General features: G+C 42.0%; 4 protein-coding genes across 14 annotated transcripts; 2 read left to right on the top strand and 2 right to left on the bottom strand.

Moving 5' to 3' along the window:
- Positions 1-39,257: 39,257 nt before the first annotated feature.
- On the bottom strand, positions 39,258-125,954 carry BEND4 (BEN domain containing 4). 2 transcript variants are annotated; one of them, XM_033946453.1, is made up of 5 exons: positions 125,270-125,952; positions 95,466-96,041; positions 72,671-72,762; positions 61,251-61,491; positions 39,258-40,646 (listed from the first exon to the last, which is right to left on the bottom strand). In XM_033946453.1, exons 1-5 carry the CDS (start codon positions 125,613-125,615, stop codon positions 40,429-40,431), a joined length of 1,473 nt encoding a protein of 490 aa, XP_033802344.1. In that variant the 5' UTR covers positions 125,616-125,952; the 3' UTR covers positions 39,258-40,428. The 2 variants fall into 2 exon arrangements, with proteins under 2 accessions (XP_033802344.1, XP_033802354.1); XM_033946463.1 differs by having other exon boundaries at positions 40,504-40,646; positions 61,322-61,491; positions 125,270-125,954.
- Positions 125,955-251,532: 125,578 nt separating this feature from the next.
- Positions 251,533-278,018, top strand: SHISA3 (shisa family member 3). Of its 2 annotated transcripts, none has more exons than XR_004539620.1 (2): positions 251,533-251,913; positions 276,913-277,043. XR_004539620.1 is itself a non-coding variant. In XM_033946438.1 (2 exons), exons 1-2 carry the CDS (start codon positions 252,160-252,162, stop codon positions 277,374-277,376), a joined length of 732 nt encoding a protein of 243 aa, XP_033802329.1. In that variant the 5' UTR covers positions 251,602-252,159; the 3' UTR covers positions 277,377-278,018. The 2 variants fall into 2 exon arrangements, 1 of the variants encoding a protein (XP_033802329.1); XM_033946438.1 differs by having other exon boundaries at positions 251,602-252,427; positions 276,913-278,018.
- An 8,535-nt stretch (positions 278,019-286,553) lies between these two features.
- Positions 286,554-735,586, bottom strand: ATP8A1 (ATPase phospholipid transporting 8A1). 6 transcript variants are annotated; one of them, XM_033946346.1, is made up of 37 exons: positions 735,432-735,586; positions 703,436-703,550; positions 677,676-677,775; positions 671,875-671,973; positions 663,051-663,096; positions 654,146-654,186; positions 638,608-638,681; positions 612,669-612,738; positions 609,317-609,444; positions 569,166-569,277; positions 563,374-563,539; positions 557,638-557,765; positions 552,996-553,073; positions 551,163-551,251; positions 540,023-540,067; positions 528,560-528,632; positions 516,612-516,717; positions 494,146-494,228; positions 490,676-490,725; positions 485,797-485,866; positions 475,692-475,776; positions 467,687-467,826; positions 465,006-465,144; positions 454,686-454,750; positions 428,161-428,333; positions 407,830-408,013; positions 387,414-387,524; positions 380,884-380,958; positions 380,668-380,790; positions 369,308-369,386; positions 361,617-361,678; positions 345,841-345,897; positions 342,595-342,702; positions 310,871-310,959; positions 310,414-310,506; positions 290,596-290,687; positions 286,554-287,491 (listed from the first exon to the last, which is right to left on the bottom strand). In XM_033946346.1, the coding sequence occupies exons 1-37, from the start codon at positions 735,478-735,480 to the stop codon at positions 287,394-287,396; spliced, it is 3,495 nt and encodes a 1,164-aa protein (XP_033802237.1). In that variant the 5' UTR covers positions 735,481-735,586; the 3' UTR covers positions 286,554-287,393. The 6 variants fall into 6 exon arrangements, with proteins under 6 accessions (XP_033802237.1, XP_033802227.1, XP_033802247.1 ...); XM_033946336.1 differs by lacking the exon at positions 638,608-638,681 and adding an exon at positions 635,509-635,582; XM_033946356.1 differs by lacking the exon at positions 638,608-638,681 and adding an exon at positions 635,143-635,192.
- A 243-nt stretch (positions 735,587-735,829) lies between these two features.
- On the top strand, positions 735,830-974,958 carry GRXCR1 (glutaredoxin and cysteine rich domain containing 1). 4 transcript variants are annotated; one of them, XM_033946415.1, is made up of 7 exons: positions 735,830-735,897; positions 789,285-789,338; positions 879,915-880,496; positions 903,516-903,614; positions 944,857-945,096; positions 968,758-968,823; positions 974,678-974,958. In XM_033946415.1, exons 3-7 carry the CDS (start codon positions 880,101-880,103, stop codon positions 974,855-974,857), a joined length of 981 nt encoding a protein of 326 aa, XP_033802306.1. In that variant the 5' UTR covers positions 735,830-735,897; positions 789,285-789,338; positions 879,915-880,100; the 3' UTR covers positions 974,858-974,958. The 4 variants fall into 4 exon arrangements, with proteins under 4 accessions (XP_033802306.1, XP_033802286.1, XP_033802315.1 ...); XM_033946405.1 differs by lacking the exon at positions 735,830-735,897 and adding an exon at positions 736,184-736,243; XM_033946395.1 differs by lacking the exons at positions 735,830-735,897; positions 789,285-789,338 and adding an exon at positions 736,120-736,243.
- The last annotated feature ends 158,191 nt before the right edge of the window (positions 974,959-1,133,149 follow it).

The following is a 1,133,149-nucleotide window of genomic DNA, read 5'->3' as shown; positions in this document are numbered from 1 at the left end:
TGGCTAAAATCCACACTACAGTTTTGTAAAAAGGGGGAGGGGTTAGTTTGTGATGACATATTCCATACTAGGCGAAGGTGTGTTCTGTGTTGTCAAAAGACATGGTTTTCTGTTAGGATTGACAGTGTAGGATTAATCTGTACTAGTCTGGCTTGTTTAGTTTTACAATGGGTGTATTGATGTACTGCTCACTGCAGTATGTAAGATGCTGCCTTTTCCTAGGTACTCATGTGTGACATGTGGCTTCTTACTAAAAATCATGTTTTTCGTATATTTGGGGGGTGTCAAAAAATGATGGGCCTCGGGTGTCACATATGCTAGGTACGATAAGAAAAACACTTTCAAAAAGGAGTGTGGTAAAGTCCAGTAAAGTAAATCAAACAGACACAGCATAGACCAGAATGCTACAAAATGAAGGAAAAAGCCTCAGAAAAAGCCCTCCCACCTCACCAAACGGCTTAAAGAGGTGGTCGAGCGGTCACCTCACTGGCAAAAAAACCTTCAATTTAAATGCACGTCTTATGCTGTGCTGTATAATGCCAATAAACATTAAAGATAGAGGAATAAAATCCACTTATCCTGCTGATCTGATCGACCACCTCTTTAAGCCGTTTTGGTGAGGTGGGAGGGCTTTTTCTGAAGCTTTTTCCTTCATTTTATAGCATTCTGGTCTATGCTGTGTCTGTTTGATTTACTTTACTGGACTTTACCACACTCCTTGTGAAAGTGTTTTTCTTATCATACATTGAGTTTTCAAGATATCTGGGTTTTTCAGCTATAACATATGCTAGGTACACCACTGCTCCAGTTGCAATAGCCACACCCTTCTTTTAATGAACTGCTAACCACTTATCAATTTCTTCTTTAATACCTTGTTTAGGGTCCCTTTTACAAAGCTACATCAACGAGTTCCAGTGTGGCAAATACATTGCAGCCCAAAGTAATTGAACAGGCTGCTTTGCATTTGCCATGCAGTAGTTGCTACCTCAGCTTTGTAAAAGGGGCCCTTTGTTTCTGTGAGAAAGGACTGCTTTTTGTCAGAAATTAAAGTTTGTTTTGTTCTATATTACATAGTTTTTCTCTACATTTCCTCTACTTCTGTCACATATAAGTTTCACAGGAAGTAATTTTACATTTATTTCACAGAAAACACCTCTTGGTAGTCAGAGTGGCACCCCTCTCCACACATACTGTATATTGATTATGCAAAGCCTATTTTTAAACCCTTTCATCCTCTAGCACTGTTTAAGCCCTTTTCAGCTACAGTCTTAAATCAGCACTTTCTGTCTTAAAGTAAATAGAAAGTTTCTAGTCACACTACTGTCTCTCAAAAGTATTTCAACTTCTCATATTACAGAAGTAATTTTCAGCTTTCTGGTTTATGGACACACTCAATCTGGCAGTCAAGATTCTAATTTTTATCATAAAATCATTCAATCTGGTTTTCACTACAAATCTGTTTACTGATGTCCAGTTCCTTAAAAATGCTGTCTTTTCAACAAAAAAAGGTAGCAGGTCACTGAACATAACTCCCTTCTGGCTTGTATTCACTCTCTTAGAGTGGGGAGACAGTGCTGCCTCTTAATGAGCTATTTTCTATCATATAGTCCCTACTACTAAAGCTAAGAAATCTTTATTCAGTCAGAACAACTTTTCCAGTCCAAACCTCAGCACAATTATGTTAGTTCACTTAAATTTTTGTATCAACAGATTAATCAAAATAACATTATTGGTTGCACAAAACTGATAAAAGGAGTAGACCCTTTTCCTTATGAAGAAAGGCAGAATCCCAAAAAGTAGCAAACTCTCTCTGGGTCTATGGTTGTCTTTACCTGGAAGAATTGATCCAGTCTTTTTTAAAACCCAGCTACGCTGCTTTAACCACATCCCCTGGCAATGACTTTCAAAGCTTAACTATGTATTGAATGAATTTTTTCCCTATTTGTTTTAAAAGTATTACAATGCAACATCCTGACATATCCCGAATATTTAATTTTCTTGAAAGAGTAAACCAGCAATTTGCATTTACCTACTCTAGTCCACCCAGGATTTTGGAGTCCTCTATCATATCCCCCTTCAACTGTCTCTTCTGGAAGCCAATGGCATTTCTAGACAGAAATATTTGGGATGACAAGAGGGAGGCAAACTAGGAATGGGGGAGCAACCTAAAGCAACGCTTCTACACATATTTCTCCTTCTCCCCATTTTTAAATTAGTAATATAAAACCCCATGGCCTTCTATGCATAAAGAAACCCCCCTCCAACTAGTTTTAACTACTCAGTAAAACCAATATTATAATTGAAGCACCATTAACAAATTCTTGTAAGTGAAAGGCTGGATGTTTTACAGGATCGATCAGAATCTCAATATAAACCCTGAAGCTCCAGATCTGCTTCACAATCTTTATATTCCCCATCGATGGATCTATTCCTCTTCCAAGTTTCTGTACAAAAATTATTCAAATTCTGCTTATCACTTCAAGAATAGCTCATGCTCATCCCATTGCCAGACATTTTGCTTAAAGCAGGAGAGTTTCTGTTTGTGTGGTGACTCTACAAGATGTGGAGACCACTAGTCTTGAGGATTTTTATTTTGGGTGATGAGGGCTGCCATTGGTGGCCCTTGACCTAGAACCTGTTTTCAAACAGGGCCAGATACTTTGCAGAATAACCCAAGACCTGCAAAAATAACCAAACCCACTAAAAACCTACATAACAACCTTATCACACCATAACAACCTTAATCCATCATTGAAAAGAGAATACTATAAATATTACACTGGGCCTTAAAGCATAAATAGATCTACTACTGGGAACCTAGAACAAGCTGGACTTTTACACAGACACTGTACACTAGTAGAATTCTTCTCTTCAGACACATGCAGAACATGAACAGACCCTCACCTGATAATGAATAGGGAACCACAAAACACATGCAGACAAAACTGAAATGGAGATCCCCTCCCTCTCCCCCAAGAAAGCCAGACTCTATAAGCAGTGCAATATGCTTTTTCTCTTGCACTCTGCTAAATAATTAGAAAAGTAGTACTTTTCCTAAAGAGGACAATCCTTAAAAAGTATTAAATAAAAATATTTGTTTTCTTTTCTACTTTTATCTGGGCACTTTTCTAACTGGGTTGGTCATAATTTGTTCCATTTGGGGGGGGGGTCAGTCTTCTCCTTAATTCTTTTCCAGATTGGCCTTTCCATTTATTCTCTTTCCTTCCCATCTTTCTGCACATCCGTATACTCAGGGGCGGCCCTATAATGAGGCCAACTAAGGGGGCAGCCTCCGGCAGCACTCTTAAGGGAGCGGCATCTTGCTGCTGACTCTCTCTACTGTTCTCCTTCCCGGTATCTAAGGCTTTCACCCTTCTCCCCAAATTCAGCATTTTTCCCAATCTACCCTCCTATTCTACCGCTGCATCTACCTTTAGTTTTCTGTAAAAGTCACCGGGCAATGGTAGCGATTCCCTACCGCTGGTTCCTCTATATAAGATTGTGTCTTCTGTCCACTGTGGCCCACCCTTTCTGACAGGTTCCTGTTTCTACTGGGGCGAGCCGCAGTGGAAAAAAGATGCAGGAACCAGCCGCAGGGAATTGCTATCGCCGCCCGTTGACACTTACAGAAAACTAAAGGTAGATGCGGGGGTGGGGAAGGTAGAAAGGGAAAAATGCCGATTGTGGGAAGAAAGGTGAAAGGTTTAGATATCGGGAAGGGAAGCGCAGATAGGGCCGGTAGCAAGAAGCCACTCCCTCAGCAGTGCCGCCTGAAGATAGATATGGGACGTGGGGGAGGGAGTGGGAGAAGGGAGAGATGGACTCAAGTGAGGAAAGGAGGGAAAGATAGACTCAGGGATGAGGTAAGGGAGGGAAAGATGTCAGATTTGGGAGATGGATGGGGAGGACAGAAGGGCTAGAAGGGGACCTGGAGAGATGGCAGAGGAGGGTAGAAGGGAGAGATAGACTTCAGGAAGGACAGAGGAGATGGTGAAAATGGTGAAAGGGGGTCAGGGAGAGATGGTAGAGGTTGAGAAAGGGAGAGATGGACTTGGTGGGGGGAATGGAAAGGGAGAGAGAAAAATGGACTTGGTGGAGGGGAAAAATGGGGGGGGGGAGAGAGAGAGAGAGAGAGATGGACTTGGTGTGTTTGGTCTAAATACCTATATGGACAGGATACATACATGCCCCTCAGTTCTTAATTCTATCTCATAGCATATCAAGCAAAAAAAACTAACACAAAAGTTTGGTTAGTAGTCAAGGCCTTGAGCATTTTGACTGCTTACTGAAATTGGTAAGCTGACAACCAAAAGTCTCCTCGAAATATCAGTGACTGGCCATTTTATTGGGATAATGACATTATCAATAAATTCATTATTAAATATATGTAGTTGGTACATCTTCCAATTACAATCCATTTACAAATTGCATACTTCAACAATATTCTATTGGTTCAATTCAAGTCACATGGTTTCCTGTTAATTATACTTCATTAGTACTTTTCCTTAGCAAAAATGACTTAACTCATCACATGCTATTAGTTTCACCTCTGTCAGCAATAGAAGGAAGCGAACAACATGCTCACCGAGGTCATGCTGACCTTGCAGACTTGCTCTATTCTATTGCAAACATCTAGTTTACAAAAACTTTAACATTTTGCTAGACCAGTGTTCTTCAACCTTTTTACACCTATGGACCGGCAGGAAAAAAAAAATTATTTTGTGGACCGGCAAACTACTAGGACTGAAATTTTAAAAACCCATTTCCGCCCCGTCTCCGCGAGCTCTGTCCTCGCAAACCATCTGATCCCATCCGCACAAGCCTCAGTTATAATTTTATACAGAATGTATTTTATTAAAGTATAAAAAGAAACAATATTCTGTACAATTGTCATTTTATAAATACAAATAATACAGAGCAAGGATCAACAAAACCCGTCTCCCCTCCCCTTCACATATATCCCCTCTACTATCAAGAAAACTGAATAAGCCAAATTATTACAGAATGCTACACAGAAATATCATGCTAACAGAATACCGCAGTCACACATAGCAGGAATAGGGTTAGGGGAGTGCAACTAGGGCAACTGCCCCCCTAGTCAGAGAGAGCCCTAAGCCACTGCCTGGACTTTGCAGTCCCCAGTTATGTCTAACACCAGCTCTAACAGGATATATATTTCAAATCTGATATATTCTAATCACAAAATAGAAATAAAATTATTTGTTTCTATGTTTTGTTGTCTCTAGTTTCTGCTTTCATCTTCTTTTCACTCTCTTCCTTCTAGCGTCTTCCCTCTCTGTCTCTTCAATCCAGCATCTGCCCCTTCCATCTACTGTCTGACCTCTCTCCCTTCCATATGGTATTTGTCTTCTTTCTATGCCCCTCTCCCCTTTCCATCCAGCCTATGCCCCTCTCTCCTTTTTACATGATTCATTTCAGCTTCACTGCTCTCTTCATTTTTATATCTCCTACACCAGATCTAGAATCTTTGTCCCTCTCAATTTCTCTGCTGACCCCCTTACCATCTCATTCCTGTCTCTCCCCTTCCCCTCCCCACCTGTCAGGTGTTTCCTTCCTTTTTTCTTCTCCCTTCCCTCCTCCCCCCTGTCCAACAGTAACTCCCTTCCCTTTCCCTCCTCCCATCCCAGCAGCATCTCTCCTCCCTCCCTCCAGGTCCAGTAGCAGCTATCCCTTTTTTCCCTTGCCCAGCAGCTTCCCAGACTCCTTTCCATCCTCCCTTCCCAGCAGCATCTCTCCTTCTCCATCCTTCCAGGTCCAGTAGCAGCTGTCCCATTTTTCCCCTTGCCCAGCAGCTTCCCAGACTCCTTTCCATCCTCCCCTCCCAGCAGCATCTCTCCTCCCTCTCTCCAGGTCCAGTAGCAGCTGTCCCTTTTTTCCCCTTGCCCAGCAGCTTCCCAGACTCCTTTCCCTCCTCCCCTCCCAGCAGCATCTCTCCTTCTCCCTCCCTCCAGGTCCAGTAGCAACTGTCCCTTTTTTCCCCTTGCCCAGCAGTTTCCCAGACTCCTTTCCTCCCCTCCCAGCAGCATCTCTCCTCCCTCCCTCCAGGTCCAGTAGCAGCTGTCCCTTTTCCCCCTTGCCCAGCAGCTTCCCAGACTCCTTTTCCTCCTCCCCTCCCAGCAGCATCTCTCCTCCCTCCCTCCAGGTCCAGTAGCAGCTGTCCCTTTTTTCCCCTTGCCCAGCAGCTTCCCAGACTCTTTCCCTCCTCCCCTCCCAGCAGCATCTCTCCTTATCCCTCTCCAGGTCCAGTAGCAGCTGTCCCTTTTCCCCCTTGCCCAGCAGCTTCCCAGACTCCTTTCCCTCCTCCCCTCCCAGCAGCATCTCTCCTCCCTCCCTCCAGGTCCAGTAGCAGCTGTCCCTTTTTCCCCTTGGCCAGCAGCTTCCCAGACTCTTTTACCTCCTCCCCTCCCAGCAGCATCTCTCCTTATCCCTCTCCAGGTCCAGTAGCAGCTGTCCCTTTTTTTTTTTTTTACCATGTCCAGCAGCTTCCCAGCCTCTATCAGTAGCTTTCTCCCCTCCCAGCAACTCTCCTTACTTGCCAGCGCAGCGATTCAGGAAGGCAGCCTCGGGTCCTTTGTTTGGTCGCACCACCTCTGAGGAAAGTGGAAGTTGCATCATCAGAGGCAGCCGCAACTCAGCAAAAGCCCCAAGGCTGCCTTCCTAAATCACTGCGGCTGGTAAGTAAGGAGAGCCGCTGGGAGGGGAAAAAGCACACTGTCTGAGGCTCCCCATTATCTTTCCGGCCCTGCGCGAATTACAGCTCGTCGATCTTGCCGGTCCGTCACTGACCAGCAGGAAATTGAAGATGTTGATCTCGCCGGTCCTGTGTGGACCGGCAGGAATTTTCTGCAGACTGGTGGTTGAAGAACTATGTGCTAGACCACAGTTCTTCAACCGCCGGTCCGCGTACTGGTGCCGGTCCGCAAAAAAATGTTGCCGGTCCGCGAAGGATTCGGGTCCCCAGCCACAGCAAAAAGTGCTGGCGTCAGCTGACGTGCAACTTCCTGTTGCCGTCGCTATGCCGACACTCCTGCCTTCCACCTCCTACTCCTGCTGCGTATGTCTCCGCACCCCCAAACAAGCAGGGGCAGCTTTGTGTGCTTTTAACTTCGGCACACAGTTGCCCCTAAGCAGTATTTTAGCCGCGGTTTCATGAGGCAGCCTCGGGGCCTTTGATAGGCCGGCCCACATCGCATCATCAAAGCGGGCCGGCCTACCAAAGGCCCAGAGGCTGCCTCATGAAACCGCAGCTAAAATACTGCTTAGGGGCAGCTGTGTGCCGAAGTTAAAAGCACACAGAGCTGCCGCTAGCCTACATAGAGGAAACATTTGCTGGAGAGGGAAGGAGGGAAGGGAGTAGGGGTGCTCCTGGACAAGGGAGGGGAAGAGGTTACTGCTGACAGGGGAGAAGGGGAAGGGATGAGAATTACTGTTGGATAAGAGGAGGAGGAAAGGGAGAAAGGGTACTCCTGGACAAGGGAGGGGAAGGGGCTACTGCTGACAGGGGAGAAGGGGAAGGGATGAGAATTACTGTTGAATAAGGGGAGGAAGAAAGTGAGAAGGTACTGCTGGACAGGGGAGGAGGAACATTGGAAGGAAACAGCTGGCAGGGAGATTAGAGGAGGGGAAGGAGTCAAGTTGGAATGGAGAGATCAGATGAGGGAAAGGGAAGAGACAGAGGAATGACAAAGTAGAAAGAGATTTATGCTGGGAAGGGGGATCAGATGAAAAATAAGGAAAGAGGGACAAAGATGCTAGATCTGTGTAGGAGAGAGGGGCATAGAAAGAACGCAGATACCATATGGAAGGGGGAGGGGTAGAGGGCAGACAGTGGATGGAAGAGGCAGACGCTGGATGGAAGAGAGTGAAAAGAAGATGAAAGCAGAAACCAGAGACGACAAAAGGTAGAAAAAAATAATTTTATTTCTATCTTGTGATTAGAATATATCAGATTTAAAATATGTATCCTGCTAGAGCTGATGTTAGACATAACTGGGGAGTGCAAAGCCCAAGCAGTGCGTCTTTAGCTTCCAGCTGGCTTAGGGCTCTCTCTGACCAGGAGGCAGTTGCCCTAGTTCCACTCCCCTAACACCATTCCTGCCATGTGTGACTGTGGTATTCTGTTAGCATGATATTTGTGTAGCATTCTGTAATAATTTGGCTTATTCAGTTTTCTTGATAGTAGAGGGGATATATGTGAAGGGGAGGGGAGACGGGGGTTTTGTTGATCCTTGCCCTGTATTATTTATATTTATAAAATGACAATTGTACAGAATATTGTTTCTTTTTATACTTTAATAAAATATGTTCAATATAAAATCATAACTATTTGAGGCTTGTGTGGATGGGATCAGATGGTTAATAGGACCTAGCTCGTGGGGATGGGGCGGCAATGGGGTTTTAAAAAATTTCAGTCTTATTAGTTTGCCGGTCCACAAAATAATTATTTTATTTCCGCCGGTCCATAGGTGTAAAAAGGTCTCCTTATCCCTCTCCAGGTCCAGTAGCAGCTGTCCCTTTTCCCCCTTGCCCAGCAGCTTCCCAGACTCCTTTCCCTCCTCCCCTCCCAGCAGCATCTCTCCTTCTCCCTCCCTCCAGGTCCAGTAGCAGCTGTCCCTTTTTTCCCCTTGCCCAGCAGCTTCCCAGACTCCTTTCCCTCCTCCCCTCCCAGCAGCATCTCTCCTTATCCCTCTCCAGGTCCAGTAGCAGCTGTCCCTTTTTTTTTTTTTTTACCATGTCCAGCAGCTTCCCAGCCTCTATCAGTAGCTTTCTCCCCTCCCAGCAACTCTCCTTACTTGCCAGCGCAGCGATTCAGGAAGGCAGCCTCGGGTCCTTTGTTGGGTCGCACCACCTCTGAGGAAAGTGGAAGTTGCATCATCAGAGGCAGCCGCAACTCAGCAAAAGCCCCAAGGCTGCCTTCCTAAATCACTGCGGCTGGTAAGTAAGGAGAGCCGCTGGGAGGGGAAAAAGCACACTGTCTGAGGCTCCCCATTATCTTTCCGGCCCTGCGCGGACTACAGCTTGTCGATCTTGCCGGTCTGTCGCTGACTAGCAGGAAATTGAAGATGTTGATCTCGCCGGTCCTGTGCGGACCGGCAGGAATTTTCTGCAGACTGGCGGTTGAAGAACTATGTGCTAAACAATACACTTCTGTAGGCTACAATCACATAGTTATAGTCACATGATTTCCCCTAACTCTACAAGCGACAAATATGTTAGTATGACTTTTAGCTTATTTTCAGGGAACAACTATGTTATGGCTTCAGCATCTTGTTCCAGACATTAAACCAAAATATTGTTCTGTTAAGAAAAATATGTACTCTGCGTGCTGTGCTATATATACTGTGCCGTGTCATTATTCAGCTACATCTTTTTATATAATATTAGTGTCTTATAAGGTCTTAACTAAAATTGTATCTAATACATATTGATTAAGGGGCTCCCCCTTATATCCTGCATAATGCAATTATCACAATCAGGTGAAGGGGGAAAATTGGGGGGGAGAAAGATGGAAATAGGAGGATGGGGAAGAGGCAAGATGGAAAATGAGAGAGCTAGAAGGTGAGGGAAGGAAATAAAGTTGATAGGTGAAAAATGGAAAGGAGTAGGGTGAAATGTGAGTGGACAGTGGCAAAAACAAAAAAGGGAAGGAAAGCTAAAAAGGAAAAATCAGTATGTCAGAGACAGATACTGTACATTGAGAGAACAAGGCAGGAGCAAAGAGGAGAATTAAAAGAGAGACAACAGCTATTGGAAATAGAAGAAAGAAAGGAAAGCAGACAAATAAGTGGAACCAGCATAATAGAATATAAAACCATCCAGAAAACAAAAATAGAATAAAGTGTTTTATTTGTAATGTATTAATTGAAATATGTTCGCTTTGGGAAATATTAATTGCAGATGTCTTTGTACTGTGTTCAGTTCAAAATATGGAGCCCTTTTTCAGTTTTTGTATTTCACAATATGCCTGGCAGTGGAGAGCTTTGTGTTGCTATTGCTCAGATAATATGAAAATCATAATTTTTTTTTTGTATGGTGACTTCCATGGAGAAATGTTCTAGTTCTGATCTGCACATTGTGGGGAGGTAGAATATTAACTCCCATATAACTAATTTTATTATAGTGTGTTAAACCGAGCTTTTCTTTTTCTTTCTTTCTCATTTTGCATCTTGTTGTTTGAGCTTTATATATCTCCTTTGTGTTTTTGCTGAAAAGCAGGTTAAAGTATGTGTGGCAAGTATGTGTTCTTTGAGTTTGTCTGGCAGGATCTATTGTTTTGCTTTAAACATGGGTGACCCTCTACCCACACTCAAACCCTTCAAACAGTGGTGTAGTAAGGGGGGATGGGGCAGACTGTTCCAGGTGTCTTCTTAGTGGAGGCGCTGGCGCCTGTCACCTTCTCCACCCCCATACGTACCTCTTGAAATGTTTGCAGGCGCGAGCAGCATCTTCCACCTCCTGCTCGCGCCAGCCTCTGCTCTCTTCTGACATCACTTCCTGGTCATGGGACCAGGATGTGATGTCAGAAGAGAGCCGAAGCCAGCACGAACAGGAGGTGGAAGATGCTGCTCGCGCAGGGGAACATTTCAAGAAGTATGCGGGACAGTGTTCAAGTGGTGGGGAAGAGTTAGTGGGGGGGGGGGGCTTCACACAGTGCAGTGATGCCGGGCACCTCCCTCCTTCACTACATTGCTACCTTCAAAGATCTATATCCTTCCTCTCTCATACTCTTCCACAGCACCCTATCCTTTTTCAATGCATCTCATATACTTTCCAGTCCTTCAAATTATTCACAGCATATCTCAACCTCTATCTACACTTCATCCCTTTTCTCTTAGCCCCATTTCACACCCTACTCATACTCCCAGTTCATCTAACTACCCCTTCCCCTCATTCATACCTATCCCCTCCAAACTGCCATTCAGTCTTTCCTACTCATAATTCCATCTTCTGTTCTCCAACATACTCCCACTTAATCACCAAATCTCAATTATTGTATTAATTTTCTGCTCTGGTCCTTTTCCTGACTGACTCCCATTAAGCATCCACCTTCTTTTCCCTGACATCTGCCTGTAACTTTCCCTCCATCCATAGCATCCCATCTCTCTGCTCTTTCCTCCCCTCCCACCCTTAGTCCAGTAGAGGCTTGTATTTATTTTAAATTATGTGTTATGGGAAGGCAGTGCAATATATGATGAACTGGATCTGTTTTTCAAAGAGTAGTAAATCCAAACATTTATGTGACACTTTGCTACTACATTTCTCAGATTCTAAAGGAATTTGCTTTAAAGAATATTTTCAGTGGGGTTTTCTTATATAGAATCAAATTAGGAAGCTTCAGAATTATTTGTTATTTCACAAGATGCTAAAGGCCTTTTATTAAAAAAAAGATATTTTGGAGGTTTGATTGTATTCCAGTTATATGATCTTAATGTTCTTCCCAGGGGATGCCTGGTCTTTTAAATCTGGTAATCCACATAGAACTTCCTTTCTCTCTCTCTACTATAATAATTGATTTGGAAGCCTTCTTTCCCTCTTTGAAAAGCCTCATTAAAACTGAATTGGTTTCCCTCCCCTTCCTGGGCTCTGAACTTAAGTGATCACATAACAAGGTGATTAAAAGAACTGCAGTGCCCAAGATCATTCCTTTCCTTTCTGGTGGGAACGCACAAGCAGATTTATTTTTACCCATATCTAAACCCTACTGCCTCCATATGACACTGACATAACCATGCCTTTCATGTGTGACCTCTCCTGGTAAGTTATCTTCCTATGCATCTCTCCCCTTTATGCTCTAAGACTAACTGCTAGCACGTTTCCTCTTAGTGTTTCTCTATCTCCTTTCACTGCTATTACATTACATTAGTGATTTTTATTCCGTTTGTACCTTGCGGTTCAAAGCGGATTACATAAGAAGAGAACTGGACATTTCCAGGAGGGTACATGACATTGGAGAATACAGATTGAGGGTATAGACTTAATAACAGAATGAGGGTAAAGACTTAATAACATTGGAAGATAAATCAGGTTACATTACATTACATAGCAAGTAGTCTGTTTCCATACGTTGGTAGATAGTCGGTTTCGGTAGGATAATTTAGGTTTCAGGTAGCTTTCTTTGCCTTTCGTTTTTTTTTTTGTTTGTTTGATTTTTATTGCTATGGCTCCTATACCTCCTCCTACTGATACTGCTTTCCCCAGTCTCTCTTCACCGCAAACCACTGAAATTCTCAAAACCAGCTACTCACTTTTTGAATTCATTTCCTCGTCCTCCCTTTTGTCCACTACCCTTTTCTCAGCCCTAAAACTTAAAAACATTCTCCCCCCTCATTCAGCTAACCCCATTGTCCCTGCATGCATCTTGCCTATGGTGCAGTAGCCCCCCTCCCCCTCACTATCATCCTTATCTTCTTGCTCCTTCTCTTGCTCTATGCTGGGGACATCAACCCCAACCCTGGTCCTCCCAACTAACTTCCACCTTACTCATGCAGGTCACACCAGAATATCACCAAAATATTTCCCCACTCTTCCCTGCCTTTCTCAGGTGCCCTGTGGAATGCCACTCTGTCTCCCACAAGCTTGTCTACATCCACGACCTCTTCATCTCATATCTCTCCATCTGCTCGCAGTAACTGAGACCTGGATCTGCCCCAATGACTCTACTTCAATTGCCACTCTGTGTCATGGAGGCTACCTTTTCTCCCATATGCCTTGTCTGGTTGGTTATGGAGATGGTATTGGGCTTCTACTCTCACCCTGCTGTAGATTTCAATCCCTTCTCCCATTTCAATCTTGCCACTTTTCTTCCTTCGAAGTCGACTCCATCCATTTGCTCCCATACCCCTCCGCATAGCTGTCATTTACCGACCAGCTGATAAGTCCCTCTCTTCCTTTCTCATTGACTTTGATTCCTAGCTTTCTTCCTTTCTTGAACATTCATCTCCCTCCCTCATTCTCAGTGATTTTAACATTCACATTAACAATCCCTCCAACTCTTATGCTTCTAGGTTTCTAGCCCTAAGATCCTCATTCAATCTTCAGCTATGTATGAAGAAGTACCTAGAATATTACTGTTTTGCTACTGGAAAGTTTGGTCAGTGTATTGCCAGTTCTGATATATATATTTTTTTAAACCCACATTAATATGCTCAAATTTGTATCCAAGTAAGATTTGGATGAAAATGTTTTTACAGTACATAATACATATTAGAAGATTAGTTTGATGTAATAAATATTTTGTAATTCACTCTAAAAATATTTCTGGAAAGGACAGAATATTAAATCTGATTAGCATTTTTCATCTAATTTACCCCCTCTTTTACGAATCCATAGTGCGGGTTTTAGTGTCGGCAGCAGCGGTAACTGCTCCGATGCTCATTGAATTCCTATGAGCATTGGAGCAGTTACCGCCGCTGCTGGTGCTAAAACCCGCGCTATGTGTTAGTAAAAGAGGGGGTTAAGTCTGAAGCCTCTCTGATGTTGTGATGTCAGAGAGGCTTCCGATGCAGGAGTGGATAGTGCAAGGAGCCGCCAACCCAAGGCTTTGAACGGAACGAGCCGGCCAGACACGCTGCTGCTCCAAAAGGAAGAGAATGATCCAGTCCAGACCGCGGGCCGCAAATAAAACCTGGAGAGCCACATGCGGCCCGCGGGCCGCGTGTTTGAGACCGCTGCTATAATGCCTCTGTATCACTCCATGATTAAGATGATGAAATGCCTCTTATATGAGGAAAGGTTTAAGAGGTAAGGGATCTTCAGCTTGGAAAAGAAACATCTGAGGGGAAATATAATAGAGGTCTATAACATTCTGAGTGGTATAGAATGAGTAAATGTGAAATGGTTGTTTATTCTTTAAAAAAGTACTTAAACTAGGGGACACTCAATGAAGTTACATGGTAGTACCTTTAAAACAAATAGGAGGAAATATTTTTTCAATCAATGAATGGTTAACCTCTAGAATTTTTGCCAAAGAACGTGGTTACAGTGCTTAGCATATCTGGGTTTTAAAAAAAAGGTTTGAACAAGTTTCTGAAGGAAAAGTACATAGTCTGCTATTGAGACAGACATAGGGGAGACCACAGCACTCCTGAGATCAGCAGCATTGAATCTGGATACTATTTGGTATTCTGCCAAATACTTGCAATCCAGATTGGCCATTATTGGAGGCAGGATTCTGGGCTAGATGGACCATCAGTCTTCCCCAGTATGGCTGTTCTTATGTTAATACAGTACCAGAAATTTTTTTCTATTTTTATAAATGATGGTTTGTTTGTGAAATATATAACCTCATCAGAATGTTTGGTTTAATAGGGTCAACTTTAAAAATAATAAATGTGCACTTTTTTTCTGTAAAATAGTGAGCTGCTTATTTATATTTGCAATTCTTTTCACTGCCCTAGATTTCTGTGCGAGACATTAGCATATCTCATTAGATTGCATTGAATCTAGCATAATCTGTGATGCTGGGCTTTGACCTCATGAGGCCTCAATACTGTCCTTATGTCAAAATCCCTTCCTGACTCAAATAAATATTAGCTTTGTTTTACTGATAGGTTGGTTGAGTATTAAATTATCTACAGCGGCCGAAACAGCTTTTATTATGCTTTTAGGGATGGTGAAAATGAAAGCATGCAGAAATATCGAATTCCAGGCCTGTGATTTATTCAAAGAAGGAAATAGACAAAGCAATATTTATGCAGCATCAATAACATTATCATTATGTTACATTATACCACAGTCAGATGGACTTTGTAGCCTTCAGCAGCTGCAAAATTATTGATTGCATTTGATAGTGTAATTAATTTGCTATCTCATTTTCAGTTGCAATCTTAGAAAGTACATTTAGGTTTTCTTGACACATTGTAGATCACAGATAGTTCTTACAGTCCATTCTCGTTATTCACGCATTCCTGATATGCGATTTTGCATATCTGTGGTTGTGTCAATTGCTACCAATATTTCCCATTTGCATATTTGCGAACCGGCTCTTAAAAAACAGCTTTCTTTGCTTTCACTTTTACCTTGTGGTCAAGTGTTTGCTTCCAGATATGACCCCCAAGCATCCGGAGAGTGAATTACAGGTACTCCAAGTGCTGTCTCAAGCATGAAACTAACCCTATTTCCCCCAATAGGATACACTGTTTATTTTCCAAGGTTTTGAGGCACAACGTGTACTGCTGGAACCTAACCTCTATTTTCCCATAGACTCAGCTTTTTGTTATTCACAATTTTGTGTTTCACAAACATTTTCGGGAACCATACTAACTGTGAATAATGAGAACAGATTGTATAGACTTCAGCTACAAGAAAGTTCTTTCTGTTGATTCACTTGTAGCTAGGACAGTGAACAGCAAATGTAACACAATCTTCAAAAAAAGTTCACCAAATTCTTGGAAATGCAATCCACAATCTGAAAGGTGAGCAGGTGCTATCTAGAAGTTCTCTTATTGCAGACAACATTACAGTCTTTTAAGTCAGTCAATTTTACCCATTTTATGAACTACTGTATATCTAGGCAACTTAATACCCAGACTGTTCTGATCAAGAGCCATTTTATATAAGAACATAAGAATAGCCTTACTGGGTCAGACCAATGGTCCATCAAACCCAGTAGCCCATTCTCACGGTGGCCAATCCGGGTCCCTAGTACCTGGAAAAAAAACCCAAGGAGTAGCAACATTCCATGCTATCGATCCAAGGCAAGCAGTGTCTTCCCCCATGTCTTTATCAATAACAGACTATGGACTTTTCCTCCAGGAAATTGTCCAATCCTTTCTTAAAACCATGGCATAAAGAAAAGGACAGAAAAATTGGAGATTGCTGTGTGAATCATTCAGTTAAGCTACTCAAATTAATCAACAAATCACAAGACAAAGTTTCCAGAACTCAATTCAGTCTGGCTAAACAGCTGCAGAGCTGATTGTATCTTTATTGTTATCCTGCAGTTATGCTTCCTCTCCCTCCCTTACTTGAATTCTCATGGACCCTTCGGCTTCCTTAAAAAAAAAAAAATTAGAGTGTGTTGTCAGCCAGATGCCAGGGTACTCTTTCTAGTAATAGTGACTTTGGTCAGAAGAATAACATAACTTCAATCCTTGGTCATCTATGAACTGCATAAGCTATTTCATCACAAAGTAACTCATCCTATGTTCTTAGCAAAGATGGTCACTTCTTTCCATGCCAAAACTGCAGAAGACTCTATTCAGACGTTCCTTTGGCAAACTGGCTAGCATCCTGGATTTGGTATTCCTCTACCCAGTAAAGTCATAATTTACCAGATCAGAGCCACAGCAACTACCATGGCTTTCTGGAAATCTGGCACACTGGAGAGCAAATGTAAAACAGCTAATTAGTCATTGCTTTATACATTAACTTCATACTATTGCTTGGAGAAGTCCACAATCAGATAAGCATGACTTTGCAACATTCACAACTCTTGCATTCTTTTTTATGACTACAGTGCTCCTGGATGAATGATAGCTAAATTCAGCAGTCCTAAATATAAGAACATAAGAATTGCTATACTGGGATGGACCGAAGGTCCATCAAGCCCAGTATCCTGTTTCCAACAATGGCCAACCCATTTCCCGAGTACCTAGCTAGATCCCAAGTAATAAAACATTTTATGCTAAGACTAAGCAGTGGATTTCCCCAGGCCATCTCAATAATGGCCTATGGACTTCTCTCTTAGGAATTTATCTAAACTTTTTTTAAACCCCTGCTAAGCTAACTGATTTCACCATATTCTCTGGCAATGAATTCCAGAGTTTAATTGCACGTTGTGTGAAGAAATATTTTCTCTGGTTTGTTTTAAATCTACTACTTAGTAGCTTCATCGCATACCCCCTAGTCCTAGTATTTTGGGAAAGAGTAAACAAGCAATTCAAATCAACCCTTTCCACTCCACTCAGTATTTTATAGACCTCTATCATATCACCCCTGAGCCGTCTCTTCTCCAAGCTGAAGAGATCTAGCCGCTTTAGCCTTTCCTCATAGGGAAGTTGTCCCATCCCTTTTATCATTTTCGTCACCCTTCTCTAATTCCACTATATGTTTTTTTGACATATAGTGACCAGAATTGCACATAGTATTCAAATGCATGCTGTACCATAGAGCGATACAAGGGCATTATAACATTTTCATATGTGTTTTCAATTCCTTTCCTGATAATTCCTATCATTCTATTTGCTTTCGTAGCCACTGCCGCACATTGAGCTTTCAACATACCCTCAACAATGACACCTAGATCCTTTTCCTGGCCAATGACTCCTAACATAGAACCCAGCAATCATGTACCTATAGCTTGGGTTCCTAATTTCCCACCTCCATTCTCAGTAGGATTGATAAGGCATGCAAACCTTTTCACCTCCCTGAGGGTTCTGGTTTTTTGTTTTTTTTTTCCCTTGAACTATGGAACTAATTGGGAGACCAAGCAGTAGCTGTGTATTAAATGGAGCAGGTATTGTTCATCTTCAACCTTGTTTTGAGCACTGAGCAGGCTTTTATGTCCCCAATACCATCAGATGATGTCACTTACTCACTTGTGTGTCTGATCAGTCCTGATGTCTATGAAAAACATCTGTTTCAGGTGAGAAAAAATGCTTTATAAAGGGGTTGGGACTTCATATACTACTTTTTCTGTATAGTTTACATAATCAAAGTAGTTTACATGGGGCAATGAAGTGTTAAGCGACTTGCCCAGACTCACAAGGAGTTGCAGTGAGAATTGAACTCACAACTAGAAAGCTGCACAGGAACGGGGATGACAGCAATCCCACGGGACCTGCAGGGATCCCTTGGGTTCCCCCTTTGGGTCACGGGGATCCCGTGGGGACCCCCTTGTGGTCTCGGGGATCCTGCGGGGTTGGAAGGAGCTCGGTTGGTGCGTATGCCCTCCATCTGGTCTTCTATGCAGCATACAGTGCTCCCAGCGTGCCACCCATAGCTGACCCGGAAGTCTTCCTCCGACATCAGAGTTGATGTTAGAGAAAAGGCTTCACATCAGCCATGTGCAGCATGCAGGGCCCGCTGCCCTGTGAAGAAGTGCAGCTGAAAGTTACGATCTTGTGGGGTGGGGGGGGGGGGGGGAGGCAGAAAAGGAGGAAGAGAGCGAGCAGGCATGCACACATTGCAATAAAGAGGAAGCATGTTGGGACATGGGAGGGTCCAAATGCAGGACACAGAAGGGAGAGAGAGAGTGCGTTTTTGGACACAGAAGGCATGAACGTGGGAGAAAGGATGGAGGAAGGGAGGGAAAGAGATGCTGAAGTGGGGGAGGGAATAGAAAGGGAGAATTGGGCATGAGTGTGTCAGTGAGTTGGAAAGAGATGATGTACACAGGGAATGGAAGAAAGAGGAGAATTTTTGGTCATAGGAAGGGAGTGAGGGAAAGATGAGAAGGAGAAATGTGGTGGAAAGGAACAGTGGGACAGATTGAAAGGGATGCAAGAAGGGAGAAATGTTGGACATAGTGGTGAAGGGAATGGAGGGAGAGTTGTGGCATGGTGCTGGAGAAATGGGCATGGGGCTGGTGGGCAGGGGCGAAAGATACTGCACATGGTCTAGGGGATGAGAGAGGGATAAATGCTGGACCATGGTAGGAGGAACCAATGGACAGCAGCAGAAGAATTTGCAGAAGACGGGAAAGCAGAAAAAATAAACTTGGACCAACTAGATGGAAAAATAAGTCTCCAAACAACAAAGGTAAAAAACGGAAATTATTGATTAAAATAGGTTAGCTTTGGGAAATGTATATAGCAGATGTCTTTGTATTGTGTTCAAAAGAAAAGGAAATGCATTTCTGGTTTTATTTCTACAGTGTTGAAGTACTTGCTGACCCTTGCTGTGGCTGGTGGGGATCTCCAAGCACCGCCAGCAGAAGACCTCCTTTAGAGATGGCCAGAACTCCCCTCCACCAAGCGCAGCAGTTGCTGGCAGCATCCATGAGCCAATGAAGTGCAAGCATCTGTGACTCAAGGACACTATTACTGCCTGCCAAGCTTGGCAACAGGGACCCCCGGCCACCTGCAGAGGAAGTCCTCAGCTGACAGCTTGGGGTCCTCATCAGCTGAGTATTTATATTTTATATTTACATTAGAGGCTCTGGTAGAAACCCGTTTACAAAACATATATTCTTCCCAATTAATATTTCCAAATTAATAAAGTGTCTTTGCTTTTTTATAAATGGGTCTCTACCAGAGCCTTTAATTCAGTAGCATAATTAAATAAAATAACTACTTCTGAAGTTTATAGGGACTGGCAGGGATGGATTTGATTCCAGCGGGGTCGGGCGGGGCAGGTTTGACTCCTAGCGGGGACAGATTTGATTTTGTCCGCGTGCAACTCTATACTCTCACAACCTCACTAGGCCACTCCTTATACAATGCTATTTATTTATGTTGGCATGAATAATGCTATTAGGTATCCCCCCACTCCATCACCTTCTAGTGTGGAAAATGGTTGTGGCAGAGAAACTTGCATTCTGGAGATGAATTCATGGCTGCATATAGTTTATTTAGATTTTCTATATCACTCATAGTGGCTTAATGAGAGGGGACAGACTGCCCGAGAGCTATGTTGGTGGGGGGTGCCGGCACCTCTTCTCCTCTCTGCCCACCTACCTCTTTAAGTCTTCATCTGCAATGAACAGAATCTCCCTGCAGCTTGTGCCAGTCTCAGCTCTTCATCTGACTTGACTTCTGGTCATTTTCTGATTCTAAATCTTCTGTGTTCATCCCACGCTTCTGTGACTGAGTTCAAAGAAGCGTGGGATGAACACAGAAGATTTAGAATCAGAAAATAATATTAAAGATTGAACTAGGCCAGTTACTGGGCAGACTTGTACGGTCTGTGTCTGTGTATGGCCGTTTGGAGGAGGATGGGCAGGGGAGGGCTTCAATGGCTGGGAGGGTGTAGATGGGCTGGAGTAAGTCTTAACAGAGATTTCGGCAGTTGGAACCCAAGCACAGTACCGGGTAAAGCTTTGGATTCTCGCCCAGAAATAGCTAAGAAGAAAAAAAAAAAAATTTTTTAAATTGAATCAGGTTGGGCAGACTGGATGGACCATTCGGGTCTTTATCTGCCGTCATCTACTATGTTACTATGTTACTAAGTGACATCATAGAAACATAGAAATATGGCAGATCAAGGCCAAATGGCTCATCTAGTCTGCCCATTCACAGTAACCATTATCTCTTGCTCTCTCTGAGATATCCCGGCCCTCTTGAATTAAAACACAGTCTCTGTTTCCACCACCTCTTCTGGGAGACTGTTCCACACATCTAACACCCTTTCCGTAAAAAAGTATTTCCTCTGATTACTCTGGAGCCTATCACCTCTTAATTTCATCCTATGCCCTCTCATTGCAGAGTTTCTTTTCAAATGAAAGAGACTCGACTCATGCACATTTATATTACGTAGGTATTTAAATGACTATCATATCTCTAGCTAAGGCTGATGAAAGCAGCAGGGGAGGAGATGTTGCTCCCTGCCAGCAAAGATTTACAGAAGTATGTTGGGATGGAGTAGGCACATAGTGGGGAGGAGTTCAAGGGTGCTTGGTGTGGCAATGCCGGTTGCCACCACCCCAGGCACCTCCTTCCCTTACTACACTGTTGACTGCTCATACTGACACACTCACACAGCTGAGTGGTTTAAAAAAACAAAATTTTAAGTATAGAAAGGAACTACAAATGTTTGACAGGGAAGGTAACTCGTAATAACATTCACACAAGTGAAAAATACCCCAAATTACAAAACAATAAATGCATAAATGATGATGATGAAAGTGTTTCAGTTTCTTGGCCCAGTGATGTACCTACGGTATGTGACACCCAAGGCCGATCATTTTTTACACCCCCCCCCATATAAAACGGTATCGGAGAACCCCCTAGGAGCTGCAACTGGTGTGGACCACCCACCCTGCTCCACTCCTCCCCTTTCCCTCCCTTGGTACACCATTGCCTGAGGAAGAGGATTTTGGTTTCCAAAAATTAGTAAAGAAATGTATTAAAATTAGTCCAATAAAAAGATTACCTTATTTCCATTTTCTATTTAGAAATGTTTATCAATACAGCTACAATACTACTTTATTCTAAAGCAACAAAAAAAATATGTTTTCTATCTTTTGTCATCTCTGGTTTCTACTTTCCTCATCTTCTCTTCATGCTCTATTCCACCCTTCTTCTCTATCTCTTCCATTTTTTCTGTCTCCACTCCCTCCCCCTTGCTCTGACATCTCTTCCTTCTCTTTTCCTTCCCTCCTTCGCATCCCAACTCACCCCATGGTCTGGCATCTGCTTCCCTTCCCCCATGCTCTGGGATCTCCCTTTTCCTTCCATCTCTCCCTCTTCTCCATGCTCTGACATCTTTCCTTCCTTTCCATCCCTCCCTTCCTTCCCAATGGTTTGGCATCTGTCTCTTTCCTTTCCCTTCCCCCATGCCCTTGCATCGCTCTCCTCTCTATTCCTTCCATCTCCCCCTCCTCCTTCATGCTCTAGTATCTCCTCTTTCCTGTCCCTCCCTTCCCCTTCCTTTCTCCCTGGTCTGGCATCTCTGTCACCTTCCCTCCCCCCCGACCCTGCCATCTCTTCCTCCTGTACCATAGCCTGGCGTCTCCTTTCCTCCTTTTCTTCCCCATGGTCTGGCATCTCTCTTTTGTCTCTTCTTCCTTCCCTGGTCTTCCTTCTCCCTCCCTCTCCCCAATTGGGTGCAGCATTTCTGACCCCCTCCCTCCCTTTGTCATCCTGTAGTCAGCAGCATAACGTTCACAATTCACTGCTCTTCCCAGCGTTGGGCCTTCCTCTCTGCCAGATCCTGCCTTCTCAGAAACAGGAAGTAGGTGGGACCCAGCAGAGAGGAAGGCCCAGCACTAATGAGCAGAAAATTGTGAATGCTGCTGCTGGGAAGTTCTTGATGCTGGTGCCAGCCCTCAGAGGAGTCATCAGCACACCCCTTTTATGGGCTGCATTGGGGGCGGACCCCCCCTTTGCCATCCTCCTTGGTACGTCACTGTCCTCCTGGCCCATGGGAAGAATTTCCAAGGGCTACTGAACAGAAATGGTGTCTATTTACTGAAAAGAGATGAAGTGTCTTCCACAAAAGCCTACCAAGGATGACTTTAAATATGGATCATCAGGAATTGAAAGACAAAGCCCTTAAATTTTTTTAAGTGTTTCCTTGATGTTTCAATTCAGCAATGATTATTCTGTGGATCATGCAAATTGTTAACATTAGAGAACTATTTAAAAAATACACTTTCAGACACAGGAGGTACATAAATAAGAGCAATTACTTGTCTTCAGTAATACAATTTATATCAAGCTGTTTCTAAATGCTGTCAAATACTTGGTTGGTGAGTCTATTTTTTTCTCGCCATTGTGTTTAGTATACAGCTTGTGCTTTTTGAAAGACATTCCATGTGACCTTTTATAACATTTTATTCATAGAGTTTTTGCTTGACCATTTTAAAGAGGGGCCTTGGGCTTGTTTGTCCCTTGATTGGCATGTTGCTATGAGTCTCTGCAGTACTTGGCAGCTTTAGTTTTGGCACACAGTTCACATAATAATTTTTCACAACTTGTCCAGTTGCATATACAGTGCTTGTGTATATCTTTTTAGATATAAAGTATGCTAAGCATATATGTGCATAATTTGAAAGGTGGTTCCATGATATTATTTTTGTCATATGATTTGATATATTTAAATATGTTTGTGTGTTATTAATTTTGAATTTTGTAAATGTTTATTTTTTTTTAAGAGTATTTCATAATTTTGTATAATGCATATCTTATTCTTTTAGGGGTCACTAATTTTAAACTGTGTTTTATAATATGTTTCAGTGTTTATCAGCCTCTGAAGTGAGAGAAATGTGTCCACTTTGGGCAATATTAATATAACCATTTTTAAGTTCACCACCTGTGATCCTCTTTCTTCCATGGGATGAATTTACACGGGCCACTGAACAGAAATTGTATCTCCCTATTGAAAAAGAGGTGAAGTATCTTCCTAAAAAGACTGGCTAACCTATCGAGGAGAACTTTAAAAGAGAATTACTGTATATACAGTACTTGACTATAAACCAAGGTAACTTTCCTCCTTCAAAAAGATGGAAAAGGTTGACTCGAATATAAACCGAGGTTAGAAACTTGGGTTATCACTATAAGCCAATCTGTAAAGACTTTTGCCATAAGTTTTAATACATTATTTAACTTTACAATGTCTCCTTTTACCCTCTTTGCTTCCCTGACATAAACCTTAAAAACAGAGAAAAGTTTTTGTATATAACACCACTCAAAAGACTGAAACATAAAAATGGGTAAAAGTCATAGATTATAAAGATAAAATCAAGTATTATGGCACTTAATGTATAGCATAGCTGAAAAATAAATTAATAATAATTATATTACAGTATATAATAAATACAATAAATGTAAGAATAACCACAGTACTAGCAGATAAATACTAAAATGACATGTATTAACAAAGACAATTATTCTGCATAGTCCAGTACTTTAACCTCAATCCCAACCCTCTAAATCCTTTTCCCCCTCTATAATGTTTGCTAATAATATAAATCAAAATACCCTCTGTTTGACAATTATATCCCCCCTTAACTAGCACTTCTGTTCCTAACTCTGTCTGACTGGCACTTCAGTCCTACCCGCTAACCTGCACTTATTGACATGCCTGCCCGACGGGCATTTCAGTGCTTACCACCTCCCTACCCGATGACCCACACATCTGTCCCTTCCCCTGGCCCACCAGCACTGTTCATACCAGCACAGTTCTTTTCCTGTCTGAAGCTGAGGCCAATGCTGTGTGTAGGGCTGGAGCGGGACCTTGCGCATTTACACATAATAATAATAATAATTTATTTTTTTTGTATACTGCCCAACCAATAGTTCTGGGCAGTTCACATGAAGAGAACTGAAACATTTCAGTAAGAATACAATTTCAGTAAAGATACAATAATAAAAATTATCTTACAAATTTTTCAAACAAATGAGTTTTTATCAACTTTAAAAAAACATAAAAAGATTGTGAGTGAGCAATCAAGGAACACATCCATGATCAAGGACTGCCGGTTCCCACCCTCTCCGAGAATCTCAGAAAGGAAAGGAGGCCTTGAGCATGTGGAGATGTGCAAGGCCCCTCTGCAATTCAACACACCGCATTGGCCTTAGCTTCAGACAGGAAAAGAACTGTGCTGTAAGAACAGTGCCAGTCAGCTGGAGGGAGGGACAGATGTGCCAGTCATGTGCCGGTCGTTGGGTGGGGAAGTGTTTTGAAAATTAGCCCCTTTGTTTACTAATCTGGGAAATAAAGTCTCTGATCTAGCGGCAGTCATGGTAGGGGCCGACTTGGCTGAGGATTTATCACATCTAGTCAAGGATGTACAGCATTTTGCCCAAATCTAAGTGGTTTAACCATTCACTATATTAAAAAAATATATATTTTAAAACATTTCTTGTTGGACATTGAATATTGTTGAATATAAATATTTAAAAGTGCAGTCACAAAGGATTTTTTTTTTTTTTAATGATAGCTCAAAGCTTGGGAGTAGGGCAAGAACATTCTAAAGCCCTGCACCCTTGAGCCCTTGAAGTCTTTTTCTCTCTTGTTTATATAACAGTGTAAACCACATTAGTGAGTAATTTAGTTACTAACAGAGTTCATTTCAGTGGTTAGCCAGAACTATTTTTTTTTTGTGTGTTGTGGGTCATTTTTTTGACATTGTATTACTTGTGTCCACAACATCCTAAGACACCAGAATTTATTTTGTTCCATATGTTTACAGAAATAAGGAATGACCAAGGAACATCCAATTGTATCAATGCACAATTCTGTATTGGAACTGTTGAGTAAATGTATTGATTACTTCTTGAAATCAGACTTAAAGGGCTACAATCATATTTGCAAGATAAAATCCATTTTTAAAAGATGATTTAGGAGTTCAATTAACAGACAATATTATATTTGTATCCATGGATATGATTTCATTATAAACATGAATTTCACAGCAGAATGTTCTTTCAGCAATTGAGCATGCTTTGGATATGATACTTTCAAATGCGAGGGTCTCTACTTCATTCGTAATGGATTTGGCAAATTTGGTGATTAAAAAAATTTTTTTTCACTTTCAAGAAGCTTATTACAAACAGGAGCATCATTGGTCCTGTCTTTGGTAACTTTAGTAGTGTCAAAGTTTGAGAAGAATTTATGTTCTTCAGACTGGTTTAAAAACATTAGACTTGAAGAAGTTTCTGGATGATATCTTTTTTTACTCTGGGAAAGGGATATAGATTTGCTACATCAATTTATACAGTCGATCAATTCTTTAACAATAAATCTACAATTTATTTTAACATCAAGTAAAGATATTTTGAATTTTTGAGATGTGTGAGTATATAGAATAGGATTGGAGTTGCATACCACAATTTACAGAAAAGAAACAGCAAAGAACATTTTCCTCCGTCCTCAGAGCTTCCATCCTTATCAATTTGCACATTTGACAAACAGGCACATGATTTGATGAAAAGATTTTTGGAAAGGAGTTACCTAAGTGCAATAGTGAAATGGACATTTTTAACCCTTTCAGGACCATAAGGATCGTAGGCCAATTTTTGTGGTTTTGACGACATTTTTATGGTAAAAAGGGCTTGCAGATGCCAAAAAATTGATTTTTTTTGTGAAATATCATTATTTTATTTTTTTTAAATCACACTTCTGGCTTATGGACAGTGTGGCAAGTGAATCTTCTCGTCAATCTGGCAACGACGCTAATGAATGAATGTCGGAACCAGTTTGTTTACATAAAGGCAGTATCATATGGAATCCGTACATATCAAATTTAGAACTGTAGACTATCCCAATCAAAATTTATAGGATTTTAAAGTTATGGGACAAATATGTCCCTTGGTCCTGAAAGGGTTAAGAGCTTAGTATGCCTAACAGGAAGCATTGTTACAATAGAAAGGAAGCCCCCAATGAGAAAATGGTAACTGTTATCCCTTTTTTTAATGGTATTTCAACAGTCATTTCTTTTACATTAAAGCATTGGGAAATGTTAACTGTTCACCAGTGTTTTCAAAAGTGACCTTAAATAGTGTATCAAAGGAGCAGAATATAGCAGAAATATTATTGTATACGTGAATTGATTATCATTCATCTACAGGAATTGAATATTTAAAATGTTGCAATTGCCAATGGTGTGAATTTACAATTGAAAATTTGACTTGGCCTTTGCTTAAATGTCAAAGAAAATTAATAGCAAGATCTGGCTGCAATTGTGAAACATTAAACATAATTGATGCAATTCAGTGTCCTTGTGAATTACTATGTACTGTATAAGGAGAACATCCAGACTTCTGAAACAAAGACATATAATGAGCATATACATCGAGTATTCTATCAGGTCAAAACAGCTCCTTTAGTAACCCATTGGCTACAGCAAAAACACACTGTGAATGATTTGAAATGAAAACTTATTGATAAGATAGAGATGTGATGGGAGGGAAATAATAGTGAGTGATTATTGAAGTACAAAGAACAATGTTGAATTCATGAATTAAACATCACATTCCTGGGGGGATAATTTCCTAAAAGAGAAGTTTATGGGTCATTGTTGAGATGGCCTGGGGAAATCCACAACTTCTTCCTAGGATAAACAGCATAGAATCTGTTTTGCTGCTTGGGATGTGGCTGGATACTTGGGATTTGGGTTGGTCAGTGTTGGAGGCAGGATACTGAGCTTGATGGACCTTTGGTCTGTCCCAGTATGGCAATTCTTAAGTACTTCTAATATTTCTGATTCTGGTGTTCACTATTGGAGGTCTGGCAGTTGATTGATCATTTAAAGGGTAGGGTCCTAAACTTTAGGAAAACTAACCATAAGATGGGGGAATATCCCAAGAACTTATTCATTGAGTGGGAAACTGTAGGAAGATACTGTGAGGGTAGCATTTGTGTTGGGACCTTTTTATCTTATCTGAATTTACTAGCGCTGCCCAATTCAGGGAAAAAAATTTTTGATTCGATTCAGCCTATTGAATTGATTTTTCGATTCAATTCGATTTTCCTGCCCAATTGGGTGTTTTTTTTTTTTCAAACATCCTGGTGGGTTTATTTTATAGCCTCTTTACCCACCCTATCCCTTTGCCCTCTCCTACCCACACTTGTGCTATGGTGTAAACAAAATAAACAAAAAAGACTTTTCCTCTCTCTCTTAAATCCTAGCTCACGTTCATGGTCTAACACCAGCTCTGGGAGGATACACATTTCAAATCTGACATATTGTAATCACAAAACAGAAAATAAAATTATTTTTTCTACCTTTTGTTGTCTGGTTATTATTCAAATTATGTTGGTCACAGGCTCTGGTTGTCTTCTGATAACTCGCTTACCAGGGTCTCCTGCCCATTTGTCGTTTTTTTTTTTTCTCCATTCTAGCCATCTATCTTCCATCTCTGTCCTCCCCATCCATTTCCCCTCCCTCCTCCAGAGGTCTGGCATCTTTCCTTTTTGTTTTTGTCTCCATCCCTGCAGCTATGGCAATAGACCACATCATCCCCAGATCCACCATCTCTCCTTTTCCCAACCACCCTTTCATTCAGCATTTCTCCTTCCCCCACCACCCCAGGATCCACAATTTCTCCCTTTCTTGTCCCAACTACCCTCCTATCCAGTATCTCTATCCCCCTTCCCCCACACACACTATCCCTTGAGTTGAATTTCTCTCCCCAAATCTCATTATCCACCATCTCTCACCCTTACTGCTTATAGACCCATTATTTCTTCCCCCCCCAGTCCAGCATATGCACATCTCTTTGCCCCCCCTCCCTTCCTCTATCAGTCTATGTACTTCTACACCAGGGTCCCCCCTTATTTGTAGCATCCTCCTGCTACCCCCTGACCTCCTGGTCTTACCTTCAGCCAATTAGGGCAGCCTGAAGAGGATTGCCGGTGCTGTAGAGATCCTAACAGACTAGTAAACCAAGCAAAAGTGTGAAATAATGCTTATCTGAATAGCGTCCTCCTTTGTCATTCATGGTCAGCTTTCTTTAATCAGCACGACTTAACAGAACTGTGTGTTCGCAAAGAGCACAGTTCTGTTTAAGTAGTGCTGATTAAAGAAAGCTAACCCTGAACGACAAAGCGAGATGGTATTCAGATAAGAACTATTTCACATTTTTGCTTGATTTACTAGTCTGAGTACATTACACATACCAATATTTATAAAATGATAACATCGGAGGTTTTTCAAGGCCAATGATAGAAGCTAGTAGAGGAACTGATACATTATACAGCTCTCTCTCCTATAGCCAAGGGACAGCGTTTGCTTTCTATGACTTCTGAGGCCTTTTCCTCCATTATTGATTGCAGTTGGAATACAAATAGAATTATTTTTTTCTGGAGTTTGGATTTATTATTTGTTTAGGTAACCAGCATTATAATAATATAATAGTTTATATACCGCAGGACCGTGAAGTTCTATGCGGTTTACAATGATTAAAAGATGGTACAGAATGAGTGAACTTAACAGAGTTAAAAGATAGTGATTAACAGCTCTAGGGATCAGTTATTGTGGAGAAAGAGTTGTATGGGTCAACTGCCTAGATATTTCAGGAACAGATATGTTTTTAGGCGTTTCTTAAATTCCCCATAAGTAGGCGTAAGCAATTGTTCTAGATCTTTACCCCATAGTGTTGCCTGATGTGAGAAAAGGTGTTGATGATGTCTTTTGAGTTTACATCCTCTAGAGGGGAAACAAAGTTCAAATGTGAGCTTCTCTTATGTTTGTTGGCTGAGAAAGAGAAAAGGTCATTTATATATTTAGGGAATAGACCGAATAATACCTTAAAGCAAAAACAACCAAACTTAAACTTCACACATGCTCCATCGGCAGCCAATGCAGCTGTCGGTAGTAAGGTGTCACATGATCGAACTTCTTCAGCCCGAAAATCAGTTTGACTGCTATTTTTGCACTAGTTGTAATTGTTGCATATTGTTTTGGGAGACTGCCAAATAGGTGATATTACAGTAATCAAATTGACTCAGTATGAGGAATTGTACCTGAATTCTAAATGCTGACATATCAAAATATGCTCTAATGGTTTCTCTGAGATTCTCGGAGAGAATGAGAGCCAGAAGGCCTTGAGCATGTGCAGATGCTCAAGGCCCAGTTGGGGGAGAGGCACGATCTTTGGGCACCGGCACCTCCTGTGGGTTGGTGCTGCGTGCCGGTGCCACACTGGGGGTAAGCATTCAGTTTGGGCGGGTGGGTGATGTCAGTTCATGCGAGGGGGGGCGATGCCAGTTCACGGGGGGGGGGGGGGGGTAGAAGCGCCCCAGTGGTCTTAGGGGTGGGGGGAGGGTCTTTTGGGGATGTGGTAGGGTGGACCAGCGCCGGTGGCCGGGGGTGGGGGGGGGAAGGGCAGGTGGAACGAATCAAGTGAGTTTCCCTTACTTCCTATGGGGAAATTCGCTTTGATATATGAGTAAATTGGTTTATGAGCATGCTTCTGGAACAAATTATGCTCTTAAACCAAGGTTCCACTGTATATTTTTAGTTCAAATTTTTCTGTGGTGAAAGGGGGTCAGTGAGCATGGGAAAGTGATGGGGTGTCTTACCTTGATTCATGCAGTGGTCATCTGGTCAATTTGGGTACCTTTGTTGGCCCTTAGATGCTTCTAAAACAAGTATAACTCCAAATATCTAAGTTCTGTCCAGGACATCTTTCGAAACATTAAATTATCGCTACAAGACATCCAAGTCTAGCCTACCCTTATGCACGCTCAAAACCTGTTCATAACACACCTCCACCATGCCCATCTCGAGCTCAGTCTGGATGCACAGAGGCTGGGACATCTCGCTAGATGTCCAGAAAGGAGGTTTCCATTATTGGTACTAGGACGTCCAACTGCCAATTTAGGATGTTTCTTGGACGTCTATATTTTTTTTTTTATTATGAGCCCCATAGACTCTAGTGGAGGAGCAGAAGATTCTTGGATTGAATTTGTTAAAATGGTTAATTTATTTTATTTTTAGTATTTGTATACCACTTATGGTCTAAGTGGTTTATATTCAGGTACTCAAGCATAGTTCCCTATCTGTCCCAGTGGGCTCACATTCTATCTAATGTACCTGAGGCAATGGGGGATTAAGTGATTTTAGCCAAGCACACAAACTATACAGGCATTTCAAGAGAAAAACATCTGTTACAGTAGCTCAAATACAGTAAAACCTTGGATGGTTTGCAAGACAAGCAAAAACATTTGATTATATTTTAACTTGATATACAAGCAATGTCTTGCAATACAAGTACATACAGTATACACACATCACAACTGAGTCAATGGTTCTTTCTCTAACGCTGCAAGAGTGTAGTGACTGTTCTAAATGAGCAAGGTCTTGCAATACGAGTACATACAGTATATATGTGTCACATCATCACAACTGATCCGATGGTTCTTCTCTTTCTGATGCTGCAGGAGTGTAATGACTGTTCTAAATGAGCAAGGTCTTGCAATACAAGTACGTATAGTATTTTGTATTTAAGTTTTTGGGTTGTGGAACGAATCTTCTGAGTTTCCATTATTTCCTATGGAGAAATTCCCTTTGATATACGAGTGCTTTGGATTACAAGCATGCTTCTGGAACGAATTATGCTCGCAAACCAGGGTTTTACTGTACTCTCTCTATTCACTGTTCTCTTATACTTTTTATATTAAATATGTAGTTTTAATGCAAGTGAAAAATCATTATTCCTTTCTTAAAACCGGGCTAGCAATCTTCAGCTGCCCAGGACAATAGGAGGAAAAACCCTTAGATCCCCATCTGCCACCATTTGTTAGACTTTGCCAGCAAACTTGAAAGGGAAGATCCTCATTGGTTAAAAAAACTCCAACCTCCTATATTCTTTCTAGTTTTTCTTATTTACTGTTACTTTTCTTATCAAATATATCATTTAAGTACTTTAAATGATTTGTCACAAGTACTTAGCTTGTTGTACTATGAAAAACGCTGATTGTCCAATGTAGTTAACTGTCCACTGCCGACGAAGGCACGCCCGCGTTGCGCTTTTGCTGCGTCAGGGTATCGGACAAATATTGAACACATTTGATTGGCAGCCACCTCTTCCTGCTCACAAACGGCTCAAAGTGACTTTCCCAGGGTCACAAGGGGCAGCATGGTATTTGAACCCACAACCTCAGGGTGCTGAGGCTGTAGCTCTAATTACTGCACCACATGCTGAACTCTATAGAGTTGCCCTTATTAAATAAGGCAAAGGATGAATATATTCCAAGGTGACAGTATATTGTGGATCATTAAAAATCTGTGATGTCCTCTGGCAAATATAATAGAAGTGAATAATTCTCTGGTGGAAAAGCTGGACTTTGAGATCTAGCTGTCTTTATGTCTAGGCAGCAAAGCCTTGTGGTTCTGCCTTTTGCTAACAAAATTTGTTAGCCTTTCAGGAGGGATAGATGCTGTACAAACGTAAGGAAGTTCTTCACCCAAGAGTGGTAGAAAACTGGAACGGTCTTCCGGAGTCTGTTATAGAGGAAAACACCCTCCAGGGAGTCAAGACAAAGTTGGACAAGTTCCTGCTAAACTGGAATGTACGTGGGTGAGGCTGGACTCATTTAGAGCACTGGTCTTTGACCTGGTGACCATCACTTGAGTGGACTGCTGGGCATGATGAACCACTGGTCTGACCCAGCGGTGGCAATTCTTATGTTCTTATGAATCAATCCACAGTCTCTGACCTTGATTCCCTGACTCCTCAAAGTCCTTAATGACACAAACATGTATATATCTTTCTCTCAGTTTGTTTTTAAATCTTGTCATTCTATCTCCACTGAACACTAGGAGAGGACAAGGTATAGAGACAGCATCACCTACTGCAACACTTCATACGCTGTTGCAAAGCTCCTTGGCCTCCTTTAAAATGGTAAAACCAGAATCTTTTTCTGTACCAGCTTCCAGAAGTTCTACTTCATCATCTCCATTTCTCTCTTGGATGGTTACCTTGGAAGATTTGTTTCTATATCTTCGTTGAGGTCAAATTTACATAAATTGAGAGTTCCTTGGTGTATGATAAAAGTATTGTAGGGGTTCCGCCAGGTTTCTGACTCACTGCACTATGTGCTTTCTCCACTTATTTCTTTTGAGTTTTATTCCCCCTCATACTGTGCAGATTGCTGAACAACTGTGCAAAGTGACTGTCTAGCTAAAGGAGCAACACAGGTGTGGATGGTGCTAAAATATTCACATCCTCCAATCCAATGCATCGCATTCAAATCTTGCACATCCCTTTAATATTCAATTCAAAGTTTCTATTCACAACGGCAGATCCAGAGCATCCCCCGGAATTTCCTGAGCTTTGTTCTCTTCTTCACACACTTGGTACCTTTCCTCACAGCAGCTTTCCTCAAAGCTCCTTATCACTTACCCTGCTTCTAGAAATCCCAGCCTTCACAACAGCTTTGTGGCCCCATGATCTACATGAGTGCAAACTCTGTCTGCTGGCCTCTCTCCAGCTGCCCTTGTTGGCCACCTCAGTATGGGCTTGAACACAACTAGCTAAACATCACCTGCTTCAACATCAAACAGGTCATTTGTTGGCCTTATACCCCAGCATAACAAATCACAGCTCTCACATTTGTGCTGCTTCTTTAGCCCCTTCTGCTACAATGGTGCTGATTGACAATAAAGGTCAATAGAATTTTGTTCACGTTTACACCTTGTGCACAGCCTGTAATGAGCAGCCACCTAGTAGTGTTCAGGACTGCCTGTTATGGATGGGTTATCTTTTGCAATTAGAATGTCCAATGGAGGCAGAGTGCTGTATTCTTCGGGAGCTGCCCATGAGCATTCACTGCCCACCGAGAGCAGTGCGGCCCGGCACTGGATTGTTCTATCTCTGTGCATCTTCTGCCTGGAAGCGATGAATCAGGGCTGCAGCAGTTGGAAAGCCCGAGCTGATAGCTGTCCCGTCTGGACTTTTGCCATTGGGATTATTTAAAATATGCTGAGGCAACAGAGCTGCTTCAAAAAATTGGACTTCTACCACTTATTTGATTTTGGTTTTCAATTTTTTCTTCCAGTTTATGAATTATTTTAAATTTTATTCCATTGTTTTTACCCCTATTCTTTTTATTTTATTAACTGAATTCTGTTGTTTAATGGTTCCTTTTTATATATTACTTTAATTCATTTACATATCATTTACATAGATAGTGCTCCTATCTGTAAAGTTAGGAATTTCTATGAAATAAGAACATAAGAACATAAGAAGTTGCTCCGCTGGGGCAGACCAGAGGTCCATTCTACCCAGCGGTCCGCTCCCACGGCGGCCCATCAGGACCACTGCCTAAACAGTGGTCTCTGACTAATTTTATAGTTTACCTCTAATCCTGTCCCTATAACTTTACCTCTACTCCTATCTGTACCCTTCAATCCCTTTGTCCTCTAGGTACCCGTCCAGACCTTCTTTGAAGCCCTGTAGCGTACTTCTGCCTATCACATCCTCCGGCAGTGCGTTCCATGTATCCACCACCCTCTGGTTGAAAAAGAACTTCCTGGCGTTTGTTCTGAACCTTTCCCCTTTCAATTTCTCCGAGTGCCCCCTTGTACTTGTGGTTCCCCTTAGTTTGAAAAATCTGTCCCTGTCCACTTTTTCTATGCCCTTCATGATCTTGAAGGTTTCTATCATGTCTTCCCTGAGTCGTCGCTTTTCCAGGGAGAAAAGCCCCAGCTTTTTCAGTCTGTCAGTATATGAGAGGTCCCCCATACCCTTTATTAGCTTAGTTGCTCTTCTCTGGACTCTCTCAAGTACCGCCATGTCTTTCTTGAAGTACGGCGACCAGTACTGGAAACAGTACTCCAGGTGTGGCGCACTATTGCACGATTCTACATACTTCTCTCTTCTCCACTCCTTCGTGCCCTCCATCGTCCTCTCTACCCTCTTCTAACCCCTTCCTCTGTAATATCTTTACTTTTTAATAATTGTTTTCTCAGGTACTTTAGCTAGATTATGAGCCTTCGAGACAGTTAGGGAAGTTCCAAGTACCTAATTTTATTTTATTGTAACCCGTTCTGTGCTCCTGGGGAGGACAGGCTATAAAAATGAACAAATAATAAAAAAATAGATGAAAATGTCAACACATCCCAGATCATTAATGAATGAAAATGAAATTACCCCCCCCCTCCAAATATACAAACACATTTTGTGATTTTCCATTTGCTGATAATATTACAGACTCTTTCATAAGAGTGCACACTATTTGTAAAGAAGGTGTACTTTTTTGAAAAGTGTCTGACCTCTTTTCACAATAGTACAACCAATCAAATCACCGTGTGCATGTACAAACCATGGTACTCTTCCAAAAGAGTGTGCACCCAATAACTTGGCCAAAGCAAACAACCATTTCCCAGAAGTGATACAAAAAGTATATCACTAGTACCTGCTGCCTTGACACTCTAATAGGCAACACAGGTGCCTATGTCCTTAGTCACAAATGCCAAAGCACACATTTACAGTTGCTCTGAGACAGGTATAAATATGTATGTGTTTTGTACTCTATACATCTTTGCATGTCTTATAAAATATGCATATACCTTGCTACTCTACTCCTGTTATAAACTATGCTCATGGGAACAACTTCACACAGCCTGCATATAAATATAAGCATGTACATTGACACAGAGTATATATGTGCATATACCACTGCACAATTTATAAAGGGGGGATTCTCTTACCAGCACCTTCATTGGTTAGCACCTCTGGAAACGACAAGGTTCATTTCAATGATGTGATGGCGCCAGGAAGAGAATCATGGCTGGCATCAAAATAGGCGATGGAAATGTAGGCCAGGGTTTTACTGGCCTACATTTCAGGCACCTGTCATGAATTGCAGCTAAAGAGGCGTGTTCTAATGCCTAAGACTACTTCTGGCGCTGGCTACACCTACCGTGGCTTTAGGTGCCCCTGTAGCCAAAATTCCAATGCTGCTGAAGGAGGCAAAGATAAGATGCTGCATTTCCTCTCTATATTTCCTTTTAAGTGGGCTTTTAGGGCCACGGATCTTAAGTTAGGTGACAATAGGACACCTACCACCACCTAAATTTTGGCATCCAGTCAAGAATTTGGCCCAAAAGGCCTTTCCTGCCAAATCTTTAGAAAACTACTTGTGCCTGGTTAGGATATATCCAAGTTCATTTTATTATTCTTTCCAAATCAAAGGCATGTTTACAATCTGTTCCATTCAAACTGCCCAGGTCAGAGGTAACACAAATGCATACATACACATGAAGAAGGTTGGAAAGAATTCCATGATTTTTCAAGTGTAAGCATAATTCTATAACCATGCAGCTATAAATAAGCATCCAGAAGGGCGCCTTAGATTTCATTCTACAAAATGGAAGTAAGCCTCTACTTGCTTTTGTAGTGTAAGTGGGGAGATATGTGCATACATACTTAAGATATAAACATTTACATCAATCAAAGAGCTAGCATGATCCTATGTTCCAGAAATACATGTGTAACTTATGCATATAACTTTGCACCCTGTAACACTTCACCTGTGTGTGTCCATACTTGCAAACTACACACAGTCAGAAATATGTGCATATTTGACATTTATGTATACACATTAGGATAAGAGGTTTATTTTTGTTGACCCTAATTATTTATTTTCTGAGATGTAAATCCTAGGAATGCTGCAACTTATATTTTAAGGAATGGATTAATTAATCGACTTACTGTGCATTTTGGAGGGTGACAGGTCATCCAACTAAAATCGATATCAAATTTTCCTTTGCCTTGTTGTGGGTTTGAATTTATGTATGATTATCTTTCCTTTCTCTTCCCCTCTTTTTTCCTGCTCTATCCTGCCTGTAATTTTTCTGCTCTTTGTTACATCTTAAAAAAGATTTGGTTTCATGAAATGTGAAAATGAAGTTGATGAATGCCCCCAGTGCATTTTGAGCTCCCATAATTGAACCTTTCAGAACAAAAGCAAGCCATGTCCATGTTTTGCATTTTAGGAGGGGGTGACTTCTGTACGCTCGCTAGTTTCTTCATAGTCTTTGGAACAAGAATGGGCCGTATCCACGTGTTTTAAGTCTTGTGGATTAACACAGTGGACTTGGCCTGCTTTTTGTTCTGGAATTGTGTAGGCATCAAATACATCCTACGGGCAAGAAAGATAACCAATAACCTATTTATGATTTGCATAAAAGAACTCAACCTCAGCCAGAGTCTCATCAGATCTCAAAACAATATAATAAAAGATATTAGAAGATGATTAATCTAGGAAAGAGAGGAAAGGAAGTGAGGAGTGGCCTAGTAGAGCTGCTCCCTCAGCACCATAAGGTTATGGGATATCCCAGCACTGCTCCTTGTGACCCCAGGCAAGTCACTTAATCCTCCGTTGCTTCAGGTACAAAATAAGTACCTGTATATATGTAAACTGTAAAAAGTGATATATAAGTCCAATTCCCTCCCCTCCCCCCCAAAAAAATCATCCAACCTGCATATAAAAAATTATGATGTTTGGGTGAAAAAAATAACCATTGTTTTAGGCACACTCTTCACAAATCATATAAAACAAACTAGAGATGGACTTTTATTTTACATCTTTATGCAACAGACCAGATAAATGGATGATAACATTCAACTTAGTATGAGGGAGGGGCATATTACCCAAAATAAAAGATTTCAACAAACATTTTTTTAAATGAAAAATATCACAATGATTTTTAAGAATCTAAATGTTTGTGTTCTAGACATAGACAACCATTCACATTTCTATAAGGTCAAAAATAATCCTTTTCCTATTCTACTATATGCACTTTTCCAAAAGCTGATAGAGCATCTGGTATTAATCTATCCCTAATTTGTCTTTACTTCACATATCACAATCAATAAAAAGTATTCAGACAGAATAAACTGCACCTCAACAATAAAAATATGATATAAACGAGTTTCTATTTGTATCACAGTTTCTCCACGATTAGTTATCCATCATAGAAAACAGAGCAAAGGCATGTTGGTACTAATGTATACAGTACTGCTACAAGAAGTTTTAGACAATATACGGTAGATACTCAAGACAGCAAGATAAGACAACAAATAGGAATAAACGTTGAGAATCATAGGTTCCAGGTCTATCAATAGTGGCACAATGGATAACAATGTTCCTAACTTTCAGGGTTCTAGGTCAGAATAAACTACATTGTATGTTTGTGCATGTTCTAAATTAAGAATGCCCTTACTAAGGGGGTCTAAAACCAGAAGGTAATGGAATGTTTATAAACATTAATTACATACATGGCTGCATTAAACTGACAATTCTTTTAACTGGGACACGCTCCACAATCGTTCCCTGCAGCCCATGTCAACTGTCTTGCAAAAATAGGGTTTGTACAGGCCGCAGGGATCCTGCTATGGGATTGGGTAAGAAGGTTACTGCCATGGGATTGTACTGCCCTTCTGATTTTTCAACCATCAAATCAAAGATCTTTTGCCTATTTGAATTTAAATGATAGGATGAGGGTAATCTCCTCTTCCTTCTGCTTCTTTAATCCTGGTGTGGTGATATCTTGGCCCCTAATTTTGCCCCAACCCCACCCCTTTCCATGTGTGCTGCCTCAAAGGCATTTTTCTCACTACAGTACTTTGCTAAACCAATTATGACCAAGATCAATTTAACTCTTTGTTACTATGGCTTCTGTACTTTTAGAAAAGACAACTTAGTTGTAAATGTGCTGTTCAAAATTTGAAACTACTATAAAAAAAAGTTAATGATGTAGAGTACTAATACTGCATTTGCATATCTACATTATGTAATGTTTATTAGGATTTATAGACTGCACTTCGCTTTAACATCAATGTGGTTTACAAAAGGTTAACAGGAAAGGAGCGCTATTATCATAAGTACAGGAAAAATTGTACGTCTAGAAATTGCTGTGGTATCAATGCCAACCCTGTTAAGAAACTAAGGAAATGCCAATCCAAATCGATACGTCTTCAGTAAAGTCATAAATCTAGCATAAGAGAGCTCACAGCGTATCTCATTTGATTGAGAATTCCACAAGATCTGAACAGAAACAAAAAAGGCTGAATTGCAGGTTGATGCTAACTTAACTAGATAAATTGAGGGTAAGGTCAACCGATGAGCAATTGATGAACACAGACTTCGAGTTGGCCTATATATGGTACTAAGAGTTTCGCCAAGTAGTCAGGTTGACCTGATTGTAAAGCTTTATGCATTAAAGAAAATTTCACAGGAAGCCAATGAAACTCTTTAAAAAGAGGAGAGACATGGTCATATTTACGAGCTTTAGTAAGAGTTCTGATAGCAGTATTTTGTACAGTTTATTTTTAAATAAATACCAATGGAAGCCCATTATAAGCAATGTTGCAATAATCTATCTTTGAGATGACCAAAGCATAAATGAGAGACTCGCAACAAGGTGTATCAATATAAGAGCAAATAGAACAGATCCTACATAAAGAGAGAAAACAGGACAGAACTATAGAAACCACTGGAATGTAAGTGAAGAATCTAATTGGACTCCAAGATACTTCTTAGTATTCAAAAGTTGAATAGGCTAGGATCACAGAAAAGGAGCTATGGGTGGCACAACAGAAGAGCAGTATGTGCATGACAGAAGAGCAGGACTTGGATGTGATGATCTTAAGGTGGCCAAACAGGTTGAAAAGGTAATGGCGAAAGCTAGAAATATGCTAGGGTGAATAGGGAGAGGTATAGCCAGTAGGAAAAAGGAGGTATTGTTGCCCCTGTATAAGACTGGTGAGACTTCATTTAGCATATTGTATACAATTCTGGAGGCTGCACCTTCATAAAGTTATAAAAAGGATAGAGTCAGTCCAGAGGAAGGCTACTAAAATGGTGTGTGGTCTTGGTCATAAGGCGTATGGGGACAGACTTAAAGATCTCAATCTTTGGAGGAAAGGCGGGAGAGGAGAGATATGATAGAGATATTTAAATACCTACGTGATATAAATGTGCATGAGTTGAGTCTCTTTCATTTGAAAGAAAGCTCTGGAATGAGAAGGCTTAGGATGAAGTTAAGAGGTGATAGGCTTAGGCGTAATCTAAGGAAATATTTTTTTTACAGAAACGGTGGTAGATGTGTAGAACAGTTTCTCGGTAGAGGTGGTGGAGACAGATACTGTGTGTGATTTCAAGAAAGCCTGGGATAGGCACGTGGGATCTCTTAGAGAGGAAGAGATAATGATTACTGCAGATGGGCAAGCTGGATGGGCCATTTGGCCTTTATCTGCCATCATGTTTCTATCAGTTTAGGGGGTGAAGAACTTATGAATTAGAAGAATCAGTGATCCATATCCCAGTGGTTTTTTGTGAGTTCAAAACACTGGTTGTTTTAATAAGTTATACCAGTATTATTAGACCCAGATACATAGACAATCTCAACTCCAGTTTTCATAATTAGTAACATCTTCAAAGTAACATGTTAAATTTTGGTTAATATCTTTCCCTTCTCCAATTCATAATAATAAGACCTGATATAGTTTCACTGGACATTCTGGAGCGTTTTAAAAAGGAAGATAGTACATTGTTTACAAAAATAAATTAGAGGTACACAGATTACAGTACATTTTTGCTCTACACATTCAGTTCTTTAAAACTTTTTTTTGCCAGTCTGCTCTGGCAACTATCACCACAATAGACATATATCAGCAAGACTTGCACCACGTATCTCATCTATTAGATTTCTAGAAAAATTAGATTCAACAGTCAAACCACAACAGAATATATTTGTATTGTAAATGATAAATATTTATCATTTTTATTGAAATATCAAATCACTTTTTAAAAAAATTAAATAAAAATACTTTGAAAATATTTTTGGTTAAATGAAAAAAGATAAGCACAACTGACATACATAATATAAAAATAAAAACATTCAATTAAGAGGTATTCAATACTTTTAAGGGCCTAAAGCATACATAGTATTGAGCCAATCCTGCTATGACATTTTATAATAATGATGAAGCCGGCAACAATCCTTTAAAAACAAGGAAAAGCACTTACTGAAATAATAAAAAATAAGGAATACATTTGTAAAATAGATACTGTATGTTTACAGTGAAAGCTAATTATGTAATAAGCTGACTTGATTCTTCCATCATTATTTTTAGGAACAGTTTTAATGGTCACAGCAGGAAATCAATCCTTAGCTCCCCGATCATAGCCTCATGACAAGCCAACAAAAATGTTTTCATGTTGGAATATGAGTCTGAAACATGAACATGCTTTGGGCTCTTAAATGATTGTGAAGGAAAAAGTTCATTTTAACAGTTAGCTTTTTCCACGTCCCTTCTCTCCCTTATTTCAGAGATCACGTTTCCATTCTTATCAATCTCCAGATCCATCTTGGGAACTTCTGTTGAAGATCTCATCTTGACAGACTTGATGCTCATTCCTATCGTAATAAGAGTTCCCATTATGAAGGAAAGTTCCCACCGCACGGCCTTGCCGAGCATGTCCAACTGCATCACTGAATACTTTATTTATCTGCTCCTCAGAAGGCATCCACCAGTCAGGATTTGAGGTACAATGCATCCTAATGAACTCTGTAGTGAAACAAAAAAAGACCCCAAGAATATTAGGAAGGTAATTCATTCAATAAAAATACAGAAACATGCTTGTACTCAACATGTAGGCAAGCAGATTCAGAGTTAATAACTATGCTATGGAAAGGATTACTATAAAAATTCTATAGATTACTATAACCAAAATTTGATACATTTGATGACTACTGTACTTAATGCTTTCATTACACAAACTTCAATAAGGTAGTAAAAAACCAAACAAAGGCATAACTTAGGGACTGTTTTATTAAAGTGAATTAGTCTTCTGACATGTGAATTAGTGTTTAAGTGCAGTATTTATTTATTTAATCGATTTTCTATACCGTTCTCCCAGGGGAGCTCAGAATGGATTACATGAATTTCTTCGGGTACTCAAGCATTTTTCCTTGTCCCAGCGGGCTCACAATCTATCTAATATACCTAGGGCAATGGGGGAATTACTAAATGACTTGCCCAGGGTCACAAGGAGAGCGTGGCTTTGAACCCACAATCTCAGGGTGCTGAGGCTGTAGCTTTAGCCTCTGCGCTAATTTGCCCATTACTGCATGTTGTGTTAGGGGACAGGAAATAGATATGTTATTGGAGGAGAATGTGTGTAGAAGACAAATTGTCCTTAGCATTACTGTGTTCTGTCACTTTTGCAATTAGCAGGGGGAAATTCTGTAAATGCTGTCTAAAAAGATAGGTGCCTACCTCTTGTCAATCACGCTTGGGCACCTATTACAGAATCGCACCCAAATTAAAACTTTGGCACCTGTAATGTAGACCAGGGTTTTAAAGACCTACATTATAGGCGCCTAAGTCCTTTAGAGCAGTGGTTCCCAACCCTGTCCTGGAGGACCACCAGGCCAATCAGGTTTTCAGGCTAGCCCTAATGAATAGGCATGAGAGAGATTTGCATATAATGGAAGTGACAGGCATGCAAATCTGCTCCATGCATATTCATTAGGGCTAGTCCGAAAACCCGATTGGCCTGGTGGTCCTCCAGGACAGGGTTGGGAACCACTGCTTTAGAGAATCACACCTAGTGGCACCTAAGTCCTTCTCCTCCCCTAAACACGCCTACTTTGGAGTTAGGCGCCACTAGATGCTATGCGATAGGTGCCTATCTTTTGTAGAATTACGCTTAAGAAGATAGGCGCCTATCACCCAATTAATTTTTGCTTATAATTGAAGCCAATTTACTAATCAACTCCCCCTTTTATGAAGCTGTGTTAAGGTATTTTAATCACCGGTCCCAGCGGTAAAAGCACTGATGCTCATAGAATTCCTATGAGCGTCAGCTTTTACCGCCACAGCCGGTGATAAAAAAACATAATGCGGGGGGTGGGGGGGGAGTTAGGCACCTAACTTTAGGCGCTTTTTATAGGATTTCCCCCTTACTGCCTCCTTAAGGATAATTCTGTATCTACACCAAGAAAGTGCTTATTTGGCATCTACCTAGTAAAGTATGTGCGCTTTTCTTTATGGAATACTGGTGGCTCGTTCTTTCCCTGCCTATTTATCCCACTTTCTCACACATGCGCAGTTCCTAGTTTTTTGGCACGCATTTGCCTCCAAAGACGTTGCTTCGGTAAGTCCCTTAGTTGTGTTTTTTTGCTTTCTTTCACTTTTTACGGTTTTTATTGATTTCCCATTTAAATTTTCTAGCGATCAGTACAATTACCCATTTTCACTGCCAGTTTGTGTTCAGCTCATCCACGGCAGGTATTTATCATTATGATGCTAGTGTGTCTTGTTTTCCCTTGTTTGGTGTACAGCTCACTTTTCGGGTCATTTCTTGAATATTTTTATGCAGACTTTTGCTAGCTGCTTTATTCCTTTCTGCTCCCTCTTGGTTTACCTTTACACGGTTTAAAGGTTCTATTGCTGACTACCTGCTTTACCCTTTTTCCCCATTTACTTAGTTGTATTCATTTTGTCTACTCCCTCCGTATTCATGGTGGATGCGTTCTGGATGTAGGCACAAATACGAAAAAACCGTGAATAACTTTTCAATATGTTATTCACAGTTTTAGGGATCTGCCACCATTTTTACTAAAGAAACCGTGAATAACCAGCGATTTCAGGGCAGGCAAGCAATTTGTCAAAAGAACTCTCGCTACACCCTCTCCCCCAACTCTTGAAAGCCAAGTAGGTCGGACATTTGCATCCTCGGAACCCCATCCCGGTGCTACTGAACTGGTACCAGTATAACACTGGTGGGGGGGGGGGGTGAAACCCTGCAGCTGCTCGCCAGAAAACGGGGGTGGGGGAGGGGAAAGCGGGACTGAGACGCGACCAATATTGGGCTAAACTGACTTATGTAAATCCTGCAGGAGCATCAGCACCGCAGCTGCCAGCACATGGGCACTGAACGGGGGTGAGTGGGGGGGAGGGAAGTTGGTGCTCTTTAGCTGTTCTTGTTGGGCTCTTTGGCAAATAAAAGTGGTAAGAGAGGGCGCTACAGAGGGGCGGAGGGGAGGGAGGGGGTAAAAAAACAACAACAACCAACCAATACAAAATAAACCCCAAACCAAATAATTAGTAAGTGAGAAAGAGGCGGCTAAAGTACAAGCCCGTTGCCACTGGCTCCCGCCCTATTCAGCCAGACTTCACAACTGACAGACATTATCACCAATAGATATTGAGAGAGGCATGAATGGCGTTCCCCTAGAGCGAATAGAAATTTAGAGGGGGCAGGCAAGCAACCAATGATTTCAGGGCAGCCAAGCAACCAGGGATTTCAGGGTACTGTACAGAACACTAAATGGAAAAAAATTCGAGTGATGACGTTTTTTGGGGGGGCGGAGACAGCAGCTGAAAAATCACAAATAATCAAAACTGCAGATACGGAAACCGTGAATACGGAGTGAGAAGTATACTTCTATCTGCTTTGCTAGTGTCCATATTGACGTTTCTAATACTATAGCTTATTGGCTCAGTTTGCTGCATCTTCTTTCTGTTTTGCTGCATTTTATTTGTGATACTTTTATTCACTTGTTTTTTGCCCATACTGATATTTTAAATATTATTGCTTGCACTATTTGTCCACAGTTGTTCATTCTTGTACAATCCCTTTGGAGCCTGAACTATCGGGTAATGCATCCATTCCAGCCTTGGCTGCAGAACTTAAAAATACAGTGTTCCCACGGTTGTTCGCGGTCAGCAGTTCGCTGTCCCAGTCATTTGCGGTATTTTCCGAACGTGAACCGCCGACAAGGAGAGGGCAGCGGGAAAGGCTGGAGACAGCAGCCGGAGCGCCAGCAAGTGCAGGAAATCACTCGCTGTATGCTCCAACCGCCTCTTCCTGCACTAAGTCGGGCCTTATCCAATCAGGAGCTACTTTGACACGCAGCTCCTGATTGGTAAGGCCCAACTTAGTGCAAGAAGAGGCAGTCAGAGCGTACAGCGAGTGATTTCATGCACTCGCTGGTGCTCCGGTTGCTCTCTCCTGCCTCTCCTGCTGCCTTCTCCAGTCTCCCCCATGAAAAACCGTTTTTGCGGTTTTTCAAGATTTGCGGGGGTTCCTGAAACGGAACCCCTGTGAATATCGGGGAAGTACTGTAAACCGTTCTGAGATCCCTTGGGAGAACGGTATAGAAAACTGAATAAATCAATCAATAACTTGTCAGTTTTTATTGTTATTGATTTATTTATTTTGAAAATGTATATCCCATTTATACTATTTAAAATGGAGTGGAGAAGTAGCCTAAAATGGTTAGTGCCGTGGACTAACCTAGTCTTCCACTGGCCCAAGTACAAATACTTAGATTTAGATTGTGAGCCCACTAGCTGTATATATCTAGTAACACTATACTTGTAGAAACTATTAGAAGTAGTTTTATAATATTTAAAACTGTTAACGATTTTATTAATTAATTAAGATTTACATACTGCCATTTAAAAAAAAAAAATTACCCAAGATGGTGTACAGCAACAATAAAGTTGAACACAAGCAACAGCCGATAACAGTTGTAAAAATATTCAAATATGCTTGAATACCTAATTGTAAACCGCTTGGTTAACCTTGACAGGTGGTATATAAATATCTTAACCCCCACTTTTATAAAATTGCAAAAGCATTTTTTAGCGCAGGCCGGCACACTGAATGCTCTGCACTACTCCTGACACTCATAGAACTCTATATTATAAAACTCTGAGTGTCGGGAGCAGAGCATTCGTGCACCAATCTGTGCTAAAAAACACTTTTGTGGGTTGGTAAAAGTGGAAGAGGTAAAGAAATAAATACATGGAGGGTCATTTTCGAAAAGGATGACAGACTGGACATTTCCAGCAAAATACCCAAAGTCGGAAACACAAAAACAACTATTTTCAAAAACGGGACCACTAAATGTCCAAAAGTTTTTTGGTTGTTTTGGGTTTTTTTGCCTACTTGGACATCCCGGCTGCCAAAACATCCAAAGTTATACCCAATTTTTGAACAAAAAATGTCTTAACAATAATTTATAACAACTTATCCATTCATATATAATAAAAGGAGGAAAAAAGACCTCAGTGAGTGGGACAGACTGTACTGATGAAAATCATTCTACAGTACTGCACATACCCATCTCAACACAATCATAGTCAAAAACCTCCAGTTATTGAATAATATTAAATGGTTCAATAATGTCTCACTATTTTCAAAAGAAATACAGCACCTATCTTGAAAATCCCTATGGAGCACACCTGTGTCTTCTTCAGGGAAAGTGAAAAGCTGTATGTTAGCAATTTACTGGTGCAGGCATAATTTGCTGCTCTGCCCAATTGTAATCCAAAACTTCCCGAGCTGATTATGATCCAGACAGGAGGCAAGACATCTCAGCAGTACCCAGAGCAAGAAAGTGGTGATACGGGTGACAACAAGGTGTTTTTTTTAAACTTTATATTTATGTGCACACATATATAAACTTTTTGTATTTTATTGAACTTTGGGACTGAGAAACACTGCTTTTAAGAGTCACCTAGTCAAATACTTACATGTGGTTCTGAATATCCTGGAACAAAGTTGGTATTAAGTTGAAAGGCATGACATGTTTGTTTGAATATTATCACTAACTACTGTTTAATGGTATTATCAATGTAAACTTGATCACATATGAATGGTAAATAAGTCTTGCTATTCATTTATATTTAAATTCAATTTACTGTATTTTTCACTCCATAAGATGCACTTTTTCCACCCCCCAAAAAGGGGGTGGAAAAGTGGGTGCATCTTATGGAACAAATATACCAGACAACGGATCTGCCTCTTTCTCTCTCCCATCCCTCCATCCCCCCTCACTTCCCCACCCACACTTCTCAGTGAGTGAGCACCACCCGAGAGCCGCTGCAAGCTTCCCCGGGTCAGCTCAGTCATGCGGTGCCGTGAGCTGCTGTGTCTTTCTCCCTTCCCTCCAAACCCTCCTCCCTTTCCCGCCCACGCTTCCCAGTGAGCGCGCCCAGTCCAAGAGCCTCCCTGGGTCAGCTCAATTGTGCAGTGCCTTAAGCTGCCGTAGCCGTGCATCCTCATTGCAGCCCCGTGGGGAAGCTGCAAGGGGGGCATGCTGAGGAGAAGCGCTGCATGCCCCCCTTCTTCCTGCTGCCTAGATAGGAGTAGAAAGGGATGCGAGTGAGAGGCGGCAGCTGCCTGTCAGAGGATCCACCGAGTCTCTCGCAGAGCTGTCCCTTCGGCTTGGGATTTTAGCTCGGGGCTTTTGCTCCAGGTAAATATTTCTTTATTATGGTAAACAGCTTTGGAGATTGTCCTCACAATCTACTGCATAGAGTACAGGCATCAGATTCTTGGAAAAGATAAATGCATACATATTCAATGTACAGGAAACTGGGCATAACATAGAAGTTGTATAATAGGGAAAAATTGTTTTGTTTCAGTTGTGCTGGATCTATTTTTTCTCATTTGTTTTGTTCTACAAGAGTCTCTCTCGGCATGGGATTTTGGCCTGGTATATATTAGATTTGGTTCAGAATGGTTTTTTTCTTGTTTTCCTACTCTAAATCTAGGATGCATCTTATGGTCAGGTGCGTCTTATGGAGTGAAAAATACGGTACCTTGTTTAAACAATTTCTGCTAACAATGATTGTTGGACATACCTATTTAATTTCCTTTCACCCTCAATTATTGTTTATCTAAGTTGCACCAAATAAACATTTAAAATATTTAAAACTTTTAAAATATTTAAATAATGAACTTCTTTGTTTATGTGAATTGAAGGAGAAACCTATTGAAACATCTGACCGTGATTATAACATCTCATACATTTAATTGTAATAACTAAATTGTAATGCAATTCCATCAAATCAATAGTAGGATGTTCTATACATGCATATTTATTTTGGCAATCCAGCAAATTTAACTAGCTAGATATTAGAGCTATATCCCATGGCATATTTAACTATTTGGTGAATTCAAATAATGAAAATTATTATATGGCAGGATACTGAATATGAATAATGGGTATTGAGCTTTAACATAATGAATAATAAAAGAAGCAAAGTGAATCAACAATCAAGGGCCTCTTTTACAAAGCCACGGTAGCTGAAGCCCATGGGAACTGAATGAGCTTCGGTACATTTGCCATGAGAGAAAAGCTGCTGCAGTTTTGTAACAGGGCCTGAATTTAGCACAGTAGAGCCTGAATTTAAATCACTATTCAGCTGAATACAAATAATGTCGTACCAGGTAAAAAAATAAACAACAAAAAAACCCTGACAAAATAGCCCTGACAAAAAAAGGACAAAAGGTCCCACCAACAAATGAGCCCCCCACACCCATCACTGTATCCATTCTCCTGCTGCTGTTGTGAGCCAAGGTAAGAACATAAGAATAGCCATACTGGGTCAGACCAATGGTCCATCTAGCCCAGTATCCCATTTCCAGAGTAGCCAATCCAGGTCAAGTACCTAGCAAAAACCCAAAGAGTAGCAACATTCCATGCTACTGATCCCCACTGTCTGTCTCAATAGCGGACTATGGACTTTTCCTCCATGATCTTGTCCAAATCCTTTTTAAAATCAGATCCTCTAGAAAAGCGTTCCAGAGCTTAACTAATCTTTGAGTGAAAAAATATTTCCTATTGGTTTTAAAAGTACAGAATTTCCGGGGGGCATGGCTTGACGAACATGGTGACCAAATGCACTTTTTGAGCTCTCTCCTCCGACGGTCTCTGTACAGCTAATCGCATTGCCATTTATTTCTGATTTTGCACTCTATATATTCTTCAAATAGCCACCGGTTGAACAGGTGCCATTATCCAAACCGGGCAAACCTGAACTGCACTCTGCCACACTACCAAGCTGTAAGAGAATCAAACATGATCCAGAGTCACCCAACAAAATGGCGCCAAAATCACTTGACTCTCAGCTCGAACGATTGATATTAGAAATCAGAGAGTTTAAAAGCATAATGAACAAGCAAGTTGAAGAAACACAGCTCATCCGAACTGAAATTGAAATGATCAATTCCCAGTTCACTGATGTTAGACATCGTATAGATGCACTTGAAGATTTAACTAAAACCCATATAGCAACATTACACATGCTCTTAGCCAGAAGCAGACTATTCACCAACTACAAACGGATCTGGAAGATATTGCCAACAGAAGCCAACGTAGCAACGTCCAAATCCTTGGTGTTCCAGAAAATTCAGAAGGATCAGATGTTATTGCCTTTTTGACTGAGCTTATCCCATCTCTACTCGAGCTCACATTTACCACGCCGCTGGAGATCGAAAGAGCACATCGTGTTCCATCCAGACTGCTCAGAAATCACCGAGGCCCATAGTTGCAAAAATCTTGCGATACCAACACGCGCTGGCGATTTTTATGACAATGACATCTAAACAACAAATCTTATACCAAGGTCGAAAAATCCCATTTGTGCCAGATCTAGCGAAATCGACAGCAGCACGTAGAAAACTTTTCCTGCAACAGCGTCAAGATTTGAAAGAAATCGGAGCAAGATTTGGCCTAATGTACCCAGCACGAATGAAAGTTACCTACAATAATAAGACCCTTACTTATTCCAATCCATCTGAATTACAGAAATTTATAGACTCTATCAAAATGCAGTGAAACCGTAATTCTCTTGATGTCTACTAATCTATCTGAATATACCTTGCAGCAGTAATAGCAATTTATACCTCTTTCGACCTAATATGCCATCCTGGATTTAGCTTACTAGTGCTCTGGTTGACCATTGTGGGATCATTCCCTCCCATCTCTGTTTCCCAGTTTATTAATGTCACATTGCTAACCTTATTAGGTTTAATAAGATGTGTCATTGTTATGTTGTTCTTTCGATCAGGATGTTTTTTAGATCGTTATTTGCTATAGGTCAGTTTGCTATTTCAATTAACCTTATTGTTTTTTCCACAGCTGAAATATACACCGAATATGACAAACTGTTCACATTCTGTGACATATGCTAGACTTACATTTATTATCTTTTAATGTCAATGGGTTGAATAATTGTATAAAATGAAAAAAAGTTTCTAATTATATAAGATCTCTCAACCCTGACATAGTAATGTTGCAAGAAACCCACCTTTCAGCCTCGGACAATGCCAAAACCATTCTTAATGGGTATTCATCTCCATACTTTTCTCCAGCCATTAAAAAGAAAAATGGTGTATCCATATACATCAAATCATCTATGCCAAATCATCTATATCTCTTTCCCATTCAGCAGATAACGAGGGTAGATGGTGTTTACTATATGCATTATTCCAAGATAAACCCTTAATCTTAATCAATATTTATGCACCAGTATCAGATTCTCCTGAATTCTTTCGCTCTTTACAATCTGCTTTATTACCACATTCTACATATCCCATTTTTATAGGTGGTGATTTTAATCAGCCATTGGACCCACTACTTGACCGCACCTCATTGTGCCGCTCTTTCAAATCCAAAACATTAACCGAACTAAATTCAATGATAACCAACTATAACCTACTTGATCCCTGGTGTTTACTATTTCCAACTCAAAAGGATTACACACATTACTCTGCACCACATGACGCATATGCTAGACTTGACTACTTTCTAATATCCTCCACTCTTTCTAATAGTATTAAAGAATCCTCTATTCATGCCATTACGCTATCTGATCATGCACCAGTCTCCCTTCATTTAAATATGATCAGCACACTTAAATCACAACGTACCTGGAGACTAAAACAATGGCATATTGACTGATAAAGACATTGTGGAAAAACTTGAGGCATTTACAATTGAGTTCTTAAGCAATAATGTCCCTGATTCTGATATTTCCCCCCTACTATTTGGGAAGCATACAAAGCTACCCTGAGAGGTATGCTTTGTATGTAAATTATTAGTCTAGTAAACTGGAAAAAGAAACAAACCTCAAAACATATTCATATGTTGGAAGATAATATTAAAGAATTGGAATCTAGGTATAGCAATGATCCAACCAGAAACAAAAACACATTCTCACAACTCCTTAAACTGAAATATGAACATAATTCCCTATACTCAAATATAGCATGTCAAGATATTTTTATCCAAAAAACTGGCCATTACATGGGAAATAATAAAATAGGAAGATCATTGGCGAAATACCTTAAAGGAAAAAATGAAAAATGCCTTATTTCATCCATTAAAGATTCCAATGGTAGACTACTAATGGAAACCTCAGAAATTAAAGCAGAATTTGAATCTTTTTATATACACCTCTTCACCTCTGAGACTTCCCCCATGCACCAAGACATCACAAAAATGCTAAATTCAACCCAACATCCCACCTTGCCTTACCAACTCAAACAAGAACTGGAATTTCCTATTACAGCTCAAGAATTACACACAGCCATTTCTTCTCTTACCACAAATAAATCTCCAGGTCCAGATGGTTTAACTAGCAAATTTTACCAAAAATTTGCCTTCAATCTCATCCCTCATCTACTAACTTACTTTAACCACATTCATGACTATCCTGAATACCAACGTAACTTCACAGAAGCCACAATAATTGTTTTCCCTAAACCAGATCGTGATCCCACTTTAGTTAAAAATTATAGGCCTATCTCACTTCTAAACGTTGATTATAAAATTTTGGCAAAACTACTAGCTAATCGAATTAATACAGTAATTGAACATTTAATTTTACCAGATCAAGTCGGTTTCATTAGACATAGAGTGATTGGGGATAATCTCAGACTATTTAATAATATAAATGGTTGCGTGAAAAAAATCTCAGAGCCTGCAGTAGGTTTGGCTCTTGACACAGACAAAGCCTCTGATAGAGTTGAATGGCCTTTCCTACTGCAGGTTCTGAGCTGGTTTAACTTTGGAGAATCCTTTATATCCTGGATAAGCTCATTTTATTGGAACAACTACATCAAAAGTACTTATAAATAACTCCTTAACAAATGCCATCCAACTCCATAGCGGCGCTTGACAGGGATGCCCCCTATCACCACTCTTATTTAATCTCTCTCTAGAACCGTTATTGTCAAGTATCCGCCAATCATCCCAAATTTTAGGCATTCCTTTCTCCACTAGAGAACTCAAAATAGCAGCCTATTCTGATGATATTCTCTTTTTCACACGCAATCCACATACATCCATTCCAGCCTTTCAACAACTTGTTCGTACTTATTCTCAACTTTCTAGCTATAAAGTTAACTGGGAAAAATCTGTCCTTTTTCCTTTAAATGATCCAATTGCAGAATGTGATACTGCTCATTTTGGTTTCACCTGGACTACTAAAGAAATAAAATATTTAGGTATTTACATACATAATGACTATCATCGCAGCATGGAGTTTAACATCGCTAAAATTAAATCTCTGATTACCTCACAAGTCACCAAATGGTCTCCTTTGTAATCTCACTTGGTGGGGGAAGAATCTCCTCTCTTAAAATGACCCTGGCACCTCAAATAAACTACCAATTAGCTATGTTACCGTCACTCTGTAAACCCTCGATCTATAATTGGATAGACAAGAAAATTCAATCTTTCATCTGACAAAACAAATGTCCCCAAATTTCTTAAAAAAACAGAAAGCAGCCAAAATCAATGGTGGGATTAATCTACCTGATTTCTATAAATATCATCTGGCCTCTCTTGCTAAATATGGGACCCAATGGCTTAACTGCACTATTAACAATTCTACATATCTTTCAACTTGGTTAGAACTTGAACAATAGATATGCACACCTATATCTATTTCTACTCTTCCCACTACGTCCCTTCCGACTAGTTTCAAATACTTCCCTATTTTGAAGGCTACTCAAACAGCTCTTCACATTTTTGATAAAATATCACAACACACTTTATTCACACACTATGGTATGTCGATATGGAACAATCCAGCTATTAAACATACTAAAAAAATCTATTTCATGGAAATTATGGAAAAAAGCTGGGATCTGGTTTGTTAGTCAACTATACAATAACGATAAACTCCTAACCTTTTCCCAATTTATGGAAGGTTACCCACTATTAATAGATAAGTACCAACAGTGGCTTTCTCTGACTACCATTCTTTCACAAGTACAATTATCACTTAATGCCTGTTTGATTAGTTGGTGTACAAAAGTTAAAGAGAAAGGTAAAGCTATATCCTTTTACTATCAGCTGCTTCGAGACTTTGACTTCCTTGAAGCTTCAGAGTCATGGACCAAAAACCTAAACGTCACCCTAAATCAAGCTGACTGGGCTATCTTTTGGTTTAGAACAATTAGACCCCTTTTATCAGCTAGCTTGTCGCAATCTCTTTATTTTCTAATGTGGTCAGTCACTTGGACTCCGTATCGGATGAAAAAGGCAAACTTCAGAAACACCGATAAATGCTGGCATTGTCTCATATCTGTGGGAGATCTTGCGCATATGCTCTTTGAATGTGCCAAAGTTCGTCCTTTTTGGGAAGCTATTTGGCCTACTATTCAGGAAATCACAGACTGTAAGGTTACTTTATCCTATATTATAATTTTACGCTCTCTTCATATATGTTTTGCTAACTCCATATGCAAACCGAAATTGATCGTTACACTATTGTCTATAGACCTACAACAGATCTTATAATATTGGAAATCAGCCTCAAGACTTAATTACTTTTTCTGGTGGAACTCTGTTTGCATGTACAAAAGACTTGAACAATGTGCTATTGAGAAACACTTCCCACTACTTCAACATTCTCAAAGCTTGACTTGGATTCCCATTGATAAATTTGTACAAAATCAAAATGTATAATTCATTACACATATGTATTACATAAGACCAAACCTGACATTGTTACTGTCTGATTTAACTTCCTGATCGATATTTTGCTTGTTTTGTTTACATATGCATAATTTTCAATAAAAAGATTGAACTTAAAAAAACCAACAAAACAAAAGTACAGCATTTCCCTGTAATTTCATCAAGTGTCTCCTAGTCTTTGTAACTTTTGATGGAAAAAAAAATTGATTGATTTGTACCTGTTCTACACCATTCAGGCTTTTGTAGACTTCTAATCATATCTCCCCTCAACCGTCTCCTTTCCAAGAGCCCTAACCTCTTTAGTCTTTCCTCATACGAGAGGAGTTACATTACATTAGTGATTTCTATTCCGCCATTACCTTGTGGTTCAAGGCGGATTACATAAGAAGTTATCTGGACATTTCCAGAGGTATTACAGAGTTACATAGCAACATAGTAGATGACAGCAGATAAAGACCCGAATGGTCCATCCAGTCTGCCCAACCTGATTCAATTTAAATTTTTTTCTTCTTAGCTATTTCTAGGCAATAATCCAAAGTTCTACCCGGTACTGTGCTTGGGTTCCAACTGTCAAAATCTCCGTTAAAACCTATTCCAGCCCATCTACACCCTCCCAGCCATTGAAGCCCACTCCAGCCCATCCTCCCCCAAATGGCCAGATACAGACACAGACCGTGCAAGTCTGCCCAGTACTGGCCTTAGTTCAATATTTAACATTATTTTCTGATTCTAGATCCTCTGTGTTCATCCCATGCTTCTTTGAACTGGGTTGCTACAGAAGATTGAGATGATTCTTGCGTTGTTAGTTTGTCTTTAAGGATTTCTTGAATAGCATGATTTTTATTTCTTTTCTGAAAGTTTTGTAGTCTGGGGTCGTGATCAGTAAATTGGAGAGTTGGTAGGTCTAGTTTTGCTGCTTGTGTGGCTAGAAGGCCATCGTACAGTTTTTTTCGTTTGACGTCTCTGATTGGAGGGTGCATGAATGGTGTGTGGGTTCTCCTATGTCTGGTAGTGGTAGTTTGGATTAGGCGGTTGTTCAAGTAGGCTGGGCTGTCTCCATTAATGGCTTTAAATAGTAGACAGTAGAATTTGAATAGTATTCTTACTTGTATTGGTAACCAGTGTGATTCGAGGTATGCCACTGTGATGTTAAATATGTTAAATTGAGTGTAATTTTGTCCTTTCTTAAGTATGTTTATTTATTGTATTGTCACCTAACAAATGTAAATTTTAAAATGTACATCGCTTAGAAGTTTGATTAAGCGATTAATCAAGAAACCTAATAAACTTGAAACTTGATGTGACCGTGTTTCCTCAATGAATGGATAAGTCTCATAGCTGTGTTTTGGACTGTTTATAGTTGTTTTATCATGGTTGTGGGGCAGCCATCCCCTTTATCATCTTGGTTGCTCTTTGAAGCTTTTCTGGTTCCGCTATATCTTTTTTGAGATACAGCAACCATTTTACCTATTGTCCTGCTGAATTCCTCTGGCTGCTGTAAGCTGAGGTATGTCTCTTCCTCTCCTGGATCTTCTACACACACCTTTTCCTCAGCACCAGCAGATATCAAGGGGTCATGCTGAAGGAAGTTCCCAATGCCTGCTACAGCAGTGTGCCTAAATTGCTGCCAGCATCGAAGATGAGGGAAGGTTTAGATGATCATTGTGCAATTACATAGGATTTGGGCATTTTAGAACTGAAGACAATGCAATGCAAAAGACTCAAACCCCCCCCCCAAAAAAAAAAAAAAAAAATTTAAAAATCAGGAGGTAGTATTTTCCCCATTTAAAGTGCCAGGCATGCTTATACATTTCATTTATGCAGAATCTATGCAGCTACTTTAACCCATCTCTTATACCTGGACTTCAGTAAAGCATTCGATAGTGTACCACACCGCAGATTGCTGAGCAAGATGAGTTCTATAGGATTGGGCGACACATTGACAAAATGGGTTGGGAACTGGCTTGGAGGTAGGCTTCAGAGGGTAGTGGTGAACGGCACCCCCTCCAAAATGACGGAGGTAATCAGTGGAGTGCCGCAGGGCTCGGTCCTGGCCCCGATCCTATTCAACATCTTTATAAGAGACTTGGCAGAAGGGCTGCGAGGTAAAATAACATTATTCACCGATGACGCCAAACTAAGCAATGTAGTGGGCAAAAGCACAACAGACATAAATTCAATATCAGACAACATGATGCACGACCTACTCCTACTGGAGCGCTGGTCTAGGTCCTGGCAACTCAGCTTCAATGCCAAAAAATGCAAAGTCATGCACCTGGGCAGCCAAAATCCATGCAAGACTTACACCCTTAATGGCGAGATCCTAACAAGAACTGAAGCAGAATGAGACTTAGGGGTGATCGTCAGTGAGAACATGAAGACTGCCAATCAAGTGGAGCAAGCTTCATCCAAGGCAAGACAAATCATAGGTTGCATACGCAGGAGTTTCGTCAGCCGTAAGCCTGAAGTCATTATGCCATTGTATAGATCCATGGTGAGGCCCCACTTGGAATACTGTGTGCAATTTTGGAGGCCGCATTACCGTAAGGATGTGCTGAGACTGGAGTCGGTCCAGAGAATGGCCACCCGGATGGTCTCGGGACTCAAGGATCTCCTGTATGAGGAACGGCTGGATAAGTTGCAGCTGTACTCACTCGAGGAACGCAGAGAGAGGGGTGACATGATTGAGACATTCAAGTATCTCACGGGCCGCATCGAGGTGGAAGAAGATATCTTCTTTTTCAAGGGTCCCGCGGCAACAAGGGGGCATCTGTGGAAAATCAGGGGCGGAAAACTGCAAGGGAATACCAGGAAATTCTTTTTCACTGAAAGGGTGGTTGATCGCTGGAATAGTCTTCCACTTCAGGTTATTGAGGCCAGCAGCGTGCCTGATTTTAAGGTCAAATGGGATAGACACGTGGGATCTATTCACAGAGAAAGGTAGGGGAGGGTCATTGGGGTGGGCAGACTAGATGGGCTGTGGCCCTTATCTTCCGTCTATTTCTATGTTTCTATGTTTATTTTCCAGCATTGTCTAAGTCCAAATACTCATACATTCAACTTGAGAAACATTTACAGGCACTTGTTCCAATGGATAATGCTGATGATATTAACTTCCTTAAAAGTGTGGCTCATAATCTATTTAGTTTAGCATGACTTAAACCACTTTATATATAAAGTATACAATCAATAAATTCTGATGAGAGATGCTTACATTATTCAATAAAGTTTTTATGATGATACATGGAGGGGCATTTTTGATAGTGTGTCTAAGTCTGACTTTGGATGTATTCTGCAAAACATCCAAATATTAGGGTGGGGAAATATCCATATTTGAAACCGGTAGACATCCAAATTTTTTTTTTTTTTTTGAAAATGACCTATTTGAATGTCTTGGCCTTTAGGACGTCTAACTTTTTTGGCCATTTTCGAATACAAAAGCATCCATGTTCAAAATATCTTAATCCAGACCATTTGGGTGTAGGAGGGGCCAGCAAAGTAATGGATTGGCCACATAAATATCCCAACAGAATAGAAACAATTAATAATTCAACCTTATAGAGAAATAGTCCATGAACATTTATGTAACTCTTCATTTTCAGTTTGAGGTTCTACTTTTTGGAATTCTCTGTCAAGAAAAATACAGTTAGAAACTAATTTGGGGCAATTTAAAATTGAGTAAAAAAACTTTTCTTTTTGATAACACTTGCCAATGAATTTCAATGATGCTTTGCAGTGAATTGTGGAAAACAGGAAGACAAGCACATGGCCTTTTTTTAAATAAATGTATTTTTATTGTTTACCCTCACTGTCTAGTTTTATTATAATGACACTCATTTTTAAAATTTTTTATTTTAGACTTGTAAGCTGCCGAGAAAGTTTTACCATAATGAGTGGGATAGAAAGTTTTAATAAACTTGGAAATCTTAGAGGGCACTGCTATGAAGTTCGTATAAATGGTGTCAGATGTATATCTGAAAGGAAAGGAAGATTAAACTGTGAAAGTTTTTTTGAGTTTGGACATGCTTTTTCACTGGGGAATTGCAAGTTAAGTTCAGCGATAACATTGTTCAGCCACCGTGGTTCAACACTTGAAGATTTGTATCATCCACTATTTGAAGAACTTTACCATCTAAATTAAGATAAGTGGTTTTTGATACATTTTTTATATTTCTTGTCCTTATTAATAGGATGATTATATTCCAATTAGAGAATGACACGGGGAAAAAATCTGTCCCCGTCACCGGCCCACCATCCTCTGCACCGCCCCGTCACCGCCGTTCCCTTCACCGCCCCGTCACCGTCATCCCTTTCACCGCACCGTCACCGCCACTGCCATCCCATTCACCGCCCCGTCACCGTCCCCGCTGCATCCATATAAGCCTTAGTACTGTAATATTTAGCTTATTCCTTTCTTATAAATCAAAGTTCCTGCTGCTGAACTAGAGAAAGAGATGTTCAGCTGGCAGGGCTTTGTTTATAAATTTTTATCAACACAACTAGTACTATTTTATCCTAAAGCAAAAAATAAATAAATAAATATAATTTTTTTTTCTACCTTTGTTGTCTGGTTTCTGCTTTCCACATCTTCTCATTGAATTCCTTCCATCCACTGTGTGTCTTCTCTCTGCGTCTTCCATTTGCTGTTAATGTGCCTCTCCCTTAACCCCCCCCCCCAATTGGTCTAGCACCCATCTTCTTCCCTCCGCTCCCGCATAGTCTGGCATCTGTCTTCTTCCCACTCTGTCTTCCACATTTCCCTTGGGGGTCTGTTCCTCTCCACCCTCCTTCAATGTCTGTTCTATTCCTTTCCACCACCACCCTTCCCTCCCTCCTTTACCATCTGTTCCTTTCTACTACCCTTCAGCTCCTCTCGCGTGGCCTATCTACCTTCCTTCCTCTTATTTTCATGGCACGTTACAATGTAATTTGTGCAAGCCACTGGAGCCTGCAAGCTCGGTCCCTGTCCCATCCCCACAAACCATCTCGCTTCTGTGCTCCTATTTTCTCCATTTCTAATATCTCCCCTATGTATCTGTCATTGCCCCCCTGTGTCCATATACCATCCCCATGGCATGTCCCCTTTATGTCTCTGTCCCTATGCCCCATGCACATAATTTCCCCTCTTTCTGTTACCTTCCTGTGCCCAGATTTCCCCTATCTTCCTCTTCCATACCAGTGTGTCTCTTCTTTTCAACCCCATCTAGCTTTTTTCCCTCTTTCTTCCCCCCCCCTGCTTCTAGCATCTGGCTCACCTGCCAGTCCTTCCCTTTCTTTCCTGCTGTGGGTTTTTCTTTCCGACTTCATCCCCTTGGCCCAGAATCCTTTTCCCTTTCACTCCCTCCTTCCAATTTGAGCCGGGAACACTAGCGATCGCACGGTCCCCGCAGCCACTACCTGCCTGCCCAATCGATCCTAGTGTTTAGCCAGCTCTCTCCCTTCTCCTCACCTTAGTTTATAGGTTTTCTTTTTCGGCGACCTGCACGCTTTCCCAAAGAGCCGCGCATGCGCGGCTGCTCAGTGTTCAATCTTCTGCTCTGCTGCAACTTCCTGTTTCCGGTTGCGTCAGAGCAGAAGATCGAAACTGAGCAGCAGCGGGTGCGCGGCTCTCTGATAGCGTGCGGGTCGCCGAAAAAGAAAATCTACAAACTAAGGTGAGGAGAAGGGAGAGAGCTGGCTAAACACTAGAATCGATTGGGCAGGCGGGTGTGAGCTGCGGGGACCGCGCGATCCTTCATGCCTCACTGCGGGGACAAGACCATTCACCGCCCCGCGGGTGGTGAATGGCCTTGTCCCCGTCGCCGCAGCGACTGCTAGTTTTCTTCCCCGTTTTCGGCGGGTGACCCGCGGCTAAAATGCGGTGGCCGCGGGTAAACCGCCACCGTGTCATTCTCTAATTCCAATCTTAGGGTTGGTTAGGTTGGCTGGTGCAATGATGTGACGATTATACTGCTGCTTACTGGGTGATTATAATTTACTGAGCACTCACACTTTTATATTTAATAATTTTTTTTAGTATTTGGTGAGATTTTTCTTTTTTGTTTTGAGATGTATATCTTACCATAACACCCTTATAATTTATGATGAGCTCCCCAAATCCTACTATACCTACATATCTACCACCCTAATAGCCCCTATGGCTGCAAGTAGCACCTATATGCAGTATAGTAGGGATGGGCTTATACTTGATACAATAGATGTTGTGGTTAGAGTGCTCTTTGGGCCTGGTTCCTCCTATGGTTCACTAGCCTAACCATCAAGTAACTACATACCTGAAGCTCTACTAGGTTTCTCCATACCAGATGCTGCTGTTCTAGAGCCAAGTATGTACCTTTTTTTTTCTCAAGATGGCGCCAGGTCATAAGTGGTGGTGCATCCCTCTCTTATTTCTTTTATTTTGAATTTATTTTCATTTTTCTCTAAAATCTTTCACTAACTTTAATCGTTAACTTTTCCTTTTGTTTCTAGCACAATTCTTACTTTTATTGCCTTAACAGCGATTTAATTTTTTTAGTGTATTCCATCGTGTGTGACCATTAGTTCTATGGCCTAACGGAATTCTACCTACATTTTTGCTGGATGATTTTTCTCATCAGTCCTCTGATATTTGGTGGTGTGTTGTGGCGATGGAGGGCAGTGACGGGGAGATCGATGTTCCCTCTGTGTGGCTTGCCAGGGTGAGAGCGGTGCATTGTGGAGGATGTGCGCCGACAGAGGAGGCAGCCCTTGGTGACACTCAGCTTGCCGGGGAGGGCACATTCATTCTGCCTCAGATCCAGCCCTCTGGGTTGGAGGACCCTGTAGTGATAGGAGAAACCTTTCAGCCTTCTTCTCCAGCTGTAAGGTGACCTGTTCCGATTCTCTCGATCTCTGCCTGGTGGTGTGGTTTGGCAGGGTTCGGGATGATGGCATTGGGTCTTCTCTACTGGTTTCACCCCCTGCCCGATGCTGAAGAACTGCCAGATGGAGCTGAAAATAGAGTAGCGGAGGCCCTTGACCAAAATCTTTATCATAGTAAACAGCTTACTTTGATAAAGATTTTAATCCACTGATACTCAAGTCCAGCTGATTATCACGTTCTTTTCTAACATTATTTGTGTCTTCATAGCATAGCTTTTTGTTAACCGCATTGAACTTATGGTTATGCGGTCTATATTATGTTATATTGCACACAGCCGGAGATTCTGACTAATCGGCCCTGTTGGGAGCGGCTGACCATTGGGCTCTGCAGCTGCTCTTCAACCAGTGACGGCAATTTTGATTCGTCTCCATCCATGTCATCTGGAGTCCAGGGTCTGATGTAGGCCATTCTCCTATCCATTGGGAGCAGAGACGGTTGGCTGGAGTCTATGGGGCTTGGCATCAGGAGATCATCTGTGAGCGGATCACTGGACTTGATAGACCTAAGGTCTGATCCGGAGATGGGAGTTCTTATGACAGACAGGGAGATTCTGTGTGCTGTACTTCCATATGGTTTATCCAGTTTCAATGTTAATAATTTCTCCTTGTTGTATTCTTTTGTACACCGCCTTGAATCGAAAGGTATATGCATGTTTTCTAAATAAAAAATGTTATGTTTTTGTTCTCATTTTTGTGTGGTGGAAGGGGGGGGTCAGTGAGCACTGGGGGAGTGTGGGGGGATCTTACCTTGATGCATGCAGGGACTATCTGGCCAGTTTGGGCATCTTTGTGACACTTTGACACTTAACAGGTCTAGTTCTGAAAGACTAAATTCCATCCAGGATGTCTTGCAAAGTGTTCGATTATCACTGCAAGATATCCAAGTCTACCGTGCCCTTATGCATGTCCAAAGCCCACCCATAATACACCACCACCATGCCCATCTCAAGCTTTGGATGCACAGAGGCTGGGACACCGTGCTAGACATCTAGAAAGGCAGTTTCGATTATTGGTATTTGGACGTCTTGGCAATTAGCACATTCAAGTGCCAATTTAGGATGCTTTTTGGATGTTTATATTTTTTGATTATGATCCCCTTATTGTTGTGAAAGGCAATTTTGTCCAGGTGCTGAATAATATATTCAGGGCCGAATCAAATATGAATATTTGGTACAGTCCTAATAGGTATGTCTCTAGGGAAGAGAAAGTTGAGAATAAGACCTGGTGGACAACCACTTGCATTGGGATGGTATGTAAAATTCCATTTTGCACCCCCACCCCCACCATGGAGGAAGCCAATATAACCCAACCTGAAAAAAATCCTTTATATTTAAAAATGCAAAATACAAAGAAACATAAGTTTGGACAGACAGCATGGGTCTTCCAATCTCAAACATCAAACTGTAAAACAGAATATTTATTACAGTATAAGGAAATGCAATGTAAGGACACATTGTGCACACTGAGCGAAAAGATGCAGTACCTCTGAGACATGTTACTTTTACTGGATCCAGAGGACGTCTTTCAGGCCCTGTGTCTCCTGACTGCACTGACCTTTTCCTTTTCCCAAGGCCGCACGAGTACTTAAGCTCATCGGTTGTGAAAACAAATCTGATGAGATATCGCAGCAGTCGCCTTCCATCTTTCTTTGAGGAATTGACAGCCTCGTCCCACTGCTTACTTGTAATATACACAGGGTAGTTGTTCAGCAGCAGTTTGCTTCCCTGCCAAAAAAAAAAAAAAAAAAAGATTGAACATGCATTTTATGTGGTATCACTTTTATACTCTAAGCCTACAAAGGCTTTTCTCGTCACTGAGCAGAGCATATTTCCAATGAGCCACTGGCTTGATTTAGCACTGGCCAGGGAAAGAAATAGTCACAACTGGTTTAACTTGAAAATTCACAAACTCACTAACAAAATGATAATACCCAAATCACTAATCAGGTTTAAAAATCTAATATCGAAGCTTGCTCCGTTAAATGCTGACAATGAAACACGTAGTGAAGTAATTGCTTATTCTGAGAGCTGGCACTAATAAATTACATTTGCATTTCTATAACAAGAACCGATGAGGTATGATGAACACCTTTGAAAGGGAAGCTATTTATAACTTGCACTTTAGCAGGTAGGTTAATGTGTCAAGATCCAGCGACTGTAAACACTGTTTAAATATAACCTGTTGCCTGCCTTTTTATCCTTTAAAAGTCTAATAAATGTTTGAAGAGTGCATGATCAGAGGGCCCTTCATGTGAGCTGACAGCTAAGAAATTCAGAATGCACTTTTATGATCTATTTTAACACCTTTATTGCTTTCGTTATTGAACATCTCTAAAACTTGAGAGAAGCTACACATTACCGTGGGAGATATACAGAAATCAAATAAAAAGTGAAATCTTTAAACATTAAAAAGGTCATTAACAGTGATGCAGCAACACATACATTAGTCCAAATTATAATGTTACATAAATATCACTGTGTAAACTTAAATCTTCTTTCATTTATAAACCAAATTTATGAGATATATAAAATTGCAGGGCTATATTTATTGCAGTGGGATTAATTGCATGAATTCTGGTAGCAAACATACCACTTACACTACACAGAGTCTTTTGTAACTGTGTAATATCTTATCGGGTCTGGTTACCTATAAAAACACTACAGTCCAACAAAAATTAACCAGTCTACAATTTCCTTTCTAATATATGCAAAGGTAAAATGTCAAGCAAGGAGTAAATGATAGGTATCCAAGTGGACTAATATAGCAACCACATTATTGCTTAATATCTAAAATAGTGTTTTTCAACCCAGTCCTGAGGGACCATCTAGCCACTAGGTTTTTCAAGTTATCCACAATGAATATGCCTGAGAGATATTTCCATGCAATAGAGAAGTGCATGCTAATACATCTCATGCATATTCATTGTGGATATCCTGAAAAACTGGCTGACAGGGGACTAGAGAATGACAGGGGACAAATTTGTCCCTCTCCCCGCCGGGATCTATTTCTATTCCCATCCCGTCCCTACGAGTTCTGTCCCTGCCCCACCCCTGCAAGCTCTGTCGTCATCTCCACAAGCCTCAAACACTTTAAAGTCATAAGTGTTCGAGGCTTGTGCAGATGAGGACAGAGCTTGTAGGGATGGGACAGGCTCCATCGGGGGTAACCTTTTAAGGGATGGGACAGGAACAGAACTTGCGGGGACAGAACATGGATGGAGATGGATCCCGCAGGGACAGAGACAAATTTGTCCCCATGTCATTCTCTATTGAAAACCACAAATTTGCACAGAAAGTGAAGTTTGTTCCCTTGTAACTGGTAAACATAAGCTAATCACATATGTAGGCGATGTTAGTAAAAGCATAGAGTTATGGAAGGTGCTCTGGCTACTGCTAAAAATTGGAGGTGACTCTTCTGCATTCACCATGGAGCAATATAGAGGCATTACAATAATCTCTCTTATTTTCCATTCCTTTCCTAATAATTCTTAGCATCCTGTTCTCTTAGGTTTCCGCAGCTGGTGTCATGATTGCAGTTGTTCTGGTCTTGCTGCGTCTGAATAAGCTCAGCATGATGGCTGAAAACGTTGGTTCTACTTATCCAGATGTGGCAACCATGTCATATCCTGTTTGCTTTTTGGCCACCATCACCGCACTTTAGGCAGAAGATTTCAGTGTAGTCTATGATGCCCACCTAGATCTTTTTCTTGGGTGCTAAGGTAGATTCTAGCATCAAATAAGTGTGAATTGGATTACTGCCTAACTGTGAATTGGATTATTCTTCCCAACGTGTATCAGTTTGCATTTGTCCACATTAATTTCATCTGCCATGTAGATGCCCAGTCTTCTAATTTCCTAAGGTCTTCCTGCAATTTTTCACAGTCTGCATGCAGCATGACCCTTTTATAAAACATCATGAATATGCTGATCTAGATGTCCCAAATTCAACCTTGAGATCCTATAAAACAGCAGCAGCAAATTTTTTTTTTTTTTAAATCCAGCTTTTTATATCCATCATTTCACAATCATCATACTAATCGCATGTCTAACAAAAGAAAACATTTTCCTATAATTGATTTGGAAAATTCTAGCATTTACCTTAGGGAAATTTTACTAAGGGCTCCTTTTACGAAGGTGCACTAGCTTTTTTAGCGCACGCACAAAATTAGCACGCGCTAGCTGAAAAACTACCACCTGCTTAAAAGGAGGCGCTAAAACCGCTAGCGCACCTTTGTAAAAGGAGCTCTAATAGTTTTTGCCAAGTGAGAGAGAATACTTCCAACATCAGTTAGGAATTCTGGCACCAATTTCAAGAAATACTTTGGACATACTCTTGTGATTTATGAGCTGGCCATGTGAATAATTTCTTGATAGTGTGGTGCAAATGCCTTCAGAGGTATTTGAGAAATGGGAGCAGCATTTCAATGAACTCTTGTTTTCCCCAAGCAGTGCTGATGGGAATTCATTTAGTGCAAATCAGTAACGAGTACTTTGCTCTTTTTTACAAAACTTTTCAGACAAGCTATGGGACGCACACTTTTCAAAAGCTGCACAAGATTTAACTGTGAAGGAAGGAACATTTCCATACCAGACGGTGCATCAAAACCAAGTTTCATTTTATGGACTTTATTCTAGTTACAAACAATTTTGCCAATAAGAAATCTTCATTCAAAACCAAAGTGAGAGCCTATTATTAAATTTTAATCTTCTGACTGAGGTGTCCAATATCAGACTAGTATTTGTTGGCAGGGTGAGGATGAGCTATTTAATTCATCACAATTGCAGCTATTTTGGAATGTTAAGTTTATTTATTAGCATAATCTTGGAAAATATATGACTTCATATATTCTGTCTCCCTTAGTATAAAAGGTTAATAAAAAGATTTAAATTTAATTTTGTTCATGAACTTAAGAGGAACTTCATTTCATTTCTTGGTCTTAAGTGTTGATACACAACCACAAACGCACAATGAGGCTGATTCTGTAACCAGAGTGATGTGGCAGGCAACCAGTGGCACCTAGAAATGCCGAAGGCCGGTGCCACCCCTCAACATGCCTACTTCCAGGCTTCGGCCACTAGGCACCATGGACTCAGGCCACTGATGGGAATGGATGCTTGGTGAGCGAGCTCCGGTGAAAATGATAGAAAAATCGAGGAAATCATCATTAAATCATACCTAATTCTCTGTGGGGAAGGGCAGGAGAGTCAGGGCAGAGAGCAGGAGATCGGGGCAGAGAAGCAGGGCGGCAGAAAGCAGGGCAGTAACAAAGGACCTGAGCGACTGGTCCTCAGCAGTCGCTTATTTTTTGATTGGTCAGCCTGCCTACATTTGAATGCCGTTCCCCCTCATTTGCATGTGCGGAGTGGAGGATGATCAGGACAGAGGTTAGTGAACCGGATCGGAGGAAAATCGGGTTGCAAAGAGGTCACTAAGTGCTCGGGACTTGATCAGTGGGCTTAGTGAATCTAGTCCTTGGCACGGCAATTCTTGTGTGTGCTTCTATTGGCTTTCCTTACAAAGGTTATAAATGCCATAAAATTACTGCTAAAAAGCTCACACACAAAAAATCCACAGAATGCAAGCCATTGGTCTATCCTATAAATATTACCAGTCCTGTTCAGCAGATTGCATGTTTGATGCTGCCCAAAAGCAGCACACTCTGAAGAAAAAAAAAACCAAAAACTGGGAAGAAAAAAAAAAGGCATAAAGGCAACTGCGAAGATGCATCGCAGATGTGGGTAGAGTCTGTAACCATCTTGTAATTTCATTTATTAAAGTCAGCTACTACCGGATATATGAGTGCCCAAGCAACCAACAGGAAAGTGATCCATCATGTCATAGGTGCACATGCAAACAGCGCATCTCATTGGGTGAAGACATCTGATTTAATTAGTAGATGAACTGTTCTAGTATTATCATTCTTAGTCATAACGTAAATTCAATATCTTGGTGCAGGCTGGCTCAACTGCACAGCACTTGATTTTATATATGTACCTAATAACATTCTGCCAGTATTTTACCCATCAATGAATTCATGATACAGTATTTGTTTATTTTCACTAATATTTAAAAGCCACATGAAGATACCACAGAGATATGTACTGAAATATACTGTAAAAGTGCTCTCAAAGAAACTGAAGAGGGGAGCGAGTGCACTAATACCCATTATAAGAGGTCCTATGAAAAGACAGAATTTACCATACCATGGAAAGGCAAAAAGACAACAAAAAGCATGGCTATTTGAGTCAGTCTTCAAATCTGGCCATCCCTACCTATCACTTGCTCCTGAATCTGCCCTTATGTTCTTTCACCCTTCTTCTCTTTTTAGGTCTCTTCTATTGCTTTCCCCTCATTGTTTCTTCTCAGATTATGACATAACTTTTTTTCTCTCATTTTACAATTTTGATTTTCACAAACCACTCAGTAGTGCATATCAAGCCATTATAAATAAATAAATACATTTTATTCTCCTCCTATGATCTCTTCTTTCTTTCAAGGTGTCACTGAATTCACATCTGCATTGAACAAATTATTTGGCACCCCCCCCCCCCCAAAAAAAAAAAAAAACAAGGCTTTGTGGGGAAAATAGTATAAGAAGCAGGAAAGGAGCCATCTATAGCCATACTATCTCTCCTCCATCTTAGCAAGATACTCTGAGGTTGAGGTTGATGTAATATGAAGCAAAGTCCTGTGCATTTTATACCACATGGCTGTGTCAGTTATTGGAAGGATTTTTGCATATGCAAAAAAACACACAAACTATGTGCACACATGTGAGCACACTGCTATGAACATTCTGTTTTAAACTTTAGTAAGCTTAAATAACAAGCATGCATTTGTCGAAAACAGTACACAGGTAAATCAAGGGAAATATAATATATAAAAGAAATAAAAAGTGTGTTAAATATTGGGGAGACCAAAATGAAAGCCCCCAAAAAGGATGCAGATACCAATAATCAACTTTGAAAAGATAAAAATATCCTAGCAAATCACAATTCAAGTCCAGCCCTTAACTCTTACGCCATCAGGGATCTAGAATCCAGGAAAAACTAACCCCCTGTTTTACTAAGGTGTGCTGTACTAAAACGCTTAGCACACCTTTGTAAAAGGAGCCCTATAATTCCAATGATTAAAAAAAAAAAAAAAAAAAAAAGACAGATTATACATTATTATATCTAAGCAAACTTCCACAAGGATATCTAATCACAAAGAATCCCTCACCCCCACCCCAAAGCAGCTGTATACAATTTCTCTCTCTGGATCAGGTAAGCCAACTCAGTTAAGGAAACAACCAAACTTCAGCACCCATATATAGAGCCTGGCATTTCTTGAACAAGCAAAATAATGTGATCACAAGCCTGTACAAAGTACAGCCACATAAAAGGTTCTCCCTAAGATGCTCATCAATTACAGACCTCTCGAAAAAAGGCAAGGCGTATGAACTATCTGCAGACTGCTTCAGTTTTGGGAACCTACCAACTCCTCTTTTCTCTTGAGACAGGGAAAGCAGGTAGTAAAACTGGAATATGGTAGTGGAGGGAGGAGGAAATATCACCTTCAGGGATATTTATACTGGTATATTTGAAAAGTAGCGACAGAGGGAACGTGCTACCGAGGTAAAGAGCGGCCTGCGAGGTTCACTACAGCCGGCCAGTGAACTTCAGCAGGCTGCTTTGAAGAGGAGCAGCAGCGGTGGCAGCGGTTCGTGCCGGTGGGCCAGAAGACACCAGGAAGCCAGGATGGAGGGAGGGTAAGAACAGGCATGCACAACAGGGGCAGGGGGAGAGGAAAAGGGGGCTGCTTTGAGGGGTGTGATGGGGGGGCAGACAGCAATCATGCTTTGCTCTGGGGGAACAGAAGGGGGCCACGGAGCAGGCAGGCATGGCACAACAGGGGGCAGGGGGAGAGAGAAAGGGGGTACTTTGGGGTGAGGGGTGTGCTGAGGGGCAGACAGCAATCATGTAGCCCATGCTGGTAAGAAGTGGAGGGGGAGAGGGAAAGGGGGCTGCTTTAGAGGGAGGGGTGCGCTGGGGGGCAGACAGCAATCATGCTTTGCTCTGGGAGGGGGGGACAGAAGGGGGCCACGGAGAGACAGGCAGGCATGGCACAACAGAGAAATCAGGCAGGCAGGGGGCCAGGGAGACGGACAGGCAGAAAGACAGACAGTCAGGGGGCCAGGGAGAGACACAGACAGAAAGAATGACAGACAGACAGCGTCCAAGGAAAGAGAGACAAAGAAAAAAAAATAGACAGACAGACATCTACTCTAGCATGTAACGGGCTTAAACACTAGTCTGTAATATACAATTAACAGGCTACAATTTGAACTAGATTTACCATAATTACAGTGCAAGTTTACGATATAAATTTTCATCCTAACTTGACACATATCAGGGTGTCTAATACTAATATACATAATATACAGTTTACAAGTTACAATTCGCCATAGTTATCTTTACAGTGCAAGTTTTCCAATGCAAGTTTTATCCTAACTTGACATACTTAAGACAGTGTACAGGTTAAATTTGCCATAGTTACAGTGCAGGATTTTTCAATACAAGTTTTTCTAACATGACACATACTGAGATCTGGTACCAATATACATTTCTTTGTAATCCATTGGTCATGGGCAGGGGAGTTAAGGGAAGAGGTATGTTTTTATTGCTTTCCTAAAGTTGAGGAGTCCTTCAAGGGATCTGATCTGTGAGGGCAGCCAATTCCAGTGGCTCGGTATGAAATGGGAGTAGGAACGTCGTTTGGCAGTTTACAGTTGAAGGATATGCATGCAACACTCGACCCTAATGTGCCCAGCAATTTTAGGCTGTCTCCAATCTACCCTTTGTCTCCAAGCAATTACTCTCCTTCATCGAAGAACAAGGAGCCACCTTCCAATCAGGATTCAGGAAATTCCACAGTAATGAAACCATCCTTCTAGACATCATCTTGCCCTGTATCGGTAACATGGAATATTGCTACTCCTTGGGTTTTGGCCAGGTACTAGTTACCTGGATTGGCCACCGTGAGAATGGGCTACTGGGCTTAATGGACCATTGGTCTGATCCAGTAAGGCTTTTCTTTCTTTTTTTTAAATTCTTTATTAATTTTCAAAACTACAACAGTGCAATACAACCAATGCAACCCATAGTAAAATAATAAAAGCACATTCATCTTTCTCATGTTCATAATCATCCATTTTCCTCCCCCCACCCACCCACCCCTTCACCCAAACAATTATCATTCCGTATAACACAAACATATATCATCGTAAATATCCTATCTATTTTGAACAATGATATGTTCACACCCATCCCAATTATAAATATTCAAAAATCAATCAATTTATGACATAAGAATCCCTCTCCTCCCCCCTGCTATTCCCCACTAAGGCTATTCTTATGCTCTTATCGATGACTGCTGGAAACTCATGGACAAGGGTAATGTGTCCTTTTGGTGCTTCTAGATCTCAGCGCGGCATTTGACACTATTGACCATTCTCGCTTCATTTAACAACTCTCTGAAATTGGTATCCGAGACACTGTGCTACAGTGGTTCTCCTTGTTCCTGGAAAACAGATCCCAAATGTTCTGCTCAACGACAAGCTATCAAAACCGAAACCAATCAAATATGGTGTTCCACAGGGGGCTCTACTAATCCCCCTATTATTCAATCTCTATATTAGTCCTGTCCTAAACATAGCCCGCAAATATCAAATACAGATTCACTCCTTTGCGGTTGACATCCAACTGTACCTACCGCTAGAAGAAGCCCGTGACATCCAGATTGAGAAACTCCTAAACTGCCTTTCAGAAATCAAAAACTGGATGTCCGTAAATAAACATCAACTAAATGCCTCCAAGACAGAACTCCTTTGGATCCACAAAGAACGCTGTGCCCGTCCCTTGCTGTGCTGGGACACGACTACTCTAACTGCAAAAGACCAAGTGCGCAGCCTAGGAATACTCCTTGACAGCAACCTGTCACTCTCCGACCATATCTCTCAGGTTGTATCTTCCTCATTTTACTACCTGCAAGAACTCAAAAAAAAAATAAGGAACTACTTTTCAGAGTCTGACTTTGCACTAGTACTCTCCCACATGGATTACTGCAATGCACTATTCAATGGTCTCACAGCAAAGAATATACGACTGCTCCAGTGTGTTCAAACCGCAGCAATCAAGCTTCTAAGAAACCTCCGTGCCCTTGACCCTGTCTCCCAGGCGCTAGCGTTGGCTCACTGGCTGCCTGTAGCTAACCGTGTCTTCAAAGGCCTGCTGCTAGCGTTCAAATCCTTGCATGACATGGCGCCGGGTTATGTAATGGCTAAACTTCCTCCATATGTGCCAAACCGGTCCCTCCACTCCCAGGATGAAATACGCCTTAAAACGCCCCCTGGTCGTACTCTTCAACTACATGCTACGGGTATGGGAAAAATTTATAGACTTAAGAGTTGTACTACTTGCAAATCTATGGGAGTGGTTTATGTCATCATATGTCCCTGCTGATTGATGTATGTGGGATGTACTACGTGTCAGATACGGACCAGATTGGCTGAACATAAAAGTAGACTTTTACATGAAGTTACATCTGCCCCAATGGTTACTCACTGTTTGGAGAAAGCACATGAATTTTGTGATCTAAGGTGGTTAGTCCTGGAACAAATACCAACAACTTGGGTAGGTGACAAAAGTGCCTACCTTCAATTATGGGAGCAATTTTGGATTATTGAATTGGACACTGTTTACCCTATAGGACTGAATGACACTATTGAATGGAGTGCTCTGTTGTAAGTCCCGTATGTTTGATTGTTTGTCAATTCGTTGTTCATAAAGTTTTCTATTTGGAGACGCAGCGCACAGCTGTTTTTAAATTGCCCTGCGTCTTTCTTCCATTCCATCTCACCAGTAGCGGTTTACAACCTTGCGGCATGCCATATATTTTTTCTAAAACTATGTCCTTTACAACTCCTGAAGAAGGGTTCCACCTGAAACTGGACCAGTCGAGCTAAGCTATATTTGGCATCCTTGTTATGCCTTGTTTGTTGAGAACATTGGACAAGATCATACTGGTCAGCCACCGCAGATAAGTCCTTCTCTGCACTGGTTTTAATCTTTAAACTTGAAATGTTGATAGCACTGCAATCTTTTGCTTTTCTAAATTAAACTATTTTTGCACTAGCACTTTAAAACATCATTATAATTATTATTTATGTGCACAAGTGAGGTATATGACAGGGGGAATCCATCACTGGGCACTAAGGCCCAGATTCTCCAAAAGTGCGTCCCGATTTTAGGCAGCTGTAGGCGTCCTACAGCTGTCTAATCAGCCAATCGGGATGCACGTTTTTTTAAAAAAAATGCTCCCCAGGCAGGCCTGAAGGCGCCTCCGGGAGCCTAGGGAGACCCGCAAGACGCCTAAGCTTGCCTAAGGGCCTTAGGCGAACCTAGGCGGCCCTACGCGTCTCCCTAGTAGAGGAAGAAACGCTTAAAATGTAGGCCAGCAAAATGCTGGTCTACATTGTAAGTAGACGCAGCCGCTATACTTATTGCGGCAAGGGATCTCTCTGCCGCTATAAGTATAGCGGGCCGCCGCCTGTCCGATCGCTGGCAGGAGGGAGCCCAAACCCTCCTGCCAGAAGATGCCCCCCCTCCAACACTACCGACCGCCCCCCCCAACACTACCAACCGCCCCCCCCCCGACAAAATCGATCGCTGGCAGGAGGGTGCCCAATCCCTCCTGCCCGAAGACGCACCCTCCCCCCCCCGGCGCTAACAACCCCCAAACCTCCACCCCACCAAACTAACCTGTTCTTCAGGCCAGACGGTTCTTGCCCGTCCAGCTGGTAGGCCCGCATCATCGAAATGAGGCGGGTCCGCCCCTTCCCGGCCCATCCCACCGAAGCCTAAGGCCTGATTGGCCCAGGCTCTAGAAGCCTGGGCCAATCAGGCCTTAGGCATAGCGGGTCCGCCCATCACCACTAAGTCTAAGGTCTGATTGGCCAATCGGACAGGCCGCGGCCCGCTATACTTATAGCGGCAGAGAGATCCCTTGCCGCGATAAGTGTAGCGGGCCATGTCTAATCTAACCCAATTCTCTAACCAGCGTCTGTAACATGGACGCCGGTTACAGAATCGTGGTTTTAGTGTAGTTCGATTCTGAATAGGACGCCTCTCCCGGGCGTCCTATACAGAATCAGGGCCTAGGTGTCTTGCGGGCCTCGCCTTCAATATAGGTGGCCTGCCTGGGGAGCATTTTTTAAAAAAAACGTGCATCCCGATTGGCTGATTAGACAGCTGTAGGACGCCTACAGCTGCCTACAATCGGGACGCACTTTTGGAGAATCAGGGTCTAACTGATTTAGCGTGCACTAAATGTTAAGATGCCCATTATATTCCTATGGGTGTCTTAGATTTAGCACACGCTAAATCGATTAGCCCCCTTGATGAATTCTCCCCTTAGTTCCAGTTTCAAATGCCCTAAAAGTATATGAGCATAATCTAACCTAACCGTACCAAATTCAATTACCCCAAAAGATCCTAGATATTCACTATAATAATTTATTTGTTCTGACCTATCAGCCTTTTATTATTTATGCAGATGTCCTGATCTTGGTCTATATTTGAATATATAGGGTAATATAATTTTTCTGCCCGCATTCATAAACATACATCTTATTATACTGGTCCTACTCAGATGACTTTGAAAGTGGTCATTTTCATAACGCTCCCAGTCTTAGGCAGACTTAAAACAATTCTGTAACCAGAGCTTAGATCTCTACAGAAAAACCGCTGGAGAGAGCAAGCGTCTCGTAAGTGCAGGTACTGCAGTTTTATAATTTTGCTATACCCTGTTTCTTATTGTGATATTTCAAACTTTAAAAAAATACATGTTCCCTGCATGTTCTACCTCTGTTGGCTGGTCTGCTGGCTGTGGTATCACAAGTTGATTGTGATGCTGAAGTACCGTCTTCAAGTAATCTAAAACAGTCTGGCAAGGAACTACAGGAAAAGAGAAAAAATAGTTATTGCATATGTTTTGTCTCGCATAAAAACAGCAAATTTAGGGCTTTTACTAAGCTGTGATAGCGTTTTTAGTGTGCGGCTAGAACTAACGCCAGCTCAATGCTGGCGTAAGCGTCTAGTGTGCGTGGAAATTCTGCGTGCGCTAATACCGCTATTGCAGCTTAGTAAAAGGAGCCCTTAGTGTTTCAGACTTCCTGCTGAATTCTCTGATTGAGGATGCCTCATTCAGAGATGTTAATCAAAAAGAAGGTTATCAAATTTAAAACAAAATTTAAAACCAAACGAATGGGTCAGCAAGGACATAAACCAACTCATTTCCCCGCAGCTACTGCTAAAAGGTGTGATGATCATTAGCAGTAAATTTGAGAGACTTAAATCATCCTCCACATGCTCCGGTTTAAGAGTAAGGTTCATTTCTCTTCTGGTATGTGTAAAATACCTGATGTTTTGGAAAACTTATTTTGGATTGGCACTAAGGGAATGGATAGTGGGATCCACAATTAATGAGAAAAGTACTGTTCAAGTTGATCATTTAATTTACCATTGTCCCTGTATAAGATTATTTTGGAATTCAATTTGGACTCAAATAAATTGTCTATTAGAAAACCATGTTGCATTATAAACCTTGTTTATATTGTATACTATATATTTGTTAAGTAAATTTCTCAATTTTATTATTTTATAATAGTTCATATGTTATTTCCTATTTAGTATCATATTGTTTTTATTTACTGTATAAATTGTTAATTTTATATTATTTGATGTTATTTACTATTTTAATATCATGTTTACTCATACATTGTAATTCGCTTAGAAATAATTTTAATTAAGCGATTAATCAAATATTAATAAAACTTAAACTTTATTATCCTATGATACTATTCTGTCTGGCATGTCTATGAGGAAAAAAAGTCAAATATCAGCACATAATAACAAACTATTATTAATCTTGACTGGGGTTGCTATTCAGCATATCACCAATAGCTGGAAAAATTATACTAATCTTAATTATACATTTTGGTGGAATTCGGTATGCCATATTTTTAAGATGGAAAGAGCAATTGCAATACAGAAAGGGAACTATAATAATTTTATAAAGATCTGGGGGCCTTTGGAATAATATTGTAATGAGTAAACATCATTTTCCTTGGATAGGGGGGATAGGGGGAGTTTTTCTGGAAATTTCACTAAATTATATGTTTATATTATATTTATGATATAATTAATTATAATATTTGAAAGAAGGTGGGTGGGACGGGATATAATTTTTATGCTTTTAGAATTACATGAGAATTACAAGTGTTATTGTTGTTACTAATGATATATTCCTGTACGCTTGCTGTAAGTTTTCAAAATGAATAAAGAATTTAAAAAAAAAAAAAAAAAAAGAGAAAAGTACTGTTCTTTTGCACTGTGACAATTTGTTCCATTTTGAGACACACTTATAGCTGAAAGTAGAGGTTTTTTATGCCTATGATAAGATATGATATGAAGTACACAGTGGAGGAAACAAACACACTGAGCAGACTTTTGGCGTTCAATTGTCCGTTTTTAATAAATCTCACCAACTGAACCCAAAAGACTGCTTGGTGTTTTTGTCTCCTCCGCTGTGTCCGTTTGCTTGCTTCTGCCCTGCAGTGGGATTGTCTTCTGTTCTGCTCCTATGATATGAAGTACAACAGCATAAATACTCTTTTATGGTGAGAGCTGTCTCTGGAGTTTGAGGCTTTTTAATCCATTTGCTTTAATTGATTGTCCGCCTCAATGATTACCATTGTGATGCCGTTTAACAAATAAGTTTGCTTTGCTAGAACTGTTTTGTTACCTTTTTTAAATTCCATGTGCACAATTAACCCATTTGGAGAAACTGCCCCCTAAGAGAGGTATAGGAAGCGTTTTCTGGATGTATATACTAGATATATTCATGCATTGATCGTTTGTGAGGGTGCATGAGTAGATGACATGCCAAAACGTGTCTTATATATAACCGCAAACTAAAAAGAGAAAAAATAAGAGCCCAATAATCACCTGAAAATCAAAAAACCAAACTGGAACCAAATGTATAAAGGAAGAACAAATATCAAAGGAAGGTATGCCTGGAAAAAAAATCAAATCAATTATACAGTAGAGAAAAGAAACACTCTTGTCAAAATTTATGTCTCTGAATCTTTTCTACAAGATAAACAATTACACAGTCAAATAGTTTTTTCTTAACAGTGGGGATGTTAAATGTTTCTCCTTTGATGCTAAAAGATACAAACTCTGGTTAAAATTTAAAATATTGAACTTTAGAAGTCAAAATTTTCAAATTGTTAAATTGTAAGTTTATTTGAAAGGCAGTGAGCATTGTTTTCAAAGCCCTTGTACTAGTTTTCAGAGTAATCCATCAAAAAATCCCCTGGTATTTGGCACAGGCGATGAAATTATATCAGCCATTCAGGTCTCTGAGATCTGAGGGAACAATGCGACTAAGTACAAATGAATTTCTTCGTGTTCATTATGAAAGTACGATAACATCAGTAGTCTCGATAGCAGAAGGTATCTCTATGGAATAATCTGAAGGGATCCTTGAGATTACTTATGGATATGCAAAAATTCATGAAGGTACTTAAAACAACCTTGTTTATGGAAGCCTTCGCTAACTGAGTAATCGTGTAGTATGAGAACCTTGGAAATTGTACTGTCTGATTATGTACTTGCCATGTAATGTTTATTTATGACTATATTTTGTAAACCGCTTAGGTCTAAGTGGGTGAGAAATTTTTAAATAAATTTTAAATAAAGAGTTTTTGTCAAGCTGCCCCATTCCCTTTATGTGGGCTGTTGACTATGCAGTTTCAGCAGGCAGTACCACAATCCTGGGTCTTACAAGCCATATCTCCTGTCTTACGATCTATGGCTAAAATTAGGGAAATCTCTCTTCTTCAGAATCACTGAGCTTTGGAATAACCTTACTGCCCCACTACGGAATCTGGGCTCCTTCCAACTATTCTGAAAGCATCTGAAAACTAGGCTATTAGCAAAAATGTAATGCTTTCTTCCCTCTATATTCAATCTCTAACCCCCACTATGGTGTCCCTTCTTTTTATTAAGCTCCTGTAAACCGTGCCGAGCTCTATAATTATAGAGAGAATGCGGTATATAAACTTAAGGTTTAGTTTAGTTTGGCTAACGACTTAGGACTTTTGTGGCCTGCCTCTGAGTACATTTCCATTTGGTTCAATCCATAAATCAAAATTCAAGGACTGACTATTAATTGGGTTGAATGGCAACGGAGGGGAATTTGGTCTGTCAATAATATCAGGGTAATAACTTTAAAATGTTTGAGGATCTGTGTGCTGTCTTATTTACCTGCTACACTATTTTTTGAATGGTTGCAGTTAAAACATTGTATGGCAAAGTCATGTTGCAAAGATCTGATAAATAACAGGGATGTGGGCTTACAGAATTTTTGTGTAGGTCTCATTAGGCAATCAAAACGAGCCTCTTCAATTTATCAAAAAGTTAAATTTAAGAGATTAAAAGCATGTATTACTCTGCAGCAGTTGTGGGAAAATGATTTCTGAATGGAAATCAATGATGTTATATAGACAGTTTTCTGGAGAAAGGTGTGTCAACCTACTCTGTCAGTATCATTAACACAATCTTTATTATATGTTGCTCACTGAGTATATTGGGCACCTTATAGAGTCTGCAGATTGTCAGCGCATGGATCTAATTTATGCTGGACTTGTAAAACTGATGTAGGCACATTTTATCATATGTTGTTTGGATGCCATGCTGTTAAAATGTTTTGGGATGAAGTTTGGCAACGACTGCAATAAATCTTTGTATTCTGTAGAGCTGACGTATGAAATTGTCATTTTGTGTTCTGCTATCTTATTGCATTTACCGTATTTTCGCGGATATAACGCGCGCGTTATACGTGATTTTACGTACCGCGCATACCCCTCGCGCGTTATATGCCTGAGCGCGGTATACAAAAGTTTTTAAACATAGTTCCCACCCCGCCCGACGCCCGATTCACCCCCCCAGCAGGACCGCTCGCACCCCCACCCCGAACGACCGCTCGCACGCGCTCCCACCCGCACCCGCATCCACGATCGGAGCAAGAGGGAGCCCAAGCCCTCTTGCCCGGCCGACTCCCCGACGTCCGATACATCCCCTCCCCCCCCCGGCAGGACCACTCGCACCCTCACCCCGAAGGACCGCCGACTCCCCAACAATATCGGGCCAGGAGGGAGCCCAAACCCTCCTGGCCACGGCGACCCCCTAACCCCACCCCGCACTACATTCCGGGCAGGAGGGATCCCAGGCCCTCCTGCCCTCGACGCAAACCCCCTCCCCCCAACGACCGCCCCCCCCCAAGAACCTCCGCCCGTCCCCCAGCCGACCCGCGACCCCCCTGGCCGACCCCCACGACACCCCCACCCGCCTTCCCCGTACTTTGTGTAGTTGGGCCAGAAGGGAGCCCAAACCCTCCTGGCCACGGCGACCCCCTAACCCCACCCCGCACTACATTACGGGCAGGAGGGATCCCAGGCCCTCCTGCCCTCGACGCAAACCCCCCTCCCTCCAACGACCGCCCCCCCCAAGAACCTCCGACCGACCCGCGACCCCCATGGCCGACCCCCCCACCCCCCTTCCCCGTACCTTTGGAAGTTGGCCGGACAGACGGGAACCAAACCCGCCTGTCCGGCAGACAGCCAACGAAGGAATGAGGCCGGATTGGCCCATCCGTCCTAAAGCTCCGCCTACTGGTGGGGCCTAAGGCGCGTGGGCCAATCAGAATAGGCCCTGGAGCCTTAGGTCCCACCTGGGGGCGCGGCCTGAGGCACATGGGCCAAACCCGACCATGTGTCTCAGGCCGCGCCCCCAGGTGGGACCTAAGGCTCCAGGGCCTATTCTGATTGGCCCACGCGCCTTAGGCCCCACCAGTAGGCGGAGCTTTAGGACGGATGGGCCAATCCGGCCTCATTCCTTCGTTGGCTGCCTGCCGGACAGGCGGGTTTGGCTCCCGTCTGTCCGGCCAACTTCCAAAGGTACGGGGAAGGGGGGTGGGGGGGTCGGCCAGGGGGGTCGCGGGTCGGTCGGAGGTTCTTGGGGGGGGGGCGGTCGTTGGAGGGAGGGGGGTTTGCGTCGAGGGCAGGAGGGCCTGGGATCCCTCCTGCCCGTAATGTAGTGCGGGGTGGGGTTAGGGGGTCGCCGTGGCCAGGAGGATTTGGGCTCCCTCCTGGCCCAATATTGTCGGGGAGTCGGCGGTCCTTCGGGGTGGGGGTGCGAGTGGTCCTGCCGAGGGGGGGAGAAGAATCGGACGTCGAGGGGGGGGCATCAGGCTTTCAGGATGGGGACAGGACTTCAAGGGGGGACAGGCAGATCTTCAAGGGGGACAGGCAGACCTTCAAGGGGGACAGGCACGGAGAGGCGGGGCATTGCACCGAAAGTCAGGGCGGGTGAACGGTGAGTCGGGGCAACCAGAGGAGAGTCGGGGCAGTGCACCGAAAGTCAGGGTGAGTCGGGGCAACCAGAGGAGAGTCGGGGCAGTGCACCGAAAGTCAGGGTGAGTCGGGGCAACCAGATGAGAGTCGGGGAGGGCGAAAGGAGAGTCGGGGTGGCCAGAGGAGAGTCGGGGAGAGCGAAAGGAGAGTCGGGGTGGCCAGAGGAGAGTCGGGCAGCATGCGCGTTATATGCCTGAGCGCGGTATAGAAAAGTTTTTGTACATATCATCGTGATTTCTGCGCGCTATACCCCTGTGCGCGTTTTACAACGGTGCGCGTTATATCCGCGAAAATACGGTAGTTAAAAAATGTCAGGCCAAATTATTTGATGTTCTTTTGGGTCTAGCAATTAAACATATTCTATCAGAATGGAAAAATAGTACAATTCTTTCTTTTCCTGCATGGTGGGCAGGAGTCTGTATCACACGTAAATATGAAGAAGTAGCTGCTGATAGGCGGTGTTCAGTTCGATATTTTAAGAGGGTTTGGGCTCTTTTAGATGACTATTGTAAAATACATGCTAATCGACTTGTCTTTCTGGTTTGTACTCCCAATCCGTCTACTTTTACAATTTTGTTGAGGGGAGGGGGGTGGGGGGGAAGGGCTTAAATGTCATTAGATCAATTGTTGTGTTGAATTATAGTATTTTATGAAATTCAATAAAGACATTTAAACTAGAAAGAGTTTTTGTCAATGCACTATGAGTTTTATGGCCAGTGATGGAAAATAGGCTCTAGCTTGTATTTTTCTCTAGTTTACACCAAGGTCTTTTTCTCCACTATATAATCGATCGGTTGTTTGGGGGGGGGCTTGGGGGGGATGGGTTCCCCAGGTAATTGTGACTTGGATTAGCCTCTGTGAAGACGGGATACTGACCCAGCAGCGGCAATTCTTATGTTCTTATGGACTGGGCTAGATGGACCACTGGTATAATCCAGTAAGGCTATTCTTATGTTCTTAGGGCCCTATTACTAAAGCCACAACAAAAGTCTTTAGTGCATGCTTAAGTCACTTTTGCTGTGGCTGGGTAATGGCCGATTTTCCCATTTTTCCAACATTAATACTGTCATGAGTGAAAGGCCATTCAAAAAAAATCAAAGCAAAAACTACCATTTGAACCTCTACTGCCACTTATTTTGAAGGTGGTATGGGGTTCACGCTAATCAATTAATGTGTGGCAATACCTCACACCCACTCTTCACTCCCTTACATGACCCCTTCTATGAACATTTATTTTTTAGCATACGTGCATGGGCAAATTAGCAAGTTTACCATGTGACACCAGCACAATCCCACAGTATGCCTTTTGAAATATGTCATAAATGCGCTCTAGTGCTTACCTGCGGTTTAGTAAAAAGACCCCTTTGATATTTGTTCTTCCTCACATATCTGGAGCCCCATCTATACCCCCTACTTTAGCTAAACACACACACACACTCGCACCCAATTTGCAAACTCAGGCCCCCTTTAGCAAAGTCGCAGAGCCAAGTGCCGCACAGCAAATGGTCCAATGCCCAGTCAAATCCTAAGGGCATCGGAGCATGTACCGCACCTGCTCGCTCAGCCAGCTTTGGTAAAAGAGGAGGTGAATGTGCATATTTACCTTTTATTGCTAACATCTTGCGCTGGATCTCAACTATTCACAGTCTATGTGAATAAAAAACCATTACTAAAATATATATTCCTCTGTCGATCAGAACATGAGCATAGCATGAAAGGGAAAGGGATTGGGACTTGTATATCTTTTTGTAGTTATACAACCATACTCATAGCGGTTTATATCCAGGTACTTTAAGCATTTTTCCCTATCTGTCCTGGTGGGCTCACAATCTATCTAATGTACCTGGGGCAGTGGAGGATTAAGTGACTTGCCCAGGGTCACACGAAGCAGCATGGGGTTTAAACTGTAGCTCTAACCACTATGCCACACTCTTCTCCAGTATTGGTTCCTGGTTTTTTTGTTAGTCTACTAAGACTAGTATAGGGAGAGGATAAAAGTATCTAGAAAATAAATTATATTCACAAAAGATTCGGAAAAAAACAAGAAGAAGAAAAACAAAAAAAGGTAGCCTGTGGCGAAACTAGTACATTATGGAAAAGCTCTTGAGAAAAGCCATGTTTTTAAAGCAACCTTAAATTTTTGTATAGGAGATTCCAATCTAAGATCCACTGCAGCATTCAGTATCGAGATAAAGTAATGGATGAGGAAGCCCCTAAATATTATACAGTAGATTAAAAGGGACAGTTGTTAAGGGACATATATAGTTAATTTGCAGTTTATAGCTGGCTGGTTTACGGGGTGTAGAGAACGTCTTGACAAAGAACTTCAACTAAACTTCAGCCTATGAACTTCAAGCACCATGGCAAGCTCCGGTATCATTTGATTAAGCGGACTTCTATTTCAGCTAAGAACTGGGAGGATTTTGTGATTGAATTTTTTCAGTTAATTTTGTGCTTCGGGTCTGCGGGCTTGGCATTCGGGGCATCACATGCTATTTGATTGTCAGTGTGTTCCTGGCACTCCACTTACTGATTTGTTGTTGACACTAATTAATTTGGCACTAATTAGCACACGGGAGCACCCAGATGATGGTGTGCGGCTGGCCCGTGTAGCATTTGACGGCTCTGCTTTTGAGTAAGCATCAGAGCGGCTCATTTGAGCTCTTCAGAGCTTTCAAATCCCACGCTAAGGGTGCTCCCTCACTATAAATATATACATTTACTCTATTATGTGAATTATGGGGTGCTTAGATAGCGTGTGACGTCCCAGGGCATGCCCTACCTTTTACAGTTATGTCTTTCAAGTACCTTTAATTCCTCTTGGGGCATTTTTGTTGATCTTGTTTATAGGGGGCATCCTACTATTGTGGTACCACGTTTTAAACCTCTTGAGGAGATTTGATGCCCAACTTGTGGATCAGGTGTCAAGCAGTGATGAAAAAGGGATTCTGCACAAACGGCATGAGGTTTGTAGTTTTTTTGATGAATTTTCTTTTCATACTTGGATCCATGTCTTATTGATGTTGAAGGTTGATTATGGAAATGCTGCTCTTGCAAGTTTACCAAAAGATGAGTTTGAAGATATTGCAAGCAGTGCAGAACATTGACATTTACCTCTTGGGGAGGGCTCATAGAGAAGGGTCGCATGGTTGAATCTATTTCTATTATTATCACTGGCTTCTGATTCAGTTCTAATCCTATATAATAAAAGGCTAACTCGCGCATGCGCAGTCCTATTTTCGTGTTCCGTGCGCTGTAGGTCTGTGGCCGAAGGAGTGCGCATGCGCGCGAATACGTCACAACCAGATCGCCTCCACAAGCCGGACCGCAGCCAGACGACGTTCTCCGTTTCTCCTGTCGCCGCCGCCGATCTCCGTTTCTCCTTTGCCGCCCACCCCCTTCTCTTCCCGCGGGTCCGAATGGCGATTCAAGCAGCGCTTTTATCAGTCTCCACACGCTGCTTCGGGCCCTTCTACTGCCCTGATTTGCTCTGCCGCGTCTCTGATGATGTCATCAGGGACGTGCCAGAGTAAATCAGGGCAGAAGGGCCCGAAGCAGCGTGTGGAGACTGATAAAAGCGCTGCTGGAATCACCACCTTTGTAGTCCGGCCCGCGGGAAGGGGAAGGGGAAGGGACAGGGGCGGGTAGAGGAAACGCTAATGCTGCTGCACAGGGAACTGGTGGGGGGGGGGGAGGGAAATGGAGGGGAAGGGAATGCTGCTTTGGATGAACAGACAGACAGAGAGAGGAAGGGAAACACAAAGAAAATAAGAAATACACAGGGGCAGGTGCTCAGGGAACTGGTGTGGGGGGAGGGAAATGGAGGGGGATGGAATGCTGCTTTGGACAGACAGAGAGAGGAAGGGAAACACAAAGAAAATAAGAAAGACACAGGGGCAGGTGCACAGGGAACTGGTGTGGGGGGAGGGGGATGGAATGCTGCTTTGGACAGACAGACAGAGGGAGGAAGGGAGACAGAAAGGAAAGAAGAAAGACACAGGGTCAGGGAGATACACAGAAAGACAGACAGGCAAAGGGGGCCAGGGACAGAGACAGACAGAAAGGACAGTGGGAGCCGCGTCAGGAGGGGTGCGGGATGCGGCAGTGGGAACTTTTCCAATGGGTGCAACTGGGCAGCTGTCGGGAACCTCTGATCAGGGGCAGAGCAAGGTAAGAGTATCATAGGGATAAGAAGGAGGAGGGAGGATAAAAAAGGAAGGGATGCCTACTGCTGGACAGGGGGAGAAGGAAAGAGATGCTGATGGACAGGGGAGGTGAAGAAAAAAGAACGGAGGACTAATGTTGGACAGGGGGAGAAGGAAAGAGGTGCTGCTGGACAGGGGGGAGGTAAAACAAAGGGAGAAGGGCTGCTGCTGCATAAGGAGAGCAGTGAAGGGGTGGTGGTGGACACAATGGAGGTAAAAGGAAGGGAAAATGGACAGGGGGAGCAGGCAAGGGGTGGTGATGGACAGCCAAGGAAAAAGAAAGGCAGAAAGAAAGAAAGCGGCTAAGGAGAGAGAGAGAAAAAAAGACAGACACACACACATATGTTCTAGCACCCGTTAATCTAACGGGCTTAAAGACTAGTATTTTATATAAACTATTAGTGCTTACTCATAGGACACTATGATGGCTCCCTTCATCCTTGCCTTATACACTCGAGTTCAAACGGGTGTTTCCCACATTGCTGAAAGCCAAAAAAAGTGTCCATGAGATTGTGTGTGTGTGGGGGGGGAGGGGGGAGTGCACAGCAAGAATAAGTCAAACATAAGCAATAGACAAATACAGAAGTAAAAAAAAAAAAATTACCCCTTTGAAAAGTATTTCAGGAAACATAACGTAACATTATACTTATAGACCGCATTACCAAAAAGTTCTACGCGGTTTACAAAAGATTATAAACATTAAACATAATCATATATATGAAAATTATTTTTCATGAGAAGCTGCCTGAGATGCTAAAGATTGATTTAGGAATTTCTTGCTTTTACAATCTTTTACAGAAGGGAAATTGAACAGAGCATGAGTTTTTCTACTGCATTTGTGTGTAGCTATGGAAAAACTATTAGCCAGATAAGTAGGGGCTGCACCATATAAAACCTTGTAACAAAAACAGCCGAACTTGAACAATACCCGAGCTTCCATAGGCAACTAATGCAATTCACAATAAAATAACGTAACATGATCATATTTCTTCAATCCGTAAATCAATCTAACTGCTGTGTTCATATTACAGGAAGTAATCCAAGAGACAAAGTTACATTACATTACATTACATTACATTAGTGATTTCTATTCCGCTTGTGCCTTGCGGTTCTAAGCAGATTACAAGTTAGAAGACTGGACATTTCCAGTAGCATTGCAGTACATGTAATCAAGAATGCGTCAAGTTACAATTGTTATTCTGGACTTTTCCAGGAGAAATTGATAGCAGATAGTAGATAGTGATAGGTTGTTTAGACGAATAGAGATAATATTGTGAGGAAGAAATGCCTCCAACCAGGATGTTCTTCAGTAACAGGATTTTATTCAATCAATGTATACCCAGACTCAACACGGCCCGTGTTTCAGGAACACATGCCTTTCTCAAGAATCTAAATGTTATATCATCGATTTGTATTAGTGACCGATGTACACTGTCTCTTTTGAATTATATTGGTTGAGTAAAGTAAAATCAGCTCACTGAAACACCATCATATTGCTGTGTGGAAACTCACAAAGCAGTACATCAGTTTTTCAGTGAGCTGATTTTACTTTACTCAACCAATAATTCAAATGAGACAGTGTACATCGGTCACTAATACAAATCAATGATATAACATTTAGATTCTTGAGAAAGGCATGTGTTGCTGAAACACGGGTTGTGTTGAGTCCGGGTATACATTGGTTTGAGACTTTTCTTCCTCACGACTATCTCTTGGATTTGATATTCCTTTGAGAGGTGTTCATCTGGTTTTATTTCTTGTGAATCCTACAGCTGATTTTACAGGAAGTAAAACATCAAAATGGAGTATGCATTTAAACAAAAAAAAAAAGGATTCTTAAAGAAGTCTCTTTTCAGTGTACTACAAAGACAAACTATCATAGGTTGCTTCAGTTTTCTTTACAAAATGAAGGCTCAGATATCTGATACAGAGCAAGTGACTAAATGTGCAGGAAAAAATTGCTTCATATGCACAGTACAAACCACAAAAACAATACATCCCTTATCAGGCTTAAATCATACACTGATATGAGATAAGCATTTTAGAACAGCCTGGAAATGTGGTTTTAACCATGTTTTTTGCTTAATGCTTGTAAAGCATGTTACAAATAAAAAAAAATTTAATCTGAATGAAAAGCAAGAATATGTGCAGTAATAGCTTATTTCTTTAGCAAACATCCGCTCTCCATTCCTTTCAGCAAACCATAGCTCAGTTTTCTCCCATGTTTTCGTGCGGCGATAGGTTAATTAGGTCCGATTCAATTATGTGCCTTGAAAACAGATCCTGCCAAACTCCTGATTAATTGCTGCAATTCTTGAGATGTTTGGGGGAGGGGGCATCTCTCCTGTGTCTAAGTTATTAACCAGCATTAACATGAGAAATAAGCCTGGCTTTTGTAAAAAGAACATGCAATAGGAATGGCAAAGAAGCCAGCCATTGACATCTTCTCAATTATAATTTTAAGCTACATCAAAAGAGTGACCTAACATACAGTGCCTGTGAAAAATGTACAAGGGTGTTAGGACTTTTACAGTTCTACTCTCTAGAAAATAAATTCTAACCCTCTCCTTTTATCAAGCTGCGCTGCCAAGCAATGTGAGCTAAATGCCAAGCTGCCCAAAGGATTAGAATGGGCAGCTCAGCAGTACAACTTGATAAAAGGAGGAGGAGGGGGGGTAAATGCATTAAAGGAGGAGATAGGGTTCTTAAACCTGTCCTGGGGGACCTCCAGCCTTTCGAGTTTTCAAAATATCCCTAATGAATATGCATGAGGCACATTTGCATGCCTGTCACCACTGTTGTATGCAAATCTGCCTCATGCATATTCATTAGGGATATCTTGAAAACCCGACTGGCTGGGGGTCCCCCAGGACAGGTTTAAAAACCACGGGTTTCACTGATTTACACAACCGACTCCACACTTTCAATGTAAAAGAATTGCTACAGGGATATTCAGAAAAGCAAATAGAACGTTGGGAATTATTAGGAAAGGAATGGAGGATAAAGCAGAGAATATCATGTCTCTGTATTACTCCATAGTCCAGTGCTGTGTGCAAGTCTGGTTGCTTTATCACAAAAGGTAATAATGGAATTAGAAAAAGTACAAAGAAAGGTGGCCAAAATGATAAAGGGCATGGAATAGCTCCCTTACAAAGAAAGGTTAAAAAGGTCAGCTTCATCAGCTTGCAGAAGAGACTGCTGAGAGGTGATATAGTATATAAAATCTGTTTAGTCTTACAGAAAAATGTACAAAGACGGCCATACCTTGAAGTGATTAAATAGTACAATGGAAAAAATAAAACAAAAAGTAGAGGGAATATTTTTCACTTAATTTATAATTTCTGGAATTTGTTCCCAGAGGATGTAGGAAAAGGAGTTAACATAGCTGGGTTAATTCTTACTGCAGCTCCTAGTGACCTTGGGCAAGTGATTTAACCCTCCACTGCCCCAGATACTAAAACTTAGGTTGTGATCCCACTAGGGACAGATAAAGTACCTGTATATAACTTATTTCTATTTATTTATTTTAGTATTTATACACCATTTATAGTGGTTTACATTGAGGTACTCAGGCTCGTATTTCTTCCTAGCTGACTAATAATGTATGTGGGGCCATGAAATGTTATGTGACTTGCCCAGGTTCACAAGCAGTAGTGCTGGGCTTGAACCTGCAATCTCGGGGTGCTGAGACTGCAGCCCTAACCATTAGGCTCCTCCTCCACCCAGCACTGCATACATTAGTTGTGCTATGGAAATGATTAGAAGTAGTAATTAAGGTTTGAATAAGTTCCTGGAAGAAAAGTTCAGAAACCAATAAGGTAGATATGGGGGTAAGCAGCATGCAAATCTACTTTTTGAGATTCTGCCAGGTACTTGTGACCTCAACTGGCTACTGTTGGAAGCATTTCATTTGACCCATTATAGCAGTTCTTTATTTGGTTATATTCTTGTTTATTGAAGTCTTTGTATCTCTCTTGATTCAATACTTGGTGGAAATATCTTGTTGCAGCAATGACAGTCATGAGTCTTTTATAAGAATCCATCAGCTTTACAAAACAGGATGAAGCACCTTTTTCCCATACTTTATGCTCTAGCAACAAGTGCTCAAGAGCCATGGCGTAAGCCCAAAGTGTTCCAGATCTTCCAGGGCAATCAGACCCTGAGAGAGCTGTGTTGGATGAACGGGGAGCTTGAGGCTCCTTCTCTTTCATTAGATGCCCTAGATCCGCATACCAAGGCCATCTTGGCCAGTCCAGGGCAACAAGAATCACAAAACCAGAGTGGGCCACTATTCTTTGAATAACCCTGCCTGGGTGCCCCCACTGTCATACAATGCTTTCCAATGCTCTCTGGGGCAGGGACCACTCCCTGGGGTTCATGGTCTGCCGGCTCAGGTAGCTGGCCTGAACAATTGTTACTCCTGTTTCGTGAACAGCTGAGAGCGCCTGTATGTGAACTTCTACCCATTGAAACAGCAAATGGGCTTCTAGTCTCAGGGAATTGCTCTTGGTGCCTCACTTTCTGTTGAAATAAACCATCATGGCATTGTCCAAAAAATACTCTGACCACTTGGCCCTCCAGAATGTCTTGCCGGCTCCACAGTGCTAGCCAAATGGCTTGCAACTCCAGTTGATTGACCATTTCTTCTGAGAGGACAAATATGTTCCCTGAATAGGATGGCCGTTGCAGTGACCTCCTCAGTCCTACAGGCTGGCATCCATTGTCAGGATCACCCAAGAGTTTATGTGGAGCGGCATTCCTTTGCTCAAGGACTCCGGATGGAGCCACCACCGTAGGCTGTGGCGTACCTCTGGTGTCCAGGCCAGCAGCCTATGAGAAGAATCTGTTTGAGGCAATCAACATGACAACAGCGTGTCCTTAAGGAGGAGCAGGTGGGTGCTATCTTTACGATTGCTGCCATTGATCCTAGCATCTGTAGATAATGCCAAACCATGGGGCCTGCATTGATAACATTTATGTAGTGTGGTGTCTCAGTTTCTGTCTGCAGAGTTCGGGAAGAAAATACAATCCACTGCTGTGTCGAAGAGAACAATCCCAGGTATTCCAGGGATTGAGTTGGCTCTAGATGGCTCTTCTACAAATTGATTATCCAGCCCAGACACTGTAGTGTCTGCACTACCTGCTCCACTGCTATCTCTCCCTCCTCTATGGATGGGGCTCTAATAAGCCAATTGTACAGATTCGGGTGTATCTGTACCCCTGATTTGTAAGTGTGCCGCTGTGACCACTATTACCTAGGTGAAAGTGTGCAGCACTGTTCCGAACCCGAAGGGGAGAGCTGAGAACTGAAAATGCTGTTCAAACATTTGAAACCACGGGAACCTTTTGTGAGCTGAATAGATGAGAATGTGGAGATAAGGTTCCATTAAGCCCAGAGAGGCTAAGAATTCTCCTGGTGCAACCAAGGCAATGACTGATCTCACGATCTCCTTTCGGAAATGAGATATCTTCAGTGCCGCGCTGACTGCCTTTAGAACCAGTATCAGCCATCAGTCCTCCGAATCTTGTTTAGGCACAATAAAGTATATAGAATAACTGCCTAAGCCCAATTCTCTGTCTGGGACGGGCTCTATGGCTCAAAAATCTATGAGCCATTGCATATTTGCTTGGACCTTTATTGCTTTCTCTGGCCGTCCATCTGGAGAGTCCAAAAATAGCTCTCAAAAAGGCTAAGACCCACTAGTCTGAGCAGATCTCCATCCAGGCCTCCCAAAAAGCTGATATCTGTAGGGGGATAGCTACCATCCTGGAGTCATTGTTGCTTCTTTGAGGCCACTTCGGTGTGGGAGCCAGAGAATTGAGGTTGTCTGGCGCCTTTGTAGCTCTGCCTAGAGTTCCGATAGGATCTCTGCCTGGAGAACTGGCGAAGTCGCTGAGAGCCATGAAAATGATCATGCCTTGACCCCCGTAGTGGGCCTTAGGCAAGTGTCTGGCAGGGACTTTGGATAACATTCTGTTACATTCATAATAAGATCATCCAGACCCTTGCCATTTAGCCCCTAAAAGGCTTCCTACTCAAAGTTGCCTTAGAGGAAGAATCGCTCGTCCATTGCTTGATTCAGAGCATTTTGTGGAAAGAAATATAGTAAGCAGAAACCTTGCTTAAGACCCTGAACATATCATATAGAGTAGGGGTGACAAATTCAGGCCGGCGGGCCAAATTTGGCTGCTTTGAAGGTGAGACCGGGAAGTCGGAGAACGCTAGAAAAAAGAGGGGGGCCTTTGGGGGGGGGAGGAAGGGAGACCCTGGTGTAGAAGTACATGGAAGGAGGGAAGGAAGGGGGGGGTCCAAAGAGACGGTGCATACGCTGGAGGGAGGGGAAGAAATAATAAGTCTAAAATGGCCAAGTTTCTGGACCGGAGGCAACATGGTTTCACTAGACAAATCTAAGAAGAGCATAAGAAGAGCCATCTCCGGATCAGACCTTCGGGTCCATCTAGTCCGGCGATCCGCACACACAGAGGCCCTGCCAGGTATACACCTGGTGTAATTTTTAGTCACCCATATCCTTCTATGCCTCTCGTAAGGAGATGTGCATCTAGTTTGCTTTTGAATCCTAGGACGGTCGATTCCGCAATAACCTCCTCTGGGAGAGCATTCTAGGTGTCAACCACTCTCTGAGTGAAGCAGAACTTCCTGATATTAGTCCTGAACTTGTCCCCACTTAGCTTCATTCCGTGTCCTCTTGTCTGTGTCAATTGGACAATGTAAATAGATTTTTCTGCTCTATTTTGTCGATTCCTTTCAGTATTTTGAAGGTCTCGATCAAATCCCCTCGCAGTCTCCTTTTCTCAAGGGAGAACAATCCCAGTCTCTTAAGTTGATCCTCGTATTCCAGTTTCTTCATACCTTTTACTAGTTTTGTTGCTCGTCTCTGCACCCTCTCCAGCAGTTTTATATCCTGAAGAGGGTGCAGAGACGAGCAACAAAACTAGTAAAAAGTATGGAGAAACAGGAATACGAGGATCGACTTAAGAGACTGGGATTGTTCTCCCTTGAGAAAAGGAGATTGCAAAGGGATATGATCGAGACCTTCAAAATACATGAAGGAATCGACAAAATAGAGCAGAAAAAACATATAGTGGAATTAGAAAAGGTACAAAGAAGGGCAACAAAAATGATAAAGGAGATGGGATGACTTCCTTATGAGGAAAAGCAAAAGAGGCTAGAGATTTCAGCTTGGAGAAGAGAAAGCTGAGGGGACTTATGATAGAGGCAAATAAAATACTGCATTGATTAGAACAGGTAGAATGTGAATTGCTTGCTTACTCTTTCCAAAAATATTAGGCTAAGGGGGCATGTAATGAAGTTACTAAGTAGTAAATTTAAAACAAACCACAGAAAGTTTTTCTTCACTTACTCACAAACTCTGCATATGGCGCTTTAAGTTGTGCATGCAAAATAGTGCGCACAGCCAATTTGCATGCACAACTTGATTAACTGGCCCAATCAGTGTCGATAATTGGCAATTAACACCTCATAACTGATGCTAATTGGCACTAATTAAAAGTTAAGTGCATAAGATGGAGAGCACAGTTCTATTAAAATTATGCATCAGTTCTAGTGTGCAAATTTGAAAAGGGGATATGGGCAGATTATAGGCACTCCTAATTGTTATGCACACTGTTAGAGAATACATCTGATCCACGCACAACTTAGGCACAGGCATTTAAGCCTGGTTTTAGCTAGCCTAAATGGGTTCATGTAAAAATGATGCAACGCATAGGTGCTTAGAGTGATTCTAGAAAAAGTATGCGCGCCTTGTAGAATCGCACTAAGCGCTGTTCTAGTCGGTGCTAATTTTTTGGCATTATATACAGGATCAAGCCCTCCATGTCTAATTGAACTCTTGAATTTGTTACCAGAGAATGTGGTTAAAGTAGTTATTTATTTTAACAATTTCTACACCACTTATATCCTAAGCGGTTTACAATCTTCACATACACAAAACCAGGATTAAAAACAACAAAACACATTTTAAATCAGAGTAAAATGACACACATCAAGTAAGGGATACATGTTATGATTTAAAAGAATGTTTTACCAAATAAATATGTTTTCAAAGATTTTTTGAAGGACTTCAAATCTTTACATTGCCTCAAGGAGCCACTCAAAGCATTAGAAACATAGAAAGGTGACGGCAGAAAAGGGCTACAGCCCATCAAGTCTGCCCACTCTACTGACCCACCCCATTAAGTCTGAGTGCTAATGACCTAGTTTCTTAACTCGACCCTCGTAGGGATCCCACTGGATGTCCCATTTATTCTTAAAGTCGAGCACGCTAGTGGCCTTGATCACCTGCACCAGAAGTTTGTTCCAGTGATCTACCACCCTTTCTGTGAAGAAATACTTCCTGGTGTCACCACTAAATTTCCCTCCTCTGAGTTTGAGCGGGTGCCTCCTTGTGACCGAGGGTCCCTTGGGAAAGAATATGTCGTTTTCCATCTCGACACGACCTGTGACGTACTTAAATGTCTCAATCATGTCACCCCTTTCCCTGCGCTCCTCTAGAGTATAGAGCTGCAGTTTGCCCAGTCTTTCTTCGTATGAGAGACCCTTGAATCCGGAGACCATCCTAGTGGTCATCCGCTGGACCGACTCAGCTTGAAGCACATCTTTCCAGTAATGTGGCCTCCAGAATTGCACACAGTATTCCAGATGAGGTCTCACCATGGTTCTGTAGAGTGGCATTATGACTTCAGGTTTGCGGCTGACGAAACTTCTATTGATACATCCCATCATTTGCCTTGCCTTGGATGAAGCCTTCTCTACTTGTTTGGCAGCCTTCATGTCTGCACTGATGATTACTCCCATTCCGTAAACAAGGCCCAGCCAGTTAGCTTAGCAGGGTTTACAAAAAGGTTTGGATAAATTTCCTAAAAGAAAAGTCCATAAGTCATTATTAAGGCCAAATCGCTTCTTTGGCAAAGAAGTTTTTCTTCAGACTGAGACAACCAAGATCAATCAGACCAGCCCTGTCCCAAAGCAGCTTTAGGAAGGTGGCGCAGTCTTACTACCCCTACCTAGACTACCGCAAATCCCTCTACTATGGTGCCACAGTGAAAGAACTAAAGCACCTGCAAGTGCTCCAAAATTCAGCGGCAAGGCTGATCTTCCAATTCCACCGCTTTGAGAGGGCTAGCCCATTACTACTCAAACTACACTATAAAGAATTCACTATAAGTTAGCCTGTATGATACATAAGTCCATCCACGGAGAAAAAACTCCAGCAGACTAGTGACCAGAATTCCAGTCTCACGCTCCTTCCTTAATTCAAGGACCATGTAGTGATTTAAGATACCATTTCCATCCTCTCAAGGAGTACATTGGAAGAAGATGTTTAACTCCACCTTCGAGTTCCTAGGACCACATATCTGGAACAATCTACCTGCCTATCTGCAACAATTACCCATGCATTGCCTGTTCAGGAAAAGATTAAGACATATTTCTTCCCCCAGTAGACTCAACTCTTCCCAGCCCTCTTCATCCTAAACTAACCTGGCCATATTAAACTCGCCTATCAATAATGCTATGACAAACGTATCTCATCTTGCTGTAAGCTGCAATGATTCCCTGTCGAAAATTGCAGGATATAAGAAGTTGTATTGTAATTGTAATTAAGCTGCTCTTGTGAAAATCTACTTTTTTATTTCTAGGATAAGCAGTATAAAATCTGTTTTACTCTTTTGGGATCTTGCCAGGGACTTGTGACCTGGATTGGCCACTGCTGGAAACAGGATACCGAGATTGATGGATCTTCGGGGAGTGTATGGCACAGTGGTTAGAGCTACAGCTTCAGCACTCTGAGGTCGAGGGTTCAAATCCCATGCTGCTCCTTGTGACCACAGGCAAGTGACTTAATCCTGTGGTGAGACGATGTTCGTGCAACGGACTTTATTATTAAAAAATATATATAAAAGGCAACATAGCAATCCACATAAAAACCTTAAGGACCTAGTTCGCTGGGAGTATTGGACCCAACACGGTCTGTGTTTCGACAAGAGAGTCTTCCTTAGGGGTTCCTACTAGTCCTAGGGTGGAAAGTACATGGAAAAGCTAAACAATCCAACCGCGGTTCATGTGGAGCTTCTACACATTGGTACTTTTGGATTGTTTAGCTTTTCCATGTATTTTCCACCCTAGGACTAGCAGGGACTTCTGTGGAAGACTCTTGTTGAAACACGGACAGTGTTGGGTTTAACACTTCCAGCAAACTAGGTCCTTAAGGTTTTTATGGATTGCTATGTTGACTTTTATATATATTTTTTTAATAATAAAGTCCATTTCAGGAACATCATCTCTCCATAGTGTTTTATTGGTTTTTCTTGGACTCTTATTCTCTGTGGATCATCCAGGGTCAATTTCTTTGTTTTCATCAAGTCACTTAATCCCTCATTGACTCAGGTACATTAGATAAAGTGTAAGCCCTTTGGGATAGATAAGAAAAAATGCTTGAGTACCTGAATGTAACCTACTTAGACCATAAGTGGTATATCAATAATAAATAAAATAAGTATAGTAACACTTATGCTAACTACCTTCATTCCATCTAGAAAATTTCAGTAAATTACCTCAGATTTCAAAACCTTTCATCACAGCCTGTTTGATCTCTTCCTGCAACCTTTGGTGCACCATTGGTTAACAGCCCCCTACTCTAACAAATGGGAGGGCCAAAAGATCTGTAGTCATTGTTAGCTTTTATGTTTCCATGTCTTCTATATGTAGTGTTGAAATTAACAAACAAGACACATCTTCTGATGCTCATACATTTAAAATTCATTTTCTACTTGTTTCTCTCCAACAGAGCAAGACCGAGTATGCAGTCAAGGTTTATGAGAGTGCTAGAACTGATTGCTCAGTAGTGACACAATTCTGTTAACTGAGCACCTCCAATTAGGCACCTGGAGGGTGCATGGTAGGAACTTATTCTATAAATGGAAAAATAGGCACCAGGGCGAGAGGATGGCACAGTGGTTAAAATTACACAGTCTCTGCACCTTGAGGTTGTGGGTTCAAACCCACGCTGCACCTTGTGATCCTGGGCAAGTCACTTAATCACCCCATCTTTGGTCCCGAAATCTCCATGCTGAAAGTTTGCACACCACTTCTTCACTGTGGAGTATGATGGGCATTTGTCATTCTATGTTTGCATCATACATTCATGGATTTCCTTTGGAGTTTTCTTCATGACGGCACATTTGAAAATTCCACACTTTTCTTTGACATGGTTCAATCAATGATCTGAAACAATGTCAAAACGTAGCATTACAATTCTGCAAATTGGCACTTCGCAAAATAAAATAACACTCTTTTCAGCTAAAGTGGCAAAATAATGATCAGAATTTAGGAAGGTGGTTGGGAACTTTTTAGCACCCCCTCGTATGCTGAAATCTCTTGCCCAGTGTGTGGCAGGGGCCAAAAAAGCAAACAAACTGCTAGGAATTAAGAATGGGATAGTAAATAAGACCAAGAATTTTATACGAAATGCCTCTTTATTGTTCCACAATGTGACCAAAATGATAAAGGAGGCAGAACTCCTCTCATATGAGAAAAGGCTAAAGAGGTTAGGGCTCTTTAGCTTAGAAAAGATACAGTTGAGGGGCGAAATCACTGACATCCACAAAATCCTGAGTGGTGTAGAACAGGTAAAAGTGAATCGATTTTTTACTCTTTCAAAAATGACAAAGACTAGGAGTCACTCAATGAAGTTACATGGAAATATCTTTAAAACAAAGAGTAGGAAATATTTTTTCACTCAATGAATAGTTAAGCTCTGGAATTTGTTGCCAGAGAATGTAGTAATAGCAGTTGGTATAACTGGCAGATTCCAAAATAGTAGCAACATTCCGTGCTATTGATCCCAGGGCAAGCAGTGACCTGGATTGGCCACTGTGGAAACAGGATTCTGAGCTAGATGGACCATTGGTCTGACCCAGTGTGGCTACTCTTGTGTTCTTACCCTAGGTATGGCCCAATTTTTCATAGCTAATTTTATCTGCTTTATGAAACTTGGTAGGTTGGGGGGGTGGGGGAGGGGAGAGAAGCAAAGGCAGACAAATAGATGAGCTGGAAGAATATTGTATATTGCCACTCTATTTGAAGAGCTACAGATAACAAACATGTTGTTATCTAGCTAGATCAAGATTAATTCTCCTTACTGTCAGGCTAGTCGGTTTTATCAGCATTTAAGAACATAAGAATTGCCGCTGCTGGGTCAGACAAGTGGTCCATCATGCCCAGCAGTCCGCTCACGCGGCGGCCCTCTGGTCAAAGCCCAGCGCCCTAACTGAGTCTATTCCCCTTCAGTACCATGAATGTTTCAATCATGTCCCCTCTCGATCTCCTCTCAAAACACTGGCATGGTTTCTTTAGAAGCAAAATTTTAAACAGGAGTTTAAAAAAAAATTAGGTTGAAAAAACCCCCACACAAAACTCTTGGTTGCTTTCATTTTAAACCTGAAAGCTTCAGCGATGTCGCAATACAGAAAGAGTGTAATAACATTTCCAAAACGAGTGATTTGCAGTGCTATATGCACTGAAAGAAAGTCAGGGAATAATTCAAATATATAGTATGTATGGGTGGGGTGGTTAAAGGGACAGGAAGTATTTACCATCTCATTCAGAATCTACAATGAACTTAAGACTTGAGCATGTACTGGTATACACTATTAAAAAAAACCATGAATGACAGCAATTTTTGTGGCTGACCTACAGCTATGGAACTCTCTAGCAAAATGTGAAGTCTTTCAAGAAACTCTTGAAAACTCATCTGTTTGTCAGAGCATACTTATAGACTTGGTATACTTTTTTTTTTTTGTATTTTAGGATTGAAAGTTTGTTATGTTATGTTGGTATAATAATTTATGTATGTAACTGTTGTAATCTGCTTAGGTTCTAAGGGGAATAGAAATTTTTTAAATAACTAAAAATAGAAGAATGTTGAGGTTACAGTACCTGGAATGCTCTCCAGCTTTCTTCTGAGATCTTCATTTTCTTGCTGGAGTGAAATTACTTCCTGTTCTAGCTCTTGGCACCGTGGGCAGTATCTTTCATCTTCTTCATCATCATCTTCCTCCTCCTCTTCTTCTGGAAGAGTAGAAGATGATGGGTGTCCATGGGACTCTGAGGTAGCTGGGGATGTCCAGCCACCTAAAGTGTGCACCGGCGATGTTGAAAGTTGATCCATATCCGCCAAATGGCTAAACTCACCAAGCGATGAGGTGCTGTGAGGGGGGAAGCTCCCGGCCAGCAGGTAGTTTTGTAGTGAATCTGTGAAGACTCTCAGAAAGGCTGACGTTTGCTGCTTTTTTTGTACATATTGCATCTCTAGGTCCAAACTATCAGAAGTCTGACTACGGAAAACTTTACCAGCGTGGAACTGCTCTTGTCCTTCACTGTAGCCACTGCCTTCTTGTTTTATGCAGGAAATCGACTGAGAATGGTTGGAGTCCAGAAATTTTCCGCCACAGTTTAAAAGGCCAAGGACTCTGCTGCACTGCTGGGCAAAAGCATCCAGGATCATACGGCTCTCTGAAAAAGAAGGGGGGGAAATAAAAAAAGAACATGACAGCAAAACAAAAACAAAAGCAAAAGGATAGTTGGTTTATTCAGTACCAGCTAGGATAAGCCTCATAACCCATTTTGATGAATTTCCTTTAATAATGTGGCTTCCTTAGCACATCAGGACCACTTGTTCCCTCCATCCATTAAGTAATCATAGTTCCCAGGCTAACTGCTGCTGTTTCTGGAGTATTCAAATAAGTTTAACTGATGGTGTCAGGTCAAAAGCGCGCTGGGACAAAGGCGCGAGCAGACAATTGAGCGCAGTGCGGAGGCACGCGCCGAAGAAAATTACTGTTTTTAGGGCTCCAATGGGGGGGAACCCCCCCACTTTACTTAATACAGATCGCGCCGCGTTGTGGGGGCGTTGTGGGAGGTTTGGGGGGTTGTAACCCCCCACATTTTACTGAAAACTTCACTTTTTCCCTGTTTTCAGTAAAATGTGGGGGGTTACAACCCCCCAAACCCCCTACAACGCCGGCGCGATTTGTATTAAGTAAACTGGGGGTGCTCCCCAACAAAAACCCCCGTCGGAGCCCCTAAAAACAATAATTTTCTTCAGCGCGCGCCTCCGTCTTGTGCTCAGTTGTCGGTGCGCGCCTTTGTCTTCCGCGTTGTTGTCTATGAACCTTAACTGACAGACAATCTCAAAAGATTGCAGGTGTAGCAAGGGACCTGGGGCAGACCATAGATGGAGCATGGGAGGGGCACAAGGCGAGTTATTCTGCTACAGTGTTGGAAACCCTAGATATACAACTTTTCTATGGTACAACCAAAGTGGTATATATAATATGCAGGCACTTTCTCTGTCCCTAGTGGGCTCACAATCTAAGTTTTGTATCTGGGGCAATGGGGTGTTAAAAAACTTGCCTGGCCAGGGTTACAAGGAGCTGCATTGGGAATTGTACTAACCATTAAGCCACCACTTTAAGGTTACCAGACATCCGGGAAAACCCAGATATGTCCTCGATTTAGAGGACTGTCCAGGTGTCCGGATGTTTTTGTTGTTGTTTTTTTAATGGGGGAGTCTGTCCAGGTTTAACTGCTTCTCCCGATGTCTTCACCTAGCTCCTCCCTGGGTCTGGCCACTGTAATCTAATCTTTGGGCAGCCGGTATTAGCAATGAGGTGAGGCTGCTGCTGCTGGCCTGCCCCGGAATCCACTTCTTTGCAGGTCCCACCTACACGAGAGCAGATGCTGCAGAGAGACGACTTCTGGGACAGGCCAGCGGCAGCAGGCTCACCTCGTTGCTGCTGCTGGCTGCCTGAAGATTAAATTTAAGTGGCCGTGCCTGGGTGGGAGGTAGATGGGGGAGTCAGGAGCTAGAGAGGTCGTGAGGGAAAGCAGCATCGGAGCAGGGAAGGGAGGTTATGCATGAATGTTATTTTGGATTATGATTTTAGATTGTAAGCCGTCCAGACGGGATAGAAGCTTTTAATAAACTTAGAGAAACAGCATGAAGGGAGGGAGGGAGGCTGGAGAAGCAACATGGAAAGATAAGAGTGGGATAGAAAGATTTTAATAAATTTGGAGAAACAGCATGAAGGGAAGGAGGGAGGGAGGCTGGAGAAGCAACATGGAAAGATAAGAGTGGGATAGAAAGATTTTAATAAACTTGGAGAAACAGCATGAAGGGAGGGAGGCTGGAGAAGCAACATGGAAAGATAAGAGTGGGATAGAAAGATTTTAATAAACTTGGAGAAACAGCATGAAGGGAGGGAAGCAAGCTGGAGAAGCAACATGGAAAGGAGAGAGTGCTGGAGAAAACAGCATGGAGTAGGGTAGTGCTGGATGGGAGGGGAAAGACAAACAGCAGGAGAGAGGATATGGGTTGGTATGGGAGAAAGAGAAAGAAAGAAAGAAAGAAAGAAGCAGAGAGTGGTTGGAAGGAGAGAGAAGCAACTATGGGGGAGGAGGTTGGAGGAAGAGAGAGAGAGAGAAGCACTAAAAGGGTGCAAAGGATGGGATGGGATCCAAGGAAATGGGTGGAGTGTGGGTGGGGGTCATGTGCCATTTATTTTGTCTTCATTAATATAGTGAAGAGAAACTTTAAACAACCAATTGTTCAATAAATTCTGAGTGGTTAGGCTTCCAGATATAAAAGTCAGAATATCATCAGCAGGTATATGCAAAATTCAACCCCCAGTTTCACAGAGTAGGAAAAGGTACAAACAAAAAAGAATGGAAGACTGAGTTGACTCCTGCAGCACACCCACAAAAAGGAGCAACCATTATGAAGTATCACTGCCAAAATAAATCGGCCGACATGATCCAGATAAAAATGTTTCAGACCATAACAAAAACTTGCCTTCTTATACCATATAACTGTAGCTGACATAGGGGCTAATTTTCAAAGCACTTAGACACACAAAGTACCACAGGTTACTATGGTACTGTGTGTGTCTAAGTGCTTTAAAAATGAGCCCCTAAATCACATGACCAATCCTGTCACATACAGCCAAGATCTGAAAAATGCAAATGCCACTTTGGATATGGCTTTTTATGAGATTCAGTGGTCAAAGTAAATACTAACAGACTCTATCCCACACAACACTCTAAACCAGGGGTGTCCAACCTGCGGCCCCATGAAGTATTTTGTGTGGCCCCGGTCGAGGGCGATGCAGTGTTTTCCTCTGTTGCCCTCGGGTGTTTACCGCCTTGCCGACTCCCTCCTCTGTCTTGCTGCAGCATTTGTGCGGCCCCAGAAACGTTTTTTTCGGCCAATGCGGCCCAGGGAAGCCATAAGGTTGGACACCCCTGCTTCTAAACACTGATTGATGAACATTCAAAAATCTCATTTGCTTCCTTCGCCTTACTCAAAAAGGGTAACACAGGTTATTACACTAATAAGTGTCCAGACTTCTTTGAAAACAAGCCATACTGCCACATTCTTCAAAGCTGGAGACAAATAATGATTTAAAAAGACATATTAACCAGGTCATATAATGGATTAACCATCACTTCTTCTAAAGACTTTGGGGGCAAGGATCCACCCAATTACTTGTCTGAAATGCTGCAACAGAGGAAGTCAAAAGCAATAATTACACAAGCCAACAACAACAAAAAATCTTGGTGCCTTGGGTTTTTCACCTATTCCTGGGGTTATTTGGGGCACTAATTCAGAAAACTGCATTGGATAGACCACATCAGCTCTAGTTTCTTATATATGGTTGAATTTATTCATTTTTTTTTACCGCTGTTTAAAAGATCTCTTCTGCAGAATCGAGAAGTCATAACAAGCTTTCTTTTTTGAATGGGACATTTGTGTATTTAAATCACCCACTTTTTTGGGGGGTGTATAATGACTTTTGTTTCACAACTATTCATCTACTTCCTTTCTTTTAATGCACACTAGCATAAAAAAGTAAAGCTCAAATTACAAAGTCGTCTTTGTTCAGTTATATTACATAATTCTGTGCAAAATATTTAAATGGTAAACATGGTTTCCTTAGACTCTGCCAATTTTTTTTACCTCCCTCCCGCTTTACTCCCTGGAGGGGCACTAAAAACATTGACATCAATTGACCCATTCTCTTTATAACTAACTGTTTTGCTACTAGGAAGAAAAATCCCTAAAAGTGTCAGTCCTAGATTGAATTCAACAGTGAACTGATAAAGGTACTGGGCATGATTTAAAAAAATTGATAGATTTAGAGGTAAATAATAAAAAACAACATCTAAATCCCTTTTTGGCCTAAGGCCCTAGGCGCACAAAATAGGCAGAAGGGAAATGTCCATTCTCGAAAAAAACGTCCAAAATGTGGCTTTTGTTTTTTGTTTTTTTTTTCAAAAATGGCCAGTTTAATTGCCCATGTATGCTTAGAACACATTCCCAACCCAAAAAAATTTGCCAAAATCCCAAACTCCCAAAACAAGGCCTTTTAGGCGAAGGAGGGGCCAGTCCTGGTTCGACTCCGAATTACTAAAAATGAAACAATCAATACGACGACTAGAAAGGATCTGGAACAAATCAGGTGATAAATCTGACAGGAACAATTGGAGATCAAACATAAAGGAATATAAACAACTGATAAAAGAAAAAAGGAAAACATTCTACTCATCCATAATACACATATCCAACACAAGTCCAAAAGGAATTAACACTCACGAATTGTTCAACCTAGTTAAAAATCTATTCGACACCACACGCCACAGTCGATCCACGCACGACAAAAAACTCCCAACAGCAGACGATCTAGCACAACACTTTGACTCAAAAATTGTGAACCTAAGGAACAACTGCCCAACAAACAACACAGATGAACAGCAAATAGCCAACCTACATGAAAATGAAACACCAGTTGACATGTTTTGGAACTCCTTTCAAGACCCAGAATGGAATAACTTCATAAAACTCTATCACAAATACACTAAATCAAACTGCATCCTAGACCCCTGTCCGCCCAACATAATGAAAGCAGCCCCATCAGACTTCAAAATAACACTATGGACTCATATGTCTAACAATTTCAAAAACGGAAAATTCCCATCAAAAAATGGTCACATCATAATCACCCCAATTCCAAAAAATCATAAACTACCTCTAACATCAGCAACTAACTATAGACCAGTAGCATCCATCCCATTTTTCGTAAAAATAATGGAAGGCTTGGTACAAACCCAACTGATGAACTACCTAGATCAGTTCTCGCTGTTACATGAGACCCAATCAGGCTTCAGACCGCTGTTTAGTACGGAGACGGTGATTGCAGCGATCCTAGATTACATACGCAACCTATTCAGCAAAGGCCACAAAGCCTTAGTCATGCAATTCGACATGAGCTCGGCCTTCGACTTGGTGGATCACGAAAAATTACTACAATGCTTAGACGCAATCGGCATCGGAGGCGAGGTGCTGGACTGGTTTTGAGGATTCCTTACGACCCGCACCTACCAAGTGCGCTTCAATCGTAACCTCTCCAAAATATGGAGAAACCCATCAGGCGTTCCACAGGGGTCCCCACTATCCCCTCTACTCTTCAACGTCTACATAGCTTCACTGGGTACGCAGTTGACACAACGAGGCGTAAAAGTATTTAGTTATGCAGACGACTTCACAATCATTATCCCGTTTAATACATCGCCCTCCGAAATCACCCCCAAAGCAACTGAAGCACTAAACATGATAGAACAATGGACCACAGATTTCAAACTAAAGCTCAATTCAGAGAAAACTAAATTCTTTATAGCCTCGCCACACGCACATAACACGACAAAATCACTACACATTAACAATCTTAACTACCCTATTCAACCAACGATGAAGGTACTGGGAGTAATACTGGACCAGGGTCTAACCATGAAAGACCATATAGACTCCCTAATCAAAAGAGGGTTTTTCACCCTCTGGAAACTTAGGTCTATTAAGGCGTACTTCCACACCTCAGCCTTCAGAATTCTAGTACAATCCCTAATACTAAGCCACCTGGATTACTGCAACATCACCCATCTGACAATCCCCCAGAAGCAAATGCAAAGACTACAACTGATACAAAACGCAGCAGTCAGGATGATTTTCGGGTTGAAGAAGTCCGACCACATAACCCCTTCCTACAGACTCCTACACTGGCTGCCGATGAAGGCACGCACGAAGTTCAAGCTAGGATGTCTCTGCTTCAAGGTATTAAATGGTCTAGCCCCTAAATACATCACAGACCTCTTCTCATTCCCAACCAACAGACATGAAAGAAAAACACACCTGAAATTTGTCTCCCCACCGGCTAGAGGGTGTAAATATAAGAGATACCATCAACAACTGCTATTGTACCAAGCAGCCACATGGGGCAAAGACTTAGAAAAACTAATTGCACATACAAACAACTATGGCGAATTTAGGAAACACCTAAAAACCTACCTGTTCTTGAAATACCTAGATAACGAACCAGAACATCAGCCCCCCTCATAATACCACCTCATACCCAACTCTGTAAATTGTAAACCACAACCCAATCACTAACCATGAACACTCCATTCAATTTAAGGAACATTTCTAATCTTGTGTAAGCAGCATGGCACACAAACTGCAATTAATATTATTAATGTTGGAATTACCAGATGTACAATGCTTTACCCTTTAATTCGCTGTATGTACAGTTTCTCTTTATTGTATCTACAGTTTCTCTATATTGTAAACCACTTCTCTTTATTGTAAACCGCCTAGAAGTCGCAAGATTGTTGGCGGTATATAAGAATAAAGTTATTATTTATTATAGTCCTTCACCTAAAAGCATGATTCTCTAACCGGCGTCTGTCATAAACACCGGTTCAGGGGAAGGGGGGGGGGGTTCCGGCAGGAGACTGGGCATTTCTCCTGACACATCAGCAGGGGGGGTCGCAGCAGCAGATATTTGGCATCTCTCCTGCCGCGATCATTACAGGTGTGGGGGGACAGGTTGCCTGGGCTGCTGAGCTGATCACGGTTTGACTTCATCTAAGTCAAAACATATAAGTTCCATCTGGCAACCTATCAAACTTTTTGGGTTATGACAGCTGGATGACTAAGTCTAGGTCAGCCCAAATCCCACCCACTTCCCGCCCTATCCACTCCTCCAAAAAAGCCCCTTTTCACTCTGGGTGTACAGCAGCACTGAAAAGGCCTAAGCTGGTTTTAGATACGTCTAAAACCAGTTTTGATTATCGGTACTTGGACGACCTTTCTTTCTGATCGTCCAAGTACCAATTTAGGCTGGATTTTGGACCTTTTTAAAATTTTTATTATGAGCCCCATACTGTGTACATGTACCCTGCTTGGTAGGGTCATACTGAACTACAGTTGCGTCCTGTGCAACTTGCCTACTAGTGCCCTGCCTGTTTCAACACTACCACCATCAAAAGGAAACTGTGAAGAAATTGTTGTGCCCTCCCTATCTGCGTTTTGTGAGGCTGCCAAACTCACAGAACCCTTGGTACAGCACTGCTGCTTGAGCTACAAATCAAGACTGTGTCCCTGTTGGTGTGTTGGACTAGTAATGACTTGATAACACTCCAAAGCATTCATAGCTTACAAACAGGATAGATAAAAAATGAATGATTTTTTAAAAATTAAAAAAAATCTAATTTAAAAAAATTTATACTCGATTTTTATTAGAAAATGCTTTTTTGAGGAACAATCTACAGATACTTTTCTATTTAAGATACATTATACAGTATTCCTCCGATATTTGTGGGGGTTCTGTTCCAGGAACCCCCACAAATCTTGAAAAACCGCAAATACAGTTTTTCATGGGGGAGACTGGAGAGGGTAGCGGGAGAGGTAGGAGAGAGCAGCTGGAGCGCCGGCGAGTAAAGTAAATCACTCGCTGTACGCTCCGACTGCCTCTTCCTGCACTAAAGTCGGGCCTTACCAATCAGGAGCTGCATCTCAAAGCAGCTCCTGATTGGTAAGGCCCGACTTTAGTGCAGGAAGAGGCAGTCGGAGCGTACAGCGAGTGATTTCTTTCACTCACCGGCGCTCCGGCTGCTCTCTCCAGCTGTCCTCTCCTGGTTGGCGGTTCGCGGTCGGAAAATACTGCGAATGAATGAGACCGTGAACTGCTGACCGCGAATGATCGGGGGAACACTCTAGTCCAAAGGTTATTCATCATGAGATAAGGATTAGTTTTTAATTACATAACATGAGGGTGTATATTCATGCAATGTCTACATTTTTTGGTAAATTAATTCCATTAATCCATTCATAATGTCACAGGCAATTTTTTTATCTAGAAAATATTATCATAGATGCTCGATTTCACATTTCTCAAAACTGTGAATTTGTGTCTCCAGAGACAGCTCTTCACAGCAAAAATGTTATAAAATATATAGTTGAGAAAAAGACCTTAGTCCCATTTTCCTTTGCAAATCGATGTGCCTAGAATCAACCCCCTACCTCTTAAATGCTAAGGGGCTCATAATAAAAATTAAAAAAAATAAAAAAGTCTAAAAAGTGGCCTAAATGGCTACTTGGACGATTAAAAAGTCTGATCGTTCAAGTACGCATAATCAAAACTGGTTTTAGACGTATCTAAAACCAACTTAGGCCTTTCCCCTGCCTCTAAACGCACAGAGAGAAAAGAGGCATTTTTAGAGGAGGGGAAAGGGCGGGCAGTGGGCGGGAGGTGGGCCGACCAAGACCTAGGCGTGCAGCAGGTATAACCAAAACTTTAGGCAGGTTGCCTAGTTGGCACTTATACGTTTTGACTTAGACCAAGTCAAAACAGGTATAAGTGCCAAAAAGGGGCCGCTGAGCTGATCGTGGCTGCTACGATCAATTCAGCGGCCCCAGCAACCTGCCTACCCCCTACAGCAATGATCGCAGCAGGAAAGATGGCCTGCCGTGATCCACCCTTTCCCCCCCCCCCAACAACGATCAGGGCAGGAGGGAGCCCAAGCCCTCTTGCCCCACGATCCCCAACCCCCCCCCCCCCCGAGTCCGATGGGGCCAGGAGGGAGCCCAAGCCCTCCTGGCCCAGCGATTTCCATCCCTCCTCCCCACCAACGATCCGGCCAGGAGGGAGCCCAAGCCCTCCTGGCACAGCGATTTCCAACCCCCCTCCCCCTTCCACGATCCAGTCAGGAGGGAGCATAAGCCCTCCTGGCCCGGTGACACCCCCTAACCCCCACCCCCCACTAAAATATAGGCAGGAGGGATCCCAGGCCCTCCTGCCCTCGACGCAACCCCCCCACGACTGCCCCCCTGATCGCCCCCTGCTGCCCCATGATCCCCCCTGCTGACCCCACGACCCCCCCAATCCCACCCCCATACCTTGAAATAGTTGGCCGGGTGCCAAGCCCGCCCGTCTGGCAGGCCAGCCAGCTCAGGAATGGGGTCGGATTGGCACAGGCGGCTCAAACCCCGCCCACAGGTGGGGCCTGAGGCGCCTGGGCCAACCAGAATAGGCCCAGGAGCCTTAGGCTCCTCCTGTAGGCAGGACCTTAGGCACATGGGCCCCCTATTCTGCCTATTCTGGTTGGCCCAGGCATCTCAGGCCCCACCTGTGGGCGGGGTTTGAGCTGCCTGGGCCAATCTGGCCCCGTTCCTGAGCTGGCTGGCCTGCCGGCGGGCTTGGCACCTGTCCATCCGGCCAATTATTTCAAGGTATGGGGGGAGGGATTGGGGAGGGGTCGTGGGGGTCGGCGGGAGAGTCGCGGGTCAGCGATCGGGGGTTCGGGGGGGCTGGTCGTGGGGGGTTGCATCAAGGGCAGGAAGGCCTGGGATCCCTCCTGCCCGTATTTTAGTGGGGGGTGGGGGTTAGGGAGTGTCGCCGGGCCAGGAGGGCTTGGGCTCCCTCCTGGCCCAATTGGACTCGGGGGGGGGGGGGTTTGGGGATTGCAGAGCAAGAGGGCCTGAGCTCCCTCTTGCCCTGATCTTCATTGGGGGTTTGGGGGTGCCGTGGGGCAGGAAGGCTTGGGCTCCCTCATGCCCCGATGTCGGGGGGGGGGGGGGGGGGTTGATTCTGTAACCGGTGTTGTTTTTGACAGACACCGGTTACAGAATCCAGCTTTTAGGCGAAGGACTGGCTCCTCCTTCACCTAAAAGCCCTTGTGTTGGATGTTTGGGGCTTAGGCGTTTTTTAGGTTCATTATGGGGTATAAGTGTAGACGTCGTGGGGTTATAAGTGTAGACGTAGTGGTGGTCTGGGTGTTTAAACAGCTGAACGTAGAGGCAGGCCATTATTTTTAAAAAAAACCTCCTTTTGGACGTTTTTTTTGATTATGGACATTTTCCCTGCTTCTGCTTTCAACGTTTAAGGCCTTAGGCCAAAAGGGGACTTAGACGTTTTTTTTAATTATGCCCCTCAATGTGTCTGGATGACTTGCTTTTTGTTTAATTTTTCCTTAATATAATTTCCTTTTCTTGGATCCTTAATTTCCTGTTAATTTTGGGCAAATATTGTTGGTTGATTGATTGTATCGTATAGATTCATTTTTTGACTTTATTAATTTTTCCTATTTCCTGTTATCACATTTTTGGTGGTATGTAAAATTATAAAGCTATAAAAATAATTTTCAAAGACAAGGGAACCACTCAGGATCTATTCTCTATTAAGCGATTTGTTAGGGCAATACTAACAACACTCACAAATATCCTGATTAGCAGTAGAAGTTCAGAATTAAGAATCCCCATGCAACAACCTTTCAGTAGGTTCCCAGAGTTTGACATCCACTTCAAAACTACTAACCAACACCTCCTTCTTTCTTGGGCTCTCATGTCCAGCTGAGCCTGCTTGGGTAAAATTTACACCACTGATCTTGTCTTATGAATCCATCAATATGGCAAGACAGTAACAAACTTAACTAGAGTAAATCAATATACAGTACAAATCGTCCAAAAGTTAAACCTGAGAATATCTGTATGCTGTAGTCCCTCTGGTGTCCACAAAGGGGCGCAACCCTTCATTACTGTGATGCCATCATTAAGCTTTGCACGTACAGCTAGCCTCACCCTGATCAATCACTGTGGGTTAAATCAGTGTTCTTCAACCACCGGTCCGTGGACCGGTGCCGGTCCACAGAAATTTCCTGCCGGTCCACAGGGCCAGCACATGCATCAGGCCCAAAACAACCGCCGGTCCACGGTGCGATCGATGCGGCATTATCTTTGAGCCAGCTCCCTCTTCCTCACTGATTCAGTGCACAAAGCCACGGGCAGTGACTCCTACACAGATCCTGCACCTGAACCTGAAGCCTTCTCGCTGACATCGCAACGTCAGAGGGAAGGCTTCCAGATGAGACGAGGGATGCGCAAGGAGCTGCAGCCCACAGCTTTGTGTACTGCATCAGTGAGGAAGAGGGAGCCGGCCTGAAGATAACACCGGGGGCGGCATAAAACAGCCAGGCGGGAGCAGGCCAGAAGGTAAGGCATAGCATGGAGGGAGGGAGACAACAAAGGTAGGGGGGGGAATAATTTTATTTTTGAATTTAGTGATTGAATTATGTCAAAGTTTGAGAATTTACATCTGCTGTCAGTGTGCTTTGTGTAGTTTAATTTTGTGGTTAACCATTATGTGTTGTTAATAAGATTATATTGTGTATCTGTGAAAAATGAATGGAAAAAATAGTTACAATTAGTACTATTATGGGGGCGGGGTCTGGGGTGGAGATTGGGTAGAGATGGGCGAGGTCTGGCCCACGACTTAGCCCAGTGTTCTTCAGCCGCCGGTCCACGGACCGATGCCGGTCCACAGAATAATTATTTTATTTCTGCTGGTCCATAGATGTAAAAAGGTTGAAAATGAAACTGCGTTAAATGTCCAAAGCAAAGACTGCAATAGTCCAACATCCAATATGCGACTGTTTCTGGGAAAAAGTGACTAAAGTAGTAGATCCAAAATGTTGACAATGGCTGATTTTTCACATCATGGGTTAATGGGCAGTCTGAAAAAAAAGTTACATGTTGGAACTTCTGTAACTAATTTTTTTTCACATAATAGAATGAGGTTTGGGCTGTTGTATTAGAAATTGCTTGCTCTAATAGAATTCATTAAAACCTCCTTTGTTTTTGTTTCCGGCGACTTTAGTCACCTTTTCCCCAGAGATAGTCAAACATAATTATGGACAGGTTCGTCGAAACACGGACCGTGTTGGGTTCATAGTTCCCATCTTTTGGGTCCTAGATATTTTATTATGTGGATTTTATGACTGTATCTTCAATAAAGCCTGCATCTTGGACATCTTCTCCACAGCGTTTTTGTTTTTGGAGTACACAAGGCTACAACTTGCCATACCAGTTTCTATGAGTTTAACTAGCCATAATGGACTATGAAGTCCTTTCAAGAGAAAAAAAAATGATATAAATATACATATGTATACTTTCTGATGTACAATTAAATAGATAGTAAAAGTAGCACTGTCTCAATATAATAGCAATGGAAGTATAAAAATATTGCAATGTGTAATGCCAAACACATCTTGACTGGAAACTGATGAATGCAATAAACATTTTGGTCTAATCTTTCCGTTTGCTTCACCACTGCGCAATGCAACACAATGATGGATAATCTAATCCTGTCAATCAAGCCAGCATGGTTTCCCTGGTGCAAACACACAATTTGCTCTTTAAATTGAGAAGCATTTAGATTTTCTAAAATGTCTATATTTATCTATTTACTTGGATTTGCATCTGCCAAAATCTAGAAATGCAATTGAAAAGCCAATTAGTACTGAATACATAGGGCTGTATCATATCTCAATCAGGATTTCCTTATTTTGTTTCAATGCTGACAAACCCTATTTAAGATAAAGTTACTTACGGAAAAGAGCAGTGGATACAACTAGCAGACCAACAATAGTAGCAGACTTTAAGAAAGCCACACAGTGACCAATGCAGAAAGCTAGCAAAGACAGAAGCACACAGTTAGTGTGATGTCTGAACCCCATTTCCTGGAGGTGTTTTGTTATGTTGATCAGGATTTTCCTATTCCGCCTTTGCCTATTCAGTTCAAGGTTGAATTACATTACACTTCTCCCTCCGTATCCGCGGTGGATGCGGGCGGAACATAGCCGCGAATATGGAAAAACCACGAATAACTTTTTATATGTTATTCACGGTTTTTGGAAACAGAGTTTTTACTATTGAAACCGTGAATAACTTTTCAATAGTTATTTGCGGTTTTTGGAAACAGCCACTATGTATTACTATTGAAATTCGCAATTTTAGCAAGCAAGCAGCGATTCACAAAGCTGTTAGGGCTTTTAGCAGGCGATTCTCAAAGATCCCAGCGATTTTCAGGGTAATAGCGATTTTCTCCATGCATGCTGGGAAGCAGCGTTTCTCTCTATGGATGCTGGGAAGCAGCGTTTTTCTCTGTGCACACTGGAAAGCTGGGAAGCAGCGATTTTCAGGATGAAAGATTTGAATCATCAATTTTATGGGAGAAAGACATGGAAGCAGCGATTTTGAGAGTGAATCTGCACTCCACCCCCCACCTAGACCTTCTAGCCTGCCAACTTTCTGACAACACTCTCACAGGAACTCTGAATTGCCTTCTCTGCTATGTCACACCAGGAAAATGGAACACCTCTAAACAAGAACTCGAAGAATTTATCCTCCAGCATTCCCTCTCCTCCACACATAACCTGATCCTAGGAGACATCAATCTCCACTTAGAAGACCACACCTCCAAACAAGTAGCGGACATTCTTTCATACCTCAACACCCTATCTTACCAGATACTCAATCCCGAACCCACGCTTGAAAAGGGCCATCAACTTGATATAGCCGCTTACACTACCCCCAACCTTAACACACAAAACATCCACATCACCAACGGCTCATGGCATCCCACCTTATGGTCTGACCATTACAAGTACACCTTCACAATTAACTGGGTGCAGAACAACAACAAACCCACGCTACACACAACAAGCTTCAAGTCCAGAAAGAAAATCGAACCTACCACATTCGAACCTACCACAATCGAACCTACCTACACAGTAGACCCAGAAATAGACCTAAACAATCCCAAAGGATTCATAAACACCTGGCGCTCCACAAGTGAATCCGCTTTAAACAAACTAGCACCATTAAAAACAAAAAATAAAATATGCAGACCATCAGACAAATGGTTTGACGCCGAACTCCTACACCTAAAAAGACAATGCAGACAATTAGAAAGGACATGGAAAAAACAGAAACAAGACCACACCAAAACAGAATGGAGACACCAAATCAAACAATACAAAATCAAACTGAAGGAAAAAAGAACAGACTACTACTCCAAACTCATTGGCACTGATAAACTGGACACAAAAAAACTTTTCAACCTTGTCAGAAATCTCACGGTACCAAACCCCACCTCGCCACCCTAGGAAACCAAACTCCAACAGCCTCCTAACTAGCAGACCATTTCAAACACAAAATCATCACAATCAGATCCACATTCAACAACTCTCGAAACATCTTAGAAGAGATACTAACAAAACCCACAAAAGACGAAGCCACCTCAGCAGATAGGATCTGGACCGACTTCCCAACGACACAATGGTCAGACCTAGACCGGCTGTACAAAAAATACAGCAAATCTTCATGTGATTTGAACAATTGTCCTCCTTATCTACTAGCTACAGTGTCCACTAAATTCACAGCTGGTCTCACGCTATGGCTGCAAACCACCCTAAGGGAAGGTCAGTTCCCTCCGGAACTTGGTGAAATCATAATTACTCCCATACTAAAAGACCCCAAAGGCCCAATAGACAGCCCAACAAATTATAGACCAATCGCTTCTATACCTCTATACGTCAAACTCATATAGGGTCTAGTAGCACAATATCTTGCCAATTACCTAGAAGACCACCACATCCTACACCCTACTCAATCCAGATTCAGAACCAATCACAGTACTGAAACACTTCTGGTTTCCCTACTAGACATAGCCCGTCAGCACCTCAGCAAAGGAAATAAGTTACTAATCATCCAACTCGATCTTTCAGCAGCATTCGACTTAGTTGACCATTCCATACTACTCCAAATACTAGATGCCATAGGAATATCAGGTAATGTTCTCAACTGGTTCCAAGGATTCCTCAAAACAAGATCATACAGAGTCAAGTCAAATGATCTTCTATCCGACTCATGGTCAAACCCCTGTGGAGTTCCACAAGGATCGTATCGCCCATACTTTTCAACCTCTTCATAGCATCCCTAGGCACGGCCCTAGACGCCCTAAACATTACATCCTTCAGCTACGCGGATGATATAACCATCCTCCTCCCCTTCGACATCCAAGACCCCACCTCCAACGGACGCCTGAAAACAACATTGGAAACTGTAGAAAAATGGATGACGAACCACAAGTTAAAACTGAATGCGGAGAAAACCAAATTCCTACTACTAGAGAAGGAACAAAAACCATCCCTAACAGAACCAGATGTAAACACAATCAAATATCCAATACAGAATACTCTCAAAATTCTGGGAACACACCTAGACAGAGGCTGCACAATGCAAACACAAATACACAAAACCATAAAAAAGCATTCTTCACCATGCGAAATCTAAGAAAAATAAGAAAATTATTTTCCAAAGAACACTTCAAGATCATTGTACAATCCCTCATACTCAGCTCCTTAGATTACTGCAACAGCCTCTACCTACCTTGCCCAAATACTATAATAAAACAACTACAGACCGTTCAGAACACAGCTATCAGACTCATCTACTCGCTCAGCAAATTCGACCACGTCACCCCCGCCTATGTCTCACTGGCTTCCGATAAAAGCAAGAACTCAATTCAAATTCTACTGCTTACTTTTCAAAGTAACCCATGGTATGGCCCCCAATTACCTGAACAACCGTCTTTGCCGCTACCGACTACCCAGATCAAGAAGAACTCAGAATCTTTTCACCTTCCCCCCTCATAATGGTACCCGACATAAGAAACTTTACGACAGCCTTCTAGCAACCCAGGCAGCGAAAATTGACCCCACCATCACCAAACTGATGATCAAAACAACAGACATCAAAGTGTTTCGGAAAGAAATCAAAACATTTCTTTTCAAAAAACACGTCCTTACTTAATATTCCCCTCCCCAATCGCACATGCACTCTCCCCAGCAAATAACACACTAGTCATCCCCTTGAACCTCATTTACCAAAAATATCCAAACTCCTAAATAAGCATCTCCCTTAGGTATCCATTTAACCTTCTCCTAAATAAGCATCTCCCTTAGGTATCCACTTAACTGATTCCTTCAAAGTTAGGTATCTTTCTTCAGTTGCCTATATTGTTTTCCCCACTGAACCTTGTAACTACTTGAACCCTGTCAAGTTATTCTATCGATAAATCCAGATATCTTATACTTGTATTTCTATACCACAACATGTAATTTACTTAAATCGTTGTAATGTAATTCTCTCGGTAATGTCCTGATCTCTTTTAACTGTAATCCGCTAAGAACCGCAAGGCACAGGCGGAATAGAAATCACAAATGTAATGTAAATGTAATGTAATGAATGTTGGTAAGTGCAAAACTTTTTTTTTTTTTTATCGGTACAGTAAAAGAAAAGGAACTTTAATCATGATGTAATTTGGGGGGGAGGGGGGTGGAGGGGGGTTGGCGGAGCCAGCATGCAAAAAAATCGCAAATAAGTGAAACCGCGAGTGCTGAAACCGCAAATATGGAGGGAGAAGTGTACAAGAGGATGGCTCAGATACTCAGGAAGTTACAATAGACAGATTGACATAGACATTCATTAGGGTTGCTATTAATAGTTAGGTCACAGTTTCAAATACATAGGGGTCCTTTTACTAAGGCACGCTAACCAATTTAGCACATGCTAAAGCGCCCATAGAATATAATGGGCGCCTTAGCAGTTAGCACGCCTTAGTAAAATGACCCCATAATTACACGTACAAGTATTTTATTTATATCCTGCATATCCAGAAATCTATGCAGGTTATAAACAAGATTATACAAACCCTAACGTTCCAATACTAACACAGCACACACTAACTTTCTGAATACAGTCGGTCAGTCTTAAAAAGAAAAGCAAAAGAAGATTCTTTTATAAGTAAATAATATAACAAATGAAGGCAGCCTTCTGAAAAAAATAAGCCTTCAAACACTTACGAAAAAGTAAAAAAAAAAAAAAAAAGAGGAAATCTGCCGAAGAGTATCAGGGAGGGCATTCCATAATTGAGGTCATTGTTGTTTCTTCGCTTTGTCCCAGGAGTTGCATTAGAGTTTAGAAATGAGCTTTTATAATGATACAGAAAAGAGTTTGGTGCAGAACTCCATGTTAGACATTAAAAATCAATGGTAATAAGGTTAACTATTCCACCCTGATACAGAAAACTGCGCAGAAGACTTAGGGCTCCTTTTACGAAGCCACGTTAGCAGCTTTAGAGCGCGCAACTTTTAATTACGCGCTAGCCGAAAAACTACCGCCTGCTCAAGAGGAGGTGGTAGCGGCTAGCGCGTCCGGCAGTTTAGAGCGCGCTATTACGCACGTTAAACCGCTAACACGGCTTCGTAAAAGGAGCCCTAAGACAAACAGAAAGGAGGAAGTTGAATGTCAGATCTGAGGAGGTATAGAAAGGTTAGTTTGTTCTTCTGTTAAATAGCATCTGAGGCTTTAATGCTATTTTTTCTTTTTGCTGTGACCATAACAGTATCTGCAACTTATTTTTATGGCTTTCATGAAGAGCATGGGTTAAACAAAAAGACCGTATCAGAAGAGGCGATTGTTCAGTGTAAAGGTCTGAACAGAAAAACTCATCTGCACCGTGTGCTGAGCATTGGAAAAATTAATTTTTGTTATACCGATACTTATGCACCGAATCACACTTCAGCACTAGTGCAGATGTGTGGCAATACATGTTTAAAAAATTTTGTTCAAACATCCGGCCAGAGTGCAAAACTTTGGGATCCTTTTACAAAGCTGCGATAGCGTTTTTAGCGCAACGCAAAATTTTAGCGCACGCTAAACCTGCACTATGCGGCTAGAACTAATGCCAGCTCAATGCGCGTGGGACAATTTAGCGTGCGCTAAAACCGCTAGCTCAGCTTTGTAAAAGAAGCCATTTGTGTGGATATAGCCAGTGTGCCCTTTCTCATAGCAGACAACTTATGCAGGCAACAAATTGGCATATGATTAGCTTACTGCTATCAGCAAGCAAAAGTTGGGCATTTCATTTGTTTTAGAAGTTGTACGCTCAGCCATCAGCACACAGTTCTAACACAAGCTCTCTGCATTGACCCCAAAGAAGACATTGTAACGTCTGATGGTGGCTGGCTCTGCAGTGCTGTTACCAGCAGTGGATAGACTAGATGAGTCATTTTATCTGTTGCCCCCACCTAAGCCTGCTGCGTGTATACCAGTGGTCTCAAACTCAAACTCTTTGTAGGGCCACATTTTGGATTTGTAGGTACTTGGAGGGCCTCAGAAAAAATAGTTAATGTCTTATTTTTTTAAAATGACAATTTTGCATGAGGTAAAACTCTTTGTAGCGAACCAAGATGGTGGATTGAAGGCTTGGCTGAGCGCTTCGGTTCAGAAAGCTTACCAATATTTTTTACTACTACATTAAAATTACCTTTATCGATGCCGAAGCAGAGAGGACGTAGTGCTGCTGGAGCCTCGCAGCGCCCAGCCCCAGCCGTTTTCGGCAGTATCAATCGGCTTCTGCGTCGAATGCAGGACATTGCTGGAGCGTCGGATCGCCTGCTGGGGACGCACCGGGGCGAGGCGGAAGCGATCTCCTTGGGCCCAGAAACCACCTTGAGCCCTGATGCTGGAGTGCCTCCCCGTCCTCCCCAGGACGCAAGTTCCCCGCGGGTTGAGGAACCATTGGGAGTCGATGTGGGACTCTTCCTCGAGGCTGATGGCAATGTACTGGGGACCTTGGAGGGAGACTCTCTGCATTTGCAGAGTTTCCCTTTGGAACCTGGGGACTTACCAGCGCCACATTCGATCTGTGAGCAGGGGACCAGCAGCCACGAAGGACCTCAGTTGGTGAGGAAATTGTTTCTTCTATAAAATTCTTCTATACATTGGAAAAACCCCAAGAGGTAACTCTTGAGGCTATTTGTGATCTAGTAGCGAATTTGGCTAAATCTATTAATCCTCAGCTCTCTCAATTAGAGCATAAAGTTAATACTCAAGAAAAGGAAATTAAGAATGTTAAAATTGACTTACAAAATTTAAAAAATTCAACTTTGAATTCTTCCCAAGAAGTGAAAGCTTCTAAACAAATTACAGAAACACTTGCGAGAGATAATATTAATTTAAGGAGAAAATTGGAGTCTTTAGAAAATTTCTCTCGTAATAACAATCTTAGATTAATTAATTTTCCTAGAGTAGCGGCAGTAACTCCTAGAGATATGTTGAAACGCTATATGAGAGATATTGGAAATTTCTGAGGAATTGCTACCGCCAATTACCCAAGTGTATTATTTACCAATGAAAAGGGAAGAAAAGTTAAAGGAAGAAGATGATCAACGAGTACTTAATATTTCTACAATTTTGGAACTTTCAGATAGTGAACTTGCAAAGCCGGCAACACTTCTTCTTACAGTTGCTTTAACTCCAGACAAGAATTGGCTATTAAGACTTTTCTTCAAGAATAAACAGAAAGACTTTCTAGGGTATAAAATACAAATGTATCCAGATTTGTCACGATACACAAAAATGTCGACGTGAATTTTTGTTGTTAAAGCCAGGAGTTATTGCTCTTGGGGCGACCTATTTTCTTCGTCACCCATATAAATGTGTGATAGTGTATCAATCACAAAAATATGTTTTCTTTGATCCTAGTCAACTGACAACCTGCTCTCCTGAAAAAAGGAGTGGATATCTGAAGCACTCATAGATTTTGATTTCCTGTCTCAGCCAATAACTGTTATTTTATCTTTACTTTTATTTCTTTGTTATCATCTCGCTGATTTCTACATCTGGGTTCTAAATATTGAGAACTTGAGTTAAAGTTAAGCTATATTAAGTTATCTTGGATTAGTGGGCTAGTAGGATATAATTTATATTGTACAGTACTTTATTTGTTGCTTAACTTTATCTTTCTGTACAAGTGTTAACTTGATTGTAATTGAAAATTGATAAATTTTTAAAAAAAACTCTTTATAGCAGGGGTAGGGAGCTCCGGTCCTCGAGAGCCGTATTCCAGTCGGGTTTTCAGGATTTCCCCAATGAATATGCATTGAAAGCAGTGCATGCAAATAGATCACATGCATATTCATTGGGGAAATCCTGAAAACCCGACTGGAATACGGCTCTCGAGGACCGGAGTTCCCTACCCTTGCTTTATAGTTTATAAATCTTTCCTTTTGGCTAAGGGCTCCTTTTACAAAGCCGTGCTAGCGGTTTTAGCGCACGCACCGGATTAGCGCGCGCTATAGTGCATGCTAGCTGAAAATCTACCGCCTGCTCAAAATAAGGCAGTAGCGGCTAGCGCACACGGCAATTTAGCGCACGCTATTCCGCGCATTAAGGCCCTAGTGCGGCTTTGTAAAAGGAGCCCTAAGTCTTAATAATAATAATTTATAGCTAAGGAGACATATGATCAAGAAACTGTTTTATTTTACTTTTTTTGATTATGATAAAACATACCGAGGGCCTCAAAAAAGTACCTGGCAGGCCGCGAGTTTGAGACCACTGGTGTATACCTATAATTAATCTAATTAAGTTTATTCAAATTTGCTATACTGCCTGGCACATCAGGATCACAGTGAAAATTATAGAAGAAAAGAACACCAATTAAAAACAGGAACGCCTAGGACAGACATACAAAATATATAGATGGAATCATTAGAAACATCTCGCATAATCTCCATCTTCATAGAAAACTGTTCCATTTCAGAGACCCCCATATCAGGTTTCTGCAAGGATGTAAGCCAAAACAAAAATAGCGAGTCTTGGTGAGACGAGTAACCTAATGGTTAGTGTGGTGACCTGAGAACTAGGTTCAATTCCTACTGCAGCCCCTTGTGACTCTGAGCAAGTTATCTAAACCTGCATTTCCCAAGGTACAAAATAAGTACCTGTATATATGTCAACCACTTTGATTGTAACCACAGAAAGGTGGTACATCAAATTCAATACCTCTTTCCTTTCAATAGAATTTTAACATTTTTTTTTCCCCAAGGACTCCTCCACCAGACATGAACAGGGAACTGATTCCAAGCAAGGGTATCAACCAGAAAAAAAAAAAGCTTCTTTCTGGGTGGCAAACCTATTGAATAGCAGGGGAAGGAGGAATAACCATCCTATGCTGGGAACAGAAAATGACTTGGAGACAAAGTTTACCCTCATCCCCACCCCATCACAATGAGCTCTTTATCCCATCCCTGCAAGCTCTACATAAGTCAAGATAAGAATTGACATATTGGGACAATCCAAAGGTCCATCAAGCCCAGTATCCTGGTTTCCAACAGTGGCCACTACAGGTCACAAGTACCTGGCAAGATCCAAAGGAGAAAAACGGATTTTATGCTTTTTTTATCCTAGGAATAAGCAGTGGATTTCCCCAAGCCATCTTAATAATAGTTTATGGTCTTCTCTTTTAAGAAATTATCCAAACCTTTTTTAAACCCTGCCAAGCTAAATGCTTTCTCCACATTCTCTGGTAACTAAATTCCAGACTTTAATTATATGTTGATTGAATAAATATTTTCTCCAGTTTTAAATCTACACTACTACTACTTATCATTTCTATAGTGCTACTAGATATACCCAGCGCTGTATGTCAAAACATAGAAGAGATAGTCCCTGCTCAAAAGAGCTTACAATCTAGTTAAGACAAACAAGCTGCCGAGGGAATGATAAGACAGATATTGATGCTTAGCAGGTAGGTTAGGGTTTGGAATGGAAAGTAGCTTCAAAGAAGTGGGCTTTTGAGTATGGATTTGAATACTGCTAGAGGTGGAGCTTGACGTACCGAGTCAGGCAGTTTGTTCCAGGCATACGGTGCAGCAAAAGTAGAAGGGACGGAATCTGGAGTTGGCTGTAGAGGAGAAGGATATAGATAAGAGAGTGATGAGTGGAATGCCCAGGGGAGGGGGGAGGGGAGGGCGAGTATGAGTATGGAGAGGGATAAGAGATAGCGAGGAGTTGTGGAGTGAATACACTTGTAGGCCATTAAGAGGAGTTTGAACTGTATGCGGAAATGGATAGGGATAATGTGGGCATAGTGACACTGGCGGAATATGAGACATGCAGCAGAGTTCTGAACAGATTGAAAGGGAGAGGGAAGGTTTAGCCGAAGGCCAGTCAGAATTTACTATTTAGTAGCTTCATCTCATGCACCCTAGTTCTAGTATTTTTGGAAAGAGTAAACTAGTGATTCACATCTACCCATTCCACTTCACTCAGTATTTTCAGACTTCTATCATATCTCCCCTGAGCCATCTCTTCTCTAGGCTGAAGTGCCCTAGTCGCTTTAGCCTACCATCATAGGGAAGTGTCCCATCCCTTTTATCATTTTTGTTGCCCTTCTCGGAACCCTTTTTGAGATGTGGCTATCAGAATTGCACACAGCATTCGAGGTGCATCTGCACCACAGAGTGATATAAAGGCATTATAACTTTTTCAACTTTGGGTTTTCATTCCTTTCCTGATAACTCTTAACATTCTATTTGCTTTCTTAGCCACTGTCGCACACTATCCTCAATGATGACACCTAGATCCTTTGCCTGGGAAGTGACACCCAACGTGAAACCCTGCATCACGTAAGTATAGTTCGAGTTCCTCTTTCCCACATGCATCACTTTGCATTTGCTGACATTAAATATTATCTAATCAAATCTAATCTTTCGTCATGTATACCGCCTCTTCCTGTACCAAAGTTAGGTCTCAATGCGGTTCACAAAAGACTTACAAATGTACAATAAACACCAGAAAAACATATTCAGTTTTTCTAAAAAAAAGTTTGAAATAATAAAATCTTTAACAGTTTTTCAGAATCTATAAGATGCCCAGTCTCCCAAGGTCCCATGCAGCATCTCCCTTTGTGTCCCTGTCCCTATTCTCCTCTCCATGCCCATTATACCTCTCTGTATCTCTCCCTCTCTCCTCCCTCCATCTGCTGTGTGTTCAGTATATCACTCTCTGTTCCTTCATCCCTTTAATTCAGCATCTCTCTTTCCTTGTCCAACCCACCAGGTCCAGCACCTCTAATCTAATCTAATCCTTTGTTTTATATACTGCCTCATCCCTGCAAAGGAGGGTTCAATGTGGTTTACATTAAGACTTTGCACAGTATATTAACTTATTTAAAATAAAAAAAATCCCTAATCCAAAATAGCAGAAAACAAGAAAGTCTTTAATCTTTTTTTGAAAGATTTGATAGGTAGTGTTTGACTGCAGACTGATGGATAATTCATTCCATATAGTAAATTTTTAAAAAAGAGCAGGAACGGAAGACTTGACTCCTTGACACCTTTAAACGATGGAAAAGACAGAATATAAACAGTAGAAGATCTACTGCCACTTTGTCATTTTAATTTTATTTATTTAAAACATTTATAAACCACTTACAATTGAAGCAGTGTACAAAGTAACATACATAATATAATGACAAACCACGTCAAACAAAATAACATCTACTTAGCAGGACAGTGAAACTAAAACTCTTACTTATCTCTCAACATTCCTTCATTAACCCATTGAGGCAATATGATGCTAACTTATAACAACATACAGTCAATCCATGTTACATATTGTGATGGGGTATATGTCCCATCACGTGAGAGAGTGCCGCCCCGAGGGAAGGCTACATCAGAGTCAACCTCTCCCCAGAGTACCCCAGGGTTAAACAGGGAGAGGTCGACTCTGATGTAGCCTTCCCTCAGGGCGGCACTCTCTCACATGATGGGACATACACCCCATCACACATATGCATCAATGAATAACTGAGTTTTCAGTTGTTTCCTGAAACATACCCAATCTTTACACAGTTTCATGACTCCAGAAAGGGAGTTCCAGAGCTGAACACCTACTTCTGAAGACATCATATTTCCAATTCTCTTATGGAGAATCCCAAGTTCTTTGTCATTGTCAAGCCTCATACATTCCTCAGATTGTAAACTATGATCAGGATGGTAGACATTCCAAAGATTTTGAAACCATGCTGGAACAGTAGAGTATATCACCTGTTGCATCTATGAAAGCATCTTATGGTACTGTATATTCTCTGAGGGAATGGAAGCCAGTGAAGTATCTTTTATCAGTTGAGCTGCAGAATTTTAGGAAGCCTAAGATAGTCAAGTCGGGTTAATATCAATGCTCGATTTACAGAGCGAAAATCAAATCGTGAAAGCACTGGTTCCAATCTATTCAAGATGTATAATTGAGCATACCCTGATTGTATCACCTTGACAATCTGCTTCCCCATTGAGAGGGCGGAGTCTAGGCAGATATCCCAAACCGTCAGCTCTTTCTTGACCTCTAAGTGAGAGTTTAGCACCCTAAATGAAGCAGGTAGCATGTTGTCACATTCACTGCTCACATGATATTGCATGACAGACCTAAAGGCATTGGTGCAACTAAGTCACCTAATTGTCCATAAAATATTTTTAAAACTACACAGGTGCATTGGAACTTGACTGAACAGGAAGTCAATGTAATGATCTCAAGAATGGCGTGACAGCCAGCCCTCCCCCTGCGTGGGTCTAGCACCTCTCTCCCTTCCCTCCCCCTCCCATGGGTCCAGAACCTCTGTCTTCTCTTCAGCTCCAGCTTCCTACCCTCCCTCAGCTTCCTCTTCATGGTTCACAGATCCAGGGTTCAAGGCCTCCTTCTCTCCCACGCGGCCAGCACCTCTTCCCTCTCCCCCTTGCCACACCCTTCCCTCCTGCCGCATACCTTCTGGAGCTAGTCGATTCCTTCTCAGGCCTGGTCGAGACCTTCCCTCTGCCAGGCTCCTGCTTGCGGTGACCCCTAAAGAACGGTAGAGAGAGCAAATCACAAAAGCACCAGCATTCAAATTATAGAAACTACGATTTATTACAAAGCATGGAGCTAAAACATCAAAAGAGCCCAAAGTGGCCATGTTTCACCTATATAAGGCTCAAAAATATTATTGAGAGGTTTGGAGAAGGATTGCTGTGTAAATTTGCCAGTACTTTTGTTAGCTCTAAAGAGAAGTGTGCTTGAGCAAGCCCCTCCAGTTACTCCCTGATACAGCTTCATATAGGCGAAATGTGGCCACATCAGTCATTTTTTATGTTTTAGCTCTATGCTTTGTAGTAAATTGCAGTTTCTATAATTTGGATGCTTGTGCTTTTATGATCGGCTCGCTCTGTTTTCCTATGGAATGCTGCAGATCCTTGCATCTTCGTTTTCTACTATTTATGCCGTTAAATGTACACATTTACACTTGCTATTGAATGGTGTAAGCGGGTATGTCCAATTGTAGGCACAAAGATGCCGATTTATACTCAAGATGACCTGAGCAGGCAAAAAAGGTATGGTGGAAAGGAAGTGGTGTGCACATGTGGTAGTAGGAGAGGGCGGGGAAGGTGAGGGGGCAGACAGGAGGACGGGTGCTAGTGCCCGCATCAAGAGGGCACCTGGGGTGAACTGCCCTCCCCCCCACTTACTACGCCACTGGTTAGATGCCATTAACTCGTGATCGAATCCTAGCGACTTGACAATATCAAGTTTTCATGGCAGAATACAGATGTAGATTTCTGGGCCTTTCTTCTGCACAGTATAAATTCATTGTTGTCACCATTATCGCATCAAACGCAATCCTCCGCCTCTAACATTGCCCATCTGCTGTTGCCCAGATTGGTGGTACATCGTTAGGCTGACATTTCCGCTGAAACCTGTCCGCCTTGGGAGGCCCTGCTGGGAGTGAAACTGCCGACGGCTTCACAGATGCACACAAGTCCCAGTGGCACAACAAGCCCATGTACTATGACTGGAGAATGCTCTGTTATAGACACTATTTTTCTTCAGACTGAAATGCAAAACTTGGAAAATGTGGCTTCTCATCAAAATTTACATTTTATTAATTTTCCTTCTTACTGTCTCACATCCTCTCAGGAGATTATAAATTACCAGTTGAAGCTTTGCCATTATAGTTAAGACTTATTAGATTCCTAGGTCTCTGATTAGACTTTGGATTAGACTGGGGTGGGGGAAGGGTCTGAAATTATTTAAAAAAAAAAAAAAAAAAAAGAGTTTCACCAAAAAAATGTCCCACCGCGTTGCTATGGGACAGGCAACTGAACTAGCTACAAAATCTGAGGGCACAACTAGACAACTGGATTTTCAAGTTTATCACAGTGATTATGCAGGAGCTAAATCTGCATACAATGCCAACTCAAATGTTTGCAAATTTATCTCTGGCATACTCATGGGCCGATGCAGAAAACTGTACATTAGAACTGCTAATTTGCTGCAGGATGTAGTAATCAAGGGGCATGCAAAGTAATGAACCTCATTGCGAGATATCTTTCCTGTCCATGCAAGAGTGGTGAATGGCTCATGCACTAACAGGAAGGATAACATAAAGCTAAGAAAAAAGTCACGGGTCAGCACCAGGTATTACATTACATTACATTAGTGATTTCTATTCCGCCATTACCTTGCGGTTCAGGGCGGATTACATTATTACAGTATTACATATTACATATGAGGTATTAGGTCAATTGGAGATATATAAGAAGTAGTCTGGAAATTTACTAAGATGGTAAGGATCAGGGAGTGTTGCAGGTGGTGCACATTTGGTTGTGTTAGTTTAGTTTAATGTATTTTTTGAAGATACTGACTGGAGCCCCTCCCCACAGAATAGATGATCCAAGACAATTCCTGGTAGTCTGTTGGCCCTTGCCCCAATCCCATATTTAAAAAAAAAAAAAATAAAAAAATCCTTGGGAATCTATTGTACTACCTACCCACAGAAGACCTGCCTCACTCACCTCAAATCCAGTCAGGCAAAGAGCGATACCCACTTGCTCCTGCCTCCAGTGCCACCAGGATCCAAGATTACAGCATCTGACCCCTAGTGGTGAACTGTGACGCACCTCTAGTGGGTCAGTCTACCAGCTTTAGAACTTGTTGCCAACAGATTTGGTACAAGCAGTAAGCAAGGCCTCAACATATGGACCAGGTGAGGCCCTGACCCAGGGCGACAAAATCCCAGTCCGGTCTACCTTCAGACTTCTAGAGGAATAGATACTGGACTGAGATTTTGGCACCCTTTATCAACAGTGCCTCACCTAATCCAGCAGGAGGGGAAGACTTGAGAGGGGGGAGAGATACCGGATCACAGATGGGGCAAGGGAGAAGGAAGGAAAGAAAGAGATACCAGCTTACAGGAGTGGGGGCATCAATGCTTAAGTTGGCTCAGGGTGCCACAGTCTCTTCAGCCAGCCCCAACAGTTATCTTAACCAGGTTTAAAAAAAGGTTTGGACAAATTCCTGGAAAAAGGCCACAAACCATTAACAAGTAGACCTGAGGAAAGCCACTGCTTGTCCCTAGAGATGGAATCTTGCTACTTTTGGGGATCTTGCCAAGTACTTGTGACCTGGATTGGCCACTGTTGGAAACAGGACACCAAGCTAGATGGACCTTTGGTCCGACTCAGTAAGGCAATTCTTATGCATATACAACTTCATCACTGGAATCTGCTGTAAGCTATCCTTTGAATTACTCTGGTTCCAAAGGCAGCTGAAATAATTAGTAAATGCATCTCATGGGCAATATATTATACCATGATGATAAATCCTTTCCTGAAATGAGAGTTCTTCAGTCATCATTTTCCCCAGCTCTTTTAGAAGTTAAACACACACAATGTCCTTTCACTATGCACTGGGAACTACATCTGATACCAGTGATTTTATTACAGGCATTTACTGGAGCTTAAGCAAAGAGGGTTCCATTCTCTGAAGGTTTTCTTTCATTTTACAGTCACTGTAGAAACCCATAAGTCAACAGAGGTCAGCACCAAACAGTATCAGGATACTCCCAGGAGTATTCCAGCCTCTCTATACCAGCACCAATGCCAGGTCTAATGACAGATTTTCCACGGCATGCTTTAAGGCAACAAGACACTGCCTTATAAATTTAGAATGTAAGATTTATCATGATAATTAACTATGGATTTCAGCATTACATAGCAGAGAATGATTGTGCTTTATCTGCATAAGCTGACCATTGTTGGATTGAGCTGCAGAATTAGACAAATTATTATGCTCTCATGAAATAAAGAATACCCAACCATCTATCTATATCTATCTACCTATATAAATCTAAAGGATGGACTCCAAAGAAGCATCCACAAATATATAAGTGAAGTTGAGAGATAGATATAGCAAACCTTTCCGCTCTGTGTTTCACATAAACAGCCATTACCTTTGATCAGAGTAAATGATCATTTTTATCTCATGCATATGCCCAAGGGAATATATATATCTAAAAATTTGTAAATAAATAAGTGGATGACCTGTCAAAAATTAAAGAATGAGTTGATACTGTTGATGCTATTGGAACCAGATGGTGCATCCTTACATTCATCCTGTTCAGTCAAACCCCGAATATTTTCTGGCTCATCAGTATAAAAAATAACACCCTGAGATTTGTGATGGCAAACAAAAGCAATCATGCCTTCCAAGCACATACTATATAGCGAGCAGCATTTGAGCTCTGCAAGACAGAAAGTAATTAGAATGCTTTTAATGTCCAGAAGAATGATGCCGATAGGCTGCCACAGATGTGTAGATTTATGAATATTTATATGGTGGTTTATAGCTGACACTTTTATCAGCTGACGAAGATAAAATATCTGCCTGACTCAAAGGCTTGACAGTCAGGTTAATAAAATCTCATTAAAGAGAATGACCTATGCAATTATACAGGATTTATTGTAATTCATTTTTGATTGTACTCTGCTTAAGGATGCAATTTCCCATTTCCTGATGCCAAATTTAGGTTGCACAGTGAGATCTACAGTATGTGTGTTAAACACTAAGACCTCCATGGAGGAAGAGCTGCAGTTAGTATTTTACAAGTTTAATTTAAAATAATTCTGATGTTTTGACTCTTTTTTTTCCAGCCTTTGTTAAATCGGAGCAAGAACGCTACAAAAATAATATGCCACATCGAGGTCTGTTTGCTGATGCAACTAGCCTCAAAGGACAATTGAAGATATTTTACTTCTCCTCCTTGAGTCATTAATGCTTTTTAAAAAACAAAGAAAAATGAATAGAAACATTATTCCGAGAGGAACAGATATCAGCTTTTCCTGAGATCATTTAAGCTGTATTCATTCACCACGGAATTCACAAACACTAGTCATTAAGATAGCAATAAGTTAAGAGAAGTACAAACTTTCATTTAGCCAACTAAACAGAAAATATCATTTTTGAGGTGTCTTTTTATGCAGGCGATCAGGACCCCACAAAGCATTCCCCAGGAACTTGAATTTCTCAGCTCTAGAGCAAAAGGCACTCCCGGAAGACAGAACAGGAGGCGGACTAGTAAATTAACAACTCATTAGAACAGTTTAGCCTTGCTCTGGGATTGCCAGTGTCTGTCACAGCTCTTTGAAGAGGGACCATCTCCATGACAATCCCCTCTTCTGGGAAAACTTTGATCAGAGCCGAACAGAAAGAGGACATCTCCTCCAGAAGCCGAGCAGCGGGGTAGCTCCCCTCCCTCCCTCCCTCCCCGCCCCTCCTAAGCGGCACAGGGACTGAACTTTCTGCCGGCACAGCCCCTTCCCTTCCCCTCCCCCGTCATGCACACACCCGCCGCGGCTACCTGCGCTCAGCTCCACGGTGCCCTGGCTGTACCTGCCGGAGGCCCCGGTGCCGCTGCCACTCCGCCGCCGCTGGGAGGAGGCGGCCGATCTGCTGGGCCCGTTCGGGTACGGCGGCTCGCTGCTGCTGGAGGCTGGCTGCTGCTGCTGGAAGTGCTGAGGCATGGCCACCATGGTGGGTCTCTCGTACCTCTTGGCCAGGGGCCTCCTGCCGGGGAAGGTCTTGAGGAGGCTGTAGGGGCTCCTGTGCCGGTAGATGTGGGGGGCGCACGGTCCCTCCTCCGCTTGTTGCATCTCCTCCTCCATCGCGCCGCTCCTCTTCTCTTGTGGCGGCGGCTGCGGCGGCATCAGGGCTGAGAGGCGCCGGCGGAGGAGGGGGGGGGGGAGGGGGGCTGATTGACAGCTGGCCTCTCCAATGCCTGCAGGGAAAAGCCGGGGCGGGGGGTGAGCAGGTAGGGTAATCGCGGTTAATGCGGCCCGGGGGGGCGGACTCTGGCGCTGGCTGGGGTGGTCGCGGCGGCCGCTCGGGCTTCGGGGCTCAGGAGTGGTTCCTTTTGGGACCTTTTCACCTGGAGGCTTTCAGTGTGAAATGCCACGCCAGGGTTGTAATGAACCTGTGGCCCGCGTGGTAAAAGTGCATCCAGGCTTTTGTACCGATTTAGCACCCCGTTTTCCGGCTGCAGGATGTTTTGTGCACGAGCCAACCCCCGCGCGAAGCCTTGAGTTAAACAACAAGGCGCCGCATATTTAAAATAATGGAAGTCTGATTTATTCACAGTGAGTTCAGTGCAGCTACAGAGAAGTGCACTGAGCACCACAGCAGGGGTAAAGAGACCCAGCACTTTCTTTTGGTTTCAGAGAAAAGGGTGCAGAGACAATACACTGAAATCTGCCTAGTGTCTAGGGGCGACAAAGTCCAATATATATATAAATTGGTACTCTAAACAGAGTGATTGAAACGCACTTAGTGAAAACAAAAACCACTCAATACTTGTAATATTCAGGTTGTCAGTGATAAAATACAAACACTTTGACCTCAAAAATATGCTCAGAGACACGAAGGCAAACGGCTAGGGGCCTTTAATTAAGTTAAAGTGTTCTGCTTCAAATAATTGAATCCACAAGTTATGAACTTTTAAAGCTAGACTACAGCTATAAATGGTGTTATTCACTGAACTTCACAATATGGTGAGACAATTTCTCTTGGGGCTTTGGCCCCTAGCCGTTTGCCTTCCTGTCTCTGAGCATATTTTTGAGGTCAAAGTGCTTGTATTTTATCACTGACAACCTGAATATTGAGTGATTTCAGTGTGTGGTGGCAGCAAAAAAATAAAGCAAACAGGATGCTATGAATTAGGAAAGGGATGCTAATGTCTTTGTATTGCTCCTTGGTGCAACCTCACCTTGAATGTTACCTTCACTTCCGTTTACCTTATCTCAGAAAAGATATAGTAGAATTACAAAGAAGAGCAACTAAAATGATAAAGGAGATGGAACTCCTCTCATGCGAAAAGGCTAAAGAGGTTAGGGCTTTTCAACTTGGGAAAGAGACAGCTGAGGGGAGACATGGCTGAGGTGTAGAATGGGTAAAACTGAATCAAATTTTTACTGTTATTAAAATTACAAAGACTAGGGGACACTCACCGGAGTTGCATGGAAATACTTTTAAAATAAATAGGAAATATTTTTTCACTCAATTAATAAACTCTGGAAATTGTTTACAGAGGATGCAGTAAGAGCAGTTAGTGTAGCTGGGTTTAAAAAATAGTTTGGACAAGTTCCTGGAGGAAAGGTCCGTAGGGATAAACGTTGAAGAAGCCACTGCTTGCACTGGGATTGGTAGCATGGAATGTTGCTACTATTTGGGTTTCTGCCAGGTACTTGTAACCTGGATTGGCCTTAGTTGGAAACAGATTACTGGCTGGGCTAAATGAACCACTGATCTGACCCAGTATATTCATGTACGCAGAAATATTCAGATTGCATATGTGACCCCTATACACATGCGCAAGCTTTCAATTTTGTGATTCTTTTTTTTTTTTTTTGTGAATATCTTTATTAGCAATTCCAAAGGGAACATACAACCAGAAAGGGGAAGCAGATAAAAGCACAACAGCCAGGGAAATCAACAAGAGAAAGAACCCCTCGATTGAATGCCCAACACAATTGACATTTTAAGTAGTAGAAAACCCCCAAGCAAACATAATCAAACCTCTTAACACTCGACTGCAAGTCACAACAATCATGCACCAGACACCCCTGCATGCATACCCCCCATACAACCAAACACACATGTGCATCTACCCAGGGGAAAGGAAAGGAAAGAGCGGCAGCTGCCCCAAGATGAGTCAGAGTATGGGATCTTCAGTCTCCGTCGCTGCACCGGGCGCAGGGGGCTTGCAATTTTGTGATTCTAACGCTCAACCAGGGTGTCACACAAAAACCTTTTGCTTTAATGAACACTGCTTAGTGTCCTTTTGAGTCTGTATCTGGAACCAGCCCTTTAGGCTAAGTCACTCTCATATTGGAATTGACCTATGTTTTCTATATCTTAATCTTTGTGGCTTTCGATACATCCAAGTGTCCCTTGAGGAAGGCATCCTACATGCCAAAATTTGGTACCTTGTAGAGACGAACATTTATAGAATAAAGGTATTGTTTGATTGATTGGACATCTTCTCTTGCCTTTGTTTGCTCAATAGAGAACATAAGAATTGCCATACTGGGACAGACTGAAGGTTTGTCAAGCCCAGTATCCTGTTTCCAACCCAGGTCCCAAGTATCTAGCCAGATCTCATGTTCTTAAGGTCCATGGCCACTCAGAGCCCAGAGGTGACCTTCCAACATCCCAAACAAAAACTCCCAGGTATCCAAGATGACCCATGTCCTCCCATGATCCCCAAACTAAAAAGGCGCAGCTGGTCAAATGGACACCACAACTCCACGTACTTTGGACGTCCTGCCTCTGCACCACCATCATGCGAGATGGCAGTGCCTGACCCTGCACAGGTTAGCCTGGTACAAATCACGTAGGGTCAGTCTACCAAATAAAGGAATTTTTCAGATTGACTCTACAAGCTCTGTCCCAGGATTCTCAATGCAGGGTTGTAGTATGATATGATTAATTTTGCTATATGTAGCATGATATGATTAATTTTCCTGGATCCAACAATTATAAAAATATGGCCTGAACTAATTTGTATTTCTGGAGCTGACCACCTTGGCCTGTAGCCATCTGTCTTCATACTTTTGCAAGCCTAAAACAAAGAAGTTATGTACTCCTTTAAATGGATACAAAAGATAACTGGGTTTGGTACCAGAGTCAAACAGAACTTTATTTTGCAGCTTTACTCTGCATGAGGTTATCAACTGAAACGTTAGGTAAGACCCGCTATAAAAAAAAATGCCAACAAGAGTAATTTTTGTTGTAGGTTCATATTTATGGAACGCATTGCCAGAGCCTATGAGCCTATGCAGAGAGAGCGTTGTTTAAAAGGCAGTTGAAAACTTATTTATTCGTTAAAGTTTATTCGTTTTGATGAGGAATGTATTTTACAGTTTGTACTGTACAAACATTTTTTTTTTTTTTTTTTAATCTTTGTTCATTTTAATAGCCAACATCAAGAATTAACCAGTCCGGAAGATGTTCCATGAGCTCAGGAAGGATCCAATACATACCCTGACGCAGTATATAGCCTGATGGTACCTATAAAAATTTGGGAAGTTTACCCCACCCGCCGCAATTGGTTTTTGTAAAGAAACTAAAGCAATTCTCGCAGTTTTACACAGCCAAATAAATTTAGTAAGGATACTATTTAATTTATTATAAAAGGACCCCTGAAAATAAACTGGCAACATACCCATTTGGTAACAAACTACAGGCAAAATCATCATTTTAACCGTTTGGACTCTCCCCCACCAAGAAAGATGTAAGGGGTTCCATTGCTCACACATTTCTGAGACCTTCAGCAATAGATTTTTCATTTACTCTCATTGTATCTAACAGCATTTTTTGAATCCAAATACCCAGATATTTTATACCCTCTTCCTTCCAAAGGAAAGGGAAAGAATCAATCCTTTTATACAATATACATTTAGCGGAAGAACCTCTGATTTACTCCAATTTGTTTTATATCCAGAAAATTTTCCAAATCGGTCAATCAAATCTAGTACATGCGGAATGGTAGATTCAGGATTCTTCAAATGGCGCAAAATATCATCTGCATAAGCAGAGACCTTATATTCCTGACCTGCATAAGGAATACCCTGTATCTCCTTTGTCTGTTGAATAGCCAATAACAAGGGTTCCAGAACAATATCAAAAAGCAAAGGGGATAGCGGACACCATTGTCTAACTCCCCTCTCCAGACGAAAATTCTCTGAAAAAATATTATTAATATATAATCTGGCAGAAGGGGAACTATACAAGGTTTGAATCATTTGAATAAATCCAGATCCTATACCAAACCAATCCATTGCTTGATACATGAAGGTCCATTCTACACGATCAAAGGCCTGCTCCGCATCCAAAGAAACAGAGAAGGCCGGATCTTCCATGGCTTTCGTTAAATTTAACATATAAAAAGCCAGTCTAGTGTTATTTGACAAATGTGTTTGAGCAACGAAACCCGTTTGGTGCATACCAATAATATAAGGGAGAGCCTTGGCCAAACGTAAAGCCAATAACTTAGCTAGAAGTTCTCCATCTACATTAATCAAATAAATAGGCCTGTAATTTGAAACCAAGACAATAGTAAAAGATTCTGCCATAGTACCTGAAATGCAACCTTTAGTTAGTTGTGTCTGATACAAATTTAAAAGATGAGGTAATAATGTAATTTGGAATGATTTGTAAAACTCCACAGTAAATCCATCACCACCTGCAGCGGATCCAGTTCTAAGGGACTTCAACGCTGTCTGAAGTTCTTTCAGTGATATAGGCGCCTCAAGATCTCCCTTTATATGCTTTTATGTACTGTACAAACTTTTATCAGCGCTATGCCAGTTTCTTTGAATGTGTTGGGATTTTGAAAGAGTAGGATAAGAAGATGTATAGTCTTATAATATGTTTGTATGTATTTTGAATATGTATGTTTTTACTGTAACCCTACTTAGGCATTAAGCAGGGAAGACATTTTTAAAATAAATAAAATATGCACAATAACAGAAGATTCAACAGTGTCAAACAGAACTCTATTTTCCAAGGTATGAACAGCAACCAGAGGCTGGAGTGGAATGAAAGGACATAGGGTTTGGAATAAAAGTGTTAACTACCTAAGCAATCAGAAGCTGGGATGTAGCATATGAAATGCCAACTGCATGAAACAACTAGACAATGACTCTTGTCAGTATCTGGTCAGCAGGAAACAAAGGACCAGTTTGAATTGAATTCCTGACTTGTGATTGGACCTAACTTCCAGCTCCTATGGTCCATAAAAAAGGGGAGATTCACCTAAGCTCCTCCTCTTGGGACTGGCACTGGATCTGCAAAACACTTTGCTGGAATCTCCTTTGCATCTAAGTCTCCATGTTCCACACCCAGCTTTTCTGCAGCTGAAGAACTTTTCTTCCAGCAAGGACATCATCTCCTCCAGTCACCCTCTTCACTCTTCTAACCAGAAGCAACAATAAGAAAGAAGAATACTTTTGGGCCTTTATCAGAGTGAGTTACTTTTAATCCATGTTAAGTAATCATTCTGCTTCACTAACAATATTTTATCTTGTGGCACATTTTCCTTGTTTAAAGATCCCTCAATTGTAGCTAAAATTACTGCATTGCCTGCATAATCTGGTAAATAAACTTGCTCTGTGAAAATAAGAATCTAGGTCTTCCTTAATGTTCATATATTGTCTTAAAATATTACACAGAGCTAAGTTATAAGTAGGTAGTGCCTACCCCAAATTAACATCTATATATATTTTTCTTGTTATAGGGTCAGATGCCACCATTTTACAAGATGGTGGTGCAGAAGCAGGAGCCAGTGAGCATCGCTTCTGCCTCCCACCTTCAAGGCATGCATATCTTGGGGGGGGGGATCAGAATCCACTAGAACCATCAAGGATGTTTAAGTTTGAGTGGTAGATGGGAAGGATGTCATTAGAACACCAGGGATTTTTGTTTTGGATTTCAAGGAGGTTGGGGGTCATCAGGAAAGGAGGAGGTCTACTGGAACACTATGGGGCTCATAATCGAAAGAGAAAAACGTCCAAAAACCGGCCTAAGCCGGCACTAGGATGAACATTTCTCAAAAACGTCCAAGTGCCGAAAATAAAAACAGGTTTTGGACGTATTTCTAAATGACCTAGGCCTTCATAGTGCTGCTCAACGTCCAACGCTAAATGGGGCGTTTCGGGAAGCGTGTCGAGGGCGGGACTTAGTCATACAGCATGTATAACCGAAAGTTATACAGCCCAGGATCGACAGAACTTGGACGTTGTGACTTAGACCATGTAAAACATGGTCTAAGTCACAAAATCCACCTAAACTCACGAGAAAAGCACTTCAAACACATAACACAGACCACCACACACTACCCCAGTGATCACCAACCCCCCCACCCCATAAAAATTTTATTCACAACTTTAAATTTCAGCCTCCAGACCATCATCACCTGGCCGCCTGGCATAGGAAAGCCTAGTCATCCAGCCCAGAGGCAGCTTAAGTTATCTTGGGGGTGGGTTAGGGACCCATAGAGAAGAGGACCCATGCCCATAAGCCCCTGTAATCACTGCATTGATACTTAAACGTGCACTCCCCTATACACCCCCAAAACCCTTTTTTACTGGCATATAAGTGGCTCCTGAAACCATAAGGGCTATTGGGGTGGTAGATAAGTGGGTCTAGGGGATTCTGGAGGTGGTTTGGGGGACTCATCATGACCTATAAGGGAGCTGTAGGGAGGAGAAGCCATAGCACCCTTTTTGTGAAGTTCAGAGCAGTGCCCTGTAAGGTACCCCACGTCCAACAGGGCTTGTTCTAGGCGTTTTGGACTTGGACGGAAAGTTGGACGGAAATGTGGTATAAAGATGGACGATTTAGCAGCTTGGACGATCAGATCGGCAGGACGTATAATTAGACGATTTTTGAAAGTAAAAATAAGTTGGACGTCTCTTTCAAAAATGTGTCTTAGGCTCTTTTTAACTTTGGACGACTTGCGAGATGGACATAAACAGACTTAGATGTCCCTTTCGATTATGCCCCTCCATGGCTTTTTTTTAGGTGAAAGATGTTGGGAGAGTGAGGAAACTCGTAGTTCAACAAGTCTTATATTCTGGTCACTCTCTTTCTTCCTTGGTTCCCCTTAGTATTGCCTACACCCAAAAGGACCTGTTATGAGTCGACAAGAAATTCAGCATTTTTCTTTCTGGCCCCAAATCTGTAGAACTCCCTTCCACCCTATGTATGGTCAGAGCTATCCTTTTCAAACTTTAAGATTCAGCTGTCCTTTGGCCCTTCTGTATCATAATACTACCTGGCACCAGTCATCTAGGGTGACAGAACAGTCTCTACCCCTATCTTTGCTTCCCTATGTGCTGGTACCCCTTCCTCTATTTGCCTACTGGCTCTATATAACTTTAGGTTCTATCTTATTGATCAATGCTGTCCTATCTAGTTTTGGGAGTTCCTTTCACTATCTTGTAATGTATTGATTGTAAACTGCAGTGACCCTCTTACAGTTACTGTGGTATATGAGGTATACACAATAAGTGATAAACAATGAAGTCTCCACTAACACGACCACAGGAAACTTTACATTAAAGCCTCAGTATTGTTCAGACTTCATTTGTCTGCACACTTCTCTGCATAAGTACAGAATAGTCAATAGTCTCATTACCATAATTTAAATATGCTGTGTCCTGGTCTCTTCACAAGTATTTCTGCTGTGTTAGCTCCTGTCTAAAGCCCTTTTTTATTTTTTTGTGCCCACAAACATATGTGCTACAACAGTGGTCGTCAACGCAGGGCCCCCCAAAGTCCTCCATTGTGACCCTCAAACAGTTGGCTGAGTCCTGAAAACACATTAATTTCAATCTTGTGTACTTGCCTTAGTAACTGCAAACATACAATCTCTTAAGTGTCTCATTTATGGATTTTGCTACTGTTGACAATCCAAAGTTAAGTGAGTTTTTAAAATATATCCTTGAAATGTTGTAGAATCAATATTATGGTTAATTTTTAATGTTTACGTAATATCCAGTCTGAACAAGCAGGTCAAGGTGGTTTACAAAATTAATAGTACCATATATAGTATACTCAAATATAAACCGGGTTTTTTGGGCCAAAAAATTGGCCCGAAAATGGGGTTCCCTGTTTATATTCAGGTCCCCCTTCCAGACTTATTGCAGACCGCCGCCAGGCTCTGTACCCTGCCCCCCTCCCTGCCCTGTCCATCGTACCTCCTCTGCCGATCCCTGGTGGTCCAGAGGCGCAGCAGGCAGGAGCGAGCTTTCCACGCTCCTGCTCCGCTGCTAACCTGGTCAGTCGGTGGCTGCCATGAGTTCTGGTTTCTTCAGTGGCTGAGCGGCACCATGTAGGAGCGCGCTTTGTCGCTTCTGCTCCGCGCTGAGCAGCTTCCTGACTGGCTTCCACAAATTCTCATGCCAAAGTGTGCTCCTGCTCGGTGCTGCTCAGCCCCCTCCTTTTTGGGGGGAAAATGGGGGTCTCAACTTATATTCAGATCATCTTATATTCGAGTATATACGGTATGTTGGTCAGCCCAAAATATTTTGGTGGCCCTCAGAGTTTTTTCATATTCACACTGTGGCCCTGTACGTGAAAAAGGTTGGAGACCACTGTGCTAAACAGCCACTCTAACCCTGCACAAAGCCTAGCACATTTTATTGCATTGTCATCATAAACGCAAAAAAATGACCATATAGTGTGTCCAGTTTCATTGCTTTAGGTCCTAGTTGATCTCTACCTTTATTCATGTCCTGCCAAATAAAGATCCCCTGTGTTTATCCCAGACTCATATTTGAATTCTGTTAGATCTCTACCACCTCCACTAGAAGAACATTATATGCATTCCCAACCACAGGGTCAGCCCATACTGACTAGGCAGTTGCCTAGGGCATCAGCTTCAGGTGGCAGAAAAAATAACTGGCATGCATCGAGGCAATCAATACTGATGATGCTTGCGATGCTTGTGGAGTACAGGATGGCTTTTTAGCAGGTTTACCTGATGTAGGAACAATGTCTGATGTTGAAGGAGGCATTGATGCTGGTTCTGTTGATACCGATGGCATCGATTTATCGCCAGAGGCCGTGGCCAATCCAAACAACTTCTGCTGAACTCGTCACGCCTTAAGAGAGCATTTTTGCAGCATAGAGCAGCAAATTCAAGTGTCCACTCGATGCTCCGGGCACAGACAGTGAATGAACAAGTTGTGATGGAGATTGGCCGTTGGCAATGAGTGCAATTTTTAAAACCACGAGAAGGCCTCGACATGTGAGGGAAAATCTTGGTGGCTAAGTCAAAAAACTCAATGGTTGCAGCCCTAGTATAAACCAGTAAGGAAACACCGAAGAAAGAAGGCCCGATGGCCCAGTGGAGCCGAGCCAAATGGCAAAAAATACGTTGGAAAGGCAACGTTATTCGGACAGAGTCCAAAACACAACTTCTTCACTCTGCAGAGAACGAAAAACTGAGGAACCGTGAGCCAATGCTTGCCAGGAAGGCACTCATGCATGCACGGTGCAGACAGTCTCAAAGCTTCTTAAGAAGTTTAAAGTGACAGTACACCTTTAGCACTGTCTATACTAGGCTCAGTGGATGACGTCACCCACATGTGAGAATATGCTGCCTGCTTGGATAACTTTTTTAGCATTTCCACTGTCACAGGGCTGCCCTTGTTCCTAGTGAGGAAGCCTTGCCAAAAGAGAAAGGTAAAGTTAAAAACATTAAAAGTATTCCTAAAACTGCTAATTTAACTCCTAAAGCAACCCCTGGGAATATTCAGAAGCCAAGCCTTCCCGTAGTTAAACCTCCTCAAGCCATGCCTAAAGCATCCAGCACTGGTTTAGCTTTCCCCAAGCCAGCTGTAAAGAAACAGCCAGGAAGACTACATGTCTCAGCAGCCACACCACGTAGCGTTTTATTTTTTCATAGGATTGTTTCACTATAAATATTACAGTTTACTCCTTTAGCTGAATTGCATTATGGTTAAAAATTGTTACACTTATCTTGTGTACTGTATTCACAAATTCACTTAGCTTTTCCTAGTATGAATTGGTTTCACATTTCTCACATGGTGCATAGTAGGTAATCCTCTTCATTTGTCTATCTCAGTTTAAATTTGGGTGCTCATCATTTTATTCAAAAGCCACATTTCCCTGGTATATCTGAGGAACAATTAGGTTACAGAACTTTTTATGTTCTTCATGTATTTATCTCAATATCAATTATTCCCTTTAATGCATTTCCTTACACATTTGGCACTTCATAATTTAACTTTGAATTTGTATCTTATGGGGCTCATAATCAAAACATAAACACATCTAAAAACCTGCCCAAGTCAGCACTTAGAGAATCTAAAAGACAGGTTGTCCAAGTGCTGATAAACCTATTTTTTGGGATGTATCCAAGGACTTTTTAGGCCTCTAAATGCTGCTGTGTGCCCAGAACTAAAAGAGGCATATCTGGAGGAGGGGTTAGGGCGGGATGGAGGCCAACCTAGACTTTGTCGTCCTGCAGGGATAATCAAAGGTTTTACTAGACATCCTGGACGGAACTTAAATGTTGTGAGTTAGACAATATAAAAATAGGTATAAGTGCCCAAAAGGTATGCAAAAAGACCAGATAATCACTGCAGAGACAAAGTGAAGGACCCCCCCCCCCCCCAGTGTTTACTGACCTCCTCATACCCCCACAAAGATCAGAATAAAAATGTACATGCCTGTCTCCAGAACATCAGCACTAGTATATTAAAGCCTAGTAGAGTTGCACACAGGTCTCTTAAATAGCCTGGGGGGTGGGCTAGTGAACCAAAGAGAGGAGGATCCAGGCCCATAAGACACTCTAACCACTACGTTCATGGTGCAAAATGTGATCCCGAACAAACAAACCAAAAAACTGCAGATTTTGTACACGATGCAGGCAGACTTTATTATGACAAGAATATCTTTGATTAAAAACCTTTTACCAGGTAAGGGACCCAACACGGTCCGTGTTTCAGACTAACCTTCGTCAGGAGTCCACTTTTGATAAAGGAGAAAATTATCAAAAGAAAAAACCTTGGATAAATAACCTTAAGCCGTCCTAAGTTCTCTTCCTGCCAGAAAGCTGTGAACAGACCACCCCCTGGTCTCTTTGGTTCACCCCTGTGGGGTGGTCTGTTCACAGCTTTCTGGCAGGAGGAGAACTTAGGACGGCTTAAGGTTATTTATCCAAGGTTTTTTCTTTTGATAATTTTCTCCTTTATCAAAAGTGGACCCCTGACGAAGGTTAGTCCGAAACACGGACCGTGTTGGGTCCCTTACCTGGTAAAAGGTTTTTAATCAAAGATATTCTTGTCATAATAAAGTCTGCCTGCTTCGTGTACAAAATCTGCAGTTTTTTGGTTTGTTTGTTCTGGATTGTTTTTCACTGCAGACAGTTGAACCCTGGTCTTTTCCTTGGCTTTGGTTTGTTGCTTTGCAAAATGTGATCCCACCAAAAAAAAAACCAAACCCTACTGTACTGCCATATAGGTGGCACCTGCAGCCATAAGGACTATTGGGGTTGTACACAGGTGGGTATAGTGGGTTTTAGGGGTGTTTTGGAGGCTTCACCATATCCTATAAGGGGATTCTGGTGAGATATTTAGCTAGCACCCTTTTTGTGAAGTTTGCAGCAGTGCCCTGTAAGGTGCCCCACTGCTCTGTTGCCATGCCTGGGTGGCCAGTCCATCACAATGCTGGTCCCTCCCACATCCAAGTGGACTTGCTCTGGGCATTTGGGACTTAGACAAATTTTGGGTTGAAAATGTAGACTGGTTGTCTGGACAATTAATGGCCTAGATGTCCAGATAGATGTTTTTTGAAAAAAAAAAAAAATTTAGATGTATTTTTCGAGAATGGACATTTTCCCACTGCTGACTTTGGGCATCTACTGCCATACGACCAAATTATGCCCCTCTATATCTTGAATTCTGTGGATGCAATTTAATCTGTGCAGCTTCTCAATTATTTTTGCAATCTGTCTATTGGTCACAAATTTATAAACACCAGTTGGTATTAAATCCCTCATTTGTTTTGGGGTTTTGGTTTTTTTTTTTTTTTAGATCTTTGAGATAGCATTTCTTTGAATGATCACTGTCTCACATTTACTGTATATGTTTTCCAGCTAAATTGAAGCACAAACCAAAACATCAGAAAACCACACTGCTGACAAGTATTGGGGGGACTGCCAAAATCATTCAAACAAAAATCAAATCATAAAAAATAATAGATTGTGGAGAAAACCAAACCTCAATACAGTGGTTCCTGGGCCGCAAGGTACCCAAAGGAGCCTGCATCATCACTGGAATGAAAAAGCACTCCACAACATGAATATGATTCAATCATTCAAACAGAAGAATTTTCAATACTGTGAACTTGTTGAATTCAGGGCTGCACACCAATAAACTCATATATGGAGGCTACAATAGTGAAAACATAATAGTAGTCCAAGAAAATATATAGCAGCTGGCATGAAATCCATATAAATTTACTAAGAGCACTGTCCAGAACTAAATATATCCAAAAACACTTATCTCGATTAACCGGAACAGATTTTCTACGACACAACCATTGAATTCAGCTTTGTCGTCTTTTCCTGACAGGGGTCCCACCTGTTTCACTGCTTGTATGCGCTACATCAGAAGTTTTAAAATCGTAGTGGCTTCAGGAACATGCCCGCAAACTATCAGCAAAGTTCTCCAAAATGGCGGCCATTTCTCCCTCTCTCATTTTCCGGATCATGTGCAGCATCTTTCACCACTGCCCACCAGCCCCATGTCCAACACTTGCTAAAGATTAAGTTTACTTTGGGAGAGCAATGTTCAAAATTCCCACACAGTGCAATACTGTATCAGAGACTTTAGCTATAAAAGATTTCCCTTTAGTTCTTCCTTTAAAATAAGTATTCCTATTTTAGCATGCTTGCAGTATAGTGATTCTCTTCTAGTGGCTATTCTGGTTCACTGATGCCACTGATGGTTCACAGTATTTTCAAGGTCCCAAAATGCAAGTTTAATATTGCAGCCTTATTTTTTTCCTGGAATAGTTCTAACAATGTGATAAAATTATGTGATCTTTTCCAGATCACAGAATACCTATAATAGGATCAAAATGCCCATTACAAGACCCAGAAGGCCACTTCAGACCTGATTTCATTGCAGTTTTAAGCACCTCCTTCAGCTCATGTCAGGTTACCGAATACTAGTCTAGGCCAGATAACAGATACCAGTAGTTTGTGCTTTCAAATCAAAGAGAAAAAATTAGGGATATGCATGCTGAAGATTTCACACTTTTTATATTGTTTCCCGATAATGTACACTTTAAGCAAGGAACGCTAAAAACTGGCCACCAGCCCCACCTTCCTCACACCTGCACATGCTGCAAAACTAAAAATATAAATGGCACTCACCTTTACCCCCATCCCTTTCATTAACCTGTGCTCCTCCTCCCAGCATCATACCCCATCTTAGAATTTAAAGGAGGCAGGAGTAAACCCTACTGTTGTATCTTCTGAACCCACCAGTGTTGTATCTGAAAAAGACACTGACTAATCTGGCACTGGCAGGGCAGGAGCAACCACTAACCTTTTCATGAATTTATTGTATTGCAGTCAGGGTAATACTCTAGGGCAGAGTTTCTCAACTTCTTCAAGCCAAGTATCCCCTAATCCTAATAAATATCAACCTAGTGATTCGCCCCTGACCCCATAATAATAGGACTAATTGTAATGCAATTTCTTCCATCCATTTTTTCATATACACACAATATAATCTTAATACATAATGGTAACCACAAAATAAAATAAAAAAAATACAAAGCATACTGTACGCAGAGAAAATGTTAATTATCATTTATATTTGGCTTTTTTTCAAATAGGTCAAGGCAGATAACTTTAAAATATGCAAAGTCACCTCAGTAGCAACTATGGAAAAATAGACAAATATAATGCAAAATATAGACTGCAGATATACTGTAAATGGTCAAAACTGACACATTTCGATCACTAAATTGAAAATAAAATCATTTTTCCTACCTTTGCTGTCTGGTGATTTCATGAGTCTCTGGTTGTACTTCTTCCTCTCCTCCTGTCCTCATTCCTTCCCCCAACCAACTCTCCCTCTATAAGTCCAACTTTATACTCTCTGCCCCAGGGCAAGATTAATTCATCAAGGGCCCCTAGGCACACAAGTATACTGGGCCCCCTAGCCCTGCCCTGCCCATGCCCCACCCTGCTCCGCTCCTGCCCTGCCCCATTTATTTACCTGTTTTCTTCGCTTCTTTATTTTCACTTGTATTTCTTTTTTTCTTTTATTATAAAATTCAAAACAACAAAGATTACCATACCAGTGCACAGTTTTAGTTCTATGCAAGCCCCAAACATAAGAACATAAGAAATGCCTTCACCAGATCAGACCTTAGGTCCATCTAGACCGGCGACCCGCACACACGGAGGCTAAGCTAGGTCTAGATGGACCTAAGGTCTGATCCGGTGAAGGCATTTCTTATGTTCTTATGTTTGGGACTTGCATAGAACTAAAACTGTGCACTAGTATGGTAATCTTTGAACAAAACCCCCCTTCCTTCCTTTCCCACCTCCTTGCCCAGGACTTTAATTCTGAACCCTTTCCAAATGCAAAAGTCTATATTAAAAACCAAGTTTGCAACTGCTCTCAACTGCCTCACTCTATGTCATCCAACTTTAACCCATTTGTATGTATAAACAACCAAATCTGTATCTCCTCTGGTGTGTTCCACATGTATGTTAATTTGTAACAAAACAACAAGGCAAGCAGTCCACCAAAGAATCCAATGTGGAACAAAAGAAGATCGGCAGACAATAAGGAGATTCAAATCAGGTTTATTCAAGGTGCTCCCAGGAACCATGCCTGATGCATTTCGCCAAACTAGGCTGGTCAATGCTAACAGAAAACCATGTCTTTCATATACACAGAACCACCCTCACACAGTATGGAATAAGTAATCACAAACTACCTCCCCCCCTTTTTTTTACAGAAGCACGGAAAAGGTTTTTAGCACTGGCTGGTGGGCTGAATGTTCTGTGCTGTTCTGACGATCATTGGAGCAATGCAGAGCATTCAGCATGCTGGCTTGTGTTACAAACCGAAGGAACGGTACAGTTTAGGGGGTGAAGAAACAGTGGTGCTTATCCCCCAATACTGAACAAAATATAAAGATAGCAGATGTAAATTTGAAAAAAAGAGAAATAACAAATCACTTTACAAATTAACAACTATAAATGAAACAAAAAAATGGAAAATAAGATAATACCATTTTATTGGACTAATACATTTTTTAATTAGCTTTCAGAGGTCAAACCCTCTTTCCTTAGGTCAGTAAAGAATACTTCTGTTACAGTATCCTGTCCTGACCTGAGGAAGGAGAATTTGGTCTCTTGAAAGTTAGTCAAAAATGTATTAAAATTAGTCCAATATAATGATCACCGTATTTCCATTTTCTATTTCTAAACATTAATCAACACAGCTACAATACTACTTTATCCTAAAGCAAAAAAATATAATTTTTTTTCTACCTTGTGGTTTCTGCTTTCCTCATCTTCTTGTCATTCTCTTTCTTCCATCCACCGTCTGCCCCTTCCAGAAACTGTCTGTGTCTCCCTGCCATCTCTCCTCTTGACCCCCCCCTTTGGTCTGTCATCCATCATCTTCCCTCTGTTACCTCAAGGTCTGGCATCTCTCTCCTTTCATCTCTCTTTCCCTCCCCCCCTGTGGTTTTTAGCATCTCTCTCTTCTCATTTCCTCTGCTCCGCTCAGATCTGATATCTCTGTCTCCTTCCCCGTTCTTTGGCATCTCTCTCTGCTCTCTCTTCCCTTTCCTTTTCTTCTCTGGTCTTCCTTCTTTATTTTCTGCCTCTGTCTAAATTAAATTCTTTCTTATTATGCAGCCCTCAGTTTTCCTCTTTCCACTGTGTCTATTCACAGCATGCCTTCACCCCTTTCCTTCACCTCTCCACTATCTCACTAACTCTATCTTCTTCTCCCATCCAGCATATGTGCTTTTTCTTTATCCCAGAGTCAGGAATAGAGCTCCTAGCAAATAGATAGACAGTCACTCCCCCCCCCCCCCAGTAAATCCAAACCCTATCGAATACATCTACACTGGCAACCCCAGACAGAAGCAGAGACCCCACAAGCATATCTCAAGCACCCAAAAACGACAAAGCACTCAAACAACGCAGGTCATCGAGTGCTCAAGGGCCCACACAAGGGGGGGAGGGAAGGATCCCAACCACGAGTACACCAAGAACACCCACAGCTGCAAAACATTCCGTGCGGGATCCATCCCTCACCCCTCTCCCCTTCAGTCAGACACTCACACCAAAAATCCCATCTCCAGCCCCCCCCAGTCAGCAAACACTCAACCACACAACCAGCAAAAGCCCGGAACAAACAAAAAAACAGCCAAATACTCAACAAAGTCTCGTGTCGGTAATATATATTTTATTAACAATCAATAACAGGTTACAAGAGCAAATCCTTACAGCATATGGAGCTGACAGATAGTATGCCTCAAGCACTTGAGTATACCTGGATGTCTGTCCTCCCTACATAATCACAAAGGCTGTCTCTTATACAATTCTTGATAGCCTGAGGCCACGTTGGTGCATATCATATTGTTAGTTTTTATTGGTCACTTACAATCGTCATTACATTTATCAGTTTATTAATTGGTTAATATTATTTGTGCCATACTGTACGCAAACCCTGTTTACTAAAATCACTATTTATTCCTGACAAATGTAATTTTAATATCAACGCAGCAATTTTGAGCCAAGGGTCCAGTTAGGTCCGCCCATTCCAGGATATATCTTACAAATGAGGTATTTTTATATTCTTGGTCAGGACATGTCCTCATCCTTATGTTCACTTCCCTGTTCTTATGGCACTACAGCAGATGTGGTACCAGTTGCCATGTGAAAGAATAAGTTTCATTTCACTTGCTCATTTTAGCATAAGTTTTGCTTGGCTTGCTGATTTCAGCAAGCATAGATTGTGCAAAGGCTGACAGCTTTAGTCAGAGAATTCTCAGCCATCTTAGGCCTTTAGTAGTGTTTATTGGCCTATTATTCTGGGGGATTTTCAGGGGGTTTTGTCTTCACCTCTAGTTTCATAGAGGGCTTAAAATCTTTACCTGTACACCTGTACAGGACTCTCGCTATCTCCCCTCCCCCTCCCTTATCAGTACACCGATGTTATCAAAATGACTCAAGAATGTAGACATCTAAGATACAATTGTGCACCCTTTATTTTTTGTTCTACATTTAATATAGAGGGCTCCTTTTACGAAGGCGTGTTAGGGCCTTAATGCGCGGAATAGCATGTGCTAAATTGCCACATGCACTAGTCTCTACCGCCTCCTTTTGAGCAGGCGGTAGATTTTTAGCTAGTGCGTGCTAATCTGGTACATGTGCTAAAACGCTTAGCGCACCTTCATAAAAGGAGCCCACAGTTTGTTAATGAAGACAAACTATATTTAGTAATCTATAGTATTTTCTATATAGTTTCATAGTTTATTAAAAATTGATTGAACACTAAACATAGAATTCAAAGCGTTATACATTAAAATAAATGGGTGAATTAATATTAAAACAAACATGACTTAGTATAAAACCATTTACCTACTGGGATGGGACATAAAAAGAGCTGGATCTTTGGAAGTGCATCCAATAAGAATTATTGCCATTAAAAAAGACTTTCAAGAATGTAGGAAAGCATTTTTGGCCATAAGACAGGAAACAAAAGATCTCAGCACAACATTCTTATTAAGTTATCCTTGTAAATATTTGGCGTGATATGGCTGGGACTAAATGGGCCAGATTCTTAAAAAAGTCACTGAAAGTTAGGCACCGGCAGATGCCTAGATCATGCCTACCAGTGCCTAACTTAAGTGTTTTAATTGGTTTTAAGTGGCATGATTGAAACAATCTTGCAAGCAAGACATTGACCGCATGATATCCCCACAGAATTTTTGATGGGGCTTGCATGCATTGCAATGAAAGAAAATTTCTTTATGTACATCTGAGTTGGAGTTCTTACCGATGTGGCCGGCACTAAAAATGCTAGGGTGATTTTTTTAAAGGAGGGGTAAATGAATAAAAACTAAATAATAAAAAACAAAAACCATTAAGAAACAATAACCATTAAAAAGCAAAAACTAATTTTAGAAAAATTAGGCATTGCTAGGCACCCTCCTGGACAGGCACCTGGGTTCATGGCGCCTAGCAGCACCTAGTGATGCCAAAGCCCAGAATTTGGTGTGTTTAGGGGTGGCATTGGACTTCGGTATCACTAGGTGCCGCTGGCCGCAATTCTGCAAGGACCCTAGGTACTGAAAGTGAAGGCCTGTAAAAGCCTGGCCTATATTTTCCGGCACCTTTGATCCTTGCTAGCCACGATTCTGTAGGTGGTGCCTGTCCATAATTGCCACACAGTAGATGTCAATTTTCTAGGCGCCTGCCATGATAGACACCGCTTACAGAATCGGCCCCAAAATGTCATTTTCACTTCAGAGCAACTTGGAGTTTTTCTGTACTTGAAGAAGTTCTAGACGATAATAGGTTTGATATACAAATGATGGATGATATACTTGTGAAGCCTTTCTGTTTGGAGTATTTTCTTTTTAAGTATCTCCTTATCTTAGGTTTGCCACTCTCCCCTCTTAAATTTGTGGTCTAAGAAAGAAGGGACATAAATGCTTCTGTTTAGTTTAGTATCTTTTATATATTATAATGTTTCTTTCTCTGTGTTGCTTTAACTAGTGGATACTTGTGATATAATTACTAAATATGATAAAAATAAAATTAAAAAAAGGAAAGTGATCCAAGGATGTGGTGAAGGCAGAAAAATTGATATGAGCTGAATCTGCTGAGGAGAGGTATTTAATTTTAAATGTTAATAGGGCTGACATTTATTATAAAATATTGACTCTGCTACTTGGTATCCTGGATGGAAATAGATGAGCCTCCTTAGAAGCTACTTGGTATCCTGGATGGGATAGATGAGCTTAGCCTGTTGGCTAGGGAGGGATGAGAACTGAATAGAGCAAGGGAAATCAGCAATACAAATGAAGAACCAGTAGAACCAATGGGAGCAAAGTACTATTTGAATGAGGAAGCAATGATTATTGATAAGTGGACTCGATACAGGCTGTGTTTTAGCAGATTACCTATGTGGGGGAGGGAGGAGGTTGCGGAAGCTAAGAGATATGTATCTTAGGCATATGCAGTAGTTACATTTGTTGAAAGTGGTACTCTCCATTATATACTCCTTGGGCCGGATTCTAAACAACCCTAGTGGGCGCCGCTCTGCGAGATTGTCAGTCAACCACTAGGTGTCCTTTGAAGAATCACACCTAGCAACACCTAAGTCAACTACGCCTAATCTCTGCCCATAATCACGCCTACTTTTCAGGTAGGTATCATTAGGCGTTAGAGGACACCTCGACTTAGGTATCACTTGGCACTGCATATATATCCACACGTAACCTAATTGATCATTAAAATAATGTTTTTTAATCAGTTTTTAATGGTGTGGTCAATTACCACTCCTTTTCAGCCAATTAAAAACAATTAAGTTGCATGCGGAACTAAGTTAGGTGTTGCTAGGCGTCCATGATTAGGGCGCTATTTATAGAATCAGGCCCCTCCTGCCTCATCTGTGGATTTTTCTAGGGAGGAGTAAGTTTCAACCTAGTGAAAAGAGGAAATATGGGAAGCACAGCAGAATATGCATTTCAGAAGTAGAGAAGTTTAGAATGGGAGAGTGGAGCAAATAGGGGGAATGAAACACCCTACCCCCAAACATAAGTCAAACTGTTCATAGGAAGTAAAAGAAAAGAAAAATAGGACAAGAATATGAGAGGAGGAAGAAGAGATTAAGAGAAGGAAGGGGAATAATCTGTGAGAAGAGCATGTAAAGGTGTGGATAAGCTAGGTAGGGAAGGGAGACTTGAGAACTTGCTGGGAGGGGAAGACTGTAGCTGGTATGACTGGATCAGGCAGAATTGGAAGGAAGAAAAAAAGCACATGTGGGGTGTTTGGAGGGGGTGATTGTTGAACCTGTGGGGGAGAACTGGGGTTGGGGAGGGAAGAGATACTGGTGAGACTTTCAGTGTACGAGTTCTTGTGGCCTCATAAGTCCTTTCTGTGTGGGTACCTTCTGCTGTGTGCAGCCTTTAAACACAACTTGGCTAGTTGAGCCCATGGCCTACCCTGCTTTGGTTCTCCTTTTTTTTAACAGCCATGGTAAAGAATGTTGTGATAAGCACCACCAATCATTTTGAAAGTTATGTTTCTGTGGTATCTTCCATCTGCCATTCATGTCATTTAGAATCAAATACCTCAGACTCTTCCACATAGAAAACAAAGCAATGCGTTATGCATTTATTGATTACATTTCACAGTACTGTGCCATCCAGATGCACTCTTGTGAAAGAGCGCTTGATTTACATTTTATTATGAAATGAACAGCTTATCATTATAATCATGGTTATTTATTTTAGGTAATCAGATTCATAATATCTTTCTGCCCTGAGTAAATAAAGGAAAATAGGATTAAAGAAACAAAATTAGATTTTAGATTTACCTTTTACTTTCTTGGCCTGTAACTGTAGAAGCTTAGTGCTTCCATTCAGAAGACTTTTAGATATGAAAGAGCTAGTATGGCAGGTATTTCATTTTAAATGTTAATAGAGCTGACATTTATCATAAAATATTGACTCTGCTACTTGGTATCCTGGATGGAAATCTAGTTTTTATTCTTTCTAACCCAATGGAAGTTGGAAAGAATCATACAAAAGGGGTCTAGAATATATGTCTGTTTATCTGAAGACAAAATACTTCTCCCAAAATTTTAATAACTACAAGGGGTGTTCAATTTCAAAAAAAATTGTTTTATTTTTCAGTATAGTCCTCTGATAGCTCCATATATTTCATCCACTTTACCTGCAATGACTTTAACCCCTTTGAAAAGAATTCTTCTGTTTGACCTTCAAACTAAGATGTCACAGCTTCCTTGACGTCTACATCACTTGAAAACCACTGTCCACAATGAGATTTCTTCAAAACTTGGAACAAGAAATAATCTGAAAGAGCCAGGTCAGGATGGTTCAGCTGTTGAAACCCATGTTCTCAGATGGCTGTCTGTGATTGTTGTGGCATGTGCACCAGCATGTTGTCTTGAAAAAGCAGCACACCTGCTGTGAGTTTTTCTCATCTTTTCTCCTAGATTGAATCCTGCAAAAGTGATCATTGTGTTGGCGTTATGGTTGTCTTGTGTGGCATGAACTCCAGAAGCAAAAGTCCCTTCATCATCCCAGAAGACAGTTGCCATAGTTTTGCCTGCAGATTTTTCTGTCTTGAACTACTTTGGGGAATGACTTGTGCTTCCATTGCATTGACTCCATTTTGGACTCAGGATCTTTGTGATAGACCCATATCTCATCTCCAGTCACCAAACAATGAAAAAAAAAATTCACTTGATCATCATGGAGCATCTCCAAGGTTTCCTGACAGCACTGGAGCCTCATGGCCTTCTGACATGGCATCAGCAATCTAGGAACCCATCTTTCACTAACCTTGGACATGCCCAAATTTTCATGAATTATTTTCCAAATTGTACCTGTTGAGATGCCCAATTTTTCAGCTATTCAGGAAACCTTAAATCCATGACTTTCTTGCACATTCTGTGGAAGTTGCTTCCACAAGCCGTCCAGTGTGAGGGTCATCTTCAATGGACTCTCTACTCCACTTAAATTGGTTGCTCCAAAATTTTACTTTGTAGGATGATGGGGCATACTCACCATAAACCAGTCATGAGTTCATGGATCTTCTTTGGCTTTTTTCCTTCTTTTGTGAGAAATTTTATCCCTGTATTGTGCTCCATATCTAGCAGTTTCTTACTTGATTCGCACAAGGACTCTCCTGACTGCCTGTCTCTTGGAATGTTAAACTCATACTTAGCCGCAATTGTGCATGAGTAACCTTGAGACATGTCACAAAGGGGTCGTTTTACGAAGGCGTACTAGCTGTTTTAGCGTGCGCTAAATGCTAACACGTTTACAGACTATAATGGATATGTTAGCGGCTAGCACGCCTTAGTAAAAGGACCCCAAAATGCGCAGGCTTGTTTCAACACACTTGTTATGTTCTTTCATACTCAGGTAGATAAATTATTGAACACTCCTCATAGGATGAAATTTGACATGAGGGAAAAACTAGAAAAATGACACATCAAGTTCAAAAATTGGCTAAATCGGACTGGAGGTTCCAGAGATAGGCCTTCCCCCAAAAATGGCCCATTGCATTTCTGTGGGAGAAGGAATTCCAGCTTGGTATGTGGGGAAAAAAACAGTAAAAAGGCAGAGTTAAAATGTGGGCCAAATTACACCAGAGATTCCAGAGAAATGAGGGCCCCCCCCAAATATGGTCAAAGAATTTCTGTAAGAAAGGGAATTCCAACTTCTCTAGCATAGAAACAGAGAAATGTAGCAGTTAGACAACAGGACAGGGCAGTTAAAAGATAGGATTCCTCGCTCTGCTAAACCTCCAAGCTGCCTCCACAATCTAAAAAATACTTCACCCATACATGATCATGTGAACTGCGCAATCCTAAATAACTACCCCTTGTAATTGCTACATCACCCTGCATACTGCCCCCGCACCCAAAAAAATCCCCTGCAACTGACATACAACCAACAAACTACTATACCCCCCTATAACTGCCCTCTGCCAAACTGCCCTGCTCAAACAAACAACTCCTTCAACTGCCCTACACTCATAAATTATATTTCTGCAACTACCCCATTGTACAAACTGCTCTACCCCCCAAAAAATAATCCCCCATCTTGGATTACCATATGGCTCATAAGAACATAAGAACATAAGCATTGCCTCTGCTGGATCAGACCCGAGGTCCATCGCTCCCAGCAGTCCACTTACGCGGCGGCCCAACAGGTCCAGGACCTGCACAGTACTCTTCTATCTATACCCTTCTATACTCTTTTCTAGTAGGAAAATGTCCAATCCTTTCTTGAACCCCAATACCGTACTCTGCCCTATTACATCCTCTGGAAGCACATTCCAAGTATCTACCACATGTTGAGTAAAGAAGAACTTCCTAGCATTTGTTTTGAATCTGTCCCCTTTCAACTTCTCCGAATGCTCTCTTGTTCTTTTATTTTTCGAAAGTTTGAAGAATCTGTCCCTCTCTACTCTCTCTATGCCCTTCAAGATCTTGTAAGTCTCTATCATATCCCCTCTAAGTCTCCTCTTCTCCAGGGAAAAGAGTCCCAGTTTCTCCAATCTCTCAGCGTATGAAAGATTTTCCATCCCTTTTATCAGACGTGTCGCTCTCCTCTGAACCCTCTCTAGTAACGCCATGTCTTTCTTAAGGTACAGCGACCAATATTGGACGCAGTACTCTAGATGCGGGCGCACCATCGCCCGATACAATGGTCAAAAGCGCACCGGGTCAAAAGCGCACCAGGACAAAGGTGCGCCCAGACAATTGAGCGCAGCGTGGAGGCGCGCGCCACTCAAAATTAATGTTTTTAGGGCTCCGACGGGGGGGGGCATGGGGGTAACCCCCCCACTTTACTTAATAGACATCGTGCCGCGTTGTGGGGGCGTTGTGGGGGGTGGGGGGGGGTTGTAACCCCCCACATTTTACTGAAAACTTAACTTTTTCTGTTTTTAGGGAAAAAGTTAAGTTTACAGTAAAATGTGGAGGGTTACAACCCCCAAACCCCCCATAATGCCGGCGCGATGTCTATTAAGTAAAGTGGGTGGAGTTTCCCCAACAAAACCCCCCGTCGGAGCCCCTAAAAACAGTAATTTTGAGCGGCGCGCGCCTCCGCGCTGCGCTCAATTGTCTGGGCGCGCCTTTGTCTTTCGCGCCGTTGTCTATGAACCAATACAACGGCAGGATAACTTCTTTCGTTCTGGTAGTAATACCCTTCTTGATTATACCTAGCATTCTATTCGCTCTCTTAGCGGCCGCTGCGCACTGTGCCGTTGGCTTCATTGTCATATCCACCATTACCCCCAAGTCCCTTTCTTGGGTACGTCTCCAGAAAAAGGAGGACGGATTAAGACATCCAGGTTTTACTTCCATTGTGAAACCCAGAAGTCTCAATCTGTCTTCCTTTTTCTGGAGGGCATGTCTTGAATTAATCAATTAGCAGAAAAGCTAAGAATGAAGATTAGAAGTCACAGAAAAGAAATATTAATAATAACTTTATTCTATACTGCCACAATCGTGCAACTTCTAGGCGGTTTACAACTGAAGAGAGCTGGACAATCAGCAAGTTACAATATGCAGATAATTAATGAAATTACAGTATACAGAATCATGGAAAAGCAGCAATTACAATATACAGTTTGTTTAGAAATTCAGAGGGGTCCTTTTAGATAAAGTGGCGAAATACATAGTACAGTTTGTTTAGAATTTTTTTCAGGGGGGACATATTAGGAAAAAGAAAAGGAAATAGTGATAGGTGTAGTTGAAGTTTAGGTGATATATTTGTCGAATAAGGCAGTTTTTATGGTTTTTCTAGAGGCAACGTAGGTCAGTCTAGCTCCATTTATGTAGTTGTCCAGCCAATGTTGTTGTTTGTTTGCTTGGTACATGAAAGTTCTATCCAGGAAGGTTTTGTATTTACAGCCGGTAATGCTTGGATATGCGTTTAGATTGGAATTTCTGGTTTGCCTCGTGGGACTGTATAGTACGAAGTGTGATAATAAATATGTGGGGGCTAGTCCCCATATTAGTTTGAAGCATATGCAAGAAGAGCATTAACAGAAAAAGTCAAAAATTCAAATGCTATTTTAAGGTACAGGAGCAGTTTTATAAGAAAGAGACATAATTTCAAATGCAATTAGGCACAAAGGGCCAGATTCTGTAACAGGCGCCTATGTCGGTGACCACCTAAAAAGTGGCCACTGATCGTGTGTCAATTACTCGACAGCACCAGTTATAGAACTATGCCTAAATTCAGCCAAGATAGGCAGCTGAAATGTAGGCCCAGAAAACCCTGGCCTATCTATGCCGCCGCAGGATCCTAAAGTCAGGCCTCAACAGCCATAAGCTGATCATGGCAGGGGAAGTTATCCCCAATCAGCTGTGCCAGCAGTGCTCCCCTGAAGCCACGGCTTTGGGGAGTCCTGCTGGCTCAGTTGATTGGCAGGAGGGATGCCCACTCCCTCCTGCTGAAACCTCCAAACCCATCTTCGAAATTTCATGGTAGGACGGATGCCTACTCCCTCCTGCCAGAGTCCCCAATGCACCCCTCCAACTGCAGGAGGGATGCCCACTCCCTCCTGCCTGCAGGCCCTCCTCCGTCAAACCCATGACCTGCCCCAACCACTGATAATTTAATAAAAATAAGTTTAAAATAGTTTAATAAAATGAATTTAAATTAGGTTTCCATACTTACACCAACATCCATCGAAAAAGAATAATGAATTGAAAAGCAAAGAATAAAATAAAGGCCAAAATGGTTAATACAGAAGTAAAAGACACCTCTGGAAATTTGTAAGTGGGTGAATCAATTATTTACAATGAATTTCAGGGCATACGGGAAAAGTTATAGATAAGTTTGATGCCAAGTGTGGATAAAATATTTAAAAAATGAAATGGGACAGACATTGAAAAGCATAACTTATAGAAAATTCAAACTTTAAAGCCAAGGTGGCTCATTGTCTTGCTCAGGTAAAAGTGACCCACATGACTGAACAAATGTGTTAGACCCAAGTGTTCTAGGCTAATTTACTTTGAAGAACAAACTCATATGTAGCTGTGAGCACCAAGTTTTTTGTATTTATCTAAAGAAGCAGCAATGCAACATATCAGCATATTTTCTAATGGTGATGGTGAGGATAGAGCATAGCTAGCCCTAAGTAATGGAACAAGCTACCTCAAGAATTGATATTGATGGATAACTATATTAGGTTTAGTAAACACCTGAAAGCATATTTATTTCATTAAGTGTTTGCTTTATAAAGAACAACGTATCTCTGCTTGGTATGCTGAAGTCAGGGAATGATGAATATATTTGATCCATTAAGATACTGTATATTCATGATGCTAAGGTAATGAAATTGGTCACAAGATTCATAGCATAGTTGTTTACTTACATTGTATAAGAATGCAAATGTTGAGTTTGATCAACGGTCTAATGTAGTTGCAATAGTAATATTACATTGCTGGTAATGATATATTGTAAATGTCTTTTTATATTATAGAGAACACATTTTGGTCCTGCACAATAGATAGTGTCTGACAGTAAATAATACCTAGTTAAGCGTGATAGAGCAGTTATGTGGTGGGTCGATATTAGGCCACTGGAGTTCATGAGATGAAGATGCTACTGTGTTGGAATGTTTATGTTGGCAAGTGCTGGCAACTTCTTAGTTGATGCCTCTTATGTATTACTTGTGAATGTGTGTTGTAAACCACTTGTAGATAGAGCAGTCTTTAAATGTTATATGCTAAATTCATTTTTTTAGTTCAAAAATGTTTTATTAAGTTTCCAAAAACATAATACAAAAGACAACATAAATACATTAGAAAGTATATGGTCCATGTACATGAAAACAACATTGAAGTCAAGTATCGAGTAGGCATACTATCAAAGTAAAGCAGGAGGTGACAAGAAATATCTCATCTAAGGAAGTGCAGTTGAGAGGTATCAGATTCTAGCGGCAGAAGAGCTATATGAATTCAATAAGAATATACAATATCAATTCACTCATTCAAACAGTAATGGTATATGGGAGACCAGACATTCTTATACTTTACTAGGGCATTATTTTTTTCTGCTATAACTCGTTCATATTTACTATGAAGACACAGTGTATTCCACCAAGTATAGTATTCAACATTTTCCAAATGTTTCCAACTAAAAAGAACATTTTGGATTGCTAACGACAGCATGATTGTCAGGAGAGAGCCTTTATGCTTGTCTAGTGGAGCGGTCAAACTATGAGACATTAAAATAAGGGTTCTGAGAGAGAGAGGTTCTGAAATGTCTAAGATAGAGCAGATTGTGCCCCACACTTTGTTCCAGTAGATCCCAAGGTGTTTACAGTTGAATAACATATGTTCTAAAGACCCATCATCATTGTCACAAGACCAGCATTTAGAGGGAGTAGATGGATCTATTCGGTGTGATAATTGAGGGGTCCAGACAGCACGGTGTAACAAGAAGAATAATGACTGTAGAACAGAAGCTGATCTTATGGATTTGTGGAATGTTTGCCAAATCTTAGGCCAGTCGATGGCATCCGAAGGTAAGTTTAATACATGTTGCCATTTAATTTCAAAAGACAAGGGGTCTTTGTCAGAGGCTGTTTGAATCAACTTATACCATACAGAGGCTTTGTAGTTGAACACAGAGGATTTATCCAAAAGCGTACTTAGGCTCGGTATATCAACTAGGACCTGAAGATCTGGAAGGGCGGCCCGTAGGCAGTGAGTGAGTTGGAGCCATGCATAGTATTGATTGTTGGGGATGTCTCTGGCAGCTACGAGTTCGTGAAAGGACATCCATCCTTTCGCATCAGTTAAGTCCTTGATCGTCTCAATACCCCTCTGCTGCCATATAGGCCAACAAAAAGGTTTAGCTTGGATCAAAAATCTTTGGTTGTTCCAAATCGGTATTAGAGAAGAAGTTTCCCAGCTATGAGGCAGTATGCTATCTAGGGTATGTATAGCGGATTTGTAGGACATAAGTATGTAATCCGCTTTATCTAGGCGAGATAGGTTGTGTCCAGGAAGGTATTTCATGCGTGACACCCCGTACAGGCACGTTTCCAAATCAATCCAGCCAGGTCTATCTGGAGATCTGTTAGCAGCATGACCTTGAGACCAATGTCTAATGAGAAATGCACTGTGGTATTTATAAAAATCTGGAAAATTCACCCCCCCCTCCATCTTCGCTAATTTGAGTTTACCTAGAGCAATTCGAGGCTGTCTCTTATTCCAGAGGTATAGCGTGAGAATAGAGTCTAGATTCTTGTAGAAGGAGCGAGGTAAATAGAATGGTAACATGTTCAGAACATAGTTGATTTTGGGAACAATCATCATGCGTATCGATTCCAGCCTGCCCCACCAAGAGAGGTTGAGAGGAGACCATTTAGATGTTGTATGTCGGGCTATGCGTAATAAGTAATCAGAATTGAGTTGTATAGTTTCTTCCAAGGTGGGTCCAAAGTAGACTCCCAAGTATTTCATTGTAGTAGCGGACCATTGGACTCCATATGATTCCACATCTGTCTTGACCTCTGGACAGTTGAGAGGCATAACCAGCGTTTTATTCATGTTTAATTTGTATCCAGACAACGCGGAGTATTGCGTGATTGTTGTGAGTAGGTGCGGAAAGGATGGAGGAGAAATATATAGAAGTATATCATCGGCATATGCCGAGATTTTGATTTCGGCTTCATTGGTTTTGAACCCTTCAATGAGACTATTGGTACGGATGGAGGTGAGCAGAGGTTCCAGCGCCAGATCGAACAGTAGTGGGGACAAGGGGCAGCCTTGTCGGGTACCACGTGTCGGGTGAAATGTGGAAGACAACGTTCCATTTATAAAAGTTCTGGTAGATGGAGATGAGTAAAGGATCTTAATCTTTTTGATGAAATTCGCTGAGAATCCATACCAGGCTAGGACTCTGAATAGGAAAGCCCACTCCACACGATCAAAGGCCTTCTCTGCGTCCAGCCCCACCGCAATAAGATCTTGATGATGATTACGAGATTGTGCAATGATGTGTGAAAAGGTTCTAGAATTGTCAGAGGAAAACCTCCCAGTGATAAAACCACTCTGCTCCGACTTGACCAAGGAGGTTATTACATTCTGTAACCTGTTAGAAAGGAGTTTGGCATATATCTTCGCATCAACATTTATGAGAGATAAGGGTCTGTAATTCGTTATTGAGCGAGGATTTTTATCAGGTTTCGGGAGGACAATGATGTGAGCTTCAGTGAATGACCCATGCACTTGCCCAGACTCAATGACTGAGTTAAGAAATTGTAGATAATGGGGGTGAAGTACATCCTTAAATTCCTTGTAGAACTCGACTGTTAGACCATCAGGTCCGGGTGCCTTGTGGGAAGCCATGTCTTCAATCACGTGATCAAGTTCTGATACAGTCAAGGGTTCATCCAGTGGTATGTTGTCCTCTTGGGATAGGGTAGGGTGAGGTAAAGTATCCAAAAATTTTGAAGCGTTCTCATTATTATCCAATTCTGAAGTGTATAACTTCTCGTAAAATGACTTGAAGGCTTGAGAGATGTCCTGGTTGGTGGTTAAAGTGACCCCATTTTCCAGCTCAATAGCAACTATATTCTTTTTATCTGCTCTCTTCTTTAAATAAGAAGCTAACAAGTGTCCACACTTGTTATTGTCGGCGAAGTATGAGGCTGATTGTTGATACACCGACTTAGCAGCTGATTTACTGAGCATTGAGTTGTATACATAACGAGCCTTAGCTAGTCGGGTGAGAGTGGGGACATCCAACGGATCCTGTTGATGAACTTTTTCCAGATCCGTAATGTCACGTTCCATCTGAAGGGTAGCTTCCGTCTGTGATTTACGTAAACGCGCTGTGTAAGAAATGATGACCCCTCTGATGTATGCTTTGAAAGCATCCCAACAGGTAATCCAGGAGGTATGTTCCGGGGTATTGAAGGAGAAGTATTCCTCAATAGCCTTGCGCACATCAATTTTAAATTGAGGGTCTTGGAGCAAGGAGGCATTAAAGCGCCATTGTCGGTGTGGTAATTGGGGCGTACTACACTGGAGTTGGAGTAAAATGGCTGCATGATCTGATACAGATATGGGTAAAATGTCAACTGCTTTAACAGAGTCGCACAAGGCTCTATCAAGTAGGAAATAATCTATACGAGAGTATGACATATGGGGATTGGAATAGAATGTATAGCCTCTATCAGCGCCATGATTAGTTCTCCAAATGTCCACTAAGTGTAGATCCGTAATCATGTGATGAAGAGCAAACCACGCTTTAGATTTTTTGTATTTGAATTGGGAGTTTCTGTCAATTTCAGGGTTCAAAACCAGGTTAAAGTCGCCTCCCAATAACAGGTGGGAATCAGAGTCCTGTAAAATCGATGAAGAGATTCCATTAAAGAACTCGGGTGAATCTATGTTTGGTCCATATACATTAAACAGAGTTATTTTCCGACCTCCGTGTTCAATCAGAACTCTGACCCATCTGCCCTGGAGATCATGCGAGGAGGCGATAATTTTGATATTTTGATTGTTACGGATTAGAATCAACACCCCACCCTTTTTCTCTATGGCAGGGGAGTAAAATGCAGGCAAAGACCACCCGAATCTGACTTTATCAGAGGCCACACTGTCCAGATGGGTCTCTTGTAGCATAATAATATCAGGTGTTTGTTGTTCAAGGTATAGCAGTATTTTCTTTAGTTTAATCGAGTTATTAAGCCCCTTAGTATTTAAGGATATACATTTAAGGGTCATGTAAGTGTGTATATGGATTTACAGAAAATTGGAGACATACAAGCTTCATGGAGGCAGTAATATAAAATAATTGTAAATATCTGTTGCACAACCTATGGAAAAAAGACAAGTTAATATACTGCAGTGCCTGAGACAGTAAAGGACCAAAATATCTAAGAAATGACCTAAAGTCAAACATTGCGAAACACATGTGCACTGTGAGAGTGAAACAGCAGCTATGAAAGCGAAGCACCCATATGAATGAGACAGTACAATATATGCAGTGGAATAAACAAGAACAACATGATGTAATAAACAATGAGCAATGAGAGATAAATCAGAACAAGAGACAGAACAATTAATGAACTATTGCAATCAGCAAGATACCATAATACAGACAAGATGGCTCAGAAAACAGCCCCAGTGTAGTGGTTAAACCTGGTGAATGGGGGTAGGAGACTGCAATTCAATAAAAGCTGCTAAATCCTCTGGGTTAGTGTAATCTTTGGTTTGATTGAAGAGAGTGACTCTCATCCTAGCAGGGTATAACATGCCAAATTTAGCGTTGAGCTGCTTTAATTGAGGCCGATATGAGAGCAGTTTCTTTCTCCTTGCAGCCGTGGTTTTGCTCAGGTCAGGCAGGAAAAGAATGTTGGCTCCGTCGTGTTTAATAGGTGCTCTGATTTTAGCACGCTGCATAATGTCTAAGACATGCTGGTAACGGAGGAGTTTAATAACCACCGGTCGAGGGAAGCGGTCATTAGGATTTTTAGCAGAAGGTACTCTGTGTGCCCTTTCAATTTCAAACTCACGTGTGAAGGTAAGGTCCAGCAGTTTTGGAATTAAATCCTCCAGAAATGTAACCAAATTGTTGTCATGTGATCCTTCCTTAAGCCCAAGTAGACGAATATTGCAGCGACGTGACCTGTTATTATTATCTTCCAGTTCTGACTCTAGGAAGGCAATTTTCCTTGTATGAGCTTTCAGCTCAGCCATGTGCTGTGATGTGGACTCCATTTTGTCTTCCAGAGTCTGAACTCGGGTCTGGAGCAGTGAAAAGTCAGTAGTCAGGGTAGTTAGCTTTTCATTTATTTCCTCCGTTGCAGCTTTAGTGTCAGAGACTAAATTTTTTAACTCCCGAAGTTCAGCTAGTATCTCTGAAGCACTTCCGGAATCGGGACCCGGCAACGGTACTTTAGAGGGCGACGGGGGGTCCGGTTTGTGACGCTTATTTACCTTTTTGTCTGCCATTTCGCCGAGCAAAAAGTAACGATTCTGAATGGGGACACCTGGAACTTGCCTGTTCTTAATTTTTAAAGCGGTTCTGAGCGCCGACGCAGCGCTGCAAATTGTGATTTTCCATTCGGGTGCAGGAGCTCCACATTCAAGCTGCCATCACACGTGGGCTCAACAGCGCCCCCGCTAAATTCATTTTTTATTATTTAGTTTTTATTCATTTACCCCTCCTTTAAAAAAATCATGCTAGTATTTTTAGTGCCGGCCGCAGCAGTAAGAACTCCAACTCAGATGTACATAAAGAAATTTTCTTTCATTGCAATGCGTGCAAACCCCATCAAAAATTCTGTGGGAAGATCATGCGGTCAATGGGCAGGATTAAACAAAAGGCCAAGTATGCACGTGCCTAGGGCCCAAAATGATCAGGGGGGCCCGATGAAGGAGGGCATCAACATTGTTTTTTCCAAACGGTTTTTTCCAGCATCGATCGCCAATGCGAGGCCACCCCAATCGGCAACACGGCCCACCCCCCATTGACGAAAAGTAAGACAAGCAAGCAACGCGAGTAAGAAAGGCAACGGGAACTGTAATTGTGCAAGCGTCCCTCTGACACAGCTTCCTGTTTCCGCCTGGGCGCATGGTGGGGTGGGGCGGGGCAGGGGGCCCAGTGTACTTGGGTGCCTAGGGGTCCTTGATGAATTAATCCTGCCCTGCTTGCTTGCAAGACTGTTTTAATCACTGCCAGAGCGCCATTAGCAAATTAGGTTTTTAACCATGCGGGTTTTAATTTTTGGTTTTGTTTACAGCATTTAAAGACCCTTGGAGAAGCTGGTCTTCGGCTAAACGGGTCCCTGTTGGGATAACAAAGCTGTTATACAAAGCTGGTATTGTGAAAGTACAACTAGCCTTGAAAAAGATAAGTATGGGTGTTTTGTACACTTGTATGTATTGCATATTTTTGAGTTTTGAATGTGTTTAGTTTTACACAAAAAAGCACTAAGAAAATGTAAAAAAATATTAAGATAAAATTTCTGATAGAGAGGTTGGAGGTTGATGAAAGAAAAATTTGACCTGCTACAAACTGATAGTCTTCATTGACATATATCATCGCAGGCACTCTGAGATCTTCTCTTATTATAAGTGCAGCTATTGAAGTTGCATTTTCAAAACCTTGTTTGATGGTTTTTATTTTGAAATTTGTGAGGTTTTTTTCCATTGTGTATGATCTTAAGGTGGCCAAACAGGTTGAAAAGGTGACATCGAAAGCTAGAAGGATGCTAGGGTGCATAGGAAGAGGTATGGCCAGTAGAAAAAAGGAGGTATTGATGCCCCTGCATAAGACTCTGGTGAGCCCTTATTTAGAATATTGTGTACAATTCTGGAGGCCGCACCTTCAAAAAGATATAAACAGGATGGAATTGGTCCAGAGGAAGGTTACTAAAATGGTGCGTGGTGTTCATCATAAGGCATATGGGGACAGACTTAAAGATCTCAATATGTATACTTTAAGTTCTTCAACCGCAGGTCCGCAGGAAATTTCTGCCGGTCCGTGCAGGGCCGGCAAGATTAAGGTGACCATAGGTCCCGTTTTCAGACCTTCTGTCCTGTTGTCCCCACACACAGCTTCGGGACAGCATCCTGAAGCTGTGCTCAGGACAACAGGACAGGCGACCATTTTCTGTCCCTCCCTGCTGCTCAAAAAAAAAAAAAAAAAAAGCCTCCCTCCTTTCTTTCCCTGGGTCGGCTGCTATCTTACCGCCCTGCTGATGCTGCTAAAGCCGATAGGAAGTCTTCTTTCCGATGTCAATTGTGAGGTCGGAGAGGACGTTCTGGGCCAGCTAATCACTGCCTGGCTGGCCCAGAACATTCTCTCCGACCTCAAAATTGACGTCGGAAAGAAGATTTCGTGTCAGCTTTAGCAGTAGCAGCAGCAGGGCGGTAAGATAGCAGCGGACCGGGGAAAGAAAGGAGGGAGGCTTTTTTTTTTTTGCGCAACAGGGAGGGAAGGAGGAAGGCAGGCAAGCAGGCTGGCTTTGGCCATGGAGGGAGGGAGAGAGGTAGATAGGCAGGCAGACTGGCTTCGGGGGTGGGGGTGGGACAAAGTGTGGAAGGCAGTGAGAGGAACATAGGATGGAGGCACTGGGGGCACTAAAGACAGGAAGGGGCACTAAGGACATGGGAAGGAGGCACTGGGGGCACTAAAGACAGGAAGGGGCACTAATGACATGGGAAGGAGGCACTGGGGGGCACTAAAGACATGGGAAGGAGGCACCGGGGGCACTAAGGACATAGGAAGGAAAGAGGGAGGGAATAGAAAGGGACAATTCTTGGGCCTGAGTGCAGAAAGAAAGAAATGAAAGAAAGGATACACAGACAGAAGGAAATGCAACCAGAGACTCATGAAATCACCAGACAGCAAAGGTAGGAAAAATGATTTTATTTTCAATTTAGTGATCAAAATGTGTCAGTTTTGAGAATTTATATCTGCTGTCTATATTTTGCACTATATTTGTCTATTTTTCTATAGTTACTGAGGTGACCGAGCTCGTGGAGATGGGGCAGAAACGGGGGTTTTAAATTTTAGTCCTAGTAATTTGCCGGTCCACAAAATAATTCTTTTATTTCTGCCGGTCCACGGGTGTAAAATGGTTGAAAAACACTGCTTTAGAGGAAAGGCGGGAGAGAAGAGATATAGAGAAATGTTTAAATCAAAAATTCAAAAAATGTCACTCACCAGCAGTGGGTTACCACACTAAGATCTAACATTAAGATATAAAACAGGTGGAGAAAAAGCCTCAAAAACATATCACACAGCAATCTTTGATGATTTTCAGCTGGCGTTCTTATTGTCATCGGCAAAAAACTCAAACCCGTACAACAATGTTGAAAGATCTAAAGAGGGAACAACAACCCACTACTGTGCACAGTAATTACAAATTTTTTTTAAGTTTTCAAAACATTTTAATACTTTTTTTTTACTTTTTTAGCAGAGTTCTCTGGCGCCAGAGCTAAGTAGTTTTGCTTCTGCTTTATGCTTTTTTCTGTTTGTTATACTTTGAAGTTGATAATTTACTAACTTTTTACAAAATTATTTATTAAAACTATTTATTAAAATGATAAAAATGTAAAAAAAAAAAGTATAAAAATGTTTTGAAAACTTAAAAAAATTTTTTGATTACTGTGCACAGTAGTGGGTTGTTCCCTTTTTAGATCTTTCAACATTGTTGTACGGGTGTGAGTTTTTTGCCGATGACAATAAGAACGCCAGCTGAAAATCATCAAAGATTGCTGCGTGATATGTTTTTGAGGCTTTTTCTCCACCTGTTTTATATCTTAATGTTAGATCTTAGTGTGGTAACCCACTGCTGGTGAGTGACATTTTTTGAATTTTTGATTAATTTGTCACTACGATAGTTTTTTGAGAGATGTTTAAATACCTATATGCATAAATTTGCTTGAGTTGAGTCTCTTTCACTTGAAAGGAAGCTCTGGAATGAGAGGGAATAGAATGAAGTTAAGAGGTGATAGGCTCAGGAGTAATCTAAGGAAGTAATCTAAGGAAATACTTTTTTTTTACAGAAAGGGTGATAGATGAGTGGAACAGTTTCCCGGAAGAAGTGGTGGAGACAGATGAAGAAGGCCTGGGATAGGCACCTGGGATCTCTTAAAGAGAGGAAGAGATAATGGTTACGGCCTCACGGGACCGATAACAGAAGTGGAAGTCGTGGTTCCACTGGGAACGAGTGATCACAATGTAATCAACTTTAAACTTGACATCGGGAAAGGGAAACATGCCAAAACCTTAACCACCACCTTAAACTTTAAAAAGGGTAAATACGATCGCATGAGAGCCATGGTAGAAAAACGACTCGAGAAGATGGTGGACAAACTTGAAACGGTAGATCAGGCATGGTCCTTACTGAAAAATACTATCACAGAAGCACAAGATCTCTACATTCCGAGGATTTCCAAAGATCGGAGAACAAAGAGCAAAAGAGAACCGGCATGGCTTACCATACAGGTGAAGGAAGCCATAAAAGAAAAGAAGGACTCTTTCAAAAAATGGAAATGCATAAAGACAACCGAAGCCTGGAACAAACATAAAGATGATCAGAAGAAATGTCACAAGGCGGTGAGGGATGCCAAACAGGAATATGAGGAAAAAATAGCCCAGGAGGCCAAAAACTTCATGCCCTTCTTTAGATACGTGAAAGGGAAAAAACCTGCAAAAGAGGCTGTGGGACCCCTGGACGACCAGGGAAGAAAAGGGTACATCAAGGAAGATAAACAAATCGCAGACAAACTAAATTCCTTCTTTGCGTCCGTCTTTACGAAGGAGGACACCTCAACAATACCTGAAGCGGAGAAAGTGTTTGCAGGAGAAATAGAAGACAGCCTCACCACAGTTGAAGTGGACGTAGACCAGATATACTATCAGATCGACAAACTTAAAAGTGACAAATCCCCTGGACCGGATGGAATTTACCCGAGAGTCTTAAAGGAATTGAAGGTTGAAATCGGAGAGTTATTGCAAAAACTTGCAAACCTGACAATCAGAACTGGACAGATACCGGACGACTGGAGGATAGCGAACGTCACGCCAATTTTCAAAAAAGGATCGAGAGGGGAACCGGGCAACTATAGGCCTGTGAGTCTTACGTCTGTCCCCGGCAAGATGGTTGAAGCACTGATCAAGGATAGCATAGTCCGGCACTTGGATGCACACGAATTGATGAAACCCAGTCAACATGGATTCAGGAAAGGGAAATCATGTTTGACAAATTTACTCCAATTTTTTGAAACCGTGAACGAGCAGATTGATAGTGGGAAGCCGGTGGACATAATATACTTGGACTTCCAAAAAGCATTCGACAAAGTCCCACACGAAAGACTTCTCAGGAAACTACAAAGCCATGGCATAGAGGGAGATATACAAAGATGGATAGGCAAATGGCTGGAAAACCGAAAGCAGAGAGTGGGCATAAATGGGAAGTTCTCCGACTGGGAGAAAGTGACTAGTGGTGTACCCCAGGGCTCGGTACTTGGGCCGATCCTTTTTAATATTTATATCAATGACCTGGAGGAAGGAACATCCAGTGAGATCATCAAGTTTGCAGACGATACAAAACTATGCCGGGCAATCAGATCGCAGGAGGATAGAGAGGAACTCCAGAGCGACTTGTGTCGGTTAGAAACATGGGCGGAGAAATGGCAGATGAAGTTCAATGTGGAGAAATGCAAGGTAATGCATTTAGGCAATAAAAATAAGGAATACGAGTATACAATGTCAGGTGCAACTCTGGGGAAGAGTGAACAAGAAAAGGACCTGGGTGTACTGATAGATAGGACCCTGAAGCCGTCGGCACAATGCGCGGCAGCGGCAAAGAAGGCAAATAGAATGTTGGGCATGATAAAGAAAGGAATCTCGAGTAGATCGGAGAAAGTTATAATGCCGCTTTATAGGGCAATGGTCAGACCACACTTGGAATACTGCGTCCAACATTGGTCTCCCTACCTAAAGAAGGATATAAAACTGCTGGAGAGGGTGCAGAGACGAGCAACAAAACTGGTAAAGGGTATGGAGAAACTGGAATACGAGGATAGACTTATAACACTAGGATTGTTCTCCCTTGAGAAAAGGAGACTGCGTGGGGATATGATCGAGACCTTCAAAATACTGAAAGGAATCGACAAAATAGAGCAGAGAAGATTATTTACATTGTCCAATTTGACACAGACTAGAGGACATGTAATGAAGCTAAGGGGAGACAGGTTCAGGACTAATGTCAGGAAGTTCTGCTTCACTCAGAGAGTGGTTGACACCTGGAATGCCCTCCCAGAGGAGATTATTGCGGAATCGACCGTCCTAGGCTTCAAGAGCAAACTAGATGCATATCTCCTTAAGAGAGGCATATAAAGATATGGTGGACTATAAATTACGCCAGGTGTACAAATGGCAGGGCCTCCGCGTGTGCGGATCACCGGACTTGATGGACCGAAGGTCTGATCCGGAGATGGCAGTTCTTATGTTCTTATGTTCTTATGCAGATGGGCCGACTAGATGGGCCATTTGGCCTTTATCTGCCATCGTGTTTCTCTGTTTCTATATTCCTTCCAACAGCTGCTAATGCCAGTATAACAATTTCTCTTTTCTGCTTTTAAATAATAAAAGTAGAGATTTTCCACTTCAGAAAATTTCTTCTCTTTATTCTTAATGTGAGTTTTCAGTTTTGGCCCATCTATGTAACATTCCTTAGAACCAATCAGAAAATGACAATGGTTTTGTATTTTTCCTTTTTCTAGGAACTGATTGTGTTCTGAATAAAAGCTGTATTTGAACTCTCTACATTAGTTAAATTCTATGTACAGAAGAAGGCCAACATCAAACTTCTTAGAAATTAGAACCCCTAAATGTGCATTACTGTGCTTTGAGCAATTGCTCAATAGAGAAATTTACAACCCTATACTGGTTTGCCTTTCCTGTTCAATCCTATTCAACATCTATCATTTGCTCCAATGCTCAACAATTTTTCAAGAGCACAGCAAACCAATATGTTATACTGTAATTTTATTACAGCACTAGATGGAGGATCTTTTATTTATTTCTTCCAGATCACATCTTCATCACTGAGTTGGAGAAACAGTTAGTGGTTGCATTTAGAGCCTGATTAGGTAACATGTTTATCTTTTCTATTCTATATCAGTAGGATAAGAGTATTCTGATTCAGGCCCTTAAGGGCCTATTTATTAAATAGCAATAGCCATTTAATATGGAAATTGTCATATTAACAGTGCTGTGCATTAACTGTTAGCATGCATGACTTCCTGTTCTTAAACAGCTAACATGGGAAACCATTTTAGTACAGTATACCCTTGCGAATTCGTGGTTCGCGAATCGTGGACTCAGTAATTCGTGGTATTTTCCGACTGCCACTTCCTTTTACTAAAGTCATGGTTACACTAATCAGGAGCTGCTTTGACATGCTATCTGGCGTGTCAAAGCAGCTCCTGATTGGTGTAGCCTGACTTTAGTAACAGGAAGAGGCGGTTGAAGCATACTGCGAGTGATTTTCTGCACCCGCCAGCACCCCAGCTACCCTCTCCTGCGTCTCCTGCCTTTCGACAGGCAACAAACCGTATTCACGGTTTTTCAAAAACGAAGTTTGGAAAATCAATAAAGAATTAAAAATAAATAAATAAATAAAATTTGCGGGGGTTCCTGGAACAGAACCCCCGTGAATTTCGGGGGAGTACTATATATGGAATAGAGAGGGTGTGCACCTTAAAGGTAATATGGAGGTTGCTACAGTACATTATTTTTTTACATAGTAGATAACAAAGAGCATCTTAAAGGGTATATAGAGCTGTATCACACATTATCTGCCTTGCAGTGGCATAACTACAGATCCCCCCCCCCTCATTTTGGGCTCAGGCTCATCCAAAATTGGTGCTTGTGGTGTGGCTGGATAGAATTCCCAATCTTCACCAGCTGAAGACCTCCTCCCAGACGGCTTTGAACACTTGCAGCATGGGTAGCCAGCAGTAATATTCCTGAGCCACCAGCACTGGAGTCAGCCCCCCCTACCCTCTAACATGTTCAGTTTTACACACACACACAAGGAAAATAGTGGGAACGGACATTGAGCAATCCACGGGAGCCAGCAGGATAAAACAAAGCTTGATCATTGACTTCTGGTGGTTGAGGAGGGTGAAGTGGAGGCAAAATTTTGAGCCCACCCACAATCAGCCCATGGGAGTGGCCTAAGAGATCTGGCCAATTGGAATCTTAGGCCACTCCTAGTGCATTCCAGAATGCACTGCAAGAGGGGCCTAATATTCCGTTTGGCCCAGGTGCCTAAGGCTCCTCCTATGGGAGGGGCCTTAATCGCCTGGGCCAATCAGGGCCTAAGGCCCCTCCCCGGTGCATCTCACAATGCACTGGGAAGGGGCAGGCCCGTCATTCGTGTGATGGTGGGCCAGCTGGCTGGAGGCAGGAAGGATGCCTCTGGCTGGCCAACATTATAAGGTGGGGGGGTTCCGGGGGGGTGAACTGATGTGGACAGGGGGATGGAGGAGAGGTGGGCTGGAGGGTCTGGTGGAGGAGAGCAGTAACCTTATAGGGTGGGGGGTGGGTGGAGTGGTTCCGGAAGGAGGAATTGGGCATCCCTCCTGCTAGGGATGTTAGTGAGTGGGGAGGGGCGCAGCAGGATGGAGTGGGCATCTCTCCTGCCGGCTGATTTGAGGTTGGGTATGGGGGTTTCCTGCCATAAATGCTCTCAGCCAATCGCAGCAGGGGAATTTCCCCCTCCAAAATCAACTGAGTGGCAGGGACTCCCTAAAGCCACGATTCTGTTACTGGCAGCCAAGAATCACGGCTTTGTGGAATCCCTGTCGCTCTGCTGATGGGGGAGGGGGGAATTTTCCTGCTGCGATTGGCTGCTGCAGTCTAGGAAAAGATAGGCAGCTTAAATGTAGGCCAGGGTTACCCGGCCTACATTTCAGCTGCATATCTTGGTGTGATTCATGGCTAGCTTGGTGCTATAGATCGCCTAACGCCAATTCAGGTGTTGGCCATGCCTACTTTGGCGTTAGGCAATCTAAAGTGCCAAGCTAGCTGCAATTCCAGCTGCCATTTTAGCCGCCTTTAATTTAGGTGGTGGTAGGTGCTTAAACCCTGCCGTTTCTGACTATTGGCAGGGCGCCTACCGACGCCTAAATTTAGATGCTGGTTTGTGATGGGGTGTATGTCCCATCACGTGAGAGAGTGCCGCTCCGAGGGAAGGCTACATCAGAGTCGACCTCTCCCCAGAGTACCCCAGGGTTAAAAAGGGAATAGCTGGGTTCAACTAGTTCCTAATGGGGTGGTTCTAGTCATAGTGGAAGACTAGGTGGGTGGTGTTAGGAACCAGCTACCCCTATTGCTCCAGAGTATTCTGTTGCTCAATAGTAAAGACTTGAACACCTAATTTGCATCCTAATTTGTATAAGAATCAAGTGGCAGAGAAAAGTGGTGATTTGTAAAGAAAAGAGACTCCTAGAACCTTAAACTGAACTCCTGATAGGGAGAGGAGCTCTGGCTTGGATCCCTCAGTCCTTGAGGGACATTTTGAGAGGTCAAGAGGGACCTCACCCTGAACTAACAAGGGGGGTTCATTAATGGACACCGAGTTCCTGGGTGATCATCAGTAAGTCCAAAACCCTCTCTGAGCATAAGAGCTCCAGTGAATGGACACTCGGTTTATGTCTTGGTAGGTGGTGGTTGGACACTCAGCCTAGGCCATCAGGTAAGCGGTGCCAGGATCGTGACATGGTTATATAATCCAGATCAAAAAATCAGATGTGAGTCAGCCCATACTCCAAGATATTTAAATTTTGTAATTGGTGGAAAAGCTCTCTCCAAAAGGATTGGAGTAACCCCTGGTAGTAGTAGTGATCCAGCCAACCAACCAGTCATAGTTTTGTCAACATTCAGAACTAGTTTATGTTCATTCAACCAGTTATCTGTCACCATCATATCATTCTGAATCATTATTAGGTCAAGTATTACTGGACCAATCCTAGCTGTAATTAGTATATTGTCTGCATAACAATATACTTTTACTCCAAATTATTGAATGAGTGTAAACAACAGCACTAGGAAAATATTGAATAATACCAGAGATAGAGATGAACCCTGTGGGACTCTATAACTCATCTGATGTCTTCAAGATATACCATTTTCCATTACTACTTGACAAGTTCTATTGTTTAGAAATGATATAAAGCATTCTAGAATGGTGGATGCTATTTTATTTGATCTGAACCTATGTATTAATAATTCATGATCTACTGAATTGAAAGCCGAAGCTAAATCCAATGCCAATCCTACGACCAAACCACCACCATCCAACATCTCACAAAAAAAGGTGACATTTGTTTCTATAAAGGCTCATGCAATAATCCTGCATTAACGAGTTAGCACATACTAATGTGGATATGCTGTTTAGCACAGGAACACAAATAAGCAATTAGGAGTCACATGATCATATTCCTTTTTCCCCAAACTGAATTGCCTCCTGTGTTTTGTAATAATTACAGCCTATGTAAATAACCCTAGGGAAGACCACAAAAGATATATTGTTATTGGTAATCAGTACCCGAAGTTCGTCTCCCCACTGGTTAGAGGATGTCAATTTAAAAGACACCATCAACATCTCTCTTATCAAGCAGCATGATCGGGCAAAGACCTGGAAAAATGACTAAGGCATACAAATAACTATGGTGAATTTAGGAAACACCTAAAAACGTATTTGTTCTTGAATTACCTAGGTAGCTGATCCGCACAATCTCTCCCACAACTGCTCTCATATACTGTTAGTCACTAATCTCCAACTATGTAAGTTCTACTCAATTGTAGCATTCATTTTTAATCATTGTAAACCGCATAGAACTTCATGGTCCTGTGGTATATAAACTGCTATTATTATTATTAAAAATATGGACATAATCAAATCATCCTGACCCAAAAATCTCCATATTCTCTGTAACAGGTATAAAGACAAGAAAACATAAGAATTGCCATACTGGCGCAGACTGAAGGTCCAAGAAGCCCAGCATCCTGTTTCCAACCGTGGCCAACCCAAGTCCCAAGTACCTAGCTAGATCCCAAGTAGTAAAACAGATTTTGTGCTGCTTATCCTGGGAATAAGCAGTGGATTTCCCCAAGCCATCTCAATAATGGCCTATGGACTTCACTTTTAAGAAATTATCCAAACCTTTTTAAAACTCTGCTAAGCTTGATGTTGCCCAACTTGGCAACCTATTCAAAATGAACCATCATTGAAACCTAGTTCACCATTCAACAGATCTCCCAAGTTCTTAAAAACTGGCTTATCACTCAATTAAAAACTGACACTCAATGGTCTAGGACTTCTGCTGTACTGTAAGACCTCCATTTTATTTGGATTTAATTTAAGACAATTCTTGTTGAACTAGGGTTACCATATTTACAGAGACAAAAAAAGCCTACGCAGTTTGGGCTCGGGCCTACCCAAAATTGTGGCAATTTTGACTTGAGGGGTCCCCAAGTCCAGCCAGCCAAAGAGGGCCTCTTCTGACAGCTGGAACAATCCTGTACTCTGCAGCTCACAGCTGAAACGCTCTCACACATTACAAGTGTATTTTGAATTCCTTATTTGCTTTTCAGGCAGTTGCTGTACGGAATACGTTACCTATTTCTACTTACTTATTATTTTGCAAACAGTTAAAAATATTTTTATTTGACTATCATGCTATTAGAAAATTATTGTTGAAATATTGTTCTTATATTGTTGTTCTCCAATATTTTTGTTATGGATATTCTTTTGTAAGTCACTCTGAAACTTTTAAGGGATTTAGGGCTCCTTTTACAAAGCCGTGACAGTAATCCACCCACAAGAAATGCACCAAAGCCCATAGGAATTGAATGGGCTTCTGTGCATTTGCTGTGGGGGGAATTTTCCTGTTATCATGTTTACAAAAGTAGCAACAATTATTGTGGTTCCAATAACCTCATTCATTGTGTTTTAAGAGGCAAGATAAATTGTTAGCACATAGGATAAAATGCTTATTTCATGATAAACATGATATGGCAGTTTAGTACATCAGCACAGAGGCAGCAATGACAATTAAAACAAGTTGATAGTGTAATAATTACTAATACCACTAGGTGGCAGCAAATAATAACATATGATGATAGGCAAATATAGTACAGGATACCTTGGGCCAAATTTACTTTTTAGGGATGTAAAATGCAAAAAACTGTCCAAGGCGCCAATGCTTAAACTTACTGTGCTAGCAACATTTAGAGCTCCTTTTACTAAGGTGCACTAGCATTTTTAGCATACGCTGCATTGCCGTGCGCGCTAACCCCGTGCTACATGCCAAGAACTAACACCAGCTCAATGTTGGCGTTAGTGTCTAGCATGCTCGCTAAACCCACTAGCGCAGCTTAGGAAAAGGAGCCCTTAATTTATACTGGTTGTAGCCAGTCTAGTACACAAATTATCAGCGTCTAAAGCACAAAGAAGTTCTGTGTAACTTTTACCATTCACTGTAGCAGCTACTGATAATCCTATACACTAGAAAAGGTTGAAATATCTAGTAGCACTAGAAAAGGTTCAAAGAAGAACAACCAAGATGATAAAGGGGATGGAACTCCTCTCGTATGAGGAAAGACTAAAAAGGTTAGAGCTCTTCAGCTTGGAAAAGAGACGGCTGAGGGGAGATATGATTGAAGTCTACAAAATCCTGAGTGCAGTAGAACGGGTACAAGTGGATCAATTTTTCACTCTGTCAAAATTACAGAAACTAGGGGACACTCAATGAAATTACAGGGAAATACTTTAAAACCCAATAGGAAGAAATATTTTTTTCACTCAGGGAATAGGTTGTGGTAAGAGCAGATAGCGTAGCTGTTTTTAAGAAAGGTTTGGACAATTTCCTGAGGAAAAGTCCATAGTCTGTTATTAAGAAAGACATGGGGGACAACACTTGCCCTGGATCAGTAGCAAGGAATGTTGCTACTCCTTGGATTTTGTCCAGGTATTAGGGACCTGGATTGGCCACCGTGAGGACAGGCTACTGGGCTTGATGGACCATTGGTTTGACCCGGTAAGGCTATTCTTATGTTCCCTCTCCAAAGATGGTGGGTGAATCCTCCCCAATTCCCTCGTCTCTTGGGTGGTATAGCAAACAGCAAAAGGCAAATACCAAAATTAATTCTTCAAACAAAAATAGTTCAACAGCCAGCTTTCAACTTCTTCTGGCACAGTCCTTTTCTTTCTTTATCTTTCCCCCCTCTTTGGCAGCCACACTGTGCACTGCCCCAGCACACAGGGAGACCTGGAAAATATACTTTTTGGCAGAAAAACAAAAAGAAACAAACTTCCTCCAACCAAACTGGAGTACCGGTAGTGTTTAGCCCCATCCTGCTCCTCTGACTCTGATACTGTTTACAGTCTTTATCACCTCCCCCTCAACCCCCCCAACCCCTCCCCCCAAAAAAAACAAAACAAAACTTCAGCTTTTCAAACAACTCACAGAAAAGTCTTTACACTCAGCAGCACACAAACAGTTCTTTTTAAATCAGGGAATTATTAACTCACTTCCATAGTTTCTTCACCCTGTGGCTCAGGTGAAACTAAAACCTCTATAGGTTCCACAGCATTCCCCTGGTCTACCTACAACAACTCCTCAGGTTCTTTTTTTTTTATATATAAATTCTTTACTCATTTTCAAAATTACATTAAATTAATATATATATTCAAACACATTAACAATAAATATATCATTTTACCTTCTTTCATTTGTACAGTACATAAATTTTTAACCCTCCCCCTTCCCACCCCTCCCTACCATATATTCCATAGTCTTATAAAAAAAACATATTAATAAAATATCCCTCACCCTACCCAAATTAATTGATACATTAAAGGGAAACATTTTCAACTAATCCTTATAAAATTCTGCTAATGGTTTCCAAACATCCTGAAATTTCTTGAAATACCCTCTTTGTACTGCAATAAATCTTTCCATTTTATAAATATGGCACAAAGAGTTCCACCAAAAACTGTAATTTAGTCTCTTCCAATCCTTCCAATTATATGTAATTTGCTGAATGGCAACCCCAGTCATTATAAGTAACAATTTATTGTTGTTCGCAGAAATCTGACTCCTCAGGTTCCTGCATAACCACATCTTCAGGCTGAGGTGAACCAGGAACTCCAACAAGTGTGTTTGCTTCCTTCGGCCGCCTGCCCAACTGAGACTCCCAGGCTTTAAATTGCCTGTGTGTTTGCCTGCCCTGCCCCGCCCAGCTCTGCGTGGCGGAGGGCTGCTGCTCTGGTCTGCAGTGCTTTCTACCTGCTTAGCCAACATCTTTAGTAGTGAAGTGCTTAAAGAAACCAAACCCTGTGCTTAGCAATATTACCCCTGGTAGTCTCTCATTGCAGTACTATTCTCAGGTTCAGAATAGGAGTTTTAGGCCTCTGAATACCGCTGTGCACCCAGAGCTGAAAGGGGCTTATCTGGAGGAGTAGTTAGGGTGGTATTTGGGAAGGATGTGGGCTGATCTAGACTTAGTCGTCCTGCTGGAATAATTGAATGTTTCACGAGACTTCCTGGATGAAACTTATACTTTGTGACTTAGGCGATGTAAAAGCAGGTATGAGTTCCAAAAAGGCATCCAACTTGTCCAGATAACCACTGCAGAGACAACGTAAACTCCCTCTGTGATCACTGACCCCCTCACACTGCCACAAATATCAGAATATAAAAGTACATACCTGTCTCTGGGACATCAGCACCTGCTATAAGACAGCCTAGTAGAGCTGCATATAGGTGTCTTAAGTAGCCTGGGGGGTGGGCTAGTAAATCATAGAGAAGAGGACCCAGGCCCATAAACCACTCTAACCACTACATTCATGGTGGAAAATGTGAGCCCCCCAACCCTACTCTACTGCCATATAGGTGCCACCTGCAGCCATAAGGGCTATTGGGGTTGTAGATAGGTGGCTATAGTGGGTTTGGGGGGCTCACCATAACCTAAAAGGGAGTTCTGGTGAGATGTTAAAATCAGGCACTCTTTTTGTGAAGTCCACAGCAGTACCCTGTAAGGTGCCCCACTGCTCTGTTGCCATGTCTGGGTAGCCAGTCCATTATAAGATTGGCCCCTCCCACTTCTAAATGGTCTTGTTCTGGGCGTTTGAGACTTGGATGAAATTGTGGCCAAAAATGTGGTATAAAGACGGTAGACCAGACGTGTCAAACTCTGACCTGGGGGTAATGAAATTTGGCCCGCCAAACAATTCCTGCCGTCGCAGAGATTTGGCCCGCTGTTCCTTCCCTCCCTCCATCAGGTGCAGCACAGCTCCGCCAAAGTGAAAAGGAGCCGCGTCAAAATCGGAGCCCTGCTGCAGCACGTTCCCTCCAATGTTGATGCGGCTCCAGTACTGTCTACTTGTCTATCATTGTTCTCAGCCTTCTTCAAAGTGCTCCCACCCTACTTGTCATTGCTTTCTCTGCTTCTTGGGCCCTCTACCTACTTGTCGCGCTGCCATCTCTGTGCTCCTACCTGCCTCTCGCTATTTTTATTCCTAATTTTTGGTGCCCTCTAGCTGTCTGTCACTTCACTGTACTTCTCCTTTTAGTGCTCTCTCTATCTGCCTAACACTGTCTTTTTCCTGTGTTCTCTGATTGCATGTCACCACCTGCTTCTCAGGTCTGTTATAAGTATATAACTTTATTTTTATTGAATTTAACATACTTTACAAGTATAACTACTTGATTTAGAAATACAGAATCATGTTCCAAAAGAAAAACATCATTAAACATTACGATCTTTAAAATAAATATATATGAAACTTAACTCTTCCTTAGACCTCAATTAGAAGGAGGAAAAGAAAACAAAGATATTATAGGGAGTAATATTACAATGATACAACAAAAAAATAAAAGTAAAGACTTAAACGCTAGAACCCAGCATTTCCTTTAAGCTACATTCCCTCCACTAGATAAACCTTTGAGATCTAAAAAGGAACGTAGATGATCTGGTGTAAAATACACATATTTCAGGCCCTTAAACTTAATGACACATTTGCATGGATAGGCTAGCAAAAAAGTAGCACCTAGCTTCCTTGTCTCTTCTCTCATGCCCAAAAACATTTTCCGTCTTTCCTGGGTTATTCTAGTTACCTAGCAAAAATTGGTCCACAGTCAACGTATTATTCAAAACAGGAAAAAAGGTTTGGAAGGGACAGATTACTAATAAATGAGTATAACTATAATCCCCAACCCTTGAGCAAGATAATGCTAACAAATTTGTAGAGGATTTGTATATATTTTGGTTGTTTAACTATAGGTTTTTATATGTGTATATATATTAACCATTTTAAATTATTTATTTTTTATTGTTTATTTGTTTAATGGACATCAGTATGAGCCATGTGAAAGGTGCCCGGTATAAGGCTCAGGCAGTAACTTTGCGATGACTAGCATCATCCAGATGATATCTGGATAAAGATTGCTGCCTCATACATCATATTTGTCCATAACCAAAAAACAACAAATCCACAAAAATAAAAAAGTAAGTCACCAAACTGTCCCTTACAAGCTTAAATCCCCGAGATGTGGCATATAATCTCCTAAGGGTAAATTAAATAAGGTGTCTGTGGCAAAAATTGCTAATGCTGAGATGAAAAGTTGTAGGTGTAAATAACTGAAAAAAGTGCAGATAAAAATATTAGGAATATACAAAACTAGAATAATGAAAAAAAACACGCCCAAAGCGGAAACAAAAAGAAAAAATGAAAAAAGTGACAAAAGGTCCAAGTATTCAAAATCACATGCTTAAAAAAAGGGATTAACGATACATGCAGTAAGATAAAAGATGACTGGCGGTCAATCCATAAATCTGAGTGAAAAACGCTGAACAATTCCAAATCAATGTATATCAAGGTCCAACTGTTCATATGAAAAGTTCAGAGTGAACATAAATTCTATAGATCATCACTTGAATGCACATATGTCCCAGATTTGAAAAAATGATAAATACTTAGCTTCCATTCACTCAATATAGGAAAGCGAGTGTTTCTAGAATCAATCTCCACTCGCAGGAAATCTCCACTCAACAGAGCTCCGTTTCGTACACCTTCGTCAGGAGCGAAGATCCTTGATAATCTAAGTCAAGCGGCAAGCCTGCGATAAGGCTGTCGAATAGGCGATGGACAGACAATCAAAACCATCGACCTCTTATTCTGGAGCGGTCTCAAATAAAGCCACCACCTCACAGAGGTTTTTCACTCTGTGAGGTGGTGGCTTTATTTGAGACCGCTCCAGAATAAGAGGTCGATGGTTTTGATTGTCTGTCCATCGCCTATTCGACAGCCTTATCGCAGGCTTGCCGCTTGACTTAGATTATCAAGGATCTTCGCTCCTGACGAAGGTGTACGAAACGGAGCTCTGTTGAGTGGAGATTTCCTGCGAGTGGAGATTGATTCTAGAAACACTCGCTTTCCTATATTGAGTGAATGGAAGCTAAGTATTTATCATTTTTTCAAATCTGGGACATATGTGCATTCAAGTGATGATCTATAGAATTTATGTTCACTCTGAACTTTTCATATGAACAGTTGGACCTTGATATACATTGATTTGGAATTGTTCAGCGTTTTTCACTCAGATTTATGGATTGACCGCCAGTCATCTTTTATCTTACTGCATGTATCGTTAATCCCTTTTTTTAAGCATGTGATTTTGAATACTTGGACCTTTTGTCACTTTTTTCATTTTTTCTTTTTGTTTCCGCTTTGGGCGTGTTTTTTTCATTATTCTAGTTTTGTATATTCCTAATATTTTTATCTGCACTTTTTTCAGTTATTTACACCTACAACTTTTCATCTCAGCATTAGCAATTTTTGCCACAGACACCTTATTTAATTTACCCTTAGGAGATTATATGCCACATCTCGGGGATTTAAGCTTGTAAGGGACAGTTTGGTGACTTACTTTTTTATTTTTGTGGATTTGTTGTTTTTTGGTTATGGACAAATATGATGTATGAGGCAGCAATCTTTATCCAGATATCATCTGGATGATGCTAGTCATCGCAAAGTTACTGCCTGAGCCTTATACCGGGCACCTTTCACATGGCTCATACTGATGTCCATTAAACAAATAAACAATAAAAAATAAATAATTTAAAATGGTTAATATATATACACATATAAAAACCTATAGTTAAACAACCAAAATATATACAAATCCTCTACAAATTTGTTAGCATTATCTTGCTCAAGGGTTGGGGATTATAGTTATACTCATTTATTAGTAATCTGTCCCTTCCAAACCTTTTTTCCTGTTTTGAATAATACGTTGACTGTGGACCAATTTTTGCTAGATATCAAGTACGGACAGTATTGGTCACAGAGTCCTTAAGGGTTTCCAGAAGCCTAGCATTATTCTAGTTACATCATGATATAACCATAAACGTTGACCACAAAAAAGTGATCCAGACTTTTTAAAGAATAGCCTCATAACTGCATTAAGATCTTGTTCAAAGATGAAGTTAACAATTAAAGTTCCTCTTTCTATAACTTCCATAGATGATTCCTCTAATATTGCCGTAAGATTTTGCAGGTCTTTATCAGTAACCAAATTCTCACCCTTAGGTACATCTAAATTTCTTTTTGAAGTAGGTAAAAAGTATATTTTATTTAAAGGCAGAATCTGATCTTGCGGATAATTCAAACATTCTACCAAAAATTTTTTAAAAATCTCAATGGGTGATATTGCCGAAATCCTTGGGCAATTTAGGATTCTCAAGTTCAATCTTCTGTTAAAGTTCTCAATCATTTCTATTTTACGGGCTGTAGAATTTTGTTCTTTAACAATGGTGGTAATTGAATTTTTCAATGAAGCTGACTCAGTTTGTATTTTATCCATGCATTCTTGCTTGACTTTTAGCAAACTTTCAGAAAAGTTATCCATTTTCTTAACCATTACCTCAATATCTGAGGCAGTCTTCTCCACCTTCACATCCAGTCTCTTGATAGCCTCCAAAAGTATCTCCAGTGTCACTGCTGGGGTGCTTGTTGGTGCTCCTTCTCCTTCAGCAGCCCTTCCACCCAGCGTTCCAGCTAGGGCAGTAGCTCCTCCCATTGCCTGCTCCGGGGTCTCCAGCTCCTCTCCCTCGGGGCCAAGCTCAACACTCTGCGCCTCTGCTGGACATGGGGGCGCAGAGAGATGCGGTGGAGACAGTGATGTCAAAAAGTCCAGAGACCCGAGTGCTCCCTCACTCAGGTCCGACGCGGAACTCTCCCGCCGCGGGGACATCTGGGCGTCAGCTGGGCTCAGCGGCTGCAAAAACCGCTGAATTGACTGCTGGGCTGGAGACGATGTGAGCAACGGCAATTGCCCCGCTCTCACACTCCCCTTCCTCTTCGCATGAGTCATTCTGACAAAGTAAGTATCTGGTTCAAGTATTGATATGAAGAAAAAACGCTAAGCCTGCCGAGCACAGCTACATAGCGTCTGCCATCTTGTATTCCTCCTCCAGGTTTGTTGTAAGTAAGGTAAACCGCTTTAGTTGTACCGCAGAAAGGTGGTGTATCAAATGCATGGCCCTTGACCTAACAAAGCTGGTGTTAGACAGCAGGCGTGAACTAGGTTCTAAAAGAGAGAGGAAAAGTAATTTTTTATTTATTTTGTTTACATCACAGAGCCAGCATGGGGTTTGAAGCGGTTGTAACTCTATACTTCTACTAAGACTAAGGGGTCCTTTTATTAAGATGTGCATTTAGCGCGCACTAAATCGGTTAGCGTACCTTAATAAAAGGACTCCTAAGTCTCAATAAAAAATTTGGCCCGCGACTTAGCCTATGTTATAGATTTCGGCCCCTTATGTGATTGAATTTGACATCCCTGTTCTAGACGAACAACAGCCTGGACGTCCAGATAGACGATTAAAAAAAAAAAAAAAAATTCTAGACGTATTTTTTGAGAATGGGTATTTTCCCACTGCCGACTTTAGGCGTCTAGCGCCATACAACCAAATTTGACTTAGACGTTTCTTTTGATTATGCCCCTCGAATTGTTTATTAGACAATCCAGTGGCATTGTCATATGATACTGTGTTGTTTGGTATGGCAATAAGAGCAAAAAGTCAAATTTCTTCAAATAATAACAAATTATTACTTATAATAACCGGGGTTACCATTCAACAAATTACGTACAATTGGAAAAACTGGAGTAGACTAAACTATAATTTTTGGTGGAATTCCCTATGTCATATATATAAAATGGAAAGATATATTGCAATACAGCGAGGGTGTTTTAGAAAATTTCAAGATGTGTGGGAGCCATTAACAAAATATTGCAATGATTGAATGATTCTTTTCCCTTGATTTACAGGTTCAATTACGAGGGGGAAAGGGGGATCATTTTATTATTTTATTAATGTATATTGTACATTGTATTTGTTGTATTTGATTATATAATAGGAAGGGTTGGGGAGGGTGGGGGTTAATAGCATTTTATGTGTACTCTTGATGACTATTGATATATTTATGATCTATTTGTTATATTATATTGATGCACTTATTGTATGTTTAAAAATGAATAAAGAATTAAAAAAGAAAAGAAAAAGATTATGCCCCTCCACGTGTGTGTGTGTGTGTGTGTGTGGGGGGGGGGGGGGATTGACGATCAGATGATATGGGGAGTGATATTTTAACCATGGAATCATATGGAGAAATGAGTCGTCTGGGATAGAGTGGATCTATGTGTAGGGAGAGAGGCCATGGGGCTAATGTCCTTGTGATCTTTTATTTCTCTTGAATGAATTGAAAGAGTTCAAGAAAGCATGAGAGAAGTATGAACCAAGAGTTTGATTTCTTTCCTCTGAAGGTGTTGATGCCAGTTCTGCCTCTCATTATAAACCTGGGGTAGTGTACGTTCTTTCCAGTTCTCCCTGAGTATCTAAGTGTATTCATTTACACTCCTACTACTACTATTCGTTGATAAAAGCCATCAACTGCATCTCCCTAGATTACCACAGCTTGCCTTTTGCAGTCAGCAGCTGCATTTCTGACATCATGACGTACATCACTTGCATAAGTTTTTGGTTTTTTTCTTCTTCTTGCGCTTAATAAACTTATGGCTAATCCCTCCAGTGTCAAGATTTGTGTGAACAGTGGAGCAAAGTAAAATAGACTGGGAGGGTCAAAGGAAGATGCATTATTCATAAGCTATTGATCAGTTGTGAGTGACGGAAGGAAACAGGCAAGTAATGGATTGTAATCATTAATCTTCTGAAATAATAAAATGCTAGCCGCGCATGCGCACTCAACTGCGTGATTCCATTTTCCCTGATCCGACATGTAGGTCCGTGGCCTTGCAGTAGTGCGCATGCGCGACTCCCCAGCCTTACTTGGCCAACAAGAGTGCGGATGCGGCGGCAACACAAATCGGAAGACGCTGGACAGACAACCCCTGCCCTCTCCAAGCCGGGACCGCAGCCAGCCAATGATCGCCTCCACAGCCCGATGCCTCCCCCCTCCCGCACCAACCGCTGCCGCTCCTGTTTGAAGCGGCCTGATGAGGTTCGCGGCCGGCTGTATTGAACCTCGCAGGCCGCTCTCCACATGAAGCACGTTCCCTCTGACGTGATCGCATCAGAAGGAACATGCAACCATATGGAGAGCGGCCTGAGAGGTTCAATACAGCCGGCCGCGAACCTCATCAGGCCACTTTGAACAGGAACAGGAGCGGCAGCGGCAGCAGGAACCATGGATGGATGGACGGAGGTAAGAACGGGAGGGGAAGCCAAAAAAGGGCTATGGAGCAGGCAGAAAAGGGAGCTATTTTGGTGGGAGGGTTGTGCTGAGTGCACGAAGCAGGCAGGCAGGCATTGCACAACAGGGGGAGAGGCAAAGGAGGCTGCTTTGGGGGGATGGTTGTGCTGGGGGCCAACAGCAATCATGGGGGGAACAGAAAAGGGCCACGGAGCAGGCAGGCATGGCACAACAGGGGGCCAGAGGGAGGGCGAAAGGGGGCTGCTTTGGGGGGAGGGGTGTGCTGGGGCAGACAGCAATTATGGGGGAGAACAGAAGGGGGCCACGGAGCAGGCAGACATTGCACAACAGGGGGAGAGGGGAAGGGGGCTGCTTTGGGGGATGGTTATTCTGGGGGCAGAAAGCAATCATGGGGGGGAAATAAGGGGGCCACAGAGCAGGCAGGCATGGCACAACTGGGGGCCAGGGGGGGAGGGAAAGGGGGCTGCTTTGGGGGGATGGTTGTTCTGGGGGCAGAGAACAATCATGGGGGGGAACAGAAGGGGGCCAAGAAGCAGGCAGGCATTGCACAACAGGGGGAGAGGGAAAGGAGGCTGCTTTGGCAAGCAGGGGGGCCAGGGAGACAGACAGAAAGAAAGACGCACAGACAGGGGACCAGGGAGAGACACAGACACAAAGAATGACAGACAGACAGCGTCCAGGGAGAGAGAGAGAGACAAATAAAAAACAAAAAAAGACATACAGACATCTACTCTAGCACCCGTTATTGTAACGGGCTTAAACACTAGTACCATATAAAAGTCAATGCTTACAGAGCTAGCATAACAGATACTGCGCTTCAGTTATAATAATAGCTTAAAGTTTGAAAAACGGACATTTTCTGTGCTTTAGTGTAGATTTTTTAAAATCTGTTTTGGAATGTCTCCTCTATGGAGATCCCCCCTCAGCTAGTTGGGGCTTTGTTCACTGACCCTTTTTGTTTTCCTCTCCTCCTCCATTTTATTTATTTATTGTAGAAAAGCTACTTATAAATATACCGGACATTTCCTGTAAATTTATGAGACAAATGTGTGCTGACACATGCGCGCTGACAAATGCGCGCAGTATATTCAGTATTGTTTCCATTTATTTATTTATATTGTGGTCCTTTGCCCCCAGTGTTTCCTTCCTATGCCTATAGTGCCCCTTCCTCCCGCTACAGGTATGCCTGGCTGACCCTAAACTAACCTGCTACTGATTCCTCATCCCTCCCCCTCTCCTGGTCCTTCTGTCTCCTTCCCTGCAGGGTTATCACCTGTTCTTTCTGCAGTAGGATTGGATCATGAATTTGTGAATATTATGAGTGTACTCTTGTAACCCGTCTGCATGAGATGCAGATACTTTGACGCCAATACAACCAACCAGGCCACCTACTAGAGGTATGTAGCATTCATTAAGTTCTGTTATTTACTTTCTTTTTAGGTTTGCCACCCTTACTCATTTATTTGTTTTTTCTTTTCCCTGCAGGATACCACCCTTCTATGATGTAGACTCATCCCATGACTTTACATACCTTTGTCTTGAATAATGAGATCTTTGTTTGGGAATTTTATTGAATAAAGGTTGAAATGTGTTGAATCTCATTGCTCAATACATTTGCATGATAATAGCTACATGACATAATAGATATGTCAAGCTGTTCATGTTGTTCATTTTGTGATTTTATTTCTGAGGTTAAAGTAAATTACCATGGCAATTGAAAGTAAGGAGTCAGTAGTTGTATAAAAATTTATTTGTGGTTAACTGAGTCGTCAAACAAAGTATTATGGTATACAGGTAATACACTAGCAGTGAACACATAGAATGGACAAACCAGGTCCCCAGGACAAAGATAAACCCCATATAACAAAGTCACGTCCCTTTATGTTGTGCGTAGATTTCTGAGGCGCATATAACATTTACTAGAGGATGCCTGAGCGCATTCCACAGCATGCCATTTTAAGCTGTTGGGTTCACATTAACACCTAGCATATAACATTTATCTTGCATATCATTGTGTCGCGCTATGTATGTATGACGTGCGTACATCATGCGTGCGATTGTCTCACGCAGGAATGTCACTCGCCGTATTGTCTTGCGCTCATTTGTCCTGTGCGATTGTGTTGTGCGCAATGGTGTCACACTCAGTTATCGTGCATGTGATTGTTGTGACACGCATTTGTGTTGCGTGTAATTGTGCTGGCGTATTGTGTTGTGCGGTATTGTCTATGTGCATTTGACTGCGCACATTTGTCTTGCCACCAGCTATATTAGGTGTTAATGTGAACCCAACAGCTTAAAATGGCATGCTGTGGAATGCGCTCAGGCATCCTCTAGTAAATGTGAAATGTGCACATGCAAAAAAAAATTATATATACTACTAGTCGTTAAGCCCGTTACATTAACGGGTGCTAGAATTTATGTCTGTCTGTATTTTTCTTTCTGTCTCTTTCCTCCCTCCATTTCCCTGTGTAGCGCTGTCTCTGCTTTCTTCCTCAGTCTGCACTCTCAAGCTGTAACATTACTGCTTAGCTTTTTCTCCCTGCAAGCATCTCTGCTCTCTTTCTCATCCCCAGTCTCTTTGCTATTTTTCTCTTCTTGCAGGGGTCTCTGCTCTCCTTTCTCTATATGTTCCTGATTCCTGCAAACTTCTGTTTTCTCTGTATGCTCTTGATCCTGTGTTTCCCTGTAGGTGTCTTTTCCCTTTTTTTTTTTTTTTTTTTATTCCTTCTTCATGTATGGTTGATTTATTAAAAGTTTTTTATTTTTCCTATTTGTTGCATGCCTGTCTCCTTGGCCGCTGTATGTTTCTAATTTTTTGCTTTGTGTGTTTGTTTGTGTTTTTTTGCTGATTGTCTACTTGGTCGCTGTCAGTCTGTCTGTCTCATTGGCTGCTGTATGTCTGTATGCCTTTTTTTCAGTCTAACTCTTTGGCCACTGTATGTCTGGAAGGTTTTTTTTCCTGAATTTATCCTTGGGCATTGTAATTTTTATTTTTTTCTGTTTGTCTCCTTGGCTGTTTGTATTTTTTTTGCTGTCTCTCTGTCTGTCTACTTGGACGCTGTATGTAAGTATGTCTGTCTCCTTGGCTGCTGTATGTCTGTTTGTCATTTTTTTTCCTGTGTCTCTCTCTCCTTGTCCTCTGTGTTTTGTTATTTTTTTCAATCTGTCTCTTTAGCCCCCTGTCCTTCTGTGAGTGTCTGTGTCACTCTCTCTCCTTGTCCTCTGTGTTTTGTTATTTTTTCAATCTGTGTCTTTAGCCACCTGTCCTTCTGTGTCTCTCTCTACTTGTGCACTGTTGTTTGTTTGTTTTTTTCAATCTCTCTTTAGCTCCTGATCCCCTCTCACTGACCCTTGCGCGACTGCATGTTTTTCCGGTTAGGTTTCCATGGCAACCCTGCTCGCGGGTCTGTGAGTGTAGGGCTGTTTTGTCGGGTCTGGCGGCGCCGGGTTGGGAAGAGTCCTGGCTCCTTTTTTGGTTTGGGCCCGTGCAGAGGGGCTCAACAGCGCACAACCACCTTTCCTTCCCTCCCTCCATCAGGTGCTGTGCAGCTCCACCAATGTTAAAAGCAGCCGCGTCGAAATCGGAGCCCTGCCACTGCCGTAGCACTTTCCCCTCTGCCTTGGTCCCGCCCCTTCTCTGACATATGGGACCGCAGCAGAGGGAACGTGTTACGGTGGCGGCAGGGCTCCAATTTCAAAGCAGCTGCTTTTAACATAGGCGGAGCTGAACTGTACCTGATGGAGGAAGGGAAGGAACGGTGGGGCAAATTTGGTCAACGGCAGGAATTGTTTGGCGGACCAAGCACCGTGAAACCGTGAGGAAGGCCGCCGCAGCCTCGCAGCTAGGTAGGGGGACAACAATGGCGCTTATGCTCAAGCCCCCGCCGCAGCTCCTCTCTCGATCCTGGTGCGGTTCGAGAGAGGATTCGTGGCGGCGGCTTGAGCATAAGCGCGATTGTTGTCCAAGTTGCCGAGTTTGGTGACGTAAACCTGCGCATGCGCACTAAAAAAAAACCCGACGGATCAGGGAACACGTTTTTTTTTTAGTGCGCATGCGCGTCCTACCATTTTATTATATTATATATATATATATATCCTATATAATAAAAGCCTATCTCGCGCATGCGCGAGTACCCAGCCTTACTTCTCAGCACCTACCACTCGCCGCAGGACTGGACGCCAGCGCTTGGCTTCCAGTTCTCCGTGTCGGCTCCTCTCACCAGTCACACCAGCGTCGGAGAAGGCTTCCAACGCTGGCGGGATCGAGAGGAGTCGTGGCAACACCTTGCGGGGGCGGGGCGTGAAGCCCAAAACACTCCAGCCGCAAAGGGATGCCACGGTCCCGACTCCAAACCAGCTGATTCCAGCAGCGTGTGCAGCACTCTACACACGCTGCTTCGGGGCCTTTTACTGCCCTGATTTGCTCTGCCATGTCTCTGATGATGTCAGGTTTGTCGGACTGCGGGAAGGAAAGGGTGGGGGCGGCAAGGGACTAATCAGCCCCCTTTGCCTCTCCTCCTGTTGTGCAATGCCTGCCTGCTTCGTGGCCCCCCTTCTGTTCCTCCCCCCTCCCTGATTGCTGTCTGCCCCAGCACACCCCTCCCCCCAAAGCAGCCCCCTTTCGCTCTCCCTCTGGCCCCCTGTGCTGTGATTTTGGCTCTTAAAATTTGGCAATTGAGCGGATCATACGCAACTGGTAAAAACATGTTCTGACAGTATTAGTAATGTGTTCATGGAAAGATAACCTATCATCTATAGTAATACCTAATATTTTTAGGGATCTTACTGAGTTTAAATGATAGAATACACATAACCGCCAACTTTAAGCACGACCATTTACACTAACCTTTGACAATGCAAAACTGCTGACGCCTAAAGTTAGACATGCGCATGCTGCCATATGCTTTATTTTATAATGGCAATTATGCAGCCATTTACCCTCAGAGAACTGGTGCTTAGTGACAATATTTCTCATGCCTGATTTTAGGCACATTTTATGTCTTCCTCTTAGGGGATAATTCTATAAATGGGTGCCTCCTTTTAGGTACCCTGATGGCACGCAATGAAAGCCTATTCTATAATGGCATCTGGACACTTGGATTCTATTCTGGAATACTAACGCACCTAAAATCTAGGCACCTGCGGTAACACTAGCTATAGTTAGACATAACTGCAGACACCCAAATGTAGAAGACTGCACATAATTTAGAGCATTCTGTAAGAAGCACACGTAAATGGCAGTACCTCAAATGCTTTTGCGCCCCCCCCAACCCCCCGGGCTCAGTCCATGTGAATGACCTCTAGCACTTATGCACTTGGGGGCCCTTTTACTAAAGCCGCAGCAAAAGTGGTCTTTGTATGCCCTTACTGTGGGTGTTTTCTCTGTGCCAAGGCCACTTTTGCTATGGTTGGAAATAGGCAGATTTTCCTGTTTCTGGAATTAATGGCCATATGCTAATTCCACAGTTAGCACTCGGCCGTTAAAAATATTACCGCGTGGTGCCTTACAACCACCCATTTTGTAGGCAGTAAGAGGGAAATTCTATGAAATGTGCCTAAAGAGAGGTGCCAAATATGTGCCTACATTAGGCACTTAACTTAATTAATATACTGGCTTCAATTATGAGCTGTAATAAGCTCATAATTGAAATGAAATAAAAATTAATTGGGCAAGAGATGCCTATAGTCATAGGCACGATTCTACATAAGATGGGCACCTGTCTTATAGTGCCTAACTCCATAGGTGTGTTTAGGGGTGGAGAAGGACTTAGGCACCATTAGGCGTGATTCTCTAAAGTACTTAGGCGCCTATAATGTAGGCTTTTAAAACCCTGGTCTACGTTTTATTTATTTAAACAAATTATAATCCACATATTCAACAATTCTATGCGGGTAATATATACAACTTAAAATCTAAAAACAATTAAACCACCACAGTGCAGTCTTAAGATGGGTGTCCTAATTGGGCACCCAGATAGTCGGGCTGGGCGAGTATTGATGAGTACTGGTGGGGAGGGGTGGAGAGTACCATTGGGGGAGGGGGAGGGGGGATTGGGGAGGGATTTGGAAGGTTCTGGATCTAGATATGGTCAGGGTAAGGGGATTAGGTGGGGGGAGGGGTGGTGTGGCATTTCGGGGCTTATAAGAGTCCAGGGCCTCGGAGTGCCTTTCTGCTCTCCTTACTCTCGTTCGCCCTCAGTAGAGTGGGCTGAGGGGGGGGAGAAACTGGTTGATGTTCCTTTCCTCTTGTCTATGCTTGTTATGCTATCATATATGATGCCTATTTGTTTGTACTGAGCACCTTGGGTGCCTTGGCATTGTGTTTGTTGTTATTTGCATCGATAAAAATTGTTTGAACCTAAAAACAATTAAACCAATTTAAAAAAATTAACACAGAAAGGCTAACACGCCTTAAAAACTATAAACTAAAATAGCTAAAACAAATAGACAGAAGAACTTGGCAGAAATAACAGCTGATAAAATTAATTATGAGAGAAACACTCGTTCAAATAACAGTTTTCACCATTTTCCTAAAATGCAGTTGACTCGACCCTTGCCTTACCTCACAGGGCAACGCATTCCAGCACATCGGCCCTCATTCCGTCAGCATAGTATTACGGTGCCTGGAAAGCTTCACAGCCAAACATATCTTATCCATTGACCTTAAAGCTTGTGTGGGCTAATAAAACTGCAATAAAGAACGTAGCACCAGCGGCATGATTCTGTAATGGGTGCCTAAGTGTGACTGGCATGAAATAGGCGCCTATCTGTTTTAGGCACCCAATCCCCTATCCCCCATCCTATTCAACATATACCTAGCCTCACTAGGTAAACTCTTACACAACCTAAATCTCAAATTCTTCATTTATGCAGACGATATCACAATAACCATCCCATTAACCAACTTTTCACAAGAACTACTCGACCACATCTCAAACACTCTCAACCAGATAGAACTCTGGATGCTTTCATTCAGACTGAAATTAAACCCAGACAAAACAAAATTTTTCCTAGCCTCCCCCAAAGATAAAATTAAGGAAACCACAATTCAACTAAAAGGAAAGACCTTCCCCCTTGATCCGACCATAAAAATTCTGGGAGTCACGCTGGACAAAAACTTATCTCTAGATAACCATACCGACCTCATAATTAGGAAAAGCTTCTCGGTACTTTGGAAACTTCGCACCATAAAAAAACACTTCTATGACAATGCATTCCGCCTACTTGTACAATCCTCCATCCTCAGCATCCTCGACTACTGCAATATCATCTACCTTAACGCCACTAAGAAAACTACCAGGAGACTAAAAATAGTCCAAAATACCGCGGTGCGCCTCATCTTTGGCCTAAAGAAATGGGAACATGTCACCCCTTTCTATCACCAACTACACTGGCTACCATTTGAATCCAGAATTCTTTTTAAATTTGCATGCTTCTGCTACAAATCGGTTAATGGCTCCTCCCCAAGTTACATAAACACACACTTTAACCTTTACTGCAGCAACAGGACATCACGGAGAACTCAATTGTTCGCCTTCCCTTCGCCTAAACACTGTCCTCTCAAAAGATTCCTTGATAGAACTTTTGCCTTCCAAGCAGCCAAGTCGAACCCATGGCTAGCACAGATGATACTCGAGGCCCCCACTTACCTATCATTCAGAAAACTACTAAAAACGTACCTTTTCAGCAAACACGACCCTTAATAATCCATTCACCTCACATGACACTTACCCCACCCCTGCCCCCTTCCTCCTTCACCAGTCCCTCCCTCCCCCACTCTCTACCTCCCCTACCTAGCTCGATCAAACCTGCAATTTCTGTAATATTGTTGTAAACCTGCCCTCTTTGCAGACAGTTAAGAATCGCTGTAATTTCACGGCTGACTGCGGCAAATCACTGTAATTTATCGTAATTCAGCCTGCAATTTGCTGTTAAAAAATACTTCTAATTATGCTGTAAATCTGCTTCTAATTTTGTAAACCTACTTCTAATTTTGTTGTAAATCTGCTACTCAATGCAGATCATTTGCTAATTGATGTAAACCGCCTAGAACTCACTGGGTATGGCGGTATATAAGAATAAAGAATAATAATAATAATAATAATAATTACAGAATCTGTCCCTTAGGGCTCCCAAGCTAATCAGTTAGCATGCAGCAATGTCCCATGTGCTAACCGATTAGCGATGTCACGCCCATTTTCTTTCTCCACCCTTTAACACACCTCCTTCCCAGATAATTTAAAAAACACTTTTTTAGCACGTGGTGTGTACAGTATGTGAAATTGGCCATTTTATTGCAGGACGCCAGTGCAAGCCCTGCGGAGAGCCTTTTTAATGCGTGGTAAGAGTGCACTAGTGCTTACCACACTTTAGTAAAAGGACCCCTCTGTCACTTACTTGCACCCTTAGAGAACAGCGCTTAGCTGCCACGTACATGAGAAAATGTACACGAACCCACAAAAAAATAGTGTTCTGTATATTTACGTTCACAAGTGCGTATAAATTTGAGCACCCAGGTATAGAATTGCTCTTCCTCACGTCAATATTTACTGCATGTGGTGAAGTGAGGTTATCCAGAGAAACCTTTTAAATTTATCATCGTTAACTCTACGGGCACCTTAGGCTCATAATAACACAGAGGCAGGCAACTGTACAGAAAAGCCCATTTCTGAATGTGGTCAGCTGTTGGGCAGATGATCGACACTCAGTGTCGGCATTCCAGTCAGTAGCTGGAGACAGAACACAGGAATCTGTATTTCTGGCGATAAGATTCCACAGACCTTATGAGCACAACCATTGCCATCTTAAAAGGAATGTGCATGTTTGTGGTTTCAGGAGGCAAGCAGTGATGTGCTGTGGCTTCTTTCAGCTTTCTTGTTTCACCTTCTGGTCTATTTCACAGCTACACTCAACCTCGCTGATAAGAGACAAGAAAGAAACTGGAAAGCATGACATGTAGGGGTATACATTAATGTAAATTACTTGCAGAACACTAATTTGAGAGATTTTTAATTTTATATTAAAGGAAAGCTGTTCCAGGGATTGATTTCAAAAGGAACAATGTCTGTCTACTTTTTGCACTGCTTTCAAATACAGTTATATACAATGGTGTCACAGCTTAACCCCTCTCCCCCCCCTTTTTTTTTTTTATTAAGCTGCGGTAGAGGTTTCTACCGCAGCCCAAAGTGCTAAATGTTCCGACACTTATAGAATTCCTATGAGCATCAGAGCAGCGTTGGAGCATTTAGCGCCCCTGGCCATGATAGAAACCCCTATCGCGGCTTAGTAAAAGAGGGCCTAAATTTGGTACAGCACCTTTATTGATTAGAAAGAGTTAAATGATTAAACACAACAAAACTATTAACCAAACATTAATTCACATATACACCAGGATGACACCATGCATAACATCATTTTTATAAACACCATACAATGAAGCTACTAAGTAGTAAGTTTAAAATAAACTGGAGAATTTTTTTTTTTTTTTTAACCTAACATGTGAACTCTGAAATTCATTGCCAGGGAATGTGGTAAATGCAGTTAGCATAGCAGGGTTTTAAAAAAAATGTTTGGGCAAGTTCCTACAAATCCATAAGGTATTAATAAGATGGCCTTAGAAAAAAATCCATTGCTTATTTCTGGGATAAGCAGCATATAATCTGTTTTACTCTTTTGGGATTTTGTCAGGTCCTTGTGACTTGGTTTGGCCACCGTCGAAAACACGATACTGGGATGATGGACCATTGGTCTGACCCAGTAAAGCAATGCTAATATTCTTATGTTAAGAGTTTGAAAATCCTGTAGTAATGAAAAAAGTATCCCCCCTTTTTTTTTTTTTTTTACAAAACTGCACAAGAGGTTTTTAGTGCCGGATGGTGCACTGAATATGCCGCGCTGCTCTGATGCTCATAGGAACTCTATGACCATTGGAGCAGCGCGGGGGATTGATTTCATCAGGAAGATACAATATTCCTTTGGGGGCAATTTCAAAGGATTTTTCCACCATAAATAAGTGTTTAAATGAAGAGAAGTTTCAGTATTGCTACCCATAACCCCTCACCTATCAACAGGGCATTAATGCTTCCCTGCAAGGGGAAAAGAGTGGTGCTGGAGCCATTCTGGCAAAATGTGTATAGGGAATTTATATTTAACTCCCTCTAAGCAGGGAGATTTTACTTCCAAACTGTGCTAGTACTTACTGTATGTACCTGCAGTCCACACTGACAAGAAATTGTCTGAAGAACAGAGAGTTTCCCTTTGTAAATAAGTTTGCAGGCCCAGAGTTGCAGAGTGCCTGGGGGGGGGGGGGGGTTGTCTGTGAGCTATGCAGGGGACTGAAAATGGCCCCAATGTATTATATTATTTGTTAATATTATTCCCTCCCTTGGGATTGATATTTCTCGCTATTTTTTGGTCTTTCTTCTCTCTGCTTTCTTATTTGTAAATGGTAGTTTATTTCTTTTTCATTGTTCTGTACACCTCTTTGATAGCCATGCAAATGGCGGTGTTTCAGCCTCAAATAAACTCGTAAACATAAACTGCTGACCTCATTTTGTACTTGGTAAATATTCAACCACCACATTAATTTAGACGCTAGCGTGGGTGCTTAAATTAATGTGTATATTCAGCTATCTGTATATGTAATAGCAAAGGATATGTGTAGTGCAGTTACCACACAGGCACAATCTGTTTAATCTAGACCTGCTATTCACTGCTTTTTAGTGGTCTATATTACCATTATGTGGATAACTTTTAGGCAAAAATCAAAAAGGGAACAAATTAGACTAGTAATTAGCCCTGCTGAACGTCACTGTTTTCAAAATTTCAAGACTTCATATCAAAAACTATGTATGAAAAAAATATATTTCAAATTCTAAAAATATCAAAATACTTAATATATCACCAGAGTGCTTAACCACATATACAGTATACAATGTGTGAAAGAAGTGCTCAGTGCCAATTGTTACTTCCATTGAGAGGAAAGGATATCGAGGAACTTCAAGGGTTCCCACTGGTGGACACAACAATGAAGTCAACGGCACAATGCGCAGCAGCCTCGAAGAAGGCAAACAGAATGTTGGGTATTATTAAGAAGGGTATTACAAACAGAATGACAGAAGCCCTCTGCCGTTGTATCGGGCAATGGTGCGCCCGCACCTGGAGTACTGTGTCCAGTATTGGTCACCGTACCTTAAGAAGGATGTGGCAATACTTGAGAGGGTCCAGAGGAGAGCGACACGAATGATTAAGGGCATGGAAAACCTTTCATACACTGAAAGATTGGAGAGGCTGGGGCTCTTCTCCCTGGAAAAGCGGAGACTCAGAGGAGACATGATAGAGACCTACAAGATCATGAAGGGCATAGAGAGAGTAGAGAAGGACAGATTCTTCAAACTTTCAGAACATAAAAGAACAAGAGGGCATTCGGAAAAGTTGAAAGGAGACAGATTCAAAATGAATACAAGGAAGTTTTTCTTTACCCAGTGTGTGGTGGACACCTGGAATGCGCTTCCAGAGGGCGTAATAGGGCAGAGCATGGTACTGGGGTTCAAGAAAGGATTGGACAATTTCCTGCTGGAAAAAGGGATAGAGGGGTATAGATAGAGGATTACTGCACAGGTCCTGGACCTTTGGGGCCACCGCATGGGCGGACTGCTGGGCATGATGGACCTCAAGCCTGACCCAGAGGAGGCATTGCTTATGTTCTTATGTTATCTGAGCAAACAGGTGGTGATGCAATGAAAGTCCGTGTACCAAGTTCTCAATGGTCATGAATCCTTTGCTTCCTCAGGCAATATTTGAAAACTCTAAGGCGCCGTGGTTAAAGCTACAGCCTCCTTGTGACCCTGGGCAAGTCACTTAATCCCCCCTATGCCCCAGGTATATTAGATAGATTGTGAGCCTGCCAGGACAGACAGGGAAAAACGCTTGAGTACCTGAATAAATTAATGTGAACCATTCTGAGCTCCCCTGGGAGAATGGTATAGAAAATTGAATGAATGAATGAAAACTTCCTGCCTGCTGTTATATTGTTGTCTCTCCCCCAACTCAGATCTAGGTTTCACCAGTTGGCTTCATCAGGAGGAAAAGCCTTCCACCTTACATAAAAAACCACATTAAAAACACTCATCACAACAGTCACTGATACTTCATTCACTTATGTATGTACATGTCAAAAACCAAAACAAAATATACCTTAAAGTACTTATCATAATACCTTACTCTTATATGCAGACATCTTACAGATTGATCAAAGACTCCTTCCCGCTTACAGCTAATTGGATGAATTCAAAGTGTCAGCATTTTTAAGCCATTAAACCCCGTGGGTGGCCCCCTGAATGCTGCAGGGAACACCATTGTGCATGGTTGTTCCCTTCAAAGCATCTCATCCAATCATTTTTAAGCTGGCTACTATATTCATTCCAGCCAACCCAGCAGTTCAAAACCTCCTCCACAATAACCTCAAACTCTTTAGGGCCACCTCTACCATACCCCTAACTGGGCCCATAATTATGTGGATAGTATCTGGCTATTTAGTGACCTGATATTATCCATATATATTTTTTTAAACTACATATAGGGAATTTATGCATTGGGCACTCAATATTCAGTGCAAAACTCTCTCTGAATATCAGGTGGCATATAGTTTCACATAAGTCATGAGGCATGTCTCAGGTGAATTGTTCATAAATACTGGCACTTATGAACCAAATCAGGTCTTTTTTTTAAATATCTTTATTCATTTTTAACACTTTCATTAAGTGAATACAAGAAAAATTCATTTTACACTTTATACATCACTTAAAATCCTTAAAATATATAAATAGATCAACACATTTTCCCATCAAAAATTGTTATATAGTTATTAATGAAATATATTCATTTATGGTTTTGAACCAAATCAGGTCTTGATGTGCATTGAACTCTCCCAGCAAAAACCTAGAGTTCACAAAGAACTCATAGGAGAACCAGTGGGTATCAAAGAGCCCCAAAGACATGATAGAATGGAACTTTGTATACCTGAAGTTATTGGATTCAAAAGATTAGAATCGCATACTAAAGAGGCTGTGTATTACATAACATAACATAACATAATACTTTATTAGTAGACTGGACAATGCCTTTCGGTTCTAGGTGGTTAGAGAAGGAATACAGTAAAGATGAATGAATAACAAGGAATGAATACAGAATAGAAAGAATTGTTAAGATTAAAATAATCCATAGATATTCCTAACTTTCATAGACAGGCACACAATCTAGGCAAATGACCTCTAAAATGAGTTATAGGTAACACGTACATACGTACATTTGATGAAAGAGTACAGTGGTTAAACACAATAAAGGGAGAAGGAATAAGAGAGAGGAACCGTTAAACAATAGAATTACAAGAATTCAAATGATAAAATTAAAAGAACAGGGGTGAAAATAAAGGAATAAAATTAAAATAATTCATAACTGAAATAATTAAAAAACAAAAGTCTAATAAGTCTGACTGAAGTCCGGCTTGAATTTTATATATTACTCGGCCGCCAGTTCCCTGAAGCAGAAAACGGTTCTGTTGCTTCAGCAAATCTCGAGCAATCCCAATGGCCAAGGACAGCTGGTAAGAGACTGAAGGTAGGTCGCAAAGATCCCTGGATGACAGACAATGCTGATGATCTCAAGCCACACTGGTCTCTGGACTCCCAGTGGCAGGAACCGAAATAGTGCACCACAGCTGCCCAGTAGGAGAAGTAGCCATGACGGTAATGGAGCCTTGCAGTCACCGAAGCTGCAGGACTCCACAGCCAGGCACCTCCAACAGGGCTGATCCCTCAAACCACAGCTGCTGTGACAAAAGCAATTGCTGCATCAGTCCAGGACCACATGAAACCCCATGGCCAAGTTCAAAGACCTCAAGGGAAGGTAGACCCTCACACAGTCATGAAACTTGAACTGCGATGGCTGAGCTCCACAGGCCAATGGCTGAGGGCAAGGTCCGGAATCTCCATCCTGAACCAAAGCTAATGAAACAAAACTCGAGAGGAAGAATAGATGAAAGAAAGAACTAAGAAAGGTTGAAAATAAAAACCTAAGAAAATTAAAAAGTGAGGAGAAGCTAAAAATGATGTCCTAGTCAGACGCCATCTTGAAAAAAAAACAACTTTAAAACTTGTGGAAGTTGGATGACAGAAGCAGCCACAGGGGGGACCCTTGTTTCAGCACTTGTTGTGAAACATGTTGGGTCAGCCTCTCCCCGGTCATATTAGCTGAAATAAGATAAGTGGCTTTAAAATGATATGTGAATGAAAGTTAAAAGTTGCATAAATTATACTAAATTAGAATTAAGATCTTGGGGTCGGTGATGATGGTGCACGTAATCCTTCCCGCTATATAAAACATACAGCGGTGGAGTAGTGGGACTGAGGCCCAAAGATATTCATAGAAAAGTTGATACAAAGTGAATTATACTTGGAATTTATGTGAATTTGGAATATTGATTGGAATTCCAGGTACATTTAAAGATAAAAATTACATCATTATTTTGGAGGTCTAAATTTATAAGCGTGACATTTAATTTAAATCAAGATCCTATTTGGCTGAAACTAGGGCACAAATTTAGGAGAGTAATTTAGGAGCACACCTTTAGGAGTGCAGTACTTTCTGAATATTGGGCTCTATAAAAATGTGTCAAAAGCTAATATTTGGTGTTATTGCAGTGATACATCCAGATAAGAGTTTACACTATGCCTTGGTACTCCATTGTAATCATATTTCAACAACTTGAAATGTACTGAATTAAAGTTCAATCTACCACACTTTCATTTTAGAGGAGCTGTCCAAATCGTGGTGCTGAAACATAGAACAGAGTATGGCAGCAGATAAGGACCTTATGCTCTGTATATATATCCAGTCTTGTTTGTTGCTGTTCCTCCCCCCCTCACTTCACAGCCAGGAGTTCTCTGTACTTATGAGTCTCCTGCTTTCTTGAATTCTGTCATTGTTCAATGCATATACCACAATTTCCTGATGCTGCTCCAGAGTTTACCTTTCTCATTCTAGAGCACTAGTCTCCAAGTCTGTCTTAGAACCCATAAGAATAGCCTTACTGGGTCAGACCAAAGGTCCATCAAGCCCAGTAGCCCGTTCTCATGGTGGCCAATCCAGGTCACTAGTGCCTGGCAAAAACCCAAGGAGTAGCAACATTTCATGCTACTGATCCAGGGCAAGCAGTGGCTTCCCCCATGTCTTTCTCAATAACAGACTATGGACTTTTCCTTGAATGATATTTGAGTGGCCATTTCTTTTAGGTTCATTTGGGTAAGTTGTATTCAGATTGAGGTATTTTGTCTTCAGGTGTTCTGTAAGGTTCATCGTTAATTCAGATGTATTTAATTTGTATATTTCTCCTTTATTGAAAGTGTTTCTTAGATTGAATATTCATTATGGGTTGTATTCATCTGTTTTTCCAAGTACAGGACTCATTAGAGGATACCCTATGGCAGATGCATTCCTATTTAGCAGAAATTATGGTGTGGTTCATGAGGAATTGAATATTTGAGTTATTAAACCTCCCTTGGAGCATTCCAGGAGTCTGGGAATCGCTCTGGATTCCTCAATGTCCAAGCTAGCTCATATTAGAATTGTTACATGATCAGCATTTTTAAAATTGTGATTGCTGTGAAAATTAAGCACTTAACTGACTAAGATGAACCGCATAAAGATAGGACTGTTCAGTCATCTTAGCCAGTTAAGAGCTGAATATTGATACTTGACTAAGTGCTGACTCTGTCCCTGAAACACCCACAAGGTAGCTGGTTTTGACTTAGGCACTATGGGGGCCGATATTCAGAGCGATATAAGTAGGCCAGAGAGACTCTGGCCCTCTTAAATCACTTATTGGAGGTCAGTCGCCGATATTCGGCAGCATTAAACTTAGCAATGCTGCTGAATATCAGCTCTGACCAGCTAAAAAAAAAAACTAGGCACCCCCATTTCCTTTTTTTTAAATTTTTTTAATCTCGATGTATTTTTGCCACCTCTTGTACCTTCCGCCCCTTTGTTGTCAGTTTTATGTCTTGTCACTTCCCTCCCTCACTGAATTATGTGATGGATTTTCTTTTTAATTCCCTTTTTAATATCTGTTTTTAAATGTATTTTATTTACTGTAAACCATCTAGATATGTTTTGATGGATGGTATATCAAGAAATTAATAAACTTGGTGCTGAGAAGGAGCCAGAGCTAATGTGGGTGCCGGCAATATTCAATCAGGGCACACATATGATAAGTGGACAAATTTAGGACAGCTCAAAAGCTGAATATTGGCCGGGCATTCATAAGCCACGCCGCCCAGAATTATACCCTAATATTCAGTGTCAGTGCTTGAACATGGCCTGACTTTGAATATCAAGGCATAATTTAGCTGGCAATGATCAGTGTTTTAAAAAATGTTGACTGCTGCGTATCAGGAGATATCTAGTTATGACAGGTTAGCTCTGGACAAGCCGCTTTGACCTATTGCATTGACGTGATATTAACCTACTAATAATCATAAAAGACCAGGAGCTGTTGTAGGCTATTTAAATTGAATATCAACCCCTAGGTTTCTATCGGAGGCAATGGAGGATTAGATGACTTGTCCAAGGCCACAGGGAATGTCGGTAGGATTTGAACACTAGTCTTTCTGGTTTATTGCCTGCTGCTTTGACCACTAGGCTACTCTGCCACTCCTCAGCTGATTTAGGGGCTCATTTTCCAAACAGAAAACACCCAAAAAGTAGCATGGAGGGGCAGATGGACATTTTTTTTTCTCTCCAAACCCTTCCAATGTGATATGTTCAAAACCTATTTTCTAGACAGATTTCTATGTGTTCATCTGCAGTTTGTCTAAATCTCTAGGGGGGGGGGGGGGGTTATGCTAAAGTGTGGTGTGGGTGGGATGAGGGCGGGATTATGACTTGGATGTTTTTCTGCCATAATCAAACATTTAAGAATATGTCTAGGGAACCATTTAGATGTTTGGGGCTAGACCTGCTTTAACAATGACACAAGATACCCAAACTGACCAGACAACCACTGGAGGGATGTAAGCATGACCCCCTTCCCCCAATGGTCACTGTCCTCTTCTCACATACTTGTCTGTATAACCGCTTCAGATGTTATGGCCGGCTGGTCCTATTAAAGCAGCAAGCAAGTTCCTGGAGTAGCCTGGCTGGCAGTATAGTGAACCATAGAGATGGGGACTCGGGCCCCAAACCCCATCTTAATCCTACTGTACCCACATTTAGGTGTCACCTATAGGCATAAGGGCTATTGTGTGGTGTACAGATGGGTACATTGAGTTTTGGCTGGGTTTTGGAAGGCTCACCATACAATATAAGGGGGCTATGGTGAGATGTGTACCTGGGACCTTTTATGTGAGGTTCACTGCAGTGTCCGTTAGGGTGCCCCATAGCTTTGCTGGGATGTCTGTGTGGCCAGTCTACTAAGAATGCTGACCCTTCCTATATCCCAATAGCTTTTTCTGTGCATTTTTCCTATGGAAATGATTTTTTTTAATGGTTCAAAAAGATAGATGCACTGAGCACCAACACATGCGTTTTCAATAAAACAAGATAGATATTTTGCAGTTTTAGGCATCATATTGAAAATGCCCCCTCTGTCCTTTATCTCCCAAGGTCCTATCACCATTCTATATTTCGTCCATTCCCTAGATCTCCTTTCCATCCCCTGCACTCATCCTCTCAGTCCTTATCTGCCCTCCGCTGCCTCTCATCCCCTCACTAGCACAATTTCCATTCCTATCTTTCCTTTCGTCTTTTGTCTCCTGGTCATTCTGTCTCTTACCCTCTAATTCATCTCCTATTGCTTTTCCTTCATCATCTTTATACCCCATTTCCACTCTCCCTCAACCCCTTCAAAGATCCATTTCTTTCCTCTCTTATACTCTTTCAGAGACCCTGATTCTCATCCACTCTCCACACCATGAAATTATTAACACCCCATTCTCTTACCCCCATTTCACACAGTAACTCATACTCTGAGTCCCAACCCATCCAACCTCCCCATTCATACCTATCCCCTCCAAATTCACACCAGTCTCAACATTTTCTAACTCTCCCCCTAATTTTCCCCTCCAAACTTCCACGCAGTCTCTCCCTCTCATAGTTCCCAGTTCTGCCCCCAATACTGTCAACAAGTCTTAGATCATCCAAGTCCCATCCATCTTCTGCTTTGCTACCCTTCTTGTCTCTCCTGAATCCTATCCAGGTCCTGCTCCCTTTTGTTTCCCCCCTGACTCCCATCCATCTCCTGCTTTCCCATACCCCCTTCCAGCCTCTGTTCTCCCCCCCCTCAATTCCCATACAGATTCTGTTCCATCTCTCCCAGACATCTGTCTGTCAGTTCCCCTTCTCCCAAGGTCCAGCATCTGTTCCCTCTCTTTCCCTTCTGTCTCCAGGTCTGGGTCCAATAGCTCTCTTTTTCTTCCTCCCTCCCTCCCTTTCAGGGTCAATATCTTTCTCTCCTTCCACAACCCTCAATCTGACATTTCCTTCTCTCTCAACTTCCAGCCCACAATAAGAACATAAGAATAGCCTTCCTGGGTCACACCAATGGTCCATCAAGCCCAGTAGCCTGTTCTCACGGTGGCCAATCCAGGTCACTAGTACCTTGCCAAAACCCAGGGAGTAGCAATATTCTATGCTACTGATACAGGGCAAGCAGTGGTTTCCCCCATGTCTTTCTCAATAACAGACTATGGACTTTTCCTCCAGGAACTGTCCAAACCTTTCTTAAAGCCAGCTATACTATCCACTTTTACCACATCCTCTGGCAACGTGTTCCAGAGCTTAACTATTCTCTGTGTGAAAAAAATTTCCTCCTATTAATTTTAAAAGTATTTCACTGTAATTTCATCGAGTGACCCTAGTCTTTGTAATTTTTGACAGAGTGAAAAATCGATCTACTCCAGTGGAGTTCTACTCCACTCAGGATTTTGTAGACTTCAACCATATCATCCTTCAGCTGTCTCTTTTCCAAGCTGAAGAGCCCTAACCATTTTAGTCTTTTCTCATAAGAGAAGAGTTCCATCCCCTTTATTATCTTGTTCGCGCTTCTTTGAATCTTATCTAGCACCATTATATCTTTCTTGAGCTAAGGAGACCAGAATTAAACGCAATACTCCAAATGAGGTTGCACCATGAAGCGATACAGGAGCATTATGACATTGTTAGTCTTGTTAACCATCCCTTTTTAAATAATTCCTAGCATCCTGTTTGCTTTTTTGACTGCCACCGCACATTGGGCAGAAGGTTTCATCGTATTGTCTACGATGATACCCACATCCTTTTCTTGTGGACCCTAGCATCCAGTAACTTGGATTCAGGTTATTCTTCCCAATGTGCATCACTTTGCATTTGTCCACATTAAATTTCATCTGCCATTTGGATGCCTGCCTGCAATTTTTCACAATCCACATGCATTTTAATAACTTTGAACAGTTTAGTGTTTTCTTCAAATTTAATCACCTCATTCATTGTTCCAGTTTCCAGATCATTTATAAATAAGTTAAATAGCACCAATCCCAATACAGACTCCACTGTTTACTGCATTGAGAAAAATGACCATTCAACCCTACCCTCTGTTTTCTATCCGATAACCAATTCCTAATCCACAACTGAACTTTGCCACCTATCCCATCTCTTCCTTTCTCTTAACTTTCCTTACATGACTAGCTGTTGACGCCCACCAGACAACAAAGATCTGGGTTTCTTATCACATTATAAATCATATCATGATACAGCTTTACCACCCTTTCATCTCTTCCTGTTTTTCACCCCTACCCCTACCTTTCTTTGTGTAATAGTCACTAGAATGCTTTTAGTTTTCACTTATAGATTCTGATGTTTGTCTTCATTAAGTCATTTGCGATCTCAATAAGGCTTTTGAAAGCTAATCAAAAATGTATTTAGTCCAATAAAAAGGTATCAACTAATTTTCTGGGTTTTTTTTCCTTCAGTATCTTCTCAATAGTGTACAGGAAAATCTCAGGATTGTCCACCAGATGGCATAAAACACTAGTGTTTTGAATTTCCTATTAAATCTATGGTACGTTTGCTACAAGACAAAATTAGATGTACTTCAGACTACATCTGCAGTATACATTATTCATTTTTTGAAATATAAATAGATAGGTAAATAGACATAACTATTGTGGATAGAGTTGTACAAAAACACCATTTGCTTGAACTTTCAGATAAGGAAACCACCCCCTAAACTATCCGACTGTAGTTAACTTTTTATATATGACAAAATATTCGCCCAGAGGAGAAAGGTAGAGGAAGGATGAACAAGATAAAACTGTGGAGAAGAATGAAAGCCAAGTTAAGCGTGTGAGCTAAATGAAGAACTGGGAATGGAATCCTGTAATTTCCCATTCACAGAGCCCAGGGAGAGATCCAAGAACTACAGAAATAATAAAATATAAGGAATCACAGACGTAGAGATTTACGGTAAGTTTCTACTTGTCAGTAGATTGTACCTTTGAGACTGCATACCTAGCATTCAAAGGTGACTGCATCATTTGAAAGGATAAAGTTATACTGGAATCACTCCAGACTCATGTCTAATAGAAGATTAGCATATAAAATAATACACCTGGATTTTGGAAATTAAGTCTCTTCGCCCCTGCCTACACACAATGTAAATTAAGCAGGTGTTTGTAGTATATGAGTATTTATAGAAATAAGTGCATACAGACACATATGTGTGTAAATGTTAGTATTTAAACATTTACAAACATAACAGAGGAACTTCAATAAAAAGCACTAAAGCGTAGGCACTGAAAAAGATTCTATAAACAGCGCCTACCAATGCAGGACATCTACCAAAATAGGCTTAATTGGTAACTTAATTTTTTTTAATTGGTTAATTGGCACTGATAATTGAAAGTGCTATTAAAAACCAATTTAACCCTTTATTTGGCACTGTTGCTCAGAAGCAACATGTTTCTTCTATAGCTCTTATAGGAGATCTGCATCTCCAAATGCCTGTTACTTGGCACTGTTGCTCTCGTTCAACATCAAGCCATATAAAGCAGCCGTTTCACCATCTGCCAATTAAATGATTAAAACAATTTTAAAAAATAATTAGCCGATAGGCACTTAACTTGGTAGGCATCCAACCACTTCATGGTAGGCATCAAAACCAAGGCGCCTACACAAAAAGTAGGCATGGTTAGAGACGGAATTTGGGCATGGATTGAGTTAAGTGCTGGAAGGTGATGACAAACATTAGGCCAGGAAAAGCCTAGCTTAATATACTGGCACCTAACTTTCTGACACCTACTGGCACTTAAGTTGATTTAGGTGCTACTAGGTACGATTCTATAAATAGCACCTTTTATTGACAAGCAGTAGGTGCCACTTTGTTAGGCTACCTAGTTAAGCAGTATTTATAGAATCTTGCCGCAAGCGTTAGTCTATAAAGGGCACATGTCATATAGAATAGCATTTAGGGCAAATCCTACACCTAAATTTTAGACACTGCACTTACACCTGATAAAACCTGGTGTAAATGCCAGCACCCAAGCTAGAACGGGTACAAGTGGATTGATTTTTCACTCCGTCAAAAATTACACTCGATGAAGTTACAGGGAAATACTTTAAAACCAATAGGAGGAAATTTTTTTTCACTCAGAGAATAGTTAAGCTCTGGAACGCATTGCCAGAGGCAGGGCAAGATTAACTAATAGGCCAAGTAGGTACGTGCCTAGGGCCCGGAATGGTCAGGGGGGCCCGATGAAGGAAGGCATCAACATTATTTTTTCCAAACGGCGATGGGCCCCTCCAGCATCGATTGGCAATGCGGGCCCCACCCCGATCGGCAACGCAGCCTCCCCATCGACGGAAAGTAAGACAAGCAAGCAAGTGGGTAAGAAAGGCAATAGGAACTGTAATTATGCAAGTGGTGCTGCTTGCCCAAAGCTTCCCTCTGACGCAGCTTCCTGTTTCCGCCTGGGCGCATGGTGGGGCAGGGGGCCCAGTGTACTTGTGTGCCTAGGGGCCCTTGACGAATTAATCCTGCCCTGGCCAGAGGTTGTGGTAAAAGCAGATAGTGTAGCTGGTTTTAAGAAAGGTTTGGACAATTTCCTGGAGGAAAAGTCCATAGTCTGTTATTAAGACATGGGGAAGCCTCTGCTTGCCCTAGATCAGCAGCATGGAATGCTACTACTCTTTGGATTTTGGCTAGGTACTAGTGACCTGGATTGGCCACCGTGAGAATGGGCTACTGGGCTTGATGGACCATTGGTCTGACCCAGTAAGGCTATTCTTATGTTCTTATGCATGCAAGGTTTTGGAATGCCCTCAACAAGCCCATGATCACAACCATTGTGAGATATATGCCTTGGGAGGTAGGTGCATCCAGTTTGTGATGGTTCAGAGTTCCTTATCCAAGTTATTTGTGTGCACATCTCGAAAGTGCACCCAAAATTGAGCATGCAATTTTGGGTGCCACGGAGAGAACCCAAGGGAACATGCATATATCTGAGCACCTAGAGCAATATTCCCTCTATAAACCAAGTTGGTGTGAGCAAAAATGTTTCTTTGTGAGCAAAGGACTGAGCCGATGTGAACAAAAATTTTCTATTACCTTACCTCGTGAGCATTTCTTCACACATCACATACATACACACACACACACACCAACAACATATTGTGATTCAACATACACTGCAACTATTAATTAATTTTTTCTTTGCTGAAGGTTACAGTGAGTTCTTCCACAAAATTCTCTACAGTGCTCTGTATCTTTCAGGTTGAAGGAATGCAACATATATAAGAGCTGATGGAGCCTCAGGGTAGTGTTAGGTGACAAGGGAATTTGGGGGAATTTTCTTAAAATGCATTCTTAAGTTTCCACACATTTCTAAACTTGTAATATAAGCTGTAGCTAGGGAAGATTTTGTAGCCAGGAAAGTTCAAAGGTTTTATTAAGGGTGGTGGGAAAAGGAAGGTTTTGAATGGTGATATCATCTGTATGAATTATTTTGATTGTTTTCATTAACATGTAGGTGGTATATCAAAACTTGTATAAATAAAAAAAAATGGCTTATTTGACTGAGTCAGTAAGTAATTTTCTGCCAAAAATAGCTTTATGCTTGGATTTTGGAAGCATCAAAACCTTGGTGGTTTTGTCTTGATGTGTATCATGGGACATTATGCACCAATCAAAGCAATATACCAGAAGCTTTCTCTAGTCAGCCTAACATTCACCTATCCTGATTCCCCAGAGGACACTCTGGAGGCAATGCTATAAAACAGATACTTACATATATGCATGCATTATGCATGTAAATGTACAGAATGCTTTGTAATATAACAACTAAAGAGGATGGGAAAAAAATTAATGGACAGTCCACCAACAAAACTCTCCTAATATCACCACAAGGCAAGCTGGGCAGGGTCTATCAATTTACCCACACTCATTATTCTCAATACCACAATGCAAAGACAGAGCTAAAGTGAAATCAAATACTAAAATGGAGGGAAATCCCTCATAACCCTACCTCCAGCAGTAAACTTTAGCAAGGCTTTAAGGGCAATTAATTCATAAGCATAAAAAATAACAATCAAAGTTTCACCCTCAGCTTGGGGTGCCAAATGGCTGGTATTTATCCAACCTGGCTGGTTTTTGAAAGCACTAATATTCAACAAGGGATAAAATCAGTGTTCATTCCCGGGTTAATTTGTAATCCAATATTAAACGTTCCGAAACACTCCTGATTCAATATGCTATTCAGTATATCTCAAATAAAAATAATGAAAAACAAAAAACAATATCCACTAGTCGAAACCTAATCTTATAGTAGTGATCGTGATAGTGCACAGAACCAATAAAGAATGGGTTGCAGGTTGGCATCTTTTGACAGTTATTGAGGAGAGGAAGGAATTCCTGCTAGTAAACCATGGAATGAATATGAGAAGGTTGTTATTTATAAAATGAAAGTTTTTGAATTACTGAAGAAGGAGAGTGAGTTAGAATTGTTTGAGTGGATAAATCAGTGTGATTGTACTACACAGTTTACATCAAATTGGAGTTTAAAGAAAATACAGTAGATTCATTACAGTTATTAATATTACTGTCTTTGATTTTATGATATGCATGTTTTATTTATGTCATTCATATGTATGCTTATGTTTTTTTAAATCTATAATTGTTTTTATACCTGATTATTTGTTTAGACTCTTGGGCCGAAACACAATTGTGTTGAGTTTTGTGATATAATAAAGGGCATTGAACTCCAAGTGTCTCCTTCGCTGTTTGTTTTCTGCTTTCCAAGTCTTTGGAAGTTGGTTTCTCCTGTTTTCTTGGGGCTCTAGGGAATCCAACTTCTATGATGATCTCTTGCCACCCTGTTCAGTGAGCTCTCAAGGATCCCCAAGCAGGGCTGCAAATAGGAAGAGATCTCAGTTCAGGTCTGAATCCCTACTCAGTTGTGAAGCTTCTTGGTCCTGTAGTCTATGCTCTTGGATCCTAACCATAGGGATTCTGAACACAAGGAGTGAAAGACCCCAATGTTAGGGGGGGGGGGGGCACTCCTCCACAGGAACCTGCTTTATACAATCCATAATCCTTTTTTTTTTTTATTTAACAAATTATCAAGAATGAACTTCTTGTACAGAATATGATTAAGACATCATTAATATCAACCAAAGAAAATAATAATATAATACAAAACCATTCACTTAATCATTTTAAAGTCCCAAATGTAGAGATCCAAGATGCAATCATGAGTGAGAAAACAAATAAAGAAAAAGGAGAATATCCAATTACCAATTAGGTGGATAGCTGAGAATGATACCAGAGTAATCTATTAAATTAAGTTGTTACTGTCTCCCCTTCAAGGCGTTTCCTGGAGAGAAATCCCGTCAACTGAGAAGGTTCAAAGAAAATATAGTTACAGGACTTATATTTTACAATACATTTGCAAGGGTATCATAATAAGAATAATGCCCCCATTGCAATGACCCCTGACTTAAGAAGCAAAAATTATTTTCTTCGTTTCTGAGATTCTTTTGTCACATCAGGAAATATCTGAACTTTGAGTCCAAGAAATTCTTTATGTTGTGGCGATGCCGGCGCCTGTGGATATGTTAGGCTCCGGCCATTGCACACTATAGCTCACCTCTGACGTGCTTCCATAAAGTTGGAAGTCCTGCTGGTCTCAATGTTCAGTCATAAAGCATGAAACAAAATCCAAAAGAGTCAGTTTAAAGTTCATGCCAACAATCACTTTATTGTGGGCTTATATTGGGAGCCAACTTCCAGTCAGTCCAGACTCCAAGTAACCAACATAAGTTCCCAAAACAAAAACAGAGCTGATGAAAAATAATTAAGTCTCAGCTCTCACCTTTATCCAGGTAAGTAACATAAAACCACTTTGCAAAATAAATTGCCATCAGATGCCGAGAGATAACTCTCCAAAACAATGTTGCTATCTTTAAAGTCAGACAGTTAGCTAAGACTGCTACTAGCACTGCCTGAAGTGCTGTGTCCAAGCCTGAGAGGTAAGTAGGCTTGGCCCCAGCCAGCTCCAAAGGAGTTGGTGGGGGAGGGGAGTAAGCGAATCCACAAAAATAGCTCTGTTATAACAGAATGCCCAAATGGCCCCACAAACCCATCCAGTTGTACAGTGGATTCTCCCCAAACTTACTTCCTCATTCTTCAGCATTCAAAACACAACATATAAACTTAACAGTGCAGTTTTTCCAGTATAAACAAAAAACGTTTTTGTTTTTGTTTTCTTTCAGGCTCCCTTAAAGGGAAAAGTTCAGCACTGCTCTCCTTCTTCCCTCAACTGCAAACAGCTGTGGAGAAGCGGTCTAAACAATTGCTCACCTGAGCAGGAAGACAAACAGTCCCACAAATATGTATCCTAATGTTCTTCCATAGGCATACCTTCAGGAATATCAGCAGTTTCCTGGCAATCCATCAGTTCTAGCTCTGCTGGCTGGTTAGCCACAGGGTCAGGGTCAAAATCAAACATCTCAACATCAGTAGAGCAGTGAGGATCAGGAGCATTGTCCTGGACACCTCCTTCCTGAGCTGGCTCAGGGCAGACTGACTTCCTTCCCCTCAGAGCAGCTTCTATTACGTTTAGCTGGGCACGCCCAGTTCTCTGAGGGGGAGGGCCAGCCTGCAGCTTTTGCCTAACTCTCTTAGGAGCAGCAATCAGTTTCTGCAGCTGAGAGTTAGTAGGAAAGGTGGGAGTGATCTCAGGCTGTTCCAGGCTGTTACGCTCAGCATCCTCCACTCCCTGGAGCTCAGCTAACTGAGATTTAAAGGGAAATGAACCACCTTCCCTATTCTTTACCTCTGGCTTGTTACATTGATCAGCCCTTCTCAGGGCTGGGATAGGTTTAGACAAACCCCTACCTGTCACAAACCGAGCTTTAAGGCTAGGGGTGTGACAATGTCTATTCTTGAAGTACAACTTTAATATCCAGTTCTTATCCAGTGATAAAACCACCGTAGCTAATAAAGTAGCTGGAATAGCTACCTCTTTCATTGAAGATTCCAACATCGTTGTTAAGTCCATCTGTTCCTTCTGTTCTTGTTGCTGTTAATGAAGGTATTTTTGGGAAGTTCAGAAATCTAAGATTATTTAGACGCGTTATTTTCCATCATTTCCACCTTTCTCCTTAGATTAAGATTATCTCTAATCAAAGTAGTTTGCACTTGATTTACTTCAAATATCTTTTTTTCAATTTTTTCCACATTAGTTTTTACCAAGATATTTTCCTGTTTAAGTCCATTTAATTCATCTCTTTGTTCTAAGAATTTCTTTTCTAAGTCCTTAATTTGTGGTGACAATGTATGTCCCAGAGTAACTATTAAATCCCATATGGAGTCTAGGGTGACATTAATAGGTTTAGGAACAGAGAATATACTTGCAGGTATTGTTCCAGCTTCCACAGATTTAGCGATCCACTCCCCCTGTAAGCCTTGCTCCTTTTCATGTCCCTTCGCTGTTTCCACCGCAAATTTGTTCTCCTCAAGTGCTTTGCCCACTTCAGCCTCCCGAGAAATGGAGTCTGCCTCTTTGGGCTGGCTACTTTCCCGTGAAGAGCTAGCACTCTGTGGTTGAAGGGGCAGGGTCCTGGTGTCGGGGCTCAGCATCGACTCTAGCCCAAGGAAACTCGCTGCAGCCTCACCCATTGCTAGTGGTTCCAGCGGGCGATTCCCCGACTGAGTTGACTCTTGCCGTAGGCGCATCAAAAAGTCTTCCATAGTCGTCTGCAGAGGAGGTTCCAGGCACCTCGAGGCTCCAGAAGCGCTTTTCCCTCTCCCCTTCGGCATCGGAAAAGGTTAGCAGGTAATTATTTGCCGAGGTTTTGCTGGCGTCTCACACACCCTCAGCAACTCGCAGACAATCCATAATCCTATGCAGCTATTTGAACTTTAAAACCCCCTGGAATGTCAGCTGAAACAGATGGTTGGAGGCCCTGTTCCCCCATCACCACCACAATACCCCACTCTCTCCACTTACTCTTCAAGATTGTGGCATGGAGGCAATATGGCTCCTGTTCCAGCCAAAACTGGCGACTCCATGGGAAATGTGCTTGAGTCAGAAGGGGAATCGGGATTACTGTAATCTCTCCCAGGGCCTTTGGGGTTGAGATGGGATCATCCCCATTGAAGACTGAGCAAAAGGAGTAAGCATCAGTGCTGAACCACCAGCTCCCACAGACTTCATAATATCTCCTTCTAAAGGGTTATCATATGGCTCCAGAAAAAGGAGAACAAATTGAGTCATCTGGGTTTTACTTCCAATGGAAGTAAGGAGGACAGATGGAGACATCTGGGTTTTGTTTCTATTGAAAGCAATGAAAGTAAAACCCGGATGTTTCAATCCATCCTCCTTTTTCTGGAGCCATATGGTAACCCTATCCTTCTAGGCATGATAACCCACACAGGCTAAGTGACCAACCTCCCCCTCAACTGGGCCCTGACTTTTATCTTGCTGGGACTTCCAGTCTGCCTGCTACCTTTCTAAGCAGCTACCATGTACAGGCCTCAAAACAACATCCTACCCATGACAAAAGCTGAATAGAATAAGTGGGCAACAAGATGGTTGAAAATTTATTTCTTAGCATCTTTATTATTTAATTATACAAAAATTCCCAATGAACAATATGCTAAACATCCGAGGTGAGCATATCATAATATGATAAAGGATCAGTTCATAGGACCTCTTATGATTTAGATATCATTTCAAGTCCACATCCTGTATCTTTGTTACATAATCATTTATGCTCACCCCTCCTCCCTCTCCCTGAGAAATAGATTTTCAACCATCTTGTTGCCCACTTATTCTATTCAACCTTTCTAAGCAGCTGCAGAAATCCTGCTACCCACTGTGCAGGTTCTGGCATGTGGGTTCTCGTATTTTCCTCCTGCATGCATACCTGCCAAGTTATGGTGCTAGTGATGCTCATACATGCAGCTATTCTATAAATTTGATGAGCAAATTGGTACCTTATGTTAGGGTTTCATTTTTGAGTTGAAAAGAGGAAGACTGAAAGTTATTCCTAATCTTTTGTGTGATCCATTATTTGCAGAGCTAGAAAACAATCCGGAGATAAAGATGTGGAAATTCTTTGAAATACATGTTCATATTTTATTAATCTTTCCCAACATTTCAGGTCACTGCTGTGCTTTTTTTTTTGCCTATTTGTAATTGAATTTTTAGATCCCTTTTTGACAAACTGTGCTTTATAAATAAAAGCACAGTGAATTTCATCAATTACTTATTGCATTTGCTAGTTTTGTTTTAGTGCAAAAACATCACTTCCCTTAAAAGAAGCACACAATCAAAATTCCCCAAAGGAATCGCTTTTTATTTTCCTATGATATTTTGAGCCGTTTCCCACACTCCATACTCTGCTTTAAGTTTTGAGGATCTTAGTAAATTCCATACACACTTAGCATTTCAGAAGTATAGGTCTCTGATGTGCAAAGGGCAGCACTGAGTGGCTAACAAAGCTGTGAAAACTATGGAAATCAGAAGGCAGTCTAGCAGAAAAATGATTCTGGCATAGCACTCATCTTCACAATGGCCGGGTGTAGTGGAGCAAAACAGCAGAAAGATCACTGCGAATTGGGGACAACTGTTTAAAAATATTGTCGTTGCTCCCCTTTCTCCGCCCATTAGATGCCTTTCTTCTTATTAGTATTTTGCCAACATATGCCATCCGTTCACTGATTTCTTTGGGAATACTTCAGTGCATTTTTTCTAGCAGAAAAGGTTCCAGTGCTCAGGTATTAGGCCCTTCATCAAGAGTGGGATGATTATTGAGAGACCCACCCCACAGTAGCAGCCCCCATCCCCTGTAATCAGCCTCAGAATCCATGAAAAGGAATGTGCAAAACCTGGGCTCTTTTATTAATACATGTGGACCATGGGTCAATTTTACTGAGCAATGGAAAAGGTGCCAGTACTCAGTACTCCTGAGCACTCCCAAATAAAAAGGCCTGGAATACTATATAGGAATAAATAGGTATAAAATTTGCAAATCTTTCTTCAGGTCATAGAAAACGGTTTAGTGACTTTTTGCAGAAATATGTTAAATCATAGTGAATAGCTGCTTGCAAAAGAAAGCTAATGCTTCCAGTTGCTACTAATTGTACACAGCCCTCTTCTCACCTTTCTTGGGATTTGCAGATGCTGGGAGTACAGCTACTGAGCAGAGGCAGCCAGAGGGAATGTGAGCTGTGGGGGAAGCCAGACAGTGCCAATAAGCAGGTCAGGCAACAGTTTTAGTAGTGGCCATGTTTACCAGCGCCCCATCTTTCAAAGATGAGTGGTAGTAGTAATCACAGCAGGCAGTGCTTCATGGGGACAACAAAAGCAACACATTGCCAGTAAGAGCGGATAGAGGAGTGTGTGGCGCAGTGGTTGGATCTACAGCCTCAGCACCCTGGGGTTGTGGGTTCAAACCCCGCGCTGCTGCTTGTGACTCTGGGCAAGTCACTCAGTCCTCTATAGCCCCAGGTACGTTAGATAGATTGTGAGCCCACTGGGACAGATAGGGAAAATGCTTGAGTACCTGATTGTAAAAACCGCTTAGATAACCTTGATAAGCGGTATATCAAATCCTAATAAAAACTTGAAACTTGATAGCATAGCTAGTTTTAAGAAAGGTTTGCACAATTTCCTGGAGGAAAAGCCCATAGTTTGTTATAGAGAAAGACATGAGGGAACCACTGCTTGCCCTGGATCGGTAGCATTGAATATTACTACTCCTTGGGTTTTGGCCAGGTACTACTGTGTTTCCCCGAAAATAAGCCCTAACATTATTATCAGGGTAGGTCTTAATATAAGCCAAGCCCTAGTCCCGGGATTCGACAGCAACTCTTCAACCAGGCCCCCCCCCCTCTCTACTGTGCAGCTAAACCCCTGCTGACCCCTCATCCTTCCCTCACTGCTGATCACAAGCAAGCCTTACCTTCAACCAAAGCAGCGTCAGGCCGGCAGCACTCTAAATAGGCTGCTTGGCCTTGTCCATCGGGGATTTCACTCTGCCGCGTTACTGATGATTTTTTTTTTTTTTCAACATAAGCTCCACATTAAAGATCACCAAGACAAGTTAACAATGTCTTATCGGTTTATTTGAACAAATACGTTAGTTTACCTTTAAATTCTGCGAGGTATACGTAGCGTCATTATCGATGACGTTATTCCACAATTTGATTGGCTTAGAAAGCCTCGGCGTCCTGTTTAAATACGGGCGCCATTTTGTTTATAAATTGTTGTTAGCAAAGAAACACGCAGCTACACCGCAGGCAAGTTATGCATTTTAAACTTTTAAACAATGTACGATCATTTGAATATGGTAAAACAGGTTAAACTGGCTTTTGGGCCCCGTTTAAGTACGGGTGATACTCATTTTTTAAAATGTTTTCGATAACAAACAATACGCAGTTACACTGATAACATGATACATGTTTTACCAAAAGCATTTGTATTTCAATGTTTATTTTTGATGCCTACGGCTTTATTGAGTCATAAATAGACCTTTTTTCAATATTTAGCATCAGCAGTCACTATATTAGTATGTCATTGAAATAAATATGTCCTTATTTGTCGCTAATATATTGTTATAATGTTCTTTATTTTTCTCATTTTTCAAGAACTTTTGAGCAAAGACAGTACCGGCACAAGGTTATCTCTTATCGTTACCCCTGAAGAAGCCCGTTGAGTGAAACGGTTGGGCCTCCGTTGGGCAATTAAGATAAGTGCCTGGTTTATTTCATACTATACAAAGCCTGAAAACAAATCTGCCGGCTTTAACTTGCTCTTTGAGTTATTTAGAGAATTTATAATATTCAAATATTAATACATATTATAAAATTTTTTTATTGCATTTAAAAAAATAAAAAAAGAAAGATAATAAATATTTAAAATAATCACACAGAGTTTTTGGACCAGTGATGAAAACCTAACCCAGATTGTTCATAACTTTATTGATTGTGATCTAGGGGTTTTTTGAGGTCCTTTTCTCTGTTTAAAACACATTATACACTATACATAGTGTTCCACGTTCATTGGTTGAGTTTCTCAAATTTTGGACACTTTAGGAGTTTCCACTTATATTTTCAGTCTACTGTGTATTCAATATGGAAACCACAGACAAATCTTGGACCTCCGGTCTTAGCTTTACTTTAGATAAAGCTAAGACCATTTTGACAGAATTTGAATCATTAAGTGTGACTGCTGGTTCTATTGAATCTTCTGATATCAATGACATTGTTAATAAATATAAATGTATAACAAGACTAGAGCTTAACGGTTCTGCTTTAGTTGAATATTGCAAGAAGGAACAAATTCCGCGAGGATTAAGGGTTCATCTTGAACCACAGATGTTCAAAGATGACACAGATTTTATAGAATGTTGGAATAAAATTCTCAACAAGTGTTCTTTGGACATTATGCTGCTGGTAATAGATCGCAGCAAAAGAGTAATTAATACCCAGAAAACTTCATTAGATTCCCATCTTGTGGGTCTAAAATCCAAACTTGGTGATCAAGAATTTGACATTAAATATAAAGAAATTATTAATCAGGTAGATAAACACAAAGATTCAGTTAGAAAACAAAAAATGCGGAAACTAGCTAGGGATCAAAAAGATTATGACACAGGTCGTGTCTATCCCTGGATGTATAGAAATACAAATCCAAATACTGTAGCAATTCGCTCAGGTATTTCATCATCTCAAAGTTCTTCTACCAATAGTGATTCATCTGGGGATTTTTTAGCCACAAGACGACAGAATTATCGCAGACAAAGAGGCGCTCGAAACAACAGACGAGGACGCCAGTTCAAGAATCAATATCAACCGTAGTAAATCTATCAACATACCCTTTGTCCTCGATTGAAGAACACGTTCTTTCTTTAGGATTTTCTTTTGTTCCCACTAATCATTTCAATTCTTTTCAGTTTCGGATTGATTTTGAAAGATTTATCAGATCTTTATCTTTAAAAATATTTTTTGATGGAAAACAATCTTTTGATCGGTCAGTGGTTTATAATAAATCAGATTGGACACCACCAGGTCCTTTAGACCCTACTCTGTCAGTTTTCAAACAAATTGTTCTAAATGATGTTAGTAAATTGAATTTCACTTTTAAAAACAATAACTTAACTAAGGTGGAATTGGATGCTGTACAAAAATTAAGAGATAACTCCCAGATTATCATCAAAAACGTGGATAAAGGTGGAGCAGTAGTCATACTTAATACATCGGACTACATTGAGGAGGCTTTTTTACAACTTAATAATTCCTCGGTTTATAAGGAAGTTCACCTTGATCCAACACGTAGACTACAATTCACTATTTCTAAGATCACACACACGAGATTAATCAAAGGTTTTTTGACAAAACGAGAGTATAAATTTTTGAATGTCATTTATCCATCCATCCCTGTTCTATACCTGCTACCGAAAATCCACAAAAATATGATTAAACCACCTGGCCGACCAATAATTTCAGCTACTGGATCATTACTAGAGGCGTTGTCATCTTATGTGGATACATTCCTTAGGGAACATGTGGAAAACCATAAAACATACATTAAAGATACAACACATTTTTTGAATATCTTAGAAGAACATGAAGATGATCACGAATTATATCTCATGGTTACCCTGGACATTAATTCACTTTATACTTCCATCCCCCAGGATGAAGCAATTGAGGTAATTCGCCGAGTATTTGAATCCAGGCCACGTCCACATTTGGTTCCGTCTGATTTTTTGGTGCATCTCACCAGAATAGCCATGACAGAAAATTATTTTTCATTTTTAGACAAAATGTATGTTCAATTGTCTGGTGTTGCAATGGGGGCCACTTTTGCGCCTTCCATTGCATGCATCTTTATGAACCAGTTTGAAGACGACTGGATTTGGTCATCTCCGTTTGTTTCAAGGATCAAATCTTGGCATCGATACATTGATGACATTTTTCTTTTGTGGTCTGGCAGTGTTGAAGAATTTCTAAACTTTTTTCGATGGTTGAACACATGCAATGACTGTATTCAATTCACCCATACTTATTCATACTACAACATCAATTTTTTAGATGTGAACATCACTCAAACAGAACAAGGTTTCAACACTAAAGTACATCAAAAAACTACTGACCGAAACTCTCTTTTACATTCCACAAGCTGTCATCCATCTGGATGTATATCAAGTTTACCGTATTCACAATTTTTACGGTATAAACGCATTTGCAGTACCAATCAAGACTTTAAGATCCAATCAAAAATGTTAAAGGACAAATTTATTAGACGGGGATACAATAAAAAGAATTTAAAATCAGCATACAGGAGAGCTAAATATAATAACTGTGCTTTATTACTTAGTCCCTCATCAAAACATCAAGAGCCTCAAGATATTTGTACTTTTGTTTCTAAATATAATAACGCTAGTCCAAGAATTACTCGTACTATCAAAAAGCTTTGGAAAATTATGCAAACATTAGATATATTCAAAAATACTTCTTTACACAGTTCATATTTTCGGGGAAGGAACCTTAAAGAGATGTTAAGTCCATCAGAATTAAAGACCACCAAGTCAAAGACATCGATCTTGAAAGGCCATTACAAATGTGGCCATTGTCTTAATTGTGAGATTATGTTACAATCTGATCATTTTATTAATCCATTCGATAGTAAATTTTATACTACACATTTTTTCAGTAATTGTAACAGTACTTATATTGTCTATCTTCTAATATGTCCTTGCAACAAATTATATGTCGGGAAAACCATCAGAAGTCTCAAGACAAGATTAACTGAACATCGTTCCAACCTCAAAAGGACAAGAGTTGAAGCACCTTTAGTTGCTCATTGTTCTGAATTCCACCATAAATTTTATCAATTTAAGTGTTGGGTCATTGATCATATTCCCAAGTCCATAAGGGGAGGCGATCGAAATAAACAACTTTTACGCCGTGAACAACTGTGGATATCAAGATTACATTCATTAGAACCTCATGGACTGAATAGCCACATTGAATGGCATGCTTTTTTCTGACTTTTTTCTGTTTTTTTGTCATCAAGAGTAATTCAATTTTGATTTTGGAAGTCATAATGCAGTTTCACTAATTTTTTTCAACATAAGCTCCACATTAAAGATCACCAAGACAAGTTAACAATGTCTTATCGGTTTATTTGAACAAATACGTTAGTTTACCTTTAAATTCTGCGAGGTATACGTAGCGTCATTATCGATGACGTTATTCCACAATTTGATTGGCTTAGAAAGCCTCGGCGTCCTGTTTAAATACGGGCGCCATTTTGTTTATAAATTGTTGTTAGCAAAGAAACACGCAGCTACACCGCAGGCAAGTTATGCATTTTAAACTTTTAAACAATGTACGATCATTTGAATATGGTAAAACAGGTTAAACTGGCTTTTGGGCCCCGTTTAAGTACGGGTGATACTCATTTTTTAAAATGTTTTCGATAACAAACAATACGCAGTTACACTGATAACATGATACATGTTTTACCAAAAGCATTTGTATTTCAATGTTTATTTTTGATGCCTACGGCTTTATTGAGTCATAAATAGACCTTTTTTCAATATTTAGCATCAGCAGTCACTATATTAGTATGTCATTGAAATAAATATGTCCTTATTTGTCGCTAATATATTGTTATAATGTTCTTTATTTTTCTCATTTTTCTCATTTTTCAAGAACTTTTGAGCAAAGACAGTACCGGCACAAGGTTATCTCTTATCGTTACCCCTGAAGAAGCCCGTTGAGCGAAACGGTTGGGCCTCCATTGGGCAATTAAGATAAGTTTATTTCATACTATACAAAGCCTTAAAACAAATCTGCCGGCTTTAACTTGCTCTTTGAGTTATTTAGAGAATTTATAATATTCAAATATTAATACATATTATAAAATTTTTTTATTGCATTTAAAAAAATAAAAAAAAAACTAGTTAGTTGCTAGAGTCGAGCAGGGACAGTCCAGTTCTGATGAGTGAGAAAGCTAATCCAGTGTGGGTGAGACCAAACCCATTAAGAGGCTATGATGGAAGAGAGAGGTCAAAGAAGAAGAAGTGCCCTATGCCGAGAAAGACCAGCTTTGGAGAGAGGCTATGCTTGAAGAGATAGTCAGTGAAGAAATCCCAGAGTCAGTGAAGAAGTCTCCAAAGCCAGTTAGAGCAAATAGCTGCAGTGACTGAGAGATGCTGCAAGAAGAGAGTTCAAAGCCAATGACAAGAAAGGGCTCTGGTTGCATGAGAGAGAGGGAGATTGTTCAGCTGCTCAAGAGAGCCAGAAAGCCAGAGCCAAGTGTCTGAGAAAAGTTGTGTAAAGACTGAAGCCAGCATCAGTACAAGACCATAAGCTGCTTCTGTTTGCATGGGAGGAGTGCCTATGAGTGCTTTATTACCACTGGGTGCCCTCAATGTAATGTAATGTAATTTAATGTAATGTAATGTAATTTATTTCTTATATACCGCTAAACTCCGTTAGGATTCTAAGCGGTTTACAGAAAAAATAGACAATAGGGTACATTAAAATTATAAGAAAAATAGGTACTTAGATATTCCCTTACTGTCCCGAAGGCTCACAATCTAACTAAAGTACCTAGAAAAATGACAATTAGTAGAGTAATGAAAAAATAAAATAGAGGGGGTCTTTTTACTAAGCTGCACTAAAATGAGGCCTTAGTGCATCCTTATACAGGTCCTGCTCATGCACTAAGGCCATTTGTAGCACAGCCAGAAAACTGCCAATTTTCCATTTTCTGAATTAATGGCCATGTGTTAATGTTTCTATAACAAACACAAAATTTTAATGGTTATTCTATTAGATAAATATACATATATTGAGAACCATTAAAAAATCAAACAGGACTGTGGACTATAGATTAAGGACCTATAATAATTAAATTCAAATTCACAATATAGATTTAATATGCGGGGACAAGCCTCAGATGTATAGTTTTCTGATGGTTCTGAGTATCAAATTGGCAGGTGGACGTTTGCAGAGAATATATGAATCTCATATCATAAAATTAAGAAGCTTTTTGTATTAGATTTTTAAATAGCAAATGAAATAGTGAATAGAATAAAATTTGATATTAATTAAATAGTGAGCTTAATGAATTAGAAGAAGGAGTATAGTAATAAAAATTAATTAATTATACAGTAGGGAGGTGGGGTTCAAGCCGGTGATGTTAAAAGGAATACAAGAAAAGATGGTCTCTTTTTCTTGAAGAAATCCCAACATGGGAAGATTTATTCTATTATCTGAGGCTTGTCCCTGCATATAAAATCTATATTGTGAATTATTATATGACCTTAATCTATAGTCCACAGTCCTGTTTGATTTTTTAATGGTTCTTAATGTCTCTTTACTCATAAATTAGTAGTAACCCACTATTCCATATGATTAAGTTAAACAACAACATAATTATTCAAACATAATATAATGTGGGAGGAAAAGATTTCAGAAAGTGCCCAACACAGGTTGTATATATCAACTCACCGCAGGTTATCTAACACCATCATCATCAATCACAAAAACCTCCTCACTAATAATATTGTACAATACAAAAAAAATTATTTACTAATAAACAAAAGGTGGTACTTCCACCAACTTATCTTAATTGTAAATCACTTATAATTTTATGTAAAGCGATTAATCAAATTTTAATAAACTTGAAATGGTGTTTGAGCTGTAATTATAGCAAAAACAAGGGCAGAGGCTTCCAATGCGCAACGGAGTGCCCATTTCACTAGAAGCTTAATCAGGAGCCCGAAGCTGCCCAAAAGATTGTTCGCACCAAAAGAAGTAAAATATTGTTGAACGGCATTAGAGAAATCGGGCTTAATCAAAAAATAAACCATTCTCAAAGTAAATAATCCAAATTGAATCTTACCGCATCAGAGGAACATTTTTCAAAACAACTCTTTGCACAGACCAAAATTTTCAAAATGGTGACGGATTATAAGAGAAATGCTAAAGTAGCAAGATCAATCAGGTTCAGTGCATCAAATAATGGCCAATAAAATCACAATACATCATAAATTGGCCAAAAAATATTTACACAAGTGCATAAAGTTTTCATGATTTTTGAATTGAAAAGAGGAAGACTGAAGATCAATTATTCCTAATCTGGTCTCTTTGTGTGTTTATACTAGCTCCTGTGTGAAATGATATAAAAAATACTAAGAGAGAGAATTCCAGCAAAAGAAATCATCTCAGAAAAAAGCTGACCATTCTGAGGAGGAATTCAAGCTAAGGGTTGCATGCTATGTAGCTTATGGATCCAACTTTGTTTAGATCTAAGTTAAAAAAAATTATCTATCCCCCACCCTTTAAGGTTTCCATTATATGAGCAATTACCCAGCAATGGATAACATCAAACGAATGAGAAAACTCCAGACAGTGTGCCTTAATTGGTGCTTTTTTCTTCTCATGTAAAACACAAAATCTGTGCTCATTCAGTTGTATCCTCAATGGACAAATAGTTTTTCCTACATACAGTATATCATGGAACACAGGCAAATAAGAATATATACCACATATGAAAAGTTACAATCTGTAACTAGGACCACTAATAAAAAATAGAGTTGCTGTTCATTACATTTTCATAGTACAAAAATATTGTCGATATAGTGATGCCAACTAAATATATAATTATCCTAGGTAGAGTATGACAGATGTTGTCTCTCAAATTCAATCATTTAAAGGTGAGCAACTGAAGAGGCAAAAGTGGCTTCCATAGCAACTCTGGTCCTCTATAGATATAAAATAGATTTAAATAAAAAAATTGGTTTCTAATTGCTAAATCTGCTAATGAAAACAAAAACATGGTGCCGTACATGAAGAAGGACATAGTACTACTCGAGAGGGTCCAGAGAAGAGCAACCAAGATGGTTAAGGGGTTGGAGGAGCTCCCGTACAACGAAAGATTGGAGAAACTGGGCCTCTTCTCCCTCGAACAGAGGAGATTGAGAGGGGACATGATCGAAACATTCAAGGTACTGAAAGGGATAGACTTAGTATATAAGGACAGGTTGTTCACCCTCTCCAAGGTAGGGAGAACGAGAGGGTACTCTCTAAAGTTGAAAGGGGATAGATTCCGGACGAACGTAAGGAAGTTCTTCTTCACCCAGAGAGTGGTGGAAAACTGGAATGCTCTTCCAGAATCTGTCGTAGGGGAGAGCACCCTCCAGGGATTCAAGACAGGGTTGGACAGGATCCTGTTGAACAAGAAGTGCGCTGGTAGGGCTAGTCTCAGTTAGGGTACTGGTCTTTGACCTGGGGGCTGCCGTGTGAGCGGACTGCTGGGCATGATAGACCACTGGTCTGACCCAGCAGCAGCAATTCTTATGTTCTTATGTTCTAGAGCAGAAGTCACAACTTGCAAATATTGATCATAAGGTAAAGAGGTATTAAGGGACACAACATCAAAAGATACCATCAATAAAGGAAAGGCAGAAACAGGAACAAACTGTAAAAGGTCCAGAAAATGTGTAGTATCCTTAATATATGTTCTGCTGGACTGCACCACTGGTTTCCGAAAAAGATCCACATATTGGAATATAGATGTAAGGATGTGCCCCCCCCCCAATTATAATCTTTTGGTGTTTAAAAGTGTGTAAGTTTTTGTCTAGTCTATTGTGGGTGTGCACCAGAGGTCCTGGGTTCAGAACCCTGAGAGAGGTTCAGCGGGAAGTGAAATTAATGACAATGATAGCCAACGGTGTTTGCATAAAGAATATATTGTGTAGAAATAGACTTAATATTACAGATATGCAATGCTTAGAAGAAAGATACATCAAACATATGCTTGATTACTAATGTACAGAAAGATATTCTATTATGGAGCTGCTTCTTGTGCTTTTGTGAATGAGAGAGAAAAGACAGGTTTTCCTTTGTGTCTCTGAATAGATGAGGGGTGTGTGTGGGGAAGAGAGGGAAATAAAAGAGAGAGGTAAGATTTGTGTGTGAGCTGAAGATAGAAAGAAGAAACTGGAAAAAGCAAACAAGCAGATTTATCTGAATGCTGCTTGTGTGTCTGCATGGTTGAGGTTATATGAGGTATGAAAAGGCTAGAGGAGAAGAGAAAGAGAGAGAAACCAGGGGCGAGGTCTGTCTCTCATAGATTTGAGGATTTGAGTTTCTGTTATTTTCTAGCATCTTTCTGTGACAGTGGGTCTTGATTGACCATAACTATCTGTCTTTTAAGAATAGGCAGCTGGGGCTATTCATTACCTTAGCACAGGACCTTAGCATATCTGTTGAAACTGTGGATCCTCCCAGCCTTCTGTCAGGGCTCTTTGTCAGTCTTAAGCACATAATTTAGAAGTAATATAGTGACAGGACTGTCTACACTGTCATGCACTGGATCAGATCTGTTTAATATACATTTCTCAAAGGTCTTTGCTGACATTGATTAGGTCAGGGGTGGGCAAACTTTTTGACCCGAGGGCCACAATGGGTTCTTAAATTTGACAGAGAGGCCGGGTGACCGGGGGAAAGGGGAGGGTGCGATGGGGGCAAGGGGGGAGGGGTGATGGGAGCATGGGGAGGTCTGATGCTGCAGGAGGAAACAGCATTCCCACGGCTGCCAGCTGCTGAATCCTCACAAATTTTTTTTGTGCATTGTGCCTCCCTCCTATGTCCTTGATGCCCCAGTGCCTCCCTCCTATGTCCTTAGTGCCCCAGTGCCTCCTTCCTATGTCCATGGTGCCCCAGTGCCTCCTTCCTATGCCCCCAGTGTCTCCTTCCTATGTCCTTAGTGCCCCTTCCTATGTCCTTAGTGTCCCAGTGCCTCCTTTCTATGCTCCAGTGCCTCCTTCCTATGTCATATGTGCCCCCAGTGCCTCCTTCCTATGCCACCAGTGCCTCCTTCCTATGTCCATGGTGCCCCAGTGCCTCCTTCCTATGCCCCCAGTGCCTCCTTCCTATGTCCTTAGTGCCCCAGTGTATCCTTTCTATGTCCTCAGTGCCTCCTTCCTATGTCCTTAGTGCCCCAGTGCCTCCTTCCTATGTCCTTAGTGCCCCCTTCCTCCCTTCCTCTCCCCAAGCCGACCTGCAGAAGCTGCATTTAATTACTTCCTGCCATCCCCCGAAGCTGCACCAAAGCCTGCCTGCCTCCAAGCCAACCCGCCACCGATTCCTCCCCCCCTCCTGGTCCTGCATCCGCCCATCTGTCCGTCCACTTGCTCCCCGCCCATCCGCCAATCACCGCAACTGCTTGCCCACTATATTTACTTACAGCCCCTCTGGTGCCACAACAAAGGGAAGGGAAGGGCCAGGCGCTTACCCACAAGCCTTCTCCCAACGTCAATTCTGACGTAGGAGAGAAGGTCCGGGCCACCCAATCCCAGACCTTCTCTCCAACTTCAGAATTGACGTTGGGAGAAGGCTTGTGGATATGGCCTGGCCCTTCCCTTCGTTGCGACACCAGTGGGGCTGTAAGTAAATATAGTGGGCGAGTAGCAGTGGTGAACGGACAGACGGGTGGCCCGTGTACCACATGTTTAGAAACCCTGCCTTACGCTGCAGACAAGGGCAAACTACAGCTGCCTCTGACACTGCGGGCCGGGTTAAAAAGCTAAACAGGCCGGATTTGCCCCATGGGCCGCAGTTTGCCCATGTCTGGGTTAGGCCAACAGAAAATACTGACAGCTAGCAATATATGGCTGACAATGGGTTCCCAGAGTCAGAGACTGCTAGAAAGCCTGTGTTGTGATGCAGTGGGAAAGATGCCCATTCTCTCCTGCTCCATCACAACACCCCTCCCCCTGAAGTGGAGGTGAACACCCCCTAAGGAACAGTGACACCCCCACCTACAGTGGGAGAGATGCCGATTCTCTCCCGTTGCGAAGAAACCCATGCCACCAGTGAACACCCTCCCGGGAAACGGTGTGATACCCCTACCTGCAGCAGGAGAGATGCCAATTTTCTCCTGCTGCGAAGAAACCCATGCTGCCTGTGAATGCCCCTCCCTTCCCGGAATGACAATGACACCCCTACCTGCAGTGGGAGAGATGCTGATTCTCTGCCACAGCGAAGAAACCCATGCCACCGGCGAACACCCCCCTCCTGGAATGACAGCAACCCCCTATGCCTTAGAACACCTCCCCCGCCTCCCCCTCCAACCTCTGACGCCCCCTCCACCTTACTTCCAAATAGATGCACGGAGAGACATAGAATCCCTCCTCCTAGCTAGCCTGGATCTTTGAAAATGGGCCTTCCCCTCCTTGGTGCATCTTGGGATGCACCAGGGAGGGGTCTAAATCTCTGATTGGACCAAGTTGTTTAGGGCCCCTCCCATGAAGGGGCCTAAGGCTCTGATTGGCCCGGATGCCTAAGGCCCCTCCTATAGGGCATCTGGGCCAATCAGAACCTTAGGCCCCTTCACGGTGCATCTGGGGAGGAGCCTGAGGCTCTGGTTGTCCAAGGGAGGGGCCTTAAACAACTTGGGCCAATTAGAGCCTCAGGCCCCTCCCTGGTGCATCCCAAGATGCACCGGGGAGGGGAAGGCCCATTTTTGAAGATACAGGCCAGCTAGGAGGAGGGAGTCTGCGACCCTCCATGCATCTATTTGGAAGTAAGGGGGAGGGGGCGTTGGAGGCTGGGGGAGGCAGTTTATGGCAGGGGGGGTTGCTGCTGTTCTAGGAGGGTTTTTTTAGCTGACAACATGGGTTTCTTTGCAGCAGGAGAGAATTAGTATCTCTCCTGCTGCAGGTGGGGGTGTCTCCGCCATTCTAGGGGGGGTTCGCTGACAGCATGTTTTTTTTTTTTTTTTGCAGTGGGGGGGTTTGTTGGTTGATAGCAGGAAGAGATTGAACATCTCTCCCGATGTGTTTTTGGGCTTTTTTTTCTTTATGTGTATTTTCTGCGCATGTGCCCATCGCTATCACCAGCGATGGGCACATGCAAATGTAGTGAATCTTCGCTGCTGTCCTCTGACCTCATTTGCATGCATGACTTTTTGAGAATACAGTATCTCGCTTTTTTTCAATTCGCTATCAAAATGGCTGTTTTAGCAGATCATCGCTTTTTAATGCAGGTTTTTGAGAATCCTGTCCTCAATGTTCAAGTTTTCTTCTATCAGTTCCATTTAGGCTGCCAGAGTTGCACAATCGGTGTGTGTGTGTATAGGAAGCAAATATTAATGTTCTATGTCACTGAATGTAATTATCTGACTGTTCATATCCTTGCAAAAAAGTTCTTTTGCATGAATATGTACAATGAAGTTCATGAATACATTATAGCAAAGAGTTTGCTGTTGAATTCAGCCTGTTGTCTGGTATAATTTGGAGGGCTTGGGATTTGTCAATAGGGCTGAAGATGCTTCTATGTGTTGTGTATGAGCTGAACACCTAGCCAGATTTAGGGGTTAATTTTAGGGGTTAATTTTCAAAGCATTTAGGTATGAAAATTATCATGGTACTTTGTCTAAAGTGCTTTGAAAATGAGCCCCTAAATCTCACAAATTTAAACTCATAATCAGGGAGGGCATAATCAGCCACATGGCTAAAAAGTGGGCCCTGGGGCTATTTATATTTCATACAAGTATTCAGTAAAGTTTAGCTGAAGCACAATGAGTCTATGTGATGATGTGTGAAATACTACCCCTTAGCTTTAAAGGAAATTCACTTTTCCCTGCAGAGAACTTTCTACTTGAGGCCAGAGTGCATGTGCTGAGAGAAAGAGGAGCGAGGCCAGGGTAAAGGAAATTAAAAAAAAAAAAAAAAATTATGTACCAGAGGGTAGCACCATAAACAGTGGTCTGCTTGACAAAGTAGTTACATTACATTACATTGGTGTCTTCTATGTCACCAATACCTTTCAGTTCTAGGCGGTTTACAACAATAATTGGCCTGAGCATTTCCAGGGAGAATACATGGGGCTAGATTCACAAAGCAAACCGATCAGTTTGCGAACAGATTTCCCTTCAGCCCCATTCACTAACCTCTCCTGCGATCCAATTCGAATCCGTGCATACAAATGAGGAGAAACGCATGCAAAGTAGGCAGGAACATGATTCACAACACAAAATTTACGATCCGACTGGGCTGGCTGATCACCCCAAGAAGCGACTGCTGGGAACATTCGAAAACGTCTTTCCGACTCTCTGAAGCCCTGCTTTTTGCACACCCTGCTCTCTGCTGCCCCAAATCTCTTCTGCCTGCCGCCTTGATGCTCTTCTCCTGACTGCTCTGCCCCGATGAAAACGTAGCAAGAAGTTAAAAACATTAAAAAAAAAATTGCGGCCCTGAAAGCCTCCTGCAGCCCCGACTCTCCCACTGCCCCGGATCGCCTGCCTACCCCGAACGCCTGCCTGCCCTGAACAACTGCCTGCCCCACCCCTGACTCTCCCCCCTTCCCTGCAGAGCAAACCCGTGGTTTTAACCCATGAACTTTAAGCGGGTTAAAACCACGGGCTCCTTTCGCTAATCATATAGCCATTTCCCCTTGACTGATAGTTTTCTTTCTAATTGGCCCTGATCTAGGGTTCTAATAACCAGAAAATCCCCTCTGCGGGCCCAAAGGCTCCGGCGAATCATTTCTCTTCCCCGGGACCATTCTGTGGGATGTGGCAAACCCCCCTTACCCCTCCATTTGTGTGAATGGCGGCTCTGCCTCAACTAAATGCTCAGTAATGGAGCATTTAGTTGGTAAAAAAAAAGAAAAAAAAAATCTATGTCGGGCCCGGAGGTCTAGCGCATGCGCAGACCATCTACAGATGATCTGCGCATGCGCTGGGATCGCTATCAAGCGATCCAGGCAGACAGATGGGGGGCGTTCCTCCGATCGCTTCATCTGCATATTTTTGTTTGCAGAATTCGTCGGACCTGCCCGGATTGGGCCTGTTCAGGCGGGTTGGTGAATCTAGCCCATGGTTAATAGATGTTGTATGCGTTGGGTTCTGTGGAGGGTCGATCAGGTTTAGTTAGATCATTTGACAAATTTCTTGAATAGAAAAGTTTTAAGTTCTTTCCTGATTTGTATACAATGGAAACAGTGCATGTAGATACATCTCATGCATATTTAGTGTGGTTATCCTAAACACAAGACTGGCAGGCAGTTCTTGAAGGATGGGTTGAGAACCACTGATGTAATTAATATGGCACCATAATAAGAAAACAGGGATGTAGTGTGAATTCTTTGCTTCTCATTCTGACCCTTTCCTTCGTCCCATGAGACTGGTTATATGAGTTTTGACATTTCTAAGGCCTGCTGAAAGCATCCTAGAGATTGAGTACAATTGGACAAAAGATGTAGAATTAACCTAATCCTGAGTTCTCACATATTTTTTCATGCACACTTTTTGGCAGAAAAATATTAACCTCAGTTGCTGCCAAAAGCTGATAGCTTGCATAAAGCTGTCAAATGCAAATTTAGGGCTCCTTTTACAAAAAGTGCACTAGCATTTTTAGTGCACACTAACTCTTGCGCTACATGGAAAATACTAACGCCAACTAAGCGCGCTAAAACCACTAGCACAACTTAGTAAAAGGAGCCCTTAGTCAGCTATCACTAAAACCTAAGCTTTATTTTTTTCTTTAAGGATATTGAAATAAATCTTACAAATAAATAAAATGAGAAATTTACATAGAATTTCTTAAAATTCTGCTTGCATTCATTCTAACTTATGTATTTCATTCATTTTGTTCCTGGAAATAAAATGATGATTAAGAGCTTTACTCAAATTCAAAGCAACAAGATCACCAATTAGGGAAAAACAAACGGTGGAAACAATGTTCTTGATGTAAAATTTAATAATAAATGTTCGTCACATAAAAAGGCAGTGAATTAAAAAATAGTCTAATCCATATAATGCACAGAAAAAAGTAGTGGTGTGGACCCGACACAGTCTGTGTTTCAGTTATGAATAACCTTCTTCTGGGGTCCAGTCGTGATATACCACATGATTTAATTATGTATTAATGCATCTAAAACTGTGTGAATAGAGATGCCGAATGCTGACAATTGGATATGAACTGCACCAAATAGAAGTTGCCAGATATGTTCAGAACAATAATCCATACTTGCAATATTTAACTGCAACAAAGCTATATTTAAAAAGTCAAATTATTATAAATGGTTTTCAGGTGATCCAGCCTTCCTCCAAACTCCAGTGGCAATATAGACATACTCCACAGAAGTAGCACTTTTCGTCTGCCTTTCCCTGTTTTCAGATCCCACAGGGCAGAAGTGGCTTTGCTAGGCCCCAGCAAATGAAGAAGAAATTTTCATGGATAAACCCAGAAGAGATGACTTTAGCTTTTGATATTGTCTGTTGAATGTAAAATCTCCCATTTTTTAAAGGGCAATAATTGCAGGGAATGTTAGTGGAAGAAGTAGGATTTGGGCCCTAGTTTCCCTGGCTCTCAGCTCATTTCTTTTGGAACTTTCTTCTCCTCTGTTGTCCCTTTTCTTCACTCTACTCCTTTAGTTCCCCTCTTCAGCTGTAATCTGAATAATTTGGGCTCCAACTTCCTTGGATTTGGCTGCTGCTCCCTGAGTGGAAGTCCTCCAACTGCATTGCTGACAGTGGGGGTGAAAGTCCTACAGACCTTGCCTGTCCCTTGCTACTGAAAATGTGACAGTGAAATAGCACTCCTCACTGACAGGACTGTAAGCAGTAGCATAGTGAGGGTGAGTGGTGCCCAGGGAGGTAGTGCCCGGGGTGGTGGAACACCTTCCCTGCCCTCTTCTCTTCCCCCCACCACCCCCACTCCTTCCCAACTCCCCCTGCCATGCATTTGCCACCTTCCCTTCCCCGTACCGCTTTAATTTTCCCAGCGTAAGCAGCATTATAAACTTGCTGCTCACATCGTGTCATCTCTAACCTCTGATGTCACTTCCTAGGTTCGGGACCCGGAAGTGACATCAGAGAGAGGCAACACCAGTGTTCCTTGGTAGACACCAAGGATGGAGGGGAAAACATGAAAAAGGATCTGCAAAAGTTAGAGGAATGGTCTAATATCTGACAACTAAAATTCAATGCAAAGAAGTGCAGAGTAATGCATTTGGGGATTAGAAATCAGAAGAAGCCATATGTGCTGGGAGGTGAGAGGATGATATGCAATGATAAGGGTGAGGGACCTTGGGGTGATAGTGTCTGAAGATCTAAAGGCAAAGAAATGGTGTGACAAGGAGGTGGCTGTTGCCAGAAGGATGCTAGGCTGTATAGAGTTGTGTGACCAGTAGAAGAAAGAAGGTGTTGATGCCCCTGTACAGGTTATTGGTGAGGCCCCACTTGGAGTATTGTGTTCAATTTTGGAGACTGTATCTGGCAAAGGATATAAGACTTGAAGCGTTCCAGAGAAAGGTGTCAAAACTGGTAGGTTTGCACCAAAAGACATATGAGGAGAGACTGGAAGCCCTAAAAATGTATACTCTAGAGCAGTGGTCTCAAACTCGTGGCCTGCGGTATGTTTATCATAATCACAAAAATAAAATAAAACAGTTTATTGATCATATGTCTCTTTATATATAAATTACAATATTATTATTAAGGCCCTCTTTTACTAAAGTGTGTTAACCGATTAGCGCGCATTAATCGATTTAGCACACGCGAAACACTAATGTGTGCATGTTAGTCTATGGATGCATTAACATTTAGCGCATGCTAATTCGATTAACGCACGCTAATCGGTTAGTGCACCTTAGTAAAAGAGGGGGCAAGACTTAGCTAAAAGGAAAGATTTATAAAGTCTACAGAGTTTTACTTCATGCAAAATTGTCATTTCTTTAATAAGACATTAACTATTTTTTCTGAGGCTCTCCAAGTACCTACAAATCCAAAATATAGCCCTGCAAAGGGTTTGAGTTGGAGACCACTGCCCTAGAGGAAAGGAGGGACAGGGGAGATATAATTCAGACGTTCAAATACTTGAAAGGTATTAACGTAGAACAAAATCTTTTCCAGAGAAAGGAAAATGGTAAAACCAGAGGGCATAATTTGAGGTTGAAGGGTGGTAGACTCAAGAGTAATGTTAGAAAATTCTTCTTTACGGAGAGGGTGGTTGATGCCTGGAATGCGCTCCTGAGGGAGGTGGTGGAGAGGAAAACGGTGATAGAGTTCAAAAAAGCATGGGATGAACACAGAGGATCTCTAATCAGAAAATAACGGATATATATTGAAGAACTAAGGCCAGTACTAGGCAGACTTGCACGGTCTGTGTCCCTTATATGGCCATTCATTTGAGGATGGGCTGGGGAGGGCTTCGATGTCTGGGATGGTCTAGATGGGCTGGAGTGAGCTTTGGTGGATACTCCATTAGATGGAACCTAAGCACACTACCGGGCAGAGCTCTGGGTTTCTGACCTAGAAATATCTAAGAAAAAGGACCATTTAAATTAAATTATTAATTGAGCATGTATGATTGGGCAGACTGGATGGGTCATTTGGGTCTTTATCTGCCATCATTTACTTTGTTACTAAGTTTGTGATACTGCTCACACCAGGAAAATTAAAGAGGTATGAGAGAAGGGAAAAGATGCGGTTTTTTTTGGGGGGGGGAGGGGGTTCAGGAAAGAACGGGGTGGGGGGTATAGAGGAGGATGGGTGCTGGTGCCCCCACTGAGATGGACCGCTGGTGCTGATGCCCCCAGGGTGGACCGCTCCATTGCCTCCCTCCTCCTTACTACACCACTCACTGTAGGTGGAGGACTTTCACTCAGCTTAGAGGGAACAGTGTTTTTGACCCTCTGCACCAGAAGTGGCCTTCTGAAAGAAGCAGTGGGTTCAGAGTCAACTGGGGCAAGTCAATTCATTATCCAGTGCTTCAGATACAACTTGGATTGTAAGCTCCCTCCCCTCAGACCAGAAAATAACTTATTTACATAAATTGTAATTTTCCTTGAGCTCAGATTTGGAAAATGCAAGTAATTACCTGTAAACTCCAAATCCCAGATTATCCTGAAGGTCCTCTCCATACACCCAATTTCTTAGTCTTCAAGAGGTTTTTTAATTTTTATATTCCGCATATCCTACAACTTTATGTGGATTACAAATTATTCAGGTACTCAAGCATTTTTCCCCATCTGTCCTGGTGGGCTCATAGTCTATCTAATACACCTGGGGCAACGGAGGGATTAAGGTCTCCTTTTACTAAGTTGCTATAGTGTTTTTAGCACATGCAGGATTTTAACGCGTGCTAAACCTGCGCTATCCGGCTAGAACTAACGCCAGCTCAATGCTGGCGTTAAGGTCTAGTACGCGGGGCAATTCAGCATGTGCTAAGCATGTGTTAAAACCGCTATTGCAGCTTAGTAAAAGTGACTTGCCCAGGGTCACAAGGAGCAGTGCAGGATTTGAACCCACAACCCCAGGGTACTGAGGTTGTAGCTCTAACCACTGCACCACACATTTTAGTTATCTGTATGTGAGCACTGAGGCAGGGATAGAAATTTTGTAGGAATGAAACAGGTGGTGTGGATAGTGAATAATTAAGGAATATTGGTAGAATGATATTTGCTATATATCATGTTATATTTAGAGTATGTTTATTTAAACTAGCATTTACACCATATCTTAAATCATGTGTGCACCATTATTTCTTGTTGTTAGGTGCCATCGACTCATGCTTGAGTCCTAGCGACTTGATGAATTGCGGATCTAAAAAGAAATTGGTTTTGTGCTAGTCCAGAAAAGTCCTCCAGCGTCATCCTCATGGTTGTTTTCAACGTGTCCAGCCATCTGATTGCAGGTCATCCTCTTCACTTGGTTCCCTTGATCTTCCCAAACATGAAATCCTTATCCAGTGATCTCTCTCTTCTGATGGTGCGACCACAATAAGACAGTTGTAATTTCATCATTTGGGCTTTGAGTGATAAAGATGCCAATGGGATGATCCAGAAGGCATTAAAAAGAAATGGAAAGAATATACGGATTACATATACAAAAAAGGCAATGAGGATTACATTGGGGAAATTGAACTGGAAACTGAATCTGAAGAAGAACCAGATATTTTAAAAGAAGTCATAGCAGTGATTAAAGCTTTATAAAAAAACAAGTTACCTAATATCAATGGTATTCCAATTGAATTAATAAAAGGCTCAGAAGGTGCTATCATGGCCCTCACTCGACTGTGTCAACAGATTTGGAAGGAAAAAACATGGCCAACTGATTGGAGAAGATCACTGTTCATACCTATGCCGAAGAAAAGTGGCAATAAGGATTGTAACAACTACAGAAAAATTCCATTAATTCCATACGACTGCAAAATATTGCTGAAAATGAAGGCTCCAATCATGCGTTGATCAAGAATTACCCAAAGTTCAGGCTGGTTTCAGAAAAGGTTGAGGAACAAGAGACATTATTGCCAATGTTAGATGCATATTGGAGAAGAGCAAAGAATATAAAAAACCTTATTTCTTAACCTTTACAAAAACCTGAGTATGTTAAGCATAATACAGTGTGTCCTCTAATAATTAGGCAACAGTGGTGACCTCTAGAAGGTCAAAATAAGCAGGGATATTTGCCCCCTGCCAATACAATATTTTGCTGCCTAGGCATTATTTCTTTAAGACTTTAAAGCCTTCCCTTGTGATTTGATCTATAGCCCTGGAAGCAGCTATATTTTAGTGAATAGTGTTGCTTCATATTATCTATGTTGTCATATATGATATTATATGCCCTGCATGAACTGATCAGATCCCATTCTATGTGAGATCATTTTTGTCATGGTTCAGAATACAGCACATGCACAATTGTATGAGATGGATCAGCAATAAAAACAATGTTACAAAACAGCTGCTCTCTGGGATGTAAGAAAGTAGTTTTGACAATTTTTAAACTTAATGTTTAAAAATTGTCAAAACTACTTTCCCACATCCCAGAGAGCAGCTGTTTTGTAACATTAATGTTTTTGCAGAGCTTTCCTATCAAATGTATTATTGATGTATTTCTAGGAACATAAGAACATAAGCAATGACTCTGCTGGGTCAGACCTGAGGTCCATCTTGCCCAGCAGTCCGCTCACGCGGCAGCCCAACAGGTCCAGGACCTGAGCAGTAATCCTCTATTTATACCCTTCTATTCCCTTTTCCAGCAGAAAAATGTCCAATCCTCTCTTAAATCCCAGTACTGTATTCTGCCCTATAACGTCCTCTGGAAGCGCATTCCAAGTGTCTACCACACGTTGGGTAAAGAAGAACTTCCTGGCATTTGTATTGAATCTGTCCCCTTTCAACTTTTCCGAATGGCCTCTTATTCTTTTATTTTTTGAAAGTTTGAAGAATCTGTCCCTCTCTACTCTCTCTATGCCCCTCATGATCTTATAAGTCTCTATCATATCCCCTCTAAGTCTCCTCTTCTCCAGGGAAAAGATCCCAGTTTCTCCAATCTCTCAGCGTATGAAAAGTTTTCCATCCCTTTTATCAGATGTGTCGCTCTTCTCTGAACTCTCTCGAGTAACGCCATATCCTTCTTAAGGTATGGCGACCAAAACTGGACACAGTATTTCAGGTGTGGGCGCACCATCGCCCGATACAGCGGCAGGATAACTTCTTTCGTCCTGGCTGTAATACCCTTCTTGATTATACCTAGCATTCTATTCGCTCTCTTAGCAGCCGCTGCGCACTGTGCAGTCGGCTTCATTGACCTGTCCACCATTACCCCCAAGTCCCTCTCTTGGGTACTCTCATTCAATGACATCCCTCCCATCGTATAGTTGTACCTCGGGTTTCTGCTTCCCACATGCAATACTTTACATTTCTCAACGTTGAACATCATTTGCCATTTTGTCGCCCATTCTCCTAGTTTGTTCAAGTCCCTTTGCAATTCCTCACAGTCCTCTTTAGTCCGAGCTTCCCTAAATAGTTTGGTGTCATCTGCAAATTTTATTATCTCACACTTCGTCCCTGTTTCTAGATCATTTATGAATATATTAAATAACAGCGGCCCGAGCACCGAGCCCTGCGGAACACCACTCGTGACCCTCCTCCAGTCAGAGTAGTGTCCCTTCAACCCTACCCTTTGTTTCCTACCTGCCAACCAGTTTCTGATCCATCTATGTACGTCTCCGTCCACCCCATGGTTCTTCAGTTTCCGGAGTAATCGTTCATGGGGCACCTTGTCAAAGGCTTTTTGGAAATCAAGGTACAGTATATGATGTCTATGGGGTCACCTCTGTCCATCTGTTTGTTAATTCCTTCGAAGAAGTGTAGTAAGTTGGTTAGGCACGATCTCCTCCTGCAGAAACCATGTTGGCTGGTTATAAGAAGTTTGTTTCTTTCCAAGTGATCATCGATGCTTTCTTTTATCAGTGCTTCCGCCATTTTTCCGGGAACCGAGGTCAGACTCACTGGTCTGTAGTTTCCCGGGTCACCTCTTGATCCCTTTTTAAAGATGGGTGTGATGTTGGCCGTCTTCCAATCCTCCGGGATCACGTCTGTTTTCAGGGATAGATTGCATATTTGCTGCAGTAGTTCTGCTATCTCCTCCTTTAGTTCCTTCAGAACCCTTGGATGGATTCCGTCCGAACCTGGAGATTTGTCTATTTTTAGTTTATCTATCTGCCTGTGCACATCTTCAAGGCTCACTTCCATGAATGTTAATTTTTCTGCTTGATTTCCATTGAAGAATTGCTCAGGTTCCGGTATGTTGGTTGTGTCTTCGTTTGTAAATACAGACGAAAAGAACATGTTCAGTCTTTCCGCGACTTCTTTCTCCTCCTTCACTACTCCCTTCCTGACTCCATCATTCAGCGGTCCCACCTCCTCCCTAGCTGGCTGTTTCCCTTTAACATATCTGAAGAACGGTTTGAAATTACGAGTCTCCCTGGCTAACTTCTCTTCATACTCTCTTTTAGCTTTTCGAACCACACGGTGACATTCTTTTTGATACTTCCTGTGCTCTATCCAGTTTCCTTCAGTTTTGTCCTTTTTCCATCTCCTGAATGAATTTTTCTTATTACTTATCGCTTCCTTCACTATTTTAGTCATCCATATCGGGTCCTTTATTCGACTCTTTTTGCTCCCCTTTCTGAATCTGGGGATGTAAAGATTTTGCGCCTCGCTCACCATGTCCTTGAAAAAAGACCAGGCCTGTTCTACCATCCTCCATTTCTTGGAAGTGTTCCTAAGTTTATTCCTTACCATTTTCCTCATTGCTTCATAGTTTCCTTTTCTGAAGTTGAAAGTTGTCGCCATGGTTCTCTTTCCTTTTGGTATTCCTGCTTCAACCTTGAACTTGATCATGTTATGGTCACTGTTTCCCAACGGTCCCACTACTTCCACTTCCTTTGCTGGTCCCATTAACCCATTTAGGATTAGATCCAAAGTGGCATTTCCTCTCGTCGGTTCTCTAACAAGCTGCTCCATGAAGCAATCTTGTGTAGCCTCCAGGAATTCTGTTTCCCTAGCGCATTTTGAGTTTCCAAGATTCCAGTCTATCCCGGGGTAGTTGAAATCTCCCATAATAACTGTGCAACCGTTTTTGCATTCTTGTTTCATCTCGGCTTCCATTTCCTTATCGATATCTCCGGTTTGCCCGGGTGGGCGATAGTATAGGCCCATTTTTATTTCATGTCCCTTTCTTCCTGGTATTTTAACCCATAGCGATTCCAGCTTGTTGGTCGTCTCCGCTGTGTCTATTCTTGTCGATTGTATGGTTTCTTTTATGTATAGGGCTATTCCACCTCCTTTCTGTCCTGACCTGTCCTGGCGATAGAGCTTAAATCCCGGCAGTGCTGTATCCCTTTTGCTTTCCTCATTCCACCATGTTTCAGAGATTCCAATGATGTCTAAGTCTTCTGCATTGGCCACGGCTTCTAATTCCTCCATTTTGTTTCCTAGGCTCCTTGCATTAGTATATATGCAGTTTAGATCCTGGCATTTAAGTGTCTTCATTTCCTTTCCCTGTGTTTCGGTCTTTAGTGTCTTCTCTTTTGGTACACTCCTTCTAACCACTTCTTCTGGGTTAGTCGACTCCTGTAATTTGTCCTTTGTTTCTTCCGAGCCTTGCATTCCCTTAGTATCATCACGTGATACCTTCTTCCGAATCATCGACGCTAGGTCGACTGTCGGCTTTCCCCTTCCTCTTAGTTTAAAGCCTGTTCTATTCCTCTCTTGACGTTGTTTGATAGAAGTCTTGTTCCCGCTGTGCTCAGGTGCAGTCCATCTCTCCTGTAGAGCTTGCTCTTGCCCCAGAACGTTGTCCAGTTCCTCACGAAGTGGAATCCTTCTTCCTCACACCATTTCCTCATCCACGCATTTATTGATTGTAGTTCCTCCTGCCTTTTCACATCTGCCCTCGGTACCGGTAGGATCTCTGAGAACGCTATCTTCTGGGTCCTCATCTTCAGCTTCATTCCCAGGATCTTGAACTGTTCTATCAGCGTGCTCCTTCTGTAGTCTCTCCTGCTGACATCATTCATCCCGATGTGGATCATCACTGCGCTCCTTCCAGGATCTTCCCAATTTTGTCCACGATGTCCTTGGTTCTTGCTCCTGGGAGGCAGGTCACCAGTCGATCCTCTCTCCCTCCTGCTATGTGGCTGTCCACATGCCTTAGGATCGAATCTCCCACTAGGATTGCTGACTTTCCCTTCTTCAATTTTCGTTTCTGTCTCAGGTCAATGTCCCCGGTGTGCTTCGCTCTTTCTTCTTCTGGGCATCGATTAGCCAATTTCTCTCCCTCTTGTGGTGTTCCTCTGTGGGTGTCTTCTTTGGGGTCATCTGCTTCTTGTTCTCCCTTCCGTGTTGATGTTGGTATATCTTCATCTTTCATCTGAAGTTTATCCTCTTCCACCCTTCTCCTGTATGCCTCCTCAATGAAATTCTCGAGTTCTCTGACTTCCTCTTCGATGTGTCTCTCACTCATGAAGTCTTCAGCTGTCTTGACTGGGTCCTCCATGGTGTAGAGTTCTTCTAGCTCCTGTATCTTGTCCTCTAGTCGCTTGACTTCCTTCTTCAAGCTTTTCAGCTCCTGGCACCGACCGCATACATATGACTGTCTCCCGGAGGGGAGGTAGTCATACATATGACAGTCCGTGCAGAACACTGGAAATCTCATCTTCTGGTTCCCCTCTGCTTCCATTGTCGTTCCTGCTTAAAGATAACAGTTAAGATTACGTGTTTCTTCTATGCCCGCTTCCTGCCTTCTTCCTGTGTGTGCAGCCTTTGCTATACCTTACCTTACTTATGCTTATGTGTTTGTTCCTCCTGTGCCTGCTTCCATCAGTACCTGCTTCCTGTCTTCTTCTTGTGTGTGCTGCCTATTCTTCTTATGTGTGCTGCCGTTGTAATACCTTCTTCTTGTGTGTGCTGCCTTCTTCCTGTGTGTTCTGCCTTTACTCTACCTTCTTCTTGTGTGTGCTACCTGTGTTCTACCTTTGTCTTGTGTGCTGCCTTTGCTCTAGCTTTCTTACTGTTGCTTGTTTGTGTTTGTTCCTTCTGCGCCCGCTTCTTCCTTACCTTTCAGTCCTTTCTTGATGTTCTTGGTGTAGTAACTTGGCCCTTCTTGAGGCCCTTCGCAAAGGCGCTCTCGCTAAGGCAAGCGCCTTTGCCGCGCACTGAACGGCTGGGCGCCGTTGGCTCCTCCTCTTTCAAGGGGGAGTCCGACGCAGCCTCTGATGCGGTGGAGGTGGGCGGAGCGAACTCTCGCCGCTTCCCCGAGCCTTCTGGTTTCTGTCTCACCGCTTCCCCTGCTGTGTTCGGCCCGACGCTGCTCCTCTCTTCGGCCGGAACACAGAGAACCCTGACGCTGGTCTTCTCCTCTCCTCTGCTCTTCTCTGCCGCGTGTGCCGCGCTGACTCCTCCCCTTTCAAGGGGGAGTCCGGCGCAGCCTCTGACGCGGTGGGGGTGGGCGGAGCGAACTCTCACCACTTCCCCGAGCCTTCTGGTTTGTGTCTCGCCGCTTCCCCTGCTGTGTTCGGCCCGACGCTGCTCCTCTCTTCGGCCGGAACACAGAGAACCCTGGCGCTGGTCTTCTCCTCTCCTCTGCTCTCCTCCTCTCCTATTTGAACCCCAATTGTTTTCAAATAGATATACATATGTGCATATATTTCACAAACCTTAGCATTCTGGGCTTTCATTTAAACCTCTTCAAAATGCTGAGGAGCAGGGCAGGATTAATTTGTCGAGGGCCCCTAGGCACACAAGTACACTGGGCTCCCTGCCCCGCCCCACCCCACCATGCGCCCAGGCGGAAACAGGAAGCTGCATCAGAGGGAAGCTTTGGGCAAGCAGCACCGCTTGCACAATTACAGTTCCCGTTGCCTTTCTTACCCACGTTGCTTGCTTGTCTTACTTTCCGTCGATTGGGGGGGGGGGGCTGCGTTGCCGATTGGGGTGGGGCCCGCATTGCCGATCGATGCTGGAGAGGCCCACGTCGTTTGGGAAAAACAATGTTGATGCCCTCCTTCATCGGGCCCCCCTGACCATTTCGGGCCCTAGGCACATGCCTACTTGGCCTATTGGTTAATCCTGCCCTGCTGAGGAGGAAGGGAGAGCCTGGATCATTAGTTCTGGATGTGTAAGATCCAGGAATTTTGCATGGAGGTTAAGAGCTACTTATGGAGGATAGCTGGACAGGAAATTAATTGGAGCTAAGTGAATATTCTTCTCAATGGTCCAAGAGCTCTAAAGTTGGGAAAAATCAGAACCAAATTTGCATCCAACAAGAGTTCTGGTTCATTTAGTTGTGAGTCTATACAATCTTCAGCTAAAAGGGTCTAGAGAAGGAGGGAAGAGGGTCCAGTGTTGTTAAACCTTGTACTGTGTTTTTCCTTGTATGGATGAAAGTATGGGTTTGCAGTCAGGATCTAACGTTTTGCTTTGACTGCAGCTATTTTTTGTTGGCTCCTCTTTCAGAAACTGCTAGCCTAGGCAATCACCTGCTTTACCTAGTGGTTAAGCTGACCCTGGTTGTTAGCATAAGTCACATTGGATAAAATAAGTTTGTGGTAAATAACACATTGGTGTGAACTGACATTATAGTGCACTTTAGGAGATCTAGTCCTCAGAACTGTGTGAATATGTGCAGGATAGATTTAACTTTTACAACCAGGCATCAGGAGTAATTGGAATACTTGTACAAAATACACACTTTGAAAAAGAAAAAGTGACTCTTTGATTAAAAGCCAAATTGAATTTCCAAAGGTAAAAATTCATTTTAGTTTTCATGTGCTTTGAAATTTAAGCAGTCATTAAAATAACAACAACATCAAAAAGTATGTCAGTTCTCCTGAAGCGTGACATGCCAAGTGTGTGGTGGTTTTATAATGTACATTGCTTTCTTCTGAGGTTAAGCCAAGTCTGCCAAATTAACTTTACTTGTGAACCTTTGCAGAACTTCCCCCTTGGTCCCCTGAGATAAACATAACCTACATACTTAGGTAAGGTGTTGAGAACTGATTTTGACTTTGTAATTACTCATCTGAAAACATCCATATAACAGCTGTAGGGCTGTCGTTTTTATAGAAATTGTAGCATGATTCATTGTAATTTTAACTATTACTCCTTTGGCGTGAAGGAAACTTAAAAACTAGCAACCATAGTTAAGTTGCAGAACCCCCTCCCCCCAAATAAAAATAATCTAAAGGGGTCAGTTCTATAAAATTTGCCAAATGTTTAGCACCAAAATGCAATGCATTGAGCACAAATTCTATAACAGCATCTGGGTACCCAAATTCCATTATAGAATGTTAGATTAAGTCAATATTTATTCACTAACATTTATGCACATTCACTTGTGCTATGCCAGTAGCATTTATAAATTTGCATGCCTACATGCACTAATCCATCTAAGCTGAGCAGGAGTAGGCGTTCTAGTGTTAGGTACTGTTATATTAGGTTAGTGTTTTCCTGGCCTAATTTCCTGGCACCTAACACAGATGCCTAGTGACACCAAAGTTATACTACACTGATTCTCTGCCCTTAACCATACCTACTTTGCCAGTAGGTGTAGGTACGTGTCACTAGGCGCTGCTCTGAGTTATGTGCAGAACTTTTAATTGTTTTTTAATAGGCTTTTAATGGCAGGAAAGGGACTTTGGAGTACTTGTAGACAAGTCAATGAAACCGTCCACGCAATGCGAGGCAGCAACGGCGAAAAGGGCAAACAGAATGCTAGGAATGATTAAGAAGGGGATCACAAACAGATCTGAGGAGGTTATCATGCCACTGTACCGGGCCATGGTATGCCCCCACCTGGAATACTGCGTCCAACACTGGTCGCCGTACATGAAAAAGGACAAAATACTACTCGAAAGGGTCCAGAGGAGAACGACAAAAATGGTTAAGGGACTGAAGGAGTTGCCGTACAATGAGAGGCTAGAGAAACTGGGCATCTTCTCCCTTGAAAAGAGGAGACTGAGAAGGGACATGATCGAAACATTCAAGATATTGAAGGGAATTGACTTAATAGAGAGAGATTATTCATCCTCTCCAAAGTGAAGAGAAGAGGGCACTCGCTAAAGTTAAAAGGGGATAGATTCTATACATACGTAAGGACGTTCTTATTCACCCAGAGAGTGGTAGAAATCTGGAACGCTCTTCCAGATGTTGTAATAGGAGAAAGCACCCTTCAGGGATTCAAGACAAGGTTAAATAAGTTCCTGCTGCACCAGAACATATGCAGGTAAGGCTAGACTCAAATAAGGCACTGGTCTTTGACCTAAGGGCTGCCGCATGAGCGGACTGCTGGGCATGATGGACCATTGGTCTGAACCAGCAGCGGCAATTCTTATAAGCTCATTAAATAATTTTGAGTTCCATATAGAACTGAACTAGTTTTGTTTAGCCTGTTTATATGTTCATTTACAATATTTAAGTCATGGTGTGTCATTCAGCAAAGGCCGCTCTTATAAAACTGTACTATAGACACAGTCTCTGATTTCCTGAGGCAGACTTTTCAAGTTTTTGTGGCAAGAATTACCAAATTCAGCAAAAAAGATTTTTAAAAACTCTATGACACTATTTGCAAATTTGTATAATGGATCTGCATATTAAGTGGAAAACATATCAATGCGTGCTACTGATTGTACTAATTGTATTAAGCGGAATATAAAGGGGGGGGGGAACATAACCAATATGTATTAGACATATCTTACCTGAGACCTGAAAAGATACTAATATTATATAAAAATATGTAGATGAATAATAGACATGCTTCAGACACTTGTGACACAGGATAATATGGATAGCACGCAGAGTACATTGTTAGTACTGTTACCAGAGAGAGAAATATTTTGGTTTCATGTCTGGAACAGGATGCTGAAGCCATAACATAACTGTTCCCTAAAAATAAGCTAAGGGTCACATTGACATATTTGTACTGTTCCCTTAACAACTGCTTCAGGAGGCGAGACATAGCTGTTTACCAGTAGAACATAGGGATGTCCAGTGATTTAATAGCATGTGATGAGTTGTCATTACTTGTTGCTAAGGAAAAGTATTAACTGAAAACTATATGACTTGAATAGAACCAATAGAATATTATTGAAGTATGCAATTTGTAAATGGATTGTAATTGGAAGATATACCAACTACGTATGTTTAATAATGAATTAATTGATGATGTCATTATTCCAATAAAATGGCCAGTCACTTGTAATTTGGGGAGCCATTCTGATGTCTTATTCATTAAAGGATGACAGAAACTCTCCCAAGGCCTTGAATATTTAACTACACTTTTGTGTAGATTTCTTTTCCTTGATCTCCTCTGAGATAGAATTAAGAGCTGAGGGGTAGCCTGTCCACATAATTATTTAGATCAAACACTACCATTAAGACAGGTTATTTTACTACTAACTTGTGCTATTTTTAGCATAGGTCCCATTTTATGCAATGAGACCTAATTACTAATATCCCTGGTTACAGGGATAATGTATATTAATGGTATTCCATGTTGATAACTCCCCCCTCCCCCACAATAATACCAACTGGTATTTTATTTTATAGAAATAAAGGGTCAACTTTTCAATCAGTACAGTCACTAGATTAATTTGTGTTGGTACTAAATATATCTAGAAGGGACACTTCAACAAAAGAACACCAAATATTAGGTGCCTAGATGCAGCACATTAAAAGAAAATTCTGTAATGGCATCTGAGAGGCAAGGTTCCAATATAGAATGCCAGCTTAAGTCAGCAATTATATGCCAACATTTAGGTGCATCCGCTTATGCCATACAAATAGCAGGCATAAATGTGCATGCATAAATACAGCACATAGACTCATACCTTACAATGTTTTATAAGCTACAAGCATTAGTGGAAGACATGCCTATGGTCTACCCTTGCTCCACCCCCCTATGAATGGTTACTTGCATTTATGCACAAATAGGGTTACCAGATTTTATGTATGTAAAATCCGGACCCATAGACCAGCCCCCAGGCCCACACAGCTCTAGGTGCCAGGTTTTGAAAAGCCGTCTGGATGCTCGGACATGCCCTCTAAAAAGTTGCTTGCTGAAGTTCTAGAATACTGATGACTGCCCATCTAGAACTTATACATGTAACTATAACAATCGTATGTGTAAGTACTAGTATTCTACAACGTATGCACTAAACTGATACCTAATTTTAGATATCCTGTTATTTGGCACACCTAAATTAGACAAATGAATTATAGTCGAAATCAGTGGTGGGCAATCTGAGGCCTTTGGGCTGAATATGGCCTGCCATAGGATTATTATATTTGCTAAGTAAAAAAAGGACACGACCCCGCCCCCGTCCAACCCATTCCCCATCCCTCTACATCTCCCACAGTGCCCTGCCCTGCCCCTCACTAGTCTCACCACTAACCCCCCCCCCCAGCACAACCTCTCTCAAGCCCCTCACCTGTACCACTCCAGAGAAAGGTATGGCTTTTGTGAGGCTCCCCTGGCCCCAGTACCTGCTCTGGTGCTGCAATTTAAAAACTTTGGTTAGCTCTTCTGCAGGCAAAGGAAGGAGGAAGAAGGCTTCCATTTTGTCCCTCCTTCCTCAGCCCGACTCTGCAGCACAGCGACATCGGGCTTGGCTCCGCCCACCGGCTCACTCCTCTTCTTTTGCCCTGTGTTCAGGGCCGTCAGACCACCGTTCCTGCTCTTCTGCAGGCAAAGGAAGGAGGAAGAAGGCTTCCATTTTGTCCCTCCTTCCTCAGCCCGACTCTGCAGCACAGCGACATCGGGCTTGGCTCCGCCCACCGGCTCACTCCTCTTCTTTTGCCCTGTGTTCAGGGCCGTCAGACCACCGTTCCTGCTCTTCTGCAGGCAAAGGAAGGAGGAAGAAGGCTTCCATTTTGTCCCTCCTTCCTCAGCCCGACTCTGCAGCACAGCGACATCGGGCTTGGCTCCGCCCACCGGCTCACTCCTCTTCTTTTGCCCTGTGTTCAGGGCCGTCAGACCACCGTTCCTGCTCTTCTGCAGGCAAAGGAAGGAGGAAGAAGGCTTCCATTTTGTCCCTCCTTCCTCAGCCCGACTCTGCAGCACAGCGACATCGGGCTTGGCTCCGCCCACCGGCTCACTCCTCTTCTTTTGCCCTGTGTTCAGGGCCGTCAGACCACCGTTCCTGCTCTTCTGCAGGCAAAGGAAGGAGGAAGAAGGCTTCCATTTTGTCCCTCCTTCCTCAGCCCGACTCTGCAGCACAGCGTGACATCGGGCTTGGCTCCGCCCACCAGCTCACTCCTCTTCTTTTGCCCTGTGTTCAGGGCCGTCAGACCACCGTTCCTGCTCTCACAGCTCTCCCCTGTTTAACCCTCCCAACCCGGATTCCGCCCAATTCCAATTTTATTCCTGACTATATTTTTGTTTAGTGCCAAATTTCATTACTGTCTATGCTCTTTTTTCTATGCTCTTGTTTAGATGCCAAATTCTATTACTGTTTATGCTTTTGCTTAATGCCAAACTGTATTATTGCCAAAGGTTTACCAGTATTCACTTTTGTTGCCCCTACTTCCCCCCCCAGCACATCCTTGGGCTACACACAAACCTTGGCTGCGCAATCTTTCCTGTTAGTCATCTATTGCCCAAGCCTCTCCTGGCTTAGCTACAACAGTAGGACTTAGCCAGCACTTGATAGGGAGACTCTCCTGAATTCCATCCGACCCAACACCCAATTCCCCTTCCTGCCATGCCCCCAACTCTTCAAGCCACCACCTTCCCCGCCCCCCCTCCCACCACTTTTCAAACCACCCTCCCTGCCACCCCCACTTCCACCACTTCCCCTACACTCCTTACAACACTATACTTCACCATTCCAATAATTACAGGCCAAGGCAGATACGGTGATCTCTCTTCACGACCTAAAAAATGCCGTACCAGAAACCCTGCCAACCTCATCCCCATTCTTCCCTCCCAACAAGCCCCCTCCAGCAATACACTCAAACTGGCACTCATCAATGCAAGATCAGTTAACAACAAATCCTTCCTCCTACACGACCTCATCTGTGACAAGACTTGGGACGCCCTCATGATCACTGAAACCTGGCTCCAAGACAATGATGGGATAACACTAGGCGAACTATGTCCTCCAGGTTACCAGGCCCTAGCCTGTTCACGCACCTCTGGGAAAGGAGGTGGAGTGACTACCATTGTCAAGACCTCTGCCACACCTAAACTGATAAACTCCATCAATATTCCCTCCCTAGAAGCACTTGCGTTCACCATAGGCCACAAACACAAAATTGCCTTCATACTCCTCTACAGAACCCCTAGCTCCCCAGCAGATACCCTAGAGACCCTCCTCGAATTCATCACTGAACTATCCATCTCACACAAACACGTGACCATCCTGGGAGATTTCAATTTCCCAGACTACCCCAACACCTCAGGACAAATTGACAACTTCCTCTCCTCCCTCACCGACCTGGGATTTCATCAGGCTATAACCACCCCCACGCACTCAGCAGGCAACATCCTAGACCTGCTCTTCACCCTCAGTGACCCAACTGCAGAGCCCCAACAAACAACTTATACCACCACACCAGTCCCATGGTCAGACCACCACCTCATTGAATTCGAACTCCCACTCGAAACTACCCTAGCCCCGCGTAAAGACCCTACCCCTCCCACCCTACGTCAACTCCCTAACTCAGTCAGCCCTCCAGCCATGGCCGCAGGCATTCGCACCCTAAATGATACCTGCACCCAACATCCCCACTCCATTGACCAGGCAGCCTCCGCATGGCACTCCAACATCCAATCCCTCTATAATAGCCTCGCCAAGACAAAAACAACCCAAATAATCACCAACAAAGCACCTGCTCCCTGGTACACCAGTGACCTCCGATCCATAAAACGATCGCTGAGGAAAGCAGAAAGGATCTGGGTCAAACACCCGAACTCGGAAACCAAAGCCCACTGGAATAACATATCCATCACCTACAAAGCTGCCATCCTAGAAGCAAAAAAGACCTACTACTCTCACCTCCTACAACTTGCCCCTTCTAGATCCAAACAATTGTTCACCCTCACAAACCAACTCTTCACCAGCGCCCAAAGAAAAAGTCACAACAACCAAACAGAACTTGATAGCGAGACTCTCTCGGACTTCTTCCAGTCCAAAGTACAAACCATCCGAGATAATCTTGACACCAACACCAAACCCACTCCTATTCAGCCCCAACCGATTCCAAATACCCCACCCTCCGCCGCTCTCTCCCAATTTCATATGGCCACTCATGCCGAGGTTCTCGAAACCCTGAGAGAACTCAAACCCTCCAACACCATCCTCGATCCCTGCCCATCCAGCCTCCTACTGTCCACAGAAGACGCCATGGCAGAATCCATCCTCCCCATCATTAACACCTCTCTAACCACTGGGACTGTGCCCCTCAGCTGGAAGTCAGCTATTATCAAGCCCACTCTCAAAAAACCCACCCTTGATTCTAACAAACCCGGCAACTATCGCCCAGTCTCCAACCTCCCATTTGTCTCCAAACTCCTTGAACGAATTGTGCTCCACCGACTTCACCCCTTCATTGAAGAACAAGCTGCTCTATCCCCTGTCCAGTCCGGCTTCCGAAAAGGCCACAGCACAGAGTCAGTACTCCTTGACATCATTGATGATAGCTGGGCAATACTCGACAAAGGCAGTGATGCCCTACTAGTCCTACTTGACCTCAGCGCTGCCTTTGACACAGTCGACCACCACCTCCTCACATCCAGACTCTATGACCTCGGAATCAAGGACACAGCCCTCCAATGGATCACCTCCTTCCTCCATCAAAGGACCCAGACTGTCCTACTAGGAACACACAAATCTCGCCCCAAGCCTATCAAATATGGTGTTCCTCAAGGCGCCCTTCTATCCCCCCTCCTATTCAACCTCTACATCAGACCTGTCATTGATATAGCGCAGAAATATAGCATTAAAATCCACTCTTATGCAGATGACATCCAGCTGCTCCTCCCACTAGGCGAGAACCGATCGTCCCAAATTACTAACCTCCAACATTGCCTCTCTGATATGAAAACTTGGATGTCAAACAACAAACTTCAACTAAACGCCACTAAAACAGAACTCTTATGGATCAGGAAAAAAAGCACCAAATTCACACGTCCTACCCTAGCATGGGACTCCACTCTACTAACGGCAACAGATCAGGTACGCAGCCTAGGAGTAACTTTAGATGGACACTTATCCCTATCTGCCCACATATCCCAAGTAATCTCCACCTCCTTCTACTACCTCCGCCAACTGAAAAGGATCAAACCCTACATCTCCACACCTGACCTCGCCCAACTCCTCTACGCATATGTCCTCTCCAGAATGGATTACTGTAACTCCCTATTTAATGGACTAACCAAAAATAATCTCAAACGCCTCCAACGTGTCCAAAATGCAGCTATCCGCCTCCTACACAACCTCAACTACCATGATCCCGTCTCCCCAGCACTCCGCGCTGAACACTGGCTCCCAATTAGCCAGCGCTGTGCTTTCAAGGCCCTAGCAGTAGCCCACAAGAGAATTTATGCCACCACCCCCTCCTACATAAAATCTAAGCTTCCCATCTACACCCCCACTCGCTCCTTCCGCTCAAAATCGGAAATACGCCTATGCATTCCCCCTGGAAGGTCCCTCCTCTCAGAAACTGCCCACAAACGATCCTACAGCCACTTCATCCCACATCTCTGGAATAAACTCCCCCCCCAACTCAGGCAACAGAACTCTTTATTGACATTCCGTAAAATGGTAAAGACCCTCCTCTTCAACTAAAGATCTCCCTCAGTCTACACCCCCCCTTAAACCCCACCTCACTCTTCTCTCCCCTATTTAACTTCTCCTAAATTTCAGTATAGTCCTCTCTTAGTCTGTACTCTGATAAATTGTCTGTACTCTGAAAAATTGTTTGTACCCTGATAAATACTGCACAATTTTGTATGTCCAAGCACCTAAACCTATTGTACATCTTATTTGCCTAATTACTTCTACTGTGTATGTTTACTTGTAGACCGTTCTGAGCTACTGGGAGAACGGGATATAAATCTAAATAAATAAAATAAATAAAATAAAAATAGCCTGAAGTGTTAGTGACGTGATCCTTCTGCCATCGGCTTGCCTTCAATCTGCAGTGTCCTGCCTACATGGGAACAGGAAGTGTTGCAAAGTGAAGGCTTCTAGGGCAAGCCAATGGCATAAGGATCACATTGTTAATACTGCCGGCTGCCAGGGCCTGAAGTTTTTAAATTGTAGCGCTGGAGAAGGTATTGGGGACAAGGGAGACTCACAAAAGCCATACCGAACTCCAGTCCAGGAGACCATCCGGACACCTGAACAGTCCTCTAAAAAGAGGATATGTCCGGGTAAATCCAGACATCTGGTAATCCTAGCCTGCCACTGAATTTTAAGCAGCCTGTGAGATCATGGGTAGTATACAAAGAAAATGCCATTAACCAGAGTTTTGGCAATTTTAAATATTTTCAGAATAGCTACTTTAGCAATTTGTTTGCATCCTTTTATTTATATTTTTACTTACTTATTCATCATAGAAAGTCTATGGAGCTGGTTCCAACATTATGTAATGATACAGCCTAGGGATAGTACTGAGATTCATGTGGCTCTCTATATATAGAGGTTACCCACCATGGTCTAAATGTCCAAGAATAACATTTATGGTCCTAGATTTATGCAAAGTTTCACCTGAAATCTTAAGTTCCCACTTAGTTGAAAATAGGGAATAAATGTAGAGAGGCATTTTTAACAAGACATTCAAATCCAAGTTTGGACGTTTTGTGGAACATGCACAAAAATCCAGTAGTGAACATGACCATTTTCAAAACAGAAAAACATCTATCTTATTGTTTCCAAAAATGGTCCTTTCTCAGATATGCTCATCCTCAGTACACCTATCTTTTTAAACCATTTTTTTAAAAAAAGAAAACTGCTCAAAACAAGCCATTGGGATGTAGGAGGGGCCAACATTTTTAGTAGACTGGCAACACAGGCATCCCAATAGTGCAGTAGAGCACCCTGGCCGCGGGGGGTGGGGGGCACTTCAGTGAACTTCACATAAAAAGCCCAGGTACACATCTCACCATAACCCCCTTATGGTGAGCCCTCCAAAACCCACCCAAAACCTACTAAACCCAAATGTACACCACATCAATAGCCCTTATGCCTGCAGGTGTCACCTATATATAGGGACAGTGGGATTTGGGTGGGTTTTGTAAGATTCACATATTCCACTATAAGTTAGAGTGGGATATGGGCCTGAGTCCCCATCTCTATAGTTCACTACACCAACCATCAGGCTACTCCAGGAACTTGTTTGCTGCTCAACTAGGTCTGGCCATAGCATCTAAAGCTGTCATACAACAGGTATATACGGTTTCATTCACATCTTTGAGGGGTGGTAGGAGTCAGTGGGGGAGCATGGGGGGGGGGGTCATGCCTTCATCCCCCTGCTGTCATCTGGTCAGTTTGGGCATCTTTTGTCACTTATTCATTGTTAAAACAGGTTTAGCTCCTAACATCTAAAGTATGCCATGGATGTTTTCTAAAATGTTTGATTATTGCAGACAAATGTGCAAATTATAAGTTCGTCTAGTCCTTCTCAAACCACACCTCCAACATGCTCCCTTTAAATTTATATGTATTACAGACAGCCACCATAGAAATCCATCTTTAACATGGGTTTCAAAAATAGTGAATTGGAAGGATTCGGTAAGAAGAATGTCCATTTGCCCTTTTATGCCACTTTTTGGTTGTCTTTCTATTTTGAAAATGAGCCCTTTGGGCACTAACTTGGGTTCCTATATTTAGGAACTCACGGGACAATATTCAAAAGCAATTATCTGAATTACAGCCCCTGACCACCCACGTAATAGCTGATTTCCTCAGGAGAATGATTAAAAAGAAGCTAAAAAGATCGGCCACAAAGGCTAGGACTTTAAATCAAGCATGGATATTGCTTAAAAATACCACTGTGGAAGCCCAGACCAGATATATTCCATGTATTAATAAAGGTGGAAGAAGAGCAAATGACAACCAGCACAGTTTAAAGGTGAAGTGAAAGAGGCTATTAGAACTAAAAGAACATCCTTCAAAGAATAGAAAAGGGATCTGAATGAAGAAAATAAGAAGCAACTGGTAAGTTAGACAGAAAGCATCGATAAAGAAGGCTAAAAGAGAATATGAAGAGAAACTTGCTAAAGATACACAAAAGCAGAAAGCCTGTGAGAGAATCTTTGGGACCGTTGGATCATCGTGGAGCTCTAGTTGCCACTCATCCTTACTATGTCACTGTCCTGAATGCAGGGCTGGCATTAGAGGAGGGCCCAAGGCTCTGGAGGTTCCCCCTGTGGACCTGCATGTCTTCCCCCTTCTATCTGCACTGGTCTGTTGCCCTTACCTTCCGTCACTGAAAAATCAATTTTTGCTGCAGGGGACCTTCAACTACAGCAGCCATTCTGAAGCGCTGCTTACGGCTCCCCTCCCTGCTTTCCTTTGCCATGGTCTTCCCAGGCAAAAAACGAGAGTTGCATCATTGAGGATGGACCATGCAGAAGGAAAGCAGGGAGGGGATCTGTAGGCATCGCTTTAGAATGGCTGCCACGACTGAAGGTCCCTTGCAACAAAAATGGATTTTTCAGTGATGGAAGGTAAGGGCAACATCGGACTAGCAAAGATAGAAGGGGGAAGACATGTGGGTGAGGAAGCCCCTTGGACTAGCTGTATTTTTTTTTCAGTAGAAAGGGGGAGGGAGTTAAAAAAGTGCCAGACTGGCTGTGGGGAGAGGTAAAGGGGAAGAGCTTATGAGGCTGGAAATATGGGGTGCAGAGAGATGGTAGAGCTTATGGGGCTGGAAATATGAGGGGAAGAGAGATGGTGGGTAATAATAATAATAATAACAGCTTATATACCGCAATACCGTGAAGTTCTATGTGGTTTACAGAAGATTAAGCAAAGGTAACAAATTGAATTGACTTTAAGAGGGGAGGAAGAAAGAGAATTATAGGACAGGAAATTCATTGTTGAGGAGAGAGTGATCAAAAGGACAAGTTAATCGCTATAGAGGAAAGAGAGAAGAGAGGATCAGTAATGATCTGAGAGAAGACAAACAGAGAGAAGTTGGACATGTGGTGGGATGGAGTTGAGGAAGGGGGAAAGAGATACTCGAAGGGAGGACTGTTAGGAGGAGAAAGAGAGAAACTGTGAACCTGGGGAGGAAGGGAGAGATAGGGGAGGGTAGTTGGGAAGAGAAAGGAAGAGATGGTGGGAGGCAGGGAGAGATATGGAATGGGAGGGCAGTTGGGAAGAGAAAGGGAGAGAAGTTGGAACTGGGGATGGAGAGAAGGGAGGGAGGGAGAAATGTTAGGTCTGGGGGTGGAAGGGAGAAAGAGATATAGCATTTCTTTTCCTCTCCATCCCATTCAGCATTAAGGGGGAAGGGAAGAACAACAATAGAAAAGAGAAGGAGCAAAATGTTGGCCCATGGGGAGAGAGAAAGAGAGATGAACCCATGGGAAAGCAGAAGGGAAGAGAGGTAGGATAATATGCTAGGGGATGGAGAGAAAGAGACAGGAAAATATAGCCTGACAAGTGGAGAAAGGGAGGGGGATTCTGGAAGAGGTCAAAAGGGAGATGACAAGATGAGTTAGAATACAGTGAAAGACATTTGGTAACGGGGAATAGATAGAAGGAAATAGGAAGTGGGAAATGGGAGAGCTAGGGACTGAGAGGAGATAGAAATTGATAGGTAGCTGAAAATTTAAAAAAGAAAGGTGAGAATTGAGTGGACAGAGGTAGAAAAGAAAAGAAGAGAGGAAAGCTGAAAGGGAAAAAATATGGTGGAGACTGGCATAGTGAAGGGAAATGGAGCAAGAGAGGAGAAACAATAGACAGCAGACACTGGAAACAGAATTAGTAGAAAATAGACAAAAAACAGAAAGAGAAACTAGGACCAAGATAATTTTGGGATAAGTAAAATATAAATGTTTTAAATAAATAAATGATGGAAAATGGGAGCCCGAGACCCCTGTGTCGATGGGCGGAATATAATACGGGGCTGGTGGAGCCCTCGTGTCGCCCATCAGCGGGGGTAGGGAGTGGGTGGGGGTTTAGCAGAGGTAAGGGGGAAAGATAGTAGGCAGGGTTTGGGATTGGGCGGCTGGGCTGTCAGGTAGGGAAATTTTGAAATGATTAGTTGAGGGGCGCGGGGGCAAGGACTTAAAGCCGGGAGCCTGGAGGACTTGGATCCTCCTAAGGTCCTCCAGGGTGGCTTTTCTCACTCGCCCACCCATGTTTTAGGGTTGGGATGTTGGTAGCTCGGGGACGGATCTCCTGAGCTACTGGGTCATGGGGCTCATCAGGTGATGAACGTTGGGACAGCAGGTAGCTGTGCATGGTGGGTCAGGTGACCAGGAAATGGGGCATGAGGGACATGCCACCCCTCTGACTCTTGCTGTGGTGGCAGAGTCGAGGGCATAAAACTCATTCAGTTGGTAGCTCGGGAGGAGCTCTTTATATAATGTTAATAAGTTAAAGAAGTTGAGATATGTTATTATGTTTATGGTGAATTAACTGAGCTGCGGCTAAATTTTACCAACCAGAAGACTACAGTGTATTTTGTTAGTAAATAAGAGGGGAGGGTTATAAAAGAGAGTGGGTTAGGAGTATTTGGGCAGACAGCAGGGCCTATCCAGATCCCGCTGTTAATCAAAGGGGCAAATTCTGTAAAGGACTCCTAATGTTAGGCACCAACAATGTGGATGTTCAACTACTTAGGCATCCAAATAAATTGAATTATAAGCCCAATTAATGACATTAACAAGCAATAATCAGAAGTTAGACGTCCAAAGGCTGTGCGTGATTCTCAAAATAGGCGTCCATAATATCAGACACCCATTGGAAAAAGCTGCGCCTAACATGATAGGCATGGGCATAGTTTTTTTTTTTTAATTTTTATTCATTTTTAAACTTTCAACAAGTGATTTATAATGCAATCATATACTCTTATTATCACTTTTTAATCACACATATATTGAATCACAATATAATTCTTCCCTTCCTCCCTCCCTCCAATATAACATTATAATTTAAAATCAAAATCCTCCCTCCCCCCATCCTATACTTCAATAAATATTAGGGGAATAAATAACTATTAAATATCATCATTCCTTACAGTAATTTGTTAATGGCATAGTTTTAATATGGACGTCCATTTACAGAATCGCATACTGCTCAGTGTCCTAATGCATCTACGATCTCACCTAAAATGTAGGCATTGCAAAACCAGGTCTACTTTTGGGCGTGAGTTGGGTGCTAGCTGGCAGGAGCTAGTGGTATGGGTTTTGTTTATTGGGGGTAAAGAGCACTCCAGTTTGATATTAAGGTAAAAAGATATTTAATACTCAAGCAAAAAGATATTTATTATTCAAACCAAGCACATGAAAAAATATATTGCTCTCAAACGAATCATACCCTATTTTAAATATTGCATAAACTTTAATTTGGTTTTCTTTGATAAGAGTGAAAAACCAGCCAACAGATGTATTGATTTGTTTGACAGGACTGGAATCCTCCTTGCCTTATTTTGTTTAGGAATTTAGATAATTTACATGCCCTGAAATCAGCTGGGGTTGCTGAAATCCAGGAGATTCTAACCCCAGTTCTCATATATTTGAAATTAGGGAAAGGTATGTTTATATAGAGTGAACATGGCTTCCCTGTGTTCTGCTGAGAGCTACAAAAGAGACAAGGAGTAGTGGGGGCAGTGAAGTGACATTGAAAACTGGTATTGCACCTCTTTCTCCAGTCCTATTAGAGAGGTTTGAACTGACCTCTTTATATCTGTGCTTCAGATTTGTTTGTGGGTCAACGGAAATCTTAACAGCGGGATATGTATTGGCCCGCTCTCTCTCCCCCATCCCACCAACACTTAAACTCTCCCACCAATAACCACACCTCTCACGTATATGGATAAATAGCCGCAGCTCTGTTTATTAACAAACCAATAAATTAACACTTACATAACAAAACAGTTTCCCGAGCTACACCTTAACCAATACCAATAATATTCGGCCCCCGATCCTGCCATGCCAGCAAGGGTCTGGGGGGTGGCATGTCCCAACATGCCCCTTTAACCATAGTACCAGAACCCGGGCACGGCTCCCTGCCGGCCCCCCCCGCTCATCTCCTGATGAGCTGTACCATACCGTAGCTCGGGATAACCGCCTACCGAAACTCTACTGTCAACCAAACCAAACAAAAGAGGGCGGGAGGGTGGGCAGGAAAAGCCGCCTCGGAGGACCCAGGAAGACACCGGGTCCTCCGAGGTCCAGGCTTTATCCACTCCGCCCCGCCTCCCTCCTCCTATCAGGAGGCAGCCCCGCAGCGGGAATTACAAACCCGCCTATCCTGAGCTGCCTCCTGCTAACCTACTCCACCCCCCCCCCTCGCGCGGAGCGCTCGTCTCGATGGGAGGCCGCGCGGGCCCTCCATCCCCGCGTTACAGCCGCCCATCGAGACGAGCTCTCGGGCTCTCCTTTAGTTCAAATAAATACTTCTCAGCATACTGAATATTATTGCTGGTACACAAGGCACTTTGTTCCTTTTGTCTCTCCCAGCCTGATGCTGCTGCCAAATCAGTGAAAAACTGGTTTTCAAAAAGTTCAGAGACAGACAGCCCTCGTCGCATGTACATATTCACAGAAGTTTAGTACGATGTTAAACTAAATTGTTCAACTTGGCTTTGCTTTCTAGAGGTCTCATTATGGTGCAACCACTTAAGAGTATTAAAAAAAAAAATACAGTATATGTATATATGCGTTTCTCAGCCTAAACACAATTTGAACTAACTCCTGGACACTTCCATTCCAATGTCATATGATATTGTTCTATTCGGAACTATATTGCAATCCAAGTCTCCAATTTCTGCAGCTAAGAATAGACTTGTCATGACTGGGATTGCTATACAAATTATCACAAAAAACTGTAAGAATTGGGATGGACTGAATCATATTTTTCAGTGGGAATCCCCATGCTTAGTCTATCGACATGAACTATGAATGTGGAATTAATTGATCATTGTAAAAAATTTAATGAGATTTGGGGCCCATTAGCAAATTTTGTAACAACCATTCACTAGTACAATGCCTTCCATTTTTTCCTTAGAGGTTTATATGCATTTGGGATGGGCGGAAGGGTAGGTCCCAGGGGAAGGGGGAAAAGGTATTTATATTAGTATTTGTTAGTTATAAGTGCCAATTGTTGTATTTTTTTAATGCACTTTGTGTTTGTTTTAAAATAAATAAAACAATTTGCACTAGCTCAATTTTTCCCCCAAAATTTCTTGTGCATACAAAAAGGAATAAACAATGCTCCATGAATTGGCATCAACTGTCATTTCTTAAATAATATAGCATAGTCTGTCCACAGCAAGAGATCAGAAAGCGCCTCAGAACAAACTACAGAACTACTTACTGTACCTCCACAGTCCGAGAACTGAAAGTGAGTGACAAAGTCAAGTCCCCTTACCATGTGCATGACAAGTCTTAAGCAATAAAATACTGGAGAGAAAGGAAATGCAGGGGCGAGTTAAAAGGAAACTTTAAGACAGTGCTTCTAACGAGTCAGAGGGAAATTCCCATGTCTGGGAGGTAGAGCAGAGGGAGACCGTGCAGGGAAGGGGTAAAACGCGGACCTCACGGATCTTAACTGCACGTCCTTAAAAATCTGAGGTTCCGTGCCGCTTTTAGGCTCAGCATAGGTTAGGGCTCTGACAGACTTCTCTGACAATTTAGCTCTGACGGATCCTAATGCTTTTCCCTCTCGAAGTCTGTGCTACTTTAGTCTCAGCATCGGATCCGTCAGAGCTAAATTGTCAGAGAAGTCTGTCAGAGCCCTAACCTATGCTTAGAATTTGGAATAGGCGATTAATCAAATCTTATAATAAACTTGGAGACTAGAAGCGGCACGGACGTCAGATTTTGAAGGACGTGCAGTTAAGATCCGTGAGGCGCGAGGACCGTGCGCGTTCGCAGACGAAAGAACAGGTAGCAAAGAGCGCGCGCTGCTTCAGGGGCCGGTTTTTTTTTTGTTTTTTTCCTGTCAGGGCAACGGTCCCAGCTGAAAACAATGAGGTGGGGGCTCGAGGAGGGATGAGAAAGCAGCTGCGGAAAGTAAATAGTGCCACAGGGGCTCTTGCAAGGCTCGCCAGGCAAATCCAAGTTCCGGCCAGTCAGCCTCTGAGCTTCACTCCTCTGTCATCGAATCGCCGAGCGCTTCAAACTTTATAAAGCAACTGTTACGATGACGTTTGTCTTCGCTGTTGCTCATTTTCCGGAGAAGAGCAGAGTACCGCTCGGTGAAAGAAGCCCGAAATAGAGCTCTGGATCGAATGGACTTCGCTGACAAGTTTTGAATGAACTAACCGTTATTTCATGGTGAGATCTAAGGCTGGTTAAGAACCAGGCAAAATGCAAAGGACATGACGGCAATGGTCCGCGGCTGTTGCTCTGGCTCTCTCTTTTATTTCTTTAATTTTTCCTTGAGGTCGGAAATTATGCTGCTGGAATCTAGAACCAACCAAGAGCTGTCGCCCCTAACCCAAGCTATCGTTTAAAAGTAGACATTTCCCCCCCCCCCTCTATATTTGCCGGGCTTTACAATTAAGGCGATATTTTGCAGCCATGGAGGTGCTCCACTACTTGCTGCTGGGCTTTTTCACTTCCAACTGGGGGGTGTCTGACGCCCAGGGCGAGTACTGCCACGGGTGGGTGGACGGTCACGGCAATTACCGCGAAGGGTTCCAGTGCCCGGAGGATTTTGACACGCTGGATGCTACCATCTGCTGCGGCTCCTGTTCCCTTCGCTACTGCTGCGCGGCTGCGGACGCCAGACTGGAGCAGGGCGGCTGCACCAACCACCGCGAGCCGGAGGTGCCCCGCATCACGGCGCGTGAGTGTCTCTCCCGGGACAGTTGTAGGGGGGGTGGCGCCGGCACGTGACCGGCCGCCTGGGAAAGGATGGCTGAGGCGGCAGTTGCTTAGTCCGGAATTGTTGCGCAAGATGACTCCAGGTCGTCAGGCTGGGAGCTGGGGCAGAAACAGTCCTGACTTTTGGGTCCCCACCCTCCCGAGTTGCAGTGCTGATTTTTCTTTTGGAGTGATGAAGTTCTCTCCCCCCCCCCCTCCCAACATTCAAGAAATAAGTATCACTTTATGTTATGTTTTTTGGTTCAATATTTTTATTATTTTATATTATAAAACAATAAGAAAAGTTATACAACAATTTTAACATAGGTATGACAAGTTATACAGGTATAATAAGTACAAAGGTATAATATCGATACGTGAGCATTTGGTAATATGATTAACACTTTATGCACTATAAGTACATAGTGTGGCAATATAAACTTTGTTATGTTTTTATTTTTTTTTATATATTTATTTATAATTTTCAATTACATAATCAAGTATAAACTTGTACAGAAAGCAAATTTGAGTATTACACAAAAATAAGAAATAATGTTCCAGTCAAAATATTGTTTTATGCTTAAATTCAGCTCAAGTCCTCAATTTGTAGGATCCAAGATTACAAAGCGAGATTTATATTCTAAAGAAAAAAGGAAAGCACATACTGGCTAACTGAGCTTTCAGGAAAACCTCAAAACATTCTAATTAGGCTAGTATGTCGTTTTTATTAACGTGTTTCCATGCTTCAAGTGGACTAACACAGCTATAAGTGACAGTGGGGCCATGGCCCAAGCAATCTTTTGCTCGCACAGCATTAGTGACTAGGTCTGTTGCGAGTCCAGTTTCTTTGGTTCCTCCAACCAAAAAGAAGAAGTTCTGCTGCCCCTTAATGACCACAGCAACCACACTGATTTTCCTAGGAAAATCACCAGGATATATGAATACAAGTCCATGACTTGGAACTTGCCAAGCAATTTTATCTTCACATTTAGAGCTTCTTTTATCAAGCGGAATAGTGCAGACTGGCGCAGTAAATTCACCGAAGCCCACAGGAATTTAAAGGGCTTTGGTGCATTTGCCACAAGCCACTCGTGCAGCTTCATAAAAGAGGTTTTTAATAAAATAGTAATTTAAGATGTCATTGGCTAGCTGCTGGAAGAAGTGGCTTTTCAGTAGCTTAGGGGTGTAAGTTATCAACTGGGATACTGTTAAAATGGATTATTATAACACTAGTGCAATTTTAGTTCAGGTTCCATTTTATGAGGCCTAGTTACTAATAGCTGGGTTATATATTTTAACAGCAGCCCATTCTAATTTCCAACTTTAGTCTATAGCTATGGCCATTCTATGTGAAAATATAACCATATACAGTAAACCAAGTGAGTTATACTTAAAAAGTGGCATTTTTTTATTTTAAGCATTTCTATTAATTTCAAGAAAACCAAAACACAAATAACAATTACAAACATTAATAAAGCACAGAAGTGTCTGTTGAGATTCATATAGCTTGTAAGGCTATTTGCCAATTAATTGTGCTTCAGCAAAATACCCGTTTTTTTGCGTGGTTTATTGTCACCTGTTATAAATCTAGGTGGTTTCACATGGGCTAAAAGGAACCCCCAAATTAAAAAACAAGTTACTTTATTTTAATAGCAACTCTAACTAGTCAGTTTTATAAGGCAACTTTTACAGCAAATCCTGGAATTTCACTGTTGCTCAGCTGAAAAGTTCTCAGCCCAACCAAGAAGAAAATGATGTAGAGTCAACCAAGAAGAGAATGATATAGAGCCATGAAACTTACAGGTTATTCCACACTTTGTTGCATTTCATATCATTGAAACGAAAAGTGTCAAGAAAAGTGTGGAATAACCTGTAAGTTTCATGGCTCCACATCATTCTCTTCTTGGTTGGGCTGAGAAATTTTCAGCTGAGCAACAGTGAAATTCCAGGATTTGCTGTAAAAGTTGCCTTATAAAACTGACTAGTTAGAGTTGCTATTAAAATAAAGTAACTTGTTTTTAAATTTGGGGGTTCCTTTTAGCCCATGTGAAACCACTTAGATTTATTACAGGTGACAATAAACCACTCAAAAAAATGGGCATTTTGCTGAAGTCTTACAAGAATTAATAGGTACCTCTGACAGCCAAAATGAGCTCGCCTTAGATATCTCGGGGACCTGCATAATTTGGGATTATGTGATTATGAAATGGCATTGAACACACCATAGATAGTTACTGTATACACAATTTAGGCAATTTATTTTTTGCTCTCTATATATCCACATTTTCTGTTGACAAGTTGGTTATATTAAAAATTCACATTTATTTTAAAATTTGATATTCCACCCAATTAGCAAGCTTTCTGAGTGGTTTTCCATGTGTGCTAAAATAAATAGAAAAGAAAAGAAATTAGAATATCCACAGCAAGATTTAAGGAGTATAAATTCGGTTGACCTCCTCTCAGTGACCTGAAAGCCAGCAGAGCGAAGAACTGGGGAACAAGATAAATGTAGACGTAATTTATGGATATATTGAAGTCAGTAGGAGTACTGTAGTAAATGTGCCAGTATGCTTTATTGACATTGGATTTTCCTTCAGCAGTTTATCTTCTTAACTCCCCCCCACTTTTTTTTTTACAAAACCAAGATAGCGGCTTGAGGCGCAGGCCGGCATGCTGAATGCTCTGCGCTGCTCCCGACACTCATAGGAACTCTATGAGCATTGGGAGCAGCACAGAACATTCAGAACACTGGCCTGTGCTAAAAACCACTATCAAGGTTTTGTAAAAGGGGGGGGGGGTTAATTTCTGGTTGTGATGTTAGTGTCTTTCCTGTCTTTAGCCTTGCACTGACCAGTTTTTGCTAAGGTATACTGTAAATAGATAAATACAGAACTGATCACTCTGACTTGGAGGCAGAGGTAAAAATACAAAATAATAATAAATGCTGTAATATCCAGGCATTGTTGAGAATCTGTTTATAAAATGTTTCCTCCCGCTATCATTTTTTTCTAGCCCCCTTTTTAAAATTATGTGGGGTAAAAGAATACTGACAGTACCCCAAAATACTGGATTTGTGAACAAGGTAGATAACTGCATTCTGCTTGTAATCTTACTTTGGGGATATTATACCAAATTACAGTAAAAAGTGGCCTTAACACAGTGGTCTCAAGCTCAAAGGCTTTGCAGGGCCACATTTTGAATTTGTAGGTACTTGGAGGGCAGCAGAAAAAAATAGTTAATGTCTTATTAAAGAAATGACAACTTTGCATGAGGTAAGTACCTACAAATCCAAAAATGTGGATAATCTGAAATTATCAGAAGCAATCAAGGAAAGATTTATAAACTATAGTTTACAAATCTTTCCTTAATTGCTTCTGATAATTTCAGCTATACACAGCTGAAAGCAATGCAACATGCAGAAAGTGAAAAACTATCAAAGTATCAACTGCAAGAGACAAGATTTTGGACCAATTATTTTGAGGCCCTCGGTATTGTAAAGAATGATTCTTTATGGAAAATTTGTGCCTTAAAGCCCGGTTTCTGTATAGGACGCCCGTCCCGGGCGTCCTATACAGAATTGGAACTACACCTGCTCAAAGCAAACCCGATTCTGTAACCAACATCCATGTTACAGACGCCGGTTACAAAATTGGGTTTGTTTAGACGCGGCTGCTATACTTAATTGTGCCAAGGGATCTCCCTGCCGCGATTATTATAGCCACAGTCAAAAAATATACTGAAGGGGTAACTTACTCAACCAATAGGTGAATGCAATAGAGTGACTAAAGGAAAATATTTGAAAATGAAAAAAGTCACTTCTTGAAAAGATCACTTTATGAAACTTTGTACATACTCTTGTATAATGAACTCTGCTCAGAGATATGAAGGCATAATATTCCACCTCACCCACCAATCATTGCACTGTTCAATACAGACAAATTTCTCCAGGTTTAGATTCTGAAACTGTTGTGTTGCTAGCTGCTAAAGCTATGCTTAATTTTAATAGCTATAGCAAAAATATCAAAGAAGTCATTCACTTAACTTTGAAAAAGTGGCTGGTTCCGACGTGCCACGTTTCGAATCTGCGTCAGGGAACCGACACAACATGTGTAGTTGAACTGGAGGTGTAAGCTCACTAGATATGATATATAAATTTCTAACGATTTCAAAGACCCAATTTCTTCTTGGTGTGCAAAAACCACCAAGAAGAAATTGGGTCTTTGAAATCGTTAGAAATTTATATATCATATCTAGTGAGCTTGCACCTCCAGTTCAACTACACTTGTTGTGTCGGTTCCCTGACGCAGATTCGAAACGTGGCACGTCGGAACCAGCTACTTTTTCAAAGTTAAGTGAATGACTTCTTTGATATTTTTGCTATAGCTATTAAAATTAAGCATAGCTTTAGCAGCTAGCAACACAACAGTTTCAGAATCTAAACCTGGAGAAATTTGTCTGTATTGAACACTGCAATGATTGGTGGGTGAGGCGGAATATTATGCCTTCATATCTCTGAGCAGAGTTCATTATACAAGAGTATGTACAAAGTTTCATGAAGTGATCTTTTCAAGTAATGGCGATTAGTATAGCAGCTGTGGCTATGGCCACCAGTCTCCCCTCCCCAACTCCCCACCTCCCCACCTGAAGATCGTCAGCAGGAGGGTACCCAACCCCTCTTGCCAGACTCCCCAATGCCCCCCCCAAAGATCACTGGCAGGAGGGTGCCCAACCCCTCCTACTGGACCCCCCCCAACGAAACCCCCCACCCCTGAACCCCCCCTCAGGCTTACCTGCAAGAGCAGGCCCGCCTCCATCCAAATAAAGTGGGCCCGCACCTCCCCTCCCCAACCCACAGGATCCTAGGGCCCGATTGGCCCAGGTACCTAAGGCCCCTCCCACTATAGGAGGATCCTTAGGCACTTGAGCCAATGAGGCCCTAGGATCCTGTGGGATGGGCCAGCCTGGGGAGCATTTTTTTAGAAAATGTGCCTCCCGATTGGCTGATTAGAGAGCTGTAGGACGCCTACAGCTGCCTACAATTGGGACGCACTTTACAGACTCAGGGCCTAAGTGTCCAGTGGTCGCATCCGCAACCGCCTTCAGCTCTCATCTCCTCCAGCACCGGACACATGCACAAGCTGCACTGCCTCCTGTGGTTACCTCATGTTCTGGAACATGGCCCGCCTCACTGCTGTAACCTCACGCAAGCGCTTTCCTGCATCTGTATGTGATTGTGAGGTGGAGTGGAGAGGATAATCGCGTACAGATGCAGGAAAGTGCTTGCGTGAGGTTACAGCAGGGAGGCGGGCAACATTCCAGAACGGAACTGCCAGACATGACCGCCGGACACTTAAGGCACAAGTTTTACATAAAGAATCATTCTTTATAATACCGAGAGCCTTAAAATAGTACCTGGTGGGCCGCATGTGGCCCCTGGGCCGTGAGTATGAGACCACTGCGGCTTAGCATGTCCTTATATGGGTCATTCCTGTATGCTAAGGCCATTTTTGCTGCTGGGGTAAAATGTGCGATTTTAGTATTTCCCCCATTAATGATCCTAAGCCAATTTTCCCATTAGCGCAGGGCCATTAATGCATGAGCCCCTACTGTCATCCATTATGTCAGTGATAAGGGCTTATGCATTAACCGGATTGTGCTTAGCAATGAAGCCCGCTAACCAGTTAGCACAGAACACACCTACTTTCCACCCCTGACACCTACACACACATGCCAAAATTACCATGGGACGTCTGACCACACCCCATAGTAAATCCTTTTTTGCTGTAGTAAGCATGTGTCAGCGCTTACCGCAGCTTAGTAAAAGGGCTCTTTAGGAAAATGTAATATCCAGACCATTCAGTGTAATGTCTCATTAATGAAACTGATTTTCTGACTTTTATAACAGGAGATTCATTTTCAAAGTCTCAAGCAAACTGCTATGTAGCTAAATTGGCTACATCTGAGCAAGTGGATTTTCAGTTGCCTGGAAGTACACACATACTTTTATATCTTGCAGAAACCTGTTTGGATTTAAAAAGAGATCTGTCAAGGGGTGTTTCATAGGCATTTTGTAGATGTACACTCATGTCTTACATTTTTAAAAACTGTGAGGTTCATAATCGAAATGGAAATGCATCTAAAAACTCACCTAAATCGGCACTTGGGTGATCAAAAAGACAGGTTGTCCAAGTGCTGATAACTGAAACGGGTTTTAGACGTATCTAAAAGCAGCTTAGGCCTTTTCACTGCCGCTGAACGCCCAGAGTGAAAAGGAGCGTTTTTGAAGGACAACTTTGCATGAGGGTGGGAGGTAGGTGGGGTGTGGGCCAACCTAGACTTAGTTGTTCTGCAGCGATAATCGAAAGTTTTACGAGACTGTCTAGACGGAACTTATACGTTGTGACTTAGGCATCTAAAAACAGATCTAAGTGCCCAGAAAGTATCCAAAGTGACCAAATAACAACTGCAGGGACAAAGTACAGACCCCACACACTCCCCCAGTGATCACTGACCCCCGCCCCCCGCCATAAATTCAGAATAAAAAAGTACATACCTCCCTCTAGAACATCAGCACCTGGCATAGGAAAGCCTAGTAGAGTTGCACAGAGGTGGCTTAAGTTGTCTGAGGAGGGGGGAGGCTAGTGAACCATAGAGAGGAGGACCCAGGCCCACAAGCCACTCTAACCACTGCATTCATGATGGAAAATATGAGCCCACCAAAGCCTTCCCTCCAAACCCCACTGTACTGCTATATACATAGAAACATACATAGAAATAGACGGCAGATAAGGGCCCACGGCCCATCTAGTCTGCCCACCTTAATGTCCCTCCCCTACCTTTGCCCTGTGAATAGATCCCATGTGCCGATCCCATTTGGCCTTAAAATCAGGCACGCTGCTGGCCTCAATCACCTGTAGTGGAAGACTATTCCAGCGATCAACCACTCTTTCAGTGAAAAAGAATTTCCTGGTGTCACCTCGTAGTTTCCCGCCCCTGATTTTCAACGGATGCCCTCTTGTTGTCGTGGGACCCTTGAAAAAGAAGATATCTTCCTCCGCCTCGATGCGGCCCGTAAGATACTTGAACGTCTCGATCATGTCCCCCCTCTCTCTGCGCTCCTCGAGCGAGTATAGCTGTAATTTGTCAAGCCGTTTTTCGTATGGTAGATCCTTGAGTCCCGAGACCATCCGGGTGGCCATTCTTTGCACCGACTCCAGTCTCAGCACATCCTTGCGATAATGCAGCCTCCAGAATTGCACACAGTATTCCAGGTGGGGCCTCACCATGGATCTATACAATGGCATAATGACTTCCGCCTTACGACTGACGAAACCCCTTCGTATGCAGCCCATGATTTGTCTTGCCTTGGACGAAGCCTGCTCCACTTGATTGGCAGACTTCATATAGGTGCCACCTGCAGCCATAAGGGCTATTGGGGTAGTAGACAGATAGATATAGTAGGTTTTGGGGGTCTCACCATGACCTGCAAGGGAATTGTGGTGAGATGTTTATGTGGCACCCTTTTTGTGAAGTTCACAGCAGTGCCTTTTAAGGTGCCCCACTACTCAGCTGCCATGTCTGAGTGGCCAGTCAATCACTTTGCTGACCCCTCTCACGTCCAAAAGGTCTTTTTCTAGAAGAGAATGGGGTAGAAAGACAGATGACTTAGTGGTCTGGATGATCAAACAGCTGGACGTAGAAATATAATATGGACATATTTTTTTGAGAATGGGCTTTAGACACTGCCAATTTTGCACTTTAGGCCCAAAATGGACTTAGACTTTTTTTTTTTATTATGCTGCTTTACATGCATAGATTGCATGTTGCTAATGCAATTAGCTTTACACCCCTGTTTTAATTTGACTAAAGACATAGTTTAAATTAGTTCTGCAAGCGACAGGTCTTGTGGTTCTTGACTGCTTTAATTTGGTACTCCTGGGGGATGCCAATGTCAGCATTATGTGCCATCCAGGCAGCCCAAAATTCGGTGGTCAGAACATTGTTTAGGCTGGGAAGATGTGGGCACATGACAGAGTGCTATGTGAGCTTGTATTGGTTGAGGTTGATGGATAGGATTCACTTTAAGCTAATGCTAAACGTCTATAAGTGCTTGCACAATCTGGCACCCAAACATCTCATCGAGAGCATTCTGCCATGGGTTCCGCCACGTCCCCTTCGATTGGCAGAACAATTGGAGTTACAAATTCCATCATTCAGGCAGCTGAAACTCACAGTGTCTAGAGACAGTATATTCCATTGTATAGGGCCTAAGGAATGGAATAAGCTTTATGAGTATATCCAACAGCAGCAGAATATACAAAACTTTATAAAGCTGTTGAAGCAGCACCTTTTTTGCAAGATTAATAATAAGGAGAAGGAAATAATAAGGTGCAGGTCGCCTCTGTATTTTATGGTTTGTACTTCTTGTATAATGGGAGTTTTGCATGTAATGTTGATGCAATGTTTGTTGTAAGGTTGGATATAATGTTATAGTTTTGTACGTAAGTTTGTAATCCGCCGTGGGTAAGGGCTGGATATAAATGAATAAACAAATAAACATAAGTTTCTGTTATTTTACCATTATCTCATGCTATTTTAGCATTGAACTCATTTTATAGGATAGGATAGGGAAGCGGTTCTATGTTTTTATTATTATATATGTACCTTGTGCTCCATTTAGGTATAAGCAGACTATAAATATAAAATTAAATAAATAACACATTTAACACTAGCCCACATTGATAACTTCCCTCCCTCCCCCAAGTGTATGAACAAAAATTTACCCAGGGTCAGGGGCATAATTATCAAGGAAAACTTTTGCAAAGATGTTATTGTGCCACTAATCTGTGCTATTTTAGTACCAATCTAGCTCCTAATAACTAGGGTTAACAGTAAAATAACATTTCTTAGCAGTAGACCATGTCAATAACTCCCCCTCTTCATGTACCTTGGTTTTGGAAATTGCTTTGTTTGGTGTGGGGTTTCAAGTGTATTCATAAATTTTACAGATAGGGATTGAAGAATTTATCCACAAGATATAAACACTGTTAAAATGCAATATTTCTAATAGCATTGCAGGAATCATCTTTAAAATCTGGCAATCAATAATCCCACGTGGAAGCAAAAGAGCAGTCCTAAAATGAAGCATTGACTAAAAGAGGGCCATAGCAGAACTCAGAATTTCTGGTGCTGTGTAGATAATAACAGTTTTTGCTTAAATCCCCTACCCTTTTTATGGCCAGCATGGATAAAGGAGCTGGCTATAATTAACTGAGTATTTTAGAGCAATTTGTCAATATAATAGATGTTTTTAGCAGTTACTATAATGCTCTGTAATATAGCTAGCATATTTTCCTCCATTCTTGTTTTCTTTGAAAGAAGCTAAAGTGTGTGAGTGTATATATGTGTTAGGGAAGGCAGCATCTTTTCTTTTCTTTTTTTATTGCATGAAGCTATTTTCCCCTGTTTCACATGTTGCTGGCAGTTTAATGGGTTGGAACAATTGATTGGGGGCCCTACATTACATGACAGTTAATCATGTTATTTTCCATGGATGGGAAGACAGCCAAGCTGTCAGCACAGTATTTTCTTTTGGCTGTTTTTGTGTGCTATAGAGAGATGTAGGAAGAAATGGAGAAAACTCTCCCACATTTCTAAACACCAGAGTACTTAAATTAGAATTTAAATTAATGATTTAATATAAGAAGTCTTGAATACATGCTTAAGATATGAATAAGCTTTTGCATTCTTGAAACACCTAAGAAAATGAAGGTGAATTGCATTACTTTGGCTACTTCTTGTTTGCATGGGGAGGAGGGGAATTCTTCTTAGGTGCCATTGACTCATGCTCGAGTCTTAGAGTCTTGATGAATTACAGATCTAAAAAGAAATCAGTTTTGTGCTAGTCTGGTAAGGTCCTCCAGCATCATCCCCATGGTTGTTTCTAGCATGTCCAGCCATCTGATTGCCTCTTCACCTGGTACCTTCAATCTTTCCAAATATGATGTCCTTTTCATAGGTCTTTTTCTTCTGACAGTATGACCAAAATAAGACAGTCGTTAATTACATCATTTGGGCTTCTAGTGACATAGCCAGTTTGATCTCTTCCAGAATCGATTTGTTAGTTTTTCTGGCAGTCCATACACACATAAAATCCTTCTTCAACACCAAATCTCAAACGAGTCAATCTTCTTTCTGTCTTGTTTCCGTAGTGTCCAGCTTTCACATCTGTAATTGACCACTGAGAAAATGAGTGTGTAGACAAGTCTGATCTTCATTTGAAGTGTTATTTCCTTGCCTTTGAATATTTTGTCTAGAGCCTCCATTGAAGAGCGACCAAAAGCTATTCTGCGGATAATTTCTTTCCTGCTAGTTGCATCTTTGTTTACAAAAGAGCCCAGGAGATTGAAATCCTTTACAATCTCTATTCTTTTTTTTATAATTCTTTATTCATTTTATAACTTACATCAAGTACATCAACATTGGTATTAACATTTTAACATGTTAATACCCTGTTAAAGACTCTTCATTGTTTTCCTGTGCAGGCTAGAATTCAATTTACAGTATTGTGCCTAGTTTTTAAGATTAGAAATGGTTTATATCCTGCCAGTTAGCTAAGGCGGTATATCAATTTTAAATAAATTAAATGAAATTATTATTTGTTTCCATTGATAACTCACAATTCACTAAAAATTCCACCAGGTCTATATATAGAAACATAGAAATAGATGGCAGATAAGGGCCATGGCCCATCAAGTCTGCCCACTCTAATGACCCTCCCTATTTATCTTTGCGGATAGATCCCACATGTCTATCCCATTTGGCCTTAAAATCTGGCACGCTGCTGGCCTCAATAACCTGGATTGGAAGACTATTCCAGCGGTCAACCACCCTTTCAGTGAAGAAGAACTTCCTAGTGTCACCGTGCCGTTTCCCGCCCCTGATTTTCCACGGATGCCCCCTTGTTGTCGCGGGACCCTTGAAAAAGAAGATATCCTCTTCCACTTCGATGCGGCCCGTGAGATACTTGAATGTCTCGATCATATCTCCCCTCTCTCTACGTTCCTCGAGTGAGTAGAGCTGCAACTTCCCTAACCGCTCCTCGTATGGGAGCTCCTTGAGTCCCGAGACCATCCTGGTGGCCATTCTCTGGACCGATTCCAGTCTCGGCACATCCTTGTGGTAATGCGGCCTCCAGAATTGCACACAGTACTCCAGGTGCGGTCTCACCATGGATCTATACAGTGGCATAATGACTTCCGGTTTGCGGCTGACGAAACTCCTGCGTATGCAGCCTATGATTTGCCTTGCTTTGGATGAAGCTTGCTCCACTTGGTTTGCAGATTTCATGTCTTCCCTGACAATCACCCCTAATAAGATTCAGTATCCTTTCTTTTCTAATGTACAATTAGCTTCTTTTAAAAAAATATTTTGTCTTTTTTTATAGTTCCACAATGGAATGCTGTTCCTCCTCAGATTTGATCTGAAATTGATATTTGAAGTTCCATAAACTACTTAAAACTCGACTGTTTAACAAATATTATGTTTGATTTTATAATTTTACTGTGTTCTGTAATTAGAATTTATTTTTATAATTTTTTTAAATATTTCATTCTCATGTTTGATATCAAGGGTTATTGTTTTGTTTCCCTTATTCTGACTTATTGTAAACTATTCTGAGCCTTTGGTGTGACATGTTATATAACATCTGCTATGTTATGTTATGTTAAGTATATTTCGCAATGTCTCTCATCAACTCCAGTTTACATTTCCTACTTTGTGGAAGCACACATTTGTACATCCCTTTCTGAAAAACTCTACCACTGACTCTTTAGAGATGTCCGACTACCTGTTTTCAACCTTTATTACATATACAAACTGACTGAGAAACTAGTCTTCCAGTAGCTATGAATATTAAACATGTTAATTATTCTCAGATCAAGCAACCCCAATAAGCTGGTTTCTTCTTGGGATACAGTACAGAGATCATTGTAATAACTTTTCTAATAGGAAGGTAGACCTAGTCGTGAAACTAGACCCATCTGTGACGTTTGAATTGTAGACTATGCTCTCATGTTAACCTCTTTTAAAAGATATCAGTATTTCTAGCACTGTATTTCAAAGATTTTCATTTTCAGTAAGTTGTCTATTTCTACTTCTTCACAGCCACTTTAGCATGCTGCAGGGCTCAGTATAACTCCACAGTTCTTCAACATCATTTTAAATCTGCTCATCACATTTGTACAAAATCACAGCGTCAGTGCTTTTTATTATGCTGATGACATCCTCCTAATATCTTACACTGACTCCCTCTTTCCTGCCTGAATGTTGTAGTTTCCTGGCATTAATGAGAATTACTTCCTTCTCAGTTACTCAAAAACTATAGTTTCCTGATTTGCTGGTCAGTCTTTTTTGGCCTTCACTTATTGCAGTGATCAACAATCCTCCTTATGAATTACTTTGGGTGGTGGATACATGGAACGCGCTTCCAGAGGCTGTTGTAGACAAGAAAACATTAAATGGTTTCAAAGAAGGTTTGGATAGATTCCTAGAAGAAAAAGGGATTGAAGGGTATAGATAGGTATAGACCACTAATCAGGCAATGGGCCTGATGGGCCGCCGCGGGAGCGGACCGCTGGGCAGGATGGACCTATGGTCTGCCTCAGTGGAGGCAACTTCTTATGTTCTTATGTTCTTACCTGGGGATTTAGTTGGATCAGTAGTTATTCTTCAAGATCCAGGTCTCGGCAGTAGTGAAAAGATGCTTCTTTGCACTTGACCAGATCAGGGTAGTTTATCAATATTTAGATCATACATCAAAACTGACCCTCCTAATCCTATATGCCTTGGTAGCATTGGACTTAGTAGTCTAAGTACAATGTTACTTATTCCAGTATTCCACCTTGTTTAATCAAGCAAATACAGACAGTTCAGAACACTGCAGTCAGGATTTTATGCTCTGGAAAAAAAATATGACCATATTACCCCTCTACTCATTCAACTTCAATGTCTCCCGATACAATATAGGATTTGATATAGGATTCTTATAAAATTTTGACCTCTTTGTTTCATATCAGGTGGTGTCAATATGGAATGTATTGCCTCTCCCAATAAAATGGCTGAAGAAGTATCTACCCCCTAATTATATATATGGCACTCAAAACTGCATATGCAAATTTAGACACCCCCCAATTTGTGCATGCAATTAAATTGAACAATGATCCAATTAGCACCAATAAATGATGCTAACAAGCAATTATCGATATTAATTGGCACCAATTTGAATTTATGTGTGCATCTTTGTAGTCGATATTTTATAAAGACTCGCATGTAAATTTTACATATGTATCCAAAAAGGGGATGTGCCATAGGGCAGGGGCATTTCTAGAATTTGCATGCAGTGTTATAGAATAGGGAGGAGAGAAGAATATTTGAGAGAGTTCTGTGGATGATTGTGAGTGGGGCTGAAAGGAACTGAGGACTGCTGGCCTTTTGGTTTGGTTTGGTTTATTTATTTATTTACTAGTATTTTAGCCTGTTACATTAACGGGTGCTAGAATATATGTCTGTCTGTCTTTATTTCTGTCTCTCTCTTTCCCTCCCGCTGGCTGTCTTTCTTTCTTGAAACAAGTAATTTATAATGATAACGTCAATATCTCAACACCATACAAATCACAGAGTCACTGCAAAATAATTCGTATGTTTTTTAAAATTAATATGTTTATCATTCATTCTTTATGAGGACCCGATGGGGTATCAGACAACCCAACAAACGATTAAGCTTGAAGGGAAAATTTCTTCATTTGCCCCACGGTACCTCCTCCTCCATACTTCTATTGTTTTACTGTTTTTCTGTTTTGTCTAAAGTCTTTTTTCAATTGTATTTCTTAATTATTTCTCATATATAAGTCTTCTCTATAGTAATTAGCTTATCATTTCAAATGCTTCTGAGTGGAAGTTACTTAGCTTTCAGCCTTGATGTCATTCCCCTGAACGCCAACGCGTTTCGAATATCTTTGTCACGACGACATGGGGAAGCTGAAACACCAAGAAATATAACCATTAGGTTCAGAAATCCTACTGCTACTAATATAAGAAACGGTAACACCCCCCTCTTATCAAACATACAGTACTTACTTATATTTAAGTTAATAAACATACACAGCGTACCGCCAACCGACTAGAACAAGCAAGTCGCGGCGGGCTGACTCTGAGAATTTAAATATCCCTCCCATATGACATCATTTCCCGGGGAAACAACTACACTGCCTCAAAGATCTTTTTAAAGAAACATCCCCATGTCGTCTTGACAAAGATATTCGAAACGCGTTGGCGTTCAGGGGAATGACATCATGGCTGAAAGCTAAGTAACTTCCACTCAGAAGCATTTGAAATGATAAGCTAATTACTATAGAGAAGACTTATATATGAGAAATAATTAAGAAATACAATTGAAAAAAGACTTTAGACAAAACAGAAAAAACAGTAAAACAATAGAAGTATGGAGGAGGAGGTACCGTGGGGCAAATGAAGAAATTTTCCCTTCAAGCTTAATCGTTTGTTGGGTTGTCTGATACCCATCGGGTCCTCATAAAGAATGAATGATAAACATATTAATTAAAATAAAACATACAAATTATTTTGCAGTGACTCTGTGATTTGTATGGTGTCTTTCTTTCTGTCTGTCTGTCTCTCTGCCTGGCCCCCTTTGTCTGACTGTCTTTCTGTGTCTCTCCCTGCCCCTGTGTCTTTCTTCTTTTCTTTCTGTCTCTCTTCCTCCCACTGTCTGTCTTTCTTTCTATCTACCTGTCTCTCTCCCTGCCTCCTATGTAGCAGCATTTCTCTCCCCCCACACTTCCCTGTGCAGCAGCCACAGCAGTATTTCCTCCCCCTCCATTTCCCTGTGCAGCAGCCACTGCAGCAGCATTCCCTACCCCTCCATTTCCCTCCCCCCACACCACTTCCCTGTGCAGCAGCAGCATTTCCCCTACCTCCTCTTTCTCTTCCCACAGTCTGGCCATCTCCCTTACTGCCCTCCCCTTCCCGCGATCCCAACAAACCTGCCGATTCCAGCAGCGTGTGCAGCACTTTACACACGCTGCTTCGGGGCCTTCTACTGCCCTGATTTACTGTGGCATATCCCTGATGACATCAGAGACGCGGCAGAGCAAATCAGGGCAGTAGAAGGCCCCGAAGCAGCATGTGTAGAGTGCTGCACACGCTGCTGGAATCGGCAGGTTTGTAGTTGGGACCGCGGGAAGGGAAGGGGGAGGGCAGTAAGGGAGCCATGTCTCTGTCTCGCAGCAGGCTTGCCGGCTCTGGCCAGCCAAAGTTCATTTTTTTGTTCAAAGCCGACGCTGCATCTCCTCTCTCGATCCCCGCCAGAGTCGAAAGTCTTCTCTGACTCTGGTGAGGTTCAATAGAGGAGTTGCGGCGGGACTTTGAACAAAAAAATGAACTTTGTCTGGCCGGAGCCGGCAAGCCCGCTGTGAGACAGAGAGATGCTTGGTAAGCGCGCATGCGCACTCTGCCGGCCATGGAACTACAGATCAGGCAACACGGCGTTAAGAGTGCGCATGCGCGCTTAGCGTTTTATTATTATAGATATCTTGCTCTTATCCTTGTTTTTGGCAGTATATTACAATGGTGCATTAAGGGTTAATTTAAAAAAACATTCACCCCCTTTAAATACAGAGAGCTAGATTTGCTAAAGCATGCTATGATGCCATAATGCTTGTTATGCAATGGCTCCTGTTCATTAATAATATGTATTAATGGTATAATCACATTTCTGTAAATTAATCTCTGAATGGAAAAACAACCTTTGTAAATCAGATCCTATGAATCCCCCCTCCCCGCATAATTCATCTCTCCCCCTTCTCAATCCCTTATCATATCTCTAGAGCAGGGGTGTTCAACCTTGGCCCTTGCAAGGTCAGTTTTTCCGGATTTCCCAAATGACTGTAAGTACCTATATGACATAAATGCACATGAGGCGAGTCTCTTTTATTTGAAAGGAAGTTATGGAATGAGAATGCATAGGATGATGAAATTAAGAGGTGATAGGCTCAGAAATAATCTAAGGAAATATTTTTATACCGAAAGAGTGGAAGATGTGGGGAATAGTTTCCCTGTAGAGGCTGTGGAGACAAAGATTGTGATCCATATACCCAAAACTCACCGTACGTTTAATGACCATTTTAACCAGTTTAGCGACAAAGTATTGCATCCATTGTTGCCCAAAACAGCAAATCACATTTTTAAAATGTGGTTTGTAGCAGCCTCTGATAATCATATGTAAATTCATTACAACGAGCTCAATATTATAATGAGCACATTGATGCACAAAATGAAGCACTGGTTCTTAACTGGTCTGGAGGTGCTGGTAGCTTTAAAAAAGCACTGAACAGCAGCAGCTTTTTATTTTTAATGGGCACAGATGTGCGTGTGTTATACATACACAATATCTGTCACCATGAAAATTTTTTTAAAAAGTCATGCCGGGACCCCCCCCCCCCCGATGGCCCACACCCTCTGAACTTCAAGAAAAAAAAAATCAGGAGGATGGAAGCCCACTCCCTCCTGCTGCCAGCGCCCCCTGCAAATCCCCGATACCCCACTCTGAACCTCTGACACCCCCCCAACAACCATGCACCTTTTAGATAAAAATCTGGCAGGAGGGAGGCCCGCTCTTCCTATAGGAGGGGCCTTAGGCTTCTGGGCCAATCAGTCTTAGGCCCCTCCCAGTGCATTCCAGGATGCACTAGGAAGGGGAAGGCTCACCATTTTGAAGAGGCAGGCCTGCCATCATGAGGGAGTGGACACCCTTCATGCGGGATTTTCATCTAAAAGGTACGGGGTTGTGTGTGTGTTGAGGGGGGATGTTGGAGGTTCATAGAGGGTTTCAGTGACAGGAGGGAGTGAGCATCCCTCCTGTCAGATTTTTCATCTAAAAGGTACAGGATTGTTGGGGGAGGTATCAGGGGTTTGGGGTGGGGTGTTTGGGGTTCACAGGGTCCCTGGTGGCAGAAGGGAATTGACATCCCTCCTGCCAATCTTTCATTTAAAGATGGCTGAGGCAGGACAGAGAGGGCTTCCCTCCTGCTGATTATTTTTTTAAGTTCAGGGGTATGGGTCAGCATTTTTTTTTTTTAATGGACACAGATGTGCATGTGTAACACACACACACATCTATGCCCATAAAAAACAACCCCCCCCCCCCCGAACAGCTGAGCAGCAGGAGGCTACTTCAGGGCTTTCCCTGGAAGCTCTGTGCATGTGCCAGTCACTTTCTCCAAGAACTGATCAGATGGAATTACAGTGGAACTCTGGGAAACTCATTTGCATGCAAAATCATTTAAACATCAATTTCCATTTTCAAATCAGACTTTTATCAGTCCTGCAGGATTTTAATGGCAATTTTAGAGCATCCAGGCCTGTATCTGAATTCAAGAAAGTGTAGGACAGGAACATGAGATCTCTTAGGGAGAGTAAGAAATACTGGATGCTGCGGATGGGCAGTCTGGAGGAGCCATTTGGCCTTTATCTGCTGTCATGGTTCTATATCTGTGGTACACAGATAGCAAAAGACTGAAGAAGATTTGTCAAATTCAGTATGAAGAGCCAAGGCTGATTCTGGACAGACTTCTACAGTGTGTGTCCTGCAAATGGCAAAAGACAGGTGAAGAATCAGCAATTCCAGCATTGGGGAAAACCAAGGCCAAAGCAGGGCAGATTTCTATGGTCTGTGTTCTGCAAATGACAGAAAAACTGATGAAGATTCAATAATTCCAATGATATAGATCACTTTATTGTCATGTGCTGCAAGTGAGGGTGCTGTGCAGCTCAGGGGGTAGGGGATGATTTCTTGAATGAATATTAACAATACTTGGGGGATGTTATATGGTTATAAGCAAGACTCCATGTTTGATTGTCATGGTGGAGACTTGACAGCAAGTGTTTAAGCATGGGTAGCTGTGGCCCACTCAAAGTGACAGGTGCAGCTCTGGCCACCTTGTCAGGCAGACTGGATGGACCTGCCATTTATTGCTCCTTTTTCGTCCCCTCATATCTTTTCTCTGTTCCTCACTTTTATTTTCCTCTATCCTTACCTCCCTCATCTTTCTTACACTCTTCTCTTCTTTAGTTCTCCCTCTTCTCCATCTCTTTCTCTACTCTCTGATATCTCTTCCTACGAACGTGGCCACAGTTTAAAATGAAGACTAGCAAAGCAATGGGAACAGGCAGTAGTAGCATGGACAAATAAAAAGTGATGCACATATAAACCATGATACAAGGTTCCACATTAGGAATCACTACCCAGGAAAAGGATGTATGCATCACAGTGAACAATATTTGACATTTTCTGCGGGTTGTTCAGCAACAGCCAAAAAGGCAAATAGAATGTTTGCAATTGTAAGAAAAAATACTTTTTCCCCAATTTGTTTTAAATGTACTACTTAATAGCTTCATAGTATTCCCCAGTATTTGTTCTTTTTTAAAAGAGTATACAATCAATTTGCATTTATCTGTTCTACTACTACTACTACTTATCATTTCTATAGCACTGCCTGGCGTACACAGTTCCACTTAGTATTTTATAGATTTTTATCTTATCTTCCCTCAACCATTTCCAAGCTAAAGAGCCATAATCACTTTAGCCTTTAACATTATCCCATCATCTATCATTTTAGTTTCCCTTATCTATGCCTTTTCTAATTCTACTATATGATTTTTTGAGACACAAGGACCAGAATTGCATACAACAAAGTTGTTATAACATACAGCAATAGAGAGGCATTATGATAGTCTCTGCTGTTATCTTATATTCCTTTTCACTCAATATTATGCTCTGGATTTCATGGCTGAAGATTGTGGTAAGAGCCGATGGTGCCAGTGGCGTACCTAGCATATGTGACACCCGGGGCACATCATTTTTTGACCCCCCCCCCATCTATCTATATGAAAAATATGATTTTTAGTAACAATCCACACATCGTACAACAAGAGTGTACCTAGGAAAAGGCAGCATCTTAAACACTGCAGTGAGCACTAGAACACCAACACATACATTGTAAAACTAAACAAGCCAGATCCCACACAGTCAATTGATCCTGCAGTCAATGCCAACTGAAAACTGTGTTCTTTTCATACACACAGAATAGAGATACACCCTCACCCAATATGGAATAATCACAAACTAAAAATAGAAATATGTAGACAAAAGTTAAACTGAACCGCCAAGAAACCAGATTCTGCCTACAATGCAACATAAGAACATAAGAAGCGCCATCTCCGGATCAGACCTTCGGTCCATCAAGTCCGGCGATCCGCACACGCGGAGGCCCTGCTAGGTATACACCTGGCTTATTTTATAGCCAACCATATCTTTATATGCCTCTCTCAAGGAGATATGCATCTAGTTTGCTTTTGAAGCCTAGGACTGTCGATTCCGCAATAATCTCCCCTGGGAGAGTATTCCAGATGTCAACCACTCTCTGTGTGAAGCAGAACTTCCTGATATTAGTCCTGAACTTGCCCCCCCTTAGCTTCATTTCATGTCCTCTTGTCCGTGTCAAATTGGACAATGTAAATAGTTTTTTCTGCTCTATTTTGTCGATTCCTTTCAGTATTTTGAAGGTTTCGATCATATCCCCACGCAGTCTCCTTTTCTCAAGGGAGAACAATCCCAGTGTTTTAAGTCGATCCTCATATTCCAGTTTCTCCATACCCTTCACTAGTTTAGTTGCTCGTCTCTGCACCCTCTCCAGCAGTTTTATATCCTTCTTTAAGTAGGGAGACCAATGTTGGACGCAGTATTCCAAGTGGGGTCTGACCATTGCCCTATAAAGCGGCATTATAACTTTCTCCGATCTACTCGAGATTCCTTTCTTTATCATGCCCAACATTCTATTTGCCTTATTTGCCGCTGCCGCGCATTGTGCCGACGGCTTCAGGGTCCTATCTATCAGTACACCCAGATCCCTTTCTTGTTCACTTTTTCCCAGAGTTGCACCTGACATTCTGTACTCGTATTCCTTATTTTTACTGCCTAAATGCATTACCTTGCATTTCTCCACGTTGAACTTCATCTGCCATTTCTCCGCCCATTTTTCTAACCGACACAAGTCGCTCTGGAGTTCCTCACTGTCCTCCTGCGATCTGATTGCCCGGCAGAGTTTTGTGTCGTCTGCAAACTTGATGATCTCACTGGATGTTCCGTTTTCCAGGTCATTGATATAAATATTAAAAAGGATCGGCCCAAGTACCGAGCCTTGGGGTACACCACTAGTCACTTTCTCCCAGTCGGAGAACTTCCCATTTATGCCCACTCTCTGCTTCCTGTTTTCCAGCCATTTGCCTATCCATCTTTGTATATCTCCCTCTATGCCACAACACCACAAAAACAGCAACACGTCCTCTAATACTGTGCAAAATATAAAGACAGTAGATGTAAATTTGAAAAAACTGATACCTAACAATCACCACTTTACAAATTAACAAATAAAAATAAAACAAATAATGAGAAATAAGAAAATAACATTTTATTGGACTAATCCCCGTAAGCTCGATTCCCATCCCCGCAAACCACCTGATTCCATTCACACAAGCATTGAATTGTTTTATATTGAACTTATTATATTAAAGTATAAAAAGAAACAATATTCTGTACAATTGTCAATTTATAAATCAGCGTCTTCTCCCTACTTTCTCTTCCCCATTTCCCTTCAGTGTCAGCCCACTCTCTCTCCACTTTCCTTCAGCGCACGCACATAAAAACAAGCAAGTAATTTTATATCATTTTCATTCTATTCATTCATAGAAATTAAAGTCTAAATAATGTCAGCCATATAACAAAACAAGATTTTACAAAAATAATTCCCTGCACAGTCAAGCCTGCAAGGATTACTAGATGTCTTTCAGCAGCTCCCCTCCCTCCCTCCCCCTTACCTTTGTGGCCAAGTCAAAATGATCTACCAACAATAAAATTTTAAAAACACAAAGCACGCTGTACGCAGAGAAAATGTTAATTATCATTTATATTCCACGGGTTTTCAAAGAGGTCAAGGCAGATGACTTTATGCAATGTCACCTCAGTAACAACTATACAAAAATAGACAAATATACCCCCTCTCTTTTTACTAAACCGCGACAGCGGTTTTTAGCGCAGGGAGCTGCGCTGAATGCCCCACGCTTCTCTCAATGCTCTTAGGCTCCCTGCGCTAAAAAATGCTATTGCGGTTTAGTAAAAGGGAACCCATAGTGCAAAATATAGACAGCATATATAAATTCTCAAAATGGACACATTTTGATTACTAAATTGAAAATAAAATAATTTTTCCTACCTTTGTTTGGTATATACCAGTCTCTGGTTGCACTTTATTCTTCTGACTGTGCATCCAATATTTCTTCCCATCTTTCAGCCTCCTGTATGCTTCCTCTCCTCCAGACCTCATTCCCTCCCCAAAATTTTTCTTTCACCCTGCCCCCTTCTTTCTTTCTCTCTCCATGCCCCCTTTCTTTCTGTATGTCTTGTCTTTCTCTCTCTCTCCGTGCCCCATTTCTTTCTTTCTCTCTCCATGCCCCCTTTCTTTCTGTCTCTTTCTCTCTCTCCGTGCCCCATTTCTTTCTTTCACCCTGCTCCCTTCTTTCTTTCTCTCTCCATGCCCCCTTTCTTTCTCTGTCTGTCTTTCTCTCTCTCCGTGCCCCATTTCTTTCTTTCACCCTGCCCTCTTCTTTCTTTCTCTCTCCATGCCCCCTTTCTTTCTGTATGCTTGTCTTTCTCTCTCTCTCCGTGCCCCATTTCTTTTTCACCCTGTCCCCTTCTTTCTTTCTCTCTCCATGCCCCCTTTCTTTCTCTATGTCTGTCTTTCTCTCTCTCCGTGCCCCATTTTTTTCTTTCTTTCTTTGTTTCACCTTGCCCCCTTTCTTTCTCCCTGACCTCCCCCATGCCACCGCCATTGGGAAACATGCTGCTGCCACTGCCGCTGGGGAAAGGCTGCCACTGCCGCCATCGGAAACAGGCCGGGGCAGAGTTCTCTCTCCCTGCTTTTCTTCCCCATGGGGCCGACCAACTCTCGCCGCCCAATGTCAATTCTGACGTCGGAGAGGACGTTCTGGGCCAGCCAATCGCTGTCTGGCTGGCCCGGAACGTCCTCTCCGATGTCAGAATTGACGTAGGATGGCGAGAGTTAGTCGGCCCCGCGGGGAAGAAAAGCAGGGAGGGAGAACTCGGTGCTGGCCTCTTTCCGATGGTGGCAGTGGCAGCTTATTCCCCGGTGGGTGGCCGGCCAGTTGTGCACCCCCTTGGGGCGTGCACCCGGGACTGACTGCCCCCCACCCTCCGTTTGGTACGCCACTGGTTTGTGCACCTAGGTTTAAAGAACACTTAGATAAATTCCTGGAGCAAAAATCCATAAACCATTATTAAGGTAGATTTATAGAAATCCAAGGCTTATTCCTAGCTACTTTTTGGGATCTTATAATGACCAGGATTTGTCTGTGTTGAAATAGGATACTTGATGAGCCTTCTCTTTTTCTTATCTGGGACCATAACAGACTATAGAGGTGGTATCAGATTCAGTAAATGGCGTCCACAGTTATGCCTCAGGTTGATGCATTCTAAGCGCAAAATCTATAAAGATGGTTCCACACGGAACTGTCATTATTGAATAGTAGCTTAAGTCATTTTTGTGCCTAACTTTAGGGGTCTAATAGACTGGTTGAAAAACTTTCTGATGTGTCTAATAAATAATCTTTTCACAAGCACCACCATCGAATAGAGAGTAACGGCTGGTTTAACTGTCAGCATAATGCCCCACCAGATTTACAAGATAAGTTTACAAATATATTTATTGTAAAATTAGTTTAAAACAGATTTAAAAAAACAGACAAAATTAGATAAAATTTAAAATAAATTTACTGGAACCTACTTGTGCTACTTCTGATGGTTCCTGGTTACATTAGGAATAACATTGTTTATCAGAAGATATACTCTGCTATATGTCATCTATGAGAACAAGAATGTGAGTGAGTTTGGTCTGTCTTATTTATGTGCTGGTGAAAAGATTAATTTTAGTGGTCAGCATTTATGCTTAATTACTGTCAGGCATGGCAATAGAAGTACTATATTCTATAACTCCATGCCTAAATCTTGGGAAGATCCATGCCCCTCCCTTGGGCGCACCCATTTAGGAGTTGCATGTCAGCTTATTAGGCTTGCAGGCTATAAAATAGATGTGCAAAGCACACATGCTGGTAATCAGTAATTAGTGCCAGTCAGCGCTTGTTAAGGCCAATTACTGATGTCTCCAAATTTGCCATTTGCAATCTACACCCAAAATTGTGTGCCTAACTTTGGGTGACCTATACAGAATATGGGGGATGGTGTAAATAAACCAGTTATTGTGGATATGCAAAATGCACACCAGTATACAGAGATGACCAGAAGGATGAACTATGGTATGAGACAAGCAGACAGTCATGATCAGACTAATTGACTTACGAAATCAGGGCTTACCAAGTATCCTGTCCTATACTTTCTGTGCTAGGTTGCTGGCTATTGTGCTAAGTGGAACCATTGGTACATGCTACTCTAGGTTGGATTTGGGGCAGAACACTTCATAGCCGGGATTTCATATATGCATTATTTGCAAGAATAGTTTTCCTCCATGTACAATGTAAAAGAGCCATTAGTCAGCACCTTTTCCCACAGGGAGGTGGGCAGTTTTCAAATAGCACATTTACCAAGATAATGGATTTTTTGAAATTGCTTTCATTATATGTATTCATATGAAAATAAAAGATATCCATTGTCCAGTTATAAATTTTTATAGGATTGTCAGAGAACTGGTGTTGATGTGATTATTATTATTGTGAGTTTAATTATCAAAATATTAGAAGGAGATGTTAAGAGCTTGAGAGTTAATTGGGAGAGACTGTTTTGCAGTGATCGCTGAATACCCTTGTACCAGCTCCACTGATGTGGGACGTAGGGCTCCTTTTACAAAGCCTCACTAGGGCCTTGATGCGTGGAATAGCGCATGCCAAATTGCCGCACGCACTAGCCGCTACCGCCTCCTTTTGAGCAGGTGGTAGATTTTTGGCTAGCGCACGCTAATCCGGTGCTTGCATTAAAACCGCTAGCGCAGCTTTCTAAAAGGAGCCCATAGTGTATGACAAGATGTGCAAAAGTTTTTAGAATAGTTTTTTCCTTTCTAGTTAGACGTCAGTATTCCACTCATTATTGTAAAAATCACTGAATTAAATGTTTGTTTCCTTCATTAGCCAAGTTTCTGTTCACTGTTTGCTCATACTATTCGATCATTAATTCTATAGTGCTGAAAAAAGTTTTAGAACCTCGGGTATAATAATGAGAATTACAAGTAATAAGTGCAGACTTTAGATAGGCTACACCGAGACTAACACTATTGAAATCTTTTTTTTCCTTCCGTTTTCTTTCTTATGCAGAGCCAATCTATGTACCGTTCCTGATCGTGGGATCAATCTTCATAGCCTTCATTATTGTCGGTTCCCTGGTGGCTATTTATTGCTGCACTTGTCTAAGACCTAAAGAAAGCTGCCAGCAGCAGCAGCAACAGCCGCTGCCGCCACCACCCCAGCAGCCGTCTCTCTGCTTCTCTTTGCGAGGCTATCAGCCCGAGACCCTGCCCATGATCCTGACCTCAGGCAGTCTGCGGGCTCCCTCCCGCCAGTCCAGCACAGCCACCAGCAGCAGCTCGGCGGGGGGATCCAGCCGCAGCTTTTCCTTCTCCCACATCGAGTCCGGTTGCCTGGTGTCTACTCCACCTCCACCCTACACCGTGGGCTGCCTTCAGGCCCAACCTTCGGCTCTGCTGCTGCCGGCTCAGTACTTTTATCCTCTACCGCAAGAGCCGAGCAACCCTGGCAAAAACTGCCAGGACTTTGGCTAGAGCTGAAATTCGATGCACGGTAAGAAAAGTCTTAGGATTGTGCCTGGCCCTGCTGCGATTGTCAGTTTTTGTTCCAAAGGGCCTGAGCTCATCTGAAATGTACAGATTTTGTAGAATTTTTTTTTTTTTTTTTTAAAGGAGTACAGATATCTTGGCAGCACTTTAATTTTTTTTTTTTTTTTAAATAAAAGGGGTCTACGATTAATTTGCAGAACAGGTTATTCAGTCATCTTACAGAGGAATCATATGATTTATCCATAACTGCAGTTGTCACTGAAAATGGAAATGCAATAGTAGACTAAATAATTAATCATACAAAAGTTATGAACTACAAAACGTAGGTAGTGATCGATGGGATAGAACTACCATAATTTACTAGAATTTTAGCTTCTTAAAATGTCGAACAAGCTCACTCTTTTAAACGTTTTGTTTTAAAGTATATATTTATTCCGGATTTCATGTTCCATAACATTTACAGAAACTTGAGAGCCAGGTCTTAAAAGTCCTATATCTGTAAAATTAGCACTGTAAAAATGTAAAGAAAATGTCGGTATTTTAAAAATGTATTAAACTGTATTTTGACATAACTTTATTTAGTATCACAAAATTTTTTTGTTAATAAAGTGATGTGGTTGAAATATACATTTTGGGGTGCAGTGAACTAAAGACAATCTTCAAAAACTGGTATTTTCAGGCATGTTATCTTTTTTTTGTTTTGATTGCCAGGCAAATATTTTGTCTGTTGAAAGAGGTTCAGATATTTGCTTAAAGAACCTTTCACTGAATAAGATTTCCTGGTAGTGCAGAATTGAAATAAAGTCCACTTCACTGGTATTACAGCCTATTACGACATATAACTATTCATAAATGCTTTCCTAGAAAACCCAAACAGTTAACAAGCTTCTTTTGGACCACCATCCTTCCAATAAAGATCTTGTGCGATATCATTTTTTGAAAGAGTTTTATAAATCAAGCAAACCAAATAGAAGGTCTCAGCCTCAGGTGTAAAAGAATGACTAAACCATTTCCTGGTCTTATTTTTCTTTTTTTAAATTTCTTTATTCATTTTAAAGCCATAAGTAAGTGCAAAATAAAATACAATCATATAATTCTATAAAAGCACTTAAATACAATTACAATTATAATCTATGACAAAAAGATTACCACCCCCCCCATAATTATATCTAAGAACTACACTCAAATTGACAATTGAAAAATACATTCCAACCTGCCCTCCCACCCACCTACCCTGGACGTGTATGACCAAAGGGCATAATCAGCAATCATTCTTTGCAAAATTTTGTCAATGGCTCCCAAATCTTCAGAAACTTCTTATAATATCCCTAATGTATGGCCATATTACATTCCATCTTATAAACATGACAGAGAGACTCCCATCAAAAGGAATAGTTCAGTCTATCCCAGTTTTTCCAATTCCTTAGAATAAGCTGTATGGCAACCCCTGTCATCATCCTGGTCTTATTTTTCTAGTTCAAATTTGTTTTAAAAAAAACAAACCTCAAAAAAACCACTACTACATTAAAAGCGCGGATTTCTGGCCTAATGTCTATCTTTTCTTACCGTGAGTGTTGTGGACCCTGTTTTCACTGCCTTCTGCAATTTCGCCCCCCCTTTAAAAAAAAAAAAATAACAGAAGCTGAAGTCGAGAAGGAAGCGAATGCAATACCTCTAGGGCTTTTATGAAAACATCACGCTCATAACAAGACGTGTTCATTTTAGCTGACAACCAAATAGGTAAACTTTAAATCATGAATAATAAATCCAATTCCCAATGCCGTCCCAGGAATTGAAGTAAAGCATTTCTTCTTTCATTTCCTTTTATCTACTGCATATTTATAAAACAAAATATATTTCTGACATCTAAAGCACAGTCTTGAAGTAAGCTAAATAATATCATCCTGGAATTTCCTGTTCTCCCTGTCAAGAGCTTCACAAGCGAAATATACGATATAAAATCTTAACTTGCAGTTTAGTAACAATCGAAGATATTAATAATTATATAAGAAGAGAAATAAGACCAGCGTACATAGGTGGGAAAGAAACCCCAATGACTATTTATGAGCTCTATATAGAATCTCTTCAGAAATTCTCTCCTTTTTGTGTATAATGCACAGAAATAAAGGTTCTGTGCAATCCAGTGGAGTAATATAAGACTTACGTTTTTATTTCTAAAAATCTGTTATCATTCGTAAACAATAGTAGCAACTTATAAAAGCAAAAATTGTTCTAAACAGCTTTATTACTGTAGTCTGAATGGCAAAGTAATGGGTACACTGCTGTTGCTGTGCATTTGGTTTTACAATGCACTCTCCTTCCCTACCCGAAAAAAGGACCCTATAACCACCTAGGGCTCCTTTTATTCACACGCTAACCCCCGCGCTAGTCGAAAAACTACCGCCTGCTCAAGAGGAGGCGGTATCGGCTAGCGTATCCGGCGGTTTAGCGTGCACTAGTACGTGCGTTAATTCGCTACCGTGGCTTCATAAAAGGAGCCCCTAAACTCCAAAAGTGATTTATTTGCATGCTAGATTATTCAAGTTCCTCTTCCTCTGTCATGGGTCCCAGTGCATCTATGTATTGCAGTGTGAATGAAATCCTCTGTGCCATGTTTTTGTTATTTAATGTCAAAGTTTATTCGATTTTTTTTTTTCAAACAGTTAGAAGACAAAACATTTAAAATTTATGCTGAAAATCATGCACATTCAGGAAATGCCAATGATACATAGCAATTACACGTAACTGAATGCGTTTGGAAAAGTTAACAAAGTTAAGAATTTAAGAACAGTGCATTTAACGTCAAGTTTAAAACAACATCCTGAGGGAAATATCATCAATACATTCAAAACTGCAGTCATGCAGCGTCACAAATCTCCACAAAACTTTCTGCAGCCATGGTAAGCAGGGCTGGGAAATTCTATCTAATCTTCAATTTAGACTTTGCTTTTACACAGTAGCTGCCCAGCAGGCCAATGAACACTGAAATAAGCATAAAATTAGTTTGAAGGACGATAACACACAATAGTTCTGCATATATGGCTTCTACGAACAAAACACTTCAACATTACTCAACATTTCAATACTGTGGGTAACAAATTTACTGTTCAAATTATAGAAGACAGGGTGGGTTCGTCCATCCTTTCCCTCCAGAGTCTGAACTAAACAGCGATTGAAAAAAAGCTGATAAGTGTCAATGGTAGAGATAATCCTCCTCTGGTGGGTTCCAGACAGTGAACATCATCCAGTAAATACAAAGATCGACTAATGCATTTTAATGCCTGCATACAACCTACAAAGCAAGTTTACAAGGGACAGCTGAAAAAAGTGACAAGGTTGACAAGAGCCATGCCGAGCTCAGAATAGCCCTACCTATAAAATGCTGACTGGTGTAGACAGAACACATGCAAAATGAACAAGGCTCCAACAATACAGTAGAAAAATCATGTTGGGAGGGGTTTTTGTTTTACAGGGCTATGCACAAACAACATACAAACAGTGGTGTAGTGAGGGTGAGAGGTATCTCTCCGCCACCCAAATCTCTGCCCCCTTGCTCCTTACCTGTTCCCTGCTACGCATGCCCTGAACCTCCCCCCAATACCTCTAACTTTACCGGCGCAAACAGCACCACCAACTTGCTGCCAGCATCGGCTCTCCTTCTGAGGAGTTATTTCCTAGGTGCAGGGCCAGGAAGTGACATCAGAGGGAGAACTGGCAAGCAGTAGGTTGGAGTTGCTCATGTGACAAAGAACTAGAAGTGGGGTGGGGGATAAGTGAAGGTGCGTGTGCGGTGGGGAGTTGGAAGCAGCAGGGAAGGCAGAGACGGGGTGCCAACACCTGGGGTGGACCACTCCCCTTGCCACCCTTACTATGCCACTGCATGCTATTTGTGCAGAGTAGCTCCATAACAGAGCAATGGCTAGGCACAGCTTCTCCCCCTGCCTGCAGCCACCGTTCTCCTCCTCTGCAGAGGGTGGCTGCTAGCTCTCAGCTGGTCAGGGCTCCAGAGCCACTATCAGCTGGGCAGAGGGAAGGAGAACAGCAGCTAGTTGCAGGCTAGGTTTTTTGTTTGTTTGTTTATTTAGAGAGGCACAGATGTTTTCTGTGTGTTATGTAAGTGCACAACACACACACAACAGCTACCGGCAGCTCCAGAGCTGCTGGTAAAATTTCATTGGAAGGGGGGGGGGGCTCTTTCCCTTTCATGCATTACAAGGAAAGCTCATTAGAATACAGCTGCTCTCCCTGCTGGCTGAGTTGATCCGGACAGGGAAATCCCCATCAGCTGAGCCAGCAGGACTTCCCAAAGTCACTGGCTTCAGGATTTCCCCTGCACTCAGCTGTTTGGGGCTTCCCCTTCCAGCTCATCAGCTGTCCACTCCCTCCTGCCTGAGGAGGCCCCCCCCACCCAAAATTAGCAGGAGGGTTGCCCACTCCTAAGGAACCCCCTGACACCCTCCCACACCTGAAATCAGTGGGAGGGGCCTTAGGCACCTGGGCCAATCACAGCCTTAAGCCCCTCCCAGTGCATCCCATGATTTACCGAAAAGGAGAAAGCCTGCCATTTTGAAGAAGCAGGCCTGCTAGCAGGAGGGAGTGGGCATCCATCTTGCCAGTCTTCCATTCAAGTTATGGGGGGGGGGGGGGAGCTGTCAGAAGGGTGTCAGGTATCCCTCCTACTGATTAGCAAAAATGGTAGGGGGTGTCAGGGGGGCTGCTAGCATGGAGGGGTTGGAGGTCTTTTTTCCCCCCCCAATGGGTGCAGCTGTGTGTTAGGCACATATAACAGCTGTGCCCATTAAAAAAGAAAACCAAAAAACAGCTGATTGGAGCTTCCACTGCTGGCTCAGGGCTCTGGAGACAGCAGGGGAAGCCCAGAATCAGCTGAAAAGTGGGTCTGAGCTCTAACCTTATTTTTCTGTTAGTGCCATGGCAGGTCAGCACTCAGGCACTGACAGGAAAGTAAGGCAGCAACAACTCAGATTCTGCCAGTAAATTTTGCTCGTAAAAAGTGGGCAAAACGTTTAGAGCATTACATGGAGTACTCATTAGAATACTAATAAGCTTCTTGTAATGCATTAGCATAGGATTCTCGGTGGCCACTATGACAATCGGTAGCAGTCACGGAGAACCCTGTAGAACAGTGGTCTCAAACTCAAACCCTTTGCAGGGCTACATTTTGGATTTGTAGGTATTTGGAGGGCCTCAGAAAAATAGTCAATGTCTTATTAAAGAAATTACAATTTTGCATGAGGTAAAACTCTTTATAGTTTATAAATCTTTCCTTTTGGCTGTCTTAATAATAATATTGTAATTTATAGCTAAAGAGACATATGATCAAGAAACTGTTTTATTTTACTTTTGTGATTTATGATAAACATACCGAGGGGACAGAGACAGAGAGGGAAAACTGCTTGAGTACCTGAATAAATGCATGTAAACCGTTCTGAGCTCCCCTGGGAGAACGGTATAGAAAACTAAATAAATAAAATAGTACCTGGCGGGCTGCATGTGGCCCCCTGGCCGCGAGTTTGAGACCACTGCTGTAGAGCATAGGCAGGAGAGTTTCCTTGCAAGTAAGACTGGTTAAAACTAGTTTTACTTGCAAGGAAACCTTTTGTGCATCTGAGCCTCAGTAAGATTAATTCTAATATGTTATTTCAATGACATGCTTTAATTCAACAACAACAAAAAGGAAATGTCTTTACGGGTGGGCCAAGCAATTACTTCTACTTGTGTAATATAAACTCCCAAATCAAGAAGAATTTCAGCTTGAAAAGTGCTGTGCTGTACTGTGGCATTAGAGCGCTCAATAAAACCATTACACTGATGATTTGGATTTAAATAAAAACACGAATAGCTACATTTCAATAAAAAATTGTAGCCCATACATATTTGAGCTTCCCAGGTATCTGCCTGAGGTGTGATTAAAATGATTATAGTGGCGCACTGGTTAAAGCTAAAGCCTCAGCACCCAAAGGTTGTGGGTTCAAATCCAAGCTCCTCTCTGTGACCCTGGGCAAGTCACTTAATCCCCCCATTGCCCCAGGTACATTAGATAGATTCTGAGCCCACCGGGACAGCCAGGGAAAAATGCTTGAGCATCTGAATAAATTCATGTGAACCGTTCTGAGCTCCCTTGGGAGAACAATATAGAAAATTGAATAAATAAATTTAGATGTGATACATCATTATGTGGCAAAGAGAAAATATTCCCTATATACACAGAACATGTGTACAATTTCTTTTTCTTACTAGAACTTGGTAAGATCCCCACCCTATTCTGGCAATATTATATGAACAGTTCTAAAACTGTCTATGATATTTCATATACCGCCTTTCTGTGGTTACAATCAAAGAAGTTTACACATTATATACAGGTACTTATTTTGTACCTGGGGCAATGAAGGGTTCAAGTGACTTGCCTGAAGTCACAGGGAGTTGCAATGGGAATCAAACCCAGTTCCCCTGATTCTCAGGTCACTGCATTATTAGGCCACTCCTCCACCCCAATGATTGATATCAAACAAGCAGCAGTATTCTGGCAAATATCTTAGCTAACCATCACTGGCACATCCACTGTGTGTATGGAATTAATTAGCACAGGGTTTCTTTAAAAGACATATCAAAGCCATGATGTACAACAGCCTGCTTTATGCTTGATGTCAATTATTTGGTCATTGCTCAAAAGCAGATCTTCAGATTTTTCAAACCCTCTAGAACCTGAAATACTGTATATTTAGTAATGTTTATACTGATAAGGGATATAAGTACAGCACATGCATTCAGTTACAACATCTATTGAAATGAGTGGCAAAAAGTCAATTGGATCACTACTGTTTTGAAATTAGGTACATAAAATCAAGTACTGCTTACAGTAGCCAAATACAACACATTTTGTTTCCAATGTGGTAAAAATATAATTTTGTTTTCACTTAAAAAATAACACTTGCATGGCAGCAGACAGCATTAACTGGCCTTCAAAAAATCTTGTTCTATTTTTTTGAAAATGCCAATATCTCTAATCCTTCTGTTTAAAAGGGAAATTTTAGCCCTTTAAGGAGGGTTGGAATGGCCAAAATCTCTTACAGACGGACTGGTTTAATAGTTATCAGCTGCTCATTTTATTCATTGCTTCCTGAATAAATACCTAGCTTACTGTTTTATTCTGTGGCTAGTAGTAAGGTGGACCACTCTATTAAGCAATTATTTTATAATTACAGTTAGCAGATAAAAAAGCTGACACACTTGTGCCACAATCTAAGAAAAGGTACCAAGTCTTAGTGCATGCTTACTTGAGAAATAAGGCAACAATGCCAGTTGGGTTCTATTTAGTTGTTGAATTATATCGTCAATCGAAATGGTATATCTCCGGCAAATTAAATGATAGAAAGATGTGGTTTGTTGCATTTGAATCAGCATCTTCTTGGTTACTTAGCCAGCTGAATAATTCATTTTCTATGACTTGGTTCCTTTTCTTGGATTATGACCCAAATAGTGCTGATAAACTTCTCAACAATATCAAAACTTAAGGTATATTGGATGCTTCTTGAAGACATATTTGCTGTTCTTGTAAGGAAACTGAACTTCTGTTTGGATAAACAGGTGTTTCCTTGATTAAAACGAGTTTTACTAAAAGTGGTATGCTAAGATATCTCATATCCCACATAAATATATCTCAAGGTACCAGGTTCTGGGGAAAGATGAAGGAGGAATGTCTTTCCGGGTCACTATGCAATATAAAATGAGCAGTAGACAGGTGTTAAACCCTTTTGAGGCATGGGAAGAGCTGCCTCATATTTGTCTAGTAAAGAAGACATTGGGTTATACTAGTTGCATGGGCAGACCTAAATAGTAAGACTGGGGGCAGGAGTGTTGCAAGACATAAGGGCTCAAGTCAAAACCAAGTGTTATGAACAGCACTGAACTTGTTAATATCTATATTAGCTCCTTTGAACAGTCACTTTTCTAAATTATATATTGTAGATGTGAGTTTATTTCAGTAACAATGTAGTTCTAAGTTTCATGTGACACAACTGGTGTTAATGTCAAACTGTTAAAAAATAAGCTGAATGGTCTCAAAGTTGTGTGGTCTGCTGTCATATGATTAGGTGAATGGATTTTTTTACACTGGTTATTCGTATCATTACCAAAAAACCTAAACATTTCACAGAATTAATATTCAGGCCAAGACTAAGAATTCTTTCACCAATATAAAGTGGTTTAGGTAAAATGATGATATATGGCATTTACCAGCATATTTTAAAAGGATGCCAGTTGTGAGTAGAACTACATAAAAATATGAATGACTTATTTCTGCATAGGTATTCTGGAAAAAAGCAAAAGAAATCATTGCTCATTTATACTAAATTGGCAATGAATACAAGAAAACCATCACCTCAGATTTTAAAAATGGGTTTCAAATATGCACTTGAATTTATTTTGTATGAGGTTTTTGAAAAACCTTCATGCTGATTTTATTTGACAAAAGGGAAAAGTAGGAGGGATGTTCTTTTGCTTGGGTTGTTGATGTGGAAAAAGAGAAAAGATTTAGAAAGAACAGGAAAGTTTGGAAAAGACATGGACTATAAAGGTTTTACTGTATATATATATGCAATAAACTTACATGAACAAATATACCTAATAGCTTTCTTGCAATTGGCTGTTTTTGTAAGGAAATTTAACTTCTGTTTGATGAAAATTAGTTTTACTAAAAGTTTCTAGCTAACTGATCCAATGTCTCTTACATGTACTGTAATTTGCTTAAGGGTGCAAGCACTACTCAGGTCTAGGAAACTATTGAATGCTAACAGAGAAAGAATGTACACAGCAGAAGTAAATAAACTATGACAAAGCAAAGTGAAATGAATTTAGATGTTTGCAAATGGAAGCACCACACGCCACAGGGGATGGCATCAGCTCTAAGCAGGCACTTTGAATTCACACATCTTTTAAGGGATCAGAGGAGCCAGGACCACAAAGAAAAGCATAATGCCATCATGATTTTAAAATATGTTCCATAAGAGCAATCTGAATCAGAGTCATACACTGTCTTCTTGCTCTATCTTTCTCAAGTACAGAGAATCAAGCATGGGATCTCCGAAACAAGCCTGATATTTAACTTTATTAGCAAACCAGTGAGGAAATGAGAACACTGCTAAATTTCTTTGGCAAACATTTATTAGATCAGTTTGACACAAAATCTAAAACATTTTGGCCTGGATTCTACCGTCGCTTAACTTAAAAGCTTTAATTGGTGCAGTAATTGACTGCGCCGTCAAAAACAAATTCAAAAGTTGTTAGAAAGTAGGCGCTGAAATCACATCTAAGCATGGTGCCTAGCAGTGCCTAAGATCAAAATAGGCATGGTTAGGGACGGAGATGACCTTAGGTGCCACTATGCACGATTCTCCATCAAACTTAAACACCAGTAAAACCCTGGCCTACATTACCAGCGTTTAAGTTTTCAGTAGCTGCGATTCTGTTAATGGTGCCTACACATGATTGACCCACAGCCGGTGCCATTTTTGAAGGCGCTGGCTGATGCAGGCGCCATTTACAGAATCTGGGTCTTTTTAATTCTTCAGCAGTGAAGGGAGTTCATTTCCTAAAATCTGCTGGTTTCGAAATCCCACAGAAATCAAAGGCTTTTGCTTGCAAGTCAATAAAATATATATAGTATTCAACATTTGCAACTGATTTTGCTGAAAAGCAATCATGCTACTTGCTCGTCTTGGAAATTATGATATGTGGTTATGTCTAATTCTAAAACAGCCCCCTTGCAAATTAGAAATTGGGCAGGCTACATGGTAAAATCTGACTTCTCTTTAATATAGAACAGAGAAATATTTGTTAAAAAGTTGAAGTGGTTTGTTACAGTACAGTTGCACAGTATTCATGTCCTTACAATAATGAGACAGTACATTATGCACAGATGCTTGAGGATCTCCAAGATGAGATCTAACAGTTGGGCCTAACTGAATCATTGTGGTTTGTCTCTCTTCACCATTCGTCTTGTCTTTGCTTTGTGGTATCATATGCTCTGATCACTTCAGACTGTGAAACAATTCCATTTTCATCTTGAGAGAATGCATATCCATCTAGAGAGGCAAAAGAGGAAAATTGTTACTGATTTGTTACCAATTAGCATTCACATTACTATTAGGAGTGAGCTCTCAATACGGGATTAAACCTTTATAGTAAAGGACTGCATAAACAGAGGCACCCAAGTTATTGCTTCTGTAGTTGTGAGGTCAAGAAAGGCTTGATGCAGTGTTACACATTCCTGGAAGTTAGGCTTCATACCTCACTGAAAATGCTCATCCTCTTGATCACAGCATTACTTTGGATGTTAGAAGCAAACACAGTGCTTGAATTTAAGAATGGCACATTATACATCACTTTTAAGAGAAATGAAAACTTGGTAAAAACAGCATCAAAGTTTATGTTGAACACACTGCTTTTTAGCTAGTGTAAGGTGACAAGAAATAATGATGAAAATTAACGCAAGATCTCAAGAGCAGAAGGTGATATCCCCTTCTACCATTATATGCCTTTGTGAAACAGCTTACATTAATAAGAAAGAATTTAGGATTTAGCTCATGCATTTCATTTGTAAGTCAAGGCAATTTACACTCAGGTATAGTAGGTATTTTCCTGTCCCTGGAGGGCTAACAATCTAAGGATTCCATGTGGCCCAAAGGTAAAAAATAGCATGAACTAAATGATGTGTGTCCTAAGTTTTAGTAAAAGGGCCCTTAAGTTTGTAACTTAGGAAATGGGGGCATAGGGCTAGATTCACTAAGCCCAATGATCAAGTTCCGACTACTTAGCGACTCCTTTAGAACCCGATTTCCCTCCAACCTGATTCACTAACCTCTGTCCCAATCATTCTCCGATCAGTGCATGCAAATGAGGGGGAACGGCATTCAAATGTAGGCAGTAGAGAATGACATGGGGAAAAAAATTTGTCCCTTATTCACTCAAAAACAAGCCCCATACGGACAAACGATACACACACCCAGCAACACTACAAGGCCTTACTTACAACCCACAACATTCACACTCCCTTTCTCTTTTAAATCAAAGTTATGGCTGCTGAACTAGAGAAAGAGATGTTCAGCTGGCAGGGCTTTGTTTATAAATTTTTATCAACACAATTAATATACTACAGCCTAAAAAAAGCAAAAAAAGAAAAAATATATATATAATTTTTTTTTCTAACTTTGTTATCTGATTTCTGCTTTCCTCATCTTCTCAATCAATTCTTTCCATCCACTGTCTGTCCATTCAGGGTCTTCCATTTGCTCTATTACAGTGCCTCTCCCCCCCCTCCAAATTAGTCTGGCACCCATCTTCTTCCCTCCGCTGCCCCACAGTCTGGCATCTCTGTCTTCTTCCCTTCCAACATCTTCTCCCCACTCTCTGTTCCCCATTTCCCTTCAGCGTCTTCTCCCCACTCTGTCTTCCCCAATCTCCATTTCCCTTCAGCATCTTCTCCCCACTCTGTCATCTCCATTTCCCTTCAGCGTCTTCTCCCCACTCTGTTTTCCCCAATCCCCATTTCCCTTCAGTGTCTTCTGCCCACTTGTCTTCTCCAATTCCCATTTCCCTTCAGCATCTTCTCCCCACTCTGCCTTCCCCATTTTTTCCCCTTCAGCGTCTTCTCCCCACTCTGTCTTCCCACTCTGCCTTCCCCATTTTTTCCCTTCAGCGTCTTCCTTCCACCACCACCACCACCCTTCCCTCTCGCTACCTCACCGCCCTTCAGCACCCCTTGCGCGGCCCGAGAATCTCCCTCCCTCCTCCTTACCTTCACGGCGAGTTAGTAAAGTAACTCGCTGAAGCTGGCCGAGCCTGAAGTTGCATCAGAGGAGAAGCTTCCACCCACACACACACAACTGCAGGCAGGCTCAGCGAGTTACTTTACAAACACGCCGCGACGGTAAGGGGGAAGGAGGGAGGGAAATAGATTCGGTAGGTTGGATGGAGGGGACCACATGCAGTCCCTCCATTAACTGCGGGGACAAATCCATTCACCGCTCCACGGGGCAGTGGATGGCTTTGTCCCCGTGCCTGCAGTAAGCACTTTTTCCCTCTCAACCGTTTTGGCAGGCTACCCGCGGCTAGCCACTAGTAACAGCCACCGTGTCATTCTTTAGTAGGCAGGAAGCGATTTACTAAAGAAAATGATGGACACTGACTGGACTGACCAATCCAAAAATAAACGACTGCTGAGGACCAGTCGCTCAGGTCCTTTCTGACTGCCCTGCCCTCTGCCGCCCTGCTCTCTGCCCCTTCTGCTCTTGGCCCGCTCTTCTGCTCTCTGCCCCATCTGATCTCTGACCGCTCTCTGCCCCATCTGCTCTTGGCCTGATCTCCTGTTCTCTGCCCCATCTGCTCTCTTTCCCGCAGTGCAAGTCCATGGTTTTAACGTGCGGGTTTAAAGCGGGATAAAATCACGGGCTTGTGAAAAAAAAAGTAAAAAGCTCTGCCGGGCACGGAGGGCCAGCGCAAATGCAGATCATCTACAAATGGTTTGAGCATGCGTCTGGATCACTATTCAGCGATCCCTGCAGTCAGTTGGGGGCGTGATTCCGATCACCTTCATTTGCATGAGATCGATTTGTGAATTAGTCCCCCGAACACGGATTGGATCCCTAGTGAATCTAGCCCCAAGTGTCTTGTCCATCATCACAACTAGCTACAGTGAACTTTAATCAGGTTTCCCTGGTTCTCAGCCCACTACTCTTACCTTTAGGCTACAACATTATAGACTTGCATAAGAATAGAGCAGATAACTCATATATTTGGATTATTACTTCCAATATTCCCTGGGTTCAGAGAAAAGATTTTTCTTTCAACCATTTCTGCTTAAGCAAATCATACAGTGCAGGACACCAAATTGTGAGAAATGAAAAAAGCAAATTATTTGCAAAAGTTGAAACACATGGACAAGTAGTTACTGATTCAGTGCCTAGATGTCAAAAGCATTCTACTCCCTTCTGTTTTCTTGCAGTAACACTTGCAAAAACAAAAAAATACAAATACCTTACCCTCCCCCCCAACAAACTAAAATACTGTTCTTTATGGTAAGAGATGCATCTAAGAGATGGGTACTGAGATTCAGCCTGATTGAAATGTAGTGCAAAAACAAGATGACAGATTTCTACTATTATCTAAGCTAGAAATAGAAAACACTTACGAAGCAGGTTTTGCTGTACAGATTCTGAACGGTACAAATTCACACTGCTCTTCTTAAAGACATTCTTCAGTAGTTGAGCTCTTTCGGTTAAACTACAATGGAAAACATAAATCCTGTAACATAATTCATTGTACCAATTACAGATGGTAGTTTGAATATGAGGATTTTAAGCAGGATTTCATAAAATTAATCAACATCTACAACCTAAGAGAAATGAACAATTACAGTGTTGATTGATATGAGTTGTCTATATGTAACATTTGCAGTGATAAGAGTATGAATCAGAATACCGTATACCATGGCATACTCACTTGGGGAAATGCATAATCAAGTTTGGGATTTAGTTCAAGGTGAGTTACATAAAGGTACAAAGGGTATTTTTCTCTCCCTGGAGTGTTATAGATCCCTGGGTTCTCCCTACAGGTGGAGGTAAGGATGCGGCTGGGTCCTACCAATTGCGTGATCCAGCAGTCCCCTCCCTCCTTCTGGGCATCTCCCTCTTTCCCTTCCCCTTATTTTCGTGGCAATTTTTAATTTTCTTTCTACAAGCAGCTGGAGTCTTGAAGTCACATGTGGCTGCCGGAGAGTTCTCCTCTGACGCAACTGGAAACAGGAAGTTGGGTCAGAGGAGAAGTTCCCAGCAGCCACACGTGACTTCAAGGCTCTGGCTGCTTGTTGAAAGAAATAAAAAATTGCCACGAAGGTAAGGGGAAGAAAGGGGGGGAGATGCTCGGACTGCAATGAGGGGGCTCCTGGACCACGTGAAGGGTGCTGAAGGTGGGTGAAGAGAGGGGGCTGCTGGACCGCGCAAAGGGTGCTGTAGGGGGGTGGAGAGGAATAGATGCTGAGTGAAATGGGGAAGAGAGAGTGGGGAAAACACGCTGCAGGGAAATGGAGGAGAAGACGCTGCAGGAAAATGAGGGAGAAGATGCTGAAGGGAAATGGGGAAAAGGTGCCTAGCCTGGGCCAATCAGGCCTTAGGATTAGTGGGGATGGGCGGACCCGCTATGCCTAAGGCCTGATTGGTCCAGGCTTCTAGAGCCTGGGCCATTCAGGCCTTAGATTTAGCGGGGATGGGCCGGGAAGGGGCGGGCCCGTCTCATTTCCACGAAGCGGGCCTGTCGGCTGGATGGCAGCAAGACCCATCCAGCCGACCAACATTTAAAGGTTAGTTGGGGGAGGGAGGTTTGTTGGGGGGGGTCATCGTTAGCATGAGGGGTCCGGGAGGTTCCGGCAGGAGGAGTTTGTCATCCTCCTGCCGGCGATTACCAGTTTGGGGGGGGAGGGGTGGTCCGGGGGGTTCCGGCAGGAGGAGTTGGGCATCCTCCTGCCGGCGATTACCAGTTTGGGGGGGAGAGGGGTTCCGGGGTTCCGACAGGAGGAGTTGGGCATCCTCCTGCCGGCGATTGGACAGGCGGCCGCTATACATATCCCTTGCCGCGATAAGTGTAGCGGCCGTGTCTAATCTAACCCGATTCTCTAAGCAGCGTCTGTAACATGGACGCTGGTTACAGAATCAGGACTTAGTGTAGGCCCGATTCTGTATAGGACACCTCTCCCGGGCGTCCTATACAGAATTTGGGCCTACAAGACTAGAAAAAAAATAAAGGGAAAGGGATTGGAGACTTGCATACCACCTTTTTGTTGTTTTTACAACCACACTCAAAGCAGTTTATATGCAAGTACTTAAGCATTTTCCCTATCTGTCCTGATGGGCTCACACTCTATCTAATGCACCTGGGGCAGTGGAGGATTAAGTGACTTGCTCAGGGTCATAGGGAGCAGCATGGAGTTTGAACCCATAACCTCAGGGTGCTGAGGCATAGCTCTAACCACTATGCTACACTCTCCTCCAAATGCATTTGTTATGTTAACCAGATTTTCTATTCCGCCTTTACCTATTCAGTTTAAGGATGGATCACAAGTCAAAGAGGCTGGGGAAATTTCCTAGGAAACTACAATAAACAGTTCAAATCCATTTGACATTACAGGCAAGTGCTAGATGTGGTATACTTGAATTTTTAGTAAGGCCTTTGATAGGATTCTACATAGGTGACTGACTAAATAAACTAAGTACCCTTGATATGGGGGCCAAACGTAACTGGCTGGGTGAATTGGGGCAATATAGATTTGTAGAAAATGGAAATCACCCCAAGGAAATTTATCTGTACGCCGCCTAGGACTGGTAGATAGATGGAATATCTAAATTTTATTAAACTTTATTAAATTTTATTAAACTTGAAAATAAAACTAAACTTGAAAGGGGCGTTACCATTGGTGTGATATAAAAATGGATCCTTGGTCTAGTTCTTTTCAATATTTTTTTGTGATATTACAGATGAGCTGCCCGTTTTGTAGATGATACTAAAATCTGCAACAGGGTAGACAATAGGGTGACAAAATTATAGAAGGATCAAGCAAAACTTGAACAGTTTAAGTTTGGCATCTAAGTCTTAATGCTAAATATGCAGGGCTTTACATTTGCATTGGAAAAAGGAGAATGGAAAAGTATGGGGTGAAGAAGTATTGTGCACAAGAGAAGAACAGAACTGAGGATGATCATTTTTGATGATCTTAGAGGTGGTCAGATGGATAGACAGGACAATAGCAAAAGCCAGAAGGATGTTTGAGTGTTTTAGGAGAAGCATGACTGCATAGGGTGGTCAGTCACAAACAAGTGGTGAGCACTGAAGACTGGGGAGGAGAATAAGGGGAAACATGAGATGGGTGAGGCTGGAAAAAAGGTACAGGAAAAGAGAACAGTTAAGTGGAAAAAGTTTAGGTTGAGGTGGTAAAGGGTTAAGAAAAAGGGTTGGGGAGTGGGTAGATGCTGACTTGACAAATGAGAGCTTGAGGGGTGGGATATTGGGTGGAGACCTGGAGCTTGAATTAAGGGCGGATACATGTGCCTCACCATTTTGCTTAGTGACAGAGCTTTTCCCTCATCCCCCCCATCTCACCCACCCCTGAGTGATTGCTAGAAGAGGTACAGACACCAAATAGAGCACACAGCAGCACGTTATATACAAGCGTTAACAGTAGACAAGGCAAAAGTATTTTGTCATGTAGTAACAGAGAAAATGAGGATATTAAGGATTTGTGCGCCACACTGCAATGGATAAGGCTGATGCTTGAGTAGTTTCGTCAAAGGCATCAAAGACTGATCTTGCAATGAACTTTCTCATCTAAAGAAGATCTGTTGAAAATCAACAAGCTGGTCTCCAGGAATGAAATGTTCAAAGTGAGATAGGTGCTGAACCAATTGTTTGAAATAGGTCATATAGAAATTGTAACTGAGAATGTGGCTAGTGAGCACTGTATTTTGGAATAGCCTACAGCCAAACTTGTCCAAAGTATGACCCTCCCTATCTGGAGGAGTACTAGCAAATGTCCTGGGGCTAATTGATTTCTTTAAAGAAGACTCCACCAGGAGAGACTGTTGCTGCAATTGAGGCTTATCAAAGCCAGGGCAGGATTGTACCCTATTAAGGAAAGCTACTGGATTAAGTAGAGGAATCTCCCAGTTTTTAAACATGGTATCTCACATGAGATTATGGATTGATCTGATGAGAACAAGCCAGCATGGTTTCTGTAAAGGACGATCATGCCAAACGAATCTACTGCATTTCTTTGAGGGGATAAGCAAACAATTGGACCAAGGTGACCCCATAGACATCATATATCTGGATTTCCAAAAAGCCTTCGACAAGGTACCCCATGAGCGCCTACTGAAGAAACTGTGGAGCCACGGGTGGAAGGAGACGTGCACAGATGGATCAAAAATTGGCTGGCGAACAGGAAGCAGAGGGTAGGAGTAAAAGGGCACTACTCTGACTGGAAAGGGGTCACGAGTGGTGTCCCGCAGGGGTCAGTGCTGGGACCACTGCTGTTCAATATATTCATTAACGATCTGGAAATGGGGACGAAGTGCGAAGTTATCAAGTTCGTGGATGACACAAAACTCTCCAGCAGGGTCAGAACTGTTGAGGAATGCAAAGAACTGCAGAGAGACCTGAACAAACTGAGTGAGTGGGCAAAAAGATGGCAGATGAGCTTCAATGTGGAGAAATGTAAGGTCTTGCACATAGGGAAGGGGAACCCCATGTACAGCTATACGATGGGAGGGAGGGTACTGGGGGAAGGCAACCTAGAAAAAGACCTGGGGGTATTGGTTGATAAAACAATGAAGCCGGCGGCGCAATGTGCAGCGACCTCAAAGAAAGCGAACAGAATGTTGGGCATTATCAAAAAAGGTATCACTACCAGAACGAAGAAAGTTATTCTGCCACTGTATCGAGCGATGGTATGCCCTCATCTGGAATACTGCGTCCAATACTGGTCGCCGTACCTTAAGAAGGACATGGCGATTCTTGAGAGGGTCCAGAGGAGAGCAACAAGGATGATAAAGGGAATGGAGAACCTTTCATATGCCGAAAGGTGGGGCTCTTTACCCTGGAAAAACGGAGACTGAGAGGGGACATGATGGAGACTTACAAAATCATGAAAGGCATAGAGAAGGTGGAGAGGGACAGATTCTTTAGACTAGCGGGGACAACAAAAACAAGAGGTCATTCAGAAAAACTAAGAGGAGACAGATTCAAAATGAATGCAAGGAAGTTCTTCTTCACTCAGAGGGTGGTGGATACCTGGAACGCGCTTCCAAGTGAGGTGATAGGACAAAGTCCAATACTGGGGTTCAAAAAGGGACTGGATGACTTCCTGGAAGTGAAAGGGATTGCAGGGTACAGATAGAGGGTTATTTTACAGGACATTAAGCGAATAGGGTATGAGTGTTTTAGGTTAGGATCACTAACAGGTCATGGACCTGGGGGGGCCGTCGCGGGAGCGGACTGCCGGGCATGATGGACCCCTGGTTTGACCCGTTAGGGGCAATACTTATGTTCTTAAACAGTCTTTAGGGATTTGTTCAAAATCCAGGGCATTAAAAAGTTCAGCTCTTGGTTCAGATTCAGACTCCATTCTGACATGAGAAGCTTGAACCATTTGTCTAATGAACTTGGTAAAGTAAAGGCTTTCTGGTGGTGACTTACACCTAGGTGGAGGAGGAGATAGATCTGATGAAAGCCCATATGACTCTGGTAAAAAATATTCTAGTTCAGAGTAATCTTGAGTGGATGGATCGGCATCAAAGTCTTCTATGCCTGGAGATTTAGTAAATCTACTTCTAAAAGAAGTAAGACATTATGAGGTATGGTGGCTATGGCGCCGAAGAGAGTGTTGAGAAGAACTCCTGTCTCCTTCGATGACAGTCCAACGTTGATGATGATGAAGTGCTCTGACATTGGGACCTGGATTTGCATTGAAGAGGAGACTTAGATTCACTACCATGTGACGTTGTAGAGCCTTGCTTGAGCTGGGCCGGTACCGGAGGAGTTGGTGCAGTAGGTGGCATCGATTGGCTTTGAAGCAAAACTGTCAACTCCTTATGAAGCAGCTCGCAAAGTTGATTCTGAAAGGCATATTGCGGTACCGAGGGAGTTAATGGTACCATTGGTGGTGCAGGGTGTTGAGGAGTTGGTAACCTCAATGTAGAGGCATGCCACTGAGGAGACACCTCTTGCAGAGATGGAGAGTGAGACTGCTTACGACGTTGTTTGGCATGCATCAACTTACTTGATGCTGGAGATGCTGGTGATGTATGGTGAAAAGATGAGGCATGGGAATGCTTCCTAGCTTCTTTACCAGATGGTGCTGGCACTGGTACCGAGGAAGCCAGTTTTGATGTCATTGTGGCTTTATTCATATCGGACACGGTGGACATCGTTGATGGATCTTGAGGTCTGAAAAGTTTTCCCTGCTGTAGACATCGAGCCTTTAAAGAGCGTTTTTGTAGCTTTGAGCAGCAAGAACAAGAGTCAACTTGGTGCTTAGGACCAAGGCACTGAGGATACCAATTGTGTGGCTCAGTGACTGATATAGCCCTGTTGCACCAAAAACACCTCTTGGAGCCACCAGAAGGCTTTGACATTGGAGGAAAAAATGCTGATGCAAAATCGAAGGAATCAATTTTTCCTCTGAGGGTTGATTGATCTTGTGACCAAAAAAGATTTGATGCCTTCGGCCGCAAAACTGGTTTGATGGAGGATCAAAGGCCAAAAAACATGGAAAAGAAAAAATTTGAGAAAAAATTCCCAACACAAAGATTTATAAAATACTATCAAGGAAAATAAAAGAAATGAAAGTAACGAAGTGGAAAATAGAATGGAAGGTACAAAACATTTTGTTTAAAAAAAATTAGCATGATTGGAAAGTCTCCAATGATACATGTCTTCTAAGTTCCATGGAAAACTAGGGCTGATGGTCCAATGAGCCGACTTTGGGCAGGAAGGCGGTACGGACAGTCTTGAGACTTCTAAAGAAGTCAAAGTGACAGTACACATTAGCACTGTCTGTCGTGGGCTCCGTGGATGACGTCACCCACATATGCTGCCTGCTTGTCCTGGGATAATATACAATGGTAAGCCAATGAAAATTGCCTTATGGGTAAAGAAGAATTTTAAAGAAAATCTTATATATCTGGGATACAATTTTCATTGGCTAAAAGAGTAATTGCATAATGAAGCATTTTTACAGCAGTTATTTTGAATAGTTTGCAGTCTCCTAAGAGAACAAAATTACCATAATCTCAGAGGATCAAGGTATGAAACAGAATAGAAAGCATTGAAGTTCAAAAAGGAGCATAGGGCAAGTAGATAGTACAGAAGCTGGATCATACTATAACTCTAATTTGCAGATTGAAAAAAAAATGGATCAAAATGACAGCTTAGGCTCTTGAGAAAGTCCACCAGAATATCTGAGGTCCCCTTAATATAAGATGATAAAAACGGAGTTTAACATTTCCTGGATTGAGTTTTAATTTGCTATTCTCTAGCAATTGTGCTATTTTATCTAGGCAGTTATTAAATGCAACAAAGTCAGGGAACATTGAATCTACTGAGTAGAGCAATTGGATATCATCTGCATAACAATTTCCTGAAATGTCACGATTGTATTAAGGTATTAGGGGACTGAGAAACCACTGAAAAAAACAGGAGGCAATAGAGAACTTTGTGGAACACCGTACCTAAGAAAGGAAGGGGATCATGACTGAATCAAGACCACTTAACAGTATCTTTTTGAGAGGTAGAGAACAAACTGTTGCAGCATATGACCTTAAAATCTAATATTTTTCAAACCCTCCAGAAGATAACATAAGAATAGCCATATTGGGTCAGACCAATGGTCGAGTTATCCAACAGTGGCCAATCCAGCGAAGTTCCTGGTAGAATCCCAAATAGTAGTAAGATTTCATGCTACCGATCCCAGGGCAAGCAGTGGCTTCCCACATGTCTATCTCACGATCATAGTAAACAACATGAAATGCAGAAGAAAGATTGAGGAAGATCAGAATAATTTTTAACCTGCTACCAGAACATTAACTTCCATACTAAATCATATCAGAAGTGGTCTAATTGCACATGTTCAGAATATTTTAGAGCTATATATATACCAACCAGAAAATGCAGATTTCCCCAAAAGTAAATATTTAACCATGGATTTCTATTTAAAGACAAAACCAATCTTCTTGAATCAATCATGCAACTATAGACTGCTTACTGACAGGACAAAGCAAAACAAACCTGATCCCTGTCTATGAAGTTTTTCTAAAGCTGACAAGTCCATTTATAAACAGCCACTTAAGTCATTTTGACTGCAATGGGAAACGTGGCTGTTACCAGCCACAATTTTACAGCTATCCATTGTACGAATGTTGTTGGGTAATCTAAGAATTCTTTCATCAGCTGGATTAATAGTTGGTGATTAACAGTCTTCCATTATGTCCTTTGATTGTTAGCAGCACTCACTGCTAGATAACAGTCCTGTTTAAATATAACACTCTGCTCCTGGGTTTTAGTAGGTTTTCTCATGAACTATAAACTAACCAGTATATTTGTATTTTTTAGTGTTTAAGAAAGGTTTGGACAATTTCCTAAAGAAAAAGTCCATAGTCTGTTATTGAGACAGACATGAGGGAAGCAACTGCTTGCCCTGAATCAGTTATCACTGGCTATATTGTTATGTGTAGGATTTTTGTCCAGTATGAAATCAACACATTTCCCCCAAAAATATCACCTGGATCCAATATGTTCTATTCACTGTGTGATTTTTTAGGACGCCTCAGCCCCACCACTCCACCGCTGTAATAGTTTTGTTACCGCGGGAAGATTGTGTGGTGCCTCATCATTGGCTGTCCATTTTTTAGTCCATTTTTTAACCGTGTGTCACAAATATTCCAAAAATGTCTTCAAAAAGAAACTTTTTAGTGCAAATGCTAAACTTTATAAAAGTATAAATATTTACTTATCTCAGCCACCTTGGGAGTCAGACCCGACATGTTTTGCACTACAAAAGTGCTGTTTCAAGGGTCTCCCTACGAGATAAAGGAAGAAAGCTATGATATCCGTACATAACCTAGCCTCTCCCCACCTAACTTAAAATGTATAGTCTTCATTTACTCATAAATTTATTATACAAGAACTCACCGGGGCTGCCGCTGTCATCCGACTCCTATTTCGTTCTATGTGTGATGACGGCGGCGTCTCCCGGCGCCATTTAAATATCCCGTCCAATCATATCCTAGCCCTGCCTTCCTGATGACGTCCACCCGAATTTTAACCTATCAATGTCCCCCATTCTACTTCGCTGTTTAATCCCCGTGGCTCTACAGTGTCAAGTTCAAAAATGTAACGTTGTTCCATTTCATTAAGTTTTATTTGATCTTTCCCACCCTCCATACCCGTAATAACATCAATAAAACGCCATCTTATGTCACCACTCGTATGTTTACGTTTACACCAATGATCTACCAACGGAGCCTGCGTTATCTCATTGTTTATACGTGATTTATGTTCTGTCAGTCTCACCTTGATTTTCCTATTGGTGCGACCTATATAAACAAGATCGCAGGGACAAACTATTGCATAAATCACGTCTTGTGAGTTACAATCTGTATCAGATCTTACCCTAAGTGTCCTCTGTCTCCCTGGGACTTTCCATATGTCTCCTTGAATAGTCAAGGGACACCATTGACATTTCCCTCATGCTGTATGACATCCTCCTCTCTCTTTTGTCCTAACTCCATATCTCTGGAAATTACGTATAAACAATGAGATAACGCAGGCTCCGTTGGTAGATCATTGGTGTAAACGTAAACATACGAGTGGTGACATAAGATGGCGTGTTATTGATGTTATTAAGGGTATGGAGGGTGGGAAAGATCAAATAAAACTTAATGAAATGGAACAACGTTACATTTTTGAACTTGACGCTGTAGAGCCACGGAGATTAAACAGCGAAGTAGAATGGGGGACATTGATAGGTTAAAATTCGGGTGGATGTCATCAGGAAGGCAGGGCTAGGATATGATTGGACGGGATATTTAAATGGCGCCGGGAGACGCCGCCGTCATCACACATAGAACGAAATAGGAGTCGGATGACAGCGGCAGCCCCGGTGAGTTCTTGTATAATAAATTTATGAGTAAATGAAGACTATACATTTTAAGTTAGGTGGGGAGAGGCTAGGTTATGTACGGATATCATAGCTTTCTTCCTTTATCTCGTAGGGAGACCCTTGAAACAGCACTTTTGTAGTGCGAAACATGTCGGGTCTGACTCCCAAGGTGGCTGAGATAAGTAAATATTTATACTTTTATAAAGTTTAGCATTTGCACTAAAAAGTTTCTTTTTGAAGACATTTTTGGAATATTTGTGACACACGGTTAAAAAATGGACTAAAAAATGGACAGCCAATGATGAGGCACCACACAATCTTCCCGCGGTAACAAAACTATTACAGCGGTGGAGTGGTGGGGCTGAGGCGTCCTAAAAAAATCACACAGTGAATAGAACGTATTGGATCCAGGTGATATTTTTGGGGGAAATGCCCTGAATCAGTAGCATGGAATGTTGCTACTCTTTGGGTTTTGGCCAGGTACTAGTGACCTGAATTAGCTACTGTGGAGACGGGCTACTGGGCTAGATGGACCATTGGTCTGACTCAGTGAGGCTATTCTTCTATCCAACTGCATACCCGAACCTTCTTATAGGGTCTTTCAGTACTCTGGAAACTTTCTGCTCAAAGGGATTCAGCATCTAAGTATTTTTAAAGTATTTATATAGCACTTATAGCTTAAGTTGTTTACATTCAGGTACTCAAGCATTTTTTTCCTATCTGTCCTGGTGGGCTCACATTCTTGTATCACCAAAAAACCAAATACAGGAATGAGAAAAAAACATCAAATTCCAGATCCAATATCTCTCTCAGAAAAGACACAAATTCATTGAACATTTCTTGCATCAATGATATTATTCTAACTTGTACTGCAAATTGTATAAAAGGGAGAGCTTCAGATCCCTGTACGTTGATGATTGTTTCAACCGCACTGGAAAGGGAAAAATTCTTCACCGGCTCTTTATCCCCCTCCTCCCTGCAAACTCACTCCTTAAAGTTTTAAAACTTTGAACAAATCAAGCTAGCTAGCTGCAGGTAGGGTAGTTTAACATTGTTAGAATGTCACTGCATCCCTGCCAGTCCTTGCTGACGTTACGCACGCTAAATGCTCACCTTTATAAAAGGATCCCTTAGTCTTAGTAGAAGTATAGAGTTACAATCTGGTCATTATTCAAATCATGTTTCCCTTCCCTCTCTCTTTCTTTCACGCTGTCTTCCTTTTGTTACACTTAGTGATGTCACATCCTGTTCTTGCTCCAGTTCCTGCTCCAGCTCACCATACCGAGACATAGTAACTGCAACAACTGTAAAAGCTCTGTTTACTCATCTGTCCCCCTATTCCTGACTCTTTCCAACTCATCACTCTCCAAACAGCTCAATCATTTGCCCTCTCCTTCTTCTTCCCCCTCCCTCATTCAATTCTCCCCTATCCAGATCGCTCCCACTGTCTTCTCTACAGAGAAAACTTCCTTTTACCTCCACCTCTCCTCCCCAGTCCCCCCAAAATACTAGCACTCCCAACCACTGTAATGAGGTTTCAATGGTATTTAAAATCCTTACCACAGTATTTCCAAACAGTTGTCTTGTCTTTGAAACTAAAGTCATCGTTCATGAACCCGTTTGCTGTCCGATGCCATTTTCTCTCTTCACAGTGCCCCCATTTATTAAACAGTGATAGCGTTTTCTAGCTTTGGGAGACACGCTGAATACTGCGCGCTGTTCCTGGCACTAAAAACTGCTAGTGAAGTTTAGTAAAAGGGGGAAACTAAGGTTCTTCTTAGTCACCATTTTGATCACTACCATCTGCAATATAAACAAAATAAAGCAGCCTGCAGAGGAAAGTACGGTAGCTTCCATCACCACCTCCTCCCACCCGACAATACTACGTCGTCAGTCCAGGACGCTAGAGGGAGGAAAATGGAGCACGTTCACTCCCACCAATCAGGCATCTGTTGCAGCGGTGATGGACAAGCACGAGGGCTAATGAGGAAGAGTGCCGACCCCAGCCATTCACGCATCCTCACGCGTTCTCTCTGCCATGGAAAGGAACGACGGGCCAAATCTCGGCCCAGATTGCAGGCAAATTTAATCACCCCGCGGACCAAAGTTTACATGTCTGGATTAAATGAACAAAGCCAACATGGATGCAAGCCAAGGGAAATCTTGCCTCATCAATCTGCTATATTTCTTGAAGGGGTTAATAAATATGTGGCTAAAGAAGAGCCGGGTGATACTGAGCACTGGATTTTCAGAAAACATTTGAGAAATACCTCATGAATGAATCCTGAGCAAACTAAAAAGTAATAGAAGATTTAAGAGCTGGTTAAAAGAAAACAGAAAATAGGGTTAAATTGTAAATATTCTCAACGGATAAGGGTCAATAGTGAGATCCAAAACAAACCATAAATCTCTATAATTAAAAGAAAACCATGAAAGGGTGTCTAGACAAAATATTCAAAGAGGAAGAGAAAAAGCCTCAGACTCTAAACTGTTACATTATATTGTATGCTAACAGATTATTACAAGGGAAAAGCCACATAGGTATAAAAACCTCCTTTTTCAAAATATTTCACATCATTCAAAAATCTGTACTTGCAAAAATATTAGTAAAGCATCGGACACCAAAATAAGTGCTTCCTGAAGGCTTATGAAAATGTCCATTTCTCTCTACTGGATACCCAGCTGATCTTATAATGAACTTCCAAACTTAATATACAGACTGGACAATGCCTGTTTGTTATGCAGTATGCAGCACATATTGACCTTAAAGCTCGAGATATTGGTGTCACTCTCTCTCTTGCTCTCGGTTGTGTCACTACTGCAGCATTGTGCCATGCAAAGAAATAGTTAATCTACTCATTAAATCTTCTCATGAGCTGCTCCTCAAAGGCTGGCATTGTCAGAGGCACAGGAGAAAGAACAGTTTTCCAGGGAATAATTTTAAAAGCACATATGTTGCCTGCATAAAGTAGATGCAATATGTGTAACACTAGGAGAGATTCAGCATAATAAATGTATGCATATTTCCCTGCTGTTCCTATAACTGGATTTCCTCTCTATTACTGACCGATACATTTCCCGAGAATTTAGGTCAGATCCTGATCACTCCGATCATAAAAAATCCAAAAGAATCCAACAAACTGCCATCAAACTATAGACCTATAGCTAGCATCCTCCTATTTGTAAAGCTGATGGAAGGCCTAGTTAACCAGAACTTAGTAAAGCACTTGGATAACTTCAGCATACTACAAGAGAATCAGTCAGGGTTCCGCTCAGGTTTCAGCACTGAAACTGTTATAGTCTCTCTACTAGACCTCCTTCACAATTTATTCAGCCAAGGCTCTAGTGCACTAGTTCTACAACTTGATCTAAGCAGTGCCTTTGACTTAGTCGACCACGACATTCTAATCGACTGTTTGGAGTCAATCGGTCATTCTGGCAAAGTGTTAAATTGGTTCCAAGGTTTCCTGAGTAAACGATCTTACCAAGTCCACAGTAACAACAAACAATCCTGCAGATGGACAAACACTTGCGGAGTCCCGCAGGGCTCCCCTCTATCCCCTACCCTGTTTAACATCTACCTTGCCCCATTGGGAAGTCTACTGCAAAGCTTAAATGTCAAATTCTACATCTACGCAGATGATATCACCATAGTTCTTCCCCTCACAAACCTAACCTCCGAGACAAAGAATCACCTGGCATTCCATAAAAATTCTAGGAGTGACTCTCGACCAATACCTTACTTTAGACGCTCACACGGATCTACTGACCAGAAAATGCTTCTCAACATTATGGAAGCTAAGAACCATCAAAAAATACTTTGATGCAGCATCATTCTTTCTACTGGTACAATTTTCTATTCTAAGCATGCTGGACTATTGCAACATTATTTACTTGGGATCCTTCAAGAAAACCCTTCAAAAACTCCGAATTATTCAAAATTCGGCAGTACGTCTGATTTTCGGTTTAAAAAAATGGGAACACATAAGTCCCTATTATCAAAAACTTCACTGGCTGCCCCTTGAGGCTAGAGTAATATTTAAATTCTCTTGTCTCTGTTTCAAATCAATCTTTGGTCTGGCCCCTATGTACCTGGTCTCCCATTTCAATTTGGGTTGCACTATCAGGCCCACACATAAAATCCACTTATTTACACACCCAACAATAAAGGCCTGCCATTACAAAAGATTCCTGGACAGAACTCTAGCCTTCCAGGCAGGTAAACTGAACGACTTGCTGGGTAACATTATCATGCTCTCCTCTTCCTATCAAGGTTTTAGAAAATTAGTAAAAATGAAACTGTTCAGCCGATTTGTCACCTAAGAATTTGTTGCTCATTATCTCTCGTATTCTGTATACCGAATTCATAACTATGTCGCTGACTGTCCAGCTCTTCTTATTTGTACTTGCTTTCAGTGTACTTGTATTCATTGATTCTATATGGTAACTATGTCGCTGACTGTCCAGCTCTTCTTATTTGTACTTGCTTTCAGTGTACTTGTATTCATTGATTCTATATTGTAACTTATCGCTGACTGTCCAGCGCTTCTTATTTGTGCTTGCTTTCAGTGTACTTGTATTCATTGATTCTATTTTGTAACTTATCGCTGACTGTCCAGCTCCTCTTATTGTAAACCGCCTTGAACTACCATGGCTTTGGCGGTATATAAGAAAATAAATTATTATTATTATTTGTTTTCTGTGCCTGTGTGCCCTCCTTATGCAACCTTGTTTGTCATAGGTGCTCAGCCAATGAGAGCAAGTTGCCTAGACTTTGTGCTTTCACCACAAAGGGCTAATAACACTGCAGCTAGAAATAGCCAGGGTCTGATGTACTGCTACCCATTTTGCAGGGGTGGCCCATGGAAATTGTGGGACTATGTGCAGAGATTTATTGTAGACCCTGATTTGCATGTCAGTAGAGCTGAAATTGGGTCCATGCGCAAAAAGGACTGGCCCTAACTGCTCAACAGATTAGTTTGAAAGATCCTCAAACATATTAAACCAATTTAAGAGTCACAAAAAGTACAAATGCTATGGTCTATAGGGGGGAAAATCCTATTTGTCATTTACAAAGCCTTTTCTTGACCCCCCCCAAGGTTATCCTTCCCCCTCTTACCTCTCCCCACCTGTGTGCTCTCTGTGAATCCTCCCACTTGAAACAGATGTGGCTCTACTATCTTACACAAATACAAGGATTATTCCACCATAGGGTATTTTAGGAGAGAATGGTATAAAAGTAAAGAATAAGTATATACAGTATGATGCAGTAAGAATTTAGTTAAACACAAAGAGGAGGAGGTCACTTGGGTCAATGATTGAAAGTGTGAACTGCTAAGACTTGGTATTGGGTTTCAATATCCCTACCCAAGTAGGTTTCTGAGACCCTTTACCTTCCATTCTCTCCTAAAATACCCTATGGTGGGATAATCCTTGCATTTGTGGATGGTCTCCAATGAATCCCACAAACCATCTTCCCTGATTCTTCATTGCTCTACTATCTTACTCCAAATGTTCTACCCTATTTTCTCCTATTGTAGTCCATTATGAACCCATGACTAAAAACCCCAGTAAAAACAAGTAAAAAAAAAAAAAGTTGATAAGTTAGTTCTCTCTCTACTTATCAGATCTGCTTCAGTCCTTTAAAAACACACCTTGAAACTTGCTTGGACTGTACAGTCTCAAGCTTACAGTTCTGTAAAGCCTGTGTTCAGGATATCCATAATGAATATACAGATTAATATTTAGGATCTGATTCTACAAATGCCGATGATAGGCAGCGGTAGGCATCCTACTGTCATCTCTCAGCCAATTGAGATGCACGTTAAAAAAAAAAAAAAAAAAAGGGAAGGATGCCTACATTGTAGCCGTATGTCACACATCTATGAAGACAAGTAGGGATGCTTAAGCACGCCCAAGGCGGGGCATGGGCATGGTTTTGCCCAGAAGTGGCCTTGGGCGTGCTTAAGCATCCCTAAGGAGCAGATGCCTTAAATGTAGGTCTGCAAAATGTTGGTGCTGGGCAAAATGATAGAGACTATTATAAAGAGAAATATTTTAGTAAACCAAAATACAGGCATGCACATTGCAAAACCTTTACCCCTTCTTTTATCAAGTTGTGCTAGAGATTTTTAGCATGGGCTGGCGAGGTAAATGCTCTGACACTCATAGGAATTCTATGAGCATTGGAGCATTTACCTCGCCGGCCTGTGCTTAAAACCTCTAGTACAGTTGATAAAAGGGGCCGTTAGTGTGGCTAGTGCAGCACATTAGTGGGTTTGGCTCAGGTGTAAATTTTGTAAACTCTGATGGAAATTTGTTACCAGTGCTGGTGTTATGCCTATGGCCAGGGGGTAACTGAAACTCAACATACTACGTAATATGTCTCCTCAAGTCTGCTTATCTGACCTCCGTGACCTGGGGGTTGCCCAAACAACATCAAAAGGACAGTAAAACCAGATGGGAAGCTGGTTTCTGCAACAAGTATCTGCTATCTTGACCTCCTTGACCTGGATGTTGCCAAAACAACAAAGAACAAAAGACCAGGACCAGCTGTTTAGCTATGAACTCATCAGTTTTCATCCTATATAAGAACGGAATTCTGCCCCTAACATTAGAATCCAAGACGTCTAAAGGGATAGTCTCCCGTGTCCACCTACCTATCAATTGCAGGGATTCCCAATTGTGAAGATGGTCATTGCCTGGGATTACGGTGATGCTATTTTATTCTTATATTCATATATATATATATATATATAATAAAGGGTTATTGTTTATGCTTTTATATTGTCTGTGTGCTTTTCTGAGTGTCACTGATCATCCCATCTGACAGAAATAAGTGGCGGAACAGCTGGGAATTCAGGTTATTTTCCCTTCATTTCTGAATGTCACAACTTATGGATGGTGAATGTAAGGCAACTGTGATGCCATGTTTTGAAATTAGCTAAGACAAAATTCTCCTAGCATCAGTTTTAGGTATAGATAACGTGACCATTTATTTTTTTCATCACCATAGTGCCCCCAGTGTCTCCTTCCTATGTCCTTAGTGTCCCCAGCGCCCCTTCCTATGTCCTTAGTGCCCCCAGTGCCTCCTTCCTATGTCCTTAGTGTCCCCAGATCCAGTGTCAGTTCTCCTTTGTACTTCTGTTCCAGGTCTCCCTCTCTCTCTCTCTCCCCCTCCTCTGTTATGCTCTTCCTCAGGGGCTCTCCCCCTCTGTCTGCACCTCCCAAATGTCCTGCTTCTGCCTCCTGTCTTTCCCCTTTGGTCCAGGCCTTTATCTCTCTAGTCTTTCTTCTACTTACAATCCCCCCTTCTCTGCCATTTTCTCTCCTTCCTTCATCCTCCTTCCTATGTCCCCTCACTGCCTTCCAGCATTTGTTCCACCCCGTCCCAAAAAGCCTGCCGGCCTACCTCCCCCAAAGCCAGTCTGCCTGTCTATCTCCCCCAGAGCTAGCCTAACTGTCTACCTCCCCCAGAGCCTGCCTGCCTGCCTGCCTCCCCCAAAGCCAGCCTGCCTGTCTCCCCCAAAGTAAGCCAGTTTGCCTGCCTACCTCCCCTAAAGCCAGCCTGCCTGCCTCCAAAGTCAGCAAGCCTGCCTGCCTGCCTACCTCCTTCCCCCCCGCCCCCCCTACCGCGGAAAACAAAAGCCTCCCTCCAGGCCCGATTTATACTTCCCCCATGGTCCTCCGCCGCTGCTCCTCTGCTTACCTCCCTGATGCTAATCACGCCCAGAAGCTTTCTTCCCAACATCAATTCTGACCCGGAATGTCCTCTTCGACGTCAGAGTTGACGTCGGGAAGAAGGCTTCTGGGTGCGAGTAGTGGCAGGGAGGTAAGCAGAGGAGCAGTGGCGGTGGACCGGGGGAAGTTTAAATCGGGCCTGGAGGGAGGCTTTTTTTTTTTTTTGGGTGCGGAGGCAAGTACTGCAACAGAATTAAAACATGACTGGAGCAGATACACAGGTCAGTGGTACGAACAGGGTTGAGAGACTGGGTAAAAAGACATGTAGAGGAGAAGGGGCAACATCTCTGCTGTTGCTAGAGATGAAGATAACTGAGCAGGCTGGATGAACAAACTACTATTTGCATGTTTATGCTCTAACCACGGAGAGAGAACATTAAAAGCCTCATACTGACAGGTTCTAAATCTCAGCTGTAAGACCATAAAACAATGAACCACTGACATTTGAAAGGTGTGGTGACAATTGTTAGATCAAAACTAACGGCCTCTTTTACAAAGCCGCGCTAGCGGCTGTCGTGCGGCAACAGCCCCGAAGCCCTTTAAATCTCTATGGGTTTCGGGGTCGTTAGCGCAGCGCAGCAGCTAGTGCGGCTTTGTAAAAGAGGCCGTAAATCTTTTCTGAAAGTACCACATGATGTTCTGCATTCAGCTTCACTTGAGGAGGGTATGATTTCTGCATCCAACCAGGCCCCAAAGCAGGAAAAACTCATTCTGTAATGTTACATTCAACTATGGCACACATGTACACAAACACTAACAAATCTACTGTAGGTAAATGGTCACCATTAAAAATGGAAATTAAAGAATGAAAATTAATATGAAACATTATCAGTCAAAACCAAATCATATATACACAGTTGAAAAATTTAAATAATTTCTGTCCTCTTAAGGACAAAAACAAACAAATTTTATCACTTTTTACCCTAACCTATTGTTTTTTCCTTTTTTGTTTGCTTTTTCTTTCATGATTGTAATTCTTCCCTTTCTTTCCTATTGTTTGAAGTAAATCCATATATCTTATTATGTGTTTTACTAAGCCACTTTGGTTTTGTCTAGTATCCCAGATTTTTAATCTGTTTTTATGTAAATTTTATATTGTACACCGCTTAGAAATCTGGTTTAAAATTTTTTTTTAATAAACTTGAAACTTGATTTCCAGTAATGCCTGGTCATTTTTTAAAGCTATTTTTGTTAGCGCCATTAAAAAAATCAACTTATTTTCAAAACAAATTCAATTCCACAAATATTAAAGCAATTTGTAAGAATTTATTCACGGATACAGTACTGCATAAATTCATAGGAGACAGGCTCTTTCATTGAAGAGTTCTGAAACAAGGGGTCATAGGATGGAAGTGAAAGGAAGTAGACTTGGGAATAATCTAAGCAAAAACTTCTTAACAGAGAGGGTAGTGGATGTATGGAATAGCCTCTCAGAGGAGGTGAAGGCAGCAAGGACAGTATAAAAATTCAAAGAGGCATGAGACAGACATAGAAGAACCCTGAGGGAGAGGAACTGATTACAATTATTGTAGAGCTGAAAAGGCTGGGCACACTGGATAGACATATAGGGCCAGTTTCTGTATAGGACACCTGGTCTCATCAAACGCCTAAGTGGCTTTTGAGAATCACACAAAGGTGTCCTATATAGAATCACATCTTTCCATTACCCTGCCTAACCACCCTGATTCTCTAATCGGCATCCATGTCACAGATGCCATTTAGAGAATCGCATTGCTGCTGAGCTGATCGCAGCAAGGGAACCTCCCTGCTGTGATCAGCTGAGCGGCAGTGGCAGGGAACCCCCAAACCCTACCATAAGTCAGCCGGCAGGAGGGATGCCCATTCCCTCCCACTCCCACCTCTGAACCCCACTCCCACTCCCTCCTGCTGGAAACCCCATCCCCCGAACACATGACCCTCCACCTCTGAAACTCTGACTCCCTAAAGTCCACCGGGACCTCCCCGTACCTTTATAGGCAAAGCCGGTCTGAGGGATGCCTAATCCCTCTAGTTGGCAGGCCTTCTTCTTCAGAATGGCGGGCCTTCCCCTTCCTGGTGCATGCTGGGATACACCGGGAAGGGGCTTTAGGCACCTGGGCCAACCAGAATCTTAGGTCTCCTTCCTAGTGCATTCTGGGATGGCCTTAGACTCCGATTGGCTAGATACCTAAGGGAGATTTCCTTGCCACAATCAGTTTAGCAGCCGTGTCTATTTGCAATGTAGGCCAGCATTTTAGATGCCTATTGCAGCCCTAGGGAGATGCCTAGGGCTGCTTAAGCTCACCTAAGGCCACATCTGGGTGAAACTACATCCATGCTCAGCCTTGGGCGAGCTTAGACATCCCTAGGCACCTCCCTGCACCTGTGACAGACGCCTACAGTATAGCCAGCCTGCCTTGGGTTTTTTTTTTTAAAAGAAAACGTGCATCCCATTTGGCTGGTTAGACAGTCGTAGGACTCCTATCACCGCCTACAGTCTGGATGCCATTTATAGAATATGGTCCATAGTCTTTATCAGCTGCCATTTTCCGTTTCTTTAATTGTACAAATAGAAGTTCATCTTACCTTTTACCATGCACGACAGCCCCTGGATCTTGAGACTTGGCTTCCAGCTCCTGCACTTCATCCGCTAATGTCTTAAAAACAGTTTTCTTGACCCTGTATTTAAAAATTCTTTCAGATTTACTTGCTGTAACATTAAAGACCACAGATCTACATAAAGACAAAGAGTTTCTCTAGCTGTGATTTCATTTTTTAAAAAGTTTTATAGAAATCTGCATTCCAACAGATTGCATCATTCATTAGGGATAACATCATGATAAGAATCTATTCAAACTAAGATGGAAACTGAAAAAACGATATAGAGCTAGTTTAATACTCGTAGTACTAAAATATGGAAAACCAATGAACACGGTTTATTTTGATTGCATGAAGGAGTTTAATAGCTCTTTCTGTTCAAGTTTGGTTATGAACTTAATACCTTTTATTACTAATACTTTATATAGTACTAATTGGTACTCACACTTTGTATACTACATCAAACAGCAAAGATGTCACAGGAATGAACAAGAGGCCGATCCAGAAGAGTCCTGAGCTGAACATCATATCTGCCTGTGTAGATAAATCAGAAATAACTTTTTATTTTTACAAAGTCAAATTAAAAATTTCCTGTTCCTGCTTATGTTTAAGTATTTAGTCAGGATATACACAAAATGGCAGAGGCAAGTGACATCTTATAGACTAACCAATTTACTGAGGCTGAGGTTACAGTAACAGAGTCTACTTGGACCTAGATGCACTAAGAGGATTGGTAAGACCGTGTGGGTCTGCACCGATCTGATTTTTTGGATGATTCAGAAAGAGCTATTGATGCACTAAAAAGTCTGCATGCAGATGATTCACATGGATGTTCATCATAATCCCCCACATCTGCCATCCGATGATCACTGCGAGCAACTCTCAACACATGCGCAGAGCCGACAGGGGAAGCCCGAATGGGCTGAGAGGCACGGGAAACCCCCAAAATCAGCCTGCTGCCACTGGGGCAGGAAACCTTTTTTTAATTTTTTTAATGGGCACAGATGCTGTGCGTGTTACACACGGACAATATCTATCCCATTAACCCCCCCCATCAGCCAATTGCAGCTCTCCCCGACAAAATGGCACCACAAACCGGCTCCCCCCCCTGTGCTAGCGAAAATAGCAGTAGGTATGCCAAACCCACCCTCCTGTGAAAAAAAAATTGGCAGGAGGGCTGCCCACTCCCTCCTGTGATGCTGACCACCCCCTTCCCATGGCAGTGAAATGGCAGGAGGGATGCCCACTCCATGCCAGGCACCCCCACAATATCCCCTCCCCTCCCCCCTTTCTCCCTCCCAAAAAGGCAGGAAGGATGCCCACTCCCATGCCAGGTGCTCCCTCAGGCGCCCCCCCAAACACCTCCTACACTCCCCCTTCCCCCTCAAATAAAAAAGGTAGGAGGGATGCGGGGAAGCTCAGTCCATCCCACTTAATAGGCCTGCCAGATCAATAATGGGTGGGCCTTTTCCCAGTGTGATGCATGAGGGGGGCCTAAGGCCCTGATTAGCCTTAGGCTCCTCCCTCTATCCCAGGATACATGGGGAAGAGTCTAAGCCCCTGATTGGCTTGACTAGAGGCATCTGCAAATCAGGGCCTTAGGTCCCTCCCCGTGCATAAACATAAGAACATAAGAAGTTCCTCTGCTGGGTCATTCCGGAGGCCCATTGTGCCCAGCAGTCCGCTTGCGCGGCAGCCCAACAGGTCCAGGACCTGTGTAGTAGTCCTCTATCTATATCCTTGCTATTCCCTTTTCCTTCAAGAAAATTGTCCAATGCCTTCTTGAACCCTAATACTCTACTCTGTCCTATTACACTCTCTGGAAGCGCATTCCAGGTGTCCACCACCCGTTAGGTGAAGAAAAACTTCCTAGCATTGGTTTTGAATCTGTCCCCTTTCAACTTTTCTGAATGCCCTCTCGTTCATGTAGTTTTCGAGAGTTTGAAGAATCTGTCCCTCTCCAATTTCTCTATGCCCTTCATGATCTTATAGGTCTCAATCATGTCCCCTCTAAGTCTTCTCTTCTCCAGGGAAAAGAGCCCCAGTTTTTCCAGTCTCTCAGTGTATGAAAGGTTTTCCATACCCTTATCAATACGTGTCGCTCTCCTCTGAACCCTCTCGAGTATCGCCATATCCTTCTTAAGGTAGCGGCGACCAATATTGGACGCAGTACTCCAGTGGGGGAGGTGGGGTCGACATGGCAGGAGGAAGTGGGCATTCCTCCTGCTGTTTTCGCTGGTGCAGGGAGGAGGGTCAGTTCCCGGTGCTGGTTCTTCGGGGAGGACTGTAATCCATGGTGGGGGAGGTACATTTTTTCTTTTTTTCTAATGACGCATATATATTGTGCATGTGTAATATGCACAGCATCTGTGCTCACACACACACACAAAAAAAACCCCAAGCACTTTTTTAGTGCATTGGGAAGCCATGTTAGAGCATCAATTGCTCTACTAGTTTACATGGCATTTTAATATTAATCAGCTTATTTGCATGGTTGGATCGGGAATGAGCAATCGTGCAGAAAATCAGAGCGTGCCTAAGGTCATCTCTGCCCCTAATCATGCCTATTTTGATCTTAGGCGCGGTTAGATGCCTCCTTAGACACAATTACAACACATTTAAGTAACGTCTACCGTGCATGCTTTTTTTAAACAAGTTTTTAATAATTTTATATGGTGCTGTCAATTACTTTGCCAATTAAAACTAATTGAAGCAATTAAGTTAGGCGCATAAGGCACCTACCACCATCTAACTTACAGCACCATTTATAGAACCTGGCCCTCAGAATCTAAGATTTCTTTGCCATCTCTTACTAAACCTGTATAATAAAAATAATAATAACAACACGCTTATATGAATTCAAATAAATTCTTATGAAGAAGTTTTTTTCATACTTTCATATGTGGTTAGGTTGTGCTCAGAGACATGGAGCACAATCTATCCACACATGAGAATATGAAAAAAACTTCATCATAAGAATTTATTTGAATTCATTATAGTGCTTTATATAAGCGTGTTATTATTTTTTCTGTTTATATTTTTCACACTTTCCATTTTGGAAGTTTGTGCCCTCTTTTTTTGTTTTTAAACCTGTATTAATAGCACACCTTTATCATTCAAAACCAATGTAAATTATACTTTGTAAGGTTACATTTGGATAAAACCCATTAACATAACTTCAATTAGCCTTTGTACTATATGCCAAGTATCTACATCAGAGGCACAACAGTTACAGAAACAATAACTGAGTGATTAATAAATTTGCTGCCTTTCAGTTATTTTTAATTCCATTGCAGAAAGATCTCTGTAATAGAATTAGGTTTAATCAAACCACAGAAATAATGTAACTCAGTACTGTTGATCTGGGATGACATAAAACATTGTCTGATTCATTTATGAAAGCCAATGTATATATTCTACAATAACTGCAAAAATTCACTGAAATCAGAAAAATGTGCGGTATCTTAGATGTTAAATGAGTGTTTTTAAGACCATATGATTAAGGTTGCTGAAAATTTTCTATTTGTGGATCATATTAAAGTCTTAATTGGATGCTTATTATTGTCACTGATGTTTTCTAGGAAAAAGCCATGATTTTTAAAACAGTTTAGCTGCAAACTGCAAATATGTATAGTTGCCAGCAATTTATATACCAGCACTGAAGCAAACAGATGTTAACTCTTCACAGAATGAAGTCACAAGGAGGGAATCATTTTTGTTGTTAATATTTTTTCAAGGTTCAAAAAGGTTGTTATAATAAATTTAAGGATGTGTGGGGGACCTTTATTAAATTATAGTAATGAACAAGTTACACTTTTCCCAATCTTAATACACATGTGGATTTGGGGGGGGATTTCTTGTTTTTCCATTAAGAATATATAGATGATTGTCGTAAGATATTATTTTCATGTGGTATATATTAGTTGTATATGAATTTGGGAGGGGGTGGGGGTTAAATCTATGATATTAAAAATTTTTCAAGTGATGTATTATATTTGGTTGATATTTACTGTACACTTGATGTAAGTTTAAAAATGAATAAAGAAATTATAAAAAATATATATATATATTTTTTTCAAGGAGTTTCAATACTGTTCAGTAACATTATGAATTAAAATTTAAAATCTGAATATTAAATAGCAGTTGTCAACTTGTGAAATAGATGTCTTAATATTTAATAGATAATACCTACACTTGTATTTTGCAATATCAGAAACAGACTTCATACTTAGAAATAGGCTTAAAATTCAATCATGTGTAATTAAACTTTTAAAATACTTTAGATAAATGACATTCCCTAAGCATATTAATTAAAACAGAGGCTGAAGGCAATACTTCTTGCTCCCTGAGCTACTTTGTTTTATTTCTTTTAATGAAAGTATACTTTAGGGTGGCAACACAAATGAAAAGCAACCCTTGGTTCAGCCATCTTGCATGAGATTTCTGCTGGTGAAACAGAGCAAAAGTGATAATGTAGCTCTTAGGATGTTAATTCTTACTATTGTAATGCTAACCAAGAACTAAGCAACAACTGGCGCCTACTATTCACCCCATCAGCCTTTAGCTTTACAAATGAACAACATGAATTGGTGGAAAAAAGTTTTTCTGCGTCATATTTGAAAGCCTGTCAGATTTTTTTCTTTTTGCAGAGTTAATCCCAAATCTAGAAGATTTAAAGCTGACATTCGCATTAAAGACAGAGGCCTTCTTTGTATTTCTTCTTTTTTTCGGATGAAGAGGGAAAAATAAAATCCCCACAGAGGTATTTCATTCCTTTCTGTACAAGAAAGCTCCCCTTCACTCTGTAGAAACCATTTTTGTTTCTAACTTTTCACATCTCTCTATATACAGGCAGGTCATCTGGGAAATGGCAAACCAATCCTTCTCAGACAATGGCAGAAACAGGAGCAGCCTGTTCTGCGGATGGACTCTAGCTGCCTCTGTTTGTGGTCTGCAAATTGTTCCTAATGTGTGAGATTTGTAGTCTATGCCAAGTTCTTTTTTTCTCCTTTAAGGGCACGTGAAATCAAATGAAGCTGCCTGTCACAGTAGTTTCAAAGACCTAAGGAAAAGGAGAAACTGGAGGGCTAAGAGACTCCAGAGGGAAGAAGCCTGTTGTCTGTGTAGGTGGTTACCTGCTCAGTAATATATTTAGGGATCCTTTCACTAAAGCACACTTATTGAAATTTAACAGCAAAATGCAGTAAGCGCAAAAGTTGTAGAGTAATTATTGGAGACATGCCCAGCATGTTTTTTTGCAGTCATTCCACGGAAATGTTCTTTGCCATGCATTAATACTTTGTAGAGCTAGTGTGGATGAATCTCCTGTCTCCTTTTATGGAGGTGGGACGTACACATGCACTAACTGAACAGCACAAATGAGAATTTATGTCACAAGAAAAGTACTGTGCACTAATTTCAATAACCTGCCCAGTTCTTGTTCTCTAACACAGCATGCATTTAATGTGTGAATTAGCACATGATGCCATGCCACCGTGGTAACAGTGCACGTGTAAATGCACTTTAGTAAAAGAGCCCTTTAGGACTACACTTCTCCCTCCGTATTTGCAGTTTCAGTATTCACGGTTTCGCTTATTTGCGTTTTTTAGTTTGCTGGCTCCTCCCCCCCCAATTACATCAGTTTGCATAGAGAAATTGCTGATTCCAAGCGTTTACAAAGATCTCCGATATTCAATCTTCTATCTTTGTAAAGAAGACTGAATATCGAGATGTTGTGGAGCAAAACAAAAGGGGGACCCGTTCTTGAAAAAGCCTTCGGATAAAACTTGTTGAACCCTAAAGTCCTACCCGAGGTTCTAACACATAAAGAATGAAGAAATAGCTAAAGCTAAGTACATAAATTTTGAACTTGCATAGATGAATGGTTTTTAAAAATGAATGAATTTTTCCAACACAAGCACTAATGAATTGTACAAAGCACAAAGCACTTTAAACAAAATCAAGGTCTGATGATGAATAAAAGTCTAAAAACAAAGTAAGCCTTCAAATAGTTTGGCTGGTGGTTGGCTGGAGTTGAAGACCGTAGAACTAACAAATAATTTACTAACTATAAAATTTCACTCATAAGTTATGTATTTTAAAGTTTATTAAATGCCTTTGTGGGATTTATGGTATAAACCCAAACCTAGACATGACAATACAGATCCAGTGCATTGTAAAAAACACATATGGCAAACTCTACAGGATCAGAGGACTTAAAATCCTACCTCACCCAAAACGCAATGTCCAAAGTAATAATAACTCTGGTACTCTCAATCTTTGACTATTGTAACGTGATCCTGCTGGGCATCCAAAGTACATGATTAAGCAGATTCAAATGGTACAAAAAGCAGCAGTGAGATTTATGTCGGGAAAAATCGAGGCCGACAAGTACCACCCTACATTTGAACAAAAGAATATCCTTACTGGGTCAGACCAATGGTCCATCAAGCCCATTAGCCCGTTCTCATGGTGGCCAATCCAGGTCACTAGTACCTGGCCAAAACGCAAAGAGTTGCAACATTCCATGCTACCAATCCAAGGCAAGCAGTGACTTCCTCCATGTCTTTCTCAATATCAGACTATGGACTATTCCTCCAGGAAATTGTCCAAACCTTTCTTAAAACCAGCTACACTATCCACTCTTACCACAACCTCTAGTAATGTGTTCTCTGCTACTGAAAGAACTACACTGGCTCCCAATCAAAAGCAGGGTGAAATTCAAGATCTTGTTGCTGACACTCAATATTGTTCATCTTTCAGAACCACAAATATCTAGTGGACAGACTACATCACCATACATCAGCACGCGCACTACGCTTGTGCCAAAACCTCCTGCTGGAAATACCCTCCAGGAGTGGTATAGAAGCTTTCAATAAACAATATTCTGTACAACTGTTTATAAATAACAAATACAGCCTTCCATTTCGATCTGGATTTGGTACAACCTTCCCAAAGATTCAGTTGCCTATATTTTTACATCTGGGAAGGTAATTAGATTGTCTTTTAGACATGGGTGTAGAAGAGAACCAACACAATGTAGTGGATGAACAGGAAAATAAGAAGCTGATTCTGTAAGGGTGTTCCAGGTTCTGAATTCTGGAGAACACATACTTGTTCTATAACTTAAATTTCTTTCAGTAGTTGGTGTAGATCCCTTAGGTCCAGACAGAACAAAAAAACAGATAGAACTCTGAAGAACTTTATAGAACCTGTCTGTAGGACCATAAAAAAAATTCAGATAGCTTGCTAATACTAAACTTCTGGCATTAATCCTGGATAAGAAACACTGTTTATTATTTTAGGTTTTAATATATTTAGTTATTGTATCAGCTGAAAAAAAATGCTTACAGTTCAAGTTACTTATAAAATGGTTTTCAAAATGTATAAATAACTAATTGCCCTTTCTATACTTCAGCAAAAATGTAAAAAATGCTGGCCAGGAAATGTTTACATTGCATACCACTTTTCCCTATGGTCCACCTACAGCTCATAAATTGCTGTAGAAGTGTGAAAAATATGTGAACTGGAAAAAAATATATACTTTTTTCCTTTTTCAAATCACAACCATATTTACAGGAAAGAGCAGGGAGCAAGATGAGCATATATTAAAAGATTTAAACAAGCAGGCAAAAAGACCTGTTTGTTTCCTTTGGTTCATTGCTTCAACAACTGTTTTTTAGGGGTATATAATCAAAACCAATAACTGTTGTACTTTATATCTCATACTTTCACTTCTAGCCTATTTCAGAGATTGTTTCACATATCGTACTGTTAAATATATGAATTTGCTACAGAAATCTGTTCTTAATTTCATGTCCAATAAACTATAGAAATGTGAACATTCAAGGTTAAATCATGGGTTATCTGGGTTTAGTGCACGTTTTCTGATATAATAAGAGAAACTACTTTTCTTGACATTTGATTAACAGTTTGAAGAAAAAGATGCAACATGGCATTACTGTGGTTTCATTTGGCTGGAGCATAGGAAACAGAGAGTGGGGATAAATGGACAATATTCGGACTGGAAGAGCAACCTCAGTGGGGTGCCACAGGGCTTGGTACTGTAGGGATATTTCCGTATTCACACCTGAAGGTTAGGCCTCTATGATGTCACTAAGCCTGAACCATTGTTTCAAGAATCTCTCTCTGCAAGCAACTTTCCAGCATGAATTTTGCAAGAAGTAAGAAGTACACAGCTTTGCTGTTTCTGCCTGATGCATTATGGGGATGTACCCGAATGTTGCTATTCAAGGGCATTCATCTGTGCTTTAATAATGGGACAGTGTGAATCTTGAAGAAATTATTCTGTTCTTATCTGTCTAACGGCCCTGGGTCTTCCAGCATATATGATACTTTATACAGAAAGGCTATTCATCAAGTTCTGTTTCTGGATTGGTCCGAGGAAGTCATCTGATGAGATTCAAGAAAAGAAAGGTGCTAATTAATTAATAGTTAGTTAGTCTGTGATAAGGTCCGGGGAAGCTCAGATCTGCTCACAGATGTTCTAATTGTAAACTTTTTCTTTCAATAATTAGACCTGTAAGTTACCTCGTGTGATTCTCTGCCTAAGAGATAGAAATTCGGACATTTAAAAACTGTTCTGAACTTAGCACAGATAAACGGAACTTATTGCTGATGATTTATAGCCTCATCAAGGATTTTCAACACGTGTAACTTTTACAACGTATTCCTGACGTCTTCCAGCTGACAAAAAGTTTTCTCTTCCACCTAATTGTGCCGGAGAGGCTAATTAAGGGTGAGCATACGGAAATTACTTTTATTAGCTTGGGAATTAGATAGGAATCAATTGTGATAAAGGTAAAGGGTTGAAAAGTTACCTGGGTGATAATATAATCATTTGTTAATCAGGGATTATTATTATAAGGAATAGTGTGTGTTTAACAAGAAGTTTTACTTAATTGTCTAACCATTAGATTGTGATATTCATGTACTGAGTTTCATTTGTGTAATTAGATATTTTGAACAATATTTAGATTCTGCAGCTGGCTTGTGAATTATATTTTTCTATTTTCATAATAAAGATATTTCTCATTAGCCTGGGTTTTGTGTCGTATAATTAGACCATGATATTTGGACTTGAATAAGAGGTTATGGTTTTCTCTAGACCACTTAACAGAGACGTAATGTGTTTATAATACTGCTAAGTGAACCATAAATCCTTCTACAGTACTTGGACCCATGCTCTTCAACATCTTTATAAACGATCTGGACATAGGTACGACGAGCGAGGTGATTAAATTTGTGGACAATACGAAGTTATTCAGAGTAGTGAAGATGCAGGGGGATTGCGAAGATCTGCAACGTGACATAATCAGGCTCGAGGAATGGGCATCGACATGGCAGATGAGGTTCAACATGGATAAGTGTAAAGTAATGCATGTCAGTAGCAAAAATCTCATGCACAAATACAGGATGTCCAGGGCGGTATTTGGAGAGACCTCCCAGGAAAGGGACTTGGGAGTTCTGATCAACAAGTCGATGAAGCTGTCCACGCAATGTGCGGCAGTGGCGAAAAGGGCATACAGAATGCTAGGAATGATAAAGAAGGGGATCACGAACAGATCGGAGAAGGTTATCATGCCACTGTACCGGGCCATGGTGCGCCTTCACCTGGAGTACTGCGTCCAGCACTGGTCACCGTACATGAAAAAGGACAATCGAAAGGGTCCAGAGACGAGCGGCTAAAATGGTTAAGGTGCTAGAGGAGTTGCCATGAAAGATTGGAGAAACTGGGCCTCTTCTCCCTTGAAAAAAGGAGACTGAGAGGAGACATGATCGAAACATTCAAGGTATTGAAGGGAATAGACTTAGTAGAGAAAGACAGATTGTTCACACTCTCCAAGGTAGAGAGAACAAGAGGGAACAAGGGGATAGATTCCATACAAACGTAAGGAAGTTCTTCACCCGGAGACTGATAGAAAACTGGAATGCTCTTCCGGAGTCTGTCATAGGGGAAAACACCCTCCAGGGATTCAAGACAAAGTTAAACAAGTTCCTGGGGAACCAGAATGTACGCAGGTAAGGCTAGTCTCAGTTAGGGCACTGATCTTTGATCAGAGGGCCGCCGTGTGCGTGGACTGATGGGCACGATGGACCACTGGTCTGACCCAGCAGCGGCAATTCTTATGTACTTATATCTCTATTATTTTTGTAGCATGGTTTGTACATTGGCTTGGTCCTTTATAATCCTAGATGACTCAGCTAACAGACTGTTATCAGCATCAGTTCATAATTTACATACCCACAGATATGACCAGTTTCTAATATTCTGAAATTAGAAACCAAATCTTTCATTTGAAAAATGTCACGTCACTGAAGGTCATGAAAACTGTGATCACTGAAATGAGTTGAATCACAAGTGAATACATGTTGCAGATTAAATCTAGAACAGAACCAAAGTGAGATTAATTGAACTTGGATAAACTAAAATCCTTCCTACATTAATCAGAAGTATTTTGGTTAAGACTATTCACCAACAGTTCTATATTTTTATAGGTTTTATCAAAGACTGTCCAAACTCTCCCCTCAAATACTTGAAAAGGATGACAATGCTATCTTGGTAAGTGAGCTACACACCTATCAATAGCTATCTGTACATTAGTATTCCCTAGAAGTACTACTCTATTGTCTTTTTGCTCACAATAGTAAAGGTATGGGGGGGGGGGGAAGAGGGTTGGCACAGCATGAAGTTCCATTAAAAATGAAATCGTATTGGAACCCCCCTGGGCTGTTTCTGAATCACTGCAGAAATGTATGGTCAGACCTGAACTGCACGCTGCTACTCTAGCAGAATATTGCTGATTGAAGAGAATCCCTAGGGCAGGGGTATCAAAGTCCCTCCTCGAGGGCCGCAATCCAGTCGGGTTTTCAGGATTTCCCCAATGAATATGCATGAGATCTATTAGCATACAATGAAAGCAGTGCATGCAAATAGATCTCATGCATATTCATTGGGGAAATCCTAAAAACCCGATTGGATTGCAGCCCTCGAGGAGGGACTTTGACATCCCTGCCCTAGGGGGTTACTTACATATGAAGACGGAATCCAGGTTGTTTTTGGACAATGCCACTTTTTGGGATAAATGAAACGCTATTCTCAATGTTCATTTGATTTGATGCTCCTTATTATTTAGACCACTAAAATTGAATTAGACTCTTATAAAACAGATTACCAGCAACATTTTAAGGCATTGAGACTAGCATTATAGCTGAAGATTTTAGTACACAATTACAAGATCTTAATAATAAAATTGAGGCTTTCAAGACGGTACATAGACTAAACCCCGCGAGACAATCATGTGCGGACAATACCGGGCAGACAATCTCGCGCAGGATGTCAGCGCGCTGGATTAAAACACTATTTTAAAGTGCTCTGAGAGGGGGGGAACCCTGTTGTGGGGGGTGTTGGGGGGAACCCCCCATTATACAGGAAACAGCCTTTTTCCCCTCTTTTTTAGGGAAAAATTAGTTTCCTCTGTAATAGGAAGTTCCCCCCACCCCCAACAGTTCTATATAAAGTGGGGTGTTCCTCTCACCCCCTCAGAGCACTATAAAATAGTGTTTTAATCCAGCATGCTGACGTCCTGCGCGCAATTGTCTGCCCGCCCGCAGTTATCTCACGCGGTTTTGACTCATCACCTTCAAGACAGACCTGAGAAAGATGGAAATAAAAAAATTATGGCGGGATGAGTCTGATTATGCCAAAGGTTTTGTTTATGTGTGAATGGACAAAACCAGGGGAAACAGACGCAGTAAGCACCTCATGTACACAGAAACATCCAGTGATACTTCTGAGGATAAGAAACAAACCATTTTTTAGGAGCAACAAAAACCAACAACAAAAAGGTGACAAGGGCGAAAACGGCCAAAACACAACCCTGATATCTGATGTGTTCAATCTCTCTAAGAGGCCCCTTGACCCTATAGAACTGTCAGTTTTAAATAAAGGGTTATCGTTTGTTCCCATGTGTCTGTATAGACCAGGGGTCTGCAACCTTTAAGACATAAAGAGCCACTTGGACCCGTTTTCGAAAAGAAAAAAAAACTTGGAGCCGCAAAACCATTATAAAACAAATCTAACACTGCATATATTGTTTCTTATCTTAATGCTATATACAGGATCACTAAATTGAAAATAAAATCATTTTTCCTACCTTTGCTGTTTGGTGATTTCATGAGTCTCTGGTTGCACTTTCTTCTTCTGACTGTGCATCCAATCTTTCTTCCAGCCTCCTGTATGTTTCCTCTCCTCCAGACCTCATTCTCTCCCCCAACTTTTTCTTTCTGTCTTCCTGTTCCCCCTTCTTTCTGTCTCTGTCTGCCCCCTTTCTTTCTTTCTCCGTGCCCTCCCCCAAGCCACTCGGTTTGCTGCCACCGCCATCGGGGAATAGCCCCCAAGCCACCGCCGACCCAAGCTTTCCCTGCAGAAGCGTCGCGCTGACCAGCATTCCGCTCCCTGACGTCAATTCTGACGTAGGAGAGGAAGTTCCGGGCCAGCAAGGCATTTCTCCTCATTCCATCCAGCCTGAGCCCCATCTCTCCTTGATCCAGCATTTCCCTTCTGTGTTTGTCAGAATTACCATTCCACCTATTTTCCAGCATCACCCTTCTTTGTGTCCATCTCACTATATCCCTATCTCACCACTTTTTCAGAATCTTCATTTGTCTCTGTCCTTGTCTTTACCCCATGTTCACCATTTGCCCTTTCAATGTCTTTATCCCCCCCCCCCCACTTTTTCAGCATTACTTCTATGACTCTATTTCACCTCCTCTTCATGTCCCCTCTGTATCTCTATCCTTATTCAGTAGGTCCTGCTTACCCTTTCTCTTCTTTGTGTCACTATCTCCATTTTCAGCTTTCCCCCCCTTTTCCTTTGTTACTGCACCCTGTAGCTAGAATCTTTCCACCCTTCCTCCACTCCGGCCCAGCCCAGTATGAAATATTTCCTTTTGTTTCCCTCCCCTCTCTCTTTCTCTCTCTCTTCTCCTCCCTCACCCACGAGTCCTGCATCTGGCCCTCTCCCTTCTACTTGCACCTGGCAACACCCCCCTGTTCCGTGGCTCTCTTCAGCAACTCGTCAGCAGCGGTGATCAAGACAAGCTGACGACATCGAGGCCTTCCCTCTACGAGTCTCGCCTTTGTGGAAAAAGAAGTTGAAACAAGCGGGACTCGCAGAGGGTAGGCCCCGACGTCAGAAGCTTGTGTCGATCGCTGCTGCTGAGTTGGGCACCCCTGACTTAGAGCCATAGCGCACGAGAGAGACTCCCACGGGGATGAAAACAGCCTACCTAAATTCTGGCGATGCAGGCATGCAGCTTACAAATCCGGCGTCGCGGCGGGAAATAGCCATGCTGAGCAGTGAGCTCAGCATGTACACAGATGAAAGCCTTGCTTGCTGATTGGTCCAGCGGCACGGCGGGGCGGGGCCGTCGGACCAATCAGCAAGGAAGGCTTTCATCTGTGTACGTGCTGAGCTCACTGCTCAGCATGGCTATTTCCCGCCGCGACGCCGGACTTGTAAGCTGCATGCCTGAGTGACACACTACCGGAGCCGCGGCAAAGGTGGAAAAGAGCCGCATGCGGCTCTGGAGCCGCGGGTTGCCGACCCCCGGTATAGACCTTTGGACATCAGAACAGCATTGTATAAGTTTGTGAGGAAGTGTAAATTGAAATATCATTTTCAAGACAGCATTGATTCTCCCAGCAAGCCAGCACAACATGAAGTTCCATTAAAAGTGAATTCATATTGGAACTCCCCTGGGCCCACGGATCCGCATTTTCAAGCAGGCAGCCCCCCCCCCCCGCACCTTTTTTAAAATTCCGGTGGTCCAGCGCTGTAAAGCAGAACAGGATGCCAGAACTTACCCCCTCGAGACTAGGTCTGGAAGCCCCTGGAACACACAGGTGCTCGAGCCCCTTAGCTTACTGCTTTGGCGACGTCCCTTGCTGTATTTTCAACATAATGAGGTGGCCTCCTCTTGTTGCAGAGTGGCACACAACGCAGGCACGAGATTTTGCACTGCTGCCTGGTCCCGCGCCGCTCCCTGAATGGCTGCCTTGTCCTGTGCTGCTCCCTGAATGGCTGCCATTCAGGGAACAGCACAGGACCAAGCAGCATGAAAAGCTCACGCCTGCCTTGTGCGCTGCTCTGCTGCAAGAGGCAGCCATCCAGCGAGGGACATCACTGCAGCAGTAAGCCGAGGGGCTTGAGCACCTGTGTGTCCCGGCGGCTTCCAGACCTGGTCTTGAGGGGGGTAAGTTTTGGCATCTTCTGCTTTACAATGTTAGACCACCAGAATAAAAAAAAGGTATTGGGGGGGGGGGGCTGCCTGCCTACCACTAGACCTGCTCTGTACCCTGTTCCGGCCTACCACTAGACCACCAGAGGGGGGACAGGGTACAGGGCAGGGCGGTGGGCAGAATTATTTTCCTTGGTTTTTCCTCCTCTACAGGAGGGTAGTGTCTTATGGTCGGGTTCTAATTTGGAATGGCTAACACTTTACATTTATCATTACAAACTCCTGGGTCCTTTCCATTATGTAGGATGACTATCACCTCAGATTCATCAGATGTCCTCTGATCACCCTCTGTTAGGAACAAAAACCTCCTTCTAGCCACCTAGCTCTGTTACTAAGATCTGAATTTTTCTTTGAGCAGAAAGCAGTTGATGTCTTTCAGACTGAGGATAGGGCATAAATGTTGTCTTTTTTGAAATGACAAAGTATAGCAACTCCAATTCCTCTTCGGAGAAAAGACAGACACTATGACACTGGTTTGGAGAAGTAGGTGGATCTCCTCCTCCTGCAAAAGAACTAGGTAGCTAGGAGGAAGTTTTATCCCCAGTGGAAGGGCAAACCAAAGGACAGCTGATGAATCTGAGGTGATAGTCATCCTACATAATGGAAAGGACCCAGGAGTTTGTAATGAGTTTGTGCCAAGCTGTTAGAAAAATCTTAACCCCATTTCCCACAGATTTGGGAAGGATGAATGCTTTGAAGATACTAGATGCAAGCAGGGTAATCTAAGTAAGGTCCCCCCCCCCACCAACACACTCTTTTTTTGGAGTATAGTAAGAGAGATTTTTGAAGAAATCATTTATCAGGCAGTTCAGAATTGGTGTGCTCTTCGGCTTGTGTTGAAGTGTTACCTTCTTATTTGAACTTTCAAAAGGATTTAAAAACATACTATATTTATTTAGGAAATATATATTAGAATAAATCTGTTCTTTTTCTTTTTTTATTGTACTGTACTACTATCTAATCCATATCATATTGAAGAAGTGCACAATCGGGTCAGTACATATTTTTCTGTTCCTGGAGGGCTCAAAATTACAAAATAAGAGAGTTTAAAGTGTGATTTGCACCTGGGTCTCTTGGTTTGAAGTCCACTGCAGTAACTACTAAGCTGCCCCTCTGATCTGCAGAGATGTCTGAGTGGCATTCCCATCCCCATGTTCAACATCAGTGTCCTCATCCCTCCCCCATATCTATTATCTTTCCTCTTGTCTCTGTTTCTAGCTGTACAAGGGGGTACTGAAAAGTTCTCAGCCCAACCAACTTCCTAAATTCTGAATGTTATTTTGCAAAGTGCCAATTTTCAGAATCATAATGCTATGCTTTTTGACATTGTTTCTCATCATTGATTGAAACATGTCAACAAAAAGTGTGGAACTCCGAATCATCATGAAGTTCCTATTCTTGCAGAAGAAAACTCTAAAGGAAATCCATGAATTTATGGTGCAAACATTGAGCAACAAACGCCATCATACTCCACAGTGAAGAAGTGGTGTACAAACCTTCAGCATAGAGATTTCAAGACCAAAGATGCAGCAAGGTCTGAGAGGCCTGAAATTGTTGACCATGTCCATGACTTGATTTTGGAAGATTGGTGAATATCAGCTAAAACAACTGTTGAGACACTACACATATCCAGAAAACATGTTGGGTGTATAGTCTGCAAGAAGCTGGGTATGCAGAAACTGTTAGCCAAGTGGGTGCCCAAATGTTTGAATGCTGATTAGAAACAACATTGAGTGGACACTTCCAAGTTGATTTTGAAACATTTTCAGCGAAACAACTAGTTCTCGTTGATGAATCATGGTTATACCACTATGATCCTGAGACAAAACAACAGTTCATGCAATGGCAGCACTCAGGGATGAGAAATTTTCAGCACCCCCTTGTATACAGCTTCTAATCCTCTTCCCTTTCATCTGCACTTTGAACCTCTCATTCTGACCACTACCCAAAGGCCAGCATCTCTCTCCCCTCCCTCTGGTACTCCAACTCTTCCTCCCTTCCTCTGTGGTTCCCCTCATCTGAGCTCCACAACCCTGTGTTCTGTCCTCTCTGTCACACTACCCCCTTCCCTGCATTCTGGCCTCTCTTCCTTCCTCCCGCTCCCATGGTCTGAGTATATATTTATCTTCCTTCCTTCCCACCTGCCTCCCAACATGGCCTGCCTTCTTGCCTTGCCCTCCCCCCCCCCTCGCCAAGATACTCCAGCATTCTTGTGGGCCGCTGGCAGTGTTAGCATTGAAAACAAGCTGTTTCAACTGGCTCCAAAAGCATCCCCTCATGAGACACAACTTGCTGTGTCCGCATAGGTGAGACATGAAATAGAGAATGCTTCAGGGGCTGGCTGAAGCAGCTTGTTTTCCTTTCTATAATTTCTATAATAATAATAATAAATTTATTCTTGTATACCGCCCATCCGTAAAGTTCCAGGCAGTTAACATCAAAGAAGAACTGTACAATCAGTGAAAGGTACATCAAATTAATAAAAATGAATGACAAGATAAAGAATACATAGTTATTTAACAAACTTATCAAACAAATGTGTTTTAAAAAACTCTCTAAAAACATTATAAGAATCCGTTTGACAAATAAGCGGGCTTAACCAAGAGTTCAGTTTACCTAGTTGAAAGGCAAATGTCCTGTTCAAAAATTTCTTGTAACGACAGTTCTTAACTGAAGGATACATAAACAAACTTATTATGAGTGTTTTTTTAATGAGGTATAAAAATTAAATTGAGAGGCTAGATATCCCGGAGCCAAACCAAAAAGAGATTTAAAATAAAGACAACCAAATTAAAAAAGGCAACCAATGTAATTGCTGATAAAATGGGCTAATGTGATCATATTTCTTCAGGCCAAAAATTAGGCGTACTGCCGTATTTTGTACTAATTGAATACGTGATAAATTTTTCTTAAACGATGGAAGATAGACAATAGTACAATAGTTGAGGACAGACAGAATTAGAGACTGTACCAAAATTCTGAAAGAAACAAAATCAAAGTATCTTTTGATGGTTCTGAGTTTCCAGAGGATCATAAAGCATCTTTTTATCTTAAGGTCAGTATGATCCTCAAATGTTAGGGGGCTCATAATCGAAAGAGAAAAACGTCCAAAAACTGGCTTAAGTCGGCACTTGGGTGTCCAAAATACATCCATGTGCCAATAATAAAAATGGGTTTTGGACGTATTTCTAAACGACCTAGGTCTTCATAGTACCACTGAACGACCATAGCTAAATGGGGCGTTTCAGGAGGAGTGTCGAGGGCAGGAGTTGGGCAGGACGTGGGCAAGCTTAAACTTAGTCGTACTGCATGCATAACCGAAAGTTATACAGCACAGGATCGACGGAAAAACATGGTCTAAATCATAAAAGCCCACCTAAAGTCACCAGATAAGCACTGCAAACACATAATACAGACCCTCACACACTACCCCAGTGATCACTGACCTCCCCAATCCCATAAAAATTGTAATCACACCTTTAAAATTCAGCCTCCAGACCATCATCACTTGGCAGCCCGGCATAGGAAAGCCTAGTCGATCTGCACAGAGGCGTCTTAAGACATCTTGGGGGTGGGTTAGGGACCCATGGAGAGGAGGCCCCATGCCCATAAGCCCCTGTAATCACAGCATTGATACTGAAACATGTGCACTCCCCTATACACCCCCAAAACCCTTTTGTACTGGCATATAAGTGGCTTCTGCAGCCATAAAGGCTATTAGGGTGGTAGATAAGTGGGTCTAGGGGATTCTGGAGGTGGTTTGGGGGGCTCACTGTGACCTATAAGGAAGTTGTAGTGAGATGATGACATGGCACCCTTTTTGTGAAGTTCACAGCAGTGCCCTGTAAGGTACCCCACTATTTAGGTGCCATGTCTGGGTGTTCAGTCCATCACTTTGCAGACCCCTCCCACGTCCAACAGGGCTTGTTCTAGGCGTTTTTGACTTGGACAAAAAGTTGGACGAAAATGTGGTATAAAGATGGACGATTTAGCGGCTTGGACGATCAGATCAGCAGGACATATAGTTAGACGATTTTCGAAACGAAACAAAATTTGGACGTATTTTTCAAAAATGTGTCCTAAGCTATTTTTTTTTTACTTTGGATGACTTGCGACTTGGATGAAAATGGACTTAGACATTCCTTTCGATTATGCTCTATCTAGTGTGACCCCTAAAATCCTAATGGAAGGGACAATTTCAAAGGCTTGATCATTGATTAAAACCTGTTTGTCTAAAATGGTATCATTAGGGTTGGCAAGAAAAAATTTTGTTTTATCCGAGTTTAAGTTTAAGTTTAAATCTAAACATCCAAAATTTTGGCAATCTGGACTTTTACATCCTCGGAATAAGATGATATAGGCAATAACACAGTAATGTCATCAGCATAGATATAGAATTTGACTTTAAGTGTTTGCAAAAAGTTAGCCAGGGAAATCAAGTATATATTGAAAAGAGTAGGTGACAATGGAGATCCCTGAGGGACGCCAGATGGGTTACTCCAGGTTAATGAGTAAGTTTCAGAAGAATATACTTGGTAAGATCTACTGTGTAAAAATCCTTCAAACCACCTATGGACATTCCCAGTGATTCCCATGGTCTCCAGGCAAATCAATAAAAGATCATGGATGAGGGGAATCTGAGGGATCCCTGTCAACATGGATTCACTAGGGGCAGGTCATGCCAGTCCAATCTCATCAGCTTCTTTGATTGGGTGACAGGAAAGCTAGACTCGGGAGAGTCTCTGGACATAGTATACTTGGATTTCAGTAAAGCTTTTGACAGTGTCTCACACCGTAGACTATTAAACAAGATGAAATCGATGGGGTTAGGTGAGAAACTAACTGCATGGGTCAACGATTGGCTAAGTGGAAGACTTCAGAGAGTGGTGGTCAATGGAACCCTCTCTGAGACATCGGAGGTGACTAGCGGAGTGCCGCAGGGCTCAGTCCTGGGACCATCCCTTTTTAACATATTCATAAGGGACTTGACCCGAGGGCTTCAGGGAAAAATAGCGCTGTTTGCCGACGACGCCAAACTGTGTAATATAGTAGGTGAAAGCGATCTCACGGATGGTATGGCGCAGGATCTGATCAAGTTGGAAAACTGGTCCTCAACATGGCAGCTGGGCTTCAACGCAAAGAAGTGTAAGGTGATGCATCTCGGCAGCAGAAATCCATGCAGAACATACACCTTGAATGGAGAAACATTAGCTACGACCTCAGAAGAACGGGACTTGGGAGTAATCATCAGTGCAGACATGAAGGCTGCCAAACAGGTAGAGAAGGCCTCATCCAAGGCAAGGCAGATGATGGGATGTATCAATAGAAGCTTCGTCAGCCGTAAACCTGAAGTCATAATGCCACTGTACAGAGCCATGGTGAAACCTCATCTGGAGTACTGTGTGCAATTCTGGAGGCCACATTACCGTAAAGATGTACTTCGAGTTGAGTCAGTCCAGTGAATGGCCACTAGGATGGTCTCCGGACTCAAGGGTCTCTCATACGAGGAGAGACTGGGCAAGTTGCAGCTCTACTCTCTAGAGGAGCGCAGGGAGAGGGGTGACATGATTGAGACATTTAAGTACGTCACGGGTCGTGTCGAGGTGGAAAACGACATATTCTTTCCTAAGGGACCTTCAGTCACAAGGGGGCACCCGCTCAAACTCAGAGGAGGGAGATTTGGTGGTGACACCAGGAAGTATTTCTTTACAGAAAGGGTGGTGGATCACTGGAACAAACTACCGGTGCAGGTGATCAAGGCCACTAGCGTGCTCGACTTTAAGAATAAATGGGACATCCACGTGGGATCTCTACGTGGGTCGAGCAGCACTCTGACTTAATGGGGTGGGACAGTAGAGTGGGCAGACTTGATGGGCTATAGCCCTTTTCTGCCGTCATTTTTCTATGTTTCTATGTTTCTAACCAAGTCAAACGCACTAGTTGTAGAATCAGATCTAGTTGTAGAATCAAGACACTTATACCTAGGCTGAATTGCGTGTAAAGATACTCCAATAAAGATGCAAGAACTGTTTCAGTACTGAAACCAGCACGGAAGCCCGACTGATAATCATGCAAAATATTTAATTTATCCAAATAATTAACCAGTTCAACAGGCTCCTTTGAATTTTTGACAATGAGGGGGTGGGAGGCCTAGGAGCAGGAAGGACTGAGCACCCTTCCTACTCCCAACTTTGGTGTCGGGTCGGGCCGTTCCGTGTTGGGGGTGGGTCGTGCCGTGTCAGGGGTGGGTCATGCCATGTCGGGGGTGGGCCATGCCGGGGGGGGGGGGTGAGGGGGGAGTGCTGTGCTGCGCTGCTTCTTTTTTTTTTTTTTTAAATGCTGATGGCAGGAGGGAGTTGGCATCCCTCCTGCTTTTTTCTCCGCGGGAGGGGGGGGAGGGAGGGAGGTCAGAGCAGAACAGGGCAGGCAGGAGAGATCGGGGCCTGGGGGGTGTCAGGCAGATCTCTCTTGCCTGATCCTGGATTCTCCTGCTCTCTGCCGCCATTCTCCACAGAGCAGGACCGCTTTAAAATCACGGGCTTGCATTGCAGGGAATGGCGGCAGAGAGCAGGAGAGTCCGGGAGCAGGCAAGAGAGATCTGGGCAGAGCAGGGCAGGCAGGAGAGATCGGGGCTTGGGGAGGGAGGGGGGTCGGGCAGATCTCTCTTGCCTGCTCCCGGACTCTCCTGCTCTCTGTCGCTGTTCTCCGCAGTGCAGGCCCGCTTTAAAATCACAGGCTTGCACTGCAGGGAATGGCGGCAGAGAGCAGGAGACTCTTGGGAGCAGGCAAGAGAGATCTGGGCTGGGCATAGCCCTGACAACAGTGGCAGGAGGCTTCTTCTCCTGTCACTACTGTCAGGGTGTGCGCATGAGCGGGGATTGCTCTGGTCGTGGGTAGGGAGCGTGTTAACGATTGGCTCCATTTGCATGCAGGCCTTTACTGAACTGGTTGGCAGGCATGCAAACGGAAACGGATTGCACACTGTTTGGATGTTTAGTGGATCTAGGCCTTAGTCCAGTTAGCACTTCTTAATGTCCCCTTCGCTTTGTTCTTAAAAAAAAAAATCAATCCAGTTAGCACTTCTTAATGCCCCCTCCACCTGCCCCCCACCGCTTTGCACTTAACTCCCCCCCAGTTAATCCACGCCCAGCATGTCCTCACTCTTCTCTCCTGTCCAGTCCAATGCCGCCAAGCTGAAAAAACTGCCGGGGGATGTTTTGGCGGGGTGGTGGCAGGAGGAATTGGGCGCTCCTCCTGCTGCGGACATTTGGGGGTGGGGGCTTGGTTTGAGGGTCCCAGCAGGCCGATTGTGGAACAGCGATCGATGTGCTACCAAGTTTGCATGCAAATGATTTGCATGAAGGTGCAAATCATTTGAATGCAAACCTGATAGATTAATTGCTCAGTGAGCGATTGACATGTACACAGAGCCCTAACAGCAGTGACAGGGGAAGCAGCCTCCTGTCACTGCTGTTAGGGTTTCTTTGTTTTTTTAATGGCACAGATGTTGTGTGTGTGTGTTACATATGCACAATCTGTCTTAAAAAAAAAAGAAAAAATCCACCCCCGCGCTGATGGCCCCTCCAATGATTCCCCCCCATGGCAGCGAAAATGGCAGGAGGGTTGCTTACTGCCTCCTGTTTGGCTGAATACCCCCGTGCCATGCCCCCCACCTGGTGCTGGACCCCCATGCCACTGACATCCCCAACCATCTCCTACCCTTTCCCCTTCCTCCCCTCCCCATAAAAGCAGGAGGAATGCCCACTCCCTACTACTACCGGATACTCCCCTGAACCCCACCCCAACTCCCCGAAAACCCGTACTTTTGCTAGACGTTGGGAGCTGGAGGGAAGCACATCCGTCTAGCTCCAAGCCCCACCCATGGAAAATGACGGGCTTTCCCCTCCCTGATGTACCATGTGATGCACAGGGAGGAGCCTAAGGCTCTGATTAGCTCATATGCCTAAGGCCCCTCCCCTTAGGCTTCTCCCTCTGTATCCCATGTGATGCATGGGGGAGGGGGCCTAAGGTCCTAAATTGGCTCCCTCCCTAGTGCATCTAGCCCTTAGTGCAGTTATGTGTGCAATTGCAAACTGGTGCCAATTAACCCCAATTATGGGCAGTTATTGGGTGTTAGCATCAATTGAAGAGCACTTTTCCAAAACTCACTCACTCCATTCTTTTTCAGTTTTGAGTTATGCGATTAATTTAATTCATCAAGATTCATTTACTGTATCTTATTCCTGTGCAAAAACTCACAAACTATATGGCATTTTTGTGACTTCGTGTTGAATGCTCTATGCATAATTCACTCGGTCCAAAACCCACTATTTTCTCAAAACTGCTGCTGATAAGACTGTGTTTTGGAAAAGTGCTCTTCAATTGTACTTATTTTGCCAATTACCGGTAACTTGCACCCATAACTGTCACTAGTCTATAAACTGCATGTGCAGGTTTGCATGCAAAGAGTGAAAGTATGCATGCAAGATGATACTATCAGGAGGATAGTAAGCTTGCTGGAAAGCTTTATCTCTTTAACCAGCACAACTTTCTACTGTGAGGGAAAGTACAGTAATTGAACGGAACAAATGTTTATAAATAAGCATACCTCTCCCCCTTCCCTTTCCCCTGAAAAAAATTATGAAAATGATCTATTTTTATTTAACTTTTAATACACTTGATTAGCTTTTGTGAAACAAACACTCCCATTCTCAGGTCAGAAGTGAATGAGCAAAAAGATGACAATAGTTGGACATAGTCAATCATTAAAAACGCCAATGACAGCCTGAAATAAGAGCGAGGGGTGATGAGTAATCAGAAAGTGACAGTAGTAAAGAAAGAATTAAATACAATATAGCCAAATAAAAATGTAAATGTATAAAATCAGTGTATAAATCTAATCATTGGTTTTGTTTTCTTTCTTGTCATTTTTGAAATATAGCCTAAGTTTTGTGCCAGATTTAAATGTGACTGTTGAGTTAATTACTTTTCTTTGAAAGGGTCATAAACCAGTATAGGAGCTGAAGTGGAGACACTGGTTAAGAGCATAATGTAACCCAGGAGAATGTCCCACCTAATACTACACTCAAGATGAGACAGAAAAAAAAAGAGGAATTGTTAATTTTACTGTTCTGAAGGATTTAATGATTGAGAAATTATGAGAAATTATCAGACCTGTGCAAATAACCAATTAAAATATTTGTGAAAACAGTTTTGAGAAAAGAGTTTACAACGGGTCTAAAAAAAAAGAAGTATGTTACAAAACTGAAAAGGTACGCTTACAGGGAATTATAATTAACTTTGAGGTTCCTGATGACTTATAAATCTGTCATCCTGTACTCAAGCACTACTGCTTAATGACTGATTTATCTGTCATTGATAAACAGAGGGTTCTGTGGAATGTTCAGAAGTGCTCGGGACAATAGGTACTTTTAGTGGGAAAAGGCTTGGCTGCTAAGGCAGGGAAACAAAAGTTCTCAGAAAAGTTCTTTGCTGCCTGTTCACATGCAGGGTTTGCTGCATAATAAGACTTTTTAGAGGCGATCAGGACAATCCAACCATTAATGCAAATTTATTTTATTTTGATTTTTTGAATGGATTAATAGCACTTTTAATCTGCCCCTCTAATGCTATGTGGAGGCAGAAATTTTATATATTCGTATGATGTAGGATTTCAAGCTAAAGCTTACAATTTCAGATACAGAAAACTTCAAATGGTTTCAAATGCTGAACTGTATCATATTATAATGAAGTAAAATCAAAACTCCCTACTATGGGTAGAAAATTTGAACTAGCAGGATTTAGTGCTAAAGAAAGAAAAGCATCTTCCGTGCATCCCACACAGGTTTCAGCAAGAAATTTCAAACAAATGGCCAATCAGGGACTTCCTTAGGCACAGCCCTAAGGAAGTTCCTGATTGGCTCAGGCGCCTCAGGCCCCTCCCAAGGGGGTAGGAGCCCGAGGCACCTGAGCCAATCAGGGCCTTAGGCCCCTCCCCATGTATCACATGATGCACCAGGATGGAGCCTAAGGCCCGCATTCCTGTTGGGTAGGGTGAAAGAGAAGGAGCAGGAGGACTTTGTGGTTCCTCCTGCTCCCATTGCTGGATGGAAGCCTATGGAGCAGGAGGGACTGCATCAGTGTTCGTCGGCAGACATTTTGGGGGGGTTTTGGGGAGGGGCACTTTGTCGGGTTGGAGGGGGCTATTTTCTTTGGCAAGATATTTTGCATGGGTAATACACGCAAAATATCTCTATTAAAAAAAAAAAAAGAAAATACCGGGCAGAAGCCCTGACAGCATGACACTATAGCTCTGACAGGACCCTAATGCTTCTCCCTTCCTATTGTGAGACTAAAAGTGGCACAGGACCTCATGGCAAAAGTTTTGCCACTTTTAGTCTCAGCATAGGTAAGGAGAAGCATTAGGGATCTGTCTGAAATAAAGTGTCATGGAGGGTCTGTCTGAGCCATGACCTCTGCTGAGACTAAAAGTGGTAAAACTTTACTATTTTACAAGCTACGAAAGTAGACTAGAGGTTAGGGCAGTTGTCTTTGGGCCCTGCTGATCTGGGTTCAAGACTGACTTGAACCAAGCCAAAATACATTTTCCTGCCCACAACTCTGGGGTAAAACGCAGACCTCCCTCAGCTGAAGTGTTTCCTCAAATTATTATTATTAATAAAAGACTGTTGGCACAGATCCGTGGGGTCAGAAATGGCAACAGATAAAGCAGTAGAATGAGAGGCTAAAAATGCGGACCTGCACACATGAAAAATATGAAATCTCAGCTGTCAATAAATGAAGATTTTTAAGGACCTGCGGTTGAGATCCATAAGGTCCGCGATTTACACCCCTAGTTTCTTTGATGATTACTCTCAGCTGCAGACTACAGCTTAATCAAGCTTTCAGCTTATCAGAAATCTACCATTTTAGCTCACTCTGAAGAAGTCATAACATACTTTTTTTCTGCTGCCCATCAAAAATATGGAACAGCTTCTAGGATTATTTGCTTTCACATTTTTAACCTTCCCCCCCCCCCCACCTTTTCTTTTACCTTGCCAACTCTCCTGGAAACACTGGGAGAATCTCTGATCTGAATAGAGACTTCCACTCACAACTGTTCCATTCAACTTTCTTCCTTAGTGCACTCAGCTCAATCTCTTGCTCAAGCACATGAAGGAAGTGTGAAAAAAATTAAAGATAAAATTTGCTTGCTGAAGGAAAAGACAGGTAGCATTAAAGAAATTCAAACTACTATAATCAAAGATAAAGAAATCCTAAATAGAAGAGTGGAATATCTAGAAAACTATTCTAAGCATTTAAACTTATGTATTTTGAATTTCACTACGATTAACGCAATATCACCTTTGGAGATTTTCAAAAATTATCTCATTGAAGTATTGGACTATCCTTTTGAAGTTCTATCACCAATTGGCAGAATTTGTTTTTCCTTAAGAGAAGAAAAAACAGTTCAAGAAGGGGGGGGGTGTTTTATAATGATAATGTCTTCTTGGGCTTTATGGACAATTTGGACACCTCAGGGGTTCTGTAAGCATTGTGCTTTAGGAGGCCTGGTAGTGTGATCTACCTTACTGTTTATATTTGTATTTGAATAGGATTTGAACTCTTCAATGCAAATTTATTTCCATAAGGTTGTTTGAAGAACAAAAAATCTGGATTTTTCTTGACGTCTGTAGGTCTAACCAAGAGAGGAGAAAGTTATTTCTTGTGATGCACCAAGAGCCTATGGCACTTGGCATGACATTTGAACTATGTTTTCCTTGCAAGTATATAGTGAAGTAAGCAAATGGTTATGGTTATGTTTTATTACTCAACAATTTAGATCCTTTTTAAATATTAAAAGTTTTGCAACTGGAGGATCAGCTTCTTTATCATCTATACCCCCCTTTGTGAACTATTTGTGGGTCTGTATATAATTTCTTCTTGTTACTCCCTATTATTACCAACTCTTACCACCCCTTATTGTGGACTAAATAAGTGCAGATGCATAATCTAGTATGTTACCTATTGAATTATTTTTTCATATGGTGCAAATTCAGCGAAAAACAGCCCTCCCAGTGAGATCTGACATACCTCCAGGCCTCCTAAAGCACAACTGTGGGCAGGTCAGCAGAGGCAGAACTCTGAATGGGCTGCTCACTAGCCTGCCCCACTGAGACCTTCCTTCTGCCGCATCACTGATGATGCAGTAGAGGGAGCTCTGACCCGGCAGGCCACAATCAGCCTTGCTCCACAGCACTGCTTCTTCAAGGCTGAACACTGCCACCATTACTGCTGCTTTGGGAGGTCAGGTCTCATGGTGGGAGGGTCAGTGGGGGTGCTGGAAATCTACTGCACAGGAGGATGGGTGGAAGGGCAGAAAGATTGCTGCACATGGGGGAGGGGAGAGGAGAGAGAAAGAATTGGGGTAGAAGAGAGGAAGGGAGAGATGAAATCAAAGAGGTAGAAAGGTGAGCAGGAGAAATCCTGCATAAGGTGGAGGAAAAGGAGACTATTTGGACATAGGGTGGAGGGCAGGGAGAGATGGTGCACAGGGAGAGAGAAAGAAATGCTGCACATGATAATGGAGGGGATGAAGAGAGAGATGCTGCATGGAGGGTAATAGAAATGTTTGACCCAGGACACAAGGCAAGGGGGAGGAAGAGAGAGAGAGAGATGGTAGACAATGGGAAAGAAACAAATGTTGGATATGGCAGTGAAAGGTAGAAAAAATAATTATATTTTCTATTTTGTGATTACAATACATCAGATTTGAAATATATCCTGCCAGAGTGGTGTTAGACAGTTAATGCATGAACTAGGACCTAAATAGAGAGAGGAAAAGTATTTTTTTATTTATTTTGTTTATATCACAGCGCTGGTGTAGGGTTGGAGAGGGCAAAAGGGGGGGGGGGGGACATTGAGGTGGATGAAAAGGTTACAAAATAAACCCGCCAGATTTTTGAAAAAACAAAACACCCGAATGGGCAAAAAAAAAAAGAGAATTGAATTTAAAAAATTGATTCAATAGGCTAAATCAAATTTTTTCCCCCCTGAATCAGTCAGCATTGAGATTAGCACAATTTATTACATCAGACCCATGATAGACTACAATAGTGGGTGTACAAGGTTAAGAAACTCAAAAAGCTTTCATTTCAAATAAGAACAAGAAAAATTGCTAATATGAATTATCTTTTTATAATGCATCACTTCCCTAATGAGCCTAACCAAAAGAGACAGCTATGAATTATGCCTGCTTCTGTCGAATTATGAAAGCAAGAGGCTGGCAGGTAATATTTCATGAAAATGATCTATAAACCAGATTTTGTCAAGTGCAGAAGGTATTAAAGCAGTGAATGTGAAGAGGAGTACAGGGGATTTCATTTAAAAGTTTTCTATTATTGTATCAAATTATAGAAATGTAACGGTGGGCTGCAATGTAGACCATATTACAATATATTGATCTACAAGGTTCTCCGAGTAACATAACATAATAACATAACATAGTAACAAAATGATGGCAGATAAAGACCTGTCTGCCCATTAGTTATACCCATTAAAAATTAATGATTAAATTAACTTGTCTCTTCTTTGATATTTCTGGGTCATAGACTGTAAAGTCCACCTGGTATTGTCTTAGGTCCCAAATGCTGAATTTGCTGTCCAAGCTCACTCCAGCCTATCTAACCATCCTGTTTGCAGGATATCTACCATAAGTCTGGCTAGTAACATCCTCATGTTCCAAGTTTGTAGAGTTCCCATTGATGACCTCCCCAGCCCATTCTACACCAAATCATCACATATGGGACACAGACTGTGCAAGTCTGTCCAGTACCGGCCTTAGTTCTTTAATTTACATCCTTCTTTAACTTACATCCTTCATTTTCCAAGAAAAATCAAAACTGATTTCTGTCTTTTCATTTATATGGTACCAATCTTATTTGGAATCTCCTCTATTTGAACTACAAATGTCCTGCTACAACAATTGCTTCTGGAAAAAATGAAAGCTTTTCCCACAATAGTCCCTTTCACAGCCCACACTGCAATACGTGTCCATGGTAGCAGGAGGAAATGCTTAAGGGCTTCTTGTGTTGCCTGGCCAAATGCAGGTTCTGAACAATGGGAACTGGAGATAGCATGGTCTGCAACAGTGCTAAAAGTAAGTGCAATGCATACCATGTTTACCTCAACCCCTGACAGATTTGTAATAACTTGAGAAGTTCTGACGACAGTGCTGGGCACAATGGTAGAGACTATTATAAAGAACAAAATGACAGAACATATACATCCCTCACCAATCTACTGCATATCTTTGAAGGGTGAAGGAACATGTGGACAAAGGTGAGTCGGTTGATATTGTTGTATTTGGATTTTCAAAAGGCATTTGACAAAGTACCTCATGAAATACATTTGAGGAAATTAGAAAGTAATGGGACAGGAGGTAATGTCCTATTATGGATTAAGAACTGGTTGAAATACAGAAATAGATTAGGTTTAAATGGTCAATAGTCTCAATGGAGAAATATAAATAGTAGGGTTCCCCAGGGGTGTGTACTTGGACCACTGCTTTTTAACTTACTGTATATACTCGAATATAAGATGAGAATTTTGGACCAAAAAAATGGCCCCAAAATGGGGGTCTTCTCTTATATTCGGGTCAGCGCCCACCCATCCCCCTCACAGACTTGCTGCAGGCCTCCACCAGGCCTGCTGTTATGACCTGGTCCTGTCCCGGCAGACTCTGACAATTTTTTTTACCTCCCTCCCACGTACCTTTTTGAATCCTTGGTGGTTCAGTGTACCACCAGTTTTCCTTGTTCCTGCCCCACGCTGAGCCCCTCTGAATGGCTGCTGTGAGTTCTTGCAGTCCAGCTGTGAGCTTACTGCACTCCTGCCTGGTGCTGTGCCACTCGTTGAATGGCTTCCACCTGTTCTTGTGGGTCTCATGAGAACTGGCACAGCCATTCAAGGAGCATCTCAGGGACGGGCAGGAGTGCGGAAAACTCGCTCATGTCTGGTACACAACTAGGCCATGAGAACTCAAGGCAGCCATTCAGGGAGGAGCTCAGCATGAGGCAGGAGTGCAGAAAGCTTGCTCCTGCCCAGTAAACCGCTGGACTATCAGGTCATATGGCAGGCTCGGCAGAGGCCTGGAGGACATTGTGAGAGAGGCAGGATACAAGGCAGGGAGGGGGGACAGGGTGGAGAGCCTAGTAGGGCAAGGAGTGAGGGGGGCTGGGTGCAGATCCTGGCAGGACAGGGCATATGAATATTAAAACCCCCGGCTTATATTTGAGTCAACTTTTTTTCCTTCTCTTTTGCGGGAAAAAATGTAACTCGACTTATATTTGGATTGTCTTATATTCGAGTATATACAGTATTTATCAATATAACTAGTGAGATAATTAAATTTGCTGATGACACAAAGTTGTTCAAAGTTGTTAAATCACAAGAGGATTCTGAAAAATTGCAAGACGATCTTGTGAGACTGGGCATCAAAATAGCAGATGCTGTTTAATGTGAGCAAGTGCAAAGTGATGCATGTAGGAAAGAGGAACCCGATATAGCTAAGTGATGCTGGGTTCTATGCTAGGAGTCACTGCCCAGGAAAAGGATCTGGGTGTCATTGTTGAAGATACGTTGAAACCCTCAGCTCAATATGTGGCGGTGGCTATGATAGAAAATAGAATGTTAGGAATTATCAGGAAAGGAATGGAAAACAAAAGTGAAATGATATAATGCCCTTGAATCACTCTATGGTAAGGCCACACCTCGAATACTGTATGCAATTCTTGTCACTGTATCTCAAAAAAGATATAGCAGAATTAGAAAAGGTACAGAGAAGGGCGATGAAAATGATAAAAGGAATGGGATGACTTCCCTTTGAGGAAAGGCTAAAACAGCTAGGGCTCTTCAACATGGAGAAGAGACATTTCATGGATAATACGATAGAGGTCTATAAAATGATGAGTGGAGTGAAAAGGATAGATGTGAATCACTTGTTCACTTTTTCCAAAAATATTAGAATTAGGAGGCATGCAACGAAGCTACTAAGAAGCAGATTTAAAATAAACCAGAGAAAATATTTCTTCACACAATATGTAATTAAACTCTGGAATTCATTGTCAGAGATTGTGGTGAAATTAGTTTAGCAGAGTTTAAAAAAGGTTTGGATAATTTCCTAAAAGAGAAGTCCATAGACGATTATTGAAATGGCTTGGGGAAATCTACTGCTTATTCCTAGGATAAGCAGTCCAAAATCTGTTTTACTATTTGGGATCTAGCTAGGTACTTGTGACCTGGGTTGGCCACTGATGGAAACAGGATACTGGACTTGATGAATCTGTCCCAGTATGGCAAATCTTAAGTTCATTTTTTCTGCTGCCCTATTAGGGCATGCTTCTAACAGCTTTCACAGCTTCAACATTCATACTAATGCTTGCTCCTGACCTTTACATAAAACATTTTTATCCTCTTAGTTACCAAGTTTCACTGGCTTTTCATTAACCCTCCCTTTTACAAAACCATAGCATGGCTTTTAGCGCTGGCTGCAGCAGTAACAGCTCCGACGCTCTTAGAATTTCTCGGAGTATTGGAGCTGTTGCCGCCATGGCTGGTGCTAAAAAACAAGCTACGGTTTTGTAAAAAAAAGAGGGGGGAGGGTAATTTTTATTAGCCCAAACTATATGGTTTAATGCTAGGCGTCATTATACATACATAGCAACTAGCAAGATAACTATATGATTCATTCACTATGATTCACAGTATATTTATCTTATTTATTTAAAAAATGTACATTCCGCTTAAACCTAAGTGGGTTACATGTAAAAACAAACATCAAATATTTCACAAACAAACTGTTAGCTGCAATAATGTTATTTAACAAATGCACAGTACATGATATCCATTACAAACTGTTACCTGCCAGTACCTCATTTCAATCATAAAAGACACATGTCAAAAAAACCTAAAAAGACTGCTGTCCAAGTTAATCATTCAATGTTAGCTGCAGTAATGTTAACAAACTGTTGGCTGCAACAAAGTGAATGAAATACATATAAGAATCACTAAAATCCAGCCCAAGAGGGATAGAAGTGTCACAGTGGGGGAAAAAGGGTTAGAACAGGGGGTGGGCAACTCCGGAATCCAGTTGGGTTTTCAGGATTTCCCCAATGAATATGCATGAGATCTATTTGCATGCACTGCTTTCAATGCATATTCATTGGGGAAATCCTGAAAACCCAACTGGATTCTGGCTCTCGAGGACCGGAATTGCCCACCCCTGGGTTAGAAGATTATGATGGGAAAAGCATGTGAAGCATGTGAATAATTTCCAACCCTTCTATGTGTCTACGTATGTCTGTAGAAGCATGTATGTGTATATTCAGGTCTATGGGTGCATAAGAATGAATGTGCATGTGTTTGTATGTATTATATATGTGAATATTACAACATGGGGGGAGGGGATGGTTCAGAGGCACAATTCCATAATTACAATGTTTCAATGTGCCAATATTTTTATACTACAGGTTCTAAAATCCTTCTTCTATAGAAAAAAATCAGGTCCTTTTTTGATGACTTTTTCCAGTCTGGCCCATTTTTGAACTTGATGTGTCTTTTCCCCAGTTCTTCCCCATGTCAAAATTGGTCTCATTCCATTAAGCTTTTGGATAGTTCTTTAGCCCTGTGAGATCCCTTATGTATAATTCTTTGGCAACATGCCACTAGGTTGGAAATTAACTGCAGATTTCAAATTTGTGCTAGTCCAACCATTTGACAAAGATGAAAAGTAACACAAAATCACTTTCTAAAATACAGAGAGAAAACATTTGGAAAAAAACACAATACCTCTCCAGACATGTCAGGTGCCAGAGGGATAACAGGCCACAAAGAAGAGTAAATGCCAAAGAATACCACCCAGAGTACAATACTGCCCCAAATGGCTATGTGATTAAACTGTGGAGACAAGAAAGTAAGATTCAGTGTGCATATGCAATTTTATAATCAAAATATATTGCACATGATACAAATCTGTGTACCTTTTTGGATCTGATATCCCATCAAGGACTGCTTCAGTTTTAGCTGTATTAAGTAATGAGTCCCTTATGTTTATTGTAAGTCTTGACTTTCCTATAAATTTATGACCAGGGTTTGTGCTGTCTCTGTGTTTTACTGCTCTTAAATTTCCTTTTTATATTTAGCTATATTAAGTATACTCTATGGAGCAAATTTGTGGCTTTAAAAAATGCACATTGTAATCTCAATTTGGAGTTCATTTTCTTCTACAGAACATACAATTTTCCAAAAATAAGGGGGCAAAATATGACATAAGAATATTTCCTATCTTCATATGCAGAGTATATTTACTTTTCAATAAATGAAGTCCCTCATTTAGTAAGCTATGCTAAATTAACATGTACTAATGCAATCTGCTGAACCAGAATGTACGCAGGTAAGGCTAGTCTCAGTTAGGGCACTAGTCTTTGACCTAAGGGCCGCCGCGGGAGCGGACTGCTGGGCACGATGGACCACTGGTCTGACCCAGCAGTAGCAATTCTTATGTTCTTATATTAAATAATGCAATCCCTATTATTCTAAAAGGCAATTCTGTAACTGGGTACCTGCAATTTACATGTCATTTGCGCACATACAGAGTACCAAACCTTTTGTGAGTAAGTGTACATTACATGCATAAGTGTCAGCAAAGTTACTAAGCACTATGGGGCTCATAATAATAATAATAATAATAATAATAATAAAAGTCTAAAAAGTGGCCTAAATTGGTACTTGGACGATCAAAAGCCTGATTGTCCAAGTACCCATAACCAAAGCTGGTTTTAGATGTATCTAAAACCAGCTTAGACCTTTCCCCTGCCTCTAAACGCATAGAGCGAAAAGAGGCGTTTTTAAAGGAGGGGAAAGGGCGGGAGGTGGGCGGAAGGTGGGCCGAACTAGACATAGGCGTTCAGCAGGTATAACCAAAAGTTTAGGCAGGTTGCCTAGCCAGAACTTATACATTTTGACTTAGACCAAGTTAAAACAGGTATAAGTGCTGAAAAAGGGGCCGCTGAAATGATTGCTGCAGCTCAGTGGCCCCAGCAACTTGCTTACTGCAACTATCGCTGCAGGAGAGATGGCTCATCTCTCCTGCCACGATGGTGATCACCCCCCCCCCCGAACCACGGCACTTTGGGGTGAGCATCGCAGCAGGGTATCTCCCCTGCCGGCGATTCTCACCCTGAAGTGCCGCGGTTTGGGGGGATGGCCGATCACCATCACGGCAAGAGAGATGAGCCATTACTCCTGCAGTGATCCACCCCTCCCCCGTGACTCGATCTGAGCAGGAGGGAGCTCAAGCCCTCCTGCCCCAGTGACCCCTCCCCCGCGACTCAATCCAGACAGGAGGGAGCCCGCCCTCCTGCCCCAGCGACCCCCCCATGACTCGATCCAGGCAGGAGGGAGCCCAAGCCCTCCTGCCCCAGCGAAACCCCTTATCCCCCACCCCCACTAAGATACAGGCAGGAGGGATCCCAGGCCCTCCTGCCCTCGGCGCACACCCCTCCCATGATCGCCCCCCCGATCCCATGATCCCTTGACACCCCCCACCCCCGTACCTGAAAGTTGGATAGACGGGGTCCCAAGCCCGTCCTTCTGGCAGGCCCGCCATCCATCGAATGGCGGGCCTTAGGGCCTGATTGGCCCAGGCGCCTCAAACCCGCCCACAGTGGGGCCTGAGGCGCCTGGGCCAAGTGGAATTGGCCAGTAGCCTTAGGCCCCTCCTGTGGGCGGGGTCTTAGGCACATGGGCCCAACCCAGCCCATGTATGTCTAGATTACGTTCTTATTACCCTCTCATCAATTTCCTTTTTTACTGTCTACTTACAGATCGCCACTTCTTTCCCTCACCCCCTCCAGTATTTCACCAACTCAATCCTTTTCCCCATCATGTGCCCTCCTTTTATTTATCCCCTCCTTCCATCATGTGCCCTTTTTCTCTACCCCTTTCATCTAGTATCTTTTCCTCTCTCTGTCCACTTCCATCTAGCAGACGCTCCTCTCTTTCTCTCCTCCCATTTCCTTCCTGCATTTGCTCCCTTATCTCTCCCGTCTGCATTTCCATCCAGCATAGGCTCCCCCTCTAGCCTCCCCACTACCACCCAATGTCTGCCCTTTCTCTCTCCATCCACTCTTCTTCAATTAGCATCTACCCCCTTTCTTTCCTTCCAATCCAATTCCATCCAGTATCCTTGCCCCTTATGCCTCTCTCCCCTTTCCCTGCACACCAATTCCATCAGTACCACCTTTCCATACCACCCTACCCCCCTTTCTCTCCCTCCACCACTCTTCCATACCAGAAGTCCTGATCTCTTCATGCAGTAAGGTCCTGTGTTGACTGTAGCTGCCGACTGCCAGTCCACCTCACTCCGACATACTTGCTCTGGAGCAGAGTCGTCAGCCACGCTGAGATGCAGGAAGGTCCCGCGATGAGTACATCTGACGGCTCTGCTCCGGAAGAAGTAAGTTAAGTTGGAGGGGGTGGACCCGGCAGACGCAGGGAGTTGCGGCAAGGTCCCACGATGACTGCGTCTGCCGGGTCCACCTCTCCAACGTAACTTACTTCTTCCAGAGCAGAGCCAGCAGACTTACTCATCATGGGACCTTCCTGCATCTCAGCGCGGCTGCCAACTCTGCTCCAGAGCAAGTACATCGGAGGGGGTGCACTGGCAGCCGCGCTGAGGTGCAGGTCTTTTTCAACAGTAGGGCAGTACGTTCCGGACCAGATGGCTATGCACCCCCCTAGGGCGTGCATCTGGGACGGTCTGCCCCTCCCCTTTGGTACGCCACTGCGTAGTGGTGGTATGGCCGTTTAAACTGCTGAATGTAGAGATAGGCCATTCTAAAAAAAAAAAAAAATCATTTTGGACGTGTTTTTTTTTGAGAATGGAGTTTTCCCTTGCTTCTACTTTCAACGTTTAGGGCCTTAGGCCAAAAGGGGACAGACTTTTTTTTTAAAATTATGCTCCTCCATGTATTCTGATATTCTATTAATAATACTAATACTACTAAGTTAGTGTAAACTATGGAATTTCCTTACCAAAGTCCAAGATGAAGTTTCTAAGCCAGCTTTCAAACACACAGTTATTACCACAAACTGTAAAGGAAAGAAAAGTAAATTATACATTATAAAAAAAATATTACTGAACATTTTCAGGGCTGAAAAGAACAAGTATAATTATTTTTATAATTTTAAATTTTGTAGTTTTTATTCTCATTAAGCCAAACTTTTGCTCTTCATAATTTTTAGAATATGACATGTTTGTGTGTTGACTTCCACAATATACATCACTCTGTTCTTTTCGCATCATATTAAGACTGTAAATAGCAAATGCCTTATGCTCACAAGATGCTTCTACTTAAATTTAAAAATAGTTCAGTCAAAAAGTGAAAACATTTCCAGCAATATTAAGTGAAAGCTAAACCAGGGAAATAAAACACAAAGATTTAGAACAAGGATATAGGAGACAACCTAATTCAATTGTGAAAAGCAAAAGTGCATCAGGATAGAGAAAGAAAAAAACCCTAAAGAAGTAAAACATTTGAAGATTGTAAGATTTATAATCTAGAGATAAAGAAATTGTTTACCTGTAATGGGTAAATTAGACAAACTAGAAGGAGATGATTCAACAGTATTGACATGGACTCTATACTGTCAGGGTCTTCCAAGTCCCTCATTTCATAGCAGGGCTTAAAATTCAACTTCATAGAATGGGAGGTAGTTATGTAAATCTAATTTATGCTACTGGCTATGGAGAAATGCTGTTACAAACAACTTTGTTTTCTTGGTTGACTAGCAGGATGAAGTTAGCTACATGTGGAGAAGTCAAGCTGAAAGCTGTCTGTGGCAATGTTTTCTAGCTCTGGTCATTGTTGATTGACTGATCGTCCTTTATAATGTAACCATTCTCCCACAGTACATGCCTCCTCTTCTTTCAACACTGTAGCCTCCCTCAACAGTAATCTGAGACTTCTCCCTATTGAAAGTGTTCTTCCACCCCTAGTTCCATTCGATGCAAACTTTCCCTCTCTGTTGTCTACTTAGGCACTCCTCAATGTATTTTAATTGCCTTCCCCTCACACCAACTATGTAACACTCCTCAAACAATGTTTTTTCTGCTAACTCTCTCCCTCTTATGATGTAACTTTTCCCCATGATGTTGCATGGGCCCTCATCCTTGTAAATCACCTCGAACCCTATTCTGGAGAAGTGCAATTAAAGAAATCCCGATTAGATTAGAAATATGAGAAGTACATCCGGAACAAAACCTTAGGGCCAATTTTTGTCAGTAATTATTACAAACAGCGTATAGAAGGAAGCTTTATACCCCCTATGGGAGAAGTACAAAAGAATGTAATCTACAAAATCTAGAAGGATGGTTGAATGTATGGCACTTGACTTTTAAATGTATAGTGCAGAGTGATGCATTTGGAATGGAGAAATTCAAAGAATCTGGATGTGATCAGAAGAGAGAGGTTTTTGTGTGTGGACAGTAGAAAGACCTTGAGGTGGCAGTGTCTGATGATCTCAAGGTAACAAAACAATGTTCTCAGGCAGTGGCCAAAGCCAGAGGGCAGACAGACTGCACAGAGGCTAAACAAGTGGGAAAATATGCAATAATAGGGACTGGGTAAAACACTGACTTCACCCACACGCCCTTAAAAATCAGCTTCCTGCAGCTTTGATATCTGTGATTCCAGGTTACAATTTAGCTCCGACAGAACTTAAAACACTCTCCTCCCTCCTGCAGAGACCACAATCTGATTAAACAGACTACAATATCTACCCCTGCATATCTGGTTACTTCGGTTTTGAACCCAGAACACCAGACTTTGAGGCAAACAGAAGCATATCCATGGAGTTTGCAGGAGGGAAGTGCACTGAGATCCTTTAGATTTAAATTAACCTCAGAAAACCACAGCTGTCAAAATGGAGAGAAGCATGTTTGGGGGAGAGTGGAGGGGGGGCATCGAAGTCCATGAAAAGTATATTATGGGGTCTTCAAGGGGGGAAGCAGGTGCCAAATTTTTAAGGATCTCCTTCTGTTTGAAATATTTATTAAATGTGTAGTTAAATCAGAAAGGGAGAGGGGACAAGAACATGGACCAGAGAAGTATCCTGGAGGTTAGTGTAGCTACCTGAGAGTGGAGAGATCTGGGTTCAAAACCAGGTTGAGCCTGTGAAAATAGATTTTCCTGCCCTAGCACTTGTGGACCTTTGGTTAACTTTTACTTCATGGATCCTCCCTAATGGTTAGTGCACAGAACCCTTCTGCAGGAGGGAATTCACTGAGGTCCGTCACAGCAGATCCGTGGGGCTTGTAGGGGGAGTGCATTGAAGTCCGTCAGAGTTAAATTAACCTCAGAAAACCACAGCTGTCAGTATGTTTGGGGGAAAGCAGTATGTTTGGGGGAAAGGGGGGCATTGAGGGGTCTTCAGGGGTGAGGCATTGAGGTGTTAGTGTTAAATTGAAATCCCAACTCACAGCTTCCAAAGTTTTAAGAATTTGCTTCCGTTTGAAGTGTTTATTAAATCTGAAGTAGTTATATTACAACGGGGGACTAGGTGAAAACACAACTAAGATGTAACCTAGAGGTTAGAGTCATTGCTTCAGAGCCTGGTGTTCTGGGTTCAAAACCAAGGTAACCAGATTTGCAGAGGGAGATATTGTAGTCTGTTTAATCAGACTGTGGTCTCTGAAGGAGGGAGGGAAGTGCTTTAAACTCTGTCGGAACTAAATTGTAACCTGGAATCACAGCTGTCAAAGCTGCAGGAAGCTCATTTTTAAGGGTGTGCGGTTGAGGTCCGCATTTTACCCAGTCCTGCAGTAATGCCCCTGTCAAGGTCAATGGCTTCATTTGGAATACTGTGTTTAGTTTTAGAGACCACATCTTAACAGAGGCTCAATGAAGTCCAGATAAAAGCAACCAACATGGTAGAGTCTGCTCTAGAAGACATATAAGAAGAGAATCGAGGAAATAATATCTTAAAGGGGAAGAGGGATGGGGAGATATTATTTTTAAAATTTTTAGACCGCTGAACCCTAATCGGTTTCCATACAAAACATACATAATGTTTCATCAAACAATACATTGCACATATATATTTCTTATAGCATTTATAATCTAAAAAAACATAACCAACATAAAATCAAACTAAAAATCTCTTCATGCCACACATAAGCATAAGAAAAGTACAAAAGTACGAAACGATCAAAGTTCTCTTCAATATGTACCAACACTGAGTCATTCTTCAGTGTTATTTCATTAAAAAGTGTCAACAAATAACTGTGTTTTCAACATTTTTTAAAATTGCAGGTGATTCATACAAGTCCTCAGGATTCTAGGGACGGAATTCCAGAGCTTCACCCCAGCTATGGAAAGCATTGATGCTCTTGATCTTACATATCGAACACTGTGCTCCTTCACAGAAATCAGTCTCATCCCTCCTTCAGATCTTAATTTTTTTACCAGGCTGATATACCTTCCAGAGAGTATGGAAACCTTAAAGGAACTGACCCATATAAGGATATGAATCAAATTTTTCCCCCATCCCGCAGGAACTCAATTTCCCCGTCCCGTCACAGTTTTATCACTGTCCCTGTCCTTTCCCCATTCCTGCGAGCTCTGCCTTAACTGCACAAGCCTTGAACACTTATGATTTTATAGTGTTTGAGGCTTGTGTAGATGAGGACAAGCATGGACAGGAAAAGAACTCTCCGGGATAGAACGGGAAAATTAGTTCCTGCGGAGACGGGGAAAAATTTGTCCCCGTGTCATTCTCTAATGCTTTTAATGCCTGTACACTTTAGGCAGTTAGCCATATCACATTCAGTCCAAAAATCTCAGCTTTTGATCAATTTCTCCAGTTCTCTCAGGTTTAAAGCACCAAATGTTTGGTTCCTACTTCACTTGTTAAATAGTCCAAATAGAAGAATATTTAGGAGAGAAAAAAACTGCTTTTCTCCAACAGTCTCAACTTGCTTCAGCTCAACTGCCACACCCCAAACACAGGACAGTCACCTTTAAACAAGCAGGTTTAGTTTACAGAAGTCTTGGATTAGAAACGCCTCTCTCTAGTGTTTTCCTGGGATGGATTCTTGGCTAGCTTTCTCACTCCAGTCCTCCCCAGGGCTTGAATGCAGCCACTGCTAGGGAAGCTTTCTCTCCTTTGGGATCCCTCCCCAATGATTCTCCTCTGTGGCAGATAAACACCTTCCTGTTGAACCCCACCCCCTGACTCAGCAGGGTTACGTTAAGGCAGCTCAGCACTGAGCTATAAAGCCCATTGTGGTCTGGGACATGTAGTCCGCTCAGTCTTGGGCTGGCAGCCCCTGTTGTATGGAGGTGGAATGGTAGCATTAGCAGAAGATAACCCCTACGCCTTCACAGTCACATCAAGGAATTAAGGCTCATTTTATAAAGATGCGGTAGTGATTTCACATTTGCTAAGGCTTTCCCCATTTGCTAGAGTTGGTTAACACAAAAAGATGGTCAGAAAGATGAAATTCACTAGTCACTTCAAGATAACAGAAATGGACTCCCCTCACATCCAGTAACACCAAGACTTTGTCCTTTTTCTTTATACCTGTGGCATGGAATGCTGGAAGCTGGACTTCTTGATTTACATGGAAGGCCAAGAACACTTTTGGTAGAAAGGAAGGAACAGTATGTAAAGACATGCCTGCCTCCAGAAATATGAGGAAGGGCGCTCTGCATGATAGAACTTGGAGCTCTGAAACCCTTCTTGCTGAAGCAAAAGTCACCAGAAAAACTGTCTTGACTGTAAGATCCAATCAGTGACATTTTGTAGGGTTCACATGCAGCCTTACAGAGGGCCTGTAAAACAATATTAAGATTCAATTCAGGAAATAGTTGTCACACGGAAGGATGCAGCCCCAGCCCTTCCTTCAGGAATCTAGTAATGTGAGGATGGGAAGCTAAGAGTCCTTTCTCCACTCAAGATCTAAAGCACAAGGGGCTGGCTATCTGCACCTTAAGAGAGTCAACCACTAGGTCCTCTTCGAAGCTGTTCTGAAAGAACGACAGGATTACAGATTTGGGAGCCATATACGGGTCTACCTTCTGACCATCACACCAGCACTGAAATGTTTTCCAGTTCTTAGTATAAGCTGTGACAGTTGCTGGCTTCTTGGTTCATAGATGGGCAGTTATGACTACCTCTGAGTATCCTTTCTGTGCTAAGGTTGTGCATTCGAACCCAGAAATAAAACCAAACTGTTCTAGATCCTCCAGGACAATTGAGCCCTGTGATTGAAGTGTTGGCAGTAAGGACAGCCTGAAACATCTGTCCTATTGTAGTCTTACTATATCCACATACCATGGAAAATGTTTTTCTTTCTCAGTTTTATTTTTGTTCCTGGACTTTATTTTTTATTTTTTCCATTATTTTTTATTTTCAAATTTTACATAAAGTGTACAAAATATTAAAATACAATTGATAAATACATAGTATCACTTTTATATCTAATACATTATATATCTAAATTTGATTTTCCCCCTCACCCTCCCCCCACCCTTTTATTACTTTAATATATAATATTTTTAATTTTCAAATTTTATAGAAAATGTACAACATGTTAGAATACAATTGATGAATATTCAATAACATTTTTATATCTAATACAATATATTCTAAATAAATTTTATCCCCTCTCCCTCCCCCCACCCTTCTATTACTTTTCATTCATACATTGCATATTGTATAATATATTATAACATATTATGTAGAAATTATTTTCTTTACCCCCCTCTATGTGTGTCATAAAAAAGATCCCTAAAAGAAGAAAAGAAGAAGAAAAATCCTACTATTTATTCATTACAGTATTTTGCCAATGGCCCCCATATTTTTATAAATTTAGTATATGTCCCCCTTTGTATTGCTATTGTTCTTTCCATTTTGAATATATGACATATTGTATTCCACCAAAATGTATAATTTAGGTTGTTGTAATTCTTCCAGTTATTAGTTATATGCTGAATGGCAACCCCTGTCATAATTAATAAAAGCTTGTTATTTTCTGGTGAAATTTGACTTTTTTTCCTCATCATCATTCCAAATAATATTGTGTCATATGATATTGCAATATGATTTTCCATCAATTTATTAATTTGTGGCCAAATTGAATTCCAAAAAGATTTAATGTAGGGACAATGATACAATAAATGATCTAATGTCCCTGGTTCTAGATTACAGTGCCAGCATTTATTGGACTTAGAAATGTCTAATTTTTGCAAACGTGTAGGGGTCCAAAAAGCTCTATGTAATAAAAAGAACCAAGTTTGTCTCATAGATGCTGACACTGTACATCCCATTCTCCAAGACCAAATTAGTGGCCATTGAGATGCATTAATCTGATGTCCAATCTCAATGCTCCAAATGTCTCTTAGACCATTTTTTGGTTTTTTATTCAAATATCCAGATATTAATTTATACCACAATGCGGCTTGATGTCCTAGGAAGTCTGCTTGAAAACATAAGAACTTTAAACTATATTGATTATTTAATGTTTTCCATTCAGGGAACCCAACCTGAATGGCCTGCTTCAATTGCAACCATTTAAAACTTTGTGTTTTATTAAGACCAAATCTATGTTGCAATTGTGAAAAATCCAGCAGTTTACCTTCTGAAATAACATCGTCTAGAGATCTAATGCCTGCAATAATCCAGTTCTTCCAAAGGATTTGAGTTCCGCCAATTTTGATCTTGGAGTTTATCCATATAGATTGATTAGTTGATTTGTTTATTGGGATAGGTGTTAATTTATCAATAAATCTCAGCGTTTTCCAAGTATCCATTAATATTTTATTTTCTCTGTATCTTCTAGGTATGTTAATACTTGGCAGATGAACTAAATTTAGGGGAAACATAAGGCGCCATTCCAAATATAACCAATCCGGTGCATTATCCATAAGTTCTGGGAGGATCCAATACATACCCTGACGTAGAATATAGGCTTGATGGTACCTATAGAAATTTGGAAAATTTACCCCTCCCTCCTTAATTGATTTTTGCAAAGTTACTAAAGCTATTCTAGGTGTTTTACCAAGCCAAAGAAATTTTGTTAAAATGCTATTAAGCTTTTTATAAAAGGACCCCTGAAAATATATAGATATCATACTCATTTGGTAGCAAACTACAGGTAATATCATCATTTTAATAGTTTGAACTCTTCCCCACCAAGAAATATGTAATGGGTTCCATTGTTCACATAACTCCGTAACTTTTTTTAATACATATTTTTCATTCTCTTTTACAGTATCTTCAATTGTATTTTTAACTTGAATGCCAAGATATTTAAATCCTTCTTCTTTCCATATGAATGGAAAAGTATCAAATAATCCTTTTACACAATGAACATTCAAGGGTATAATTTCAGATTTATTCCAATTAATTTTATAACCTGAGAATTTACCAAACTTATCAATTAATTTCAATAAAGAAGATAAGGTAGATTCTGGATTTTTCAAATAAAGCAAAATATCATCAGCATAAGCCGAAATTTTATATTCCATATCTGAATATGGAATACCTTGTATCTCCCTCGTTTGCTGTATTGCTAACAATAAGGGTTCTAATACAACATCAAATAACAAAGGAGATAAAGGACAGCCTTGTCTAACTCCCCTCTGCAATTGAAAACCATCAGATATCTTATTATTAATATTTAGTCTTGCAATCGGGAAGCTATACAATGTTTTTACCATTTGTATAAATCCGGAACCTATACCAAACCATTCTAAAGCCTGATACATAAAATTCCATTCTACCCTATCAAATGCTTTTTCAGCATCTAATGAAACTGTAAAAGCCGGTTCATCCATTTTTTTTGATAAGTTTAGCATGTGAAATAATAGTCTAGAGTTATTAGAAGAATGTCTTTTAGCAACGAAACCCGTTTGATGCATGTCTATAATATGTGGGAGAGCTTTGGCTAATCTCAAAGCCAAAATTTTCGCCAAAAGTTTATTATCAACATTTATCAAAGATATAGGCCTGTAGTTTGAAACCAAAGTAGGATCTTTATTTGGCTTAGGCAAAACAATTATTATTGTTCCTGGACTTTAAAGAACAGTGGAGTTGTTGCTAACAATCAGAGACTGGGGGGACTATTGGGCAGTAGTTGTGACAATCTCACAGCAAGTGCAGTGCTGTGTTTGGGAAGGGAGGTTGCAGCTGAGGGCACAGCACTCCATACCCCAGCTGACTGATAAAGTAGGCTTGGCACCAGTCCAGCTAAGGAAGAGCCTGGTTAGCGCTGAAAGAATATAACAGAAGAAAAGTTTTCATTGGTAGTGAAAGAAGGAAGCTAGAACAGGAATGGTGTCCCAGCTTTCCCCACTGGTGCCAGAGAGACACAGTGAAAGTTTGGGGTTTTCTTTTTTTGTTTTAAAGGAAATTTCTGATTAATTGAAATATTAACTGTTTCATGTAGATTATTACAAAGTTTGATATTTTAATTTGAAACGGCTAGTGCATGTGACATCCTGACATGAACATGAATATGCTGTGAAGCCTGAATAAAGTAAAGTGTGATTTTTCCAGAATATCGCTTTATTATTTTCTTTACTACTGAATAAAGAAGCACCTTGATTGTTATAGGGCTGAGCATAGAGCCTCAAGAGACTTCATAACAGTGGGTCTGGGAGACACTGCATATTTTTGTGCTCAGGTCATAGCCATCCTTTTCCTTGTAGCAGGGTACCCTGGGTGGGCTACCGTGCGATCCGCTAGGTGTTCCTGTCACAGAGTGCAAAGCCAATCTCCTTTTTGCAGTAGAGCTAGAAGGGTTACCAAAGAGACCATGCAAAACATCTCCTTCAACAAGTATTTGTTGAGACTCTGGAGGTCTAGAATTGGCCAAAGGCCTCTGGTCTTTGCTTGTATTAGGAAATAATTTGAGTAGAACCCTTGGCCTCTCTCCTGAGTTCAGCTGGAGAAGGGTCGCGAGTTCTGGGAAGAAAGGTCTTCTGGAGGATGATGACCCTTTGGTTGGTGGTTTGTAGGTTTTCTGATCAAGTGTAAGGTGTGGCTCTAAACAATAACCTGAAGCACCCACTGATACATTGTTATAAGAGTACAACGGTGATGGAGTAGATTAATCTGACTCCTTTGAGGAGATTGGGAGGAGGAAGCAGGGAAATGTTGGCAATGCTCTCTAGAATGGAGTGAAAAGGAAAACTGATGTTTGAATTGAGACTGAGGTAGGGATTTCTGTGTCCTTTGTTGCCTTGCATGAGGTTGCTGAGCAGGCAGCCTAGAAGATGAGGAAGATGGCTGATTGTAACACCATTTAATATTATAGTAATATAAGCGTCTGAATGAGGCAGAATATCTTTTAGACTATGAAGATTGAGAGGTTTGTGGTTTTGAAAAAATGGCCATGGTATCTGTGTGTTTTTGATCATATCTGTTACTTTCTCAATTTTATCCCCAAACAAGTCATCACCCTTGTACTTAAGTTTCCAGATCATAGGCTCTAAGACAGGCCAAGTGGCACATTGCAATTGCCACTGCAGATATGTGGGAAGAAACATCAAATGCATCAAAAATTCCTCTAGCCATATACAAGTTCTTAGATAATTGTTTAAATTGTTTGTTTGTCTGTCTGGAGAGAGGACTTTCTCAAATTGTGACAGCTGTTTAACTAAGGATTAGAGAATGACACGGTGGCTATTACCCATGGGTAACCTGCCGAAACGGTGGGGGGAAAAGTGCTCAAAGCGGATACGGGGACAAGGCCATCCACCACCCCATGGAGCGGTGAATGGCCTTGTCTCTGCAGTTAAGGGAGGGAACATGCACGGTCACCGATCGCGCACGGCCCCCTCCCTCCTTCCTACTTACCGCATCTATCTCCCTCCCTCCCCCTTATCTTCGTGGTGCATTACAGTGTAATTTGTTCAAGCTGCCAGAGCCTGCCTGAAGTCATGTGCATCTGCAGGCAGATGCTTCTCCTCCAATGCAACCGGAAACTGCGTCAGAGGAGAAGCTTCTGCCCACAGATGCACGCGACTTCAGGCAGGCTCCGGCGGCTTGAACAAATTACACTGTAACGTGCCGCGAAGGTAAGGGGGAGGGGAGGGGAGGGAGATGGTTGGACCGTGCGAGGGGTGCTGAAATGGGCATGTAGAATTGGTAGTTCAATACTTCTGCTGATAAGCACAGATGATTGGAAAATGCATTTGCCAAGAGTCCAATGTCCTGGTTTCTCTGCCTGGAGGAACAGAAGCGTAAGATTACGAACTGTGTGATCATTTGAGGGCAGATTCAACAACTAATGAATGACGTTCTGTCAAAGCCTAGGCACTTTTGAATTCTATATATAGAGGGGCACTTTCAATAGGACAACTAAGTCTGACTTTGGTCTTTTCCTGTAAGAAGTCCAAAGGTTGGGGCGAGGAAACATCCATTTTTGAAACCCCTAGATATCCAACATTCTTTTTAAGAAATGACCTATTTGGACGTCTTGGTCATCATGATGTCCAACTATTGGACGCCTAATTTTATTTGCCATTTTCAATCACAAAAACAACCAAAAACCAAAAAGCAAAAACTGACCACACAGACATACTAACAGAGTAGTGAGGCACCTTAGAGGGCACTGCTGTGAACTTCACATAAAGAGTGACAGATGTACATCTCAACTTAACCCCTCAAAATCTCCCTCCAAAACTCCCACAAAATCTACTATACCCACATGCCTACCACTCCAATAGCCCTTATGCCTTCAGGTAGCACCTACAGTATATGGCAGTATAGTAGGGTTTTGGTGGCCTCATATTTTACACCATAAAAGTAGTGCTTAATGTGGCTTATGGGCCTGGGTTCTGCTCTTTATTTTTCACTAGCCCACCCACCAGGCTACATCAGACACCTGTGTGCTGGTCTACTAGGCTTTCCCATACCAGGTACTGCTGTTCTAGAGGCAGGTATGTACTGTTTCATTTAGATCTTTGTGGGGTTGGAGGGGGTCAATGACCACTGTGGGAGTGTGGAGGGATATTACTTAATCCCTCCCGTGGTCATCTGGTCAGTCTGGATACCTTTTTGACACTTAAGACACTTTTAAAACAGGTCTAGCTCAAGACGTCTAAATCCCATCCTGGACATCTTGAGAAATGTTTGGTTATCACTGCAAGTCATCAAAGTGCTACACCTGTCCAAAACACACCTCCAACGTGGAGGGAGTTAACATAATAGCCTTACTGGGTCAGAACACTGGTTCTCAAGCCCAGTAGCCTGTTCTCAGTGGCCAATCCAGGTCACTAGTACCTGGCTAAAACCCAAGGAGTAGCAACATACCATGTTAACGATCCAGGCCAAGCAGTGCCTTCCTCTATGTCTTTCTTAGTAAAAGACTATGGACTTTTCCTCCAGGAAATTGTCAAACCTTTCTTAAAACCAGCTACACTATCCATTCTTACCACAACCTCTGGCAATGCGTTCCGGAGCTTAACCATTCTCTGAGTGAAAAAACATTACCTCCTATTGGTTTTAAAAGTATTTGCCTGTAGCTTCATCGAATGTCCCCTAGTCTTTGTCATTTTTGACAGAGTGAAAAATCGATCCACTTGTACCCGTTCTACTCCACTCATGATTTTGTATAAAAGGGAAAGAGTAGTCTCTTCAGGAAAAATTATCCCTCCCTCCCATGTGTGCTGGTGGTATGTTTTATGTCAGGGTTGGGGGGGGGTTAACAGGTTTTATGTGGACTTGGGTGGGTTGGTTGAGTTTTTGAGGTTGGGGGAGATGGTCGCAGCTTTGGGCAGGGCAGGAAATAGGGTTTTGCCCAGTTGGAACTGGGAGATGAGCAGTTAATAAATAAATGTAATACTTGTAGGTAACACTGCTGTGAGGGGAAGCATGGCCTGCCGATACCGTAGGTCATGCTTGGGGGGGATGTTATAAGTTTAAAGACTTAACAGGAACTAGTTTCAACACCGAATAGCTCCCTGGGGGTGTGTGAAATATGCATTGGGGGTTTGTTGGTTTTGGACACGGATTGTATTGTAAGTGGAGATAACATTAAGATAGATAATAAAGATGCGACCAAATATTTATTCCAATAAAATTGAGTTGTATTATTGATTGATGGCATTTAGATTTCAGTTGCTGGTGATGGAGTGTGAATGCTAATGTTAAGCCTTTTGGACATTATAGTGTTCCACGTCTTTTGTCTACATGTTGATACCTCATGGAACTCTTCTCCTGCTCCTTCTGTTTCTTTGTTGATTTTTAAATAACATTTATGCCTGATGTCAACTGACCTTTGCAATTGCTTAAGTTTTTTTTTATTACACCATTTTCATGTTATCATAGTCTCCTTTTTAAAAGTTAAGTGCTGTTGTATTGGATTTCCTGTGTAAACCTATTCCAGGGATTATATTAAATCTGATCATGTTATGATCACTGTTATCAGGCGGCCCCAGCACCATTACCTCCCTCACCAATTCATGTGCTCCACTAAGAATTAGGTCTAGAATTGCTTCACCTCTTGTTAGTTCCTGAACCAGCTGTTCCATAAAGCAGTCCTTGATTTCATCATGGAATTTTATCTCCCTAGAATGCCCTGATGATACATTTGCCCAGTCAATATTGGGATAGTTGAAATCACAGATAATCCTAACAACAAGTGATGAATTATTGCAGTTTTGTGCTGTTATATGCTTCTCTTGATTCAGATCTTTTTTCTCCACTTCTCTTCAAAATCACAGGTCTTTGGAACGACCTCACCACCCCGCTGCGGAACCTGAGCTCCCTTCAGTTATTCCGCAAACAACTGAAAACCTGGCTTTTCAGCAAATTGTAGCTCTATCCTTCCCCCCTTTCTCTCCCCCCTTCTACACATAAGTTCATGTAATCCTTTTTCTTCTTCTCTACCCACTATTTTAAGTTCTTGTAAACTGTGTCGAGCTCCATTCTCATGGAGATGATGCGGTATATAAACTTAAGGTTTAGATTAGATTAGATTAGATATATATATATATATATATATATATTTTTTTTATAGTAGTACCTCTATTCTCACATAGTAACATAGTAAATGACAGCAGATAAAGACCCAAATGGTCCAGCCTATCTGCCTAAATATACACTCTTTATAATTTAACGATTTAATTTAAATTGGGTTTTTTCTTAGATATTTCTGGGCCAGAAACCCAGAGCTCTGCCCAGCACTGTGCACAGACCCCATACACTGGAGTCTCTGTCAAATCCCATTCAAACCCACCCCCAACCAAATGGTCATATACGTGACACAGACCATGCAATACTGGCCTTAGTTCTTCAATATATATCCATTATTTTCTGATTAGAGATCCTGTGTGTTCATCCCATGCTTCCCCAAACTCCGCCACTGCTTTCCTCTCCACCACCTCCCCCAGGAACGCACTCCATGCATCAACCACCTCCTCAAACATTGGACGTTCAGCAGCTAAGAAGCCTAGCAAGATGTCCAGAAAGTCAGCTTTGAAAATCAGCACTTGGATGGTCTGGCAAGAAAAACGTCCAAGTGCCACTTTATGCCATTTTGTGGATGCTTTTCAGTTTTGAAAATGAGCCTCATTGTGTCTATCTTTTTAGGAGCAATGTGGACTAACAGGGGATTCTTCCAGTTCTTAAAAAAAAAGCTTCTTTCATGACCCTATGCAAAATTACCTTAATACATTTGTTTGGTGGTGCTTCAAAGTCGAGGAGTTCAAAAAGTTCAGAACAAGGTTCCTCCTGTTTCCATTTTGATGGGCAAAGCCTGACCCATTTGCCTCATGAAGCCAGTAAAAGATATATTCTCTAATGGAGACTTGTATCATTGAGAAGGAAGGGAAGTGTCAAACGATATACCATAGGATTCTTCGGCTGAGCATTCTGGCAAATCCTCATCTGGATGGTTGGAGATATCCAAGTCAGACTCTTCGAAGTACTTCCTACTAGGTGAATCAGGGAGTATGTGTTAAGGAGCGCTGACTGTGTTGAGGTGTAGGTCAATAGGCTGATCCAGGAGATAATTCCTCCACCAATGATGATTATGTGTTGATTGGGTCTATGCTGAACCCGAAACTCGATGTGACCACATTCTCAATTGATGCTTCAATATATCCTCCGGCTAGGCTGAGGCAGGCATGGAAACCTTTAAAGCCTGTGAAGGTTGCATTTGAAGTAGCTCTGAAAGCTCTTGTCTGAGCATAGACCAGATCTCCTCTTGGAGTGATGTTGTCGGTACCAGAAGAGACATCGGTATGGAAGCAGCTTACTGTACCGGATGCCAGGGCATGGGAGATGTCAATGTTGAGGCACACCTACGAGGAAACATCAACTGGATGGAAGGTGAGAGGTCCTCGGTGTATCGACACTTACTTTGCGTTAAGGAAGTTGAAGCATGGGAAGACAGTGACATGCCTAGAGGGGGAAAAAATGTTTGTGCTTAGCTTTCTTATATGCTGCATCCCTCAATGTGCGATGCAAAGATGAAGAGGAAGTAGAGTCCTGTCTCTGTAAGGAGCCCAATTGTCTCTATAAGGAGCCCAATGCTCTAGATGCGGTGTTGATGCACTCGATACCCATATTGATGCCCAAGCCAGAGAAGACTGGGTGTCGGGTTCTGAGACCCCAGTCATACTCAATGTTAACCTGAGACCCCAGTACCGAAACATTTTTCAAACTGAAGTCTTCTGGCTTTCAGTGACCTTTTACACATAGAGGCAGAGGACACAGCAATTATGTGGGTCAGAGCCTGAAATGGTCCAATTACATTGAGAACATTTCTTAAAGCCACTTGGTACCCCTCTTTAACATGGAAGAAAAAATGGCTGATGCTAAGTCAAAGGGCTTAGTTGCCAAGCAGAGTTGAGTAACTAGGATGCTGAAAATAGTTGACACTCCCAAGAGGGAAAATGGGCTCAGAGTGACCTAAAGGCCTAGAAACAAAAAATTGATAAAAATGATCTAAAGTCAGGTAAAATACCAGAACCGGTTTAAAAACAAGAAATTATAAGGGAAAATAGAGAAAAAGAAGTATGGGAAGGCACAAAAAAAAAGAAGGCAAAAGTTCAACATGCTGAAGAGAAAACTGAAGATACAGTTTCTTGGCTCCATGAAAAACAAAGAACAGATGGTCTCGCAAATCAACATGAGTTGGGAAGGCACCAGCACACATGCGGTATGGGCACTGTCTAAAGATTTAAAGTGACAGTGCACTTGGTAGTGTCCGTATTGGGTTCCATGAATGGTGTCACCCACAAGTGAAAATATTATGCCTGCTTGTCCTTGGAGAAATACCTACTATATACCTGAATGCAACTCATCTTGAGCTAAATACAAATAAATAATTCCAAGCATATTTTTAGTATAATTCATATCTGGGACAATGAAGCAAAGGAAAATAAGCGTTTCAAGGTCAGTAATGATATCTTAGAAACATGGTTATGGTTATCTTTTTTGATATACTGCTTTTCCTCTACAGATATCAAAGTGGTTTACAATATATTGAATAACAAGCAGGTTACTCTAAGTAGTTTAAAAACAAAACAAACAAATTCTCTCACTTTAATACAGGGATCTCAAAGTCCCTCCTTGAGGGCCGCAATCCAGTCGGGTTTTCAGGATTTCCCCAATTAATATGTATTGAAAGCAGTGCATACACACAGATCTCATGTATATTCATTGGGAAAATCCTGAAAACCCGACTGGATTGCGGCCCTCAAGGAGGGACTTTGAGACCCCTGCTTTAATAGTAACAAAGAATATGCAATAGAAATAAAGTGAACAAAGAACAACTGTGCAGAATGCAGACTTACAGTGTAAACAATGTTTCCTAGGAGTAGATAATCAGAAGTTTTACCATTTCCGAAAACGGTATCTGTAAAGGGGAAGGGGTGAGGGAAGAGGGGGAAGAGAGAAAAACAACACAATTTTGAAATGTACTCATTTTTAATACAGTTCATGTAACACATACATTTATAAAATGAAAGGGAGAGGGGCTTGCCTGACCCGAATGTCCTAATGTAAATTTTCCAAACAGGAATAAACTGCTTTCAGGAATATAACTCAGAACACAATGGAGTAAGACAAGATTTCTCTGCCTGTGTTTCAGTTTCATTGCTACAACAAGGTGGCCAGCCAGGTATTTTGGAGACTCCTTTATATAAAGGATCTTCTCAAGACAATTCCTACTGGCCTTTCTAATGTCAGCATGCCTCCTTAAAACATGACAGGATTTTTAAACAAACTCTGAAAGGCCAGATAATTCCCAACCCCTAAGTGTCTCAGGTAAGGGGTTCCACATCAAGGCTGCCTGAAATAAAAGCTTAGCCAAAAGTTTGTTTACCGTAAAAATGTGTAATTGAAGGACAAGTCAGCTTAGTACTCCTACTTGATTGCAGTAACTTACTCAGAGTATAAATACCATCTTTTGATAAATATTAACTGGAGTAAGGCCATACAGAATTTTAAATACCAAGGAAAGAAATTTAAATATAATCTTGGCTTGTACAGGCAGCCAGGGTACACAGATAAGAAAGGAGGTTAACATTTCTGGGAATAGGTGATAAAAAAGTCACCAGAAACAAAAAATGACATTTTAATGAATTCTGTTAGAGAAAGCAATTTGTAATACAACAGTCCAAACCCCATATTTTTATAGTGAAAAATATAGTAACAGAAGTTGAAACAAGTAATTTTTGCAGACTGCTTATGGATCCATGACATGAAACATTTGCCATTCTCAACATTTTGGATCCGTTAGTCATCTTTTCCCCAGTGACAGTCACATATAATAATCTATGCTGGGTTTTACCAAATCGCAGAAGAGCTTCTTACCATGGGAAGGTGAGGTAAATCTCAGACACTCATAGGAATTGAATGAGCATTTGAGCATTTATCTCACTGGCTTGCAGTAAGCAGCTCTTCTGCAGTTTAGTAAAAGGAGTCCCTAGTTGAGTTAATATGATGGTTTGCACCAAATTTTGTAGCAGCAAGGCATTGAATACAAACACATATTCAACTTGCTTTTCACTTATCTTGGCACCAAGACCTGGAACAACTTCCCAACTGACATTAGGATGGAAACATTCTATAACAGATTAACCCCTCCCCCTCAAACTCTCTTCTTTGAGAGCCTACTCATTACAGACAACCAACTCAATATACCTAGTATCACTAAATGCCATACTCAAGTGTTACACTAGAAGTCATTGAACCTCAATTCCTCCCCATTACTTTGCTGATAACTCTGTTCTCTTCAAACTGCTAAAATATAATATACCATATTTTTCACTCCATAAGATGCACCTGACCATAAGACGCACCCTAGATTTAGAGGAGGAAAACAAGAAAAAACCCATTCTGAACTAAATTCTGCCTGCCAGGCTCTACATCCAACGCTACACTCCTTGCCAGGCTCTGCACCCTGTCTCCCCTCCCTGCCAGGCTCTGTACCCTGTCCCCCCCCTCTGGTGGTCTAGTAGTAGGCCGGGACAGGACACAGGGTGGGCAAGGACAGGCCTAGTGGCAGGCAGGCAGGCCCCATACCCCCCCTCGTACCCCCAGTACCTTCATTAATCATCTCCCCGTACCTTTAATCATACCCCCTTGTACCTTTAATCATAGCCCCCCTTGTACCTTTAATCATATCCCTCCTATGTACCTTTTTTATCATACCCCCCTTTGTACCTTTTTTTAAAAAAATAAACCCCCCCAAAACTCTGTACCCTTTTAAATTCTTCCCTCCCTCCCTCGACAGCTTCGTAGTATTTCTGAACAGCAGGCGCACGAGTCAAGAGCGTGGAGGTCAGGCATGAGCTTTCCGCATTCCCGCCTGGCCCAGCACCATTTTCTGAATGGCTGCCAGCAGTTCTCGCGAATCCCACGAGAACTGCACGCAGCCATTCAGAAAGCAGCAGGGCCCAAGTGGGAGCATGTAAAGCTTGGGAGCCTAACCGCTGCACTCCTGACTCATGCGCCTGCTGCCGGGAAATAATACAGATCTGTTAAGGGAGAGATATACGCTGGACCACCAAGCTTGAAAAAGGTATGGTGGCGAAGATAGCGGCAGCAGCGATGACAGTGGCGGTGGGTTTGTTTTAAAAAGGTGTGCAGCTGAAAGGTGGTGTGGCTTCGGCGAGGGGGGGGGGGGTGTTTTGCAATTGTACGGGGGCACCGCCGAGGTGGTGTTTCAAAAGGTGGTGCGGCCGCGGGGGGGTTACAATTGTATGGGGGGAGCGGCGGGCTGTGTTTAAAAAGCTGGTGCATGGGGGGGGTTTGCAGCCATATTTTGCACCTTCACTTCATAAGACGCACCGAGATTTCCACCCACTTTTGGGTGGAAAAAAAGTGCGTCTTATGGAGCGAAAAATATGGTAGCTTATACAGTCTATAATCCCTCATATTGTAAGTTGCCTTGAATCTAATTAGTCATAGTGCAACTCAGAAATACTGGAATAGATTAAAAAAGATGAATTTGAAGACATAATTCATTGAGGGATTAAAGAGTTCTTGGTAGGGAATAACACTGAATCAAAGAGGGGTGTATGAATAAGAGTGAGAATATTGAAATGAATGTGAGATGATGGTATGCGGCAGTTAGGGAGCCTTTGCTCTGCCTTGTCTAAGAGTTGGAATGGCAATTCCATTGCTTTCTCCCTTAGCTTACCATCCCACACTGAGGGTTCGTGTTACACAAATTATTATTATCATTGTGTTTTTTTGCTTGTTTTCAAAAAGAAAATTTATGGGGCTGGTTTCAGGCGCACTATGGTAATTCAAGTTTGGTCCACTGGCATTGCTGCTTGTCTTGGTTCTTTTAAGTATCTTGGTGCAGCATTTTTGAGATACCTTTGTTGGTTATAGAATACTAGCATTCATGCACTTAACTGCCTACAGTTAAATGCAAGTATTTATGCCAACCATAGAGCTTGCATTAGTGCTTGCACCAAAACCAGTATGATGCAAACTGGGTGCCGTGGCGAGATTCTGGGTGTGTCACAAGACACCGGTGAGGAGGAGAGGCACTGGCACCGGCTGACTGCCTACAGGACGTGCCTCTTTAGAGAACCTGGACTGTTTGATGGGTTAAGAATTGAATGCAAGGGCCTGGTGAAAAGGACTTTGTTTAGACTACTGAAGTCCATGCACCTTGCTGGGCTGTGGGGTTTTTTTTCTTTTGTGCATTAGTTTGCTTTACTGATAGCTTTTGTTCCTGGGCCTGTTTGGGACTGTGAAAGTAGCCCAGAATGTATTACACTGTTTAGGACCTGCTAAGGACTTGCCAAAATATTGGAAGCCAAAGTTTGTGAGTTTTTTTTCTTTTTGTTATCTCTTTTGGGCAGAATAATAATGCCTACCTGATAAACTTACCTTGCAAAGCTCTCCTGTTTGAGAATTGTTTTCTTTTACTGTTTTAAACTTTAAGTTGAAACTAACTTGGGCAGTTTTAATCTGCTCACCCTGAAGGGCTATTCTCCCTCTGGAGTGCCGCGCAGAAATCGGCCTAGTCACCCTTTGCCCACACTTGCGCTATCCTGCGGAGGCCAGCAAGGTGATAAAATGCAAGAAGAAAGACGGAAAAATCTTTCAAGACACTCTCTAATTTAACAGTTGGATCTACATTATTATCTAAAACAAAATAATCTTTCCATCTATTGATGTCTTTCACTGCAGGAAATAAGACATGGTGACATTAGTTTTCTCATTTCTCAAGACAATTAAGGGCCTGTTTTACAAAGCCGCGCAGTAACGGCTCCAAAGCCCATAGAAATGTAAAAGGCTTCGGGGCTGTTGCTGTGCGGCTTTGTAAAACAGGCCTTAAATCTAATTTCTGCATACTCATCAGTATAACACACCTTCACATCTGTCCTCTCCTGCTGCTGCTACTGCTGCTACTACTACTACTACTATTGCTACTACTGCTGCTGCTACTACTACTACTACTACTACTGCTGCTACTACTGCTGCTACTACTACTACTACTTATTTCAATAACACTTCTAGACATATGCAGCACTGTACATTAATCATGCAACTGACAAACAGGATAAATAGGGGTTAGGGAATTTCTCATAGAAGGAATGATAAAACAAACCTGGGTACTCTACAACCGAGTGGGAGTTAGGAGTTAAAAGCAGCCATAAAAATGTGGGCTTTTAGCCTTGATTTGAATACTGCCAGAATTGGAGTTTGATGTACTGACTCAGGCAGTCTAGTCCAGGCATACAATACAGCAAGATAGAAGGGATGGAGTCTGGAGTTGACAGTAGAGGAGAAGGGCACAGATAAGAGAGACTTACCTGATGAATAGAGTTATCCAGGAAGGAGTATAAGGGGAGATAAGAGAGGAGAGATACTGAGGAGTTACAGAGTGAATCACTAGTAAGTCAATAAGAGGAGTTTGACCTGTGTGCAGAAATGGATAGGGAGTCAATGAAATGACTTGAGGGATAATGTGAGCATAGTGACGCTGGCAGAATATAAGTGGGGCAGCAGAATTTTGAACACATTGAAGGATAGAGAGATAGTTTAATGGAAGACCTGTGAGAAGCAAGTTGCAGTATTGAGGTGAGAGGTGATAAGACTGTAGATAAGGGTTTTGGTGGTGTGCTCAGAATAGGAAAATTAGATTTTGGTGATATTATAGAGAAAGAAAATGACAGGCATTTAGTGGTCTGTTGTATTTTGTGCAGTCTGCTTGTTGAAGAACATGCTAACCATAAATACGTACAGAACAATTGAGATTGGTGGATTTTTTTTTTTTTAGGAAAACAGTGGCACTAGTGAAATATAATACAAGTTGCCCACCCCTACTTTACAGCATGAAAACCAGTTCTCAGCTTTGAAGAAGAAAAATATGTTGTAGTCTCGTGAGACCATGGGACTCAGCAGGTAAGGTCTGGGGGTGGGTTATTCGCGGGCCGGCTCAACCCCTAACTCCTACGAATAGGGAGGGAGATGTGTATTTGTGATTCCCATGCAGCAACATCATTAGTAATATCAGCTTATTGCATGCACATGCTAAAACCACTTTCAGAAAGCTACTATTCACACCATGGAAATCCACTTATGTAGAGATTTCAAAAGCGTGTGGTATGGGCAGGGCTCGGACGGTACTAAAATCTACACTAATCTTTCTGATTTCACAAATGGCACACATACATGTATGGGGAAAAAGAAAGATTCACCTCCAGAATGTAATGTATAGCTTTTTCATTTTTGTTTTAAAAAGTTCTCACTCTGGCCAGAGCTTCACATGAGTGATTAAGGTAGTCAGTAGTCAATGCCCTTAATCCCACATAGTTTTTGTCTACCTCCAAAATGAAATCATGTTGTGGCCTCAGTACTTAATTGGTAGCACCTACATGTACAGGTTTGTAAAATGGGCAACTACATGTGGCAATGCCAGCACTTACATCTGAAGCTGTAAAATCGCTATGTTCACAAGTGAGAGCCAGGACTGTGCCATTCATTGTTTCAATACATTTTGTGAATTGGTTTTTGCTGTTACATGTCCCAATAAATACACGCACACTACGTCATGTATTTTGACTAAGGCTCTTTGTTGATAGATCCTCTTACAAAAAATATCATCAAAATTTAGCACACCCAACCTGGATGTCTCAATTCCCATCACTTTATTCTATGTAAATGGCATTCAGAACCCTAGTCCAATCCCTCGTACTGAGTCTACTTGACTACTGTAACATCGCCTATTTAGCAATTTCCCAAAAGAACATGCAGCGTTTACAATTGATGCAAAATGCAGCGGTCAAACTGATCTTTGGGCTGAGGAAGTTTGACCACATGACACCCTACTACCGGCAGCTGCATTGGCTGCCAATGGAAGCGCGCGTAAAGTTTAAATTTGCCTGCTTCTGCTTCAAAGCACTACACGGACTTGCCCCTAAATATATAACTGACCTTTTCGTCTTCTCAGCCAACATTCCAACTTCGTTTCCCCCCCAGTGAGAGGTTTTAAACTGAAAAAACACCATGAACATCTTCTCTCGCACCAAGCAGCATCATGGGGTAAAGACCTAGAACAATTGCTTTCGCCCACTACTTATGAGGAATTTAGGAAACGTCTGAAAACACACCTGTTCCTAAATTATCTAGACAACTGATCCTCTCTTCTCTCTCCCCTCTATAGCGATTAACTTGTTCTATTGATCACTCTCTCCTCAAAAATGGATTTCCTGTCCTATTAACCCTCTTTCTTCCTCCCCTCTTAAAGTCAATCAATTTGTACCTTTGCTTAATCTTTGTAAACCGCATAAAACTTCACGGTATTGCGGTATATAAGCTGTTATTATTATTATTAAAATGGTGCTTCAAGCAGAAAAGAATTTCACTATATGCTCTGGGTAAACTAGAATAATGCCTTTTGGCACTGAAACAGACTTCTGTCAATACATATCCTGAAGATATGTATTTCATTTATGTAACACCATGTGACCATCCCCAACAAATTTTACTTTTAAAACTAAAACTTACTTTCAGCTCTTTTCCCAGTTTGCAGAGGAGCTTGATCACACTAATGTAAACAGGTTCTGTTAAAGTAATCTTTCCATTGCCTTACAGATTGTTGAGACTGCATCAAATAACTGAAGTCAAATGATATTGCATATATCACAATGCTTTACTTGCCAACTATGTTTATGTTTTATTAACATTTGATATACCGCTTAAGCATATTACAGATTTAAGCGGTTTACAATAAAATACAGGTACTTAGAATTTCCCTATCTGTCCTGAAGGCTCACAATCTAGCTAAAGTACCCGAGTAAACAATTATTAAAATAGAAAAGATATAACAAAATTCCAAGAATTGTGAGGGAAAGGTACAATTCAAATAATAAAAAAAAGAAAAAGAAAAAAGAATTCTGCAATGTTATTAGAAATATTACACAAGGTATTAAAATGAAAACTAAGCTAAAATAGTTATTTTAAATTTGTTACTGTGAACCTTATAATAAAAAAATATACTAATCATTGTATTTATTGTTTATATACTTCTAAAGTATTTACCATTAAAGTAAACAGGAAGCTGGATGCCAACTTCTAGTCTAGTATATTAGGTCTCACTTACTAATCTTATAATATTTGTTATAGCAAAAAAAACTCTCCCCATATAAGAAGTTTATTTAATAATGTTTGCTGGCAGCCTGAAGAGAGAGCATAATTAGACATCTGAGTGAATGAAAGTCAGAAAAAAGGTAAGTAATGGTGTTCAAAAACAAACAAGTTTTACCGATTAAACCTGTAACTGAAGATAGATTACCACTAACTAAAGCAATGAGAGAATCAGAAAGCATCCTTGTGAATATAATCATACCTCATATGTAAATTGTCACTCCTTTTCATTATTCCTTGCATTTTGTGATAATGGCAATGCTAATTGAAAAAGCAGTCTTGGGTGGCTAGTTTTTTTTTGTTTTAATTTCATTTAAAAAAGGCAACAAGGCAGAGCTTTTTCCCTATAGTTTGTGTCCTCATTACTTACCATGCTGGAAGGCTTTTAGTGGAAACCAAAACAGAATAACTGAGTGGAAGAGGCCATTTAAACAATGAACCCAGAAAACCTATGGGAAAACAAAAATCCATGAGAACCATTTGTGATACACTAGCTCCATGAACTCTGACCTTTCTTTTTATCTGTGTATAAGATTCACAAAACATGTTCCTGTCAGCCCACCACTGTGAACTAATAACTGACAAACACCACTTTCTGCTTCAAAACCCTTCATGGGTCATTTATTTATTTTGACTTTTCCAAAAAGATGCAAGCTTGGTCTAAACTAAAAACTAAACCTTAAGCTTATATACCGCATCTACTCTATAAATATAGAGCTCAACACGGTTTACAAAAAATTAAAAAAGAAGTACAGTGAGAATTGGTGGTAGAGGGAAGCGGAAATTTACATTTTTGAGAATATCCAAGTTCTTTCACAAATATCTTGCGAAAGAATATATAAATGTATTATCTTGATTTTAAAGGAGAATAATATCTGAAATTAGTTTTATTCTATTTCCAAGGGGGAGAACCCATTCCTTTATTTCTGTGGTAAAAATGTATGATAATTTACCTTTATCATGAATTTTCTTATATGAACTAAAATTTTATTCAATAGAAAACTGCTATGTAAATAAAGCACTGTAAACTTCATACATAAGTGCAAAGCAATTATAGAAAATAATTTAAATCCCAATTTTATACTTTTTCTGCACAAATATACCAATTTATGAAAAATCTCACAGAATTTAAAAAATGCCATATATTGCAAACATGCTACCGCACCATGCTCTAAATATGGGGTCCTTTTATTAAGGTATGCTAACCGATTTAGTGCATGCTGAAGATTAGCGTGTGCTAAATGCTAAGACATCCATTATATTCCTATGGGCATCTTAGCATTTAGCGCACACTAAATTGGTTAGCGCAACTTAAAGGACCCTTATATTAATGTTCAGTACCAGTTCTTTCAATAAAGTCCAATTAAATATAGTACCTTAATGAAAATAAAGTGTAGTTATGTGAAGCCATTTAAAAAGAAGATGCATATGAATTTATGTATTTTTTTTTTTTTTTAATTTTTATTTATAAATTTTCCATTCTTACAACATCTGAATCATAGTGAATATTATTAATTATTACATATCTAGTATATTATCATTAATAATTCATAGTATTTAAAATATAATATGATAAAGATTATACATTAACATAAAAATATAAATCCCTCCCCCTTTTTGTATAACATGTTTCCAATAATTAATCAAATCCCACCCCATTCATATATAATTTTTATCATTGTGCTAAGAAATCTAATCATTAGAATAATTAGTCAATGGTTGCCAAATTTTCTTGAAATTAAGAAGATTCCCTTGTTGTAATGCTAATTTTTTTTCCATTTTATATATATGACAGACCGAATTCCACCAGAACGTAAAATTTAATTTGGTATAATCTTTCCAATTTTGAGTAATTTGTTGCATGGCGACTCCTGTTAGTATTAGTAATAGCTTATTATATTTGCTGATATCGGACTCTTAGTTCTCATTGCAGTGCCAAATAATATGGTATCATATGAGAGTCCTACATAATTCTCTAGTAACTTATTAATTTGGGGCCAAATTGAATTCCAAAATGCGTTTACACAGGGACAGAAAAAGATTAAATGATCTAATGTCTCTATTTCCAATTTACAATGCCAGCATCTATTGGATCTAGTACTATCTATTTTTTGCAGGCGCGTTGGGGTCCAGAACACTCTATGTAATAAGAACAACCATGTTTGATTCATAGACGCTGACTTTGTAGATCTTAATCTCCAGGACCAGAATCGTGGCCATTGAGACTCAGAAATTGTCTGACCAATCTCAATACTCCAAATATCCCTAAGACCTGTTTTCTTTTTTTTATTTAAAAATCCGTATATCAATTTGTACCATTTTGCGGCTTGGTGACCCAAAAAATCCGTCTGGAAACATAGAACCTGTAAACTATATTGATTATTTAGATTTTTTCCATTCAGGGAACCCTACCTGAATGGCCTGCTTCAATTGCATCCATTTAAAATATTGTGTTTTATTTAATCCAAATTTATTTTGCAATTGTGAAAAACTAAGCAGTGAACCTTCTGATATGACATCATTCAATGTTCGTATTCCTGCATTTATCCATTGTTTCCAGACGATTTTAAATCCGCCAATTCTGATCCTGGAGTTTACCCATATTGATTGATTTAGAGATTTAGCAATAGGTTCTGGTGACAGATTACTGATGTAATCTCAATGTTTTCCAAGTGTCAAATAAAATTCTGTGGTCTTTGTATCTTTTAGGCATTGTTATAGTTATTAACTGTTCTGGATGTAAAGGGAACAGGAGCCGCCATTCTAAATACAGCCAATCTGGTACATTTCCAAAAGATCTGGGAGGATCCAATACATACCCTGTCTTAAAATAATAGGCTTGATGATACCTATAAAAAATTTGAAAATTTACCCCCCCTTCCATAATTGGTCTTTGTAATGATACTAAAGCGATTCTTGGTCTTTTCCCACACCAAACAAATTTTGTAAGAACATTGTTAAGTTTTTATAAAATGACCCCTGGAAAAATATTGGAATCATACTCATTTGGTAACAAACCACAGGCAATATCATCATTTTAATTGTTTGAATTCTTCCCCACCAAGAAAGAATGTAATGGATTCCATTGCTCACACATTTCTATTATTTTTTTCAATAAAAGTTTTTCATTCTCTTTGACTGTGTCTTCAATTGTATTTTGATCATAATTACCTAGTATTTTATTCCATCTTCTTTCCAAATAAATGAATATGGATCAAATAATCCTTGGTACAATGAACATTGATTGGGAGAATTTCAGATTTGTTCCAATTAATTTTATATCCAGAAAAAAGTACCATATTTTTCTATTAAAATTAAGTATATATGGAATAGTAGTTTCCGGTTCTCTTAAATATAATAATATATCATCTGCATATGCAGATAATTTAAATTCAAAACTGGTAAATGATATTCCCTTATCTCCCTAGTTTTGTTTATTGCAATAATAAAGGTTCTAGGACAATATCAAAAAGTAAAGGAGGACAGAGGGCATCCTTGTCTAACTCCCCTATGCAAGTTAAATCTATTTGATAAATTATTGTTAAATATATAATCTTGCTCCAGGAGAGCTATACAATGTCTGAATCATTTAATAAAACCGGATCCTATACCAAACCATTGTAAAGCTTGGTATATAAAATTCCATTCCACTCTATCAAAGGCTTTTTCTGCATCTAAAGATATTAAAAAAGCTGGATCATTATATTTTTTTTGCTAAATTTAATGAGTGGAATGCTAATCTAGTATTATTTGATGAATGTCTTTTAGCAATAAATCCTGTTTGATGTACATCAATAATGAAAGGAAGAGCTTTTGCCAATCTAATGCTAATATTTTAGCCATCAATTTGTTATCCACATTCAATAATGAAATAGGCCTGTAATTTGAAACCAGAGTAGGATCTTTGTTTGGTTTTGGTAAGGACTATAATTATCGATTCTGCCATAGTACCAGAAATATTTTCATTCTTTATTTGATATTGATACAAATTTAACAGATGTGGTAATATGATATTTTGGAAAAATTATAAAATTCAACAGTATACCCATCTCCACCTGGAGCGGATCCAACTCTAAGAGACTTCAATGCTGTTTCTAACTCTTTAAAGATATAGGTTCTTCTAAACTTCCTTTATATGATCTGGAATATTTGGTCCAATATATGAATTTAAAAAAGTTAATCCGTCTTGTTCTTTATTTTTATAAGAATTGGAAGTGTATAATTCTTTGTAAAAATCAAGAAATTGTGTTATAATATCTTTTGTGTTGGTATGTGTTTTACCTTGTGTATCTTTAATTGCAATAATCTTAGATTTTCTTTTCTTTACTTTAAGAAAATTTGCTAATAATTTCCCAGCTTTATTTGAATTTCCATAATATTGTACTTGTTTATTGAAAATGTCTTTCCTCACAATTTGAGAAGAAATCTCATTATATTTAACTTTTAATTTTAATATTTCTTGTAATGTATTATTTTCCCATTTCTCAATTAATTTATTTTCTAATAATTTAATTTGCTTTCCCATCTCAAGAAATTGTTTTTTTTTTTGTTTATTAATAAATGTTGAGTATGAAATAATATTTCCTCTCATAGTTGCTTTAAAAGCATCCCATAAGATCTCAGCATTAATAGTATCTGATTCATTAAATTGAAAGAATTCTTGCATTTTATTTTAAAATCTTCAAGAAATTTTGAATCCGCTAGTAAATCATTATTAAATCTCCATACTGAATCAAAGTTTTCAACATCATAATTTTGAAGATTAATCCACACACCAGCATGATCTGAAATTATAATAGGATCAATTGTTGCTTTTAGTACACGCTGCGCTATATTATTAGAAACAAATATATAATCAATTCGTGAAAAAGATTTATGGACCTGAGAACAAAAAGAAAATTCCTGATCATTAAAATGAAGAATTCGCCATATATCTACTAAATCACAAGATAGTATCAAATTATCTAAGCCTAATGATTTCATAATTTTACTTGGTTTTTTATCCAAAATCGGATCCATTACAGCATTGAAATCCCCTGCTACTATTAAATTAGATGTAGCCAGTGGTAAAAGTAATTGTTGAATTTGTTTAAAAAACTCCATTTGATTCGTATTAGGAGCATATAAATTGAATAAATTCAGGGTTGTATTTCCCAGAACCATTTCGATATGTACCCATCTACCTAAGGGATCATAATTAATTAATTTAAAATCTGCATTACATTTTTTGTTAATTAGAACAGCCACTCCAGCTTTTTTCTTTGAAGCAGGTGCAAATAAACATTTAGAAATCCAACCTCCAGATAGTTTTTTTGATTCAATTTCCGAAAGATGGGTCTCTTGTATGAAGTAAATGTCCGCATTTTGATTTTTAAGGAACGATAATAATTTCTTTTTCTTAATAGGATGATTTAAACCATTGACATTCAACGAATACATTTTTATATCCATCTAATTAATAATTATGTTTTAACCAATATTCTATAATAATTTACAAGATTAGTTCCTAGCACATTCAATAAAAATTTATCTCCTATCCCCCCCCATTATTTTCCCTCCCTCCCCACCCATTATCATATTCTGATTTGGAACACGCATTGGTCATGCAAAACCTAAATCTCCATCTCCAGGCAACTAATAATTCATTATATTATTTAAAAACATATTTCTAAATTCAATACATTCTTTATACTTCCACCCTTATATAATTGAAAATTATATCCATTTAATCTATAAAATTTTATAAATTTACTGAGAATTATATATATTTGATTCATAAAATTAAATTCAATATCATGCATACATGTAATATAATATTCTTAATAAATAAACATATTACAAATATATCTCTTATTCTCTATATATCTGTTATTCATCATGTAAATTAAATATATCCATTTTTATAAATATATTAATATTAATAATAAATACATTTCAATCATTTTCATAGATAATCTTCATAATGAATTAATTTGAATGAATACTTGAATAGAATATACATTTTATATCAATAAATAAGTTTTATAATAAATTTCTAATTTATTAATTATCTACCAATCAATTACTTAATTCATTATTTTTCCTTAATAAGTTAATATAACTGAATAGTTGAATTAAATATAAATTTTATAGTAGACACCTATTTTATTAATTAATTAATCCATTCAATATTCAAATTATTATCTTGTATATATTTCATAAAATTACAATCTTCTTACATAGAATTAAAATATTATTTTTATAATAAATTAATATATTTCTTTTTTTTTTTTTTAGTCTTATTCTCAATATAACAATAACAAATTTTCCTTTCAATATTATTAATAATAAATTCATAGTAAATCATTTCATTATTCATTAATCATAATAAGTTAATATACTTATATAATTAAATAAATTCTCTATTTTGATTAAAATATATATTTTATATAAATATTATTAGTTTTATAATTTATTTATTTATATTTTAATAATTAAAAAAATTTTTTTTTTTTTTCACTAGTATTAATGAATGTGGATGCTATTATTTTATTAATAATTAATTTGATATAATAATATTATATTATTGCATCCACTATATCAGTAAATTATCTTTCCAGTTAGTAACATTTCTTAAGTCTTAATTTTTTTTTTTTTTTTAATAATCTTCTTTATTTTCCCTTTTTTCCATCTTCTTTCTTCTTTCTTCTTTCTTCAGCTGAATTGTTCCTTTTATTCTGTTTTTTATGCAAACATAGGTTCTTCTTGTGTCAAAAATTCCTTCAGTTTTGCAGGGTCTTGAAAATATATGGACTTATTTCCACTGGATACTCTCATAGTGGATGGATAATATATTCCATATATGTAACCTTTTTCTTTCAACTGCTGTCTGTATGTGAGGAATTGTTTTCTTATGTTTGCAGTGTATTTGGCAAAATCAGGAACTAAAATCAGTTTTGATCCTTTATAATTCAAGTTTTTATTTGCTTTTGCCATTTTTAATATTTCCTGAGCATGTTGGTACCTTAAAACCTTGAATATCAAAGGTCTTGGAGCAGCCTGGTTTACTGGCTTTCTTATGGGGATTCTGTGGGCTCTTTCTATTTCTAACGGCCATTTTGAATTGAGCTGAAGCAGTTTAGGTAAAAGATTTTCCAAGAATTGTACAGGATCTCCCCCTTCAATATTTTCAGCCAGCCCTAAAATTCTGATGTTCTTTCTTTTTCCTCGGTTTTCCATATCCACCATTTGATTTTTTAAAGCTGCTACTTCTTTTTTATCTTTATCATATTCTTGTGTGAAGGATTCAAATTTCTCCATTTTTTCTTCCATCACTGCCATTCTCTGTCTTTCGGTTTGGATTTCTTGTTTCATGTTAAGAAGTTCTTCTTTAACTTCAGAGATTTTATTGGCATTTTCAGTCAGCATCAGTTTTATTTTGAACAGTTCAGTCATAATATCGGACTTTTCAGTGAGTTCTTCAGTTTCCATCGGGAACGGCACACTCGATGGTGACAGAGGAGTTACTTTTGTTCTTTTTGCTGAACTTCCCGATGTTGAAGGTTTTTCAGCTTTTCCCTGCTTCATACTTGCCATTTCCGACGTTGTTTTATATATATTTTATAGCGGTTAGGCAAAGTGAAAGTTTTATTTTTTTTCCGTTGTTGCCTGGATACGGGAGCGCTGCGGGTTAAGCTGCCATATCGTGCGCGCTCCAAGCCACGCCCCCTGAATTTATGTATTAAAAAATGAGAATCCAAAAGTGTTTAGAGATATAACAAAACCTAAATGTACCGCTAACTGCGCACAGAACCAGATTCTGAATAATTTAGGAAAAACAACTTTGTAGAACAAACTTAGCATTTTAAATCTGTCCTTTCTGACCTAATCCTTCATAGGAGCTAACAAAATAAAATACTTTTGAAGAGAAAACCTGGTCTAACTGTAAGAAATTTTTAAAAGCATGCTTTTACAAGCACTTTAAATAAAGAAACCTCTAAGTCAGGACTGGATTTATGTATATGCTAGACAAGCTTCCGCTCAGGGCCTCAAATTACATGGGGCCTAATTATTATACAGTGTGCTACTTTAAAACGATTAAACCTAAAATCTACTTCCTACTCAATCGAATCTGTGTGTGTGTGTATGTGTAGGTGGGAGGATGGGGGTGAGGGAGTCTCTTGAAATGTTACGCTTTAGGAGCCATAATATGCATAAATTTGGCCCTGCCTCTACTCTATACAGTTAATTGTATTAATAATTCTAAGCTGTTCAAACATCAGAAAATGATTGACGTGTTCAGAAATGCACTGACTTGGTCAGAATGTGTTTTGTTAGCCTAGCTGACTATACTGGATTGTATGATCTGATTTATGCTCCATTGAAGGGCACATCTGAACTTGTGTTACTCATTAACCTTTATCTCGCCATCTCATTGCAAGTTTTTTTATTTTTTTGACAGAAAGCACAGGTGGGTGCAAGAAAACTTAGTTCTACTTTTCCATTTCCTGACTGATACTTGTCAAATGCTAATCCTTTAACCTATGCCATAACCTTATAATCTTTCACCTATTTTTCATAACAAACTTATGCATCATCATTCATTACTCGCATAGCAATACAGCAGACATTTTAGTGTAAACAGCTGTTATTTTTTTCATACCAGTATTTTCAAACTCATTTACATACTCAACACTCATATATTAAACAGGCAGAATACTGCTGCAGCTTATTTTATTTGCCAAACCTGTTTCTATAAAACATATGAAATATTGAAGTTTTCAGTTAAGTGAGGGTCCTTTGGTAGAAACTCAGGAGGTGTTTCCAAAGTATGTTTTACCAAGCTTGATTGAAATTTTGGCTACTATTTTGGGTTTTGCTTTTTCTATCAAACCACAAGCACTCTAAACTACTAGGGATTTCTTTCCACCAGAGATATAGCCATCACTTGATAATACCCCTCTGCAGTGTGGAAATGGAGCCAGTACAAACAGGAGGAACGTATATACAATTACACATAGTTTCACTGTCATGTACCAGCACTAAAGGCACCTTTTACAAAGGTGCATTAGGACCTTAATGCGTGGAATAGCGCGTGCTAAAATGCCGCACGCGCTAGCCGCTACCGCCTCCTCTTGAGCAGGCAGTAGTTTTTCGGCTAGTGTGCGCAAATCCAGTGCGTGCGCTAAAAACGCTAGGAGCCCTATATCATGCTACCTTATTTTTCATATATATATACTGTAGCATGAACATGTCAGCAAAAAAATACTTATACATTTTTCAGATTGCTGTGTGATACAATGAACTACAAGAGAGTAAATATTTCTGGTATGCTACCAGGTAATATTTCAGCTAACAGGAGGTGATGCAAAGAATTCTATAAGAGCTAATATTTCTATTCTAGCGCTACACAGCATCAAGCTGAATTAGGCTAAAATTCATGTTTCATATGTTAAAATGCCTCATATGGAAGATAAAGAAAATGATCCTCCTCATTCATTTTTATAGTATACTTGATTGATATTTTTCATTCAAAAGATCTAATACACAGTAATCATTTTAAAACCAGTCTGTTACCAATTGTTTTGTCAAATTTTGTTACTCAAATCTATCAAAGATTAAACCTATCTTGTTTTATAAATCAACACCTTGCTACAGAGATCCAAATTAATGAGTAATGATGGAAAGATCCACCCCGTACAAACTCCATGACAGTACTTATTGTCCTTTGCTACACTTCTCTGCAGGGGTCAGTAATCCATTTCCACACAACATTGCAAGTACATAAGACTTGAGGTCCAAGAGGACAAATCACTTGTGACTACGGGAGACAGCTTTATTACAGCAGAACACCCTCCCAAATACCACTTCTAGAGCACTTATTAACATGCTAGAACTAGTCAAATATATAGATTTTGGTAGTTAACCCCATGTTTTAAAAGATTTTCCAATATAACTATATAAAGCAGGGATAAAGTAGATCATTTTCGTTTTATTTGCTGTCACACACACTTAAATTACACATGATCTATTGAAGTAAGAGTTCATCACAGCTAATTATTTTTACATACTTTAATTTAGTGACTGTATTTCTGAAAGTATAGCACATTGTATTCTAAAATTATTTAAGAGCATGTGGAAATCATTTTCTTATAACCTTTCATACTGTCTCCTACCGCAGCTCTTTTGACTGTATTGAAGGATTCAATCAGAAATCAGCTTTTGGATCCTACTGTGGGATAAGAATATGACAGTGGTCTCAAACTCAAACCCTTAGTGGGGCCACATTTTAGATTTGCAGGCACTTGGAGGGCCGCAGAAAAAATAGTTAATGTCTTATTAAAGAAATGACAACTTTGCATGAGGTAAAACTCTTTATAGTTTATAAATCTTATAAACTATTTTTTCTGCGGCCCTCCAAGTACCCTATTTTTTTCTGCAGCCCTCACATTTAAAGTTTAATATCTTTCCTTTCTCAAAACTGACACATTTCAATTACTATATTGAAAATAAAATCATTTTCCCTACCTTTGTTGGCTGGTGACTTTATTTTCCTGTGCTTTTAACTATGTTTCCAGGGCCTTCTTGTCCTTTGACTGTTTTTCTCTCCATCTTCACTTTCTGCCTTGCATCCATCTTTGTCATTAACTTAATATTCAATTTTTCTGCTTTCTTTTCAAAATCTACGTTTCCATGTCTTCCCTTCCCTTCTATCTCTCTCTTCTTCCGTCCCTATTTCCATGGTCTGACATCTCTTTCTTTCCTTTCTCTCCCTCCCTCCTTCCTTCCCCCTGGTCTGGCATCTATCTCCTTCCCTCCCCCAACTTTTTATTTCTTTCACCCTGCCCCCTTCTTTCTTTCTCTCTCTATGCCCCCTTTCTTTCTATATGTCTGTCTTTCTCTCTCTTTCCGTGCCCCTTTTCTTTCTTTTTTTCTTTCTCCATGCCCGCTCTTTCTTTCTGTCTTTCTCTGTCCATGCCCCTTTCTGTCTGTGTCCCGTCTCCCTTCTTTCTTTCTGTCTCCCTATCCCCCCTTTCTTTATTTCTCCCTGCCCTCCCCCAAGCCACCAACATTGGGGAACAGGCTGCCACCGCCGCAATAAGGGAACAGGCCAGCACCGAGTTCTTAGCTCTCCCTGCTTATCTTCCCCAGAGCAGGGCCGACCAATTCTCGCCACCTGACGTCAATTCTGCCATCTGAGAGGAAGTTCCAGGCCAGCCAGGTAGCGATTGGCTGGCCCGAAACTTCCTCTCCGACGTTAGAATTGACGTCGGGTGGCGAGAATTGGTCGGCTCAGAGATGGGGAAGATAATCAGGAAGAGCTAAGACCTCGGCGCTGGCCTGTTCCCCGATTGCGGTGGCTTGGGGGAGGGCAGTGAGAAGGGAAGGGAAGCAGATTGGGGACCCCTGCTTTAGGCAAGCCACGAGCCATTTGTCGACATTCCCTCCAGAGAGATGCAAGTCCAAATACAGCAGTCGCGGTCTGTAAGCGATTGTCCTCTCCACAATCGGAAAACTTGTGAAGTGGAGAGGACAGACCGCGGGCCACAAAATAGTCCCTGGAGGGCCGCGAGTTTAAGACCGCTGGAATATGGGGAGAAGAACAAAATAGCTTTTCTACACATTTCATTAAATAATTTCGGAGGAAATATGTAAGCAGATTAGAACACAACTTAAAAGATAAATATGCTAAATTGCCAATTAAAAACATTTAATGTCAATAGAAATTAGTTAATAACTATCACATCGAACCTTTGTATTGAAATCTAGTGCATTCTGAGATGTCTTATATAGCTCAGGATACTTAAGCATGTTTTCTTTCCGACAGGATCTTTCAAATATTCCTAGAGTCAGTGGAGGCATAGCTGTAAACATCTGAAATGCAAAAACATTTTAGATATTATCATGCTTAACTTCAAAGGAAAATGATTAAAATAAATGGTAGACAACAAAGAACAAAGGACCTACCACATTGTAAAGACCTATGCACCACCTCTCAAACAGAATTTGGCCAGAAAAACCATTAACAAAAGCAAACCAGATCTGAAAAAGAAAAAAGTAAGCGTCCAATAGGGAAAGGAGGAGTTCTGTATATGCATTTAAAATATTTCACATAAATATAGATGCCAAATATCTCAAGCAAACATAATAAAATATGCTGATGTAAGCATTTAAACATGCACACAGCAGATCTACTGTTGAACCACAAGGATCAATTTTAACAGGTCGTACAAATCAAATCTGTGAATTTGAAATGGCTTCTGAATTATGTTCTTGTTGTTTTCTTCCTCTCTTTGGTTATGCAGTTGCTTTGCATACATTAGGATGTTTTAAACATTCTTACATTGTCTACTTCAGGATAAATTGTCAGCAGATCCTCTACATAGAGCAGATAGATAGATAATAAGCAGCTACATATGTTTGCAATTCCATATCTCCTGTTCTTTTATTAAATCTGAGCCTGTTACTTAAAGGAAAGCAGTTCCCGAAACATACCAAGTACTGATTAATAATGATCAAGTTTCAAGTTTCAAGTTTATTAAGTCTTGATGAATCGCCTATATAATTTGCTAGGCGATGTACAATAAAAATAACATGTATTAATAAATGAAACAAGTACAATGTTAAAAATGACATAAAAACAAATTTGTTGTGTAAACATGAAACATACTTTACAAACTAATCAAAAACCTAAATTCACAATAATGTAACTTCAGCTATAGAACATTTACATTTTCTTAGGAATGATGAATATTTTCTTTTCTACTTTTCAAAACAGCTACGTATAGTTCTCACTGGATCTTTTCAGTAAATGGAAAAGGCAGACAAAGTAATGTAAAAGCGAAAGAAAGATCATCATTACATTTTAAAATATTTATGCCTGAGCATTCTACACACTGCACTTGGATGAATCATGTTATAAACTAAATTCATATTACCCGACTACTAATGCTTAATACTTGAAGCTATATTGTATTGGATGGGAATCAATTGAGAGTGAAAAGGAAACCCGAAATAAACATTTTCAAAACATCACTTGCTATTTTACCAAAAATTTCTGGAAACACAAGAAAAATATATACATATTTGTAAATAACTCAAACTAGCCTAGCCAGCAAGGATTATAGTCAAGTAGACAGAACTGAAAAGAAATTGGTTATGGAAAGAAACCATGACATGCTGAACAAGTGAATTTTATAATCAGCGTTTGGTAGGCTTTGCCACACTGCATGCTTCATTTAACCTCATTATGGAAGCATGAATTGCTACAAATTCACCATTTATCAATATGTACCCAGGCTGGCCTCCAGATGAACAGTTCCTATGCTACGACTGGTCTTCTTTTATCATGCGAGGGAATGTGTGAACATGTACAAAAACAAATACCTGTTTCATGAGACGGAAAAGAAAGCAAAACAATAATGCGATCCTTAAATCTTGTTCCAAATCCATTTTTATAGTTACTTTTATCATGCAAGCTGAATTACACCGAGTCTTTTAAATTTTGCAGATGGCTTTGTATGTCTAAGTACTTTAGAAAATAAAAAACCAATAATAATTAATATTTTCTTTTCTCTTTTTCTAACCTTAAATAGCCAACTTGTATTGGTGGCCTGTCTACTGAAAAAAAAAATGTCTTTTCTGATATGCTCATAAAAGGCAAATGTTTCTTAATAATATGATTTACACAATTAGATATTTGCATCTCTAGAACTGCACAGTGTAACAATGAGAATTTTTGCAAGCTATATGAGGGAAAAAAAGTAACTGTAGCTAAGAGCCTCTCCCCCGACCCCTCCTGCTTGATAGCAGAAAATCTCCAGACCTGTCTCTCACAGCATTATTTGTGAAGTTGCAAAGCAGAGCAGGGGCGTGGCAGGGAAAGGTTCACAGACACTGTCCTGATGTAGCATTTCTGCATATTAAACAGCAGCATACAAATAGTCAATGTGCTCTCTGCTCCCACGCCTGAGCAGCACAAAAACTGAAAAGCTGAGATTCAAATCTGGCAGTTGTCCTTAGAAGAGACATTCAATGATGTATTTTCCGTCTTTTCATTCACTTTATTGACATGAGCCATTAACATCTGCAGTGCTTGTTTTAGCTGGCAATAGTTGGAGGATCTGGGAAATCAACTAAAAGTCGGTTGCTCTCTGACTCACAATTATTTCCTTTGCTGCCAGAGTGCTGGAATAAGGGGACCAGAAATAAAAGTCTACTGCTTTAAACTTTTATTAGCTGGCCTATTTGATGTACAAGGAATTAAGTTTTGCTCTTCCCAGGGCCGTGTAAGCACACGGAATCCTTGAAATTTGAATGCATAAGAAAACATTTGAATGTCCATCTCATATACAATAAGAGGGGCATAATAAAAAAAAAAAAGGCTAAGTCCCCTTTTAGCCTCAGGCCTTAAACGTTGAAAGCAGAATCAAGGAAAATGTCCATTATCAAAAAAAAAAACGTCCAAAAGGAGGATTTTTTTAAATAATGGCCTGCCTCTAGGTTTAGCTGTTTAAATGCCCAGACCACCACTACGTCTAAACTTACACCATATAATCAACCTAAAAAAATCCTAAGCTCCAAATGTCCAAAACAAGAGCTTTTAGGCAAAGGAGGAGCCAGTCCTTCGCCTAAAAGCTGGATTCTGTAACCAATGTCTGTCAAAAACAACACCGGTTACAGAATTCCCCCCCCCCCCCCTACAATGATCCGGGCAGGAGGGAGCCCAAGCCTTCCTGTCCCGCAGCACCCCCGAACTCCGCGACATGATCAGGGCAGGAGGGAGCCTAAGCCCTCCTGCCTTGGTGAACCGCGACCTCCCCACTGACATCGGAGCAAGAAGGAGCCCAAGCCCTCTTGCACCGCAATCCCCAACCCCCTCCTTTCCCCCCCCGCCGAGTCCAATGGGACCAGGAGGGAGCCCGGTGTCAGGTCAAAAGCGTGCCGGGACAAAGGCGCGAGCAGACAATTGAGCGCAGCGCGGAGGCACATGCCGAAGAAAATTACTGTTTTTAGGGCTCCGACGGGGGGGGGGGAACCCCCCCACTTTACTTAATATAGATCGCGCCGCATTGTGGGGGGTTTGGGGGCTTGTAACCCCCCACATTTTACTGAAAACTTCACTTTTTCCCTGTTTTTAGGGAAAAAGTTAAGTTTACAGTAAAATATGGGGGGTTACAACCCCCCAAACCCCCCACAACGCCGGCGCGATTTGTATTAAGTAAACTGGGGGTGCTCCCCAACAAAATCCCCCGTCGGAGCCCCTAAAAACAGTAATTTTCTTCGGCGCGTACCTCCGTCTTGCGCTCAGTTGGCGCACGCCTTTGTCTTCCGCGTTGTTATCTATGAACCAGGGAGCCCAAGCCCTCCTGGCCCGGCAATCTCCAACCCCCCTCCCCCCCACACGATCCGGCCAGGAGGGAGCCCAAGCCCTCCTGGCCCAGCGACATTCTCTAACCCCCACCCCCCACTAAAATACGGGCAGGAGGGATCCCAGGCCCTCCTGCCCTCGATGCAACCCCCCCCCACGACTGCCCCCCTGAACCACTGATCGCCCCCCCCGCTGACCCATGACCCCAAGACCCCCCACCCACACCCCCGTACCTTAAAACTTGTTGGTCGGACGGACGGGTGCCAAGCCCGTCCGTCCAACAGGCCAGCCATCTCGGGAATGGCTGGTCTTAGGGCCTGATTGGCCCAGGCAGCTCAAACCCCGCCCACAGGTGTGGCTTGAGGTTCCTGGGCCAACCGGAATCGGCCCAGTTGTCTTAGGCCCCTCCTGGAAGTGAAGTCAAGCCAAAGATGATATTGGAGGAACGCTGTAGTACTGTGTCATCTCTGCTGTTGCTGCCAATGCTGGAGAACTGTTTTTATTCTGCTACTCGGCTCTTGTTCTATACACGGAATTTGTGATTTGGAAACCAATTCCACAGTACCTGCGTATTAATTAATGACCGGACCATTGAGAAAGGCTTTGTTAGGTGAAACACGGCCCATGTCGGGTCCGTTAGTTTTTAATATGGTTGATGTGGATATTTTTCTTAACATTGATTGAAGAAATAAAGAAAGGTCAAGAATATTGTTTTCCATCCACACTCTGTTTTGTTGTTGGATTGCTCCTTTTTCCGTGGAACATTGGGTCTTCCCGCTTTTGCTTTTCACCACACCCCCCCGGACAGTTGTATTGCTTCCACCAACCACCTACCTCCGGAGAGTTGCCTTGCCGCCACCACACAACCCCATAGGGCTGCCTTGCCACTGCTGCCGTTATCCACCCCCAGAAAGCTGCCTTGCCACTGCTACCATTTCCACTGCCACCCATCCCCAGAGCTACCTTGCCTCTGGCTGCTGCCGCCACTGCCCGCTCCCAGAAAGCTGCCTTGCCTCCGCTGCCATTACCACTCCGCCCATCCCCAAGAGATGCCCTGCTGCCACCATCCATCCCTGGAGAGCTGCCTTACCGCCTCCACCCACACCTAGACAGCTGCCTTGCTGCCATTGCCACCCAACCCTGGAGGGCTGCCTTGCTACTGCTGTCACCACCCACCCCCCAGAAATCTGCCTTGCCACTGCTACAGTTGCCACTGCTGCCCACCCCCAAAGAGCTGCCTTGTCTCTGCTGCCATTGCAATCACCATTCACCCCCCCCCCCGTGAGGTGCCTTGCTGCAACTGCCACTCACCTCCGGAGAGATGCCTTGCCGTTGCCACCTACCCCAGAGAGCTGATATTGCTACCGATGCCCACCCCTCAGAGAACAGCTTTGCCGCCACTGCCTGCTACAGTCCACTATAGCCCCTCCTTCTCTCCCAATAACCTTTTCCGGCTGTACTAGCGATTAAAGTAGAGTACTGCTGATAAGCTCGCTGGCTAAATGCAAATCTTATTGCACATCAACTTCTTATATAAATCTTATTGCACATTAAATCTTGGAATTCATTGACTTTACTTTTTCTTTTTAACAGTCACAGATGGATCACACACTGGCATTAAGAAAGTCTGCTACCTTATTGAGCCATACCACACATACCAAGGGACTATGTAATTATGTTTATCACTGATAACATAGTAGATGATAGCAGACAATGATGCGGGACATGGATTCTCTTTGCAAACCTGGCATGATATAGGGGTATAAAGGCTGGAGGAATCCATCCCTGTTGATTTTAAGCAAAAACGAGGGGTTTTGAGGCAGATGAAGGCTTTAGAAAAAAAGAATTTAAAATCTAAGATGCCACCACCAGGAAAATTGTGGCAAAATCGGCCCTTAGAGACCTCCCTGCTGGATAACCCCCCCCCCCCTCACACACACACATACAGAAAGGGGTTTTAGAAGATGAGGGACTTAGGTCCTGGTTGCACAAACCTTCAAAATCAACTTTTGAAGACCCCCCCCCTGATTTTCTCCAAAGTCTATTATAGCCTTACTCACTGTGCCATATGGTGCCTGCCTGCAGCCCACTAATGTGCTGAACCTCTCTCTACTTCTCTATCCTGACCTCCCTAGGTGTTCAAGCATGTCCCCTTCCCTACCTCCTTTCCACAAACAAAGTGTCATCCTATTCCTACCTCCCCTTCGGCGTTTAGGATCTCCCCTTTCGTACGTCTCCTCACCAAAGTGTTCATGGACTTTCCCTAACTTCTGCAGAGTGGCTTTGAAACTGAAGTCAACTAGCTTAGAGAAACCTAATTACAGCTGGCACAATGCCTTCAGTATCCATGAATGTTTAGAGTCTGCAAGATCCAGTCCCTCTGAAATAGGAAGTTTGAAGGAGCATATATGGATGCTCAGACTCACACTGCCTGCAATGGGTCATCTTTAGACAAGCTGATGAATGTCTTGGTGCTGCCCTAGTCCTGGAGTACCACTTTCCCTTGCCAGTCAGGTTTTTAGGATATCCACATTTAAGTGTTATAAATTACCCTTACTATGAATACATAAAGCAAATGCATCATTTTTATTAGTAAGATGCCCATAGCAGAGTTAATACCAATATGGACCTTTTTTGCCATGAATAATGAAGCTTCAGCGCCAATAAATCAAACAAAGAAACTGGAACATCCAGTCATAATACTGAAATACTACGTTAAGGTCAGAGCACAGTATCCTGTCAAATTTCTATTGGTTGTAAACTTTGGATTTATGATATATATGATTAAATACTGGGCTTATCCTTTATAATTTCACGAGTAGTTCCCTTTGTGGAGTTAGATGTACAGAAAATATACCTGTGTCTCAACTTCTAGCAAAGGAGGTAACTATGTTGAACTTGAGGGAAGTGATATTTTCCCTCACATCAACTGCTGCTGATTGAACAGATGATCCCTAGCACATAAATAAGACATGCCTAAGTAGCCAAGATAAATCCACCAAGGGATTAAAATTTTATTTTAAAAAGTAGCCCATTGCACCATTCTTGTACACACCCTCAAAAGATTTGGATCTATGTTTGCTAGAGAGAATTCACACAGATAGTTTAATATTTCTTGTGTAATTACCTCAATGATGTATAGGACTATGTTTTTGTAGAAGCAGTATAAGATGCATTTAGCTACTCGGTTGTAGTTCCAGGCCCCATGCACTAATAATAAGTTCTTCAGGTACTTAAACTATGAACAGATAAAAAAATTGTTAGCAATTACATGCATATAGAATATAAAAAATCTCACATAGTACAGGCTGCATTTATTTTAAGCTATTTCTTTATAGAATTAAAACAGCAGTGCTAAAAAATTAGGTAATTCAGTTGACAGTGAGAAAAGAACAAAATCTGTAAGTTATGACGTGGTCTAGATGCATTTTGTGCTGCAAAGGGATAATTGATATGGTTTTGTTGTTTTAGTCTCATGTATTTTAATTGTTATTTGAATGAGATGTTACCCCACTTTGTCCAAGAGATGTTCTGTTATTAAATTATGTAAGGAAAGATTTCTATTTGTACAGGTAATAGATGGAAGTGGACAAGAAATGTCACGAAGACTCAGCTTTCTGTAATGTTGACTGTAAGATTAGGTTCTTACCTTTGGTAATTTTCTTTGTTAGTCCAGGATTGATTCTGTATGATAAGTATTTATCTTAACCTGTGAACCAGGTCTCCTCCCACATGGCTGAGGAACACAAAGCTCCCTGCAGTTACGTCCAAAAGCAACCGAATAGCACCAAAACAAAGCATACATAGAAGAGAGGCACGGGGAACTTCCCCGCCACACAACAACAATCTGTTCTGCTTTGCAATATATAAGAAAACAGCTAGCATGAAAAACAGGCAAGAACATGGCAGTAACAAGAAGTCAACCTGCTGCATGCAACAATCATTAGTTGGAACAAAGCTAGCAGTAAAGATATGTACTCACACATACAGTATGATTCTCCACAGGCAGTGGCATAGTAAAAGTGAGCGATGCCTGGGATGGTGGCACCCTGCCTCTCTGTTGCATACATGCTCCCTTCCCTTTCCCCGTACCTTTTTAACTTCTCTGGCATGAGCAGCATGCCCACATCGGTGTCCGCTCGCTCCTTGACATCACTTCCTCGGCGCGGGTCCTGGAAGTGATGTCAGAGAGAGCACTGATGCTGACGCAGGCAGCAACCTCACACCGGGGAAGTAGAAAAGGTATGGGGAAAGGCAAGGGGCACGTGAACAGCAAGGAGAGGAGGAGGGTTGCTGCACCCATTACTACGCCACTGCCCACAGGGCCCGTCTGCTGGCTGAAAGGTACGGAGGCCTGAAATGAGAAACAGCCAAGCCAAAAATTATGCAGGCAATTCAGAAGAGTCAGAATAGACAGAGGGCGGGCTGTACAGAATCCGTCATGGACTAACAGAAAGAAGATTACCAAAGGTAAGAACCTAATCTTTCATTCTGTTACGTCCACTCCGGATTCTGTATTTCAGATGATGTACCAAAGCAATGGCAATGTCTAGGGTGGGACAGAGGAGACTGCCCGCAACACCAAGGTCCCAAAAGCAGCATCAGACTGAGCTGCCACATCCACTCTGTAAAACCGTGTAAAGGTATGAAGAGATGACCAAGTGTCCGTTCTACAAAGTTTGGCTGGATGAATTGCTCGACACTGCGTCCATGAAGCAGCAACATCTTTTGTTGAGCGAGCTTTGAGAGAAACTGGCAGCTAATTGCCACAGGTGATTTAAGTTGATGAAATGACCATGCAGACCCATCAGACAGTAGAGGCCTTGGACACTGGCCTACCTCATTTGGACTGACTAGTCAGGACAAACAAATGGTCAGAAAGATGAAAAGCACTGGTCCTCTGCAAGTCAAAAAGTAAGACTCTCAGCACGTCCAATCTTCTCAGAACCTGAGCTTTCCACTCCGACCCCATGCAGCCGAACTTCCTGGCTGAAAATTCGAAGCCACCTTTGGAAGAAAGGAGGGAACTTTGAGGGGGGGAAGCCCCGCTTTCGTGAACTGGAAAAAGGGCTCTTTGCAAGAAAAAGCCTATAGCTCCAAAATACGCCATACTGAAACAATCACCATGAGGAAAACTGACTTGACCGTAAGGTCTAGAGTGAATGCATCCTAGAGCAGCTCAAAAGGGTTTTCCACAAGCCCTTTCATCTACATAGGGAAAGGCCGTTGCAGAGGTGGCTGTAAGCGAAGTTGCCCCCTAAGAAATCTAGCCACAACTGGAAGAAACATAAATGAACTGGAACCACTGTGCACTTTAAAACAGAATAGGCCAGCCACCTATACCTTGAGGGAGGCCACCACTGGGAGCAGCGCGGGCCATTAAGCGTGGCTCTGTGTGCTAAAAACTACTAGCGCATTTTGATAGAAGAGGCCCTCAGTTTTATAGACTGAGTCATTAACCAAATGGAGCTTGACTCTGTTAACAGTAAAGAAAACATAATACAAAAAACAAAAACAGGAAATCTAATTTTAAAGAAAATGGTTAGTATCCAAAATGTTTTCCAGAATGAGACGAAAGGTCCAAAACTTCTTAATGCAAGTGGTAAATTATTCCAAAGCTCTGTCAGTTAGAAAGCGAAAGAGTAGATGAATTTCCTAATAGATTTATTTTTACCCCTAAGGGAAGAGAATATAAGTTTTAATTTTTGAGAATTTATAGCAAGATGGGATCTATGTACATTCCAGTCTAAAGGAACCAGAGTAATGAAAATGCCAAATAGGATCTTAAATGTGTTACAAATGCATTTAAAATGGATTCTAAGATATACTGGAAGCCAATGCAATTCTTTGAGCAATGGAGTCACATGATTGAATTTACTCTTGCCGAAAATAAGCTTAGTAGCAGTATTTTGTATCAGCTGGAGTCTCTGCAAGCTGATCTTTGAAAGACCCAAGTACATTGAATTGCAATAATCCAACCATGACAGAATGATTGATTGAACCAAGACAGAAAAATGTTGCTGATGAAAAAGCGCTCTCACTTTTCTCAAAATGCAGAGACTGGAAAGCACTTTTTTTACAAGAGAATTTAATTGATCCTTAAATGTAAGTGAAGAATCAATGATATTACCTAATATTAACAAGGAAAACTCAGGGCTCCTTTTACTAAGGTGCGCTAGGGTTTTAACGCGCGGAATGGTGCGCGCTACATTGTCCCGCGCGCTAGACCTTAATGCCAGCATTCAGCTGGCATTAGTTCTAGAAGCGTAGCATGCGGTAATTTCCTGCATGCGCTAAAAATGCTAGCGCACCTTAGTAAAAGGAGCCCTCAATTTTTAGAAATTCTCCTGAATCTAAGATCACAGCAGAGTGTTGCTAGAGTGTTTTGAATAGTTCAGAACCCCAAGCATATGATCCGAAGCCCCATATGGTTTATTGACCAACCCATTTGATGGGGAGTCCACCGACCCTGTATAGAGCTGTCCCAAATGAGCATTCCAGCTAGAAAGACAGGCATTGGTCAAGAGAGTAACCTACTCTGTGCCTCGAAGAAGCATGCCTTTCACTAGAGCTTTTCTCTAACTCCACCAGCACAAACTGCTGTGCCGTCCAAGGAAGTGACATCTGAAGGGAATGACGCTGAAGGGACCGAGATAAGAGGGACTTTTGCAGATGCCACATATATGCCCTGGCCCAGGGCACAACCTCCAGGGAGACTGCCATAGACCCCAACTTGAGGTAATGCCAAACAGTGGGGTTTGGTAGCGCTAGGAGATCCATGATCTGAATCATGCCGAATAGGACTCCCAGATATTCCAGCGTCTGCAAAGGTGGAAGCGGGCTCTTCTTGAAAATGACAATCCAGCCCATGTGCTGTAAAAGAGAGACCACTGTCATCCCTTTTTGCTTGCAATTTACACTGGATGGAGCTATAATCAGTCAGCGCGCCCGACGCCTCCCACTCCAGGTCAGCTGATGCCCTTCATAACCGGGCCTTCTGCGGCGCACGCCTCACCTCAGCACAATTTGCACAAGCCTCACTGCACTTTAAGCCATTTTATATTATTTTAGATGCTTTTTTTAAACTTTTACCTTTGTTTTAATCTTTATATTGTTTACTCTTCTGTTTAGCCTTTAACCTCTTCAGCCGCCGCCTCCCACTCCAAGTCAGCTGATGCCCTTCATAACCGGGCCTTCTGCGGCACACGCCGCAGAGGCGCGAAACTTGGCGCCTTCGGCACGCGCCGAAGGAGCGCGCAAAAGGAGCAGGTTCTGCTCCTTAGTGCGCTCCTTCGTGCGCAATCTGAGGGCGCCCCCAATTCCAGATCTTTTCCCCCTATAAACCAGGTCATTATAAGAAGTAAATTTTGGCCCATAAGTTTAATTTTGCTATCTTTATTCTTCATAGGATCCCAAATTTTTGACCAGAATCACCCATCACAAATCAACATGTCATTCAATATGCCTATCAACCCTATCCCAACTTTTTGGGGTCATCGCCCCTTAAATCACAAAACAACTGTCCCTCATTATTCCTCTCTATTAGAAATCCCAACATCTACTATCCTTCATAATACTAAGGAAAAAACTACTAATAGCTTAAGACTTGGACTCATCAATGCCAGATCAATCAAAAACAAATACCACCTATTAAAGGATGATATTGTCCATAATAATCTACACATTCTCTTTATCACAGAAACCTGGCTTACCGAAGGTGATGAAGTATATCTATCCTACTGTTGTCCCCCCAATTATGATTACCTTTTTAACCATCGTCACAACCGCAAAGGCGGAGGTTTAGCAGTCATTTTTCAAAATAATCTTTTAAACCTTTCCGATCAATCCTCAAAAGATGCTATAATCGAATACCTTCACCTTAAATGTAACTTAAACAATAAACTCAACTTTTTACTACTCTACGTTCCCCCCCCCCAGGACAAAATAAATTATCTCTCCTTCAGGATATCCTATTTGATTTTTGCTCTTCATCAACCATTCCCCTGATCTTGGGCGACTTCAATATTCACTTTGACGACCTTTCCAACTCATATACCAAAGATTTACTAAATACTCTAAAACCTCTTAACTTACAACCAAAAATAAATGAACCAACCCATATTGCAAATCACACTTTAGATATGATTTTTGCTCCACTATCTCACCACCTTACTCTTTCTGATCTGACTGCTAAACCCGTTCCCTGGTCAGATCATTATTTCATATCTTTCTCCCTCGGTCTAACCAAACTTAGATTACCACAATTAGCATCCACAATTAAAACTATTTCTGTTAGAGATTATTCCAAATTAGATAATATAGACATAACTTCCTTTCTTGATCTATCGATTCTAACACCCTCTTCCAATTCCATTGAAGATCTTCTATCTGCTTGGAACTCATCCCTGACATCTCTTTTAGACAATAAAACACCAATAACAACTAAAACTATATCTGTCCGCAAATTATCAAACCCTTGGTTCACGGCAGAACTTCGCCTGTTTAAACAACAATTGCGCTCTTTAGAACGTAAATGGAGACATAATAAAACCCAATCTAATCTTCAAATATACAGGGATAATGTCACATTATACAAAATAAAAATCAATCAGGCAAAAAAAACCTACTATTCCAATAAAATTGACAAAGCTAAAAATTCTTCTACTTTATACAATATATTAAAAACAATAGAACCAAAAAATAAAATAAATAACATTACCCATAAATCCACATTAAAAGCACAAGACTTAGCCGATGCTTTTACTCAAAAGATTAACAATATACGTAACTCTCTTACCTCAAACACAACAAATAACCCAATAAATACTAGCCAAACAAAATTCATACCAATAGCAAGATGCTCAAATTTCAAAATTCCTTCAATTAAAGATTTAGAATCCCTCTTTCAACAAGTTAACTTAAAAAGTTCTTGGTTCTGAAATCATTCCACCTTTTTATTTAAAAAAACATTTTTCTCACTTTGGACCTTTTATTCTCTCACTTATTCATAAGAGTCTACTTACAGCTACCGTTCCATCCTTATGGAAGACTGCAATCATTACTCCTATCCTTAAAAACCACAAAATTAGTATAAACGAACTCGCAAATTACCACCCTATAGCTAACTTACCATTTTTGGCAAAATTAACAGAAAAACTGATATTTAACCAACTCTCGGACTTTATAGAAAATACTAACGCACTACACCCAAACCAAACAGGCTTCCGAAAATTTCACAATACGGAATATTCTTTAATAGGATTAACATCAAACATACAATATTTCTTAGACCATCACAAATCTGTTATTCTTTTTTCATTAGATATCTCTGCTGCTTTTGACACTATAGATCATGACCTACTTCTACAAAGGTTAGAATCAATTGGCATAACTGAGAAAGTTCTTTCTTGGTTTACTTCATATCTCGCTAATCGCACTTCTGTTAGGTTTAATAACGAAATGTCCACAACTCACTCTTCTACTTTTGGAATCCCTCAAGGATCTATTTTGTCCCCTCTTCTGTTTAATATATTTCTCTCTCCACTTTTAAGCATCTGCCAGTCCATAGGCTTCACTCCTTTCTCTTACGCCGATGATATTCAGCTCATTCACCCCTTGGACCCAGAAAATAATAACGATATTACATCCATCAATCACAAACTGGACACAATACAAAAGGAGGAGTCTGTGGCGCGGTGGTTGGATCTACAGCCTCAGCACCCTGGGGTTGTGGGCTCAAACCCTGCGCTGCTCCTTGTGATCCTGGGCAAGTCACTTAATCCTCCATTGACCCAGGTACGTTAGATAGATTGTGAGCCCACCGGGACAGACAGGGAAAATGCTTGAGTGCCTGATTGTAAAAACCGCTTAGATAACCTCGATAGGCGGTATATAAAAATCCTAATAAACTTGAAACAAAACTGGCTTAATACAAACAAATTGGCACTAAATATAAATAAAACTCAATCAATGTTATTTACCTGGAAAAAAGATATAACCTTGATAAATTCATTCATTCTCAACAATACTCCACTTAATCTAGTTTCCTCTGTTAAAATCCTTGGAGTAATAATTGACAATAAACTGCTTTACCACGAACATATTTCGTTCACTGTCAAAAATTGCTTTTTTAAACTACGTTTGATCCGGTCAATCGCCAAATTTCTGACTCCTAACTCTATCAAGATACTAATTCATTCTTTAATCTTAGCAAGACTCGACTACTGTAATGCACTTTTCCTTAACATTACACAGAAAGAAAAAAGGAGACTTCAGCTGATACAAAACACTGCTATTAAATTAATATATAACGCTAGGAAATACGATCATGTTTCACCATTGTTAATAGACACCCATTGGCTTCCAATTGGTCACAGAATCACCTTTAAAATAATGCTGCTTATCTTTAAAACTCTAGCCTTCAACGAACCTCAATTTATATCTAGATTATTAATACCACACAATACTCAACGCTCAATCCGTTCATCTGGTCATAATCTCCTTACAGTCCCCTCTCTAAAAATTATTGGAACAAGAAGATCTGACATATTCTCTGTGATGGGACCACAATGGTAGAATGCCCTACCACAATATATTAGAAACGAAAAAGACGTCACAATTTTCAAAAAACTTTTAAAATCTTACCTATTTAAAGATGCTTTTAATATTTAAATTTTAAATCATGAGATTTAAATCATGCTGTGAGATTTTAAATCATGCTGTGGTTTAACTACCCCCACCCTCTTGTTTTTTCCATTTTTCTACCATAAATTGAAAATTGTAACTTTTACTCTTTCCCTCCCGACTCATGTTTGTTTTCTATGAAAATGTATTGTTAAATTGTTTGTTTCTTTTTACTATATTATATTTTGACTTTGTACATCGCTTAGTAATTCTAATAAGCGATTTATCAAATATATTAATAAACTTGGAAACTTGGATGAACTTGGACCCCCATTCTAAGGAGATAAGCTACCACCGCCACAACCACCATCACCTTGATTAAGGTGTGGGAGCCATCCCTATCCAAAGAGAAGAGCTGCTAACTGGAAATGCTGCTGGAGAATATGAAATCTCAGATACTTCCGGAGTCCCGGGAATATAGGGCTAAGAAGATAAGCCTCTGTCAGATTCAGAAATGCAAGGATGTTCCCTGTAGCTACTGCTGTGACAGACTGTATCACCTCCAGGCGACAGGGCGGAGTCCACAGAAAAACAACGACTGACTGAGATCCAAGAAGGGTCTCTAGACCTTTTAAGCCTAACTCTGGCATGAGGAAGAATAAAAAGTATCTGCCGGAGCCCAATTCATTTACAGTAACTGGCTCCATGGCTCGGATGACCGAGAGAAGCTATAGAGTAGCTTGGATCAGCGGAGAATCCAGAAACAAATCCTGGGGAGATGAAAGAAGTCTATCTTGTGTCCTTCTGTATGATGTCCAGCACCCATTAATCAGAGAAGATCCAATCCCATTCAAGGCAAAATGAAGACAACCTGACTCCAATAGGAGGAAGCACTGTCAGACTTCTGGCACCATTGGGACTTCTTGGTCTGGAATAAGAACATAAGAATTGCCTCTGTCGGGTCAGACGGGAGGTCCATCGTGCCCGGCAGTCCGCTCACGCGGCGGCCCCTCAGGTCCAGGACCTGATAGTGCGTGGGTGTAGTCTACAGACCTCCGACTCAATCGCAGCAAATTGATAAGGATCTGATTGTGGATATCCAAAAGTTTGGAAGGAAAGAGGAGGTTCTGCTGTTGGGAGATTTCAACCTGCCGGATGCGGACTGGAATGTTCCGTCTGCGGAATCGGAAAGAAGTAGGGAGATTGTGGATGCCTTTCAAGAGGCTCTGCTCAGACAAATGGTGACGGAACCCACAAGGGAAAAAGCGATATTGGATCTGGTCCTCACAAATGGAGAGAGTATCTCTAATGTTCGAGTGGGTGCTCACCTGGGTAGTAGCGATCATCAAACGGTTTGGTTTGATATAACGGCTAAAGTGGAGAGCGGCCGCACGATACTTAAAGTCCTAGATTTCAAACGTACGGACTTTAATGCAATGGGAAAGTACCTGAAGAAAGAGCTGTTAGGATGGGAGGACATAAGAGAAGTGGAAAGACAGTGGTCTAAGCTGAAAGGAGTGATAAAAATGGCTACGGACCTTTATGTGAAGAAAATCAATAAAAACAAAAGAAAAAGGAAGCCGATATGGTTCTCCAACCTAGTGGCTGAGAAAATAAAGGCGAAAGAGTTGGCGTTCATGAAATATAAAAAAACCCAAGAAGAGGAGAGCAGAAAAGACTACAGGGTGAAACTGAAAGAAGCCAAGAGAGAGATACGTTTGGCGAAGGCACAGGCGGAAGAAAAAATGGCTAAAAATGTAAAAAAGGGAGATAAAAATTTTTTCAGATATATTAGTGAAAGGAGGAAGATAAAAAATGGAATTGCTAGGCTAAAAGATGCTGGGAACAAATATGTGGAGAGTGATGAGGAGAAAGCAAATGTGCTAAACAAATACTTCTGTTCTGTGTTCACAGAAGAAAATCCTGGAGAAGGACCGAGATTGTCCGGCAAAGTTACACGAGAAAATGGAGTAGATTCTGCGCCGTTCACGGAGGAGGGTGTTTATGAGCAACTTGAAAAACTGAAGGTGGACAAAGCGATGGGACCAGACGGGATCCATCCCAGGATACTAAGGGAACTCAGAGAGGTTCTGGCGAGTCCTATTAAAGACTTGTTCAACAAATCTCTGGAGACGGGAGTGATTCCTGGGGATTGGAGGAGAGCGGATGTGGTCCCTATTCATAAAAGTGGTCACAGGGATGAAGCAGGAAACTACAGGCCGGTGAGCCTCACTTCAGTTGTTGGAAAAATAATGGAAGTGTTGCTGAAAGAAAGGATAGTGTATTTCCTTGAATCTAATGGGTTACAGGATCCGAGGCAACATGGCTTTACAAAAGGTAAATCGTGCCAAACGAACCTGATTGAATTTTTTGATTGAGTGACCAGAGAGCTGGATCGAGGACATATGCTAGATGTAATTTACTTGGATTTCAGCAAAGCCTTTGATACAGTTCCTCATAGGAGGCTGTTGAACAAACTTGAAGGGCTGAAGTTAGGACCCAAAGTGGTGAACTGGGTCAGAAACTGGCTGTCGGACAGACGCCAGAGGGTGGTGGTTAATGGAAGTCGCTCGAAGGAAGGAAAGGTGACTAGTGGAGTCCCTCAGGGTTCGGTGCTGGGGCCAATCCTGTTCAATATGTATGTAAGTGACATTGCTGAAGGGTTAGAAGGAAAAGTGTGCCTTTTTGCAGATGATACCAAGATTTGTAACAGAGTAGACACCGAAGAGGGAGTGGAAAATATGAAAAAGGATCTGCAAAAGTTAGAGGAATGGTCTAATGCCTGGCAACTAAAATTCAATGCAAAGAAATGCAGAGTAATGCATTTGGGGATTAATAATAGGAAGGAACCGTATATGCTGGGAGGAGAGAAGCTGATATGCACGGACGGGGAGAGGGACCTTGGGGTGATAGTGTCCGAAGATCTAAAGGCGAAAAAACAGTGTGACAAGGCAGTGGCTGCTGCCAGAAGGATTCTGGGCTGTATAAAGAGAGGCGTAGTCAGTAGAAGAAAGAAGGTGTTGATGCCCCTGTACAGGTCATTGGTGAGGCCCCACTTGGAGTATTGTGTTCAGTTTTGGAGACCGTATCTGGCGAAAGACGTAAGAAGACTTGAGGCGGTCCAGAGGAGGGCGACGAAAATGATAGGAGGCTTGCACCAGAAGACATATGAGGAGAGACTGGAAGCCCTGAATATGTATACCCTAGAGGAAAGGAGAGACAGGGGAGATATGATTCAGACGTTCAAATACTTAAAGGGTATTAACGTAGAACAAAATCTTTTCCAGAGAAAGGAAAATGGTAAAACCAGAGGACATAATTTGAGGTTGAGGGGTGGTAGATTCAGGGGCAATGTTAGGAAATTCTACTTTACGGAGAGGGTGGTGGATGCCTGGAATGCGCTCCCAAGAGAGGTGGTGGAGAGTAAAACTGTGACTGAGTTCAAAGAAGCGTGGGATGAACACAGAAGATTTAGAATCAGAAAATAATATTAAAGATTGAACTAGGCCAGTTACTGGGCAGACTTGTACGGTCTGTGTCTGTGTATGGCCGTTTGGAGGAGGATGGGCAGGGGAGGGCTTCAATGGCTGGGAGGGTGTAGATGGGCTGGAGTAAGTCTTAACAGAGATTTCGGCAGTTGGAACCCAAGCACAGTACCGGGTAAAGCTTTGGATTCTCGCCCAGAAATAGCTAAGAAGAAAAAAAAAAAAAAAAAATTTTTTAAATTGAATCAGGTTGGGCAGACTGGATGGACCATTCGGGTCTTTATCTGCCGTCATCTACTATGTTACTATGTTACTATGTTACTATGTGCTCCTACCCTAAAACTCACATACGCTTTTCGCTTCTGTCCTGTAGAGTAACCTTCTATCTATACCCTGCAATCCCCTTCGCTTCCAGGAAGTCATCCAGTCCCTTTTTGAAACCCAGTATTGTACTCTGTCCTATTACCTCCTTTGGAAGCGTGTTCCAGGTGTCCACCACCCTCTGAGTGAAGAAAAACTTCCTTGCATTCGTTTTGAATCTGTCCCCTCTCAGTTTTTCTGAATGACCTCTTGTTTTTGTTGTCCCCGCTAGTCTGAAGAATCTGTCCCTCTCCACTCTCTCTATGCCGTTCATGATTTTATACGTCTGTATCATGTCTCCTCTCAGTCTCCTCTTTTCCAGGGTAAAGAGCCCCAGTTTGTCTAACCTTTTGGCATATGAAAGGTTCTCCATTCCTTTTATCATCCTAGTTGCTCTCCTCTGGACCCTCTCAAGTATCGCCATGTCTTTCTTAAGATACGGTGATCAGTATTGGACACAGTATTCCAGATGTGGTTGCACCATTGCTCGATACAATGGTAGGATAACCTCCTTCGTTCTGGTAGCGATACCTTTTCTGATAATGCCCAGCATTCTGTTCACTTTCTTTGAGGCCGCTGCACATTGCGCCGCTGGCTTCATTGTTGTATCCACCAATACCCCTAGGTCTTTTTCTAGGGTGCCTTTCCCCATCACCCTTCCTCCCATCGTATAGCTGTACATGGGGTTCCCTTTCCCCATGTGCAAGACCTTACATTTCTCCACATTGAAGCTCATCTGCCATCTTTTTGCCCACTCACTCAGTTTGTTCAGGTCGTTCTGCAGTTCTTTGCATTCCTCAACAGTTTTGACCCTGTTGGAGAGTTTTGTATCGTCCGCGAACTTGATAACTTCGCACTTCGTGCCCGTTTCCAGATCGTTAATGAATATATTGAACAGCAGCGGTCCCAGCACTGACCCCTGCGGGACACCACTCGTGACCCCTTTCCAGTCAGAGTAGTGTCCTTTTACTACTACTACCCTCTGCTTCCTATCCGCCAGCCAATTTTGGATCAATCTGTGGACGTCCCCTTCCACCCCGTGGTTCCACAGTTTCTTCAGCAGGCGCTCATGGGGTACCTTGTCAAAGGCTTTTTGGAAATCCAGATAAACTATGTCAATGGGGTTACCTTGGTCCAAATGTATGCTTATCCCCTCAAAGAAATGTAGTAGATTCGTTTGGCACGATCGTCCTTTATAGAAAACGTGCTGGCTTGATCTCATCAGTTTATTTTTTTCTATATGCTCATTGATACCTTCCCTGATCAGTGATTCGACCATCTTCCCTGGAACTGAAGTCAAGCTCAATGGTCTATAGTTCCCCAGGTCGCCTCTCGATCCTTTTTTGAAGATTGGTGTAACATTTGCTATCCTCCAATCTTCCGGGATTATCCCTGTTCTCAAGGATAGGTTGCAAATATGCCTGAGTAACTCCGCTATTTCGTCTCTGAGCTCTTTCAGTATTCTCGGGTGGATCCCATCTGGGCTTTATCTGGATAAAGATGTAACGATGCCAGAACCGCTGTGAATATCTCTGGGTGGAGGAGCCCGTAGAGTTCTGGTGAAAACTGTGTGAGGGATAAATATTATTGCAACCATCATTAGGGGATATCGAGGCTTGCTACCCGGGAGAGCCTGAGTGGCAGCCCACCACACTAGCCATACGGTCATCCACCCCTTGCCATACAGCATCAGACCTTTAAAGGGAAGCTTGCTCAGCATTACCTTAGAGGTTGAATCTCCAGCCCAGTGGCGGATCCAAAGCGTCCTGCGAGCTGACACTGCATAAGCCAAGAACTTGCCTAGAACTCTGATGAGGTCTTTACAAGACATCTGTCACATGATTTATGCCCTCCTGCACCAGCTGGGGCAGGCATCCTCTTCTGTGGAGGGCACCCGGAGTAATTTCGTGTGACAAGCTGCTGCTGCCGTCTTGATGCCCAAAAAATTAACTTAAAAAAAGCTTATTTAAAACGATGTCCACCCTATGATCCTGGATGTCTTTAAGCAGCACTCATCCTACACTAGGGAAGGTTGTACACTTGGAGACCTGAGCCACTGTTGAATCTGTTTTGGGCTACTCAAACAGCTGCAGAAATTCTGTGCATAGGATAAGGCTTAGACATAGCCCTCATCAGTCTGAAAGAACTCTCAGCCATGTCCCACTGTTCCCTAGGGCAGTGAGATCTGGATACACAAGAAAAAAGAATGTCAGAGTATTAGAGTGGCTCTTGACATTACACCGAGACATGGAGGACTGACCTCCCAACTTCAGTACCTTTATAGTGATCGTAATAAAATGGTGGATGGACGCCGAATGAAAAAGCCTGCATATGGAGGGGTCTTCACCTGGATCAGGGCTCCCCAAGGTATCTTGCTGAACTATTCTGCAAAGGGTATCAGCATCATCAAGGCAACCAAATAGGCAGGGTACCAACTAAGGCACTCTGGGTCTGTAGGAGCCAGGGTAGAAGGGATGTGGGCAGAGACTCCCTGCCAAAGAAGGCAATGGCTTGGAAGCATGCGGTGCACCCGCCGGCAGCACCATGTGAGCCAGGTCCATAAGATAAGATCTCCACATGAGCTGGATAAAGCCCAGGGAAAATTCACATACCTGAGCAGAGGCAATGTATTGAAGGACCCCCAGTGAGGCCTGTAAAGAGTCCCCGGACTCTATGCGCTTACGATTCACATCATTGCCAAAAACAGACACTGGACAGGATATTTTCCCATGCTGCAGAAGGAATCCACTACAGATTTTCATTCTGCCTCTGGTGTACTCTAAAAACAGAAACATGATGGCAGATAAAGCCCAAATGGCCCATCCATTCTGCCCATCCACAGTAACCATTATCTCTTCCTCTTTCTAAGAGATCCCACTTGCCTATCCTAGGCTTTCTTGAAATCAGACACAATCTTGGTCTCTACCACCTCCAAAGGGAGACTGTTCCACACATCTACCACCCTTTCTGTAAAAAAAAGTATTGCCTTAGATTACTCCTGAGCCTCTTAACTTCATCCTATGCCCTCTCGTTCTAGAGCTTCCTTTCAAATGAAAAAAATTTGACTCATGTGCATTTACACAACGTAGGTATTTAAACATCTCTATCATATCTCTCCTTTCCCGCCTTTCCTCCAAAGTATACAGATTGAGATCTTTAAGTCTGTCCCAATACGCCTTATGACGAAGATCACGCACCATTTTAGTAGCCTTCCCCTGGACCAAATCCATCCTTTTTATATCTTTTTGAAAGTGTGGCCTCCAGAATTGTACACAATATTCTAAATGAGGTCTTACCAGAGTCTTATACAGGGGCATCAATACCTCCTATTTCCTACTGGCTAAAACTCTCCTTATGCACCCTAGCATCCTTCTATCTTTCGCCGTCACCTTTTCAACCTGTTTGGCCACCTTAAGATCATCACATACAATCACACTCAAGTCTCTCTCTTTTGTTGTGCACATAAGTTCTTAACCCCCTAAACTGTACCGTTCCCTCGGGTTTTGCAGCCCAAATGCATGACCTTGAATTTCTTAGCATTACATTTTGCCAAATTTTAGACCATTCTTCAAGCTTCGCCAGATCTTTCTTCATGTTATTCACACCATCTGAGGTGTCTACTCTATTGCAGATTTTGGTATCATCCACAAAGAGGCAAATTTTTACCTGACAATCCTTCAGCAATATCATTTATAAAAATGTTAAAAAGAACAGGCCCAAAAACAGAATCTTGGGCATACCACTAGTAACATCCCTTTCCTCAGATCCCTTTCCTCCATTGATCACTACCCTCTGTCACCTTCCACTCAACCAGTTCCAAACCCAGCCCGTCACTTTGGGACCCATCCCAAGGGCACTCAGTTTATTTATTACACGTCTGTGTGGGATACTGTCAAAGGCTTAGCTAAAATCTAAATACACCACATTTAGCGCACTCCCTCTATCCAATTCTCTGGTCACCTAGTCAAAGTAATTGATCAGATTTGTCTGACAAGACCTACCTCTAGTGAATTCATGTTGCCTCTAGTCCTGTAATCCACAGGATTTCAGAAACCTCACTATTCTCTGTTTTAAAAGCATTTCCATTAATTTGCTTACCACAGAAGTCAGACTTACCGGCCTGTAATTCCCTACTTCTTCCTTACTTCCACTTTTTTGGAGAAGGACTACATCTGCCCTTCTCCAGTCCTCCGGTACTACTCCCGACTCTAGAGACTCGTTAAAAAGGTTAGTCATTGGAGCTACCAGAACTTCCCTAAGTTCCTTCAGCATCTTCAGATGTACACCATCTGGCCCCATTTGCTTTAGTTTAGGTAGCTCCTCACGAACACAACCCTCTGAAAATCAATCAGGGTCAACCACTCCTCCATCCCTATTCACGTTTGTCTTCTGTAGTCCCGTTCCCGGCACTTCAGCCGTGAACATAGAACAGAAATATCTGTTAAGCGATTTGCCCTTTTCTTTATCATCTTATACATATTTTTCCCCTTCACCTTTGAATCTCACAATGTCACTTTTGTACTTCTTCCTATCACTAATATATCTAAATGTGTCTTGTCTCCCAATTTTACCGTTTCAGCTATTTTTTCTTCCATTTGCATCTTTGCTTTTCTGACTACACGACCAGCCTCTCTTAACTTTTCCTGATATTTTTGCCTATCTTCCTCTCTCTGTGATCTTTTGTAGTTTATGAAAGTTAACCTCTTATTCCTTATTTTCTCAGCTACTACTTTTGAGAACCAAAGCGGCCTTCTTTTCCTCTTACTTTTACTTACTTGCCTCACAAAAAGATTTATCGCTCTTATACTTACTCCTTTCAGTTTTGCACACTGCATTTCCACTCCTTTCAGACGCTCCCATCCAATTTCTTGACGTAATCCCCCATCCAAACAAAGTTAATTTTTTAAAAGTCTAGAACCTTTGATTTTGAACGAGCCCTCTCTGTACCCATCTTAATAGTAAATCGTACCATGCACTGATCACCGGATGCCAGATAATCACCCACTGTAACATCAGAAACACTTTCCCCATTTGTAAGCACTAAGTCCAGTATGACCCCATCCTGCGTGGGTTCCATTACCAACTGCTGGAACAGTTCTCCTTGTAGAGAATCCAAGATATTCCTACTTCTAGAAGACCCTACAATAGGGATATCCCAATCAACATCTGGAATGTTAAAATTATCTATTAGTAAAACTTCCCCTTTTTTGAAATTTGTTCTGAATGTCTAATCTCTGTTCACTTCTTCAGTCTATAAAGGAGGCCTGTATATCACACCAATGTAAATATATTCACCATTCACTCTTTCCAAACTGATCCACAGTGCCTCTTCCTTGCCCTGCAGATCTTGCAATTGTGTGGCTTTAATATGATCTTTAACATATAATGCATACCATGGATGATGAGGGTAGTCCAGAACAACTAGGATCACTGGGCTAGAATGTGAAGCTATCTGCCTGATGACCCAACCATCTAAAGGTCACGGAGGGTACACATAAAGGAGTTCATGAATTGGCCAGGTCTGAACCCAGCCATCCAGACCTAAACTTTTGCACTCTGTTCTTAGACTGAAGAAGCATTTGAATTTAGAGCTCTGGCTGAAGCCATCAAGTCCATCTGTGGATGGTCCCAGCACTGCAAGATGAGATGGAACCCTCTTCATGAGAGGGACTATTCTCCTGCATCCAGGACTTGTCGAGAAAGGAAGTCTGCTTGTACGTCATAGACTACAATTACATCAGTTGCAGAGAGACAGAGAAAAAGAATGCAAGATTCCTGGCCCAAAGGTGTGCTTCCTATGACTCCCTGACTATTCATATATGCCACAACTGTGGTGTTGCCTAAGAACACTTACACCTCTTTCCCTTCCAGAATGGGCAGGAGAGCAAGAAACGCTAGTCGAATAGCCTGAAGCTCCAAACGATCGATCAACGCTTCTGACGTGGAGTCCACTGCCCCTGAATGGAACAGTCCCTGCAATAAGCAACCCAGTCTGACAGGCTGGCATCCATCATGAGAGGCGATCTGAAGAGGCTTGCCTGGCGGAAAGCCTCTCTCTGAAGCTACCAGTGCAGACTGCTGTGAACTGGTTCCATCCAGGGGAGCGCATCTGAAGGGGATAATGCTGTGAACACCACCGAAAGAGGAGGGACTCCTGTAGAGGGCATCATGGAAGATCCAGGAAATCTACGATTTGTTTCTGTAGGTATAGTCTGCATGGCTCAAGAAGAAACACACGTCACTGCAAGGTGTCAGAGAGAAGGTCCAGATACTCCAAGGTCTGCAACAATGTGAACTGGCTCTTCTTGAAGCTAACAATCCAAAGCAAGCTAACAATCCAAACCACCGTCTCCACTGCTCGCACACACTCCTGTCGAGATTGAGCATGGATCAACCAGTCGTCCAAGTAAGAATGGCTGCAGAGAAAGGCTGCTAAAACTACCATCACCTTGTGAAAGTACAGGGCATTGTCGCTAGCCCAAAGGACAAAACTTCGAACTGGAAATACTGCTGTAGAAACAGGAAATGGAGAAACCTGCAATGCTGTGAGCAAATTGGAATATGGAGGCAAGCCTCTGTGAGATCCAAGGACGCTAGAACTTCCCGTGAGAGACAGCTGCTATGATTGTGTGCACGGTTTCCATGCAGAAATGAGAACTCTGCTAGAAATGATTAACAGACTTGAGATCCAGAATGGGTCTCCAGTCTTCCAAGCCTTTCTTTGGCAAAATGAATAAGGAGTAGTAGCCTGAGCCCAATTTGACATCTGGAATGGGCTCTACCTCTTGGATATTCAAGATAAGATGCAGGGTAGCTTCTCCGGTTGACTTGACAGAGTCCAGAAATAGATCCAGAGGGAGTCAAAAGAAGTCTATCTTGTGCCCCTCCTGTATGATGTCTATCACCCACTGATCCGAGGATATTCAAGCCCACTGCTGATAAAATGGAGAGAGTCTTCCCCTGATATGAGGAAGCCCTGCCTGACTTCAGGGATCATTGTGGCTTTTGGAGAGCAGCAGTGGCACAGGAGCCAGATGCCTGAGGACATCTGGAATTGGAATTGTTGTAACGGGATCGGTATCTGGGAATATCTCTGGAAGGAAGAGCCTGAGGATCCCTGACAAAATCTGTGGGAGGGACAAAAAGTACTATGGTCCCCTCCTGAAGTTCAGTGAGACTTGTTCACAAGGAGAGACTTAGGGTGGCGATCAGCAACATACTTTAAAAGTAAACACTTTTCAAAAATAAGAAAAAGAAGCAGAGTAGATCAGAAGACTTCTGCACAGATTGCTTGCAGAAATTGAAACTGCAGGGGGCTCTAACTCTGTAAGGTAGGAGGATGCTCGGAAAAGTGTTTGGATTTCTGCAACTCCCGGATTGCGGGAAGGGGTTGAACACCTAGAGAATGGAATCCAGAAGGGACTTAACAGAAAGGATTCTGCATGATTCGCTTGTAGAAATAAAAACTGCAGGGGGATCCTGTGTTCCTCAGCCATGTGGGAGGAGTAGAGGAAACAAGTGTGTGGTTTTCTGCAAGACCCAGTTTGCGTGTTGAGATACACATCTATCGTACAGAATCCACCTAAAAGGAGATCATAACCCTAGTGATGCAAGAATTAATCCTTTAGCCAGGACCTGCCAACCAAGAGATACAATATCCTCTTGCACCAAGGATCTATCTCCAGGGACTTCAGCCCAAAAGGAAGGAGTTAGGACAGCCATTGTAGTGGGAGATTCAATCATTAGGCATGTAGATAGCTGGGTAGCTGTGAAGATCACCAGGTCACTTGCCTGCCTGGTGCAAAAGTGTTAGACCTCACGTGTCACTTAGATATTAGATAGTGCTGGGGAGGAGCTGGCTGTCTTGGTACAGTATCATGATGAGTTATGCATGTAATTTATAATTAGTATCAATTAGTGTCCATCATGAGTTGCTAATTGTCATTTATTAGTGCCAATTAGGCCCATCAAGTTGTGTGTATACATTGGCTTGGTGCACCAATTCTTAGAATCGGCTGGGACAGGAGGCGGGAGGGATCCCTCCTGTCCCAGTCACCACTGGAGCACCAGGTCTCACGGTAAGCCCGGTGGAGACTTGCAAGTCATAGGGAGGGAGAGGGGACAGCGTACATAGCCTGGCAGTGAGGGAGTGGGGCTGGGAGCAAATGCTGTCAGGGCAGGGGAAGGAATGAGGGGGCTGGATGCAGAGCTGGAAGAGCAGCGAGGGAGGGGAACAAGGTGTAGAGCCTGGCAGGGCAAGACAAGGCACTGTACTTGAATATTAACCCCTGAGTTTATATTCGAGTCAACCTTTTTTCCTTCTTTTTTGGAGGAAAAAAAAGGTTAACTCGGTTTATATTCAGGTTGGTTTATATTTGAGTATATATGGTAACTTATGGGGTAAAGATCTATAACAATTGCTTACGCCTACTACTTATGGGGAATTTAGGAAACACCTAAAAACATATCTGTTCCTGAAGTATCTAGTAGCTGATCCGTACAATTCTTCTCCACAATAACTGATCCCTAGAGCTGTTAATCACTAGCTTTTAACTCTGTTAAATTCACTCAATTTGTACCATCTTTTAATCATTGTAAACCGCATAGAACTTCACGGTCCTGCGGTATATAAACTGTTTTTATTATTAACTTAAATACTGAAAACAGCATCTTCCAAAAAAATTCCCTAAAAGAGATAAAAAATTTACATTTTATTAACACCTAAAATTAGAAGCCTTAAAGATAGCATGTTCTAAAGAAAGAGATCCACATATCTCCAATGTATGCAAATCTCTCTCATGAATATTTATCAGGTATACCCTAAAAAACTGGCCTACTGGCAATCCTTGAGGACTGGGAATGAAAATCAAAGTATTTTTGTCTAAAGTTCCTTCTGTAGTCAGACTCACCATTATAAACCTAAATACTGTGCTAATACTATATTAATTTTTACTAGATCCTGATACAGCATCATACGACTAAGAACACTAATTCAATAGCTAAAGAGTGGATTTGATGGTACAACTATAATAGAAATATGTTGAGAAATTAAGCTAGTATTTTAAGAATATTTACCTGTGCTATTGAGTAGTCCGATGAATTGGCTGCTTGCAATCCTTCATTGCCACTAATGCCCACACCAACATGTGCAGTCTGTATCATACTCACATCATTGGCACCATCTCCTATTGCTAATGTGATCACTTTCACTTGTTTTTTCACCATCTCTACAACTTCAGACTTCTGTAGAGGAGACACCCTATAAAAATATCAATCCATAGTAAAATTCTGAATAATTCTCAAAAAAGTAACTGATAATTTAGAAAGCAAATGAGTATTACATAGAAAAAGTCTCTGATGGTAGATAAAATACTACAAGGAGTATCTACTAGTCTGCAAGATTGACTTTCTTGTTCTAATACTACAGAACCTATTTGTTCTCATGCTTTCTCTTCCTATCTTCGCAACAAATGGTTCCCTGTGGTCATCGCATGCTTTCTCAGGGTTGATGCAATGGCATTAGGCTAACTAGGAAACCTTCAGCCTTGCATCCTCCCTTTATCTCCAGCAAATAACTGTTAATATCCTAGGCTCTCTATCTGAGATTTTGAATTCAATCTTGTTTACTCCAACACCACACTTCCCACAATGATCTTGTAAAAAACACAAAGTTTAATATGTATAAATATGATGTTCTCTTGTTTTTATATACTACACATATGTAAGGATACTTTTGTCAGCCTCACTAACTTGACATACTCTTAGCAGTAGGACCTTATCACTTAATTTATTTTAGAGGTGTAAACCATTATGCTTCGTTATCTTCCATCCAGAATGGCTAAAATGAGTGTCTTAGGAGGATGTGGCTGAAGGCTATCTGAGATTTGCTTTCATTTTATTTTCCATTGGGTGTTTTCTACCTTATTCTTTATAACTCCTTCATCTGCTTTGGGGGTACCCCAGATTCAACAATTTATAATACCAGAATTGTTAATTTTCTGCTGATTATCAATTCTTCCAGTTGCATTCTTAGTGGCAGGGAAAGCAAATGTTCCTCTTTTCTGGATAATGAAATCTCTCTTAGCCCTGATGAAATGTATCTCATTCCAAAGTATGCAAGAATGGAGTTTTGATGTAGGCTTCTAGGGATGAATTGTGTGTGGCCCAGAACATCTCTTACTTTGTCACAGAGGGCCTATTGGTGAAGGGGATTAATGGTGAGTATCTTGTTACAAACCTTTGAGAGTTGGTGAATGGATTAGAACAGTGGTCTCAAACTCGCGGCCTGGGGGCCACATGCAGCCCGCCAGGTACTATTTTGAGGCCCTCGATATGTTTACCATAATCACAAAAGTAAAATAAAACAGTTTCTTGATCATATGTCTCTTTAGCTATAAATGACAATATTATTATTAAGACTTAGCCAAAAGGAAAGATTTATAAACTATAAAGAGTTTTTACCTCATGCAAAACTGTCATTTCTTTAATAAGACATTAACTATTTTTCTGAGGCCCTCCAAGTACCGACAAATCCAAATTGTAGCCCTGCAAAGGATTTGAGTTTGAGACCACTAGATTAGAAGCTACAGAGCACATAGTGGGAATTATATCATCTAAGTATGACAAGCTAAGGCAGCTATTACTATTATATCTCACTGTATGAGACCTTACAGAATACCACTGGAAAGTGAGTGGATAAAAGTTTCCTAATTAAACAAATTAGTTTCTTGTAGGATAACTTATTACCTTGGATATTCATGCCAAGAACTGAGCGAGAGAAGATCATCAACCAATGACACTGAGAATCAAAATCCTGGAGAACACTGGTAAGCTGATACTGTATACTTCAGTGTTCTTTGGCTCAAGCAATGGTGTTATGGTGATGGGGATTTAGGTAAGATTAATTTTATTTTATTTTAAATAATTTATTATCTGCCTAAAACCTAGGCAGCTTACAATAAAAATATTCATAGTAACTTTAAAAACAAATGCATTAAAACCAAAAATCATCATCTGATATGACTTTGTTATCAGTTCCAGATATCTCAGCTAAATTGGAAGATATGGGTTATTTTTGTTTACAACAGCTAGAGAACTGGTCATCAAGTGTGAAGATGATATTAAACAAGGATAAAAATTAAATTTCTCTGGTTTGGGTCTCAAGTACCGTCCACTGCATTTGCAACATGGTGGTGACAGTTGTTTTTTTTTAAGTTCAATATATTTATTGGTTTTATAAAGAAGTAACAAAGAAGTACATGACTGAGTCATATAAAGTGATAACAAGTCAATAAAGAGAAGAGAAAATGGAACAGTCAAGAGCAAAGGAACAGCAGTCAATAGCACAAGATGACATTAGTACAATTCTACATTCATAGAGTGCATGCAATCCAAAATAACACAAGCAGAATAATCCATCAGGTATTAAGAGTCAAGGAATCACAGTAAGAGGATAACAAGTGCCAGACAGCATCATGTGTGTGAAGAGTACCATGTTTCTCAGCAAAGCATCTTTCATATCTCATAAATAGACAAACATTATTCCACCATGACATATATGACAAATTGTCAGCATGTTTCCAGTTGGTAAGGACAAGTTTCAGAGCAACCATTAACAGACATCTCTATAGTTTAGCAGCAGAATCATCAAGCATAGTATTTAAGCCATGGCTGCCATAAATAATGATAGCCAATGTCAGCTCTTCCTTAATACCAATAATTACAGAGAAGGTTTTCCAAATTTGAAGCCAGAAGGTATGGACAGGCAGGCAATGAAATATCATATGATCCAGCGTTCCAACATCTGCCTTACAAGAGATTTCAGAGTTAGGGATCTTCGCTAATTTATAGGGCGTCCAGAACGCCCTGTGCAACAAGTAGAAAATGGATTGTGGAATGGATGAGGAGTGAAGTGATGTATGAACCTCCTTCCAAATTTTGGGCCAAATAGAGGATTTCAAAGCAGCACCAGTGTCATGCGCCCAAACATCCCATAAGCCTAGCGATAAGACACATTTCATATCAATGAGCAAGGAGTACCAAGTTGCAATCTGACCCTTATGTTTACATGCTACAAGTTCTTACAGTCTCCATATGGATGGTTTGGTTTGTTTGATATTAGGCAAGGTATAACCAGCCTTGATTGCATGACACAATTGTAACCATCTGAAATAATGCGTATGAGATAGATTATAAGTTCTACATAGAGTTTCAAACGGAATCCAAGAACTGTCACAGTAATAATAATAATAATTTATTTCTTATATACCGCTATACCGTGAAGTTCGAAGTGGTTTACAATAAAGATACATTTGACAGTACATGGGATAGAAACGGTTTACAATAAAGATACGTTTAGTCAGTACATGGGATGCAAGTGGTTTACATTAAAGATTCATTTTGTCAGTACATGGGATACAAGTGGGTTACAGTAAAGGTATACTTTGTCAGTACATAGGATGCAAGTGGGTTACAATACAAGTGGTTTACTATCAAGGTGAGTAAGAAAGGATATACCAGATCTCTTCCAAGAAGACCAATTAACAGGTTTGTCTTGAATTTTAATTTTGTTGTTGTTCCATAGGTATATATAAAACTTTCATATCCATCGAACTGTATTAATAAATTAATCTGAGATACTTACCATTGTTAATTTTGAATCTAGTATAATCCCTAAACTTTTCAATGAGGACTTCAAATTAAAACTGTTACCACCAGTGGTCATAGTCTTGCTAACTATCTTAAAGGCAGGAGGGATAAAACAAATATAACTGCCATCCGAAATGATGAAGATGCTGTATTAACTGACCCAAAGGACATTCTGTCTGCTTTTCAATGTTACTACAAACAACTATACACCTCCGAATTAGATCCTGCTGGTGACATTTATGGTTTTCTTTCTAAGTTGCCACACACCACTGTTGTAGACAATGACAACCTCTCACTTAGTCAAGCTCTTACTCTCACAGAACTTCTTGAGGTCATCACATTAATGGCCAAAGCAAAAACCCCTGGCCCTGATGGTCTCACAGTTGAGTTTTATGTTGCTTTTAATGAGCAATTGTTACCTCATTTATTGAATTTCTTTAACCATCTCATATCTTCAGGTGATGTTAGGGGTTCCTTCACTGAAGCCACCATTATTGTGTTACCTAAGCCCAACAGAGATCCATTAAGTGTGTCCAATTACAAACCCTTATCGATGATTAACACCGATGTAAAAATATACGGCAAGTTGTTGGCTAACAGACTTCAGAAGGTTCTCCCTACACTTATATCTGTGGACCAAAATGGTTTCTTGGCTAATCGACTCTCTAGTGACAACACACGTATGTTTATCAATGTTATAGCACGAGCTCAATCTATATCAGACCCTCTGGTTGCTATGAGCCTTGACGCTGAGAAAGCGTTTGACAGGATCGAATGGCCTTATTTGTTTCAAGTTTTAAGTTTCAAGTTCAAGTTTATTAAATTATTTGATTAAACGCTTTTCAGGATACAAAGCGTTTTACAAAGAAATAAAATTCGATTTCTTAAATCATAAATACATCGTTAATAAAAATAATAACTTTAAAATTAAAAACGAACTGGGATAACAAACACATGGAACAATAGGAAAGGAGGGAAAAGAAAAAATACAATAAAAAAAAAAAAAAAAAAAAAAGTGTTAATCAAATTAGGTTAGAACATAAGGATGATGTGAGAAAAGAATTTGCAAACTTGAAAATCCAAAAAAGGGGATATATAATCAGAATTTAATACAAAACGATGAGATTAGGAATCAACAGAAAAATAAACTTTTAGTTAAAGGCTTCTTTAAAAAGAAAACACTTTAAACTATTTTTGAATTTTTTCAAATCTTGTTCAAGTCTTAAATAAAGAGGGAGTGAGTTCCAAATGGTAGGGGCTGTAACCGAAAAAATCAGGTCACGGCGAGTACCGATGATTTTTAAAGAGGGAACATATAGGGATGCTTGTGAGGATGATCTGAGAGCTCTTGACGGGCTGTAAGGAATCAGAAGCCTATCTATAAATGCAGGAGTATTGTTTCTTAATGTCTTAAAGACTAATAGTGCTATTTTGTATGTGATCCTATATGAAATTGGCAGCCAGTGAGCGTTTTGAAGCAGAGGTGTAACATGATCGAATTTTTTTGAACCTGAGATTACCTTTATTGCAGTGTTTTGTATGATTTGGAGGCGCCTTATATCCTTAAGATATGCCCCCTTTAACAAGGAATTGCAGTAGTCTAGTTTTGAAATCACTAGAGAATGAATTAAAGTATTGAGCGAAAATGAATCGAGAAGGGGAACCAATGAACGAATCATTCTCAGTTTATAGAAACAATTTTTCACCAAAGCACTGATGTGTAATCGGAAAGAGAGATTATTGTCTAAAATGACACCTAAGATTTTTGTATTGGTGGTGAGGTATAGAGGTTTGTTATCTATTAAGATAAAATGGTTTGGCTTTGATCCTACTTTTATTGCTATGCTTCGGATCCTATATACAGCTCCGCTTACGAGAATATATATCAACGGTATCTTCTCTGCTCCTTTTTCTCCTGGAAGAGGTACTCATCAGGGATGCCCGCTGTCTCCTCTTCTATTTAACTTGGCATTGGAACCACTACTCATAGCCCTCCGTGTTCATCCTGATATAAAGGGGATTCATTGTAAAGAGCGAGATATTAAGTTATCTGCATACGCAGATGATGTGTTAATGTATGTGACTGTTGCATCAATTAACCATGTACTCGGAACTATTGATTCTTATTCCATCATATCTGGCTATAAGATGAACTTATCCAAAACTGAAGTGATGTCTCTAAATTCTCCTAAAGCCTATGATTCAATCCCAAAATTTGGACTGCACTGGTCGGGAAGAAAGATCAAGTATCTCGGTGTTTATTTTGCCCCAACAATTGAAGAAACTGTATGCTACAATGCAGAACACCTTATATCTCCTCTGTCGCGCAACTCACTTCTCGCTGGTCTCCTTTTCGACTTTCGTGGTGGGGTTGACTTGATACGATTAAGATGATGATTTCTCCGATTATAAATTACACTTTGAGTATGATTCCTGTTTATTTACCAAGATATACTTACAAACATATTGAAACATTGCTTACAAAATTTTTGTGGAATAACATGACGCCTCATATCAGTCTTCAGAAATTGAAAAAAGAAAAATTAGAAAGAGGTGTCCATTTTTCCAGTTTTTATGAATATCATACTGCCATGCTATTACGGCAGGGCTCATATTGGACACCTGGAAGTTGCCCTACGAATGTGCCATCTTGGCTGTTACTTGAAAAGGAATGTACTGATGATGACATTTTTTGCTCCACTTACACTGAATCTACAGTTACCAGCTGTTCTGAACCGATCCATTCTACTAAAATGGCTCTCCGGTATACTGATCAATTACTGAAAACTAAATGGGTTGATACGTTTTATATATACCTATGGAACAACAACAAAATTTAAATTCAAGGCAAACCTGTTAATTGGTCTTCTTGGAAGAGATCTGATATATCCTTTCTTACTCACCTTGATAGTAAACCACTTGTATTGTAACCCACTTGCATCCTATGTACTGACAAAATATACCTTTACTGTAAACCACTTGCATCCCATGTACTGACTAAACGTATCTTTATTGTAAACCGTTTCTATCCCATATACTGTCAAATGTATCTTTATTGTAAACCACTTCGAACTTCACGGTATAGCGGTATATAAGAAATAAATTATTATTATTATTACTGAGACAGTTCTTGGATTCCGTTTGAAACTCTATGTAGAACTTATAATCTATCTCATACGCATTATTTCAGATGGTTACAATTGTGTCATGCAATCAAGGCTGGTTATACCTTGCCTAATATCAAACAAACCAAACCATCCATATGGAGACTGTATGAACTTGTAGCATGTAAACATAAGGGTCAGATTGCAACTTGGTACTCCTTGCTCATTGATATGAAATGTGTCTTACCGCTAGGCTTATGGGATGTTTGGGCGCATGACACTGGTGCTGCTTTGAAATCCTCTATTTGGCCCAAAATTTGGAAGGAGGTTCATACATCACTTCACTCCTCATCCATTCCACAATCCATTTTCTACTTGTTGCACAGGGCGTTCTGGACGCCCTATAAATTAGCGAAGATCCCTAACTCTGAAATCTCTTGTAAGGCAGATGTTGGAACGCTGGATCATATGATATTTCATTGCCTGCCTGTCCATACCTTCTGGCTTCAAATTTGAAAAACCATCTCTGTAATTATTGGTATTAAGGAAGAGCTGACATTGGCTATCATTATTTATGGCAGCCATGGCTTAAATACTATGCTTGATGATTCTGCTGCTAAACTATAGAGATGTCTGTTAATGGTTGCTCTGAAACTTGTCCTTACCAACTGGAAACATGCTGACAATTTGTCATATATGTCATGGTGGAAAAATGTTTGTCTATTTATGAGATATGAAAGATGCTTTGCTGAGAAACATGGTACTCTTCGCACAAATGATGCTGTCTGGCACTTGTTATCCTCTTACTGTGATTCCTTGACTCTTAATACCTGATGGATTATTCTGCTTGTGTTATTTTGGATTGCATGCACTCTATGAATGTAGAATTGTACTAATGTCATCTTGTGCTATTGACTGCTGTTCCTTTGCTCTTGACTGTTCCATTTTCTCTTCTCTTTATTGACTTGTTATCACGTTCCAGTTTTCTACCACTCTCTCAGTAAAGAAGAACTTCTTAACGTTTGTACCAAATCTATCCCCTTTTAACTTTAGAGAGTGCCCTCTCGTTCTCTCTACCTTGGAGAAGGTGAACAACCTGTCTTTATCTACTAAGTTTATTCCCTTCATTATCTTGAATGTTTCGATCATGTCCCCTCTCAGTCTCCTCTTTTTAAGGGAGAAGAGGCCCAGTTTCTCTTATCTCTCACTGTATGGCAACTCCTCCAGCCCCTTAACCATTTTAGTCACTCTTCTCTGGACCCTTCGAATAGTACTTTATCCTTCTTCATGCACAGTGACCAGTGCTGGACGCAGTATTCCAGGTGGGGGCCCGGTACAGCAGCATGATAACCTTCTCTGGTATCAACATATTTCATCCATTGTACGTACTCCAAAGATAGATGCTTTAACACCTCGGATCTTAATGAGTGATGTGAACGATACCATGTCATAGCTTGCAACAGGTATCTCCCCCCCATTGTGAACAGCCTGAAAAATCAACACCAGTGCTTTGAACACAATTCTATTCTTAATGGACAGGCAATGCAATTGCTGCAGAAGGGTGTGTGTGTGTGACATATTCAAACCTACCACTTCTACATACAAGATGTGCAGCAGCATTCTGGGTAACCTGCAATGCTCTATACCTAGAGAATACAATCCCAAGGTACAGATCATTGCAATAATCCAACTTTTGTAATATTATGCTCAGAACCACAATCCGAAAATCTTATTTTGGTAACATTGGTTTCAATCTGCTTAAAAGCCTCATGAAAAAGGAGGACTTTATCACAGCCAAAACTTGATCTCTCATTGACAATGTTGAGTTCAACCAAATGCTCAATAGTTTGATTTTCTTCCTCACTGGAATTTTCATTTCATTCACTACAATTTCATCTGGTTGTGCTGGGACTTCCACTCTCCCCAGCATCAACAATTCAGTTTTGGCCAAATTCACAACTACTTTCTGAAATGACATCTATGCATTCTGTTCTCGAACAGTATCAATTTATCTTTCAATTCACTTTGCCAGTCAGACATTGAAAAAAATTTGAATGTCATTGGCATATAATCGATAGCTAACACATAATTCCCTAAATATATCTCCCAAGGAGGCCAAATAAAGATTGAAACGTAGCACAGAGAGCTGAACCCTGCAGTACTCCTTTACAAACTGGCATAATTTTAGAAACAGATCCTATACTCTTTATCTGAATTGACCTGTCTCAAAAATAAGAGGTGAATGAACCAATCATACACCGGACCCACCAATACCCATTACTGCCAATTTTCTTACTAGAATGTCACCACACACAGTATCAAAAGCTAAATACATGTCTAATGAAAACACAATTCAAGTATATAAGAACATAAGAACATAAGAAGTTGCCTCCACTGGGTCAGACCAGAGGTCCATCTTGCCCAGCGGTCCGCACCCGCGGCGGCCCATCAGGTCCACGACCTGTGAAATGGTTTATGAACACCTCTACAACCTACCTCAAGTTCTATCTGTACCCCTCTATCCCCTTATCCTCCAGGAACCTATCCAAACCCTCCTTGAACCCTTGTACAGAGTTCTGGCCTATCACATCCTCTGGAAGTGCGTTCCATGTGTCCACTACCCTCTGGGTAAAAAAAGAACTTCCTAGCATTTGTTCTAAACCTGTCCCCTTTCAATTTCTTCGAGTGACCCCTAGTGTTTGTGGCTCCCCATAGTTTGAAGAATCTGTTCATTATTTACTTTCTCTATGCCCTTTAGGATTTTGAAGGTTTCTATCATGTCCCCTCTAAGTCTCCTCTTCTCTAGGGAGAACAGACCCAGCATTTTTAACCTGTCAGCGTATGAAAAATTTTCCATACCTTTTATCAGTTTAGTCGCCCTCCTCTGCACTCCCTCGAGTACCGCCATGTCCTTCTTGTGGTACGGCGCCCAGTACTGCACACAGTACTCCAGGTGCGGGCGCACCATTGCGCGATATAGCGGCATAATGACTTCTTTCGTCCTGGTTGTGATACCCTTTTTGATGATGCCCAGCATTCTGTTTGCTTTCTTTGAGGCTGTCGCACACTGCGCCGATGGTTTCAGTGATGTGTCTACCATCACCCCCAGGTCCCTTTCAAGGTTACTCACCCCTAGCAGTGTTCCCCCCATTTTGTAGCTGAACATCGGGTTCTTTTTCCCTACATGCATGACCTTGCATTTCTGTACGTTAAAACTCATTTGCCACTTGTTTGCCCAGTCTTCCAGTCTCGTTAGGTCCCTTTGCAGGTCTTCACAGTCTTCCGTGTTTCTAACCCTCTGCAGAGTTTGGTGTCATCGGCAAATTTGATAACCTCACATTTTGTCCCCGTCTCCAGATCGTTTATAAATATATTGAACAGTAGAGGTCCCAGCACTGACCCCTGCGGAACTCCGCTCGTGACCCATTGCCAGTCTGAGTATTGGCCTTTTATTCCAACCCTCTGTTTCCTGCCTGCCAACCAGTGTTTGATCCATCGGTAGATATCCCCTTGCACCCCGTGGTTCCACAGCTTTTTATGTAGCCGTTCGTGAGGTACCTTGTCGAAGGCTTTTTGGAAGTCAAGGTAAATGATGTCTATGGATTCCCCCTTGTCCATCTGGCTGTTTATTCCCTCAAAGAAGTGCAGCAAGTTCGTGAGGCACGACCTTCCCTTGCAGAAGCCATGCTGGCTCGCCTTCAGTTGTCCATTGTTTTCTATGTGTTCACAGATTGCATCCTTTACCATTGCTTCCATCATCTTTCCCGGAACCGAGGTCAAGCTCACAGGCCTGTAGTTTCCCGGGTCACCCCTTGATCCCTTCTTGAAGATGGGCGTGACATTTGCTATTTTCCAGTCTTCTGGGATCTCCCCAGTTTTTAGGGAGAGGTTACATATTTGTTGAAGTGTCTCTGCTATTTTGTTTCTCAGTTCTTTTAGTACCCTCCCTATATCCTTTTAAACTTAATACATTATATGTGAACTAACTTTAGAAGTGCTCAGGGAAGCCGCAAAAGGGAACACGCCCCAAAATGCAAACCCCCTTGGTTTATCACTTCACTTCCTCCTACATTGACAGTCTGTTTAAATAATCTTCTTATATTATTTTAATGTGATTTTCTTCTTTAAATAAAGTGCTTAGTGCTTGAAATTCATGCTTCAAATCATTCTTTAGGTCTATTCACATCTTGTTTTATCTTATCGCTATAATACCTATCCCTTTCTATCTTACAAAATTCATGATATTCAAACTGCCTAAAATGATAATCATAAATCATCCACATTCATGGCCTTTCTCCAAATATGCTCATATTTGCTTAACTCTCTTCACAGACTAAGAGGAGGCTCAGTTTTCCATAAACACTTCATGTTTTGCTATAGTTTGTCATCAACGGAGCATCATCATACAATGATGCATACCACTCATACCAATACAGATACATCATCATTCTCCAAACGCTCTAAAGCAGGAAAACATCTATCTTTTAGAGTCTATATCAAACTTGGGGTGAACAGATACTGTATTATTCACTCCTGGTGTTTTCTCTGCCCCTCTACCTATTTATAGAGTAAAACCTACTAAGAAATGATCTGACCAGGCCACTTGCTATATCACAGCTGATTGACACAAATTGCCCATCATTTCAAATGGCAGAAATACCAATGTTTCCTTATATTTTTGGTCTCTACAGGGGAGGTGGGGGTGGTTAGGGACATAGTTTGCTGTGTCAGATTTTGACTTGGATTAATGTAGGCTATATTGGTGTCAGTGTATTGATTGGCTAGTTAATAAAAAATAAAAAATTGGTTACATATACAGTGAATTCAGTATAGCTCCCTTTTCTTAAATACTTTTTTCTGTATGTGTAAATATCTCTAACACCTTCTCTGACTTCATGGCTACTTGTCTCTCTAAAGGCATATCCCTCATTAGTAAGGTACTCTTAAGCCTCCTTAAATATAACATTTGCCAGCAAAGAAACTGAATGCTTGAAAGCAGCTTTTCTCCACTGTAGTGAATTCAGCGATGGAAAAGCTGTGATTGTAACTGTTGATAAATTATAGGAAAATATATCAGATTGTATCCTAGATTTTGTAAAACTCATTGGTTTTGAGTCCAGTGGTGCTGTTACATTGTTAAAAGATAAGGTAAAGAGATTGCTAGTAACCTGTCACTGCAAAAATATAGTATAGCGCATGCACCAGCAGCACAAATATTTAAATAATTGGTTAGATTCAATTATCTACTAAGAAAGCCATTTTCATTTTCTAATTCTTTTCTGTTAGGATGGCAGGGCTATGGAAAATTTCATACCCTTTTGAAGAATCTACAAATAAAACTGGAGAGGTGAAGTGATACAAGATGGCTGTCTTATGACTACCCGGTAAACTGCTCAATCACTCTGTCACAGCCTTATCAGTGTGACAACTGCACTGGAAAGAGAAGTTGCTGAGAGAGATGTCAGAGCTGAAGGCTTAAGTAAAGCCATTAATACTTGAGAATCTGCTGCTGCCATTATGAAAAGTGATATGTTGCCTATCTTGACTACTGTCTCAAAATTCTGATGGCAAAGTGGTGCAGATTTCACAGTCAAGGAAGCTCTTTAAAACACTTAAGCAATCTATTGCATTCCTCAAATTTATTATCAAGCCTAAGGTCTGCTTTAAGCACCATTAGTGCTTTAGCTAGTGAGTAATCAGCTCTTAGAATAAGAAACACACATAGAGGTCAATTATCAAAGAAAGGATAGACCACCTTAAAATTTACCTATAATTTTCACATCAATTAAAAAAATCATAATCATAGTAGAATCATATCATCATATTACTAATTTATCTTTTGTCTCCAAATGGCTGAGAGCATGGTGGCTATCCAACTTCTGAACTCTCTGGAGAAGACTAGTAACATTGCTTCCACATGAAGCCACTTTCTTCAAACATCAAAGTAAAGTAAAGAGCTCTCTTAGGAATGGCCACTTTCTTCAAACATCAAAGTAAAGTGAAGAGCACTCTTAGGAATGGCCACTTTCTTCAAACATCAAAGTAAAGTGAAGAGCTCTCTTAGGAATGGCCACTTTTATTCAGACTGACTTAAGACTAGAATAACAAAATAAATATGGTATCATTTGATCTTACTGCAGCTTTCAATCTAGTTGATTATAATATACTACTCATAAGCATTGGAATGGGGGGGGGGGGGAGCCACGGGTGCCTTGGCACCCCCAAAAATCTGGAGTGGGAGACCACAATATCTTTTCACTCCCAACACGCTACTGCTGGTCTGCAGCAGGAAAAACAAAGAAAAAGACTTCACTGTTCAAACTTGTGTCTTCCGGGCCTGCTCCTGAAGAGGAAATAATGTAAGAGAGGACATGGCCAGCAACTGTGAATGTAAACAGTGTGGCCCTGCAAACCAACAACAGCTGCTGCGGAGGTTGAGGAGTTGAGAGGAGATAGAGGGGTAGACACCAGACAGATACTGGAGGAAGAAAGAGGAGCAGATGCTAGATGGAGGGGGGAGAGTAAACAAATGCTGGATAGAAAGGAGGAATGGGTAGATGCTAGAAGGGGGAGGAAGGGGAGTGGCATTGGATGAGGGGGAGAGAAGGGACAGATGCTGGATAAAAAAGGGGAGGAAGGGGACAAATACTGGACAGAAAGGGAGAAGGAATAGACTCTGAATGGAAGTGGGGGGAGAGAAAGGGGCCAGACTCCGAATGGAAGTGGGGGGGGGAGAAAGGGGCAAGACTCAGAATGGAAGTGGGGGGGGGAGAGAAAGGGGCCAAACTCTGAATGGAAGTCGGGGGGGGGGGGGGAGAAAGGGGCCAGACTCTGAATGGAAGTCGGGGGGGGGGTGGAGAAAGGGACCAGACTCTGAATGGAAGTTGGGGGGTGGACAGCAAGGGGCCAGACTCTGAATAGAAGTGGGGGGAATAGAAAGGGGCCAGACTCTGAATGGAAGTGGGAGGAGAGAGGGGCCAGACATTGAATAGAAGAGAGAAAGCACCAAGTGGAAGGGAAAGAGAGAGGAGGCTGGCATTGAATGGAAAGGGGGGGTGAGAGAGAGAGAGGCGCAAATGCTGGATGGAAAGGAGAGAAAGAGAGTGGGGGCAGATGCTGGATGGAGAGAAAACCAGATGGAAATGAGAGGGAAGAAGATAAAAAGGGCAGATGCTAGACAGAAGGGAGACAGAGGGCACACGCTAGAAGAGGTAGAGGGGGGCAAATGTTTGATGGAGGAAAAGAAAGAGGATAGAGTTAGTAAGAGACTGTGACATAAGAGGAACTGAAATAGGAGAGCCAGAGTGAGGAAAACAGATAGCAAACTGTATGCAAATGTAAAAATAAAGAGAATTTGCTGGGACAAAGCCTTGGTGGGATCACATGTGCTTATAGCACTGCAAATCTTATAAGACCTAAGTAATCCTTAATTGTATATCCCTGATTTTGTTTAAGCATAGAATCTAATACCTTCCCTTTCCCTTCAATTTTCTACTCTACTTTCAGCTAGTAAAAAAAACACATTAATTTAAAAAAACTTCTCTCTTACTTTACTTTCTTGGGAAATTTAGTTCTTATCAGCTTGGTTCTCTGCTGAATTAAGGACTTTAGTCCCACCCACCCTCCAAATCCCCCATCTATCAACCCAATAATCAAGAACACTTCACAGCCAATTCCCATACCAACCAATCAGGATGACTTTTGCTCAATGCAACCATTGTGGTGTTTTAATAATAATAATAATAATAATAATAATAGTTTATTTTTATATACCGCCATACCCATGTGAGTTCAAGGCGGTTTACATTGAGTTACATTAGGATCTGCATAGACAGGCAGATTTACAATTATTTGTCAGAATTACAGAGTTGTTATTAGAATTACAGATTTGTTATTAGAATTACAGATTTGTTATTAGAATTACAGAGTAACATAGTTTCAATTATTTATCAGCTTAATTTGAACTAGACAGAGGATGCGGAAAGAGGGGAAGAAAAAGGAGCAGGCCTCATGAGGGGGCCAGATTGGGGAGGGGGGGAGGTATTGTCAGGGGGGGGGAACCTTTCGGGTCTTGTTTGTGGAATAGGTAAGTTTTAAGTGATTTTCTGAACCCGAGGTAATTGGGGGCCTCTAGTATCATTTGTGCTAGCCATGGGTTCAGCTTGGCTGCTTGGAAGGCGAAAGTTCTGTCAAGGAATCTTTTGAAGAGACAATGTTTGGGTGAGGGGAAGGCGAACAGCTGAGTACGACGGGATTTGTTGTTGGTGCGGTAGAGGTTGAAGTGAGGATTGATGTAACTTGGTGAGGACCCATTTACCGCCCTGTAACAGAAGCATGCGAATTTGTAAAGGACTCTAGACTCGAAAGGCAGCCAGTGGAGTTGGTGGTAGAATGGGGTGACATGTTCCCATTTCTTTAGGCCAAAGATGAGGCGCACGGCGGTATTCTGGATTATTTTTAGTCTCCTGGTTGTTTTCTTTGTGGCGTTAAGGTAAATGATGTTGCAATAATCTAGAATACTGAGGATGGAGGATTGTACAAGAAGGCGGAAGGAAGTGTCATTGAAGTATTTTTTTATGGTGCGAAGTTTCCAAAGTGCAGAGAAGCTTTTTCTGACGACGAGGTCGGTGTGCTTTTCTAAGGAAAGGTTTTTGTCCAGCGTGACTCCCAGGATTTTTAAGGTTGGTTCGAGGGGGAAGGTCGTACCTTTCAGTTGAATTGTGGTTTCTTTGATTTTGTCATTGGGGGTGGCTAGGAAGAATTTAGATTTATCGGGGTTTAATTTCAGTCTGAATGCTAGCATCCGGAGTTCGATTTGGTTGAGAATGTTTGTAGTGTGGTCGAGTATTTCATGTGACAAGTTAGTGAGTGGGATGGATATTGTGATGTCGTCTGCATAAATAAAGAATTTGAGCTTGAGGTTATGAAGAAGGTTGCCTAGGGAGGCCAGGTAGATGTTGAAAAGGGAGGGGGATAAGGGGGAGCCCTGCGGGACCCCGCAGGTGTTGTCCCAGCTGTAAGAGAAATTTTTAGTTCCAAGGCATACCATCTGGAGATTTAGGGCCTGCCCCATCTGTCTTCAGCTTTCTAGTATTAAGGAGGAGATCTGTAAGCTTAAAGCAGCTTCCATCACTGCAATTAAAGCAGCTTCCATCACGCTACAGAACCAAAAAGCAACTTCCATCACTCCACAGAATCATACCAATTTACCAGCACTGCTTCAAAAAATAAAACAATCTAGGAATAAATGGATCATAGTAGGGTCAGGTAGACTGTGACATAGAAATATCCACCCTCACAGTTGTTGCACCTATAGAATACTTATATTCCATTATAGCATTGCAATACTCAAGAAAAAAGAACTGAGATGGAACCAGAACCAATGAAGGTAACTCAAGAAGAAAAGCACTCCCAAAGGAAAAATAAAACCACCGGCCCTGGATGAAATGATCCCCGCAATGGGCCCTCTCCCTGCCCAAGAGACTCATATCTGTCATCAGAGTGATCCACTCCTTGATCTTGAGGGGCATGCTCTTGTTGGGAGAAGCTCCCCAAAACCACCAGAACACGTTGTTCCACACCAATTCCGTCCAGGGAAGAGGCATCTGAAGGGAATGATGTTGCAGGGACCATCGGGAAAGGAGGGACTGCTGTAGTGGGTGCATGTATGCCCGAGCTCAGGACACGACCTCCAGGGAGGCTGACATAGATCTCAGGACCTGCAGATACTGCCAAGCCGCTGGACTCAGAATCATCTGAAGACCCTCAATCTGTTTCTGAAGCTTCTGTTTGCATGGTAATCCAACATCTGAGAACAAGCCAGCATGGATTCTGTAAGGGAAGGTCATGCTGTTTCTGTTTCTTTGAGGGAATAAGCAGTCGGGTGGACAATGGGGAACCCATAGACATCATTTACCTCGATTTTCAAAAGGCTTTCGACAAGGTGCCACATGAAAGGCTGCTTAGGAAGCTGTGGAACCACGGGGTGGGAGGGGATGTGCACAGATGGATCGAGCACTGGTTGTCGGGTAGACTGCAGAGGGATGGAGTAAAGGGACAATATTCTGACTGGCGGGGAGTCACGAGCGGTGGGCCACAGGGATCGGTGCTGGGGCCGTTACTCTTCAACATATTTATCAATGACCTTGAAAAGGAGGCAAAGTGCGAGGTTATAAAATTTGCAGACGATACCAAACTGTGCGGCAGAGTTAGATCCAGGGAGGAGTGTGAGGACCTGCAAAGGGACCTGGACAAGCTGGAAGACTGGGCAAACAAATGGCAAATGCGCTTTAACTTGGAAAAATGCAAGGTCATGCATATAGGGAAAAAGAACCCGTTGTTCAACTACAAATTGGGGGGGGCATTGTTGGGAGACAGCAGTCTAGAGAGAGACTTGGGTGTGCTGGTGGATGCATCACTGAAGCCATCTGCACAGTGCGCAGCAGCCTCGAAAAAAGCCAACAGGATGCTGGGCATCATAAAGAGGGGCATAACAACCAGGACGTGGGAAGTCATCATGCCATTGTATCGAGCGATGGTGCGTCCGCATTTGGAATACTGCATTCAATATTGGTTGCCGTACCTCAAGAAGGACATGGCAGTACTTGAGAGAGTCCAAAGGAGAGCAACGAAACTGGTAAGAGGGCTGGAACACTGTCCATACGCCGAGAGGTTGGATAGGCTGGGGCTCTTTTCTCTGGAAAAAAGGAGGCTCAGGGGAGATATGATAGAGACCTTCAGGATCATGAGGGGCATAGAGAGGGTGGATAGGGACAGATTCTTCAGGCTGAAGGGGACAACAGGTACGAGAGGGCATTCGGAGAAACTGAAGGGAGATAGGTTCAAAACAAATGCAAGGAAGTTTTTTTTCACACAAAGGGTCGTGGACACCTGGAATGCACTACCGGAGGAAGTGATCAGGCAGAGTACAGTACAAGGATTCAAACAGGGACTGGACGGATTCCTGAGGGATAAAGGGATCGTGGGATACTGAGAGAGGTGCTGGGATGTAACACAGGTATAGAAAGCTAACCAGGTAATAAGTATAGAAACCCAACCAGGTCGTGCATGTGCAAGACCGGAGGGTTAGGACTTCGATGGGAAGATAGGACTCAATGGGAAACCAAGGTGGCAAGGTGGCAAGGTGACCTGTTTGGGCCGCCGCGGGAGTGGACTGCTGGGCAGGATGGACCTATGGTCTGACCCGGCGGAGGCACTGCTTATGTTCTTATGAATTAGCTGGCTTTTCCTGAAGCTTACAATCCAGCCCATGCACTGCAGGAGAGACATCACAGTCTTCACTGTCTGCTCACACTCTAGTCTTGATGACACCCTGATCAAACAAATCATCCAGGTATAGATGAACCAGAACCCCCATTCTGCGAAGATATGTCACTACCACTGCCATCACATTGGTGAAGGTAAAAGGGGCCGCTGACAACCCGAATGGTAGGGCCGCAAACTGGAAATGCTACTACAGAACATGACATCTCAGATACTTCTGGTGCCCGGGGAAGAAAGGAATATACAGATAGGCTTCCGTCAGACCCAGGGAAGTCAGAAACTCTCCCAGAGCCGTTGCTGTAAAGACCGAATGCACCGTTTCCATGTGAAAGTGCAGAATCCATAGAAATGCATTGACTAACTTGAGATCCAGGATGGGTCTCCAGTCTTTTGAGTCTTTCTTTGGCATGATGAAGTATAGGGAGTATCTGCTGGAACTTGAATCGCTTTCAGGAGCTGGTTCTACAGTCTGAATGTCCAAGAGATGCTGCAGTCTCCTTGATTTTTAATTTTTTCTCTGACCTTCTCACTGGAAAGTCCAAAAATAATTCCAGAGGGAGGTGGAAGAAGTCTATCTTGTATTCCTTCCATATGATGTCCAGCACCCATTTGTCCAAGGATATTTGCTCCCATTCCTGTAGGAATGCAGTCAGCCGCCCTCCAATGCGATAAGGTGCGGCTAAGACCCTGGCATCATTGTGACTTCTTAGAGAAGGTGCTGGAACGAACCTGAAACCTGTTCACATTTAGGGTTTGAATAATGCTTGTAGTTTTGAGAAAATCTCTGGCCAGACGAACCTGAGGAGTCTTGGTGAAACCTGCAGCAGGGACAAAAATTGCCACAACTTCTCCCAAAAACATGCCGAGACTCATTATCTAGAAAGGACTTAGGTTGTCAGTCTGCCACACTAGCTATCAGATCATCTAGTCCCTTGCCAAAAAGCATTTGACCCTTGAAAGGAAGTCTGCTGAGAGTCGCCTTAAAGCCAAATCTCCAGCCCAGTGGTGAATCCAGAGTGTTCTGCGAGCCAAAATAGGATAAGCTGACATCTTGCCTAACACTTGAATAGAAAGCATCACCTACATAGTCAACTCCTTCCAGTATTAACTGGGGGGAGACATCCTCCTCCTGACAAGCACGTGTTACAAAGGAAGCAACTGCAGCTGCCTTAATACCCAAAGTCACTTCAAAAAGCTTCCTCAGAACCAGGTCTATCCTGTGATCCTGAGAAACCTTCAACATAATCCCTCCTTCACTGGGGAGGGCAGTGTGCTTGGTCACCTGAGCCACCACCAAATCCACTTTCCGCTGCTCAAAGAGCTTCTGAAAATCCAGTGCTATGGGATAAAGCTTAGCCATGGCCTTAGACAGCCTAAAGGAACTCTCCAAAGTCACCCACTGCTCTGTAACCAGAGCTGTGAGCTCAAGATGTGATGGAAAAAAGGATGTCCAAGTATGACTGTACATTGAGATGTGGAGGGCTGAGCCTCCAAGTTCAGTTCCTTTATGGTGTCTGCTATAAAATGATGGATAAATGCTGACTTATATAGCCGATAAACAGAGTGGTGATCCCTTATCTCAGGGCTCTCAGAGATCAGCTGGCTAATCATATCACAAACAGTATCCAAGTCATCCAGGGTGGACACAGAATCCAGGGTATCAGCTCGTCAGAGCAGACCATCCAGATTCGTGATGACAGGGGAATTGGGAGCTTGAACAGGAACACCTACAAGGGAAGACCCTGACAGAGAAGGTGGTGCTGCTCCTATCGGCTGTGCTGCGTGGGCTGGGTCAATGAAATACGCTCTCCACGTGAGCTGAACAAATTCTGGGGAAAAGCTACACATCAGGGCATTTGGGGCTTTTGGGGGTGGGAGACCTGACCCTTATCCCAAGAAACGTGAAGAACTGCAGGGGGGCTCTGTATTCCTCTGCCAAGTGGGAGGAGCAGAGGAGAGTAAAATGAAGTGATGGATTTCTGCAACACCCAGTTTGAGGGTTGGAATGAATGACCTGTTTTATGACTCCAGAGTAGATGTAACAGAATGTCAGTTGGATTCTATTTATAACTAAAAAAAATTGTTAATTGAAATGGTGTATCTCTGGCAAATGAAATGATAGAAAGATGCGTTTTGTTGCATTTGAATTAGCATCTTGATTACCTACCAACTGAAAAACTCAGTTTCTAAGACTTGGTCCCTTTTCTTAGATTATGACACATATTTAAAAACATTTTTTAGTAGTTCAAAATGTAAGCTTGTTAGGACGAAAATTAGCTTTTGTTAATGGGTCTTTTCTCCACTAAACAAGACATGAATAAAACTAGCAAACATGCATCTGATAAATATTAGAGCAGTTAAGAAATCTTACCTGCAACAAATAACTGCCTTACATGATAAAGACAGGTCCAGAAAATACTGTCTAACTCCAAATGTCAGTGCATACTTCAGTGATTTACCATCAATAATGAGAGCAAAGTCATTTTCCTTCCTCAAAGCATTGCCGAGAGTAGTACAGTGATGACTTAAGATCTCTCTTGTGGCCTGTTACACAGTATATAAAAAGATAAATGTCAAAATTCCTTACATTATTAAAGCTGCTCCCTTTATACCTGCAGAGTAGTTAAGCAGGTCTTTACTGCATTACAAATAAGAACTAACATAAGAACATAAGAATTGCCGCTGCTGGGTCAGACCAATGGTCCATCGTGCCCAGCAGTCCACTCACGCGACAGCCCTTTGGTCAAAGATCAGCACCTTAACTGAAACTAGCCCTACCTGCATACGTTCCGGTTCAGCAGGAACTTGTCTAACTTTGTCTTGAATCCTTGGAGGGTGTTTTCCCTTATGACAGACTAAGGAAGAGCGTTCCAGTTTTCTACCATTAGATAAAAATCAATTCTTTACCTTTACTTGGAAAAAGGTACTCCATTGTTGGGGCCAAAGTTTAAAAAGAAACTACACAACATACTTTAAAAAGGCATGCATCTAAATAATTTGTAATGTTTTCATCTCAGAAAATCCAGTTCTAAATACAAAACAAACCTAACTAGTCTTATCCATGACTTATGCTAGACTAGGATTCAAAAATTTGTGTGTCCTAGCAAATGGGTAAAACAGCGCTGTAATTGCTCAATCAGGAACAAGAAAAAAGAAACAAGACAAAGATAGCACTTGCTTACTGCATTGCCCATTGACAGACTAAAAAACATAGATGATCGGCTGTACAACTTTGCCACTACTTCTCATCACTGTTGTTCACAGTACTAGATCAGATATGGGCAACTCCGGTCCTCGAGAGCAGGAATCCAATCGGGTTTTTAGGACTGCCCCAATGAATATGAATTAAAAGCAGTGCATGCAAATATCTCATGCATATTCATTGGGGAAATCCTGAAGACCCGATTGATTCCGGCCCTCAAGGACCAGAGTTGTCCATGTCTGAACTAGGTCAAAGTACTTAAGTAAAAGTAAAGCTAAATGCATATTTTGATTCTTAAATAAAATGAAAAACAAATTAAAACTTTTCTCAAGTAAAAGTCCCTAAAATAATACTTTTTGAGTAAAAAGTAAAAGTACTGCAACTACAATGTCTGTTCATCAAAAATTGCTAACAACTTTAGCTTCATCTCTGCTTTAATTTGGCCCAACTCATCTAAGCAGTTCAAACATAGGCAACTCCACAGTTCTTATAGGTTATATTCACTGAATAGCAAAATTCAAGATACAATGATCCACTGTTCAAATGATGAGTTTTGCAACAGCAAAATCCTTTTTCCAGGTTTGCTGTTTCATTTGTTTACTGAGGAATTGTCATTTATATCTTTCTTTCCACTTTTATTTTTTTTACTTTTAACTGCAAGCATCACATGTTAACTAGTTAAAGTAGTAAAAATTGGCAACATTACAGTACCCCTCTGAATCTGCAGTTTCAGTACCCGTGTTTTCGGTTATTTATGATTTTTTTTTTTAAAGAAACGCTGCATCTTGGACCTTCCCCAGACCTTACATGGTCTAGCGGTGATGCGGGACAGGATCGATCGTCCTACGCTCCTTGCCCGTACAGAGCTGTCATCAAAATGGCTGCCGTGAGTGCCCATTGTAGTCTCCCACCACATTTCAACTCCTTCCAGATGTTACCATCTAGACAATAATTCCTTGACGTAAACCCCCATGACAGAAAGCTGAGTAGCAGATTCTGCGGGGTTCAAGCTTTAATTCACTCAAGGATTCTGTAATGACTTCTACCAAAGTTGCTGGTTTAAAATGACAGCACACCGTTGGGTCCTCTCCCTGTCCAGAGCTGCCAAAGACTCTTGACTGGTGGCCCCCGGCTGAGACCCTGAATCCTCTAAAATAAAAGACTCACTGTGAGGGAGTAAAGACATTGAATATGACCCCCAGTCATTTTCTGACTGGGCCTCTGGCTCCTGTGGACACAGCATCATGGGAAAACCTCAACTTGCAATGGAAAACCCCCTTCCCAGGTACCAATATGTCCCCAGAGAGTGCAGGTTGACCCCGGTAAGCTAGATAGGCTTCAAACAGACTCACAAAATCAGGGGTAAAGCTATAAACAGGATGCCTAAAGGATCCCTGCAAGGGACACATCTTTTCTCCTCATGGGCTTTGAGGCATCTGCACATTTGTGTTTTGCTGAAGATGCCAAGTTGCAAACCAAGGGCTCTACAGAGGATTTTTGAAACAAAAAACAAGCCATTTGTGAGTCCATCACCCTAGAGGGACCAGAAACTGCTAAGCTCAGCGCTGCCCCATGGAACATGGACACTCAGCCGGTCATCCAGTGCAAATCTGATATCAATCGGGGTAAAACAACCTGGTTATCGATTTTAAACCAAACTGAGGCCTTCTGAGGCAGATAGAGGCTTTTAAAAGAAAATCAGTAAATCCAATGATGGCCATGGTGGCAGCATTTTAGAAACATAGAAACATAGAAAGATGACGGCAGAAAAGGGCCAAGGCCCATCAAGTCTGCCCACTATAGACCCTCCCCTTAAGATTAGCTAGTGTTTTGCCCTGACCCTCTTAGGGATCCCACATGGGCGTCCCATTTATTCTTAAAATCTGGCACACTGCTGGCCTCGATCACCTGCACTGGAAGCCCGTTCCACCGATCAATCACTCGCTCCGTGAAGAAATACTTCCTGGTGTCGCCGTGAAATTTTCCGCCCCTGAGTTTGAGCGGGTGCCCTCTTGTGGTTGAGGGGCCTCTAAGAAGGAAGATGTTATCTTCCACTTCTATACGTCCGGTGACGTATTTAAACGTCTCAATCATGTCTCCCCTCTCCCTGCGCTCCTCTAGAGTGTAGAGCTGCAAATTGTCTAGTCTTGCTTCGTACGGGAGACCTTTAAGCCCTGAGACCATTCTGGTGGCCATTCTTTGGACCGACTCAACCCTCTGCACGTCTTTGCGGTAGTGTGGCTTCCAGAATTGCACGCAGTATTCCAGATGAGGTCTCACCATGGCCCTGTACAATGGCATAATGACAGCAGGCTTTCTGCTGACAAAACTTCTACGGATGCAACCCAGCATCTGCCTTGCCCTTGAGGAAGCCTTCTCCACCTGATTGGCAGATTTCATGTCTGCACTAATGATTACTCCCAAATCTCGTTCCGCTGAAGTCCTGGTCAAGGTCTCCCCGTTCAAGGTATAAGTTCTGCACGGGTTTCTGTTACCTAGGTGCATGACCTTACATTTTCCAGCATTGAAGCCCAGCTGCCAGGTTGAGGACCAGCATTCCAATGTGCGCAGGTCCTGCGCCATACTATCTTGTAAATTGCCCTCGCTTACCATATTACATAGTTTGGCGTCGTCGGCGAATAATGTTACTTTACCTTGAAGCCCTTGAGTCAGATCTCCTATGAATATGTTGAAGAGGAGCGGACCCAAGACCGAGCCCTGAGGCACCCCGCTGGTCACCTCCGATGTCCCAGAGAAAGTACCGTTAACCATCACCCTCTGACGTCTGCCACTCAGCCAATCTCTGACCCATGCCGTCAGAGTCTCTCCTAACCCCATTGATTTCATCTTGTTTAGCAGTCTGCGGTATGGGACGCTGTCAAAAGCTTTACTGAAGTCCAGGTACACTATGTCCAGTGAATCTCCTTCGTCCAGTCTTTTTGTTACCCAGTCAAAGAAGCTGATGAGGTTTGATTGGCAGGACCTACCCTTGGTGAATCCATGTTGATTGGGGTCCCGTAGATTCCCTTCGTTCAAGACCGTGTCCAACTGGCGTTTGATCAGTGTTTCCATGATTTTGCATACTATTGATGTCAGACTCACCGGTCTGTAATTTGCAGCCTCTGTCTTGCAACCCTTTTTGTGTAGAGGAACGACGTTAGCTGTTTTCCAGTCCAAGGGGACTGTCCCTGTACTCAATGAGAGATTGAATAGTACGGCTAACGGTTCTGCCAGGACATCACCTAACTCCCTAAGCACTCTGGGGTGCATATTGTCCGGTCCCATGGCTTTGTCCACCTTGAGTTTTGTTAGCTCAAAGTAAACCTCGCTGGGTGTGAATTTAAAATTCCGAAACGGGTCTTTTGTGTTTGACTGTGGTTTCAATTGAGGGCCGGACCCTGGCGCCTCGCAGGTGAAGACCGAGCTGAAGTATTTATTTAGTATTTCTGCTTTTTCGGGATCTGATTCTGCGTAATTCCCGTCTGTTTTTTTCAGGCGTACTATCCCGTCTGTGTTTTTTTTCCTGTCACTGATATACCGGAAGAAGGATTTGTCCCCTTTCTTAATGTTGTTTGCTAGAGTTTCTTCCACTCTGGAGAGCTACTGTACACCAAAATTAAAAAATTCAGGAAAGGGGTTTTTGGAAGTGGAGTACCGTAAACCTAGTCACAGAAACCCCCCAAACTGAAATTAGAGACCCCCCAATGTCTCCCATAGCAGCAATAGACTGAATTCAGAGTTGTGCTGGTGCAGTGCCTGCTTCAGCTAAATCAGCAGCTGGGATATGGAGAAGAATACTGCATGTAAAAATGATACAAATGCATGTGTCTTTGGGCTGCCAGTCAGGGACACAGTTGGCACTTGGTAGAATCCTCAAGACCGATATGGGGCCACACAGCCTACGCTCAAGCTCTGGGAGTACTAGGAGCAAGCCCTGTTACCAGAAGCATAGACCCTGAGCCACCAAAAAAGTGTTAATGCAGACTTGCCAGGCAGGTGCCCTGTAAAAGGGCTGCCCTCTCAACTATAGACTTCTAATCTAGAGAGTCTGTGTCTTCTCCCAGGCAAAGCTGCCCCAATAATACTGGGGACCTCTGAAGCATCGAGAAGTCTCAAAATCTGGATAAACCCCTGAAATAATAAACCAGAATCAGCAGATCAAAAAATTACCTTCAAACTCACGTGTAGAAGGAAAAGCTGAGGAGCTACAGCTCAGACCAGGGATGTAGGAGATGGAGCAAAAAATGTAGATGATGTCTTCTACACAACTTGTGATTAAAGGAGAATAACCCATTGAGTTAAGACTTGGATGCCTTTTGCACTAGAAAATCTATTAATTATAGACTGGGTGACCAGAGAATTGGATAAAGGGAGTGCATTATATGTGGTGTATTTAGATTTTAGCAAAGCCTTTGATAGTGTTTTACACAGACGTCTAATAAATAAACTGAGTGCTCTTGTGATGGGTCCCAAAGTGATGGGATGGGTCAAGAACTGGTTCAGTGGAAGGCAACAGAGGTTAGTGATCAATGGAGATCACTCTGAGGAAAGGGATGTTACCAGTGGTGTGCCTCAAGGTTATGTTCTTGGGTCTGTTCTTTTTATAAACAATATTGCTAAAGGGCTATTGGGTAAGATTTGCCTCTTTGCGGATGATACCAAAATCTGCAATAGAGTAGACACCCCAAATGGGGTGAATAACATGAAGAAAGACCTTGCGGAGCTTGAAGTATGATCAGAAATTTGGCAGTTAAAATTTAATGCTAAGAAATGCAAGGTTATGCATTTGGGTTGCAAAAAACAGAGGGAACGGTACAATTTAGGGGGTGAAGAACTTATGTGCATGATAGAAGAGCAGGACTTGGGTGTAATGATCTTAAAGTGGCCAAACAGGTTGAAAAAGTGACAGCAAAAGCTAGAAGGATACTAGGGTGCATATGGAAAGGTATGGCCAGTAGAAAAAAGGAGGTATTGATGCCCCTGTATAAGACTTTGGTGAGACCTCATTAAGAATATTGTATACAATTTTGGAGGCCTCACCTTCAAAAAGATATAAAAAGGATGGAGTCGAACCAGAGGAAGGCTACTAAAATGGTGCGTGGTCTTCTTCATAAGGCATATGGGGACAGACAAATATCTCAATCTGTATACTTTGGAGGAAAGCGGGAGAGGAGAGATATGACAGAGATGTTTACATAGCTATGTGGCGTAAATGATCATGAATCGAGTCTCTTTCATTTGAAAGGAGGCTCTGGAATGAGAGCGCATAGGATGAAGTTAAGAGGTGATATGCTCAGGAGTAATCTAAGGAAATACTTTTTTATAGAAAGGGTGGTAGATGCATGGAACAGTCTCCTGGAAGAAATAGTGGAGACAGAGGCAGAGACTGTGTCTGAATTCAAGAAAACCTAGGATACGCACGTGGGATCTCTTAGAGAGAGGAAGAGATGATGGTTACTGCAGATGGGCAGACTGGATGGGCCATTTGGCCTTTATCTGCAATCATGTTTCTATGTTTCTAACTACATTGTTAAGCTACTTTTCAGTAGTTAATCTAAAATGTTTAGCTAGTCAAAGAGTCAAGTTAAACTACATTTTAAGTAGATAACAACAAAAAAATCTCTTCTGCACTGCTTGCTTACTGAATTACTAACACCCCGGCTAGGGCAGTTCTCTTGTAATATAGTATATTTGGTTCTGGAGGAAGTGATTGGAGAAAATGAGAAAGTCTACTGTAATTGGATGGATAGGAAGATTCAGATCCTGAATACATTGTATTACAACGAGAAGAGTGTTGGTTTTGATACTGATTGGGTGTCTTAATTTTTCAACTTTTTTTAATTACAAAACTCTAATGTATTTGCTTAAGTACTAATCGGAATTCTGGTTCTGAAAAATGGGGAAGACACTAAATCTGTCTGGAAGACACTAAACCTCTCAGCCACATAATTTATTTCTTTTCTTGTTAGGATTGGTTAAATTTCAAGGATTTAGGGAGTTCAATAAGAGAACTATTAATCCACCTTTGCAGACTGTTTTAAATTATTCTTTGGGCTCTAATGGATGATTAACACTGGGTTAAATAGCACATAATCTACTTGTCATAGTTTCTGCCAATAATAGCCTCATAGTTACAGCATATTGCCTCTTATCTAATATCCGTACCTTAATTCTTCTTATCCATGTAAACTATTCACCTATCTGAATACTAGAGTGAAAGTTCATTTATTATTTCTAATACAGCACTGGGATCCTATTCATATTTACACTGCAGAAAAGGTTGTGTAGTAAAAATTAATTAAAATTATACATGACCAAAATTCTTTAAAATAATTTATAACTCCCCAAATATTTCATATTTTTTTGCTCTCTTTCAGCAACATTATATATCCTTCTATAGTCACATATTTTAATTCTTTTCAGACACCCCCTTGCTGATTTTAGTTCAAAGACTCCTATTTGTTTTTACTGTCTGTCTTAACTACATTGACAGCTGCAAAAAGCAGAGACAGTCTATTATGGGTGCTTACATAGCACTGCAGACATCTGGTATGTGCTATACAAATCATGATAATTATCTTTATTCTTTCAATATTAAGAATTAATCCACTGTGGAAACCTTACTGTGTTAATAAAGTCTTCAAAACAGATGTGTATCTGTACAAACTAATTTTCATTTAAAGAAGGGAAAAGCATGCCAGTATTTTCAGAATACTCTATTTTGACTATAACATTTGATTCCTTCCCATAATGAGCAACATATGTGGCTTTACAAATAATTTTCTTTTTGGTTTTTTTTGTTTCATATAAAACAAAGATCATGGGCCATCAAGGTTAAGGAGTAATTATAGATATATGTGGACAAACGGCAAGAGGTGGACAGATTTGTCAGAGATAAATGGTTGCCAAGAAACAAGAGTTATGGGGAAAGTATAGAGAACCAAGAGAATTGAATAATGATGATACAGATGCTGAAATAAATGAAGGTGAGGAAGAGAAACAACATACATGGCAGAGCTGGGACAAACGGAGAAAATCTGTTTGTATAAAATCAGAAAATGTAATATTACATTTTAATATTTGACAACCATGGGAAAGACTGTAAAAAAAAATAAAAATTCAAACCCGAACACATAAAGCAGATTGAATTCTGATGGTTAGAACTATTTCTCAGCATATTCTAATGGCACTAATGTAGTAAATTAACATTTATTTCAGCAGCCAATGCAAGTGTATATAAATCTACAAAAGGCTGAAACATGCTACAAATAAATACCAATTACCGTATTTTCACGCATATAACGCGCGCGTTATACGCGTTTTTACCTACCGCGCATACCCCTCGCGCGTTATATGCGTGAGCGCGGTATACCAAAGTTTTAAAACATAGTTCCCACCCCGCCCGACGCCCGATTCACCCCCCCAGCAGGACCGCTCGCACCCCCACCCCGAACGACCGCTCGCACGCGCTCCCACCCGCACCCGCATCCACGATCGGAGCAAGAGGGAGCCCAAGCCCTCTTGCCCGGCCGACTCCCCGACGGCCGATACATCCCCCCCCCCGGCAGGACCACTCGCACCCCCACCCCGAACGACCGCCGACTTCCCGACAATATCGGGCCAGAAGGGAGCCCAAACCCTCCTGGCCACGGCGACCCCCTAACCCCACCCCGCACTACATTACGGGCAGGAGGGATCCCAGGCCCTCCTGCCCTCGACGCAAACCCCCCTCCCCCCCAAGAACCTCCGACCGCCCCCCAGCCGACCCGCGATCCCCCTGGCGACCCCCACGACCCCCCCACCCCCCTTCCCCGTACCTTTGGTAGTTGGGCCAGAAGGGAGCCCAAACCCTCCTGGCCACGGCGACCCCCTAACCCCACCCCGCACTACATTACGGGCAGGAGGGATCCCAGGCCCTCCTGCCCTCGACGCAAACCCCCCTCCCCCCCAAGAACCTCCGACCGCCCCCCAGCCGACCCGCGATCCCCCTGGCGACCCCCACGACCCCCCCACCCCCCTTCCCCGTACCTTTAGTAGTTGGCCGGACAGACGGGAGCCAAACCCGCCTGTCCGGCAGGCAGCCAACGAAGGAATGAGGCCGGATTGGCCCATCCATCCTAAAGCTCCGCCTACTGGTGGGGCCTAAGGCGCGTGGGCCAATCAGAATAGGCCCTGGAGCCTTAGGTCCCACCTGGGGGCGCGGCCTGAGGCACATGGTCGGGTTGGGCCCATGTGCCTCAGGCCGCGCCCCCAGGTGGGACCTAAGGCTCCAGGGCCTATTCTGATTGGCCCACGCGCCTTAGGCCCCACCAGTAGGCGGAGCTTTAGGATGGATGGGCCAATCCGGCCTCATTCCTTCGTTGGCTGCCTGCCGGACAGGCGGGTTTGGCTCCCGTCTGTCCGGCCAACTACTAAAGGTACGGGGAAGGGGGGTGGGGGGGTCGTGGGGGTCGCCCGGGGGAACGCGGGTCGGCGGGGGGGCGGTCGGAGGTTCTTGGGGGGGAGGGGGGTTTGCGTCGAGGGCAGGAGGGCCTGGGATCCCTCCTGCCCGTAATGTAGTGCGGGGTGGGGTTAGGGGGTCGCCGTGGCCAGGAGGGTTTGGGCTCCCTTCTGGCCCAACTACCAAAGGTACGGGGAAGGGGGGTGGGGGGGGTCGTGGGGGTCGCCAGGGGGATCGCGGGTCGGCTGGGGGCGGTCGGAGGTTCTTGGGGGGGAGGGGGGTTTGCGTCGAGGGCAGGAGGGCCTGGGATCCCTCCTGCCCGTAATGTAGTGCGGGGTGGGGTTAGGGGGTCGCCGTGGCCAGGAGGATTTGGGCTCCCTCCTGGCCCGATATTGTTGGGGAGTCGGCGGTCCTTCGGGGGGGGGGAGGGATGTATCGGACGTCGGGGGGGGGCATCAGGCTTTCAGGATGGGGACAGACCTTCAAGGGGGGACAGTGCACGGAAGTCAGGGGGGGTGAACGGAGAGTCGGGACAGCGCACGGAAAGTCAGGGCGGGCGAAAGGAGCGTCGGGCAGCATGCGCGGTATACCCGTGAGCGCGGTATATCAAAGTTTTTGTGCAAATCATCGTGATTTCTGCGCGCTATATTCGTGTGCGCGTTTTATACGGGTGCGTGTTATTTGCGTGAAAATACGGTAGGTTTATTTCTCCCAAGCAGCCCACAGGCAACATAATATTTGTATTATGTGGCTCTGCTGTCAGATAGCATCAAGCAAATCATTCAGCAAATTCTTTTGGTTAGCTTACAAAATGAACAAAGATTTCACCCACTTTAGCTTATGCTGGTTCATACCAGTACTGTACTACCACAAATACAAAAATCTAGGGGCAGAAAGATCATCAAATCCATTTACTTGCAATTCAAGAAACAGAAAACATAAGTACTACCCCTGTTGGTGAGAATGACTCATAACATTTCACCATATAGAGATAATTAAATCTACAGATTTTAGAAAACCAGAATTGGGAATTCTGACAATTAAAGACTGTAGAAACAGGGATAACATTCTCTTTGGGACTTCAAATAAATAAACTGTAATGCCAATGTATAAAATTAATCATAAAAGTTTAAGAACATTGATTTTGTCAGACCTCAAAAGCAGAAGACAACTAATATGTAAAAGCCAAACTGTCAAGAGAAGGGCAGATCAGAGTTATAAGTAGTCCAATAACTTATTTTCCCAACTCTTGAGGTATTCAAGACATACTCGTATGCCCAATGTGGTCACGTTTTACCCTACCTAGAGCTGGCCTCAGAGCCAGTATACAAGGCTGTCTAGTACCATTGCCCTGGTGAAGTGCTGCTTATGGTGAAACCTGGCCACATTGGTCATTTGTCTTGAACCCGTTAAGTGTTGTGATAAGTCATTGGACTACTTTAACCTCTGGTCCAGTCTGCTCTTCTTTTTTTTTTTTTTTAAATTCTTTATTGATTTTCTAAACGTCAATAGTGCAAGACACAAATATATATCATATAAGTCTGCTCTTCTTCTGCTGTTTTGCCAAACCCTAACAGGTTTGTACGCATCTCTCAGTTCAAATTTGACATTGGGATAATCAAGAACATTTTGAGTTCTTACTTCAAAACATTAAAGCAGAAAATGAAAATGTGGATAGACAAGTTTACTTTATTAAATCAGTAGTTCAAATACAAGCAAAATTAATACAAGGTGAGTCAAATATGGTGAACATAGATATATCAACATCAGTTTAAATTAACTTTCATTATTGTCTTCCCTCATATATTATATAGATCTGGTATCTATCTTGTAAATCCCTTTAATAGCCCGAACAGATTTCTGAGGTTAAGTTTGTGCACACAGACACACAGGGAAGGTACAACAGAACTATTTATTAATTCAGAAACCTGAGCCTTTTACTTCACAGGCTCAGGAAAAAAAAAAAAAGTCTCAGTCAAAAGCAAAAGTCTTGAAATGGAGCTGTAACTTACAGGGCCAAGAAACTCTTTGTGGCCAACATGCCATGCCCCAAATACAGGTTGCAACAGTTTTCTCTAGTCAGCTAACTAGGGATGGCCCCAGCCAGACCCTAGATCATGGCTCACAGTACTTCAGCAATAGTAGCCTTACCTCAGTCAAGCAGGATGTCTAGGCAAGGCAAATGATGGGTTGTACCTGTAGAAGTTTTGTCAGCAGGAGGCCAGAAGTCATAATGCCGTTGTACTGATCCATGGCAAGACCTCATTTGGAGTATTGTGTTCAATTCTGGAGACCACATTACCGGAAAGATGTGCTGAGAATTGAGTCGGTTCAGCGAATGGCCACCAGGATGGTCTAAAGTCTCAAGGATCTCCCGTACGAAGAAAGGCTAAATAAATTGCAGCTGTACTCACTTGAGGAACGAAGAGAGAGAAGAGACATGATTGAGACGTTTAAATATATCACAGGTCGTATCGAGGTGGAAGATGATATTTTCCGTCTTATAGGCCCCTCGTTTACCAGAGGGCATCCGCTGAAAATCAGGGGAGGTAACTTTCATGGTGATTCCAGAAAGTATTTCTTCACCGAAAGAGTGGTCGATCACTGGAACGAACTCCCTCTGCAGGTGATTGAGGCCAACAGCGTGTCAGATTTTAAGAGAAAATGGGATATTCACATGGGATCTCTAAGGGTGTAAAGCCAGGGGGGGTAGGTCATTAGAATGGGCAGACTTGATGGGCTATGGCCCTTTTCTGCCATCATTTTATATGTTTCTATGTTTCTATATTGGAATCACTCCTTTACTTCTCCCCTAGGCTTTCTAAACCTTGCTCTATTCCTGTCTCTTATACTCCCTAGCAGATGCTTCATAGACTCCTTCCCTTCCATGCTACTTCCTCCTAGGGATGGTGGCTCTGACACTGTGAGAAATTACCCAGCAGGGGGAGTGGCATCCTATAGAATCCCTCACATACCCTCCCCATCAGCTCATACCTGCCCGGCTGAGTGCTTGCCTTGTCAGGGTCCTTCTCCCAAGACAGAAATTCAGCATTAGCATGTTCTCAGCTCACCTAATGTTGGACATCAAAGCTTAAGGCTTGAAGGCGAAGGAACCACTTCATGATGCGTGCATTCAGTTCCTTGTAGCGAGCCATCTACTGAACGGTCAGTGGTCTGTGACCAGCAGAAAGTGTCATTCCAGTAAATAATACTAGAATGTTTCCAAGGCCTATTTGACTGTTAGGGATTCCTTCTCAATCACCACATAGCTCTTCTCCACTAATGAAGGTCACTGGATTCCTCTCCAGGGCCAGGACAGCCCAAAGCCAGGACAGCCCAAAGCCCAACCTCTGAAACATCTGTTTGCACCACAAAGGAACGGTTGAAGTCCAGGTTGACCAGTACTGACTCTGAGCAGATGTCCTCCTTTCGAGTTCAGAACGCTGTGTCCAGTTTCAATAACCACTGAACCTTTTCCAGGGCTTTCTTCTGCAGAAGGCAGTCAGGAGCTCAGCCATCTCAGGAAATTCTGGGATGAATCACCTGTAGTATCTAATGAGCCCCAGGAAGGCTTGCACGTTGTTTATTGGTTTGGAATACTAGTATCTGGGTAATGGTTTCCAGTTTCTGAATCTGCGGTTTCTCTTCACCTCTCCCCGGTGAGGGACTGCTGGGCACAATGGACCACTGGTCTAACCTAGCAGTGGCAATTCTTATGTTCTTAATACCCTAGGCACTGGACCTCATGTCATCTCAGGAAGCATTTCTTTAGATAGGCCATCAACCCAGCGATCCTTAGACTGCCCAGGACTGCTTCCACTTGGATGAGACAATGACATCTAAGTGGGCTACTGCACAGTCCCCTGCAATTTTAAAAAGACAGTCATCCAAGCGTTGGAAGGTAACTGGAGCTCCAAGAAGGCCAAAAGGCAGTACAGTGACTTGGAACAAACCTTGGGGTGTAGAAAAGACCATCTCATCCTTGGCCTCCAGAGTGAGGGGTACCTGACAATATCCTTTGGTCAGGTCTAAATTTGAGATAACTGAATCCTCCTGGTTGCTCAATTAGCTAATACACCCTTGGCATAGGGCAAGCCTCTAGTCTGAAAACAGCATTCACCTTCCTGAAGTCAATACAGAACTGGATGCTGCCATTCGGCTTTGGCACCAGTACAATGGGTAGATCACCAATTATTGGTAGATTCCTCAATGATGTCCAACTCTATCATTTTGGTGACCTCTTTTGCCATGGCTTATTGCTTGACCTTTGGAATCTGATAGAGATGCTGGGACCACCACCCTGGGATCTATGATAATTCCATAAGTTGCAAGGTGAGTCCATCCTGGCTTCACTGAAATACATCTTGGTTCTGCATACTAAGTTTTACAGGTCAGCTTTCTGTGCAGAAGAAAGCTGATCAACAAATGGGACTTGTAAAGGTTTGGGTTCTGTCATAACTTTTAGACCAATGTCATCCCTTTGGACTAGCACTGCAGTCACCGGGATCCATTTCTTTAAAAGACTGACATGGAATATCTTTACCTTATCTCTCTTGTCAGGTTGGGCCAACCTGTAATTAACAGGACCTGTCTTTTCCACTATTTCATATGGAGCTTGCTATTTACATAAGAACTTGATTTCAGAAGAAGGCAGGAAGACTCTCCCGGAGACTCCCTGCACATATTTATGGTTGTAGGCTTGGGTTTGACCCACCTGAGACTACTCCAAGCAGAGCTTGGCTATTTCCCCGGCTTTCTTCAGCCTCTCCTGCATGGCAGATCGAACTCGGCCAAATTCCTCCCTTGGCTGGATTCCTCCTACCAGGCATCTCAAACCACATCGATTCATTTTGGTCTCTGCTCATATAACGGTTGAAATAGAGAAAATCCTGTCAAGTTCTGGGGTACTTCCTGAATGGCAAACAGCATATATGGAAGGAGGAAATTCCCATTATTCTCGTCTTCAGCTACAAACTTTCTAAGCATTTGCTTAAGAGTTATATTAAAATGTTCCACTATGCCATCCATCTGTGGGTAGTAAATGGACATTTATAATATCTTCACAAATTCCTTACACAGTCTCTCAAAAGGGGTGTTGATCAAGGGCATAAGTACAAGAGCGGCTGCTGGAACCCTTGCAGGATTGCTCAACTGGCAGGTTGGGCAGGATTGACAAAATAAGTCTATTTGTTTGTACATACCTAGCCAGAAAAACCAGGCAATAATTCATTCTCGGGTTTTTTCTTTCCCCAGGTGACCTCCTAGCAGGTGACTATGATCTAACTACATAACTTGCTTGTGGTAGAGATTTGGAACTAAAAAGCTGCTCTATATCTTCCTCCTCCAGGGATCCCTTGTCTACCTGAACACCAAGTCCCTCTTAACTATGAAGTATGGAGTTGCTATCTTAGAGGAATCGTGATTGCCCATGTGATTCCCATCCAGACTTACAACCTTAGCCCGTATTCCCCTAAGGGACTCATCCTCAAGATTCAAGTTCAGATTTACTAATTACTTGATATACCATCTATCACAAACATCTAAATGGTTTACAATAAAATTAACAATAATAATAATAATTTAAAAAACCCAGCTCTAGTTAAAAAATAAAGGGGGAGTAGATAGACTAAATGAAACTTAACATGAAACCATGAGGAAAAAGGGGGAATGGGAAATATAATTACATTGAGCTAATATATTTTTTAAAAAGTAAGGGAAATGGGAAATCACAATCGGGTGAGAATTGCATCCTGGGAAAAATTTGTTAGCCTCGGCTGGAAAGTTCAATGATAAGCGTTAAAAGCGTCTTTGAATAGGAAAGTTTTGAGTGTAGATTTGAATTTCCCCAAGGTAGATTCTAATCTAAGGTCGCGGGACATAGCGTTCCAAAGTGAGGGGGCCATAACTAAAAAAACTGTCTTACAGGTAATGTCATAGACAATTTCACGGATGGAGGGAATTACTAATAGATTATGATTGTTAGATCTCAGTGTCCTCGAGGTATAAGGGGTAAAAAGATATCGATAAAAGCTGGAGTGTTTGCAAGTCTGGTTTTAAATGTAAGAAGTATTTTGTAGGTTATACGATGTGAGATAGGCAACCAATGAGCATCATAGAGTAAGGGGGTAACATGATCAAATTTTTTTGCTTTGTAAATGAGTTTTATTGCTGTGTTATGGAAAATTTGAAGCTGACGTATTTCTTGATATAGTTACAGTAATCAAGGTGAGAAATAACCACAGAATAGATGAGGATGTTAAGAGAGAGGGACCAAGGAGAGAAGATATTGAACAAATTAACTTTAGTTTGTAGAAGCATTTCTGAACGACCACGCTTATCTGTTTGTGAAAAGTAAGATTTTTATTGAGAATGATACCCAGTATTTTTGTGTTGTGACAGGGAGAGTCCTGTCATGCTGGAAGAAACCCTGCAGTGCTCTAAAACTATCACTAAACCTGCTACTAGAAGCAGGCAGGTAAGGGAAACTGCCCTGCAGAATTTATCCCCAATGAAAGACAGCCCCAAAGTGACCTGCCTAGTTCTAGGGTAGGGAATGCTAAAGGCAAAGAACTACAAGTACCAGCATGCACCAGGCCGGAGAAAGCTAAACCCACAAAAGGATTAGCTCCTGCAATTAGCTCTGCTAGGGACAGGGTTAGTCAGCAGGGAAGCTATCCAGGCTCATTAGCAAAGAACCAGAGAATCACAGGTGTTTTTAGAGACAATCAGCACAAGGCTAGAGAAAAAGGGTGTGGTCTCTAGGCCAAAGGGGCAGCCACCAACCTTCAGCCTGCCAGAACACTTGGAAAGAGGCAGACCAGTGCAATTCAGAGGACAGAAGCCAGCATTTCCCTCAGGAAACAGGGAGAAAATCTCAGATCTAAATCTTGTCAATATTCTTCTGAAGGTAACACTATTTTGGATGTAGAAATGCCAGAAGAAATGTATACAAGTGATTATGAAATGGAACCTGTAGAATCCTGTTTGCCTGAAGCCATGCTTACTGATTAAAAGCTTGGGAAAATCATATGCTGTTTCTGGGAAGGTGGAATTGCCTCACAAACTCTAATAATCCTAATAATAGAAGGGTGTAGAATCCCTGCTTCTGATTAAATTGAAGTTAACAGAAGAGTTGGAATAATTGTGTCCTGAAATTGCACAAACACAGACATACTGTTAAAAAACCGGGCTGTTTCAAGTTCAAGTTTAATAAAATTTTTGATTAATCGCTTAATCATATTTCTAAGCGATGAACATTTTAAAATTACAATATTTAGGGAACAATACAATACATTAGAAATATATTACGTCCAAGCGGACTAATAGACAAACTTAACAAACCATAAACACAAGGAAAAAGGAGAATGAAATACAAAATCATTAAAGGAAAGTAAGACAATCAGGGAAAACAAAAAACCTTAATATTGTACAGTGGAATTAAAAATGTAACCAGCGAACTAGTTAGCTAATTATCAAAAGCATCTTTAAAAAGAAAAGTTTTTAAATTACTCTTAAATTTCTCCAGATTGCGCTCTTCCCTTAAATAAATAGGGAGGGAATTCCAAATTTGAGGTGCAGTAACAGAAAAAATAAATTGCTGTCTTGTATTAATAACCCTAAGAAAAGGGATCGTCAATAGATTTTGTTCATTGGATTTCAATGTTCTATTTGGAGTATAAGGGATTAATAATTTAAAGATGAATGCTGGAGTTTTATAAAATAGGGATTTAAAAGTAAGTACAGTGGTGCCTCACACAACGAACTTAATCCGTTCCAGGAGCAAGTTTGTTATGTGAAACGTTCGTTGTGTGAAACGCGTTTTCCCATAACAATACATGTTAAAAAAAATAATTCGTTCTGTAGCATAAAATATGCTAAGATGACATAAAAAAAGATAAATTTTTGGTTATTATTTTTATTTAGATACATCTAAAAACATAATTGTTTTTTAAAACAACACACATTTTTTAAATTTAAAGACAGACTAAGTAGAGTCTAATTTTACAGTGAGAGGGCAGAGTCTCAGCGGCAAAAACTGGGACTTAACTGTTCATTTTTTTTTTTTTTCTACCGTGTTTCCCCGATGATAAGGCAGGGCCATCAAATAAGACAGCCCCCCCTTTTTAGAAAAAAATGTAAAATAAGGCACCCCCCCGCAAATAAGCCACCCACCGATACCTGCGCTTACCCGAATCGGGTGGTACGGTGGGTGACTCCGTGTGGTCCCTGGCACCCCCGACACGATCGGGGCAAGAGGGAGCTCAAGCCCTCTTGCCCCCCCCGACTCCCCGACACGATCGGGGCAAGAGGGAGCTCAAGCCCTCTTGCCCCCCCCCGACTCCCCGACACGATCGGGGCAAGAGGGAGCTCAAGCCCTCTTGCCCCCCCGACTCCCCGACACGATCGGGGCAAGAGGGAGCTCAAGCCCTCTTGCCCCCCCGACTCCCCGACACGATCGGGGCAAAAGGGAGCTCAAGCCCTCTTGCCCCCCCGACTCCCCGACACGATCGGGGCAAAAGGGAGCCCAAGCCCTCTTGCCCCGCCGATTCCTCAACTCCCCGACAATATCGGGCCAGGAGGGAGCCCAAGTCCTCCTGGCCACGGCGACCCCCTAACCCCACCCTGCACTACATTACGGGCAGGAGGGATCCCAGGCCCTCCTGCCCTCGACGCAAACCCCCCCTCCCCCCAACGACCGCCCCCCCCCAAGAACCTCCGACCGCCCCCCCAGCCGACCCGCGACCCCCCTGGCCGACCCCCACGACACCCCCAACCCCCTTCCCCGTACCTTTCTGTAGTTGGCCGGACAGACGGGAGCCAAACCCGCCTGTCCGGCAGGCAGCCATCGACGGAATGAGGCCGGATTGGCCCATCCGTCCCAAAGCTCCGCCTACTGGTGGGGCCTAAGGCGCCTGGGCCAATCAGAATAGGCCCGGGAGCCTTAGGTCCCTCCTGGGGGCAGGGCCTGAGGCACATGGTCGGGTTGGGCCCATGTGCCTCAGGCCCCGCCCCCAGGAGGGACCTAAGGCTCCCGGGCCTATTCTGATTGGCCCAGGCGCCTTAGGCCCCACCAGTAGGCGGAGCTTTGGGACGGATGGGCCAATCCGGCCTCATTCCGTCGTTGGCTGCCTGCCGGACAGGCGGGTTTGGCTCCCGTCTGTCCGGCCAACTACAGAAAGGTACGGGGAAGGGGGTTGGGGGTGTCGTGGGGGTCGGCCAGGGGGGTCGCGGGTCGGCTGGGGGGGCGGTCGGAGGTTCTTGGGGGGGGGCGGTCGTTGGGGGGAGGGGGGGTTTGCGTCGAGGGCAGAAGGGCCTGGGATCCCTCCTGCCCGTAATGTAGTGCAGGGTGGGGTTAGGGGGTCGCCGTGGCCAGGAGGACTTGGGCTCCCTCCTGGCCCGATATTGTGTGGGGAGTTGGGGAATCGGCGGGGCAAGAGGGCTTGGGCTCCTTTTTGCCCCGATCGTGTCGGGGAGTCGGGGGGGGCAAGAGGGAACCAGGCGGAGAGAGGGCAGTTAAGCGCAGTGCCTGCGCGGAAGGATGCAGCTCGGGCGACTTTGTTGTGTGAAACGAAGTTCGTTGTACGGATCAAGACATAAAGTTCGTTGTGCGCAGCGTTCGCTGTGCGAGGCGTCCGTTATGCGAGGCACCACTGTATGCATAATTTATATGTTATCCGGTGAGATATAGGAAGCCAATGCGCTTTCCTAAGAAGAGGAGTTACATGGTCGAATTTCCTAGTTTTAGTTATAAGTTTAATGGAAGCATTTTGAATAATTTGTAAACATTTAATTTCATTCAGAGAAATGCCCTTAAAAAGGGCATTACAATAATCAATTTTAGAGATCACCAAAGAGTGAATAAGAATATTAAGGGATTTAGAACATAAAAATTGTGAGAGTGAATGAATTTGGCGCAGCCTGTAAAAGGTTGTTTTAACAATATTACTAATGTGATCATGTAAAGTCAGCTTATGATCAAAAATCACCCCTAAAATTTTTATGTTGTTAACTGATTGTAGGGGGACATTTTTTTATAGAAATAGAAGAAACAAGTTTAGAACTATCTTTCCATGGAAAAAGCATCACATTAGTTTTGTTAATGTTAAGTGCCAATCTGTTAGTGTCCAGCCAATGATAAACTTGATCGAGCTTCTCATTAATCTTTATGATGTCAGAAGAATTATTAGCATCCAATGGATGTAAAAGCTGAATATCATCAGCATAGGCAAATACGTGGAAGCCTACAGATTGGCATAAGGTCATTAATGGTGCAAGAAAAATATTAAATAACAGAGGAGAAAAATAGATCCTTGAGGAACACCATATGTGGTCTGTGAGGTTTTAGACATTGAGTTATTAAAAAGAACAGTAGAAGTATGGTCTGTGAAGTATGATACAAACCAAGAAAGAACTTGGTCTGCAATTCCAATAGATTGGAGTCTATTAATTAGAAATTGGTGATCGATCGTATCAAAGGCTGCAGAAAGATCAATAGAAATTAATAGAACCGATTGATGGTGATCCAAAAAGTAATGTATAGAAGTGGACATACCAATTAAAGAGTGTTTTGTTCTATGGTGATGTCTGAAACCGGTTTGATTCGAGTGTAAAACACTGGTTTTTTCAACAAATTCTGAAATTTGATTAAAGACTACCTTTTCCGTCAATTTTGCTAGGAAAGGGATGTTTGCTATTGGTCTGTAATTAGATGGTTCCTCGGAACTAATTTTTTGATCTTTAATGATAGGTCGGATGATTGATTTCTTCCAGGCTTTTGGCATGATGTTTTGACATAGGCTTTCATTAACTAATGTATGAATAAAAGGACCAAAAATTTCAAAGTAATGTTTGAAGATAAAAGGAGGAATGAGGTCTGCCTTAGAACCCTTAATATTAATGGACTTAAGAGTGGATTCAATTTCTTTAAGACTAGGTATTTTAAATTTTGAACATTTTGAATATAATGACTCTGGAACAATTTGTTCGTGATCAGCCGCTATAAGTCCCAGCCAGTTTTAGAACTTTGATACTGAAATTTTGTTATTTATTTTTGTTCTTGCAATAAGGACTGGCAGAGCATAGCCTGTTGAAAGCACATGTTTGTGCAAAATTGTCAGATTGTGAACTGTACAGCTGTGGAGCCTAATTGGGCTAACAAGCTGTTTAGCAACCAGAGCAAGTTTGTGTTTTGTTTTTCCTTTCACCACAGTATAAACCAGAAAATAAAGACATAATAATTCACACTAAACACCTTTGCTGGACCTTTTTTTTTATTTGATGCAGACACCCCTCTACCCTCCATGCCTCATTCAACCGTTTGGCTGAGGCTTGGATGACCCACGTCAGGACTCTGGCTAATCCAGTCCAAGTATTACCCGGTCACAGTGTCCATCTGTACTGAAGTTGATTCAATACAGATAGGCCAAGATAAGTCTTTCATATCTGAGGTGGTGAAACAAGTCGCCATTTGTTTTTGGGATATTTAATGCAAGCATATTATGATTGAGTCAAAAGCTGATTTTGGTTAGTTTACAACCGATTTCTTGGACTTCGTTGGTAAGGTTGGGATTCAGGGGATGGAGAAGCTGCATTTCATCGGCGTATGTGAAAGCTATATATCCTATAGATTGAAAGAGAATCAGCAGAGGGGCTAAGAAAAGATTAAATAGTATCGGCGATAGGATAGAGCCCTGTGGAATTCCATAGTTTTGAGAGATGATTTGGCATGGGGTCTTTTAAAATCTCCTGGGGATCAACTCCTACTCCACTCAGGTAGGCTAGCCAATGGGTTTCGGGCATCCTGTTCCTCTTCTCCTGATACTTGATCCTCATCAACCACAGTCCCCAAATTCAGGAGACCTTGTAATTTTTATTGTCACCAGGGCTTTGGCACCTTTGGTTCATCTACCTAGAGGTCAGGGTCCTCGAAAGGAAGGATATTGGGGAAAGACTCTTCCTCATTTTTCTGGGGACCTGCAGGCAGCTGAACTCAGATAACCCCAAGCTTCAGAAGTCCCAGCCCAAAACATTTGGATAGTGAAGCTTTGGTAATATTGCTGCTTCCAGCTGAACTTGCCCAACCAGAGTCTTGAGGGATATCTGGGTTGTAGGATGCTGTCTGTGATCTTCATGCACACATGATAGCACCACAGTTGTCATAATTTACTTGCAGTCAGGTAACTGTTTCTCTTTGTATGAGAGTCTTGATGCTGCCGGAGTCTATTAGCACTTGGTAAGGATTCCCATTCAGTTCTATTTTCATCAGGCAGTTCCTCTCTCCGGGTTGAGATGTCTCCACAATAATACAGTCATGGAGTTCTACCATATTCACATCCATAGTGTCCTTACTTATTCTTGGAGTCTTTTGTCAGATGCCCCTAGTTTTTGCATGTAAAGCAGATGGAAGAGTTTGGGCCTTGTCTTTGGTTCCACAAGGGTTGGGGTGCTTTGTGTAAAGCAGGTCTCCATTGGTCTGACCTCCCTGGAAGGTGTTGGGTTCTGGGTGATGAAGATCTCCAGGGCTCTGACCCACTTTTGGGGGACCTCGGGCTAAAAGGCGTGTTTTGAGCCTTTGTCTTCCTGGACCCTGCCTTTTATCTTCACTTCCCAGGATTCCCAGTGTGCTTACTTTCCCTGTAAATTTCAACTTCTGGTTGCGCCTAGTAGGCAGCTTCTGCTACCGTAACCACACCCTCAGGGTCAAATCAGGATGCCACCACATCCACTACCTTACGGACTGGAGTAGCCCTTCCAGGAACTGTTTGAGGAGTATGACTATCGCTATGTCCAGGCCAGATTTTCCCTCGGGATGAAGCTACCTTCAGGCTACTTCCTTAAGTCTGTATAAAAAGCTCTGGGGATTCTTCTTTCCCTGCAGACACATTCTTTGGAATCATTGATGATAGGCTTCTGGAGTGCAGACAGCTCTCTCCAGAATGGCAGCCTTCACTTGTGCAAAGGTGGCCATCCCTGTGGAGTAAACATCCTGAAAGCTGGTCTGACTGCTATTGATAAGATTTCCAAAATAAATTGTCAATGCTGCTTCTGGCCATCCTGATAAACAACAATCCTTTCAATGTTTATTAGGAAATCATCTAGGTCACAGTTCTTCAACCGCCGGTCCGCGGACCGGTGCCGGTCCGCAAACAAAATCTTGCCGGTCCGCGAAGGATTCGGTCCCCGCCGCAACGAAAGGCCGGCGTCAGCTGACTTGCAACTTCCTGTTGCAGTCGCTGTGCCGGGACTCCTGCCTTCCACCGCGTTTGCCTCCTGCCTTGTCTCCGCACCTCCAGACCAGCAGCGGCAGCTCTGTATGCTTTTAACTTCGGCACAGAGCTGCCCCTAATCAATAGTTTAGCGCGGTTTCATAAGGCAGCCTCGGGGCCTTTGCTAGGCCGGCCCACATCGCATCATCGAAGTGGGCCGGCTATCAAAGGCCCCGAGGCTGCCTCATGAAACCGCGCTAAACTATTGATTAGGGGCAGCTCTGTGCCGAAGTTAAAAGCATACAGAGCTGCCGCTGCTGGTCTGAACTCTTGGGCCGCTGAAGGAGGGCAAAGAGCAGCTGTCCTGGAGGTTTCCCTTCCTCTCGCCTTTGCAGGTCCCTTTTTTCCACCTTTTTTTTTTCTTCCTTCAAACGGCAACGGGCCCCAGCATCGACATCAATCAAGTAAGTTCCACTGTCAATCAAGCGGTTCTGCTCGGCCAAAGCTTCCCCTGTGACATGAGCCACCCTCAGGGGAAAGAAAGTGACCCACAAAGGTGAGGGGAAGGGGGGCAGATGATGGAAGTTGGGGGGGAGAGAGAGAGAGAAGGGGCAGATGATGGAATGGAGGAGATGAGAGAGAGAGAGAAGGGGACATATGATGGAAGTGAGAAGAAGGGAGAGAGAGCAGAAGGCAGATGGATGTCAGTTGAGAGGGGAGAGCAGATGCTGAATGGAAGTGGGGAAAGAACACATACTGGATGGAAGGAGGAGATAAATAAAGGGGGAAGAAAATAGTAAGATAATGGAGGGGTGAGGGAAAGGGGTGACAAGCTGTGTGTAGACACAGTGAAAAGAGGGAAACGGGACTAAATAGTAAGAAAGAATTTAATTTAGATGGAGGCAGAAAATAGAGAAGGAAGACCAGAGAAGAAAAGGGAAGAGAGAGCAGAGAATGATCAGATCTGAGTGTAGGAAATGAGAAGAGAGATATGCTAAAAACCACAGGGGGGAGGGAAGGATAGAGATGCCAGACCATGAGGGGAACAGAAGGAAGATGATGGATGCTAGACCAAATTGGGGGGGGGGGGGCAAGAGGAGAGATGGCAGGGAAAGACAGACAGTGAATGGAAGGGGCAGATGCTGGACTGAAGAGACAGAGAAGGTTATCATGCTGCTGTACCGGGCCATGGTACGCCCTCACCTGGAGTACTGCGTCCAGCACTGGTACTTGAAGAAGGACACGGTACTACTCGAAAGGATCCAGAGAAGAGCAACTAAAATGGTTAAGGGACTGGAGGAGTTGCCGTAAGCGAAAGATTAGAGAAACTGGGCCTCTTCTCCCTTGAGCAGAGGAGATTGAGAGGGGACATGATAGAAACATTCAAGGTACTGAAGGGAATAGACTTAGTAGCTAAGGCAGGGAGAACGAGAGGGCACTCTCTAAAGTTGAAAGGGGATAGATTCCATACAAACGTAAGGAAGTTCTGTGGTAGAAAGCTGGAATGCTCTTCCAGAGGCTGTTATAGGGGAAAACACCCTCCAAGGATTCAAGACAAAGTTAGACAAGTTCCTGAACAAGAACGTGCGCTGATAGGGCTAGTCTCCGTTAGGGTGCTGGTCTTAGACCACAGGGCTGCCGCGTGAGCGGACTGCTGGTCATGATGGACCTCTGGTCTGACCCAGCAGTGGCAATTCTTATGTTCTTAGGGCAGACACTGGCTGGAAGAGAGTGAAAAGGCAATGAAAGCAGAAATCAGAGACGACAAAGGTAGAAAAAATAATTTTATTTCTATCTTGTGATTCAAATATATCAGATTTGAAATATGTATCTTGCTAGACATAATTGGGGAGTGCAAAGCCCAGGCAGTGCATCTTTAGCTTCCAGCTGGCTTAGGGCTCTCTCTGACCAGGGGGCAGTTGCCCTAGTTCCACTCCCCTAACACCATTCCTGTCATGTGTGACTGTGGTATTCTGTTACTTGATATTTGTGTAGCATTCTGTAATAATTTGGCTTATTCAGTTTTCTTGATAGTAGAGGGGATATATGTGAAGGGGAGGGGAGACAGGGGTTTTGTTGATTTTGCCCTGTATTATTTGTATTTATAAAATGACAATTGTATAGAATATTGTTTCTTTTTATACTTTAATAAAATATGTTCAATATAAAATTATAACTATTTGAGGCTTGTGCGGATGGGATCAGATGGTTTGTGGGACCGAGCTTGCGGGGACGGGGCGGCGATGGTTTTTTAAAAAAAATTTCAGTCTTAGTAGTTTGCCGGTCCACGAAATAATTATTTTATTTCCGCCGGTCCATAGGTGTAAAAAGGTTGAAGAACACTGATCTAGGTCATCCTCTGGTACCATTTTCTTTAGCATGAGAACTGGCAGCATGGTTGCCTGAGGAGCTGAGGCTGTCTGTCCTTGTGAGGTCTGTTGCAACTCCAAACTTTTGTAACATTTGTTTCTGTAGCTGCTGCTCCAAATGGGCCTAGATAAACTGCTGCTGCCTATCCAACACAACCTGAATCAGTTTCTCCATGCTAGTCATTCCCCCAGCTTGGTTCCACTTTCTACAGGAGTTTTCTGGCTTCTATTTTCCTACAAATACACTCCAATGAACACTCTGTGCCTGATTAGATAAGCTCTTTAGCAGCAGTTTGTAGATTGTTTTAAATCTGAAGCCTAAACCTGTGCTTCTTTTCCTTTCTTACTCCAGGCCAAAGTACTATCCCCACCAAACAGCAAAAGAAAGAAAACAAAATTCCTGCTTGTCCAGCACTAATGTTGCATTTGCCCCAGTTTCTCTCTAAAGGCAGAGCTAATCTCCATTTTCCTTTGAAAAGAAAACCAAAACAGAACCCTATATTACTTTAGTAAGGCCCCAAGCCCTGGCAGTACATGAATCAACTTCTATGAAGCAGAAACTCACATTCAACTGCTGTCAAAATATGTAATTGCCTGAGTGAGTTTCTGAGGTTAAGACTGTGCACACACAACCAGACACATATAGAACAGAACTCTTTATTAATTCAGAAGCCTGATCCTTTTACTTCACAGCTGCCAAAAGCTATTCTTAATACAGACAGTCCCCGAGTTACAGATGCCCGACTTAAATACGACTCATACTTAAGAACGGGGCTGCGGCTTCATTCGATTTCACTGAGCAGTATTTTCAGTGGCATAGACTCCTACACTTTTCCTATAACAGATTCAGGAATGATGCATGGCCACATTAAGATCACTGTGTGGTAGTGCATGCTATACCTTAGAGAGAACACTGGAAGGGACAGTTGGCCCTTTGTCAGCTGGGAGCAGAGATAAGCAGCAAAAATCTTAAAATCTATAAGTTCTGAGTTACATACAAATCCGACTTAAGAATAGTTTTAAAAATGTAACATGTTCTTAACCCGGGGACTGCCTGTATATTAAAGTTACCAGAATGTAGATAAAACAGAATGTGGAACAATTTGTTCTGGATCTAACCAAGTTTATTCCAACAAATAAATTGGTAAAAATTGCCTGTTAGGCAAGGCGGCCAATGTAAATGTGTCAATGTAAATGTGTTGAACAGTATCGCAAAAATTCAATGAATTCAGATGTAATGAACAGCTGGGGTCTTTGTGCAACTGTTCATTTGAATTCATTGAATTTTTGTGATACTACTCAACACATTTACAATGACTGCCGCTGTAAAAGCTTGCCAGCTTTTTACTCGTCTAACAGGCAATTTTATTTTTTTTTTTTTACCATTTATATTTTTGAATAAACTTGGTTAGATCCAGAACAAATTGTTCCACTTTGTTTTGTGGTTTTTCCTATTTTTGTGGAACACTTAACATATTTTGGTTGTGACCAGAATATAGATACCATTTACAATCTGTTAACCTTTAGTTCTTTATACTCAGGTTGTAACCATATTCTTTACTAAACATCAAGAATTAACATAATTCTAGACTTCTTCAGTTGCTCATTGCCTAATAGACAATTTTATCAATAACTGTTTTATACAGTACAGTTGTTATAAAATATTTATATTTTACTCACATCTAGAGATCCTTCATTAATGACAATCAAGCCCATGTTTTTTGTCAAGAGTTTGCAGGAATGTGCTGTTAAAAAAAATATAAGATTTTATTAAAATTTTGATGTTACAGTTTATGATAGCAAAAAGACTTCAAGAATCAAATAACTTGCTCAGGTTCTTTTTCTATGACAATGTCTCTGGATTCATCATTGCTCCTCTATCATTAAAGATCACCTGCGTTTGTTTGAAGTTTTCTTTAAATTCTGACCATTATTTTTATTTCTACCACATCTACTGGGAGACTGTACCATGTATTCATTACCCATCTATAACAAAATGATTGTGTGTTACATCAGTCAACCTATCCATAGCTCGCATCATGATGTCTTGGATCTGAAGTAACCAAAGTGAATCCAAACTCCATGCCAGCTGCTTCCTCATTTGTGTATCCGCCCTAACCTTATACCTATTCCTCTCCTTTAATCCTCCTCTCTCCCTTTCTCATGTGTTCTATGGAATGCTCATTCTGCCTCCAACAAACTAACCTATATTCATGACCTCTTTATCTCCCAGTCCCTTCACCTGCTTGCTTTAACTGAAACATGGATTTGCCTTGAGGACTCACTGCAAATGCTGCCCTCTCCCATGGTGGCTACCACTTCTCCCATACACCTCGCCCTATTGTTCGAGGCGGAGGCGTTGAGCTTCTTCTCTCTCCTTTTTTGCAGATTCCAACCTCTTGACTCTTTATCCCACAGCATTTCCTCATTTGAAATCCACTCCGTCCGCTTATTCACTCCGTTATCTCTGCGGATAGCAGTCATCTATCGCCCCCCTAACAAGTCCCCTTCCTCTTTTCTCACCTAATTTGACTCCTGGCTTTTGGGCTTTCTTGAGTCGTCATCTCCTTCCCTCATTCTTGGGGACTTTAACTTTAACTCTGATGATCCCACTGACAAGTATGCTGCTAGGTTTCTTGCCTTAACCCCCTCATTTGACCTCTAGCTTTGCTCCACAACCCCCACTCACCAGGATGGCCACTGCCTTGACCTTGTCCTTTCCTCCAACTGTTCTGTATCTAACTTCTCTATCTCACTGCTCCCCATCTCTGATCACCATCTGATATCCGTCACCATTAATGACCCTCCCCCTCCACCACGCCCAGTCACCTGCAAGAGGTTTCAAATCTTCAAGCCCTCAATCCTTCCATGCTCTCATCCATGAGGCTGTCTCGTCGTACAATTCTATTCTCTCCTCTGCTCTGGACATCCTTGCTCCCCCTGTTTCTCGCTCTGTCAGGCATACTAAACCTCAACCTTGGCTCACTCCAAATGTCCGTTACTTATGTTTCTGCACCCGCTGTGCTGAACGTCTTTGGCTCAAATCTCGCACATGTGCTGACTTTCTTCACTTTAAATTTATGATGACCTCCTTTAATTCTGCACTTACACGGGTCAAGCAAGACTACTACATCCAATTAACTAATCCCCTTTCTTCCAACCCTCGTCATCTCTTTTTCATGCTTAACTCCCTCCTCAAAGCGCCCCCACTTCCGACCCTCCTTCTCTCTCTCCCCAGATTATGGCTGATTACTTCCATGACAAGGTCTGCAAGATCGCCCTTGAGGACGATCCAAGATGGCTGCCGCTGTCTGATGCTGGAAAGACGCCTGAGAGTGTTTTCATTACCTCTTTTGAAATGCCGAAAAGAAGGGGCAAGAGTGTTGGTGGTGCCTCCCAGCGCTCAGGACCCACGGTTCCTACAATTGAAGACATCTTCAGACGCCTTCAAAATGAGCAAGTCGGTTCGGGGAATCGCCCGATGGAAGCGTCGGCAGAGAGGAGTGCTTCGACGACATCCCATGGGCTAGACGTAACTCTGAGCCCCGACGTCAGGACGCCTCCCCTCCAGCCGTTGCCGCTGGGAGCTAGCTCACCGCGAGAGGAGAGCACGTCAGATGAGAGCGTGTTCTCCCCTCGAGAGGCCAGTACGTCGGAGGGCTTGCAGCAGGAGACAACTCAGAGGGACTTGCTCCCTTTGGAGAAACCAGCGACTGGGACAACTCGTGCTATGGAGGAACAGGGCACTGAAGAGGTAGACCAGACATCTGAACTTTCTTTGCCTACACTAACAATCCCTTTTGTTCCAGTTAAACCCCCAGAAGTCACTTTAGACTCGCTCTGGGAGTTAGTTGTGGCTTTGGGTAATTCTCTGACTCCTCAAATTAAAAACTTAGATAAAGAACTTAAAGACCAGAAAGAAGTTATTAAGAATTTGAAAGAGGACATAGAAATATTGAAATTTGATACCCAAGAAGATAAGAAGGACATAAAAATGATAAAAAGTAATCATGACTTATTGGTAAAAGATAACTTGATAATGAGGAGAAAATTGGAAGCACTTGAAAACAATTCCCGGATTAATAATTTGCGTTTAATTAATTTTCCAAAGGTCTCTTCAATTTCCCCAAGAGACATGATAAAGCGTTACTTTCTGGAAATATTAAAAATTCCTGAGAATTCATTACCTCCATTGATAAGAGTATATTATTTACCTATAAAGACTCAGGATACTCAGAAGAAAGACGTAATTGGAAAATCCCAGGAAAGTTCTATGGATGTATCTGCTTTATTAGAGCAGTCGGACAGAGAAGTGGCTATTCCAGCCACTCTCCTACTGACTGTAGTTCTGGCTCCAGATAAAGACTGGATCCTTAAACTTTTCTTTAAAAATAGAACCACAGACTTCCTGGGTTTTCATATTCAAATTTTTCCGGATGTCTCTAAGGAGACTCAAAAGAGAAGAAGGGAATTTCTAATGTTGAAACCTGGTGTGACCCAGATTGGGGGTTTATTTTTCCTTAGATATCCTTGTAAATGTGTAGTAAGGTATCATACTTTGAAATATGTGTTCTTTGAACCAGCTCATTTGACAGCCTTCCTCTCCACGAAGCGCCTTGGGAATGAAGGAAAATCAGCGTCCAAGGAATAATTAGCTCCTTTTCAGTATCAGATAATGTGATTTCCTTTAGTTGTTATTTTGTATCCTTAAATCACTCCGTTTCTTAAGTCTTGGATCCTAATTTTGAGGACTAGTGTGCGATTAAGTTGAGAGTTATTTCTTCTTTTCTGGATAAAAAGTTTTTTTTAATGTTGTGTTTAATATTATGTTTTCTTAATTGCACTTTCTGTACAAGATGATATGCTTGTTAAATAATGTAAAAATTTCTAAAATAAATAATAATAATAAAAAAAAAAAAGATCGCCCTTGAGTTCACTACAAAGTCACATCCTTCTCCCATACCTACCATCCACTCTCCTGAACTTCAACCTCGGACCTCCCCTTCATCCAAACAGCTCAGGAAGCTTCTCCTGTCTGGCCCCGCCCACTTGTCCGTCCCCCCCATCAACTACTGCTGTCTTTCCTGCCTTCTTTGTAATCACAGAGGAAGAAACTGCACAACTTCTGTCTTCAGCCAAGCCTACTACATGCCCCTCAGACCCTATTCCCGCCCCTCTACTTGACCCCATCTCACATACTGTTATCCCTCTCATATGCCATATTTTCAATCTATCTCTTTCCACTGCAACTGTCCCTGCTGCCTTCAAACATGTGGTGGTTAAGCCATTTTTCAAACAACCCTCGCTGGACCCCTCCTGCCCGTCCAACTATTGCCCTGTCTCCCTTCTTCTGTTCCTATCCAAGATACTTGAGCATGCTATTCTCCATTGCTGCCTGGACTTCCTTTCAACTCGACAGATTCTTGATCCTCTACAATCTGGATTTCACCCTCAACACTCCACAGAGACTACCCTCACTAAGGTCTGAAGTGACTTTTTCATGCCAAATCTAAGGGCCTTTACTCTATCCTTATCCTACTTGACCAGTCTGCTGGTTTTAATACTGTAAATCACAGCTTACTCCTTGATATGCTATCCTCATTTGGATTCCATGATTCTGTCCTCTCCTGGTTTGCCTCCTACCTTTCCCAACGCATCTTTACTGTATATATTGGTGGGTCCTCTTCTGCTGCTACCCTGTTAGCGGTTGGTGTACCACACGGTTCTGTCTTAGGACCTCTTCTCTTCTCTCTCTACACTTCTTCCCTTGGTGCCCTGATCTCCTCCTATGGCTTCCAGTATCACATTAATGCTGATGACTCCCAGCTCCACCTCTCTACACCTGAAATTTTACCTAAAGCCCAAGCAAAAGTCTCTGCTTGTTTGGCTGACATTGCTGCCTGGATGTCCTTCCGTCATCTGAAACTAAATATATACAAGACTGAGCTGTTCCTCTTTCCTCCTAAACCCTCTGCTCCTCCACCTCCTTTCTCGAGCTCTGTAAATAATACTGTAATTGTTCCAGTCTCCTCTACTCACAACCTTGGAGTCGTCTTTGATTCTGACCCCTCATTTTTTACATAAATCCAACAAGCTGCTAAGACCTGTCGCTTCTATCTCTTCAATATCACCAAAATTCACCCTTTCCTCTCTGAGCACACTACCCTGACCCTTGTCCAAGCTCTCATAACCTCACGCTTAGATTAATGCAATCTACTCCTAACTGGTATCCCTGTGTCGCCTCTCCTCCTTGCAGTCTATGCAAAACTCTGCTGCATGACTCATCCTCTACCAACTTCTCTACATTCATGTCACCCCTCTTCTTAAGTCACATCACTGGCTCCCTATCTGCCATCGCATACAGTTCAAGATCTTATTGCTGACCTACAAGCGTGTTTATTCTGCTGCCCCTTAATATCTCTGCTCGCTTCTCTCTCCATATACACCTTCCAGAGAACTCCATTCCTCAGAAAAGTCACTCTTAATGTTACCCTTCTCCTCCACTGCCAATTACAGACTTTGTTCCTTTCATCTAGCTGCCCCCTATGCCTGAAATAAATTACCCGAGTTTGTCCTTCAAGCCCTTTCCCATCCCTTGTTTAACCTTCCCTTGTTTAAAATCAGACTGAAAACCCATCTTTTGATATAGCTTTCAATCCTTAACCCTACTCCTCTGCCCTCCAACCCAGCCACTTAACTGTATCCATGACATCTTGTTTGTCTGTCTTGCCTGTTTAGATTGTAAGCTCTTTTAAGCAGGGACTGTTTCTTACTGTTTGTGACTCTGTACACGCTGCGTGCGTCTGGTAGTGCTATAGAAATAATTAATAGTAGTATAAGTTCCAAATAGGGGCCGCTAAGCTGATTGTGGCTGCCGCGATCAACTCAGCAGCCCAGGCAACCTGTCTGCCCCCCCCCCCCCACTGCAACGATCGCAGCAGGAGAGATGCCTAATCTCTCCCACCGCGATCCCTGCTAACCTCCCCAACAGGAGAGATGCCCAATCTCTCCTGCCGACACCCCCCAAACTGCCATGATGCCCAACAGGAGGGAGCCCAAGCCCTCCTGCCATAAGACCAACTGCCCTGAACCCCCAAATGCGCCCCCCCTGAACCCCCCCACAACCATTGTGGGATGCACCGAGGAGGGACTTAGGACCGGATTGGTACCTGGGCCAACCGGAATAGGGCCAGTTGCCTTAGGCCCCTCCTAAGGGCAGGGCCTTAGGCACATAGGCCAACCGAATCTGCCGGTAATCATGCGGGGGGGGGGGGTGCATCTTCGGTAGGAGGGTTTGGGCTCTCTCCTGCTGGTAATCGCGTTGGGGGAAGGAAATTGTCTTCTGGAAGCAGGACTTGGGATCCCTCCTGTCGGGCATTGCAACAGTTCGGGGTGAGGGGGGGGGGGGGTGTCGGCAGACGCCGGTTACAGAATCCTGCTTTTAGGTGAAGGACTGACCCCTCCTTCGTCTAATAGGTCTTGTTTTGGGATTTGGGACTTGGGCGATTTTTTTGGTTGATCATGTGTTTTAAGGTTAGATGTAGTAGTGGTCTGGGCGATTAAAATGCTGAACATAGCACAATTTTCATAGCACGATTTTGTTCTTCTTAGGCACTGCACACTGCAAACAAAATCAATATAAAAAGCTAATCCTTCCGGCTTCCTGATGTAGCGTAGCGAAACACAGACTGTGTTGGAGCCGTGAATTGACCTTTTCAGATAAGTGGTCTACTTAAACAACTTTTGTAGAGTCATAACATTTGCCACTTCAGTAGAAGCAAGTATCCTTGCTCCGTCCAATGTGTTATGATTAAAATTCAAGCACCTTTCCAGTGACATTGTACCGCTGCTGAGGCGCCTTGCTGAAGAGCTTATGAGCACATTTAAATATTTAAAAGCCTTTAAATGTTATATAAAGATACTATTTGAGAAACTTGCCCAGTATTGATGAGAGGGTTTTTTTTGGTGTTTTGTTCTATTTTTAACATAGAGGTAGGCCATTCTCAAAAAAGCCCTCGTTTTTTTTTTGTTGTTTTTTTTTGAGAATGGATATTTCCGTGCTGCCTACTTTCAATGTCTAGGGACTTAGGCCAAAAGGGGAGTTAAGACTTTTTTATTATGCCCCTCTTTCTGTAATACAGGAAAAAGCCAAGCCTTTTTTTTCTTTTTTGTTGGTTTTAAAGCAGAAAGGAATAACACCACAGAAGCAGTTAATGCAAGTTGTACCTCAACTAAGCAGACATAAGAGAGACAATAGAAATATTGAATATTAGCCAGCCAAGCAATTAAAATTGTAGAATAATAAAAAACAAAACACCTCTCAGGTGTCCTTACATTTCAAGAAACAGACTTTCAGGGTCTGTCTCAGCAATTTACACCTCCGAGACTTCTCCCTTTGAGAGATTACCTTTACAATGGCAATGTCTACTGCTCTGAATCCTCAACCTGTGTCCCAAATTCCTTTGTGATATTATACTAATCTGAATTTCTAAATCTATGAGCCACTACCTATGCATATTTCCTGTTGCTGATGATGGGGGATTCCATCATCAGAGGCATTAACCTTGGAACACAGGGCGAGGAGACCAAAATAGTGAAATGTCTTCCAGGATCCTCAGCTACCAGGAGTTCCAGGCAAATACTGACTATAATTAAGGAAGAAACTAAGGATTTTAACACTGATGTTGTTATCCATCTGGGAACAAATGACCTGGCCAACAACTCCACACTTGCAGCACAGAAAGCTTTTCGGGAGCTTGGTGAGGGCGTGAAACCTTTTGTAAAGACTTTAGCTTTTTCTGAAATACTGCCTGCATATGGAAAGGGAGAGCAAAGAGTGAAAAACACAGAGGACTTTAATAGATGGCTCAGAGCCTGGTGTCATCAAGAAGGCTTCAGGTACATAGGAGGATGGGGAAATACATGGAAGGACAAGAAGCTATATTGCACTAATGGGCTACATATTACTACAGCAGGAAAAAGAAACCTTGCAGAGAAATTTAGACAATATTTTTCTAGGCATTTAAACTAGAAGGTGGGGGTGGTGTATGTACGAAGGACAATTATAGAGACCACCCCCAGCAAAAGAAAAGATGTGATAGTAGTAAAGGCTGCAACATAAGCAATATCAGCAACTCATTTCTTAGTATTGCAACGGAAAGTGAAACGACACAAAAATCCATACGAAAAAGGAGATTATCGCTGAAAAATAGCTGGAAAGCGATGACCACAAATGCTCGCAGTCTAAGCAACAAAGTTCATGATCTGCAAGCCCTGATATTAGAGGCAGATCTAGATATTGTTGCTATCACAGAGACATGGTTCAGTGAATCACATGGATGGGATGCAAACAAACCGGGATATAATCTTTTTAGGAAGGACAGAGATGGTCATAAAGGTGGAGGAGTAGCTCTCTATGTAAAGATCAATATCCAAGCGACCAAAATGCAAGGGACCTGGGGAGAGGAAGAAGCGATATGGATTGCTCTGAAAAGAGAAGATGGAACTTCTATCTACGTGGGTGTAGTCTATAGACCTCCGACTCAATCGCAGCAAATTGATAAGGATCTGATAGTGGATATCCAAAAGTTTGGAAGGAAAGAGGAGGTTCTGCTGTTGGGAGATTTCAACCTGCCGGATGCGGATTGGAATGTTCTGTCTGCGGAATCGGAAAGAAGTAGGGAGATTGTGGATGCCTTTCAAGAGGCTCTGCTCAGACAAATGGTGACGGAACCCACAAGGGAAAAAGCGATATTGGATCTGGTCCTCACAAATGGAGAGAGTATCTCTAATGTTCGAGTGGGTGCTCACCTGGGTAGTAGCGATCATCAAACGGTTTGGTTTGATATAACGGCTAAAGTGGAGAGCGGCCGCACGATACTTAAAGTCCTAGATTTCAAACGTACGGACTTTAATGCAATGGGAAAGTACCTGAAGAAAGAGCTGTTAGGATGGGAGGACATAAGAGAAGTGGAAAGACAGTGGTCTAAGCTGAAAGGAGCGATAAAAATGGCTACGGACCTTTATATGAAGAAAATCAATAAAAACAAGAGAAAAAGGAAGCCGATATGGTTCTCCAACCTAGTGGCTGAGAAAATAAAGGCGAAAGAGTTGGCGTTCATGAAATATAAAAAAACCCAAGAAGAGGAGAGCAGAAAGGACTACAGGGTGAAACTGAAAGAAGCCAAGAGAGATACGTTTGGCGAAGGCACAGGCGGAAGAACAAATGGCTAAAAATGTAAAAAAGGGAGATAAAAATTTTTTCAGATATATTAGTGAAAGGAGGAAGATAAAAAATGGAATTGCTAGGCTAAAAGATGCTGGGAACAAATATGTGGAGAGTGATGAGGAGAAAGCAAATGTGCTAAACAAATACTTCTGTTCTGTGTTCACAGAAGAAAATCCCGGAGAAGGACCGAGATTGTCTGGCAAAGTTACACAAGAAAATGGAGTAGAATCAGCCTCTAAAAGAATGGAAAGAGTGTCAAGACATTTCATGTAGAAAAGTAGTAAAGGATGACTTATCAGACTTGATATGAGGCTCCTGAGAAGATTGTAGCTGAGACTCCTCTTCTGAAGATAAGATCCCTATCTTCAATATCACCCCAAAGGTCAGAATCCAGAGTAACTGGAAGCCGGTGCCGAGGAGTTGGTGTCGAAAGCTCGAGATGCTTCATTTTCTTAAGAGCTTTGTCCGATCTGACTGACACCATCTCAAGAGATGTCTTTGAAGATGATCGGTGCCGTGGAGTCCACGATACTGGTTCCTTAACCAGGGGAGTCGGCATCGATGGAGACTCTCGAAGGGTCGGAGCCGGTGAGGGCTTAGACCTAACTGGCACTAGAGGAGCCGGCGTCGACATAACAGGGAGGAGAAGTTGTAATTGCTCCCTTAATTCCTCTTGCAGCAAGTCTCGAATTTGCTGTTTCAGGGAATGCACCAGTACCGCTGGCTTTTTCACCAGTACCTTTGGTGCCGCTTTACACTCCGGCAATGAAGAGGCTGATGTCGAGGCACTCACCGAAATTGGAGTGGAGCACTTTTTGGGTCTCCTCGAGGTCGGCAGGACTTGGCTCACTGCTGAAGTGACCTGAAGTCTCGAAGGGATGGGGGAAGGCTTCTTAGCCGGCTTACCCACTGCATGCGACATCGAAGTTGGCTCTGCCAACGTCGAGAGTTGCGGTGCCGATTTAGATGGTGCTGTCAACACCGAGATCGATGTTAAATCTCCCTCCATGCCAAAAAAGCAGTTTCTTCTGGATGAGGTGGTTCTTAAGGGTTTGCTTTTGCAGAGACAAACAATGGGAACAAGTCTCTTGGCCCCAAACACTGGAGGCACCAGCAATGTGGGTCAGTGAGGGAAATGGGCCGCACACAGCATCCACACTTTTTAAAACCCATCTGAGGCAGGGACATTGATGGAAACATGGCCTCAGCTAAATCAAACCCAGAGGCCAAGGTGGACGAACAGGCCCCGCCAGATCGAACCCGTGAAAGGGAAAAAAACAAATATGATTCAAAAAAAATTTTTTTTTTTTTACTGAAAACAGAAAAGAAAAGAAAGATAAAAGAAAAACTGACCAAAAGTCAGGAAACTGCGAGAGTGGGAAGGCAGCAACACAAAAAAATGCGACTTCTTAGCTCTGCAGAAACTAAGAAACTGAGGGACTGTGTGCCCTATGTCGGGCAGGAAGGCACTCGCGCATGCGCGTTCAGGCTATCACAAAATTTCTAAGCACTTTTAAAGTGGTCTGTACCGGGGCTCTGTCAGTGACGTCACCCATTCATGAGAATATGCTGCCTGCTTGTCCTGGGATAAAATATTTTATGATCAAGTACATATAAATTCATGGGAAAAACTTCACTTAGTAAAGTTTCTCTGACTAGTTTTTTCTGGATAACACTAATGTACAGTTGATATAAACTATACAATACATTGCTTTCTTTAAAATGTCATGTCTTTAAAAATGATCTGAAAAAAATACAAGCAACTATATTACCAATATTTATAGCAGTTTCCTGTTTATCTCCTGTTAGGATCCAAATTCTAATATCTGCTCTCATTAGGGTTTCTATAGTTTCAGGCACATTGTCTTGCAGCTTATCTTCTATGGCTGTTGCACCAAGTAATTGGAGATTCTGGAAGAAAGATTATTACATTATCTTGGTTAGAATTCACTCTTGGAGGTCAATATTCTGATGCCGTAATCAGTGGATTTTTTTTAAAAAATGCCAATTGCAACATTTAAATCTATTTTGTATATTCAGCATTGCTATCTGGTATTGAATATACACGAAGAGCTGTGATCATTGCTAATTCTACAAATAGTTGGCAATATGCAGTTGCTCTCTCTATAGGTATGCAGATCAATTCATCAATTATACATAGTTAAGAAAAATGCCCCAGGACTCTTCCCTCACTCTGCCCCACCAGTACTATCTGGATAGAGCCAAGGTGGTCTGTAGGAATATTCAGTAGTACCATCTGGATAGTGCCTCAGAATATTAGTGGATAGGGCACTTATCTGCATAGTGGTTACCACTATGGACTAAATTCTATAAATGGCACTCAAAGTTAGGTAATTCAACCGGCACACATCCCCACAACACTCTTCATACATCTCCTAGACCAGTGGTTCCCAACCCTGTCCTGGAGGACCACCAGGCCAATCGGGTTTTCAGGATAGCCCTAATAAATATGCATGAGAGAGATTTGCATATAATGGAAGTTACAGGCATGCAAACCTGCTCCATGCATATTCATTAGGGCTGTCCAGAAAACCCGATTGGCCTGGTGGTCCTCTAGGACAGGGTTGGGAGCCCCTGTCCTAGACCATCAAGCCCGTTTGGGACAGAGAGAATAGCTTAGTGCCTATATTTAGAATTGGGTCAGTCCATGCCAACTGTAAAAGTGGTCCCCATCTTACCATCTTCAATTTTAACTAAACTTGGCATGTAGGTACCCTAACTTATGGCACTAAGCCATACAAAGTTTCAACCCCTAAAAACTAAAATTCATGTAGTAAAAGGCCTTAAAATTTTTGTGCATGTCGTACGAAACAAATGGGCAATTTTAAGGGCCTCCTGTACACAGAGTATTGCTAACATCAGCCTGAAATTAAGTCTACAAGTGCAACTTTTTGTATGTAATAAGCTTTTAGAGTTTTAAAAGTCTAGATTTCAAAGAGATCAAGGCAGAGAACTAAAATATACAATGTCACCTCATTAACAACTATACAAAAATAGATAAATATACCCCCTCCCCTTTTACTAAACCACAATAGCGGTTTTTAGCGCAGGAAGCTGCGCTGAATGTCCCGTGCTGCTCCCGACGCTCATAGGTTCCCTGCGCTAAAAAACACTATTGTGGTTTAGTAAAAGGGGGCCATAGTGCAAAATATAGATAGCAGATATAAATTCTCAAAACAGACACATTTTGATCACTAAATTGAAAATAAAATCATTTTTCCTACCTTTGTCTGGTGATTTAATGAGTCTCTAGTTGCACTTTCTTCTGACTGTGCATCTAATCTTTCTTCCTCCTGCATACTTCCTCTCCTCCAGACCTCATCTCAACATCTCTCTCTGTCCCTCCATGAGTCCAACTTTTTCTTCCTCTCTCCCTGCCTGCCCCCTGCCACCCAACACACTCCATTCCCTCCCCCAACTTTTTCTTCCTCTCTCCCTGCCCTCCTCCCCTTTCTTTCTTTCTCTGCCCCTTGCTCTCTTTCTTCCTCTCTCCCTATCCCCTTTCTTTCTGTCTTTCTCTCTGCCCCTCCCCCTTTCTTTCTCTCTTGTCTCTCTTCAGAGAAAGCAGCACTATTAGTTGGTCAATGGAGGAACAGCAGCCTGTTTAGTTTCCAGGAAGCATGAAGCTCTGTGTCTTTCTCTCCCCCTGCCCCCCCCCAGCCACCATCTTTCTTTCTCTCTCCCTGCCCCAAGCCACCATCTTTCTTTCTTTCTCCCTGCCCCACCAAGCTGCCACCACCGCTGATTTCTCCCTGCTTCCCTGACGCGTAAAATCCAGGCCCGTGCAGCCATTACACAAGCGTTCCCCCCTCCCCCCCATCACTTCTGATGTTGGAGAGGAAGTTCCAGGCCAGTCAGGCAGCGATTAGCTGGCCCAGAACTTCCTCTTCGACATCAGAATTGACATGGGGGGGAGGGGGAACGCTTGTGTAGTGGCTGCACGGCCTGGCTTTTGTGTGTCGGGGAAGCAGGGAGAATGCAAAGGCAACGTGATGGGCTCCGCTACTGACTCGTGATGCCCTTGCGATCTACTGGTCAATCGCGATTGACCTTTAGGGCACCCCTGACCTAGAGTATGGAATCCAGAACGGATCTAACAGAAATGAATTCTGTGAGCATCGGAGCTTTTACCGCCAACAGCCTGCTATAAAAACCTTAACAAAGCTTCATAAAATTGGGAGTAAATGCATCTAAAAAAATGTGTATGCACAACTAATTTTGTTAAAAAGAAAAAAATGCACCTTTTTAATCATAGAAGAGTAGCTACTGCAGTTAGACTAATCCTATTTTACATTACATGAAAAAGTCCATCTTGTATCACAAAATTGGCAAGGGTGAGCTAAAAATCATTATTCCCATTTCAACAAAAAGCAGAAACCATGAAAAGCCCAGTTAATTAGACCATATCCAGTGAACAGAAAAATCTACTTACCTTTTCTATTAATTCATAACATTCTTCAAGTTTGAGTGCTCTGTTCTGTACAGAGGTTGAGGCTCGATGGTAATCATTCAGCCACTCTTGATACACATTTTCTGAAATCTCCGCAACAGCAAAACACAGAGTTCTTAAACCTAAGAGTCAACATATAGCAGCAATTAATATGCACTGCCTGAGATTATACATCTATTTATGGTTTTGGTGAGGACTTGGAGTAAGAAGCTTTAGTTGTGCCTTTACTGGAAGGATAAAGGAGAGATCAAAGTCAAAAGGAAAAAAGTTAGAAAATAAATGTTAAAAAATAGTTAATTGATTGATTATCTGATAAATGTCAATAATTAGGAAACCTAGCAAATTGAGCAACAGTATAATAATGGGTGATATGAATTACTAAACACTTCACCTAGGGACCAGGGTCTGTTAAATCCAATTTCTCACTCAAATCAATACCCTATATGGAATCAGATACCTACTCTGCAACACTAAAAGACCTTAATCAGACACATCAGTCATTCACACAGCACAACATAGGAAAGCACAACATAGAAAGAAGCACAACATAGAAAGAAGAAAAAGAAAAAAAGAAGTGGAGAAAAAGCCTCAGTTCTGCTTCATCTGGCAAAAAACTCTACTTCTAAAAAATAAATACTCCTGCATATAAACAAAAAAATATAGAAAAAAGCACTGTAATAGCCTGCAGAGTGATATCAAACAGCACACCGGGGCACATAGCCCCAAATTGTAATATTGTGGGTAAGTGAACACTTTAGCACTCCGGTCTAGGATATTGCATAGGAGGCAGATAAAAAACAGAAACAACTTAGCTGCTACTGGCGTCCAGGAACTTCTCAGTCCAAACTCTACCTCCTGCATCAGGGGTATCGGTTCCACTGCTTCACATGCAAACTTTCCAGACCCACCATGCTTCTCAGGCTCTCATTCCACTTCACAAATCACTACTGGCGCAAAGAGACGCCGCAGTAACACGCTGAAAACCTCTCACAGGCTCCGCCCTCCCATTACCATTCACAAATCAGAATCTCTCATGAACCAAAGAAGGCCGACCATTCAATCCGGGCATTTAATCCCTCAGGTTGAACAGATTGCAACATCTTTGCTCCTTCTGCCGGAGTAGATGTCTCCAATCCCCCCGACGAACACAACTATATATGCACCCGTATGCTATGAAGACCAGCATCCCATTTGCCCAGTTTCTACGTTATAGATGCATCTGCAGCACCAACTCAGAATTTCGACACCAATCTGCTATACTACAGGATAAGTTTGTTTACAGGGGCTATCCTGCCCCTGTAGTAGTAAGGGCTAGGAAAAGGGCTCTGTACAACCATAGGGAGGCTTTGCTTGAATACCGCAATGTGCAAGCTTCACAGGACATGGTTCCATTTGTTTCCACATTTAATCAGATGTCCAGAAGTTCGCAGCAGGTTATCCGTCAGCATCTGAATATTCTACGGATACATCCGAGTCTACAACATCTTAAGATTTTATTTTCTTATGGGCGTAATCGGAATCTCAGTGATATTCTTAGCCCTAATGTATTGAGACCAGTTCCATCTGATTTAAATTCAGTGGCATTACCTGGCCATCGTAGCTGTGGTCATTATTCTGTGTATCCCCAAATGATTGAGTCGGATGAGTTTGTGCATCCTAGGACGGGCCAAGTGTATAAGTTATGGAGTTCCACGTCATGTTTAATAGAAGGGGTGATATTCATCATTATGTGCCCCTATTTGAAAATATATGTGGGACATACATACCGTCGGTTCAAGACCAGACTTATTGAACACAGATCCTTTCTGAATACCTGGCGTCTGGAGGAGCCTTTGGTGGTGCACTGTTTGGAGGCTCACCATGAGTTTGGGGCATTGCGGTGCATTGTAATTGAACCCTGTTCGTTGGGGGGATTGGAGACGTCCACTCCAGCAGAAGGGCAAAAATGGATTTATATGTTGCAATCTGTTCAACCTGAGGGATTAAATGCCCGGATTGAATGGGTGGCCGTCTTTGGTTCATGAGAGATTCCGATTGGTGAATGGTAATGGGGGGCGGAGCCTTTGAGAGGTTTTCAGTGTGTTACTGCGGCATCTCTTTGCGCCAGTAGTGATTTGTGAAGTGGAATGAGAGCCTGAGAAGCATGGTGGGTCTGGAAAGTTTGCGTGTGAAGCAGTGGAACCGATACCCCTTGACGCAGCAAGATGAAACGAAACGGAGGGTTCCCCGTTGGGTTAATTGGCTGCAAGGCCCAGGAGGTAGAGTTTGGACTGAGAAGTTCCTGGACGCCAGTAGCAGCTAAGTTGTTTCTGTTTTTTATCTGCCTCCTATGCAATATCCTAGACTGTAGTGCTAAAGTGCTCACTTACCCACAATATCACGATTTGGGGCTATGTGCCCCGGCATGCTGTTTGACATCACTCTGCAGGCTATTACAGTGCTTTTTTCTATATTTTTTGTTTATATGCAGGAGTGTTTATTTTTTAGAAGTGGAGTTTTTTGCCAGATGAAGCAGAACTGAGGCTTTTTCTCCATTTCTTTTTTCTTTTTCTTCTTCCTGCTTTCCTATGTTGTGCTGTGTGAATGACTGATGTGTCTGATTAAGGCCTTTTAGTGTTGCAGAGTAGGTATCTGATTCCATATAGGGTATTGATTTGATTTTAATTACACCACTATTAACCAGATAAATTTCACATCTGGAAGTACTAGGGAGCTAAAATTCTTAAATGTAATAAATTATTGTATTTTAGAGCAACTGGTCCAGGAACTGACAAGGAGGAGAGCTATTTTAAACCTAGTCCTTAGTAGAGCGTTAACAGTGTTGGGATCATTGGGAAACTGTGATCATAACATGTTCCAATTTGAGATACTATCTGGAGTGAAGTCCCTAATGCAGTTGTCTCCAACATTTTTCATGTAAAGGGCCACAGTGTGAATATGAGAAAGCTCTGAGGGCCAGCAAGAGATTTCAAGCTTATAGACACTACTAATTTTGTAAATTGCCTTAACCTGTTATCTGGTCATTATTCAATTCATGTTGGTCCCAGACTCTAGTTTCTGTTTATCTTCTGTTAACTCGCTCACCAGGGTCTCCTGCCCATTTGACGTTTTCTTCTTTTTCCATGCTCACCATCCATCTTTTCCATTTTCCTTCCCTCCCCCCAGAGGTCTGGCCCCTCTCCTGTTTTTTTGTCTTCATCCCCGCAGGCCAGCATTTCTCTAATGAACACTCCTCCCATTCAGTATTTCAATCCCCCCTCCCTCCACACCATCCCTTGGATTCAACTTCTCTCCCTTTCTTTTCCCTCCCTCTCTCCATTCCATTGTCCACCATCTCTCTCCCTCTGTTTTAAAACCCATTTTTTCTTTACCCCCCTCTCACTCCGGCATATGCTTCTCTGTTTGGACCCCCTCCCTCTGTGTACTTCTAATAGCTGCACCAGGGGGACCCCTGAAGGCCGGCGTGTTTCCCCCTTTCTTTCCACCATTGTCCGGCTTCCCCCTGGCCTCCTGGTCTCACTTTCAGAACTAATTACGGCCTGCAGAGGATCGCTGCTGATGTAGCTGATTCTAGCAGGCTGCAGTTGACCTCCGTTTCATGTTCCCTCTGCTGTAGTCCCACCCCCTCCTCTGACATCACGTCCTGATTTGGTCTGGGATGGACCATGGCAGAGGGAATGTGCAGCGGAGGCTGACGGCAGCCTGCTGGAATCGCTACATCACCGGGGATGTGAATCGGTGAATTGATTCGAATCAGCAAATTGGGCAGCACTATCTGTAACTGATGGCTGGGAAGAAAACCCCTCCATATCTGAAGTCTTACCCCTATTCAAATTCAGAGACCATTAAGGGTCCAAGTGAAAATGGTGATAATGAGTGCAAAAGCTGCACCATGTGAAATCAGTTAGCTTAGCAGTGTTTAATAAACATTTGGATAATTTCCTAAAAGAGAAGTCCATAGGCCATTATTGAGATGGCTTGGGGAAATCCATTGCTTATTCCTAGGATAAGCAGCATAAAATCTGTTTTACTACTTTGGATCTAGTTGGGTACTTGGGACCTGGGTTGGCCACTGTTGGAAAGAGGATACTGGACTTCATGGACCTTTCGTCTGTCCTAGTATGGCAATTCTTATGTTCTTATGTGTATAACAGAGAATTTGGCTGAGGGGAAGTCTGCTGCATGGAAATGAGAGCCTGGATGGAAGAATAAATGTTGGTGATCACTTACATAAAGAACAATAATCATGTTGACTTTGACAGAATACATCATAAAACAGAGGATAGGTCATACTCAGCTTCGTAGGAAGCAGCTCCTATAGCTACAGGCAAAGGTCTTGGCTGTGGGAGCAACATTTTTCCTTAGGATTCCCTTGTAAATGCCTGGTCAACTACGGGAACAATAGATATTTTTCAAAACCCTCCTCATCTATGGTTTTTTTGTTAGATAAACCTGTACACTTCAAGGAATTAATTCCTAATTTTATTATTAACAGGTAAGCATTGTTTTTTGTTTTTTTTAAAGTTTTTTAAATTCATTTTTCACATAACAACAAGTGTATCACTCAAATTTATACAATTTCATTACGTACACACTTGATATTCCTTCATACATTGCTATATATATAACGTATCATTATATAATCTTTTACTATAATCTTGAAGCAGTATATAATATTTAATAAGTATACCAACTATTTTTCAATTATAAACCCATCCCCTCCCCTTCCTTATGCAACTGCATATAATACAACAAGATATATAGATAAATTATTTATATTATAAGATGATTAAAATAAACCCCCCACCCCCCCTCTTATCAATATCTTATTATGGGAAAATTGTATCATTCATTGCAAAAATCTATTAATGGTCCCCAAATCTTCTTAAACTTATCTATATAACCTTTTTGTGTTGCAAATGTACGTTCCATTTTATACATATGGCATACTGAATTCCACTAAAAGTTATAATTTAACCTGTCATAACTTTTCCAATTGTATGTTATTTGTTGAACTGCTATTCCAGTTAATATAAACAGGTAAGTGTTGTTAAGAGTGTAATGTAATACCATTGCTTGTTAGCAGCATAAGCATCTGAATTGGTCACTCCTACAATGTAGACTATATGATTTAAACTTATTCTTCTAACTTTGTTGCATAATGATAAATGAGATGTAAATAAAAAAACAAAAAACAAGAGGATAAATGGCAGACCCACAAAAAATTTATGCAGAAATAGAGAGTAGACAGGAGGACATTCTTTTGAAATTGGAAGATAATGAAAACCGGGCCTAAAGGAATAATCAGAGTGTGACGAGTGATAAAGGGTATAAAGGGCAGTGCTGTCTGATTCAAGGAAAAAATTTTTGATTAGATTTGGCCTATTGAATTAATTTTTTGATTTGATTCGCTTTTCCTGCCCAATTGGACTTTTTTTCCCGAAACGTCCAGACGGGTTTATTTTGTAGCTTTTTCACCCATCCCACCCCTCTTTGCTCTCTCCAACCCCACGCCGGTGCTGTGGTGTAAACAAAATAAATAATAAAAGCTTTTCCTCTCTGTGTTAGGTCCTAGCTCATGCTTGCTGTCTAACACCATTCTCTGGCAGGATACATATTTCATATCTGACATATTGTAATCACAAAATAGAAAACAAAATTATTTTTTTCTACCTTCCACTGCCATATCTCACATTTATGGGTTTTTTTTCTACTATCTACTTCTCTCTCCCTCCTTGCCTTATGCCCCGGGTCAAACCTCTCGATTCCCTTCTATGCAGCATCTTTCCCTTCCTCCCCTCTATTATCATGTGAAACATTTCTTTCTCTCCCCATGCACTATCTCCCCCTGCCCTCCACCCCATGTCTAACATTTCTCCCTCTCTCTTCTCCATGCATGTCTCCCTCCCCTCCACCATATGCAGGATTTCTTCCTCTCACCCCTTTCTACCTCTGTTTCCACTCTCCCTTCCTCTCCTCCACCCCAACAATTCTTCCTCTATCCTCTCCCCCCCGTGCAGCATCTTTCCTCCCCTCCCACCCATCCTCCTGTGCAACAGCTTTCCATCGCTCCCTCCTATCCTCCTGTGCAGCAGCACCCCACCAACCTTCCCACCGTGAGACCTGACATTTCTCCGGGCCTCCCAAAGCAGCAGCAGCGGTGGCTAGCCTTGAAGAGGCAGTGCTGTGAACAGGCTGATTGTGGCCTGTCCGCTAGGGCTTCCCCCTCTGCCATAACATCAGTGATGTCACTGATGATGTGGCAGAGGAAAGGCCCTGGCGGGGTAGGCCTTGAGCAGCCCCTTTAGAGCACTGCCTCTGCTGACTGGCCACCAACGCCACTGCTGCTGCTTTAGGAGGCCTGGAAATATGTCAGATCTCATGGGGAGCAGAGGGGTTGGTCAATGAATCAGTGAGTCTGATTTTTTTGGACAACGAATTGATTCTCCAAAGTGAATCAGTGAATTGATTTGAATCGGGCAGCACTAGCATTCAGGAGCACTGTTGACTTGATGCAAAAAATCTGCCATCAAGTTTTCCCAGCTGTTGGAGTATAAGATGAGCTCCCCTGCATTAAGTATGGGTAGATATACTGTGCATTTGGACCTAAAATCTCAAAGCTGGCCTAGGGATATAAAAGCATATTTTCTCCGATTTCCAGTCACAGAATGCTTATTGCAAGCTGCAAGGAAGATGGGACACACCCAGAAGGAGAATGCATGGAAATATTTGCAGACATTTCTGCCACTACATTTCACAACCAAAGGGAATTTAGACACACAACCAGGTGCCTTAATGCTCATACTATATGACATAGATGGCACTACCCTTTGGGGCTCTCATTTGCAACAGCATACAATATGCATAGGGTGACAACACCTCAAGAAGCCTGCTGGATTCTGAGAGAAGCTAAAGCTTCTCAAGGAACAAGTAGACAGAGAAAATATAGACAGTATGGTTCCCTGACCAACTATAGCAGAGCAATACTGGCACAGGCTGTACCAGAAAGAATGCTATCTGCAGTGGCAATCAGAGGGCACTGGAGAAGAATGCTTCCAACTGAACTAAAAAACAGCTTAAGCGGCATGGAGTTTAGATCTTGCTACCAGGAGAAGAGCTCTTCGATTCCTTAGACTAATACAAGAATACCTAACTTTAGTAAGTGCAGAGACTACTAGTTTCACTACACTAAAACATCACACAAAAGGTAGGATAAAGAGTTTGCTATAGTGACTGGGAGGTAGAATTAGGGGAGATAATTAAGGGTAGGGAGAATAGCAGGAATTGGGGTGAGTATTCCAATTTGTGATGACAGGGTATACTGTAGCAGAAGAGGGGGCAGTGAGTAGAAAGATGGAGAGACAAAGGGGAGAAAAAACATATGGGGGTGAGAAAAGGGAGGGGGACAGGGCAGGGATGTGCCAAGAGTGAGGATGAAGAATGGATATATGGTGGGAGGCAGTGTGTAATAATTGAAAAATATGGAATGGAATATACTGGAAGTTTACAAGGATAAGGTAAAGGAAAAATGAATATCCAGAGTACCATATTTGTGTCAATGAATATGCAGGAACTCAACTCCTCACATAAAGAGGAAGAGTGGCTACACATGGGAGTGGGCTTTATGCAAGACACACCTCTTGACATCCCATGTGATCGTGGATAATTCACATTATCTTCCACTGCCTCAGATACAAAGAACATAAGAATTGCCATCAAGTCCGGCGATCCGCACACGCAGAGGCCCAGCCAACTTAGATTTTAAGCACTCTCGGCACAATGAAATACAGACAGGCAGATGAAGATTTTGGACTCGCTTTTAAATGTCCTACATTTTAGTTACTCCAATGACCATACCTGATAAAAATTCAACTGATCTGTATTATTGCAATAGAGAACGGGCTTTGCTGAGTTTAGCTTGCTGCAAGTACATGTGAGTATTTTGCTGTATGTCAGGTATCTATATAATCTTCAGTGACAAACGTACCTTCAGTAGCAAACTGTTCTAGATGTTTTAATGTAATTTCTTTATATTTTGAACTTTCAGCTAGACGTTCATAAATTACTGTGTCCTAGAAGAGAAATAAAAGATCAAGTTAGAGCATAATTAAGCAATTACAGGCAAAGTAGGTTTCAGGTGAAATTCATTTAAGGTCTCACTTGTTAAGCTCCCCCTCCCCCATAAAATCAGAAATGAAGAAAAGCCTCAGTAAATCAAACCTTTGCTGATGAAAATGTCAGTTGGCCTATATAAACCTACTCTAAATCAACATTTATATCAGGAATTTAAAAATTATTTTTTGTATTTTGCATGTTAAATTCTACATACCAAGTAAAAACACAAAAATAAAACAATCCAATTAGAGCCTGCTTTTGTTTTGAATCTTCCATTCAACAGGAATCCAATGAAGCAAGCTGAATTAAAACAGGGTATACATGATTAAGGGGTCCTTTTACTAAGGCTTGCTAGCTGTTTTAGTGCACGCTAAACACTAATGCGTCCATAGACTATAATGGACGCATTAGCATTTAGCGTGCGTTAAAATGGCTAGCGCGCCTTAGTAAAAGGACCCCCAAATCTAGAAATACCTTTAAATAGTTCTGGCAGCTACATTCTGGGTTACCTATAGCGATGTTAACATTTAAATAAGTAACAATTAAACTTTGAAAAACTGTCCTAAAATTAGAAATAAATAAAATCTCTTAATTGCCCATCATCGGTCCTTGAAACAATCTGAGTAATTTTATACAAAGGAGGTCTTATGAAAAAAGAAGAATCATCCAAAACACCCAAACTCTGAATTTCTTGAATGGAAATAAAAAAATTTTAATCATTCAAAATTACTAGTCACTTCTATAGTGCCACTAGCAGTGCAAAGCACTGTACATATTATATACAGGTACTTTCTCTTTCCCTATGAGCTCACAATGGAGGGTTAAGTGACTTGCCCAGGGTCACAAAGAGCTGCAGTGAGAATCAAACCCAATATTTCTTTCTTGTGGAGACTCATCTGCTGTATTAAATACTGGCTCTGTAGCAAATGATTATTATGCTGCACATGTAATGCATTATGATCGTCTTTGTAGGAACAGCAAAGGGCTTCCACCTCTTCTGAGAAGCCCAGATCAGAATTGGATTGTCATCCCTCCCCACTCTCTGATCCCAGGACCAGATTGCTTCTAATCTCATGACCAGGTGTTTAAAAGTTCTTTGCTGCCTCAGATATTTCTTTCTTATGGGGACTGCTCATATCTTTTTGATGAGCAGCTTTATTTTTACCCATACTTTAACCTTGCTGCCTTCCCCTAATTTAACAGCCCATTCAATCTCAGCACCACTTCATAAATCTAGCCCCTAGGAAAATTTTCCCATATCTAGAACATATCTTATGACTACCAAGGAGGTCTTACTGAGAAGGTCTTGCTTGCATATTTCTCCCAGCACTTCCTTCACCTCTCTTCCACTTCTATGGCTCCTGTACACCTCCTGATACTGACTCTTCCCAATCTCTCCCATCACACCACGTCACTCAGTCTTGTCTACTACTCTCTTCTCAGCCCTAAAGCTTCAACATTTTCTTCTGCTCATTCAGCCAACCCGCTCTTCCTATGTGCATCTCATCCACAATGTTGCAGACCTCCCCCCACCCATACCTCCCTTATTCGCATCCGTACTTTACTGCTCCTTCTCTTGTTCTCTGCCGAAGACATCAAACCCAATTCTTCCAATCAACTCTTACCCTATTCATGCAGATAACATTGCAAATGTCATCTATTTTATTTCTGTTCCCCTTCTCCCTCCTTCCTTGCCCTTCTCATGTGCCCTGTGGAATGCCTGCTCCATCTCCAACAAGCTTGCCTATATCCACAACTTCTTTATCTCTCGATCCTTCCACTTGCTTACATTAACCGAGACCTGGATTAAACCTGATGACTCTGCCTCAGTTACCTTCCTATGTCATGGAGGTTACCTTTTCTCCGATATGCCTCGCTCAGCTGGTTGAGGTGGTGTTGGGTTGCTACTCTCATCCTCTTTTAGATTTTGACCCCTTCTTCCACCTCAATCACACTGCTTTTCTTCCTTTAAAAACCATTCCATCAGACTATTTACTCCTCTGTGTGGCGGTCATTTACATTACGTGATTTTTATTCTGCCATTACCTTGCGGTTCAAAGCGGATTACAGAAGAGAATTTCTGGACATGTCCATAAGTGTTACAGATTAAAGCGAGTTGCTTCAGAGGACTGAAATGTTTCATTCAGTGTTAGTCTTCATTTACTGACCCCCTGATAAGCCCCTTTCTTCCTTTCTCATTGACTGACTCCTGGCTTTCCTTCTTCCTTGAACTTTCATCTCCTTCCCTCATTCTTAGTGATTTTAACATTCACACTGATGACCCCTCCAACTCCTATGCATTTAGCCTTAACGTCCTTGTTCAATCTTCAACTATGCTCCACCGTCCCTACCCACCAGAACAGCCACTGCCTTGATCTTGTCCTCTCCTCTAACTGCACCACCACAAATTTCTAATCATCATCTAATAACTTTCACAACCAACCACCCTCCACTCCCCTCCCGACACAGCCAATCTCCATCAATATGTTTAGGAATCTTCAAACTATTGATCCCTGCACTCTCCACCACTGTTTCACCCCTCATCTCTACCACTATATTGTAGCAGTCTGTAAACGAAGCTGTCTCCTCCTATAATAACACTCTCTCCTCTGTTTTAGATATCCTTGTTCCCCTCACCCCTTGCTCTGTAAGGCGCATTGAACCCCAGCCCTGAACATCACTTGCTCAAATCCTACACCCATGCAGATTTCATTCACTTCAAATTCCTCCTGACCTTCTTCCAGTATGCTCTTTCAATTACCAAATAAGACTACTACACCCGCCTGACTGACTCTCTTGGCTCCAACCCTTACCATCTCTTTGCCATGCTGAACTCTCTGTTCAAAGTGCCCCCACCTCCAACCACTCCATCACTTTCCCCCCAGATTATGGCTGTTTACTTCTCACAAGGGACACAAAATTAATTTTGACTTCTCAACATCTCTCTCCCCCTGCCCATTCTCTCAAACCCCCTCAGCCCTTGCCTCCTTTTCTTCCTTTCCTAAAATCACTGATGAGGAAACTGCACACCTTCTTTCCTCTTCCAAACTCACTACCCATTCCTCTGACCCAATTCCTACCCCTCTACTTAATGCTATATCTTCTACAGTCACCCTTCTATCTGTCACATCCTCAATCTATCACTTTCTACTGCAAATTTCCCCAATGCTTTCAAACATGCTGTAATTACACCACTCGTCAAACAGCTTCGCTGGATCCTACCTGCCCTGCCAACTATTGACAAAACTCCCTCCACCCCTTATCGAAGCTACTTGAACGTGCTGTTCATCGCCACTACCTGGACTTTCTATCATCCCTAGCCATCGTTGACCCATTCCAATCAGGCTTTCGCCCCCCTGCACTCTACTGAAACTGCCCTTGCCAAAGTCTACAATGATCTCTTTCTGGCCAGAACCAAAGGCCACTACTCTATTTTCATCTTTCTTGATCTATCCACTGTTTTCAACACTGTAGACTACTGACTTCTCAGCACACTGTCTTCACTTGGATTCTCTTCCTATCTCTCACATCACATCTTTATGCAGTGGTGGATCCTCCTCCACTGCTCTCCCACTATTAATTGAAGTATCCCAGTGCTCTGTCCTGTGACTTCTTCTCTATCTATACTCATTCCCTTGGTTCTCTGATCTCCACCCATGGTTTTCAATATACCTCTATGCTGATGACTCCTGGATCTATCTCTCTACACCTGAAATCTCTACAGGAACCCAAGCCTGAGTCTCAGTTTGCTTGTCTGACATTGATACCTGGATGTCCTGCCACCACTTAAAACTAAACATGGCCAAGGACTGAACTACTTATCCTTCTGCCCAAACGTACATCTCCTCTCCTCCCCACTATCTCAGTGGATAACACTCTCATCCCCCGTCTTGTCAGCTCGCAACCTTGATGCCATCTTTGACTCTTCTCTTTCTCTGTGCAAATTCAACAGACTGCCAAACCTGTTGCTTCTTTCTCTATATCACCACCAAAATCCAACCTTTCCTCTCTGAGCACACTACAAAAACCCTTATCCACTCCATCACCTCTCACCTAGATTGCAACTTGCTTCTCACTGGTCTCCTGTGTAACTATCTTTCTCTCCTTAAATCCATTCAGAATGCTTTTGCATGACTTATATTCCACCAGAGTTGCTATGCTCATATTACCCCTCTCTCTCAAATAACTTCACTGACTTCCCATCTACGTTCATACACAGTTCAAATCCTCTTATTGACCTACAAGTATATTTACTCTTTAGCTCCTCAATATCTCTCCTCTCTTGTCTTTCCCTACACTCCTCCCTGGAAACTCCATCAGTCAAATCTCTCTTTATCTGTACCCTTCTCTTCTACTGCCAACTTCAGACTGTGTCCTTTGTCTCTTGCTGCACCTTATGCCTGGAACAAACTTCCTGAGTCGGTTTGTCAAGCTCCATCCCAGGAACTATTCAAATCCAGAATAAAAATCCACCTCTTTGAGAATGCATTTAATTCAAAACCCCCTCACATTAAGCCCCTACTTTATTCTGTTGTCTGTGAATTTAGATTGTAAGCTCTACCAGTAAAGGTCAGAGTCAGATTTAAGTTTGTTTGTATATGCTATAAAGTCTTACATAGTTTAGCATCTGATTATCTTGTGGATCATTTTTTATTCATTGATTCACAATGCCCAAGACGTAATTGTATAAACGACCCTTTACCGATGGAAAAGCAAACAAATTACAAGAGTTATTTTCAATGACTCCTATCTTTTTAAGCAGCTTCTTGTGATAAAGAGTTTGTAAATATGTTAATTAGCTCTGTCTCTTATCAGAAGTTAAGGAAATTATTGAAAACTTATTTAATAAATGTTTGTAATTTCTAGGTCTTTTGTTTTTATTGTCACTGTTTCAATTTTCTTTTGTAAACTGCATAGAATTCCTAAGGTACTGTAATATATAAATACATTTTTATGTTATTGAGCAGGGACCATCTCTTAAATATGTTGTTGACCAGCACTGTGTATGCCTAGCTGCAGCATAGAAATGTTAAATAGTAGTAGTAGTAGAAACACTTCTGAGCAACTTGCATATGTGGCACCCTGAGGTTGTGGGTTCAAATCCCACACTGCTCCTTATGACCCTGGGCAAGTCACTTAATCCTAAAACTAATGAATTATGCCCTATTGGAAACCATAGGAGGGACCTATCTAGACACTACCAGGTCTACCCACTACACTCATACAAAGACCCACTCATTCACTTAACACACAAAAAACAAGAAAAAAAAGGAAAAAAGTGGAGAAAAAGCCTCAGTTCATCTTCATATGGCAGAAAAACTCCACTTATAAACAACCATTAAGCAGGTCCAAAATGTATCAGTTCACTCAGCAGTGAGAAACACTATAGTAGCCCTCATAGGAACCACCTCAAAATAAATCTAGCATGCCAAATTACAAAACTTCAAAAAAAATGTGAGTAAAGCAAGCAGCACATATATGAGTCTCAAATACAGTCAATGGTAAGCAGGGAAAAACAAACACTTAACTGTAGATGGTCTCCAGGCTGTCTTCCATGCATCCAAAAAGTGCAAGCCTGCCTGGCCCTGCAACCACTCTTTCCTGACGGGGAAACCTCCGTTTCGCCGAGCTGCGTCAGGGGAATGATTCCAGCCTACTCCACCAGCAACTGTTGAGGCTCTCCAAGTGCTCCAACTACTCACATCCACACACATAGAAGCTGAGGCGTGGGATTCTCCAGCAACCAGTGTCTTCAAAATGGAGTAGACTCCTCCCCTTTCAGTCAGACCAATCCCCAGCCAGCTTCAACCAAAGAATGCCGCCCACTTAATTCGGGCATTCAGCCCAGCTGGGTGGACGGTTTGTAGACTGTAGATCCATCTTTGTTCCCTCTGACGTAGCTGACATCTCCAGTCACCACGTCTTACAGAGCAGGGGAGATGATCAATCACCACACACCGCAGTGAACTAAAAGCATGTTGGGCTTCAAGGCAGTGCACCACCAGGGGTTCTTCCACTCTCTTAGTATGTATACATGACTTGTGCTCCAGTAATCTGACCCTCAATTTCCGTGAGGTCTGTCCCACATATAACAAAGGACAGGAGCATATGATGATATAATTAACCCCCTCTGTAATGCAGGATGTACTGCTCTTCAGTCTAAACCAGGGGTGTCCAACCTTTTGGCTTCACTGGGCCGCATTAGCTGAAAAAAATGTTTCTGGGGCCGCACAAACATGCAAACACTGCAGCAAGACAGAGGAAGGAGCCGGCAAGACGGTAAACACCTGGGGTCAGGAGAGGAAAACACTGCATCGCCCTCGACCAAGGCCGCAAAAAATACTTCACTGGGCCGCATGTGGCCCTCGGGCCACAGGTTGGACACCCCTGGTCTAAACCTTTGTACTGAAACCGGATGCACAAATTCAGTGATATTTAACATCAGAGAGCACATAGAGCATCCACCACAACTGTGGTGTCCCTGTTCACCATTCTGAACACCCTCCTTGTCTACTGCAGGTAACATATTAGGGCTCAAGATGTCACATAGATTCCTGTTCCTTCCATAAGCAAAAAGGATCCTAGTATCCTGAAAACAGTGGTGAACCCGCAGGAGCCCAACATGTGTTTGCATGACCCGTTTCACCCAAGGGGACATCTGATTAAACTTAGAAACAAAAGGGATCTCATCTCCATGAGGTTGTTCCCTCCGATACTCCAATAGGGTCTTCCTGTGATTGTAAAGAGCCCGTCTAACTGCTCTAGACACAATAGTTTCTGGATATCCTCTCTGATGAAACTTCTCCATCAATGTTACTGACTGGTGCCTATATTTCTCGAGCATGTTTATGTCACGTTGCAGGTCTTCGCAATACTGCTTCTTCACTACTCTGAATAACTTTGTATTGTCTGCAAATTTAATCACCTCACTCGTTGTACCAATTTCCAGGTTGTTTATAAATACAGTGGTGCCTCGCATAACGGACGCCTCGCACAGCGAACGCTGCGCATAACGAACTTTTTGTCTTGCTCCCTATAACGAACTTCGTTTCACACAACGAAGTCGCCCGAGGGGCCCGGGGGGGGGGGGGGGCGGAACTACTCTCGCCGCTTCCTAATGTGAGCCGGGGAACAGCAGCACCCTCCTGTCTGAATGCAGTGTTCCATCATCTCCCTCCACCTTACCTTAGATGCCGAGTTTTCCGGCTTTCTTTTTCGGCCAGCCACACACTTTCAAAGAGCAGCACATGCGCGCATGCTCTGTTGTTCAATCTTCTCCTCTGACGCAACCGGAAACCGGAAGTTGCAGGAGAGGAGAACATTGATCAACTTCAGCAGCTGCGCGTGCACAGCTTTTTGAAAGCGTGCGGCTGGGTGAAAAAGAAAGCTGGCAAACTCTGCATATAAGGTGAGGTGGAGGGAGGGAAATGTAGGGCTGCAGAACGAATTATTTTGTTTTACATGTATTCTTATGGGAAAACAGGGCTGCAGAACGAATTATTTTGTTTTACATGTATTCTTATGGGAAAACGCGTTTCACACAACGAACGTTTCACATAACAAACTTGCTCCTGGAACGGATTAAGTTCGTTGTGTGAGGCACCACTGTATGTAGAAGAACACGGGTCCAAGCACTGAACCCTGCGGCACTCCACTGGTGACGCTTTTCCAGTCTGAGTATTGTCCATTTACCCCCACTCTCTGTTTCCTATCCACCAGCCAGTTTTTAATCCACGTGAGTATTTCTCCCTCGATTCCATGGCTCATACTTTTTCGATGTAGTCGTTCATGCGGAACCTTGTCAAACGCCTTCTGAAAATCCAGATATACAATGTCAACTGGGTCACCCTTGTCTATCTTGTTGTTTACTCCCTCGAAGAAGTGCAGCAAGTTTGTCAAGCAAGATCTTCCTTTGCTGAAGCCATGCTGGCTGGTCCTCATCAGATTGTGTCCGTCAAGGTGCTCAATGATGCGGTCCTTTATCAGCACCTCTACCATCTTTCCCGGTACAGAGGTCAGACTCATTGGTCTATAGTTTCCCGGATCTCCCCTCAAACCTTTCTTGAAGGTCAGCGTAACATTTGCCACTTTCCAATCTTCCGGAATCCTTCCTGATTTGATCGACAGATTGGCTATTAGTTAAAGAAGTTCAGCTATAGCCCCTTTCAGTTCTTTGATTACCTTCGGATGGATGCCATCCGGTCCCGGGGATTTATTGTTTTTAAGCCTATCAATCTGCCTACATACCTCTTCTAGACTGACCGGCAACCCTGTCAGTTTCCCGTCTTCGTTTTCTGCGTATAGCTTGTCGGCTTCCGGTATGTTGTGTATATCTTCTTCGGTAACTACAGACGCAAAAAATGTGTTCAGTTTGTCGGCAATGGCTTTGTCCTCCTTAAGCCGGTTCCCAGGGATGGGGTGGAAGCACACCAGTGACCTTGGGGGTGGGTCATTTTAGGATGTGGTAGGATGGGGTGGAAGCGCACCAGTGGCCTCGGGGATGGGTCTTTTGGGGATGTGGTGGGGTGGAAGCGTACCAGTGGCCTCATGGGGGGGGGGGGTCTTTTGGGGATATGGAACGAATCGCCCTCATTTCCATTCATTCCTATGGGGAAAGTTGCTTTGATATACGAGCATGCTTCTGGAATGAATTATACTTGCACATTGCGGTTCTACTGTATTAGTAATTCCAGTTGTTTGTGCGATTAAACTAGAGAATATACAAACAAAATGGAAAAGTTTCAACAAAAAGGAGATACTGACAGCAAAATCAAATTATGATTCTTAAGATGTTTCCAATAAAAGTGCTTTTATACAGCAAAATTTGATTTTTAAGAATGAATACTTCACTTTTACTTTAAATGAAGTGAGTCTCACTTTAGCTTTTCTTAGAGCAGTTTTTCTCTTCTGTTTAAAAGATACATAGTACTAATAGCCATCAAACTAATATACCTCGAACAGAGGATATTGAGAGGGGACATGATCGAAACATTCAAGGTACTGAAATAGACTTGGTAGATAAGGACAGGTTGTTCACCCTCTCCAAGGTAGGAAGAACGAGAGGGCACTCTTTAAAGTTGAAAGGGGATAGATTCCGTACAAACGTAAGGAAGTTCTTCTTCACCCGGAATGGTGGAAAACTGGAACGCTCTCCTGGAGGCTGTTATAGGGGAAAACACCCTCCAGGGATTCAAGACTAAGTTAGACAAGTTCCTACTGAACAAGGATGTACACTGGTAGGGCTAGTCTCAGTTAGGGCGCTGGTCTTTGACCAAAAGGGCCGCTGCGAGAGCAGACTGATGGGCATGATGGACCACTGGTCTGACCCAGCAGCGGCAACTCTTATGTTCTTATGTTTTTAATATAAAAATTCATTATAACATATCTACAGACTTCCAGTAATGCTTCTATGTCAAAGTTTGCAATTTTAGCATTCAGAAGCAAGTCTACTCCATGAAAGCACAGAGACACTGAATGGCCGTTTTCAAGAATTGGTTATAAGAATTATAACTTGGTTTCTGAATTATCAACTTTTGTTAATTTGCAGCAACGGTCTGTAGGAGACAGTGCTCTCTTTATTTTGCCTTTCAAATCAGTCCCAATATAGAGTTTATAATATGAGAGGGTGCTGAAAAGTTCTCAGCCTAACCAAGTGGAGAATGATGTGGATATGGTTCAATCAATGATCTAAAACAATGCCAAAACATAGAATTTTGTTTCTTCAAACTGGCATTCACCAAAATAACACTTTTCAGCTACAAAATAATGCTCAGAATTTAGGAAGTTAGTTGGTTGGACTGAAAACTTTTCAGTACCCCCTTATAAAGACTCCAAAGCTGAAATCTTCACCTGACATTCTTTTCCTCTCATCCTGGGCATTTGAACAACATGACTTTCTCTGAATCACCATCATTTAAGCAAATTTTAAACAAATCAACAAGGTAAGTCTCAATATTAATAGTAATATTTATGCTTACAGCTCCTTTGCAGTATAGTCTTAATTTTCCAGCAGCATTACGAACAATCACTGACATTCTTTTCCTGTTGCTGAAAAAGAAAAATAATCTGTTTCACCTAAAATAGGTAATATTTTCCAGCTCCTCTATGAAAGACTACTTATATAAAATAATGAAAGTTTCTACAATAATTTGGAGAGATTCTCCAAGTTTAAGAACTTGGGTCTGCTGAACTCTCCCAGCACTGAGAAACAAATGAAGCCAGGATTTATTTATATATATTACAGGGAAGAAAAATTTTAAAGCTGATTCCATGACAAAAACATTTATCTTTCCATCCTTACAAATTGTTGTTTTTTTTAAAAAAACATCCAACTTCTATAGCACTCATTTTCATAAGAGAAAAATGTTTCAAAAGTGGCACAAAGTGGCAGATATACATTTTTCTCACTAAAATGACTAGGTCACAATTTCTGAAACTCAGAATTGGAACATATACCTTCGCAATTCATCTAAATCACAAGGGGATGTGTTAGAGGTGTGGTTTGAGTGGGCTTAAAATCTGGATGCTTTTCAGCAATAATGGAACAGAAAAAGAGGTCCAAGGCAAAAATGTGTGTTTTTAGCTAGACCTGTTTCAGTACGACCAATTCAAAAAAAGGTGTTCTAATTGACCGGGTAACCACTGCTGGGATTAAAGCATGACTCCCTCTTAATCCTCATGGGTCACTGATCCCCCTCCTCCCTCTCAAAGATGCAACAAATACCAGACTATGACAGCTCCTGACACTACATCCATTCTGAAGTAAGCAACAAGCAAGTAGATGGAGTAGCCTAGTGTTCAGTGCAGTGAACATCGGGACTCGGGCTCAATTCTCACTTTAACTCTGTAATTTCAATACAAATATGCAGGCCTTCCTGGAACCCTGAAATACCTCCTGTATCTAAACATATAAGTGACCTGCAAGCCCAAGGGCTATTTACCGGTAGACCTTTAGGTACAGTAGACGTTCTCTGTTTCTGGAGGGTTCATCATATAAATATTTTTGTCATACAATGCTTTGCCACAGTTTGTCACACTGTCACCTTTTCCCACCCACTCTACAATGTATAATATAGTATCTTTCATACTATCTTTACCAGAATGTCTACAGTGCTACAAATTTTCATGCTATGCCCACTGCACAATATTTGCTAGGTTCTATCATGTTACATATCATACTGTCATGTCATACTAGATTAGCCATACTTATATATTTACCATACTATGTTTGCCATGCTATACTTATATATAACAGTTTGCGATGCTATATTTACCATATTATGATTATATATACAGTCAAACCTCAGTTTACGAGTAACACGATTTGGAGTGTTTTGCAAGACCAACAAAACATTCTCGCAAATCTTGCCTCACAAACCGAGCATTGACTCAATATGTGAGGCATTGCCCCCCCCTACCAAACTCTTACAGCGATTGGGCAATCCACAGGACGTGCCAGTGCCCAAAGAGTCTGCCGCTTGCCACTGATTCTGCTGCCTTCTGGCTCCTGGGCGGGCAATGCCGGTTTGCGGGGGTGGGGTGGAAGACTCTGCCTCTCACACCAGGGAAGCTTCACTTTGGGACAATAAAAGGATTAAATCTGATCCCTCATCTTTTGTATCCCTATCTAAGGGACCAACCGAAACCAGAATAGCTGATTTCAGGAAAGAAGTGTTCCCAGTATCCAGAGGGGCCAGCAAACCTAACAGGGGGAGCTCTGCCTTGTGTATAAGTTTGCCATAGAAGATTAATTAACTCCAGGGTAAAGGCCTGAGTGGGAAAATCTGCTTGCTCCTTAGAGCAGAGCAAACGCATTTTCTTGGGCTGCGAACCATCTTTGCCCTTACGGTGCGCAGAGCCGCTGTCCTGGAAGGCATTTCATTCCCGATAGACCATCTGCCTTTCTCCATCCCTAGAGGATTGTGCAGGGGCTAAGCCTGAAGCTCCCACCTTTCTATTCCGTGCTGTGCAGCATAATATGCAAGGGTGCCCTTTAGTTGCCTATCTATCACAAACAAGATATATTAGGACTCCACCCCTATCAGTTTTGAGACAAAACAAGTTGTTTTGAAGAAGATAGAGAATTTAGAAAAAAAATTGGGAAATCCAAGATGGCCACCATGGCAGCAGTTTGGCATAAAAAACGGCTTCAAAATGCTTCATGGCTGACCTTAAACTTCAAAAAATAGGATTTTAGAGGAGAGGGACCAAATATCTAACTGCAGAAATACTAACCCCCCCCCTCCAGCAACTTTTTTAAGACCCCCTCCCCTGATTTTCCCTATAGGCTGTTAGAATCTGTACTCACAGGCCATGTACTGGGGAAATGGTGCTGCAGCTTGATTCAGCTCACTCAAGGTATAGCTGTATCTGGAGGGGTTTTCTGCCTCAAGCCGCCAGTCAGCTGCTATACTGAGATCTTTGGCCTGCCAGTCGGACTAAGAATATTATAATGCCCCTATATCGCTCCATGGTGTTACCTCATGTGGAGTATTGCGTTCAATCCTGGTCTCCTTATCTCAAGAAAGATATAGTGGCGCTAGAAAAAGTTCAAAGAGCGACCAAGATGATAAATGGGATGGAACTCCTCTTGTACGAGGAAAGACTAAAACGGTTAGGGCTCTTCAGCTTGGAAAAGAGATGGCTGAGGGGAGATATGATTGAAGTCTACAAAATCCTGAGTGGAGTAGAACAGGTACAAGTGGAATGATTTTTCACTCCATCAAAAATTACAAAGACTAGAGGACACTCGAAGTTACAGGGAAATACTTTTAAAACCAATAGGAGGAAATTTTTTTATCACTCAGAGAATAGTTAAGCCAGAGGTTGTGGTAGGAGCTGGTTTTAAAAAACATTTGGACAATTTCCTGGAGGAAAAGTCCATAGTCTGTTATTGAGAAAGACATGGGGGAAGCCACTGCTTGCCCTGGATCGGTAGCATGGAATATTGCTACTCCTTGGGTTTTGGTCAGGTAGTAGTGACCTGGAATGGCCACCATGAGAACAGGCTACTTGGCTTGATGGACCATTGGTCTGACCCAGTAAGGCTGTTCTTATGTTTTTATGTCCTGAACCCGTGACCTGATGCAGAAAAAAGAGGGGGAGGCAAAGTCACAGCTGGCATCCTGAGTGCCCCAAAGGATGCTTTTGATGCCTAACAGCCTGTGCTCTAGCTCCTGACCAAGTGAAGGAAGCGAGCAAATGCTGAGGACCTGGAACCCTGAGCTCCACAAATTACAGATCCCTAAAGGATACACCTGCCAGTGGCAGACTTCAACATCTGCTCTTCTTCAAGCAGGCAAAGCAGTCTCTTGAAGCTGCACAAAATATCTACAAACCAGCCGAAAAACTGAATCCCTCCCCCCCCCAAAAAAAACAACCAAACAAAAAAACACCACAAAACAAAGAAATAAACAGAGCAGATCAGAGAGACACCATGCTCGCCTTGAAAAGAAAGAACTGAAAGGGGCAGCAGAGAATGTGGAGGAGGATGAACTTAAAAGCTGTGATTGACATTCTGCAGAATGCTCGCGAGCACAGATGGATAACTCTATGGTTCAGCATGCCATCCCTATTGCACTGGAATTGCAGAAATGAGGAAGTGGTAAAACTAAAGCTCATGAGTTGTATAGTCAGGAAAACCTCTTTCAGGGAAAAGGTGGTAAGTGCCTGAAATGCCCTCCTGGGGAGAGTTGTGAAGACAAAACCAACAGAATTCAAGAATGTACAGGATAAACGCAGGATCTCCATATAGAAAAAGGATGGAGTCCAATTAACACAAAACTTCAATGACCTCATAGAAGTAGTAAACTTTGATGGCAGCTTTAGAGGTTGAGAACTAAAATAGCCTGGCAAAGAGATCAAGATGAGTGATGGAGTGGGTTTCAATGCCAATTTCAATAGTTTGGAAGTAGGACCAGTGCCAGGCAAACTTCTATGGTTTGTGTCCCAGAATTGCCAAGATTAATGATAAGAACATAAGAATAGCCTTACTGGGTCAGAACAAGGTCCATCAAGCCTAGTAGCCCATTCTTATGGTGGCCAATCCAAGTTACTAGTACCTGGCCAAAAACCAAAGAGTAGCAACATTCCATGCTACTGATTCAGGGCAAACAGTGGCTCGCCCCATGTTTTTCTCAATAACAGACTATGGACTTTTCCTCCATGAAATTGTCTAAACCCTTCTTAAAACCAGCTACGCTATCCGCTCTTACCACAACCTATTCTCTGAGTGAAAAAAAAAAAAAATTTCCTCCTATTAGTTTTAAAAGTATTTCCCTGTTACTTCGAGTGAAGAAGAAGAATCTGTACAGAGTGCTAGATACAAATCTATCCACCTTGATGGGCAACAATAACCTTTTTAAATTTATATTATTTTTTTCCTATGCCATATGCACCTGTTTTTTTGTGTATATACAAGACACAGATGAGTAGACAGATAGACAAACTAACTTACCCTCCCCTCAACAAGAGCTTACACTTCAAGTTTTGAAACAAACTTTAAAAAAGCATATTTGGGAGTACAAAACCCCAAAACAAAACCAAATGTTGGACATGAAATTCAAAGATCACATTCCCTCTTTTATCAAGCTGCGCTAGAGGTTTTTAGCGAAAGCCGGAAAAGTAAATGCTTTCATGCTCATATGAATTCTATGAGCATTACAGCATTTACCATGCCAGCCTGCACTAAAAAATCTTTAGCGCAGCTTGATAAAAGGGGCCGATAGTTTTTCACAACAATTTATCCAGAGGAATACCAACACTGACTGTAAATGGAAAGCCTCATAATAAAAATACAATTTTAAATGAACAGAAATAAACATTATTCAAATGCATAAGATGAAATATTTTATTTACCTTGTAAATTCAAGAACATTTAACAATTCATATTTTTCTTCTTGGCCAAGCTGCAAAAAAAAAAAAGGAATTGTTGATGGCATCTAAAAATGAGAACAGTAAACTCAAAATATTTTTGCAAACTGTAATTAAAAGTAATATACCACAAACAGCAATGCATTGTGCTAAATAGCAGCATGTTTGTAAGCACATTGCGATGACCGAAAATGTAATGCAATTAGAAAATGCATAATTTGTAAGAAAATGTGTATAATTTTAAATTGGGCTATGGCATTAAATATTTACAAGCCTTAAACAGAGTACAAATAAAATATATGAAAGTGAGCTCCTTCCAAGTATCTTAACGAGTTCCTAGATATAGAATCTTATCAGTGAGCAGGTCTGTGTCTGTATATGGCCGTTTGGGGCAGGATGGGCTGGAGAGGGCTTCAATGGCTGGGAGGGTGTAGATGGGCCGGAGTAGGTTTTGATGGAAATTTCGGCAGTTGGAACCCAAGCACAGTACCGGGTAGAGCTTTGGATTCTTGCCCAGAAATAGCTAAGAAGAAAAAATTAAAAAAATTTAAATTGAATCAGGTTGGGCAGACTGGATGGACCATTTGGGTCTTTATCTGCCATCATCTACTATGTTAGGAACTTTATTTTGTTCTCTCTATGATCCTTAACTTAGGAGTCCCTGATTACATGCCAACTCTCTTCCCTCTGCACTGTACTTCTCATCTTACATTTTCCACTCTAAATTCACCCATCTCCTCCATCAGTAAACCCCAATGGAGGATGTTATCCAAGCTTCTGAAAAGATGCAGAAGGAAAATAAAATAGTATCTGTTCTGAGGCAGTGGCTTCAACAAGAGTATGCCAAATAGAGCATGGAGCAGTGCATGCCATGCTATTTAATGAATGCAAACTAAACCTTAATTTACTTATCATTTTCTCTTAATGTGCACTTTTAAAGGTCACTTTAATCTGGACACTAGTGCCTGCATGCATAGCAAATGATTTAGCATGTATGCTAGCAGTGATACATAGATTCCTAAATAATTCTCTACAAAGGAACGGGCATTGGATGTATAAAGAAGTAGTTCCCAAACCTGTCCTAAATGCTACCCAGCTAATCAGGATTTTAGGATATCCACAATAAATATGCACGATAGGTATATGGTGGTGAAAACCCATCAAATCCAGCTGCAATTCAAATGTTATAATGTAGATTATCTACTCATTAAAAAATTCCTAGCACTCAGTTCAAGAAAACTCCTGAGAAAGGATTATTTCATGCACTGTGCTATTCTTATAATAATAATAATAATAATAATAACTTTATTTTTCTATACCGCCATAGTCAGACGACTTCTAGGCGGTTTACATAGTAAGAAGGCTGGACATTCAGCGAATATTAAAGGTTTTAAAACAATACAAAACAAAACAATAGATCCACATACAATACGATACTGTACAATACCGTGAGACTGAATAACAATACTATACATTAAGTCTAAATACAATACTATACATTAAGTCTAAATAATATCGTACAAAGAGTCTAAATGCAATACAATAGTTTAGATGCGAAAGTTACGTATTAATTGATTGGAGATCTAAGGGTAATGAGTGTCTGAGGGATTTAGAACAACCATGAGTTGGAGTTCTGAGTTCGAGGAGATCAAGGTATGAGGGGTTTGTAGAGAGAGAGAAAATGCGTTTTGTGGGGAGAGGAGACCTGGTGACGTTGGGGACCGTTTTAGTCAATGTATTTTGCGAATAGGGCAGTTTTGATTGTTTTGCGGAATGCATTATAAGTTACATTGGGTTCGATTATGTGGTTTTTCAGCCAGATTTGCTGTCTGTTCGCTTGGAACTTAAAGGTTCTATCTAGGAAGGTTTTGTATCTGCAGCCTGTAATCTTTGGGTAAGCAAAGATGTTTTTGTTCCTGGTCGTTCTTGTGGGGTTGTGTAGGGTGAAGTGTGTTTGTAGATATGAAGGTGCTGTTCCCCAGGCTTGTTTAAAACAGGTGCAAGCAAATTTGAATATAATTCGCGCTTCTATTGGTAGCCAATGCAGTTTTTTATAGTAGGGGCTGATGTGGTCGTTTTTTCTTAGTCCGAAAATTAGGCGGACGGCGGTGTTTTGTATGAGTCTTAGTTTTTTGATTGTTTTTTGTGGGATGCCCAGATATATGATGTTGCAATAATCAAGAAGGGATAGGGTCAGTGCTTGTACCAGCAACCTGAATGATGTAGGGTCAAAGTATTTTTTTATGGTTCTTAGTTTCCATAACGTGTAAAAGCATTTTTTGACTAGTGCGTTTGTGTGGTCAGTCATAGTTAGGTGAGTGTCTAGCGTGATACCTAGTATTTTTATGTTTTTGGAAATTGGGTATTCGTGGTTGTTTATTTTTATTGATGTATTTGAAATTTTGTCATTAGGACTAGCCAGAAAGACTTTTGTTTTCTCTGCGTTAAGTTTTAGTTTGAAGTTGTTGGTCCATTTATTGATTTCGGTCATTGTGTATGAGAGGTTATCTACAATTTCTTTTGTGATGTCGTTTAAGGGTATAAGGATGGATATGTCGTCGGCGTAAATGTAGTGTATTAAATTTAATTTTTGTAGTAGGTGGCCTAAGGAGGCGATATAGATATTGAAAAGTGTGGGTGATAGGGGGGAACCTTGAGGCACGCCTGATGGGTTTTTCCATGGTTTGGAGTAGTTTCCATTGCCAATTACTCTGTAGGATCTGTTTGTTAGGAATTCAGATCCTACAGAGTAATTGGCAATGGAAACTACTCCAAACCATGGAAAAACCCATCAGGCGTGCCTCAAGGTTCCCCCCTATCACCCACACTTTTCAATATCTATATCGCCTCCTTAGGCCACCTACTACAAAAATTAAATTTAATACACTACATTTACGCCGACGACATATCCATCCTTATACCCTTAAACGACATCTTCTGCTCTCTGATGGATTTGTTCATTAAGGATAATGGTCTATGATTTTGTTTCCTATATTTCCTGACAGAACATACTGCACAACTAACACAAAAGTCTAATTACCAGGTTTGAAAACACCAAAACCTGCATAACACATAGAAAGTGGCAGTCACATAAACTGACCCAGCCAAAAGAAGTTTAGAAGAATCTACAACCTCGCTCTTCAGGGCGCACAGGCAAGAGACAGGCGCATGTGACAGCAGACGCTGCCAAAGCAGCTGTATCAAAAAGCCTCTAGAGGACTACGTCCACATGGCGGTCCTGCATATCTGTAAGCATCACAACACTTTCCCTGGGCAGAGAGGTGCAGTTAGGCACCTGTGTAACCAAATTATTTTCCTCCATAGTAAACAGCAAATTTAGCTATATAAATGAGTAACAAAACAAGCTCATATTGGCATGTGCTATCTCAAGTTTAAATCATCATATAAATAAATGAATTCACTTTAAAAACAAAATATATTTGAAATATACTTACAGACTCTATGATTACAGAGTCCGGAGTTCTGCCAGTGAAGACAAACTGCAACTGCTTGGCTGCTCTTACCAAAGCACCTTCATCTGTAATAAATCAAGAATAGAAGTTCAATTGGGACATAGTCCCTGAAAGAGAAAAATTGAGCATGTTTCAAGGAAATGCTTTTTAAAGACAAATTAAGATACAACCTTTAACACAATATAAGGATGATTTTACACCAATTTCAACTTGTTAAATTAATGGCATGTTCATTATGAAAATAAATATGATTTAATTAGAGGTCTAACCTTTTGCAACTTGAAAAGCTTGCAAATACCACTATAAACCAAAGATTAATGCTGGCTTTTATGAAATTGCAGTTCATGAATTTTACCTTGGGCTGGCGAGGTAAATGCTCCAATACTCATTCAATTCCATTCCATATCAGCATTGGAGCATTTACCGCACTTGCCTGCGGTAAAACCCTCTACTACAGTTTCATAAAAGGAACCCTAAGTTGGTGAAAATACCCATTTTTTTCAGAGAATATTAGCCAAAGTTCCAGTCCTAGAAAAGAGCTTTTTAAACTGGTTAGGCGCTATACACAGCCCCAATAATAGCACAGTCATATAGCAATTATTGCCCACAATTCTGCAGATTTATTTCAATCTAAAAATTTTGCAGATTTGTTTCAATCTAAAATAGACAAAATAGTAAAATCTCTACCATGGGTAGATGTGAAGGGAGTTACTGCCCAAAGAGAAATAGTTGCTGTTACGGGTTTCCATCCTCAGAGACATTAACCTTGGAACAAAAGTCAAGGAGTCTAAAATAGTGAAGTGTTCCAGGATCCTTGGCTACTAGGAGTACCAAACAAATACTGTCTATAATTAGGGAAGAAAGTAAGAATTCTAAAGCTGATGTTGTCATCTATTTGGGAACAAATGACCTAGCCAGCAATAACCCCACTTGCGGCACAAGGATTAAAACCTTTTGTAAAGACTGTAATTTTCTTGGAAGTACTGCCAACATATGAAAAAGGAGAGGAAAGTGTACTAAATATTGAGATCTTCAATAGGTGATTTAGAGCCTGGTGTCATCAAGAAAGCTTTAGGTACATAGGAGGATGGGGAAATACATGGAAAAAAACAAGAGACTATATTGTAATTTTGGGCTGCATCTTACTATGACTGGTAAAAGAATCCTTGCTGAGAAATTCAGACAATATGTTTCTAGGCATTTAAACTATTAGGGTGGGGCTGGCATATGGATGCAAAACACTTACAGTGGCCATCCCCAGCAAAAGACAGGAGGTGACAGTAGTAAAGATAGCAATGCAAATAATATTAACAATATACTTCTTTGCAAGGCAACAGGAAGTGAGACTAAACAAAACAAAAAAAAGACAGACAAAAAAATAACTACCACTGAAAAGCAATGACCACGAATGCTCGCAGTCTAGGCAACAACAATCATGATCTACAAGCTCTGATATTAGAGGCAGACTTGAAGATTGTAGCGATCACAGAGACACGGTTATACTAGGCTATAATCTTTTTAGGAAGGACAGAGATGGTCAAAAAGGTAGAGGAGTAGCTCTCTATGTAAGACTGATATCCAAGTGACTGAAATGCAAGGGGCCAGGGGAAAAGAAGAAGCGCTATGGATAGCTTTGAAAAGAGAAGATGGAACTTCTATCTATGTGGGCATTGTCTACAGACCTTTGACTCAATCACAGCAATTAGTTAAAGATTTTGCTGCACATATTCATAAGCTGGGGAAGAAAGGAGAGGTGCTGTTGCTGGGTGATTTCAACCTGCTGGATGAGGATTGAAAAGATCTGTCTGCGGAATCAGAAAGTAGGGAGATAGTGGATGCCCTTAAAGGGGCTCTGCTCAGACAAATGATGATGGAACTGAAGAGGGAAAAAGCAATACTGGATCTGGTGCTCCCAAATGGGGAAAGTGTCTCTAAAGCTCAAGTGGGTGCCCACCTGGGTGGTAGTGATCATCAAAAGGTTTGGTTTGATATACCGTGTTTCTCCGAAAATAAGCCCTAGCATGATTTTCAGGGTAGGTCTTAATATAAGCCCTACCCTCAAAATAAGCCCTAGTTCAGTCGGGTTTTCAAAATATACCTAATGAATATGCATTAGAGAGATTTGCATACATGTCACTTCCATTATATGCAAATCTCTCTCATGCATATTCATTAGGGATATCTTGAAAACCCGACTGGCTGGGGGGTCTCCAGGACAGGGTTGAGAACCACTGCCCTAGTTTAAGCACTGGATTCGCAGGCAGCAGCGCTCCCCTCCCATGTACCCCCACTCCAGCTGACCCTTCCATCTCTCCCTCCCCATGCTGACCGCGAGACCAACATACCATTACTTTCTTCCAAACAGTAGCGTTGTGGTAGCAATCTAAACGCGCTGCTTCATGCCTTCTCCTGCCGGGGTATTTCTCTGCTGCATCATTGATAATGTCATCAGCAACAGGGCAAAGCAACACCCCGGCGGTAGAAGGCCCGAAGCAGCTTGTTTAGATTGCTGTCACGATGCTGCCATTTGGAAGAAGGTAATGGTATGTTGGCCTCACGGTTGGCGTGGGGAGAGCAGGAAGGATCGGCGGGGGGTTGGCTGCGCAGCAGAGGGGGGGGATAGAATGATGCTGTGGGTTTGTGATTGGGCATTGTTTCCCTGAAAATAAGACCTAGTAGGTTTTTTGGGCCCAAAATTAATATAAGGTAGTGTCTTAATTTTGGGGATACACATAAGAACATAAGAAGTTGCCTCCATTGGGTCAGACCGAGGTCCATCTCGCCCAGCGGTCCGCTCCCGCGGCGGCCCATCAGGTCCGCGACCTGTGAAGTGGTTTCTGCCTACTTCTATAACCTACCTCAAGTTATATCTGTACCCCTCTATCCCCTTATCCTCCAGGAACCTATCCAAACCCTCCTTGAACCCCTGTACAGAGTTCTGGCCTATCACATTCTCCGGAAGCGCGTTCCATGTGTCCACCTGTACCCTCTGGGTAAACAAGAACTTCCTAGCATTTGTTCTAAACCTGTCCCCTTTCAATTTCTCCGAGTGACCCCTAGTGCTTGTGGCTCCCCACAGTTTGAAAAATCTGTCCTTATTCACTTTCTCTATGCCCTTAAGGATTTTGAAGGTTTCTATCATGTCCCCTCTAAGTCTCCTCTTCTCCAGGGAGAACAGCCCCAGCATTTTTAACCTGTCAGCGTATGAAAAATTTTCCATACCATTTATTAGTTTAGTTGCCCTCCTCTGCACTCCCTCGAGTATCGCCATGTCCTTCTTGAGGTACGGTGACCAATATTGAACACAGTACTCCAGGTGCGGGCGCACCATTGCGCGATACAGCGGCATGATGACTTCCTTCGTCCTGGTTGTAATACCTTTTTTGATGATGCCCAGCATTCTGTTTGCTTTCTTTGAGGCTGTCGCACATTGCGCCGATGGTTTCAGTGATGTGTCGACCATCACCCCCAGGTCCCTTTCAAGGTTACTCACCCCTAGCAGTGTTCCCCCCATTTTGTAGCTGAACATCGGGTTCTTTTTCCCTACATGCATGACCTTGCATTTCTCTACGTTAAAACTCATTTGCCACTTTTTTGCCCAGTCTTCCAGTTTCGTTAGGTCCCTTTGCAGGTCTTCACAGTCTTCCGTGTTTCTAACCCTGCTGCAGAGTTTGGTGTCATCAGCAAATTTGATAACCTCACATTTTGTCCCTGCCTCCAGATCGTTAATAAATATATTGAACAGTAGAGGTCCCAGCACTGACCCCTGTGGAACTCCGCTCGTGACCCATTGCCAGTCTGAGTATTGGCCTTTTACTCCAACCCTCTGCTTCCTGCCTGCCTGCCTGCCTACACGATATAGTAAAGTGAAAGGCAGCTACACAAAACTCAAAATCCTGGATTTCAAATGTTTAGACTTTAGTAGCATGGGAGGTGGGGGGAATATCTGAAAAAACAGCTAAAAGGATGGGATGACATAAGGGAAGTGGAAAACCAGTGGTCCAAGCTGAAAGGAGCAAAAAAAAAAAAATGGCTACAGACTTTATATGAGGAAATTAAACAAAAACAAGAGAAAAAGGAAACTGATATGGTTCTCCAAACTAGTGGCGGAGAAAATAAAAGGCAAACAAATTGGCATTCATGAAATATAAAAATACTCATTCCAGACAAGTGGATAGTGTCCCTATGGCCGCATGCCTTCTGCATAAGGAATCCAGTTTGGATTTTTCTTAGTGCCTCCTCTGTACTTCACTGAGCTCCTTAGCTCCACCTACAGCTAGTACCTAAGCACCAAGGGTCACCAAATGAACATGAAGTAGAGGAACTCATAACAATCAAGGTCATAAAGAATTGTTCTGCTCAAAGGAGTAACATGAGAATATCAGCTGCAAACAGCTAGCAAAAACATCAAGAGAGCTCAGAAACTACTCCCGCCGAAAAGAGGACAATGTTAAAAGTAAGAAATACTTGGATCATACATTAGCATTTCAAGCAGTCTCCTATGATAACGAATTCCGATCGCTGTTACGTAGTGTCTGCTCCTACAAACATTTTAGAACTTTGCTGAAAACCTATCTTTTCTCAAAGTATCTGGCTAATTAGTTTTAGGCGTTCCTTATGTAATTTTATTGTTAATCTTTGGTTAACCGCATTGAACTTCTGGTTATGCGGTTTATAAGCATGATGTTATGTTATGTATACAGTATACAAGTTACAACTTGGAGATGCATGAAACAAACTGAGACAGTAGCAGGCGAAGGAAGTGTAGGGCGGGAGTCTAGAATGTCTTACCTATCTACTGGAAAAGAGCTTACCAGAGTAAGTATATAATCTCTTTTTCCAGTGCAATAAGTAAGACATTCTAGACAAGTGGGACACACAAAAGCAGTCCCCAAAAAGCTAGGGTGGGCTGACTGCGCTGACCCTCAAGACTAAGGACCCAAAGGCATAGTCCTGTCTTGCCACCACAAGCACTCTGCAAAACAGGGCAAATGGGTGTATAGAGGACTACGTTGCCACCATGCAAATCTTCTCAGGGGAGATAGCTCTAGCTTCGGCCCATGAAGAAGCCACACATCTAAAAGAATGAACCTGGACAGAATCAGGAGACAATTTCCCAGAAAGCATATAGGCTGACAAAAGGGCCTCATGGATCCATCTGGAAATCAAGGCCTTAACGAGGGAGCATCCAGCTGAACAGAATAAGTCAACATAAACAAATGGTTAGAAAGACAAATTCATTTGCGACCACCAAATAGCAAAGAAGTACTGTGCATATCCAGAATCCTCAAAACACGATCCTGTCTATATACTCATCCTGTGTCCTTGAACCAGTAGGTTGAGAAACAGGCATACGTACTTCCTGATCAACATGGAAAGCCGAAACCATCTTCAGCAGGAAGAAAGAAACCATGCACAAGGAAATCCCAGTCTCCAAGATTCAGAGGAATGGTTCACTGCAAGAAAAAACCTGGAGTCCGAAGACATGGCTTGTAGATGGAACAGCAATCAGAAAAAAACAGAGCCCAGTGAGAGAGTAAGACAAGCTAGAAAGGATGGATGTGCGTTTCCATCCAAGGACCTAAAATGGTAGCCACGGATTGCAAGACCTGGAGATAGTCGCATGCCGAAGGAGCTGAAGAAGGGAAGAAATCCAGGAATGCAAAATCAGTCTGCGTGTCCCTGGAAGACAGATGCAGCCCACAGCTATGTCGAAAAGAACATCCAGGTATTTCAAGACTGCTTGGGTGAGACTGCCCCGTCTGTAATGCACAATCCAACCAAGGTCTTCTAGTACCTGGATCACCTGATCCACAGTGCATCGACCCTCGGCCAACGAGAGAGCTCTGACTAGCCAATCGACCAAGACAAGGAGTACTTGCAGACCCATGTTACCTAAGTAAGCCATTGTGACTGACATCACCTCAGCGAAGGTACAAGGAAATGTTGCTAGTCCAAAGGGCAGAGCCAAAAACTGTTAACATTTGTGCAAGACATGAAACCGCAAGTATCCTAGGTAGACTGGAACGATCAGAATTTGTTAGTATGCCTCCATGGATTCAGAGGATTTGATAAGATCTTAATGTAGCTGGTCTTAAAAAAGGTTTGGAAAAATTCCTAGAGGAAAAATCCATAAACTGCTGTTGAGACAGACATGGGAGAAGCCACTGATTGCCCTGGATCGGTGGTATGGAATGCTGCTATTATTTGGGTTTTTGCCAGGTGAAGACAGGATACTGGGTTAGATAGACCACTGGTCTGATCCAGTAAGGCTATTCTTATGTTCTTATGATAGGCAAGGGACTCTTCCAGGGCCACCGCTGCTATGACAGATCATACTGTTTCCATGTTAGAGCGCGGAATCTTGAGAAGCCTCAAGTATGCACTACAGCTCTAGAATAGGCCTCCAGTCCTTGGAGCCATACAGTGGCACGATAAAACATATGGAGTCTATGACAGAGCCTGAAAGATCGGGCAGCACATGCTTAAGAACTTGAATAGCCTCAAAGTGCTGCACAGAGACCTGCACTTGGAGCGCCTTATCTAGGTGCCCTGCGGGAGCTTTCATGAACCAATTGGTCAGAGACTGGGTGAATTCCAATTGCAGCCTGACCAAAATAAGTCCAGAACCTACAGGTTGGACATAATGCAAACTCAAGCTGGCAAGAACGCTGACAGCCTGCCCCCCAATTGTAGAAGGGGGTCCCCCCCCCATCTGGCACAATGCACGATCTTGGCAGGAGGCGCAGGATGGGAGTCAGATGGCTGGGCATGTCTGTAGCTGGAGTACCACTGCCGGAGCTCCAGTCTGAGATGTGGCACTGGAATACAAGTGGTAATGCCTGGAGCCACGAAAATTAGAGTGACCAGAACACCTAGAGGGTCTGGGTTTGCTATCAGGCAGGGTCTTAGGGCAAATGAACACCACAGAATCCATGAGATCGACCAGGCCCTTGCCAAACAACAACTGTCCTGAAAGGGATGTCTTGCCAAAGAAACCTTTGGAATTGGAATCACCAGCCAATTGCCTAATCCAGAACATTCTGCGGGCAGAAATGGAAAGCACCAAAACCTGCATAAGGCATAGAAAGCGACAGTCACATAAACTGACCCAGCCAAAAGAAGTTTAGAAGAATCTACAGCCTCCAGGGTGCACAGGCAAGAGATAGACACGTGTGACAGCAGATGCCACCAAAGCAACTACATTAAAAAGCCTCCAAAGGACTATGTCCACACAGTAGTCCTGCATATCTGTAAGCATCACAGCACTTTCCCTGCCAGAGAGGTACAGTTAGGCACCTGCGTAATCAAAGAATCCACTGTAGGCTGATCCAGAACCTGCGGGCACTCCAGTGCCAGAAGGTACAAGCGAGACATGGTCCTCGCTAACATAAGAGCACATTCCAGATAATCACATTGATCTGATAGTTAAACGCTCACATCAGGATGCCAGAGAAAGGTAGAAGACTGCAAGCACGCACCACAAAGCCAGGAAGAAGAGGATGAAGCTGGCTGAGTGACCACATGCAATTCCCGCAAAAGACTCAGAAATAAGATCCGGCAAAGCCGTAGACTGAAATAAGCGCAGAACTATGGGATCATCCCCAGGTCCTAAAACCCATGAAGGATCCGAAGAGCCAGCATACAATCCCTGGTCCCCCGTTCTTGGGAGCACTGCACAATGAAATCTGATCATCAGCATAAAGATCAGGATCCAGCAGATCAGGAACAATGGCTGACTGAGATAAGGACATGCCCAGAGAAGCAATGCCACTGGATACGCAGCGGAAGCGGAGTAGGACTGTGTAAGGGAAGAATGCCTGCTATGATTTTTTTTTTTTTTAACAACTATTTCAGAAATTCTGAGAAAGTCTCCGGCTCCTGGGGCACATAATCACCTTCTGATGACTTAACCATGCATTGCATAGGCTGCAGAGGTACCACAGCCATGCACATGGAACGATAAGCCGTGCTGAGCACCCAAAATAAAGAAAGCTGCCCCCCTTAGCTAGCCAAGCATTTTGTCACCTGCTTGACCAGGGGAGAGGCTAAGCTTTGTGCTGCCACCCCTCCTGGCTTTATCAAACAGCACATGGCTCAAGAACGCTCCTGAAGCATCTAATGTGCAAACTCCTGGCAAGAATTCACATGAGATCCTAATGACTCCATCCCAACAAGATTTGAGGCACCACCCCATCTAGCTTCTTTCCCTCTTTCTCCCTCCGCTTCCACCTGCTCCCTCCCTCCACTCACCTGTCTGTCCTCCCCTTTCTCTTTCCTGCTGTGGATTCAATATTTGTCTCCCTCTTCATCCACTTGGCCCAGCATCTCTTTTCCTTTCAAGCCCTCCTTCCTACTATGAGGGAACACGAACGGTTACAGATTTCGCGGTCCAGCAGCTCCCTCCCTTACCTTATATGTCATATTTAATTGTTCTCTTAGTGGCACGCTTTCAACAAGTCGCGCACGTGGCTGCTTCAGTTGAATCTTCTCCTCCGATGCAACTTCCTGTTTCTGGTTGCGTCAGAGGAGAAAATTCAACTGAAGCAGCCATGCCCGCGCGCAACTTGTTGAAAGCATGCCGCTGGAAGAAGAACAATTAAATTTGGCACTTAGGGGGAGGGAGGGAGGGAGATGGCAGGACACAGCAATCGGGTGGGAGGGGACCCCTAGACCACTCGATCCGTGACCGTACATGTTCCCTTCACTGCGGAGACCAGACCATTCACAGCTCCATGGGGCGGTGAATGGCCTTATCCCCGTCCCCACGGCAACTATTATTTTTTCGCTCCCCGTTTCGGTGGGATAGCCGCAGGTATCAGCCACCGTGTCATTCTCTAGTTTATAACTTTGAAAATGATATACTTTATTGCTTCTCATGACCTAATTCTGTCTCTGTGTCAGCCTATGGTTCCCACAATTAACGATACATATGCTCTTTTGTTTTGGAAAACTTGACCTATATTCAACAGATAGTTGAGTAAAGAAGTTAAAAAACCCCCACAAAAAAACCCCCAAACAACCCTAACTGACCTTTTGAAGTGTACTACTAAATAAATTAGCTTCTGATTTTTAATATGTGTGAAAACAAAACTGGTATGATATGGTCAGAAGCAGAATTTCTAGCGTAACTGCTGTTATATTGCAAATACAGATACAAAATTGCTAATCTAATTGAAATAAGCAGTCTCAGGGGTCCTTGTATAAAATTGTGGTAGAAAATGGCTGTAGCTCGCCCTTACATGGATTTTTCCTGCAGCAGTAAAACGACTTATTTCATATTTTCTTTATTATGTTAGTGTCATAGTAAATGACAGCAGATAAAGATCTGAATGGTCCATCTGCCCTGTCACATTCATTACAATTTCATGATTAAATTAAAATGTCTTTTTTCTTTATTATTTCTTGGCCATAGACCTTAGAAGTCTACCCGGTACTGTCCTTGGGTTCCAACTACTGGAAATACTCTTGAAGCTCACTCCAGCCTATTGGGATTCAGACTGTGAAAGTTTGCCCATTCATATTCTAGAGATCCTCTGTGTTCATCCTATGCTTGAATTCAGTCACCATTTTCCTCTCCACCACCTCCCTCGGGATGGCATTCCTGGCATCCATCACCCTGTCTGTGAAAAAGAATTTCCTAACATTACCCTTAAGTTTACCATCCCTCAACCTCAATTTATGGCCTCTAGTTTTACCAATTTCCCTTCTCTGAAAAAGTTTGGATCTTATATTAATACCTTTCAAATATTTAAATGTCTGTATCATATCACCCCATCCCTCCTCTCCACCAGAGTATACATGTTGAGGTCTTCTAGTCTCTTCTCATTCTTCTTTTGGTGCAAACCCCCTAACATTTTTGTCGATTTCCTCCAGACCGCTCCAAGTCTTCTTATATCCTTGGCCAGATATGGACTCCAAAACTGAACATAATACTCCAAGTGGGGCCTCACCAATGACCTGTACAGGAGTATCAATACCTCCTTTCTTCTGATGGTTACGTCTATCTCTATACAGCCTAGCATTCTTCTAGCTACAGCTACCACTTTGTCACACTACTTCATCACCTTCAGATTCTCAGACACTCTCACCCCAAGGTCCCTCTTCCTGTCTGTGTATGTCAGCCTCTTGCATCCCAGCACATACTTTATATCTCCCTTGGATTTCTACTCCCCAAATGCATCACTCTGCACTTCTTTAAAATGAATTTTAATTGCCAGTCATTAGAACATTCTTCTAACTTTTGCAGACCCTTTATCATGTTTTCCACTCCCTCCGGGGTACCCATTCTGTTACCAATCTTAGAAACATAGAAACATAGAAATAGACGGCAGATAAGTGCCACGGCCCATCTAGTCTGCCCATCCTAATGTCCCTCCCCTACCTTTGCCCTGTGAATAGATCCCATGTGCCGATCCCATTTGGCCTTAAAATCAGGCACACTGCTGGCCTCAATCACCTGTAGTGGAAGACTATTCCAGCGATCAACCACTCTTTCAGTGAAAAAGAATTTCCTGGTGTCACCTCGTAGTTTCCCGCCCCTGATTTTCCACGGATGCCCTCTTGTTGTCGTGGGACCCTTGAAAAAGAAGATATCTTCCTCCGCCTCGATGCGGCCCGTAAGATACTTGAACGTCTCGATCATGTCTCCCCTCTCTCTGCACTCCTCGAGCGAGTATAGCTATAATTTGTCAAGCCGTTCTTCGTATGGAAGATCCTTGAGTCCCGAGACCATCCGGGTGGCCATTCTCTGCACCGACTCCAGTCTCAGCACATCCTTGCGATAATGCGGCCTCCAGAATTGCACACAGTATTCCAGGTGGGGCCTCACCATGGATCTATACAATGGCATAATGACTTCCGCCTTACGACTGACGAAACCCCTTCGTATACAGCCCATGATTTGTCTTGCCTTGGACGAAGCCTGCTCCGCTTGATTGGCAGACTTCATGTCCTCACTGGCAACCCTTTTCTTCTAACCCTTCAACAATATCGCTCACAAACAATATCACCATTAGTGCTTTGCCACTAAAAACAATTACCGCTTGAGCACATTGTAGATGGTAAGGGCTCATGCAGTAATCCTATGTTAGTGTACAGTAATGTAGGTGTGCTGCTTAGTGCAGACATGCCCAATCTTCACAACAGACACACCCCTAAAGGAAAAAAAAAGTTCAAGTTTATTGTATTTGATATACCGCCTAAGTACCTAGGTGGTTTACATAAAATGAAAACATTTGTACAAATGCTTCAAAGGTAATAATATAATATAAAAATCAAAAGGGAGACAAATAAAAAGGACATACTAAAGGGTAAGGATGGATACATAAGGAAGAATGGTAAGGGGATACATCATTTAAATTCTGGGAGGGAGAAAAACAAACCAAAAGGTTAGGAAAAGAACTAGATGGGGCAAAGGGTGCAGCAAAAGACCTGCTGACAGAGTTAATCATGGGCCGAAAACATACTTTAAATAATGAATGCGTCTTGATAGGAAGGGAGTTCCATAGTGAAAGAGCAACAATGGAGAAAATGGTTTTATGTGTAGTATAGTACACAATTTGGCGCATGGATGGGATTGCAAGGAGAGATTGCTGAGATGAACGGAGTATCCTTGAGGTGGTATGAGGAGTCAGAAATCTGTCGATGAAAGCAGGTGAGTGAATGGATTGAACTTTAAATGCCAGAATAATGTTTTAAAGGGGTGTTATATGATCATATTTCTTTGCTTTGTAAATTACTTTTATAGCTGTATTTTGTATTATTTGAAGCCTTCTAATTTCCTTTTACAATAGTCCACATGCAAAATTATCAATGAATGAGTTAGAATTGTAAGGTATTTGGTATCCAAAAGATATTATAAGGAACACATCATTTTAAACTTGAAAAAGCACTTACGCACTACTGAACTGATCTGATTCTCAAAGGTAAGCCTACCATCAAGTATTACTCCTAAGATCTTCATGGTTGCGTTAAAGTTTATTGGGGTGGATCTTATACAGATTGGAAACTTAAATGATTTGTTGTTTCTCATTGGGAATAAGAGGGCATGTGTTTTGTCGATGTTCATAGAAAGCATGAGTAATGCACTCACATTTTGGATTTACTGTGTCCTGAGATAAAGATCTTTAAAGCTGCAGTTAAGAATGTACTCGTGCATACCAGTTTTGTAAAACAATCCATTAATGCTCTTTTTAAGGAGTTGATAACTCATTTTGGGTTTACTAGCTCAGGTGCTTAGAGGCACGACCACTTATAAAGAGGTGGAAATGGATGTTGCATACATGATGACAGGAAATAAAGCATGCTTTTAGCTGCAGGCTAATATATACAGAATGCTGGAATAATGTTACATGGGGCATGCCCCATGAAAAAGTATCCATATACAAATTACATTAGCATGTGGTCATTTTTAAAGTAAAGTTTCTTTTCCATTCCATGCTGTTTTTGATATTATAATGAGGTGTTTCAGTTCTTATTTTTTTTAATGCATGTTTTAATTTTTTGTAATATTTTATTATGTAATACTAGATTGTAGTATGCAGTATGTGTGTTTTGAAATTGTATCATGTGCTGAAATGTCTCAGCTTTTTCCTGTTGTGAACCGCCCAGAACTATAGGGCGGTATATAAGAAAATAAATTATTACTATTATTATTTATGTTTAAGCATTTTTATTCAATATTTTAATACAGTGCAACAAAAGCAAAGATAGGTATAAACCAAATTCTTTCACGTGTTCAAAAACCAATCCCCCCTAGGATTAAAGTCCAACAACAACTCAGGTAGCATGTGGTCTACCTCATAGGTTCAGTAGTCTGCCGCGAGCATGAGTAAGGTCCATCCAGAAATGCTCCCAAATCTGACAAAAGCGACGACCTGGGCCTCGCTCGAGATCCCCAACCTGTCTCCGCTCCAAAGATGCATGAACAATCATTAAGGATCTCCATTGACTGTAAGATGGTGGGTCCTGGGACAGCCAGTTGGCCAATATCGCTTTTTTGCCCATAAGCAACACTAGTCACAAATGCAGTCATCCCTTTAGGTTTCGGTGTTGAAATTGTATAATATCCAAAGAGTGCTCTTGGCGTGGGAAACCATCGCCTGCCCCAGAGAGATGTAGTATAATGTCCAAGTCCATGTCAAAACTGTAGGACACGGGGACATATCCAAAGCATATGTCCCAAAGAGGTGTGGGTCTGAGCACACTTTGGGCAATTATGGTTCGGAGTAATACCCATCCGGGATGCCCGCTCAGGGGATGATGTAAAGTCGCAGAACAATCTTAAATTGTAATTTCCAATGAAGAACGTTGGAGGACACCTTCCTGATGTTTTTTAGTACTTGTTGCACTTCTTGAGCAGTCAGTGAGGTCTTCTGCCCAGGAGGCCGCCAAAATGTCCAAATTAGGCCCCGGTTGACAGTCTCGGAGGCTCAGTAGATGAAATCGAAGAGGTATCATTTGCTGAGCTGAAAGACTAAAAAGTTCCGAAAGTGCTTCGAAGCTGTCCTCAGTTAAATATCTAGCTGGTAAAGAATGGACATAATGTCGTACCTGATAGTATGCAAAAACATCTGTGGCTGGCAAGTCAAATGTACAACATAGAGTGGCAAATGAGGCCAGTCGTCCATCATCGGAAAACAAATGAAATAGATATTGTAATCCTTTCTCGGCCCATGGTTTAAATGCAACATGTTGTAGTCCAGGCAAAAATGAACAATTGCCCTGAATGGGCAAATACATATAGATCTCAGAGGATAGCTTGGCAGATTTACAAAGCCACAGCCATTTCCGCCGAGCAGGGGCAAATATTGGGTAGTGTGCCACCACTGAGCGGAGAGTCGGTTCTGAGACATGTAACAAATAACTGATGTGATAAGGAGCCAACAAGGATAGTTGTAAGGAAGTAGCTGTGAAAGAAGTACTTCTAAACCAATCATTAATATGTCTCATCTGGCATGCCAAGGCATCTCAGCGAATAGTCAGCAATCCATACCCTCCCCTTTCCTTAGGCAGACACATCCGAGGAAATGTCATGCGCAGTCATTTGCCCCCCCCCCCCCATAAAAAACATTGTAGTCCCCTGGTAAGTTGAGTATTGTGAGTATGTGATAGTAACAAGGGGAGTACCTGAAACCGATACAACCATTTGAGAAAAAGCACCATATTATATAAAGCACCTCATCCTGCCACTGAAAGAGGAAATGCCGACCAAATTTGTAGCCTTTGTAAAGTATCATGCAATAATGGTGAGATGTTGCTTTTGTAAAGAGATATGATATCTCTAGGAATCCAGACCCCAAATATTTAATGGAGGCAGGAGCCCAGGAAAAGTATTATTATTATTTATATTATTATTACATAGGTCATATATCATGTGTTCACCTCCTGATCAAAGATAAAATGCTGTATTACACTCCAAATGCAGTTCTTAGTTGCTTGCATTTGTACGAACAGCATTGAATACAGCGTGAACTTTAATTTGCCTCAAAGACCACTGAAGGGTGAATACAAACTTTGAATAAACTTTATACAGGTATGCAGAGACTTTAGCAAAACAGCTCCACCAAGTGGCTGAACATAGTGTCTGAACAAGGTCAAAAGAAACAGTTCTAGGATTAAGACAACCAGTCAACAGTAAGAAAATAGCTTTGAAGACTGGCTCATCATTGCTTTTCCATGTCCCAGCAACCAAATTTCTATGGCATACTGATGAATATTGGTTCAGAGCATTGAATACAAAGAACCAAAGCAAGCAAACCATAAAGCAAAGACCAAGTTGAGGAGAACTTAATCAGAATCGGACAGATTACACAAGTTAGTTATATGCAGTCAGCTATCACAGTGCATGTAAGAATAAAATGGGCCTTTTTGTAGATAACTCATATACATTAATAGTGTTATTAGGCACTGTTAGCATATGACTCCTTATCTGGTCCAGCAAATATTCATAATCTTTGGAGGGCCAATTTAAGCTATGCATGTTTTTATATTGATTATTTCAATAATTTATTTACAAATTAAGTATATTTGCTTCTAAGGAAACAACTTTAGTTTCACACAACTTACATTAAATATAATCATAATAGTTCCAAAGAAATACAAATTTTAAAAGTCTTACAATAATTTTTTATAATACATCTTGGGCTAGATCTACTGAAGTGCACCACTGCATTAGAATACTAACATTTTTCACATGCATTAGTAAAGAGATCCCATTGCACATAAAGAATAATTTCATAACAGTTAACTATAAATATGTGTAGTTTTAAACGTATAGAATTTTTAAAATAAATAAACAACCCTACTGGTTTTGTTTTTTTTTTAAACAAAATAAAAGGTGTTCCAATAAGATTGCGAGATTTAACTTTTTAAGAAAAAGCATAATTTATTCAAAAAGTGCTGATATTTTTTTTTTCAGTTTAAAATAGGCACTTTGCGATTAAGTATGGAATCGAAGTGCGTTCAAAAATTTTAATACACAAAGACAATATCTCATAAATGTTTGCCATGATTCTGCAAGCACACACTTGCTCTTTTGAAAAAAAATTCAATTACATTTTCACATAATTGTGTCTCAGTTCCTGCAATGATGCATCATTATCTCCTCCTTCAGCTAAGGAATTGTTGGTTAGCATAGATGCGAGACTTCACAAAAACCCAAAGAAAAGTCACACAGTCAGACTGCATGATCTCAGGGGACTGATTTGGTGCATTTTGTCGACCGAAAAAAAGCACGCACTTTGCAATTGTTTCAGTAATACTTTCTCCACATTTGTAATAAGTTTTCACAATACTAATGCATTTTTCATTCGTGTGATGATCCATGACTACTAATCACAAGTGTCTACATGACAGCTGTAAACTAAATCTAGAATTTGAAGACCAAACGTCTATGTTCAACCCACTTCCCAAAGGTAATCTAATCTAATCTTCGTTTTTTATACTGGGTCATCTCCCAACGGAACTCGACTCGGTTCACATATAATTAAGACTAGAGTACATAGAAAGAGGAGCAAGAGAGAAGTAAGAGCTATAGTATTATCATTTTGTTGATACTGTAGTTAAACTGTTTAAATATTGTGAGAACAGCAAAGTTTTCAGGGTTTTACGAAATAGTTGTAGCTGGCCTATCAGTCTAATAGAGTCAGGAAGTCCATTCCAGATCTCTACCAACTTGAAGACAAAATATTGACTAAGCTTTCCAGCACATTTAATTCCCTTAAAGGAAGGGAAAGATAGCTTATATCTCTGTGTATTTCTCAAATGACAAAATCTAAAGGTATTCCAACATAAGGGGACTAATGGGTCAAATATTCCATAGAGAAGCTTGAAGATTATACATGCACATTTAAACTGGATCCTAAAGTGGACTGGGAGCCAGTGAAGCTTACTCAACAGAAGGGACACATGATCATACTTTCGTTTCCCAAAGATGAGCTTAGCTGCAGTATTTTGTATTAACTGAAGTTGTTTTAGACTGCCCTGCTTAATGCCCAGATAAACTGAGTTATAGCAATCTAGCTGGGCAAACACAGGAATTGTACCAACACTGAAAAATGTTCTCGATGGAATAATGATCTAACTTTCCTCAACATACGCAGACTAAAAAACACTTTTTTGTCAAAGAATTTATCTGTTCATGAAATGTAAGTGATGAATCCAGGATGATACCCAGAACTCTAGAAGAAAAATCTATATGTAGTAAAATGCCTGTTTTCAGTATAACAGAGGAAGGGAGTTTTTCTAATCTTGGCCCAACCAACCCAGAGCAATTTGGTTTTAGCAGCGTTCAATTTCATTTGGATATACAATGCCCACATTTGAAGTTTAGAAATGCTGCAATCTATACTAGAAATCAGGTTCCTAAGATCAGGGTCAACTGCTAATAAAATGAAAATATTGTCTGCATAAGTAAATATAGTCTCTGCTGATGTGAGGCAAGAATTTTTCAGAGAAGTCATATATACATTAAACAGAATTGGTGACAACAGAGAACCCTGTGGCACCCCGCAGCTGGATTTCCATGAAGAGGAGGTCTCACCCTCCAAATATACCTCATAGGATCGGAGTGAGAGGAATTTACTAAACCAATTCAAAAGTACTTGAACACATTATATGTATTAAATGATATAATTTTATATATAATAGAGGAAAAAGACCTTAAAAAATCCAGATGTTGATTCAATTGAAAGACACCTATATACAGAGTTTAGGGATATTATCACTGGTTAAAAAAACATTTGCATTATAAATTTTTGATAATTTTTTAATATATGTATATTTAAATTGACTTTATAAATAAATATTTTGAATTCTCATCTTTTTTTTTTTTTACTGCAATATTTCCTTGCACTCATGATAATTCCAAAGGTGAAAACGATCGCATCAATTTTGAAGCATGCAACAAATTTCTGATTAAACTTGCAGCAATCTTCAAAGAAAAAATAAACTAGCACTTATCTTCAGCTAGATTGCAAAAGAATATGTGTAGATTGTAAGAATTTATCATCTATGTACGTAAATGAACTCCCCACCTATATGCTGCCAAAACTCCACCTATGTTAACACCCATCTGCAAGTAACCACCATCACATCTTGGTGTATAAAAAGAGATTAGGTTCTTAACTTAATAATATCTTTTCCAGTAGATAGGAATAGTATGCTGATCCTTAGGGTACTCTGTCCATTCTTGCGAGCATACTGTAAAAAGATGTCAATCACAGTTTCTGAAACCTCCTCCTTCTCACACGAGTCTTCTGTCCCCTTCAGTTTGTTCCAAAACATGCAAGAGCTCTAGAGTAAAAGAAGGAGAGACACGGGGAACTCTCCAAAATAAAGGTTCTGGTCTGCTCATATAACATTATAACAGTTAATAATGAAACTGCAGTGTATAAATGAACAAACATTACCATTGAACAGTAAAACACATCAAATAAAAGCAACAGCTTTAATATCAGTGGAGCTCAATTATATCTTTAGATTCTATTTACAAACTGATTCTGAACCCATAGTCCAACTGGCAGACAAGTCTTAGCTCTGGAAAGGACCATGAAGCATAAGGGGTTTATCATACCATTCCTATCTACTGGAAAAAATATTATCAAGGTAAGAGCCTAATCTCTTTTTCCAGTGCAATAGGAACAGTATGCTGAATCTTAGGGATGTACCTAAGCAGTCCCCAGATTTCAGGATGGGAGAGATAAGCCTGCTTTCAGTATCAAGGATCCAAAAGCAGAATCCTCTTGTGCTGCCACATCAACCCTACAGAATTTAGTGAAAATGTGTAGGGAAAACCATGTTGCAGATCTACATCTCTCTTCCAGAGATATCAACCTCAATTCTGTCCAAGAGGTTGCTGCTCCTCTGGTCGAATGTGCTTTCAATGACACCAGCAGTTGTTTGCCACAGACAGTGTAGATGGAGGAGATTGCTGTATGAATCCACTGGGAAATGGTGGCCTTATAGGCTGGTCTGTCTCAGGTTGACTCTTTGTATAGGACAATGAGATGGTCCGATAGACGAAACTCAGTCACTTCCAGGTAATGCAAGAGAACTCTGCAGATGCTCAACAGCTTTAAAGCCTTGTCTTTCTTCTTAGACCCCTAGGTTGAAAAGCTGATAGCCTAAGAAACAACCTTTGGCAAAAAGTAAGGTACTGTACACAGGGTCACTCCCGTTTCAGCGATCCTCAGAAATGGTTCCCTGCATGACTAAGCTTGCAATTGTGAGACCCTTCTGGCCAAGGTAATTGCAAACTAGGAACACCACTTTGATTGTAAGATCCATGAGAGAAGCTTCCTCCAAAGGCTCATACAGGGCCCTCTGAAGACTCTCTAAAATGATGTCGAGATTCCAGGAAAGGACAGGATTTTGGATTGGCAGCCTGAGCCCCAGTGCTCCTTTGAATAATTTAATAATGTCTGCATGAGCAGTCCTGGAGACTCACTTCTCTCAGCCTCTAAAGCAAGCCAGGCTTACCATCTGAACCTTAAGAGACACCACTGATAATTCCCTGGCACAAGCCCTCCTGAAGGAAGGCCAGTACCAATGATACTGGGGCTTTGTTGGGCTCCAGATTCTCCTTATTGCACCAGTGCTGAAAAGTATCACACGCCTTGGCATATGCTGAAAAAGTGGATGGTTTCTTGGCCTTCAGTAGGGTGATAATGACCACTTCTAAATATCCTTTCTTGGCTAGCGCCACAAACTCAGTGACCCAGGACTTTGAGAGCAATTGGTCCCTGTGTGAGCATGTCGATACACCTGGAGCCAGAGCATTTATCCACTTGTAGGTATTCTAGATCCACATACCAAGGATGCATGGGCCAATTTGGGGCCATGAGGATCAACCTTCCTTGGCAAGATGTTTTGGGATGGACCACCTAGCCCAGGGGTAGGCAGTACCGGTCCTTGAGAGCCGGAGCCAGGTCAGGTTTTCAGGATATCTACAATGAATATGTACGAGATAGATTTGCATGCACTGCCTCCTTGAGATGCATATCTATCTCATGCATATTTATTGTGGATATCCTGAAAACTTGACCTGGCTCCGGCTCTCGAGTACCAGAATTGCCTACCTCTGACCTAGCCTATAAGAGGCAATGGAGAAAACATATAGCAGTCTGGACTTTGGCCAGAGAGTTGCACCAGAGTGTCCAGCCCTGCACTTCCGGTCTCATATCTTCAGCTGAAAAACCGGGTTGCATCCTTGTTGAGTGCTGTTGCCATCAGTTTGAATGTTAGATGCCCCCAACGTACAACAATGTCTTGGAACACCCACAGGGCTAATGACCACTCTCCCGGGTCCAACTCAAAGATCTGTTGTTATACTTTCCAGGCCTTCAGAAAGTCTGAGAACCGACCCCCAATTTTCTGAAGTGCGGCTGGAGGCTTGGCATCATTGCGGTTTCTTGGCTGCCATTGTGGCTACCAGAATATCTCTGTCTGGAACCTTGATAAGTTCTCTGAGATGAGCCTCCTGAAGAGTACTGGTAAAAAAACACTGGGACCCCCAAAAGGAGCTCCGGTTCTGGCTTCTAGCTGCTTGAGGTCTGCTCTCCAGTAAAGTCTTGGGATGACAATCTTGCACACTGGTCATTAAGATCCTCCAGGCCTTTGCCAGACAGCATCTATCCTTTGAAGGGGAGTCTGCTAAGTGTAGCTTTGGAGGCTGAATCACTCGCTCATTGTCAGATCCACAGCATGCATCGGGTGAAGATGGAGTATGTGGAGACTCTCGCCATGACTCTAATTACATCAAAGTGATTCAGCCACATCATCCACCCCTGCCAGCACGAGCTGAAGTAAAGGCTCAGTTGCTGTCATGTCCAGGGTTCACAGCCATGCATGCTTTGAAAGCAGCAGGGTTCACAGCCATGCATGCTTTGAAAGCAGCAGCTGATGCCGCCTTAACTCCTAGGACCAGGACCACAAATGGCCTCCTTAAGGACCATATTTACTTTGCAGTCCTGTGTATCCTTTAGCACAACTCCTCCCTCACTGGGTAAGGATGTACATTTAGTCACCTGTGCCACCAGGGAGTCTACCTTTGGCATAGCAAACATTTGCTGAACTCTTGATCCAGAGGATACAGCCTAGTCATGGCTTTCACCCCTTTGAGGGAGCCTTCCTGGACCTTCCAGGGCTTTGTAACTAGGAGTTTCATATCTGGATGCCACAGAGAGGACAAGGGCTGAGATTGGACCCCAATCAAAAGAGAGCACTAAAATGACAGGGGCTGAGGTGGATCAATCTTGAGCTCACAAAGATACTCAGTAATAAAGTCTGGTAGAGCTAAAGATTTGAACAGTCACCATATGGAGGAATCTTTTCCCGGGTCTGCAGCCAGGATTCCATCCTGATCCTCAACATAGGAGGCTGAATCTTCCATCAGGGAGGCCTTGCTTTGAAAGAGTATGGGGCTAAGACTGATCTTCTGTCCCCTGAATTCCCATCCGACTGACAGAATCAGGGAGGAGCTCCGCTCCCATAGAAGCAGCACTCAAGAGGATTCTTAAGAGGCGTGTGCCGAGAGTCACTCTTCAGCAGACTTAAATTGTATATTTTGGCCATGCGCATATGCCTGCCAGAACAGACTAATGAACTCTGGGGTAAAGACCTTATTAGGAAAATCTCTTCCCCTTTAGAAGGGAGGAGTCATCCCTTCTTTGACTACAGAGCCTCTGTGCCAGTTTAGCATGCCTTGTCACTGTTCCAAGGCTCCTGGGGAAATGTATGCTCCCCTAACAGGCTCAAAAGTCATGTGCCATGCCCCAGAGACCACATGGGAGCTAAACTTGAAGTTTCCGCCTCCAACATTGCTTGATGCGGCACATGGCACAAGGGCGCTCTTCCTCCACCCTCCAAGCTAGGTATGAGGACTCCATCCCCGGCACTTTGGAAGCAAAACAAGGTGTTTTGGAGAATATTTGATAACCTAGGAAAAAAATCGTGAAAATCCAAGATGGCTTCTGCTGGTGAATTTTAGTACTAAAAAACAGCTTAAAATCACCTAAGGGCTGACCAAAAACCTCATAAAGCAGGATTTTAGGAGAAGGGGACCAAGGTCCTAGCTGTAGAAACAGTTAAAAACAGCACACACACACATTTTTCCCACAGGCTGTCACTGCCTTACTCACCAACCATGTGCTGGAGAAAGGTATTGATGCTGCCCACTTTGCTCTCAGGTGTTCTAGGATAGGCCCTCTACTTCCATTCACTCAGCCACTTTGCTGGGATCTTTGGGCTGCTTATCAGACCTTCACAGACCGACCCTCAACTTCCCCAGACCTCACACGAAAAAGGGGGGAAATGAAACAAAACCGGCACCATGAGCACCTCAACAGAACGCTATTAGCGCCAAAACAGCCCACACTTCAGCCCCGACCAAGTCAAAGGGACAAGAAAACACCAAGGGAACAGACCCTGAGCTCCACTAATCCTCAGCAGGCTGGCTGAAATAGGTCCCTGAAGGATATACCTGCCAGTTGCAGATTTAAAATCTGCTCTACTCCACATAAGCAGAATAGACCCTTATCAAAAGAGATCTCTGATTTCATGAAAAAGACTGACTAGAGTGAAAAACTGCAAAACTATTTAAAAATAAAGAAATAAACCAAGCAGATCAGAAGACACCTGCAACAAAAGAAAATGAAGGGGGCAGCAGACTCCTGGGAGGAGGAGGTGGTTTCAAAATCTGTGATTGACCTCTTTCTGTAGTATGCTTGTAAGAATAGACAGAGTACCCTAAGGTTCAACACACCATTTCTATTGCACTGGAATTACTGCAGAGATAGAAAGTGGTCACTTGCATGCATGTGCCCATACATGGATGCAAATGACTAAAATACCAGCATTTACATGTGTTCTTGCTGGCTGAAGCTAGATGTTTCCCTGTAGAATTACTTCTTTAAAGTCTGCATCATTCATTACAATTTATGTCTCACCTGGTGATGCTGCCTGATAAATTATCCCATCACCATCATGCTCTGGAACAGCAGTATGACACACTGCCATCATAGTCAGAAATTCACAAATTACAGGTGCAGTTGGCTGAAACAGACAGACATTGCAATGCCTCATTATAATAATAAAGAAAATACCATGCACTAAGATATACTGTACCTATATATTTTATATCAATTATTTAGCTACAAATGTTAGAATATAGGTGTGTGAGTGTTATTAATGTAGTAAAGTACAGTACTCCTCCAAAATTCACAGAGGTTCCATTCCAGGAGCACCTGTGAATTTTGAAAAACCGCGATAATTGGATGCGGTTTAGGGGGGGCGGGAGAGGGTTGCAGGGACGTCTTTCTCTGTATCTTCACACCGTGAAGGTTGCCTGACTTCGGTGATGCAGTCCTCTGCCAGTTGATTGCTCCCTCATTGCACCAATGCCCCGCCGCCGCTGGTCTACTTGCGCTTCTGTTTTTTTCCTGGCATTCTTCGCCGCGCCCTGGCATGTAGCCGTCAAACTTTTTCGCCCTTACAGAGTGGCTTTCCATATTGACTTGCAGTGGCGAGTGCGAGCTGTGAAGTTGCGCTCGGAGGAAGCGGCTGTACAGGGTGCTGGGTATTTGCAGTACGCAAGAGAAGTGTGAGGGGCAATATGAAAAACAGTAATATTTTTGCAGACGAAAAAACCTGCGAACGACTGGGGCCATGAACATTGAAGCGCAAGTTTGAGGGGAAGTACTGTACACTGTTTATGATTTATACTTCAACTTTGTACACTCATACTTCCAAAAAGCACAGTTACTTACCGTAACAGGTGTTATCCAGGGACAGCAGGCAGATATTCTTGACTGATGGGTGACAGCACCGACGGAGCCCCGGTACGGACAATTTTAGAGTGATTGCACTCTAAGAACTTGGAAAGTTCTGGTAGGCCGCACCGCGCACGCGCGAGTGCCTTCCCGCCCGACAGAGGCGCGCGGTCCCCAGTTATGATAAGCCAGCTAAGAAGCCAACCCGGGGAGGTGGGAGGGACGCAAGAATATCTGCCTGCTGTCCCTGGATAACACCTGTTACGGTAAGTAACTGTGCTTTATCCCAGGACAAGCAGGCAGCATATTCTTGACTGATGGGTGACCTCCAAGCTAACAAAAAGAGGGATGGAGGGAAGGTTGGCCATTAGGAAAACAAATTTTGCAAAACAGATTGGCCGAAGTGTCCATCCCATCTGGAAAAAGCATCCAGACAATAATGAGATGTAAAAGTATGAACTGAGGACCAAGTAGCAGCCTTGCAGATTTCCTCAATAGGAGTGGAACGGAGGAAAGCTACAGATGCTGCCATAGCTCGGACTCTATGGGCCGTGACAGAACCTTCCAGTGTCAGTCCGGTCTGAGCATAACAGAATGAAATGCACGCTGCCAGCCAATTAGACAACGTACGCTTAGAAACAGGACGTCCCAATTTATTTGGATCAAAGGACAGAAAGAGTTGAGGGAATGATCTGTGGGGCTTAGTACGGTTTAAATAGTAAGCTAGAGCCCTCTTACAGTCCAAAGTATGCAGAGCCTGTTCTCCAGAATGCGAGTGAGGTTTCGGAAAGAAGACAGGCAGAACAATGGATTGGTTGAGATGGAATTCAGAGACAACCTTAGGGAGAAACTTTGGATGTGTACGCAGAACCACCTTGTCATGATGGAAGATTGTAAAAGGTGGATCCGCAACTAGTGCATGTAGCTCACTGACCCTCCTGGCAGAGGTAAGAGCAATAAGGAAAAGTACCTTCCAAGTGAGGAACTTGAAAGAAGCGGTAGCCAAGGGTTCAAATGGAGGCTTCATTAAAGCGGAAAGAACCACATTGAGATCCCAGATAACAGGAGGGGCTTTAAGAGGTGGTTTCACATTAAAAAGACCCCGCATGAACCTGGACACCAAGGGATGAGCTGAGAGGAGTTTTCCATGGACTGGCTCATGAAAAGCCGCAATAGCACTGAGGTGGACTCTGATTGAAGTGGACTTTAGGCCAGAGTCGGACAACGAAAGAAGATAATCCAACAAGGTCTCCACTGCAAGGGAAGTGGGATCATGATGATGAAGAAGACACCAGGAAGAAAAATGTGTCCACTTCTGATGGTAACATTGTAGAGTGGCCGGTTTCCTGGAGGCATCCAGAATTGAACGAACAGGCTGAGACAAAAGCGAATCACTCGAAGTCAGCCCGAGAGATACCAAGCTGTCAGGTGCAGAGACTGGAGGTTGGGATGTAGAAGGGTTTCCTGATGCTGTGTAAGCAGAGAAGGAAATAGTGGAAGAAGAAAAGGTTCCCTGGAATTGAGTTGAAGTAGAAGGGAGAATCAATGTTGCCTGGGCCACCTCGGAGCAATCAGAATCATGGTGGCTCGTTCCCTCTTGAGTTTGAACAAGGTCCTCAACATGAGAGGCAGAGGAGGGAAAGTATACAGGAACAGATTTGACCAATCTAGGAGAAACGCATCCTCTGCCAGACGGTGAGGCGAGTATAGTCTTGAGCAGAATAGAGGAGGTAGATGGAACAGAAGACCTCTGGATAGATTTGAGGATACCAACCACCATTGTAGAGACTGACGAAGAGATGATGTCACAGATATGTGACGTGAGCAAGGATCCGTCGCTTGGGACCACTGGGTAGCAAGGGTCCATTGAGGTGTGCGCAGGTGAAGACGTGCCAGAGGGGTGACATGAACTGTTGAAGCCATGTGTCCCAATAGTATCATCATTTGTCTGGCAGAGATGGAACTTTGAGGAAGAACCTGTTGACACAAAACTTGAAGAGTGTGGAGACGGTTGGACGGCAGGAATGCTCTCATGAGGATCGTGTCTAGCACCGCTCCAATGAATTGAAGTCTCTGAGTGGGGATGAGATGAGATTTGGGAAAATTGATCTCGAACCCCAGAATCTGTAAGAATAAGATGGTTTGATTGGTGGCCAGTAGCACTGTTTGAGGAGAATTAGCCTTTATCAACCAATCGTCCAGGTAAGGGAAAACTTGAAGTTGATGTGAACGAAGGAAAGCAGCCACCACAATCAGACATTTGGTGAACACTCTTGGAGATGAAGCAAGTCCGAAGGGGAGAACTTTGTATTGGTAATGACAGTGATTGATCATAAAGCGGAGATACTGTCTGGAGGCTAGGTGGATGGGAATATGAGTGTAAGCCTCCTTGAGGTCGAGGGAGCATAGCCATTCGTCCTGATTGAGAAGAGGATAAAGAGTTGCTAAGGAAAGCATCTTGAATTTCTCCTTGACCAAGCATTTGTTGAGATCTCGAAGATCTAAAATGGGCCTGAGATCTCCTGTTTTCTTTGGAACTAGAAAGTAACGGGAGTAAAATCCCTGTCCTTTCTGGTCTAGAGGAACTTCTTCTATGGCGTTGAGAAGAAGGAGGGATTGAACCTCTTGAATCAGGAGAGAGGATTGATGAGTGTTCAAAGCAGACTCTTTTGGCAGACTTTGGTCGGGATAAGTCTGGAAGTTGAGAGAGTAGCCGTGGCGGATGATGTTGAGGACCCATTGGTCGGATGTAATGATCTCCCAACGGCTGAGATAATAGGTCAGGCGCCCTCCTATCGGTTGAGGAAGATGGGCAGATGGTGGAATATTGGCTATGCTCAGGAGAAACACGTCAAAAGGGCTGGGTAGACTTTTGAGGTGGTGGAGGTTTTTGTTGCTGTTGCGCCTGCCTCTGAGGTTGACGTTGTTGTTGTTGTCGCTGACGTCTAGGCTGTTGAGTAGCCTGAGGCAAGGGGCGAGCAGCATAGCGGCGTTGGTAGGCCGATTGTTGTCGGAAAGGCCTAGTAGGGGGAGTCTTCTTTTTATTTTTGAGGAGAGTATCCCAACGTGTCTCATGCGCCGATAGTTTTTGTGTTGTGGAATCCATAGAATCACCAAACAGCTCATCCCCTAAGCAAGGTGCATTCGCTAGACGGTCTTGGTGGTTTACCTCTAGTTCTGAGACCCTGAGCCATGCCAACCTGCGCATAGCCACTGACATAGCCGTGGCTCTAGAAGTCAATTCAAAGGTGTCATAAATTGATCTTACTAGAAACTTCCTCAACTGGAGAAGAGAGGAAGTACAGGCATTAAAATTAGATTTTTTGCGATCAGGCAGATATTTCTCAAAAGTAGAAATTGTTTGGATTAAATGCTTCAAATAAAATGAGAAATGAAAAGCATAGTTTCCTGATCTGTTGGCTAGGATGGCGTTTTGATATAACCGCTTGCCAAATTTGTCCATTGATTTGCCCTCTCTGCCAGGAGGGACTGAGGCATACACATTAGCTCCCGCTGATTTCTTTAAAGTGGATTCCACTAAAAGAGATTCATGCGGGAGTTGGGGTTTATCAAACCCAGGAATAGGTATCACCCTGTATAAAGAGTCCAGTTTACGAGGGGCTCCTGGGACAGTTAGGGGAGTCTCTAGGTTTTTATAAAACGTTTCTCTCAATATATCATGGAGAGGAAGTTTAAGAAATTCCCTTGGAGGCTGGTCAAAGTCCAATGCATCAAGAAATGCCTTAGATTTCTTTGACTCAGCCTCCAAGGGAATAGACAAGGATTCACACATTTCCTTTAAGAAAGATGGAAAAGATGTGGAATCCAGATGAGAAGAGGGATTTGTAACTAGCCGTTCCTCTTCATCAGAAGAGCATTCACCTTCGGACAGAAAGGGCTCTTCAGAATCACCCCATAAGTCAGGATCCCTAACCTGAGAGCCATGGTGTCGAGACTCTGGTGTGGAGGGTTCCAGGTGTCGGGTTTTATGGGTAGACTTGCCCGACCTCATGGATACGGTACCAGGCGATGCAACCTGTTGTGCTTGTGCCGAGGTTTGTACCGCCTGGTGGTGAGATTTAGGTTCTGGAGCTAAAACCGGCATCGAAGTCGATGAGGTGGTAAGAACCGGTACCGATAAAGTGGATGCCGATAAAAGAGGACGTTCCACCATCGGTACCGGTGGCTCCGACCGGACCGGAACCGGAAGGTTCTGGGGTAAAAGGGCAGGAAGTAGCTGTTGGAGTTGCTCTCTCAGCTGTACCTGCAGAACAGCGGCAATACGCTCGTCCAGCGAAGGCACCGGTACCGCTTTTTTCTTCTGCGGTACCTTGGGTGCCGCTCGACACTCTGACGAAGAACCCGATGTCGAGGGGCTAACTTCGATCGGAGCGGAGCGCTTCCGTGGACGCCTCGCGGTCGGCAGGATTGGACTCACTGCAGTGGAGACCGGAGGACGCTCCAGCGGGGAAGGCTTCTTAGCCGGCTTACCTGCTGGATGCGACGCCGGCGCGGTATCGCGCGGTGTCGATGAAGTCGGTGCCGATTGAGATTGGACCGATGTCGGTGCCGGTACGGTGGAATCGGACATCTCGGCACCGAAGAGCAACTGCTGCTGGATTTGGCGGTTTTTAAGTGTTCTTTTTTTCAAAGTTGCACAGCGGGTGCAAGTGGACGCTTGATGGTCGGGACCAAGACACTGCAGACACCAGTTATGCGGGTCTGTCAGTGAAATTGGCCTAGCGCACCGCTGGCACTTTTTAAACCCGGGCTGAGGGGGCATGAAAGTAAAGACAGCCTCTGCCAAATCGAAGGCCGAGGCTTCGATTGTGGCAACAGGCCCCGCCGGGGCGAAACGAAAACTGAAAAAGAAATTAACTAAAGTAATTTTTTTTTTTTTTTTAAAAGAAAAACAAAAGAAATAAAGAAATCTTTATTTCAAGCAAGGTTTACGCGAGCGGAAAGAGCAAAAAAATTTCTTCAACGGCCGTTGAGGAAACGCGTCTTCTTAGCTCCGCGGAAACTAAGAAACTGGGGACCGCGCGCCTCTGTCGGGCGGGAAGGCACTCGCGCGTGCGCGGTGCGGCCTACCAGAACTTTCCAAGTTCTTAGAGTGCAATCACTCTAAAATTGTCCGTACCGGGGCTCCGTCGGTGCCGTCACCCATCAGTCAAGAATATGCTGCCTGCTTGTCCTGGGATAATAGCACTTTTTCACCATTTTGTGGGGTTCCTTTCACTATGCTTTGCTAAAAAGTAGTCAGCACTATCTCCAGCATAGATCTTTCCTGCACTGAGACCACTTTTAGCATGGGGCTACAATGGCTCCATTTTACATTATACCTATTAATGTCCAAAAGCTAATTTCCCCATTAGCACATAGGCTGAGATGTCTTGTCTGTTTGCCCAAATTAGATTGTAAACACAGCACCTGGAGTACTGTGTCCAATATTGGTCACCGTACCTCAAGAAGGACATGGCGATGCTTGAGAGGGTCCAGAGAAGAGCGACGAAAATGATAAAAGGCATGGAAAACCTTTCATATGCAGATAGGTTAGAAAGGCTGGGGCTCTTCTCCCTGGAAAAGCGGAGACTCAGAGGAGACATGATAGTGACTTTCAAGATCATGAGAGGTATCGAGAAGGTAGACAGAGAAAGATTCTTCAGACTAATGGGGCCCACAATTACAAGGGGGCACTCGGAGAAGCTGAAAGGGGACAGGTTTAGAACCAATGCTAGGAAGTTCTTTTTCACTCAGAGGGTAGTGGACACATGGAACACACTGCCGGAGGCTGTGATAGGACAGAGTACACTCCAGGGTTTTAAAGAAGGATTAGATAAATTCCTGAAAGATAGGGGGATTGAGGGATACAGATAGAGGTAGAGATGGGATATAGAGAGAGTTTAGATAGAGACCAAGGGGATTTAAGGGTTCAGACAATGATCACCGTACAGGTCATGGGCCTGATGGGCCACCGCGGGTGCGGACTGCTGGGCGCGATGGACCTCTGGTCTGACTCAGCAGAGGCAACTTCTTATGTTCTTATGTTCTGAGAAGGGACCGTATAATGAATGTTAAATGTACAGCACTGTGTATGCTTTTCAGCGCTATAAAAATGATAAATAATAGAAGTGGTAGTAATTAGCATGTAAGCATTTACCAAAACTTACTTTCCAGGCAGGGCTCGGTCTTGGGCCCAATCTTGTTCAACATCTTCATAAGGGACTTGGCTGAAGGGCTTCAGGGTAAATTAACGTTATTCGCCGATGATGCCAAATTATGCAATATAGTGGACAAGAACACAACAGGACCTGACAACAAATCCAAGACCGATAGTATGGCACACGACCTCCTCCTACTGGAGAATTGGTCCAGGACCTGGCAACTAAACTTCAATGCCAAAAAATGCAAGGTCATGCACCTTGGCAACAAAAATCCATGTAAGACTTACACTCTTAATGGTGAGATCCTAGAGAGAACTGTAGCGGAACGAGACTTAGGGGTAATCATCAGTGAGGACATGAAGACTGCAACTCAGGTGGAGAAAGCTTCATCTAAAGCCAGACAAATCATGGGTTGCATACGAAGGAGTTTCGTTAGCCGTAAGCCCGAAGTCATAATGCCATTATATAGGTCCATGGTGAGACCCCATCTGGAATACTGTGTACAATTCTGGAGGCCACATTACCGCAAAGATGTGCTGAGACTTGAGTCGGTCCAGCGAATGGCCACACGGATGGTCACGGGGCTCAGGGATCTCCCGTATGAGGAACGGCTGAATAAACTGCAGCTCTATTCCCTTGAGGATCGCAGGGAGAGGGGGGACATGATCGAGACATTCAAGAACCTCACGCGCCGTATAGAGGTGGGGGAGGATATCTTCTTCTTCAAGGAACCCACGTCAACACGAGGGCATCCATGGAAAATCAGGGGAGGGACATTACATGGCGACACCAGGAAATACTTCTTCACAGAGAGGGTGGTGGATCGATGGAATGGTCTTCCGATGCAGGTGATTGAGGCCAGCAGTGTGCCTGATTTTAAAGCTAAATGGGATCGAAAGGTGGGATCTCTTCGCAAAGGGAGGTAGGGGAGGGTCATTGATGTGGGCAGACTTGATGGGCCTTGGCCCTTATCTGCCGTCACCTTCTATGTTTCTATGTTTCTATGTAAGGGCTCATGCATTAATCCTGTGCTAACTGGTCAGCGTACGGTGATGTAACTGCACTAACCGATTAACATAGAACAGTGTTTCTCAACCTTTTCAAGCCAAGTACTCCCTAAGCCTAACAAATACCAACCAAGTACCCTGCCCAAGCTCCGCCCCAGATCCACCCAAACTCCGCCCCTGACTCCACCCCCATAATAATAGTACTAATTGTAATGCAATTTCTTCCATCCATTTTTCATATACACAAAATATAATCTTATTAATACATAATGGTAAACACAAAATTAATAAAAGCACACTATATGCACAAAAATTGTTAATTATTTATATTCTGGTTTTTTAGTTTAAAGAGGTTAAGGTAGATGACTTTAAAATATGCAATCAGTAACTACTATAGAAAAATAGACAAATATAGAGCAAAATATAGACAGCAGATATAAATTCACAAAATTGACACATTTTGATCACTAAATTGAAAATAAAATTATTTTTCCTACCTTTGTTGTCTGGTGATTTCATGAGTCTCTGGTTGAATTTCCAATATTTCTTCCTGTCTGCCTCCTGCATGCTTCCGGACCCCATTCCCTTCCAAAACCAACATATCTCTCTCTCTCTCTCACTCCATAAGTCCAACTTTTCTTCCTCTCTCCTGCACCTCTTTTGGCAACATTTCTCCCTCTCTCATCCCCCAGATCATGTGCAGCATTTTTTACCCCTGCCTACCAGCCCTATGCCCATTTCTCCTTCTATCACCCCTCTCCAGCACAATGCCACATTTCTCCAACCATCGCTATGTCCAGCATTCCTCCACCTTGCATCCCCTTCAATCTGCTCTCTCCACCACCATATCCAACATTTCTCCCTCTCATTCTTCCATTCCCCATGCATCTTTACCTCCCTCCTCTTTCTCTATGCCCAATTTTCCTTTCTTCCTTCCCCATCCCCATTTCCCCATCTCTCATTCACACACTCATGCCCATCAATTCTCCCTTTCTATTCCCTTCCTCTTATGTCCCAAGTTAGTGCCCCCATGTGTTGAGTTTGTGCCCCCTAACCCTCCACCCCCGAAGCTGACCCATTCACAGAAGCCTCGCGCTAGGATCCCTTCTTGTCCCCCCGCTGAAGCTGCCGTCGTCGGGATGCCTCCCTGCCTCTGTCTTTATGCCCGCTGCACAACCCTCCACCCCCGAAGCCGACCTGGAGCCGACATGCTCTATCCCTCCCCCAGCAGAAACTCCGTAGCAGGGACTGGCCATGACCGCATGCAACAGCCGGCCCATGAGACTTCCCCCCAATGTCAATTCTGACATTGGAGAGAAAGTCCCGGATGGTCTAGAGCAGTGTTCTTCAACCTTTTGATACCTAAGGACCGGCGGAAATAAAATAATTATTTTGTGGACCTAAACCGGTCCGCGGACCGGCAGTTGAAGAACACTGGGCTAAGTCGTGGGCCAGACCCCACCCATCTCCACCTAATCTCTGCCCCCATAATAGTACTAATTGTAACATCATTTTTTTCATTCATTTTTCATATACACACACACACACACACACACACAATATAATCGTATTAATAACACATAATGGTTAACCACAAAATTAAACTACACAAAGCATACTGTATGCTTCTCAATATTCATTCCTACCAGAACACAGATAACCCCATGCAAATACGGGACCAAAAACTAAAAGAACTAATATATACAAACAAAGCCTAAGATGCAAGACTCTGCATGCAGTACAACCCCAGAGGAAAAGAAACAAATTTATTTCTTCCTGAACAGACAGAAGATGTAAATCAATCACTAAATTAAAAAATAAAAATCATTCCCCCTACCATTGTTGTCTCCCTCCCTTCATGTTGTGCCTTGCCTTCTGGCCTGTTTCCCGGTGTTATCCTCAGGCCAGCTCCCTCTTCCTTAGTGCTGCAGTGCACAAAGCCATGGGTAGCGGCTCCTCGCGCATCCCGCATCTCATCTGGAAGCCTTCCCTCTGATGTTTCAACATCAGAGAGAAAGCTTCTGGTTCAGGCGCAGGACGCACATAGGAGCCTCTGCCCACGGCTTTGTGCACTGCAGCACTGATGAAGAGGGAGCCGGCCCGAAGACAACGCCGCATTGATTGCACTGTGGACTGGTGGCTGAAGAGCACTGTCTGGGGCCTGATGCACATGCAGCACTGCGTACCGGCAGGAAATTTCTGCGGACTGGCACCGATTGAAGAACATTGGTCTTGAGGGCAGACGTGATGCCTACTCACTTCTGTGAGGAGTAGCCTAGTGGTAGAGCTGCTGCCTGTGCACCCTGAGGTTGTGGGATTGAATCCCAGCAGTGCTCCTTGTGGTCCTGGGCAAGTCATTTAATCCACCATTTAATCCACCATTGCTCACCTCTTTGAACTTGCGGCAGTCATTCAGCTAGTGGCTCTTTGCTGAGAAGGAAAGCAGGAAGATTGCTTCTGCTCAGTTCACCATTAGACCACCAAGGAATTAAAAGATACGCAGGGGAGGTGGGAGGGAAGTAAAAATTGTCAATCAGGAAAGGAGGCAGGAGGGATCCCTCCTGTCTCAGCCCACTGCGAAACTGCCAGGGAATTCAAAAGGTACGTGGGGGAGGGAATAAACATTTATAGAATCAGCTGGGACAGGAGGCAGGAGGGATCCATTCTGTCCCGGCCTACTGCTGGACCATCAGGTCTCAAGGCAGGCCAAGTGGAGGCCTGCAATGCATCGGGAGGGAGAGGGTCACCATGAGAATGGGCTACTGGGCTTGATGGACCATTGGTCTGACCCAGTAAGGCTATTCTTATGTTCTCTCAATACTACTCATCGTGAGGGCTTTGCGGACACATATGCAGACTGATGGTAATTGCCCTAAACGTTCATCTCTAAGGGCAACATTAGCAGATATGTTTTGGCATTGCCCATATCTCTCTGGTTTTTGGAAATGTTTACATACTTGTCTGTCGTATAGTTCAGAAGATATTTCCTTTTCAACCAGAGGTCCTAACTTTCGGGGTCAGTTTTTGTCCTTTATGGAGCAAGACTGTTCTGAACTTTTCCTGACTAAGGTTTAACTCATTACTAAGCAAGTGATTTGTATCACTGGCGGTTGGCCTCAGTTTCCACTCTCTAACATTGGAAGGATTATTTATTTACCTTGCTATTATATGAGAGAAGAAAAGTGGAAAATATTGATTCAAAACAATGGTCTTTGCTTCAATTCATTTGGGAACCTTATTGGACTACACTCACTCTTCGACAGCGTAGATTAGTACTGAATATGTAACTTATATCTGTATACTTGGTTGCTCAAGGGGTGGTAGGATGGGGTTGGGTTCGGGAATTGGGGTTTTCAGACAGGGTTGTGGATTGTGAGTTTTTGATTGTTTTTGGTATCATATTGATATCTCTACTTCTTACTGCCTATTGATCATTGATATTGTTGTGTTGACCTTTTAGTTACTGGTTAGCCTGTACTGTTCTTCTCGTGCTGTTGTTGTTTAACTCACAATGAAAAATGATTTTCAACAAAAATAGTTTGGGTAATTTTTTCAGGGAAGATACAATTATTAGCTAGGTAAGCTTGGGGACTGTCATTTTTAATAGTTAGCAAAAGTGAATGCATCTCCCATTACAAAGAAGATACTGTTCCTGATAAACTTCAATCTGACCCAGAATGCCACTTCTTATGTTATGTAAAATTAAGGCCCTCTTCTATTAAACTGTGATAGCAGTTTTTAGCACAGGGAGCCACGCTGAATGGCCCGCGCTGCTCCCGACGCTCATAGGAACTCAATGAGCGTCGGGAGCAGCATGGGCCATTCAGTGTGGCTCCCTGCGCTAAAAACTGCTATCACAGTTTGATAGAAGAGGGTCTAAGAAACTGAGCACATTTGCAGGTAAAATATTTTAATCTTTTTAAGATAAGAAATAAATTGTTACAGTATTACTTACATGATTACTTTGGAGATTATCTAGCAATGATGAATCATTAAATTCCTGGTCTTCTCCAACCTGTGACCCCTGCCTGAGAATAAAAATGAAAGGACAAGAAAAAGTATGGGTATTTACCTCAGTAATTCAAAATAGCATTAAAAGTCACCTTGACAAAATGACAGCTTAACACTGCCTACATGGATAATTTCTAACAAGGGTAATTTTCTGCTCAGTTTATTGGTTTCAAAGTCAGTTTTCTATAAATTTTACCGAATCTGCTTAGTATTCTGGAATTGACAGAATAGAAATTTTAATAAATGAATAAAACTGAAGGGAAGATTAAAATACAGCATCATTTTTCAAGAATTAATAATCATTCTACTATACAGTGTATGTTCCTATACAAATATAGATGAGCTTCCCAAGTCACAGAATTTACTATCTTTACCAGAGTACATTGTTTAAATACATACATTCAGAGGTAAAGTGAAAATTTAAGTACATACATTCAGGGGTAGAGTGAAAATTTATCCAAATAGCTGATATGATCCACATATCTGCATCTGTATTTACCAAAGAAGATGTACACAGCATACCGGAACCCATCAGGCTCTATGCTGGAAACGAAGATGGAAAGCTGACAGGATTGACGGTCAGTCTAGAGGAAGTATATAGGCAGATTGATAGGCTTAAGAACGATAAATCCCCGGGACCGGATGGCATCCATCCGAGGGTCATCAAGGACCTGAAAGGGACCATAGCTGAACTGCTTCAACTAATAGCCAATCTGTTGATCAAATCGGGAAAGATTCCGGAAGACTGGAAGGTGGCGAATGTTACACCAATCTTCAAGAAAGGTTCGAGGGGAGATCCGGGGAACTACAGACCGGTGAGTCTGACTTTGGTACTGGGAAAGATGGAAGAGTCACTGATAAAGGACAGCATCATTGATCACCTTGACGGACACGGGCTGATGAGGACCAGTCAGCACGGTTTTAGCAAAGGCAGATCGTGTTTGACGAACTTGCTGCACTTCTTTGAGGGAGTAAACAGATAGACAAGGGCGATCCAGTCGACATTGTATATCTGGATTTTCAGAAAGCGTTCGACAAGGTTCCGCCTGAACGACTATTTCGGAAAATTGTAAGCCATGGAATTGAGGGTGAAATACTCACATGGATTAAAATCTGGCTGGAGCATAGGAAACAGAGAGTGGGGGTAAATGGACAATACTCAGACTGGAAGAGCGTCACCAGTGGGGTGCCGCAGGGCTTGGTGCTTGGACCCGTGCTCTTTAACATCTTTATAAATGATATGGACATAGGTACGACGAGCAAGGTGATTAAATTTGCGGATGATACGAAGTTATTCATAGTAGTAAAGACGCAGGAGGATTGCGAAGATCTGCAACGTGACATAATCAAGCTCGAGGAATGGGCATCGACATGGCAGATGAGGTTCAACATGGATAAGTGTAAAGTGATGCATGTCGGTAACAAAAATCTCATGCACGAATACAGGATGTCTGGGGCGGTACTTGGAGAGACCTCCCAGGAAAGGGACTTGGGAGTTCTGATCGACAAGTCGATGAAGCCATCCACACAATGTGTGGCGGCAGCAAAAAGGGCAAACAGAATGGTAGGAACGATAAAGAAGGGGATCATGAACAGATCAGAGAAGGTTATCATGCCGCTGTACCGGGCCATGGTACGCCCTCACCTGGAGTATTGCATCCAGCACTGGTCGCCGTACATGAAGAAGGACACGGTACTACTCGAAAGGGTCCAGAGAAGAGCGATTAAGATGGTTAAGGGGCTGGAGGAGCTGCCGTACAGCAAAAGATTAGAGAAACTGGGCCTCTTCTCTCTCGAATAGAGGAGATTGAGAGGGGACATGATCGAAACATTCAAGGTACTGAAGGGGATAGACTTAGTAGATAAGGACAGGTTGTTCACCCTCTCCAAGGTAGGGAGAACAAGAGGGCACTCTCTAAAGTTGAAAGGAGATAGATTCCGTACAAATGTAAGGAAGTTCTTCTTCACCCAGAGAGTGGTAGAGAGCTGGAACGCTCTTCCAGAGGCTGTTATAGGGGAAAACACCCTCCAAGGATTCAAGACAAAGTTAGATAAGTTTCTGCTGAACAAGAACGTGAGCTGGTAGGGCTAGTCTCAGTTAGGGTGCTGATCTTAGACCAGAGGGCCGCCGCGTGAGCGGACTGCTGGGCATGATGGACCACTGCTCTGACTCAGCAGTGGTAATTCTTATGTTCTTATCAAGGGATCGTGCAGATTCAGAACTCACCAAAGAACACCACGGTAAGCAATTCTAAGCTGTGGTATGCTTGTGTTAATACGTACCACAGCTTAGTAAAAGGGCCCCTAAAGCACAAAGTCAATTTCCTTGCAATAAGTTCCAATGTGCATATAAAAGTTAAATTTTAAATATACCCAAAAATGTCCAAATTGGGGATAGATGGTCTGAAAATGAAAGACATATTAAGCAATATAAAGTAAATTAGAGTGAAATGATCACAGAGAATAAGGTAGCAGTTTGTAAGCCTAGCTATAATGCCATGCAGAAAGCACATCTGCAAATAAAGAGCAGGATTTTTTTGACATTATAGCTATAAAACAAATCTGTTAGCACTAAAGATTCAGTTCAATTTTCATCAATTTATGGATTTTAAAAATAAAAGATTTTGGCTTTTTTTATTTTATCATCATCAATGGACAGACAAGAATTTAGATTTGTTGTTAAACTCTGAACAAAAGTCAGTTACAAAAGATAAGTACAAGCAATTTGGAAGTAAAAGAAAAATAACCCTATGAAAAGAAAGGATGCTTTAACAATAATTTTTTTTTAAATGTATTAATTAAGCACTTAAAACACCATTTGCAATTACATTAGAAATTCATATCTATAATACTAAAAACAATTTTATAGATATTTGGATACTTGGATTCCATATGTGACCATATTTTATGATGCTAGAATTTTCCCTTAGAAAATTCAAGTAAAGAATGTGTGTTAAAACTGTCAAATAGCTATTTGTGCTCTTGTGTATGGACAGTCAAAAGGGAGAAAACAGTACACTCATTTTTGAAAATAAGTGTAGTGTTCCTCCTCCTTTCTAATCTAAATACATTCAAAAGAACACATCTTAAATGACGTGCATTATGAACTTCATGCATTTGCGCAAGTAAATTAACATTTACCCATGCTAATGGCTGTGAAAATTGATTTCATGTTAACACAACAAACGATAGCAAGGATGGAGTCGGTGGCTGCAAGTGACAGCCGTGTGGACCAGGATATGCTTTTATTTATTGTTGCCACCACTGCTACTGTTGGTCTGAAACAGCAGAAGTGGGTGAGAGAGGGCAGAAAACACTGGATGGAAAGCGGGATAGAGGGGCAGATGCTAGCTGGAGGGGAGCAGAGAAAAAGGAAAGATAGATGGCAGTAAGGAGAGGGATAAATGGACACAAAGTCAAAAAGCTCAATGGCTCAGGGAGATCAAGTGAAAAGTATATTGAAACTCATTGACGTTCCCTGAGGTGAAAAAGGTCTTGAGATAGCCCAAAAGCCAAAAAATTCAAAAATGAAGAAAATTTAACCAAATTTTAAGGAATGACTATAAAACAAGAAATATGAATTATGAACAGAACTATAATAAGATTAAACTGGGAAAGCACAGAAATTTATACAATTTTGATGCACTGAGGAGAAATCAAAGACACAGCTTCTCAGTTCTGTGGAAAACTAAAAACTGATGATCCTGTGAGCCAAAGTTGGTTGGGAAGGTATAAGTGCAGTATGGGCACTGCCTAAAAATTTAAAGTGAACCAAACAAAAGAAAAGGCAAAGAGAACTGTCCAAATCAAACCAATTAAATAGCTTTATTAATTAAAACGTCCCAGCAAGGATCCAAGTTTTGGAATTAGCAATGTCTTCATCAGGGGATACTAAAAACATAGGGCCTGTTTTACAAAGCCACGCTAGCGGCTGCAGCGCGGTAACGGCCCCGAAGCCCATAGAGGTTTAAAGGGCTTTGGGGCTGTTGGCGGTTTTGTAAAACAGACCCATAATGTAACAAATATGGCAAAATCAGAAATAATTAAAAACACAATATAATGCAAGGTATAATGTGCCAGGTATAATGTGTTTATGTTTTTATACCTGGATGCTACAGAATTCAGGCCTTAAAACACATCTTACCCGTATCAAAAGTTAAATAGAAAAAAATAGGGCTACAAGATGTTCAAAACTTGTATTTTATAATAGATCTTTAAGGAGTTACTGTACTTCTAAATGCTGAAACTAGCTGGTGAATCCTGGTAATCTAAGAATTCAAATCTAACGGTCAAAATACCCCTTATACTTCAATTATATGAAGTTCCCATTAAACACATCACTTAACATGGAAGGTGAGCATATCATAGCTTACTAGGAGATCAGATCATAGGACCTCTTATGATTTATATACCCTGTTTCCCCGATGATAAGGCAGGGCCATCAAATAAGACAGCCCCCCCTTTTTAGAAAAAAATGTAAAATAAGGCACCCCCCCGCAAATAAGCCACCCACCGATACCTGCGCTTACCCGAATCGGGTGGTACGGTGGGTGACTCCGTGTGGTCCCTCCGTCTACCGTATTTGCCTCCATGGCTGCGTGCCGCGCCTCGTCATGAAGTGAAGAGGAGGAAGTGACAGGACTGCAGCGCGCGCACGTGACTCCGCGCAAGGAAACACAGGCAGCTTCCCTCATCCCTCCCTAACGGAGACTGCAGGAGTTTGTTCACGGCCAGAACATTCAAAAGTGAGACACGCAGACAGGTTTCTTTTGCTGTGAGCAATACCACTTACTGTATATAAAGCCTGTTTAAAATGCATACGGTATATAAACAATGGTTTCACATTGTCAAGTCCCCTCTGATGCTGCACTACAGAATAATCTCTTTACTGTGTTTCCCTGATGGAGAACATTGGGGACATTAAATGGTACAATATATGGTATGATGGATAAAGCTGGCCATACACGGTACGATTTTTCGGCCGACCGATTCTTCAGCCGTCAAATAAGACAGCCCCCCCTTTTTAGAAAAAAATGTAAATAAGGCATCCCCCTGAAAATAAGCCCTAGAGCATATTTTGGCCTTCCAAAAAAAATAAGACAGTGTCTTACCATCGGGGAAACAGGGTATCATTTCAAGTCCACATCCTGTATTGTGTATCATAATCATTTATGCTCAACCCTCCTACCCTTCCCTTAATAAATTATCCAAAAATACTATCTAGACATTAATCCTTCACATAAGATAATGCTGTTGCATGGTACCATTTCAAGAACTTAATAAGAAGGAAACTGTTGCAAAATTTGCCCACAAGGACTCAATATCAACAAAAAGCAACACTTATCTTTGGTGGACCAAGCCACCACCAGCGTTGATGTGAACTGCAAACTCCTGACGCCTGCTCATATACTAGCCTTTCAATCCATAACAGATATTCCTTGGGGAATTCTTGAATGCGCTGCCATTCATTGCATGTTCTACAAACAATTTTCTAATATTCAACTTTGAATTTTATAAATACTTCAACAGTGCAACAGTCAGTCTGCGAGTCTTGTTTTTAAACCTGGCATTTTATTATGTTTTTAATTATTTCTGATTTTTGCCATATTTGTTGCATTATGTTTTTAGTGTCTCCTGATGAAGGCACTGCCAATGCCAAAACATGAATCCTTATTGGGTTGTTTTATTGGTTTGGTTTGATTAGGACATCTCTCTTGCCTTTTTCTTTTGTTTGGTTTGTAAAACTTTAAAGTGACAGTGCACTTGGCAGTGTCCATACTGGGTTCCATGAATGACATGAGAAATATTATGCCTGACATGAGAAATATTATGCCTGCTTGTCCTCAACGAAATTGTCTTTCAAGTTTTTAAAACTGTCAAATTTTGTTTTTAGAACTTGAGCCTTGTGTTATACTACTAGAGAAGCTTGTTCTTGACACAAATTTTCTAAATATTCTTATCAGTGTAAGGCATTATCACTTTTGTGGAACACTCTGCTTACCTATGATTCAGACATTTTTTTAGAGACACTTTCCCCAGCTCTCACTTTTGTTTTAATTTATTATGTATCTATTTATGTATCATTAGGCTGTTTTAGTTATGTTTTGATTATATATATGATTTACAAGTCTTAAATATGCTTACGTAATTTGAATGTTATTTATAATTATGCATGGTCTTTTTAATTATTTATGCATTTATACCTTTATTGAATGATATAATTTTGTATTTATCATTTTGGTAATTTATGTTTTGGTTTTATTGTTCTGCCTCTAATGCAGCTTTCTGGTGAAATGTGGCCACATCAAGCACAAGCAATCACTTTTATTAAATTTATATTTAAGACCTTTAATACTTGTGGGTCTGCTTTTTGTCTTTTGATAACAAGAAAATTTTACATATAAATAACTCTACCCACAAAACGCATGCTATTAGAAAGCCGATTGCAACTTACTCAAATTATCTCGAAATAATTTTCAACTCCCAGCTCCCAAGTAATTAAACAGGATTTTCTGTCTTTACATTATCTCCAAGTAATACAGTAATATTTGGACTTTGATTCTCTCTATACTTTTGTTCGTGCATTTTTAACATCAAGATTAAATTACTGTAATATACTGTAGTATATTCTGGTGTTGCCCCATACCAAATATGTCATTTGCAAACATCGTAGAACACTGTCACTTGCTTTCTTTGTCATGCTCAAAGGAACGATCATACCACTCCATTGCTATTTGAGTTTTTGCTTTTTTGTTTGCTAAACATTTTGGAAATTAACTATTTCAGTCTACTTTTTCTTGTCAAATTTATGTATTATGTTTTACATTATTGTAAACCGAGTCAAGCTCCTCTTGGTTGATGACGCGGTCTATAAAACTAAGTTTTAGTTTAGTTTAGTAAGTTATCATATATATTTTAAAATCCTTTGTCTAGCCCACAAAGTTTTTCATCAGGGCATTCCTCTTTATTTGCTTTCTCTGACAATTTCATACGTCTGAACAACAATTGGACCTCTAGACATAATAAAGCACTCTTGGTGTCTCCTTGCCGAACAACATAAGCCACTACTGTGGCATTGTCTGACAAGACTCTGATTGTTTTGCCTTCCAGGAATTTCTCCAACTTCTATAGTGTTGAAAGGAACTCCCGAATACTCAAGAGAATCGATCGGTAGCAGGTGGCTCTTTTGAAAGTTCATGATCCAACCCAGGTTCTGTAAGACCTGGATGACCTGTGATACTGCCTTTTCTCCCTCTGCCTGTGAAGTGGCTCTGATCAGCCAATCATCCGGGTATGGATAAACCTGTAACTGTGCGCCATTGCCATCACCATCACTTTGGTGAATGTGCGAGGTAGTGTTGCCAGTCCAAAGGGAAGTGCAGAGAACTGATAATGTCCAGAAAAATGGGAATGTGAAGGCCTCTGTCAAATCCAGGGAAGCCAGGAAATCCCCCAGTGCTATAGCCGCAATGACAGACTGGATGATTTCCATGCGGAATTGTGGGATTTTCAGAGCTGCACTGATGGACTTGAAGTCCAGAATAGGCTTTCTTTGAAGAGGAGTTTACTGGAGAGTAGCTTTAGAAGTTCATTGTATTCTAAGGGCTGAGATAGAATAAGCAGAGACTTTACTTACAGCTCTGATACTATTTAGTGCCTCTGCTATATAATCCAGCCCTGCTACTATAAGCGAGGGGAAAGGGTCGACATCCCTTGAGTGAATCCAATGGAAATTGGCATGGCAGGCACACATCACAAACGAGGCTGATGCTGCTTTAATTCCAAAGAATAAGGCCTCCAACTGTGTCTTAAGATTCACTTCCACTTTGCAATTCTGTGCATCCTTCAGAACTACACCTCTCTTACTCGGCAGGGAGGTGTGGTTAGTTACCAGGCCACCAGGGTGTCTACTTTGGGCTGTGCAAACAATTATTGACATTCTTGAGCCATGGGATATAACCTGCCCATGGTCTTAGACACCTTTAAGAGACCTTCAGGAACATTCCAATGTTCTGCAACTAGGATATTAATGCCAGGATGTCAGGTAAAGGCTGTAGGCTGAGACTTCAAACCACTCATGACAGAACACTGTAATAATCTCCAGCGATGCTGTGAACTTGAATAGGTTGCACATAGATGGGTTCTCTCCTTGACCAAGTATTACCACTGTCTTCCAACTACCAGATCCTAGCTGTGACCTCCGAATCTCCCAAGAGTGAAGCCTCACTGTCAGTAAAGGCACAGACCCAGACTCCCCATCTTCCTAGTGCAGAATTTAATTTAATTTAATGTGACGTCTTATATAACACTAAGGGCTCCTTTTACCAAGGTGTGGTAGGGGGTTTAACGCGCAGAATACTGCGCGTTAAACCGCCTGCTGCGCTAGCCGCTAATGCCTCCATTGACGAGGCGTTAGTTTTTTGGTTTGCCGCAGGGGTTAGTGTGTGATGAAATGTCCGACGTGCTAACCCCTGTAGCGTGCCTTGATAAAAGGAGCCCTAAATCTCCTAAAGGATTCAAAGTGGTTTACAAAACAATTAAATTGACTTAAGTAATGGCCAAAAGTCTAATCAGGTACACTGAATTTCCCTCTCTGTCCCAAAAAGGCTCACAATCTAATTATAGTAACTATGAAAGAAATAATTACTTATATTTGCCTATATAAAGAGAAGGAAGAGGGAAAAGATAACACAATAAATTCAATACTATACTATAAGTGCATAAAAGGCACAACAGAAGGGAAAACTTCAATGTCAAAGAACCTAAAAGAAAAATCCTAAAACTAAAAGCAGAAAAAATAGCAAAATTAAACAAGCCCAACAAAAATAAAGCAATAAGAAATTTTAAAATAAAAATAAACCCCAGTAACTCTCACTACCCTCAATCTCAGTCAGCTTCTAATTCCATGTCCCCAATTGAGCCAGACCAGCCCAGGCCAGTACCACAAAAATGACTCCACCGCTTCAATTTCCCAGCTCCTGAAAAGTTGGAACCAAATGCAGAAGCTCCGCCAAGACCGCTCTGAGATGGCAGAATAAAGAGGTGGACCATCCTCCCATGGGACTCCAGAAGAAGTTGTAGGCTGGGAGTTGGATGCAAGTGGAGGCTCTGGGCTAAAAGCTCGGTGTAAGAAGCATTCTCCATGCCATTAGAGCAGCGCTGTGGCAGCACCAGCCATAAATGCTGGTTCATTTTAGAATCTTAGCAGCTTAGAAAGCCTTCCACATAAGACTCTCAAAATCAGGAGTGAAACCCTGATAAGTCAGTCCTGAGACTTCACCTTCCTCCTCTTGAGCTCCATGGCATCTACTCTCCTGCATTTTGCCAAGCGCAGTCCCAGGATTTTGAGACAGTTTTTTTCCCTGCAGTCATGACCTCTGGTGGCTCCCCGTCCTAGAGACCTCAGGGGGAGCCCTAATCCCAAGGCTCCTGCCCCCTCACATTTCCATGACACATGGCAGCTCCTCAAATGACCATACAGCACAAAACCGGCATGATATGGGGGTAAAAGGGTCTGATGAGTCCATTATCATCAATTTTAAGGTCAAATGATGGATTCTTTAAAATTGGAAAATGCAAGATGACCATCACAGTAGCATTTTGGCGCCAAAGAAAAGGCCATACTCCAAAAATGGGAATAATAGGATTTTGTAAGACAGGAACCATCTATGCAACCTTAAAAACCGCTAATAAAACAGTCTGCAGACACCTCTCCCTCACTCGATTTTCCCACAGACTACGTCTGTACTCATTGTGACATGCTGTGCTGCAAAAGTGTCTCAGCCTGCTTCAGCTCTTGTGTGAATCTGGAACTTGGAGGAGGATATTACTTGAAACAAAATCAGCTTCCTAAGCTGAAATCTGGCTGTCAGTTGGGAGCAAGACCAGAATGGACCTCTACCCCCAAACTGCACACATGAAGGGGAAAGGCACCATACAGCCGGCACCCTAAAATACCCCAAAAGGACCACTGCAGGTGCCAAATCAGCCTGCGCTCAAGCTCCTGAACAAATTAGGGGGGTGAGCTAGCTTTAAGAAGAATGGTCCCCGAGCTCTATAAATATCAAGCAGGCTGGCCAACAGGTAGAAGAGAGGGATTGGCCTGGCAGCTGCAAACCCCAAGTTCTTATTCTCCCAGGCATAGTTACTCCAGAAAAACTGGGAACTACGGAGCACTTAAAGCCTCCAAAATCTGAAGAAAAACCCCAAAAATAAAATTTTAAACAGAGCAGATAAGATGCACCTTACTGCAAATATGCAGAAGAAAACCTGAAAGAAACAGCACACTACACTGAGGAAGATTGTTGAAAACTATGGTTGATACCTTCTGTAAAGTGTGCGGGTTTGGATTCACTACCCACTTATCCAGAATGGAACACCTATTGCACTAGAATGTATATTGGACTTCTGAATAGACCCTTTAGGATCCCAAATATTTCAGAAGCAAAAGATGTTAAGTTCATTTCAGACACACCAAGTAAAGCATGTTTGATTTTTCTTACCCATTTCCCCACAATCAGCCAGAATGGATTTACTTCCTTCTGCTACTGCAGAGCAATATACTAGTACAAGTTTACAATGATGTTTTAGTAAAGCAATCACTTCCTGCTTCCTTCTACGATATTATAATCTCCGCAATACTGCAAGAAGGCAGAGATACTACTTTGTGTAGTAATTATAGGTCCATATCTTTGCTTAATATAGATTATACAATTTTGTTAAGACATTGAGTTTATGATTGGAGAGCTGCATTGCATAACTTTTTGATTCATACCATACAAGTTTTATTAGAGAAAGGTACGGAACTGATAACATCAGTTGTGTGATTTCTGTTTTTCACTCAGTCTTCATCTACAGGCTTACATTTTACACTGAAAAGGCTTCTGATAAAGCTATACAGCCTGTTTTTTGCTAGCATTAATTATTTTGGGTTTGGAGAAAATTTTCTAAACTGAATTACCACTATACACACACTATATACACAGCCCTAGAATCTAAAATCTATCTTCACATTAATAATTGGCTATTCTGACCCCTTGGCATTAGGCAGAGAGACTAGAAGGCTGGCAATCTGGTTATATTGTAAGTTTCCATAAATTTGTTTTATTAATGCCAATGGTGCCTTATATACTGCAATATCTCCTACTGGATTCAAATCTGTTTACAAAAGATTACAAAAATTTATAAAGGGTGATTAAAATACTGACAATTATAAATATTGCTAAATAAAATGGTACAATGAATTACAGCTTTGTAATATGTGATTAAAATATTCTACTATACAATTCACAATATATTTGGCCATCTGCTGTATATAGTTGTTGAAATCAAATTAAATAGTATTAAAAGAACACACATATCAAATCAGGAGGTAGAAGAAATGTTAGAGAAGACTGTTAATGCTTACCAGTCATCTTCAGAATAGCTATAGTCATCAGGCACAGGACAATGGCTAGGCAAGGAGCCAAGAGGATTGAAATAAAAAGGAGATACATCCACAGAGAGGACAAAATGAGAAAAGACAAAGTGAGAAAGAAGAAACTTCCACAATTCCATTAATGTAACAGGAATCCTCATACCATTGGTAAGTGTAACAGAAATTACACATATTACTGAAGTATAATACTTAAGACTCAGAGAGAAGTACTCAGGCATGCTGCAAATGTAAACTAGTTATATATATATATATATATATATATGTGTGTAATGTGTGTGTGTGTGTATATATACTAGCTGTGTGGTGGAGAAATACTGAACAATATTATAAAATTTTCTGTAAATTAGCCAGATGCTCAGTAAAATCAGCCTGAAAAGGTCCTGGGGCAAAATGCTGATGTTTAATGAGCTTTTTCTTATTTAAGTTGAAAACTAAGCAATCAAGGCAATTTTCAAGAGCCTTCGTGTATATCAAGGAGGGTAAATGAACAATGTAAAGAAATATTTTATGGTATAAGACCAGCATTTAACATTCACTCTCAAAAATTAATTAGTGTGATCTATTACTTCATCCTCTAGGCTAGTAATTTTTCTCTTCCTATCCTTAAAAGCAGAAAAAATCCTTCCACCACCCCGAGCTCACAGTATTCTTTAAATCGAGCTACTGCAGGCTAAAAAAAATTATAAATATTTGGCAGCAGTATTCAAATAGTGGCTTTAGCTGAATATGTAGACTCAATGCTGACCGGCTGTGCTATCAAGTAAGTGACAATTTTCAGACTGCTAACCAAACAGCATAACCAGTTCCTCCCAAGTGGCACTACCTGGACAGTGCAGCTAGATACCCCTCTCATTGCATTTATCTGGGTAGAAGTCACCCTTCCCCAACTAAGGCCTGGATTCTCTAAACTCACCGTGCCTGTTAACAACTGATGCTAAACCAGTTTGAACTGGTGTAGCGTTGAAGTAATTTACCGACTGATGCACATAATGGCTCACCACGGGCTTTTCTGTGGGTTTGTGCTAGAGAATGACACGGGGAAAAAATCTGTCCCCGTCACCGCCCCGTCACCGGCCCACCATCCTCTGCACCGCCCCGTCACCGCCGTTCCCTTCACCGCCCCGTCACCGTCACCGCCATCCCTTTCACCGCCCCGTCACCGCCACTGCCATCCCATTCACCGCCCCGTCACCGTCCCCGTTGCATCCATATAAGCCTTAGTACTGTAATATTTAGCTTATTCCTTTCTTATAAATCAAAGTTCCTGCTGCTGAACTAGAGAAAGAGATGTTCAGCTGGCAGGGCTTTGTTTATAAATTTTTATCAACACAACTAAAGCAAAAAATAAATAGAATTTTTTTTTCTACCTTTGTTGTCTGGTTTCTGCTTTCCACATCTTCTCATTCAATTCCTTCCATCCACTGTATGTCTTCTCTCTGCGTTTTCCATTTGCTGTTACTGTGCCTCTCCCTTCACTCCCCCCCCAATTGGTCTAGCACCCATCTTCTTCCCTCCGCTCCCCCATAGTCTGGCATCTGTCTTCTTCCCATTCTGTCTTCCACATTTCCCTTCAGGGTCTGTTCCTCTCCACCCTCCTTCAATGTCTGTCCTATTCCTTTCCACCACCACCCTTCCCTCCCTCCTTTACCATCTGTTCCTTTCTACCACCCTTCAGCTCCTCTCGCGTGGCCTATCTATCTATCTTCCTCCCTCTTATTTTCATGGCACGTTACAATGTAATTAGTGCAAGCCACTGGAGCCTGCGAGCTCGGTCCCTGTCCCATCCCCACAAACCATCTCGCTTCTGTGCTCCTATTTTCCCCATTTCTAATATCTCCCCTATGTATCTGCCATTGCCCCCCCCCCGTGTCCATATACCATCCCCATGGCATGTCCCCTTTATGTCTCTGTCCCTATGCCCCATGCACATAATTTCCCCTCTTTCTGTTACCTTCCTGTGTCCAGATTTCCCCTATCTTCCTCTTCCATACCAGTGTGTCTCTTCTTTTCAACCCCATCTAGCTTTTTTCCCTCTTTCTTCCTCCCCCCACCCCCCTCTGCTTCTAGCATCTGGCTCACCTGCCTGTCCTTCCCTTTCTTTCCTGCTGTGGGTTTTTCTTTCCATCTTCATCCCCTTGGCCCAGAATCCTTTTCCCTTTCACTCCCTCCTTCCAATTTGAGCCGGGAACACTAGCGATCGCACGGTCCCCGCAGCCACTACCTGCCTGCCCAATTGATCCTAGTGTTTAGCCAGCTCTCTCCCTTCTCCTCACCTTAGTTTATAGGTTTTCTTTTTCTGCGACCTGCACGCTTTCCCAAAGAGCCGCGCACGCGCGGCTGCTCAGTGTTCAATCTTCTGCTCTGCTGCAACTTCCTGTTTCCGGTTGCGTCAGAGCAGAAGATTGAAACTGAGCAGCAGCGGGTGCGCGGCTCTCTGATAGCGTGCGGGTCGCCGAAAAAGAAAATCTACAAACTAAGGTGAGGAGAAGGGAGAGAGCTGGCTAAACACTAGAATCGATTGGGCAGGCGGGTGTGAGCTGCGGGGACCGCGCGATCCTTCATGCCTCACTGCGGGGACAAGACCATTCACCGCCCCGCGGGCGGTGAATGGCCTTGTCCCCGTCGCCGCAGCGACTGCTAGTTTTCTTCCCCGTTTTCGGCGGGTGACCCGCGGCTAAAATGCGGTGGCCGCGGGTAAACCGCCACCATGTCATTCTCTAGTTTGTGCAGCCTTCAACTTTGCTATGCAAATGTAGTATAACAAGGCACTCCGACTGATGCCCTAACATCGCTTGGTGATGCACAAAATGTACACCTGAGATCAAATGATCCAAAATTACCGACAGGTCTGGAGGTGCAGATAAATGTGTTACTGATAGGTCTGCCATGAAATTGAAACATTTATCATACGGGAGAAAGGCCGTATATGCCTGTTATCAGTGCATTTCAAGCATGTGTTAAAGGCGCGCCTTATGCTCGCCCATTAAAAGCATACATATCAAAAGGGGGAAGCATATGAAAGGGTGCTGAAAAGTTCTGAGCCCAACCAGAGAATCAATGAACAAAAAATATTAATCAAGGGTGGAACGAGCTGTGGGCCAAGAACCTTTCAGCACTCCTTAAGGCTATCGACATCTTTGAGGTGCGCCTATGGCATGCATCTATGAGGTGCCACAATAAGGCATACCTAAGATTGACACTCATGTGTGCCCACGTAGTTTTCCTTAGAGCAGGGGTGTCAAAGCCCCTCCTCAAGGGCCACAATACAGTTGGGTTTTCAGGATTTCCCCAATGAATATGCATGAGATCTATTTGCAAGCACTGCTTTCATTGTATGCTAATAGATCTCAAGCATATTCATTGGGGAAATCCTGACCACCTGATTGGATTGCGGCCCTCGAGGAGGGACTTTGACACATTTGTGCCTGTTTCAAGTAAACAATTCTGCGCATGTGTTGGTCGCTTTCTCCTAGAACCAATTGGATGGGATTAAGGCAGACCTTCACGAATATTATTTGCATGCAAAATTGTTTCAACATCGATTGTCGTTTTCAAATTGGATCATTTATTGGCATCACAGCGACCCAGAGGATTTTAACAGCAATTTTAGAGGATCCAGGCCTAAGTGCCTTTGAATATCAGCCTATTGTTTGCCGTATTCAATCCTGAGCATAGGTTAAATGCAAATTTCTCAACCTTTTAAGCCTGTATTTTTGTACTTCACTGTAATTCAATGCATCAAAAAGCTTTTTTCTCTCCATGACAATAGCATCCTGGAACCTTTAATCAACACAAAGTTATAACAGTGCAGAAGTTTTGTTTGAAAATGTTTCAAACAGTGAAAACAAACAGCAGGAAGTCCTAGTGAGAGCAGTCATCGGGAAGGCAAATTTACAAAAATACAAAGAAGATTAAATAAGTACAACAGCACTATCTGTAGTTATTTTCTGATGTGTACTGCATGTAGGTCACAACATTTAGACCACTGTTTAAGTTTAAATTGAAGAGGGGGGGGGTCAGGGCAACTTATACACACAGTGGTGTAGCGAGGGAGGTTAGTGTATGGGGTGGTGGTGCCCAGCATCACCACACTGTTTGCCCTCCCCATTCTTTTGCCTTCCACTTAAAACATTTACTGGAATGAGCAGCATCTTCCACCTGCTGCTTTCAACGGCCTCAACTCCTTTCTGATGTCGCATCCTGGTCCCGTGTCTAGGAAGTGATGTCAGAAGGGAGTTGAGAACAGTGCGAGCAGCAAGTGGAAGATGCTGCTTGCATTAGCGAATGTTTGAAGATATATGCGGGGAGGGGCAGAAAGAAGGAGAGGTGCCCTCCCCACAAAGACAGTGTTTGGATCATCTGTCCTCCTCACCACCCTACCCCCTTTCTATACCACTGTATACACAAGTCAACTAGCATTTTTCTTCCCTAGCCACACACACTGGTTCTAACATTTCCCCATCCCCTGGGTCCAGCATCTCATTTTCTTAGCTCTCCCCTGGTCTCAAGGGCAGTAGCCACTAGCAGTTTCTCTCCCTTCCCCCATGTATCTGCTTTCCTTCCTACCTCTCCCTCCAAGCCTCCCTCTCTCTCTCCTATTTCAACCCCCTCCTTAGGTGCTTCTTTTTCTCTCTCTCTTTCCAACACCCCATGCAAGTGCTTCTTTCTCTCTCTTTCCAATTCCCCCTCCTATAGGTACTTTCTCCATCTCCCTCCCCTCTCTCCCTTGAGTGCACTCTCATCCCTCCCCTCCCAGCATGTCTCTCTCCAGCCCTCCCCCCACCCCAGAAGTAGGTATGGCTTTCCCCTGTCCCCATCTACCTCTTCCAGGCTCTGGGCTGTAATTTCAATCTTTGGGCAGTCAGCAGCATCAGTGACGTGAGTCTGTTGCCTTCAGCCAGCCCCTGAATCCTTCCCACTGTAGCAACTTCCTGTTCCCGCATAGGCGGGATGCTGAAGAGAAAAGGTGTCCAGGGTAGGCTGAAAACAGCAGGCTTAGGTAACTTACACTGTCCGAAGATTGAAATTACAGTGCTAGAGCCTGGAGGAGGTATGAAAGGGACAGTGGAGAGCCATACTCAACTCCGGGGCTGGTGGGGCTAGAGAGAAGAGTCCAAAACACGAATAAATTTTCCTCAGTCCAGGAAACGACTCGGGTAGTCTTCTAAAGAAAGGACATGGGGTAAATCTGGACCTATGGTAACCCTAGGTAGGGGAAAGAGAGATGTTGGCCACTCAACCAATACACCAATCACTGGAAGGTGGTAAAATTTAGGGTACAACTTATATACGAGTATTTATGGTATTTTCTTCAGTATTCAGTTTCTTGCTCTTCTACTTATTTCAGAGGTCTCAATCCTTCCTTGATTTATCTTCCTTCCTTTTGTTACTATGTCAGGTTTCCTTCTCCTCCACCCCTTCCCCTTTATGCATTTCTCCTCTTTGTATTCTCTCTTCTCTGCTTATCTTGCTTCTTGTAAAGTGCTAGTACTTAAACTATTCTGTTGACATTCTGGCCATAGCAAGAGAATAATGAGAAATAGTTAAAGCAAAAGTAATTTGGAGTTTGGAGGCACACTGGCAGCTAGTCCACACTGTGTCAAACAAATGGTTAAATTAAGATAATGGAAGTGTTTGTACTTGCTAGAAGCAAGTGAACTGTGTAAGAACATACACAGCAGCAAAACCTGAGAATTTCTGATCTTGTATCAAGCGGGAGAAAGGTTACTTGAATCTTGCATATTCAAATGAGTTCCAATATTCTATAAAGCATGTTGTAGAGTTTGATAGTTCCATTTTTATCTTGTGTTTCATTTCTTTTGCAAAAAATTATCTTATAAAGCAAAGTCTATCATACAGATTAATAGCTTAACGTGATGAGCTTACAATATTGGAGCTCATTTTGAGACAAACTATAAGGCTGAAGGGGATTCATCCTAGAGTATCAAGACAACTCAGAAAAGTTTGGAAATTGCACCAGAGAAGTGGTTAATGGGACTCCAAAAAACTAAATCTGTGACTAATAAGAATGGTGCTAGGGAGGGGTTGCACATGCCCAAATTTCCGCATGCAATTTTTAGCACCATATAAAGAGATTAGGTCCTTAATTTGCTGATATCTTTTCCAATAGATAGGTATGTCATTCTGGACAAGCAGGTTATCTCTCCATGGCCGCGAGCCTCTGCAGAAGGCATCCACTCTTGATTTTTTTCTGTAACTCTCCTACTTCACCGAGAGCTCTACTGCCACCAACGTTAGTCCCTAAGAAAGCAAGAGCTCTTCCAAAATTAGGTAAAGTATGGAAATGGGAAAATTTCCCCAACTTATGTCTATTCTGCTCAAACCAAGGAACATCAGAACTATGAACAACCAGAGTAACAAATATGCCTGCAGAAGCATCAAAGGAGCTCAAATAGTACCCCAAAATACTCCAGTAAATTACTCTTCATGGCTCCAAAGGGGCTGATTGGCCTCCAAGTAACAGACTTGCAAGATTTCTCCCTTTCGCCCTTTTCTACCTCTTAGTTGCAAGCTCTCCCTTCATTTCCTCCACCCCATGTCCAACAATTCTTCCTTTCTCCTCTCCCCCATGTGCAGAAGCTTTCCATCCCTCCATTCATTGTCTCAATCCAGATTTAAACCAAAGCAAAAATTTGATCATGGGTCTAATCTTTCAACAGTTAAATGAATTGTTAAAGCCATAAGGCCCATCTGTATCAACACTTTTATGTTAATGCATATGTTGTGGAAGAAATAAAGGAATCAGCAAATGCATCTTGTGGAAGAAAACTTTTATCTAATTCATATCTAGCAGAGCTTCTGGAAAACCCAATTGAGATAATGGGTTCCAGTTTGATTATACTAATTAATGACAAATCCCAGGTGACTCCAACACCTGCACTCCCGACTGACTAATCAACACTCACTATGAAAAGTGGAGCCATGTCTGTTCAAGCTAAATTTATGAAAGCTGGATAGGATATTTTCAACTTTTAAATAATGCTTTTAACTATATACTGTAAAATAAGTACTGTGGGCCTAATATTCAAAGGATTTATGCTCTTAATGGATGTAAGCTCATAAATTTGCCTCTGAAAATTCACTAAGTGAGTCTGTAACTTTATACTCAAAATTTCACTAAACTCTTAAACATAGGGGCATAAGAAATGGGTTGACAAGAGGGGCTGATTTAGGTTGGGTAAAAAAGTTAAGCATTCAGCAATAGACTCAAATTAGGTTTATACACCTTGGCAAATGAATGGCAGTTCTAAATTTATATAAGTATAACTTTTAAGCTTCAAAATTAAAGTGAATTTTCAGATCATAAATTTGGCTGAAAATAGAGCACAAAATTTTATCCACAATTTAGCAGCTTATATTTTGGAGCTTATATTTCTTTGAATGTCAGGTACCTACTATAAAAAAAGGAACATTTAGCAAGCATACTGGTAAATTCCTAGATTAAAGTAACCCTGTGTCTAACAACTCAAAAGTTTAATTTCACTTTAGCTTTTTAAATAACTGTATAACCTAAGGTTATACATCTGTGTGTGACTTGCAGGGTACAGGTGCAACTAAAGCAGTGGTCTCAAACTCAAACCCTTTGCAGGGCCACATTTTAGATTTGGCAGTACTTGGAGGGCCGCAGAAAAAAATAGTTAATGTCTTATTAAAGAAATGACAATTTTGCATGAGATAAAACTCTTTATAGTTTATAAATCTTTCCTTTTGGCTAAGTTTTAATAATAATATTGTAATTTATAACTAAAGAGATATGATCAAGAAACTGTTTTATTTTACTTTTGTGATTATGATAAACATACTGAGGGCCTCAAAATAGTACCTGGCGGGCCGCATGTGGCCCCCGGGACGCGAGTTTAAGACCACTGAACTAAAGCATGTACCCTATTTCAGCAAGCGAGTACAAGGTTTAGTCCTCAAATCTTTTGGCTTTAAACCAGTAACTCTTACTACAGAAAAGCAGATGCTGCCCAGACTGAACAAGTGGAAGTACTGCAGCTTAAGCCTGGTAACTCATTATTCCTGATGATAACATTATTATTCCCGCTATGACCGTCAGAGCAGTGCAGAGCATTCAGCATGTCGGCAGCGCTAAAAGCCTCTTGTGCAGTTTTGTAAAAAAAATTTTAAAAAAGGGGATGGTATATGCAGTGGCGTACCAAGGGGGGGGCGGGAGGGGCGGTCCGCCCCGGGTACCAAGCCCTGAGGGGGTGCTCCTGGTCCGGTCCAGTTCCCCCTCCCTGCGCCGGGTGTCGCGTCTGGAAACAGCCTGCAGCAAGATCGCGATGCCAGAGATCTTTGCCTGCTTCGACTGTTTCCTCCGCCACGGTCCTGCCCCTCCTCTGATGTCAGAGGAGGGGCGGGACCGCGGCGGAGGAAACAGTCGAAGCAGGCAAAGATCTCTGGCATCGCGCGATCTTGTTGCAGGCTGTTTCCCCAGGGCAGTAGCGTACCAAGGGGGGCGAGGGGGAGGTCCATCCCGGGTGCCGCCTTAGGGGGGGGTGCACATCTGGCCCGGTCCCTATCGCGCTTCTACCCTCCCAGCGAAAGCAGCATCGGCGCCATTATCGAAAAAGGTAATGGCGCCAGGCCTTGGAGCACCAAGGCAGACCGCTTCTCCCCCCCTCCCAGCCGAAACCCCGCTGACCATCCTATCTCTCCCCCCCCCAAGTGAACCTTTCCGACCCTCCCAGCGAAAGCAGCAAACCTCCCTCCAGTAGCGTCGGCTTTATCCTCCCTCTGCCGCATCACTGATGACGTAATCAGTAACGCGGCAGAGGGAGGAGAAAGCCGCGAAGGAGGTTTGCTGCTCTCGCTGGGAAGGTCGGAAAGGTTCACGGGGGGGGGAGGAGATAGGAGGGTCAGCGGGGGTTCGGCTGGGAGGGGGGAGAAGCGGACTGCCTCGGTGCTCCATTACCTTCTTCGGGCAGCAGCAGCGTTTACAATTCGCTGCTGTTGCCGGCTTCAGGCCTTGTTCTCTGCCGGGTCCTGCCTACTTTCAGTTTTCATGAAGACAGGACCCGACAGAGAACAAGGCCTGAAGCGGGCAACAGCAGTGAATTGTGAATGCTGCTGCTGCCCGATGAAGTTCAGGACATCGGGGAAGGAGCAGGGAGAAATCGGCTGCTGGCTTGGGGGTGAGGGTAGGGAAAGAATCGTGGAAGTGGAGAAATCGGCACGATGGCTTTGTGCGGGCTAGGGGGAGAGAGAAAGAAAGGAAAAAATAAAGAGGGGGGGCCAGGAGGAGAGAAAAAGAAAGGCAGAAATAAAGAGGGGTCAGGGGGAGAGAGAAAGAAAGGCAGAAAGAAAGAGGTGGACCAAGGGGAGAGAAAGAAAGGCAGAAATAAAGAGGGGGTCAAGGGGGAGAGAAAGAAAGGCAGAAAGAAAGAGGAGGGTCAGGGGGAGAGAGAAAGAAAGGCAGAAATAAAGAGGGGAGCCAGGGGGAGAGAGAAAGAAGAAGGACCAGAAGAAGGACCAGAGACTCATGAAATCACCAGACAAAAAAGTAGGAAAAATTATTTTATTTTCAACTTAGTGATCAAAATGTGTCCGTTTTGAAAATTTATATCTGCTGTCTATATTTTGTACTATGGCCCCCTTTTACTAAACCGCAATAGAGTTTTTTAGCGCAGGGAGCCTATGAGCGTCGAGAGCAGCGTGGGGCATTCAGCACAGCTCCCTACGCTAAAAACCGCTATCGCAGTTTAGTAAAAAGGGAGGGGGAATATTTGTCTATTTTTGTATAGTTGTTACTGAGGTGACATTGCATAAAGTCATCTGCCTTGACCTCTTTGAAAACCCGCGGAATATAAATGATAATTAACATTTTCTCTGCGTACAGCGTGCTTTGTGTTTTTAAAATTTTATTGTTGGTAGATCATTTTGACTTGGCCACAAAGGTAAGGGGGAGGGAGGGAGGGGAACTGCTGAAAGACATCTAGTAATCCTTGCAGGCTTGACTGCAGGGAATTATTTTTGTAAAATCATGTTTTGTTATGTGACTGGCATTATCTAGACTTTAATTTCTATGAATGAATAAAATGAAAATGATATAAAATTACTTGCTTGTTTTTATGTGCGTGCGCTGAAGGAAAGTGGAGAGAGAGTGGGCTGAGGATGCTGAAGGGAAATGGGGAAGAGAGTGGGGAGAAGACGCTGATTTATAAATTGACAATTGTACAGAATATTGTTTCTTTTTATACTTTAATATAAACAATTCAAGGCTTGTGTGGATGGAATCAGGTGGTTTGCGGGGATGGGGACCGAGCTTACGGGGATTAGTCCAATAAAATGGTATTTTTTTATTTCTCATTATTTGTTTTATTTTTATTTGTTAATTTATAAAGTGGTGATTGTTATGTATCAGTTTTTTCAAATTTACATCTACTGTCTTTATATTTTGCACTGTATTAGAGGACATGTGTTACTGTTTTTTGTGGTGTTGCATTGTATCCAGAGTCTGGTTTCTTGGCGGATCAGTTTAACTTTTGTCTACATATTTCTATTTTTAGTTTGTGATTATTCCATTTTGGGCGAGGGTGTATCTCTGTTCTGTGTGTATGAAAAAGACATAGTTTTCAGTTGGCATTGACTACAGGACCAATTGACTGTGCGGGATCTGGCTTGTTTAGTTTTACAATGTATGTGTTGGTGTTCTAGTGCTCACTGCAGTGTTTAAGATGCAGCCTTTTCCTAGGTACACTCTTGTGGTGCGATATGTAGATTGGTACTAAAAATCATATTTTTCATATAGATGGGGGGGGGGGGTGTCAAAAAATGATGGGCCCCGGGTGCCACATACCCTAGGTACGCCACTGGGTATATGATACATCAATTAACAACTTTATCTTACGAAATGGTTTCTTAATTGGTATAGATTGATAAAAATTTAGATATAATTGATTAATCAGACAATGCAGCTAAACATACTCTGTATAGATGGAAAATAAAACAAAATGTGATTGAATACGCTAATTTTTCACAAACAGAACTATTCCAACCATTATAAATATGTAGAATATTAAACAGTGAAATCTCAGAAAACAAAATGCAAAACCAGGGTTACTATTTCATCATGAGATAGACTTACCCATAAGCAATTCCTGCTACTGTACACTTTTTAAATTGCATGACATTGCAAGTCAGAGTGCCTGTTTTGTCTGAAAATATATACTTGACCTACAGAAGCAATATTAAAGATAATATTAACAGTGCAGAGAAATTGCATGCATGTTAATCAAATCACACTGTGGTTGAAATACGATAGATGCTATAGCAGATCCCATTAGATATTGCAATTTCTGAGAAGTATGAAAGTTTGACCCTATCTCTTATTTGATAAGAGGAATAAGAAATTGTAAGCCACTGAGGAAACTTTTGAAACATTAAGGAGCTCATAATAATAATAATTTAAAAAAAGTCTACAAAGTGGCCTAAATGGGTACTTGGACAATCAAAAAGCCTGATCGTCCAAGAGCCCATAACCAAATCTGGTTTTAGACATATCTAAAACCAGCTTAGGCCTTTCCCCTGCCTCTAAATGCATAGAGCGAAAAGAGGCGTTTTTAGAGAAGGGGAAAAGGGTGGGAGGTGGACCAACCTAGACATAGTCGCACAGCAGGTATAACCAAAACATTTGACAGGTTGCCTAGTTGGCACTTATACGTTTTGACTTAGACCAAGTCGAAACAGGTATAAGTGCCAAAAAAGGGGCCGCTGAGCTGATTGCGGCTGTCGCGATCAGCTCAGCGGCCCCAGTAACCTGCCCACCATCCACCGCAACCATCACAACAGGAGAGATGGCTCATCTCCCCTGCCACGTTAACGATTCCGAAGTGCCGCCAACCGCGACACTTGGGATCGCTATCGCGGCAGGAGAGATAGCCAATCTCTCCTGCCGTGATCCACCGCCTCCCCCCACCGATTGGATTGGGCAGGAGGGAGGCCAGGCCCTCCTACATGGCAACCCCCCACCCCTCCTGACATGATCGGGGCAGGAGGGAGCCCATGCCCCCTTACCCCTGCAAGCCGTGATCCCCCGACATCGGGGCAGGAGGGAGCCCAAGCCCTCCTGCCATGGCAAACTGTGACTCCCCCCGACAACATCGAGGCAGGAGGGAGCCCAAGCCCTCCTGTCCAGGCGAGCCACGACCTCCCCCCCACCGACAACATTGGGGCAGGAGGGTGCCCAAGCCCTCCTGCCCCAGCAAAACCCTCTACCCCACCCCCTCTAAGGTATTTTAAAACTCATTAAATGCTGTTGTGGATTGATGGTGTATATTACATTGACAGCGTCATAAACAGCATTAGGCTATTGTAATATATCAGTCAAGTCATTTATCAGCATAAGTTTACCTTGACCTTGAGATATGATGGGAATCAATGGCGCTATTATACCGTAAAGGAATATGATCCACTTCCATAACATTATCATTTGTAGACTTGTAGAATGTAAGGATGTTGGAAGCTGAATATTTGAGGATTTTTAAAGATGTATTATATAGAAATTTATGAATGGTACTAAATGTATAGGTACTGGAGAAATTAGCAGTTTCTCAAAAGCCAACCATCTTGGAACACTCCAGTTGTCAAATTTTTGATACCAGCCTAGATACAACCTATTTTTTTAACTTAAAGGCTCTTTCTTGCCTTCAGGATCTTTTGTTCAATATTTTATATCACCACTGATCACTTTAATATGCTTTTCATTTATATTATCCATTAATATACAAAGACTACTGACAATTGATTTTAGGGATTTAATCCAAAACTACAATCGTAAACACAGAAAAATGTATGGGTGCTTACAACAATGCATTTTTGACATCTCTTTGTTCTGATAAAACTAATGCCACTAATAGCATTGACATTATACTGCTTGCTTTTTTTCCCACTATTAACAGAAACAAAAAAATATATTTACCTGACCAAGTTCTTCATTAAGATTTGATGTTCGAGCCATGGCAGATGTATCAGTTTGTTCATAGTGCATGTCTGTATCCTAAATAAACAAATATTATCAGTTTGTATAGTGTATACCAAATAGTGTTCTGAAGACACAGAGATTATTTTACTGTATAACGGTACACCTTTGTGAGACATCCAAACACTTGCCTATTTTAAAAGGCAGGCAACATAGGTGCCTTTATAAAACAGGCTTCTAGAACCACTCAGTAGCACATTAATAATCTATTACTGCAATTCCCTGTTAGCTGGAGTCACTAAGGGGGAAATTCATTAAAGGGTGCTAAGCACGTTAGCATATTCTAACCACTAAAGACACCCATAGGAATATAATGGGAATCTTTAGCAGTTACTATAGCAAATGCTAATGAGTTTCTGAGCTAACATGCTTAACACCCTTTGATGAACTCCCCCTAAATCTTTGCGTCACCAAGGGCAGGAATCACTAAACCTTCAAATCGTGCACGATATTGCATGTCGGCCGACTGATTCAGTAAAGGCTTGCATGCAAATGGAGACGATAGTTAGCACACCCCCTACCCATGGCCAGAGCGATCCCCGCTCAAGCGCACACCCTGACAGTAGTGACAGGAGAAGCAGCTTCCTGTCACTGCTGTCAGGGATCAGCCCAGCACAGATCTCTCTTGCTCTCTGCCGCCGTTCCCTGCAGTATAAGTCCGTGGTTTTTAAAGCGGGCCTGCACTGCGGGGAACGGCGACAGAAAGCAGGGGAATCCAGGAGCAGGCAAGAGAGATCTGCTTGACTACTCCCCCAGGCCGCGATCTCTCCTGCTCTGCTCTTCTGCGCCCCCCCTCCCCCGGAGAAAAAAGCAGGACGGATGCCAACTCCCTCCTGCCATCAAAAATGTTAAAACAGAAAAACCCCCAAAAAACCCCAGCGCGGCACTCCCCCCCTCACCCCCCCCAACGACACGGAACGCCTGACCCAACCCCAGTTGGGAGCAGGAGGGGTGCTCAGTCCCTCCTGCTCCTAGGCCTCCCAACCATCCCGGCACACCCCAGGTCGGGCCAGGCTGTCTGGTCCGGCCCAGCCCACCCTGGTACCTGTTAAATTGTTGGGAGCAGGAGGGGTGCCCAGTCCCTCCTGCTCCTTGGGCAAGGCTCCCCAGTATCTTTGGGAGCAGGAGGGGAGCCTGGACCCTCCTCCTGCTCCTACACACCGGCAAAATCTTCGGGAGGAGGAGGAAAGTCCTGCTCCTCCTCCTGTTCTCCGGCCAGCTGCCGCCCCAATAGGGCCTGAGGCCCTGCTCCAGCGCATCATCTGATATATGGGGAAAGGCCTAAAGCACTGATTGACTGAGGCGCCTCAGGCTCCTCCCTTTGGAGGGGCCGGGGCACCTCAGCCAATCAGGGACTTCCTTAGGGAGGAGTCTAAAGAAGTCCCTATTTCTTCCTTACTTCCACCGTCGGATGTACACCATCTGGACCCATTGCTTTGTTTACCTTTATTTTAGCTAGCTCCTCACAAACACAACCGTCTGAAAATCGATCAGGATCTATTACTCTTCCATCCCTATTCACGTTTGTCTTCTGCGGTCCCGCTCCTGGCGCTTCAGCCGTAAACACAGAACAGAAATATTTGTTAAGCAATTCGGCCTTTTCTTTATCAGCTTCTTCTTATTCCTCCCCTTCGTTTTTGAGTCTCACAATGCCACTTTTGCACTTCTTCCTATCATTAATATATCTAAAAAATGTCTTGTCTCCCCATTTTACCGTGTCAGCTATTTTTTCTTCCATTTGCATCTTTCCTGACTACACGACCAGCTTCTCTTAACTTTTCCAGATATTTTTGCCCGTCTTCCTCTTTCTGCAATCTTTTGTAGTTTATGAAAGCTAACCTCTTATTCCTTACCTTCTCAGCTACTACTTTTGAGAACCAAAGCGGCCTTCTATTCCTCTTACTAAAATTTTACTTAGTTGCCTCACAAAAAGGTATGTCGTCCTTACGATCACTCCTTTCTGTTTTGCCCACATTTCCACTCCTTCCAGGCGTTCCCACCCAAACAACAATTCCTTGATGTAAACCCCCATCCGAACAAAGTTTTTTTAAAAGTCTAGAACCTTCGCTTTTGAATGAGCCCTCTCTATACCCATCTTAATTTTAAACCGTACCATGCAGTGATCACTGGATGCCGGATGATCACCCACTGTAACATCAGAAACACTTTTCCTGTTTGTAAGTACTAAGTCCAATATGACCCCCATCTCCCATGGGTTCCATTACCAACTGCTGGAACAGTTCTCCTTGTAGAGAATCCAGGATCTCCCTACTTCTAGAAGACCCCGCAATAGGGATACCCCAATCAACATCCAGCATGTTAAAATCACCTATTAGCAAGACTTCCCCTTTTTTAGATATATTCTGAAGGACTACTATTAAATCTCTATCTACTTCTTCCATCTGTGAAGGAGGCCTGTATAATATGCCAAGGTAAATATATCCACCATTCTCTCTTTCCAAATTGATCCACAGTGCCTCTTCCTTGCTCTGCAGATCCTGCAATTGTGTGACTTTAGTATGATCTTTAACATATAACGCTACTCACCCTCCTTTGCTTCCTACCCTGTCTTTCCTGAACAGATTATAGCCCGGTATAACTACATCCCAGTGATGGTTCTCCGTGAACCACGTCTCCGTGATCGCCACTATATCCAACTCCTCTTCTTCCATCACAGCTTCTAGATCCAGAATCTTGTTTCCCATACTTCGAGCATTAGTATATACTGCTTTCCAGACATTGCCTCTTTTCCCATCCATGTAGAGGTATTCAGTGATTTACTTACCTGAGGGCTTATACTCACCGGGGAGCTTTAACCACTCTGCCCCATCACTTCTAGAGATGATATTTCAGTTTGAAAACGGAGAATAAGGTAGATGACAGGAGGGCTGGTGTGGGGATAGGGAAAGGAGAAGGATAGTGTGGACTTGTGGGGTGGAGTGGAAGGGAATAGGGAGTAAGACTGGGGATAGTGAATATGAAAAGCAGTAAGTGAACTGGAGTCATAAGGAGAGAAATAGTAAAGGAAACAGACATGTACAAAGGAAGTGCGGTAGTAAGAATAGGGAGACGTCCTCAGGAGGTGTATGAAGGAGCACACTAAGGAGCACGTGCTTCTTGTTCACACTCCAGCTGGCGCCGCCATGAGGGGGCTTTACTTAAGTAGGGAGTAGGGCTTGTGAGATCAACTGAGTGATTGATTTACAGTTAGTGGATGGAGCTACTGCCAGCCAGAAGGCATCATTCACAGGCAGCAGGGGGCATGGTTAAAGGCAGCAAGAGAGGTGGGGGCAGCAGAGGTTGCCCTAGAAGAAAAGAAAAGGATAGCAGATATTTTTTTGAGTTCAAGCTAGTTAGTAGGGTTGTACTCAAGGGGATAGAGCAGACAGAACAGATGAGCTTATATGTACTAACCAGAAGCAAGAGGAAAAAAGATGGTATCCAGTACAGAGGCAGAATTTGAAAGGGCACTGCCTTGAGGGGGCTTTGCTTAAGTAGGGAGCAGGACTTGTGAGATTACCTGAGTAATAGATTGGCAGTTAGTGGGCAGAACTACAGTAAGCTATAGGTATATCAATTGCTATAAAAACCATCAATCTCAGCAGAAAGTAAACTCTAAAACACAAGTATATGAAGCCATAAGTAACACTGGAAAATGTTTTATCACGGAAAGGGTGGTGGAATGGCTTAGCAGATAGTGATTACTAGAACAGAAAATAAATTCAGTGACATGGGATCCTTAACATGAAAGTGTAGAAAACAAAGTTTAAAAGCAACTACAGTGCTACAAAAAAGAAGCAAACTGGATAGCATTAAAAAGGCCTCATACAATGGCAGATAAGTATGGGACGTATTCTCTAATCGGCCGCTGATCACATGTCAATCACGCGCCAGTTACAGAATCGTGCCTCCAGCAAATGTAGGCACCAGAAATGTAGGCCAGGGTTTTCCAGGCCTACATTTCTAGCATCTACCTTTGATGTGAATCATGCCTCCATAAGCACTTATGCTGCCTAATGCCACTTCCAGCATTAGCCACGCCTACAGTGGCATTAGGTGGCCTAAAGCACCTATGGAGGTTCGATTCTGGCACCGAGTTTTAGGCGCTAGTAGGTGCTTTGAAACTCGGCTAAAAGTGGCATTTAAACTGCATTATTTTGCTGAGCTTGGGTGCCTACCGGTGATTTTTTTCTTTAAAAAAAGCACCGCTTAGAGAATTCAGGCCTGTGTGTCTATAAGATACTATTCATTTTATTTCAGATTTGTCTTCTGGATGCATATACTACCTGTGTCATTTCAAAAAGAATGAAAATACATTTGATTACATCATCTACTGGTGTCAGACGGTTCTTCATTGCATTCTATGTACTTCAACCCAATTCAAATCAATGAATATTAAAAACCTGTACATCTAACTAAGCTCAACAGAAATCTTCCTTACATTAGGCTAGCACTGCCCCACAACCTTTCTCCTACACATAAAAAACACAGGTAAAACACCGTATGAGACTGTTACATAGCATGTGCTATACTTTATTTCTAGAAGAGGTAAAAAATAATTCCAGCGATAATTAATACCCACCCAATTGATGAAGTATGCCTGGATAAATTTTACAACTTCTAGAGTAACCAACAAGCTGATTGGAATGAGATTGTTGAAGAGAATGATGAATGTCAAAAAATTTAGTCCAAAGTTGTTAGCTCCACCATCTATTAAAAAAATAGATAATTGTAAATAAGGCAATAAAGCAAATACCAGAAAATGTTTCTTATAAAATGTAGGAATATGAATATTTCATCTGATGTTATTTTACTCTAGTTGCTAGTAACATGACCTCTGACTTTGGGCTAGATTCACTAACCCTACGATCTGTGTGCGATTGGAGGCAGGCAGGCAGGCCGATCGATTCTCCAACCATCTGCATGCAAATGGGGGTGATTGGAGGCACGCCCCCAACCAACTGTATGGATCGCTAAAGCCCTGACAGTACTGACAGGAGAAACAGCCTATTGTCACTACTGTCAAGGCTCCCGTCGGTTTTTAAAATTTTTTTTTAAAATTGGGCACATATTTTGTGTGTTTAAAAAAAAAAATTAAACCCCCCTCTCCCAACAAGTGCCACAAACCCCCCAAAAAATTTGCCCCGCAGCTGCATTTAGAAAAATTATGGCAGGAGGGTTCCTACTCCCTCCTGCCATCAGTCCCACCCAAAAGCTAACGTAATGGCAGGAGGGATGCCAACTCCCTGATGCCTCCCGCTCCGGATGCCCCCTCCCTACCCCACCCTCCCCGTAAAGCATACTGGATTCTAGGTTAAGCTAGAATTCTAAAATGGAAATTTGTACTCAAGATACTGCTATAGAGCAGGATCTCACCTTACATCCTTGGGGTGCCTAAATATACATGCATAAATACTAGAACTGTACTGAATATTCGTATATGATTCAGCCCAGAATAGAGTCCTGAATACATTATTCATATTCAGCTAAATAATGATTTAAATTTGAATAGGAATACTGAAATAAACACTTGATCTCTGATTTCACAATGTTTCTTTTATTATTTATTATGTTAAAGTCCAATGCCCATTTTTCATATTCAGCTGAATAGTAAAATATGCTATTCAATATAGCTACACTCACATTGCTACATTGCCATACTGATACAGTCTGAAGGTCCTATAAGCCCAGTATCTTGTTTTCAACAATAGTCAATCCAGGTCACAAGTACCTGGAAAGATCCCAAGAAAATAAAATATATTTCATGCTGCTTAGCACACTAATAAGCAGTGGATTTTACCATGTCCATCTTAAACTTCCTAGTACTTGATATACCGCAAGTTATCCAAAAAAGCAACTGTGCAGTTTATAATAATAATAAAATCAGGGGTGAAGCAAAATGGGGGAGGACAGAACTCATGATAGTGGTAAACCAAATGATTCTATAAACAGGTTAAGTCTTGAGTAATGATTTAAATTTTGAATAGGAAGGTTCAGAATGGATATGGGATAGTAAAGCATTCCAGAGTGCGGGGTTTAAATAACTGAGATTAGATTAGATTAGGAAATAGTGAAGTGAAAAGGACAGAAGTGAGGGTACTGCAAGAAGGTTAGAGGATGAAAAATGAATAGATGAGGGATTGTAAAGGATAAGAGGTGTACTGAGGTAGGCTGGTGCAGATGGATATCAAAACTTAAAGACCCAGTAAGGAAGCCGCTTAGTACAGAGCGGCAGCACCAATTTGCACTCCTGCTTGTGCTGCTCAGCACAAACCCACAAAGAATAGCATGGCACACATTCTTGCAGTATGGCAAGCTGCAAACTGTGTGAGCACATCTCAAAGAGTCCCATAGTCGCTCATATGGGAAAAATATTCAACATAAGGGGATCCTTCACATGCTCATCTTCCAATGTGGTATATACATCATTCAATGCAAAAAGTGCAAAGAAAGGTGCTACACTGGTGAAACAGGCCAGATGCTAAAAACGAATATAAACTTATGCAGATAAAGGGACATAATCAAAACAATGTCTGTTTTGGGCTTAGGGCGCTAGTTGCCCAAAATTGGCAGCATTCAAAGTCTGTTACAGGTACGGGGAGGGGACCAGTAATGGAGAGGGGGCGTCTGGTGGCAGGAGGGAGTCGGCATCCCTCCTGCCATTTGTTGTTTGTTTATTTGGTTTGGTTTGGTTTTTTTTTTTTTGGATCAAAATTCCAGGAGCAAATGGACCAGAAACGAGGATAGGCATCTACTACCGACCCCCAGGGCAGTCAGAAGAAATTGATAAAGAAATAACGGATGAGATTGAACGCAACTGCAAGGGAGGCAATTCAGTTGTCATGGGCGACTTCGACTATCCGGGGATAGAATGGAACCTAGGCACCTCCAGCTGTGCTAGAGAAACCAAGTTCCTAGATATTGCAGGTGATTGCTTCCTGGAGCAACTTGTCAAGGGAAATACAAGAGGAGATGCAATTCTGGACTTAGTTCTGGGCTGTGAGGACCGGCACAGGATGTAGAAGTAGAAGGGACGCTGGGAAACAGCGATCACAATATGATCCGCTTCAACCTGGAAATAGGGGCGAAACGTCAACCCAGAAAAACAGCCACGGCCCTAAACTTCCGGAAAGGAAACTACGAAGGGATTAGATCAGGGGTGCCCACACTTTTTGGGCTTGCAAGCTACTTTTTAAATGACCAATTCACAATGATCTACCAACAATAAAATTTTAAAAAAACACAACGCACACTGTACGCATAGAAAATGTTAATCATCATTCCTATTCCAGGGTTTTCAAAGAGGTCAAAGCAGATGACTCTATGCACTATCACTTCAGTAACAACCATACAAAAATAGACAAATATACTCTCTCCCTTTTTACTAAACCACGTTAGCAGTTTTTAGTGCAGGGAGCTGCGCTGAATGCCCAGCGCTGCTCTCGACACTCCTAGTCTCCCTGCGCTAAAAACCTCTATTGCGGTTTAGTAAAAGGGGACCTTAGTGTAAAATATAGACAGCAGATATAAATTCAGACACATTTTGATCACAAAATTTAAAATAAAATCATTTTCCCTACCTTGTCTGGTGATTTCATGAGTCTCTGGTTGCACTTTCTTCTTCTGACTGTGCATACAATCTTTCTTCCCTTCTTTTAGCCTGTATGCTTCCTCTCCTCCACACCTCATTCCTTCCCCCAACTTTTCCTTCCTCTTCCCTGCCCTTTCTTTCTCTCTGCCTCCCTTTCATTTTTTTCTGTTTCTCTTCTTTCCTTCTGTCCCCCTGCCTGCCCTTTTTCTTTCTTTCTCCCTGCCCTCCCCCAAGCCACTGCCACTGCCATTGCCATCGGGGACCAGGACCCAAACGCCACCAATAACAGGCCCCAAGCTCTCCCTGCTTCGGCCAACCAGCATTCCTCTCCCCGACGTCAATTCTGCCATCGGGAAGAGGAAGGATGATCAGCCCAAGATCGCGATCGACCTATTAGGGGAAATGCTGCCGGGTCCTGCCTTCACGGAAACAGAAAGTAGGCAGGACCCGGCAGGAAGAAGAACAAATGCTTGTCTCCCGCATTAGCCCATAGCGAACGCTTGCTTCAGGGCTCTCAACATGTGCGCGCCGGCTTCCCTTCTCCCCTCCCCCCCCCCGGACATAACTTCCGGTTTCGGAGGGAAGAGAAGAGAAGCCGGCACGCACACGTTAGAGCCCGGAGCATAAGTTCGCTACGGGCTGAAATCTCCAAGCCGGTTTTTTGTTCAGCAGCGGCAGATGACAGCTGGGCGGATCGCCCAGCTAAAAGGCCCTAGGGAGAAAGAACACTGCAGAGGAAGGCTGATCGGCCCGTAGATCAGGACGGCAACACGAGTCTATCACAGAGCCCGGGATAGGCTCCGCGATCGACTCGCGTTGCCTTCCTGAGCTACTGGTCGATCGCGATCGACGCGTTGGGCACCCCTGGATTAGATGCATGGTGGGGAAGAAAATTAAGAAGAGGATAAACAATATAACAACGCTGGAGCAAGCTTGGTCTCTTTTTAAGGATACGGTCACCGAGGCGCAAAATCTATATATACCACGTATAAACAAGGGATCAAAGAGGAAAAAGAATAGAGAACCGGCGTGGCTCACTGTAGAAGTTAAGGAAGCAATCAAAGACAAAAAAAACTCATTTAAGGAATGGAAAAGATCGAAAACGGATGAAAACTTGAATAAGCACAAACAACATCAACGCAGGTGCCATAAGCGCATGCTCAAGGCCTGAGAGTTCACGTCCAACCTATCAAAGCGAGTTTCCATTATTTCCTATGGGGAAACTCGCTTTGATAAACGAGCATTTTGGATTACGAGCATGCTCCTGGATCGGATTATGCTCGTCATCCAAGGTACCACTGTATTTCTATATATTACCTTAAAGATAAATTACAAACTGCTAACAACAGAATTGAAAAATGAACTTGCAGAGTTCTCAGGGATGTATACCATTCAGTCCAGGCAATTTGCCTCTGTTCAATTTGTCAAATTGCTACATTGCATTTTCCAATGTTGCAGACATTTGTTTCAATTTCTCCGATTCATCAGCATTGAACATTATTTCTGGCACTGGTATCTCCCTAATATCTTCCTTGGTGAAGACTGAAGCAAATAATTAATTTACCTTCTCTGTTATGACCTTGTCTTCCCTGAGCGCCTCTTCTACCCCTTGGTCATCTAGCAATCCAAATGATTATTTTCTCAACTTCTTGTTTTAATATACCTAAAAAAGTTTTTACTATGTGTTTTGCCACATCTTGGTTGCCAGACATACTCGCACCTTTCTGAAATCTGAATGTCAGAAGGTAAGATATTCCAATTAAGTTTTCCTTCCACTTAGCAGATCCTCACTCAGCACCTCTTCAGGATAGGTGGAAAGAAAACTATCTTTCCAGAATTTTTGAAAAATAATTTTGGAAATTAGAGATTGTCTGAAAGCTGGAGCCAGCAGTACGTTCAAAATATGGCTTTTTTAAAGAGAGGATGTACAATGGCATGCTTTCAAAGTGGGGAACAAGACTAACAGACAGACTGGAAGAGAGTAGAGGAAGACGTTATGGACCAATGGAAGGCAGGAATTTGCCTATTAACCAGCAGGCCAAGGGTCTGCTCTAGATGAGAAGGGATTAAGGGAATGAAATGTAATAGTTAAGAAGACTACTCTTGGGGGACTGAAGGAGCACCATGAGGCTGAGTAGAAAAATGACAAGGGAGGTGAATCACACTGTGGCTAGGTAGGTGAAGGAGAAAGCAAGGGCTAGGAGTGAACAGAGGCTAATTACTGAAGAGTTGAAATATTACTTATCCAAACATTAGCCAGGGAGGCAAGAGGGAGAACTGAGGAATTGTATGCAGGGGAGATTGTATGGGCTGGAGGAATTTCTTGCCGAGTAGATTGGACAACCTATGGGCAAGTAAGCAGACCAAGATGCAACATTTGAAATGTTCATGTTTTGCATAGCATATCTCCTGACGAAACAAGTGATGTGCAAGAAAATGACTGAGTGGATCCTGGGAGCAGTGTTTATGTCATAACCACTCAGTCCAGTGCAGATATATACGAAGCAAGCAAAGCTTTGGGGTAAACCAAGGAGGACTGGAATAGGAAGAGCAGAAGGAAAAAGAGGAATGAGGCTGAGCATCAAGAAGAAGATGAAAAGATGAGTAAATTATGTTTCTCAAAAGACAGCCTTTCTCCAGTTAACAAATGATGCATTGGGTGGCATAAAAATGCTATGTCAGCTAGGTAAATTACTTAATATATTTGGTCATGACAACAGTTCTTACAATTCAAGCTGAGATACCAGTCTCCTTGCTCATGTTTTTTATTCCATATAAATGAACCAACTGAACAGACCAAGGATATAGCAAGTAGAATGCAGAACAAGATTAAAATCTGTATATTTGTAATTCGCTCCACATTTGATAATTTGAGAGGTGGTCTTGTTGAGTTCTGCAAGAGACAATAAAATGATAAAAATTCAGAATGAGAAAATATTATAATTTTGCATTACAAACAAATATTTAATTCTATCAATTAGAGACAAAGTATTAGAAAAACAGACAAAAGAGCCATAACATCATTAATAGTAACTATCATAAGAGCAAAGACTGCTATCAAAAGCATTTAGATTTGGCAAGAAGTATATATATCACATTACCAACCAGATTCTGTGGTTTTAGATTGCAGTCATTGCTGAATGACATAACGATTTGTTTTCTTGACAAATGTTTGTATGAGAGTTTATACTACTACAAGATCTCCATGATTCTTTTTATTATTTGTAATGTAACCAACAAACCTAATCATACAACGAAATAGGCCTTTCAATTACTGGTTCAACAATGGATTGACTAGATTGTTAAAAAGAGGAAATGGCTTCAAGTGCTCTGAGAAACAGAGTTTAGATACTTTCTTGCACTGTTCCTCTTTTTTGTGAGCTATCATTCATCATAAAAACCTCCTTAGATAAGTCCAGACATTAATTTTTAACTATGTGAAGTATTGCATTATAGCTGGACTAAATGTAATGAACTCAACTTGAGCCCTCCCCCCTCCTGTGCCACAGGGCATATGGAACGGCTATTCACCAGACAGTCATCCACCACAAACGGGGGATGAATTAGATGTATCCTGCCTTGAGGAATACATCTGAGGAGTTTTCTTGCAAAAGAACAAAGCTTGTAGAGGCAAAAAATAACATTAAATTCAAATTGGGAAAATCCAAGATGGCCACTGCAGGAGCGATTTTCAAAAGAAAATAGCCTGGGAAAAGAACAAAACCCTTCAAAATGCAGTGATTTTAGGGGTGGGGGACCTAGGGCTAATCCCCAAAGTGCCCAAAAACAACTTTTGGAGAGCCTCCAAAATCACTAAGCCAGGCTGTCAGCCTTGTACTTACTGTGTCATGCTGTGCTGGGAGCTGCAGAAAAAGGAAGCTGAAACAGCTTACAGGGAGATCCTCTGACTCAACAAGCTTTGAAACTTGGACTTCTGGTCCTCTGACTGCCACTGCAGCCCAGCACCTCAGCTAGAGATCTCCACCACTCCTGAGACATGTCGCATACATGACTGAGCGGAGGAACGTAGTCAACCCTAATCCCACTAGCGGACAAACCTGAAGTGAGCCAGCTCCCATGGGAACGGTCCTTGAGCCCAATCTATAAATGCAGGCTGTCCAGGTGGGAGTACTGCAGAGCAGCCAACCTCCTGGAAGCAGACTTTAAAGTCTACAATCTCCCACAGCCAGAGCTGTCCCCTCGGGGAACTTCTGCAGCATAGACACAAAATGCATAGAAAAACTGAATAGAAGAAAAATAAACACACACAGAAAAGACTACTTCCTACTGTCTTGTTTGTAAGAAAGCAACTGGTAACTAGAGGGCAGTCCTAAGGTAAGCATGGAGGGACAGAAAAATTATGTAAATGAGGTTTCCTACAAGCAGTCTCGCAACATGGAATGCTTAACCCAGGAATAGAATAGGATTGTACAAGAATGATAGTCTAGAAACAAGATCTTTTGAAACATTTAGGCCCAGATACACTAAAAGATAGCGATTCAATTGCTGTTGGCCGATTCCTGGCCGATTTTAAAACAGCGATTGATTCACTATCTTGTTTGCATGCAAATGATTTGCATGGAGGTGCAAATCATTTGCATGCATACTCCTACTCAAAACCAATTGAGTCAGGGTAGAGCCCCGACAGTAGTGACAGGAGAAGCAGCCTCTTATCACTGTTGTCAGGGCTTCTGCCAGCTTTTTTAGAAAAAAATTTTAATGTTTTACACACACAAAATATCATCCCGATTTAATTTTTTTTTTAAAAGCCCCCCTCACCCTCTCCCAAGTGCCCCTTCCCCCCTCCATAAAAATGCCCCCCCCCCACACCGATGCCCAGCACACTTTAAAATTATGGCAGGAGGGTTCCCATTCCCTCATGCCATCAATCCACTCCCAACTTCCCTCCCCCAAAACAAATGGCAGGAGGGATGCGACTCCCTCCTGCCACCCACAAAACACCCCCTCTCCATTCCTGGTTCCTTCACCACCACCCCCTCCCCGTATCTGTAATGGAGCAGGAGGGGTGCTCAATCCCTCCTGCTCAAATGCCTCCTGCGACACTTCTGAGGGAGGCACCTGAGCCAATCAGGGCCTTAGGCCCCTCCCTATGCATCATATGATGCACTGGGGCGGGGCCTAAGGCGTCAGAAGCGTCACGGGAGGCATTGGAGCAGGAGGGATTGAGCACCCCTCCTGCTCCATTACAGGTACGGGGAGGGGACCAGGAATGGGAAGGAAGGAGTTGGCATACCTCCTGCCATTTGTTTTGGGGGAGGGAAGTCGGGAGTACAAATCATTTGCATGCAAACAAGAGTGAATCAATCACTTTTAAATTCGGCCAGGAATCAGTCAACAGCGATTGAATCGCTATCTTTTAGTGAATCTGGGCTTTGGTTTGTCTCATATTGCAAATGGATCAATATTATCTTAAAAAAAAGTTTTCTTTAAAAAAAGTTTCTTTAAAAAAAGATAACTGCTTTATGGGACAAAATCTGGATCCTTCCTGATGTGCCAAGGTTACCCAAAAAAGAAAATTCCTATAACTATTCTAAAATCCTTTAGTTCTTGTTAAGTCTCAAGGGGCTAGATTCATTAAGCCCACTGATTGTGTTTGTGATCGTGTACCGACCCAATTCACTAACCTCTGTGCCGATCATCTTCCGAACCGATCCGTGAATGCAAATGAGGGGGAACGGCATGCAAAGTAGGAAGGATGCGATTTACAAAACAATTTCAGCAACACCGACTGGGCTGCCTGATCAAAATCAAGCGACTGCTGAGGACCAGTCACTTGTTTATACACACCTTCTCTCTGCACCGATTCTGCTTCTCCTGCCCTCTCCCCCAAGTCTGCTTCTTCCTGCTCTCTTCCCCGATTCTGCTTCTCCTACTCTCTGCCCTGATTCTGCTTCTCATGCTCTTTCTGCTCTCTGCCCCGATCTCCTGCTCTCTGCCCCGACTCCGTGGTTTTAACGCGCAGTGCAGCCACGCTTTCAACCCGCAGGTTAAAACGACGGGCTCGCGAAAGTTTCCAGAGATGTGATAACAACAAAAAAGTTTGAAGCGCTATCTTCGCGGTGAGCATGTACAGGCCATCTAAAGGCAAAGGAGATGGTCTGCGTATGCATCAGGATTGCTGGAAAGCGATCGGTGCAGTTGGTGGGGGGCATGCCTGCGATCACCCCCATTTGCATGAGGACGCGTTGAGAATTTGTCGGCCAAGGTGCTTAATTCTTTATGACACTAAACCAGGAGTGTCCAACCTGGGGCCCCTTGAAGTATTTTGTGCGGCCCCAGTCAAGGGCGATGCAGTGTTTTCCTATGCTGCCCCCTGGTGTTTACCATCTTGCCGGCTCCCTCCTCTGTCTTGCTACAGCATTTCTGCAGTCCCAGAAAAATTTTTTTGGGCCAATGCGGCCCAGGGAAGCCAAAAGGTTGGACACCCCTGCACTAAACTGTCCGGATTGTGAAAAATTACAGGCGAACCTTAGGAAATTGGAAGACTGGATGTCCAAATGGCAGATGAAATTTAATGTGGACAAATGCAAAGTGATGTACATTGGGAAGAATAACCTGAATCAGAGTTACCGGATGCTAGGATCCACCTTGGGGATTAGCACCCAAGAAAAGGATCTGGGTGTCATCATAGACAATACGATGAAATCTTCAGCTTAATGTGTGGCGTCGTCCAAAAAAGCAAATATGATACTAGGAATTATTAAAAACGGGATGATTAACAAGACTAAGAATGTTATAATGCCCATGTATCGCTCTATGCTGCGACCTCATCTGGAGTATTGCGTCCAATTCTGGTCTCCTTATCTCAAGATATAGTGGCGCTAGAAAAGGTTGAAAGAAGAGTGACCAAGATGGTAAAGGGGATGGAACTCCTCTCGTATGAGGAAAGACTAAAACGGTTAGGGCTCTTCAGCTTGGAAAACAGGCGGCTGAGGGGAGATATGACTGAAGTCTACAGAATCTTGAGTGGAGTAGAATGATTTCAAGTGGATCGATTTTTCACTCCATCAAAAATTACAAAGACTAGGGGACACTCCTAGTTACAGGGAAATACTTTTAAAACCAACAGGAGGAAATTTTTTTCACTCAGAGAATAGTTAAGCTCTGGAATGTGTTGCCAGAGGATGTGGTAAGAGCGGATAGCGTGGCTGGTTTTAAGAAAGGTTTGGACAAGTTACTGGAGGAAAAGTCCATAGTCTGTTATTGAGAAAGACATGAGGGAAGCCACTGCTTGCCTTGTATTGGTAGCATGGAATATTGCTACGCCTTGGGTTTTGGCCAAGTACTAGTGACCTGGATAGGCCACCATGAGAATGGGCTACCGGATTTGATGGATCATTGGTCTGACCCAGTAAGGCTATTGTTATGTTATGTTCTTATGATCTCTCTCATATGAAAGAATTTCTGGGAAGTCTGTGGAAATCTTCCGGAATATTGTGGTTGCCTGAAGAAACTGAAATAAATTGATACAGAAGTACAGTATCACAGTTGTCCTTTCTTTTAAATTTCCTCTTCATTCTCCATGAATTTTCACCTCTCTCTATGGGGTAAAAGGTATCAAGGGGGTAATTTTATAAAGAGATACCTAGATTTAGAGGGCAAAAATGTGCATAATTTACAGTATTTGGTCATTTACACACACATGTGAACACATATACCACATAGAAGACAATTTTCTGCCTACATACTAGCATGTAGAAAACCACTTAGATGATTTAGCATATACTTTGCAGGAGGGCATTCACAGGGATAAAGTTTGGGCAGGGCACACATTTACAAATAAAAACACTACAACTTATGTGTGTTCTTTAACAATCTAAGAAGTAGCATTTGCCCAAGTCTTATGACTGTTAAGTGCTCACACGTAAAATTAAGTGTATATTTGAGCTGTTACATGAGAATTCTGTAAAAAAAGTAGGTATTCAAATTTTTTTTTATACGACATGCTCCAAATAGGCATGCTCTTTATAGAATTAGGTTTTAAGTGTGCCGGATTATTTACTACTACTATTCTTTAACCCTTTGATGAAGGGTTTCATTGTACAAAAAGAAAGTCCAATAACTTTCTCCTTTTTTCAACTGGTCTTCTTTTCACCTTATATTTTTTGTCTTATTACCTTTTGAGTTATGACTAATGTTATAAAAATATTTACATCTATGTCACATGAAATTTCTATAAGAAATCTCTGGTGACACATACCATACTGGTGGTTCAAAGTAAAATACTTATTGTGTCACACTCTACTACAATGAAAAGTAATCCTCATATTGTATTGTGGTCAAGAGACTGAAAGATTTGGATTTAATGCTCTCATACATGGTCTAAAATTACTATTAATATTTAAGCACAGATCATTGTTAACAATGGCATCTATGTTGTTTCATGTACGAATGTGATATATCATAAGTTACATAAAGACACAAATAATTTGAACAGAACTCTGCAATTATCTAACCTACAGCTGGAAAATACAGCTGAAAATGAAGATATACTTTACCTGCATAAGTTTTGTATCATGGCCTGTATAGACAACAATTCCATGAACCCACTGTGTATTTCTCAGCTGTGCTCCTCGAAGAAGAATTTGATCAGGACCCAGGGGAACAGTACTGAAATAAAGCAATAGTACACTAAACACATAAAAAGCTACAAAAGCATACATAAAGCACAGTTACTTACCTGTAACAGATATTATCCAGGGACAGCAGGCAGATATTCTCACAGATGGGCAACATCATCCATGGAGCCCAGTACAGACAGTGCTAAAGTGTACTGCCACTTTAAGCTTTTAGCAAAGCTTCGAGACTGCGCTTACCTTGCATGTGCAAGTGCCTTCCTGTCCGACACTGGCTCACGAGGTCATCAGTTCTATGCCCAAGTGAAGAAGCCAACTAGGGGAGGTGGGCAGGCTGTGAAAATATGTGCCTGCTGTCCCTGGATAACATCTGTTACAGGTAAGTAATTGTGCTTTATCCCAGAACAAGCAGGCAGTATATTTTCACAGATGGGACTCCCTAGCTTAACTAAATAAAGAATAAATGGTGCAGTACCACTGAATGAACTCAGACATACCATCTGATATGAGTATGTATAGAGCAATGGAAGGAGAAGGAAATTGGTGAATTAATAACTGGTACAAAAATGTGCTGAATTAAAGTAAAAGGCAAATACTGTAAATCCAGTAAAACTATCACCGATTGAGATTGTTAAATGTAACCCAACCTCATAATAGTAGCCGAATGTGAACATAGATATTATGAAGACCCAGGAAAAATGTCTAGTTAGGTTCTGGAATGTTGGATGTTTAAAGATTAAAAGGAAACAGGTTATGTGAAGCCCTGCGTGGCTTAGGTCGCTGTATGATAGGGAACGGGCTGACTGGGTTTACTGGGGGGTTAGGAAGTCACCAGCAGTGGTCCCCCTAGAGATTACCCTGAGAGCTCTGGCAGCTCTTCTGAAAGGTGAATAGGGGTCAGTGCTCTAGGTTCACGGACTCAAATAGGAAACATAATGTAAGATGAAAGTGGTACTTTCCAAAGATAGGAAATGAAAGTCTAAAAGAGCACAGGTTGGAATCCCTGAATGTGTCCATTATTGTAGAAAAGAATGGATGCTCAGTTAAAGGGTTATGGCTGAAAGGAAGTATTGGAGGAACTGAATGCAGCGAGTTAGAAGTGTGAGCCAAAAAATCTAACCTCAGGTTGTATTGAGAAATGAACTGAGATCGCTGGACTGAGAGTCCTGAGCGTTAAGCATGAGAACATAGAACCTTTTCTTAATTAAACAGGAATAGTAGGAGGGCAACTACAAAGAGAGTGACCAGGAATCTAGATGCAACTGGTGAGGGATTATACCAAGTAGTGAAATAAAAACATCAATCACTGGATGGCTTCCAGTACCAGGTATGATAATAGAAATTAGACAGAGAAGGGGAAGTCCTTCTGGCTGTGGAATACAGAGCGTGAAGGTTTTATGAAACAGAATACCTTGGTTATGAGTGAACTGGAACTGGAAAACAAATATGTGTTTTTCTTTTTTTTTTTCCTTCAGATTGTTGAAGTAGACGCAAGAAAACAAGCCTGCCAGGGCCACTAAAAATATGGAATGACAGTGGTTAGTTGTCAGTCAAATGTGAGGAACAACCTTGCAACTAGAGGATGAAAAAGTAGTTGAAGCCACAAGTTGGGTTTGTACCCATGGCACTAAGAATTTTTTTTTTTTGCATCACCAGCACTACAGCAGGTGGTCAATAAGTTTCGGGGTTCTTCAAGGAAGAGGAGAAACGGAATTGAAAAAGAAGCTCTGAAAGAGTAGAGTGTAGGACCTTGTTGAAGCAAAACAGGAAGCCCTCTTGTTTCACTTAAAGAGATTGTGTGATAGTGGACAGGAGAGCCAGGATTAATGGCATTGTGCAATATGACCTCTGCTAGTCCGAAGAGGAGGTAGAAAAAGCAAAATGATAGTTATGCATTGTAGAGGCATGTCCAAAAGAATGCACCTATGAGTGGCATTGGAAGTTCATGTAGAACCTGATAGATCTTGCTAAGAATCTGGTTGAACCAGATAAGAACCTGTGTAATCCTGCTGAGCAGTTGATTGATGAGAGGCATGCTCTGCTGTGCATAGACTCCTCCACATTTGCGTGATCTCCTCCACATTGTTCCTGAATACGGAATAGGTACTAGGCAACTGTGGTCATTGATATCAAAGTCAGAGATGCAGAGTCAGGTGATAGGTCAAATGGAACTCTGTAGAATCTGGTAGCAAAGAATTCAGGCTCAGGGAAAGTATATCGTGAGGTATGATTCCAAGTGAGGAACCTCAGAACGCGTCCTATAGAAGACAGGCAAAGAAGCTGCAATAGTTACACAGTGGAAGAAGAGGTGATCCAAACTAAAAAGGCTCTACACCCATTTAAGCAAAGAGTAGAATCCTCTTATAGTACTCTTGTTGATAAAGTAGAACTTGGGTGAAAATGAAGCTAAATGTGAGTGCGCAGCGGAGAAGAAATCCCATAGAAAGTGCAGTGGGATTGCAGAGGTAGGGCAATCTGGTTCCAATGCTCTGGTCGAAGACACTAAAATTCTCACTTGAGGCCAGCAATGCAGACGGCCAAGTTACAATGAATGCAGTTGACGGATGGCCTGCATCATCTTACTCGATGCTGAAGATACCTGGCATAAGCTGAAACCATACAGTAGATACGTGGATGGAGAATGTGCCATGACAAACCATATAATGTCCACTGATAGACAGCAGTTGGTGAAGATTAACATTAGGATGCCTATGGTACTGTGAAGCATCAATAGGAACAGTACCAAAAAACATCTTATGGAAGGAGTGGTACTGATAGAGTTCTCCATTATTTAGTACTGCTACATCAATGTTGAGAGAAATGATAGTACCGAGCAATAATCACTGGTACCAAGCATTGATGAGCACCGAGAAATGATGGGTACTGAGAAATAATCACCTGGTACTGAGTATCGATGGATCTCGACTTATGACAGAGAGAGCAAGATCCAGTATCATATTCAAGCTGGGCTAGTATCAATGTAGATGGGAAGGGCATTGATGCCAATTAGCATTACAGCTTTGTGGCCACCCCTCTTAGTACAGCTCCAATTGCACATGCTGGAGTGGATGCACTGGTACCATGCACTATGAAGCTAGTACATAAGATGTAGCAGGGTGTCAAAGCATTGGTAACCCCCAAGGGAGAGATGACAGCTTGCATCGAAGAATGATGGCATCAATATAAGGCACTTTACTTAACTATATGCCCAAATACTTACAATGTTTCAAACTAATGCCAACGTTATATTTGTCTTCAAAGCAACCACTAATAGTACATTTGTAGAACAAGGCCTCAGACACACCTCCTCTACTTTAGATAATAATTTGTATCTGGCAAGAATATTGGTGTATAATTCTCCACATTGGCCTTAATTCATTTAACATATTTTACACTCATATTAAATTTCTTTAACACTAATGTGTTCTTTTTTTAGAAGTTTTATAAATAGTTATAATTTATATCTTAAATTCATCAACTTAAATTCATCATGCTTTCAACGCTACTATGACTTAATGATCTGACATAGTTCGCAAAAGATTTGCTTTATCAAGGATCCCCCTGGAAAATACATAAAAACATTCATTTATCTTAATAATAATATCCCCTCTCCACCTTACAAAAACTTCTAAAAATCCCAAACCACTAATCAAATTGAACACCTATACTTACCAGAGCTGCTATTGTCATCCACCTTACTCAAACCTTTTGGTAAAATGGTGGTGGTGTATTTTGCTATACATCTTATAATGTTTCAACTATCAGCTGACTCCCCCGTACAGCCCAATGAGTGGGACTAAATCAACGTAGCCCATTTGACCTCACAATTAAGTAAAATTCCTAGTTTAAACCCAAACAGTAAATTCAAAGTGATAAACAGTAAGCCATTTTTAGTGGAAATCAATATAAGGCATGAATCAAGTGACTCGATGCTATGGATGCCTGTGATGCTTGTCGAGATTTCTCATGCCGAGTATGAAGATGATGCTTGAGAATGATGTCTATGCAAATGTCAATGTTTACTGCTATGAACATAAAATGGGATCGGTACTGAGGGAAAAATAACAAGCCTTAACAGCTGGAAGAGGGTACAAATAAGTTATTTGTTACTATTGTAATTTAATTTTTTAGTATTTTAATTTTAAGCCATGGAGAATTTCCAGACAGCAAAAGAATACAATGGAAAAAAACTACTAGGAAGAAGTCAGGAAGACCAAAAGGGATCTGTGGGTCAAGTGAAAGATCTTCCGGAAACCTGTGAATGCCCTTGGTAAGGCAAGAAGGTAGAAAAATGTCAACAAGTTAAAAAAAGTTTTGATATGAAGCAACACTGTATAAACGCTAACTTAAAAAAAGGAAATAGTGGCAAGAAGAAAAATCAAAGCGGGAAGGCAAACTTGACTGGAGAAAGTCTAGATACGTTTTCTTTACTTCGCGGAAAACGAAAAACCGATGACCTCGCGAGCTGCTATCAGGCGGAAAGGCACTCGTCCATGCACAATGTGGGCAGTCTTAAAGCGTCGCTAAAAGCTTAACGTAACAGTACACTTTAGCACTGTCCATATTGGGCTCTGTAGATGACATCACCCATCTGTGAGAATATGCTGCCTGCTTGTCCTGGGATAAAACATCTTACAGACAATCATTTCAAGCTGAATATAAAGAAAATCTGGGTAAAGAGGACAAACAGGAAATATAAGTAAAAAGGCAAAAATGGCTTATTGTTATCATTCATGTTTATAATACTCCCATACACAGAACTGTTACAATGGTGATAAATACTCAGGTACAATATGTCCCTCCTTCAATAAGTTTACAATCTAAGTGTGTATGTGAGTTAATGAGAGATAAAAATGACTTGTCCGAGGTCACAAGGAATGGCAGTAGCAGGATTCAAACCCTGGCTTTCCTGGTTCTCAAAAGGGAAAAAGTATCCCCCCCAACACATACACACACACCTCAGAGTGTAGTGAAGGGTATCCAGGATTAAAAACAAAACATTAAACACACAATAATTACAACTATAAAGCATGTGCATATAAAGATTCAATCAAATCAATAAAAATATATCGATGTTTCTATATATTTTAATATAATATATATTGCATGTCAATGAAAAATTGTAATTGCATTATTAAAAAATTTTAAATCATGATTAATCACACTATTAGAAATACAGAAACATGAAGGCAGATAAAGATCATATGGCCTATGTGGTCTGCCCAACCATGCCTTCCTCTCTTTCAGAGATTCAACAAACTTGGCCCAAGGTTTCCTGAATTCAGATTAACTGTATTTCCCACTGTACTACCTTGTGACTCTGAGTAAGTCCCTTAACTCTCCATTGTCACTATTTATAAAACTCTCCATTGTCACTATTTATAATATATAAATTGCTTTGATTATAATCACAGAAAGTCTATATCAAATCTTAAAGGACTCATCTTCCTCCCTCCCATTCCCAGTTTGAAGCTCCAAGTTTCCAAGTTTTATTAAAATTTGATGAAACGATAATCATAAATTCTAAGCATTTGACAATTAAAAATTTAAATGGGGAACAATTAACATACTTTATAGTGACACGATATTACTTATATGAAAACAATAGGGTAGTAGGGAGAAATATAATTTTAAAAAGAAAAGAGTACAATTAAGGTTAAAAACAAGAGGGAAATGAGAGGAATCATATCAATGTTAAATATGAGTAAATACAGAATTTGGCAAGGATGGACCCAGAGATCCCTCTCTCTTTCTTTCCTCCCTCCCTCTCCTTATCCCGCCTGGACTATTATTTTGCTTTCATTCCTGGGCTGTATTTTCTCTCTCTCGCTTTCCTCCCTCCCACCCAACATAAAATGGAATCAGTACTGAGGAAAAATGAGCAGTGACACAAACTTGGTGGTGAGCTGAACTAAACTCTTCTCTTATCTGGTGGAGCTCACCACCTCGGCTATAGATTCCACCAATGCCCCCTCTGGTTCTGCTCACAGGTCCACAACTCACTCCACTCCCACCATCCTACATTCAGTGTCTACCTTCCCTCTCTCAATTCCTGCCCCTCCATCATTTACCTTAAAAAGTGGTTTTCTGTTGGTCCCCAATAGCATCACATACACACAACCTTAGATTGAAGTAGTATTCCCGTTTAGGACCTCAGTGGTGCAAACTGTGAGAGCATTTCATTCACAGAATTGTTTGCACTAAAGTCTTCATCGGTCTTAATATTTTATATATTTTTTTAAATATTTTTCTTGTTTAAATATTTTAATTATAAATAAGTTAGAAAGGTACTCATCTCTTTTAGAAAAGCATAGCAGGGGCTCTTCACCAACATAGGCTATGTTTCGCCCAGGGGGCTTTATCAAGGTATTTTGCCCCGGCCACCGCAGCCATACTGCTCTCCAGATTTCGTCCGTCACGTGAACTGTCAGCTATGCTTTTCTAAAAGAGATGAGTACCTTTCTAACTTATTTATAATTAAAATATTTAAACAAGAAAAATATTTTAAAAAATATATAAAATATTAAGACCGATGAAGACTTTAGTGCAAACAATTCTGTGAATGAAATGCTCTCACAGCTTGCACCGCTGAGGTCCTAAACGGGAATACTACTTCAAGCTAAGGTTGTGTATATGTGATACTATTGAAGTTTAACCTTGGAGAAAATATATTTTCTATTGCCTTATCTATCTGTGGTCCCCAATAGCAACAGCATGCACACAAGCTTCCTGCGGCCTGGTACAAAGTTTTCCTGTCTCATCCATGCAGGAACAAAAAGTGATGTCAGAGGTGGCAGAGCTGGCTAGATAGAAAGGTTTGGATCAAGCCACAGGCAGCATATGTGAAACCCTGCCATTACCAAGGACCAACAGAAGACCACCTTTAATGCAGACCAGCATGAAGAGGGGATGATGTCAGATTGAGTCAAGGACATGCGTTAGGAGTGAAAGAGCAGAAGAGATGTTTGGAGGAAACAGGAGACGCTGCAATGATAATTGTTTTGTGACTAATTAATTCATTAATTGCCTTAACTGTGATTAACTTTCAGCCTTAATATTTTATATATACAGTACATACACACACACACATATACATATTAGGGTGGTCAAAAATGAAGTTCATGGGACATGACCTCCAAGTCTATTTTTGTATTATATCTGGCCACTGTTAAATTGTGCCAAATTAGAGTTTGCTCAATGATTTTTAATTTAATACATAAAATGCAAGTGCATAATTTATATTAATTTTCCATCTAAACCTGAATTGTGAACAAAAGCACATGGAAAGAAGTTAAAATGCATACTGGGCTCCTTTTACAAAGGTGCACTAGGGTCTTAACGCACAGAATAGCGCACGTGCGCCAACCGCTACCACCTCCTTTTGAGCAAGCAGTAGATTTTCGGCTAGCGCGCGCTAATCTGGTGCATGCGGTAAAACCCTTAGCGCACCTTCGTAAAAGGAGCCCACTGTGTAGCTGAGAATATGCTTCCGGGCCTAATGATTTATTAAGCACTAATGTTATAGCCCGTTACATTAATGGGTGCTAGAATATATGTGTGTGTGTCTATGTTTATTTCTTTCTCTCTCTCTCTCTCTCTCCTTAGCCACTTTCTGTATTTCTGTCTTTTTTTGTGTCTTTATTTTCCTCGGCTGTCCACCCATTCTCCCTTCCTTTTACCTTCCTGTGTCCACCACCACCCCTTCACTGCTCCCCTTATCCAGCAGCAGTCCTTCTCTCTTTTTTTTATCTCCCCCCTGTCCAGCAGCACCTCTTTCCTGTCCCCCTGTCCAGCAGTAGACCTCCCTTCCTTTTTCTTCCCCCCGTCTCTTCCCCTGTCCATCAGTAGGCCTCCCTTCCTTTTTCTCCCCCCCTTCTCTTCCCCTGAAAGAATTTCAGCCCTGAGCACAGAACCCTGTCCAGTCTTTCAATATGAGTTTTCAAAACCTCAAAAAGCTAATATACTCCAAAGAGCAAAAAAACAGAAGCGAGGGAAGGAGAAATTCTTTCAGGGTTGGGCCAGTCCATTTGGATTTTCTCCTCTGATTTTGAAAGTGACATGATGAAGTTTAAACCACGCGTTTGGATGCTGATCAGGAGGCGATGGGAATGAAGGAGAGACTGGGGAATGTTGGTGGGAGACGTGGGGACAGCGAGGGCGTTGCTAACACCCCAGAGGTGGACGGATGAGATAGCTGGAGCAGACCTGCTGGAGAAACCAGGGCAAACAGAGGGATTCAGGCAATGATGGGGCTGAAGAGTTCCTGCTGCAGAGAAAGGCCCTCACCTTGGCCGGCTGTTGCTCCCTCCCTCTCTAGCTCACCCGCCACTTCCCCCACCAAAGCGCAGCTTCCCAATCTCTTACCACCTGAAGCCGACATCCGGGAGAGACAGTGAGGATATTCACGCGGCCATCAGAAGCCGACATCCTCCGCGCCGCCTGAAGCTGACATAGGGGAGAAATTCGGAGCTTCAGTCTGGCCTGCTCCCTGCTCGCCTTGCCGTATTGTACTTTTTAGTTGAAAGACACGGCGGCGGCTCCTCTTATGATCCCCACTTGCGTCAGAAGTCCGACGCAGGTGGGGATCGTGAGAGGAGCCACCGCCGCGTCTTTGAACTTAAAAGTACAATACGGCAAGGCGAGCAGGGAGCTGGCCACACCGAACAACAAACGATAAACAGAACCGCATGCGCACTCCTACCTGCGGGGCCCTACAGCTCACGGCTAGCCTTTTATTATATTAGATTGTTCAATATTCAGTGACAACTGGTAATTAATGTAATTATTCAGCATTATTCCACAGTAAATACAAAAGGTTTGTTATATGTTAATGCTTAACTGTAGTCCTACATTTAGTCAGTATTCCTCAGTGTGACTTTGAAGCAATTTGGATAGGTCTTTCTGTGCTGAGCAACAAGGCAAAGGAGGAGCTGCTTCTACTCCTCATTCTTTGAGAGATCTGAATTATACTGCTGAATTAAGGCAATTTCTCTTTCAGCGGAGTTGTTGACTACTGTCATTGATGATTCCAACTGCCTCAAATACTGGTAGTTTGGATCATCTCTCTAGTTTGTAGGATCTTTAACCAGAAATTGTTGAGCCTTTTCTTGTTCATTTGAGTCAAGAATCCCAAAGACAACATAAGTTCTCCGTTATCCATGGCACCAAGCTGATGGGATCAAGTGATTTGGGATGGCAGTCGAAGTGTTTCTCCAAACTTGTGGATTGTGGAAGATCTTGGTACTTCATTGCTTAGTCTAACATTAAAAAAGGCCAGAGCAGCCAAAATTTCTGACAAATATCACAGATGTCTGGTGAATGTTGTTGATGAAGCTTTGGCAACAGCCTTGTTCAGCTATTTCTGTAGTTCCAAAATAAGAAGAAAGTCACTGAGTGATGCCTTTACAGAAAGTGTTTCATACCAGTAGCAGATGTAGATAAGGCTAACACAAAACTAGTTCTTTGATGCCCTGCCTTTCTTTGGCAGTAAGAGAGAACTGCTGCTGGAACAGAAATATCTTAATTCTGCAGATGACATTCGCCATTCACCGTGCATGGTGGAAGGCCTCAGGTGCGCAAAATGACAGCTTTGCATTATCTGCATTTGGGCAAGCACCTATGAAAATTATTCAGAGCTCAAAAAGCTCCTTGTAGTCTTTCCTTGATTGTGATGCATTCAAGGCGGTTCTGCAGAAAGTATTAATTAAGCAGCAGTTTTTAACCACATTGCCACATTGTTATGAATAGTCAGCTGAATTAGAAGGATACTGTAGGACCATTAATGACCTCTAAATTTGATCCAAAGTGCTTCAAATTTTAATCATATCTTTCTTATTTACATGAGGTAGAACATATTTAGACTTGGGGAGGCATGTTCTGATAAGGTTGAATTTTTACCATAGTCTTATGGACCACTCTAATATACGTATACACATATAGAGCTAAATATCTATATTATCTATATATATATATAAAATCAGAGGTATGTATGTGTGTATGTATGTGTGTGTGTATGTGCCGCGATCACGCAAAAACGGCTTGACCGATTTGAACGAAACTTGGTATGCAGATCCCTCACTACCTGGGGTGATATGGTCTGGGGGTCTCGCGGCCCACCTGCACACATGGGCGGAGCTACAAACAGTAAATCAGATTTCACCCATTCATGTCAATGGAAAAAATGTAAAAAGCTGCCATTCTCACAGTAATTCACAAACGGCTTGACCGATTTGAACGAAACTTGGTATGCAGATCCCTCACTACCTGGGGTGATATGTTCTGGGGATCTCGCGGCCCACAACTCTATGTTGCTTGCTCAAGGCTGGGTTCACCCAAGAATTTATATGTTCTTGCTCCAGGAGGTGAAACTAAAAATGTTGTTTATAATCACGTTTTGCGTTAGTTGTATTGTATTCATTTTGTCAAATATTTCACATTATAATTTGAATATTGTACTTTTTATTAAGCTGTAAAAAAATAATTTCATTCACCACTATAAAGTATCTTTATTTGAATCCATTTACAGTGTTATTGCTATAATTAAATACCCGTGCAATGCCGGGGCATCAGCTAGTACACTATAAAAATCATTGTTTTTAAAATACATCTGAAAAACAAATACCCATAATATAAAATAATTATAAACTCTGGTGTATAAAATGTAAACCTACCAAGTAAATCCATGCACTGTATGACTCCTTCAACCGAAGGGCATTAATGCCCAAGTTTACAAACTTCTCAATGTCTATGTAAGTTCCTAGAATAAGACCAAGGATCTTTTTCACCATATTATATTTGTAATCTTTCATTGAAAATTTATAAATACCATGCTATAAATAACCAGGACCACTACAGGTTCTGATTAAACTAATGACATTTTCCACAATGGTGTCCAAAGATTTTAATATTTATTTATCTAATTTATTTTCTATCCCGTTGTCCCCAAAGAGCTCAGAACGGGTTACAGGTTAAACATACATAATTTCAGTACAGGTTTACAATACAAGTTTTATTATAACCTGACACGTTCTAGGGGTCTAATATTAATATACATAATATACAGTTTACTGGTTATAATTTGCCATAGTTATCCTTAAAGTGCAAGGTTTTCTGTACAAGTTTTATCCTAATTTGACACGCAGATAGACTGGATGAATTCCTGAAGGAAAGGGGAATTGAGGGGTATGGTTAGAGGGATACTATACAAGGCAAAATGTTGTATGTAAAAGATCACTAATAGGTCTTTGACCTGGAGGGCCACCAAGGGAGCGGGCAGCTGGGCACGATGGATCTATGGTCTGACTCAGCAGAAGCGATGCTTATGTTCTTATGTTAGGTTTGCCTTAGTTTCAGTGCAAATTTTACAAAATACATTTTCCTTACTTAATACATACTGGTTCTGGTACCAATATACATTTCTTTGTAGTCAATCGCTCAAGGGCAGGGGTTTAGGTGAAGAGGTATACACAATACACAAGAGTTTGCAATTATTTTGTTTTATGAATATGTTTTTTAAAGTGCATTTTAAAATCAACACAATATTTTCAATGTGTTTGAGGTGGGGAAGTTAAATAAATAAAATAATATAAATATGGGCTACCTACTCTAACATTATAGAGCAGTGGTTCCCAACCCTGTTCTGGAGAACCACCAGCCCAGTCGGGTTTTCAGGATAGCCCTAATGAATATGCATGGAGCAGATTTGCATGCCTGGCACCTCCGTTATATGCAGATCTCTCTCATGCATATTCATTAGACTGGCCTGGTGGTCCTCCAGGACAGGGTTGGGAACCATTGGTATAGAGCAAAGGGCTACCAGGCACCCACATGTAGATCTTCCAACACCCTCATGTGTGAATCTTTGTCCCCAAATAACTTCAGTTGAATACTTCTACCCCATAAATATGAAAACAAATATTAAAACCAAGTGAAGCCTAATGGGCCATACGAAAGGGTATACTTTTCTGCAGAGTAGCAGCAATGACTCAAACAATAGGTGTCCCCCAATGGTAACATAAGCCAATGAGTCTGGGCTCACAAATTCCTGATCTCTTAAAGATGCACAGTGTGCAGTTCACAGACAATTTATGAATTGCCTATGTCTAACCATGTCAAAGACCTGCTGAGGAAGGAGGCGGAGCTGAAGAATAAAAGTATATAATTCATTTTGCACAGTTCACGGTTAGGGAGCTCACAGTTAGGGGAAGTTATTCCAATCATCAGGACTCATATGCCATTTGCACCAGAAGCATCTTTCACACTGAACTGGCTCCAATCAGGATATCTTTCTGGACAGAGGGACCTTTTGCTGTGTGATGGGATATCAAGATGATGCCATAATATGTGATTAAAATACTTTGCATTTTGTGAGCTGAAAACAACATACAAGGTTTTAGTTTTGATTATAAGTCTGTCACATTTTCATCTTAACCAGTGAATCTTCCTTCCAACATTTTTCCTCAGCTCCTTAGGCAGCAGAACACTTTTTGTTTGGTGGAGCCTGCAAGCTCCGCCCCAGACCCCGCCCCCATAATAGTACTAATTGTAATACCATTTTTTCATATATATACACATACACACACACACACACAATATAATCTTATTAACAATACATAATGGTTAACCCAAAATTAAACTACCAAAAGCACACTGTATGTTTCTCAACATTCATTCCTACCAGAACACCTGGCCTTGGTCACACATGCAGAACACAGATAACCCCTATGCAAATACAGGACCACAAACTAAAAGTACTAATATATACAAACAAAACCCTAAGATGCAAGACTCTGCAAGCAGTACAACCCCCAGAGAAATAGAAATAAATACATTTCTTCCTGAACAGTGCATAATATAGAAAGCAGATGTAATTTCTCAAAACTGACACAATTCAATGACACATAAGAACATAAGAATATAAGAAATGGCATCTCCGGATCAGACCTTCGGTCCATCAAGTCCGGCGATCTGCACACGCGGAGGCCCTGCCAGGTGTACACCTGTCGTAATTTATAGTCCACCATATCCTTACATGCCTCTCTTAAGGAGATATGCATCTAGTTTGCTCTTGAAGCCTAGGACGGTCGATTCCGCAATAATCTCATCTGGGAGGGCATTCCAGGTGTCAACCACTCTCTGAGTGAAGCAGAACTTCCTGACATTAGTCCTGAACCTGTCCCCCCTTAGCTTCATTACATGTCCTCTAGTCCGTGTCAAATTGGACAACGTAAATAATCTTCTCTGCTCTATTTTGTCGATTCCTTTCAGTATTTTGAAGGTCTCGATCATATCCCCACGCAGTCTCCTTTTCTCAAGGGAGAATAATCCTAGTGTTATAAGTCTGTCCTCGTATTCCAGTTTTTCCATACCCTTCACCAGTTTTGTTGCTCGTCTCTACACCCTCTCCAGCAGTTTTATATCCTTCTTTAGGTAGGGAGACCAATGTTGGACGCAGTATTCCAAGTGTGGTCTGACCATTGCCCTATAAAGCGGCATTATAACTTTCTCCGATCTACTCGAGATTCCTTTCTTTATCATGCCCAACATTCTATTTGCCTTCTTTGCCGCTGCCGCGCATTGTGCCGACGGCTTCAGGGTCCTATCTATCAGTACACCCAGGTCCTTTTCTTGTTCACTCTTCCCCAGAGTTGCACCTGACATTGTATACTCGTATTCCTTATTCTTATTTCCTAAATGCATTACCTTGCATTTCTCCACATTGAACTTCATCTGCCATTTCTCCGCCCATGTTTCTAACTGACACAAGTCGCTCTGGAGTTTCTCTCTATCCTCATGCGATCTGATCGCCCGGCATAGTTTTGTATCGTCTGCAAACTTGATGATCTCACTGGATGTTCCTTCCTCCAGATCATTGATATAAATATTAAAAAGGATCGGCCCAAGTACCGAGCCCTGGGGTACACCACTAGTCACTTTCTCCCAGTCGGAGAACTTCCCATTTATGCCCACTCTCTGCTTTCGGTTTTCCAGCCATTTGCCTATCCATCTTTGTATATCCCCCTCTATGCCATGGCTTTGTAGTTTCCTGAGAAGTCTTTCATGTGGAACTTTGTCGAACGCTTTCTGGAAGTCCAAGTATATTATGTCCACCGGCTTCCCACTATCAATTTGCTCGTTCACGGTCTCAAAAAATTGGAGTAAATTCGTCAAACATGATTTCCCTTTCCTGAATCCGTGTTGACTGGGTTTCATCAAGTCGTGTGCGTCCAAGTGCCGGACCATGCTATCCTTGATCAGTGCTTCAACCATCTTGCCGGGGACAGACGTAAGACTCACAGGTCTATAGTTGCCCGGTTCCCCTCTTGATCCTTTTTTGAAAATTGGGGTGACGTTCGCTATCCTCCAGTCGTCCGGTATCTGTCCAGTTCTGATTGTCAGGTTTGCAAGTTTTTGCAATAACTCTCCGATTTCAACCTTCAATTCCTTTAAGACTCTCGGGTGAATTCCATCCGGTCCAGGGGATTTGTCACTTTTAAGTTTGTCGATCTGATAGTATATCTGGTCTAAGTCCACTTCAACTGTGGTGAGGCTGTCTTCTATTTCTCCTGCAAACACTTTCTCCGCTTCAGGTATTGTTGAGGTGTCCTCCTTCGTAAAGACGGACGCAAAGAAGGAATTTAGTTTGTCTGCGATTTGTTTATCTTCCTTGATGTACCCTTTTCTTCCCTGGTCGTCCAAGGGTCCGACTGCCTCTTTTGCAGGTTTTTTCCCTTTCACGTATCTAAAGAAGGGCTTGAAGTTTTTGGCCTCCTGGGCTATTTTTTCCTCATATTCCTGTTTTGCATCCCTCACCGCCTTGTGACATTTCTTCTGATCATCTTTATGTTTGTTCCAGGCTTCGGTTGTCTTTATGTATTTCCATTTTTTGAAAGAGTCCTTCTTTTCTTTTATGGCTTCCTTCACTTGTTTGGTAAGCCATGCCGGTTCTCTTTTGCTCTTTGATCTCCGATCTTTGGAAATCCTCGGAATGTAGAGATCTTGTGCTTCTGTGATAGTATTTTTCAGTAGGGACCATGCCTGATCTACCGTTTCAAGTTTGTCCACCTTCTTTTCGAGTCGTTTTTCTACCATGGCTCTCATGCTATCGTATTTACCCTTTTTAAAGTTCAATGTGGTGGTTAAGGTTTTGGCATGTTTCCTTTTCCCGATGTCAAGTTTAAAGTTAATTACATTGTGATCACTCGTTCCCAGTGGAACCATGACTTCCACTACTGTTATCGGTCCCGTGAGGCCATTTAGGACCAAGTCCAAGGTGGCGTTGCCTCTTGTCGGCTCTTTTACCATTTGTTCCAGGAAGCAATCCCCTAGCACCTCCAGGAACTAAATTGAAAATAAAATTATTTCCCCTACCTTTCTTGCCTGGTGATTTTGGTTTCCCAGTCTCTGGCTGCACTTCCTTCTGTCTGCGCTCTTAACTGTATCCAGGGCCACCTTATCCATTTGTTGTTTTTCTCTCCTTAATTTTCTGCCATACATCCATCTTTCAAAACACAAAAAAAACCCTCTCTCATCAATACTGGGCAAGTTTCATAAATAATATCTTCATACAACATTTAAAGGTTTTAAATATTTAAATGTGCTCATAAGCTCTTCAGCAAGGTGCCACAGCAGCAGTACAATGTTGCTGGAAAGGTGCTTGAATTTTAATCATAACACATTGCATGGAGCAAGGATTCTTGCTTCTACTGGAGTGGCAAATGTTATGGCTCTACAAAAGTTGTTTAACAGTAGACCACTTATCTGAAAATGTCAGTTCACGGCTCCAACACAGTCTGTGTTTCGCTACGCTACATCAGGAAGCCGGAAGGATAAGCTTTTTATATTGATTTTATTTGCAGTGTGCAGTGCCTGAGTCCTTTGGTCTACACACTTGATGTTGAAAAAAGACGCCCAGGGCAATGTGTTATGATTAAAATTCAAGCACCTTTCCAGCGACATTGCACTGCTGCTGTGGCGCCTTGCTAAAGAGCTTATGAGCACATTTAAATATTTAAAAACCTTTAAATGTTATATGAAGATATTATTTGAGAAACTTGTCCAGTATTGATGAGAGGGTTTTTTTTGGTGTTTTGTTCTGTTTTGAAAGTATTGCCCCCTCAAGTGGACTGTAATTTAAAATCCCCGGTCTGTTTAGATTATATCTTTAGCATTAATTTTTAACAGTCAACTTTCTTCCATTTTTCTGCTTTCTTCTCAAAATCTACTTTCCCATGTCTTCTCTTCCCATCCACCATGTGTACCATCTCCTCCCCTATTCCCATCTATCCATAAGGAGCTTTTCTTCTTATCTCTTCCCTGCCACACCCATTGCTGTGCACCATCTCCTCCCTCTGTCTCCCCTTCCCCTCCATCCCTATGTACCATCTCATCCCTCTCCCATGGTCAGACATCTCTGTATTCCCCTTCCCCACTCATATGGTCTGGCATCTTTCTCCTCTCTTTCCCATAGCTTGGAATTTCTCCCCTTTCCAATGGTCTGGCATTTCTCTCTCCTTCCCTCTCTCTTCCCAAAGTCTAAAATCTCTCTCCTCTCCTTTCTGCATTCTGGCACTTTTCTCTCCCCTCCTTCCCCTCCATTCTGTGGTCTGGCATCTCTCTCTCTCCTTCCCATTCCAGTGGTCTGACATTTCTCCCTTCTTTGGGTCATCTCTCCTCCCTCCCAGTGTAACATTTTTCCTTCCCTCCTCTCCACCACTATCATGTCCAACAATTCTCCCTCTTTCTTCCTTTCCCCATATATATCAAGTTTCAAGTTTATCCCGCCTTTTTAAATTACAAAGCGGCTTTACAATAAATAAAAAACAGAAAGCAGTGTAGTACAGACACATTAAAATTAGTAACTAATTTTTATCCAATAAAGACATCTACAAAGTCTCACAAATCAAACTCAAACGAGAGGAAAAAGGGTAGAACTACAATAAGCAGATAGAAAAGAACAGTTAAGGAAAAAACAGAAGGTAAGGGGTAAAAATTTAAACTGTATTGCTATAATTGCCACAGAAGCTGGACTAGAAATCAATTTAAATGTCCTTAAAAGGACAGTCATACTGCAAATGAATCTTTAAAAAGCATTGTTTTTAAGCTGTCTTGAAATTATCAAGCATGTAGATCTCTCGTAAGTATGCTGGTGCTAAATTCCAGAGCATGGGAGCAGTAATGGAGAAAATATTATTGTGCATAGTATTAATCATTTTTAGCGATGGAATTGTTAGCAGATTTTGATTTGATGACCGAGAGAGTACGTTGGTTAGTTAGGGGTATTAGACACTGAATTATATATAAAAAAATTACAGTTTAGAACTTCAGTTTAGAATTACAGTTCAGAACTTTGCAGTTTCGAGTGATGTAATTTGGCTTTTCTGGACTTCTGTATTCATAAGTGTCCCTTTAGATATCATATTAACCGCCAGCACAAAATTAATGAATGTGACGCAGTGGGGTGTATACAAGAATGGTGGCAAAAAGCATGGTGGATTGTTTTTAAGAGGGATGGAAACCGGTGAAAATTTTTTTTTAAATCTTTGTGCCTGATCTGAATTAGATAATAAAACAATTCATTACTTTTCTGCTGTGTGAAAATGATTTGGGCAGAAAGAAGCTCCTGATGAAGCAGTTATGAAATAGATGATCTGTTGAGCATTGCTTTCTGCTTGAGTCACCGCCAAAATTTAAGATAAGTTTACAATATTGCTCTAGTGAACTAATAAGCAAGAGGCAAATAAGTAATAAATTATAAAGTAAAAGCCAAAAAGTGGTAATTAAAGTCAAATTAAAGAGGTTTTTCTGATTGACGATTGGGTACTAATTTTCCCAAAGAGAGTTGCTTAGACAATCCATGTGGGTATCCACTGAAATCTTTTCCTCCTTTAATGTGAATATTCATTTTGACTTGTTGTAAAACTTTACACGTATTTGCTTCAATGGTCTGAAATTTAACTGAATGAGAGTTAACGCCTTCTTTAAATTAGCAAAAGCACTCACAAAACAAGATACCACTATATTCAAGGAAGAATTAACTCTCTGGTTAGCCTCCCAGAGTGACTCCATTGTCACTTTAGTGGGGTTTTTAATCTCCACTAGAACAGGTTGTGATTCTCCCACCTTCTCTCCGGTTATCAGGGAATCTGGGCTCAAGTCCCAAAAAGAGGAAACAGCATGTAGCTCCTTCATCCCTGGAGAGACAAGACAGCAAATGGAGGTCCCCCCCCCCCAACAAAATTACTGGAGAGGAATCCAAATGTGACTATCCTTTCTGCCCTTCATGGTTGCTTGATGTACTTCCTGGCTGCCGCAGCACTGCTCTATTGCGTCACAAATCGTAGTTCTGCAAAAGCTCAACAAGCCTCCAAGGTCAGTTGTTTAGGGTCCAAAACAGAGCTAGAAGCTGGAGGGAAAGCTCTAGCGGCCCCTTTTCTCTACCTCCCCCTTGCACAAAGAGAAGGAGAACGTCTCAAATCCAGTCTTCTTGGTGCCCTTTGAGAGCTTAGATCAAAGTGTTCACATCTGATGCCATCTTGGCATCTCCTCTCAAGCAGCTCAAAATTAATACAAATAGATATAAACAACTCAATAAATAAATTTAAAATAAATTTAAAATGACCAAATGCATGTCATTTTAGGACATAATGTTACAAATAAATAATAAATAAAACTAACTATAATGGTGCTGTAGCAATGAAATTAATGTATAAAGCTATGATTAAAAGATATAAGGAGAGTAAACAAGTGTATACAATAAAAAAAAAACAACAATAACCTATACACAGCTGTTATGAAAATCTCTAAATGGAGCAAAGGCATACTCTTTACGAGGAACCATTCTATATATAAAAGACAATCACAGGCAAAACAATATGGCCAAATGATATAGGTAGAAAGAAAACAAGCATGAGAAACAGGAAAAGTTTGAGTCAATAATGTATAATACAGAGCAAAAGTCATCATGAGCTGTGGCAGGCATACACATAATATAACTAATAAAACCAAACAAACTTACTTTGTGATTCCACCAAACATCTGCGGGAAAGTTCACAGCGCTGCGCTGCAAAGCAGGTGTCACATAACAAAAAATTATAAGGCATTTTGCTAGGTCTTAAAACATTAAAAAGTGACGTCATTAGTGCTGGAACCAGAGTTCAAAAAATGGAACAGGAGTGTGTAATTGCATAACAAAAAAACATATCCAATGTCAAGCATGAAACATGCAACCACACTTAAATAAGCCAATTAAGTTAAATATATAATTTTGCTAAAATGATGACATTAAGGGGTCCTTTTATCAAGCTGCGGTAGGGGTTTAATGGATATTAAACCGACTTCCACGCTAGCCACTAACACCTGCCTGCATTGAGCAGGTGTAAGTTTTTTAGCCGGCCACCGGGGTTAGCGCATGATGAAATGTCCAACGCGCTAACCCCGCTAGCGCGGCTTCATAAAAGGACACCTAAAGTTGATTTGTTTATTGGGATAGGTGTTAATTTATCAATAAACCTCAACGTTTTCCAAGTATCCATTAATATTTTATTTTCTCTGTATCTTCTAGGTATGTTAATACTTGGCAAATGAACTAAATTTAGGGGAAACATAAGGCGCCATTCTAAATACAACCAATCCGGTGCATTATCCATAAGTTCTGGGAGGATCCAATACATACCCTGACGTAGAATATAGGCTTGATGGTACCTATAAAAATTTGGAAAATTTACCCCTCCCTCCTTAATTGATTTTTGCAAAGTTACTAAGGCTATTCTAGGTGTTTTACCAAGCTTTTTGGACCCCTACACGTTTGCAAAAATTAGACAGTTCTAAGTCCAATAAATGCTGGCACTGTAATCTAGAACCAGGGACATTAGATCATTTATTGTATCATTGTCCCTATATTAAAACTTTTTGGAATTCAATTTGGCCACAAATTAATAAATTGATGGAAAATCATATTGCAATATCATATGATACAATATTATTTGGAATGATGATGAGAAAAAAAAGTCAAATTTCACCAGAAAATAACAAGCTTTTATTAATTATGACAGGGGTTGCCATTCAGCATATAACCAATAACTGGAAGAATTATAACAACCTAAATTATACATTTTGGTGGAATACAATATGTCATATATTTAAAATGGAAAGAACAATAGCAATACAAAGAGGGACATATACTAAATTTATAAAAATATGGGGGCCATTAACAAAATACTGTAATGAATAAATAGTAGGATTTTTCTTCTTCTTTTCTTCTTTTTTTTTTTTTTTTTTTCAAATTTTACATAAAGTGTACATAATATTAAAATACAATTGATAAATGCATAGTATCACTTTTATATCTAATACATTATATATCTAAATTTGATTTTCCCCCTCACCCTCCCCCCACCCTTTTATTACTTTAATATAATATTTTTAATTTTCAAATTTTATAGAAAGTATACAACATATTAGAATACAATTAATGAATATTCAATAACATTTTTATATCTAATATAATATGTTTTAAATAAATTTTATCACTTCTCCCTCCCCCCACCCTTCTATTATTTTTCATTTATACATTACATTTTGTATAATATATTATAACATATTATGTATAAATTATTTTCCTTACCCCCCTCTATGTATGTCATAAAAAAGATCCTTAAAAGAAGAAAAGAAGAAGAAATATCCTGCTTTTTATTCATTACAGTATTTTGTCAATGGCCCCCATATTTTTGTAAATTTAGTATATGTCCCCCTTTGTATTGCTATTGTTCTTTCCATTTTAAATATATAACATATTGTATTCCACCAAAATGTATAATTTAGGTTGTTGTAATTCTTCCAGTTATTAGTTATATGTTGAATGGCAACCCCTGTCATAATTAATAAAAGTTTGTTGTTTTCTGGTGAAATTTGACTTTTTTTTCTCATCATCATTCCAAATAAAATTGTATCATATGATATTGCAATATGATTTTCCATCAATTTATTAATTTGTGGCCAAATTGAATTCCAAAAAATTTTAATATAGGGACAATGATATAATAAATGATCTAATGTCCCTGGTTCTAGGTTACAGTGCCAGCATTTATTGGACTTAGAACTGTCTAATTTTTGCAAACGTGTAGGGGTCCAAAAAGCTCTATGTAATAAAAAGAACCAGGTTTGTCTCATAGATGCTGACACTGTACATCCCATTCTCCAAGACCAAATTAGTGGCCATTGAGATGCATTAATCTGATGTCCAATCTCAATGCTCCAAATGTCTCTTAGACCATTTTTTGGTTTTTTATTCAAATATCCAGATATTAATTTATACCACAATGCGGCTTGATGTCCTAGGAAGTCTGCTTTAAAGCATAAGAACTTTAAACTATATTGATTATTCAGTGTTTTCCATTCAGGGAACCCATCCTGAATGGCCTGCTTCAATTGCAACCATTTAAAACTTTGTGTTTTATTAAGACTAAATCTATGTTGCAATTGTGAAAAATCCAGCAGTTTACCTTCAGAAATAACATCGTCTAGAGATCTTATGCCTGCTATAATCCAGTTCTTCCAAAGGATTTGAGCTCCGCCAATTTTGATCTTGGAGTTTATCCATATAGATTGATTAGTTGATTTGTATATTGGGATAGGTGTTAATTTATCAATAAATCTCAACGTTTTCCAAGTATCCATTATTATTTTATTTTCTCTATATCTTCTGGGTATATTAATACTTGGCAGATGAACTAAATTTAGGGGAAACATAAGGCGCCATTCCAAATATAACCAATCTGGTGCATTTTCTATAAGTTCTGGGAGGATCCAATACATACCCTGACGTAGAATATAGGCTTGATGGTACCTATAGAAATTTGGAAAATTTACCCCTCCCTCCTTAATTGATTTTTGTAAAGTTACTAAAGCTATTCTAGGTGTTTTACCAAGCCAAAGAAATTTTGTTAAAATGCTATTAAGCTTTTTATAAAAGGACCCCTGAAAATAAATAGGTATCATACTCATTTGGTAGCAAACTACAGGTAACATCATCATTTTAATAGTTTGAACTCTTCCCCACCAAGAAATATGTAATGGGTTCCATTGCTCACATAACTCCGTAACTTTTTTTAATACATATTTTTCATTCTCTTTTACAGTATCTTCAATTGTATTTTTAACTTGAATGCCAAGATATTTAAATCCTTCTTCTTTCCATATAAATGGAAAATTGTCAAATAATCCTTTTGCACAATAAATATTTAAAGGTATAATTTCAGATTTATTCCAATTAATTTTATAACCTGAAAATTTGCCAAACTTATCAATTAATTCCAATAAAGAAGATAAGGTAGACTCTGGATTTCTCAAATAAAGCAAAATATCATCAGCATAAGCTGAAATTTTATATTCCATATCTGAATATGGAATACCTTGTATCTCCCTCGTTTGCTGTATTGCTAACAATAAGGGTTCTAATACAACATCAAATAACAAAGGAGATAAAGGACAACCTTGTCTAACTCCCCTCCGCAATTGAAAACCATCAGATATCATATTATTAATATTTTTTTTTTTTGTTTGAAATAATTTTTTATTGAACAGAAAAGTACTGAACAGCCAAAGAAAATAGAACAATACAGTCATGGCAAGGAAATAATAAAATAACAGATCAGTCAGAGGAGCTCCTCCCCAAGGGTGGAGAGCCAAACCCCCCGGGGCCCCTCAGAGGACAAACCAAAGATCAACGCAGTCCATATAGGGAGGCAGCCCAGGATGCAAATAAGCTAGGCAGTACAGTACAATTCAACATTTTCAATAAACAAGTACATCCAAGAACAAATAGGGATACCCCCCACATCCATCCAACACCCCCACCCCAGCATCCACACCCCATTCATACCGATCCACACTCACATTCACCATCCACCCTCCAAGCCCCCCCCTCCCCCCCAGTCCAGTGGAAGTAAGTAGGGGCAAGGCTCGCATAGTCACAGTGAGCCAACCTCCAGTATGGTAGCATCCCAAAGAGATCGATACAGGCGTCGAGACGCCGACATCGGTTCCGGGCAGGCGCGAAGCTCCCAGCGAGCTACTTCGAGTAAGGAGCGCTTCCAGCCTACCACCTCAGGCGCACCGGCATCCATCCAAAGACGGAGCACCCCGCGCTTGGCCACCAGCAGTGCAGTATATAAGAAGCGCCAATGTTCCAGGCTCAGGCCCTGATCTATGACCTCTCCCTCGCACCCCAGTAGAAGAAATAAATAGGACCATTGAAAGGGCAGTTGCACAACCCGAGCCAAAAATCCTAACACCCCAGTCCAGTAAGTTCCCAGCTGCGGGCAGTCAAGTAGCATATGCACAAGGGTACCACGCATACGCTTGCATTTAACACAGATATCAGATTCCCAGAGGCCCGCCCTCCTGCCCCTCACCCTGGTGAAATAAGTGCGGTGTAGTATTTTAAATTGTATTTCCTGTAGCGCGACATTACGGGCTCCTCTGGGAATGTTAGAAAAGCAAGCCACCAGCATCTCAACCCCGACCGGCTCCCCCAACTCCTCAGCCCATTGAGAAGCTAAGCCAAGGAGCTGAGGGTCCGGCCGTTCCGCCCGATCCATCCTGTACCAAGTAGAGAGAGAATTCGAAGAGGCAGGGAGAGAAAGAAAGATGTGGTCAACCTTCAGGAAACGGTATCCAGCTGGGGCACTCCTCCGAGATGCCTCGTAAAAGTGACGCAGCTGTAAATAAGCAAAGAAAGGCATATCAGGGAGAGACCAGTGACGGCGGAGGTCAGGAAGGGGGGGGAAAGTCCCATCCGCAGATGCCGTTAAGCTAGCGTGCCCCAAACAGAGACCAGTGCCAAAGCTGGCTTCCAAGCCGCGCGCTCTGCCCACACCCGGCGGGAACGCGGGGTTACCCCGAACAAATTGAAAGGCCCAATGGTCTCGCGCTCCCCCACCTATCCGACGTCGCCACCAGAGCAGCGCACGCCGCAACGGATCCAACCATAGAGAATTACAGCCTGCCCGGGGGCGCCTCCACCTAGGCACATCAAGACAGGCCAGTGCACTATGCGGGGCCACCCAGGAATCAAACATGCCTGTGGGAGCAAATCGGTAGCCGAGCGTGTGAAGCTCGTGTACCCAGCGCAACAGAGCCGCCACATTATATAACCGTAGATCCGGAAGTGCCAAGCCGCCCCGCTCTCTACCCTGCGTGAGTCTCCAGAACCCAATGCGGGCCCTCCGGTTCCGCCAAATAAATGAACCAATAAAAGACCTATAGGCCCGCTCCTCAGTCCCCCTCAGCCATAAAGGTATCATCTGCAAAGGATACAGAATCTTGGGCAACATAACCATTTTAACGAGGGCGATACGGCCAAAGAGCGACAGAGGGAGGTCTCCCCAACGATGACAAGTATCCCGGAGCTGAGCGAGGCGATTTGTAATGTTGCTGCGATAAACCGTGGCCCAGTCCGCGCTGAGGAAGATCCCAAGGTATTTCAGCTCCCCCATAGCCCATCGAAAAGGGAAATTAGGCAAGGCCCGCGATGCACAAGGCGAAGTGACAGGGAGTGCCTCAGACTTACCGAAATTAATACACAGTCCCGAGAAGGACCCAAAGGAGTCAATAAAGGAAGTTATACAGGGGATGGAGACCCGGGCATTGCCTACAAAGAGCATCATATCATCCGCAAACATGGTGATCTTGCAGATCTCTGCACCCACCCTGATACCCTCCACTCCCGGGGAGTCTCGAATCTTAGCCGCCAGCGGTTCAAGCGAAAGTATAAATAAAAGCGGCGACAAGGGACATCCCTGTCGGGTCCCTCTTCGCAAAGGAAAGGAAGTCGTGCGCTGACGATTAATGAGCAGTTGAGCGGTAGGGGCCGTGTATAATCGGACCACCCAATCACGAAACGGGCCGATGATACCAAAGCGCTGCAAGACCCAGAAAAGGTAAGGCCAGACAACCTTATCAAAAGCCTTTTCGGCGTCCAAACTGGCCAGTAAATCATCCCCCGGGCGTCCCCTGCCCTCCCTCAGAGCCACCAGTGCCTTGAGAATGTTAGCCGACGAAAAACGTCCAGGCACAAAGCCCACCTGGTCAGGATGCACCAGCGAAGGGACAACCTGAGCCAGTCGCTTAGCCAAAATAGCCGTAAGAAGTTTCATGTCCTGATTAAGCAAGGATATGGGTCTATAAGAGCCCACCAAGGTGGGATCCTTGCCCGGTTTAGGAAGCACCACGACGTGAGCATGGTTCTGCTCCGGGAGAATTCTATCCGAAGTCTGCATATCCTCAAACATAGCGCATAAGGCAGGGCCCACATGATGTTGTAATATCTTATAAAACTCGGGTCCCATGCCATCCGGTCCCGCAGCCTTAGCGAGTTTCAAACGGCCTATCGCCATAGTAATCTCCTGACAAGTGATAGGGGCGTTGAGTATACCACTGTGCGCCTCAGAAACGCACGGGAGAGTCAAGTCCCGGAAGAAAAGATCACGAGCCTCAGTGTCGTACGCACCCGCGCTGTACAGGTTACTATAAAAGCGCACAAATTGGGACTGAATAGCCGCCTCCGTCCGGTGCGACACATTAGAGGAGTCCCGAATATGAGATATGCTCGCCGTACGGCGAAATGGCCGAACCAGGTTGGCCAGTAGCTTCCCCGCCCGATTACCCCATCGATAAAGTTTAAACTTGTAAACATCAATATGGGTTAAGGCCCGCGCTGAGAGAATTGCATCAATCTGTTTACGCAAGCGAAAGTACGACTGTCGAGCTTCCTCTGAGCTATGCCGCAGGTGATAAAGCCGACATTCCCTCATTTGTTTTGCTAACGAGGTTAGTTCAGCCTCCCGCAACTTTCTCTTGCGAATAGAGTAGGCTATAATACATCCCCGCAAATAGGCCTTCGCCGCTTCCCAGAACATGGTATCCGAGACATCAGTCCCCTCATTCGTTTGCTTATACTTAGACCATTCCTCTATAAGGTAGGTATGAAATTCTGCGTCAAGATACAGGGAGGGATTGAAACGCCAAATGCGATCCCCATTGGATCCGCTCCCCCACTTGAGGGACAAGGATACAGCAGCATGATCACTGAAAGGAACATCCAAAATATGGGTACTCACTGTCCGGCCAATTGACCGAGAGGGGAGTAAAAAATAATCCAGACGGGAGTGGCAGTGATGAACCCCCGAAAAAAAAGTAAAATCCACCTCCCCAGGATGGTAGACCCTCCACACATCCTGGAGGTCCAGTTCCCTCATCAGGAAATTCACCCCCCTACTCTCATTGTCCGCCGCCACTGGTCTCGGGGGCTTACAATCAATAGAAGGGTCACTAGTGATATTGAAATCCCCACCCAGCAGGAGCTCGTAATTCGGTAACGCTATCAAGTGGGCCAAGAGAGTAGAGAAGAAGGAAGGAGTGTAAACATTTGGAGCGTAGACATTACAAAGCACCACATGTCTATCAGACAAAGTCCCCGCCCAAATAACGAACCGGCCCTGAGGATCCTGGATAACTCTATGGGTGACAGCAATAACCGCCTTGTGAATGAGAATAGCCACCCCCCTCTGCCTAGAAGAAAAAGAGGATGCAACCACTTCCCCTACCCAGTCACGCTTTAGCTTTTGATGTTCACAGGCCGTGAGGTGAGTCTCCTGTAGAAAAGCCACCGAGACTTTTTCCTTCTTTAGGAACGACATAACCTTGGTGCGCTTCACAGGCGAGTTGATGCCTGCCACATTTAGCGTAAGGCACACCAAGTCAGCCATAGCCATGGGAAGTGCCCATCACCAATGTCCAGTCCCAATAAAGCAGTGTACAGTCCCTGAGAGTCTCCCAGCCGGACCCCCAAGAACGGGCAGTATAGCTCCCAACCCTCCACTGAACCAGAGAACCTCCCCCCCACAGCCGAACCCCCCCACCCCACCCTAGATCACACCCAAAACCACCCCAAACAAACATACCCCAGCACAACAGACATACAAGCCCCCACTCATGCATCCCCCCACTCCTCCCTCCCGACCCCAACCAACAACCCCTCCATCCCCTCCCCCCCCACAGTAAAAACATAGTATGGAAAGCCCCCCCCAATCCTCTCACGCAAAGACCCAAAAGATCTCAGAAAGAGAGCCACCCCACCCCCAACATCAGACCCCCCGAGACAAACATGCCCAGGGCCGCAAGCTCAACAGTTGGCCAAAGGGAGGAGAAGAAACAGGATATACAAACACGGGGCATAGGCTAAAATGCCAAGCCCCAAAGGTCCCCCAAATTCCAGGTCCCTGCAAACACAAAGGGAACATCATCTCGGTCCATAAACCCATGAGGGAAAGTTCTGGTCAGGGGTCAAAACGAAAGGGGCATCAAGCATAACAGGTTAGGTCTCCCCGAATCACCCCCCAAGGAGGGCCAAGAACATCAGTCCAGGAAACAAAAAGGCAGTCCGGACCCCACCTGGAAGCACAGGCGGCCCCAGCTACAGCCAACAGGAGAGCCAGTGAAATAGCGAAAAGGCCAGGTTGGCCCTAGAGCCCTTAAAGCCCTCCCCCACACCGGTGCAGAGGGCAAAAGCGCAAGACAGTCCAACCCCCTGTCCAGGTGTAAAGTCTCCAGGGGGGTCCCAATCTGAGGAGAAGCGCAGCGAGAACCATGCAGATCTTCTTAGGGCGCCGGAGGCACAGGCGCCAGAGAACTTATATAGGCCTGTAACGCCGCAACGTCCTCGCAGGTCTTCGGTCCCCCGGCCTCAAAGACCCGGACCCGGGCAGGGTATTGCACCATGAAGCGGATGCCTCTGTTTCGCAGCTCGGTGCAGTAAGGTGCCAGGGCGCGCCGGCGAGCCGCCACTTCGACTGAATAATCATTGAAGAGCAGGATCTTTGTGCCCGCATGCTCCAGCGCGCCCTTTTTTCTATACAGGGCCATGACCTGGGCCTTATCAGCGAAGTTGAGGTACCTGGCAATAACGGGTCGGGGCCGGCCCGCGCCCTCCCGTCGCGGACCCAGGCGATGCACCCTCTCCACCACGGTGCGCGACCCTTCCGGGGCAAAGCCCACCGCTCCAGGAAGCCACAGCTCCACCAGCTCCCGCAGCTCAGCGTCACGAATGGACTCCGCCAGACCCACCAGTCGGATGTTGTTTCGACGTCCGCGGTTCTCTTGATCTTCGAATCGCTCGTGGAGGGTCGCGCACTGAGCCTGCAGGGCCTGAATCCGCGTCTCCAGCACCACAGCATGATCCTCCTGGGCAGATATGCGGGACTCCGCAGTCTGGAGACGCTGCCCATGTCGCTCCAGGCAATCCCTTACATCTTCAACTGTTGCTTGTAGCTTAGTGAGCCGTTCGTCGATTGCTGCTGAAATTGTCCGGGTCAGTTCTTTCACCGCGTCATCTTGCAGCAGAACCCTCGGCGGGGTGGCCGAGCCAGACGCCATTTTTAGTGCCTCGTGCACACGCTGAGCCCGAGTCGGCCGCGGGGTCTTGATGGGCATAACTTGCCGAAAATTCGCTGCAGAGAGCCGCCGACGCAGCCGCTAGCTCCCCGCAGCGTTCCGCTCCACCCCACTGCAAAGGAATACTTGATGCAAGGCAGAATGGCTGTAAATAGCGAAGATTAGGGCGCGAGAGGGTCGGAGCACGGGCAGGGAGCCGCCGTTCAGCTCAACGTCATCACGTGACCCCCCATATTATTAATATTTAATCTTGCAATCGGGAAGCTATACAATGTTTTTACCATTTGTATAAATCCAGAACCTATACCAAACCATTCTAAAGCTTGATACATAAAATTCCATTCTACCCTATCAAATGCTTTTTCAGCATCTAATGAAATTGTAAAAGCTGGTTCATCTATTTTTTTTGATAAGTTTAACATGTGAAACAATAATCTAGAGTTATTAGAGGAATGTCTTTTAGCAACGAAACCCGTTTGATGCATATCTATAATATGTGGGAGAGCTTTGGCTAATCTCAAAGCCAAAATTTTTGCCAAAAGTTTATTATCAACATTTATCAAAGATATAGGCCTGTAGTTTGAAACTAAAGAAGGATCTTTATTTGGCTTAGGCAAAACAATTATTATTGATTCAGCCATAGTACCTTTAATATTACCTTTTATAAGTTGTGTCTGATATAAATTTAGTAAATATGGGGAAAGGATATTTTGAAATGTTTTATAAAATTCTACTGTATAACCATCACCACCTGGAGCGGATCCAACTCTAAGAGATCTCAATGCTGTTTCTAATTCTTTTAATGATATAGGTTCATCTAAACTCCGTTTTATATGATCAGGAATCTTAGGTCCATTAATTAAATCTAAAAAATTTTTTCCATCTTTTTGTCTCTCCAAATAAGGCTCGGAAGAATACAGGTCCTTATAAAATTTTAAAAATTGTTTTAATATTATATTTGTTTGATTTGTTATTATACCATTATCATCTTTTATTCCATTAATATTAGTTCTTCTTTTTTTTGCTTTAAGATAATTTGCCAATAATCTCCCCGCCTTATTAGAATTTCCATAATACATTGTTTGCTTGGAAAACAAATCTCTTCTTATCATTTTTGAAGTTAATTCATTATATTTACCTTTTGCTTTCAAAAGAGCTTGCAAAACTTCATTTTCCCATTTACTTACCAATTTAGCTTCTAATATTTTTATTTCTTTTTCTAATTCTATATATTGTATTTTAATCTGTTTCCTAATAAAAGCTGAATATGATATAATATTACCCCTCATAGTTGCTTTAAATGCATCCCATACATTCTCTATAGATGTGTCCTTCACTAAATTTAGTTGAAAAAAATCATTAATTTGTGTTTTAAAATTTTCCAAAAATTTGTCATCCACAAGCAATGCATTATCAAATCTCCAAAGAGGTCTACCATTCTCTAATTGATCTAATTGTAATTCTATCCATACTCCCGCATGATCCGAAATAATAATAGGATCTATGGAAGCTTTAATCACCTGTTGCACTTTATTTGTTGAAACAAAAATATAATCTATTCTTGAAAATGATTTATGAACCTGTGAACAAAATGAAAATTCATGATCATTAAAATGAAGAATACGCCATATATCTTTCAAATCACATGATTGAACCAAATTATCTAAACCTAAAGATTTTATACTTTTACCTGGTTTTTTATCCAATAATGGATCCATTACAGCATTAAAATCTCCAGCCACCACTAAATTAGAAGCAGCCAGTGGTAACAACATATTTTGTAATTTTTTAAAAAATTCTGATTGATTCGAATTAGGGGCATATATATTAAACAACGTCAGGGTATCATTTCCCATACCTATATCAATATGTATCCATCTTCCATGTGGATCTGAATTTTTTACCTTAATCTTGGCCATACATTTTTTATTTATAAGAATTGCTACCCCTGCTTTTTTCCCCTCTGCTGGAGCAAAAAAACATTCCTTTACCCACCCACCCGATAGTTTCTGTGATTCTTTTATACTAAGATGGGTCTCCTGCAGACAGTAAATATCCGCATTTTGCTTTTTTAAAAATGTTAATACTTTTTTCCTTTTAATTACATGATTCAGGCCATTGACATTAATAGAATATATTTTAAAAGACATTATACATTTTAATACTTCTCATTATAATTTTCTTCCCCTCTTCTTTCTTATTTAAAATCCAAAAAATGTTTTACACGACATACATATTTACCCCTAAAGTATCTAATCCCTTGTTTATTTTTTCCTTAATCATTCTAGTAAATACTCTCCTTTTTCTTCCCTTTCCCACCCCATACAATGGCTGCTTAAGGATACACATTGGAACTGTAACCCGAACATTCTCCTCTCCCTAGGCAATCAATATTCAATATTCAAACAAATTTCCCTTTTATCTATCTATATTAACCTTTTAATATCTTTAATCATTTTTTCATAACATTTCATTAATGTATCATTATCCATTTAACAATTTTTAATTTTATCTCTTGCTTTCTTTATATCATATTTCCCCTTTTCTTCAGATATTTCAATATTTCATATTTTTATAATTTTTCATAAAGTCATCAAAACCATCTTAATGTTTTATGTTAAAATATCATAGGTTCTGGATTAGAAAGAAAAGCTTTTAGTTTTTCTGGATCCTCGAAGTAGATGGATTTATCTCCAGATGATACTCTCATTTTCGCCGGATAATATAGACCATATTTAAAACCTTTTTCTTTTAGTTGAGGTCTCATGTCTAATAGTCTCTTTCTTTTATTTGCTGTGTTTTTAGCAAAGTCCGGCAAAAACCATATTCTGGATCCTTTATAATTTAGATTTTTGTCTTTTTTTGCAGCATTTAATATTTCTAATGCTTGTTGGTATCTAAGCATTTTGAAAATTATCGGTCTTGGCCTGCCTTTGTTATCCAAATTTTTGACTGGGATTCTATGCGCCCTTTCTATTTCAAGTGGTTGTTTCAAATCCAGTTGTAATATTTTTGGAATTAAATTTTCAAGGAAAAGGATAGTATTTTTTCCTTCTAAATTTTCTTGTATTCCAAAAAGTTTAATGTTTTTCCTTCTTCCTCTATTCTCATAGTCCTCCAGTTGATCTTTCAATTTATTTAATTCCAGGCTGTCATTTTTACATCTTTTTGATTCACTTTCTATAACTTCCATTTTTGATTCTAATTCAGTTGCTCTTTTGTTATTAACTTCCATTTGTCTATGAATGTTTAAAATTTCTTCCTTCATTTCAGACATATTGGTTACAGTTTCCTTAAGCATTTGTTTTATTTGTCTTAGTTCTTCCATAACTTCTGCTTTACTCAATATGTCTGGTTCTTCAACAGGAAGTGGGATCTTGCTTGGTGTTATTTGATCTTGTTTCTGTCTTTTTGCAGATGTACCAGCCTCATTTTTGTTTTGTCTGGTACTTGCCATGTTGTTGTTTTCTTTTTCTTGGTTCTTCTTTCTTTATATTTATTAGGAGACACAATAGTCACTTTCAGTCAAAGTTCCTCTTTTGGTCAATTTAATTTTTTTTTTTTTCAGCCTGCCTTCACTGTCTCTCTGTATCAGTTTCAATATTTTGCCGCTTGTCTCTTTTCTTTCAAGTCTTCAATTGATGTCAATCTCTCTATCAAAATATCTCCGTTGATGAATAAATCCTTTTTTTTTTTTCCCTGTTATCTGCTTCAATGCTGATCCAACGCTGAGAGTGAGCAAACAAGAAGATTGGCTTCAGTCAATAAGATCAGTTAATCACTCAGGTCTCCGTTTCAGCTTTAATTTGGAAATGGCTGCTTCAAACTGCCACACTTAGGAGTTCAACTCCACATCAGTGCAGAGACAAGTCGTTAGAATCAGTAATTTATCTTTCCTTAGCCCCTCTCTCTTCCGTGTCAGACACCTCTCAGTTAAATTTGAATAATTTACCGTTCTGAGAAAGCTGCAAATCTTCTTCAATTTAAGTCTTCAAGAGCCTTCTCTCATTTTCTCCGCTTTCAAATCGGCAAATGATATAATCACACTTTCTTTAACTTTTATGACCTTCAGTATCATCAGATTGTTTTCGCTGACATTTCTTTTCCCTTTTTATATGTTTTCTGTCTTGATGCTGCGCCGATTTAGCGCCAAGGGAAAACAATAAAAGTATCAATCAATTAGTCTCTCAGGCTCCGACTCAGCGCTTCAAACCGCCGCAGCTCAGGAATCTAACTAACAACGGTCTCACACTGGGATCCGTCCCTTTTTCAATATTAATCAGTTAATAAATTTTTTACAGCTCTTCTCACTTTCATGTCATATCACCACACAGAAAGACCGGTAAAAATTAGTAGCCTTACTTTTCTCCTTCGCTTCAGATCTTTTCTGCGTTTTTTTTTTCTGACAGGAAATGTTTTCAAATTATCTTTTATTTATATTTAAGTTATTATCTTCAGTAATTGATTTTCTGTTGTAACAGTTTTCGCCGATTTTATCACTCCCCTTGTTCTTTTACTTCGGGATTTATCCCCCTCAGCAGGCACAAGTTTTTATTCAAACAACCGTCAGCTTCCTGCCACCAGTGCCTCTCCGCTCTAGTGCCCCGATGTCTTCACTTCAGCGCTAAAAACTTTTTCAGTTTCAGAGGAGGACAATATCCAATCTGCCAACTCTTCTCTCTTTAATTTCTTCTGTCTTTAATCCAATGTCTCGCCGTCTCATTGATGAGGGAGAGAAAACCGGCAAATCTCTCTTTGGTTTCTCTTACTCAGTTCTTGTCTTCGTTTCTTCAAGAGGATGTTAAATATAGATTTTCAATAGTTTCTGCTTCAATTGTGAGTATTTTCAATTGAAATAAATAATATTGGGATATTTTTATTTAATATGAAAAAAAAAAAAAAGGACACCTAAAGCTTTACAACTCCTATTGTCATTTATTGCAACAACCTCAAATAATGAGGAGCTTCTCAGATGACATCAGGATGACATTTGGTCTGGACCAAGGTGCTCTGATTGATTTAAAACATTTATAGCCTGCACAATCTAAAATATTCTTGGGAGATTTTGTTTCTACAATTGCTGTATCAACAGCCTTGCTTCTTTGTTGTGTACCTTTGGATTACAATCATTAACAGAATATCTAAAAAAACAAACATTACATACAGTAAATTCAAACATCAAATCTCCACTTTCCTTTTCACAAATAAAAAGATCTTGCATCTTATTTTACTAAATTATACCTCATCGTAAACTCCTAGGTATGCCTGTTAAAACAAAATTGTTTCAATTTCTTTTAAATACTCCCAGGTTTTACATCTCTCTCATCTCCAAACAGCACATTATTCCAAAGTTGTGGTCCAAGAACATAAAACATAAATAAATGATCAATGATATTCCAATCTGATTTTGTTATATGGTGGAACTTCCAACAAAGCTTTGTTTGCAGCACCCAAAATGATAAATATGCAATTTAGTAGTAATAATCACAAACAATACATAAAATCTTAAATCTATTCCTATACTCTATAGGGAGTCAGTGAAGTTGTTTTAAAATAAGCGATATATGAATAAACTGGCTACAACCCATTAAAACCTTTGCAGTAAAAAAATTGTGCTACCTGAAGAGCTTTCAACTGATTCTTGCATATTTCCACAAGGTAACTATTACAATTAGACAAGAGAGGGATAATCCTTTGGATCACTGTACAAAAGTTCTCTGGTCTAAGCAAATCCTTTAATCATCTTAACAGTCTCAATTAGAGTGAAACTAAGCAAAAAACTGGGTGATGATATATTTTATAATATGTACAAAACTTTTCTCCACTGTATAATAATTTCTCTCTGCTTCTACAGGAAAGATGAATGAGTAGTAAATATAATTAGTCTCATTGTCTATGTGCCATAAATAAACCTGAAGTTTCTGAGATTCTATATTCAGTTTAGTGATATTTCTGATCCATGTTAAGTGCTGTTTACATAAAGTCAATCACTGTTGTACTGGAGAAGTCAGTATAATTTTGAATGTGGCCTGGAAGACAGCAAATGTTACTAAGAGTAGGAAGGAAGATAGTTAAAGATGGAGAAGTCTGATAAAGTGGGACGTAGACAGGCCGACTGAATTTTTCTTTTTGTTATGGTGCCAAACCAAACCCTTTTTCTACCTATTTTCAGCCGAAACAGACCGGGTTTTTGATGGAAGCCGAAAATTGGCGCTTTGTCCTGTTTATCTCCCTCCCTCACACCTGTAGATACAACCCCTCCGGCTTATCTTACAATCCCTGGATAGGAATGATCTCCAGTTGCTTCTGCCCATGCTGGTTCTGCTCTCAGAATGGCTGCCATGATCTCTAGCAACAATTTCACGAGACTGCCCATTTTGAAATTCCATGGGCAACACAGAAATAAAGAAAAATGAAGGCAGATAAAAACCATATGGCTTGTCTAGACTGCCTAGCAATGCCATCTACTATCTTCTCCTCTCCCTTAGAGATTCAACATACTTATCCCAAGCTTTCTTGAATTTAGATGTAAGCTTCCCACCTGCCATGGTGCTCAATGGTCTGGCATGTCTCCATACTTTCAACAATCAAGGTACAGGCTACCTACCTGCCTTAGCACTCAGTCTTCTGCCAGTCTCCTCTTAAGATAGATCAGGCCTGAGACTGAAGGGGTCTTTTCTTCTTCAGTTTTTGCAAGTGAGGCCAAGTTCCCCACCCATCTCACTGGTCTCTTCTGTTTTTGCAGGCAGATTTAGGCTCAGGTGCAACATCTGTCTCAGTATCTCCAGAGATTAACACTGTGGCAGGTGTTCAATCCTCTGTTATACAGAGAGAGAAGCTGGAAGAGGCCAATGTTAGACAAATTACATCTATGGTGATAGACAGTAGTAAGAAGCATGCAACAGTTCAGTCTGTCTTTGGATCACAGCATTGATGTTTTGTAATTCAAGATGGGATTTCAGGCAATGTCTTCAGTCTTAAGTGCACTTCAGGGAACATCTGGAAAGGCGTTGCTTCATAAGTGACTTTACTGGCCCCCAAATATGCCTAGAATAGTTGAAAGAAGGGGCTAGATGTCAATAATGAAAGATTAGGGGGTCCTTTTATCAAGCTGCAGTAGGGGTTTAACGTGCGTAATACCGCACGTTAAACCGCCTGCCGTGCTAGCCGCTAACGCGTGCATTGAGCAGGGGTTAGTTTTTTAGCCAGCCGCGGGGATTAGCACATGATGAAATGTCCAACGCGCTAATCCCACTAGCGCAGCTTGATAAAAGGACCCCTAGGTTACTTGGATAATCTTTTTTCTGTTAATCTTCTCAGGAGTCCCTATGTTAGGTTCTCAATCCATTCCTGTGAATCAGGTTTTGCAGAAGTTTGTTACTCACAACTTTCAGCACCTTAAGGATGGTGTTAAGATTCCATGGTGGGAAAGGAGGCCTTAACCAGAGCATCCCTCTTAGAAATCTGGTCACATCTAGGTGAGCTATCAGTGAAATTTTACCACTTTGTGCCCAGAATCATGAAAGGCCTGCCACTTGCACCTTGAGGGAAGTTACTGCAAGACCTTTTTTCAGACAGACCTGCAGAAAAGCAAGGATAATTGGAATGGGAGCTCAGAGCAGTTCCACCCAGTCTCTTTCACACTAGTGTTGAACAGCCTTCCAAGTTTTGGCATAGGCCACCATAGTAGAAGGCTTCTTAGCCCGGAATAGTGACAATAATCATATATAATATCTCTTGCGAACTAGGGCTGTGTGCTCAAGAGCCATGCCATAAGACCAAAGCACTGTGGAATCTCCATGGGGACTGGCCCCCGACTGTGAAGCCTGGGATGAAGAGGGAAACTTGAGGATCCAGTCCTGCCGAAGATGTACGGTACTAGTAAGTCTGCATACCACAGTCAGCGAGGCCAGTCTGGGGCCACTGAGATCATGAGTTCTGGATGAGTTGCAATCCTGTGGATGACCCAGCCCACCATGGGCCAAGATGGGAAGACATAAAGGAGTCCTTGGCTGCCCCAGGGCTGAACCAACGCATCCAGCCCTAAGCTTGATGGTTCTTCTCTTTGACTAAGTGCTTCACTTTCAAGTTTTTGGCAGAACCATCAAATCCATTAACAGTCTGACCCAGCGATCGTTGGGAAAGAGACCATTCTTTTGGGTCCAGGAATCACCAATTGAGAAAGTCAGCCTGAACATTTTCTACTCTGGTCTCATGGGCAGCGGAAAGAGCCTGTAGATCAGTGGTCTCAAACTCAAACCCTTTGCGGGGCCACATTTTGGATTTGTAGGTACTTGGAGGGCCGCAGAAAAAATAGTTAATGCCTTATTAAAGAAATGACAATTTTGCATGAGGTAAAACTCTTTATAGTTTATAAAATTTTCCTTTAACAGTTAAAAGGAAAGATATATAAACTATAAAGAGTTTTACCTCATGCAAAATTGTCATTTCTTTAATAAGACATTAACTATTTTTTCTGCGGCACTCCAAGTACTCTATTTTTTTTCTGCAACACTCACATTTAAAGTTCAATATCTTTTCTTTCTCAAAACTGGCACATTTCAATCACTAAATTGAAAATAAAATCATTTTCCTACCTTTGTTTGGTAATTTCATCAGTCTCTGGTTGCACTTTATTCTTCTGACTGTGCATCCAATACTTCTTCCCTTCTTTCAGCCTCCTGTATGCTTCCTCTCCTCCATACTTCATTCCCTCCCCAAACTTTTTCTTTCTTTCTCTGTCTGTCTTTCTCTGATTCCGTGCCCCATTTTTTGCTTTGTTTCTGGTTCCCTGTCCCCCCTCCTTCTTTCTTCCTTCCTCCGTGCCCCATTTTTTGCTTTTTTTTCTGGCTCCCTGTCCCCACCCCACCTTCTTTCTTTCTTCCTTCCTTCCTGCCCTCCCCCATGCCACCGCCGCCGCGGAATAGGCTGCTGCTGCTGCCGCTATCGGGAACAGGCCATCTCCCTACTTCTCTTCTGCACGGGGCCGACCAACTCTCGCTGCCCGATGTCAATTCTAACATCAGAAAGGACGTTCCGGGCAGCCAGGCAGCGATTGGCTAGCCAGAACGTCCTCTCGACATCAGAATTGACATTGGGCCGCCAGAGTTGGTCGGCCCTTCAGGGAAGAGAACAGTGGACTGCCCCCCCCTTGGTACGCCACTGGAGCAGCAGCGTGTCTGGCTGGCTCGTTCGTTCAAAGCCGCGGGTGGTGGCTCCTTGCGAGATCCGCGCCTGCGTCTGAAGCCTCTCTGATGTTGTGACATCAGAGAGGCTTCCAATGCAGGAGTGGATAGCGCAAGGAGCCACCAACCCGCGGCTTTGAGCGAACGAGCCGGCTGCTGCTCCAAAAGAAAGAGAATGATGGCCTCCAGACCGCGGGCCGCAAATAAAACCTGGAGAGCCACATGCGGCCCATGGGCCGCGTGTTTGAGACTGCTGCTGTAGATGGACTTCCATCCATTGGAAGAGCATCTGGATCCATTGGAAGAGCATCTGAGAATTCCAGATGTAAGGAGCACTTCTGGTGCCTCCTTTTCTGTTCACATACGCTACTGCTGTGGCATTGTCAGAGAACACTCTTACTGCCTTTCCCTCTAGGACCTTTTCTATAGCTCTCAGCGCTAGCCAAATGGCTCAAGCTCCAGATGGTTTATGGACCACCCTTTCTGATGGTGAGTTCATTGGCCCTGAATTGAGCGAATCCAACAATGAGCTCCCCAGCTGAATAGGCTGGCATAGGTTGTAAGAGTCACCCACTGCATGATTCAGAAAGATATGCCCTTCGACAAGGAGTCTACTTGAAGCCACCAGCGTAAGTTGTTCCTCGTTGGCCCTATCCATTGGAGCTGCATCTGAAGAGAATGATGCTGAGGAGGCTGCATTTTTACCCTGGAGCTGGGTACAACCTTCAGGGAGGTTGCCATAGAACCCAACACCTGAAGGTAATGTCAAGCAGTAGGAATTGGCATTGCTAAAAGAACCAAAATTTGTTGCTTGAGTTTCTGTTTGTGTGGCTCGGGAAGAAAAACACAGCCAAAGTCCAAGCTACACTTCAAGAACTCTTAGATATTCAGGCCAAAGAATCTGTCCTCGATGACAAGTTGGGCTCAGTTAGATACTCCAGATACTTCTTTGTGCCCAAGAAAGACACAGAAGACTGAAAGTCCATCTTGGATCTCAAGGCCGCCAATGAATTTCTAAGGATCCCATTTTTCCACATGGAAACAGCCCGTTCGGTCATTGCAGAGGTGGTTCCAGAGGAGTTTCTTGCATTTCTAGTTCTGACAGAAGCATATCTGCATATTCCCATCTTTCCGGGCCACAGGAAATATCTGAGGTTTCATGTACTTCAGATACGTTTCCAGTTTGTGGCTCTCCTGTTCGGATTGCCAATGACCGAACGGGCTGTTTCCATGTGGAAAAATGGGATCCTTAGAAATTCATTGGCGGCCTTGAGATCCAAGATGGACTTTCAGTCTTCTGTGTCTTTCTTGGGCACAATGAAGTATCTGGAGTATCTAACTGAGCCCAACTTGTCATCGAGGACAGATTCTTTGGCCTGAATATCTAAGAGTTCTTGAAGTGTAGCTTGGACTTTGGCTTCGTTTTCTGACCATCCGGCTAGAGAATCAAGGAACAAATTCGTAGGAGGAAAATAAACTCAATCTTGTGACCCACTTGGATGATGTCTAGCATCCACTGGTCTAAAGAAATTTTCTCCCATGTCTTCCGAAATGTGTGGAGGGGTGGTTACCAACTTGGCGTCATTGGGCGTTTTTGGAGAGCGGGTTGATGCGAGATCCTGAGGACTGCTGGCATCTGGGTTTGCTAAATCGCTATCTGTAACCTTCAAAGGATCTCTGGGTGCAAGAACTCAGATTCTACTAGCAAGAATGGCGGGAGGGACAAAAATTACCTCCACCCCCATGGAACCTCGAAGTGCGATGGGGTATCAAAATATGCAGCCAGTTCTCTGATACCCCAAGATACTCAGGGAGCCCACGGAATGCACTCAGTCCTCTGAGAAATTCAGGTGAGCTAGCTCCCAGGGGAATGGACCCCGAGACCTGAAGTACCACATAGCAGGATGGCTTCTCAGGTCCACCCAAATGTTTGCCCTGCAAGCTGCAGTCAAGCTAAGCAGAACCTGCATCCTTTCCCAGGCAGAGAATATCCAAATATGGGGTCTCAAAGCACCAAAGTCTCAGAAAAAAAACAAATTTATAACTGAAAATAAGAAAAACTAAGCAGAGCAGGTCAGAAACACCTCTGCACAGTTTGCTTACAGAAGGAAAAACTGAAGGGGACACTAAACTATACTAGCAATTTGGGAGGTGCTGAAAGTTGTAACACTTCTGGAAAATCTGGTTTGCAGAAACGGATTGATCACCTAATGTATGGCCTCCTGAGTAAATGTAACAGAAATAGAGGTTCAGGCACCTATTGAATTAGTTTCTCTGTAGGTGAACTAATAAAACTTCAGCCATTCTATCCAAGTATATCTCTGCTTTTCTGTTGATGGTAAACTGGCAATGGAGGGGAAAATAGAAAAGGAGGTGATGTTTATTCTGTTCCATTTTTACAGGATGCTACAAATTTTAGTTAAAAAGATCTTTACTTACCCACGTCCATCAAGTCTGATATTCCCAACAAAATCATATAGATGTCTATTAGGGCCTTCACATTCAATTTTACCAGAAAGTCTCATCAGGTGATCAATGTCCTTCATATCAGATGTTAGTGGTAAACCCTGTCAACACATTGTTTCATGAATAAGTGGTTTTTTTAGTGTTGCAACTAATCTATCAAACATGTAACACAGCAGCAACATAGCACATATCTTATTTATTTAAAATACTTATACACTTATCCCAAACACGTTAACATCTGAATAATCATTTCCTACAATGTATGGCTGAAATGTCATACTTTAATTGAACATTACAATGTTTGCAAAATATTACAAGCTCTGCAATGTTCAAACAAGTGTGACAATTTTTCTTATACTGATCTTAAAGTACTTTTAAGATCATTATAAGAAAAAAAGTGTCACATTTTCAGAAGGATATCAGTTGTTAAGATTAAATTGGCATACATTACCATGCATGGCTTTAATTCACAGAATGAAAACACATGAAGTACAAGTGCTTAGCCATATGGGATGCAGAGGTATCTTTTCTAAAGCATATGCAAGAGTCCCTACAAAGCTGTGCCTCACTGGGCTTGATTTGCTATTTTTACAAAAATCCTTACTTTTGATCTAAGCATGCTAGATTTAATAATCAAACTGGTTTCCTAGTCTGATCATCTTTCTCTAAACTACACATTCTCTAGATTAAAAGACAGCTTGACAGAATCTATTTCTTTTACATATTGTGGAGTCATTCCCACTCATGTCTTTTTTTGTTGTTGTTGTTCAATCAATTTTTACTGAGTTGTGTATGGGGAGTGTGTGCATGATCCCTGGATGTAGAAGTGGGCTGTAGGGGGCTGGGCTGGGACCCCTTGCAGTCCCTGTTTGGTATTGAGTGCTGCTGGTATTTAGTGTATTCCTGTGTGACTGACACCTAAGTGAGGCATACGTTGTGTGTCTTGGAACGTGTCTGGTATAGGCTCTCCAATTAAGAGGACAAAAGTTCTTCAGTGCTTAGCTCGACACAAGGCCAATATTGTGGGTCTACAAGAGACCAAATTAAGTGCCCAGGAGCATGGTAAGCTGAGACGGTCTTAGGTGGGTCAGTGGTATTTGGCCTCCTTCTCTACTGCTAAAGCAGGTGTGGCATTGCTCATCCATAAATCTGTCCCTTTCCACTTGACTAAACTCGTTGCTGATCCTGAGGGCAGATATGTCTTTGTTCTGGGTACGTTACATCAACGGCCTGTTCTCCTGGCCTCAGTGTATGCTAAGAGGAGACTTAGAGGGGACATGATAGAAACCTTCAAAATCCTTAAGGGCATAGAGAGAGTAAATAAGGACAGATTCTTCAAACTGAGGGGAGCCACAAGCACTAGGGGTCACTCGGAGAAATTGAAAGGGGACAGGTTTAGAACAAATGCTAGAAAATTCTTTTTTACGCAGAGGGTGGTGGACACATGGAACGCGCTTCCGGAGGAAGTGATAGGCCAAAACTCTGTACAGGGGTTCAAGAAGGGTTTGGATAGGTTCCTGGAGGATAAAGGGATAGAGGGGTACAGATAGAACTTGAGGTAGGTTATAAAAGTGGTCAGAAACCACTTCACAGGTCGCAGACCTGATGGGCCGCCGCGGGAGCGGACCGCTGGGCGAGATGGACCTCGGTCTGACCCAGTGGAGGCAACTTCTTATGTTCTTATGTTCTTATGAGCTGGATTTGCTTTACAGGACCAGTGTCCTAAGTGTGGGCTGGGATCCGCCACCTTGGGTCATATGTTTTGGGCATGTCCCCGAGTGCAGTCTTTTTGGGGGCATGTGTGGTCTTTCCTGTCCTCCCTGTGCCCTTCTCTGCCTGCTTGTGCCCCATCTTTGGCTCTCTTTTATGCTGGGGGAGATTTATCCATGATTACAACTGGGCTTCGGCTCTTGTGTTCAAAGCTCTCCTCTTAGCTAAGAGAGCGATTCTGGTATCTTGGAGACCATGGGTGGCCCCATCTTTTTCTCAGTGGAAGTCATTCCTCTATGAGCTTGCTCTCTTGGAACGACGTGCAGTGTGCGTGCGTATGGAGCGCAGTCGGATGAAGTTTCAAGATGTATGGGAGGTTTATTGGAATTCCCTTACCCATAGAGCACGGAGACTACTTTTGAATTCATGAGCTGTGGGGAGTTCTTGACTAATGTGCTCCCTCTAGGTTTTGCTTTCCATGCCACCTTCCTGGATGTATATTACTCTTGGTTGGCTCTTTTCTTTGTTCTCTTTTCCATCCCTCTTCACTGAGGGATCATGCACTATACTATACTATACTGTTCTCTTCTCTGGCTATCTTCCGCTCCTATTGCATTTCTTTCTATGTATATAACAGCTTCTGTAACTTCCACACAATGTAGGGTGGGTTGGGTGGGGTTTGGGGTTGGGTTTTAGGGTTGTTTATTTTTGTTGTTTTGAAAAGAAAAAAATTGTATATTAGGCTCCGAGTGCTTTGTGCTACTTCGCATTTTCTTGTACTGTCCTTTTTTCCTGCATTTGGCATCTCTGTATTGTTTCTGGGTTAGATTGTTCCTGCTACTGTTGATATTGCGGATTGCTGTTTATGTTCTTGCCTAATAAAAAGATTATTTTAAAAAACAAAAAAGCACACCAGTGCCTAAGTCATACTTACCTAAACAGAGTCTTCCCTCTTCCTAGGAAGTCACATCAAGGCCTCAGAAAGTCACTATTAAGGCTGCCTGCAACCTAGGTAAGAGCTAGCAGTGTGACAGTGTTTAGTAGCGTTCACTTTTGTTGCTGAACTCCTTGGGGGTTTGTTTCTTACATATTTCTTTTGAGTCCCTGGAAGCTTCATACTTTTTTCAGTGGTAGATCAAGCTAAGAGTGATATTCATGTATAGTAGGTCCTACCATCCTTCGCCGATTGTACCACTGTTCGCTGATTGTACCATTTTTTTCTCTGTTTTACCATTATTATTTTTTTTTTCTCTGCCACCTATTTTCTCTGATTGTACCATTGTACCATTTTCACTGATTGTCCAGCCCTTCTTCATTGTAAACTGCCTCGAACTACTATGGCTTTGGCGGTATATAAGAAATAAAATTATTATTATTATTATGTTCTGACCTGAACTTGCTACTTAGAAACGGGATACAGAGTTTGATGGACCTTGATCTAATTCAGCAGAGTTTATTCCCCCCCCCTTTTTTTTTTTTTAATCAGAAAGGCTCTACTCTTCCCCAAAATAAATTTTCTATATTGCCTCCAGTAAAATGTTTACATTTTGGCTGCAATAAACAGCCACAGAACTATGTTAAGATGACACTTCAAACAAGAAACAAATTAGCTTACCTGACGGATTTTTAGATTTGTTTCACCATCTAAATTTGATGTCTCAATGTAGCACATAGACTGTGGCTCACTATTACAAAAAGACAAAATTTTATTATTAAAATGAACAATTATGTATGTATTTCCATTTCTGTGAGTTCTAAAAGACTTCTGGTTAGTAATTTTATAAAGGCAACTGAAATTCTTTTTTATTTTCTTACCAAGCAACAGATTTTTTTTTTCAAATGTTAAGCTTTATCTAGATTTTTGTGGTAAATGTGTCTTCCATCATGTATCAAAAGTGCATCTAATTAAGATGTTGATTTTTAAGATTCAAAAGAGACCCCATGCAGCCATCTTTAAATCCTTAATTATGTCAGAATATATATAAGAAAACTGCACCAATTCGTATTGATATGTGTATGTCAGAAATAAACATGTCTCAAATAACAACATTAGTGGTAGATTATAACTATTCATAGATATTTGGAACATCTCATCACTTCCTCATACTTGGCTGAACTGAACCTTGCAGGTAATTGTCACTTTGATAACATTACATGTAATGTAGAGGTCTGCACGGGAACGGGGATCGCGGGGATCCCGCGGGTCCCGCGGGGATCCCGCGGGTTCCCCCCCTGGCCCACGGGACTCCCACGGGGACGCCCCCTGGCCCACGGGACTCCCACGGGGATGCCCCCCTGACCCACGGGACTCCCACGGGGACGCCCCCTTGCCCACGGGACTCCCACGGGGATGAAAACAACCTACCTAAATTCTGGCGATGCAGCTTACAAGTCTGGCGTCGCGTCGGGAAATAGCCATGTTGAGCAGTGAGCTCAGCACGTACACAGATGAAAGCCTTGCTTGCTGATTGGTCCGGCGGCCCCGCCCCACCGTGCCGCCGGACCAATCAGCAAGCAAGGCTTTCATCTGTGTACGTGCTGAGCTCACTGCTCAGCATGGCTATTTCCCGACGCGGGCATTAGGCTGTTTTTTGTCATTTCGGGTGGGGGATGGCAGCGGCAGCAGCAGCCTGAAAAAGAAATCATCCTGGCCGGGTTCGGTGTCATGCTCCGGAGCTTCTACAGCCTTCCTATCTCCCTCTCCCTTCCCCTGCTCCGCGGCTCTCTTCGGCAACTCAGCAGCAGCTTCTGACGTCGGGGCCTACCCTCTGCGAGTCCCGCTTGTTTCAACTTCCTTTTTCCACAAAGGTGGGACTCGTAGAGGGAAGGCCTCGATGTCGGCAGCTTGTCTTGATCACCGCTGCTGACGAGTTGCTTAAGAGAGCCGCGGAGCAGGGGGGTGTTGCCAGGTGCAGGTAGAAGGGAGAGGGCCAGATGCAGGACTCGTGGGTGAGGGAGGAGAAGAGAGAGGGGAGAGAAACAAAAGGAAATATTTCATACTGGGCTGGGCCGGAGTGGAGAGAGGGTGGAAAGATTCTGGCTACAGGGTGCATTAACAAAGGAAAAGGGGGGAAAGCTGAAAATGGAGATAGTGACACAAAGAAGAGAAAGGGTAAGCAGGACCTTCTGAATAAGGATAGAGATACAGAGGGGACATGAAGAGGAGGTGAAATAGAGACATAGAAGTAATGCTGAAAAAGTGTGTGTGGGGGGGGGGGGGGAAAAAGACATTGAAAGGGCAAATGGTGAATATGGGGTAAAGACAAGGACAGAGACAAATGAAGATTCTGAAAAAGTGGTGAGATAGGGATATAGGTGAGATGGACACAAAGAAGGGTGATGCTGGAAAATAGGTGGAATGGTAATTCTGACAGACACAGAAGGGAAATGCTGGATCAAGGAGAGATGGGGCTCAGGCTGGATGGAATGAGGAGAAATGCCTTGTTGGCCCGGAACTTCCTCTCCTACGTCAGAATTGACGTCAGGGAGCGGAATGCTGGTCAGCGCGACGCTTCTGCAGGGAAAGCTTGGGACAGCGGTGGCTTGGGGACTATTCCCCGATGGCGGTGGCAGCAAACCGAGTGGCTTGGGGGAGGGCACGGAGAAAGAAAGAAAGGGGGCAGACAGAGAGACAGAAAGAAGGGGGAACAGGGAGACAGAAAGAAAAAGTTGGGGGAGAGAATGAGGTCTGGAGGAGAGGAAACATACAGGAGGCTGAAAGAAAGGAAGAAAGATTGGATGCACAGTCAGAAGAAGAAAGTGCAACCAGAGACTCATGAAATCACCAAACAGCAAAGATAGGAAAAATGATTTTATTTTCAATTTAGTGATCAAAATGTGTCTGTTTTGAGAATTTATATCTGCTGTCTATATTTTGCACTATGGCTCCCTTTTACTAAACCGCAATATTGTTTTTTAGCGCAGGGAGCCTATGAGCATTGAGAGCAGCGCGAGGCATTCAGCGTAACTCCCTGTGCTAAAACCTACTATTGTGGTTTAGTAAAAAGGGAGGGGGTGTATTTGTCTATTTTTGTATTTTGTTACCGAGGTGACATTGCATAGAGTCATCTGCCTTGGGAAATGTATATGGCAGATATCTTTGTTTTGTGTTCAAAAGAAAAGGAAATGCATTTCTGGTTTTATTTCTACAGTGTTGAAGTACTTGTTGGCCCTTGCTGTGACTGGTGGGGATCCCCAAGCACCGCCAGCAGAGGACCTCCTCTAGAGATGGTCAGAACTCCCCTCCACCAAGCGCAGCAGTCGCTGGCAGCATCCATGAGCCACTGAGGTGCCAGCATCTGTGACTCAGGGACGCTACTGCTGCCTGCCAAGCTTGGCAAAAGGGACCCCAGGCCAACTGCAAAGGAAGTCCTCAGCTGACAGTTTGTGGGTTCTCATCAGCTGAGTATTTATATTTTATATTTACATTAGAGGTTCTGGTAGAAACCCATTTACAAAGTATGTATTCTTCCCAATTAATATTTCCAAATTAATAGTCTCTTTGCTTATTTGTAAATGGGTCTCTACCAGAGCCTTTAATTCAGTAGCATAATTAAATAAAATAACTATTTCTGAAGTTTATAGGGAAGGATGGTGACGGAGGGGATTCCTCGCGGGGACGGGTGGGGACGGAGGGGATTCCTCGCGGGGACGGGTGGGGACGGAGGGGATTCCTCGCGGGGACGGGTGGGGACGGAGGGATTCCTCACGGGGACGGGTGGGGACGGAGGGATTCCTCACGGGGACGGGTGGGGATGGGTGGGATTTTGGCGGGGACGGGTGGGGACGGGTGGGATTTCTGTCCCCGCGCAACTCTCTAATGTAATGGACTACAACTGGAGGTCCAATTATTGGGAAAGACAGTAGCTATTTATTTGCTGAAGTAACTGGGGTGGGAAGGGCAAGCCTTACATAGTCTCCGTGCAACAAACATTCTATGCCTGTCTGCTTAATGTTATTTCCCGAAATGGACCTTACGTATGGCTCTACACTTTCAAAGGCATCATCCATGGATCACTATAACTGGAAGTCCAGTGCTACATGGAAGATTAGGTTCTTACCGTGGTAATCTTCTTTCTGGTTTAAGACATACACTGTAGGATTCTGTACTGAAGCTGTTATCCTTCTATAGTTGCAAACTTTGCAGAAGGGTGTCACACATAGCTTTCCACTCCTCCCCTTCACCAATGGAGAATAGCACCCTCTTCAGTTAGTACCAGCACAATCGAACTCCACTGAAACAGAAGAAAAAGAGGAGGGGCACTGGGAACTTCCCCGAGACAAACTACATTTCTGTTCTGCTCTGTAAGTTATGACAAAAGAACTATGATTAACAACAATTAACATGAACTCGAACATAGGGGTAATCCAGGAACCAACCTAAGTGCAATGAGCACTATCATATAAGACCTCAAAAGATAAAAGGAATAGCTGTAATAGCCTTGTTTTTTAAATTTCATCCAAATGACAGGAAAAGAAGACGTGTGGTGGACACTAGCAATGTCCAAGGCAGAAAACAGGTGAATCGGAAGCCTTCACAGGGTGGGCTGTACAGAATCCTATGCCTTCTAATAGAAATAAGATAACCGCAGTAAGAACCTAATTGTCTATTGTATTGTAAAAACATAGGATTCTGTACTGAAGCTCACATACCAAAGCTGTGCCAGACAACTAGGGAGAGAAAGATGAGTCTGCCTGCAGCACTAAGGACCCAAAAGTACATCCTCTTGAACCGCCACATCCACTCTTTAGAACCCTGTAAACGTATGGAGAATAGACCAAGTAGCTGCTCTACAGATTTCATTGCGTGGAACAGCCCGGGACTCCGCCCACAAAGCAGCAACACTTTTAGTTGAATGTGCTGCAATAGAGATAGGTGGCAATTTTCCACAGGCAATTTATGAAGAAATAGCCATTCAAATCCATATGGCAATTGAAGCCTTAGAGGCTGGTTTACCTTGTCTTGATTGGCTAGTCAGCATAAAAAGATGGTTGGAAAGACGGGAATCACTGGTCTCCTGCAGGTAGCGAAGGATTCTTCATACATCTATTCTCTGCAAAATTCTTTTTTGTTTAGCTGAACCCATAGAGTGAAAAGCGGGCAAAAAGGAAGGAACAGTCTGCAGAGAAACACCAGATTCTGTAAAACTGAGGAAAGGTTCCCTGCAGAAGATAGCCTGTAATTCCACGATTCACCTCGCTGATACTATGGCCACTAGAAATACCATCTTGACCATAAGGTCCAAATGGGATGCGACCTGCAGAGGCTTGTATGAAGCCTGAGAAAGGCTATTCAGAATGACATTAAGGTCCCATGAAAGGAAAGGCCAACATATTAGGGGATGCAATCTGAGCACCCCTCCTCAAGAACCAAGAAAAGTCTGGAACATAAGAATAGCCTTACTGGGTCAGACCAATGGTCCATCAAGCCCAGGAACCCGTTCTCACGGTGGCCAATCCAGGTCACTAGTACCTGGCCAAAACCCAAGGTGTAGCAATACAGGCGGTATACAAACTTAAGGTTTAATTTAGTTTAGTATAAACTAAATCAGACGCTTGGTTATCTGCAGAGTAATGCATTTCAGGTTTGTGGAGATTGTCACCCATAAGGTGATTCTAAGAGGTATGTCCTTCGATAAGGTAGACCAATTAAGCTGCATTTGAAGACAGTGCCTATGTGGGGACCACTTGGAAAGGAGAGAATCCTGGAGTGCATACATATGTGCTCTCGCCCAGGGAACAACTTCCAGAGTGGCTGCCATCGAGCCCAGTACCTGAAGGTAATGCCAGGGTTTGGGGCTCAGTAATACCAAGATCTCTATGATCTGCTTCCTGTGCTTTTATTTGTTTAGCTCGTGAAAAAAGATACAGCTTTTGGCTGTGTTGAAGCAGACTCCCAAATATTCCAAGCACGGAATTGGATTTAACTGACTCTTCCTGAAGTTGATTATCCAACCAAGTCTCAGGAAGAGATACACCACTTGCTGCACTGTGTGCTTGCCTTCCTGTCTTGAGGGGACTCTGATTAACCAATCATCCAGGTATGGGTGAACCTGTATGCCCATCCTGCAAAGGTGAGTCACTATCAACACTATCACCTTGGTAAAGATGCACAAGCTATGCACAAGCTGAAAGGAAGTGCCTCTGGAGAACATGGAATCTCAATTATTTTCTGTGACCTGGGAGGGAGTGTGGCACAGTGGTTAAAGCTATAGCCTCAGTGTGACACATGGCCACAAACTGGAAGTGCCTCTGGAGAATATGGAATCTCAGATATTATCTGTGATCTGGGGGGAGAGTGTGGCACAGTGATTAAAGCTACAGCCTCAGCACCCTGGGGTTGTGGGTTCAAACCCACACTGCTCCTTGTGACCCTGGGTAAGTCACCTAATCCCCCATTGTCCCAGGTACATTAGATCGATTGTGAGCTCACCGGGACAGGGAAAATTACTTGAGAACCTGAATAAATTAATGTAAACCATTCTTAGCTCTCCTGGGAGAGCAGTATAGAAAAAATAATAATAAAATAAAATAAAATACAGTGGTACCTTGGTTTGCGAGTATTTTGCAAGACGAGCAAAACATTCGCAAAATCGGCGCCTCAGAAACCGAGCGTGCCTCGATTTACAAGCCCCCCCCCGCGATCCGGCACCCTCCACTCGCGTCGCACTCCCTCCCCGCCACGATCTAGCATCCCCCAGGCATCCACCCACCCATCCGATCACATTTCTTACCCCCGTTTGGCAGTGGCACCAACTCACAAGACATGCCGGTGCTGGTGCCCGAAGATCTGCCTTCTTCGCGCTGGGCCTTGAGCATCTGCGCATGCTCAAGGCCTTCGGGTTCCCGTTCTCTCTGAGATTCTAGGACAACAAAACTGAGGGATCGTCTCCCTGATCAATAGTAGCCACAGCCTCCTGACCTCTAGCCCCAGACAGGGACTCTAAATCCTCCAAGTAGATCTTTGAAATAATCTTTGAAGTAGATCCAAGGAGATCTTTGAAATAATAAAGGCATGGATAAGGATTCCAGTCCTGCTCCTAATGGTCACTGATGCTTGGAGCCAGCTTCTTCCAAGACAGGGAAGTCTGCTTAGATGGAATTTTTCCTGTATTGGAGCTGGCATGTTTGCAGGCAGTGCAGAGCTCAAAGGACCTGTCAAATAGGCTTTCCACAAGAGGCTGAAAAATCTGAAAACCCCTGGACAAGAGGCAAAAAGGACCCCTGGTAGGAACTCCGATTGGGGAAACTGGACCTCCACTCGCTTGTGTTTCCCCGCCTTGTTGTGTGCAGCATCTGAATGAGATCTCTTTCCTGAGAGCCGGGCTTTATGGGGTTCTCCTGCCCTGGAGGACTCTAAGGAGGCTGAGTCTGAAGCTCCCACCTCTTCCTATCATGTTCTATGGCACTTCGAACATGGCTGCTTGTCTGCCAACAAAGCTGCACAAAAAAAGCATGAAACAGGGGCAGATTGGCTTGGGAAATCCATTACAGATTATCCCTGGGCAAAATGAGGGATTCTTAGGCAGAAAAAAAGCTTTTGAAATAAAAAGATCAATAAAAATTCAAGATGACCAACGCCAGTAAAATTGTGCCAAAAACTGCACAAGGTAGCTTTCCTGAAAAACATAAAATGTCAAAAAAGGTATTTTGGAGGTAGGGAACCTAACTCTGACCCCAGAAATCATTGGATCTACCTTTTTCAGACCCCCACCCCCCAATTTTCCCATAGGGAATAATGGGAGTATTGTCGACTCCACTTAAGTGCAAGACCTCTGGACTGGACCGCCACGTGCGCTTAAACGAAGTGTGCACTTAATTGGAGTACCACTTTTTAGTCATGAAAAATCACAGTATGCTGTAGTCAAATGCAATCAAACTTTTATTTAGCATAAAAAAAGTAAAACAATTCTACACGGTTCAGTTTTAGAAGCAGCACTGTTCCATCTAACGCAATACAGTACACTGTAAACCTTTTTTTAAAGCAACATTCTACTGAAATAATCAGTCATTGTTTTCTGCACGCAGATTGCATGATTCAGGCTGTGTATCCGACTACTGATGCTGTAAAACTGTCCATAGTCGTGACATCCATTTATCTCCAGATAACAACACAGCGTATGTAGGGACTTCAGCGCACCTGAGAAGGAACCAATCTCTGCAGGTGTTTCATTAGTCGTGATGACCGCAGCAGTATCTCTGTCCTCATCAGACTCTTGGTTGTCTGCAGTGTCCTTTATGACTGTACAGATATCAGAATTAGTGCTGTCAGATGATGTGGGCACATCGTTGTCAATGGTGACATACACCTCAAACTCTTGTGGCGAGAGTCCAACAGGGTGTTCAGTGGACAAAGTGTTAGCTTCAGATGTCTCATAAGATGCGTGAATGCAGCTTGCCCGTCAATAGCAATTTGAAATTGTGGATAATGAGACTTGACTCCACGCCTCCATTACCATGTGAAGAGAGTCGAGCACCATCATATTTCTTGTGAGCTCAGCAGCTCGGGGGCTGGATTCCGTGCTTGCATCAATCACTGCCATCACATATCTTAGGACAAGCAACCTCTAATGACGTTTGAAGTTAGCGATTATCCCCTGGTCCATCGGTTAGATCAAAGATGTGTTTGGTGGCAGAAACACGGGTCGAATGTTTGTTAGTCGTACATCATTGCTGTGTGCTGCATAGTTATCACAAAGCATTACAATGTGTCTCCTATGTCTTCTCATCAGACTGTCAAGCTTCTGCAACCATTCAATCCACAGTGTCACCGTCATCCATGCGTTTTTGTTGCTTTTATATTCAACAGGCAGGCGTTTAATGTTTTTGAAGCACCGAGGATTTTGATTCTTCCCAATCACCAGTGGCTCAAGCTTTTCACTACTGTCTATATTGCAAATGAGCAGCAATGTCAATCGTTCCTTTGGTACCTTGAAGCCAACAGTTTCGCTGTGTTTAAAAGCCAATGTTCCATCAAGGATGGCACGCCAGTACAGGCCAGTCTCATCGGCGTTGAAAACGTTGCGTGGTTCATATCCACCAATTACTGATGGCAACACTTCCATGTCCCATCTTTCTGCACCAAACTCATCAGCATCTTGTTTTTCACCATGCTGCTTCTTAAACTTTATGTTTTTACGAACTTTCTACCTCTCCAGCCATCCGTTTGTTGCTTTAAAGTCTGGCGCCCAGTTGACGACTTCTAGCTTCAGCAAACCATTGCAGCAACACCTGTTCAACATCTCCAGCCTTCCCAATTCTTTTCCGTTTCCTGGTAGGATTGCTGTTGTTTTGCTAGTCTTTCAATATGGCTTGCTTTTTTTTTTTTTGTGAATCCATGAAATCTGGCTAGGATGAACGCTGTAATGTTTTGCAATGGCAACCTGACTCTCCCTTTGGTCATGTCTCTTTAAGACATTGACACGTTCAGCCAAAGACAAAGGTTTTTCTCCATGAGACACCATGGTGCAGTTTCGAAAGTTCAAACACCTGGCCAGGCCTAGACTGCTGATCCAAAGCACGTGGCTCATCAACATGAGAACGTAATTGCTTTTAACCGGAGTGAACGTAACGTGAACGAATAGAGATGTGATCTATAACATCAGTGCGCATAAGCGGATTCTGTGCTTATCCAATTTGCAATTATCTGGAATTTATGTCCATTGACTTTAATGTAAAAAAAACAAACAAAACAAAACACGGGGCCATGGTGGTAGTCTGTGGATAACCGAAGTATGCGCTTAACCGATGTGAATTTAGGTGGAGTCAACTGTACTCACTGTGACTTCTACTGCCTGTCTTTCAGCATGCAGCAGCTTGCCTGCATGAAAAGGATTTCTGCCTCAGAAACTGTTGGGAATGAATCCACCACTGGGAATCTTCTGGCTGCCATTCAGAAGGACTCAGACCAAGAACCCTGAATACCATATATCCACACAGCACATCGGGAGGAGATAATTCACAGATGGCTATCCGATACCCAGAGTTGTTACACAGGGGACCCACACCCTGTGCTCAAGCTTCTGATAAATCAGCAGGCAAACAAGCTCCCAGGAGAATGAACTCCGAGCTCATGATGAACCACAAAACCACAAAAGTATTCCGATTGGCCTGCAAGAAGCAGCTCTTTTGCATGGATCTGCGTCCTTTGCCCAGTGGAGTAAATCCAACAAGGGGACCTCCAAGAACCGAAGCCATGCAGAAAAAACAAACAGCCAGCTTAATATACCCAGACATCAAAAAAAGAAAGCAGAGCAGATCAGAACTGAAGAGGGAGCTATTCTCTACTGGTGAAGAAAAGGAATTGAAAGATATGCAAAAAAACAGCTCTCTGACTTTGTGGATAAAACTCAAATTCTACATCCCAATCAAACGGGTTTCCAAAAGAATCACTCAACAGAACATTCTCTTTTAGGACTTACTACAACCATCCACTTTTATCTCAACCAACTTAAATCAGTGCTTCTTATTTCCTTGGATCTCGCAGCAGCTTTTGACACTATAGAGACCATCAGCTTCTATGACTTGCCTCTATTGGAATCTCAAACCAGGTTATCGAATGGTTTAAATCTTACTTCTCTGACAGAACTTCTACTGTACATTTCAATAACTCCGTTTCTAAGCCTTTTCATACTAACTTCGGCATCCCACAAGGTTCAATATTATCCCCTCTGCTTTTTAATATCTATCTCGCCCTAATATTAACCTTCTATCAGTCAATTGGTTTTTCAATCTACACATACGCCAATGACATCCAAATTCTTCTTGCCATTGATCCTTCTAACTTAAGTGATATTGCTTCCATTAACTTAAAATTAGTCAAAATCTGTGACTGGCTAAATTCAAATATGCTTTCTCTAAGCGTCACAAAAACAAGCACTGTTCTTTTCCCTTGGAAAGAAGGTTTACAGCTAGTTTCACCGGTATCCATCGATAATACCTCACTTGAGTCCACTTTAACAACAAAAATCCTAGGCGTCATCATCGACAAACTTACATATTGACCCCAAATTAGTGCTTTGGTCAAAAACTGCTTCTATAAGCTCAGAATAAGATCCCTGATCCCTCTCCTAGACTCTAATTCTCTCAATATCCTAATCCACTCTCTTATTATATCAAAAATCAATTATTGAAATTCATTATATAAAGGGTTGTGTCAAAAAGATATGAGGCATCTCCAACTCATTCAAAATATGGCCATTAAAATCATCACGAACTCGCTCATGTCACTCCTTTGCTAATGAATGGACACTGGTTACCATTCCACATAGGATTACATATAAAATTGCTCTTCTAACTTTCAAAACTCAAAAGACTAATGCCCCAGCATTCATAGATAGACTTATAATACCATACGAACCCCTTAGAACCTTAAGATCCGCTTCTCAACATACTCTCAATGTCCCTTCATTAAAATTAATTGGCACCCGTCGTGATTCTATCTTTTCGGTCAATTCCCTCCCATTATATATTAGAGCAGAACAAAACTTGGATAAATTCAAAAGTAGTTTAAAATACTTTCTTTTTAAAGATGCCTACGATTGATTTATCCTATCTTTTTATTATTTACTCCCATAACTAATCTCTACTTTTTCATATCCCATTGTTTTTATCCTTTTACATTCTCTTTCTTTACAAATTGTAGTTCTCCCTCTTCTCCTCTTGTTTTCACTCCCTTTCTCAAATCAAGTTTGTCTGTCATGTAAGGATTATGTTTAATATTTGTTGTTTGTTCCCTTATCTATATTAAAACTATTTTTATTGTACAACGCTTTGAATGTTATGATAAGCATTCAATCAAATTTTAATAAAATATGAAACTACTAGTGTTTAAGCCCGTTACATTAACGGGTGCTAGAATATATGCCTGTCTGTCTGTTTATTTATGTCTCTCTCCCTGCTCCTGTCTCTTTCTTCCTTTCTTTCTATCTCTCTCCCTCTTGCTATTTTTCTCTCTCTCTCCCTGGCACCTTTTGTCCGTCTGTCTTTCTTTCTGTCTGTCTCTCTGGTCCCCTGTCTGTCTTTATTTCTGTCTGTCTCTCTCCCTGACCTCCTTTGTCTGTCTGTATTTCTTTCTGTCTTTCTCCCTGCCCCTATGTCTGTCTGTCTCTCTCCCTCCCGCTGTGTCTGTCTCTCTCCCTGGCCATTTTTCTCTGTCTGTTTTTCTGTCCCTTTCCCTGCGTCTTTCTTCCTTTCTTTCTGTCTCCCTCCCTCCCGCTGTCATTATTTCCCTCCTTTTCCCTATGCAGCAGCATGTTCACCCCATTTCCCTGTGCAGAAGCAACAGCATTTCCCTCCTTCCCTCCACCCCCCTTTCCTTTGCAGAAGAGCAGAGGTATTTCCCTTCCCCTCCAGGTCCCTGTGAAGCAGTAGCAGCATTTCCCCCCACCCCCATTCCCTACTCCTACTGCCAGCTGTCCTGCTCCGTTAGGCCCCTCCCTTCTCTTAACGATCTGGCCTGCTCCATTTGGCCCCTCCTCCTTCCCTTCCCACGGTGTAGCCTGCGTCCTGTTCTTTTTCGGCCCCCCCTTCCCTTCCCGCGGGCTGGCCTGCTACGGCCGAAGGGGTTTTTTAAAGTTTAAAAGTGCCTGCGGCGGCTCCTTTCATGATCCCCGCCAGTGTCGGAAGCCTTCTCCGACGCTGTTGCAGGCTCGTGAGAGGAACCGACACCGCAACTTCAAAGGAGCAGAGAGTCCAGCGCTGCCAGCCAGTTTGCAGCTTGAGAGGGGCAGGGAATTCAGCGCTGCCAGCCAGTTTGACGGAGTGAGGGACCCTTGTATGCACGCATGCGAACTCTGCCGACCACGGAACTACAGATCAGGCAACACGGTGGGTAGAGTGCGCATGCGCACTTAGCGTTTTATTATATTAGATAACTGCTTCCGTACAGAATTCTATGTCTTTGCATCAGAAATGGTAATATAAAAGGAAGCACCCCTTTGTAGAGCTTCTGTAGGCATGATCAAGAACAGCAGGGAGCATTGTCCAGGATGTGAAAGGGTAGACGTATGGGGGGCTGGATTTTAAGAGTATGGTATATTTACATTTAGTAGGTTAGGCACTGACCAATTTGAGTATGTGTGGCAAGTTAGTTGGAGATATATCCAGTTTATCGGCCTGAGAGGGAGTGTAGTTCTGATTATACTGTCTTGGAGTCTCATCTAATTAATTGTTTAATGCACTATTAATAAATAGGTCCCATTTAAGGTTTATACAGAATTATTTTAAACATGTGTTTAGGCATTAGTACATGTTAATAACCATTAGTTAATGAGTATCTCATGTAAACCAATTTGTTAAAACTATCTAGTAAGAATGGAAGAGGATCAGGTTGTAGAAGGGATACATTTTGTTTAAATTCATAATCATGATCATCATTATTTGCAACTTTAGGAGCAAATGTTATACAAAAGAATAGCAGTTATCCGGCACCCACAGGGATTGAATGCCCTGCTGGGGCTGGCCATGAGCAGCATGCGAAAGACAGAGAGAGAGAAAACGTGAGAGCGCGCAAGAGAGTGAGAGCGAGAAAGGCTCAGGACCGCTGCCTGCTTCTACCACTTCGAGGCTTGAGGGAGGACAGAGGGAGGAGGGCTTTGCTGTTCAGGACTACTGTCGCGCTGTGCTTTGGAGTGGGAGGGAGGTGGGATCATAGCTACTTCGGGGTTTGAGGGAGAGAGGGATGATTTGCGGCTCAGGACGCTGCCGCTGATGTTTTGAGGGACTTTATTTTGCCGGTTGCATGAGATTCCTGGTTAACTGAGACATGGTTAACCGAGACTCTACGGTGTGTGACTTATTTTATTAAGACAATCTGTTCTCAATTCCCTGGGATTGAGGGATGTTCAGAGTGCAGTGGAATATGTCCCATTATCTATTTTTAAGGTATATTTTATGTCTTCTTGTTTGAGTGATCGGGCCCATTTTAACATGTGGCGACTGTGGGCATGTCCATAAAAAGACATGCATAAACTGATATTTTATTACTTTGGTAGCAGCAGAATATGAAAAATGTTCTTTATATACATCTCATATATTAGTAAACTATATGAGATACCACTTTATAATTCTTAAACTATGATTCATAGGGAATAATGAATGACTACAGACAATTGAAATACTAATTGATCTATATATCTGAATTATAAAATTATAAAAGGTACATGGAGACCAAGAGTCAGTTTGAGGCATTTCAAAAAATAAGATTTTTGTTTAAGTACCAGAAAAGTACAGGGATGAAATAAAAATTAAATTCAACCTATCTTAAAAAAAAAATAAAAATCAGCAAATAAGAATTTCAGTTTTATCAAAAGCTTCACAAGAATCAATGGCACATATATGATTTAGCATGCAATATCACAAATGGATCTACAAGTTATAGAACCACATAACACACAAATCAAGGACAGTTTTCTGATTAGTAGGAAGAAAATGAACTTTAGTCAACACCAATTACAGAACAGTGAGTCTAGACCACCTGTAAAACATGCCACATCCAGCTGAATGCAGGGAGTCCTCAGTATATCCCTCACAAATCATGAAATTATAATAATTTCAGAAAACTGCTATTTACATAGAATCAATCATTTAAAATGCTACTCTATATTATTATGGATTCATGCTTATTAGACTGCATGAAAGTACAACTACTTATCCAAAATAGGTTTTTGAGGACAGAATGTGTGTCCTCAAATGGGTGGCATCCAATGGGGGATGAAGAAAAAGGGGTTTCAAGGCTATCAAAGATCTAAGAGATTTCTAGGAGCAATGGACCATGCATACATGAGGCTTCCTATGTCCAAGTCAATACCCATGGGTACCTTTACCTTGGGTATATACCTTTAAACTCCAAGACAACTGCTAGCAAAGGTAAGCAACTTTATTTTCTCTGAGGAAAAGCAGGATATGAAATCTTCACAAAATAGAATGCTCAGCTATAGACTGCCTCCTGGAGAAAGACTTGCCAATAGGTCATTTTCTTTTCAATTTGATTATTTTGTTAATGAAAGCAATCTTGAAATAATCAAATTGAAGCTTGGAAAGATGGAGCTGAATTCTAAACTTCAAAGATATTCCGCAGGACAGACTGACTAAACCTACCGTTGTATAAGAAATCCCTTCTCAATCAATAAGAAAATGTGAATGTATGGAAGTTCATACAGCACGGTTACTTACCATAACAGGTGTTATCCAGGAACAGCAGGCAGATATTCTCACATGTGGGTGACTTCATCCAAAGAGCCCGGTATGGACAGTGGTAAAGTGTACTGACACTTTAAGCTTTTAGCAAAGCTTAAAGACTGCCTGCACCGCACAGGTGCGAGTGCCTGCCTACCCAAGGCTGGCTCACGAGGTTGTCAGTTTTATGCCCAAGTGAAGAAGCTAACTAGGGGAAGTGGGCGGGTTGTGAGAATATCTGTCTGCTGTCCCTGGATAACACCCGTTATGGTAAGTAACTGTGCTTTATCCTTAGACAAGTAGGCAGCACATTCTCACGTGCGGGACTCCCTAGCTTTAGTAAAGGGGATGGAGGGAGAGCTGGCCTCTAAGGAAACATAACCGATTGTTGCCTCACAAGAAAACCACATATACTGTCTGATACAAAGAAAATAAATAAAGGAGTAATCAGAAAAACTCTGTCCTCCACAAGAGGAAAAAGGGAAGAACCCACGGAAAACTATATGGAGGTTAGAAAATAATAGACAACCTCATTGTTGCAGAGGAATCTAAGCACAGGCAAGGGAGACGCCATAAAGATTCAAGAAAAGAATAAATGGATACTGGAAAATGTACATATATGGATGACAAGACCAAAAGAGCAGTTAAAATCAGTCATGCCTCAGGTAGACAGGCTGTCTGTGTATGAGGTCTGTATTTCTCCACTTTTTTGTGCTTATAATTTTCTGTTATTTTAGGTTTTTTGACTGGATGATTGTGACAATCTGCAAAGCATATCAACAGTGCGTTTTGTTCTATATTGATTTATACGGCTGTGTTTTCCCTTATATCAACTGTGTTACTTTCAATCCTAGTATAAGTGCCATATGAAACAGGAATACTTAAGAAGGTGACAGGAAAACCTATGTCATTGAACTCCTGTACACTCTTACTTCCATATTGAAGAGGAAATCTGAATTTAGCCATGCGTTATTCTAATATCAAATAAATTACTTCTGAGCCAGTGGCATCAACTGAAGATAAGGAGATACCGTAGAGATGTGTATGACCCAACTAACGAAAAGAGACAAAGTGTCTGCTGAGTTAAGGTGCTGAATAGAATCCTCTTAGGAAGCAATAGAGAAAGTTCTAGAAAAATGGTCACCAACATCAGAAAACCTCAATGTTTTCTTGTGTCTTTTTTGTGAGGAGAGAAACAAAATAAGGAAAAATAAAATTGCTGGATAGAAGCATAATACCAGAGGACCAGCAAAAACCAAGATAAACTGAGAATAAAATCTTGTGTATGGACAGAAAAGCATACCATGATGTTCCTACAGAAATATGGAAGCATAAAGGCAGAAAATCAAACAGACCAACTACTCTGCTTCTCCACAGAGTCCCTAACTCCTCCTTTCTTAGTAAAAACAAGAAGTAAAATAATTCTGCGAGACCATTAAGAAATGGTTGTAACAGAAGATCATATGAGGTCATCAACAAAGAAAAAGTTGTTCTTTGGGTTTGTTTTTTTAAAAGACCTCCAAGTCACATAAAATGATTCCAATGGTGAATTAAGATTACAGGCTTTTGGTATCAGCATGGAGGAGTTCTGAGTATTACATGATTGTATTATGTTAGCAGGAACGAATATATTATTGGTAAATATAATAATAATAATAATAATAATAACTTTATTCTTATATACCGCCATACCCATCGAGTTCTAGGCGGTTTACAACAATTAACAAATGGTCTGCATTGACAAGCTTATTTACAACATGTTACAAGCAGATTTACAAACAAATTACCTGTAGATTTACAGTAAATTACAACGATTTACAATTTACAACAGACAGCAATGAAGTTACCACAATTTACAGTAGTCTGCAATGAAAGGGAGATGTATAACAGTTTAGCTGAAAATTGTGGGTTAGATCGGACTAGACAAGGGAAGAGGAGAGAGGGTCGAGGGGGAGTCAGGAAAGGGAGGAAGGGGTTGGGGGAGGGGCCGGGGTTATTTGAGGTGAAGGGATTAAATAGGGGTCGTGATTGTTGAATAGGTAAGTTTTTAGTAGTTTTCTGAAGGCAAGGTAATTAGGGGCCTCGAGTATCACCTGGGCCAGCCATGGGTTCAACTTGGCTGCTTGGAATGCGAAAGTACTTTCGAGGGATCTTCTGAGAAGGCAGTGTTTTGGCGAGGGGAAGGCGAACAGTTGGATTCTGCGTGATGTCCTTTTGTTGCAGTAAAGGTTGAAGTGGGTATTTATGTAACTTGGGGAAGAACCGTTAACCGATTTGTAACAAAAGCATGCAAATTTAAAGAGAACTCTAGATTCTACTGGCAGCCAGTGCAGTTGGTGATAGAATGGAGTGACATGTTCCCATTTCTTTAGGTCAAAAATGAGGCGCACTGCGGAATTTTGAATTATTTTTAATCTCCTGGTAGTTTTCTTTGTAGCGTTAAGGAAGATGATGTTGCAGTAGTCGAGAGTGCTGAGGATGAAGGATTGTACGAGTAGGCGGAATGCAGTGTCATTGAAGTATTTTTTTATGGTGCGAAGCTTCCAGAGTGCCGAGAAGCTTTTCCTGGCGATGATGTCGGTATGGTTTTCTAGGGATAGGTTTTTGTCCAGCGTGACTCCCAGAATTTTTATGGTCGAATCAAGGGGGAAGGTCTTTCCTTTTAGTTGAATTGTGGTTTCCTTGATTTTATCTTTGGGGGAGGCTAAGAAGAATTTTGATTTGTCGGGGTTTAATTTCAGTCTGAATGAAAGCATCCAGAGTTCTATCTGGACTATATAGAAATAGTCCAGAGGTCAAAACATGCAACAAGTTAGACAAAATCCCAGCATAGTGCAGAGAAGTGAAACAAGTAGAACAGTAATGCACTGAATAAAGATCAATGTAAAACCAAAGGACCTGTGATAAGGTGCAGCTTGATTTCTGTTCTGGAACAATACCCGATGGTACTATGAAATGCTTTTAAAACTTGCATATGCTAAATTGTACCCACGCATATCCATTTTCTCTGGCTAGAAATTAAAATTGAAACTTAAATTGCACCCCAGCATATTCAGTTTCTCTGGCTAGAATAAAAGAACATCTTAAAAAGAGATGTAGTGGCCTCCTCACCACCTACAGCCGCTCCCAAACCTCCAGATTCCTTAAGAATAAAAAAAGGAGATGAAGGAAAGGGTGTTGTGGATAACATCCATTAAACAATAGGAAAATCCCATGTAGGGAAAGATACCTCAAAGTAATTATAAAAGCCTTCTGGAAAATACTATAGGAACATTGATGGTACAGTGGAAGGCATGTGTCAGTAAAAAACCTGGTTGAGCTTGCTTATAAGATAAAGCAGAGAACCATTCTGTTTCAATGAATAAAATAGAGAAAGAGAATGTCTGTCGATAGCACAAAAGTAAACACTGCTTATTTTATTTTTTTAAACATAAGGAAACTAACTTAACAGGCTCTACACCCATGTTAGATTCCGCCACTTGTCTTTACATGTTTGTATCCAAAGAACAGGAAAAAGACCACCTTACAGGCTCTACACCCATGGTGGATTCCCAAAGCAGTATGGAAAAGCAGTTGCAATGTGGATTGAAGCTGGCTGATCCTGGTATCTAACTTAACAGGTTCTACCCCCATGTTAGATGCCCTCACTAGTCTGTGTGTGACTGAGTACAAACAGGAAAAAAACTACCTTATAAGTTCTACAGCCATGGTGGATTTCTGTCACAGTAACCCAATAAAAATCATCGATGTCAATGCAGGTTGTTTTGAACCCATGCTGACGCTCCAAGATAAGCAGCTATGCCATCTGAGACAAAACATCAATTTATTTTCTTATTCACTGTTTCATGATGGCATTTAGATGAATAATGTCTTTTTTTTTTTTTTGCAGACATACGACAATATTTCAACAATGCTCCGAAGACGAACATCGACGATAATTTGAACAATAGAGGCTGAGATGGAACCGATCTCTTCAGTACCCCTCCAATGAAATACTCCCTCAAACAGCAACTAATGCTCTGTCAACAATAAGTAGGTCATAGATGATGAAAACGATGCGGAACAATGTGCATAAAGACATTGACCCTGGAACCAATAACCTGCGCAGGTTGTCGAGGGGTAGAAGACCTCAAAGAGGATGCACGTCCAATAAGAGACACAATCTAGATGATGTATTCTGGACAGGTACCATCGATGTAGATGCTCCAGTACTGAAGAAAAACTGCTATATGCAAGGAACTACTGCATAATGGTTTGATGATCATTGATGCTACTATGTAAGAAGAACCTGGAGAAAGTATCGTTGCTGAATATGCTACACTTAGTATGGATCAGTACCGACGGAGCAATGTATGAAAAGGAGGCACTGCACTTCAAAACAATAATCTGAATCGATGTTCAATGAAGTGGAAGCAGCATGATCATGCAGCATCAAGTGGTATCGAAGGTGCCACAGGCATCAAATCGTGAGTGCCTGCAAAGGCAATGCGCTTCAGAATGACAACCTGTATCGTCCAGAAAGCCATGCATCAAATGGACTAGATGCTTAATTAACAGGGTACTGCAATGCATCTGTGTCGACATGGTTAAAACATTGGTACCGAAATGCATGCATCAAATAGACTCTATGCTCATGTGCCACCGATACAAGCAGATGGAGGTATTGATGTCACTGCGATACATCTTTGTCGACGTGATTGAAACTTTGGCATAAAAAGGCATGCATCCAATAGACTCGATGCTAATATGCCACCGATGCACGTAGATGGAAGTATCAATGTCACTGCAATACATGTGCATTGATTGACATGGTTGAAACATTGGTACAGAAAGCATGCATCAAATAGACTCAATGCTAATATGCCACCAATGCAAGCGGATGGAAGTATCAATGTCACTGCGATACATCTGCGTCAACATGGTTCAAACATTGGTACAGAAGGCATGCATTAAATAGATTCGATGTTAATATGCCACCAATGCAAGCGGATGGAAGTATCAATGTCACTGCAAAACATCTGCGTCAACATGGTTGAAACATTGGTACAGAAGGCATGCATTAAATAGATTCGATTTTAATATGCCACCAATGCAAGCGGATGGAAGTATAAATGTCAGTGCGATACATCTGCGTCAACATGGTTGAAACATTGGTACAGGAGGCATGCATTAAATAGACTCGATGCTAATATGCCACCGATGAAGGTATGGATGTCTACCGGTACTGGCAAGTCCCAGTCGCTAGAAATCCGACTCCAGACCTATATGTTGAAATAAGAAAGAAACAAAAGAAGAAAAACTTTGACATTAAGCAATATAGCTTCTCTTCTCCTAAACCATAAATCTTGAATCAGCTATAGTCAAAGAGAGCAAGTCAGAGCAAAGTAGAAATAAGGCCGAAAATCCATCGATGATCCCGATATGAAGTAAGGATGGAACTATGTGTGAGGGCTGTTGAACTTCGAAAGAAGTTTGTTCTTAAAGAAAGAAAGTCCAAAATTTCTGTCAACTATTCTTCTTCACTGATTTTCAAAAGTAAAAAAAACCAGAAGAAGAAACTGAAAAAATTTGTTACAAAATTTAAATGGGAAGGCAACTAGATGGAGAAAAAACAGATATGTTTTCTTCACTCTGTGGAAAAAGAAAAACTGACAACCTCGCGAGCTGGTGTCAGGTAGGAAGGCACTTGGGCATGCGCGGTGTGGGCAGTCTAAAAACTTGCTAAAGCTTAAACTGATACTACACTTTTCACTATCCATACCGGAGCTCTGTGGATGATATCACCCACACATGAGAATATGATGTCTGCTTGTCTAAGGATAAAGGACTTTTACTTCTGGAGTTCTTGCCACACAAGACAACCATAACCAGGGAGAGTACACCAATACAATGATCGCTTTGCGGGAGTCAATCAAGGAGAAAAGATGAGAAAAACTCACATCAAGGGTGCTGCTTCTTCACGTCAATTCACCCGTACACATGTCACAATCACAGGCTGCTACCCAAGAATGTGGGTTTCGGCAGCTGAACCATCCACCCTACAGTCCTGATTTGGCTCCCTTGTTCCTGTTCTGAGTTTTGAAGAAATCTCTCCATGGACAGTGTTTTTCAAGTGATGAAGACATCAAGGAAGTTGTGATGTCCTGCTTTGAAGATCAAACAAGTATTCTTTTCAAAAGGGTTAAAGTCATTGCAGGAAAAGTGGATGAAGTGTATGGAGCTAAATTTTTTTGAAAACTCTTCTTTCCTACTTACTGCGGTAGATAAATTATTCAATGCCCATCATAGCAGAACTAGAAAAAGTTCAAAGAAGGGGAAGAAAAATTACAGTATAAGGGAAATAGAACGCCTCCCTTATAAAGAAAAGCTAAAAAGTTTAAAGCTCTTCTGCTTGGAGAAAAGATGGCAGAAAAGTGAAAGGTGAAAATGAACAGTTGTTTAATCTTTCAAATACTAAGACAAAAAGATGTTACATGAAACCACCAAAAGATTGAAAATTGCTCACAGAAAAATTCTTTTTTTCAAACAGCATGTAATTAAGCTCCGGACTCTGTTGCTAGAAAATGTATTCAAATAAACTGACTTCACAGGGCTCAAAAGAGGCTTGGAGAAGTTTCTGGTAGAAAAGTCCATGAAAGATCATTATCTAGACAGACTTTTATCCCTGGACCTGAACTATTAGAAACCAACTACTTTTTAGGATTTTCAGGGACAGGATACTTTTGGAGAAAGGATATAGGTTCAACATATCTTAGTCTGACTCAGTGTGGTCTCTATGGGCCACTTGAGGTATATTAATGGCTGGACCCTGGACCCCTTGGAGACTGAAGCTTTCCCATCAATCCTCTCTAAGGTAGAATGATCATCTCTGCAGGAAAGCTTGGAAGGCAGTACGGCAGGTGTCAAGATCTCTCTTCCTAGAATTTTGCACCAGTGAGGGGATTGATGCCAATGCTAATGCTTTCACTCTGACACCAGTGCCAAAGCAACAGAATCCCTCACTTTTTCTATGCAGGCTTTTGACAACAGTCAGTCTCAATGGCATTTGTTAATGCTCAACAAATCAGCATCTGATGTAATTCCATGGTCCTTGAAGAAATATGTATCTGATGCACCTGGGCAGGACCTAGTCTAACTAGAGAAATATTTTGTTCTTTATGACCACAAAGACACTTGTGTCATTTTCTGACATAGCTAAGAATTTTTTTTATCAGGCCTCATGGCACAACAGGAATAATTTATGGGCATCAGTTGCTGGTGTTAACCTGCTGTGCCTCACATATTTCTTGAAATAGCTGAGGTTCCGAAAGAGCTGCAGCAAACACACACAATCAGATATTTAAAGAAATTCACCAATACCATGCAATGTATTAATGCCCAAAATTTTCAAGGAAACTTAAAACTCAGCAGAAAACTAACTAGGAGGTTCCTAGGAGAGATGAGAAGTATGAAAAGGTGGAAACCTACATGATAATATGACAAAATTACAAGGGTCACCTCACCATGGAAGAAAACTGGACTGTATTTTCCATGCCTTGCAGAAAAGAACAAACTAAGGTTGCATCACATGACAATATAAACAAGAACAACAAATGCACAATTCATCACTCTGGAAAGCTCTTATATTTTTGCTACTCTTTTTTCTCCATCCCAAACTCCATTGGATGATGTCACCTAAAGGCTTCATATATCACTGCTCCTTGATAGTGGATCTTCTATTTTCCTTTTTTTAAAAATTAAAAACAAAAGATTTATTATTCTGTTCCCTTTTCTCAAAATGAGATATACTACAGGGTTGTCCAACATGCAGCCAAGTGCCAAATGTGGATCATTCAGGCACTCAAGGGAAAAATACTTAGAGTACCTGAATGCAAAAACCACCTTGATGGTATTGCGAAGGGGTATATAAGTACCTTAATAAACAAACTTGAGCTAGCATGCATGATTTTGAATCATCACATATCTGTTGAATATAAAGTCACAATTTCAGAAGATATTCAGAGATTGACTATAAATCATTCCATAACAGGATAAAATATTTATGTGGCCCATGCACATATTGATTTCTGATCATGCGGCCCATGGACATCCTTACTATACTGCAAGATCACTTAAAAACCTATCTATATGAAATATCACTTTTTTAATGTAAAAATTATACATATCGCCAACTAGGGAATAGTCACTGCTGTGTTCATTTAAACAATATTTGAAGATTGCTGGGATCTGGTGACTGAGGACCCACATGCACATTTTCTGTAGAGCCATTTCATCCTAACCTTGTTGAAAGACTGATCAGATCAGCTGGGAGATGTTCTCCATTGGTCACTTTCACTATTTCCCCTACAGTCACCTTCATGAACCCAATATGAAAATGATCAGAACAGAGAACATGGGTTAACAGAAAAAGAAGTCAAATGAACAAAGACAGTATTAGATTGTATAAAACATATGCTTACAAACATTATTAATACTACTTTTTCAAAGCCAGTTTAATTCAGGTCAGGCAGTATGGAATATTAGAAATATTTAGCTGCTTCCGGATTTTATTTGTTTTTAGCTGTTTTAAATTCCTGGTCTAGCCACTGATGGTGACATAAGATCATGGAATGCTGTTGTAGCCTTAGGAATAAATTTGCTGGCATATGCTATTGCATTAATGCATGCTATTAGCAAGTAGGGCTCATTGCATAAAATAGGATCAGTGATAACACATTAATGCAGTGTTTTTCAACCTTTTTTGGGCAAAGGCACACTTGTTTCATGAAAAAAATCACGAGGCACACCACCATTAGAAAATGTTAAAAAATTTAACTCTGTGCCTATATTGACTATATATAAAGTAATTCTCTTGAATAGGAATCAAATAAACACAAAGAAAGTATTTTATAATTACTTTATTATGAAATATTAAGTAAACAGAATAGTGAAAAATTATAAAATACTTTATTCAGTGCGAAACCTGGGCCTGTTTGGCTGAACACAAAGCTGATATTCTGGCTGGAATCGAAGAAAGACACACACGTAGCTCTTCGTCAACAGCCGTTCCCTTCACCGCCCCGTCATCGTCACCGCCATCCCTTTCACCGCCCCGTCACCGCCACTGCCATCCCATTCACCGCCCCGTCACTGTCCCCGCTGCATCCATATAAGCCTTAGTACTGTAATATTTAGCTTATTCCTTTCTTATAAATCAAAGTTCCTGCTGCTGAACTAGAGAAAGAGATGTTCAGCTGGCAGGGCTTTGTTTATAAATTTTTATCAACACAACTAATATACTATTTTATCCTAAAGCAAAAAATAAATAAATAAATATAATTTATTTTTCTACCTTTGTTGTCTGGTTTCTGCTTTCCACATCTTCTCATTCAATTCCTTCCATCCACTGTGTGTCTTCTCTCTACGTCTTCCATTTACTGTTACTGTGCCTCTCCCTTCACCCCCCCCCCAATTGGTCTAGCACCCATCTTCTTCCCTCCGCTCCCCCATAGTCTGGCATCTGTCTTCTTCCCACTCTGTCTTCCACATTTCCCTTCGGGGTCTGTTCCTCTCCACCCTCCTTCAATGTCTGTCCTATTCCTTTCCACCACCACCACCCTTCCCTCCCTCCTTTACCATCTGTTCCTTTCTACTACCCTTCAGCTCCTCTCACGTGGCTTATCTATCTACCTTCCTCCCTCTTATTTTCATGGCACGTTACAATGTAATTTGTGCAAGCCACTGGAGCCTGCGAGCTCGGTCCCTGTCCCATCCCCACAAACCATCTCACTTCTGTGCTCCTATTTTCTCCATTTCTAATATCTCCCCTATGTATCTGTCATTGCCCCCCCCTGTGTCCATATACCATCCCCATAGCATGTCCCCTTTATGTCTCTGTCCTTATGCCCCATGCACATAATTTCCCCTCTTTCTGTTACCTTCCTGTGTCCAGATTTCCCCTATCTTCCTCTTCCATACCAGTGTGTCTCTTCTTTTCAACCCCATCTAGCTTTTTTCCCTCTTTCTTCCCCCCCCCCCCTTGCTTCTAGCATCTGGCTCACCTGCCTGTCCTTCCCTTTCTTTCCTGCTGTGGGTTTTTCTTTCCGTCTTCATCCCCTTGGCCCAGAATCCTTTTCCCTTTCACTCCCTCCTTCCAATTTGAGCCGGGAACACGAGCGATCGCACGGTCCCCGCAGCCACCACTCGCCTGCCCAATCGATCCTACTGTTTAGCCAGCTCTCTCCCTTCGCCTCACCTTAGTTTGTAGGTTTTGTTTTTCGGCGACATGCACGCGCGGCTGCTCAGTGTTCAATCTTCTGCTCTGCTGCAACTTCCTGTTTCCGGTTGCGTCAGAGCAGAAGATCGAAACTGAACAGCAGTGGGGACCGGGGGAGTCTCATGGGAGCGCGTGCGGGACCCGGCCTGAGGCCTAATCAGTGTCTGCACCATACGGCACACCAGGCAACATCTCGCGGCACACTAGTGTGCCGCGGAACAGCGGTTGAAAAACACTGCATTAATGCATATTAATGTGCAATAACATAGCACCTTTTCATAAATCTGGCCCTTGGTATACATATTGTGGTGAATACCAGAAGTCATGCTTTTATGTAGATCTTCACAAAAAGTGATTTTTGTGCTAAAAGTTTAACTGTATAATTAACACACCAAAACTACAGCGCCAAACATAGGGCTCATTTTACTAAGGTGCGCTAATTGTTTTAGCACTCGCTACAATGCCGCACGCACTAGACACTAACGCCTCCATAGAGCTTGTGTTAGTATTTTCTGTTTAGCGCAGGGTTTGGACGTGTTAATCTTCAGTGCGCGCTAAAAATGCTAGCGCACCTTAGTAAAAGGAGCCCATAATAAATACTGTGAGACCTGATGGTTAAAAGATTTTAAAGAATACATAGCTCCTGCATTTTTATTGTACATAGCATATTTTTCAGGAAATGAGGATCAATAGGACTGAACACACTAATTCAAAATCAATTCACATTCTACTGAGCTAATTATAGTTTAGGGAAAAATTGAAAATTGATATTTTTTCACAGTTTGGACCCAGGGTATATCACTAAATGTACGATCCAAATACATTCAAATAAATATTAGCAATCAGTTCACTGATCTTTATTCTATAATTCTCTTCTCTTTATTTTATAATTCTCCAGTTTGACTGCACCTAAATATTAAACTTTCACAATACAATTAAATATTTAGCTTACTGAAACATATTTGAGCTACCCAAAACAAGAATTTTTCAAGTACAGATACATAATTTTATCATTAAGCTAAGGGCAGCAAATATTGTTTAATCCTTATTTCCTTGAAACAGTCAAACTTAACAAAGGGCAGAGAAACCAGCTTTTAAGCCATGTGTCAGTAGACATCTCTACCTTGATGATAGAAGTACAGTGTCAGCAGGTACATATTCTTTGCCATTTATTTTAATTACATCACCAACCTCTACCTGAAAGAAAACTGGGATTGGTTATTAGTCTGTATAAAACAAAGCTACTAAGTTTTAAATACAGCACTTGATCCAAAGATCCCCCCAATGGGCGCAAGCACCCAAAGAAAAGGAAGGAAAAAAAGAACAGAATCGAACAAATAAGATCACATAACCAGAATATGACAAACCCTCCGTGCCCCAACCCAATCCAGGACCAGCATTTCAACTGACATTAGAACTCTCCACTTCCAATCCCTCCACCTCCAGGTATCTCCCCCAAATATCATAATAGTGCTGCCATCTCCTAGTCAGCCGAAAGCCTGTATCTATCACATACCCAGCCCAATTTTTCTCTCATTAGAGTCAGCGTGGGTATTGACTGATTGTACTGTTCTTGTATTGTACTGCTGTGGTGGTCTGAGGTTTTTTTTTGTTATAAACAATTGCAAAAATAAATAAATAAATACAGCACTTTAAATGTAGTATCTGTGTGTTATATTGTATAATTACCTAATCCAATGTTTCTCTTACTTTTTCCAAATCCAATGTATACTTACATTTTCAAAAATGTTGTATGCAATATAGCAACCATCAAATATTTTAGACAGAGCAAGCAAAGTGAATACAGATTAGGACTCCATCATTCCAACCCCTCTCCCCCACCCACACACACACTCAATAAAAGGCAAGCTGAAGAAGCACCAAATCAGTAGCTTAGTAGAACACCACAGAGGAGGTGTTGTATACCCATGCCTTGCATGCAGTTTGCTAATTACCACTCAAGTAATATTTACTGTAGAAAGGACAAGTGGTATTGGAAGATTAGGTTTTTTACCTTGGAAATCTTTCCATTATAAGACATAGGATTCTGCACTGAAGCTGTTGTCCTCCTTTAATCGCAAACTATGCAAAAGGTTGTCACTTATATCTTTCAACTCCTCCCCTTCAGCAGTGGAGAATAGCTCCCTTTTCAGTTAGTATTAAAGCTATCAAACTCTACTGAAACAGAAGAAAAGAGAAGGAGGGCACAGGGAACTTCTCCAGATACAGCATACATTTCTATTCTGCTCTGTAACTCATGAACAAAAAGCAATAATTAACATGAACTTATAAATTGGAAGCAATTAATTAACATGAACTCATAAATTGGGAACCAACCTTCTATGTGTTACAAGCACTGTCGCATAAGAAATCCCAAGGTTCAAATGAAACCTTAAGAGAAAATAGCATTGCTCCAACTCCTGGTTTGATTTTTTAATGCTCTTTTAAATGACAGGAGAATGGACACCTGCAATGTCTGAGGCAGTAAACAGGCACATTTAAGTCTGCACATGGTGGGCCATACAGAATCCTATGTCTTATAAAAGAAAAAAAGATTACTAAGATAAGAATCTAATCTTCTGGTCTTAAGGTCACAACGGATACAGACACAAAGATATACCTTCTTGGCTAATATTAGAGTGAAAAAAATAACCAACAAATATTCAGTCTAAAGTCCTTACAGGTAGATTGAAGGATAGAGGATATCCAGAATCTTGCATCAAGCGTGCTTATACTCGAGCGTTATACAATCAAAGAGATCTTCTACTACAATATTCTGAATCACAATTAGAGAATGATTGTATTGTCTGTACATTAAGACATTCCCAGCAAGCACGATTCTTTAACAAGATTTTAAAAAAATACTGGAACTGTCTATCTATCCATTCCTGCTTTAAGGATATTCAAATAACTACAGAATACTCACGGAATAAAAATTTACAGGAATTAATTAGTCCTACGAGTAGCGGCGCATTTCAGTTTAATAATACAGATATTGAACAGGGAGGGAAGGTGGGCCATTTTAAATGTGGACATTGTTCAATCTGTTCCGTGACTATGGACTGTGAGGCATTCATTAATCCATCAGACCAGCAAAAATATACTTTGAGAACTGTCACTTCATGTAACACAAAGGGAGTGATTTATGCAGTGCAATGTCCCTGTAAACTTTTATATATCGGGCAAACTTCAAGATCTTTTAAGACAAGGATTATTGAACATAGATCATGTCTGACCTGTCAAAAATTTGAGGCTCCTATGGTTCAGCATAATGTGGACTTTAATCACTCTTTTACAGATATGCGGTGCTGGATAATAGAGAAATTGATTCCATCACAGAAAGGAGGAGATTTCAAACAGCTTTTGAAGCAAAGAGAGCAAAAATGGATCTTTAGATTGCAAACCTGCATTCCAAAAGGATTAAATGCCCTTATTGAGTGGCGTGCTTTTTTTTAAGGTCTGTCATTACTAAACTCTTTTGCTTTTTTGAGCTTTTTGACCTTGTTGACTTGCCGTCCCTTTTTTAAAATGATTTTGCTCTTTTTTGGCCTCGAGTGCTTGCCGTCCTCCTTGCCAATTAACTTTAGGTCAGCACACATGGATATAAAGCTCTGGACTAATGCCGGGGTGCCATTTTCCCGTGGAAGATTTTTTGAAGCAGTTGCTCTCTTTCTAAAAGTAACCTGAACTTTTAAAGCTTTAAGCATTATATATTCTTTATTATTGATTAATTTTTTGTCTTTTCAGATATTCTCCTGACGCAGCCATTTGGCAAAACAGGGCCTGTCGGGAATACTGAGTTCATTCTTTGAAAAGTGTGTCTGGTTCCGTATTGGAGCAAAGGATATTTATTTCTACTGCTTGTGGGAGATGAATGGAAGATAAGTGCAAGTTTTTACAGTTTTTTGCTGTTTTTTTTGCAGTTTAACTTGTGTATTTTAAACTGTATCTTTATGAATCTTTTCCATGGAGTTTTTTGACCTGGGATGTGTTTTGTATGGCAGTTTATAACTGAACATATAGTTTCTTGGTTGTTTGCTTGAAACACTGAGGTCTTTTTCTCCATGTTAGTTACTTGCCTTTCAGCCTGTTTCCTTCCACTATTAGCAGCTTTATTCTGAATATTTGTTGGTTATTTTTTTGATTTTTTTGGATATTCAGCTTGTATACTTTTTGAGAAATTAATATTAGAGTGAGCCATTTATGGTGTGATGCGTTTGAAATTGCTGGCAGGGTCACCACTGTCCAAATCTGATAAAGCAGATCACATTCTCTCTTCTTGTAAGATAGCTATGACCACCGTTGACTCTATTCTGTCTGTCCAATGGTCAGGGTCAAGATTGATTCCTCTTTGGAACAACCCACTGATTTAGATACAAGATGCAGTTGTATCATGGTCTCCATGGCAACAGTGTGGAATATGGACACTACAGGATATAATGATTACTGATAGATGGATGTCCTTCAATGAGTTATCCAATAAATCTGGTCTCTCCTCCAAGCAACAGTTTAAGTGGATGCAACTCCTCCACTTCTTAAAGAAAACCTTTCCAGACATACTATCTCTGGCAGTACAACCTAGTTTGCAATTACTAGTCAATAAACTTTTGCTGAAGGTAAAGGGTCCCTATGGTACAAGCTGATTCAGATGGCAAAACTCAGCACACCAATTGCCACAGAACTCAGCACACCAATTGCCACAGAACTTAAATGGTACAAAGACTTGAACCTTCCCTCTGATGCTATCGATTGAGCCCCCATATGGCCATATTTCTTTAAATCCATCAAGTCTGCCTCGCTTTTACAATCAGTTTTCTTAGTGCTACATAGAGCTGTTTAGACACCAAATAATATCTAATAAGATAGACCCATCCGCTTCTTACTATTGTTGGTCCTGTCATCAAGCACCTGATACGTTAGAGCATCTTTTATATTCCTGTAAGCACCTTACTCTTTATTGGGAAAAAGTTTGGAATACCATCTGTTCTATACTGGAGATTACAGATACCCTTACCTTTTCTATCATTATTTTAATGGCCCAAGGTCTTAGTCTATCCTTGGTGATCATAAGATTAGGTAGTTTATCATTATGATATCACTAGCGGTTCAAAATATACTATATTGTTGGAAAGACCTATCCAAGGTTGACTTTCAGGCATGGTGGAATCACTGCTTGATTAGTAAATATGAAAAAGTTCTGGCAGAAAAAAATAATGCCCTGTTCAAATATACTTGCATATGGTCATCACTGTCTAGGATCAGGGGTGGGCAACTCTGGGTTGTACAACTTGGTGTCTAATATGAGAAAACACTGGCATGTGTTACAAATTATCCCTGAGCTTTTTGTGGATTTCCCCATGATTGCATATAGTAGAGCTAGCAATCTAGGAGAACAACTAGCTAAACACAGGTATGATGAAGGTGATATGATACAAGAGCAAGATCAGGACATGGTGCACGCGAAATATGGAAACTGCCAGTGGTGCACCAATATAATTGAAGGTGGGGAATGGAACCCTCAGGAAAGGGAGAATATAATCTGTTCAAGAAGTAGGACAACATGTAAATCTTGTAATGTAGTATATAGCATTATATGTCCATGCGGTCTGATATACATTGAAAGAACTAAAAGACCAGTCCATATTAGACTAAATGAGCATAAATCTCGTATTATGAACAATGTCCTGGAAGCACCGCTTGTACAACACTGGCAGGATAAACAGCATACTTTATAAGACATCCAATGGCGAGTGACAGATCATGTCAAAGAAGGGTGGGAGGGAGGTAACTATGAATGCAAACTAAATTACTGTGAACAGAACTGGATTTTTAGGTTGAATACGGTATACCCGGGAGGTCTAAACCAGGAAATAGAATGGATGTCTCTTATCTGATTCCTGATTCGCTACTGCTGCCCCTGATGTCAGAGAAGAGGGAGGTTAAAAAGAGGAGCAAAAAATGCCGCGGCAATCTTTGTCACAAAATTTCCAATGATCGGGATGATGTGGAGCTAAAGCAGAAGGGGCAACTATTAAAGGATTTGCCGGTTGGGAAGAACCCCTTTCTTTAAAGATGTTTTTAGAGATGTTTGCAATAGCAGAAAGGTCTTTTAATTAAATTGATATCTTATACTGAGTTTAATGAATGCATTTTATTGCAGGGGACTTTTTCTTGATACAGCCTTCGGGCGAAACATGTCGGAATAACAGGTCCCTTCCTGATAACTATTGACAAAGGGAAAACTCAGAAAATGCAGAAAAAAAATAAGTTGAAAGATTATTTATTTATTTACTCAAGCACTGAAGTATGGAAGCACTAATGCACTAATGCAGTCAGGGAGGCTAAATTCCTCATGGAGGAGTCTCTAGCAAAGAACATCCAGAAGGGAGATAAATCCTTCTTCAGGTATATCAGTGATAGAAGAAAAAACTCAGGCGGGATTGTACGTCTTAGGAAACCAGACGGAGACTATGTGGAAAAGGATTCGGAAAAAGCCCAACTATTAAATGAATACTTCTGCTCAGTCTTCACCCGAGAAGCGCCAGGGCTCGGCCCTCAGCTACAGACAAGGGTTGGCTCAGTTGACCCGTTTAGTAACTTTGAATTTACGCCCAGCAGTGTCTACGGTGAGCTGTCAAAGCTCAAGGTTAACAAAGCAATGGGGCCGGACAACCTGCACCCCAGGGTGCTTAGGGAGCTGAGTGATGTCTTGGCGGAGCCACTGTCCGCGCTCTTCAACCTCTCCCTTAGTACAGGCAGCGTCCCGTTGGACTAGAGGACGGCTAACGTCATTCCACTCCACAAGAAAGGCTCAAAGATGGAGACAGCAAACTACAGACCAGTGAGTCTAACATCGATAGTGAGCAAACTAATGGAAACTCTAATCAAACACCAATTAGATAAGATCCTGGATGAGGAGAATCTATGGGATCCCCGACAACATGGATTTACTAAGGGGAGATCCTGCCAATCCAACCTGATCAGCTTCTTTGACTTGGGTGACGGGGAAGCTGGATATTGGGGAGTCCCTGGACATCGTGTACCTGGACTTTAGCAAAGCATTCGATAGCGTACCACACCGCAGGTTACTGAGCAAGATGAGTTCTATAGGATTAGGTAACACATTGACGAAATGGGTTGGGAGCTGGCTTGGAGGTAGGCTCCAAAGGGTGGTGGTGAACGGCACCCCCTCCGAAATGACAGAGGTGATTAGTGGAGGTGATTAGTGGACCACAGGGCTCAGTCTTGGGCCCAATCCTATTCAACATCTTTATAAGAGACTTGGCAGAAGGGCTTCGAGGTAAAATAACATTATTCGCCGATGACGCCAAACTGAGTAATGTAGTGGGCAAATGCACAACAGACGAAGATTCAGTGCCCGACAACATGATGCACGACCTACTCCTACTGGAGCGATGGTCTAGGACATGGCAACTCAACTTCAATGCCAAAAAAATGCAAAATTATGCACCTGGGCAGCCAGAATCCATGCAAGTCTTATACCCTTAATGGCGAGATCCTAGCAAAAACGGTAGCAGAACGAGACTTGGGGGTAATCGTCAGTGAGGACATGAAGTCTGCCAATCAAGTGGAGCAGGCTTCGTCCAAGGCAAGACAAATCATGGGCTGCATACGAAGGGGTTTCGTCAGTCGTAAGGCGGAAGTCATTATGCCATTGTATAGATCCATGGTGAGGCCCCACCTGGAATACTGTGTGCAATTCTGGAGGCCGCATTATCGCAAGGATGTGCTGAGACTGGAGTCGGTGCAAAGAATGGCCACCCGGATGGTCTCGGGACTCAAGGATCTACCATACGAAAAACGGCTTGACAAATTACAGCTATACTCGCTCGAGGAGCGCAGAGAGAGGGGGGACATGATCGAGACGTTCAAGTATCTTACGGGCCGCATCGAGGCGGAGGAAGATATCTTCTTTTTCAAGGGTCCCACGACAACAAGAGGGCATCCTTTGAAAATCAGGGGCGGGAAACTACGAGGTGACACCAGGAAATTCTTTTTCACTGAAAGAGTGGTTGATCGCTGGAATAGTCTTCCACTACAGGTGATTGAGGCCAGCAGCGTGCCTGATTTTAAGGCAAAATGGGATCGGCACATGGGATCTATTCACAGGGCAAAGGTAGGGGAGGGACATTAAGGTGGGCAGACTGGATGGGCCGTGGGCCCTTATCTGCCGTCTATTTCTATGTTTCTATGTTTATATAGAACATAACGGTCTAATGAGGAGGCTAGTGCCACACAGTATTTGGCCAATCAAACCAATTGGCTAATACTGGCACTTCTGAAGAACAATGAATAAGTAAAAATTATAAATGAATATGTTATGAAGTAGTGTTTGTGGAGAACACGAGTGATAGCATAACAATACAAAGGACTGCTGTACACATTACTTAACCAATTTCTGTATGGCACGATCCCTGAATTTTTTAAGAATTTGATGTCTGGATATCAATCATCAAGATCATTGTGCTCCAAAAATTCAGCATTGCTGAAACAAAGGCTAATCCTAAATATGTGGAAACGAATGCTATGACTTTTATATGTGCTGGAGTAAAGTTGTGGAATAGCCTTGTTGGTCAAATTCAAAAATGTGGAGACAGGAACTCATTCAGGAAAAATGTTAAAAACACAATTATTTGTAGAAGTATTTCTATAAATAATTGATCTTATGTAAGGATTCAATCTGTTTGTTTTTGTTCCTACTTTGTTCTGATTTGATTTAATATTTTATGTTTGTAACTTTTTGTAAACCGTCTTGGGAAAAAAATAGTATAGAAATTTTTAAAATAAATAAATACCTCTGAGTAACCCTTACAAGTTAAGGCCGAGTGCTCAAGAGCCATGCTGTAAGACAGTGTTTCTCAACACACGATATGCATACCCCTGGGGGGTCTGCGGGCCACTTGTTGGGGGTATGCGTCATGGCCACCATGGAGAATATTCTCTGCCTGCCCGTCTGTCAAAGCCGTGCTGCCACCTCAGGGGATCTCTCCTTGCTGCCTGCCGCACCCGCTGGCAGGGATCCCTGCCCGCCCCCTCTCCCAAAGCCGACCCACAGGGCTTCCCTCTGATGTCAGATCTGACATCAAAGGAAAGCCTTCCGGGTCATGGGGGGGGGGAAGATTCCCAGTTACTTCCTTGCTGTACTCACTCCTTCAAGCAGCGTTCTCCTTATAACTTTCCACTTATCAGTTTTTCCACATATCTATCACCTTAGGACTTTCAAGGACCCCTGAAGAAGACTATCTTGTCGCAATGCAGACCGTGTCGGGTCCTACGCTTTCAGCGAACTAGGTCCTTTAGGTTTTTATGGGGCCGATTTTATTTTCATGTGGATTGCTTTATTGCACGTTTGGAACTTTAATATTTTTAATAAAGTCCATTACAGGAACATCATCACTCCACAGTGTTTTTTTTGGTTTTCCTTGGATTCTCTTCTCTATGGATTCCTTGGGGTCAATTTTTTTGGTTTCATCTTTAGTGCATCTGGGCCAGGGAGTTTCTTTCCTAGAAGAGACCTAAGGCAATCATCAAATGCAAATGCTAGGAGCTTTGAGCTCCATGTGTGGCAACTTCCTCTTGGGAAGCAAATCCCCTACAGCAGGGGTGCCCACACTTTTTTGACTTGCGAGCTACTTTTAAAATGACCAAGTCAAAATGATCTACCAACAATAAAAATTAAAAAGCACAAAGAAAAGGTTAATTATCATTTATATTGGGGGAAGGGGGGGTTTCAAAGAGGTCAAGGCCGGTAAGTCTGACTTCTGTGGTAAGCAAATTAATGGAAACACTTTTAAAACAAAGAATGGTCAAGTTTCTGGAATCCTGTGAATTAGAGGATTGGAGGCAACATGGATTTACTAGAAGTAGGTCTTGTCAGACAAATCTGATCAATTTCTTTGACTGAGTGACCAGAGAATTGGATAGAGAATGTGCGCTAGATGTGTTGTATTTAGATTTTAGTAAAGCCTTTGACAATGTTCCACACAGACGTCTAACAAACTGAGTGCCCTTGGGATGGGTCCCAAAGTGATGGGCTGGGTCAGGAACTGGTTGAATGGAAGGCGACAGAGGGTAGTGATCAATGGAGATCGCTCTGAGGACAGGGATGTTATCAGTGGTGTGCCTCAAGGTTCTGTTCTTGGGCCTGTTCTTTTTAATATTTTTATAAACAATATTGCTGAAGGGTTGCCAGGTAAGATTGTCTCTTTGCAGATGATATGAAAATCTGCAATAGAGTAGACACGCCACATGGTGTGAATAACATGAAGAAAGACCTGGCGAAGCTTGAAGAGTCTGAAATTTGGCAGCTAAACTTTAATGCTAAGAAATGCAAGGTCGTGCATTTGGTCTGTAAAAACCCAAGGGAATGGTATAGATTAGGGAGTGAAGAGCTTATGGGCACAACAGAAGAGCGGGAATTGGGTGTGATTGTATGTGATGATGTTAAGGTGGCCAAACAGGTTGAAAAGTGACAGCGAAAGCTAGAAGGATGCTAGGTTGCATAGGGAGAGGTATGGCTAGTAGGAAAAAGGAGGTATTGATGCCCCTGTATAAGACTTTGGTGAGACCTCATTTAGAATATTGTGTACAATTCTGGAGGCCGTACCTTCAAACAGATATATATTACATTACATTAGTGATTTCTATTCCGCCTTTACCTTGCGGTTCAAGGCAGATTACATAAGAATTGTTATGATATTAAGAAGTACATATTGTAAGATAATAAGCCGTAATATTTTCTAATTTACTAAGGAGTAGATAGTATTGCAGGAGGCGTTCAGGACATGTCTGGTTGTGTTATAGTGATATTATATATTTTTTGAAGAGTTGTTTCTTTTTTGAAGGTTTTGTAGTATATGGTTGAAATTAGCAGATTGGTGAGTTGTCGGTCCAGTTTCACTAATCTGGTGGCCAGTAGGTTGTCATACAGTTTTCTTCATTTGACACTTTTGGTTGGCGGGTGTGTGAATATTGTGTAGGTTCTCCTGTGTCTGGGGATGGAATCGATCCAGAGGAAGACTACTAAAATGGTATGTGGTCTTCATCATAAGGCATATGGGGACAGACTTAAAGATCACAATCTGGAGGAAAGGCGGGAGAGGGGAGATATGATAGAGACGTTTAAATACCTACGTAATGTAAATGCGCATGAGTCGAGCCTCTTTAATTTGAAAGGAAACTGCAATGAGAGGGCATAGGATGAAGTTAAGAGGTGATAGGCTCAGGAGTAATCTAATGAAATACTTTTTTACAGAAAGGGTGGTAAATGCATGGAACAGTCTCCCAGAAGAGGTGGTGGAGACAGAGACTATGTCTGAATTCAAAAGGGCCTGGGATAGGCACGTGGGCAGGGCCGGATTAAGACCCTTAAACGCCCTAAGTACTAACTAATTTTGGTGCCCCCTTACACTTGTAATTTGAAATATTAAGACAATAATAAACCATAAAATAAAATTTTATTTATCAAAAATTCAAAATTAAACAAAACTTACAGTAAGAAGGAAAATAATATTAATTTCTGTATGCTTCCATTTTATTTATCAATCGCAACACTGGTTCTGATGTATATAACTACGGTTCAATAATTTCCACACTCATCTGTGACTACAGTTCATTATACACTGAATCACTCCCTCCGTAGTTGCAACCTCTTGATGTCCAGATCCTCAGAAGAACCACCCAGGGCTCAAAACTTCTCACTGCCCCTGGCTTCACGTGCCGCCTCGTCACTGGATCATTTAATTCTATTTTGGGATTATTTTTTTGCCAATATTTTAAATATCGTGCTCTTTTACATTACGATGAGTAAAGTGGTCAGGAGACAGGAGAGAAAGTTTACTAGGGATGACACCTTGATAAAGCTACCCAGCGAAACATTTCATGTCGGTGAAACACCCTAGTGGCAGACCACATAGACATAAGCTAAGTATTGCTTTTCACTTTACTTTTATTTATGGCTTAATAATTTTCTCCTACTTTTTTTTTCTTGCAAAGTTTTTGATCAGATCTTCATAATCAATTTTATGTAGCACATCTGCTTCTATACATAACAGAGATAAGGCATCCAGCCTGCCTTGTTACGTAGTTGTTCTGAAGGGATTTTTTATATATTTCAACCGAGAAAATGAACGCCGTTAGGTGAGTGCACCAAAATATCTGAGCTCATATCCAAGAATAGAATTAAATGCATTCAAAATATATAAAACGTACTTACATTTTAATAGATTAAAGAGCCAGAACTGAGTGTGCTATTGGAATAGTCATTAAGCAACTTTGAGGCTTTGAGACTTTGAAAGCAAGAAGAGGTTATGAATGCACCTACAATTAACACCAGTGACAGTTGGCAATTAAACTAAGAACTTCTTATGAGTTAGTACCCATCACTTGCGCTGTTTCAAACGCATCTAGACTTGTTCAAAATTTGTTTAGCTTCCAATCTGTGAGCACAGTGTACTTTATTTTACAGGATAAACATGATGACACAAGAGAGAAAGCTTTATAAACAGAACTTATTCATTTTTCATTAAATTTTAAAAATGGCTATAAATAATTTAAATGATAAATTCGGCTATGAAAAATTTCTGTGGTGCCCCCTTCCATTGATGTCCTAAGCACGTGCTTACTTTGCTTATAGGGTTAATCCAGCACTGCACGTGGGCTGTCTCAGAGAGAGAAAGAGATAATGGTTACTGTGGATGGGCAGACTAGATGGGCCATCATGTTTCTATATTTCTATGACTTTAAAATATGCAATGTCACCTTAGTAACAACTATAGAAAAAATAGACAAATATACTCCCTCTCCTTTTACTAAACCGCGATAGCTCTCAACACGCTGCTCTCGACGCTCATAGGCTCCCTGCGCTAAAAACTGCTATCGCGGTTTAGTAAAAAGGGGGCCTTAGTGCAAAATATAGACAGCAGATATAAATTCTCAAAACAGACACATTTTGATCACTAAATTGAAAATAAAATCATTTTTCCTACCTTTTTTGTCTGGTGATTTCATGAGTCTCTGGTTGCACTTCCTTCTTCTGACTGTAAATCCAATATTTCTCTTTCTTTCTTTCTGCCTCCTTCATGCATCCTCTCCCTCCTCACCTCATTCCATTCCCCAACGAACATCTCTCTCTGTCCCTCCATGAGTCTAACTTTTTCTTTCTCTCTTCCTGCCTGCCCCCTGTCATCTGACACACTCCATTCCCTCCCCCAACTTTTTCTTCCTCTCTCCCTGCCTCCCCTCTCCTTTCTTTCTTTCTCTCTCCAGCCCCCCCCCCCCAAGCCACCGCCATCGATTTCTCCCTGCTTCCCCGATGCCACAACAGGTCAGGCGTGTGCAGCCACTGCACAAGTACCAAGCCCACAAGCCTTCCTCCCCTCCCCCCGATGTCAGTTCTGATGTTGGAGAGGAAGTTCCAGGCCAGCCAAGCAGCGATTGGCTGGCCCGGAACTTCCTCTCTGACATCAGAATTGATATCGGGGAAGGGGGTGGGAAGGCTTGTGGGCCCGGTGCTTGTGCAGTGGCTGCTTCGGAAAGCAGGGAGAACACAAAGGTAACGCGAGTCTATCACTGAGCCCAGGATGGGCTCCGTGATTGACTTGCATTGCCTTTGGGATCTACTGGTAGATCGCGATTGACCTTTTGGGCACCTCTGCCCTACTGGCTTGTGAGCCCACATTTACTGACTTATGCTGTCATTCTTTTTGGTAACCCGTCAAAAGCGCACCAGACTTTGTCGCACCTACAAAGACAAACCGGCAATTGCGTGCAAAATGTATGCGTGCTGCTGGTCCTGCTACTTTAAAGCCTTACCATTAGCAATGTGAGGGGATGTGGTACAAGTCCTCACGCTTCCGTTGGGAGGGAACCCCCCCCACTACACTGAAAAACTGCAGACCACCAAAAACTTAAAGAAAAACAGAAGTTTTCAGTGTACTTGGGGAACACGAGGACTTGTACATGTACTGGGGGTTCCCCCATAGCCTCCTCAAAGCGCTAACGGTAAGGCTTTAAAACGGCGGGACCAGCGGCGTGCATACATCTTGCACACAATTGTCAGTGCGCTTTTGTCGAAGCGCTTTTGTCTTGTGCTCAATTGTTACAGAATCTTCTTTTCTGGCCAAGCAACACAGGAGGTGTATGACAATGTTCATAACAAGGATATGATCACTCAACCTAAAACCAAAACAACTGAACTGGAAATATTTTAAGTACCGTATTTTTCGCTTCCTAAGACGCACTTTTTCCCCACCCAAAAGTGGGTGGAAATCTCGGTGCGTCTTATGAAGCGAAGATGCAAAATTTGTATCCCCGTACAGCTGCAACTCCCCCCCCCCCCCCGCAGCACCTTTTTCAACACAACCCCACCCCCCTGCCACCGCCATCGTACCTTTTTCAAGCAGCCGGGTGGTCCAGGCTCCGCACTACTTTTGGGCAGCAGGCGCACGAGTCAGGAGAGCGGTGGTCAGGACCAAGCTCTACATGCTCCCGCTTGGGCCCGCACCGCTTTCCAACTGGCTGGAGGCAGTTCTCACAGGACTCGCAAGAACTGCCATCAGCCAGTCGGAAAGCAGCACAGGCCCAAGTGGGAGCGTGTAAAACTTGGTCCTGACCCCCGTATTCCTGACTCGTGCGCTTGCTGCAAGGAAATAGAGCGGAGCTGTTGAGGAAGGGAGGGAAGAATTTAAAAAGGTGCAGGTTGTTGGTTTTTTTAAGGTATAGTGGGAGTATGATTAAAAAGGTAGATATGATAGACAGCTGGGGCTGAGCCATGGACATTGAAAAAGTGTTGTGAGGAGGATCATCTTTGTTTATAGGTGGCTTTCTGCTTGTGGAGGATGAAAGTACTATTAGAGAGCAGGCTTTCTCTGGGTAAAGTGATTCATTAAAGGTTGATTGCATTGTACTTTTGATGAGTGCAGTGACATACGTATAGCTCCCCACATCTCTTCTTCATCTCCTGTAATTTAAGCAGCTGCTAGATGCTGGAGGCTGTAGTCAGAGAGGAGGAGGTTGTTGGAGCCCTTTAATGCCAGTTCTAATAAACTGAGGTATATTTTAGGAAGAAAGAGGTTGGGATTAAATAATGGTAATTGAACCTGTGTGGGTGGAGATGATGTACTGGGGCACCATAACAGCAGCCAGGTACTGAGACTTCTTGGATTAGACTGAGAGAGATCCTGAACCATTTTTGATTTAACAGCTACCACCACCAGGCCAGATGTAGATACAATGTCTTGAGGTCCTCACACCACTTTTTCTCCCAGGGCTTATCCTTATTACTTCATGAAGACCAAGAGATTTTTTTTGCATGTGTGTGACACTTTTTATCAGACCCACATACAAAGTTTCCTAAGACAGTGCTATGCAGGAGTTTTACAGACTGCTTCAATAACAAGTATCACAACCTTCAAGGAATCCACTTTTCTCCAGGACCAATATGCCTGTACAGCATTAGCCTAAGAAGTCTGCTTCTTGGAGAATATCCTTAGTTAACCTTGTCCTCGTTCCATAATATGATCTGCTTTTGTTTTCAAACAATTAATCATCATAAGATTTTCATTTGAGCTAAGCCAAGTGCTTTCAAGGAAGTCTTCTACCCTTTCAGCCCATTTTGGTCCCATTCAAAGGCTCTGCTTTCCTGGAGCCCCAGAGTTCAGCTGTATTAACAAGCCCCCCTCCCCATTATTTCCCTCAGGAACCTCCATTTCCTCTTAATTTTCCAGCTCATTTTGTGATGTCCAAAAAGGTACAGGGGGAGGTATGATTAAAAAAAGGTACTGGGGGATGGGGGATGATTTAAGGTACTGGGGGGTACGTGGGGGATATGGGGGCCTGCCTGCCTATCACTAGGCCTGCCTACCTGCCTGCCTGTCACTAGGCTTGCTTGCTTGCCACTAGACCTGCCTGCTCTGTGTCCTGTCCCGACCTACCACTAGACCATCAGAGGGGGGTGGGACAGGGTACAGAGCCTGGAAGGGAGGGGGGACAAGGTGCAGAGCCTGGCAAGGAGTGTGGGGTTGGGTGCAGAGCCAGGCAGGGATAATTTGATTCAGAATGGGTTTTTTTCTTGTTTTCCTCCTCTAAATCTAGGGTGCGTCTTATGGTCAGGTGTGTTTACATTTTACATTTGCTTCTGTAGCTTGTACTGGTGTTTACTAAGAATTTTTGAATTAAGAGTTTTGTACAACATTAAAAAATATGTATTTTGAAATCTGAACATATTTCTAAAATTAAAAAAATTAAAATACATTTATTAATTTTTTCAAAAACCAATGAAGAACTTATTCTCCTTTTTATCAACCGCTGCAAAGCAGCACAAGCTAAATGCCGAGCCGTCCAACAGAATAGAACAGGTTGCTCGGCATTTAGCTTGAACAGCTCGGCAGTGCAGTTTGATAAGGGGGGGTATATTTTATTTTAAAAATTTTAGAACTCTAAATATCAAAATTTCCTATCTTTCACTAAATATTTTATATTAAAAATTCAAATAGGAATACAAATAAACTGAATGCTTTTAAAACTCCTGTAAGGAGAACCTGCATCTTATAAAACCACCATAGAGACTACCTCAATCCAAAGAACAGTTTTATAGAGGAATGCTTGTGCACTTTGCATGACATACTTTATAAAAAGTTTACCTTTTCCCAATGAACAATCTCCCAAGCTCTGTTCCTAAGCACTGAAAGAAATAAAAGTAACAATTCAATATAAAAATGCCTAAAATATTTCTCAATCAAAATACATGCACAATCTCTCAAACTCAGCACTACTTAAAATTATTGCATTAATTGCATTTAAAACTAAGAACCAATTTAATTCAACATCAGTATAAAAGAAGATAAGAAAGCCAACACAAAAACAGAGAAAAAGGAAGTACAATTTTGAAGAAGGGTGAGGAGGAAGTTGTCAGTCAGCTAAAGCCATTCTCATATCAGAATTCATCAGGATGTGGTAAAAAAATCACCTTTTACAGAATCTTGATTTCCAATGGGTCTAAGCCCCTATGTTCCTGAATCCTTTGTTGAAATGCTTCTTGAACTTTTTAAAATGTAGGTTAAAGATGTCTTGCAGTTATTTATAGAGACTAAGGGCTAGATGCACTAAAGTCAGCAATCGTCCCTAAACCTGTTTTCACAGCTTTAGCGACAATCACTTTTACCGACCCAATGCACAAAATAGTCCACCACGTGTTTTTCCCCCTCAATCGCCCATTTTCCAATCCGGCTATGCAAATTAGCTAAACCCCTTGCAAAGTAGCCAAGCAACTGATGCACTAAGATCGCTTGGCTATTCTCTCCCTCCCCCAAAAAATAAAAATAAAATAAAAATGGGGTTTTAGCTATTGGAAAAACCAAGAGATCTACCTGCTTTTTTCTTTTTTTTTCCAATGGCACAGATATTTTGCATGTGTTATATGCAAAATATCTGACAGCCCTCCCCGATGAACACGGCAACAGGAATCCCCCCCCCCCCCACACACACACACAAGAGAGAAAATTGGCAGGAGGGATACCCACTCCCTCCTGCCAACCGAGGCCCCCCCCAAGAATTATTCCCTATACTCCCCCCTTCTTTCCCCCCACAAAAAAAGGCAGGAGGGATGCTCACTCCTTCCTGCCACCGGATGCTCCCTCGAACCTCCCCCTCACTCCCTGACTCCCCTGTACCTTTGTTAAACATTGGGAGCTGAAGGGAAATACGGACCCTTCATCTCCTAGTCCCACCCATCAAAAGTGACAGGCCTTTCCCTCTCCAGTGCACCATGTGATGCACAGGGAGAAGCCCAAGGCTCTGATAGGCGGCTCAGATGCCTAAGGCCCCTCCTTCTGTATCCTATGTGATGCACAGAGTAGGGCCTAAGGTCTGACATCTGATTTGGAAGGTCGGTGGTGCGGGGGTGCCAGGACCAGGTGGGGGCATGGCATAGTGTATTCAGCCAGGCAGGAGGGAGAAGGTATCCCTCCTGCCATTTTTGCTGCTGTGGTGGAGTCGTGGTGCCGGATTGAGAAGGGCCATCAGCATGGAGGGCTTTTTACTTTTCTTTTTTTTTTAATGGGGCAGATTGTGCATGTGTAACACACGCACAACATGTACAATAAAAAAGCCCTCCTAACAGCAGTGACAGTAGGCTGCTTCCCCTGTGACTGCTGTTAGGGCTCTGCGTATGATCTGTCAGGTTTGCGTGCAAATCATTTACATGCAAACTTGGTAATGCATAGATCGCTCATCTAGAATAGGCCAGAGAATAGGCCAACAGCAATCCAGTCAGTATCTTTAGTGCATCCAGGCCTATGTATTAATACACTTTGTGCTCCTTTATCAAGCAGTTGTAGAGCCTTTTATTACGGGCTAGCAAGGTACAGTAAATGGTCCGACGTTCATCTCAATTCCTATGAGCAGTGGAATATTTACTTCACTGGCTCTGGGTAAAAGGTTCTAATGCTGTTTGTTAAAAGCAACCCTTACTTACCTAGGGGACTAGGATTGTTAATCAGGAGCATGCTTGCGATTCAATTAGTTCACCTGATAGTTTGGACTTGTCCAAATTTTTAGAATATTCTTAAAATGTGATTACAAAAAGAGCAATGTTTGTTAAATTGTAAACTTGAGTTGTTTTGTGGTTAAAAATTATGATTTTCCTGATATTTCCAGGGTCCCTTTATTTCTAAAATTTCATTGTAAATGTTTGGTAACACATGGAAATAATTCCTATGCTATTCTGAATCCTGTAGACTTGGAGACTTTTCTGTCTGATAAAACTATAGTTTAATTGTTAAAAGACAGCAGATTAATAGGATTTCAGAATAAATTTAGATGCCTATGTTTATTAGAATTAGACAATAATTGTATTGGAATTCTAGTCCTTGGTTATATCCTCCTGGAAGTGAATTAAAATGTATTAATGTGATGCAACGGTTTTATTTCATTGTTTATGTATTTTGCCGTATATTTTGTTTTTGACATATTAAGAAATTACTTAATTTAACAAAGACTGGATCCCGCTCCAGTCCAAGCTCAGTTTGTATTTGTTTCTTTCTCATTTTCTTTATCTTATTCATAAAGAATCTCTAGGCCTTTACCATCAAAAAATCAGGTATCAGTGCTTTAGGCAAATAGTATCCTGGGGACCTCAAGTCAGTAGGGTTTTCAAGACATCCCTAATGAATATGCGTGAGAGAAATTTTATTTTTTATTTTAAAACATTTATATTCCACAAATCACAAAGATCTGTGCAGATTACAAAGTACATACAAATAAAATAAAAAAAACAAGCACACATTAAAATTACAATTAAAATTTGCTTGCCTACTACCCACTTTATAGGCAAATCTCACTCATGCATTTTCAATAGGGATATCTTGAAAACTCAACTGGATGGAGGTCCCTCAGGAAAGGTTTAAGAACCACCGATTTAGGCCATCTATCAAGAGGAGGAACCTCAATTTGTCACTGTTTTCTAGCTATCACACAAACAAAGATTGTATCCTCCTCTCTCAAATTATTGAAAAATTGGTCTATTATGAATGCACAAATTTGGTCCAAGGGCATATATTTGCATACAATTTGAAAGTGATATACATGCAAATCTCTTATATGCCTTAGAGTGTGTCAATTTTAGGGGTAGATTTTTATTTTTTTTAAACTTTACAAATTACTAGTTACGAAGTTATTCAGAAACTGTTTAAAGTAAGTCTTACAAACATAAAATCATATTTGAAATATGCATAAGTAATATTTATTTGAACATACAAATAAATAATCTACATTAGTGGCCACATAATTGCTTTTAAAAGTTATTTATGCATTTAATTTAAATGTTATTTAGCATCTGGCAAAGAGGCCACATTTTATTTTCTTCTATTTCGGCTCATGAGCTCCCTGCTGCCCACCTGACCCCCTAATATAATGTTCCTTCCTCTCCTGATTGAACACATTACCAGCAGCCTCAGTTGTCATTTTTACATATATTTCTATGGACTAGGTGTGTGATGGCCAATCTGGAACCACCATGGGCTTGATCAGAAATATCTTGATCTCTGCTCTTGTCATGGCACAGATACGAGAAGGCTCAGACTCTGGAGCTCTAGTCAAGTAATTGGGTGAGTGTAGATGTCTCAGTTTTGACGGATGGTGTCTCCAAGTTATGTCTTCTCATTTCCTTCACCTCTGATCTTCAATATCTTCTTCACTGCATCTCTTCTCTTCTGTTCCTCTTCATTGCACAATACAGCTTACAAAACAGATTTGCTTTAACCATTCCAAGCTGACCTTCTTACTGTAGGCATGACTATCTTCCTTACTTCTTCACACTAATCTTTCAACAGTTGCAGCTGGAAGAGACAATGCCGGGGACATGGTATCCAATTGTTATTTATTTTATATAAACCAGTCTTGGTGCTTAAGTCTTTGATCACTTCATCGCTGAGCTGAGGAAGATCACAGCCAACAAAGACCTTAGTAAAATCTCAGGATTTATTTCCAGTTCACTAGCAGAATCCAGCATTTTTCCAGTGGGACCTGCCCATTTGTTGTTGCTTAATGTCTTGCCATCTAAAGCAGTCACCAAGTGCCTGAATAGTAGTTCACCTGTGTGCAGGTTACAGCCAATCCACATCAGCTTCCTTTGTAGCTTCTCCCGCCCAGGAATCACTTGCAATATCTTGAAGAGTTTTGTCTGCTCCACTTTTTTCTGAGCCATGAAAGCAAATTATCAGCATTTCTGCATGAGTCTTCTCTTTCGTTGCTTTTGCCGGAACACAATGCTAGAGATCTGCCTCCTGGCTCCATATAAATGGTCTACCTAATATATATAGTAATACCACTTTTAAAGAAGGGTGCATCCAAAAAGACTTTTGTTCAAAGTATCTTCTAGAAAAGTCATTCAGGAAAAGGCCTCAGAATTGGAGCCTACGCACAGTCCTATCACAGACTGAACCATCAGCGTAGTTTTATTTGCTCCTTAGCTCCAGTCATTGGCCAGAAAAACCTGAGAGTAAATTTTAATACTTCAAATAATTTTTATAATAAATATTTTAAATCTTTTCAATAATTTTTTTATAAATAGTTTTAAATGCTTTAAATAACTAAATCTTGTAACAATGGATGCATCTCTTCCTTAGTTTGAAAAAGCTGGCAACTAAGCACTTATCTCAGCATTATTTCGTGTGCTGTCGTATGCTTCATTATCTGCTGCCAGACTACTGCCACTGCCATCGTTTCGTGGATATAGCAATTGGTCCACTGCTTCAGGGCCAAAGGCAGAAGCATTAGAGCATTGTTCTCGGCTGCCAAAATCTTTGGCAGCCGAGAACAATGCTCGAATGCTTCTGCCTTTGGCCCTGAAGCAGTGGACCAATTGCTATATCCACGAAACGTTGGCAGTGGCAGTAGTCTGGCAGCAGATAATGAAGCATACGACAGTACACAAATAATGCTGAGATAAGTGCTTAGTTGCCAGCTTTTTCAAACTAAGGAAGAGATGCATCCATTGTTACAAGATTTAGTTATTTAAAGCATTTAAAACTATTTATAAAAAAATTATTGAAAAGATTTAAAATATTTTATTATAAAAATTATTTGAAGTATTAAAATTTACTCTCAGGTTTTTCTGGCCAATGACTGGAGCTAAGAAGCAAATAAAACTACGCTGATGGTTCGGTCTGTGATAGGACTGTGTGTAGGCTCCAATTCTGAGGCCTTATCCTGAATGAATTTTCTAGAAGATACTTTGAACAAAAGTCTTTTTGGATGCACCCTTCTTTAAAAGTGGTATTACTATATATATTAGGTAGAATATTTATTGAGCCACTTTGGGTGATACCCCTTGAGTTGTCCATATAAATGGTGTAATATTTCTCTTTCACCATACCTGGATTTTGCCATTCTCTTCTGCCTGGTATCATCATAACAACCATCAAAGAAAAGGCTGATTCATTTAAGTTTTAAGATTTTACATTGGACTAGGAACACCGCCAAGTGAAAATTAAGTAGGTAACATTCCCCAACCTCTTGTTTCATCACTTGCCCCTTTTTATTTGTTTTTGAAGTGTATTTAAGCCATTTTTTTCTCCTCCCTTTTTCAAATGTATTATTTTATTACAATCAGTACTAATTGTCTTGTTTTTTTATTTTTATCTTAAACTAATTTTTAACCAAATGTAAATCGCATTGGATTTTGCGATCAAATCAAACATTAAATAAACTTGAAACTGATGCCATTCTGCTGCAGTCCCTCGTCAAACTGTGCATCCAATTTTTCATGATTCTCGCCTGAGCTCTCTTTACCTTGTGATTAATCGCCTAAGTAGTGTTCAAATGAGTGATGAGCCCTACATCAATTCAGGCAACAATAAAATCTCTGCTTTCTCTCTATCTAGTATAGTGTCTTAAACTGGCAAGAGCTATGTTGGTTATATCCTTGGTATTATAAAGTCTGTTCTCATTATTCGCATGCTCCCGATGAACGATTGTACATATCCACGGTTGCATCTATTGTGACCAATAGTCCCCATTTGCGCCACTCTAAAACCTAGACCTGCTAAAAAAAACAGCTTGGGGGTTTTAAGTTAGAAGGGAGGGAGCATGGGAATAAGATTACTCTGTTCACTGAGTAAGTTCAATATGGATTGTATTGTATCTTTGCTATTACTTATATGTAATATCAGTTAAGATGGAATATGTGTACCTTCTCCATGGTATTATTCATTACTCTGTTATTCAAAAAAATTTAATAAAAGGTGGAAGTTAAAAAAAAGAAAAACAAAGGAAGCAATATAAAAAGAAGAATTAAGACAATGAACAAAAAAAAAGTACTGAGAAGGCTGAGACAAAGTCTCAGCTCCATGGAAATCTAGAGACCGAGGGTTCCTTGTGGTAATATCAGAAGCAAGTCACTTGCATGAATGCAGTGGAGGCACTGCCTCAAAGATTTAAAGTAACAGTACTCTTGGTGGTGTTTGCACCAGATTCAATGGATGTCATCATCCCATGTGAGAATATAAAGCCTACTTGTCCTTGAGAAACTTTAATTACAACTCTTCATTTATTTCAGAGTACCATGTGACCAATGTTCCCTCTAAGGATTGATGAGGTGTGTGCAAAAAAAAAAAAAAATATGCATGAGCGACAAGTTACATACTCCACAAATTTATGAGCAGGCGCGGAAGACGAGTGCCCGTGAGGTTGTGGGAGGGTTAAATACTCAAAACTTAGAAGAATAACAATTTATTTAAAGTTTTTGCTTCGCCAGCTTATCTTTACATACAGTGGCGTACCTAGCATATGTAACACCCGGGGCCCATCATTTTTTGGCACCCCCCCATCTATACGAAAAACATGATTTTTAGTAACAAGCCACACGTCACACATGAGTACCTAGGAAAAGGCAGCATCTTACATATTGCAGTGAGCAGTACATCAATACACCCATTGTAAAACTAAACAAGCCAGACCAGCACAGATAAATCCTACACCGTCAATCCTAACAGAAAACCATGTCTTTCGAACACATAGAACACAGAAAACACCTTCGCCTAGTATGGAATATGTCATCACAAACTAACCCCTCTCCCTTTTACAAAACTGTAGTGTGGATTTTAGCCATGGTGATAACAGCTCTGACGCTCATAGAATTCTGAGCATCAGAGCTGCTACCACTACGGCTGACGCTAAAAAACGCTCCACAGTTTTGTAAAAGGGGGGATAAAATAGAAATACACAGCTTCAACGCTCTAGCTCAGGGGTGCCCAAACTTTTTGGGCTTGTGAGCTACTTTAAAATGACCAAGTCAAAATGATCTACCAATAATAAAATTTAAAAACACAAAGCACAATATACGCTGAGAAAATGTTAATTATCATTCCTATTCTGGGGTTTTTTCAAAGAGGTCAAGGCAGATGACTCTATGCATTGTCACCTCAGTAACAACCATACAAAAATAGACAAATATACCCCCCTTCCTTTTTATTAAACCACAATAGCAGTTTTTAGCGCAGGGAACTGCGCTAAATGCCCAGCGCTGCTCTCGACGCTCATAGGCTCCATGCGCTAAAAAACACTATTGCGGTTTAGTAAAAGGGGGCCATAGTGCAAAATATAGACAGCATATATAAATTCAGACACATTTTGATCACTAAATTTAAAATAAAATCATTTTTCCTACTTTGTCTGGTGATTTCATGAGTCTCTGGTTGCACTTTCATCTTCTGACTGTGCATCCAATATTTCTTCCCTTCTTTCAGCCTGTATGCTTCCTCTCCTCCAGACCTCATTCCCTCCCCTAACTTTTTCTTCCTCTCTCCCTGCCCTTTCTTTGTTTTTTCTCTCTTGATGCCCCCCTTTCTTTTTTTTCTATTTCCCTTCTGTCTCCCTGCCTGCCCCTTTTCTTTCTTTCTTTCTCCCTATCCTCCACAAAGCCACTGCTGCCACCATCGGGGGAAACAGGCCCCAAAGCCACCGCCGCGGCTGCCCCAAGCTCTCTCTGCTTCCCACCGTCGGGCCGACCAGCATTCCCCCGACGTCAATTCTGCCGTCAGAGAGGAAGTTCCGCCCAGTCAGGCAGCGATTGGCTGGCCCAAACTTCCTCTCTGACAGCAGCCTTAGGGGGGGTGCACAGCCGGCCAGATCTGGACCTGGCCAGCTGTGCAACCCCCCTAAGGCTGCACCCGTGCCCCCTCCCACCCACCCCTTGGTACGCTACTGAAGACGTGGAAGCGGCTCCTCTCATGATCTCCACCTGCGTCGGAAGTGCATTGGAGATCTTACTATGTAGTCCTCAGTTTCCCACTGCAGTATTTTAGTGAGCGATACGAGAAAAATTATGAGCGACACCAATGAAAATAGTGAGCGATTGCTCATGCGCTCAGCTTAGAGGGAACATTGCATGTGATCATTTTAGGCTTCAGAATTTATAATATAGGACATACAGAAAAATGCTGCCATTTTTAATTTAAACAACAAGGCATGGGTTGGCCTTTTTGGAACAGTAGCAATGTTGTATAATGCTATGTATACAGTCCCTGGTTTAATCCAAGTAAAGTCTTTCATTTGTTGGGTTGGTTGGGATGTTGCATAGAATAGATAGTATTCACATTTTTTGGTGGGAGGGGTTGCAAATCATGGTCATCATATGACAGTAACACTTACCCCCTTCTTTACTAAAAAGTAGTGCTGGTTTTAGCGCTGGCAGCGGCAGTATCTGCTCAAACACTCATAGATGCTAAAACCCGTGCTACATGTTAGTAAAGGAGGGGGTTAGTGGCTATATTCAATGCCCATCTAGGACTGTCGCTGCAATGACCAGATTATGCATATTGGAGGAGCAGTGGTAGATGCAAAATACTAGGAAAATTCACAGGTAACATTCAAGCTCTGTTTCCGATTAGGGCTAAAGCAGGACATGAAACTGCCAGGTCATAAAACAAAATAAGACACACATACACACAACAAAATTATAAGTTATTAGCAGAGCATTATGTGCTTTGAAATGCGATATACTCAAGTAGCACAAAGTTTTTAAACAGAAAAAAAAAAACATTTGCTTACCTTGTGTCTGTTTCTTGTTCACTATACTGTCAGCTTTGTGCCTTTTCTAAAGTAAAAATACAAATGTTTAATTAATTTCTGTTCACCTAGCACAACAACTTAACATTTTTCATAGAACTGAGACATTTGTTTCCCCATTTTTAAAAATTTGACAATTAAGCTCATGAACTCGTCCTAGAAAAAGTGCTACATACCTCAATGCTGAATATCACTACAGTCACCTTTGAAGAAGTACTCCCCTTAGGAAGCTATACACCGACCCCAGAACCAAGTCCACCCTTCAAAGCAATTTTGGAACTCTAGAATGCCCATCAGAGCTGTCATCATATTACCCTTCATGCCCTGAATGCCATCAAAATGTCTTCCTTTCAATATTTCCTTTATCTTCGGGTAAAGGAAAAAGTAATTGGGGCCAGATCAGGTGAGTAGGGAGGGTGTTCCAATACAGTTAAAGTAGACTCTTTGTTAACTGGAACTCAAGCAATCAGAACTCTCAAGCAGCCAGCAAAAAAATAATAACAATATCAAAGAAATTCTGTAATATTTTAAATGAAAATAAAATCAATTTTTGGCAGAAAGTTAAGTGAAAATTTGGCATACCACACCTGAGTACACCCATGCTTTGCCTGAGTACACCCATGCCCGGTAGTTTGTCTGGAACAGTTTAAAGTATGACAAAGTATGGGGTATAGTATTAGTTAGGCCTATTTTTAATAGTAACTCTCAAGCAATCAGAAATTACATTTATCTGGCATCTACCAATCCCCATGAATGCTGGTTAACTGAGAGCCTACTGTATTTGTTTACTGGCTAAAAACTCTCTCAGAAAGTGCCACGTGAGCTGGTGCATTGTCATGATACAAGAACCATGAGTTGCTGGTGAAAAGATCAGGTTGTTTTCATCTAACTGTCATGCAACCTTTTCAGCACTTCCAAACAGTAAGCTTTGTTAACTGTTTGTCCAGTTGGTACCAACTCATAATGAACAATCCATCTGATATCAAAAAAGGTTAGCAACATAATTTTGACTCTTGATTTGGCTGGTTAAATGTTTTTGGTCGTGAAGAATTGGCTGACTTCCATTGTACATTTTGACGCTTTGTTTCAGAGTCCTATTGGTACACTCATGTTTCATCACCAGTGATAACACGGCCCAAAACATAGTCTTGCCTCTCCAAAAGATCTTGGCAAACTTCGACTCTCTTTTGCTTTTGTTCATCAGTGAGCTCCTTCGGGACCATTTTTGCACACACACCTTTCTCATGCCAAGATTTTCAATTAAGATTTTCCTGTTTCTCTATTGGTTTACTTGGACTAATATGCTTCTCAGAATCAAGATGATGATTTTGATGCACAATTTGATAAATTGTTGAAATGTACTTGTCAGTTCTGCTCATTACTGGCCACCCTGACCATTCTTTATCAGTTTGTAAAGTGATGCATATAGGTAACAAAAATCTCATGCACGAATACAGGATGTCTGGAGCGGTACTTGGAGAGACCTCCCAGGAAAGAGATTTGGGAGTTATGATTGACAAGTCGATGAAGCCATCCATTCTATTAACTCTTTCTTGAGATACTCTTCCATTTTACTAAAGTCCACACATTTGAAATCCAGGACTTTGAGCTTTGTGTAGCCACCCTCCACTTTAGCTATATCAAACCAAACAGTTTGATGATCACTTCCACCCAAGTACCCACTCTGACATTAAAGACACTTTCCCCATTTGTGAGCACCACATCCAGTATCACTTTTCCTTCATCAGTTCTGTTACCATTTGTCTCAACAGAGACCCTTTAAGGGCATCCAATATCGCTCTGCTTCTTTCCGATTCCGCAGATGGAACTTTCCAATCCACATCTGGCATGTTGAAATCACCCAGCAACAGCACTTCTCCTTTCTTCCCCACCTTTTGAATTTCTGCAATAAGATCTTTATCAAAATTATGTGATTGAGTTGAAGGTCTATAGACAACACCTCCATAGATAGAAGCTCCATCTTCTCTTTTCAAGGAGATTCATATCGCTTCTTCCTTTCCCCAAGCCCCTTGTATTTCAGTTGCTTGGATAATGGTCTTTACATAGAGCGCTATTCCTCCACCTCTTCAACCATCTCTGTTCTTCCTAAAAAAATGATAGTCTGGTATATTTGAGTCCCATCCACATGAATCACTGAATTGCCTCTGATTGCTACAATATCCAAGTCTGCCTCTAACATCAGGGCTTGTAGATCAAGGTTTTTGTCGCCTAGACTACAAGCGTTTGTGGTTATTGCTTTTTAGCTACAGTACTTTTCAGCAGCAATTTTATTTCTTGTCTAGTTTTTTTGTTTAGTGTCACTTTCTGTTGCCTTGCTAAGAAGTGTATTGCTAATATTGTTGTGTGCGTTGCTATCTTTACTACCATCACCACTTGTCTTTTGCTGGGGATGGTCACCAAGTGTCCTGCATACATATGCCACCCCCACCTTCTAGTTTAAATGCCTAAAAACATATTATCTGAATTTCTCAGCAAGTATTCTTTTACCTGCCATAGTAAGATTTAGTCCATCATTTCAATACAGTCTCTTGCTGTTCCATGTATTTCCCCATCCCCCTATGTACCTAGACTTCTTGATAATACCAGTCTCTGAGCCACCTATTGAAGATCTCAGTATATTTAGTACTCTTTCCTGTCCTTTTTAATATGTAGGCAATACATCTGAAAAAGCTACAGTCTTTACACAAGGTTTTAACCCCTCCCCCAGCTCCCAAAAAGCTTTCTGTGCCACAAGTGGAGTACTGCTGGCTAAGTCAATTGTTCCCAAGTGAATAACATCATCAGCTTTAGAATTCGCAGTTTCTTCCCTAATTATAGACAGTATTTGTTTGGTAGTCCTGGTAGCTGAGGATCCTGGGAGACATTTCACTATTTTAGGCTCCTTGACTTGTGTTCCAAGGTTAATGCCTCTGATGATGGAATCCCCTAACAGCAATACTTTTCTGGTTTGAATGTTATTTTTCCTTTGGGAGTGCTTTTCTTCCTGAATTACCTTCACTAGTTCCGGTTCCATCTCAATTCTTTTTTCATGGGCATTGCAATGCTCTAATGGAGGAAAAGAATTCTATAGGTGCAACAATCGTGAGGGTGGATGTTTCTATATCATATGTCACAGTCTACCTGACTCTAATGTGATCCATTTATTCCTAGATTATTTTAATCTTTGAGGCAGTGGTGATAAATTGGTATGGTTCTGTGGGGTAGTAGAAGTTACTGTAATTACATCTAATTCCTGCTTAGATTTACAGAGTTCCTCCTTAATACTAGAAAGCTGAAGATGGAGGGGGCAAGCTCTAAATCTCCAGATGGTGTGCCTTGGAACTAAAGCATCACAATGATTGCACTGAATAAAGGTCATCCTAATTGGTTGGTATGGGAATTGACTGAGAAGTATTGGTTGTCTATAAATCAGTTGCAAACCCAGGAGTGGCTAGGACTTGATATGTGCCATCAACTTGTATTAGTCCTAGCGACTTCATCATCATCAAGTTTGTGGCAGAATACAGACGTAGGTTGCCGGGCCTTTCTTTTGCACAGTATAAATTCGATGTTGTTGTATCGAATGCAGTCCTCTGCCTCCAACACTGCCCATCTGCTGCTGCCCAAATGGGTGTTATATCGTTAGTCTGACATCTCAACTGAAACCTGCCTGCCTTGGGAAGCCCTGCTGGTAGTGAAACTACCAACGGCATAGCTTTCAGCTTCTCAGAAGCACACAAATTCCAGTAGCATGACAAGTTCATGTACCAATACTGGAGCTAGTTGGGACTCTTTAATTAGTAGAGAGCCAAGCAGATGGAACCAAACTTCCCAAAAAGTAAAGGAAAAGAGTGTTTTTTTACATTAATTTTTTTTTTACTAGCTGAAAAGAGAGTAGAGGATAGAAGGGAAGGGGAAGTATTAAATTCTATGCTTAATGCAAAATCAAAGATATACAAATTCAGGATTACTTAGCTCGTGGAGTTGCTGTGCTACTAGCACATGTGTTCCCACCAAGGCTTTGTCCCAGGAAAATTGGTTTTGACTTTTAAAGCTCTACATTGGTTTTAACTTTTAAAGCTCTACATAAGGTATTCAAAACTGCTTGTCAGCTTTAATATCGTACATCTCTCCCACTTTACTATGCTCACTTAATGGTCATAGCCTAGTGCTTCCTGACCCCTCATGAGCCCACCTGGAATCCATAAACAATAGTGCATTTTTCTTCATGGCTCCTAGCCTATGAAATAATTCACCTTTATGCCTTCAATTGGAGCTGTCTTATATGCAATTTAGAACTGGATTAGAATTGGAATGAGCCTAGGTTCCGCAGCAGGACAGGGAGGTTATTCCAAAGCTCAGTGAATTTGAAGAAAAGGGATTTCCCTAATTTACCTGCATACATGATGCCTTTTAACGAGGGGAAAGATAGTTTAAGTTTGTGGACAGATCTGGTAGTGTCAAGTCTTGAAGAATTCCAGGATAGTGGAATAAGGGGAGGAAGAATGCCATGTAGGATCTTGAATATTAGGCAGGTACATTTAAAGTGAATCCTAGAAATCACCGTAAGCCAGTGAAATTTTGACAGAAGCAGGGACACATGATCGAATTTGCTTTTTGCGAAGATCAACCTGGCCGCAGTGTTTTGGATCCATTGAAGTCTTTGACGATTTTTATTGGTTAGACTTAGATAGATAGAATTACAATAGTCCAGTCTGGAAAGAATGATCGATTGTACAAGGACAGCAAAATGTTGTTGGCGTAAGCAGGATCTCACTTTCCTTAACATGTGAAGACTAAAAAACATTATTTTACCAGAGAGTTGAGATGATCATTAAAGGAAAGTGTAGAGTCAATAATGATGCCCAAAACTTTGCTTGAGAATTCGATCTGTAGTGTGGGACCAGAAGGTAATGGAATAAGCGTGGGTAACTGATCTAATTTTGGGCCAAGCCAGAGTAGTTTTGTTTTGGATTCATTTAGCTTCATTTGTACAGTGAGGGCCCAGGATTGGAGTTTCATTATGCAAGCTGTTATATTTTCGGTGAGGTTAGTGAGGTTCGAATCTATCTCGAGAAGGACAAGGATGTCATCTGCATATGTAAATAGAGTTTCAAAGGGAGATGGAAGAATTTTAAAGAAGACATATAAATGTTGAAAAGAACAGATGACAGGGGTGATCCCTGGGGAACACCACATAGCGGTCTCCAAGGAGAAGACATGGTTCCATTCATGTTAACAGTGTAAGAGCGGGATCGTAAAAATTTCAAGAACCAGTCTAAGACTGTGGAATTAATGCCTATCTCAGAAAGTTGGTAAATTAGAATATTGTGGTGGACAACATCAAAGGCCGCAGGTAGGTCGAATTGTAGTAGGATAGCAAACTTATTACAAGATTGAAGTTGTTGAATCTTTGAGATTAAAGAGTCCAGCAGGAATTCAGTGCTGAAATTGGGTCTGAAACCATATTGGCAAGGTAGTAGAATGGAGAATCTCTCTAAGTAAGACAAGAGCTGAGTGGATATAATAGCCTCAAGCATTTTGGTCAGGAGAGGAATATTTGCTATAGGACGTTAGCTAGACAGTGAAGATGGGTCTAGATCAGCTTTTTTCAGTAATAGGTTCAGGGCAATGTGTCCCATTTCTACGGAAAATAGGCCTGATAGTAAGGCAGAGTTGATAAGTCTGGTGAGGGATGAAATAGCCTGCGTGGGAATTTTCTCGTATAGGTAGGAAGGGAACAGGTCCAGGGCACATTTGCAGGATCTTAATTTGTGGCACAGTTTAGAGACCTGGGCTTCGGATACATGCTCAAAGACTGTCCAGGATCTGTCTACTGGAATAGGATTAGTGTTGCTGGGCACCAGAGAATTGTAAGTGACTGCTGATGGAAAAGAGCTTTTTATAGTAGCAACCTTTTCATTGAAGAATTTTGCTAAGTCATCCATAGTTAGTTGAGCTGTTGGTTAGGGATCAAGGTTCTTGTTTCCAACATCTAAATCAGTGGTTCCCAAACCTGTCCTGGGGGACCCCCAGCCAGTCAGATTTTCAAGATATCCCTAATGAATATGCATGAGAGAGATTTGCATACCTGTCACTTCCATTATATGCAAATCTCTCTCATGCATATTCATTAGGGATATCTTGAAAACCTGACTGGCTGGGGGTCACCCAGGACAGGTTTGGGAACCACTGATCTAAATGGATAAATCCGAGCCAATTATTTTTTTTTTTTACTATTTTATAGAAACTTACACACAGCATAGGTACCAGAAATGTGGTTACTGCTTGTTTTGTCTCATGAAGTATGCAGGTTGATTTTGGATTTTTTTTTTAATCATGCTGTGGCTGATGTACTGATATAGTGTGGAAAAGAATATGTAATTATCCAGTTTCATGGATGTGAAGGATTTGGGTTTATGTATTGTAATATTTTTTATATTATTTTAGATGTTTGTATGTAAATTTGTACTCCACCTTGATAAAGGTGGCATATAAATAAACAAACTACAAAATGGGGCATGGCTTGGAAGCGCATGAAAACAGTCTTGTTATATGTTGAATGAATCTAGGCCAATGAGGAATATCATTCACCAATAGTGGAGGAGGTGTGTCTGAGGCCTTTATTCTATTATAATAAGAAAAACAAAAGGTATCCAAGTATTGGCAGTGGATGTTTGAAAGTTATAGGCATCACATGGTGAAGTTTTTCATAAATGTTGGGGTTTGTTTGAGTTATATTCGAGTCTTAACCCTAACAATAAATTTAAAGTGAAGAATTTAAAGGCCATCTTCAAGCGAATTGTGTAGTGCAATTCCAAACATACAAAAAAAACAAAAACTCTCATTGGTGGCTAAATAGCCTATTATAGCCCACCATGCTTATTCACTTTACAGTTCAAGAAAAGAAAATATGGCAACTTCAAACAAAAAGCTTGCCTCTGGAGCAATTCTCAGGGTGTAATTAGCCCTCTCACCCTAAGCATGGGCTTCTTAACTCTTCTGTTACCCTTAGTTAATCATTCTTAATTTCTTTGTTACTTTGTTTTGTGAGGCAACACCACATTATCACCAACAGCTTTTACTTCCCACAAATGGTACTCTGTGATCATGCCTTCAAGCATGCCTAATTCCTCAGGTCCCATTTCAATATCCTCTATCAACATTTCTTCTGGCATTTCCTCATCATATAAAGGGCTAGATTCACGAACCTGCCCGTCCGATGAATTCTTAAAACTAAAATATGCAGATGGGGGCGATTGGAGGAACGTCCCCATCTGCCTGCCCGGATCGCTGGTATGCGATCCCCATGCATGCGCAGACCATCTTTCCCTGCAGATGGTCTGCACATACGTTTTGTGTCTGTTTGGGTTTTATTTTTTACTGGGTTTTTTTTTCCCGGGCTCCGACTCTCTTCCTGTTATCCCTGGCGGCAGCATCCTCTTCCCTCATGCTCCCTGATCTGTGCGCCTTCCCTGCACTGTGAGACCACGGGTTTAAAGTGGGCCTGCACTGCGGGCTCGCACTGCAGGGAAGGCAGCAGAGATCAGTCTGGACGGTGAGAATTCCAGCTTTCTATCTTTAAAAACTGTCCAATCTGGCAGGGGAATTGTCCACTTGCCAATGCTAGGGAGGACCTTGGCAATATTCCAGTGTGTTTAGTTTGAGCAGGATGCCGCCTGTGCCTGGTGAATCACCACCTGCAGCATCTCCTCTTGGAAACAGACAGGATCTAATTGGACAGGGAGCCAACAGGCACTGCTCTCCCCTCGGCCCCAGGGCTTCTGCAGCCCCTGAAACAGTAAAGGCAGCGAGATTGGGGCAGCAAAGAGCAGGGTGGCATGGAGCTGGACAGTGGGAAAAGCAGGTTTGTGACTAGTCCCCAGCAGTCGGCTAGCCCAGTCAGATATGAATTTTGTGTTGTGAATCGCGTCCCTGCCTACTTTGCATGCGTTTCTCCTCATTTGTATGCACAGATTTGAAGCGGTTCACAGGAGAGGTTAGTGAATGGGGCCCAAGGGAAATTTGGGCCCAAGGGAAATCTGGTCGCAAAGGGGTCGCAAACCAATTGGTACACGATCGGTTTGCTTTGTGAATCTAGCCCTTAGTATCTTCAGAAGCAAGATTAGAAGCTTTAGGATTAAGGTTTTCTACCTACTTGCTTTGGGAAGTGCTGGTCTGCCTTCTGAATCCGGTCTTGCATAGGTCTGCCTCTCTCCAAGGATTCAGGAATGCTGTAAGTTTGTGGCTGCCCCCTTTGCCTAGAGACCATACCCTTTTCTCTGGCATTGGGCTGATTGCCGAAACACCTGTGGTTCTCTGATGCTTTGCTAATGAGCCTGGATAGCTTCCCTGCTGACTAACCCTGCCCTCAGCAGAGCCGATTGCAGGAGCTAATCCCTTTGTGGGTTTTGCTATCACCTGCCTGGTGCATCCTGATCCTTGTAGTTCTTTGCTTTTAGCATTCCCTACACTAGAACTAGGCAAGTATAATCGGGTCACTTTTGAGTTGCTTTTCACTGCGGAAAAATTCTGCAGGGCAGTTTCCCTAACCTGCCTGCTTCTAGGAGTAGGTTTAGGGATAGTTTTAGGGCACTGCAGGGTTTCTTCCAGCATGAAAGGTCTCTTCCCGTCACAATTTATAACAGTGATGTAATAGAAGTGATTCCCAAGAGCCTCTAAATATTATTTTATTAAAAGTCTTACCAAGTATAGTGAAGTTGGTAAAAGCCTCTTAATAGAAAACGGATGGTCCATTATACAGATTTTTATAGAACTGAAGACAAGTAAACATGCACATACTCACAAGATCTTCAATGAATTCTTTAATTGCTGCTACTGTTAAAATAAATAAAAGTGGCACCAATGTTGTATAACGACCTGTAGGCGATACATCTGGAATTTGCTGTTTAAAAAATAAAGCAAAACAAAAAAAAATTTGTTTTACATATGTAGCAAACTATCTTGTATCACAAAAAATTTAAAGAATCTCACGAAAACAGAATAGCAATATATATATATATTTATATACAGTGGAACCTCGGTTTGCGAGTGTTTTGCTTCTGGAACGAATTATGCTCGTAAACCAAGGTTCCACTGTGTGTGTGTGTGTGTATATGTGTATATATATATATATATATATATATATATATATATATATATATATATATATATATATATACATACATGCACACACACACACACACAGTGGAACCTTAGTTTACGAGCATAATTCGTTCCAGAAGCATGCTCGTAAATCAAGTTACTCGTATATCAAAGCGAGTTTCCCCATAGGAATGAATAAATATATAAAGAAAGAAAGAAAGAAAACAGAATAGCAAAAGATATATAAAGATGGGCAGGAAAAGCAAAGATACCTGTAGCAGGTATTCTCTGAGAACAGAAGACAACTTCTGAAGGAATTCTGAGCAACAATGCAATGCAGAATTCCCCCTCCCTGCAAAATTTGAGTGGCACACAGAATTTGGCCAGCTGCTGGTATCAAAGAATATTAAAGCAACAGGGCTCATTACCAGTTCAGGTTTCTTTTATTTTTCCCATTACCTCTCTTTGTAGTGTGCCTTTTATCATGTACAGAATGGCTCAAATACAGGCATGATGTGGCTCTGTTTGAGCCTCACACTGCTTGTACTCTCCTGCTGCTCTCGTGAGAATGAAAGGAAAGCTCAGCAGGAAAAAATACAGGTGCCGCTTGGATGCAACAGAGAGCCCTGCAAAGCCTGAATCTGAACCATTCTGTGCACTAAAGAGGACACACTGCAGAGAGAGGACAGCAAATGAACTGGGGAGCAATCCAGGAGCTTTTACACTCTGATTCTGGCAGCTGACTGAGAACTGTCTGCTGCTTTTTTTCTTGGGTGAGGGGAAGAAGGCAGAGGAACACACTGGCTATCTGAAAAGCAGCAATCACACAAGAAAATACAAGCTAGAAGATGTAATCATTAAGAATGTGCAGCTTAGGCAGATCAAAGACCTACCATATTTTTTGCTCTATAAGACACACTTTTTCCACCCCCAAAAAGGGGGTGGAAAAGTGGGTGCGTCTTATGGAGCGAATACACCTCCCCCCCCCCCCCCCCCCCCATGCGGTATCTTTTTTTTTAACTGACATGGTCGGTACTGGACAGCTGCCAGAATTTCTCCCTGCAGAGCGGTGAATAAGGCAGGAGCGTGACCTTTGCGCTTCCTGCCTGGTCCCGCTCCACTCAGTGATTGGCTTGCCGTCAGTTCTCACGATCACAGAGCGGAGCAGAGCAGGCTAGCAGCAACTTGTTCACTGTGCTGCCTCTGCCCGATGGCCACCAAAACTGCTGCTGCTGCTGCTTTGGGAGGCTTAAAGATATGTCAGAACTCGTGGTGGGGGGGGGTGGGGGGGGTCGGTCGGGAGGTGCTGCACAGGAGGATGGATTGAAAAGCTGCTACTCATGGGGATAGGAGGGATGAAAAGCTGCTGTACATGGGGGCGAGGAGAGAAGAATAATTGTTGGACATGGGGTGGAGGAGAGGAAGGGAGAGATGCAACAAAGGTACAAAGGGGTAAGGGAGACATGCATGGAAAAGAGAGAGGGAGAAATATTGGATATAGGGTGGAGGGCAGGGAGAGATGGTGCATGGAGGGAGAGAAAGAAATGTTGCACATAATATTGGAAGGGAGGAAGGGAGAGATACTGCATGGAGGGAAATAGAGAAGTTTGACCAAAGGCAGAAGGCAGGGAGAGAGAGAGAGAGATGGTAAACAGTGAGAAAGAATCAGAAATGTTGGATATGGCAACACAAAGTGAATTATGTTTATAATATGTCTAAATTAACTGCTTTGCATAGGAACCGCATAGTGCCCTTTCAAAAAATTTGGTCTAAGTATATATCCTGGTAGGAAACAGCAGCTCTATTGGATCCTGAGAGGACTGCCTTGGGGATCGCCCTGCCTTCTCATATCTGCTTGGGGTGCAATCTAGTTTTTCTTTCATAACCTCATGCCTGTATAAAGGGGGGGGGGGGTAGTTTCGGGTTGTTTAGGGATGGGGGAGATGGAATGGGGTGGGGTTGTATGGGAGGGAGGGAAGAGGTAGTTATGTGTCTCTACGCCATATGCTGAAGAGTAATGGTATATTATACGCACTTGTTGGATATACCATGGCATTATTTATTGGATGTACTGCTATGCTTATGTATTGCTGATTGAATTTATTCCCACTGTATTTTGATTTCTTATAATAAAAAATTATTTAAAAAAAAAGAAATGTTTGATATGGCAGTAGAAGGGAAGGTACAGATATGGAAGATGGATGGTGAGCACAAAGAAGAAAATGTCAAATGGGCAGGAGATCCTGGTGACTGAGTTAACAGAAACCAGAGCCTGGGACCAACATGATCTGAATAATAAAATGAGTGGACAACAAAAGGTAGAAAAAAAAATTTACTTTTTATTTTGTGATTACAATATGTCAAATTTGAAATGTGTATCCTGCCAGAGCTGGTGTTAGACAATGAGTGTGAGCTAGGACCCAACAGAGAGGAAAAATCTTTTTTATTTTGCTTATACTACAGCACCAGCGTGGTGTTGGAGAGGGCAAAGGGGGTGGGGTGGGTGAAGAGGGTACAAAATAAACTGCCAGAACGTTTGGAAAAAAAAAAAAAAAAAAAGCTTGATTGGGTGGGAAAAGTGAATTGAATCGAATAATCAAATCAATAGGCCAAATCAAATTGAATTTTTTTTCCTGAATCAGGAAGCACTAGTATTTACACATCTAGGTTTTACAATGGGGCATCTACAAGTATTTAGAGTGTGAAACTGTCTCTTCTGCATGGAAAGAGCTACATTTGTGCCATTCATTTTTTTCCAAATCTCCATCAGCAATATTTTAGTATTCAAAGTAATATCAACTTCCACAAAACTCAGGGTAATAACATCAATTCAGTTCATTATTGACCGACGACGTCGGGGAATCGCTGCTTGATGGGGCACAGCAGAGCATGGACGAAACCACTCCAGCAGCAGCATCCGCCTCCTATTCCACACGCAACTGAGAAGAAAGCTGTGAGGCCAGTGGGAGCATCCAATTCTGCGCCGCCTCCTGTTCCAGGCGCAGTAAGGAAGAAAGCTGCAAGGCTAGTGAGAGCGGTGAAGAAGCGCACAGGGCATCGAGCCTTCAGAGGAGTGCATTGGTGGGGTTCTGGCGGCTTCCGGCTGCGACGTGGAGAGGCGCAGCAGCTGCTTGGGGCTAGCCATCAGGAGTCTGGTGAGTGGAGGAAGCCTGCTGCAAACTAGGGGCAGCGGAACTTAGGGCTCTTTGAAACTGAACGGGAAGCGACTGGAGGGTGAGAAGAGGAGCCCTCCCAGGGACAGGAAGCCAGTGGTAAGGAAACTGAAAAAACGCCGTAGCAACCAGAGTGAAAAAGTGTCTGATGAACCGCTATTAGGAAAGCATTTTTGTTTGTTTTATTTTCTGGGGTTTTTTTTTTTCCTTGGCCGTTAACGGCTGCATTCCATGGCAGCATTGAGAGGCCTCTTTGTCTCCACTGGACTGGAGTATCTGACTGGAATCTATTTAATTTAATTATTTAATTTAGTTAGTTAGTTATGTTACTATTTTTTTTTAATTAATTAATTTTAATTTCTTAATCTTTTAAATTTATAATTAACTAGTATTTTTATTTTTAATGTAATCTTTGTTTTCATCCTCATGGAATGCTTATAAGGCTATACATATCGTACCTCTATCTTTTCTATCTTTAATAGAGTTCCTTTCTTTAATCAATTGTTGCATTGTAAACCGCTTAGGTCAGTGATATGCAGGAGCAGTATATCAAATCTTAATAAACATTATTGATAAATTTCAACTTTATAACTCAAGAACTTCAGTGGTTCTACTCAAAGCTTAAAATTCTGCACTTTGATATTTATGTATCAGCATCATAAGTCCTATAAAAGCTGGGGAGTATGGCATGTACAGCATTTAAAGGGTATGTCTTTGAAAAGGCCTGGTTGGCAAAACACATATATGTTGGACACACATTCCTCTGGCCGTTTGGACAGCAATACAAATGTGATTTTAGAATTTAAAAAGTTAATAAAATAAAAATTTGAATTAATAATAAATGTGGCCCATATCTTTTTTCTCAATATGTATAATTGTAAAATGGCTACTGCCGTTGCACATGCAGTCAAATATATATGCATTCTAGCATGTTCGCAGAGGTACTTTTATACAATGCTCCATATTCAGCACAGTGTCATGGGATAGGTGGCAAAGTTCCATATTAAGCAAGTGTCATGGGATAGGTAGCAAAGTTCAGTTGTGGATTAGGAATTGGTTATTGGATAGAAAACAGATGGTAGGGTTAAATGGTCATTTTTCTCAATGGAGGAGAGTAAACAGTGGAGTGCCACAAGGGTCTGTACTAGGACCGGTGCTATTTAACTTATTTATAAAAGATTTGGAAATTGAGACGAGTGAAGTGATTAAATTTGCAGATGACACTAAACTGTTCAAAGTTGTTAAAACGCATACGGATTGTGAAAAATTGCAGGCAGACCTTAGGAAATTGGAAGACTTGGCATCCAAATGTCAGATGAAATTTAATGTGGACAAATGCAAAGTGATGCACATTGGGAAGAATAACCTGAATCACATTTACCGGATGCTAGGTTTCGCTTTGGGGATTAGTGCCCAAGAAAAGGATCTGGGTATCATCGTAGACAATACGATGAAGCCTTCTGCCCAATGTGCGGCGGCAGCCAAAAAAGCAAACAGGATGCTAGGAATTATTAAAAAAGGGATGGTTAACAAGACTAAGAATATTATAATGCCCCTGTAATCACTCCATGGTGCGACCTCATCTGGTCTCCTTTTCTCAAGAGTGATATAGTGGTGCTAGAAAAGGTTCAAAGAAGAGCAACCAAGATGGTAAAGGGGATGGAACTCCTCTCATATGAGGAAAGACTAAAATGGTTAGAGCTCTTCAGCTTGGAAAAGAGACAGCTGAGGGGAGATATGATTGAAGTCTACAAAATCCTGAGTGGAGTAGAACGGGTACAAGTGGATCGATTTTTCACTCCATCAAAAATTACAAAGACTAGGGGACACTCGATAAAGTTACAGGGAAATACTTATAAAATCAAAAGGAGGAAATTTTTTTTCACTCAGAGAATAGTTAAAGGTTTGGACAAGTTCCTGGAGGAAAAGTCCATAGTCTGTTATTGAGAAAGACATAGGGGAAGCCACTGCTTGTCCTGTATTGGTAGCATGGAATATTGCTACACCTTGGGTTTTGGCCTGGTACTAGTGACCTGATTTGGCCACCGTGGGATCAGGCTACTGTGTTTGATGGACCATTGGTCTGACCCAGTAAGGCTATTCTTATGTTCTTTATGTCTTTTGTGCATTTGCTGACCTGGGTGTCTGAATGCCAATCTCAACATTCTATAAAATGGGCCTTCACATACACCAATATAATAAAACTGAATTATTCCTTATAAATTATTCCAAACTAAAGCAATTTATTTGAGTTTAATAAATTCAAGCATTCAAAGATGTATTTTCTTCCTACAGTTTATGAATTTTAAGTTATAGGAACTATATTTACCTGAAGTAATGTAATAAAAAGGAAAAATGCATTAGCTGCTCTTCTGAATTGGGAATACAGGAACCGTGGCAGGAACGTGACCACATTATATTTTGCAGTGCTGGAAAAAAAAAAAGCAGATTATTACTATGACAATTTATTCAATACATAGACATCTTCTTTTATTTCTCGAATCTTTGAGTACTGCAACAGAATTGTACTTTATAGAATGCTTTCATCTGAAATGAAAAACATAACTTAATCCTGATAAAACTATAAGAGGCAGTAGTGTAGGTTAAACTATACAGTCCTCTAATGCTAACAGATGCAATAACAAATCAGACTGAGAAATTGGTTAGTTCCTGAGCTATTGTGTTCAATGGATTGAACACAACAAATTTTATACAATAATATAACCAAAATGGATATTTAATTCAAATAAAAAATACAAATGGTTGTGTCTTATAAATCTTATTCTTTCAAACACAAAGTGAAGTTGCTTGCCTGTAACAGAGATTCTCTGTAGACAGCAGCGGCAGAAACAGAAGCAGGACAACAAAAGTTTTTCAAGTTATGCCCAAGACCTCCAAAGTCACCTTCAGGTCTAATACAACCTTAGGAGTCAATTAGAGACTGACCAAACCCAAGATCTTCATTTTCTACTGAAACTAAATTTGCGACTGAAACAGGACTCTCGGTTTTGATAGAAGTCAAAAATGAAACTCCTCCCCTGTTTCACTCAACCCAAAAGGTCTCCCTCCTGCACCTCCGGGCAGCAGCCCTCCTCACTCCACCCCCACCTCCACCCCATCATGCCCAACCAAGGCCTACCTTAGGAAGTACTGATAGTCTAGTAGTCTCTTCAAAGGCAGAAATGAAACCCACTCATTCCCGTCCAGCTGCTCCATTGCAATGGCTGATAAGACTGCTGCAGGATATCCTAGCAGTCATTTTGTAATTGGAACCAGCTTGGGCAGGAGACTCATTTTGGTATTGCATGACAACTAGAAGTTCCAGCATTCATTTTGATCATGGAGTTGCTAGAGGTAGGCTTGAGTAGGATTTGTTCTGTCCCCATCACCCCACAGGGCCACCAAGAAGTTTAGGAAGGTCCAAAAGGGGGCATATTCTGACTGAGTAGATAGGGAGAGGTCTGAACCTGTGAGGGGGTCTTGACTTATCAAAAGGATTGGATTTATTCTTTTTAATATACCACTATTGATAGCGCTATTGTATACCGCTTGATAGCGGTGTACAACAATGGAAACATGCCAGCCAGTACCAGAAGTGGGTGCTAGCCAACATTCAGCAACAGTACCCACAAAGCTAAACAGGCAAAATTTAGGATCACTTTTTATGTGGACCTACATTCTTATAACTCCCAGCTCCTACCCAACTCCATCCCTGGATGCCTGTGTGGCCTGTCTCCAAAATGACTAGTTAGTGACAATATTCAGAAGCACTGCTCAGTTAAAAGGTCACTGAATATTGGTAATAACCAACTCCAAGCAATTTAAGCTTGTGGACTTTCTAAAGGTCTCTGTTCTCTTTAGGTAATAGATGAGAACTCATTTCCACTCATTTCTAGTCCAAAATGTATTGTGACTTCTCATGCTGAATCAAATGAACTTAAGATAGAAGGCTACTTGAAGGAGGAAGTGACATCACTTGCACGAATGGAAGTTTGATTTGGGAGCTCCTTAAGGGCCCTGTGAAAATCCCTGAATTACAGTGTGCAATCACCCTTGAGAACACTCCAGGTGATTGTTTTCGGTGCTGGAAAGTGTGCGCTGGGTATGGCCTCCAGAAAAAAAAAAAGAGTGAAGCAGAAAAATCTGGGCCGCGCACGCTGGAAAAGTCGCTAGGCCAACAGATAAGTACATCAATATTAGAGGGAAGTGATGTTACTTTGAAAGATATTATGTCAGCAATTGTTAAAATGGATGGTAATTTGCAAAGTAATTTGCAGCGTTTTACAAAATTTTCTGAAATTGTTTTTCAAAAATTTAAACAGCAGGATTCTAAATTAAATCTAGCGGGGAAATAACTTGAAAAAATTGATGCTCAAGTTAAACTATGTCAGTCAGTACAATCATCTGCAATTAAGGATTTATTTATTTTATTTATTTATTCAATTTTCTATACCGTTCTCCCAGAAGAGCTCAGAATGGTCTACATGAGTTTATTCAGGTACTCGAGCATTTTTCCCTATCTGTCCCAGTGGGCTCGCAATCTATCTAATGTACCTGGGGCAATGGGGGGAGGGGATTAAGTGACTTGCCCAGGGTCACAAGGAGCATCGTGGGTTTGAACCCAAAACCCCAGGGTGCTGAGGCTGTAGCTTTAACCACTGCACCACACTCAATGACAGCACTTAGGGCTCCTTTTACTAAGCTGCGATAGCATTTTTAGCACACATAGAATTTTAGCACGCATTAAGCCCGCGCTACACGGCTAGAACTAACGTCAGCTCAATGCTGGTGTTAGCGTCTAGTGCGTGCGACAATTCTGCGTGCGCTAAGTGAGTGCTAAAACTGCTATCACAGCTTAGTAGAAGGAGCCCTTAACTTGAGGCTTCTGAACTTTCCAATAACTCATTTTCTGTCTCCCAAAATTTACCTTAAGGAGATTTTGCAGATTGCAGATAGATATTTTACAAATGCTTATTACCGTATTTTTTGCTCCATAAGATATACCTCACCATAAGACGCACCCCAGTTTAGAGAAGGAAAACAAGAAAAAAACCCATTCTGAACCAAATTGTATACTAATATATACCTGACACCTTTAACTTCTGTCCCAGCCTCCCCCCAATCAATCATCACTTTTACATACCCCCCAGCACCTTTAAATTCCATTCCAGCCCCCAGCACCTTTAAATTCTGACCCAGTCCCCCCAATCAATCATCACTTTTAGATACCCCCAGCAGCTTTAAATTCCATCCCAGCCCCCCAGCAGTACCTTTAAATTGTGGAGGTCGGATGGCTGCCTGCTGCTTGTCGGGGCCTGCGGCGCTGCTGCGTGGGCGTACACCACTTCTGAATGGCTGCCTCAGTTCTCGTAAGCGGTGCGTGCCCCCGCAGCAGCACGCTTGTGTGCCACTGGCCCCAACATGCTGGTAAACAGCAGGCAGCAGTCTGACAAAGCATCAGTGACCGGCACATTTAGGACATATCGCAGGCCCAGGCATTAGCGCACTTGTGCGCCATGGGCCCCGACAAACAGCAGGCAGCCATCCACCGAACTCCAAAATTTAAAAGCACCACCGGGGTGGGAGTATATTTGTTTCATAAGTCGCACCCTTATTTCCACCCACTTTTTTGGGGGAAAAAAGTGCATCTTATGGAGCGAAAAATACGGTATATTCCAGTGGGTGTTAGAGAGGTAAATCTTGAGGGAAATATGGACAATATTTCCTCTCCTGATAGTTTAGACCTTACCAGGTTCCTAGAAAATAATCAAGAATGTATAGACAAAAGATCTACTTTGTTAATTACATTATCTTCTTTGGAGAAAGAGAATGGTTATGAAGGCCTTTTTCCCCCAAAGAGTCAGTATTATTTTAGGGTCAACCTATTTCAATTTTCCCAGATGTTTCCAGGCAGACTCAAATTAGACGTAAGGCCTTTCTCTTGCTGAGACCTAAAGTCCTGGCAATGGGAGGTTCCTTTTTCCTTAAGTTTTCTTCTAAATGCCTGGTTATGTGGGAAAATTAATTCTTACACTTTTTGGGACCAAGCCAGTTAGAATTGTTTCTTTTGAACAAACCTGAGAAAAAATCAGTTTAAATCCACTTCAAGCAGTAAAAGGGTTTATTTAAAATTTCCAGCCAATGTAAGTTGTTGTTTTTCTTATTGTGTTTTCTGCATCTTCTTTCCCCGTAATGTGGACTTTTAAGGACGTTTAATAATTATAATGATTGGTTATGTTTCCCTATGTGTCTTTGTTCCTGATTTCTAATATTGTTGTATTAAGAAATTATCAAATAAAGAATTTTTAAAAAAGGAAAAGTCACTAGGCTGGGGCACACGAAGCACCGCAATAATGGAGGATGTCGGGAGTCATGCCTCACTGACTGATAAAGATACAGCTTCCCCTGCGGTACCTGTTTTGGAGAAGGCAGAGACGGAGCCATTGACGAAAGCCGATATGTGGCAGTGGATTCAGGAGGTGAAAACAGAAATCTCGGCGGTGGCAGTTCAGGTGCAGGAAGCGGTACAAGAACTTTGCTCTGATCTGGTGGAATTAGGAACGCGTATGGAGATGGTGGAGACTCATCTGGACACTTGTGAAGAGGGTATGACTGGGGTGTAAAGGAAATTGGAGTATATTAATGAGAAATATCAACTCCTACTGGATAAGATGGAGGATTTAGAGAACCTCGCCCAGAGAAACAACATGAGAGTGCGGGGTCTTCCAGAGCTGAACAAATATAAAGATGCCGCGACATTGTGCTCAAACAGTTTAGATGGCTGCTACAGGATGACTCCCTAGAACCTGGATTTGAACGCGCTCATAGAGCGCTGGGGCCTCGGGTTACTGATCAGCCTAAAGATATTGTGATCTGTTTGCAGAGCTTTGTGCTCAAAGAGCAAATCTTGTGGAGGGCCAGAGAGATGGGAACAGTAACCTGGGAGGGCCACCGCCTGAAATTTTATCAAGACTTGGTGGCCAGCATGCTGCAAAAATGGCACTCTTTTAGAGAAGTCACCAAAGCCCTTACTCATGGAAATATGAGATATCACTGGACTTATCCTTTTGGATTAGTGATCACTATAAATGGTGTGCATACTCAAATAACATCTGTGAGATAAGCCCGTGCTCTACTTCAGCAGGAGGATGTTGAAGTACCAGAGGATTCTGGCCCAGTGGCGGGTGTTGCGCAGAATGCGAGGCAGAGGCTGGCACCTTTCCAGTACAATTATCAACCGAGGGGCCTGAGGAGGAAGAGGAGGATAATGGGGGTGCCCCTGCCAGCAGCAACCTCCTCAAATGGACACCCTTGAAATTGGGGGAGTTGCAAACTGTGTGCTGAGCTGGTTTTGAATGATGGCTGTCGTGGAGCCTTTGTACTCCTTGACTGTATTTTGGGGGGGTTTATTGCTTGAGTGTTCTCAAGAGGGAGCTGAGGGAATGCTTGGTTTGAGCTCCCAGGTGTGTGAGTGATTGGTTGTGGATTGCGTGTGGTTGTGGGAAGTTAGGTGGATGTCTGATGGGGAGGGACTGTTATCTCTGGGGATATGTTTAGCTTCAGTCTTTTTTGCTGTGTCAAGAGCATTGAGGACTATTTACTTCCTTGAATACTGATGGGAGGTCTGGATGATCCCACTATGGGGGAGGGGATGGTGGGGAACAGAACGGAGGGGGGTCTGGGGGAATTGGGGGGAGGGATAGTGGGAAGGCAGATCCTGGGTGGGGTTTATATGACCGATCTTTTCAAACATGGAGGAGATCAAGTTAGTGTCCTATAACATCAGGGGGCTAAATTCCCCATACAAAAGGAAAGCATTTTTTGGAAACTGGCCAGATTATAGGCGGCTGTCTGTTTTGTGCAGGAAACACATTTATTGAGGTCACACAAGAAATTTGTTCAGGACCCTAGGTTTCCCCTGTCCTTTTGGGTGCCTCAGGTAGGAACTACTAAGAGAGAGGGAGTGGGGATTCTAATTAGTAAAGGAGTGTATTTTAAGGTCCAGAGGGTTATACGTGATCCACAGGGTAGGTACATCAAGGTTGAGGTTCTCCTCGAGGGTAGCTTGTATTCCTTGGTCAATGTATATGCACCTAATGAAGGGCAAGGGGAAATTCTCCAGGAGTTGGTACCACGAATTCGGCAGTTCAAGGGGGGCTCCCTGATCCTTGGGGGTGATTTTAATCTTACCATGATCCCGCATCTGGATAACTCAGGTAGAGCTGGGCGTTATGGACGTCGGGACAGAAAATTGATGGTTGACACTGGTTGTATCCTCTGGGTAGAGATTATACACATTATTCGGTGGTTCATGCTTCCTATTCTAGAATTGGTATCTTCCAGCGGGGTGGAGAAGGTAGGAATCGAGCAGACCACCTGGTTGGATCATGCTTCTGTTTGGTTACAGCTTGCCCATACCTCGTCTGGTACTGGTAGGAAGTACTGGCACTTTAACAATAGTCTCTTAGATGACCCAGCAGTGGCGGATCAAATTGAGGCGTGGATTCAAGAATACCTGGATATGAATCTTGAGTTTGAGGCAACACCTGAGGCCATTTGGGAGGGATTGAAAGTGACTCTGAGGGGCAGATTAAATGTGTTGGCCTCCTCCAGGAAGAAATGATGGAAAGAGGAAGTCTGGGTCCTCTTGGCTCAGATTGGGAGGTTGGAAGGGATGCACAAACACCAACCTTGGAATGTGGAAGTGGGTAAATAATTACAAAGGGCCTGTAATGATCTGCATGCTTTTCAATTGGAGCGCTTGAGTTTCAATCTTCAGTTATTACAGCAGAAGTATTTTGAGTTTTCCAATAAGGCTAGCAGATTAGTTGCCCATCGGTTGAAAGTCCATCAAACGCGGAATAATATTATATCCATCTGGGCGGTTTCGAATAGAGGGTACGTTTTGTGGAATATTATGAACAACTTTATACTCCGGAAGCAGAGGGGATGCGCCTGGAAAGGGAGCAATATCTTGCCCCTTTTCTGTTGCCTCAGACTGCAGTGGGGAATGTGGGGCGGCTGGATAGGCCTATCACAGTGTTGGAGGCATGGGGGCATTGCGATCCATGAAGGTAGGGAAGTCTACGGGGTTGGATGGGTTTACAGACAAACATTATAAAAGATATCAGAAATTGTTGTTACCGCCCCTGTTGCATTTTCTTAATTCTATGGAAGGAGGTAGTCAATTTCCCTTTTTTATGCGTTTAGCAGGGGTCATTATTTGGCAAAGGAGAGGAAAGACCCGGTGCATTGTGCATCTTATCGTCCAATCTCTTTATTAGGAGAGGACACTAAGATCTTTACATGAGTTTTAGCAGACTGATTGATGAGTTGGGTCCCTCAATTGATTCATACTGATCAGTTGGGGTTTGTGGAGGGAAGGCATGTGGGGGATAATGTACGATCTACTGGAAAAGGCTCAACATAGTAATAGGGAAGCGGTGTTCCTATCCATTGATGCCGAAAAAGCATTCAACCGGGTTTCCTGGCCCTTTTTATTTCAAGTGTTAGAATCTATTGGTTTAGGACCTCGTATGAGGGAGTGGGTACATAATCTTTACACTAATCCAGTGAGTTGCTTAAAGGTTAATGGGGGTTACTTGGATACTTTTTCTTTGGCTCAGGGAATGAGGCAGGGATGTCCCCATTCTCCTATCTTATTTGCGTTGCTAGTAGAACTCCTTGTGCAGAGTGTACGTAGTAACCCGAACATCCAGGGTAATACTACGCCCAATGGGGAGTATAAACTGAACCTTTTCGTGGATCATATGCTTTTTACGGTGGAAGAGCCAGAGATGTCTTTGCAGGCTGTCTTATCTGAACTAGATGTGTTTGATGCTTTCGAGTTAATGTTGGTAAATTGGAACTGTTGAATGTGAACTTGCCGGAGGAGGGGGTGGAGCGGGTTCGCCAGAAGTTTCCCTACAGGTGGGTTAAGAGCTCTATGAGGTACTTGGGTATATTCTTTGGACCCCCCGGCACGAATCTGTATGATCTGAATTATCCTTCCTTATTCTGCCGTATTAAGCTGGATTTGGAGAGTTTGGGGGGGGGGGCATGGTTGGTTGGGGAGGGTGGAGGTGGTTATCAGGTACTGCTGGTATGGGTGAGTAGGAGGGTTTTGAAAGGGGTGAAGCGTAGTATCTTCAGGTTTATTTAGGCAGGTCATTGACCGAAAGTGGGAAAACGGGTGCTTAATCTAAGTAAGCAGGAGGGGGTTTTGGAGGTCCCTAATTTGTTGAAATATTATCAAGCAGCTCAATTGAGGGCACTTATTGAATGGCAAGCCGGACCCGAAGCCATGGGTAGAGATTGAGCAGGCATTGGTGGGAGGTGTTCCCCTACTGCATCTTCCATGGACCCCCAGGAGGGTTGGGGCTGGTTGGGGTTTGTCATCTGTGATGACTCCTTTGAAGGTCTGCAGAGCAGTACGGGGGTTACTATTGCAGAATAGACACCACTCTTGGTTTGCTCCCTTACGATACAATTCTGAGTTTGCCCCAGGTCGAGGAGATGGGGTGTTTGCAAGTTGGGAGGCTAAGGGGTTGGTTTGTGCAGGACAATTATGTGACCTGGCTACGGATAGGGTACGACCCTTTTGGGGAACTTCAGACTCTTATGGATTAGCCTATAGAGATTTCTTCCCCTATTTACAAGTGATGCACTATATCCAGACCTAGGGATTTCTGGGGGAAATGCTTGGGGGTAAGACGCCCTTTGAACCTTTGCAGGCCCCATACTCAAGAAGAGGGCACTGTCAGAGATTTATAAGTGCCTTAACACCAGGGGGGATGGGTTGCTACCCTATACGAAAGCTTGTGAGGGAGACTGTTATACACCGGGAATATTAGGAGTGTATCTGGCGGGAGGTGCCATCCTCTGGGATTGCGGCCTTGATTGTTGAAAATGGGTACAAGGTACTTTTCTGGTGGTATTACACCCCTAAATTCTTGGCTAAATTAAGGGGGGAGGGGAGGGATTAGGTTGGAGGGGAGGTGGATATTTATTTTCACATGGGGTGGTCAAGTGTGAGGGTGTTGGGTTTTTGGACCTGTGTATTTGGAGAAATTTAAGGATTCTGGGTAAGAGTGTACCTGCTTCCTGACGTCATGCCTTATGTTTTGGCATGAGCTTGACTTGGAGCAGGGGGAATCCAATTTCTGTAAGTTGGCTCTTACAGCTGCACATTTGGTATTGGTTTCTCAATGGAACCAACCTATGCCACCTACTTGGCAGTTGGTGGTGCAGAAGTTACAACAGTGTCAGCTCATGTATCAACTTACTGCTCTTCAGCATGGTAGATGCAATGGATATGAGCAAATCTGGAGGCACTTTTGCCTGTTCACTTAGTTGTGGGACTTTGGGGGTTGGGGATTGAAGGCATGTGGAGGCTAAATTTACTTTTTGTTGTCTTGTGTTTGCTTTTTATTGTGATTTTGGGGCCTTGGATCTGTTGGGGGGCGGGGAGAGAGAAATTTATTGTGCAATTTATGTGGGACTGCATATTCTCCAATCAGTTTACTATGTTCAAGTTTTGTTGCTATTGCTTTTGATACTTGAGGCCTGTCCTCTGTATAGGTCTGTTGAGCCTATGGGCTCCTTTTACTAAGCTGCGCTAGCGGTTTTAGCACACACGCTAGACGATAACATCTCTACTGAACTGGCGTTAGTTTTTGAAACGTAGCGCAAAGTTAGCGCGTGCTAAAAATGCTAGCGCACCTTAGTAAAAGGAGCCCTTTGTATTATTACTGTTTGACATTGGTTGTGCATATTTTTTAATAAAAGTTTTCAATTAAAAAAAAAAAGATAGAAGATTACTTCATTGTGATAGAATTGTGAAAGTACATACAGTATGTGACTAAAGGCATTAACCAGGTACACTAGATAGATTGTGAGCCCGCCGGGACAGACAGGGAAAAATGCTTGAGTACCTGAATAAATTCATGTAAAACGTTCTGAGCTCTCCTAGGAAAACGGTATAGAAAATTAAATAAATAAAGATCATTAATTCTTCTAGCAAAAGTGATTGCAAATGGGTAAAAATACCCTCCATGTCAGATAATTTAAAGATTAAGATGCCATCAGCTCAGAGTAGTTATATGAGACAAGAAAGCAAAATATTTAAGCTGAATGGGACTTGCCATTTTTGAATTAGAGGCTTGAGATGAAGATGACCTACTACTACTACTTTTAATTATTTCTAGAGTGCTACCAGACATATGCAGTGCTGTTGAGAGTCACAAAGATGACATTTCCTGCTCACAATATAATCAAGACAAACAGGATGCCAGGATAGGGATTACAGTTATTTATTTATTGTATATACCGTTCTCCCAGGGGAACTCAGAATGGTTTACATGAATTTATTCAGGTACTCAAGCAGTGGGGGATGGTTAAACTGCTGGCTAGGGGGGTGGTATGCAGAGAGAAGTGGGGTTAAAAAAATTGAAAGCAATCTCAAAAAGGTGGGTTTTCAGCCTACTTTTGAACAAGGGAAGAGGCGTGACACATGGACTCCAGTAGTTTATTCCGGGCATACAGGGGAGGAAAATGAAAGGAACGGAGTCTGGAATTGGCAGTGGGGGAGAAGAGTACAGATATAAGCAATTTATTTGAGGAATGGAGTTCTCAAGGAGATTTATAAGGAGAGGAGAGATTACTGAGCGGCTGCAGAATGAACACATCAGTAGGTTACTATAGGAGTTTGAACTGTATGCAAATGTGAATAGGGAGCCAGTGAAGTGATTTGAGGCCCACTTTTTTGGAGCTGCTTTTAAGTCCTAATTCCAACCTACTTGTAAAGCACCCAAATCTGTCATTCCCTCAATAGTTCCCTACCCTATCTGCCTTGTCTCTATAATTCCTTACCTGAGCAGCGTATTTAGATTTACCCTTTTTTGTCCTGTTGTCACAATTAGATTGTAAGCTTTTTCAAGCAGGGACTGTCTCTTCTATGTTAATGTACAGTGGAGAATGACATGGTGGCGGGTTACCCGGGGCTAGCCGCGTTTAGCCGCGGGTAGCCCGCCAAAATGGGGAAGAAAAAATAGTGGCCTCTGCGGGATGGGGACAAGGCCATTCACCGCCCCGTGGAGCGGTGAATGGACTTGTCCCCGCAGTGAGGCAATCAAGGATCGCGCGGTCCCCACCATCTCCCTCCCTCCTCCTTACCGCCAGTTGAATTTCTGCCGGTCCGCGCGAAAAAAAAAAAAAAAAAGCCTCTTTCCTTTTCCCCTGCTCTTACCGCCATGCTCATGCTGCAGCTAATAAAGCCGACTGGAAGTCTTTCCGACGTCAATTCTGACGTCGGAGAGGACGTTCAGGGCCAGCCAATCACTGCCTGGCTGGCCCAGAACATCCTCTCCGACTTCAGAATTGAGTCGGAAAGACTTCCTGTCGGCTTTATTAGCTGCAGCATGAGCATGGCGGTAAGAGCAGGGGAAAAGGAAAGAGGCTTTTTTTTTTTTTTTTTTTTTGAGCGGCAGGGAGGCAGCAGGCTGGCTTTGGCTAGGGAGGGAGAAAGGTAGGCAGGCAGGATTCGGGGGTGGGGGTGGGACAAAGTGTAGAAGGCAGTGAGAGGGAAATAGGAAGGAGGCACTAGGGGCACTAAAGACATGGGAAGGAGGCACTGGGGGCACTAAAGACAGGAAGGGGCACTAAGGACATGGAAAGGAGGCACTGGGGGCACTAAAGACAGGAAGGGGCACTAAGGACATGGGAAGGAGGCACTGGGGCACTAAAGACATGGGGAGGAGGCACTGGGGGCACTAAAGACAGGAAGGGGCACTAAGGACATGGAAAGGAGGCACTGGGGCACTAAAGACATGGGGAGCAGGCACTGAGGGCACTAAAGACAGGAAGGAGCACTAAGGACATGGGAAGGAGGCACTGGGGCACTAAAGACATGGGGAGGAGGCACTGGGGGCACTAAAGACAGGAAGGGGCACTAAGGACATGGGAAGGAGGCACTGGGGGCACTAAAGACATGGGAAGGAGGCACCGGGGGCACTAAGGACATAGGAAGGAAAGAGGGAGGGAATAGAAAGGGACAATTCTTGGGCCTGAGTGCAGAAAGAAAGAAATGAAAGAAAGGATACACAGACAGAAGGAAACGCAACTAGAGACTCATGAAATCAATCACCAGACAGCAAAGGTAGGAAAAATGATTTTATTTTCAATTTAGTGATCAAAATGTGTCAATTTTGAGAAGTTGTATCTGCTGTCTATATTTTGCACTATATTTGTCTATTTTTCTATAGTTACTGAGGTGACCGAGCTTGCGGAGATGGGGCGGAAACAGGGTTTTAAAATTTTAGTCCTAGTAGTTTGTCGGTCCACAAAATAATTCTTTTATTTCTGCCGGTTCACGGATGTAAAAAGGTTGAAAAACACTGATGTAGAGTATGCCGGCTTTCTTTTTCGCCCAGCCGCACGCGTTCAAAAAGCCGTGCTTGCGCGGCTGCTCGAGTTGATCAATCTTCTCCTCTCTTACAACTTCCTGTTTCCGGTTGCATCAGAGGAGAATATTGAACAAATGAGCACCCGCACGTGCGGCTGGGCGAAAAAGAAAGCCGGTATACTCTACATCTAAGGTGAGATGGAGGGAGGGAGATGGCGGAATACTGCAATCGGTCAGGTGTCTGCTGTTTTTGTATTACTGCCTGCCTGCGTTCACGTTCCAGATCCATCTGCATTTTTAGTGTGCACAATTGACCTGATTCGAGCTATAGGTGAACATGGGGGACACGTCATTGCAAGGGAGGACAAGTCAATTGATTTATTTTATGTTCTGTTTTTACTACAGGGCAGAGGCACTGAAACAGATTCTCAGTGCAGTAGTAGTAGTGGCAGAACTCTCTTCTGTCTTCATGGTGTTTCGCAGTACTGAGGCTTATATGGATGCTGCGGGGATGGTGATGGGGCGGTGAATGGGATGGCAGTGGCGGTGACGGGGGGGTGAAAGGGATGGCGGTGACGGTGACGGTAACGGGGCGGTGCAGTGAGGGGGACAGATTTTTTCCCCGTGTCATTCTCTAATGTACAGCACTGGGTTCATAGACAAAATCGCGTGAGACAACGGCGCGCAGACAACTGAGCGCAAGTTTGACGGCGCGCCGAAGAAAAGCACTATTTTAAAGGGTTCCGACGGGGGGTGTTGGTGGGGAACCCCCCTATTTTACTTTACAGACATCGTGCTGGCGTTGTGGGGGGTTTGGGGGGTTGTAAACCCCCTCGTTATACTTGAAACCAAACTTTTTGCCTGTTTTTTAGGGAAAAAGTTCAGTTTTAAGTATAATGTGGGGGGTTACAATCCCCCAAACCCCCCACAATGCCAGCGCAATGTCTGTTAAGTAAAGTGGGGGGGTTTCCCCCCCCACGCCCCCCCGTCGGAGCCCTTTAAAATAGTGCTTTTCTTTGGCGCGCCTTCAACCTTGCGCTCAGTTGTCGGCGCGTCGTTGTCTCGCGCGATTTAGTCCCGTCACCACAGCACTGTGTGTATCTGGTAGCGCTATAGAAATAATTAGTAGGAGGAGGAGAAGGGGTTAATGTGAATTTAGCAAGGTTGGCAGAAGATAAGTTGTGCAGCAGAGTTTTGCACAGATTGCAGGGGGGAGAGGTTAGACTACTTTCAAGACAATAGGGTATAAAGAAGTTGGAGTTTGGTCTATCAAGGTGCTATAGGCAGACAATGCATTAAGAAACAATGACATAAGGCTGACAGAACATAAGAACTGTCATACTGTGACAGACTAAAAGTCCATCAAGCCCAGCATCCTGTTTCCAACAGTGACCAACCCAGATCCAAAGTACCTAGCTAGATCTCAAATAGTAATAAAAGATTTTATGCTGCTTATCCTAGAAATAAGCAGTGGATTTCCCCAAGCCATCTCTTTTAGGAAATTATCCAAACCTTTTTTAATCCCTGCTAAACTGATTTCACCACATCCTCCGGCAACAAATTCTAGAGTTTAATTACATGTTGTGTGAAGAAATATTTTCTCCGGTCTGTTTTAAATCTACTACTTAGTAGATCGTATGCCCCCTAGTCCTAGTATTTTTCAAAGGAGAAAATAAGTGATTTACATCTACCTTTTCCGCTCCATTCACAAGTTGTAGAGGAATTCCAGTACTATAATTGGTGGATATTGAAAAAAGTCAAGCCCTTGAGCTGAGCACTAGATGAAAAGTCTTTTTCACTTAAAGGTACAGGGTCTTCTCATCTTTTGTAAACAAAAGACCTAAAAGAAATTAAATGCTGCTCAATTTCCAGACTATAAGAGCTAGTATTTTGATGCTGCGATGCAAAAATGCACCTTAGTTTTCCCGAAATTAAAGCTGGAAACATTCAAATTGTCATTGGAGATTGAACAGATAGCTTCTTGAGCAGAGGGACATTGGTAGAAACTTAGGAACATGATGGCAGATAAAGACCAAATGGCCCATCCAATCTACCCATCCACACTGGACTCAACGTAACTATTAAAGCACTCAGCTAGAGAGTAATGTGATAACAGAAGCCGCATCGGTGAATTACCGTATTTTTCGCTCCTTAAGACGCACCTGACCATAAGACGCATCCTAGATTTAGAGTAGGAAAACAAGAAAAAAACTCCCTGCCAGGCTCTGCATCCAACCCCACACTCCCTGCCAGGCTTTGCACCCTGTTCCCTTCCCCTACTAATTGTTATGTAATTTTTTTCTTTCATTTTTTCATACACACACAGCAGATATAAATTCTCAAAACTGACACATTTCGATCACTAAATTGAAAATAAAATCATTTTTCCTATCTTTGTTGTCTGTTGATTTAGTTAGTTACTGGTTAGACTTCCTTCTGCATCCAACATTTCTTTCACAATCCAGCCCCAGCCCCTTTGGGTTCAGGTCTCTATCTCTTTTCCCTCTGCTTACCCTCCCCAGATCCAGTGTCAGTTCTCCTTTGTACCTACCACCACCTTTGTTCCAGGTTTCTCTATCTCTCCCTCCTCTGTTATGATCTTCCATCTCTCTGTTCTTCCTCAGGGTCTCTTCCCCTCTGTCACTTCTGTCTGCACCTCCCATAGTCCAGCATCTGCCTCCTATCTTTCCCCTTTGGCTCAGGCCTCTCTCTCTCTCCCTGTCTTTCTTCTGCTTACAACCCCCCACCCCCACCCCATGTCCAACATTTGTTCTCTTTTCTTACAGGTCTTCTCTGCCTCTCTCTCTCGCTCTCTTTCTCCTTCCTTCTTCCCTCCCTGGTCCAGAATCTTTCCACCTCTCTGCAGTCTCTTTTTCTCTCTTCCCTCTATATACCCCCAAGTCCAACATCTGCTCCCCTCTCTTCTGCTTCCCCTTTGTTTCAGGTTTCTCCCTCTCCCTATCTTCCTTCTGCTAACATTTTGAGTCCTCCCCTATCTCCCCCTCTCTAGTCCACCATCTGCCCTGTCTTCAAGTCTGTTTTCCCACCCCCTCCTCAAGGTCCTTTTCTGTCTCTCCTCCCCCCTCCCCACGCCTCCCCCGGGTCTAGATCCAGTATCCCACCGGGGCCCTCGCAATGGGTGAGGTCTTACCTTTTGGTAAAATTTCTATGTAACTTGAAGGAGTGCGTGAGACATTTTCAAGTCGTTCCTGAAGGGCTGCTAGGACTTGTGGATTTTGCATGACCTGATCTGCCAGTTTTTCTGTTTTTTCACCACTTTCTAGTAAGTTTGAAGCAGTATTTTCTGATTTATTGTTTGCTGCTATCCTTGGAATCCACCTTCAAACTTATCTCTCAGATCGCCCATGATCGAGCCCGTACGTTTCCCCTTCTCCTGCGTCCCGCCACCTCCAACGCAACGTCTTTCCCCTCGGCCACAATTGCTCTGCCGGAAACAGGAAGTGGCATCAGAAGGGGCGGGACGCGGCCGAGGGGAGGTGATAGGATGCTGGAGGTCGTTTTCCGCACTGTGACCACTGCTAAGCTAATTATGGAAGCCTACAGAGCGAACCTAGCAGGCTGCCATTGGCCTCTGAAGCACGTTGCCTCTGCTGTGGTCCAGCCACCTTCTCTTATGTCAGGGGCGGGACCGCAGCAGAGGCAACATGCTTCGGAGGCCAATGGCAGCCTGCTCAGTTCGCTCTGCAGGCTGCCGTAATTAGGCCAGCGGAAGTCACAACATGGAAGATGACCTCTGTTGCTGGGTCAGGAAGCAGCTTGGAGGTAAGGCCCTGCCCATCACGAGGGCGAGATGCTGGATCTGGACATCGCAGGTGAGAGTGAGAGCTGGCTTTGGGCGCTCACCGACACTAGGGAGAGCCATATGGGGCATGGGTATTTAAAACGGTACGTCAGGGGTGGTGTGTTTAAAAAAATTAAAAAAAAGTACCTTCGCTGCATAAGACACGCGGACATTTCCACCCACTTTTGGGTGGAAAAAAGGTGCATCTTCTGGAGCAAAAAATACGGTACCTGGTATTAAAATGGTATCAGTGGACCATTTTGTGATATTACCATGGGAACAGGAATAGATACTGCAGTAATTCCGCGGTAATGGGGGACAGACCAGCCCTCCCCAAACCTACCTTAAAAATCCTGGCTGTCTAGTGGCCTTTTTAGGAGCAGGAAATATCCCCAGTCTTTCCTGCCTGCTGCTACAACTAAACATTTTCAAAATGGCTGCTGAGACTTCATGAAGCAGCCTCGCAAGATTCCCAGAAGTATTTTACCTTGAGGTGAATTAAACTTTGTAAGAATCCTGAGGATTTAAGTGCAGCAGTAACCCATTTAGAAATAATGCCTGCCAACCCCCCTCTCCCACCAGGAAAAATGGAAGTCCACTTTTTACCAACATACATTCTGTGTAGGTCATTCATAAAAAGATTTTATCAAGATGTATAGGGAAAGCTTGGTATTTTCACTGGTAGTAAAAAGGTCTGAGATGTTTACCACCCTTGAATGACTATCATTGTTCAGTACTGGAATAACGCAATAGGATAAAGAGTTATGGATTTGATATAATGCCTTTTTATAGCACAACCAAAGCAGTTTACACTTTTATTAAATGCAGGTCCTCTATCTGTGCTCAAAATCTAAGTTTTGCAACTAGGGCAATAGAGGGTTAAGTGGCCTGTCCCGGAAACGAATGGTAGAAGAAAAAATATATATATATTTTTTACTGAAATAAAATAAATAAACTAAAACAGCGATTCGTGAGGGAAAAAACACAAACCGCGGTTGAGAGAAGGCACAAAGCTGAACGAAGTTAAACGCAGAGAGTCAAAGATGGACTTCTCAGCTCAAAGGAAAACTGAAAACGGAAAACTTCGAGTTTCTTCAAGCAAGTCTGCTTGCGAGGTGTCCGCATCCGGACTCCGTCGATGACATCACCCATATGTGAGAATACCTGCCTGCTTGCATACCTAAAACATGTCTCATCTCCCTCCTTTAGAGTATTAGTTCTTTTCTCTTCCATCTGCTTCTTTCCTTTCCTAGTTTCCAAAATGCTTTTTCCTCCCAGATATTGTTGCCTATCTTCTTTGTGAAATGTTTCAGGAACTTTAGAGAACCAACACAGCCTCTTTTCTCCTGTCATTTTTAATTACATTCCAAACAAAGATGTTCACCACCATCCTTACAATATATCCTTTCGCAGCCAGTAAGTCTGACTTCTGTGGTAAGCAAATTAATGGAAACACTTTTAAAACTGAGAATGGTCAAGTTTCTGGAATCCTGTGGATTACAGAACCAGAGACAACATGGTTTCACTATATATAGGTCTTGTCAGACAAATCTGATCAATTTCTTTGACTGCGTGACCAGAGAATTGGATAGAGAATGTGCGCTAGATGTGGTGTATTTAGATTTTAGCAAAGCCTTTGAAAGTGTTCCAAAGAGACATCTAATAAATAAACTGAGTGCTCTCGGGATGGGTCCCAAAGTGACAGGCTGGGTTAAGAACTGGTTGAGTGGAAGGCGACAGAGGGTAGTGAACAATGGAGATCAAAGGGATGTTACCAGTGGTGTGCCTCAAGGTTCTGTTCTTGAGCCTGTTCTTTTTAACATTTTAATAAATGATACTACTGAAGGGTTGTCGGGTAAGATCTGCCTCTTTGCATATGATGCTAAAGTCTGCAATAGGGTACACAAGCTGAATAGTGTGATAACATGAAGCAAGACCTGGTGAAGCATGAAAATGGTCTGAAATTTGGCAGCTAAAATTTAATGCTAAAAAATGCAAGGTCATGCATTTGGGCAAAACCCAAGGGAATGGTATAATTTATGGGTGAAGAACTTATGTGCACAACAGAAGAGCGGGACTTGGGTGTGATTGTATCTGATGATCTTAAGGTGGCCAAACAGGTTGAAAAGTTGACGGTGAAAGCAAGAAGGATGCTAGGCTGCATAAAGAGGTATGGCCAGTAGGAAAAAGGAGGTATTGATGTCCCTGTATAAGACTTTGGTGAGATCACATTTAGAATATTGTATACAATTCTGGAGGCTATACCTTCAAACAGATATAAAAAGGATGGAGTCAGTCCAGAGGAAGGCTATTAAAATGGTATGTGGTGTACTTCATGAGGCATATGGGGACAGACTTAAAGATTAGACAATGAAATGGTGAGGGGGTAGTGCTCACTGCGGATACGGGGACAAGGCCATCCACCATCCCATGGAGCAGTGAATGGCCTTGTCCACGCAGTTAAGGGGGGGAACGCGCACGATCACAGATTGCGCGCTGCGCCCCTTCCTTCATACCAAAGGATTATTCGACTCATTCTCATTTGTTTGGAAAGAAGATGGATTAAAATACTTAGGTATTATTATTAAAAACTCAATAGAGGACACAGTGAAGGAGAATGAAAAAGTTTTATTAAAGAAACTAACAGATGTGTGAGCAATTGAATCCTTTACATCTTTCTTGGTGGGGGAGAGTTCAAACGATTAAAATGATGATATTGCCTGTGGTTTGTTATCAAATGAGTATGATACCAATTTTTTTCCAGGGGTCATTTTACAAAAAGTTAAATGGTATTCTTACTAAATTTGTTTGGTTGGGTAAAAGACCTAGAATTGCTTTAGTATCTCTACAAAAGACAATTGTGGAGGGAGGGGTAAATTTTCCAAATTTTTATAGGTACCATCAAGCCTTTATTTTAAGACAGGGTATGTATTGGATCCTCCCAGATCTTATGGAAAATATCCCAGACTGGTTATATTTAGAGTGGCGGCTCCTGTTTCCTTTGCATTTGTCTCATCTTATTAGTATAAATTGCCCAGGAAATATAAATAAAATAGAATTTTGCTTGATACCTGGAGCACTTTACGTTATGTTAGTAATTTATCAGCAAATCCAATTTCTAAATCATTAAATCAATTCATTTGGCTAAACTCCAAGATTAAAATTGGCGTATTTAAAATCGTTTGGAAGCATTGGATTATTGCAGGTATACGGACTTTAAATGATGTTGTTTTAAATGGGTCACTGCTTAGTTTTTCACAATTGCAACATAAATATGGTTTAAATAAATCACAAAATTTTAAGTGGTTGCAATTGAAGCAGGCTATTCAGGAGGGGTTCCCTGAATGGAAAGTTCTTAACTCTCAGTATAGTTTGGAATTCCTATGCTTTCAGGCGGATTTCTTGGGTCACCAAGCCGCACAGTGGTATAAATTGTTGTATGGGTATTTGAATAAAAAACACAAAACTGGTCTTAGGGATATTTGGAGCATTGAGATTGGGCACCAAATTTCTGCCTCTCAATGGCCAGCATCTATGAGGCAGACTTGGTTCTTTTTGTTGCATAGAGCTTTTTGGACCCCCAGTTCGTTTACAGAAGTTGGATAGCTCTAGGTCTAATAGATGCTGGCATTGTAGTTTAGAAGCGGGGACTTTAGATCATTTAATTTTTTTCTGTCCCTATATAAATGCCTTTTGGAAGTTAATTTGGTCCAAATTAATTCATTGTTAGAAAATCATGTTGCCCTTTCCTATGATACTATATTATTTGGTACATCTATGAGATTTAAGAGTCCAATTTCAGCAAATAATAATAAATTTTTATTAATACTGACGGGGGTTGCCATTCAACATATTACTGGAAATTGGAAGGATTATACTAAACTTAATTATACCTTTTGGTGGAATTCAGTTTGTCATATTTATAAAATGGAGAGAATGCTTGCTATTCAGCAAGGAAATTATCATAATTTTAAAAAGATTTGGGGGCCATTGATTATATATTCTAATGATCAGACACCTTAAACATCTTGTTATTATATAAGATATAGGTAGGGTGGGATTTGGAAATATGATATTTGCTAATTGGTTTATTATTAATGGATGGGGTGGGTGGGGAGGGATTCTTTTATACTTATAATCATTAAAGTAAGAATGTCAAGTGATTTGTAAAAATTTTTGATTGAATATTATACACTTGTTGTAAGATATGAAAATGAATAAAGATTTTTAAATAAAATAAAATCCCTTATGAAGCTGAACAAGATAGCAAAAAGGAAAGAATGTCATAAAGTATCAAATGTCTAACCAGAGATATATAAAAAAATTATTATACAATGAAAATGAATCCAGAGAGTGCTGAAAAGGCAGAATATAACCAGCATGTCAGATTCAAATAGTAATGTTGCAATAGTTTTGTTGTTACCCTCCGAAAAAAACAATGGTTCCCATGGGGTATCACCTTATTCCTCCAACAGGTTAACCTTTCACAATTCTCAAACGCTTTCAAGGAGAGGTCCAGAAGAGGCCTTGACTGTAAGCAACGTGTATAATGTGACATGCAGTTGTTTGACAGAGAAACCCTTTGTAAAAATTAATTTCAGCGTATACAAAGAGCATTTTGTTCATAAAGTATCATTTTGCATGATAAGCAAGAGACATAAATGAAATTATCTATACTTCCAGGCTCGAATCCAGTTTCTAGATAACCAGCTGATTTGACAGTAGGTCACTGAGAAAGAAAATTATATTAGGATGCTTAATACAATAGTTTAATTGTTCTTGAGTTTTTTTTTAACTAGAAGTTCTCTTACTCAAACGCCCTCAACCTAAAGTAGCAAAAAAAGTGTGTGTATTTGTCTTTTCTTTAGCATTTGAAGGGCGTAGAAATCCACTCAGCACTGTCTTTAAGTTCCAACTACTGGATTTGCCACCAAAGCCCACTCCAGCCTACCCAAATCATCAGTAAAAGTCTGCCCAGTACCAGTCTTACTGCTAGATTCACTAAGGTCACCAATCAAGTCCCGACCATTTAGCGACCCCTTTGTGACCTGATTCACTAACCTCTGTCCCAATCATCCTTGAATCCATGAGGGGGAATGGCATTCAAATGAAGGCAGGCAGCGATTCACAAAAAAAAAAAAAGAGGGACACCGACTGGGCTGACCGATCAAAAATAAGCAACTGCTGAGGACCAGTCGCTCAGGTCCTTTCCGACTGCCCTGCCTTTTGACACCCTGCTCTTTGCCCCGATCTCCTGCCCTCAGCCCTGACTCTCCTGCCCTTTCCTGCAGTGCAAGCCCATGGTTTTAACCCACGGGTTTAAAGCAGGTTAAAACCACAGGCTCGAAAGTGAAGTTAAAAGAAAAAAAAATAGCTGCTTTTGTAAGCATACGCCGACCATCTACAGGCAAAGAAGATGGTCTGCGCATGTTTCAGGATCGCTCACTAGCAATCTGTGTGGTCGGAGGGGGCATTCCTCCGATCGCCCACATTTAAATACTGACCCCTTGTGGATCAGTCAAACTGCCGTGGATTGGCCATGGATCGGGCACAATCAGCAGGTTCTTCACAGTAAGAGTTGCCATCTAAACACCAGAACAAACACATGCAACCATTTAAGTTTGAGGGGTTTTTTTTTTAGACAGACAGAGACAGAGAGAAACATGCAGGCAAGTCCTAGGAGAGCGGAAGTAGGGGTCTGAAGAGGGGAGGAGGCTGCATAGGAGATAGAGCCTGGCCATTGAGACCTTGTGATACAAGAGCGGCAGAGATAGAACCCAGCTGGAAGCAGGGGGGAGAGCTGGGTGTAAGACCTCTAAGGACAAAGAAGAGCAAGCCTGGGTGATCCCAAAGCAGTTGCAACCCATTCCTATGAAACTCTGCTTTAAGCCTGCCCTCCAAGAACTTTGCTTAAAGCCTGCTTTAGAGGCTGCCTTTGAGGTTAGTGCTAGTTAGCCAGTGGTTGTAGTTAGTGTAGGAAGGGTGAGAACTAGTGCTGTCTGATTCCTGAATCGATTCAACAATTCATTTCTGGTGAATCGATTCAAATCAGGGTTTATTTTGTAAAAAAAAAAAAAAAAAAATCGGCCTCCTGATTTGGTGACTGACCCTCCCCCCTTGCCCCCTAAAGTAGGAGTGGCAGCGCTGCCTTTTGCTGGCTGGCCGCTGCCGCTCCTGCTTTAGGGGGGAGGGAGGAGGGTCAGTCAATAAGTGCTGCCAGTGCTCCCCAGCCCGTCTTGCAGCCGCCGGCGCTCACCCAGTTGCAGCCACTACAGCTTCAATTAGAGTGGAGAGGTCTCGCCCACACCCTGCGATCGCCGGCACTCCAGGAGCCCCTACAGCCCTGCCACTGCCTGTGATAGCCATCTACATCCACAGCTGCAGTCCGAAGAAAGAAAGATTTCAATAACTTAAAAAATGTGGAGGGTGCCTGCCTTTGGGTGCCATTGCCATTTAACTGCAAAATTCCTCCATCTGACTGCGGCCTTACATTGATCAGGGATTGACCTGATTTTTAGTTGATTTTTCTGCTAGGTTTCTATCTATTTAGATTTTTGTTTTTTTATCCGCCTATATATTCAGTTTTGGTTTAATTCTTTTTTAAAATCTTATTTTATTTCAATTTTATTTTAGTGGGGTTGTTGTTTTTTTTCATTAGGATTTATTTAATTTCATTCTTTCCTCCTCCCTATTTTATTCATATTTTAGTTTTAGACTATGAGCCCATCTGGGAGTAGAGAATAGTTTAGTGTGGAAGTACATGGAGGGAAGGGGGAGGGAGGGGGTGAAGAGGAAAGGGAGAGAGAGATGGTGGGCAATGGGATTTAGGGAGGGAAGGCACAGAAAGGGAGAGAAATTGGACACAAGGGATGGTCTTGGGGGGGGAAGATACAGATATTGGATAGGAGGGTAGTTGGGAAGAGAAAGGGAGAGCTGGTGGACCCTGGGGTGGTGGAGAAGGAGGGAGAGATACGAGATGAAAGGTTAGTTGAGAAAAGGAGAGATGGTGGATCTGGGGATGATAGGGTCCATTGCTGCAGCTGCAGGTATGGAGATGAAAAAAAGGAAAGATGCCAGATCTCCGGGGAAAGGAAAGGAAATGGAAGGGGAGGACAGAGATGGAAGATAGATGGTTAGCACAGAGAAAGAAGGAGACCCTGGCAAGCGAGTTATCAGAAGACAACCAGAGCCTTGGCCCAACATGATCTGAATAATGACCAGACAACAAAAGGTAGAAAAAATAATTTTATTTTATGTTTTGTAATTACAATATGTCAGATTTGAAATGTGTATCCTGCCAGAGCTGGTGTTAGAACACGAATGTGAGCTAGGATTTAACAGAGAGGAAAAGTCTTTTTGTTTGTTTATATCACAGCACCAGTGTGGGTAGGAGAGGGCAAAGGGGGTGAAGAGTAGTGCTGCCCGATTTTCGATTCAAATTGATTCACTGATTCGAATCAGGTGAATCAATTTGAATCGATTCTTAAAAAAAAAAAAATAAAAATCGGCCTCCCGATTTGACGACCAACCCTCCCCCCGTGCCTTCCTAAAGCAAGAGCGGCAGCGCTGCCTCTTGCTGGCTGTCCGCTGCCACTCCTGCTTGAGAGGGTCGAGTCGGTCGGAAAGGCATGCATGTTCCCCCAGCTTCCCCGCTCTTACCTTAAGCTAATACGGCAGCCTGCAGGATCGCCGGTGCTGTAGTGATCCTTGCATGGAAATAGGGAAAAGGGGCAAGACATAAGATTTGGAGGAGATGAATAACAGAGAAGGAGCTGGGGTGGGTGAGGGGATGAGAGAATGAGAATGAAGGGGAGACACTGGACAGGGGATGAGAGAAGGTGAGAGATGTTGAATTTGGGGAAGAGAGAGAGGGAAGAGTTACTGAAAGACTGGACAATGAGAGGCTGTGAAAGGCGAGAGAGATGGGCAGTGGAGAACTGGAATGAGGGAGAGATGAAAAGCTGGACAGTGCCGATGTGGTCAGAGGAAATATTCAGTGGCACTATCCACTTAGGCCCAGATTCTCTATAGGGCATGGATATTGGCAGCCGCAGACTGCGTGTCAATCACATAACAGCACCTTATACAGAATCATATCTCTGTGAAAGATAAGAACCAGAAATGTAGGCCAGGGTTTTCCAGGCCTATGTTTCTTGTGTCTATCTTTGTTGTGAATCATGCCTACATAGGTGCTTTAGATTGCCTAATGCCATTTCTGGCGTTAGTCATGCCCATAGTGGCATTAGGTGAACTAAAGCACTTACGGAAGTGCTATTTCAGTGCCAATTTTTTAGGCGGTGGTAGGTACCTTGAAACTTGGTTAAAAATGTCATTTAAACAGGTTTTTTTACTCAGCTTGGGCACATACTGCTGTCTAGGAAATGGCACTGGTCAGAGAATCCAGGCCTTAGTGCCACTGAATAGCTATGTAATCAGCATTTATCCAAGATCTCAATATGTTTACTTTGAAAGAAAGGATGGAGAGGGTAGATATGACAGAGAAGTTTAATTATCTATGTGGCATAAATACACATGAGGCCAGTCTCTTTCAACTAAGAGGAAACTCCAGGGTCAGATGGCATAGGATGAAGTTAACAGGTGATAAGCTGAGGGGTAATCTAAGAAAATATTTTTTTTTACAGGAAGGATGATAGATGCATGGAATAGTCTCCCAGTAGAGGTAGTGGAGACAAAGAATGTCTGAATTCAAGAAAACATGGGACAGGCACATGCAGTGGAGTAGTAAGGGGGGGGGCGGGGCGAGTGGGCAGTCCATCTCGGGTGCCATTTTCCTAAGGGCGTGGCACCTCTCTGTTCCCCCCTCCTGCTCCTTTCCTTGCCAAGCATGCCCCTTGCCTAACCCCATACTTTTTTTACTTCCCTGGTGTGAGGTTGCTGCCTGTGGCAGCATTAGCACTGTCTCTGACGTCACTTCCGTGCCTAGGAAGTGACTTCATAGGGCGAGCTGACACCAACATGGGCATGCTGCTCACGCCACAGATATTAAAAAGGTGCGGGGAAAAGGAAGGGGGTGCCACTCACTCTTAATGCTCACTGAACACATGGTATCTCTTAAGGAGATCCAATTGACAATTGGCTAACACACTTAGTCCCTTGGACGGAAAGTCTGAGCTGGGAATAAAATAGAAAAAGTTCATTAAATAATGGACATCAGTATGAGCCCTTGATGAATAAACGAGAAGTTATGGATCGGGCAGTGTCTCATAGGTGACCAACACCAGACCACAGTCTAAATGAGAGTGTCTCATACATCATTTAGTCCATTGTGAAATTGTCAAACATGTGAATAAGATCACACTCCCAGGAAAAAAGTTTTTTTCAGACTTATACACCAAGGGAGAAAGGTGGAAAAGGCATAGTAAATACATACACTCCCTAGAAACCAACCCAATAATTAATACAATACAATATAATATAATATGATACAATATAATATAATAATATAAAGTGCAGAGTGATGAATGGCAATGTAATAAGAATTTAATCTAATGTGCAATTAAAAAGGTAAAAAAATAAAAAAAGATAAATTGAAGTGTAATATAAAGTGCAAGTGCTCAATAACAATTAATGTTATTCTGAAACGGGGGGACTATTTTAATAAAGACCTGCTAACCAACACCGAGATAATAAATAAATAAACTCAATCCTAATCAATAAAGTCGACCAGGAAAAATTACTAATTCTGTGATCAAACCATATGTTCTGTTAAGGAGAACAGGAGATAATGGGTGTACCGGATGGGGCATTTGGCCTTTATCTGCCGTCATGTTTCTAGTTCTGTGCTCTATGTTCAACAATAAAAAACAAATATTTCATGCTTCATAAACTAATGCAGCAACTCTTTTAGAAACTTTTAGTACTCTACCTGACTTGATTGCTGCAGAATTTTGTAAACTGAGGCTGGCAGATGAATATAGTTCTCACTTCTTCTTGGTCTGCTAATGAGGTCTTCTCAGAAACATCTTCTGGTTTTTCATACCCTTTAAAAAAGGAGCAAAATAATTTTGTCAAATGGTGCAAACTGAAATAGAAAAAAAAAATTTTTCAACTGTATTTTACAATCAAATATTTTCATTTTCCCTTTAAACATATACCACAGATAACCAAATCATATTTTTTTTAAAAATCTAAATATCTTAGATACAATCTTTTTTTTTTTTTTTTTTTTTTAAATATCTTTATTCGTTTTTACATTATGCAAACAAGTGTACAATAATTCAAATCATACTATACATTCTTCACTTGAAACTCTACATTCATTTTATACCATAAACTATCTCCCCTCCCTCCCTTTTCATATATTACCCCTCATAATGTCTTATACAATCTTAAAGTAGGAGCCATTGACAGGTATCTTCCAACTCCCCCATCAACAGTCAAATTTGAACAATTGGGTAGAATTTATTTTGAAAATTTGTTATATGCTTCAAAAAGTAACAACATGCAATGCAATGAGGAGAAAAGACCTCAAAGTTCCCTTTGTAAAAAAAAAAAACAAAAACCCCAAGAGTTTTTGCAAAGATAAGTTAGTGGGGTACAGGTTCTTATCATAGGTCAAAAAACCTTGCTGTGACACCAGAATGTGAATGAATATTTTTTATATAAACATTCTTTTACCCATATTAGTATAATTTCACAAAATGTTTGAGTCACAGTGATCTTGCTGTAATGAATGGCTGAACGTAGCTTAAGTGTTATTTTCCCAATATGAACAAAGGTGTCAGGTCAAAAGCGCGCCAGGACAAAGGCGTGAGCAGACAATTGAGCGCAGCGCGGAGGCGCGCGCCGAAGAAAATTACTGTTTTTAGGGCTCCGACGGGGGGGGCGTGGGGGGGGGAACCCCCCACTTTACTTAATACAGATCGCGCCGCGTTGTGGGGGCGTTGTGGGGGGTTTGGGGGGTTGTAACCCCCCAAACCCCCCACAACGCCGGCGCGATATGTATTAAGTAAACTGGGGGTGCTCCCCAACAAAACCCCCCGTCGGAGCCCCTAAAAACAGTAATTTTCTTCGGCACGCGCCTCCGTCTTGCGCTCAGTTGTCGGCGCGCACCTTTGTCTTCCGCGTTGTTGTCTATGAACCATGAAAGGGTGGTCATAAGACAAAACAAACTGCCCCATGAGGAAGCAAACTTATCTTTGGTGGCCCGACGGTGGCCTAGCCTTTTGCTTGGAGCTTTCTCAAGGGTTGTGTCTTCCAAATCAGTCAGAGGAAAAACGTAAGCAGCAAGTCAATTGTAAATTTTTCAAAACAGCATATAGCTGTATCACTGTGATCTCCAGGTCGGCTTGAATGATCAGTTCAAAAATTGCCAGCTGAGATCTATTGCAGCTCTTTTGATCCTTGATCTATCTACATCTAAATTTTCCTCATTTTGTACCACTGGAGAAAATAAAACTTAAATCAGCACCTCATGCATCTGCATCCATACCCTCCATCCTCCAACAAGCATGCTGTTAACAATGTGTCATTCATTGCTCCTGTAATAAATGAAGCAATAAGGAAGTTAACCCAGGCACTGTTTCATCTTGACCCCAGTTCCACAACACTCTCCTTCCACATTTTGTTAATCAAGTACAGGAGTTTGAGCACTGTGTGGCACAGACCAGACTGTAACAATGATCCCAGCAATAGCAGCAACAACAATTAAAGTAGGAACAGGATAGATATGAAATCTGGGATCCCATGGTGACTAGGTGCCAAGATTGTCCTAAATCAAAGTAGCATCTCTGGTTTGAAATATTCCTGACAGCTCTCCTACAATTCCTCTGAGCCATAAGAAATAAAGCTCTTGGTTCCTCTAAAAGGTATTTTCTCTGTCTCACTCACAAATCCACTAAGCAGGCAAAAATAATCAAATAATTTTACCTGATCATCTCTAGTCTAAGAGTCAGGCAAATTCACTTTGCTAAACGCATTGCTCAATCTGGCTAAATCCAGCAAGTGAAAAATGGGCCAGCTAGATTTAACTAATGGAACCAGATAGCCGATGTGTATTGATTTGTTATGTTAAGACCCCACCATCACCTCATAGAAACATAGAAAATGACGGCAGAAAAGGGCTATAACCCACCAAGTCTGCCCATTTCAAATACCCGCCCCCTTGATTTCACCCCCTTAGAGATCCCATGTGAATATCCCATTTTCTCTTAAAATCTGACACGCTGCTGGCCTCAATCACCTGCAGGGGGAGTTTGTTCCAATGATCCAACATAAACAAAACGTTTGTGGACAGTTGCCAGCCATTCCCCAACTTGGTGATCCCCATTCTATCCCATCCCATCAGAACACTGAATGTATTTCATGCTTGACAAAGACAAGTTATTCATCACCATTTGGATAAGCTTGGGGACATGTGAAGGAGTCTTGTGGAGGGATGAAGGGTGGGAGGTCACTCTGTAAATCATAAAAGGAGCATGAGTAATGTGACCATTTTTTTAAAATCAAAACAGGACATCTATTAATATTCAGTCCTGCCCCCAATCCCGCACCCAATTTCTTCCATTCATTTTTCATGTACACACAATATCTTATTAATTCATAATGGTAAACATAAAATATTTAAAAAACCACAAAGCACACTGTATGCAGAGAAAAATGTTAATTATTTATGAGTTTTCGGGGGGTTTTCAAAGATGTCAAGGCAGATGACTTTAAAATATGCAATGATGTCAAAGATCCAAGATGGCCGACGGTCCCGGACGCTGAGCAGCACGCCGGAGATTTTCTGAAAACTTTTCTTTGGAGAGAGTTACTTACTCAGAATGCCGAAGAGGAGAGGCCGCAGCGCCGCTGGAGCCTCGCGGCGTTCGGCGGTCCCCTCGTTCGGCAACATAGAAGAACTCCTGCGTCGGATGCAGGATGTCCCGGCAGCGTCGGTGCCCCCGCTGGAGACGCCTCTGAGGGGCGGGAATGAGGCGATCTCCTTGGGGCTGGAGACTACGCTGAGCCCCGACGCTAGGGCACCTCCCCCACCTCCTCAGGTTACCAGCTCCCCAAGAGAGGAGGAGCTGCCGGTAGAAGGCAGGCATCTACCCTCGGAGGCCAGGGAGAACAGTGAGGGGAGCGTGGAGATGGACTCCCTGAGTTTTCAGGTGAGTCCAAAGAATATTGAAGAATTGGAAACATCAGAGACTACTTCAGGCCAGCAGAAGGATTACCAGGAACAGCTGAAAACTGGTGAGACTATTCAAACTTTTAATTCTTCATATGTTATTGAAAAACCCAGAGAAGTAACACTGGATTCAATTTGGGATTTGGTGGCTGACCTAGCCAAGTCTGTCAAGCCCCAGCTTTTGCAGCTGGAAAATAAAATTATTCTTCAAGAAACTGAGATAAAAAATATAAAAGTTGAAATTGGTGACTCTAAGAATTCTATTGAGAATATACAACAGGAGTTAAAAGCATCAAAACAGCTTAATGAAGCAATAATAAAAGATAAACAAATATGCGTAGAAAATTGGAAACTTTGGAGAATTTCTCGCGTAATAATAATCTCCGACTGATTAACTTTCCTAAGATACCCTCGGTGACGCCTAGGGATATGTTGAAACGTTACATGTTGGAGATTTTGGCCATTCCAGAGGATACATTACCACCACTTACTCAAGTATATTACCTACCAACGAAACCTATTAAATCACCATCTAAACAACAGGAGAATAATCAACCAATTAATGTTTCAGCAATTTTGGAACTTTCGGATAGAGAGCTTGCATCTCCGGCAACATTGCTTCTTACTGTGGCTCTTGCCCCAGATAAAAACTGGTTGCTTAGATTGTTCTTTAGAAACAAAATGAAAGAATTTCTTGGACAAAAAATATTAATGTTTCCAGACTTGGCACGGGAAACCCAGAGAAGAAGACGAGAGTTTCTTTTGTTGAAACCAGGAGTTATATCTCTTGGTGGGACTTTTTTTCTTCGACACCCTTGTAAATGTGTAATACAATACCATATGAAGAAATATGTATTCTTTGAACCATTCCAGTTGACAGCCTTTTTGGTAGGAACTCGGCTGGATGAAGGAAAATCAAAATCAAAGTGAAGTGCATTTGAATAATGATATCCTTCCTCAGCCAAGGGATCTTGTTTTCCTAATATTTGAATTGATAGTTGTTAGTATTTGTTACTAAGTCCGCCTTATCCTTCTTGGATCTAATTTTGAGGACTTGAGCTGAATTTAAGCTAAAAATTTTATTTTATTTTACTTGATTACCATGTATTTTACTTTTGAGTATTATTTTCCTGCTTTTCTTCAACTTTCTGTACAAGTGGATACTTGATTTATAACATGTAAAAATTTGATAAATAAATAATTTTTTAAAAAAAATATGCAATGTTACCTCAGTAACTATAGAAAATAGCAAATATAGTGCAAAATATAGACAGCAGATATAAATTCTCAAAGCTGACACATTTTGATCAATAAATTGAAAATAAAATCATTTTTCCTAACTTTGTTGTCCATCTCTCTCCTTCCTTTTCTCCCTTTTTGTGGTTTCTCTCCACTTCTCTCCTCTTTCATCCTCCTATTGTCTACAATGGTCTGGCATTTCTGTCCTCCCCTTTCCTGCCCCAGAGGTCTGGCATCTTTCTTTTTTCCCTCTCCATCCCCTCAGTCCGGGATTTCTCTATTGCCCCATCCCCCATCTGGAACTTTGTAATTAATACCCCCCTCCCCCCCCCCCCCACGCAGCCCTGCTTTGTACTTTTTTTAACCCAGTTAGTCCAGGCCCAGCATGTTCTCACTTCTTTCCTGTCCGGTCCAATGTCTCTTTACCTTCCTCGGCAGTGATTCAGAGACGTTGTCCACGGCTCCCCTTCCTGCTTTCCGTATGCCGTGGTCCACCCGGGCGGAAACAAAAAGTTGCATCATCGGCAGATGTGGAAAGCAGGAGGGGGAGCTGCGGACAACGTAGCTGAATCACTGACTAGGCCGGCAGTGTTTTCAGCTTGATGGAAGGTAAAGGGATATCAGACAGGACAGGAGAGAAGGGCCATGAGAAGGGGAAGTTCTGAGGCCGTGACCCCCTTCCCCATGCTTGCACCCGGGGTGGTCCACCCCTCCTCCCTTGGTACACCGGTGGGGGAAATGCTGGATAAGCAGCATAAAATCTGTTTTACTACTTGGGACCTGGGTTGGCCACTGTTGGAAACAGGATACTGGGCTTGATGGATCTTCAGTCTGTCCCAATATGGCAATTCTTATGTTCTTGTTCTTATGGATCATGTGGAGGAAATGGATTGGGAGTGGAAGAGAACAGATGCTGCAATGTGATTTATTAATCACAATATGAAAAAGTTATTACCGTATTTTCACGCATATAACGCGCGCGTTATACGCGTTTTTACCTACCGCGCATACCCCTCGCGCGTTATACGCGTGAGCGCGGTATACAAAAGTTTTTCTACATAGTTCCCACCCCGCCCGACGCACCCCCCCCCCAGCAGGACCGCTCGCACCCCCACCCCGAACGACCGCTCGCACTCGCTCCCACCCGCACCCGCGATCGGAGCAAGAGGGAGCCCAAGCCCTCTTGCCCGGCCGACTCCCCGACAATATCGGGCCAGGAGGGAGCCCAAACCCTCCTGGCCACGGCGACCCCCTACCCCCACCCCGCACTACATTACGGGCAGGAGGGATCCCAGGCCCTCCTGCCCTCGACGCAAACCCCCCTCCCTCCCTCCAACGACCGCCCCCCCCAAGAACCTCCGACCGCCCCCCCAGCCGACCCGCGACCCCCCTGGCCGACCCCCACGACACCCCCACCCCCCTTCCCCGTACCTTTGCTAGTTGGCCGGACAGACGGGAGCCAAACCCGCCTGTCCGGCAGGCAGCCAACGACGGAATGAGGCCGGATTGGCTCATCCGTCCCAAAGCTCCGCCTACTGGTGGGGCCTAAGGCACGTGGGCCAATCAGAATAGGCCCTGGAGCCTTAGGTCCCACCTGGGGGCGTGGCCTGAGGCACATGGGCCCAACCCGACCCGCCCGAAGGGGCGGTCCTTCGGGGTGGGGGTGCGAGTGGTCCTGCCGGGGGGGGGGGGCAGGGCAGGGCGGGTAAACGGAGAGTCGGGACAGCGCACGGAGAGTCAGGGAGGGCGAAAGGAGAGTCGGGGTGGCCAGAGGAGAGTCGGGGCGGGCGAAAGGAGAGTCGGGGTGGCCAGAGGAGAGTCGGGGCGGGCGAAAGGACAGTCGGGCAGCATGCGCGTTATACCCGTGAGCGCGGTATACAAAAGTTTTTATACATAATATTGTGGTTTCTGCGCGCTATACCCGTGTGCGCGTTATACACGGGTGCGCGTTATCTGCGTGAAAATACGGTAATCAATTGCAGAGTTAACTGCTACTAACTTGTACCCCTACTTTAATCCTTTCACTTCATTATTTTCTATCAGTTTTTTTACACTCATTTTAGGGTCAGGCCCACCCAATCAGCAACACCCCTGCTACTCTAGCCCTGAAGTCACTCTGAAAAAAAGTAAGCGCTAGGATAATAGGCTGTAGATGGTCTGCGCATGCATCTAGACCAGGGATCTCAAAGTCCCTCCTTGAGGGCTGCAAAACAGTCGGGTTTTCAGGATTTCCCCAATGAATATGCATTGAAAGCAGTGCATGCACATAGATCTCATGCATATTCTTTGGGGAAATCCTGAAAACCCGACTGGATTGCGGCCCTCAAGGAGGGACTTTGAGACCCCTGATCTAGACCCGTCCAAGCTGAGACTTTTTTAACTTATATTTTAATTTTTTTAACTTTTTTGCCCAGCGAGCCCGTGGTTTTAACCCGCTTAAACCCACGGGTTAAAAACACGGGCTCGTAGTGCAGGGATGAGCAGGGTGGCGATTCGGGGCAGAGCAGGCAGGAGAGATGGGGGATGAGCAGGGTGGCGATTCGGAGTAGAGCAGGCAGGAGAGATGGGGGATGAGCAGGGTGGCGATTCGGAGTAGAGCAGGCAGAAGAGATCGGGGCAGAGCAGGGTGGCGATTTGGGACAGAGCAGGCAGGAGAGATCCAGGGAAGAGCAGGGCGGTGATTAGGGACAGAGCAGGCAGGAGAGATCCAGTGAAGAGCATCGGGACAGCAGGCAGCAGAGAACAGGGCATGCAGAGAGCATGGCTTCTATGAAGCTGGAGAGTCTGAAAGATGTTTTCAACTTGTCCCCAGCAGTCGCTTCTTGGGCTGATCGGCCAGCCCAGTCAGTTTAAAAAATTTGGTTGGTGAATCGCATCCCTGTCTACTTTGCATGTGTTTCTCCTCATTTGCATGCATGGATTTGAAGCGGATCGCAGGAGAGGTAAGTGAATCGGGCCGGAGGGAAATCTGGTCACAAAGGGGGGGGTCGCAAAACGATCGGTATACGATCGGTTTGCTTTGTGAATCTAGCCCATAGCCAGGTGCAGCTCAGACTAATTAACAAAGCAGGTTGGGTGTGCCAGTAAAGGAAATACAACCCCCCCCCCCCACACACACACACACAGTCTGCATACCATTGTAAGAAAATTCAATCATGACATCGTCCAACTAGGATAGCAATGCCAGCCTCAGGGATTGGACAATTGGCCAGGGTTCTGATGCCTCATGGGTACCACCCACATCTATAAAGCCAGACCCATGCTCTGCCTTCTTTCTCTTTTCCCTTGGACCAGCGCTGGACTCTCTCTTTACTCCTGGGGATTATCGGGCTGTAACCATGTGCTCAGCTCAGCTTCTAGGCCATGCGGTCTTTTCCTCTACCAATTGTGAGTAACTTCTGAACCATGTAAACTAATCAGTCTGTTTTAGCAAAATCTTATCTTGGACCATATTCTTCCTTGCTTAAACGATCCTACTTGCTCTACCTACCCAATTTTATAATCAATTCTGCTCTATAAGAAATAAAATTCTAGTTTGATTGCAAATGCTTTGAATCTTGGTCTTTTTAAAATATTATACTTAATACATATTACAGAGCTAAGTTTTAATCAGGCGAGCTTCTTTCCTCAAATTAAGGTTCTTTATAAAATATATTTCTCTAAGTCAGAGAGTGATATATTTTATTGTTGGAGAATTTATCCTAATAAATAAATCCATTTAATAATAATTGTAACACAGTGTGTCTCAACACACCGTTTGAGAACCACTGCTATAGTCTCTGCAAAGACCAGAATACAATCATACATACTTGTCTCTAAAACATCACCACCTAGTATAAGAAAGCCAAGCAGAGCTGCACAGAGGTGTCTTAAGTACCATATATACTCGAATATAAACCAACCCGAATATAAACTAAGGTAACCTTTTTTCTCTCCAAAAAAGAGGAAAAAAAAGGTTAACTTGAATATAAACCAATATTCAAGAGCAGTGCCTTGCCCTGCCCGGCTTTGTACTCTGTTACCCCTCTTGCTGCTCTACATCCAACTCCCTCACTCACTCCTTCGCCTGCCGGTCTCTACACCCAACCCACCTCCTACCAATGCCAGGTTCTGTACCTTTTCCCCCCTCCCTCCCAATGCTTTGAAGGCCTCCATTGGGCCTACCATGAGACTTGACGGTCCAGCGGTGACTGGGATAGGAGGGATCCCTTCTGCCTCCTGTCCAGCTGTTTCTAATTATTTTTATCTCCCTCCCACCTCCTCCACGTTCCTTAAGTATCCCTGGTGCAGCGGTGAATCATAGCAGGAGCAACCTTCCTTTGCTCCTGTCCATGCAGAACCGCTAGCTGAATGGCTGCTGTGAGTGAGGAACCATACACTATTGCAAAGAGTGACAGATGTAGCACAGTTACTCACCGTAACAGGTGTTATCTAGGACAAACATTCTCATGTATGGGTGCAAAAGCGCTTTAAGAACTTTAGAAAGTTAGTGACTGACCACACCGCGCATGCGCGAGTGCCTTACCACCCGACGCAAGGCGCGCATCTCCTCAATTTAGATAGTCAGCTAAGAAGCCAACCCGGGGAGGTGGGTGGTTTGTGAGAATATCTGTCCCTGGATAACAACTGTTATGGTAAGTAAGTGTGCTTTATCCCTGGACAAGCAGGCAGCATATTCTCACATATGGGCGACTTCCAAGCTAACCAGAATGGGATGGTGGGAGTGTTGGCTTTGTAGAAAATCAAAGATGATAATCTGAGAGGCCGAAAAGCCCATACCGTCTGGAAAAAAAGTTCCAGACAATAATGAAAGGTGAAAGAAATGAACTGAGGAGAAAATAAGAATGGCTTCATCTATTCTGTGAATCGAAATAGATTGAGAAAAAAATACTGAAGCTGCCAAACTGGAACCATGGAAGAGCTGGGACTTGACTAAATAAGGATAGCCCAGCCGAAATATAACAAAACAAGATGCATGCAGCCAACTTGTTGAATATTATTCCCCTGGAAACAGGATGCCCCAACCTGTTAATGTCAAAATAGACAAAAAGTTGTAGAGATGATCTGTATGATATAGTCTTCTGCAAAGTAGCAGCTAATGCTCGATTGCAGGCAATAATATGTAGAGTAGATTATTCTAGATGAGAATAAGAGTTGGAAAAAAAATTAATAGTACAATGGACTGATTGGAATAAAAATCAGTAATATATGAGAAGTGTGAAATCAGTGACAAGCAGTGATTAGAACTGAGAATGAGTGTGAAGCACAATGTTGCCGTGTAAGAAATGCTGTAAAACGTGGATTCGTTACTCATGGCTCAAGTCCAAGCACTCGTTTGACAGAAGTGCAAGAGAGAAGAGAAAAAAGGACTTTTCAAGGGAGAAAATGGAAGATTGAGATTCAAATGAAACTTCCGTAAGTGGATAGGAAATGCATTAAGATCCCATACCACTGAAAAGTGGTTGCACATTGAAAAGATCTTATATAAATCTAGTCATGCAAGGATGAGCAGAAAAGGATGTACCATCCACTGGCCGAAGAAAGGCAGTAATAGTACTAAAACAAACTCTAATAAAAGTGAGTTTAAAACCAGAGTCCGAGAAATGGAGGAGAGAAGTCAAATCAGAGAAAAAACACAGAGATGACTTCAGATCCCAATGAGGAATAAGATACCTAGCAGAAAAAAAAGAGAGGTGTCCATTGTTGCTGGGGACACTGCAAAAAGACTGGTGTGCTGAAAGCTGCAAAAAGCAATGCAATAGGCTAGGAGAATGAGGAATAGCTGAATTCAACCCGAGAAAAAGCAATCTGGCAGGAGCTAAAGCCGAAGATTGGAATGTAGATCGAACCTTGACTCTGCATAAAAATAGATGAAAAGATTATCAGAGATATTGACATCAACTAAGTTGAAGAAGAAGGAAAATCAAGGTTATCCGAGCCACCGAGGAGTTACTGGGAACATGGTGGCAATTTCCCGCTTGAACTAGATAAGTGACTGAAAAGAAGAATGGGCACATCTGGAACTTATTCATCCAATACAGGAGAACAATGGCCACTTCTAGGAGATGAGACACAGAAGTCTGCTGTGAAAACAGAGAAGCTGATCAGTGAGGTAAATCGCAAGGAAATCTACTTGCGGAGTTTCCCATATAGAGGCAATGAAATGGAAACTCATTGAATTTAAAGGCCAGTCAAGAGGAAAAAATTTGTTTCTGAGTATGTTTGCCAGAAAAAAATTCAGTTCCTGAAATGGAAAACACAGTTTTGAGAAACCTACTGAGAGGAAGTGCCTAATTCTGAACAGTTCAAGGCTTTCATTAGTTAAAAAGAAAGTTCACTCCACCAGGCTAGGGAATATAGCCTAAGAAGAGAATGTGAGAGAACTAGACTGTGAAGCAAAGAGCGTCCCCATAACTGCAGTGAGACGCTTCTTATAGCCATCTACCAGTCCCCAGTCTCTGACATCGGTCTGAGGAAAGTTTGGTCCACTCTTTAATACAGAATTCTTTCAGCTGTGAGATGTTTGAGGGGTTTCTTGCATGTACAGTCAGTTTCAAATCACCCCAAAGCATCTCAATGGGATTAAGATCAGCCACTCCAGGACTCTCCATTTCTTAGTTTTCAGCCAGTCCTTGGTGGATTTACTGGTATGTTTGGGGTCATTGTCGTGTTTGAGGAGAAGTGGCTCGTGGCCAGTAGGGGGTGATGTTTATGGGACGGTAATGGAATGGATGTCAGAACATGAAGGGTGCAGTATTTTTGTGGAGTTTTTCAACAAAAGTGCCTGTTTTTCGTATGATTCTGGGTAATTCTAGTTAGATACAAACATATGTGTTAGTTAAGGCCACACCCAATGGAAGCGTACGAAAAACTGGTGAATAAAAATCTAAATATAAATGTAGCTAAAGCCAGAAAAACACACTACAGATTAATATAAGGGAAAGAATGGTGTTCTTTTTATGTACTTTGCTGTTGGGCCAGATCATAAAGGAAACCAGAGGAATCCATTTTGGGTTCTCTGTCTTTGCTATATCTTCTCAGTTTGTGGAATCCATTTTGGTTTCCAGGACTTTGTTCTCAGCATCGTGGTGTTAATTAATACCACATGTGCTTGCTTTAGACTAGTTAGTAACGTGTCCCAAACTGAGATATAACAGGAATTAAATATAGTTTTGAATGAAAATTATTTATGTATGGAAGGCTTGGCCAAGCAAGTATGAATCAAGCAAATATGACTGGAGTGTGTGTATGACTGTGTATTGAACAAAAGAATGGATTTTGAAAAACATATGATATATCTTTGCAACCTAAAGAAATCCTAAAGCAACATCTGGAAGTAATTAAGTCAGAGACTCCTGCTCTAACATAGGAAGTGTGAAGCTGACAGCTCAGGGGGAACCAGCCCCTCCTACTCCAGGCTAAGGCTATGTAATTTGAACCTGTTAATTTAGGGAAAGTTTTTTCCTCTAAAGCTGACAACTTTTCAGCATGGAAGGGCTGAGAACTTTTCAGCATCTTTTTAACAAATAATTTCTCTTAATATACTTTTGTGAAAATTATGATTTATATTCAGAAACGACTATAAGTAAACAAATGTACTTTTCTAAAACTTTGTCAAACTTTTAAACGTGGAGGAATTTTCTTTGTCTAACTTTTAAGACCTTTGTGAATTGTTATTGGTTGTCAAACTGATGTCATTGAGCCAAAAAGTATATAATAGAGTGACCTGAGATATTAAGGTGAGATCGTTATCAGAAGGCCAGCATTTGGCAACTATAACGATCTCCCATTAGCGCAACTGTTAATGCAAGTAATTATGCTTTATTCTTTTGATCTCATAATTGAAAAATAGAAACAATAATTCAATAAATCTTAATTATAATTTTTAAAACCTTGCGCTGGTGTCGTTTTGCATGTTTTATTATTTTTCAAACCTTAAGCTTTCAAGAAGGCGTCGATGTCCCTTGCTCAGTGTTCCAAGGTCCAGTTCTACTTCAGCTTTAATTTTCTTACACATGGTCTCACATGTTCCTCAAGCACCTCCGATATACAGTAGAATTCATGGTGGATTCTATGATGGTGAGCTGGCCAGGTCCTGCTGTAGCAAAGCATCCCCAAACCATGACACTTCCACCTCCATACTGCACAGTTGGTATGAGGTTATTTTCCTGGAATGCTGTATTTGGTGTACGCCAAACATGTCCTCTTTTCTGGTGTCCAAATTATTCAATTTTAGACTCATCTATCCATATACATATCCATAATTTTTTCAAGTGCTTTGCTTAAGTAATGCATTATTAAACATCTTTTGACCTTAATATCAAACACTCACCACTGTGAGTGGAACACTATTCCAAAAGTTCTGGTGTTTGTTTATATTCTCTCTGGCAAACTTCAGTCTGGCCCTGATGTTTCTCTTAGAGAACAAAGGTTTTCTCTTTGCACATCTCCCATGCAAGTTAAATTTGTTCAGTCTCTTTCTGATTGTAGAAGCATACACTTTCATATCAACAGTAGCAAGAGCCTGCTATAGGTCCTGTGATGACATATTAGCATTTTTGGAGATTTCTTATAGCATTTTGCGGTCTGTTCTGGGGTCAACTTACTTGGACAGCTAGACCTGGGCATGTTGGCAGTTGTTTGGAAAATCCTCCACTTGTTTGGAAAGTCCTCCACTTGTTAAGAAAGTCCTCCACCAGTGGTCTCAAACTCGAGGCCCTCGATATATTTATCATAATCACAAAAGTAAAATAAATCAGTTTCTCGATCATATCTCTTTAGCTATAAATTACAATATTATTATTGAGACTTAGCCAAAAGAATAGATTCATAAACTATAGAGAGTTTTATCTCATGCAAAATTGTCATTTCTTTAATAAGACATTAACTAATTTTTCTGAGGCCCTCCAAGTACCTACAAATCCAAAATGTGGCCCTGTAAAGGGTTTGAGTTTGAGACTACTGACTTATACACTATTTTCCGGACTGTAAATGGCTAATGTCAAATTCTTTCGAGATCTTTTTAAATCCCTGAGACAGTTCTTTTGATCTCACCGTGGTTTTCACTCTCATCACAGCAGTCATGAGCACACCAAACTAAATGTCTGAGGTTTAAGTAGGGCAAACCTCTTTCAAAATGCTGAGTAATGATGTTCTAATCATCTGCACCTGATGTGATACACCTGTGTGTGATTTGAGCCACTTTAAATGGGAGGATATGTGGGGGGTATCCTAATTTATTCTTCAATTAGAATACACAGTTTTGTGGATATCTTGTTTCATCAGTAAATCAAAGAAATTTTTGTTGTTTATCTGCAATTACATCATTTTCTTTTCCAGAGATAAATAAAAAAAAGATTTGACATCAATATGTGAACATTTATTAAGTAAGAACCTCTCACTAAAGCCAACTACTCCAAACAAATAACCTTACCCATTTCTTACTCTTTTTGAAAATGACCAATTTTTTTTTTTTTTTGTAAGTTCTTGTTGTAATACATCTTGGATAATTCTTTTGTAATCCGCCTTGAACTGCAAGGTAATGGCGGAATAGAAATCCCTAATGTAATGTAATATAATATTTAATGGGGTATCCTAATTTTTTCAATCCAAACTAAATCCCACTAAAGGGTATTTGAAGGAGATTGTGGAGTAAAATGGTCTCAGTAACTCACTTGGATAGGGATAATTCAATCCCAGGATATCACAATCCAAATGCCAAGTTTTTAAGGTTTTAAGATTACCATCACTGACCAAATTACCTCCACCTCGGGGTTGTTGTTTTTTTTATGTGTAGCCAATTTTAGCTGTATCATAAATTAATTATTCTTTTTTACTTTTTCTTTTTATACACAGCAATTTATCATTTATCTTTAAAGTGTGCAGAGTATTGATACGCCCGGTGGGGACCCGTTTTGCCGCTAACCAGGTTCTCAGGACACTTTCTTTGCAAACCCACCACGCTTGGGGCTCTTAGTCACTGCTGTCAAGCGTGGCGGGTTTGCAGCTAAAATTGTCTACACAAAAAAAAAACAGGAGGTGGAGGTAATTTGGTCAGTGATGGTAATCTTAAAACCTTAAAACTTGGCATTTGGATTGTGATATCGTGGGATTGAATTATCCCTATCCAAGTGGGTTACTGAGACCGTTTTACTCCATGATCTCCTTCAAATACTCTTTAGTGGGATTTAGTTTGGATTGAGGTCATTCCTGAAGAATCCCACTTTTGCATCTTCTGTGTTTGATTGAGTGTCCTATTTTTTTCACATGACTGTAGTATAGAGTTTACAGGTAACAATTTGAGGTGTGGCCGTACATTCTCATCTTTGGTTTTCCATTCCTTTCCTGATAATTCCTAACATTCTATTTGCTTTCTTAGCTGCTGCCGCCACACACTGAGCTGAGAGTTTCAACATATCTTCAATGATGACACCTAGATCCTTTTCCTGGGCAGCAACTCCTAACATGGAACCCTGCATCACATAGCTAAAGCTCCGGTTCCTCTTTCCTACTTCCTCACATTAAACATCTGCTATTTTGATGCCCAGTCTCACAAGGTCCTCTTGCAATTTTTCACAATCCTCTTGCAATTTAACAACTTTGAATAACTTTGTGTCGTTAGCAAATTTAAAATTATCTCACTACTTATTTCCATATCTTAAATCATTGAAAAATATACTATAGAGTCACACGATTATGACCACCACCTACCTCTGACATCAGGGATGCACAACCAATGAACGAATGCAGGCGTCATGTGTTGACTTCAAGGATATATAAGTTGCCATGTTAGCAAGTTGCCAATATAGCAACCGTGGCTGTCATGGGGGAAAAGTGTGATTTATCAGACATTGAAAAGGCATAATCATCAGCTACTGGGCCAAGGGTGGCAGGATTTTGGAAACAGCAGAGTTTGTGAACTGTTCATGGGCTGCTGTGGTTAAAGCGTACTGTGAGTGGATGAATGGAACCTTTTCAATGACCCGACATGGTAACTGTGAGACAGCATGAGTCATCGATGCGAGAGGTAAACGATAGGTGCGCAGTTTGGTATGGGCCCATCAGCACATTACCGTGGAGCAACTCACTATCCAAACAAACCAGGGGGCTTCCAAATATGTGTCCAAAATTACTATGCAGTGAACCCTATTACAAATGGGGCTCTGGAGCAGATGGCTGGTGACTGCACCCATGCTCCCGAGGGTTCATCGCAAAACACTGCTACAATTTGCACAGGAGTAGAGACATTGGACTTGCAGCAACTGGCAGAAGGTTGCCTTCTCTAATGAGTCATGTTTTCCGTTCCATCAAATGGATGGATATTGGTGCATCAGGCGTGAAACCACCGAGAACACCCACCCAGCAACCATTGTTAGACATACACAAGCTGGTGGTGACAGCATTATGGTCTGGGGCATGTTTTCTTGGTATGGTCTGGGTTCCTTGATACCTCCGGAAGGCAATCTCTCCATCCTTGTCAATCAAGCACACCCATACATGCTGACGGTCTTCCCTATGGCCAAAGGGATCTTTCAACAGGACAATGCAACATGTCATACCACCAGAATTGTTCGTGAGTGGTTCAGAGAGCATGACCAAAACTTCCAGCTACTTCCCTGGCCTCCAAATTCCTTAGATCCTTAACCCAATCAAGCACACTTGGGACCAACTCAATCGACATATTTAATAACTAGATCAACTACCGATACTGCAGACTACATGGCTCCAGATACCTCTAGCAGCCACCCAGCATCTTATTCAGTCACTCCCATGGCATCTGGCTGCCGTCTGTGCTTCCTGAGGCAGTTATTCTGGATATTAGCAGATCATAATAATGTGACTCGACCATGTATGTTAAAAAGCAGCAGTTCCAGCACAGACCCCTGAGGAACCCATTTACCCTTCTCCATTGAGAATATTGACCTTTAGATCCTACTCTCTGTTTTCTATCTATTAACCAGTTTTTAATCCATAATAGGACATTACCTCCTATCCCCTTACTTTCTAATTTCCTTAGATGTCTTATCGAATGCCTTTTGAAAATCCAAATACACAATACCAACTGGCTCAGCTTTATCTACATGTTCCCACACCCCTTCAAAGAAATGTAGTAGAATAGCAAGACAAAATTTCCCTTGACTAAATATCCATGCTTATGTATATTCTATAATTTTATTCTTTTTAATAATCTCTATCATTTTGCCTGGCACAGACATCAGGTTCACCGGTTTATAATTTCCCAGACCCCTTTTTAAAAATAGAAGCATAGAAGATGACGGCAGAAAAGGGCTACAGCCCATCAAGTCTGCCCACTCTGCTTACCCACCCCCTGTCTATGCCCTAATGACCCAATTTCCTTATCTTGACCCTCGTAGGGATCCCACATGGGTATCCCATTTATTCTTAAAGTCTAGCACGCTGTCTGCCTCGATCACCTGCACTGGAAGCTTGTTCCAATGATCAACCACTCTCTCTGTGAAGAAATACTTTCTGGTGTCGCCATGAAATTTTCCGCCCCTGAGTTTGAGCGGGTGCCCTCTTGTGGCCGAGGGTCCCTTGAGAAAGAAAATATCATCTTCCACTTCGACACGTCCCGTGAGGTACTTAAATGTTTCGATCATGTCTCCCCTCTCCCTACGTTCCTCAAGAGTGTAGAGCTGCAATTTGTTCAGTCTCTCTTCGTACGAAAGACCCTTGAGCCCCGAGATCATCCTGGTGGCCGTCCGCTGAACCGATTCAATTCTGCGCACATCTTTACTATAATGTGGCTTCCAGAATTGCACACAGTACTCCAGATGAGGTCTCACCATGACCCTGTACAACAGCATCATGACTTCAGGCTTTTGGCTGACGAAACTTCTATTGATACAACCCAATATCTGCCTTGCCTTAGATGAAGCCTTCTCCACTTGATTGGCAGTTTTCATGTCTGCACTGATGATTACTCCTAAATCTCGTTCTGCTGAAGTCCTAGTTAAAGTTTCTCCGTTCAAGAAGTACGTCCTGCATGGATTTCCGCTTCCGATGTGCATGACCTTACAAATCAGCGTTACATTGGCCACCCTCAAGTCTTCTGGTACCATGCTGGATTTTGCTATTATAAGTAATTTAATCAGTTGATTTTTTTTCAAAGATGTCAAAAAATTCACCATTCTGGAAAGTATTACAGAATCTAGCAGTTGATTAGGTCATTTTGTAAACCGTGGGCTCCTTTTACAAAGGTGCGGTAGGGCTTTAATGCGCGGAATAGCGCACGCTAAATTGCCACGCGTGCTAGACCTTAACGCCAGCATTGAGCTGGCATTAGTTCTAGAAGCGTAGTGCGGTTTTAGCACGCACTAAAATCCTGCATGCGCTAAAAACGCTAGCGCACCTTAGTAAAAGGAGCCCTGTATCTTAAAACAACTTCTACTACTTTTCAAAATGAGGGTCCCTTTTACTAAGCTGTGCTCTTACATGGGTCTTTTGCATGCACTAAACCCATTTCTAGTGTAGCCGAACAATCAAACCTTTTTTCTATTTTATTTTTCTTCCTTTTTGGCCATGTGCTGCTAGCATTTGCATCTAGTCATTCAAAAAATTAGTAAAGAGCCCTTACCTCCTCATAGGATTTCTATGAGCGTCGGATCAATCACCACCGCCGCCGGCACCAAAACCCACGCTACACGCTAGTAAAGGAGGGGGATAATCTTAGTAGAAGTGTAGGGAAACAACCTCTCCAACCCCATGCTGGCTATGTGTTACATACAAAATAAATAAAAAAGACTTTTCCTCTCTCTTTTAAGTCCTAGTTCATGCTTGCTGTCTAACACCAACTTTGACAGGATATACATTTCAAATCTGACATATTGTAATCACCAAATAGAAAATCTAATTATTTTTCTACCTTTTGTTGTCTGGTCATTTTGCTTTTGGTCCCAGTTTCTCTTTCTGATTTTGTCTATCTTCTAATTTTCTTTCCAGTGTCTACTGTCCATTTTTTTCTCCTCTTCTCTCTTGTTCCAGTCTCTGTCTCTAACATATTGATTTTTCCCTTTCAACTTTTCTCCTTTTTTCTTTTCTGCCTCTGTCCACTCAAATCTTGCCCTCTTTCCCATTCTTCTCCTTTTTAAATTTTCAGCTGCCTATCAATTTTCCATCTTCTCTTATTCTGTAGCTCTCCCATTTCCCATCTCACTCCTTTCCCAGCCTCCTATTTCCTTCTATCTCTCCTCCTCTCTCCTCTTGGTCCGTTTTGCTCCCTCTCTTTTCTGTTCTTCTTCTTCCTTTCCCCCTTGATGCCGAACAATGAGATGGAAGGAAAAAAAAAAGAGAGATGCTGCATCTCTCTCTCCCTTCCACCCCCAGGCCTAACATTTCTCCCTCCCTTCTATCTCCAGATCCAACTTCTCTCCCATTCTCTTCCCAACTGCCCCCATCCCATCTCTCCCCCTGTCTGCCTGCCTTCCTCCCCCCAGGTCCACCATTTCTCCCTTCCTCTTCCCAATGGTTCTCCCTTCAAGTATCTTTTTCCCCCTTCCTCCACACCACCCCAGGCCCAACCTCTCCTTCCTTCATCTCCCTTCATTTCTCTTCACAGCCCAGCATGTCAATCCCTCCAGTGCCGGTCCCTCTCTATTCACAGCCCAGCATGTCTTTCCCTCCAGCACCAGTCCTTCTCTCCTCAAAGCCCAGCATGTATTCCCTCCCGCGCTGTTCCGATGTCGCTGCCAAGATGAAAAATCTTCCAGCCTCGGCAATTCAACAATGTTGTATGTGGCTCCCTCTCCTGCTTTTCGCCTGCCGCAGTCTGTCTCCAATGATGCACAACTTCCTGTTTCCGCACAGGTGGACCACGGCAGACGGAAAGCAGAAAGAGGAGCCATGGACAACACCGCAAAATCACTGCTGAAGCCGGCAGACTTTCCAGCATGACGGTGACATCAGACCGCATGGGAGGGAAGACATACTGGGCTGTGAGGAGAAGTTCAGGAGCATTGCCGCGAGCCATATAGAAAGGCCAGGCGGGTCAGATTCGGCCCGCGGGCCTTGTGCTTTACAGAATTGCCTTTTAGGTGTTATATATTTTGGGGGGTATAGAGGGCTCCAATTTGATATTAAGGTCAAAAGATGTTTAATAATGCATTACTTAAGCAAAGCACATGAAAATATATATATACAGTGTATATAGTGCATACTAAACCTCAATTCCAAGAGGTTAAGAAAAGAAAGAGAGATGCACTACTCATAATGACAGTGCTTCAGAGCAAGTGGACATGTTTGATGCACAATCTTGACATCATTATGACATCATCAATATGCACCTAGAAGACAGAATGCCACTAAAAAATAATAGTAACCCCTGCCTAAACAAAAGCTCATGTGGCTCAGTGGTCAAAGGCACTTCTTCCATCTTCCACAGGTCATGGGTTCAAATTTCCCCAACCCCCCTAGTACCTTAATCAAACTCAAATCACATAAGGGGCCGAAATCTAAAAGCCAGGCTAAGTCGCAGGCCAAATTTTCTATTAAGATACTAACCCCCCCCCCCCTCTTTTACGAAACTGCGATAGAAGTTTCTAGTGCAGGGAGCTGTGCTGCTCCCGACGATCATAGGAACTCAATGAGCGTCGGGAACAGCGCAGCTCCCCATGCTAGAAGCTGCTATTGCAGTTTTGTAAAAGGAGGCCTTAGCCTTAGTAGAAGTATAGAGATACAACCTCTCCAACCCCACGCAGGCTCTGTGGTATAAACAAAAAAGACTTTTCCTCTCTCTTTTAGGTCCTAGTTGACGCTTGCTGTCTAACTCTGTCCATTTTGTCCCCTCTACTGTTTAACATTTTCCTCTCACCACTATTAGAAATTTGTCAGTCTATAGGCTTCATTCCATTTTCATACGCTGATGACATTCAACTCATTCATCCTTTGGACCCAGAAAATAACATTGAAATTTCATCCATTAACCACAAATTGGAACAAATACAAAATTGGCTTAATTCAAACAAATTAGCTTAAACATTAATAAGACCAAATCAATGTTATTTAATTGGAAAAAAGACATAATACTTTCAAAACCGTTCACTCTCAATAACATCCCACTTAATTTGGTATCCTCGGTCAAAATCCTCTGTGTACTTCTAGATGATAAATTGATCTACCACGAACATATCTCTCTTATCGTTAAAAATTGTTTCTTTAAATTACGTCAGATTCGCTCAATCACCAAATTTCTTAGTTTATCTTCATTAAAGATACTTATTCACTCCTTTGTAATATCAAAAATTGACTATTGCAATGCCCTACTTATCAACATTACACAGAAAGAAAAAAGGAGATTGCAGATAATACAGAATACGGCCATAAAATTAATTTATAATGCGAAAAAATACGACCACGTTTCCCCACTACTAATAGACGCTCATTGGCTACCAATTGGTCATAGGATTTTGTTCAAAATAATGCTTCTCATTTTCAAGACCTTAGCATCCAATGAACCACAATTTATTTCTAGATCACTAATCCCATATAATACCCAACGTTCACTTCGATCATCAGATCAAAATTTACTCTCAGTACCCTCCTTGAAAATTATAGGGACAAGGAGATCAGACATGTTCACAGTGATGGGTCCACAATGGTGGAATGCCCTTCCCCAGTATATTAGAACCGAACACGACATTGTAACATTTAAAAAACTTTTAAAAACTTATTTATTTAAAGATGCTTTTAATTCTTGAAACTTTTACTTGCTTTAGGGATACTCCTTAAATTGTGATTTTGTTTATAAACCCTTACCTCCTGTTTTTCCCTTTTTTACCGAACCCAATATTGTAACTTTTTAATTTCTTTCCTCACCCCTCATGTACGTTTTTAATGTAATTATATTGTTAATGTGTTAGTTTCTTTGTTTTCTTTACTTGGACTATGTACATCGCCTAGCAATTCTAATAGGCGATTCATCAAATGCTTAAATAAACTTGAAACTTGATACACATTTCAAATCTGACATTTTGTAATCACAACATAGAATATAAAATTATTTTTTCTACCTTTTTATTGTCTGGTCATTTTGCTTTTCCATCATCTTGGACCCAGTTTCTCTTTCTGCTTTTTGTCTATCTTCTACTAATTTTATTTCCAGTGTCTGCTGTCCATCTATTCTCCTCTTCTCTCTTGTTCCATTCCCTCCTTATGCCCATCTCCAGCATATTGATTTTTCCCATTAAGGTTTCTTAACTTTTTCTTTTTTGCTTCTATCCACTCAAATCTTGCCCTCTTTCTTACCCTTTTTAAATTTTCAGCCTTCTTAATTTTCCATCTCCTCTCAGTGCCCAGCTTTCCCATTTCCCATCTCACTCCTTTCCCAGCCTCCTATTTCCTTCTATCTACTCCCCATTACCAAATCTCTCCTCCTTGCTCCCTCTCTTTTCTGTTCTTCTTCCCTCCCTCCTTGATGCTGAACAATGAGATGGAAGGGGGGAAAAAAATGCTGCATCTCTCTCTCCCTACCACCCCCAGATCCAACTTCTCTTCCTTTCTCTTCCCATCTGTCCCCCATCCCCTCCTTCCCCCCAGGTCCACCATTTCTCCCGTTTTCTTCCCAACAGTTCTCCCTTCAAGTATCTGTTTCCCTCTTCTTCCACACCACCCAAGGTCCATACTCTCTCTCTTCATCAAACTCTTCACAATCCAGCACGTCTTTCCTCCGGCACCGGTCCCTCTCTCCTCACAGCCCAGCACATCTTCCCTCCCGCACCGGTCACTCTCTCCTCACAGCCCAGCATGTGTTCTCTCTCATGCTGGTCCGATGTCGCCGTCAAGCTGAAAAATCTGCCAGCCTCAGCAGTGATTCAGCAACCTTGTGCTAGGCTCCCCTTCCTGCTTTCCATCTGCCATTGTCTGTCTCCAATGACACGCAACATCCTGTTTCCACTCAGGTGGACCACGGCAGATAGAAAGCAGGAAGGGGGAGCCATGGATAACATTGTTGAATCACTGCCAAGGCCAGCAGGAAGGGGGAGCCATGGATAACATTGTTGAATCACTGCCAAGGCCAGCAGGAAGTGGGAGCCATGGATAACATTGTTGAATCGCTGCCAAGGCCAGCAGATTTTTCAGTGTGACAGCGACATCCGACTGGCACAGGAGGGAAAACATGCTGGGCTGTGAGAAGGGGGAATTCAGGAGCACTGCCGCAGGCCACATAAAATGGCCAGGCAGGCCGGATTCGGCCCATGGGCCTTGTGTTTGACATATGTGTCCTAACATATCATCTCACATGGCAGGAACCCCTACCTAAAAGAAAGCACCTGTGGCTCAGTGGCTAAAGGCACTGCTTCCATCTTCCAAAGGTCATGGGTTTAAATCCCAAGTATGGTCAGATATCCCAGCACATATTCCTATTTTTTAGTGGCATTCTGCCATCTAGGTACATATTGATGATGTCATAATGATGTCAAGATTGTGCATCAGACACATCCACTTGCCCTGAAGCACAGCCATTTTTCTTTTCTTAACCTTTTGGAAATGAGGTTTAGTATGCAATATATAATTTTTTCATGTGCTTTGCTTGAGTAATGCGTTATTAAACATCTTTTTCTATTATCAAATAGGAGTCCTCTTTACCTCAAAAATAGAAGTTTAGTATGCAATATATATATTTTTCATGTGCTTTGCTTAAGTAATACATGATTAAACATATTTTGACTTTAATTTCAACCTGGAGTCCTTAACCCAAAAAATAAAGCCCCATTCACCTATATGTGGACACCTAAGTCACACCACCTAACTCATGTCCAACTAACGCCTAACTCACGCTCAAAAGTAGACCTGGTTTTGCAATGCCTACATTTTAGGCATTAGGTAGACATGTTCAGACACTGAGCGGCATACGATTCTCTAAATGGATGTCCAAATTGAAGCCACTCCCATACCTATTTTTTAGGCACAACTTTTTCCAATAGGCATCAACAAAATTGTGGACATCTATTTTGAAAATCATGTCCAGCGTTTGGATGTCTAAGTACCAATTAATGGTTGTTAAAGTCATTAATTGGACTTATCAACCACTTTATTTGGATGCCTAAACCAATGGACGTCCACATTGTGGACACCTAAAGTTAGATGTCCTTTACAGAATCTGGCCCACAGTGCATGGAAATAGTGTGTCCCATATTAGGCCATTTTTGCTGTGTTGAATGCATTACTGCCTAACACAGTTAGGTAAAGGGATCCCGAGTTATTTGAAGGCCCTTGTGTTCATTCCTGCAAACAGGTCAGCAAGACATAAAATTTTATCCTTGTCCTCAAAGGAAAGGGTAAAAAAAAAGAAGAAAGAAAGAATTACTAGTAGCATTACATGTCATATTTGTGGCAGCAAGTCCGATTTTTTGGGAAAATGATTCAATTCACTATTGTGAATCGGTGAATCAATTCAAATCGGAGAATCTGGCAGCACTACCATGGATAAAATAGGACCTGCAGTAAATAATACATATTAATACATGTCAGCATACACAAATGCAGGAGCACCTTTAAGTAAATCTAGCCATTGCCTTTTTGCAAATACATTCTTACGGTTTCATTTGCAAAATTCAGGCTATTTATAACAGTATAATGAGTCAGACCAATGGTCCATTTAGCCCAGTATCTATTTCCATAGTGGTCAATCCATGTCACAAGTACCTGGTAGAAACCCAAATAGTAGCAACATTCCATGCTATGATCCCAAGGCAAGCAGTGGTTTCCCCCATGTCTGTCTCAACAGCAGACTATGGACTTTCCTTCCAGGAACTTATCCATACATTTTTGTAAACCCATCTACATTAACCACTGCTACCACATCTGATGTTAGCAATGAAATATGACAACCCAAAAGCCCTAGTTTTAAATATCAATTATCACTTCCAAAACCAACTGTATATCTTGTTTTCATTAGCAAACACCTCTCCTTTATTTTTAGCCAAATAATGATACGAGACACATGACACCACATACTGTTACTAACTCAGCACCCTTGGATGAATCATGTAGGTGTTGTGCTATATTACTGGTATGTTATGTTCAGTCTTATATCCCACCAAATTCTCACAAATCAGAGTTCTAGGCAGGATACAAGAAGCATACTATATAGAAGTACTGTGTAGGGGAAAAGATGGTACACAAGAGTTATACATATTACCTATTTAGTTATTACATTATATTAGTGATTTCTATTCCACCAATATCTTGTGATTCAAGGTGGATTACATAAAGGTTTTCAAGAGGTTACAAGAATTGTGACATAGCATAAGAGATGTCATAAGAGTTACATAAGAAATTACCAAAGAGTTGTCAAGATCTTGAGGTGATAAATGAGGGTAATTAGAAGCATATTAGAGTATATTAAGTGTATAGAGTGGGTAGGTGGGGTTTGGGTAGGACCTGGTCATGTTAAATAGGTTTTATGTATTTTTTGAAGAGTAGGGTTTTAGTTTCTTTCTTGAAGGTTTTGTAGTCTGTGGTCGATGACAACAGAATGGTGATTTGTCTGTCCAGTTTAGCTGCTTTGGTGGCTATTAGGTTGTCATATAGTTTTTTCATTTGACATTTTTGGATAGTGGGTGTGTGAATAGTGAGTGGGTTCTCCTGTGCCTGGTTGAGGAGGATTGAGTTAGTCGGATATTCCAGTAGGTTGGGCTTTCTCCATTAATAGCCTTGAATAGTAGGCAGTAAAATTTGAAGTGTACTCTTGCTTGTATTGGGAGCCAGTGTGAGTCGTGGTATGCTTCTGTGATGTGATCATATTTTTTCAATGAGTAGATGAGTCTTAGGGCTGTATTTTGTGTTGTTTGTAATTGTTTTATCATGGTCGCTGGGCATGGGAGGTATAGTATGTTACAGTAGTCTATTAGTCCAAGTATAAGAGATTGTACCAAAAGTTGGAATTGTTTCCTGTCGAAGAATTTTCGGATTTATCTTAGATTTCTCATGGTCACGAATGATGCTTTTATTACTTTGTTGATTTGTGGTTGCATGGTACAGCCTCTGTCAATTAGTACTCCCAGAATTTTTAGCGTGGGTTGAATGGGGTATGAGATCGAGTTTATTACTAGATTCGTTAAAGTAGGAGTTTTATTGTTTTCTAGGAGGGTGAAGTTTGTTTTGTCAGGGTTTAGTTTTAATTTGTGCTCTGTCATCCATGTTACTACTGTTTCGAGTGTTCTGTGTATTGTGCTTGTCCAGGTGGGTTCTGGGTGGTCAAAGGGGAGGAGAATAGTGATGTCATCTGAATAGCTGTATGAGGTTATGCCATGTTTGTCTAGGTAGGAGCTGAGGGAGGTTATGTATATATTGAATAATGTGGGTGATAGGGGTGATCACTGGGGAACTCCACAGGGGTTGAACCATGGTTCTGATTTTTCTTGCTTTGTTTTAACCCTGTAGGTTCTGGATTGTAGGAAGCCTTTGAACCATGAAAGTACCTTGCCTGAGATTCCTATGGAGTCTAGTGTTTGTAGGAGAATGTCGTGATCAACCAGGTCGAAGGCTGCATATAGGACTATGTATGAGCAGGATTTTCTTGCCTGTACAGAGGTGTTGTCTAGCAGTGTCCATTAGTGTTCCTAGTAGGGTCTCAGTGCTGTAGCTGGCTCTGAAGCCAGACTGTGTGGGGTGGAGTAAGTTGTGTTTATCTAGGTATGAGGTTAAGGTTTTGGCTATGAGACCGTCCATCAGCTTGACGTACAGTGGGATTGAGGCTATGGGTCTGTAGTTGGATGGTTGGTCCGTTGCTCCTTTGGGATCTTTTAGTATAGGAGTTATGATGATTTCGTTGAGTTCTTATGGGAAATGACCCTCTATTAGTAAAGATTGTATCCATTGTAGAAGCAGGGAACTGAATAGTGTACTTGAGGTTTTCAGTAGGTATGGGGGGCAATGGTTAAGGTCGCAGGCTGCGTGGCTGTATTTATTATATAGATTGTTGAAGTCTGACCATTGTATGGGTGAGAAATGGGACCAGGCTCTATCTGCTGCGACTGGTTCTTTTTCTGTGGGGGAAAATGAGGTCTCTATGTGAGTGGAGATTCCATTGAACGTGGCTCTGATGTTTGCGATCTTGTTTTTGAAGTATGTGGCTAAGAGGGTGGCTGAAGAAGGGGGGAGTTGCTGTTGGCTAGGTAGGGTGTGGTGTCTGTGAGAACTTTTAGTAGTTGGAATAGCTTTTTTGTGTCTTGGGGTCCTTCTCCTAGTTGTTTTGAGTAGTATGTCTTTCTTTTTTCTTTCAGATTTTGTTTATATTTTCGGTTTATTATTTTCCATGCTGTTTTTGTGGACTCTTGGCTGCTTTTTCTCCATTTTCTTTCTAGTTGTCTGCATTGTCTTTTGAGTTGGAGTAGTTCGTTGTCTGATTTTCTGAGGATTTGGGTTTTGGGTTTTTCTGGGGCTAGTTCATCCAGGGTTGCAGTACTTTGATGGTTCCATTGTGAGATGAAGTCTTTGAGTGTGTAGTTTTGGATTATGTTGTCTGTTTTTGTCCAGAATGTGGTGGGATTTATATGTTTGCGTGAGTTGTAGGTTGTCTATTGAGTAGTTGGAATATTTTTGTTACTGGTCCAATTGATTTCGAAGGAGTAAGTGTAGTGATCAGACCAAAAGGAACGGTTCCATTTTCTGTTTGACATTTGGATCTCTGATTGTGTGGTCTGTTGGGACATGTAGGCTGCGATGTGTAGTTGGTATCCTTTTTCGTGTGTGGTTTGAGGATCTAAGATTTTATATGTTAAGGCTTCGAGATATGATAGTAAGGTTTCTACAATTTTGCAGGATTGGTTTTCGAGGTGAAGGTTGAGGTCTCCTAGAAGTAGGTTGTAGGTTGTTGTTAGAGAGTTTCGATATATAAATTCTTCAAATATTGGTTTAGCTGTGTTCCAGTTACTTGGGGTTATGTAGCATAGTATGCATGTGATGTGCTTGAAAGTTGACAGGCTATTAAATCCATGTATTGTGGTTGTTTTGTCTTGTATTTTTAGGTTTTAGGCTATAATGGCAATTCCTCCTCCTCTTTTATTTTCTCTGCAGACTAATGTTAATTTGTGGCTCTTTGGGCAAACTTCAGTTATTCTGGGGTCTGAGTCAGAGGTAAGCTATGTCTCTGTGAGGAAAAGGCAGTCTATGTTATCTTCTTCTATCCAGTTTTTTATGCGTTCTGTTTTAGGGCCTATGGCTCTGATGTTCACATATGCACACTTGAGAGTGGTGTATTCTACTGGTATGTTGCGAGTTGTTTTCGGGTATATGAGTGATCTTTGCTGGGGTTGTTTTATGGTCTTGTATGGGTTTGTTGGTTTTCTACTTGTTGATTGTGGGGCGGGTTGGTATGTGTAAGACTGATAGTTTAAGTTTCTGTCTATTGTGAGATGCCAGTTTGACTGGGTAATTCCCTTGGGATTTGCTATGATTGGTATTGGAAATATATTGTTTGCAATTGCTTTCCAGTAAGTTAAGAGCAGGATTATCAGTAGGATTGCTTGTTGATAATTTGGTGGTGTGGTTCTCATGGTGGTACTAAGTGTGGAGATCATTGTACCTATATATTGAGTTCGGTATGGGTTTAAGGAGTTAATCAATTCTAATACATTGAATTTCTAATCTAATATAATTCTGTTATCTAATGGTAATAGTTCGCATTAGTCAGACTTTTAAATTGAACAAACATTTAACAAACATTGGTTTTGCTCATAAGCCCTGGTCAGACTTTATAAGTTCTGTCCTCTAATTCTGTCATCTAATGGCAATAGTTCAAACAAACATTAGTCAGACTTTTAAAGTTCAATCAAATAGACTATGCTGTCCATATTATGCTGCCCTTTTGGTTAGAGAATAAATGCACATATAGTTCAGCGAGGATATAGTGTATCTGGTCTAGTACATTCTACCCACTAATAGAGTTTCTGGTCTAGTACATTCTACCCACTAATTTTTGGTCTAGTGCATTCTACCCACTAATATTATTACATATTGTTAGATATTTTATTTTATTTTTTTTAATTAATTTTTTTTATTTTTAGAGCTATAACAAATTGTTATACTTATCAGGTGGTTTTGGTGTCAGTCTTTCTGTTCATTCTCAGATTTTTCTGTCTCTCCGCTCAGTCTCTTCACAAAGGCGCTTGCTAAGGCGCACACACCTTTACCGTGCGCCTTAGCCAGCGCGCTGAAAGGCTGTGCGCCATTGGCGCTGCTGTTTTTAAAGTAATCCCCGCTGAATCGGGGGAGGGGCGGATCAGCTTGCACGCCCTGCAGGATCGGGCTCCTGCCTCTTTCTGCCTGCCCGCTGGTTTCGTTGCGGGAAAATGCACCTCCCATTGGCGCTGCTGTTTTTAAAGTAATCACCGCTGGATCGGGGGAGGGGCGGATCAGATTGCACGCCCCGCAGGATCAGGCTCCTGCCTCTTTCTGCCTGCCCGCTGGTTTCGGTGCAGAAAAATGCAGCTCCTGTTGGCGCTGCTGTTTTTAAAGTAATCCCCGCTGGATTGGGGGAGGGGCAGATCAGCTCGCACATCCTGCAGGATCGGGCTCCTGCCCCTTCTGCCTGCCCGCTGGTTTCGTAGCGGGAAAAAAATCACACGTTTACAGCTAGGAACAGGTTTTTAACATTGTCTTTATTCCTGTTGGCTTCTATTTCTAGTCTGCGTTTCTTTGAGACCCTGGCATGGATTTCTTTAAAAAAAAAAAAAAAAGTTTTAGGTTTTTGCATAACAAAATTATATACAGTTTTGTGTGAATTTCCATGGGAAGCGAGGTGCTTCCGGTAATCTGAATAGCAATACCTAGCTAACAAAAGGCCAAATTCAGTAAAGCGCTTCTCTTTTTGTGTCTGAAAAACAAACAAACAAAGCTTAGTGAATCAGTCCCAAAATCTGAGCTGTGAAGTTTTTAGGCTTTATTTTTCAAGAGCGAGTATGTCAACACAATGGCTCCCCTATGAAAGCTAATGTCCTCTGGTGACTAAAAAGGAAAGTGTTAAGCCCAAGTAGTATCTATTAAGAAAATGATTCTTAGCCAGTGAACCATTTAAAAAGTGAAGAAAAACATTCCAGTTTCAGACATAGTGGTTTGTTTTAATAGTTAATTTGTAACCACTAGCTGTAAGACAGAACTATAACCAACCATAAATGCAACTGTTAATACAGTACAGCAGGGGTGCCCAAAAGGTCAATCGCAAAGGCAACGTGAGTTGATCACGACTCGCATTGCCTTTGCATCCTCCCTGTTCTCCAATGCCACAACAGGCCAGCAGCGACTTCCGAAGTGCTGGGCAAGCCAGCTTCACTCCTCCCGACGTCAAAATTGACATTGGTGGAAGGCTGCTGGCCTGTTGCAGCATCGGGGAACAGGGAGAACTCGGTGACAACGGCGGCGGTTTGGGGGCCTGTTCCCAGACATCGGTGGTGGCCTGTTCCTAGATGTCAGTGGTGGCTTGGGGGCCTGTTTCCAGACGACAGTCCTGGCGGTGGCTTGAGGAGAAAGAAAGGGAAGACAGAATGAAAGGGGGGTAGGGAGACAGAAAGAATGAAAGAGGGGGCATGGACACAGAAAGAAAGGGGGGGCAGGGAGACAGAAGGGGGGGCAGGGAGACAGAAATAAAGACAGCAGAGAGAAAGAAAGTAAGAAAGGGGGCAGGGAGACAGAGAGAAAAAGAAAGAAAGGGGGCAGGGAGGAAGAAAGGAAAAAGGGGAGGGAATGGAGTGTGTAGGGGTGGCAGGGGGCAGGCAGGGAGAGAGGAAGAAAAAGTTGGACTCATGGAAGGACAGAGATGTTGGTTGGGGAGTGGAATGAGGTCTGGAGGAGACGAAGCATGCAGGGGACAGAAAGGAGGGAAGAAATATTGCATGTACAGTAAGAAGAAGAAAGTGCAACCAGAAACTCATGAAATCACCAGACAACAAAGGTAGGAGAAATTATTTTATTTTAAATTTAGTGATCAAAATGTGTCCATTTTGATCATTTATATCTGCTGTCTATATTTTGCACTATGGCCCCCTTTTACTAAACCGCAGTAGTGGATTTTAGCGCAGGGAGCCTATGAGCGTCGAGAGCAGCGCGGGTCATTCAGCGCAGTTCCATGTGCTAAAAAACTGATATCATGGTTTAGTAAAATGTGACGGGGTGTATTTGTGTATTTTTGTATAGTTGCTATTGAGGTGACATTGCATATTTTAAAGTCATCTGCTTTGACCTCTTTGGAAAAAAAAAAAAACCTTGAATATAAATGATAATGAATATTTTCTCGGCGTACAATGTGCTTTGTGCTTTTTTTAAATTTTATTGTTGGTAGATAATTTTGACTTGGTCATTTTAAACGTAGCTCGAAAGCCAAAAAAGTGTTGGCACCCCTGCAGTACAGTAACTGATAACTTGAACTCAAGCAACCTGAACTCTCAAGCAACCAGAAATAAAATCAAAGAAATACTGTAATACTTAAATAAAAATAAAATCAATTTCTGGTGGAAATGTAAGTGTAAATTTGGCACACCACAGCTGAATACACCCACACTTTGCCTACCACACATCTGGTAGTTTGTCTAGAACAGTTTAGTTAGGCTTATTTTTATATCAACTCTCAAGCAACCAGAAACTACATTTATCCGGCATCTATCAATAGTAGTATGTCTGTTTTAATTCATTTTGTATACATCCGTTTCCTAACCCACAGTAACGGACCAATACAGAACATATTCCCTTGCAAAGTGGCAGGGAGGCAACATAACAAGAATAGATTCAATGCTTGTGGCTTAGAGCTGACAACTAACACAGACTAACTTGCTTAGATGAAATTTCCATCTCAGAAACTAAATAGTTGTTGAACAAAAACTTATCAGAAGGTAAAAACCATAATTTCGTTTATAGAGGTTTTCACTCAACCACACACACACAAAAAAAAAAACAACTATGAAAGATAAGGCAAAATCCAGATCTACATATAGCAGATTTTATATTTAAGGACAGTGTTAGCTTAGAGAGTGGTCCCTAGAAACAAATTCCTGTCTAACATACTATTCTTTGTGTGTTTACGTGTTTGAGAAACAAATAAGAAAGCCTTTCCCCTAAACTATTATCTACGATGGCACAATTCTACCATACCAAATTTTACAAAAACTTCGGTTAGCATGCTTTAAATCCAGTTTGTTAGAAAATTATTCTCATTCAAGGAAAACTAGCAGAAGAGTCCATACCGAAAACGAAAGTTACACACAATTAAAACGAGTTTATTAATAAAGCCGGTTACACGTGCTGTTTTCTTAGAGCAGGGGATCCAATCTACAGACACGACTCTGCGGCGAGGCTATGCCGCCGGAGCCCCTTCCCCAGCAGCAGCAAAGCAATCAGCTGCTCTGCATGTGACAGCAAGAGCATTGCCTCACTCCCCATTTCCACTGCAGAGAGCACCAAAGCCCCACTCCTCGCTTCTCACTAAGCGAGCTAAGCAGACGGATTTTGCCTAAGAAGAAAGGAACCATCCCCGTGACCCCTCCAGGCTTATACTTACCGCCGGCGCGCGAGCGGAGATCGGATACGGTTTCCCGTACGGTCGCCATGGCGGCGGCGGCAGCAGGTGGATGAGCCAGGACAGGGGGAGGTGACGCGCTCCGTCTTCAAGAGCTCCCGGCGAGCGGCGCCTCTGCAGTCCATCAACGACCCCCCTCCTGACAGAGGAATAGGAGGAGATGGATAGTTTCGCCCCGCCTACAGCAGCCGGGAAACGACGTGTCAGGCGACAACACACAAAAAAGGAACACAAAAAGCGGCAACAGCGCGGGGGGCAAACCACCTGTATCTTAACAGCTCGAGCTGAACATTCAAACTGCAGCAGCGATCGTGGGCCGACAAACAGGCTCCGCCCCAAGACAATAGGAACCGTCCATTTCTGTCAAAGGAAGGGGTGAAGCCGGCTGATCGCACACTGCTGGTCGACGGACATCTTCCCTCACTCCCTAACCCAGTCTTACGCTTTGGTAAGGACTGATACCAAATGGTGCCGGTGTAGAAATGTAAGAGCACGCCCAATTTAAAGATGGAAATCAGATTCTTTTAGTCCTATGGGTTTGCTCTTCTATACCATCATCAATCACACCTCAGTGTTGCTACGAGAATGGGACTGGTCTGTGTTGGGCGTGTCGCCAGTCAGGGAGCGGAATAGCCCAGGAGGCGGAATACTGAGATGCTGTTTAGGCAGGGGTCCGAAGCAAGTGCAAGGGGTCCGAAAATGGTGCAAGTGCAGTGTCAATCTTTTCCGCATGAAAGAGAATGGGGCCGAGGCTGTGTACACCTAGCTCCCTTAAATTTACACCGCTGCAACAGGTAGAGGGGCAACAGCAAAGGAAGGCGTAATCTAGCGTTACTATGCTTTTGAGCTTATTCATTGAACAAAATGAAGCGGCCTTGACAATGATATGAAATACAGAAATGCTTTAAATCTAAGGTCCCTGTGATGGTAATTTGTTTCTTGGGAGCATGAATTTGTATTTTTTTTTTTTTAAACCCTCTTGTTAGGACCTATTTACACAAAAAAAGCACGTTGTCGCGTTCTTACTATACCAATCTAACAGTCTTATTGAATAAAGAGATTTGGGGAATTTCTACATATGGAGGAGAGGGGAGGAGGCGTTAACAGGTGCAAGAAACAAAATGAATTTCTGATCAGAGCATTTAGCAACTGGGTGAACAAGAACCAGAATGTTGTTCTAGGTTTAGAACGGGAAGTCCGAGGATAATAGTGTACCTGTTTTTCCAGGCCCTGCGCCAGGGAAGCTAGCAGTTTGTTGCCTGAAGGCAAAGTGCTAGCTGCATTATGCTGCAGTATTTCTTTCTGGTACATCATCAGCTTTATTGGGTCACCAACTGCCCAGATTCTGACTTATGTGGAGTATAACCCAGGACTATCCTCATGAGAGTGGAGCAGGAGGAAATAAAAGATTGTCGTTATGTCCTTATTCACCATTAATATAGTGTGGGTTGCTGTGCTAGAGGCCTGTTAATTAAAGTATAGTAAAGATTTGCACTTAATGCTTGTTAATACAATTTTGAATAGGGGGGCCTTAGGCCCTCTCCAGTGCATCCCAAGATGCACTGGGAAGGAGAAGGCCGCTATTTTGAAGAGGTGGGCTTTCCAACAGGAGGCAGTGAGCATCCCTCCTGCCAACTTTTGTAACTAAAAGGTACAGGGGGGCAGCCGCGACCCACTAGACCACCAAGTGCCTTTTTTTGGAGGGGGCTAAATGGGATGGGGGTTGTCGGGGCTTGTGTTGCTCTCCCTTCCAGTTGATTAGCTGAGCCAGCAGGACATCCCAAAGCTGCCAATCAGCTTCAGATCTTCCCCAGTCACCCATCTGTTTTGGACTTCCTCTATCGGCTCAGCACTGAGCCAGCAAGGGAAGTCCCAAATAGTTGAGCGGCAGGGGAAGCCCCAGAGCCACCCTGACTTTGGGGAGTTCTGCTGGTGCTGATCAGCAGGCAGGGAGAGCATTAAAAAATTTAACAGGAGGGATAGGGAGGAGATGTGCCTAGTGATTGGTGTTCTGAGCAGGCGCCAGGCACAGGTGTATTTTTTGCTCCATATGATGTACTTTTTTCCCCCAATAAAGTGGGTGAAAACAAGGGTGTGTCTTATGGAGCGAATACCACAGCCTCTCCCCTCCCCCCCCCCCCCCCCCGGTACCTTTTTGTACTTTTGGTGCTGGACAGCTGCGGGGAATAAGGCAGGAGGGAGGGGTGGACAGGCGATGCCAGTACAGGATTAGGTGCTGCAGCATCAGGGTGAGCAGCGAGCCGGCCAGCAGCGTGTACATCAAGGCTCCCGCACAGACCCCAACACTCCCTCCCCCTCCTCCTCCTTATACACACACTTGGTCCACCTGCTCTGCTCCACGTCAACCCCTACTTCCGGGAATCAGCTGGCGGGGAGCAGCCTGATTGGACAAGCCCCCACGTCGCCATGCTAGCAGTGTCTCCCATGTGTTCGCGTCACAGCTTCCTAACATCCGCTTGAGTGCTGTTCGGCACGTGTGGCTGTTGTCAGATCGCTAAGCTCTAGCAGAGGGAACTGGGGCGCATGTGGCTTCCTCACACTGCTTACAGAGAGGGCACGTTACTCCATTCAATTTGGATGCTAAAAGCTGAAGGCTGCAATCCCATACTGCACCCAGGAGGCCAAAAGCTGCAATCCCATACTGCACCCAGGTGGCTGGTCAGAAATCCAGGGCTGGCCTGCAGTCTTCCCTGCCGGGATTAAAAAATGTATGGGGGGGTGGGGCTGCCAGAATTTTAGAAAGTAAAAAGGTACCGGGGGGTTGGGGGGCTACCCTGTCTGCCTTGTGCCCTGGCCCCCTGTCTCACTGTCAGCCACTAGGCCTGCCTGCCCTGTGTCCTATCTCTACCTGCCTGCCAGCCACTAGGCCTGCCTGCCCTGTGTCCTGTCCCTGCTTGCCTTGTCCCTACCTGGCTGCCAGCCACTAGGCCTGCCTGCCTTGTGCCCTATCTCTACCTGCGTGCCAGCCACTAGGCCTGCCTGCCCTGTCCCTACCTGCCTGCCAGCCACTAGGCCTGCCTGCCCTGTGCCCTGTCCGAGCCTACCATTAGACTATCAGAGAGGGGACAGGGGACAGAGCCTGGTAGGGAGGGGGACAATGTGCAGAGCCTGGCAAGGAGTGTGGGATTGGGTGCAGAGCCTGGCAGGGAGAATTTGGTTCAGAATGGTTTTTTTTCTTGTTTTCCTCCTCTAAATCTAGGGTGCATCTTATGGTCAGGTGCATCTTATGGAGCAAAAATTACAGTAATTTGCATGTTATTCATGCTGCGCATCAGCCGCAGCCGTTAGGGAAAAATTGCTCTACTGTGGTGTTGGTGCATTGAGCATTGGGATCACAGTAATTTATCACAGAAAAGAATTCATACTGCATTGAGATAATCAACTGTACTTCAAAGCTGTGCCGCTTTGTATTGGATCAACCTTTGATGCCTGATGTTCAGGCTCTGTTTGCTAACTTGATAGCAGCTGCTGTTTACTGTTCATTTCACACTTGTCTTAGCCAAGCTTATTTATAGTTACAACTTTTGGTTTCACTTTTATCTGTTCTCAAAAGCTGATTTACCGTACACATCTAAGATAACAGTTCTGCTTTCAAATTGTACCACTATAAATAGTTTGAATGTGTATTTTGTACTCTTGTGTTATCAAATGGGATATCTGCAGGGCTGGCCCAACGGTATGCAGTACGCATACCGTTGGGGGTACGCGGCCTGCCCACTGCCGGGGATCCCTCCCTGCCTGCCCACTGCTGAAGCAGCTGCCAGGATCCCTCTCTCCCTGCCTGCCTGTCTGCCATCCAGCTGCACCATCCCCCACCTCCGAAGCCGACCCTGTTACTTCGTTGAAGCCGGACTGGCTCCCTCCTCCCCCAGTAGCACTCCTTGCAGGGACGCAGGCAGCAACTCACGTGCTGCATAGCTGACCCGGAACTTTCTCTCCAATGTCTGAATTGACGTCAGAGGAAAGGCTTGTGGCCAGGCACGTGCAGCGTGTCAATTGCTGCACGTGCCGACCCTACACAGAGTTGCTGCTGGGAGAGGATGGAGTGAGTCCGGCTCCAATGAAGTAACAGGGTCGGCTGCGGGGGTGGAAGATGGTGCAGCAGGCAGGAAGACAGGCAGAGAGGGAGGGAAGGATCCTGACAATGGCTTCAGCAGGGGGTGGGCGGGCAGGGATCCCCAGCAGCGCCTGCAGCTTCTGTGGACAGGTCGGCTTCAGGGGAGGCGAAGTATGGATGGGTGGGACAGGCATGAATCACCGGTGTGCAACTTAATTTTGGGACAGCTGGAAGGCAGGGAGAAGGCACGAACACAACACAGAAGGAAGGGAAGGGGCGTGAACATGGGACACAGAAGGGAGGGACTAGAAAGGGAGAATTGATGGGCATGAGTGTGTGAATAAGAGATGGTGCACAAGGGGAAAGGAAGAAAGGAAAATTGGGCATAGAGAGAGGAGTGAGGTAGAGATGCAGGGCGAATAGAAGGATGAGAGAGAAAAATGTTGGATATGGTGGTAGAGAGGGCAGATTGAAGGGGATGCAAGGTGGAGGAATGTTGGACATAGTGATGTAGGGAAAAAATGTGGCATTGTGCTGGAGAGGGATGATAGAAGGAGAAATGGGGCTGGTGGGCAGTGGTTAAAAATGCTGCACATGATCATGGCATGAGATAGGGAAAAATGTTGGTTGTAGCAGTAGAAGGGTGGGAGAGATGCCTGGATCTCTTAAGACAGATGGACAGTGAGATGGACAGTGAGAGAGAGAGAGAGAGGGAGACATATTGCCAATAGGGGTGGAGGAGAAAGGAAGAAAAGTAGGACTCATGGAGGAAAAGAGAGATGTTAGTTGGGGAAGGAAAGGAAGCGTGCAGGAGGAAGAAAGAAAAAAATATTGGACGCACAGTCGGAAGAAAATGCAACCAGAGACTCATGAAATCACCAAACAACAAATGTAGGGAAAATAATTTTATTTTCAATTTAATGATCAAAATCTGTCAATTTTGTGAATTTATATCTGCTGTGTATATTTTGTTCTATATTTGTTTATTTTTCTATAGTTGTTACTGATTGCATATTTTAAAGTTATCTGCCTTGACTCTTTTGAAAAAAAAACCAAGTTAACATTTTCTCTGCATCCAGTGTGCTGTGTTTTTGTTTTTAATTTTGTGGTTACCATTATGTATTAAGATTATATTGTGTGTATATAAAAAATGGATGGAAGAAATTGCCTTACAATTAGTACTGTTATTATGGGGGTGGGGTCTGGGGTGGAGCTTGGGCGGGGGTACTTGGTTGGTATATGTTAGGCTTAGGGGGTACTTGGTTTGAAGAAGTTGAGAAACACTGCCTTAGACAAACCTTCAAACATGTTTCCCCACACCAGGTTAGTCTTAGGCAGGGGTGACATGGGCAGCCACATAGGCCTCATGCTAGTTACCATATTTTTCTCTGGGAAAACCCCGAATGCATGATCCCGCCTAGTCCCGCCTCCACCCCCACAAAGCTTCCTCTCTTTTTCCAGATGAGCTCCAGCCATGTCTGGAGGGCCTGGAGCATGCACGGATGTGTGTGGCATACGCGCATGCTCAGAGGCCCTCCTATCACAGCTGGAGCTCATTGGGGCTTTTCAAAACCTGGACAAATGTCTCAATAACAAATGTCTCAATAACAGACTATGGACTTTTCCTCCAGGAAATTGTCCAAACCTTTCTTAAAACCTGTGGCAAATCAGCATGTTTAAAGACAACTAGGTCTAATGCACATTTGGATATGAAAATAAAATAAATTGGAGATCAAAGTGATAAAATGAGGAAATAGTGACCAAAATATAGAACAAATAATTTTTAGTGTCTACTGTATTGAAAATGTAAAGAAAACAAAAACGTACAGTACTATTTTTTTTTCCTTCAAAATCCAGCATATCCTACATACAAGAATCCCCCTCTATCTTTCCCTATTCCAGAGAGAATAAAGACTAGAGGGTGAGAGAAGGGGAAAATGAGCTTATACGGTTAAATAGGAGTGGAAAAATGGATTAAAAAGATGAAAAAGAAGATCCCTATGACAAGGCTACAAACTGGTATACAGCACCAGGAAACTATCTGTCTTCCAGGGCCCTGCGATAGCTGTGAATGCATGCATCAATGTTGGTTCACAATATAAAGAGGATAAATCACTACAGATATCCTACAGAGATAAAATGTTCACACAAAGGACATGGGAAAATGTGCTGGGTCAGAGAGTGAGCAGGCGGCACCTCCTAGCGTGCCAAATTAAGGGAAGGATAAATAATTTTGAGGTAGTTGAGCAAGAACTTCCTTGTTTTCATAGAAAAGCAGAAATTTGGGGATTGAGTGGAAAGGGTGGAGAGAGAGTGGCACAGGATAAAGAAGGTGAAGACGTCATGAAAGTGGGTGGAACAAAGTAAGTGCAGAGCACATAAGACATCTACATCCCCCCGCCCTATACCTCTGCTGTGTTGTTGACTTTAGCAAATACTGCAGAAAGAGAGAGACTGATAAAAATATATTTAGTAATATTGAGAATGTCTTTAGAGGAATAAAGATATATATGTCCAAGGAGTCCCACAGAAAGCAATTTTTGCTTTTGTGCCCTGGGATGCTCCAACTGGCTGCAAATTTTAACTTAAAATTCTCATGTAAATGTGTTGTGATTTTGTTTTTAGTGAAACTTTTTTTTTGAGAACCTATGCACTTGACATCTGTGTTACTAGGAAATCTCTGAAGTTGCCTCCCCTAATTGGTGGATTACTTTAATGGTGTCATGAGACTTGGAATTCCTAATTTTAGTGGACTGGAGTTCAATGATAATCTTATTATTTTCATCGCTTAATAACTAGGTTTCCTATGATAACATTATGCTTATTTGAATCCGTTTTTTCTGTACAAGTTTTGCTTGATTTGTCTTTTATTTGAAATTTCATAAATAAAAATAAAGTGTTTTCTTGCTGATTTTCATTTGTACTCTGTGTCCGGTGCATCTTGTTGCAATGTCAAACAATAGTCAGCCAGCATTGATGGATTCCTGTTGCCCTGATATCTTTATTCCATAGTGGCAATGTCCTTTTGCCATGTTCATCGCTGACTGCACCAAAATTTGCGGGAAAGAAGTCCCAAGTGTGAATGTAGAAAGTGCATCTTTGGTGACAAGTTGCACTTCATAGTTTTATATGCTCTAAGAAATTTTTCAACCAGTTGAATATAGTTTGGTGCTCTGTAACTGCCCAGAAAATTCTCAACGACATCCTTGAATGCTTTCCAGGTGCTTTTCTCTGGCCTTCAAATTGCTCATTATTGATGACGTGTCTGATCAGTGGACTGACAAAAATGCCTTCCTTAATCTTGGCGTCAGTTATTCTTGGAAACATCTGTCTTGAACAAGGAAGGCAAAGGTTTTCTTTACCACTTTCATGAAATTTTTTATCAGTCCAAGTTTTATATGAAGAGGAGGGAAAAATATCTTTGCCGGGTCAACAAGTGTTTTATGTACCACATTTTTATGTCCTGGAACCAAATTCTTATGGAGTGGCCAACTCCTTAGCACGGCTGGCCCATTCACCAATAAAACAACAGTACTTGGTATATCCAAGCTGCATTCTAAGTAGCAGAGCTACTACTGTAAGATCACTGCAAATGTTCAGTTGTACTTTGTGTACTGGATATTCTTTGACAACAGTTCTGTTTTGACGGGTAGACATTGCCATTGTGTAGCAAAACAGCCTTGAGGCTTAACTGACAAATCAATAAAAAGATGCCGCCACTCCTGTGGCTGTGAACAACCCTTCAATGTCAGTGCAGATATGGAGATTTTCAACCAGTGCAAAGAAATTTGTTAAATCGCCTTGGTGGCTTTGAAAGACAGAAATTTCGTACCTGGCGAGAGCAAACACCATCCTTGCAATCTTGAACCCAATTATTTTGCTTTGACAAACCTAAGTCCCTGAGCAGATTGTTTAATTCTGACTCTGTTATAAGAAGAGGCTTATCAGACATACATGGTTCAAAATCAGGATCAATGTCACTGTCAGTGCTTGGCTAGTATATTGCATATTCTTCGTTGGTTTCATTTAAGCTCCATTTCTCTGATGGCTTTGGTACTGGAAGACTGTCATCGTGAGACACTGGTCTCATGGCTGAAGGAATATTGGGGTATTCTATTGATTTCTTATTTTTACCAGAGAAACCAGATACATTTATCAAGTGATCCTTCTGTTCTCACCATATAATTGGGATAGCAAATGGCATTGATTTCCAAGTACCTCGGAGACAAATTCTAAGATCGATGGCACATCTTGCACAACAAATGTGAGGAGCCCATGGTTTATCTTGATCACTAAACAACTACAGACCTTTCAGAACACAGCCCTCAGACTCATCTACTCCCTCGGCAAATATGACCACATCACCAATGCATACCTAGACTCACACTGGCTACCGATAAAAGCAAGATCCCAATTCAGATTCTACTGTCTACTATATAAAGTAACCCATGGAACTGCACCCAGCTACCTAAACAACCGACTATACCGTAACCTCTCACCCAGAATAAGGAGAACTCAGAGCCTATTCATCTACCCCCCTCTCAACAGTAACCGACACAAGAAACTATACGACAGCCTTTTGGCGACACAGGCAGCGAAGATTGACCCTACCATCTCCAATCTACTGATCAAATCAACAGACATTAAAGTATTCCGAAAAGAAATCAAAACTCATCTTTTCAAAAAACACTTCCCATCATTCTAACCTCACTATAGCACAAGAATATACTCTCATGAATACCACCTCCACCATCACAGCAACACCTTCAACATTGTACAACTCACTACTGTATCCCGAATGTATTATTATTCATCACAGTAACCTATTATATACTACTCTTTGCTTTGTAATTCTGGAAATGTCCAGACTATCAATTGTAACTTGCTAGATACATGATTCTTTGTATTGTAATGCTCCTGGAAATGTCCAGACTACTAATTTGTAATCCGCTTAGAACCGCAAGGCACAAGCGGAATAGAAATCACTAATGTAATGTAATGTAAACTTGCAACCGAAGTACAGCTCATATGCTTTCTTAACAAGTTGAGTTATGGTGCTGCTTTGAGGCTAAAGAGTGTACTCGCCACAAAAGTAACAGAATGTATCACAATTGTTGCTTTCATAAATCATCCTATAGCAATTAATAATTAACTGGCTTACTAATTAAGTTACTTATATAAACAATACTATGCCTTGAAGCATCAAAATACACCCAAACTGATAGACATATAATGAAGATTATCCCTGTATGCGAACTGCTTTAAAACAACCTTTTCAGGCAGCATCCATCAAGCCTATGTACAAGCATGCCTAGACTCCATCATTTCCATGGATGTTATGCAAGTACGCCTGGACATGCCCACACTATATCCAGCAAGGTATAAGATGATCAATAGGCCTATATTAAGAATTAGGCTAAGAATTAATTGCATTAGCCTGAAAGTATAACAAGAAATTGTAAAAATGTACTTTTTTTTGTTAAAACAGTCTGTGATATGTAATTTTAAATGTGATTTTCTTGATCAGCAGCCAAAAAGCTGTAAAATACACCCGAAAGTGTTGAAGCAAAAACTTTGTAATTTTATAATATTCCAGTTCATTTTATTCCAAGTAATTATACTAAGAAACCTGCAAATATACAGCAAAGTAAGAATGCTGCTTCTGCGAGCTAAAAAAATTACTTTGCTTTTATGGGAAAATTAACATCTGTACTCACATATTTTTTTTCAAACACAAAATATAATATGAAGTGAAAAAATAAAGAAATTTTACTTGTAATTTGTCATCCTCATTTTTTATAACTTTTAGCAGAAATATTTCCATTAAGGCAAGGCTTCTCAAACCTGGTGAACACTCAACTAGTTATGTTTATAAGTTGATACACATATGCATGAGATACATTTGCATATGCTGAATATATAGCTATGTAAATTTATATTGTGCATATTCATTGTAGATATCCTGGAACGCAACTAGCTGTGAAAGTAATTTGGACACATTTGGAAAGCCTTGTATTAAGGTTTTAAGAATGTCACAGAATTAGATTCTCACATGCAAATACTGTACAAGTCTTTTCTTCTTTGCAATAATACCAACCAATCAACTTTGTTCAGTATTGCCTTTGGGTAGTGTTATAGGATCAATCACATTGCTAAACATTTTGGCTGTGTAAAGTTAAGTACAGCCAAACTGCAGGTTTTTATTGCTGTGATAAACTGAGTCCTGCAATTAAAATAAAAGCACAACAGGCAAGCTATTGGTAATGACATTTATAAACATCAAACCCAAAGTACACTGTTAAGATTGTGCTATAGCTATAAAACATTTTCTTTGATTTAAAAAGGTAGGATAAAATAACCCACAGATAAAAAAAGGTTACTTGCTATATTTAGTCATATTTCACCTCTTCAAACCTGGTGTGTGTGTGGGGGGGGAATATGACCCCTCACGGTAGTCATACCAGTTGGAGGATGGTGCCTGGAGTAAGTAGGAGCAATTGAGCCTCACTCCTGCTTGAAGATCAACTGGATCCTCAGATCACCCCCTGGACGATCCCTCCCAGATCTCCCCTGGACCACCAAAAACCAGATAAAGTAGCCAATCTAATGGGGGGGGGGGGGCGGGGGTTAAGTTGGGGGACCCAGATTTGCAGGCCAGCAGCATCAGGCTCAGCTTTGTGGCCTGATGTTCCCAGACAGTAAAATAACCCAGCAAAAGGCTGGAGTTATTTTAGCATGTTTTGGAGGTCCTAAAGCAACTTGTGAGGTGTATCACTGCAAATCACATTATGCTATTTTCATAGTAATGAGATGTAAAACATACATTTGCTAGGGAGGAAGATCCAGGCCCAAAAGCCACTCAAACCACTACATTTATGGTGGAACATGTACATCCCCCAACCCCCCCCCCCCCAACCCTACTCTACTGCCACATAGGTGCCACCTGCAGCCATAAGGGCTAATACGGTTGTAGACAGGTAGGTATAGTGGATTTGGGGGGCTTACCATAACCTATAAGGGAGTTCTGGTGAGATGTTTATGTGGTACCCTTTTTGTGAAGTTCACAGCAGTACCCTGTGAGGTGCCCCACTGCTCTATTGCCATTTCTGGGTGGCCAGTTCATTACAAGATTGGCCCCTCCCATGCCCAAATGGTCTTGTTCTGGGCATTTGAGACTTGGATTAAATTTTGGTCAAAAATGTGGTATAAAGATATATGGCCTGGCGGACTGGACAAACAATAGCCTGGATGTTCAGATAGATGATTTTTGAAAAAAAAATATTCTAGATATATTTTTCGAAAATGGGTATTTTCCCACTGCCAACTTTGGGCAACTAATGCCATATGCCCATACAGACTTAGACATATGTTTTGATTATGCCCCGCCACATCTCAGAGCCCAAGGACACTCCTCGCATTATGATATCTCTTATGGATTAAAGGTTAAGTCTGGTACCAGCTCTGAGATGCAAGGCAACTTGTATGTTTGTTGATCCTGAATGAATTAAGGAAATGTTCCTGCCATAGTCTTGTGACAGAGAAAAAAAAAACCTCCTGCCCCCATGTTACTCCCATGGACTTTGTAAAAACATAGAAGCTAATATTCAAAGGCACTTATCTGATTTGCAGATGCTGAATATGTCCTCTGGCATTATCCATACAAGTCAATTAGATTACTTCAACTCTCTCTTTCAAGGTTTACACATACAAAATCTGAAGCATCTTCAGATGATCCAAAATAAAGTGGTGAAAGTTTGGGGTGCTAAGAGACAGGATCATGTAATCACTCTTCATAGAAAAGAACATTGGTTACTTGTAGCCTGCAGAATCCCATATAAAATCATTGCATTAATAAATCTTATACAGTATGGGACTCATAATCGAAAGAGAAAAACGTCCAAAAACCGGCCTAAGTCAGCACTTGGACGAACATTGTCAAAATATGTCCAAGTACTGATAATAAAACCGGGTTTTGGATGTATTTCTAAACGACCTAGGCCTTCATAGTGCCGCTGAACGACCATCGCTAAATGGGACTTTTCAGGAGGAGTGTCGAGGGTGGGAGTTGAGCGGGACGTGGGCTGGCTTAGCATGTATACTGCATGTATAACCAAAAGTTATACAGAACAGGATCGACGGAACTTGGATGTTGTGACGTAGACCATTTAAATCATGGTCTAAGTCACAAAAACCCACCTAAAGTCACCAGATAAGCACTGCAAACACATAATACAGACCCCCACATACTACCCTAGTGATCACTGACCCCCCCAACCCCATAAAAATCGTAATCACACCTTTAAAATTCAGCCTCCAGACCATCATCACCTGGCAGCCTGGAATAGGAAAGCCTAATTGTCCAGCAAAGAGGAGGCTTAAGCCATCTTGGGGGTGGGTTGGGGACCCATGGAGAGGAGGCCCCATGCCCATAAGCCCCTCTAATCACGGCATTGATACTGAAACATGTGCACTCCCCTATACACTCCCAAAACCCTTTTGTATTGGCATATAAGTGGCTCCTGCAGCCATAAAGGCTATTAGGATGGTAGATAAGTGGGTCTAGGGGGATTCTGGAGGTGGTTTGGGGGGGATCACCGTGACCTATAAGGGAGCTGTAGTGAGATAATGACATGGTACCCTTTTTGTGAAGTTCACAGCAGTGCCCTGTAAGGTACCCCACTATTTAGGTGCCATGTCTGGGTGTTCAGTCTATCACTTTGCAGATCCCTCCCACGTCTAACAGGGCTTGTTCTAGGTGTTTTTGACTTGGACGAAAATGTGGTATAAAGATGGATGATTTAGCCTTGGACGATCAGATCGGCAGGACATATACTTAGACGATTTTTGAAACCAAAAAAAATTTGGACGTATTTTTTGAAAATATGTCCTAGGCTGTTTTTTACTTTGGACGACTTGCAACTTAGATGAAAATGGACTTAGACGTTCCTTTTGATTATGCCCCTCCACATTCTTCTGGTCTTCTTCCGGTTCTATCATGATATCTGACCCCTTATGTATCCAGTAGAAGCTTACACTTGGAAAAATCAGCATCTACTAAATATTCAATTTTTTCACTATGAACAGATTCTTAATTCTCTATTCACTATTGTCCATATCTCTGATATAACCTTCCACTTTACCTGTAGACTGAACCATCTCTGGTGAAATTTAAGGCATATCCTACCCTAAGACTTATTTCTATGAAAAAAAAATCTAAATATCCTGAGGGAAGATAAGAGACCCGGAGTCTATGGTATCATGCTATAAAGTACAACAAGTTTCCAAGTTTATTATAGGATTTGATAAATCGCCTATTCCAGGTTCTAAGTGATGTACATCTATAAATTACAAAGTTAAGGTAAATATACAAACTAAGAGAACTTAATATTAAACATGTTAAAATATCATAAAAGTACATGACATAAAATCACATGACTAGACATAAGCAACAAGACTGATTAACATGTATGATCAAAGAAGGGTAAAATTATGGGGAGAAATACAATTCAATATAAAAGAAACATTTAAGGTTAAAAACATTAGGAAAAGGGGAGAAATTTAATATAAAATGTAAAAAAGAAAAAATTCAATTAATCACTAAAAGCGTCTTTAAAAAGGAATCCCTTAAGTTTGCTCTTAAATTTATCTAGAATTCTTTCTTCTCTTAAATAAATTGGCAAGGCGTTCCAGGCTAGAGGAGCCATAACTGAAAAAAAAGGAGTGACATCGTGTACCAATAACTTTTAACGACGGAACAACTAATAAATGTTGTTCAGTTGATCGTAATACTCTCGAAGTATTATAGGGGATTAAAAATTTATAAATAAATGCTGGAGTTTTAAAAATTATAGATTTGAGAGTAAGTAAATTTAATTTGTATATTTTGCGATATATAACCAGCAGCCAATGTGCTTTCTCAAGCAAAGGCATAACGTGATCGAATTTCTTAGCGTATTCAATAATTTTAATCGAGGCACACTGCTTGACTGCTCTCTTGCCCTCTTCCTTTTTCTGGAAGAATGCATATGCAGTCCTCAGGTAAGAACGAGTTCTGTTTTTAAAACGGTTCTTAAGTTGAATTTGTATGTAACTCAGATCCTGTACAGTACATAGTTTATAAAAATATTAATAAAACTGTTCTCAAAATAAAGTAGTGTAATTTAAATAGAAAGAAAAGATAGGAAGTTTACACTTTCTTCATCCATTCCACTGTTCCCTCTCCATCACCAGTATTTCTCCCTCTCATCTCTTTCCCCATGGATCTGTACCTCACACCTCTCCCACCACAATGTCCAATATTTCTCTCTCCCTATGCCCAACAATTCTTTTTATTCATTTCCCCGTGTTGTACCATCTCTTTCCCTCTCACTCAGACACCCTGCCCAATAATTCTCCCTTTCTATTCCTTCCTCCACCTCAGCAACTCACCCCCTCCTTTCTTCCATCCTATGTCACAAGTTCATGCTCCCCTCCCTCACTCCATCCTGTGTCTCAAATTCATGTCCCTTCCTTCCATCCTTTGTCTGATGTTTGTCTCCCTCCCTTCCTTCTGTGTCCCAATGCTCCCCTTGTCCTTCCCTCCTTCTGTGTCCCAAATTTGTGCTTTCCTCCCATAGGTGTTTACCTCCTCTGGCTGTCTCCCTCCTCCCAGCCACACTTCACAAAGCTGCAGCTATGGAAGTCTTTTCCGGAAGCCTTCCCTCTGGAAATTTATTTATTTGTTCAGGCTTATTTGTGAGTTAATAATGTAGTGATATCAAAGATGAGATGTTAACAGGTGTTAAGAAGATTTGCTTATGTATGCTTTCTTGTACATCGCTTAAGTGATAAGTGGACTATAAATGTAATAAAATAACTAGGTACCGTATTTTTCGCTCCATAAGACACACTTTTTTCCCACCCAAAAGTGGGTGGAAATGTCGGTGCATCTTATACAGCGAAGATACAAATTCTCCCCACCACCAAGAACCTTTTTATTCATACCTTCACCTTTTTCTACCGTCAAACCGGTACCTGAGCTTGCCGACCACCAAATCCCGCAGCATTCCTTCTTCAGTCCCCCGACCACATCTGATACAACTTCTCTCCCTCACAAGTGTCCCGCATTTGCCCGAAACAGGAAGATGGTCAAAAAATGGTGGGACTTGTTGCGAGCGATCTCCAGCGAGAAACCAGAGCTGGGGGATTGGAGCAGTTCCTATGGTGCTCATAAGAGCCAAGGTCTGCCGCCTATTCTCTTCAACATTCAGTGCAGCCACTCTTGCTGTCTGCCTAGGCTGATGCAGCTAATGCCCTTGCTGACACATGTGAGTGTAAGAGCCTCTCTCTGAGTACCTACGTACCCAGGGTCCGCCTCCTATTCACTTCAACATTCAGTGCAGCCGCTCTTGCTGTTTGCCTGGGCTGATGCAGCTAATGTCCTCCCTGACCCGTGCACAGGCTGGCAGCATCAAATTCAGGGGATACCTGATCTACTGGGCATGTGCATTGCGGCCTGCACTGCAGCATCTGGAGGTCACCAGTAGATCGGAAAAGAAGCAGATGTATGATTATTGGACAGGAGAGCACCTCGCCTTAGAGTATACGGTAGGTAGATAACAAGAAAACATGTTGGGGGGTGTTTAAAAAAGGTACGGGGGATTTTAAAAGGTACTGGATTTAGAGGAGGAAAACAAGAAAAAAACATTCTGCACTCTGTCCCCCCTCCCTGCCAGGCTCTGTACCTTGTCCCGGCCTACCACTAGACCACCAGAGGGGGGATAGGGTACAGGGTACAGAGCCTGGCAGGGAGGGGGGACAGGTTGCAGAATTTTTTTTTCTTGTTTTCCTCCTCTAAATCTAGGGTGCATCTTATGGTCAGGTGCATTTTATGGAGCAAAAAATACGGTAACTCTCAAATCCACCACCAATACCCCTCTTGTATTACTTCGTATTTGTAAATTAGCTTAGAATTCTGAAGAATCTTCTTCTCTTCATTAAATGTCTCAAATTAATTACCATTTCCAATTAAAGGGGGAAAGAGCCTCAGATCCCCGTATGCTGTAAGTACCAAACTGAACAGACACACTCATTGGCTCAAAAAACCCCATCCCGTCCAAAGTCTGTATGATTCAACATATATGCGCCAAAAAATTCTCATTATTCAAAGCGCTATGCAAAATAAAATGCAAACACTTAGCTTGATCGGGACTCCGATGTTATGCGCTAGTGTTGTGCTCTCCTGCTGTGTGCTGTCTTTGTCGGTCCGGGCAATGGACCATTTCCTTTGGCGTTATTTCTCTACGCTCAAAAATGGTAAAGAGCGTAGAGAAATAATGCCGGAGGAAATGGTCCATTGCCCGGACCAGCAAAGACAGCACACAGCAGGAGAGCACAACACCTGCGCATAACATCAGTCTTGACCAAGCTAAGTGTTTGCATTTTATTTTGCACAGTATGGTAAGCGTACCTATCTACCTGCAACTCCTTGTACCCAACCATATCTTTATACATCTTGCTCCACCTCTATCACTCTAACATTACTATTTCCTCCATCACGCCACCCACAATTTTCATATACAATTTTCATATACAATTTTCATTAAGATTACATTTTTGAGTTACCCTCTTCTTATCACAACCAGCTGGGCCATTCCATGTCAAGTGGTTTAGACTTCCCCACTTGACTGTCTGAGAATTTGATGAAATTTTTACTGGAAGTATAATAGAATATGTTCAAAGCCTTAGAGCAGGATCTCAACTTCTTCTAAGGTTAGGCGCCTTGTTATTAGGCCCACTTTTTTTGTTCCATGGAAGATAGTGAAAAAACATCAATGTTTGGTTCAGGTTTAATGGAAAGGATAGTTGCTTGACCAAGTTAAAAGTCTTATTTCTAGTACAACTTTTTGTGCTGAATCCAAATATACCACTCAGATCATTGCATGCTTTGGTGTATCACTGAGAGACCACAAAGCTGATGAAAAAGTTTGTCGTGGAATGCACAGTCAAATATTTGACACAACATAGCTCCTGAACAGAAAGCACAATAGGGCTCAGATTGTAGGAACCAGAAGAGATTACAGACGATTATTTCCCCATAAACTTTTAGGCACACTGTGCTTTTCTTTTATGAAAAAAAATGTATGCAAATTTTTACCTTTAATGTCATATATCATAGCTATATGACAGTCTCTTTTTTTTTTTTTTACACTATTTAAAAGAGCAATTTTTTGGCTACAAAACTCACTGAGCCACATTTTTGACCCGCTATTCCTAATAACTTAAAATAGGCTTTAAAGTACAGCAAGGTTTCAACCTGTGTTTAATGTTAAAATATACTGGAGATGTAGACAGGCATTGGAATAATGAGAGAAACCTTGACTTGGAAATTTGTGGCGTTCTAATAACTGTAAATTTTTATTGGGACAAAATATTAACCCCCTTTTATAAAACCGAAGTGTGGTTTTTAGCGCCGGCCACGGCAGTAACAGCTCTGACGATCAAAGAACAGTATGGTAAGGAAAGTGTAACAGTTTCAAAGACAAATCATGCTTCATAATCATTTCAAATGCTGCTAGCCTGAGTAGAATGCCTTGAATTGTATTGCCTTCCTGTTGAAGATGTCATTGGAGCTTCAAGAACCATAAACATATGTTCTTCTAAAACCTACATAGTCTCTTTTTTTAATGGGCCAATGAAAAGATCAAGCAGGGAACGCTGTATTATTATGCAATAACACACATAGCACAAGAAATGCTAGGTAGTGAATGTATTTCAAATATGCCTGATTTTTGGTTCAATACGATCCTTTTTAAACAGCTGGAATAAGTGGGTATGGAAAAGCAAATCATGAGCTATCACAAGTCAGTCGAGAGATGAAGGAAAGGGTAAAGTGAAAGGTTTTGTCTGGTCTTCAAGTTTTCCAGGATTATAGTGAGCAGAAATTTCATAATAAAATGCACACAATATCTGTATCATTAGCAAGAGAGGAAAAAGTTACAATGATAACTTGGAAATGTTAATTTTGAATCATAAGATTATTTTGACTATATTAACTTGTAAACCAAAACACATTGATATTTAATAGGTTTGCCAGTTAGGTTTGGGCCAAGGGCAACTATGTCACTAAATTGTATTCCAATTGGAGATATGCAGCTAGGAACCTTTATTGAACTTACATTCAATCACCAACAACTAAATGTCCATTTTGATGGGCCATTTACAAGAGTATGTGAAAGCAGTGGATGTTGTGGTCTAAGTTAGCATGGCAAGCCCAACAAGCTTAGCTGTGCAATGCAATTTCATAACTCTAGCTCATTTACATATTATACAATAGGATGCCAAAGATGCCCTTTTTTTTTACCACTGCATGTATATATGTTTGAATAACGCATGTACTTGAGACTTAACTTCTGGCCAAAGCAAGGCCAGGTCAAATATGAAATAGAATGGCTTTTGTAGCAAAAAAAAAAGCTCTTTCATGTGATATAAAAAGATTAGACGATGTCCAGTTAAGATATTTGCACCCAAAAAACAGCCAAAACTTATATAAAGCACTAATATAATTTCTTTGTGTAATTATATATTTGCTTCCAGTTGGCTGCAAAGCCTCATAATGCAAATCCTATGTGCATGTCATATGCCATGACTGCTGGTATAGTTATGACTTGAATTGAAATACAGGTTAGGAGCTATGAGGAGTCAAAGTAGGCATCAAATTTCTTTTGAAAACTTTTTTTTGTCTACTTTCCTGGCCCATAAAAGGAGAGGTAAACAAATGTTACATTCTTAACTTTGCACATGAAGTTAGTGCCAGGGGTTGTATTAGTCTACAAAATTCCAATTCTCTTGGACTTTAATGGCTGAACAAAGTTGCCATTTTGTGTTTGACAGCCTCTCGTGCTCAAACCAATAGAGATCCAGCTGAAAAACTTTTCATGGGTTCATTAGAGGCTATAGTGAACATTCACACAAAATTGCATTCAATTTGGAGGAGGTTGAGTTAGGGATGATTTTCAATATTGGACCACTTAACATGGAGTGACCCAGCTTTTGAAGGAGACGCTTTACTTTTTTATCCTGGTCAGCAACCCTGATACTGTGGGAAGTACAACTATATCAGTGCAATTCTTCTAAACTCACTTTTGAAATATCACCTGCCTTGCTGGAATGTCTCTTTTTTATGTAGCCAAAGCTACTCATGTTATGACAGTACATAAGGGAAAAGGTAGCTCAAAGTATTTTTCAGACATCTCATTCATTTCTCTCTTTGCACTAACCACCAGACCACTTCCTCAGATACTTCCTGGACTTCTAGTGACCCACAATGAGCCCATATGATTAGTAAACTGTTTTTGAGCCATATAAGGATATTGTGTATGAACTTATCATGCTTAAAGAAATTGACCAGAAGCTGTAACTTGACATTAATGTAACAATCCATTATATTTATATAATAGATCAAGATGGATTAAAATCTTCAGAGTGCAAGGACCTGAAAAGAAAATCAAATACCAATGTGCACTGAACAAATTTAAATCAATGTTCTCTCAGGATTTCTGCAGGTGGCATCATGCTTGTTGCAGGTTTCTGAGTCTCACTGCATCTTGTTAGGTAGAAGTGACATTTCAGCCATCATGGCTGTGGCTTTCTTCAGGGTATGCTGTGAGGTCTGCAGTTTGACTTTTTATAGTAGATCTTCAAACCTGTTTGTTTGGGGCTTGAAGTAAATGAGGTAGGAAAGTCCATTGGTCACCAATTTGAATTTTGGCAAGAAAGTCAGTTGGTCACAATTAAAGCAATTTTATTATTTATATTCGCTATAAGAAGGACTCTCTGGTGAGCTTAAGGTACATGCAGTGAAAACCTATTTTATTAAAGAAGAATATGTCATCAATGAAAAAAAACAATTATTGAGTAGTATAAGAACTCCGTTCTACCCTTCTTGCAACCAATTCCATATGCTTGTTTTATTTTATTTTTTGATTTGGCAATTCATATCCATTTCTTTGGGTTTCCAAACTCAATTGAAACTAATTTATTTTGGAGTTTATGGTAAGGTCTGGGTCCACTCCCCAAAACAACCTGTGTCAATCAGAGCCTTAGGTCCCTCCCCAACGCATTCCAGGATGCACCAGGGAGGGGAAGAGATGGGCCTGCTGGCCAGAGGGAGTAGGCATCCCTCCAGCCACCCATTGTAAGTAGGGGGAGGGAGGTCATCAGAGGCACAGGGGGCTGTCGAGGGAGTGGGCATCTCTCCCATTGCTTGGGGTGTTGAGGTGCATTGCTTGGTGGTGGGAGGAAGGGAGCTTCTGGGGAGATGTTGGGGGGGGGAGGTTGCTTGGCTGCAGGGAGTGGGCATCTCTCCCGCTGCGGAGGGGGGAGGGGTTAGCAGTGTTGGGTGATTGTGTGACATGGCAGGAGTGGGCATATCTCCTTCCGATCTACAATTTTGGTTTGTTTGATTTTTAACTTAATTTGTGGGAGGGAGGTCTGAACTGTCAAACCTTACTTTCCTGTCAGTGCCTGAGCCAATCGGCACTCAGGCATTGATCAGAAAGTAAGGCAATGACAGTTCAGACCAGTGGGCAAATGTAGCACAATAGGTTAGAGAATCACTCGGTGATTATAGAGAATCGCTTAGAGTGGTCATTTTAAAATTAATGTCTTTGTTGTATTACATTTGCATGGCAGTATCAGAGACTGCTAGAAAACTTAGAAAAGATCTCAGTAAGCCATTTTGATAATCCACCACTAAAATACAAGCACACTAAATCATCTGGAACTATTAAAGGTAGATTTTAGATTTGAGAATCTACCCAGAAACAGACCTTATAAGCATTGGGGCATTTATCAGAAGTCTTTATCTTCTAGTTCTATTACATTCAGGGTGAGTACATTGCAGTATACTGTATATTGTTACAATTTATTTTCCCTCGATGGGAGGCTTCCTTCTGAGCTCTACCAGCTCAGTCACTTGGAAAACAATGCCTTATAAGAATAGTTTACTTAGTTTCATTATTATATGCAAATGAACCCTCTTAACTTTCCTTTCAGGTTCAAGCCTTGCATTCACTAAGCAGACAAAGGGGTTTCTGTTTTGATTATCCGCCTCCACACCTTGGATGACTAACTATTTCCACCAGTTTTACTACTCATGTCATCCTCCATCCCTGGCTGATAATCAAAGAAAATATTTATATTTAATCTAACATTACTGGGCTTTTACTCCTGCCCTTTATTCTTTTATATCATTTATAACAGAAAAAAGGGCTACTGCTATCTCTTTCCCCAGTGCTGAAAAAGAAAATGATGTAATTGCAGGTAAACAACAAAAATTTTCCTTGATTTACTCATGAAACAAAAGATATCCACAAAAATGTGTATTCTAACTGAGGAATAAATTAAGACACCCTACACCAGGGGTGCCCAACGCGTCGATCGCAATCGACCGGTAGCTCAGGAAGGCAACATGAGTCGATCGCAGAGCCCATCCCGGGCTCTGTGATAGACTCGTGTTGCCGTCCCGATCTACCAGGCCTATCAGCCTTCCTCTCCCCGAAGTCAAAGACGCCGACGCCGGGCATTAGGCTGTTTTTGTCATTTCGGGGGGGGGGGGGATGGTGTGGCGGCGGCAGCAGCAACAGCCTGAAAAAGAAATCATCCTGGCCCGGGTCGGTGTCATACTCCGGAACTTCTACCTCTTCCAGCAGCCCTCTCCCTTCTACCTGTTTCTGGCCACACCCCCTGCTCCACGGCTCTCTTCGGCAACTCAGCAGCAGCGATCGACACAAGCTTCTGACGTCGGAGCCTACCCTCTGCGAGTCCCCTTGTTTCAACTTCCTTTTTCCACAAAGGTGGGACTCGTAGAGGGAAGGCCTCGATGTCGGCAGCTTGTCTTGATCACTGCTGCTGACGAGTTGCTTAAGAGAACCGCGGAGCAGGGAGATTTTGCCAGGTGCAGGTAGAAGGGAGAGGGCCAGATGCAGGACTCGTGGGTGAGGGAGGAGAAGAGAGAGAAAAAGAGAGAGGGGAGGGAAACAAAAGGAAATATTTCATACTGGGCTGGGCCGGAGTGGAAAGATTCTGGCTACCGGGTGCAGTAACAAAGGAAAAGGGGGGAAAGCTGAAAATGGAGATAGTGACACAAAGAAGAGAAAGGGTAAGCAGGACCTATTGAATAAGGATAGAGATACAGAGGGGACATGAAGAGGAGGTGAAATAGAGACATAGAAGTAATGCTGAAAAAGTGTGGGGGGGGGAGATAAAGACATTGAAAGGGCAAATGGTGAACATGGGATAAAGACAAGTACAGAGACAAATGAAGATTCTGAAAAAGTGGTGAGATAGGGATATAGATGAGATGGACACAAAGAAGGGTGATGCTGGAAAATAGGTGGAATGGTAATTCTGACAGACACAAGGGAAATGCTGGATCAAGGAGAGATGGGGCTCAGGCTGGATGGAATGAGGAGAAATGCCTTGATGGCCCGGAACTTCCTCTCCTATGTCAGAATTGATGTCAGGGAGCGGAATGCTGGTCAGCGCGACGCTTCTGCAGGGAAAGCTTGGGACAGCGGTGGCTTGGGGGCTGTTCCCTGATGGCGGTGGCAGCAAACCGAGTGGATTGGGGGAGGGCACGGAGAAAGAAAGAAAGGGGGCAGACAGGGAGACAGAAAGAAAGGGGAACAGGGAGACAGAAAGAATAAGTTGGGGGAGAGAATGAGGTCTGGAGGAGAGGAAACATACAGGAGGCTGAAAGAAAGGAAGAAAGATTGGATGCATAGTCAGAAGAAGAAAGTGCAACCAGAGACTCATGAAATCACCAAACAGCAAAGGTAGGAAAAATGATTTTATTTTCAATTTAGTGATCAAAATGTGTCGGTTTTGAGAATTTATATCTGCTGTCTATATTTTGCACTATGGCTCCCTTTTACTAAACCGCAATAGCGTTTTTTAGTGCAGGGAGCCTATGAGCATTGAGAGCAGCACGAGGCATTCAGCGTAATTCCCTGTGCTAAACCTACTATTGTGGTTTAGTAAAAAGGGAGGGGGTGTATTTGTCTATTTTTGTATTTTGTTACTGAGGTGACATTGCATAGAATCATCTGCCGTGACCTCTTTGAAAAAACCCGGAATATGAATAATTAACATTTTCTCTGCCTTTCAGTGTGCTTTGTGTTTTTTTTAAATTTTATTGTTGGTAGATCATTTTGACTTAGTCATTATAAAAGTAGCTCGCAAGCCCATAAAGTGTGGGCACCCTTGCCCTACACTCTAATAGCTAATGGCTGAAATAACTGCAGTGAGACGCTTCTTATAGCCATCTACCAGTCCCCAATCTCTGACATCGGTCTGAGGAAAGTTTGGTCCACTCTTTAATGCAGAATTCTTTCAGCTGTGAGATGTTTGAGGGGTTTCTTGCATGTACAGTCCGTTTCAAATCACCCCACAGCATCTGCCACTCCAGGACTCTCCATTTCTTAGTTTTCAGCCAGTCCTTGGTGAATTTACTGGTATGTTTTGGGTCATTGTCATGTTGGAAGGTCCAGTTCTGCTTCAGCTTTAATTTTCTTACACATGGTCTCACATGTTCCTCAAGCACCCTCTGATATACAGTAGAATTCATGGTGGATTCTATGATGGTGAGCTGGCCAGGTCCTGCTGTAGCAAAGCATCCCCAAACCATGACACTTCCACCTCCATACTGCACAGTTGGTATGAGGTTCTTTTCCTGGAATGCTGTATTTGGTGTACACCAAACATGTCCTCTTTTTTGGTGTCCAAATTATTCAATTTTAGACTCATCTATCCATATACATATCCATAATTTTTTCAAGTGCTTTGCTTAAGTAATGCATTATTAAAAATCTTTTGACCTTAATATCAAACACTCACTACTGTGAGTGGAACACTATTCCAGAAGTTCTGGTGTTTGTTTACATTCTCTCTGGCAAACTTCAGTCTGACCTTGATGTTTCTCTTAGAGAGCAAAGGTTTCCTCCTTGCACACCTCCCATGCAAGTTAAATTTGTGCACATCAACAGTAGGAAGAGCCTGCTGTTGGTCCCATGATGACATTTAAAAAAAAAATAATTTTATTCTTTATTGAGTTTCTATTTTTTATGATATAAACAATATCCATCATAAAACAAATTATATAAAGAAATAATATATAACAAGGAAAAATTAAACATTATTTCAACTGTTAATTAGTCCACAATCACTGGAGAAGGAGTTTCAATAAAATCGAAGATTAATTTAGTCAATCATTAACAAAGGAAAACAGACAGATAATCTAAAGTGGACCCAAGCTACTAACTTTGAGCTTCTATTCCTGAATATTGATAGAGGTACTCACCTCTTTCTCTAAAATAAATCTTAATAATTGTATAGAATCAAAGAAAATATATATGGCTCCCTTGAAATTAATCAGGCATTTACATGGGAATCTTAATACAAAAGTGGCATCCAATTTTAAAACCTGGGGTCTCAAAAGCAAAAATTGTTTCCTCTGTTTTTGTGTTACTCTGGACACATCTGGATACATTCTTATCTTGTAGTTCAAAAACGTGACATCTTTATATTTGAAAAACAATTTCAACAACCAGTATCTATCTGAATCTAATGCTAATTGAACAATCAATGTAGCAAATATAAGTTGTTCTAAATCTGACTTCTCTAATAAATTTGTTAAGTCCAATACATCAGTTGCGGGTCCCTGGTGATCTTCCGGATATTTCTTCTTTCCTGAGGGAATGTAATAAATTTTAGAAATAGGCAGAAAAGATTCTTGTGGGACTTTCAGAATCTCCAGAAGATATCATTTAAACATGTCTATTGCTGAAATGGTAATTGCTTTGGGGAAATTAATCAATCTTAAATTTTGTCTTCGTGTTATATTTTCCAGAACTTCCATCTTAAAATTAATACCATATATACTCAAACATAAACCGGGATTTTTGGGCCCAAAAATTGGCCCATATATGAGGGTCCCGGTTTATATTCGGGTCATCCCCCAGTGACCACCCGAAACCCTCCCGTCTCCTGCCCTGGCCAACATTAATAATTACTACCCTCCTTCCTTTCCTCCCTCGAGTACCTATTCCCAGGTCGTCCAGCATGTATCCCGTGCTGAAATCCTCTTGAAGATTGTAAAGGTAATAGCCAGTGGCACACCTGGGTCGGCACGCAGGAGCGAGCTTTTCGTGCTGCTGGATGGCCTTGCACTGCTCCTTGATAGGCTGCCGCAAGTTCTCGCAGGATTTGCGGTTCTTGCGGCAGCCTATCAAGGAGCGGTGCAGGGCCGGCCGGCAGCATGAAAAGCTCAATCCTGCATGCTGGCCCAGGTGCGCCGCTGGCTACTACCTTTACAAAGGAAGATTTCAGTACGGGATATATGCTGGACCACCAGAGAACAGGGAAGGAGGGAGGACGGTAATTATTAGTGTCGGCCGGGGCAGGAGACAGGAGGGATCCCTCCTGTTCTGGCCTACCACTAGGTGGTTTAAGTTAAGGGGAAGGGTTAATCTGCTGGCTGGGTTAGAGTGCAGAGGGGAGTACAGGACAATCAAGCTTTGTGACATCACTGATGAGGTTGGCTCATTTTAGGGGGAAGAGGGTACAGGGAAGGAAAGTGGGACAGTGTTCAGAGCCTAGAAGGGAGGGTGGCTTAGTTCACAGCCTGGTAGGGAATCGGACTAAGTGCAGGGAGGGAAGGGGGCTGGGTGCAGAATCTGGCAGGGCAGGACACTTGAATATTAAGCTGCCCAACTTATATTTGAGTCAACCATTTTTCCTCCTTTTGGGGGGGAAAAATGGGGGTCTTGACTTATATTCAGATCGACTTATATTCAAGTATATACAGGTATTCCCATTTCTTTTATAAAGAGCTGAGTTTGTGCTCCAAGAATTTCCAGTTTTTTTTCTTGTTCAATTAATTTTTTTTCTAGCTTGCTCACTTTTTGTTGCAATATTAGTGTTTCAGTTATCCAAGAGCAATGAATAGAAAACATTTGAATTTGATTTCCCAGGGATAGCTGTAAAGCAGAAATTGCTTCCAAATAGTTTAAATCGATAACTGAGGGTTTTTCCAAAGGAGCCACTGTATAATTAAATTTCAGTTCCCTAAGTTTCACAGTACCTGCTTGTACCGTTGTCGATGGTAGTTCTTACATTTCCCCTGCCTTTTTCAAGGATCCCCGCGGCAATAGTTGTATCAATGAGGCAGCTAAAAAACTCTCCAGACTGCCTATTCTTCTTCCTCCTCCTCTTCACAGCTCTCTGAGGCAGCTGCTAGACTCCCCTCGCTCCCAGTGTCCTGCAGCACCAGTCAGGGGAGTGGCTGCACTGGTGTGGTATATTCTTCTGGCGAAAGGCTGGTTACCTCGAAAGAGGTCCTGGGGCTCAATGATATGCCTTCACCTCATGCCGAGGATTTTCCATCCGGTTCAAGTTTGGGACCATGCTTGACAAACGCGTCCATCGAACCAGGTCCATCGAACCGGGTTCCAAAGGGAAAATCCGGGTCTTAGATTTCCGCTTCACCATTGAAATTGATAAGTGGCGTGAGCGCATTCGGCCAAATGGCTTCAGGCTGCCATTTTGTTTAGACTCCCCATGATGACATTTTAGGGTTTTTGCAGACTTCTTTTAGCATCTTGTGGTCTGTTCTGGGGGTCAACTTGCTTGGATAGCCAGACCTGGGCATGTTGGCAGTTGTTTGGAAAATCTTTCGCTTGTACACTATTTTCCGGACCGTGGAATGGTTAATGTCACATTCTTTTGGATATACTCTTTATAGAATAGTAGGTAGCATAGGCAGCAGAACACGTTTTTATTTTGGGGTGCCCAGAAGCTTCACTCTAGACCCTGCCCAAGCTCCACCCCAGACCTGCCCAAATTCTGCTTCAGACCCACCCCCCATAATAATGTTCTCCTCTACAGACCCCTGATCTCTAGTCCTTATCCCCAATGCTCTCTTCTACAGCTCCCCATATTCTCCAGCCCCCCTCCCTGATGCTCTTCTCTGTGGCCACCCATGTTCTCCAGTCATTCTCCTCAATGCTCTCCTCATGTTCTCTTAGGCTGTCACCTGCCTTCTGCTCTCCAGCCCCCCCTTGATGCTCCCCAGGCCCCATCCCAATTAACCTTAAGCAGGTTTGAGCTGAAGAGAAATCTTGGTCCCGCAGTAGTCGTAACAGTGTTGGTGTAGCAGCAGTGGTGGCCCACCCTGGGACAGCACAGTTTGGTGGCAGCGAGCTGCTTCTGTTGAAGAGGATCCTGGCCAGGACCTGTCCTGGGGGCAGTCTGGCAGCAGCAGTGGAACAGTAGGAGGTGAGGTGTGAGCAAATCATCAGAGGTGGGGTGTGAGCAAATCAGAGATGCGGCAGAGCAAATTAGGGCAGTAGAAAGCCCCGAAGCAGCGTGTGTAGAGTGCTGCACACGCTGCTGGAATTGGCAGGTTTGTAGTCGGGACCGCGGGAAGGGAATGGGAGGGCAGTAAGGGAGCCATGTCTCTGTCTCGGCTGTTCGGCTGCAGGAGAGAGGAGGAAGCTGATCAGGCAGCAGGAGAGAGAGGCAAGCGGGGAGGCAGAGGCAGAGGAAAGCGCTAGGAGTGCCAGGACTCGTGCGGATCACTTCGGGGCAGCGGCGAGAGAGAAGCTCCGCCCACCCCACCGCGTCAGCGACTCGTGACCGGGCTCCTCCATTAAAGGAGGCAAGCCAACGGCGCGCAGCCGTTCGGTGAGCGGCAAAGGCACTCGCCTTAGCGAGAGCGCCTTTGTGAAGAGCCTTAAGAAGAGCCTAACTACACACAACAAGGATACCTTAGGGCAGCGGTGGACCTCTCCAACACCCTATCCCATCACCCTAATCGTACCAACTCTCATTTTAACTCACAGCCACCCTCTCGGATACCCTAAACTCTCAATCTCTCAGACACCCTTATCTTCAAATTCTAAGCACCCCAATCTCCCAACTCTTGACACCCTAATCTTTCAAATCTCACACCAACTCACAGACAGAGTTTTCTAATTCTTCTACTTCTCTAACTTTTTGACAGGCATACCTCAACTACTTAGAAATGGCAGGAAGGACAAGAAGCACAAAGTCTACAATCAAGAACAGCATTCCAGTCGCCATGGGGGATCCAGGAGGCGACCACGGACTGTGTGCAGAGAGAGGAGGACCCAGGACGGTGGACAGAGGTCTCTGTGCAGACCGAGGCCATCCCCCAGTGCTACGCTACAGTCTCTACACAGACAGAGGAGGCCGCTCAGCTGGATGGAGACCTCATGCAGGAACTAAGGAGCCTCAGGGAGGAGGTGAAATGCCTGAGGAGCATCCGTGAGGACGAGACCTACATCGACGGAGTCGTCCAGGAGCTGTCCCAAATCATCGAACAGGCCCACGACAAGTCCATCCTCGAGCCGCCCAAATCATCATCGGCTTTGAAATCAACAACAATTGGGATACAGGAAATGGCTGGCGGCGCTGACTCCTGGCAGCTGGTGACCTCCTCCACGGGCAAGCGTAGGAGACCCCCTTCCTTTTTCAATCTCTTCATCTTCTTCTTTTTCTTACCAACAGGACAGCTCTACATCAACCCCTCAACTCACCCTGAGTAACAGATTCCAGATTCTTCAGGAAGGAACTGCCGATGAGGAACAGGAGCAGGCCCAACACACAGCTCCATCTCCAGGGACATCTGACCTACTTCCCCCGAAGAAGTGCAGAGTAATAGTCATCGGGGACTCCATGCTGAGAGGCACAGAGGGACCCATTTGCAGGCCGGACATGCAATCAAGGGAGGTCTGCTGTCTGCCTGGAGCCAGGATACGAGATGTCACCGCCAGTCTGGGTAGACTACTCACACCCCATGACCACTTTCCTATGCTTCTTGTCCATATAGGAACAAACGACACTGCCAGGAACACCCCGGAGATCATCACCAGAGATTTTGGAGCATTGGGTGAGAGGCTGAAGCAGACAGGAGCGCAGGTGGTCTTCTCATCGATCCTCCCAGTTAGAGGCAAGGGAAGAGCCAGAGATGAATGTATCCTGAGAGTCAACGAGTGGCTACAGGGATGGTGCCGGGATATGAACTTCGGATTCCTCAACCACGGAGAAGCGCTCCAAGGACTTCAGGGACCGGACAGACTCCATTTGACCAGTAGGGGTAAGAAGGTCTTCGGACACCGACTAGCCTGCCTGCTTCGCAGAGCTTTAAACTAGGTAAGTCGGGGGAGGGTACCCACTCACTTACTGGTGCAGTAAGGAACTATCCTGATGAGGTGAGTCGAAACACCGCTTCCTTGTCCAAGGTAAGTACCCACATTGCAAACAGTTCTCTAGGGGTCACACCAACTCAGGAAGGAAACGCCTCACAGGGACATAGCAAACACAAGGTATGGAGGGCCATGTATGTTAATGCACACAGTGTAGGCAATAAAATTCTGGAATTGGAGACTGAAATAAGAAATGCCAACCTAGACGTGGTAGCAATATCCGAAACTTGGTTCACGGACTCACATGGGTGGGATATGGCTATACCGGGTTACAATTTAATTCGTCAGGACAGAGAGGGCAGGTTAGGCGGAGGGGTAGCACTATACATCAAAGAAGACATCAAAACCACCAGGATCACAGAGGTCAAGTACACCGGGGAGTCCCTATGGGTAAACCTGGCAAGATGCAGTGAAAAATGCCTGTATCTAGGTGTGGTATATAGATCCCCAAGACAACTGGAAACCATGGACGCAGAACTAATTGAAGACATAGAGAATATCACTCTAAGGGGCGACGTTGTACTGCTAGGGGACTTCAATATGCCTGATGCAGACTGGAACACATTTTCAGCAACAACCAGCGCCAGCAGGAGGCTATTAACCACCATAAGGGGAGCACGTCTCAAACAGATGGTAACGGAGCCCACTAGGGCCCAGGCGATCCTCGACCTGGTACTCACCAATGGGGAAAGTGTCTCAGAGGTCTCGGTAGGAGATGCAATAGCCTCCAGCGACCATAATATAGTATGGTTCAACCTTAGGAAAGGCTTCCCTAAATCAAGCACAAAAACAAAGGTACTCAATTTCCGGGGAACTGACTTCGCATGCATGGGAGATTTTGTCCACTGGAAGCTGCAGGACCAAGCAGAGACCAGTGATGTGGAAACTATGTGGTCAACCCTGAAATCAACCATACACGAAGCAACTAGCCACTTCATTAAAACAGTAAATAAACGACAAAGAAACAATAAACCTCAATGGTTCACCATGGAAATCTCGCAACTCGTTAAGGAGAAGAAAAAAGCATTTCTTTCCTACAAGCGCTCGGGGGAAAGAGTAGCTAACGTGGAATATAGGACCAGGTCTACAGCGGTCAAAACGGCAGTTAGGGAGGCCAAACTTAGAGTGGAAGAAACTCTGGCAAAAAAACATTAAGAAAGGGGACAAATCCTTCTTCAGGTATATTAATGACAAGAAAAGGAACACAGAAGGGATAGTACGCCTTAAAAGACCGGACGGAAGTTACGTGGAAGCAGATTCCGATAAAGCAGAACTACTGAATGAATATTTCTGCTCGGTCTTCACCTGCGAGACACCGGGACACGGTCCGCAATTGAAGGCGAAGCAAAACGCGGAAGACCCTTTTCAGAATTTTGAGTTCACTCCAGGTGAAGTTTACAGAGAACTGACAAGACTCAAGGTGAACAAAGCCATGGGACCTGACAATCTACACCCAAGAGTGCTCAGAGAGTTGAGTAATGTCCTGGCAGAACTTTAGCCGTGCTCTACAATCTCTCCCTGAGCACGGGGAAAGTTCCCCTGGACTGGAAAACAGCTAACGTTGTTCCTCTGCACAAAAAGGGCTGCAGGGCAGAGGCTGTGAATTACAGACCGGTGAGTCTCACATCAATAGTGTGTAAACTCATGGAAACACTAATTAAACACAAATTGGACATGGTCTTGAATGAGGGGAATCTTCGGGATCCCAGTCAACATGGTTTCACCAAGAGTAGGTCCTGCCAATCCAATCTCATAAGCTTCTTTGATTGGGTAACAAGAAAGCTGGACTTGGGAGAGTCTTTGGACGTCGTGTACTTGGACTTCAGTAAAGCTTTTGACAGCGTCCCACACCGCAGGTTGCTTAGCAAGATGAAATCGATGAGGTTAGGAGAGAAAATAACAGCATGGGTCGAGGATTGGCTAAGTGACTTCAGACTTCAGAGAGTGATGGTCAACGGTACTCTCTCTAAAACATCGGAGGTGACCAGCGGAGTGCCACAGGGCTCAGTCCTGGCTCCACTCCTTTTCAACTTATTCATAGGGGATCTGACTCAGGGGCTTTGAGGTAAAATAACATTATTCGCTGACGACGCCAAACTATGTAATATAGTGGGTGATTGCAATTTAAACAATAATATGGAGCAGGACCTGCTTACTTTGGAAAGTTGGTCCTCAACCTGGCAACTAGGCTTCAACGCTAAGAAGTGCAAGGTCATGCACCTCGGAAGCGGTAATCCATGCAGGACGTACTCCTTGAATGGAGAAACTTTAACTAGGACTTCAGCAGAACAAGATTTAGGAGTAATCATCAGTGCAGACATGAAAACTGCCAATCAAGAGGAGAAGGCTTCATCCAAGGTAAGGCGGATGATGGGTTGTATTAAGAGAAGTTTCATCAGCCGGAAGCCTGAAGTCATAATGCCATTGTACAGGGCCATGGTGAGACCTCATCTGGAATACTGTGTACAATTCTGGAGGCCACATTACAATAAAGATGTGCGCAGAATTGAATCGGTTCAGCGGATGGCCACCAGGATGATCTTGGGGCTCAAGGGTCTCTCGTACGAAGAGAGACTGAACAAATTGCAGCTCTACGCTCTCGAGGAACGTAGGGAGAGGGGAGACATGATCGAAACATTTAAGTACCTCACGGGACGTGCCGAAGTGGAAGATGATATTTTCTTTCTCAAGGGACCCTTGGCCACAAGAGGGCACCCGCTCAAACTCAGGGGCGGAAAATTTCATGGCGACACCAGAAAGTATTTCTTCACAGAGAGAGTGGTTGATCATTGGAACAAGCTTCCAGTGCAGGTGATCGAGGCAGACAGCGTGCCAGACTTTAAGAATAAATGGGATACCCATGTGGGATCCCTACGCGGGTCAAGATAAGGAAATTGGGTCATTAGGGCATAGACAGGGGTGGGTAAGCAGAGTGGGCAGATTTGATGGGCTGTAGCCCTTTTCTGCCGTCATCTTCTATGTTTCTATGTTTCTAAATCCCTATCAAACTCCAGGGCAAATATCACTATAAGGATAATTCTCTCTGTTATTATGTCCAAGGAGCTTTCCAGAAAATTTGTCAGGTCTAATTTATTCTCTTGTATCTCCGTTTCTCTTATTGGAGTGTTTGTCTCTGCATACCCATGAAAATACTCTGGACTCTTTGTTATTGGTAGTAAACCTTCTGAAACCATTTCCAAAGGAGAAATCACCGGAGATTTGGGAAAATTTAATAATCTCAGATTATTTCTTCTGTTTGTTCTCCATATACTCTTAACTTTTTCTGGATAAAGATCTTTTCTTTAATATCATTCTCCAATGATTTTATTTGGGAAATTTCTTCCTCGTGTTTTTTAATAGTTATAGATTGTTCCCTCAGAATTACTCCTTGTGCATTAACCTGAGAGCTAAAGGTAGCACAGTTAGAACACACTATAGTAACAGCTTTTCTAAGATTGGCGTCCATAGTGGCTATGGCCTTCCACAGATCATCCTTGCTGACTTTATCAAGCTTAATAATCTCCCCAAACTGTTCAAATGAAGCAGGTAAGGTCTCACCCATTTCTACATCAGGCGTTGCTGGTCCTAATACAGTGGGAGCTTATTTTCCCTTCTCATCCACTCCCTCCTTTCCTCCAGGCCTTGGCAGCTGCATACACTCCTGGGACAGCTGGTCCACCTCCTCCAGTGTAGAATTCCTGCTCCCAGGCTGGGAAGGAGCCTCTTTCTGGATCGGGCTCAAAGAAGCCCGATCCACCCTAAGGTCTGCCAATTCACTCGGCTTTCCTCTCGAGGTCTGGGGAGCCTTCATTGGCTGACTCATCAATCCAACGTCCAGCGTTGTCTGGATCATTGACCTGGAGCTTGTGACTGCCAGAGGTCCTGGTCGCACTGCTCTCTTCTTTTTGCCATCATTATGGAAATTGGGCTGTGCAGAAAAAACAGCACGCCATCAAGGAAGAAAAAGTTAGTGGTTTAACAAACAAACCGCTGGAAAACTGCCGTGAGGGTAAGATTGAGACGGCGGTAGCACGGAGCTCAGCACTACACGTCCGTCCTAGTTGCCATCTTGGATTCTCCGCATCTGCAGTATTCTATAAAATTGCATGCAATTTTATGTAATGGCTCGATCCGCCTACACCCCCTTTGCAGTTATGCACAAATATACGTGGAGGGGCATAATCAAAAAAAATGTCTAAGTCCCCTTTTGCCCTCTTGCCCCGCGGCACCCCCGAACCCCCCGACACGATCAGGCAGGAGGGAGCCCAAGTCCTCCTGCCCTTGATGCAAGGGCCCTCCCGAACCTCCAATTGCCCCCCACCATCCTGTGACCCCCCGTCGATCCCCCTCCCCGTACCTTCAAAAACGTTGGTCGGGTGCCAAGCCTGTCCGTCCGACAGGCTAGCCATCCATTGAATGGCTGGCCTTAGGACCTGATTGGCCCAGGCGGCTCAAATCCCGCCCACAGGTGGGGCCTGAGATGCCTGGGCCAACCGGAATAGGCCCAGTAGGCTTAGGCCCCTCCTGTGGGCGGGCTCCCTCCTGCCCTGATCGTTGGGGGGGGGAGAAGGGTGGATCACAGCAGGGGAGATGAGCCATCTCTCCTGCCGTGATCATTGCTGAAGGGGGTAGGCAGGTTGCTGGGGCCGTTGAGCTGATCGCAGCAACCACGATCAGATCAGCGGCCCCTTTTCAGCACTTATACCTGTTTTGACTTGGTCTAAGTCAAAAACGTATATGTGCCGACTAGGCAACCTGCCTACAGTTTTGCTTATACTTGCTGCATGCCTAGGTCTGGGTTGGCCCACCTCCCGCCCTTTCCCCTCCTCTAAAAATGCCTCTTTTCTCTGTGTGTTTAGAGGCAGGGAAAAGGCCAAAGCCTAAAACCAGCTTTGATTATGGGTACTTGGATGATCAGGCTTTTTGATCATCCAAGTACCCATTTAGGCCACTTTTTAGACATTTTTTTTTTTTATTATGAGCTGCTATCCTTTAACTGGGTGTGTAAATGTATTTCTACACTGATCTGCTGCAAAGGCGATGTGGGTGGGTTAGGGGGGCATTCCAGAAAATTAGCTTAGCGGGGTTTAAAAAAAGGCTTTGATAATTTCCTAAAAGAGAAGTCCATAGGTAATTATTGAGATGGCTTGGGGAAATCCACTGTTTATTCCTAGGATAAGCAGCATAAAATCTGCTTTACTATTTGGGATCTAGTTAGGTACTAGGAACCTGGGTTGGCCACTGTTGGAAACAGGATACTGAGCTTGATGGACCTTCAGTCTGTCCCAGTATGGCAATTCTTATGTTCTTAAAATTGCATGCAGTTTTATAGAATGTTGCAGATGTGCACACAACGTGCGTGCCAACATTTGCACCAGGTTTCAGCTGATGTAAGTTGGGCATAAAATTTGTTGCCCAATGCTGTTCTATAAAGAGTGCTCATCCTGGAGAGCTCTTTATAGAATAGCTCTGGGCACCAACTTTATCCAGCACTTAAATTTGGGCATCATTTACTGAATCTAGTCCCAAATGTTTTCTACTTATTTGTTGGCACCCTGGAGTAGCCCAAATAGCAATTGTCCTATGTTCAAGCTTAGGAAATATCTATTGCAAACTATTATTGTTTGTACTCTTGTATCATTGAATTACCATTATAGCCTCTCAGGATAGGCTTCATGACACTAAATTGTTACTGTAGATGCTGAATCATTACTTAACACCCTGTGCACAAATGCTCTTAGCTGCAGGCATCTTTAAATCAATGCCATGACTCAGCGTACAGCTTTCACCTTAAATTTATTTTCCACTTACAGTGTAAAAGGGAATGATGCTTATTTTCTATTGTGTCAATATCCTAGTTAAATAGGAAAGAAAGAGATCGTCATATAATTAATTACTCAGAATAAACTTCATAGCGATTTGTGATATGAATTATTATGCATAGAATTAATACTGGTAACTTTTTGAAAAGTTATTATTTTCAGAATTTATATAGAGACCTTTCAACTCACGCAATGTAGAAACAAGAGAATTCTAGTGCAGTTGATTTAAGGTGTATACATGGTTACGAGATGAAACAGATCATGTGTCCACATTATCCTACTAGGAAACCAAGAATAAAGAATTTCACAGGTTAGATCATAAATAGAGGGCATGGAACTGCGCAAACAGAAAATAAAAACCCCAGGCATTCCCAGTTTTCTCTTCTTAGATTTAAATGATTTAAAAATGTATTCCTGTCTCCATAGATCGATTAATTTTCTCCAGTACATGGAACATGAATAGCAATAGCAGAAGCAACAGGAAGATCTATGAAGTATACTTCCATTTCTTACCCTCCTTCTTACTAGAAATCTGCAAGAGAGACTCGGCAGAAGCTTGGTCTATACCGCTGAATATACCGTGAAATAAGTTAATAGAATTTTGTGTGATTCACTTTAAATGATTGTCATATTCTTGGCAGGCCTTAAACATATAATGAAAATGCTTAAACTATGGGCCTATTTCATTAAGGTGCTTTACCATCAATACAGAATGCAGGAAAAGCCTTAATAAATCAGATCTAGACTCTTTTAAGACTTTTAAGAGCCCTCCTCTGTGCATGGTGTTGTTACTATCACTTTTCCCTCAGTTAGGAAACAGAAAATATGCATGGAATCATTTTTAAAAATCTGTATTTGATATTAGAAGCAATGCAGTATATTAATATTTCTATACAACTGAAAGTCAAACATGACATAAACATGCTCGAGAAATGGTCTGCGACATGGCAAATTAAGTTTAACGTGGACAAGTGTAAGGTGATGCATGTTGGTGACAAAAATCTTGTATACGAATATAGGATGTCTGGTGCAGTACTCTGAGAAACAACCCAGGAAAGAGACTTGGGAGTACTGGTCGACAAGACGATGAAGCAGTCCACGTAATGTGCGGCAGCAGCGAAAAGGGCAAACAGAATGCTTGGAATGATCACAAACAGATCGCAGAAGGTTATCATGCCGCTGTACCAGGCCATGGTACACCCCCACCTGGAATACTGCGTCCAGCACTGGTCGCCGTACTTGAAGAAGGACACAGTACTACTCGAAAGGGTCCAGAGAAGAGCAACTAAAATGATTAAGGGGCTGGAAGAGTTGTCATACAGTGAGAGATTAGAGAAACTGGGCCTCTTCTTCCTTGAAAAGGGGAGACTGAAAGGGGACATGATTGAAACCTTCAAGATAATGAAGGGAATAGACTTAGTACATAAAGACAGGTTGTTCACCCTCTCCAAGGTAGGGAGAACGAGAGGCACTCTCTAAAGTTAAAAGGGGATAGATTCTATACAAACTTAAGGAAGTTCTTTTTCACCCAGAGAGTGGTAGAAAACTGTAACGCTCTTCCGGAGGCTGTCGTAAGGGAAAACACCATCTAGGGATTCAAGACAAAGTCAGACAAGTTCCTGTGGAACTAGAACGTACGCAGGTAGGGCTAGTCTCAGTTAGGGCGCTAGTCTTTGACCTGGGGGCCACCGCAGGAGTGGACTGCTGGGCACGGTGGACCACTGGTCTGACCCAGCAGTGGCAATTCTTATGTTCTTATGGGATCCAAGATGGCATCATCATGATGTTTGTTGGGACACACACTGACTCTTGACTTGGTGTTTGCAGTGTGTGTCCAGTTTCCTACTATGTGGAAGTAGAAAGGTGCATCCAAGGTAGCTCTCAGTAAGGCAAGGATGGTTTCACTACTCCATCAAACAACTCTAGAGAATTTTTGAGCATTGACCAGAACCTCAGCTGTCGTTTCTTCTGCCCTACTGAGCCTTGTGAATTCCTGCATCAGCGGTGAGAGGGCATTGCTTAGCCCTGAACAACAGACCGCACCCCTTCAACCTGGAAGGGAATCCATGAATGTAGAGCAATGGCCCAGTTCCAAGGCAGGAGGCTAGGACTTGGAGCTGAAGCTGGAAAGCCTGCTTCTAGTGGTTTCCAAACCTAGAGCAAGAGCTGTTCTCAAGAGGGTAGTGTGGCCGGTCTCTTGTGGTTCAATATTGGAGGGATTCCCTTTTTGAATGGGAGTACAAGAACCTTCCAGTGGAGTTTTGAAGGAATTGGAGAGACCTATAGTAATAACAATGGAGGTACTCTGGTAATCTTTACATAAGCTGAGGCATCTGAGCCAATCAGGGCCTTAGGTCCCTCCCCGTGCATCACATGATACACCAGGGAGGGGCCTAAGGCCCAGTGTCATCGCGAAGAGAGGAGGAGCAAGAGATGTTTTCAGTATATCCTGCTCCCAAATTTAAGGCACGGTGCATGAGGGCCCGGAGGGGGATGGGGGCCTCCAGTGGCCGGAGGGAGTGGGCATCCCTCCTGCTATTTTTTTCAGGGGAGAGTGTGGGCATGGGCATCTTTGTAGCAGGAGGGAGTGGGCAACCCTCCTGCCATTTTCTTCAGGGGGAAGGTCTTTCCTGGCAGGAGGGAGTGGGCTTCCTTCATGCCATCCTTTTGGGGTTCGGGGGGATGGTGGCTCGGGGGTGCTAGCACAGGGGGCATTTTTAATGGGACAGAGGGTGTGCATTCCATTAAAAAAAAGCAAAAGCCCTGACAGCAGTGACAGGAGGCTACTTCCCCTGTCACTACTGTTAGGGCTCTGCATATGTGTCAATCGCTCACTGAGCGATTGAGTTGGTGGGTTTGCATGCAAATGATTTGCACCTCCGTGCAAATAATTTGCATGCAAACCTGATTGTGATTCAGTTGCTGTTGGAAAATCAGCCAGAAAATTGGCCAACAGTGATTGAGTCACTATCTTTAGTGAATCTAGCCCTAGGTGCCTACTTTTTATAATACTGCATTTTTCAAGCTAGGCACCTAACTTTCTATTGTCCAATTAATGACAATAATGAGGTGTTAAATGCCAATTAACAGTATCAAGTAAGCCTATTATACAATTAAGTTAGGCACCTACATTGGCTAGGCATACTGATGTAGGCACCTAACTTTAGGCAGACTCTATAGAATTTGTCAGTTTTAATTTAAAATGAGACATAGAATTTAATTTTTAAAAAATACCATCTTGGAAGCTCAGACCAGATGAATTCCACATATTAGTAAAGGTGGAAAGAAGGTCCGGTCCTGTCAATTCCCTGAAGCAGCCACGAAACGAAATGCTTGACCACTGTCAGTGGGGCTTGATCTTGTCAATTTTAATGCTTGAGAAAGATAAGTACCAGGACTCAGTGTTCAAATAACACTGTCTATAAAATTACTTAAGATTAAGAATGTAATTTATATGAATTATTTATGGAGGTTTTTTTGAGCTGATGAAGTTACCACTCTCCAGCTGTGAGGAGGGTTTGCTCCCCAAAGGAGTTCTGAAGCTTTTTTCCTCCAGCACCTTCACCACTTGATTCAGTCTTTAGCTTATTGGGTTGTTTGTGAACATATAAAAGTATTCCCAGAAATCTAGGGTGGGATCTCTGCGCCTGCTCGTTAACAATGAGATCTCAAATACAGTGCCCTCTCATGCTGCCACGTCCATTCTGTAGTACATGGAGAATGTATGCAGAATGAACCAAGTCACTGACCTACAAATCTCCCCAGGTGAAACTGCCTGAGCATCAAACCACAAAGAAGCCACATTTCATATGGAATGTATTTTCATGGAGACCGGCGTTTGCTTGCACAGGCAATATTTGCTAACGAGATGGCCATGCATTTCCATCTTCAAATGTTAGCCTAAGACTCCAGTCCACTGTGTCTAGCCTGACTGGTAAGCACAAATAGATGGTCCTTAGTCAGAACTCATTGGTGACCTCTAGATAACATAGGGGGATATACAAAGATGGATAGGCAAATGACTGGAAAACCGAAAGCAGAGAGTGGGCATAAATGGGAAGTTCTCCGACTGGGAGAAAGTGACTAGTGGTGTACCCCAGGGCTCGGTACTTGGGCCGATCCTTTTAAATATTTATATCAATGACCTGGAGGAAGGAATATCCAGTGAGATCATCAAGTTTGCAGATGATACAAAACTATGCCGGGCAATCAGATCGCAGGAGGATAGAGAGAAACTCCAGAGCGACTTGTTTCGGTTAGAAACATGGGCGGAGAAATGGCAGATGAAGTTCAATGTGGAGAAATGCAAGGTAATGCATTTAGGCAATAAGAATAAGGAATACGAGTATACAATGTCAGGTGCAACTCTGGGGAAGAGTGAACAAGAAAAGGACCTGGGTGTACTGATAGATAGGAGCCTGAAGCCGTCGGCACAATGCGCGGCAGCGGCAAAGAAGGCAAATAGAATGTTGGGCATGATAAAGAAAGGAATCTCGAGTAGATCGGAGAAAGTTATAATGCCGCTTTATAGGGCAATGGTCAGACCACACTTGGAATACTGCGTCCAACATTGGTCTCCCTACCTAAAGAAGGATATAAAACTGCTGGAGAGGGTGCAGAGACGAGCAACAAAACTGGTGAAGGGTATGGAGAAACTGGAATACGAGGACAGACTTATAACACTAGGATTGTTCTCCCTTGAGAAAAGGAGACTGCGTGGGGATATGATCGAGACCTTCAAAATACTGAAAGGAATCGACAAAATAGAGCAGAGAAGATTATTTACATTGTCCAATTTGACACGGACTAGAGGACATGTAATGAAGCTAAGGGGGGACAGGTTCAGGATTAATGTCAGGAAGTTCTGTTTCACTCAGAGAGTGGTTGACACCTGGAATACCCTCCCAGAGGAGATTATTGCGGAATCGACCGTCCTAGGCTTCAAGAGCAAACTAGATGCATATCTCCTTAAGAGAGGCATATAAGGATATGGTGGACTATAAATTAAGCCAGGTGTACACCTGGCAGGGCCTCCGCGTGTGCGGATCGCCGGACTTGATGGACCGAAGGTCTGATCCGGAGATGGCAGTTCTTATGTTCTTATGTTCCTCACATGTTATGCTATGTTGTTTTAATCAGGTTTTCTATTCTGCCTTTACCTATTTAGTTCAAGATTGGATTACATAACAACAGGTTGGGTCAGTTACCCAGGAATGGAAAGTTTGACATGGACATTCAATAGAAATGCTAGTAAAGGTAGATCAGTACAGTTATTAGCACAGTTAGGTCATAGTTACAAGTTCTAGTAGGTCATTGTTGGCTCATCGATATATCGAAGGAGTTATATTAGACAGTTTAGAAATGGGCTTTTAAAATTACCATTTCAATTTCTTCAGGGTTGGCTCCCTTGGTACAGAAACAGGGGAGCTTTCTCAGAATCCTGTATTCTTCTTTGATCCTATGGTCTGGAACACTGGTAATCTTACCTCTTGATTGACGTAAGAAGACTTGAAGCGGTCCAGAGGAGGGCAACGAAAATGATAGGAGGCTTGTGCCAGAAGATGTATGAGGAGAGACTGGAAGCCCTGAATATGTATACCCTAGAGGAAAGGAGGGACAGGGGAGATATGATTCAGATGTTCAAATACTTGAAGGGTATTAATGTAGAACAAAATCTTTTCCAGAGAAAGGAAAATGGTAAAACCAGAGGACATAATTTGAGGTTGAAGGGTGGTAGATTCAAGAGCAATGTTAGGAAATTCTACTTTATGGAGAGGGTGGTGGATGACTGGAATGCGCTCCCGAGAGAGGTGGTGGAGAGGAAAACGGTGACGGAGTTCATAGAATCGTGGGATGAACACAGAGGATCTAGAATCAGAAAATAATATTAAATATTGAACTAAGGCTAGTACTGGGCAGACTTGCATGGTCTGTGTCTGTCTGTATATGGCATTTGGGAGAGGATGGGCTGGGGAGGGCTTCAATTACTAGGAGGGTGTAGATGGGCTGGAGTTAGTTTTGACGGAGATTTCGGCAGTTGGAACCCAAGCACAGTACTGGGTAGAGCTTTGGATTCTTGCCCAGAAATAGCTAAGAAGGAAATATTTAAAAAATTTAAATTGAATCAAGTTGGGCAGACTGGATGGACCATTCGGGTCTTTATCTGCCGTCGTCTAATATGTATGTTACTATGATATGAAATGTCAAACAACCTTCAGCAAAAAGCCTGGACCGTGCACAAGGAATCTCCTGCTTCTGTGATCATGAGTAAGGGTTCTCTGTACAACAGGACCTGCAGCTCTTAGACTCATCTCGCTGATGTAATGGCCATAAGGAAAAGGTCTTGATGGTAAGATCTAACAGGGATGCATCAGGAGCCTGACTGAGGCCATGCAAAACCACATTAAAGGTTCCCTGACAGAAATGGTTGTTTTACCAGTGGTCTGAACCTTAGTGCCCCCTTTAGGAATCTAGCTATGTCTGGATGAAAAGCCAGGGAAGCTTAGTGTCCACAGGCTCTGAAGCACAAGAGGCATACCACTTGGACTCTGAGTGATACCACTGCAAGGCTTTTTTGTCAAGACCTGCTTGGAGGGAAGCTAGCACCACCGCAATCTGAGTATTAAACGACTCCACATTCTTTTACATGCAGCAGTGCTGAAATGTCTCCCATGCCTTAGTGTAAGCAGACTGTTGCAGGCTTCTTGGCTCTGAGGAGAGTAGAAGTGACTACCTCTGAGTATCCTTTGCACTCGAATGCTGCATGCTCAAGAACCATGCTGCAAGACTAAAGTGATGCAGATCATCTTTGACCATTGGGGCCCCAAGATAGAAGATCGGGTTGTACCTGCAGTCTGAGACACTGGCCCCTCTGAAGATACACAAGGTCCACATACCATGGCCTAAGTGGCCAATTTGGAGCTACAAGAACCATTCTCCCTAGGTGGTTTGCTATTCTGTGAAATATTTGCCCTATCAGGGGCCAATGGAGGAAACACATACAAGAGTTTGTTCTTTGACCATAGCTGTACTCGGGCATCCAAACCTTCACTTCCAGGCTTGAATCTTCAACTGAAGAACTAGTCTACCTTTTTGTTCCTCACCATAGCCATCAGAACAAAAGTTGGCTGACCTTACTGAAGAACGATGGACTGAAACGCTGTAGCAGATACCATCCATTCTCCTGAACTTAAGGTCTGCCTGTTACAATTAACCAATTTTATAGAACGGAATGTTCAAAAATGTGAAGCATATTTAGCAAAGCCGAACCTCAGAAGAACCAGTTAAGGAGCCACCCTCCAAAATTCTAATTATTGTAAATTTAAAGTGATACAGAAAGGAGGTATATATTAAGTCTAACCTTTATCCTTTATTCAGTTGCTGATGTAAGCATAATTTCCCCCTACCCCGCAAGCTCTTGTTCCAAGTTCAAGAAATTGGTCCATGGTTAATTGTAATTGGCCTGGACATTGTCCACTCTTGCTACAAGCACCGTGCAGATCACCTGTAGGTGTAGCTCTGCCCATCTGAACATTAAGTGGACTTCCAGGCTCAGCTGTGCACTCTTGGTACTTCCTTGGCAATTGACATATGCCACCACTGTAGCATTGTTCGAGAAGACTTGGACCGCCTGTCCTTCCAAACTCTTCTCTGGCTTTTGTAATGCCAGTTGAATGATCCAAAGCTCCAGTCTGTTGATGAACCATTTTCTCTGGGAGGTCAACCACCACCCCTGGATTGGGTACCTATTGCAATGGCCTCCCCAGCCAAACAGGCTGGCATCCACTGTGAGAATTACCTACAAAGTTATTCTGAGGGGCATGCCTTGTTATAACAACTGTGGCTAGAGCCACCAACTCATACTGCAGTGGGCTTCCGGAGTCCATGGGAGAGTCATTTGATGGGAGTCCATTTGTGAGGATTATCAAAACAGTAGTGCATTCTGGAAAAGACAAATGTAAGCCTTCATCCAAGGGAACATATCTATATTGGCTGCCATAGAGCCTAGTATTTGGAGATAGTGCTAAGCAGATGGAGCTGGCTTGGCTAAAATGTCTGTTATCTGACTGCAAAGCTTCTGTCTGCTTGCCTCTGGAAGATAGACCCAGCCTTCTGCCATGTTGAATAGTACTCCAGGGTACTCCAGGGTATTCCAGAACCAGTTGACTCTTGAAAATTCACTATACAGTCCAGGCTCTGCAAGACCTGGACCACTTAAAGCCACTATTTGTTCCCCATCCAATAGTGATGGAGCTCTAATCAGCCAATTGCACAGATATAGATGCACTTTCAATCCTGCCCTGTGGAGATGTGCTTCTACCACCACCATCACTTTGGTGAACGTGTGGGGTGCTGTTGCCAACCTAAAGGGAAGCGCTGAGAACTGATAATGTTTCTCCAGCACATGGAATCTCTGGAATCTCCTGTGTTCTTGAAATATGGAAATACTCAGGTAGGATTCTGTCAAGTCTAGGGAAGCTTCACCCTTGTAGTGGTGGAGGGTTTTATGTGTTTCAATGACTTGGAGGTCTATGCTGTTGGGCATAGACCTCCAAGGCCTCTGAGGAGAAACCAGATGAAGAGTGTCCCAAACATGCAAGACTCAAGATAGGATGTCTTGAAGAAGAGAGCAGGAGAATGGCTGTTCTCTTCAATGGCACTAACTATAATGAGAAAGAGAAGAGGAAAAACTCAAACATACCCTCTAGTTCAGGCTTCCACTCCCCACCTGAGGCAGTCAATGTTGGAAGATTGCGGACTCAGACAGCTGGGCATAATGGCTGGAACATTGGGTGGCTCCATGGACATCATGGAGCTTAGCTTGGAAAGGGTGTCATTAAGCCCTGAGATTCGTCTGCCACACCTGTGGTCCAAAAGTGCAACGGCATTGGAAAGTGTTCAGCGGGAGGTGTCTGCCTTTGATTTAGCTGACTCTGCTGGAGGGATTCTTGCTGCTGTTTCCTCACCAAATGAATTGGCTGAGACAGCTATTCAGGGAGGTTTTGTTGTGGCTCCCAGAGCTGGGAGGTTATCTACGATACCTTTTAGAAGAAGCCTGGTGTTGGATTACTGACAGAGATAACAATGAAGTTAATATGGAAAGGATTTTAGAGCCTGGACAGGTCCTATTAGGTACTGTCTTTTCAATTTTCTAAATGCAATGCAGATTTTCTATACACCTTGAAACTCAGGCTCAGACCAGGGCTTGCATGCTTCCATATGAGTTTAGAGAGAACATAAGAATATCCTTACTGGGTCAAACCAAAGGTCCATCAAGCCCAGTAGCCCATTCGCACAGTGGCCAATCCAGGTCACTAGTACCTAGCCAAAACCCAAGGAGTAGTAATATTCCATGCTACTGATCCAGGGCAAGCAGTGGTTTCCCCCAAGTCTTTCTCAATAACAGACTATGGACTTTTCCTTTAGGAATTTGTCCAAACCTTTCTTAAAACCAGCTACACTATCCATTCTTACCACAACCTCTGGCAATGTGTTCCAGAGCTTAACTATTCTCTGAGTGAAAAAATATTTCCTCCTATTGGTTTAAAAAAAGTATTTCCCTGTAAATTCATCCAGTGTCCCCTAGTCTTTATAAGTTGTGGTGGCATGAAAAATCAATCCACTTGTACCCGTTCTACTCCACTCAGGGTTTTGTAGACTTCAATCATATAATAATAATAATAATTTATTTCTTATATACCACTATACCGTGAAGTTCGAAGCGGTTTACAATAAAGATACATTTGACAGTTTACAATAAAGATACGTTTAGTCAGTACATGGGATGCAAGTGGTTTACATTAAAGATTCATTTTGTCAGTACATGGGATACAAGTGGGTTACAGTAAAGATATATTTTGTCAGTACATGGGATGCAAGTGGGTTACACTCAGCCATCTCTTTTCCAAGCTGAAGAGCCATAACCATTTTGGTCTTTACAGTGGCGTACCTAGGGTATGTGGCACCCGGGGCCCATCATTTTTTGACACCCCCCCCCCCCCCCCCCATGTAAAAAAATTTTTTTTTTTTTTTTGCAATAACCATGAAATGGAATAAATGGTCAGAATAGAAACAGGCAGTGAAAATTTTCTTTTATTGAACCTCATATATGTAACCATTATTCCAAACATAACATAACATAAATTATGTCTAAATTGTCATGACATTAGAAGTACATATGGAGTAGTTGCAGGTGATGCTTGGGACAGTTCTGATTGTGTTAGTTCGGTTTTATGTGTTTTTTGAATAGAAGGGTTTTTATTTCTTTTTGAAGGTTTTGCAGTCTGTGGTTGATATCAATTGGTTGTAGAGTTGGGGGTCGAGTGTTGCAGCTCGAATGGCTAGGAGGTTGTCGAACAGTTTTTTTCTTTTGACGTTTTTGGTTGGAGGGTGTGTGAATGGTGCACAAGTTCTCCTATGTCTGTTTGAAGTGGATTGAATTATTTAGCTGAAGAAATTAGTTACCCCCCATTCCACACACATTAATTCTCTTCCATTTTTGTTCCCATTATAAAAAACACTGATAAGTTCCCAGAAAAAAAATACATTAAAATAAGAAGTGAAAACAAAGGCCCCTACAGATGAGAACATAACATAAGAATAGCCTAACTGGGTCAGACCAATGGTCCATCATGCCCAGTAGCCCATTCTCATGGTAGCCAATCCAGGACACTAATACCTGGTCAAAACCCAAAGAGTAGCAACATTCCATGCTACCGATCCAGGGCAAGCAGACACTTCCCCCATGTCTTAATAACAGATTATGGACTTTTCCTCCAGGAATTTGTCCAAATCTTTCTTAAAACCAGCTACACTATCTGCTTTTACCATAACTTCTGGCCACTTCATTTTTAAGTTTAGATCTTTCCTTTCAAACAGAGACCTTGCTAGATGTCAAATACAGCACAAGGTAACTTCACATGGACTTAGCTGTGCAGGAAATGTGAATCTCCTCATACACCCACCATATAGTGCAAAAATGTGCAAAGGTCTGTTTTTTTCTTTCGATCACTACATAGCCTAATGCCACACAAGCAGCGCTGTTACAAACATATTCTGTAGGTCAATGCTAAGGATAACAAAGTTTCCTTCCTTGGACCAGAAGGAGATAAACCACTGGAAGAGATCCCAAAACAACACCCAAAGACCAACTCAGTGTGTGAATCAGTTGAGTGGAGTGGACTAACTGGGGGGTGGAAATGGGCCCGTAGTTTGCTCAGCAGAATTTCCCAGACCACCTCTTCCTCTCAACACATTGACACGCTGCCACCATCACCACTAGGAACACCTCACTGGGTAGGCCAGCTATGCTATAAACTTTATAAAACACATTATTATATTTTCTTATAAAGCACATATTTTAACTGACCTCCTCAGCCTTTCCATTCACAAAAATAGAAGGAAGAAAAGTTCCCATTTCCTGCTGTCTCATGTCCCCGGCCTATACAATATTTTTTTTCTGCAGACCCTTCAAAAGTCTGACCAAATCCTCGTTTCACTTGCATTATAAAGTACTGAGGATGCCATCTCTCCCCAATCCCAGGTCCTAAAGTCTAAGACAGTAGCGCAAACTAATGCTGCCAGATACAGGAAAAAAAAATTTTGATTCGATTCAGCCCTATTGAATTGGTTTTTCAATTCGATTTTCCTGCCCAGTTGGGTGATTTTTTTCAAAACTCCTGGTGGGTTTTATAGCTTTTTCACCCCCTTTGGCTTCTCCTAACCACACTGGCGCTGTGGTGTAAATAAAATAAAGAAACAAAAAGGACTTTTCCTCTTTCTGTTAAATCCTAGCTCACGTTTGCAGTCCAACACCAGCTCTGGCAGGATACACATTTCAAATCTGACATGTTATAATCACAAAACAGAAAATAAAATTAATTTTTCTACCTTTTGTTGTCTGGTTATATTTCAAATTTTGTTGGTCCAAGGCTCTGGTTTTCTTCTGATAACTTGCTTGCCAGGGTCTCCTTCTTTCTGCATGCTAACCATCCATCTGCCAACTCTGTCCTCCCTTTCCATTTCCCTTCCCTTCCCAGGAAGTCTGGTATCTTTCCTTTTTTTCATCTCCCTCCACAGATCCACCTTTTCTTAAATACCCTTTCATCCGGCATCTCTCCCTCCTTCCCCACCATCCCAGAGTCCACCATCTCTCCGTTTCTTTTCCTAATTACCCTCCTATCCAGTATCTCTATCCCTCCTCCACACCATCCCTTGTGTCCAATTTCTCTCCCTTTCTGTTCCTTCCCTCCCTAAATCCCATGGTCCATCATCTCTCTCCCTCTCCTCTATTTTCAGACCCATTATTTCTTCCCCCCCCCCAAAGTTTGGCATATGCATGTCTCTTTGAACACCCCCTTCCCTCTGTGTACTTCTAAATCATGGTCCCCCCCCAAAGGCCTGTCCCCCCTTAAAGGTCTGCCTGTCCCACCTTGAAGGCCTGCACCCCCCTTGAAGGCCTGTCCCTTCCCCTTGTAGGCCTGTCCCCCCCTTGAAGGCCTGCCTGCCTGTCCCCCCCTTGAAGGTCTGCACCCCCCGAAGGCCTGCACCCCCCGAAGGCCTGCACTCCCTTGAAGGTCTGCACCCCCCTTGAAGGCCTGCACCCCCCCTTGAAGGCCTGTCCCCCCCCCTTGTAGGCCTGTCCCCCCCTTGAAGGCCTGCCTGCCTTTCCCCCCTTGAAGGCCTGCACCCCCTTGAAGGTCTGCACCCCCCCCAAAGGCCTACCCCCCCCCCGAAGGCCTGCACCCCCCTGAAGGCCTGCCTGCCCCCCTTGAAGGCCTGCACCCCCCCCCCGAAGGCCTGTCCCCCCTTGAAGGCCTGCCTGCCTGCCTGTCACCCCCTCCCCCTTGAAAGCCTGCTTGCCTGCCCGCCCGCCCCACCCTGAAGTCCTGATGCCCCGACCCACCCCGAAGGACCGCTCGCCCCCCTGGCCTCCCCGCACCACCTATGAACAGCCGCAGCAGGATCGCGAAGTCAGCGTCAGCGATCCCTGCGCCACGGTCCCGCCCCTCCTCTGACGTCAGATGAGGGGCGGGATCGCGGCGCAGGAAGCAGCGCAGGGATGCTGACGCTGACTTCGTGATCCTGCTGCGGCTGTTCATAGGTGGTGCGGGGAGGCCAGGGGGGCGAGCGGTCCTTCGGGGTAGGTCGGGGCATCAGGCCTTCAGGGTGGGGCGGGATCGCGGCGCAGGAAGCAGCGCAGGGATGCTGACGCTGACTTCGCGATCCTGCTGCGATCTGCTTCACAGATGGTGCAGGAAGGTCAGTGGGGCGAGCGGTCCTTCGGGGGTGGCGGGGGACTGAACGGCAAGGCCGGGAACACCCCCTTAGGGCTGGTACCCGGGGCGGCCCGCCCCCCCCCCGCCCCCCCCTAGGTACGCCACTGGGTCTTTATCATCCTGGTCATTCTTCTTTGAACCTTTAAAAGCACCACTATATCCCATGACTCTCTAATTTTCTCAGGAGCCTCTCATGAGGAACTTTATCAAAAGCTTTCTGAAAATCTAGATACACTATATCAACCAGTTCATCTTTATCCACATGTTTATTCACACCTTCAAGGAAGTCAAACAAGTTGGCGAGGCAAAATCTCCCTTGGCAGAACCCATGCTGACTCCGTCTCATTAAATCATGTTTGTCTACATGTTCCATAATTTTATTTTTTATAATTGTTTCCACCATTTTGCCCAGCATTGAAGTGAGTCTTACCGGTTTGTAATTCCTCTGGAGCTCTTTTTAAAATCAGCAAAACATTTGCCACCCTCCAATCTACAGGTACTACAGACGATTTTAGCGATAGTTACAGATCAATAACAGCAGGTCAGCAATTTCATGTTTGAGTTCTTTTAGTATCCTGGGATGTATACCATCCAGTTCAGGCAATTGATCATAAGAACATATGAATTGCCACTGCTGGGTCAGATCAGTGGTCCATTGTGCCCAGCAGTCCATTCATGTGGTGGCCCTCACTTTTTAACTTATCGATTTGGCTTAGTACATATTCCAGATTCACCGAGATTTCTTTCAGTTCCTCCACATCATCACCCTTGAAAACTATTTCCAGTTCAGGTAGATCTCTTATATCTTCTTTCGTAAAGACTGAAGGAAAGAATTTATTCAGTCTCTCCGCTATAGCCTTATCCTCCCTGAGTGCCCCTTTTGCTCCTTGATCATCCAACGGTCCCACAGATTCCCTCACAGGTCTGTTAGCTCGGGAGGATTGTAAGACAGCTTCTGATGTACCTAAAAAAATTGTTACGAGAGTTTGCCTCTTTTGCATGTTTCTCTTCATATTCTTTCTTACCTTTCTTTATCAATGCTTTTCATCTAACTTGCCAGTGCTTGTGTTTCTTATTTTCTTCATTTATATTCTATCCATTCTTTAAAGGATATTTTTTTGGCTCTAATTGCCTCTTTCACTTCACCTTTTAACCACACTTGCTCTTGTTTCCTCCTCTTTCCACCTTTGCTGATACGTAGAATACATCTGGTCAAGTCAACTCTTATGGTCACTTTGTTGTTGGAGCCTGACCGTAACATGGTGTTGAAATAATACTTCAGGCATATGAACCAGATATTTTTTCCACTAATTATAAGAATTTTTCCTGACTTGTTACGAGTGATCCAAGTTAGAAAAAAAAAGCTTTTTGGCCTTGATTTCAAAGGTTTTGGCTCTTTTTGCTGGGCCCCAGTGGAGGCTTCTGCCATGAGCCAGTGGGGTGGGTACTCCAACACTCATAAGAATTATGTGGGCATCGGGGCATTTACCTCACTGGCTTGTGGTGGAGGCTTCTGCCACGACTTTGTAAAAGCCAGTTTTATTTTGAAATTTCCTTCACGTTGTTTTTAGTTTAATTCATATTTGTTTCTGGAGCTGAAACAACTTCTGGAATTTTTGATTGCTAAGGAATTCCAATAGTTTCTAATGCTTAACTAGCTGTTCTAAACCGTTGTGCAACTCTTTATAAAGGCTATATATTTTTTCCCTTTATTCTTGTGTAATCTTGACTCTCCATTTGTGGGCTAAAGTCTAATGTTTAAAATTTCCTTTTCATCATTAATATATTTGGTCTTATTTCATATTACTGTTCATGCATTTCTCGGAATATATGTGATAAAAAATTTAAAAAACAAGTTTACGGAAGCTAGAAATTTCCCTCGAGCCACCACTGCGATGACTGACTGCATGGTTTCCTTGTGAAAGTATTGAACCTTCAGGGTTTTGTTGACATGTGTGAGATCCAGAATGGGTCTCCAGTCCCCTGAGCCTTCATTTGGCCTTATGAAGTATATGGAGTATCTGCAAGAGCTCAATTCTTCTGATGTTACTGACTCTATGTCTGAATTTCTAGAAGTCTCTATACGGTTGCCAAGACTCTGCATAACCTTTCTGGTCCCCCCCCCCCCCCAATTGGGGAGTCCACAAACCAGTCTATTACATAAGATGTATGAATGTCCATATATATTGTCTTTTTGGGGTAGAATATTCATATTGTGGCGGGGTCAGGAGTAAGCCTAGCGCTGGCAACCCGGCTCCCACCCCAGGCGTAGGACGGAGTGCTCCCAGGAGGACTCCCACTGGATAATCAATAGAATAATTAGTAGACTGCTTTTTGGGTAAAGTTCAGCTTTTATCTTTATTACCCCCAGTTCAAAGCACTGGGGTTCCAGTAGTCCCTCTGGCTGAGTGGACTTAAAACAAATCATACATTCACAAGGTTTCTTCTTTATAATATAGTCCAGCCTGCTGCTCAGGCGAAAAGCCAAAAATAAACCAAAACGTTTTCTCTTTAGTTTTACTGCTTTTGTTTGCAGACACTTCAGGAGGCTTTTATACCTGACCCACCCGAAGTCCAATGCCCCCACTACCCCTATGCTCCCGGGTAGGGGCTAGGGAACTTTATATAACCCAACCTTTTAAGACTGGTGTAAGTCCCCTCCCAAAAGTTCCCTGCTTCAGGGTTACGTGATGTCAGGTCTCTGAGTTCCGTTCAAGCTTCTCGGGGAAAGTTAATTATGGTTTCTCACCTCCTTCCCTTTATCTATCAGGCCTCTCTCTCTCAGGCACTAATTGATTCATTCACACATGCTTACAGTTCTGCCTACGGGAGAAAGAACGCTACACAAAATACATTCACTTTCATTCCCCTCCCCCATTCATACCTTATTGACTGTGATTCTACAGGAGATCCCAGGCTGCTAGATCGCACTCCATTTCACTGCTTCCAGATAGCTCTCCCTCTAATTCCATTAGGGACTCTTCACTTTCTGAGACCGGGTAAGAACTCCCTTCAGGGGCAGCTAACGGCTGTGGAAGCCTTTCTCCTCCCTGGAACTTCTGCTTAGGAGCCAGAAGTCTGTTAGCTCGGGAGGATTGTAAGACAGCCTGGTCTTTAGCTCTGGTCTGAGACAGAGAACTCCTAGCAGGCTCCTTCCTGCTCAGCACAGCACTTCTTGTTCTAGTAGTTCCTGAATTCCCTCCTGAATTCTCTCCTGCATTCCTCCCTGCATTCTCTGTCTTCTCTGTCTTCTCCCTATTCTTCTGAGTGTTCCCAGCTGTGCTGATTTTATGCTGCAGGCTTGTTCCCACTCTCCCTCTGGGTTCGTCCTGCCTGTCAGCCCCACCCCTCTCATTAACCATGCCTGTGCTGGTTCTCTTTACTAGAGGTTTTGTTGCAGAACTGCCCAAGGTGTTATAAAAGGGATTATAGTGCCCTAAACCAGATGTTGTGGTTTCTGCCCTTCTCTCTCTGCCTTGCCCTGCTTGCTGGCTCTTGGTGATAGGAACAGGGTTACTTGGCAGCTTCCTGGGCTTAGGAATAGGGGCAGCCCTTTGCAAGGCAGGGTTTAAAGCCGGGTTTAAACTGCTGACAGGCGCAATATTCAATCTAACATATCTATATCAACTGTTATCTTCAAGTCATGTTCACTTGACATTCAACTTGATGTCTCTTGTCAGAAACCTTTTTGTATTTTAAAGTGTGGCCTTACTCTAATGTTTGGACTTCTGTATGCGTTTTCTTCACCATTGCCAATAAACAGTTATATAAAAAAAAAGAGAAACCTTTTTGATATTTTATTAACCCTTGGCCAAAAATTGATATTGTCTTACTGGAAATCCTCAAAATGCCTTAATGTCCAGGCATGGTGGAATTTAGTTTTGTGCCATCAAAAATGTGAAATAGCTATTGCTGAAAAATTAGGTACTCTGAAGAAAGTAAATCTTTGTTAGGCATCCTTAACATCTTACAGCCTTCAAATGTCATTAGTTAATTAATATTTACTTGTTTAAAGCAGAATTATACGTAGAATCATTTGTATGTAATTTCCATATTCTCTTTTCCTTTTTTAAGGTAACTGATACTGATGCTTGTGTTAATGCAATATACATGGCAATACTGTTATTGTTATTACTATTGTTAACTACTTTTCTTTCTTAATCCATTACAATATAATAAGTTAACATTGTACTAGAATGTGATCTATGTAAAATTTATTATAATATTTTTCTTAGTACAAGCTCCACTCTTTAAGCTGAGAGCACTAATCCCCGGAAGAAAAAAGGACGCTGGTGAGAAGAGATAAGCAACTCAAAACACATTGGAAGGTGAAAGTTTATATGCCCTGAAGAAACGGTTTTTACTGTGAAACGTCGGCTTCTACTTACATATCACTTTGATTCCTTATGACTTAAGAGATTATAGCTGTTTCATCCTGCACTAACTGTGGCACTTGCACATCACCTCCGGAAGTTTTTTTAAGCCAATGATGTGTGTGGAGGAGGTTTGAGCTTTTAGCTCTGCCTAAAAAGAAAACCTGAGGTATTTTCTTCCAGTAGTTAGTGCTCTCAGCTTAAAGAGTGGAGTTTGTACTAAGTTAAAGTAATATTTATAATCTTTTTCAAAATTAATAAAATTTCATGAAAAAAAAATGGGCTCCGCCTTAACCAGAGTTTGAACCAAGCTGATGGCATCAGCAAATAAAAAGGAGATAGAACAGCTTTTAAACAAGAACCTGGGGAAAGGCCAACAGTGGCTCAAAAGCACGTAGTTTGAGCCAAGTTATCTTTAAAGGATATCACCAAAACAGAAAAGTTAGTGCATCCCAATAGTGAGATTCAAATAAAGATCATAGTAGATCAGGTGTCTTTAAATAAAGAGCAAGCAGATTGAAAAAATTGAAAATTATCACAGTCAATTGCCGAGTAAGTTGTTAATTGGAACATTCTTTAACAATTTATAAACAGTGAACTTAAGTAAAAGGTCAGTTTCTAATGATTTACTGCATGCTTCAACAGGATTTGGAATCTAATGTGCATAAGCAGAAGGGAGTCTTAGAGCTTTGCCATTAAAAATAAAAGTGGAATCCTTTTGGGGGTATTATGCCATTAAAAGCTTTAGCTATTGTTTCTACAATTGTATTATACAGTACTATAATATACTTTATCTATTATCATTTCCTCTCCATTAGGAACAGCTGTGCTAAAGGCAAATCTGTTGTATTTTATTATTATTTTTTAGTTTTCCATTAACTTGCTTCCTAATTCACTAGATTTATTCATGTCAAGATTTCCATATTTGTAGCTCTTGAAAGCTAGCCATAAATATATTACTGTTTTCCAATATAAAGCCCAAACCAGTAATTAGTTTGTTAACCCTTATCTCTCTTGCAGGATGAGCTTGTTCTAGCATACTTGAGAACAAGATGAGGCATGAATCTAAAACAGGTCTGTAATGTTTTTCATCTTATTTGAAGGAATAAATAGAATCACCTCAAGAAAAATATTGGAAATAGCAATAACTGAACAAAAATGAGCTTAACAGTCAATACAAAGGACAAGCAAAATAACATAATCTCCCCTTTTACTAGAATCCCGTAAATGGAAGTGCTTCTTAGTGGCCTTACAATGTATTGCAGGCTTTAACTTAATGCAGTGATATTGTTAAAAGATGGCTCAGGGGTGATATGATATAGGTCTATATACTGAGTGGAATGGAAAGGGTAGATGTGAATCACTTGTTTACTCTTTCCAAAAATACTAGGAGTAGAGGCCATGTGATAAAGCTACTAAGTAGTAGCTGGCTTAAAGACAATGATAGTTATTGTAATTTTCTAAACTGGAGATAAGATGTAGAATTAATTAAAAACAAACAAACATGAATTTCTGATTCCCAGCTAGCTGCCTGATAAGAAAGCAATCCACCCTGAAATTTCTTAAACATGTAACCTCTGACCATGAGGAAAGACAATGCCAGATTTCATGAAAAGAATTGCTAAATATAAAGTGATTCAGTAAATAACCAGGCAGCAAATCGTGAAGAGCCTTATAATAAAACAATCTAACTTAAAACATTTATCTGTTGCTTTTTGAATGTTTATTCTTTTGAAAATGAGCCTAATAGTCGGTTTTGTTTTTTTTTCACATGCTGTAGTCATCACGTTGGTGTTTATGCTACAATCTCACTTCCTCCTTCCTCTTTTTCTGTTTAATCTTGCTCCATAGGATGCAAGAGTAGATCTTGCATTCATCAGGCTGGAGATATCAGGGTAAAATTGATACTCTGAGAGGGGACTTCCCTGGCCTTCATGAGGATAAGAGCCACCAGAATGAGAGTATGGCTTTATGGGTCCAGAATGGCGGGTATATTATTTTTTGTAGATTTGGTTTTTAAATATTGTAGCCACACTGCAGATCAAGACTGGGCTCTAAAGCGCCCCTAGTGGCTAGACATAAAAAGTACACCAGCGTGTGACCCGGACCGGAGTCACCCTGCAGGAACTGGATTGAACAAAAAGAACTCAAAATCAAAGCACAACCACAGTTGCACAAATGTTCATAACTCACATTTACTCTTCAAAACAAAGGTAAGGATGATCCACACAACGCAGATAGTGCTGTTAGCCAAGTCTCATCAAAACTCCAAAGGAAAAAAACAAAACAAACTTAGATAACAGTTCAGGGTTTTCCTCTTTTCCAAACACTAGTCAATAATTCCCCCCTGAGGACTTGTTCTCCTCAGAGCTACTTTTCCTCAGGATTCCCACTGCCTGCTCTCCAGCAGGTGTTAATGCAAAAACAATATAGTTCTCTGCTCTGGTATCTTCAAAGATCACAGTTCCCAAAACAGAAGCCTCCAGCAGCTTTAAAAGCATTGCTGGGCAGAGGAGAGTATCCAAGGTTTGCCTTTCCAAAAGCTTTACAACACAGCCTTCAAATTCCCTCCTGGGTGTTTGCAGAAAGACACTTTCAGCTTCTTAAATGCCCAACCAAAAATGCAGAGATTCAAAAACAAAGTCCAAAACAAAACTCACAGTCTTAGGCTTCTTTCTGGCACCTGGTGATTAAGCCTACTTCCATTGGTTCAAGAAATTCCCCAAACTCCTGTGGCAATACTCCTTCCAGTTCCATAGGAGTTTCTTCATCTGATATTGGCAGATCCAGGGAGTTACCAGCTTCTACAACCTCCATAGGTGTACAGCTATTATCCCTGCTTGGTCTGGGAGGGTCAACGGGAGAGAGAGACCTCAACTTTCTCCCTAGCTTGCTTAACTGCCTGTTCCTAGCTGCTGGTTTTTCAAGTGAGGGACCATGCCCTGATCTAGCTGAGTCAGCCTGGAACTGCATGGCTCTTGGGCTCCCCTAGTGGTGACCTGGATACAGAATACTTCGAGAATTCTTAGTTCTCCTGGCTCCCCCTGGTGGATGACCAGGCAACCCCCCAGCCCCTGACTCAGGAGGATTAACAAGACCTGGGGAATCATCACAGTGGCCAGGTCGGGCCTTAGGTATTCCCTTCCTGGACTTCTTCTCCCCTTTCCTGTCTGCCCTGACTGGGACCTTGGTAGGCACGGCATCTGCCTGGTCACAATATATGGCCAATTAATGCCCACATTTGTTATCTTTGTAGTAAGTGGCCTTTTGTATAAAAACCTGCTTGTTGATGGTATTGCAAGAAAAACATAACTTTTATAATTTATCTGTTATAGATGCATCATTTGGGTTTTTATAATGAATATGCTCTAGATCTTTGATTTGCATTTCTAAGGACCATAATGATTATTTGATGTTTTTTGGTTGTGAACAATATGATGAGACCTCTAGTGAAAGCTTTGAAGATGTTCCAGATACAAGGCCATGATGTAACTTCTGGTTTGTTAGGTGTGAGGAAGTCTATAATTGTTTTGGCAAGGTAAATTGTGAAAGTCACTATCATTAAGTAGAGAAGTGCTGAATTTCCAGGATCTTTTAATTTTATTTGGGCCACTATCTTGTAATTGTAATATAACAGGGGATTGATATGAAATAACTCTCATAAATATCTGATACTATGTTATTTACAAGAGAGCTGCTTATCAAGAAAAAAATCCAATCTGTAATATCATGTATGTGGAAGAGAGAAAAAGTTAAGGATCAATGAGTTGGTAAATAATATCATGAAGTTTAGGCCATGAATTCAATTTTTTGATGTGATAGATGATTTTCTGTCTTTTGCGGGATCTAGAATTAAATTGAAATCTTCATCCAAGATTCATGGTAAAGGACCATATGATGTCATTTCTTCTGCAACTTCATTAAAAAAAAGCTGGTGGATCTAAATTTGGGCTACATATATTCATGATGATGAAGGGACAATGGTCTATTTTAATCTGTACTTTTACCCACCGACCATATAAATAATTGGATTTTGAGATTATACATAGATCTGGCCTGCTTTTTTAGCAACAGGGCTACACCATTGTTTTCTCACCAGCAGGCGAGAATAATATTAGATGTTCCCAGTTATAATTGTTTAATAGGCATCAGGTTGGAATTTAGCAGCATAATTTAGGTTTATGTTTTGTTTTTTGTTTTTCCTTTTGATTAGATTGGATATCCCTTTAACAGTGAGGGGGGAAAAAGTAAGTGGCATACTGATAAAATAAGTACATATATTATTTTACATCACTTAGAAATTGGATAAGTGATTAATCAAATTTTAATAAAACCTGAAACCACATTGCTAGAAAGACATTACTTAGTAATACCGTAACAGCTGCACAATAATTGGGCGAGGTAAATTGTTATGTGATGATTTTTGGCCCAGGATCCGATAAGCATTGTTAATTTCAAAATTGTTTTTGAATTGTACTATATATCCAGCAATTTAGGAAGAAATACTGTGAGGAAAATTGGGTAAATTGAAGGCTTCTCTGCCTTCCGGTAAGCCCAGAATATTGAAATTATTGCATCTGGCCCTGTTGTTGGCGTCTTCCAGATCTTGTTCAAGTCTCTTGCTACATTTCATGTGTTGATGGATTACTTTAATGTTTTCTTCTGCAGACTTTGTTTTGTTTCGAGAATCTCAATTTTCTATTTAAATTGTAAGAGATCTTCCTTCTTCTGCCCTTATTTCAGCTGTATTGTGCTTGGTATCAGTTAGTAGTTCAAAGACCTCTTAATTCATCCATGATGGGTTGTGAGCAGTCATTCTCATTTTTACTCACACTCAAATTTTGTGGCCCACTTTTTTGAAGCTGTGTTTAAGTCCTAACCCCATCCCACTTGTAAAGTACCCATATCTGTTTGTCATTCACTTTATAGTCCTATACCCTATCACCCTATGTACCTCATCATTCCTTTTGTAATTCCCCACTTGAGCAGTGTGTATAGATTCACCCTTTTGTCTTGTTTGTCTGTCATAACTAGATTGTAAGCTCTTTCGAGCAGGAACTATCTCTTGCATGTTTAATGTACAGTGCTGTGTGTATTTGGTATGCTATAGAAATAATACATACTATGTATCCTCAAAAATAAGACCTACCCTGAAAATAAGCCCTAGCAGGATTTTCGAAGTAGGTCTTAAATATAAGCCCTATCCCCAAAATAAGCCCTAGTCCTGGGATTCGCTTGCAGTTTCCCTTCCCTCCCATCCCTTGTGCAGCAGAACCCTTGAGAAAATACCCTCTTCCCACACAAGCATCCGCACCCGCCATGCAGGCTAATCTAACAGGTTGCTTCGGCCTTCTCAGCCTGAGAACTCTGCCGTGCTACTGATGACATCAGCAGAGTTCATACTGATGGCTTCTTAAATATCTAGCTAGGCTCCCTAAAACCCTTTAGAGTTTTTGTCTATAGACTTCAATGCCATTTTTGTCTTTGGAATGGGGGGGGGGATGGTGGTATGGAACCTTGCTGGCATCTTAGTAACTGGTAGGGACCTAGGTAACAAGGTGACATGACCCTTATCAGGGTTCTTGTATGTTTATATCTACTTAAGACTCATGAGAGACTCATGATCATGGACTCCTTTGCCAACTAATAATCCAGACCTATGGGTATTGATGATGATTGCAACTTCTGAATCTTGATAGTGGTTATTTGTGCTTGCTGAAGATGCTGAGAGGTTTCTTTTATAAATGCCACTTAATATTTCTCTTAAGGCTTAATGTAAGGAATCAAACCAAAATTTCTAAACTAAATGCTTTCTAACACTAAATATGTATAATTACCACCCAAGTTCTTTCCTAAAAAATTATACCCCAGCAGCTAAAGAACTGGAGCACTAGATTCATTTTATATAATAACTTACTCTTGACACTTTTCTTGTATCTGTTCGCTCTATTTTTATATTGGAAGTCTCTTATCCTTTAGGAATAATGAAACATTTCATATCTGTATGTTAGGTTCTAAGGTGTATTTTCTTAGGGCCTTACTATTAATTAGATGGATACTTTTTAAAAAATCTTTCATCACGCAACTCCAGTAACTCAGATATAAAAGCAAAACCAAATATGTGCTTAACTGTGTCTCAAGTGTCCATTATTATGTTAAATGAAAAATATACTTACCTGCTGCCAATCCTGCTCCAGCTGAATCATCACAGAAAAGCTAGAAGGATACCTCCATAACAAACAAAGTCAAACATAAAAGTTGTGAAGAAGAGATGCTATATTTGGGCTGCACTTTCACTATGATTGAATGCTTTTAGTATACATGTACAACATTTGAGGATCCTGAGGACGTGATGGGTATGCATTATAATGTACATGTACCTTCTTCGAAAATGCTGAAGACAGAAATTCGACTCTTGAAAAAGGTACTCTCGTGCCAAACACTGGCCGTGTTGAGCCCAAATGAATAAGTACTTCTGCTTGATGGAGTACACCCTGCTTGATAGCATCTCTTCTTCACGACATTTGTGTTTGTTAATACTACTCCAGCAACATTTTATAATGAGTGTACAAGCGAAATAGTTCAGACTTATCTTTAAAGAACCTGCTACTTCTTTAAAGATAAGTCTGAGCTATTTCGCTTGTACACTTTAGACTTGTATAAGAAGCCAAGCATAGCTATTGTAGCTAGCAACATAACAGTTAAAGAGAATGTTTCAATCTGGAGTAAAATCGCTTTGAACACTGCAATGATTGGGTGGTGAGGTGGAACATATTGCCTTCATGTCTCTGAACAGAGCTCTAATAGCTATATAAAATATTGACAACTGCTAACATAAGAACATAAGAACTGCCATCTCCGGATCAGACCTTCGGTCCATCAAGTCCGGCGATCCGCACACGCGGAGGCCCTGCCAGGTGTACACCTGGCGTAATTTATAGTCCACACAGAAGCAGAAGGTCAAAACAATTTTCACTTCTTTAGTTAAAGCATTAGCTCTTAACTCATGGACCTCAGTAGTGCCATTCCATGCTATTAAACTTTAAGCATGCAAGACCCCTGATCGTCATTGGTCCCATGTAATTGTAATCATTTTTTATAGTAGTTTTTACTTTCAATTTATAATATATTTAGAAAATAACTTATCTTTTCGCTACGCGGGTGGGGGTACCATATCCACCATATCTTTATATGCCTCTCTTAAGGAGATATGCATCTAGTTTGCTCTTGAAGCCTAGGACGGTCGATTCCGCAATAATCTCCTCTGGGAGGGCATTCCAGGTGTCAACCACTCTCTGAGTGAAGCAGAACTTCCTGACATTAGTCCTGAACCTGTCCCCCCTTAGCTTCATTACATGTCCTCTAGTCTGTGTCAAATTGGACAGTGTAAATAATCTTCTCTGCTCTATTTTGTCGATTCCTTTCAGTATTTTGAAGGTCTCGATCATATCCCCACGCAGTCTCCTTTTCTCAAGGGAGAACAATCCTAGTATTATAAGTCTATCCTCATATTCCAGTCTCTCCATACCCTTCACCAGTTTTGTTGTTCGTCTCTGCACCCTCTCCAGCAGTTTTATATCCTTCTTTAGGTAGGGAGACCAATGTTGGACGCAGTATTCCAAGTGTGGTCTGACCATTGCCCTATAAAGCGGCATTATAACTTTCTCCGATCTACTCGAGATTCCTTTCTTTATCATGCCCAACATTCTATTTGCCTTCTTTGCCGCTGCCGCGCATTGTGCCGACGGCTTCAGGCTCCTATCTATCAGTACACCCAGGTCCTTTTCTTGTTCACTCTTCCCCAGAGTTGCACCTGACATTGTATACTCGTATTCCTTATTCTTATTGCCTAAATGCATTACCTTGCATTTCTCCACATTGAACTTCATCTGCCATTTCTCCGCCCATGTTTCTAACCGACACAAGTCGCTCTGGAGTTTCTCTCTATCCTCCTGCGATCTGATCGCCCGTTTTGTATCGTCTGCAAACTTGATGATCTCACTGGATGTTCCTTCCTCCAGGTCATTGATATAAATATTAAAAAGGATCGGCCCAAGTACCGAGCCCTGGGGTACACCACTAGTCACTTTCTCCCAGTCGGAGAACTTCCCATTTATGCCCACTCTCTGCTTTCGGTTTTCCAGCCATTTGCCTATCCATCTTTGTATATCTCCCTCTATGCCATGGCTTTGTAGTTTCCTGAGAAGTCTTTCGTGTGGAACTTTGTCGAACGCTTTCTGGAAGTCCAAGTATATTATGTCCACAGGCTTCCCACTATCAATTTGCTCGTTCACGGTCTCAAAAAATTGGAGTAAATTCGTCAAACATGATTTCCCTTTCCTGAATCCATGTTGACTGGGTTTCATCAAGTCGTGTGTGTCCAAGTGCCGGACTATGCTATCCTTGATCAATGCTTCAACCATCTTGCCGGGGACCGACGTAAGACTCACAGGCCTATAGTTACCCGGTTCCTCTCTCGATCCTTTTTTGAAAATTGGCGTGACGTTCGCTATCCTCCAGTCGTCCGGTATCTGTCCAGTTCTGATTGTCAGGTTTGCAAGTTTTTGCAATAACTCTCCGATTTCAACCTTCAATTCCTTTAAGACTCTCGGGTGAATTCCATCCGGTCCAGGGGATTTGTCACTTTTAAGTTTGTCGATCTGATAGTATATCTGGTCTAAGTCCACTTCAACTGTGGTGAGGCTGTCTTCTATTTCTCCTGGAAACACTTTCTCCGCTTCAGGTATTGTTGAGGTGTCTTCCTTCGTAAAGACAGACGCAAAGAAGGAATTTAGTTTGTCTGTGATTTGTTTATCTTCCTTGATGTACCCTTTTCTTCCCTGGTCGTCCAGGGGTCCCACTGCCTCTTTTGCAGGTTTTTTCCCTTTCACGTATCTAAAGAAGGGCTTGAAGTTTTTGGCCTCCTGGGCTATTTTTTCCTCATAATCCTGTTTGGCATCCCTCACCGCCTTGTGACATTTCTTCTGATCATCTTTATGTTTGTTCCAGGCTTCGGTTGTCTTTATGCATTTCCATTTTTTGAAAGAGTCCTTCTTTTCTTTTATGGCTTCCTTCACCTGTATGGTAAGCCATGCCGGTTCTCTTTTGCTCTTTGTTCTCTGATCTTTGGAAATCCTCGGAATGTAGAGATCTTGTGCTTCTGTGATAGTATTTTTCAGTAGGGACCATGCCTGATCTACCGTTTCAAGTTTGTCCACCATCTTCTCTAGTCGTTTTTCTACCATGGCCCTCATGCGATCGTATTTACCCTTTTTAAAGTTTAAGGTGGTGGTTAAGGTTTTGGCATGTTTCCTTTTCCCGATGTCAAGTTTAAAGTTGATTACATTGTGATCACTCGTTCCCAGTGGAACCACGACTTCCACTTCTGTTATCGGTCCCGTGAGGCCATTAAGGACCAAGTCCAAGGTGGCGTTGCCTCTTGTCGGCTCTTTTACCATTTGTTCCAGGAAGCAATCCCCTAGCACCTCCAGGAACTTGGCCTCCTTGCCGCAGTTGGAGGTTGTTAGTTTCCAGTCTATCCCTGGGAAATTGAAGTCTCCCAATATAATTACATTGCCCGTCTTGCATTCTTGTTTGATTTCCTCCATCATTTCTGAGTCAGTTTCCTCCGCCTGTCCTGGGGGACGATAGTAAAGGCCAATTTTCGTATCTGCGCCATATTGACCAGGAATTTTGATCCAGAGTGACTCAAGCTTCTCTTTCATTTCTGTTGTAACCATTTCAACAGAATCTATTTCCTCCTTAACATATAGAGCAATACCTCCACCTTTCTGCCCTACTCGATCTCTTCTATACAGTTTGTATCCCTGTAGTACTGTGTCCCATTTGTTTTCTTCATTCCACCATGTTTCTGTTATGCTGAATTATTATTTACAAATATTTTTCATGTAGTGACTTTTTTCGTATTTGAGTAATTCTATTAAGTCACTCAACAGTAACAATTTAGTTGCTGAGATTGTTACCCCTTCAGTATTTTTTGAATGGGTTTTATCTCAGCAACTGCTTCAGGGACTCGGGTGAGCACTGTGGCCCAGATTCTCTATAGGGCACCGATATCAGTGGATGCCTAAAAAGTGGCCACCGATTGTGTGTCAATCATGTGACAGTGCCCTATAGAGAATTGTGCCTCCAGAAAGATAAGCGCAGGGAATGTAGGCCAGGGTTTTCTGAACCTACATTTCTGGCATCTATCTTTGTCATGAATTGCGCCTATGTAGGCTACTTAATACCGTTTCTAGTGTTAGCCATACTCATAATGGTATTAGGTGGCCTAAAGTGCCTACATAGATGCGATTCTGGTGCATATTATTTAGGTGCTGGTAGACACTTTAACATTGCAGTTTTTTGCCATTTTAAATGGCGTTCATTAATTAACTTAGGTGCTGGTAGGACGCCTATTGGCACTTAAGTTTAGGCATTATTTCTAGAATTTCCTTCCATGAGCCTGATTCTGTAAATGGTGTGCCATTTTAAATGGCGTTCATTAATTAACTTAGGTGCTGGTAGGGCCTCCCCAAAAATTTAGCCCTGGTGGTCCAGAGGTGCAGTGGGCAGGAGCAAGCTTTCCTCACTCCTGCCTGCTGCTAACCCGGTGGGTGGAGGCAGCCGCAGGATGCGTTTTCTTCTGCCGCTCAGCGGCAATGAGCACAAACGCACTTTGGCACTCTTGCTCGGCGCTGAGCGGCTTTTTGACTGGTTCCCGTTAATTCTCACGAATCATAAGAATTTGTGGGAACCAGTCAAAAAGCTGCTCAGCATTGAGCAGGAGCGCCAAAGCGCATTCGTGCTCGTTAAAACTGAGCGGCAGAAGAAAACATATCCTGCTGCTGCTGTCAGCCACCAGGTTAGCAGCAAAGTAGGAGGGCAAGGAAGGGAAGGGGGCTGGGTGCAGTGTGTAGGAAGATTTATGGTCCACTAATCAGTTACATAAACAAATACGTGCCTGTTAGTTTCTAGGGAAGACCAGGTTCAGCTTTCTTTGCCTACTTACACAACACAAGACCCAGGCTAATGAGAAATACTTTTATTATGAAAATAGAAAAATATAATTTAAAAGCCAGCAGCAATAACTAAATATTGTTCACAAAATATCCGATTACATATATGAAACTCAGTACACAATTATCACAACACACTTGCTAGATAAATAGGTAAAACTAATTCTTACACTCTATAATTCCTTATAATAATAATTCCTGATTAGCAGCAACTAAATATATCACTTATCACCAAGAGTAGCTTCACTTCTTCTTATCCCAAACCACAATAGGATTCACTTATCTAACCCCAGCTGATAAGATAATAGAATTCCGTATTCTCACCATCCAATTAGGCCTTGGCACAAAATCAGGTGAAAGGGAAGTCGTCCTCTACTCAGCACTGAAGATAAGAATTCTTTTGGTACCAGAACAGGAGTTTGTCAGCCATGGGAGAAGCTGTAACTTAGGTTGTCTGCAAAGGTTTCCTTTATGATGTAATCCAGATCTGTTTAAAGATCCAGATCTCTCTCTCTCTCTATCAGGCAGAGAGTCACCACAGGTAACTTTTCAGGTCTTAATTATTATAAAGAATGCAGAGTAACCTATGATAAGATGCGAGTTCCCTCACATCCTGGCACAGACTAAATTATAATTAGCACCTTTTCTCTTGGATCTCGTCAGATGACTTCTCCGGACCAATCCAGAAACAGAACTTAGATGAATAGCCTTTCTGTATAGAGTCTCGTACAATCTGGGAAACAGAGGCGCCTTCGTTATATAAGAAGTACAGGAGCAATTCCTCCCCCAAGATTCACACAGGCTGCATGAAGGCATAGATGGATGTCCTTGACTAGAATACAATTCTGGTACATACCCAGAATGCATCAGGCAGAAACAGCAAAGATGTGTTCTTCTTTCTCTTGCTAGGTTCAGGCTGGAATGATTTCTTGCAAATAATGGTTCAGGCTTGATGTCAGAGAGGCCTAACCTTCAGGTGCAAATAACAAGTGCCTGACAGGGGGGGAGGGAAGGGGGCTGGATGCAATGCCTGACAGGGAGGGAGGGAGGGAAGGGGCTGGGTGCAGAGCCTGGCAGGGAGAGGCTGGGTGCAGGGGGTAGGGAGTTGGGAAAGCAGGGAGGACAGATGCTCATGGGGTTGGGAAGACAGATACGGCACATACTGGGAGGGGTTTGGGAAAGGAGGAAAAGAGACATGCACAGGTGGAGTAGTGGGAAGGGAGAGAAAGAAGCCTGCCGATGGGGAAGGGAAAAGGAATGTAGAATTTTTGGACATAGGTGTGTGGCATGAAAGGGAAAGAGAGATGATATATATGGGAAAAGGAAGAAAGAGGAATAATTGTTAGACATGATAGTGGAGGAGAGGAGGAAGGGAGAAATGTTACACTAGGAGGGAGGAGAGATGACCCAAAAAAGGAAGAGATGTCAGACCACTGGAATGGGAAGGAGAGAGATGCCAGATCACAGAATGGAAGGGAAGGAGGGGACAGAGAGATGCCAGACAGCAGAAAGGAGATGAGATAAATATTAGACCTCAGGAAGAGAGAGGGAAGGAGAGATGGATGCCAGACCATGGGAGAGGAGAGAGATTCCAGGCTATGGGAAGGAGAGGAGAAAGATGCTAGACCATATGAGGGGGCAAGGGGGAAGACAGATATGACCATGGGAGAGGGACGAGATGGTGCATAGGGATGGGTGCTTCTTATGAATAGATGGGAGTAGGAGAGAAGAAAGAGGGAGGAGATGGTACACATGGAAAAATAGATTTTGAAGGGAAGGCATGGAAAAGTAGATTTTGAGAAGAAAGCATGGAAAATGGAAGAAAGTTGAATGTTAAAAGTTAATGCTAAAGAAACCAAGCTTTAAGTTAAGCAAAAAATTTTGGTTTTCTCATATTTATTTGGTATGAATTTGGCACAAATTTGGCACTATTTATTGCTTTAAAGTATGAAAGATTTAGCAATGATTGGGTGGTGAGGTGGCAAAATAAGGGGGGGGGTACTTTCTGAAAAAGCCCCTCCATGTCTATGAGCTAATCTTTACATGTGTATAGTTTTATTTAGGTAATATTTTGGGCAGTGCTCTGATATTACTATAAAAGTATGGCAGAAAGTGCTGCAATTTGTGGGTCGCTCTATGCCTAACAAGGTTAAAGGTTCATAGGATTAACAATGTGTTAGGCGTACATAGTAATAGTAAATATAGAGCAAATGACATACAGAGTGAAGAGCATTGGAGAACTAGGGAGTGGGTTATTAGAAGGAAAATAGAGAAAGGAATAGGTACACAGAACAGGACCAATATTTACAATTCCATGCAGACAAGTGAGGCAGAAAAGTCTGTTTGGTGTCACGCTTAATGTTACTTGTCTGTGGAGTATATTTCTTCAAAGAGATGAGTTTTTATCATCTTTGGAAATCTAAGGTCTTGGCTTTGATGATGGTAGGGAGTCCAGATCTTCACACTGATATAGGTGAACAGTGAGTTAAATATGCACTTGTATTTGACTCTTTTTGGAGAGGGAAGAATTAGAAGGAGCTTTTTGAGATTTCTGGCTGAGGTTACCCAGGAATTGATGAAGAGATCTATGAGAGATTCAGCAGAGGCTGCATATAGGATATGAAATATACATTGAACAATATTGAATGTGATGCTGTGAGTGGAAGAGGAGATAATGCTTCCTCCTGATAAAGTACCTGTGAAACACAATTTCATGTTAAGGAAGAGTCATTCGACACAGTTTATTTTGGATTTTACTTTCCACTGGTCACTATTTGGGGATTTGAAGAAATTGGTAATAGTTACCACCTCCTTCTATATCCAGACAGAAGAATGCATTTGGACGACCTGATAAATGTTGTTCTTTATTTCTGTTTCTCAAATTAGACTGGTTTTGAGCAGTTTTGGGATCTGGAAGGAAGGTGATGTTATGATATGGTAAAATGAACTATTACCTTTTGGGATGGTGAATATTATTTTACTGAGCACCTTTTATGTATTGAATTGCTTTTGTTTTTGTATAGGTAGCCAGTGAAGATTGCAGTAGAATGGTGTGATGGGTTAAAATTTCCTCAGTTTGAACATTAGCCTTATTGCTGTGTTTTGAATTAGCTGTAGATTCTCATACAGTGGACTTCAGCCTTTTCAGATCTACCTTATTTCTTTGAAATGTCTTTCTTATGATGAGATACTGTATATCAGGATGGATTTCTGTACGAGTTGATTGCTTTACTGTTGTTTTGAAATAGTTAAAAAATAAAATTAAAAAAATTAATATGCCCCCACTTTAATCAAGCTGTGCTAGAGGTTTTTTAGCACGGGCCAGCGAGGTAAGTGCTCCAATGTTAAAATCCTCTAGTGCAGCTTGATAAAAGGGGTCCTTAGTTTGTGTTGAAAAATTTCTTTTAAAATGAATGTGTGAAATGACATAGAAAAACACCTGGAAATCAGGAAATAAAAAGCCATACAAACAAGAAATGAAATATAAATGTTTACTTTGTGCATCCTCAGTATATAGAATGTCTTCTGTGGCCCTTTTCACTATGTGGTAGAGGCAAACTTTCACAAGAAATATCTAAAAATCCCTTGAAAAATTCTGAGCATTTTTTGCCTGCATGAAAAAACCTAGCCCCAAATTTTCCTAACATCTTTCTATCTTTGTGGCTGAAGAATTTTCAGAATCAAATCTATAGTAAAGTGAGAAGTTAAGTCTAAGTAGAGTAACACTAATTGGATGTCTGCCATTACCAGTGACTGACTTCATAAATGTGAAGGCAAAGTGACACAACTAATTGGCAGCTTGTACTTTAGAAGTTTGAGTGTCTGTTAATCTTGCCTTTCTCTTCCCCTCATAGTGAGAAAAACAAGTTTGCCTGCTAAACTAGCACCCCTGGTTTTATCACTCTGCTGGCAACAGAACAATAGAATGAGAGCTGCAAAAATGATGAACTATTTTTGACTTGTAGCAGTGGTTGCACATTTATATACTTCTAGTGGCTAATGAGATGGAACTTTCGGATGGAGTTTTTAACTTTTCTTACTTAAAAGTGGTTTAAAAAATGTGATTGTAACCAGTAGCTCTTTAAGGGTCAGGTTGAAGAGTGAGCTAAAATGGCATACCAAGGGGGAGGAGGGGAGGGGCGGAAGTGGGGTCAGACCATAAAGGGGTACTCCAGGGGTCAGTGTCATGGTTCAGGAACTTCACTGCTCTGCTGGTGTCAGGCTTGCCTCTCTGTTGGGTCCTGCCTTTGCATAAGCAGGAGATAGGCCTGAAGCTGGCAGAGCAGCGAGTTAAGGCTGCCGACAATGAGAGAACACTCTGAACAGACTTCTTACTGCCCAGTGGGGCCTCCCTTCTGCCGTGTCACTGATTACATCACTGATGATGCGACAGAGAGAAGCCCTGGTGGGGCAGGCCACAAAAATTCTCACAGTGGGATAAGGTGGGGGTGGAGTGGTTGGTCAGGTTTGGAAGTGCTGCACAGGGGAATAGGAGGGAGGGATAGAAAGCTTCTGTACATGGGGGAAAGAGGAAGAATTGTTGGATATGGGCTGGAGTAGAGGAAGGGAGATGTGTCAGAGGTAGAAAGGGGTGAGAGGGAGAAATCCTGCATTTTGAGCCAATCAGGGCCTTCGGCCCCTCCCACTGCATCCCAGGATGCATTGGGAGGGGGAAGCACCATCATTTGCAGCTTCCCTCCTGCCATTTGTTCTTCCAAAGGTATGGGGGACCCCAGGGATGTTGGGGGGATTGTCAGGAGGATGTAGGGGATGTCAGGGGTAAATCGGGGATGTCAGTGGAAGGGATGAAGGGCTCCACAGCTCAGCTGATCCTGGCAAGGAGAATTCCCATCAGCTGAGTCGCAATGAATCCCTGAAACTGGCTCAGCTGATGGGGATTCCTTCTGCTGCAATCAGACAAGGTGGGTACATCTACAAAACTTGCTTTTGTACATTTCTTGCATGAATGTTTTTATTTTTGAAAATGGGCAAAAAAGGTAGACGTCCTAAGGACCAAAATTTATACCTAGCTCATTTTCAAAAATAAAAGATAGATGTTTGGCAGCTTTGAAAATGGACATTTTTCCTGCTGGGCTTGTGGACGTCTAGCACAAAACATCCAACCTCAGACTAAGGCTCATTTTTTATTATGCCCCTCTACTTATACACCGCTTAGAACCTAAGGAGCTCATAATAATAATTTAAAAAAAAACGTCTACAAAGTGGCCTAAATGGGTACTTGGATGATCAGGCTTTTTGATCGTCCAAGTACCCATAACCAAAGCTGGTTTTAGATGTATCTCTAAATGCATACAGCGAAAAGAGGAAATTTTAGAAGAGGGGAAAGGGCAGGAGGTAGGCCGACCTATACATAGTCGTACAGCAGGTATAACTAAAATTTTAGGCAGGTTGCCTAGTCAACTCTTATACATTTTGAATTAGACCAAGTCAAAACATGTATAAGTATGAAAAAGGGGCCGCTGTGCTGATCGCGGCTGCCGCGAAGAGCTCAGCGACCCCGGCAACCTGCCCACCCTCCACCATAACCATTGCGGCAGGAGAGATGACTCATCTCCCCTGCCACGATCCCCCCCCCCCAAGATCGGGCAGGAGGGAGCTCAACCCCTCCTCCCTGACGCAGCCCCGCGATCGGCTGGGGTAGGAGGGAGCCCAAACCCTCCTGCCCCGACGCAGCCCCTTGATCGGTTGGGGCAGGAGGGAGCCCAACCCCTCCTTCCCTGGCAACCCCCTACCCCTCACCCCCATTAATATACGGGCAGGAGGGATCCCAGGCCCTCCTGCCCTGACACAGCAAACCAACCGCCCCCGAATCCCTGATTTTCTCCCTGAACACCCCCCCACCCACCGACCTGCGAGACCCCCAACTGACCACACGACACCCCACCCCCACCTGCGACACCCACCCTTTACCTTACAAAAGTTGGCCAGATGGACGGATCCTAAGTCCACCATCTGTAGACTGGTGGGCCTTAGGGCCTGATTGGCCCAGGCGACTCAAACCCCACCTCCTATGGGTGGGGCCTTAGGCACATGGGCCCAACCCAATTAGGGACTTAATACTAGGGGCAGAAGAAATTTCACTGACCCCTGTGGAGGTAACCCTGCTTGATGTTTGGAAAGTGCTCCAAAGGTTGGAAGGAACTGTTTGGAAGACTTCTGATGAGACTTTAACACTACTTAAAAAGGTAGACTCTTTAACTAAGGGCTCCTTTTATCAAAGTGCAGTAGGGGTTTAATGCGCGAAATACTGCGCATTAAACCGCCTGCCGTGCTAGCTGCTAACGCCTCCATTGACAAGACGTTAGTTTTTTGGCTTGCCGCAGGGGTTAGCGCGTGATGAAATATCTGACGCACTAACCCCCGTAGCGCGCCTTGATTAAAGGAGCCCTAAATCACTAGAAGATATAAAAACTGAAAACGAATCAAGATTTGAGGTTCTTTTTTTTATTATTATTTATAACCTTTTCATTTTTAAATAAAGTATACTCAACTTGAAAGAGATCTGAAACATTAATAAGGAAAATCATATAATTATACAAACAAATGTATTGGAAACGTTAACTAATATTTAGTCCACAATTATGAAAATCAAGAAAGGAAATTTTCAACAATTTGGAAAAAAAAAATTCTATATTAGAGTGACTGCAATAGGTGATCCAACCTACATCCGGATGGCAGGTCATTTATCATTAGACTAAGATACCAACCCTTCTTTTGGTCCTATAAAGTCTAAAAGCTGTTTGGGCTCAAAAAAAAGATAATTCTTGCTTTGATAGGTAATATAACATTTTTCTGGAAATGTAACCCAAAAAGTAGCCCAAGAGCGAGGACTCTTGGCCTCAGGGCCAAGAATTCCTTCCTTCGCTGCTGGGTTTTCTGAGCCAGATCTGGGAAAATTCTAACATTAGAGCCCAAAAACTTATCATTAATATGTCAGAAATACAAACGAAGAATGTATTCCCTATCACTTTCCAAAGCCAGTGGCAGCAACATAGTGATTCTATCAGTTATCACCTCAAGGGAACTTTCCAGAAATAAAGACAAATTCATGTCCACATTTTCTATTGGATTTTCAGTAGGAGTAGATTCCCCTTGAGGTTTCTTAATACCCAAATAATAAGCCCTAACAATTGGAGGTAGATTTTCCAATGGAATGGCAAGAACCTCTAGAAAATATTTTCTCACCGTCTCTACTGTTGAGATGATGGGACATTTACGAAAATTCAAAAGTCTTAAGTTATTCTTTCTCAAAGAGTTTTCAAAGTTCTCCAACTTGCAGGAAATAAATGATTTTTCTTTAACCATTTCCATTTGGACAGTCTATATTTCCTTTAAATTTTCCTCTTGTTTCTCCAATTTTTCTGTTAAATTAGACAGTCACACTTCTTGCTGCTCTACTTTGGAGTAGATAGTCCCATCATCAGTTTTAATAGTTGAAAGGTTCAACTTAAGGTTGGCGTCCATGATAGATATGGCCTGCCAGAGCACTTCCATATCTATTTTCTCCGGTCTTTTCAACTCCCCAAAACTGATGGAATTCCCTCCCGAAGCACCTCTCTCCTCTCCTTCCATGGGTCGGGGGCCATTTAATTGTTTTAGCACAGACCCTTTCTAGCATGACAGGGGTCAGGGACCATTTAATGGTTATAGGGGTGGGACCCGTCTGTGCCAGGGGGCCCGAGGGTGGCTGGAACGGTCTGTGTGGTTGCTGACTGGGCGCCACCGGTCAGCGGCCTGCCCCCCCCCCCCAATGCTATGGCATGCTGCAGCACAGGGGGATGTTCTGCGGCAGTGGCTTGGGGCCGGGCAAGGTGGTCTAGAAGTATCTTGCTATTTTCTTCAGGACCAGCTGCAGAGGCCTTCAGATAGTCTCGGCACGGCGGCCAGGATGGATTAAAGCTTTAACATGGAACAACTTTCCTTTGATACTGCAGTCCTAAGATTATGCCAAGTCCCAGAATACTACAAGTCACAACTGGGCACCTGCCCAAAAAATAAAAATATAAAGAATTAATTAGAATTGATTCTGTATGAAGATCACAATGCAGATGATGGAAGAATATATTTGATGCAGTTTCAATGATATTTATTGTGCTTTTACAGCTCAATAAAAAGAAAAATTAAAATAATTCATAAAGGCTGCTTTGCAACTGATCTAGTATATGAAATAGTACAAGCTTGGGTTGTTAATTTAGAAGTTGTTTGAACTGTAAAATGCTCCTTGCTCCAGTGATATAGCCAGACAGCCAATTTTAGGCGAGCCTTAGCCAATGTGGACATCTCTCTTTTTCCCTCCCTCCTCCAAGCACATAATTGAGCCCTGTCTGCCCCGCACCTCTGAAGCTGGGACTGTGTTGGGCGGGAGTAACTCTTCCTCGGAGGTGGAGCACTGGGCTGCATGGAGGCATCTTACTGCTACGAGTTGGACTGCTATTGCAGCCTGGCCCAGACGCAGTGCCTGAACTGCAGTGGCAAGCTCTTCCACAGCCTATACTGCATGGGTAAGTACTGAGTCACTATTCCTCATCCTTGACTACTGCAATGTCATTTACTTGGGCTCCGCGAAGAAAACCATTAGAAGACTGAAAATGATCCAGAACGCTGCCGTCCGCTTTATATTTGGCTTGAACAAATGGGAACACATCCCTCCTTTCTACCACAAACTACACTGGCTACCTTTTGAATCTAGAATCCTATTCAAGTTTGCATGCTTTTGCTACAAAACTTTATTTGGTCTATCTCCGAGCTACCTCATCCCTCCTTTCAACCTGAACTGCAACAAAAAGAACTCCCATAGAATCAACCTTTTCACCTTCCCCTCCCCAAAACTATGTCACCTCAAAAGGTTCTTCGACAAAACCTTCGCCTTCCAGGCAGCCAAACAGAACCCATGGCTAGCTCAAATTACTCTCGAGGCCCCCACCTACCTCGATTTCAGAAAACTTCTCAAAACTCATTTATTCCACGGACAGAATCCCTAATCCCCTTTCTTCCTCTTCTCTCCCCTCCCACCAACGATCTGAACTCTCACTTTACCCCTTCTTATCGCTCTCTTCCAACCGAACTCCAATGACTTGTACAACCCCTTCATGCATACCTCAACGACCTCATTATTTGTAAATCTTATCAATTGTAACTCTTTTAAATTTTGTTTAATTGATGTTAACCACCTAGAACTCCCTGGGTATGGCGGTATACAAAAATAAAGTTATTATTATTATTATTATCTGCTCACCATACCGATGTGGAAGAGACTGGGTGGGCTTGAGTCAAGATTCAGCACCCAGGTCTGCATGTAGCTTCAACCCTGCCTAGCTCTAAGGGTGCTGGTCAATTTGCCCTTCTCTTACCGATTTCATTGGATTTATTAAACTTTACATATTTCCTATCACCACTATCCCTGCCTAATTATGCTAAAAGTAGTGTGTGGCATTCTGGTTCTGTTCACTATAAATAAGTCAGTTCTTTATTTTTGTTAAATAGGAATCCTTTTAGTGTGCATATTTACACTAAGAATCAGGATGTGCCCTCAGAACGTGTTCAACTGGTTTCAGCTTATGTGAACAGAACAAGTACTGTTTAGGAATGTAAAGTGAAAAGGAATTTTAAAAATGGAAACACTGCTCACAAAGCAATAGTAATCATTAACACCTGATTTGATCACCAGTTATGTAATCTATATAGGTACTTACTGCAAGTGCTTTTTTAATACTAGTATTATAATTTACACAATGCTTTCATTGAGCAGCCCATGACATAGAAACATGATGGCAGATAAAGGCCAAATGGCCCACCCCGTCTGCCCGTCTGCAGCATCCACTATCTCCTTCTCTCCCTAAGAGATCCCATGTGCCTGTCCCACGCTTCTTGAATTCAGACACAGTCTTTGTCTCCACTACCAGGAGACTGTTCCATGCATCTGCCATCCTTTCTGTAAAAAAGTATTTTCTTAGAGTACTCCGGAGCCTATAACCTCTTAATTTCATCCTATTCTCTCTCATTATGGAGTTTCTTTTCAAATGAAACTTGCCATAGGTAACATCTCTATTATATCTCCCCTCTCTTGCCTTTCCTCCACAGTATACTTATTGAGATCTTTAGTTTGTACCTGTACGCCTTATGACGCAGACTACCAACCATTTTAGTAGCCTTCTTCTAGGCCAATTCCATCCTTTTTTTATCTTTTTGAAGGTGCAATCTCCAGAATTGTACTTTTGCAGTTGTTCTTATATTCATTTATGTTCTGATTTTACAAAGCTGGGCTATGGATGCCTAAAACTAAATACTGTATAAACTTGAATATAAACCGAGATTTGTGGGCCAAAAAAATGGCCCCAAAATGGGGGTCTTGGTTTATATCCAGGTCAGCGCTGACATGCTCCCCTCTGCTGGGCCTGCTGAGACCTGGTGGACCAGGACAGGAGGGATCCCTTACGTCTCCTGTCCCCTCCCTCCCCCCATGGACATTTATTCTTAATTTTAGAATGGGAATGAATGTCTGTTCTACAAAGAGATACATTGGGAGTTAGGCTAACTGTGCCGTCTAAGTTTAAGAAAATTGCTTCTATTGAGCAACCTCATACTGTAGTAATTAAAGGTAGTCACTTCCTCCATTGCCTAGCCACTGGAGTCTTCCTTCCCCTTCCTGAAAGTGAAACTGGCAAAGGATACTGGGCTTTGTGACAGTTTGGGGAAAAATAGTTCCTAGATATTCAGCTGGTGATGGGCAGTGCTTTGACTTCCTGCTGCCAGAGTTCAACCTGGAAATTCAATGCCATTGACATTTCCAATGACCAGCATTGAATATCCAGGTTTTTCAATGCCGGCTAGCACATGACCGTTTAAACTGATATTCAGACTTAACCGGCCGTGGCTTAGCAGGCAAAAATCTGAGTGAAACAGTACATACCTGTATAGAACAGCAGCATCTGGTATGGGAAAACTTAGTAAGGCAGCACACAGGTGTCTTAAGTAGCCTAGTAAGTAGGCTAGTAAGCCATAGAGAGGAGGACCGAGACCCATAAGCCACTGCCCATGCTCTGTCCACATGTACAGCCCCCTGCACTTAGGCATTATAGTTTTGAGCTCTTTGAGGAGAATGGGATGGAAAACAAATTAAATAAAGCACTTAGGGCTAGATTCACTAACTTTACCGATCATGTCGCAAGCATTTTGTGACCCCGACCCGATTCACTAACCTTCTGACCGATCCTGTCTGCATCCGATCCAATCTGCACATGCAAATGAGGGAAAATGCATGCATAAGTAGGAAGGCAGCAACTCACTAAATCAACGAAGGAACACCGATTGGGCTGGCCGATCCAAAAACAAGTGACTTCTGAGGACCAGTCGCTCACGTCCTGCCGACTCTCCTGCTCTCTTTCGCCCTTCCCTGCAGTGCGAGCCCATGTTTAAACCCATAGTTTTAACCCTCCCCCCCCCCCAGAGCCAGCCAGCCTGCCTGCCTATCTCCCCCAGAGCCTGCCTGCCTGCCTGCCTACCTCCCTCCCCCAGAGCCAGCCAGCCTGCCTGCCTGCCTGCCTACCTCCTCCCCCCCCCTACCACGGAAAACAAAAGCCTCCCTCCAGGCCTGATTTAGATCCACTGTTGCTGCTCCTCTGCTGCCACAACTCGAACCCGGAAGCCTTCTTCCCGACGTCAATTCTAACGTCGGAGAGGACTTTCTGGGACAGCCAGGCAGCGATTGGCTGGCCCGGAATGTCCTCACCGACGTCAGAATTGATGTCAGGAAGAAGGCTTCCAGGTTTGAGTAGTGGCAGCAGAGGAGCAGTGGCGGTGGACCTAAATCGGGCCTGGAGGGAGGCTTTTTTTTTTTTTTTTTGGTGCGGCAGGGGAGGGACAGGAAGCAATCGCCTGTCCCGTTGTCCCCACGCACAGCTTCGGGATGCTGTCCCTGAAAACGGGACATTTTGGCGTCCCGAAGCTGTGTGTGGGGACAACGGGACAGGGGATCTGAAAACGGGACTGTCCCGTTCAAAACGGGACGTATGGTCACCTTACCTTAGGTGCTACTTTACTGAATGGCATAAGTGGTGACTTCTAGGTGTATGTTTATAGAATGGGCTCAGCAGTGATTTTAAATAAAGTCCATACTTTTCAGTCAAACAACATGAATGTTCAGTTTCTGTGGTATTTTCCCCACATGTTTTTTTTCCACAGATATTAAATATTTAACACACATACATCTTTTCTTTTTCAATGTCTTTCATTTTTACTCCCTGATGCTTGCATACAGTAAGGACAATAAATGAAACAAAATGAAAGAACTCTAAACTTCATTTTTTTTTTTCGTGGTTCATTTTGAAATGAAACAAAAACAAACCTGCTTTTTGCCATGTTTTTTTTTTGTTTCAAAATAAATGTACATCTCTTATGAAATATGAACAAATGACTTGTTTCTAAGCAGTTCTTTTCAGGGTCAGAAATTTGACATAGTAACCCTAATCAGAACAGGTTAAAAAAAAAAGGGGGGGGGGTCAGAGCTGAACTTTAGTCCTACATATTAATATTGATCTTCAAATCATCATCTTATAGCATGATTAGGAATTGTATCTCTAAATTGAGACCTTAGACTGATGAGACATTAAAAAAAAACCAGTTTTCTTCCTCCCCACCCGTGCAAGTGTTTAACTTAGTTTTGTCTGTGATGTCCTCTGTGCTCAATTTACACTGAAGATCTAATAACACTTTTGGCAAATAGGGATGTTTACTCACTGTCCTGGCTAAGTTCCACACTTTTCAAACTCTGTTGGTATTCTCATGTGTATAAATAAGCTGAGACATTTTATTTTAGAGCTGATTTTTTCACTTTAAATGGTTGAAATTATGAACTGTATACATATGCATGGAAAACACTTTGTAAAAGAAAAATATCATGATGACTAAAAAAACAAACAATAACCCCAAAATGTTTTTACCTTGGCTGTTGAAAATCTGTTCAAAAGCTTTACCCCCTGATATTCAGCCAATGGCAGACAGTGTTTTTAAAGTCACTGACCACTATGGTCTGAATCTAAACTGGATATTGAATGCACTGGCATTAATGTCAAAGTCAGCTGCTGACTTACAAGTTATGCAGGTGCTGGCTGATATTTGAGCTAAATCTTTTAATAAGCCCCTTCTCTCAAAATTATGTTTCACCAATTACAAAGTGGTCCAGCAGTAATTGTATTTTACTGTGTTCTAAAATATGCTTAGAGACCTGGAGACTCAGAGATGTAGGGGACCCTACAATATTGAGACCTGAGTTTTGAGATGTGTTTTAGTTTTTCTGTTTTTGAATTTTGTAACTGTACAAATTAACAAAGTTCATAAAAGTATGCAAAGATTGGTTGTTGAGACTTCATTTTGAAGCAAACATCTCATAGAGTCTCCAGGTCTCTGAGCATATATTAGAACATAACAAAAGAAGGGGTTTATTAAATGATTTGGATCTCATAGCTTTCCCGTTTTATTTATATATATAAATATATATATATATATATATATATACACTGTATATATATATATATATATATATATATACACTGTATATATATATATATATATATATACACTGTATCAATACACACACACACACATATATATATCTATCTATATCTATATCTCTCTATATATCTATATATATATACACACATAATACACACACACTATCAATATATATATACACTGTATCATAATAATAAAAACCTTAGTGCGCATGCGCACTTGAAACTCTGCGCCTCTGTGCCTCCGCATGTGCAGTACACCACCGTGCCTTCTGAGGGCGAAGGGAGAGGGTGAAGGAATGGCCAGGCGGCCATGGTCGGAGGGTGGCCGTGACTGTCAGGAAGTTGAACCGGTGAGGAGAGACGGTCATGTTCTGAGGGAACAGACCGCCTCCGTTTGGGAGTTACAGAGGGGGTCGGAACGGTCCAGGAACAGAGGTGAATGAGACCGGCCCGGTGAGGGTGAAGTTGACGGAAGCTCACAATTTGAGTGAGAGAGCGTATGCGGGGAAGGGTGGGGGGGAGAGAATCCCAGTGTGAAGAAGCAGAGAGACAGAAGGGGTCGGAACAGGTGTTGTGAGGGGGTTCGCTTGCCCAGGAAGCCAAGTAGCTGGAAGTAAAAGGGAGGAGAGCTGAGATTGGATATCTTGCCTGCATCTTGGGGACGCATCCTATCTACCTCCGCAATTGCCCCAGCTGGAAAACGCAATAAAGCTGAATCCTCCCTCCCAACCGACTGGAAAGGAAATGAAATCCTTGCAGAACAGGGGACAAAGACAGACAGACGGGGCAGGGGGAGAGAGACAGAAAGAAAGAAAGACAGACGGGGCATGGAGAGAGAGACAGAAAGAAAGAAAGACAGATGGGGCAGGGACAAAAAAGACAGACAGACAACAGATGGAGAGAGAGACAGGGAGAGAAAGAGACAGAAAGAAAGACAGACAGACAGAGGGGCAGGGAGAGAGAGACAGACAGACAGAGGGACAGACAGAGAGAGAGAGACAGTCAGACAGAGGGTCAGGGAGAGAGGGACAGCTAGAGGGGCAGGGAGAGAGAGAGAGAGACAGATGGGGCAGGGAGAGATAGAGAGACAGACAGATGGGGCAGGAACAAAGAAAGACAGACAGTCAGATGGGGTAGGGAGAGAGAGAGACAGAAAGAAAGACAGAGGGGCAGGGAGATAGACAGACAGACAGAGGGGCAGGGAGAGAGAGAGCGAGACAGAGACAGACAGACAGAGGGGCAGGGAAAGAGAGAAAGACAGACAGAGGGGCAGGGAGAGAGAGAGATATAGACAGGGGCAAGGAGAGAGAGAGACAGAGGGGCAGGGAGAGAGACAGACAGACAGACAGCAGGCATGGAGAGAGAGAGAGAGAGAGACAGAAAGAAACAATGAAAGACAACCAGAAGGGCAGAGAGAGGGAGACAGACAGACAGATAGAGGGGCAGGGAGAGAGGGAGAGACAGAAAGAAAGAAAGAAAGAAAGAAAGAAAGGCAGACAAACAGACAGCGGGCAGGGAGAGAGAGAGAGAGACAAAAAGAAAGAAAGACAGACAGGCAGCCGGAAGGGAGAGAGATGATTTAATTCTTAGAAAACATGCTGCCCAAATTCATGGCCACCTCGCCTTCCCTTCGCTCTCAGAATGCACGGTGGTGTACTGCACATGCGGAGGCACAGAGGCACAGAGTTTCAAGTGCGCATGCGTGCTAAGGTTTTTATTATTATTGATACAGTGTATATATTGATACAGTATGTATATGTATATATATATATATATATAAACAGGATTAGAATTCAAGTGCGCATTTGAAATTGAGCGTGCACACAGAATTCCTACCCAACAATCTTTGAATTCCAATAAATATCTGAGACCAGTTAATGTAAAGCTCCTGCTCTACACCCAAGTATTAGACATTATGCAGCAGGCTCGCATAAAGGCTCCCATTCAGTTTGAGGGTCACACGTTGCTGTTTGTACCGGATCTATGCAAGCAAAATGCCAAGGTACGCAAGCAATTGTTAGAATATCGCCCCAATTTAAAACAATTGAGTGCAAAATTCAGGGTGCTCTAACCTGCCAAGCTTTGGGTTACATATAACAATTGCACCAAAGATTTCACCAGACCTGCAGAACTTGCCGACTGCCTAGAAAATATTTCGCCACGCAACATAGAAACATAGACCATGCCCACTGCCCACTCTAAGGACCCTCCCCCCTAAGCACTTCCTCGAAGTGAACACACATGCTTATCCCATTTTTTCTTAAAATCGAGCACGTTGCTTGCCTCAATTACCTGAAGTGGAAGATCATTCCAACGATCAGCCACCCTTTTGGTGAAGAAATACTTCCTAGTGTCGCTATAAAATCTCCCACCCCTGATTTTCAACAGGTGCCCTCTTGTTGCCGTAGGTCCTGTAAGGAAAAAGATATCTTCTTCTACCTGTATGCTATTGATATGCTATCTTATTTTCATATATGTTAATACATATTGTTCTCATTCATGCTGTGAAGCCATGTTTCTACACTCTCTGTGTGCTACCTAACTCTTGGTTAACCACCCATCATGTATAATGGGTTTTTGTTTCTGTTCTTTCAGTTATCAGATGACAGTCCATTTCTTAATTCTGTGTACTACCTTTTATTCTCACTTCTGCAGATTACTGTATTTTATATGCATTTCATGTTTTGCTCAAGTATCATTTATTTCCATATGCATTTACTATGCTTAACACTTAGGGCTCCTTTTACAAAGCTGCGCAAGGGCCTTAATGCGCGGAATAGCGTGCGCTAAATTGCTACGTGCGCTAGCCGTTACCGCCTCCTTTTGAGCAGGTGGTAGATTTTTGGCTAGCGCGCACAAATCCGGTGTGTGCGTTAAAAACGCTAGCGCACCTTTGTAAAAGGAGCCCTTAATGTAAAAGGGTTGAACAATCCTGTCAAAAGAAAGAAAATCTCTAATTATATTTCTAAATACAATTCTGATATCATCTTATTAAAGGAAACGCACCTTACAGAATCTGAGGCTAGGAAATGGTCCTTACCCTGGGCCTTCCCTGTTCTTTTTTCTTCTGCCATTGATTTAAAAAAAAAAAAAAAATGGAGTAATTATGTTTATTTGAAAAAGACCTGACATTACCATACTATCACATATCGGACTCCAACGGCCGCTGGATTCAAGCAGTCTTAGATATGGCTGGTCAAAGGGTAATGGTCATAAACATTTTCAGGCCCAATATCGATGAAAAACTTTGATGAAGATAGGGCTAATCATGTTAATATCTACAATGATTGCCACTGCATTATTGGGGGAGATTTCAATGTCATACAAGACCCAAATAAAGACAGAAAATCCAACGCGCCATACAAGAAATCCAAAATTTGGCTAACACTACAAGATATTCTTTCCCAATTTAAACTAGTGGATGCCTGGAGGATCACTCATTTAGATGATTCGGATTACACTTTCTACTCTTCTCCATACAATTCGTATTGCTCCAGTTTGCTTTTCTGCCTATCGTACTTGATAGTTGTAGTGTCAGTTCTGATGGTTCTGTTTTGTATTGTATTAGTTTCTCTGTTAAAACTTTATCCAGTGTGTGAACTAGTAATACTGTACAATGTGACATTAAAAGTATCTTGTCAATCAAAAGTACAGAACTGGATATTAAAGTTCTTTCTATTTGGTCTCAGACCCACAACTTCATCGCTTAGCAAGAACTTTTAGTGGGGAGAACTACATGGCTCTTCATCACCAGCCCAATATCTTAATTTAAATTCTCGAATAAATTGAATAAATTAACAATTAGTTTTAATAGAAGCTTAAAGGTTTAGAAGCTCAAAGGTTTTAGCATTCAAAAAAGTTTTTAAACTTAGCTTTAATATATGCAACCTGGGAGGGAGTGACCCGACATGTTTTGCACCAATGTGCTTTATCAAAGGTCCCCCACAGCCGCTGTTGTCAGACTCCTATAATGCTCAGAGTCTCTGAGCATTATAGGAGTCTCATGACAATAGTGGCCGATGATGAAGAGCCATGTAATTCTCCCCGCTAAAAGTTCTTGATAAATGGTGGAGTGGTGGGTCTGAGGCCAAATAGATAGAACTTTAATATCCAGTTCTGTACTTTTGATTGACAACGTATAAGTGTTCTGGATAAAATTTTTGGATTGAATAAATTATTTGAATTAAAAGTATCTTGGCCATACTTATTGGAATCTCTTTGCCCCCTATCTTGCGATCTAATCCCTCATGAAAAGTAGACTACACAATTAGCATTCCTATAGTTTGTCTATCATACTTGTCCCTCCCAAGGAAGGAACCCCTACAGCTTCTTCATGTAATATATAGCGATTACATTTTGTGACTGGATACATTATACATAAGATAAAAGCAAAGGCAATTGTATAAACAAAAACATCTATCTGCTTTTCTGTTTCTGATGCATGTTGGACAGCTGACAAACTTCATGATTTTTAACATCTTGTGCTTAATGGGATTTTATCATTATAAGGATGAAATATCTGACTCAATAGAACAGCTGGGGCAATGAAAAACCTGCTTTGGATGCTAGTCAGTTCTCAAAACCTTTCTTTATTGAGTGTCTGGCAGGAAGTAACTTTCTCTACTCTGCTTCTCTTAGCTTTATTGCAAACATTAATTTAGATGCTGTCAAGTCTGATATAATTCCAAGAAATAGATACTTGGTTTAAACCACATACATTAAATTAATTAAATACCTGATCATAAGAAATACACAAGTGGCATATGAAAAGACTGATATATGGGTGATATCTTTTTGATATATAATTTTTTTCCAGCACTGCTCAATAGATAACAGTATATCAGCAGGTTACAAATTGGCAAGGTAGATTTCATTAATTAGTAAAGTCAGTTTACTTTCTTGTTTTTATTTATGTTTGTAATTGGTTTAATTTAGTTTATACAATTTACTAACCCACCCCTACCCCTTTTATGACGCTGTGTTAGGATTTTTTAATTTCCGGCCATGGTGTAAAAGCTCAGATGCTCAGAATTCCTATGTGTATCAGAGCTTTTACTGCTGTGGCCTGCAATAAAAAACCCTAATGTGGCTTCATAAAAGGGGGGTGGGGGTGGAGAGGAGGGGTAAACCACATTTGGATGTAAACATCAAGATGATGTCCAAACCTGGAGGACTAATTGTAGATGAACCAAGGAAAGGAGAAATGAAGAGGGACCCAAGAAAGACACAAACATTACAAATTGTCATTAAGGTTGCTCAGAGCATTGAGCCACCAGAAGCCTGTCAAAATGGAGCTTCTCTTCAACTCCTGAGGAGAAATAGTTTTAACTTCCATTTACTTTTACAATTCGGGGGGGGGGGGGAGGGGGATACGTAATTTCCAATTTGGCTACTTCCAAATCTAGACAGTCCGAGTTGGGAAGCCCTTCCTTGGGACCCCTGAGTTTGGGAGATCCATACTCTCTAACTCACATCTACTGTATTATATGTACTCTCCCCCTGTTCCCTTGTGATATGTCCCCCATCCCTATTACCTAAGCCCCCCATATTACTGAATTGCTTAACAAATATTTTTTTTCCGCATTCACAGCTGAAGTGCCTGAGCAGGAACTCAAAACAAATGTAAGTAGGAATGGAGGTGTGATAGACCCTGAAAGATTTTCAGGGGAAAAAAATTTAGGCTGACTAAATAGGCCATATAGTCTTTATCTATCTTCATTTTTTTATGTCTTTATACCATCCACTGATTTAACCCCCATCTACTCATCTAACTCTCTCTCATCCAGCTACCTAAAAGTCTACTCATCCACCTCTATCACTCGATGGTTAGAGATACGACTTAAACTAGACTTTTACCTTTAGCCATTGAAGTTAAAATGGAAGTAAAGTTTATTTCAAAGTCAGTTCAACTATTGCATGGCATTTATTGATATCATATTTATATACCACCCCTTAAGGGAGTTTCAGGCCGTGTACTACTAGTGAATATTGTTTCTATAACGCTATTAGACATACAGTACAAATGCATTCACTCGGCAGTCCTTCATCTCTCTTCACTTATCTCCCCCTATGCTCCCCCCTCCCCCATGAGCTCTGCTCAGCCGGTAGGTCCCTCTTATCTATGCCCTTCTCCTTCACTGCCAACTTCAGACTCTGCACCTTCTGTCTTGCTGTGCTGTATGCCAGAAACAAAATGCCCGAATCCCTATTGTGGGCTCAGTCTCTGGTAATATTCAAGTCCAAGTTAAAAGCCCACCTCTTCGAGACTGTTTTCAACTCCTAAATCCTGTCACTTTGGGTTCTGCATTCCCAACCCTATATGCCATGTCTGTCTGTCCAAATTAGACTGTAAACTCTTCTAAGTAGAGATAATCTATTAAATGTCAAAATGCACAGCACTGCGTCTGCCTTTCAACGCTATAGAAGTGATAAATAGTAGCAGCAGTAGAGACAGTTCCCACTAAAAAAGCTTGCAATCTATTCAAGACAGACAAACAGGACAAATAAGGGATTAAGAACTTTTATTTATTATGGGAATGATTAAAAGAAGATGGGTATTAATATTTAAAAGTAGCCTCTAAAAAGGTTTTCTTTTAGCCTGGATAGGAATAAAGCTAGAGACAGTACAAAGAGCAATATAAATAGTCTCTATGGAACAAATACAGTACAAAGACATACCGTAACTCAGGACAATGTACATTTGCTTATTGTATCAGAGGTATGGTGAACATTGATCAGAACAGTAAAAAAGAAAATCAGGGCTAATACTCTTAGCACTTATTTCTACTGCAGTCTTATTACACTGGCCCTTAGGAAGATAGCTAAAGAGAGGAACCTGAGTATATATAAGCAGCTGTCCATAGTTGACTAACTTTAGAAAACACTTCAAACGTAAGCTAGCTAGTTTATGTACGAAAATTTGCTGTGTATAAAATAGCCACTAATGGAAACAGATGAGCCAGGAGACCGGCATATCTCTGGAAGAAAGGTTTTAACCTCAGAATGATATGATGCATTGTGGCCTTCACTATGGTATTTGGAAGTCTCTTTATTTTTTTCCAGTGTGCATGGTCAGTTTAGTGATGCAGCAATATCTGAAACTGGGTGATAAGAGAGCAATGACCTTGCTTATGGCATGGAGTCAGTTCAGGTTATGGATAATAAGTTTAAAATAATTATCTTTCAATTACTATATTGTCTCGTTTAAAATGAAGTCAATATTTGGCTGTATGGAGAATTTATAATTTGAAATGTGTAACTCAGATGGTTTCCAAGCTTACGTTTATTAGCAGCATTATCCATTGAGGTAGGGCCACAGAATATCCATGCATAATTCCAAATGTCTAAATAAATCTTTTCAGTATATATTCACTTAGACATCTAACTTCAGTAACTAAATATCACCACTTAAACATATCAATTAAGGGCCTGATAGTCACTAAGTGGTGATCAGCATTTTGCTGAATGCCACTGGCTTTATAACTAGAAATTCAATGCTGGGCATGTCTGGGCTCTGGCATTAAATTTCCAGGTATAGAAGCTGACTAAAATATAGCCAGTTAAGTGCGATATTCAGCACTAAACTAGTTATGAAGAACTGCATAAAGATAGGTCTGAGTTTTGTGTGGTCCTACTTATGTAATTAATCGGATCTGAGCAGGAGAACAGCAGCTACAGAGAGAGGCAGAGGGAGAGAGAAGCCAAAGGGGGAAAAAAGCAGATAAAAGAGCAGGAGAGAGAAGCAGAAACAGGAGACCAAGAGGGGAATCGGCGAGAGTTAGCTCCGTCCACCCACCCCTGACATCGACCACCAAAGCTCCGCCTTAAAAGGGGAGGGGCCAATGGCGCTCAGCTGTTCGGCATGCATCGAAGGCAAGCATTAAAGGCGCTCGCCTTAGCGAGAGCGCCTTTGTGAAGGGCCTTGAGAAGGGACAAGCCACCACTAAAGCAGAGCCGAAAGAGACCACAACAGGCGCAGAGGGCACACAACCAGGCAGACACAGCAGGTACAGAGGACACACAACCACACACCGCTAAAGGAGAGCAGAAGAAGAACATAGCAGGCGCAGAGGACACACAGCCAGGCAGACGCAGAGGACAACCACAGCAGACACAGAAGGCATCCACAGCAGACCGGCAGGCAGGCAGCAATGGAAGCAGCAGACGGAAGCAAGATGTTGAGCTACCCAGTTTTCTGCACCGTCTGCCATATGTATGACTACCTCCCCTCTGGAGGTGGTCTTACATATGCGCTCGATGCGGAGAACTGGAGAGCCTGAAGAGACAAATCAGACTCCTGGAAGGTAGAATACTGGAACTGGAGGCACTTCAAGCAGCGGAGGAGGGAGACAGAGATGCAGAGAACGTCAAGACAGGGAAAGCAGAGAACAAGACAGAGGACACCATAGAGGAAGAAGTCCGAAAGCTGGAGAAGTTCACAAAGGAGGCATACAGAGAGGCCGTGGAAAATCATCAGCAACAGTGGAACTGCCAAAAGACACCTACAGAGAGTGTGGACCACCCAATGGACAACCACCACGAAGAAATGGGTGACACAGCAGTGAGAACGAAGGATATGGACTTGCGGCAAGAGAGATGGACATACACCAGGGACACGGACCGCAATAGGAATTGCGGCTGGAGAATCAAGAGAAGATAGAGAGGACAGCAATCGTTGTGGGGGACTCCATCATCAGACAAGTCGACAGCCACATAGCAGGAGGAAGACTGGATCAGCTGGTGACCTGCCTACTGGGTGCCAAGGTAGAAGACATAGTGAGCCGCATCAACAGGATCATCGACAGTATGGAAGAGGAAGATATGACAGTGGTGATCCATGTGGGGATGAACAAAGTGAGCAACAGGAACTACAACAGGGAAATACTAAAGGACTAGTTCCAGATGCTGGGAAGGAAGCTGAAGACCAGAACGCAGAGGATAGCATTCTCGGAGATCCTGCCAGTGCCCAGGGCTGATGAGAAGAGGCAGATGGAGCTGCAAGCAGTCAACGTGTGGATGCAGCGTTGGTGTGAGGAAGAAGGATTCCACTTCCTGCGCAATTGGACAACGTTCTGGGGGAAGAGCAAGCTATACAGGAAGGACGGGAAACGTACCAAAACCTTAACCATGACCTAAACTTTAAAAAGGGTAAATACGATCGCATGAGAGCCATGGCAGAACAACGGCTCAAGAAAAAGATGGACAAATTTAAAACGGTAGATCAGGCATGGTCCCTACTGAAAAATACTATCACGGAAGCACAAAATCTCTACATTCCGAGGATTTCCAAAGAAAGCAGAACTAAAGGCAAAGGAGAACCAGCATGGAAGCCATAAAAGAAAAGGACACTTTCAAAAAATGGAAACACACGAAAACAACCGAAGCTTGGAACAAACATAAAGATGATCAGAAGAAATGTCACAAGGTGGTGAGGGATGCCAAAAAGGACTATGAGGAAAAAATAGCGCAAGAGGCCAAAAACATGAAGCCCTTCTTTAGATACATAAAAGGGAAAAAACCCGCAAAAGAGGTGGTGGGACCGCTGGATGACCAGGGAAGAAAAGGGTACATTAAGGAAGACAAACAAATTGCAGACAGACTAAATTCCTTCTTTGCGTCCGTCTTTACGAAGGAGGACACCGCAACAATAACAGAAGCAGTGGATGTGTTTAAAGGAGTAATAGAAGACAGCCTCCCCACAGTAGAAGTGGACTTGGACCAGATATACTACCAGATCGACAAACTTAAAAGTGACAAATCCCCTGGACCGGATGGAATTCACCAGTGAGTCTTAAAAGAATTGAAGGTTGAAATCGGAGAGTTATTGCAAAAACTTGCCAACCTGACAATTAGAACTGGACAGATACCGGACGACTGAAAGATAGCGAATGTCACGCCATTTTTCAAAAAAGGATCAAGAGGAGAACCGGGCAACTACAGACCTGTAAGCCTTAAGTCTGTCCCTGGAAAGATGGTTGAAGCACTGATTAAAGATAGCATAGTCTGGCACTTGGATACACACGACCTGATGAAAGCCAGTCAACATGGCTTCAGGAAAGGAAAATTATGTTTAACGAATTTACTTCAATTTTTGAGACCGTGAACGAACAAATTGATAGTGGAGAACCGGTGGACATAATATACTTAAACTTCCAGAAAGAGTTCGACAAAGTTCCACACGAAAGACTTCTCAGGAAACTACAAAGCCATGGAATAGAGGGGGATATACAAAGATGGATAGGCAAATGGCTGGAGAACAGAAAACAGAGACTGGGCATAAATGGAAAGTTCTCCGATTGGGAGAAAGTGACAAGCGGTGTACCCCAGGGCTCGGTACTTGGGCCGATCTTATTTAATATTTATATCAATGACCTAGAAGTAGGAACATCCAGTGAGATCATCAAGTTTGCAGATAACACAAAGCTATGCCAGGCAATCAGATTGCAGAAGGATAGCGAGGAACTCCAGAGCGACTTGTGTCAGTTTGAAAAATGGGCGGAGAAATGGCAGATGAAGTTTAATGTGGAGAAATGCAAAGTAAGGCAGAAAGAATAAGGAACAAGAGTATAGAATGTCAGGTGCAAGGACCTGGGTGTACTGATAGATAGGAGGAGTGTGTGGTGCAGTGGTTGGATCTACAGCCTCAGCACCTTGGGGTTGTGGGTTCAAACCCCGCACTGCTCCTTGTGACCCTGGGCAAGTCACTTAATCCTCCATAGCCTCAGGTACGTTAGATAGATTGTGAGCCCACCGGGACAGAGAGGGAAAATGCTTGAGTACCTGATTGTAAAAACCGCTTATATAACCTTGATAGGCGGTATATAAAATCCTAATAAACTTGAAACTTGAACCCTGTGCGGCAGCGGCAAAGAAAGCAAATAGAATGTTGGGCATGATAAAGAAGGGAATCATGAGTAGATAGGACAGGGTCATAATGCCGCTTTATAGAGCAATGGTCAGACCCCACTTGGAATACTGCGTCCAACTTTGGTCTCCCAACCTAAAGAAGGATATAAAACTGCTGGAGAGGGTGCAGAGACGAGCAACAAAACTAGTAAAAGGTATGGAGAAACTGGAATACGAGGATCGACTTAAGAGACTGGGATTGTTCTCCCTTGAGAAAAGGAGACTGCGAGGGGATATGATCGAGACCTTCAAAATACTGAAAGGAATCGACAAAATAGAGCAGAAAAAAATTTACATTGTCCAATTTGACATGAACAAGAGGACACGGAATGAAGCTAAGGGGGGATAGGACAAGTATCAGGAAGTTCTGCTTCACGCAGAGAGTGGTTGACACCTGGAATGTTCTCCCAGAGGAGGTTATTGCGGAATCGACCGTCCTAGGATTCAAAAGTCAACTAGATGCACATTTCCTTACGAGAGGCATAGAAGGATATGGGTGACTAAATATTACGCCAGGTGTACACGTGGCAGAGCCTCCGATCTGATCCGGAGATGGCGCTTCTTATGTTCTTATGACGGACTCCACCTCAGCAGAGACGGAACAAGGCTACTTGCAAGCAACATCAAGAGAGAAGTTGAGAAATTTTTAAACTAGGAAGAAGGGGAAAGCCGACAGTCAACCAAGAGAGAGAGTCGATGGTTCGGGAATCGGTATATCCGGAGGATACCGTGCAAGAAGATAAAGGGAAAGACTCACCAGATCACAGGCAAGACAGATAGAAAAGGACACAAGAGGGAAGGAAATAGAAGAGAGGAACAGGCCGCAAACTCAAGTGTATGTACATGAACACAAGGAGCCTTAGAAATAAGATGGGTGAATTAGAAGTTATGGCACAAAGAGATAACATTGACATAACAGAAACATGGTGGACTGAGGAAAACGTCTGGGACATTGTGCTACCGGGATACAAACTATATCGCAGAGACAGAGTGGCTCAAAAAGGTGGGGGCATTGCCATATACATCAAAGAGAGAATTGAATCTGCTGGAGAGAACACGCCACAACTGACGGATAAGTTAGAGTCTCTATGGGTCAAAATTCCGGGAACAATGGCCTGGAAATGAAGATCGCCATCTACTACCGATCCCCAGGGCAGTCCAAAGAAATTGACAGAGAAATGACAGACGAGATTAAATGCAACTGCAAGGGAGGCAACGCAGTTATCATGGGTGACTTCAACTATCCAGGAATAGACTGGACCTAGGCACATCCGGATCTATCTAGCTGCTAAGCTTAGCCAGTCAGTCAATGAATATTGGTACTAGCCAGTTATGTTGGGTGACAGCTGGTGACTGGGATAGCTGCTAAGAAGCATTCACGCTAAATATTAATACTTAGCTGACATAGCGCTATGTCACCAGCCAGGAGTTGTTCCTGGCAAATTAAATAGTGCTGAATATTGAGCGGATGATTTTTTTTTTTTTTTGTGAATTTTGATATATTGTAATGCCTTATCAAAATTTGATCAAAGCAGTTAATATATATAAAATAGAAATAAAATAAAAAAAGAACACCATTAAAACTGATAGGAAAGTAAAACATTCACATCTGGGATAGTAGAGAAATGGTGAAAAGGGTAAGAAATAGAGGGAGGATGAAGGGACTGAGATTGTTTGGTACTCTTTCAGACAAAGCAGACCCAGGGAAGAAAAAAAATAAGAAAACGTCAGCAGTTCAGTGATCCATAAGCCACACAGGAGAAACAATACAAAGGGCCAATTATCATCTAGAGCTCATTGGCAGCAAAAGAGCTGAACCACATCCGGTATTGAGATCTGAACAAGGCTTGTATTTTTCAGCCAAGATGAAGGAAATGAAGCCCTCTGTGGAGTAGTTTTAAAAAGCAAGAGATGACTTCTGTGTTAAAACCAGGCTGGCAGTTGAGGCTGCTAAAGGGAAAAAAGATATATTTTATTCTGATCCCTGTTATTGTGGGGAAGGAGTCGCAGCCATATCCAAAATCCTGAGTGGAGTTGAATGGTGAAAAGGGGATCGATTTTTTACTCTGTCAAATTACAAAGACGAGGGGACACTCGATGAAGTTATGGGGAAAAACCTTTAAAACCAATAGGAGGAAATCTTTTTTCACTCAGAGAATAGTTAAGCTCTGGAACGCGTTGCCAGAAGATTTGGTAAGAGCGTATAGCATAGCTGGTTTTAAGAAAGGTTTGGACAAGTTCCTGGAGGAAAAGTCCATAGTCTGTTATTGAGAAACACACGTGAGAAGCCTCTGCTTGCCCTGTATCGGTAGCATGGAATATTACACCTTGGGTTTTGGCCAGATACTAGTGACCTGGATTGGCCACCGTGAGAATGGGCTACTGGGCTTGATGGACCATTGGTCTGACCCAGTAAGTCTCCTCTTTTCAAGGGAGAAGAGGTCCAGTTTCTCTAATCTCTCACTGTATGGCAACTCCATTTTAGTCGCTCTTCTCTGGACCCTTTCAAGTAGCACTGTGTGCTTCTTCAAGTACGGCGACCAGTGCTGAATGCAGTATTCCAGGTGAGGGCGTTCCATGGCCTGGTACAGCGGCATGATAACCTTCTCCGATCTGTTCGTGATCCCCTTCTTAATCATTCCTAGCATTTTATTTGCCCTTTTTGCCACTGTCGCGCATTGCGTGAACGGCTTCATCAACTTGTCGACCAGTACTCCCAAGTCTCTTTCATGGGAAGTCTCTCCAAATACCGCACCAGACATCCTGTATTCGTGTATAAGGTTTTTGTTAAGGCCATACATCACCTTACACTTATCCACATTAAACCTCATTTGCTATGTCACGGCCCATTTCTCGAGTGTATTTATGTCACGATGCAGGTCCTCGCAATCCTCCTGAGTCTTCACTACTCTGAATAACTTTGTATTGTCTGCAAATTTAATTGAGGGGGGTATGCAAATATTACAGTAGATTATTAAATTAGATGCTTTTGGAAAAATAAAAAATATAGAAATGGAGATTAGCTTAGAGCTGCTATTTAGGGTTTTAGGCTGGAATTGCAAAGGAGCTTAGATAGATAGGAATCTTTTCTCTGTCTGAGGGGAGGAGAGGATGGGGTTTTCTCTGAACTATGGACAGTGTAATTTCAGGTCTTGGCCAACAGGTGGCCAAGGGAGCTAAAGTGATTTCTCAGTGCTGTAAATGCTTTTACAGAGCTTGGCAGAAAGAGGGGGATTTTCAATCCTGAAAAGAGACTGCATTTACAGGTTTTGACCAACGGGAGAGCTCAGGGAAGCTAAAGGGATTTATATCCGAGAACTTAAGAACAGCCTTACTGGTTCATAAGAATATCTTTACTGGGTCCGACCAATGGTCCATCTAGCCCAGTAGCCCGTCCTTACGGTGACCAATCCAGGCCACTAGTACCTGGCAAAAACCCAGAGAATAGCAACAATCCATGCTATCGATCTAGGGCAAACAGTGGCTTCCCCATGAATGTCTCAATTACAGACTATGGACTTTCCCTCCAGGAAATTGTCCAAACCTTTCTTAAAGTCAGCTATGTTAACTGCTCTTACTACAAACTCTGACAATGCATTCCAGATCTTAACTATTCTCTGAGTGAAATATTTCCTCCTATTGGTTTTAAAAGTATTTCCTTGTAATTTCATCGAGTGTCCCCTAGTCTTTGTAAATCTTGATGCAGTAAAAAAATCGATCCACTTGTACCCATTCTACACCACTTTGAATTTTGTAGACTTCAATCAAATCTCCTCTCAGCCATCTCTTTTCCAAGCTAAAGAGCCCTAACCTTTTTAGTCTTTCCTCATATGAGAGGAGTTCTATCCCCTTTATCATCTTGCTCACTCTTCTTTGAACCTTTCCTAGTTCCGCTATATCTTTCTTGAGATAAGGCAACCAGAATTGAATGCAATACACTAGGTAAGGTTGAATTCCTATGAGCATCAGAGTTTTTACTGCAGCAGCCGACAATATTAAACCCTAACATGACTTGTTAAAAGGGGGCTTTAATTTTCTATACTGCCTGGATGAATGTGATCACAGCGGTTTACAAAATAAAATAAAAGTAATATAGAAAGGAAAGCCATCTTAAATAGGACAGCCCTATAACATTCAGGCAGGAAGTCACATATCTTTTATGTGCTTGTCTTACAGATACCCCACACTCTGTTTTCCCCCAAATCTGAACAATAAGATGTACCGAACCTTACAACCTGAGGTTGTGGGTTCAAATCCCGTGCTGACTCTTTTACAAAAGCCAACAGCGTGGGCCATAATGGTAAATGCTAAAACGAAATAGGAATTGAATGGGCATCAGAGCATTTGCTGCATGGCACTCGACTGTGTGGCTTCCAGAGGAAAAGGCATAGGGCAGAGTACGGTACAGGGGTTTAAGAAAGGATTGGACAATTTCCTACTGGGAAAGGGGATAGAGGGGTATAGATAGAGGATTACTGCACAGGTCCTGGACCTGTTCGGCTACCGCGTGAGCGGACTGCTGGGCACGATGGACCTCGGGTCTGACCCAGCAGAGGCATTTCTTATGTTTCCACTGCCTGTGAGCCTGCCAGGACAGATAGGGAAAATGCTTGAGTGCCTGATTGTAAACCGTTTAATACACCTTGTCCATGCAGCATGTCAAATCCTTATCCCTTTCCATACCTTTCCCCCTGCCCCATTGTTTCGCAAAACAAGAAGTTGCATCAGAAGAGGAGATCCGGTAGAAGGAAGACCCCGGAACAGGCCTGTGATGAATCATGATGGACGTTGAGAATTATATTTAGTTGAAATGGCAAACCTCCTTAGGAAGTGTGTAAATATATTCCCTCTTTTACAAAGCCATGCTAGCAGCTGCCGCGTGCCAACAGCCCCAAAGCCCTTTAAATCTCTATGGGCTTCAGGGCTGTTAGCGCAGTCGCTAGCGTGGCTTTGTAAAATAGGCCGATAGTGTATTTAGCTGCAATTATAAACCTAATATTATAATGTGCATATACGTAGAACGATTGATTTGGTATAAATAAGTGCACATAAGATGATCAAAGTGCCAGTAGCATAAGTAGGATCATTATGGCATAATCATGCCATTATTAATAACGCTGTATTGTAACACCACCACAGAGCTCATGTATTGTAACACTTCGCAGAAGCTCTTTGAAACTCTGTATGGTTACATCTCTACAGAAGCTCATGTAGCGTAACACCTTTACAGAAGCTCATGTAAACCATTCTGAATTGACTCCACAGTCATTAGTATCAGTCTAGAAGCTCTCAAACATAAGCATAAAGGTATAGAAAGGCTGGGGAGGTGGTGTGGTGTGGGAGGAAGGTATAGAGAAGCCGACTCTCACTGTTTGCTATTATGGAGGGAGTGTATGATGGTGCTGCTGGATCTGTCATGGTCACTAGTACCTGGCAAAACCCCAAATAGGTAGAACCTAAAGAGATGACCAAAGATAGACTTAAAAGATGCCTTATTTTTTTTTGTAATCATTTAATAATGCTCCTAAAGGGATGTATTTGCTCCTTGAAACCTCCATGCTGATATCTTACAATATCCTGACATATTAACTGCGGTTTATAACTTTATACTGTTTGCATTTGGGTTTGCAATGGCAGTGACCTACAGAAAATGATGTAAACATGATAATATTTCATATACTCTTAAAAATTTCATGCATCAAATTGTACAAATAGCCTTGGCTTGCAGAGAACATTAGAGCTCAGTTTTACTTCAAAGTATAAATATATTTTTTAAGAGTAATCAAACATATACCTTTGCCAGATTAAAATGTCAGTTCCAAATGTATCACTTGAAAAGAGAGCAAATACTACGCACATTTTTTTAGTTCAAATATTTATCATTTAATTCTGAAATTGAATGAAATCTGTGCATTTTCTGTCCATTCTCTGTCATTCCACCTTAGCTGATAACATGGAAGCTGCTAAGGCACTGTGTTAACTGTTACTGCACTAACTGTTAACATCTCTTAGGCCCTCTTTTACTAAGCCTTGGTAGAGGTTTCTACTTCGGCCTGGAGTGCTAAATGCTCTGATGCTGCTCCAATGCTCATGGGAATTCTGTGAGCGTTGGAGCAGCGTCGGAACATTTAGTGCCCTGGGCCAGGGTAGAAATCTCTACCCCTGGCTTAGTAAAAGGGGGGTTAGTAAATGGGTCCCCTGAGTATTTGAGAAATATTGATATTTGACTGCTCTTTGTTTGGTGGTGGCTCAAATCTTTAGGGATGAATCAAGCCCTTTATCATGAACTGTGCAAAGAGCTGATATGATCTGGAAGCCTTAGAGCATGGGAACAACATAACAAACACCAATTGTTTTTAAAATGGAAGGAAAACTCTTTGCTCTTAATGTTCATAATGTGACTGTTTGCTGTATCTATTTTTTTTTAGCCATATAGCTATGATGTGTCTGTCAACTATGATTTATTAGACTATGTGCAAGCCTCATGATTTACACTGTATTTGCTTTAAAATGCCATATTCCTTAAAGATTTCTCACATCAGCAGTAATGTTATAGAACAAAATGATGATGGGGAAATTTGTTCTGACTGCCACATGTCAGTACCAAAATTGATTTTAAGAGCAGCTTTGTGCATGTTGCTCCATCTGTCTCATTTTGTCTCTCTGCTGGTATCTATTTTCAACAGCCTACAATACAACATCCAGTTAATTTTATAGCACTATACTAAGACAGCGGTTCTAGCCATGGAGGGGCATAATAATTTTTAAAAAATGTCTACGTCCCCTTTTGGCCTAGGCCCTAAATGCTGAAAGTAGAAGCAGGGAAAATGTCCATTCTCAAAAAAACATCCAAAAGGAGGTTTTAAAAAAAAAAAAAAAATAATGGCCTGCCTCTACGTTCAGCTGTTTAAACGCCCAGACCACCACTACATCTACACTTACAACATATAATAAACCAAAAAAAAGCCTAAGTCTCAAACGCACAAAGCCAGGCCTTTTAGGCGAAGGAGGTCAGTCCTTTGCCTAAAAGCCGGCTTCTGTAACCGGTGTCTATCAAAAACAACACCGGTTACAGAATCGCCTTCCCTCCCCGCCCAGCAACGATTGCGGCAGGAGAGATGGCTCAGCTCCCCTGCCGCGATAGCGATACCATGAAGTGCCACCAAGCGCAGCACTTGGGATCGCTATCACGGCAGGAGAGATAGCAAATCTCTCCTGCTGTGATCCACCCCCCCCCCCCCCCGACAAGATCGGGCAGGAGGGAACTCAACCCCTCCTGCCCCAATGCAGCTCGCGATCGATTGGGCAGGAGGGAGCCCAACCTCTCCTGTACTTGGACAATCAGGCTTTTTGATCGTCCAAGTACCCATTTAGGCCACTTTGTAGACTTTTTTTGTTTTGATTATGAGCCCCATAGGTCATACTTACCAAGAACTGTTTCCAATCTGGTACCTCTAGCAAAAATTCTCAGCAAGTTATCTCTCCATTGTATCTGCTTTACATTTAGGTCTTATCTTCAGAAGCTTCTTGTAGGGGCTGTTTCAGACTCCTGGCACATAGCTCTTTTGTAGAAGCATTATGGGTCCTTTTTACTAAGCTGCGTTAGACACTAACACATACATAATCAGGGCTGTGGAGTCAGAAGTAATTTATGGGTTACTGGAGTTGGAGTCAGAGTCGGTGAAAAGGCCGGATTAATAAATAGGCCCAGTAGGCACGTGCCTAGGGCCCGAAACTGTGAGGGGGGCACACTGAAGGAGGACGACTCACCTTGCCATTTTTATTAAACAGCAATGGCCCCCTCCCTGGCATCGACGGCAATGTGCCCCGCCATCAATGGTAACACAGCCGGCTTTGTTACAGGAAGGTCCTGTGATGACTGCGTCTGCCAGTCCATCCCCCTCCGACGTCGCTTGCTTGCTCTGGAAGTCAGAGGGGGATGGACCGGCAGATGCAGTCATCGCGGGACCTTCCAGTAACAGATCCGGCCATGTTGCCATTGATGCAGGGGGGCCCATTGCCATTGATGTGTGTGTGGGGGGGACATTGCCATTGATGCGGGGGGGGGGGGGGGGGCTTGCCGTCAGCTGTTCTAATTCTGCTTTCGGGCTGCCTTTTGCAAAGGAGCTCAGAGGGCAGAGCCCGTACCTGTAATGTTTGGAGGGGGAGAGAGAAAGGAGCATGGAAGGATGGTGGAGGGAGAGAAAGTGGGCAGGGTGGTATGGAAGGGTGGTGGGAAGGGTGGTGGAGGAAGAGAAAGGGGGCAGGGTGGTATGGAAAGGTTGTAAGAAAGATGGTATGGAAGGGTGGTGAAAGAAGAGAAAGGGGGCAGGGTGGTATGAAAGGGTGGTGGGAAGGATGGTGGGGCAGCGTGGTATGGAAGAGTGGTGAAGGGAGATATAGGGGCAGATGATGATGGAATTGGTGTGCAAGGAAAGGGAAGAGAGACAAAGGGGAAGGATACTGGATGCAATTGGGTTGGAGGGAAAGAAAGGGGGCAGATGCTGATGGAAGTAGGGGAAAGGGAGAGGAGAGAGTGAAATTCCAGACCATGGGGGTGTGGGAGAGGGAAGGGAAGGAGAGGAGAGAGATGCCAGACCACTGGAGGAAGGAAGGGAAGAAGATGGATGCCACACCAATTGGGGGGGGGGGAAGGGATAGATGGAAGGAAGAAGCAGACAATTTCTGGAAGAGGCATAGAAAGAGAGCAGATGCCATATGGAAGAGGCAGAGAGAGGGCAGACAGTGGATGGAAGGAAGAGAATGATGAGAAGATGAGGAAAGCAGAAAGCAGAAACCAGACAACAAAGGTAGAAAAAAAATTCTATTTGTTTTATTTATTTATTTTTGCTTTAGGATAAGGTATTATTGTAGTTTTGTTGATTATTGTTTATTAATTGAAAATGGAAATAAGATGATACTGTTTATTGAACTAATTTTAATACTTTTTTTTTTACTAATTCAGAGATCATAACTCCTTTCCTCAGGTCAGGACAGTATAGTTTACTGATCCGAAGAAAGAGGTTTTAACCTCTAAAAGCTAAGTGAGAAATGTATTAGTCCAATAAAATGATGGGCACTAAATTTTCTTCCCGCCATGCCCCATGCCTCCTACCCATATGCAAAATATAAATTGGTGGGCTTCCCAAATCCCTACCAGCTAAAGATCTCTTCCTCTAGGAAGGAAGGGGAGTTTTGTTCAGAGATGTTTGGAGGTTGCATAGAAAAAAAATTGTACACTGGCACTGGTATGGTAATCTTTGTTTGTTTTGAATTTTAAATGAAAAGAAATAAAATGGAAATAAAGAGGTAAATAAGAAAATGGGTAAATACATGGGGGGCAGGGCATGGTGGGGTGGGGGCAGGGTGGAGTGGGGGCAGGGTGGGGCAGGGGGCCCAGTGTACTTGTGTGACTAGGGTTCCTCGATGAAGTAATCCTGCCTTGACTGCATGGTAACTGAATAATGCAAGATTAGAGCATGAGCCTTTAGGGGCAAGTTCTATAAACGGTGTCCCGATTGTAGGCAGATGTAGGCATCCTACTGCTGTCTAACCAGCCAATTGGGATGCACATTTTCAAAAAAAAAAACCCAAAAACCCTGAGTATGCCGTTCTTTCTCATGCATATTCATTGTTGAAATCCAGAAAACATGATGGGACTTGGTGTGCCCTGAGGACTGAGTTGAGAAGGCCTGGGCTAGAGTCTTACAACCAGCTAATAAAGCTCTATTAGAAGTTCCTTCTTTGCACGTTGTGAGAATAGAATAGTATTCTAGTTTTTATATTGTAGGCCCTTAGTTATGAAATACTTTATCATTTAAGTTTAGAGAAATTCAAAATTTGGATTTATTTATAAAAGAAGTTAAAAACAATGGGCATCTTTTATAAATCTGACTAAGAATTGGCTAACACTCTTAATCCCTTGGAGGGAATGTTTGAAAAATATAATTACTTTAATTAATAGACATCAGTATGAGCCCTTCAAGTACAAACGAGAGATTTTGGGCTCAGGCAGTAACTCCTAGGTGACCAACACCAGACATAACTGTAAATAAGAACTGCCCATACATCATTTAGTCCTGTTTTATATAAGTATAATTTAAATAGTATTCAAACATTCACACCAGGGAAAAAGGAAAAATGAAAAAATAACAAAGATGTTCTGCCTTCGGAAGAATTAAGTGACGTTGGGGGTGGGGGTAGACCGGCAATTGGTGCAAGGTTCCGCGATGACTGCATCTGCCAATCCATCCCCCTCCAACGTCACTTCTTCCAGAGGCAGAGCCGCAGCTGCAATCATAGTGGAAGGGGGGGGGGGGGAAGACCGTCGCCGCCGTCGCATTGCCATTGATGCTGGGGGGGATGCCTGCACTGCTAATTGCTCCACCGGTTTCAATCCTGCAGGCAAGAAGAAAAGTCCCACGCCATTTTTGCCGTCTGGTTTAGCGGTACCACAATCAAAGGAAGGGCAGATGGCAGCTAAGTGAGCTGCTTGGATCGCGGGACCCCCTTGAGCTGTGGGGCCCATGGCCGCTGCCCTGTTTGCCAATTTATTTTCACAGTTAGTGTAAACAATTATATTAGACTGCATAGTACAAATTGCCAAATTCCCTTAAATAATGAAGATAATGATGACAAAATCTAGGGGTCCCCTTCCAATCACTGCATAGAGTAGTTGAATGTAATTTGGGTTGCACTACAACTGAAAATATAGAAGCTAAATCAAAAAATAAAACCTTTCTGAACTGTAATCAGCTAATGATTGTAGAGCAGGGCTACTCAGTTCAAGTCCTTGAGGTTCACAGGCAGGCCAGATTTTCAGGATATCCAAAATGAATATGAATGAGAGAGATTTGCATACCAAGGAAGCAGTGCATGCAAATCTATCTCATGCATATTATTATGGATATCTTGAAACTCTGGCCTGCCTGTGGACATTAAGGACTGGAAGGGTATTACATAGATGTTCTTGCTGGTTCAATGCATGGCTGTAGTGCAGAGATAGATCTTACAGATGAATAACATTCCATTTTTGATTAGTTTTGCTTAAGTATAGCTACATTTTTAGTTATAGTATAAATATATTTTTTATATTTTGTACTCCCAATTAATCAGATACACTGGAACTAGATATGATTTTGAAAAAGAAGAGAAGTAAGGTATAAACACTATTTTTATCTTACACTGAGTCATAAACATTTTTCATTGTATAAGCACCTGGCCCTGTCTAGGCCTTACAGATATGAAAGATGAGGTCAACTGATACAAAGCTAAAATCAGCACTTTTACTTAAAATTTGCTTACAATAAGACATTTCACCATAGATGTGTAGTTTCATATGGCGCTCTGTGCCCTTGTAGTTAAAAATAACTTTTTAACAAATAGCTCTTTTCTCAGTAATTTGAAGCTTATGCTTCATGGAGTTCACATTATTTTCAGTTTTATTAGATTAATAAAACTGTTTTTTAATTTAAGCTTGATTTAGAACTGTATTGGTCCTCCCCTACTTTCTTTTTTGCTTTATGCTTTGTTTTGTAGGGGTTTTTTCCCCCTTTCTTTTTTCTTCATATTCTTTTCAGTGATGGGCTGTAACCCTGTCCTCTCCTGCAAAATAATTTCTGGATTACTTCTAGACTATAGAACATATGATGCCTCTGAAGTTGAAGCCTCAAAAGATATTTGACTACTTTTTCAAAGATAAATGAATGGGGAGGGATTCTTCTCATAGTTTAGACTTCTTTTATGTGCTTCCTGTATGAAAGGGATAATATGGTAAATCTTATTTGAGGTGTACGAGGACTGTTCAAAAAGATCCAGGACTGATTTTATAAAAATTTATTAAACTTATTCCATTGGGTCCCCTTCAAAGTAATCCCCTTCCCTACATCCCACTTCGCTACATCCCCTTCCCTACTTTTCCCACTTTTGGAACCAGTCATTAAATGCATCTTCAGGAATTGCCAAAAGTTGCTGTGTCAAATTTTGCTTTGTCTTCAATGGTGTCAAATCGCTTTTCTTTCAGCGTGGATTTAAGTTTAGGAAACAGGGATCAAGTCAGGAGAGTAAGGTGGCTGGTGAAGAACTGTCATTGCATTTTTGCACAAAATTTGCAAATTTTGATGCATTCAAAACACCTCCCACGACTCATGACAAGTTCCCCATAAGCCACTTTCAACATTTCATAAGTTTCTGTAGCGGTCTTACCCAATTTAAAAGAAAACTTCACGCTGTAGTGCTGCTCATTGAAGTCTCACATGTTAAAAAATAGCCGATCACAAAAACACACTTTCACAGAAACTGATAGATCTCAAAGATGAAAACAGATAAACAAGTGGAAAAAAGGAGGTTTCTCGTGAGGTTTGAAGCTATTTAACGCTGCCTAACATGTCTCAAAAGAATTTCCTGTTGGCGCACAAGTCAAACTGTCCTGGAGCATTTTGAACAGGCCTCGTATGGGAAGAAAAGGTATTGCTGACTTGCTTCCAGAAGTTATAGAGACAGAAGAGGTCTTTTATTAAAGTTTTGCTTTGCCAAATGGTAATTGTCCAGCTTACCTCATAGTAACAGCAGAGCTTCTGCATTAACTGTTGGGGGTTTTCTTAGTATTTGTCCATGTAGTCAATGTATAGAAAATGGAAACATAGAAACATGACGGCAGATAAAGACCAAATGGCCCATCCAGTCTGCCCATCCGCAGCATCCACTATCTCCTCTTCCTAAGAGATCCCATATGTCCGTCTCATGCTTTCTTGAATTCAATCACAGTCTTTGTGTCCACCACCTCTACAGGGAGACTATTCCACACATCTACCATCCTTTCTTTAAAAAAAAAAAAAGTATTTCCTTAGATTACTCCTGAGCCTATCACCTCTTAACTTCATCCAAAGCCCTCTCATTCCAGAGTTTCCTTTCAATGAAAGAGACTCACCTCATCCGCATTTATGTATTAAATGTGCTTCAGATACCACATATGTACATACCATCACTATGACAGAGTGTATGTTCCATTGCACAAATTCACTGGAGCACAAGGAAAGGAATGGCAACCATAGAATTCTCCCCAGCAGTCTAGATCACAGGTCAAGTCTGGTTACCAAGACAACCAAGAATGGACGGGCTCAAAAGGCCCAGCAGTATAAAAAGCTGAGGAGAAAAACAGAGCTCAATATCACTCAAGAGAAAGAAGGAGGAAGAGGTGACATGCTGCATCCTAGTGAGCAAGGGAAAAGAACTGTTTGTGAATAAACTGAGTTTTGGCTGCCAGAATATATTTTCTATAAACTGATTTTTGTTGAGCTTTTTCAAATTGTTTTGCAAGTTGAGTTTGTTACCAGTCTTTACTGTTGGGATAAACTGATATATAACTAACTACCTGTTTGGGATAATCCCTCAGACACATACTGATGATATTGTGGTCTATGAGAGAGTGATGGTGACTTCCACTGCTGGAGCAAGATTATTGATTTACAAAAGGGGGGGGGGGGGTAGACCAGAGAATTTGCAGTATTTTCTAATCTTTCTGTTACCTTTTCTCCCCTTTTGGCTGTTGTGAGACTGTGATTTAAAGTACTGCGCTGTTATACTAGGGACTAAGCAGTTGGGAAAGATTTGGGAGCCTTGTTGCTGTTAATCTCCCAACTGTTGCTATTGGGGGATTAACTATTGCTGGGGGATTAACTGTTGCTGCTGGGGGATTCCATCATCAGAGGCATTAACCTTTGAACACAAGGCAAGGAGACCAAAATAGTGAAATGTCTTCCAGAATCCTCAGCTTCCAGGAGTTCCAGGCAAATACTGACTATAATTAAGGAAGAAACTAAGGATTTTAACACCGATGTTGTTATCCAGCTGGGAACAAATGACCTGGCCAACAATTCTACACTTGCAGCACAGAAAGCTTTTTGGGAGCTTGGTGAGGGTTTGAAACCGGCAGAAACATCTCTGGTGTTGCAACATCCAGTGGGTAAGCCGGCTAAGAAGCCTTCCCGTACCCCATCTGGGACACAAGTCAAAGTGGTATTGAATTGAGTCATGCTGACCTAGAAAAAGTCCCGTAAGTGCCCGGTCCCGATTTCAGTGAGTGCCTCGATATCAGCCTCCTCATCACTGGACCGGAGTGCTGCACCAGTGATACCGATGAAAAGCCTGCGGTACCGGTGCTCTCCCTCAAGCAAAAGATTGACAATTTGCTTCGGGAGGAATTGGGTGAGCATTTTCAAATGTTAGTGCCGACTCAAATTAGGGCCATGTCGACACCGGCTATCCAGGCCATGTCGAGACCGGCTATCCTAACTGACTTTCCAGGCAGTTCAGTCTGAGCAAAGGATGACACCGACCGCGCTTCAATATGATGCTCCACCAGTGCGGAGACCATCGAAATGGGAGTCGATTGATCCATCTATTGGCACCAGTCCTCCTTGATTCAAACATCGAGAGAGGTTACTCCGGTGCGGTACCAGAAGCACACTCATAAGACCCAACATCTCAAGGCTTCGACATTGAGTCTTTGACACCGTCCTCATTCCATACAGGATTTAGATTTATTTGGAGACTCGGAACAGGAACCACTCTCTACTGCAGATGAGGACTCTTTGGGTTCAGATTTACCTCAGTGATTGCCTCAAAGACGATTGCTAGAAGAGGATTCCAAGTATAGCAAGGAGTTCTTGGAGGCTTTGGATTAAGACCAGCCTCCTAAAGACCTGCTGAAGCTCCCATTCCATGACATTTTATGAGAGACTTTCTATAAGAACCTCGAGACTCCTCTCTCCATTCCAATGGCACCAAAAAACTGGATTCTTTGTATAGGGTGGTTCCTATTCCAGGTTTTGCTAAATCACAGCTCCTTTATGAATTTTTAGTGGTTTAATCCACTCTAAAGAAATCATCGGATACTAGTGTCTATGCCTCTATACCTCCTGGCAGAGAAGGTAGACCAATGGACAAGTTTGGTAAGCTTCTTTACCAGAATGCAATGTTGGTCAACAGAGCTGGTAATTATAATTTCCATTTCTCATTGTACCTATAATATTTGTCAAACATCTTGCATCTTTTCAAATGTATATTCCATCCCATAAGCAGTCGAGATTCCAACAACTCATTGCTTCGACTTTTCAATTATGGAAATATATGGTTCGCACTACCTATGATACTTTTGAACTTACATCACGAGCTGCGGCCATGTCAGTGGCCATGAGGCATCTTGCCTGGCTTCGTATTTATGAACTTGATGTAAATCACTAAGACCGATTGGCCAATGCTTCTTGTTCAGGAAATGAGCTTTTTGGTCCATCAATGGATATGAGTACTCAAACGCTATCCGCTTATGAGACCAGATGGGACACTTTGGTTAAACCAAAGAAAGCCTCAAGCGCCCCGTACTTTCAAGCCAGCTTCTTCATACCAGCGCAGGTTTTCAGCTAAGCCTGCTCCTCCTGCTCCTTCTCAACCTAGGAAACAAAAGCAGCAACCACATCAGCAACCTAAACAACAGGTTGCTCAACAAAAGCCCACACAGCCTTTTTGGCATGTTCCTCAGGAGCATAGCCACAGTTCCTATTCTCCAACCACTACCTTAGCCAATCAGAGGGTGGCTTCAACATTACGTAAATCTTTGGGAGCTCATCACCACAGATCTCTGGGTTCTAGGCATCATTCTTCAGGGGAATGCTATCCATTTTTATACTCTACCTCCAGATCATCCTCCAAGAGAGTTTATTTCAGACCCAATACAGTCTTTTCCTCTCATTCAGGAGATTCAATCCTTCTTCCTTCTCAATGCCATCGAAGAGGTTCCTTTGTCTCAGCAGAGGCAGGGATTCTACTCCTGGTATTTTTTAAGCCTGAAAAAAATCGGAAGTATACGACCCATCCTGGATCTCAGAGATCTCAAAAAATTCTAGTCAAAGAGAAATTCTGGATGCTCTCCCTTGCCCTTCTTTATCCACTTCTGGATCAGAATGACCGGCTATGCTCTCTGGATCTCAAAGAAGCCTATACGTATATACCAATTCATCAGGCTTCCCACAAGTACCTTTGTTTTTAAGTGAATGGACGTCATTACCAATACAAGGTTCTTCCTTTTGGCCTGGCATCTTCTCCCAGAGTCTTCATGAAGTACCTGATTGTTGTGGCCGCAATTCTCCGATCCCATGGTCTTCAAGTCTTTCCTTACCTGGACAACTGGTTGATCAAAGCTGTGTCATCTCAGGAGGTGGCTCTGGCAACATCTCAGACCATTGTCTTCCTACAAGTTTTGGGATTCGAAGTCAATTTCCCCAAATCTCACCTAATTCCAACTCAACATCTTCATTTCATTGGGGCTATACTCGATATTACGGGGCTATCCCCAATACTACTCTAATGAGGGTGTGTCTCCCTACTTAGTGCCTGAACAATCTTCTCATCCTCTGTCAACAGATGTTGAAGGTGGCACACCATCTCTGCAAGGCGTGTGATGGTTCTCCTGGGTCACATGGCTTCCACAATTCATGTAACTCCACTAGCAAGGCTACATCTTCACATTCCTCAGTGGGCCCTTGCTTCTCAATGGTCTAAAGCGACAGATTGTCTATCTCAACATATTTCTGTGACATCATCTCTTCAGAAGTTGCTTCAATGGTGGATGACCTCCTTCAATCTATCCAGAGGTCTTCTTTTTCACTTACCCCCCTCACCAATAGGTGATATTGATGGATGCATCTCCTTACACCTGGGGGGCACACCTGGACGGCCTTCAAACCCAATGTCATTGGTCTGCCAGGAGCGAAAATTTCATATCAATTTCCTGAGCTCTGAGTGATATATTCCAACACCTCCTGAGTCCTCAAGTCCTCCCAAAGTAACTGAGTAGCTTCCCTATTAGGATAATCCCACAACCAGAACTGGAGAGCAGGCAGCTTAATGGGGGGATGGAGCCTTGATTTGTCCCTCCCATTATTTTGAAACATGATGTTCTAAAATGTTCAGGAAAGTCTCTGACCTTATCCCCAGAATGGTGAGATCATCTTTGCAGAGCGCAGTGCACGACTCAGCTAGGTTTACCATGTGGCTCCAGAAAAAGGAGGATGGATTGAGACATCCGGGTTTTACTTCCATTGAAAGCAATGGAAGTAAAACCCAGATGCTTTAATCTGTCCTCCTTTTTGGCCATTTTGGAACTTTGCCACCACCTCTTTTTGTAGTTGATTGATAGTGTTAAAAATTTGCTGTCTATAGGGGAAGTTTTTGCTATATTATTCCCCTGATGTAGCCTTGTGGAAAAGGTAAAACAGAAGTATTGACTGTGGGGATAAGGTTGTTGGGGCAATCTATGAAGAAGTCAGAAACGGATTGCCTCAGAATGCTTGAAGATAAGTCTTTTTTTCATGCTCTATCTTTATGAATGTTACAATATAGAGGCAATTCTTCCCAGCTGTAGCCATTGTCACTAAAGTTTTATGCAGTTGAAAACTGAGAATTATCCAATCTTTGAAGATAAAAAGTTTTGAAATAAAAATGTAATTGTCAGATGAGAGACTGATATAATTTTTATGTGTGGATAAAATATTTATGTGTGGAGTCCCGGTTGTCCGAATATGAGGTCTAGTTTTCTCAACTTTTGTATTTATGATTTCTTATCTATTTTGTTTCTTTACTGGATGAATGTGAGTTCCTGCTAAATAAACCAACAGTATGTTTTTTGCTTTATTTTCGTTAGTATATACAGCTGTATTCCCTTTATTTATTACTCCTTTTTCTGGAGCCATATGGTAAACCTAGCTAAGTTATGCACTGCGACCTGCAAAGATGATCTCACCATTCTGGGGCTAAGGTCAGAGACTTTCCTGAACATTTCAGAACATCATGTTTCAAAATAGTGGGAGGTGGTACAAAGTATTCCCCGCACTATAGTATAGAATATCAGGTGAAACTCTAAGTAAGAGCGAACAAGAAAAGGACCTGGGGGTACTGATAGATAAGACCCTGAAACCGTTGGCACAATGTGCGACAGCGGCAAAGAAAGCAAATAGAATGTTGGGCATGATAAAGAAGGGAATCACTAGTAGATCAGAGAGGGTCATAATGCCGCTGTATAGAGCAATGGTCAGACCACACTTGGAATACTGTGTCCAACACTGGTCTCCCTACCTAAAGAAGGATATAAAACTGCTGGAGAGGGTGCAGAGGTGAGCAATGAAGCTAGTTAAAGGTATGGAAAACTTGAACTACAAAGTACGACTTAAAAAACTGGGACTGTTTTCCCTTGAGAAAAGAAGACTGCGAAGGGATCTGATTGAGACTTTTAAGATAATAAAAGGAATCGACAAGGTAGAGGAAGATTAAAAAGTTATTTACGATGTCAAATGTGACCAGGACAAGAGGTCATGGACTGAAGCTGAGGGGGGACAAGCCCAGGACAAACGCCAGGAAGTTCTGCTTCACGCAGCGAGTGGTGGACACCTGGAATGCTCTCCCGGTAGAGGTTGCTGCGGAACCCACAGTTCTTGGTTTTAAGGGCAAGTTAGATGCACATCTCTTCGAAAGATGCATAGAAGGATATGGATGACTAACCTTTTTTTGTTCGCCAGGTTACCCCTGGCTGGGCCTCCGCGTGAGCGGATCGCTGGACTTGATGGACCTAGGGTCTGATCCGGAAATGGCAGTTCTTATGTTCTTATATAAAGAAAGGCTGCACATCAGGCGATTAGCTGGTGTTACACCAAACTTGGAAGATGTCTGCTATAGATTCTTTTCCAGCCACCTTCTTGTATTGATCAAGGATTGCCTGCTTCCTGCTGTCTGCCCACCTCTCCAGGAAGCCTTGCTAAACCATCTCTGTTATTACTAAGGGGTGACATTTCCAGCTTGACTTTAGGTATAGTGAGGGCAGGCTGATAAGAATATGTGCCTTTCATTCTCCCAAGCTGTATAACCTTGTATATAATTCTGAGTCACTCAGATGTTTATGTTAGACTGTACTGTAAATAAAAGCTTTTATTTTTTAAAATAACATTGTGTTCATTGTTTGCCAGTGTTGGATTGTGCAGGGTTAGAACTTAGATCTTCAGTGAATGTAAATTGTTCAGAGTCCTACATATAATACCATTCCATATATTTTTTGTTCCTTGTGCACTGAAGAAAACCACAGTACGATGGCTGAGACATCGGGTCCACTTACTCGGATGCGGCAAGATCTAACAACTGCAACAATCATGAGAACATATGTGGTGACTTTTTGCAGCAGCAGGGATGGAGAGATTGTGAGGATAGAGGGAGAGACGGATGACGCAAAGTACAAGCAGATCCTGGAGGAAAATCTGTTCCAGCCGGAAACTGGGGAGAAGATTCATATTTCAGCAGGACAGTGATCCTAACCTCAAAGCAAACACAATGGTGGAGTGACTCAGCAAATAGAAACTGAATGTCCTCGAGTGGCCTGGCCAATGCCCACATCTGAATTTATTAGAAAATCTGTGAGCAAGACTTGAAGACTGTTAAGAACATAAGAATAGCCTTACTGAGTCAGACCAATGGTCCATCAAACCCAGTAGCCCGTACTCACAGTGGCCAATCCAGATCACTAGTACCTGGCCAAAACACAAAGATTAGCAACATTCCATGCTACCTATCCAGGGCAAGCAGAGGCTTCCCCCATGTCTTAATAAGACTATGGACTTTTCCTCCAGGAATTTGTCCAAACCTTTCTTAAAACCAGCCACACTATCCGCTTTAACCAAAACATCTGGCAATGAGTTCCAGTGCTTAACTATTCTCTGAGTGAAAAAATATTTCCTTCAGTTGGTTTTAAAAGAATTTCCCTGCAGTTTCGTGTTCCCTAGTCTTTGTAATTTTTGACGGAGTGAAAAATTGATCCACTTGTACCCATTCTTCTCCTCTTAGGATTTTGTAGACTTCAATCATATCTCCCCTCAGCCTTCTCTTTTCCAAGGTGAAGAGCTCTAATCTTTTTAGTCTTTCCTCATACGAGAGGAGTTCCATCCCCTTTATCATCTTGATCGTTCTTTGAACCTTTTCTAGTACTGCTATATCTTTCTTGAGATAAGGAAATCAGAATTTAATGCAATACACCAGGTGAGGTCACACCATGAAGCATTACAGAGGCATTATAATATCTGTAGTCTTGTTAAACATCCCTTTTTAAATAATTCCTAGCTTCTTCTTTGCTTTTTTGGCTGTCACCACACATAGGGTGGAAGGTTTCATCGTATTGTCTACAATGACACCCAGATCCCTTTCTTGGGTGCTAACCCACAAGGTCGACCCTAGCATCTGGTAACTGTGATTTGGGTTATTCTTCCCAATGTGCATCACTTTGCATTTGTCTATATTAAATTTCATCTGCCACTTGGATGCCTAGTTTTCCAATTTCCTAAGGTCTGCTTGAAATGTTTCACAATACACAAGCGTTTTAACAAGTTTGAACAGTTTAGTGTCATCTGCAAATTTAATCACCTCACTCGTCATTCCAATTTCCAGATCATTTATAAATAAGTTAAATAGCACCGGTCCCAGTATAGATCCCTGTGGCACTCCACTGTTTACTCTCCACCATCGAGAAAAATGACCATTTAATCCTACCCTCTGTTTTCTATCTGATAAACCATTTCCTAATCCACAGCTAACTTGAAAGTTTGAGCTACTCTGCCAAGAAAAATGAGCATAAACTGCAACATTCTGCTGTGCTATGTTGGTAGACATTTATTCTGAATGACTCACGGCTTTTATTTCTGCAGACGGTGATTTCACCAAGTATTGAGTCAAGGAAAGTAAAATCATGCTATCAAAATATTATGAAATTAAATTACTTTTAAAAATATTTCTATAATTGTTTTATTGAAAGAGTAAAGTATACTGTAAAGTCCTCTTTGCATTTTGGAAAATATATTTTAGTGGAATGCGAAAAATGTGAACGGGTGTGAATATTTTGACAAGACACTGTATTTTAAAAGACAGTTTTCTAATATTGATCTTTGGAAAGTTGCTGCCTACATTTGTATCTCATGAAAATGTATCAGCAAAATTTAGCTGCATATATACTGTGACAGGGAAGCTCCTGTCACAGTCCAGAGGACGTCTGGACCAGCCCATAGTGAAGCCCACAGACCTGCAGGCACAAGAATAAAGCAGGAACCCCCTGCTGACAGCCTTAGGCTGGCACAGGGAGAAAGAAAGGGAAAAAGGCAGCTTGTGTCCCAGTCCCGAATTCAGGCATGAGGGCACTGAAAGCGGATAATATCCCCTATCACTCCTTTCCCCGAGTCAGGGAGAAACCTGAGACCAATTTGGAGAGGGGTGGAGTCAGACCCCGTAGTTTGCAGGCTGGGAAGCCTCAAATGGGAAACAAGCAGAGGCAGTAGGGGAGAGGCTCAGGTGGCTCTGATTGGGGGAGCCAAACATTCCATGGAGTGCTTTGCTCCATGACTTTGCCTAATCCCCAGCAAGGACGAGTTTCAAGAAGCCAGCCCACAAGGAGAGGAAAGTAACTTCCGGGAGGTACAGTGATTTGGCTATCCTACCTCAGAGGAAAAGGCGGGGAGTTTACCCTAATGGAAATGCTACAGGAGAGCTGGCAAGCAGGCAAAGAGGGGGATGGGAGGTAAAGCCTGGAATGAATGTGGAGATGGAAAACCCGGGTTACCTAGAGTCTGAGTGGGAAATGTGTAGTGACCCCAGGGAAAGTGTGTGTGATGAGGACATGGACCTAGGAGAGTACAGTGTATGAGGATTATGTCCTATCCAATAAAGAAAGCCAGCCGTTTCTGTTTAAACCTGAGCTAAAGAAGGACTAGGGGCCATGCTGAGGCAGCACTGCCGAATTAAGGGAAAGGCTTTTGTAAATAACCAGTTGGTAAGACTCCCTAGGAGCAGGAGATAAAGCAGAAGGGGGCATAATTGGGAGGGTCTAAAGACCTTAAACTAAGGGAGGCTTGCCCCACACAGCCTGTTAGGCAGGGCTATGAATGTTCTCTGGGGAGGACAGCATGATAAAGGGAGAAAGAAAAAACAAAGTTAATTTTTGACTCTACTCTTGCTGCGAATAGGGGGGAACCAGGAGAGAGCTGACACTGGCCGTGCTCAGCTGTGATTACAGGAACTGAGGCTAGGAGAAGCCAACAAGACCCAAACAGGGGAATATGGGACAGTGAAGTCACTGAGCTACTGTGTGGAATTATTTTGGAGATTTTTGTTTTGGTAAATAAAGGATCGTCCCATTCCAAAGTTAAAGCCCATGGGACTCTCGGGGACTAAGGTACCTGAAAATGGCATGAACAGGATATGAGAGCCATAAGAAATAAGTGAGAATGTTTTCTTTTGGACACTAATAAACCTGGTAAAGTTTCCCAGAAATCCAGTATCTGGATTTTCCTTCATCTGACCACATAAAAGGCGCAACAAAATTCTTACTTGTGGTCCAAGCCAGGCTTTTCCACATACTCGGAAACTGGCCCGGCCACAAGAAATATTTTATAACATAAACGGCCTCTTTTACAAAGCCGCACAGCAACAGCCCCGAAGCCCTTTAAATCTCTATGGGTTTCGGGGATGTTAGCGCAGCGCAGCCGCTAGCGCGGCTTTGTAAAAGAGGCCGTAAGGCACAATTCAATACTAAAATTTTATCAGTCCCCCCTACTTCCCTCCCATGACCACCTTAGTATAGCAATGTAGGACTGGCCTAGTGGTTATAGCAGCTAACCTCAGCACCCTGAGGTTGTGAGTTCAATCCCCACTGCAGTTCCTTGTGACTCTGGGCAAGTCACTTAATACTTAATTGCCTCAGGTACAAAATAAGTAATGTCTAAAATATATAAACTGCTTTGATTTTAGCCATACAGGAAAAGTGGTATATCAAGTATATGCAAGCTATCTGTGCACAAGTATTCCTGCATATAAAGCATTGGTTTACCCAAAGAAAAGAGTTTTACAGTTATTCCCAGAGGGGCATAATTAAAACAAACATCTAAGTCCGATAGGGATGTAGGGCGCTAGTCGCCCAAAGTCGGCAGTGTCAAAATGTCCATTCTCAAAGTACATCTAAAATATTTTTTCGGAAAATCGTCTATCTGTACGTCCAGACATTTGATCATCCAGACAGCCACTATGTCTATCTTTATACCACATTCTCGACTAAAAATTTGTCCAAGTCCCAAATGCCCAGAACTAGTCCTTTTGGAAGTGGGAGGGGGCGGCATTGTAATGGACTGGCCACCCAGACTTGGCAATAGAGCAGAGGAGCACCTTACAGGGCACTGCTGTGAACTTCACAAAAAGGGTGCCACCTAAACATCTCACAACAACTCTCTTATAGGTTATGGTGAGCCCCCCCCCAAACACACTATACTCACCTGTCTATAACCCCAATAGCCCTTATGGCTGCAGGTGCCACCTATATGGCAGTACAGTAGAGTTTTGGTTTTTTTTTGGTGGGCTCACATTTTCCACCATGAATGTAGTGGTTAGAGTGTCTTATGGGCTTGGGTCCTCCTCTTTATGGTTCACTAGCCCACCTCCCAGACTACTAAGCCACCTCTGTGCTGCCGTACTAGGCTTTCATTTGCTAGGTGCTGATGTTCCGGAGGCAGGAATGTAAGTTTTTATTCTGAACTTTGTGGGGTGTGACGGAGTCAGTGAACACAGGGGGAGTGAATGGAGGTCTTTACTTTGTTCCTGGTCACTTTTGATACCTTTTGGGCATTTATAACTGTCTTTACATCATCTAACTCACAACGTAAAAGTTTCACCTAGGCAACCTTGTCAAACATTTGATTATCCCTGCAGGACAATTAAGTCTTGGTCAGCCCACATCCTGCCCTAACCACTCCTCCAAAAACACCACTTTCAACTTTGGGCATACAGTGGGATTCAGAGGCCTAAAATGTCCTGGATATGTCCAAAAGCCATTTTAATTATCGGCACTTGGACGATCTGTCTTTTAGATCATCCCAGGTATCAACTTGGGGTGGGTTTTTAGATGTATTTAAGTTTCGATTATGAGCCCCATAGCTTTTAAAAAGATCTAGCAATAAAACATACTTGTCTTTTGAAAATTTAATCAGTCTTACATTTCAATATTTCTTTAAATATTCAGATCTTTTTCAGCAGCTGGTGATCACACAGCTTGCTTATCTAGATATTTTTAGATCTTATACAGATAGGATCATTGTTAAATCATAAAGGGGGGTCTTTAATTAACAATTAGTGCAAGTTATCTGCAGCAGGGCCAATAGGAATAAAATGGATCCTGTGGCAGATAACATGGGCTAATCTTTAGTATATATAAAAAAAGCCCTTCCTGAATGGCCCTATAATATTCATATAAAAAGGGGCAGAGTGAAAGCAGCCCCACCCCCCAAAAAAAATAAATTAGATGGCTGTAAATTCTCAAAAGGTCACCAAAATCTAGACACTAGAATGATGTACGCCAAGTCTAATACTGGCTGTCATGAATGCTCATGCCTAACTTTAGGCAGTTAGGTTTATAAATGTTAATATTCTATAACTTGCACATGTAACTGCCTGACATGCCTCCTACCCATATATCCTCCTTCCAGGTCTATGCCCACCTTGAAGTTAAATGCTCTGGAATTTGATTTTCATAACTTGCAGAATATTGACTAAGGGCAGTTACATGTATGACTACTAATTGATAGAAACAATAAGAAAATTGACCCTGATCCCTCCACAAACAGACAAGCAAAAACAAAAAAAAATGACCACAAAATATCCACAGAGAAGAAAATCCAGAAGAAACCAAAAGAAACTCTTGGAATGATGATGTTCCTAAATGGACTTTATTTGAAAATGTCAAAGTTCCAAAGGTGCACTAATATCATCCACATAAAAGTAAAATGATCCGTAAAAATCAATTTACTTGTTGAAGTGGATGATACCACAGGACCTGTGGAAGTAGTGAGAGTTATATTCCCATTTACACCGGATATTGGATGAAAGGGGGGGGGGGGTGTCCTTTGTAGGGGACTCATCGATGCTCCGGATATGGGAGAGTTCAAATCAGATACATTTTGTGCTGGAGAGTCTAGGGAAAAAGTCAAGTGTCTGTCCATAGGACCTAAAACAACAGGTGTCGAACTTTTAGATTTAACTTTCCTTTTCCCCATGATCAATTAACTTATATGACCTGGTATCCTGCTTCACAGCTCCACGGTGCTACAAGGGGCGTGCCCTAAGGGGCGGCCGCAACCGCGGCAGCAGTCAGGTTTTTATAGAGGAAATAAGAACGGCAAGGAAGACGGACCCGGTGACGTCAGGAGTCCGTCTTCTGGGTTGCCTGCGATATGGCTGCAAACGCTGCTGTTGCAGGGGCTGAACGGGGCAGCAAAAAGATCCACCGGCGTCCTCACAGGAAATCAAACAGCTCCCGGTCCCTCCGTGGCAGCAGTCGGGTTTTTATAGAGGAAATAAGAACGGCAAGGAAGACGGACCCGGTGACGTAAGGGGTCCTTCTTCTGGGTTGCCTGCGATATGGCTGCAAACGCTGCTGTTGCAGGGGCTGAACGGGGCAGCAAAAAGATCCTCCGGCGTCCTCACAGGAAATCAAACACTTGAGTTTACTAGTGTAGTGGATGAACAACCACTAGCAGTGGAAAAACAGGATATCACCTTAAAGGATTTATGGTTAGGTATTCCTAGAGTTGAGGGGTTTCTCAGAGAATCAATGAAACAAACATCTGATTTCTCACAGTCTGTGGTTCAAAAGTTTGAGAATGTGGATGCCAATTTAAATTGTCTGGAAACTAGATTAGGTGTGATTGAAACTCAAAGTAACACATTACAAGCTGTTTCACTATCTGCTGTAAAAGATTCTACGTCATTGCATTTAAAAATGGAAACGTTAGAAAATATGCATCGGGGAAAGAATCTCCGTTTGGTTAATTTCCCAGTGACTCATTTGTTATTACCAGAAATATTATTAAGAAAATATTTTAAGGAAATACTGGGATTACCCAATGCGGATAGTTTTCCAATAAATAATTGTTATCATATTCCCCAGAAGAAAAAGGAAACTGTACAGGATGTGGACCATCTGGTAACTGATGATGTTAATTTGACAGAGTTTTTAGAATATTCTCAAGATGTTATTCAGACTCGGTCCACAATGATTCTAACATGTGTGAGTGAGACAGATAAAATGTTGTTAATGAAACTTTACTTTAAAAATAAACTGACCAAGTTCTGTGGGGATTTGGTTAGTATGTTTCCTGATGTCTCAAGAGCTACCCAGCTTAGAAGAAAATAATTTTTGAAATTGAGAACTAGAGTATTGGCACTTGAGGCATCATTTTATTTGAAGTTTCCTTGCAAATGTTTGGTTAAGACACAAGATACTGAATTTGTCTTTTGGGATCCCATTCAATTGCAACAATTTTTGGTAACTCGTGAAGAGAAGTGAGATCTCTTTTCTCTTTCTTTTTCATTCTTTGATGAGAAATTAGGTTAGGAATGTCCAAAATGTCCTAAATTAGTTGGGAATGACTTGGGTTCATTAGAATTCAACCCATTTCTTTGTTTTCCTTTAAAATTTAGTTGGTAAATAAGCAATATGCTCCCCCCCTTTTTGTGAGCTTGTAAAGGATTGTTTTTTTTTTGTATTGTTTGTTGTATTGAAAATTTGTATGGAAACCCTTTTTTTTCCTTGATATCTTTATGATATTGTAAATGTATTAAACTCAAATTAAAAAAAAAAAAAGTAAAATGATCCACATAAAAACCTTAAAGGACCTAGTCCGCTAGGGATGCAGGACCCAACACGGTCCGCGTTTCGACAAAAAGTCTTCTTCAGGGCTCCCTGGGGTCCTATAATGATGAATACGTGGGAAAGCTAATATGTGGTGAGCCGGAAGTGAAACACTGCTTACATTTGCAAATGTAAGCCCAAAGTCGCCACTGTCAAAATGTCCATTTGCAAATGTAATCAGTGTCTCACTTCTGGCTCACCACATATTAGTTTTCCCACGTATTCATCATTATAGGACCCATGAAGAAGACTTTTTTGACGAAACACGGACCGTGTTGGGTCCATATATTTCCAGTGGTTCAGGCCCTAGATGTTTTTATGTGGATTATTTATTTGTCTTAATAAAGCCTTCATCTTGGACATCAACTCTCCACAAGCTTTTTGTTTTTTTACTACTAATTGATGCCAGTGACAATTTTAGCCAATTATAGTATGGAATATTGCTACTTTGGGGGTTTTTGCCAGGTACTATTGACCTGGATTGGCCACTGTGAGGACAGCTACTAGGTTAGATGGACCATGGTCTGACCCAGTAAAGCCATTCTTATGTTAACACCAATTATCAGCTCATTATTAAGTTACACATACAACTGCTCTTATTCTGTAATTGTGTGCACAAATTTGCATGCTAGCCACCAATCTGGGCACAGAGCTTTCTAGAATTAGGGGGATAGTGGAGATATTTAATCATAATTTTGATTTAGTCCTGCCTATATTAAATAGTTAATGCTGACACAATGATCACACAATTCCTCTGCATCAGTTTTATGCCTTCTCCTTTGTATTTAATATTTTCTGCTAATGAAGATTTGCAGAAAAGTTGGCAGGTACTTCAGGCATATTTTCACCTGATAAATAAAGTATGTGCTTGGGGAGTGGGGGCAGGGGGGCATGAGACTGCAGTTATAAATCTGGCCATATATTTTATTTACTTAAAAGTATGTTCATCTTTATTGTATTATTTTTTAAAATTTCATAATGAAGAGTGAACATCTTTTTCCCAATAGAGTTAAACTAGAGCAGCATGAATATAGCAGACAGATTATAACATGTGTGACCAAGCTTTATTTTAATCAAGGTGTTGATATCGTCTGAAATTCTAAGGTGAAAATTAATGCAGAAACAAATTGATTTGACTTCTCTTTGCTACATGTACTCTGTAATTCAAGTAGTGAACATAAAGAAAATTAATAATAAATTATCAAAGCCTCAGGCTTCTAAATCAACATTCCAGCTCCAGTAGAAGAGCTGGCATGCTTTTCTGGCAGACTGCCATTCTCTCTCCCCCATACAGGGATGGCAGGGAGCCCAAGGAAGTGGTAATCATTGGCTCAGGATTTGGCTCTTGAACTCTTTCCTCTGGGTGAAATGATACATGCAAATCCTTCTGGGGAGAAGTAGCTATCTGCTTCTCTGCACCAGAAACATTCAGAGGCTCCCCCTTCCCCTTTGATTGCCAGAAACCACATTCTGCACTATAGAAGTCTGTTGAGGAGACAATAGAGCCGTGTATGCTTTAATTCTCTCTTTCCATTTAACCATAATGAAGAATAATTTAGTTTAATACAGTACTTTGTATACATAACATAACGCCAGATTTCTAGGCCGCATAACCATTAGTTCAATGCGGTTTACAAAATTTTATAAAATTAATACAATGAAAGCAATTAGTTCAGGAATTTTGAGAAAAGGAAAGTTTTCAATTGTTTTCTAAATTGTTCGTAAGAGCAAGATGTAAGCAATAAATATTGAAAATCTTTGTCATAATGAGCTGCTTGATATGAGGCAGTTCACAGAATATTTTTAAAAATTCTCCAAATCAAATAAGCTACTGAATGTCATGGGAAAGCATTAGTGAGCAGGCGCTAGCTTGGATTTATCTCCCTTCCCACAAAAATTTTAATTTTGGAACATCATCTTCTAGAGTGAATGCATCTGTGTTCTTGGGTACTCCATGCCCTAAAGGCAGTGAAAGACCTTTTTCCCCCTTGTAAAAAGAAACCTTGGAAACTCCATGGGGTACATTAGAGTCCCAGAGCTCCTTGATCTGCTTATATGATTACTTGCCATGTCCATTTTCTCACCCTTAGGCTTGATCTAATATAGTTTTTATCCAGAGAGCGGCAGCTGCATTCAAGTTATTTTCCCTATCCAAAAATTTTCAGTAGTTGAATATTACTACTATCCATATAGCTAGTGTTGGTCACTGCTGAACACATATTCAGTGTTTGCCACAACCGCAGAAAGCAACACCAAATATACTGTATGTGGATTATGTAAACACTACAAATTTTACTAGCTAAGACTCCGATGATGAACAGTATTGTTCCAATTTGCTAAGGTTCGTAGTTCTGAAATTTGGCCCTCAAAACTGTAGCAGGCCCAGTTTTCATAACATCCACTATAGATGTATGTGAGGAATATTTGCATGCATTTAGTTGAAGAAAGCAATTACAAACTGCATATTCTAGTTACTCTGAAATCTAGATATGTTGTGATGATTCCTCAAGATCTCATTTTGGAAGCCACATGTTTCTCTCATAAAAGCGGGAGTAGCTGTCAGATTTGTCAAATATTTTGAATAGTAATATCTTCTCAAGACCAACAAACATTTAAATAAGATAAAAGAAACAAAATCATAGGGATTGCCCCAACTCAAACTTTAAATTATCCAAAAATATGAGGGGATGTTGATATGTTCTCAGCCCAACCAAGAAGAGAATGTTGTAGATATGGTTGAATCAATGACATGAAACAATGTCAAAAACAAAGAATTTCGTTCCTGCAAATTGGCACTTAAGAAATAAGATAACACTCTTTTCAGCTACAGTGGGTAATTAACTCTCAGAATTTAGGAAGTTGGTTGGGTGGGCTGAGAACTTTTCAGCAACCCTTTGTAATCTGGGTTTTTTTTTTGGTCAGCATTGGTTATATAATTGCATCCAGATGAATCTTGTAAAAAAAATCGCACATTAGAGTGTATCATGTGACTCATAAATACCCTGATACTTTCTATCAGCTCAGTGAGCTGGGTGGGAGGTGAGAAGAATACATCAGCTTTTGCTGTGATGAAGTAATGCACTTCAAGCTGCAAATGTCCCTGTAATTTCTTTTAATGCTTGGATTGATACTGTTTTTAAACTGAGTCGCTATTGTTCAGTGAAAGGCATATACTTCATCTAGGCACACAGCACCTGTGAGGTTTAGAGTCTCCCGAATAGCTATTGCAGTTTCAGAGATAAACATGAAAATATGTACTTGCTTTATTATTGTCTCAATTTCTTCTTTTTAATCTAGAAGTTTTAATTTTAAACATAAACTCTGCAAATTATTGCTGTATTGAGAAGATCACAAGCCCATGTAATCAAACTCGGGGTAAACAAAAGTTAGCATAGGCTTGCAAACTCCCCCCCTCAACAACAATACTTACCGTAATAGAGCTATATAAGAAGTGATGTGAAAAGATGTTAAATCCTCATTGTAGAAAATGTGAGATGTAATGCATATTCACTATGCCCCCCTTTTACAAAGCTGTAGCATGTTTTTTATCGCCAGCCACAGTGGTAACTGCTCCGATGTTCATAGGAATTCTATGAGTGTCCGAGCTGTTACCTCCATGGTGGGTGCTAAAATCCACGCAATGGTTTTGTTAAAGGGGGTTTTATTTGTGCATACTAATGCAAAAATGCATTGGCTAATGGGCCAATTTCAAGAAACAAACATGTCCAAAAACTGGCATAAAGTGGCACATGAACGTTTTAATTGCTAAAATGCCCAAATCATCTTTTTCAAAACCTATTTTCTAGATGGTTTTCTATGACATTTGTCAGTAGTTCATCTAAATTGCAAGGGGGTATATTTATTTATTTGTTCAATTTTCTATACCGTTTTCCCAAGGGAGCTCAGAAAGGGTTTACATTAATTTATTCAGGTACTCAAGCATTTTTCCCTGTCTCTCCTAGCGGGCTCACAATCTACCTAATGTACCTGGGGCAATGGGGGGATTAAGTGACTTGCCCAAGGTCAATAGGAGCAGCGTGGGTTTGAACCCACAACCAAGGGTGCTGAGGCTGTAGCTTTAACCACCGTACCACACACTCCCCATGGAAGCATGTTTTAGGTAGGACTAGGGTGGGCTTATGACCTAGACATTGTGTGGTGATAAACATTTTACAAAATGTCCAGGGCACAATTTGGATGTTTCAGACTAGACCTGTTTTATGTAGGTTTTGGAGAGCTCATCATACAATATAAGCAGGTTATAGTGACGTATATCTGGGACTTTTAAATGTGACGTTCAGTGCAGTATCCCCTAGAGTTCCACTCTGCTGTCTGTTTGGCCAGTTTACTAAGAATGCTGGCTGCGTGGACATCCCAATTGCTTGTTTTTGTGCGCTTTTTATTTGGATGTCTTCGTATCAAAAATAGCCAAAAAGATAGACACACTAAGGACCAAAACATCTAGATAGGTCATTAAGAACATAAGAATTGCCGCTGCTGGGTTAGACCAGTGGTCCATCGTACCCAGCAGTCCGCTCACGTGGCGGCCCCCAGGTCAAAGACCAGTGCTCTAAATGAGTCCAGCCTCACCTGCATACGTTCCAGTTTAGCAGGAACTTGTTCAACTTTGTCTTGAATCCCTGGAGGGTGTTTTCCCCTATAACAGACTCCAGAAGAGCGTTCCAGTTTTCTACCACTCTCTTCGTACGGAATCTATCCCCTTTCACCTTTAGAGAGAGCCCTCTTGTTCTCCCTACCTTGGAGAGGGTGAACAATCTATCTTTATCTGCTAAGTCTATTCCCTTCAGTATTTTGAATGTTTTGAGCATGTCCCCTCTCAGTCTCCTCTTTTCAAGGGAAAAGAGGCCCAGTTTCTCTAATCTCTCACTGTACGGCAACTCCTCCAGCACCTTAACTATTTTAGTCGCTCTTGCAGATTAAAAAATGCTAATTTTTCTTTACTGGATTTCTGGATGTCTTTCCCAAAATGTCCAAACTCAGAATTGGCCATCCTATTAAAAATGCTCACCACATATATTACTTCATAAGAACATAACAATTGCTGCTGCTGGGTCAGACCAGTGGTCTATCATGCCCATCAGTCCGCTCACGCGGTAGCCCTCTGGTCAAAGACCAGCGCCCTAACTGACACGTACGTCCTTGTTCAGCAGGAACTTGTCTAACTTTCAGTGTATTTACTGTATATGTGTAATTAAATGTTTTTTTGTGTTAGGACCCCTGAGGCAGGCACATGCTGGAACATGACCATTTTAAGTGATATCAATAAAATGGTTTCAATAGTGTGGATCCTGTGAAATCCTTATCTCCTTTTGGCCGTTTCCACCTTTTCTTTACAAACAAGTTTAAGCCATACTGCACGTTACCTATAATCTGCATGCATATATGGTCCTTAACATGTATGGTAAACTGGATATCCCCTATAATGTAACTGGTGCCTTCAATTGTTTTAGTTCCATTTTGCCTTTCTAAATGGCATTTAATAATTCAATAAATCATTCTCTTTGCAATGTTAAGACACAACAGATGTACACTGAAATGTAATGAAAAGTCATTAATCATTAGTGATTTGGATTTCTACAGAATGATAAGGAAGACCAGAGCAATGCTTGAGTATAATCTTTTTTTTCCTTCAGAATTTTGGACAGATTATGGAGTTTATGCAATAAAACTCTCATAAAACTAATTTTAGTGTAACCCCCTTTTGTAGTTAGATTAGTCCTAAAAGGATTACTTTGAATGCTTGCAAAAAGTTTAATGGATGCATAAAGATTGTGAGTTTTCTATTTTTAGGGCTCCTTTTACAAAGCTGCATTAGGGCTTTAACGCAAGGAATAGCGCTCGCTGAGTTGCCGCGTGCGCTAGACCTTAACGCCAGCATTGAGCTGCCGTTAGTTCTAGCCACGTACCGTGCCCTAAAATCCTGCATGCGCTAAAAATGCTAGTGCACCTTAATAAAAGGAGCCCTTAGTGTGCACAAAGGGGACTTTAAATTTACACTGAAGTTTACTGTAGAGACTATTTATTTTTTTAAGGCTAAATTGTTATTCTTTTTTTTTTAATATTCTTTATTCATTTTCAAACATACAATAAGTGTATCAATATGTTAAAACAAATAGATCATAAATACATCACTTAACAATCATCAAGAGTATACATAAAATGCTGTTAACCCCCACCCTTCCTATCCCTTCTTATTATATAATCAAATACATTATACAATATATAACTTATACATTATACAATGTACTTATACAATATATAACTTATACATTATACAATTATACTTATACATTATACAATATATAACTTAGAACTGCAAGGTACAGGCGGAATAGAAGTCATTAATGTAATGTAATGTAATGTAATATAATAATAAAATAATAAAATTATCCTCCCCTCTCCCCTCATATTTGAACCTGCAAATTAAGGGAAAAAATGTTGTCTAATCATTACAATGTTTTGTTAATGGCTCCCACACATCTTGAAATTTCCTAAAACACCCTTGCTATATTGCAATAAATCTTTCCACCCAAAATTACAATTTAATCTACTCCAGTTTTTCCAATTATACGTAATTTGTTGAATGGCAACCTCAGTCATTATAAGTAATAATTTATTATTATTTGAAGAAATCTGACTTTTTGCTCTCATTGCCATACCAAATAGCACAGTATCATATGACAATGCCACTGGATTGTCTAATAAACAATTAATTTGGTCCCAAATTGATTTCCAAAAGGTCATAATAAATGGACAATAGAATAATAAATGATCTAAAGTCCCTGCTTCGAGATGACAGTGCCAACATCTATTAGACTTAGAACTATCCAATTTTTGTAACCGAACAGGGGTCCATAATGCTCTATGTAACAGAAAAAACCATGTTTGTCTCATAGATGCTGACATTGTACATCTCATCCTCCAAGTCCAAATTTGTGTCCATTTAGACACAGAAATTTGATGTTTAATCTCTATGCTCCAAATGTCTCTCAGACCATTGTTTGGTTTCTTTTTAATAAGTCCAGTTAATAATTTATACCATTGGGCAGCCTGGTGACCTTGGAAGTCCGCCTGAAAGCATAAGCATAAGAACTCCATACTATATTGATCATTAAGATTTTTCCATTCAGGGAATCCGGCCTGAATGGCCTGCTTCAATTGCAACCATCTAAAACTTTCTGATTTATTAAGGCCATATTTGTATTGCAACTCTGAAAACTCAAGCAGTTTACCATTACAGATAACATCATTCAATAAACGTATGTCTGCTATCATCCAGTGCTTCCAGACGATCTTTTCTCTGCCGATTTGAATCTTGGAGTTTAGCCATATAGATTGATTTGTAGATTTGTAAATTGGAATAGTTGTTAAATTACTTACATAACGCAGTGTTTTCCATGTATCATCTAATATTCTGTTATCTTTACTGTAACTAGGCATTTTGATACTGAGCACATGACAAAGGCGTAACGGAGACATGAGTTGCCATTCTAACCACAACCAATCTTCCATGTGCTCTGGGAGGACCCAATACATACCCTGGCGCAAAATATAGGCTTGATGATACCTATAAAAATTGGGAAAATTTACCCCTCGCTCTGAAATTGGCCTTTGTAAAGATACCAAAGCAACTCTAGGAGTTTTACCCAGCCAAATAAATTTTATAAGAATGCTATTTAATTTTTTATAAAAGTCCCTTGAAAATAAACCGGTAACATACCCATCTGATAACAAACCATAGGCAAAATCATCATATTAATTGTTTGGACTCTCCCCACCATGAAAGATGTAAAGGATTCCATTGCTCACACATTTCTGTTACCTTCAGTAATAAAGATTTTTCATTTATTTTCAATGTTTCTTCCAGCGTATTTTTAATCCAAATGCCTAAATATTTTATTCCATCCTCCCTCCAAAGAAAGGGAAATGAATCAAACAAGCCTTTTGTACAGTGGACATTAAGTAGAAGAATTTCTGATTTACTCCAATTTATCTTATATCCTGAAAATTTTCCAAATTTCTCAATTATTTCAAGTAAACAAGGAATGGTTGTCTCAGGATTTCTCAAATAGAGCAATATATCATCCGCATAAGCAGAGACCTTATATTCCTGATCTCTATGGGGAATACCCTGAATCTCCTTCGCTTCTTGAATAGCTAATAACAAGGGTTCCAATACAATGTCAAAAAGCAGAGGCGATAAGGGACAGCCTTATCTACCCCCCCCTGCAACCTGAAACCTTCTGAAAAATTATTATTAATCTACAGTTTAGCAACAGGGGAGCTATACAATGTTTGAACCATTTATATAAATCCTGAACCAATACCAAACCATTCCAACACTTGATATATGAAGGTCCATTCTACTCGATCAAAGGCTTTCTCTGCATCCAAGAATACAGAAAAAGCTGGATCATTTAAGGCTTTTGACAAATTCAACATATGCAAGGCAAGCCTAGTGTTGTTAGAAGAATGTCTTTGAGCAACGAATCCTGTTTGGTGCATTCCAATAATAAAAGGGAGAGCTTTAGCTAAACGTATAGCCAATGTTTTAGCCAAAATTTTTCCATCTACATTAATTAAAGAAATAGGTCTGTAGTTTGAAACCAGTGTAGGATCTTTATTTGGCTTTGGCAAGACTATAATCAATGATTCCGCCATGGTACCTGTAATACAACCTTTAGATAGTTGAGTCTGATATAAATTTAACAAATATGGTAATAGGGTAATTTGGAATGATTTGTAGAACTCTACTGTAAAACCATCCCCACCTGGAGCAGATCCAACTCTAAGGGACTTCAATGCTGCTTGCAATTCTTTTATTGATATTGGCTTTTCTAAGCTTTCTTTTATATGCTCAGGAATTTTCGGCCCCTTGATTAATTTTAAAAATTCCAATCCATCTTTTTCTTTATCTAAATAAGGCTCAGAAGAATACAGATCTTTATTTGTAAAAATTGTTTTAAAATAGGACCAATTTGTGAAAAAGCATTTCCTTTTTCATCTTTTATCGCCACTATTTTTGTTTTTAAATAATTTGCCAGTAATCTTCCCGCATTATTTGAATTTGCATAATAAAATGCTTGTTGAGAAAATAAATCTTTCCTTATCATTTTAGAAAATATTTCATTATATTTCCCTTTAGCTTTCAAGAGATTATTCCCATTTGTCAATCAATTTTGATTCTAATATCCTTATATCTTGTTCCAACTATAAAATTGTTTTTTAATTTGTTTTTTAATGTATGCCGAAAAAGAAATAATTTGACCCCTCATGGTTGCCATAAAAGCATCCCACAGCGTTTCCATAGAGATATCTTCAACATTATTAATTTGAAAATAGTCATTTATTTTTAGCTGCATTTCCTCTATAAAACTTGGTTCCGCTAGCAATGTATTATCAAATCTCCATACAGGTCTATTATCGTCTTGGTCAATTATTTTAAGTATAATCCACACCCCACCATGATCAGATAAAATAATTGGATTAATGGAGGCTTGTGTTACTTGCTGAATTACTGCATTTGAAACAAATATATAATCTATTCTTGAAAAAGATTTGTGAACATGGGAGCAAAACGATAATTCCCGATCATTAAAATGAAATATTCGCCATATATCTTTCAAATCACAATTTTGTACCAAATTATCTAATCCTAATGATTTCATAATTCTACTAGGTTTTTTGTCCATTAAAGGATCCATAACAGCATTAAAATCCCCTGCCACAACTAATTTAGACTGTAAGCCTTCACAAATCAATGGCATGCAATTCTCAATATCTCTTTCACCTAAGCCTACTCACACAATGCCAATAATATCAAATAAACCTAGGCATATAAGAAAAGTTCCATTAAAGGAAGCCTCAGCCCCACCACTCCACTGCTGTAATAATTTTTAAACTGCGGGAAGAATTACGCGGCACCTCATCATTGGCTACCAGTATGTATTTTTTTATACATTTTTTTACCACCTTTTATTTAAGTGTTATTTCGTGGTTTTCATCTTATCCAATAAATAATATTTTTGTTCTTAGTTTTTTAGTTTTTTAATAAAATGGCTTTTGTCTTAGCTTTTATTCCATCAGCCAACGTCTGGGAGTCTAACCCGACATGACATGTTTCGCACTATAGCAGTGCTATATCAAGGGTCTCCCGAGAACGCTTGTGTCATCCGACTCCACAATCTTTAAAAGAGAATATTATTTATTGGATAAGATGAAAACCACGAAATAACACTTAAATAAAAGGTGGTAAAAAAATGTATAAAAAATACATACTGGTAGCCAATGATGAGGTGCCGTGTAATTCTTCCCGCAGTTTAAAAATTATTACAGCGGTGGAGTGGTGGGGCTGAGGCTTCCTTTAATGTATATAAACACATAATGGGACTTTTCTTATACGCCTAGGTTTATTTGATATTATTGACAGCTAATTTAGAAGCAGCCAGTGGTAACAACAATGAATGTAGAGATTTAAAAAATTCAATCTGATTCGAATTAGATGCGTATACATTAAATAGCACCATGGTAGTATTTCCCATGCTCATTTCTACATGTATCCATCTCCCTGCAGGATCAGCGGCAATCAATTTAAACATAGCATTACATTTTTTTATGTACTAATATTGCAACACCTGCTTTTTTTTCACAGCAGGGGCAAAGAAACAATGTTTTACCCAATCTTTTTCTAGCTTTTTGGACTCTAAAGCTGATAAATGAGTCTCTTGGATATAACATCCTATATAATAAAACGCTAGCCGCGCATGCGCACTCCTATTTGCATGTTCCATGATCAGTAGGTCTGTGGCCACAGGAGTGCGCATGCGTGCTTATACGTCACCAGCCGCCGATCGCCTCCACAAGCCGGGACCGCAGCCAGCTGCCGATCTCCGTTCCTCCAGCGGAGGGGGGGGGTCTCGGAGGAGAGTGATCGCGGCCGCTCAGCACCCCCACCGAGGAGCCCAGCAACTTTCCGCCCCGGCTCTTAAACTGACCCCGCTGCCCAGGACCCGAGTCCTTTGCTGCCCCCCCCTTCCCTTTACGCAGGCCCGACTACAAACCTAGCGATTCCAGCAGCATGTGCAGCATATTGGATGCGTTCATGTTCCCTGCCTGGAAAGCAAACGTTCATTCATAAAATCTCTTATATCAAACAGATTTTAAAGATAGATACATAAACATGTTATTTCGTGTATTCCTGTTAGAATTGTATAGGGCAAGTGAAAAGGAAAGGTGAATGTCTACTCTTAAGAGGCCTCCAAAGTTCCCATTGTGGGTCTGATTGATTTTTTGTTGAGTTTCAGAGGGCTCAAGCAGCATAATCCACAGCAGTGGTCTCAAACACGCGGCCCGGGGGCCACATGCGGCCCGGGGGCCACATGCGGCCCGCCAGGTACTATTTTGAGGCCCTCGGCATGTTTATCATAATCACAAAAGTAAAATAAAAAACAGTTTCTTGATCATAAGTCTCTTTAGCTATAAATGACAATATTATTATTAAGACTTAGCCAAAAGGAAAGATTTATAAATTATAAAGAGTTTTACCTCATGCAAAATTGTCATTTCTTTATTAAGACATGAACTATTTTTTCTGAGGCCCTCCAAGTACCTACAAATCCAAAATGTGGCCCCGCAAAGGGTTTGAGTTTGAGACCACTGATCCACAGCATTACTGACTCGAAACGTGCAGAGTACAGCTACAGCTGCATTTTCTTTGGCATCTGATGTCACCTTGAACCCTGATCACTGGATCTAACTGAAACAGTCAGACTCACTCTCTACTATGAATTTCCAAACTTGAGAATTACCTACTGAAAGAGTTGATGTATCCTAAAACTAAGGAGAAGAAATTTGTGTAGGATCTCTGGGACCCTGGGGTGCTCATTTTCAAAGCAGATGGATGTCTAAAAAATGGCAAAAAAAAACATCTATCTGTCATAAATGTCCAAATCATGATTTTCAAAAGGCAGAATTAGGACATCTTTCACTGCAGTTCATCCAAATAGCAAGGAGGTGTGTTGTGGGAGTGTTTAGGGCAGGATTAGGAGGGGCTGAAATTTACGATGTCAAATAGGATTGATCAAATGGGAAGAAATGTCCAAGTCAAAAAAGAAGGGCATCCTAAGTTAGATCTATTTCAATCACGTCCAGGGTATAAAAAGAGGTGCCCTGATTGAGTAGCTGAACACTGGAGAGATTAGGGCATGACCCTTCATGAATCCCCAAGTGGTTGCTATCCCCCTCCCTCACTTCTGAAAGTGACACCGGAAAGGAAACTAGGCTCCTGACAACATCAGGTATTTTGGGCAGCTAGCAGGTCTAAAGAGTAGCCTAGTGGTCAGTGCAGTGGATTGAAAACCAGGAGGCCCAGGTTCAAATCCCATTTCAATTCTATTTAACCCTTAAATTATGATCCCTAAAGAAATAGAGATATACAGTACCTACTGTACCTAAATACTAGATGCCTGAAAGCCTTAGGGCTATTAAGGTAGTGCACATTCAGGTACAGTAGGCATTTGCCTGTCTCTGGAGGGCTGACCTTTTAAAATAACAGAGTTGCAGTGGAATAAGAACCTGGGTGCCTTGGATTTAAAGTCCACTGCACTAACCCCTAGGCTTCCCCTCTGCTCTGCAGGTTCATCTGTGTGGCTATTTTGATACAAATGCTGCCAGACAGATGTCCTTGTCCCTGTTTTTTTTTTAGCATTCATAATTTGGACATTTTATTTTGGAAAATAGTTTTTAATTTTGGATGTTCTGATATTTATTAAGATATATTAACTGCTTTTATGAAGAGATTCACCTAAGGAGGTGTACAGCAGGTACAATTCAACATAACGCTTACAATTTTGTTAACATCATTAGGGTCATAAAAAGACCAAATATAAACATAAATACAATGAATGAGGTAGAGTTAAATTTAGTCAGTAAATTTAAACTTAATAATAGGACTACCTTGAAATGGTATCAAAAATATACTTATTTAACAGCACTGAAACTCAAATAAGAGAGATATAATACAATATCAGCATCATATTTATGAAACATAATAAGCATACATTAGAACATTTAAATAGCAGATACGAACCAAATGTTTTTCCTGTTTAAAACTGGCTATGAGAGGACTTTTTTGGATGCTACAAACAGGATGTCTCAACTCTGACTTGGATGCCCTTTCAAAAATTACTCGCCATGTGTGCAAGCCAGAGTAGTTGCATCTGAGGAGCTAAATGTAGCTTAGAATGTATGAGGGCTGAGAAGAGCAGAGGGAGCCCTGTTACTGGTAGCCACTTAGCCCTGTTGAGGGCTGGTAACCGGGACCCCAGCAGGGAGCTAACCCAGAGGCTCCTCTTGAAGGAGGGGAAGGCTACTGGAGTGCAGATTGGCATTAGTAGCCCAACGGAGGTGCCAGGGCACTGGGATGCGATCGGCACCAGCAGCCCAACAAGGGAGAAGGCTCCTTGGAGATTAATGGCAGAGGTGGAGTGCTCTTGGGAGGGCCAGGGGCCCTCAGAGCTAAAGAATAACAACCAGGAGGCTGCCACAGGGGCAGGCCTACCAGCTGGGAAGGACAGCCCCCACCTATTTCTAAAAGCTTCCATGGATTGGGTGAGAACCTGGGGACTGGGAAGGAGGGATCTAGGTACACAGTCATGTCTACCTAATGACTAAGTTAAGAAGATTGGGAGGAGCCTACACGTACAGTGTTGACAGAGTGCTGCTAGATATATACTGCACTGTATGTTAAAACATTCAAGACATAGTCTTTGCTCAGTAAAACTTGCAATCTGATCAAATAAATAGAACAAGGAGGGGGTTAGAAACTATCTCAGGCATGGGTTCCTTACAAGTGAGTGGGGGTTAGCAGTTAAAAGCAACCTCAAAAAAATAGACTTCAGTGTTCTCTGTTAAGTATGACTCCTAAATAGCAAGCAGGTCTCAGCTTATTACCTATCAGACCAAGGATAAAATACAGAAATTTGTAATAGTGTAGCTACAGAAAACAATATTCATGTCTTATCTGGATGGAGCTTGAACCAAATATTCTCCATTGCAATATATATAGTAGATTCCATTAGGCACCATGGCAGGCAAGACAAAACTGATAAGAACCATTATTAATGTGTGATAAATCTCTGTATGATTAGTGTGATGATGATAGCACACAATGCCACTCTTATTTGTAAAAGTAAAGATTTTCAGGTTGTCTGCACAAAGGGGGAACTTCTGTAACTGGGTGCTAAAAATGAAGAGCATTATTCTGTAAAATCACATACATTTACAGAATACTAGCATAAGTTGGCAGAAATGCCAATAGCACTTTAACATATAACTTACAGGTTTTTATTTTGCTATGCATGTAAATGTTGGACATACCTATATCATACCCATTTACTCCCCCTGTGCATGCCCCCTTGAATATACAAGCTAATTGACTCACAGTCTACTCTAAAGTTATAGAATAATGTTTAACATCCAACTATCATGTGTGTAACTATCACAGTTACATGTCTCAATGCTTTTATTTTTTTAATTTACAGGTAGGCTCGTTATATAAATATAGGTGGCAGATTACAGAATGAGGGGAATAGTGAGTATTTAAATTGCAGATTATGCAATATTGTCTGTCTCTCAGAAGAAGGCAATATATATTTTTAAAACTTAATTTTTTACTTTGATTTTTTACAGGAAGTAATTAATTTTCACATAGAGGGGCATTTTCAATGTGACATCTAAATTCGAGTTTAGACGTTTTGGAAAAAAACATCCAAATCTCCAGTAGAAAAAAAAATGGCCATTTTTTAACCAGAAAAACATCTATCTTTTTTTTTTAATTTTTAATGGATATTTCCTAGATGTATTTGGCTGCAGTGTGTCTATCTTTTTGAACCATTTTCAGAAAAAAAAACCTCCACCCAAATGAAAAATGCAGAAAAAACAGTCCTGTCTGCACAGTGCAGGGTCCCTGTCACAGTGAATGTCCAGATCAGTACATCACATACTGTAGGTATATCCACTTCATATGTATTTTAGAACAGGAACTGCTGATGTACAGCCTGTTCTAATGTACATAAGAAGTGGATGTTTGTGTGTTGGAAGCATCCAACAGGAATATCAATTTTTAAACTGCAACATCCAAATTATGAACTGGGGAAAACAAGGAACATGGATATCCTTATGGCAGCATAGGAACCATCTGTGTTATAAAATGTCCAGAAAAATATATATGTAGAGCAGAAGGATAATCTAATAGAGCAGTCGGCTGAGACCTAGGGGACTCAGGTTCAAATGTCATTTGCCTTCATTTTTGTAAGTTTCTTATACATTCAGGTCAAGTAGGTATCTTTCTGTCCCTGGAGGGCATGTAATTTAAAACAACTACAAGAGTTGAAGTGGAATTCATATCTAGGTCCCTTGCTTTTCAGTCTACTGCACCAACCATTAGGCTACTCTCCTGATCTGCATGGAGATCTGTAAATAAGTCTACAGTTCCTGAAGCTGTCAGATCCTAGTATCCCTAGCCAGTTTCACATTTGGGGGAGGGCGGGGGACAATAACCACTGGGAAATTAGGGAGATGACCTGTCTTTTTTAGTGGACTGCTGCTCAATCAGAACACCTTTTTGTAACCTGGACATGCCAAGTACCAGGACTAAATAACAATGCCCATCTTTTCAGACATATGGGATGTGCCTTTCCCTTCTGAGATCAGAGCTGGATGTCCATATTTTGGCCTCACCCTGGTCCTTCCCAAAACATGCCCAGCCACACACCCTTGCCGTATGGACATACTACAGTTTTAGACATCCCTATCCTGGATGTCTAAATGCTGGTTTTCAGATGTCCAAAGCAAGAATAGAGCTTCCAAAATAACCACCATATTCAAGTGTTTGGATCCAGGCTGAAAAGTATAAAACAGGCATGTTGCTAAATTTTTGCTGATGTAATTTCTTTCTGTATTTCTTTAACAAGAATGTTCTTTGTTATAATTTCTAAATGCTAATAAAATAATTTTTTTTTAAAAAGGCAAGTGTGCAGGTAAATAGCACTGTGCTGAACTGGTCCTTGGTGAGGGGAAGGGTGGTAATGGAGACTTAATCCTGCGGATATCCATCCCGTGTCATTCTGTAGTGTCTACCTCAACCTCTGTTCTTCTATACCAACATTCTTTATAGGGATGGTTTCCCGTGTTTATCCGTGGGGACAGGAACATATTCTGTCACCATTCTGTCATTCTCTAGGTGGCTCCCCAGCCTGTGTGCCTGGAATATGTGTTTTGAGCCACAACATATATACATTTGACCACCACATAGAAACATGATGGCAGATAAAGGCCAAATGGCCCATCTAGTCTGCCCATCCGCAGTAACCATTATCTCTTTCTCTCTCTGAGAGATCACATGTGCCTACCCCAGGCCCTCTTGAATTCAGATTATCTACTCTTAGGGCAATTGTTTTTTGCAATCAGAAAACCTGAATAGCTTAAGATCACCTAACATAAGTTTGTGATCATAAAGGAGTTGCCTGGAAACAAGTGTAATGAGATTGGGACGAACAACTACACCTGTTGAACTACAGGGAACAGAGGTATCTTTATACTGCTTAACTCACCTTTATCTAAAACCTAAGGTATGTTATTTGACCCACATAGAAGAATCTCCTGCCCATATTATGTCTCCAATTTCTTTCTTACCAACTTGCTCATCATCTGTGTTTTGCCCTTTCCTGCATGCAGTCTGTCTCCTTACTTCCTCTGTTCTCTTCAGTTAGCAATCCACTCACAAAATAAGCTAAGGTTTGTTTAATTTAATCATATTATATTCTACTCTCCCTTATTTAATCCATTCCTCATATAAATTATGCAGACATCTCTCAGTATACAACAACATCGCATATAAATGTTATTATGTTTCTAAAGCTCTGATGGAAACTGACTTGCATTTTCGTTCTCTGGATTTTACTTTATCATACAGTACGGCAAAATTAGGCACCTCTGAATGTACTTATATTTCTTCACAGATCTAAGATCCTTGAAAAACTGGGCACTCTACTTCCTGAAGTTTGCTTCTGAAAAATTTAGGGGTCCTTTTATAGAGCTACAATTTTTACCACAGCCATAAAACCCCTGACTTTCTATTTTTCTTAATGAATGGCCTTGTGCTAATGTTCAAAAATTAGTGGAATCTGAAATCACCATTTACTATATAAACCCAAACACGGAATGGAGGAAAGGACCTCAGATGTCCAATAATGTGCAGCTAATATTAACAGACGTCACTTACATAAGAGCATAAGAATTGCCATACTGGGACAGACTGAAGGTCCATTAAGTCTAGTATCCTGTTTTTAACAGTGGCCTTCCCAGGTCCCAAGTATCTAGCAAGATCTCAAGTACTAAAACAGATTATATGCTGCTTATCCCAGAAATAAGCAGTGGATTTCCCCAAGTCATCTCAATAAAAGCCTATGAACGTCTCTTTTAGGAAATTATCCAAACTTTTTTTTTAACCCTTCTAAGCTAACTGATTTTACCACATTCTCCAGCAATGAATCCCTGAGTTTAAATACTCACTATGTGAAGAGATATTCTCTGGTTTCTTTTAAGTCAACTACATAGTAGCTTCATCGCATGCCCCATAGTCCTAGTATCTTTGGAAAGAGTAAACAAGTGATTCACATTTACCCTTTCCACTCCACTCAGTATTTTATAGACCTCTATCATATCACCCCTGAGCTGTCTTCCTAGCTTTTTTAGCCTTTCCTCATAAGGAAGTTGTCCCATACCTTGATCATTTTCGGCACCCTTCTCGGTACCTTTTCTAATTTCATGCTATCTTTTTTGAGATATGGCAAACAGAATTGCACACAGGTTTCAAGGTGTGGCCATACCATAGAACGATACAAGGGCATTATAACATTTTCATTTTTGTTTTCCATTCCTTTCCTGATAATTCCTAACATTCCATTTGCTTTCTTAGCTACTGCATATAGAGCTGAGGGTTTCAACGTATCCTCTAGAATGACACCTAGATCCTTTTCCTGGGCAGTGACTCCTAATATGGAACCCTGCATCAAGTAGCTATAGTTTGGGTTTCACTTTTCTACATGAATCGCTTTGCACTTGCTCACATTACACATTATTCGCCATTTTGATGCCCAGTCTCACAAGGTCCTCTTGCAATTTTTCAGAATCTTCTTGCGATTTAACAACTTTGAACAACTTTGTATCATCATCAAATTTAATTCTCTCATTAGTTATTCCTTCTCTAGACCATTGATAAATATGTTAAAAAAGCAGGAGACCCAGTACAGACCACCGGGGAACCGCACTATTTACCCTTCTCCATTGAGAATATTAACCATTTAAATCAACTCTCTGTTTTCTTCTTTCAACCAATTCTTAATTCATAATAGGACATTACCTCCTATCCCATTTCTTTCTAATTTCCTCAGAAGTCTTTCATTTGGTACTTTGTCAAATGCCTTTTGAAAATCCAAATACACAGTATCAACCGGCTCACCTTTATCCACATATTCATTCACCCTTTAAAAGAAATGCAGTAGGTTGGTGAGGCAAGATTTCCCTTGACTAAATCCATGTTGGCTTTTTCTCATTAATCCATGCTTATACATATGTTCTGTAATTTTGTTCTTTATAATAGTCTCTACCATTTAGCCCAGCACCGAAGTCAGACTCATTGGTCTATAATTTCCCAGATCACATCTTGAATCCTTTTAAAAAATTGATGTCACACTGGCCATGCTTTAATCTTCCGGTACTGGCCATGCTCTAATCTTCCAGTACTATATTGGATTTTAAAGAAAAATGAGAAATTACTAACAGTAGCTCTGCAAGTTCATTTTTTAAATTTTATCAGCAATCTGGGATGAATACCATCTGGTCCAGGTGATTTACTACTGTTTAATTTATCAAATTCACCTATTAAGTCTTCACGTGTTACAGAGATTTGTTTTGAGTTTTTTTGGTTCATCAGAACTGAATACCATTTCAGGCACTGGTAACTTGCTCAGACTTTCTTCAGTAAAGATCGAAGCAAAGAATTCATTTAATCTTTCTACTATGACTTTATCTTCCCTGACACAAAAACATTTTATCTCCTACTGCTGGGATGGGACTTCCATATGTTGAATAATAACCTGAGGGGGAGAAAAAGACCTCACAACTCACGAGGTACTTATCAAACCAGCCAAAGCTGCAAAGTGAATAAGCCCTCAGTTCATCACAGGTCATAAAAAACTCCCCCACAGATTTATCAAATTATGTCCATTCAACGGCAGGAAAAACACAAGAACTGAAAAAGTTTCTTCAGTACATACGAGATGTGGAGCAGTAAACATAGCATCTAAAAGGGAGAGGCAGTCTTAATCCAGTTAAGTCTATGCGCAAGTACAGCTAGTCCAGAAGAAAGATGCACCATCCACAGAAATGAATCAAGTTCAAAATACTTAGCTCAAAAAGATGTCACTTTGTAACTGGAAAACCACTCGTCTCTGCAAAATCTCTTTAGGATTAAATGACTGTCCATTCATCCAAGTAGAGCTGAAAAGCACTAAAACTACCGTCATGAATCCACTTTAACTTCAAGTGCCAAAAAAGTGCAAATCCCTACAGGAGTACTCTGTTTTGCTTACATGTCGTCAGGGGTTGAGAACATGAGCACATATCAATATTGCTGTACTTGTGCATAAACTTAACTGGATTAAGACTACTTCTCCCTTTTAGATGCTGTGTTTACTGCTCCACATTTCATATGTATTGAAGAAACTTCTTCAGTTCTTGTGTGTTTCCTGCCATTAAATGGGACATAATTTGATAAGTTTGTGGAGGAGTTTTTTATGAGCTGTGATGAACTGAGGGCTTATTCACTTTGCAGCTTCGGCTGGTTTAATAAGTATCTCGTGAGTTGTGAGGTCTTTTTCTCCCCCTCAGGTTTGAAAGTCCCAACCCAGCAGTAGAAGATAAAAGTTTTTGTGATTGATTTATCTCATCCTGTGGATTTTTGATAGTTGAAATCACCCATTATTGTTGTGTTACCCAGTTTGTTAGCCTCCCTAATTTCTTATAACATTTCAGTATCCTTCTGTTCATCCTGGTCAGTCATAGAAACATGATGGCAGATAAAGGCCAAATGACCCATCTAGTCTGCTCATCAGCAGTAACCATTATCTCTTTCTCTTTCCGAGAAATCCCACGTGCCTATCCCAGGCCTTTTTGAATTCAGACACAGTCTCTGTCTCCACCACCTCTTCAGGAAGACTACTCCACAAATCTACCACCCTTTCTGTAAAAAAGTATTTCCTTAGATTACTCAGAGCCTATCACCTCTTAACTTCATCCTATGCCCTCTCATTGCAAAGATTCCTTTCAAATGAAAGAGACTCGACTCATGCGCACTTACATTACGTAGGTATTTAAACGTCTATTATATCTCCCCTCTCCCGTCTTTCCTCCAAAGTATACAGATTGAGCTCTTTAAGCCTATCTCCATATGCCTTATGATGAAGACCACATACCATTTTAGTAGCCTTCCTCTGGACTGACTCCATCCTTTTTATATCTTTTTGAAAGTGCGGCCTCCAGAAATGTACACAGTATTCTAAATGACGTCTCACCAAAGTCTTATACAGGGGCATCAATACCTCCTTTATCCTACTAGCCATACCTCTCCCTATTTAACCAAGCATCCTTCTAGCTTTTGCCATCACCTTTTTATAATAATAATAATAATAATAATAACTTTATTTTATATACCGCCAACTATCTTGCGACTTCTAGGCGGTTTACAATAAAGAGAAGTGGTTTACAATATAGAGAAACTGTAGTTACAATATAGATAAACTGTAGTTACAATAAAGAGAGACTGTACATACAGCGGATTAAAGGGTATAACATTGTACATCTGGTAGTTCCAACATTAATAAATATTAACAGCAGTTTGTGTGCCGTGCTGCTTACACATGATTAGAAATGTTCCTTAAATTGAATATAGTGTTCATGGTTGGTGATTGGGTTGGGGTTTATAATTTAATGATTTGGGTATGTTGTGGTATTATAAAGGGGGCTGATGTTCTGGTTCGTTATCTAAGTATTTCAAGAACAGGTATGTTTTTAGGTGTTTCCTAAATTCACCATAGTTGGTTGTATGTGCAATTAGTTTTTCTAAGTCTTTGCCCCATGTGGCTGCTTGGTACGATAACAGTTGTTGATGGTATCTCTTATATTTACACCCTCTAGCCGGTGGGGAGACAAATTTCAGGTGTGTTTTTCTTTCATGTCTGTTGGTTGGGAATGAGAAGAGGTCTGTGATGTATTTAGGGGCTAGACCGTTTAATACCTTGAAACAGAGACATCCTATCTTGAACTTCGTGCGTGCCTTCATCGGCAGCCAGTGTAGGAGTCTGTAGGAAGGGGTTATGTGGTCGTACTTCTTCAACCCAAAAATCATCCTGACTGCTGCGTTTTGTATGAGTTGTAGTCTTTGCATTTGCTTCTGGGGGATTGTCAGATGGGTGATGTTGCAATAATCCAGGTGGCTTAGTATAAGGGATTGTACTAGAATTCTGAAGGCTGAAGTGTGGAAGTAAGCCTTAATAGACCTAAGTTTCCAGAGGGTGAAAAACCCTTTTTTGATTAGGGAGTTTATATGGTCTTTCATGGTTAGACCTTGGTCCAGCATTACTCCCAGGATCTTCATCGTTGGTTGAATAGGGTAGTTAAGATTGTTAATGTGTAGTGATTTTGTCGTGTTATGTGCCTGTGGCGAGGCTATAAAGAATTTAGTTTTCTCTGAATTGAGCTTCAGTTTGAAGTCTGTGGTCCATTGTTCCATCATGTTTAGTGCTTCAGTTGCTGTTGGGGTGATTTCGGAGGGCGATGTATTAAACGGGATAATGATTGTGAAGTCGTCTGCATAACTAAATACTTTTACACCTCGCTGTGTCAGCTGCGTACCCAGTGAAGCAATGTAGACGTTGAAGAGTAGTGGGGATAGTGGGGACCCCTGTGGAACGCCTGATGGATTTCTCCATATTTTGGAGAGGTTACAATTGGAGCGCACTTGATAGGTGCGGATCGTAAGGAATCCTCGAAACCAGTCCAGCACCTCGCCTCCGATGCCAATTGCGTCTAGGCATTGTAGTAATTTTTCGTGGTCTACCAAGTCGAAGGCCGAGCTCATGTCGAATTGCATGACTAAGGCTTTGTGGCCTTTGCTGAATAGGTTGCGTATGTAATCTAGGATCGCTGCAATCACCATCTCCGTGCTAAACAGCGGTCTGAAGCCTGATTGGGTTTCATGTAACAGCGAGAACTTATCTAGGTAGTTCATCAGTTGGATTTGTACTAAACCTTCCATTATTTTTACGAAAAATGGGATGGATGCTACTGGTCTATAGTTAGTTGCTGATGTTAGAGGTAGTTTGTGATTTTTTGGAATTGGGGTGATTATGATGTGACCATTTTTTGATGGGAATTTTCCGTTTTTGAAATTGTTAGATATGTGAGTCCATAGTGTTATTTTAAAGTCTAATGGGGCTGCTTTCATTATGTTGGGAGGACAGGGGTCTAGGATGCAGTTTGATTTAGTGTATTTGTGATAGAGTTTTGTGAAGTTATCCCATTCTGGGTCCTGAAAGGAGTTCCAAAACATGTCAACTGGTGTTTCATTTTCATGTAGGTTGGCTATTTGCTGTTCATCCGTGTTGTTTGTTGGGCAGTTGTTCCTTAGGTTCACAATTTTTGAGTCAAAGTGTTGTGCTAGATCGTCTGCTGTTGGGAGTTTGTTGTCGAGCGTGGATCGTCTGTGGCGTGTGGTGTCGAATAGATTTTTAACTAGATTGAACAATTCGTGAGTGTTAATTCCTTTTGGACTTGTGTTGGATATTTGTATTATGGATGAGTAGAATGTTTTCCTTTTTTCTTTTATCAGTTGTTTATATTCTTTTACGTTTGATCTCCAGTTGTTCCTGTCAGTCTTATCGTTTGATTTTTTCCAGATCCGTTCTAGTCTTCGTGTTGATTGTTTCATTATTAGTAATTCCGAGTCGAACCAGTTATTGTATTTGTTTGATCGGTTTGTTCTGTTTCGTTTAGGGGCTATTTTGTCTAGGATGGTTGTGCTTGTTTTTGACCATTGTTCCCAGAATTCACCCTCTTCGTTTGTCTCCTCGAGCGCTTCATAGTGGGCCCAGTATTCTTCTGGGTTGATGTGGCCCCTTGTAAGATGTTCTTTTCTTATCTTTGGGTGAGGTTTTTCTTTTGGTTGGTTCCAGTTTAAATTGAAGTAATAGGTGAAATGGTCGGACCAGATGTCATGGTTCCAGATGCCGTTCGATATGGAAATAGCGGGGTTTGGGATTTCTTTTGAGGACATAGCTACCAAATCTAGCTGGTGACCTTTTTCATGGGTTTGTGTGGGTGAAGGGAGAATGTAGTTGAGTGAGGATAGGAAGTGTTTAAGCTCGTTTGCGTCAGGGTTGTCCTCATTCTCTAAGTGTAGGTTTACGTCTCCTGCTATAATATTGTAGGATGGAGTGATTGAGTTATGTAGGATGAATTCGAAGAGGTCTTCTTTGGCCTTTGGCCAGCATTTTGGTGGTACATAAAATAGAATGCAGGAAAGGTACTCTTCTAGGTCTTTGTTGCTAATTTTGCATGTTAGTGTTTCCAGTTGGTTGGTTATCCTGGAGTCTACTAATTTAAGTTCGAGTTCTTCCTTGAGAATGACTGCTAGTCCTCCCCCTCTACGGTCTTCACGATTTAACATGTGGATTTTGTAGTTCTCCGGTATTAGGTCATTTAGTATTGGATCTTCTTCGGACAGTAACCATGTTTCTGTTAGAAAGAGGCAGGCTAGCTTCTTGCGTTCGATCCAGTCTTTGATTAGGAAAGCTTTGTTCCTTACTGATCTAGTGTTGAGGTAGGCGCAGGGAATGGAGGTAGTTGTGATGGGTGTGGTGGGTGCAGTGCTTTTGATGAGTTTTATCTCTCTTGGTCTTTTTTTGAAGGTACGGCGGGGTCTATTATTGCTTGTGATTATATTAATATGATTTACTCTTTCATCCTGTTGGTTAATTAGGAGCCTAGTGGGTGTGTCAGGTTCGTGAGCAGAGTGAGGCTTTGGATAGAGTGATATAACATTTTTAACATTATTGCATAGCAAATATATCAGTAGGATTAGTAGGAGCTTCATGTTTGCTGGTTGTTGAAGTCCTTCTGGTGTTGATTTTGTTGGTTTTTGTACACGTAGGTTTCCTGTCTTTATCAGTAATACATTTGCAGGGTTGCGAATATATTATAGTAGGACTGTGTACGGTTTGAGTGGTGTGATGTTTTTCCGTGCTGTGAGGGGGGGAGGAGCGGGTTTTTTCGCTCCTTACCTTGTATTGGTAGTCGGCAGGTGATCCAGTGGAGCGTTCTTTGGGGCGTAGGTGTTCCTCGCTAGTGCTTCCCTCGGTGCTTCACGAAGGCGCTCACTAAGGCGCAGGCGCCTTTGTCGTGCGCCTTCGTCGGCACGCCGAACGGCGGCGCGCCGTTGGCGCTGGCTTTTTTAAGGTAAAATGTCCTCCTGCTGGATCGGGGGGGGCGGAGCAGGGCTCCCACGCCGGCCCGATCTGGCTGGCTCGTGTTGGTGCTGTGCGCTGGCTTTTTTAAGGTAAAATGTCCTCCTGCTGGATCGGGGGGGGCGGAGCAGGGCTCCCACGCCGGCCCGATCTGGCTGGCTCGTGTTGGTGCTGTGCGCTGGCTTTTTTAAGGTAAAATGTCCTCCTGCTGGATCGGGGGGGGGCGGAGCAGGGCTCCCACGCCGGCCCGATCTGGCTGGCTCGTGTTGGTGCTGTGCGCTGGCTTTTTTAAGGTAAAATGTCCTCCTGCTGGATCGGGGGGGGCGGAGCAGGGCTCCCACGCCGGCCCGATCTGGCTGGCTCGTGTTGGTGCTGTGCGCTGGCTTTTTTAAGGTAAAATGTCCTCCTGCTGGATCGGGGGGGGGGCGGAGCAGGGCTCCCACGCCCGCCCGATCTGGCTGGCTCGTGTTGGTGCTGTGCGCTGGCTTTTTTAAGGTAAAATGTCCTCCTGCTGGATCGGGGGGGGCGGAGCAGGGCTCCCACGCCGGCCCGATCTGGCTGGCTCGTGTTGGTGCTGTGCGCTGGCTTTTTTAAGGTAAAATGTCCTCCTGCTGGATCGGGGGGGGCGGAGCAGGGCTCCCACGCCGGCCCGATCTGGCTGGCTCGTGTTGGTGCTGTGCGCTGGCTTTTTTAAGGTAAAATGTCCTCCTGGGGGATGGGGGGGGGGCGGAGCAGGGCTCCCACGCCGGCCCGATCTGGCTGGCTCGTGTTGGTGCTGTGCGCTGGCTTTTTTAAGGTAAAATGTCCTCCTGCTGGATCGGGGGGGGGCGGAGCAGGGCTCCCACGCCGGCCCGATCTGGCTGGCTCGTGTTGGTGCTGTGCGCTGGCTTTTTTAAGGTAAAATGTCCTCCTGCTGGATCGGGGGGGGCGGAGCAGGGCTCCCACGCCGGCCCGATCTGGCTGGCTCGTGTTGGTGCTGTGCGCTGGCTTTTTTAAGGTAAAATGTCCTCCTGCTGGATCGGGGGGGGGCGGAGCAGGGCTCCCACGCTGGCCCGATCTGGCTGGCTCGTGTTGGTGCTGTGCGCTGGCTTTTTTAAGGTAAAATGTCCTCCTGCTGGATCGGGGGGGGGGCGGAGCAGGGCTCCCACGCCGGCCCGATCTGGCTGGCTCGTGTTGGTGCTGTGCGCTGGCTTTTTTAAGGTAAAATGTCCTCCTGCTGGATCGGGGGGGGGGCGGAGCAGGGCTCCCACGCCGGCCCGATCTGGCTGGCTCGTGTTGGTGCTGTGCGCTGGCTTTTTTAAGGTAAAATGTCCTCCTGCTGGATCGGGGGGGGCGGAGCAGGGCTCCCACGCCGGCCCGATCTGGCTGGCTCGTGTTGGTGCTGTGCGCTGGCTTTTTTAAGGTAAAATGTCCTCCTGCTGGATCGGGGGGGGCGGAGCAGGGCTCCCACGCCGGCCCGATCTGGCTGGCTCGTGTTGGTGCTGTGCGCTGGCTTTTTTAAGGTAAAATGTCCTCCTGCTGGATCGGGGGGGGCGGAGCAGGGCTCCCACGCCGGCCCGATCTGGCTGGCTCGTGTTGGTGCTGTGCGCTGGCTTTTTTAAGGTAAAATGTCCTCCTGCTGGATCGGGGGGGGCGGAGCAGGGCTCCCACGCCGGCCCGATCTGGCTGGCTCGTGTTGGTGCTGTGCGCTGGCTTTTTTAAGGTAAAATGTCCTCCTGCTGGATCGGGGGGGGGGCGGAGCAGGGCTCCCACGCAGGCCCGATCTGGCTGGCTCGTGTTGGTGCTGTGCGCTGGCTTTTTTAAGGTAAAATGTCCTCCTGCTGGATCGGGGGGGCGGAGCAGGGCTCCCACGCCGGCCCGATCTGGCTGGCTCGTGTTGGTGCTGTGCGCTGGCTTTTTTAAGGTAAAATGTCCTCCTGCTGGATCGGGGGGGGGGGGCGGAGCAGGGCTCCCACGCCGGCCCGATCTGGCTGGCTCGTGTTGGTGCTGTGCGCTGGCTTTTTTAAGGTAAAAAAGGCTTTTTAACCTGTTTGGCCACCTTAAGATCATCACATACAATCACACCCAAGTCCCGCTCTTCTGTCGTGCACATAAGTTCTTCACTCCCTAATCTGTACCGTTCCCTCGGGTTTTTGCAGCCCAATTGCATGACCTTGCATTTTGTAGCATTAAATTTTAGCTGCCATTCCTATCACTATACTTTTCTACCCATAGGGATTCCAAGGTGTGTGTCTGCTCCTGTAGAATTTCCCGACCTGTTGATTCAAGGCCCTCCTTAATATATAACGCTACACCTCCACCAATTTGATCCACCCTGTCACTATGATATAGTGTGTACCCTCGAATGACATTGCCCCATTGATTATCTTCCTTCCACCAGGTCTCAAAGATGCCTATTATATCTATCTTTTCATTTAGTGCAACATATTCTAACTCTCTCATTATGTTTCCTAGGCTTCTAGCATTTGCATACAAACATTTCAAACAATATTTGTCATATCTATTTACAATTTCCTCAGTAGTTGGCATGTATAATTTGTCATCTTTAAAATCAGTCTGCTTAACCTGATCTTCTGTGGTCTGTATTGCAATCCTGCTATGCTCTTTTGAGCGACTGCTAGCCTTCCCTCAATTTCTAGTTTAAAAGCTGTTCTATGTCCTTTTTAAATGTTGACGTCAGCAGCCTGGTTCCACCCTGGTTAAGGTAGAGCCCCTCTTTGTGGAATAGGCTCCCCTTTCTTCAGAATGTTGCCCAGTTCCTAACAATCTAAAACCCTCCTCCCCTTCATGTCATCCACACATTGAGACTTCAGAGCTCTTCCTGTCTCTTGGGTCCTGTGTGTGGAACAGGGAGCACTTCTGAAAATGCTACCCTGGAGGTTCTGGAATTTAACTTCCTATGGACTAACTTTCATTAAGCCAAAAATCTCCATTCTATATTATTGAATAAATTGATTTGTAACATATTTATGTCCACAAAATAAGAAATATAGAATGTGGGAGTCCTAGCCAGCACTTAAACCATTGGGGCCCTTTTACAAAGCTGTGCTAAAATATGGTCCATGGTAGCCCCTGCTCAGGGCTTTCCCACATGATGAGATCACTTTTAGCATGGCCATAAAATGGCCCCATTTTCCATTTTTTCTATTAATGATCATGTACTAATTTCCACATTAGTGCAAAACCATTAGTGCTGTGCCCTTACTGACACCTTTTTTCTAGGTGATAAGGAAATTGGGTCATTATGGCATAGACAGGGGGTGGGTAAGCAGAGTGGGCAGACTTGATGGGCTGTAGCCCTTTTCTGCCGTCATCTTCTATGTTTCTATGACTCCCACGCTAACTACATGTTAATCAGTTAACATGCAGCAATGTAGCTGTGCTAACAATTAGCCCCTGGCCACGCCTACTCCCTGTCCCCAGACCTGACCCAGAGCTAGCAATATTTTTTATTTTTTTTTTACATGCATAGAATGCAACAGACACAAAACTCCATGGTAGTAGCTTTTACCCTGTGGTCAGTATGCATTAGCGCTTAGCACAGCTTAGTAAAAGGGCCCTATTATACAGTACATTAAAGAATTCTTATGTGCTATCATTTAGCATTCTGAGGATATTTATTTATAAACTTTTATCATCCACCAAGCAAAAGCTTGACTCAAGGCAGCATAAAAACATAAATAATATGAATTAAGGACAGTACAATACAAAAGAATAAAAATTAAACAAGGTAAATAATGAGCAATCTATTCTAAAAATAATCCATTATACAATTGAAAAGTGATTATTGTATTGGGAATGACCAATGCAGAGAATTTTCCAATAAATAATTATTATTATATTCCTCCAAAAAAACTTGAATCTGCCCAGGAGGTGGACCATCTGACCACACCAGAGGTAAATTTGACTGAATTTCTAGAAGATACACAGGATGTGATTCAGACTCGGTCCACCCTAGTAATAACATGTATGAGCGAGATGGATAAAATGTTGATAATGAGACTTTATTTCAAAAATAGGTTAACAAAATTTTGTGGGGATTTGGTCAGGATTTTTCCAGATGTATCCAGAACCACAGAGTTGAGGAGGAAAGAATTTTTGAAATTGAAGGATAGAGTGTTGGCACTGGATGCATCCTTTTACCTGAAATTTCCCTGTAAATGTATGATTAAACTACAAGATATCGAATATTCTTTTTGGGATCCAATACAACTACAACAATTCTTAATTGCAAGAGAAAAGAAATAGAAATGAGATTTGTTTCACTTTACTGAGAAATATGAGGAGAATTAATATAATAGTATTCCAGTTTAAGGAATGACTCAGGGTTCATTAAATATGAACCAAGAATCATTATCCTTTATATTTCTTGAACTTTATTTTATTAGAAATAGCAAGATATACTCCCCATTAATGTGGGCTTGAAAGGAGATTTGTATGTATGATTTGATTATGTATTGTTTTATGTGATTTCCTTTTTTCTTTTGAATTGTTGGATATTGTAAAGTATTCAAAATTATAAAAAAAAAAAAAAGAAAAAGAAAGTGATTATTGTATTTATGTAAATCTCTTTTTTTTTTACCACCTAAGAAAGATTCCACTTAAAAGACTCAGACCCTACCAACTAATATAAAGCACTACAAATTTGATTTTAGTCGTAACATAGGTAGATCCCTGTTCCTTTTGCTAAGTTATTGTCTCTTTGTGTTTGCCATTTCCCTGCACTTGGGTTGCAATAGAAGCACCCAACAGGTCTTTAATATTTAATCCATGATATCATTTTGCAGGTTTTAGTTTAAAGGTAACCATAGTACACTCATATTCATTATTAATTGCAGAACTGCGGTACACAGAAGGTTCTTCTGAGCTCTCCCTTCCTTCCTTTTGGCACAAGTTCCATATGGGTGCTGCTGTCTCTACAACAAGCTCTGGTATTGCACGGAGTATCATAAATTGGCGAATAAGGTTACAACCTAAGCCAGAACAATGTAAGCCACTGTGTTTTTTCCTTAGTGGATGGGACAATGATTAAACAAGAGATGAAGGCTGAGGGTGAACGGCAGCAGAGGAAAGTGCGCTTTCGAATTGCTTCCTCCCACAGCGGGAGAGTGCTGAAGGAAGTGTATACTGATGGAGAGGCTGGAGATTCACTGGATTCAGAATGTACCAGCAGCTCTGAGACTGATCAAAACAGTAGACAGAGTGAGGTGGAAGGACATCAGAATGGAGGCTTAGAATCAGAGTATGATGAAAGTGAAAATGAACCGGATGACCTGCTTGTATTAGCGAGAGCGACCAAAGACAAGGGGTTTGGTACAAAAAGAATCAACATTCTAAGTAAGAATGGGACAGTCAGAGGAGTCAAAAACAAAGTTAGTGCTGGGCAAGCACTTTTTGACAATTTGGCAAAAGTGTTCCAGGTAAGTAATGTAACAGAGTATAGAAAGATTGTTTGCTATCAACCTTTTAACCCTTTGAACAATTCTATAGCCAAACTGCTCACACTTATGTATGAACTATGCTTGTAAATGTTTAGAATTCTAGGAGATATACATTTATATGTGCACCTATGTACAGAAATACTCACATAGCTTCTAAGTGCTGTTCTGCACTATCTCCAGGATCTGTATAGGTTGCTCAAAGTTACATAGTCAAATGTGGACACAGTTCAAAGATTCGCGTGCAATGTAATTGGCTTAATTGGTGCAAATAATCAATAATTGGGTTAACAGACACTTAATTGGAAGTAACAAAGAGATACACATGGATCTGCTCTATGACCAATTCTATAACATGCACACCTAAATTTCATAGCAAGCAACTCCAAAGGGGGTGTGATTATGGGAGGGGCCTGGGCAGCTCAGAGGCATTCTTAGAATTTCAGTGTGGTGTTATTAAATCCTTGCATTCTGTGCCTAACTGCCATAAGTTGAGCAAGAGCATTTACACCAGCTTTGGCAGGTGTAAATATGCGTGCCTATAGTTAGGTGCAAAATGCACACTAAGCTAATATTCCAAAAAGAAAACCCTTCATAGAATTCTAGTCTAACACGGATCATCCTGGCACCTAACTTTGGATGCCATAATGTGCTTTTCCAAGTGGAATGTAAACAGGGCTGAAGTATGGGCAAGACACAGGTGAGGCTCCAGCACAAACACTTATACCAGTTCTATGGCTGTTAGATATGCTTGTACCTAAATGTTAGGTGATTAATGCCTAATTACACTAGCGTTCTAAAATGAAATGTAAGCACCTATTTTCTGTTATAGGATAGGCTCCTTCTGTGCATCCTCCAGGAAGGGGGGTTACCTTTTTGGGGTAACATTTTAACATAGTAAATGAAGGCAGATAAAGACCTGAATGGTCCATCTAGTCTGCTTAACCGTACATGCTCTATAAATTAATGATTTAATTTAAATTGTCCTTTTTCTTAGATATTTCTGGGCCAGAAACCCAGAGCTCTGCCCGGTACTGTGCTTAGGTTCCATTTACTGGAGTCCCTGACAAAGCTCACGCCAGCCCAGTTAAACCATCCCAGCCATCAAAGTCCTCTCCAGCCCATCCTCAACTGAATGGCCATATCTGGGGAACATGCAAGTCTGCCAAGTACTGGCCTTAGTACTTCAATATATACAATATATATCCATTATTTTCTGATTAGAGATCCTCTGTGTTCATCTCATGCTTCTTTGAACTCTGTAACCATTTTCCTCTCCACAACCTCTCTAGAGAGCGCATTCCAGGCATCAACCACCCTTGCCATAAAGAAGAATTTCCTAACATTACTCTTGAGTCTACCACCCCTTAACCTCAAATTATGCCCTCTGGTTTTACTATTTTCCTTTTTCTGGAAAAGATTTAGTTCTACGTTAATACCTTTCAAGTATCTGAATGTCTGAATCATATCTCCCTTGTCCCTCCTTTCCTCTAGGGCAGTGGTCTCAAACTCAAACCCTTAGTGGGGTCACATTTTGGATTTGTAGGTACTTGGAGGGCCGCAGAAAAAATAGTTAATGTCATTAAATAAATGACAACTTTGCATAAGGTAAAACTCTTTATAGTTTATAAATCTTTCCTTTAACAGTTAAAGGAAAGATTTATAAACTATAAAGAGTTTTACCTTATGCAAAATTGTCATTAACTATTTTTTCTGCAGCCCTCCAAGTGCCCTATTTTTTCTGCAGCCCTCACATTTAAAGTTTAATATCTTTCCTTTCTCAAAACTGATACATTTCAATCGCTATATTGAAAATAAAATCATTTCCCCTACCTTTGTTGGCTGGTGACTTTATTTTTCTGTGCTTTTAACTATGTTTCCAGGGCCTTCTTGTCCTTTGACTGGTTTTCTCTCTGTCTTCACTTTCTGCCTTTCATACATCTTTGGAATTAACTTAATATTAAATTTGTCTGCTTTCTTTTAAAAATCTACGTTTCCATGTCTTACCTTCCCTTCTATCTCTCTCTTCTTCCATCCCTATTTCCATGGTCCTGACATCTTTCTTTCCTTTCTCTCCCTCCCTCCTTCCTTCCTTCCCCTGATTTGGCATCTGTCTCCTTCCCTCCTCCAACTTTTTATTTCTTTCACCCTGCCCCCTTCTTTCTTTCTCTCTCTCTCCATGCCCCCTTTCTTTTTATGTCTGTCTGTCTTTCTCTCTCTCTTCGTGCCCCCTTTCTTTCTTTTTTCTTTCTCCATGCCCCTTTCTTACTGTCTTTCTCTCTCCATGCCCCTTTCTGTCTATATCCCGTCTCCCTTCTTTCTTTCTGTCTCCCTGTCCCCCCTTCTTTCTTTATTTCTCCCTGCCCTCCCCCAAGCAACCACCATTGGGAAACAGGCCGCCACCGCCGCAATCGGGGAACAGGCCAGCACTGAGATCTTAGCTCTCCCTGCTTATCTTCCCCAGCGCGGGGCCGACCAATTCTCGCCACCGACATCAATTCTAATGTCGGAGAGGAAGTTCCGGGCCAGCCAGGCAGCGATTGGCTGGCACGGAACTTCCTCCCCGACGTTAGAATTGATGTCGGATGGCGAGAATTGGTCAGCTCCGAGCTGGGGAAGATAAGCAGGGAGAGCTAAGACCTCGATGCTGGCCTGTTCCCCGAATGCGGTGGCTTGAGGGAAGGCAGTGAGAAGGGAAGGGAAGCAGATTGGGGACCCCTGCTTTAGGTGAGCCACAGTCACGGTCTGTACGCGATTGTCCTCTCCACAATCGGAAAACTTGTGAAGTGGAGAGGACAGAATGCGGGTCGCAAAATAGACCCTGGGGGGCCGCATGCAGCCCGCAGGCCGCGTGTTTGAGACCGCTGCTCTAGAGTATACATATTCAGACATATCCTCTCTCAAAAGATCACCTAAAGTCGGGTGCTGGGTTGCTAAGAGTAGATTCTTTAACAGCAATTATGCCAGCCAAATAGATGATGTAAATGCTTCTCCTTAACTGTAGGCAATTAGACATGTAATGGCAGGCATTCTATAAAGCAAAGCAAACCAAGGAGTTGTGAGGAAGATACTCTGTCATGGATTATTCAAGATACACTTTATTGATAGATGCAAATGTAGACTCGACAGTGACACTGACAGTGTTTCGGCATAAAGGCCTTTGTCAAGAGTCTATCAAACCATAACAAAGCACATATATTATTCAAAAATTTATCAAACCATAAAGGCTGAGTATCAGACATCTCTTCCTCACGACTCCTTGGTTTGCTTTGCTGCTTTCATCGTAGAGGCTCTTTGGGCTTCTCTTCAGTGTCAAAGCATTCTATAACAGCATGTGTTATAAACCACTGCCCCTGAGCCAACCAGGCCCACTCACTTGTAATTGTGCACTCTGGGAAATTTGCACATACAGGTTATAGAATACAGACTAGGGGCAGTTAAGTGTGTAACTGCCAACTACTGCCAAGTAACATCAATTAGTGCCAATAATTTTTTGTTAACACCAATTAACAGCTCATTAGCTAATTAAGGGTTCCTTTTACAAAGCTGCGTTAGAGGTTTCTACCATGGGCTAGCACGGTAAATGCTCTGACACTCATAGGATTTCTGTAAGCTTCAGAACATTTACCTCTCCAGCCTGTAGTGGAAACCTCTAACACAGCTTTGTAAAAGCCAGCGTAAGTTATACGTGCAACTGTCCCTATTCTAAATATTGTGTGTGCAATTTTATACTAAGGGATTTATGAACTAAGGGATTTTGAACTAAGGGATTTATGTCTTTACTCTGGTTTTTGATACTTAATGATTGTATAATGGTTTCTGCATTCTTTTTGGGAAAAGTAGTTACAAAACAATCAATTAAATCATGATCCATAGCAATAGAAGGCTTTCTCCTAGAGGAAAGGATCATAGGGCATATCTCATTGATAAAATAAAACCTTTTCATGAATATTTTGTGTCTGGATGGTGGGTGCATAGGTGTGAGGAGGCAGAGGGGAAAAGAAAGGGGAAAAGACAAAGGACGTAAGAAGACTTGAAATGGTCTAGAGGGGGGCGATGAAATTGATAGGAGGCTTGTGCCAGAAGACGTATGAGCAGAGACTGGAAGCCCTGAATATGCATACCCTGGAGGAAAGGAGGGACAGGGGAGATACGATTCAGACGTTCAAATACTTGAAGGGTATTAACGTAGAACAAAATATTTTCCAGAGAAAGGAAACCAGAGGACATAATTTGAGGTTGAGGGGTGGTAGATTCAAGAGCAATGATAGGAAATTCTATTTTACGGAGAGGGTGCTGGATGCCTGGAATGTGCTCCCAAGAGAGGTGGTGGAGAGGAAAACGGTGATGGAATTCAAAGAAGCGTGGGATGAACACAGAAGACCTAGAATCAGAAAATAATATTAAATATTGAACTAAGGCAAGTATTTGGCAGACTTTCATGGTCTGTGTCTGTCTGTATATGGCTGTTTGGGAGAGGATGGGCTGGTGAGGGCTTCAATGGCTGGGAGGGTGTAGATGGGTTGGAGTCGGTTTTGATGGAGATTTTGGCAGTTGGAACTCAAGCACAGTACCGGGTAGAGCTTTGAATTCTTGCCCAGAAATAGCTAAGAAGGAAAAGTTTTAAAAATTTAAATTGAATCAAGTTGGGCAGACTGGATGGACCATTCAGGCCTTTATCTGCCATCATCTACTATGTTACTATGTTATTAGATCAAGGTGCTGTAGCCTGTCTTTATAGATTTGAGTTTATTCTCAAAATAGTATCTTCTAGTATCTTCCTGTGTCACAATTTGGTATTTGTTTGAAACAATGGCCCTTAATTGACAAGAGGGCATGACTTGTGGAGACCTGATAGATGGAGTCAGTCTGTCTGGGACCCTTTGCTTTACTCAAGCACCTGCCATTATATCTTTTGAAAATCCAGGGATTTACAGGATGCTTCCAAACATTGGGCCTAAGACATGTAGATTGGCAGTCTATATGCAGACATTCCCAGGGTCAGGTTTGTTTAATATAATATCCCAGAATCCTTTGCTTGCACTCTGGATATGCCAGCACACAGTAATGTAATGCTGACAGGGGCACTGGTGTGAACTTCACATTAAGGGTACCAGGTATACATCTCATCATAACCCCTATATATTATATTGTGAGCCCTTCTAAACTTCCCCAAATCTACTACACCCACATGTCTACCACCCCAATAGCCCTTATGCCTGTCACCTATACGGCAGTGCAGTAGGTTTTTGGTGGGCTCTGGTGGGCTCACATTTCCTACCACAACTGTACAAGTGTACTGCTTAGACAATTAATTGGTGGTATATAAATAACTACAATAAAATAATTAAAAAAAAATACTAGTTAGGGTGGCATATGGGCCTGGGTCCCCTTCTCTGCAGTTCACTGCACTGCCCACCAGGCTACTTCAGAGACCTGCTTGCAGCTATACTAGGATACACCATAGTATCTGCAGTTGTCATAGAGACAGACATGTACTGTTTCATGCAGATATTTGGCGAGTGGAAGGGAGTCAGTGACCACTGGGGGAATGTGTGAGCGCTATATTTTTATTCCTTCAGTGGTCATCTGGTCAATTTGGGTACCTTTTTTAGTTCTTATTCCTTTTAAAAACAGATCTAGCCCAAAACATTCAACTTGTGCCCAGGATGTGTGGTAAAATGTTTGATTATCGCTATCATAGGCGTTGGAATTGGGGGGGAGGGCACTGGAGCCATGGCCTCCCCAAAAATTGGCCATGGCTCCAGGGCCGGCATTAGGGGGGAGCAAACATGGCAACTGCCCTATCTCCTGCTGTAGCCTGCAAGGTGACAAGTGCCAGAGGGAAAGGAAGGAGGAGATGCCAGAGCAAGGAGTGAGAGTGAGAGATAGAAGAGAAAAGGAGAGGAGAGAGATGCCAGGGCATGGGGGGAGGGAGGGAAAGGAGATAAGAGATGCCAGACCATAGGGTGGTGTGGGAAGGAAGGAAGGAAAGGAGAAGAGAGAAATACCAAAGCATAGGGGAGGGGGTGGAGACAGAAAAATGGAGAGGGGCGAAGCTGAAATGAATCATGTACAAAGGAGAGAAGGGGCACAGGATATACAGTTTATTGAAGGAACATAGAAAGAGGGAAGATGCCATATGGAAGAGAGAGAAGGCAGGCAGTGGATGGAAAGGGCAGAGAGGGTGGACAGTGGATGAAAGGGGCAGAGAGATGGTGGCCAGTAGATGGAAGGGGCAAAGAGAGAGGGCAGATGTTGCATAGAAGGGAGAGAGGACAAATGCTGTATAGAAAGAAGAGAGCAAAGAAAAGATGATTAAAGCAGAAATGACAAAAGGTAGAAAGAAATTTTTTTGTTGCTTTATGTAGAATGAAGTAGTTTTGTAACAGTATTGACAAAAGTTTATAAATAGTAAATGTAAATAGGGCAATTTTTTGGACTAAACCCCTTTCCTCAGATCAGGACAGGATACAATAACAGCAGTATACTGTACTGTCCTGGAGAAAGATTTGCTCTCTGAAAGCTAATTAAAAAATGGATTAGTCCAATAAAATGGTATTTTCTTATTTCTTTTTATTTGTTTTATTTCTATTTGTTAATTTGTAAAGTGGTGATTGTTATGTATCAGGTTTTTCAAATTTACATCTACTGTCTTCATACTTTGCACAGTATTAGGGGACATGTGTCTCTGATTCTGTGGTGTTGCATTGTATGCAGAGTCTTGCATCTTAGGTTTCATTTTTATATATTAGTACTTTTAGTTTGTGGTTCTGTATTTGCATAGGGGTTATCTGTGTTCTGCATGTGTGACCAAGGCCAGGTGTTCTGGTAGGATTGAATGTTGAGAAGCATACAGTGTGCTTTGTGTAGTTTGATTTTGTGGTTAACCATTACATGTTGTTATTAAGATTATGTTGTATGTATATATGAAAAATGAATGGAAAAAATAGTTTTACAATTAGTACTATTATGGGGTTGGGGTCTGGGGCTTTCAGGCCCCCCCCCAAACAAAAAAGCATTCAGCTGCCTATGACCGCTGTAACATGTCCAAGTGCTAAGCCCACCCAAAACACACCTCTAACATGTTCCCTTAAGATTTAGAGCACTGGAGACAAAACAATCAAAAAGACATCTAAAACGTCAATTTCGAAATGCCCACTTGTACGTTTTGACTAGTAAGTCATCTATGTTTTTTTGAAACTGAGCCCCATTGTAACATAGTAGATGATGGCAGATAAAGACATATGTTCATTCATTTTTGAGGCAATATTAAATCAAAAATCCTGTAATTATTCATTTTACTTGCTAAGTTCCACTATAAGATATTTCCCCCTCTCCCCTGAGATAGGCAAGACTTGTACTCAGACTATATGAATGTGATAAAAATGTGCTTTCTTGCTCCTGATCCATTTTGCCACACATGGGACACAGGCCGTAGAAATCCACCCAGTATTGGCCCCACTGCCCCACTGCTGGAGTCACTGTCCAAGCCCAGCTTATCCTGATCCGTCTTGCCACATACTTGAACCAGTCCATAGAAGTCTGTCCGGCATCGTTTCACTGCTGGGGCTGCCATTTAAACATCATTTCTGCTCATCTTAATGAAGTTATAGTTCTAGATCTGTAAAGTTTTGTGTTGTTACTATCCTCTTTTTATTTTATTCATTTGATATTTAGATGTTTTTTTTTAAAACATTTAAAGTTGGGTTTAGATGTCACATCAAAAATGCCCATCCACACATAATAAACCTAGTGGGCAACATTAAGTTGCCATGGTTAAACCATAACTACCATATGTTAACCTGCCTGAAGAGGTTGCATCAGGCTTCAAGGTGGTTGGAGTAATCTTCATAGAGGAGTAGTTAAAATCCTTATAGCACTAGTAAAACTGAATCAGGCATTCAAGAAGACTGGAGTAATCTACAAAGAAAGATCATTGCTAAAAGCCAAATATGAATGAACATAATTTTGGTGAATGGTCTTCCTAGCTGTAGTGGCTGTATGACTGTTAAAATCTTGTTGATCAGAAATGAAAGAGAGCCAGGATGCTGAAACCAGTTACTTGGTTATTGCTTGCTGTTGACAAAGGAGCCAGAATCCTGAGGACTACATAGAGGCAGCGAGAAGGAGATTTGGACTAAGGATCATCATATTGGAGGGTCACAGAGGGGCAGCAGAGATGAATCAGAGATCTGCATGGGCATTTTTGAGGTCCTTGAGGTCACAGAGGGGCAGTAGAGATGAATCAGAGGTCCTTGGGGTGACACAGATTCAGAAATCACGGGCTAAGGGCCCAGCACAGGTACCAACAATAGCTAGCAGAGGAAGCTGAAAATTGAGATCTGCCAGTTTTCAGCTGTACACTGCGGTTGAATGAACATAATTCATTAACATGGGGCCTTTTTTTTTTTTTTTTACTAAAGGCATTAAGGCCCTGATTCAATAAATGGTGCCTAGCTCCTAGGTGTCATTGCCTAGGTGTCATTGAGCGTGGTTGTCAATCATCTGCTAGGCACTGTTTATAGAATCATGCCTAGTGGCACTTAAGCATTCTTAGGCACTGGTGGGCATCTATAATAATAAAATGCTAAGCGCGCATGCGCACTCTTACCGCGTGCTTCCCCAATCCCTGATCTGTCGGGCTGTGGCAGGTAAGAGTGCGCATGCGCGCTTACCATGCATCTTACACTTCACGGACTCCCATAGACGACTTTGAACTTCTCCTCGGCCAGCTCTCGCTGCAGACTCTGCAGGCTGCCCTTGAATCGCTTCAGTTCCACTTCCATGTCCTGCACGGAGAGTAGCTGCATCGCAGGAGCCTCCTCACCTGGGAACTCCGCTCGCCAGTGCTGGGCCAACTCCTCCAAGTCCCACATGCCGCTCCGCGCCGGGCAACGGCAGATAGGGATCCCTCCGGTACCCAATACCCGCCAAAAACTTTTCTCTCTCTCTTTTAGCTATTCGGTGCTGGCGCTTCCGCTTTCGAGCCCGCTATCAGCGCCTGCAGGCCATGGAGGCTGTCGGTGCCTGCATGCCGCGGTGGCTTGAGGCGGATGTCGGTGGAGGGCAGACAAAAAAGAATGGAGATAAGGGTTGCTGCTGGACTTGGGAAGAGGTGCTGATGGACAGGGGTGGCAGAAAAAGGAAGGGAGGCCTACTGCTGGACAGGGGGAGCAGAAAAGAGGTGCTGCTGGACAGGGAAAGAGGTGCTGATGGACAGGGGGGGGCAGAAAAAAGAAGGGAGGCCTATTGCTGGACAGGGGGAGCAGGAAAGAGGTGCTGCTGGCCAGGGGGGAGGTAAAACAAAGGGAGAAGGGCTGCTGCTGGATAAGGGGAGCAGTGAAGGGGTGGTGGTAGACACAGGGGAGGTAAAAGGAAGGGAGAATGGACAAGAGGAGCAGGCAAGGTGTGGTGGTGGACAGCCGAGGAAAAAGAAAGACAGAAATACAGAAACAGGTTAAGGAGAGAGAGAGAAAGAAATAAAGACAGACACACACACACACATATTCTACCACCCGTTAATGTAACGGGCTATAAGACTAGTTAAAACTATATTTTCATTGCCATGTAGGCCAGTGTTTTCTTAGTCTAAATGAGCGCATCTAAGCTAGGTGCCTATTGGTGGCTCGATGAAACCACACTCAAAATCTGCCCTGAATCTGCTACTAATATTGCCTACTTGCCAGTAGGCACCTTGGTGTAGATGCATACCTCAAAGTGGTAGGCGCCTACCAACTAATTTTTTTTTTTTTTTGGGGGGGGGGATGATTAAGCCAATTATAAAAGTTAAGTTAGGTGCTTAGATTGGCTACGCATGCTAATCTAGATGCCTAACTTTAGATGTCTTATATAGAATCAGGGCCTAAGCCCTAATGCATGCTTAGTGTGTGAAAACAGGCTACCACAAAATGCAATAAAGTGTTTTATGGTATTTTGCTTGTTTGCATGCACTCTGTGTATTAAATATTTTTCAAACTACTTTTTTTTTTTGAGAGGGTTTGTCATGGATGGAGAATTGCATGGAAGTGTTAACTAGCGAGTGTATTCATATTATTGTATGCCAACAGGCTATTGCTAAATTAATGCAGAAGCACTTACTGCTCCCATATTAATGTTTTTGCATTTTAATGAGCAAATGAAAATATTAGTGCAGGATCTACAAAAATAAACAAGGAAAGAGCCCTATTTTAGGGACGTGCTAGAAAAGGAGTAGTGCACAGGAAAGTTCCATGTTAAAAACACGTTGTCTATTTCTTAGTTCATCTTAGTAAAAAGGCCCTATGTGATTATATTCTCATGGCATTCTTAAGTAGTCTCATTTCATTTCATTTTTTGTTATGAAGAGGTTACAATTGCATACCACTAATGACTGTGAAAATGTGTGATTTCACAGTGAGGAGGTCAGAGTTGGCAAGAAAACCTGTCTTAAAGTAATTAGCTGCATCAAAAGTTTAGAATTCCTAGACTGACTATTCTGGCAGAGTTACTTGGATTTGCTTGTACCCTTGTGCATTTTCTTTTTGATGCAAGGAAACATTGAGGGTGCCAACTAAAGCTGTAATTGCATTTCTTTTGCAATTTAATAAGATTTTGGAAATTTCCATTGTATTACCAATTCCTTAAAGAAAAATGAAGAAGTAAAATTTCATGCTTAATCTTGTGTATACCTCATTAAAACCCTCTTTTACAAAGCCTGATAGTACGGGCTACTACTGTATCTGACCTGAAGCCCAAAGGGATTTTAAAGGCTTCTGGGCTTTGGCCAAATAGCAGCTGCTAACATGGTTTTGTAAAAGAGGGGATAATTTGTGTATTAGAGTCATGCATTAGGGAGGAAATAGACACATGAACTATATTCAAAATTTCCATTCTGCCCAGCATGTTCTTTTCAGCTACAGTACTAAAAAATTATTTACTATGAGTTATTTACAATTACTTACATTGAAAGCATCAGCACAATGTGCGACAGCCTCAAAGAAAGCGAACAGAATGTTGGGTATCATTAAAAAGGGTATCACGACCAGGACGAAGGAAGTCATCATGGTGCTATATCGTGCAATGGTGCGCCCACATCTGGAGTACTGTGTCCAGTACTGGTTGCTGTACCTCAAGAAGGACATGGCAGTACTTGAGGGGGTCCAGAGGAGAGCAACTAAACTGGTTAATGGTATGGAAAACTTTTCATACACTGACAGGTTGAAAATGCTGGGGCTGTTCTCCCTGGAAAAGCATGATAGAAACCTTAAAAATCCTAAGGGGCATAGAAAAGGTGGACAGGGACAGATTCTTTAGACTGTGGAGAACAAGTACAAGGGGTCACTCAGAGAAATTGAGAGGGGACAGGTTTAGAACAAATGCGAGGAAGTTCTTTTTTACCCAGAGGGTGGTGGACACATGGAACGCACTTCCAGAGGTTGTGATAGGCCAGAGCACATTACAGGGTTTCAAAGAAGGTTTAGATAGGTTCCTAAAGGATGAGGGGATTGAGGGTTACAGATAGATGTAGAGGTAGGTTACAGAAATGGTCAGGAACCACTTCACAGGTCACAGACCTGATGGGCCGCCGCAGGAGCGGACCGCTGGGCGCGATGGACCTCTGGTCTGACCCAGTGGTGGCAACTTCTTATGTTCTTACAGCAGATGTACTTAACATCTCTTTAGGTCAGAGGTGGGAAACTCCGGTCCTCGAGAGCCGTATTCCAGTTGGGTTTTCAGGATTTCCTCAATGAATATGCATTGAAAGTAGTGCATGCAAATAGATCTCATGCATATTCATTGAGGAAATCCTGAAAACTCAACTGGAATACGGCTCTCGAGGACCGGAGTTCCCTACCCTGCTTTAGGTGAAGGAAAATGCACCCATGCTAATTGTGAAGTGACAGTACATGGTATCGTACACTGAGAGGTAAATTAAGAATAGCCTTACTGGGTCAGAGCAGTGGTCCATCTAGCCCAGTATTGCATCTTCATGGAGGCCAATCCAAGTTACAAGTACCTGGCAAAAATCCAAATAGTAGCAGCATTCCATGCCACCGATCCACAACAAGCAGTGGCTTCTCCCATGTCTGTCTCAACATGACATCCAGTTTTTGATTTCCGAGAGGCAGTTTAAGAGTTTCGTGACCTAGGAGTCACAAATTTCTCCTAGCGGTAGATATAGTTGGTTGTCATCCGCGAAGGAGTGAATCTGTATTTGGTATTTGTGGGTTATATCAAGGAATTGAAACTTCAAAGAATTGAAACTGAGTGGTATAAATAATAAATATAGGACAAAAATCCAACTTGTTTCCAACTTGTTTAACTAACTCAACAGAAGTGTAGGTTATATCAAGGACAGATCTAATATAGAGATTGAAAAATAGCAGGGATAGTAGAACCCCTTAAGGAACACCATATTTGATTGGTTTTGGGTTCGATAGTGCATTGGAAAACTCCATATTGGACATTTCTTGAAAGTAAGCCAACACTCCCATAGGGGCAATGGTTTAAAAACTGCCCTGTTAGTAACACAACTCTGCTGAAAATGATCTTAACATATCTATACTGGAAAGTCCAGTGGGTTGCAGAAGATGACATGAGCCCTGATAACTCAGGACCTTTCATGGTAAGTATTTACAGTAATTAAATAGATTTATATATCACTTCCCCAATCAGCAAGTATGCACCAAGCATTGAATAAAAGCTGTCAACCCTGAAGTGCAGAATTTAGTTCTAGAACATAAGACTAGCCTTTCTGGGTCTGGCCAATGATCCAAGTAGCCCAGTATACCATCTTCATGGAGCCCAATCCAAGTCACAAGTACCTGATAAAAACCCAAAGAGTAGCAGCATTCCATGCCACTGATCCAGGGCAAGCAATGACTCCCCCCATGTCTGTCTCAACAGCAGACTATGGCCTTTTCCTCCAGCTACATTAACTGCTCTTACCATATCCTCTGGCAATGCATTACAGTGTGTAGCTATTCTCTGAGTGAAATAATATTTCCTCCTATTGGTTTTAAAAAATATTACTCTGTAACTTCATTGAGTGTCCCCTAGTCTTTGTAAATCTTAATGCAGTATAAAATCGATCCACTTATACCCGTACTACACTACTCGGGATTTTGTAGATTTCAATCATATCTCCCCTCAGCCATCTCTTTTCCAAGCTGAATATCCCTAACCTCTTTAGTCTTTCCTCATACAAGAGTTTCATCCCCTTTATTATCTTGGTCACTCTCCTTTGAACCTTTTCTAGTGCCACTATATCTCTTTTTTGAGATAAGAAGAGCCGAACTGAATGCAATACTCAAGGTGAGGTTGCACCATTGAACAATACAGAGGCATTATAACATTCTTAGTCTTGTGTACTATCCTTTTCTAACAATTCCTAGCATCTTGTTTGCTTTTTTTGGCCGTCGCTGCACATTGGGCGGAAGATTTCAGTGTATTGTCCATGATGACACCCAGATCTTTTTCTTGAGTGCTGACCCCCCAAGGTGTATTCAATAACTATGATTTGGATTATTCTTCCCAATGTGCAGCACTTTGCATTTGTCCACAATAAATTTCATCTGCCATTCGGACACCCAGTCTTCCAATTTCCTAAGGTCTTCCTGCAGTTTTTCACAGTCTGCATGTGTTATAACAACTTTGAACAGTTTAGTGTCATCTACAAATTTAATCATCTCACTGGTAGTTCCATTTTCCAGATCATTTATAAATAAGTACAGATCCCTGCGGCATACCACTATTTACCCTCCTCCATTGAGAAAAATGGCCATTTAACCCTACCTTTTGTTTTCTGTCCGATAACCAATTCTTAATCCACAATTGAACATTGCCTCCTATCCCATGACTCTTTAAATTTTTTCAGGAGCCTCTCATAAGGATCTTTGTCAGGAAGTGCTATATACAGAGCAGTGAGCTCTTAACAGCAATAGAAAATGTTACATCATCATAAATCTTTCATATATTTTTTAAGAAATAAAATTGTGTACTTCTATAAAAATGTCCTCATTGTCTCTGTATCATAATGTGTCTCTATGATTGTGCCATTACCCCCATAAATCATAATGTGAATTTACAGTAGGCAAAGTGGCAGCAAAATTCTTACAGTGCTATGATAGAAGAACCCAAAAGAGGGTATCTCACCCTCAGGATAGGGTTTTAGTGTTGGTCCTGACTTTTTCCCACAAATTACTGGCTTGTTAGAAGGAACCTTATGTGAGCAGGAGGAGGGTCAGACCTTTGCATTATGAAGTAATCTAAGAAAGAAAACCAAATCATATATATCAAGTCAACTGACTGAGTCATAAATTAGTAGAGAAGGGCTGGTGAGTGTAGAAGGAGAAAACTTAGCTCTGTGTTATCTGAAAGTGGTACAACCGAGTTGATCGAGATCAGTGATTTGCCAATGTCTGAATGTAAAGACTAGTTACAATTCTTAATCTACAAGTATGAATGTGTGTTCTGTTCTCTTCCTAGTAAAATGATGTTAGGTCAATATAAGAGCACTATGATCTCAGAGAAACATCACAAACACTCTAGAGCACAAGAGATGAAACAGCAACCATAGAATATTCCCCAACACTCTAGAACACAAGGGAAAGACTAGTCTTAGTACAACCAAGAAGGGTGAGGTACCAAAGGGGCAGGACTAAGCAGTATAAAAGCTGAGGCAGAAAGCAGAAGTCAGGAGACTGAAGGAGTTGGTGGCAGGACTCTGCACCCCAGAGATCAAGGGAAGAAAACTGTTTTTGGATTAACTGAGTTTCGTTGATAGGATATGTTTCCTGAGAACTTGATTTGCTGAACTGTTTTGGACAAACTGAGTTTTGCTGCCAAGGTTTTACTTTGGAATAAACTTATTTTTGCTGCAAGTTTGGAATAAAGCTTGGGAGACAAACTATCTGATTTTAGTATGGTCTGCAAGAAGGTGGTATTGATTTTTATTGCTGCAGCAAGATTATGAAGTCACATAGAAGGTGTCAGATCAGAAACTGCATGGTAGTCTCTCTTTTTTTATTCTGCTACTTTTTGCTTTTGATATTTTTATTTCTGGCTGCTATAGTGATTTATTGTGAGGTTGTGATTTAAACGATTGTGGACTAAAATCTTGGAAAAGATTTGGGGGCTTTGGTTAAACCCCAGGCAAAATAAAGAAATAAAGCCTTTGTGGGAGTTTCTGTCCTAGAGTGCAATTGATTCTGCCCTGTAATCAGGAAGAAAGACACAAGGCAGAGTCATGGATTGGATGTTTGTCCAATCAACAACAGGGGAGAGGGAGGAAGGAACACAATCTCCAAGGTCTTCATGTGAGAGTACAATGACACATGGGCAGCACCTTGTGCCTTCTCTGTACATTTTTTTCATTTTATAATTAATTTATCTGCTTTAAGAGCATAGTAGCCAGCCCTCTTTGCCTTCCTCTGGGGCAGTAGAAGAAAGTTGGTCTTCTTTTGCATGCTTGTGATCATCAGCTGTTCTAGGGGCTGAACATCTCCTTTAATCTACTGTGATTCCTTCAGGATTTGTTACCATTCCCATCCATCATCATTCATTCCCTATTCTTCCCCATCACTCCTACATTTCCACAATTTTCCCTCTCAGTGTGGCTGAGGTCTGGTCATCTCCTTGCCTCTGAGGTGGCTAGATACGGAATTTGTTTACAGAAGGCAACAATTGTTTCCAAACAACTGAACTGTAGTTTATTTTCTTTGTTTTGAGTTCTACATTAAAGAGTTGGATTAAGAATTGGGAGTCTACTGGTAAAAATTTTTTTGAGGATGTTTTATGCTGGCTGTTGAAGCTTTGTACCACATTTTGCCTAGAACAGCAAAATACTAGTACTTACAGGAGTGACTGTTACGGTTACATAAGCATGTGCTGGTTGGACACGTGGAGGGGCATAATAAAAAAAAGGTCTAAGTCCCTTTTGGGCCTCGGGTTCTAGTCGCCCAAAGTTGGCAGCGTCTAAAATCCATTTTTGAAAAATATGTCCAAAATATTTTTCTACTTCTACATCCAGCTGTGTGATCATCCAGACAGCCAAGTCATCTATCTTTATACCCCATTCTCGTCCCAAAAAATTGTCAAAGTCCCAAACGCCTAGAAAAAGACCTTTTGGGTATGGGAGGGGCCAGCAAAGTGATGGACTGGTCACCCAGACATGGCAACAGAGTAGTGGGGCATCTTACAAGGCACTGCTGTGAACTTCACAAAAAGGGTGCCACTTAAAAATCTCACCACAACTCCCTTGTAGGTCATGGTGAGCCCCCCAAAACACCCCCAAAACCTATTATACCTACCTGTCTACCACCTCAATAGCCCTTATGGCTACAGGTGGCACCTATATGGCAGTACAGTAGGGTTTTGGAGTTTTTTGGTGGACTCACATTTTTCACCATGAATACAGTAGTTAGAGTGGCTTATGGGCCTGGGTCCTCCTCTCTATGGTTCACTAGCCCCCCCCCCCATGCTATTTAAGAGACCTGTGTGCAGCTCTACTAGGCTTTCATATACCAGGTGCTGATGTTCTGTAGACAGGTATGTACTTTTTTATTCTGATCTTTGTGGGGGTGTGAGGGGTCAGTGAACACTGGGGGAGTACATGAGGGTCTTTACTTTGTCTCTGCAGTGGTTATCTGGTCACTTTGGATATATTTTTGGCACTTATACCTGTTTTTACATCATGTAGCTCACAACATTTAAGTTTCGTCTAAGATGTCTAGTAAAACATTTGATTATCCCTGCAGGATGACTAAGACTAGGTTGGCCCCCATCCTGCCCTAATCACTCCTCCAGATACACCCCTTTCAACTCTGGGCACACAGAGGCATTCAGAGGCATAAGAAGTCCTGTGGCACATCCAGAAGGTTGGTTTGATTATCAGCACTTGGACAGCCTGTCTCTTAGGCCAGTTGAAGTCTTAAGCTTCTGCATGGCATGCTTAGATGCTCAAGGCCCACATGGGCCCAGCACCATAAGCTTGGTGTCAGTGCTAGTCCGGAGAAAAGTTAAGATGAGAAATATGGTCAATGCGAGGGGGTGGAAGGTGGAAGAGAGAAATGCAAGTCATTATTATTATACTTCCTATATTGCCTTCACCAACAGAGGATCTAAGTGGTTTACAAAACTAAAATCAAAGAATACATAGAAATAGAACACCAAAATCAAACATCAGAGCAATCATACAGAAAATAGATACATGATAGACTTGCTTGACACTCATCCAGAACACCAGTCAGCAGGGAGTGGAGGATAGAATAGCTAGTCATCACGGGGGAGGGGGGAGGGGAGGAAGGAATGCTGGAAACTGTCCAAGCTGAGAAAGGGAGGCAGGAGAAGAGAAATGGTGGACACTGCCAGGGATGGGAAGGTTGGAGGAGAAAAATGTATCTTGAATCACTAATAGCCCATCCTAAACTCCAGAAAGAAAAACATGTTACTAATAATCACCTGTATTTTGCAACTGAACAGATCTTGGACTCTTTATAATGACGGATGTTATACATTCAGTTTCAGTTTTGTCCGTGGCAACTTAACTGGTTAAGCTGATATTCAGCACTAACTGGTTAAGTGCGTGGAGGGGCATAATCAAAAGAAATGTCTAAGTCTGTTTGGGCCTAAATTGCTAGTTGCCCAAAATTGACAGTGTCAGAAGTCCATTCTCATTTTTTTTTTTGAAAGTCATCTAATTATACGTCTAGCAATTTGATCGTCCAGACTGCTAAGTCGTCTATCTTTATACCCCATTCTCGTCCAACAATTCATCCAAGTCAAAAACACCTAGAACAAGACCTTTTGGAAGTGGGAGGGGTCAGCAAAGTAATGGACTAGACACCAAGACATGGCAACATAATAGTGGGGCACCTTACAGGGCACTACTGTGAACTTCACAAAAAGGGTGCCACATAAACATCTCACCACAACTCCCTTATAGGTCATGATGAGCCCCCCAAAACCCACTAATACCCACCTGTCTTCCACCCCAATAGCCCTTATGGCTGCAAGTGCCACTTATATGGCAGTACAAAAGGGTTTTGGGGGGTGCACATACTTCACCATGAATGCAGTGGTTAGAGAGGCTTATGGGCCTGGGTCTTCCTCTCTATGGTTCACTAGCTGACCCCCCAGACCACTTAAGCCACCTCTGTGCAGTTCTATTAGGCTTTCCTATGCCAGGTGCTGATGCTCTGGAGGCAGATGTGTATGTTTTTATTCTGATTTTTATGGCAGTTTGGGAGGGGGGATCAGTGATCACTGGGGGAGTGTGTGGGGGGTCTGTACTTTGTGTCTGCTGTGGTTATCTGGTCACTTTGGATACCTTTTTGCCACTTAGACCTGTTTTTAGATGGCCTAAGTCACTATGTATAAGTTCCATCTAGGCAGTCTCGTTAAACTTTTGGTTATACAGTGGTGCCTCGCATAACGGACGCCTCGTACAGCGAACGCTGCGCATAACGAACTTTTTGTCTTGCTCCCTATAACGAACTTCGTTTCACACAACGAAGTCGCCCGAGGGGCCCGGGGGGGGGGGGCGGAACTACTCTCGCCGCTTTCTAATGTGAGCCGGGAACAGCAGCACCCTCCTGTCTGAATGCAGTGTTCCATCATCTCCCTCCACCTTACCTTAAAAACCGAGTTTTCCGGCTTTCTTTTTCGGCCAGCCACACACTTTCAAAGAGCAGCACATGCGCGCATGCTCTGTTGTTCAATCTTCTCCTCTGACGCAACCGGAAACCGGAAGTTGCAGGAGAGAGAACATTGATCAACTCCAGCAGCTGCGCGTGCACAGCTTTTTGAGATCGTGCGGCTGGGTGAGGGAGAAGGCTGGCAGGCTCTGCATGTGAGGTGAGGTGGAGGGAGGGAAATGTAGGGCTGCAGAACGAATTATTTTGTTTTACAGGTATTCTTATGGGACAACAGGGCTGCAGAACGAATTATTTTGTTTTACAGGTATTCTTATGGGAAAACGCGTTTCACACAACGAACGTTTCACATAACAAACTTGCTCCTGGAATGGATTAAGTTCGTTGTGTGAGGCACCACTGTACTTGCAGTACGACTAAGTCTAGGTCGGCCCACGTCCCACCCAAATTCCGCACTCACCACTTCTCCTAACATGCCCCTTTTAGCTCTGGGTGTACAGCATCACTGACAAGGCCTAAGTTGTTTTTAAATACATCTAAAATCTGGGTCGATTATCGGCACTTGGACGACTTGTCTTACTGATCGTGCAAGTGCCGATTTAGGCCGGTTTTTAGATGTATTTCTCTTTCGATTATGAGCCCCATAGCAGTTAAAGATAGGCCTGCTATTTATGCAGCCTATCTTAACTGCTAACCTTAACTGATTTAAAGTTGAATATTTGTGCTTAACCAGATAAGTTGTGTGACATAGGAGGTTAGTGGCTAGCTGCTAAATGTTAACATTCAATGGAAATAACTGGCTAACTCACACTAAATATTAGCGGTTAGCTGGCTAAGCGCTATTTAACTGACCAGGACCCTTTCCTGGCCGGTTAAATAGTACTGAATATGGTGAGATGGTCAATAATTAAGGTTTTTTTTCCTTGATCTTTGTGGAGGGACTCAAGATATAAGGAAATTGATCTTAATCAGTCAAGGGTATAAATTTTGCAGCTGGTTTTGTTCTTAAATTCTCTGAAAAAATTGTTTTGTGAGTAAGTTTCTGAGGTTATATTATACCTTTTTAAGGCATGATCCATCTTGAGAGATTCCTGCAAGGGATACATCCTTAATCCATAAGTGACCATTTGCAGAGTAGGTGCAAGGGTAATTAGCATCATCAGTAAACAGTTAGCTTATATCCTTGTGAACTATCTTCTGAGCCTTTAGCCTTCTAAGATTTTTGAGAATTAAATTGGTCCTGATCACACAAAGTGATGTTGGAATAGGACCAGGTTTTTTTTTATTATCTAGTTGGATGCTTTTAGTGCTACAGAGGATCCCGGTCACTCCAAGGCATCTCTGGCTGCGAAAAGATACAAACTCTCAGGTCTGAGGTCTGTAGCCCACAGGCATATGACTTGCATGATTTCTGTGTGGCCAGTCTGTATGAGTAGTTCTCGGAGTTCAGGGTCTTTGGAGAAATCTCGCCCCAGGTTCATCCACAGTAGGCTTGAGCGGCTCGCCCCAGGTTCTGTCCTCAGTGGGCTTGAGCGCAGACTGAGCGGTTCCCATGGTGGGGCTGACTGTGTTCCTTCCCCTACGTTGTTGCAGGTCTCTGGTGGGGGGGGGTCTGAGGGTCCAGATTCACGTCAGGAACTGGAGGGCAGTCCGAAGAAACAAGCCATCTGTTATATTCAAGGCTTGTCTGAGGCAGAAATCTTCTCTCACCTCTGATTAGAGGTTTCTCTGTGCATCTCCAGCACAGGTTGTAATAGCCTTTCTCACTGTGCCATGCTTCTATGAGGAAAATTGGGGGAAGGAGGGTCCTTAAAAGTTATTTTTAACAGTTTCCAAGATTAAGGATCAGGTCCCCACCTCCCAAAACCCCTTCCCTGCATTTTTTGCATTTTTTTTCCCATGGGATGTTTTAGGCGCTTCAATCGTTATCGCATCGACCATCTTTATTACTTTTTTCTTTAATCAGTCTTCTTTGTAATACTTTATAGTAAAAGCCACTTATCTGCTCAAACTCTGTAAAAGGAGCACCTCTCCTGACATGATCATGTTTCAATATAAACTTTAGAGTCGAGGCTTCTCCGTTACACTAAAAAGAAAAAAATAACATTTTAAAATTCATGCCTTGGTTCAAGGTCCACAACTGTAATATAACTACATACATACTATAACTGGAGACATTATCTCTTGATTATATCTTTTACACTAGTTTCTTCAAAGGCTACTCAATTACTTTTTCTTCTCCATTACTTTGGTGATTTAAACCGTGCTCCACAGTGACTATCAGCATTAATTCTTCTTACAGCGTCTGACATCAGATCCCTTTTTGTATTTACTCTTAGTGATGTGCAACGAACAGGTACTTGATTCTAATTGTGGCATCAACTATGCTTTAGTCGCAACAAACATCTTCCATTAATTTTCCTGCATCATTGTTCCAAATCCTCCTAGTAGAAAGGAAAACCTACAAAATTGGCACTCGGCACTTGTTGTCCCCCACCCCACTCTTAATACCCTATAAGTACTACACAGACACGCTGTTCTTCGACAATATGTGGATTTATTAATGGCCGCAGCCGTAAATGCCCCACTACAAACATCATCTACAAAACTACGAATATCAACATACCCAAACTTTTACCATGAACAATTTAGATACCAATGCATATCATCATATTCGCTATACCATAGGCACAACATCATATTGCTGCATCTCAGTCCTTACAACCATCAACTGATCGTGTCCTGCCCAGCATCTCTGGCTGGGTCACCGTTGTTCTCATGGGAGAGCCGTTCAAGCTGCCCCGCCTCCTCCCCATCCTGTTCAAGGAGGGGTCATCCACCTGTCGGTTGTTGAAGTCATGTTACACGGCCTCCCCGCTGTCCAAGCAGGGAGACAAGCAAGCCTCTGAGTGCTTACCTTACTTGCTTCTGCAAGGCTATATGTAGCCACATCTTTTGCTATCAACTGTAATGCAGTGTTATTTCTTATCTGTATGCTGTGCCTATGACCCCCCTATGCTTTTTTCTGCCGCTGTTGCATCTATGGCTACGACTGGTTTTCCTTTGGGGTGGGAGGGAGGGAACGCCACAACGCTCCCTGGCAAGGGCCGGACTGAAGCTTCCGCTTCAGTTCAAGTCGCCTCACCCTTACTCTCACGTCCCCTATGTGTCCTGTCCCTAATTGGGCCCTCTAGGCCTTGTTTTCCTCTGCCCCTGATTTCTTCTCTCCACTTCCCTTTCCTTTCCTGCTCCTGGGCAATGGGCTCAGCCCTTTTGTCTTCGCCACCCCCCTATTCAGGTGGTGCACTTGTTCTTTCTTGGAAAGCTGAAATCAATATTGTTCATATTACAGACATCCAATCAATTTCTTCGTGTAAACCCTCAGGGACCACTGAATAAAACTTAAATATCCATTGTTGTTCTTTTAGGTTTAAAAGTTTTTTGTATAATTTCCTCCCTCCCTTCCTACTACTACCATAGCTATAACTCTCCACTTATGTCCTGCAAAGTATGGTTCATCCTCTTCCAAAGATTAACAATGGGGGCTGTGTCAGTTTCTGTGTTAACTCTTGACTTATGTTCTGTTAATCCCGGGTATGTATCCACTGAACTGTCTTTGGGTCAGCAGTCATTGCCAAGGGGCACCATTGGCACTGTCTACATTCCCGCTAACACCCTCTTTTCTTCTTACTCTCTGTCATTTTCAACATTTCACCAATATTCCAGTTTCTCTGACACACAAACATCGGTTGTTCAAGCATGTCATCAAACAACCGTATCACGAGCCAATGGTGGAGAATTATTTTTCTTAGATAGGGGGAGAACTTCTGTATATAAATTAACTCCTGCTTTTCCTCCTTCTGACTCAGAGTTAATAATAACTCCCTTTGAGCATACTTAGCTCTTAAGTAAGCTGATTGGATAATCTAATTGGGGTATCCCCTCTGTTTAAACTGTATTTTCAGTATCTTTGCTTGTTTTTTAAAATACATCCTAGAGGAACAAAGTCTTCTCAAAAGGAGAACCTGATATTTAGTGTAACGGAGGAGCCTCGACCCTGAAGAAGTTTATATTGAAACGTGATCATGTTGGGAGAGGCGCTCCTTTTACTGAGTTTGAGCAGATAAGTGGCTGTTACTATAAAGTATTATAAAGAAGATTGATTAAAGAAAAAAAAAATTATAAAGATAAAAAGGAAAAAAGTGATCCAATGATGAATGCAGATGCTGTGGTATAAATCTTACCAATATAGAATCTATAAATAAGCCTGCTGAGGATCAACACATTGGAAAAATTTGAATGTGAAGTTCCAAAGGATATGTGTGTTGATTATTGATTATTGATGATATTTTGCTAACATTTCCAGTATCTTCCTTGCAAATGTGTACCGAATCAATTGCGCAATGGCTTTCCGTTAATGGATTGGTGCTTAATCCAACTAAAACTACAGTTTGCTGGATTTCAGGTATGTTAACACCGCCTACTCAAAAAAATTTGATTGTTTGGAATTGATTTTACTCCATTTACATCATTCTGTTATCTTGATGTAATATTTGATTCTTGCTTATCCTTTGATAAACAGGTTTCACAAATTCTTTAAAAGAGTATTATTGGTTGAGGCGTATTCACACTATAAGTTCTTATTTAAACTCCCATGCATTGTACACCCTTTTACATGCATTTGTTATTTCAAGGATTGATTATTGTAATTCTGTATATTGTGACATTTCTAATATCTGCATGTGTCGTCTGCAAACATTGCAGAATTTTGCAGCTAAACCATATGATCACATCCCTCCATTTTTGATTCAACTACCTTGGCTACCAGTCCAATTTAGATGTTCCTTTAAGATATTATGCTTGATTTTACACAATGGGCAACCCCCTTATTTAGCTATAATTACATTACCATATATTCCGTCGAGTTCTTTACGTTCTTTAGATTCTGATTAGTTCTTCCTTCACCTAAATCTGCTCATTAAAAAACTACACACAAATCTGCTTATTTTTTTTTCTTTCACCATTTCTTTGGAATAATTTACCTATATATATGACTATTGACAGAGGCTGCACCATGCAACCACAAAGTAACAAAACAATACAGAAATCTTTCGCAGTTATGAGAAACCTTAGACAAGTCTGAAAATTATTCGAAAAAACACAATTTCAGCTCCTAGTACAATCTCTAATCCTAAGTATCCTAGACTATTGCAACATCCTCTACCTCCCCTGCCCTGCAATAATGATTAAACAACTACAGACAATTCAGAATACAGCTCTGAGACTCGTCTATTCATTGAAAAAACATGATCACATTACTGAGGCATTCATCAATTCTCATTGGCTTCCAACCCAGGAAAGAATGCAATTTAAATTCTATTCTGTATACTATTTAAAACTATAAATGGAGACAGCCCAACCTACCTAAACGACCGCCTCATCCAAACCACCTCTACCAGGCATAGAAAAACACACACCCCATTCACCAAACACACCCTCAATCCAAGAAGTAAAACGGAAAAAACTATACAATGGACTACTGGCCACTCAGGCAGCGAAGATAGACAACCAAGTCTCCAACCTATTGACAACAACCGTAGTTAGTTTATCTTGATCTGTCAGCAGCGTTTGATACAATTGATCACCAATTACTCCTTGCTAGACTTCAATCTATTGGGGTTAGAGATGAAGTTCTAGCTTGGTTCACATCTTACTTTAGTGAGCGTACTTCAATAGTTAATTTCAATAATTCTTCATCCCTTCCATCTCAGATTTCTCATGGGGTTCCACAAGGATCTATTCTCTCACCCTTACTTTTTAATATTTTTCTAGCTCCATTAATGACATTATGCCAATCAGTTGGATTTCATGTTTTTGCATATGCTGATGATATACAATTATTACACCCTCTAAATAATAATAATACAGTTGAAATTTCATCTATTAATGAGAAACTTGATCATGTATATCATTGGATAGACAAAAACAGATTGGCTCTCAATATTAAAAAAACCAATGTTATGTTATTTCCTTGGAAAGAGAATTTTTCTCTTGTTCATCCCATTTCAATTCATAATGTTCCCCTACAATTAGTTAAAAATATAAAAATTTTAGGTGTAATTTTTGATAACAAACTAAATTTCCATGATCATATCAGCAACATTGTGAAAATCACCTTTTATAGATTACGTAAAATTCGTTCCATCTCGAAATTCCTTTGTGCTAAATCACTCACTATACTGATTCACTCTTTGTTGATTTCTAAACTTGATTACTGCAACTCTTTATTCAAAGGAATTGCACAATATGAAATAAAACGATTACAAATTATACAGAATACAGCAATAAAATTAATAAATAATTCCAAAAAATTTGATCATGTAACACCACTTCTCAAAGAGGCTCATTGGCTTCCTGTTAATTACAGAATCACTTATAAGTTATGTGTAATTATCTTTAAAACTTTGATTAATAAGACCCCTGCTTTTTTATATAGATCGCTTATTCCATATTCTGCAAAGAGAATTTTACGTTCTAGCGAACAAAATCTGCTAACGATCCCATCATTAAAAATTATTAATACAAGGAGACAACTTATTTTTTCTTGTACGGCACCTCAAACATGGAACGCCCTCCCTATTACTTTACGGGAGGAGAAAGACTTTGGAAAATTTAAAACTGAGTTAAAAACTTTCCTTTTTAAAGATGCCTTTTCTACATAATTTTATACTTCAAGAATTATATTTATTTGGTTAAACCTGTTTTAACTATATCCTTTTTGTATTTTCCCTTAATGTTTCTTCTTTACTTTAAAATTATATTTCATCCCTCCTTTCCCATTGTTTAACAATGTTCAAATTTAGAGTATTTTAGCCATTATTTAAATTGTATGTATTATTATGTATTGCATTGTTATTGTTCTTTGATTTTACATTGTAAATTTTAAATGTAAATCGCTTAGAATATCCGATTAAGCGATTTATCAAGTCCCATAATAAACTTGAAAACTTGAAACTTGAATTGAGCTCTTGCTTTTATCTTGAGAATTTTCTAAGAATTTTGTCAAATCAAAATTATATGTAGTATGAGTATTATCTACCTCACCTTCCTGAACAACTAATTTTTTACCTCATGGAATATAATAAACATTTACAATATCTTTATCCTCAATTAACAACTGTAACCACTTTCTTTACATACATTTTAAAGAATTCCCTTGAAGATAGAAAGTGAATAACAGGAACATTTAGTAGTCTCAAATTATTAGATCTTGAAGCATTCTCAAGTGCCTCCAATTGAAAGTGAATCATCAAATTATTTTTACTATTAGATGCCTGCGTTAACTGACAAGATTTAATTTGAGATTCAGCTTTCCCATAATTCTTCTCCAGCCTATTTAATCTTGTATCCTGATCAATGAATTTACTCACAGATTCCTCTGAAAATTTACTAAAATGTGATAGATTTTTTCTGTAAAGTCTTATCTAATTTGGTTATAGCAAACATTATATCTTTTAAGGAAATTTGTTAATCAGTAGAGCAGGGGTGTCAAAGTCCCTCCTCGAGGGCCATAATCCAGTCGGGTTTTTAGGATTTCCCCAATGAATATGCATGAGATCTATTAGCATACAATGAAAGCAGTGCATGCAAATAGATCTCATGCATATTCATTGGTGAAATCCTGAAAACCCAACTGGATTGCAGCTCTTGATTGCACCCCTGCAGTGCACCGCGCCGCCCCTCCCCCGAATCTGCGGGGTAACTTGTTTGATCGCCGCCTGGGCCCAGCCACTTCTTCGGGAGCCAGCCCAGAGAGAGGCACGCGTGCACCGCGCCGCCCCTCCCCCGAATCTGCGGGGTAACTTGTTTGATCGCCGCCTGGGCCCAGCCACTTCTTCGGGAGCCAGCCCAGAGAGAGGCACGCGTGCACCGCGCCGCCCCTCCCCCGAATCTGCGGGGTAACTTGTTTGATCGCCGCCTGGGCCCAGCCACTTCTTCGGGAGCCAGCCCAGAGAGAGGCACGCGTGCACCGCGCCGCCCCTCCCCCGAACCTGTGAGCCTTTCAGGGTCATTGTCAGCTGAGCCCCGAGAGAGCTCCAGAGAAGGTGATAGAGCCCACACGAGATCAAGATTGGTTTTTCTTTGTATGCCACCTATCAAAAGTACTAGCAGCAAGGAGAGGAGCGTGGGAGCCCTGCTCCGCCCCCCTCCCGACTCAGAAGAGCCAACTTTCTTTAAAAGAAGTCTCCGAACGGCGCGTAGCCGTGATCGTCATAAGCCTTCCTGCCCGTGAAGGTCCGATCCGGTCGGATCCGCCTGCTATTGCGCTTGACCCTTCCTTCAGCCCTTGAGGGTCACCGAAAAGACTCGCTGCCCCCTGTGACTTTACGAAACAGAGAAAAGGGGAAGCTTTCCTCCATCCTGCTCACCCTCCCACTTCTTTGTTCCAAGTTCCTCCTGCCCCCGCCAAATTTGTATCTCATTGTACTTCATTGTATTTCATTGGATTCTATTAGCTGCTAAACTGTACTCCTTCCGAGGTCAGTATATATGGTTCAGCCGCCAAATTTGTGTTTCATTGTATTTCATTGTATTTCTTGGAATCTGTTAGACGCTGAACTAAAAGGAACATAGTCTCAGATAGTAATCCATTCTCATTGCTGGGATTCGGGTTTAACGCTCACCCCCTCTTGTGTTGTCCTCTAACCGCTCAGTTCCACTCCCAATAAACGTTAAAAAAAAAAAAAAAAAAGAACCTGACACCTTTCCACACCCTCCTCCTGCATACTGCTTCTACCTGTCTCTGTGCTGTCGCTAAGTCTCTCCCCACTTAGCATTTTGTTCCACACACGATCCAAACAAGCTCTGCCTCTCAGCTTAAAAGGCTTCCCAAGTTCCATCATGAAGCCTCCCTTCTGGCTCCTTTTTCTCTTTCTCTGCTCTTCTCTCAAGATCTCCCTCTGCCTGATACCCCCCTCCCCCAACATACCAGACTCCCCAAATGTCACTATTACCTGCCCCGGCCTCAAAATTCCCACGCTGATGCGCACCAGAAGTCACTCTTACAAACAAAAACACCGCAAAGCCAACCTCGCCTCTTTAAAGCCTGTGCCCCCCGCCAACCTTCCCAACCACGCCCCTGACTCTCTAACCCCAGTCCCGTTACTTTACTGCAACGCCAGATCCGTATGCAACAAGACCCAAATTGTGAAAGACCTTCTCGCGGACTCTGATCCTGGATTCTTCTGCATCACAGAGTCCTGGATCACCAAAGACGATCTCTATACACAAAACGAGCTATGCCCTCAGGGCTACCAAGGCCTCTTTTCTCCTAGATTAAACCGAAAAGGAGGCGGCCTGGCACTCCTCTACAAATCTTTCTTTGATGTTCAGCTCCTCGAAAAAGGCAGCCATCATTCACTAGAATACATGTTAGCCTCAGTCAATGATGAGCTCCATCTTCACCCACTGGGTATCGTATTACTATATCGCCCACCCACCCCCTGGAGCAATTCCTCCGAGCTTGTTTACAAGACCATATCTAACGCGTTCCTCAAGTTCCAAAGACTACTGATCATCGGAGATATTAACCTCCACCTCGATGACACCACCTGCAAGGATGCATCTGATTTCAATAATTTCCTCACATCCCTTGGCTTCTCCCCCCCTGTCCCCTCTCCAACCCATGATAAAGGCCACACACTAGACCTCATCAGCTTCCTCGATCTCACGGATTACAAAACTTCGACCGATGACACCCGCTGGGACCACGTTCCCTGGTCCGACCACTTCTTAGGAACCTTCTGCCTCCCCATCTTCATGTCACACCTTGGAACCTCACCCCATACCTCTAAGTCCATTACTTTCCACAAGAAAATTTCAAGTGATCAGTTCTGGTCCAAATTCCTCAACAATCTCTCATCCAAGCCTAAGCCTTCAGATTCTGTAACCAACTGGCATAATTGGATTACTCTCTCAAAATCCACCTACCACTCTCTTGCCCCGCTTTCCACCAAAACCGTCACCTACTCCCGTAAGGCCCCCTGGTACCTCCCACACCACAGGGTACTAAAACAAAAATGTCGATCCCTGGAACGCATCTGGAAAAAATCTAAATCCCCCACAGACAAACAAATCTGGAGAGTCAACATTAAACTTTACAACAACACTCTCAAAAGTGCTAGGAAAAACTTCTATGGTGACAAGATCTCCAGATCAAACAACCAGAACAGCATGCTGTTCAATATCTGGCGCTCCCTAATCCCCAACACCAACCCTTCCATACTCCCCTCCTCCCCATCAGCCGACCTACTAGCAAACTTTTTCAATGGAAAGGTCACCGCCTTAAGAAGCTCTTTCCCTCCCGTAGTCTCCTACAATTCTCTAGTGTTCGCCACCCCCATTCCTACTCCAAATGTCACCACCCCTGTCCCAGTCAATAGATCCTGGACTGCCTTTGAGCAAGTATCCGAATCGCAGGTCCTCAAGCTCTGCCAGAAATTGAAATCCTGCAACTGCACCTTGGATCCATTTCCATCCTATCTATTTGAGAAAATACCCGCACAGGCCATCTCATCTCTCACCAAACTCATAAATTCTGCCCTATTATCGGGCCTCTTCTCACCTGAAATGGGACACATTGCATTGACCCCCCTACTGAAGAAAGCTGACCTAGATCCCTCCATCCCATCCAATTACCGCCCTATAGCGAACATTCCGCTCCTAACCAAACTGCTTGAGTCCATTGTCTCCTCCCAACTCTCAGCCTACCTGGAAAGATTCTCTACCCTCCTACCCTATCAATACGGCTTCAGACCCAACTTCAGTACTGAAACCCTCCTGATTTCCCTAATCTCGAAGATCCAACAACTTCATTCTCACAAAAAATTTGCCGTTCTCCTTCAATTCGACCTCTCTGCAGCCTTCGACGTTGTCCATCATGACATTCTAATCTTCTTACTCTCCGAGATAGGCATTAGCTCCACAGTCCTTGACTGGTTCTCAAACTTCTTACGCTCTCGCTCTTACAACGTTACCAAGAATGGTACCTCATCCTCCCCGTGGAAACCGACATGTGGAGTCCCACAAGGCTCCCCCCTATCTCCTATCCTCTTCAACATTTATATGTCCTCCCTGAACCTCCTCCACCTTTCCCCCCTAGAAACACTCTACACTTACGCAGACGATATCCTGGTCCTCCTCGAGACCGACGCAAACCTCACCAATCTCGCAGCAAACATCTCTTCATGCATAACCAACCTTCAATCCTGGGCCCTCGCTGTACAAATGAAACTGAACGAGTCCAAAACCAAACTACTTTGGCTTGGCCCTAAACTTGATCATCTACCCACTTCCATCCCACTGCCCACAGGCTCCTCTCTACAACTGGAGTTCTCTAGCAAAGTCCTGGGCATCACCATAGATTCCTCGCTATCCTTCAACGACCACCTCAATTCTCTGATAAAAAAAATGCTTTTACAGCCTTCACATGCTGAGGAAAGTGAGGTCCTGCTTCCACCAAAAACACTTTGCCGTGCTCGTACAGTCCATCATCCTCTCCAGATTGGATTATTGCAATTCCATTTACCTTAGCTTAACAAAGAAAAGCCTCCACAGACTCCAACTAATCCAGAACACAGCGGCCAAACTTATCTTCTCAAAAAGTAAATTTGACCATGTCTCTCCGCTCCTGTCCAAGCTCCACTGGCTTCCTGTCATCTCCAGGGTCCACTTTAAATGTGCCTGCTTAACCTTCAAGATCCTCCACGGCATCCTTCCACCTCTTATTCCTCTATCCTGGAATTCCTCAAATCCATTCTTCACTAGATCCACGCAAAAACTAAAATTATCCCTCCCCTCCTTAAAAGGTATCTCCCTCGTTGGTAAACTCGGTTCCTCCCTCCACTTCAGAATCGTTCAGTTATGGAATAGTTTCCCTTCCCCTCTCCGCAACTTGAGCCCCCTTCTACCATTCCGTAAGCTTCTGAAGACCTGGCTCTTCTCCAAAACGTAACCTCATCCCCTCCCTAGTATTATCACACCTAACCTCTCTTCTTACCTACTTCTATAAATCTATTGGAGTTCCATTCCTTCCCTAACCATGTAAACCGTGTCGAGCTCCACCTGTGGAGATGTTGCGGTATATAAACCCAAGATTTAGTTTAGTTTAGTTTAGTTTAGAGGAATATTCATTTAAGGAATGATGTGAAAAAGAAATTAGTGTTGGCACCTTTACAGTCTTCACTAACAGTCTCAAAAGACTGAGAAGAACCTGAAATGTCTTGATCTTTCATTTGAGCTTGTATCTCAATTTCAGTATCCAGTTCCATTGTAGAAAAACCCAATCTCTCCAAAACAGGTTGATGGGGAGGGGTTGGTCCCCCTGATGATAGGGAAATGTCTGGAAGAGAAAGGGCCCCCAATGCTGCCAAGTTATCAGATGGAATCTCATGCCTGTCCATAGGACCTTTCACCAACATTGGGGTTACTTTTCCCTTCAATCCTCCTTCTCTTTTCCCCATCTAGACCAAGCGGAGTAGAGTTTCACACTCCAAGCTCCTAAATGGCTCCTAAGGGGCTTCAAAGGGGCATGCCCCTTAGGTCATGCCCCTTTGGACACATGACTATGTTCCGCAGAGTGAATGTCAAGAAATTCTGGTCCTAAAAGACCTCTCTCCAGCATCACTGAAGAGCAAGGCACCCAGCCAGCTGCCTGCGGCTGTGTAAGGAACTTCTCCTGCACTCAGTTTCTTTTTGTTTTTATGGTTTTAGAGCTTGTATGAATCTTGAATGATTTTCCTTCTTTTTATATAGTATTTCATAATATGATTATACTGTGTAAGCAGTTATAGCTTTTTACATTGAGCGGGATATCAAGTTTACAATAAACATAAACTTAAACATTTGTGGCCATCAAAAAGAAAAAAAGATCAGACCTGTCAGTAATTTCGGACCCTTAGCAGCCATTGCTAGATGCCTTAGCAATGTAAGGGTATTGATCGGAGGGCTCTTTTTAATATTAATGATCTCATTTAAATACTAATGAGATCATTTCCATGGTAGAGTTGGGTTGGTAAATTAGGTCCGCCAAACTGCAATGAGGTGTGCACTGCTTATTACAAGGGAACAAATCCCTAATGGCTACCAGTATTCTGGCCTTTTCTCCTCACAATGTACAGGCAAAATTTAGCTAATGCACCAAAGGTAAATTGAAAAGTAATGAATATTTTGACCAGCTATTCAGGCACACTTTGAGCCAGGTAAGTGGGAATAGGGAAATGGGTTATACATTCAAAGTGGTTTACATATATTGTGGTAAGCAGACTATGCCTGCTAGGAATGTTCCAGGAGCAGTGCACAAGACAGGTTTAGGCTCCACACAATTACCTACTTTTAAAACCCAATTTCAGTCAGTGAATGAGTTTCCTTCTGTGTCCTGTAGAGGGAGTAGGAGGGAAGAACTGCAGGATTCCCATCCCCCACACAAGCCTAGGGTGATTAACAGGAAATCACTTCCTCCTGAGGGTTTGGGGCGGGGCTGCAGACTCCTTAATCTGAAGTCCCAGTTTCTGGAGAATCAGAAGCAGCAGGGACTTGTAGAGGACAGGTTCCAGCGCTCAGGGCTGAGAGCTCTGAATGTCAGCCAAACTCCAGAAGCTATGGAGCTAACAGAGGCTGGTGAAGGCATGTCTCTTAATCTGCTGGAGGAGACACAGGATATGGAACTGGAAGCCAATGCTGAGTCCATTATTGAATTGCCCAGTGAAGATATGGAGATATGCTGTATGAGAGGCAAGTGACTGACTTTTGAATGTTTTTGAAAGTTTGTTTTGTTAATGGCTTGCCTGTGCTGGCTACTCTAAGTCAGCTGAAGAACAAGAGAAATTATCTTTTGAACTTTGTAAAGAACTGTATTGTTGGAACTTGTTTTCCTTTTTTCTTTGGGAGATATGAACTGTTCCCAGTCCCAGACAGAGGGGTTAGCCCCGTGTTCATAGTGGTGGGATAGAGGGCCAATTTTCATGGCAGATTAACACCACACGGAGCACTCTGTCTGGTCAGCACTCAGATGCTGAGGAAGCCAGTGTAATTACACTGACTTATTTGGAATTGGGACAACTCTGAAGATTGTGTATTTTGAGTTTTTATTTTCTTTTGGATACATGCTGATGGACTATGAGTTTGTGAACTTTGGCAACTTATTTAGTTTTGCCTTATGGACATTGAGTCCGAGTTATAAGAACAGAATCATCCTGACAAAGCTTGATATTTATTTTTACTTTAAGAATTAAAGCTCAAGTTTATTTTGAAAAGAACTTACCTGGTGTGGTGGTGTCCTTATCTAAACGCTATATTATTTTCCTTGTGCTGCCCGCAGCGGCTCACAAGAGGTTTTTTCTTGTACCGGTGGCCCAAGACACCTTGCCCTGAGGCTGCCGGTTACAATATACAGGTACTAATTTTGTACCCAGGGCAATGGAGCATTAAATGACTTGCCCAGGGTTACAAGGAGCAGCATTGGGATTTGATCCCATAACCGCATGGTACTGAGGCAGCAGGTGTTCCACTAGGCCATTCCAATATCCAGCTAGAAATAAATAGGTAAATTTACCCTATTCGTGGCCAGACAATGGGGATGACTTCCTCATCTGTGGCAATATGAGTCTTGCCAGCAGGAAGGTGTTTGCACCACCAAAATTTGTCATCTTGATTATGGCTGCCTTCATCTTGATGTCCTCACACCTGTGATGTCATTTCCTACTTAATGGAAATTACCCCTTCCTGGACACAATCAAGGATTTTGCTCAGTATTGGGTATGCTCAAGCACCCAAGGCACTCACAGAGCTGGCTCCTATGGCTACATATACCGGAACTTTTTAAAAGCCAGCTGTGGCTTTTCAAACAAAACACTGGCCATGAGGTTTAAATATTGACCTGTTTCTTGTGTGTTTAATGTACAGTGCTTAGAGTTGCACTTGTGATACTGGCAGTGTACGCTCGATGCTTTGCCTCAGTGTGTTATACTACAATTCAATCTACATTTCATTTAGAACTGTTGTGTTAATATTTTGAACCCTGAGGAAGGCTGGTTATAGTCAAAACATGGACCATGTTGGGCCTGCAACTTGTACAACTGCAATTTTATTACATATCAGCTATATTGCCTGGCTTGTTGTCTGTATTAGCTGGGTTTTTTTTAAATGTACCAATAAACTTTGTCATCCAGAACATTGGTTCCACAGCAACTTTTGTTTTTGGATTTTCCTTCTTCTGTGGAACCCTTGGTGGTTTTCTTTGTTGCTGATCTGTGTAATGGATTGTAAGCCTTCTAGGAATAGGGAAATACTATACCTAAATGTAACTCACCTATGCTATCTGTAAATGGTATGAGCTAAATAAGTAATATGTGAGCACATGTAATAATATAACAAAAATATATCAGTTCTTATTGAATAATGTACATTTATCAAGCATCAAAATACAATTCAAGTTTCAGGTTTATTCAAATCTTGATATACTGCTCAATAACATGTAATTGACATATTTAAGTAGCTCCAAATTTCAGGAAACAAAAATGTCAAAAAAACATACAAAGTATTAATACACATTAAAACCTAAAAATCAGCATAAACCAAATGTGTCAGTTGTCAACTCCTTCAAGTAATTTGAACAGCACTATCCTTTGATATTATCTGCTACCTTAATCACTTGTTATGTTATATGTGGTCTTATTATATCCTACCAAATCCTCAAAAGGTGAAGTTTGAGATGGGTTACAATCAATGGTAAATTTATTACATAGTAGGTAGATACAATGTAAAATCAGGAATGGTTCTTATGTTGCATAGTAGTGGATTACAGTGCAAAACCGGAAAATAGTTCTTATATCCTAAAATAGATTTCTAAAAACTATAGGTTGTAAGCAGCAATTTTGTTACACAGGTGTGAACATACAATGTAAGTTCAGGTTAAACTGAGTTCTTTAATATATGTAAACTTATGGAAGAGCCATGCTTTCAGGTTGTTATGTTTAGATAGCACAAAATTCAAACTTTTACATTTTTGATCATTCCTAGCAGTGAATAGAATAATCACAATCTGGAGCCCATGCACCTTTCAGAAAAGTTGCTATAGCAACCTTTAATACATTCCTTGGTCCGATCAGGAACAAGATCTGCAGCTATGTGCACTGAATGAAAATAAAAATTTATATTGCACTTTCCAGTTCTGCCTCTGCTGACTGACTGACACTGCTGCTTCGGTAAGTGAGGAAGGGAGGAAGAGATGGAGGGGGGTGGGAAATGGGTCGCTGCTCAGGACTGCTGCTGCTGCTTTGGGGCTGCAGGGAGGAGAGGAGTTCGTGGCTCAGGACCATTGCTGCTGCTGCTGCTTAAATACATTTTTTTTTTTTATGGTAAATTTTTATGCCGGTTGGGTGAGTGCCATTTGCTTAAATATGGGTTAATCAGGATTCTAGTATATATATATATATATATATATATATATATATATATATATATATATATATATATATATATATATTTATGATACAAGTGGCCAAATTCAGCTTTCAATGGCCTGAAACAGATTAGGCATTCATTAGGATATCCCTAATGAATATGTATGAACATATTTGCATAAATGCTTCCTCCACTGTATGCAAATCTATCATGAATATTTATTAGCAGAGAAGTAGGCAATGGCTAGTGCATTGGCCTGAGAGCCAGGAAACTGAGTTCAGTTCCTAGTGCAGCTCCTTGTGACCCTCTATTTGCCAAGATTTAAAGCTTAGATTGCAAACTCATTAGGCACAGAGAGAGAACCTGCATACAATATGTAAACTGCTCTGGTTATATTACAGAAAGGTGGTATATCAAGGATCTAATAAACATAAACATTAGGGATATCCTGAAAATACAATCTATTTGGGGCCCTCAGCCTAAACCTTTTTACCCTGATTAGATATTCTCTGGAAATTCTGTAAAAAGTACTCAAAAATTAGCGCCAAGTGCTATTCTACAAAGGGCACACATTTTCTAAAGAATAATGCTTAGAGCAGATTCCCACTCCCAAAACTTAAGCCAGTTGAGCACAGATCCCCAATATTTTATAGCATTGCACCCAACTTTTAGAAATGCTTCTGACCTATCTAATGACCCTCCTAAGGCCATGCCCCTTTTTGAGTTATGTGGAATTTGGGCGCCCAGCATGATAGACTAGCATGTAGCCAGATGTACAGGGAAATCCTAATTGGTGCCAATTAGTATCAACAATTAGTTGTTATCCTCCAATCATTGCTCATTAATGTCTCATAATCCAATTAAGTTGCACAGGCATCTTGGATCAATGCCCAAATTGAGGTGCCATATATAGAATCCAGGGTATGTGTGTAATCAAAGATCCATGAATAGGGTAAATTCACCTGTTTATTTCTAGCTGGATATAGGAGTAGCCTAATGATAAACCTGATGCCTCTGCACCCTGAGGTTGTGGGATCAAATCCCAGTGCTGCTGCTTATAACCCTGGGCAAGTCATTTAATTCTCCATTGCCCTAGGTACAAAGGAAGTACCTGTATATATATATATATATATATATATATATAAACCACTTTGAACGTATAACCACAAAAAGGCGGTATACAAATCCCATTCCCCTCCCCCACTTACCTGGCTCAAAGTATGTATGAATAGCTGGTCAAAATTTTCACAATTTTCAATTTGCCTTTGGTACATTGGCTAAATTTAGCCTGCACATGGTGAGGAGAACTGGCCGGGGCATAGGTAGCTATTAGGGATTTGTCCCCTTGTAATAAGCAGTGCAGACCTCATTGGGTTCAAGTTTACAATACATGGATTAAAGCTAGTCAGAACTATGGTATAATGGGCAAGTTTCCTCACTCACCCCCTGACCCCTTTCCAGGAGTATGTGAACATGCAAATAAACAAAGTCGTTATTCCAGATAGAAATCCTAGTGTCATTGTACTTACCCTTCATTACAAATCTAAAACAGTGGTGTAGCAAGGGTAAAAGGCGCCCAGGGTGGTGCGCTCCTCCCCCACCCTTATCTCCACTCACTGCTCCTTCCCTGATCCCACCTGTGCACACCCCCTTCCCTTGTACCTCTAGTTGAAGTTGCTCATGGCAGTCAACAACGTGCTATTTGCCACCCTGTCGGCTCTCCCTCTGATGTCACATCCTATGTGAGACACCCAGAAGTGATGTCAGCGGGAGAACCGATGGGGTCGCAAAGAGCAGGTTGACTGCTGCGAACAACAACTTCAACTAAAGGTGTGGGGGAAGGGAAGCGGGCATGGAGGGGAGGAATGGGAATAGGCAGGGGGGGATGAAGAACAGGAGGGGTGCAAGGATCCCTACCAACATGGTGGCCAGGGCGGACTGCCCCTCTCACTATGCCACCAATTTAAAAATCAAGAATTGTGAAGATACAGTATTTGAGTTTACAGTTATTACAAGTAATCTGTACCACCACAAAAACTGCTGTTCTGGTCCTTGTAGCAACACCACTATAGGTCTGGATAGAATGGCTTACATGCAACTTTGATTGAATCAGTATTTCACCGAACATGTCCCAAAAAACAGAATCTGCAAGATCCAGTCCAAAAAGCAATAGGCCAGCATAAAAATGGGGGGAGAGGGGGGGAGGGGAGTGGGGGGTGTACTTTTTTCTTTTCTTTTTTAATGGGGCAGATAGTTGTGCCCATTAAAAAGAAAGGGCTAAACAGGTAAGCGACTGGTCTTGACTAATCACTTTTTTTGGATTGCTAAAAGCTATTACTTATTTTAGTGCATCGGGAAGCCATGTTAGAACATCTATCATTCTACTAACTTACATGGCATTTTAATATTAATGAACTTATTTGCATGGTCTGATCGGGAAATGGACGTTCGTGCAGAAAACCTTGTGGTGAGCCGTTTTCTGCATCAGGTCAGCAAATGCGATTGTTGCTAAAGCTGTCAAAACAGGTTTAGTGAGAATCGCTGGCTTTAGTGCATCTGAGCCACAGAGATGGAAGAAAAGGGCTGAGCAGGTAATCTGACCAAGCAGATATTATGAGCAAACACAACCAGTCACAAAGACTGTTTATATAATGTGGACAAAGTGCCCTGATTACTGAAAATTACTGACTGCTTTGCAGAGTCAAAGTCTGTTTGCTTTCGCCATTCTTTAAGCTTGTTGCTTGCCTGACATTTTGCATTACTTTGATACCATGCCATTGTATTTCCTACAGGCATTTGCCAAGGATATTAAAAGGGCTAATCAACTCTTAGCTGCCATCCTTAGTAGCACATCTGAGACTTTCTTTTTTTTTTATTATCTACTTTTTGTTTCTGTGGCCTATTCCAGGGTTCACATGCTCAGCTCAGCTCATCTTGCAGGTTGGAGGTGGTATGGGAAGGATAAGGAGTGGCTCACTACTTTCTGGAATAAGACAGCGATTTTTGTCATTTCTGGCATCAAAGCTCATAAGGCTGTTATTAATGCTAGCTTTGGGGTAGTCAGTAGCATTTTTTTTTGCTGGATAAAGTCAGACCAAGTTGTTAGTTTGGGTAAATTTTATCGGAGAATATTTGGTACTTTGGTTTTGTTTATCTAGAACAGGGGTAGGCAATTCCAGTCCTCGAGAGCCAAAGGCAGGTCAGGTTTTCAGGATATCCATAATAAATATGCATGTATGAATGAAAGGGAATGTATGTGAATTATTTTGTATTTTAGGTGAAGTTGTGATGTTGGTGAGTCTTGCAAATACAGCTCTTGAAGACGCCAGGTGGCAAAACACAGTCTTGTGTTGAGCTGAATGCTTTATGAATTGAAGAACAGGACCATCATGAGGACAGAGAGGCCTGCCGGTTGTGTTTAAGAAACTGTGATTCTCATGTGCTAGACTGTTATGCAACTCTCAGTTTGAAGCCTCTCTGACTAGATGATCATGGACTAATGAACTAACTAAGATCCAGTTTTGCATAGAAGTAATCACAATGACTGTAGTATGTGTGTGAAAGTTGGGAAGTGAGTGAGTTGATGGTGATTACCATATTTTCACGCATATAACGCGCGTGTTATACACGATTTTTATAAACCGAGTATAACCATGTGCGTTATATTCGTGAGCGAGTTATCCCCTTTTTTTTTAACATAGTTCCCCCCCCCTGATGTCCGATTCACCCCGCAGGACCGCTCGCACCCCCACCCCGAAGGACCGCTTGCACTTGAACACGCACCCCCACCCCGAAGGACCGCTCGCACCCCCACAGCCTCCCCCCCCATCATGTAGAAGCTGCCTACCATCGTCCTGCTGCTTCCTCTGCCGGCGGTCCTGCCCCTTCTCTTAGCCCTGCGTCTACGCTGCTTCCTCTTCCGGCAGTCCCGCCCTTTCTCTGATTTTACACGGGTGCGCGGTATATGAGTGAAAATACGGTAGGTTCACTGACTAAATTATTCTGATATTTATTAATAAATTAAGTATTGGTAAGATGTAAAAGTATTGTAATGAAATGAACTATGGGAGATAATATTAAAATTGAATTGATTAAGATAATACTTGCTTGTATTAAATATTAAATAGCTGCTTTTAAGAATTTGAGTTAATAAATATGCATGAGATAGATTTGCATCTCAAGGAGGCAGTGCATGCAAATCCGTCTCATATATATTTATTGTGGATATCCTGGAAACCTGACCTGTCTGTGGCTCTCGAGGACCAGAATTACCTACCCATGATCTAGAACATATTGTAATTATTTATGATAGGATTTATAACAGAACTATTTCTAGGAATTTACCTCAAACTTTTATTATTAGGAGTTTCATCCCCTTTAGCGACCAAGATGATAAAAGGGATGGAACTCCTCTCGTATGAGGAAAGACTAAAGAGGTTAGAGCTCTTTATCTTGGAGGAGAGATGATTGAAGTCTACAAAATCCTAAGTGGTGTAGAACGGGTAAAAGTAGATTGATTTTTTACTCCGTCAAAAAATAGAAAGAAAAGGAGATACTCGATGAAGTTACAGGGAAATAGAACCAATAGGAGGAAATATTATTTCACTCAGAAAATAGTTAGCGCAGGGAGCCACGCTGAATGCAGTTCCTATGAGCGTGCTACAACTTCACACAGGTGGTTAATGCAGGAACCTTACCAGCTGCAAAATAGGTCTCGGTACGTACTGCCATGGTAAGTCTGAATAACAATAGTACCCGGTCATTTATTTTGTAAATATATCTTGAGTATATGCATCTTTCCTATTTTAACTGTAGTTCCTTTCACAGTGATTTTATTGTAAACTGCCTTGATATTTTTATGAGATGGAAGTTTATTAGAATTTGGATAAACATAAATATATTTAAAAAAAAACCAAAATGAGGGTTTTTATGGCTGCGGTAAAATGGCCTTGGCATGCAGAAAAGACCTGCAGAAGGGTGCATTAAGGCTTATATTTTACTTCCCAAGATCATAAGAGGCTTACAATAATTAAATTCACAGACACTAAACACCCCCACCCCTCTTTTACTAAACTGCAATAGTGGTTATTAGCGCAGGGAGCCACGCTGAATACAGTTCCTATGAGGGTCGAGAGCAGCGCAGAGCATTTGGTGTGGATCCCTGTGCTAAATGCTATCGCGGTTTAGTAAAAGGGGGGTTAAAATAATAATGTCTTCCTACAGCAGTAGAATTTGCTTTATAATTGCTCATCATTTCCTTAAACCTCCTCACCCACTCTATGGAGCTTTGCAAAGAAACACTGCTGTAGCAATGCAGTCTGCAGCGGAATACTCAGGAAACATCTTTCCCAGCTCTGACTTGAAGACAGCATAGCTCCTGGAGGCTAGTCACAATATAATGTGTCAGTTTAATCAAATGGTATTGGTTAAAATGTTTTAGCTGTTGTTAGTTCAGTTAGATGCACAGAAATAATATTTATTCATTTGCTCCAGAATTCCTGGAGGATGTTCTCTGCTAAATGCACACAGGTGCACTTGGAACTTGGGCACAGCCAGAGGCTGCAATGAAGTATTGTGCTGCAAAGCCATTGAAAGAATACAATACACAGCAATTGCCACAGCTTCAATGACAAAGATTACACTAGCACTGGGCTGGCACTTTACTCAGCAGAGTATACTGCAATGGCTTACAAATAAGGGTAGTTTAAAAATTTTATTTAAAAAACAGCAACCAGGAAAAAAGTGTACTAAAGCATAAATCTGATTTTCAGTCCTCTTCAAGGGGAGCATCTGCACTTTCCAGCATTTGTGTTTTGTATCTTTCCATATGACAAATAAATTATCACCCTCCAACACTGCATCTGCCATGATAATATGATACAATAAATAGAACCTGAATAACTCGTAACATGCTAATATGGCTGCCATGAACGTTGCAACTATTGGCACCAGCTTCATTATCTTAAAATTTTGGGTTTGAGCACTGAAACCTTGCCATATATGTAATTATAAATCAGTAAGAAGGCCAACTGAAAACAACTGTTAGCTTCACCTATGCCAGGGGTAGGCAATTCCGGTCCTCGAGAGCCGGAGCGAGATCAGGTTTTCAGGATATCCACAATGAATATGTATGAGATGGATTTGCATGTACTGCCTCCTTGAGATGCAAATTATCTCATGCATATTTATTGTGGATATCCTGAACACCTGACCTAGTTCCGGCTCTCGAGGACCGGAATTGCCTACCCCTGACCTATGCCATTCTGTGCTCATGCCTCTTCCCCATGCCTTCTGTTTACAGATGTCTCTAGAGAGACATCTGTAAACAGAAGGCATGGGCTGGTAATGGGAATCCAAATTAGGTATGGAAGGGGATAAGCCAAAGTGACATTCTGCACATCATGTCCAGCATGTTACAACCCCCTCTCCTTTGAAGTTAGCTATAACAGATACTATTAGAAAAAGTCCCAAGGCCTTCTAAACTAAACTAAACTAAACTAAGCCTTAGGTTTATATACCACATCTTCTCCACTGAAGTGGAGCTCTTCTATATTTATTAATTTATTTAAAAATTTACTATACTGTTTAGAACTAAACGGTTTACAGAATTACATACATAATTTAAAAGCAAAATCATCATAACATAGACATGCAAATAATCCTCAAAAATCATATCTACAAACTCAAACCATGTTAATAAAGGTCATGAATAGTTCATCAGCTTTGCCAGGAAGAGCAATTATTGACTAGAAAAAGGCATCTACAAATAGTTGCGTCTTGAGCAGTTTCCTAAACGTGCCCTTTTCACAACAGTTTTGTATTTGGCCCACAAGGGAGTTCCATATTCTAACTCCTGTGCAGCAGAAAGTCATTTTACCAGTCTCAACAAGCCTTGGGTTCACATTCATCTTCAGTAAAGCTAGATTTTCAGAACGCAATGATCAGTTTGGTTTATAACTGCATAGAGAATTGGCCCAACCTATTTAAACCATACAATATAACTACCATTATAGGCCCCCTTTTATCAAGCTGCATTAGGTTTTTTTTTAAAAATCGCAGGCTGCCGGAGTAAAAGCTCTGATGCTCATAGAATTTCTATGAGTATCGGAGCTTTTACTGCAGCGACCCGTGATAAAAAGCCCTAACACAGCTTGATAAAAGGGAGCCATAATTATTTGATAGCAACATTTAACAAATATGGACATGAAGTCTGGATTCTATACATCATGAAAAAGAATCACATATAAACCCTTATGGTAAGTTTACTATATACTGTAGGCTCTGAAGGCTGCATTCTGTATAGGATGCCTACATTAGGTGCCCTGATCAAGGATGCTTAGAAACGCCTAACTTTGGATTGTATTTCTTTCTATTTCTCTGTTGTACTGCATGCAGAGTCTGGCATCTTAGGGTTTCATTTGTGTTTATTAGGACTTTTAGTTTGTGGTCCTGTATTTACTTTTAGGGTTTATCTGCGTTCTGCATGTGTGACCAATACCAGGTGTTCTGGTAGGAATGAATGTTGTGAAGCGTTATTGGTGTCATGGCCCCAAGTAGGAAGATATTTGTCGACTCTCCTTCAGCCCTTTTGGACCCATAACGGCTCTTGCTTAAAAATTTGTGAAGACCACTGCCATAGAGTGTTTTGCAGTTTTCTTAGCAACCACTTAGAATTTTAGTGTATTTTAGTGAATTTTACTGTATTTGTTGTTACCATCTATATTTATGTGCTCAGTGGAATGAGATTATCTTTAAACACGGTGAAGTTTCAAACTTTTTAGCATGACCACGCAGTGATTTTTGTGTGTTCAAGAATATTTCCACTGTAAAACTACCATTATTTCAAGAGAAAAGGGTACCAACTTACTGTTAGTGACATCACAGTGGTGGAGACATGTCGGAGGCCTATCACAAACTCCACCCATAGCTGCAAATAATCGCTAGACTCAAGGAAACACTTCGAATGATCTGGGACAGCCAGCCACAGGGGCCCATCAAAAAGGCTGTTGAGAACTTCCCGTACCAATTGGAGGACTTTGTTAAAGCTGAGAATAGACACTTTGAGCATTCAGACTAAGTGCAAAATCTAACAAATTGTTAATTGCATTGTTTGAATAATGTTATTTTACTGTGTTTTAGCTCAAACATTTTTAATGCGCAAAAATCACTAGATAGTAACACTAAAATGTCAGTAACATCAATATAACTTAAGATAATTAAATGTTGATTAATAGTAATACGCAAGTATAATGACTAATTAAGTATGTAAAATTTCTCATTGAAATTCCAAGCAGTTGCTAAGAAAATGGCAAAAAAACCTCCAGGGGGTTACTTTTATTTGCCTTATCTTGTACATCTATTTTGTCTACTTTTCTCTGTTTTTGTACTCTTGGCTATTTTGTACCTATTCAGGTCCCAGATTCCTCTTTTCACTTCTTGTTTACCTATTAGCTATCACCCACTCGCCCCCTTTCCAGTTCTCCCATTGCCTGTTCTGGCTCCCTTTTCATAACCTTTTATTATAACTCTCGTCAACCAGTCTAGACTCCTGTTGCCATCCTCCTTACTCACCCCTCTCAAGCCCTCATCTACCTTCCTCTGAATTACGTTCCAACATCAGCACCAGCACAATCCCTGTCATATTAACCCTCCTGTTGTTCAGGCGCTTTCTCATTTTTCTTAGCCCTTATCCAGCTTCCCAGTACCCCTATTTCCTCTCTTTCCTGGTCCCTATATTTTCACATTCTCTCACCTTTTCCACAGACTCTTGTCTCTTCACATTTATTTATCTAAGTATTTACTTCTTAATTTCTTCCTACCTCCTTCAGTCTCTTCATCCTTCCCCCTAACACGCTCCTTCCTTTCTAATTTTATTCTTCTACCTGCAGAGGCTCTTTTCACTTCACACATGCTCGTTCCAGACATTATTTTCCCTTTACACTCATTCCCTTAGTTCAGACTCAGTGCCTTTCTTGCACTTGCTCTTTTCTCCCTAACTTTAAACACTCTTTCCCTCTTTTGCACCAGTTCTCATGTTGAGTTGACCTTTTGCATTAATAAAGCCATCTGTTGGAACACCATAGTTTGTACTTTTTTTTGTCTCCTCCACTGTCAGAAGGATTGATAATTTATGAGTGAGTCGCCCAAATATATTTGCATATATTTATAAGAAAACCAATATTATTAAGTGGAATTCATACTATGCTGAATACCTTCCTATTTAAGAACTGTCTCCTTAATGAATATTAATTGTTTTTGTGTGATGTAATTTTATGTGATATTGATTGTAAGACATATTACTACTACTATTATCAATTATTTCTATAGCACTACCAGAGGTACACAATGCTGTACAGAGCCACAAAAAAGAAGTCAGTCCCTGCTCAAAAGAGCTTACAATCTAAACAGACAAGGCAGAAAATCAGGTTGTCATGGATACAGTTAAGGGGAATGGTTAATCAGCTGGCTGGGGTGGTGGGCAGAGAAGTAGGGTTATGGATTGAAGGCTATATCAAAAAGGTGGGTTTTCAGTCTGCTTTTAAACAAGGTAAGGCCAATGCTGAAAGCCAAAGTTGATGGCGCTGTGCTGCAACATTATCGCCCCATTTAATTATTGCCATTTCTTGCAAAGGTACTTGAAAAAGTAGTTCTTATCCAACTTCAGAAATTTCTTGATAGGTCAGATGCATTAGATTCTGGCCAATTTGGGTTTTGATCCCATCATTCTATAGGGCTTCTGTTGACATCTACTCTAGATGCGATTTGCAGAGGATTGGATATGGGTGAAGCTTTCTTGATGATTTTTTTTTCTGGACATTTCTGTGGCAATAGGCACAATTATGCATCAGATACTGATTGAGAGATTGCAGGATTTGGGAATTGGTATTTTAGTACTGCAATGGTTTACCTCTTTTTTAGATGGAAGCATGTTCTTGTTGAGGCAGGAGCAAGTCCATCAGGTTGGGTGCCGCAGACATGTGGAGTGCCTCAGGGATCTGCACTGTCTGCTGTGCTGTTTAACATTTATTTACTTCCTTTGTGCCATGAGTTACAAGAACTAGGAGTTAGTTACAAGCTTTACACTGATGACATCCAGTTCTTGGTGCCAGTAACAAACTCCATACCTGATGCTTTAAGAAGGGTAGATTGCTGTTTTTGCATCATCAAGAGCTGGATGGTTAATAATCATCTGAAATTGAACATGGATAAAACAGAGGTGTTGTGTATTAGCCATTCAAAGCATCCTGAGTTTTTTTTTCCCCTTGGTGTTAACTTTAGACAACATAGAAATGCTGATCCACTATGTCATGCCGATCCACTATGTCATGTAAACTGCAGGTAAAGTCAGTAGTGTCTCGAGCTTTCTTCAAATTATGGCTCCTTCGGAAATTGAGAGATCTTTTACCAGTAGGGGAATTTCAGACAGTAATAAGTGCAATATTGACACCGATTCTTGAGTATTGCAATGTCCTCTATTTGGGTTTGTCAAAATATGTTGTTCTGGCATTGCAATTAGTACAAAATGCTGCGGAACGATTAACTGTTGATACTACCAAGTTTAAGCATGTAACACCAATTTTGTTTAAGTTGCATTGATTGCCCGTTTCAGCTCAAATTGAATTTAAAGTGCTTTGTTTGATCTACAAGTTGATCCATAGCAGTTAACTGTCTTTTCAATATGTATCAACCAATTAGGAAGTTGCACTCTGAGGAACAACATTGCTTGGAAGTGCCTTCATTGAGACAGGTGAGATTAGGGATTTGTTGTCATTCCATGATAGCAGTTCAAGGCACTTTGCTGTGGAATACTTTACTACTTGAAGTAAAGAAAGCATCTACTTTATTAAGCTTTAGAAAATTGCTAAAAACTGAATTGTTGGTGCGATATTTTTCAGAATGATCTGTGTTTTGCTCTAAAAGTTGGTAAGGAAGCAGATTTGATGTTTTGTATTTTTTGTATTGCAAGTCAAATTTGTTAATGTTCGCATTTTAATTGTGAATGTAACTGTGTAGCTCATGCAGAATTATAGGATGTAGCGAGTAAGAAATTTTTATATAAAAGAGTTTGGTGGACAAACTCGAATAATTTATTCAAGGCATAGGGGGCAGCTAGATGAAAGGAATGAAGTCTGGAATTGGCAGCAGAGGAGAAGGGTACAGCTAAGAGCAGCTTATCTGAGGAATGGAGTTCTCTGGGAGGTGTATAAGGAGAGAGAAGAGAGGAGAGATATTGAGGGGCAGCAGAATGAACACACTTGATTGGAAAATATGGAATACAATTGTCAAGAACATAAGAATAGCCTTACTGGATCAGACCAATGGTCCATCAAGCCCAGTAGCCCGTTCTCACGATGGCCAGTCCAGGTCACTAGTACCTGTCAATAAATGAAAACAAAAATAATTATACACCTTGCCTACACTCTGCCCAACCTCCACCCATGTGAATGCCCACCTGAAAAGTATACCTCATTGAAGAATGTCATGTATATGTACTTAAATAGCACAAAGCTGCAGTTGGACATTAACATAAGAGGGTGTCCAAATACTGCATATAGTGCTGCTTTGTTTTTTCAAGCAAGCCTTAGGGGGTTTTCTCACCTATGATAGAATGCTGAAAGGGAGCTAATCAACAATTTAAACTCTCCTTTCTAGTTTCAAAGCTATGTCAGCTTTGCAACATCTGAGGCGTTTTCCCCATTGTGCTGTACTGGCTTGAAGTTAACTTGTAGCTATATGTTTAAGAGGGGTGAAGGTATTGAGCATGTTTCACCAGTGTGTATTAAAACTGGAAACTTTGTTTTGTTTGATTTTGGGTGTCCATATACTGTACATAAATGACTAGAATACTAGACATTTACATATGTTCTTGCTACAGAAATCTAAATGGCTTCTGTTAGAACTACCCCATTAATGTGCTTTTTCACCACTGATGGTGTTTATGTTCAAAATATTTGGGATATTGAGAAAGAGATATTGAGAGTTGTGGATATTATAACAAATTTCATTGGGGGGCTGGCCAACTCGCATAAAAATGGTTGCCAACACAGTTCCATATTTTTTAACATAAGAACATAAGAATCGCTGCTGTTGGGTCTGACTAGTGGTCCATCGTGCTCAGCAGTTCGCTCACGCGGCCAAAGACCAGCGCCATAACTGAGATTAGCCCTATCTGCGTACGTTCTGGTTCAGTAGGAACTTGTCTAACTTTGTCTTGAATCCCTGGAGGGTGTTTTCCCCTATGACAGACTCTGTAAGAGCGTTCCAGTTTTCTACCACTCTCTGAGTTAAGAAGAATTTTCTTACATTCGTACGGAATCTACCCCCTTTCAATTTTAGAGAGTGCCCTCTTGTTCTCCCTACCTTGGAGAGGGTGAACAACCTGTCCTTATCTACTAAGTCTATTCCCTTCAGTACCTTGAATGTTTCGATCATGTCCCCTCTCAATCTCCTCTGTTTGAGGGAGAAAAGGCCCAGTTTTTCTAATCTTTCACTATACGGCAAGGGGTGGTAGTGGACAGCCAAGGAAAAAAAAAAAAGACAGAAACCCAGAAAGCATTTTAACATAAGTAGGGCATGGAGTTCAGGAGGAAGGTATGGGGGGGGGGGGGAACAAAAATACTGCACAGGGAAGTGGGGTGGGAGGGAAATGCTTCAACACACGGAAATGGAGGGGCAGAAAAGGGGTTGATGGACAGGGGAAGAGGTGCTGATGAACAGGGAGGGGGCAGAAAAATGAAGACAGGCCTACTGTTGGACAGGGGGAGCAGAAAAGGAGGTGATGATGGACAGGGGGAGGTAAAACAAAGGGAGAAGGGCTTCTGTTAGATAAGGTGAGCAGTGATGGGGTGGTGGAGGACACAGGGGAGGTAAAAGGAAGGGAGAATGGACAGGGGGAGCAGGCAAGGGGTGGTAGTGGACAGCAAAGGAAACAAAAAAAAAAAGACAGACAGAAATACAGAAAGCGGCTAAGGAGAGAGAAAAAAAAATAAAGATAGACACACACACATATATTCTAGCACCCGTTAATGTAACGGGCTATAAGACTAGTAATATATATTTCTTTATTACTAAAATTTTCCTGATACAAGCAAGGCATCTGAAATCTATTTTTTATTTTTCAGAATCTGATAAAGTGTGTTCTAGAAGCTTTTCTAATTCAGAATGTTGAGCAAATCAAGATTTATGTCTTTAATAAATTCATTTATTTTTATAAAATCTATAACTCTTTATACTAGCCCTCAGAAGGAAGAGCTGTGCTGAGCAGCATGCATAATAAATCAGTCCAACAAACATACCTAAAATGAAAAAGGCATTAAAAAAGGACCCTGAAAACAGACACAGGAAATCTAGTATGGAGCATAGAAACACAACCACTTAGCACAAACAAAAAAACAGGAAAACTCCACTTCACAAATCATGTTTTGTCCAAAACCATACAGTGTCAGTCCTTAAAGAGCTTCCACATTAAATAAATCTCTCATACTTTTAAGACTATTATTACCAGTCAATTACAACAATTTTATAAATGAGGACAAAAGACCTCAGACACCCCATGGTGTCTACAAAAGTACTATCACCACTCATCAGGAGTTACTATAATCATAAATCACATGAAAAGACTTCCTTTATTAACAAAAAGTATAACTGCTTGATTTATTATATGACAGAGCTGTAGCACTTATCTTATTCCGTCTGTAATCCTGATGGGGACCTGTTTCATTAATTGCTTCATCAGGGGACCCGAGGGAGCATTATTATTGAAGTGCCTGCTGAAATACCTCCCAACAATCTGATAAGCCGTATCAAAAGTACTTCGGAAAGGCTCCATATGGACAGTGGGGCGGCGGCACTGGGAGATGGCTTATCCGGCAAGAGCAACGCTGGATTCACCACATACGTTCTGTGGAGTGTCTTGGATTGAATCAATCAGTTAAGTGGAAAGCCTGTTTAATTGAGAGTTCTGAACATAACGTGGATGTGTGTGATTGGCAGCAAATTGGTAGTGTCTTCATTAAAAACCAGCGCCAGTTTATACTGTTGATTTTATATTATAGGCAAGTTAAAGGACTATTATTTTATACACTGTAGGACCGGTGTTTTTTTTAATGATTATATGGGGCCTTTCTAAAGTATTTTTGATAAGGCTCGTTGGACTGATTTTTTTTTTTTTTTTTTTTTTGGGGGGGAGGCACTTTAATTGGTGCGAGATAGTAAGATCTGAATAAACTTGGAAACCAATAATGCTCCCTCAAATCCTCTGATGAAGCAATTAGTAAAACAGGTCCCTATCAGGGTTGCAGATAGAATAAGTGCTACTGTCCTATCATATATTAAGTAGTTATACTTCTATTAATATAGGAATTTTTTTTTTCCTTTGACCTATGATTATACTAACTCCTGAAGAGTGGTGATAGTATATTTATAGATACCACGGGGTATCTGAGGTCTTTTTTTCTCCTATATCTAGATTTATTAACTGCCTTTTCATGAAGATTCATCCAAAGCAGTGTATAATACATTGAATAGTAATCAGGTACTCTGAAGTATTTTTCCCTATCTGTCCCGGCAGACTCACAATCTAACTGTGGTACCTGGGGCAATGGAGGGTTAAATGATTTGCCCAATGTCACAAGGAGCAGGCTGGAATTGAACTCAACCTCAGGATACTGAGGCAACAGCTCTAACCACAAGGACACACCTTCATTCCTAATATAGAAACATGATGGCAGATAAAAGCCAAATGGCCCATTCGGTCTGCCCATCTGCCTATCTCGTCCTCTCTCTAAGAGATTCCACATGGCTATCCCATGCTTTCTTTAATTCAGACATCTCTACCGGTAGACTATTCCAACCTCAAGGGATTCAAGACAAAATTGGACAAGTTCTTGCTAAACTGGAATGAACACAGGTGAGGCTGGACTCATGTAGAGCACTGGTATTTGACCTGGGGGCCGCGGCGTGAGCAGACTGCTGGGCACGATGGACCACTGGTCTGACCCAGCAGCATCAATTCTTATGTTCTTATGTTCTTACACCCTTTCTGTAAAAAGTATTTCCTTAGATTACTCCTAAGTCTATCATCTGTTAACTTCATCCCATTCCCTGTCACTCTGAAGTTTCCTTTAAATTGAAAGAGACTCGCCTCATTAGCATTTATGTCACAGAGATATTTAAACATCTCTATCATATCTCCCCTCTCATGCCTTTCCTCCAAAGTATACATATTGAGATCTTTAAATTTGTTCCCATGTGCCTTTTGATGAAAACCACAGATCATTTTAGTAGCCTTCCTCTGGACCAACTCCATCCTGTTTATATCTTTTTGAAGGTGCATTGTACACAATATTCTTTTTTTTTTTAGTTCAATATTTTTTATTGATTTTTTTTTGAAAAAATATAGGGAACAGTTCAAGTACATGGTATCAAAATATAAAACAAAACATTTAGTATAACTAATATTCAGTTACATTGTGCAATGTAGAATTGAATCGTTTTAAAAGATCTAAAGTACTAGGACTGTTCATGAAAAATTAGTAAAAGGAAAGATAAGAGGAAAGAGAAATTGAAGGAAGAAAAAGAAGAGGAAGAGGAAGAAGAAGAAGAGAGGAGTGTCTATGAAATAGATTTAACATATGAGTCCAGGAATTTCCAGGGTGATTTACATTGTATCAAATTTTTGGAAAGTCGAATTATATTTTTCTTTTCATAAGCATAAGATTCAAATTTATGATACATGCTCAAAGAATTCCACCAGAAGGTATAGTTTAGTAATGAAGAGGACTTCCAATTTTTCAAGATGTGCATAAGGGCAGTCACAAACATTGCATCAATGAGTTTAGGAGGACAGTTAGACTGTGTAAAACAAGGGTGTTGAGATCGGAGAATTATAGTGTCAAAGGAAATTTCTTCTGAACAATTGGTAATAGACTTTATGGTGTCCCAAATGCACGTCCAAAAGGAACGAACTTGAGCACAATGGAAAAGCATGTGATCAAGAGTCCCAACTTCTTTCATACAGTTCCAACATATAGAGTCTTGTTTTAGGTTAGCTTTCCACATCCGAAAAGGTGTCCATACCGCATTCCACATAATGAAGAACATTGATTGTGAGACTCTGGATGATAAAAGAGGTCGGTTTGTCGAGGACCAAAAGAGTTCCCAGTCAACATCAGAAAGTGAGGTTGTCAGCATAGGTTCCCAATGTTTCATGGAATGAGAGGAAAATGTAAAAGAGTGATCTCTTAGAATACTATAAAAGAGAGATATCGCTTTACCTTTTGATATAGCCAATGTGGACCAGTGATACAAAGTGTGAGTGGATGTCATATAATCAAAGCGTATAGACATAGAAGATAACATCTCAGTAAGAGAAAGCCACTGTGAGTAAGCAGAAGGAGACAACGAGTAAGTAGAGCAAATTGTGTCAAAGGGAACAAACGAAGTGAGAGTGGTTATCTGATGGAGAGACCACAAACCAGCCCGCTGCCACCTCTTCCATGAAAGAGATTTACTATTGATTTGGATTTTGGGGTTGTTCCAAATGGACAAGAGTGGACTGTCTTTAATTGAAATCTCTGCGATTGTGTCTAGTATATGAAGGGCATGCTGCGTTGCACTCAATAAGGAGTATTTTCTCAAGAGTTTGGGTACTGGCACCGTCAACAAGCATGAAACATGTAGTGGTGCACATAAAAATCGTTCCAGGTCAAACCAGGTTGGTGAATCTTGGGTATTAGTGTTAGTAATCCAGTAGGCTCCATATTTGGCCAATGATGCGATATAATAAAAATGAAAATCAGGTACATTCAGACCCCCATTAATTTTAGAGGCTTTCAGTTTGTCGAGAGCAATACGAGGTTTTTTGTTATTCCACACAAAGTCAGATATTTTCTTATTCAACCAGTGAAAAAATTTCTTCTTGCATAAGGAGGGAAGCATTGAGAGGGTGTAGTTTATCTGAGGAGTAAGGGTCATTTTGATGGAAGCTATTCTGCCCCACCATGAAAGAAAGAGTGGAGACCAACGAGACAAGGTGTTAAGAACTAAGCTTTTAATTTTAGATATGTTTAGATCTTGAGTTTGAGTTGGATCTTTATGTATTAACACTCCCAAGTATTTTACAGCTCCGTGTGACCATGTGAAGGGAAATTGGGCGAGATCTGAGGGGTAAATGAGATCATTAAGAGGGAAAATTTCTGATTTTTCCCAGTTAACTAAGTATCCAGAAAGCTTGGAGTAATGAGAGACAATATTAACGAGTGAGGGAAGGGAAGCAATATTCTAAATAGGTCTCATCAGAGTTATATACAGGGGCATCAATACCTCCTTTTTCCTACTGTCTGTACCTCTCCTAATGCACCCAAGCTTCCTTCTAGCTTTCACCATTGACTTATCAACCTGCTTGGTTACCTTAAGATCATCACATAGTATCACACCAAAGTCCTGCTCCTTTTTCGTACACAAAAGTTCTTCACCTCCTAATCTGTACCATTCCCTTAGGTTTTAGCTGCCATATCAGACCATTTTTCAGACTTCACTAGGTCTTTCCTCATGTTATTCACACCATCAGGGGTATCTACTCTATTGCAGATTCAAAAGACAAATCTTACCTGACAGCCCTTCAGCAATATTGTTTACAAAAATGTTATAAAGAACAGGGCCAAGAACTGAACCTTGAGGCAAACTACTAATAACATCCCTTTCCTCAGAGAAATCTCCATTGACCACTACCTTCTGTTGCCTTGCATTCAATCTGTCACTGTGGGGCTCATCTCAAGGGCATTCAGTTTATTTATTAGACACCTGTGTGGAACACTGTCAAAGGCTTTGATAAAATCTAAATACACCACATCTGACAAGACCTTCCTCTAGTGTATCTATTTTTCTCCAGTCCTGTAATCCATTGAATTCCAGAAATGTAATTATTCTCTGTTTTAAAGTATTTCCATTAATTTACTTATCACAAAAGTCAGACTTATCAGCCTGTAGTTCCCTACTTCTTCCTTATTTCCACTTTTGTGGAGAGGGATCACCTCCACTCTTCTCCAGTCCTCTGGTACCACTCCTGACTGTAGAAAAGCATTGAAAAGGTCAGCCTATGAAGCTGCTAAGTTCCTCCATTACCCTCGGATGTATACCATCTGGTCCCATTGCTTTATCCACCTTTGGTTTAGCTAGCATCTCTTGAAAACAATCTTCTGAAAATCGATCAGAATCTACCACACATAGAAACATGAAGGCAGATAAAGGCCAAATGACCATTCCAATCTGCTCGTTCACAGCATCCACTATCTCCTCCTCTCCCTAAGAGATTCCATGTGCCTGTCCCATACTTTCTTGAACTCAGACAGTTTTTGTCTCCACCACCTCTATTGAGAGACTATTCCATGCATCTACCACTCTTTGTGTAAAAAAGTATTTCCTTAGATTATTCCTGAGCTTATTACCTCTTAACTTCATACTATGCTTTCTCATTCTGTAGCTTCCTTTCAAATGAAATAATTTGCCTCATGTGCATTTATGCGCTACCTCCAGCCCTATTTGTGTTTGGCACTTCACCTGTATACACAGAACAGAAATATTTGTTAAGTAATTCAACCTTATCAGTTTCTACATATTCCTCCCCTTCACCTTTGAGTCTCACAATGCTATTTTTGCACTTCTTTCTATCACTAAAAAATATCTATATATAATTTCTATAATATAATATCTTGCACACTCCATTTTATCTGACTCCTTGACCAGCTCTCTTAACTTTTCCAGGTATTTTTGCCCGTCTTCTTTTTTCTGTGATCTTTTAAAGTTTATGTAAGCTAACCTTTTTCCTTACCTTCTCAGCTACTACTTTTGAGAACCAAAGCAGCCTTCTTTTCCTCTTACTTTTACTTACTTTCCTTACAAAATGGTTTGCTGCCCTTACAATAACTCCTTTCAGTTTTGCCCACTGTTTTCTTATTTCATCCAGATGTTCCCATCCAGACAATTCCTTGATGTAAACCCCCATCTGAACAAAGTTAGTTTTTAAAGTCTTGAACCTTTACTTTTCAATGAGTCCTCTCTACACCTGTCTTAATATTAAACCACACCATGTAGTGATCAGTGGATGCCAGATTATCACCCACTGTAACAACAGAAACACTTTCCCCGTTCATAAGCACTAAATCCAGTATGGCCCCATCCTGCGTGGGTTCCATTACCAACTACTGGAACAGTTCTCCTTTTAGAGAATTAAGAATCTCCTTACTTCTAGAAAACCTTGCAATAATGGATAACACAATCAACATCTGGCATGTTAAAATTACCTATTAGTAGTACTTCCCCTTTTATAGCTATATTTGAAATGTCTTTTATTAAATCCCTCTTCACTTCTGTTTATGAAGGAGGCCTGTATATCACACCAATATAAATACATTTTCCATTGTTGTAATTGACTGATAATAGTAGAGCCTAAAAGTATGAGATGTTTATTTAATATGGAAGCTCTTTAAGGCATAAGAACATAAGAAATACCATACCAAGTTGGATCAGACCAAAGAGCCCATCAAGCCTACTATCCTATCCTGTTTCCAACAACTCTTGTCTAGTTGCCACTGGAAGAACATGTCACAAGGATGGGACCATAACAGAAAGTTTTTTGGCCCTTGTTTGAAAGCTCTTACATTTCAAAAGTAAGGGTCAGGTAACAACTAATGTTTTGGTTCAAATGATAGCAACTTTTTTTCTCAAATATTGAGGACCATTATTATGCAAGCTCTATGCATCCAGACCTCTAACAACATGCAAGCAATGCAGTAAATGGAATAAAGGAATAACATCTAATCATTGATTCGGTACTGTTCTGCACAAACTGTAAGAACCATACTAAATGCTCTACCAGCTTAAAAGTGGAAGAAAGATCCAAGAGAACCAAGCATGCCTGGTTTCCTTTATTCAGAAAGCATACTTGTTTCCTTTATTCAGAAAGGGAGAAAACCCGCAAAAGAGGAGGTGGGACCGCTGGACGATCAGGGAAGGAAAGGGTACATCAAGGATGACAAACAAATTGCAGACAGACTAAATTCCTTCTTTGCATCTGTCTTTACAATGGAAGACACTGCAACAATTCCAGAAGCAGTGAAAGTGTTCAAAGGAGCAACAGAGGACAGCCTTACCACAGTAGAAGTGGACTTGGACCAGATTTACCACCAGATCGACAAACTCAAAAGTAACAAATCTCCTGGACTGGATGGAATTCATCCGAGAGTCTTGAAAGAGCTAAAAGTGGAAATCGGTGAACTGTTGCAAAAACTTGCCAACCTGTCAATCAAAACAGGACAGATACCGGGCAACTGGAAGATAGCGAATGTCACGCCGATATTTAAAAAAGGATCAAGAGGAGTACCGGGCAACTATAGACCTGTGAGTCTCATGTCAGTTCCTGGGAAGATGGTTGAGGCGCTGATCAAGGATAGCATAACCCGGCACTTAGACACACAGGACCTGATGAGAGCCAGCCAACATGGATTCAGGAAGGGGAAGTGATGTTTGACGAACCTACTTCAATTTTTTGAGACAGTGAACAGACAAATTGATAGTGGAGAACCAGTGGATATTGTATACTTGGATTTTCAGAAAGCGTTCGACAAGGTTCCACATGTAAGACTTCTCAGGAAACTGCAAGGCCATGGAATAGAAGGAGACATACTAAGATGGCTAGGCAAATGGCTGGAGAACAGAAGGCAGAGAGTGGGCATAAATGGGAAATTCTCAGACTGGGAGCGGTGTGCCCCAAGGCTCGGTACTTGGGCCCATCTTATTTATATCTTCATAAATGACCTGGAGGATGGAACATCTAGTGAGATCATCAAGTTCGCAGATGACACAAAGCTATGCCGGGAAATCAAATCGCAGAAAGATAGCAAGGAACTCCAGAGCGACTTGAGCCGATTGGAAAATTGGGCAGATAAATGGCAGATGAAGTTTAATGTGGAAAAATGCAAAGTCATGCATTTAGGCAGAAAAAATAAGGAACACAAGTACAATATGTCAGGTGCAACTCTGGGAAAAACCGAACAGGAAAGGGACCTGGGCGTATTAATTGAGAGGACCCTGAAGCCGTCGGCGCAATGCGCAGCGGCAGCGAAGAACGCGAATAGAATGCTAGGCATGATAAAGAAGGGAATCACGAGTAGATTGGAGAAAGTAATACTACCGCTTTATAGAGCGATGGTCAGACCACACTTGGAATACTGCATCCAACATTGGTCTCCATACCTAAAGAAGGATTTAAAAGTCCTCGAGAGGGTGCAGAGAGGAGCAAAAAAGCTAATAAAGGGCATGGAGAACTTGGAATATGAGAAACGACTTAAGAGACTGGGATTGTTCTCCCTTGAGAAGAGGAGACTGCGAGGGGATATGACCGAGACTTTCAAAATACTGAAAGGATTCGACCAAATAGAGGAGGACACAGACAAGAGGACATGGACTAAAGCTAAGGGGGGACAAGTTCAGGACAAATATCAGGAAGTTCTGCTTCACGCAACGAGTGGTAGAAACCTGGAATGCTCTCGCAGAAAAGGTAATTGCGGAATCCACCGTTCTAGAGTTTAAGGGTAAGTTAGCTTAAGGTGACATAGGGTAAGTTGGCTTAAGGTGACATAGGTAAGGGTAAGGATCGATGCACATCTCTTATGAGAAGCTTAGAGTAATATGGGGACTAATACTATGCCAGGGTACACCTGGCGGGGCCTCCACATGTGCGGATCACCGGACTTGATGGACCTAGGGTCTGTTCCGGAGATGGCACTTCTTATGTTCTTATGACAGAAACCAATACTGTTTTTGTTTCATGGCCTCTGAAAGCTCACCTAAAAATATCAAATACCTGTATACAGTAAAAAGAATTTTAGATTTGCATACTATAAGTGTGATAGACTGTATTAATAATAAAGAAGACCACCAGATTCATCTGGTGTGATATAACATTAGCTGAGCTGATGTCACCAGCTGGTAAAATTTATTGAATGATGGTGTGGGTAAAATGAGGGCGGGGGCAGAGGGAGAGGGGAATATATGAGGTGTTGTCAAGGGTCTGTAGAATAAGGATTTACAAGTTTATAAGAGGAGGTAAGAAAGGGTTAATAGAGCTTGTAAGAAAGAAAAATGATTAGGGAGGTTTCTAAGGTGATGGGATGGAGCAGTCACATGATTGGTTGGATGTTGTGACAGGCTGGAGTGAATTCTGTGAGGAAAGGGGAACAGTAAGTAGTAGATTATCCCTCCCTCCCTCCCATTTGTGCTAGTGTTATGTTTTGTGTCAGTGTTGTGGGGTGGGGTGGGGGGTGTACATATTATATGTCGACTTGGGTGGGTTTGGTGGAGCTTATGGGGATGGGGAGAGGTGGTTGCAGCTTTGGGAGGGGCGGAAAATGGGGTTTGGCCCAGTTGGATCTGGAAGATGAGCAGTTAATAAATAAATAAACAAATGTAACACTTGTATGCGATACCGCTGCGAGGGGAAGCATGGCCTTGCGTCACCGTGGGTCATGCTTGGGGGAATGTTATAAATTTAAAGACTTAATGGGAGCTAGTTTCGACACCGAATAGCTCCCCGGGGGTGAGTGAAATATGCATTGGGGGTTTGTTGGTTTTTGACACAGATTGTATTGTAAGTGGAGATAATATTCAGATAGATAATAAAGCTACAGCCAAATATTTATTCCAATAAAACTGAGTTGTATGATTATTGATTGATGGTGATTAGCTTTCAGTTGCAGGTGACGGGAATATGAAGCTAATGTTATGGACACAAATTATTATGTAGGAGGAATAGACACTTTTTTTTAAGGGTGTCTCTCAGGGTTTGTCAAAGGTTTTGGGCATCCTAGGTGAACTTTCAGTCTTATGTCCACCTTGAATTAATTTTCAGGCCCCTGGCTACCCTTCATAATCACTCCAATGCCCCCTTTCCCAAAATAATTAAATAATTAAATTTCCCCGAATAATTAAATAATTAAATTTTTTTGTTGTGTGTGTAAATATACTCATACCTAAAACAGGTATATGAAAACTGCAGCAAAACAGAGAAGAAAATACTTCTGTAGAAATCCACAAAGACAGCACAAAGTGGAGATGGCAAAAAACGGAGGTGTGATGCATTGTGCTGAAACACAGCCATGTTGGATCATTTAATAAATATCTTGCATTTTCAACTTTCATCATGCCTCCGTTCTTTGCCATCTCCACTTTGTGTTGTCTATTTGAAAGCTGACCTCCCTCTCTAGGGGGTAAAAGTATGTGATGATGCTTTGTGTGGCTGTCAGGATCTATGTTTTTCTTTGATTGCAACTGCTATTTGATGCATCCCCCAGAAGCTGCCACTTAGCCTGCCTAATGGTTAAGCCAGCTCTGGTGCCTTCATCCTCACAGCTCTCTCCCAAGCATTAATCAATGTGAGTGGCCAAGTCCCATAAGATGCAGCCATGAAAGGTGGAGGAGGGGAGGAGACTGGTAGAATTCAGAAAAATGTGACAGAGGATCATTATGGGATTGTCCCAGTGTCTTTAAGGAGCCAAGCCCCTTCTGGGGATCTAAGATGGCCAAAACTGTTAACATGCTGTTTTAGAGCTGTTGACATCTACCTTTCTGAAAAGTTCCACCCAGATGTATTAGTTTGAAGCAGGATATTGAAACAGAACATAAGAGTTGCCATACTAGGACAGACCAAAGGCCCATCAAGCCTAGTACCGTATTCTGTTTTCAGCAATGGCCAATCCAGGTCACATGTACTTGGCAAGATCCCAAAAGAGTAAAACAGATTTTATGCTGCTTATCCTAGAAACAAGCAGTGGATTTTCCCAAGTAATGGCTAATGGATTTACAGGAAATTATCCAAACCACAAACATCCAAACCACAAATTATCCAAACCACAAACAAAATGGAAAATTACATATACAAAACAACACTTGCCATCCTAATACTTTCACTACTCATTTCCAACTGGCAAACCACAGGATATCACCTATCACCCATCCCAATTCTGACAACAACCTACAGACAACCACAACCACCCAGAAAAATCCACACCACGAGAACCCTAACATCCTGCCCACTGACCAGCCAAGACCACATTCCCACCACCTGGGGAAAAAGACCTCCACCAAAGCACAAGACTACTACTCAAAAACAACTCACACCACCAAAAAATATCCTCTACCTTAATTGCAATCCTAATTCCAACACAAAATATACCTCGTTAACCTGTGCCTACATGAATATAAGATCAATTAGCCCAAAAGCAAACCTAATTAAAGACTGGCTGACTGAAGAACAACTAAGCTGTCTCTTCCTAGCCGAAACCTGGCTAACATCCAATTCGGACCCATGCATAACCGAATTCTGCCCCAAAGGGTACAAATTAGAGCTGGTTTGTCGAGAAAACAAACGAGGGGGAGGACTAGCTATTCTAGTACAAAACAACCTCAACCTAAAAGTTCTACACAAACACTCAACCCCTCACTTAGACCTTCTGGCATGCCAACTCTCCGACAATACACTCACAGACACCTTGAACTGTCTATTATGCTACATCACTCCAGGAAAATGGAACACTTCAAAACTTGAACTCTAAGAATTCATATTCCAGAACTCTCTAACCTCCACATACAATTTGCTCCTAGGAGACATCAATCTCCACCTCGAGGACCACACATCCAAACAAGTAGACGATATACTCTCATACCTCGACGCCCTATCCTACCAGATCCTCAATCCTGAACCCACGCACGAAAAAGGCCACCAACTTGATATAGCAGCATTCACGTCTCATAACCTCCACACCCCAAAAATTCATATCACCAATGGTACCTGGCATCCCTCTCTTTGGTCAGACCACCGCAAATACACTTTCACCATCAACTGGCCTCAAAATAACACAAAACCCAAGCCACAAAAAACAACCTTCAAATCTAGACAGAAAATTGAGCCTGCCACATTCTGGGATAAAGTTGACCCTATAATCGCCCCCATCGACCCAACTGACTTCGTAAATCACTGGCGCATCCTAAGTGAAACAACCTTGAACGAGCTAGCCCCTGAAAAAACCAAACATAGAACCTGCAGATCCTCAGACAAGTGGTTCGACTCCGAACTCCTCCTACAAAAAAGGCATTGCAGACAACTTGAAAGATCTTGGAGAAAAAAGAAAAATGATCAAACCAAATCCGCTTGGAGAACCCAAATCAAACTATACAATATCAAACTTAAAGAAAAGCGCAAAACATACTACTCTAAACTAATTGGCACAAACACCTCTGACACAAAAACACTCTTCAACTTAGTAAAAAAACTTACGGACACAAACCCATTCCTTGCCACTCAAGGCAATAAATCACCAACAGCTTCTCAACTAGCAGACCACTTCAAACACAAGATCACTACAATCAGAAATACCTTCAACAACTCAACCACCAAACTCTACGAGATAATAACCCCCACAACGGAAGAAGCCATATCTGCAGACAGAACATGGACCACATTCCCAACCCTACAATGGTCTGATTTGAACCGACTATACAAAAAATACAGCCACACCTCATGCGACTTGAACTACTGCCCATCGTATCTGCTTACAAATGCCTCCCTTAAATTCAAAACCAACCTCATGCAATGGATTCAAAGCACTCTCATAGAAGGTCAATTCCCACAAGATCTTGGAGAGATCATAATCACACCCCTACTGAAAGATCAAAAAGGCCCTATAGACACTCCTACCAACTACAGACCTATCGCTTCGATCCCATTATATGTCAAACTGATTGAAGGACTTGTGGCTCAATACCTCACCAACTACCTATTTGACCATAATATACTTCACTCCTCTCAATCAGGATTTAGATCTCACCACAGCACGGAAACACTACTAGCAACACTACTAGACATAGCCCGACAACACCTCAGTAAAGGACACAGGATCCTAATTATCCAACTAGATCTTTCCGCCGCCTTCGATCTAGTCGATCACACCATATTACTCCAGATACTTGATGCAATCGGGATCTCAGGGGTGGTTTACAATTGGTTCCAAGGATTCCTCAAAACAAGAACGTACAGAGTTAAGACAAACAACACGAAATCTAACCCATGGTCAAATCCATGCGGAGTCCCGCAGGGGTCACCACTATCGCCCATTCTATTCAATCTCTTCATCTCCTCCCTCGGCACCACTTTAGACAACCTAAATGTAACATCATTCAGCTACGCAGATGACATAACTATTCTCCTCCCCTTTGAAATCCAAGACCACACCTCAACAGGACACCTGGAAATAATTCTGGATGAAGTAGAAAAATGGATGACAAACCACAAACTGAAACTAAACTCGGACAAAACCAAATTCCTAATGCTTGAAACGGACAAAAACCCATCCATAACAGACCTAGAAATTAAAGCAACCAAATACCCAATCCAGACCTCACTCAGAATCTTGGGAGTGCAGATAGACAGATGCTGCACTATGCAGAGCCAAATCAACAAAACTACCCAAAAAGCATTCTTCACAATGCGCAACTTAAGAAAAATAAGGAAATTCTTTGACAAAGAACACTACAGGATAATTGTACAATCCCTGGTACTAGGTCTCGTGGACTACTGCAATATCCTTTATCTACCATGCCCCACAAACATGATCAAAAAACTTCAAACTGTTCAGAACACAGCCCTTAGACTAATTTACTCACTCGGAAAATTTGACCACATCACCAATGCCTACCTAGACTCACACTGGCTACCGATTCGAGCCAGAATTCAATTCAAACTATACTGTCTACTCTTCAAAGTAATTAACGGTACTGCACCCACCTACCTAAATGACCGCCTAAACCGTAACCTTCCAACCAGAACAAGAAGAAAACTGACATCATTCACATACCCACCACTCAAGGGTACTCACCGCAAAAAGCTTTATGATAGCCTCCTGGCAACACATGCTGCAAAACTCGAACCGTCCATCACCAGATTGTTAACCACAACATCAGACCTCAAGACATTCCGTAAAGAAATCAAAACACTGCTGTTCAAAAAGCATATACAATCTACCTAACCTCCCTCACCCCATCCCCCAAGAAACCAAAACACTGCCGTCCAAAACATCTTCCGATGTTATTAAGTCTTTACTATCATTCTGTTATTAAGTCTCTATCCTCAAACTGTATTCTCTATTGTCATGTACCATCCTGGAAATGTCCAGTTCTCTTCTTATGTAATCCGCTTTGAACCGCAAGGTACAAGCGGAATAAAAATCACTAATGTAATGAAATGTAATGTAACCTTTTTGAAACTTTGCTAAGCTAATTGCTTTCATCACATTCTCTAGCAATGAATTCCAGAGTTTAATTATACATTGGGTGAAGACATATTTTCTGTTTATTTTAAATTTACCAAATCACTAACGTGGATAACAGCCGTATAACTGATACAAAATAATGGAAAAAATATTATTCGCACTGTTGATGTGTTTTGCAGGACACCTCAATCATTCAAACATAATATAACACTGAAATCATAAACACAAAAAAAGGTGAAGTCTGAATATTCATCATTTATTCTTGTTTGATAGCACGTTTATACTTTTGATGAAAACTCCTTATGAATGTATGAGAGTATTTATATCTGAAGTTTTTTTTTACAGACCAGTGATGATGCAGACTGCTTAGGGTACCATGGGTCCTGGCGGTCTGTGTATTGAGGTCTATTTTGTTTTGTGATTGAAGTGCCCTGCAAAACACTTCAACAGTGAGAATAATATTATTTTCATTATTTTAAATTTAATACATAGAAGCTTCATTGCATGCCCCCTAATCCTAGTATTTTTGGAAAAAAGTAAACAAGTGATTCCCATCTATCTGTTCCAATTCACTAAGTATTTTATAGACTTCTATCATATCTCCCCTAAGCTGGGGCAATAATGTTTCACTGAGCCCTATTTTTTCCCAGCTACCAAGTTTATTAAGGGCTTACTATTGCGTCCATAGTAAAAACAAAAAAATCCAAACAAACAGCTGGATGGCTTACAATCTAATCATATATAGAGAGAGAGGGGGCCATAGAAGGACTTACACAAGACAGACTAGTCACAGGATGGGATGAGCCACCTGTGCTCTGTGGTTTGGTGATACCTCAGTACTAAGAAATAGCAACAGTGTTTATTCCTGAAGCAGGGGTGAGGTTAACTGAAAAAGTGCTGTAGATAGGTTTGAGTTCCAACAGATAATAGCTACCTCTGGCAATACTGTTGAGGTGGAGATCAGAATGCTTCAGCTGAAAGTGAAGTTCTAACTTGATAAAATACGTAGCTGAACAATGTGACAACCATGTTTTCTGAGCCCCCACTTGGTAAGACCTTCTTAATTAATTTTAGAAGCAGTAGCCATTATGCATAAGATCTGTTTGGTGTCTGCAAAATTTGCCTCACAGTATTTGGTGAAAACTCAGGGTGCATTCAGAAAGTGGAGGTGTTTGTACTACTTTTTAGATCTTGTTCAAACTGTTTGGTGGTGGGCAAAACTGTGATACACAGAAAAAAAAGGAAAATTTAGCAAGACATTTACACATCAGAATTTCCTACAGGTATTTCTGATGGTGCCAAAGGATATATTTTATAGATATTTGAAAGAAGTTCTGAAACTTCCAGAAGGATCTTTACCACTTCTTGGAGGCAGTCAGCCGGCACCTCTCCTCCTCTCTGGCATCTCACGGCACACCTTGAATCTCGGGCGGCACACAGTTTGCAATCCACTGCTCTAAGCTGAATGGGAGTCCTCTAACTACAGTTCTAGCAGTGGGGGAGTCGGGGGGGGGGGGGGAGGCAATGTTTCTATATCATATTTTCAAGAGTGAGGGAAAAGCATGCTCTATAGATTCTAGAAGACCTGCCTGTCCCTAATGATTGAAAACACAGTGTTAAAGCAACACCCCTCACTGGCCACTGGCAGCAATGCAGTTGGGGGACTCCTGCTCAGCTTGGAGGGAACAGTGCTGGAAGTGCCTGCAGTAAGCACACATTAGTGCTTACTATAGCTTGGTAAAAGGACCTTAAACTGGTTTTCTGTTTAATTAGTCAGTTTGATGAATAGCATATGAATAATGGTCAATAAACTATCACATAATTAATGCTATATGTATGATAGGGATCCTCAAAATAAATAGTTTCAAATGTTAAATATTTATATTAAAATATCATGCTGTATCATGTACATATTTTTTCTAACAGCTATCAACCAGTTTAGAATATGGCCGAATAGTAATCTATACCACCAGTCTTCGGATAGTAAGAAACACATTTGAAAGATGTGAGATCGTGAGAAAAATCTTCCAAAATCACAGAGTAAAATTTGAAGAAAAAAATATTGCTCTGAATATCGACTATGGAAAGGAGCTAGATGAAAGATGTAGAATGGTATCTGAAGTCCCATCATTACCAGTTGTATTTATTGATGGCCATTATCTTGGGGTAAGTACTGAATACATGCATTTCCAGCTGCTATATGATATTGTGCTAGAGGCATATACCTTATTGTCGTCCCCCCTTTTACAAAACCGCGAAAATGGTTGTTAGCGCCGGCCAACACACTGAATGCTCTGCGCCACTCATGACGCTCATGGGAACTCTAGGAGCATTGGGAGCAGGGCAGAGCACTCAGCGTGCCAACAGGCACTAAAAACCGCTTTCGTGGTTTTGTAAAGGGGGGTGTACAATGATCTGATAGAGTATATATTGATATTGACATCTTAAAAAGAAGGAAAAGAGAAATGAGATACTGCTCATAAAAGTAAGAGATGTAGCCTAGTGGTTGGAGCTCCAAGCTGATGACCAAGAATGCCAAGTTCAAATTCTGCTGCTACTCCTTGTGATCTTGGGCAAATCACTTTCCTTTTCTTTACTTCAGGAAACAAAATTAGGGCTCCTTTTACAAAGCTGCAGTAGAGGTTTCTACCTAAGACCAGTGAGGTAAATGCTCCGATGCACATAGGAATTCTATGGGCGTTGGAGTATATACCTCGCCAGCCCATGATAGAAACCTCTTCTGCAACTTTGTATTAGCAAATGTTAGATTGTAACCCCTTTAGGGTACAGGAAAATATCTACTCTGCCTGGGGTAGCCTAAGGGATCTGGCCAATCGGAGTCTTAGGCCACTCCCAGTGCATCCCAGAATACACTGGGAGGGAGGCCTAAGATTCCGGTTGGCCCAGGCTCCTGGGCCAATCAGAGCTTTAGGCCCCAACCTGGTGCATCCAAGGATGTACCGGGAAGGGGAAGGCCTGCCATTCTGTGGAGTCAGGCCTGCTGGCTGGAGGGAGTAAGCATCCCTCTGGCAGGCCTGTGAGAAATAGGTACAGGGGGATCTGGGTGGGCTTGTCTTCAGTGGGTGTTCTGGCAGGAGGGAGTGGGCATTCTTTCTGCTGGGAGATCCTTTTGGGGGGGTGGTAGGAGGAATTGGGCAATCCTCCTACTGCGGACTGTATCAGGAGTGTTTGCAATTGCAGCAAGGGGAATTGGGCACTCCTCCTGCTGCAGACATTTATTTTTTTTTTGGGGGGGGGGGCTTCAGGGGTTCTGGCAGGAAGAAATGGGCATATTTTCTGCTGGCCGACTTCATGGGATGGATGGGTTCCCTGTTGCGGCTGCTAAACTGATCGTGGCATGGAGATTCTCTTGCCATGATCAGCTCAGCGGCAACATCTATTTGAAATGTAGACCAGAATTTTGCTGGCCTACATTTCAGGTGCCTATTGCGGCCCTAGGGAGATGCATATTGCCACCTAAGCTCGCCTAAGGCCACTTATGGGTAAAACTACGCCTACGCCTAGCCTTGGACAAGCTTAAGTGTCTCCTTAGGTTCGTGAAAACACCTATAGTGTAGGCAACTTGCTTCGGGGGTGTTTTGTAAAAAAAAAATGTGCGTCCCGATTGGTTGGTTAGACAGTGGTAGGATGCCTACCGCCGCCTACAATAGGGACACCATTTATAGAATTTACCCCTTTCTGTCTACAAAATAGGAGTTGGTAAAGGTCCATGTGCTAATTTTTTTTCATCTGCATGCTAATGGAAAAATTAGCATGTGAGGTATGTGGCCACAAAACTGAGAATGTTTTCAGTTGCTGGTGTATCTCTCTGGAATATGTTGGCGGGACACTTAAGATTATGTACTGACTGCTTTAATTTCAAGAAACTGTTAAAAACCAATTTGTTCATTGATACCTATATGAAGAGGCAATACAGGGCTCCTTATATCAAGCTGCGCTAACGGGTTTGCACGTGCGACTTTTAATCACACGCTATCCCCCACGCTGGCCAAAAAACTACCGCCTGCTCAAGGCAGGCATTGGCGGCTAGTGCGACCAGAGGTTTAACGCATGCTATTATGCGCGTTAAACCGTTAGCGCGGCTTGATAAAAGGAGCCAACAGTTTAGGATATGCTTGATCCCTATGAAACTAGCACCTTCTGCATCGGCTGTTGAAGTCTATAAGTAGATAGTTTCATGAGCATTTATGTTGTGATTAGATTTGTTGAAAGTGAATGGAATTTATTCTTTTTAAGTTATTGAGATGTAATTATGAATATCCAGTTGTATGGAAACCACTTAGAGTATAGGCAGTATATACATTTTTAAATAAATAAAATTCAAGAAATCAGCTATTTTTCAACCACAGGAAAAGTGACTAGTGCTTAGAAAGACCACGTAAGGAGCATGTAAAGGCCACATTTTGCTGCAGTTTAGTAAAAGAACCCCTATGTTTTTAAGATCCGTTAGGCAAAGACCTTGGGATATTCAGATTATGCTGAGTAGCAGCTGTTGTAAAAGAGATAAGCAGGAATAGGGTTACCATATGGCTCTAGAAAAAGGAGAATGGATTGAGACATTTGGGTTAGATGTCTCAATCTGTCCTCCTTCCTTCCATTGCTTTCAGTGAAAGTAAAACCTGGATGTCTAAATCTGTCCTCCTTTTTATGGAGCCATGTAGTAAGGCTAAGCAGGAAATATATGGAATATTTACAGAAGAATTCATTATGACTGCAAAAGAGGAACTTTCAAAGAGGCTTCATTAATGTCTTATACTTTGCCATTTAAAAGACTGACAAGATATTTCTTCCATAGACTTTATTTTGCATCCCTATGCTCTCAATCATGAATGTAATTACACTTTCCAATGATTGAAACTTTCTGTTTTGAGAGTGCATAGGGTGAATACAGAGATGAGTTTAGAAAATAGGACCAAGAATTGCTTGAGAGTTGAACAGAAACAGTAGACATGCAGGCATTTTGAATTTTGCTCTATGTGAGATGGTTGATTTAAACTAAGGGCTCCTTTTACAAAGCCGCGCTAGCGGGGTTAACGCACATGACTTTTCATCACGTGCTAACCCCCGTGCTGGCCAAAAACTACCGCCTGCTCAAGAGGAGGTGGTAGTGGCTAGCGCATCCGGCGGTTTAGCACACGCTATTACGCGCGTTAAACCGCTAGCGCGCCTTTGTAAAAGGAGCCCTAAGAGTATTAGAAATTACTTTGCAGCCTTCTTATTGTACCAAATCATTTAAAGTAATCGTCTGTAGTTATCTTCCATAAGACCTAACAAATAAATACATTTCATATCCTCATAAACTAGCAGTAACCTTCTTTGCAACATATGCATAATCTTTCACACTAGAGAATGACACAGTGGCTGTTACCCGCGGGTAGCCATGAGTAACCCACCAAAATGGTGGAGGGGGGGGGGAAGTGCTCACTGCGGATACAGGGGCAAGGCCATCCACCGCCCCTTGGAGCGGTGAATGGCCTTGTCTCTGCAGTTAAGGGAGGGAACGTGCATGGTCACCGATTGTGCATGGCCCTCTTCCTCCTTCCTACCTACCAGCCACATCTATCTCCCTCCCTCCCTCCACCTTACCTTTGTGGTACGTTAGTGTAATTTGTGCAGGCCACCAGAGCCTGCCTGAAGTCGTGTGCATCTGCGGGTAGAAGCTTCTCCTCTAGAAGTTGCATCAGAGGAGAAGCTTCCACCTGCAGACGAATGTGACTTCAGGCAGGCTCCAGTGGCCTGCACAAATTACACTAACACCCCACAAAGGTAAAGGGGAGGGAGGGAGATGCTCAGAACGTGCGAGGGGTGCTGAAAGTGGGTGGCAAGAGGGAAGGATGGTGGATGGTGGAAAGGAATGGAAAAGACGCTGAAGGGGGGTGGGGAAGAACAGAAGCTGAAGGGAAATGTGGAAAACAGATTGGGGAGAAGACGCTGAAGGGAAATGGAGAAGACAGAGTGGAAAGAAGATGCTGAAGGGAAATGGGGAAGACAAAGTGGGGAGAATACGCTGAAGGGAAATACGGAAGACAGATTGGGGAGAAAATTCTGAAGGGAAATGGGGAAGACAGAGTGGGGAGAAGACGCTGAAGGGAAATGGGGAAGATCTGGATTGGCCACTGTCAGAAACAAGATACTGAGCTAGATGGACAATTGGTCCAGTATTGCTATTCTTATGTTCTAATTTCTACACATTCAATACAACTTGTCACTGGATATCTACTTCTATACCAAACACCTCATCTCATGTACAACTAAGCTTAAATGAGAAGGTACCATGCAGTATTTTCATACATTTGATATTTTTATCATTACTTCTCAGGATTTTGAACCAAAAATGTTTACATGTGTTTCACTTTCTATGGATGTAGCTCTCTTATGGGAGTTATATGGTCTCTTTTAGCATCTCTTTAGTGATCTCCAGGGTACCTTCGGGGGTGGCTGTAGGTCCAGACTCTCCTCCAGCATATCCTCTTGCAGAGAACCAGCATGGAATGATATGGCTGAAAGTGAAATAAAACAATTTAAAAAAAACCATCCAGACAGTGCAAAGCAAAGATGTAGGCAGCACATGCAGTTCCATATCCAAAAAGACCATCTGCTCCATTGCAGGGTATACAAGGACATACCACTACTGATGCAAAACAGAATCTGGCGGATTAAGGCCCTTTAAAGAGAGTGAGCTACAAAAGCTAGACTACATTTAAAACACACACACATACAAACACACACAACGCAAATTACATCATTACCTGCAAGGTGAATCAGTTTGCCTGACAAACTAGTCACATGACATTCTATGACACACCCTCATACTACTTCTCCCGCCCCAACCATTTTCCTCAAAAATATGAAGGTGCAGAAACTGTTTGAAGAACCCTCGTATATACATAAGGGAAAGAAGAGAGCTGAAAAACATCTTGGCAATAGCAAAGCTTAGAAACTTACATAGAAACTATTTATTTTAAAATGTACAGTATACTGCAGGGGTGCCCAATACATCGATTGCGATCGACCGGTAGCTCAGGAAGGCAACGTGAGTCGATCTCAGAGTCCATCCCGGGGTCCGTGATAGACTCGCATTGCCTTCAAAATCTACAGCCTTCCTCTCCCCGATTGCCTGGTGAAGACAGCTTCCCTCCCTTCCACTCACTCACTGCCCTCTTGCCCACAAGCGAATTGAACTCAGGCTGCGGGGCTTTAACACTGCGTGCGCTGGCTTCCCTTCTTCGAAACAGGAAGTTATGTCATTCCTGTTTCAGAAGGGAAGCCGGCACGCGCAGTGTTAGAGCCCGCTCCCCCTGCCTGGGTTCAGTTCCTCTAACAACGCGTGCTCCAAAACAGGAATGATGCACCCTGCAAACTCCGACCTTGGGGCGCGACACTCTTGGTAGCTGGCTGAAGCCACAAATGCGTCCCGCACAGCCACAGCGGCAAGTATTTGGACTGCCGAAGGGGCAGGACGCGGCAGCCATGCTCTGAATGTCGCTTTCCCTCCCCGTGGAATGTTTCCATTCGTGTCCGACCACGAGGAGAGCACCACCAAACATAAATGGGTGAGTGCCGTTCTCCCCACATATTTTTCTGTCACCCTCTCCCGCTCCAGCATCCCCAAAGCCAGAGAAGGCAAGTGGCTGCCTCCATTCCTTCACTGGGGCTTCTCCAGAAGGCAGGGCAAGTAGGGATTAAAAATAAAACAAAAAATATTATAATGCATCTATATTGCTTGGCCACTAGCCGGCAAGTCTGAGAGGCCCAAACCGGACATTATAACGTGTGGGGTGATGCCGCCCTTTACCTCCAGCCTGTCTACCAAACACGGAGGCGGCAGCAGACGCACAGTAAATGCCACGGGCTTCCAAGAGAAGGGAAGGAAAAGAGAAACCAGATCATGGAAGGAGAAAGAAGGGAAGGAGACAGATGCCAGACCAGGGGCAAGGAAGGAGAGAAAATGCCAGATAATGGAGGGGAGGGAGAGATAGAAGAGAAGGAGAGGAGAAAGATGCCAGGGCATGGGGGGAGGGAAGGGAAATTAAGAAGACAGATGCCAGACCAGAGAGAAAGGAAGGAGAGGAGATGCCAGAGCATGGCAGGGGAGGAAGAGATAGAAGGAAAGGAGAGAGATGCCAGGCCATGGGGTTGAGTAGGAAGGAAAGGAGGCATGAAGAGAGAGAGAAAGAAAGGGCAGGGAGAGAGCAAGAAAAGGTTTAGGGAGGAAATGAGGTCTGGAGAAGAGTAAGCATACAGGCTGAAAAAAGGGAAGAAATATTGGATGTACAGTCAGAAGAAGAAAATGCAACCAGAGACTCATGAAATCACCAGACAACAAGGTAGGAAAAATGATTTTATTTTAAATTTAGTGATCAAAATGTGTCTGAATTTATATCTGCTGTCTATATTTTGCACTATGGCCCCCCTTTTACTAAACCACAATAGCAGATTTTAGCGCAGGGAGCCAATGAGCTTCGAGAGCAGCGCTGGGCATTCAGCGCAGCTCCCTGCGCTAAAAACTGCTATTGTGGTTTAGTAAAAAGGGAAGGGGGTATATTTGTCTATTTTTGTATGGTTATTACTGAGGTGACAGTGCATAGAGTCATCTGCCTTGACCTCTTTGAAAAAAACCTGGAATAGGAATGATAATTAACATTTCCTCAGCGTACAGTGTGCTTTTTTTTTTTTTTTTAATTTTATTGTTGGTAGATCATTTTGACTTGGTCATTTTAAAAGTAGCTCGCAAGCCCAAAAGTGTGGGCACCCCTGGTATACTGTATACCATCTAAAAATTAAACGGTTTACAATAATAAAACATGCATAAAATTAACCTCACAAAATAGGGTTGTAAAATCTTTACTCATAAAAAGTATCATCTGCTTCAGAATCAACCAAATGCACATATCTCCCCCGCACTATCGGGTCCAATAACTTGGTTTTTGGATTGCAAGGATCTATCCGGCTGATAATGTACCACAACTTGGCAAAAATACCATGACATTTGCTGGTAAATAGTTTGATGAACCACAGATATCACCTTATTCTGAACACAGAATGCAACTGGCAGCCAATGCAAATTCTTTAAAACAGGCATAATATGTGCCATCCTATCAACACCCATGACCAACCTAGCTACAGCATTTTGTACTAACTGCAATGCTCTCGCTCTCGCTTTTGAAATGCTGAGGTAGAGAATGTTACAGTAGTCCAATCTCAACAAAACCAATGAAAGTGCAATGCACGAAAGATATGACACTTTGGGGTAATATTCAGCTTATGGTGGTAATCAGCTTGAAAGCCACTTCTAGCTGCAGTCTGATCTAACCTTACCAGGGCATGCACAGGTGTCAGCATTGAATATCTGGCAATGTGAGCTGACCTGGAACTTAACCAGGCAATGGCAAATATTCAAACCACTGCTCATTTAACTCAGTGCATAAATTTAGCACAGCCTTTATGCTGTCCTAATGTTATACACTCAGGCCCAAATCCTGCATTGTGCGACCCAAGTTGTACATGCCAATCTGTGCACAACAGCTTAATCAGCACCAATAATTGGCAATTAACACCTAATAATTGACACCAATTAGCACTAGTTAGAAGTTACACATACAGCTTTCTAAGCACATCCTATAATATGATATGCATAAATTCTGGTGCATAAATCTCAAAAGGGGGTGTGGCCAGGGGAGGATCATGGGCGGGTTGTGGGCATTCCCAAAGGTGCATTCTTATAGATTATGTCTGATCCATGCACAACTTAGGTGCTTGTATTTTGGCATGGTTTTCAATGGTCTAAATGGGTGTGCCTATATGTTAGTCATGCATATGGGCACTTTGTGGCAAATTCTATAAACGGCGTCCCGATTTTAGACTGTGGTAGACGTCCTAACTCTGTCTAACCAGCCAATTGGGGTGCATGTTTTTAGAAAAAAAACTAACAGAGACAGGCAGCCTACACTGTAGGCATTTTCACGGGTCTAGGGAGATGGGTAGAGACACCTAAGCTAGCCCAAGGCTGGGCATGGGTGTGGTTTTGCACGGAAGTGACCTTGGGTGAGTTTAAGTGGCCCTAGGCATCTCCCTAGAGTTGTGACAGAGGTTTGAAATGTAAGCCATTAAAATGCTGGCCTACATTTCAAATAGATGCGGCCACTGAGATGTTTACAGCAAGGAAATCTTCCTGCTGTGATCAGCTGAGCGGCTATGCCAGGACCCCACTGTGAAGTCAGCCAGCAGGAGGGATGCCCAGTCCCTCCCGCTGGAACCCCTGAAACCTCACACGAACTTGGCCAGCAGGAGGGATGCCCATTCCATCCTGCCGCCACTCCTGAATCCCCCTAATACTGTATGCAGTAGGAGGGATACTCAATTCCTCCTGCCATCACTCCAATACCCCCCACCCCCTTGAGGTCTCCTGGCAGGAGGGATTCCTCCTATTGGTTTTAAAAGTATTACTCTGTAACTTCATTGAATGTTCCCTAATCTTTGTAAATCTTGATGTAGAAATAAATCAACACCATTCTACACCATTCTACACCACTTAGGATTTTGTAGGCTTCAATCATATCTCCCCTAAGCCATTTCTTTTCCAATCTGAAGAGCCCTAACCTCTTTAGTCTTTCCTCATATGAGAGGAGTTCAATCCCCTTTATCATCTTGGTCGCTCTTCTTTGAACCTTTTCTAGTACCACTATATCTTTTATGAGAGAAGGAGACTAGAAATGAATGCAATACTCAAGGTAACGTCGCACCATGGAACAATACAGAGGCATTATAACATTCCTAGTCTTGTTTACCATCCTATTTCTAATAATTCCTAGCATCTTTTTGCTTTCTTGGCCACCACACATTGGGTGGAAGGTTTCAGTGTATTGTTCACGATGACACCCAGATCTTTTTCTTGAGCACTGACCCCGAAGGTGGACCCTAGCATCCGGTAGCTATAATTTGGGTTTTTCTTCCCAATGTGCATCACTTTGCATTTCTCCACATTAAATTTAATTTGCCATTTGGACGCCAAGTCTTCCAATTTCCTAAGGTCTTCATAGAAACATAGAAACATAGCAGTCTGCCCACCCTAATGACCCTCCCCTACTTTTCTCTGTGAAGAGATCCCACGTGAAGATCCCATTTCGTCTTAAAATCAGGCACGCTGCTTGCCTCGATCACTTGAAGTGGAAGATTTTTCCAGCGATCAACCACTCTTTCGGTGAAAAAGTATTTCCTGGTGTCACCGTGTAGTTTCCCACCCCTGATTTTCCACGGATGCCCTTATGTTGCCTTTGGACCTTTGAGAAAGAAGATATCTTCTTCCACCTCGATACGGCCCGTGAGATATTTGAATGTAACATAGTAACATAGTAGATGACGGCAGATAAAGACCTGAATGGCCCATCCAGTCTGCCCAACCTGATTCAATTTAAATTTTTTTTTTATTAATTTTTCTTCTTAGCTATTTCTGGGCAAGAATCCAAAGCTTTACCCGGTACTGTGCTTGGGTTCCAACTGCCAAAATCTCTGTTAAGACTTACTCCAGCCCATCTACACCCTCCCAGCCATTGAAGCCCTCCCCTGCCCATCCTCCACCAAACGGCCATACACAGACATAGACCGTACAAGTCTGCCCAGTAACTGGCCTAGTTCAATATTTAATATTATTTTCTGATTCTAAATCTTCTGTGTTCATCCCACGCTTCTTTGAACTCAGTCACAGTTTTACTCTCCACCACCTCTCCCGGGAGCGCATTCCAGGCATCCACTATCCTCTCCGTAAAGTAGAATTTCCTAACATTGCCCCTGAATCTACCACCCCTCAACCTCAAATTATGTCCTCTGGTTTTACCATTTTCCTTTCTCTGGAAAAGATTTTGTTCTACGTTAATACCCTTCAAGTATTTGAACGTCTGAATCATATCTCCCCTGTCTCTCCTTTACTCTAGGGTATACATGTCTTGATCATGTCTCCCCTCTCTCTGCGTTCTTCGAGTGAGTATAGCCGCAATTTATCCAGCCGTTCCTCGTACGGGAGACCCTTGAATCCCGAGACCATCCAGGTGGCCATTCGCTGGACTGACTCAAGTCTCAGCACATCCTTGCGGAATTGAGGCCTCCAGAATTGTACACAGTATTCCAGATGGGGTCTCACCATGGATCTATATAATAGCATAATGACTTCAGGCTTACGGCTGACGAAACCCCTACGTATACACCCTGTGATTTGTGTAGCCTTAGATGAAGCTCGCTCCACTTGATTGGCAGTCTTCAGGGTAGTTGAGAAAAGGTGGATCTGGGGATAGAGACGAAAAAAGGAAAGATGCCAGACCTGAAGGGGAGGACAGAGATAAAAGATGGATGGTTAGCATGGAGATAGAAGAAAGAAGGAGACCCTGGCAAGCAAGTTATCAGAAGACAACCAGAGCCTGGGACCAACAAGATCTGAATAATGGCCAGACAACAAAAGGTAGAAAACATAATTTTATTTCCTATTTTGTGATTACAATATGTCAGATTTGAAATGTGTATCCTGCCAGAGGTGATGTTAGACCGCGAACGTGAGCTAGGATTTAACAGAGAGATGAAAAGTCTTTTTTGTTTCTTTATTTTGTTTACACCACAGCGCCAGTGTGGTTAGGAGAAGCCAAAGGGGGTGAAGAGGCTATAAAAGGGGTGAAGAGACTATAAAATAAACCCACCAGGATGTTTGAAAAAAATACCAATTGGGCAGGAAAATCAAACTGAATCAAAAAATTGATTCAATAGGCTGAATCGAATCAAAAATTTTTTTCCCTGAATCGGGCAGCACTAGTATACACTTTTGAACTTTGAGAATATCACGGCTTGAAATTATCCTTAGTCTTTGGTGCCTAGAGAGAATCAGAAAAGTTTTGAAAAGAACTATTGGGAGGTTTTTTGACCCATGAAGCTGATCTGAAGCTTTTTTGCTCCCAATATTATTATTGCTGGTTCTGTATGTGGATGTGTGCTTATGACTGAAAGTTTAAAGAGACAATAGTGTCACTGGGCTAGGGGATCTAACTGTAAAAGGTAGTTTATATATGAGTTAGAAAAGGATTAATGATATTGTAAACTGACTCATTCTCCAAAATAAAGCCTGGTAGTTGAAATCACCCATTATTATACTGTTGCCCAATTTGACAGCTTTTCTAATCTCTATAAACATTTCTTCATCTGTCTACATCTTATCAAGCTGCTTAATTAAATCCTATTAGGTACTGGGTATGTTAGACTGGTATAGAGAGCCTTCAGATCAGGGATGCCCAAGTCCGGTCCTCGAGATCTACTGGCAGGCCAGGTTTTCAGGATATCCACAATGAACATGCATGAGAGAGATTTGCATACCAAGAAGGTAGTGCAGGCAAATCTCTCTCATGCAAATTCATTGTGGATATCCTGAAAACCTGGCCTGCTAGTAGATCTCGACGACCAGACTTGGGGGCAGCCCTGCTTCAGATCATTTGCATGTTTTATTTAGTGTTTGGGTCTTAGCACCTTTACAGCATACAGTGGACATAGCAAGAGTGTGTGAGAACCCTTGCTTCCAGTACAAACTGTTAAATATGTAGCACTGTAGCTAAGTACAGTAATAGTATATCCTAGGCCTACCCCCGAAAAACCGCTGGTGTTTAGAGCCAGGGTGTGATTGTGTAGTCTGGGAGAGCAAGAGCAAATATATTCTATCAAATATTTTAGCATACAATATCATATCAAGCTACAGTAGGCACATTGTAATGTTGGCTGCATTTTACCAAGTGCTTTGGTTTTTAAAGTATTTCAGCAGTTTGTAGGTTTGAAAGTGAGTGGAGGAAGGAGGAGAGAAAGTAGATATACGGACATATGTTGAGAGCAGATGGTGAAACGGCTGCTTTACGTAACTTGATGTTGAACGAGAGCAACAGTGACAAGTAACAGGCATGTGGAGATGCAGATCTCCCTTAAGAGCCATAGAAGACACATGTTGCTTCTGAGCAACAATGCCAAATCAAGGGTTAAAGCTATTTGACAGTTAAAAATAACAAGTAAATAAGGAAGGATAAAGTCATCTGAATAAAAATTCAATTTTTGTAGAGGACTATTCGCTAACCTCTGTTAACCCTTGTTAATGCTATTATGGGTTAATGCATTTATTTACTGCATGTCTCTGTTTCCAATGCAACCTCTTCAAAAGACAGTATGCTGTTTGATTTTGAGTCATGGCAAAAGTAGTAGTCTGAAAGACAATTATTGTCAGAATGATTTTGTTTTATGTAAATACTTAAGAGGAGCCATTATATGGGAAATGATGGTATTCTAGAAATGACTAGAGATGGTCTACTTTCTCGATCTCTCTCTTGCTATATTAGACTTCCAAGGAAAATATTATGCCTGCCTTTAATCATTTTCAATAATAAAATAATATACATTAAATTAAGGTAAGTTTTGATTTTGATAACTAAATTATCTCCTAGAATGTTGTATTTCAGTCTTGTGTGTTCTTTAACTGGTAAATTCTTCCATCAAATTGAGAAGGTAAGGTCCAAAGAAAGAGTCACCGGGGGATCAACACGGAGGTCCTTGCATTGTCTGCTGTTGACTTTGTACTGTTGTTATGTTTGGAGTGTGTTTGTAATATAAAATTTTTTTCAATAAAAATATATATATATATTTTTTTTTTTAAAAAAGAAAGAGACACTGTAATGGAGAAAATGAGAAAATGTTGATAGACTAAGGTCCATTTGGTTAGATGTACCCCATCTGCTCATTTGTGCCTATCTACTTCTATTGCTACTTATCATTTCTATAGCACTACCAGATGCACGCTGCACTGTACATTAACACATAGGAGACAGTTCCTGCTTGAGAGAGCTTACAATCTAATTGTGATAGGCAAACAGGAAAGAAAAGGGTGAATCTATACACACTGCTCAGGTAGTGAATTGTAGGTACAAATATAAAACAGAAAATCCACTAAGACAGTAATTATTGTGGCTAGGGATATGAATACACCTCTTGTAACCGGGTAATTCTACTATGGCTGCCTTAAGCGAAGAAAAATGCCAATATGAAATTATATTCTTTTATTAGGTAATAAAACTTTTTAGACATATGGCAAACAGTTTACAAAATATATACTAATAATTGCACAACAGTATATAGAGAGATATATATCTGGTAACATTAGAAATAGTGACAAGATAACACTACAAAATATATATTGATTGTTGCTGTTTTCTGGGTCTCACCATGTCTGGGTAGGTAGAACTGACGTTTCAGCCATCATGCTGTGGCTTTCTTCTCAGTATGCTGTGAGGTCTGCATTTTGTTTTTATATAGAGAGGATTGACTGACCTGATTGAAACAGGGAGGTCTGTTGGTCATGGATCTGAATTTTGGCGGGAAAGTTTGTTGGTCACAGATTTGAATTGTATTGGGAAATTTGAATTTTGGGGGAACATCCATTGGACCCAATTTTAAATTCTGGTAGGGAAGTCTATGGTCACATTTTTTGAATTCTGACAGACATAAAAGGGTGGTAGTGGTGGTGGTGGTGGAAACTTTTAGATGGATGGAGAAGGCATTTGTCCTCAGCCCCAGTCCCTTGTGTGCTAAATTTCTTTTGGTTGAGTGGTTGCCATGCTTTGTTTATGGAGATTCCCATTGAAGTTATTGGGGTATCTTGCTATCTCTATTGCCTCTTTGATTCTTCTTGGCCACCAGAGGTCTTCTTTCTCCAGGACTTTTGTGTTCTCATGTCTAATTGTATGACCGGTTTCCCTGCCATGGAGAGTTACAGCTGATTTTTCTGTGTTGCATAGCTTATGGTGTGTCTTGTGTTCTTTCAGCCTTTCCTCTACAATGTGTCCAGTTTCACTAATGTAGGATTGGCCACAGCTGCATGGGATTTCATATACCCCAGGGGTTTGGAGCACTTAAATGCTCAACTGCTCATAGGTGCCAACTTTTATGCCAGCCATGGCATACATTGGTGTGCCTAAAGTTTGGCACATAAGAACATAACTGTGGACTCACACTACTATAATGGATTTGGTGCTCAACTCATAGAGCCCCCTCTCTCTGTATGTGTATGCCTTGTTTGCTAAGATACTGTATTTTTCGCTCCATAAGACGCACCTGACCATAAAACGCACCCTAGATTTAGAGGAGGAAAACAAGAAAAAAAAACATTCTGAACCAAAATCTCCCTGCCAGGGTCTGTACCCTGTTCCCCTCCCTCCTTCTGGTGGTCTAGTGATAGACTGGGACACGGCACAGGGCGGGCAGGGACAGGGCACAGAGCAGGCAGGCCTAGTGGCTTAGTGACAGGCAGGCAAACAGGCCCCATAACCCCCACATCCCCCCGGTACCTTAAATAATCCCCCCACATACCCCCAGTACCTTTTGTAATCATCCCCCATACCTTTAATCATACCCCCCTTATACCTTTTTAATCATATCCTCTCCCCTTTGTACCTTTAATCATAGCCCCCCTTGTACCTTTAATCATAGCCCCCATTTGTACTTTTTTTTATCATACCCCCCTTGTACCTTTAATTAAAACCCCCCTTGCACCTTTAATCATAGCCCCCCTTGTACCTTTTTAATCATACCCCCCCTTGTAACTTTTTTTAAAAAAAACATACCTTTTTTAAATTCTTCCCTCCCTCCCTCGACAGCTCTGTATCATTTCCCGGCAGCGGGCATATGAGTCAGGAGCGCAGCAGTCAGGCCCAAGCTTTACATGCTCCCGCTTGGGCCTGCGCCGCTTTCTGAATGACTGTCGGTAGTTCTCGCGAGTCCAGGGAGAACTGCCGCCAGCCATTCAGAAAGCGGCGCAGGTGCAAGCGGGAGCGTGTAAAGCTTGGGCCTGACTGCTGCGCTTCTGACTCGTGCGCCCTCTGCTGGGAAATGATACAGAGCCATTGAGGGAGGGCTATATGCTGGACCACCAGGCTAGAAAAAGGTACAGTGGAGAATGACAACTGCGGCGGCAGTGAGGGGTTTGTTTTAAAAAGGTGGTACAGCTGAAAGTTGGTGCAGCTGTGGCGCAGGGGGAGTTGCAATTGTATGGGGGTGCGGTGAGGCGGTGTTTAAAGGTGGTGCAACTGCTGGGGGGGGAGTGGCGGGTGAAGTTTAAAAAGCTGGTGCGCAGGGGATTAAAATATTGCACCTTCACTTCATAAGACGTACCGAGATTTCCACCTACTTTGGGGTGGAAAAAAAGTGCATCTTATGGAGCAAAAAATACGGTACTTGTGCTGTATGCCTCTTCGGTGTTTTTTGAACATACCACACTGTAGTGCGAATAGAAAATCCCATGAAATTATGTTCTCTGAGCAGAGGGTAGATTGATGTATGATAAAAGGTTGTTGAAAGTAAATAGAATGAGTTTAGATCTGTGACAAAATTAGAGTGACACAAGAAGAGAGAATATATCTGTGATGGCTTAAATTAGGAAAAGGGAAATGTGAATGATCTGTATGATATTTTAAGCATTAAAGATACTATTTCCAGTTTTGCAGGTCTAGGGATTTGCTGGAGGTGCTGGTTAACTTTGTGATGGATCAAAATACATTTAAAAAATATTGCATTAAAAAGTAATATATGTTTAATACAATAAAATAAATGTTCTACAGATCCTGATGCTATGTTCTGCTGTTATCAATGTTTTCAAAATGAAAAACTATTTCATTAAAGATTGTCATTAAACTTTAAAGTTAAAGAGTACAATTCTCTCAGATGTGTACCTATCCTCCTGCTAAAGAAATGAGATTTAATAAAACTAAAATATAATGCCATTATTTACTTTTTAGATTACTTCATGTCATACTGTAGTAACTTCTGCTACATTTTTCAATCACTGTTCAGCATAGAATTCATTCCTAAACTGTCAAGACATAATTGAAATACTATTTGGGGGATTTCCCTTAGAACATTGATGGAGAAGTTGATAGATTTATTCTACATGAACTGAGTGTGGTGACATTCAAATAAGATATTTGTTCTTGAGCCACAGGAAATAAACTGTAATAGGAAGAAAGAAATATCTGAAATCATGTTGGTTGTTATTCTCAAGAAAAAATGGAATATGGCTACGTAACATGGTCACATACATTTCTGTTGAAAGAACAGATTTGAAAATGACCTGGAAAGCTCGAAACATAATTCCAGTTTTGGTACTTGGGACATTTATTTCAGAATAAACAAATCTATTGTAATAATGATTTTTTGTCACTGAACAGGGTTGTATTATGAACAGTGAGAAGTATTTGTATCATTCATTGGAGAGCAAATAAACTTCTCTCACACATGTACGTAATGTTCTTACATTTTCAAAATCTTTTTAGCCAAATGCATTATTTGGAAGAGAGGTTATTCCACCTGGTCTCAGCTGAGTGAAACAGTTTTCAGTTTTTTTTATTATTCATAATTTAAGCCTCTTCAACCACAACAATTTGTTTTTATTACAGTATAAGCATTCTGGGCCCTAACTTCTAACGTGTGGTAAAAATTTGCAGTTAACAACCAAAATGACACACAGTAACTGCAATGGTTTAAGTGAACTTTTGGAGACATTCCCAATATTTTGCTATCCAGTTAACACAGAGGAAAGTTCAGTGAAATGGAACTCAAATTTAGGCACCAGAATGATCTGTGTTAAGTCTGTATTCTGACAAGGGCACGCTGTGCAGAACAACCTTTAAGAACATAAGAAGTTGCCTCCGCTGAGGCAGACCAGAGGTCCATCCTGCCCAGCGGTCCGCTCCCGCGGCGGCCCATCAGGCCTAATTGCCTGAACAGTGTCCCTGACTAATTTTGGAACTGCCTCTAATCCTCTAATCCTATCCCTATTACCTACCTCTACTCCTATCTGTACCCCTCAATCCCTTTGTCCTCCAGGTACCTGTCCAGACCCTCTTTGAAGCCCTGTAGCGTGCTTCTGCTTATCACATCCTCCGGTAGCGCGTTCCATGTATCCACCACCCTCTGGGTGAAAAAGAACTTCCTGGCGTTTGTTCTAAACCTTTCCCCTTTCAATTTCTCTGAGTGCACTTTCCCCAAGTTCTAAAAACTGTGCCTAACATACCCCCCCCCCTTTTTACCAAGCCACGGTAGAGGTGGAATTCTATAAGCATCAGAGCGACAACAGAGCAGCATCAGAGCATGTATACCCGCCAAGCCTCTACCACGGTTTAGTAAAAAAGGGGGGGAGGGAGGGTCAAATTAGAGCCGATAATTAGCACATAACACCTGTTAACTGGAACTAATTGGAATTAATTGAAAGTTAGGCACCTAACTTGGTAGGTGTGATTCTGTAGCGGTTAGGTGCTTAGTGCAAAGCACATAGTTAAAAGTGGGCTTAGTTGGAGGGCGGATCATGGGTGTGTTTTTCAGTTCGTGCCTGTTTTTGAGTTAGAAGCTGTTGAGTGCCTAACTTAGGTGCAAGCATTTATGCCAAGAAGCCCATGGCAAAAATAGGGTACGCCTAAATGTTAGAATGCTTAGCGTCACCTAAGCACGCTTTGGTGGCTCTAAGTGCATTTCTATAATGGGCTCAGCGGCAACGCGGTTCTTTAACCGGTGCCTGGTGATTCTATATAGGACACTGGTGTGCAATTCTCAAAAGCCGCTTAGGTGGCTGCTGAGACCATGCACCTATACAGAATCAGGCCCTTTGTGCCTTAATCCTAGGTATGTCCCTCCTATGGCCATGCCCCCTTTAGATTTGCTCGCTATGAAATTTATGCAGGCACATATGTTATGGAATAGAACATAGGACAAATCTGCACATAAATCTTTAATGTGTTATTGCAAATTAAGTACTTGCTTACACCAATTGTTAGCATGAAACTGACTAGTTAGTATACACTAAGGTCTGTAATCTGAGCCAAAATTTGCATGTTCAACTTTGGGCAACCTGTACAGAATTTGCTGGTAAATATATCACATGATTTACCATATTAATGATTAGCACACAGTGACTTCCAGTATATTAACTGTTAAGGTACATGGTCCACCACTTCCCCACTCCCTTCTGCGATAGGCAATTAATACAGAAATTAGTGTACTTTAACCAGTAAGGCATCATGTTAACTGTTAGGGCAGTGCTTGCATAATTGTTACCATGCACCAACTGTTACTTTAACAGCTAACTCATTTTAGTAAATAGGCACTTTAAGACCTGGAAGGGAATCTTGCACCACATATTAAAGCATTGAGCGGTCCACATTTCTGTCATTCCTATGCTGAGTTATTCTATTTAATTTTTTAATAATAATAATTTATTTTTATATACCACCATACCCGGAAGTTCTAGGCGGTTCACAACAATTTAAACATGATATATACAATGCAAATCATTTAAAATTCAGCAAGTTAGATACATACGATATAGGAGGAAATACAAACAATTTTATTTTAGATTTAATTCATGCTTTTTACTTGGTAGCTCAGGTTGAATTACATTTAGGTTATAGTAGGCATTATCTTGTCCCAAGAAGCCTTACAATCTTAAGGGTTAGATGTACAAATATGTGTTAACAAACTAGTGTGAATTCATGTAATTTAACACAAGCCCCAATATTCTCAAAATGGCTTATTTACTATGTGCAAAACTCACATTTTCATGGTTTGTACTTGAGACAATGGAGGTCACTGTGATTTACAAGATCTTGATGAGGATGTTACTTTGGCTCTTCGTTCACTTCTCAGATCACTAGGACACTCTTTTACATGTACTTGTAGCTCTGGTCGTGTTCAAGCGCATGGGGTGTGAACGCCAGCCAGCTCTCCGGGTCGGGTACCTGCAACCAGGGCTCATAAAAATACAAAAAATATGGAAAACCAGCACTTCACTTCTCACACTCAGTTCTCACTGGGTCTCTGGTATTGCTTTTTCTCTCTGAGCTTGAGCATAGGCCAGGGCTGGGTAACTCCGGTAGGCCGTAGGATTTAAAATTCCAGGCTCAATCACCATACTTGCCTAGATTGCAGTTGAAGAATTCAAGTCAGAGTCAAAGGGTAATTGAAAACAGCAACTTCTAATTTAATTTGATTGTAGACATTGAAAACAGAAACTTCTAATTTAATTTGATTGTAGACTTCAAAATCAACTACAGGAATTTACAATCTCCTTCAGTGTTAGCAATTATCAGGTATAAAGGCTGTCTTTTTTCTATATTCATATATCACATCCGGTTCATTATAACTGTACCTTGCAGGTGTTCGTACACTCTTGATCTCTGCCCTCTCCTCTAATCCCCTCGTAAAAATAAAATCCTCAGATCTTTTCTGCTGTGAACCCCTTTTGGATTCCCACTTTCTCCTCTCTTCCTTTTTCTATGCAGAAAACTCTCTCAGAACTTTCTCCCCACAAGTAATCAGCACTTCCCAAGTCTCCCTCCTTACTAGGGCTCTGGCCGGAGAAACTAGACATCTAGAAGCCTTGAATTCTCTCCCCAGCTCACTTTTATACTATCCCCCATCCCCTCAGGGAAAGGGACCTCCTACAACTTCCACTATTCTTGTCCATTCACACTCACACCTCTCAGTGACCTCCTGAAAAATCCAGTACCTCTGATTATAATGTATATCAAGGGCATTTTTCAGCAGGGTCACATACTGTATGTTTGAAACTGTTGATCTAGTACCACTTCTATCCTGCATGTTGTTGGTCTCTTGTTTCAGTGCTGAATTACCAGTGAATCAGGATCTCATGTGCCTAGATTACTGCAATGCTTTGTTCTTAGGCCTCAATACAAGGAAAATCAGAGTTTGCAAGTGTAATTTGATCATGTAAGCCAACTTCTGAAAGCAGAACATTGACTACCTATTCAATTCTGTTCGAGATACAAAAGCTTAGAATTAGTTCACAATTAGGGGCATAATCAAAACTTTAAAATGTACAAAAAAGTGCCTATGTCGGCACTTAAGAACATAAGAACATAAGAAGTTGCCTCCGCTGAGTCAGACCAAAGGTCCATCCTGCCCAGCGGTCCGCTCCCGCAGCGGCCCATCAGGCCTAATTGCCTGAACAGTGTCCCTGACTAATTTTGTAACTGCCTCTAATCCTCTAATCCTATCCCTATAACCTACCTCTACTCTTATCTGTACCCCTCAATCCCTTTGTCCTCCAGGTACCTATCCAACCCTTCTTTGAAGCCCTGTATCGTGCTCCTGCTTATCACATCCTCCGGTAGCGCGTTCCATGTATCCACCACCCTCTGGGTGAAAAAGAACTTCCTGGCGTTTGTTCTAAACCTTCCCCCTTTCAATTTCTCTGATACCCCCTTGTACTTGTGGTTCCCCATAATTGGAAAAATCTGTCCCTGTCTACTCTTTCTATGCCCTTCATGATCTTGAAGGTTTCTATCATGTCCCCTCTAAGTCTCCGCTTTTCCAGGGAGAAAAACCCCAGCTTTTTCAGTCTGTCAGTATATGAGAGGTCCTCCATACCTTTTATTAGCTTAGTTGCTCTTCTCTGGACTCTCTCAAGTACCGCCATGTCCTTCTTGAGGTACGGCGACCAGTACTGGATACAGTACTCCAGGTGTGGGCGCACCATTGCATGATACAGTGGCAGGATGACTTCCTTTGTCCTGGTCGTGATACCCTTCTTAATAATGCCCAACATTTTGTTTGCCTTCCTTGAGGCTGTGGCGCACTGCGCCGACGCCTTCAATGATGTGTCTACCATCACTCCCAGGTCTCTTTCAAGGTTACTCACCCCTAGCGGTGATCCCCCCATTTTGTAAGTGAACATCGGGTTCTTTTTTCCTACATGCATGACCTTGCATTTCCCTATGTTGAAGCTCATTTGCCACTTTTTGGCCCACTCTTCCAGCGCTGTCAGATCTTTTTGGAGATCTTTGCAGTCCTCCGTGTTTTCAACCCTGCTGTACAGTTTGGTGTCATCCGCAAATTTAATAACCTCACATTTTGTTCCTGCCTCCAGGTCGTTAATAAATATATTGAACAGGAGCGGTCCCAGCACCGACCCCTGCGGAACTCCGCTCGTGACCCATTGCCAGTCTGAGTAATGGCCCTTTACTCCAACCCTCTGTTTCCTGTCCGCCAGCCAATTTTTGATCCATCGGTGGACTTCCCCTTGCACCCCGTGGTTCCATAGCTTCCTTAGCAGTCTTTCGTGTGGTACCTTGTTGAAGGCTTTTTGGAAGTCAAGGTAAATAATGTCTATAGATTCCCCTTTATCCACCTGGCTGTTTACCCCCTCAAAGAAGTATAATAAGTTTGTGAGGCATGACCTGCCTTGCAGAAGCCATGTTGGCTCGGCTTTAGCTGCCCAGTGTTTTTGATGTGTTCCCAGATGCTGTTTTTAATCAGTGCTTCCATCATCTTTCCCGGGACCGAGGTCAAGCTCACCAGCCTGTAGTTTCCTGGGTCTCCCCTTGAGCCTTTCTTGAAGATGGGCGTGACATTTGCTATTTTCCAGTCTTTCGGAATCTCTCCAGTTTTTAAGGATAGATTGCATATTTGTCGAAGTGGCTCAGCTATTTCGTTCCTTAGTTCCTTGAGTACCCTTGGGTGAATGCCGTCCGGACCTGGCGATTTGTCGCTCTTTAGCATGTCTATCTGCTTGAGGACATCCACTTTGCTCACCTCTAGTTGGACCAGATTTTCATCCTGATCTCTCTTTGCGCTCTCCTTGGGTTCCGGAATGTTGGTTGTGTCCTCCCTCGTGAAGACTGACGTGAAGAACTCGTTTAACCTGTCAGCTATCTCCTTTTCCTCTTTTACCACTCCCTTTCTGTCTCCATCATCTAAGGGTCCCACTTGTGACAACCTTTTTGTAACGTTCACAACAGTGCCCTCTAAGGTTCCCCATTGGTCTATTGGCATGTCTATATGGTAAGTCCATTACAATGCTGTTCCCTTCCACATCTAAATGGTGTCCATTTGGATGTTTCTAACTTGGATGAAATTTGGTCAAAAGTGGGGTATAAAGTTAGGTTGAAATTAGGCATCCTGACGGCTTCGATATCCTGGTGACCTAGACATCCAAGTAGACAATTTAAAAAAAAAAAAAAAATTGGGGAGATGTCTAGCGGTTCAGCTTTCTAAAATGGATGTTTATGCTTCCTACTTTGGATGTTTTGTGGGAAACACCAAAACTGGACTTACATCCTTTTTGAAAACGACCCTCCACATCTATTACATAGGACTACCACTATTCCTTTCATTTTACTTTTAATCCTATGTTACACTTTGTAGACTCTTCATTCATCCCAACAAAACCTACTAGTTGTTCCTTCACTCTGTTAAGCCTTTCTGGACACATTTTGGGACTCTATGTTCAATGTGGTAGAACCTACACAATGGAACAAACTTCCTTTATGCCTGTGCCTAGAAACATTTCAGCAGATATCCAAGAAAGCATTAAAGATTTATTTTTTTGTAAAAGAATTTGAAAGCTGACTTTCTTTTCTCTCTGTCTGTGTTTATCTCCCAGCGCCACACAGCTATAGACGTGGAGGGGCATAATAATTTAAAAAAAGATCTAAGTCCGATTTGGGTGTAGGGCACTAGTCACCCAAAGTTGGCAGTGGCAAAATGCCCATTCTCGGAAAATACGTCTAAAATATATATATTTAAAAATCCACTATCTTGTACGTTTAGGCGTTTGATTGTCAAGACCGCCACTACATCTATCTTTATACCACATTCTTGACCAAAAATTTGTCCAAATCCCAAACGCCTAGAACAAGACCTTTTATACATGGTAGGGGCCAGCATTGTGATGGACTGGCCACCCAAACATGGCAACAGAGCAGAGAGGCACCTTACAGGGTACTGCTGTGAACTTTACAAAAAGAGTGCCACATAAACATCTCACCAGAACTCTCTTATAGGTTATGGTAAGCCCCCCAAAACAGACTATACCTACCTATCTATAGCCCCAATAGCCCTTATGGGGTTTGGTTTTTTTTTTGGTGGGCTCACATTTTCGAGTATGATTGAAGTGGTTATAGTAGCTTATGGACCTGGGCCCTCCTCTCTATGGTTCACTAGCCCACCCCCCAGACTACTTAAGCCACCTCTGTACAGCTTTCCTAGACTTTCCTATGGTAGGTGCTGATGTTCCAAAGGCAGGTATGTACGTTTTTATTCTGAACTTTGTGGGGGTGCAACGGTATCCTGGGGGAATATGTGTGGGTCTTTAGTTTATCTCTGCAGTGGTTATCTGGTCATTTTTGACACCTTTTGAACAATTATACCTGTCTTTACATTGTCTAACTCACAACATATAAGTTTCACCTAGGCAGTCTCATCAAACATTCGATTATTTCTGCAGGACGACTAAGTCTAGGTCAGCCCACATCCCGCCTACATCCCACCGTAACCACTCCTCCAAAAATGCTCCTTTCATCTCTGGGTTCACAGCAGGATTCAGAGGCCTAAAATGTCCCTGTATACATCACAAAAACCACTTCGATTATCAGCATCTGCCTTTTAGACCGTCCAAGTGCCAACTTGGGCGGGTTAAAGACGTATTTAAGTTTCGATTATGAGCCCCTGTGGGTGTCTGCTGGAGAAGCAACAGTGTAATTCTCTCCCTTTTTTCCCTTTACATTGATTGTAGTTCATTTTCTTTCCTTTGCTTACCTCCTCTTTTTATTTATTGTTGAATAGATTGTATACCACCTTAGACATCCTGACCACAGGACAGTATGTGAAATAAGAAACTTGAGTTGTATTACCAAAAGTACAATCCCATCCTTTGCAAAACATTCTCAATGCAAAGCAAAGAACTAACAATTGTGTTATTCCTAATACTATATGTTCTTTTGTTTTTTCAAACAGGGTGCAGAGAAAATTTTGTCAATGAATGAATCAGGAGAACTTCAGGATCTCTTAACAAAAATTGAGGTAATTTTGTATTAAACACAAGATGGGTTTGGAGGGGAGGACACAATGATAAATGGCCTGCACAGACTGGAACCTGAATGGTATATGGACAGCAAACTAGCAGGAACTGTGTTCCATGCTTCCTGCTTTCTCACGCTGGTTCAGGTCGTAGGGACTCTGAGCATGTACAGTGCTGGTCCAGTGGCATAGCCATATGACTAATTTTGGGTAGGCCTGAGCCCAGGGTAGGTAGGCATGACATTTTTTCTTCATATCCTCCTCCATGCTGACAGTCTAGCATCTCTCACTTTCTCTTCCAGTCCTTCCACTGCCCAAAAACAGCATCTCTCTTTTCCTCTCCTCCCCTGCCAGTGATCTGGCATCTTTCCAGGTCTTTCAGCCCCATTTCCTTCCAGAGCGATTCACATATGCTGGTTGAACCATCCCTGGAGCCTTCCCTCTAATGCAAGTTCCTGTTTCTGCATAGATGGGACTGCATCAGAACTATGCTTCTTTGGTCACACAAGCAGCATGTATGAATCATGGCTTGCTCTGGTGACCTCCAGAACAAAAGTAAAGTTTTAAAAGCTACCGTATTTTTCGCTCCATAAGATGCATCTGACCTTAAGACCCACCCTAGATTTAGAGGAGGAAAACAAGAAAATAAGCATTCTGTACCAAATTCTCCCTGCCAGGCTCTGCACCCAACCCCACACTCCTTGCCAGGTGCTGTACCCTGTCCCCCCTTATTGCCAGGCTCTGAACCCTGTCCCCCCTTATTGCCAGGCTCTGTACCCTGTCCCCCCTCTGGTGGTCTAGTGGTAGGTTGGGACAGGGCAAGCCGGGACATGGTAGGCAGGCCTAGTGACAGGCAGGCAGGCCTAGTGGCCTAATGGCAGGCAGAGCCCCCCACCCCGAGGCAAGCAGGCAGGCAGGGCCCCCTACTCCAAGGCAGGCAGGCAGGTCCCCCCCCCCTTACCTTAATTCCTCCAGTGGTTCAGCGCTGTAGGGAAGGAGCTTTCAGCCTCCTGCCCTTCCCTCCGGCTTTATCCCAAGCAGCAGTGGCAGTCAGAGCAGCAAGAAGGCAGGCATGAGGTTTTTTGCTTCCTGCCTTGTCCCATACTGCTCCGTGAATGGCTGCTGTCAGTTCTTGCAGCCATTCTAACAGCAGAGCACTGGTGAGCATAGTCCAAGATGAATGTCTGATTCCTGAGCTCTCCAAACCTTGTAGGAATTGCCCCACAGATCGCCTTACCAGTTGTGTTCAGAAGTATCTTTTGGATTGTTTGATTGCTACTCATGGCTAACTCCAAGCCAACCAAATTGGATTTCTTTTCTGCCTGGTCAGCCTCTAGGAGTGAAGCAGTTGACGGTCAAAGTTCTGAGAACACTTTGCAGGCGTTCATGAGGAAGTGCTCCAGGTCAAAGAGCTCTTGAAAGAAAATATGGACATGCATAGAGTCTCTCTTACCAATGAGGTAGCTGAGATTAATTATTTATATTAATTATTTATATCTTTTTGAAAGTGTGCAATTGTGGGGACTGCACCTTCAAAAAAGATATAAGGAACATATGAATAGCCTTGCTGGGTCAGACCAATGGTCCACCAAGCCCAGTAGCCCATTCTCATGGAGGCCAATCCAGGTCACTAGTACCTGGCCAAAACCCAAGGAATAGCAATATTCCATGCTACCAATCCAGGGCAAGCAGTAGCTTCCCCCATGTCTTTCTCAATAACAGACTATGGACTTTTCCTTTAGGCAATTACCAAACCTTTCTTAAAACCAGCTACACTATCTGCTCTTACCACAACCTCTAGCAATGTGTTCCAGAGCTTAACTATTCTCTGAGTGAAAAAAATATTTCCTCCTATTGGTTTTAAAAGTATTTCCCTGTAACTTCATCGAAAGTCCCCCTAGTTGGTCCAGAAGAATGCTATAATTCTTTTGTTTTGACTCCAGCTGCTCTTTGGTGCCCTCTCTTCCCCCAGAAGCAGCTACCTGAGGCACCTGCTTAGTCTTACTTAATAGTTGAATGGAGCAAATCCAGCCAGATCCTGATTTTGCTCTGATTTCTAGTTTTAGCCCAGTTGAAGTAGTACAGACTCACAAGTCCCGCTTTCATTCTTATGATGATTACTTTATCAACAGAAGTAATAGTCTTAAACTGATTATGTTCAGGGAAAAGACCCTTAGCACTTTTTGAAGAAGTTTACACTTGTACAGTCTTTTCTGTGGGATATATTCAATTTTAAACTTATTGATGTTGCAGGAATTGAATTCTTTGAGCAAAAGCACAGCAGCCAACTCTGTGGGTGCTACTGGGTGCTGAACACCCCAGTATTGAAAAAAAAAGTATTTCATTTTGTTCAATGAGAAGAAACTTGTATTGTGTTTGGCAACCCCCAATCATTTTTGATGCCTATGAAGAAAAGAGTTGCTTTTCCAAAATTATGCAACCAAATTAACTTGTAGGCCATTACACTGTTTTTTTCCCTTACTTTTACCCATCAAATGAAGGGAGCCCTTTTACAAAAGGGCATTAAGCCCTTAGGGCCAGATATTGCAAATGGCGCTTATATCATCAGTTGCCTTAAAAAATGGTGCAGATCGCATGTTAATTATGCTACAGCGCAGTTTGCAGAACTGTGCCTGCTGTTAAACATAAGCACTGGTAATGTAGGCCAGGATTTTGAAGGACTTCATTCCTGGTGCCTTGGTCTACAGAGGTGCCTAGCAGTGCCTAGGCTCATTTCCGGCATAAATTACACCTGCTTTGACCAGTTCATAGACAACGGCGCGAAAGACAAAGCTCTAAATTACAGTTTTTAGGGGCTCCGACAGGAGGTTTTGTTGGGGAACCCCCCCCAGTTTATTTAATAGACATCGCGCCGGCGTTATGGGGGGTTTGGGGGGTTGTAACCCTCCACATTTTACTGTAAACTGAACTTTTTCCCTAAAAACAGGGAAAAAGTGAAGTTTTCAGTAAAATGTGGGGGGTTACAACCCCCCACACCTCCCACAATGCCCCCACAACGCGGCACGATGTCTATTAAGTAAAGTGGAGGGGGTTCACCCCCACACACCCCCGTCAGAGCACTAAAAACAGTAATTTAGAGCGGTGTGGCGGCACACGCTGCGCTCAATTGTCTGGGCGCGCCTTTGTCCCGGCGCGCTTTTGACCTGACACCGCTTTGACCTTATGTGCCGTTAGTCGCTTCTGTAGATGTGATTATAGTATTCTTTTTTTGCAGGTGCCTATGAGTGCCTACATTTTTTTAAATGATGGGGAGTGTGTGACATAGTGGTTAGAGTTACAGCCTCAGCACCCTGAGGTTGTAGGTTCAAATCCCCTGCTGCTCCTTCTGACCCTGGACAAGTCTCTTAATCTCCCATTGCCATCAGGACAGATAGGGAAAAATGCTTGAGTACCTGAATGTAAACCAATTAGACTATAAATAAATGATGTTTTAATCAGTTTTAAGCAATGCGGTCAATTACTATGTCAATTAACTCCAATTAAAATGATCAATCCCCCTTTTATAAGCTGTGTTATGCATTTTTTTATCACTGGTTGCAGCGGTATAAGCTCTTATCTGATGCTCTCAGAATTCCTTTGAGTTTTGGAACTAATACTGCCACGGCTGGCGATAAAAAAGCCTAACGTGGCTTTATAAAAGCGGGGTAAGTTAGACAATGGTAGGGAACCTACCACCACCTAACCTACAGTGCCATTTAGAGAATTTGGGTCCTAATCCTCATTAACACACAAGAACAGGCTACCACAGAACATGTTAAAGCACGTTGTACTTTTTTTGTTTACTTGCGCTAACCAGTGTGTTCCCTATATTTTTCAAATATTTTTTGGGAAGGAGTGTGTCATGGACAGGAAATGGGCATTCTTGCATTATCCAGCTAGCCCATTTGACTAGTGCACACTAACTGGATAAAGCAGAGTTTACGCAGGAACACCTAAATAGGAGCACCCCCTAAATAAGAGGGGGTAAGTGCTCTCCTATTAATTATATGACAATGAAAATTCACCATAATGCATTAAATCTAGGCTTAGCATGTAGGAAAGTCCCACGTTAAAACAAGTTAAGCCCAGAGTTTAGCATACTGGCTTTTAATTTTTTAACCAATACATTTTATAAGCGGTTCTTTGAAGCCAGGTCACTATTAAAGACATAAGAGGCATGTAATAAAGGCTTATGGAGCAATTTTATAAGCTGATACCTACAGATAGGTGCCACATAGGAGCATCAAAGACACCATTGACAGGGGGGCTATGTGTATTCAGTGCTTATTCTATAAGGTAGCACCTAAGTGCCATAGCACTGAACTGCAAGGGGGTGTATACATGGGTGGGCCAAGTGTGCGTCTCCATGTTATGTGCAGAGATTACTGAATATTATAATTACGTGCATCACTTACACATTAGACAAGCCAGCTTTTGCCTGTCATTGACATGATGTAAGAGGGTACACTTAAATATAGGTGCGCTAATGCCAACATGTGCTAGGATTCTATAGTGAAATCTTGGTGCCAAGATGTTGCTAAAGAATTGGTGCTAGGTGCATGGCATCAGGGCGTCTAAACGGAGACATCAATTTATAGAATTGCCTCATTAGTACTTGATTTACTTCAAATAATATTTGAATGGTTGAGGGCAAATAGTGGCAGATATTTCTTTTGATGAAATCTATCTATCATAAAAGTACACTTATCAAAGGGCTCCTTTTATCAAGGTGTGGTAGGGGTTTAACGCGTGGAATACCGCACGTTAAACCTCCTGCCGCGCTAGTCACTAACGCCTCCATTGACGAGGCATTAGTTTTTTGGCTTGCCGCGGGGGTTAGCGCGTGATGAAATGTCAGACGCGCTAACCCCCGTAGCGCACCTTGATAAAAGGAGCCCAAAGTCTAAAGAGAAATTAACAAAACAAATTTCATGCGAAGTGGATATAATGTGAAAGCTTCCTGCTGAACAGCATATTATTTGGAAGTGGCTTTACAAAAGTGTACATCATAGGGAAAATAGAACAGAATAACTGAAATTTGTTGTTGTTTTTTTATCCCCACATTTCCAAATGTCTCTTGTTATTTTTCATGCACTTTTGAAAAGTTGCTTGGCAGCTTAGTGTAAGAGAGCAAGAATCTACTGTTAAATGTTTCAGGAAATATTTCAGTGATAACTTAAGGCTCTTGGAAGGAGAATTTTAAAAAACCAAGATGTGTACTATGAATAAAAGTTCATTTTTTTAATTTAAAAATCTTCCTTAATTATAAGGAAGAAAGTATAATTGATCAGAAAAGACACACACACAAAAAACAAACAAACAAAAAAAGAAAACAATGGAATCAAGAAATAGGCAAGTTGATATTTGATCAATTTAACCCCCCTCCCCCCCTTTTACAAAACCGTAGCGTGGTTTTTAGTGCCAGCCGCGGTGCTATAAACCGCCCTACAGTTTTATAAAAGGGGAGAGGGGTAAATAGTACTTCCATTCTGACTTCTGTACTTTAACGTGACTTGCCTTGATCTAAAACTGAAAAAGGCATGAGCCAGCCAAACCCAAATAAATACATAATCAGGCTTTCTCTTCAAAATACTGTTTTGCTGCTTTAACCTGCTATTTAATATGTCTAGCCACTGGGTGTCACTGTTAAATCACATAGAAGGCAGAAAATGAGAATTTCTAAGGCAGAATAAAAGAGAAATCTGTTTTCCATGGGTGTTCTTGTTAACGATGCCAAATGATATCTTCATCTTTTGGTGAGCTAGTGTTAATGACATATTAATGAGCATAGGATAAATGAAAGGAAAATCTTCATTGCTCTGATTTTTCTTGCTGTCTTTTCAATTTATTTTTACAGAGGGTACAGCACCCCCATGCATGTACCGCCTGTGGTGGGTATGGCTTCCTTCCTTGTTCAGTGTGCCACGGGAGTAAGATGTCAGTGTTTCGGAATTGCTTCACAGACTCTTTCAAAGCCCTAAAGTGCACAGCCTGCAATGAGAATGGATTACAGCGCTGTAAAAACTGTACAGGCTAAGAAGTGCAGTCTTAACACCTACAATCTCATTTTATGGTACATCAATTTGTTATATGCTTTTTTTAAAAAAAGTGTTGGCCTTGTTTTTAAACTTTAATCAATAAAATTTATTTATAATAAATGTTGTGTTGATCCATTATTGATGCATTTTCAGCAAGGGAGCTTTTCTGATCTACATTGAAATAAATGAGGACCGCATTTTGATTAAAACTTTAATCTTGACTAATTACACAATTAAAGGTATATTATGTATTTTTTTCCACTGCAGCTCCTTGTGACTCTGGGCAAGTCACATAGGTCCCCTTTTACTAAGCCATGTAGCTAAGTGCCACATACCAAATGCTCCGAAGCCCATTCAATTCCTATGTGCATTGGAAAATTTACCATGCTATCCAGTGCTGTCAGCCTTAGTAAAGACGGGGTGGGGGTGGGGTGGTGTGGGGGGGGGAGGGGGAAGGGGAGGGGTTAATCCTCTATTGCCTAGAGTAACAAGGATCTGCAGTGGGAAAATAAATTAATCAAAAACATACCTTTAATTGTGCAATTAATCAGGATTACAAATTTTAATTGAAATTTAACCCTAAAAAAATAAAGAATAAAAAGTAATGAAAAGTTAAGAAATAAAAAATACAAATTGAAAAATTACAAATTAAAGAATCTAAAACAGCACGCAGAATAGCTATAACCAGCCTTACAGTTTTCACAATGTACTCCAGAGAAGAAAGTTTAAAATAAGTGCATCAGTCTAAAAGAAAAGATAACTATAGTTGTACTGTATGGCACAAAATCAAAGAAGACTAGCACTCTCTATTACTTGTAGGCAACATGGTTGCTCCAGGTTCACAAGAAGCAATTAGGGGAGTACTTTTACCAAGGCACGCTAGCTGATTTAGCACGTGCTAAATGCTAACACGTCCATTATATTCTATGGATGCGTTAGCATTTAGCTCGTGCTAAATCAGCTACGCTCCTTAGTAAAAGAGGGGGTTAATGTGCCAGTAATAGATAAGCAGCTTAATAAACACACAGATTCAATATAGATTTATATTTATTTGCTTTCATTAAATGTATTTAAACTCAGTACATACAACAAGTTAACATACAAAGTATGAAAATGTTGCAACTCCGTCATATTACTCAGCTCTTGTTTTTCTGAGATTAAGGGCTCCTTTTATGAAGCTGCGGTAGCGGTTTAAAGCACGTAATAACTCACACTAAACCGCCGGCCGCGCTAGCCGCTACTGCCTCCTCTTGAGCAGGTGGTAGTTTTTCGGCTAGCGCGTGATTAAAAGTCGCGCGCGTTAAAGCCGCAACCGTGGATTTGTTATAGGGAGCCCTAAGCTGACAAATCTTATAATATGTTATATTATTCCATAAAAGAATCACATCTTTAATGTCTTGTTATACCTTACCAGCAAACAATACACTGTTCCTTTACTGAAAACAATTGCTAAAACATAAAAGGAATTCAATTGGTTTTTATTGAACATTTTAACATTTAGAGTAGAGATACTGTAAGTCACTCCATCCATTAATGATCAGGAAGTCTAGAGATCTGGAATATTATTTTAACAGGGTGCTTATATGATATGCCCAAAGGACATCTGTGAAGACAACATAAATGTCTATGTTTGACTTTATAAAACAGACCTCTAAATGACCCTAGTAGCACACAATTACACTTGCTCTGAAGGAAGTATAAATATATACAGGTATTGTATGAGGTCAATTCAAGAATGGTCACCTAAAGTTAGGTGTCAAAATGTCATACACAGAGTATGAACTCTAAAGTGGCAATTAGACATGTTAGTTGGCATTTATGTCTTCACATTTAGGTGTGACCACTTATGCCTTTTGTATGGCAGGTATAAATGCGCACACCCAAATTTGGTATCTTGCATGCATAACTCATAGTATTCTATAAAGTGAGCAATAGAATAAGTGGAATGCCTAGGACCTATCCATGACAAGTGAATATCCCTGTGCAGTTATATGCTTGACAATTCACACGCACACTTTATAGAGTAGGGTCATAACTCATCCATATGTAACTGCAAATAAGTGTTAATTAGCGGTAGTTAAGGCCAATTATTCATAGATATCGCCAATTAAGTGCTTACCATGCACTAATTAACTTATCAAGGGCTAGATTCACTAACCTGACTCTCCGTGCCCGATCCTTGGGCAATTGCATGCAGGCCGACGAATTCACTAAAGGCCTGCATGCAAATGGGGACGATCGTTGGCATGCCCCCCCACCAACTGCACGGATCGCTGGAGAGAGATCCTTGATCAAGGGCAGACCATCTTCCTTGGTCTGCGCATGCATTGGCCCTTTATGCCCAGTAGAGGTTTTTTAAAAAACTTTTTTTTACTACCTAACTGTTTTTTAAACTTTTTTATACTCTGACTATTTTTTCTACTTTGCGAGCCCGTGGTTTTAACCTGCTTTAAACCCGCAGGTTAGAACCACGGGTTCACACTGTAGGGAAGGGCAGGAAATTTGGGGATGAACAGGGCAGGAGATCGGGGCTGAGCAGGGTGGTGAGACAGAGCTGGAAAGTCGGGGGCTGAGAGCAGGAGATCGGGGCAGAGAGCAGAGAAGCAGGGCAGAGAGCAGTGTAGCAGAAGGCAAGGCAGTCGGAAAGGACCTGAGCGACTGGTCCTCAGCAGTCACTTATGTTTGGATCAGTCAGCCCAGTCGGTGACCCTCTTTTTATTTAGTGAATCACTGCCTGCCTATATTTGAATGCTGTTCCCCCTCATTTGCATGCGCGGATCGGGATTGGACGGTATACAGGTTAGTGAATCGGATCGGAGGGAAATCGGGTTGCAAAGGGCTCGCAAACCGATCAGTACACAATCGGTTTGCTTAGTGAATCTAGCCCCAAGTAAAGTATCTAAGTGGTACATGTGCACAAATGCGCATGTAGCAATGCATTCCATTTAAAGAACTAGGGATTATGGGCCTGATTCTAAAATCCGTGGTGGTAGGATGCCTAACTTAATTGTTTTAATTAGTGATAAACTGCATGGTAATTGATCGTGTTGTTTAAAACCAATTAAAAAGCAATTAAAAGAAAAAAAATGTGGGCATCTTAAGATGCCTACTGAAAGCGCTGCCAAACCATGTCCATAGAGGTGCCTAAGGACACCTACATCTAAAGTTGACATAGGCATCCTTTGGCACCTCCATGGATGTGATTCTCTTGTAAAGTAGGCACTGAAAATGCAGGCCTGTACAACCCTGGCCTTCTTTTCTGGTGTCTACTTTAGATGTGGCTTTGATTCCGAAAATGGCGCCATTGCATGATGGACATGCACATGGTGCTGTTATGCAGGCAGCCTTCTCTAATGTAATGTAGTGGTTAGGGCTGCAGCCTTAGCACCCTGAGTTTGCAGGATCAAGCCCAGCGCTGCTCCCTGTGCATGTTACTTAACGCGCCATTGTCCCAAATATGTTAGTCAGATTGTGAGCTCACTGGGACAAATAGGGAGAAATAATTGAGTACCTGAATGTAAACTGCTTAGACTAGCAATGTATAAATACTGAAATACTAAAAAATAATGATGCTATTTGCAGAATCCAATCCTATATGTGTACATAAGTCTTTTAATAAATTTATTGTTATTCAATTTTCTATACTATTCTCCCAGGGGAGCACAGAACAGTTTACATTAATTTTATTCAGGTACTCAACCACTGTGCTACACTCTCCTCTTAATGTACATATACAATACATCACAACTCTGCCCCAGCCCTGCTCAACTACACCCCCAAGAACACCTATGCATAGACCCCCATCATTCTATATAATATGCCAAAAGTTAGATGCTACTTTGGCTCAGAATTTCTACACTACAACAGCAGTTATACACCAAAATGGGGTTGAAGTAGCAGGTACAGTATCTTCATAGGTTTACTTAGTCACTATTCAAGAACCTGGTGCCTAAGTGTTCTAGCTTGTATTGACAAGTGGAAATTAAGCATTTAATTTGGGAGGGGAATATGTGGGCCAAGTAACTTATTAAATATTATCAGTTGTGTGTACAGGATACTACATTTAGATTCATGCATTCATGCCTACCTTTGACATGACTTATGTGGGTGCCCCAAATGTGGCACATATCTTTCAACTTTTGTGCACGACGGAAGAGCGGGCCTTGGGTGTGATTGTGTGTGATGATCTTAAGGTGGCCAAACAGGTTGAAAAGGTGACGGCAAAAGCTAGAAGGATGCTAGGTTGCATAGGGAGAGATATGGCCAGTAGGAAAAAGGAGGTATTGATGCCTCTGTATAAGACTCTGATTAGACCTCATTTAGAATATGTGTACAATTCTGGAGGCCGCACGGTGTATGCGGACAGACTTAAGATCTCAATCTGTATACTTCAGTCATCTCCAAAAGTTGGTGCCTAGAACGATGTTTCATGAGCTGCAAAAAGTGGTTTAATTGAACTTGGTCTTCCCCTCCATACTGCTGGATTTTCTTCATCCAATAGGCTTGAAACCTGACATTCCTTATCAAAGCTGCATATAACAATGTGATCAGCTTATCCTGAGGAATGCACCAAAACTATTGCCAAAGTGGGCATAACTTTTTTATCAACTGACATAGGTCATTCAAATTGCACACATTGGTAGAGTAACTTTTCCTCTATATTAAGGTACTACACAACATAGTCTCCTTCACAAGTGATACATTTTCGCTATCATTGAACCCAGCTCTCTAATAGTCTTTGGAAAAATTCAGGTGTGCGCTGTCATACCCACTTCTTCATAGCCACTTTCACTTCATCTGTGTCATCAAATTGTTTTCCCCGAAGACTGTTCTTCATTTGGACCGAACAGGTGGAAGTTGGTGGGCACCGGATCTGGGCTGTAAGTTGGATGGGGAACTACTGACCAGCCCAATTTGCCGATTGCCTGATTTGTTGCCAATGATGTGTGTGGTGAGTTGTTTTTTGGTTTTTTTTAGTACCAGCTGCAGCCTTAAAACACACATATGTTCAGTGCCATGTATATATTCAGTGCCAGCAACATTGAATATTCCTACAAACTGCTGACTTCTGCAGAAAAAAAAAGATTTCATGTTTTCATTTGCAGGTTTTTTCCATTCAGTTTTGCTTTGCTTTTGTAAATTTATATTTTTTTATCAATGTTTCAGGACAATTTTGCTAAGATGTGGTTGTGTCTGCTGCCAAAGGGGGGAAAAAAACTTTTTTGAACACCCCACTGCCTCCGATCACAACCTGAGTCCCAATGACAACACGCACCCTCCAAGAGCATCATGCATCTCATCACTGACCCTTTCCAATCCCCCCTGCCATCAACATTAGGCAATGTATCAACTCCCAACATACCCAAGAGACAGTAGATCCTCCTAGCACTTACTGAGGTTATCACTGGTGGTATTGTATCAGCTAGTACTTTTTCAATGGACATTCAGAATCCACCTTTTCATAATAGAACTGGTGGTGTTAAGTGGTACTCTTCATCATTCCATCTTTATATTAGAGTTATTAATCTTTTTTTTATAAAACTTTTTATAATAAATTAGAATAACTTATCTTTTATAGTTCCTTATCGGTTCCCCTTCCCGACGCGTTTCGCATTTCTTTTTCAAGGTTGGGGGAACTGTAAGACAAAATAAACCCACATTCAAACTGCCATTCTATATTACCATATCCTTATATATTATATATTAAGAACAGCTCCACTCACCAAAAGTTAAGAGTAAACTTTTCCCATTTCTCTACTGCTCGCTGTCAAAAGATGGCCGCGGCGTTCTTCCTGAGTGTTAAATACTATCCCTCCCATGACGTCAATCTCCCTAGCAACCATTCTTACAACCGGCTCGCATCCCAGCTGATTTAAAAAACCCCTTACGAGTCCACTTGGGCCATCCAATCTGAAGCTTCATTCAGACCGGTAGGAGCCATATTATTTAACTGTAACATCCATCGGAGCTCCCTTAAGTTTAGCGTGCGTTGGATGTTTCCTCCCTCCCACCCTACTATAATCCTATCCAGAACTCTCCACCTTAAATCTGAAAGACCATGCTTACATAGCCTCCAGTGCCTAACCAAAGGAGAAACTTCACTACTTGTGTTCACCCGTGATTTATGCTCCGTTAGGCGCACCTTAATAGCCCTAGTAGTTCTACCCACATATAGTTTAGGGCAGGAGCACTGGATAAGATATATAACATGATCAGAGTTGCAATCTGTATTGTGTTTAGCCAAAACATCGAGCGCACACTAAACTTAAGGGAGCTCCGATGGATGTTTCATTTAAATACTATGGCTCCTACCGGTCTGAATGAAGCTTCAGATTGGATGGCCCAAGTGGACTCGTAAGGGTTTTTTTAAATCAGCTGGGACGCTGTAAGAATGGTTGCTAGGGAGATTGACGTCATGGGAGGGGTGGTATTTAACACTCAGGAAGAACGCTGCGGCCATCTTTTGACAGCGAGCAGTAGAGAAATGGGAAAAGTTTACTCTTAACTTTTGGTGAGTGGAGCTGTTCTTAATATATAATATATAATATATAAGGATATGGTAATTATATTATATATTATATATAATATATAAGGATATGGTAATAAGAATGGCAGTTTGAATGTGGGTTTATTTTGTCTTGCAGTTCCCCCGACCTTGAAAAAGAAATGCGAAATGCATCAGGAAGGGGAACCGATAAGGAACTATAAAAGATAAAAGATAAGTTATTCTAATTTATTATAAAAAGTTTTATAAAAAAAGATTAATAACTCTAATATAAAGATGGAATGATGAAGAGTACCACTTAACACCACCAGTTCTATTATGAAAAGGTGGATTCTGAATGTCCATTGAAAAAGTACTAGCCCATTCAACAATATTTGGTTGAGTGTGGAGTTTAAAAGTGTGGGAAAGATTTATTTATTTGAATGGTGAGTCAGCTAATTGTGGTATTGTATCAGAGCAGGAGTGATTCCCTGTTATTACTAGCCTCATTTCACTAATGCAAAAGTAGCTGTAGCCCCTGGATTGGAATGCCAGGAGACTTTGAAATATTGCTTAAGCCACATACTTAGAAAAATTTGGAACATGTGAAGATAATTAGACTTGATAGTGTCCCAACAGACTTTGCTTTTAGCATACAGATTTTCCTTCTACCCCCTATCCTAGTGTATGAGCCTTTATTGTTACTTTCCTATAAAATATTTGTAGTTCAACCCCCTCTCCACATGTAAACTGTAAGCCTGTCCTTAAATGTAATTGTAATTACAACTAAACGTTATCTGTAATCCCAATTTTAGTATATTTGTAATTCGCTTTGAAATATTATTATAAGCGTTTGCAACAAATTTTAATAAACATGAAACATACCACAAATCTAAGAGTAATGGTAGTTCCATAGTCTTTTAGATTGTACAGAAATGAGCTGCTATTATCCAACAGAAGAATAACCTAGCATAAGGATTTTCATTTGAGGAGGATGTAATAAAGCATACCTGGGCCTCTTTTATATGAAAATTCTGTAGGAACAATTCATTAATAAACCTTCTAATGCAGAAATGCCAAGTTACCCAGTTTCAGGAGGGAGATTTATTATTTAATCATGGTTTTGAACTTATACTCCAAATTAGTGTGGGATGTATAGTTCCTGGTTTTACCCGTTGAAATACATCCAGGTGGGCTAATGGACACTATAAGAAGGAACTGCAAAGGAGATAAAGGAAGAGAGAGGACGTGCTGAGAATCTCTGGGATACTGATAGTCCTACAAGGAATAAAAGGCTACAGTAGAGGCAGGTAAAAGCCAAGATTATCACACTAGGGAAAATCTGGAAGTAAAACAGCCTAGGAAGAGTGCTTTTGTTATCCTAGGATGGAGTTTGGTACTGTCCTGGAAGGTTAGAATTGCCCTGATGTATAAAAGGGTGTAAAATTACCCTGTGTAGAACTTGTGAATACAGTAGGGTATAGAACTGTTCTGGAATAGGAAAGGTATTTGAATTGCCCTGGGTTGTAAATGGAGTTTGAAAACTGCCCTTCATTGAAAAAAGGGGAGAGTGATTTGGAGAACTGCTCTTGATAAAGAGTAGCCCTGAGGAAACCCAGCTAGAAGTTTGGGAGAAGGAAGTTTGGGAGAGGAAGAAGATATGTTTAAAAGGAACCTTTTATGTTGTATAATGTATTTCCTACAAGCTTGTAACAAGGAGCATGAGTGTAATTGACTTTCTATTACACAATTGTGCCAGGAAGCCAATAAATATTTTTGTCCATTATCTTACTCTCAGGAAGGTGAAAAGGGCAGCATTGTTTAAATATATGAAAGTTGTTGTATCTAGAATAAATGGTATTTTGCTTGTTCAAACTTTGTGAAGGTTTGGTTATTTACTAAGCAACTGTCTAGGTCAGGAGCAGTGGTTGATATTCAAGAGGCTAAAGTAGTGAGTAGGATAGCGCAATGACAGTAGAAAGAGATTCTCTCAGGATCAGTCCTCTCTGCTACAGAAATGTAGATTTTGCTCAAGCATTCCTTAGTGACAGTGGAAGCATTAGGCCTGGGACAAGGCCACTAGAGTGCCCCTTAGTGGTGACAGTGTGTAACTTTACATCCTACACAGATTCTGCCTATGCGCATGCCCAACCTCAAATTATGGGCTATCGATGATGTATGTATTTATAATATACACACACATATGCATTATATACCAGTATTCTAGTGGTTAATGTGTGTATCTGGTATCTAGATGTAGGTGCCTAGTTTCAGAGTCCATATAAAATGGGTACCGGAAGGAACCAAAGTATGTGGCCTCTTGCCTAAGAACTGTCACTTTGGCTGGGTTGAGTTGAGATTAAAATACAACAAACAGGAAAAACAAATTGAAGGGAGGATAGGGAGAGAGTGAATAAAAGGATCAAGATATTGGGGGGAAGGGGAGTGGGAAGACCACAGCAAGAACAATAACCCAACAGAAACTGATTGCAATTGAACTAAAAGTCCACAGGAGTAGGAGAAAACTGCCAGATCTAACAATAACAACAAAAGACAGATTAACTTTGGGGCTATGAGATGTTTCATCATTTTCTTTAAAAAGTAATGATGTGCACATGATTTATTATTCCTAGGTGTTGCATTTGCAGTACTAAAATGAAGTTCATTTTGTCCACTAAAGCATTAAGCAGGATATATTTATATCCTAAATAATTTAGGAAGCAGTGAATTTTAGATAGTTATTTTAAATAATTAAAGAACAGCCCTAAGGGCTGGTGTAACCCACATTTTATACTTTTTGGATTTTCTCATGCGGAGCATTGAATTAAACATATGATTCTTATGGAGCTCTGCATAAACCTATTTATGTTCTACAATGCTACTTTTTTTTAAAAGGTGATTAAAACTAGGCTAAATTTATATGAAATCTAATTAGTCGGTCTTATAGTAGTATTCTCCCATTTCAAACAGATGCTTATTTTCATGGTAGGGAGATATTAGTATAGAAAAACAGTGGGCTAAACCAAACTGAGCCAATTTCAAAACAATTTAGGTGGGTTTAAAAGATACAAGCTGAAAATAAAACAAATAGGAAAAAGCCCTTTTGCTGACTGAACTAGAAATGGGCTTAGTGCATGGGAAAGGCCCAAGTAAGGATACTCTAAGCCCATTTCTTAATGCAACTTAGAACTTCTACAGTGTATTTTTAACATGCTAAACAAAATTCCTTCATTAAAATTATTATATATGTATCTAAAAACCATCAAACTAAATGGCATTCACAAGCCAAAATAAACCAGCCCAAGCAAAATTTGGCTTGATAAAGGGGCCTAAATTAATACCATTGGGTGCGCTATTTTCACATTGCCTGTTGTTTTTCTTATTAGTTTTTCAGCAACATTTTCTATTCCTTATTAAATTGATAGCATAATCAGCGGTTTATTTTCACATGTTTACGTTGCTATCCACAAAGTCCTTACTTTAACATGTTCATGTTCTTATCCATATTGTTCTTACCTTAGTACACTCCAGCCTATCTAACCATCTCCTTGTTTGCAGGATACGTATTGTAACATCTGCCCAGCAACGTCCTCAAGTAACTGGAGTGCCCATCGATGCTCTCCACAGTGCACGTGCAAGTCTGCCCACTACCAGCCTTATTTCTTCAACTTATACCATTCATTTTCTAATTAGTTATCCTCTGTGTTTATTCCATGCTTTTTAAAATTCTGTCACCGATTTCCTCTCCACCACCTCCCTCGGGAGGGCATTACAAGCATCAACCACCCTCTCCATGAAAAAGAATTTCCTAACGTTACTCCTAAGTCTGTGACCCCACAACTTCAATTTATACCCTCCAGTTTTACCATTATCTCTTCTCTAGAAAAGATTTGGTTCTATATAAATACCTTTCGGGTATTTAAACTTCTATATCTTATCACCTCTGTCCCTCCTCTCCTCCAGAGTATACATATTCAGTCTTCTCATATGTCTTTTGGCGCAAACCGCTTACCATTTTCATCGCCTTCCCCTGGACCGCTTTAAGTCTTATTATATCATTAGCCATATACAGCCTTCAAAACTGAACATAATACTCCAAGTGGGGCCTCACCACCAACTAGTAGAGCAGCATCAACACCTCCTTTCTTCTGCTGGCTATGTCTCTCTCTATAGAGCCTAGCGTCCTTCTGGCTACAGCCACTGCTTTGTCACACTGTTTTGTCACCTTCAGATCCTCAGACACTATCAATCCAAGATCCCTCTTCCCATCCGTGCCTATCAATCTCTCACCTCCCAGCACATACGGCTCCCTCAGCTTTCTACTCCCCAAATACATCCCCTGCACCTCTTTGCATTGAAATTTAGTTGCCAGACTTTAGTCCATTCTTCTAATTTTTGCAGATCCTTTTTCATGTTTTCCACTCACAGATCCTTTTTCATGTTTTCCACTCCCTCCTGGGCGTCCAATCTGTTACAGATCTTGGTGTCATTCCCAGAAGAGGCAAACCTTACCTTCCAACCCTTCAGCAATGTCGCTCACAAACATATTTAACCGAATCAGCCCCAGCACTTGTATGCATATTGCACTTTAGTCTTGGAACATGGCATGTTTGCCATTTGCAGTTGCATATTTTACATAGCCATTAGCTCATAAGAGCAAGCACATTTTGTTTTGAGCTTGGATGTTTTATTTTATATGTAATAATTATAAGCTTCTATACTACGCTTTTCACATTTACAGCATGAATTTGGTTTTCATTCCTTTTCTCAGTTGCACTTTAAGGTGATTTGTTTATACTGTTTAAATTGGCAAACATACATACCATTCAATTGATCAGTTGGAGAAAGCATTACACCCTTTCTTGATTGTGCATAAAATGTTAGTTTACAGGGTAAATGACCATAATACACTGAGGTCCAGATTCTGTAATTGAGAATAGTACAGAACACGGCTGTCCGACTAATATTTAGGTTAAAGAAAAATGATTATATCAGTCCCTACTATCGCCTATTGCATTAGCTACCAGTGGAAGCACGAGTAATATTTAAATTCTCTTGTATTTGCTTTAAACTGGTTTGGGGACTGGCCCCAATCTACCTTCTATCCCAGGGGTCTGCAACCTTTAAGACATAAAGAGCCACTTGGACCCGTTTTCGAAAAGAAAAAAAAACTTGGAGCCGCAAAACCATTATAAAACAAATCTAACACTGCATATATTGTTTCTTATCTTAATGCTATATACAGGATCACTAAATTGAAAATAAAATCATTTTTCCTACCTTTGCTATTTGGTGATTTCATGAGTCTCTGGTTGCACTTTCTTCTTCTGACTGTGCATCCAATCTTTCTTCCTTTCTTTCAGCCTCCTGTATGTTTCCTCTCCTCCAGACCTCATTCTCTCCCCCAACTTTTTCTTTCTGTCTCCCTGTTCCCCCTTCTTTCTGTCTCCGTGCCCTCCCCCAAGCCACTCGGTTTGCTGCCACCGCAATCGGGGAACAGCCCCCAAGCCACCGCCGTCCCAAGCTTTCCCTGCAGAAGTGTTGCGCTGACCAGCATTCCGCTCCCTGACGTCAATTCTGACGTAGGAGAGGAAGTTCCGGGCCAACAAGGCATTTCTCCTCATTCCATCCAGCCTGAGCCCCATCTCTCCTTGATCCAGCATTTCCCTTCTGTGTCTGTCAGAATTACCATTCCACCTATTTTCCAGCATCACCCTTCTTTGTGTCCATCTCACCTATATCCCTATCTCACCACTTTTTCAGAATCTTCATTTGTCTCTGTCCTTATCTTTACGCCATGTTCACCATTTGCCCTTTCAATGTCTTTATCTCCCCCCACACACTTTTTCAGCATTACTTCTGTCTCTATTTCACCTCCTCTTCATGTCCCCTCTGTATCTCTATCCTTATTCAGTAGGTCCTGCTTACCCTTTCTCTTCTTTGTGTCACTATCTCCATTTTCAGCTTTCCCCCCTTTTCCTTTGTTAATGCACCCTGTAGCCAGAATCTTTCTACCCTCCCTCCACTCCGGCCCAGCCCAGTATGAAATATTTCCTTTTGTTTCCCTCCCCTCTCTCTTCTCCTCCCTCACCCACGAGTCCTGCATCTGGCCCTCTCCCTTCTACCTGCACCTGGCAACACCCCCCTGCTCCGCGGCTCTCTTCAGCAACTCGTCAGCAGCGGTGATCAAGACAAGCTGCCGACATCGAGGCCTTCCCTCTACGAGTCCCGCCTTTGTGGAAAAAGGAAGTTGAAACAAGCGGGACTCGCAGAGGGTAGGCCCCGACGTCAGAAGCTGCTGCTGAGTTGCCGAAGAGAGCCGCGGAGCAGGGGATGTGGCCGGAAGCAGGTAGAAGGGAGAGGGAGATAGGAAGGCTGTAGATCTCCGGAGCATGACACCGACCCCGGCCAGGATGATTTCTTTTTCAGGCGTGCATCTTACAAGTCCGGCGTCGCGGCGGGAAATAGCCATGCTGAGTGAGCTCAGCACGTACACAGATGAAAGCCTTGCTTGCTGATTGGTCCGGCGGCACGGCGGGACGGGGCCGCCGGACCAATCAGCAAGCAAGGCTTTCATCTGTGTATGTGCTGAGCTCACTGCTCAGCGTGGCTATTTCCCGCCGCGACGCCGGACTTGTAACTGCATGCCTGCGTGACACACTACCGGAGCCGCAGCAAAGGTGGAAAAGAGCCGCATGCGGCTCTGGAGCCGCAGGTTGCCGACCCCCGTTCTATCCTATTTCGTGCTATACAGCCCTACAAGGTTAACTAGGAATTGCAATTTATTCACCTATCCTAAAATTACCAGCTGCAGATACAGATCATTTTTGGATAGGACTCTTGCATTTCAAGCAAGTAATCAACAGTCCTGGTTGGGTAGTTACATTAGTGGAGCCATGCTGTCCTATGGCGCATTTCAAAAAGAAATTAAGACTGTTCTGTTTGATAAATTAATTTCTTAACTGAAGCTTTATTGATAACAAAAATTTTACATTGTGTATATATAGGAAACTATTTGTATTTCGCTGATTGTCCAGCTCTCTTCTGTGTAAACCGCCTAGAAATCGTTTGATTGAGGCGATATAGAAGAATAAAGTTATGTTATGTTATGCAACCGGCGCCCAAGTTGGTGGCTGCCATAAAAGCGGCCACTGATCGCCTGTCAATCATTTGAGGGCACTGGTTACAGAATTGCGCCTATTCAAGTCAAAATAGGAGCTGAAATGTAGGCCTGTAAAACCCTGGCCTACATTTCTGTCACTTATCTTTGTCGCTAGACAGCAGCAGATGATCATGGCAGACACTCCCCAAAACCACGATTCTGTAACCAGCACCCAAGTCAGATTGCCTGTCAAATCATTTGAAAGCTCCAGTTACAGAATCGCAGCATTGGGGAGCTCTACCGCTCAGCTGATGGGATGCCCACTCCCTCCTGCTGGAACCCCCAAAACGACCCCCGTAAGGAGGAATGCCTAATACCTCCTGCCACCACCTCCAAAATAATCTATGGCAGGAGGGATGCCCAATCCCTCCTGTCAGCACTCCCCCTCGCAACATCCCCGGCAGGAGGGATGCCCACTCTCTCCTGCTGGTACCCTTTGAAAAAATCTACGGCAGGAGTGATGCCCACTCCCTCCTGCTAGCACCCCTCAAAACAATCTCCAGCAGGAGAGATGCCCAATACCCACCCTGACCCCCAGATTCCTTTATTTGCAAGTCCGGCTAGAGGGATGTACCATGGGAGAGGTCTTAGGGATCTAGCCAATTGGAGTCTTAGTCCACACCCAGTCCATCCCAGAATGCACTGAGATGGAGGCCTAAAACTATGGGAGGGGACTTACGCTCCTATGCCAATCAGGCCTTTAGACCCCCTCCTCGGTGTATCCCAGGATGTACCAGGAAGAGGAAGGCCCGCTATTCTGAAAAGATGGGCCTACCTGCTGGAGGGAGTAAGCATCTTTCCAGCCGGACTTACAGATAAATTTCCGGATGGGTTTTGGGTGTGTGGGTGTTCAAGGAGTCATGTTTTTGGGGGTGCCTGCAGGAGGGAGTACACATTCCTGCTGCTGGGGATTGTTTTGCGGCTTCTAGCAGGAGGGAGTGGACATCTCTCCTGCTGGAGATGTTAACGGGGGTGCCGGCAGGAGGGAGTAGGCATTCCTGCTGCTGGGGATTGTTTTGCGGCTTCCAGGAGGAGGGAGTGGGTATCTCTCCTGCTGGAGATGTTGTGGGGGGTGCCGGCAGGAGGGAGTAGGCATTCCTGTTGCTGGGGATTGTTTTGCGGTTTCCAGGAGGAGGGAGTAGGCATCTCTCTTGCTGGAGATGTTGTGGGGGGTGCCAGCAAGAAAGACTGGGCATCCCTCCTGCTGGGGATTGTTTCAGGGGAGTCAGCTAGAGAGATTAGACATTCCTCCTTCTGGGGATTGTTTTGGGGGTGGCAGCAGGAGGGAGTGGACATCCCTCCTGCTGCGGACAATGTCAGGGGGTTCGAGGGTGGCGGTGGGAGGGAATGGGCATCCTTCCTGCCGGATGACTTGCGGTGGGGTTCGGAAGTTTGCTGCCATGGCCGTACAGCTGATTGTGGCATGGGAATTCACCCCATCATCCCTCCCCATCAGCTGAGTAGCAAGGACTCCGCAAAGCCACGATTCTATAACCAGGACCTTTAAATGATTGAGAGGCAATCTGACATGAGTGTCGGTTACACAATTGAGGTTTTGGGGAGACCCTGCCACTCAGCTGATGGGGGAGAGGGGAATTCCCCTGCCACGATCAGCTGCTGCAGTCAGCGGCAAAGATAGATGCCTGAAATGTAGTCCAGGGTTTTCCAAGCCTACATTTCAGCCACATCTTGGCTTGAATCGCAGCTGGGTAGCCGCTTTAGCCCAACACCACTTCTAGTGTTGGCCACGCCTACTTTGGCATTCCATAGCCTACAGCGGCTACCTAGCCACGATTCCAATGGCCACTTAAGCCACATTTTATTTAGGCATCGGTGGGCACTTCAACACTGCCATTTCTGACTATATTTTTCAATTACTTAGGCATCGGCAGGGTGCCTAAGTTTAGGTGCTGGTTATAGAATTTCCCCCTGAGTGTCACAGCCCAAATATTTTTTATCATTATTTACTTTCTCAGATTTTGTTATGCTTCCTTTTATGGATCACGAATAGTAGTGCGGTTAAAAGAGATATGGGCATGTATATTTTTCATAGTCTTTCTTATTTTATTAGTGTCACATACCATTCAATTAATTAGCAAGTAAACACATTTTACTTGTTTCCCACTGTTTCATGTTGTTTACTTTTGCTCAAATCATTAGTTCCTTGGAGTGGCAGCTTACAGAACACTGAGTACTAATAGTCTAAACCTTTTTTCAACATTCATCAATATACAGATGGTTTAACATTTCAAGCAGTGGATGAAGTACAGAGGTGCCTATATGCCTTTTCTCAGTTTTGTTTTGTTTTTTAATTGTCTTCCTGCATCCTTATTCAAGAAATTATCCACTCACATGTTTATTAAATTGAGGTGTTTTTTTTTAAAGTTTGTTTTCATGATCATGTTTTTCATTATGGGCTTCTTTTATGAAGCCATGTTAGCGGCTTTATCGCACATGCATTTTTAGCGCGCGCTAACCCCCGCACTAGCTGAAAAACTACCGCCTGCTCAAGAGGAGGCGGTAGCGACTAGCATGGCCGGCAAATTAGCATGCGCTATTTCGTGCATTAAACCGCTAATGCGGCTTCGTTAAAGGAGCCCTATATGGTTTATGGTTTGTTTATTTATAATCCGCCTTTTACAGGGCGAAGTACAACAACACACACATACAATAAATAATAATAACAATAAACTTTATTTTTATATACTGCCCTACCATAAGTTCTGAGCGGTTAACATAAAAGAACACTGGACATTCAGCGATACATACAAATAATTTAAAAATCATCAAATAACATAAGAATGAACGCTATACATTCTGCAAAGCAAACAAATAGTTAAAAAGTTCATCAAATTTCACTTTTATTAAATAATTTAGTTTTTAGCATCTTTCTAAAATAATAATAAGAATCAACTAAAAAAATAAGAGAGCTCAACCATGCATTCATTTTCCCTGCCTGGAAAGCAAACGTTCGTTCATATTCAGCATAAAATCAAAATAAAATACCAGCCTGACAATAACAGCACCAATCATTTCTCCTATACCAAAAATTAATCTCAAGCAACCTAATACAACTCAGGTTTTCAACAACCAACATTTCATACTGTGTATTTCATACAACATAAGAGATGTCTTTTCAATAATTTCTTAAAGGCATCCACATTTTTTTTTTTCATATTTAATGTAAGGCTATTCCACTCTTCTGTACCACAACATGAAAATGCCCCCACTCTCATAGCCTGCAGGCTCAGCTCTTTTCTTGATGGAATCACCAGGTTGTGTTGTGTTGCCGAGCACAGCTTTTGCAACCCAATGTAAGGAAATACACTGTCCATCAGATATTACGAGGCACACCCTTGTATACTCAGGTAAACCAGTAGTAGTAATTTATACTTAATTCTGAACTCAATTTTCAGCCAGTAAAGCTTGATATAGTAATCTGTTACATGTTCATTTTTCTGGAACTGGAATAACACCCTGATAACCGAGTTTTGTGCTATCTGCAAAGCTATCAACGCCACCCCCGGAACACCTAACAGTACCACATTACAGTAATCAAATACAGACAACACTAGCGCCAAGGAGTATATCATTCTTTTATCTTTGACATGATCTTTATTCATTTATTATTAGATTTTTTACAAGATAATTTTTACACGATGTTTCACATGGCTTTATATCATCACTAGTCTTTAAGCCCGTTACATTAAGGGGTGCTAGAATAGATGTGCGTGTCTGTCTTTTTTTCTTTCTTTCTCTCTCTCCTTGGCCGCTTTCTGTCTGTCTCTTTCTTTCTTTCTGTCCCTCTCTTTCCTCGGCTGTCCACCATCACCCCTTGCCTGCTCCCCCTGTCCAGTAGTAGCCCTTCTCTCTTCGTTTTACCTCCCCCGTGTCCAGCAGCACCTCTTCCCTGCTCCCCCTGTCCAGCAGTAGACCTTCTCCCTTCCTTTTACCTCCCCCCTTGTCTAGCAGCACCTCTTCACTGCTCCCCCTGTCCAGCAGTAGGCCTCTCTTCCTGTTACCTCCCCCCTGTAGAGCAGCACCTCTTCCTTGCTCCCCCTGTCCAGCAGCAGGCCTTCCTTCCTGTTATCTCCCCCCCTGTCCAGCAGCACCCCTTACCTGCTTCCCCTGTCCAGCATCCGGCTTCCTGGTCCGTTTGCGTCTGCCCTCCTCTTCAAAGCAGCCTGCTGAGGATCGCGGCCAGCTGTAGTGAACCTTGCAGGCCACTCTGCATGTCGGTAGCACGTTCTCTCTGACACGATCCTGTGCATCAGAGGGAACATGCTGCCGATCACGTGTCAATCATGCGATGGGGCTGGATACAGAATTGCGCCTCCGGCAAAGATATGTGCTGAAAATGTAGGCCAGGGTTTTCCAGGGCTACATTTCCAGCACCTACCTATGATGTGAATTGCACCATTTCCAATGCTAGCCACATCCACAGTGGTGTTAGGCAGCCTAAAGCGCCTATGGAAGCATAATTCCGGTGCCGATTTTTTAGGCGCCAGTAGGTGCCTTGAAACTCAGATTAAAATGCTGTTTCAACTGCATTTTTTTTTTTTTAACTGAGTTTGGGTGCCTACCGGTGCTGTTTAGAGAATCCAGGCCATTGAATTAATCTATATGGGTCGAAAATGGCATGAAATGACTGACATATACAGTAAGGTAGACTAGCTCAGAATTGGTTTTCTTCAGAGTGCTTATGGAAAACCATGAAGTAATGGATATCTAACTTAAAAAAAAAAGGAAAATTTCCAAAGTCTATTTTGAGAAGTAGGTTGAAAATCACCTAGAAATAGCATGACAGAGAATACCCTTCCCTCACTTATCAATACATAGTAATACGGTAAAACTGCTAGTCTATGCAGCAAAGTCTCCACAAGTTTGCTGCATTCTTTTTGTAGCCCTATCTATATTTCAGCACAAGGATTATTGCATTCTTTCGATGTTTTCCACTCCTCATTAATTTTTCTGGGATTAACTACCTAACAGAAGACAGACATAAAGGAAGCATCAGTGTCCCCAACAGCTGGGTTCAGTCAAATAATGATAAGACTGTGAGTAATGGTAGACAGAACGAATACTAAATTAATAAAAGTTGCAGAGATACATATCAATCAGAGATGATTAATATACCTTTGCTGGTATTATATAGTCTGATTTCTCATTAATGGTGAATCATCAGTTATTCATATCCTTCTGATGACTGAAAGAAGAGTGATATGGCTGAGGGGTGCTATATATCATGCCATTAAATTTAATCAAGCCCCTAAATGTCACAGAAATATTTACTTGGGAACTTTCACTTGTACTTACCTCACTGTAGCTTCATAATATGCGTTAGATCTTATAGGATTCTATCTTGATTTAGGAAGTTTATTTGATATAAATCTGGAGTACGGCTGCAATAAAAAAACTTAGGAGATTCAGATAATATGGACCTTTGTTTCTAGTATGTTTATGTATACTGTATGTTGAAGCAAACATAACACTTTGCCATGCCAGACGAATGTCTTACTGAAGCAAATGCTTCTTTTTCAGGTTTCTAAATTATTAAGTAGTGCATCACTTTTGGTGGGACAAAAAAGAAAGCACAAGCTATTCCACAGGGATTTCAACGAGATGTGGAATCAACTAACTAGCCCAGGGGTAGGCAATTCTGGTCCTCGAGAGCCGGAGCAAGGTCAGATTTTCAGGATATCCACAATGAATATGTATGAGATGGATTTGCATGCACTGCCTCCTTGAGATGCAAATCTATCTCATGCATATTTATTGTGGATATCCTGAAAACCTGACCTGGCTCTGGCTCTCAAGGACCGGAATTGCCTACCCATGGTGAGACCTCACCTTGAGTACTGTGTCCAGTTCTGGAGGCCGCATTATCGGAAAGATGTGAAGAAACTGGAGTCGATCCAGAGAATGGCCACTAGGATGGTCTTGGGACTTAGGGATCTCCCTTATGAGGAACGTCTGACCAGACTGCGCCTGTATTCTCTCGAGGAGTGCAGAGAAAGGGGGGACATGATTGAAACATTTAAATACATCACGGGCCGCTTTGAAGTGGAGGAAGATATCTTTTTTTCTTAAGGGTCCCACGGCGACAAGAGGGCATCCGCTAAAACTTAAAGGGGGAAGATTTCATGGGGATACCAGGAAATACTTCTTCACCAAAAGGGTGATTGATCGATGGAATGGCCTTCCACGCCAAGTGGTCGAGGCCAGCGGCGTGCTCGACTTCAAGAGACGTTGGGACAGGCAAGTGGGGTCGCTACAGAGTCATGCTTAAACGACGGACTCATGGGAGAGGGGAATCTAGAGTAGACAAATTAGCTGAGGGAGGGTTCTTGAGTGGGCAGACTTGTTGGGCCACAGGCTCTTTTCTGCAGTCATACTCTATGTTTCTATGTTACCCCTGAACTAGCCCAATCCATCAAAACTGAACTATACTCGCAGTGAACAGGTGTAATTTGTTTCTAATTCAAAGTACTCAACAAAGAGCAGCAACCTTTAAAATACAGTAAACAGGGGCCTTGAAACCTTTTCAAACATTTGTTACATTCTACAGAAATCCTACAGCCTTTTCATTGCTCCCCTCCCTAGATCCTAACTCGATCACAAATAATTGTCCTACATCTACTTTCCCATTTCTCGCTAAAGTGCTTGCCTCATTTCTGTAATCGCTTATCTTCTACAACATCTTGGACTGATTTCAATTTGTATTTTGTTCTGGCAGAACACAAAGTGCTTTCATCCATGCAGTTAATGATTTATTTTTTATCTGCTCAGATGATAATTCTTCCTCCCTCCTAATCTTCCCTGGCCTGATGTTGGCTTTCAGGGCAATTAACTTGAATATACACTTGGATTTCTTTCAGTTTTATATTTGTGTTTTGAATGTTTCCTGTCTGATGCTACTGTATTCCATCCTTTTCTACTTTTCTTTTGCTGGCTATTACAAAACTGTGGTAGCAGTTTCTACCGTGGGCCAGCGAGGTAAATGCTCCGTTGCTCATAGAATTCCTATGTACGTTGGAGCATTTACCTCGCTGGCTCGCGGTAGAAATCTCTATCACGGCTTTGCAAAAGGAACCCTTTCATTTTCTGGGGTGGTGCTTTCTTCTCTGAATCATGGCTTACGCTATAAATTGGTGTGCGTGTAGGATGGTCACTTGCACCTAGAGTATATTCGTGTGTAGGATGGTAAATCACTGAACGACTTTAATTCTGAGGAAAACTGGTTGTTAAAGAGGAAGACAATAACACAGAGGGCCCTCTTTTTACAAAAATGAGGTGTTTATAGGTATTTTAGAATGTTTTCAGTGTATCTAATTTTTTGGCCTTCAGCAATATCATCATGACATTTCTGGCACCAAAATGGTATTTTAAATACATGGGGGCTCCTTTTACTAAGCTTAGGTACTGTAAGAGCCCTTGTATTAAAAAAACAAAAAACAAACAAACCCAAGTTGTTTTAAAGGTATTTTGGATGATTTTAGGGCTCCTTTTACAAAGTGGCACTACCAATTAGTGGTACTTTGAATGTGAAGAAGCCCATTCAGTTCCCAAGGGCTTCTATGCATTCAGCGTACACTAATCAGTAGTGCCACTGTTTAAAAGGAAACCTTAGGGGGAAATTCATCAACGTGTGCTAAGCATGTTAGCACAAGCAATTTTATTAGCAGGTGCTAATCATACCATAGGGATATAATGGGTGTCTTTAGTTGTTAGCATGCACAAATGCGTTTGCGCATGTTAATGCACTTAAGGCCCTTTGATGAAATTCCCCCTTAATTTTTAACCTTCAGTGATGTCATGATGTTTTTTGCCACCAAAATCCCATTGTAAATACATTGATTCACAGGACATCGAGGTTTGATTATTTTTAAGATAGTCATAGCTAGGGTTACCAGACACCCAGCTTTACCAGGACAGCTTTTCAAAACCTGGCACTTTGTCCGGGTTTTGAAAAGCAGATCGCATCAGGAGGGACATCCGCGCAGATGCCCTCCCACCTGAGGGGGCGGGGTGTGGGCATAATGGGGCAGGGTGGGTGAACAGGGCGGGCCTTGGGGCGGGCCTATGGGTCCAGATTTTACATACATAAAATTTAGTAACCCTACTCATAACTGACTTACCCCCTAGGGACCTTTTTTTTTTTTTTTTTTTAGCTAAGAATATGGTTTATTTTTAGCATTTCTATGGTTTTAAATTTTAGCATTTTTAATCAGATTATTATTTTTTACACTTTTCAGACATTCTTAAGATGTGGAGGGGCATAATCAAAAGAATTGTCTAAGTCCGTTTTGGGCCTAAGTCACAAGTTGCCCAAAGTCAGTCACGGAAAAATTGTCCAACTGTACATCCAGCAATCTGATCGCCCAGACTGTTAAGTCTTCCATCTTTATACAACATTTTCGTCCAAAAATTCATCCAAGTCACAAACGCCTAGAAAAATACCCTTTGTGCAAGGGAGGGGCCAGAAAAGTGATGGACTGGACCAGAGTAGTGGACTGGACCAGAGTAGTGGACTGGCACCAGAGTAGTGGGGTACCTTACAGGGCACTGCTGTGAACTTCATAAAAAGGGTCCCACATAAACATCTCCCTTATAGATCATGGTGAGCCCCCCAAAACACCCCCAGAATCTACTAGACCCACCTATCAATCACCCCAATAGCTCTTATGGCATGCAGGAGCCACTTATATGGTAGTACAAAAGGGTTAGGGGCTTTTTTTTGGAGGGTGCACATTTTTCACCATGAATGCAGTGATTAGAGTGGCTTATGAGCCTGGGTCCCTCACTCCATGGTTCACTAACTCACCCCCAAACCACTTAAGCCACCTCTGTGCAGCTCTACTAGGCTTTCCTATGCCAGGCTACCAGGTGCTAATGTTCTGGAGGCAGATATGTAAAGTTGTTATTACGATTTTTATGAGGGTGGGGGTGGGGGGTGTCAGTGATCACTGGGGCAGTGTGTGGGGGGTCTGTACTTTGTGTCTGCATTGCTTATATGGTCACTTTGGATACCTTCTTGTGACTTAGGCCTGGTTTTAGATGGCCTAAGTCACAACATCCAGGGTCTATCTAGGCAGTGTTGTAAAACTTTTGGTTATACATGCAGTATGGACGGCCCACCTCCCGCCCAAATACCACCCTCAACACTCTTCCTGAAACACCCCTTTTAGCTCTGGTCATTCAGCAGCACTGTGAAGGCCTAGGTCATTTTTAAATACGTCTAAAATCCAGTTCGATTAGCGGCACTTGGATGACCTGTCTCACTGATCGTCTAAGTGCCGATTTAGGCTGGTTTTTAGATGTATTTCCATTTTAGTTATGAGCCCCATAGGCTATTATTTAAATAATTTTTGCAATTTTTAAGATGTTTATCAATTGTTGTAGTTTTTACATTCATTTTGTTTTTTTTCCCTGGCTTTTACTAAACTGCAGTAGAGCTTCTTACTGTAGACCAGCGAGGTAAATGCTCCGACGCTCATGGGAATTGATTGAGTGTCAGAACATTTACCTCATAGTTTACTAAAAGGAGCCCTATATGCAAATTTTTGATGTACTGTAGATGATGTTAGTGCCTTTTACGAACACCCTATTTTAATGAAGTTCTAGGATCTATTTATTTTTCTGTAATTTATGCTTCCCTACCATCATCTCTTAGCTTTTTTAGATATTGTCACCAGTTTTCATCTTTCTGCTGAAGAGACCTAGCCACTTTAGCCTTTCCTCATAGGGAAGTCTTCTCATTCCTTTTATCATTTTCGTTGCCCTTCTCTGTACCTTTTCTAATTCCGATATATCTTTTTTGAGATACGGCGACCGGAACTGCACATAGTATTCGAGGTGCAGCCGTACCATAGAGTGATACAAGGGCATTATAACCTTTTCATCTTTGCTTTCCATTCCTATTATATATTCCATTACAATCATATATTCCTCAAAAGTAAAAACAGTGCTTATCTTAATACACTAATATTCTCCAAAGACATCCTCCAATGCCGCGCTGTTTTTTGTCAGTGCTTGAGAAGGAAAGCATTTTTGGTAGTTGGCAGCTTTAACTTGAATGCACAACTAAAATTGTTCTAAACTCCCTGATGCACCAATGAAACACAGTTCTGCATTGGAGAATGTCTATGGAGAGCATAAGCACTATTTTTGCTTTTGAGGATTGCTCAATGGAATACATAAGAACATAAGAATAGCCTTACTGGGTCAGACCAATGGTCCATCAAGCCCAGTAGCCCATTCTCACGGTGGCCAATCCATGATTGAATTGAATTTGATATATATGGGAAAGTTTTTTCCACATGTAGTAATGATGCTGTAGCTATAGTTTTGTGAGTGGCCTAAGTTTCAGCATATGGATTTTCTTCTCCTATTACATTATCACATTCATTACATTTCTTAAAATATTTTTTGAAGGATTGCTATATTTTTGATATACTAATGCTTTTAGTGACCAGTGGGACAGAACAGGGGATGAGAGAGAATGGAGAGTGCAGGAGTGGAGGAAGATAAAGTGTGGTGAGAGGATGTGAAAAAGAATGTGGTTGAGCTGGGAAGGCAAGCAGAGAGAGTGGTGGGAGCGTTTTCCAGTTAGAAATGGATAGAGGCGGAGGAGGGGGGATAGAGGGACTGATGATAAAGGCTGGGGAAGGGAGACATGAAGGAAGTTAGTTGGGATGGAATTGGGAGTGGGAAGAGAGAATAGAGGTGAAAAGTTTGGGGAAGACAGTGATTGGAATGGATTAGGGAGAAGATAATAAAGGGTTCACATAGCCAAAATGTTTGTGAACTCCTACACTAAAACTAACTCTTCTTAATTCCTCCTTTAAAAACAAAACCCAACTCATGTCTAAATCAAATCAATTAAAAATGTGCCTATAATTTAAATTCAAAATGCATCCCCCCACACTATTTCTCATCTTTCCAAAGCATCCAATTGCCTGAAGAATAAATATCTAAAATTCTGTTTCCAGAATACTTAGGATCAGTAGTACCCCTTTATATATTGTGTCTCTACATTGGAGTAAATCCAAGATGCAGACAATGTTAGTCTTATAAACAATAAAGCCTTATTCCACCTGGAATATAACTAAAATGTCTGACTCATCTTGTCAGTGAGGAATTGCTTGATAGCAACAATTAAATGCATGGCTCAGCTAAGCTGAGATCCTAAGGAGAATCTTAAACCAACAAAACTTGCCTCCTTGGTTGCAGTATTAGCAGCAGCTTTAATATAATGTCAGCAATAAAAAGCATCAATGCCCAAAGGCAGTGAGTGTATTCTCCTAGAGAACACATTTGGAGTTCTATTCCTTGTATCAGCATTGCCTTATAAAAAAAAGTGTGGATCTTGCAAATGACCTTATTCTTACTACTACTTTAGAACTGCAGGCAGAGGTCATGGCAATTCGTCAGTCCAAGGTGGGGTTTTTTTGTTTTGTTTTTTTGGGGCAAACCTTTGCTCTATATGATCAGTTTCCTGCTAAGGAAAGAACTAGATGTTTCCTATTATCCACCATCATAGATAAGTCTGTCTCCTAACATACTTCAGAAGAATCTTCTTCTACATTAGAATCAACTTGCAATCACTAATGATAGGGTAGGCAATTTGGAAACCCACAAATAGTTTAGAGACAAAATATATGTGAGCCTGCAAATTTTCAAAGGGAAACGTCCCACAGTCCCACTTAAAATTTGGGCAGCTTGCACAATGTGTAGGTATCTGTACGTTGATTCGACTTTCCTGTTAAATTCTTCTGACGGCATGCTCTCTCCATTGGGAGATCCGAAGGTAATTTATTTTTCTAGTTTAGAAATAAATCCTTTTAATATGTTTTTGATTTTTGAGAACTGCTGTTTTTCCATTTTTTGTTTTTGTTTATTTTTAGTTATTTCCTCCTGATGACGCAAATTAAGGTGAAACACGATCGGTGTTGAGGAGATGTTGAAGATTTTTTTCAGCTTTCACGCTAAGGAGTTTTAGCTACCTGTTGAACTTTGACAAACTTTCAGCGGTTGATTTGGGGACTCACTTATTTTATTGTTACTATTTCCTAACCAGCTATAACAAGATGGAATATTTCATTGCACGACTCCCAGCATTGATGAGCAGATTTCAAGGATATTTTTGATCCTCTTGAGATAACATTTTTGATAGTGGTGATTTGTTCATCAATCAATCAATCAATATCTTCTAAATTCAGCTAAGTATTCATTTATATATATTCACCACTATATATCTGCTTGAACAGTTCATATCCAACAGAATATTCAGGGCTGGTAGGTAGGTGAGTGCAATGATGCAATGTTAATACATCTTTATTCTATTAACCTGCTGGTTTTGAATAAGATATCACACAGAGCACTCTATAATTATTTTTAGTATTATATCATGCATTTTATATAATTAAATAATTTAATTCACTTTATTTGTTATATTACTAAGTCGGTGAATAGATTTATATATTTTCTCCTATTTATTTATATATTTTGAGTTTCAAATTAGTTAAGGAGAACAATGGCCTCCATTGGATGGGAAACGAAGTCAGGATTATCCAATGAGAGAATTACCCAATTAATGAGTGGCACTCGTCTCTTGATAGGAGCACATGAAACCAATATAGATGATTGGTCTAATACAGTCAAATTACATAAAACTTTGATTAGGGAACAAATGCATTCAGCCACATTATTAGAATATTGTCATACTCAAAGAATCCCAAGGGGGATGCGATTATATAAAGAACCCAGATTTCTTAATAACCCACAATATGTGGAAAGATGGAATGCTCTATTAACACAATGTGGTTTAGATCTTATGCTGTTGACGATTGATAATCTTGATACCATCATTAAGGATTTGGAATTGGAGCTACTTGGAAAATTGGAAAACATCAAAAAAGTGGAAAGTCCAGAAGATTTTGAAATCCATTATCAGGAACATTTCAAGTCTATGGAGACATATCAAACGGATATTCGCAAACAGAAGATAGCCAAATTCAAAAGGGATGAACTTGACTACACTAAAGGGTACATATATCCATGGATGGATAAAAATAGAAAATCGAGACGTAATCGCCCTAATAAAAAACATATTACATTCATTAATTCGTCAAGTGAATCATCTGATGATGGATTGAAATCAGTTGCTCCAAGATTAGATTCTACACCACTTATTCCAGATTCTTTTTTACGCTTAACAACTGCAACAGAAAAACAAATAGACCCTGGTGTTCAGAGCAAACTCAAACCACGCAAACCCAACAAGAATCGTTAACATTGGTATTCAATATTTCATCTAGAGTGTTAACCTTCTCAGAAATTTCATTATTACAATTAGGTTTGTCATTTGTCCCATTTTCCTATTATGATTCGTATGACACTCATGCCTGGTTACACAGATTTTTTAGATCATTAAAATTAAAATTATTTTTTGGTCAGACTACAACACAAATTCAAGAGGAACCCTCTTTCATGGATTCTCATCATGTTCCATCTTCTTGGGTCCCTCCGGGCCCCGTAGATAATATGATCAGAGCTTTTGAAAGATTGGTATTGAGAGATGTTGCAGCAATGGAGGCAGTTAATCATAAACAATATCATAACTTAACACAAATACAAAGAACAGCCTTAAAAGCTTTGACACATGATAGATCTATAAAGATTTTACATGCTGATAAAGGAGGAGGAGTCGTGATAATGGACACGGAAGCTTATCAAGCAGAGGCTAGGCGTCAACTCTCCGATTCCACAGTATATCAACTTTTGGAGTATGATCCCACTGATGATCTTCAACGGATCATTTACACTAAGCTTTGTCAAGCTAATACTGAGGGAATAATATCTTCCAAGGAATTTAAGTATTTATATTGCAAATATCCTTCAATTCCGATGATTAAATTTCTTCCCAAGATACATAAATCGTACAATAACCCGCCAGGCAGGCCCATAGTGTCCTGTTGTGGATCTTTACTTGAACCTTTATCACAATACATTGATTTTTATTTACAGCCATTTATGTTGACTATCCGTTCTTACATTAGAGATTCTATGGATCTTTTAATGCAAATTCAAGATTTAGATCTTTCATCATTTAATGCAGAGGATCTAATGTTAGTAACATTAGACATAACTTCATTATACACTAGTATACCGCAATATGCAGCTTTACAAATCATTGAAAGTTATTTGTCAAAATCTTCTCAAATAGGCAACAAATTAAATCTTTTGATGTTCATGGCTCAATTTAGTGATTAATAACAACTATTTCCTATATGATGATCAATATTATTTACGACGTAAAGGTGTTGCCATGGGAGCAACAGTAGCTCCTGCCGTGGCATGTTTATTCATGGCCCAATTCGAAGACAAATATGTATACAATTCAACATTTTTCACTAAGATTTTATTTTGGAAAAGATTTATCGATGATATTATTTTTATATGGAAAGGCACTGTAGTTGAAGTGAATCAATTTGTAAGTCAGCTTAATGAGTGTGACCGGAACATCAAGTTTAGCGCCAACATGGATAGATCTAATATCAGTTTTTTGGACATCCAAATCTCTTTGACAGCAGGTCATTTTCACTCAACTATATATAGGAAAAATACCGATAGGAATTCTATCCTCCACTACAGAAGTTTCCATCCAAAACAGCTTAAAAATAGTATCCCGAATAGTCAGTTTCTTAGATTGAAACGATTATGTTCTTCACCTGTTGAATATCATCATCAAGCAGGAGTCATGAGTCAACGATTCCGAGATAGGGGTTATCCTGAACGATGTATTAAAGTTGCTCACAAGAGAGCCAAGTACGCCAACCGTGATTGGTTGTTGCTGCCTAAAAATAAATCTGATCAAATTAATTCAAGAATGACTTGTGTTCTGCCATTTTCTAGCAAAACCTCTCACATACAAAAGATCATATATAAACATTGGAATATATTAAGTTTTCACTCAGTATTTTCGTAGACTCCAATGTTTGCTCATAAAAGGAGTAAAAATTTAGGTGAACATTTTAGTAATAATCCTATTCATCAAGATAATGTTGAGTCAATGGGACACACCAGTTGTGGTAGATGTAAATATTGCTGCTACTCTTTGACTATTAATCAAATCAAAATACCCAATACGAACAAATTTTACTATTTACGGGGTCATTCGGATTGTAATACCTCTCAAGTAATATATGGGATTTTCTGTCCGTGTAATAAGATTTACATAGGTCAAACTAAAAGAGCTATCAAATTGAGAATAGCGGAACATCTGAGTAGTATTCGTACTAATAAAATTGAAGCTCCTTTAACTGATCATTGGTATTCAACTGGCCATTCTTTAAATGATCTCAAATTCTGTGTAATCAGGCAATTTAAATCCAACAGACAGGGTGATATCTCTCATATCCTTTTATATCACGAACAACGTTTAATTTACACTTGGAACACAGTAATTCCTACTGGTCTTAACAAAGAAATAGAATGGACCATTAGATAATTGTCATTCATTAGTTGTTAATTATATCATCAAGACATCATATATCATGTGATCCTTTGACGATCTTTATATACGCTGATACGTCTATACGTCACACGTTGATTCGACTTTCCTGTTGAATTCTTCTGACGGCGTGCTCTCTCCATTGGGAGATCCGAAGGTAATTTATTTTTCTAGTTTAGAAATAAATCCTTTTAATATGTTTTTGATTTTTGAGAACTGCTGTTTTTCCATTTTTTGTTTTTGTTTATTTTTAGTTATTTCCTCCTGATGACGCAAATTAAGGTGAAACACGATCAGTGTTGAGGAGATGTTGAAGATTTTTTTCAGCTTTCACGCTAAGGAGTTTTAGCTACCTGTTGAACTTTGACAAACTTTCAGCGGTTGATTTGGGGACTCACTTATTTTATTGTTACTATTTCCTAACCAGCTATAACAAGATGGGATATTTCATTGCACGACTCCCAGCATTGATGAGCAGATTTCAAGGATATTTTTGATCCTCTTGAGATAACATTTTTGATAGTGGTGATTTGTTCATCAATCAATTAATCAATATCTTCTAAATTCAGCTAAGTATTCATTTATATATATTCACCACTATATATCTGCTTGAACAGTTCATATCCAACAGAATATTCAGGGCTGGTAGGTAGGTGAGTGCAATGATGCAATGTTAATACATCTTTATTCTATTAACCTGCTGGTTTTGAATAAGATATCACACTGAGCACTCTATAATTATTTTTAGTATTATATCATGCATTTTATATAATTAAATAATTTAATTCACTTTATTTGTTATATGGTATCTGTACCGTGGCATACCTAGCATGTGTGACACCCGGGGTCCATCATTTTTTGACACACCCTCATCTATATGAAAAAGATGATTTTTAGTAACAATCCACACTTCACCCAACAAGAGTGTACCTAGGAAAAGGCAGCATCTTACACAGTAAGCATTAGAAAAAAATACACCCATTATACTGTACAACTAAACAAGCCAGACTAGTACAGATTGATCCTGTACAGTCAATGCTAACAGAGAACCATGTCTGTCGTATGCACAGAACACAGAAAACACCTACGCCCAATATGGAATATGTAATCACAAACTACCCCTCCTCCTTTTTACAAAATTGTAGTGCGGTTTTTAGCACCTACCACGGCGGTAGAGAATTCCTATAAGCATTGGAGCTGTTAAAGCTGTGGCCAGTACTAAAAACCACACTACAGTTTTGTAAAAGGGGGAAGGGATAAAATAGAAATATGTAGACAAAAGTTAAACTGAACCACCAAGAAGCAGGACTCTGCATACAATGCAACACCACAGAAATAGAAGCAGTGATGCATGTCCCCTATCATATGGCATTTCACTCTCTCCTCTCCCTTCCCTTTTCTTCCCTCATCTTCCTTCTCAATTTATTTTCTGCATCAGTCTAGATTAAATTCTTACTATCCAGTCCTCAATTTCCCTTTTCACTGTGTCTACCTATAGCTTGCCACCTATTTCTCTCACCCCTCCACTATTTCACTAACTCTATCCTCTTTTCCCATCCAGCATGTGCCATTTTTTAATCTCCTCCTTCCATCTTGTGCCTTCATTCTCTACCCCTTCCATCCAGCATCTTTTCCTCTCTCTCCACTTCCATTCAGTGTCTGCTCCCCGCTTTCTCCCCTCCCCACTTCCTTCCTGCATCTGCTCCCCTCTTTCTCTCTTTGCCATGTCCATCCAGCATCTGTTCCCTTCTCTCTCCTATCCTCACTTCCATCCAGCAAAGGCTCCCTCTCTCCCTTCCCCACTAACATCCAATGCCTGCCCTTTCTCTCCATCCACCCTTCTTCCATTAGCATCTTCCCCTACTCTCTCCCTTCTCCCCACTTCCATAAGCATCTGCCCCCTTTCTCTCCCTCCAACCCAATTCCATCCAGTTTCCTTCCCCCTTCTGCCTCCCCATACCTCTCTCTGCACACCAATACCATCAGCATCTGCCTCCCTTTCTGTCCCTCCACCACCCTTCCATACAAGTATCCTGCTCCCTTCTTTTTCCCTCCACCACAATGTCATTGAGTATCTTGCTTCCTCACCTCCCCACCGCTGCTGTATGCTTCTCAAACCAGCAGCAGCAGTAACTGTAAATTTAAATGCAGTCATTGTGGGACCTTGTTGCACCTCTCCGCGGCTGCTGGCTGTGCTCCAGAAGAAGGAAGTGATGTCAAAGTGGGGTGGACTGGCAGCCACAGTGCGATGAATGAATTTAAAGTTTACAGCTGCTGCTGGTGGTTCAGGAAAGAGGCAGCGGCAGAGTAGGGTGGGAGGTTCTGGAACTGGTATGCTGGCTGTGCACCCCCTTAGAGCATGCACCCAGGGTGGATCATCCCCCCCCTCCCTTGGTACAACACCGTATCTGTATAATTGTACACTGGCATGGAACAGGTGCAAAGGAGACATGAGTGATTTGAAAATGCTAAGAAATGTAACATACATAGTAACATAGTAGATGACGGCAGATAAAGACCCTAATGGTCCATCCAGTCTGCCCAACCTGATTCAATTTAAATTTTTTTTTTTTTTCTTCTTAGCTATTTCTGGGTGAGAATCCAAAGCTTTACCCGGTACTGTGCTTGGGTTTCAACTGCCGAAATCTCTGTTAAGACTTACTACAGCCCATCTACACCCTCCCAGCCATTGAAGCCCTCCCCTGCCCATCCTCCTCCAAACGGCCATACACAGACACAGACCGTACAAGTCTGCCCAGTAACTGGCCTAGTTCAATCTTTAATATTATTTTCTGATTCTAAATCTTCTATGTTCATCCCACGCTTCTTTGAACTCAGTCACAGTTTTACTCTCCACCACCTCTCTTGGGAGCGCATTCCAGGCATCCACCACCCTCTCCGTAAAGTAGAATTTCCTAACATTGCCCCTGAATCTACCACCCCTCAACCTCAAATTATGTCCTCTGGTTTTACCATTTTCCTTTCTCTGGAAAAGATTTTGTTCTACGTTAATACCCTTTAAGTATTTGAACGTCTGAATCATATCTCCCCTGTCTCTCCTTTCCTCTAGGGTATACATATTCAGGGCTTCCAGTCTCTCCTCATACGTCTTCTGGCGCAAGCCTCCTATCATTTTCGTCACCCTCCTCTGGACCGCCTCAAGTCTTCTTACATCTTTCGCCAGATACGGTCTCCAAAACTGAACACAATACTCCAAGTGGGGCCTCACCAATGACCTGTACAGGGGCATCAACACCTTCTTCCTTCTACTGACTACGCCTCTCTTTATACAGCCCAGAATCCTTCTGGCAGCAGCCACTGCCTTGTCACACTGTTTTTTCGCCTTTAGATCTTCGGACACTATCACCCCAAGGTCCCTCTCCCCGTCCGTGCATATCAGCTTCTCTCCTCCCAGCATATACGGTTCCTTCCTATTATTAATCCCCAAATGCATTACTCTGCATTTCTTTGCATTGAATTTTAGTTGCCAGGCATTAGACCATTCCTCTAACTTTTGCAGATCCTTTTTCATATTTTCCACTCCCTCTTCGGTGTCTACTCTGTTACAAATCTTGGTATCATCTGCAAAAAGGCACACTTTTCCTTCTAACCCTTCAGCAATGTCACTTACATACATATTGAACAGGATTGGCCCCAGCACCGAACCCTGAGGGACTCCACTAGTCACCTTTCCTTCCTTCGAGCGACTTCCATTAACCACCACCCTCTGGCGTCTGTCCGACAGCCAGTTTCTGACCCAGTTCACCACTTTGGGTACTAACTTCAGCCCTTCAAGTTTGTTCAACAGCCTCCTATGAGGAACTGTATCAAAGGCTTTGCTGAAATCCAAGTAAATTACATCTAGCATATGTCCTCGATCCAGCTCTCTGATCACCCAATCAAAAAATTCAATCAGGTTCGTTTGGCACGATTTACCTTTTGTAAAGCCATGTTGCCTCGGATCCTGTAACCCATTAGATTCAAGGAAATACACTATCCTTTCTTTCAGCAACACTTCCATTATTTTTCCAACAACTGAAGTGAGGCTCACCGGCCTGTAGTTTCCTGCTTCATCCCTGTGACCACTTTTATGAATAGGGACCACATCCGCTCTCCTCCAATCCCCAGGAATCACTCCCGTCTCCAGAGATTTGTTGAACAAGTCTTTAATAGGACTCGCCAGAACCTCTCTGAGCTCCCTTAGTATCCTGGGATGGATGCCGTCTGGTCCCATCGCTTTGTCCACCTTCAGTTTTTCAAGTTGCTCATAAACACCCTCCTCCGTGAACGGCGCAGAATCTACTCCATTTTCTCGTGTAACTTTGCCAGACAATCTCGGTCCTTCTCCAGGATTTTCTTCTGTGAACACAGAACAGAAGTATTTGTTTAGCACATTTGCTTTCTCCTCATCACTCTCCACATATTTGTTCCCAGCATCTTTTAGCCTAGCAATTCCATTTTTTATCTTCCTCCTTTCACTAATATATCTGAAAAAATTTTTATCTCCCTTTTTTACATTTTTAGCCATTTGTTCTTCCGCCTGTGCCTTCGCCAAACGTATCTCTCTCTTGGCTTCTTTCAGTTTCACCCTGTAGTCCTTTCTGCTCTCCTCTTCTTGGGTTTTTTTATATTTCATGAACGCCAACTCTTTCGCCTTTATTTTCTCAGCCACTAGGTTGGAGAACCATATTGGCTTCCTTTTTCTCTTGTTTTTATTGATTTTCTTCACAAAAAGGTCCGTAGCCATTTTTATCGCTCCTTTCAGGTTAGACCACTGTCTTTCCACTTCTCTTATGTCCTCCCATCCTAACAGCTCTTTCTTCAGGTACTTTCCCATTGCATTAAAGTCCGTACGTTTGAAATCTAGGACTTTAAGTATCGTGCGGCCGCTCTTAACTTTAGCCGTTATATCAAACCAAACCGTTTGCTGATCGCTACTACCCAGGTGAGCACCCACTCGAACATTAGAGATACTCTCTCCATTTGTGAGGACCAGATCCAATATCGCTTTTTCCCTTGTGGGTTCCTTCACCATTTGTCTGAACAGAGCCTCTTGAAAGGCATCCACAATCTCCCTACTTCTTTCCGATTCCGCAGACGGAACATTCCAGTCCGCATCCGGCAGGTTGAAATCTCCCAACAGCAGAACCTCTTCTTTCCTTCCAAACTTTTGGATATCCACAATCAGATCCTTATCAATTTGCTGCGATTGAGTCGGAGCTCTGTAGACTACACCCACGTAGATAGAAGTTCCATCTTCTCTTTTCAGAGCAATCCATATCGCTTCTTCCTCTCCCCAGGTCCCTTGCATTTCGGTCGCTTGGATATTAATCTTTACATAGAGAGCTACTCCTCCTTAATTAAAATAACAAGCCATTTACCACTAATTAGCTTCTTAACAAGCAATTATAACCATTAATTAGTTTTAATTTAAATATATGTGCATAAATGCAGATACACAATCTATGCCTAAAATTATACACATGGAAAAAATGGGAAGCTCATGGGCAGATCAGGGGTGTTCCTCAAAATTTCAAGTGTAATACATTACAATAAATTTATAGACCACAAGGTCATGTATTTGGGCTGCAAAACCTGAGGGAATGGTACAGTTTAGGGAGTGAAGAACTTTTGTGCATGAAAGAGGAGCAGGACTTAAGTGTTTTAGTATGTAATGATCTTAAGGTGGCCAAACAAGTTGAAAAGGCAATGGGGAATGTTAGAGAGAGGAATGGCCAGAAGGAAAAAGGAGGTATTGATGCCCCTGTATAAGACTCTGGGGAAACCTCATTTAGAATATTTTGTAAACCTCACCTTCAAAAGATATAAACAGGATGGAGTTGGTCTAGAGGAATGCTACTAAAATGGTCAGTGGTCTACGTCAAAAAGCGTTTGGGGACAAACTCAAAGATCTCAATATGTATACTTTGGAGGAAAGGCAGGCATGAGGAGATATTATAGAGATGTTTAAATACCCACGAAGCATAAATGCGCATGATTTGAGAATCTTTCATTTGAAAGGAAGCTCTGGAATGAGAGGGCATAGGATGAAGTTAAGAGGTGATAGGCTCAGGCGTAATATAAGGAAATACTTTTTTACAGAAAGGGTAATAGATGTGTTGAATAATCTCCCAATAGAGGTGGTGGAGACAAAGATTGTGTCTGAATTCATGAAAGCATGGGGCAGGAATAAGAGATCACGGGGAGGGTAGGAGATAGTGGCTACTATGGATAGACAGACTGGATGAGCCATTTGGCTTTTATCTGCCATCATGTTTCTATTTTTCTAAATCTGCATGCATATATTTCTTCCCCTACCCTAACCCTGCCTTTTTATCCTTAGAGGCAAAAGTATATAAGCTGTTTTACAATCATTCTACCCTAGCTCCCTGTTCATCTTACAGTAAATTATTTACAACTGTACTTCCTGTTCTTTGGAACGCTCATCCTTTCAAAATTAGAAGTGAACAGAATTACTTTAAATTTAGAAAGTTGCAAAAAAGTTTGGGTATTTTCTAAATATTTTCATTATGTTTTGTATATATCATGTGAATTTACAAGGGGGTGCTGAAAAGTTCTCAGTCCAACCTAGAAGGGAATGACGTGGAGCCACAAAACTTACAAGTTATTCCACATATTCACCCCTAAGTTCAACACACTTGTCACATCATGTCTGAAGTTTCTGTAACCCTTCCAAAAATATACTGACTGATGTCTTGTCACTAAAATACTACTCTGCTGCTGCAATCACCTCTGAATCATTTGAAAATAGTCACCCTTTCAAACTCTTTTTTAAGATTTGGAAACAGGTAATAGAGGAGGAAGATCTGGTGAGTAGGGTGGATGGTCTATGCAGTAAAACCCCAACTGTGTCAAAACATCCATTGTTTTGCCAGCCTTGTGAACAGGTGCATTGTCTTGCAAAAAGATGCCCCTGTGCAGGTTATTGGTAAGGCCCCACTTGGAGTACTGTGTTCAGTTTTGGAGACCTTAAGGACATAAGAAGACTTGAAGCGGTCCAGAGGAGAGCGACGAAAATGATAGGAGGCTTGTGCCAGAAGACGTATGAGGAGAGACTGGAAGCCCTGAATATGTATAACCTAGAGGAAAGGAGGAACAGGGGAGATATGATTCAGACGTTCAAATACTTGAAGGGTATTAACGTAGAACAAAATCTTTTCCAGAGAAAGGAAAATGGTAAAACCAGAGGACATAATATGAGGTTAAGGGGTGGTAGATTCAAAGGCAATGTTAGGAAATTCTACTTTACGGAGAGGGTGGTGGATGCTTGGAATGCGCTCCCGAGAGAGGTGGTGGAGAGTAAAACTGTGACTGAGTTCAAAGAAGCGTGGGTTGAACAAAGAGGATCTAGAATCAGAATAATATTAAATATTGAACTAAGGCCAGTACTGGGCAGACTTGCATGGTCTGTGTCTGTGTATGGCCGTTTGGTGGGGGATGGGCTGGGGAGGGCTTCAGTGGCTGGGAGGGTGTAGATGGGCTGGAGTAGGTTTTAACAGAGATTTTGGCAGTTGGAACCCAAGCACAGTACCGGGTAGAGCTTTGGATTCTTGCCCAGAAATAGTTAAGAAAAAAAAATAAATTTAAATTTAAATTGAATCAGGTTGAATCCGTCTCTACTATGTTACATTCCGCAGCTTCCCTCTCCTTTTTTCTTTCACTGACTCCTTTAATTGGCACATCAAGTTACAGTAGTATTCTGCATTAACTGTTTGGCCCCTTGGAAGATAGTCAGTCATTACAATATAGGCACAGTATGAGCTATCAATAAGACAGGTGGAGTGAGGACTTCAATTAAAGATAATAATAATAATAACAGTTTATATACCGCAGGACCGTGAAGTTCTATGCAGTTTACAATGATTAAAAGATGCTATAGATTAAGTAGAATTAACAAAGTTAAGAGCTAGTGATAAACAGCTCTAGAGATCAGATATTGTGGACTAAGATTGTACAGGTCAGTTACCTAAATACTTCAGGAACAGATATGTTTTAGGTTTTTCCTAAATTCCCCATAAGTAGTAGGAATAAGCATTTGTTCCTGGTCTTTACCCCATAATGCTGCCTGATGTGCGAGAAGAGGCATAGACTTACTTGAAATTGAGAGCAATAACTTTGACTTCAAAAAGTTATTCAGCCTAATATGCACCATGACCTCACCCCTGGTTTTAGATCAATCAGACATTGACTCCCAACCTAATGCACAGATCTTAGCAGACTTCTTCCAAAACAAGATTAAAAAATGTACAATCAGAAGTCAATAAAACTACCATCACTGCCCCTATATCTCTCCAACCAAATCAAACACCACTGGAATTAAAACCAGCAAACCAAATCCGGAGCACCTTCCTGCCTCTGTCCAATCACTACTACTCTCCTGAAAAAAATGCTTGCAACAGCATACTCGACTGATGCCCCTATCATCTACTTGCTGAAGCCCCTTACCACATCATAGAATGGCTAATAAAACTCTTAAACAATCTTCTTCACCATGGCCAACTACCATGCCAAATGGGGCAAATTTCCCTCATGCTGATCCCCAAAACCCAGAACATTGACCTTTCAAGGTCCTCAAATTACAGACCCATAGCTGGAACACCAATACTAACCAAACTTCTAGAAATGCACACCTATGTCTGAATTCAAGAGGGCCTGGGATAGGCACGTGAGATCTCTCAGAGAGAGAAAAAGATAATGGTTACTGTGGATGGGCAGACTATATGGACCATTTGGCCTTTATCTGTTATCATGTTTCTATGTTCTAACTCTCCATCTACATTGTAAAACACTCTTGCCTTCATCCTACTCAATTTGGATTCCACTCAAATCATAGCACAGAGGTCCTTTTATTGACCTTAATGACCAAAATCAAGCAATACTTGAGTGTTGGCTACCAGGCAATCCTTCTACAATTTGATACATCTGCCGTCAACTCAGTTGACCAACAATTATTGCCTAACTCAATGAAATAGGTATTGCAGAGACCATCCTGAACAGGTTCAACGACTTCCAACAAAACAGACAATATCTTGTCTACAAAGACAAAGCATTTTTTTAAAACTGGCAATTGATCTACCGCATTATCCCTGATCCTCTTTAACCTTTCCTTGAGCTCACTAGGCCATATCAAATTTGACATCAATGAATGCATATTCTCATACACAGATGGCATTTTTCTACTCATCCCAATTAATCATGACTTTAACGATACAATGCTAGTAATATCGAATGGAATAGACAAAATATAGACCTTGGCCCCATCTAACAAACTCAAACTAAATGGGGACAAGACCAAAGTTCTGTGGTTTCATAATGTACACAAAGTTCTGTGATTTCATAAAGTTGTACATATGGTTCCTTCCACTGTCACTCTAACCTCAGGATCCACACTGAATATCAACAAGACATTCAAGATCCTTGGAGTTATACTCAACTCCACCCTATCATACAAATCACAAGTATTCAACTTAAGGAAGAAAACCTTCTACAATATACTGCCATTTTGTAGTTATACAACCACACTCAAAGCGGTTTTACAGAAAGGTACTTCAAGCATTTTCCCTATCTATCCTGGTGGGTAACAATCTATATATATGAGAAGACTAAGACTTATCTGACCCTTTTTTCAAGAGCACCACTGTACTAACACAAATGCTTATACTGTACCAGCTAGATTACTGTAACTCCCTTTACGTGGGTCTATACTCTACTCTTCTGAACAAACTACAGATGATATACAACAGGGTGATCAGACTAATATTCAAACTAAAAAAATCTGACTCTGTCTCACCTTACTATAAGAACTTACACTGGGGCTTCCTGTCAAAACTCATATCATCTTCAAACTATTATGTATAATGTTCCATATTCTGTATGCAAAAACTGCATAATCACTCATAAACTTACACATTAATTCCTGATCATCAACCAGAAAACTGAAGTGGCTTCAACTACTCTTCCATCTCCCAAAGGAGTTAAATAAAAATGCACATTCGACCCTCTTCACTTATCTTGGCACCAAGATATGGAACAACTTCCTGACTACCATAACGATGGAAACATTCTACAACAGATTCAGAAAAAAATGAAAAACACTCTTTGAAAGCATACATACTATAGATAACTAACTCTTCTTTGAAAGCATACATACTATAGACAACTCAAATACCTAATACCACTAAATCCCATACTCAACCAAGGTTTTATACCTCTACAGTTAAGGAACCACAGTCCTTCCCTTCCCCATTACTTTGTTCATAATTTGATCCCCCTCAAACTGCATCTGCAATTCCTTATATTGTAAGCTGCCTTGAACCTATTTAAACATAGTGCGACTCAGAAATACTGGATTAGATAAGATTAGATTCAATAAAATATACTTTGTCTGTTTTTGTAACTCACTCAGGGGCTGAGTCACCACAAAAAATGTACTTTTTTAAAAAAAAAATATTAGATTATATTCAAAATGGTCAGACTACAGTAGAATCCTCCATTTTTTCCTGGACACAGTTTTTGCCACAGTACTCTCCAGTCTTGGTGCATACTACTGTTCACAGTGGCTACTGTATTGCCCATAAACTACCCCAGCTCCTGATTAAGCCCCAATGTCAGCCTCAGTTAAATGGAGCAGTTGTACTGGCCATGGAATACATAGCTTTTACTCTCTGTTGCCAGCCCAGTGCTGCTCCATTACCTTACTCTTCCCCTTGAAGTCCAAAAATCTCAGGTGCACAACAAATTTTGAGTTACTTCAAATGGCTTAGTGGCAGAGCTTTGTCTCAATTCCTCAAGGTTGTGGGGTCAAATCTTAGCACTGCTCTTTGTGACCTTCCCCCCCCCCCCTCCCAGCTCATGCAGCCTCTCACTTTCACTCCCTTCTGACTTCCCCAGTCCATGCAGAATCTTCAAGTTGCTGGTAGTGGTTCCTACATGCTGCTGGCTGCTGACTCAGAAGCCTTCCATCTGAAGCAAAACACATGTGTCTCAGAGGGAAGGCTTTCAGGTCAGAGGGAAGGCTTTCAGGTCAGCTGCCAGAAGCATGTAGGAACTGCTACTAGTGGTCTGTGGCTTCTGGGTGGGCCTGAGCCCAAACTGGGCAGATCAGGTCCATCCAGGCCTGCCCTGTGGCTACACCCCTGGTTTGTGGACCATTATTGGAAATATTTAAGAAGATACTGCATAGAAAAGATAAATACAAGAAGACACAGAAAAGGTAAGTACTTGGCTCTATTGGAAATCAAATGGTAACAGTGAGTGACATTTTGTGTGGGCCTTTCATGTATAGCAGTTGGGCCATTGGGGCCATTGTTAAAAGCACTTGGGGGCTCATAATCAAAATGGAAATACATCTGAAAACCAGCCTTAATGGGCACTTGGATGATCAGTAAGAAAAGTCATCCAAGTGCCGATAATCAAACCAGGTTTTAGACGAATCTAAAAATGACTTAGACCTTTTCAATGCTAAAAGGGGCATTTTAGGAGGAGTGGTGAGGGCGGGATTTGGGCGGGACATAGGCTGATCTAAACTTAGTCGTACTGCAAGTATAATCGAAAGTTTAACGAGGCTGCCTGGACGGAACTTGTACGTTGTGACTTAGGCCTTGTAAAACCAGGTCTAAGTGCCAAAAAGGTATCCAAAGTGACCAGATAAGCACTGCAGACACAAAGTACAGACTCCCATACAGTTCCCCAGTTATCACTGACCCCCCCACAACACCATAAAAATCAGAATAAAAATGTATATACTTGCCTCCAGAACATCAGCACCTGGCATAGCAAAGCCTAGTAGAGCATCACAGAGGTGGCTTAAGTAGTGTCGGGAGTGGGCTAGTGAACCATAGAGAAGAGGACCCAGGCCCATAAGCCACTCTAACCACTGCATTTATGGTTGAACATGTGCATTCCCAACCCCCCCAACCCTACTGCACTGCCATATAGGTGCCACCTGTAGCCATGAGGACTATTAGGGTGGTAGACAGTTCAGTAGGTTTTGGGTCTAGTAGGTTTTGGGGGGCTCACCATGACCTATAAGGGAGATATGGTGAGATGTTTATGTGGCACCCTTTTTGTGAAGTTTGCAGCAGTGTCCTGTAAGGTGCCCCACTACTATGTTGCCATGTCTTGGTGTCCAGTTCATTACTTTGCTGGGCCCTCCCACATCAAAAAGGTCCTTTTCTAGGTGTTTTTGACTTGTACAATTTTTTGGACGAGAATGGGGTATAAAGACAGACGACTTAGCAGTCTGGGTGGTCAAATAGCTGGACATACAGTTAGATGTCTCTCGAAAAAATAAAATATTTTGGATGTATTTTTTGAGAATGGACTTTAGACACTGCCAACTTTGGGCGACTAGCGACTTAGGCTCATAACAGACTTAGCCTTTCTTTCAATTATGCTCCTCCACACATTTAAGACATTTAGGAGAAGTTATAAGAAACACTAAAGATACAACCGTGTGAAGGAAAAAGAAAGAAAAAAAAATTGTTTTGAATATTTTGGTTGTGGAGGGGTTTTTTTTTTATGGCCAATGATAAAAAGAACTCCCTCAGTGAAATCTGTTGATTTGAAGAGGTTTGAATATTTTTAATGAGACCTTTTTCTCCACACTTTACTTTTTTACTGGAAACGCTATTCCCTTGGTGCGTTTAAATTATAAATTATTGCATGACAGTTAACAGTGATTGTGTGGAAACGCTATTCCCTTGGTGCGTTTAAATTATAAATTATTGCATGACAGTTAACAGTGATTGTGTTATATATTTCATTACCTTAATACTTCTCTTTTAACTCTTTTTTATCACATGCACTAAATTTTTAATGCCCAATTCCTAGTATATTCTTAACACTTGACCCATTCCATGAGCAGAACAATCTTAGACATTCCATTTTAAGGTAAATTATGTTGTATCATGAAAGGTCAAGGAGCTCTGAGTTCCTTCAATAAGCTTGATAATTAGCATCGACACCATAGAAATCACTTTTCCAGCTTTTCTTTGAACTGAGAGTTGAAGAACTCTTTGGGAATAACAACTCTTTTTGCCCTGGGCATGTCTTGACAGTGATCTGTATAATTGTCACACAGGAATAGAAATCATTCACATATATTAACACATGATGACCTTACATGAGTGGACTAACAGCATCAAAAAGACTTATAATTAGACATTTTACTAAAGAAAATAATGGTTTTAGAGTTAATCTCCCTTGCTACTTCCATAACCCTGATGGAATTAGACAGTTGAAGCTTTGTAATAATTTACTAACTCCCTTATTGATCACATTTTGATTACCTATTGGACTACTTATTCAGTATAATACTGTATATTCTCACTTACTTTCAGAGACTTGAAAGGCATAACCTGAACCTAGCTGACAAAGAACCCTAGCATCTACCTTCTAGAAACCTTCATTCTAGTTAAGGAAAACTCTTAGAACATAAGAATATAAGAGTTGCCATACTGGGACAGACCGAAGGTTCAAACCCAGTGCCCTGTTTCCAACAGTAGCCAACCCAGGTCATAAGTACCTGGCAAGATCTAAAGGAGTAAAACAGATTTTATGATGCTTATCCTGAATTTCCCATAGTTTATCTTAATAATGACTTCTCTTTTAGGAAATTATTCAAAACTTTTCAAACCCCGCTAAGCTAACTGATTTTACCACATTCTCTGTCAACAAATTCCAGAGTGTAATTACACGTTGTGTGAATAAATATTTTCTCTGGTTTGTTTTAAATTCACTACTTAGTAGCTTCATTGTGTGCCTCCTAATCCTAGTATTTTTGGAAAGGGTAAACAAATGATTCACATCTACCTGTTCCACTCCATATCACACCTGAACTGTCTCTACTCCAAGCTGAAGAGACCTAGCTGCAATTAGCCTTTCCTCATAGGGAAGTCACCCCATCCCTTTTATCATTTTTGTCGCCCTTCTCTGTACCTTTTCTAATTCTAATACTGTATATCTTTTTTGATATATGGCAACCAGAACTGCACACAGTATTAAAGGTGCATCCATACCATAGAGCGATATAAGGGCATTAGAACATTTTTATTTATTTTCCAATTTTTTCCTGATAATTCCTAACATTCTATTTGCTTTTTTAGCAGCCTCTTTAATATTGAGCCGAGGGTTTCAATGTATCCTCAATGACAACTATGTACTTTTCCTGGGCAGTAACTCCTAACATAGAACCCAGCATCTGTTTACTACTTGGGATCTAGCTAGGTACTTGGGACCTGGTTTAGCTGTAGCAAGAAAGTATTTTATAATTCTTGGAGTTAAAATATGTAGCATGATATAGTTAATGTTGCTGAAGTTAAGAATTTTGAATTCGAATTATTGCCTGACCCACTAGATCATTTATTATGATGGACTTAAAGTAAAAAATGATATGTTTTACAATTCCGCTTGGAGTTAAAGTATATTAATTTGATGGATTTAAAAGTGAATTTCTGATGTGGCCTCTGAGTCAGCAGAGCCATCTTTTCAGAAAGGTGTTAAATGCCCCATTTAATAGAGCACAAGAGAAAGAACTGAGCCATCATCTTTAGAAAGTGTTAAGTACAAAGACATGGCCAGGGTGGATACCAGAGCTAAACAGAACTCTACTACCCCATAATAGAAGGTGTATCAGTGGAACAAGATGTAGATCAATAGAAGCCCTTCACACCAAATTTATCTCTGGACTACTCCAATCTGCAAGATCAACAGAAGCACTTCACAATAAATGTATCTTTGGACTAGAAGCTCTTCATACCATTTTAAGCCATTCAAAGAAGATTCAATCAGATGAACAGAGAAAAAAGCTGAACTGCTATGCATCATGGGTCCATAGAATAGATTCTATTTTTAGAACAGGTCTCAGTCTTATAAATATGAAGTAAAATCCTTTCTCAGGAGGGAAGACACTCTCCCTCTGGAACCAGCCTGGATCAAGCTGCAACAACTCTTCTTTCCCTGGATCACCATGATGAAACATCATTCTCTCCCTGCAACCATGTGCTTCCTGTAAACATGTTTTCAGGCCTAAGGACTTTTCAACCAGCATGTGTGAGCAACTTTAATCATTTAACCTTAGAAAAATTTTGTCGAGTGTATCCTATTATCTGTGCTTAAAAAGAACCTATCTGTAACTGCTTCTACCTGCTTGATTTTAATGCTTTTAAATAAATTTTCAGTTTATGTATAAATGTTCTGAGTCTTAGTTCTTGATATTTAATTAGCTAAGTTTTAATCAAGTGAGCTAACTTTTCCCAAATTAATAGTTCTTTATAATAAATGTTTCTCTAAGCCAGAGAGGAATATATATATTATTGGGTGGAGTTCCATCCATTTAATAATAATTTTGTAACATGGCCACTGTTGGACCTTCAGTCCAGTATGGCAATTCTTATTTTCTTATGTTAATTATTTTGAGTAGGGTTGTATCCTATGAGGAAGGACAGAACAGGCTTCCTGAAGAATCATCCTTCCTTACAGGCACTATCTGGAACAGTCCTTATCTCCCTTCAGCCTAAGGACTCCTGGCTGTAGTGAGTCCTGCTCTTGACAAATACCAGAGGCCAGAGCTTGAGAGGGGGGGAGAAGTAGATTTTTGCTTTCACTGCTTCCAAAATTCTGGCAGTTCAAAATTTTTGCAGCCTTAAATTCTGCACTGTTTTGGTGGTGCTGAAATGGTGACGCCAAAATGGCAATGCTGAAAGACCTGCTTCACTTCAAACTGCAGACCATCGCGTTTCAGTACCTGTTTATAGAATGGCATGCAGCTGGAATGTTGGCATTTACACATATATGTGTATACACACTCATATATGCCAATAAGATTAGTTACATGCATTCTTGGTGCTTATATGTTGAAACCTTCATTACAGAATTATCCTCTGTTTGAAAGGTGAGAGCTACTAGCTTGGTACTGTATTGCATGTACTCATTTTCCATTTTGAATGAGAGGCATTTTTCCAACTAAGCACTTCTGGGAACAATGAACCATTTTGCAATGTACTTCAGTGAAAGACGATATAGCAAGATCATTAATTGCATTGCAATTAAATAATTAATTATACTCACAACTGAAATAGGAATATGAGAAATCCAGCTAGTAGCTTAGTTATTTTTACAATATCAGATTATTTCCCTTTTTGTTTTATTGATTTCATTTGCTAGTATACTGGACTGGATAGCCAATACAAAGGAAAATGTGCCACATGATAACCTGCTCTACCTGTCTGATTTTATAATTAATTCTGCTCTATAAGAAATACAATTTTCAGTTTGCTTGTAAATGTTCTGAGTTTCTGTTCTTGAATACAGTATATACTTAATATATATTACAGAGCTAAGTTTTAACAGGCAGAGCTATATGTCCCCAGATTAAAATTTATTTTGGACCCCTGTGTGTTTACAAAAAATAGATAGTTCTAGTTTTAATAGATGCTGGCATTGTCATACAAACATTGGGACATTGGATAATCTGCTGTTTATTTGTCCTCTGATACTCAGATTCTGGAAATCAATATGGGGACAGATCAATGAAATTCTTCATTCAACATTTCCGCTGACGTATGAAATGATCATATGTGGTACCTTATTGCATGTTAAGCCCCCATTAGATCATTATAAAAGCCGGCTTTTATTGATAATGACAGGGATAGCCATCCAAATGATAACGATAATGATAATGATAAATGGAAGAGTTCTGACAGTCTCAGCTTCCCTTTCTGGTGGGCAAGTTTATGTTCTATGTATAAATGTGAAAAGATGAATGCAGAATTATTAGGGAAGAATAAGGTATTTAAATTAGTGTGGGGCCCGTTAGCAGCTTTTGTTGCATCTATTTAAGTTATATCTCTTTTCAAGTTAAGTTAGGTTTGGTTCCATACACATCCGGGGAGGGAGGGGGGTATTTCATAGCAATGTATTGGAATATGTCTATATTTCGGGTTTGTAAAGGGTTGGGGGATAATGATGATCTTTTAAAATTTTTTGTTTAAAGGTGTGTTTTTGATATCTTTCAAATGTATACATTTGTATTGCACTGTTCATATTGGAAAATAATAAAAAATTTACAAAGTTAAAATTTCTTTATAAAATATATTTCCCTAAGTCAGAGTGATATATTTTATTGGTGGAGAATTAGTCTTACAAATCAATCCTAATAATAATAATCCATAATAAATCTAACCACTATCTTGGATATTTATTGGATTGTAGTCAGGTATCTTCTGCTGAATATTAGTGGTTAGCCAGCTTAGGGCTAATTAGCCAGCCAGAAATTGTTCCTGGCTGATTAAATATCACTGAATATCTGGTAGTATATGTTTAAAATGTCCTCAAGTTACACAGAGGACTGACCTTCAATTCTATTGAAATAAGAAGTTGGATTTAATAACTTATTTACTATCTAACAAAGGTTATATAGTAACATAGTAAATGACAATAAATGAATGGTCCATCCAGTCTGCTCAATAGTCATACTCATTATATATTGATAGTTAAATTACCTTTTCTTTAATATTTCTGAGCAATAGACCGGTACTGTCTTTAGGTTCCCACTGATGGAGTCCACCCAGTACTGTTCTTTGGTTCCCACTGCTGGAGTTGCCATTGAAGCTCATTCCAGCCTATCCTAACCATCCTATCACTGGAGTTTCTATCAAATCCCTCCCCAGGTCATTCTAAACCAAATCATCATATATGGGACACAGACTGTGGAGGATTGACCAGTACCAGCCTTAGTTTGTTTTAAAAACATTCATTTTCTAATTAGAGATTGTGGGACCGGGATCCTGGCGAGGCCTAGTAACTCCACAGAATCCCAGTCTTGGCTCGAGCGTAACCGTGGTGGGCCACAGCTGGCCTGGTGCCTCCCCTAAACTGCACACCACACTGGCCGGGTTTTTGTCCAAATATATCACTTTTATTTATCCACAAGAAAAGTTTCAAACAAAAAGGGTCAAAATTTGGCATTCAAAGTAAAAACCCAAAACATTCCAATTTTCTCTTGTTCTGCTTTCTTTCTCTCATGTGCCAGTTCTTTTCACTGCACCCTCAGTGTTGGCCAATTCAAGTTCACAAATTAAGAACATAAAATACAGTTCATGTTAGGTATTCTTTCCACAAGCAGTGCTAGAACCATACCTGCCTTGGCAATAGTTAGGCTACCCGGTTCTAAGCACTAATTAGGCTTCTGGTAGATTTGAGTGGCAGTTCCCTTTTCCTAGGAGCAGAGGGACTTGTACTCCCACAGGTGTGGCCACTGTTCCACTTATCTAACCCAACAGTAAATCCAGCAGCTTCCAGCCCAGGTTGAAAACAGGATACAAAATCCTTCACAAAACATAAAACTCAAAAAGGAAGAAACAAAAACAAAACCCTTTCACCAAGGAAAAAGGACATTCAGGCTTTCCTAAACCTATTCCCATTCCATAGGGTGTTCTTCCCCAGACATAGCATTACTCTCTAACCAGTCCATGTCACAAACCTCAGATTGTGTTTCAGGGTTTTGCATTTCCCTATCCTGGTGAGAACTTCTGAAGGCTGGCCAAAAGTTAGCTGCTGTAGCTGGTTTCCTTCTCAGCTTCCCCTGAGCTTCCAGTCCCCGCTGTCCCTCCTCTCTCACTGACGAGGGAGCTTCAGAAAAAGGGAGACTCGGCACATAACCACGCCCCCTCACAGCAGCTTTAGCTAATTCCTTAAAGAGCCCTGTCCTTCCCGTTCCAGCCTGAGCTCTGTGAGTTTTTAAAGGGACAGGCTCCCTCTTAACCCTGTGCTCAGGATTTTCCCTATACTCAGGATATTTCTTCTCCTTAGTCCCTGGCACATTATCAATGCTTCCCTGCTCTTTTCCCTGGGCTTTTCCCCGGGCTTTATTAGGACTAGCCAGATCCCTGTCACATTCCCCCACCCTCAAAATCTTACCCCGGGTAAGAGAAGGATTCTGTGACGATAGTTCCGACAGACGCGACAGAGTGTCTACATTGGTATGCAGCTTCCCTGGCCTGTGAACCACCTGGAATCGGTATCCTTGTAGAGCTAAGTACCATCGCGTGAGCCTAGTATTGTTATTCCTCATGGAGTCCAACCACCGTAAAGCAGCATGATCCGTGACCAAGGTAAAAGCTCGTCCACTGAGGTAATGGTTGAGACTGGTCACTGCCCACTTTACGGCCAAGCACTCCAATTCGACCGTAGCGTAATTACGCTCGTTTGGTAGCAACTTCCTACTAAGGTATAACACTGGATGTTCAATGCCCCCTCGTTCTTGTGACAATATAGCTCCTAAACCTGACCCCGAAGCATCAGTTTGGAGTACAAATGGTTGTCGAAAATCAATGCCCGCCAAAACGGGCTCCTGACACAAATCATTTTTGAGGCTTTCCCAGGCTCTTCTCCCTTCAAAATCCCATTGTAACTTCTCAGGGCAATTCTTTCAGAGCATGTTGGTCAAGGGTGTGGCCCTGGTAGCGAAATTAGGAATGAAGCGCCGATAATATCCTACCAGACCCAGGAATCCCCTCAGCTGCCTTTTGGATTCAGGAATAGGGAAGTCCCGTATGCATTGCACTTTGTCCATTAGAGGGCGCACCTGACCATTCCCTACCACGTAACCCAAATATGCCACTTCTTTCTGCCCAAAAGCACATTTCTTCGGATTCACTGTGAAGCCTGCCTCCCGCAGTGCTTCCAAGACCTCCCGTAAGTGCTCCACGTGCTCTCCCCAAGAATTAGAAAAAATGACCACGTCATCCATATATGCTGCCGCATGCCCTTGCTGGCCCCGTAAAACCTTGTTCATTGCGTGCTGGCAAGAAGCCGCCGCTCCATGAAGCCCAAAGGGCATGCGCCTGAACTGGTATAAGCCTTGTGGTGTCTGGAAAGCTGTTTTGGGTCGGGCTGCATGGGTCAGAGGGATTTGCCAATATCCCTTAGTGAGATCCAGAGTGGACAAGTATTGGGCCGTCCCCAATTTGTCTAGCAAGTCATCCACCCGCGGCATGGGAAAGGCATCAAAGGCCGACACCTCATTCACCTTACGAAAGTCAATGCAGAATCGCGGGGTCCCATCCGCCTTCGGAACTATAACAATAGGGCTGCTCCATGGACTGCAAGATTCCTCAATAACTCCTAGGCTCAGCATCTCTTCCACTAATTCCTGGACTAGCCGCTTCTGCTCCTCCGACATCCGATACGGACGCACCCTCACCACCTTCCCAGGTTCAGTCTGGATATCATGATGCACCAATTCGGTGCGTCCTGGAATAGGGGATAACACATCCTGAAACTCTGTTACTAATCTCTGCACACTCTGAGATTGACTACGAGTCAAATTTGGGTTAACCCCCACTTCCTCCTTCTGCAAGAAGTCGTCTAGCTGTGGTCCAAAATCTTCCTCCTCCTCTTCCTGCACCTGAGCTGTCAATGTCTGCCGTTCTCTCCACGGCTTCAACAGATTGACATGGTATGTCTGATGACGTCCTCTGGGATCTCGTACCTCATAATCTACCGCCGTACGTTGCTGGGTAACCACGTAAGGACCTTTCCATTGAGCCAGGAATTTATGTGGATCATCTGGAACCAGTACCAGAACCTTTTGTCCCGGGCTCAATTGTCTAATTTGCGCCCCTTTATCGTAATATCGCTTCTGACGACCCTGACTTTGCTCTAACCCTTGTTGACCTTTTTCCCACAGAGCCCCCAACTTCTGTTTTAAGTTTGCCAAATAAGATATAATATTGGAGGATGGCTCTTGGTGGCAGTCCCAGCTCTCTTTGAGCAAGTCCAACAGGCCCCTAGGAGACCTGCCAAACATTAATTCAAAGGGACTTACCCCTAGGGAATCCTGGACTTTCTCTCTGGCCGCATACAAGACCAAGGGAAGGTACAGGTCCCAGTCGCGAAGGCACTTTTTCCCTAGCCTTTGTAACATCCCTTTTAGCGACTGGTTGAAACGTTCAACCAGACCGTTACATTGAGGGTGGTACGCCGCGGTCTTCAGATGACGAACCCCAAAAGACTCCCAAAAACACTTCATCTCCCGAGAGAGGAAATTACTGCCCTTATCCGTAAGGACCTCCCTCGGGAAACCTACCATACAAAATAATTTGATAAGTTCACTGATGATGTTGCGAGTGGAGATATTTCTTAAGGGAAAGGCCCATGGAAATCGTGTCCCAAAGTCAACTATCACCAAAATATACCGAAACCCTCTAGATGTCTTCTCCAGGGGTCCCACAATATCCATTCCTACCTTGCACAAGGGAGCCTGGACCACTGGAATGGGTATTAAGGGAGCTTTGTTCGGGCCCTGATGCGAGAGCTTTTGGCATAATGGACATGAGGCACAAAAACTCGCTACATCCGCCCCCATCCCTGGCCAAAAAAAACGACGAGCCACCTGGATACGCGTGGCCTCTTGGGCTTTATGCCCTGCCATGGGGTGATCGTGAGCAATCTGGAGGACCGTATTCCGAAAACCCTTCGGCACCGCCAGTTGCTCTACTACAGCCATCTCCCCTTCTTTCTGGGTTTCCCTATAAAGCAAACCCCTTTTCTCCACCCACTTGGTGCCTTTCTCGGGACCCTGTCCTACCTGCTGCCAAGCCTCCCTCAAGGAAGGGTCCCGCCTTTGTTCTTCCTGAAAGGTAGGGAAGGTCTCTAAAATCTCCCCAGGTACCCATGGCATACAACCAGCTTGCTGGACTTCTCTTAACCCCCGGCCCCTCTGGCGTTTCACGTGTTTCCTACCCGCTCGGGGTCTCCTGGGTTGGGCCCGCGTACTTTCATCAAAGATCTCCTCCTGAAAAGAAAAAGGGGAAGGTTCTTCTACCTGGGAAATACTTCCCTTTTCCCCTACTTGGCGTGTCTGAGCCCGCGTAGAAACGAGCCCCTCTCTATGTGATAACATGGATCCCAGGCCCTCCCAATCCCTCCCCAAAATTACGGGGTATGGGGCCCTGGGTACCACTGCTATTTTTAACCTATGGAACCGTCCCTGGTATTTCACCCTAACTTCCCTTAAGGGATAACGTACTGTGGCCCCATGAACACATTTAATTCCTACCTGTCCTACCACTGGAGGTTCCCGCCGCCCTTGCATGGCCTCCTGCCACCAGGATCGGGCCACCATAGACTGATTAGCCCCAGTGTCTAGTAAAGCTTCCACCCTTTGTCCCTCTACTTGGACCAGGTGCTTGTAACCCGACTTGTTTGTGGCATTATCACCTACCAGGACTTGCTTTCTCCTTCCCCTACAATCTTTTTGTAAGTGTCCTACTTTTCCACATCTATAGCATATCACCTCCCTCTTAGGCCCCCCTCGCTTATTAGGCAAGGTCTTAGGCACTATACCGGGAGCTGCTATTCGTCTGATCTCATTCTCCATATAAGCACCCCTTGAGGTTTTAGCCCCACTTTCTGTACCCGGGTAGGAAGCCGTGGCATCCATAAAGTGTTCTGTTGCTTCCACCACTTGTGCCAACTCATCTCCTCCCAGCTTCTTGACCCAGCCACGAACCATCTCTGGTAGTGCTTCAATAAACTGCTCCTTTAGGATCTCAGCGAATAATGCTTTAACGTCAGTTAAACACGACTGTAGCCACCTCTCCGCCATGCGTTGCAGGCGCTGCAGTAATGTTTTAGGGCGCTCCCCTTCCAACATATGGGAACCCCGAAATTGCTGACGGTAATATTCTTTCGTGAGACCTAAAGTTTCCAAAATGTGGGTCCTAACTTGGTTATAATTGGTAACATATTCAGGATTTAAAGTTTGGTATGCTGACAAAGCTTTCCCTGCCAGACAAGGTGCTAATCTTACGGCCCACTGGCTCTCTGGCCATCCAGCCGCCGTAGCAACACGCTCAAAAGTATTGAGAAAGTCATCAGCCGCATCCTGCGGACCCATTTTACATAGCGTTAGAAATTGTAAAGGTTGAGGTCCCACCAAACTCTGAACCCCAGCACCTGGCATACTTGCGTCCATAGGTGTCTGTCCACCCACAGGTCCTAGATTAGAAGTTCTGAACTGTGTTGAAAGTACTTTCACAAGTTCCTCATGACGGTGTTGTGCCGTCTCCTGGGTAGCTCTCCAGATTTCTTGGTTCGCCCGAATCACCGCACGCAGGTCCTCGGTCAATTGCTGTCTCCCGGCATCCATTACCGCCGCCAACTGCTTGACATCCATCCTGAAATAAACAAAAGGACAGGAAACACCAAGTGCGGCTCCTTAAATCAGAGATTCTCCCTCCCTGGCTAAACTGGGAGACCACTTTCCTTTAGGAATCCTCTTCAGTTTCCCCCCCTAGGTACCTCTTACCTCAGGGACTGAAGAGTCTACGCCTTTGGGATCTCAGGGCGTCCCAAAACCACAATCTTGTTGTTTCCTCCTTCTCCTGGATCCGCACCCTCGCTCAAGCACGCTGCAGACCGCTGTTGTTCCCACGTTGTGATTCTCCACCGACTCCGCCCAAGCGTTGTTTCCTCAGGAACATAAATCCTCTTAGCCGATAGTTGTTAGGCCCCAGCAGACTGATCGCTCCTCAGAAGAGTAGCAGGAGAGAAAAGAAAGCCAAAACCAAAAAAAAAAAAAAAATTTTCTGTGTCCACCTGGAGGCAGTATAATCCCCTCTGATACCACTTGTGGGACCGGGATCCTGGCGAGGCCTAGTAACTCCACAGAATCCCAGTCTTGGCTCGAGCGTAACCGTGGTGGGCCACAGCTGGCCTGGTGCCTCCCCTAAACTGCACACCACACTGGCCGGGTTTTTGTCCAAATATATCACTTTTATTTATCCACAAGAAAAGTTTCAAACAAAAAGGGTCAAAATTTGGCATTCAAAGTAAAAACCCAAAACATTCCAATTTTCTCTTGTTCTGCTTTCTTTCTCTCATGTGCCAGTTCTTTTCACTGCACCCTCAGTGTTGGCCAATTCAAGTTCACAAATTAAGAACATAAAATACAGTTCATGTTAGGTATTCTTTCCACAAGCAGTGCTAGAACCATACCTGCCTTGGCAATAGTTAGGCTACCCGGTTCTAAGCACTAATTAGGCTTCTGGTAGATTTGAGTGGCAGTTCCCTTTTCCTAGGAGCAGAGGGACTTGTACTCCCACAGGTGTGGCCACTGTTCCACTTATCTAACCCAACAGTAAATCCAGCAGCTTCCAGCCCAGGTTGAAAACAGGATACAAAATCCTTCACAAAACATAAAACTCAAAAAGGAAGAAACAAAAACAAAACCCTTTCACCAAGGAAAAAGGACATTCAGGCTTTCCTAAACCTATTCCCATTCCATAGGGTGTTCTTCCCCAGACATAGCATTACTCTCTAACCAGTCCATGTCACAAACCTCAGATTGTGTTTCAGGGTTTTGCATTTCCCTATCCTGGTGAGAACTTCTGAAGGCTGGCCAAAAGTTAGCTGCTGTAGCTGGTTTCCTTCTCAGCTTCCCCTGAGCTTCCAGTCCCCGCTGTCCCTCCTCTCTCACTGACGAGGGAGCTTCAGAAAAAGGGAGACTCGGCACATAACCACGCCCCCTCACAGCAGCTTTAGCTAATTCCTTAAAGAGCCCTGTCCTTCCCGTTCCAGCCTGAGCTCTGTGAGTTTTTAAAGGGACAGGCTCCCTCTTAACCCTGTGCTCAGGATTTTCCCTATACTCAGGATATTTCTTCTCCTTAGTCCCTGGCACATTATCAATGCTTCCCTGCTCTTTTCCCTGGGCTTTTCCCCGGGCTTTATTAGGACTAGCCAGATCCCTGTCACAAGATTCTCTGTATTCATCCCATGCTATTTTGAATTCTGCCACCGTTTTCATCTCCACCATCTCCCTTGGGAGGGCATTCCAGGCATCCACCACCCTCTCCATGAAAAATAATTTCCTAACATTACTCCTAAGTCTGCCACCCTGCAACCTCAATTCATGCTCTCTAGTTTTACCATTTTCCTGGAAAAGATTTGTTTCCATATTAATACCTTTCAAGTATTTAAACATCTGCATTATATCTTCACTATCCTTCCTCTCCTCTAGAGTGTACATATTCAGGTCTTCCAATCTCTTCTTGTACATCTTTTTTATTGTAATTTTCAAAATTAGACATTACACAAAGTATAAGAATGGAATTTTCAATACAAAACAAGAAGAAGAAAAAAAAGAAATAAACTACATCTGTAGTAATACTAAAACAACCAACATTTTTCATCAAGCCCACATTTAGGGGGATTACTATTTCTAAATCAAAAGAAATTACAATCATAATTAAGAGATTTATAGTAATGTAATCAAAGTAAATAATATTCCAAGAAATCAATATTCTCAATTCGTACTGGTATTTTTAATTAACTCCTAAGACAGTAGTTATCAATTTTAATTTAAGATGATTTATGAATTTCTTGAACTAGTAAAAACAGCTCTAATTGTAGAGGATCCAAAAAAATGTAATCTTTATCTTGATATCTTAATAAACATTTACATGGAAATTTTAGATAGAAGGATGCTTCAATTGCCAAGACTCGTGGTTTTAATGTCAGAAATGCCTTTCTTTTAAACTGTGTTGTCTTGGCAACATCCGGAAAAACCAGAACATTGTCCCCACAGAATTTTTTATTTTTGTTTTGAATATAAGTTTTCAAGATCAGTGTTTTGTCAGATTCATTTAAACATTTTACTAGTAAAGTTGCTCTAGTCAAAAAGGTATCTCACGAATCTTCTAAAAAACCTGTAAGATCAAATTCTGTGGGAACAAGTTCTTCTATACCTTGTTCAGAAATGATTTTTTTCTTTTGTGGGACATAATAACATGTCGATATAGGCAATAAATCTGCATTAGCCAAACCAAGGATTTCCTTAAAATATTTCCTAAGAAGAATTTCAGGTAATAATAAATGAGTCCTTAGAAAATTGACTAAACGCAAATTTTTAACTCTCAAAAGATTTTTAAACATTTCAAATTTAGAATGCACTACATGGGAATCCTTTACTGCTGATGTAGAAAATGTTTGCATAGATAATATCTGTGATTCAATTGCTGTAGTACGTCTATCTAAAATTTTAACATTTGTGTCATTATTTTCTAGCTTTTGAATCACCTCCTGAGAAAAATTTTGATTTTGAATAGCTACTGACTTTAACAATCCCTCTACACGAGTATTAACCAACCAAAGATCTTTGAGGGAAATTTCTTGAGGAGTCTCTCAAGTCTCATGCATGGTTAAGGCCTCTTCTTGAAAGGAAATGGCTCTAGGCATCACTCCAAAATTCAGAGCTGATGTCAGACCTTGCTGAGAATCTACTAGAGACTCAATAGGCCTACCCAATGGGTTGGCCTCAGAAGAAGTCATCGGAGGGAGAGGAGGAGTTCTGTCCAAGGGGCTGAGAGATGCCCCAGATGTTGATGCAGGATAAGCCATTATGGGGTTAACATTAGCTGGTGTCAAATGGCAGTCAATCGGCCCATTAACACTGGAATATAACTCTTGAGTTTCTCTTTCCTCTTTCCCATTATATAACGTAATATTCCAATCTTGAGTATAGGAAATTAACAATAAAATGCCTAATTTACCAATTACTCCACACAGCTCCACGTGGCTCTACGTGGCTCCAAAGAGGCTCCCAAGGGGCTTGGCATGCCCCTTAGGGCTGCCCCTTTGGCCATGCCCTGTGACCGTGCCACAGCCGCAGTGTCTCTTGAGAGGAAAGGGAAAGGATCCTGATGACGCGATCCCGGCATCCCCACAGATGCCTGCACGAGAGTCGGCTCCAAGAGTCACCAGTAGGCAAATTCAGTAAGGCGCTGTACCCCGAAGGGCAGGAAACAATCCCTCAGTCTCGTTCACCAGGCAGGTAATTAGTGTTCTCCCTTCTTGTACATCTTTTGGCGCAAACCCCATGCTATTTTCATCCCTCTTCTCCAAAACTGAACACAGTACTCCAGGTGGGGCCTCACCACTGACCTGCACAGGGGCATCCACACCTCCTTTGTTCTACTGGTTATGCTTCTTTTTATACAACCAAGAATCCTTCTGGCTACAGCCACCATCATGCCATACTGTTTTGTTGCCTTCAGATCCTCAGACACTATCACTCTAAGGTTCCTCTCCCCATCTGTGCAAATCAGCCTCTCACCTCTCAACAATACAGTTCCTTCAGATTTCTACTCACTTTGAACTTCACATTGAATTTTAGTTGCTAAATATTAGACCATTCTTCTAACTTTTGCAGATCCTTTTTCATGTTTTCCACTCCCTCTGGGATGTCCTCTCTGTTACAAATCTTGGTATCATCCTCAAAAAGCCAAACCTTACCTTCTAACCCTTTAGCAATGTCACTCACAAATATATTGAACAGAATCAGCCTCAACACGGATCATGGTACTCACCTTTCCTTCCTCCAAGCAAATTCCATTAACCATCATCCTCTGGCTTCTGTCTATCAATCAGTTTTCAATCTAGTTCACCATTTTGGGTCCTAACTTCTGCCTGTCAAGTTTATTCAATAGCCTCCTATGTGGAACTGTGTCAAAAGTTTTGCTGTCAAATTTTTGTCACACGTTTTTAATATTTCTAGCCATTTAACATAAGAACATAAGAATTGCCATACTGGGACAGACCAAAGGTCCGTCAAGCCCAGGATCCTGTTTCTAACAATGGTCAACCCAGGTCCAAAGCACCTAGCTAGATCTTCCACTTGCACTTTCACTGGACATATGTCTATCTTGGCTTTTTTTCAATTTCATCTGGTAATCCTTTTTGTATTTCATAAGCAAACTAGATGCACATCTCCTTACGAGATGCATAGAAGGATATGGGTGAATAAAAATTATGCCAGGTGCACACCTGGCAGGGCCTCCGCGTGTACAGATTGCCAGACTTGATGGACCGAGGGTCTGATCCGGAGATGGCGCTTCTTATGTTCTTGTGTTCTAACTCTTTTGTCTTTATTTTCTCTGTCACTTCTTTGGAAAGCCATATCGGTTTCCTTTTTTTTTTTTTTTTTTTTTTTTATTCTTTATTTATCATTTTAAAAATTTTAACAAAATCAAACATTTTGTACAGAAAGATTGTCAGATTGATCACAAAATAATAAGTAAATTATTAACATAAAAAGAACAAAATTCAAATCGGACAATCTCAAGTCCTCAATAATTATGTGATCCAAGATATATATAAGAGTGAACTTTTAAGGAAATCAATTATAAATTCTATATAATAAAGAACAGTATCATGTGTCTGACTTGAGGAATTATTCTATTACCAAGTCCAACAATTACTTAGTTGTTATTGTGGTAGTTGTTGTTATACCCTCTTTTTCCAGACGTTTCAGTGTCAGAAAAGCTGTAAGTTGAGATGGCTCAAAAAACACATACTTATTATCACGATATCTTACTATACATTTACATGGGAAACGTAAAAAGAAAATGCCACCCAGCTGTGTAACTCCTGCTTTCAACAAAAGAAACTGACGTCTACGATTCTGAGTTTCTCTGCTAACATCTGGAAACATTTGAATTTTCAAACCCAGAAACTCCTTACTCTTGTTCCTAAAGAACATTTTCAAAATCCAATCTTTATCCGGCAACAATGCCACAGATAGTATAAGAGTTGCTGGTTTAACCAAATCTTTATCTGATGTTTCCAAAATTGCTGTCAAATTTTGTTGAAGGTCTTGTATTTCCTGTCTCTTATCCTCCGAATGTTGACCCCTTACATTCATAGGCAAATAATATACTCGAGTGAGAGGAGGCAATGATTCCTCAGGAATATTAAATATCTCCATGAAGTACCTTTTTATCATCTCTCTCGGGTTTACTGATAAGATTTTAGGAAAATTTAACAGTCGTAGGTTATTGGTCCGATAGTTGTTTTCCATAATTTCCAATTTTTTCTAATACTTTGATTATCTTGTATTATTGTAGATTGAACTTGTTTAATCATTTTCACTTCATTTTCGATACCTCCCAATTTTTCTTTGACATTAGAAATTTCCTGTTTATTTTCCTCTATTGTCTGTTTTTGAATTTTTATATTCTTTTCACCTTCTTTAATTTGTTTAGTTAGTGAGTCTCCCAGTTTGGAAACTAAGTCCCAAATTGAATCAAGAGTCACTTCAGCTGGTTTCTCATATTTAAAGAAAGTCTCATGTAAAGTTAGGGAAAACTCACCTTGACTGCCTTCTGTCTGTTGGTCTGGACTTTTTTCTCCTTCTGCTCTATCCGCTGGAACCATCTCTGGACTTAACAAAGCCATAGAGACTTCACCTTGCTGGCTCCCTGATGTTACAGCCTCATGATCAAAGAGTGCTGCTACTTCTGGCCCACTCCTTTCACATGGGGAACTCGCACTCAGCGGTGGGGGAGGTGGACTCCTCTGGTCGGGGCTCAGTGTGGTATCCAGCCCAAGGACTTCCGATCCGGCGTCACTCCACGTCGCAGAGTCCAGCGGGCGATTCCCCGAACCTACTGTCTCCCTCTGAAGACGCTGAAGAAAATGTTCAATTGAAGCGAGAGGGGGGTGTTCAAGACGTCGTGAGGCTGCAGCGGCGCTCTTACCCCGTCTCTTCGGCATCGCGACTGACAAATAGTCTGATCGCTGTTGAAATATAAACAATCGTGCCCTCAGCGTCTCACCAGTCACTGATACAAATCAAATCATATATCCTGGATCTGAAGATCTCCTGTATTCGTTCCTATATTCCAATGGGCAAATCAATAATCTCCAACTCCCTGGCTCCTCGTGGCTCCAAGGGGCTCCCAAGGGGCCTGGCGAGCCCCTTAGGGCACGCCCCTTCGGCCACGCCCTGCGGCCGCGCGGCTGCGGCCGCAACCGCGGCGGCGTTCTGTTTTTAAATTGTTGGAGACGGACCCGGTGACGTCAGGGGTCCGTCTCTGAAGATGCCTGCTAGGAACCAGTGGAAAAAAGCAGAACCGCTGCTACAGGAAGCCAGGGAGAGAGGCACAATCCCCTCAGATGAAAAGCTCCGATGCAGGAGATCTCCCGAGTCTCCCGCGGCGGCGTTCTGTTTTTAAATTGTTGGAGACGGACCCGGTGACGTCAGGGGTCCGTCTCTGAAGATGCCTGCTAGGAACCAGTGGAAAAAAGCAGAACCGCTGCTACAGGAAGCCAGGGAGAGAGGCACAATCCCCTCAGATGAAAAGCTCCGATGCAGGAGATCTCCCGAGTCTCCCGCGGCGGCGTTCTGTTTTTAAATTGTTGGAGACGGACCCGGTGACGTCAGGGGTCCGTCTCTGAAGATGCCTGCTAGGAACCAGTGGAAAAAAGCAGAACCGCTGCTACAGGAAGCCAGGGAGAGAGGCACAATCCCCTCAGATGAAAAGCTCCGATGCAGGAGATCTCCCGAGTCTCCCGCGGCGGCGTTCTGTTTTTAAATTGTTGGAGACGGACCCGGTGACGTCAGGGGTCCGTCTCTGAAGATGCCTGCTAGGAACCAGTGGAAAAAAGCAGAACCGCTGCTACAGGAAGCCAGGGAGAGAGGCACAATCCCCTCAGATGAAAAGCTCCGATGCAGGAGATCTCCCCCGGTTTCCTTTTTCTCTTGCTTTTGTTTATTTTCCTCACATAAGGGTTGGTGATATATTTTATTGCTCCTTTCAGCTTGGACCACTGTTTTTCCACTTCTCTTATATCCTCCCATCTTCAGGTACTCTTGTTATTTGCTTCTTACTGACCCTTTTTTCTGTAGGAAGTAACTTTTTTAGGGGTCCTAGTAAATTTTCAAAGAGGCCAATTTGTGAGCATAAGGTTTACAGCATAAATCCTTTGAACAGCAGGTCCTTGATCTCCATCAACCCAAGTTGAGACTTTTTACCTTCTTGTTTGAAAATCAGGCTATTTCGCACAGTATTTTTCAAAGATTTCTGGCAGACCTGTTACCTGATTTTACTTGTCTTTGTGCACTAAACTCACAAAGAGGCTTGCATTCATCCTCTCTCCAATACATTTGCCAGTAGTTGATTAGAGGAGCTGTAGCCTCTTAGGAGCAGCTGAAGCAAGTCAGATGACATTCTGTGGCAGCACTGTTAGCGATTTTCTTACATCTCATGAGAACAGAAAGCTTTTCTGCATCTGTGACTTTCATTAGCTTGCTTATCATCAGCCCAGAATGTGTCTCTGATGAATAACAATTAATGAATGAAAACCAGTACAAAATCTGATGTTTTTCTCACTCACAGTCACAAATAAATATGCAAAACCCAGACAGAGAATATTAATTGACAGAGATTCGGAGCCTCCATTCTCAAGTGCGCTGTGCAGTTTGCAGGAACAAACATACTGTATATCTGCAGCATTTATTATGTTATAATACATACATTACCAGTAGTTCATAGATAGTGGAAATTGAAAGGACAGATATTTGTCTATAAATTGCAGAAATTTGCTATACTATCATTAGCACTAAATATGTTCTCTGTACCCTCTCTCTTCCCATTTTTGGTTTGTCTGTGGTATAAGTCTTCGCTTCTACTAACTATCCCCATTGATGACAGTATGAAGGGATGCTGAAAAATTTTCATCCCACTCAGTTTCCTAAATTCTGAGCATTATTTTGCCACTGTAGCTGAAAAGAGTGTTATCTTATTTTGTTAAGTGCCAATTTGCAGAACCAAAATTCTCTGTTTAGACTTGCTTCAGATCATTGATTAAACCATATCCATATCATTCTCATCTTGGTTGGGCTGAGAACTTTCACCACCTCCTCATATATAGGAGTCAAGAGAATGGTTTATGGTTTATTTAGCTTGACCCTTCCTTAACCCTTTAATTGGCAGATGGTGAAACCAGCTGCTTTATGTAACTTGATGTTGAACGAGAACAACAGTGCCAAATAATAGGCATTTGGAGATGCAGATCTCTCATATGAGCCTTAGAAACACAAGTTGCTTCTGAGCAACAATGCCAAATAAAGGGCTGCTTACCTTGTGATTGCTATCCCCTTCCCTCTCCCTTGAAAATGAAACTGGGGCGAAAAACCAGGCCCTATCTGCCATCATGTTTCTATGTTTCTATTAGGTACGTGGGTTCTCTCAGAGAGAGAAAGCGATAATGGTTACTGCAGATGGGCAGACTAGAAGCCATTTGGTCTTTATCTGCCAACATGTTTCTATGTCAGTTGCAGGTATTATGGCCATTCTGAAGAAAGCAGCAAATGGATCAGAGGAGTTGCCTAGTGGCTAGTGCAATGGAGTATGAACCAAGGGACCCAGGTTAAAGACCTACTAAAACTGTGGTTTTTAAAAAAAATAGTTCTAAGCCTTCCAGAAACTGAAAAAATATTTATTGTACCTAAATGTATAAGATACCTGCAAGCCTGAATGCTATTGAAGTAGTGTACATTCAGGTACAGTAGATATTGTTCAGGTCCTGGAGAGATCACATAAAAAATAAGTTATTTATTTATTCCATTATTTAGTCCATCCTCATAACAATGCCTGGAATGGGGAGGAGTGGCCTAGTGGTTAGAGCTGCTGCCTTGGCACTCCAAGGTCATGAGTTCAATCCCAGCCTACTCCCTGTGAGTCTGGGCCAGTCACTGTTAACCCTCCTTTGCCCCAGGTACCACAACCAAATTGTGAGCTTGCTGGGTCAGATTGGTAATCAGGTATTCTTATGTAGTTTCCCATTCAATGTATTGTAAAACCATTTTGGGTGAATCTCTTCATGAAAAGGCAACAAATAAAAACTATGCAATTAAATTTCCTTTAAATACATTAGCATCTAAAATTAAAGCAAATAAGTTTTAACAGCCTTACAAAATCCCAGAAGATCATTAATAGATCTCCCAGAGAGAGGAACCCTACAACCAAACCACAAAATAAAAGTACGTTTGAGAACGGGCAGGGCACACTCTAACCAAAGAGACTTAGAAGAAAGCAAAAGAAAACATCTCTCACTATGAAAATATAATGACCACCTAGGAACATAAATTGGTAAATTGTTGGACACATATTTAGGTGCCATGAAATGAAAAACTCTAAATGTAACACCATCATTTGAACCTGTGTCCATTGGTTTAGAGAGTTCACTGCATTACCCACTAGGCTGCTTCTCTATTCTTCAGGGATGTGTGTGTGGCCATCTTTTTGAAAATGATGCCAGACCGTTGTTCATGTTCCTGTTTTTTTTGTCGTTCAAAAGTTCGAAGTATCACTTTGGAAAATGACTATTTATTTTGGATGTTTTCAGTACAAGAATGTTTATCTCACACCATAGTTGAACAGGAAACCTGGATGTTTGTCCTGTTTGATTATGGCTGTGAGATTTCCATTTCTTTTTAGATGTTATGAGTGGGGCAGGTTTTTTAGACATTTTTTTGAAAATGTCCCTCCATGTGTGTTTTTAGAAAGGCAAAAGAAGATCATTTTTACCCAAAACAAAAGAACATTGCTATACTGGGACAGATTGAATGTACATCAAGCCCAGTATCCTGTTTCCAACAGTGCCAATCCAGGTTATATGTACCTGGCAAGATCCCAAAAGAGTAAAACAGATTTTATCCTGCTTATCCTAGAAATAAACAGTGGATTTTCCCAAGTCCATCTTAATAGCTTATGAACTTTTAGGAAATTATCCAAACCTTTTTAAAACCGTGTTAAGTGAACTGCTTTTACCATAGTCTCTGGCAATGAATTCCAGAGTTTAATTACACATTAAGTGAAGAAATATTTTCTCCTATTTGGTTGTTTTTTTAAAACATATTTTTATTAGAAGTGGAAAGGGCCCACAAGGGCGCAATACAAGGCAAAGGTGAAAACACAAGTACAGGGACAGTCAGGTATAGCAAAGGCAAAGGCCAGAAAAGGCAAAAACCAGAAAAAATACCCGAGCCCCCCCATAAAATCTTCTCCTTAGTAGCTTCATTATATGACCCCTAATCCTAGTATTTTTGAAGAGTAAAAAAGTTATTCACGTCTACCCTTTCCACTCCACTCAGTATTTTATAGATCATTGTGATCGGAGACGTTACACCCTGAAGTAGCTGTAGAGTGAAACGCTGGCCACCGTCGGTGTAACGATCATTTAAAGCTAAGTAGTGATAAGATATTTTTTTATCTATCATTCAGTATTTCCATTTAAGAACTTTTTAATAGTGCAGAGTTCTTGTTATTTCAGGAGGTTTTTTAGCCAATGAGGTGAATGCCTTACCACCGCTACTCCACCATTGTGGAGGTGGGAGGGCCCTTGTCTGAGGCTTTTTCCTCCGTTGATATCTACATTGAACCTGCACTTGTCTAAATTCCATCTGTAGACAACTGATATCTGACCATCGTAGAAGTTTTTTTCTCTATTACAATTGGGTTTCTACTGTATCTGTATTTTGTGGCTAGATATTGAAGAGGTCATGCAAGTTACCATTACTGTCTCAACCAGACGTGCTTGAATCCAGAGGCACCTAGATGCAGGTCAGAATACAGAAAATAGCCATCAAGTCCTCATACGTACATCCAAACCTATATCCTGTGCTTCTCGCACAGTTCCTTCTATTTGCATCCACAATTAAGAAAACAAGTATGTCTGCTCAACCATTTGATCCAATAGGAAGATCTCTAGTTATTTGTCTCAGTTTTCATTGAAAGCCTGGTTTCTATGGGTACTCCTACCAGGAGTATGCAGACTTCTAGGCTAGGAAATTAAATTGATTACAAAGAATGGCATGTCAACCCTTCTCTATTTCTGTGAGGTTCTGCAGAATAAGCTCATACATGTGACAAAATATAATTCTTTAGGACAACTCACTTAATTGTTATTGATCTTTCTTCTTCTCGTGGGTTTTCTACCACAAAAATGAAACAAAAATTAAATTAGTATGTAATTAGGTTTCCCATTTAATGCATGAAAGAACTGATAGAGTCACTTGTCAACCTTTTATTATTTATGTATGTAAAGAAGCCTCTAGGACTGATTTGGCTATCTTAAGCAATATTTTCTTTATTGTTAATTTTAGTATGTCTGAATAAACGTATACATTTTAAAATATCAGCACATCTTTGCGGTAATGTGCCTCCAGAATTGTACACAGTATTCCAGATGGGGTCTTACCATGGATCTGTACAACGGCATTATGACCTCTGGCTTATGGCTGACGAAACCTCTGCGGATACAACCTATGATTTGTCTAGCCTTAGATGAAGCTTTTCTCCACTTGATTGGCAGTCTTCATGTCCTCACTAATGATTACCCCCAAGTCACGTTCTGCTACAGTCCTTGCTAGGGTCTCTCCATTTAGGGAGTAAGTCTGGCATGGATTTTTGCTGCCAAGGTGCATGACCTTGCATTTTTTGGCATTGAAACTTAGTTGCCAAGTCCTGGACCATTGTTCCAGTAGGAGTAGGTCATGCGTCATACTGTCGGGCATTGAGCTTATGTTAGGCACTGTGCTTTGGTCTGTTGTGCTTTTGCCTACTACGTTGCATAGTTTGGCGTCATCGGCAAATAATGTAATTTTGCCTCGAAGCCCCTTAGCCAAGTCTCTTATAAAGATGTTGAATAGGATCGGGTCCAGTACCGAGCCCTGTGGCACTCCGCTGATCACCTCCGCTGCTTCGGAGGGGGTGCCATTTACCACCACCCTCTGAATTTTGCCTCTGAGCCAGTCCTTAACCCATGTAGTTAACGTGTTACCTAATCCCATCGAACTCATCTTGCTCAGCAACCTGTGGTGTGGGACGCTATCAAATGCTTTACTGAAGTCCAGGTACACGATGTCTAGGGACTCCCCTATATCCAGCTTTCTTGTAACCCAGTCAAAGAAGCTGATCAGATTGGACTGGCAGGACCTTCCCTTTGTAAATCTGTGTTGATGGGGATCTCGTAGATTCTCCTCATTCAGGACCGTATCCAATTGGCGCTTGATTAGAGTCTCCATAAGTTTGCTTACTATCGATGTGAGACTCACCGGTCTGTAGTTTGCAGCCTCCGTCCTGCATCCTTTTTTGTGGAGTGGAATGACGTTATCCATTTTCCAGTCCAACGGGACTCTTCCTGTACTTAGGGAAAGATTGAAGAGCGCGGATAACAGTTCTGCCAAGACGTCACTTAACTCCCTGAGCACACTGGGGTGCAGTTTGTCCAGTCCCATAGCCTTGTTAACCTTGAGATTTGATAGCTCATAGTAGACGCTGCTGGGCGTAAACTCGAAATTTCAAAATGGGTCTTCCGAGCTTTCCCTTGTCTGCAGCTGAGGGCCGGATCCTGGCGCCTCGCAAGTGAAGACTGAGCAAAAGTATTCATTTAAAAGTTTGGCTTTGTAGGAGTCCGATTCTACATAGTTCCCATCGGGTTTCCTAAGGTGTACTATCCCATCTGTGTTTCTGAATCTTCTCACTTTATCTGTCCAACCTTTAAGGTACAGCCATATTCAGAAAAGCAAACTTGGAAGAAGAGAACATTGGTTTCAAAGTTGGTGGCCAAAATATAAACAACCTGCGCTATGCAGATGATACAAAGCTCATCACCAGTAGCAAAGAAGACATGCTGTATCTACTGAGAAAAGTCATATCATGGGGTTAGAACTGAACATAAACAAGATGAAGATCATGAACACAGAAAGTTATAAAGATGTTGAACTTAAAGGTAATAGAATAGAAGTTATAAAGAATTTAAATCTCCTGGGTTCTTTTGTAAACAAAGAAGCAACTGGCAGGGAAGACATATTTTGCAGAATAGCATCTGGTCACTCTTCAATGAAGGCTGCCAACAAAGTATTCAAAGGCAAGGAAATAACATTCCAAATGAAGATTAGACTTTTCCACATACTTATTTACTCCGTGGTCAATTATGGATGTAAAAAATGAACACAACAGAAACAAGACATAGAAACATGATGGCAGATAAAGGCCATCTAGTCTGCCCATCTGCAGTAATCATTCTCTTCCTATTTCTAAGAGATCCCACATGCCTATCCCATGCCTTCTTGAATTCAGACACAGTCTCTATTTTCACCACTTCTTCCGGAAGACTGTTCCATGTATCTACCACCCTTTCTGTAAAAAAAAATATTTTCTTAGATTACTCCTGAGCCTATCACCTCTTAACTTCATCCTATGCCCTCTCATTCCAGAGCTTCCTTTCAAAAGAAAGAGACTCAACTCATGTGCATTTATGCCTCGTAAGTATTTAAACATCTCTATAAAAAATCCTCTCTCCTGCCATTCCTCTAAAGTATACATATTGAGATCTTTAAGTCTGTCCCATATGCCTTATGATGAAAACCACACACCATTCTAGTAGCCTTTTTCTGGACCGACTCCATCCTTCTTATATCTTTTTGAAGGTGCAGTCTCCAGAATTGTATATAATACTAGCTGATGCCCCGGCGTTGCACGGGTATTTAATTATAGCAATAACACTGTAAATGGATTCAAATAAAGATACTTTATAGTGGTGAATGAAATTATTTTTTTACAGCTTAATAAAAAGTACAATATTCAAATTATAATGTGAAATATTTGACAAAATGAATACAATACAACTAACGCAAAACGTGATTATAAACAACAATTTTAGTTTCACCTCCTGGAGCAAGAACATATAAATTCTTGGGTGAACCCACCCTTGAGCAAGCAACATAGAGTTGTGGGCCGCGAGACCCCCAGAACATATCACCCCAGGTAGTGAGGGATCTGCATACCAAGTTTCGTTCAAATCGGTCAAGCCGTTTTTGAATTACTGTGAGAATGGCAGCTTTTTACATTTTTTCCATTGACATGAATGGGTGAAATCTGATTTTATGTTTGTAGCTCCGCCCACGTGTGCAGGTGGGCCGCGAGACCCCCAGAACATATCATCCCAGGTAGTGAGGGATCTGCATACCAAGTTTCGTTCAAATCGGTCAAGCCGTTTTTGCGTGATCGCGGCACATACACACATACATACCTCCGATTTTATATATATAGATTCTAAATGAGGTCTCACCAGAGTCTTATACAGGGACATCAATACCTCTTTTTTACTACTGGCTATACCTCTTCTTATGCACCCTAGCATCCTTCTAGCTTTCGCTGTCACCTTTTCAACCTGTTTGGCCCCATTAAGATCATCACATACAATCACACCCAAGTCCTGCTTTTCTGTCATGTACATAGGTTCTTCAGTCCCTAAACTGTACCATTCCTTTAGGTTTTTGCAGCCCAAATGCATGACATTGCATCTTTTTAGCTGCCAAATTTCAGACCATTCTTCAAGCTTTGCTAGGTCTTTAAGAACATAAGAACATAAGAATTTGCCTCCGTTGGGTCAGACCAGAGATCCATCGCGCCCAGCAGTCCGCACCCGCGGCGGCCCATCAGGTCCACGACCTGTCATGTTATCTTGATTTAGCCCTATAGCCCCCTTGTTTTTATCTTTACTCTTTCCATACTCTTATCTACCCTTATCTGTATCCCTCAATCCCCCTCTCCTTCAGGAATCCATCCAATCCCTCTTTGAATCCCCGTAGCGTACTTTCTTCATATTATTCACCCCATCTGGGGTGTCTACTCTATTGAAGATTTTGGTATCATCCACAAAGAGGCAAATCCTACCTTACAGCCCTTCAGCAATATCGCTTACAAAATTTTTAAAAAGAACAGGCCCAAGAATAGAATATTGAGGCACACCACTAGTAACATCCCTTTCCTCAGAGCGATCTCATTTGAGCTTTAGTGTTGGAGAAGGATTTTATGAAGGCTGTTGACTGGCAGAAGAACTAACAAATCAATTCTGGAAGAGATCATACTGGCTATGTCACTCGAAGCCCAAATGATGAAGTTACAACTGTCTTATTTTGGTCATACTGTCAGAAGAGAAAGATCATTGGAAAAGGACATCATGTTTGGGAAGATCGAAAGAACCAGGCATAGAGGGTGACCTGTAATCACATGGCAAGACACGTTGAAAACAACCATGGGGATGATGCTTGAGAACCTTAGCAGACTAGCACATAACCAGTTTCTTTTTAGATCTGTAATTCATTAAGTTGCTAGGACTCAAACATGAGTCGATGGCACTAACTAACTAGCTCCTAGGATACAAACAACTATCTCTCTCCATGTAATGAAAAGGTTATTTTTTCCTTTTCAGCTGTTTATACATCTACAATTCCTGCTTCCATCCTCATGCCCTATGCTTCCTTCCTCTTGCCAATAATGAGCTGTTCTTGCAAACAGTATTTGGTTTACAGTGGTGCCTCACACAACGAACTTAATTGGTTCCAGGAGCAAGTTTGTTATGTGAAACGTTCGTTATGTGAAACGCGTTTTCCCATAAGAATACATGTAAAAAAAAATAATTCGTTCTGCAGCATAAAATATGCTAAGATGACATAAAAAAGATAAATTTTTTGTTATTATTTTTATTTAGATACATCTAAAAACACACATTTTTTAAATTTAAAGACAGACTAAGTAGAGTCTACCAAATCTTGCACATCTTCATCCATTTTCTGCTTTTTGGCCGATGGTTTCATGAAAAACCTGTCCAAAGTCGTTTGTTTTCCTCTTTTCTCCAACATCTGCCGGAAATAACGGACAAGAGTATCGGAGTAAAGATCGTTGATCCTGTTTGCTTCAGCTGAATCCGGATAGTGGGCATTGGTAAACTCCTGAACTGCTTTCCATTTGACCAGGATGTTCTTGATGTCAGCACTTGGGATTGGTTGATTGTTTGATTGTTGCTCCTCGTCATCAGATGACGCTTCCCTTTGAGCATTGTCCTGTTGCTGGACCAGAAGTGCTTGGAGCTCTTCAGTTGTCAGCTCTTCTTCGTGTTCCTCAATAAGCTCCTCTACATCCTCTTCCTCTACCTCTAATTCCAACCTTTGGGCCACTGTGATGATGTCCTTCACCACTTCTGTGTCATCAACTACTGCTTCTTCCTGGGTCCACGAAGGCACAAGCATCTTCCAAGCAGAACTTAGGGTCCTTTGTGACACTTCTTCCCAGGCCTTCTGTATGAGTCGTATTGCCATAAGGACATCAAATTTCTCCTTCCAAAACTTTCGGACAGTCATATTGTCTCCACCAAACTCGCATTCTTCAAACACCTTATTAAAGAGGGCTCTAGTGTAGAGTTTTTTAAAGTTCGCAATAACTTGCTGATCCATTGGCTGAATAATGGATGTGGTGTTTGGTGGCAAATACTGCACCTTGATAAAAGGATAATTTTCCTGCAATATTTCCTCTAGGTCTTTTGGGTGAGCAGGGGCATTGTCAAGTATCAGAAGGGCTTTGAGCGGCAGTTCTTTTTCCAGCAAGAATTTCTTCACGGCAGGAGCAAAGATTTCCAGAATCCATTCGTTGAAGATAACTTGGGTCACCCAGGCTTTTTGATTGGACTTCCAATGGACGGGCAGTTTGGACTTAATAACGTTATTTTTCTTGAAAATTCTTGGATTTTCAGAGTGATAAACCAATAGAGGTTTGATCTTGAGGTCTCCGCTAGTATTAGACGAAAACATAAGGGTAAGTCTGTCCTTCATGGCTTTGTGTCCTGGCAATTTCTTCTCCTCTTTTGTAATGAAGGTTCTGCTCGGCATTCTTTTCCAGAAAAGACCCGTTTCATCGGCATTGAACACTTGTTGTGGGCAGTATCCTTCATCCTTAATACATTTTTGAAAGTTAATAGAGAACTTTTCTGCTTCTTTCTTGTCAGCACTGCCAGCCTCACCATGCATAGTAACGCTGTGGATTCCACACCTTTTCTTAAATCTAAAAAACCACCCCCTGCTGGCTTTGAATTCTTCTTCATTAGCTTGATTGCTGCTACTTCCAGGGACGTTTTTCTTTAGATCCTCATAAATTCTCTTGGCTTTGTGACAGATAATATCTTGGGTTGTTACGTCACCTTTCACCTGCCTGTCCTTAATCCAAATTGCTAATAGCCTCTCCATTTCCTCGTGGATTGAAGACCTATGTTTTTCATGAAATAGTTTTGATACTCCTTTGGCTACTTTGGCTGATTTGATTGCATCCTTATTTGTCAAAATGGTGCAAATGGTGGTCTTGCTGAGGCCAAACTCTTTGACGAGGTCACACTGTTTTACCCCACATTCACTCCTTCTAATTATTTCCCGTTTAATTTCAACAGAAATCACCTTCCTGCTTTTTTTAGAAGCCATGCTTACTGTTTAAACAATAATTTTACTGTGAGAGAGGGCAGAGTCTCAGCGGCAAAAACTGGGACTTAAATCACCTTCCTGCTTTCTTTAGAAGCCATGCTTACTGTTTAAACAATAATTTTACTGTGAGAGAGGGCAGAGTCTCAGCGGCAAAAACTGGGACTTAAATCACCTTCCTGCTTTCTTTAGAAGCCATGCTTACTGTTTAAAAACAATAATTTTACTGTGAGAGAGGGCAGAGTCTCAGCGGCAAAAACTGTTGGTTTTTTTCTTTTTTCCTAGCATCGGGGAAGCGGCGAGAGTAGCTCCGCCCCCCCAACGCATCAACAGTAGGCGCCGGGCCCCTTCAGTCCGCCACTGCACAGGGAGCCAGGCGGAGAGAGGGCAGTTAAGCGCGGTGCCTGCGCGAAAGGATGCAGCTCGGGCGACTTCGGCGACTTCGTTGTGTGAAACGAAGTTCGTTGTGGGGAGCACGACAGTAAGTTCGTTGTGCGCAGCGTTCGCTGTGCGAGGCGTCCGTTATGCGAGGCACCACTGTATTTCAATTTGATTGATTCTGTTGAATTTTACATTCAACATTGTGTATTCTGCCTTAAGACATTATTTGTAATTAATAATTGAAATACATTTTGGAGAAATCTTACTAGCAGGAATACTAGTAATACTATGAATGACAACCACAGATCCCTGTAAATGCATCAGTGTTATAGTCGGATCATCAGAGGATGTATTATGCTGAATATCTTAGATAGTCATCACCACATACTGCTTCATACAGAGGCATTATAGTATTCTAGTCTTATGCACCATTCCTTTTCTAATAATTCCTAGCATCTTGTTAATTTTTTTGGCTGCCATTTGCATAGTGGGGTCCTTTTACTAAGGACTCCTTTTATCAAGGTGCGCTACGGGGGTTAGCGCGTCGGACATTTCATCATGCGCTAACCTCTGCGGCAAGCCAAAAAACTAACGCTTCGTCAATGGAGGCGTTAGAGACTAGCACGGCAGGCAGTTGAACACACGGTATTCCGTGCATTAACCGCCTACTGCACCTTGATAAAAGGACCCCTAAGGCGCACTAGCCATTTTAGCGCACGCTAAATTCTAACACATCCATTATTTCCTATAAAGGTGTTAGCATTTAACACGTGTTAAAACAAATAGCATGCCTTAGTAAAAGATCTCCAATATGAAGTACTGATCTCTTCCCTATGCCAATGCCAGAACCAGGTTCGCAGTGTTTCTCCTTTGCCCACAAGACCTGAAAACTTGCCTTGCCTTGACTCTTAGTCATATATTCAAAATTATTCTTTTGTGCATATTTTTAAAAATACTTTTATAATATGAAGATATAATGAAACTTATCTTAATTGTGATCTAGCAATTAAGATAAGTTTAATTAAGTCTTCCTATTATAAAAAAAATATAAAAAATAGCCACAAAAGAATTATCTTAGATCTATGAATAAGTATGTGGTGATGAATATCTGAGTTATTCAGCTTAACAAATCCTCTGATTACGCTGATGCATTTATAGGGAACTATGGTTGTCATTCATTATTTGTAGCTAAGCATAATAGAAACATGCAAATTAAATCAAATTAAATGAACAGCTCATGACCAACTTGGATGCCCCGATCATGAGGAAGAAAAAAAGTATGACCAGCTGTCTGCAAAAACAGCTAACTGTTCTCCCCTTTTGCATGGGCCGGTGAGGTAAGTGCTCCAACGCTCATAGGAATTCTATGAGCATCAGAGCACTGACCCATGCTAAAATCGTCTAGCACAGCTTGATAAAAGGAGCCATGTAATTGGCAGGAAGGAAGCATTTGGAGACAGCTTTTGTCATCTGCTCTTTCTTATTTTGATCAATCAGCACACAGGAGAACATAAGAATTACAATACAGTGCTCCCCTGGTCATTTTGCAGTCGGTGATTCGCAGTCTCAGTCATTCGAGGTATTTTCCAGGAGAGGGTAGCCGGAGTGCCGGTGAGTAAAGAAAATCGCGGTATGCTCCAACCGCTTCTTCCTGCACTAAAGTCAGGCCTCATCAATCAGGAGCTGCGTGTCAGGAGCTGCATGCCAGCTGCTCTCTCCTGCCTCTCCGGCTGCCTTCTCCTGTCTCCCCCGCTGAAAAAACGTTTTTGCAGTTTTTCATCATTCGCGGGGGTTCCTGGAACGGAACACCCATGAATATCGGGGAGTACTGTACTGGATTGGACCAAAGGTTCATTGATCCAAGTATCCTATTTCCAACAGATGCCAAACCAGGTATCAAACACCTGGTAGGATCTCAGAAAGTAGTTAGATTTCATGCTGCTTAACCTCAGTGATAAGCAGTGAGTTTTCCCAAGTCTATCTGATTATTAACAATTATGAACTTTCCATTTTGTCCCATTTATTTTAAATGTACTACAATCTAACTTTATGCCATGCCCCCTAGTTTTATTATTTTTTCAAAGAGTAAACAAATGATTCACATGTACCTGTTGCACTCCATTCAGAATTTTATTGACCTCTATAATATTGTCCCTTGGCAATTTCTTAAGAATATAAGAATAGCCTTACTGGGTCAGACCAAAGGTCCATTAAGCCCAGTAGCCTGTTCTCACAGTCGCCAATCCAGGTCCCTAGTACCGGGCCAAAACCCTGGATCGGTAGCATAGAATGTTGCAAGGAGTAGCAACATTTCATGCTACCAATCCAGAGCAAGCATTGGTTTCCCCCATGTCAATAGTAGACTATGGACTTTTCCTCCAGGAAATTGTCCAAACCTTTCTTAAAACCAGCTACGCTATCCGCTCTTACCACAACCTCTGGCAATGCTTTCCAGAGCTTAACTATTCTCTGAGTGAAAAAATATTCCCTCCTATTGGTTTTAAAAGTATTTCCCTGTAACTTCATCGAGTGTCCCCTGGTCTTTGTGATTTTTGACGGAGTGAAAAATCAATCCATTTGTACCCATTCTACTCCCCTCAGGGTTTTGTAGACTTCAATTATATCTCCCATCAGACATCTCTTTTCCAAGCCGAAGAGCCCTAACTGTTTTAGTCTTTCCTCATACAAGAGAAGTTCCATCTCCTTTAACATCTTGATTGCTCTTCATTGAACCTTTTCTAGAGCCACTATATCTTTCTTGAGATAAGGAGACCAGAATTGAATGCAATACTCTAGGTGAGGTTGCACCATGGATCATGGAATAAAGCCTTGGAATATATACTAAGATGGATAGGCAAATGGCTGGAGAACAGAAAGCAGACATCAATGGGAAGTTCTCAGACTGGGAGAAAGTGACTAGCGGTGTGCCCCAGGGCTTGGTACTTGGGCCCATCTTATTTAATATTTTCATTAATGACCTAGAAGAAGGAACATCCAGTGAGATCATCAAGTTTGCAGGTGACACAAAGCTATGCCGGGCAATCAGATCGGAGAAGGATAGCGAGGAACTCCAGAGTGACTTGTGTCAGTTAGAGAAATGGGAGGAGAAATGGCAGATGAAGTTTAATGTGGAAAAGTACAAAGTAATGCATTTAGGCAGAAAGAACAAGGAACACGAGTATAGAATGTCAGGTGCAACTCTGGGTAAGAGCGAACAAGAAAAGGACATGGGTGTACTGATAGATAGGATCCTGAAACCGTCGGCACAATGCGCGGCATCAGCAAAGAAAGCAAATAGAATGTTAGGCATGATAACAAAAGGAATCACGAGTAGATCGGAGAAAGTTATAATGCCGCTTTATAGAGCGATGGTGAGACCACACTTGGAATACTGTGTCCAACATTGGTCTCCCAGCCTAAAGAAGGATATAAAACTGCTGGAGAGGGTGCAGAGACAAGCAACAAAGCTAATAAAAGGTATGGAGAACTTGGAATACGAGGAACGACTTAAGAGACTGGTATTGTTGTCCCTTGAGAAAAGGAGACTGTGAGGGGATATGATCGAGACTTTCAAAATACTGAAAGGAATCGACAAAATAGAGCAGGAAAAAAAATTATTTACAATGTCTAATGTGATAACGGACAAGAGGACATGGACTGAAGCTAAGGGGGGACAAGTCCAGGACAAATATCAGGAAGTTCTGCTTTACGCAACGAGTGGTGGACACCTGGAATGCTCTCCCAGAGGAGATTATTGCGGAATCCACCATTCTAGGATTTAAAAGCAAACTAGATGCACATCTCCTTACAAGAGAAATAGAGGGATATGGGTGAATAAAATTACGCCAGGTGTATACCTGGCTGAGCCTCCACGTGTGCGGATCGCCGGACTTGATGGACTGAAGGTCTGATCCGGAGATGGCAGTTCTTATGTTCCTAGTCTTGTTAACCATCCCTTTTTTGGCCGCTGTCACACATTGGGTGGAAGGTTTCATCATATTGTCTACGATGACACCCAGATCCTTTTTTGGGGCGCTAACCCCAAGGTGGACCATAGCATCTGGTAACTGTGATTTGGTTTATTCTTCTATATAGCCTTTTCTCATAAGGAAGTCATTCTATCCCCTTTATTATTTTGGTTGCCCTTCTCTGTACGTCTTCTAATTCTACTATATCTTTACTAGACCTTACTTAATGTATGCTGTCTTACAGATCTACATAAGAATAGCCATACTAGATCTGACTAATGGTCCTTCTAGGCCAGTATCTTGTTTCCACAGTAGCAAATACAGGTCACAAGTACCTGGCAAAAACCCAAATAATAGCAACATTCCATGCTCCTGATCCCAGGGCAAGCATTGGCTTCCCCTATGTCTTTCTCAATAGGAGACCATGGGCTTTTCCTATAGGAACTTCTCCAAACCTTAATTTAAAACCAGCTACGTTAACTGCTGTTATTACATCCCATGGCAATGCATTTCAGAGCTTAACTATTCTTTGAATGAAAAAAATATTTCCTCCTATTGGTTTTAAAAGTATTTTTCTGTAACTTTGAGTGTCTCACAGTCTTTGTAATTTTTGATTGAGTAAAAATTGAACCCACTTATACCCGTTCTATACCACTCAGGATTTTGTAGACTTCAATCATATCATCCCTCAGCCGTCTCTTTTCCAAGCTGAAGAGCCCTAACCTTTTTAGTCTTTCCTTATATGAGAGGAGTTCCATTCCCTTTATCATCTTGAATGCTCTACTTTGAACCTTTTCTAATTACGCTAAATTTTTTTTGAGATATGGCGACCAAAACTGAATGCAATGCTCAAGGTGAGGTTTGGTCCTTGGGCCTGATAGTTTTAACATTTTTGTAAACAATATTGCTGAAGGCTGTCTGCTAAGATTTGCCTCTTTGAGAATGTTACCAAAATCTGCAATAGACACCCCTGATGGTATGGATAACATGAGGAAGGGCCTAGTGAAGCTTGAGGAAAAGTTACCGTAAGTGTTGTTAGAAGCAGAGTTTGGGCATGGACTGGGTTATGTGCAGGTATTTTAGGCCAAGAAAATCCCAGCCTAATATATTGTGCCTAAGTTTTTGATGCCTATTGGTGCTGAACTCGAGTTAGGTGCTGCTAGGCGTGATTCTATAAATAGTGCCTAGCTTTGAATGACACTCGGCAGGTGCTGTTTCCCTAGGTGCCCACTGATTTTTGGGAGGGAGAGTTCATTGTAATATGTTCCCATTACAAAACAATTATTGAGAGATAATGAAACACATTGGTGGCACTAGACAGCCTCCAGAACTGGCACCTGGATCCATGGCATCTATCTGCACACATATTTATGTTTTGTCTACTTTATCAGGTTGAGAGAGGGAGTGAGAACAAGCAGGTGAGGAATGGCTCAGTGTTAGAGCTGCTACCTTAACAGTATGATCAAATCCCAATATTGCTTCTTGGGCAAGTGTTTATAAAAAGGATATCTGTGAGCTATTTTATACATATTTAAACAGGAAGGTGTTTTAAACATTATTATTTGTAGCAGGATAACTACACTGATACAGCACGAGGGAAGGAGTCATGCCTGTTGTATTTCCAGGTGAGTCTCTCCAAGGCCCTTCTGTACGTTCTTCTCTAGTCTGGGAGGACAAAATAGTGGTGCTCCTTGAGAAGGAAGAACTTGGCCAGAAGTCTGGAGTCCTCCTCAGTAAAATTGGGCTGCCTTCTACATGCCATTTTAATAAAATCATCGTTCTAATGACGGCATAACACTAAAATGTGATTATGTCATTAGGTGTCGTCAGGATGTCTTTGCAACGCTTAAACAGCGATTCTGTAAAGCACGCCTAAATAGCGATACTGCAAAGCACACACAAAAAAAAACACTGATTTCGTAAAGGATGTCTAACAATATATATATATATATATATACATATATTTTTAAACATTTGTTTATTGAGAATGGCAAACGGTCCAGACAGGCAAGTACAACCAACTATACAACAAGAGCAATAAAGAAAGTACAAGAAAAACAATGAAAGCAATATAAACAAGCCTCCCCAATATATGATAGGCCAGCAAGGAGCAGGGCGATGTCCAACAGAGGGAGTATCACGAACAGTCAGTCCTTACCCATGAGGCCCTTAGTGAGTACAAAGCCAAACTAGACCCCCGGCCATAACATTTTGTAAAATAAGCTCCCACCAACACAGGCAATCAAACAGCATACCATACACCCCGGTCCTCACAGCAAGCACCCTACACTTACTCAACTTCCGTGTCATCAGGCAAACCATTCATACCGCCCCTACCGTACCCAACCCCCCCTCCCCCTGCCCATCCCCAGAATGCGGGTAGGGAGTGTCAAAAGCAACAACAGCAAAGACCCCCAAAGTGGCAAACAGACAGAGTGTAATACACAAACAAGACTTAAGGTGTAAGAAGCGCCAACATGTCCTCCCACAGAGTAACATAGTGCCTCATGTCCTGCCTTCGAGAGTTATCATAAGAGCGAATCTCAAATTGTGCCATCTCTCTCAGCTTGGCCCGCCATTGAGTGGCTGGGGGAGAGTCCTCAGAAGCCCAGAAGGTCAGGATCAGTTTTTTCGCCACCAGGATGGCATTGTAAAGAAATCTACATTGTGGAGGAGAGAAACCCTGCTCTCGTAGTGGCACCTGGAAGCCCAAGAGCAGGGTTCCATAGTCCCACTCAATGGAGCTGTGAAGAACATTGAGAAGGCCCAGAAGCCCCTTCCAAATGGTGCGTTCAATGCACTCAAGAAAAAAGAGTGAAGATAGGTACCCGGTTTACATTTGCACTTACTGCAAAGATCACTGTTCTATAACCCGATCTGGGCCCCTTTATGCCTGGTGATATAAGCTCTATGCAAAATTTTATACTGCATTTCCTGATAATTAGCCGATTTTGAAAAAAGATAGAGAGTCCGGAAGCAATCCAAAAACTGTGGCTCAGGGATGCTCTGGCCCAAATCCCCCTCCCAGCTCTCCCGCAAGATACACATCCCTCTAACAATATTGACACAGATTCACTAAGTGTCACTGAGCGCAAGTCTCTATTGTGCATCTATGCATAATAGAATCACGCTGAGCATTGTGGTGCTGCAGATTTAAACTACGCCTAACTTTTAGGAATCATTTGTAGAATTTTCCCTTGACTGAACATAAGAACATAAGCAGTGCCTCTGCTGGGTCAGACCAGAGGTCCATCATGCCCAGCAGTTCGCTCATGCGGTGGCCCATCAGGTCCAGGATCTGTATAGTAGTCCTCTATCCATACCCTTCTATCCCCTTTTCCTTCAGGAAATTGTCTAATCCCTTCTTGAACCCCAATACCGTAGTCTGTCCTATCAAACCCTCTGGGAGCGCATTCCAGGTGTCCACCACCCTTTGGGTAAAGAAGAACTTCCTAGCACCGATTCTGAATCTGTCCCCTTTTAATTTTTTTGAATGGCCTCTCGTTCTTGAAGTTTTCAAAAGTTTGAAGAATCTGTCCCTCTCCACTTTCTCTATGCCCTTCATGATCTTGTAAGTCTCTATCATGTCCCCTCTAAGTCTCCGCTTCTCCAGGGAAAAGAGCCCCAGTTTCTCCAATTTTTCAGCGTATGACAGGTTTTTCATATCTTTTATCAAACATGTCACTCTCTTCTGAACCCTCTCAATTATCGCCATATCCTTCTTAAGGTATGGCAACCAATATTGGACGCAGTATTCCAGGTGTGGGTGTACCATCGCCCAATACAACGGCACAATAACTTCTTTCATTCTGGTTGTAATACCTTTCTTGATAATACCAAGCATTCTATTCACCTTCTTAGCGGCCGCTGTGCACTGTGCCGACGGCTTCATTGTCTTGTCCACTATTAGCCCAAGTCCCTTTCTTGGGTGCTCTCACCCAATAACAGAATTCCCATCGTATAGTTGTACTTCAGGTTTCTGTTTCCTACATGCAAGACTTTACATTTCTCTACATTGAACTTCATCTGCCATCTCGTCGCCCACTCTCCTAGTTTGTTCAGGTCCCTTTGTAGATCTTCACAGTCCTCTTTAGTCCTAGCCCTACTAAAAAGTTTGGTGTCGTCTGCGAATTTTATTACTTCGCACTTCGTCCATGTTTCTAGATCATTTATAAATACACTAGCTGATTACCCGGCGTTGCCCGGATATTTATTTATCCCAAAATGTCCAACCCCCTACATGTCCCACCCCCCTATGTCCCACATGTCCCACCCCCCACATTACCCCCCCCACATGTCCCATATGCCCCACCCCCATGTCCCAACCCCCTACCCTCCACATGTCCCAAAGGAATGTCCCTCTCTATGGGGCTGAACTTAGACTTAAACGGCATCGGGAGTGTCGGTATTCATCTCTGCGAGCCCGAAAACTATGGGTTGGACATTAATATCTGTCGCTTTTGATAATTTTAACATATCACTCCCTTCCCACCCCCACAGTATTTTACCCCATCCCACCTGCACAATATTTTTCCCCAGATAGTAAGTCATATGTGTACCAAGTTTGGTTGAAATCTCTCCATGCGTTTCAGAGTTATGCTGAGTATTCATGTGTGAGCCCGAAAACACTATGGGGTAGATACTAAAATCTGTCATTTTCAATCATTTTTACATATCCCCCCTTCCCACCCCCACAGTGTTTGTCCTCAGATAGTAAGTAATGTGTATGTCAAGTTTGGTTGAAATCTGTCCATGCATTGAAGAGTTATGCTGGAACATACATACATACACACACACACATATATTCAAATTATAATGTGAAATATTTGACAAAATGAATACAATACAACTAACGCAAAACTTGATTATAAACAACAATTTTAGTTTCACCTCCAGGAGCAAGAACATAGAAATTCTTGGGTGAACCCACCCTTGAGCAAGCAACATAGAGTTGTGGGCCGCAAGACCCCCAGAACATATCACCCCAGGTAGTGAGGGATCTGCATACCAAGTTTCATTCAAATCGGACAAGCCGTTTTTGAATTACTGTGAGAATGGCAGCTTTTTACATTTTTTCCATTGACATGAATGGGTGAAATATGATTTTCTGTTTGTAGCTCCGGCCACTTGTGCAGGTGGGCCGCGAGACCCCCAGAACATATCACCCCAGGTAGTGAGGGATCTGCATACCAATTTGCGTTCAAATCGGTCCCACAGCTTTTTACATTTTTTCCATTGACTTGAATGGGTGAAATATGATTTTCTGTTTGTAGCTCCGTCCACGTGTGCAGGTGGGCTGCGAGACCCCCAGAACATATCACCCCAGGTAGTGAGGGATCTGCATACCACCTGCTATGTGGCTATCTACTTGCTTTAGGTTTGAGTCTCCCACTAGGATCACAGACTTTGCCTTCTTCAGTTTTCGCTCCGGTCGCAGGTCTATGTCCTTGGTGTACTTCGCTGCTTCTTCTTCTATGTCCTCGGTGTGCTTCACTGCTTCTTCTTCTGGGCTTCGGCAAGACCTTTCCTCCCCATCCTGCGGGATTCCTCTGTGGGTTTCTTCCTTGGAGTCATCTTCCACTTGTTCTCCATTCCATGTTGATGTATCTTCATCTTTCCACTGATGTTCGTGTTCTTCCACCCTCCTCCTGTAGGCCTCCTCAATGAACTCCTCGAGCTCCCTTACTTCTTCCTCAATGTGTCTCTCTCTCACAAAGTCTTCAGCTGTCCTGATTGGGTCTTCTGTGATGTAAAGTCCTTCCAGGTCCTGTATCCTGTCCTTCAGTTGCCTAACTTCCTTCTTCAAGCTTTTCAGCTCTCGACACCGTCCGCATACATATGACTGCCTCCCTGAGGGGAGGTAGTCATACATATGACAGACTGTGCAGAACACTGGAAAGCTCATCTTCTGGATTCCCTCTGCTTCCATTACTGTCCGCCTTTTCGGAGTACTCTCTTTTAATTCTCTGGTACCTTTTGGCTTGTGTGAGTATGAGTGTGTGTTCTCTTTCGGGGTACTCTCTTTTATTTCACTGGTATCTTTTTGCTTGTGTGAGTGTGTGTTCTCTTCTGTGCCTGCTGCTTGCTACTTTCCTATTCCCTAGTTATGTTTTTCCCTGTATGCAATCCTAATGTGCCGCGTTTGTCTAGTGTTGACTAGTGTTGTGGTATTCTGTGTTGGTTAGTGTTGGTGTTCCTAACTTTAAGTTAGCAGTTTGCGTGCATCCTGCTGTTGTTATGTATGTATGTGCCCTCTGTGTCTGCTGTGTTTTTGCTTTTATGTACTTGTTTGGTTATTTAGCTGTGTTATTTGTTGGCGTCCTTACCTTGCTGCCCTTTGGTGTCCTTGGGTGTAGTGACTTGGCCCTCCTTGAGGCCCTTCGCAAGGGCGCTCTCGCTAAGACCCTTCACCGCGTACTGAACGGCTGCGCGCTGTTGGCTCCTTCCCTTTTAAAGGGGGAGCTCGGCTTTGGTGTGCTGCTGACGTCGGAGGAGTGGGCGGAGCTATCTCTCACCTCTGCCCCTCTCTGTCTCCTGCCTGCCTTTCTCTCCGCTCTCCCTCCTGCTCCTGACTCTCCCCGCTGCTGGTCAGCCGCCTCCTGACTTTCCTCGGCTTCTCCTCACAGCAATCACCTTGTTGTTGGCTCCTTCCCTTTTAAGGGGGAGCTCGGCTTCGGTGTGCTGCTGATGTCGGAGGGGTGGGCAGAGCTGTCTCTCACCTCTGCCCCTCTCTGTCTCCTGCCTGCCTCGCTCTCCGCTCTCCCTCTCTCGCTCTCCGCTCTACCTCCTGCTCCCGACTCTCCCCGCTTCTGGTTAGCCGCCTCCTGACTCTCCTCGGCTTCTCCTCACAGCGATCGCCTTGCCGTTGGCTCTTTCCCTTTTAAGGGGGAGCTCGGCTTCGCTGTGCTGCTGACGTCGGAGGGGTGGGTGGCGCTATCTCTCACCTCTGTCCCTCCCTGTCTCCTGCCTGCCTCGCTCTCCGCTCTCCCTCCTGCTCCCAACTCTCCCCGCTGCTGGTCAGCCGCCTCCTGACTCTCCTCGGCTTCTCCTCACAGCTTACCACACATAAAAGAGCATTACCGCAAGGTGAGGTCAGGCATCCTGTGGTACTTTTTGCATTTGAGTTTGCTACCCACACACTAAAAAATAAAGTAGCTTGTATCAATGGGAGCATGTTTCGGGGTAGTTGGATTATTGGTAATTGGATAGTGCATGGGTATTGCCAATTAGTACATGGTTAGTACAGACAGTGGCGTACCTAGGGTATGTGGCACCCGGGGCGCATCATTTTTTGACACCCCCCCCCCCCCCCATGTAAAAAAAATTTTTTTTTTTTTGAAGGTCTGCACCCCCCCCATGTAAAAAATTTTTTTTTTTTTTTGAAGGTCTGCACCCCCCCCGAAGGCCTGTCCCCCCTTGAAGGATGCCTGCCTGTCACCCCCTCCCCCTTGAAAGCCTGCTTGCCTGCCCGCCCGCCCCACCCTGAAGGCCTGATGCCCCGACCCACCCCGAAGGACCGTTCGCCCCCCTGGCCTCCCCGCACCACCTATGAACAGCCGCAGCAGGATCGTGAAGTCAGCGTCAGCGATCCCTGCGCTGCTTCCTGCGCCACGGTCCCGCCCCTCCTCTGACGTCAGGGGAGGGGCGGGATCGCGGCGCAGGAAGCAGCGCAGGGATCGCTGACGCTGACTTCGCTATCCTGCTGCGGCTGTTCATAGGTGGTGCGGGGAGGCCAGGGGGGCGAACGGTCCTTCGGGGGTGGCGGGGGACTGAACGGCAAGGCCGGGAACACCCCCTTAGGGCTGGTACCCGGGGCGGCCCGCCCCCCCCCGCCCCCCCCTAGGAACGCCACTGAGTACAGAATCCCTTCCCACCTAGACAATAGCGCCTGGCCATTATTGCAAACATGGAAAATGGGATCATTTTACAGCCATGCTAAAAGTGGCCTCAATGCCTGGGAAACCCATGTACTAATCAAAGCGCAGGCTACTTTTAGCACAGCTTAGTAAAAGGGCCACATAAAGATTAAAAGTGTAATCAAGTAATTTTCAGTAAAGACTCAGCAAAACATAATAAAATTAGTAGACAAATCATTGTTGGTTCTTAAACAATGCCAGCAGATGGAGCCAGCATGCTTTAAATATAGTATATTTGTATATTACAGTAACTGCCTTGAATAGGTTTGCATGAAGTCCTTTCCTTTCTTCTCTGGCTGAAATAACTGATAACAGCATTTAGAAGAATACAACAAGATGACAAACTGAAGGGGAATTCATACTGTGGGTTTCTTTCATTTCATTATGGAGGCCTTTATAGTGTTTTAGTTTAATTATTATTATTATAATACACAGTATCACAGTAAATGATGGCATATAAAGACCTGAATGGTCCATCCAGTCTGCCCATTAGTTATGCTCGCTATAAATTGATGATTAAATTAACTTGTCTTGTTTCTTTGATATTTCTGAGGCATAGACCATAAAGTCCAGCTGGTACTGTCCTAGTTTCCAACTGCCGGAGTTGCCATCCAAGTTCACTCCAGCCTATCCAACCATTGCATTATCATTATTATTATTTATTAATGTCCAAGACATAGGAAAAGACATAAAAATTAATCAATAAGAATAAAAGCAAAAAAAGAAATGTGAAGAAAATATGTCTTGTGGATTGATATAGCCCACTTCAAGGGAGTAAGAAAAGCCCTAACAAAAGAGAAATTATCAACTGAAATTCAAGGAAAAAAGCCTCTTATAAACTGGCACATGCTACAATTATTGGGGCAAGTTTTAAATGTGGGCTACAGTTAAAATGTATTTTATCTTAGGTCCACTTATCAGTAATTACAGTTCGTCTCATTGCATAGGATGGGACATAATTATGCTAAAATAGCATGATTTAGTGGTAGAATAACACATCTTAACAGTAGCCCACATTGATAACTATACTCCTTAATAATTGATTCATCCATCCTAATAAAAAAAACAAACAAAAAAAACCCATTCTAAACAGCTTGAATATTGAGAAATGTTTCTAAACTGGTCCAACAAAGATATAACTGTTCCCCATGGGACATCTGACAGAAATTATGCTCAAAACATCTGTGGAACAAGTGGGCCATTTCACCAAGGATTTTTCTGAGAAGTTTGCAGAACTAGACAGTAGGGTTGATATAATCAGATTGTTCTCATTTTGGTATTAAGGACAGTTTATTCAAACATTATAAGTTGGAATTGCTTGACAATTTTGATCAGATACATGTACTTTTTCCTCTGTAAATACTTAATTCAGATACTTTACTTTTGTTAAATAATAATAATTTATTTTTATATACCGCCAAAGCTGTAATAGTTCAAGGCGGTTTACAACAAGAAGTACTGGACAATCAGTAAAAAAATACAATGAATAAAAATGAAATTAAACAGAAATACATTAAGAGAGAAGAATGAAGTTAAAACCGATAAAACCTTATGATATAAATCGATCAAACAGCTGCGTTTTTACCAATTTTCTAAAAGTATAATAAGAAGAAGCAGGCTTAAAAAAGTTGGCCAACCAGTTATTCATTGTGCCTGCTTGAAAGGCAAGAGCTCTATCCAAGAATCTTTTATATCGACAGATTTTTACTGTGTTGGTCTTTTGGAGCAGTCCAAAGAAAAATGCGAGACCAGGTAATAATAATACCGCAATACTGCAAGCAGTTCAGAGCAGTTTACAGAGGAAGAGACTGTATACAGTACTCAGGTGCCATACCAAATAGTGATTTAAAACAAATACAAGCAAATTGAAAAAGAGCTCTTGCCTCATTGGCAACCAACGTAATTTTTTGAAATAGGGGATAATATGCTCCCGTTTTTTCAAACCCTAAATCAGCCGAACTGCTGAATTTTGAATGATTTGAAGTCTTTTAAAAGTTTTCTTATCAGTTCCCAAGTAGATGATATTACAATAATCAAGCATGATTAAGAAGGGGATCATGAACAGATCGGAGAAGGTTATCATGCCGCTGTGCCGTGCCATAGTGCACCCTCACCTGGAGTACTGCGTCCAGCAATAGTCGCCATACATGAAGAAGGACACGGTACTACTCAAAATTGTCCAGAAAAGAGTGACTAAAATGGTTAAGGAGCTGGAAGAGTTGCTGTATAGTGAGAGATTGGAGAAACTGGACCTCTTCTCTCTTGAAAAGAGGAGACTGAGTGGGGACATGATCGAAACATCCAAAATACTGAAGGGAATAGACTTAGCAAATAAAGACAGATTGTTCACCCTCTCCAAGGTAGGGAGAATGAGAGGGCACTCTCTAAAGTTGAAAGGGGATAGATTACGTACAAATGTAAAGAAGTTCTTCTTCATCCAGAGAGTGGTAGAAAACTGGAACACTCTTCCGGAGTCTGTTATAGGGGAAAACACCTTCCAGGGATTCAAGACAAAGTTGGACAAGTTCCTGCTAAACTGAAACATATGCAGGTGAGGCTGGACTCATTTAGAGCACTGGTCTTTGACCTGGTGACCGCCACGTGAGTGGATTGCTGGGCACGATGAACCACTGATCTGACCCAGCAGCGGCAAGTCTTATGTTCTTATGTTCAATATGGAAGATTGAATTAGCAAACGGAATGAGAATGCATCAAAATATTTTTTTAATGGTCAAGAGTTTCCATAAAACTGAGAAACATTTTTTAACTAAATGTGCTTATTTACTTGACTGGGCATAATGTGAAAGTGATAAAGAATGAGACTTTCCAATTTTTATTTTTTTTTTTTTTGGGGGGGGGCTGGAGCTTTTATTATCTGCACCCCATACCCTCCTTGAATCTGCTGTCTGGTCATGTTATGGGTTCCAAAATCTTACTCCAGTCCTGGCTGCATTAATGTGTCCACATTAAACTGAATACAGCTTTTTAAATTCTTTAACTTTTGTGCCAAGAACTTGACACTTTTCCTTAAAATATTTTCCTTTTTTATTTTTGCTGGTTCCCTTGCAGGAAATTGTTTTTCTTTACTTGATATTGGTCTATTCTTTTACATAGGTGTTGATGGCAAGTGTCCCTATGTGAACAGTGGGGTTACATCATCTTGGCACAATAGATAAAATAATTTCAATATTAAAAATAAATATTTTGTACATATCTTTGTTAACAAGAGTCATGTGATTGAAGATACTTACAATTGTTTGTTACTACAGAAACAGAAATTTTTAAATTCACTATGTCCAGGCTTTAGAGGTTTTATAAGAATTTTAACAGATATTAATGATTTAAAGTTAAGGTTAAACATTATTATACAGAATTTTTAACTAAATCTATGTGCAATAAAAACATTCTTTTAGGACAATTTTACTTTAGTGTTACTTCTTAATACATAATTTTTTCTACAATCCTAATATTATCCTTCAGACTGGAAATAGCCTATCTGAATGAGGTACATTTTAGAGAGTGACTTGGTGACCGCTACCGGGGCAATACAGTGGTTACTGTAGTAATTACCCTGGTAATGAGAACAGTATTAAGAAATCCTTCAGGAATAGCATGGGAACATGGGCTTTTCGCAGTAGTACTGAGGGTACAGGAACTGCTCTTATGATATTCCTGCGGTAATAAGGAGGCTGGATCATATACAACCCAAAGGATGCCACCGATGGCAGCCAATCACATGCACTGTCTTGCCATTGTGAGGAAGAGTTAAGGGGAACAGACGGAGGACAAAGACCTGTACAGGTGAGGATCCTAAGACCTCCTTGAAACTGGAGGTGAAGACAGACCCCTGAGAACCTCAGATTGACAGAAATATGGTAATGCTACTTTAGGCCTGAAAGCATCCTGAACAAACTATTAGAAGAATCATATCTCTCACTTAATCTCTTTCTCTGCTAACATAAGTAGTTTTCATGCAGAAATTCATCTTTCACACAGAAACTAGCAAACATCTGCTGACAATGACAAAAGTAGTTTGTTTGTGAAAATGGAAATTAGCAGCATCAGAAGGAAATTAACTCATCACTATAATTCCAGGTTAAGTTGACTTACCAGAAATAATACCAACCACAAGGATATGAAATTGATAACTGTGCAAATAAATACAGGAATAGGATGGGCATCCTATACAGAATCTGGGCCAAAATGTCTTAGTAGAAGTATGGCTTTCCTCAGCCAGTTTTAGATGTTAATCCTAATTTCTTCTCATTATTCTGCTATCACATTACTCTTAACTCTATCGTAATTGGATATTCAAGCAATATTATCCTATGCTTATGCTGGCAAATTTTTTTTTTGATCTGATGATGGGGTTATTACTCATAAAAGCTGGTCAAGAAATATATCATTAATTGAATAAAGAGCTCTTTCTTTAGAATCTTGGGGTTTATGCTTATTTCTACCTGGGCAAGAGAAGAAAACAATAAAAATGGTTCTGTGCAACAGAGAACAAAACCAAATAAAATATTGTTATGACATAATTCCTTAATTTTGTTTTCATTAGTTTTGAAACCTGCAAACATCTGTTTCTAGGAATGTAAGCAGTAAATTGGCAGTCAAATGTATCTAAGGGAACAGAGGCTTCATCAGTTTGCAGATTAATGCTGCTGATTAAAGTCATTTCCATCAGATTATTGTTTGTCAATTTTTAGAATCACTGGCACTTTTCAATCTTGCTCTGTAGAAAAATGTAGCTACAATATCTCATAGATGGCCCTTTTTTTAAAATTGTGGTAAACGCTAGCATGTGCTTACTGCAGGTTAAGAAGACTTATCATGGATAGTGCCCTGGTGTCTAATCTAATCTAAACCTTAAATTTATATACCGCATCATCTCCATGAGTATGGAGCTCGACACGGTTTACAAGAACTTAAAATAGTGGGTAGAGAAGAAGAAAAAGGATTACATGAACTGATGTGTAGAAGGGGGGAGAGAAAGGGGGGAAGGATAGAGCTACAATTTGCTGAAAAGCCAGGTTTTCAGTTGTTTGCGGAATAACTGAAGGGAGCTCAGGTTCCGCGGCGGGGTGGTGAGGTCGTTCCAAAGACCTGTGATTTTGAAGTGAAGGGATTTTCCTAGTTTGCCTGCATAGTGGATGCCGCGTGGAGAGGGGAAGTCTAGTTTAAGCCTTTGGGCAGTTCTGGAGGAGTCGGGACTGGAGGAGTTGAAAGACAGTGGGATAAGAGGAGGGAGGATTCTGTGGTAAAATGTCCTGTGGTAAAGTGTCCTATGGTAAAATGTGTACTTTGGCCCTGAATCTATAAATGGTGCTTAAAACATAGGCGCCAATGAACATGGCACTTAGCGCATGTCAATCTTAAGTTAGATGTCGTCTATAGAAATGCACCTAGTGATGCCTAAAGTGGGCTTAGGTGTAAGTAGGCATCCTAACCTTAGATGCATTCTATTAATGCCAAGCTTTTCATGGCCTAAGTCCAAAATAGATGCCTATATGCCAAACATGCCCATGATCCACCCCTAACCATGCCTACATTTTGGTAGACGCCTTGGACTAGGTACCTCCCTGAAAGTGATAGGCACCTAGTTTCAAGTTTATTTAAAATTTGATTTGATTGCTTATCAATTTTTTTTTTAATATGTTTTTATTGAAAAGTGATAAAGAGAACGCATACATGAAATGCAAAACAATCATAAAGTGGGCAAGCAAAGAATTACATAATGAGCAAATGGAGGCAAGAAGAAACAAGTCAGTTGTAAGATAGAGTAGAAATGATGCACTACTCTCCACACACCAAATTTTTGAATTATGAGCACAGTCTATCATGCTAGCCTCCACTCTCCACTGTCATTTCTAAGCGATATACAGTTACTTAAAAATGGGGATAGTACATGCAACATATAGTGACAGACGTAAACAAAATATTTGGACAAACTCATAGGGCAAAAGGGGAAAGAATTACAATGCTTACAGGATAAAAGAACATGGATGGTAAAAACAACAGGAGGGATATTCAGAATTGAGGCTTAAAAAAAAAAAAAGAAACAGTCAAGAAAACAAGAAAGAAAAAAGTCAGAGGGAAACTGAATGGGGCCCTTAGGTTTGGAAAGCATCTTTAAATAAGAAAATTTTTAGATTTCCTTTAAATCTTTCTAATGCTGTTTCTTCCCTCAGCTGAACTGGTAAGGAATTCCAAAGTTGTGGGACTGTGACGGAGAAGATATTATTGCACCCTGTGTTAATAGCCTTCAACGAAGGGACGGACAGAAGGTGTTGCTCATTTAATCTCAGCATCCATGACGTGGCGTAGGGGATAAGAAGTTTATCTAAGAATATAGGTGCTTTTGAAATTTGTGTTTTGAAGGTAAGTAGAGCTATTTTGTATGTAATCTTGTGTGAAATTGGAAGCCAGTGTGCATTTTTCAGGAGGAGAGTGAGATGATCAAACTTCCTGGATTTCATAATGATTTTTATTGCTGTATTTTGAATTATTTGAAGCCATCTTGGTTCTTTTTGCGTGATACCCTTGTAAAGTGAATTACAATAGTCAAGTTTGGAGATTATGAGAGAGTGAATTAGAATGTTTAAAGAGGTTGGTTCCCAAAAATTTGCCAAAGATCGTATCATGTGTAATCTGTAAAAACTATTTTTATCAACTGCACTGATCTGCAGTTTGTGATCAATGATAGCACTAAGAATTTTAATAGTTGTAACTGACTCCCAAGTCTCTTTCCTGGGGGGTCTCTCTGACATGCATCACCTTACACTTATCCATGTTAAGCCTCATTTGTCATGCCACGGCCCATTTCTTGAGTGTGTTTATGTCACATTGCAGGTCTTCACAATCCTTCTGTGTCTTCACTACTCTGATTAACCTCATATCGTCTGCAAAATTTATCACCTCGCTCATCGTACTAATTTCCAGGTTGTTTATAAATATGTTGAAGAGCATGGGTCCAAGCAACGAACCCTGCGGCACTCTACTCGTGATGCTTTTCCAGTCCGAGTATTGTCCATTTACCCCCACTCTCCGTTTCCTATCCGCCAACTAGTTTTTAATCCATGTGAGTATTTCACCCTCAATTGCATGGCTCGCAATTTTTCAAAGTAGTCGTTCATGTGCCTACATTGCAGGATTTGCAGCTTGATATTACAGGCAGTCAGTCCTTAATCAAAATATAGGAAAAGAGAAGAATGTATTGACAATTTGTTTTAGAGGGGTGGGAAAACCACTATTGCTGTTTAGAGCTTTACCTGGACACATTTGTTTGCACATCATTTCAGATTTTAGTTACCAGCTCCTGAAGAAGGTGGTTTTGCCAAAACATAGTGCTGTGTTGGGTTGTTTATCCACATAGCATATTATAATAATCTGGACCTTTTTGATTCCATACCCAGGAGAGAAGTCATCTTTGTGACCCTACCTTTTTTTCTGCACTTATAGTTAGGCATGGTTCCCAGCGCCATTCTATGAAGGATACGTAACGTTGAGTGTCATTTATGGAATAGAGCTCAGCAGTTTTGCTGGTGCTGATTTTTTTTAAAGTGCTATATATAGAATCTAGTCCTAAGCATGGATTCTATAATGGCAGTTGTGCACATAACTGTTGCTATAGATATCAGCATACATCAATATTTATGTAGCTACTTATAGGTACAAACAATTGCACCAGTCAAATAATTGATGCAAATGCTTACACCTAACTGTAGGTTGTTAGGCACATCAATGTTAATCTACCATGAGCATAACTGCCTGACACATCCCTGACCAACCTATGCCCGTCCCAGGTTCACACTTTCCTTGGAGCTGTGCACTCTGGAATTTGAGTGCACAATTTACAGAATACTAAGACTAGATTCAGTAAAATAACAACTCAATTGCTGTTTGCCGATTTTCCAACAGCGATTGAATCACTATCAAGTTTGCATGCAAATGATTTGCACGGAGGTAAGAATAATTTGCATGCAAACCCACCAACTCAATCGCTCAGTGAACAATTGACACATGCTTAGAGCCCTAACAGTAGTGACAGGGGAAGCAGCTTCCTGACACTGCTGTTAGGGCTTTTGTGGTTTTTTTTAATGGAACAGATATTCTGCACTACTTAAACATGCACCATCTGTCCCATTTAAAAAGCCCCCCACGCGCTAGCATGCCCCGAGCCACTTTCCCCCCTGAACCCCAAAAAGATGGCAAGAGGGATGCCCACTCCCTCCTGCCAGTTTAGACCTCCCCCCCATGAAGAAAAAGGCAGGAGGGATGCCCACTCCCTCCTTCAAACGGAGGGCTCCATCCCCCTCCAGGCCCTCATGCCCCGTACCTTAAAGTTGGGATCAGGAGGTATTGAAAACACCTCCTGCTCCTCCTCTCTTCAGTCGATACTGGACCTAAGGCCCTGATTGGCTCAGATACCTTGGGCTCCTCCCTTGGGACTTCATTAGAAAGGACAGTTACTGACAGGTCTACAGCAATTGGGTTTTAGGATCGGTAAAACCCATTGCTAAATAGCCAAGCAATGTAAGTGAATCAATCGCTTGGCTATTTTGCGTGGGGTTTTACTCATTTCCATGGCCAGATTGGAAAATGGGCAATCGAGGGGAAAAACATGCGGTGGGCCATTTTGTGAATTTGGGTCAGTTAGCAGCGATCGTTGCTAAACCTGTGAAAACTGATTTAGCGACGATCGCTGACTTTAGTAAATCCTGCCCTAACTAAGGACAGTTAAGGACATAACTGCCAACTAGTGTCAATTAGCACCAATTAATTCCAATTGTATTCACTAATTGTTAGTAAGGGCAATTAACATCTAATTTGTCTATCAAATTATGCGCACAACTGACATTATAATTTGTGCATACAAATTTGCCCAGACAAAAATTTGGCCACACAACTTTCTAGAATTATTGGATTAATGTGAAGATACAAGTTGCCATGCCATGCCATGGGTTTGTGATAGCCTGCCATTTTCTGCATGTTAAACCACACATTATTGAATTTTAAAGGGTTTTTTTTTGTTTTTTTTTTTGATTAGGGGCATGGAATGGGCAGAGAGTGGACATGGAGGGTCTAGCTCACTAGTGCGTTACACATACTATGTGATAACTATTTAATTCAGGGTTATTGCGGGATCTCTTACCATTTCCTAAACAGAAAGTGATAAGTGCTTCCGCTCTGACCTGGAGCAGGTATCGCATGTTAATCTGAATGTTAACACACAACCTGCAATAAATATTACTGGGAGCACCCCTTCTTGATGCAGCCATAGTTCTGGACTTGCCATGGATTAAAATTCTGTGTTATAAGTGTATTAAATCCCAAACTTAATACAGGTGATTAGGTTTTTTTAATGTAAGATTTAGAGCTTTTACAGAGTGCTGCAACTGATTAGCAGTGCACCGAATGTGAAGAAGCCCATTTAATTCCCACGGGCTTCGTCACATTCAACCCCTTTTAATCGGTAGTGTCACGTCGTAAAATGAGTCCTTACTGTGCAGTTTATTTTCAACATGTTGTAAAACCTACATTAAACGTGTAAATAAACAGCCTCCTGAATTAGCAAGCATTTCCACTTTGTATAAGGAATTATAGGAAAGGCAAAGAATTCATTTTGTGGCCATTTTGCAGTCAGAAGGACTATTTGGGAAGTCTGGTGAATAAACATATTTGCTATGCAAAACTAAGGTTGATACTGCATGGAAAGCTGAATATTGGTGCGGTTCCTCATATCTTACTAAACAGTTCATATACTGTAATTTGCTTTCAGCTTAGCCACCCATCTATTTATCTCACTTGACTTTGTACTAACTATCTTGCCAAAACCTAGCTGGCATATAAAGCATAAATAGATGCTTCAAATAATGATGTCTACAAGGTAGGAATATAGGGCCAGATTTTATAAATGATGCCAAGCAGCACCTACAATATAGGTGCTGTTCAGCGTGGCTCTTAAAAAAACAACACCATTTGTAGAAACTCGCTTAGCGGTGCCTATGCAGACTTAGGCATCGCTAGGCATCCTAGACATAGGTGCCGCTCCATTAGGCCAGCTTTTCACTCACCTAATTTGGTGGTGCCTATGTCAGAAACCTAATAATGTCTAAGTCAACCGCACTTATTCTCCATCCATAACCACGCCTATGTTTAAACATAGGTGTCATTAGGCGTCCTTAGGCGTGGGAAGGTGCCTCCAGTTAAGTGTCGCTAGGCATTCTAAAATTTCAGCATCAAACTCTTTAATTAATTAATTAATGATTTTTTTTGATGGGCTGAAAACAGCGTGGTCAAGTACCAAGCTAATTATACGAACATAAGAATAGCATTACTGGGTCAGACAAATGGTCCATCAAGCCCAGTAGCCCGTTCTCACAGTGGCCAATCCATGTCACTAATACCTGGCCAAAACCCAATGAGTAGCAATATTCCATGCTACCGATACAGGGCAAGCAGTGACTTCCCCAATGTCTTTCTCAATAACAGACTATGGACTTTTCCTCCAAGAACTTGTCCAAACCTTCCTTAAAACCAGCTACGCTATCCACTCTTACCATATCCTCTGGCAGAGCTTAACTATTCTCTGAGTGAAAAAAAATTTCCTCCTATTGGTTTTAAAAGTATTTCCCTGTAACTTCATAGAGTGTCCCCTAGTCTTTGTAATTTTTGATGGAATGAAAAATCAATCCACTTGTACCTGTTCTCCATCAGGATTTTGTAGACTTCAATCATATCTACCCTCAGCCGTCTCTTTTCCAAGCTGAAGAGCCCTAACTATTTTAGTCTTTCCTCATACGAGAGGAGTTCCATCCCCTTTACAATCTTGGTCGCTCTTCTTTGAACCTTTTCTAGCGCCACTATATCTTTCTTGAGATAAGGAGACCAGAATTGAACGCAATACTCCAGATGAGGTCGCAGCATGGAGCGATACAGGGGCATTCTAACATTCTTAGTCTTGTTAACCATCCCTTTTTTAACAATTCCGCACATTGGGCAGAAGATTTCATTATATTGTCTACGATGACACCCAGATCTTTTTCTTGGGCACTAATCCCCACGGTGGACCCTAGCATCCGGTAACTGTGATTCAGGTTATTCTTACCAATGTGCATAACTTTGCATTTCTCCACATTAAATTTCATCTGCCATTTGGATACCCAGTCTTCCAATTTCCTAAAGTCCGCCTGCAATTTTTCACAGTCAAAAATAAAAAGTGGGTGCGGATCCCGAACGTAGGCATTACTAGGGGTCTATAATTAGGATGCCTAGCGGCATCTAATGTAGGTACCATTTATAACATTCCCTAGATAACGATCAAACATAACCCCTTCCCCTTTTACAAGACTGTAGCATGTTTTTTTGCACCAGTCACGGCAGTAACAGCACCATAGGAATTCTATGAGTTACGGAGCTGTTACTGCTGAAGCCAGCACTAGAAACTGTGCTACGGTATTGTAAAACGGGGAATAATTCCTTGCATTTCAACATAAATTGAATTAGTAACCAATGGAATGATTAGAACATAATGTCACATGATTATTTGCCTTCTTCTCTGTAAATAATCTGGCCATTGTATTTTATACCAGCTATAATTGTCACAGCTGAAGTTTAGACAGGCCAAATAAAAACTATTACAATAACTGAGCTGACAACAAAATATTGTAAATTCCCCATACAATACATTCTATATGAGCACTCTTGCTGTAAATTGCCTTGAACCTGAATAAGAACTAGTGTGATAAATTAATTGCAGATTAGATTAACACCCAAGAGTATGAACCAAAGTAACCAGCTCCTTCTGAAACAAGAAGGATTGAAGCTACCACAATGCACACAAAGCTACAAAAGAAGCTTAAGGGGCTCATAATTATTCACGCGTCTGTCTCTCGCGCTTAAGACCCATCACCCCTTTAGCGGTGGGGAGGCAGGCCTGTGCAAAGGGAGGAGGAGGAAGGAGTAAGAGAGGGGAGGGGAGATGCCAGACCTGGGGTGAAGTGAAGGGAAGAGAGAGAACAAAAAGAGGGGGAGGAAAGCAGAGGAGAGGTGCTGGACTAATGGAGAGAGGGAGAGAGAAATGCAAGACCACAAGGGGAAGGGTACAAGAGGGACAGATACTGCTCCAAAGTAGGTGGGCAAGGTGCAGGATGGCAGGAGCGATAGTAGGAGAAAGCCTGTACCTGGGGAAGGGGATACAGGAGGTAAGGAAGAGAGAAAGAAGAAGCTGGATATGGGGAGAGATAAGATGCTGGGCATGGAGGGAACATAGGAACAGGGACACAGAAGAGAGATGCTGGATGAAAGGGTAGATGAGAAAAGGAGAGATGGTGGATCTGTGGATGGTGGGGTCCATCGCTGCAGCTGCGGGGCGATGGAAATGAAAAAAAGGAAAGATGCCAGACCTCCGGGAGAGGAAAGGGAAACAGAAGGGGAGGACAGAGATGGAAGATGGATGGTTAGCATGGAAAAAGAAGGAGCGCCTGATCAAAAGACAACCAGACCAACATGGGACCAACAAGATTTGAAAAATGTCCAGACAACAAAAGGTAGGAAAAATAATTTTATTTTTTGTTTTGTGACTACAATATGTCAGATTTGAAATGTGTATCCTTCCAGAGCTGGTGTTGGACCGCAAACGTGAGCTAGGATTTAATAGAGAGAGGAAAAGTATTTTTTGTTTGTTTATTTTGTTTAGACCACAGGACCAGTATGGGTAGGAGAGGGCAAAGAGGGTGAAGAGGCTATAAAATAAACCTACCAGGATGTTTGGAAAAAAACAACCAATTGGGCAGGAAAATCGAATTGAATCGAAAAATCAATTCAATAGGCTGAATTGAATCGAATTGAATCGAATCAAAATTTTTTTTCCTGAATCGGGCAGCACTAATATCCACCATTCTTCTAGAAGCTGACACTGGCCTTGAACTGGTAGTCAGCTAGGATAAACCATAAAGTTCCCAGAGTTCAGGAAAATGTTAAGGATCTTGCCCTTTAACGAGTTGGGAGATATGTGTTTACCTGCAGGATCTGCGCGTTAAGAACCTATCTCCCTACGAGGGGGCATTCGGAGAAACTGAAGGGAGATAGGTTCAAAACAAATGCAAGGAAGTTTTTTTTTTCACCCAAAGGGTCGTGGACACTTGGAATGCGCTACCGGAGGAAGTGATCAGGCAGAGTACGGTACAGGGATTCAAACAGGGATTGGACGGATTCCTGAGGGATAAAGGGATCGTGGGATACTGAGGGAGGAGCTGGGATGTAACACAAGTATAGAAAGCTAACAAGGTAATAAGTATAGAAACCCAACCAGGTCGTGCATGTGCAAGACCAGAGGGTTAGGACTTCGATGGGAAGATAGGACTTCAATGAGAAACCAAGATGGCAAGGGAGCCCCTTCTGGTGATTCAGACAGGTCATGACCTGTTTGGGCCGCGGCGGGAGCGGACTGCCGGGCAGGATGGACCTATGGTCTGACCCGGCGGAGGCACTGCTTATGTTCTTATGTTCTTAAGAAGCTAGGGATCATTGTTCCACCCAAGGTTTGATAGTGTACCAATGGCCTCTGGGGGGGGGAAAATCTCTAGCCCAATGAAGGAAGGGAAAAAGCTTACACCTTCACCAGAATAAACCAAAGGTTTGACCAAATAGTTTTCAATGTACACTACCCACTAAGGGCTCCTTTTACATAGCCGCGTTAGCGGCTTTATCGCACACACCTTTTTAGCGTGCGCTAACCCCCACGCTAACCGAAAAACTACTGCCTGCTCAAGAGGAGGCGGTAGCAGCTAGCGTGGCCGGCAAATTAGCATGTGCTATTACGCACGTTAAACCGCTAACGCGGCTTCGTAAAAGGAGCCCTAAGTAATCACTCATGAAACAGAAAAGTCCTTTAGTTCTATACAGTGTGATACTGTCTGTTCAGCTGGTCATCTGGATTAGCTCCTCTTGTCCCCAAAGGAACTTCTCCACATCCTCAGGCTCTAAGTAGGTTTTGGTAGGATTCTGATATGTAATTTTGAAATGCGCAGGAGAAAGGAGACCATAACATGCTTCTAATGCAAAAAGGTGTGGTTGAAGAGCCAGAAATCTGCAACGCTTTTCCGCTGTACTGCGAGTGAAATCTGCTGTGATAAAGATAGATTGTCCTTGCCAGATAACTTTTTGCATTAAATTAATCTTATCCAAGATAGCTGCTACCTGAGGGAACCGTAAAATTTTAAGAATCACCGGCCGTGGTTTGGTATTACCGGATATGGGCTGCGATGGAACGTGGTGTGCCCTCTCAACTTCTAGCGGTCTGTCAAATTGCAGAGATAGAACTCTTGGGAGCCATTTTTCAAAAAACTTGCACAGATCTGCTCCTTCAAATAATCCTATAATCCGTAAATTGTTGTGATGGCAATATATCCAGTTTTGTGTTCCAAAGTTTCAATTCTGACATTAAGATCAGATAATTTTATGGTAATGGACATTAATTCTGTTTTTATGATCTTAATGTCTTCTTTGCTCTCAGAGAGCATGGCAAAAATCTGGCGCAGCTATTTGGCGATGTCGGCCATGTTGTCTTTCTCCTTGTCCCGCGTCTGACTTAGAAGGTGAAGGTGGATCCATTTTAAGGCATTTAGCTTTGGTAGAAGCCGCAAAAGCCGCTTCATTTTTCCCCAGCTTCATCAAAGGCATCAGGATTATCGATAAAAGTCACAAATAAGGTAGCAATATTAATGGTAGTAATCAAAATAGTCTGGTGAAGGCGGGAGCTCATACCTCCGACTTCCATCTTGTTCGGGCAGACAAATGCCCCCTTTCATAGAACTTCTGACCCAATAGCGGCAATTCTTATGTTGTTACTTCATTGTGCCCCTTTTCTGTGTCTTAAATGTACAAGAAGAAACACAAGAACATTATAGTTTGGAAGTTGTGCATGTGTAGAACTGAATCTTTCTTGTGCTTATTTCCTGCTCTGTGGATTGAATTTTCTGATGACTTACCTTAAGTTAATCAGGGACATAAAGGCCCTGAAGAAGGGATCAGCCTAAAGTGTAAATTTCTGTGTTTACTTATTGAAGCCAGGAGTTCTTTTCCTATTTCCTGAAACTTTCCTTACAAGGTATATGATAATTAGTCCATGGGGAGATTAATAAAGAATCCTTGACATGCTTTATAAACTTTAGAGTTTTTAATTTAGAATTTAGCTGATCCTTGAAGATGCTGAAATATAATAAAACTCTTCTCAATTTCAGCTAAACTGACAAGTGGTATCATCATCAAGGCAATCTGATTTCACTGAATTTTATTGCTACCATGATTGGAAAAGACATGCATATAATCTATTGCCAAGCTCCACAATTTCTACATGCTAACATTTCCTAGCTGGAATCTCACTTAGGTTAAGACAGGATTTCTCAACCCAGTCCTTGGGATATACCCAGCTAGTTAGGTTTTTGGGATATCCACAATAAATATTCATGAGATAAATTTGCATGCACTGTCCCTATTGCATGCAGATCTATCTCATGCATATCTAAGAACTGGGTTGAGAACCACTGGGTTAAGGTACAGTAGAACCTGGGCTTGAAGATAAACCTTAAGACAATGAAAACAACATTTGTGGCAGATGCTGAGGAATAGTAGTTCACCTTGGCATTGTAAAGATATGCAAATGATGTGGAGGGCCATTTTTGACAGGATGTCTAAGTCTGATTTGGACGTTTCCTACAAGTTAGAAATGTCCAACTTGGTACCATTTAGACATGGGAGAGGTCAACACTATAATGGACTGGCCATATAGACATACCAATAGAACAGTTGGGCACCATAGAGGATATTACTATGAACTTCACATAAAAGGGTGCAAGCACTATACCCACCTGTTTCCCTCCCCCAGTAGCCCTTATGGCTGCAAGTGACACATATATGGCAGTATAGTAGATGTCACACAAAGGTGCCAGGGGCAGAAGGTGACAGGGATTGGATGGGGGCAGCTGGCTCATATTCCTCCTCCTCTAGATAGAGCCAGGGCTCTTCTGACTGTGCTGGCTCTTCAGGACCTGCTGGTTCTTCCCCTCCCCCTCTCTCCCCCCCACCTCCTCCTCCTCGGCCTCTTCAGGCTGGATGGGACCAGCCCTGGTGCCCTCTCCAGGGGGTGCTTCCACTGCTGCTTTAGCTAGACAAGAAGTAAACATGGAAATAGGATACAGTCAGGTAGTGTCAACTACACTTTTGAACATTAGACTCTCTGAATTCAAAAGGGCCTGGGACAGGCACGTGAAATCTCTCGGAGAGTGAAAGAGATAATGGTTACTGTAGATGGGCAGACTAGATGGGCCATTTGGCCTTCTATGACATATTCTTCATTGCTCTCTTTTATTCAAATGTTAATACAAGCTGGCACATAGCAAGGACTCCACTATAGGCCACATTAAGAGGAACAAATAAAAAGCAAAAACCTCCTACAAGGTACATCATTAACATTTGTTTATTCTATGTTCTATACTGTTCTCCCAGGGGAGCTCAGAATAGTTAACATAAATTTTTCCCTGTCTGTCATAAGAACATAAGAATAGCCTTACTGGGTCAAACCAATGGTCCATCAAGCCCAGTAGCCCATTCTCACGGTGGCCAATTCAGGTCACTAGTACCTGGTCAAAATCCAAGGAGTAGCAATATTCCATGCTACCCATACAGGGCAAGCAGTGGCTTCCCCCATATCTTTCTCAATAACAGACTATGGAGATTTCCTCCAGGAATTTGACCAAACCTTTCTTAAAACCATCTACGCTATCCACTCTTGCCACAACCTCTGGCAATGCATTCTAGAGTTTAACTATTCTCTGAGTGAAAAAAGAAATCCTCCTATTGGTTTTAAAAGTTAACTTCGAGAGTCCCCTAGTCTTTGTAATTTTTGATGGAGTGAAAAATTAATCCACTTGTACCCATTCTACTCCACTCAGGATTTTGTAGACTTCAATCATATCTCTGGAAATATATAGGAAACTCGGCATGAACTTTGTGTTTGAGAACTGATGTAAAATCTATCCTTTGCATTAATATTGGTACTTTTGAAAACTGTTTACCTATATTAAACTGGAAAACTGATTTTTCTTTTCTATGGGTAACTGATGCAAAAAGTACCTAGGATTATACTTTTCAGGCAACATTAAAGTCCTATATAAAGACAATATAATTGAATTCATCAAAAGTGCTAAAGAAAAGCTAGCTTCCGGAGCCATTTCTCTTCTCAATGGAAAAAATATGTCTACGCAAAATAACTGATACCAGATAAATAAATAAATAATTAATTAATTATATTGTAGTAAAGTGCTCAGACCCATCAACCAAAGTTGTGAAAGTGCTAGTGCTCATGAATAAATGCAGCAAAAGCCATTAGAGAAATGGCCCCCTGAATCAAGTTTTGCACTCTTCCTCAGGAGGGGTCACTATCAAATAAATACAAAACATATCCTAATTACTCATATATAACTACAGATGTCATCACTGATACTATTCCTCAATCTTACTAACATAAATTATACTAACCTCTCTCAATATATAAAACTAGACGCTAATGCCACCAATGAGCTGGCGTTAGTTTTCGGCACGTAGCGCAGGTGGCAGCACACGCTAAAAACGCTAATGTTTTTACATCATACAAGGAGCCGCTAAAAAGAGCTCAGCCCAACCAACAAAGTTGGAGCAGTCTCGATCCAGGGCTATACACTCAGCCCAGTGATTGTCCATATTTTCCATTCCACATTTTTCCAATGGAACAAAAAAAGTAGATAATCACTGGACTAAGGCCTCCTTTTACGAAACTGCAATAGCAATTTCTAGCGTGGGGAGACGCGCTGAATGGCCAACGCTGCTCCCGAATCTCATTGAGTTCCTATGAGTGTTGGGAGCAGCGCGGGCCATTCAGCGTGGCTCCCCATGCTAGAAACTGCTATCGCAGTTTTGTAAAAGAGGGAGTAAGTGTATAGCCCTTGATGGAGAGTGACTCAACTTTGTTGGTTGGGCTGATAACTTTTCAGCGGCCCCTCATATTATTCTGTAAATTATCTTTATTAACAATTGCAAATGAACAGACAACCACGAGCAAAACAAGCAGAAAACAGAGCATCCAGCAAACAGCACTGGATACAACAACAAAATATACGCAGTATAAAAAACCTCATGGATGGGTGCCCATCACAATCGACATTTTAAAATATCAACCCCACCAAACAATCCCACACAAGCCCACGCCTTCCGCACCAACAGTTGTGGTTTATTAATTTATAATATTATAGTTTATATACTCCCCTTTTAAAAAAACGTAGTGCAGTTTTTAGCACCGGTCGCGGCAGTAACAGCTCTAACGCTCATAGGAATTCTATGAATGTTGGAGCTGTTATCGCTGCAGATGGTGTTAAAAACTAAGCTATGGTTTTGTAAAAGGGAGGGATAATTTATAGATTTTTTAATTTCTTTTCCACTTTTATCTAAAGCAGATTACAAGTAATACATACTAAAGAGGGCATTATAAAAATTGCCCTCTTAGTAAATAAACCTTTTGCTGGTGAACTCCCATATCTCTATCTAGGACTCTCTTTTAACTATATAAAACAGCAAAATTTGATTACTTTGCAGTACATAATCAAGAGTGAACACTCTAGTTCATTTAATTAAAAATTAAATTCTCCTAGTGGCATTATTTTAATAGCGATCTGCTTTGTTCCTCTGGTTAGAGAAAGACCATTTGGGATCTTTGTGTTTACATGAAGTGAAGTTTGTTCAGACATTCAATTAACACATTACACATATTAAACCATCCTGTGGAAAGATGAGTAAACCATGGGGAATCTTATGAAATTAAAAAAAGAAAGAAAGAGATTTTTGGACTTTTTCTCAATATACTGGGGCACTAGCAAGACAGGTGGCACTGAAGTAGCTGCTGGGACACTTCAAAGAAACAGCATGAAAAAAGAATGTAAATGCAGGCTTTTGAATCCATGTTTTTATTTATCATTTAATAAAATGTACTGTACTGCTTGGCTTTCACAGAACACAGTGGTTTACTATATGTGGAGGGGCATTTTCAAAACATATGTTTAAGTCAGATTTGGATGTATGACGCTAGACGTCCAAAGTCGGCAGTATGAAAATACCTATTTTCAAAAGGCAAACCATCATATGTCTAGAAATACATATATTTTTAAAAATCCTCAATCTGGACGTCCAAGCCATTGAGACGCCCTGACCACCAGGTCGTCTATCTATATACCACATTTTCAACCAAAATTTCATCCAAGTACCAAATGCCCAGAACAAGACTATTTGAATGTGGGAGGGGTCAGTCCTATAATGCAGTGGTTCCCAACCCTGTCCTGAAGGACCACTAGGCCAATCGGGTTTTCAGGCTAGCCCTAATGAATATGCATGGAGCATATTTGCATGCCTGTCACGTCCATTAAATGCAAATCTCTCTCATGCATATTCATTAGGGCTAGCCTGAAAACCTGAGTGGGCTGGTGGTCCTCCAGGACAGGGTTGGGAACCACTGCTATAATAGACTGGCTACCCAGACATGGCAACAGGGCAGAGGGGCACCTTAGAGAGCATTTCTGTGAACTTCACTTAAAGGGTGTCAGATAAACATCTCACCAGATCTCCCTTATAGATTATGGTGAGCACCCCCAAAAATACCCCCCAAACCCACTATACCTACTTGCCTACAATCCCAATAGCTCTTATGCTTGCAGGTGGCACTTATATGACAATAGAGTAGGGTTTAGTACCCAATTGTGAGCCGGTGCCTTTAAGACAGATCTGCTAGAAGTAGGAGTTTGAAGCCTGCTCAGTTTACTAAAGAACCTTTTCCTTTTTTCCCATGCTCTGGCTTAAGGCTTAACGTTTAAGCTTGCAGCTGCTTAAAGATAGGATCAGGTATCAGCTGTGGACTGTGACTTGCAAAGACTTGAAGGCATTAGGAGTTTGCTCCAGGAGCTGACAACTGGGTCATGAAAGAGGCAGATGAAGTTTCTCCTAACCCAGTTGAAGGCTTGTCTGTGCTCCCAGAGGCAATGGAAACTCAGGAATGTTTGCTTGAAGTTTGTGATGTTCCAGAGCCAATGCAGATCAACTAAACCAGTGTGAGTTTGTTTGTTATTCTCTTTAATGGTACTTGACTTGGCTGGAAAGGGAATTGGGATTTGGTATGACAAATTGCACTCTCACTTACCTGGATTATGAAAAGCTGAGTTTTGAACCAAAGGATTTTTGGGAAATGTTTTGTTTTTGCAAACTATGAGTCTGAGACAGTTTTTGTTTGAAGCTGTCCTGTTTTCTGTTAGCTTCAATCATTGTTCTCCGTCCAGCTGAGGCAGCTCTAGGTGGTCTTTCTGCTGAATTAACCCCTAACGTTTCTAAAAGCCTACTTTGGGTTCTCTGTATGAAAAGCACCTCAATAACAAGAACTGTTCATGAACTGTAGGTGCAGCAGTGCTGTTGAAGTTTGTTGTTGTGTGAATGAAATATTTTATTCAGCCTACGGAAAATAATGTGGTAGAACCCTTTTGCTCAGATTTCTGTTGGCCTTGTCTAAATGCTAATTACTGGCAAAGACAGGCAGTTTCTTACTAACCATAATCCAGTTCACCTCCAGCACTACACTGATACAAGTTTAATTAAGAGAACCAGGAATCCAGGACATTTTTTGTTTGTGAAAAGAATTTATTTTGATATCAGCATTATTTTGATTTTCCATCCAACTGATACAGTGAAGTTATTAACTGAGCCAGCTTGGCCAAACCTGAGACCAAGGATTGTTAGTCAGACTGACCAGATTGCAAGAACTGAATTGTTTTCTTTTTGTGTTCATGAAAGTTATGTTTTGTTACCTATTTATGCTGTGTGCATTGAACATGAAGCATTTTTTAACCTTTTGAAATCTAATTTGGCCAGTGGCCTAAATAAACTTCTGTTTGTTTTGGATATTCTGATGTGTTTCTGGTTTATTAAAGAAGAAATACATGATACTTACCGGTGCATGCACTCCTAAGCAGTGGCCTAGTGCCTTATTAAGTCCTGAAGGGATCCTCTTGTTATAGAGGACATGCTGGGGTGAAGTTTTGCCCCAACCGGGAGCGCTAACTGAGGGAGTTAGACATCTTGATGTGACAAGACAGGTATGTACATTTGTATTCTGATCTTTGTGGGTGTGAGAGGGTCAGTGAACACTGGAGGAGTGTTGGGGTGTCTTACCTTGATGCATGCAATAGTCATCTGGACAGTTTGGGCACCTCTGTGGTACTTAGACCCTTCTAAAACAAGTCTAGTTCCAAATGTATAAGTTCTGTCCAGGATGTCTTGCAAAATGTATCGCTGCAAGATGTCCATGTCTAACCCATCCATGAGATCACCCAGAGCCCGCCCATAACGTGCCTCCACCACGCCTATTTTGTGCTCTGAACGTACAGAGGCTGGAACACCTCGCAAGACGTTCAGAAAGACGGTTTTGATTATCGGCACTTGGACGTCCTGGTGATTAGGACGTTCAAGTGCCGATTTAGGTTGCTTTATGGACATCTATGTTTTTTGATTTCATGAGCCTGATAGTATTTGAACAACTCTTTTCCCAAGTAAATAATAATAATAAAAAAAGTATTATATCCCAGACAAACCAGATTTAGAGCTAATCATAGTACAGAAACAACTGTTACCACTTTGATCAGTGACTTGCATTCTGTCCTAGAAAAAGGGCAGATTGCTTTCCTGTCAGCCACATTTGATCTTGTGGACCAAATCCTTTTAATTTCCATTTTCAGTTCATAGGACTATCTAAAACCACAAAATAAGAAAATGCAGCTGCAGGTATACTCTCACATAACGTGAAAAACAAAGAAACCCGTGTCAATACTCAAACTAATATTTAGCATAAGGGGACAAAAGACCTCATAGACCTGTAAAGTCACAATGCTGCTTAAATTTAGAAAATGAAGTAGGTCATGTCTCAAACACTGGTTAAAACTCCAAAATGCTGTAGTGTTATGTGAAAAATAAACTGCCTTTTAAATAAGCATTAAAGATCAAAAAGATAGCGCTACTAATTTAAAAAGCGCACTTATCTTAAGTGAAGAATGCCACGATGAGATGCCAGCACTGTCCGTTTCACCAGGACACCCAGGCTTTGTCAGGGGAAGTGCTGCTGTACCTTTGAAACAAAGATATATGTGTGACAAGAAGAGTCTCAAACTGCTATATAAAGACAAATTGGACACGCTTTGTAAATAATAGCAAACAGAATGTGCATAAACACATCTAAGAAATGGCCATTTTTAAACCAAAAAGATAAAAAAGTTTTTCTGTTTTGAAAATGGTCATGCTCGCTACTGGATTTTTGGATGTTTTCTTTAAAATGTCCAAAGTAGGATTTAGATATCATATTGAAAATGCCCTATATACGTATGTACCATTTTGCCTTAATAACATAGGCACATATTTGAACATTTTATAGGCACTCTGTTATAAAATAACCTCTTTTGTGTCTGGACACTTTTTCTTTCTAAAGATTGCGAATGAGTCCTCTGCCTCCACAAGGTATGATGTTCCCCATTCATACATAGTAAACATAGTAACATAGTAGATGACGGCAGATAAAGACCCGAATGGTCCATCCAGTCTGCCCAACCTGATTCAATTTAAATTTTTTTTTTTTTTTAAATTCATGAATCTATCTTCTAAGAAGTGCAGCTAGTTGGATGTTTTTTTTTTTGTTTTTTTTTAGTACACTACAATTTCTGGAGGGTATCCCCATTTGTTTTGCTCTCAAAAAAGGGCCCTATTCTTAAAGTAAAGTTATACTTTAATTCTGTAGGAAGAAAAGTATTTCTATAACCCTCAGGCAATATTTTGACTAGGCTCACTAAACCTATTGACAGCAGAGTTTACTTAATAAATAGTGAGCAAAGCAGTTTTGCAAAGAGTAAATTAAGCATAACATTGTTGAATTTCCCAGGAGTTAGTCTAGAGTCTTTGCAATTAAACAAAGGTTAGAGGAGAGCTGAAAGTTAGACCTCAGGGGAAACACTCTAAGTAGAAGATTCAGACATAAGTAGTGCAGATATAACAGTAAAAGAAAAATAGTTGGTCTATGGAACCCGAACCCAGGGTTCAAAGAGAAAAAAGAACACACCAAATCTGAACTCAGAAGATAGACTCTAAAGCCATCAGTTTGCAACATACAAGTTTCAAGTTTTTCAAGTTTTATTTAAATTTGATAATTCGCTTATTACCTTCTAAGCGAGTAACATTAAAAGAAAAAGTATAAAACATACACCTTAGAACCAGATTTTACGATTTGCAGAAGAAAACTAACATGTGCTCTGTTTGTGTAAAGGCATTTTGACTACCCATTCAAATAAAACACGATTAAAACTCTGATTTGGATATCCTTAGGCGCCGCAGTAAACACAATCTAGGCACTGGGCTTGTAAGTATCTTTATTCACCTGTTTTTTTTTTTTGTTTGTTTTAAATGATTTTAAGGGGTTTTTAAACAGCTTTGTTGCTTAGGTTAGGCATCAGTAGGGCACCTACAGGCCACCTGCAGGCGCCTAACTTATAGTGCCATTTATAGAATATGGGCCTATATGTTTCAATTTATATTTCTTTCATTCTACTCGATTAATACATTTTTGTTCATAGGAATCATAATATCACTTGTCTTGCACTGGCCCCACTTCAATGACCATCAACTTTCCCTCCATTAACGTGTTAATCTTCTATTCAATGGCAGCTAGAAGGATTCAACAATTTCTTGAACTTCTGATTTCTTGAAAAAGCGATTCTCAACTCACCATTTTTAAAACATGGATGTACCTTCATAATTCTTCAATACTTCCTCAAAATGTTTGACATTTCAACACTCTGTAATGAGAAACTTATATGGCTGAATGCTAAACTTATACAATGGTTTCTTACAATTCTTCATTAATAAACTACAGCTCATGTGTAAACCTTCTATAAAACATTCTTGTAAATCTCCACTCGCTTAATGTTTTAATAGGTGATCTTGCTTTATGGTTAAAATCACATTACTTTCTACAAATTATCTTTTAACAAATGAGAATATGATAAACTGTTTTTCAGTAATGATGAATGACTGCTTTCATACTATAAAGTAGTGTTCAAATCAGTCCACTTAATTTAAACATTTGTGCGAAAATGCTACTTACATTGAAATTTTAACATACAAAAACTTGGCATTCTCAAAAGAATACTGATAAGTAAATTGAATGGTTTGGTAACATAGAAACATAGAAACATAGAAATAGACGGCAGATAAGGGCCAAGGCCCATCAAGTCTGCCCACCCCAGTGATCCTCACTATCTATCTTTGCGGATAGATCCCACATGTCTATCCCATCTGGCCTTAAAATCCGCCACACTGGTGGCCTCAATAACCCGAAGTGGAAGACTATTCCAGCGATCAACCACCCTTTCAGTGAAGAAGAACTTCCTAGTGTCACTGTGCAGTTTCCCGCCCCTGATTTTCCACGAATGCCCCCTTGTTGCCGCGGGACCCTTGAAGAAGAAGATGTCTTCTTCCACCTTGATGCGGCCCGTGAGATATTTGAATGTCTCGATCATGTCTCCCCTCTCTCGACGCTCCTCGAGTGAGTAGAGCTGCAAATTCCCCAACCGCTCCTCGTACGGGAGCTCCCTGAGTCCCGAGACCATCCTGGTGGCCATTCTCTGGACCGACTCCAGTCTCAGCACATCCTTGCGGTAATGCGGCCTCCAGAATTGCACACAGTACTCCAGGTGCGGTCTCACCATGGATCTATATAGTGGCATAATGACTTCAGGTTTACGGCTGATGAAACTCCTGCGTATGCAACCTATGATTTGCCTTGCTTTGGATGAAGCTTGCTCCACTTGGTTTGCCGACTTCATGTCTTCCCTGACAATCACTCCCAAGTCTCTTTCTGCTACAGTTCTTGTCAGGATCTCGCCATTTAGGGTGTAGATCTTGCATGGATTCTGGCTTCCCAGGTGCATGACTTTGCATTTTTTGGCATTGAAACTGAGTTGCCAGGACCTAGACCAGTGCTCCAGCAGAAGTAAGTCATGCACCATATCGTCTGTCATTGCTTTTTTGTCTGTTGTGCTTTTGCTCACTACATTGCACAGTTTGGCATCATCGGCAAACAATGTTATTTTACCTCGAAGCCCTTCTGTCAGGTCTCTTATATAGATGTTGAACAAGATCGGGCCTAGGACGGAGCCCTGTGGCACTCCACTTATCACCTCCGACATCTCGGAGGGAGTGCCATTCACCATCACCCTCTGAAGCCTACCTCCAAGCCAGTTCCCAACCCATTTTGTTAAAGTGTCGCCCAAACCTAAAGAACTCATCTTGTTCAGCAACCTGCGGTGTGGCACGCTATCAAATGCTTTGCTGAAATCCAGATAGACGATGTCCAGGGACTCACCAACATCCAGCTTCCTCGTCACCCAGTCAAAGAAGCCGATCAGGTTGGATTGGCACGATCTCCCCTTAGTAAATCCATGTTGGCGGGGATCCCGCAGATTCTCCTCGTCCATGATCCTATCTATTTGGTGTTTGATTAGGGTTTCCATTAGTTTGCTCACTATTGAAGTGAGACTCACTGGTCTGTAGTTTTCCATATCCACCCTGGAGCCTTTCTTGTGTAGTGGAATGACGTTAGCCGTCTTCCAGTCCATCTGGACGTTACCTGTACTAAGGGAGAGATTAAAGAGCGCGGATAGTGGTTCCGCCAAGACATCTCCCAACTCCCTGAGTACCCTAGGGTGTAGGTTGTCAGGCCCCATTGCCTTGTTGACCTTGATTTTTGACAGCTCGCAGTTTTGGGTAGGCCTGAGCACAACATAGATAGGCACAACATTTTCTTCCTACCCCCACTCTCCCTCCTGCTTTCCACTCCTTGCTGTCACCCCGCCCCCCCCACCCCCCCAGGTACTGCCCCAACTCAAAATATAAATCTCAATAGTTGGCAACAGTGTCCCTGAACAGCTGCTACCACCATCACCGCCACTTCCAGCATTCTACACATGCTCAGTTTTCATGCATAACCAAAAACTGAGCATGCACAGCATGCTGGCATTGGTGTTGGCCCAGGGAAATTACCAGAAAACAACAAACAAACTGCAGACTGATATGTATAAAGATGCAGGCAATGTTTATTATACCGGATATTAATGCAGTTGATAATACCACCTTATTACAAACCAAGGGACCCGACACAGTCCGTGTTTCGGAGAACACGCCTTCTTCAGGGGTCTATGGTTGATAAGGTTTAAGATAAACCACAATAAAAGGTATATAACAAGCGCCTGTAGAAATTGGTATTACGAACCAAGTGTGCGATTGGCTGGCCCGAACTTCCTCTCCGACAGCAGAATTGACATCGGGGAGAGGAAGGCTGATCGGCCTGGTAGATCGCCAAGGCATAGTGAGTCTATCACGGAGCCCGGGATGGGCTCTGCGATCGACTCACTTTGCCTTGGCGATCAACCTATTGGGCACCCCTGTTGTGAGCATTCAGACATTGAATCTTGTTTTTTTCTTGTTGCACAAACTGCTTTTGTGGTAACCAAGCTGAACATTTTGTTTTTTGTTTCTCATGAATAAACTTTTTGAAAAGTCTCTAATTGTGCAGTGTTATCTCTCTGGTCTCCCAAAAATCTCTGTGTGGCTCACAGTGGCCCACAGGAGTCAAATTCCTGTCACAGGTAGCTCAGAACCCATCGCTCTGAAGGTGTCTATGACAGGAGACCAGAATTGAATGCAGTACTCCAGATGAAGTTGCACCATGGAGCGATATAGGGGCATTATAACAATCTTAGTCTTATTAACCATCCCTTTTTTAATAATTCCTAGCATCCTGTTTGCTTTTCTGGCCGCCACCGCACGTTGGGCAGAAGGTTTCATCATATTGTTTACAATGACACCCAAATCCTTTTCTTGGGTGCTAGTACTCAAGGCATGAATATTTGCACACAAGATTATACAATGAAGAAAAGTTTGTTTATGGGAATACATATAATCACACATATTCCCTAAATAGATTTCTTTGGACAGTGGGCAAATGGCAATTAGTGCAAGGCAGGCATTTTTGAAAGAATAATGTTGGTAATATGAGGCTATTCAAGATTCATAACTTTTCACTGATAAAGAAATGTCAACATCACAAAGCAGTTGATTATTCAATCCAATCCTTCATTTGAATGCAATCTCTGTAGATGAATTGGCCTGTAATAACATAAAAAGGCATCATTGTAGACATTATGACTTGGATTCTATAAATGGTGCTGGTATCAGTGGTAGCCTAAAAATGGCTGCCAATCTTGTGTCAATCACACATGGATGCTGTTTATAAAATCGCGGCTGTTTTTAAACTAAACCTTAGGTTTGTATACCGTGCCATCTCCATGGTCGTGGAGCTCGGCATGGTTTACAGGAATTGTAATGAGAAAGGAACTCCAAGGAAAGGATTAGATGAAGATCGGAGGGAAGAAGAATGTTAGAGGGCTAGGATGTCAGATGAGGAGGGAGTGTTAGATTTTTGAGAAAAGCCAGGTTTTCAGATGTTTACGGAAGGCTTGGAGAGCACTCATGTTCCGAAGAGGGGAGGTAAGGTTGTTCCAAAGCTCGGTGAATCTGAAGGGGAGGGCGTCTTATACATAGGTCAGCATTTTACAGGCCTCTATTTAAGGCACCTATCTTGCAGCTATGGAAGTGCCCAGGGTCTTCTAAGGACAACTAAGGTCACTTCCGGCATAAACCATTCTCATGCTGGCCTCAGGCATCCTTAGGCATGCCTTGACATTTCCATAGGATGCACGAACGGCGCCTTCAATGTAGACACCATTCGCCGCATCAATTTTTTTTAAAAAACGTACATCCAATTGGTTAGTTAAATGGTGGTAGGACGCCTATCGTCGCCTAACTTCAGGAAGCTATTACTAGAATTCAGGCCTATATGTTGATTGACAGCTCAGTCTAAAATCTCTGCTTAAGCAACCAAGGAAATTGTTAATCATTTCTAGTTGCTTTGTTTTATTGACTGGCTTCCTTGAAATGATCTGGCATGATCACCTCAAGGATCAGTTTCCCATTTTTGTTTTTCTAATTGAAAGTGCCTAATGAAGATTTTTAAAAACAAAAGCCCTTCCTAAATATTTGCATGTCTGACTGTTGTGATTTGGAATTCTACAGTATACTATTGGCTTTCCATAAGCTTAAACGATTTGGTTTAACTGAGTCTGCAAAACTTGCATTGCTTGTTCCTAAAATTGCACCCTGGCAGCAAAACAAGGTGCCAGAAGAATGTCTTGTTCTAAGCAATTTCTCTTATGTAAATGCATTTCCTTTTGTACTCGTGTCTGAAATAGACAAAGGCTCTGTCCATTAATATCAAATCTATAAATGGTACATCAGACTGTCTTCCAAATTAATTTGTCAATCTATTTGAAATTCTTTTTAAAAGAGGAAATTCTTGAGAAGAAATGTAATCTCCCTGGAGAGTGATGATTGTTTTGAAGTCATTTATCAATCACTGGTAACTTTTTTCTCGTTTGTTAAAAGTGCAAAGCTACGATTTAAATTTATTTTTAACCAAGAAGCAAGTTAATGTTTATTTGCAATATAAAATGTTGACACTACACACAAAGTTGCAATTGGAAAATAATGTACAGGCTTCCTGCCTGGCTAGGAGAACTGAGAGATCCATATGGCTCTAGATTCATACCCAGAGAGCTTGAGGAATTTTTAAAAGTCAATTGTTTTTGACACTTAGGGACCCTTGTACCAAAGTGTGGTAAGGTTTTGTACTTGCGATGCTTTAACTGAAAAAGGGCACCTAATTTACCCCCCTCCCCACCGCCCTCCCACACTTTTATGAAGCTGTGTTAGCGGTTTTTATCACCGGCCACTGTGGTAAAAGATCCGATGCTCATAGGAATTCTATGAGTGTCTGAGCTTTTACCGCCGTGGCTGGTGATAAAAAACACCAACACGGTTTCATAAAAGGGGGGGGAGGATGTTAATTGACAAAATATCCTTAACATCAATAATTGTTAAAAAAAAAATAGAATTGTGAGATAGGCACCTGTCCGATTCTACAAAAGATAGGCGCCTATCGCAATGTGCTTAGCAGTGCTTAACACCTAAGTAGGTGTTTCTATGAGTGGAGTGTGAGTTAGGTGCCGCTAAGTGCAATTCTCCAAAAACCTAGGTGCCTGAAATGTAAGCCTTTAAAACCCTCAATTACATTTCAGGCACATAAGTATTTACATAGGGGCCACTAGCCACAATTCTGTAAATGGCACCTAAGCATAGTTTCTTTTTTAGGTGCCGGCCGATTTAGGTGTTGTTTATAGAATCACTCCCTAAGTGTAAAGCCTGTGCGGTATATGCAAGGGTGTGCCTAGCAGGGGGTCTTGCAAGTTGGTAGGTGGGGGGTGTTCAGGAGGGGCCTATCAGGTTCAGGGGGGGCTGGATGTGGGGGTGGGGCTGCATCAGGGCAGGAGGGCCTAGGATCCCTCCTGCCCACATTTTAGTGGGGGTTGGGGATAGGGGGGTCTCTGGGGTAGGAGGGCTTGGGCTCCCTTTGCCCCGATCGTGTCGGGGGGAGGGGATGTTGATGGATCGTGGCAGGAGAGATAGCTCATCTCTCCTGCCATGATCATTGCTGGGGGGGGGGGTTAGGCAGGTGCCGGGGCCATAGAGCTGATCGCGGCAGCCACCATCAGCTCAGTGGCCCCTTTTTCGGCACTTATACCTGTTTTGACTTGGTCTGAGTCAAAACGTATAAGTGCCGACTAGGCAACCTGCCTAAACCTTTGGTTATACCTGCTGTACGACTATGTCTAGATCGGTCCACCTCCTGCCCTTTCCCCTCCTCTAAAAACGCCTCTTTTCGCTCTGTGTTTAGAGGCAGGGGAAAGGTCTAAACTGGTTTTAGATATGTCTAAAACCAGCTTTGGTATGGGTACTTGGACGATCAGGATTTTTGATCGTCCAAGTACCCATTTAGGCCACTGTTTAGACGTGTGTTTTTTTAAAATTATGGGCCCCTATGTTTAGCGATGCCGTGCATTCACCACTCACTGTATGAGTAAGTCTGCCTTTTCAAAGTAGCATCCCACCTGTTTTTCTGCATGGTACGAGTGCACGATTAGCGTCTCTGTGTAATGTGATTAAAAGTCAACAGTTATACTATTAAATCCAATTATTTAAGTAGTGAATTTAATTAAAAAGTTGGAATATAGAAGTAGTGTCCATTTTTTATTTTGTGCAAATGGTTTTCAATAGTTTCATATCTAGTTACTTTATGTGTCATTGATTTTTCTTTTTTCTAGAGAAGATTTGATGCATTATTCACTGATCATTATGAATGATTTTAAGTGATTTTTCCATGTTAAATTATGAATGTCTATATTTTGAGATTTATATATATCTTTTTACATATTTTATTTATTATGGTCTAGTCATTTTATGTGTCATTGATTTTTCTTTTTTCTAGAGAAGATTTGATGCATTATTCACTGATCATTATGAATGATTTTAAGTGATTTTTCCATGTTAAATTATGAATGTCTATATTTTGAGATTTATATTTATATATATCTTTTTACATATTTTATTTATTATGGTCTAGTCATTTTATGTGTCATTGAGTTTTCTTTTTCCTAGAGAAGATTTGATGCATTATTTACTATTTATTCCCTAGATTTGATGCACTGTTTACTATTTATTGGTTTTAATTTATTTTGCAATGTTTTTATGATTGTGTTAAGTTGTGGCATTTAATAATTTATGCATATCTATGTTTGTAGACTCCTGAGGCAGGCCATTTTGACCGAAACATGTACATGTCGAGTCATTGAGCTATTGGATGAATGAAAGGACATTTATGAAATAGATTGCGTTGACTAGTCTTTATAAGACATCTCCACTCCTTGTCTTACGTCTTTGAGTTTGTGGATTTGGTTCTCCTGCTTTATACCGAGGATCCTTCTTATCTCATGGAGTCTCACTTCAAGGAGTTAAGAGGATCTCAGTATGTGCAGCTCCTGGCCAATTAAATAGCACTTAGCTAAACGCTAATATTCAGTGTGAGATGGCTGCTGAATATTAGCTTAGTGATTATCAGCTAACTGATTATGTCACACGACATAGCCAGCTATCCGCACAATTTAAAGCACTACGAGGGTCAAGATAAGAAAATTGGGTCATTAGAGCATAGACAGGGGGTGGGTAAGCAGAGTGGGCAGACTTGATGGGCTGTAGCCCTTTTCTGCCGTCATCTTCTATGTTTCTATGTTTCTATGTTTAGCAGCCAAATTGGGCCTTGTAAATAGTTGGTCTGTCTTTGACTACTATAAAGTTATCAACCAGTGCAGAATATCAACTTAGGGGGGAATTCATCCATGGGTGCTGTGTTTGCGCATGCTAATCACATTAAAGCATGCTATTTATTAGCGCACACTAAACGCTAAAGATGCCCATTATATTCCTATTATATTCGTTAATATAATAGATGCCCATTATATTCGTTAATTCGTTAATATAAAGATGCCCATTAATTCGTTAATATAAAGATGCCCATTATATTTGTTAATGTTTAGCATGTACTAATCGGTAGCTTGCACTAATGCGGTAGCGCGTGTTGATGAATTCTTCCCTTAGCTGTCTAAGTTTATAACGGCCAAAAATGAACTGGATATTCAATGCTGGTCACCAGAAATGGCCCAGCATTGAATATCCAGGCTCAGCTCTGACCACAGGAGTCAGCCTGGCTAACTCTCGCAGTTTGAATATTGTCCCCTTTATTTCTTATTGAATCCTAACATTTGTAAACATTCTTACGTATCTTTATTAAGTAGAATCTTACGGAATTCTGTTAAAAAATATATTGACCAGTTCTCTTACTTATGCACACTAAGAGGAAAATAGTTCCCCATTAAAGATGCTAACATAATTTTGTGTAATATACATGCAAAGAACATTTAGGCCCTCTTTTACGAAGCTGCAGTAAAGGTTTCTATCGCGGCAAGAAGCGTTAAATGTTCCAACACTGTTCTGACGCTCATAGGAATTATTCCGCCACTTTGTAATAGAGAAGTTAACGTGTGTTTGCATTTAGATTATTAAATGAGGTCACAAAGATGATGTTTTGTTTACTTCTTTTTTATTCCATTCCTATATTGTTCAGGATCTCAAATCGTGCACTCAGCACTTGTTGCTCTCCCCCGCAGGTCTGACCCGATAAAATGACACTCAGACATTTTCAACTCAGAGTGGAATTTATTAGGCCGCAGCCATAACCGCAAGATAACATTAACTTATCAGCAACTGAACAGAATAACAATTATGCGTGATGTAAACATAGCATAATAACATAACAACAGCCGCACAGCCTATGCCTCTCTCCCCGCACGATGTAGGGGGCCGTACAAGCTTCCCCGGCTCGCCGGACCCTTCCCGTTCAAGGAGGTGTCCTCTCATCAGCGTTACGTTGCAGTGAAGCTCATGGCCTGGCCTCCCTGCCGTCCAAGCAAGGTGACGTGCCCCATTTCTTAACACTGCCCAGATGTATGCCTTTTAGACATATGCTGTGCTTACCTTCCAGGTGAATGGCTGCGACAATAGTTGAGGGTGGGCGGGAGGGATGCTGCCCCCTTCTCCAAGCTCTTGCCTCGCTGAAAAGGGGGCGGCCTCTCTCCCACTCCTCTCTTATCTACCCCCCCTTTCTCCGCCCCCCTCCCCCCCTGGCTACTATTGGCAACGGCTTTCGGCCGATTTGCCATCGCTCCTCCCTATGGGGATCGGAGCTGATTCTCAAATCGTGCACTCAGCACTTGTTGCTCTCCCCCGCAGGTCTGACCCGATAAAATGACACTCAGACATTTTCAACTCAGAGTGGAATTTATTAGGCCGCAGCCATAACCGCAAGATAACATTAACTTATCAGCAACTGAACAGAATAACAATTATGCGTGATGTAAACATAGCATAATAACATAACAACAGCCGCACAGCCTATGCCTCTCTCCCCGCACGATGTAGGGGGCCGTACAAGCTTCCCCGGCTCGCCGGACCCTTCCCGTTCAAGGAGGTGTCCTCTCATCAGCGTTACGTTGCAGTGAAGCTCATGGCCTGGCCTCCCTGCCGTCCAAGCAAGGTGACGTGCCCCATTTCTTAACACTGCCCAGATGTATGCCTTTTAGACATATGCTGTGCTTACCTTCCACTACCCGTGACTAGCGAAACCTCGCTTAGCGCGGGTTCCCCCCAAAGTGTTATGGCTGCGGCCCCGAGCATATCAACTGCGCTTCTCTGCCATCCTGCATGGTAGTGATGAATATTTCTAAACCGATGTCGGCGAGGTGCACCCGTGGTAGTTGGCAGCATTGCGGCCACAGACAAACAGTCATGTTGCATTCTAATGATTAGCACGTTAGGTGTAGTATGATTGTGTGGGGACGGCAGTGGGACCGTAGCGCCCATTGAATGGATGGCGTGAGGTGATCCCATCCCCATCCAGGTGACCACTGCTTCGGTCATCGGGAATCCGAGATTAATCCGAGATTAACACCCCCAGGTCACACCTGAGTTCTTCTCTGGGCTCAATGCACGAGGGTAGTCTTAAGTATTTGCGGAATGCTGTAGACTTCCATCTGCCCAGGACTTTAATTTGATTGTCGGAGAGTTGCAAAATTCTGGCAAATTGAAAACGGGTCAGCGGAGACCCGTTGTAGCAAGAGATGACCGGGACATATACTGTAGAAAATTGCGTATCGGACAAGCGCGTAGCTCTGTAGATGAGTGTAATGATAGCCAGACTCCTCTGGCAAATTGGTCGTTTTAAGTTCTCTATGAACTGCATGTTGTCTAGCCAGATGTCTCCTAATGCTCCCGGATGCTTGGAGTCTGGGACCAGTTCACTCGCAGGGCGCCGTGACAAGCCAGAGAATAGGCACAACGGAACAACGACATTTCATAGGCATACTTTCGGTAATATCTGTAGGATCAGGACTAAGTAGTCGAGGGAATTAGGGCGGCGGCGGTCAGGGAGGGAGGCCTGCTCGCACTCCCATCCTCTCCTAAAGTGTACAGTCCCTCTCTGCCGCCAAGGTGTGGTCCTTGAACAGCTGAATATATCTGCACCGAGTAGATGGTCCAAAGCGCCATACTTCCTCTGGAATCGACGTCGGGTGTTGTTCCGCTACCGGGGCCAAAGAACGGAACGTTGTCATCTTAAAACGAGATAAATGCATCAGCAAAGGCATTTTGGGAGCCGGGTATATGCTGAGACTTGACTGAGATGTTGTAGCGTAAGCAGAGCAGCACAATGTGTCTTAGCAAGTTAATAATGGGTAGGGATTTGGCGGTTAGCCTATTAATGGATTCAACTACCGCCGAGTTGTCCGACCGAAGCTATGGACTTATGTGTTAGAAATCTGCCCCATAGGTGTAGGGAGACCGTGATAGGAAACCACTCAAGAAAGTAATGTTCTTGGTGATGCCTGAAGTAACCCAGAGATTAGGCCACTTCGCTGCGGACCATGCCCCTTGAAAGTACCTACCGAATCCCTCGCTGCCTGCCGCATCGGTATAGAGCTGTAGGGCGTAGGCAGTTTCAGTGGACGATTGCCCGAAAAAGCGTCCATTGAAAACGCGTCCATTGACATGGGTCAGGAATCCGAAAACGCGTCCATTGAAAACGCGTCCATTGACATGAGTCCCATAATCTGAGATCCTATCTGATAGTTCCGGTGATTCTAATGTGATGATGGGGCTGTTCTATTCCCGCTGTAGCTCTAGCTAGTCATCTGGCGAAAACTCTGCCTATGGGAATCACCCTGGTAGCAAACCTTAGTAAGCCCCACAGTTCTTTGAATTGGCGTAACGTAGGGGTTTTTTTTTTTTTGGGTACACATGTGTTGTATGGTCGTATGAAGTTTATGGATTTTGTCTGCCGGTAGGCGTGAAACTTGGTTAATCACGTCCAGCTCAATACCTAGGAATGTGAGGACGCTCGCCGGGCATACTGTTTTCTCCTGGGCTAATGGAATGCCAAAGTGGCTGGCGAGTCTATGGAATGATGGCATTGACAGTCCTGCAGACTTTGTGCATCAGGAAAACATATCTACATAGTCTCTCTTCCATAATTTCTCTTTTATTGCTTTAGGGACACCTGAAGCTAGCGTGGTTACCCTACAGGTGATGTCATCCCCGCTTCTGCTAACCATTGGGTCAGAAGAAGGTGGAGCCCAAGAGCAACAGTGTCTCCGGGAGAGCGCCCAGTGGTGTAGCGGAGTACGTGCAGCTTGTGTTGGCTCACCTGGGACCAACATCGACTGTGCTGGTAGGATCGCCTGTGCTGGCGGTGGATATGGTTGTGGTGGCTCCTCCAGGCAAAGGTCGACTGCCTGTTTGAATCCCGTGTTGCTCTATTTACCTCTGGAACTCCGCCATTAAGTCGGCAAATCCTGCTGGGGCTGAGCCGTAGAAGCCATTGCCGCTGGTGAGGCCGTAGAAGCCCCCGCTGCTGTAGAGCCGCGGTTGTTGTTGTGGCGCGTGTTGTCCTCGTCTTACGTTGACTGGTAGCCGCGGGCTTCTTCTGGCCTGTTGGTTTTGAGCGTGGCTTACATGGCTATATTAAATACTAAAAGAATAAAAGCAGTCAGTAACGGCAGACGAGGGTAGGAACCCGAAACTGGCCCTAGTATAAATAAGGCCCCTGGCTATAAGAAACTCCAGCTGGAGAACCACGCATTGCAGCATATCGAAGAGCATCTGATGACTTTCAAATAGCATATAATGGCATGTAATAGCAAATAATAGCCGTACAAAGCATAATAGTAGGAAATAGAATATAATCGCCGTAATGAGTCAATAACAGCCTTAATGGCAAAGCATGTCAGAAAATTCCTGCTGGAGAGATCGCCCTGATAAAGAACTCCTGCTGGAGAGATCGCTGTGATGCAAAGTTAAGGTATGGCATATAAAGCATAAAACTCCTGCTGGAGAGATCGCTGTGATGCAAAGTTAAAGGTATGTGATGCAAAGTTAAAGGTATAGCATATAAAGCATAAAACTCCTGCTGGAGAGATCGTTGTGATGCCAAGTTAAAGGTATAGCATATAAAGCATAAAACTCCTGCTGGAGAGATCGCTGTGATGCAAAGTTAAAGGTATAGCATATAAAGCATAAAACTCCTGCTGGAGAGATCGCTGTGATGCAAAGTTAAAGGTATAGCATATAAAGCATAAAACTCCTGCTGGAGAGATCGCTGTGATGCAAAGTTAAAGGTATAGCATATAAAGCATAAAACTCCTGCTGGAGAGATCGCTGTGATGCAAAGTTAAAGGTATAGCATATAAAGCATAAAACTCCTGCTGGAGAGATCGCTGTGATGCAAAGTTAAAGGTATAGCATATAAAGCATAAAAATTCTGCTGTAGAGATCGCTGAGCTGCAAAGTTAAAGGTATAGCATATAAAGCATAAAACTCCTGCTGGAGAGATCGCTGTGCTGCCAAGTTAAAGGTATGGCATATAAAGCATAATCCTGCTGGAGAGATCGCTGCGCTGCAAAGTTAAAGGTATAGCATATAAAGCATAAAACTCCTGCTGGAGAGATCAAGTTAAAGGTATAGCATATAAAGCATGACACTCCTGCTGGAGAGATCGCTGTGATGCCAAGTTAAAGGTATAGCATATAAAGCATAAAGCTCCTGCTGGAGAGATCGCTGTGATGCCAAGTTATAGGTATAGCATATAAAGCATGACACTCCTGCTGGAGAGATCGCTGTGGTGCATAAAGCATAAAACTCCTGCTGGAGAGATCACTGTGATGCCAAGTTAAAGGTATAGCATATAAAGCATAAAACTCCTGCTGGAGAGATCACTGTGATGCCAAGTTAAAGGTATAGCATATAAAGCATAAAACTCCTGCTGGAGAGATCGCTGTGATGCAAAGTTAAAGGTATAGCATATAAAGCATTCATAGCATATAATAAATTGCATATAAATATCATATAATATGAAATAGCATCGCATATAGCTGCCTTAATAGCCTAGCGTAGAAAGCATGTAATGGCCTTAATAGCAAGATATTTCGGTAGATAGAGAGCGTCGGTCAAATCTTGCTGGGGCTGAGCCGTAGAAGCCATTGCCGTTGGTGAGGCCGTAGAAGCCACCGCTGATGGTGAGGCCGTAGAAGCCGGGGCTGTGAGAGCCGCAGCTGTTGTAGTGGCACGTGTTGTCTTCGTCTTCCGTTGACTGGTAGCCGCGGGCTTCTTCTGCATTGCTGGGTTTGAGCGTATAATAAATACTACAATAATAAAGGCAGTCAGTAACGGTGTACGAGGGAAGAAACCCGAAATCGTCCCTAGTATAAATAAAGCCCTCTTTCGGGATCGAGCGTAAGAAGCGATATAAGACTAAGGCCATGAGAAACTCCAGTTGGAGAACAGCGCATTACAGCAAGTAATAGTAAAAGCATATGGTGGCCTCTAAGAACCTATAATGACCTCCAAATAGCATATAATGGCATGTAATAGCAAATAATAACCTTACAGAGCCTAATAGCGGTAAATCGCATATACTCGCCGTAATGAGTCAATAACCGCCTTAATGGCAAAGCATGTCAGCTAAAAACTCCTGCTAGAGAGATCGCCCTGATAAAACTCCTGCTGGAGAGATCGCCCTGATGCAAAGTTAAAGGTATAGCATATAAAGCATATAATGGCATCGAATTAGCATATAAAAGCCTCTAAATAGCATTATATTCTATAGCATATAATAAATAGCATAATATGAAATAGCATCGCATGTAGCCGCCTTAATAGCAAGTAATGGCCATAATAGCAAGATTTCATGTACATAGAGAGCATACCTTAGACGGGGCCACGTGGGTGGTCCACACTCCCTCGGGCTTGTCGAGCAAGGCCTTGACTCTTCCGATAGGGGCCACATGGGCGGTTTACCCTCTCTCCCTAGAGCTGTGTAAGCTCTCAGCAGGCGTCGACAGGCAGAAAAACTGTGCTTATCAACGCCTCAAATCGGCCACAGTCCCGCAGGGCAAGGGAGGGGGGGGGTGCCGCGACCCATGCGAGCGAGCAGCCGACCTCCTCGATCCAGCAACGGCCGCTAGCCGATCGCGAGGCTCCCGCCAGAACCCTTCCACTTTCGTTTTCTTGTAGCGCCCCCAGCCGTTCAGCTGCATGTGGGCAGAAAGGCCGGAAGCAGAGCGGAAGGGCAGGCGCGATGCGCCCAGGCTTGCGGAGCAAAACGCGAGTGGGGGGCGGGCGGCCCCCCCCCCTCGCGGCTTGAAGTCCTGATTCCCTGCCCTCGACGGCAGAAGGCAGCTGCCGGACAAATTGAAGGGCTAAGGGCCACGTGCTTTAGTTTTATGTTCTTTTTTTTTTTTTTTTTTTTTTTTTTTGTGGTGTGGCCAAAGGCAGTGGAGGATGAGAGGAAGGGAAGCCGCGTCTGTCTCACAGACAACACGCGACCGGCGTGCAAGGCCAGCGACTTCCCTCCTCCTAGGCCGCGGGCCGCATTGGGGCTAGCGGCTCGCGGCACCGACGCTATCTGACCGGCGCTCCGGGGCGGCGCGCTCCTGACCGCGTGTAGGCGTTCAAGGCCAGCGACTTCCTTCCTCCTAGGCCGCGGGCCGCATTGGGGCTAGCGGCTCGCGGCACCGACGGCGCGCTCCTGACCGCGTGTAGGCGTTCAAGGCCAGCGACTTCCTACCTCCTAGGCCGCGTTGGGGCTAGCGGCTTGCGGCACCAACGGTATCCTACCGGCGCTCCGGGGCGGCGCGCCCCTTGACCGCGTGTACGTCAGTCAATATAGGGAGGAGGAAGACGGCGGCCGAATCGGAGCCCGCGGCCGACCGAGGCCTAACGTCGGATGGGGCACTATCGGCGGAGGTGTGAAGGGGGGGGGGCACCGCGCGGCCGGCGTTGGCGAAGGACGCGGCCGCCGCGTGGCGGGTGCCGTTACCCCTCACCCGCGACTGGTAGGTAAACTTACTTTTTTTTGGGAACGATTGAAAATGAAGCAGGAGGGTGGTGATGAACACCGAAGGCCAATACCCCTAAGAAAGGAGGAGAGTAGCGGTGGAGCTGTAAGAGGGATGCTGCCCCCTTCTCCAAGCTCTTGCCTCGCTGAAAAGGGGGCGGCCTCTCTCCCACTCCTCTCTTATCTACCCCCCTTTCTCCGCCCCCCTCCCCCCCTGGCTACTATTGGCAACGGCTTTCGGCCGATTTGCCATCGCTCCTCCCTATGGGGATCGGAGCTGATTCTAATTCTTTGCTGAAGCTGTAGAATGAAATGGCTGTATCTCTGCATCCCTCAGTATTGCGCATTTATCTCAACTAATCTAAAACCAGATGGCCTGCCAAGTTCCAGGGAATGAATTTGATTATCTTATGCCAGTAGTGTTATTTCCACTCCATTTCCTACCTTTTCTCTACAACTCAGCAGAAAACTGAAGCAGCAAACTATGATTTATCTTTAGCTGTCCTCCAGCAGGTTGTTAGCATTTAAGGTAGATCTTCTTTATCCCTCTACTTTAAAGGTACTATATACCCCTCACAAAATGTAGGTTGAAATTTTAAAAATGTAATCGTGATTAGGGAAGTTAACCGATCTGTCAATGCCTTTTTAAGTGTGATTTCCTTCCGTTGCATGTACTAGAAGAAAATGCAAAGAAATAAAGACAAATATTTAATTGCTGTAAACATGGAAGAGTGACACATTCATAGATTTTAAATGTCTTTAAAACATATTCAATCGGAACTGCTTCCTTCCTTGATAACCATTTGATACTATACTTACCATTCCGCTTACTTCGCCCCCTTCAGTAAAATCTTCTCACAATTCCATCATTGATCCAAAGCTTTGAAACACCCTCCCTAATCACCTCAGATTCGAACCCCACCTTGAATGTTTCAAAACCCTACCAAAAACCTTCCTATATTCTGATGCTTTGACTGACAGCCCTTTCTCATTCCCTAGCTCAGTGGTTTTCAACCCTGTCCTAGGTACCCCCAGCCAGTTGGGTTTTCAAGATATCCCTAATGAATATGCATAAGACATATTTGCATGCCTGTCTACTCCATTATATGCAAATCTCTCTCATGTATATTCATTAGGGATATCCCGAAAACCCAACTGACTGGGGGTTCCCCTAGGATAGGGTTGAGAACCACTGCCCTAGCTACTCTTTCACAGGACTCTGTGGAGATCAGCTCTGAAAGACAAGCAGACTTCCAGCTTTCTACTACACTATACTTACCTTTACTATCAAAATATGTAGTTCCCTCTCTTCACTATTCTCTCTCTTTTCAACCTGACATTACGCTTCTTTCTCAAAGCTATTACGCTATTTTTAGTATAAATGTAAACCACATAGATGTTTGCCAGTGCACTATATCAAACAGTAAATAAACTTGGAAACTTGGGGGCAAATTCTGTAATGATGCCTAAAAGTTAGGTGTCATTTAAACATCCAGGAGAACCACTCAGCAAGATTCTATTATGCAAAGATGCACAATAGAGACGCTCAGTAGTGTCCAGTGAATTTAAGCACGGTGGTTGGATCTACAGCCTCAGCACCCTGGGGTTGTGGGTTCAAACCCCGTGCTGCTCCTTGTGACCCTGGGCAAGTCACTCAGTCCTCCTTAGCCCTAGGTACACTAGATAGATTGTGAGCCCACTGGGACAGATAGGGAAAATACTTGAGTACCTGATTGTAAAAACCGCTTAGATAAATCTTGATAGATGGTATATAAATACCTAATAAACTTGAAACTTGAAACTTTTATAGCATCACCTTTTAGGCATTCCATAGAGACTCTACCTTATTTTATATTTCCGGTATGTTCTCTCCAGTACATTCAATTCCTTCTTTGATGTATAGGGCAATACCCCCACCTTTTTGACCTACTCTGTCTCTGTTGTATAGCTTGTATCCCGGTAGCACAGTGTCATAGGCGTTTTCCTCGTTCCACCATGTTTGTGTGATGTTGATAATGTCAAGGTTATCTTTTTGTGCCATAGCCTCCAATTCCCCCATCTTGTTTCTTAGGTTTCTTGCATTTGTGTACATACACTTGAGTTTGCCACCTGTTATTTTCTTGCAAATTCTTCCTTCTTGTGTCCTTTTCGATCAGTCGGGATTTCTATTTTGCCTATGATCTGGTGAGTCTTCCCCGGTGTCTTCCTGCATGGTATCCTCTGGGTATACCGGTTCCCGAACCGTCGACTCCTGGTCAACTGTTGGCTTTCCCCTTCTTCTTAGTTTAAAAACTTCTCAATTTCTCTCTTGATGTTGCTTGCAAGTAGCCTCATTCCATCTCCGCTGAGGTGGAGTCCATACTTCCTGAATAGCTTGCTCTTCCCCCAGAATGTTGTCCAGTTGTGCACGAAGTGGAATCCTTCTTCCTCACACCAGTGCCTAGTCCATGCGTTGACTGCTTGCAGCTCCATCTGCCTCTTCTCATTGGCCCTGGGTACCGATAGGATCTCTGAGAGCGCTACCCTCTGTGTTCTGGTCTTCAGCTTCCCTCCTAGGATCCGGAACTGGTCCTTCAGTCCTTCCCTGCTGTAGTTCCATTTGCTCACGTTGTTTGTCCCCATATGGATCACCACCGCCATATTCCATGCTGTCGATGCGGCTCACTATATCTTCTATCTTGGCTCTCGGTAGGCAGGTCACCAGCCGATTCTATCTTCCTCCCGCTTTGAGGTTGTCAACTTGTCTGTTGATGGAGTCCCCACAATAATCACTGTCCTCTCTATCTTCTCTTGCCTCTCTAGCCACATGTCCGTGTCCCTGGTGTATGACCATCTCTCCAGCCGTAGGTCTGGGTCCTCTATGCACTTCCATCTTCCCTCATCTTGGCATTGGCTTGTACTGGACTTGTCGTCATGTGGGTTCCCTCCGCTGTTTCCAGATCTCGCTGTGTCACCCATTTCTTCCTTGTGGTTGTCCTCCAGGTGGTCTTCACTCCCTATACGTGTATCTTGGCAGTTCCACTGTTGCTGGTGATTTTCTACGGCCTCCCTGTATGCCTCCTCGATGAACTTCTCTAATTCCTGGACTTCTTCATCTCCATAGAAATGGTTTCCTCTCTCTTGACATTCTCTGCCTCTCTGTCCTCCTCCTCCACTGCTCGAAGTGCTTCCATTTCCAATATTCTGCCTTCCAGAAATCTGACTTGTTTCTTCAAGCTCTCCAGTTCCTCGCATCGAGTGCATACATAAAACCACATTCCAGAGGGGAGGTAATCATACATATGGCAAATGGTGCAGAAAACTGGGTAGCTCAACTTCCTGCTTCCATTGTTGTCCGCTTGCAGGTCTGTTGTCTGCTGTGGCTGTCCTCTGTGTCTGCTGTGGCTGTCCTCTGTGTCTGCTGTGGCTGTCCTCTTGCTCTTTTTCAGTGACTCATCCCTTCTTAAAGCCCTTCGCAAAGACACTCTCGGTAATTTGAGTGGCTTTAATGCTCGCCTTCGATGCGCATTGAATGGCTGAGCACCGTTGTCTCCTCCACTTTTAAGGGGGAGCTCGGGTAGGTGACATTTGGGGTGGGCAGAGCTAACTCTCGCCACTGTCCCTAGTTCTCTCTCTGCTCTCATAGAAACATAGAAACATAGAAATAGACGGCAGATAATGGCCACGGCCCATCTAGTCTGCCCACCCCAATGACCCTCTCCTACCTTTCTCTGTGAATAGATCCCGCATGTCTATCCCATTTGGCCTTAAAATCAGGCACGCTGCTGGCCTCAATAACCTGAAGTGGAAGACTATTCCAGTGATCAACCACCCTTTCAGTGAAAAAGAATTTCCTGGGGTCACCGTGCAGTTTCCCGCCCCTGATTTTCCACGGATGCCCCCTTGTTGCCGCGGGACCCTTGAAAAAGAAGATATCTTCTTCCACCTCGATGTGGCCGGTGAGATACTTGAATGTCTCGATCATGTCACCCCTCTCTCTGCGTTCCTCGAGTGAGTACAGCTGCAACTTATCCAGCCGTTCCTCGTACGGGAGATCCTTGAGTCTCTCTGCTTCCTTCTGCTTTTTCTCCCCTCTTCTCTCTCTCTCTTGTTTGCCTGCTTTCTTCCCCTTTAAACTCCTTCTCCTTCCTCCTTCTCATCTGCCCAAGCCTTTAGTTCACCGTTGGCTCCTCCCCTTTTAAGGAGAACTCTGGTGATTGATGTCAGGGGGTGGGCGGAGCTAACACTCGTCGCTGCCCCTAGTTTTCTCTCTGTTCTCTGCTTCCTTCTGCTTTTTCTCCCCCTCTTCTCTCTCTCGTTTGCCTGCTTTCTTCCCCTCTAAACTCCTTTTCCTTCCTCCTGCTCATCTGCCCGAGTGTACCTGGGGCAATGAGGGAATTAAGTGACATGTCCAGGGTCACAAGGAGCAGTGAGGGATTTGAAACCACAACCTCAGGCTGCTAAGGCTGTAGCTCTAACCACTAAGCCACATACTCAGCCATTAAACCCTATGTCAATTTAAAAGCCAACATTCACAAACCAACATTCACATTCACAAGCAAACATTTTTCTAGGATAAATATCAAACATGTACCTTCAACACTTGTCCAGTTCCTCTATTGTTTTCCCAAAAAACTCCTTTGGCCTCTCTGTTCCTCAATCAAAAAACATGAAAAAAATATATACGATATTGCATACTAAACCTTCTGTTTTTTGGTGTAAAGAATACTTCAGTTTGATATTAATGTTAAAAGATATTTAATAATGCATTACTCAAGCACATGAACAAATGTATTGCATACCCAAATAGGTAACTTGCTGTGAAACATCGCTGGACCTCGGTACAATGTGCTAAATCAAAATGTGATTTTCTGAAAATTCAAAAAGTGAAGCATCCATGAAAATATCCAATTCAGAAGAAAAGCATTATCCAGCGCGATCTGTGCCAAAAGTTTGATAGTAAAATGTACTTATCTTTAAGCTGACTCATTTCAATAGCATGCCATTTAGCAATTCGCTCAACAGAGCTCCGTTTCGTCGGGAGCAAAATGCACTTCTGAGATCAGGTAAAGTCATCTACATGAAAGGAATAAGAAAATGAAAATGGTGCTCAGGTGTGGGAACAAGTCCACCTGCAGATCAAGTACTCATGTGATGACATAAGCAATATGCAAAATAAAGTGGTCCTATCAAAAATATGCTAAGTATAACGTATTCCACATCGAGCCACACTTCTTCTTACTTTTGTTAGTGATAGTGATAAGATGTCAGTTAAACATAGAAACATAGAAATAGACGGCAGATAAGGGCCACGGCCCATCAAGTCTGCCCACCCTACTGTCCCTCCCCTCCCTTTGCCCTGTGAATAGATCCCATGTGTCGATCCCATTTGGCTTTAAAATCAGGCACGCTACTAGCCTCAATCACCTGCAGTGGAAGACTATTCCAGCAATCGACCACCCTTTCAGTGAAAAAGAATTTTCTGGTGCCACCTCGTAGTTTTCCGCCTCTGATTTTCCACGGATGCCCTCTTGTTGTCGCGGGACCCCTGAAAAAGAAGATATCTTCCTCAGTCTCGATGCGGCCCGTGAGATACTTGAACGTCTCGATCATGTCCCCCCTCTCCCTGCGCTCCTCGAGCGAGTACAGACGCAATTTGTCCAGCCGTTCCTCGTACGGGAGATCCTTAAGTCCCGAGACCATCCGGGTGGCCATTCTCTGAACCAACTCCAGCCTCAGTACATCCTTGCGATAATGCGGCCTCCAGAACTGCACACAGTTAAGTTAGCATATTTTTTAAAGAAAGACATTTTATACTATGATTAAAATTTTGTCTTTTCTGATGTGGCTCATACCATTCAGGTTAGACAGGAGCCATCTCTGGATTTGAAATTTTATACACAGCTGAAAGTATACTTATTGCGAGTATTTATTTTTCTTTATTTGTTTTCCTCATTTTTACTTCAGGTTCTCCAAGATTTGGGCTTGATGTATTGAAAGTGTGATTCTTTGTTGCACTTGTGAATGATGTGATTACCTGAATTTTCCTTTACTTCTTACTGAAACTTAATTAGAAAAATACTTTGAAACAATGTCCAAGTTCATGCTCACCATTGAGGCTTCCAGACCAGGAATTTTCCCCCTTTTACTAAACTGCGATAGCGGTTATTAGTGCAGGAAGCCATGCTGAATGCTCTGCGCAGCTCCCAACTCTCATAGGAACTCTATGAGCATTGGGAGCAGTGCGGAGCATTCAGTACGGCTTTCTACGCTAACTGCTATTGCAGTTTAGTAAAAGGGGGAGGGGGGGATTATTTGCTAAATTATGAGAATGAATGCTCATAGCCTTCCACCAAAATTTAGATAGCTTGCTTATATTTTTTTTTTACAATTTTTAAATTAAGACTTTAAAAATTTACAATTCCACCAACTATTAATCTATTAAAACTTTTTTAAAAAAGGAAAATAAAACAAACAATACAGAAAACAGTAGCCAAAAATCCAGCACTAAGTCCTTGTCAAGAAGAAATTTGATATTCCGCAGCGCGGACCGGGAAGCTGAGGGGATACAGGTAGGCAGCCGGGCAAAGCGGAGGAGAGACAGAGAGGGGCGGAAGCCGGCGAGGAGGGGAAGAAGGCTGATTGGGTAGCGGCGAGAGAAAGCTCCGCCCACCCCCACAGCGTCGGAGGTCGTCTCGGAGCCCGGGCTCCCCCTTAAAAGCAAGGGAGCCAACGGCTTGCGGCCGTTCGGCACGCGGCGAAGGCGAGTGGCAAAGGCGCTCGCCTTAGCGAGAGCCTTTGCGAAGGAGCCTAGAGAAGGAGCCAGAAGCACAGGCAGCCCAGCAGCAAACTCTAACTCAAACTCTAACTCTAACTAAAAAAAAAAAAAAATTTTTCTTCTGTTCTCATTCTTCTCTTCTCTATCTATTTTTCTGCTAGCTGCACACCGGGTACCACTCCTACACACCAAGGGACTTCAGATACACGTCGGGCAAATTCCAGCGCGCCAACTTTAGTCACAAGGAAGGAATAATGGAAGCAGCAGAAGGTCAGCGAAGCTTTCCAGTATACTGCATCGACTGTCACATGTATGTCTACCTCCCTTCCGGGAGGCAGGCCTACATATGCAGTCGATGTCAGGAACTGGCTAGCCTCAAGAAGGAGGTCGGGAGACTGCAGATCAAAGTACAGGAGCTAGAGGGACTCCGCTCCATAGAGGAACCAGAGGAATTTGAACCAACTGAGGACACCACCAGAGAAAACCACTTCAATGAACAGGTCAAAGAGCTCGAAAGATTCATCGAGGAGGCCTGCAGGATGGTAGAGACACAGGATCACCCGCTCTTCAGAAGGGAACAAACGGATGGAGGACAGGACCCGCCAGGACCCGCCAGGACCCACCAGGACCCACCAGGAGCCGAGGGAGAGGAACCTTGCGGAGGAACCAACCAGGAGAAGGAAGGATTGGAGGACCCAATCATCACCGACACAGACCTGAGACCTAGGAGGAAGCTGAGGAGAGGTAAATCTGCTATCGTGGTGGGAGACTCAATCCTGAGAGAGGTGGACAGTCACATAGCAGGAGGCAGAGCGGATCGCCTAGTGACATGTCTCCCAGGGGCGAGGACAAAGGACATCTCCGACAAAATCGAGAGAATCATGGAGGGAGCTGAGACAGAGGACACAGCAGTGATAATCCATGTCAGAACAAATGATGTCAGCAGAAGGAATTTCAACATGACTACACTGACCGAACAGTTTAAGATCCTGGGGAGGAAGCTGAAGCTGAGGACAGGGAAGATAGCCTTTTCAGAGATCCAGCCAGTACCTAGGGCAGATGCGAGGAGGCAGACCGAGCTGCAAGCAACAAATGGATGGCTGAGGCGATGGTGTGACGAGGAGGGCTTCCTCTTTGTACGGAACTGGTCAACCTTCCTGGGGAAAAACAAGCTCTACAGGAGAGATGGTCTGCATTTGAGCACGGCTGGGATGAGGATGCTGGCACGTAACATCCAGACCTGCATAGACATGACTTTAAACTGATAACAAGGGGAAAGCCGATAGTCGATCTGACCTCGACACATCGGACCACAGTATCGAGCAAAGATACTGAGACAGGAACTGGCAACAGTGGACTAGAGACAAAATGGACACCACATGGACACAAACCCAAGGATGCAGCACAGGGAACCGAGGGGCATTTAGAGCTAAAGAGCAAAACAAGGAGGAAACAGCCGGAACCAGAGGGCTATCAAAGAACAAAGAAGCGGGCAGAGGACGAAATAGACACACCGCAGGCGGCAACACGCGAGGAGACCAGCAGGAGCAACAAATCAAGAGTAGATCCAAAAGAAAAGGTAACAAACTGGGACTTAAATTGCCTATATACAAATGCTAGAAGCCTAAGAACTAAAATGGGGGAGCTAGAAGTTATAGCCAGAAATAAGGACATAGACATAATAGGAATCACAGAAACATGGTGGACAGAGGACAACAAATGGGATGTGGCCCTGCCAGGGTACAAACTCTACAGGAAGGACAGGGCACACAAGAAGGGGGGAGGAATAGCACTGTATATAAAGGACTCCATTGCTTCATCCAGAATTGAAACAACAATAAGGGCAGACAGTCTGGAGTCACTATGGGTTAAGCTGACAGGAGGGGAAGGAGCTGACATCAAATTGGGACTGTACTATCGCCCACCAGGACAGCCAGAAACAAACGACCTGGACCTGGAGGCCGAACTGAGACAGGTGTGCAAAAGTGAAAAAGTGGTGGTTATGGGGGACTTCAACTATCCGGGAATAGACTGGGACATTGGGCACTCAAACTGCACGAGAGAAACTAAATTCCTAGAGGCAATAAGGGACTGTTTCATGGAGCAGCTGGTCACGGAACCAACGAGAGGGGATGCCACTCTAGACCTAATCCTCAACGGGCTAGAGGGACCCGCAAAGGAAGTGGTGGTACTAGCACCGTTAGGGAATAGCGATCACAACATGATCCAGTACAAATTAAACATGGGAACAACCAAGGTGAAAAGAACCACAACGACAGCACTCAACTTCAGAAAAGGAAACTACAAGGACATGAGGAAAATGGTAGGAAAAAAGCTCAGCAACAGCTCAGGGAAGGTGAACACCGTAAAGGAAGCCTGGACACTGCTTAAATGCACAGTGCTCGAGGCACAAGACCTGTACGTCCCAAAGTTTAGGAAAGGGTGCAAAAAAAATCGAACTAAAAACCCAGCATGGATAACAACTGCAGTTAAAAAGGCTATAAGCGACAAGAAATCATCCTTCAAGAAATGGAAAAAGGAACCAACAAGGGAAAACCAGGAAGAGCACAAAAGACACCAGAAAGAATGTCATCGAGAGGTCAGGAAAGCAAAGAGAGAATATGAGGAAAGACTGGCAGGAGAAGCAAGAAACTTCAAACCCTTCTTCAGGTATGTGAAAGGGAGACAACCAGCCAGAGAGGAAGTGGGACCACTGGATGACGGAGACAGGAAAGGAGCGATACAGGAGGAAAAAGAGATAGCTGACAGGTTAAACAAATTCTTCTCGTCAGTCTTCACCAGAGAGGACACAACCAATATTCCGGAACCCGAGGAGATTATAAACGGAGAACAAGATGAAAGGCTGGTAAAACTAGAGGTGAGCAAAGAGGATGTCCTCAGACAGATAGACAGACTAAAGAGCGACAAATCACCAGGCCCGGACGGCATCCACCCAAGGGTACTAAAAGAACTGAGAAACGAAATAGCAGAGACACTTCGCCAAATATGTAACCTATCCCTAAAAACAGGGGAGATCCCAGAGGACTGGAAAATAGCCAATGTCACGCCCATCTTTAAGAAGGGATCAAGGGGTAACCCGGGAAACTACAGGCCTGTGAGCTTGACCTCGGTTCCAGGGAAGATGATGGAAGCAATGGTAAAGGACACAATATGCGAATACATAGAAAACCATGGACAACTGAAGGCGAGCCAACATGGCTTCTGCAAGGGAAGGTCATGCCTCACGAACTTGCTGTACTTCTTTGAGGGAATAAACAGCCAGATGGATAAGGGGAATCCATAGACATCATTTACCTTGACTTCCAAAAAGCCTTCGACAAGGTACCTCATGAACGGCTACTTAAAAAGCTGTGGTACCACGGGGTGCAAGGGGATATCTACCGATGGATCAAACACTGGTTGGCAGGCAGGAAGCAGAGGGTTGGAGTAAAAGGCCAATACTCTGACTGGCAATGGGTCACGAGCGGAGTTCCACAGGGGTCAGTGCTGGGACCTCTACTGTTCAACATATTTATTAACGATCTGGAGGCAGGGACAAAATGTGAGGTTATCAAATTTGCTGATGACACCAAACTCTGCAGCAGGGTTAGAAACACGGAAGACTGTGAAGACCTGCAAAGGGACCTAACGAAACTGGAAGACTGGGCAAAAAAGTGGCAAATGAGTTTTAACGTAGAAAAATGCAAGGTCATGCATGTAGGGAAAAAGAACCCGATGTTCAGCTACAAAATGGGGGGAACACTGCTAGGGGTGAGTAACCTTGAAAGGGACCTGGGGGTGATGGTCGACACATCACTGAAACCATCGGCGCAATGTGCGACAGCCTCAAAGAAAGCAAACAGAATGCTGGGCATCATCAAAAAAGGTATTACAACCAGGACGAAGGAAGTCATCATGCCGCTGTATCGCGCAATGGTGCGCCCGCACCTGGAGTACTGTGTTCAATACTGGTCACCGTACCTCAAGAAGGACATGGCGATACTCGAGGGAGTGCAGAGGAGGGCGACTAAACTAATAAATGGTATGGAAAATTTTTCATACGCTGACAGGTTAAAAATGCTGGGGCTGTTCTCCCTGGAGAAGAGGAGACTTAGAGGGGACATGATAGAAACCTTCAAAATCCTTAAGGGCATAGAGAAAGTGAATAAGGACAGATTTTTCAAACTGTGGGGAGCCACAAGCACTAGGGGTCACTCAGAGAAACTGAAAGGGGACAGGTTTAAAACAAATGCTAGGAAGTTCTTTTTTACCCAGAGGGTGGTGGACACATGGAACGCGCTTCCAGAGAATGTGATAGGCCAGAACTCTGTACAGGGGTTCAAGGAGGGTTTGGATAGGTTCCTGGAGGATAAGGAGATAGAGGGGTACAGATATAACTAAAGGTAGTTTATAGAAATAGGCAGAAACCACTTCACAGGTCACGGACCTGATGGGCCGCCGCGGGAGCGGACCGCTGGGCGAGATGGACCTCGGTCTGACCCAGTGGAGGCAACTTCTTATGTTCTTATGTTCTTATGAAATTCTAGTTAGGAACCAAAAAACAACCTAACAATCTAATTGCAGCAAATACAAAATCAGCCTAAATCACTTACAGTACTTATATATAAATGTAAATGATCCCAAAAAACATGATGATTACCTTGATAAGACAGAGGGGCATAATCAAAAGAAACATCTAAGTCTGATTTGGACGTCTGGTGCTAGATGCCCAAAGTAGTCTTCCTATGGACAGACTCCATCCTGAACTGGGTCATTAGCACTCAGACTTGATGGGGTGGGTCAGAAGAGTGGGCAGACTTGATGGGCTGTAGCCCTTTTCTGCCGTCATCTTTCTATGTTTCTATGTTTCTATCGGGGCCTGGAGAGGGGAGAGAACTTTGGCTATGGTTTGGGAGGAGGGGAAGGAGGGTGGGATGAGAGGTGCAGAGACCTACGAAGGGTTGGAAGAGAGAGATGCTACACCTTGAAGCTCTTTGTAAATCTTAGAAGGGAAAGACGCTGCTAGATTTGAAGGAGATGGGGAGGGAAGGGAAAGGAGAGGTGCTGCACGCTGCCTGCCACAAACCCAGAGGGACAGAGGGAAGGAAACATGTTGCAGGAGGGATAAGAGTGGTGAGATGGAGAAATGGACATGGAGGGGAAGAGAGATGGACATAGTGCATGGGGAGAGAGCATATTAGTTGTGAGTGGGTTTGAAGGAAGGAAGGAAAATTGGGGTGGGAAAGAGGGATGTCACATTTGAGGGAAGAGGTGAGGAGAGAGAAAGCATGCTGAGGCAGAAAGTGTTGAACTCATGGAGAGAGAGGGAGAGATTTTGGATTTGGGAGGGCAGAAAGGAGGAAAGAGGAAGGGGGACAGGGCAGAGAGTGAACAGTTTGATCTCATGGAGGGAGAGAGGGATATTGGTTGGGGAGGCAATAAGGTTCAGAGACGAGGAAGTGTGCAGGAGGCAGGGAGAAAGAAATGTTGGACTGGTTGAGGGAAAGGAGGGAGAAATGGTGGACTGGGACAGGGGGCAGAAAGAGGAAGGGAGGGGAGACGTTGACCTACAGGGGGCAGAATGGAAAAAGGGAGGGAGAAATGTTATACTGTGAGAATGAGAGATAACTCAAGAAAGGGAGAGATGTCAGATCCAGAGAAGCATGATGGAAGGAGGGAAAGAGAGAAGTCAGACCAGGGGAATGGAAGGGAGGGAGAGAGAGATGTCAAGGGAAAGGGAGGGAAGGAGAAAGAGATGTCAGACCAGGAAATGGAAGGGAAGGTGGTGAGAGAGAGATGCCAGACTGCAAGGAGAAAGATGCCAGACAGTGGGAAGGGGGGAAAGGCAGGAGAAATATTAGTCCACTGGAAGGAGAGAGATGTCGGACCATGGAAACAAGGAGGGAAGGAGAGAGAGATGCCAGACCATGGGAGAGGAGAGAGATAGGAAGGGAAGTTAAGACATGGAAAAGTAGATTTTGAGAAGAAAGCAAAAAAATTGAAGAAACTTGAATGTTAAAAGTTAATGCCAAAGATGGATGTAGGGCAGAAAGTGAAGAGGGAGAGAAAAATAGCAAATGGATAAGAAGGCCCTGGAAACAGAGTTAAGAGCACAGAAAGAATGAAGTGCAACCAGACACTGGGAAAAGATGATTAGAAAAATAAAATCACCAGACAACAAAGATTGGGAAATAATTTTATTTTCAATATAGTGATTGAAATGTATCAGTTTGAGAATTTACATCTGCTGTCTATATTTTGCACTGTTCAAGAAAAAAAAAAATGATTTCTTTTTATTTCTCTGGTGTTGTACTGCATGCATAGTCTGGCATCTTAGGTTTAATTTGTATATTAGTACTTTTAGTTTGTGGTCCTGTATTTGCATAGTATTTATCTGTGTTCTGCATGTGTGACCGAGGCCAGGTGTTCTGGTAAGAATGAAGATTGAGAAGCATTATTGGTATCTTGGCCCCAAGTATGAAGATATTTGTTTGCTTTCCTTCAGCCCTTTTGATCCAGAATGGCCTTCACTTTAAGACCACCGTCCTAGAATTGACATATGGCTCAAGAAAAAGGAGGATGGATTGAAACATCTGGGTTTTACTTCCATTGCTTTCAATGGAAGTAAATCTGGATGTATCAATCAATCCTCCATTTTGTGAAGCACAACCTGATTAGACAAAAGGCAATAAGCCATAGATTAATGTTAAGGATTGCCTGTATAGGTTTCAAAGTTCATTAAAATGGCTGAGAGAAAAGCACTAAGGACACCTTTTTACACAGAATTCCTATGAGCATCGGAGCATTTACCTCGCCAGCACGCGGTAGAAATCTCTACCACATCTTTGTAAAAGCCAGCATAAGTTATTTACATATGATATTCTGAGGGCTGTACTTTATTGAATTTTTTTTCTTTATTTACTGACTTTGTTTTTTTGCTTGGAAATGGACATTGTGCTGTTTGGTTTGAATTTACACTGAGAAAAGCACTAAGCCCTGCACTATTGGTCTGTTTTTACATTGGAAAATAAAGCTCCAAGTTATTTGTTTATGATATTCTGAGGGCTGTTCTTGATATTTGTGCATGAATAATTAGAACTACATGTGGAGGGGCATAATCAAAAAAAACGTCTAAGTCCCCTTTTGGCCTAAGGCCTTAAAAGTTGAAAGTAGAAGCAGGGAAAATGTCCATTATAAAAAAAAACTTCCAAAAGGAGGTTTTTTAAAATAATGGGCTGCCTCTACATTCCGCCCAGACCACCACTACGTCTAAATTTACACCATATAATCAACCTACAAAAAGCCTAAGTCCCAAACACCCAAAGCAAGGGCTTTTAGGCAAAGGAAGAGCCAGTCCTTCGCCTAAAAGCTGGATTCTGTAACCGGTGTCTGTCAAAAACAACACCGGTTACAGAATCCCCCCTACAACGATCCGGGCAGAAGGAAGCCCAAACCCTCTTGGTCAGCGGCACCCCGAACCCCCGACTACGTTCAGGGCAAGAAGGAGCCCAAGCCCTCTTGCCTGCCAACTCCCCGACAGCATCGGGGCAAGAGGGAGCCCAAGCCCTCCTGGCCCGGCGACACCCCCTAACCCCCCACTAAAATACCGGTAGGAGAGATCCCAGGCCCTCCTGCCCTCGATGAAACCCCCCCAAGACTGCCTCCGATCTCCTGATTGTCCCACCGCCGACCTGCGACCCCTCCGCTGACCTCACGACCTCCCCACCCCCCTCCCCGTACCTTAAAAATTGTTGGTCGGACAGACGGGTGCCAAGCCGTCCATCCGACAGGCCAGCCATCTCTAGAATGGCTGGCCTTAGGGCCTGATTGGCCCAGGCGGCTCAAACCCCACCCTCAGGTGGGACTTGAGGCGCCTGTGCCAACCGGAATCGGCCCAGTTGTCTTGGGCCCCTCCTGTGGGTGGGGATGGCTGGCCGGTCGGATAGATGTGCTTGGCACCCGTCCTTCCGACCAACAATTTTTAAGGTACAGGGAGGGGGGTGGGGGGGATCGTGGGGTCGGTGGGGGGGTCGTGGGTCGGCAGGAAGCGATTTGGGGTTTGGGGGGGTGGTCTTGGTGGGATTGCGTCGAGGGCAATAGGGCCTGGGATCCTTCCTGCCCGTATTTTAGTGGGGGATGGGGGTTAGGGGGTGTCACCAGGCCAGGAGGGCCTGATGAAGATAGAAGTAAGTATACTTATAAACTGCTCATAAGTACTGGGAGTCGTGCAATGAACTATTCCATATTGTTATAGCTGGTTATGAAGTAGTAACAATGAAAAAAGTGAGTCCCCAAATCAAAACAACCACTAGAACTTATCCAGAATCACCGTGTAGCCAAAGCTCCTCAGCGTGAAAATGTAAAAAGTCCAACATTTCCTCAACACCGATCGTGTTTCACCAAAAATTGCGTCATCAGGAGGAAAAAACTTCAGATCTCCTAATGGAGGGAACACACCGTCAGAGAATCTCGACAAAGAAAGCTGAATCAACGTATGACGTTGAAGACAGTTTATAAGTATACTTACTTCTATCTTCATCTTGAGAAAATATACCTATTCATAGTGGACTTCACATCTTTCATCTGACAACCATTATCTTCTGGATCCAGCTAAGTACTTTTCTATACTTATTTACTGACACATGTCAGCTTGAACAGCTCATATTTAATAAGCTGTGTAGGGTTGGTAGGCAGGTGAGTGCAATGATGTAATGACAGTACATCTTTATGCTATTAACCTGCTGGTTTTGAATAAGATACCACACTGAGCACTCTAATTCTAATTTTAAATATTAGTTTGTGTACTTTATTTAATTAAACAATTTAATTCATTTTATTTGATACATTAATAAGTTGGTGAATTGATTATTATAATTTAATCTCCAATTTATTTATACTTTATTATAAGAACATAAGAAATGCCTGCACCGGATCAGACCTTGGGTCCATCTAGCCGGCGATCCACACACGCGGAGGCCCAGCCAGGCCTACCCTGGTGAATACCTTAGTTACTCATATCCCTCAATGTGTCTTTCTAGAAGATGTGCATCCAACTTGCCCTTAAATCTTTTAATGGTGGTTTCCTCCACAACCTCTTCCGGGAGAGCGTTCCAGGCGTTCACCACTCGCTGTGTGAAGCAAAACTTTCTGACATTTGTCCTGGCCCTGTCCCCCCACAGCTTCAGTCCATGACCTCTTGTCCAAGTCACCTTTGACAATGTGAATAAAGTTGTTTCCTGCTCTATTTTGTCGAATCCTTTCAGAATTTTAAAAGTCTCTATCAGATCCCCTCGCAGTCTCCTCTTCTCAAGGGTGAATAATCCTAGTTTTCTGAGGCGATCTTTGTAGCTCAAGTTCTCCATACCTTTTACAAAAAAAAAAAAAGTAAGTGATGAAAAAAATATGTAGGGCTAATTTTAAAAGGCATTTTGTATATATAGAAAAAGTGATAGCAAAAGCCGGCAGTATGGTTGGATGCATAAGGAGAAGAATAGCCAGTAGGAAAAAGGATGCCAGTATTGAAGACAGGATACAGGATATGTGTAGCAGCATAGGAGCAGCTTGGCTCATCCCTCCGTAGTTTCATAGTTTATTTAAATTTTGATTAAACGCTTCTCCAGAGGTACGAAGCATTGTACATAGTAATTTAAAATAGATAGGAGACAAACATATTAAATAATTAAACATTAAACAACAAAACAGACATACTTATGATATGAAAACAGGAGAAAAGGGAAGAACTACAATTTATTACAAAAGAATACATCTGGTCAGTTTGAGTACCTTTTTGGCTCTTATTTGTTTTAAAAATAGGTCTAGCCCAAAACGTCCAAATTATGCTCTGGACATTTTGTAAAATGTTTGATTATCACTGTAAAATGTCCATGTGCTAATATTGCCCTAATCCTCATTGATGAAGCTAAGTACTTGGAATTTTGCTTTGATTGCCTGCTTGATTTTTTGTTGCGCCCTGGGTCTACGGGTTCTGGCTCTAGAGTGGTATCATGAGCCTTGTGCAAAATTATTATATGATTTATTATATGATTTAGTGTTGTTACTTTATTATTATTATAATCACTTGAATTCACTGATTATCGCACACATGAGCGCACTAAGGGCTTCTTTTATGAAGCCGCGTTAGCGGCTTTATTGCACGCAGCTTTTAATCACGCGCTAACCCCCGCACTAGCTGGAAAACTACCGCCTGCTCGAGAGGAGGTAGTAGCAGCTAGCGTGGCTGCCAGTTTAGCGCGTGCTATTATGCGCATTAAACTGCTAACGCGCCTTCGTAAAAGGAGCCCTAAGTACGCGGCTGGCGTACTTAATATTGCCAGTTCACTTGCAAGCATTGGCTCTGCTCTGTGTGAACAGCGCTTGGGAGCTTACAACCTCACACTGAGGGCACTCACATTCTCTTATTTAAATTTATTCATTTAAACTGCTTTGAAAATAAACTTGAAAGTGTGTTTTTCACAAGACTTGTGGTACCTTGGGCATGCCCTATCTTTCTGATATTGTATCTTTTAAGGAACAAGTTTTCCTCTGTCAGCATAACTAATCCTGCCCAAAACATGCCTCTAACATGTCCCTTAACAGATTTAGATACACTTGAGACAAACAACCAGAAAAATGTCTAAAAAGTAAGTTTTGAAAATGCCCATTTGGACATTTTGACTAGTAAGTAGGTCCAAGTGCCAGTTTATGCTTTCTTTTGGACATCTATGTTTTTTGAAAATGAGTCCCACATTATTTAGATTTGGCTTTCAGCAATGAGTTAGGCCCAAAAGCCTGAATTTTACCCAAAATAGTCAAAAGTTCTCATCCTGCATCACCAGCCAATATTTAAACTAGTGCCCAGTTAGCTTTGTGACTAAAATTAGGACAGCATTTCATGTTTTTCTCAACATAATTTCATATTTTTAGCAGCATAATTAACTAGCTAGCAGTTTGAACATGGCCACTAACTAGACAAGTCCTGGCTCCTGCCAGGCTCTGCCAAAGATCCTCCCATGGACCACCTTAGGACTAATCAGAAAGTACAATCCATGGTGATTTCAGTGGCACTGATCAGTTAAGTGAATATCAACACAGGTATCACAAGTGATTTCTACCATGCATGAGCCTCACTTTCAATATTTGGAATGTTCATTTTCTGCACAAAAGCATGTTTGAGTACTGACACATAATCAGAGCTTAAAAGTCAAAGGGCTAGATTCACTAAGCTCACCGATCAACTTTCAACCTCTTAGCGACCCCTTTACAATCTGATTTCCCTCCAACCTGATTCACTAACCACTGTCCCAATCATCCTCCGATCCACGCATGCAAATGAAGGGGAACAGCATTCAAATGCAGGTAGGAAGCGATTCACTAAAATAAAAAAGCAACACCAACTGGGCTGGCTGATCCAAAAATAAGCAACTGCTGAGGACTAGCCACTGAGGACCTTTCCGACTGTCCTGTCTTTTGCTGCCCTGCTCTCTGCCCTGCTTCTCTGCTCTCAGCCCCGATCTCCTGCTCTCTCCTGCCTGCCCCAAATCTCCTGTTATTCTCGTGCCGGCTCTGAAATTGAATCTCCTGTTCTTCTCCTTTCCTGTCACGAATCTCTCCTGCCCTTCCCCACACTACGAGCCCATGGTTTTAACCTGCGGGTTTAAAGCGGGTTAAAATCACGGGCTCGCAAAGAAAAAAGGAAACAAAAGTAAAGTAAAAAAAAAAAGGTTGCTGCTCTTAAGCATGCATAGACCATCTACAGATGGTCTGCGCATGCGTCGGGATCGCTAGGGAGCAATCCCGACAGTCGGATGAGGGCATGATTCTGATAACTCTCATTTGCAAGAGGGTGATTCGTGAATCAGCCCCCCGACATGGATCGGATCGGAACCCTCACGGATCGGATCCGATCTGTGCCCTTTGTGAATCTAGCCCAAAGGTTCTAATGAGTCAGTGATCGACATGTGCATATGCTAATTGAGGTTTGAGCTTCCAGTGTTCTGCAGTCTGAGGATTGCCTTCTTTCTCTTATTGTGTATGACATTTTTCATAATTCTAAAGCAAGCATATTAACAGGCTCTGAAGCTTTTTATATATGTAGAACACAAGCAACAGCTATGTCTGTGGTTGGTCCACATCTGTGCCAGGGTATTTAAGATTATGTAGGGAGAAATTGTCATTTAAGAAGCAGCTGAAAACATTTTGTCAAAGCTTTTTATTAGGTCTGTAAAACATTACATTTTATAGTTCATATGGGATGAACATTTTTATTAGCATTATGCTAGTTTTAGCAATTATCTATAATAATAAAATGCTAAGCGCGCATGCGCACTCTCACCGCGTGCTTCCCTGATCCCTGATCTGTCGGGATGTGGCCGGCAGAGTGCGCATGCGTGCTTATAAGGATCTTTAGTCTTTCCCAGCAAATGGAAGAGCAAGCGAGGAAGGGGGAGCAACAAATGGAGGGTTAAAATCCGCCCCTTCTACTGACTGGACAAATCGCCCCATCGCGTCTCTTCCCGGGGCTCAGAGGACGCCACTGAGGGTGATTTCCAGCTGGGGAGGGGAGGGTAAGCGGATGGTCGGGGCCCAGGCTGCTCGGTCCATGCGTCCAGCTGGCTCTCCCACCAAAGCCCCCCACGGTGGTGGCTCCTTCCGCAAAATGCTACCCTTCCATTCAAAGTCACGCAGGCAACCCCCCCCCCCAAGAGCCGTATCAGTGTCGGAAACCCCTCCAACGTCACAACGTCAGAGACAAGGCTTCCGACGCCTGTGCGCCTCTGGAAAGAAGCCGCCGCGGCGGCCCTGAACAGCAACACAACATTTTCATGGGAGCCAGCCCTCGGAGAAGCCCCGGACACAGGGCAGGATGCAAGAGGAGCCGCCACCGCAAAAAGCTCCTGCAAGGGAGCCAACCAGACCGCGAGTGTGGGCCCGCTGTAAGCAGGGATCAGGTGAGGAGCCGCCGCTGCCTTCGGCTTTGAAATTTGGCAAGGGAGCTGGCCAGAAAAGAAAATAAATGCTGCTGTCCTGCTGCACAGGAAATGGGGTGGGGGACTTCTAAAATGTAAGGCTGCATGGTGGTTTACAGATAAGGGAGAAGGGTTCCCAATGACAGTGGGGAAGATACAAGTAAGGGAGAAGGGCTACTGCTGGACAGGGGGAAGCAGGAAGTAAAGGAGAAGAGCTACTGCTGAACAGGGGGAGTAGGAAATGGGGGAGGGGGGTTCTGCTGGACAGGGGGAGATAAAAGGAGAAGGGCTACTGCTATATAGGGGGAACAGGGAATAGGGGGAGTGCTGCTGGACAGGAAGGAGGTAAAAGTAAGGGAGAAGGGCTGCTAGCACCCATTAATGTAACGGGCTAAACAACTAGTATTTGAAATACTAGTATATTATAATATTTTTGAGTATGTCCTGACTATGTATGTTTCCTACTGAAACCCGCTTTGATAATAAATGGGGAAGAACATTTTAAAATAAATAAAATCTTCTTTTTTTTTTAATATGTAAATGGATAATTGTAGGTCAGTGCTTCCCTAATGTTTAGCCAATATGATCCCAATTTAACACTTAAAAATTTGTGTTACCCCGGAATAAGGTTACCATATGGATCTAGAAAAAGGAAGCTGGATTGAGACATCTGGGTTTTACTTCCATTGGTTGAGAGGCGAATTAAGTTTAAATCAGCTTGCATAGTTCATCGTACATTACAGACTGACTCTTCAGATAATCTGAATTTGCTTTTTTTCTCATTTGCATTATTTTTCCACATTTTCCACCAATTAGAGGAGTACAACACAAATGACAACTCTTTTGCTTACCCTGCTATTACAATTTGAAAAAATCTACCTGTTCACATTAGGACTGATAGTAATTACTTAAAGTTTAAAAAAATTTGAAAACGTTTGTATATGTTTTGTTGATGTATTCATGGTATGATGATATTTTAATTATCTATTGCTTTTGTATTCTCCCATAGATTTTATGGCTTCTTTGAATGTAAATTGCCTTGAACCTTTTTGGTATAATATGATTAATAAATTGTGTATTAGATTAGATTAGATATTTGGCACTTATCCTGGTAGGAGCAGATTCTACCCAAATAAGAACAATTTACCAAGGCCATACCCTGATTTTCAGCAGCATTATCTAGATAATGCCTCTGAAAATTTCCACAAACCACCATGGCATTATATGTCATAAGGCTGTAGTTACAAAACAGCAGACACATTTAATATACTGTAAAATAAAAGAGTAAGAAGAATATCATTGGAGCATGCATTAATCAGAATATTTCTCTCCCCTTAATGAAAAAAATGAAGAAATGTTAGATGTGAAAGTGACATCTGAATAGTTATGTTTCAAAAGATCTAATGCTGATTAGCAAAGTGCTCACCACTTATAATAAATGTAATTATAACGGATTCAGCTATTCAGAGCTAAGCTTGCAATTGTTATTTATGTTCATTTTGTTTAATGCTCTAATGCAGGGGTAGGGAACTCCGGTCCTCGAGAGCCGTATTCCAGTCGGGTTTTCAGGATTTCCCCAATGAATATGCATTGAAAGCAGTGCATGCAAATAGATCTCATGCAGATTCATTGGGGAAATCCTGAAAACCCGACTGGAATACAGCTCTCGAGGACCGGAGTTCCCTACCCCTGCTCTAATGGAACAGATTGCACTAGTTTCTAAAAAGACTAACACTAAGGGCTCCTTTTACTAAGGTGTGCTAACGTTTTTAGCGCACGCACGAAATTACCGCGTTTCTAGAATAACATCAGCTCAATGCTGCCGTTAAGGTCTAGTGCACGCTGCAATTTAGCAAGCGCTATTCCGCACGCTAAGGCCATAACGCACCTTAGTAAAATGAGCCCTAAAACAGCATAAAATCTGGAAATAAACATAGGAATACAAGGATAATTAGTAGAGGTGGGGTAAAAATGATTGTCACTGCTTTTTTCAATGTTATATTCTATAATTGTAAGGAAACCTAAAAAGGAGATGGCAAAATGAGCAGAATTCATATACAGTAGTACTTAAAACAGAAGGTATAGAAAGGAAAATATTTTAGACTAATTGGTTAGGATCTTTGATAGAAACTTCAGATTGTACATGAAAATTGGTGCACAGAGATGATTTGTGCATGCAATGTAATTGTTTAACAAGCTAATCAGCACCAGTAATTGACAATTAACACCTAATAATTGAGGCCAATTGGCACTAATTAGAAGTTACATGCACAATTTTTATAGGCACATTCTATAAATTGGCACTCATCACTTTTAGTGCATGAATCTCAAAAGCAAGCATGGCCAGAGGTGGAGCATAGGAGGATCATGTGCATTCCTAAATGTTAGGTGCACTTTTGTTGACTATGTCTGATCCACCTATAATTTAGGTGCAGGTATTTAGGCCTGGTTTTCCTTGGCTTAAATGGGTAGGCCTAAATGTTATTCAACATATGGCTGCTAAATGCGAGTCTACGTAGTGGGAGCCTTTTATAGAATCTCACTTAACCCCCCCCCCCTCTTTTTACAAAACCACAGAAGCATTTTTTAGTACAGGCTGGCACGCTGAATGCTCTGCACTGCTCCTGACGCTCATAGGAAATCTAGGAGTATCGGGAGTAGTGCAAAGTATTCAGTGTGCCAGCAGGTGCTAAAAAACGCTTTCACAGTTTTGTAAAAAAAAAAAAAGGGGAGGGGTTAGTGCCATTCTGATCAGTGCCAATTTTTTGGGTGCCATATATAGAATTTGGGGTTATGAGACTAAGGGGCCCTTTTAGTAAGCTGTGTTAGACACTAATGTGTGCCTAATACACAAAACAATTGGCCTAACACACGACGTGCTAAATAGTTCTGTATTAGTTTTGCCATCTGCCCTAGTTAAATGCATGGTATTAATCTTTTTTGTAGTTTATTTTTGGATGGGGCAGAGAATGGTCATGAATGTGCTAATCAGCTAGCACACTGATGTTACCACCTCACTAACTGGTTAGCCCATCCATAATGTAGGAGCCTTTAGCACCACCTGAATAGGAAGCGGTAAGGGCTCCCATGATAAATGTTTTTATGTCTTGGTGAAATCTTTCACCTTGCTCTTCACATAAGTCACCAATGTTCTCTGGAAAGCGATCTAAGTGTCTGTGCTGATAATGGACTTTAACGTTTATGTTGCATCCAAGCCTGTTGAAATGAAAGAGCATATCCTCAAATTATGTGTAGTTGTCTGCCTTCTTGTCACCAAGAAAGTTTTTCACAACAAAGAACAAATGAAAACCAGGCACATAAGAACATAAGAACATAAGAACATAAGAAATGCCATCTCCGGATCAGACCTTCGGTCCATCAAGTCCGGCGATCCGCACACGCGGAGGCCCTGCCAGGTGTACACCTGTCGTAATTTATAGTCCACCATATCCTTACATGCCTCTCTTAAGGAGATATGCATCTAGTTTGCTCTTGAAGCCTAGGACGGTCGATTCCGCAATAATCTCATCTGGGAGGGCATTCCAGGTGTCAACCACTCTCTGAGTGAAGCAGAACTTCCTGACATTAGTCCTGAACCTGTCCCCCCTTAGCTTCATTACATGTCCTCTAGTCCGTGTCAAATTGGACAACGTAAATAATCTTCTCTGCTCTATTTTGTCGATTCCTTTCAGTATTTTGAAGGTCTCGATCATATCCCCACGCAGTCTCCTTTTCTCAAGGGAGAATAATCCTAGTGTTATAAGTCTGTCCTCGTATTCCAGTTTTTCCATACCCTTCACCAGTTTTGTTGCTCGTCTCTGCACCCTCTCCAGCAGTTTTATATCCTTCTTTAGGTAGGGAGACCAATGTTGGACGCAGTATTCCAAGTGTGGTCTGACCATTGCCCTATAGAGCGGCATTATAACTTTCTCCGATCTACTCGAGATTCCTTTCTTTATCATGCCCAACATTCTATTTGCCTTCTTTGCCGCTGCCGCGCATTGTGCCGACATTTGGCAGAGCTTCTTATAAAATAACATGGGAATTCCATACCTCCTGACCTGGATGTTTGAATCCCTCTTTTCATGTCCTTTCTAAAACCTGCCCCACATGTACCAACTTCTTCATCATTGACCACATATGTGGCTAAATTCATAACATGGTGCTGAAAAATTGGTGTTTAAAAAAAAATGGCACCCTATACTATTCTATATTAGGCACTCCAAAATGGCCGCCCACTTATAGAACAACACTGAGTGCTGATTTCAGTGCTCAAATCTGAGCACCAGGATTTCTACCTGCTGAAACCAGCTGTAATTCCCAGCGCCCACACCCTCAATATGCGTGCAAATTTTAGAAATGCCCTTGTCCAATGGCAAATGGCCATGTTCCCTTTTGAATTGCATGCTATGGGATTTCAGCACACATTGTTGTACAATAATGCATATCAAAATAATAATAATAATTTATTCTTATATACCGCCAGACCACGAATGGTTCGAGGCGGTTCACAACAAATAATGCTCAACATTCAGCAAATAAACAATTCATGAGAAATACATTAATTTCATAGAAAATGTAAACAGTACATAAGAATAATAAAAGCATAAGCTTAAGTTACATATTTATCGAATAGTTGTGTCTTTAATAATTTTCTAAAAAAGTAATAGGATGAGACTCCTGGCATGATTTGACCAAACATTTTGGCTGCCTGAAAAGCAAGGGTTCTCTCGAGAAATCTCCTAAAACGACACGATTTGATGGTTGGGTATGTAAATAAGTCAACTCCACGTGAGAGGTATAAAGAAAAATGAGAAACAAGGTAACCTGGATTTCATTCAGAGATGCTATGAAATGTGATCATTTATAAGTTATCTGATCTGTGGACCATTGAAATTTCCTGCCTTTAGTTTTTCAGTGGTAAGTCCAGGTAACATATGTCTTTATGCAAAGTCTGTACAAATTGTTTCAGCAGGCCTAGCTTTATATGTAGTGGTGGCAGTATGATTCTATCTCATGCTACCAAAGGTTCATTGACATTTTGTCCTCCAACCACAATATATTCCCTCAGAGGCCAATCTGTTTTTGCCCAATGTTCATGATTGACTCTACTATCCCAAAGGCATATCTACTATCCCATAACCATATGTAAGAAACTAGAGCTGAGGCAGTCTATCCAATGCAATTTTCTGAATCAGCTCCCCAAATAACCCCAGGAACAGGTCAAAAACCCAAAGCACCAAGATTTATTTATTTTTGTTGGCCTGTGCGATAATTGAATATCTTTATCACAGATTATTCTCTAGAGTACATAGAAAGATTTCTTGCTTGGATGTTGAATTCAATTTATACATAAGATCCATGCCCAACTGGGATTTTAGATGTTTATAATGTTCCTATGATTGATTTCCTTCTAAAATTGATAAATACATCATTAAACAAGGGAATTATGCCATTATCATTAAAAAAGGCTTCTGTTTACCCAATATTAAAAAAGGAAATCATGGTCCAGGAATATTAAGTAATTGTCAGATTACATCAAGCTTACTGTTTCTGGCAAAGATAATAGAGTAAGCTGTGTTAAGGCAATTAAATGAATTTAATGTTGAAGCAAATATCAGATTGTTTGATATCGGTCTAAAGCCAATTGAAGCATAAGCAGAATTGTATAACTTTGAACTTGAAATCCCCCTAGAAATTCTTCTGATAGTTTCCTTATAGGTCAGTGTGCAATGGCAGATAAGAAAGCAAATAGAATTATTAGGAAATGAATGGAAACAGATATAAGAACATTATAATGATTTTGTATCACTCCAGGTATGCAGTGTGGTGTAGTGGTTAAAGCTACAGCCTCAGCACCCTGAGGTTGTGGGTTCAAACCCATGCTGCTCCTTGTGATTCTGGGCAAGTCACTTAATCCCCCCATTGCCCCAGGTACATTAGTTAGATTGTGAGCCCACCGGGACAGACAGGGAAAATGTGTGAGTACCTGAATAAATTCATGTAAATCGTTCTAAGCTCCCCTGGGAGAATGGTATAGAAAATTAAATAAATAAATAAAAATGCTGTCTGTAATTCTGGTCACCACATCTCAAAAAAGATATAATGGAATTAGAAAAGATACAGAGGAGGACAACAAAAATGATAAAGGGGATAGGATAGCTGCCCAATGAGGGAAGGCTAAAGCAGCTAGGGCTCTTCAGCTTGGAGAAGAGATTGCTGAGGGAGATATGATGCAGGTCTATAAAATATCAAGTGAAGTGGCATGGGTAGACATGAATCACTTGTGTACCCTTTCCAAATATATTAGGACTTGGAGACATGCAACGAAGCTATAAAGTAGTACATTTAAAACAAACCAGAAAAATTATTTCTTCACTCGCCCTCAAATTCTGTATATAGCGCTTTAAGAAATAGGTTCACAAAGCAAACCAATCGGTTTACGACCCCTTAGCAACCAAATTCCCCTACGGCCCGATTCACTTACCGCTCTGCCGACCATCCTCTGATCTGCGCATGCAAATGAGGGGAGGACATTCAAAAGGAGGGAAGGCAGCGATTCACAACACAAAATTCTCGATCCGATTGGGCTGGCCGATCAACTCCTAAAGTGACTGCTGGGGACCAGTCGCACACTTCTCTGCTGACTCTCCTGCTCCATTGCCGCCCTGCACTCTGCCCTGCTCTCTGCTGCCCCGATCTCGCTGCCTGTTCTAGGGGCTCCACAAGCCCTTGGGCAAGGGGAAGAGCAGTGCCTGTTGGCTCCCTGACTTCCAATTATGCTGCAACTAGCAGAAATCAGTATTAGCAGCCTTCCTTGCAGTGCGAACCCATGGGTTTAAAGGGGGCTGCACACCGCAGTGCAGCCCCGCTTTAAACCTGTGGGCTCGCACTGCAGGGAAGGAGGGAAGAGGCTGCTGCCACTGCCGCAAGAAAGAGGCTGCCACCGGCAGAGATAGGAGCAGGAAAGTCAGGCCCCCCCCAAAAAAAACAGTAAAAAAAAAGGACACAAAATGCATGCACAGACCATCTGCAGGGAAAGCAGATGGTCTGTGCATGCGCGGGAATCGCACACCAGCGATCCAGGCAGGTAGATGGGGGTGTTCCTCCAATTGCCCCCATCTGCATATTTTTCTTTTGTGAATTTGTCGGACCTGCCCGGTTAGTGAATCTGACCCTAAGTTCTATTGCGCAAGTTGGTGCATATAGCCAATTTGCATGCACAACTTAATTGATTAATTGGCCTCACAGGCACTGATAATTGGCAATTAATACCACATAATTGGTGCTAATTGGGACTAATTAAAAGTTATGTGACATTTGGGTAACTTATTTTATTTTCATTTATACTATATAATATGTTATGTTATTATTAATTGTAGGGATTCTAGAAAATCTTAAATGATATATATGCTACCTATATAGTTAATAGTGCATTGTATTATTCTTTTATTTGTATGGCACTGTCTTCGATTAAAAATCAATAAAGAATTTTAAAAAAAAAGTGCACGTGTATAACTTGGAAAGTGAAATTATTTTTTTTAGTAAAAATTTTATTGTTTTATAAACTACAACAGTGTAGTACATTTGATTGAATACAGAAAAAATATTACAGAGATTACACCATTTTATACAATTAGTATATAGTACCATAACTTTACCCACCCACCCTTCTATCAATTATTAATAATATAAGAAATCTTTATTTATTACATTGGTATGAAGAATTAATATCAATTTCTCAATTAGCTCTCCCTCCCCCAATCCCCCCACCCAGGATGTGTAAGGAAAAACTTAGAAGAAAAGTACATAAACCATTAATGTGAAGCAGCAAATAAAGCCAATGGACTCCATACTTTCTTAAATGAAACACTGGACCCCAAACATTCTGCATTCATTCGCTCATATTTGTACGTATTACATACATTTGTCCACCAAAATGTGTAGTTTAACCTATCATGGCTTTTCCAATTTCCATGATCAATTGAACAACTATTCCAGTCAAAATCAGGAAAAGACGTCTTTTATATTTATCAAGGGGAGGTTTAACGTGAAAGCAAAATTCTATAAAAAGTATGCACCACTTGCAGTGAATGGATTTGAAAAGGCTGTGTGGCCAGAGGTGTATTATGGGTGTTCTTAAAAGTAAAGCACATTGTTATAGAACATGCGTGATTCATGCACAACTTAGGAACAGGCATGTAGGCCTGGTTTTTGCTGGCATAAATGGGTATGCCTATGCTATGCAATGCATACAGGTGCTAAGTTCAATTTTATAAAAAGGTATGTGCACCTTATAGACTCACATTAAGCACTGTTTTAGTCAGCACTGATTTTTTGGGTGCTATTATATAGAATGAGCCCCTCAGTGTGTAGTTAAACTTTGGAATGTGATATATGCAATTAGTTTAACAGGGTTTAAAAATGTTTTACTCTTTTGGAATCTTGCCAGGTACTTGTGACCTGGATTGGCCATTATTGGAAACAGGATATTGAGTTTGATGGACTTTCGATCTGTCCCAGTATGACAATGTTGATGTTTGTATGTTCTTAACATTTAACTTTCAAATTACTAACATAATCCATAATAATTTTTTAAACTGCATTTATTGCAGAAATATAAACCATATGTTGATGATAGGCACCACAGAACGTTTTTGCAATGGCTTGTTCACTTTCTAATTGATTATTATAATTCAGTTACTCTTGGTCTTCTGGTCCCTTCACTTAGAGCAGTACAACTAATTCAAAATGTGGCTGTACTGTATGATTGCTTGCAGTGAAAACAATCCATAAACATATATCACCAGTTATTTTTTCCAACATGTTCTACTGATTTTTAAATTGATGAGAATGAAAACACAATTACCAGCTGCAATTGCACATACCTTATATCAGTATGTTAGAGTATTCAAAAAAGAAAAAAAAAAAGCAAGAAGAGCCAAAAAATCCTACAAGTCAAAAATCAAAACACAGTGGGAATGACCAAAGAGGGCGATCCAGCACAGAAATGATCTTTATTGTGATAAAGCACATTAATCTTTGATGGTTGGGTGTATGTTCAGTATACTGTATACAGGCCATGTTTTGGCACTATTACCTGCATCAGGAGTCCTTGAGTACTAAAGAAGACAGCAGTAAGACTTTCATAACACTATCCAAGATGACAACAAAGCCAAGCTCTGCGTCACGTCTCATTAGTACCCTCTCCCAGCTGATTTTTCTTTTGGTCGGCTGTCGCTGATCAGCATTCATTCTCTCATATTTGTATGTATTACATACATTTGTCCACCAAAATGTGTAGTTTAACCTATCATGGCTTTTCCAATTTCCATGATTAATTGAACAGAGGATGGGGAAGAGAAAGGGAGCTTCGTGACCAGTACCTCCAGCGGTCAGAAGCTCTAGAGGTTGGATTCAGATGACACTGGACATTGGAGCGACGCCTCACTCACAGGGGATGCCCCAGACCTCAGAAGGGACACCTGCATCGTTGGCGAAGCTTAGTGCAGATCAGCCTTCTCTTAACCCGATCTTGAGGCAGCCACCCCTACAACCTGGGAGAAGAGAATCAGCGGAGGTGGAGGCAACTCAGCAGCCCCGTGGAGTGGTACAGCTGGAAAGCCCCAGAGGATTGGTGGGAGGAGAGCAGTTGGAGAGTCAGGCTCCCACTGTAGCAGGACCAATGGTACCCAAAGCAGGATCTGGTAAGGATGCTTCTTCTTTTGAAGATCATTTTGGGGAGCTGATTAAGCCTGCCATAGTCAACTTAGACGATCTGTGGAAAGCAATTGTGACCATGGACTTCAGCCTTAAAAAGGCAGTATCTTTGGTGCAAACAGACTGTGCCTCTATTAACTCCCAGGCTAGTACTACTGAAAGAACAAAACAAGAGTAGTAAAAAGCATGAAGATCAGATTAATCAAATAAAGTCTTGGAATTGGAAATTGTTAAAGAAAGATCCTTTATTAAGAGAAAATTGGAATATATGGAAAATAGGCAAAGAAGGAATAATTTAAGATTGCTGAAAGGTCTTTGATTATGAGTTAGTTTTTTTTATTTTCGTACACATCCAGGGAAGGGTGGGTTGGGCGGGGGGGGGGGGATTTTTCTGTCCTAATTTTGACCTTTGAGTATTTACATTTGGGGTGGATGGGAATATGGAAGGGCATTATTAATTTGTGTAGGGTAAGGTTATTGGGAAAATCTATGTTTCTGTCTTGTATTGAATAATCATTGGGTAGGTGGGTGGGAGAAAATAATTTGGCTATGTATATTTGTAAGTTGAATTTGCTTTTGTTGATTAATTGTATGTTATATCTGTATGTTGCACTATTGCAGTTTGGAAAATCAATAAAGAATTTTAAAAAAGAGATCAATATATTTCAATGGCTGGAAAGAAAGATGTTGTTTCCACCTCTATTGAGGAAGAGGGAATACAAAAAAAATATAAATTTGACAAACTTTCTGGAAAATTCCCTGGAAGTAATTACTGAGAGAACTACTCTTATTGTGTCTTTTCCTTGAAGTTTGATAGAGATTTAGTTCTTCAAACTTTTTTCAGGCACATGAATGAAATGTTTTTTAGCTCAACGATTCACTTGTTTCCAGCTGCGGTCTAGGCAAAGTTAGGCAGCTAAAATGTAGGCCTGGGTTAACTGGGTCTACATTTCAGCTGCCTATCTTGGTGTGATTCATGGCTGGGTGGCTTTAGACCACCTAATGCCACTTCAGGGTTGGCCATGCCTACTTTGGCGTTAGGCGATCTAAAGCAGCTACCTAGCCATGATTTTAGCCGCCTTTTATTTAGGCATCGGTAGGTGCTTCAAACCTGCCGTTTCTGACCATTGGCAGGGCGCCTACTGACGTCTAAATTTATGCGCTGGTTATAGAATTGGAGCCTTAATCTAATAATTTTCTACTCTTTTTTTTCATTCCTTCTGAAAAATATGGAATGAAATCTTGGAACTTTTCAATGGCCCCTCTTACTTAAAATCTTATCTGGGAACCTCATAAGTAACATATTACAGTAATCCATTTATGATGATACAGTTGATTGAACTACTAACTGAAAATGACGGTTTAAAACATCTTAGCATCCATAGCTTACCAAATGATTTTCTTGTAATAATCTGCACTTATTGCTCCATCCTTAATTCAAAGTCAATTAATATCCCTAAAATCTTAATATTTGGTTTAAATGGAGCAATTCTTCCTGCTACAGTTGGATTTATTTAAGCTCTATCACTAAATTGATTCCTTACCCCATAAAACATTGATTTTATCAGGGTTTATTTTCAGCTTATTTATCATCATCCATTTATAAACTTCATCAAAATTTTCACTCATAAAAAATATACTCTCTGCAATTCTTCAGTCACTGGAAAAAGTAAAATGATATTATTCACCTAAGAGTAATGTCTTACTTTCCATCTTTTCAGGATTATTCTCAGCCCACTTAGCTATACATTAAATAAGTTCTGAGATAATGGCTACCCTTGAGGTAATCTGAATTTTTAAAGCTTTAAGCATTATATATTCTTTATTATTGATTAATTTTTTGTCTTTTCAGATATTCCCCTGACGCAGCCACTTGGCGAAACAGGGCCTGTCGGGAATACTGAGTTCATTCTTTGAAAAGTGTGTCTGGTTCCGTATTGGAGCAACGGATATTTATTTCCACTGCATGTGGGAGATGAATGGAAGATAAGTGCAAGTTTTTACAGTTTTTTGCTGTTTTTTTGCAGTTTAACTTGTGTATTTTAAACTGTATCTTTATGAATCTTTTCCATGGAGTTTTTTGACCTGGGATGTGTTTTGTATGGCAGTTTATAACTGAACATATAGTTTCTTGGTTGTTTCCTTGAAACACTGAGGTCTTTTTCTCCATGTTTTCTCCATGTTGCCTTTCAGCCTGTTTCCTTCCACTATTAGCAGCTTTATTCTGAATATTTGTTGGTTATTTTTTTGATTTTTTTGGATATTCAGCTTGTATACATTTTGATAAATTGTTACCCTTGAGGTGTGACATATTTAACATCATCTGTACAAAGAGGGATCCTTTGTGGCTGTGATCTTACCAGTAGCCACAAAGGGGTGCTACACTACTAATCTTTACAATGCTATCAGTCTCTATCTCTTCACCTCTTGTTTTCTTTTCACTGCTTCACTCGATTCCTGATATAAATGTTCTGTCCCTTCTACATCTATTCCAGTCAGACCCTTCTGTATGTTTCCAAATATGCTTCCTTTTTAGTGCACTCCCAGGTGGAAGCAGGGAGGTTAGGTAGAGTGTCATTATGCAGAGAGGAATGTGAAGGCATAAGAAGGAACATGTATGCCTTCAGAACCCTAAAATGTGCAAAACTTGCTTTTACTTCTCACTTTTTATCCTTCCATTATGAGTGGTTACCAAAATCTCTTAGTTCTGATCTTGTTCTTGAAATTTTGCCATTAAATGATGATCAAGTTGTATTTTTTAAAGTAGTTGTATATATAAATGCACTTAAATAAAAAAATAAATATTTATTTCTCTGTAATTTTAAGGGAACATTTTTTTCAGCCTCTTGAGTGTAACTGTAGCATTAAGCAGATATTTTATTTCCTTTCCAGCAATAGGTAATGTCTCAGGTAAATATCTCCAGGATTTGTTTCACTTATTTTACTTTTTCAGTACTGAGAGTTCTGTTACACTGTGTCACTAAATAAAGCTCATTACCAGATTGTAAGCTCTTCAGAGGAGGGATCATCTATAAATGTCAAAATGTACAGCACTGCATATGCCTTTCAGCGCTTTATAAATGATTAGTAGTAGCAGTAATAGTAGAAACTATTTTATGCCACAGTCAGCACAATTTAGATTTCATTGGTTAGAAGGAAGCATGAACACTCTAGCCCAGTGCTTCTTAAACCAGTCCTGGGCACAGTGGTAGGAGAGAGTGTGGCACAGTGGTTAAAGCTACAGCCTCAGCACCCTGAGGTTGTGGGTTCAAACCCACGCTGCCCCTTTTGACACTTGGCAAGTCACTTAATCCCCCCATTGCCCCAGTTACGTTAGATAGATTATGAGCCCGCTGGGACAGAGAGGGAAAACTGCTTGAGTACCTGAATAAATGCATGTAAACCATTCTGAGCTCCCCTGGGAGAATGGTATAGAAAATTGAATAAATAAATAAATAAGTTATCCCTAATGAATATGCATGGGGCAGGTTTGCATATAAAAGAGGCAACAGGCATGCAAATCTGGCTCATGCATATTCATTAGGGATATCTTGAAAACCCGACTGACAGGTTTAAAATTCAGGAAACAACTATTCCATTGAAGGGTCAAAGTTTTGAGATAGTGCCAAATTTGAAAATTTTGGGAATAATTCTGGATCGTAGTTTAACTTTTAAGAAGCATCCGGATTCGCTAATTAAAAAAATGCTATGCAATTTTGTGGAAATTGAGGACCATTAAGAAGTATTTTGATCTAGAGTCCTTTCGGTTGCTGGTCCAGTCTACTGTACCGTCAACTCTGGATTATTGTAATAGTGTTTATTCGGGGCTACCAAAAAAGATTCTATTAAGGCTTCGATTAGTTTAGAATGCAGCAGTTCATTTAATTTTTAGTCTTAAGATGTATGATCTTGTTAGTCCTTTTTATGCTAGACTGCATTGGCTGCTTTTCGAGGCCAGAGTATTTTTTAAGTTTGGGTGTATCTGTTATAAGACTCTTTTCAGTTTATTACCTTTCTATTTAGTATCTTACCTGAAACTTTTTAATTCATTAAAATATACCAGAAATTCAGGTATGTTCCTCTTCCCTATCCCAAGGGCCTGTTGCTATAAGACTTTTTTGGACAGGACATTAGAATATCAGGCGGGGAAGTTGAACTGGATGAGTCTGCTGATTGTTCAAGCCTATTCTTATCTTACATTTAGGAAATTGTTGAAAACTCACCTATTTGATAAACATGAATGTTGATATTTAAGAAGGTATCTTTTATTAGGCTCTGTATTTTAAATGTACTTTTTATCTGAAGATGTATTTAATGGATGCAGTAGTTATAATAGTTGCGTTTTTTGAAATTGTAATTTTTAACTGAAATGTTTCAGCTCTTCTGTTGTGAACCGCCTAGAACTGTTGGTGGGGTGGTATACAAGAAAATAAAATTATTATTAAGAACCACTGCTCTAGTCCTTTAATTGGTCAAGCGCTTGGAAATTGAAAGAAGAGCCTAATTGTAGTGGGTGAATTACTGCTTCTGATTAAGAATGGTCATAAGCACAATTTGGAACCAAGGGCCTTTCTATAACAATGCAAAGAAAAGGGATTCTTAAGGCTTGGAGATTCCTTTTAAGAACATAAGAAGTTGCCACCACTGGGTCAGACCATTGGTCCATCGCGCCCAGCGGTCCGCTCTCACGGCGGCCCGTCAGGTCTATGACCTGTAATGTGGTTCCTGTCCATTTCTGTAACCTACCTCTTCTTTTTATCCCTCAATCCCCTTTTCTTTTCGGAACTTGTCTAAACCTTCCTTGAAACCCTGCAATGTGCTCTGGGCTATCACAACCTCCGGAAGCGCGTTCCATGTGTCCACCACCCTCTGGGTAAAAAAGAACCTCCTAGCATTTGTTCTAAACCTGTCCCCTCTCAATTTCTCCGAGTGACCCCTTGTGTTATTATAGTTCTGTTTTCTTGTCTCATAGCTTTTGTTCCAAAGAGCAATAAATGGTGGTTTGAGGTTGGAACACATCACTCCTTTGTTGAAACAATAGCACTGGCTGCCTGTTAAGTGCAGAATTATATTTAAGGTGCTGGTGTTAACATTTCTGGTTATCCATTTGGGGATACCTTGGTATCTGTCACAAAATATGACATTGTATCATCCACAGCACTCCTTGAAGTCTGTGGTAACATAGTAACTGATGGCAGATAAAGATCTGTGTGGTCCATCCAATCTGCCCAACTATCACATTCATTCTCAAGGCAACAAACCAGTAATTACGCATTTTACTTGCTAAGTTTCAGTTTACGATGCCCCCAAGATAGGTAAGACCTGTACTCAGATGATTTGAATGTGGTATAAAATACTTATAATTGCTCTTGATCCTTTTGGCTGCATATAAGGTGGAGACTAGAGAAAGTTGCGTGGGGACAGAAATCCCACCCATCCCCACCAAAATCCCACCTGTCCCTGTGAGGAATCCCTCCATCTCCGCCCGTCCCTGCGAGGAAACCCTCCATCCCCGCCCGTCCCCGCGAGGCATCCCCTCTGTCCCTGCCCGTCCCTATAAACTTCAGAAACAGTTATTTCATTTAATTATGCTACTGAATTAAAGGTTCTGGTAGAGACCCATTTACAAATAAGCAAAGACACTTTATTAATTTGGAAATATTAATTGGGAAGAATACATACTTTGTAAATGGGCTTCTACCAGAGCCTCTAATGTAAATATAAAGTAGAAATACTCAGCTAATGAGGACCCAGTTGAAGACTTCCTCTGCAGTTGATCGGGGATCTCTTTTGCCAAGCTTGGCAGGCAGCAGTAGATTCCCTAGCATCCCTAAGATGCTGACACCTCACTTGGTGGAGGGGAGTTCTGGCCATCTCTAGAGGAGGACCTCTGCTGGCGGTGCTTGTGGATCCCCACCAGCCACAGCAAGGGTCAGCAAGTACTTCAACACTGTAGAAATAAAACCAGAAATGCATTTCCTTTTCTTTTGAACACAATACAAAGACATCTGCTATATACATTTACCAAAGCTAACATATGTTAGTCAATAAATTGAGTTTTTTACCTTTGTTGTCTGGAAACTTATTTTTCCATCAAGTTGGTCCCAGTTTCTTTTTTCCACTTTCTCATCTTCTGTAAATTCTTCTGTTGCTGTCCATTGGTTCCTTCTACCATGGTTCAGCATTTATCCCTTTCTCATCTTTTGTGCCTGCCCACCAGCCCCATGCTCAACATTTCTCCTTCTGTTCTATTCTGTTCCTCTCCAGCACCATGCCACATCTCTCCCTCCATTCCCTTCACCACTATGTCCAACATTCCTCCCTCTTGCATCCCTTTCAATCTGTCCCACTGTTCCCTTTCCACCACATTTCTCACTCTCATCTTTCTTTTCCCTATCATCTGTACCTTCCTCCCTTCCTATGACCAAAAATTATCCTCTTTCTTCTATTCCCTGTGTGTACACAACCATCTCTTTCCCGCTCACTGACACACCACACCCAATTCTCCCTTTCTATTCCCTCCACCACCTTAGCATCTCTTTCCCTCCCTTCCTCTCTTCCAAGTTCATGCCTTTTGTGTCCAAAAATGCACTCCCTCCCATCCCTTCATTCGAGTCCAGATAACAGCAGGGGTTGGAGACAGCCTGCAGCATGCCATATGTAGCCAACCCAGAAGTCTTCCCCCAAAGTCAGAGCTGATGTCGGTCTGGCGGCGGTTGAGGTGTCAGGTGGGAGGGGGTAGATACTGGATGTAGGAAGTGAGTGGAAACAGACTGTAGATAGAAAGGGGGAGAGATCAGACACACTGGATGAAAGGGGAAAGATAACAGACAAGCTGGAATGCCTGGGAGGAGAGAGAAAAAGACAGATGATGGATGTAAAGAAAAGGCAAGGGGAAGAAGACATTGAATGGAAGGGAGGAGAGGGGGAGGATGTGGATGGAAGGGAGGAAAGAGAAAGATGGGGCAGACACTGAATAGAAGGGAGAGAAAGAGAAATGAAGCAGATGCTGGGCTGAAAGGGGAGGAGACAAAGATGGACAGATGCTGGATGGAAGGGGAGAGATAAGGGTGGATGATGGATGGGGTGACAGAGGGGGCAGAAATAAGGAAGAGAGAAGACAGATCAGATGCTGGGCAGAAGCAGGAGAGAGAGGGGCAGATGCTGGATGAAAATGGAGGAGAGGAAAGATGCTGGAGAGAAAAGAGAGAGAAAGGACAAATGCTGGATAGAAGGGGAGCAGAGAG

This window comes from Geotrypetes seraphini, chromosome 1 (assembly GCF_902459505.1).
Source record: "Geotrypetes seraphini chromosome 1, aGeoSer1.1, whole genome shotgun sequence".
Taxonomy (NCBI): Eukaryota; Metazoa; Chordata; class Amphibia; order Gymnophiona; family Dermophiidae; genus Geotrypetes; species Geotrypetes seraphini.
This window is presented reverse-complemented; position numbering and strand designations above follow the sequence as displayed.

Coding starts and splice junctions, on each gene's coding strand:
- BEND4 (XM_033946453.1), bottom strand. CDS start 125,615: ATGCCGCCGCAGCCGCCGCCACAAGAGAAGAGGAGCGGCGCGATGGAG. Junction 72,763..95,465: donor AAAGCTGGAGAGCATTCCAG/GTACTGTAACCT, acceptor CTTTTCCTGTAG/TTCCTTGCCAGACTGTTTTA. Junction 61,492..72,670: donor CAGCAGACCAGCCAACAGAG/GTAGAACATGCA, acceptor TTTTTTTGGCAG/GGAAGCAAACTGCTGCTGAA.
- SHISA3 (XM_033946438.1), top strand. CDS start 252,160: ATGGAGGTGCTCCACTACTTGCTGCTGGGCTTTTTCACTTCCAACTGG. Junction 252,428..276,912: donor GGTGCCCCGCATCACGGCGC/GTGAGTGTCTCT, acceptor TTTCTTATGCAG/AGCCAATCTATGTACCGTTC.
- ATP8A1 (XM_033946346.1), bottom strand. CDS start 735,480: ATGGCGACCGTACGGGAAACCGTATCCGATCTCCGCTCGCGCGCCGGC. Junction 516,718..528,559: donor ATAATCTCCAAAGTAATCAT/GTAAGTAATACT, acceptor TGTCTGTTTCAG/CCAACTGCACCTGTAATTTG. Junction 361,679..369,307: donor ACTAAAAGCCTTCCAGCATG/GTAAGTAATGAG, acceptor TCCCCTTTACAG/ATACCGTTTTCGGAAATGGT.
- GRXCR1 (XM_033946415.1), top strand. CDS start 880,101: ATGATTAAACAAGAGATGAAGGCTGAGGGTGAACGGCAGCAGAGGAAA. Junction 880,497..903,515: donor ATTTGGCAAAAGTGTTCCAG/GTAAGTAATGTA, acceptor TAACATTTCCAG/TATCTTCCTTGCAAATGTGT. Junction 903,615..944,856: donor TACAGTTTGCTGGATTTCAG/GTATGTTAACAC, acceptor TTTTTCTAACAG/CTATCAACCAGTTTAGAATA.